The sequence below is a fragment of the Penicillium hordei genome (assembly GCF_028827395.1).
Source record: "Penicillium hordei strain IBT 12815 chromosome Unknown utg000004l_segment0_segment0, whole genome shotgun sequence".
Classification (NCBI taxonomy): Eukaryota; Fungi; Ascomycota; class Eurotiomycetes; order Eurotiales; family Aspergillaceae; genus Penicillium; species Penicillium hordei.
In genome coordinates, this window is record NW_026623145.1 from 3,022,913 (window position 1) to 4,112,850 (window position 1,089,938).

The 1,089,938-nt window shown below is 46.0% G+C and overlaps 369 protein-coding genes across 369 annotated transcripts in view, besides 1 other annotated feature; 194 read left to right on the plus strand and 175 right to left on the minus strand.

Annotated features, from left to right (window-relative positions):
* Positions 1-87,598: 87,598 nt before the first annotated feature.
* Positions 87,599-88,669, minus strand: N7537_008348 (putative mitochondrial folate carrier protein Flx1; the record flags this gene model as incomplete). Its single annotated transcript, XM_056899403.1, has 3 exons — positions 87,599-88,188; positions 88,257-88,496; positions 88,660-88,669. The coding sequence occupies 3 exons, from the start codon at positions 88,667-88,669 to the stop codon at positions 87,599-87,601; spliced, it is 840 nt and encodes a 279-aa protein (XP_056751479.1).
* A 1,262-nt stretch (positions 88,670-89,931) lies between these two features.
* Positions 89,932-91,123, plus strand: N7537_008349 (U2 snRNP complex subunit HSH49; the record flags this gene model as incomplete). Its single annotated transcript, XM_056899404.1, has 3 exons — positions 89,932-89,951; positions 90,001-90,376; positions 90,443-91,123. The coding sequence occupies 3 exons, from the start codon at positions 89,932-89,934 to the stop codon at positions 91,121-91,123; spliced, it is 1,077 nt and encodes a 358-aa protein (XP_056751480.1).
* Positions 91,124-92,608: 1,485 nt separating this feature from the next.
* N7537_008350 (uncharacterized protein) lies at positions 92,609-93,394 on the plus strand (the record flags this gene model as incomplete). Its single annotated transcript, XM_056899405.1, has 5 exons — positions 92,609-92,651; positions 92,740-92,834; positions 92,921-92,944; positions 93,025-93,146; positions 93,223-93,394. 5 exons carry the CDS (start codon positions 92,609-92,611, stop codon positions 93,392-93,394), a joined length of 456 nt encoding a protein of 151 aa, XP_056751481.1.
* A 736-nt stretch (positions 93,395-94,130) lies between these two features.
* N7537_008351 (malate dehydrogenase) lies at positions 94,131-95,519 on the plus strand (the record flags this gene model as incomplete). Its single annotated transcript, XM_056899406.1, has 8 exons — positions 94,131-94,167; positions 94,215-94,246; positions 94,302-94,412; positions 94,463-94,550; positions 94,616-94,993; positions 95,042-95,126; positions 95,179-95,323; positions 95,379-95,519. The coding sequence occupies exons 1-8, from the start codon at positions 94,155-94,157 to the stop codon at positions 95,517-95,519; spliced, it is 993 nt and encodes a 330-aa protein (XP_056751482.1). The 5' UTR covers positions 94,131-94,154.
* Positions 95,520-95,979: 460 nt separating this feature from the next.
* N7537_008352 (trafficking protein particle complex subunit) lies at positions 95,980-96,781 on the minus strand (the record flags this gene model as incomplete). The annotated part of the gene is made up of 4 exons (XM_056899407.1): positions 95,980-96,111; positions 96,171-96,260; positions 96,356-96,473; positions 96,558-96,781. The coding sequence occupies 4 exons, from the start codon at positions 96,779-96,781 to the stop codon at positions 95,980-95,982; spliced, it is 564 nt and encodes a 187-aa protein (XP_056751483.1).
* A 427-nt stretch (positions 96,782-97,208) lies between these two features.
* Positions 97,209-99,143, minus strand: N7537_008353 (uncharacterized protein; the record flags this gene model as incomplete). The annotated part of the gene is made up of 6 exons (XM_056899408.1): positions 97,209-97,674; positions 97,728-97,953; positions 98,012-98,117; positions 98,186-98,502; positions 98,557-98,880; positions 99,011-99,143. The coding sequence occupies 6 exons, from the start codon at positions 99,141-99,143 to the stop codon at positions 97,209-97,211; spliced, it is 1,572 nt and encodes a 523-aa protein (XP_056751484.1).
* A 398-nt stretch (positions 99,144-99,541) lies between these two features.
* Positions 99,542-100,037, plus strand: N7537_008354 (DUF2423 domain-containing protein; the record flags this gene model as incomplete). The annotated part of the gene is made up of 3 exons (XM_056899409.1): positions 99,542-99,725; positions 99,783-99,818; positions 99,904-100,037. The coding sequence occupies 3 exons, from the start codon at positions 99,542-99,544 to the stop codon at positions 100,035-100,037; spliced, it is 354 nt and encodes a 117-aa protein (XP_056751485.1).
* A 542-nt stretch (positions 100,038-100,579) lies between these two features.
* Positions 100,580-103,583, plus strand: las21 (mannose-ethanolamine phosphotransferase LAS21; the record flags this gene model as incomplete). The annotated part of the gene is made up of 7 exons (XM_056899410.1): positions 100,580-100,776; positions 100,840-100,884; positions 100,948-101,236; positions 101,304-101,431; positions 101,487-101,857; positions 101,956-102,960; positions 103,042-103,583. 7 exons carry the CDS (start codon positions 100,580-100,582, stop codon positions 103,581-103,583), a joined length of 2,577 nt encoding a protein of 858 aa, XP_056751486.1.
* A 127-nt stretch (positions 103,584-103,710) lies between these two features.
* N7537_008356 (uncharacterized protein) lies at positions 103,711-104,316 on the minus strand (the record flags this gene model as incomplete). The annotated part of the gene is made up of 2 exons (XM_056899411.1): positions 103,711-104,065; positions 104,138-104,316. The coding sequence occupies 2 exons, from the start codon at positions 104,314-104,316 to the stop codon at positions 103,711-103,713; spliced, it is 534 nt and encodes a 177-aa protein (XP_056751487.1).
* Positions 104,317-105,123: 807 nt separating this feature from the next.
* On the minus strand, positions 105,124-108,003 carry N7537_008357 (putative meiosis protein MEI2; the record flags this gene model as incomplete). Its single annotated transcript, XM_056899412.1, has 14 exons — positions 105,124-105,329; positions 105,381-105,483; positions 105,547-105,626; positions 105,679-105,722; positions 105,780-105,808; positions 105,861-105,878; positions 105,935-105,965; positions 106,023-106,041; positions 106,094-106,160; positions 106,224-106,259; positions 106,316-106,552; positions 106,620-107,051; positions 107,106-107,802; positions 107,870-108,003. 14 exons carry the CDS (start codon positions 108,001-108,003, stop codon positions 105,124-105,126), a joined length of 2,133 nt encoding a protein of 710 aa, XP_056751488.1.
* A 1,020-nt stretch (positions 108,004-109,023) lies between these two features.
* N7537_008358 (Rab GTPase-binding exocyst subunit SEC15) lies at positions 109,024-111,804 on the plus strand (the record flags this gene model as incomplete). The annotated part of the gene is made up of 9 exons (XM_056899413.1): positions 109,024-109,071; positions 109,132-110,124; positions 110,204-110,335; positions 110,392-110,493; positions 110,545-110,654; positions 110,719-110,854; positions 110,908-111,357; positions 111,416-111,666; positions 111,726-111,804. 9 exons carry the CDS (start codon positions 109,024-109,026, stop codon positions 111,802-111,804), a joined length of 2,301 nt encoding a protein of 766 aa, XP_056751489.1.
* A 520-nt stretch (positions 111,805-112,324) lies between these two features.
* On the minus strand, positions 112,325-113,470 carry hapE (CCAAT-binding factor complex subunit HapE; the record flags this gene model as incomplete). Its single annotated transcript, XM_056899414.1, has 5 exons — positions 112,325-112,327; positions 112,383-113,018; positions 113,074-113,130; positions 113,231-113,244; positions 113,386-113,470. The coding sequence occupies 5 exons, from the start codon at positions 113,468-113,470 to the stop codon at positions 112,325-112,327; spliced, it is 795 nt and encodes a 264-aa protein (XP_056751490.1).
* Positions 113,471-114,278: 808 nt separating this feature from the next.
* On the plus strand, positions 114,279-115,236 carry N7537_008360 (Fcf2 domain-containing protein; the record flags this gene model as incomplete). Its single annotated transcript, XM_056899415.1, has 3 exons — positions 114,279-114,415; positions 114,471-114,621; positions 114,862-115,236. The coding sequence occupies 3 exons, from the start codon at positions 114,279-114,281 to the stop codon at positions 115,234-115,236; spliced, it is 663 nt and encodes a 220-aa protein (XP_056751491.1).
* A 164-nt stretch (positions 115,237-115,400) lies between these two features.
* On the minus strand, positions 115,401-116,682 carry N7537_008361 (purine-nucleoside phosphorylase; the record flags this gene model as incomplete). The annotated part of the gene is made up of 7 exons (XM_056899416.1): positions 115,401-115,445; positions 115,498-115,777; positions 115,828-116,030; positions 116,088-116,152; positions 116,223-116,302; positions 116,355-116,433; positions 116,481-116,682. 7 exons carry the CDS (start codon positions 116,680-116,682, stop codon positions 115,401-115,403), a joined length of 954 nt encoding a protein of 317 aa, XP_056751492.1.
* A 565-nt stretch (positions 116,683-117,247) lies between these two features.
* On the plus strand, positions 117,248-118,414 carry N7537_008362 (mitochondrial 37S ribosomal protein uS10m; the record flags this gene model as incomplete). The annotated part of the gene is made up of 5 exons (XM_056899417.1): positions 117,248-117,298; positions 117,353-117,558; positions 117,614-117,658; positions 117,745-118,169; positions 118,260-118,414. The coding sequence occupies 5 exons, from the start codon at positions 117,248-117,250 to the stop codon at positions 118,412-118,414; spliced, it is 882 nt and encodes a 293-aa protein (XP_056751493.1).
* Positions 118,415-119,351: 937 nt separating this feature from the next.
* Positions 119,352-120,233, plus strand: N7537_008363 (tryptophan--tRNA ligase MSW1; the record flags this gene model as incomplete). Its single annotated transcript, XM_056899418.1, has 4 exons — positions 119,352-119,384; positions 119,437-119,552; positions 119,601-119,719; positions 119,785-120,233. 4 exons carry the CDS (start codon positions 119,352-119,354, stop codon positions 120,231-120,233), a joined length of 717 nt encoding a protein of 238 aa, XP_056751494.1.
* Positions 120,234-120,984: 751 nt separating this feature from the next.
* On the plus strand, positions 120,985-122,454 carry N7537_008364 (pepsin-like aspartic protease; the record flags this gene model as incomplete). Its single annotated transcript, XM_056899419.1, has 3 exons — positions 120,985-121,077; positions 121,137-121,455; positions 121,517-122,454. 3 exons carry the CDS (start codon positions 120,985-120,987, stop codon positions 122,452-122,454), a joined length of 1,350 nt encoding a protein of 449 aa, XP_056751495.1.
* A 792-nt stretch (positions 122,455-123,246) lies between these two features.
* N7537_008365 (uncharacterized protein) lies at positions 123,247-124,002 on the plus strand (the record flags this gene model as incomplete). Its single annotated transcript, XM_056899420.1, has 1 exon — positions 123,247-124,002. The coding sequence occupies one exon, from the start codon at positions 123,247-123,249 to the stop codon at positions 124,000-124,002; it is 756 nt and encodes a 251-aa protein (XP_056751496.1).
* Positions 124,003-124,721: 719 nt separating this feature from the next.
* N7537_008366 (sterol desaturase family protein) lies at positions 124,722-125,868 on the minus strand (the record flags this gene model as incomplete). The annotated part of the gene is made up of 2 exons (XM_056899421.1): positions 125,565-125,868; positions 124,722-125,502 (listed from the first exon to the last, which is right to left on the minus strand). The coding sequence occupies exons 1-2, from the start codon at positions 125,831-125,833 to the stop codon at positions 124,722-124,724; spliced, it is 1,050 nt and encodes a 349-aa protein (XP_056751497.1). The 5' UTR covers positions 125,834-125,868.
* A 1,165-nt stretch (positions 125,869-127,033) lies between these two features.
* On the plus strand, positions 127,034-129,439 carry rcoA (uncharacterized protein; the record flags this gene model as incomplete). The annotated part of the gene is made up of 8 exons (XM_056899422.1): positions 127,034-127,154; positions 127,360-127,441; positions 127,514-127,839; positions 127,908-128,449; positions 128,519-128,989; positions 129,056-129,188; positions 129,270-129,345; positions 129,415-129,439. 8 exons carry the CDS (start codon positions 127,034-127,036, stop codon positions 129,437-129,439), a joined length of 1,776 nt encoding a protein of 591 aa, XP_056751498.1.
* A 2,129-nt stretch (positions 129,440-131,568) lies between these two features.
* Positions 131,569-133,251, plus strand: N7537_008368 (C2H2-type zinc finger protein; the record flags this gene model as incomplete). The annotated part of the gene is made up of 4 exons (XM_056899423.1): positions 131,569-132,306; positions 132,379-132,432; positions 132,534-132,707; positions 132,832-133,251. 4 exons carry the CDS (start codon positions 131,569-131,571, stop codon positions 133,249-133,251), a joined length of 1,386 nt encoding a protein of 461 aa, XP_056751499.1.
* Positions 133,252-133,951: 700 nt separating this feature from the next.
* Positions 133,952-136,818, minus strand: N7537_008369 (NCBP1 family protein; the record flags this gene model as incomplete). The annotated part of the gene is made up of 7 exons (XM_056899424.1): positions 133,952-134,811; positions 134,882-135,063; positions 135,121-136,016; positions 136,072-136,339; positions 136,396-136,502; positions 136,599-136,693; positions 136,758-136,818. The coding sequence occupies 7 exons, from the start codon at positions 136,816-136,818 to the stop codon at positions 133,952-133,954; spliced, it is 2,469 nt and encodes an 822-aa protein (XP_056751500.1).
* A 1,054-nt stretch (positions 136,819-137,872) lies between these two features.
* On the minus strand, positions 137,873-139,443 carry N7537_008370 (GSK family serine/threonine-protein kinase; the record flags this gene model as incomplete). The annotated part of the gene is made up of 7 exons (XM_056899425.1): positions 137,873-138,006; positions 138,065-138,269; positions 138,322-138,515; positions 138,578-138,926; positions 139,014-139,097; positions 139,173-139,345; positions 139,398-139,443. 7 exons carry the CDS (start codon positions 139,441-139,443, stop codon positions 137,873-137,875), a joined length of 1,185 nt encoding a protein of 394 aa, XP_056751501.1.
* Positions 139,444-140,854: 1,411 nt separating this feature from the next.
* On the minus strand, positions 140,855-141,073 carry N7537_008371 (uncharacterized protein; the record flags this gene model as incomplete). The annotated part of the gene is made up of 1 exon (XM_056899426.1): positions 140,855-141,073. The coding sequence occupies one exon, from the start codon at positions 141,071-141,073 to the stop codon at positions 140,855-140,857; it is 219 nt and encodes a 72-aa protein (XP_056751502.1).
* A 3,321-nt stretch (positions 141,074-144,394) lies between these two features.
* Positions 144,395-145,993, minus strand: tom40 (TOM complex pore protein TOM40). The gene is made up of 3 exons (XM_056899427.1): positions 145,412-145,993; positions 144,688-145,335; positions 144,395-144,618 (listed from the first exon to the last, which is right to left on the minus strand). Exons 1-3 carry the CDS (start codon positions 145,721-145,723, stop codon positions 144,511-144,513), a joined length of 1,068 nt encoding a protein of 355 aa, XP_056751503.1. The 5' UTR covers positions 145,724-145,993; the 3' UTR covers positions 144,395-144,510.
* Positions 145,994-146,358: 365 nt separating this feature from the next.
* N7537_008373 (bifunctional fructose-2,6-bisphosphate 2-phosphatase/6-phosphofructo-2-kinase) lies at positions 146,359-148,837 on the plus strand. The gene is made up of 11 exons (XM_056899428.1): positions 146,359-146,481; positions 146,659-146,847; positions 146,911-146,946; positions 147,003-147,100; positions 147,154-147,323; positions 147,387-147,467; positions 147,522-147,629; positions 147,677-147,796; positions 147,851-148,225; positions 148,280-148,456; positions 148,510-148,837. The coding sequence occupies exons 1-11, from the start codon at positions 146,468-146,470 to the stop codon at positions 148,759-148,761; spliced, it is 1,620 nt and encodes a 539-aa protein (XP_056751504.1). The 5' UTR covers positions 146,359-146,467; the 3' UTR covers positions 148,762-148,837.
* Positions 148,838-148,901: 64 nt separating this feature from the next.
* Positions 148,902-149,356, minus strand: N7537_008374 (ubiquitin-related modifier 1; the record flags this gene model as incomplete). Its single annotated transcript, XM_056899429.1, has 3 exons — positions 148,902-149,019; positions 149,074-149,238; positions 149,295-149,356. The coding sequence occupies 3 exons, from the start codon at positions 149,354-149,356 to the stop codon at positions 148,902-148,904; spliced, it is 345 nt and encodes a 114-aa protein (XP_056751505.1).
* A 224-nt stretch (positions 149,357-149,580) lies between these two features.
* N7537_008375 (Elongator subunit ELP2) lies at positions 149,581-152,053 on the plus strand (the record flags this gene model as incomplete). The annotated part of the gene is made up of 2 exons (XM_056899430.1): positions 149,581-149,709; positions 149,768-152,053. The coding sequence occupies 2 exons, from the start codon at positions 149,581-149,583 to the stop codon at positions 152,051-152,053; spliced, it is 2,415 nt and encodes an 804-aa protein (XP_056751506.1).
* A 698-nt stretch (positions 152,054-152,751) lies between these two features.
* N7537_008376 (putative ABC transporter) lies at positions 152,752-153,652 on the minus strand (the record flags this gene model as incomplete). The annotated part of the gene is made up of 2 exons (XM_056899431.1): positions 152,752-153,461; positions 153,520-153,652. 2 exons carry the CDS (start codon positions 153,650-153,652, stop codon positions 152,752-152,754), a joined length of 843 nt encoding a protein of 280 aa, XP_056751507.1.
* A 235-nt stretch (positions 153,653-153,887) lies between these two features.
* Positions 153,888-155,379, plus strand: N7537_008377 (tRNA dimethylallyltransferase; the record flags this gene model as incomplete). Its single annotated transcript, XM_056899432.1, has 2 exons — positions 153,888-153,980; positions 154,042-155,379. 2 exons carry the CDS (start codon positions 153,888-153,890, stop codon positions 155,377-155,379), a joined length of 1,431 nt encoding a protein of 476 aa, XP_056751508.1.
* Positions 155,380-155,771: 392 nt separating this feature from the next.
* On the minus strand, positions 155,772-157,352 carry N7537_008378 (DXO/RAI1 family decapping nuclease; the record flags this gene model as incomplete). The annotated part of the gene is made up of 9 exons (XM_056899433.1): positions 155,772-155,929; positions 155,979-156,278; positions 156,338-156,508; positions 156,561-156,664; positions 156,717-156,724; positions 156,782-156,809; positions 156,873-156,904; positions 156,974-157,216; positions 157,278-157,352. The coding sequence occupies 9 exons, from the start codon at positions 157,350-157,352 to the stop codon at positions 155,772-155,774; spliced, it is 1,119 nt and encodes a 372-aa protein (XP_056751509.1).
* A 330-nt stretch (positions 157,353-157,682) lies between these two features.
* Positions 157,683-159,067, plus strand: N7537_008379 (protein GET4; the record flags this gene model as incomplete). The annotated part of the gene is made up of 4 exons (XM_056899434.1): positions 157,683-157,822; positions 157,908-158,164; positions 158,286-158,438; positions 158,490-159,067. The coding sequence occupies exons 1-4, from the start codon at positions 157,779-157,781 to the stop codon at positions 159,065-159,067; spliced, it is 1,032 nt and encodes a 343-aa protein (XP_056751510.1). The 5' UTR covers positions 157,683-157,778.
* A 100-nt stretch (positions 159,068-159,167) lies between these two features.
* N7537_008380 (uncharacterized protein) lies at positions 159,168-159,828 on the minus strand (the record flags this gene model as incomplete). Its single annotated transcript, XM_056899435.1, has 3 exons — positions 159,168-159,268; positions 159,332-159,400; positions 159,465-159,828. The coding sequence occupies 3 exons, from the start codon at positions 159,826-159,828 to the stop codon at positions 159,168-159,170; spliced, it is 534 nt and encodes a 177-aa protein (XP_056751511.1).
* Positions 159,829-160,307: 479 nt separating this feature from the next.
* On the plus strand, positions 160,308-161,620 carry N7537_008381 (replication factor C subunit 4; the record flags this gene model as incomplete). The annotated part of the gene is made up of 5 exons (XM_056899436.1): positions 160,308-160,424; positions 160,478-160,698; positions 160,755-160,854; positions 160,911-161,333; positions 161,395-161,620. Exons 1-5 carry the CDS (start codon positions 160,339-160,341, stop codon positions 161,618-161,620), a joined length of 1,056 nt encoding a protein of 351 aa, XP_056751512.1. The 5' UTR covers positions 160,308-160,338.
* Positions 161,621-162,491: 871 nt separating this feature from the next.
* On the minus strand, positions 162,492-164,391 carry N7537_008382 (amidase; the record flags this gene model as incomplete). The annotated part of the gene is made up of 5 exons (XM_056899437.1): positions 162,492-163,400; positions 163,477-163,671; positions 163,728-164,000; positions 164,070-164,091; positions 164,144-164,391. 5 exons carry the CDS (start codon positions 164,389-164,391, stop codon positions 162,492-162,494), a joined length of 1,647 nt encoding a protein of 548 aa, XP_056751513.1.
* A 449-nt stretch (positions 164,392-164,840) lies between these two features.
* On the plus strand, positions 164,841-167,194 carry N7537_008383 (CeGAL family transcription factor; the record flags this gene model as incomplete). Its single annotated transcript, XM_056899438.1, has 5 exons — positions 164,841-164,957; positions 165,039-165,130; positions 165,179-166,186; positions 166,242-166,839; positions 166,925-167,194. The coding sequence occupies 5 exons, from the start codon at positions 164,841-164,843 to the stop codon at positions 167,192-167,194; spliced, it is 2,085 nt and encodes a 694-aa protein (XP_056751514.1).
* Positions 167,195-167,474: 280 nt separating this feature from the next.
* N7537_008384 (uncharacterized protein) lies at positions 167,475-169,111 on the minus strand (the record flags this gene model as incomplete). Its single annotated transcript, XM_056899439.1, has 3 exons — positions 167,475-168,530; positions 168,583-168,882; positions 168,932-169,111. 3 exons carry the CDS (start codon positions 169,109-169,111, stop codon positions 167,475-167,477), a joined length of 1,536 nt encoding a protein of 511 aa, XP_056751515.1.
* Positions 169,112-169,724: 613 nt separating this feature from the next.
* N7537_008385 (glycoside hydrolase family 32 protein) lies at positions 169,725-171,634 on the plus strand (the record flags this gene model as incomplete). Its single annotated transcript, XM_056899440.1, has 2 exons — positions 169,725-171,210; positions 171,273-171,634. The coding sequence occupies 2 exons, from the start codon at positions 169,725-169,727 to the stop codon at positions 171,632-171,634; spliced, it is 1,848 nt and encodes a 615-aa protein (XP_056751516.1).
* A 334-nt stretch (positions 171,635-171,968) lies between these two features.
* Positions 171,969-173,860, minus strand: N7537_008386 (putative amino acid transporter; the record flags this gene model as incomplete). The annotated part of the gene is made up of 2 exons (XM_056899441.1): positions 171,969-172,784; positions 172,835-173,860. 2 exons carry the CDS (start codon positions 173,858-173,860, stop codon positions 171,969-171,971), a joined length of 1,842 nt encoding a protein of 613 aa, XP_056751517.1.
* Positions 173,861-174,147: 287 nt separating this feature from the next.
* N7537_008387 (cytochrome b5 reductase family protein) lies at positions 174,148-175,308 on the plus strand (the record flags this gene model as incomplete). The annotated part of the gene is made up of 1 exon (XM_056899442.1): positions 174,148-175,308. The coding sequence occupies one exon, from the start codon at positions 174,148-174,150 to the stop codon at positions 175,306-175,308; it is 1,161 nt and encodes a 386-aa protein (XP_056751518.1).
* Positions 175,309-175,528: 220 nt separating this feature from the next.
* Positions 175,529-176,921, minus strand: N7537_008388 (O-phospho-L-serine:2-oxoglutarate transaminase; the record flags this gene model as incomplete). Its single annotated transcript, XM_056899443.1, has 2 exons — positions 175,529-176,098; positions 176,157-176,921. 2 exons carry the CDS (start codon positions 176,919-176,921, stop codon positions 175,529-175,531), a joined length of 1,335 nt encoding a protein of 444 aa, XP_056751519.1.
* Positions 176,922-177,774: 853 nt separating this feature from the next.
* Positions 177,775-179,017, minus strand: N7537_008389 (putative GPI anchored protein; the record flags this gene model as incomplete). The annotated part of the gene is made up of 2 exons (XM_056899444.1): positions 177,775-178,078; positions 178,137-179,017. The coding sequence occupies 2 exons, from the start codon at positions 179,015-179,017 to the stop codon at positions 177,775-177,777; spliced, it is 1,185 nt and encodes a 394-aa protein (XP_056751520.1).
* Positions 179,018-179,872: 855 nt separating this feature from the next.
* N7537_008390 (exopolysaccharide inner membrane protein-like protein) lies at positions 179,873-181,160 on the plus strand (the record flags this gene model as incomplete). Its single annotated transcript, XM_056899445.1, has 2 exons — positions 179,873-180,789; positions 180,848-181,160. The coding sequence occupies 2 exons, from the start codon at positions 179,873-179,875 to the stop codon at positions 181,158-181,160; spliced, it is 1,230 nt and encodes a 409-aa protein (XP_056751521.1).
* A 504-nt stretch (positions 181,161-181,664) lies between these two features.
* N7537_008391 (putative MFS transporter) lies at positions 181,665-183,390 on the minus strand (the record flags this gene model as incomplete). The annotated part of the gene is made up of 5 exons (XM_056899446.1): positions 181,665-182,108; positions 182,163-182,636; positions 182,692-182,770; positions 182,830-183,056; positions 183,109-183,390. The coding sequence occupies 5 exons, from the start codon at positions 183,388-183,390 to the stop codon at positions 181,665-181,667; spliced, it is 1,506 nt and encodes a 501-aa protein (XP_056751522.1).
* Positions 183,391-183,745: 355 nt separating this feature from the next.
* N7537_008392 (putative endo-polygalacturonase) lies at positions 183,746-185,194 on the plus strand (the record flags this gene model as incomplete). Its single annotated transcript, XM_056899447.1, has 1 exon — positions 183,746-185,194. The coding sequence occupies one exon, from the start codon at positions 183,746-183,748 to the stop codon at positions 185,192-185,194; it is 1,449 nt and encodes a 482-aa protein (XP_056751523.1).
* A 687-nt stretch (positions 185,195-185,881) lies between these two features.
* On the plus strand, positions 185,882-187,434 carry N7537_008393 (glycoside hydrolase family 88 protein; the record flags this gene model as incomplete). Its single annotated transcript, XM_056899448.1, has 3 exons — positions 185,882-185,905; positions 185,962-186,114; positions 186,166-187,434. 3 exons carry the CDS (start codon positions 185,882-185,884, stop codon positions 187,432-187,434), a joined length of 1,446 nt encoding a protein of 481 aa, XP_056751524.1.
* A 103-nt stretch (positions 187,435-187,537) lies between these two features.
* N7537_008394 (uncharacterized protein) lies at positions 187,538-190,069 on the minus strand (the record flags this gene model as incomplete). The annotated part of the gene is made up of 3 exons (XM_056899449.1): positions 187,538-188,552; positions 188,617-189,176; positions 189,239-190,069. 3 exons carry the CDS (start codon positions 190,067-190,069, stop codon positions 187,538-187,540), a joined length of 2,406 nt encoding a protein of 801 aa, XP_056751525.1.
* A 233-nt stretch (positions 190,070-190,302) lies between these two features.
* Positions 190,303-190,635, minus strand: N7537_008395 (Major facilitator superfamily domain general substrate transporter; the record flags this gene model as incomplete). Its single annotated transcript, XM_056899450.1, has 1 exon — positions 190,303-190,635. One exon carries the CDS (start codon positions 190,633-190,635, stop codon positions 190,303-190,305), a length of 333 nt encoding a protein of 110 aa, XP_056751526.1.
* An 842-nt stretch (positions 190,636-191,477) lies between these two features.
* N7537_008396 (glycosyltransferase family 1 protein) lies at positions 191,478-193,259 on the plus strand (the record flags this gene model as incomplete). The annotated part of the gene is made up of 3 exons (XM_056899451.1): positions 191,478-191,550; positions 191,605-192,505; positions 192,569-193,259. The coding sequence occupies 3 exons, from the start codon at positions 191,478-191,480 to the stop codon at positions 193,257-193,259; spliced, it is 1,665 nt and encodes a 554-aa protein (XP_056751527.1).
* Positions 193,260-193,661: 402 nt separating this feature from the next.
* On the plus strand, positions 193,662-194,051 carry N7537_008397 (uncharacterized protein; the record flags this gene model as incomplete). The annotated part of the gene is made up of 1 exon (XM_056899452.1): positions 193,662-194,051. One exon carries the CDS (start codon positions 193,662-193,664, stop codon positions 194,049-194,051), a length of 390 nt encoding a protein of 129 aa, XP_056751528.1.
* Positions 194,052-196,004: 1,953 nt separating this feature from the next.
* On the minus strand, positions 196,005-198,051 carry N7537_008398 (tRNA modification GTPase; the record flags this gene model as incomplete). The annotated part of the gene is made up of 3 exons (XM_056899453.1): positions 196,005-196,023; positions 196,085-197,622; positions 197,683-198,051. 3 exons carry the CDS (start codon positions 198,049-198,051, stop codon positions 196,005-196,007), a joined length of 1,926 nt encoding a protein of 641 aa, XP_056751529.1.
* A 681-nt stretch (positions 198,052-198,732) lies between these two features.
* N7537_008399 (formin sepA) lies at positions 198,733-204,227 on the minus strand (the record flags this gene model as incomplete). Its single annotated transcript, XM_056899454.1, has 2 exons — positions 198,733-203,002; positions 203,053-204,227. 2 exons carry the CDS (start codon positions 204,225-204,227, stop codon positions 198,733-198,735), a joined length of 5,445 nt encoding a protein of 1,814 aa, XP_056751530.1.
* Positions 204,228-205,185: 958 nt separating this feature from the next.
* N7537_008400 (uncharacterized protein) lies at positions 205,186-206,069 on the plus strand (the record flags this gene model as incomplete). The annotated part of the gene is made up of 3 exons (XM_056899455.1): positions 205,186-205,223; positions 205,320-205,518; positions 205,641-206,069. 3 exons carry the CDS (start codon positions 205,186-205,188, stop codon positions 206,067-206,069), a joined length of 666 nt encoding a protein of 221 aa, XP_056751531.1.
* A 593-nt stretch (positions 206,070-206,662) lies between these two features.
* Positions 206,663-208,016, minus strand: fdh (formate dehydrogenase (NAD+) FDH1; the record flags this gene model as incomplete). Its single annotated transcript, XM_056899456.1, has 4 exons — positions 206,663-207,548; positions 207,601-207,776; positions 207,834-207,860; positions 208,014-208,016. 4 exons carry the CDS (start codon positions 208,014-208,016, stop codon positions 206,663-206,665), a joined length of 1,092 nt encoding a protein of 363 aa, XP_056751532.1.
* A 2,660-nt stretch (positions 208,017-210,676) lies between these two features.
* Positions 210,677-211,827, plus strand: N7537_008402 (sucrase/ferredoxin-like domain-containing protein; the record flags this gene model as incomplete). Its single annotated transcript, XM_056899457.1, has 2 exons — positions 210,677-211,063; positions 211,132-211,827. The coding sequence occupies 2 exons, from the start codon at positions 210,677-210,679 to the stop codon at positions 211,825-211,827; spliced, it is 1,083 nt and encodes a 360-aa protein (XP_056751533.1).
* A 330-nt stretch (positions 211,828-212,157) lies between these two features.
* On the plus strand, positions 212,158-215,182 carry N7537_008403 (leucine--tRNA ligase NAM2; the record flags this gene model as incomplete). Its single annotated transcript, XM_056899458.1, has 3 exons — positions 212,158-212,649; positions 212,721-212,861; positions 212,912-215,182. 3 exons carry the CDS (start codon positions 212,158-212,160, stop codon positions 215,180-215,182), a joined length of 2,904 nt encoding a protein of 967 aa, XP_056751534.1.
* Positions 215,183-215,344: 162 nt separating this feature from the next.
* N7537_008404 (uncharacterized protein) lies at positions 215,345-215,524 on the minus strand (the record flags this gene model as incomplete). Its single annotated transcript, XM_056899459.1, has 1 exon — positions 215,345-215,524. One exon carries the CDS (start codon positions 215,522-215,524, stop codon positions 215,345-215,347), a length of 180 nt encoding a protein of 59 aa, XP_056751535.1.
* A 346-nt stretch (positions 215,525-215,870) lies between these two features.
* On the minus strand, positions 215,871-217,019 carry N7537_008405 (SDR family oxidoreductase; the record flags this gene model as incomplete). The annotated part of the gene is made up of 1 exon (XM_056899460.1): positions 215,871-217,019. One exon carries the CDS (start codon positions 217,017-217,019, stop codon positions 215,871-215,873), a length of 1,149 nt encoding a protein of 382 aa, XP_056751536.1.
* A 221-nt stretch (positions 217,020-217,240) lies between these two features.
* N7537_008406 (Sec1 family protein) lies at positions 217,241-219,132 on the minus strand (the record flags this gene model as incomplete). Its single annotated transcript, XM_056899461.1, has 3 exons — positions 217,241-217,879; positions 217,935-218,960; positions 219,022-219,132. 3 exons carry the CDS (start codon positions 219,130-219,132, stop codon positions 217,241-217,243), a joined length of 1,776 nt encoding a protein of 591 aa, XP_056751537.1.
* A 214-nt stretch (positions 219,133-219,346) lies between these two features.
* Positions 219,347-221,250, plus strand: N7537_008407 (lysophospholipid acyltransferase; the record flags this gene model as incomplete). Its single annotated transcript, XM_056899462.1, has 4 exons — positions 219,347-219,417; positions 219,482-219,526; positions 219,589-220,707; positions 220,766-221,250. Exons 1-4 carry the CDS (start codon positions 219,396-219,398, stop codon positions 221,248-221,250), a joined length of 1,671 nt encoding a protein of 556 aa, XP_056751538.1. The 5' UTR covers positions 219,347-219,395.
* Positions 221,251-222,096: 846 nt separating this feature from the next.
* Positions 222,097-224,280, minus strand: N7537_008408 (putative serine-rich protein; the record flags this gene model as incomplete). The annotated part of the gene is made up of 1 exon (XM_056899463.1): positions 222,097-224,280. One exon carries the CDS (start codon positions 224,278-224,280, stop codon positions 222,097-222,099), a length of 2,184 nt encoding a protein of 727 aa, XP_056751539.1.
* A 1,279-nt stretch (positions 224,281-225,559) lies between these two features.
* Positions 225,560-226,795, plus strand: N7537_008409 (CAAX prenyl protease RCE1; the record flags this gene model as incomplete). Its single annotated transcript, XM_056899464.1, has 4 exons — positions 225,560-225,611; positions 225,664-225,704; positions 225,793-226,173; positions 226,250-226,795. The coding sequence occupies 4 exons, from the start codon at positions 225,560-225,562 to the stop codon at positions 226,793-226,795; spliced, it is 1,020 nt and encodes a 339-aa protein (XP_056751540.1).
* Positions 226,796-230,080: 3,285 nt separating this feature from the next.
* On the minus strand, positions 230,081-231,976 carry N7537_008410 (AMP-dependent synthetase/ligase; the record flags this gene model as incomplete). The annotated part of the gene is made up of 4 exons (XM_056899465.1): positions 230,081-230,739; positions 230,798-231,177; positions 231,231-231,546; positions 231,598-231,976. 4 exons carry the CDS (start codon positions 231,974-231,976, stop codon positions 230,081-230,083), a joined length of 1,734 nt encoding a protein of 577 aa, XP_056751541.1.
* A 1,090-nt stretch (positions 231,977-233,066) lies between these two features.
* Positions 233,067-233,288, plus strand: N7537_008411 (uncharacterized protein; the record flags this gene model as incomplete). Its single annotated transcript, XM_056899466.1, has 1 exon — positions 233,067-233,288. One exon carries the CDS (start codon positions 233,067-233,069, stop codon positions 233,286-233,288), a length of 222 nt encoding a protein of 73 aa, XP_056751542.1.
* A 229-nt stretch (positions 233,289-233,517) lies between these two features.
* Positions 233,518-235,275, plus strand: N7537_008412 (sugar porter family MFS transporter; the record flags this gene model as incomplete). The annotated part of the gene is made up of 4 exons (XM_056899467.1): positions 233,518-233,615; positions 233,671-233,996; positions 234,054-234,837; positions 234,888-235,275. 4 exons carry the CDS (start codon positions 233,518-233,520, stop codon positions 235,273-235,275), a joined length of 1,596 nt encoding a protein of 531 aa, XP_056751543.1.
* Positions 235,276-235,663: 388 nt separating this feature from the next.
* On the minus strand, positions 235,664-237,537 carry N7537_008413 (uncharacterized protein; the record flags this gene model as incomplete). The annotated part of the gene is made up of 7 exons (XM_056899468.1): positions 235,664-235,882; positions 235,946-236,353; positions 236,406-236,669; positions 236,718-236,976; positions 237,030-237,243; positions 237,298-237,344; positions 237,398-237,537. The coding sequence occupies 7 exons, from the start codon at positions 237,535-237,537 to the stop codon at positions 235,664-235,666; spliced, it is 1,551 nt and encodes a 516-aa protein (XP_056751544.1).
* Positions 237,538-238,008: 471 nt separating this feature from the next.
* N7537_008414 (Zn(II)2Cys6 transcription factor) lies at positions 238,009-239,905 on the minus strand (the record flags this gene model as incomplete). The annotated part of the gene is made up of 3 exons (XM_056899469.1): positions 238,009-238,458; positions 238,511-239,799; positions 239,845-239,905. The coding sequence occupies 3 exons, from the start codon at positions 239,903-239,905 to the stop codon at positions 238,009-238,011; spliced, it is 1,800 nt and encodes a 599-aa protein (XP_056751545.1).
* Positions 239,906-240,231: 326 nt separating this feature from the next.
* N7537_008415 (uncharacterized protein) lies at positions 240,232-241,895 on the plus strand (the record flags this gene model as incomplete). The annotated part of the gene is made up of 2 exons (XM_056899470.1): positions 240,232-241,616; positions 241,676-241,895. 2 exons carry the CDS (start codon positions 240,232-240,234, stop codon positions 241,893-241,895), a joined length of 1,605 nt encoding a protein of 534 aa, XP_056751546.1.
* Positions 241,896-242,805: 910 nt separating this feature from the next.
* On the plus strand, positions 242,806-244,122 carry N7537_008416 (uncharacterized protein; the record flags this gene model as incomplete). Its single annotated transcript, XM_056899471.1, has 3 exons — positions 242,806-242,958; positions 243,013-243,488; positions 244,080-244,122. 3 exons carry the CDS (start codon positions 242,806-242,808, stop codon positions 244,120-244,122), a joined length of 672 nt encoding a protein of 223 aa, XP_056751547.1.
* Positions 244,123-244,436: 314 nt separating this feature from the next.
* N7537_008417 (uncharacterized protein) lies at positions 244,437-246,163 on the minus strand (the record flags this gene model as incomplete). The annotated part of the gene is made up of 2 exons (XM_056899472.1): positions 244,437-244,779; positions 245,871-246,163. 2 exons carry the CDS (start codon positions 246,161-246,163, stop codon positions 244,437-244,439), a joined length of 636 nt encoding a protein of 211 aa, XP_056751548.1.
* Positions 246,164-247,244: 1,081 nt separating this feature from the next.
* On the plus strand, positions 247,245-248,003 carry N7537_008418 (polysaccharide lyase; the record flags this gene model as incomplete). Its single annotated transcript, XM_056899473.1, has 1 exon — positions 247,245-248,003. One exon carries the CDS (start codon positions 247,245-247,247, stop codon positions 248,001-248,003), a length of 759 nt encoding a protein of 252 aa, XP_056751549.1.
* Positions 248,004-249,082: 1,079 nt separating this feature from the next.
* N7537_008419 (oleate hydratase) lies at positions 249,083-250,802 on the minus strand (the record flags this gene model as incomplete). Its single annotated transcript, XM_056899474.1, has 3 exons — positions 249,083-249,145; positions 249,181-250,195; positions 250,252-250,802. 3 exons carry the CDS (start codon positions 250,800-250,802, stop codon positions 249,083-249,085), a joined length of 1,629 nt encoding a protein of 542 aa, XP_056751550.1.
* Positions 250,803-251,394: 592 nt separating this feature from the next.
* N7537_008420 (uncharacterized protein) lies at positions 251,395-251,881 on the minus strand (the record flags this gene model as incomplete). Its single annotated transcript, XM_056899475.1, has 3 exons — positions 251,395-251,664; positions 251,714-251,794; positions 251,849-251,881. 3 exons carry the CDS (start codon positions 251,879-251,881, stop codon positions 251,395-251,397), a joined length of 384 nt encoding a protein of 127 aa, XP_056751551.1.
* Positions 251,882-253,222: 1,341 nt separating this feature from the next.
* N7537_008421 (uncharacterized protein) lies at positions 253,223-254,686 on the minus strand (the record flags this gene model as incomplete). Its single annotated transcript, XM_056899476.1, has 1 exon — positions 253,223-254,686. One exon carries the CDS (start codon positions 254,684-254,686, stop codon positions 253,223-253,225), a length of 1,464 nt encoding a protein of 487 aa, XP_056751552.1.
* Positions 254,687-256,118: 1,432 nt separating this feature from the next.
* N7537_008422 (Molybdenum cofactor biosynthesis protein A) lies at positions 256,119-257,135 on the minus strand (the record flags this gene model as incomplete). Its single annotated transcript, XM_056899477.1, has 1 exon — positions 256,119-257,135. The coding sequence occupies one exon, from the start codon at positions 257,133-257,135 to the stop codon at positions 256,119-256,121; it is 1,017 nt and encodes a 338-aa protein (XP_056751553.1).
* Positions 257,136-258,373: 1,238 nt separating this feature from the next.
* Positions 258,374-260,140, plus strand: N7537_008423 (sulfite oxidase; the record flags this gene model as incomplete). The annotated part of the gene is made up of 2 exons (XM_056899478.1): positions 258,374-258,594; positions 258,664-260,140. 2 exons carry the CDS (start codon positions 258,374-258,376, stop codon positions 260,138-260,140), a joined length of 1,698 nt encoding a protein of 565 aa, XP_056751554.1.
* Positions 260,141-260,948: 808 nt separating this feature from the next.
* On the minus strand, positions 260,949-262,997 carry N7537_008424 (catalase; the record flags this gene model as incomplete). Its single annotated transcript, XM_056899479.1, has 11 exons — positions 260,949-261,022; positions 261,079-261,507; positions 261,568-261,652; positions 261,702-261,989; positions 262,044-262,167; positions 262,217-262,224; positions 262,278-262,370; positions 262,423-262,633; positions 262,698-262,721; positions 262,778-262,907; positions 262,964-262,997. 11 exons carry the CDS (start codon positions 262,995-262,997, stop codon positions 260,949-260,951), a joined length of 1,500 nt encoding a protein of 499 aa, XP_056751555.1.
* A 1,081-nt stretch (positions 262,998-264,078) lies between these two features.
* On the plus strand, positions 264,079-264,359 carry N7537_008425 (uncharacterized protein; the record flags this gene model as incomplete). Its single annotated transcript, XM_056899480.1, has 2 exons — positions 264,079-264,094; positions 264,148-264,359. The coding sequence occupies 2 exons, from the start codon at positions 264,079-264,081 to the stop codon at positions 264,357-264,359; spliced, it is 228 nt and encodes a 75-aa protein (XP_056751556.1).
* A 590-nt stretch (positions 264,360-264,949) lies between these two features.
* Positions 264,950-265,252, plus strand: N7537_008426 (uncharacterized protein; the record flags this gene model as incomplete). Its single annotated transcript, XM_056899481.1, has 2 exons — positions 264,950-264,959; positions 265,011-265,252. The coding sequence occupies 2 exons, from the start codon at positions 264,950-264,952 to the stop codon at positions 265,250-265,252; spliced, it is 252 nt and encodes an 83-aa protein (XP_056751557.1).
* Positions 265,253-266,218: 966 nt separating this feature from the next.
* N7537_008427 (uncharacterized protein) lies at positions 266,219-266,791 on the plus strand (the record flags this gene model as incomplete). Its single annotated transcript, XM_056899482.1, has 1 exon — positions 266,219-266,791. One exon carries the CDS (start codon positions 266,219-266,221, stop codon positions 266,789-266,791), a length of 573 nt encoding a protein of 190 aa, XP_056751558.1.
* Positions 266,792-267,388: 597 nt separating this feature from the next.
* Positions 267,389-268,546, plus strand: N7537_008428 (agmatine deiminase family protein; the record flags this gene model as incomplete). The annotated part of the gene is made up of 1 exon (XM_056899483.1): positions 267,389-268,546. The coding sequence occupies one exon, from the start codon at positions 267,389-267,391 to the stop codon at positions 268,544-268,546; it is 1,158 nt and encodes a 385-aa protein (XP_056751559.1).
* Positions 268,547-270,369: 1,823 nt separating this feature from the next.
* Positions 270,370-272,112, minus strand: N7537_008429 (GMC family oxidoreductase; the record flags this gene model as incomplete). Its single annotated transcript, XM_056899484.1, has 1 exon — positions 270,370-272,112. One exon carries the CDS (start codon positions 272,110-272,112, stop codon positions 270,370-270,372), a length of 1,743 nt encoding a protein of 580 aa, XP_056751560.1.
* Positions 272,113-273,508: 1,396 nt separating this feature from the next.
* N7537_008430 (catalase) lies at positions 273,509-275,602 on the plus strand (the record flags this gene model as incomplete). Its single annotated transcript, XM_056899485.1, has 11 exons — positions 273,509-273,542; positions 273,596-273,725; positions 273,798-273,821; positions 273,876-274,086; positions 274,149-274,241; positions 274,294-274,301; positions 274,355-274,478; positions 274,534-274,821; positions 274,875-274,959; positions 275,025-275,453; positions 275,523-275,602. 11 exons carry the CDS (start codon positions 273,509-273,511, stop codon positions 275,600-275,602), a joined length of 1,506 nt encoding a protein of 501 aa, XP_056751561.1.
* A 551-nt stretch (positions 275,603-276,153) lies between these two features.
* Positions 276,154-277,367, plus strand: N7537_008431 (uncharacterized protein; the record flags this gene model as incomplete). The annotated part of the gene is made up of 4 exons (XM_056899486.1): positions 276,154-276,562; positions 276,626-276,930; positions 276,987-277,128; positions 277,163-277,367. 4 exons carry the CDS (start codon positions 276,154-276,156, stop codon positions 277,171-277,173), a joined length of 867 nt encoding a protein of 288 aa, XP_056751562.1. The 3' UTR covers positions 277,174-277,367.
* A 648-nt stretch (positions 277,368-278,015) lies between these two features.
* On the minus strand, positions 278,016-278,305 carry N7537_008432 (uncharacterized protein; the record flags this gene model as incomplete). Its single annotated transcript, XM_056899487.1, has 2 exons — positions 278,016-278,236; positions 278,296-278,305. The coding sequence occupies 2 exons, from the start codon at positions 278,303-278,305 to the stop codon at positions 278,016-278,018; spliced, it is 231 nt and encodes a 76-aa protein (XP_056751563.1).
* A 1,465-nt stretch (positions 278,306-279,770) lies between these two features.
* N7537_008433 (uncharacterized protein) lies at positions 279,771-280,141 on the plus strand (the record flags this gene model as incomplete). Its single annotated transcript, XM_056899488.1, has 2 exons — positions 279,771-279,848; positions 279,932-280,141. The coding sequence occupies 2 exons, from the start codon at positions 279,771-279,773 to the stop codon at positions 280,139-280,141; spliced, it is 288 nt and encodes a 95-aa protein (XP_056751564.1).
* Positions 280,142-280,799: 658 nt separating this feature from the next.
* Positions 280,800-281,834, plus strand: N7537_008434 (aldo/keto reductase; the record flags this gene model as incomplete). The annotated part of the gene is made up of 1 exon (XM_056899489.1): positions 280,800-281,834. One exon carries the CDS (start codon positions 280,800-280,802, stop codon positions 281,832-281,834), a length of 1,035 nt encoding a protein of 344 aa, XP_056751565.1.
* Positions 281,835-282,338: 504 nt separating this feature from the next.
* N7537_008435 (DUF3425 domain-containing protein) lies at positions 282,339-283,312 on the minus strand (the record flags this gene model as incomplete). Its single annotated transcript, XM_056899490.1, has 2 exons — positions 282,339-283,102; positions 283,219-283,312. The coding sequence occupies 2 exons, from the start codon at positions 283,310-283,312 to the stop codon at positions 282,339-282,341; spliced, it is 858 nt and encodes a 285-aa protein (XP_056751566.1).
* Positions 283,313-283,932: 620 nt separating this feature from the next.
* On the plus strand, positions 283,933-285,660 carry N7537_008436 (FAD-binding oxidoreductase; the record flags this gene model as incomplete). The annotated part of the gene is made up of 5 exons (XM_056899491.1): positions 283,933-284,034; positions 284,082-284,549; positions 284,610-285,043; positions 285,100-285,314; positions 285,380-285,660. 5 exons carry the CDS (start codon positions 283,933-283,935, stop codon positions 285,658-285,660), a joined length of 1,500 nt encoding a protein of 499 aa, XP_056751567.1.
* Positions 285,661-288,048: 2,388 nt separating this feature from the next.
* N7537_008437 (alpha/beta hydrolase) lies at positions 288,049-289,095 on the plus strand (the record flags this gene model as incomplete). Its single annotated transcript, XM_056899492.1, has 1 exon — positions 288,049-289,095. The coding sequence occupies one exon, from the start codon at positions 288,049-288,051 to the stop codon at positions 289,093-289,095; it is 1,047 nt and encodes a 348-aa protein (XP_056751568.1).
* Positions 289,096-290,112: 1,017 nt separating this feature from the next.
* Positions 290,113-291,258, plus strand: N7537_008438 (putative short chain dehydrogenase/reductase; the record flags this gene model as incomplete). The annotated part of the gene is made up of 4 exons (XM_056899493.1): positions 290,113-290,203; positions 290,265-290,315; positions 290,363-290,927; positions 290,982-291,258. 4 exons carry the CDS (start codon positions 290,113-290,115, stop codon positions 291,256-291,258), a joined length of 984 nt encoding a protein of 327 aa, XP_056751569.1.
* A 173-nt stretch (positions 291,259-291,431) lies between these two features.
* Positions 291,432-292,369, minus strand: N7537_008439 (bZIP transcription factor; the record flags this gene model as incomplete). The annotated part of the gene is made up of 2 exons (XM_056899494.1): positions 291,432-292,162; positions 292,216-292,369. 2 exons carry the CDS (start codon positions 292,367-292,369, stop codon positions 291,432-291,434), a joined length of 885 nt encoding a protein of 294 aa, XP_056751570.1.
* A 1,452-nt stretch (positions 292,370-293,821) lies between these two features.
* On the minus strand, positions 293,822-294,770 carry N7537_008440 (uncharacterized protein; the record flags this gene model as incomplete). The annotated part of the gene is made up of 4 exons (XM_056899495.1): positions 293,822-294,144; positions 294,224-294,457; positions 294,507-294,666; positions 294,690-294,770. 4 exons carry the CDS (start codon positions 294,768-294,770, stop codon positions 293,822-293,824), a joined length of 798 nt encoding a protein of 265 aa, XP_056751571.1.
* A 1,377-nt stretch (positions 294,771-296,147) lies between these two features.
* Positions 296,148-298,853, plus strand: N7537_008441 (OPT family oligopeptide transporter; the record flags this gene model as incomplete). The annotated part of the gene is made up of 7 exons (XM_056899496.1): positions 296,148-296,438; positions 296,492-297,052; positions 297,153-297,269; positions 297,321-297,866; positions 297,929-298,106; positions 298,165-298,454; positions 298,515-298,853. 7 exons carry the CDS (start codon positions 296,148-296,150, stop codon positions 298,851-298,853), a joined length of 2,322 nt encoding a protein of 773 aa, XP_056751572.1.
* Positions 298,854-300,021: 1,168 nt separating this feature from the next.
* N7537_008442 (uncharacterized protein) lies at positions 300,022-301,861 on the minus strand (the record flags this gene model as incomplete). Its single annotated transcript, XM_056899497.1, has 3 exons — positions 300,022-300,886; positions 300,944-301,428; positions 301,478-301,861. The coding sequence occupies 3 exons, from the start codon at positions 301,859-301,861 to the stop codon at positions 300,022-300,024; spliced, it is 1,734 nt and encodes a 577-aa protein (XP_056751573.1).
* Positions 301,862-302,192: 331 nt separating this feature from the next.
* On the plus strand, positions 302,193-304,665 carry N7537_008443 (ankyrin repeat domain-containing protein; the record flags this gene model as incomplete). The annotated part of the gene is made up of 3 exons (XM_056899498.1): positions 302,193-302,643; positions 302,699-303,485; positions 303,810-304,665. The coding sequence occupies 3 exons, from the start codon at positions 302,193-302,195 to the stop codon at positions 304,663-304,665; spliced, it is 2,094 nt and encodes a 697-aa protein (XP_056751574.1).
* A 1,909-nt stretch (positions 304,666-306,574) lies between these two features.
* N7537_008444 (uncharacterized protein) lies at positions 306,575-307,111 on the plus strand (the record flags this gene model as incomplete). Its single annotated transcript, XM_056899499.1, has 1 exon — positions 306,575-307,111. The coding sequence occupies one exon, from the start codon at positions 306,575-306,577 to the stop codon at positions 307,109-307,111; it is 537 nt and encodes a 178-aa protein (XP_056751575.1).
* Positions 307,112-335,241: 28,130 nt separating this feature from the next.
* On the plus strand, positions 335,242-336,582 carry N7537_008445 (uncharacterized protein; the record flags this gene model as incomplete). Its single annotated transcript, XM_056899500.1, has 4 exons — positions 335,242-335,306; positions 335,334-335,433; positions 335,500-335,643; positions 335,695-336,582. 4 exons carry the CDS (start codon positions 335,242-335,244, stop codon positions 336,580-336,582), a joined length of 1,197 nt encoding a protein of 398 aa, XP_056751576.1.
* A 594-nt stretch (positions 336,583-337,176) lies between these two features.
* N7537_008446 (uncharacterized protein) lies at positions 337,177-338,348 on the plus strand (the record flags this gene model as incomplete). Its single annotated transcript, XM_056899501.1, has 3 exons — positions 337,177-337,395; positions 337,448-338,074; positions 338,154-338,348. The coding sequence occupies 3 exons, from the start codon at positions 337,177-337,179 to the stop codon at positions 338,346-338,348; spliced, it is 1,041 nt and encodes a 346-aa protein (XP_056751577.1).
* Positions 338,349-344,532: 6,184 nt separating this feature from the next.
* Positions 344,533-345,057, plus strand: N7537_008447 (Mitochondrial inner membrane translocase subunit Tim17/Tim22/Tim23/peroxisomal protein PMP24; the record flags this gene model as incomplete). Its single annotated transcript, XM_056899502.1, has 2 exons — positions 344,533-344,955; positions 345,016-345,057. 2 exons carry the CDS (start codon positions 344,533-344,535, stop codon positions 345,055-345,057), a joined length of 465 nt encoding a protein of 154 aa, XP_056751578.1.
* Positions 345,058-345,588: 531 nt separating this feature from the next.
* Positions 345,589-350,110, minus strand: N7537_008448 (uncharacterized protein; the record flags this gene model as incomplete). The annotated part of the gene is made up of 9 exons (XM_056899503.1): positions 345,589-346,296; positions 346,363-347,178; positions 347,233-348,561; positions 348,628-348,794; positions 348,854-349,232; positions 349,282-349,321; positions 349,386-349,774; positions 349,961-349,987; positions 350,045-350,110. 9 exons carry the CDS (start codon positions 350,108-350,110, stop codon positions 345,589-345,591), a joined length of 3,921 nt encoding a protein of 1,306 aa, XP_056751579.1.
* Positions 350,111-351,229: 1,119 nt separating this feature from the next.
* Positions 351,230-353,187, minus strand: N7537_008449 (uncharacterized protein; the record flags this gene model as incomplete). The annotated part of the gene is made up of 7 exons (XM_056899504.1): positions 351,230-351,354; positions 351,404-351,634; positions 351,685-351,992; positions 352,055-352,324; positions 352,378-352,639; positions 352,691-352,909; positions 353,115-353,187. The coding sequence occupies 7 exons, from the start codon at positions 353,185-353,187 to the stop codon at positions 351,230-351,232; spliced, it is 1,488 nt and encodes a 495-aa protein (XP_056751580.1).
* Positions 353,188-353,938: 751 nt separating this feature from the next.
* Positions 353,939-356,023, minus strand: N7537_008450 (Zn(II)2Cys6 transcription factor; the record flags this gene model as incomplete). The annotated part of the gene is made up of 5 exons (XM_056899505.1): positions 353,939-354,597; positions 354,880-355,007; positions 355,062-355,452; positions 355,509-355,792; positions 355,857-356,023. 5 exons carry the CDS (start codon positions 356,021-356,023, stop codon positions 353,939-353,941), a joined length of 1,629 nt encoding a protein of 542 aa, XP_056751581.1.
* A 198-nt stretch (positions 356,024-356,221) lies between these two features.
* N7537_008451 (beta-glucosidase) lies at positions 356,222-358,808 on the minus strand (the record flags this gene model as incomplete). Its single annotated transcript, XM_056899506.1, has 3 exons — positions 356,222-356,624; positions 356,675-358,685; positions 358,736-358,808. The coding sequence occupies 3 exons, from the start codon at positions 358,806-358,808 to the stop codon at positions 356,222-356,224; spliced, it is 2,487 nt and encodes an 828-aa protein (XP_056751582.1).
* A 1,192-nt stretch (positions 358,809-360,000) lies between these two features.
* On the plus strand, positions 360,001-360,536 carry N7537_008452 (uncharacterized protein; the record flags this gene model as incomplete). Its single annotated transcript, XM_056899507.1, has 2 exons — positions 360,001-360,016; positions 360,178-360,536. The coding sequence occupies 2 exons, from the start codon at positions 360,001-360,003 to the stop codon at positions 360,534-360,536; spliced, it is 375 nt and encodes a 124-aa protein (XP_056751583.1).
* An 818-nt stretch (positions 360,537-361,354) lies between these two features.
* Positions 361,355-362,317, plus strand: N7537_008453 (acyl-CoA thioesterase; the record flags this gene model as incomplete). The annotated part of the gene is made up of 1 exon (XM_056899508.1): positions 361,355-362,317. The coding sequence occupies one exon, from the start codon at positions 361,355-361,357 to the stop codon at positions 362,315-362,317; it is 963 nt and encodes a 320-aa protein (XP_056751584.1).
* A 2,381-nt stretch (positions 362,318-364,698) lies between these two features.
* On the plus strand, positions 364,699-366,655 carry N7537_008454 (Ser/Thr protein phosphatase family protein; the record flags this gene model as incomplete). Its single annotated transcript, XM_056899509.1, has 2 exons — positions 364,699-364,915; positions 364,971-366,655. 2 exons carry the CDS (start codon positions 364,699-364,701, stop codon positions 366,653-366,655), a joined length of 1,902 nt encoding a protein of 633 aa, XP_056751585.1.
* A 1,551-nt stretch (positions 366,656-368,206) lies between these two features.
* Positions 368,207-368,746, plus strand: N7537_008455 (uncharacterized protein; the record flags this gene model as incomplete). The annotated part of the gene is made up of 1 exon (XM_056899510.1): positions 368,207-368,746. The coding sequence occupies one exon, from the start codon at positions 368,207-368,209 to the stop codon at positions 368,744-368,746; it is 540 nt and encodes a 179-aa protein (XP_056751586.1).
* A 1,600-nt stretch (positions 368,747-370,346) lies between these two features.
* Positions 370,347-371,861, plus strand: N7537_008456 (cytochrome P450; the record flags this gene model as incomplete). The annotated part of the gene is made up of 1 exon (XM_056899511.1): positions 370,347-371,861. One exon carries the CDS (start codon positions 370,347-370,349, stop codon positions 371,859-371,861), a length of 1,515 nt encoding a protein of 504 aa, XP_056751587.1.
* Positions 371,862-373,623: 1,762 nt separating this feature from the next.
* On the minus strand, positions 373,624-374,366 carry N7537_008457 (uncharacterized protein; the record flags this gene model as incomplete). Its single annotated transcript, XM_056899512.1, has 4 exons — positions 373,624-373,724; positions 373,789-373,916; positions 373,969-374,130; positions 374,191-374,366. 4 exons carry the CDS (start codon positions 374,364-374,366, stop codon positions 373,624-373,626), a joined length of 567 nt encoding a protein of 188 aa, XP_056751588.1.
* A 642-nt stretch (positions 374,367-375,008) lies between these two features.
* On the minus strand, positions 375,009-376,284 carry N7537_008458 (uncharacterized protein; the record flags this gene model as incomplete). The annotated part of the gene is made up of 2 exons (XM_056899513.1): positions 375,009-376,070; positions 376,123-376,284. 2 exons carry the CDS (start codon positions 376,282-376,284, stop codon positions 375,009-375,011), a joined length of 1,224 nt encoding a protein of 407 aa, XP_056751589.1.
* Positions 376,285-376,830: 546 nt separating this feature from the next.
* N7537_008459 (RraA family protein) lies at positions 376,831-378,207 on the plus strand (the record flags this gene model as incomplete). Its single annotated transcript, XM_056899514.1, has 1 exon — positions 376,831-378,207. The coding sequence occupies one exon, from the start codon at positions 376,831-376,833 to the stop codon at positions 378,205-378,207; it is 1,377 nt and encodes a 458-aa protein (XP_056751590.1).
* Positions 378,208-378,531: 324 nt separating this feature from the next.
* Positions 378,532-379,482, minus strand: N7537_008460 (HpcH/HpaI aldolase family protein; the record flags this gene model as incomplete). The annotated part of the gene is made up of 4 exons (XM_056899515.1): positions 378,532-378,794; positions 378,844-379,079; positions 379,129-379,280; positions 379,333-379,482. 4 exons carry the CDS (start codon positions 379,480-379,482, stop codon positions 378,532-378,534), a joined length of 801 nt encoding a protein of 266 aa, XP_056751591.1.
* A 1,584-nt stretch (positions 379,483-381,066) lies between these two features.
* On the plus strand, positions 381,067-382,862 carry N7537_008461 (Major facilitator superfamily domain general substrate transporter; the record flags this gene model as incomplete). Its single annotated transcript, XM_056899516.1, has 2 exons — positions 381,067-381,348; positions 381,411-382,862. The coding sequence occupies 2 exons, from the start codon at positions 381,067-381,069 to the stop codon at positions 382,860-382,862; spliced, it is 1,734 nt and encodes a 577-aa protein (XP_056751592.1).
* A 1,766-nt stretch (positions 382,863-384,628) lies between these two features.
* On the minus strand, positions 384,629-386,011 carry N7537_008462 (uncharacterized protein; the record flags this gene model as incomplete). Its single annotated transcript, XM_056899517.1, has 1 exon — positions 384,629-386,011. One exon carries the CDS (start codon positions 386,009-386,011, stop codon positions 384,629-384,631), a length of 1,383 nt encoding a protein of 460 aa, XP_056751593.1.
* A 291-nt stretch (positions 386,012-386,302) lies between these two features.
* Positions 386,303-392,016, minus strand: N7537_008463 (uncharacterized protein; the record flags this gene model as incomplete). The annotated part of the gene is made up of 8 exons (XM_056899518.1): positions 386,303-387,027; positions 387,087-387,364; positions 387,510-388,339; positions 388,397-389,615; positions 389,669-389,778; positions 389,833-390,095; positions 390,148-391,440; positions 391,491-392,016. The coding sequence occupies 8 exons, from the start codon at positions 392,014-392,016 to the stop codon at positions 386,303-386,305; spliced, it is 5,244 nt and encodes a 1,747-aa protein (XP_056751594.1).
* Positions 392,017-392,546: 530 nt separating this feature from the next.
* N7537_008464 (LysM peptidoglycan-binding domain-containing protein) lies at positions 392,547-394,654 on the plus strand (the record flags this gene model as incomplete). The annotated part of the gene is made up of 3 exons (XM_056899519.1): positions 392,547-393,133; positions 393,184-393,780; positions 393,835-394,654. 3 exons carry the CDS (start codon positions 392,547-392,549, stop codon positions 394,652-394,654), a joined length of 2,004 nt encoding a protein of 667 aa, XP_056751595.1.
* Positions 394,655-396,146: 1,492 nt separating this feature from the next.
* Positions 396,147-398,605, plus strand: N7537_008465 (uncharacterized protein; the record flags this gene model as incomplete). The annotated part of the gene is made up of 3 exons (XM_056899520.1): positions 396,147-396,853; positions 396,905-397,738; positions 397,795-398,605. 3 exons carry the CDS (start codon positions 396,147-396,149, stop codon positions 398,603-398,605), a joined length of 2,352 nt encoding a protein of 783 aa, XP_056751596.1.
* A 3,800-nt stretch (positions 398,606-402,405) lies between these two features.
* On the minus strand, positions 402,406-404,028 carry N7537_008466 (CoA-acylating methylmalonate-semialdehyde dehydrogenase; the record flags this gene model as incomplete). Its single annotated transcript, XM_056899521.1, has 2 exons — positions 402,406-402,813; positions 402,886-404,028. The coding sequence occupies 2 exons, from the start codon at positions 404,026-404,028 to the stop codon at positions 402,406-402,408; spliced, it is 1,551 nt and encodes a 516-aa protein (XP_056751597.1).
* Positions 404,029-404,765: 737 nt separating this feature from the next.
* Positions 404,766-409,316, minus strand: N7537_008467 (TRAPPII-specific subunit TRS120; the record flags this gene model as incomplete). Its single annotated transcript, XM_056899522.1, has 3 exons — positions 404,766-408,038; positions 408,109-409,079; positions 409,151-409,316. 3 exons carry the CDS (start codon positions 409,314-409,316, stop codon positions 404,766-404,768), a joined length of 4,410 nt encoding a protein of 1,469 aa, XP_056751598.1.
* Positions 409,317-409,814: 498 nt separating this feature from the next.
* On the plus strand, positions 409,815-415,113 carry N7537_008468 (histidine kinase-like ATPase domain-containing protein; the record flags this gene model as incomplete). Its single annotated transcript, XM_056899523.1, has 2 exons — positions 409,815-409,956; positions 410,019-415,113. Exons 1-2 carry the CDS (start codon positions 409,829-409,831, stop codon positions 415,111-415,113), a joined length of 5,223 nt encoding a protein of 1,740 aa, XP_056751599.1. The 5' UTR covers positions 409,815-409,828.
* Positions 415,114-416,086: 973 nt separating this feature from the next.
* pabA (aminodeoxychorismate synthase pabA) lies at positions 416,087-418,489 on the plus strand (the record flags this gene model as incomplete). Its single annotated transcript, XM_056899524.1, has 1 exon — positions 416,087-418,489. The coding sequence occupies one exon, from the start codon at positions 416,087-416,089 to the stop codon at positions 418,487-418,489; it is 2,403 nt and encodes an 800-aa protein (XP_056751600.1).
* A 419-nt stretch (positions 418,490-418,908) lies between these two features.
* Positions 418,909-420,044, plus strand: med6 (mediator complex subunit MED6; the record flags this gene model as incomplete). Its single annotated transcript, XM_056899525.1, has 3 exons — positions 418,909-418,999; positions 419,055-419,416; positions 419,484-420,044. The coding sequence occupies 3 exons, from the start codon at positions 418,909-418,911 to the stop codon at positions 420,042-420,044; spliced, it is 1,014 nt and encodes a 337-aa protein (XP_056751601.1).
* A 1,677-nt stretch (positions 420,045-421,721) lies between these two features.
* Positions 421,722-423,848, plus strand: N7537_008471 (uncharacterized protein; the record flags this gene model as incomplete). The annotated part of the gene is made up of 3 exons (XM_056899526.1): positions 421,722-422,088; positions 422,150-422,655; positions 422,730-423,848. Coding segments are annotated over 3 exons (1,992 nt in total), but the record flags the coding sequence as incomplete, so codon positions are not given.
* Positions 423,849-424,711: 863 nt separating this feature from the next.
* Positions 424,712-429,001, minus strand: N7537_008472 (uncharacterized protein; the record flags this gene model as incomplete). Its single annotated transcript, XM_056899527.1, has 2 exons — positions 424,712-426,103; positions 426,203-429,001. Coding segments are annotated over 2 exons (4,191 nt in total), but the record flags the coding sequence as incomplete, so codon positions are not given.
* A 1,881-nt stretch (positions 429,002-430,882) lies between these two features.
* Positions 430,883-431,769, plus strand: N7537_008473 (LOG family protein; the record flags this gene model as incomplete). Its single annotated transcript, XM_056899528.1, has 2 exons — positions 430,883-430,929; positions 431,079-431,769. The coding sequence occupies exons 1-2, from the start codon at positions 430,889-430,891 to the stop codon at positions 431,767-431,769; spliced, it is 732 nt and encodes a 243-aa protein (XP_056751604.1). The 5' UTR covers positions 430,883-430,888.
* Positions 431,770-432,024: 255 nt separating this feature from the next.
* pre5 (proteasome core particle subunit alpha 6) lies at positions 432,025-432,924 on the minus strand (the record flags this gene model as incomplete). The annotated part of the gene is made up of 3 exons (XM_056899529.1): positions 432,025-432,648; positions 432,716-432,827; positions 432,887-432,924. The coding sequence occupies 3 exons, from the start codon at positions 432,922-432,924 to the stop codon at positions 432,025-432,027; spliced, it is 774 nt and encodes a 257-aa protein (XP_056751605.1).
* Positions 432,925-433,256: 332 nt separating this feature from the next.
* On the plus strand, positions 433,257-433,985 carry N7537_008475 (Vps55 family protein). The gene is made up of 3 exons (XM_056899530.1): positions 433,257-433,364; positions 433,421-433,634; positions 433,777-433,985. Exons 1-3 carry the CDS (start codon positions 433,326-433,328, stop codon positions 433,908-433,910), a joined length of 387 nt encoding a protein of 128 aa, XP_056751606.1. The 5' UTR covers positions 433,257-433,325; the 3' UTR covers positions 433,911-433,985.
* A 421-nt stretch (positions 433,986-434,406) lies between these two features.
* On the plus strand, positions 434,407-435,880 carry N7537_008476 (uncharacterized protein; the record flags this gene model as incomplete). Its single annotated transcript, XM_056899531.1, has 2 exons — positions 434,407-434,458; positions 434,508-435,880. 2 exons carry the CDS (start codon positions 434,407-434,409, stop codon positions 435,878-435,880), a joined length of 1,425 nt encoding a protein of 474 aa, XP_056751607.1.
* Positions 435,881-436,245: 365 nt separating this feature from the next.
* N7537_008477 (UPF0220 family protein) lies at positions 436,246-437,119 on the minus strand (the record flags this gene model as incomplete). The annotated part of the gene is made up of 4 exons (XM_056899532.1): positions 436,246-436,309; positions 436,386-436,483; positions 436,569-436,829; positions 437,021-437,119. The coding sequence occupies 4 exons, from the start codon at positions 437,117-437,119 to the stop codon at positions 436,246-436,248; spliced, it is 522 nt and encodes a 173-aa protein (XP_056751608.1).
* A 706-nt stretch (positions 437,120-437,825) lies between these two features.
* On the minus strand, positions 437,826-438,533 carry fes1 (Hsp70 nucleotide exchange factor FES1; the record flags this gene model as incomplete). The annotated part of the gene is made up of 2 exons (XM_056899533.1): positions 437,826-438,071; positions 438,132-438,533. 2 exons carry the CDS (start codon positions 438,531-438,533, stop codon positions 437,826-437,828), a joined length of 648 nt encoding a protein of 215 aa, XP_056751609.1.
* A 1,775-nt stretch (positions 438,534-440,308) lies between these two features.
* act1 (actin) lies at positions 440,309-442,055 on the plus strand (the record flags this gene model as incomplete). The annotated part of the gene is made up of 6 exons (XM_056899534.1): positions 440,309-440,315; positions 440,430-440,460; positions 440,663-440,718; positions 440,859-440,889; positions 440,994-441,765; positions 441,825-442,055. The coding sequence occupies 6 exons, from the start codon at positions 440,309-440,311 to the stop codon at positions 442,053-442,055; spliced, it is 1,128 nt and encodes a 375-aa protein (XP_056751610.1).
* A 1,897-nt stretch (positions 442,056-443,952) lies between these two features.
* ade1 (bifunctional aminoimidazole ribotide synthase/glycinamide ribotide synthase) lies at positions 443,953-446,538 on the minus strand (the record flags this gene model as incomplete). Its single annotated transcript, XM_056899535.1, has 3 exons — positions 443,953-445,556; positions 445,609-446,136; positions 446,259-446,538. The coding sequence occupies 3 exons, from the start codon at positions 446,536-446,538 to the stop codon at positions 443,953-443,955; spliced, it is 2,412 nt and encodes an 803-aa protein (XP_056751611.1).
* Positions 446,539-447,376: 838 nt separating this feature from the next.
* Positions 447,377-450,355, plus strand: N7537_008481 (Pet127 family protein; the record flags this gene model as incomplete). The annotated part of the gene is made up of 4 exons (XM_056899536.1): positions 447,377-447,574; positions 447,634-448,351; positions 448,404-448,467; positions 448,519-450,355. The coding sequence occupies 4 exons, from the start codon at positions 447,377-447,379 to the stop codon at positions 450,353-450,355; spliced, it is 2,817 nt and encodes a 938-aa protein (XP_056751612.1).
* A 447-nt stretch (positions 450,356-450,802) lies between these two features.
* Positions 450,803-451,948, minus strand: N7537_008482 (alpha/beta hydrolase family protein; the record flags this gene model as incomplete). Its single annotated transcript, XM_056899537.1, has 1 exon — positions 450,803-451,948. One exon carries the CDS (start codon positions 451,946-451,948, stop codon positions 450,803-450,805), a length of 1,146 nt encoding a protein of 381 aa, XP_056751613.1.
* A 2,842-nt stretch (positions 451,949-454,790) lies between these two features.
* Positions 454,791-458,693, minus strand: N7537_008483 (uncharacterized protein; the record flags this gene model as incomplete). The annotated part of the gene is made up of 1 exon (XM_056899538.1): positions 454,791-458,693. The coding sequence occupies one exon, from the start codon at positions 458,691-458,693 to the stop codon at positions 454,791-454,793; it is 3,903 nt and encodes a 1,300-aa protein (XP_056751614.1).
* A 3,739-nt stretch (positions 458,694-462,432) lies between these two features.
* Positions 462,433-462,947, minus strand: N7537_008484 (uncharacterized protein; the record flags this gene model as incomplete). The annotated part of the gene is made up of 2 exons (XM_056899539.1): positions 462,433-462,801; positions 462,855-462,947. 2 exons carry the CDS (start codon positions 462,945-462,947, stop codon positions 462,433-462,435), a joined length of 462 nt encoding a protein of 153 aa, XP_056751615.1.
* A 419-nt stretch (positions 462,948-463,366) lies between these two features.
* his3 (imidazoleglycerol-phosphate dehydratase HIS3) lies at positions 463,367-464,185 on the plus strand (the record flags this gene model as incomplete). The annotated part of the gene is made up of 2 exons (XM_056899540.1): positions 463,367-463,689; positions 463,770-464,185. Exons 1-2 carry the CDS (start codon positions 463,371-463,373, stop codon positions 464,183-464,185), a joined length of 735 nt encoding a protein of 244 aa, XP_056751616.1. The 5' UTR covers positions 463,367-463,370.
* A 347-nt stretch (positions 464,186-464,532) lies between these two features.
* Positions 464,533-465,279, minus strand: N7537_008486 (uncharacterized protein; the record flags this gene model as incomplete). The annotated part of the gene is made up of 2 exons (XM_056899541.1): positions 464,533-464,840; positions 464,949-465,279. 2 exons carry the CDS (start codon positions 465,277-465,279, stop codon positions 464,533-464,535), a joined length of 639 nt encoding a protein of 212 aa, XP_056751617.1.
* A 1,039-nt stretch (positions 465,280-466,318) lies between these two features.
* On the minus strand, positions 466,319-467,566 carry N7537_008487 (glycosyltransferase family 32 protein; the record flags this gene model as incomplete). Its single annotated transcript, XM_056899542.1, has 4 exons — positions 466,319-466,606; positions 466,661-467,020; positions 467,072-467,227; positions 467,288-467,566. The coding sequence occupies 4 exons, from the start codon at positions 467,564-467,566 to the stop codon at positions 466,319-466,321; spliced, it is 1,083 nt and encodes a 360-aa protein (XP_056751618.1).
* Positions 467,567-470,688: 3,122 nt separating this feature from the next.
* Positions 470,689-471,432, minus strand: derA (putative ER-associated proteolytic system protein Der1; the record flags this gene model as incomplete). Its single annotated transcript, XM_056899543.1, has 1 exon — positions 470,689-471,432. One exon carries the CDS (start codon positions 471,430-471,432, stop codon positions 470,689-470,691), a length of 744 nt encoding a protein of 247 aa, XP_056751619.1.
* A 492-nt stretch (positions 471,433-471,924) lies between these two features.
* On the plus strand, positions 471,925-472,538 carry N7537_008489 (histone H3 family protein; the record flags this gene model as incomplete). Its single annotated transcript, XM_056899544.1, has 2 exons — positions 471,925-472,093; positions 472,192-472,538. The coding sequence occupies 2 exons, from the start codon at positions 471,925-471,927 to the stop codon at positions 472,536-472,538; spliced, it is 516 nt and encodes a 171-aa protein (XP_056751620.1).
* A 621-nt stretch (positions 472,539-473,159) lies between these two features.
* Positions 473,160-478,023, minus strand: N7537_008490 (uncharacterized protein; the record flags this gene model as incomplete). Its single annotated transcript, XM_056899545.1, has 6 exons — positions 473,160-474,654; positions 474,703-474,818; positions 474,870-474,887; positions 474,941-475,051; positions 475,112-476,218; positions 477,172-478,023. The coding sequence occupies 6 exons, from the start codon at positions 478,021-478,023 to the stop codon at positions 473,160-473,162; spliced, it is 3,699 nt and encodes a 1,232-aa protein (XP_056751621.1).
* Positions 478,024-479,080: 1,057 nt separating this feature from the next.
* Positions 479,081-480,800, plus strand: N7537_008491 (putative hydrolase, alpha/beta fold family; the record flags this gene model as incomplete). The annotated part of the gene is made up of 6 exons (XM_056899546.1): positions 479,081-479,857; positions 479,907-480,067; positions 480,121-480,201; positions 480,255-480,378; positions 480,433-480,561; positions 480,615-480,800. 6 exons carry the CDS (start codon positions 479,081-479,083, stop codon positions 480,798-480,800), a joined length of 1,458 nt encoding a protein of 485 aa, XP_056751622.1.
* A 114-nt stretch (positions 480,801-480,914) lies between these two features.
* loc1 lies at positions 480,915-481,689 on the minus strand (the record flags this gene model as incomplete). Its single annotated transcript, XM_056899547.1, has 2 exons — positions 480,915-481,314; positions 481,390-481,689. 2 exons carry the CDS (start codon positions 481,687-481,689, stop codon positions 481,033-481,035), a joined length of 582 nt encoding a protein of 193 aa, XP_056751623.1. The 3' UTR covers positions 480,915-481,032.
* Positions 481,690-481,828: 139 nt separating this feature from the next.
* On the plus strand, positions 481,829-482,046 carry N7537_008493 (uncharacterized protein; the record flags this gene model as incomplete). Its single annotated transcript, XM_056899548.1, has 2 exons — positions 481,829-481,940; positions 481,973-482,046. Coding segments are annotated over 2 exons (186 nt in total), but the record flags the coding sequence as incomplete, so codon positions are not given.
* A 39-nt stretch (positions 482,047-482,085) lies between these two features.
* N7537_008494 (NADH dehydrogenase [ubiquinone] 1 alpha subcomplex subunit 6) lies at positions 482,086-483,059 on the plus strand (the record flags this gene model as incomplete). The annotated part of the gene is made up of 4 exons (XM_056899549.1): positions 482,086-482,128; positions 482,236-482,297; positions 482,477-482,623; positions 482,796-483,059. The coding sequence occupies 4 exons, from the start codon at positions 482,086-482,088 to the stop codon at positions 482,913-482,915; spliced, it is 372 nt and encodes a 123-aa protein (XP_056751625.1). The 3' UTR covers positions 482,916-483,059.
* Positions 483,060-483,305: 246 nt separating this feature from the next.
* Positions 483,306-484,062, minus strand: N7537_008495 (DNA-directed RNA polymerase core subunit RPC19; the record flags this gene model as incomplete). Its single annotated transcript, XM_056899550.1, has 4 exons — positions 483,924-484,062; positions 483,722-483,813; positions 483,524-483,600; positions 483,306-483,439 (listed from the first exon to the last, which is right to left on the minus strand). Exons 1-4 carry the CDS (start codon positions 484,035-484,037, stop codon positions 483,306-483,308), a joined length of 417 nt encoding a protein of 138 aa, XP_056751626.1. The 5' UTR covers positions 484,038-484,062.
* Positions 484,063-486,389: 2,327 nt separating this feature from the next.
* On the plus strand, positions 486,390-487,841 carry N7537_008496 (uncharacterized protein; the record flags this gene model as incomplete). The annotated part of the gene is made up of 2 exons (XM_056899551.1): positions 486,390-486,586; positions 486,641-487,841. The coding sequence occupies 2 exons, from the start codon at positions 486,390-486,392 to the stop codon at positions 487,839-487,841; spliced, it is 1,398 nt and encodes a 465-aa protein (XP_056751627.1).
* Positions 487,842-488,625: 784 nt separating this feature from the next.
* rrp36 (putative pre-rRNA processing protein) lies at positions 488,626-489,715 on the minus strand (the record flags this gene model as incomplete). Its single annotated transcript, XM_056899552.1, has 2 exons — positions 488,626-489,531; positions 489,581-489,715. The coding sequence occupies 2 exons, from the start codon at positions 489,713-489,715 to the stop codon at positions 488,626-488,628; spliced, it is 1,041 nt and encodes a 346-aa protein (XP_056751628.1).
* A 541-nt stretch (positions 489,716-490,256) lies between these two features.
* On the plus strand, positions 490,257-492,536 carry N7537_008498 (NIF domain protein; the record flags this gene model as incomplete). The annotated part of the gene is made up of 1 exon (XM_056899553.1): positions 490,257-492,536. The coding sequence occupies one exon, from the start codon at positions 490,257-490,259 to the stop codon at positions 492,534-492,536; it is 2,280 nt and encodes a 759-aa protein (XP_056751629.1).
* Positions 492,537-493,097: 561 nt separating this feature from the next.
* N7537_008499 (uncharacterized protein) lies at positions 493,098-493,589 on the plus strand (the record flags this gene model as incomplete). Its single annotated transcript, XM_056899554.1, has 1 exon — positions 493,098-493,589. The coding sequence occupies one exon, from the start codon at positions 493,098-493,100 to the stop codon at positions 493,587-493,589; it is 492 nt and encodes a 163-aa protein (XP_056751630.1).
* A 1,357-nt stretch (positions 493,590-494,946) lies between these two features.
* N7537_008500 (uncharacterized protein) lies at positions 494,947-495,353 on the minus strand (the record flags this gene model as incomplete). The annotated part of the gene is made up of 2 exons (XM_056899555.1): positions 494,947-495,048; positions 495,102-495,353. The coding sequence occupies 2 exons, from the start codon at positions 495,351-495,353 to the stop codon at positions 494,947-494,949; spliced, it is 354 nt and encodes a 117-aa protein (XP_056751631.1).
* Positions 495,354-496,490: 1,137 nt separating this feature from the next.
* N7537_008501 (putative translation elongation factor eEF-1 subunit gamma) lies at positions 496,491-498,080 on the minus strand (the record flags this gene model as incomplete). The annotated part of the gene is made up of 3 exons (XM_056899556.1): positions 496,491-497,491; positions 497,798-497,999; positions 498,051-498,080. 3 exons carry the CDS (start codon positions 498,078-498,080, stop codon positions 496,491-496,493), a joined length of 1,233 nt encoding a protein of 410 aa, XP_056751632.1.
* A 237-nt stretch (positions 498,081-498,317) lies between these two features.
* Positions 498,318-499,309, plus strand: N7537_008502 (mitochondrial 37S ribosomal protein uS9m; the record flags this gene model as incomplete). Its single annotated transcript, XM_056899557.1, has 2 exons — positions 498,318-499,149; positions 499,218-499,309. The coding sequence occupies 2 exons, from the start codon at positions 498,318-498,320 to the stop codon at positions 499,307-499,309; spliced, it is 924 nt and encodes a 307-aa protein (XP_056751633.1).
* A 1,588-nt stretch (positions 499,310-500,897) lies between these two features.
* On the minus strand, positions 500,898-502,543 carry N7537_008503 (uncharacterized protein; the record flags this gene model as incomplete). Its single annotated transcript, XM_056899558.1, has 3 exons — positions 500,898-500,989; positions 501,051-501,317; positions 501,604-502,543. Coding segments are annotated over 3 exons (1,299 nt in total), but the record flags the coding sequence as incomplete, so codon positions are not given.
* A 4,002-nt stretch (positions 502,544-506,545) lies between these two features.
* Positions 506,546-507,416, minus strand: cnaB (calcineurin regulatory subunit B; the record flags this gene model as incomplete). The annotated part of the gene is made up of 5 exons (XM_056899559.1): positions 506,546-506,556; positions 506,608-506,942; positions 507,045-507,118; positions 507,176-507,228; positions 507,299-507,416. 5 exons carry the CDS (start codon positions 507,414-507,416, stop codon positions 506,546-506,548), a joined length of 591 nt encoding a protein of 196 aa, XP_056751635.1.
* Positions 507,417-507,705: 289 nt separating this feature from the next.
* Positions 507,706-509,806, plus strand: N7537_008505 (uncharacterized protein; the record flags this gene model as incomplete). The annotated part of the gene is made up of 4 exons (XM_056899560.1): positions 507,706-508,030; positions 508,145-508,630; positions 508,688-508,984; positions 509,042-509,806. The coding sequence occupies exons 1-4, from the start codon at positions 507,872-507,874 to the stop codon at positions 509,804-509,806; spliced, it is 1,707 nt and encodes a 568-aa protein (XP_056751636.1). The 5' UTR covers positions 507,706-507,871.
* Positions 509,807-510,347: 541 nt separating this feature from the next.
* On the minus strand, positions 510,348-511,982 carry N7537_008506 (ribosomal lysine N-methyltransferase; the record flags this gene model as incomplete). Its single annotated transcript, XM_056899561.1, has 3 exons — positions 510,348-511,055; positions 511,111-511,715; positions 511,832-511,982. The coding sequence occupies 3 exons, from the start codon at positions 511,980-511,982 to the stop codon at positions 510,348-510,350; spliced, it is 1,464 nt and encodes a 487-aa protein (XP_056751637.1).
* A 317-nt stretch (positions 511,983-512,299) lies between these two features.
* Positions 512,300-513,480, plus strand: kae1 (O-sialoglycoprotein endopeptidase; the record flags this gene model as incomplete). Its single annotated transcript, XM_056899562.1, has 2 exons — positions 512,300-512,651; positions 512,738-513,480. 2 exons carry the CDS (start codon positions 512,300-512,302, stop codon positions 513,478-513,480), a joined length of 1,095 nt encoding a protein of 364 aa, XP_056751638.1.
* Positions 513,481-514,041: 561 nt separating this feature from the next.
* N7537_008508 (putative Snf1 kinase complex beta-subunit Gal83) lies at positions 514,042-515,508 on the minus strand (the record flags this gene model as incomplete). The annotated part of the gene is made up of 3 exons (XM_056899563.1): positions 514,042-514,089; positions 514,142-514,718; positions 514,769-515,508. The coding sequence occupies 3 exons, from the start codon at positions 515,506-515,508 to the stop codon at positions 514,042-514,044; spliced, it is 1,365 nt and encodes a 454-aa protein (XP_056751639.1).
* A 331-nt stretch (positions 515,509-515,839) lies between these two features.
* N7537_008509 (uncharacterized protein) lies at positions 515,840-516,360 on the plus strand (the record flags this gene model as incomplete). The annotated part of the gene is made up of 2 exons (XM_056899564.1): positions 515,840-516,013; positions 516,097-516,360. The coding sequence occupies 2 exons, from the start codon at positions 515,840-515,842 to the stop codon at positions 516,358-516,360; spliced, it is 438 nt and encodes a 145-aa protein (XP_056751640.1).
* Positions 516,361-516,952: 592 nt separating this feature from the next.
* N7537_008510 (putative aminotransferase) lies at positions 516,953-518,312 on the plus strand (the record flags this gene model as incomplete). Its single annotated transcript, XM_056899565.1, has 3 exons — positions 516,953-516,985; positions 517,067-517,527; positions 517,589-518,312. The coding sequence occupies 3 exons, from the start codon at positions 516,953-516,955 to the stop codon at positions 518,310-518,312; spliced, it is 1,218 nt and encodes a 405-aa protein (XP_056751641.1).
* A 400-nt stretch (positions 518,313-518,712) lies between these two features.
* Positions 518,713-521,364, minus strand: N7537_008511 (transcription factor domain-containing protein; the record flags this gene model as incomplete). The annotated part of the gene is made up of 3 exons (XM_056899566.1): positions 518,713-519,846; positions 520,811-521,240; positions 521,300-521,364. 3 exons carry the CDS (start codon positions 521,362-521,364, stop codon positions 518,713-518,715), a joined length of 1,629 nt encoding a protein of 542 aa, XP_056751642.1.
* A 982-nt stretch (positions 521,365-522,346) lies between these two features.
* On the minus strand, positions 522,347-524,682 carry N7537_008512 (TPR domain protein; the record flags this gene model as incomplete). The annotated part of the gene is made up of 3 exons (XM_056899567.1): positions 522,347-523,214; positions 523,261-523,962; positions 524,015-524,682. 3 exons carry the CDS (start codon positions 524,680-524,682, stop codon positions 522,347-522,349), a joined length of 2,238 nt encoding a protein of 745 aa, XP_056751643.1.
* A 1,399-nt stretch (positions 524,683-526,081) lies between these two features.
* N7537_008513 (fungal specific transcription factor domain-containing protein) lies at positions 526,082-528,035 on the plus strand (the record flags this gene model as incomplete). Its single annotated transcript, XM_056899568.1, has 4 exons — positions 526,082-526,656; positions 526,729-526,917; positions 526,971-527,236; positions 527,290-528,035. Coding segments are annotated over 4 exons (1,776 nt in total), but the record flags the coding sequence as incomplete, so codon positions are not given.
* Positions 528,036-528,095: 60 nt separating this feature from the next.
* Positions 528,096-528,812, minus strand: N7537_008514 (DJ-1/PfpI family protein; the record flags this gene model as incomplete). Its single annotated transcript, XM_056899569.1, has 1 exon — positions 528,096-528,812. One exon carries the CDS (start codon positions 528,810-528,812, stop codon positions 528,096-528,098), a length of 717 nt encoding a protein of 238 aa, XP_056751645.1.
* Positions 528,813-530,190: 1,378 nt separating this feature from the next.
* Positions 530,191-531,490, plus strand: N7537_008515 (uncharacterized protein; the record flags this gene model as incomplete). The annotated part of the gene is made up of 3 exons (XM_056899570.1): positions 530,191-530,219; positions 530,283-530,638; positions 530,712-531,490. The coding sequence occupies 3 exons, from the start codon at positions 530,191-530,193 to the stop codon at positions 531,488-531,490; spliced, it is 1,164 nt and encodes a 387-aa protein (XP_056751646.1).
* Positions 531,491-531,774: 284 nt separating this feature from the next.
* Positions 531,775-533,622, plus strand: N7537_008516 (alpha-mannosyltransferase; the record flags this gene model as incomplete). The annotated part of the gene is made up of 2 exons (XM_056899571.1): positions 531,775-533,186; positions 533,511-533,622. 2 exons carry the CDS (start codon positions 531,775-531,777, stop codon positions 533,620-533,622), a joined length of 1,524 nt encoding a protein of 507 aa, XP_056751647.1.
* A 93-nt stretch (positions 533,623-533,715) lies between these two features.
* N7537_008517 (GrpB family protein) lies at positions 533,716-534,330 on the minus strand (the record flags this gene model as incomplete). The annotated part of the gene is made up of 1 exon (XM_056899572.1): positions 533,716-534,330. One exon carries the CDS (start codon positions 534,328-534,330, stop codon positions 533,716-533,718), a length of 615 nt encoding a protein of 204 aa, XP_056751648.1.
* Positions 534,331-536,352: 2,022 nt separating this feature from the next.
* On the minus strand, positions 536,353-538,572 carry N7537_008518 (protein kinase COQ8; the record flags this gene model as incomplete). The annotated part of the gene is made up of 2 exons (XM_056899573.1): positions 536,353-537,455; positions 537,513-538,572. The coding sequence occupies 2 exons, from the start codon at positions 538,570-538,572 to the stop codon at positions 536,353-536,355; spliced, it is 2,163 nt and encodes a 720-aa protein (XP_056751649.1).
* Positions 538,573-538,873: 301 nt separating this feature from the next.
* On the plus strand, positions 538,874-539,860 carry N7537_008519 (urease accessory protein UreF; the record flags this gene model as incomplete). The annotated part of the gene is made up of 2 exons (XM_056899574.1): positions 538,874-539,000; positions 539,067-539,860. The coding sequence occupies 2 exons, from the start codon at positions 538,874-538,876 to the stop codon at positions 539,858-539,860; spliced, it is 921 nt and encodes a 306-aa protein (XP_056751650.1).
* A 473-nt stretch (positions 539,861-540,333) lies between these two features.
* N7537_008520 (E3 ubiquitin-protein ligase BRE1) lies at positions 540,334-542,812 on the minus strand (the record flags this gene model as incomplete). The annotated part of the gene is made up of 6 exons (XM_056899575.1): positions 540,334-540,507; positions 540,558-541,628; positions 541,684-542,225; positions 542,288-542,339; positions 542,405-542,548; positions 542,630-542,812. 6 exons carry the CDS (start codon positions 542,810-542,812, stop codon positions 540,334-540,336), a joined length of 2,166 nt encoding a protein of 721 aa, XP_056751651.1.
* Positions 542,813-543,149: 337 nt separating this feature from the next.
* On the plus strand, positions 543,150-545,106 carry N7537_008521 (transcription factor TFIIIB subunit BDP1; the record flags this gene model as incomplete). Its single annotated transcript, XM_056899576.1, has 2 exons — positions 543,150-543,177; positions 543,236-545,106. The coding sequence occupies 2 exons, from the start codon at positions 543,150-543,152 to the stop codon at positions 545,104-545,106; spliced, it is 1,899 nt and encodes a 632-aa protein (XP_056751652.1).
* Positions 545,107-545,415: 309 nt separating this feature from the next.
* Positions 545,416-546,365, minus strand: N7537_008522 (DUF1183 domain protein; the record flags this gene model as incomplete). Its single annotated transcript, XM_056899577.1, has 2 exons — positions 545,416-545,711; positions 545,759-546,365. The coding sequence occupies 2 exons, from the start codon at positions 546,363-546,365 to the stop codon at positions 545,416-545,418; spliced, it is 903 nt and encodes a 300-aa protein (XP_056751653.1).
* A 2,181-nt stretch (positions 546,366-548,546) lies between these two features.
* N7537_008523 (M3 family metallopeptidase) lies at positions 548,547-550,861 on the plus strand (the record flags this gene model as incomplete). The annotated part of the gene is made up of 3 exons (XM_056899578.1): positions 548,547-549,842; positions 549,939-550,591; positions 550,657-550,861. The coding sequence occupies 3 exons, from the start codon at positions 548,547-548,549 to the stop codon at positions 550,859-550,861; spliced, it is 2,154 nt and encodes a 717-aa protein (XP_056751654.1).
* A 1,150-nt stretch (positions 550,862-552,011) lies between these two features.
* N7537_008524 (tetratricopeptide repeat protein) lies at positions 552,012-555,530 on the minus strand (the record flags this gene model as incomplete). The annotated part of the gene is made up of 3 exons (XM_056899579.1): positions 552,012-554,881; positions 554,945-555,228; positions 555,358-555,530. 3 exons carry the CDS (start codon positions 555,528-555,530, stop codon positions 552,012-552,014), a joined length of 3,327 nt encoding a protein of 1,108 aa, XP_056751655.1.
* Positions 555,531-560,799: 5,269 nt separating this feature from the next.
* On the plus strand, positions 560,800-562,232 carry N7537_008525 (cyclin-dependent kinase; the record flags this gene model as incomplete). Its single annotated transcript, XM_056899580.1, has 5 exons — positions 560,800-560,926; positions 561,041-561,103; positions 561,177-561,679; positions 561,743-561,906; positions 561,971-562,232. Coding segments are annotated over 5 exons (1,119 nt in total), but the record flags the coding sequence as incomplete, so codon positions are not given.
* A 588-nt stretch (positions 562,233-562,820) lies between these two features.
* N7537_008526 (uncharacterized protein) lies at positions 562,821-563,111 on the minus strand (the record flags this gene model as incomplete). Its single annotated transcript, XM_056899581.1, has 1 exon — positions 562,821-563,111. One exon carries the CDS (start codon positions 563,109-563,111, stop codon positions 562,821-562,823), a length of 291 nt encoding a protein of 96 aa, XP_056751657.1.
* Positions 563,112-563,258: 147 nt separating this feature from the next.
* Positions 563,259-564,173, minus strand: N7537_008527 (uncharacterized protein; the record flags this gene model as incomplete). Its single annotated transcript, XM_056899582.1, has 2 exons — positions 563,259-563,497; positions 563,561-564,173. 2 exons carry the CDS (start codon positions 564,171-564,173, stop codon positions 563,259-563,261), a joined length of 852 nt encoding a protein of 283 aa, XP_056751658.1.
* A 382-nt stretch (positions 564,174-564,555) lies between these two features.
* Positions 564,556-565,481, minus strand: N7537_008528 (CDP-alcohol phosphatidyltransferase family protein; the record flags this gene model as incomplete). Its single annotated transcript, XM_056899583.1, has 5 exons — positions 564,556-565,011; positions 565,060-565,214; positions 565,284-565,295; positions 565,350-565,387; positions 565,444-565,481. 5 exons carry the CDS (start codon positions 565,479-565,481, stop codon positions 564,556-564,558), a joined length of 699 nt encoding a protein of 232 aa, XP_056751659.1.
* An 892-nt stretch (positions 565,482-566,373) lies between these two features.
* N7537_008529 (putative GDP-D-mannose dehydratase) lies at positions 566,374-567,791 on the minus strand (the record flags this gene model as incomplete). Its single annotated transcript, XM_056899584.1, has 5 exons — positions 566,374-566,734; positions 566,787-567,033; positions 567,099-567,285; positions 567,339-567,685; positions 567,740-567,791. The coding sequence occupies 5 exons, from the start codon at positions 567,789-567,791 to the stop codon at positions 566,374-566,376; spliced, it is 1,194 nt and encodes a 397-aa protein (XP_056751660.1).
* Positions 567,792-570,030: 2,239 nt separating this feature from the next.
* On the minus strand, positions 570,031-571,940 carry N7537_008530 (uncharacterized protein; the record flags this gene model as incomplete). Its single annotated transcript, XM_056899585.1, has 5 exons — positions 570,031-570,751; positions 570,802-570,988; positions 571,057-571,064; positions 571,552-571,732; positions 571,781-571,940. The coding sequence occupies 5 exons, from the start codon at positions 571,938-571,940 to the stop codon at positions 570,031-570,033; spliced, it is 1,257 nt and encodes a 418-aa protein (XP_056751661.1).
* Positions 571,941-572,676: 736 nt separating this feature from the next.
* On the plus strand, positions 572,677-574,520 carry N7537_008531 (glutathione synthetase ATP-binding domain-like protein; the record flags this gene model as incomplete). The annotated part of the gene is made up of 3 exons (XM_056899586.1): positions 572,677-572,761; positions 572,912-574,414; positions 574,480-574,520. The coding sequence occupies 3 exons, from the start codon at positions 572,677-572,679 to the stop codon at positions 574,518-574,520; spliced, it is 1,629 nt and encodes a 542-aa protein (XP_056751662.1).
* Positions 574,521-574,944: 424 nt separating this feature from the next.
* N7537_008532 (uncharacterized protein) lies at positions 574,945-575,873 on the plus strand (the record flags this gene model as incomplete). The annotated part of the gene is made up of 2 exons (XM_056899587.1): positions 574,945-575,052; positions 575,115-575,873. 2 exons carry the CDS (start codon positions 574,945-574,947, stop codon positions 575,871-575,873), a joined length of 867 nt encoding a protein of 288 aa, XP_056751663.1.
* Positions 575,874-576,047: 174 nt separating this feature from the next.
* Positions 576,048-580,118, minus strand: N7537_008533 (uncharacterized protein; the record flags this gene model as incomplete). The annotated part of the gene is made up of 1 exon (XM_056899588.1): positions 576,048-580,118. The coding sequence occupies one exon, from the start codon at positions 580,116-580,118 to the stop codon at positions 576,048-576,050; it is 4,071 nt and encodes a 1,356-aa protein (XP_056751664.1).
* A 1,983-nt stretch (positions 580,119-582,101) lies between these two features.
* Positions 582,102-583,619, minus strand: N7537_008534 (uncharacterized protein; the record flags this gene model as incomplete). The annotated part of the gene is made up of 6 exons (XM_056899589.1): positions 582,102-582,362; positions 582,395-582,745; positions 582,830-582,896; positions 582,945-583,085; positions 583,134-583,418; positions 583,561-583,619. The coding sequence occupies 6 exons, from the start codon at positions 583,617-583,619 to the stop codon at positions 582,102-582,104; spliced, it is 1,164 nt and encodes a 387-aa protein (XP_056751665.1).
* Positions 583,620-585,792: 2,173 nt separating this feature from the next.
* N7537_008535 (uncharacterized protein) lies at positions 585,793-587,132 on the minus strand (the record flags this gene model as incomplete). Its single annotated transcript, XM_056899590.1, has 3 exons — positions 585,793-585,956; positions 586,034-586,976; positions 587,055-587,132. 3 exons carry the CDS (start codon positions 587,130-587,132, stop codon positions 585,793-585,795), a joined length of 1,185 nt encoding a protein of 394 aa, XP_056751666.1.
* A 359-nt stretch (positions 587,133-587,491) lies between these two features.
* Positions 587,492-588,394, minus strand: N7537_008536 (short-chain dehydrogenase/reductase; the record flags this gene model as incomplete). The annotated part of the gene is made up of 1 exon (XM_056899591.1): positions 587,492-588,394. The coding sequence occupies one exon, from the start codon at positions 588,392-588,394 to the stop codon at positions 587,492-587,494; it is 903 nt and encodes a 300-aa protein (XP_056751667.1).
* A 570-nt stretch (positions 588,395-588,964) lies between these two features.
* On the minus strand, positions 588,965-590,868 carry N7537_008537 (fungal specific transcription factor domain-containing protein; the record flags this gene model as incomplete). Its single annotated transcript, XM_056899592.1, has 4 exons — positions 588,965-589,482; positions 589,571-589,848; positions 589,901-590,119; positions 590,198-590,868. The coding sequence occupies 4 exons, from the start codon at positions 590,866-590,868 to the stop codon at positions 588,965-588,967; spliced, it is 1,686 nt and encodes a 561-aa protein (XP_056751668.1).
* Positions 590,869-591,997: 1,129 nt separating this feature from the next.
* On the plus strand, positions 591,998-594,082 carry N7537_008538 (MDR family MFS transporter; the record flags this gene model as incomplete). The annotated part of the gene is made up of 7 exons (XM_056899593.1): positions 591,998-592,231; positions 592,333-592,409; positions 592,473-592,524; positions 592,591-592,765; positions 592,819-592,914; positions 592,974-593,477; positions 593,538-594,082. The coding sequence occupies 7 exons, from the start codon at positions 591,998-592,000 to the stop codon at positions 594,080-594,082; spliced, it is 1,683 nt and encodes a 560-aa protein (XP_056751669.1).
* A 626-nt stretch (positions 594,083-594,708) lies between these two features.
* On the plus strand, positions 594,709-594,999 carry N7537_008539 (uncharacterized protein; the record flags this gene model as incomplete). The annotated part of the gene is made up of 1 exon (XM_056899594.1): positions 594,709-594,999. One exon carries the CDS (start codon positions 594,709-594,711, stop codon positions 594,997-594,999), a length of 291 nt encoding a protein of 96 aa, XP_056751670.1.
* Positions 595,000-595,715: 716 nt separating this feature from the next.
* Positions 595,716-597,296, plus strand: mmm1 (ERMES complex subunit MMM1; the record flags this gene model as incomplete). Its single annotated transcript, XM_056899595.1, has 3 exons — positions 595,716-595,731; positions 595,784-595,814; positions 595,868-597,296. The coding sequence occupies 3 exons, from the start codon at positions 595,716-595,718 to the stop codon at positions 597,294-597,296; spliced, it is 1,476 nt and encodes a 491-aa protein (XP_056751671.1).
* Positions 597,297-597,503: 207 nt separating this feature from the next.
* N7537_008541 (acireductone dioxygenase (Ni2+-requiring)) lies at positions 597,504-598,197 on the minus strand (the record flags this gene model as incomplete). The annotated part of the gene is made up of 3 exons (XM_056899596.1): positions 597,504-597,635; positions 597,699-598,070; positions 598,168-598,197. The coding sequence occupies 3 exons, from the start codon at positions 598,195-598,197 to the stop codon at positions 597,504-597,506; spliced, it is 534 nt and encodes a 177-aa protein (XP_056751672.1).
* Positions 598,198-598,474: 277 nt separating this feature from the next.
* On the plus strand, positions 598,475-600,598 carry N7537_008542 (tRNA modification protein MTO1; the record flags this gene model as incomplete). The annotated part of the gene is made up of 1 exon (XM_056899597.1): positions 598,475-600,598. One exon carries the CDS (start codon positions 598,475-598,477, stop codon positions 600,596-600,598), a length of 2,124 nt encoding a protein of 707 aa, XP_056751673.1.
* An 8,472-nt stretch (positions 600,599-609,070) lies between these two features.
* N7537_008543 (camp independent regulatory protein) lies at positions 609,071-610,492 on the plus strand (the record flags this gene model as incomplete). Its single annotated transcript, XM_056899598.1, has 1 exon — positions 609,071-610,492. One exon carries the CDS (start codon positions 609,071-609,073, stop codon positions 610,490-610,492), a length of 1,422 nt encoding a protein of 473 aa, XP_056751674.1.
* A 1,711-nt stretch (positions 610,493-612,203) lies between these two features.
* N7537_008544 (uncharacterized protein) lies at positions 612,204-614,088 on the minus strand (the record flags this gene model as incomplete). Its single annotated transcript, XM_056899599.1, has 2 exons — positions 612,204-613,043; positions 613,120-614,088. The coding sequence occupies 2 exons, from the start codon at positions 614,086-614,088 to the stop codon at positions 612,204-612,206; spliced, it is 1,809 nt and encodes a 602-aa protein (XP_056751675.1).
* Positions 614,089-615,012: 924 nt separating this feature from the next.
* On the plus strand, positions 615,013-616,596 carry N7537_008545 (cardiolipin synthase; the record flags this gene model as incomplete). Its single annotated transcript, XM_056899600.1, has 5 exons — positions 615,013-615,194; positions 615,244-615,348; positions 615,431-615,750; positions 615,824-616,088; positions 616,440-616,596. The coding sequence occupies 5 exons, from the start codon at positions 615,013-615,015 to the stop codon at positions 616,564-616,566; spliced, it is 999 nt and encodes a 332-aa protein (XP_056751676.1). The 3' UTR covers positions 616,567-616,596.
* A 1,400-nt stretch (positions 616,597-617,996) lies between these two features.
* atrF (ABC drug exporter AtrF) lies at positions 617,997-622,661 on the plus strand (the record flags this gene model as incomplete). Its single annotated transcript, XM_056899601.1, has 1 exon — positions 617,997-622,661. One exon carries the CDS (start codon positions 617,997-617,999, stop codon positions 622,659-622,661), a length of 4,665 nt encoding a protein of 1,554 aa, XP_056751677.1.
* A 421-nt stretch (positions 622,662-623,082) lies between these two features.
* On the minus strand, positions 623,083-625,464 carry N7537_008547 (uncharacterized protein; the record flags this gene model as incomplete). Its single annotated transcript, XM_056899602.1, has 8 exons — positions 623,083-623,332; positions 623,387-623,487; positions 623,551-623,816; positions 623,875-623,935; positions 624,003-624,114; positions 624,176-624,348; positions 624,399-624,587; positions 624,643-625,464. The coding sequence occupies 8 exons, from the start codon at positions 625,462-625,464 to the stop codon at positions 623,083-623,085; spliced, it is 1,974 nt and encodes a 657-aa protein (XP_056751678.1).
* A 956-nt stretch (positions 625,465-626,420) lies between these two features.
* On the plus strand, positions 626,421-627,606 carry N7537_008548 (uncharacterized protein; the record flags this gene model as incomplete). Its single annotated transcript, XM_056899603.1, has 2 exons — positions 626,421-626,683; positions 626,751-627,606. The coding sequence occupies 2 exons, from the start codon at positions 626,421-626,423 to the stop codon at positions 627,604-627,606; spliced, it is 1,119 nt and encodes a 372-aa protein (XP_056751679.1).
* Positions 627,607-627,665: 59 nt separating this feature from the next.
* Positions 627,666-628,180, minus strand: N7537_008549 (uncharacterized protein; the record flags this gene model as incomplete). The annotated part of the gene is made up of 2 exons (XM_056899604.1): positions 627,666-627,959; positions 628,007-628,180. 2 exons carry the CDS (start codon positions 628,178-628,180, stop codon positions 627,666-627,668), a joined length of 468 nt encoding a protein of 155 aa, XP_056751680.1.
* A 250-nt stretch (positions 628,181-628,430) lies between these two features.
* Positions 628,431-632,102, plus strand: N7537_008550 (ATP-dependent RNA helicase ECM16; the record flags this gene model as incomplete). Its single annotated transcript, XM_056899605.1, has 2 exons — positions 628,431-628,634; positions 628,683-632,102. 2 exons carry the CDS (start codon positions 628,431-628,433, stop codon positions 632,100-632,102), a joined length of 3,624 nt encoding a protein of 1,207 aa, XP_056751681.1.
* Positions 632,103-632,333: 231 nt separating this feature from the next.
* cwc21 (U2-type spliceosomal complex subunit CWC21) lies at positions 632,334-632,990 on the minus strand (the record flags this gene model as incomplete). The annotated part of the gene is made up of 1 exon (XM_056899606.1): positions 632,334-632,990. One exon carries the CDS (start codon positions 632,988-632,990, stop codon positions 632,334-632,336), a length of 657 nt encoding a protein of 218 aa, XP_056751682.1.
* A 1,580-nt stretch (positions 632,991-634,570) lies between these two features.
* Positions 634,571-637,439, minus strand: N7537_008552 (mRNA-binding protein PUF3; the record flags this gene model as incomplete). The annotated part of the gene is made up of 4 exons (XM_056899607.1): positions 634,571-634,989; positions 635,039-637,135; positions 637,188-637,344; positions 637,398-637,439. 4 exons carry the CDS (start codon positions 637,437-637,439, stop codon positions 634,571-634,573), a joined length of 2,715 nt encoding a protein of 904 aa, XP_056751683.1.
* Positions 637,440-642,672: 5,233 nt separating this feature from the next.
* N7537_008553 (uncharacterized protein) lies at positions 642,673-643,203 on the plus strand (the record flags this gene model as incomplete). The annotated part of the gene is made up of 1 exon (XM_056899608.1): positions 642,673-643,203. One exon carries the CDS (start codon positions 642,673-642,675, stop codon positions 643,201-643,203), a length of 531 nt encoding a protein of 176 aa, XP_056751684.1.
* A 1,351-nt stretch (positions 643,204-644,554) lies between these two features.
* N7537_008554 (uncharacterized protein) lies at positions 644,555-645,707 on the plus strand (the record flags this gene model as incomplete). Its single annotated transcript, XM_056899609.1, has 2 exons — positions 644,555-644,906; positions 645,007-645,707. The coding sequence occupies 2 exons, from the start codon at positions 644,555-644,557 to the stop codon at positions 645,705-645,707; spliced, it is 1,053 nt and encodes a 350-aa protein (XP_056751685.1).
* Positions 645,708-646,354: 647 nt separating this feature from the next.
* Positions 646,355-649,673, plus strand: N7537_008555 (mannose-ethanolamine phosphotransferase GPI13; the record flags this gene model as incomplete). Its single annotated transcript, XM_056899610.1, has 2 exons — positions 646,355-646,572; positions 646,676-649,673. 2 exons carry the CDS (start codon positions 646,355-646,357, stop codon positions 649,671-649,673), a joined length of 3,216 nt encoding a protein of 1,071 aa, XP_056751686.1.
* A 1,704-nt stretch (positions 649,674-651,377) lies between these two features.
* On the minus strand, positions 651,378-652,594 carry N7537_008556 (glycoside hydrolase family 16 protein; the record flags this gene model as incomplete). The annotated part of the gene is made up of 4 exons (XM_056899611.1): positions 651,378-651,570; positions 651,631-652,112; positions 652,174-652,451; positions 652,504-652,594. The coding sequence occupies 4 exons, from the start codon at positions 652,592-652,594 to the stop codon at positions 651,378-651,380; spliced, it is 1,044 nt and encodes a 347-aa protein (XP_056751687.1).
* Positions 652,595-653,520: 926 nt separating this feature from the next.
* N7537_008557 (Zn(II)2Cys6 transcription factor) lies at positions 653,521-655,816 on the minus strand (the record flags this gene model as incomplete). The annotated part of the gene is made up of 7 exons (XM_056899612.1): positions 653,521-653,959; positions 654,010-654,242; positions 654,296-654,709; positions 654,760-655,076; positions 655,131-655,632; positions 655,683-655,706; positions 655,769-655,816. The coding sequence occupies 7 exons, from the start codon at positions 655,814-655,816 to the stop codon at positions 653,521-653,523; spliced, it is 1,977 nt and encodes a 658-aa protein (XP_056751688.1).
* A 1,543-nt stretch (positions 655,817-657,359) lies between these two features.
* Positions 657,360-657,637, plus strand: N7537_008558 (uncharacterized protein; the record flags this gene model as incomplete). The annotated part of the gene is made up of 3 exons (XM_056899613.1): positions 657,360-657,416; positions 657,473-657,538; positions 657,602-657,637. The coding sequence occupies 3 exons, from the start codon at positions 657,360-657,362 to the stop codon at positions 657,635-657,637; spliced, it is 159 nt and encodes a 52-aa protein (XP_056751689.1).
* Positions 657,638-658,449: 812 nt separating this feature from the next.
* On the minus strand, positions 658,450-663,180 carry N7537_008559 (putative GTPase activating protein (Tsc2); the record flags this gene model as incomplete). Its single annotated transcript, XM_056899614.1, has 1 exon — positions 658,450-663,180. One exon carries the CDS (start codon positions 663,178-663,180, stop codon positions 658,450-658,452), a length of 4,731 nt encoding a protein of 1,576 aa, XP_056751690.1.
* Positions 663,181-664,121: 941 nt separating this feature from the next.
* N7537_008560 (uncharacterized protein) lies at positions 664,122-666,154 on the plus strand (the record flags this gene model as incomplete). The annotated part of the gene is made up of 6 exons (XM_056899615.1): positions 664,122-664,146; positions 664,203-664,235; positions 664,296-664,398; positions 664,455-664,520; positions 664,581-664,887; positions 664,940-666,154. 6 exons carry the CDS (start codon positions 664,122-664,124, stop codon positions 666,152-666,154), a joined length of 1,749 nt encoding a protein of 582 aa, XP_056751691.1.
* A 415-nt stretch (positions 666,155-666,569) lies between these two features.
* Positions 666,570-669,965, plus strand: N7537_008561 (uncharacterized protein). The gene is made up of 8 exons (XM_056899616.1): positions 666,570-666,668; positions 666,740-667,050; positions 667,109-667,279; positions 667,337-668,658; positions 668,723-668,805; positions 668,868-669,171; positions 669,231-669,410; positions 669,461-669,965. Exons 1-8 carry the CDS (start codon positions 666,608-666,610, stop codon positions 669,906-669,908), a joined length of 2,880 nt encoding a protein of 959 aa, XP_056751692.1. The 5' UTR covers positions 666,570-666,607; the 3' UTR covers positions 669,909-669,965.
* Positions 669,966-670,198: 233 nt separating this feature from the next.
* On the minus strand, positions 670,199-670,880 carry N7537_008562 (peptide chain release factor family protein; the record flags this gene model as incomplete). Its single annotated transcript, XM_056899617.1, has 2 exons — positions 670,199-670,597; positions 670,707-670,880. 2 exons carry the CDS (start codon positions 670,878-670,880, stop codon positions 670,199-670,201), a joined length of 573 nt encoding a protein of 190 aa, XP_056751693.1.
* A 1,088-nt stretch (positions 670,881-671,968) lies between these two features.
* Positions 671,969-672,403, plus strand: N7537_008563 (serine palmitoyltransferase small subunit family protein; the record flags this gene model as incomplete). Its single annotated transcript, XM_056899618.1, has 2 exons — positions 671,969-672,086; positions 672,156-672,403. The coding sequence occupies 2 exons, from the start codon at positions 671,969-671,971 to the stop codon at positions 672,401-672,403; spliced, it is 366 nt and encodes a 121-aa protein (XP_056751694.1).
* A 707-nt stretch (positions 672,404-673,110) lies between these two features.
* N7537_008564 (uncharacterized protein) lies at positions 673,111-673,549 on the minus strand (the record flags this gene model as incomplete). The annotated part of the gene is made up of 2 exons (XM_056899619.1): positions 673,464-673,549; positions 673,111-673,374 (listed from the first exon to the last, which is right to left on the minus strand). The coding sequence occupies exons 1-2, from the start codon at positions 673,512-673,514 to the stop codon at positions 673,111-673,113; spliced, it is 315 nt and encodes a 104-aa protein (XP_056751695.1). The 5' UTR covers positions 673,515-673,549.
* Positions 673,550-673,933: 384 nt separating this feature from the next.
* N7537_008565 (dodecenoyl-CoA isomerase) lies at positions 673,934-674,822 on the plus strand (the record flags this gene model as incomplete). The annotated part of the gene is made up of 2 exons (XM_056899620.1): positions 673,934-674,124; positions 674,183-674,822. The coding sequence occupies 2 exons, from the start codon at positions 673,934-673,936 to the stop codon at positions 674,820-674,822; spliced, it is 831 nt and encodes a 276-aa protein (XP_056751696.1).
* A 383-nt stretch (positions 674,823-675,205) lies between these two features.
* cdc123 (cell proliferation protein CDC123) lies at positions 675,206-676,542 on the minus strand (the record flags this gene model as incomplete). Its single annotated transcript, XM_056899621.1, has 2 exons — positions 675,206-676,361; positions 676,439-676,542. 2 exons carry the CDS (start codon positions 676,540-676,542, stop codon positions 675,206-675,208), a joined length of 1,260 nt encoding a protein of 419 aa, XP_056751697.1.
* Positions 676,543-676,741: 199 nt separating this feature from the next.
* Positions 676,742-679,212, plus strand: N7537_008567 (COG1/VPS51 family protein; the record flags this gene model as incomplete). Its single annotated transcript, XM_056899622.1, has 2 exons — positions 676,742-676,884; positions 676,947-679,212. 2 exons carry the CDS (start codon positions 676,742-676,744, stop codon positions 679,210-679,212), a joined length of 2,409 nt encoding a protein of 802 aa, XP_056751698.1.
* Positions 679,213-679,586: 374 nt separating this feature from the next.
* Positions 679,587-687,397, minus strand: N7537_008568 (uncharacterized protein; the record flags this gene model as incomplete). The annotated part of the gene is made up of 25 exons (XM_056899623.1): positions 679,587-680,411; positions 680,481-680,834; positions 680,886-680,993; positions 681,044-681,210; positions 681,271-681,498; positions 681,550-681,646; positions 681,701-681,783; positions 681,838-682,210; positions 682,263-682,800; positions 682,854-683,022; positions 683,073-683,289; positions 683,344-683,445; positions 683,498-683,641; positions 683,692-683,712; positions 683,767-684,068; positions 684,119-684,190; positions 684,243-684,452; positions 684,503-684,577; positions 684,628-685,085; positions 685,150-685,355; positions 685,403-685,635; positions 685,702-685,903; positions 685,955-685,983; positions 686,040-686,255; positions 686,317-687,397. 25 exons carry the CDS (start codon positions 687,395-687,397, stop codon positions 679,587-679,589), a joined length of 6,510 nt encoding a protein of 2,169 aa, XP_056751699.1.
* A 735-nt stretch (positions 687,398-688,132) lies between these two features.
* N7537_008569 (uncharacterized protein) lies at positions 688,133-689,078 on the plus strand (the record flags this gene model as incomplete). The annotated part of the gene is made up of 5 exons (XM_056899624.1): positions 688,133-688,225; positions 688,442-688,468; positions 688,493-688,573; positions 688,731-688,886; positions 688,944-689,078. The coding sequence occupies 5 exons, from the start codon at positions 688,133-688,135 to the stop codon at positions 689,076-689,078; spliced, it is 492 nt and encodes a 163-aa protein (XP_056751700.1).
* Positions 689,079-691,010: 1,932 nt separating this feature from the next.
* On the plus strand, positions 691,011-691,436 carry N7537_008570 (ester cyclase; the record flags this gene model as incomplete). The annotated part of the gene is made up of 1 exon (XM_056899625.1): positions 691,011-691,436. One exon carries the CDS (start codon positions 691,011-691,013, stop codon positions 691,434-691,436), a length of 426 nt encoding a protein of 141 aa, XP_056751701.1.
* A 2,122-nt stretch (positions 691,437-693,558) lies between these two features.
* Positions 693,559-694,993, plus strand: N7537_008571 (CCDC90 family protein; the record flags this gene model as incomplete). Its single annotated transcript, XM_056899626.1, has 2 exons — positions 693,559-694,753; positions 694,809-694,993. 2 exons carry the CDS (start codon positions 693,559-693,561, stop codon positions 694,991-694,993), a joined length of 1,380 nt encoding a protein of 459 aa, XP_056751702.1.
* Positions 694,994-695,295: 302 nt separating this feature from the next.
* Positions 695,296-696,489, minus strand: N7537_008572 (uncharacterized protein; the record flags this gene model as incomplete). Its single annotated transcript, XM_056899627.1, has 1 exon — positions 695,296-696,489. One exon carries the CDS (start codon positions 696,487-696,489, stop codon positions 695,296-695,298), a length of 1,194 nt encoding a protein of 397 aa, XP_056751703.1.
* A 380-nt stretch (positions 696,490-696,869) lies between these two features.
* Positions 696,870-698,547, plus strand: N7537_008573 (purine-cytosine permease family protein; the record flags this gene model as incomplete). The annotated part of the gene is made up of 4 exons (XM_056899628.1): positions 696,870-697,042; positions 697,102-697,275; positions 697,344-697,983; positions 698,062-698,547. The coding sequence occupies 4 exons, from the start codon at positions 696,870-696,872 to the stop codon at positions 698,545-698,547; spliced, it is 1,473 nt and encodes a 490-aa protein (XP_056751704.1).
* A 53-nt stretch (positions 698,548-698,600) lies between these two features.
* N7537_008574 (Zn(II)2Cys6 transcription factor domain-containing protein) lies at positions 698,601-700,476 on the minus strand (the record flags this gene model as incomplete). The annotated part of the gene is made up of 4 exons (XM_056899629.1): positions 698,601-699,172; positions 699,228-699,895; positions 699,957-700,235; positions 700,286-700,476. The coding sequence occupies 4 exons, from the start codon at positions 700,474-700,476 to the stop codon at positions 698,601-698,603; spliced, it is 1,710 nt and encodes a 569-aa protein (XP_056751705.1).
* Positions 700,477-700,757: 281 nt separating this feature from the next.
* On the minus strand, positions 700,758-706,982 carry N7537_008575 (AP-1 complex accessory protein LAA1; the record flags this gene model as incomplete). Its single annotated transcript, XM_056899630.1, has 2 exons — positions 700,758-702,329; positions 702,381-706,982. 2 exons carry the CDS (start codon positions 706,980-706,982, stop codon positions 700,758-700,760), a joined length of 6,174 nt encoding a protein of 2,057 aa, XP_056751706.1.
* A 210-nt stretch (positions 706,983-707,192) lies between these two features.
* N7537_008576 (post-initiation translation factor DPC29) lies at positions 707,193-708,076 on the plus strand (the record flags this gene model as incomplete). Its single annotated transcript, XM_056899631.1, has 2 exons — positions 707,193-707,397; positions 707,451-708,076. 2 exons carry the CDS (start codon positions 707,193-707,195, stop codon positions 708,074-708,076), a joined length of 831 nt encoding a protein of 276 aa, XP_056751707.1.
* Positions 708,077-708,234: 158 nt separating this feature from the next.
* N7537_008577 (Mis6 domain protein) lies at positions 708,235-710,571 on the minus strand (the record flags this gene model as incomplete). Its single annotated transcript, XM_056899632.1, has 4 exons — positions 708,235-709,311; positions 709,363-710,390; positions 710,455-710,505; positions 710,556-710,571. The coding sequence occupies 4 exons, from the start codon at positions 710,569-710,571 to the stop codon at positions 708,235-708,237; spliced, it is 2,172 nt and encodes a 723-aa protein (XP_056751708.1).
* A 584-nt stretch (positions 710,572-711,155) lies between these two features.
* Positions 711,156-713,180, minus strand: N7537_008578 (CLPTM1 family protein; the record flags this gene model as incomplete). The annotated part of the gene is made up of 3 exons (XM_056899633.1): positions 711,156-711,968; positions 712,031-713,089; positions 713,142-713,180. The coding sequence occupies 3 exons, from the start codon at positions 713,178-713,180 to the stop codon at positions 711,156-711,158; spliced, it is 1,911 nt and encodes a 636-aa protein (XP_056751709.1).
* Positions 713,181-713,401: 221 nt separating this feature from the next.
* On the plus strand, positions 713,402-714,782 carry N7537_008579 (short chain dehydrogenase/reductase family protein; the record flags this gene model as incomplete). The annotated part of the gene is made up of 5 exons (XM_056899634.1): positions 713,402-713,673; positions 713,744-713,817; positions 713,884-714,048; positions 714,100-714,170; positions 714,234-714,782. The coding sequence occupies 5 exons, from the start codon at positions 713,402-713,404 to the stop codon at positions 714,780-714,782; spliced, it is 1,131 nt and encodes a 376-aa protein (XP_056751710.1).
* Positions 714,783-715,872: 1,090 nt separating this feature from the next.
* N7537_008580 (uncharacterized protein) lies at positions 715,873-718,060 on the minus strand (the record flags this gene model as incomplete). Its single annotated transcript, XM_056899635.1, has 4 exons — positions 715,873-717,153; positions 717,210-717,689; positions 717,758-717,935; positions 717,993-718,060. The coding sequence occupies 4 exons, from the start codon at positions 718,058-718,060 to the stop codon at positions 715,873-715,875; spliced, it is 2,007 nt and encodes a 668-aa protein (XP_056751711.1).
* A 59-nt stretch (positions 718,061-718,119) lies between these two features.
* On the plus strand, positions 718,120-718,992 carry N7537_008581 (SNAP receptor SEC22; the record flags this gene model as incomplete). Its single annotated transcript, XM_056899636.1, has 5 exons — positions 718,120-718,153; positions 718,213-718,247; positions 718,298-718,407; positions 718,469-718,874; positions 718,930-718,992. The coding sequence occupies 5 exons, from the start codon at positions 718,120-718,122 to the stop codon at positions 718,990-718,992; spliced, it is 648 nt and encodes a 215-aa protein (XP_056751712.1).
* Positions 718,993-719,133: 141 nt separating this feature from the next.
* N7537_008582 (Elongator subunit IKI1) lies at positions 719,134-720,313 on the minus strand (the record flags this gene model as incomplete). The annotated part of the gene is made up of 3 exons (XM_056899637.1): positions 719,134-719,861; positions 719,915-720,071; positions 720,155-720,313. The coding sequence occupies 3 exons, from the start codon at positions 720,311-720,313 to the stop codon at positions 719,134-719,136; spliced, it is 1,044 nt and encodes a 347-aa protein (XP_056751713.1).
* A 1,272-nt stretch (positions 720,314-721,585) lies between these two features.
* On the plus strand, positions 721,586-723,537 carry N7537_008583 (DUF4246 domain-containing protein; the record flags this gene model as incomplete). The annotated part of the gene is made up of 5 exons (XM_056899638.1): positions 721,586-721,624; positions 721,674-721,750; positions 721,803-721,881; positions 721,938-722,891; positions 722,941-723,537. 5 exons carry the CDS (start codon positions 721,586-721,588, stop codon positions 723,535-723,537), a joined length of 1,746 nt encoding a protein of 581 aa, XP_056751714.1.
* A 261-nt stretch (positions 723,538-723,798) lies between these two features.
* On the minus strand, positions 723,799-725,403 carry N7537_008584 (putative MFS maltose permease; the record flags this gene model as incomplete). The annotated part of the gene is made up of 1 exon (XM_056899639.1): positions 723,799-725,403. One exon carries the CDS (start codon positions 725,401-725,403, stop codon positions 723,799-723,801), a length of 1,605 nt encoding a protein of 534 aa, XP_056751715.1.
* Positions 725,404-725,912: 509 nt separating this feature from the next.
* N7537_008585 (glycoside hydrolase family 13 protein) lies at positions 725,913-727,792 on the plus strand (the record flags this gene model as incomplete). Its single annotated transcript, XM_056899640.1, has 3 exons — positions 725,913-725,990; positions 726,058-726,478; positions 726,537-727,792. 3 exons carry the CDS (start codon positions 725,913-725,915, stop codon positions 727,790-727,792), a joined length of 1,755 nt encoding a protein of 584 aa, XP_056751716.1.
* Positions 727,793-728,374: 582 nt separating this feature from the next.
* On the plus strand, positions 728,375-730,218 carry N7537_008586 (Zn(II)2Cys6 transcription factor; the record flags this gene model as incomplete). Its single annotated transcript, XM_056899641.1, has 3 exons — positions 728,375-729,192; positions 729,239-729,716; positions 729,766-730,218. The coding sequence occupies 3 exons, from the start codon at positions 728,375-728,377 to the stop codon at positions 730,216-730,218; spliced, it is 1,749 nt and encodes a 582-aa protein (XP_056751717.1).
* Positions 730,219-733,203: 2,985 nt separating this feature from the next.
* On the plus strand, positions 733,204-737,355 carry N7537_008587 (ABC transporter ATP-binding protein; the record flags this gene model as incomplete). The annotated part of the gene is made up of 3 exons (XM_056899642.1): positions 733,204-733,275; positions 733,334-734,279; positions 734,342-737,355. The coding sequence occupies 3 exons, from the start codon at positions 733,204-733,206 to the stop codon at positions 737,353-737,355; spliced, it is 4,032 nt and encodes a 1,343-aa protein (XP_056751718.1).
* A 597-nt stretch (positions 737,356-737,952) lies between these two features.
* On the minus strand, positions 737,953-739,866 carry N7537_008588 (uncharacterized protein; the record flags this gene model as incomplete). Its single annotated transcript, XM_056899643.1, has 3 exons — positions 737,953-738,887; positions 738,944-739,557; positions 739,637-739,866. The coding sequence occupies 3 exons, from the start codon at positions 739,864-739,866 to the stop codon at positions 737,953-737,955; spliced, it is 1,779 nt and encodes a 592-aa protein (XP_056751719.1).
* Positions 739,867-741,105: 1,239 nt separating this feature from the next.
* Positions 741,106-749,114, plus strand: N7537_008589 (uncharacterized protein; the record flags this gene model as incomplete). Its single annotated transcript, XM_056899644.1, has 2 exons — positions 741,106-741,531; positions 741,597-749,114. The coding sequence occupies 2 exons, from the start codon at positions 741,106-741,108 to the stop codon at positions 749,112-749,114; spliced, it is 7,944 nt and encodes a 2,647-aa protein (XP_056751720.1).
* Positions 749,115-750,014: 900 nt separating this feature from the next.
* Positions 750,015-750,845, plus strand: N7537_008590 (SNUT3/LISCH7 family protein; the record flags this gene model as incomplete). The annotated part of the gene is made up of 2 exons (XM_056899645.1): positions 750,015-750,321; positions 750,379-750,845. The coding sequence occupies 2 exons, from the start codon at positions 750,015-750,017 to the stop codon at positions 750,768-750,770; spliced, it is 699 nt and encodes a 232-aa protein (XP_056751721.1). The 3' UTR covers positions 750,771-750,845.
* A 340-nt stretch (positions 750,846-751,185) lies between these two features.
* N7537_008591 (NAD(P)/FAD-dependent oxidoreductase) lies at positions 751,186-752,477 on the plus strand (the record flags this gene model as incomplete). The annotated part of the gene is made up of 2 exons (XM_056899646.1): positions 751,186-751,225; positions 751,291-752,477. The coding sequence occupies 2 exons, from the start codon at positions 751,186-751,188 to the stop codon at positions 752,475-752,477; spliced, it is 1,227 nt and encodes a 408-aa protein (XP_056751722.1).
* A 281-nt stretch (positions 752,478-752,758) lies between these two features.
* cwh41 (mannosyl-oligosaccharide glucosidase) lies at positions 752,759-755,408 on the plus strand (the record flags this gene model as incomplete). The annotated part of the gene is made up of 4 exons (XM_056899647.1): positions 752,759-753,002; positions 753,063-754,125; positions 754,187-755,102; positions 755,160-755,408. 4 exons carry the CDS (start codon positions 752,759-752,761, stop codon positions 755,406-755,408), a joined length of 2,472 nt encoding a protein of 823 aa, XP_056751723.1.
* Positions 755,409-755,472: 64 nt separating this feature from the next.
* Positions 755,473-756,337, minus strand: N7537_008593 (MMtag domain-containing protein; the record flags this gene model as incomplete). The annotated part of the gene is made up of 3 exons (XM_056899648.1): positions 755,473-755,937; positions 755,972-756,236; positions 756,300-756,337. The coding sequence occupies 3 exons, from the start codon at positions 756,335-756,337 to the stop codon at positions 755,473-755,475; spliced, it is 768 nt and encodes a 255-aa protein (XP_056751724.1).
* A 347-nt stretch (positions 756,338-756,684) lies between these two features.
* Positions 756,685-759,079, plus strand: N7537_008594 (uncharacterized protein; the record flags this gene model as incomplete). The annotated part of the gene is made up of 5 exons (XM_056899649.1): positions 756,685-756,789; positions 756,845-756,852; positions 756,912-756,954; positions 757,027-758,332; positions 758,388-759,079. 5 exons carry the CDS (start codon positions 756,685-756,687, stop codon positions 759,077-759,079), a joined length of 2,154 nt encoding a protein of 717 aa, XP_056751725.1.
* A 2,152-nt stretch (positions 759,080-761,231) lies between these two features.
* Positions 761,232-763,220, minus strand: N7537_008595 (RBR-type E3 ubiquitin transferase; the record flags this gene model as incomplete). The annotated part of the gene is made up of 1 exon (XM_056899650.1): positions 761,232-763,220. The coding sequence occupies one exon, from the start codon at positions 763,218-763,220 to the stop codon at positions 761,232-761,234; it is 1,989 nt and encodes a 662-aa protein (XP_056751726.1).
* A 742-nt stretch (positions 763,221-763,962) lies between these two features.
* N7537_008596 (phosphatase PAP2 family protein) lies at positions 763,963-764,771 on the plus strand (the record flags this gene model as incomplete). The annotated part of the gene is made up of 3 exons (XM_056899651.1): positions 763,963-764,010; positions 764,065-764,254; positions 764,317-764,771. 3 exons carry the CDS (start codon positions 763,963-763,965, stop codon positions 764,769-764,771), a joined length of 693 nt encoding a protein of 230 aa, XP_056751727.1.
* A 372-nt stretch (positions 764,772-765,143) lies between these two features.
* N7537_008597 (FAR11/STRIP family protein) lies at positions 765,144-768,524 on the plus strand (the record flags this gene model as incomplete). Its single annotated transcript, XM_056899652.1, has 5 exons — positions 765,144-767,096; positions 767,149-767,261; positions 767,314-767,459; positions 767,514-767,643; positions 767,699-768,524. 5 exons carry the CDS (start codon positions 765,144-765,146, stop codon positions 768,522-768,524), a joined length of 3,168 nt encoding a protein of 1,055 aa, XP_056751728.1.
* A 402-nt stretch (positions 768,525-768,926) lies between these two features.
* Positions 768,927-772,015, minus strand: N7537_008598 (uncharacterized protein; the record flags this gene model as incomplete). Its single annotated transcript, XM_056899653.1, has 11 exons — positions 768,927-769,007; positions 769,062-769,241; positions 769,301-769,343; positions 769,406-769,422; positions 769,475-770,150; positions 770,202-770,417; positions 770,471-771,258; positions 771,320-771,694; positions 771,746-771,772; positions 771,855-771,941; positions 771,995-772,015. 11 exons carry the CDS (start codon positions 772,013-772,015, stop codon positions 768,927-768,929), a joined length of 2,511 nt encoding a protein of 836 aa, XP_056751729.1.
* A 627-nt stretch (positions 772,016-772,642) lies between these two features.
* N7537_008599 (urease accessory protein UreD) lies at positions 772,643-773,566 on the plus strand (the record flags this gene model as incomplete). The annotated part of the gene is made up of 1 exon (XM_056899654.1): positions 772,643-773,566. One exon carries the CDS (start codon positions 772,643-772,645, stop codon positions 773,564-773,566), a length of 924 nt encoding a protein of 307 aa, XP_056751730.1.
* Positions 773,567-774,545: 979 nt separating this feature from the next.
* N7537_008600 (uncharacterized protein) lies at positions 774,546-775,458 on the minus strand (the record flags this gene model as incomplete). Its single annotated transcript, XM_056899655.1, has 3 exons — positions 774,546-774,645; positions 774,745-774,898; positions 775,371-775,458. 3 exons carry the CDS (start codon positions 775,456-775,458, stop codon positions 774,546-774,548), a joined length of 342 nt encoding a protein of 113 aa, XP_056751731.1.
* A 2,734-nt stretch (positions 775,459-778,192) lies between these two features.
* Positions 778,193-778,219: a sequence feature (Short protein (N7537_008601, KAJ5598517.1) was converted to a misc_feature.).
* A 4,239-nt stretch (positions 778,220-782,458) lies between these two features.
* N7537_008602 (SDR family NAD(P)-dependent oxidoreductase) lies at positions 782,459-783,220 on the plus strand (the record flags this gene model as incomplete). Its single annotated transcript, XM_056899656.1, has 1 exon — positions 782,459-783,220. The coding sequence occupies one exon, from the start codon at positions 782,459-782,461 to the stop codon at positions 783,218-783,220; it is 762 nt and encodes a 253-aa protein (XP_056751732.1).
* A 530-nt stretch (positions 783,221-783,750) lies between these two features.
* Positions 783,751-785,427, plus strand: N7537_008603 (uncharacterized protein; the record flags this gene model as incomplete). Its single annotated transcript, XM_056899657.1, has 6 exons — positions 783,751-783,778; positions 783,837-784,111; positions 784,188-784,460; positions 784,518-784,636; positions 784,688-785,072; positions 785,140-785,427. The coding sequence occupies 6 exons, from the start codon at positions 783,751-783,753 to the stop codon at positions 785,425-785,427; spliced, it is 1,368 nt and encodes a 455-aa protein (XP_056751733.1).
* A 501-nt stretch (positions 785,428-785,928) lies between these two features.
* Positions 785,929-787,032, plus strand: N7537_008604 (alkene reductase; the record flags this gene model as incomplete). Its single annotated transcript, XM_056899658.1, has 1 exon — positions 785,929-787,032. The coding sequence occupies one exon, from the start codon at positions 785,929-785,931 to the stop codon at positions 787,030-787,032; it is 1,104 nt and encodes a 367-aa protein (XP_056751734.1).
* A 354-nt stretch (positions 787,033-787,386) lies between these two features.
* Positions 787,387-788,899, plus strand: N7537_008605 (uncharacterized protein; the record flags this gene model as incomplete). The annotated part of the gene is made up of 2 exons (XM_056899659.1): positions 787,387-787,420; positions 787,473-788,899. 2 exons carry the CDS (start codon positions 787,387-787,389, stop codon positions 788,897-788,899), a joined length of 1,461 nt encoding a protein of 486 aa, XP_056751735.1.
* Positions 788,900-791,806: 2,907 nt separating this feature from the next.
* On the minus strand, positions 791,807-793,018 carry N7537_008606 (uncharacterized protein; the record flags this gene model as incomplete). The annotated part of the gene is made up of 1 exon (XM_056899660.1): positions 791,807-793,018. One exon carries the CDS (start codon positions 793,016-793,018, stop codon positions 791,807-791,809), a length of 1,212 nt encoding a protein of 403 aa, XP_056751736.1.
* An 838-nt stretch (positions 793,019-793,856) lies between these two features.
* On the plus strand, positions 793,857-794,976 carry N7537_008607 (zinc-binding alcohol dehydrogenase family protein; the record flags this gene model as incomplete). Its single annotated transcript, XM_056899661.1, has 2 exons — positions 793,857-794,122; positions 794,187-794,976. The coding sequence occupies 2 exons, from the start codon at positions 793,857-793,859 to the stop codon at positions 794,974-794,976; spliced, it is 1,056 nt and encodes a 351-aa protein (XP_056751737.1).
* Positions 794,977-796,397: 1,421 nt separating this feature from the next.
* On the minus strand, positions 796,398-797,453 carry N7537_008608 (Alpha/beta hydrolase fold-3; the record flags this gene model as incomplete). Its single annotated transcript, XM_056899662.1, has 1 exon — positions 796,398-797,453. One exon carries the CDS (start codon positions 797,451-797,453, stop codon positions 796,398-796,400), a length of 1,056 nt encoding a protein of 351 aa, XP_056751738.1.
* Positions 797,454-798,726: 1,273 nt separating this feature from the next.
* N7537_008609 (potassium ion transporter) lies at positions 798,727-801,293 on the minus strand (the record flags this gene model as incomplete). The annotated part of the gene is made up of 10 exons (XM_056899663.1): positions 798,727-798,943; positions 798,997-799,040; positions 799,089-799,803; positions 799,867-800,275; positions 800,339-800,386; positions 800,438-800,592; positions 800,654-800,831; positions 800,887-801,023; positions 801,087-801,207; positions 801,257-801,293. The coding sequence occupies 10 exons, from the start codon at positions 801,291-801,293 to the stop codon at positions 798,727-798,729; spliced, it is 2,061 nt and encodes a 686-aa protein (XP_056751739.1).
* A 970-nt stretch (positions 801,294-802,263) lies between these two features.
* N7537_008610 (RING finger domain protein) lies at positions 802,264-802,566 on the plus strand (the record flags this gene model as incomplete). Its single annotated transcript, XM_056899664.1, has 1 exon — positions 802,264-802,566. One exon carries the CDS (start codon positions 802,264-802,266, stop codon positions 802,564-802,566), a length of 303 nt encoding a protein of 100 aa, XP_056751740.1.
* A 4,990-nt stretch (positions 802,567-807,556) lies between these two features.
* N7537_008611 (uncharacterized protein) lies at positions 807,557-808,362 on the plus strand (the record flags this gene model as incomplete). The annotated part of the gene is made up of 3 exons (XM_056899665.1): positions 807,557-807,674; positions 807,727-808,108; positions 808,161-808,362. The coding sequence occupies 3 exons, from the start codon at positions 807,557-807,559 to the stop codon at positions 808,360-808,362; spliced, it is 702 nt and encodes a 233-aa protein (XP_056751741.1).
* A 2,837-nt stretch (positions 808,363-811,199) lies between these two features.
* On the plus strand, positions 811,200-811,806 carry N7537_008612 (uncharacterized protein; the record flags this gene model as incomplete). The annotated part of the gene is made up of 2 exons (XM_056899666.1): positions 811,200-811,202; positions 811,255-811,806. The coding sequence occupies 2 exons, from the start codon at positions 811,200-811,202 to the stop codon at positions 811,804-811,806; spliced, it is 555 nt and encodes a 184-aa protein (XP_056751742.1).
* Positions 811,807-812,461: 655 nt separating this feature from the next.
* N7537_008613 (histidine phosphatase family protein) lies at positions 812,462-813,100 on the plus strand (the record flags this gene model as incomplete). Its single annotated transcript, XM_056899667.1, has 1 exon — positions 812,462-813,100. One exon carries the CDS (start codon positions 812,462-812,464, stop codon positions 813,098-813,100), a length of 639 nt encoding a protein of 212 aa, XP_056751743.1.
* Positions 813,101-813,484: 384 nt separating this feature from the next.
* On the minus strand, positions 813,485-814,629 carry N7537_008614 (uncharacterized protein; the record flags this gene model as incomplete). The annotated part of the gene is made up of 2 exons (XM_056899668.1): positions 813,485-814,286; positions 814,349-814,629. The coding sequence occupies 2 exons, from the start codon at positions 814,627-814,629 to the stop codon at positions 813,485-813,487; spliced, it is 1,083 nt and encodes a 360-aa protein (XP_056751744.1).
* Positions 814,630-815,083: 454 nt separating this feature from the next.
* N7537_008615 (uncharacterized protein) lies at positions 815,084-816,049 on the plus strand (the record flags this gene model as incomplete). The annotated part of the gene is made up of 4 exons (XM_056899669.1): positions 815,084-815,154; positions 815,207-815,375; positions 815,431-815,685; positions 815,735-816,049. The coding sequence occupies 4 exons, from the start codon at positions 815,084-815,086 to the stop codon at positions 816,047-816,049; spliced, it is 810 nt and encodes a 269-aa protein (XP_056751745.1).
* A 1,627-nt stretch (positions 816,050-817,676) lies between these two features.
* N7537_008616 (uncharacterized protein) lies at positions 817,677-819,185 on the minus strand (the record flags this gene model as incomplete). The annotated part of the gene is made up of 1 exon (XM_056899670.1): positions 817,677-819,185. The coding sequence occupies one exon, from the start codon at positions 819,183-819,185 to the stop codon at positions 817,677-817,679; it is 1,509 nt and encodes a 502-aa protein (XP_056751746.1).
* A 2,544-nt stretch (positions 819,186-821,729) lies between these two features.
* N7537_008617 (uncharacterized protein) lies at positions 821,730-822,082 on the minus strand (the record flags this gene model as incomplete). The annotated part of the gene is made up of 2 exons (XM_056899671.1): positions 821,730-821,859; positions 821,916-822,082. Coding segments are annotated over 2 exons (297 nt in total), but the record flags the coding sequence as incomplete, so codon positions are not given.
* Positions 822,083-822,467: 385 nt separating this feature from the next.
* On the plus strand, positions 822,468-823,246 carry N7537_008618 (uncharacterized protein; the record flags this gene model as incomplete). Its single annotated transcript, XM_056899672.1, has 3 exons — positions 822,468-822,623; positions 822,688-822,802; positions 822,857-823,246. 3 exons carry the CDS (start codon positions 822,468-822,470, stop codon positions 823,075-823,077), a joined length of 492 nt encoding a protein of 163 aa, XP_056751748.1. The 3' UTR covers positions 823,078-823,246.
* A 1,423-nt stretch (positions 823,247-824,669) lies between these two features.
* Positions 824,670-826,441, minus strand: N7537_008619 (uncharacterized protein; the record flags this gene model as incomplete). Its single annotated transcript, XM_056899673.1, has 4 exons — positions 824,670-825,298; positions 825,358-825,929; positions 825,994-826,115; positions 826,184-826,441. 4 exons carry the CDS (start codon positions 826,439-826,441, stop codon positions 824,670-824,672), a joined length of 1,581 nt encoding a protein of 526 aa, XP_056751749.1.
* A 7,754-nt stretch (positions 826,442-834,195) lies between these two features.
* On the minus strand, positions 834,196-834,882 carry N7537_008620 (uncharacterized protein; the record flags this gene model as incomplete). The annotated part of the gene is made up of 1 exon (XM_056899674.1): positions 834,196-834,882. The coding sequence occupies one exon, from the start codon at positions 834,880-834,882 to the stop codon at positions 834,196-834,198; it is 687 nt and encodes a 228-aa protein (XP_056751750.1).
* Positions 834,883-835,417: 535 nt separating this feature from the next.
* On the minus strand, positions 835,418-836,496 carry N7537_008621 (ribosome biosynthesis protein MAK16; the record flags this gene model as incomplete). Its single annotated transcript, XM_056899675.1, has 2 exons — positions 835,418-836,321; positions 836,438-836,496. 2 exons carry the CDS (start codon positions 836,494-836,496, stop codon positions 835,418-835,420), a joined length of 963 nt encoding a protein of 320 aa, XP_056751751.1.
* Positions 836,497-836,951: 455 nt separating this feature from the next.
* N7537_008622 (aminophospholipid-translocating P4-type ATPase NEO1) lies at positions 836,952-840,731 on the minus strand (the record flags this gene model as incomplete). The annotated part of the gene is made up of 1 exon (XM_056899676.1): positions 836,952-840,731. The coding sequence occupies one exon, from the start codon at positions 840,729-840,731 to the stop codon at positions 836,952-836,954; it is 3,780 nt and encodes a 1,259-aa protein (XP_056751752.1).
* Positions 840,732-842,680: 1,949 nt separating this feature from the next.
* On the plus strand, positions 842,681-848,785 carry sec16 (COPII coat assembly protein SEC16; the record flags this gene model as incomplete). The annotated part of the gene is made up of 2 exons (XM_056899677.1): positions 842,681-848,153; positions 848,211-848,785. 2 exons carry the CDS (start codon positions 842,681-842,683, stop codon positions 848,783-848,785), a joined length of 6,048 nt encoding a protein of 2,015 aa, XP_056751753.1.
* A 585-nt stretch (positions 848,786-849,370) lies between these two features.
* Positions 849,371-850,738, minus strand: N7537_008624 (checkpoint protein HUS1 family protein; the record flags this gene model as incomplete). The annotated part of the gene is made up of 5 exons (XM_056899678.1): positions 849,371-849,397; positions 849,464-849,540; positions 849,618-850,470; positions 850,530-850,648; positions 850,696-850,738. 5 exons carry the CDS (start codon positions 850,736-850,738, stop codon positions 849,371-849,373), a joined length of 1,119 nt encoding a protein of 372 aa, XP_056751754.1.
* Positions 850,739-850,876: 138 nt separating this feature from the next.
* Positions 850,877-852,421, minus strand: hxkB (putative hexokinase; the record flags this gene model as incomplete). Its single annotated transcript, XM_056899679.1, has 3 exons — positions 850,877-851,722; positions 851,769-852,179; positions 852,248-852,421. 3 exons carry the CDS (start codon positions 852,419-852,421, stop codon positions 850,877-850,879), a joined length of 1,431 nt encoding a protein of 476 aa, XP_056751755.1.
* A 940-nt stretch (positions 852,422-853,361) lies between these two features.
* On the plus strand, positions 853,362-857,581 carry N7537_008626 (GAS2 domain protein; the record flags this gene model as incomplete). The annotated part of the gene is made up of 2 exons (XM_056899680.1): positions 853,362-856,070; positions 856,127-857,581. The coding sequence occupies 2 exons, from the start codon at positions 853,362-853,364 to the stop codon at positions 857,579-857,581; spliced, it is 4,164 nt and encodes a 1,387-aa protein (XP_056751756.1).
* Positions 857,582-858,458: 877 nt separating this feature from the next.
* N7537_008627 (GFA family protein) lies at positions 858,459-859,090 on the plus strand (the record flags this gene model as incomplete). The annotated part of the gene is made up of 3 exons (XM_056899681.1): positions 858,459-858,524; positions 858,608-858,770; positions 858,861-859,090. 3 exons carry the CDS (start codon positions 858,459-858,461, stop codon positions 859,088-859,090), a joined length of 459 nt encoding a protein of 152 aa, XP_056751757.1.
* Positions 859,091-861,058: 1,968 nt separating this feature from the next.
* On the minus strand, positions 861,059-863,706 carry N7537_008628 (GTPase-activating protein GYP7; the record flags this gene model as incomplete). The annotated part of the gene is made up of 5 exons (XM_056899682.1): positions 861,059-861,399; positions 861,455-861,773; positions 861,828-862,090; positions 862,142-863,510; positions 863,560-863,706. The coding sequence occupies 5 exons, from the start codon at positions 863,704-863,706 to the stop codon at positions 861,059-861,061; spliced, it is 2,439 nt and encodes an 812-aa protein (XP_056751758.1).
* Positions 863,707-864,435: 729 nt separating this feature from the next.
* Positions 864,436-864,636, minus strand: N7537_008629 (uncharacterized protein; the record flags this gene model as incomplete). The annotated part of the gene is made up of 1 exon (XM_056899683.1): positions 864,436-864,636. One exon carries the CDS (start codon positions 864,634-864,636, stop codon positions 864,436-864,438), a length of 201 nt encoding a protein of 66 aa, XP_056751759.1.
* Positions 864,637-865,436: 800 nt separating this feature from the next.
* Positions 865,437-866,616, plus strand: N7537_008630 (aromatic ring-hydroxylating oxygenase subunit alpha; the record flags this gene model as incomplete). Its single annotated transcript, XM_056899684.1, has 5 exons — positions 865,437-865,523; positions 865,574-865,726; positions 865,783-865,964; positions 866,016-866,431; positions 866,492-866,616. 5 exons carry the CDS (start codon positions 865,437-865,439, stop codon positions 866,614-866,616), a joined length of 963 nt encoding a protein of 320 aa, XP_056751760.1.
* A 575-nt stretch (positions 866,617-867,191) lies between these two features.
* N7537_008631 (putative iron-sulfur cluster-binding protein) lies at positions 867,192-867,725 on the plus strand (the record flags this gene model as incomplete). The annotated part of the gene is made up of 2 exons (XM_056899685.1): positions 867,192-867,197; positions 867,240-867,725. 2 exons carry the CDS (start codon positions 867,192-867,194, stop codon positions 867,723-867,725), a joined length of 492 nt encoding a protein of 163 aa, XP_056751761.1.
* Positions 867,726-868,862: 1,137 nt separating this feature from the next.
* Positions 868,863-870,608, minus strand: N7537_008632 (uncharacterized protein; the record flags this gene model as incomplete). Its single annotated transcript, XM_056899686.1, has 1 exon — positions 868,863-870,608. One exon carries the CDS (start codon positions 870,606-870,608, stop codon positions 868,863-868,865), a length of 1,746 nt encoding a protein of 581 aa, XP_056751762.1.
* A 2,573-nt stretch (positions 870,609-873,181) lies between these two features.
* Positions 873,182-873,961, minus strand: N7537_008633 (polysaccharide lyase; the record flags this gene model as incomplete). The annotated part of the gene is made up of 1 exon (XM_056899687.1): positions 873,182-873,961. One exon carries the CDS (start codon positions 873,959-873,961, stop codon positions 873,182-873,184), a length of 780 nt encoding a protein of 259 aa, XP_056751763.1.
* A 2,299-nt stretch (positions 873,962-876,260) lies between these two features.
* On the plus strand, positions 876,261-880,043 carry N7537_008634 (uncharacterized protein; the record flags this gene model as incomplete). The annotated part of the gene is made up of 2 exons (XM_056899688.1): positions 876,261-879,156; positions 879,211-880,043. The coding sequence occupies 2 exons, from the start codon at positions 876,261-876,263 to the stop codon at positions 880,041-880,043; spliced, it is 3,729 nt and encodes a 1,242-aa protein (XP_056751764.1).
* A 672-nt stretch (positions 880,044-880,715) lies between these two features.
* N7537_008635 (MFS transporter) lies at positions 880,716-882,478 on the minus strand (the record flags this gene model as incomplete). The annotated part of the gene is made up of 2 exons (XM_056899689.1): positions 880,716-881,009; positions 881,066-882,478. 2 exons carry the CDS (start codon positions 882,476-882,478, stop codon positions 880,716-880,718), a joined length of 1,707 nt encoding a protein of 568 aa, XP_056751765.1.
* A 1,614-nt stretch (positions 882,479-884,092) lies between these two features.
* On the minus strand, positions 884,093-885,091 carry N7537_008636 (uncharacterized protein; the record flags this gene model as incomplete). Its single annotated transcript, XM_056899690.1, has 4 exons — positions 884,093-884,344; positions 884,547-884,716; positions 884,762-884,976; positions 885,081-885,091. 4 exons carry the CDS (start codon positions 885,089-885,091, stop codon positions 884,093-884,095), a joined length of 648 nt encoding a protein of 215 aa, XP_056751766.1.
* Positions 885,092-885,297: 206 nt separating this feature from the next.
* Positions 885,298-887,358, minus strand: N7537_008637 (signal recognition particle receptor subunit alpha; the record flags this gene model as incomplete). The annotated part of the gene is made up of 3 exons (XM_056899691.1): positions 885,298-886,740; positions 886,790-887,072; positions 887,134-887,358. The coding sequence occupies 3 exons, from the start codon at positions 887,356-887,358 to the stop codon at positions 885,305-885,307; spliced, it is 1,944 nt and encodes a 647-aa protein (XP_056751767.1). The 3' UTR covers positions 885,298-885,304.
* A 274-nt stretch (positions 887,359-887,632) lies between these two features.
* On the plus strand, positions 887,633-888,823 carry N7537_008638 (protein transporter YIF1; the record flags this gene model as incomplete). The annotated part of the gene is made up of 3 exons (XM_056899692.1): positions 887,633-887,932; positions 887,993-888,553; positions 888,617-888,823. The coding sequence occupies 3 exons, from the start codon at positions 887,633-887,635 to the stop codon at positions 888,821-888,823; spliced, it is 1,068 nt and encodes a 355-aa protein (XP_056751768.1).
* A 988-nt stretch (positions 888,824-889,811) lies between these two features.
* On the plus strand, positions 889,812-890,723 carry N7537_008639 (60S ribosomal eL14 domain-containing protein; the record flags this gene model as incomplete). Its single annotated transcript, XM_056899693.1, has 5 exons — positions 889,812-889,819; positions 889,866-889,986; positions 890,045-890,179; positions 890,294-890,557; positions 890,667-890,723. The coding sequence occupies 5 exons, from the start codon at positions 889,812-889,814 to the stop codon at positions 890,721-890,723; spliced, it is 585 nt and encodes a 194-aa protein (XP_056751769.1).
* A 737-nt stretch (positions 890,724-891,460) lies between these two features.
* Positions 891,461-892,276, plus strand: N7537_008640 (nascent polypeptide-associated complex subunit alpha; the record flags this gene model as incomplete). The annotated part of the gene is made up of 3 exons (XM_056899694.1): positions 891,461-891,688; positions 891,836-891,894; positions 891,955-892,276. The coding sequence occupies 3 exons, from the start codon at positions 891,461-891,463 to the stop codon at positions 892,274-892,276; spliced, it is 609 nt and encodes a 202-aa protein (XP_056751770.1).
* Positions 892,277-892,579: 303 nt separating this feature from the next.
* N7537_008641 (F1F0 ATP synthase subunit d) lies at positions 892,580-893,471 on the plus strand. Its single transcript, XM_056899695.1, has 4 exons — positions 892,580-892,655; positions 892,742-893,137; positions 893,200-893,286; positions 893,354-893,471. Exons 1-4 carry the CDS (start codon positions 892,647-892,649, stop codon positions 893,381-893,383), a joined length of 522 nt encoding a protein of 173 aa, XP_056751771.1. The 5' UTR covers positions 892,580-892,646; the 3' UTR covers positions 893,384-893,471.
* Positions 893,472-894,249: 778 nt separating this feature from the next.
* N7537_008642 (uncharacterized protein) lies at positions 894,250-895,302 on the plus strand (the record flags this gene model as incomplete). The annotated part of the gene is made up of 1 exon (XM_056899696.1): positions 894,250-895,302. The coding sequence occupies one exon, from the start codon at positions 894,250-894,252 to the stop codon at positions 895,300-895,302; it is 1,053 nt and encodes a 350-aa protein (XP_056751772.1).
* A 272-nt stretch (positions 895,303-895,574) lies between these two features.
* On the minus strand, positions 895,575-895,933 carry N7537_008643 (uncharacterized protein). The gene is made up of 2 exons (XM_056899697.1): positions 895,865-895,933; positions 895,575-895,804 (listed from the first exon to the last, which is right to left on the minus strand). The coding sequence occupies exons 1-2, from the start codon at positions 895,883-895,885 to the stop codon at positions 895,631-895,633; spliced, it is 195 nt and encodes a 64-aa protein (XP_056751773.1). The 5' UTR covers positions 895,886-895,933; the 3' UTR covers positions 895,575-895,630.
* Positions 895,934-896,828: 895 nt separating this feature from the next.
* Positions 896,829-898,400, plus strand: N7537_008644 (uncharacterized protein; the record flags this gene model as incomplete). Its single annotated transcript, XM_056899698.1, has 1 exon — positions 896,829-898,400. The coding sequence occupies one exon, from the start codon at positions 896,829-896,831 to the stop codon at positions 898,398-898,400; it is 1,572 nt and encodes a 523-aa protein (XP_056751774.1).
* Positions 898,401-898,630: 230 nt separating this feature from the next.
* On the minus strand, positions 898,631-901,055 carry N7537_008645 (aldehyde dehydrogenase family protein; the record flags this gene model as incomplete). Its single annotated transcript, XM_056899699.1, has 4 exons — positions 898,631-900,077; positions 900,164-900,345; positions 900,436-900,885; positions 901,050-901,055. The coding sequence occupies 4 exons, from the start codon at positions 901,053-901,055 to the stop codon at positions 898,631-898,633; spliced, it is 2,085 nt and encodes a 694-aa protein (XP_056751775.1).
* Positions 901,056-901,084: 29 nt separating this feature from the next.
* N7537_008646 (endonuclease III domain-containing protein) lies at positions 901,085-902,623 on the minus strand (the record flags this gene model as incomplete). Its single annotated transcript, XM_056899700.1, has 1 exon — positions 901,085-902,623. One exon carries the CDS (start codon positions 902,621-902,623, stop codon positions 901,085-901,087), a length of 1,539 nt encoding a protein of 512 aa, XP_056751776.1.
* A 571-nt stretch (positions 902,624-903,194) lies between these two features.
* N7537_008647 (amidophosphoribosyltransferase) lies at positions 903,195-905,055 on the minus strand (the record flags this gene model as incomplete). The annotated part of the gene is made up of 3 exons (XM_056899701.1): positions 903,195-904,399; positions 904,457-904,909; positions 904,971-905,055. The coding sequence occupies 3 exons, from the start codon at positions 905,053-905,055 to the stop codon at positions 903,195-903,197; spliced, it is 1,743 nt and encodes a 580-aa protein (XP_056751777.1).
* A 967-nt stretch (positions 905,056-906,022) lies between these two features.
* Positions 906,023-907,971, plus strand: N7537_008648 (DNA cytosine methyltransferase; the record flags this gene model as incomplete). Its single annotated transcript, XM_056899702.1, has 2 exons — positions 906,023-907,476; positions 907,542-907,971. 2 exons carry the CDS (start codon positions 906,023-906,025, stop codon positions 907,969-907,971), a joined length of 1,884 nt encoding a protein of 627 aa, XP_056751778.1.
* A 622-nt stretch (positions 907,972-908,593) lies between these two features.
* On the plus strand, positions 908,594-910,373 carry N7537_008649 (putative 2-methylcitrate dehydratase; the record flags this gene model as incomplete). The annotated part of the gene is made up of 3 exons (XM_056899703.1): positions 908,594-908,845; positions 908,908-909,685; positions 909,757-910,373. The coding sequence occupies 3 exons, from the start codon at positions 908,594-908,596 to the stop codon at positions 910,371-910,373; spliced, it is 1,647 nt and encodes a 548-aa protein (XP_056751779.1).
* Positions 910,374-910,540: 167 nt separating this feature from the next.
* Positions 910,541-911,812, minus strand: N7537_008650 (putative extracellular exo-polygalacturonase; the record flags this gene model as incomplete). The annotated part of the gene is made up of 2 exons (XM_056899704.1): positions 910,541-911,348; positions 911,421-911,812. The coding sequence occupies 2 exons, from the start codon at positions 911,810-911,812 to the stop codon at positions 910,541-910,543; spliced, it is 1,200 nt and encodes a 399-aa protein (XP_056751780.1).
* Positions 911,813-912,480: 668 nt separating this feature from the next.
* Positions 912,481-913,550, plus strand: pmeA (putative pectin methylesterase; the record flags this gene model as incomplete). Its single annotated transcript, XM_056899705.1, has 3 exons — positions 912,481-912,920; positions 912,973-913,085; positions 913,144-913,550. The coding sequence occupies 3 exons, from the start codon at positions 912,481-912,483 to the stop codon at positions 913,548-913,550; spliced, it is 960 nt and encodes a 319-aa protein (XP_056751781.1).
* Positions 913,551-913,754: 204 nt separating this feature from the next.
* On the minus strand, positions 913,755-914,150 carry N7537_008652 (cytidine deaminase family protein; the record flags this gene model as incomplete). The annotated part of the gene is made up of 1 exon (XM_056899706.1): positions 913,755-914,150. The coding sequence occupies one exon, from the start codon at positions 914,148-914,150 to the stop codon at positions 913,755-913,757; it is 396 nt and encodes a 131-aa protein (XP_056751782.1).
* Positions 914,151-914,902: 752 nt separating this feature from the next.
* N7537_008653 (uncharacterized protein) lies at positions 914,903-915,880 on the minus strand (the record flags this gene model as incomplete). The annotated part of the gene is made up of 3 exons (XM_056899707.1): positions 914,903-915,182; positions 915,501-915,680; positions 915,792-915,880. 3 exons carry the CDS (start codon positions 915,878-915,880, stop codon positions 914,903-914,905), a joined length of 549 nt encoding a protein of 182 aa, XP_056751783.1.
* A 907-nt stretch (positions 915,881-916,787) lies between these two features.
* On the plus strand, positions 916,788-920,203 carry N7537_008654 (uncharacterized protein; the record flags this gene model as incomplete). The annotated part of the gene is made up of 4 exons (XM_056899708.1): positions 916,788-917,042; positions 917,096-917,361; positions 917,420-919,490; positions 919,544-920,203. 4 exons carry the CDS (start codon positions 916,788-916,790, stop codon positions 920,201-920,203), a joined length of 3,252 nt encoding a protein of 1,083 aa, XP_056751784.1.
* A 1,448-nt stretch (positions 920,204-921,651) lies between these two features.
* On the minus strand, positions 921,652-922,620 carry N7537_008655 (V-type proton ATPase proteolipid subunit; the record flags this gene model as incomplete). Its single annotated transcript, XM_056899709.1, has 6 exons — positions 921,652-921,719; positions 921,780-921,883; positions 921,949-922,105; positions 922,211-922,340; positions 922,472-922,484; positions 922,604-922,620. 6 exons carry the CDS (start codon positions 922,618-922,620, stop codon positions 921,652-921,654), a joined length of 489 nt encoding a protein of 162 aa, XP_056751785.1.
* A 1,006-nt stretch (positions 922,621-923,626) lies between these two features.
* N7537_008656 (aminotransferase class I/II-fold pyridoxal phosphate-dependent enzyme) lies at positions 923,627-925,038 on the minus strand (the record flags this gene model as incomplete). Its single annotated transcript, XM_056899710.1, has 3 exons — positions 923,627-923,953; positions 924,009-924,151; positions 924,210-925,038. The coding sequence occupies 3 exons, from the start codon at positions 925,036-925,038 to the stop codon at positions 923,627-923,629; spliced, it is 1,299 nt and encodes a 432-aa protein (XP_056751786.1).
* Positions 925,039-925,355: 317 nt separating this feature from the next.
* bioDA (adenosylmethionine-8-amino-7-oxononanoate aminotransferase) lies at positions 925,356-928,342 on the plus strand (the record flags this gene model as incomplete). The annotated part of the gene is made up of 6 exons (XM_056899711.1): positions 925,356-925,537; positions 925,601-925,694; positions 925,742-927,075; positions 927,127-927,704; positions 927,752-927,920; positions 928,183-928,342. The coding sequence occupies 6 exons, from the start codon at positions 925,356-925,358 to the stop codon at positions 928,340-928,342; spliced, it is 2,517 nt and encodes an 838-aa protein (XP_056751787.1).
* Positions 928,343-929,546: 1,204 nt separating this feature from the next.
* N7537_008658 (uncharacterized protein) lies at positions 929,547-931,221 on the minus strand (the record flags this gene model as incomplete). The annotated part of the gene is made up of 3 exons (XM_056899712.1): positions 929,547-930,627; positions 930,683-930,924; positions 930,976-931,221. 3 exons carry the CDS (start codon positions 931,219-931,221, stop codon positions 929,547-929,549), a joined length of 1,569 nt encoding a protein of 522 aa, XP_056751788.1.
* A 1,159-nt stretch (positions 931,222-932,380) lies between these two features.
* N7537_008659 (Pyridine nucleotide-disulfide oxidoreductase class-II) lies at positions 932,381-933,782 on the plus strand (the record flags this gene model as incomplete). The annotated part of the gene is made up of 3 exons (XM_056899713.1): positions 932,381-932,646; positions 932,709-932,961; positions 933,030-933,782. The coding sequence occupies 3 exons, from the start codon at positions 932,381-932,383 to the stop codon at positions 933,780-933,782; spliced, it is 1,272 nt and encodes a 423-aa protein (XP_056751789.1).
* A 593-nt stretch (positions 933,783-934,375) lies between these two features.
* Positions 934,376-935,895, plus strand: N7537_008660 (FAD-dependent oxidoreductase; the record flags this gene model as incomplete). The annotated part of the gene is made up of 2 exons (XM_056899714.1): positions 934,376-934,674; positions 934,842-935,895. The coding sequence occupies 2 exons, from the start codon at positions 934,376-934,378 to the stop codon at positions 935,893-935,895; spliced, it is 1,353 nt and encodes a 450-aa protein (XP_056751790.1).
* A 1,087-nt stretch (positions 935,896-936,982) lies between these two features.
* N7537_008661 (NAD-dependent epimerase/dehydratase family protein) lies at positions 936,983-938,364 on the plus strand (the record flags this gene model as incomplete). The annotated part of the gene is made up of 7 exons (XM_056899715.1): positions 936,983-937,032; positions 937,096-937,274; positions 937,332-937,438; positions 937,496-937,694; positions 937,745-937,851; positions 937,910-938,190; positions 938,241-938,364. 7 exons carry the CDS (start codon positions 936,983-936,985, stop codon positions 938,362-938,364), a joined length of 1,047 nt encoding a protein of 348 aa, XP_056751791.1.
* Positions 938,365-938,925: 561 nt separating this feature from the next.
* On the plus strand, positions 938,926-939,202 carry N7537_008662 (Zinc finger C2H2; the record flags this gene model as incomplete). Its single annotated transcript, XM_056899716.1, has 2 exons — positions 938,926-939,040; positions 939,105-939,202. The coding sequence occupies 2 exons, from the start codon at positions 938,926-938,928 to the stop codon at positions 939,200-939,202; spliced, it is 213 nt and encodes a 70-aa protein (XP_056751792.1).
* Positions 939,203-940,205: 1,003 nt separating this feature from the next.
* N7537_008663 (uncharacterized protein) lies at positions 940,206-941,401 on the minus strand (the record flags this gene model as incomplete). The annotated part of the gene is made up of 3 exons (XM_056899717.1): positions 940,206-940,906; positions 941,134-941,230; positions 941,312-941,401. The coding sequence occupies 3 exons, from the start codon at positions 941,399-941,401 to the stop codon at positions 940,206-940,208; spliced, it is 888 nt and encodes a 295-aa protein (XP_056751793.1).
* A 74-nt stretch (positions 941,402-941,475) lies between these two features.
* Positions 941,476-942,624, plus strand: N7537_008664 (uncharacterized protein; the record flags this gene model as incomplete). The annotated part of the gene is made up of 1 exon (XM_056899718.1): positions 941,476-942,624. One exon carries the CDS (start codon positions 941,476-941,478, stop codon positions 942,622-942,624), a length of 1,149 nt encoding a protein of 382 aa, XP_056751794.1.
* Positions 942,625-944,484: 1,860 nt separating this feature from the next.
* N7537_008665 (uncharacterized protein) lies at positions 944,485-946,094 on the plus strand (the record flags this gene model as incomplete). Its single annotated transcript, XM_056899719.1, has 5 exons — positions 944,485-944,639; positions 944,693-944,706; positions 944,788-945,192; positions 945,253-945,611; positions 945,663-946,094. 5 exons carry the CDS (start codon positions 944,485-944,487, stop codon positions 946,092-946,094), a joined length of 1,365 nt encoding a protein of 454 aa, XP_056751795.1.
* Positions 946,095-946,621: 527 nt separating this feature from the next.
* Positions 946,622-947,851, minus strand: N7537_008666 (glycosyl hydrolase; the record flags this gene model as incomplete). The annotated part of the gene is made up of 1 exon (XM_056899720.1): positions 946,622-947,851. One exon carries the CDS (start codon positions 947,849-947,851, stop codon positions 946,622-946,624), a length of 1,230 nt encoding a protein of 409 aa, XP_056751796.1.
* Positions 947,852-947,944: 93 nt separating this feature from the next.
* Positions 947,945-948,184, plus strand: N7537_008667 (fibronectin type III-like domain-containing protein; the record flags this gene model as incomplete). The annotated part of the gene is made up of 1 exon (XM_056899721.1): positions 947,945-948,184. One exon carries the CDS (start codon positions 947,945-947,947, stop codon positions 948,182-948,184), a length of 240 nt encoding a protein of 79 aa, XP_056751797.1.
* Positions 948,185-948,693: 509 nt separating this feature from the next.
* Positions 948,694-950,509, minus strand: N7537_008668 (uncharacterized protein; the record flags this gene model as incomplete). Its single annotated transcript, XM_056899722.1, has 2 exons — positions 948,694-950,009; positions 950,449-950,509. 2 exons carry the CDS (start codon positions 950,507-950,509, stop codon positions 948,694-948,696), a joined length of 1,377 nt encoding a protein of 458 aa, XP_056751798.1.
* A 1,168-nt stretch (positions 950,510-951,677) lies between these two features.
* On the minus strand, positions 951,678-953,453 carry N7537_008669 (putative isoamyl alcohol oxidase; the record flags this gene model as incomplete). The annotated part of the gene is made up of 3 exons (XM_056899723.1): positions 951,678-952,920; positions 952,970-953,170; positions 953,218-953,453. 3 exons carry the CDS (start codon positions 953,451-953,453, stop codon positions 951,678-951,680), a joined length of 1,680 nt encoding a protein of 559 aa, XP_056751799.1.
* A 1,150-nt stretch (positions 953,454-954,603) lies between these two features.
* Positions 954,604-955,827, plus strand: N7537_008670 (uncharacterized protein; the record flags this gene model as incomplete). Its single annotated transcript, XM_056899724.1, has 3 exons — positions 954,604-954,750; positions 954,810-955,306; positions 955,362-955,827. The coding sequence occupies 3 exons, from the start codon at positions 954,604-954,606 to the stop codon at positions 955,825-955,827; spliced, it is 1,110 nt and encodes a 369-aa protein (XP_056751800.1).
* A 1,323-nt stretch (positions 955,828-957,150) lies between these two features.
* On the minus strand, positions 957,151-958,197 carry N7537_008671 (sterol desaturase family protein; the record flags this gene model as incomplete). The annotated part of the gene is made up of 1 exon (XM_056899725.1): positions 957,151-958,197. The coding sequence occupies one exon, from the start codon at positions 958,195-958,197 to the stop codon at positions 957,151-957,153; it is 1,047 nt and encodes a 348-aa protein (XP_056751801.1).
* Positions 958,198-959,076: 879 nt separating this feature from the next.
* On the minus strand, positions 959,077-960,309 carry N7537_008672 (biotin synthase; the record flags this gene model as incomplete). Its single annotated transcript, XM_056899726.1, has 2 exons — positions 960,100-960,309; positions 959,077-960,042 (listed from the first exon to the last, which is right to left on the minus strand). Exons 1-2 carry the CDS (start codon positions 960,301-960,303, stop codon positions 959,077-959,079), a joined length of 1,170 nt encoding a protein of 389 aa, XP_056751802.1. The 5' UTR covers positions 960,304-960,309.
* Positions 960,310-960,827: 518 nt separating this feature from the next.
* N7537_008673 (uncharacterized protein) lies at positions 960,828-961,188 on the plus strand (the record flags this gene model as incomplete). Its single annotated transcript, XM_056899727.1, has 2 exons — positions 960,828-960,846; positions 960,971-961,188. 2 exons carry the CDS (start codon positions 960,828-960,830, stop codon positions 961,186-961,188), a joined length of 237 nt encoding a protein of 78 aa, XP_056751803.1.
* A 2,197-nt stretch (positions 961,189-963,385) lies between these two features.
* On the minus strand, positions 963,386-963,842 carry N7537_008674 (uncharacterized protein; the record flags this gene model as incomplete). Its single annotated transcript, XM_056899728.1, has 2 exons — positions 963,386-963,687; positions 963,743-963,842. The coding sequence occupies 2 exons, from the start codon at positions 963,840-963,842 to the stop codon at positions 963,386-963,388; spliced, it is 402 nt and encodes a 133-aa protein (XP_056751804.1).
* Positions 963,843-967,543: 3,701 nt separating this feature from the next.
* N7537_008675 (uncharacterized protein) lies at positions 967,544-967,831 on the minus strand (the record flags this gene model as incomplete). The annotated part of the gene is made up of 1 exon (XM_056899729.1): positions 967,544-967,831. One exon carries the CDS (start codon positions 967,829-967,831, stop codon positions 967,544-967,546), a length of 288 nt encoding a protein of 95 aa, XP_056751805.1.
* A 190-nt stretch (positions 967,832-968,021) lies between these two features.
* N7537_008676 (aromatic alcohol reductase) lies at positions 968,022-969,180 on the plus strand (the record flags this gene model as incomplete). Its single annotated transcript, XM_056899730.1, has 4 exons — positions 968,022-968,111; positions 968,176-968,457; positions 968,514-968,840; positions 968,914-969,180. 4 exons carry the CDS (start codon positions 968,022-968,024, stop codon positions 969,178-969,180), a joined length of 966 nt encoding a protein of 321 aa, XP_056751806.1.
* Positions 969,181-970,110: 930 nt separating this feature from the next.
* N7537_008677 (uncharacterized protein) lies at positions 970,111-971,613 on the minus strand (the record flags this gene model as incomplete). Its single annotated transcript, XM_056899731.1, has 1 exon — positions 970,111-971,613. The coding sequence occupies one exon, from the start codon at positions 971,611-971,613 to the stop codon at positions 970,111-970,113; it is 1,503 nt and encodes a 500-aa protein (XP_056751807.1).
* A 1,382-nt stretch (positions 971,614-972,995) lies between these two features.
* Positions 972,996-975,073, plus strand: N7537_008678 (putative very-long-chain acyl-CoA synthetase family protein (CefD1); the record flags this gene model as incomplete). Its single annotated transcript, XM_056899732.1, has 4 exons — positions 972,996-973,005; positions 973,054-973,182; positions 973,238-974,579; positions 974,656-975,073. The coding sequence occupies 4 exons, from the start codon at positions 972,996-972,998 to the stop codon at positions 975,071-975,073; spliced, it is 1,899 nt and encodes a 632-aa protein (XP_056751808.1).
* Positions 975,074-976,063: 990 nt separating this feature from the next.
* On the minus strand, positions 976,064-977,589 carry mcsA (putative citrate synthase Cit1; the record flags this gene model as incomplete). Its single annotated transcript, XM_056899733.1, has 3 exons — positions 976,064-976,267; positions 976,335-977,480; positions 977,542-977,589. 3 exons carry the CDS (start codon positions 977,587-977,589, stop codon positions 976,064-976,066), a joined length of 1,398 nt encoding a protein of 465 aa, XP_056751809.1.
* A 1,114-nt stretch (positions 977,590-978,703) lies between these two features.
* Positions 978,704-982,115, plus strand: N7537_008680 (putative mRNA-nucleus export ATPase (Elf1); the record flags this gene model as incomplete). Its single annotated transcript, XM_056899734.1, has 2 exons — positions 978,704-982,006; positions 982,065-982,115. 2 exons carry the CDS (start codon positions 978,704-978,706, stop codon positions 982,113-982,115), a joined length of 3,354 nt encoding a protein of 1,117 aa, XP_056751810.1.
* Positions 982,116-982,549: 434 nt separating this feature from the next.
* Positions 982,550-985,864, minus strand: N7537_008681 (beta-glucosidase; the record flags this gene model as incomplete). Its single annotated transcript, XM_056899735.1, has 3 exons — positions 982,550-984,945; positions 985,011-985,173; positions 985,235-985,864. 3 exons carry the CDS (start codon positions 985,862-985,864, stop codon positions 982,550-982,552), a joined length of 3,189 nt encoding a protein of 1,062 aa, XP_056751811.1.
* A 1,364-nt stretch (positions 985,865-987,228) lies between these two features.
* N7537_008682 (putative IgE-binding protein) lies at positions 987,229-987,903 on the plus strand (the record flags this gene model as incomplete). The annotated part of the gene is made up of 2 exons (XM_056899736.1): positions 987,229-987,471; positions 987,532-987,903. The coding sequence occupies 2 exons, from the start codon at positions 987,229-987,231 to the stop codon at positions 987,901-987,903; spliced, it is 615 nt and encodes a 204-aa protein (XP_056751812.1).
* A 1,849-nt stretch (positions 987,904-989,752) lies between these two features.
* N7537_008683 (malate synthase) lies at positions 989,753-991,372 on the minus strand (the record flags this gene model as incomplete). Its single annotated transcript, XM_056899737.1, has 1 exon — positions 989,753-991,372. The coding sequence occupies one exon, from the start codon at positions 991,370-991,372 to the stop codon at positions 989,753-989,755; it is 1,620 nt and encodes a 539-aa protein (XP_056751813.1).
* Positions 991,373-992,344: 972 nt separating this feature from the next.
* On the minus strand, positions 992,345-994,059 carry N7537_008684 (glutamine synthetase family protein; the record flags this gene model as incomplete). The annotated part of the gene is made up of 5 exons (XM_056899738.1): positions 992,345-992,375; positions 992,437-993,126; positions 993,202-993,254; positions 993,308-993,564; positions 993,627-994,059. 5 exons carry the CDS (start codon positions 994,057-994,059, stop codon positions 992,345-992,347), a joined length of 1,464 nt encoding a protein of 487 aa, XP_056751814.1.
* A 471-nt stretch (positions 994,060-994,530) lies between these two features.
* Positions 994,531-995,567, plus strand: N7537_008685 (putative short-chain dehydrogenase/reductase family protein; the record flags this gene model as incomplete). The annotated part of the gene is made up of 4 exons (XM_056899739.1): positions 994,531-994,595; positions 994,670-995,209; positions 995,262-995,445; positions 995,511-995,567. 4 exons carry the CDS (start codon positions 994,531-994,533, stop codon positions 995,565-995,567), a joined length of 846 nt encoding a protein of 281 aa, XP_056751815.1.
* A 443-nt stretch (positions 995,568-996,010) lies between these two features.
* N7537_008686 (uncharacterized protein) lies at positions 996,011-996,411 on the plus strand (the record flags this gene model as incomplete). The annotated part of the gene is made up of 3 exons (XM_056899740.1): positions 996,011-996,093; positions 996,149-996,180; positions 996,248-996,411. 3 exons carry the CDS (start codon positions 996,011-996,013, stop codon positions 996,409-996,411), a joined length of 279 nt encoding a protein of 92 aa, XP_056751816.1.
* Positions 996,412-997,535: 1,124 nt separating this feature from the next.
* Positions 997,536-1,000,119, plus strand: N7537_008687 (Amino acid/polyamine transporter I; the record flags this gene model as incomplete). The annotated part of the gene is made up of 19 exons (XM_056899741.1): positions 997,536-997,621; positions 997,675-997,708; positions 997,757-997,826; positions 997,884-997,956; positions 998,020-998,048; positions 998,114-998,226; positions 998,278-998,349; positions 998,399-998,513; positions 998,564-998,642; positions 998,695-998,729; positions 998,780-998,808; positions 998,862-998,894; positions 998,949-998,973; positions 999,034-999,235; positions 999,289-999,366; positions 999,416-999,544; positions 999,598-999,745; positions 999,803-999,881; positions 999,938-1,000,119. 19 exons carry the CDS (start codon positions 997,536-997,538, stop codon positions 1,000,117-1,000,119), a joined length of 1,611 nt encoding a protein of 536 aa, XP_056751817.1.
* A 1,439-nt stretch (positions 1,000,120-1,001,558) lies between these two features.
* On the plus strand, positions 1,001,559-1,001,878 carry N7537_008688 (uncharacterized protein; the record flags this gene model as incomplete). Its single annotated transcript, XM_056899742.1, has 2 exons — positions 1,001,559-1,001,708; positions 1,001,786-1,001,878. 2 exons carry the CDS (start codon positions 1,001,559-1,001,561, stop codon positions 1,001,876-1,001,878), a joined length of 243 nt encoding a protein of 80 aa, XP_056751818.1.
* Positions 1,001,879-1,002,485: 607 nt separating this feature from the next.
* Positions 1,002,486-1,006,926, plus strand: N7537_008689 (uncharacterized protein; the record flags this gene model as incomplete). Its single annotated transcript, XM_056899743.1, has 3 exons — positions 1,002,486-1,002,983; positions 1,003,054-1,005,393; positions 1,005,460-1,006,926. The coding sequence occupies 3 exons, from the start codon at positions 1,002,486-1,002,488 to the stop codon at positions 1,006,924-1,006,926; spliced, it is 4,305 nt and encodes a 1,434-aa protein (XP_056751819.1).
* A 2,285-nt stretch (positions 1,006,927-1,009,211) lies between these two features.
* On the plus strand, positions 1,009,212-1,010,348 carry N7537_008690 (uncharacterized protein; the record flags this gene model as incomplete). Its single annotated transcript, XM_056899744.1, has 1 exon — positions 1,009,212-1,010,348. The coding sequence occupies one exon, from the start codon at positions 1,009,212-1,009,214 to the stop codon at positions 1,010,346-1,010,348; it is 1,137 nt and encodes a 378-aa protein (XP_056751820.1).
* A 302-nt stretch (positions 1,010,349-1,010,650) lies between these two features.
* N7537_008691 (uncharacterized protein) lies at positions 1,010,651-1,012,132 on the minus strand (the record flags this gene model as incomplete). Its single annotated transcript, XM_056899745.1, has 7 exons — positions 1,010,651-1,010,718; positions 1,010,775-1,010,798; positions 1,010,856-1,010,972; positions 1,011,045-1,011,362; positions 1,011,434-1,011,544; positions 1,011,603-1,011,780; positions 1,011,878-1,012,132. The coding sequence occupies 7 exons, from the start codon at positions 1,012,130-1,012,132 to the stop codon at positions 1,010,651-1,010,653; spliced, it is 1,071 nt and encodes a 356-aa protein (XP_056751821.1).
* Positions 1,012,133-1,013,546: 1,414 nt separating this feature from the next.
* On the plus strand, positions 1,013,547-1,014,924 carry N7537_008692 (uncharacterized protein; the record flags this gene model as incomplete). The annotated part of the gene is made up of 7 exons (XM_056899746.1): positions 1,013,547-1,013,762; positions 1,013,826-1,014,094; positions 1,014,144-1,014,277; positions 1,014,337-1,014,492; positions 1,014,547-1,014,633; positions 1,014,695-1,014,850; positions 1,014,908-1,014,924. 7 exons carry the CDS (start codon positions 1,013,547-1,013,549, stop codon positions 1,014,922-1,014,924), a joined length of 1,035 nt encoding a protein of 344 aa, XP_056751822.1.
* Positions 1,014,925-1,015,424: 500 nt separating this feature from the next.
* Positions 1,015,425-1,016,034, minus strand: N7537_008693 (uncharacterized protein; the record flags this gene model as incomplete). The annotated part of the gene is made up of 2 exons (XM_056899747.1): positions 1,015,425-1,015,769; positions 1,015,834-1,016,034. The coding sequence occupies 2 exons, from the start codon at positions 1,016,032-1,016,034 to the stop codon at positions 1,015,425-1,015,427; spliced, it is 546 nt and encodes a 181-aa protein (XP_056751823.1).
* A 1,211-nt stretch (positions 1,016,035-1,017,245) lies between these two features.
* On the plus strand, positions 1,017,246-1,022,119 carry N7537_008694 (uncharacterized protein; the record flags this gene model as incomplete). Its single annotated transcript, XM_056899748.1, has 9 exons — positions 1,017,246-1,017,573; positions 1,017,645-1,017,749; positions 1,017,805-1,017,945; positions 1,018,001-1,018,298; positions 1,018,346-1,020,034; positions 1,020,091-1,020,207; positions 1,020,263-1,020,357; positions 1,020,501-1,021,507; positions 1,021,565-1,022,119. 9 exons carry the CDS (start codon positions 1,017,246-1,017,248, stop codon positions 1,022,117-1,022,119), a joined length of 4,335 nt encoding a protein of 1,444 aa, XP_056751824.1.
* A 1,018-nt stretch (positions 1,022,120-1,023,137) lies between these two features.
* N7537_008695 (uncharacterized protein) lies at positions 1,023,138-1,024,015 on the plus strand (the record flags this gene model as incomplete). The annotated part of the gene is made up of 2 exons (XM_056899749.1): positions 1,023,138-1,023,352; positions 1,023,439-1,024,015. Coding segments are annotated over 2 exons (792 nt in total), but the record flags the coding sequence as incomplete, so codon positions are not given.
* Positions 1,024,016-1,024,323: 308 nt separating this feature from the next.
* Positions 1,024,324-1,024,716, plus strand: N7537_008696 (caffeine resistance protein; the record flags this gene model as incomplete). The annotated part of the gene is made up of 1 exon (XM_056899750.1): positions 1,024,324-1,024,716. One exon carries the CDS (start codon positions 1,024,324-1,024,326, stop codon positions 1,024,714-1,024,716), a length of 393 nt encoding a protein of 130 aa, XP_056751826.1.
* A 4,001-nt stretch (positions 1,024,717-1,028,717) lies between these two features.
* Positions 1,028,718-1,029,146, plus strand: N7537_008697 (uncharacterized protein; the record flags this gene model as incomplete). Its single annotated transcript, XM_056899751.1, has 1 exon — positions 1,028,718-1,029,146. One exon carries the CDS (start codon positions 1,028,718-1,028,720, stop codon positions 1,029,144-1,029,146), a length of 429 nt encoding a protein of 142 aa, XP_056751827.1.
* Positions 1,029,147-1,031,275: 2,129 nt separating this feature from the next.
* Positions 1,031,276-1,033,078, minus strand: N7537_008698 (uncharacterized protein; the record flags this gene model as incomplete). Its single annotated transcript, XM_056899752.1, has 5 exons — positions 1,031,276-1,031,403; positions 1,031,463-1,031,517; positions 1,031,579-1,032,366; positions 1,032,432-1,032,839; positions 1,032,907-1,033,078. 5 exons carry the CDS (start codon positions 1,033,076-1,033,078, stop codon positions 1,031,276-1,031,278), a joined length of 1,551 nt encoding a protein of 516 aa, XP_056751828.1.
* Positions 1,033,079-1,033,824: 746 nt separating this feature from the next.
* N7537_008699 (SGNH/GDSL hydrolase family protein) lies at positions 1,033,825-1,034,800 on the minus strand (the record flags this gene model as incomplete). Its single annotated transcript, XM_056899753.1, has 4 exons — positions 1,033,825-1,033,985; positions 1,034,040-1,034,418; positions 1,034,513-1,034,622; positions 1,034,698-1,034,800. 4 exons carry the CDS (start codon positions 1,034,798-1,034,800, stop codon positions 1,033,825-1,033,827), a joined length of 753 nt encoding a protein of 250 aa, XP_056751829.1.
* Positions 1,034,801-1,036,569: 1,769 nt separating this feature from the next.
* On the minus strand, positions 1,036,570-1,037,406 carry N7537_008700 (uncharacterized protein; the record flags this gene model as incomplete). The annotated part of the gene is made up of 1 exon (XM_056899754.1): positions 1,036,570-1,037,406. One exon carries the CDS (start codon positions 1,037,404-1,037,406, stop codon positions 1,036,570-1,036,572), a length of 837 nt encoding a protein of 278 aa, XP_056751830.1.
* A 1,659-nt stretch (positions 1,037,407-1,039,065) lies between these two features.
* Positions 1,039,066-1,040,391, plus strand: N7537_008701 (zinc-binding alcohol dehydrogenase family protein; the record flags this gene model as incomplete). The annotated part of the gene is made up of 5 exons (XM_056899755.1): positions 1,039,066-1,039,181; positions 1,039,232-1,039,299; positions 1,039,355-1,039,659; positions 1,039,748-1,039,944; positions 1,040,010-1,040,391. 5 exons carry the CDS (start codon positions 1,039,066-1,039,068, stop codon positions 1,040,389-1,040,391), a joined length of 1,068 nt encoding a protein of 355 aa, XP_056751831.1.
* A 1,364-nt stretch (positions 1,040,392-1,041,755) lies between these two features.
* N7537_008702 (alpha/beta hydrolase) lies at positions 1,041,756-1,042,737 on the plus strand (the record flags this gene model as incomplete). The annotated part of the gene is made up of 2 exons (XM_056899756.1): positions 1,041,756-1,041,866; positions 1,041,943-1,042,737. 2 exons carry the CDS (start codon positions 1,041,756-1,041,758, stop codon positions 1,042,735-1,042,737), a joined length of 906 nt encoding a protein of 301 aa, XP_056751832.1.
* A 494-nt stretch (positions 1,042,738-1,043,231) lies between these two features.
* N7537_008703 (MBL fold metallo-hydrolase) lies at positions 1,043,232-1,044,071 on the minus strand (the record flags this gene model as incomplete). The annotated part of the gene is made up of 1 exon (XM_056899757.1): positions 1,043,232-1,044,071. One exon carries the CDS (start codon positions 1,044,069-1,044,071, stop codon positions 1,043,232-1,043,234), a length of 840 nt encoding a protein of 279 aa, XP_056751833.1.
* A 648-nt stretch (positions 1,044,072-1,044,719) lies between these two features.
* N7537_008704 (uncharacterized protein) lies at positions 1,044,720-1,045,250 on the plus strand (the record flags this gene model as incomplete). The annotated part of the gene is made up of 1 exon (XM_056899758.1): positions 1,044,720-1,045,250. One exon carries the CDS (start codon positions 1,044,720-1,044,722, stop codon positions 1,045,248-1,045,250), a length of 531 nt encoding a protein of 176 aa, XP_056751834.1.
* Positions 1,045,251-1,046,074: 824 nt separating this feature from the next.
* On the minus strand, positions 1,046,075-1,047,312 carry N7537_008705 (alpha/beta hydrolase; the record flags this gene model as incomplete). The annotated part of the gene is made up of 6 exons (XM_056899759.1): positions 1,046,075-1,046,198; positions 1,046,261-1,046,327; positions 1,046,471-1,046,549; positions 1,046,590-1,047,038; positions 1,047,103-1,047,226; positions 1,047,280-1,047,312. 6 exons carry the CDS (start codon positions 1,047,310-1,047,312, stop codon positions 1,046,075-1,046,077), a joined length of 876 nt encoding a protein of 291 aa, XP_056751835.1.
* Positions 1,047,313-1,047,750: 438 nt separating this feature from the next.
* On the plus strand, positions 1,047,751-1,049,609 carry N7537_008706 (aldehyde dehydrogenase family protein; the record flags this gene model as incomplete). Its single annotated transcript, XM_056899760.1, has 5 exons — positions 1,047,751-1,047,893; positions 1,047,966-1,048,196; positions 1,048,282-1,049,078; positions 1,049,136-1,049,492; positions 1,049,554-1,049,609. The coding sequence occupies 5 exons, from the start codon at positions 1,047,751-1,047,753 to the stop codon at positions 1,049,607-1,049,609; spliced, it is 1,584 nt and encodes a 527-aa protein (XP_056751836.1).
* Positions 1,049,610-1,050,968: 1,359 nt separating this feature from the next.
* N7537_008707 (2-dehydropantoate 2-reductase) lies at positions 1,050,969-1,051,397 on the plus strand (the record flags this gene model as incomplete). Its single annotated transcript, XM_056899761.1, has 1 exon — positions 1,050,969-1,051,397. One exon carries the CDS (start codon positions 1,050,969-1,050,971, stop codon positions 1,051,395-1,051,397), a length of 429 nt encoding a protein of 142 aa, XP_056751837.1.
* A 280-nt stretch (positions 1,051,398-1,051,677) lies between these two features.
* On the plus strand, positions 1,051,678-1,052,798 carry N7537_008708 (bZIP transcription factor; the record flags this gene model as incomplete). The annotated part of the gene is made up of 2 exons (XM_056899762.1): positions 1,051,678-1,051,816; positions 1,051,870-1,052,798. The coding sequence occupies 2 exons, from the start codon at positions 1,051,678-1,051,680 to the stop codon at positions 1,052,796-1,052,798; spliced, it is 1,068 nt and encodes a 355-aa protein (XP_056751838.1).
* Positions 1,052,799-1,054,154: 1,356 nt separating this feature from the next.
* N7537_008709 (uncharacterized protein) lies at positions 1,054,155-1,055,162 on the minus strand (the record flags this gene model as incomplete). Its single annotated transcript, XM_056899763.1, has 1 exon — positions 1,054,155-1,055,162. The coding sequence occupies one exon, from the start codon at positions 1,055,160-1,055,162 to the stop codon at positions 1,054,155-1,054,157; it is 1,008 nt and encodes a 335-aa protein (XP_056751839.1).
* A 14,809-nt stretch (positions 1,055,163-1,069,971) lies between these two features.
* On the minus strand, positions 1,069,972-1,070,785 carry N7537_008710 (alpha/beta hydrolase; the record flags this gene model as incomplete). The annotated part of the gene is made up of 2 exons (XM_056899764.1): positions 1,069,972-1,070,313; positions 1,070,372-1,070,785. 2 exons carry the CDS (start codon positions 1,070,783-1,070,785, stop codon positions 1,069,972-1,069,974), a joined length of 756 nt encoding a protein of 251 aa, XP_056751840.1.
* Positions 1,070,786-1,072,209: 1,424 nt separating this feature from the next.
* N7537_008711 (zinc-binding alcohol dehydrogenase family protein) lies at positions 1,072,210-1,073,399 on the plus strand (the record flags this gene model as incomplete). Its single annotated transcript, XM_056899765.1, has 3 exons — positions 1,072,210-1,072,327; positions 1,072,380-1,072,399; positions 1,072,458-1,073,399. 3 exons carry the CDS (start codon positions 1,072,210-1,072,212, stop codon positions 1,073,397-1,073,399), a joined length of 1,080 nt encoding a protein of 359 aa, XP_056751841.1.
* A 2,298-nt stretch (positions 1,073,400-1,075,697) lies between these two features.
* Positions 1,075,698-1,076,184, minus strand: N7537_008712 (uncharacterized protein; the record flags this gene model as incomplete). Its single annotated transcript, XM_056899766.1, is given in 4 exon segments — positions 1,075,698-1,075,857; positions 1,075,878-1,075,954; positions 1,075,965-1,076,079; positions 1,076,093-1,076,184. The coding sequence occupies 4 exon segments, from the start codon at positions 1,076,182-1,076,184 to the stop codon at positions 1,075,698-1,075,700; spliced, it is 444 nt and encodes a 147-aa protein (XP_056751842.1).
* Positions 1,076,185-1,077,847: 1,663 nt separating this feature from the next.
* On the plus strand, positions 1,077,848-1,078,652 carry N7537_008713 (Chitin-binding domain 3; the record flags this gene model as incomplete). Its single annotated transcript, XM_056899767.1, has 2 exons — positions 1,077,848-1,077,949; positions 1,078,008-1,078,652. The coding sequence occupies 2 exons, from the start codon at positions 1,077,848-1,077,850 to the stop codon at positions 1,078,650-1,078,652; spliced, it is 747 nt and encodes a 248-aa protein (XP_056751843.1).
* Positions 1,078,653-1,078,908: 256 nt separating this feature from the next.
* N7537_008714 (uncharacterized protein) lies at positions 1,078,909-1,080,116 on the minus strand (the record flags this gene model as incomplete). Its single annotated transcript, XM_056899768.1, has 2 exons — positions 1,078,909-1,079,739; positions 1,079,793-1,080,116. 2 exons carry the CDS (start codon positions 1,080,114-1,080,116, stop codon positions 1,078,909-1,078,911), a joined length of 1,155 nt encoding a protein of 384 aa, XP_056751844.1.
* A 692-nt stretch (positions 1,080,117-1,080,808) lies between these two features.
* Positions 1,080,809-1,082,743, plus strand: N7537_008715 (flavin-containing monooxygenase; the record flags this gene model as incomplete). The annotated part of the gene is made up of 1 exon (XM_056899769.1): positions 1,080,809-1,082,743. The coding sequence occupies one exon, from the start codon at positions 1,080,809-1,080,811 to the stop codon at positions 1,082,741-1,082,743; it is 1,935 nt and encodes a 644-aa protein (XP_056751845.1).
* Positions 1,082,744-1,085,076: 2,333 nt separating this feature from the next.
* On the plus strand, positions 1,085,077-1,086,786 carry N7537_008716 (sugar porter family MFS transporter; the record flags this gene model as incomplete). The annotated part of the gene is made up of 3 exons (XM_056899770.1): positions 1,085,077-1,085,259; positions 1,085,313-1,086,049; positions 1,086,102-1,086,786. 3 exons carry the CDS (start codon positions 1,085,077-1,085,079, stop codon positions 1,086,784-1,086,786), a joined length of 1,605 nt encoding a protein of 534 aa, XP_056751846.1.
* A 1,821-nt stretch (positions 1,086,787-1,088,607) lies between these two features.
* Positions 1,088,608-1,089,938, plus strand: part of N7537_008717 (intradiol ring-cleavage dioxygenase) — a gene marked incomplete at both ends in the record, with an annotated part of 1,473 nt that continues 142 nt past the window's right edge. Inside the window, 5 exons of the mRNA XM_056899771.1 lie at positions 1,088,608-1,088,857; positions 1,088,909-1,089,061; positions 1,089,112-1,089,254; positions 1,089,327-1,089,492; positions 1,089,638-1,089,938. The exon at positions 1,089,638-1,089,938 is cut by the window's right edge and continues 142 nt beyond it. Of these exons, the coding sequence (XP_056751847.1) occupies positions 1,088,608-1,088,857; positions 1,088,909-1,089,061; positions 1,089,112-1,089,254; positions 1,089,327-1,089,492; positions 1,089,638-1,089,938 (1,013 nt within the window). The remainder of the gene's footprint in view (positions 1,088,858-1,088,908; positions 1,089,062-1,089,111; positions 1,089,255-1,089,326; positions 1,089,493-1,089,637) is intronic.

The following is a 1,089,938-nucleotide window of genomic DNA, read 5'->3' on the forward strand; positions in this document are numbered from 1 at the left end:
TAATATTTAATAACAATAAAGAAGTCTATTTTAACACCTAGGAAATTATAATCTAATTGAAACTTAAAGCTAATACTAACTATTATTTATTATTAGTTTATGTCGAATACCAAGTCCGAATACATGGTAGAAACCAGGTAATATACCGGAAACATCATGGTCCGCATAGATTGTTAAAATAGCGGGTTTTGTCATTTTAGTTAGTTAGAGTTATCAACATTGGTCATTTATATCATATATTGTTCGTATACTAGCTTTCCGTTAGTTATAAGCCCGGAATCGTTCTATTGAACCTAGCTATCGTCGAATTGAGGTCAAAGTGATATTATATCGTCATCCCCGTCGCCGAAGCTAACCCCTAAACTAACCCCTAAATCAAGAATCGGAAGCCTATCTATAAAGGATAACGAATATAACTAAATACCTCTCCGCGGGTATATCCTCTCGCGTTATACTAAAGGATATAACGATATAGGATATATAGCTAGCTAATATTAAATCGATTATAGTACAATTCGACGTATAGGAGCTATATAATCCTAGTAATAATAAGAGACTAGAGCTACTAATAGTACCTAAGAAAGTTATCTTAATTATAGAAGTATAAATATAGTATAAAGACTAATAGGTCGATATATATAAGATACTATAGATAGAATAGGCTAATAATAACGTAGCCTATACCTAGTAGAAGAAAGGACTAAACGTAGTAGTAATAGCTATTTAGAATAGCGTCTACGCTAACTACTAACCGTGTATTATCGACTTTAAGATACTATATAACCTCCTCCGTAACCTCCGATAACGGTTCGCTACCGAGTATAATCTAATAAATATAGCTAGGCTTTATTAGCTTTAGCGTACCCTAGATCGAGGATTAGATCGGAATACCGATATCGATAAGTAGTTATTAAACTAGGAGACTATATAGGTAAGGTATAAGAGAGCGAAAATACCGGAAGTAGATAATACTCTAACTTAGTTCCTAGATACTATCTTAGTAATATCTCCTAGGTTTTATAAAATATAGACCCTAAGACTATAAGATAAAGTAGATAATATAACGTTTACGTTTACCGAGCTTCTTAACCGATATAGAGCTTACTAGAGAATTACCTATAGTAAGCTAGCTACTAACTAGAGAGGTATTTCTAGAGCTATATTTTCGATATAGTAAGGTTATAAAGAAGCTAAGCCTAAAACCTAGCTCTTTAATAGACCCTATCTATATAGCTAGAGTAATAGCTAGTATCTAGCTTAGAAATATTAGGACGTATTCGATAAGAATAAGCCGCCTTTATATATAAGAAACTAAGGTACTAAGGATAAATAGGAGAAAGTAATAAAAGCTAACCCCGCCTAGAAAGCCTAGGTTAATAAGAAACGTTAAAAGGTTAAAGTAATAGAGTAAGTAAATACCGCTTTTAAAGACTAAGGTTATAGCTTCTTCTCCTCCGAAGCTAGTCTAGTAGCTAGTAAGATAGTAGCTAGTAAGATAGTACCTAGTACGGTATAGGTAACTATACTACCGGCTAGTAAGTATATTAACGTCTCTACTACTATTATATCTACCTAAAACTAGACCTAAATCGATAATATATAGCCCGTACGAAAGCGCTAGGTAGTCGATACTAGAGTATAAATATATATATATAACGATCGAGAGTTATTTATAACTTTCGAGGACGTATAGAGTAGCGTATAGGTAGGAGATATAGAGACGAAAATCGATAGGGTAGGTACTATAGTTATCTATAGTATTAGTCCTAATAGTAGAAAGGTAGTAAGGATAGAGTTATATAACGTTAGATACTCTCCTAATTTCTATACTAATCTAATATCCTATAGGTTAATAATAAAAGAAGGTCTTATAATAAACTTTAGAAGGGACTATATTAAGTCTAAAGATAGATAACCGATTTTCAAAGTCTATTAGGATATAAAGCTATCCTAGTTGACCTAGCCGAAGGATCTTTAGTATCCTAAACTCGAATCTAAGGATTTAGTGTTCGCGACTAAGAAGTTAGCTTAAGAACTAAAAGTAGAAGTATCGATTTAAACCTAGTATAGACGCCTAGGCTATATCGGCTAGTAGCGTATTAAGAAGCTAGTAGAGATAACGGAAGGTATTACTATTAAAAGTAACCCTAGTAAGAACGAGAAGTAGGTATATAAAGCTTATTAATTAGTAGATATACCGAGATAGATCTCTCGCCGGAAGATAGGCTAAGTATATAGTATATTTAGAAGGGTCTATTTCGACCTAGTATAGAATCAGCCGGCCTATAATAGATATATTTAGTTAACTTACTTCTACCTAGATAGTATTAAATACTACTTTATATTTACTTATACTAAGAAAAATAACTACTAGATAGCTATTAGGAAGTTCCTAGTACTAGTTAAGAACTAGTTAAAACTAGAAATTAGAGTAGTCTACTATAATAACGAGCGGAGCGCTAGTAATAAGGTTAAATTAATAATAGAGGTAGAGGGATATACTATTAAGTATTTACTACCTAGCTTACTAGAAATAAATAGTCTAGCCGAGAGATCTAGGGGGATAGTAGTACGAACTACTAGAGCGTTAATTAATAATATAGAGCTACCCTATACTCTATAGCTAGAGGTAATATATATAGCGATATATATCCTAAATAGGACCCTAACTAAGATTAGTAGCTAATAGATTATACCTTAGAAGGAATTGATAAAATATACTATACTAGATAGGATCTAATATTAGATAATCAACCTATCGAATATAAGGTTGTATAGGTGCTTAACGTACTCGAGAATTATAAAAAGGATCTAGTTAGATAAGATAATACCTAGAGTAGAGATAGGATATCTTATTAGGTATATCTCTAAGAACCTATATAAAGTATAGTTCCCTTATAAAGGACGTACTAGTATAGGGAGGGTAGACGTCGTTCGAGATACTATATTCGACGAGACGAGACGGTATTCGAAATCGAGACCCCTACCTAAGTAAGAGAATACAATTAGTACTATAATAGATAGACTAGATATATAGCTAGCTATACTTACTATAGAAGAAGCGTAGGCTAAGCTTAGTATATAGATATAAATACCTAGATCGATAGCGAGGATAGCTCTAGATAATAAAACTAAGCTTACCGAGTAAGGCTAGATAGCTGCCGATATAGCTGTCGATATACCTAATAATATAGCTGTCGATATACCTAATGATATAGCTAATATAGCTAATATAGCTATCGATATAGTTGATGAAATAGATAATAAAATAGCTGGCTAAGTAGCTAGAGAGATAGTTGCTAAAGAGAGAACCCTAGTATATATAGATGTCAAGCTAGTAACTAGCTTACCTACCCTATAGTCTATTACTAGACCGAGGGAGCAAATATCGAGGGACTAGATAGGACCGAGGGAATATATAGATAACCTACCTAGTAGCTTTTTAACCTCCCTACCACTAAGATTATTATTAGCATCCTCCCTACTACTAGTATTATCTAGAATAGTATCAATATCTCTAAATCTATCGAATCTAGTACCCCGAGAAACCATCCTATCGTCGCTAGATCCGATTTCCGTAATACCGTCGATCGAAACTAGGGGGGAGGAGATAGATAAAGACACTGAGATAGAGCGTTAACTATAGTAAGAAATAGCGTACTCGCCGACCCTAGAACCACTATTTTAGCGAGAAACGTCGTCCTAAGTAAGTTTAGATCGAGTACTAAGAGATATAGTAGGTAATATCGATATATCAAATGTTATTACTAGTACTAGATCTAGGAAACTAAGGTTAGATCTAGATTATACTATATATCTATCTCTTAACGATACTAACTAGATAGAGCTACTAAGCTTACTATATATATTTACTATAGGTATAAATAAGCGGTTCGATACTAAGCTATATCGGGATAACCTATTACCGCCGCTAGAGACCTAGAATTAATTAAAGACCTATCGATTTACCGAGTAGTTTAAAATAGCGGCTATATTTAAGGTCGAGATATTAAGGAAAAAGGAGATATTCTCCTAGATTCTAATTCCGAACGAGCGAGGTATATAGGTACTACTACTAAAGTAGGTATTTATATATAAATTCGATACTAATAATATATTAGAGAAGTTTAAAGCGAGAATCTATATCCGTAGAGATCTTTAATAGTTGTCTATAGAGGAAAAGAGAGCTATAATACTAGCTATTAAAATAGCGAGGGCTATCTTTATATTAGTAGCTATATTTAATCTAGATATAATATAGAGAGATATAGTTACTATATTTTTAAACTTAGTACTATAAAGTAAGGTATATATAAAGTACCCTCTAGGATTCGAAGTATTAAATTAATACTAGCTACTCTATAGAGCGCTATATAGATTACGTATATTACTAAGACTATAGTAGTAAGAAGTAACTAGAGTACTAGTAAAACTAGGCCTTACCCTAGTACTAGAAGATCTATATATCTTTATTACTACCGGTATTATCGTCTTCTTTTATATCGACGATATTATTATTATAAATTATCTAGATCCTTATTATATAGAGTAAGTAGCTTAGCTAGATAGAGAGATTAAGAAGTAATAGGAATTACATAAACTAGATATAAGCTAGTTCTTAAATATACGAATTCTTAGAGATAGGGAATAAAAGAAGCTCTAGTTATACTAGGATAGCTATATTAAAAGTATAGTAGCGAGGTATAATTTGATTACTATAAGGAAAGTAGGATCTCTACTAGCTATCGATTAATTAATTCCGTACGATAGAGTAGCGTTACCGAGTTAGATTTATAGTTTCTAGGCTAAGATAGGATCTACTTAGTATACTACTACTATTACCCGGCTAGATACTATAAAAGCTATAGCTAAACTAGCTAAGTTCCTTACTAACCCCGGTCCTAAGTATATTAATACTATTAACCGAGTTATATAATACCTATACGAAACTAGGTACTAGGCTATTAAGTATAGTACTAGAGAAAGAGATAGAGATTATTAAGATCGATATAATAAAAACCTTAGTTTAAATCCTAAACTAGGTCTCTAACTAGCTATAAAATCAATTGAATTTATAAGCGATATATCGTTTAGAGATAATAAGGATAGGAAAAGCTCTAAGGGTTATATTTATAAGCTATATAGGGGCCCTATAGATTAGAAAGTAACTAAGTAGAAGACGGTAACCACGTCGACTATAGAGGTAGAGCTACTAGCTCTAGCCGAGGTAGGCAAAACTATATAGTGGTAGCGTCGAGTTCTCTCTATATTAGGCTTCTAACCTAACTACCTACTATCTATTATATATAATAACTAGTAAACCGTCGATTTGTTAATAAAGGAAGGGGCGGCGATATATACGAAGCTCCGATATATTGATATTAATCGTTGCTAGATAAGATAGGAAGTTAGCGAGGGTCGAGTCAATGTTAACTAGGTTCTAACTGCGGCTATACTAGTAGATGGCCTTACGAAAGCGCTTCCGAGATAGAAGTAGTATCTCTTTAGAGAGCTGATTGGGATAAGAGAGATCAGTCATCTGATCCGAGAAATAGAGGCTGTTAGAAGGCCTAAAATTGATAGAATTGAAGCTATTGGAAGGCTCAGAAATAAAGGAATTGATAGCTCTTGAAGCTAGGAAATGTAGGCTTTAAGAACTGGGGGGTGTGTCGAATACCAAGTCCGAATACATGGTAGAAACCAGGTAATATACCGGAAACATCATGTGACATTGGGTACCAGGCATACCATACAAAAGTGTATATTATAGTTAGTCATCATGGTCCGCACAGATTGTTGAAATAGCGGGTTTTGTCATTTTAGTTAGTTAGAGTTGTCAACATTGGTCATTTATACCATACATTGTTCGTACACCAGCTTTCCGTCAGTTTATTATAAACTTTATATATAAAATCGATATAAAGATAAGACTTAGTTATATATTACATTTTAAATAATATAATTAATTACTTAAAGAATATTTTTATAAATCTAAACTATTATATTAAATCTTATATTATATACTATAAATTAAAGAGAATTAAAAGCGCGATCTATATTTAAAATTATTATATCTATTTTAATTATAAGAAATAAAGATATATAACTTATAATTATTTAAAAAAGAAGTTAGTTACTACTACTATTATAATTAATCCTCCTTCTTAAATTATTAAACTTAATAAAGAATATTATAATTAAAGAAAGATTAATGTTTAGGTAAAGTCTTTTATTAGATAGTTATAAAGTATTATTTTATTTACTAGATTTATAGAAGTTAAGTAGAGGTTCTAAAGATAGTTTAATTTTTAATATTTAACTAATATATAATAAATACTCTTTTTTTATTTTAGTATTTAGTAGTATTAAAGTAAATAAATATATATTTATAAATTATAAAATAATTATATTTCTTAAAAAATAATTTAGTTTAAAGATAAAAAGACTAGATTAAGAATATTATATTTAAAGTTTTAATAAGAAGTTAAGTAAGCTTATTATTTATATAATCTTCTTTATAATTTATATAGATAGAAAAATATAATAATAAATTCTAATATTAATTATAGATCTTAAGTATAATATAATCTTTAAAAGAAACTAGTTTATAGATTATAATATTTTATTTAATTATTATCGATACTAAATAATTTAGCTAAAAAAAAGATACTTTTTAATAAAGTAATAAGATAATAATATCTATATCTATCTTTATCTTTAAAAGACTAAAAACTAATACTAATTATTAAATAAATATCGATTAATAAGATCTTCTTTTTAAATAAAAAGACTAGAAAAAGAAGAAATATTAGTATAAATATTAATAAATAGAAGAATAATAGAATATAATTTAGAATTTAAAGATTAAAGATTAAAATAAAAAGAAACTATTAATTAATATTAGTATTATTAATTATATAAGATTTAACTAATTTTATTAAGAAAGGGAGATTGATAAGAAAGCTAAAATCTTTATAACTTTACCCTATAAGATTAATTATATTATTAATATAAAAAGTATATAACGTATTTCACTACCGAGCAGCCACTACCCCCGAGTAGCCACCCTAACCAAAACCTATTACTTTCAATTAATTTATCTTAACTAGAACGCTATTAAATTAAATATACTAAAATCCTCTATCTAGCTAGGTATCTATTAAATTTATACCCGGTTTCTCTATATCTACTATACCTTAGTATAGCCCGCGTATATAGTTCTAAAGCCGATTCTTTATATATACCGGTACTAGGGGGAGGTATATTATCTACTTCTACCGGCTTAGTAATTAATTAAGAAGCTTCTTAAACTAAGAGGCCTTCTTCGGTAGGTATCTACCTCTAGGATCTAGTACGCTTTTACTTCCACTTCTCGTTAGCGGCGCGTAATTCCTTATTTTCGTTAGCGAGTAAGATTATACCTTATATTATAAGACGGAAGCCCTCTACAAGCTAGTTTAATATACGATCTAATAGGCTAAGTAGGCTCCGATATCCTATACGAAGTAGAGCTTTAATTAATAAAGCTTACCGATATAGTTCCTTCTCTATAAAGAGGGTTTTTAGGGTAAAATTCCGGCTTAATTTACTCCCTCTATTCGGAGGGGGGGGGGTAGGTATTCGGAGCTAGATATTAAGCTTTAAGATTACTCGGTTAGGTCTAAATAGGACTAAACCGGCTACTATAAAGCTATTTTTAATCGTCTCCGATTTAAAGGCTTTAATTTGTATAAGGGGGTATACTTCGAGGAAGTTAAGTTTATTAATATAGTTAATCCCGTTCTATATCTTAGTTTTAACTATCTAATTATATATACGTTTTAATACTATAAAATAACTAATATCTAGAGATTATAAAAGGTAAGATAAATACGCTAGTATATAAATTAGTATTATCTTATTTTATTTATAAATTTTGTTAAATTAAGGTATTAAATAACTTCTATAGCCGTTAAGTATTAAAAGCCGATACCCCCCCTTCGTATATAAAGAAGTAGTAGGAATAAAGAGCTTTTCGAGCTAATAAAGACTAATTTTATTAGAGGTCTAGCCGTTAGGACTAACTTCGAAGCGCTAATCCTTTAGGAGGCTATTAAATTATAATTTAATAAAGACTTTACCTTTAAAAATTATATATAGAGGAAGCGCCTATCTAGAAGTATTTATATATTTAACTACTATTACTTATTTATAATTTCTAGGTTATAAAACCGGCCTTTAACTATAGTATTTACTCCTTATAATAAACTTTATAGTTACAGTTAAACTTATTATAAAACCGGTCTTATTAAAGTTATAGATATCGTTAGGGTTAATTCTAAATTAAAGGATTATCTTTTAGACTAGATTAAACTACTCCCTAATGATTTTAGGGTCTTTATATTTTATACGTTTATAATTATACCGTTTCGAGAATCGGGAGGAAAGGAGAGGACGTTATTTTATAAATTTCGTAACCTAGTTTTAGGTAACTAAAAGAACTAGAGTAGTTATACGCTATTAAAGAAGAAGATCTACTATTTCTCGTACTATAGAGGGCTAGGGGGCTCCTCTATATAGGTCTATAGAGGGAATCTATTTTTTAAGAGACTCCTCTTTAATTTTAGTCAATTTCGAGTAATTAGCGCGTAAAGTCACGCGGTATTATATTCTATTAATTCGGCGGCGGAGAGTTATACGCGGGATATTAAAAGTACTTATAGTAAGAGTAATACAGCCGATATCTCTATTTTTAAAAGCCTAGGTAGCTAATAAGATCCTACCCTCTTACTCTATTAAATTCCTAGAGCTTCGAGAGCGAATTAGTGGTATAGTAGGTAGTTGAAATAACTAAGTACTAATTTATAGACGCGTTTTTAGTTAGGGTGGCTACTCGGGGGTAGTAGCCGCTCGGTAGTGAAATACGTTAAGCTTATAATCTTAAAATTAATAAGATCTTAAAGAATCTTTTAGAAAAGTATTATAATCTAGTAAAAGTCTTTTCGAAAAAGAAATCTAATAAGCTTTTATTATATAAACCTAGAGTAGATTATAATATTATATTTAAAGCTAAAGCTTAACTAAGATATTATCTTTTTTATAAGTTATTCTTTAAATTACTAAAAGTAATAAAAAAATATATCCTTAATAATTTAAATAAAAGATTTATTATCCTAAATTTAATTTTCTATATATTACTAATTCTAATAGCTAAAAAGCTAGATAAAAGACTTTATTTCTATATAGATTTCTAAAAGCTAAATATAATTAAAACTATTACCCTCTATCTTTAATTAATAAAGTATTATAATAAATAAGTAAAGTTAAAATTTATATAAAGCTTAATATCTAATAAAGCTTCTATTAGATTTATTTAATATCTAGAATAGAAAATCTTATTATCTTTAGGATAAGATATAGATCTTTTAAATATAAGGTAATACTATTTAGATTAATAAATAATCTAATAATCTTTTAGAGATTTATAAATAATATCTTAATTTATAATAAGAATATTAAAGAGTACTAATAATAAATTTAAGAAGTACTTTAATATCTTTAAAAAGTAGGTCTATAAATCGCTTTATTAAAATCTAAATTCTTAGTTAAAAAAACTAAATTTTTAGATTTTATTATAAATATAGATAATATTACTATTAATCTAAAAAAGATTTAAATAAATTAATTATAGTTAATACTAATTATAATAAAAGAAATATAATTATTCTTTAGATTTTATAACTTTTACTAATAAAATATAATACTATCTCTAAACTACTATATTAATTAATAAGATAAAAAAATATTTTATTTAAATAGTTAATAAATTATTAAAAAGTATTTTAACTTCTTAAAGAGAAATTAATTAATATATTAATATTCCGATATTATAATCTAGATTAAAAGACTTAAATTAAAATAAATATATTAAATAAAGTTCTTAATATAGTATTTATATAATATTATAAAAAAGAGGATTTCTAGTATCTTATAGCTTTCTATTTAAAGATAATATAATCTATAGAATTAAATTATAAAATATATAATAAAAAACTTCTTATAATTATCTATATATTATAAAAATAAAAACCTAAATTTAAAAGACTATTTTAGAAGGATTATTTTAAGATCTTTATTAATTACTAATTACTTAAGTATTTTATAACTAACGTATTTCACGGGCGAGCCGGCCACACGGGCGACCCGGCCACCCACCCAATTGTATTAATTTCAAATGTAAATATCTCAACCAAAACTCCATTAAATTAAATACACTAAAATCATCTATCTAGCAGGGCATTTATTAAATTTATGCCCTATCTCTCTGCATCCACTACATCTTTGTGGGGCCCGTATACGTGGTTCCAAAGCCGGTTCTTCATATACACCGGCACCGGGGGGAGGTGCTTCATCTGCTTCCACCAGCTCATTAAACAATTGAGAAGCTTCTTATACTAAGAGGCCTTCTTCGGCAGGTATCTGCCTCCGAGATCTAGTACGCTTTTGCTTTTGCTTCTCGTTAGTAGTACGTAATTCCTTGTTTTCTTTGGCGAGTAAGATAGCACCTTATATTATAAGACGGAAGCCCTTTACAAGCTGGTTTAATACACGATCCGATAGACTAGGCGGGCTTCGAGATCTTATACGAAGTAAAGCTTTAATTGACGAAGCCTACCGACGTAGATCTTTCTCTATAAATAGAGTTTTTGGGGTGAAATTCCGGCTTAAATCACTTCCCCTCCCCGGCTTAGGGGAGGGGTAGGCGTTCGAAGCTAGATATTAAGCTTTAAGATTACTCTCTTTGGTTTAAAAGGGACTAAAATAGCTACTACGAAGCTATTTTTAATTGTCTCTAATTTAAAAGCTTCAATTCGTACGAAGGGGTATACTTCGAGGAAGTCAAGTTTATTAATATAATTAATCCCGTTCCGTATCTTAATTTCAACTATCCGACTGTAGGTACGTTTTAACACTATAAAACAACTAATATCTAGAGGTTGTAAAAGATAAGATAAATACGCTAGTATATAGATTAGTATTACCTTATTTTACTCGTAAATTTCGTCGAATTTAGGTATTAAATGACTTCTATAGCCGTTAAGAATCAAAAGTCGGTATATCCCCTTCGTACGTAAAGAAGTACTAAGAATAAAGAGCTTCTTAAGCTAACGAAGTCCAATTTCATTAGAGGTCTAGCCGTTAGGACTAACTTCGAAGCGCTAGTTATCCGGAAGGCTATTAAACTATAATTTAATAAAGACTTTGCCTTTAAAAATCATATATAGAGGAAGGGCCTAACTAGAAGCATTTATATACTTAATAATAGTTACCTATTCACGATTTCTAGGTTATAAAACCGGCCTCCGGCTATAGTATTCACTCCTTATAATAACCTTCGTAGTTATAGTCAATCCTATCGCGAAACTAGTCTTATTAAAGTTATAGATATCGTCGGGGTCGATTCTATATTAAAGGATTGTCTCTTAAACCAAATTAAACTACTCCGTAATGATTTTAGGGTCTTCGTATTTCGTACGTTCGTAATTATATCGTTTCGAGAACCGAGAGGAGAGGAGAGGACGTCGTTTTATAAAGCTCGAGACCTAATTATAGCCGACTAAGAGAACTAGGATAGTTCTACGCTTTTAAAGAAGAAGATCTACTATTTCTCGTACTATAGAGGGCCGGGGGGCTACTCTACGTAGATCTATAGAGATAATCTATTTTTCAAGAGATTCCTCTTTAATTTCAGTCAATTTAGATAAATTAGCGCGAGAAATCGCGCGTTGTTTGTGGCTATATAGTCGATCTTAGAGAGTTGAACGTGGTATATTAAAACGGCGCGCCACTTCACGAATTGAAGAGATTTCTTGATTTTTAAAAGCCTAGATAGCTAGTAAAATCCTACCCTCTTGTTCCACTAAATTTTTAGTGGATCGAGAGCGAATTGGTGGCATAGTAGGTGGTTGAAGAAGAAGGTGGTAAATTAATTGACGCGTTTTAGGTGGGGTGGCCGGTTCGCCCGTGTGGCCGGCTCGCCTGTGAAATACGTTATTTAATAGATAAATTAATAATAAATAAGATAGAGTAAATTCTTATCTTAATTCTACTTTATAATAAAGTACTATTTCAGTAGGATTACTAATATCTTATTATAAAAAGACTCTTTTTATATAGATAATAAACAATAATTTATTATATTTTTAAAAGACTAACTTAAGAAAGAAGTCTTATTAGCTTACTTAACTTTTATTTAATTAGCTAAACTAAAGACCCCTAAAATTATTATATAAATAAAAGAAATTAATTATTAAAGTCTAGAATTAGATAAATTATATTAAGAAGTATAATCTAGAAATAATCCTTAATAGATATTAGATAAAAGTCTACTTCTTTATAAAAAAATAACTTGAAATATCTAATAAAAGAAATCCTTATATCTATTTATTTATACTATTAACTATTAATTATATATCTAGATAACGTATTCGGTAAGCGAGTGGCCACCCCAACCAAAAACGCGTCCATGAATTAGCACTTAGTTAATTCAACCACCCACTATGCCACTAATACGCTCTCAATCCTCTAAAAATTCAATAGAGCAAGAGGGTAGGATCTTATTAGCTATCTAGGCTTTTAAAAATAGAGATATTAGCTCTATTTCTCTTACTACGCGTATATTCAATATCCCGCGTATAACTCTCCGCCGCCGAATTGATAGAGTATAATACCGCGTGATTTCACGCGCTAATTGCTCGAAATTGACTAAAATTGAAGAGGAGTCTCTTTAAAAATAGATTCTCTCTATAGATCTACGTAGAGCGGCCCCTCGGCCCTCTATAGTACGAGAAATAGTAGATCTTCTTCTTTAAAAGCGTAGAACTACCCTAGTTCTTTCGGTCGGCGAAAAATAGGTATTTAACTATATAAAATAGTATCCTCTTCTTTCCTCCTAATTCTTAAAACGATATAACTATAAGCGCGCGAAATATAAAGACCCTAAAATTATTTAAGGGTAGTTTAATCTTATTTAAAAAACTATCTTTTAATTTAGGATCGACCCCGACGATATCTATAACTTCGATAAGACCGGCTTTATAATAGGATTAACTATAACTATAAAGGTTATTATAAGGAGTAAATACTATAGTTAGAGGCTAGTTTTATAACCTAGAAATCGAGAGTAGGTAAATATTATTAAGGATACGAATACTTCTAGCTAGGCCCCTCCTCTATATATAGTTTTTAAAGGCAAAGTCTTTATTAAATTATAGTTCGACGGCCTCCTAGAGGATTAGCGCTTCGAAGTTAATTCTAATAGCTAGACCTCCGATAAAATTAGCCTTCGTTAGCTCGAAAAGCTCTTTATTCCGACTACTTCTTTATATACGAAGGGGGGGTATCGACTTTTAATACTCGATAGCTATAGAAGTTATTTAATACCTTAATTTAACGAAATTTATAAGTAAAATAAAATAATACTAATCTATATACTAGTATATTTATCTTATCTATTATAACCTCTAGATATTAGTTATTTTATAGTATTAAAATATACGTATAGTCGGATAGTTAAAACTAAGATATAGAACGGGATTAACTATATTAATAAACTTAACTTCCTCGAAGTATACCCCCTTATATAAATTAAAGCCTTTAAATCGGAGACGATTAAAAATAGCTTTATAGTAGCCGGTTTAGTACTATTTAGACCCGACTAAGTAATCTTAAAGCTCGATATCTAGCTCCGAATACCTACCCCCCCTCCGAGTAGGGGGAGTAAATTAAGCCGGAATTTTACCCTAAAAACCCCCTTTATAGAGAAAGAACTACGTCGATAGGCTTTATTAATTAAAGCTCTGCTTCGTATAAGATCTCAGAGCCCGCCTAGCCCGTTAGATCGTATATTAAACTAGCTTATAAAGGGCTTCTATCTTATAATATAAGGTACTATCTTACTCGCTAACGAAAATAAGGAATTACGCGCCGCTAACGAGAAGTAGAAGCAAAAGCGTACTAGATCCCGAAGGTATATACCTATAGAAGAAGGCCTCTTAGTTTAAGAAGCCTCTATATTAATTATATAGCAATAGGAAGCAACTAAAGCACCTCCCCCCGGCCCCGGTATACCTAGAGAATCGGCTATTCAGCCACGTACGCGGCCCCCCCGGGGGTATAGAATATATAGGAAGCTAGGACATAGAAGAGAGACATGTCCAGATAGATGACGATTTTAGTTTATTCAATTTAATGGAGTTTTGGTTGACGTATATGCATTTAAATTAGTAGGTTTTAGTTGGGGTGGCCACTCGCTTATAGTGGCCACTCGCTTACCGAATACGTTATTAAGAAGCTTAAAAAAATTAGTTTTAACTAAGTATTACTAGCCTAGATAGATAACTAATATAAAATAATATATTAATAATTATTTTATCTATAAATATATAAAGACTTAAAGAGACTATATACTAGGATTATTATAATTATTACCTATATTTAAAAAAATCCTAGTAATATATCTTAATAAATTTCTATTTATTTTTAAAGAATTATTATAGCTATAATATAATTCTTATAGTAGTTAACTATTTAAATAAAAGACCGATACCTATTTCTTATTATAAAGAGATAAATATAAAATAGATAGTCTAATTATTTATTAATTATATTATTTAAATTATTAGTATCTTAAAAATAATTATTTTAGATTTAAAAGGAAATTATTAACTATATACTATCTTTAGATAGATAGATAAAGAGAGATTATATCTATATGACGGAAAGCTGGTGTACGAACAATGTATGGTATAAATGACCAATGTTGACAACTCTAACTAACTAAAATGATAAAACCCGCTATTTCAACAATCTGTGCGGACCATGATGACTAACTGTAATATGCACTTTTGTATGGTATGCCTGGTACCCAATGTCACATGATGTTTCCGGTATATTACCTGGTTTCTACCATGTATTCGGACTTGGTATTCGACATACCCCCTAGTTCTTAAAGCCTGCATTTTCCTAGCTTCAAGAGCTGTCAATTCCTTCATTTCTGCACTCTCTTCAAACAGCCTCTGTTTCTCGGATCAGATGACTGATCTCTCTCATCCTAATCAGCTCTCTAAAGAGATACTACTTCTGTCTCGGAAGCGCTTTCGTAAGGCTATCTACTAGTATAGCCGTAGTTAGAATCTAGTCAATATTGACTCGACCCTCGCTAACCTCCTATCTTATCTAGTAACGATTAATATCAATATATCGGAGCTTCGTATATATCGCCGCCCCTTCCTTTATTAACAAATCGACGGTTTGCTAGTTATTATATATAATAGATAGTAGGTAGTTAGGTTAGAAGCCTAATATAGAGAGGACTCGACGCTACTACTATATAGTTTTGCCTACCTCGGCTAGAGCTAGTAGCTCTACCTCTATAGTCGACGTGGTTACCGTCTTCTACTTAGTTACTTTCTAATCTATAGGGCCCCTATATAGCTTATAAATATAACCCTTAGAGCTTTTCCTATCCTTATTATCTCTAAACGATATATCGCTTATAAATTTAATTGATTTTATAGCTAGTTAGAGACTTAGTTTAGGATTTAAACTAAGGTTTTTATTATATCGATCTTAATAATCTCTATCTCTTTCTCTAGTACTATACTTAATAGCCTAGTACCTAGTTTCGTATAGGTATTATATAACTCGGTTAATAGTATTAATATACTTAGGACCGGGGTTAGTAAGGAACTTAGCTAGTTTAGCGGTAGCTTTTATAGTATCTAGCTAGGTAATAGTAGTAGTATATTAAGTAGATCTAACCTTAGCCTAGAAACTATAAATCTAACTCGGTAACGCTACTCTATTATACGGAATTAACTACTCGGTAGCTATAAGTAGAGATCCTACTTTCCTTATAGTAACTAAATTATACCTCGCTACTATACTTTTAATATAGCTATCCTAGTATAACTAGAGCTTCTTTTATTCCCTATCTCTAAGAATTCGTATATTTAAGAACTAGCTTATATCTAGTTTACGTAATTCCTATTACTTCTTAATCTCTCTATCTAGCTAAGCTACTTACTCTATATAGTAAGGATCTAGATAATTTATAATAATAATATCGTTAATATAAAAGAAGACGATAATACCGGTAGTAATAAAGATATATAGATCTTCCGGTATTAGGGTAAGGCCTAGTTTTACTAGTACCCTAGTTGCTTCTTACTACTATAGTCTTAGTAATATACGTAATCCGTATAGCGCTCTATAGAGTAACTAGTATTAATTTAATACTTCGAATCCTAGAGGGCACTTTATATATACCTTACTTTATAGTACTAAGTTTAGAAATATAGTGACTATATCTCTCTATATTATATCTAGATTAAATATAGCTCCTAATATAAAGATAGCCCTCGCTATCTTAATAGCTAGTATTACGGCTCTTTTTTCCTCTATAGATAACTATTAAAGATCTCTACGAATATAGATTCTCGCTTTAAACTTCTCTAGTATACTATTAGTATCGAATTTATATATAAATACCTACTTTAGTAGTAGTACCTATATACCTCGCTCGTTCGGAATTAGAATCTAGGAGAACGTCTCCTTTTTCCTTAATATCTCGACCTCGAATATAGCCGCTATTTTAAACTACTCGGCGAATCGATAGGTCTTCAATTAATTCTAGGTCTCTAGCGGCGGTAGTAGGTTATCTCGATATAGCTTAGTATCGAACCGCTTATTTATACCTATAGTAAATATATATAGTAAGCTTAGTAGCTCTATCTATTCGTTAAGAGATAGGTATATAGTATAATCTAGATCTAACCTTAGTTTCCTAGATCTAGTGCCGGTAATAATATTTGATATATCGATATCACCTACTATATCTCTTAGTACTCGATCTAAACTTACTTAGGACGACATTTCTCGCTGAAATAGTGGTTCTAGGGTCGGCGAGTATACTATTTCTTACTATAGTTAACGCTCTATTTTAGTCTCTTTATCTATCTCCTCCCCCCCTAGTTTCGATCGACGGTATCACGGAGATTGGATCTAGCGACGATAGGATAGTTTCTTAGGGTGCTAGATTCGATAGAATCGATAGATTCGATAGATTCGATAGATTCGGAGATGTTAATACTATTCTAAATACTAGTGATAATGATCTTAGTAGTAGAGAGGATGACAATAATAGTCTTAGTAGTAGGGAGGTTAGAAAGCTGCTAGGTAGGTTATCTATTTGCTCCCTTAGTCCTATCTGGTCCCTCGGTCCTATCTATATTAATGTTTGCTCCCTTAGTCTAGTAATAGACTGTGGGGTAGGCAAGCTAGTTGCTAGCTTAATATCTATATATACTAAGGTTCTCTCTTTAGCAACTATCTCTCTAGCTGCTTGGCTGGCTATTTTATTATCTATTTCATTAACTATATCGACAGCTATATCAGCTATATCAGTTTCATTGATAGCTATATCAGCTATATCATTAGGTATATCGATAGCTATATCGGCAGCTATCTAGCCTTGCTCGGTAAGCTTAGTTTTATTATCTAGAGCTATCCTCGCTATCGATCTAGGAATTTATATCTATATACTAAGCTCAACTTACGCTTCTTCTATAGTAAGTATAGCTAGCTATATGCCTAGTCTATCTATTATAGTACTAATTGTATTCTCTTGCTTAGGTAGGGGTCTCGATTTCGAATACCGTCTCGTCTCGTCGAATATAGTATCTCGAACGACGTCTACCCTCCCTATACTAGTACGTCCTTTATAAGGGAACTATACTTTATATAGGTTCTTAGAGATATACCTAACGAGATATCCTATCTCTACTCTAGGTAATATCTTATCTAACTAGGTCCTTTTAATGATTCTCGAGTACGTTAAGCACCTATATAACCTTATATTCGATAGGTTGATTATCTGATATTAGATCCCGTCTAGTATAGTATATTTTATCAATTCCTTCTAAGGTATAATCTATTAGCTACTAGTTTTACTAGGTTTAATAACCTTAGTAGGGGTCCTATTTAGGATATATATCGTTATATATATTGCCTCTAGCTATAGAGTATAGGGTAGCTCTATATCGTTAATTAACGCTCTAGTAGTTCGTACTACTATCCCCCTAGATCTCTCGGCTAGACTATTTATTTCTAGTAAGCTAGATAGTGAATACTTAATAGTATATCCCTCTACCTCTATTATTAATTTAACCTTATTACTAGCGCTCCGCTTATTATTATAGTAGACTACTCTAATTTCTAGTTTTAACTAGTTCTTAACTAGTACTAGGAACTTCCTAATAGCTATCTAGTAGTTATTTTTCTTAGTATAGGTAAATATAAAGTAGTATTTAATACTATCTAGGTAGAAGTAAGTTAACTAGATATATCTATTATAGGCCGGCTAATTCTATACTAGGTCGAAATAGACCCTTCTAAATATACTATATACTTAGCCTATCTTCCGGCGAGAGATCTATCTCGGTATATCTACTAATTAATAAGCTTTATATACCTACTTTATACTAGGGTTACTTTTAATAATAATACCTTCCGTTATCTCTACTAGCTTCTTAATACGCTATTAGCCGATATAGCCTAGGCGTCTATACTAGGTTTAAATCGATACTTCTACTCTTAGTTCTTAAGCTAACTTCTTAGTTATAAATACTAAGTCCTTAGGTTCGAGTTTAGGATACTAAAGATCCTTCGATAGGGTTAACTAGGATAGCTTTATATCCTAATAGACTTTGAAAATCGGTTATCTATCTTTAGACTTAATATAGTCCCTTCTAAAGTTTATTATAAGACCTCCTTTTATTATCAACCTATAGGATATTAGATTAGTATAGAAATTAGGAGAGTATCTAATATTATATAACTCTATCCTTACTACCTTTCTACTATTAGGACTAATACTATAGATAACTATAGTACCTACCCTATCGATTTTTATCTCTATATCTCCTATCTATACGCTACTCTATACGTCCTCGAAAGTCACGAATAACTCTCGATCGTTATAAATATATATTTATACTCTAGTATCGACTACCTAGCGCTTTCGTACGGGCTATATATCGTCGATTTAGGTCTAGTTTTAGGTAGATATAATAGTGGTAGAGACGTTAATATACTTGCTAGCTAGTAGTATAGTTGCCTATGCTATACTAGGTACTATCTTACTAGCTGCTGTCTTGCTAGCTACTGTCTTGCTAGCTGCTATCTTACTAGCTGCTAGACTAGCTACTAGACTAGCTGCTAGACTAGCTTCTAGACTAGCTTAGGGTATAGGTTTAGAGGAGAAGAAGCTATGACCTTAGTTTTCAAAAGCGGTATTCGCTTACTCTATTGCTTTTACCTTTTAACGTTTCTTATCAACCTAGGCTTTCTAGGCGGGGTTAGCTTTTATTACTTTCTCCTATTTGTCCTTAGTACCTTAGTTTCTTATATATAAAGGCGGCTTATTCTTATTAAATACGTCCTAATATTTCTAAGCTAGATACCGGCTATTGCTCTAGCTATATAGATAGGGTCTATTAAAGAGCTAGGTTTTAGGCTTAGCTTCTTTATAACCTTACTATATCGAAAATATAGCTCTAGAAATACCTCTCTAGTTAGTAGCTAGCTTACTATAGGTAATTCTCTAGTAAGCTTTATATCGGTTAAGAAGCTCGGTAAATATTACCTTATCTACTTTATCTTATAGTCTTAGGGTCTATATTTTATAAAACCTAGGAGATATTACTAAGATAGTATCTAGGAACTAAGTTAGAGTATTATCTACTTCCGGTATTTTCGCTCTCTTATACCTTACCTATATAGTCTCCTAGTTTAATAACTACTTATTAATATCGGTATTCCGATCTAATCCTCGATCTAGGGTACGCTAAAGCTAACGAAGCCTAGCTATATTTATTAGATTATACTCGGCGGCGAACCGTTATCGGAGGTTACAGAGGAGGTTATATAGTATCTTAAAGTCGATAATAAACGGTTAGTAGTTAACGTAGACGCTATTCCGAATAGCTATTACTACTACGATTAGTCCTTTCTTCTACTAGGTATAGGCTACGTTATTATTAGCCTATTCTATCTATAGTATCTTATATATATCGACCTATTAGTCTTTATACTATATTTGTGCTTCTATAATTAAAATAACTTTCTTAGGTACTACTAGTAGCTCTAGTCTCTTATTATTACTAGGATTATATAGCTCCTATACGTCGAATTGTACTATAATCGATTTAATATTAGCTAGCTATATATCCTATATCGTTATATCCTTTAGTATAACGCGAGAGGATATACCCGCGGAGAGGTATTTAGTTATATTCGTTATCCTTTATAGATAGGCTTCCGATTCTTGATTTAGGGGTTAGTTTAGGGGTTAGCTTCGGCGACGGGGGTAACGATATAATATCACTTTGACCTCAATTCGACGATAGCTAGGTTCAATAGAACGATTCCGGGCTTATAACTAACGGAAAGCTAGTATACGAACAATATATGATATAAATGACCAATGTTGATAACTCTAACTAACTAAAATGACAAAACCCGCTATTTCAACAATCTGTGCGGACCATGATGTTTCCGGTATATTACCTGGTTTCTACCATGTATTCGGACTTGGTATTCGACACTATATATTAAATAAAAGTAAAATAACTAATTAAAGGTCTTATTAATAATTAATTTTATAGCTTTAATTTTTTTATAGAAAAGGATATAAATCTATAATAATATTTGATTAAAAAGATTAAAAGTCTATAATATTTAATAAATAAGATATAGTATAAATACTTTCTAAGCTATAAGAGATTTAGATTTAAACTAAAAAGTAAATTATAAAATTATAGTAGTTATAGATTTATTAAATAAATAAGTATTTATAAAAGAAGGAATTTAGAGTTAATAACTTAGTATTTATAATAATAAAAAACTAGCTTTAAGATCGATTAAATAAAAAGCTATTTTATCTTATAAGTAAATTATAAAAGATTCTTAAAAAGATTAGTAATTTATACTAATTAAAGCTACTTAAATTAATTCGAGTATATCCTATTTTCTAAGTAAGTTATAAAAAGCTACTTTAATTAAACTATTATAAAGATAATATAAGGATCTAATATTACTAGAAAGAGTTAGAGAATTAGATAAATAGGAAGTCGATAAAATATTAGATATAAGAACTTATTACTATAAGTTATAATACTAAATATAGTAGCTTAGATATAATCTCGATCTATAATAGTATCCTACTAGGAATTTTAAGTATATACTAAAGAAGACCTAGGAATTCTATAAATAGTATCTTTTAAAACCTAGCCCTTCTATATAACTCTAAGACTAGCTTAATACTAATAAAGAAGGACGAATCCTAGAACATTATACTAACGATAATAAGCTAGTATTTAGGGACTAAATATATTTTTAGTTAGGGGTTATATAACGATCTAAAGAGAGGAAACTCGATTCTACTAAGGGTTTCCGGATTAGCGTAGTTTATATTATTTGATTAATTGTAATAGGATCCTATAAAGGATCCTATCTTAGGGATTTCTTTCTTTCTTTTCTTTTACTCTCTATACTTAGTATTCTCGTTAAACTATACTCTTTCCTTTAAAGAACTAGTTAGTAATATAATATTAAGTACTATTCTTATTCTAATAAAGTAGTATAGCTATATAACGTATTTTACCACCGAGTAGCCTACCCTACCTAAAACGCGTCAATTAATTTAACCCCTTCTTCTTTAACTACCTACTATACTACTAATACGCTCCTAGAGCTCTAAAAGTTCAATAGAGCAAGAGGGTAGGATCTTACTAGCTATCTAGGCTTTTAAGAATCAAGAAATCTCTGTAATTCGTAAAATAACGCGCTATTTTAATATACTACGTATAAATCTTTATTACCGAATTAATAGGATATGATACTACGCGACTTTACGCGTTAATTACTCTAAATTAACGGAAAATAAAGAGGAATCTCTTTAAAAATAGATTCTTTCTATAGACTCTTATAGAGTAGCCCCTCGGCCCTCTATAATATAAGAAATAGTAGATCTTCTTCTTTAAAAGTATAAAACTATCCTAGTTGTTTTAGTTAGCTAAAATTAGGTTATAAAATATATAAAATAATATCCTTTTCTCTCTTTTTAATTCTTAAAGTAGTATAATTATAAGCGTACGAAATATAAAGACCCTAAAATTATTAAAGAGTAGTTTAATTTAGGATCGATCCTAACGATATCTATAAATTCGATAAGACTAGTTTTATAATAAGATTAATTATAATTATAAAGAGTATTATAAAAAGTAAATACTATAACGTATTTCACTACCGAGCCGCCACCACCACCGAGCCGCCACCCCAACCTAACATATTAAATTTAAATACATTTATCTCAACCATAACGCCATTAAATTAAATCAACTAACTAACTGGTCTATCTGGACATGTTTCTCTTCTATGTCCTGGTAATCTACATATTCCACACCCCCGGGGGGGCCGCGTACGTGGCTGGATAGCCGATTCTCTAGGTATACCGGGGCCGGGAGGAGGTGCTTTAGTTGCTTCCTATTGCTATATAATTAATATAGAGGCTGCTTAAACTAAAAGGCCGTCTTTAGCGGGTATCTACCTCCGAGATCTAGTACGCTTTTGCTTCTACTTCTCGTTAGTAACGCGTAATTCCTTATTTTCGTTAGCGAGTAAGATAGCGCCTTATATTATAAGACGGAAGCCCTTTATAAGCTAGTTTAATATACGATCTAACGGGCTAGGTAGGCTCCGAGATCTTATACGAAGTAAAGCTTTAATTGATAAAGCTTACTAATATAGTTCTTTCTCTATAAAGAGGGTTTTTAGGGTAAAATTCCGGCATAATTTACTACCCTAGCTAGCTAGAGGGGTCGGGGTTCGAAGCCGGATATTAAGCTTAGAAATTACTCGGCCGGGTCTAAATAGTACTAAACTAGTAGCTACGAAGCTATTTTTAATAGTCTCCGATTTAAAAGCTTTAATTCGTACCCGGGGGTATACTTCGAGGAAGTTAAGTTTGTTAATATAGTTGATCCTAGTCCGTATTTTTATCTTAACTATCCGACTATACGTACGTTTTAATATAGCGAAATAACTAATATTAAGAGGTTATAAAAGATAAGATAAATATACTAGTATATAGATTAGTATAACTTTATTTTACTTATAAATTTCGATAAATTAAGGTATTAAATAACTTTTATAGCCGTCGAGTATTAAAAGCCGGTATACCCCCTTCGTACGCGTAGTACTAGGAATAAAGAGCTTCTTAAGCTAATAAAGTCTAATTTTATCGGAGGTCTAGCTATTAGGACTAACTTCGAAGCGCTAATCCTCTAGGAGGCTATCGAACTATAATTTAATAAAGACTTTACCTTTAAAAATCATATACGGAGGAAGCGCCTACCTAGAGGTATTCGTATACTTAATTACTAACGTATTCGGTAAGCGAGCTGCGCAGGCAAGCGAGCTGCGCACCCCAGAACACATAGTAAAAGCGATAAATTACAATATGATAATTCAACAACGGTTGTTTATATGAGCTTTTCTTTGTAGCCTAATGCTTTTTATATGATATCTAGCCACTTGTTAGAATTTAGGTGAACTTAATAAATTAGTGACTGAGATATATATATTTCTGGAGTTCAGAGATGTATTTTTCAATACCATAACAATGCAAGTTCTCAATTTATTCAAAATTGATATATGATGCTAAAGATACTTATCAATTGCTATCGACAAGAAATGAAATTAAATAAAAGTGTTGGTTGTTGAAATATCATGTTGTAATTTATCGTTTTTACTATGTGTTCTGGGGTGCGCAGCTCGCTTGCCTGCGCAGCTCGCTTACCGAATACGTTATTACCTATTTACGATTTCTAGGTTATAAAACCGGCCTCCGACCGTAGTATTCCCTCTTTATAATAACCTTTACTATTATAGTTAATCCTATTATAAAACCGGTCTCATTAAAGTTATAGATATTATCGGGGTCGATTCTAAATTAAAGGATTATCTTTTAAACTAAATCAAACTACTCCCTAATGATTTTAGGGTCTTTATATTTCGTACGCTCGTAGTTATACCGTTTCGAGAATCGGGAGGAGAGGAGAGGACGTCGTTTTATAAATTTCGTAACCTAATTTTAGCCGACCGAAAGAACTAGGGTAGTTCTACGCTTTTAAAGAAGAAGGTCTGCTATTTCTCGTACTATAGAGGGCTAGGGGGCTACTATACGTAGATCTATAGAGAGAATCTATTTTTTAAGAGATTCCTCCTTAGTCTCTATCAATTTATATGAATTTGCGCGTATAGTGCTTCGTTCGGTATAGCCGTTAAGACGATCGCGTAGGGTAGAACGGGGTATATTAAAAGTACGGGCAGCGGCACCAATAGTACGAATTTCTTGCTTCTTAATAGCCTAAATAGCTAATAGAAGCCTACCCTCTTGCTCTATTAAATTTTTAGAGCTTCGAGAGCGAATTGGTGGCATGGTGGGTGGTTGAAGAAGAAGGGTTTAAATCAATTGACGCGTTTTAGGTGAGGTGGCGGCTCGGTAGTGAAATACGTTAGTTAAAGGCTAGTTCTATAATCTAGAAATCGAGAGTAGGTAACTATTATTAAATATATGAATACTTCTAATTAGGCCCTTCCTCTATATATGGTTTTTAAAGGTAAAGTCTTTATATTAAATTATAGTTCGATAGTCTTCTAGAGGATTAGCGCTTTAAAGTTAATCTTAATAGCTAGATCTCTAATAAAATTAGACTTTATTAGCTTAAGAAGCTTTTTATTCTTAATACTTCTTTATATATAAAAAGAGGGTATTAGCTTTTAAATACTCGATAGCTACAAAGTTATTTAATACCTAAATTTAATAAACTTTATAAGTAAAATAAAATTATACTAATTTATATATTAGTATATTTAGCTTATCTTTTATAATCTCTTAATATTAGTTATTTCGCTATATTAAAACGTATATATAGTTAGATAGTTAAAACTAAGATATAAAATAGGATTAACTATATTAATAAATTTAATTTCTTTAAAGTATACTCTGGGTATTAAATAAATCTGTCGAATACCAAGTCCGAATACATGGTAGAAACCAGGTAATATACCGGAAATATCATGTGACATTGGGTACCAGGCATACCATATAAAAGTGCATATTACAGTTAGTCATCATGGTCCGTATAGATTGTTGAAATAGCGGGTTTTGTCATTTTAGTTAGTTAGAGTTGTTAATATTAGTCATTTATACCATACATTGTTCGTACACCAGCTTTCCGTTAGTTATAAGCCCGGAATCGTTCTATTGAACCTAGCTATCGTCGAATTGAGGTCAAAGTGACACTATATTGTCACCCCCGTCGCCGAAGCTAACCCCTAAACTAACCCCTAAATTAAGAACCGGAAGCCTATCTATAAAGGATAACGAATATTAAATAGCTAAATACCTCTCCGCGGGTATAACCTCTCGCGTTATACTAAAGGATATAACGATATAGGATATATAGCTAGCTAATATTAAATCGATTATAGTATAATTCGATATATAGGAGCTATATAATCCTAGTAATAATAAGAGACTAGAGCTACTAGTAGTACCTAAGAAAGTTATCTTAATTATAGAAGTATAAATATAGTATAAAGATTATTAGGTCGATATATATAAGATACTATAGATAGAATAGGCTAATAATAACGTAGCCTATACCTAGTAGAAGAAAGGACTAAACGTAGTAGTAATAGCTATTCGGAATAGCGTCTACGCTAACTACTAACCGTTTATTATCGACTTTAAGATACTATATAACCTCCTCTATAACCTCCGATAACGGTTCGCCGCCGAGTATAATCTAATAAATATAGCTAGGCTTCGTTAACTTTAGCGTACCCTAGATCGAGGATTAGATCGGAATACCGATATCGATAAGTAGTTATTAAACTAGAAGACTATATAAGTAAGGTATAAGAAAGCGAAAATACTAGAAGTAGATAATACTCTAACTTAGTTCCTAGATACTATCTTAGTAATATCTCCTAGGTTTTAATAAAATATAGACCCTAAGACTATAAGATAAAGTAGATAATATAACGTTTACGTTTACCGAGCTTCTTAACCGATATAGAGCTTACTAGAGAATTACCTATAGTAAGCTAGCTACTAACTAGAGAGGTATTTCTAGAGCTATATTTTCGATATAGTAAGGTTATAAAGAAGCTAAGCCTAAAACCTAGCTCTATAATAGACCCTATCTATATAGCTAGAGTAATAGCCGGTATCTAGCTTAGAAATATTAGGACGTATTCGATAAGAATAAACCGCCTTTATATATAAGAAATTAAGGTACTAAGGACAAATAGGAGAAAGTAATAAAAGCTAACCCCGCCTAGAAAGCCTAGGTTAATAAGAAACGTTAAAAGGTAAAAGTAATAGAGTAAGCGAATACTATATTTAAAGACTAAGGTTATAGCTTCTTCTCCTCTAAACCTAAGCCCTAAGCTAGTCTAGAAGCTAGTCTAGTAGCTAGTAAGATAGTAGCTAGTAAGATAGTAGCTAGTAAGATAGTACCTAATACGGTATAGGCAACTATACTACCGGCTAGTAAGTATATTAACGTCTCTACTACCGTTATATCTATCTAAAACTAGACCTAAATCGACGATATATAGCCCGTACGAAAGCGCTAGGTAGTCGATACTAGAGTATAAATATATATATATAACGATCGAGAGTTATTTATAACTTTCGAGGACGTATAGAGTAGTATATAGGTAGGAGATATAGAGACGAAAATCGACGGGGTAGGTATTATAGTTATCTATAGTATTAGTCCTAGTAGTAGAAAGGTAGTAAGGATAGAGTTATATAACGTTAGATACTCTCCTAATTTCTATACTAATCTAATATCCTATAGGTTAATAATAAAAGGAGGTCTTATAATAAACTTTAGAAGGGACTATATTAAGTCTAAAGATAGATAATCGATTTTTAAAGTCTATTAAGATATAAAGTTATCCTAGTTAACCTTACCGAAGGATCTTTAGTATCCTAAACTCGAACCTAAGGATTTAGTGTTCGTAACTAAGAAGTTAGCTTAAGAACTAAGAGTAGAAGTATCGATTTAAACCTAGTATAGACGCCTAGGCTATATCGGCTAATAGCGTATTAAGAAGCTAGTAAAGATAATAGAAGGTATTATTATTAAAAGTAATCTTAATAATAAAAAGTAGGTATATAAAGCTTATTAATTAGTAGATATACTAAGATAGATCTCTCGCTAAAAGATAGGCTAAATATATAGTATATTTAAAAGGGTCTATTTCGACCTAGTATAGAATTAGCCGGCTTATAATAGATATATCTAGTTAATTTACTTCTACCTATATAATATTAAATACTACTTTATATTTATTTATACTAAAAAAATAACTATTAGATAGCTATTAGGAAGTTCCTTATATTAGTTAAGAACTAATTAAAACTAGAAATTAGAGTAGTCTATTATAATAATAAGTAGAGCGCTAGTAATTAAGTTAAATTAATAATCGAGGTAGAGAGATATATTATTAAATATTTACTATTTAGCTTACCTAAAATAAATAGTCTAGCCGAGAGATCTAAAGAGATAGTAGTATATACTATTAGAGTGTTAATTAACGATATAGAGCTACCCTATACTCTATAGCTAGAGGTAATATATATAGCGATATATATCCTAAATAGGACCCTAACTAAGATTAGTAGTACTAAATAGATTATACCTTAGAAGGAATTAATAAAATATACTATACTAGACGGGATCTAATATTAGATAATCAACCTATCGAATATAAGGTTATATAGGTACTTAACGTACTCGAGAATTATTAAAAGGACCTAGTTAGATAAGATATTACCTAGAGTAGAGATAGGATATCTCGTTAGGTATATCTCTAAGAACCTATATAAAGTATAGTTCCCCTATAAAGGACGTACTAATATAGGGAGGGTAGACGTCGTTTAAGATACTATATTCGACGAGACGAGACGGTATTCGAAATCGAGACCCCTACCTAGGTAAGAGAATATAATTAGTACTATAATAGATAGACTAGGCATATAGCTAGCTATACTTATTATAGAAGAAGCGTAGGTTAAGCTTAGTATATAGATATAAATACCTAGATCGATAGTAAGAATAGCTCTAGATAATAAAACTAAGCTTACCGAGTAAGGCTAGATAGCTACCGATATAGCTATCGATATACCTAATAATATAGCTAATATACCTATCGATAAAACTAATATAGCTAATATAGCTATTAATATAGTTAATAAAATAGATAATAAAATAGATAATAAAATAGCTAGCTAAGTAGCTAGAGAGATAGTTGCTAAAGAGAGAACCCTAGTATATATAGATATTAAGCTAGTAACTAGCTTGCCTACCCTATAGTCTATTACTAGACCGAGGGAGTAAATATCGAGGGACTAGATAGGGCCGAGGGAGTAAATAGATAACCTACCTAGTAGCTTTCTAACCTCTCTACTACTAAGATTATTATTAGTATCCTCCCTACTACTAGTACTATCTAGAATAGTATTAATATCTCTAAATCTATCGAATCTATCGAATCTAGTACCCCGAGAAACTATCCTATCGTCGCTAGATCTAATCTCTGTAATACTATCGATCGAAACTAGAGGGGTAGAAGGACTAAATAAAGAAACTAAGATAGAGCGTTAACTATAGTAAGAAATAGCGTACTCGCCGATACTAGAACTAGTACTAAGAGACATAGTAGGTAATATCGATATATTAAATATTATTACCGGCACTAGATCTAGGAAACTAAGGTTAGATCTAGATTATACTATATACCTATCTCTTAACGATACTAACTAGATAGAGCTACTAAGCTTACTATATATATTTACTATAGGTATAAATAAGCGGTTCGATACTAAGCTATATCGAGATAACCTACTACCGCCGCTAGAGACCTAGAATCAATTAAAGACCTATCGATTCGCCGAGTAGTTTAAAATAGCGGCTATATTCGAGGTCGAGATATTAAGGAAAAAGGAGATATTCTCCTAGATTCTAATTCCGAACGAGTAAGGTATACAAGTACTACTATTAAAGTAGGTATTCATATACAAATTCGATGCTAATAGTATACTAGAGAAGTTTAAAGCGAGAATCTATATCTATAGAGATCTTTAATAGTTGTCTATAGAGGAAAAGAGAGCTATAATACTAGCTATTAAGATAGCGAGGGCTATCTTTATATTAGTAGCTATATTTAATCTAGATATAATATAGAGAGATATAGTTACTATATTTTTAAACTTAGTACTATAAAGTAAGGTATATATAAAGTACCCTCTAGGATTCGAAGTATTAAATTAATACTAGCTACTCTATAGAGCGCTTTATAGATTACGTATATTACTAAGACTATAGTAGTAAGAAATAACTAGGGTACTAGTAAAACTAGGCCTTACCCTAGTACCGGAAGATCTATATATCTTTATTACTACCGGTATTATTGTCTTCTTTTATATCGACGATATTATTATAGTAAATTATCCTAACTACGTAGAGTAAGTAGCTTAGCTAGATCGAGAGATTAAGAAGTAATAGGAATTATATAAACTAGATATAAGCTAGTTCTTAAATATACGAATTCTTAGAGATAGGGAATAAAAGAAGCTTTAGTTATACTAAGATAGCTATATTAAAAGTATAGTAGTAAGGTATAATTTAATTACTATAAGGAAAGTAGGATCTCTACTAGCTATCGATTAATTAATTCTATACGATAGAGTAGCGTTACTAAGTTAGATTTATAGTTTCTAGGCTAAGGTTAGATCTACTTAGTATATGTTACGGACCTATCCGTCACCAATCAGTGGTGACCCACTAGGCACACCAATGGGCCATCGAGAGCCAACCGGGAGACCTGTCAGCAGATCACGTGCGAGCTCACTAAGCAAGAGCATGATCCGCCCTAAGCGGATCCACCCCGCAGAGGATTTCCGTTATATAGGTTACTCTACGTACCAGATAACCGCTATATATAGAAGACGGTAATCAGTATCACGTGATCATATAGGTAGTAGAAGGATAGCAAGTAGATCAGTAGAATCCGCTAAGGCGATTCTACTATTCTACTATCTACTATTCTATATAGGAAGAACTTAGAGATATATAAGGACACTTATTTATATATCTAGTTTAGTTCTTCGTCTTTAATTATATATTGTTACTTATGTTTACCTTTTAGATTACTATGACTCTTTACTTGATTATAACTTAATAACACTCACGAGTAGACCAATACCCCGGTATAGATCTACTCGGCGCTCTACTTAGTATTAGTTCCTTAATCGCTCAAAAGGACTTAGGCTACTATAAGGCCCTACGCGGTATTAGCTTAGTTGAGACCCGATCATTGACGTTGGACCATTCGAGGAGTATTAAGGCAAGTATACCCTGAACCCATCTAACCTAACTGTGACCAGTTAGCTAGTGCGTAACAGTATACTACTACTATTACCCGGCTAGATACTATAAAAGCTATAGCTAAACTAGCTAAATTCCTTACTAACCCTAGTCCTAAGTATATTAATACTATCGACCGAGTTATATAATACCTATACGAAACTAGGTACTAGGCTATCGAGTATAGTTCTAGAGAAAGAGATAACGTATTTCACTACCGAGCTGGACAAACCCCCGAGCTGGACACCCCACCAAAACGTGTCAATTAATTTAAACCCTACTTCTTTAACCATCCACCATGCCACCAATACGCTCTCGAAGCTCTAAAAATTCAATAGAGTAAGAGGGTAGGATCTTACTAGCTATCTAGGCTTTTAAGAATCAAGAAATATCGTCAATTCGTGAAGCAGCCCGCCGGTTTAACGTACCGAATTCGACTCTCTCTATACGCCTCTCTAGTATTAAAAACCGCGCGATTTCTCGCGTAAATTGCTCGAAATTAATAGAAATTGAAGAGGAGTCTCTTAAAAAATGGATTCTCTCTATAGATCTACGTAGAGTAGCCCCTCGGCCCTTTATAGTACGAGAAATAGCGGATCTTCTTCCTTAGAAACGTAGTACTACCCTGGTTCTTTCGGTCGGCTAAAACTAGGTTATAAAATTTATAAAACGACGTCCTCTCCTCTCCTCCCGATTCTCGAAACGATATAACTACGAGCGTACGAAATATAAAGACCCTAAAATCATTAGGGAGTAGTTTAATCTAGTTTAAAAGACTATCCTTTAATTTAGAATCGACCCCGACGATATCTATAACTTCGACGAGACCGGTTTTATAATAAGGTTAACTATAACTATAAAGGTTATTACGCGGAGTAAATACTATAGTCGGAGGCCGGTTTTATAACCTAAAAATTGTAAATAGATAATAGTAGTTAAATATACGAATACTTCTAGATAGGCCCTTCCTCCGTATATAATTTTTAAAGGTAAAGTCTTTATTAAATTATAGTTCGATAGCCTCCTAGAGGATTAGCGCTTCGAAGTTAGTCCTAATAGCTAGACCTCCGATAAAATTAGACTTTGTTAGCTTAAAAAGCTCTTTATTCCTAGTACTATACGTACGAAAGGGGTATACCGGCTTTTAATACTCGACGGCTATAGAAGTTATTTAATACCTAAATTTAATAAACTTTATAAGTAAAATAAAGTTATACTAATCTATATACTAGCGTATTTATCTTATCTTTTATAACCTCTTAATATTAGTTATTTCGTAGTGTTAAAACGTACGTACGGTCGGATGGTTAAGTCAAAAATACGGACTAGGATCAACTATATTAACAAACTTGACTTCCTCGAAGCATACCCCCGGGTACGAATTAAAGCTTTTAAATCGGAGACTATTAAAAATAGCTTCGTAGTAGCCGTTTAGTACTATTTAGACCCGACCGAGTGATTTCTAAGCTTAATATCCGGCTTCGAACCCCGACCCCCTTAGCTAGCCGGGGTAGTGAATCGAGCCGGAATTTCACCCTAAAAACCCCCTTTATAGAGAAAGAACTACATCGGTAAGCTTTATCAATTAAAGCTTTACTTCGTATAAGATCTCGGAGCCTACCTAGCCCGTCAGATCGTGTATTAAACTAGCTTATAAAGGGCTTCCTGTTACGGACCTATCCGTCACCAATCAGTAGTGACCCACTAGGCATACCAATGGGCTATCAAGAGCCAACTAGTAGACCTGTCAATAAATCACGTATAAGCTCACTAAGTAAGAGTATGATCCGCCCTAAGCGGATCTACCCCGTAGAGGATTTCCGTTATATAGGTTACTCTACGTACTAGATAACCGCTATACGTAGAAGACGGTAATTAGTATCACGTGATTATATAGGTAGTAGAAGGGTAGTAAGTAGATTAGTAGAATCCGCTAAGGCGATTCTACTATTCTACTATCTACTATTCTATATAGGGAGTACTTAGAGATATATAAGGACACTTACTTATATATCTAGTTTAGTTCTTCGTCTTTAATTATATATTATTACTTATATTTACCTTTTAGATTACTATAACTCTTTACTTGATTATAACTTAATAATACTTACGAGTAGACTAATACCCCGGTATAGATCTACTCGGCGCTCTACCTAGTATTAATTCCTAAATCGCTTAAAAGGACTTAGGCTATAGTAAGGCCCTATACGGTAATAGCTTAGTTACGATCCGATTATTAACGTAGACTAAGAGGAGGAGTATTAAAGTAAGTATACCTTAAACCTATCTAACCTAACTATAACTAGCTAGCTAGTACGTAATATATTAAAGACCGTTTTAAATTAAGTTTCGAGTTACTAATAATATATCTTATATTAGTACCGGAAAGAAGCTAGTAGTTAAGTATAACGACCCTAACTCTAATAACGAACGAGATAACCGAATCGAAATATTAAAGGAATAAATAATAATTTTATTAGCTAGGCTATAAGAGTAAGAGAAGTATAATACCTAAGTCGAGGACTATTTAGCGTAGATATATATTTAGATTACTACTTCCGCCTTAGCTAATACTATCTAGGGATTAATATTATCTAAAGCTAAGTACTTTAAAGGAAACCGAACTAAGCTTTAAGGGTTCCTTACTTAGATAGATATATATATCGACGTAAATAAGGTTAAGCTTCTATCCGAAGCTAGTAGGGTGATTTTTATATTAACCTATTTACGTAGCTAAGTATAGAATTAGCTTAAGCTATATATCTAGGACTACTATAAGAAAGTACCTAAAGATTAGTCTATAATAACTACTAAGATCTTTAATAGCTATAGTAGTTTCCGATAGTACTTAGAAAGAATTTTCGGAGATATCGACGTTACTCGAATAGCTAAATAAAAGCTATAGAAGATTAAGTAAATAACTAATATATTAATATACTCTTTAGAGTTCTAATAGATTATATCCTACTTAGACTTATCTAATCGAGCGTATATCTTATACTATAAGGTAGGACTTAAGTCTAATATAAAGGACGAATTAGTACGAATCGATAGGCTAGAAACCTTAGACTAACTTATCGCGATTATAGTTAAGATTAATAATCGTATTAACGAACGACGATATAAGCGATAAGAAATAGACTAATAGAAGAAAGATAAGACTTATAAATTTAACCGCTTTAGTAATAAGCGCCGATAGTAGGTACCCTAAGACCTTAATCTATATAGACCGAGGCTAATAGAGTTAGATACTACTTAAAATAAGTAAAATAAGCGTCGCTAGAAGAATCTTTACTTTACCTATAGGAAACTAGGATACTACGCGAGGGAATATAAATAGAAGAAACTATATAAAAAACGGTAATATATATAGGCGATATATAAAGTACTATAAGCGACCTAAAAAGGAAAGGCTACTACTAGTATAGGTACTAGCGCTAAAGGAATAAGCGCTAGTTAGGAATACTAGGAGGAAATATACCCTAACAAGTAATAGGGCGACTTAAGAGGGTAGGTCGGGACCTTTATCGATAGTCTTAGATAGAAAAACCGAGTCGCTATAAACCTAAGAGACGAACTCTTAGAAGATCTTATAGCTAGATACGAAGGCCTAGACCTAAAAGAGATAACGACGGGTAATCTATATATTAAAGGGTTAGCCGACGAGCTAGAACTCGATTATCTAGAAATCGATTAGGATATAGTAGAAAGTTAAAGGTAGATATATAGTATATACCTTAAGTACTAATCTAAGATCTAATAGGACTTTATTTAGGCTAGGAAGGACTTTAGTTAGCGGTTATAAGACCTATTAAGACTAGAGATTATAGTTATAGGAATAGAGAGGTCCTAGGACCTTAAGTATCTTATAACTAACGATATAGGGCTTATAGAGATATAGAACCCAATTCCTAGAGCTAATAATAATCTAGGAACGCTAGATACGCTTTATAAAATAAATTAAATTATCCTAGAGATACTAATAGAAAGCCCTATAAACTATTATAATAATAAAGAAGCTAAAGAGCTTATACGATATCTTAAAAGAAAGATATAGCCTAGTAGACTAGATTAGTACCTTATTAACGTAATTAAAGAAGGCGACGACCTAGCCGGATATCCTTACGAAGATTCTACTTATATATATAAAGGATATACGCGATATCTAGGATATAGTAAGATAGCTAGTATTATATACTATAATAAAATATATACTATTTATAGATTAGTAAAGTTAGATTATAATATCGAACTAAGACTACTATAGTAGATAAAGAAGCTATAATAGACGAAAGAATACTAAGGAATTTAATATAATAGACGCTAGATATACGATTATAAGAATCGACTAATAATATATCTAGTAGTAATACTATTAAGAATATATATTAAATTATATATAAATCTACTAATAGGAATAGTATAGATTTTTATCGACTTAAGAGCTACTAATAACTTTATAAACCTAAGGTTTAAGGAAGATCGATAAGTTATAACTAAACCTCTACTATATATAATATTAGTCGTAGGACTTAATAGAGAAGTACTCTTAGGAAGAGTTAGCGAAGAAACTATTATATTATCTATATCTATCTATAAGTATCTAGAATTAATATAGTTTAATATCTTAGAAATAGGAGACTATAATATTATTTTAGATATTCTATAGCTTAAAAAGTATAATCTAAGTATTAATTAGTAGTCGGGATATATCTTATTTAATAGATATAGATATATAGAGAAATATAACGAATATAAGATATATCGAAAAAAGTCTATCTAATAAAACGAGCGTAGTAAATAGTCTTAAAAGAAGAGGACTAGAGTATTAGTTATAAGCGTCGCCCTAGATACTATAGAATAATTACTAGATATATCCGACTAAAAATTAAAAGACTATATAATAATTAAATATAAAAAGTTATATATAACTAGCGATATACCTAGGATTTAAGAGGAATACTAAGAGTTTATAGATATTTTTATAGTACCGGCTAATAGAGTATTACTAAAATATAGACCTTTTAATTATAAGATTAATACTATAAAAGATACTAAACTAACTTTTATATCTATCTATTAGCTATTATAAAAGGAGTCTAATATATTTAAAGAATATATCTAGGAGAATCTATAAAAAGGATATATCTAAGTCTTAAAGTTAGCAGCTAGATATCCTATTATCTTTATACTAAAAAAGGGTAGAAGTCTTTAACTTTATATAGATTATCGATAATTAAATTCGATTATTATTAAAGATCGATATCTACTACCTTTAATTAATAAAATATAAGATAGGATTAGATATACTAAGTATTTTTCGAAGTATAATATTACTAATACCTATTATTATATTAGGATTAAGCTAGGCTATAAATAAAAAATAGTATTTAGAACTAAGTTCGGATATTATAAATATAAGGTTATATCTTTTAGCCTTATTAATATATTAGTAATATTCTAACGCTTTATCTTTAAAGTAATTAAAAAATATTTAGATATCTTTATTATTATATACTTAGATAATATTTTAGTCTTTTTAAAGATACTCGAAGATTATATTAAATATAATAGACTTATATTATAGAAGCTAAAAGAAATAAAAGTTACTCTTAAACTAAAGAAATATAAATTCTATATTTAAAAAATAACTTTTCTTAGATATTATATTACCCTTAATAGACTAGAGATAAAAAAAGATAAGATTAAAAGTATTATAGAATAACCGATACCTAAAAATATAAAAGAAATATAATAATTTCTTAGTCTAGCTAATTATTACCGAAAGATTATTAATAGATATACTAGAGTTATATTAGGACTCTACTATCTTACTAAAAAAGACTAGAAATTCCTATAAAATAAAATAGTAGATAAATCGTTCTAGAATCTTAAAGAACTTTTTAATAAAAGAATAATTATAGCTACGTTTAGTTATAACCGACTAATTATTATAGAAACTAATATATTAGACTATACTCTAAAAGTAAGACTAATATAGCTAAGAACTAATAGAAAATACTAATTAGTTATATTTTAGTCGAGGAAAATAGTTCTAATAGAACTTAACTATAATATATATAATAAAGAACTATTAGCTATAGTATTAATATTCTAAATCTAGAGAGTATATCTAAAGAGAGTAAAGTATATAGTAATAGTTAAGACCGATTATAAGAATCTTATATTCTTTATTATAATAAAGAAACTTATAAGATAATAAGCGTAATAGGCCGAAACCCTTATATAATATAATTTTAGAATTAAATACTATAAAGGAATAGAAAACGGATAAGCCGATATTTTAAATAGATAATTAGATTATAAATTAGGAACTAAAATAGCCGATCCCGCTATATTAAAATAAAACTCTAATAGTACTATTTTATATAATAAATAGTTACTAGCTATAATAATAGAAGTTAAGGATAATAACTTCTTATAGAGAATTAAAGATATATTAGAGGAAGATACGATTAACTAACTTATTAAAAAGGGTAGAAAACTTACTAAAGATAACTAAAGATTACTCTCTATATATAGATTAATATATATTCTTAAGTAAGCTAAAAAATAAGGTTATACGTCGATACTATAATAATATCTTATATAGATATATAGGAGTAGAAAAAACTATCGAATATATTATATAAAACTATTATTTTCTAAATATATAATAAAAGGTTCGATTCTATATCCGCGTTTACGATATATATTAATAAAATAAACCTATATAATATATACTTTATAAAGAATTATAGTTATCTAAGATACTAATCTAATTATAGGAATAGATTATAATAGACTTTATTATAAAGTTACTAATCTTAGAAGGATATAATATAATTATAGTTATAGTCGATAGGCTTACTAAATACGTCTATATAATTCCGACTATAGAAACTATCGATACTAATTAAATAGTAAATATTATACTTCGATATATAGTTATAAAGTATAGGATACTAAGTAAGATTATATTAGATAGAGATAAGCTATTTATATCGAATATATAGAAGTCTTTTATAGATTAGATAGAGATTAAGCTTAGACTCTCTACTATATACTACCTATAAACCAATAGATAAATAAAAAGAGTAAACTAGATAATAAAATAGTACCTACGATACTATATAAACTATTAATAAGATAACTAGATAAGACTACTATTAATAATATAGCTAGTATATAATAATATAGTATACTCTATAATTAATAAAATACTATTCTTTATAAATTATAGATATAATCCGATAGTATATAGAGAACTAATTAATAAAATAGCTATAATAGAATTAGTAAGACTAAAGGCTAGCGGACTAAAAAAGTTATATATATAATTAGCTAGAGATATTAACTTTATTAATCTATATATAAAGAAATATTACGATAACTACTATAAAAAGGGACCTAACCTTAAGAAGAGAGAAAAGATTTATCTATTATAATATAATATTAAAACTAAGCGACCTAGTAATAAATTAGACTACTTATAATTAAGACCGTTTAAGATTAAAGAAAAATTAGGACTAGTAAATTATTACTTAAAACTACCTAAAAGTATATAAAAACTCTATATAGTATTTTATATCTCGTTACTCGAACTAGTACTAGATAACGCTAAAATTATAACTAATATAGAAATCGAGGAAACCGAAGATAAATATAAAGTCGAACGAATCCTATCGGATAGATAGTATAATAGTTAGTAATAACTCTTAGTTTAGTAGAAAGGGTATCCTATCTTAGAAAATATATAAGAACCTATCTAGAATCTAAAGGACTACTATTAGCTCGTTTAATAGTATTATTAATAGACGAAAAAGACCTCTATATAGTAGAAGGTATAAAAGAATCGTTAATAAGAAAAGATAAGTCTATCCCCTCTAGGATAAAAAGGGATAACGTATTCGGTAAGCGAGCTAGCTATATAAGCGAGCTAGCTACCCCCTCGAAAACACGTCTATAGGTTATTACTTAGTTAATTTAACTACCTACTATACCACTAATTCGCTCTCGATCCTCTAGTAATTTAGCGGAGAACGAGGGTAGGCTTTTATTAGCTATCTAGGCTTTTAAAAATCGAGAAATCTCTTCGATTCGTAAAGTAGCGCGCTGTTTTAACGTTCTAAGATCTACTCTTTCTACTCGTCTTAATAGGGTTTAAAATCGCGCGATTTCTCGCGTTAATTCGTCTAAATTAACTAAAATTAAAGAGGAATCTCTTTAAAATAGATTCTCTCTATAGATCTACGTAGAATAGCTCCCCGGCCCTCTATAGTACGAGAAATAGCGGATCTTTTTCTTTAAAAGTATAGAACTACCCTAGTTCTTTAGGTTAGCGAAAAATAGGTATATAACTTTATTAAACGGCGTCCTCTCCTCTCCTCCCGATTCTCGAAACGATATAATTATAAGCGCGCGAAATATAGAGATCCTAAAATTATTATAGAGTAGTTTAATCTAGTTTAAAAGACAATCCTTTAATTTAGAATCGATCCCGACGATATCTATAACTTTAACGAGACTAGTTTTACGATAGGATTAACTATAACTACGAAGGTTATTATAAGGAGTAAATACTACGGTCGGCGTTTACTTTTATAACCTAGAAACCGAGAGTAGGTAACTATTATTAAATATACGAATACTTCTAGATAGGCCCTTCCTCCGTATATAATTTTTAAAGGTAAAGTCTTTATTAAATTATAGTTCGATAGCCTCCTAGAGGATTAGCGCTTCGAAGTTAGTCCTAATAGCTAGACCTCCGATAAAATTAGACTTTGTTAGCTTAAAAAGCTCTTTATTCCTAGTACTATACGTACGAAAGGGGTATACCGGCTTTTAATACTCGACGGCTATAGAAGTTATTTAATACCTAAATTTAATAAACTTTATAAGTAAAATAAAGTTATACTAATCTATATACTAGCGTATTTATCTTATCTTTTATAACCTCTAGATATTAGTTATTTTATGGTATTAAAACGTACGTACGGTCGGATAGTTAAAATCAAGATATATACTAGGATTAACTATATTAACAATCTCGACTTCCTCGAAGTATACCCCTAGGTACGAATTAAAGCTTTTAAATCGGAGACTATTAAAAATAGCTTCGTAATAGCCGGTTTAGTCCTATTTAGACCCGACCGAGTGATCTTAAAGCTTAATATCTAGCTTCGAACCCTAACCCCCCTAGCTAGCCGGGGTAATAAATCGAGCCGGAATTTTACCCTAAAAACCCTCTTTATAGAGAAAGAACTACGTCGGTAAGCTTTATCAATCAAAGCTTTACTTCGTATAAGATCTCGGAGCCTACCTAGCCTATTAGATCGTATATTAAACTAGCTTATAAAGGGCTTTCGTCTTATAATATAAGGTACTATCTTTCTCGCCTATAAAAATAAGGAATTACGCGCCGCTAATAAGAAGTAGAAGCAAAAGCGTACTAGATCCCGGAGGTAGATACTAGCTAAAGTAGGCTTAATAGTTTAAGAAGCTTCTTAATTAATTACTAAGCTGGTAGAAGCAATTAAAGCGCCTCCCCCCGCCGGCAGAGACGGCTCTCGCTACCTTTATAGCTACGAACGAGAGTATTACTAACATATAGGTTATATAAAAACCAGGGTTATATAAGAAATATATATCTAGAGAATAGATTATTTTAGTATATTTAATTTAATAGCGTTATAGTAGAGATAAATATATTTCAATTTAATATACTTAGGTAGGTAGCTAGCTCGCTTATATAGCTAGCTCGCTTACCGAATACGTTATAGACTTTTATCGACTTAAGAGCTACTAATAACTTTATAAACTTAAGGTTTAAGGAAGATCGATAAGTTATAACTAAATTTTTACTATATAATACTAGTTATAAGACTCGATAGAGAAGTACTCTTAAGAGGAGTTAGCGAGGAAATTATTATATTATCTATATCTATCTATAGATATCTAGAGTTAATATCTTAGAAATAGGAGACTATAATATTATTCTAGGTATTCTATAACTTAGGAAGTATAACCTAAATATCGATTAGTAATCGGGACGAATTACCTTTAATAGGTATAAGTATATATAAAAATATAACGAGTACGAGATATATTAATAAAAGTCTACTTAACGAAACGAGCGTAATAAGTAATCTTAAAGTAAAAGGACTAGAGTATTAGTTATAGACGTCGCCTTAGATACTATAGAATAATTACTAGATATATCTAACTAAGAGTTAAAGGACTATATAATAATTAAATATAAAAAGCTATATATAATTAGCGATATACCTAGGATTCTAAAGAAATACTAGAAGTTTATAGATATTTTTATATTATTAGCTAATAGAATATTACTAAAATATAGATTTTTTTAATTATAAGATTAATATAATAAAAGATACTAAACTAATTTTTATATCTATCTATTAATTATTATAAAAAGAGTCCGATATATTTAAAGAATATATCTAAGTCTTAAAATTAGCGGCTAGATATCCTATTACCTTTATACTAAAAAAGGATAGCAGTCTTCGACTTTATATAGATTATTAATATCTAAATTCGATTACTATTAAAAATCGATACCTACTATCCTTAATTAATAAGATATAAGATAGGATTAGATATACTAAGTACTTTTCGAAGTACGATATTACTAATACCTATTACTATATTAGGATTAAGCTAGGCTATAAATAGAAAACGGTATTTAGAACTAAGTTCGGATATTATAAATATAAGGTTATACCTTTCGGCCTTACTAATATACTAGCGATAGTCTAACGCTTTATCTTTAAAGCGATTAAGGAATATTTAGATATCTTTATTATTATATATCTAGATAATATTCTAGTCTTTTTAGAGATACTTAAGGATTATATTAAATATAATAGATTTATATTATAAAAACTAAAAGAAGTAGAAGTTACTTTTAAACTAAAGAAATATAAATTCTATATTTAAAAAACGACTTTCCTTAGATACTATATTACCCTTAATAGACTAAAGATAGAAGAAGATAAGGTTAAAAGTATTATAGAATAGCTAATATCTAAAAATATAAAAGAAATATAATAATTTCTTAGTTTAGCTAACTATTACTAAAAGATTATAGATAAATACGCTAGAGTTATATTAGGACTTTACTATCTTATTAAAAAAGATTAAAAATTCCTATAGGACAAAGGAATAGATAAATTATTTTAGGACTTTAAGGAACTCTTTAATAAAGGAATAATCGTAACTATATTTAGCTATAACTAATTAATTATTATAAAAACCGATATATTAGACTACGCTCTAGGAGTAAGACTAATATAACTAGGAACTAATAGTAAGTACCGATTAGTTATATTTTAGTTAAAGAAAATAGTAGAACTTAACTATAATATATATAATAAATAATTATTAGCTATAGTATTAGCGTTCTAAGTCAAAAGAGTATATCTAGAAAGAGTAAAATATATAGTAATAATTAAGACCGATTATAAAAATCTTACGTTCTTTATAATAATAAAGAAGCTAATAAAATAATAAGTATAATAAGCCGAAACCCTTATATAATACGATTTTAGAATCGAATACTATAAAGGAATAGAAAACGGATAAGCCGACGCTTTAAATAGATAACTAGATTATAAATTAAAAACTAAAGTAGTAGATCCCGCTATATTAAAATAAAACTCTAATAGTACTATCTCGTATAATAAATAGTTACTAGCTATAACGATAGAAGTTAAAGATAACGATTTCTTATAGAAAATTAAAGATATATTAGAGGAAGATATAATTAATTAATTTATTAAAAAGGTTAGAAAACTTACTAAAAACGACTAAAGATTACTCTATATATATAGATTAATATATATCCTAAATAAGCTAAGAGATAAGGTTATATATTAATATTATAATAATATTTTATATAGGTATATAAAAGTAGAAAAAACTATCGAATATATTATATAAAATTATTATTTTCCGAATATATAGCGAAAGGTTCGATTCTATATCTATATTTATAATATATACTTTATAAAGAATTATAATTATTAGAGACGCTAATCTAGCCGTAGAAATAGATTATAATAGACTTTATTACGAAGTTACTAATCTTAGATAGATATAATATAATTATAATTATAATTAATAGGCTTACTAAGTACGCCTATATAATTCCGACTATAGAAACTATTAATACTAATTAAATAGCGAATATTATACTTCGATATATAGTTATAAACTATAGAATACTAAGTAAGATTATATTAGATAGAGATAAGTTATTTATATCGAATATATAGAAGTCTTTTATAGACTAGATAGATATTAAGCTTAGACTCTCTATTATATACTACTTATAAACTAATAGTTAGATAGAAAGAGTAAACTAGATATTAAAATAGTACCTATAATACTATATAAACTACTAGTAAGATAACTAGGTAGGACTACTACTAATAATATAGCTAGTATATAATAATATAGTATACTCTATAACTAACGAAATACTATTCTTTATAAATTATAGATATAATCTAGTAGTATTTAGAGAACTAATTAATAAGATAGCTATAGCGGAATTAGCGAGGCTAAAGGCTAGCGGACTAAGAAAGTTATCTATATATAAAGAAATACTACGATAACTATTATAGAGAGGGACCTAATCTTAAGGAGGGAGAAAAGGTTTACCTATTATAACGTAATATTAAAACTAAGCGACCTAGTAATAAATTAGACTACCTACGACTAGGACTATTTAAGATTAAGAAAAAATTAGGACTAGTAAATTATCGCTTAAAGCTACCTAAAAGTATATAAAAACTCTATATAGTATTTTATATCTCGTTACTCGAACTAATACTAGATAACGCCGAAATTATAACTAATATAGAAATCGAGGAAACCGAAGACGAATATAAAGTCGAACGAATCCTATCGGATAGATAAGTATAATAGTTAGTAATAACTCTTAGTTTAGTAGAAAGGGTACCCTACCTTAGAAAATATATAGGAACCTATCTAGAACCTAAGGGGCTACTACTAGCTTATTTAGTAGTATTACTAATAGACGAAAAAGACCCCTATATAGCGGAAGGTACGGAAGAATCGCTAATAAGGAAATATAAGTCTATTCCCTCTAGGATAGAAGGGGATAAAGGACTAAATATCTAGATTAGAGTAGGATTCTTTAACGTAGCGGTAAGAACCTAAGTATCGTACTTATCGGCGAGACGATCTAACTTAGCGAGGTCCTTAGTATTAGGAGGATCCTTAGTATTTAATTACTCTATTACGAAGGAGTTATAATTTAATATCTTACTACTCCGATTTTTAAATATTTAACGTTACTTCTTAAGACGAAGTATTTTTACTATTAATTTTATTTACTACTTCTTAATCTCTTCGATCTTTATATTAATTTTTATAGATTTACGAAGAACGCGCTACTATTCCTTATCGCTATAGAACTATTATATATAATAACGACTACGACGAGTATACTTAGTATAGTTATAACTCTTTAGGTCTATTATATAATTAATAAAGCGAGAAGAATATAATTTATAAGAGATATTAGCGACCGAACTATTTTATAATATTTTATTATATTAAGTAAGTCTATTCTTTTTATAGGTTTCTTTATTAACTAGTATAATACGATAGCTATATAGCTAAAGAAAGAAAAATAAACGGTATTACTTACTAGAGGGGGGGACTATAGCTTTATAAGTCTTAGGGACGAAACTCCTAGGAAGAGGGGAGGTAATATTACGGACCTATCCGTTACTAATTAGTAATAACCTACTAGGTATACTAATAGGCTATCGAGAGCTAACTAGTAGATCTATTAGTAGATTACGTATAAGCTTACTAAGTAAGAGTATAATCCGCCCTAAGCGGACCTACTATATAGAGGCTTTCCGTTATATAGGTTACTCTACGTACTAGATAACCACTATACTAAGGGAATACGTAACCGTAACTCCTACGTCGACTCTAGGAGTATACGTAGAAGTATATAGTAACTCCCGAATATACTCCTAGAGTATATTAGGGAGTAGGGAACGAAGGATATATAAGGATACTCCCTTATATACTTAGTTTAGTTCTTCGTCTTTAATTATATATTATTACTTATATTTATCTTTTAGATTACGATAACTCTTTACTTGATTATAACTTGACAATACTTACGAGTAGATCTATACCGGAGTATTAGTCTACTTATAAGTATTGTTAAGTTATAATCAAGTAAAGAGTTATAATAATCCAAAAGGTAAATATAAGTAATAATATATAATTGAAGACGAAGAACTAAACTAGATATATAAATAAGTATCCTTATATATCCCTAAGTTCTTCCTATATAGAATAGTAGATAGTAGAATAGTAGAATCGCTTTAGCGGATTCTACTAATCTACTTACTACCCTTCTACTACCTATATAATTATATAATACTAATTAACCGTCTTCTATATATAGCGGTTATCTAGTATATAGAGTAACCTATATAACGGAAATCCTTTATAGGGTAGATCCGCTTAGGGCGTATTATACTCTTACTTAGTAAGCTTATACGTAATCTACTAATAGATATCCTAGTTAGCTCTCGATAGCCTATTAGTATACCTAGTAGGTTACTACTAATTAGTAACGGATAGGTCTATAATATTACCTCCTCTTTTCCTAGGAGTTTCGTCCCCGAGACTTATAAAGCTATAGTACCCCTCCTTAGGTAGGTAATAGATTTCTTTTCCTTAAAATAATACGTCCTTGTTATATCTAAACGAAAGGCTAACTCTATTTCCTTATTTACTCCTAAACTTCCTTCCGATTCTTCTAATACTTATTACCGTTAGGCGACTTATATTAAAGATAATAGTTTTATTACCTCTATTTCTTATAATTACTATAAATTAGTAGGTATTACTTATCTAATAGATCGTTCTTATTAATATTCGAAATATACCTCGTATACTTATATAGGTCGTTTATATAAGCGTAACTTTTATACTAGTTAGGAATAGGATTTATTATATCGTACCGAAACTAAACTTTCTTCGGATCTTAAAATAAACGAAAGTAAACTCGATTTATTAGAATCTAAGTTAAGCGAACTATAAGCTTATCTTATAGAGCTATATTAAAAATTATTAAATAAATAAAAATAATACTAGGAAGTAATATCTAGATAACGTTAGTTATATAAATAAATATCCTTCCTAAAATAAAAGGGGTTTAAAATATTAGAATATAATACTAAACTCCTTTAAATTCTCGATAAAAAGTAAATATCTTTAGAGTAGGCTCCCCTTCTACTCTCGATCTCGAGTAGCTTACTACTACTACCGATTATCCGAACTTTAATTAGATATTAATAGAGATTACTAATTTCCCTATTTCTTTTTAGGATAAATCCGGTTTTATACCCTCCTCGCTTTCCGCTATATAGAGGTCTTTTTCGCCTATTAGTAATACTATTAAATAAGCTAGTAGTAGCCCTTTAGGTTCTAGATAGGTTCTTATATATTTTCCGAGGTAGGGTACCCTTTTTACTAAACTAAGAGTTATTATTAACTATTATACTATCTATCTAATAGGATTCGTTCGACTTTATATTTATCTTCGGTTTCCTCGATTTCTATATTAGTTACGATTTCGGCGTTATCTAGTACTAGTTCGAGTAACGAGATATAAAATACTATATAGAGTTTTTATATACTTTCGGGTAGCTTTAAGCGATAATTTATTAGTCCTAATTTTTCCTTAATCTTAAACGGTCTTAGTCGTAAGTAGTCTAATTTATTACTAGGTCGCTTAGTTTTAATATTACGTCGTAATAGATAAATCTTTTCTCCCGTCTTAAGATTAGGTCCTTCTCTATAGTAGTCGTTATAGTATTTCTTTATATATAGATTAATAAAGTTAATATCTCTAGCTAATTATATATATAACTTTCTTAGTCCGCTAGTCTTTAGTCTCGCTAATTCTATTATAGCTATCTTATTAATTAGTTCCCTAAATACTATTAGATTATATCTATAATTCGTAAAGAATAGTATTTCGCTAGTTATAGAGTATACTATATTATTATATACTAGTTATACTATTAGTAGTAGTCCTATCTAGTTATCTTACTAGTAGTTTATATAGTATTATAGATACTATTTTAATATCTAGTTTACTCTTTCTATCTAACTATTAGTTTATAAGTAGTATATAATAGAGAGTCTAAGCTTAATATCTATCTAGTCTATAAAAGACTTCTATATATTCGATATAAATAATTTATCTCTATCTAATATAATCTTACTTAGTATTTTATAGTTTATAACTATATATCGAAGTATAATATTCGTTATTTAATTAGTATTAATAGTTTCTATAGTTAGAATTATATAGATATATTTAATAAGCCTATTAACTATAATTATAATTATATTATATCTATCTAAGACTAGTAACTTTATAATAAAGTCTATTATAATCTATTTTTATAGTTAGGTTAGCGTCTTAGATAACTATAATTCTTTATAAGATATATATTATATAGATTTATTTCGTTAGTATATATCGTAAACGCGGATATAGAATCGAACCTTTCGCTATATATTTAGAAAATAATAATTTTATATAATATATTCGATAGTTTTTTCTACTTCTATATATCTATATAAAATATTATTATAGTATCGATATATAACCTTATCTTTTAGTTTACTTAGAATATATATTAATCTATATATATAAAGTAATCCTTAGTCGTCTTTAGTAAGTTTTCTACCCTTTTTAATAAGTTAATTAATCGTATCTTCCTCTAATATATCTTTAATTTTTTATAAGAAGTTGTTATCCTTAACTTCTATTATTACGGCTAGTAATTACTTATTATACGAAATAGTATTATTAGAGTTTTATCTTAATATAATAGGATCCGCTACTTTAGTTCCTAATTTATAATCTACTTATTTATTTAAAATATTAGTTTATCTATTTTCTATTCCTTTATAGTATTCGATCTTAAAGTTATATTATATAAGGGTTTTAGCCTATTATATTTATCGTCTTATTAATTTCTTTATTATAGTAAAGAATATAAGATTCTTATAATCGGTCTTAATTATTACTATATATTTTACTCCTTCTAGATATACTCTCTAGACTTAGAACGCTAATACTATAGCTAATAGTTCTTTATTATATATATTATAGTTAAATTCTACTAGAACTATTTTCTTTAATTAAAATATAACTAGTCGGTACTTACTATTAGTTCTTAGTTATATTAATCTTACCTCTAGAGTATAGTCTAATATATTAGTTTCTATAATAATTAGTCGGTTATAGCTAAATATAGCTATAATTATTCCTTTATTAAAGAGTTCTTTAAGGTCCTAGAATAATTTATCTACTATCTTATCCTATATAAATTTCTAATCTTTCTTTATAAGATAGTAGAGTCCTAATACGACTCTAGTATATCTATCGATAATCTTTTAGTAATAATTAGCTAGATTAAGAAATTATTATACTTTTTTTATATTTTTAGATATTAGCTATTCTATAATACTTTTAACCTTATCTTCTTTTATTTTTAGTCTATTAAAGGTAATATAATATCTAAGGAAAGTCGTTTCCTAAATATAGAATTTATATTTCTTTAGTTTAAGAGTAACTTTTACTTCTCTTAGTTTCTATAATATAAGTCTATTATATTTAATATAATCTTCGAGTATTTCTAAAAAGACTAAAATATTATCTAGATATATAATAATAAAGATATCTAAATATTCTTTAATCGCTTTAAAGATAAAGTATTAGAATATTACTAATATATTAGTAAGGCCGAAAGGTATAACCTTATATTTATAATATCCGAACTTAATTCTAAATACCGTTTTCTATTTATAGCCTAGCTTAATCCTAATATAATAGTAGGTATTAGTAATATTATATTTTAAAAAATACTTAGTATATCTAATCCTATTTTATATCTTATTAATTAAAGATAGTAGATATCGATCTTTAATAGTAATCGAATTTAAATATTAGTAATCTATATAAAGTTAAAGACTTCTATCTTTTTTTAGTATAAAGATAATAGGGTATCTAGTCTTTAACTTTAAGATTTAAATATATCCCTTTAATAGATTCTCCTTAATATATTCTTTAAGTATATTAGACTCCTTTTATAATAGCTAATAGATAGATATAAAAGTTAGTTTAGTATCTTCTATTATATTAATCTTATAATTAAAAGGTCTATATTTCGGTAATACTCTATCGGCCGGTATTATAAAAATATCTATAAACTCTTAGTATTCCTCCGAGATCCTAGATATATCGCTAATTATATATAACTTTTTATATTTAATTATTATATAGTCCTTTAACTCTTAGTCGGATATATCTAGTGATTATTTTATAGTATCTAAAATAACGCCTATAACTAATACTCTAGTCCTCTTACTTCGGGACTATTTATTATACTTATTTTATTAGATAGACTTCTATCGATATATCTTATACTTATTATATTCTTATATATATTTATACCTATCGAAGGTAATTCGTCCCAATTACTAATTAATATTTAGATTATACTTTCTAAGCTATAGAATATCTAGAATAATATTATAGTCTCTTATCTCTAAGATATTAAATCGTATTAATTCTAGGTACCTATAGATAGATATAGGTAATATAATAGTTTCCTTATTAACTCCTTCTAAGAGTACTTCTCTATCGAGTCCTATAACTAGTATTATATATAATAGGGGTTTAGTTATAACTTATCGATTATCTTTAAATCTTAGGTTTATAAAGTTATTAGTAGCTCTTAAGTTAATAAAAGTCTATACTATTCTTATTAATAGGTTTATATATAGTTTAATATATATTCCTAATAATATTACCGCTAGATATATTATTAATCGATCCTTATAATTATATATCTAGCGTCTATTATACTAAATTCCCTAATATTCTTTCGTCTATTATAGCTTCTTTATCTACTATAGTAGTTTTAGTTCGATACTATAATCTAACTTTACTAATCTATAAATAGTATACGTTTTATCGTAATATATAATACTAGCTATCTTACTATATCCTAGATATTATATATATCCTTTATATATATAAGTAGAATTTTCGTAAGGGTATCCTACTAGGTTATTACCTTCCTTAATTATATTAATAAAATATTAGTCTAGTCTACTAGGCTATATCTTTCTTTTAAGATATCCTATAAGCTCTTTAGCTTCTTTATTATTATAATAGTTTATAGGGCTTTTTACTAGTATCTTTAAAATAGTTTAATCTATTTTAGGAAGCGTATCTAGCGTTCCTAGATTACTATTAGCTCTAGGAATTAGGTTCTACGTCTCTATAGGCCCTATATTATTAATCGTAAGATACTTAGGGTCTCTAGACTTCTATATTCCTATAATTATAGTCTTTAGTCTTAGCGGGTCTTATAACCGCTAACTAAGATCCTCCCTAGCTATAAGTCCTATTAGATCCTAGATTAGTATCTAGGGTATATATTATATCTACCTTTAACTTTCTACTATATCCTAGTCGATTTCTAGATAATTAAGTTCTAGCTTATCGGCTAACCCTTTAATATATAGATTACCTATTATTATCTCTTCTAGACTTAGGCCTTCGTACCTAGTTATAAGATCTTTTAAGAGTTCGTCTCTTAGGTCTATAGCGACTCGCCTTTTCTATCTAAGGCTATTAATAAAGGTCCTAACCTACCCTCTTAAATCGTTTTATAGTTTATTAGGATATATTTCCTCCTAGTATTCCTAACTACCGCTTATTCTTTTAGCGTTAGTACCTATTTTAGTAGTAGCCTTTCCCTTTTAGATCGCTTATAGTACTTTATATATCGCCTATATATACTACTATTTCTTATATAGTTTCTTCTATTTATATTCTTTCGCGCGATATCCTAGTTTCCTATAGGTAAAGTAAAGATTCTTCTAGTAACGTTTATTTTACTTATTTTAAATAGTATCTAACTCTATTAGCCTTAGGCTATATAGATTAGGGTCTCGGGGTATCTACTATCGGCGCCTATTATTAAAGCGGTTAAATCTATAAGTCTTACCTTTTTTTTATTAGTCTATCTCTTATCGCTTATATTATCGTTTATTAATATAATTATCGATCTTAATTATAATCGCGATAAGTTAGTCTAAGGTTTCTAGTCTATCGATTTACGCTAATTTATCTTTTATATTAGACTTAAGTCCTATCTTATAATATAGGATATACGCTTAATTAGATAAGTCTAAGTAGGATATAATCTATTAGAACTTTAATAAGTATATTAATATACTAGTTATTTATTTGATTTTCTATAGCTTTCGTTTAGCTATTCGAGTAGCGTCGATATCTCCGAAAGTTCTCTCTAAGTATTATCGGAAACTATTATAGCTATTAAAGATTTTAGTAGTTATTATAAACTAGTCTTTAGATACTTTCTTATAGTAGTCCTAGATATATAATTTAAGCTAATTCTATACTTATCTATATAAGTAGGTTAATATAAAAATTACCCTACTAGCTTCGGATAGAAGCTTAACTTTATTTATATCGATATATATATCTATCTAAATAAAGAACCCTTAGAGCTTAGTTCGGTTTCTTTTAAAGTACTTAGCTTTAGAAAATATTAGTCTCTAGATAGTACTAGCTAGGGCGGAAGTAGTAATCTAAGTATATATCTATATTAAATAGTCCTCGACCTAGGCGTTATACTTCTCCTACTTTTATAGCCTAGCTAATAAAGTCGTTACTTATTCCTTTAGTATTTCGATTCGGTTATCTTATTTATTATTAGAGTTAGGGTCGTCGTACTTAACTACTAGCTTCTTTCTAGTACTAATATAAGATATATTATCGGTAACTCGAAACTTAATTCGAGATAGTCTTTAATATATTACGTACTAGCTAACTAGTTATAGTTAGGTTAGATAGATTTAGGGTATACTTACCTTAATACTCCTCGAAGTAGTCTAACGTTAATAATCGGGTCTTAACTAAGCTAATACCGCGTAGGGCCTTATAGTAGCCTAAGTCCTTTTAAGCGATTAAGGAACTAATACTAGATAGAGCGCCGAGTAGATCTATACCGAGGTATTAGTCTACTTATAAGTATTATTAAGTTATAATTAAGTAAAGAGTTATAGTAATCTAAAAGGTAAATATAAGTAATAATATATAATTAAAGACGAAGAACTAAACTATATATATAAATAAGTATCCTTATATATCCCTAAGTTCTTCCTATATAAAATAGTAGATTAGTAGAATCCGCTAAGGCGATTCTACTAATCTACTTACTACCCTTCTACTACCTATATAATTACGTGATACTAATTAACCGTCTTCTACGTATAGCGGTTATCTAGTACGTAGAGTAACCTATATAACGGAAATCCTCTACGGGGTAGATCCGCTCAGGGCGTATCATACTCTTGCTTAGTGAGCTTGTACGTGATCTGCTGACAGATATCCTGGTTGGCTCTCGATGGCCCATTGGTGTGCCTGGTAGGTCACCACTGATTGGTGACGGATAGGTCCGTAACAGATAGTACCTAGTATGGTATAGGTAACCGTACTACTAGCTAGTAAGTATATTAATATCTTTACTACCGTTATATCTACCTAAAACTAGACCTAAATCGACGATATATAGCCCGTACGAAAGCGCTAGGTAGTCGATACTAGAGTACAAATATATATATATATATATAACGATCGAGAGTTATAACGTTCGAGGACGTATAGAGTAGCGTATAGGTAGGAGATATAGAGACGAAAATCGACGGGGTAGGTACTATAGTTATCTATAGTATTAGTCCTAGTAGTAGAAAGGTAGTAAGAATAGAGTTATATAACGTTAGATACTCTCCTAATTTCTATACTAATCTAATATCCTATAGGTTGATAATAAATGGAGGTCTTATAATAAACTTTCGAAGAGACTATATTAAATATAATAATAAAGATATCTAAATATTCATTAATCGCTTTAAAGATAAAGTATTAGAACATTATTAGTACGTTAGTAGGTATAATCTTATATTTATAATATCCGAACTTAGTTCTAAATACTATTTTCTATTTATAGCTTAGTTTAATCCTAATATAGTAATAAATATTAGTAATAGTATACTTCGAAAAGTATTTAATATATTTAATCTTATCTTATATCTTATTAATTAAAGATAGTAGATATCGATCTTTAATAGTAATTAAATTTAAATATTAGTAATCTATATAAAGTTAAAGATTCCTATCTTTCTTTAGTATAAAGATAATAGGATATCTAGCTAATAACTTTAAGATTTAGATATATTCTTTTTATAGATTTTTCTTAATATATTCTTTAAATATATCGGACTTCTTTTATAATAACTAATAGATAACGTATTTCACCACCGAGCGGCGCACACCACCGAGTAGCGCACCCCATCTAACCCATTAGATTTAAATACATTTATCTCAACCATAACGCCATTAAATTAATTCAACTAAGTGGTCTATCTAGACATATTTCTCTTCTATACCCTAGCATTCTATATATCCCACACCCTCGCTAGCCCCGTATACGTGGCTGAATAGTAGATTCTCTAGGTATACTAGGGCCGGGGGGAGGTGCTTTAGTTGCTTCCTATTGCTATATAATTAATATAGATGCTTCTTAAACTAAGAGGCCTTCTTCTATAGGTATCTACCTCCGGGATCTAGTACGCTTTTACTTCTACTTCTCGTTAGCGGCCTATAATTCCTTATTTTCTTTAGCGAGTAAGATAGTACCTTATATTATAAGACGGAAGCCTTTTATAAGCTAGTTTAATATAAGATCTAACGGGCTAGGTGGGCTCCGAGATCTTATACGAAGTAAAGCTTTAATTGATATAGCTTGCCGACGTAGTTCTTTCTCTATAAAGGGGGTTTTTAGGGTGAAATTCCGGCTCGATTCACTACCCCGGCTAGCTAGGGGGGTCGGGGTTCGAAGTCGGATATTAAGCTTTAAAATCATTCGGTCGGGTCTAAATAGTACTAAACCGGTAGCTAAGAAGCTATTCTTAATTATCTCCGATTTAAAAGCTTTATAATTCGTACCTAGGGGTATACTTCGAGGAAGTTAAGTTTATTAATATAATTAATCCTATTCTATATCTTAGTTTTAACTATCTAACTATACGATTATATTAATACTATAAAATAACCTATATTAAGAGGTTATAAAAGATAAGATAAATATATTAGTATATAGATTAGTATTACCTTATTTTACTTATAAATTTCGTTAAATTAAGATATTAAATAACTTCTATAGCTATCGAGTATTAAAAACCGATACCCCTCTTTTATATATAAAGAAGTACTAGGAATAAAGAGCTTCTTAAGCTAATAAAGCCTAATTTTATCGGAGGTCTAGCTATTAGCACTAACTTTAAAGCGCTAATCCTCTAGGAGGCTATTAAACTATAATTTAATAAAGACTTTATATTTAAAAATTATATATAGAGGAAGGGCCTAGCTAGAAGTATTTATATACTTAATAATAGTTATTTACTCTCGATTTCCGGGTTATAAAAGTACTTACTAACTATAGTATTTACTCCTTATTATAACCTTTATAGTCGCTATTTACCCTATTACAAAACTAGTCTTATTAAAATTATAGATATCGTCGGGATCAATTCTAAATTAAAGGATTATCTTTTAAACTAGGTTAAACTACTTTATAATAATTTTCGGGTCTTTATATTTCGTACGCTTATAGTTATACTATTTCGAGAATCGGGAGGAGAGGAGAGGATATCGTTTAATAAATTTTATAACCTAATTTTAGCCGACTAAAAGAACCGAGGTAGTTCTACGCTTTTAAAAAAGAAGATCTACTATTTCTCGTACTATAGAGGGCCGGGGAGCTACTCTATATAGATCTATAGAGAGGATCTATTTTTAAAGAGATTCCTCTTTAATTTTAGTCAATTCAGAGCAATTAGCGCGAGAATTCGTATGGTTTTATATACTACTAAGGCGGCAGCGGAGGGTAGTTTTAGGTATAGTAAAACGGCGTGCTACTTTACGAATTAAAGAGATTTCTTGATTCTTAAAAGCCTAGATAGCTAGTAAGATCCTACCCTCCTACTCTATCAAATTTCTAGAGCGTTGAGAGCGAATTAGTAGTATAGTAGGTAGTTAAAGAAGAAAGGGTTAAATTAATTGACGCGTTTTCGATAGGGTACGCTACTCGGTGGTATACGCCGCTCGGTAGTGAAATACGTTAGGTATAAAAGTTAATCTAGTATCTTCTATTATATTAATCTTATAATTAAAAGGTCTATATTTTAATAATAATACTCTATCGCCTAGTACTATAAAAATATCTATAAACTCCTAATATTCCTTTAGAATCCTAGATATATTACTAGTTATATATAGCTTCTTATATTTAATTATTATATAGTCCGCTAGCTTTTAGTTAGATATATCTAATAATTATTCTATAATATCTAGAGTAACGCTTATAATTAATACTTTAGACTTTTTACTTTAGGACTACTTATTACGCTTATTTTATTGGATAAACTTCTATTAATATATCTTATACTTATTATATTCTTATATATACTTATATTTATTAAAGGTAATTTGTCTTAATTACTAATTAATATTTAGGTTATACTTCTTAAGCTGTAGAATATCTAGAATAATATTATAGTCTCCTATTTTTAAGATATTAAGCTATATTAATTCTAAATATTTATAAATAGATATAAATAATATAATAATTTTCCTTACTAACTCTTTCTAAAACTACCTCTCTATTAAATCTTATAACTAATATTATATATAATAGGGGTTTAGTTATAATTCATCGATTTTCTTTAAACCTTAGGTTTATAAAATTATTAGTAGATTTATATATAATTTAATATATATTCCTAATAGTATTACTATTAGATATATTATTAGTCGATCTTTATAATTATATATATAGTATTTATTATACTAAATTCTTTAGTATTCTTTTATCTATTATAGCTTCTTTGTTTATTATAGTAGTTTTAATTCGATACTATAATCTAACTTTATTAACCTATAAGTAATATATATCTTCTTATAGTATATAATACTAGCTATCTTACTATATCTTAGATATTATATATATCTTTTATATATATAGAATTTTTATAAAGGTATTTTATTAGATTATCGCCTTCTTTAATTATATTAATAAAGCGCTAGTTTAGTCTACTAGGCTATATCTTTCCTTTAATATATCTTATAAGTTTATTAGCATTTTTATCTTTTTAATAGTATATAAAGCTTTCTATTAGTATTTTTAGAATAGTTTAATCTATTCTAAGATGTATATCTAGTATTCTTAGATTATTAGTAGCTTTAGATATTAGGTTTTATACTCCTATAGGCTTTATATCGTTAACTATAAGATACTTAGGATCCTAGGACTTCTTTATTCCTATAATTATAGCCTTTAGTTTTAATAAATCTTATAATCGCTAATTAAAGTCCTCTTTACTAAAGTCTTAAGTCTTATTAGGTCCTAGATTAGTACTTAGGATATATATAATATTTACCCTTAACTTTCTACTATATCCTAGTCGATTTCTAAATAATCGAGTTCTAGCTTATTAGCTAACTCTTTAATATATAGATTACCTATTAATATCTCTTTTAGATCTAGGCCTTTATATCTAGTTATAAGATCTTCTAAGAGGTTATCTCTTAGATTTATAATAACTCGTCTTTTCTATTTAAAACTATTAATAAAGATCCCGACCTATCTTTTTAGATTATCTTATTATTTATTACGGTATATTTCCTCCTAGTATTTCTAACTAACGCTTATTTCTTTAGCGCTAATACTTATATTAGTAATAGCCTTTCCCTCTTAGGTCGTTTATAGTACCATATATATCGCTTATATATATTACTATTTCTTATATAATTTCTTCTATTTATATTCTTTTATATAATATCCTAGTTTTTTATATATAAAATAAAGATTCTTTTAATAATACTTATTTTACTTATTTTAAATAGTATCTAACTCTATTAGCCTTAGGCTATATAGATTAGGGTTTTAGGGTACCTACTATTAGCGCTTATTATTAAAGTAATTAAATCTATAAGTCTTATCTTTCTTTTATAAGTCTATCTCTTATCGCTTATATTATTATTTATTAATATAATTATCGATCTTAATTATAATTATAATAAGTTAGTCTAAGGTTTTTAGTCTATTAATTTATATAAGTTCGTTTTTTATATCGGATTTAAATCTTATTTTATAATATAGGATATATATCTAATTAAGTAAGTCTAAGTAAGATATAATCTATTAGAATTTAGAGGAGTATGTCGAATACCAAGTCCGAATACATGGTAGAAACCAGGTAATATACCGGAAACATCATGTGACATTGGGTACCAGGCATACCATACAAAAGTGCATATTACAGTTAGTTATCATGGTCCGCACAGATTGTTGAAATAGCGGGTTTTGTTATTTTAGTTAGTTAGAGTTGTCAACATTGGTCATTTATACCATACATTGTTCGTACACCAGCTTTCCGTCAGAGTATACTAATATATTAGTTATTTATCTAATTTTTTATAGCTTATATTTAGCTATTTAAATAATATCGATATGTCTACTTTCTTATAATAGTCCTAGATATATAGCTTAAACTAATTCTATACTTATCTATATAAGTAGGTTAATATAAAAATTACTTTATTAGCTTTAGATAGAAGTTTAACTTTATTTATATTAATATATATATCTATCTAAATAAGGAACCCTCGAAGCTTAGTTCGGTTTTCTTTAAAGTACTTAGCTTTAGGTAATATCGGTCCCTAGATCGTACTAGCTAGAATAAAAGTAGTAATCTAAGTATATATCTATACTAAATAGTCCTTAATCTAGATATTATACTTTTCCTACTTTTATAGCTTAGCTAATAAAGTCGTTACTTATCCCTTTAATCTTTCGATTCGGTTATCTCGTTTATTATTAGAGTTAGGGTCGTTATACTTAACTACTAGCTTCTTTCTAATACTAATATAAGATATATTACTTATTATAACTTGAAACTTAATTCGAGATAGTCTTTAATATATTATATACTAGCTAACTAGTTATAGTTAAGCTAGATAGGTTTAGGGTATACTTACCTTAATACTCCTTAAATAATCTAACGTTAATAATCGGATCGTAACTAAGCTATTACCGCGTAGGGCCTTACTACAGCCTAAGTCCTTTTAAGGGATTAAGGAACTAATACTAGGTAGGTAGAGCGCCGAGTAGATCTATATTAGGGTATTAGTCTACTTATAAGTATTATTAAGTTATAATTAAGTAAAGAGTTATAGCAATCTAAAAGATAAATATAGGTAATAATATATAATTAAAGATAAAGAACTAAACTAAGTATATAAGGGAGTATCCTTATATATCCTTCGTTCCCTAGGGTCGATAGCTTCTATAGGGTATATCCTACCCTATAGGGTAGATCGACCCTCTAGAGTATATCCTACCTTTATATAGGTATATACTCCCTTAGTATTATATATCTTATAGTTCCTAACTAGGTAACTTCGGGTACGCCTAATATCCGGTATATAGAGGTATATATATAGTAGGAAGCCTCTATGGAGTAGGTCTACTTAGGGCGGATCATACTCTTACTTAGTAAGTATAGTCACAGTTTCTCTTTCCCTAAATACCTAGGGCTCCTAGAGTATAGGATGCTACACGTGACCTAATGACAGATCTGCTGGTTGGCTCTCGATAGCCTATTAGTATGCCTAGTAGGTCACTACTGCTTGGTGACAGATAGGTCCGTAATACTAGCCCGAGCTAGACCTAGTTTACCCTAAGAACTAGTCACTACTCGTCTAAGCTCCCTGCTATATAAACCTCGTCGTACGTACGATAAATAAGCCGAACGTACCCGATATAGCCTTTACTACTATTTCTCTTCTCTAAACTTTTCATATATAGTTCGTAGCCTAGTTAGATTGAGTTTAAGTCTTGCTTTAGCCCTTTACAATTAGGAGGAGAGGAGAGGTATTACGATATAACTAGACGTAAGGCCATTCCTAGATTAGTGCCTTAGGCCTATAGGAGGTTTAACCTCTCCGGAGGGGGATCGCCCGTATTTCCCTATCCTTCTAAGAAGGGTTCCCTATAATTATAGGACCCCGCTCTACGTATTATATTTCCTCCCGCTATTAATATAGGGAGACTATATATAAATTAGACTATATAAAGGAAACCTAATAGTTCTTTAAGAAATAGTCTTTAACTTTTAGAACTACCTATCTTATTACCTTCTTCTACCTAATTAATAGGTACATACCCTAACTTATAGAGTATCTTTTAATAATTCTATTTCTTCTTCTTCGATTATCTAGGAGAATAGTACTAAGAACCTACTCTACTCCCGTTATAGAGGAGATACCGAACCCTCCCCGAACTACTAGAGAAATACCCTTTAATAAAGCTATTTCTTAGACTAATCTAATCGAACTAATTACTAACTTTAATACAAATCTTATAATAACTTAAGCTATTATAGAGAAGCTATAGAGATTTAAAGACCTTTAGGATTAGATTAAGACTCTTAGATCTTAATTTATAGGCCGAACCTTAAATAAAACCCTAATAAGCCTTTACTAAAATATATATAATACCTCTAATAGAGACTAAGAAATTAAACTTAAGAGTATATCTATATTTACCTTTAACTATACCCTATAACAACGCTAAGAATAGCTCTTAGATCTATATTCTTAGAGTATTTAGTAATATAGATATAACCTATAGATAGAGATAGTATAGATATATTAATAAAAAAATACTAGTTTTATTATAAAACCCTAAAAAAGACTAGCTTTATTTTAAAGACTAGATTTTAACCCTTATTAAGAATATAGCTATCTTAGAATCTAAGGTAATAGGCTAATTTAAAAATATATACTAATAAAGAGATAAGGACCCTCGAGAATTCTATATATATCTTAATACCCTAGAACGTTATTTTCTAAAGATAATAGAAAAAGAAAGGGCTCTTTTCTTCTTTATAAAACTTCTATATAATCTTTAAAATAAAATCCGCTACTATATTATTAAACTCTCTAAAATCTAAGAAGGATATAATTAATATTATATATTATTTTTAGGATTTTAAGAAATCGGAGTTAAATGTTACGCACTAGCTAACTGGTCACAGTTAGGTTAGATGGGTTCAGGGTATACTTGCCTTAATACTCCTCGAATGGTCCAACGTCAATGATCGGGTCTCAACTGAGCTAATGCCACGCAGGGCCTTATAGTAGCCTAAGTCCTTTTGAGCGATCAAGGAACTGATGCCAGGTAGAGCGCCGAGTAGATCTATACCGGGGTATTGGTCTGCTCGTGAGTGTTGTCAAGTTATAATCAAGTAAAGAGTCACAGTAATCCAAAAGGTAAACACAAGTAACAATGTATAATTGAAGACGAAGAACTAAACTAGATACATGAATGAGTGTCCTTATATATCTCTGAGTTCTTCCTGTGTAGAATGGTAGATGGTAGAATAGTAGAATCGCCTTGGCGGATTCTACCGATCTACTTGCTACCCTTCTACTACCTGCATGATCACGTGATGCTGACCAACCGTCTTCTGCGTGCAGCGGTTGTCTGGTACGTAGAGTAACCTATGTAACGGAAATCCTCTGCGGGGTGGATCCGCTCAGGGCGGATCATGCTCTTGCTCAGTGAGCTTGCACGTGATCTGCTGACAGATATCCTGGTTGGCTCTTGATGGCCCATTGGTGTGCCTGGTGGGTCACCACTGATTGGTGACGGACAGGTCCATAACATCACCTCCCCTCTTCCTAGGAGTTTCGTCCCCGAGACTCATAAAGCTGCGGTGTCCCCCCTCAGGTAGGTGATGGATTTCTTTTCCTCAAAATAATGCTTCCTCGTCATGCCTAAACGAAAGGCTGACTCTGTTTCTTTGCTCACTCCCAAACTTCCCTCCGATTCTTCTGACGCTCATCATCGTCAGGCGACTTATATTGAGGACAACAGTTTCACCACCTCCATCTCTTGCGATCATTGTAAATCGGCAGGTGTTGCTTGTCTGATGGACCGTTCTCGTCAATATTCGAAATGTGCCTCGTGCACTCGCGCGGGTCGCTCATGTAAGCGTGACTTTCACACTGGTCGGGAATGGGATTTGTTGCGTCGTGCCGAAACCAAACTTTCTTCGGATCTTGAAACGAATGAAAGTGAACTCGATTTGTTGGAACCCGAGTTAAGCGAACTGCAAGCTCATCTCGCAGAGCTGCATCAAAAATTGTTGAATAAACAAAAACAATACCAGGAAGCAATGTCTAGGCAACGTCGGTTGCGTAAACAAATGTCCTTCCTAAAACAAAAGGGTTTCAAAATGTCGGAACATGATGCTGAACTCCTTCAAATTCTCGATGAAAAGCAAACATCCCCAGAGCAGGCTTTCCCTTCTGCTCTCGACCTCGAGCAGCTTGCTGCTACTGCCGATCATCCGAACTTTGATCAGATGTTGGCGGAGATTGCTGATCTCCCTGTTTCTTTCTGGGATGAATCCGGTTTCGTGCCCTCCTCGCTTTCCGTTGCGCAGGGGTCCTTTTCGCCTGTTGGTAATACTGTTGAACGAGCTGGTGGCAGCCCCTCAGGTTCTGGATAGGTTCCCATGTGTTTTCTGAGGTAGGATACCCTTTCCACTGAACTAAGAGTTGTTGCTGACTGTTGTACCATCTGTCCGACAGGATTCGTTCGACTTCATATTCGTCTTCGGTTTCCTCGATTTCCACATTGGTTGCAATTTCGGCGTTGTCTGGTGCTGGTTCGAGTAACGAGATATGAAACACTGCATGGAGTTTTTGCATGCTTTCGGGTAGCTTCAAGCGATAATTTACTGGTCCCAATTTTTCCTCAATCTTGAACGGTCCTAGTCGTAGGTGGTCCAATTTGTTGCTGGGTCGCTTGGTTTTGATGTTGCGTCGCAATAGGTAAACCTTTTCTCCCTCCTCAAGGTCAGGTCCCTCTCCATGGTGGTTGTCGTAATATTTCTTCATGCGCAGATTGACAAAGTCAATGTCTCTGGCTAGTTGCGTGTGCAATTTTCTCAGTCCGCTGGCCTTCAGTCTCGCTGATTCTGCCACGGCTGTCTTGTTGATTGGTTCTCCAAACACCATTGGATTATATCCATAATTCGCAAAGAATGGTGTTTCGTTGGTCGTAGAGTGTGCTGCATTGTTGTATGCCAGCTGTGCTGTTGGTAGCAGTCCTGCCCAGTTGTCTTGCTGGTAGTTCACGTAGTGTCGCAGGTACTGTTTCACTGTCTGATTCACTCTTTCTGTCTGACCGTTGGTTTGCGGGTGGTATGCGGTAGAGAGTCTAAGCTCAATACCCATCTGGTCCGCAAAAGACTTCCACATGTTCGATGTGAACAACTTGTCTCTGTCTGATGTGATCTTGCTCGGCATTCCGTGGTTCGCAACCACATGTCGAAGCACAATGTTCGCCATTTGATCAGCATCAATGGTTTCTGTAGTCGGAATCATGTAGGCGTACTTGGTGAGCCTATCGACTATAACCATAATCATGTCGTGTCCATCTGAAACTGGTAACTTCGTGATGAAGTCCATCGTGATCCATTCCCATGGCTGGGTTGGTGTTTCAGATAACTGTAATTCTCCGTAAGGTGCGTGTCGTGCAGGTTTGTTTCGTTGGCACGTGTCGCAAACGCGGATGTAGAATCGAACCTTTCGCCACATGTTCGGAAAATAATAATTTCGCGTGATGTGTTCGATGGTTTTTTCCACTCCCATATGTCCATGTGAGATGTCATCGTGGTGTCGACGTATGACCTCTTCTCTCAGCTTGTTTGGAACATATATCAATCCATGCATATGGAGCAATCCTTGGTCGTCCTTGGTGAGTTTTCCACCCTTCTCGACGAGTTGATTGATCGTATCTTCCTCCAATGCGTCTTTGATTTTCTGCAAGAAGTCGTCATCCTTGACTTCTATCGTTGCGGCCAGTAACTGTTTGTTGTACGAAATAGTACCATCAGAGTTTTGTCTCAATACAGCAGGATCCGCTGCCTTGGTTCCTAATTCGTAATCTGGTCGTCTGCTTAAAGCGTCGGCTTGTCCGTTTTCTGTTCCTTTGCAGTGTTCGATTTTAAAATCGTATTGTGCAAGGGTTTCGGCCCATCGCGCTTGTCGTCTCGTCAACTTCTTCGTCGTGGTGAAGAATGTGAGATTCTTGTGATCGGTCTTGACCGTCACCGTATACTTTGCTCCTTCTAGATATGCTCTCCAGACTTGGAATGCTGACACTATAGCCAATAATTCCTTGTCGTGCACATCGTAGTTGAGTTCTGCTGGAACCATTTTCCTTGACCAAAATGCAACTGGTCGGTGCTTGCCGTCAGTTCCCGGTTGCGTCAGTCTTGCTCCCAGAGCATAGTCTGATGCATCGGTTTCCATGATGATTGGTCGGTCGTAGCTAAACGTAGCCACGATTGTTCCTTTGTTGAAGAGTTTCTTGAGGTCCTGGAACGATTTGTCTGCTGCCTCATCCCATATGAATTTCTGATCTTTCTTGGTGAGATGGTAGAGTCCTGATGCGACTCCGGCGTATCCATCGATGATCTTCCGATAATAATTGGCTAGACCAAGAAATTGTTGTACTTCCTTCACATTTTTGGGTGTCGGCCATTCCATAATGCTTTTGACCTTGTCTTCTTCCATCCCTAGTCCTTCAGGGGTAATGCGGTATCCGAGGAAAGTCGTTTCCTGAACGTGGAATTCGCATTTCTTCAGTTTGAGAGTGACTTCTGCTTCTCTCAGCTTCTGCAACACAAGTCTGTTGTGTTTGATGTGATCTTCGAGTGTCTCTGAGAAGACCAAGATGTCGTCCAGATATGCGACAACGAAGATGTCCAAATATTCCTCAATCGCTTTGAAGATGAAGCGTTGGAATGTTGCTGGTGCGTTGGTGAGGCCGAAAGGCATAACCTTATATTCGTAATGTCCGAACTTGGTTCTGAATGCCGTTTTCCATTCATGGCCTGGCTTGATCCTGATGCGATGGTAGGCATTGGTAATGTCATACTTCGAAAAGTACTTGGCATGTCCAATCCTGTCTTGCATTTCGTTGATCAAAGGTAGTGGGTGTCGATCTTTGATGGTAATCGAATTTAAATGTCGGTAATCCACACAAAGTCGAAGACTCCCGTCCTTCTTTGGTACGAAGATGATAGGATATCCAGCCGCTGACTTCGAGACTCGGATGTATCCTTTTCGTAGGTTCTCCTGGATGTATTCCTTGAGTGTGTCGGACTCCTTCTGTGACAACTGATAGATAGGCATGAAAGTTGGTTCAGTGCCTTCCATAGTGTTGATCTCGTGATCAAAGGATCCATGTTTCGGTAACACTCCATCGGCCGGTGCCGTAAAAACATCCGTAAACTCCTGGTATTCCTCCGGAATCCTGGGTTCATCGCTGGTTGCGTACAGCTTCTCATGTTTGATCATCACATAGTCCTTCAATTCTTGGTCGGACATGTCTGGTGATTGTTCCGTAGTGTCTGGGGCGACGCCCGTGACTGACACTCTAGTCCTCTTGCTTCGGGACTGTTTGCTGCGCTCGTTTCGTTGGGCAGACTTCTGTCGACGCATTTCGTATTCGTCGTATGTTTCCGCACATGTACATCTGTCGAATGAGATGTATCCCGATTGCCAATCGATGCTCGGGTTATGCTTCTTAAGCCATGGAATGCCTAAAACAATGTCGTAGTCTCCCGTTTCCAAGATATTGAACCGTATCAATTCTGGGTGTCCGTAGACAGACATAGGCAGTGTGATGGTTTCCTCGCTGACTCCTCCTGAGAGTACTTCTCCGTCGAGTCCTGCGACTGGTATCACGTGTGGTAGGGGTTCGGTCGCAACTTGTCGATCTTCCTTAAACCTTGGGTTCATGAAGTTGTTGGTGGCTCCCGAGTCGATGAGAGTCCATGCCTTCCCCATAGGTAGGATCGCGTACAACTTAATGTGTGTTCCTGACGTTGTTGCCGCTAGATGTGTTGTTGGTCGACCCTCGTGGTCGTACATCTGGCGCCCATTGTACCAAATTCCTTGGTATCCCTTCGTCCATTGTGGCTTCTTCATCCACCGTAGTGGTTTCGGTTCGATGCCGTAATCTAACTTTGCTGACCCATGAATGATGCACGTTTCGTCGTAGCACATGACACTGGCCATCTTGCCATGTCCTGGGTGTCGCGCATATCCTTTGCACGCGCAAGTGGAATTTTCGCAAGGGCATCCTGCTGGGTCGTCGCCTTCCTCAATTGCGTCAATGAGGTGCTGGTCCAGTCTGCTGGGCCACATCTTTCCTTCGAGATGTCCCCTAAGCTCTTTAGCTTCTTCATCATCGTGATGGTTCGTAGGGCTTTCTGTTGGTGTTTCTGGGATGGTTTGATCTATTCCGGGAAGCGCATCTGGCGTTCCTAGATCACTATTGGCTCCGGGGATCGGGTCCTGTGTCTCCGGGGGCCCCACATCGTTAGTCGTGAGATGCTTGGGGTCCCGGGACTCCTTTGTTCCCGCGACCGTGGTCTCCAGACCTGGTGGGTCTTGCGACCGCCGACCGAGGTCCTCCCTAGCCTTAAGTCCTGCTGGGTCTTGGATCAGTGCCTGGGGCACGTGCTGTGTCCACCCTTGACTTTCTACCGTATCCCAATCGATTTCTGGATAATCGAGTTCTGGCTCGTCGGCTAACCCTTCAATGCACAGGTTGCCCGCCGTTATCTCTTCCGGGTCGAGGCCTTGGTGCCTACCCATGAGATCTTCTAAGAGCTCGTCTCTTAGGTCCATAGCGACTCGCCTTTTCTGTCTGAGGCTGTCGATGAGGGTCCCGACCTGCCCTCTCAGGTCGCCCTGTTGCTCGTTAGGGTGCATTTCCTCCCAGTGTTCCCAACTGGCGCTCATTCCTTCGGCGCTGGTGCCTGTGCTGGTGGTGGCTTTTCCCTCTTGGGTCGCTCGCAGTGCTTCGCGTGTCGCCCGCATGTGTTGCCGTTTCTCATACGGTTTCTTCTGTTTGCATTCCTTCGCGCGGTGTCCTGGTTTCCCGCAGGTAAAGCAAAGATTCTTGTTGCGACGCTCCTTTTGCTCATCGTGAGTAGCGTCCAACTCCATTGGCTTCGGGCCATATGGATCGTTGTCCCGTGGTGTCGCTCTGTCGCGGCGTCCACCGAATCGGTTGAAGCTGTGCATCTTTCCACGCTTCCATAGTTCCATTTCGTGTCGTTCCCTTCTTCGCTCGCTGTTGCGGTTGTCGATTTTGACCGCAATCTTGATGAGTTGATCAAGCTCCTCTGGCTGATCCATTCGCGCTAGCTCGTCCTTGACGTCGGATTTCATTCCAGCTTCGAAGTAAGGAAGGTATGCTCTGTCTGGCCAATCCAAGTAAGAGATGATTTGCAAGAACTCAGAGGCATAGCTTGACATGGTTCCGGTTTGTCGGATTCGTTGTAACTTTTTCTGGGCTGTTCTCGCAGCGTCGATGTCTCCGAACGTATTTTCGAGGTGTCGACGGAAGTTGCGATACTCGCTGAAGATGTTTGTCGTGGTATCCGACCATTCTTCAGGTTTCTTTCCATAATAGTCACGGATGTGAGGTTCGAACCAATCCCATGCCTGACCGCGCAAGTAGGTTGACACAAAAATCACCTTGCCGGCTTCGTTGGGTATCTTGGCGCTGTTCACATCGAGGTGCATGTCCATCTGAGTGAGGAATCCTCGAAGTTTGATTCGGTTTCCTTCAAAGAACTCAGCCTTGGGCAATCGTGGTGCCTGGACAGTACTGATGGGTGCGGATGCGTTGACTTGAGCCTTGATCTGCTCGAGGTAGTCGTCGACCTCGCCAAACTTGGTGCCGCTTTGCTTACCCAAGTTGCTGAGCTGATCCATGACCTTTTTGAGGTTATGCTCGAGTTCGCTGATCTTTCGCTTCTGTTCCGCAATGGTGTTGTCTCGTTCGACGTCAGAGTCGGGATCCTCCACGGGTGGAGTGACTTGCTCCCGAATGGGCTTCTTCCCAGCACTGGCGTGAGACATGTTGCTTGTCGTGACTCGAAACTTGATTCGAGACGGTCTTCAATGTGTTACGCACTAGCTAACTGGTCACAGTTAGGTTAGATGGGTTCAGGGTATACTTGCCTTAATACTCCTCGAATGGTCCAACGTCAATGATCGGGTCTCAACTGAGCTAATGCCACGCAGGGCCTTATAGTAGCCTAAGTCCTTTTGAGCGATCAAGGAACTGATGCCAGGTAGAGCGCCGAGTAGATCTATACCGGGGTATTGGTCTGCTCGTGAGTGTTGTCAAGTTATAATCAAGTAAAGAGTCACAGTAATCCAAAAGGTAAACACAAGTAACAATGTATAATTGAAGACGAAGAACTAAACTAGATACATGAATGAGTGTCCTTATATATCTCTGAGTTCTTCCTGTGTAGAATGGTAGATGGTAGAATAGTAGAATCGCCTTGGCGGATTCTACCGATCTACTTGCTACCCTTCTACTACCTGCATGATCACGTGATGCTGACCAACCGTCTTCTGCGTGCAGCGGTTGTCTGGTACGTAGAGTAACCTATGTAACGGAAATCCTCTGCGGGGTGGATCCGCTCAGGGCGGATCATGCTCTTGCTCAGTGAGCTTGCACGTGATCTGCTGACAGATATCCTGGTTGGCTCTTGATGGCCCATTGGTGTGCCTGGTGGGTCACCACTGATTGGTGACGGACAGGTCCATAACATTAAATTATAAATAGAAATGTATCGAAACTACTAAGAATATATTATAAAAAAGAAACTTTAATTAAAACTTTTAAAAGCTTAAATTTATAGGGAAACCTAAATCTAAAAGAGATAAAGATATACTATTAAATAAGCGCTTAAATCTTATTAAAGATAATAGAAAATATAACTAATACTTTAATTATAAAAGCGAAAAATACTATTTTAATAAATATCTAAATCTTTTTAAAGACTAAATAACTATAATAGTATAGTTAGCTTTATAAAAAAATAATAGTAAGATAAAATAACTTTTATATCTCTATTTTTTCTTATAATAGGAACTAGAACTTAGCTTTATCTTCCGATTACTATCTAAAATAATCTTAAAATCTATATAAATTTTAATAATAAAGCTAAAGTTAACTTTATAAGCTTCTAATTTATTAAGAGATATAAACTTAATTAAATAAACCTTACTATATCTTTTCTCTATATTATTAATTAAAGAATAATACCGACTTATAAGATATAGAGTATCCTACTAAAAGCTACTAATTTAAAAGATACTATTATATAGTAATCGATTAAGACCCCTAACTCTCCGGAAGCTCTATCCTTTTTTTTATAATAATAATTTATAACTTTAATATCTATATTATAGGATAAAGTAGCCTTTAGTAATTTAGGATACTTTTTATTAAAATTATATCTCTAGCTTATTTTATTAAAAAAATCTATAATCTTATATATATCTTCGCTATAATTAAACTATTCGAAAAAGTATAACTATCTATTAATTATAATACTATCGAAGTATCGCTAGAATACTACTAATTATCTATCGAACTAATATAGTTCTAAGACTTCTTTTTATCCTAAAACTTAAAAACCTTACCTTATTTAAATAAGTATAACTATACTATCGACTTAACTTTAGAGATAAAGGTCCTACTCGGTCTTATATACCCTCTATTATAAAAGAAGCTTATAGAGCTATAAAAATATCTTAATAAAAACCTATAAAATAATCGGATCTATAAATCTAAGAGCTCTATTAGGGCCTCTATCTTATTTATACCGAAGTCTAATAGGAGCTTATAGCTCTATATCGATTACTAAAGACTTAATAAGATTTTAGTTAAAAATTAGTATCTATTATCTCTTATTTTAAAGATTTTAAACTAGGTTTCTAGCTCTAAGGTCTTTAGTAAGATCGATATTTAAAATACTTATTAATAAATCTAATCTATATTAAAAAAAGATAATAAGTAGAAAACTATATTCTAAACCTACTATAGATACTATAAATATATAGTTATATCCTTTAGTCTTATAAATACTTTAATAATCTTTTAAAATAATATTTATATAGCGCTTTATAATATTCTCGATATCTTTTTAGTAATATATTTTAATAATATCTTTATATTCTCTTTAGACTAAGAATTATATATAAATTATCTTTACTAAATAATAAAATAATTATAAAAAGTAGGCCTTTATATTAAGCTTAATAAATATACTTTCTACTAAGACTAAGTTAATTTCTTAAGATTTATTATATCTCTAAAAAGCGTTTCGATAAACCTTTACTAGGTTACTAATATCGCTTTATAAGAGATTCCTAAGTCCTACTAGGATATCTAGATATTCTTAGGATTTTATAATTTCTATTATAGGTTTATTAGGAATTACTCCTAAATTATATTACTACTTATAATCTTATTAAAAGATAGTAAAAATAAGTAAAAGCTAGGCTAGATTAATCTAATATTTAGCGAGAAGATAGCCTTTCGCTACCTAATTACCGCCTTTTAATTAGTGTCTCTCCTTCGATACTTTAATCTATTAAAGCTAATTTAGTTAAAAATAAATAAATATATTAGATAATATTATAATTAGGATTTTCTTCTAACTAAATAAGAATAAAATATAGTATCTAGTAGTTTTCTAATTATATAAGTTTAATAGGGTAAAGACCCTTTATAGAATATTAGATTAAGAATTATTTACTATTATATACTTATTTAAATATTAATAATATTATCTTAAGAGAAGTACTTATCTAATTAAAGTATTTTCGGATTATTCGAATCTTTAGACTTTTATAAAATAGCTAAAGCTTAATAATAAGTAAGTATAATAGTACTTAACTAGTCCTTACTCTATTTAATTTTATAATAAAATATTATACTAAAAAGAGTAATCTTATAGATAAACCTTCTTAGTACTAGCTACTAAATAACTATAAGATTAATCTAATCTTACTATTAAGCCGCCGAATAACTAGCGAATTATAGATAATTAATTACTATTCTATTATAATTTAATTACTAATTATAAATACGCTTATTTTAAATATCCTATATTTTAAAGAGAATAAAGATAGGGATAAATCGATTAGTATAATTAATTAGAGAAAGCTTTAAGTATATATACTATCTCTTTAATATATAGATTAGGCTAGTTTATATCTCTAAGTAGGTAATACCTATCTTATTAAAGTAGGTATAAATTTTAAAGAGTTTATTAAGTAACTTTAAAGCGAAGACTTAGAGACTTAGCGTTAAAAGATTACTATAAAATTATTAACTCTAAGATTAAAAGGCTAGAGTATTAGATCTAAAAGCCTTTTATAATTTAAAGAATATATTTATATCCCTATAAAAAGTAATTTAAGAACTAAACTATTAAGTATTTATTATAATAATCCTTTAGCTAGCTATTTTAGATATATAAGAATACTTAAGCTAATAAAAAAAAAATACTATTAATTAAACCTCTATCTAAACGTTACTAAATATATAAGAAATTATTAGATCTATTAAAGTATTATAATAAGAATATATAAGCTATATAAAGAGCTTTAACTATTATTAATCCCCTTATAATCTTTTATAGAAATTTTAATAAATTTTATAATAGACTTATTATTAGTAATATTTAAAAATAGATTAATCGATATAATTCTTATTATTATTAATAGGTTTATAAAATAATCGCTATTTCTCCCTATTTTATTAATAATTATTATTAAAGATCTTACTAAACTATTTTATAATTATATTAAATTATACTTCGGACCCTTTAAAGATATTATATCTAACTATAGATTATTATTTATAAGTAAGTTTTAGTTAAAATTATATTATTTATTATAAATACGCTTTAAGTTTTTAATATTATTTTACCTATAAACTAATAGATAAATAGAATATATAAATTAAATCCTTAAATATTATCTTTAATATTTTATAGATAATAAATAAGTTTTATAAGCTTCTTTACTAAAATCTACTAAATTTATATATAATAACGCTATTAATATAATAATTAGTATATCTCTATTTTAGGTTTTATTAGGATACTTATCTAACTTCTAATAATATTTTAAAGATAAAACTCTTTATAAAGAGGTCTTAGTAACGTTTATATAAATTAAAAAATTAGAAAATCTCTATTAAAAACTATAAGAATATTAGCGAAAGATAAATAAAACTATAATAAAATATTATAATAAAAACTATATTCTAATATAATTTAAAAAGGGAGATTTTATTAGCTTATTAATAAAAAACTTTATATTAAAAAGAAATAAAAAATTAATATCCTACTTTATTAACTTTTTTTATATTTTATAGACTATTAGAAAATAAGCTTACTATCTAAGCTTATTTTAATAATATAATCGAATCTATAATATCTTCTATATAATCCTCTTCGAATTATAGAGAAAACAATTTAAAAAGGATAGCGAATCTTTACTAATATCTAATTTAAAAGAAAAAAAAAAATAAGATTAAAGAAATATATAATAAAAAATAAATAAAAAATAAAAAAGATAACTTTTAAAATATAATTAATAGATTCTTTAAAAATATATAAAAAATATAACTAAAATAATATACTTTTACTAAAAATAGAAAAAGAAGAAAAAACCTTTAATTACTATAAAAAGATAGCGAAATTACCCTAAAAAATAAACAAAACCTAGCTAATAAATATAAAAAGAGATACTAAAATAATAGTATAATAACGTATTTCACCACCGAGTGGTCCATACCCCCGAGTAGTCCACCCACCCAAAACGCGTCAATTAATTTAACCCCTTTCTTCTTCTACTACCTACTATACTACTAATACGCTCCCGGAGCTCTAAAAATTCAATAGAGTAAGAGGGTAGGATCTTATTAGCTATCTAGGCTTTTAAGAATCAAGAAATCTCTTTAATTCGTAAAGTTACGCGCCGTTTCGAAGTCCTAAAGTCGACTCTCCTCTGCCGACTAGGGAGTACCTTAAGCCGCGCCAATTCTCGCGTTAATTGCTCTAAATTAACTAAAATAAAAGAGGAATCTCTTTAAAAATAGATTCTCTCTATAGATCTACGTAGAGTAGCCCCCCGGCCCTTTATAGTACGAGAAATAGTAGATCTTCTTCTTTAAAAGTATAGAACTACCCTAGTTCTTTCGGTCGGCTAAAATTAGGTTATAAAATTTATTAAATAACGTCCTCTCCTCTCCTCTCGATTCTCGAAACGGTATAACTATAAGTGTATAAAATATAAAGACCCTAAAATCATCGGAGAGTAGTTTAATCTAGTTTAAAAGATAATCCTTTAATATAGAATCGATCCCGACGATATCTATAACTTTAATAAGACCGGTTTCGCGATAGGGTTAATAGTAATTACAAAGGTTATAACGAGGAGTAAATACTATAGTCGATAAGTACTTTTATAACCTAGAAATCGAGAGTAGGTAACTATAATTAAGTATATAAATACTTCTAGTTAGGCCCTTCCTCTATATATAATTTTTAAAGGCAAAGTCTTTATTAAATTATAGTTTAATAGCCTCCTAGAGGATTAGCGCTTCGAGGTTAGTCCTAATAGCTAGATCTCTAATAAAATTAGACTTCGTTAGCTTAAGAAGCTCTTTATTCCTAATACTTTATATATAAAGAGGGTATACTAGCTTTTAATACTCGACGGCTATAAAAGTTATTTAATACCTAAATTTAATAAAATTTATAAGTAAAATAAGGTAATACTAATCTATATACTAATATATTTATCTTATCTTTTATAACCTCTTAATATAGGTTATTTTATAATATTAAAACAATCGTATAGTTAGATAGTTAAGACTAAGATATAGAACGGGATTAACTATATTAATAAACTTAACTTCCTTAAAGTATACCCTCTCGTACGAATTAAAGCTTTTAAATCGGATATAATTAAGAATAGCTTTTTAGCTACCGGTTTAGTACTATTTAGACCCGACTAAGTGATTTTAAAGCTTAATATCCGGCTTCGAATCCTAACCCCCCCTACTAGCTAGGGTAGTAAATTAAGCCGGAATTTTACCCTAAAAATCCCTTCTATAAAGAAAGAACTACGTCGATAAGCTTTATTAATTAAAGCTTTACTTCGTATAAGATCTCGGAGCCCGCCTAGCCCGTTAGATCGTATATTAAACTAGCTTATAAAAGGCTTCTATCTTATAATATAAGGTACTATCTTACTCGCCTAAGAAAATAAGGAATTACGCGCCGCTAATAAGAAGTAGAAGTAAAAGCGTACTAGATCCCGGAGGTAGATACCTATAGAAGAAGGCCTCTTAGTTTAAGAAGTATCTATATTAATTATATAGTAATAGGAAGCAACTAAAGTACCTCCCCCCGGCCCCGATATACCTAGAGAATCGGCTATTTAGCCACGTATACGGGGCTACCGAGGGTATAGGATATATAGATTGCTAGGGTATAGAAGAGAAACATATCTAGATAGACCACTTAGTTAGTTGAATTAATTTAATAGCGTTATGGTTGCGATAAATGCATTTAAATTTAATGGGGTGGATAGGGTGGACCACTCGGGGGTGTGGACCACTCGGTGGTGAAATACGTTAAAAGTATCAAAAAATATAACTAGATTTACTTTTAAATCTTTTTTAAGAGAATAAAGAAATCTATTATAATCCGCTTCTCTATCTTATTACCTCTAATAGAGATATTATTATTTATATTAGAGTCTAAGATATCTTAAGCCTTACGAACTTCTACTAAAATACTTTCGAAAAATACCCGCTTTATTAAGATTTATAGAATATATCCCTTATCCTTAAATAATAGATATATAAGTCCCTTTAAAAGATAGGCTACTTTTTACTTCTAAAGATTAAAGAAGTTAGAGGCGATAATAAAAGGAAGTATAGATTAGCGGTCTATAAGAAATATATTATAGTTAATATAGATTTACTACTAAAATTATAATTAGAAAACGCTAAAACCTTTATTTAAAATTATCTTATTATATATTTTAATCTAAGTTTTATTACTAATTAATTTATACTTCTTATAGTAAGTCTACTTTAGAGTATTAAAGGACTTATAAAGCTCTATTATCTTCTTAGCGACTACTTAATAAGTCTCTATAGAATATAGCTATTCTAGCTTACTATTGTCCCTTTTAATACTATTAATATTAATCTAGTCTATTCTAGCTAGAATACTTTATAGACCTATATTAGTAGTATATTACTTAGGTTCTAATAGTCGCTAAGTACTATAGTCGTAGCCTAAGAATTATTAGCCGCTATCTCTATATATAAAATTTAATAAAACTTATAAAAATATATATCGAAATATAGCTAAAATACTACTTATATATAACTAAAGCTTTAGCGTCTATTATATAGTTAATCTTAAAAGGGCGAGTTTAGTCCTCCTTCTATTTAGCGATTATAATATATAAGTAGTATATATACTAGAGGATCTTAATACGAACTAGGGCCTCTAAAAAAAGGCGAGTATTATATATAAGATTTCGTTAAGATATTATAAAGGTTTAGATATCTTAAAACCGAAGAAGAGCTAATAAAATAATAACCTAAATAAAGAAAAATTAAGAGAAATAAGATATAAAAAGAAGAAGAAAAACGAAAGGAGACTACAGGATTAAAATAAAGAGATATATCTCTTATTTTTATAGATAAAATCTCGCTTTATTTATATTCCTACCTATTTTATATCGTTTATCCTATTATATACTTCCTCCCTATTACCTATTACCCTATATAAAGGTGCGCGATTTATAGAGGGGGAATAATTTATTATAATATAACTAGACGTAAGGCTATTTTTAGATTAGTACCTTAGGCCTATAGGAGGTTTAACCTCTCCGGAGGGGGATCGCCTATATTTCCCTATCCTTCCGAGAAGGGTTCCCTATAATTATAAGACCCCGCTCTATATATTATATTTCCTCCCACTATTAATATAGGGAGACTATATATAAATTAGACTATATAGAGGAAACCTAACGGTTCTTTAAGAAATAGTCTTTGACTTTTAGAACTACCTATCTTATTACCTTCTCCTACCTAATTGATAGGCACCTACCCTAACTTATAGAGTATCTTTTAATAAGAGGATATTATTTAATAAATTTCGTAACCTAATTTTAGCCGACCGAAGGAACTAAGGTAGTTCTATACTTTTAAAGAAGAAGATCTACTATTTCTTATACTATAGAGGGCCGGGGGGCAACTCTATATAGATCTATAGAGAGAATCTATTTTTTAAGGGATTCCTCTTTAATTCTAGTTAATTTCGAGTAATTAACGTATATAGTACTCTATTAAGTATAGCCGGAGAGACGGTCGCGTAAGGTTATATATGATATATTAAAACGGCGTACTAATTCACATATTAAGTCTAGCTAGCTAGGGGGTTTAGGGTTCGAAGCTAGATATTAAGCTTTAAAATAACTTAGATCTAAATAGGACTAAACCCGCTACTATAAAGCTATTTTTAATAGTCTCTAATTTGAAGGCGTTAATTTATATCTAGTAGTATACTTTAAAGAAGTTAAGTTTATCGATATAATTAATCTAGTTCTATATCGTAAATTTAATTATCCGACTATATATATATTTTAATACTATAAAATAACTAATATTTAAAGACTATAAAAGATAAAATAAATAAGCTAATATATAGATTAGTATTATTTTATTTTATTTATAAATTTTATTAAATGTCTAGCTATTAAAACTAACTTCGGAACGATAGTCTTTTAGAAAGCTATTAAACTATAATTTAATAAAGATATTATCTTTAAAAATTATATATAGAGGAAAGGCCTAGCTAGAAATATTTATATACTTAATAATAGTTACTTACTCTTAATTTCTAGGTTATAAAACTAGCCTCTAACTATAGTATTTACTCCTTATAATAACCTTTATAGTTATAATTAATCTTATTATAAAACTAGTCCTATTAAAGTTATAGATATATATTATTAAGATCGATCTTAAATTAAAGGATTATCTTTTAAATTAGATTAAATTACTTCTTAATAATTTTAGGGTCTTTATATTCTATATATTTATAATTATACTATTTCGAGAATTAGGAGGAAAGGAGAGGACGCCTTTTAACGAAATTCGTAACCTAGTTTTCGCCGACCGAAAGGACTAGGATAGTTCTACGCTTTTAAAGAAAAATATCTACTATTTCTTATACTATAGAGAGCTAGAGGGCTACTCTATATAGATCTATAAAGAGAATCTATTTTTTAAAAGACTCTTCTTTAATTCTAGTTAACTTTTATAAATTAGCGCGAGATATCGTACGATAAGAGGTACCCTTTAGTCGGCGGATGAGAGTCGACTTTAGGACTTCGAAATAGCGCGCTACTTTATAAATTAAAAGGATTTCTTAATTCTTAAAAGCCTAGATAGCTAATAAGATCCTACCCTCTTACTCTATTAAATCTTTAGAGCTCCGGGAGCGTATTAGTAGTATAGTAGTGTTAAAAGATACTCTATAAGTCAGGGTAGGTACCTATCAATCAGGTAGGAGAAGGTAATAAGATAGGTAGTTCTACAAGTCAAAGACTATTTCTTAAAGAACCGTTAAGTTTCCTCTATATAGTCTAATTTATATATAGTCTCCCTATATTAATAGCGGGAGGAAATATAATACGTAGAGCGGGGTCCTATAATTATAGGGAACCTTTCTCGGAAGGATAGGGAAATATAGGCGATCCCCCTCCGGAGAGGTTAAACCTCCTATAGGCCTAAGGTACTAATCTAGGAATAGCCTTATATCTAGTTATATCGTAATAAATTATTCTCCCTCTATAAATCGCGTACCTTTATATAGGGTAATAAATAATAGAGAGGAGGTATATAATAGGGTAAATAATATAAAATAGATAGGAATATAAATAAATTAAGATTTTGCCTATAAAAATAGGGGATATATCCCTTTATTTTAATCTTATAACCTCTTTTCGTTTTTCTTCTTCTCTTTATATCTTACTTCTCTTACTTTTTCTTTATTTAGGTTATTATTTCGTTAGCTCTTCTTCGGTTTTAAGATATCTAAACCTTTATAATATCTTAATAAAACCTTATATATAATACCCGCCCTTTTTTAAAGGCCTTAGTTCGTATTTCTTAAGATCCTTCAATATATATACTACCTATATATTATAATCGCTAACGTAACCGGTAAGCGAGCCGCTACTATAAGCGAGCCGCTACCCTACCTAAAACGCGTCTAGGAATTAGATCTCTATTAGTTTAACTACCTACTATACTACTAATTCGCTCTTAATCCTCTAAAAATCTAATAGAGTAAGAGGGTAGGCTTTTATTAGCTATCTAGGCCTTTAAAAATAGAGATATTAGCTCTATTTCTTTTACTACGTATATATTTAATATCCTACGTTTAATTTTACCCGACCGTCTTAACGGCTATACCGAACGAAGTACTATACGCGCTAATTTATATAAATTAATAGAGATTAAAGAGGAGTCTCTTTAAAAATAGATTCTCTCTATAGATTTACGTAGAGTAGCCCCCTAGCCCTCTATAGTACGAGAAATAGTAGATCTTCTTCTTTAAAAGCGTAGAACTACCCTAGTCCTTTCGGTCGGCGAAAAATAGGTATTTAACTATATAAAATAGTATCCTCTCCTTTTCTCCCGATTCTTAAAACGATATAACTATAAGCGTACGAAATATAAAGACCCTAACATTATTAAGGGGTAGTTTAATCTTTTAAAAAACTATCCTTTAATTTAGGATCGACCCCGACGATATCTATAACTTCGATAAAACCGGTTTCGTAATAGGATTAACTATAACTACGAAGGTTATTACGAGGAGTAAATACTATAGTCAGAGGCCGGTTTTATAACCTAGAAATCGAGAGTAAGTAACTATTATTAGATATATAAATACTTCTAGCTAGGCCCTTCCTCTATATATAATTTTTAAAGATAAAGTCTTTATTAAATTATAGTTCGATAGCCTCCTAGAGGATTAGCGCTTCGAAGTTAGTCCTAATAGCTAGACTTCTAATAAAATTAGCCTTCGCTAGCTTAAAAAGCTCTTTATTCCGATTACTTCTTTACGTACGAAGGGGGGGTATCGACTTTTAACGGCTATAGAAGTTATTTAATCCCGAGGTTCGATAAAATCTATAAAGAAAATAAGATTATATTAATCTATATACCTCTATACTCTTCTTATCTTTTATAACCTCTTAATATCGGCTATTTTATAGTATTAAAACGTATATATAGTTAGATAGTTAAATTTAAGATATAGAACCGGATTAACTATATCGATAAACTTAACTTCCTCGAAGTATACCCCCTTATACGAATTAAAGCTTTTAAATCGGAGACGATTAAAAATAGCTTCGTAGTAGCCGGTTTAGTACTATTTAGACCTAACCGAGTGATTTTAAAGCTTAATATCTAGCTTCGAACCCCGACCCCCCCTCTAAGCCGGGGTAGTAATTAGGACCCCTAAACCCTATCGAAATATATCTAATTATAAAAGTAAGCTTTATTAATTAAAGTATTACTTTGTATAAGATTAAAGAGCCCTCTAAGTCCTCTTAATTCCGCTATAAACTAGGTCTTAAAGATATACTAATTACTATATAGTCCGCCGTATTTCTCGAGAAGGAAATAAGCGAATTATACGCCGCTAACGAGAAGTAGAAGTAAAAGCGTACTAGATCCTAGAAGTAGATACCTACTAAAGAAGGCCTCTTAGTTTAAGAAGCTTCTTAATTAATTACTAAGCCGGTAGAAGTAGATAAAGTACCTCTCCCCTACTAGTAGAGACGGCTCTCGCTACCTTTATAGCTATAAATAAGAGTATTACTAATATATAGGTTTTATAAAAACTAAGGTTATAAAAGAAATATATATCTAGAGAATAGATCATTTTAGTATATTTAATTTAATAGCGTTATAGTTAAGATAAATATAATTAAATATAATAGGTTTAGGTAGGGTAGCGGCTCGCTTATAGTAGCGGCTCGCTTACCGGTTATATTAAGTAAAAAAAGGACTAGACTTACCCTTTTAAAATTAATTATATAATAGACGCTAAAGCTTCGGTTATATATAAGTAGTATTCTAGCTACGCTTCGATATATATTCCTATAAGTTTTATTAAGTTTTATATATAAAGATAGTAGTTAATAATTCTTAGACTATAACTATAGTACTCGATAACTATTAAGATTTAAATAATATATTAGTATAAGCCTATAAAGTATTCTAGCTAGACTAGATTAATATTAATAGTATTAAAAAGGATATTAGTAAGCTAGAATAGCTATATTCTATAAAGACTTATTAAATAGTCGTTAAGAAGATAATAAAGCTCTATAAGTCTTTCGACGCCTTAAAGTAGGCTTATTATAAGAAGTATAGGTTAACTAGTAATAAGGCCTAGATTAAGATATATAATAAGATAATTTTAAGTAAAGGTTTCGGTATTCTCTAATTATAGTTTTAGTAGTAAACCTATACTAATTATAATATATTTTTTATAAGCCGCCGATCTATACTTCCTTTTATTATTACTTTTAATTTCTTTAATATTTAGAAGTAGAGAGTAGCTTATTTTTTAAAGAGATTTATATATCTATTATTTAGAGATAAAGGATATATTCTATAGACTTACACTTTAATAAAATAGATATTTTTTAAAATTATTTTAGTAAAGATTTATAAGGCTTAAAATATCTTAAATTCTAATATAAATAATAATATCTTTATTAGAGGTAATAAAATAGAGAAGCGGACTATAATAGATTTTTTTATTTTTTTAGAAAAGATTTAAAAGTAGGCTTAATTATATTTTTAGATATTTTTATTATACTATTATTTTAATATCTTTTTTTATATTTATTAGCTAGGTTTCTTTTATCTTTTAAGATAGTTTCGCTATCTCTTTATAGTAATTAAAGATTTTTTTTTCTTTTTCTACTTTTAGTAAAAGTATATTATTTTAATTATATTTTTTATATCTCTTTAAAAAATCTAATAATTATATTTTAAAGACTATCCTTTTTATTTAATAAAAAAGTATTTTTTATTTTTTATTTATTTTTTATTATATATTTTTTTAATTTTATATTCTTTTTTATCTTTTAAGTTAGATATTAATAAGGATTCGCTACCTTTTCTAAATAATTTTCTTTATAATTTAAAGAAAGTTATATAGAAGATATTATAGATTCGATTATATTATTAAAATAAGTTTAGATAGTAAGCTTATTTAATAGCTTATAAAATATAAAAAAAGCTAATAAAATAAAATACTAATTTTCTACTCTCTTTTAATCTAAGATTTTTTATTAATAAACTAATAAAATCTCTTTTTTTTAAATTATATTAGAATATAATCTTTATTATAATATTTTATTATAATTTTATTTTTCTTTTATTAGTATTTTTATAGTTTCTAATAAAGATTTTTTAATTTTTTTATCTTATATAAATATTATTAGGACCTTTTTATAAAGAGTTTTACCTTTAAAATATTACTAAAAGTTAGATAAGTATTCTAATAAAGTCTAAAATAAAAATATACTAATTATTATATTAATAATATTATTATATATAAATTTAATAGATTTTAATAAAGAAATCTATAAGACTTATTTATTATCTATAAAATACTAGAGATAATATTTAAGGATTTAGTTTATATATTCTATTTATCTATTAGTTTATAAATAAAATATTATTAAAAGCCTAAGATATATTTATAATAAATAGTATAGTTTTAATTAGAATTTATTTATAAATAATAATTTATAATCGGATATAATATCTTTAAAGGGTCTAGAGTATAGTTTAATATAATTATAGAATAGTTTAGCGAGATCTCTAATAATAATTATTAATAAAATAGGAAGGAATAGCGACTATTTTATAAATCTATTAATAATAATAAGAATTATATTAACTAATCTATCTTTAAATATTATTAATAGTAGACTTATTATAAAATCTATTAAAATTTCTATAAAAAGTTATAAAAGGATTAGTAATAATTAGAGCTTTTTATATAACGTATTTCACAAGCGAGCCGCCACCACAAGCGAGCCGCCATCTCCAAAACACATAGTAAATGCGACATTCTCTATATTTATATCTCAACAACCACGTTTTTGTTTTGCTTTATTGCTTGTCGATAACTTTTGATAAGGCTTATTAAAACTATATATCACTTTCAAGAAATAGAAATAATATATTAGCCTTATTTCAAAACTTACGGGAAATTACATTACTATAAGTTAGAAATATATATATCTCGATAAATAAGAGCTAAACATTTCCCAAACTCTCTAAAGAGGCTAGATATCATCAAAAGGTCATTAGACTACAAGTTAAGGTGCTCATAGGCTAACGTTGTTAAGATCTCAAATTGTAATCTATCGCATTTACTATGTGTTTTGGAGATGGCGGCTCGCTTGTGGTGGCGGCTCGCTTGTGAAATACGTTAGCTTATATATTCTTATTATAATACTTTAGTAGATCTAATAATTCCTTATATATTTAATAATATCTAAATAAAGATTTAGCTAGTAATATTTCCTTTTTATTAGTTTAAGTATTCTTATATATCTAAAATAGCTAGTTAAAGGATTATTATAGTAAATATTTAATAATTTAGTTCTTAAATTACTTCTTATAAAGATATAAATATATTCTTTAAATTATAAAAAACCCTTAGGTCTAATACTCTAGCTCTTTAACCCTAGAATTAACTACTTTATAATAGTCCTTTAATATTAAGTCTTTAGGTCTTTACTTTAAAGTTATTTAATAAGCTTTTTAAAGGCGTAAGCTAGCCTAATCTATATATTAAAGAGATAATATATATATCTAAGCTCTTTCTTATCGATTATATTAATTAATTTATCCCTATCTTTATTCTTTTTAAAATATAAGATATTTAAAATAAGCGTACTTATAATTAGCGACTAGACTATAATAGAATAGTAATTAGTTATCTATAATTCGCTAGCTATTTAGCGGCTTAATAATAAGATTAAATTAATCTTATAGTTATTTAATAGTTAATACTAAAAGGGTCTATTTATAAGATTATTCTTCTTAATATAATATCTTATTATAAAATTAAATAAAGTAAAGACTAAGTATTATTATACTTATTTATTATTAAGTTTTAGCTATTTTATAAAAACTTAAAGATTCGAATAATCTAAAAATATTTTAATTAAGTAAATACTCCTTTTAAAATAGTATCGCTAATATTTAAACGAATATATAATAATAAATAGCTTTTAATCTAGTATTCTATAAAAGATCTTTATCTTATTAAACTTTTATAATTAGAAAGCTATTAAATACTATACCCTATTCTTATTTAGTTAAAAAAGAATCTTAGCTATAATATTATCTAATATATCTATTTTTAGCCGAATCGGCTTTAATAAATCGAAGTATCGAAGGAAAGATACTAATTAAAAGATAGTAATTAGGTAGTAAAAAGCTATCTTTTCGCTAAATATTAGATTAACCTAATATAGCTTTTATCTATTTTTATTATTTTTTAATAAGATTATAAGTAGTAATATAATTTAAGAGTAATTCCTAATAAATCTATAATAGAAATTATAAAATCCTAAGAATATTTAGATATTTTAATAGGACTTAAGAATCTCCTATAAAGCGATATTAGTAACCTAATAAGGGTCTATTAAAACGCCTTTTAAAGATATAATAAACCCTAAGAAGTCGATTTAATTTTAATAGAAGATATATTTACTAAGCTTAGTATAGAGGCCTACTTTCTATAATTATTTTATTATTTAGTAAAGATAATTTATATATAATTCCTAGTCTAAAGAGAATATAAAGATATTATTAAGATATACTATTAAAAAGGTATTAAAAATATTATAAAGCGCTATATAAATATAATTTTAAAAGATTATTAGAGCGTTTATAAGACTAAAAGATATAATTATATATTTATAATATTTATAGTAGGTTTAAAATATAGTTTTCTACTTATTACCTTTTTTAATATAGATTTAATAATAGGCGTTTTAAATATCGATCTTACTAAAGATCTTAAAGCTAGAAAGCTAGTCTAAAATCTCTAAAATAAGAGATAATAAATACTAATTTTTAACTAAAATCTTACTAAATCCCTAGTAATCGATATAGAGTTATAAGTTCCTATTAGACTTTAATATAAATAAGATAAAGGCCTTAATAAGGCTTTTAGATTTATAGATTCGACTATTTTAAAGGTTTTTATTAGGATATTTTTATAACTCTATAAACTCCTTTTATAATAAGGGATATATAGGACTAAATAGGATCTTTACTTCTAGAGTTAGGTCGATAATATAATTATATTTATTTAAAGAAAGTAAGGTTTTTAAATTTTAGGATAAAAAGAAGTCTTAAAATTATATTAATTTAGTAAGTAATTAGTAATATTCTAGCGATACTTTAGTAATATTATAATTAATAGATAGCTATACTTCTTTAAATAGTTTAATTATAGCGAAAATATATATAAAGTTATAGATTTTCTTAGTAAAGTAGGCTAAAGATAGAATTTTAATAAAAGATATTCTAAACTATTAAAGGCTATTTTATTTTATAATATAGATATTAAGATTATAAATTATTATTATAGAGAGAAAAATAAAGCTTTTAGAGAGTTAAGAGGTCTTAATCGATTACTATATAGATATAAATAAATCGATAGATAGTATCTTTTAAATTAATAGTATAGAGAAGAGATATAGAAAGTTTTATTTAATTAAGTTTATATCTCTTAATAAATTAGAAGTTTATAAGATTAACTTTAGCTTTATTATTAAGATTTATATAGATTTTAAGATTATTTTAGATAATAATCGAAAGATAAAGCTAAGTTCTAGTTCCTATTATAAAAAAAGATAGAGAGATATAGAAGTTATTTTATCTCGCTATTATTTTCTTATAGGGCTAATTATATTATTATAATTATTTAGTCTTTAGAAGGGTTTAAATATTTATTAAAGTAGTACTTTTTACTCCTATAATTAAAATATTAATTATATTTCCTATTATCTTTAATAAGGTTTAGACGTTTATCTAATAGTATATCTTTATCTCTTTTAGATTTAGATTTCTCTATAAATTTAGACTTTTAGAAGTTTTAATTAAAGTTTCTTTTTTATAATATATTTTTAGTAATTTTAATATATTTCTATTTATAATTCGACTATAATTTTTTAAGATCTTAAAAATAATATATAATATTAATTATATCTTTTTAGATTTTAAAGAATTTAATAATATAATAGCGGATTTTATTTTAAAAGTTATATAGAAATTTTATAAAAAAGGAAAGAGCTCTCTTTTTTTTTACTATTTTTAGAAAATAATATTCTAATATATCGAAATATATATAAAATTCTTAGAGATCTTTATCTCTCTATTAATATATTTTCTTAAATTAGCTTATTATCTTAGATTCTAAAATAGCTATATTCTTAATAAAAAGTTAAGATCTAGTTTTTAAAATAAAGCTAGTCTTTTTTAAGATTTTATAGTAGAACTAATATCTTTTTATTAATATATCTATATTATCTTTATCTATAAATTATATTTATATTACTAAATACTCTAAGAATCTAGATCCGATCGTTATAATAGCGCTTTAGTATTCTTTTAAATTATTATTATAGGTTTAAGAGCTATTCTTAGTATTACTATAAGATATAATTAAGGGTAAATATAGGTATACTCTTAAGTTTAATTTCTTAGTCTTTACTAGAGGTATTATATATATTTTAGTAAGGGCTTATTAAGGGTTTATTTAAGGTTCGGCCTATAAACTAAGATCTAAGAGTCTTAACCTAATCCTAGAGGTTCTTAAGTCTCTATAGCTTCTTTATAGTAGCTTAAGTCGTTATAAGATTTATATTAAAGTCGGTAATTAGTTTAATTAGATTAGCCTAGAAAATAGCTTTATTAGGGGGTATTTCTCTAGTAATTTAGGGAGGGTTCGGTATCTCTTTTATAGTAGGAGTAGAGCGGGTTCTTAATACTATTCTCCTAGATAATCGAAGAAAAAGAAATAGAATTATTAAAAGATACTTTATAAGTTAACGTATTTAGTAAGCGAGTAGCTACTATAAGCGAGTAGCTACCCTAACTAAAAACGCGTCTATAAATTAGTACTTAGTTAATTTAACTACCTACTATACTACTAATACGCTCTTAATCCTCTAGAAATTTAATAGAGTAAGAGGGTAGGATCTTATTAGCTATCTAGGCTTTTAAAAATAGAGATATTAGCTCTATTTCTCTTACTACGTATATATTTAATATCCCGCGTATAACTCTCCGCCGCCGAATTAATAGAGTATAATACCGCGTAATTTTATACGCTAATTGCTCGAAATTGACTAAAATTAAAGAGGAGTCTCTTTAAAAATAGATTCTCTCTATAGATCTACGTAGAGCGGCCCCTCGGCCCTCTATAGTACGAGAAATAGTAGATCTTCTTCTTTAAAAGCGTAGAACTACCCTAGTTCTTTCGGTTAGCGAAAAATAGATATTTAACTATATAAAACGGTATCCTCTCCTTTCCTCCTAATTCTCGAAACGATATAATTACGAGCGCGCGAAATATAAAGACCCTAAAATTATTTAAGGGTAGTTTAATCTTATTTAAAAAACTATCCTTTAATTTAGGATCGACCCTAACGATATCTATAACTTCGATAAGACCGGCTTTATAATAGGATTAACTATAACTATAAAGGTTATTATAAGGAGTAAATACTATAGTTAGAGGCCGGTTTTATAACCTAGAAATTAAGAGTAGATAACTATTATTAAGTATACGAATACTTCTAGCTAGGCCCTTCCTCTATATATAGTTTTTAAAGGTAAAGTCTTTATTAAATTATAGTTCGATAGCCTCCTAGAGGATTAGCGCTTCGAAGTTAGTCCTAATAGCTAGACCTCCGATAAAATTAGCCTTCGTTAGCTCGAAAAGCTCTTTATTTCGACTACTTCTTTATATACGAAGGGGGGGTATCGACTTTTAATACTTAATAGCTATAAAAGTTATTTAATACTTTAATTTAATAAAATTTATAAGTAAAATAAAGTAATACTAATCTATATACTAGTATATTTATCTTATCTATTATAACCTCTAGATATTAGTTATTTTATAGTATTAAAACGTATATATAGTCGGATAGTTAAAATTAAGATATAGAACGGGATTAACTATATTAATAAACTTAACTTCCTCGAAGTATACCCCTTTATACGAATTAAAGCCTTTAAATCGGAGACGATTAAAAATAGCTTTATAGTAGCCGGTTTAGTATTATTTAGACCTAACCGAGTAATCTTAAAGCTTAATATCTAGCTCCGAATATCTACCCCCCCTCTAAGTAGGGGGAGTAAATTAAGCTAGAATTTTACCCTAAAAACCCCCTTTATAAAGAAAGAACTATATCGATAGGCTTTATTAATTAAAGCTCTACTTTATATAAGATCTCGGAGCCCGCCTAGCCTATTAGATCGTATATTAAACTAGCTTATAAAGGGCTTCCGTCTTATAATATAACGTACTATCTTACTCGCTAACGAAAATAAGGAATTACGCGCCGCTAACGAGAAGTAGAAACAAAAACGTACTAGATCCCGAAGGTATATACCTATAGAAGAAGGCCTCTTAGTTTAAGAAGCCTCTATATTAATTATATAGCAATAGGAAGCAACTAAAGTACCTCCCCCGGCCCCGGTATACCTAGAGAATCGGCTATTTAGCCACGTACGCGGCCCCCCCAGGGGTATAGAATATATAGGAAGCTAGGATATAGAAGAGAGATATGTCTAGATAGATAATGATTTTAGTTTATTCAATTTAATAGAGTTTTGGTTAACGTATATATATTTAAATTAGTAGGTTTTAGTTAGGGTGGCCACTCGCTTATAGTAGCTACTCGCTTACCGAATACGTTAGGGTAGGTACCTATTAATTAGGTAGGAGAAGGTAATAAAATAGGTAGTTCTAAAAGTTAAAGACTATTTCTTAAAGAACCGTTAGGTTTCCTCTATATAGTCTAATTTATATATAGTCTCCCTATATTAATAGCGGGAGGAAATATAATACGTAGAGCGGGGTCCCGTAATTATAGGGAACCCTTCTCGGAAGGATAGGGAAATATAGGCGATCCCCCTCCGGAGAGGTCAAACCTCCTATAGGCCTAAGGCACCAATCTAGGAATAGCCTCACGTCTGGTTATATCGTAACAAGTAGGTAGTTGAAGAAATAGTGGTTAAATTAATTGACGCGTTTTAGATAGGGTAGACCACTCGTATATGAAATACGTTGTAAATTTTATTAAATTAAGGCGTTAAATAACTTCTATAGCCGTCGAGTATTAAAAACTAATACCCCCCCTTTTGGACGTAAAGAAGTACTAGGAATAAAGAGCTTCTTAAGCTAACAAAGTCTAATTTTATCAGCTATTAGGACTAACTTCGAAGCGCTAATCCTCTAGGAGGTAATAAGATCGGAATATTTGTGTAGCTCTTTATATACAATGCAAACTACAGAATCATCTAGATCATCATAAAGGGAGTTTGGTGATGGGGGGGCGCGCGTCGAAATGGAGACCCAACTGCATTCCATATGCATCCTATCGGGTTATAATGTAAATCGGCGAATACACAAATTAGGACATTCCTGTAAGCCCAATTAAAGGCAGGTAGTATCTGGTAAGATCAAATTGATACAATAAGGATGGGCAGAAATCAGTAGGAAGTATTCCATGGTTTTTGCGCCAGCCGAAATAGGTAGACCTTAGTATTCTCGTATACCAGGAAGGTCACCCACGTGCTTGGAAGGACCCGGAAGAGATTTGGACCAAGACCCTTATAGAAACCCGCAATCCCCTCTTGAGCCCATAACTGGGAAAAAACATCAATGGCCCCACGGTAGATCAGGTGGGCCTCATAAGTTTGCAACCGGGACCTAATTACTTGGTAAGGATACGTCACACTGCCAGCGAAGATTTTTGATAGACTGGAGATGACCAAAAAATCAACATTACCCAGTGCCCGCTCGGCGCCCAAATGGCTGCCCTCAATTGAGTCCATGGTATTCATCGACCGGAATCTGAAGTTTTTCAACTGCTCATATGCCATAAACTGAAGGGCACCATGGCTGACGCCAAATAGGGCTGGTATGAGACCTCGGTAAAAGCCGGGTATTCCTTCCACCTGGTATATCTGTTTGGCCCCGGATGCAAATGAAGAATACGCCCCTGGAGCATGCGATCCTGTTGACAACATGCGAGTTTTGATCACCCAGATTGGATTGGTGAGGACCGACGTAATAACGCCTATGGAGATTCACAGGTTAACTGAGGAACGGAGAAACGATGCTGAATTGGACATGATAGGTGCATACCCGCACTGCCAGATGCGAGAAGATAATCAGACGATGTGAGAATCTGCTCCCTCCCCTCGCGATAGGCTCGAATGGTATCCTTCAAGCTGCTGTAGCATAAAAAGTACAACGCCCAACTTGTGGAATTTCCGATAAGATTGGGGGTAAGTCCTCGGTAAAAAGCGACACAGCCACCCTCATGAGAGAAGATATTGCGAATGATTCGCAGTGAACCCCCAAATTGCGAAGATGATCGATCGACTACATATATGAAAACAGGGTTAGTCACTCTATAACCCAAGAGGAGCCAAGATAAAATTGAAGCTTGCCTTGTAGTCTCGTTTTGACCATGTCAAGAGGATGCAGAGACAGAGTTGACACAATTCCCGCTGTGAATCCTGCTACGGTCTCCACAAAGGATGACGAGAAGCCATCTTGACTAGTCATGAACCTGACTTAAGACGGAGATATGAAATTTGAACATCCAGAGATGGATGGAGACACAGGGGGAGAGTATACGGAGAATGATGTCAGAGCGGAGGAAGATAGAGAAAGATGAATAGTTATTCCAAGGACGTCGGAACATGTGACCGCTGAGTAACTCCGTACATAACTAGCCCCGGAGTTATAGTAACAGCACCGCGACACTCTAACCTCCTAATTTCTTTTGCATTTACACAAAGCTCAGTGTTTACTCTGAGATACCGCAGGGCTACAGCAGTTTAGTAGTTCCGTACCAAAGCGGACAAATATTCGGGCAAAGACTTAAAAATACAAAATCATCCAGCTTTCACAAGCTTTCAACAGTGGCGTCTAGATATTCAAACCCATAATCCCTCACAGAGGGAATAATCAAAAGGTTGTCCAAGAATATACTGGGCCATATCTATCCCATCCACATATCCCGCATCATTTCTCCAGTCAACATGTAGTTTACGCAAGAGGCGAGAACAATCTAGGTGTCAAGTTAGTCATAACAGCTGGAATCAAAGGAGTTTGAAACATACCTGAACAATGTGGGCTTGGGCTCGCTATAGGTGTAACCTGTTTTTTTTTTTTTTTGGTTAATTTATTGTGTTGGGAACGCCAGGTATATACATACCCAGATAGACGATCAGAGGCAAGTATCCGCTAGATGGTTATCGCCGGTCAGCTCGGAGGATGGCATGAAGGTGATATGAGGCTCACTAGTGGATCGCAACCCGAGAAATATCAATGACCTTTGAGACGCGCTCCTAAACAGATTAAAAAGAGAGAGTTAGAAACTCGGTCTCAAGGAGGACCGGGGTTACGACGAACCTTGGTCTCCTCGGAGAATTGAACCATTGCGAATATATGAGAGTGAAGTTAGGGAGGGTTCAAGGAGATTAAGGACAATAAATTGAAGTCGGTTCAAAGTCGATCCAAAGGAACAAGTGGGAGATGTGGTTGATAGATGAAGTGGAAACAGGGAGGATTTGCGGGATCAAAAGTTTTCGGGAAAGGTCACTGATCTTCCCTCAGCTCTCCGGCTTTCCTTCACTTCAACACTTTCACACCTCATTACCTCTCCACTTCCACCCACATTAGTCTACTTTGTTGGTCCAAAGTTTTACCAACAGGAATTTCACAGCCTATTCGTTTTACTTGGAACTTCAAGTCCTTTTCCTTTAGGGGGAGCTTTTCCCCCCCTCTCTCCAATTAATTCACCGGCGCCATGTCCAACGCAAGACATTGGTAAGACCCTCTTTCCTCACTATAGGCTCCTGATGCTAACTAACCCCAGGGAACAAGATAAAGAGGCAACCGTCTACATCGGAAACCTTGATGAACGGGTCTCAGATAGCCTAGTATGGGAGTTGATGCTGCAGGCTGGGCGTATCGTCAATGTCCATCTACCCAAAGACCGGGTCACGCAGTTACATCAGGGGTATGGATTTGTTGAGTTTATCAGCGAGGAGGATGCCGAATATGCATCAAAGATCATGAATGGAATCCGTCTCCATGGCAAGCCTATTCGTGTTAACAAGGCATCAGCCGATAAACAAAAGACTGTGGAAATTGGTGCAGAGCTGTTTGTGGGTAATCTTGATCCTATGGTTGCCGAGCAGGTTCTCTTTGATACATTCAGTCGCTTTGGCAATCTTGTCAATCCCCCTAAAGTGAGTTTTCCCCCAATATTAGTAAGGTGGACACCGTTAACGGTGTCTTTTTTTATTATTATATAGATTGCTCGTGATGACAGCAATCTGTCGAAGGGATACGGATTTGTTTCTTTTGCTGATTTCGAATCCTCGGACGCGGCCATCTCCAACATGAATGGCCAGTACCTGATGAACAAACAAGTTTCGGTGCAGTATGCGTACAAGAAGGATGGAAAAGGCGAGAGACATGGTGATGAAGCGGAGCGAATGTTGGCAGCCCAGGCTCGCAAACATAATGTACAGCCACCGACTCAGCAACCTTCGCAGTTCCCTGGCGCTCCCCCTGGTGTATCAGCAACGCCTGTTATGTCGAACGGCGACAGCTCTCGACCCTTGAGCACAGCCCCGCCACAAACACCCGATCTAGGCATGAATCGGGGTATGCCACCAGTTATGCCATACCAGAGTGCACCTCCTCCAATGCCCTACCAGACCGCTCCCCCTCCAAACCGACATGTTCCACCTCCCGTCCCTTCACTCAATACCCCACCCCCCGGGCTTCCAGCCCGACCTCCCCCCTCTCAAGCTGGCTACGGCGGCCCGCAATCCTTTTTGCCACCTGGATTCAGTGGTGCAGGTCAGCCGTCCTTCGTCCCACAGGCTGCAACTCCCCCTGGATTTGCGCCGCCTGGATTTGGACCTCCGGCTGGGGCCCCTTCATTGCCACCGGGATTCCAACAGCCCGGATACGGAAGCACTCGGTGATTCCCAGTGGCTTTCAGTACTTGAAAATCCATCTCTCTCACAAAAGCTATGCCCTGGTCACTATTCTCGTCACTACGGGAGGTGAAATTTCTTTCTTTCTTTCTTTCTTTTGACATGATTTGATGACCCAAGGACCAAACCGGTGGTCCGTGTGTTTGATCTTCTCTTGCGTGACTACCTCGAACATATTTAGCGCGGTGGGCGGACGGGGGTCTTGGATCATTGACGCTGACTGGTTGTTGGCAGCGCTGGTTGGTCATATGTAATATTAAGTGTCTATGTCTATTGGACACAGACAAAAACAGAAAGACTTGTTGTATTTTGATAGCACGTCAACTTAAAAGGTTTCAATTGCCAAGGATCATTCACAGACACAAGAGATCCACCGGCCGAAGTGGTAAACCGTAGTAACCAAGTGCTCCGATAGCAAAAATGAGATATTACTGGGCGAAAGCCGTGACCTTTTTGTACAGATTCTGCTAGCAAGATGTCCGCTCTGATAATGGCCAAGGAAACATGTTAGGATTGGCGACATGGTTGTAGGCTTATCACGAAAAAGAGACGAATTTGGGGTCCCTTGGCCGTCCGTCCGGCCCGATGTTATTCTTTGCAAATCGTTGCTCCGTGTATATCCGCCGTGCTTCATCAAAATTGACCTTTCGACTCTTCATAATTTTGATCACCTCGGTCTTTGCTCGTTGATCCAAGCCAGCCCTCGAATCCCCGTCTGCAAGATTGGCAGTAATGTCGAATTGTGACGAGCTTAGGCCGGCCTCGAGATCGGCGGTAAAACTTGAGGGAAGACGGTGATAGAGATAATCAGGCACTTGGACTAATGGTATCCATCGTGACCGAGTAAGGTATAACGCTATATTGAAATTAGAACCAAAGTTGTTATGAATGATTGCTTTGTTTCCGGTGGAGTTGGAAAGACATTTGACCTACCTGTCCCGCCGGTGATAACTGAAAAGAGTAAGAAATAAAAGAGAATGTAGGTCATAACGATGAGTGATACTGGTGAAGATTCCGGCGTGTAGTAACTAACAATAGTATAGAGCTTTGCGATATTGCGAGGTAAGGAGAAGTATTTCGCCAAAGAGCTAAGAGATGACTTGTCCCATCAGGCAATAAGCCGTTGATGAAGAAGGCATAGGAAGATTAGAGAGTTTGGAGGGGGCAACGTCAGCATCGCGTTCATATTATTGGCAGCCTGGAGGTCGCCGGAAGCTGTCAGATATGCCTCACCAACCAGGCAACGAGGGATGACATGATTCAGGTATTCAGGTATTAAGGCACCAAGGCATCACACTGAAACACCAAGGCACCAAGGCACCAATGCTATTCCTAAAGTAGCCGCCTTAGCGAGACCCCGTCGAATCTGAGGTCTTGGCATTCGAGACACACACAATTTGATCGACGTGAAGACGGTTTTGATAGCGACTTCGATCTTTCAATTCTCCAACTCAACATCCCCCTCTCATCACAATGGCCTCAAACATCTCCAACGATCTGGTCTGGCAGATCACCCGTATGTCCGATTTTCCGATTTTTTCCTTTCGAAATTTTATGTCATAGCTTTTGGAAACCGAACTCTAGCTCATCAACCTTTGGAATAGGCAACCAGAACTCCTTCCTGGTTAACCGCAACTCCGCCGGTGGCTTCCAGTTCTCCCGGGACCCCCTGAACCTGCTGAACAAGCACTCCTACAAGGTACGGGCCTCGGGAATTAGACGGGATGGATGATGCTCTCCAGGAATGCATGGCTAACGACGGGTCTCTCTTTTGGCGCATTATAGTATGCCGGTTATGCCAACAACAAGGTAATTATGCTCTACACTACTGGTGTTTCACTTTTTTTTTGAAGAAAAAAGATCTGTGGCGCTAACCATTATACCTTCAGGCTGTCGGTGTCCAGGCTACTGAGAACGGTGTTGCCGTGATCACCAAGAAGCCCAGCAACCCCCAGCAGCCCGCTCAGAACGTGGTCACTGTGACCTACGGTCCCAGCACCTCCACCCGCAAGTAAGTGGAATCCCCCCTCGAAGACATGGTGCATGTTGCTGTCACGACCCAGGGCTAATCATTATCTGCTCTTCAGGATCTACAAGGGTGTTGCCGACAAGACTGCTAAGAACAACTACCGTGCTGATCTCCGCGAGGAGGCCGTCGCCCGTGTCAGCGCTGTCCGCCGCTCCCAGCTCCCCAAGAAGGATACTCCTGCCCAGAAGCCCCGTGGCGCTAAGGCCCGCAAGGCTGAGGAGTCCGAGTAAATTTGTCTCGAGATGAGGCTGAATTGTGGACTATGAAGGATCGGGGATTTTGGGGGAGGAGACTTGATAGGCGTATGTAAAACGCCATGCTGGACTTGGGACCCATGTAATCTAGCAGTCTTGCTCCGAGGACAGAAAAACAAAACAAAACATCAGTGTCCTCTCTGAGACCTAAAGAAAAAGAAAACAGAGGATAATTCCTGTTAATCGGAACGGAAAAGAAATCAGCCAAGGGTATAGTAAAAATTGATTGACAACCGACTGGTCGGCCCGGGCCACAATGTCCGGTCTATAAGAATATTATAGTCCGCCTTTTCCCGATATGACAACCCGGTAGCCCGGGGAAGTTTGGAACAATTCACGTTGAGGGGACGAGAATTGCCGGAAGAGTCTGGAGAAAGGTCAAGTATTATAGAGAGATGAGAGTATGGGGATTGAAGGATTCTATTGAGATATAGTACAGGTATGGCCAAATATGAGCGAAATATAAGCCAAATATAAGCCAAATAGAGCGAAATAGAGCGAAATCAAGTAAAATCAAGTAAAATCGAGGTGAATAAGGTGAATAAGGTGAATAAAGCTGAACATCGTCACTTCACATGCCGACATAAAACACTCCAGACTGAGTATTCCGGGGTTGCCCCTCTCCAGCACTTGCCCCTCTTATAAATCGGCCGGTCCCCTCTTCAAGCTTCTTTCCTCCCCCATATTCCCCCTTCTTCTCCCCTCTCTCTTTACACACATACACACATAATTCATCATGGTCAAAGCTGGTATGTTATTCGGTTGTTTTGTCCATCATTTGCTGATTTGTTATTAGTTGTTCTCGGAGCTGCTGGTGGCATTGGCCAGGTATGCCCCCTAACTCATCAGGTCTCTTACGAGCCTCAACTAATCCACCATCTAGCCTCTCTCCCTTTTGCTGAAGGCGTCCCCTCTTGTTGATGACCTTGCCCTCTATGATGTTGTCAACACCCCCGGTGTGGCTGCGGATCTCTCTCACATCTCCTCGGTCGCCGTATGTATGCTCCGAAGCATCGCGAATAAGCCTGCTAACAAATGGACTAGAAAATCACTGGTTACCTCCCCAAGGATGATGGATTGAAGCTCGCTCTGACCGGTGCTGACGTTGTTGTCATCCCCGCCGGCATTCCCCGTTAGTAGATCCGCAGATCGGGATATGGTGTTTGGTGTTTTGCTAACGTCCAGGGTGACACCTAGGCAAGCCCGGTATGACCCGTGATGACCTTTTCAAGGTCAATGCCGGAATTGTGAAGGGTCTCGTCGAGAGCATCGCCGAGTTTGCTCCCAAGGCTTTCATCCTCGTTATCTCCAACCCTGTTAACTCTACCGTCCCTATCGCCGCCGAGGTCCTCAAGGCGGCCGGTGTCTTCGACCCCAAGCGTCTGTTCGGTGTGACCACCCTGGACGTCGTTCGTGCCGAGACCTTCACCCAGGAGTTCTCCGGCGTGAAGAACGCTGCTGATGCCACCGTTCCCGTTATTGGTGGCCACTCTGGCGAGACTATTGTTCCTCTGTTCAGCAAGGTTTCCCCCAGCTTCCAGATCCCTGCTGACCGTTACGATGCTCTTGTCAACCGTATGTGAACAGTCCTTTCTGTGGGAAGCATTTGCTGATATTTCACAGGTGTCCAATTCGGAGGTGACGAGGTCGTCAAGGCCAAGGATGGTGCTGGTTCCGCTACTCTGTCTATGGCCTTTGCCGGTTTCAGGTATGTTTCATCCCGCTAACCCGGGACTACCACGGTCACTGACAAATACTAGATTCGCCGAGGCTGTCATCAAGGCTGCCAAGGGTGAAAAGGGCATCGTTGAGCCTACTTTCGTCTACCTGCCCGGTGTTGCTGGCGGTGATGAGATTGCCAAGGCCACCGGTCTTGAGTTCTTCTCCACTCCCGTGGAACTTGGTGTAAGTCTTCAATTTTCCAGTGTGTTAAGACAACTAACTGACATACTCGATCCAGCCCAACGGTGCTGAGAAGGCCATCAACATTCTTGACGGTGTGACCGAGCAGGAGAAGAAGCTCCTTGAGGCTTGCATCAAGGGACTTCAGGGTAACATCGAGAAGGGCGTTGAGTTCGCCAAGAACTCTGCACCAAAGTAAGGCATCCTCCCCTGGTATGTTGTCCACCGCGTATATCGGGTGGGTCTCTTTGTGTCGGTAGACTTCTCGCTAGTTTCTCCACGACTGCGATGACACTGGAAAATGGCAGAGCGTTGCTAATCAATCTTCTCCCGGAAAGATAGGCTTTAAATGCGTGACCACGAGTTTATGAACAATGAGCAGACACAAGTAGTGTACGGTCCGAAATCAGATGGTTAGGTTGGACACAAATATAGTAACCAACCTGCGAATGGAAAGAAGTACAGGTTTTACCGTTCATATTTGCGCGTTTGCAGTATCCTGTCTCATGTAGCCAAGAGACTTTGGAATGATCCAAGACCCTTGCAGTAAATTCAAGGAACCACCAGGTCTTTGCAAGATGGAACTGTCATGTCATAGAGTAGGCGTAAATTGGTTGAGCAACAGGCTAGCCCAGGCCGAGGCGCAACCATATTCATGTTCAAGGCCGAGGCTGGAGAGTTTTGATCTGGAAAGTTGCACCTGGTAGATCCGAGGTCTCGGCCTGCACGGTGGTGTTGATACCCAAATTGGCTAACGCACCCCGGATGATACCACAAGGAAACCAGAGGTACTAGGTCAATCTATAAGCCAAGATATCCGCATTGATTAGGCAAAGGGGTTAATGCTTACTGCCTGCGCCATGGAGATTGCTTCACTCCGTACCGCCATGCTCATCCTACCAAATGGCCGGAACGCGCTGTCGGTCAAAACATAGACACCCTATTGATTGTCGACATTAGTTTTATTGGACATTTCCATGCAAGTGTAGCCATGTCGCATCCCCCCGACCACAATGCTCTCTGTATTGCACATACCCGATGGTTCGTTTTCAAATTATCCACCTGTTTCTTGAATAGGACCGTCCACAGATCCTTGCAGAGAAACTTGATCACATCGAGATTATCGGTAAATCGAGGACGATCTCGGGCGAAGCTATAGAGATCGATACAGGGTTAGCGTGCCGTAGGACAGCAAGGGAAAAGCAAAGGGGCTGCAAAAGAAGATGCTCGTGCTTACCGCTCCGCGAGGCCTTGCCCAACACGATAACCCAGAGACTCTAGACGAAAGAATGTCGTCTCTCTAACCTCTTCATCTTCGGTTTCTTTTCCCTCGGTCGCAAGTTCCTTTGCCATACGCTCGGCCATTGGCACCAATTCTATGAGTAGAAAGTCGAAGCATGAGGAGCTGAAGACGCGGGCGTTTGGATCGGTGTTTAATGGGGAAGTTGAATCGAATGACATTATGAAGAGTCAAATGTGACCAAATTCAAGGTTTAAATGAGCAAGGGATCCGGGTGATGTACGAAATGAGGGCGTGTTGATGGTCGGGACTTGAAAATGGGGGAGTTGGGGGAGTTGGGGAGTCGGGGGAGTTGGGGAGTCTAAGCTAACTCCCCAGGCCGGAATCCACCTGATATTGGCCTCTTGATCTATACAAGAAAATATAAACACTTTATGTATTGTGTGTTATTTAAAAATAAGAGTAATAGTCAATATATTTCCAGGCTAATTGACTGGTCAAAACTAGAATGATACAATCCCTCCTAGATACATAGCCACTTGTGATATCTTGAAGACTCCCCCCCGCCGGAAACTCCATGGAAATATGCGACTGATGTTTTTGGTCCTCAACTTGACAAAAGCTTGAGTAGAATAAAAAAATCCGAATTCACGGTGGGTATGACCTGCCATTCAGAGGGCTGTTGGCAGGCGCGATATGGTACTCCTGACGAGAAAAGGCTCGGGATGGTAGACTTGAAGCTAGTCTTTTAGGAGGTGGAGCAGGAGACTCTTCATCTTCATCACCGCTTTCAGTCAGGTCGATGACCTGAGCAATTGGTCGCTTTTTGCTGGACATGCGCATTGCGGAGGACGGGGTTGATGCCTCTCGTGACTGAGACTGTGACTGCGCAGGTGTTCGCTCCAGGGCAACGTTTAGGAGTCCCGGTTCCTGTTTTACAACGGGCATCCCTGGTTCGCTGATCTCGATCAAGTCGTCATCGTCATCTGACGCGGGAGTCATCCCTCCCAATTTTGTCGCGTCGGAGTCAGTGGGGCTTGACCAGACACCATCAGGTTCAACGGTGACTTGATCGATGTCTGGTGACGTTGACTGAAGAATGTCATCAACATACCTATGCAATCAGTCAGGAAAATGAACAGATATGTCAAGGGGATATGGACTTACTGGTCAACTTGCAGAGACTCAAAGCTAGTCGATTTGGAACACACAGGGCACGTCCAAGTTGGAGCTTGTTTTTGCAATTCAAGGAATGAAGACGCATCGAAGCATTGGTTATGTGTGCAAACAATAGAGCGGCAAGGCACCTGTATACGAAGGGTAGATAGAGGGCATTTAAGCGACATGACACTTGATGTCGCGACAATGTCTGAGTCATTCGCGCGATTTTGCACTGTAGATCTAGATTAGCATAGCATAACCCAAGGAAGGGAAGTAGAAGGGGTTCTTACTTTCGCGTAATACTTGCTCCTTCGAGATGAGTTTCCGTGTCTTCAACTGCGAGATAAGATCATCAGTCGGATGCTGTTTCACGAGGTTGGCAAGCGCAAAGAACTTCTGTGCAAAAAGAGTTAGTCAATTGGTCTAACATCTACTCTACCGAGTCGAAACGGAATGGGCTCAACCTTTTGCGTCAATGCGTAAGTCATGACAATATTATTTGGATAATTGGGTTTTTTGCGGATCCAGTTGGTGACATCTGCAGGCTGTGTAGTCCCTGGCCTATTTTTTAAACCTCTGAGATTGGCTTTGACTTCATCGAGATTTACTTTGAGCTCCACCTGATGTGGAAATGCGATGTCCGACTTGGTGTATTGTGTCAGGCCTGAATCACCGGCGCAATAAACCATCACTCGAAGATTGGAGTCTGTTTGCAGCCTATAGGCAACTTGCTGAGATAGCACGACCTTCAGTTCAACGCTATCCCGTGTTTGTTCGCGAACTGGATAAAATTAGAGAGATGTCCAACAAGCTTCGAAAGAACATTATAACATACCTTTACATTCCACTATTGCAGTCAAAGGCTCCAGGATTGTGTAAAATGGACTCTCTTTGAAAATCAAAGGACCTGGAGATTTATGAGCGGCCGCTGGAGGTTTCATGAGAGGAGCACTCCCACCAGAGGAGTATGGGTGAGGTGACATGGAAACCCCAAGCGGTGCGGATCGAGACTGTGCAGGAGATTGAGAGACAGGCGATGGCTGGTATTGTGGTCGATTGGGTGATTGATACGGCACAGTGTTTGGGAAAGCAGTAGCGCGGATGCGCCTGGCCAGGGCATCGAAACTGACAGGGTCAGATTCCGCGAGGGATTCGATTCCTATTTCGTTGGTCAATGTACGGATTTCTATAAGAATGGGATGTGACACAAAAGAGTTGAAGAAAAGACTGGGAAACAAGCAGAGCATAGAATGAACAAGTCATAACAAGAGTCTGGAGAATTGACGAACTTTGAATAATGCGGAACTGTAGGGTTGCCTTCAACCCAGATACCTGGAGGCCCTCATACCTCAACAAGTCTTTTAGTTGTGGATTTGTGAGGGGCTTGATGAAGGCTGTCAGTGTTGCAACCTCTGACGACATGGTCGACATGACTGCTTCACAGATAAGAGGAGTGCGAAAGCAATCAAGGTGGACTTGGTTCAGGGTTCCTCGATAGGCAAGGGTCCGATTCAGCCAGGCCAATTGTAAGGGCTCTGCATCGATACATTTCTTGACTGGAGTGAAATTTGAGGGAAAGGCCACAAACCCCAAACACAGAAGGGTGAGGTCAAGTCGACAGAACCTCGGAGGTGAACCTTGGAAGTGCGGTCTCCGGATGACATAAGACGAGCCTATCGGGAAAAAAAAGTTGATTGTGTTATCAGTGACCATTTTATTTCCCACCCCGACATCAATTCATCAATTTTAACGTTATTGGCCTATATTCCTCAAATCTTGATACCCTTATTTACCTTGTTTATTTTCCCTTCTATCCTACAATGGCAAAAAGTGTCCGAGCCAGCGTTTCCAAGCGCAACAGAGCCAATCTGCGCAAGAAGGTCTTTGGCCCACTGGTCGATGCCAGAACCGAGAGACTCGCTGCCAAACTACAGGAGCTTGCATCACAGCCACGACCTGAAGCCCCCATGAAATCAAAGATGGACCTAGCCGAGGATGAGGCTGGTATGTATACTACCATCATTTTGCGAGGACACCGACTCACCTCATATTCTGTTTTAGCCAATGCAACCAAGGCCCAGACTGGTGACAGCGAAGGTTAGTCTATGGCAATTCATCTTTGAAATCGCGCCTGTTTTTTGTTTTTGCCTTGAACTAAAGAATGCTTACCTTCCTAATACAGAGATGGATATCGACACAATTAAGAGCTCCAAGAAGAAGCAGGCACGTGTGCAGAAGCGCAACCAGAAGCCTCGCAACTCGATTGTCTTCCAAAAACGTCTATCTACAGCCAAGAAGGGTCCCAAGAGGAAGTGAGGCGTGTGGCGAGTGAGGGGCAATGAATGGATTATTTGACGAAATGGTGTGGCGGAGAAGAAAACAAAAGGCGTTTGGGAGTCAACAATTACACCTGCGGTTCACGTACATATGTTTCATAGTCTGCACCTGATATACCATACCTTTCATCAAAGGCTTGAGATATTACTTGGATTTTGATCAGTGGGGGGGGGGTGGGAGGAAACAACCCTAATGTGGCCGGGGGGAGTCGATATAGGTTGCTCTAATTTCAAATCACCGACAAGCAACCCGAGTCAAGATTAATTAGCTCATTTATGCCTTCATCCAGTATTGTCAACCTTTCCTTCATGAATAGAGGGGGTTAAAGCGTGAAGTCGAGATATACGGAGTACAATCCTACAATCATACACAGTAAGACGAGAAGGCGGTGTGATGATGCGGTGTGGATCATAAACACGATTCTGCCTTTGGATTCCCCCGGACAGTTCGACATGTGCAGTTGATTTGAGGTTCTTGACATAAAAGTCGTCCTGAGCTATAACGCCAAGTCAATTTGAAAAATGGCGGGCTTTAGCAGCTGGACGACAGTCGTTGCCAATTTGCTGGTGCCTGTGGGCATACTCACCTTCTCCTCAGGATTCTTCCCTTATAAACCGCTGATCCCTGGATTAGCGACTTTTGATCAAACAGGCGAGAATACCACAGCACCTGCGGTCTTTGATAAAGTTATCTTCATGGTGGTCGATGCGCTAAGGAGGTATGGTTTGAAACAATTCACCTCGGAGATATCCCAGTAACTAATAAGGGTGTTCACATACAGCGACTTTGTATATTCGAACGACTCGGGTTTCTTGTTTACGCAGAGGTGTGTGTCACTTTGAAAATTCAACATTTGGTTGTTCGAAATCAGTAACTGATTTGATACTAGCTTGATCCGGTCCGGTGCTGCACTGCCATTCACTGCCCATGCGAGCGCTCCGACTGTTACAATGCCTCGATTAAAAGCCATTACAACTGGTTCAGTCCCGTCTTTCCTGGATGTTATTCTCAACATCGCAGAGTCAGATACCACATCAACACTGGCATACCAAGACACCTGGTTGGCGCAATTAAAGGCCACAGGAGGACGGCTTGTGATGTATGGGGACGACACCTGGCTCAAGCTCTTCCCGGGGATGTTTGACCGAGCTGATGGAACGACTAGCTTCTTCGTGTCGGTCAGTTGTACTTTAGGTGTTTTGTGTATCCGCAGTATTAGTATTGAAACTGAGATTCTTCTTGCAGGACTTCACGGAAGTAGATCATAATGTGACTCGACACGTTCCTAACGAGCTTGCCCAGGATGACTGGTCTGCTTTCATCATGCATTACCTGGGTCTGGATCACATAGGACATAAGGCTGGCCCGAAAAGGTAAATACAGCTCTCGGTCTTATTATTTAGCTGCTCTCTAATTTTCAACTCCCAGTCCTTTCATGATACCGAAACAGCATGAGATGGACTCTGTGGTGACTGAAATCTATACCGCAATGCGGCAACAAGACCATCTTCAATCCACACTGTTCGTGTTGTGCGGAGATCATGGCATGAATGAGGCTGGAAACCACGGCGGGTCCTCTGCTGGGGAAACATCCCCCGCGTTGCTTTTCATGTCACCCAAATTTGAAGCCTTAGGTGGCCGAAGAGAAAGCCCCATGGAACCGTCAGACGATATGCAGTACTACCGGACGGTTGAGCAAGCGGACATTGCTCCAACCTTGGCGGGGCTTCTTGGTATCCCAATTCCTTTAAACAGTCTTGGTGTATTCATTCCAGACTTTTTAGAAATGTGGGATCATGGTATGTGCTCTGTTCTTAGCCGGCCAAGCGAGAAAAAAAACAAAAAAAACAAAAAAACAAAAACAAAAAACAACCAGGAACTGACTCGGAAAAAACAGGTTCTCATAGACTTCAAATCTTATATCAAAATGCCGAGCAGCTGCTAAACACGTTGACAACTACATTCCCTGTAGCTACGTTTGGCCCCGATGGCACCACATCCTGTGCTTCAGGAGTTCTATCGGGTATTGAGGAGGCTCAATGTGCTTGGACTCGAGTCCAACAACTTCTCTCTACCAGGGATGAAGGAGATGATTCCTACGCTACCGCTGGTCCCGCTTTGTTGCAGTTCTTAAGGATTGCACAGGAGGTCATGAGCCGTACTGCTAGTAACTACGATGTCTCTAGACTCACCCTGGGCCTGTTGATCACCGGGGTTGCAGGCCTTCTTGTACTTCCGGCCACCTACAAGGAATGCACACGTCACGGATCTTCCGGGATGTTTTTGATGCTCATGATCATCACCTGTGGGATGATGATGTTTGCGAGTAGCTATGTGGAAGAAGAGCAACAGTTCTGGTATTGGATCTGCTCGGGATGGATGGTCTACCTGCATATCAAATCGCAATCGCAATCGCAATCGCAATCATCTGCAAAAACGACCTTACGCAACCGCTTTGGATCATTAATATATTGGTCTGACAAATGCATCATTCTTGTGCTCGCAATCACCCAGCGGCTCTTGCGACGATGGAACCAAACGGGACAGAAATTCGCGGCCGAGCCTGATATTGCTCGCACCTTCTTTACGCGCCATCCAGAAATCTTCTGGGGTCTTCTTATCCTCACGTACGTGGATGCTGGTCGTCATCTTCTCCGGAGTATACCGATCATTAGAATATTGAAGCTCGGTGCCTTAGCCCCTGCCGTGTTGGCCTTTACGTTCAAATTGCACTTTGTGACTTCGGAATCCCCCGAACTCCTCGATGGGACGTTCATCTCGCAAATCATGAAGGAATGGCCCTACAGTCTATCGTTGGTTTTACATGCCAGGCTTGTGTTTTGTGGACTTGCTCTCGTTGTCCTGCTGGCGCTCTTTGGGAAACGATCAAGAGTTCCCCGAGGTAAGCCCACACATGCTCTAGATTGCCTCTTCAGGTTGGAGTCGTTCCTAACCCACAACTTTTTTCTTCTTCTTTTTTTAGGACATGATACATTCCATGAAGCTCTGCACATCTTCTTAATGACGCAGTCCCGTGCCACTAACGTCCCCTTGTTCCTGCTTTTCCGAATTCAATCCGGCATTCTCTCTTCCATGAACCTCACAGGGATCGAAGTGACAATCACAACCTTGATCTTCCAATATATGACATTCTTCGCGTTTGGCGGCTCCAATGCAATCTCCTCTGTGGACCTTGCTAGTGGATATAACGGTATTGACAGCTACAGCGTGGTGCTAGTGGGGGTTCTCACCTTTGCGAGCAACTGGGCAGGACCTATTTGGTGGGCTTCACAGAGCCATCGTCTCCGACCGAAGAAACCAGAACAAGACCCTTCGGCACTATTGACCTTCCACGTTGCCATGTCCTTGATTTCGGTCATGGCCGCCTGTACAGCCCTCCGGACGCATCTCTTCATCTGGACTGTTTTCTCCCCCAAATATCTCTACAGTATGGCGTGGGCTACTGCCAATCATGTTGCTGTCAATTTATTGGGCGAGGTTATTTTCTCTCGATCTCGTTCATAAAACAATCTGTTTTAGTTTAGAAATACATGTCTGGACATCCCTTGTAATCCGAAACCCCGAAACCCGAAACCCGAAACCCCAAAACCCCAAAAACCAAAAGAACACTGTACGTAGAAGGGTATGAGATTCAAAATAAACCGCTGAACAAATCATCGATGGCGTTCTTCTTTTTCTTTTTCGTGGTTTTTGGGACGTCTTTAAGTTTTTCCGTGGACTTCTCTTTGACCTGGGAGACCATGGAGACTTTTGAGGCCTTGGAATCCGGTTGGGAGATCTTGACTGGGGCGAGTGGCACAGTGTCAATCCGACGAATGCGTTCCCCAAGATCTTCCTTTGCGACTGGAATAATCTTAGACTTGCTCACAGGTTGCACCTTCAGCTGATGACTGATCCCGGTGATTTTGGACAGTCGCGCCAATGCAGCTAACAGCACGATTCCCAGGGTAGAGAATTGGTTATCGGCAACGACAGTTGAAAAAGCGCTAAGAAAACAGTTAGTTCGTTTCAACTTGATATCTTTTTCTCTTTCTCTCTTTTTCTCTTTTTTTCCATACATGTAACATCTGGGGATCACGATGGCCAGGTGGGATTTTACCCCCGATCGGGCGAAATCCAATGTGGCGCGTTTCAAGATGGATAGCCATTTCCACCATTTGGTTCGACGATGCTGATTTTTGTTGCGATGGAAGATTAGATGCAACGTTGAATGGACTGCCAGGATTTCCTTGTCCATTGTGTTGTATGTTGTAGATGGAAAAGAAGAGAAAAGTGGGGTTTCCGGTTTTGCTATCTCCTCTCTCTCTATATTTTCTCTCTACTCTCTACTCTCTACTCTCTACTACATACCATATAGCAATAAAAATATTTCATTTGACTAACTCCATCCCCGAAATTTTTTTTTGAATTTTCCGGATTTTCAAAAAGAAAAAAAGGAAATAGAAAAAGCAGAAAAAGCAGAAAACGCAGAAAACGCAGAAAAGAGGCAATTAATGGCACAATTCCGAAATGAAAAAGTTGAACTTCTTCTCGAAATATGCAATACAAAGGCAAATGTCATCAGCAGAGCGAGCAAGGATGCCCATTCTGAGAGACTGTAGATGCCTCTGATTCCCTCTGTAGAGGAATATTTGGGGAAATAAAGATCCAGATCGAAGAAAGAGACGTAGGAAGAGCCTCTTGGAAACCCAGAAATCAAGAATGCGAGGTATGTTTCAGTATCCAGAGATTTCGGGGGTTTCGAACAGGAAAAGAAGGCAGTGAATGTCAAACAAAGCCTGGGGGTGTCCCAGAACCTGGCCATGCCGAGAGTCTTGTCAACGGCAGTGTGACGTTCATTCCTTAACTATCGAGCATCTTGCTGTTGATTTTTGATTTTTGATTTTTTGGGGGGGGGGGGGGGGTTCGGTTTGATTTCATCTGGTCTGGGGTAAGGCTCAGTTGAATATTTCGAAAATGATTCGCGATTCAACACATATGCGGGAAGTTGGTGACATTGGCAAGACCTTAGAAACCGATCTTATTGCAGGTAAGCCCACAAGGCTTACTTTCTTGGTGAGATGAATTGACGGTCCTCTGCCCGCATCGAAGAAAATTCGCCATGGGCATGCTGGGCTGATCGTCCACCAGAATGCCGGGGAGTGCGGATTGATCCTCGACCTCGCGGAGTCTGGCTGAAGGACTGCGATTGGGGCCGCGTACGGTTGGTGTGAGGTGTAGTGGGAGGTCGGTTTCGAGGTGCAAAGAGGCCTGTGAAAGGGTCAGAACATGCCCACAAGCCAGTATCGTACTCTTTCTTACCTTGCTGAGTAGTGCTAGCAACTGAACGACGGAGCTTACTGGCATCATTGGGACTGGGAAAAGCTGCTTCGGTGCCCGCGCGGGGGCCGTCGATATGGAAGAGCTATATTCAGTCAATACCGGTACCGGAATGGGACAAAAGAAAAAGAAGAAGGATTAAACTCACTCGAGGTCGCTCTTCGTGAGGACGGGTCATAACATTACTGTTTCGGAACTTGTTCACCAGAGCCTCCTTCCCTTGGAGTGCTATTGAAACTGGTTAGACATCATTCCAATTGACCATGGATGGGACACAAACTGGCGTAAGAAATCTCTGCTCTCTTCTCGGAAATGCAGTCGGGCCTGTGATTGTCTCGAGTCAGCGAACGTGCAGTTTTCTGGGGAAGTTTAGGCACATACCAAGTCTTGCCCTGTCGAGAGTGCACAAGCTAATGGAAACTGGTAAGTACATGTCACACACTGACACATGGTATAACTCACATCCACAATATCAATTGCCTATATATTATGTTAGTAAAATATCAGATGAAAGTAGAGCCAGCAAAAACACTCACATCACCAAAGTTCATGAACGCATAACCAACGCTAGAAGGACAAAGGGTAAGTAACATCGAAAGCCAACAATAAGCAATCAGAACTTACTTGCAACGATGGATAAAATCTGTGGATCGAATTAGCCTGAACAAAAGAATAAATCATGGAGAAGCACTTACCCATGCGCAGGTAGACGAAGTCATACTTCCCATGGCTGGACTCGTCAAGGATGCTCTTCAACTGGTCCTATTGAATAATCAGATCGAATTCGCATTGATGGTTTCCACAAGAAGATGGAGATAACCATACCGATGTTATCTTGTTGGGAATGTTGCGGATCATGACCTGTAACGAGACAGTATGTGAGAAATCAGTCTTGCAGCAGATGTGTGAAGACTTACAGTGCTGCGAACATCTAGCCCTTGCCTGATTCGGTCGAGATTAATAGCATGCTCTGCGCTCGTCTGACCCTCCTCAAGAGCCGGAGAAACGTCGACCTTCTCATCGACCTCAGTCTCCTTGGACACGAGGTGATACGGCGTAACGGGGCTCTGAGGGGAGCCAAAGCTGGTAGTTCGAAGATGAGACAAAACGGGAATCTCTTCCTGTGCATCAATAGAGACATTGAAACGAAGACTCTGCAAAAACCCAATGTTAGCATTCCGCTTTCAAAGAACACAAAAGCAAGGGAGAGAAAAAAAATACTTCGAGCTTGAACCCATTGAGACATGAAAAAGCATAAGCCGCGTGACGCCTGTTGAAATATTCAACTTGGTATCGACTCATGTTAGTTCCATTCCCAGCAAGCTTGCAAGAACGCGGGGTCCCAAGGGAAGTGACGACCTGTCGAACAACATCGTCCATAGGTTCCATGAGCCACTGGTTTGGGATGGTGTACACAGAAAGCAGGAATGCACCATCCTGATTAACAGTGAAAGGGGAATTAGCTTCGTTTTTTCCCTTGAACTTAGCAATATCTTTGCAATTGGCAGGCATGACGCGCCATGCAGGACGAGTTTGGCGAATTTTGTTCATGGCGTGGATAGCCTCTCGAAGGTCACCAAACGAAAACGAGAACACGCCCTGAGTCTCAACGTGCTTGAGACAAACATCCTCAAGGGAGGGGTATTCGTCAATCTTAATAGAGTCAGCTTTGGTCTATCCCATGAGCAGGTTAGTATTACGACTTACGGGAAACATCATAACAATCGAGCGGTGGGCGGTGTCGACAGGGACATTGCGCACGATAAAGCTTCGATGCTTTTCAGTAACATCATGAGTTCCACCGGAGAGGGATTGTGAAGACAGTATGGTTGTACCAGAGGCGCGAGCGGCTTGGTTACCGCGGGAAATATGGGTCAATGCGTTGGCAGAGGCAGCGGCATCTCTAACTGTGGAATCCTGGGTGGTTGCGAGCAAGCTAGATATAAAATCCGGGGTCGAGTTGTATTCATAAGTGATATCTTCACGCGATGGTGAGTACTGAGCGTTGGCAATACTTGTCTGAACAGGAGAGAGCAGATACTGAGATGCTCCCAGGCGCGCCTGAGTATGAGTCGAAGAACGAGGCGAGTATGTCATGTAATCCAGCGACCGAGATGCCTGGGCATGGGAAGGCGAGTATAGCATTCCACCAGGACCAGGGTTTGTGGGAGACACATGAGGTGAAACAGACGGGACCTGGGATTGTCCGATGACAGTGTGAGTCGCGTTAATTGTGCGAGTCAGGCGAGGAGAAACAGATGAGTACTGGTACTGAGTGTTTGCCTGATCAAGGGTAGCGGGCGCTGGATAGGCATAGCCAGTAGCAGAGCCTACAGTGGTGGTTTGAGATGAAGGAATACTAGGCGCAGACCCTGTCTCATTGGACCAACCAGCAAACGGATCACTGTTAGGCGCGTCAAACGTATTAGGGCTTTGGTCGTCAATATATAAAACAGTAACAATTATCTTACCCAGTTGGACGGATTGTCTCTGTTCCAGGGAACGAAACAGGGTTCTCTCGGTGAGTGAAAGTTTCATACCCCATCGGATTGAATGCAGTAAGCTGCTCCGATGGCGATCCTCGAGTTGGAGAAGACTTCTCCATGTTCAATCCTGAAGTAATGAGGAGGTGAGCAGAGAAGCAACAATCGTGTTAAAAAGACAAGTCCACATACAATGTAGCAAGTTGTTTGACCTATTCAGCAAGGGGCGCGATGTAGCGAGGGTAAGAGAAATAGTTCGAGGAGAAAAAAAAGGGAAGGTAGAGCAGGCCTTTTATATCTCACGGCCGAGTCACACTTGTAGCAGCGCGCGTTAAGCCGGCCAAAGGGGGAAATTGCAAACCGCAAAACGACTCATCCCCGTCGAACGGACCGAAACAAGGGAATGAACAGCCCGTTGAGCGCGCGTCGCAGCATATATCTAGTCCCGGGGGGTCCAAATGGCAACAAGTCGAAGGGCTGCTTAGCCAGTTGAGCGCGTGTCGTAGCATATACCTAGTCACCAGGCAGGCTAGGTGTAGAGTTCTCTATCTGCCTTCAACCTCATAGTGTCTCCGATATGCTCTCATACTGAGCCTTATGGAATGACTCGTTGTGAGCCTATGTTAGAGATATTATCATAGTAAATGACCATAATAATATCGCTGACATAGGATCACAGCGAGAAGTTCCAATGTCCCTAGTCAGCAGTGTGGGTGATCACTGCTTTCTGTTTTACTGTATAACAGTGGGTATCAGACGTGTTGTTCCCACGGTCTCTTCGCGGGTGAGAAAATTGATGAAGTTGTGATAGAAAGGTGCCAAAGAACGAATAAATTATGGCGTTGTGTGTAAAAAATGGAAAATGGAAAAACGGTGTTAGAAACAACAGCCTTGGAAGAATGATAATCTCGCACAGGTATACATTTGATATTGGCTAAGGTTTACGCTAGTGATTACGCTAATTCAAGGTAGGGTTAGTCTCTCAAAAGCGGTCATGAACATTGGTGGCAGATGGAACATCTGACCGCCTGTGGACGTCAACTACCTATAAGCTATCATCTACCCTGGATAAGATTGCAAGCCTAACAAGTGTGAAGTATTGAGACTGTTAGGCTCCCGTCTGGTTATGAGGCCGAGTCACTATGCCACCTATGGCTCCAATGCTCAATGAGCCACATGTCTTGAACCAAGTGAGCTAGCCCATACACGTTGGAGAGTCTACTTAAACAAAACTAACTTCTTATCCGTAGATTATCATCTCACCCTCTGACACAGACTATCTGGATCAACTAATTCCCTCGATCAGAGATTACAGCGTTGGAAACCGCACTCCACAACTGCTGCAGTCACTATCCCGGTTCGCGGGCGACAAGGAGTCCGAAATCGAAAGCATATGCAACACAAATCACCAGGAGTTTGTCTCATCTGTCAATTCACTACTTCGGATTCGGGAGGGGACAGTGAGCTTGACAGCAGAGATTCTGGACTTGAACCAATCTATTCAAACCAGTACCCAACGCCTAGCCGAGCAAAAGAAAGCACTGGTGGAGTCGCGTGGCCACCGGCAGAACATCGATGAGACCAGTCGCGCCATTCAGGATTGTTTGGAGGTGCTGCGTCTAGCCAACCAGGTCCATGACCTCTTGGCAAAGAAGAACCACTACGCCGCGTTGCGCGCACTGGAGGAATTGCAAAATGTCCATCTGAAAGGGGTGACGCAATACAAGATTGCAGTCATGATACAACGCTCAGTTCCGGCGACACAGAGAGCTATCGCGGAAGCAGTGATGTCAGATCTCAACACCTGGCTTTACCGCATCCGAGAAATGTCTCAATACCTCGGAGAAATTGCGCTCTTTCACACAGACCAGCGGAAAACAAGACAAAAACAAAGAGCGGAGAAAATCCCTTATCTAGAGCATTTCAATTTGAACTCTGCGATCGAATTGGTGTCTGATGAAGACGAAGAGTATGACCTGCTCCAGAATGAAGATCTTCAGGTTGACTTCACACCGCTGTTCGAGTGCTTGCATATCCATCAATCTTTGGGACATATGGACAAATTCCGAATTGAATACGCGACCACCCGCCGAAGACAAAAGGAGCTCTTGCTTCCGTCTTCTATCACTCTTGTTGATGAAGATGGTTCTAGTCTGCACAATCTCTTGGAAGAGATGGCCGGGTTTGCCATTGTTGAACAGGCCACCATGAAAAGAGCCCCTGATCTCAGGTCATCCGTCGATGTAAGTAACCATATCCTTTTCCCTTTAGCACTCCGCCCCCGGCTAGGCTAGGAATTATCTGACCCATGCCTTCGAATAGATCGACGAGCTGTGGGATTCGATGTGCCAAGCGGCTGTAGTGTTGATATCGAAAGCACTTCATGAAGTTGACAATGCTGAAAGCATTCTCAACATCAAGAACCTGATTGCTCTATTCATGCAGACGATGAATGTGGGTTGGCCCAACTCTATTATCTTGGCCTCAAATAGCTGATATCCATATAACAGACGTGGAACTTCCCCGTGCGGGTCTTTGATAACTTCTTGTTGACACTCTTCGGCAAATATGCCGAACTTTTGAAGAAAAGATTCAGTGATGATTTCCAGGAGGTTTGGGCTGTTCTCTCCCTATCAATCTATTTTAACTGCTGACACTGCCAGATTGTATCGACGGATGATTATATGCCCATGCCCATACAGACCCAAGAGGAGCATGATAAGGTCCTCAACGTTAGCTGGTACAGCCCGGAACAACCTCGCGAGGAACAAGTGTAAGTTGCGAATCAGCCTGGGCCGATTGGTCCTTGTTTAGACCTAACTGATCATTTGGCTTAGGTTTCCATGCATATTACCATTTTCTCGAATGTATCCGTTGTGTTGCATTGATATCCGGAATTTCCTGAACCAGTTCTATTTCTTCGCAAATGATGGGTTCGCAAATACAAATGTGATTGATGAGACACTGAAAAATGTGAGTTTGAACAAACACACTCAAGACCCATGACTTGACAACTAACCTAGCAGGATCTGGATGACCTCCTTTCACAAAAAGTCTGTGACACTTTAGTGGAGCGTCTTTCCTCGCAATATCTAGGCCAAATCGTTCAGATTCTTATTAATCTGGAACACTTCGAGTTAGCTTGCCGCGAGCTGGAACTCCTATTGGCAGCAGCCCGATCACAGAACTCTACCGGCACCTCAATCGCGCTAAAGGCTACTGAGAAGTTCAAAAGCAACAAGAAGGCAGCCGAGAAGCGTATCTTTGAAGTTGTCAATTCCAAAATCGACGACCTTATCGAGACCGCAGAGTACGAGTGGATGTCCCCTACACCTCCCACAGAGCCAAGCAATTACATGCAAACCTTGACTCGATTCTTGTCCAACATCATGAACTCTACATTGTTGGGTCTGCCAACGGAAATCAAGGAGCTCATCTATTTTGATGCCCTTAGTCATGCTGCTAACATGATTCTGGTGAGTTTTCCATGGACCCCAACCCGCTGAAACAGAGACTTGCTGACTGACCGTTCAGGCGCAACCATTGTCCCCAGATGTAAAGAAAATCAATCCCAACGGAGTGGCAGCATTAGCAAAAGATGTTGAATATCTCGCCGAATTCGTGGACAGCTTAAATGTCCCAATTCTTCGCGAGAACCTCGACGAGTTACAGCAAACCGTGCAGTTGATGCAAGCGGACAGCGCAGACGAGTTTTACGACATTTCCACGAGGAACAAGAAATATGGACGCGTTGATGCCATGCAAGGGCCCATTTTGCTCGAAAAGTACAGTTCGGAATCTACACCGCGTTGCCGTGAACTACCCGCTAACTAGTTACGAATAGGCTCACACGCAGTATTCAAGCTCCCACCAAGGTGGATAAGTTTGCGACTCTTTCATCACGCTTCAAGAAGACTGGATAAATCTATGAGTGTATAATGTGTAATGCAATGTTCAACTACAACAATGATGTACCCCTTGGGGCCTATTGCGAGCGTAAGTACAGAAATACAACTAGCAGCGTACTTTGCCATATCCAGAACTGATAAAAAGGCCATATATGAAACAGCTTCGGACCGTCTGAGGATGCCTCTTGTCTCTTGGATTGTGACCTCGGCTTACTCCAAGACCTGTGCGGGATATAGGAACATACATTACACTACAATCAAAAAAGCAAATCACACGCAATCTTCACAATGTCACATGTGGTTTCCTCGTTTGCTAGCTAGGATCAAACCCTGTACTAATATAAAAGATCCCTGAAAGACCAGGAAGATCATTGCTCAATCACCACTTCTACAGCATTGACCTTGCCTTGCGTGGGAAAGTAATAATAATCAAATAAGAACAGTAAGAAACAAAAAGGAAATGGACCAAAATTCGCCTTGAAACGCACATGAACTAAATTAAAATGATGGGCTGGACCATGTGCTGATGACACGTTCACTTGACGATCAATATTAGCTTGCCTGCTGAAGACGAGGATATGACAACTACGTACCTGCTGGGGAGGGAGATGCGGGTAGGCATACATCCCCTCGAACATTTGGGATTGAGGCTGACCATATGCTGCAGTTGGATCTGATTGAACGGCTCCGGGGTACATAGCAGGTTGCGGGCGGTACTCCTGGTCCTGAGGCATACCGTGCTGGCCAAGGGAAGCATAGTCGGCAGGACCCATGTGCTGGTGCGGTTGAACTCCATGCGGGGCAGGGGGCAGCTGACCCGGGGCAGTAGATGGTCCCGGGGCGGTGCCGGCAGCTTGACTCGACCGCTTTGCATGAGAAGTTGCCTCCTCGCGGGGAACTATATCAATGAGGAAGTCAAACATATCCGATTTGGACAGAGCGGCGGCAATGTCGGATCGCTGGAGGGTACGACGTTTGTTGTCCTCGGCGTGAATCCAGGCACGCATAGTCAGCTCAGTAATGAAAATATCACAGCCCTTAGCAAACAAGATGGGTGCCTCTGCAGATATCATTTTGACCTCCGGGTCAGCCTTCATCACCTTCTTGATACGGGCCAATGGTAACTGGTGGATCTTGTAGTCGTGGTTGTCTGATTCCAGGTGGTTGATGACATGCTGCCAGTAGGTCGTCAGGATATCACGCGCGGTTCCTTGAAGGCCTTGGTTTACCTAGTTCTGGTGAGTATCGGAGCTCGATATGTGTTTGGTCATCTCATGAGCTTACGTTGGCCCAGGTACCAGTGTATAACTCGGCAACTGGCGCATAACCTTGCGCTGAGAGCTAGATTTTACCCAACTTTGATTAGTTGATACTCAAAACATTTCGCACGATCGTCATAAAATGAAGATAAGGCCCGCGCGGCTCACCGCGATGGACATACCGCTGCGCTAGCACCTGTAGATAAACGGCTGTTGTTAGTCTCTATCTCAATTGGGTGGCCGAAAAGAAATCAAGAAAACCAGCAGCTTAGCCCTGTAATGGACCTTGGTGCGTTTTGGCGCGTAGCTTTGGCGCAATGATAACCTTGGAACTTACCATAATGACCCCCATTTCTAACATCATAAATCGGCTGTGTCTGCTGTCTGCCCTGCTGCGCAGAGCCCTGGGGGGATTGCTCCATGGTTACTTCAGGGTTGTGCTATATGTGCCTCTCTGGGTGTGTCGGGAGGATGGTGCACTGGGTGGACCGAGAGGATGCGACGCGACCGGGTGCGAGAAACGGTAAGGCGGGGTTGGTGGATATAAGAACAAAGAAGGAATGGACTCAGTATAAAAACGATTATCGGATGAGTATCACAACCAGAAACTATGTGAAGCTTGTTGTGTTCGTCGAGGCGCGTTGCCAAGCTAGAGGTGTTCAGCTGTCTGACGTTCCCCGGGGCCACCCCTCCGAGCTCAATGTATATAATACCTATACGATGTATGGATGTGATATAGGGGGTATATATCCAAGATGAAAAGATGGGTTTTCTCTTGAATATAATCAGGTCTAATTTAAAGTAGTAGAAGGGTTGTAAGTTATTGTATTCTTCTATTGCAATGAAAGTAATATGCATTTGTATAAACATATATATATATATAATATACATGTATAATAATCACCTCTTTCAGGTGGATGAATACCTTTGATAGGTGTATTCCCTCGGGGCCTTCGACTTTCAATACATGAGTACCATTTAATGAGTACTTTTCAAATAAGTACTAGATACTTAGAATATACGCATGAAACAAACCTATTGGCTTGTACCTGATACTGCCATTTAAAGTAGTTTGATCACATGACCCACACTCCACTCTCGCACTAAGCAGAAATTTCTCATAAACGTTTGTCCGGCCCCGGGAAGCAGCAAGCAAAGCTAAGAAAAAATATAAATTCTCTCCACTCATCTTAATCACTCTTGTTTTGCTACCCTCCCTATCCAACAGGGATGGCTGACTCAACATGTGTGGATGTCCAGGAAGACCTGACTGATGATCAGATCCAGCAGTTGCTTCTTGAGGCAGAGACTCGACTGAAGGGTTCCAATACCCTAACCACCCAGACTGATGATCTGGCATCTCTTAGGTATGGGAACCTTTTCAAGATTAATAAGCTAGGATCTAGGCTAACCTCCCTCTAGAATCCCGAAATTGTCACCTGGGTCCTCGCTGGAGTCATACATTCGCCAGGGAGATGATGTTGCTACTGTCGATGCTGCAAAGATCACCGATCAAAAACAGAAGGAGTTGGCCAACTCTATTCGCGCGGTTGAACTCAAGAAAGTGAATACCGTGAGTCACCCAATTCCTTCCTTGCAGTCCTGCCTTGATTTTTTTTATATATATTTTTTGCTATGAGGAAAATATTCCCAACGCGAAGCGCTTGATGCGGCGTACCCAGTCCGTCTTGGACTGAGCTGCACCAGTGAGAGCCTTTTTATTCATAGTTACTCTGAGCATTCACCATAATTACTATATTCTCTCGGTGTGCGATATCTGTGGGCAATTGCTAACAATCCTCACCTTTGATAGGACAAGCCTACTGCTGGACCTGAGTGGTTCAACCTCCCGAAGACAGAAATGACCCCAGAGCTTAAGAGAGATCTGCAGCTCATCCGGATGCGTTCTGTGCTTGATCCCAAGCGTCACTACAAGAAAGAGAATGGCAAGGCCAAACCGCCAGAATATTCTCAGGTTGGAACTATCATCGAGGGCCCTACCGAGTTCTTCAGCAATCGTATTACCAAGAAGGACCGCAAGAAAAACTTTGTCGAGGAAACATTGGCACTCGAACGTGGCACCAAGCGCTTCCAGGCCAAATACAGGGACATTCAAACCAACAAAACTAGCGGAAAGAAGTCCTTTTACAGGGACTTGCAGGCAAAGAGAACCCGGAAGAACAAGTGAAATTTCGGTCTCTACTTTCGTCAAACTATACCAAAGATGGCAACGCCCCCCCATGTTAGCCATGGCCGGCATCTCAACAAAATGGCCTCTGCTAGGATCATAACAAGCAGACCTAGATCGCCACGATCTGAGATCATCATATGCATTCTGTGTCAAGCCCAGTCTTAAACGCTATCAAAGACATCCACAAGGGTTTCGACAACCAGTTTCTGGATCGATGTCAATTTCATTGTCTCCCAAGGATTGATGCAACGACCTTACCTGCATGTCAATGGCCGCCGCGCGGCCAGCTTCAAGAACTTCTTCGTGTCCTGCCATGCCCTCTTCTAGAAGAGCACTCAGTTCGCCTGCTGCTTTATTCTGGAGCAAATCGTCATCTCCGCGAGGCACAGGGGACAACACGGCCTTGTTAGTGACCAAACTGAATGCAAGCACACGTAGACCACAATGTCTGGCGGTAACAATCTCTGGTACTGTGGACATACCAACCACATCGGCACCAAGCATTCGAAGCATCCGGCTCTCAGCTCTTGTCTCGTAGCTTGATGCTATCAGAATCGGATTCAAACGGATTGTGTTGAGGTGACTTACGTGGGGCCTCCGCAAAATGCATATACACCCTCGTGCAACTTTCTCTTGCTTTCCGGTGATATGACTTTCTTCCATGACTGATGCACATGGCGACGGAGCTCAAGGTCATAGGCGTCAGACAGGGGTGGGAATCGCACTCCAAATTCATCTTCATTGGCTCCCCTCAATGGATGAGTCCCTGCCAGACCTGCGAGGAAGAGATGCTGTAATCCGGTATTAGAATAACTCCACTCGATACCGTTGACGGGGATTTATCTTACATCATTCAATAGAACGATATCCCCCACAGCATACTCAGAATTCAAACCTCCGGCCGCATTGGTCACTACCAAACATCATTAATCCTCGTTCTGTAACATCAATCTTCGTATTATTAAGGATCATGTAGAGCATACAGACAACCGTATTCACTTGCAACTGCTTGAACACTCGAATTGGGAATGCCACCTGATCAATCGAGTGCCCCTCGTAGTAACTAGGCCAAGGTTAGCTGTGATATTACAAGCAGAATGAGGGCTTAAGCTGACTGAGCACGGCCAACCATCAACACCGCAGGGATTTTCTGGCCAAGAAGACCAAAAACCAGCTTTCCAGCATGACCAACGACTGTGGAAAGTTAGATCTCCTCTCTGAGCCCGGAGAAGATGACCAACCTGTTGAGCGAGGGAAGTGGGGGATGGATGCATAGTCAAATTCGATCCGTGACTCAGGTTGAATAGTATCTGCAAGCCCTCCTAGCCCTGAGCCACATACAATTGCAACCTGAGGCTTTTGCAGGGTCTCTGGCAACTTGGTTCTGAGATAAGAAACCGCTTCGTTGGCCCGGTCGAATGAGGACAGGTCTATCTTTGTCATTTTTGCAGACGTTAGTGTCGTATACAAGAAGAAGTAGGATATTTATATATATATCTCTCTCTCAAGTGGGAGAGTAGGGGTAAAAAAAAAAAAAAAAAAAAAAAAAAAAGGGACGTTTCCAAGTGCGGAGTCACATGGTTCCATTGCCCAGGTCGCTAGTTTGGCGGGGAGTCGCAATGATCCGATTCATAGAAAACATTCGAGATAAGCGGCCTTGGAGGATAACCACATCTACTAACTCATTGAATAGAACATTCTATCTAAAAGCCTGGAATAAGAGAGTCGATCACCTAAAAGGGAACACTAGATATATCGGTACCACAGGGTTGTACTCGTTTTTAATCACAATTGGAGCAATCATCGATTTCAATCTCTTGATCATGGTCTATTTGTCTGTTTTACTATTATTGTATCAATGGTTTAATGCATAGTATCATATAGATATATCACCGTCCATTGTAGTTTCAGTTTCTCTATATCCCAAGTTCCTCACCGCCCTGGACTCGCTCCCCGAAAAAACCCATCCGCCAACAACAACGGATCTTCCTCAAAATCACGATTAACAATGTTCTCATACACATCGCGCTCCTTAATTGGAGTGGGCAAGCGCCTCCGGGTATGTTCTTATTATGTGGGATTCACAACTGCTGTACTAACACCTCCTTGAAAGGCCCCTGTGCCATTCCGCTCTCTATCATCCCCAACCCAGCCAACTCCGCCGGAGCAAGAGAAGACACCCGCTCAAGACCCAACACCGACCTCTACACCAGTTGCTCCTGCAGAAGCTGCCCCTGTTTCCCCTACTCCTACCACGCCCATCGCGACTCCCGCCGCTACCCCCACCGCTACCGCCTCTGCATCGACTGCTCCAGTAGCGTAAGAAACCCTTCAAATCTAGTATTTGGCTTTGTCGCTAATTGAGGTAATTCAGACCGACCGAAGTTGAGCAAATCACCAAGTCTAGTGTGAAAGAATGGTTAGTGTCCAAGGCAGTTGGCTCAATTGACTCAATTGACTCAATGTCAAAAATATATCGAAGATCACTGCTCACAGTTCGGTTAGGTCTGAACGGTTAGGAGCATTTGGCGAGGACAGCCGACTTCCACGAAGTGTGCAAGCCATATACTTACGGCCTTTGCGGAGGAAGGTGGAATACGGCCTTCCAGTCTGCGACCTTCAATTGCGATCATACAGTGTCCGTAACGTGGAGTTCTTCACGGACTTTGCCATTCGTGCCGCTTACTACCTCAACCTCCCCGTGTCCGGGCCTGTGCCTCTCCCCCGCATCGTTGAACGCTGGACCGTACCCCGAAGCAACTTCGTGCACAAGAAGAGTCAAGAGAACTTTGAACGAATCACCCTCCGTCGACTGATTCAGATCAAGGATGGAAACCCACAAGCGGTGCAGGCATGGCTTGCATTCCTCCGGAAGCACGCATTTTATGGAGTCGGTATGAAGGCAAATGTCTGGGAACACGACAGTCTTGGTATGGGCTACCCTTTTTTCCCCCTTCCTTCTTCCTCCGCCTGGATAGCGTCTTCGGTGATCAGGGTACTAACCATCTTTTCTATAATAGATGCTGGTAAGGCCATGGATGCCTCTGTTGCCGAGGTGGAAGAAGTTCTTCGCCCCGAGCTCACGCAATTCGGTCAGCGAAAGGACAATTCGGCCCCGGGCACGATATTCGATACTTTGAACAGTGAGCGATTCGCCGAGCGCAAGCGTCTATAGATGGAATGGTAATCTACTGTTGAACTTGTATATCCGTGTACATGCGGACTTGGTGTCTTTGCTACAGGCGCTGTTTTCATTATATTCAAAAGCCTTCTTGATCTAGGCCATATGTATTTTACTGTTTTACTATTCTCATTTCAGCCCAGATGAAAGGAAACTTATACATACTGAAAGAAGGGTTGCTCGCCACAACTGGGCCCCTTAATAGACGTACTACCACTTCGATATGATATTGGTGGAATAGGTGAAATTTGGCTATTATCGATATAGACAATATCTAGTTCCCAGTACACATTGTACGATATAGGTCACGTGACACGTTTCGCGTTTCGCGTTTTTCGGGCTCATTAGGGTCTACGACAGTACGAAGTGATTGCACTTGAAATTTCCCATTCTCGCACCGATTGAGTGTTTGTTGGAGATGTCTGCCAACGCGATGCGTCATGAATTTGCCTCTCTGGGGTCATTGCGTGCGAAACTCCCCCATATCCGCCCAAGCGGGCTCTCCCTTCTCCCAAGGAGATGTCATCGATGGAACAGCTCAAACAGCACGCGGGCACAAGAGCCCATTATATTTTCTGGGATTCAGCCAACCGGAGTGCCTCATTTGGGCAATTACCTAGGAGCTTTACATCAATGGGTAAAGCTCCAGCAGGATGCAGCCGAAGGAACCAAGTTATTTTTCTCTATTGTTGATCTACATGCATTAACGGTACCGCAAGATCCAGCTCAATTAAAGAGATGGAGGAAAGAGGCCTTTGCAACATTGCTTGCTGTGGGCCTAGATCCTAAGCGTTCGACAATATTCTACCAGTCAGGTGTAGGTTCCGTGTCTCAGCTGTCGGCTGCCAAGCACAATGGAGACTTTATATTGACATTTCATCAGGTGCCGGCACATACTGAGTTGATGTGGATTCTCAGTACGGTGGCTTCCATGGGGTATCTATCGCGTATGACACAGTGGAAGGTGAGCAGCCCTATCGTTTTTATATAAGAACATTCTATTGACACCCGCCCAGAGCAAGCTGCAACTGCCCGACGATGCCACGCTGGATGATTCAACGGCACGAGCACAGCTGCGACTTGGTCTTTTCTCCTATCCAGTCCTACAAGCTGCCGATATCCTTGTGCATAGGTATATTTCTTGTCTGCATTGACGCTTTCTTTACTAACGATCACCAAGAGCTACCCATGTCCCGGTTGGGGAAGACCAAAAACAGCACCTGGAGTTTTCCCGATATACCGCAAACAGCTTCAACCACCTCTACGGGCCGATTTTCCCCATCCCAGAGGCATTGATATGTAAGATAACAGTTGCCCATGTCAGAAGAGACAGAAGGTACAGACCAGACACTAACTTGACCAAGCTCCTGCCAAGCGAGTGATGTCCCTTAAGGAACCCACTTCCAAAATGTCCAAATCGCACGCCGATGAGAAATCCCGGATTATCCTTATTGACTCGCCGGCTGAAATCCGCCAGAAAGTCAAGGTAGCCCTGACCGACTCGGAAGGAAGCATCACCTACGACCCAACGCGCCGGCCTGGGGTGTCTAATCTCATTGAGATCCTAAGCCACCTGGAAGGTGTATCATGCGAGGAGATTGCAACCGACTTCCACAGCGCCAGTCTCCGATCGCTCAAGGAACATGTTGCAGACCGGATCGCGTATCATTTGCAAGAAATCCGAGATCGGTATATTACGATCATGGAGGATCAGACTGGTTACCTGGAGTCAGTGGCTGAGGAGGGCGCCGAAGCAGCGCGGGCCAACAGTCGGGTGACCATGCAGCAAATTCGGGAAGCGATGGGTCTGTAAGTGGCAAGTGTGTTACAATAGAGTGATTATAGTAAGAATGTACAATAGTCCATGAGTATACTCCGTATACAACTACTCCGCGTATGTAAGAGTCAGATGGACTAAAGTGGAGTCAACCGCGTCATCGCCTCCACTACGTATGTCGCGTACGTATGCTATACCTAACATAAGAATATGAACTAAAGATTTTTTGGGGGGGATTTTAGATAAATAATGTAAATTCAAGGCTTACTGTCAATATATATATGTATATATGTATACATGTACTAGACCACATATATTATACGGTGACGACAGCACTTGGAGGACTTCCGCGTTACCCGTTCAGGCAACAGTATATATAATACATATATAATACATATATAATACGCTCTACACTATACACTATATACTATCAGTACTAGTACTAGTACTAGTAATACTAGTAATCGTATAATCCCGTTGGAGCCGAGTAACTCCATGGCCATTTCTTTTTCTTGACTCTTTTTTTGCTTTTCCTTTCTTCAATTTCTTCACCTTTCTCAACTTCTTCCTTACTCTTGCTATTCACCCATCCTCATCCAAACCCATTCAGGAATATCATCTCTTAAACCCGTTCGAAACAACAATAGCTGATCTCTCACTTTCGGGCCGAATTCGGGGAGGGCCTATCGGCACCATGAAAAATAGTTGGATCCTATTGGTCACTGGCCTGGTGATGCCAGTCTGGGGCATAACCCTTCATCGAAGAGATAACCCCGCGGTGGTACAAATGGATATTCAACGAAACGATATATCCAACCCCGTCGCTAGAGATCAAGCAAGAAGGAAACGCTCGACAGTCAGTCAGGCATTGGACAATGAGGTACACATATCTATATTTAGATACATAATCTTACGGCATATACTGATGTTTCTACCTAGGAAACTTTATACTTCTGTAATGTCACTCTGGGTACCCCCAAGCAGACCGTACGTCTGGTTCTCGACACTGGAAGTAGTGATTTGTGGTGCAATACACCAAATTCTACTCTCTGTGCATCCACCAAAAACGTCTGCGCTGAATCCGGTACTTACGACTCGACCTCTTCCTCTTCCTATTCCTTTGTGAACTCGGACTTCAATATCAGCTATGCCGATGGTTCCGGTGCTGCCGGAGACTATGTGACCGACACTCTTACCATCGGAGGCACAACTATTAAAGACTTCCAATTTGGCATTGGGTTTTCATCTGGCTCTCCAGGTGAGTGATTTGTGTCAGATCTAACATTACCACAGAGCTGACATGAGATGTTTATGTACAGAGGGCGTGCTGGGTATAGGATACACCGTGAATGAAGTCCAGGTTGGCAGAAATGGAGACTCGGCTTATGCCAACCTGCCCAAGGCGATGGTCGGGAAAGGAATAATCCAATCAAATGCCTACAGTCTTTGGCTGAACGACCTGGATGCGAACACCGGCTCGATTTTATTTGGTGGAGTCAACACGAAAAAATATCACGGCGCCCTACAAACAGTCCCCGTCCAGAAGGTTCGCGGACTATACTCGGAGTTCATTATTGCGCTCACAAAAGTGTCCCTCACCAATTCTTCCGGTGAAAATACCTACTCTTCTAGTTCCATTCCGGTGGGCGTGTTACTGGACTCGGGAAGCTCTCTTACATACCTTCCAGATGCCCTTGTTCAGGACATCTACGATGATCTCGGGGTCTCCTACGAATCGGAGAGTGGCGTTGGCTACGTTGAATGCAGCATGGCAGATGACGACATCACCCTCAGTTACACGTTCTCATCCCCGACGATTAACGTGGGCATCAAAGAGATGGTCATCGATGTTGGCGATATCTACTTCCGAAACGGCAAGCGGGCCTGCGTCTTCGGTATTGTTCCCGCAGGAAGCAGCACAGCAGTCCTGGGAGATACGTTCCTGCGCAGTGCGTATGTGGTATACGATCTCGCCAATAATGAGATCTCCCTCGCCAGCACCAACTTCAACGCCACCGAGAATGATATCTTGGAGATCGGGACTGGCACCGATTCCGTCCCCGGTGCCACTGCAGTCTCGAATCCAGTGACCACCGCGCCAGTTGGTGGCACCGCTGCTCGCATTGGAGGTATTGGAGGATCCGGCCTCTTCAGCTCGGCCTCTGCAACTGGAAATATGGCCATCCCTAAGGCCACCGCTATGCCGAAACGCCTGGCTGTCGGCTTTGCCGGTGTGGGAGCTCTTTTGGCTCTCTAACGCCTTTGATTCACATGTTTTTCTTCTGTATATTTCTTGCATACTATGGTGTATTTGGAGTCTGGGCAGGCTATACCTAGAATTCTTTTCCGTCATACTCTCAATTATCTAGCTTTTATGTGTTATGAAATGGACATTAAGTGATTTAAATATAGTACTTAACAAGTGGGGTACTAATATCCTAATGATAACTATCAGGGAATCCCTGGTTGTACACCAAAGTCGTACTCTAAATGTTTTTGATACTTTCTATCAAACCGAGGAAAAAGGAATAGGGAAGTATGTCTAGTCCCTATCAGTCGATATATGTATCTTGGCATCTACGGGATCTCTTGGCACTAACGTTCCTTGTTCCTTGACTGACCACTGATATTCCCATAATGCCCCGAATCCCCTTTTCTGTCATTAGAAAAGCACAACGGGAAAATTACCTTCTGCCTATACTCCTCAAAGAATGCCGCACAATAGATTCTGCTCGCAATGAACTTCGCTGGCTACGCGAGCGGGCAGTCCTTGATAGTCAGTCTCTTGAAAGAACGGGATGGAGAAGCCACTTGAGATCTATGTGTCAGATGCGATCTAGAGGATATCCTCTCCAATATATCCTTGGAGATCAACCATTCGGTGACTTGGAAATTCTTTGCCGAAGAGGTGTTCTGATCCCAAGGTCTGCCTACCAGATTTCTATCTTTTTTTTTTTTTTTAAAAAAAAAGCCATATCTCTTGCTGACAACGTTTTGTAGACCAGAAACTGAATCATATACATACCAAGCGGCCAAATTAGTCCGTCAAATGGCTCTGGGCCGTATTGACAAGCCTGAGTCTCCCAATCAGACGAGACCCTTGCGTGTCATTGACCTTTGCACTGGCACAGGCTGCATACCACTTCTTCTGCACGCATTACTTGCCCCTCATTTTCAGCTGGAGATAACAGGGGTGGACATCAGCCCTACGGCTTTAACACTAGCCCGGAAGAACCTCGAGCATAACCTGCAATTGGGTCAATTGGCATCCACCGCAGACACAGACATCCACTTCTATCGCGCCGATGTTCTCGGACATGGCAGTGACAATTCAGTACCGTCCATTGAGTCAATACTCCAAACCCAACCTCCCAATTTTGGAGGATTGGGCATCTCATCACCCAACCAAGAAAGTGAGTGTGATTTGTTAATCTCCAACCCGCCCTACATATCCCAAACGGAGTTCCGCAACGGCACCACTGCGCGTAGTGTACGGCGTTTCGAGCCAAAGCTGGCACTTGTGCCTCCACACTCGGGTTCCGGGATGGAAGACTGCATGCCTGAGGATATCTTCTACCACCGCATTCTCACTCTGGCATTCAAGTTGAAGGCCAAGATCACGGTGCTGGAGTGTGGGGATTCTCACCAGGCCGCTCGAGTGGTTGCTCTTCACAAGCGACTTGCTTCTTCTGAATCCGGACAGTTTAGTGCGGAAACCTGGCCGAGTCGGGAGCAGGATTTGGCTGAGAATGGGTTTCATGCAACAGACGGATCGCGAGGAGTTATCATACAGGCTCTCCGGTAGCGAAGGCAAGGTGCCCATCATTCTCGTTCCATCAAAGGATCCTTTTCCCCTGTGTCGGATCATCATCAGAAGGCTTATTTCCATAGGTGGCAGTGATCGCAGTGTTTGCCTCGCGAAGACTAGGTTGTCTGGTCTGTTGGATTTCAGCCAGCCATTCTTTCAAGGAGTGCCTGGATTTTCGGGGCTAAAGTACTCGATGGAAACAAAAGATGGATATGGAATGGATTATGACTCTCAATATTAATTTCAATCTTATAACTTTGAATTAGTTTGCTATTTCTTGTTTCATAGTTTTGGCAGTATCATACATCTGCACCAAATTTCGGCCGTTAAGATGACCCATGGACATGCAACACATAGAGAAAAAGAAAAGTACAGAAAAGACCTAACCAAATGCATTTCGACTGTCCACGGAAAAAAAAAAAAAAGAAGATTATGTACAGAATAGGGTTAGATCACTAGTAGGCCAGAGTGCTGGCGGTCAGTTTTGGGAGTATTAAAACAGGTAAAAGATGCGCAAGGCGAATTAATGTACTTGAATCAGCGTAAAAAATGGCACGGGAAACGACAGGGAGATGCAAAAGTGCAAATCCAAAAACCAGGCCAAGAAAGCCAAGACATACAGCCCCGTCTATCGGGGAGTCTGTAATGGGCCTCGGATGGTCCCTGTAGCCTAGAACCAATCATTGTGAAGTCGTGAAGAATGTAATGCCGTCGTTTCAAAGATTCTTCTTGTCGGCAGAATAGCTGCGATCGTCTTCGCCCTCGACATCCTTGAGGATTGACTCCATCTCCTTGGCCTGGCGCTTCCACTCCTTGTCGCCCATCTTCGTCTCTCTACGGAAAAGCTCCTCGTTGGGCTTGCGGTAGCTGCCACCAAGACGGTCCCAGAGAGTGGTAAACTGTCCGTAGTTGTAGTTGAAGTACAAGTGGTGCATGGTGTGGCAGGCCGCACCGTTAACGATGGGGCTGTTGGCAACGTACTCGCCATCATGAATGAAGACAGTCCATAGGTTGATAAATCCGAACAGGAAGACGTAGGCGAACTTCTGCAGGGGGAAGATGAAGGGGAAGACGTGGTACGGGACACTCTGGGACCAGCCATCGAGCGGGTGGAAGGCGTGCGATGCATAAGGGCTCGGCATGATCCATTTGTGGTGAGGCTTGTGCAAGGTCTTATAGACACGGGGGTGGTGCAGACCACGGTGGATCCAGTAGATGAAGAAATCGGTAAAGCAGATGAAGAAGGGGATTTGGATGAGGCTGTAGTACGGGAAAGGCTCCTCGGCGGTGGTGTCGTAAAGTTTGGCATATCCGCGGACCTCCATAACGAAGAAAGGAGCTGTCAACAGTGACATTGGGGGCATTGCAGCCATGGCCTGTCTGATCTCCAGACCAATCTGGTTCTTGAGGAATTTGGGGTGGTTGTAGGTTGTCTTATCCCAGATAAAGATGTATGAAAGCGTAGCGACCAAAAAGTAGACGAGCAGACCAAACAGCCTAATTAAGTATTAGTTCTTGTGTTGACGCGGGGGGAAAAAGTGGCGGGATTGGCGCATTACCAAGTAATCAAGAAAAAGCTGGTGAATTGACGGTAGACATTGTTTCTAGGCCAAGCACTCAGGTATGCGTATTTCGAAGGTTCTAGGTAGATCATCTGTGTAGCCTGTTCATAGACATAAGGTTCTGGACCAAAAAGGGCCATTGACGTGTTGGCGGCCGCATTGACGAAGGCCGGCAGCGAGACGGACGAAGAGAGCGAGGCGGGGAGGAGTGTCGAATAGAGGCGATCACCAATGAAGGTGTCCCATAATTCGAGAATTATATCCATGATTGATGGCACAGATAGGGTGGTGAGGGGGGAGGAGAGAGGGAAGAATTGAAGAGGCACTTGAAGGAACAAAAAAAGGAGATTCGTAGCGAATAACAAAGTAGTCACACCAGCGCGGAACCGCCACAGCCGTTGCGATGCCACCCTTTCTTAATAAGCCAATTGATCCAGGGGGAATGGTCTGATGTGGGATTATAATATAGTTATCTTATGAGTGGACATTATAGTATATAAAAGTATATAATATAATATTATTTTTTAGTATATCTTCACTTTTCTATCACTTCGTATACCTTAGTGGTCTACCAAGTCCTCTAGGGCTGTCATACTAAAAAAAAAGGAGAGAGAAAAACTTAAAGAACCCCTGGTTTGCCACAGTTTATGCCTTATGCCTGGAGTGCCATACTGTGGCTTTCTGTGGCCTGATGGATCAGGCAATAATGGCCAAAGTACTCCGTACAGTACATCGTATAGTAAGTGCAATACTGAAGTGATACTGCACGGGCCAGTTCCACTTCTGCTTCCCGTACTCAGAGGTACCTCCACTGCCCACACTTGCGGGTGTAGATCCAAGTATTCCCTGGTATTCCCTGGTATTCTCGGGTATCTTCAGCCATTGGAATAATACCGGTTCTATGCAAACCTCACGATCTGGACCCATCTATGGATGTACAATGTGCAATGTACATAACTACATATGTACCTTAACTATTTGAACAAAGTATTTTGAACCAAAAAATCCTAGACTTTTTGATCATACAGTGTGAAACTTTGTTCATTTACATATGTAATTATCCATCTAACATGGAGATACGAATTAATTATGTACAACCTTAGTCTACGGTAAGACCCGCTGCGCTTCTCGCCTATCACCTCGCTTCTCGCGTCAACCACTGCCGCCTTCCCCCAAACTCAAACCTTCCCGCTTTAAAGTGTCATCTGCCAGCCTCTTCCACCCCTCTTACCACTACACCCCCCAATTCTCATCTCCCAGTTTATATTGTATCGCCCACTATCGCTGTGGCTAGCTGCGTGGTGCTATCCACCAAGCATTGAAGCCTCAGTGATCAAGATCATTGAGTCCAGGTCAAAACCTTGGGTTGCGATCTCATTTGCTGGCCCAGAGCTACTACCCGAGCATCGCTTTTGTTCCTCCCTGCGACTTCAGAAAAACAAGAAGAAAAAAAAATATATCCCACCATGTACAACGCTCATCGCGGGATGGTGCCCGCTCCCAACTCTCGTCTGACGGAGTTGCTGGATCAACTGCGCCAGGAGTTTGAGAGCCAGTCGCGAAACACCGGTGAATTTGAGCATCAGTGTATGTTACCTGTCCCCTCTGACACATTTTTACCCTCTGTTTATGCTCAGGTCACTTGCGCCTTGAGCTCCCTTCCTCTGTCCAATCCTTTTCATACAAACAGATGCCACCTTATTGGTTCCCCCCCCCCCCCCCCCCCCAAATGACTACAGCTCCATGGGTTCCGACATTCGCTGAAATGTTATCTAACTGACAGATCATGCAGTGACTGGTCAACTCCAAGAGATGGAGATGATCCGTCAAAAGGTCTATCAACTGGAACAGGCGCAGATCAAGATCAAGCAAGAGTGCGTTCCCTTTATCTTCTTGAAAGCTCCAATAATCCTCTCTGACATGATTTTTTTCTTTCCTTTTTCTAGCTACGAATCTGAGATTCGAATGCTGCGACATGAACTCGAGGCGCGTGGCGTGCAAACCATTCCTTCCCACATCGGCGGACCCGCTGCGACTCATACAGCTCCTTCCCAGGCTCCCCCACCTGCCTTGGGCCACGGCCCTAGCAATCTGTTTGGTGGTATCATGACCAACCCATCAGGTAGTGGCCCCGGTCTTGCACCTTCCCTTCCCCAGGATCAGCAGCCTCCCCAGCATCCCCTTCAACCGCCTGCTTCGGTCGCTCAGCCTGGCGCACCGCAACCCCAGCAGAGCTCCTTTGGAGGATATCCGGCTGGCGCTGCTGTGAACGGTATGTCGCTGTGTTTATGAAACTCGTCGCCCAGTCCGCTGACCCGTTGGATCGTTCACATCTCCCAGGCTATGGGCCGCCTCCACCTCCCACCGCATCCCCAGGCCCCGGTAAAAGCCAGGGCCGTGGCCGTGTTCCCCCAGGCCCTGGTACCCCCCAGCAAACGCACATCGCCTACCCAGATCCCCGTGCATCCCCTCAGATCCCTCGCCCGACTCCTCCGAACCCCCCTCTCGGCCGCACAGCCGAACGTCCGGGAAACATGCTGGCAAACTGGAATCCCGATGATTTGCCTCCGTCGCAGAAGCGTGAAGGTTCCGATTGGTACGCCGTGTTCAACCCCGAAGTCCAGCGTGTCCTCGATGTGGAGCTGGTGCACCATTTGAATCACGATAGCGTCGTTTGCTGTGTGCGCTTCAGCCGTGATGGCAAGTACTTGGCGACGGGCTGCAACCGCTCGGCTCAAATCTTCGACGTGACCACTGGTCAGAATGTGGCCACTCTTCAGGATGAGAATGTTGACAAGGACGGCGACCTGTACATTCGCAGCGTTTGTTTCAGTCCGGATGGCAAATATCTTGCGACTGGTGCCGAGGATAAGCAGATTCGCGTAAGTTCTCGGTTTATATGGAACCCGTAGTATGTGGGAAGATCGCTGACTGAATGTGATTGGCTTTAGGTTTGGGATATCAACCAGCGCACCATCAAGCATATCTTCAGTGGACACGAGCAGGACATTTACTCTTTGGACTTTGCTGGCAACGGTCGATTCATCGCCTCTGGCAGTGGAGACAAGACCGTGCGCCTTTGGGATATTCTCGATGGCAAGCTTGTCTACACCCTTAGCATTGAGGATGGTGTCACTACTGTGGCCATGTCTCCGGATGGCCGTTACGTGGCTGCAGGTTCGTTGGACAAGAGTGTGCGCGTCTGGGATACTACAACTGGATACCTGGTGGAGCGTCTGGAGAACCCCGATGGCCACAAGGACAGTGTTTACTCGGTCGCATTCGCGCCCAATGGCCGTGACCTTGTCAGTGGCAGTCTGGACAAGACTATCAAGCTCTGGGAGCTTACCGTTCCCCGGGGCATGCACCCTCACAGTGCCATCAAGGGTGGCAAGTGTATTCGTACATTCGAGGGCCACAAGGTTAGATCTGAGATTACTTGAGAGAGAGACAGGCCGAAGCTAACTTTTTTTTTTTTTACCATTCAGGACTTTGTTCTCAGTGTGTGCCTGACACCCGACGGTGCCTGGGTGATGAGTGGTTCCAAGGATCGCGGTGTTCAATTCTGGGATCCAGTGACTGGAAATGCCCAGATGATGCTTCAAGGCCACAAGAACTCTGGTGAGTTTGATTCAATCTTAGCATCTTAGCATGTGGTCATCTTCTCTAATTTTTTCTTTCTTTTTCTTTAACTCCGAATAGTCATCTCGGTTGCCCCCAGTCCTACTGGCAACCTGTTCGCGACCGGCAGTGGAGACATGCGTGCACGAATCTGGAGGTGAGTGTTTTACTATTTTCCCCGTGTTTCAGATCATAAGCTGATTTATTTTTTTTCCCCCTTTGCTAGATACTCGGCGTACACTGGACGATGAAAGGGTTGATCCTATGGGCGCATTATGATGTTTTTTTTTTCTTCTTTTTTTTTTTCGCTTTGCTTTGGTTACGGGCTGTTGAATGTGTTTTATTTATTTCCCCCTTATATACACTTTAGTGTATAAGTGAACTTCTTTTATCAAATCCAAAATTGCCATTCTTTACTATGTTGTATATTGTTTAAGGGTAGAAAGTAGAAAAGGTCACACGGACATTCTGCATTCTGCATTCTGCATTCTGGAACGAGCTGAACTTCCCATCCCCGGTCTGTCTGAATCACAGAGCCTCCGAAAATACTTCAAATATTCTGAATAATCAGATTCGGTACGGACTAGGTAATATACACATCAACTCCATCCAAAATCTCACCGAACTAGGCTTAACGCATATGGACAGGCTACCTTCGCCCATTCAGGAAGTAGTTCGTGAAGACTAGTCGCATCCCTGCAGGAACCATTACAAGTCCCGACACCTCATCTCGACGCAGGACGTGCAGGGTTAGCACTCGTGTCAGATGGGACATGGCTGTCACTTCTCGGATCAATATGGAGCCAACTAAGCCCACGAGTGGCCATGATCGACATGGCCCATGAGCCAAGCCATTTGATTAAGGGGAAAATACCTACAACATACAAAGTACGGAGTACATCGAGACCAAAGCCCTGTGCTAACTCTTCCGATGGGCCATCAATTCTCTTTTCCCCTTCCTCCTCCCCCTCCCTCCCCCCCAAAAAAAAGAGAGAGAAAGAGAGAGAGAGAAACAGATGGCACTAGATGGAAAGAGACACAACTTGATTGGCCTTTGATTTTTTTCCAAGAGAATCAGATCACCCGACTGAATTTTCCAGGGCCTTGGGCGGCTAGCTGGGATATTCGATGGGCTGAGATCGGACACTATTGGCGACTATCGGGATGGCGCATCCTGGTACTCGTAATTACGGTCCAGCTGGCCATTGAGCGATCACTGACTCCGAGATCGACTGAATAATCTACAGGTCGACTGCAGGTCGATCACGGCCCACTTGGGAATTCCGCGATTTGAAGGCCCGGCCCGTCTCTCCTCGAGGGGGGAGATGCACAGCACGATGGGTTTGCGTGTTTTTCCTTTCTTTTTGAGATTTCGAGTCTGACAGATGTCAGTCTCTTCATCAATATCAGTTATAGAAGTGGACAGAGTACGGGGAAAGCAAAGAAGTATCGGGGAAAAAAAGACACGGCTTTGGCTTTCGTCGCCAGTCGCGGCTGATATATATTTTTCCCTGTGTGACAGACACACATCTCACACCGAAGTCGAAATACATTACCACTAATGAGAATTACTATTTTCCTCGTGGTACAGGAATTTGATGCGTCCAAAACAACTGCATCTCATGGATGCAATGCACCTGTATGCTCCAGGGCTTCAGGGCCAGGGCTCTAGGAACCCTAGGTGCCCTACCCTAGGAACTCGATTTGATTTGATTTATGTTATTTCCCCGGTGGAGTCAGGTCGCCTCAATCATCCAGGATCCCCGGAGGATCCCCGGAGATCATCGAATCAAACACATTTGGTATGTTGTATACACAGTAATTGCATGTATCTCTGAACTGCTCCCCCCCCCCTTTTTTTTTTTTTTTTTACTCGTTTATTATTATTTTATCAATTCCTAAACGTCATACAGGCAAAATGGGGCTTTCCGGCTTTTCAACTATCTTCTCACCGGCTTACTTCCCCCTGTCGCCCCCGCCATTGCATTGGGGCCTTATATCTAGATCGGGGAGGCGCCATGCGGAAGATCATCGCTAGTTGTCAATCATTATATTCCCTCTTCACGGCATGACCTGCATATATTTGCTATTTCCTTTCCTCCATCCCATATATATAGATCCAGATCTATAGACTCATTGCGCTTTGGCCAGCCGGGTTGTCTATTTTCCCTATCCTTGCTTGAGAACTAGCCAGAACCCAAATATCGGGGGTGAGGTTTCAGAACATATTCAACGACTACACAGGAAAAAAAAAACAACAAAAAAAAAAAGCCACTCCGAGGACAAGTATACATTGAGATACCTTGGTATCTAGAAGAGATCCGGGAGAAGGTATCCTTGCTTTTCTGAAAGATACTGAAAAGACCTCGAACACGCAAAGATGGAGACTGCAGAGCCCGTCTCTTACGAGTTTCCCGGCCATGCCGTGGGTGCGTTTGCACACAGACGCCCGATGGACTCGACCCTGAGTCAAAATTTCCCCTTCTATTCGCCTCAAACAGCACCGTACTCGTTGCCCTACCAGACCCCAAGTAGCTTGCCTTACAGCTTCGGTCACTCCGTGGGTCACACACATGCACACTCGAATCCCTATCAGCAATACTTTATCCCTAGTCAACACCCGATACAGCCGCAACCACTGCGCCTCACAACCGAACCACCGTTGCAGTCTCTTCCAGAGATTCGCCCGGCGAAGAACGCCATCAGCCAGACAGTCAAGTCTACTCCCGATCATGGTCCACGGCCGCAGCTTTCAACTGGAGGCCACAATTCACCAGTCGGGTCAAACGAGACGAAGCAAACCCCCGCTGACATCGCCTTCTCAACCAATGTGGATGTCCTCATGAAGGCAATCCAGGCCAAGCATGCTTCGTCACCAACCCAACAATCGCTGCCACCACTTCAACATCTGGCAGCACCGATACCACAGGCCTATCCCGTATCTTACCCGACTGCCTCGCCCACACCACCGCGCTGCTATCATGCCAACGAAGGCCAACTATCGCGCTCAGGCAAGAAGCGCAAGTACAACTGCAACCTCCCCGGCTGCGGCAAAAGCTTCGCACAGAAAACACACCTGGACATTCACATCAGGGCGCACACAGGCGATAAGCCATTTGTGAGTACACATATAGTTCTAAATCGAACTTGGTGTTAGGATCGCCAACTAATCGTTTTTTGGATGTGGCAGATATGCAAGGAGCCCTCCTGTGGGCAACGCTTCTCGCAGCAAGGCAACCTCAAGGTAAGCACATCAGCTGCTGCGCCATGTGATTACGACGCACGAGGCAGACACTAACATGCGGTTTTTTGGTTTTTTTTTTTTTTTACTTACAAAAATCATAGACCCATCAGCGGCGACACACGGGCGAAAAGCCCTTCCAATGTGAAATCTGCCATAAGCGATTTGCTCAGCGAGGCAACGTCCGCGCTCACAAGCTCACCCATGATCAATCTAAACGGTTTGACTGCCGTCTAGATGAATGTGGTAAGCAGTTTACCCAGTTAGGCAACCTCAAGGTAAGTCCCTTGTTTTTCCCTTCTTATCCTTCTACTATGCCAGCTATGGTAGCTATGTCAGCATCGTCATTTTTCATGCACCATCGTTCAAACCCAAGCTAATCAACCCCTTACCCACAAACAGTCCCACCAAAACAAATTCCACGCAGCCACACTCCACAATCTAACCGTCCGCTTTTCACAAATGGGCGAGAACGGAGCGATGAACATGAACGCGGCAGACCGCGAGCTATGGTTATATTTCGCCGGGCTATACAAAAACAGCAACAAGGGCATCAAGGGCCGTGGCAAGGACCGACGGATCTCGACGACGAAACGGTCTGATGCACAGGATAGCTGTGACTCCATGGATCGAACACAGTCTGTTGAGTCTGAAGAGGGCGCGTCGAAGATGCAGATGCAGATGCGCCGCGGGAGCTTTGAGGATGGCTTCTCCGTTTATAATGCTTCTAGCAGTGATGGCGATGATGGGGAGCCTTATTATATTGATCGCAAGGCTCATTTCCACGGACATGGTCATGGTCACATTCATGATGGGCCTTGATTGGGCTTCCTCTTGGGACTTTCTTTTCTTTTCCGTTTTCTATTTTGTTTTGTATTCATCTGCACACCTCCCTTTGATATCCTCGGTTTTATTACTTGCTGATTTCTATTGTTAATTACCTGTTCACTTTTGGTTTGTCTCCTTTTTCTTCTGGGCGTCCTGAGAATTGCGCTATATAGAGGAAGCGAATCCGACTTCCTGTTGGATGTTTTTTTTTTCTCAGCCCTTTGTTCTTTCTTTTTTCTTTTTCTTTTTTCCCCTACTCTTTTCCTTTAGGGTCGGTCTATCAAGATGTACACGATTCACGAGTTTTCATATGTATTTTTGGAGGGATATACCTGTGCTGGGGTATTACGGTTGAATCAATAAGGTATTGGGGGATGTTTCTTTTCTTTTCTTAGTTCTATACAACTCAACTACGTAGGTCGGCAAGGTGCAGATTAATTACGCCTCGAAATGAATCGAGGTTGTCTCGGAATAATCGGAGAGAAACTTTCATATTTCTGTCGGCCTGGTTTGAAGACCCGGAGTTAAAGTGTACAGGACAGAGGAAAGATAGAGAGAGAGAGAGAAGAAAAAGCAGGAAATAAAAGGCTCTCCGGGACATAAGTCATTGAATGAAACGGCACAAAGAGATCAAATGCGAGAACGCAGCATGCATAAGCTGATACCTGATCGAGATGGCATTCATATGTGACATCTATTGCGCATCAGCATCAGCAATATCCAAATCCCCATCCGCAGCTTCCTCCCGCTCAGAAACAGGCGGGGCCTGGGTGCCGAGGGGAGTAGCATTGACCAGGGCATCAGATAAGAATGATTCCTCGACGGCAGCCTTTCTCCGGAACACGCGAAGCCAGCGACGGCCCCATTGGCGGATGATGGCGTCCTCGGGCAGAGTACCGCTACCATCACCGCGCTCCATCTGTTCGTCGTTGCTTCCAGCAGCGATGGAGACGATGGAGTCCTCGATGTACTTGAAGAGGGCTTGCATGTCAGTGCGCTCACGAGCGAGGGTCTCGTCGATGACGGTAAGCTGGGGCTCGTAGAGGCCGGGCTGAGCGCGGGCGGCGACGATCTGGCGCATGCGGTTAGTGACCTTGCCGACGGTGGCGGAGATCATCTCGAAGACGTGGGGCTTGGAGAGGATAGTTCCTGCCGCGACAGACTCGGAGAGGGCCCATTCAAGGACGGAGAGCGGGCTGAGGATGGTGTAGTTGAGCAGCTTGTCGATGATGTTGATGGCAATACCGGGCTGGTCGACCCAGTAGTCCATGACAGATGTGATGATTTGGCAGCGGGCGTGTTGGGATTCCGTGCCGATGGCCAGGAGGCGATCTTTGCTCCGTTCGATGCATGACAGGACGTGAGAAAGCGATTTGGATCCGACGAAGCAGATTGAGGTTACGAATGCATCTGTCGAGGGGATCTTGGGGTCATCGACGCCCTGGCTCTTGGCCTGGTCTTCGATAGCTGTGATGACTGGCTGAATTTCTTCGTCGCTAGCCTTCTTCCGAATAAGCTGCATGAGTTCTTGCCCTTCTTTGGAGTATGGTGCCACTGGAAACTCGAGTTAGCAATTGTTCTCTGCTATTCGATCCTCCAAAAAAAAAAAAAAAAAACAACTTACTTTCAGAGGAATATTTGAACTCGGGAGTATCCTTCTCTTTTCCTGCTGTGATCAACTTGGGGTAGGGATCGGGGAGAGTTCCCTTGATGCGTTGGGCAAAGCTCAACCGAATTTCCTTGTCCAAAGCACCGTGGATGAACGCCATTCTTGGATCAATGGCGGGCAGATCAAGATCGTCGGTCCTATGAAATTGTTAGATTGCTGATTACAACGGGTGGAAGGTGACGTTTTCGACATACCACTCGCTCCATTTCCATGTAAACCCGAAGTTGCTCAAGTGGTGAGCGAACCAGTCCAGGAAACGGTTGCTGAGCTCCAAATCCATCGTCTCCAGGCTGTTGTACAAGAATCGGATTGCACGGCCCAAACTCGGCGCAATTGCCGCTGGGGCAATCTTGCAGCACTCGGTGAGAACAGAGTGATAGTAGACGAGCTTGTGCTCCGATGCTGGCAATTGGAATAGCTGCGAGAACACTGCATCCACTGCCACATCCTCGGGCTTCCACGGTTGCACCTCCCCAATAAGTTCGCGCATTCGGTCGAAAGGCGTGGCACGCTTCACGAATGTGGTAGAGGTAAAATAGCAGTCGATATCGATCAGGAACTTGGCTGTAGCAACACGGTTGAAGTCAAGGAGGTTAATAGTATCAACCAGTGCATCCCGAATAAGCGAAGAGGAGATGTCTGTGATGGCAGGAACGGTGTCTACTTCTTGGTCGGCATACACCGAAAGGTAGACCTCCGGGAAGAGAGGACGCGCGCCGTTTGGTACAGGGTTAGGCACAATCACTGTGGGGAAAGGAACCTTGGTCACCAACTCGAAAGACTTGGGCTCATCCGTCTCGACGTCCTGGACGTCTTTCCAAGGACGAGGGAGACACTTAAGCTCCCAGCCCTGGTTAGCCTCCGCTTGAAGTTGAGTCTGCATCAAACTGATAACGCTTTGGCCAGCTGCCTCCTGGTTCTCCTCGGGGCTGAATGTGTTCACCAAATCGACGAGAGCGTGGGGCGTAGATGCGATGATATCGGTCTTCTCCAGAAGCGCGGAAGCCTGGGCCTCGAAGCCAGTCGCAGGGGAAAGCATGACATAAGGGATGGTGAACTGAATAATCTTCACCAATTCAAGGCCAAGAAGCTGAGAAAATCGGTTAGACAAGGTTCATCATCACAAGTCAACCAATCCAACTTACATCTTCCGAAGAGGCAGTCTGAAGATCGACTGCACGAGCGAACAGCTCTTCCAGAAGAGGGAAGATGCCGTCACCCTCATAGACCGGCTGGAGAATACCGAGGAAGCGAATAAGAAGCTTGACTTCACGCCATGCGCCAATATCAATATACTTTTGCAAGGCCTCCGCTGCCTTGCTCAAAACCTCCGATCCAAGCTCAGGCTTGAGACTATGTGCGACCAGGACCGTGCCGGCGATAAAAGGTATTTTCATGGGTTGTTCGAGAACCCTACACATATCCAAGTTAGTAAAAATCCACGGTGAATTGAGTACATCGACACGTACAGATCAAGGGAGATGTTGACAAAGTCGCGGCGGATCTCCTCGTCGTCGTAGTTATCCGTGACCGTTTTCGCAATACCCTGGACGTCATCTTCTGCTCTGCGAGCAGCCTATCAATGAGACATAAGCGTCAGTCCATATCAACCATTTGTAGAGCGCATTGCGCGCGGCGGAAAAAAAACAAAAAAAAAACACGAGGCCCGTACCGATTCCGCGATGGTCAACAACTGTCGTCGAACCTGGACGAACAATGGCTCCTCATATCTGCGCCTTTGGGGGCGACGATCAAAGTCATCATCATCTGTGAGAATCGCAAGTCATGTTAGCGTGCTGTCCAGTAAGCTTGTCAGATCCATGTCTCTTACCTCTGTAACGGCGTTTGCGCCCACCCCTGTAGCCCTGGTTTCGACGGTCGTTTTCGGCCATTATGATCTGGAATCAATCCAATGAGCCTGTGTAATACCAGGTTTTTATCGTAGAGACAGTGATCCTGGGAAAATGGAAAGCGAGGGTGACAGCTAGCTTGAGGTGAATGGGGAGCTCGGAAGGGGAAATTGAAGTTCCGGACCCGGTGCCCCTGCGTAGTGGAAGTATCTCTCCAACCAATACATGTAGATGTAGGAGAGTGGAATCCATTCTACCCTATACTGTACACAATTCCACTGTTCAAATCCTATTTAATATCTACGCATCATTACCGGAAGAAAGAAAAAGAAAAAGAAGATCGTCTGCTTGAGAACTGGAATGACATATAGCTCATGGCCGGTAAGTCGGAGGACCGGGGAACCAGCCGAGCCCGATGAATCTGATACAAGGATATTGCGACCCAAAAAAAAAAGAAAGCAAGGACGCAAAGGGAAGAACGAATGGGGATTCTAGCGCTGCAAGACGAGAGATTGACCATCATAGAAGGGTCCTCCCTAAACGTGTATCCAAAGAAATCTTCAAGATCTCCGATGCATTTGTGGGAAGATTGAGCCCCTCCATATCCAGGGTCGAGATCGACTTGCTGCGTCTGGGGGTTCTTCCCCTCGACCGATGAAACTATGCAGTCTCCGACCCCCAAAGGCAGACGTACACAGAAAGGGTATCACTTTTTCCTCCCAAGAGCTGTCTCAGACACCTCAAAATAAACTCCAGGCCATGACCTCCCATTGCGTGAAACCGTACCACCCCGAAGAAACATGGTTTCCGCTCCCCCAGCCATTAAAAGGATGCACTTTTCCCACTTCATACCATTCCCTGCTCATTCACCAGTTCCCAAGGTTCCACCATGTCCATGGTTGAGGCATACCGAGTCCCCAAAGAAGAAAAAAAAAATAAGAAAGAAAAAGACAAGGCAGTGCAGTCTCAATTCAGAGCTTACTCGAGATCATGATGGAACTTGGTTGGCAGGTCGAATCTCATGCAAAGTGCAGATGGCGGCACAATGAACAGACGTATCCCTCGCGGAGGGCGGAGGACACACACACTGGTCAACTCAGTCGAGGTGTGCAAGCATCTCCTCCTTGGAAAGAGGTTTGAAGGTATCGAGGCCGAGGCCACGAGCTTCGAGGGCTGGACGAGCGTGAGGGGGAATCATTTGGGCGTTGAGATCAGGGGCAATCGAAAGTTCTAAAAATGGAATGAGTAAGAGGTACCGTTCATCTTGAGAGAGGGCGAGATATTTTACCATGTTGTGAGAAATCGAATAGGGCGGGGAGATCCTTGGAGGGGTTGTTGTGGTGACGTGAGTCCGGTAGCCGGGTGTTCGGGTCGCGGAGCTCATCGAAGAACGGGTGGCACATCGCTTCAACCGCAGACAACCGTTGTGTCGGGGTGTATTCCAGAAGGGCGGAGATAAGGTCAATAGCCTCCGGTGGTGCCTTACGGAAAACCTAGTTCGGGGTCAGCACCGTTACAGAACAAGAGGTACGGCGTAGTAAATACCTTGTTGAAGGGATGGGGTTTGATTTGAGGAAACTTGTGCTCCATATAGTTGGGGTTCATGGTGCGGATTTGTTCCCGAGTTGGGGTGCCCAAAACCTTGATGATTTCTACCAGCTGGTCAATGCCCGATTCGCCGGGGAAGAGGGGTTGTCCAAGCATCAATTCTGCCATCACACAACCTGTCGACCAAACATCTAGAGGGGAAAAAGAATGTCAGAAATTGAATATGAATGTGCATGGAAAAAGGGATATGTACCAATCTTTGTTGTGTAGTTGGTGGCACCAAAGATTAGTTCAGGCGCCCGGTAGTAGCGAGAGCAGATGTATGAAACGTTAGGTTCATTTTCGATCAGAATCTTAGCGGATCCGAAATCGCAGAGCTTCAGGATACCAGTGGCGGGGTCCAAAAGAAGGTTCTGGGGTTTGATATCACGGTGGCAGATACCCTGGGAGTGGATGTAGGCCAGCGACCGGAAGAGTTGATAGATGTAAAGCTTGACTTCTAGCATAGGCATCGTAGTCTTGAGTTTGTTGAAGTAACGCGATGCGCGGTACACCGTCTCGGGGACATACTCGAGGACGAGGTTGAGGTAGACTTCATCTTTCTATTGAGGGGAAATTCCGGGGCACGGTCAGCCCACGGGAACGGGGGACGGAAAGACGATCGGGCGGGACACCCAGGAGACACATACCCTGTCGCCGTTGGAGTAGTAAAAGGCCTTGAGTTCGACAATGTTAGGATGGCGCACAATCCGCATGATTTGCAGCTCACGGTTCTAGAGAGAGAGAGAGAGAGGCTAGGTTAGTGATCTGACACACACATACTGATCCCAGGTCGAGAACCCATTTACCTTGAACCGCTTATCCTGGAGGACTCTCTTGATGGCAGCATCTTCCCCGCTCGGAGCCATCTTGGTCTGAAACACAACACCAAAGGAGCCATTTCCCACAATCTTGCACTGAGTGTAGGAGATCTCCTTGGATTCGCCGGTCAGCCCATCTTGGACCTTCTCGCGGATGACCTCTTGAGAAAAAGGTCAGTCTTTTTTGCACCATTGAAGAAGAGAATAACTTACCACCCATGCGCAAAGTCGGGAACAACCCGGGTCGATTCTGTGACATGGCGGAAATAGATATGTGAAGTTGAGAAGACCGTTTTGGGTGGTTAAACCGGGGTGGAGTAGGGAGGGGCGGAAGGACCGATGGGAAAGGAAGCAAAATGGCCAAAAGCCAAGAATGTCAAGTTAAAAGTAGGGAAGAGGAAGAAGAATGAGAGAGGAGAAGGTGGGCAACTTTGGAACTTTGCGTAGAGAATGTTCAACCAATAAAGTCGAATCGAGTGAAATAAGACGGGTTAGACTAGGGAAAGGTTAGGTAAAATTGGGGCGTTCAGGGCGAAAGAAAGGTGACGTTGATGGAATGGATTTCCTTTTTTTTTTTTCTTTTGTTTCTTTCTTTCTTTTTTTTTCTCTTTTAGTATGTGTGTGTGTGTATGTTTTTAAAAATCCGATTCTGTCAAAGAACAAATAAATAAGAGAAATAGATCTCAAGAATCAAAGCCAATGTCTTTATGGGGGTGAGCAATTCGGGAAGGGGAGGGGGAAAAGAGGAAAAAAGAGAGGGGCGGGAGAGCTACAAGTTCAAGTTCAAATCCAACTTTCTCAGATAATTGCTGTTTATGCTGTTTATGCTGTTTATGGTGTTTATTCTTTTTTTTTTTATTCCTTCTTTCATTTTAATTTCTTATAAGCTACATATATTTTATATTAAGGTATGTGTATATCTCTCAGAAATTAATATATTATATTCTATTTCAAGCATAAGTCTTGTAACTTACTGTCATTTACCCAAGTTCGGGAGATGATATCATAGGTACGGGTGTCACTGGTGTATTTACCAATACAAGCCGGTGTACGAATGTACGAAAAACCCGGGAAACGTTGAAAAAAAAAAAAAAAAAAGGCTTTTTGGAGAAAGCGGAGTCTCCGGGGTAGTGGGAATATACCTTGAAGCTATACATAGTATAGTATACATACTATATCTGTTAATAGCTATTACACCCTATATATCCCCCCCTAAAATAGGCAGGTAATAGAAACAGGATGTCGGGTGACCCAACGGTGATTTTCCCTGGAACCAATTTCATTGGTTGAATTTACATGTACTGTAATCCTTTTTCTATCACGAGACCAGCTGACCTCGAAAAAAAAAGAAGCTTGGGCCGAAAGATGGTCCAAGTGGTCAAAGCTGCAATTGGAGCTGGACCCGTTCCAGGTTCAACGAATACGTACTAATAATATATGTGGACTATACTCTACTAACGACTAACTATCATTTAGCTTTTCTATCGGATTCTCTGCACAGCTTCAGGGGTATTCCAAAAATAAAATAAAAAGAAGAGGGAGAGAAAGAAATAAAAAAGAGAAAGAAAAGAAGAAAAAAAGAAAAAAAGAAAAGAACAATAACACACCGGTAATTGGGAACTAGACCGAGCGGTTGAAAAGGCCATATACAACATATTCAACCAGAAAAGCTATTCGGCCCGGAAAATCCATCGGAATTGAAAGGGGCCTCCCGTTCCACTTCCATTCTTTCGAGGAGCTCTCTCGAAGTATACTGTGCAGGGATCCCTTGGCATGTGAGTCGAAGCTATCTCAGCCGACGCCCAATTCGGGACAATCATTGGGATTCCAGCCGTAGTCCCGTCCATGCTGTACCGGCAGATGAACCCCGACTCGGCATCCACAGGCATCGTGATGTATCAGAAAAGGGAAGCCAATAGAATATCAAAAAGAAAGAAAACCTCCCCCCTTCCCCCCCCCCCAAAAAACAAAAGATATGGAAAAAGAACCCGTTATTAATGAAGGGGGTTAGGAATGTTCCTGGCAGCCAACTCAGGTACTAAAAAAAGGACGTTCCCTCGACTGAACTTGGCCCCTGCGCTGTAGGGATGCACCTGGCTCAAAAGGTTAACGTTGAGGAGCTACCAGGGCTACTTGCACGGTCCATTTACCGTGTACTAGTACTAGTACTAGTACTGTTTGTTGGTATTCGTATTGGTATTTACATGGTATTTCAGACCATTTCACATTTCACATTAATCATTTTTACTTCGTACGGAGTACATAGTAGAGCACACTGTCTATAAAATAAAACGGTAGATCGATTTATATCCCAATATTAACACTTACCTAAGATTTAGAACTCTTGAAATCTCTCGAAATATATATCAAATACCTAAACCATGAGCTTCCCCTCATCGACGTCACCAGACCGAGAGCAGGTGACCATGGCTTGGGGATCGGAATTGCCACAGTTTCGTTCAGAGTCATGCGACTCAGTGAATCTTGACACGAGGGAGTAAAAAAAAATGAAAAAAAAAATGACGCCCCCTCAACAGGGGTCTGATGCCGTCAACTTGAAAGAAGAGAGAGAGAGAAGAAAAAAAAAAGAGGAATCCATGTCATTCAGAACCATGCACCGGTACAACCATGACTACATATCTACAACTCGGGATTCCGAAGTGTCCATCGGGTCTCGGCAAACAATATATATCCAGCTATTTGCTGACTATAACTCACTATCAGCCATTAATAATCAAATCGCTTGTCCTGAGGATCAGAGTGGATGCAATTCAATATTCATACAGTCTTACAGCCTTGGTACCCGCCTACAAGCCTTGGACGTTACATATCGTATACAGACTTGAATGTATAAAATTGCACAATGCACATACCAGTAGCACTACTGTTTCACGGACCCGGGATGAGGAGCCGGGTGTGTTCCTGGTAAAAGCAACACTTCCCGGCTGGCACTGGCATGATGTTTAAAATGTCGATGCATATGCACGGGAGGAAACCGGCGGAATGTCCCCAATAGTGCACCATCGGCATGTACGGATCGTAAAGCATGGAAGCAAGGAACGGCATTCCGTTCGTCTCTCTGTCAGACACGTGGGTTATCTCTCAAATAGAGATACGGTATCCAAAATAGCACTTGGACGTCTTCGTAGGCTGAGATTGCAATTGCTATATGATATATATATCATAAGTATCCAAGGAATTCGGGCCAAGTAAAATATGCGAAGCATCTTGCAGGCTATTGGTTCAATTTCGAAATTGGGTCCAACTCTGCCCACCCTATGGCTAGATCTGCCATGTTCATGACGATCCAAATCTACCGATCTGTACAAAAAGCACACATTGCGTCTATTCACACTCATTCCACAATAACCTGAAGAATCTAACCGATATCCACACTGCTTAGGGGTGAATATATTAGATTGTATGATTCTAATCCGAGGAACTGGTACTATCATTCTTTCTATATGGTGCCAACCTATGATCTATCCAGAGTAGGTACACCATGAACCTTGGGCAAGACCTCCATGGAACAGATAGAACGAAATACAAAAACCAAAAAAAAAACAACGATCCTAAGGTTGAAAATTGCCCAAATCTACCAATGAACCCTTTCAAGGGAACGAATTTGCCATGTGGACACACTCCCCACATTCATTTCCAAAGGAAATTATACATATTATTCAAGGGAACAGCATGTACTCCGTACGTTGGAGGTATATTACCAAAAACTCAAGAGCCTGTCAATTGGGCCGAGACACTCGGACCCCCTCTAAACTATAATTCTCTTTCTCTTTCTCTTTCTCATTTTCGTTTTCATTGTCGTGTTTGATTCGTTTAGAATAGCATCCCGGGTCAGCCATTTATCCGGGACATACATCCCTAGGTGCATCCCAGGCGAAGATAACTGGCCAATTTTTCTTATATACATAGCAACCCGGTAAGAGATTTAGAGATTTGCGAAAAGGAAAGCCCTAAAAAGGGTTGAACGGGGAATATGATGTCACTGGAGTCTGATAATCAGCGTCCGAACACCCGACTATCAACGGGACTTCCAATCGCAAGGCGGCAATCAGACCCAGCCACACTCGAAGCAGGGAACGGGGTTGACTATGGCCCATCGAGACCTCACAACTGACGGATTTAGGTCTTCAAACTTGGGGTATGGAGTAAGTGGCTGAGGATCCCACATGCCATCTTGGGCGACAAAGTACCCATAGCACCTCTACAGTATGCCTAAACTAATATCCTTCTATGCACGCCGTAACATGTACTTCATTTTCTATTGCTGAAAACACAATCCACAATAACCCGTATCATTTTCGAGAGCGAAACATGGAAGACCCAACATATCAATAAATCCACTTTACCGAGAAACTTAGTCCAATTGAGTGGAGAAATGAAGCAGAAACGGTTCTATTCGAGGAGATGCATAAGGCCACTGCGGCAGTCCGGAGTCATCGACCAATTAAATGAGCTATCCCAGTGCCCACAGCATACAGTGGAGTGACCTTGTATGGTTGATTCGTCTGATTTGTTGTGGTCTTGGAAGATATGCCGTCGTTTGTCCCGGTCACCGCTTTGGGTATATACGGGCATTATCCGGGATTATTTTCCTCTCCGCTTTTATTTGTCTGTGTCTAATGGCTTGTTTTGGTTTCTCTGTCTTGGAAAAAAGAAAAAAAAAGAAAAAAGAAAAAAGAAAAAAGAGCTTTGTCTTTAGATATCTTAGTCTGAACGATTTATTCAAAGACCTATATATCCAACGGTCTGACTTTTTATGGCAATCTCAACACCTATGCATTGATATCCATTGGACAAAGAGGTGACTTTGTACCAATGGACATCCTGAGCCTTAGGGTAGAACATAAGACAATTACAATGAAATAATTTGCAACTGATTCAACTAAATCAAAACTTGTTTTACATTGGCCCGTCTATGATGCGAAAAACATAACCAGAGCGATCTGCAGGCGCAGCCATGCATCCCAGACCTGGCAATCCCATAGACCCAAAACATGGCCATGCAAGGAAATGAACTGGAAAGATAGCGAGGACACACAAGATATCAGACCACAAGCCAAACAGAGATGCAGCATCAGGTGGTAATGGAAAAGGAAATCAAAGAACCGGAGTGTGAATCTATACAAAAAAAAGGTTGGAATCTCCATGGCGCCAAAAAAACTGGCCACCTGCACCAGCAACCCAATCAAAGAGGATATACCGAGGAAGAGAGACAACATATGTCATTTCAGACATGAAGAGTGAAGAACTACTAAAACATGGGAGGCGAAAGGGTTATTATCTCGGGCGAGGCGAGAGGAGAGATTTAGAAGGGAGGAGGAATCATGCTGGCAGGGTCAACCTTTTCCTGCTGCTCCATGACATCCTCACCAGCAAGCTCAAGGGAGACGGCAAGACCGAGCTTAGCCGTTTGCTAGAGAGAGAAAGAAAAAAATTAGTATCCAATATTGAGATCGCGATTACGAAGAGGGATGTCGCTTACCTTGGCCTGGTCGATCTCACCAGCGAAGGAGAGAGAGATGGGCATGGCAATGCGCTTCTCGAGAAGGCAGCTAACCTTGCCGGCGCTGTCAACCTGGGCGCGGAACGAAGAGGCACGGAAATCGTACTTGGCACCAATAGCAGTGGTGCCGTCACGAGCAGGGCCACCCATCATAAGAGTAGCGGGAGAGGGCTGGAGTTGGAGGTTCATGTCAATACCAGCCTCAACACGCTCGGACAGCTTGCGCCAGTAAGTGGCGTTGAAAGTGCCCTGGGCCTGCAGCTGAGCGGTACCAATCCAGTCCTCACCCTTATACTTGGCGGAGTAGGACAGAGCAGTCTCGGGGCGAGCGGTGATGCTCTGGCGTTGCCAGATAGCCTCGAAACCAAGAGCGAGACTGGGGGTGATGGACTGCAGATAGCTGCCGACGAAGATACCAGTGAGACCACCCTCGAGGCAAGAGGGGTTGAAGGCCTTGAGGGACGCAGAGAAGTCACGGCCAGTGTAGTCGTTATCGATCTGGACCAAGCCCTGAGTACCACCGTTCATGATCTGAGCATTGGTCTTGGTGACAAGGGCCTGGTTCCAGCGGTAGTTGGCGACGGCAGCGAGTGCACCGTCGCTTCCGTAGTTACCTTGCATAAACACCTATCGGAGAATGATATGTTAGAAACCGAGAATCGCAGGGGTCGATACACGGATCGCATGGAATAGTTGTCCTTACCCTGGGGCTTCCGTACATGGCGGAGAAAGCATATGGAGGCAGGTTGCCGGTTGAGCCCATAGAGAACGCATGCGACACACGGAACAGAGGAGACATGCCGAAGACCTTGGTCAGATCTGCCCGGAGACCGGAGAACATGAAGTTGGTCAAGAGAACATCCTTCTGCACTTCCCTGGCGAGGTTATCGACAGTGCCGGGGTTGGGCAGGTTAAGCAAAGCCCTTCGGTCGGAGAACGAGGAGTATGCATCATTGATGGCCGCGGCGGCAGGGTTCTCTGCGAGAAAGGAGAGGGATGATAGGTAATCGGCCATTTTGGTTGGAAATCTGATAATTGACGAATATATTAGGTGTCGTCACGCGTGTTAGTCGGTCTCAGTTGAAACTCGGGGGAAAACACAAAGAATTGAGAATAAAAGAAATTGAGACCAGCCCGAGGATCTGGGACGAACAAACGTCTCAGATGACCTTGATAAAAAAGTGTAAAAAGGGCTGGATCTGATGCGCTCAGGAGTGTAGGGGAAGCAATTCAAGACTTTCCAAGCTGTGAAAAATGCTAGTCACCTGCCTCGGCGTCTTTGGTTGCTGTCGTTCGCCGGGATGTTACATAAGCCTTTTCGGGCTTTCCCGGTCCAGGGCAAGACTGAGGGTGAGGTATTGGGGAGAGATTGGAGGTGATTGCGGATAATTGGGGGCGATTGAGCGTGGTCGAGGGGCCTAAACTGATATTAATTGATATATGAAGGAATTCTTTCTTTTCATTCCATTTGATGTTGAATTGTGTCTGAATGAGTTTTTGTTTGGGCATATTGTGGCCTGAAAAGCAAGGCAACAGATTCCGATGATCTGCACCTGATATCTGGGCGTTGATCGATTACCTATACCGCCTCTCAGGTACCCTTCCTCGTTTCCTTGCTTCGCTGTCTTCCCATCTGCTTAACGTGACTTGAAATATCTCAGGTCTATCTCAGGACTATCTATCGATAACTCCGACACGCTCAATACTGAATCTTGTGATATCTTGATATATCAAGGTTGCGTCACCTCGCCATCCCACCATGGACACCTTACTGTAAGCTTATCTTTCCCGCTTCACAATTTCATGTCTTCTCCCATAAATGTTGTTTTGTGTGCGATTTCTGCTTGACGATATTAGAAAAAAGAAGAAAAAAGGAGCCATGTTCGCTGTCTAGCCTTAGAGAAGCTGAAGATTGAAGCCTGATAGTGGGATTGAACTGACATCATATAGCACCGCTGAGATCGTGGCCAACTCTCCACGATTCCGCCGCAAATCGTCAATCTTTGTCGATGCAATTCATGACTTGCCGGAAAAGGCCGATCTGGCTCCAGCCCAGCTGTACAGCACCGAATCTGGCCGGCTTTTCCATTCGGGCCGCATTGTGATCATCACCGTCGGCTTGCCTGCCAGAGGCAAAACGTATGATAATTTCTACCATTGATATTAGTGTTGCTTAGTGGACTAATATGAAATCCATGACAGACATATCTCAGTAGCTTTGGCACGATACCTGCGATGGTATGCTTTACTCCTGTGACTCGCCCATTTCGAGCGGTACCTGACGCAATTGATAGGCTTGGTGTCAAAACTAGGATCTTCCACCTGGGCGACTATCGTCGTGCCACAATTCCATTTGGCGAGGACATGCCAGATGATTATTTCTATGTCAATGGTAGGCATGGTATTCTGGTTTACCTGAACGACCATATTAACATCTTTGTTTAGCAACTGCCAAATCTGTTCTTTTACGCCAAAAGATTGTGAGGAAATGTCGAGAAGACATCTATCACTTTTTGAACCATGAAAATGGTCAAATAGCGATATATGATGCCGTCAACCCGCTAGCCTCAGGACGGCGCTCGCTTGCCAAGGAGTTTGCAAAGCATGATATTGAGGCAAGTCAGAATTAATCGTTTGAATATTTGACAATAAACTAATTATTGGTGTTTTTTTACCAGACCCTGTTCATTGAGTCTTGGTGTGACGACGAATACATCATCGAAGAGAATGTTCGCAGAGTCAAGATATCCTCCCCTGATGTGAGTCTCATGTATATCTTGGCATTGAACGGAAAATCTAATAATCATGGCTAGTATGTCTCATGGAAATCAGAAGATGCCGTGAAGCATTATTTGAACCGTATCTCTTCTCGCATCCCTCAATTCCAGACCATGGAGGAAAAGGACTTGAACTATATCAAGGTACGCGCAATTGATTTTGTCGAACTGTCATTACTCACCAAATGTAGATGATCAACGCCGGCGAGAGACTGATTGTCAACAATCGAAGCTTCGGTTATCTTTCTAACCGCATAGTGTTCTATCTTCTGAATCTCCACATCAAATCGAGACGCACGTACTTTGCCCGGGTAGGTGCTCTACTGTCCATACCACTACAATGCAAAAACTGACAATCTATCTAGGCTGGCGTTTCGCTAGACGCAGATTCATACAAAGCCGATGCCTCGTTATCAGAACAGGGAGAAGACTACGCCAAGAAAATGACGGCACGTCTACTAGCTCACCGAGAAGAAGAAAAGCAAGCAATGATTGAGCGAGGAGAGACTGGTTATGAGTCGAGACCCCTGAAAGTCTGGACCTCCACACGGCGCAGGACAGTTGAAACTGCGAAATACCTCCATGAAAACGGATATAAAATCCGGCAGAGATCTCAATTGAGCCAACTGAACCCCGGTGTCTGTGAGAAAATGTCTGAGAATCGCATCCGAGCAGAGTTTGGGGACGAGGTTGCTAAGCACGAGCTTGATCCCTACCACCACCGTTATCCCCGGGCAGAGGTAAGCCTTGCCCAACCCCTTCAAAAGTGTGTAGCCGCTGACCTTTTCCACTAGTCGTACCATGACTTGGCTGTTCGCCTCGAGCCAATTATCCTTGAATTGGAGAGGGAGCAAACCGATCTACTCATCATTGCACACGAAAGTGTTTTGAGGGTTTTGTATGGCTATCTCATGGCCTGCAATGCTGCGGACATTCCGTTCCTTGAGTTCCCTCGCGATGAAATCATTGAGGTAAATTGAACTTTAGGTTAGATATTATCTATGGTTAATTAACACTATTCCAGATCGTCCCCGAGAGCTATCAGAACGAGGCACAGCGGATCCATATCCCTGACCTCCCCGAAGAGATTATCCCGGCCTCTCCAGAGGACTTGAAGATCCCAGTGCCCCCAAGCGGGGTGGTATCACCGACGCAAGGGCTTGGTACACCAGAAGGCCAAGCAACCCCACAGAGTGGTCATCGAACACCCAGTGGAATCCGAACACCACGTGAGCGCGAACGGATCTCACAACAGCATGTTGAAGATGTGGTCTAGGTAAAAGTCCACAGTAATTCCCTTCGCCCGGCAATACCACCCATATGTTGCTCTTGAATTCCTCCAGCCACAGTTCGAATTCAGTTTCTTTTTTTTTCCGTCTTAGTCGTCGTTGCTAGCATCAATACAATCCATCGTGTTTAACCGCCATGTAAAGTCGAGACAAAAACAATGTTATCTCCTTGTTGAAGTTCATATGTCTCTTCGCCTTCGAGTTCCCAATCGGCATCGTTGATGAGGACGAGAATACCTGGTCGTCTGTCGAAATCATTAATACTGTTTGAGTAAAACCGCAAATTTATGTAGACATACACATTGTCTTCCATGATGAACATATCTATCCTCTGATCTTTCATGAGGTTTTCGATAAGGTATTTAAGCAGGTATGAGATGTTTGGCCTGCTGCCGTTCTCTAAACGAGCGGGTAAAACGACCTTATGCTTGCGCTCATTCCCGAATAGCAATTCTAAGCCGCCGCTATCGAGATCAATTCTTAGTAGAGGTTGATCAATTGAAGGAAAGGTTTGACGTACGTAAACTCGACGGTGATAGGGATGGGAAATTCCACTTGGCCCGCATTTGAAGTATCAGCCATGGCGTTGCAGACGAGGGGAAATACAGAACATATAGCAATTATATCTCTTGTCGAAAAACGAAAGAGATCGCAAGTTGAGTCTGTTGAAGATGGAGGGGCTAGGCGGAGACCGAACCTCTTATCGATAAGCCCCGATCCTCCCGCAATTTCTTTGCGGCTTTTCTCCAATTCTTAGTACAGCAACACAGACAGACAAAAGGGTTCACAAACCCTCGGGATACTCCATGGTGGCCGTCAAAACAGACTACATTAGCGTGGGGGGAAACCGGCACCCTGGTGCTGCGGATTGGGATGTGCAGACAGGCGTGCTCGCCTTCGGTGCGGATAACAATGTCGCCTTATGGGATCCTCTAGTAGGTCCATTGAGAACAGCAGCGCATTGATAACAAGAAGAGCTGACACTTATTCAAGGACAAGACCGAGCGTGGTATCTATGCCCTGCTTGTTGGTCATACCGACAAAGTCAGTGTCGTTCGATTTTATACATGCCCCGCCTCAGGAACGAGATTTATCGTCACCGGCTCCGTCGACCGCACAATACGGGCATGGCAACAAGACAGTGCCGATCCCCACAAATACGTCCTTGCATCTACCCTTGAGGGCCATACGGGCTCAGTGAATGCGATTGCCGTCGCCGATGGAACGGACATCATCACATCAGGAGCGGCTGATGGGACGGTTCGGATCTGGAGATTAAATGCACGGGATGAATTGAAGTGCGAGCTGCTTGAAACGATTACAATGACACCACGGTTCTTCCCGCTATCCTTGTCATTGCAGGGGCTTGAAGGCGACTCAGATAAGCCATTGGTGTTGGCCGTTGCGGGTACAACGACCAAGGTTCAGATCTACGTCTCGGAAACCTCCATCGGCAAGCCAGAGTTCAAGCGCCGGGCTGTACTTGCGGGACACGAAGCCTGGATCAAGGCTCTTTCGTTCACTCAGGACAAGCAGAGCAACGATGATATTCTGCTCGCGTCTGCAAGCCAAGACCGATACATCCGTCTTTGGCGACTGCGTCGGGGTGAAGCAAGTGCCCCTGCTCCGATAGATGATACAGATCCTCTGCTTGGAGGAATGGAACCTACGCTATCAAACAAAGCCCATGAGTTCGAGGCTGCAGGATCGAAATACTCCATTACTTTCGAAGCTCTTCTCTTTGGACATGAAGACTGGATCTATACTATTGCATGGAATCCTGATTCGAAGCGGCAGCAACTTCTCTCGGCATCAGCTGATAACACCATCACAATTTGGGAACAAGACCATGCATCAGGCGTTTGGATGTCCGCAGAGAGAATGGGAGAGATCAGTGTCCAAAAAGGATCTACCACCGCGACTGGTAGTGCGGGTGGCTTTTGGATTGGGCTCTGGTCACCAAATGGGAAACAGGTGGTGAGTCTTGGCCGCACAGGTAGTTGGAGAGTCTGGCGACATGACTCCGACTCGGATCTTTGGATACAGAGATTCGGTATTTCAGGCCACGTGCGCTCCGCGAACGGTGTACAATGGGAGCCCACTGGAGGCTACCTGCTTTCAACCAGTTCAGACCAAACCACCCGGCTTCATGCAAAGTGGGTGCGTGAAAATACAGGTTCATGGCACGAGTTTTCACGCCCTCAGATTCATGGGTACGATTTGAACTGCGTCGACACACTGGGCCCTTCACAGTTTGTGACTGGTGCAGAGGAGAAGCTCTTACGTGTGTTCAATGAGCCGAAACCAATCGCCCAATTGCTTGAGAGACTCACTGGGTTCAAACAATCGAATGATGAGGACCTCCCAGACACTGCTGAAATCCCAGTGCTGGGTCTCTCGAACAAGGCAATTGGAGATGAGGCGCCAGTGGAAGAGGACGAGCAAAAAGTCCCAACTGAGGCGCTAATCGCTTCTGCCTCGCTGGCTGCTAACCACCCGCCACTGGAGGATCAGTTGTCTCGTTACACATTGTGGCCGGAGCATGAGAAGCTATATGGCCATGGCTATGAGATTTCAGCAGTGGCAGTGAGCCATGACCGCAGGCTCATCGCTACCGCCTGCAAAGCCAGCTCGATTGACCATGCGGTAATTCGCCTCTACGATACGTGGGACTGGCATGAGATCAAACCTTCTCTCACTGCACACTCGTTGACCATCACGAACCTTTCATTCTCGGGTGACGATCGCTATCTTCTTAGTGTTGGACGAGATCGCCAATGGGCTGTCTTCCAGCGGAGCGATGCAGACCCAACTACGTTTACAAACCTCAGCGTAAACCCCAAGGGTCACTCTCGAATGATCCTAGGTGCGGCCTGGGCCCCAGCTACAGCGGACCATGTCTTTGCCACGGCAGGACGTGATAAATCCGTGAAGATCTGGCAAAAGTCTGAAGACACTTTCGTCTGCAAAACGACCGTGGGCCTGACATCGGCGGTCTCGGCAATTGCTTTCTTGCCCGCAATATACAAAGACACATATGTTATTGCTGTTGGGGAGGACAACGGTGTCATCTCTATCCACCGAATTGCTGCTGACACTCTTGAAGCACAACACGTCGTGACAATTGACAAAGTGGCCTCACCCTCAAAGACAATTACTCAATTATCATGGCGACCAGTGCCGGCTGCAGAGGTGGATAGTAGGGATCAGTTCGAATTGGCGGTGGCAAGCGAGGATACGTCCACACGGATATATGCAATCTCGAACATTCTCTCGTGAACTGTATAAAAAAGCAGAATGGTTTTACTTAGGTAGCCCCCCTTTATGAGTCATGATGGTTGAGATGCCTTTAGTGCCTTCGTAGATGTCTTTTGGAAATCTTGTTGAGATGGATGCCTGGTTTGTCAGGCTGGCGACTACATAAGTAGCTCTCTGTTTGTAGAGAAATAAATCCTTTCTTCTCTCTCTGGTTCTAGTAACATCAAATCTCCCTTAAATCCTTCCTATAAAGACTAGGATGTTGGAAAGAGCCCCGGAGGTCCTGCCACTTTAGGAAGGTACTACTTATACTACTGATGTAGTCCTGGGGCTTATAAGAACATCCTCTCTCTCCTTCACAAAGTCAACTATTATACCAGTGCTGGCTATAGAGAATGGCAGATATCAAATTGGCGACGAGGACATGTCCATGTATGCTATCTTGAACGTGCTCTCATGAATTTGTATAAAACGAAAACAAAATAGTCTTAGCCCCCTTTATGAGTCATGGTTGAAAACTCCCAAGATGTTGAATAAATCCTCCCTGTAGATGCAGATGCCAATCCATAAACCCCGTCTATGCCTTGTGGTTGAACCCAATTGTTGTTGAATGGCACGTTAAATGACTCCTGACATCAGTGCTCGCGTGCAGAAGCAAAAATAGAGGGGGAAAAAAAATGAAAAACAAAACGCGTCAGATCTTTTTCCAGATTATTTTCTCAGTCATGTTTTTCTAGTCCGTAACCTCCAATACCCTCGAGGGATTGGTAGGTCTTGGCCTGGTTACCACGACCATTCCGGGGACCTCTGGCCTGCATATCCTCCTTGAGCCACTTGAGGACTAGCTCTCCAAGGCGGCTATTCTCCGAAGTCCACTCAGGGACTTGTTCATGGAACGACTCAACACTACCCAGCGCCTTGACCTTACCTAAGTGCATGTGGGCTAAATGGGTAGGCCACTGGGCAAGGTTATCCAAGATATGAGTAGCATAAACAATAGTGCAGGCACGGGTTTCAGTCTCCCGCTTTAGGAAAGCCAGGAAATTGCTCCTGGACAAAAGGTCCAGGTCGACAGTGATCTCGTCGAGCAGCAGGATCTGCCAGGGCCGCAGCAAGCCCATGGCTAGCTGCACGCGGCGACGTTCTCCGTCCGAGACAGCATGCATGCGCCAGCGCAGATCAATATCGAGGATATCGACCAGCTCGTCCCGGCGCTCCGGGTAGGCATTTCCGCCGACGGAGGCGAGAAGTGTTGGCACGTCAATGTCTGTGCGTACGATGCTGTTCAACACCCACTCGACTCCCAGGTAGGTCACACCGTCTAGACTATCCTTGAAGGGGTCCTTGCCGCCAATGGCGATGGTGTTATTGGGTGCAAGGCGCTTCCCTGATAGGAGGCGGAGGAGGGTGGTCTTCCCCGCTCCATTTGCTGTGTGTTTGGGTTAGTCTTCGAGATTAGTCTCGAATGGGGACGAGTTTTGACTCACCGCCGATCAATAGGGTGCGGCTTCCAGCTGGTAGACTCATGCCTACGTTCTCCAGGCCACTGGAGCCATCTTGGAACTTGTACGAGAGGTTTTGTACCTTAATGTTTGGGAGAGCGGAATTGATACCCGCCATGACGAATGTGGAAGAAGGAAAGCACTAAGAGGATCTCGAAATTGGACGAAAGTAAAAGGAAGAAGAAGATAAAAATGAGTCAGGGAAGATCGTTAATTGGAATTTATCTAGACTGATTTGATGCTAGCGCTCCAACATGAGATGATCTCGGCGGAGGGTCGCGCCATGGATGAGGTAACCCGTGTGATAACCGATAACCTTTTTTTTCCCCCCACGTCGCAATGAGCATCGCGGTATGCTCTCAGCTTTCCGATCTATTTGGCAGGGGCAAAGAATCATGAATCCCCTCATAGCCGTTGTCGGTGCCACAGGCACAGGCAAGTCAAAGGTATTGACTCCAAGTCCCGCCCGCACTTCCTCCGAACACAATGACTGATAGCTGTAGACAGCTTGCAGTGGACTTAGCCTCTCGATTCAATGGTGAAATCATCAATGGCGACGCTATGCAGATGTATCGCGGTTTGCCGATCATAACGAATCAGATCCCGACAGAAGAACGGAACGGCATCCCTCACCACCTCCTCAGTTGCATCGACCTGGATGCGGAAGCATGGCGCATAGGGCTATTCAAGCGAGAAGCCCTGCGAGTCATTGAAGAGATCCGCGCCCGTGGCAAGGTCCCCATCCTTGTTGGTGGCACGCACTATTATACCCAAGCAGTGCTATTCAAAGAACAGCTCGTGGGCGAAGGGGTGGATGACGAAGGCGAGCGGGAACAGCTCACGGAGTTCAGCTCGACCTCGAAGAAATGGCCGATTCTGGATTCATCGCCTGAAGTTCTCTTAGAGAAGCTGCGCGAGGTGGATCCTGTCATGGCTGCGCGATGGCATCCGAAAGATGCACGTAAAATCCGACGGTCATTGGAAATTTATTTCCAGACAGGGCGGAAAGCCTCGGAGATTTATAAAGAGCAGTTCTCTCAAAAAAGAAAAGCGATAGACCAGGAGGAAGGTTTGCTACGGTTCGAGAATACCTTGATATTTTGGGTACATGCCGAAAAGGAGGTCCTCAATGCGCGCCTGGATGCGCGTGTGGATGACATGGTCAAGCAGGGCTTGATGACCGAGGCGGAGAAGATGTCAGACTACTTGCAGGAAAAAGCCTCGCAGGGGATCGAAGTTGACCAAACACGGGGAGTCTGGGTGTCCATTGGATTCAAGGAATTGGCGCCATACTTCAAGGCTATCCGGGACGGAGAAGCAAGTGAGAAAGAGATCGAAGATCTCAAACGGAACTCCTTGGAATTAATTCGAATCGCTACACGACAGTACGGAACATCGCAGGTCAAATGGATCCGCAATAAACTCTGGCAAGCACTCACAGAAGCTGGAGAGACGCGTCGGCTTTATCTCCTGGACAGTTCCAACGTCAGCGACTGGAGCAAGTGCATCACTGAGCCGTCCGAGGAGATTGTGCAATTGATGCAGCAAAGCAAGCCAACTCCGGAACCCAAATCGCTTTCTCAATTGGCCACGACGGAGTTCGGTGCGAAGGAAGCTCAGGCCCAAAAGCGTGTACAGACAGACCCAATCGGGAAATGCTATACTTGTGATGTCTGCCAGAAGACTATGGCGTCGGAGGACCAGTGGCATATTCATCTGAATAGTCATCAGCATAAAAGGGGACTCAAGTCTGCGAGTAGGAGAGCACAGCGAGATGAATATTTCCGAAAGAAGGAATTAGAAGCGCAGGGGATCCAGCCTACTGAAACCGATCCTGGGTCATGAGTTATTTGCATTGGATGGTTCAAAATAGACCAAGGATTATAGAAATACCCAAAATTCTTCTGTTATTTAATCACACACGGACGATCTTCCATGTAAAACTCAAGTGCAGGTAGTCGCTAGGACGCCTCCCCTGGGTCCCTCGGACCGCAATTGGGGGACTATAGAGGGTTGAAATAAGAGGCCGCTGAAAGATTTCATTTATTGCAAGAATAGTCGGTGGTTTACGCGGCCTTGCGATGTCTTTTTGGATGTTCTTTTAAGATATCTTTTTGGGTGCATACGAAGGTAAAAAGCAGAATACTTAATATAAGAGACTTTTCTATGTATAATATTTGATAAACCCAAGCGATAAAAGTACATTAGCACTAGCTAGCATACGCTAGACCTTCCAATCACGAACTTGCAGAAGTGGTCGATCGCCAGGCCTTGAAAGCAGGCGAGAGAATATCGCCATGCCCTTGCTCCTCAACTTGATAGACCTCGATAACCGGAGACTTCTCCTTTTTCCGAATTCTCCACGTCCCCTCCTGGTTGATAGTCTGCTTAAGCCCTAGAAAGTATGTCAGTACTGCTATAAACTCATCACAAAGAACACTCACACTCCAAGAATGCACCAGTGAAATTGATACAGACGTTTCCATCCCAAGAACGCCGGCCCACACTCAATACTTTCCCGGGAATACTGGCTGTGTCCAGCTCCTCCAAGCTATGGCAGATGCCATTTTCATCACGGAATCCCACGATAATCTTAGGTACGCCCAGCAGGAATGACTGTGCCCAAAACTTGAGCAATTTCCGCTCATACTTTATCATATCGCGTTCATTACGGATCTGAGCTGATGTCTTCAGCTCGACCCAGTTAATGGGGCTTTCTTTTCGCGATGGCTTGCTGTCCCAGACTAGGGGGGGGGAAATAGGTTAGCATTGGGTATAGCGAGGCGAACCAAGGTAAACATACTAGCATCAACCTCTCCACCGAGAATCATACGCACGTTACCGATCCCGGTGCGGACAACGGAACAATACTGTGCTGCGTTATTGACGACTTCGTTCTCACGGCCTTCGATCTCGTCGCGGGTTGATTCATCCCACGTCTTCGAAAGTACAGCCAACTTTTCGAATTTGTAGCCTAGAATTGTTCGTTAGTCTAGGCATATATTTGCATGGGTGGTTTTAGATACCCCAATACATCATGAGTTCCTGTGGTGCCATCCCGGGTGGTGATCCTCGCTTGTGTTGGATCTCTTTCTGTTGGTTCTTATACTCGTTGTTTTCTTCGATAAAACTAGAACAAGTCAGCACATTATATAGCGACATAGGTAGCTAAATATACATACATGGTGCCCTATACTATATTTTAGATCACGAAAGTTAAATAGTCTTGCTGAGATTGATATCGTACCTGAAAACAAGTTGCATTCATCTCGAAGCTAGAGATAGCCTGGGGTTAGAGAAATAGCACGATATGTGGGTAATAGATCAGGGCTACGAACCCATTCATATTATCAAATGGAGCTGTTAAAATCTGTATTTAGAAGTAAGAATTTAGTTTGAAATTGGGTGATAGTCCGCACTAGACTTCAATTCAACACACCTTGGTCATCATTCCTCTCCATGTGACGATGTCTACATCACATTTCTTTTCTGTTTCTTTCTCATGAGCAACAAGGGTATCAAGCAAAGCATCCAAGTGCTCATCGGGGACATCATTGAGCTTCTGGAATGTCTCATAGCCCTTGTTCAGGTCTGCAGGGAGAGCCGGCGTGTAGTAGTAGGCCATGGACGTATCGCCCAGCGAAAACCGACGCTGGTCATCATAAGAGAAGCAAGCAATTTCCTAGCACCAGGTGAGCTATTCAGTTTCATTTGCTTGATATAGCGCCAGGTCCTTGGCTTACCCTTGGTCTCCGGATAGAGGTATTTGTGCCGCCGAAGCGGTGCAGGGGCTGGATGTTAAAAGTAGATCGGTTCATGATGAATTTGTGGCACTATTGAAATTGTCGGATAAACAAGAGAGATTGCTTGGTCCTTGATATAGATTGTCGCGACCTAGTTAGGTAGCTTGTATAGTGGTTAGGGAGGTCCGTAATGGCGTGGTATTATTGTAATACCACAGGAAACAGGGGGGTCAATAGGACGAACAGATTCCAAACAGCGGAAATAGCAGGTTTCGAGTCAAAACAATGCTGGTAGTTCCAGCTATAAGACCACCATCAGGTACTTCTTAAGGAGATGTCGGAGATGCCATGTTCTCCAGGGCTCTGGAGTTGCCGCGTCCCCACCAAGTCTCTCAACCAACTCCCCCGCGAACATTCTTGCACTGCGCACTCTGCTTGATAGCGTCCTCGATTCGACTTTTTCTTTAATTTATTTGATCAGCGCTTCCATTTAGTCTGACAATGTCATCCCGGATTGATAAGGTCATCGCCCGCCAGCGAGAAAAGTGAGAATCCCACCTTGCCTGTAACCACCTCGGACCACCTCGGACCTCAAAAGATCCCATTCTGACTGTCTGTTGCTGTCTATAGGATTGCCGATGGCGCCTACTACGAAGCTCACCAGCAACTACGTGTTATTGCTGTCCGGTATATCAAGCAGTCCAACTACGATGCTGCGGCGGAGATCCTAGCTGGTGGCGCGAAGGAGCTATTGAAAGCTGGTTCTCAGCAGGGCGCATCGGCCAGTGGTGGAGACCTGGCCATCATGTTGGTGCTCGAAGTATACAACAAAGCCGAATGGGAGATCTCAGGCGGTAATGATGATGCAGAGGGTCGGGCTCGGAAGAGTGAGTCTATCAAATATCTTTTTTGACTACTGGGGGGTGATTACTGCAACATGGTGCCTCAGGTTACCCCAGTAGCTGCCGCAGACCTAGCATTGCTAACCTATATATTTTTGTTCTGCAGAGCGCCTGATCGAGCTACTGCGCGAATTCCCGTCAGATGAACCTACACGAAAGAGATTCATCCAAGAAATGATTGGATGGAGTGCAAAGTTTGGACCACTTGAACGAGGAGATCCGGATTTACATCATGCCGTTGGCTCAGTATACGCCGAAGGTGAGTGATGCCGGAGCGCAATATTTGATACATTCTAATCTAGTCCCTCAGATAACGAGCCATACGATGCCGAGAAACATCTCACCCTAGGAACCTCCGAATCAGCCGAGACCCTTGCAAAGCTCGAGTACGAGTGGTACACCAGCGACGAGCCGCACACCGCCGCGATCTATGCGTCACGCGCAGTCTTCCCATACCTCCTCACCGGAAATATCCGCAGCGCGAATAAAGCCCTACTTATTTTCACTTCACGGCTTGCAGCAGCCAATCCTCAGCTTGGTGTGCAAGATGTCAGCAGTGCCAGCTCCGACGCCCGGGTGTTCCCTGCCCTTCCTTTGGTGAATTTCATCAGCATGTTGCTGCTGGCCATCCAGCGCGGAAGTGCGGATCTCTTCCGACAGCTCACTGCACACTATGCGACACAAATTCGAGAAGTGGGTATCTGGGACGATGCTTTGGCTCAGATTGGTGAGCAATACTTCGCCATCAAGATTCCCCGGCAAGGAAACCCCTTGATGGACATGATGAGTGGTATGTTGTTTGGAGGTCAGAACAAGACAGGTGGCAGAGGAGCATCCAGAACTGCGAAGAAGGTTGAGGCACCGCCATCGAGCATGGAGCTCGATTAAGAGACCAGATGCGTGGGTCTTTTGAAGCAGGCCTTTGCGGGAAACATATCAAACTGATAGTGTAATGAGATCAAGATGCATGCAGCAAGCGCAGTCCTGTCTAGTTAGAAATCGAGTCCTTCTCAGGCTCAAACATCCAATTGTCGTCATCCAATGATGCTGCCTTTTTGCGTAGGCTCTCGTGAACCATATTTAGAATCTCTGTTTTGGATCAGTATATGATCACAGAAACAACCGTCAGACTCAAATCAAACTGTAACTCACCATCAGGTTCACCGTTCGATTGTCTGGTCCGGTGCCGAACCATCATCTCCACAAGAGCCGCCTCGAACTCTGAGTCAAGTATTAGTAGACTATATTTCATAGCGTAAAACATCATCGTGTCAAGAGAACATACTCTCTTTGTCACGCCCAGTGAGCTCTGAAGAAACGAACCCTCCATCCTCCGGCGCAAGTTCAGCCAGCTCCTCTCCATCCTCTCCAACCAGAGCCTGCGGCAATGTTGGAATTTCAAGCTTGTAGCTGCCATTCTTGTCCCGAACTACGATATCTTTGTTCTCCACAATTTTGAATGGTCGAGTATGTGGCCCCGAGTCCGAGGATGTAGGCTTCAGCCGGTGTGAAGGGCGATTGGAAAGGCCGTTGTGGCTTTGAGGAACTGCGCCATTAGGTGGTCCTGCGGAAGCAGGTCGGCGGCTGAGGTTCCCATGAAATAGGTTGCGACGGACAGAGCTTTGGTTCATGATTCCAGATGGTTGCATGCCTGTACACACCGCGGTTTGTGCTTTCTGTGTTGTGTTTGGCCGGAGGTTCTGAGTATGCGGGGAGCCGTGCGCTCCGCGGAGAAGAAGCGTGGATGTCTTGAGGAGCGGGCTGACTCCAGCTGTGTGTGTCAGGGTGTGTAAATTAGAGGGAACGTAGTCATTTTCCAGCTTCGAGGTATTAAGAATAGTTGTTGGGGTGAAGAGAGGAAGAATGGTGCGGAATGAAGTAGATTAGAAAAGAAACCTGACAATGCCGTCAAACGAAACTGAGCGTGCAGCAGTTAGCATAGTAGGATCAATTAATTACCAAGGGTCTCATAGAGATCATACCCATATGAAAAAATAAAATCATAGAACAGCATCAATAAGCCTCAATGCCTAACATCACTGTGAAGTGCACAGGCCAGCCGATAAGCCGTTATCGCGTTTCCCACGCGTGCTTCTCTCGCGTCTCCCCTTCGCTGCACTTCCAAGGCTCTTCACTTTGCAATCACCAAATTACTCACAATGGTTCAAGCTGAATCTTCAACTGCTTCTCACAATGGTGCCAAGGCAAATACTGCTGGTGCCCCTGCGGACTATGAGCTTCCCTGGTAGGGTTTCGCTGTCACCAGAACATCAGGTAGAGCTAACCTTGGGCTTATAGGGTCGAGAAATATCGCCCAACCTTCCTCGATGATATTGTCGGCAACACTGAAACAGTGGAACGGTTAAAGATTATTGCCAAAGATGGTAATATGCCACACGTTATCATCTCCGGCATGCCGGGTATTGGAAAGACCACTTCAGTACTGTGTCTGGCGCGGCAAATGCTGGGAGATGCATACAAGGAGGCAGTTCTGGAGCTGAATGCCAGTGACGAGAGAGGTTGGTTTAGGCATAATTACTTTCATGGCTTGGTCGATACTAATGCTGTGGTCTAGGTATCGATGTGGTGCGCAATCGAATCAAAGGTTTTGCCCAAAAGAAGGTTACCCTGCCGCAAGGACGCCATAAATTGGTCATCCTCGATGAAGCAGATAGGTTTGTTTTCTCGTCAGAGTTTCATTTTGGCCCATTAGACTCACCTCTCTCTGCAGCATGACCGCCGGTGCTCAACAAGCCTTGCGGCGCACTATGGAAATTTACTCCTCCACCACACGATTTGCCTTTGCCTGTAACCAGTCGAACAAGATCATTGAACCTATTCAATCCCGTTGCGCCATTCTCCGTTATGCCCGGTTGACAGATGCTCAGGTTGTCAAACGGTTGATGCAAATTTGCGAGGCGGAAAAGGTTCAGCACTCCGAGGATGGCATTGCTGCCCTTGTTTTCAGTGCAGAGGGTGACATGCGTCAGGCTATCAACAACCTGCAGAGTACTTGGTCCGGTTTCGGTTTCGTCAGCGGAGACAATGTTTTCCGGGTAGTTGACAGCCCGCACCCGGTCAAAGTCCAGGCCATGATCAAGGCTTGCTGGGAGGGTAAGGTGGATGTGGCACTGGAGGGGCTGAACGAGCTATGGTATGTTGTTAATGTGTTTGCTTCGAGGTGCTGGATGTTTCTAACTATTTTATATCTACAGGACCCTGGGATACTCTTCTCACGATATCATCAGTACCATGTTCCGTGTCACCAAGACCATCCCCACGTTGTCCGAACATTCCAAGCTAGAGTTCATTCGGGAGATTGGATTCACCCATATGCGTATCCTAGATGGTGTGCAGTCACTGCTTCAACTGAGTGGTTGTGTGGCGAAGCTTTGCAAGATTAACATGAAACCCGATCTGTTCGAGCCTCCCAAGGCTTGAGACTCGAGAGTGCTTGTCTTGTTGCATATTCCCACGGCGTTTGTCATTTAAGTGACTCTGGAGGCAGGTATACCATCAAGCTGCATAATGAGTTTATGTCCATGAAAATTTTGTCTAGCTATTCACACAGTGAAAGCCAACTCGAGGAGTTAAGAACTAATCATACATTTCCCTCATTTGATGTCACGTTAGGAAGACCCGTAAGAATTGGGCAGTCTTGGGGCTTTCCTAGAATGAACAATAGCGTACTTCCTCTTTCTCTCTCTCTTTTTCTCTCTCACACACACCACTCAAGTTGAATCGCGTGTCTCGTGAACCCATCAACATCTACCCATCCCATACGCTCTCACGTTATCATCCACGCCAGTAAAGGATGTCAAGTAGACAATGTCGATATAGACTGACCAATTGTAAATAGGAATGGTGCACATTCTACGAGATGGGTGGGCACACCCGGGACGAGTGCCACGTTTGGGCGACCTGTGTCTCAGATACAGGCCGGGCTGTCAATGCATGCTGTGATGTATAGCGACTAAGAAATATACTGAGGTCGTATGCTTAGACAAGAAGAACCCCGCCGCCGATGAGGTATGAAATATTCGATTTCTTCGAATTGGGCAGAACAAGTGTATAACCAGGGATTTTACGATATCAATTTCTTTTTACATGCCCAAATTGACCAGTACATTGCTAGATTATAGAACGTTAATATCATTTCCACTTATCATCTTACATTGACCTTTTGAAGTACCTAAGAATAGGCAAGGAACAAGGAATGACAGGCGCACTACTACTATCTCTAATCAAAGACTGTAGGATATTGAGACTAGAAATCCTTGACGGATGATGAACCAACTCCATCCTAGATAAATCAACTGGATTTGTTGACATGACATCTCCAGAGCTTCTCAATAACTGTGGCAGCCCCCAGTACCTTCTCTTCGTGGAGTTTCTTCCCAATGATCTGCAGATTCACCGGATATCCATCCACCTGTTTCGCATCGTAAAGATCCCAATTCCACTCATCGTGACTGTTTCTCGGAATGTAGGGCTCCGAAGGCAACCCATCCAGCTCAGCTCTCACCCTATCGACTGGGAAAGTCAAAGCCGGATAGTCCAGGAAATTCCAAATCTTAGTATAGCCAACCCAACGGAACTTCCGATGAGGCACAGTTGTATGCGGCAAAGTAGGACCCAACAGAACATCGACAGCCCGACCCGACGGAGACCGCACCGCATTCCATTTATCCAGATATTTCTTCTGCGCGGCAGCTTTTCGCTTGTTCAACTGCCAATACTCATAAACCGAGATAGCCTTGCCGCGGTTAACTAACCCTTCAACGTGAGGAATAAACGGTTCGCCGGCAGCGGCTACATCCCGACGGATATCCTCACCCCCATCGACCGTGTAGAAAAGGTCCATAATCTCAATGCACCCTGCATGGTCAGATGTATCCCAGACCACAACCTCATGGCCCTGTGCTTTAAGCATTTCTGACAGTTCTAGCAGGGCACGCGCAATAGGCGGGTGGACTTTTACCACGCCGTCATCCAGGACCAAGCCGATGACCATAGGTCGGTCTTGGAGTTCTTGGAATGCAGTGTCATTCCAGGGAAGAGGAGCGCATCGCGGATCGAGATCCCAGGGCTGACTGTTCGCTATCAGACGACTCATATAGCAGATAGACGAGAGATCTCGGGCCATCGGACCGATGGCAGATGGGACATGTTCTTGGCCTTCGGTGGAGACGGGTACGCCCTGGTAGGGGAGTCGAGCGCTCTATATTTTGGGATCATAAGTATTCACCAGTGAAAGGGGGAGAAATGTAAGCTAGTTCATGGCGGTTGGTGCTTACGCTTGGTTTGAAGCCATACAAGCCCACTGTAGACTGTGGGATTCTGGTGCTTCCGCCGATATCAGTTCCAAATCCGAATAGTGATCCATGCAATGTCAACAAAGCACCTTCGCCGCCAGTTGAACCCCCAGGCGAAAAGATTGGGTTGCGAGGATTGGTCGTGAGTCCCCAGAGAGGATTCTCGGTTTCGGCCCACTGGAGGTAGAGTCAATCTCCGAATCAGATACTGCCAGTGATAATCTTAGACGAACCATGATGCTCTGTGGAAGGTTTGTCTTCGCGATGACTATGGCACCCATGTTCTTCAAGATCTGCACGAGCACTGCGTCTTCCTGGGCGGGGGCGAAGGATCTGCCCACATATCCCATGGTCGTGTCAACACCTTTGACGTTGAACTGGTCTTTTAGCGTGATTGGGATTCCATGCAGGGGACCTTTGAGCTTCCCAGTCTCTGCAAAGTCGGCGTCTAGCTGCTTTGCCTGTTCTATGGCATCTTCGAATAGAATCTCGGTCAGACTGTTTGTCTATTCACGCCGGATTTTATCAGTGAGTTGGTCGAGGTGGAGATAAAACCGAACATACGAGGCACATACCAATTGATGTGCTACCACAGCACTACCGGTGATATTAGTATATGGGCTGCTCCAACCCTCGATATAAGACATACCGTTGGATATATGCCTTGATCACTTGTTCTGCGTGGAACTCTCCCTTCTCCAGGCACTCAAGTAGAGCGGCGACATGGCCAATATCTGTGATCTTTTGGATCGAAGGATCTGCTAGTCGAGTACGCTCCTCGGGGTTCTGTACTTGCGGCAGACGTTGAGCTACATCGACTAGGTACGGTGCGAGGAGTTGGTCTCTGATGAGCCGTTTCCGGGAGACAATCTCTTCCCAAGTCTGTAAGCTGTCCATTTTCTAAATTGGATCAATTGCAGACCTATTGAAGGTCAAGACTAGCTTAATATAGTCAACTAGTCGGTTAGTCGGCTCTACTCGGACTGCTGTCCGAGAGCCACCCTTATCGAGTGGGGACGTGGCACACTCTCGTCAAATACCACTGTAGGCATATTTGGAGTAATTTTTTTTTAATTGATCTAACCGGGATTTTCCGTATTTTCCATTTTCCCCAATAATTTGGGGTCATTTTGGATATGATATCTTTTTGGATTGAGAAGAGAAGAAGAGAAGAAGAGAAGAAGAGAAGAAGTGAAGAGAAGTGAAGAAGAGGAAGAGGCGGGGGAAGGGGGCCAATTCGATGTGGGTCAAACCTTCTTCGACCTCACTAGATTTTATGTTTCAATCTCTCTGCCTATAGCTCGAAGCTCGACAAAGCTCGAGTACAATATACAGTCCTTTAAGAAATGGAATCAAGGAGATCTCCTACGGGCACCACGCCCACTGCCACCGGCGCTATCCGATCACATAAATCGGCGATCGCCAAGAGAGCGTGCGACCAATGCAAATTCCGCAAGATCAAGGTAAGACATCCCCTCACCCCTTTATGTATCAAAATCGCAATGATCCCAATGACCCCAATGAGCATACTAACTTGCCTCCAGTGTAGCTTGTCACAGCCTTGCAAGGCTTGTGAGTCCATGGGCTTCGAGTGTACATTCCTTCAACCACAGAAGAAGCGCGGACCAACCGGGCAGTGAGTAATCACCCGTGACTGTGAATAATATCACTGACTGGAATAAAGCCGCGTGTCGCAAATTCGACAGCAGCAAACTGTTATAACCCCCCAAGAAGAATCTAAGAATGGCTTCCAATTTCAAACTCCAACCTCATCGGTGGAGTCCGGACAAGCCGGTGCTTTGCCCGGGGCAGCTTGGACCCCCACTCATGGTCCAACCACGATGCCCCTAGAAGGGGCCAGAGGACTGCCACCTTCAGGTATACCACCTCCAATGGCACCCTGGGGTGAGGAAACCCCATCTATAGATTCTCACAGCAACAGCGCCAGCGCCATAAGCTGGAACGATCGAAATGATACCGAGTACTGGCTTCCGGATAATCTGGATTCTCAGGTCCCTGTTTTCGAATATCCAGGAAGTAATGTATATCTCAGGCCATCTCTCCCGTCTATCATTCAACCAGTGCCTGATGCTGGGGCCATGGGAATGCCTCCGCAAGAAGCTCCAAATATGCCGTTCTCACCAACTGTGGGGTCCATGCACTCAGATACCCAGGAGACTGATGCAGTTTGGCCATCCACAATCAACGAAGCAAATATGATCCCCTGGATTGACGTCTACTTTGATCGACTACATCCGACCATACCCGTTCTCAACCGATCATCCCTGTACACTTCGATGATCACACAGGAACATCGCAAGAACTCTCAATTCGGCGCCATGCTCTTGTCTCTATGTGCCTTCTCGCTCACACAACCAATTGAGATCAACGAGCGGCCGACGACCTCATCTCGAGCTCTGCAGGCACGAGCCATGATGAACGAAGCGACCAAAATGCGAAGTTGTTCAGATTTTGGCGAGAACCCAACCATCGAAGCTGTCCTAACCAGCTTTTTCCTCTTTGGCTGTTTGTTTGGAAGTAACCAGCACAACGCAGCGTGGCTCCGGATACGGGAGGCACTAGATCTTGCGGCCACGCTGGGGTTGAATGATCCCGAGTCCTATCAGGATCTGTCCGGGGAAGAGAAAGGCCAGCGACTACGGACGTACCTCGTTCTCTCTATTACTGAAAGGTAAGTAAACGACTAACTATTTATTTAAAACCGACTCGCTGACTATGAACTCCAGAGCCTATGCTTTGCAACGGCGACACCCAATCACCTTCTGGGGGAAGCCGGGATTCACCATGCGGTCAGTGCATGACTTCATCCACAGCGCCACGCATAGCGTCGTCTCCGGCATTATGGTCCACAACGAGAAAGATGCCGAGGGGATGATGGGTCTCGCACGAATGATGGAACTATTCGATGCCATCGACGAAGATGTCATCGACTGCTGGAACCGCCGATGTGATAGCAGCAACGGGTACTGCCAGCGGCTCACCAAAGTTAAGGCACTTTCCATTCACCAAAATCTCAATCGAGTCAACCAGGCCGAACGATATCGCGGTTATGACTGGTTCGAGCGAGCCAAGGGCGGCCGTAGCGAAACAAGCAATGCCACATTTGCTATGGGCCTACGAGAGACCCAAGCAGCGGACGTTTTTATCACCCAGAAATGGCTCCAGAACCGTGTTTGGCTCCTCTCTTCAACCCACGGGCTTCTGAGTGCCCATTCGGAACATCCCGAGCTAACTTTCGGATATGCCGTATCCGTTGCTGAGACCACTCTCCAGCTGTGTCAGTCATTACGGTTGAGCTCCATGGAAGCCCATGGCATCGGTCTGGTATGTAATTTGCTCTCATCTACAACCTGTAGATGTGTGGGTTCGGCTTGTGAACTTGGCTCCTTACTAACAACTCAATATCTAGACCGAAAAACTGTACGATATCGCAATCTGCGCAACAAACATCCTATGCAATACAAGTCCGTCTTACGGGGTTGACATGAACATGCCCGTCAGTTTCACTGAAAGAATACCATCGACCACGAACTCTACGCCCCAAAGTCTCGCAGAAGACTTCCTGTTACTTATGACCAGCTTCCGCGGCGGAAACCATCCCTATCTGGAGAAGTATAGAGCTCATCTACGCTCGCTCCAGATTATGGAACCCAAAGCTCCGGAGTGGCCGCGACGATGACTGAGGCTGTTGCAGAAAGTTCTTTGATTTTTCCCGAGTGATTTTTCCAATTGTATGGAATGAGTCTTCGGGTTGTATGATTTTCTTTTTTAGAACTCATTGACTCATGTTGTACATGGCAACCCCATTTCTCACTGGATTCTACAGTGTACCAATAGAGCGACTTTAACTATACCCAAATTTATATATATATCCATGGTATAATGCGAAGAGCACAGATAATTTACCCTGCAATTATATTACAGCGTTCAATTAGAGAGATATGAATGGTTAGACCGTGTCAACCCTTTGACGCACGAGACCTCAGCTCATATGAAGTCTGATACGACCTCCACTTCCACATAGGGATCTTAGCTGCATACATCTCATCAATCTCGGCAAAAGTTCGGCCACGCGTCTCCGGCATGAAAAAGTAGAAAAACACAATGATGGCAGCCATACAACCAGCGAAGATGAGATAAGTCTTCGCACCAAGGTTCGCCGCATCCGCCGAAGTTAGCTGCGGAACGACGAGAGTGGTGACAACGGCGGTTGTCTGCGCACAGGCAATTGTGTAGGCCATGGTATGGTGGCGGAGTTTGGGAGTTGCCATTTCGGAAGGCATGAGGTTCGACAGTGAGAAGAAGGAAGATGCCCAAAAGAAATTAAATACAAAGGACAAAGCGGCGATGGTCATAGTAGCGTTCTTGTTTCCTCTGTAGAAGGCTAGGCCACCGGCCACGGCATCGATTACGAACAGAATCCCCATCCCGACGAATGCTGTGGGACGTCGACCGGCGCGGTCGATGACGAAGGGTGCGGCAATGGTGCCTGCTAATGTGCAACAAGATGCAATGATTGTCAAAGAGAAGGCATCTGCAATGCCCAGCGCTGTCAGGAAGACAGTTGTATATGTTGTTGAAAGAATGATGCCTGATATTTGATTAAGAGAGAAGAATGAGCCCGCAGTCAGGGTACGTTTGAGGTACTGTCGCTGGAATATGTGCCAGAACTTGGTCTCGGCGTGTAGCTGGCGCTCGCTTTCTTCAGAGAGCCTCATAAGACGGAGTTCATCCTCAACCTCGTCGTTGCTGGACCCACGCAGTTTCCGTAGGCTGTGCCGAGCGTCTTCCATCTTTCCCTTCCCGGTCAGCCATTGTGGGCTTTCTGGAAGGGACATTGTCAAAAATAGGAGAAGCACAGGCAGAGCACACTGTACAGCCAGTGGGATCTGGTACGATAGGTTCCCATGGATCTTTTCCGTTCTGAAGACCACCGCGGTACCTACCACGCCAGCCGTTAGATTCAAAATGTTCATTGAACTGACACATCTTCCGCGTATAGAAGCGGGAACCACCTAAGAGTGAGAATAAGCGAGGTTGAACATCGAACAAGGCGTAAAGGATCACTACCTCGGAGATATACAGAGGGGCAGTTGCATTTATAATACCCAAGGCAACCGAATTGATAGAACGACCCCCCACAAAGGCCCCTAAATTCGGGGCAAAGACCTGCAGTAATCCACCACCCACAGAGACGAAATATGCAATAATCAACGGCCATTTGCGACCAAGGTGGAAATTCATTGGCGACGCAAGTAGCCCTCCAATCACAGATCCCACCAATGGAAGGGAGAAGACCAGATTTTGGTTGCGAGCTGTGAGAACATATTTCCCAGTGACCGGGTTAGGTCCTTGGAATTTCTCAACCTGCGTTGAAATCAGCTTGGGTCTTTTGTTATGATGCAGCAGCACCCACAAAATCCGGTAATGCAGCAACTGGCGATATAATCTTGTCGTCGAATCCAAACAAGAATGAGGCGGCACCAAATACCGTACAGGCGAAGATTAACTGGACATTGATCGCTGATTTTCGATGTGACTCCCTGTCCGAGTAGTCGACATGTTGTGTTTCTGCCGAACCACATTTGAAAGACATGATGCGTATAAGGCCACACCCTCGAAGACACACTTCCATAGAAAATCAATTGGCTCTATATCGATTCATGGTTGGATGTGTTGATGTTTGGGGGATAGGGGAAAGGGGAAGTTCCCCGGATCCCCCGGATTTTCTTTCCAAAAACCTAAGCCCCCGGATTTTTGTTTGGCGAGTTTGTCCGGAACTTCCCATTTCAGTTAATTTCACCTGCAAAGCGAATGAGGTGATATATCTCATGACCTATATATACTCCATTGCCCCATCGGATTATCTCCTGACCATCTTCTCTACTCATTTGCCAGTTTAATTGGATTTATCTGAATTTCGCCGACAATCCTCCTGCAAATGCCGAAACTATTTCCGATTAACCCCCGAATCGGGAAATCCTTGTTGAAGATTAGGTCTTTCCATGATCTGGTCTTTGTTTTCTGGGAATTATAACATCGGGCTATAAATTTGAAGTCTCAGAGTATACCTCTCAGGTAATGCTGCATGTGCTTGGCGGCTGAAGTAGCCAAGTCTGAACTGCAATAGATCTTGGGAGTATATCTCCAGTTGGACCGACGACGACGCGTCGACTTTTTATTTTTTTACATCAGACCCAATATTAAACATGTCTGCTTCTGTTATTACAGAGTCAGACATGCTTGTCATCCAACATCAGCAAAACACTGGGCAATCTCCTTGCAAAACTCATGAAGAGAAGAAATTGCCTCGGAACCCTTCACAATGGAAGCCATTGTTTCATGTCACAGCACCAGCAGGATGGATGAATGACCCTTCTGGATTGGGATATGACCCAGAAACAGGGTTATACCATTTGGGTTTCCAATGGAACCCACACGGGAATGATTGGGGCAATATGTCCTGGGGCCATGCCACATCCCCAGATCTGGTGTCATGGAAGACAGCCACTGATCCCATCTTGACACCCTCTGCTGAATACGATCGCCTGGGCGTCTTTACAGGATGTCTACAGCCAACCGGTATCTCCGGACAGCTGGGATCTCTTACAATCATATATACCTCCGTGAGACATCTCCCAATCCATTATACGTTGCCATATACACGTGGAAGTGAGACTCTCAGTTTGGCTGTTTCGCAAGATAGAGGCGAAACCTGGGAACGCCAGGGCTGTAACCCGGTCCTCACCGGCCCACCTTCACATCTTAACGTGACGGGCTGGAGAGATCCCTGGCTCACCACTTGGGCTGATGGACCTCTTTCCAAACACACGCCGTCAACACTATATGGCTTTATGTCAGGAGGAATCGCCAACAAGACTCCCACGGTTTTTGTTTACACTGTCCATGCAACAGATCTCACCAAGTGGGATTTCATTGGCCCATTGATAGACGTCGGCCTCAATCTACGACCATCTCGCTGGTCTGGCGACTACGGCGTGAACTGGGAAGTCGTCAATCTGATGACCCTGAGCAATGACACTGGCGTTTCTCGGGACTTCATCATCATGGGAGCTGAAGGCTGTGTACCGTTGGATAATTCGAACCAAGATGGGGACCAAGAAGCACGCCAGAAACGAGTATCCCGGGCCCAGCTCTGGATGTCTATCAAATCCAACGGAGAAAAAAAACCTACATCCACAGACAGACCCCTGGCCTCATATGCATTCTCTGGTATCTTCGATCACGGCTGCTATTATGCGGCTAACTCGTTCTACGACCCGCAAACCTCGCAACATATCGTCTACGGCTGGATTACAGAAGAGGATCTATCCGACTCTTTGCGCCATCGCCAAGGATTCAGCGGCTTGGTTTCTCTTCCTCGTGTGGTGGAATTGATGACATTGAAAAATGTCAAGCAGGCACGAATCTCCCAGTTGAGTTCGATTACTTCAATCGACACCGTCCCCAATGCCTCTGGTACCTTCACGATCCATACGATGAAGATTAGCCCAGATAGCCGACTCATGCGGCTGAGACAAAGTGCCCGGGAGAGCCATCTCGCTGGGGTAGCCCTGTCTACATCACGTTCACAAAGTGCTATGCTGTTAGGAACATCTAAATGGGAAATTGACGCCGAGTTTTCCGTTAGTAAATCTTGTGCCCGTGTGGGTATGAAGATCCCACACACTTCTGGTAAGAAATCGATTCCAGTCCCCTCGGTCTATTGTATATGTATACTGATACTGTTATTCTAGATGGTCAAGATTGTACTACCCTTTCCTGGGACCCACGAAGTGAGACCTTCGAAATCCATCGACCACTGATTGACAACACCGAAGTAAACCACGGCTATGAAACTGCTCCGCACACGCTATTTACTTTCCTGAATGAGCATGGCGAAGAGGTTGAGGAGACACTTCGAGTACACGCCTACTTTGACGCCAGTGTGTTAGAAGTGTTTGTCAATGACAGAACGGTCATATCTACACGAATCTACCACCCAGCAGATCATTGCTTGGGACCACTGTTCTTCGCAGAGTCTGATGCCGGGGCGAATGATGAGCAACCAGCTGCGGTTCTCGAGCGAGCTTCTATTTGGGATGGACTTAGTGTATGAAGAATTGCAGTATGCAAATATTATGAACATTATATAACTATAGTATGCACGACATGTATTATGCAGCGCACTAGATCTTAGTAATAAAACAGGGTAGAATTAGATGCGGCATGGGGCATCTTAAGACCAGCAAGAAGATGAAGCAATCAAAATGCACCCGCCTAGAGCCATGGTCATCACATCGTCGCCAAACAGGCTTCCATTGCAAGCGCGAATACAAACACAAACTCCAAGCACAGCTTTCACTTCGTACCATACACCCCAGCTATATATGCATGGGTATCACAATCATAAGAGCAAACAAGAACGGAGCGGGCGAAGAGTTCCCCCGAACCTATCGAGAACCTCGCTTCCAGAATTTCCAGCTGGGAAGATCGATCCGACCATCTCGCTGGTAGATACGCCAGTAGTAGACAGGTACGCCGGTGATGATGAACGCGACGACGATGAGGGTTTGCAGGGGCTCGGAGATGATAGCCCGGCTGAGGAGAAATAGGCTCACGCAGCAGAAGATGATGGGTGTGCTGATCCAAGTGCGGTAGGGACGTTCCAGCTGGGGTTCACGGATACGGAGGACGATCAGGCCGAGAACGGTGAGGAAGTAGAAGGTGTATCCGGCTACACCGTAGAAAGTGACAAGGGTGCCAAATTCGCCGACGACGATGTAGATGGCAGTCAAAGCGCTGTTGAAGGCCATAGCATAGATTGGCGTGAAGCCGAGTCTGGAGTCATCGCCGAAGAGACGGGAGAGGGACTTGCGGGCCCAGGAGCGGCGACGTAGTCGGCTGCTTGTTGGAGGGGCTTGCGAGGGGGAGGCGTGGAGACCGATGCGGCCAAATATCGAGGGGAGATAGCCTTCCTTTCCGGCTGCATAGACTAGTCGGCCGCTTGTGAAGGTGGTTGCGTTGAGGGCTCCGAAGCAGCTGGCTGAGACGACGAGAGCTAGAATCAGGGCTCCAGCGGCGCCGAATACTTTTCCGCCAAATTGTACGGCGACGGTGTTGCTTGCCTCAATGGTTGAGTGAGGGAGAACGAGGAAATATGAGACATTGGCGAGAAGGTAGGATAGGATGACCAGTGGCATCGCGGTGTGGATAACTCGTGGTAGATCGCGGTTTGGGTTCTTGAATTCGCCTGTCACGTAGTTGGTCTGCAATGTGTGAGTGAGGGGATTTTAGAGATAGTTGAGTGTCAACATACATTGTCCCAGCCGTCAAATGCCCAGAGACCTGCATACAGGGCCACTGCAAAATCAGAGATCTCGGTGTTGGTTCCCTCGAACCACCCTGTTGTCTTCCATTCTTCGTTTGCGTTTCCTCCAGCCGAGAAGCCAGTCACGGCGACTATAATACCGATGACGGTGACACCCAGCAGAGCAACGAACTTGAAGAACATGAAGAAATCACCAATGCGTGTGGCGAACTTGGTGGAGATGCAGTTGAGCAGAGTCACTGCCACAAGTCCTCCAAATGCAACACCCTTATTGATCCAAGGATTGACGTCGCCCACATCGGCGCCCACAAATGCGCGAACGACATACTCGCCAAAAATGAGAGAGATAATTGCTGCAGAGCCAGGTTTCAGTACTAACACGGCGCACCATGCAAAAAGGAAGCCCGTCAGCTCTCCAAAAATCTTGGACAGATATATCTGTGAGCCCCCATTCAATGGAATTGCCCCTCCCAGCTCTGCATAGCTCGCGGCCCCCGTCCAAGCCAATAGACCAGCCACGGCCCAAACGATGAGCGAGGCGCCCGGCGACCCCGCGTTGGCATTGACCTGACTCGGCGACGAGAAGATACCAGATCCAATAATCAGCCCGACAATTAGTGACAGTCCATTCAGGTATGTCAATGTCTTATTCCGCTCCAGCGATCCATCTGTGAATGCTGGTCTGTCCGCGGACGGAGTACCTAGGGGCGCGTAGCCACCTTGTGTTTGCGACAGCGGGAATAGAGTGCCCCCGAAATCGAAAGCCGAGGATATGGAATATGAGCTTTGAGCTCTGTGGCGGCCTGTTCCTAGCTCGGCATCTATATGTGATTCTGCGAGAGGGTCTTCGTCCTCGAGAGAGAGCTTGCGGGATGAGGAGATGCCGTCGGGGGAAGAGGAGCGTGAGGACCCGCCTACGGAGCCGGGGGATGAGGATGCGAGGGAGGCGAGTTCAAGTGAATCTCGAGGCGCGGCGAGGCTGCCATTCTTGTTGCCTTGATATGTATTCGACATATTCTCTTTGTGTCTAGCGTCTATAGGTCGTCAAGGAGAGGCGGGAGGATGGCGGAAAGGTATGTCGTCAGGAGTGGCCAAGGGGAGTCTCCATTGCCCGAAGAGAATATCGAGAATGTCGAGAATGTCAAATCTGTAGAGAGGGAGAAATCTCCAAAGTGAGTTTAAAAGTGAAGAAGAAACCGCTAAAGGGGTGCATTTTCTTGTCGATCGCCCAATCGGCTCTTGGCCTCGACCTTCGGATTTCCGCCCCCGCGATTTCTTTTTCTCTTCAATTCCACGTCCATATGAACAACTTATCCTCTTTATGCTGTAGAAGCAGCCAAGGTCTTGGAGCTGTAGCTCGGCCTGTACGCTATGCTTCAACCTCGACCCCAACCCCAACGTCGTCACCAAAGTCCTCCCGTTCCAACTCGCGCCGCTGGCTAAGCATCGTCTTTGTGGGCGCAACGGCAGCAGGTGCAGGCGCCTATATCCGATCTCAAAACACATCCTCTGCAACCTTGAACCCTGAAACATTTACCAAATACAACCTTGTATCACGCGAGCCCGTGTCAGCAACCAGCAGCCTCTTCACGCTGCGACCACGCAATCCCAGCGACAGCAACTACGATGTTTACGAGGAAGCATGGCAGACAGGAGTCTGGAGTGTGATGTTTAAACAACCACAATTACAAATCGGACGAGATTACACGCCCCTGCCCACGACGGCAGCGACATCGCTAAGCGTCGACGACGAGAATGAGGGCTGCCTACGGTTCTTTATTCGGAAGGATCCCTTTGGAGAGGTCTCGCGCTATCTGCATAACATCGATGTAGGTGCTGACGTCGAGATGCGTGGACCCAAGATCGAATGCGCGATCCCGAAAGAAACGGAGAATATTCTCTTTATTGCTGGTGGGACGGGGATTGCGCCGGCTCTGCAGGCTGCGTATTCACTTTTGAATCGCAAGCACACTAAACACCGGCAGAAGATCCACATCTTGTGGGCGAATCGGTTGAAAGATGACTGCGCTGGTGGTCACAGTGACTCGCTGAAGCCGCAGCCACGCCGGGGCTGGTTCTCTGGGTGGTTTGGCTCGTCGAAGAGTCTGGATACTACGTCGGAAAATGCTGTGGATGGTGTGCGAACAGAAGACAGTTCTATTATTGTGCGAGAGCTAGAGGCGCTTAAGTCCCAGTATCCCGGACAGGTCACCGTGGATTACTATTTGGATGAGGAAAACACGTTCATTAGAAAGGAGGATATCCGAGGTGCTATTGCAACAGCTTCAACGAACGACTCTCGCAAGAGCAAGAGCAAGTTGATTTTGGTTTCCGGTCCTGAGGGATTCATCAGCTACATGGCTGGGCCCAAGCTGTGGGCACAGGGCCAGGAGCTCCAGGGCCCCCTAAAAGGAGTCATCAAGGAACTTGATCTCAAAGATTGGGGTGTGTGGAAGCTCTGACTACTTTCTCTTGGGCTTTGGACCACTTTTGTACCAATATCGGAATCCTTTTGTCATTAAAGCATATATATAGCATGGATATACTGGGAGTTATGTTGAATAAACAGTCGCAACTGTCCTGGACGCGTTCTAGCGTCCTATTTCGTTACCCATCACACATTCCTGGCCCAAAGCCCCAGGTTGAATTCGCTCAAACACCGATGTTATATCCAAACACAATCTACTGTTCTGTAGCAAAGTCCTCGAGGTACTTCACCAACTTCTGCACGTTCTCCAATGGCACCGCATTGTAGTTGCTGGCACGCATACCGCCTACACTGCGGTGGCCCTTGAGGCCCTGGAGAAGACGCTTCTCAGCGCCAGCGATGAACTCCTTTTCCTTTATATCATCGCCACCGCTGACACGGAAGCAGATGTTCATGCGGCTGCGGACGCTAACATCAGGGACAACCTGGTACACTTGCGGGAACTTGTCCAAAACACCGTAGATAAGCTGCGCCTTCTTGTTGGCAATTTCCTCTTGCCCGCTGACCTTTTGGGCGCCAAACCGAGCCACCAGGTCGGCCATGACCTGACCGGCAATCCAAAGGTTGAAGATGGGGAGGGTGTTGTAGAGGGAGTTGTTCTTTGCGAGGGTTGCGTAGTCGAGAACAATTGAGCCGGGGAGACCGCCAATGTTCAACCGTTGGAGGAGAGCAGGGGGAGGAGTCGCGGTCTGGGGAGGGAGGAGATCATTGCGAACGATGGCAATGGCGATACCGGCAACGCCGATGTTCTTCTGTGCGCCACCCTGTATATATTGTTAGTTTACTAGTAACGAGGGGAAAAAAAAATTGAAGCCAACGTACGAAGAGGACAGCGTATTTACTGACATCAACCTTGCGGCTGATAAAGTTGGAGCTCAAATCGGCGACGATGAGACGCTCGTCTTCGGCATCCTGACCCTGAGCCTCCAATGACTTGGGGAACTGTTGGAATTCGACACCATCAACGGTCTCGTTGTCGCAGAAGTAGACAAACGCCGAACCTTTGCCGCCTTCCTTCTTGGTAGGAGTCAACGACCAGGAGTCCTCAGCGGGGATTTTTCCAAATTTCCCATTGTTGGCCTTGCGAGCATCAAGGGCAACATTGACGTATTTCGAGCCAATCATTCTGCTCGCTTCCTGGGAAGCCTTGAGCGACCAAGATCCAGTCACGAGGTAATCCAGCTTCAGCTCCTCCTCGACCTCCTTCTGAAGTCTCTGGAAGACCAATTCGTCAACCTGAGCCTGTTCCGCATCGGGCTGTGCCTTCTTCACGTCGGCTTCGGCCCTGCGGCGGCGGCGCTCAATCCAGACGGGGACCAGGTTCTGCACGACAGCGCTGAACCCGCCACTGCCTCCGGCCTGCATGAACAGCACCTCATAGTTATCAGGGATATCGAGGAGAGCGGATAGGTCTGCTTTGGCATCGTTGAGGATCTTGTTGGCGGCGGGGGAGCGGTGGGAGATCTCGCCGAGTCCGAGTCCGGTATCGTTGAAGTTGACGAATGCTTTTGCGCCGGCTTCGACGACTGACGTCGGGAGGGGAGCTGGACCAGCTCCAAAGTAGGAGACTTCTTGTCGGGAAGGCATGATGTGATTTATTGAGGTGGGCTGAGGTAAAAGAGAACGAGAGAGGCGGGAGAGAAAAACCTCTCAGTGTGGACCGTAGTGGATCAACCTTGGAGGAAAAGTAGAAAGAGATATGGCTTTTTATATGTTCAAATGACAGGATTTATTGAAATTTGAACGTGCAGCAGAATGTATTCACCGGATCTACGTTCATAGGTCCAACTGACTGTTTTATAGGTCAATCCTAATTATGGCGGGGTATGAGTCAATGCGGTATGGGCCATTGAGTCACCATCTCAGAGTTGAAGATGCAAAATGATTTCTTTAAAATGGGTTGGACGGGCTAAATACATAGGAAAGGTATATCATAGACTTAGGTATCTCACAATTGTCTAGGATCTAATCTATTCGAGATTTCGAGGGATCAACGTGGGAATGGCGGGGTTGATCGACACATACAAGGTTGTGTAGGATGGAATGGTTGTTCTCCCAAGGGTATATACGTAAAAGGTACATATGTAAATATGTAAATATGAAATAAAAGACCTCATTCTCTTCCTAGCTCCAACTCCGTACTGAGCCTATGTAGACAGATATAAAAGAGGAAGACCAACATCGGCAAAAGAATCACGTGGTATAACACGTGACTAATCTTCGGTCCGAAGTATACCCGGGGCAACAATATAAAATTGCCTCTGTGGTACTGGAGGTCCTAAAGTGAGGCGGAAATGAATGTTTTCTTTTGTTTTCAAAGACTTTTCTAGAATACTGGGTCTGGATATAATATTGTATGGAACTGGTAGAACTATGTAATAAAAAGGCAAGCAAGAGCACATACCATATATATTGAATCATGTATTCAAAGTATTTTCTGCTAAGAAATTCGATATAGCAGAGAGCCAAACCCAAGCGCATCAAAGCCACCCGACGCCGAGCCATAATTTCCACCACCACCCTCAACACCGTCCGTGGAATTCGCATTCACCCAGTCACGGTAGGCATCTGTCCAAGATGAGTTGAGGCCCTTAATCTGGCCGTAATGAGCAGAGAGCAGCTCGAAACCGGGACGAACAGTTCCCCGCGCAGCGTTTGAAATAACAGTCTGATTTCCCTCGAAGCTTTGGTACAGAGTGTAGGGGACCTCATAGCCAACATTGTACTTTGCGACATATTCAGCCCTAGATTGCTCAGTCAATAATTGCCACAGCCAATGATATCTTATTGTAGAATACTGACGCATTGAGAATTTCGTTACTGTATTCGGCGAAAAGGTCATCTCCCTGGTTAAACGCCTGCTGGGCTATGATACCAAGAAGCACCATGTCCAGTGTTGAATGGCCCTGGTCCCGGCCAGCTTCTTGTCCTTGTGTCAGGATCTTGTCTGAGCCAGATTCCGTGTAATTGGCAACCGCAAAAACAGGGAAAGCCCCGTTTGAAGGGCCGGTGCGGACATAGTTCAACGCGTAGTCGTACATGGTCTGATTATCGGTGAAGATACCGATAGCAAGGAGAGATGCGAGGTTACATTGATCCCAATTGGCGTAGTAGTGATAATTGTCCTGACCGTTATGTTCTTCCATGAACCGCGTGTTCATCGAGGCGAATACATTCGTCAACATGGTTGCAGTAGCAGTCTTGTTACTGCTGTCCCAACCAGAGTAATCAGACATCAGCTCTGCCGCATTGGCCATCTGGTACCCATAAATACCGGAGGCAAGGAATTTGTCGCTGGTACCGTCGATGCCGGTCAGTGTGACAGCCCAGGCATTCAGAATATTGACCGCGGCGTCTGCATAGCTCGTATCGTTGGAGATTTTCCAGCGTACGGCAAGTTGGTACGCAGCTGCAGTGTCTTTGTACAGGGACGGATAGTTTTGCCCATCGACGCCGTTGTCACCTCGATACACCGTCTCTTTGGGGTTAGGCTGGTAGGTTGACTGAGCATAATCGCTCGTAGTCAATAGAGTCCATGTGGTATTCCAAGGTTCATCCTTGTTCGCGACGTGCTTCTGGATGCGCTCGAAATCCGACGCGGTGTGAAGCGCCCCAGGGTGAACAAAGGCCGTTGTAGACAACGAGAAGGAGAGAAGAGATAGATAAGAGAGAAAAGTGGGCATCTTGGAGATAAAAGAGTGACTGAGAGTACAGATTCAAAGTAAACAGCGCTGGTCTTTTGAATAAATAGTCGAATCTCCCGGACGAGGTCCGCATATCCATTCCCATGATAGACAACCTACTGTGTGGGATAGATTAAGCAAGAAAGTACATCAAAACCATTCAACCGGAGGTAGCGGAGAAAGGTCGGAGACTGTCCGGTCTAACGCGCGTCCACAAATCCGATCGTCAGTATACCCAGGTGTTCATTCAATAAATTAAAAAAAAACCCCCGCATAGAAGGGTTCGTTAAGATCTCAAACACAAACTAAGTGACTGTGGATTCTATTTGGCTGCTCCCCCTGTTGGGTATAAGCAGACCCGAGCCGGAATTGCGATCGACGATATTACATATAACGACCTCGAACCTTTTAATCTAAATAATGGATAATGGGGTGATCCCACTCAGGAGGTAGACAGAGGAAGATTTTAAACTTGGATACGGACTGACTTAAATTCTAAGGGTACGGAGTCGTACGGAGTCGCATGGTGTATATAGTAGATTCCAATCCCAAATGGGACGTAAGGTCTGTAGGTTCCCCATTTTGCTTTTCCTTTTCCATTTCCATTTCCATCCCCCCCCCCCCCCCCTTTACGCCTCATTGTTGCTTGAGGATGAATGAACAACAATGTGCCCCTGCTATATTCGGGGGAGTGAGTATACCCAATGACCTGATCGGACCCGGGGAAAAGCACGGAGAAGATCCCGGGGTAAATCCGGGGTGCATGTTGTTGATATGGCTTCAAATATATAAATCAAATTATTGTCAAATCCCCTTTATCCTTTTCAATATTACCCTTGGGTAAAAATCTCCAACATGCATTTCAAGAACATCGTCGCGTGTCTCACTTTATTATCGACTGGGTGTGCTGTGGCCCTGAAGCCGTTTGTTCACCCAGGCGCACTACACACAAATCAAGATATCCAAAGAATAAAGAAGTACGTGAAAGCCGAGGCTCAGCCATGGTTCCGTGCATGGCAACATCTTGAGTCTACCACATTGGCCCAAACGACGTGGCTTCCAAGGCCTCACGAGATTCTTGTCCGTGGCACCAATGCTACATGGCAGCCCATCCCTGCACAAAACTATGGCGACGCATACCGCGACGCTCATTCAGCGTACCAACTCACGCTTCGCTGGCTCATAGGAGGTAACACTTCTTATGCTGACCACGCCGTTCAAATTTTGAATGGCTGGGGCTCGACACTCCGTGATATCAACGGGACCGAAGACAAATTCCTCGCAGCAGGCCTGTACGGTTATCAATTTGCCAATGCAGCTGAGCTCCTCCGTGTTTATCCTGGGTGGGGAAAGACCGATCAGACTATGTTTGGCGACATGCTGAACGATGTATTTGCCAAATACAACTTTGATTTTCTCGAGCATCACAACTACAAATCAAACTTTTACTATGCGAATTGGGATTTGTGCAATATTGCTTCTCTACAGGCAATTGGAATTTTCAACGATAACCAAACCATGTACGAGTACGCTGTTCACTACTGGCAATATGGCCTGCCAGATAGTAGTGTTGTCGTCAACGGTGCACTGCCGTACTTTTCCATCGCCAACTTCACGGAGGATACCGACAAGCAACTGATGCAAATCCAAGAATCCGGCCGTGATCAAGGCCATGCAACCCTGTGCATTGCTTTACTAGGAGTCATTGGACAACAAGGGTGGAATCAAGGCGTCGATCTCTTCTCGACATACCAGCACGAGATCCTCCATGCGTGAGACCCTCCTTTCTTACAATCTTGAAAAGGAACTGACAACAATTTTCTGCTATAGGGCTGAATATGTTGCTAAATACAACACCAACAACACTGTTCCCTATACCCCTTACACTAGCTGGGAGGGCCTGCTGAGTGTTGTGGCTAGTAAGGACCGCTTTAGTGTCCGACCAGGATACGAGGCTGTTGTATCTCACTATACTGGCGTCAAGCATATGGATGCGTCGTGGTCAATGAAATACAGGGATTATGTTAATCAGAATATCAGTGCGGATGTTGAAGGTGGTGGTGGTGATTATGGTCCTAACTCTGGCGGCTACGATGCGTTCGGCCACGGTACTTTGCTGTACCGTATTAAATCGGATGCATAGGAACTTTTTCATACTGCAAGTATACATTCATGTTTCTTGAATTCGCTGTGAATCGAACTGGCGTCCTTGGAGGGAATCCCGAGTGCTTACTGTTGAGATGACTTTTGAAATGAACGCCAGATAGGCAGGCTGAAATGGGTTTTTGGGGGTGTCAGGCCAGTAGCTTAGGATAACAAGTGAATGTTCAAATGAAGTTTTTGGAAATCAAATCTACTACTACTGTATTAGATTGATAGGACCACATAGGCTAACACTCTTTCTTGTAAGAATATTTTGGCCCTGTGACATTTCATTCATACTTTTAACCTAACCCTTTACTTGCTATCTATTGAGATTGAATAATGGCCCCTCGACGCAAATTGAGTTGGTAAAGGATCATATCGAATGACCATTGTTATGATAGCTCAAGCAGAAAGCTAGCTTCTTGTTATATCTACTAACAGAATGGCATGGAGAGGATGAGACTTGTGTTTGTATTCCGTGGATATACGCGCAATCTCTGTACTAGTAGACATAACGGAAATTTGGATTCTCACGATCCGTAAGATCCTGGAAAGCCAAGGCGTGAGATATTTCACTTGTCGCCCGTTCCTTGGAACGGTTCCTAGCCATGATAATCACCCGGGTCAAAATAACTATGCCCATATAGATAGCATAGATAATGACGTGCGTCAAGAAGCCATGTAGATAGCGAGGAGCGTCTCCATCCCGGAAAATCTGAGGTGCAATCAGATTACCAACGGACCAGCCAATAAAGAGCATCGTCATAGTAAAACCCTTCTTTGTTTGTCCAGCAATGTTTCGAGTGATGAGTGAGATGATCATGTTGCCTTGCGCGGGGAAAAATTGTGTGCAGTAGAACGCGATCAGCATCCCCCCTGCGTTCGATGGAGTCGGGGTGACCACTAGAATAACAATTGTGCCGACGATGGACGGGATTGTATACAGCTATACTTTTAGATCAGTAAAATGGCGCAGTGTCGTTGGAGACAAAATACTTACTATCATCACAAGGCATGTTTGCTGGAAACGCTGGGATGCCCACGCAGATCCAATCATGACTATTATGCTCCAAGCTCCCTGGGCAATATTGAGGAGCTGGGTTTGAAGAAGCGTGAACCCAAACTTCTGGATGATGAGATTGGAGAATACTCCCAGGCCGCCAATAACCAAGTTAGCAACCAGGATGAGCATGACACAGCACCAAACTAGGGGATCCTGGAGGGCTTCGGCCACCTGGTATTTCTTGTATTTTTTATTCTCAATGCCAGTCTCATTGTGTCGAACTCGTTCGACCATCAGACGTTTGTCATCTTCAGAAAAGCATTTGGCCGAGAGAGGGCTATCTGGAAGGAAAATGCCGACAACGATGGACCAGAGGCACGTAAAGAGACCGAGCACGAGGAATAGAAGTTGCCAGTTTTTAATCGGGCCATTGGTGAAATGGGAGACGCCAAAGCCTAGAAGGCCGCCGATCTAAGAGGATTAACAGTTGATATATAAACAAACAGAAGAAAAAAGAAACACATACAATTAGTTGTACTCCACTCATACAATACCAAATCGAGTTCAAAAGGGATTGTTCTTCTCTCTTATACCACATTCCTGTCCTGTGAAAACATTAGCCCGTGATCACTTTAATAAGACTAGACTGAGAATTACAACTTACACTAGCATCATTGCTGGCTGGACACAACTCTCAAAGAATCCCAACAGGAATCGGACCGCCATGAGAGACGCGAAGTTGGTTGAAGCCGCTGAGCATGCCACAACGGCTCCCCAAATAAAGATATTAATAGCGAGTGTCTTCGCCACGGGGAATTTCTGTAGAAGCAAGTTCTGCGGATATTCGCCACATAAGATGCCAATGTATAAGATTGTCCCTAACCATGAATACTGGGTATCCATTAGCTAGTAGATTAGAAATGGCAAGGTATAGAGGACTCACTTGCTGGCCCACCAGGTGAGCATCATCCTTGATACCCATGATCGAGGCATAGTTCAAGATGCCTTTGTCTAAAGATTGACAGAAATAGGTGATGACCTGGATGGCAAGTACACGACGAGTGATCTTCCAGAAAAGTCGCCGGTCAGTGGTAGCATCCATTTGAATCGGGTCAGCCATGTAGGGATCCTTCTTCTCGTTGCCATCTTCACATGTATCTGCCATATTCGAGTTCGATTTCATCTCCTCATGATCGACGGTGGCCATTTCGGTTTCTTTAGCCATAATGCGTAATGCGTAATGCGTAATGAAATAATAAGATAGCCCAAGTGGTTTAGGGCAGGTGAATAATTAATAATTACACCCTAGTTGGATGAAGTCAGCTATCTATATCCCCATATGAGCCGACACTCTCACCTTTGCCAAAGACAAAATTGGCCGGAGGAAGTCTCGGACATTCTCCCGGGATCTCCTCTTTACCAATTTGGTTTGGACACGGCGTTGCTCCATCAGTTCCTCCGTCCTCCGATTAATGTCAGGCATGAGCTCAAACCACTCAAAGCACTGATAAATTGTCCCTCCTAACAATTAATGATGTCCACCATATTCATTTCCCCTAACACAAACCCCATTTGTAACCATGGTATCTGCGTCAATTCGAACATATGATAGTCCTCCGGATCTTTTGATCAATCAAGATTTCATCGTTCATGTACAGCCGAGAATAGACACCGAAAAATGGTCTCAAGTTGCGGCCTACGCCATTGACGTGGCCAACGCGAACGTCACCTGCAATGACTTCAATCATCACTCGATCGCTGTGGCGTCCTTCGACTTCAATGGAGCCGTTAGAGTCAAGGTCACATATACGCCAGGGTCAGTCGACTTGGCAGCAATCCGACCAGCCTCGCGAGATATCAAGACTGAGTTGCGAGACAACGTAATCACATTCACTTTGGATCATGCCCAAGATGTGATGCTCGAACTGAATGGCAACAAGTGGAAAGCCCTCCACTTGCTGACAAACACCATTGATCCAGACGCGCCGAGTGAAGATACCAAAGATGTCTGGTACTTTGGACCAGGCTTGAATCAAGGATCGGCATACTCGAGGATCACGGACGGGGTCAATCTCATGATACCGTCAGGTATTACCGTGTACATCGCCGGTGGAGCTTTCATTAATTTCCGGCTGAACTTTGTTGGTATCTCCAACAGTGGTGTGCGAGGACATGGCTTCATCCTCGGTCCAAAGGGTGGATATGTCCATCGAGAACTCGGTGGTGCAATACATATGAGCCAAGCGAGCAATATTCATGTGGAAGGTGTCACATCCTTGGGGGCCAACGGATTCAGTCTCTCTGCCGGAGAATGCACGAATGTGCATGTCAATAGATATCGCTCGTTCTCATCTTCTGGCAACGGAGATGGAGTGGACTTTTTCTGTTCATCCGAAATCATGATCGAAAATTGCTTTTTGCGCAACTCGGACGATACCATTGCCCTCTATTCTCATCGCTGGGACTGGTATGGAGATTCAAGTAATATCACCATCCAAAATTGCGTTTTGCTGCCAGATATAGCCCACGCTATTATGATGGGTACACATGGCAACTGCGCCAATCCGGAGACAATTAGCGATGTCACGATCCGGAACATTGATATCTTGGACCAAGAGGAGAACCAGATGTGGTATCAAGGGTGTATTGCTATCAACGCTGCCGATTCAAACTTGATCCAAGATATCTATGCAGAGGATGTCCGGGTGGAAAGGATCACCCGCGGCCAACTTCTCAATATCCGAGTGATGCACAATAAGATGTGGTGCGCTGCTCCTGGACGGGCGATTCGAAATATCACTTTCAAAAACTTTTCTTTGTGCACGTGTGACTCCAGAACCATCAATCCGTCGCTGATTTTGGGTTATAACGAGGCTCAACGGGTCGAGGATGTTACTTTTGAAAACTTAAAGATCGACGATAAGGTGATTTCTGATCAAATGGAGAAGCCCAGGTGGTATATGGTCTCAGATTTTGTTCCTTTGTTTATCAATGAGCACGTCAAAAATGTCAAGTTCATCGCGTCATAAATTATCCCTAGGACAACCCCCTTCTCTGTTATCTGCTTCGGTGAACAACATTACAGCTCTATCTATTTTTGAGCATTGTGTAGATTCCAAAGGATACATTCTACTGTATGAATAGAACTAATGATAGTCTTCAATGCACGTATTGTGTTCCTTCGACTACGTATTGAGATTTTACCCTTAATAGGCTTAATTAGTATGTAGATGCCAGAAAATGGCTGGCTTCCATTAGCAAGTGCACGCTAGTAATCCCACTAGTTGTGTCTGACATGTATCTAATATATTGCTCAACGGAAACAGGCACTTAATGTATCTCCATCGCATGAGCCACGAATTCATATGTCCAATCGGGTCCAATCAGACATCCAACGCCCAATTTAATCAATGCCTGCACATTCAGAGATTCAAATTCTAGTCTGCATAGAGCCATACCTGGTATATCACTAATCACTATCATCCCTCTTGGTTGCCTAGTCTATGGCGGGTAAAGTTCCGGAGCAACTCCCGGGTACTAAGATTCACCTTAGAAGGCTAGTATTGTTCATAAGTACCTCAAGCTTGTACAATCATGGTCCTATCTTCTTTCTAATTGGATTTATTTTAAACTTCTTAATTTGGTCAATTTTCTCGGTCATTTGATATCAAGCCTACTCCGGTGTACTTACTGTCGGTTCCAGATCATTTCGAAAGATGCCTCTAGAAAACAACATCACAGTATGTTTTGAACCCAATACCCTCCTAGCATATGGTCTTTTGTTAAATGTGTCCAGCAGATTACAAAGATCAGTCCAGAACCATGGGACTTCACTGGCATGAATGGTTTCAGCGCAGCTCCGACATCACCAGAGCGGGTTACAAGGGCACTTTTTTCAGAGTCTGTCGAGGCAAAGCTATGGCAGGTAGCTGCTCGCGCATTAAAAAGCGTGAGCATTACTAGCAAAGTCGCCAAGAAATCAGATCTAACGTATATTTAGTCCAGCCCACCCGTGTTGTATCCGGAATATACCGACGAAAGAGGCAATTATGTCTACCGAACCCTTGATTTCTGGACATCGGGCTTCTTTCCCGGCTCCATGTATCTTCTGCTCGAGCGGTCGATTCGGTATAATCGAAAGCTGTCTCTACGTAGACCTGTCGACGAGATAAGACCTCACCCACTCCAACTCGAGCACCTATGTCGGTGGTGGACGACCAATCTTCATCAAAATTCACTCAAACGTGATACACATGATGTAGGGTTTATGATCGCACCGTGGGCTATGAAAGCCTGGGAGCTGAAACGGGACCCAGCTGCATTCAGCACTTTGGTCATGGCCGCGCACTCCCTTGCGAGTCGGTTTAACGCAGTTACGCAATGTCTGCGTAGCTGGGACACCTGCATTACCAACCGGTACCAATTCACAGATCCATCCTTGGACTTTTTGGTGATTATCGATAACATGCTCAATCTTGACCTCCTTTTCTGGGCGGCAAAGGAGACTTCGAATTCCGCATTATATGACATTGCGCTGGCACATGCGCGCACGACACGAAAGCATCATATTCGGAAAGACAACAGTACATTCCATGTCGTGAACCTTGATATGGAGACCGGCAATGTCAAAGCTCGATTCACAAACCAGGGCTACAGTGATGACAGCTGCTGGGCTCGAGGACAGGCATGGGGGATTTTGGGGTTCATGCAGACCTTCCATTGGACTCGGGACTTGTCGTTCATAAGCCTAGCCAAAGACCTGGCAGACTACTTTATTGCGCATTTGCCAGCTGATGGAGTGCCGTACTGGGATTTCAATGCCCCGGTGACAGAATCGTGTCCCCGTGATACGTCTGCAGCTATGATCGCTGCTTGCGGCATGCTTCTCATTTACAAAGAGCTTATTGGTAGCCAAGAGGCGAAGCACTATCTCCATCAGTCGGTAAAGCTAGTCAACAGCGTGGTTGATAAGTTCCTGGGTCGTGAAACCCTTCAGTTTAAGGCTAGATGTCTTGTATCGCAAGTTTCAGTCTACCCAGATGGCTGTATCCATGGGCAAACTGGGGACGGCTTCGATGTTCTACAAGTTGTGGGTGATATTGTAAATACACCAAACGCATGTGAGACTATTCTTGGCGGGGCCACCATTAATAACTATGAGTTCGCACCGAGAAGGTGGTCAAACCATGGGCTAGTTTATGCGGACTATTACTTTTTGCTGTTTGGCAACATGATACTTGAGATGGGGCTTGAGTCTTCCATCGTGTGATGGTAGTGCAAAGAAGTGAATAAGATATTTGCTTGACACATGTTATTAAATTTGCTAGAAGATGCAGAACAATACATTTGATCGGAGAACATACTTAGAGCTTTCAGCCATTGATGCTATCGGTCGGGAAATCCCTTGAGCCCTTGTTGGACTCTTGGCTCTCAACATGTACTACACCATAGCGACTTATCCTTTGACCAGAATTAGGGGTAGGATTGAAAACTTGCGCGAGGTCGGCTTGGAGAGTGATGTCATTTCCAAATGCTGCATTGGCATCTTGCCACATACCAAGACGCGGATCTTGTGGTTGCATATTCAATTGGGGGTTTGCCTGATAAACATCAGATTGTCCATATACCGAGAGCGGGTCTGATGCAGAGAAAATAGGAAAGCCTTGCTGGAAAGACGGTGGGAGTGGTGGGAAAGCCAGGCTAAATGGATCTAAACCATATGGCTCTTGTGGCGACTGCCTTCTCATGTCCTCAGAATGATGTTCTCCATTGGCAGCCCCGGACTTGTGTATACCAGGCTGAAATGGCGAGGTGTCGGTAGGAATTTGCGCTGGGGGTTGCTCCTTACTTCCGTCCCAACATGCAGTTTGCCTGATATCTAAGCTCGGGCGACGGGCAGCACTAGAGTCATTTTGGGCATCCACGAGTCGCTTCGCGAAAGTCGAGGCGAGATTGTCACCTGTTGGGCCCATATTCTCGTTTCTTCCTGTCCATCGCTGAGAGATTTCGAGAAGGCCGGCAATCAAGGTATCGAGAGCGGGTGGAACAATGACCTGGTTGTATCTTGCATGGGCTAGGAGCATTCTCCCGGCAATAAATAGACAGAAAGAAAATTGAGGGTTGGTAAAGATGGGCGATAACGACAGGAATTGTTGCCCAATAGTAGCGATCTCAGAGGCAGCCTCTAGGCACGTTTCTGCAGATGAGGTAGATGGCAGCTTGATTGAGCAATTATTCCAGTGAGGGGGTGGGTAGGCAATTGCTTGATGCAGTAGAATGACCGCGGTATTATGTGTGATATGCGCCAGTGTCAGGTTCGGGTCCATGACTCCATCCGAATTGAGGACGGATGCCTCTCGCCATCTTCGGGGAAGGTACAGTTTCCACCTAAGAGGATACCATGACGGTTAGTAGGCCACACGCGCACATTTTGAAGCTATACAGAACGAACTGGATGAGCCGCAGATCCAACTCTTTGAATTTCATCATCCAAATCCGAGCCTTTTCCGCATCTGCAACAATGAAGGGATGGTCGAGGAAGAAGTTTGTGACCAATGTAAGTGATTCGGTAGCCTCAATATTGTACGCAAATCCACCTATTGGGAGATCATCCGAATTTATCGCCCTACTGCTTAGAAGTGATGAGGTTGCTGTGGTATCCTTCGAATCTGAGATGCCGAAAAAAGGCGCGCAAACCTCGGTCTCCTTCTCCCAGACCGCTCCCTCACAGGGGAGGCGACGTTTCAAATTGCTATCCAGACTTACCTCCCGGCCCGTGGACACACTACAGAAGCGGTCCATCAAAAATACAGCCCAAAATATTCGCCGACGCTCCTCGACTTCACTCCAAGACCTCGACGGAGGCAGGAAAACCATCCGCCGAATCAACGACTCACCCGAATTAGTCGAACGATATAAAACATCTTCCTCGACGCCGAGTTGAAGTTGATTTACCGCGCCGATAGTGCTGCCGACGATAGACCACGACGAAGGTCCGCGTCCTCGTTCAATCTGCCAAAAATGGGAGGAATCAGTTGACCAGAAGGATCAGATGACCACTTTATGCGGCTCACTGTTTCAAACGCAATGATGATCAATGCCTGCAAATGCTCGACCGAGTAACAATCGGTGCTAGCCAATATGACTCTTTTTCTGCTCTGCTCAGCGACAGATGCCTTCGTCCCTGTGTCCAGTCCTTTGCTCTGGGAGAAACGTACACATACAGCGATGATTGCGTGAAGGATGCAGGAAATACGGGGACGCTCATCTGAAGATTGCATGCGCTCCCAAAACCTTGTCACGTGGAGAATCGGTATCCAAGGGTGTATATTAACAAAGTAGAAGCTCACTAGCTCCGTCATAATCTCAGTCGAGAGAAGACCGTCGGTGTCCTCGTCCATGCTGACTGGAATGAAGGGCGCAGTAGTCGGCACACAGCGTCGTCTTTTTGTTGGACGAGAAGCTGACTCCACCTCCTCCTCCCTCTGATCCAGTGACGATGATGTGCGAAGCAAAGCGGACTTGAGCTCATCTCGTCGCCGAGCGAGATCTTCAATATTGGTAGATCGCTCGTTAGACGCAAATAGAGCCTCATTCGGATACATCGCCTTCCACAGTTGTTGCCAAAGGAATTCCTGACCGAGGAACATGTTCTCGAGTGTTTCCATGCGGCGATAAAGTTGATCCATTGCGCCAGTGCGGAGGCCAGGCTTCATTCGACGTTCATCATAGACGCACTCGACGCCGGAGCGGGTGCATTCTACACAAGGTTGAGTCCGGCTGCAGCGCGATTTTTTCCTTCGGCAAAGTTGGCAAGCGGGCAGATCCTCGTGGAACTTGGATGCATCCTGTGGCTCTTGGCCGTTTGTGTCGACGCTCTCGGTGTGACTTGACGTGGGTGGCATTGAAAATGTTTCAAGTCCAACACATATGCAATAGCAATAAATAGTGTAGATAGAGAGTTCTCATCAAGATCTCCAGGACTCGACTTCACCATTAAAGGGGGTATGACGAACGCAGAGGGACGACACGTGTTTTCGGCTGAGTACCCCACGGGGTAAAAGAAGTTTAATTCACCGAGCAACGGACAATCTCCGAGACAATTTGTCCGCCTCCTAAGTGTCTATCTAGATTATTTCTAACCAATCTGCCATACTAACATATCCAAATCACGCAGGTTAAGCCCTGCAAATGCCAACAATGCACGAAATTGGGCATTGTAACTTGTACCGTAAATCCGCTGTAGCTGGATCTTGTCCTGACCATTCAAGAACGAGGTGCCAGATGTGGAGCTAAGTACAGCCACAATCTGACTTGGGGAAAGGAATGATGTGAGATGGGATTTCATATCAGCATGAAGAATGACAGAGATTATGGCAACGGCGACACAGCAACCTAGAGCTCGAGCAGTATTAGTTGCACCCATTATCGCAGCTGATTGAGACAGTTTAGTAGGTCGACGACAATCCATGTCGATTTGAATGGATCCTCTAAGTCGCTGGATATTGCTTGAAGAACTGTTGAAATTATCGTGGTCCCTAGCGCGGAGAGAAAGAGGCAAATCTACAGGCTACATCAATATGTAACTCATCCGTATTTGAACGAGGAAATAAAGCAGTGACACAAATCCTGCCATGATGAAGCAGATTCGCCAGGTCCCAATTTGGGCGCCATCGATATGGGCCTCCCGCTTGCGCCGATTTTTTCAAAAACATGGGGTTACTCAAGAGGCTGGATGTTACGAGTTTCCATATTTGGCGGGAAACGTGCCTATGAAACCTGTTCTCAGAACTAGTCCCTTGAAAGAAGTTAGAGGAAAGGGACTGCATACATTGAAACAAGGTGAAATCACAAAATTAATCAAGCCTCACTATTTCAGACGGAAGCTTCCGGCTGCCTAACATCGCTGCATGGAGGGGCATCGTACGAGTACAGATCCAATTTGAGTGCTTCGCGAATTCGAGAAAGTGACTCCTAAATCCACACATCGTGATCTCAGTTACTAGGATGTTCAGGCTCGGGGTTGACTCCCAGTGGAGAGATTCAAATGTTGGGTTCAGCACTCGAGATTTTCCTCATTAACACTTTGGAGTGGCTATTACAAGGGCCCGCTACATAGATTATAGAGTGAGAGCAAGATAACCAAGTACATAAACGTCTATATTCCACAAATGATCGACTCGGCGGGATTCGTTTGGAAATCCCCGAAGTCCGTGGTGGCCTGAGGAAACGACAAGGATGTTTATCTTGGGGGCCATTTATATCCCGATCTTGGGGAGCATACTTCATTTCTCGCTCTCTCATTCTCTCACAATGAGTCAGTCCCAAGTACATCCATCTCGAAAGATCTTGCTGGTGGTTACCACCGGGGGATTCACGCATGCCGGTAAAATTCAGAACACCAAATGTGACGGATATAGACACTAAAGAACCTACACAGCTCCTGTTCTAGAAATTGGCCGGGTCCTCGCGGACCGTGGCCACGAAATTGAATTTGCGACACTCGAGGGACAAGAAAGCTGGGTGGAACCCGAGTATGACTTTGTCAACAAGATTCATCACTTGGGTCCCGGACCAACCGCCGTGCAACTGGATGGTCACTATCGACGTATGCAGGCATGGGATATCTCCAAGGGTATCGGACAAGCCATGGGATCCAAATATCTGTTCGACTCCTTCTGGCCTCAAACCTACCATGGTCTCAAAAAGATCATGGATGATCCCGTCACTAGACCGGACATGATAATTGCGGATTTCTTCGTCGAAGCAGCCAACGATATTCACTTCGAGTACAAGTTCCCAGTAGCAATCGTCGCTCCCAATATGCCTTACTTCCAGTTGCCCTGTTCGTACATCCCCGGCCAGCCAGGCTTCCAGCTTCCAGGGACCATGACCTCCGAAGATGCTCCGATGTGGCTACGCATTATGAATGAGATCTTCTTATTCCCGGATCTTCCTGCTATCATACGTGCAGAAAAATGGAACAAGAAGATGCGAAGTGACAACGGTGTCTTTCATCCACCTCACAAGCCCAGCAAACCAGACTATCTCTTCTTTGTCAACTCGTTCTTTGGGCTGGAGATCCCGCGTGATCTACCTCCAACCGCCGCTCCTGTGGGTCCTCTCTTGAGTCCAACCTACCAGCCACTAGACCAGGAGTGTGGGGCATTCTTGGCTAGCCATAAATCAGTCCTTTATATCGCCCTTGGGACTCATATCATCCTACCCCATAGGGATGCTGCCAAGATATTGGAGGGTGCAAATCGTCTCAAAGAGGATGGATTGATCGATGGTGTGGTCTGGGCTATGGGCAAGACGTGTCGAGCAGACCTTGACCGCGGGTAAGAACTTATACTACAACGAGAATAAATCTCTCCTCCTGCTGACAACTGGAAACTTTCTAGCACATCCTTCCCATTCAGAACCGGTGATTTGAATAAAACCACCCTGGGTGATCTACTCGACAACAAACACCCGGATTGGGTCTTCCCATTTTTCGCACCTCAACGTGCCATCCTGGACAGCGAATCAACTAAGCTCTACTTCACCCACGGCGGCGGATCTAGTGCCAATGAGGGTCTTTATCACGGAAAGCCTATGCTATCAATGGGTATATTCTCAGACCAAATCGCCAACACCACACGGCTCGTCGCGGGAGGTGTGGCCGAGTCATTGAATAAGTTTGGCTTTACATCGGACGAGATCTACGACAAAGCCAAGAAGATCCTCAAATCCGAAAACGAAACATACGGCCATAATGTGCTGCGCCTGCAGCGCATTGCTCATGTTGCTAGTCGTCGCAAGTACCATGCCGCCGATCTTATCGAGGAACTCATGTACGACAACGAGCTACGGTTCAAAGGCGGGAAGGAATTGCGCCCTATGCACTTACAGACCGCCGATATGCGTATGTCTGCCTTTAGAGCTAAGAACTGGGATCTCTATACTGTCAGTGGACTTGCTCTAGCTGCGGTTGTGGGATCGACGTGGATGGCTGGCCATTTTGCGTGGCAGTATCGTGGCCCTGTGGTCGAACAGATTCGATCTATTGCACTTGCAGGTTGGGAAACTCTGAAGAATACTTTCAACAAGTAGGGGTTGTTTAAGGGGCATCTCACTCTCGATCTTGACACCGAGTGAGTAGCAAACTTGCCTGTTTTCGGTTCAATCAACAACTACTCATTTGAATTGAGAAATACACAGATTTATTATGGTTATGGTGTATCTGGCACTGTAGGTCATATGTCAAAATTAATCTGACATGAATCTTTTATCTGAACTCCACGTACTCCATATGGTGAAATTCAATAGCAAATAGAAGCCGGAAGAGACGTAGTCAAGACGCGTCCCAAAACAGCAAGTACTCTTCTGACTATAAAACGAGCACAAGTCGACTTCCCCCTCTTCCTCTCTTTCACTCCTTCACCTTCTATCACCGTCCTTCCTCTTTCATCCAACACTCTTCACAACCACTCTTCACACCCCAAACCCTCAACGATGTATCTGCACCCTGCAGCACGTCAAGATCTCGACAACCCTCTGGGTCTCCCGATCTATGAATGTTGGTTTTGTCCAACCAACTGGATTGGATTCTCTGGCCTTCTTTACCACCTCGAAGAAGGTCGTTGTGTCAAGCGAGACCGTATTCGTACCCTCGCCTTTGATACTCCCGAATATGGCTTCTACGGTAACAATCTTACGGATGAAAATCCCTTCTTCTGCTTCCAATGCCGGACCCAGTTCCCTCAGGTCTCTCACCTCTATCACCATGTCGAACAAAACCCGTCCTGCTCTTACTTGCTCAGCCCCTCTGAGTGCCTCGGTGCTCTGCGCGACTTCTACATTGAGTACTACGAGTGCCCTGGCTCTGACTACGTCAGCTACTAAGTTTCTCTCGTCATGAATACTAATGTCAACCTGCCATTGAACTTGTGGTGGGTTGCTTGGTATGCTATGAGGACTTTGAGGATCAGATTTCTTCGTTTCAGAGAGAGAGTGAAGGTATCAAATGTGGTTTCTTTTTCATTTGCCGGGGGAGTAGAAGTGGGCTACAGTGAGGTGAGGCATTGTGGTTTGTTTCTGGTTCGGAACTGCAATGGCGTGCAATATCGCAATGTGGGTAGAATAGCTTCCCTCGCCAAATAACATTCCAATCTTGTATCTTCCATTTCGTATTGTTTATATAGTAGGGTTTTATTAAAGTAGCACTATGCAAGGTAAATCTCTATATTTTAAGTGTGATCAACCGTCAAAGTTCCTTTTTTGGGGCAATTTTCCAAAAATATATACATAGACAAGCTAAGGCAGTAGATGAAACTAGAGGAATAACCCAAAGAAAGATGAAAGAAACACAAAATCAAAAGAACGGTTAAACAAACCCCACTAAAAGGACATAAGTATCGCTAAATAAAGCTAAATAGACCCTACATCAAGAAGCCATACGGACAAACAGGGATGATGAAGCTATTCATAGCACATCCTGCACGCCTTGCACAACCAGACATCGGTGGTTATCCGGCCTATACTCTACACCTCACCCCCCCTACCAGGCTATTGGCTTATTATAGACTCGATGGAATCTTTTCTTGGTCTCTTTTGTAAGTAAAATAGAACTCAGATAGTCCAGTCCCATTCTTGTCCAAGGATGCAAGGTACGTGTCAGCCCCGACGACAGGGGAATGGGACATTGTGAGTTCTGCAGGAGCACAACGTGGGTTTCTTATTTTATTCTCGGGGCATTTTCACTTTGTTTCTCGTTTTTCTTTCCGTTCTATTTTTGATTGGATTTACAATCCTTCTAGAAGGAATTCTCCATGCAGCTATCCCGCTATTCTTAGATCTGACATGAGTTTTACAATTGAAACATTGGACCCCCGATATCTTAGTCGAATAGCAAATAAAGAGAGAATACAACCAATAGCAAAAGAAACAATAAAGATAAATACATAAATGAGTATAGAAATATCTAAAATGTGCGTGATCACAATGATCGACACCAGGAAGCATGTTTCAACCTCAAACTCGGCTTTCTATAGGACTACAGGTCTACAGGACTGCAGCTGAAGCTCGTCTCAGCATTAAAATTCCTCATGATACCGTAGCATCCATGACCATAAGAATAACTTCCAGGCCTCAATGTAATCATTTACGGCGTGCTATGTTGCTATATTTCGGCATCGGATACATCTGGCCTAAGACACACCGAACGGCAAGTAGCCTAGGTACCTTACAGAGACCGTATCCGGATCCTGACTCAGATAGACCATTCATGTTTGACAGACTTCTCTGCGTCTTTGACAAGGACAATAGGAGTATGGGCTTCGGAAATGAACACCGGGGGAAGTTCGTTCCTGGGTGCCTGGGAGGTTGAATGGGGCCCCGGCAACCAAGGCAGACAATTTTAGGAGGCCCTTTTTGCTTTATTATAAGTATCGGATGGTTGGTCGGTGGTGGTTCTTGTTTTCTCATTTTATACATTATTAGTCTATCAAGCTATTCATACATTGCATCGGGTTGTTGTAACTTCGACACATCACCTCCTATCTACACCACTTTAAAGCTATTCCAGCGATTATCTCTGCCTAAACCATTCATCATGCTGGCTTTTGCAATGGGTCGAGGAGGGTACAATGCCCCTGCCTACCACCTGTGTCCCAAACTTGTGTCCGGCCAGAATTAGGCTGTCCAGAACGTGCATGACAATGCACTCCCAGCAATCATTTCGGCCGTTCCCAACTGCAGCCAGCAACCAGCTGATATCACGACTCTTGCCGAACAAATCATCATGGGACAGCGTTGCAGGCCAACCTCATCGTTGGAGCCATAGTTGAATCGGACTCTTCACTTGCCGACACAGAACCTACGACAGTCAGCTCACCATCCGGACCAGCACATCAAGACCAAAATCCTCTGGTACTTACTTCTCAAAAACAACTCCCAACACATCCTCGACATCTCCACTCTCACCTTTTCCTGTGATCTTGGCCAACGTGTCAGCCGCAAAGCGCAGATGTTCCGCAGCAGTGACGATATCGACTTCAGATTCAGCATGGGAATCAAGAGAGCCGAGTACTTTCTCGCACGAGGAATTAGGACCTTCGGCAGAAGAAGCTTGAGTTAGGAAGTCATCCAGATGGTCAAGGCATCTTTGAAGATTAGAGCTTTGGCGATGTGTGACACCTAGAGAATCTTCCCAATACGAAAGATCATACCCTCCATCTCCATCCACGCCAAGGGGCGAGGCAATCTGCTCGAAAGTCGTAATTAGTCCACGTAGAAAGACCTGTAGATTCCCGGGATCTGTAGTGGTATCGCGAGACGATACTTCCCGCTTGGCTTCCTCGCAAGAAATGGCAAACACGCGGTCTACCGGGACCGAAGGGAAGATGTCGTGGATGGTATCAGACAATGACTGCGGCACACCACTTTCCAACGCAGAGTGTAGCTTATCGCACTTGTTGATGGCGACAACAAGACATTTCCCGGCCTCCACGCAGTCATTAACAGCACCAAGCACTTCGGGCTCAACGAATAACCGAACACCAGTGGCTGTATCTTCCAGCGAAACAACCACAATAACAACATCAGACTCCAGAGCCCTCTCCCTGGCCCTCCGAATCCCCTCTTTCTCAACAGCCCCAATAACAACCTTCTCACCATCCCCAGAACCACCCTCAGCCCGAATCCCCGCCATATCCCCAAGCTTACAATACCATCCCCCGACATCAACCCCAACATCAACAATATCCCTCGTAGTCCCCTGTTCTGTACTAACAATAGCAGCCTCCTTCCCAACAACGCGATTAAGCAACGAACTCTTCCCGGCATTCGGCGCACCTAATAGCGCAACCCGAATCCCATTCCTAAGCAACTCCCCGCGTGACGCATTAGCGATATGGAAACCAATCTGCACGCTCAACGCGCGCACCTGACCCGCAACAGACGAGACAAGTTCCTCGGTCGACTCATCGAAATGCTGATCCTCAGAGAAATCAATCAACGCCTCCAGTTCACCGCGCGCATACAGCAAACCCTGTCTCCACCGCTCGTACCGGTTCAGCAATGCATCACTGGATCCGCGCACGGCTAGTCTGCGCTGTTGCTCGGTATCGGCGGAGAGTGTGTCGCCGAGTGCTTCGATCTGAGGTAGACTTAGACGGTCGTTCATGAAGGCGCGGCGGGTGAATTCGCCTGGTTCGGCGTAGCGGACTATTTGGTCTGGGGTGTTTGTTTGGGCGATTGCTGAGAGGACTGCTTTTGTTATTGCTGGTCCGCCGTGAATGTGGAGTTCGAGGATTTCTTCGCCAGTTGCGGTTCGTGGGGAGGGGAAGTAGAGGACTAGGGCGCCGGCGTCGAGGATTGTGTTTGTGGTTGGGGGTTTGGTTGGGTCGTAGAGGGTGCGAAGGGATGCATAGCGGGGTTTTGGGAGGGGGTAATTTGGACAGAGGCTTTTGTATATCTGGATAGGGTTGTTAGTTCTGGTGCTTTGGTGGTTCTGGGTTGTCTTGCGGGATCATACCGAGGTACAGGCTGGACCTGATATGCGCACCACTGCAATGGCTGCCCGTCCGGCTGCAGTAGAGAGCGCATATATTGTAGAGTCTCCGTCTAGCATAAATCTAGTAGGGCGAGTCGACGAGAACCCTCGAGCTTGTCCGGGAGTCAGCTGGGGGTATGGCAATTCGGAGAAAAAGCCATGACGTCGGATATAGGATTTATTTGATATCGTTTGCCATGGCTGGCTCGTTGATGTGCTGAAGGGAGAAGCCCAACGCAGGAGTCGGCGAGATGCTCGCATGCGCAAAATTGAACCAACGAAATATTGGTAGATGTCGAAAGAGTTGAAATGTTCAAATGTTGGTCCAATGTTTATCTGGCGATAAGACATACACGTGATCGATAAGAACTATACAAGATACGAGTACGAACTACAAGTGTGATAACATTGGAACATTGAAGAGATCGAGAACATAGATTTTGTCTAACTGCGAGTATTTAAACGATCCTGAAAAGCACAAGCAATAGCAATCCATCTAATGCGGCACTAGTCAAGGATATACAGCAGATATAAAACTTGATCACGCCTGCGCTCCGAAATTAGGAAGTAAAAAACAAGGGACAATGAAGGAAACATTGAACATCAAGCTCAATATGCAATTCAATGATACGCCCTTCAATCATGGCGACATTTCCATGGCAGGTAGCGTTTGATGACGACAGGGGGAAAGGGATTATGTACAAGGAGAGAGAGAGACAGGGTGTCGATGTCAGGGTATGCGGGAATAGATAATGAAAAGAAAAGAGACGATGGTTGCACATGAAGGGATAGTGTTAGGAGGAAATGGAAAAGACGAAATAAAGAAAGGTATCATCACACCATGCTCGGCTCGTCAAATCAAGGAGGGCGGCTCAAAGAGTAGTGTAGGTAGGGAATGGGTATTATACAATCGAAGGCGGTTGTAGTGGTAGTGGTGATGTTGATGGCGATGGGGACCATTCAGGTTTGGCTCCATGCGTCACCAATAGGGATCGATAAAACATTAAATTAAATCGGCTGTAGGTGGTTGACTCAATCCGACAAATCAGTTGGTTTGTGAGGAGAACCGTCAATCGAGGGATCCTGTGATAATGACTCGCCTTGCTCCGATACGACAATTGAAGGCGGAGGCTGAGACTCGTTGGGCGGGCTGGGTAGTTGTTGGTCGTCTGTGATCACTGTGTCTGTCTGCTCAGGAGAAGCAGGCTCTTGGACTGTAGCAAGGCCACTAGAACCATCCGCGCTATCTTTGCTCCCGCTTGTGGCGGGATTGCGGCGTCTCATGCGGCGATTACGACGCTCTTCATCTGCGCTCTCTCTTCTCCGTCTCTGGCGCTCGCCGCCGCCTGCATCGGAATTACTTCTCAGACCGAGAAGCATGCTGGCGGCACGATCGGCAACATCTTCGCCTTCAGACACTTGAGCTTCCTTGCCATCATCTGCGGTGGCTGGAGGGCTGAGAAGACCGTTCTCGTCATTGTTTTCGCCATTAGCCGTGTTTTCGGCTCTCTCTTCGCCTTCTTCCGCCTCACCCGAATCAGGTGGTGGCTTGGAGCCCGACGTTACGCGGACGTTATGCCGCTCCTTTAGACGAGCACGACGACGGCGATCTCGTTGATCCTTGGCTTGAGGTGCTGCAGCACGCAACTTCTCAAGTAATGAGTCCATGGCACCACTTGAGGCAGGAGACTGCGCGGCCTCCGCAGTGGGAGTGTTGTTGGCGAGGTTGACATTAATTCGCTTGCGGGCGAGGGATGCTTCTGTGCGCCTTCTAGATTCCTCCAGAGATGTGTTCTTTTCTCTGGATTTCTTCCACTCGATCAAGAACGCGCTCAACTTAGCAAAGAACTCTCGTCTAGCGTTCTCGTCTGCATTGTCTTCACCGTAGAAGACCATGATGTCATCATAAGCCTTCACCATCTCATCCAAATAAAGCTGCAGCTGCTCGGCCTTCCGTCTAGCGTCCTTCATCGATCGTTGGACAACTTGGCTGACACGATCCTGAGGGTGGAACCTCTTAGGGTCACTTAGGTTACCAGCGTCCAAGCTCGACTGTACGTTCTTAATGTTGCCAATGTACTTGATAGCATCAGTGCGGAGCTGATCGACATTAATCTTCTGTAGGCCAATAACACCGCTGATCTCCTCGAGGAAGCCCTCCCACTCTGGGTACTGGTTGCGCACGATACGCTCGACCAGATCGGCGAAGGTAGTCTCATTCTTGTCATCTTTCACCATACCCAGCCGGGCGAGGGAGCTCAGCTTGAAACCCTGGGCCTGCTTGTTCGCGTCGTTCATGAAGTTTCCAATGTCGAGAATCAGACCAAGCACGTTCATCAATGATACAGAGTCCCGCAAGGACTCGCTGACTCGTGCGACTTCCTGCAGCCTTGCGGAAATGTGCTCGTACTCTGGTTCGTAGGTGCGGGTCAGTGCAAGCGCTCTGTTTCTTGCTTTCCAGTAGTGATTTAGCTCGAATGCAGTGTAAAGATAGATCTGATCCTCGCGAGTGATCTCGGAGGGATCCTGTTCACGATCGGAAGTAGCGGCGCCAGGACCCGTCCAATCCATACTGTATGGTGCCATAAGCTTGGCGACATTCTCTGGTATACTGCACATTTCGTCTCTTTGCAAAAAGTCCATAACAACACTGTTGTCCAGAATATCCTTGTCACAGTGGATGATCATGCGAGTCACCTCCTCAGCCGGGTATTGAGAGAACTTGGAAAGAGCAATCTGGAAGTTCTTGGATAGATCGTTCGAGATGATCTGTTTCTTGGCAGTGCGCTGCTTCGCACCAGTGCTGGCTCCAAAGATCTTCGTTTCTTTGGCCATGAACAATCGCTCAACCTCGTCCAAGACACCCTTCTTGGCAAGCTCAGTATATTTCTCTTCCTTCTGCTCAGGAGTGGGTGCGTGACCAGCCCAAACAGTCACCTGAGGAGTGTCGACCTTGTCCCAATGCAAAGCCTTGAGCTTCTTCTTAGGTCGAATGGACGGCATGTGGATTGTAGACGGCGAAACATCTCCAACCATGTATGCCGGTCTCCAGCCTGAACCTAAGGCAGCGTTGGGTGGTGGGGGTGGGGGGATCATCAGACCCTTGGCTCCAGGAATAGGGGGAGGGGGTGGGATGATTCCACCACCACCTGGAGGCGGCGGTGGAGGCAATCCAACCCTTCCACCGGGGGGCGGAGGTGGTGGCGGCAATCCAGGAATACCCTTGGCACCACCTGGCGGAGGCGGCGGTGGGAGAGCCATTCCGCCAGGCGGGGGGGGAGGGGGCAGACCAACTTTTCCACCCGGGGGAGGCGGCGGTGGAAGAGTGAAGCCCCCTGGTGGAGGTGGAGGTGGAAGGATCTTGCCTCCTGGCGGCGGAGGTGGGGGAAGAGCCATAACTCCCGCCGCCGGCGGCGGAGGAACAATCTTGCCCCCTGGAGGGGGCGGAGGTGGCATGGCCGTTGTAGCAGCTTCATTGTCTTCCAACCTGGGTACCTGTTCCCCTTCAACGGCATTGGGATCTTCAGCGTCAAACTTGGGAAGTTTGGAAGCAAGCTCGCCTAGGAAGCCGGTAGCCTGGGCAGGGTCCAAACGCGGACGATGCATTTCCACCAGACGAGGCCTCTCATACATCGGCTCGCCATTGCTATCTAGTGGGATGTCCTCCTCGTCTTCCAGAGTCGAGTCCATCGTAGGGATATGGCTGCGCTTACGGTAAACAGACCCCAAAGCACCAGGATCGAGGTTTCGGCGGGTAGTTTCAGCAAAGTCATCGCTGTCATCACCTTCACCCTCCATCTTCTCGCGCAGCTCACGGAGTCGATCGGATGGTCCATGCTGGCCCCAGACCTTACCCTCCAGCTTGAACTGGGTCTTAGTCCGCTCGAGCTGGCGTTCCAGACGTTCCATGAGTCGTTCACGGTCCATGATACCGGGCATCTGAGATGGATCTGCTGCCTCCACCGTCTCAGGGTTGTTGGCCTTTCGGGCATTGGCAGCGGCGATATCCTGGGCATCTCGGAGCATGAGATATAGTTCTCGGGTTTCCAGCTCATTGCGCTGCAATTCCTGAGCACGCAGTCGTTGTACTTCTGCAACCTCGGCCTTGAAGGATTCATTTTGCCTTTGTTGCAGCTCGATAATACCAGCCTGTTCATCAATTTGCTTTTGCAATTTCAAAACCAAGCCTTCTGCGCCGAGCTCGACCTGCGCTCGCATCTCATCGCGCTCAGCAATGGCAGCCTCAGCAATCTGCCGAGCCTCGAGAGACTCGTCATAGACCCGTCTTGCCTCAGCATCCGTGTGCAGTCGATCTAGCAGACTCTGCACAGTGAAGGTCAGACCCTGCCGAAGGTCAAGGTCGGGCAGCCTCCGGTCCATGGCCACGTAGCTCAGCATGGCGTCAACCAGCTGGAACATACGCAGCCCTTCCTCGCCGGAGTTCTCCCGTATGAGGAGCATATGTTGCATAGCCGAAAGGAAGTAGTCATGGGACCGGCTGCCGTTGATCTTGGATGTGATTGCATCGACGATTTGCATAGGATCGCTCATGTCCTTGACTTCGCCCTCGATGCTATCCTTCATACTGCTGCCCTCCCGCTGGAGGAGATCCTCATAATCAATAGCCTCATTCTCGCGGAAACGCTCGATTTGCTTGTCGATAACTTCATACTGGAATCCCTCCATCTTCGTCAACAGGCGCTTGATTCCACATGATGTGAATTGAGCGCGAATGTGGCAACGCAGCTGGAGGTCCGTTTCTGCCCCATCCACCAGCATGTTGATGAGGATCATGGTTGAGACCGCGTACTCCATAAGGAGGTTCTCCATGCCAATGCCTCCGCTGCGGTACTCTTCGCTGGCACCGACCAAACTTCCCATCTTTCCACGGCCGTCGATAGTGACTTCGACAATACGCATCCAAGCATCGAAGCGACCGGTTTCGTTGTGATCATGTTTGACCTTGTCCATGGATTGCAGAACTTTTTGGTGGCCTTGTCCATCACCCCAGTGGCACAAGAAAGTGAGGACTTCGCTGACAAGTTTGCGGGTATTCAGGCGTGGCGATGATAATGAGCTGACGAGAGCAACTAGCACATTTTGATGCTCTAGAGCGTCGTCTGCGCCATACTTGTTGTTCATCAGACCTTTCAAACATTTGGCAATATCGTATTCCCGGTCTAAATCTTTATCGCCTGTCGGGGGAGCTGGGACAGGACCAGAGGCTTTTCTTCTGTTGATCTTCAAGAGGACATTGGTCAAAGCGATTTGACCTTGGGCTTCAACAAAGGCTTTCACCCAGCTGTGTAGTTATTAGTGATATGTACGATATCGAGAAGAGGCATTACATACCTGATTGGCTGTGTTCGCAAGCTGACACTTAAACTAGCAAGCTGCTTGGACGTAATGGTGTCGTCCATCACCTTCTTCACATACCACTCCGGGCTACCTTCTTCATCGGCGCGTTCAAGCAAACCAGACAAGCCATCATGGCCATGAGTTTGTCGCGCATTTTGTCGTCTTTTTTGCTCTCCTTGCAACTCTGTCAAGCGATCCTGATGTACCAATGTCCATTTTTTTGAAGCTGGGTACGACAACATCTGCCGTTTGGCCTGTTCGGGAAGATTTTGCCATCCTCGCTTCTGCATCAGCTCTAGAAACAGCTGGTCCACAATGCGGTCATCTCTCGGTCGAGTGAGGTAGTTATCTTGTGGCCGGGGGACGGCGGCGGGCACAGAGGTCTGGTGGGAGGATCCCGCATTTGACAAGCGTCCCGAGCTGGAGCTGGGGAGCATAGCAGTACGGTCACTAGAATGTGAGGTTGTGAGAGTGCGAGAGGAATTGTCCGAGGAGAAGTAGCTCGAACCGCGCGTGTTAGAAGAAACGGAGGAGTAGATGCTGGCTTGGTCGAGGGAGGTGCGGGAATTGGAGGACGAATCAATAGACGAAGTATTGTGGTTAGGCCCATTGTTCGCTGCGGAGCTGCCTGGTCGTCCCCATTGTTGCTGTTGCTGTCTGGCACCTCTATCGCCGGAGTTGCTGTTGGTCAAGGTATTATTTGAGCCGTGTGGTGGCGGACGAGGGCCAGAAGGATGTGGGGCGTACCCATTTGGTGCAGATGTAGAGGTTACAGTGGGATATTGATGAAAATCACCTCCAGTCTTACCCAGATGGTGGGGCGAAGGCTCATGGCGCGATGAGCCAGGGCGGGTCATGTTGTCGATTGGAATCGGGGTCCTGGTATCGGTGGGGAGGCTTTCAAAGGGGATGGAGGTGATGACGCCTGAGGTGTGGGCGATACTGCTGGGGTCCAAATCATGGGTCAAGTCGACAGATTGAATCGAAGACCGCTTGGAATGGCGGGACGAGCGTGAGCCGGCGGCGTTTCCCGGTGGTGCCAGGCTATCGTAGGAACCAGCATAATTATCGTATCGTTCCTCAGTCGGTTTCTCTTTGTACAATTTTCGGCCGAAGAATGACTTTCCACTCGATGTTTGCCTAGATTTGTCGGCTTGTGAACTTGGCATTTTGGCGGGCGTCACTGAGATGAGGCAGGGCGCAGCATAAGGGCCCCTCCAACAGTCTCAGGAACGGTATTAAATAGGGATGTCCGATTTTGCGATAAGGCGCTGTCGATCGCAGTGGATATGGGAGAAGACGATGACATTCAAATAGGGCGAAAGTGGCTCTCTGTTTTGTCCCTCCCTGGCTAGTTAGTATATCCGTTGCGACGGCGGAGTCGCGTGAGACTGAGGGGTAAGGGGATTTCTTCACAGCACTCACCCCACAAGGAAATCAAAATAGGAGAAAAGGAAATTAACATGCAAGCTTTTTGCAAATGTCAAGTCCAGTTTGACGCCAGGATCAAAGCCCGAGCGTTCTTCTAATCAGTCTATTGATATTAGGGGGCTTGCCTCGGAGAAACTCCCCGACCGCGCACGTGATCGTCAAGATCACGTAAGCTTATACTGGCCCTGGGGAGCTATGGAGGACGTCTACCAAAGCGTGGATTTGGAATTGAACGGATTTTCAAGGTGAATGTTTAATGAAACATCTATTATTAAAGTTCAGCATCTACTCATACCGTCAACTATCTATCGAGAGTCATTTAATGAATCATCACCTCGTAGTGCCGTGGATAGAATGAAGATGGTGAGATATATATTGCAGAAAAAGGGCACAACCAAGGAGCTGAAACTCAAGCCACTGAGCCGAAGTCTGTAAAGGGAGAAAACGAATAATGCATTAAAGAGAATATCTTGTGCTGGGCATAAACAGGGTCACACCTGCCCAGATGCTCTACCTGCTGTTGATTATTCATATTAACGAGTGATGAGCAGAGGGACTAAATGAGAAAGGGAGTAGATAAGAGAAGCCCTCAAATTAATCAGCAACTGTTCGATGTACCCTTGAATAGCTTTGGTGCAGCCGCCCCTGAGACTAGGTAGACTCGCTGTCCAACATCGGTGTAAGCCTTCTAATATCATGTTCATGTCTTGGGATCAGGCCATAATACAGTTAAGGTGGTTAGTTATATATGTGTAGTCTAGTTATCTATAAAATACTATTTTTAAGTAACAACGGAGTGATTTGATATATAAAAGCCTATTTCAAGACAGAAGTGACGACACTGATATCCCGAGCGGCCGCTTGTCGATCTGCCGATCCCCTGCCTCGCGTGCTCTCTGGAGCCGTGGGACCCCGGACCTCACTCCACAATCCCTTAACCCTCAAACCTCACCACTCTGCCATCCTATCTTAGGCGCAAAGCATAATATCCCACCACTCAGCATGGGATCAACAAGTGTCTTTGCCAAGGTGCGCGCATAATCCCCCTATCTCGACGCGCATACCACACACCACAGTCATCTCCAGGCACCCATCGTGTCCACGACCAATACCAAAAGGAACCCAAACTAATAAACAACCTACACACATAGACTATCCTCATCCCAGCCGCAATTGCACTATCAATCTACATTCTCGCCTCATGTGTGATATTCCCCTTCTTCCGTCGGTACCACCAGCGCTACTCGCAATACCTCCCGCTACACAGTATATCCGCACACACACTATCCCTACGCGACCGCATAGCCGATAAAGTGATGCACTTCTGCCTTCCCTCTCGATGGCGATGGGGGGCACATATAGCTGACCACGATACGGAGAGTATTGACGACGAGGAAGGGGAGATCTTGGTGGGGATGGATATGGATTCTGTGAGGCGGGGTACACTGGAACAACAGAGACGTGATAATCTGGCTGATACGGAGAGTCGGCTGAGTCGGGATTTGGAAGAGGGGTTTATGGATGATAGTGATTCGGAGGGGAGTGAGAGGAGTGGACATGGACGGAGAGGGAGGCTCTGAATTGTTAAAGATCGCGTTTGTATATACATATCTGCATTCTTGGGGTTGGGGTTGGGGTTTTTGACTAGGGATGTTTTGAAAGCCTGCATGGTCTGGGTTTGTGTGTTTGGTTTCGAGCATGGCTACTTTGTGAATAGAGTTATTTTGTCTTTTTAATTTTTAGAATTACATGTAACTAGCTAGACTTGGGTTATTAGAACAATTGATATACATATACATATTTGGACTCTATTACTACCGATCATACCTAGTCGTGAAGAATGTCTAAAAAAGAAGACATCAACTCTACATGTTCTAGACTCCACCGAAGGGCTGGACTTAATTAATCTGGTGAGATCGACATAGCTCCACCGATCACCATGCACGACTGTGTATTATACTCCATATAAAGTACCGAAATCTCAAATGTAAGTAAAAATGGAAAAGAAGTTAAGGTTATAAATATTATTCATTGGTATCGTGAAAGATGCTACCTTTTTCAGCATCGCCCATGCCATGAGCAAATGGGACTGTTATGAACATATAAACATGAAATATAAAAGGAAGTCACTCGGCCGGAGAATGCTTCACACTGCGTCATGCAAGGACATTCTCTACTTGCGCTGACCGTAGGCCTTGGTGGCATAGGCACCCTTGTGGACGATCAAATCCTCAGGACGGTAGTCCTCACGGCCGGAGAAGTAGCTGTCGAGAATGTTCTTGGTACCGTTGGCGTAGCGGACCTGAGCATCAATGGAGGTACCGGACATGTGGGGAACCATAGCGTTACCGCCACCCCAGGGGTGCTCGGCGTAGCGGAGAGGGTGATCCTTGGGGGCGGGCTGGGGGAACCAGACATCACCACCGTATCCACGGAGGTGGCCAGACTTGAGGGCCTCAGCGACATCCTCCTTGACAACGATGGCACCGCGAGCGGTGTTGACGAGCCAAGCACCGGGCTTCATCTTAGAGATGAGGTCCTTGTTGAAGAGACCGCGGGTCTTCTCGTGCAGGGGGCAGTTAATGGTGACAACGTCACACTGGGCGAGCATCTCCTCGAGATCATCGACACGACGGCAACCGATCTCCTTCTCGGTCTCGGCGGAGAGGGGCTGGTAGTCGTAGTAGAGGAGCTCCTTGCAGTCGAAGGGCTTGAGACGGCGGAGGACACGCTCACCGATACGGCCGACCGCGACGGTACCGACGACCTTACCCTCGAGGTCGAACTCATTCTTGGCGACGGCGGCGACGTTCCAGTCGCCGTTCTTGATCTGCTCGTGGGCAGGGACAAAGTTGCGGACGAGGAGGAGGATGGTCATGACGACGTGCTCAGCGACGGAGACAACGTTGGAGCCGGTGACCTCGGCAACGGTGATGCCGCCGTTGGTGGTGTTGGCGGCGTTCAGGTCAACATGATCGGAACCAATACCGGCAGTGACGGCGAGCTTGAGGTTCTTGGCCTTGGCGAGACGCTCAGCGGTGAGATAACCCGGGTGGAAGCTGTCGCGTTGTTAGTGATGAGTTATTGATAGTGCGAGCATGAGAAACGAACGGAGTAGTGATGATGACTTCAGCGTCGACGAGCTCCTTGTCAAAGGTGGAGTTCTCGCCCTCTTTGTCGGATGTGGTTACCAGGGTGTGACCCTGGTCCTCGAGCCACTTGCGGATGCCGAGCTCGTTCTCGGTGGTACCGAGCAGCTTAGGCTGCTGCTGGGAGTGCTCACCACCCTATTATCACAGAGTCAGCGATTGAAGTATGTACAACATGAATTGAGAATGACTTACATCGTAGAGAACCAAAAGAACTTTGCCCTGGAGATTCGAAGTCGCGGTTAGTGTACGTGCACCGGAAAGAGAGCCAGCCAAGGGTGAAGCCCGAGCGAATGGGTTGGAGGCAACCGTTGGCTTGAGAGGGCTCGAGAGGAAGGACCGTCGCAATTGACAAGAAAGAGAGCGGATAAATACCATTGTGAAGGATTATAGAATATTTTCAAGAATTTCCTAGAACAAATGGTCAGTGGTCTGTTATATCGATATATAGTTGATGAGGTCAATGTCCAAATCCGGCGTTGAACAAAACCGGCTCTAAGCCAGAAGTGGGGAACCGTGCAGGCCAAGAGATGTGATCTGGCTATAGAAAGGAGGGGAAATAGTAACAGATAGACTTACAGGTAGAGTAGAACAAGGTAAGAGAAGAGTTGAATGGATGATAGTTTGATAGAGTGAGAAAGAAGAAAATCGAACAGCAAATGGAGCCAGTTATATATCCCCCCTCTCTCTTCAAAGATATTGTGCATCCCCTCAAAAGGTAACTCGGACAGCAGCAACGGGAAATCTGGACTAGACTGGGAATCCACTTGGAGATCTCTCCGCACGAGGGACAGGAAACAGGTTGTACATTTGTTTCGATATATGGCCAATCATCTTTGGACTTACATAGCTTGCCATCCATGAATGTATCCACATGTATATTAGAGTACAATGTACTATTCCAAGCATATATCTAACCTTGAAAAGCTCTCTAAAGGGATGAACGTGCGGGGGGCACTTTTCTAATATTGTATACAGTTGCGTACATTTAGACATACACATTTATGAATAGAATGACTACATAGGTGCAATATCTGTCTCTCTCCCTCTCTTTACTATAATAGTATAATAGTATTCTACTATTCCCATCTCCTAATCCCTTAATCCCCAACCCGTCAGCCCACTGCTCGTGTTACCCCGCAGCGGGGTAACTGACATAATGAGCTGACCTAATTAAGCTGACATAATGAGGGGTAACCCCAACCCAACCACAACTATACAACTCATACAACTCATTACCATCCCCGATTGACCCGATTTTTAGAATGATTAGCATCTCCAACCTGCGAAGCTTATCGAAATCCTTTCTTACAAGGTACTAAAACACCCCAACTTCCCCCAGTACCCCGTATTCTTTCTACGGAAGCCATGCCGAACAATTTCCGCTCTTCTGCCGAAATTCGGCCTTTGTGTCACCTTCTCCAACTCCGGCCCCGCTACTTCCCTACAGAGCTACCCAAGTACATTGCCTCCTCGCGAGGAGGTTTTGAAGATCCCGGGTCCACTGAGGTTCCGGATCAGATCATGGACACACGGAAAGCATGACCGCATCCAGAATCAAGGATGACTGGATTATTTTTTATTAATCACCGTCTCCCAGGTCGGATACCCCATCGTTTATCTTCTCGCTGCGCGCAGTTAGTACTAGACTGCAGATCAACGAGACAATTGCAATGCATGTTTTTATTCGGATTGCTTTCCGGTCGGACATTGGATTCAATTGCTGCGACGTGGTGTACTTTGGGTGTCGGAAAACTAACAATCTGTGAATTGGCGAACATTTATTCGACTGATGTTATAGTTACAGCCCTCCGATCGCAGGAAGACAAGGCTGTACATCATTGTACTTTCGCGGGATGCTACGATATACTACCGTTCCAACCCACCGTCGATCCCAAAATTACCTACTCGAATTTCGATCCAACCGATCGAAACAATCAGCATGAAATTTGGCTGGAAGTTGCATACGTGATGTGATGGTCCCGGGGCTTCGGCGCATATCGTATTGTCGCATGACCAGTACGGGGGCATTCCATTTGATTCGTCACACTTGAACTTCTGTTTCCGTATGCTATCGCCAGCAATATGGAATCGTGAGGTGATTTCATTTCAAAACTAGAGAGTTCACAATCCTTAGCCCGTTGGAAATTATACCTAACCACCTATTGGCATGCCGTTCCCAACATCCACTAACCAACTGGTGAACTGCCTCCACCTCTCAACACAGACTTCATCCAAAGCTATCAAACTGGCCTGCTTGCGCGAGTAGATACATTTACAGCGCAGATACCGTGAAAAATTACGAGAAGCCCTTCACCAAAGATTCTAGTTCAAAAGCCAAGATTATTCAAAAATCTGATATTTTTGAGAGACATGGCCCTTTTGGGATTATGGGATCTTCTACAGGCGCTACTGTGGCTGTTATTGTCACATCCCTTCTTCAAAAGAGGAGATCGAACTGCAATTTCAATCTTACAGTAACCATGCCCGAGTATGACTTAGGCGCTTTCTGTTGGTGACTGATGATTTCCATTTTCTAGCGAGATCACCCCCGATGGGGTTTGCTATTTGTCCGAGCGAGTTTCGACTCGAACACCCTGAGTATACACCGATATATTATCCCAAGGTCAAAACTCCGATACTTCATGTTATAGGTTCTTGAGATCCAATGATTGATCCATCTCGGTTCGTTGTCATTAGCCATAAAGCAATTCTGGGGGACTCATTATGCTCCTGAAAGGCGAGATTTTCTGGAAATTGTTGGTCGATTTGTTAAAGGATTCTGATTGGCAGCGATGAGAATGGTTGGGAATATTGTGATGATAACTAGCCCCGGAGATGTTATAGTAGAATAACAGTAAAGAAATTGTTAGATCTGCAGATCCAACGAATCAACGGCGGAGATTGATAATCTCCGAATATCCGATTCCTCGGACTCGGCATTCGGACATTTCAATATTCACCTCTGTTTTTTATTTTCTAGACATTGTGTCTTTTGCATTTACCTCCCTTCTGCCAATTTATACAAGGCCCATTCGATGCAACCAATACTCGTGCAATCGCTCTCCCGCACCTGGAGCGGGCGAACCTATCGCAATTGCCAAAACATCCGCCTACTGTCCAGTACTCAGCGCAGTAGCAAACTCCGCGCGCGCCTGGAAATCCCCCCTCCCTTCCCTGTTACCAAGACATGCCCTGAACCAAGCTGCAATTGTCCACCCACACCCGCCCTGCCGGAGGGTTTACCGATCGATCATGAACAAGCCTTAAATGGAACGATGGCTGCCTATGCGCAGCAGCTTCTTATCTGCACAGGACAACCGGACTGGACGAGTCGCATTGAAGATGATGGTGAGAATAAAGGCTGGGGCAATCTTGTGAGAGGACTGAAGAGACTTTTAGGTCGTGGCGGGCCATATCTTGATGTAATTGGACCATATAACCCAAGAATGGATGCGCGAACTCTTGCTGATACGAGGTCTCCTCAATCTAGCCTTTCAATAATGTTTTGGTTACGAATTCATCTATCGCGCCAGCTGCCAGCTTCTCCTCCGCCACCGCCTCGGCATTCCTCTTCCCCAGCTTCAAATACATCCCCTCAATACCTGTGAACACAGCCTCATCGCCCGACCAAGCAACCGATCTAACGACCTTCGTACGTGCATATCTTCTCCCCGAACGACTCCACGACATGCACTCCTCTCTCCCCGCAGCCAAACAAGCAGACATGACGCGATCCCCGGACCTAGCATCAAACTTCCCGGGAGTCATCGACATCAATCACTCTCCAACAGTGTTAATATGTGGACATGGAGGTCGTGACATGCGCTGTGGTGTCATGGCCCCCGCCTTGAAAAGCGAGTTCAAGCGCGTGTTGCAAGCGCGAGGATTCTCCTCCGCGGGCAGTGATGGGACCACGGTGGATGGCCTCAACCATGCTAATATTGGGTTGATCAGTCATGTCGGAGGACATAAATACGCAGGCAATGTGATTGTTTATATCCCACCGAAGATGACGGTGGGAACTTCTTCAGAGCTTCACCCGCTGGCGGGTAAGGGGATCTGGTACGGCCGTATTGAGCCCAAGCATGTAGAGGGGCTTGTGGAGGAGACTATTCTCGGCGGCAAAGTGGTTACGGATCATTTTCGCGGTGGTATTGACAGGAGTGGTGATATTTTGAGAATATAGACTTGGGATAGAGTAAAGTGTATGATACATAGCGATTTCCAATGCCGGATATGCGTATCCATTGAACATAAAAAACATTTTCAATATATGAATTCCCTACAATATAACAAAGGACCTCGGCATCTTCAAAACTTCTAGAAGATGTCCAAACCTTGGAAGTATAAGTGATGATGCGCTAGTCCAAATCGGGGCTAAAGCTACCCGGGTTCCGGGGAAGTTTTGAAGATGCGCAAGTGAAACTAGTCAGACCTTCAAATCGCAGACATGGCCAATTACTCCAATTAATACCCCAATCTCTAAACTTTCCAGGCACGTAATGATTAGCCAGCCATGCAATCCCTCTCCCGACTCCGATTAACCAGCGCCATCGCGCCTGGCCGCATTCACACGCGTCCAACCTTCCGAGCCCTCTCACCAGTCTACACCCTAACCCGACTATCCAGCACCTCAACTCGCCGACTAGACCTCCCCGCTCTCGACAAAAAATGGCACGCAAAATGGGAAAGCGACCGCGCCGCGCCGCGTCTAACACCCGACGCAACAGCGAAACCCAAATCCTACATCCTATCCATGTTCCCATACCCGTCCGGGACGCTGCACATGGGCCATTTGCGTGTATACACGATCTCCGATGTGATTTCGCGGTTCTATAAAATGCGCGGACATGACGTGCTCCATCCTATGGGGTGGGATGCTTTTGGGCTGCCCGCGGAGAACGCGGCGATTGAGAGGGGAATTGATCCTGCGATGTGGACGCAGGCGAATATTTCGAAGATGAAGGAGCAGTTGAGGTGTATTTCGGCGGAGTTTGATTGGGATCGGGTATGTTGGTGTTGATTATTTGGATTCGGCGGGTTAATCGGGATGGATGGCTAATTGATACTTATGGCTAGGAACTGGCTACGTGCTCCCCGGATTTCTATGAGCATACACAGCGCATCTTTTTGATGTTGTATGAAAAGAATTTGGCGTATCAGGCGGAAGCGTTGGTTAATTATGATCCTGTTGATAAGACCGTTTTGGCAAATGAGCAGGTGAGTCGAGATCCGAGAGTATATTTTGATTTGATCTGATTTTCGTCCAGGTTGATGCCAATGGATTCTCCTGGAGATCTGGGGCTAAGGTTGAAAAGTTGAACTTGAAGCAGTGGTTCTTCAAGATCACTGATTTCAAGGAAGCACTTCTGAAAGACCTTGATTCTCTTGCCGGGGGATGGCCGGAGCGTGTCTTGTCGATGCAACGCAATTGGCTTGGGAAGTCTTATGGTGCCAAGGTCACATTCCCTGTGACCGTCGGACGGTATGACCAAGTGGATGTGAATGTATTCACTACCCGGCCAGACACTTTATATGGCGTGGAATATCTGGCACTCTCGTTGAATCACCCTATTGTGTTAAAAGCTGCCGAGAAAGATGAGGCACTTCGCAAATTCTTGAGTGATGCATCGTCGCTTGCACCGGACTCCAAAGCAGGATACCGGCTGTCCGACATTGAGGTGTCTCATCCATTGTGCAAAATTGATGCGGAAACCCCCCACTTGCTCAGGAAGCTTCCTGTCTTTGTAGCTCCTTATGTCCTTAGCGACTATGGCGAGGGAGCAGTCATGGGTGTTCCGGGCCATGATACCAGGGACATGATGTTCTTCAAGGAAAATGTCAACCCCGACTCGATCCCTGTTGTTATCGAAGCTGAGCCAAGTAGCAATGAGGCAAATAGCAGTGTCGTCCCGTCAGACACAAAGGCTTTCACCCAAGAGGGCTTCTTGACCTCGCGATGTGGAAAGTACCAAGGGTTACACTCCAAGGAGGCATCAAAGCTGATTGTCAATGACCTGGAGCAGGTCGGTCAGGCTGCTTTCGTCGAGAGCTGGCGCCTACGGGATTGGTTGATCAGTCGCCAGCGATACTGGGGTGCGCCTATTCCCATTATCCACTGCGGGGACTGTGGTCCTGTGCCGGTGCCCGACAAGGATCTTCCAGTACAGCTGCCGAAGATCGAGGGAGAGTGGCTCAAGGGAAAGAAGGGAAACCCTCTAGAATCCTCAGAAGAATGGCTGCACACAAAATGCCCCAGTTGCAATGGTCCCGCTCGACGCGACACAGATACCATGGACACCTTCGTGGACTCATCCTGGTATTTCTTGCGGTTCTTGGACTCTGCTAACAAGGAATCCCCATTCTCTCCTGCAGTGATGCAGCCAGTGGATGTGTACATCGGTGGTGTTGAGCATGCCATTCTGCATCTTCTCTACGCTCGATTCATCTATAAATTCCTCTCTCAATCTGAGTTGTCCCCGAATAGGAACTCTGCTGTACCTGCAGAACCATTCAAAATGCTTCTCAGCCAAGGCATGGTCCATGGAAAGACCTTCACCGAGCCCTCGACCGGCCGCTTCCTTCTCCCGGCGGAAGTGGACCTAACCAATCCAGACAAGCCTTTGATAAAGGGAACACAAGTTGCCCCTAATATCTCCTTTGAAAAGATGTCCAAGAGCAAGTACAACGGCGTGGACCCTACCACCACCACATCAAAGTACGGCGCCGACGCTACTCGCGCACACATCCTGTTCTCTGCACCAGTCAGCGAAGTTCTAGAATGGGACGAAACCAAGGTCGTCGGCGTCGAGCGCTGGTTCAACCGACTCTGGAAACTCATCCAAGACACCCAGCAGACCCTGGCGGAGGCGTCATTCTCTGTCTCGGAAGCAGATCTGAAATCATCCACTACCCACGCTGCTCCCCTCCCATCATCACTCCAGGACCTAAGCGACTCCGACGCAGACGCAGTCCTAGCCACCCACAACACCATCGCATCCGTCACGACCTGCATCGAAACCAACCCCTACGGTCTGAACACAGTCATCTCTGACCTAACCAAGCTGACCAACACCCTTGCTTCAACCCCCGCCTCCTCCCCTCTCATCCTATACCTATCCATCTCATCCCTCCTCCGTCTACTAGCCCCCATCGCCCCAGCCTTGGCCTCTGAATCATGGGAAGTGCTACACGCAACCACAAATACCTCTACAACACCAGCACCATCAATCCTTTCATCACCCTGGCCAAGCACGCTCCTCACACCAGACCAAGCCGAAACCCTCTCTTCTCGCGGCGGCCAGACAGTCGCCGTGCAGATCAACGGAAAGCTCCGCTGTGCGGTAACAATCCCGCGCATGGAGTCGGCGACAGCATCGCAGGGCAAGAATGCCCCTTCACAGGAAGAACAGGATTGGATTGTTAGTCGAGTTTTGGAGACTGCTGAGGGGAAGTCGTGGCTTCAGGAGAAGAATGATTGGGAGAAGAGACGGCGGGTTATTGTTGTTAAGGGGGGTAAACTTGTTAATGTTGTTTTCTGATTCTCCATTAGATGTGGGATTTGTATTACCATCTTGGATAGACATGTATATTATTTGTGATATGTATTGTATACAGCTTTCTCTTCTCACTTTGTTTTTCTTTTTTTGGAAAACAAATATAGTACCAAATATGCCATCGCTCCTCTTATCAGGTTGGAGCAGTTAATGCTGCTGGTTTCCATCGTTTCCTTCGTCATACCCTTGGTTATCTCCGTGATTCTTTTGGTACAAAGTCTCCAATGTTACGATCACATCGGTCTGCAGCCGTGACTTCTCCAGCCGTGAAGCGTGTGTAGCGTGTTTAGTTGGGAATTGGTGGTGGCCACTAGGACGGAGGAACATAACTATATCTCTTGGAATCTTCTTTCCTAGAAACATTTATATTCCTCATAATAAATCGAACTATTCTATATAGATACATCCCAAAAGCCCGCTAGAGCCAACTAACCTAGCAAAGTAATACCATGCCCACACCCCTTCCCAGGTTATGGTTGTAATAAGAACTATATAATAAGAACTACTCTAACATCAACAGGATACTTATCTCACGAAAGCTACAACAGCACATAGGAAACCCGCTGACACCTGGGGATATGCAGGTCGGTTACCTAAAGAGGCTCCTTGATCAGGTTTGGGTATCATATTGGGTATCATATAACATATAAGAGGTTGACAAATTCCAACAGAATCACCCATTACCCAATTCACTCCCCCCTTCAGCTTCCTGAAACGAAGACCTCTCACGCCCACCTCCAATCGGCAGCTGCGTATCACCCATGGGGAAACTAAGATATTTCCAATCCTCAATCTCCTCAATAATACACTTCAACCGATCCCGCACACTCTCAACCGCATATGTACCCAGAATCAACCTCAAAGGCGGATAAGAGCAATGTCCAAGCTGCCAAACCAAATGCGCCGCCTTAACTGCACTAGCCGGCTGCTTATCACCAAGCCACATAAGCATCCGTCGCGCATGCGCCGCCGGCGATGTAGTCGTATTATACGGCTCACTGGGTGGCTTAACCAAGAAATGACCGTAAAGCGGCAAAGGCGCCGAAAGCTGATGTTCAGAAGGGTTCGGCGACTCAGGCGAAACCAAATCCGTAATATCATCACGGCGCATATGACCCGGTTCAACAAGCGTACCCTTAATATTAAAACTATCCACCTCATACAGCATACTCTCCATCAAGCCCTCGACAGCATATTTGGAAGCACAGTATGGACCAAGCCCCGGAACGCCGAGGGCACCAGACGTCGAGCTGAAAATGAGATATCTCCCCGCGCGCCGCTGACGGAAATGCGGCAGTGATAGCTGGATCATGTTCAGTGTTCCTGTGAAGTTTGTTTCGAATTGGTTTCGGATGTCGAATTCATCTTGGTCTTCGCAGGCGCCGATGACGCCGTAGCCGGAGCAATTGGCGATTATGTCGATTTGGCCGAAGTGGGATATTGTTTGGTCGATTACGCGTTTTACGGTCTCGCGTGCTCGTACATCGCATAGGAGGCCGATGCAGTTGGGGGATTCGAGCTCTTTCATTGCGGCTGGGCTATTCTCGTAGGTGCGTCCGACGGCTGCTACTAGGTCGTTATTGCTGAGGGCAGTTTTTACAAGGGAGCGGCCCATGTGCCCGGTTGCGCCGAAGATCTGGGGGGTGTGTGTTAGTTTGTGTTGGGGTGGGGTTTGTTGGTGGGAGATGGGGATGTATACCAGCCATACGAGGGGTTTGGCGGGATTCTGGGGGCCCGGCGGATCGGTTGTTGAAGGGAGATGGAGTCTTGGTTCGCGAGGTGGTGGTGAGGAGGGCCCTCCTTTTGGGGATGTGTGCTCCATTGATGTGTGGCTGTCAGGTGTGGGGAGAGAGGAAGATGAATCTCTCCGCATTTGGGGTCTTCTCTCTCTCTCTACGGAAAGCTGTAGCGACAAATGCGAAATAAGTTACCAATAAGTTGCCGTCAGCTATTTTCTTTGCTATTTCTTGTAGAATTGACTCTCATTTGCAGGATTTACTTGATATCACGCTATTCCATTACCATATACACACTAAAACACAATTATCGTCCCACCTCCCGTCGCAGCCGTCCCGCAGCTGTCGAGGGTCCTGGTTCGGGCCAACTGCCCACTGCATCGTCAACCTCTTCCAAGAAGGTTGCACTATTGTGAATTGAAGTGCCACCGAGAACGACTCGCACTCCCGGAGAGCTGGCATTAACCTGTGCTACCATCTTGGCCTCCTCATACGTGGTGCCGCCAACCATAAAGATGATAATGTCTTGCGGCTTGTCCCGCGTGTGTCCACTACCCTCGAGGAAGGGGTACTGCAGTTCCTTCAGGCGGCCTTTGATGAGATTTTGAAGAGTCACTTCCAGTCGCGGGGAGTGTTGCGTGTAGACGTTCTCGACACCTTTGAGGCCCTTAAAGCGGCTGCTTGCGCCGGAAAAGAATGAGGTTGATTCGAAAAGATCGGAGAACCCGCCTGCGACTGGTGGAGCTTGGAGGGAGTGGTGATAGGCGAGGAGCTTGGGGATAATATTTACGCGGTTAGATGAGACTTCGCCCGCTGTGACGAGGAGATCAAGGAGAATTGGCAGCGCGCTGTTGGGTTGCTTCTCATAGCGAAGAGCGTAGAGAGCCACTAGACGTAGCTTGTTATCTGAGGGCACGTTTGGCAGCGCGATGATTCGTTGTAGTGACTGGAGAAGAGTAAGTTCGTGAGCGAAGCATCGTCAGTTTAAGATTCGAACATACTCTAAGATCATTGGAGTGGTTATCATTGCATGCCAGGCTCTGCTCCAACTCGCTCACGTCGAGGAGGGTATCCTCACCAACACGCCGACTGAGTTCGCCTACCAGGGTAACGTGCTTGCTCACATTACCTGCCAGCTTGCGGAATTCGGGATAATCCTCCACAAAACGTTTCATGTCCGCAATGGATTCGATATTCGCAGTGCTTTGGGTTTTGGTTTGATACTGCTCCACATATTCTTTAATGTTCTGACCCAGATCACCAAAGTTCTGATACATATTCTTCTTAAAGAATGGGTCCTGGTCCTGAGCCAGGACAATCTCTTTCAGCTCTGGTCGGATATCTGGCACATCCTGCAGATCCACGCGGCCATTGTTGATTCCAAGCATCTCATGTACCATCGCCTGGTATGTCCATTGAGTCAGCAACGGGGTGATGGGATCATCGCGGCGGTCAAGAACGAGCAGGATAGGCGGTGTATCCGTCCGGCGGAAGTTAAATAGCTGCTCCTCCTGTGTGATGTGGTATCGGACCTCCGTCGCTAATTTCCGGGCCAACAGACTGTTCTTCTCATAGCGAATAAGTGGATTCTTCTTCAAGGCGAGAAGTAGGGCCAGGACCCCCTCTGTGGCTCTTTGTAGTGAATCCGGGTTCCATAAGTCCGGCGAATGGCTCCAGATCCGTTGCAATGGGAAACCCATCCCTAAAGAGCAGAGGTCCGGGTTGATTACGAGGAAATCGGCGAACTGTTCCTGAACCGACTGGACGACCTCGTGGCTGTCCGCTTCTGCGAGCCGCTCGAGGGCGGATTTGCGGATAATGTTACTAAGATAGATGTAATATTCGCCATACTTAGGTTCTCGAAGCTCGTCGATCAAAAACTGAATAGAGGTGGGTGATGGGCGCACAAAGCACAGGCATCGTAGATGTCGCATCTTCTCGCGCGCGGCATTGTCTAGGCGGTCGATAAGGTAGACCTCATGATTGAGGAGGGCGGACTGGGTAATTGCGGTCGAAACAATAGGGACCTATCACGATAGGAGTTAGCGATCTAGATGAGTATATTGCTAGCTAGGTAAAATCACCCACTGTCTCACTATCAAGAAGCAAGATCTTCATCTTGGATGACGACGCTCCTGCGGACTCACCCACGGTGACCATCTTGGAGATGTACCCCGAGGCGGCCGCAACGACGTCCATAGTGGGTAGGATTCCAGGAAGTAAGTTCTCAACGTATTATATTAGGTCCTGATTGAAGCTGTTGAAGCTGTTGAAGATCGAAGGGTTAAATATGGAGAGGGCGGGAAGTTGTTGGGGTGGAATTTCTACTTTCCACATGACAAGCTGTTTTCCTTTTTTCTTCACCTCTTTTTTTTTTGTTTTCTTCTTTTTCTTTCTTCACTCTCGTCTGGTTTTCTGATTCTTCTTGTTTTGTCTGTTTTCTTCTCTACAAGGTCAACAATATGTTGCCTTATGTAGATCAGAGTATGTCTACTTCCCTCATACAAGCTCTCAAGCTCCTCGGTCCAACTAACACTCCTCCCCGCAGTATTTGAGGTGCCAGCTCAACTGACTGGCGCATCGACTGATGAGCGTACGATCTTCCATTTCCATAAGCTCCCGACATTACTAGCAATTTCTGACCTCCAGCTCCAGTCAAGCTGATCGGCTCGTTCCTCCTCTCCTACCCACTGGCCGCCCTCCTCAAGCGTATTCCCGATGGCCAACCCTGGAAAAAGAATGTCTTCATTATCGCCGTGTCGCTATTCTATATTGTTGGACTCTTCAACCTCTGGGATGGCCTACGCACCCTACTATACAGCGCCGCAGCCACCTATGCGATCGCCTACTATGTGGATGGATCACTGATGCCGTGGATTGGGTTCCTTTACCTGATGGGTCACATGTCAATTAACCACATCGAGCGTCAGAGGGCGAACGACAAATCAGCCGTTGACATTACTGGAGCGCAGATGGTCATGGTCATGAAACTTACCTCCTTCTGCTGGAATGTTCATGACGGCCGTCTGCCCAAGGACCAACTCTCGGACCCGCAGAAGTACTCTGCTATTATGAAGTTCCCGAGCATTATAGACTATTTGGGCTACGTGTTTTTCTTCCCTTCGCTCTTTGCTGGTCCTTCCTTTGAATACGTGGACTACCGCCGCTGGATCGACACCACGCTCTTCGAAGTCCCCCCGGGCACTGACCCATCCAAGGTACCACCCACCAGAAAGCAGCGCAAGATCCCTCGCAGTGGAAGACCTGCCGCAATGAAGGCCGTCGCCGGACTGGTCTGGATCTTCGCGTTCATCCAGCTGAGCTCATACTTTACCACCGACTTTGTTCTTTCAGACGAGTTCTTGCAGTATTCCTTCCTGCGTCGCATTTTCACTGTACATATGCTTGGCTTCACTTCTCGCACCAAGTACTACGGTGTCTGGGCTCTGACTGAGGGTGCCTGTATTCTATCCGGCATGGGATACAACAGCTTCGACCCGAAAACAGGCAAGGTTTTCTGGAACCGACTGCAGAACGTCGATCCGTGGGCCATGGAGACTGCGCAAAACTCGCACGCTTACCTGGGCAACTGGAACAAGAACACCAACCACTGGTTGCGCAATTACATCTACCTCCGTGTCACGCCCAAGGGCAAGAAACCCGGCTTCCGCGCCAGCATGGCTACTTTTGCTACCAGTGCCCTCTGGCACGGTTTCCACCCAGGATACTACATGACCTTTGTACTAGGCTCATTCGTTCAGACCGTAGCAAAGAGTAAGCACCAAGGCGTCTCCATAAACTAACCCTCCTCCCATAACTAACCACACAATAGACTTCCGCCGCTACGTGCGCCCCTTCTTCCTCACGCCCGACGGCACCAAGCCAACGGCAAACAAGCGCTACTACGACATCCTCAGCTGGCTAGCAACACAGCTAACCCTCTCCTTCACCGTCATCCCCTTCATCATCCTCAACTACGAGAAGTCCGTCACCGTCTGGTCTCGCGTCTACTTTTACGGCATCGTCAACTGCGCCGTCTCCCTAGTCGCCTTCGCCTCCTTCTCTCCGCTTAGAAAATACCTCGTCTCGCAGCTGAAGAGCCGCAACCGTCCCCACGTCGCTCGCACCGCTAGCACCGAGTCCGTGCGCCCGCCTGTCCTCGGCTTGCCGAATGATCCCGAGCGTGACTTTGACGAGGTTGTGGCAGAGATCAAGGCCGAGATTGAGTCCCGTGGTAGACGGGGAAGTACGGTTAAGATGCCTACGGGTGAGGACTTGAAGGTTGCTGTTGAGCAGAAGATTGGGCGGAAGTTGTAGGTGGGAGTTGACAGTTTCGGTTTGAGCACTGTGTGGGGTGGTTGAATTCATTGGATAGAGGTTGGATGACCGTTGGATCGGCTTTATAAAACAATAATTAGGAGTGTTTCGTGTTTATTCTATTTAATAGTGGCGACTTGGTCGAGATTGGTCTCGTCTAGGTCCGAGGTGTCTATAGATGGTTTGCGCGGGGAATAGCAAGCTTTGATTCGATTACTATTACTTTAAGCGGAGTTGAGTATATATCATAAGTAAATTGTGATACATAGAATGCTGAAGAGAAGAGAGAAGAGTGAAGTAGAGAATGAGTACCTGCGAATGAGTGTGGTAAAACCCAGGTTCAAGTACAAATCCAAATCCAAATTCAACATTGGAAGTCAAAAGCAAAATAACAACAAGAAACATATATCCATGACACAAATGTATAGCAATGCAAACCAAGGCAGTCGCCATGCATAGAACGCAATTCCAGCAAACATATGAAGCCAATCAGTAGGGCAATGTTGAAACGAGAAAAATGTAAAATAGAAGAGGATATTTAGGTGCGTTGAAGTCGTGGAGTCGTTCAGAACAAATGTGCAGGCTGAGAAGAGAAAAAGAAATAAAAGAGAAAAGGGGGAGGATGAATAGTCAATAATCAAAAGAGAAAAGAAGGTAGTAAGGGGAAAGTCTGCACAGTATCAGTGAAGAGCAAGGAGAAAAGAAACCAGTCGAGTGGTTCGGGGGGAACTCAATCCCCGAGGGAAAAAAAAAAAAAAAAAAAGAAGAAAAGAGTATCAAAGATAGTCTCAAATGATGAAAGTCCAAGTCGTAAGAGCGTAAAAAGAAAGATCGCTGTAAATAAGCCTAAAAGCCCGAGGTAGTCCCAATAACAGCAAGCACAATAATAATAACCAGAATAACCACACCCAGAGAAATCATCCATCGATTAAGATTCCTCCACCAACGCGCATTATCCCTCCTCCTCTGCTGCAAATTAACACACTGGGCCTCGAGCGCATTACCAACATCCGACCCAACCTCGAACTCAACCATCTGCGGGACCTTCGGTTTAGGCGGCAGTGGCAGAAACGCTGCAATACACCAGGCAGGCGGGAAAATGAATCCCACGCAGAAAGAATAGACCTGTATATTTCGACGGCCGAGGACAGGCTCGTAGCGCGAGTCGAGTGATGGCGGACGCCACCGACTGGTCGACTGTTGTGGGACACGTCGGTCGGGCACGAGATGTGGTGACCAGCTGTGTCGGAGACGGTGGAGGTGGCTGCCGGTGAACTCGCCGTCTTCAGGTTGTGGGGATGGGACCCAGTGGGCGCGTGGATCGCGGGGATCACTTTCCAGACGGCGTTGGGGGATTGGTTGGGGGTTGCGTTGTGGGGAGGGAGGACGGGGACGTTCTGTGGAGCGTTCTGGGGAGCGTTCTGGGGAGCGGGGGCGGGGGATGTTGAGGGGTCCTGGGACTAGGTTGAAGACGCTGGAGTTTGAAGTTCCCGGTCTGGTTGATGGTGGACGACTAGCGTCTATCATTGAGAGAGTTGAGTTCAGACCCATTGGTTCGTGGAGGTAGTAGACTTTTGCCCACGTTGGGAGGATGTTGAGGATTGTGCTTGAGCCTGTTCCTGGGCGTTGGAGGCTGCGGGTACTGTTGCTCCGTTTTGAGCCGGAGGAGAGGCTTTGGGAGAAGATTGGGCGGGAGGGGAGTTTGGTTAGGCTGTCGAGGCGTTCGTCTTCGCTGTCGTTTGAAGGGTCGACGAGCCAGACGGAGGATCTGGTTGTTTCTGTTGCCAGGGCTGCTTGTGGCGGTGGAGTTGGCTCTGCCATCGCGCGGTCTGAGTCTGAGTCTGGTTCGCCGGCGAGGTTGGTTAACTCATCGGCGGACCAGGTGGAGGAGACTGTTGATAGATGCGGGTTCCAGCGGCCTGATGCCAAGTGGGGATTGCAACGTCCGGAGGCAGGACCAGGGGTGAAGTCGCGTTCTGATGGAGCTGATGTACCAGCGCGGGAGCTTGAAGATGATGGCGCGCGAATGCGTGGGTATTGAATAGGAACTCCATTGTCGATGGCTGCCTGCAAGTCAGAAGCAGAGCGGAGACTGCGAGAAGATGACGTTGCTGATTGGGAACGGTTGCCTGATGGTGCCCTAGATGACGAGTGGAACGAAGCGATGGATTGGGCGAGCGGGCTGGAGTGGAATGAGGCTATAGACTGAGCGGGCGGGCTGGAGTGAAATGACGGAGATCCATAGGACTGCTCGGATGATGCCGGTTGGAAGGCATTTTGGAACCAGGGTGCAGAGCCGACGTGTCTGACGACGGTTCCTCGTGAGTTATATGAAGAGAGTGAGTTCGTCCGCGGGTCTGACTCCGAAGATGCTGTAGCCGGACGGTGGAAGTTCATGCTCGAGTTATCCAGCATAACAAAGTTGGGACTTGACGGGGCCCCGATTTGTTCGAGGATGGGGCTGGAGTAGCCCGTTATGGACTCGGCAGAGGACTTTGGCGACGTGGATGGCTCGGATATTACGGCTTTTATCGTTGGGGTGGTCGTCGGCAAGACCATCATATCGTCGTCGGAGAACTCGGCTTCTGAACTCTCGGACCCATAGTCTGGTGCTTTCCCCAAAACGTCTGGCAGTGATGACTTGCTCGAGGATGGGTCATCATCCCACAACTGCGGGGGTGAGTTACCGGTATCCACGGTGGAGGATATATCCCAGCTACCAATTGAGTGATCTCTGGGGCTGTTGGGGGCAGGTTGGCTAAAGGTCGGGGGGGAATACGCCGATGTGGATGGTCCGTGGTGATCTGAATAGCTAAAACCGGTGTCTGATATGTATTGTTGTCTGCCGGGGAGCGGCAACAGAATCTGCTCGGGCTTGGTCGGGAATGGGGTCGCGGTGTACATGTCGAGGTCTTCATCCGCAACCATGCGCAATGACCGGGTCGGTGATCTTTCATTTGAGTGAGAGGGTGTACGCTCGTGCAATGGCCTTCTCGCGCGCGGCGAGGTGGACCGAACGGGAAAAGACATTATCTGGAGACACTTGGAGCATTGATTGAAAAGATCGAAAAGCAAAAGCGAAGGCGAAGGCGATTGTCGAACCAAAAATGTGTAAACAAGGTGTCAAAAGAGTGGATTGTTTGTTGTTTTCCGAGTATTCGAGTATTCGAGGTAAGGAATGTGGTGCCCTTGGATATCAAGGATTCTATAGGCTGATGTTCATCAAAAAAAGAGCGTGGGTAGACGTTGCAGAGGTTCGTCACAGATTAGTTCGTTTCAAACATCCAAGGCCATTAAAAGAGTGACTGGCGGAAAAACAATCATTAAAACGTTTCAAAACAAAAAAAAGGGACAAAAAGCACAGAACGAGAATCAAAGAAGCAGAAGCAGAAGCAGAACGTGAGACACTTTGGAAGGGAGGAATTTTGTTGCCCAGCGGTGAGCGTCTAAGCAAGTGAGATCTTAGACCGGTGGGGGATGCAGGGGACAGCTCTTAACGATTGGCCTAGACCGAAAGTACTGTAGGTGGACAATTGAAATTGAAAGCAATTCATGCAATTGGTTTTCTTTTTTCTTTTTTGGTTCTGCTGGTTGTTCTGGTTGTTCTGGTTGTCCTGGTTTCTTGTTGATTGTGTTGATATTTCCTATACCACATCGGCACATGGGAGCTATCATTAATATATAAAATCCATATTTAATGCGGAGTATCCGGCCAGAGCCACACTTGACTCCTTGAAACATTTCTTATTTAATCGCCTGTTTTAGGTGGAGCCTGTGTGCGTTGTCATGAACTGCCACTAGTTGATAGCGCATCTCCCTGGCAGAACGGGCAGAACAATAATGATATGCTCATTGCCAATAGATATTTGGTTCCTCGTGATCGGAGAATAACTGTTCACGATCCCTCGCATTGACTCACATTTAAGATGAGAAGAGACTCAAGGGGGTTGGGATGAGAGGGCTCACATCCAGTTTTTTTTTGCACGGTCCACCAGTTCGAATCCGGTTTTGCTTAAGAAACCCTGTTCACTGAAACTGAGTTGATTATACTTGGATAGTATATATATATCATATATGTATTATATATGTATATATAGAATGAAATAGCCAAGGTGTCAATATCAAAAAGAAAAGAAATTGACATTGATTTCCTGTCTCAGTCCATGGTGCGTCATGACAATACCATACTGTATTATACTATTTCCATCCAATAATCACCTTTATCATTGTACGGTATCAGGAACAAAGAACACACCCTTCCTCTTTTCTCCCGCTGAAAATCCATAAATAGCAACTTGAACCTCCCAACATGGCACCCGTAGGGATAATGGCTCAACTCAGGAGTCTATACTCCAAGCAGGGTAAGTCAGGGGTAAAATTTAAAAAAAGAAATATTAGCTAACACGAAACCAGATGAACCTGCCCTGTCAGAACACACGGTGGCATTTCTATCTGTATGTAGAACTCCTAGAAACACCAAGAACACAAGAACAGAAGAAAGAAAAAAAACACATCTCTAAATCTTATCTAACTCCCGTACAGGTCCTCCTCACACTACTCTACGTGGTCCCATTCTATATCTCCCCAACAACCCGCCCATCCCCAAGTCTCAGTCGCGATGCCCCGTCCGTGATCCGTGCCCGCATCCGCGTCGTCACGGGCTCATGTATCGTGAGCTCCGTCCTGGTCCTCTGGCTCATCGTCGAGGAGGACAATTCCTCCCTCGGTGCCGGTGTCAGACTCCTCGGCTGGTGGCCCGTCGGCCTGCTAGAGACCCTTCGCAGTCTTCTCCTAACCGCCATTCTATTCCTCGGTCCGCTCTTCGAGCGTGGCATTGTCGAGGGCGAATGGAAGTTCTGGTTCCGTCGTAGTAGTCTCTCCGAGTGTCTGGGTGGCTGGATTGGCTGGAGGAATTATGTTGCAGTAAGCACTGTCTTTTCTTTTCTATCCCTTTTTACCAAAAAAAAAAAAAACAAAAAAAAAATCTAACATCACCCAGGGCCCCTTTACCGAAGAAGTCATGTTCCGATCCGCGATGGTCCCGCTACATTTACTAGCACACACCTCGCCGGGTCGAATCGTGTTCCTGGCGCCGCTGTATTTCGGCATCGCGCACGTGCACCACTTCTACGAGTTCGGTCTCACGCACCCAGACACGCCGGCTGTAGCCGCACTGCTGCGGTCGCTCTTCCAATTCGGCTACACGACTATTTTCGGCTGGTATGCGACTTTCGTGTATTTACGGACGGGCTCGTTGCTATCCGTTGTTCTCATCCATAGTTTCTGTAACTGGTGTGGATTGCCGCGGTTCTGGGGACGGGTTGAGGCGGGTGAGACTATCAGTCCCCCTGTGACTCGGGGTAAAGAGGATTCTGATGATGATGTCAAAATTGGGGTCAGGGGTAATGGTGGTGGGTTGGGTGTTGGTTGGACGGTTGCTTATTATGTGCTTCTTGTTGCTGGGGCGGTTGGTTTTGCTCAGGGGTTGTGGCCTTTGACTGAGTCTTATCATGCTCTGGTTTCGTTTTCGGGGAAGTCGAATTAGGTTATAGCTTGAGTTTGGGGTCTAAGCTTATTTCATTTTGGTCTTCCGGCGTCGTCTTTTTAATGGCTGTTATATTTAGTGTTCGGTTTATACATTGTGAACCAGACCCATATCCCATACGTGGAATTGCTGGTCATTGACACCACGTTTCTATATAGTACAACCTATCACTTAGAGTGGATATATATTATCAACTTGCTACGGGTATAAGGGTCGCGCTGAGACACCATTTAGGGCAGTTTTCTTCAAAATTAATGTACAGTACGAAGGGATATAGCCAGTGTCAAGAGGGTATATTAAATCGATGAGTATTCCTGATTTGGACCTCACTAATTTGTGGCTATGAGCAGCTGGTGTGGTACATAATGGATCATCGGGCCCGATATATATACAGCTGCAGTAATGAACAAAGGTTCCGATTTTTGTTATATTTTGCCCTAGTTAGTGGTTAAATCTCTTATCTAATTACTTAGGTGTACCTCCTAGGTACCTACCAAGGTAGCGGCCTGAGTTCGCATCTAGATAACATTGCACTCACCTCCTGCCTACCATCTACTACCTACTCACTAACTTGACCGTATCATTCTCTCTAACATTCACCCTGATACATACGACCATAGGGTGTGGAAAACAGGGCTTCCCGTCCGCTCAGCCGTACTTAAGCCACACGCCGGTGAGTTAGTAGTTGGGTGGGTGACCACCAGCGAATCCTCACTGTTGTATGTATTTTTGTATTTTCTTCTTTTTTCTTCTTTGGAAAGTCCCTCTTGCCGCCCTACTCTTCAGCCTGTTCAGCCCGTTCACGATTTAAATTTTGGTTATAGCGGGAAAATTTGGTAGAATATGGATCATGTGATATCTACCTACATAATAATTTATGGTAAGACATGTCCTAAGGTCGGCAATTCAGATGATCCACGCTATATCATACCGCTTCTGTTGCGACGCGAACTTACCTAGGTGCACGGCCATCTGAGGCCAACATCCTCAACCTTGTCGCCGAATGTGATGGATCAGAAACAATCCGAGTGCCTAAGGTCTACCGAGTTCTCAATATTGAACCAGATGAAATATACGGTTACAAATGCATGATCCTTATGGATTTCATTGATGGCGTTTTAGTTGAGCAATGCTGGGGTGATTTGAAACAAACTGAGCGTATGAATGTTGTCTCTCAGGTTGCTTCAATGATAACTACTCTGCGCTCTATTCCGCTATCTCAAGAGCAACAGGATCAGCCTGGCCCGGTGGGCTGTGAAGGTTTTGTAGCTCATGGATACTGGTTTACCGATATTGGAGCTGGTCCGTTCAGGTCAAAGGCGCATATGGAAACTTGGTTCAACCGCCGACTTGACATCACAAGAAATTCCACCAGGCGCCCAATGATGTCCCGCTGTTTCACTTTGACAAACTTGTTCTCACTCATATGGATATTGCACCCCGTAATTTGATATTAGGCTCTGATAGAAAGGTCTGGTTGATTGACTGGGGCGACGCTGTGATATACCCTGATGGATTTGAGATCGTCTCACTCAAAGCACGGAGATTCGAATCGCCGGAGTATACTGATATGTTACTTGAAATACTTTCCAATACGATTCCGGAACATGAGGAGCTACTTCAGCAGCTAAGGTCAATTGTATTTGCGTTGACTACTGGGCAGTGGTTGAGGAGGGAAAGATTGGACTTTGGTCAAATTTAGTCTTGTAACCGAACGTGAATTGATCTTAATTAGTAGGGTGAGATGTACATAGCGTCAACGTTAAGAACCCATTTAAAGGGCATTTTTCTGTCTCCTAAAAACCGGTAGACATTTGGAGTCCGCTCTGTAAGATCGTAAGCGTCGGCTGTTACCTTCCGTACGTTTCTTCTCTGGAGTATTCGTTAGAGCCTCAGAGTCAAGAGTGTGCTCCTATGTTACCACAAGCTTTCGTCTGTAACCTCGCGGACCCCTTGTCGACTGGCTCTGATAGCCTGGCATCCCTAGAACCCGCACTACTAGCATGAGGCTAGGGAATAATGCAACCTGTCCGTAAAAGACTAATGTCTATAATACCGCCGCAAAGTATAACCTGGACGGAGGACCATTTGTCCTTGGATAACACGGCCTTGCCCTGCGGCAGCTTGGGCGCGTAAGGGAAGATTTTCATATGACTGCCATTAGAGATATGAGGAGAATATTTCCATGGCCCATCACCCCCGCTCCCTTGAGACAGGCTACCTGCTTGAATCTACCTCTAGTTTTGGCTTGCTCTGACCAACATTTTGCTAGTTGGAGCAGATTCCCAACTCCGGGTCTATATCTAATATGCTCTAATGGATGTCTTCGAACGAGTCCATGGCACCGCATGTGACGATACCGGAAACTGCTCAGAATTGATGGGACCGACGAAGTTGTGCCATTCAACAAAGACTTCGAAACTGAAAATAGAGAGAGAGAGAGAGAGAGCTATCGTACATGAATAAATCCCCATAGGAGATGCAAACTGAACAACTCTTAATCTCAGGCATCAGGTAACAAGAACGAGCAGATCGTGACAATACATCACCAAATGAGAGCGCCAAATCAGAGAAAACAGTGGCAACTTTGATATAGGTCAGCTGGCTAGACATGGTTAAATCAGATCAGGTAAAACCACATACATTTCGCAGAGGCAAAATCCAACACTAAAATCCAAGAAAATAAAATAAAAATAAATTCTAAGATGATAGACAGTCACTAATAGTAGCCGCCTTGCACAAGAGGGTATTGCATTTGATCTGGCCACTGGGTGAGGATGGCTGCCTTGGCCGCTTGGACTTGAGATTGATTCACGATGCCTGTTGGCCAGATAAGAAAGAGACAATGCGGATTGAATCGATCTTGGAAGGCAGCAGACTGTTAACACAGTAACTGATTCTTGAGTCTTGAGGAGAATCAGATTTCTCTTGCCTGGGGTACTATTTTATAACCTTGTGCATCATGTTATCTACTTGACCTGCATCGATGACGATACAGTCATTTACAAATAAATATAAATTGTACTCGCCAATATGACAATACAGACAAGTCATACCGGTTAAGCGCGAGTCAGCCTCATTCCGAACCGACTTTACAATACTCCAGAAGGAAATAAGCAAAACAAGAACGAGAACGATAAAACGCGAAGATTGATGAAAGATACGCGGGAGATTTGAAGAAAACCTCGACTCTTGGAGCCTTTTGAGTGGAACCGCCTTGTGGATCACCGTTGACAATGCGACCAGAGGGATAGACATCCGTGTAGACTGGACACCAGTAAACTCCTACAGTTTACCCGTTCCGCGGACTAGCCGAGTTCCAATGGCCTCCAGGTCAACTTTCTTGATCTTCCCACTTGCCGTCTTAGGGAAATGACCAGGAACGCCATCGACACCGAGGTAAAATACAAGTGCTGGTACCTTGTGTTTCCCCAGGGTTTGCTGAATCCATTCCGAGATATGTGCCTCTGCACAGGGGGTTTTGCCATGTTTGAGTTGCAAGAATGCAGCCACTACTTCTCCGTACTTTGCATCTTGGATACCCACCACCGCCGACATCGAGATTGCCGGGTGCTCATTCAGGCAATCCTCGATCTCTGCTGGATATATGTTCTCTCCGCCACGAATTATAGTATCCTTGATCCTGCCGCTGATCCGGCAACGTCCTTGGGTATCCATAATTGCTTCGTCGCCTGTATGCATCCAGAGAACTCCATCTTCATGCACGCGCATGACCTCACCCGTCTTCTCGGGGTTCTGATAGTATCCTCGCTGCAACAGATACCCCGAGACGCACAGTTCTCCAGGTCTTCCGATGGGAACAGTGATTCCTTGCGCATCCACTATCTTTGCAGTCGTGTGTGGTAAGATTTCCATCCATGTGTGGGTTCCATCTGATTCAAAGCCCTTGGAAAGGAAGCTGAGCGGCGAGGTTTCAGTCATGCCTAGTAAAATTATATTAGTACTGTGCGAAGGGAAGTTGAAGAGGGATCGGGAAACCACCATATGCAATCCCGAGATCTTGCAGGGCAAATTCATGCTGCAGCTCTCTCAGAAGAGCCGGGGAGACTGGTGATCCACCAATGATTCCTGTTCGAAGAGGTGGTAGACGAGTACCGCGTTGATGACACCACTCGAGCACAGCAGAAAACATAGTTGGGACACCTTGAAGTCCAGTGCACCTTTCGGAGATTAGTGCTCGTGCTGTGGCAGCGGGATCAAATACTGGTGACGGTAGAATGAGAGTTGCACCATGACACAGTGATGTTGTCAGGCCAACAACAAAACCAGACGAGTGGAACAACGGCCATGGGCAACATATGGTATCATTTGGAGTGAGACCGATTCGTTCACCTATTAGGAATCCATTATTGAGCACGTTACTATTCCCTCGGGTCAGCTTGTACGCGAACACGCGGTACCTAGGAGGGCTTACAAGTGTGTGAGCATCACTGCCTTGGGCATCCCTGTGGTTCCACTGGTGAATTGGAAGTTACAGACCGTCTCTGGGTCAACTTGTGTTTCTGCTGCCTCGTAAGCAGAACCGGCCTTCGTACCGTTCGGTGGGAACTTGACAAAATCCGTGTAAGATTGCAGATTGGAAGATTTTGAGCAGTGTCCCGAGAGAAGAACGATGCTTCGGAGATCTGGAAACTCGCTTTTCTGGGTTTTAATCATCTCGTTGAGTTCATCGATGCATGGCAACAGACTGCGTTTCCCAAGGCTCCTGGTGATAAATAGCAATGAACACCCTATATATTGAAATTAAAATTGGTTTGTCAACTATACCAGTATACACTAACCAGTAAATCGCAGGGCTCTTTTGATTTCCTCCGTTGTGTAAAAGGTGTTCAACAGGACTATGATTGCTCCAATGCGCGCGGTTGCTAGCACAACCTCAACATATTCTAAAACATTTCCTGCAAAGATGCCAACGCGGTCTCCAACAGAGATCCCATTTGCAATCAGAGCTTCTCCAAGAAGCTTGGTGCGATCGTTCAATTGGCGATAGGTGATAGGGTTGGACGTGCCTGGGCAGGAAATCGCAATTTTACCTGGAAATTGCTCGGCTTGACGCTGGAGTAGATCCCCAAACGTCCAGTTCTGAAGTGCCGGCTCCAGAAGACCTTTTTTATAGGAAGGCTTTGGCCGGAAACCGTGATGTGAGTCTTGCTGGCTCATTTTGGGAGTGGGGGTTGAGGAAGGTGAAAAGATTAGCCGGAATGTCCCGCCCACTCCCTTGAATCATGGAAATATGCTAGGGGGTTGGAAACTTACTCGTCATATTTTCAGTACTTTCTTGGAAGCGTGGATGGCGATGCATCGTCACCTTCGAAATATATGATATAATGCAAAAATACCATCTTCCCCATTCGTCCTCTACTTAGAGGGAGTGATACATAGGCGGTAGGTATGAACAGGAAGTGAGTTTAGCAGCAGGTACGTTGCCGCGCTGGTTTTCTTCGGAGAAATCCAAACTCTCACCCCGCAAAATTGGTTAACGGCACCATGGGTATGGGACCGAATGCCGGGCGTTCTTCGGGACTCCTTAGAACTACCAGGGTTCGCCTTTCGAGAAGAACCAGTTGGCCGGTACAAAGATATTCTAGAGAACGATATAACTTTCGCGTTGGTTCGGCATCCTGTAGCACGCGTAGCACGCCAGTTACCTGTCCATGTGGTCAAATGTCTGGGTGTTTCTCGGCGCACATCATCATTCCATTGTCACAAGGCCCTTTCTGCTCGTTCCTGGAACTGATGGTAATTCGCTGGGCGAGGAGAAATTTCGGGCCATCTTCGGGTGGTGTATCCATTCGGAGAGGCGAGAGATGCCCGCTCGGCTTACCCCACTACCCCATGGGGAACCCGGTGGATCTGTGTCCTGGCTTCATATGCTAATAAAGAATAATATGAACTTTTGGAGGGAATCCACCGCATGTCCCATGATGTAGGTAAACTGTAAAGCTCGCGTAATAAACCTCTTTTCTGACATGCATAACGTACTAGAGGTGTTTATTCTAAACCTTATTACAAGCTTCCCCCCTAGCTTTCTTCCATGATGCCTACACTATATGGGTTGTTTCCAAAGTAACCAAGAACTATTGTGGTTCCATGTATTGTATCCCTGGAGGGGAGCCTGCCTTGGACTCCAGCTGTATTCAGGCTAAGTTTGCCTCAGGTACCATCTGCCTAGGACACCGAGAGACCCTGTAGATAACCCCGGTCTCGTATTTGACCCGCACAGCCCGTGGAAGACGGATGGCCAAGGCCGATGATTCGATCCCGCATCTCCGTTCCCTACACTGATGGCGTACTCGGTATGCAGAACAGGGAGGGTCGGTCGCCATCGGAAGTGGCTGGTCCGACCTGCCAAGCTCCCCAGGAAAAGTTCCAAGGCCGCCGATTGAAGCTGATTGGCAGAATAGGCAATTGGAAAGTGTACGTCGGCGAAACCCCGCAGAAATTAAACAATGTTAGGGGTCCAGACGTTTAGTTTGTCGGCTTTAATGCCTAAAATGCGCCCCGAAAACCTTCCTTGCTGCTCAGACCCCCCAAAACAACAGAACGGGACAATCTATTACACTTCGAGGCGTGAAATCGAGCCATAGTTGGTCTCTTGATTTGCAAAGATATAAGATACAGCATTGGGCCTCCCCCAGAACGCTCTTTGGAATGACATTTACGTCTTACACGTCTACGATCTACTCTACTCTATCGACACCATGGGGGTTTGGTTAAAGAAACCTGAGAATGTACCCGGGGCATCATGGCCGGCTATTGCTATTTCTAGCTTTGTCGCCTTTGGAGGTATCTTGTTTGGGTACGTTCATCACTCCATGGGCTGAGCCTTGGATATACCTAACTTCTGCTCTTAGATATGATACAGGCACCATCAGTGGCATCCTTGCTATGCCGCACTGGCAAGACCTCTTCTCAACCGGCTATAGAGATGCTACGGGACATCTCAACATTACTTCTAGCCAGTCCTCCGCTATTGTCTCCATCCTATCGGCCGGAACATTCTTTGGTGCTCTCTGTGCAGCTCCGCTGGGAGACACCATCGGTCGTCGATGGGGCTTGATCGCCTCTAGCTGGGTATTCAACTTCGGCGTCATTTTGCAAACAGCTGCGACTTCCATCCCGCTATTTCTTGCCGGTAGATTCTTTGCTGGATTTGGTGTAGGCTTGGTTTCCGCGCTCAGTACATACCCAAACTTATTCGGTCATGCATGATCTTTCTCGCTAATTACTATATCAGTTCCTCTATACCAATCCGAAACGGCGCCAAAGTGGATCCGTGGTTTTATCGTTGGTTCATACCAGCTCGCTATTACTATTGGCCTACTGTTGGCCTCGGTCGTCAACAATTCAACTCACAGTCGGAATGACACCGGTTCTTACCGCATCCCAATCGCAGTCCAGTTTGCATGGGCTATCGTGCTGATTATTGGAATGCTCATCCTACCCGAGACCCCCCGTTACCTTATCAAAAAGGACAACCATGAGAGAGCCACCAGGAATCTTGCGAAACTTCGACGTCTACCTGAAGATCATCCTGCGGTCAGAGAGGAAATTGCTGAGATCCAAGCGAATCACGATTACGAAATGAGTCTAGGCCAGCCCAGCTATCTCGAGTGCTTCCAAGGCAACTTGGGAAAGCGGCTACTGACCGGTTGCGGTCTTCAAGCCCTACAGCAATTGACCGGCATTAACTTCATCTTTTACTACGGCACGCAGTTCTTCAAGAACTCCGGATTCGAGAACGAGTTTATAATTAGCCTTATCACAAACTGCGTCAACGTCGTTTCAACTATTCCCGGTCTCTACGCTATTGATAAATGGGGCCGCCGACCCGTTCTCCTGCTGGGTGCCATCGGCATGTGCATCTCCCAGCTTCTGGTCGCTGTCCTGGGAACAACGACCACTGGCCAAGATGTCGCTGGCAACATAATTGTGCAAAACGCAGCGGCACAGAAAGCTGCGATAGCATTCATCTGCATCTTCATCTTTTTCTTCGCTGCATCCTGGGGACCTATTGCTTGGTAAGTCTTCACTGGTTCCTTGACCTCTAAGATAGCTAATATGGGAGTAGGGTCGTTACTGGCGAAATTTTCCCTTTGAAGATCCGTGCTAAGAGTCTTTCCATGACCACCGCTACTAATTGGCTGGTCAACTGGGCCATCGCGTACTCTACCCCGTACCTGGTGAATTATGGGCCGGGCAATGCCAACCTGCAGTCGAAAATCTTCTTCGTCTGGTTCGGGTGCTGCTTCCTTTGCATTGCTTTTGTTTACTTCTTTATCTATGAGACTAAGGGACTTTCCTTGGAGCAAGTGGATGAGCTTTACTCGGAAGTCAGCAACGCGCGGAAATCAATTGGGTGGAAGCCATCTGTCACCTTCACGCAGATTGTGAATCAAAAACGAGGATCGGTCAGCCAGAGTCACCACGATGAGCATGTCGAGGAAGAAAAAGCCTAGGCCACACGACCGCCCCATTGGAACTGTCAGATGAAATATACTCCATGGATAAAACAAGGCAGGCTAGCCCTAAGGGATGTGACGTCTCCATGGGAAGAGCGGGTATTCTGGGTATTGCGTTAAATGGAGACTTCAACCCTGTTTTGTTGTACTGGATCTTTTGGCAGCCGAGCCTGAGACGTGACTTCAGGTTTCTTTGTTCAACTGAAGAGATTGTACTTAATATTCTTATTTTATATTACCGTTTGGTGCTGCCGTAGTACAGGGAATATACTATAATATGTCTTCATCAACACTAGCCACTGGGGCAGTTCATTTGTTTCCAAGGATATAATACTATTCAGGAATGTAGGAATGCTAGACAGCCGGACCACATGCCGGTCGAGGGCTACAGAATGTATCTGAAAGACCTATTCTCCTTATCTGTCTCGTCCACCTGGAGTATATCTTCATCCGCACCAATGTTGACGCGACGAACTTCCTCGGGATCAAGTTTGACACCCTGCTCTTTATCCCGGCGAGCGTTCTCCCACACAAGGTAAAATCGAAAGATGATGACTAGAGCGATAGTAATCGCGTAGCAGGCCAAGATCGTAGTATAGGCGGTCTGGACACAATCACATTAGCAGTCGTCTCCTTTGCTTGCATACTAGATATGCACTATACATACGTGATAGTTGGGTGCTTCCTCCGAAACGAAGAACTGTGGTCCGGCCAGATTCCCCGCGCAATAGCCAAGGAATATCATGGCCATTACCGTCGATTTCTTGGTGAATCCAGCGATGTTACTCGCTGCCAGAGATAACATCAACGGAAAGGCCGGGGAAACTGCCATAACGAGCCAGAAACCGGCAAGTCGTGATAACTTGTCAGAGGGTGGCAGGAGCTTCACCATGAGGATACCAGCCATTGCCATAAAGAAGATAAAGACAAGATTGATCAATCGTGATTTCCGAATCGTGGAACTTAGGATGGCCGATAGAAGAACCGTGGCCAGCTGGAAGGCAGATGCAGGTAGTCCCATCAAGATTGTCTGGAACTTATCGTAGCCGAAACCATTAATAATTAGGGTATTGAACTGAGCATGTTGTTAGATCTGGATATTCCTTTTAATGGGATGTGATGCTTACGCTTGTCGTGCCTCCATTAGGCACACAAATGACAAACGAGAACAGGAAGAACCACCATGACTTGACGTCCTTGAGGGCCTCTAGGAATTGCCCCCGGTCCCAGGACTTGGTTTGTGTAGTTCTTTGGAACCTATAAGGACGTAGCGCTGCAAATTCCCGTTCAGAAGCCGAAAGAAAGTGGGCGGTTTGCGGTGAGTCTGGTAAATAGAAAAATGTCACGATAGACCACGCGACAGTAATGAGGCCGAAAAGGAGGAATAGAAGCTGCGATATTTAGCGATTGACTCCATCAAAAAGTCCAGGGCACCCCACCTTCCATTGAGCCAAAGTTCCCTCATACCTCAAAAGGCCATAGGCAATTAAAGTCCCGATAATACTGGCGATCGCATTCCCGGCAAACCAGATGGAGTGTCGCGAGACATGCTCTCGGGGGGTATACCACATCCCCGTGATCAGGGAGAACCCGGGACTAATAGCGCTCTCGAATATACCCAGAAGTGCCCGGAGCGCCATGAGATTCGCATAGTTATTGGTCACAGCGTGGAGGGTCAAAATAACACCCCAGAAAAAACTGCAGTTGCGAGATTAATAGAAGTCTCCAATGCGGAAATCCTGTTAGCTTACATTAACACGCTGAGATATTTCCCCAATGGGAATCTCACGAAGCCGAGTGAGATTGGGTATGATGCGACAAGATACCCGATATAGAAAATGCTGGAAGACCAACTATATTGTTGGCCAACAAGGTTCTGCTCACGGTTAATGGAAGGTAACAAGTTTGGATCATGGCGAGCATACAAGATCTTCACGAAGTCCGAGTATCGCACTGTATGCAAGACTGGTTTCTATCCCGGTCAATCTTAAGCCACGGTCTCGAGGAAATTTGACATACTGTCTAGATATTGAAGGCCGTAGGAGGTGATTAAGATCGGCATTAGACTGCCAGGCGTGTAAGAATGAGCTCCAAATTTCCAGGAGAGGGTGGTAATTACCGCCAATCAATTTTCCTGATCAATTTCTTCTCGTCTTCCGGAGCAAGGGTATCGGTCGTGCCGTGCCCTACCAATACGTTTTCCTTTTTTATATCGGTTTTGGTGTCCGCCAATTCATGGGAGAGGTTCTTTGCCTCCATGGTAGAATGTTATGCGACTCAATGCCACTGGGTAACAATGTAAGAAATGTATGCAAAAATGCTGTTCGTGAGGAAGGGATAGTACAAGCCATATATAGAAGAGAACCTTGGCAACATGGAGGAACAGATAACGGGGAAATAGAAGGAGTCATAAAGATACGCTCTGAATGGACAGTTCGGTTGTTAACCTGGACTCCGCACTTTGGGGATATCTCATTGATCGCTTTGGTTGGTCAATTTAATCGACGGAATGCCAAGATGGGGGAGGTTCCACCCCAAAGGGCTAGGTATCAGCATGACTGTGGCAAAAGAAAAAGGTTCATTAAATGATAGTCTTTTGACCAATGAACATAGGAGCGTATCAAAATAAAAAGATAATTGTATAGTATCTTAATAGATCGACTTCGTATAGATGGTACAACCTAGTGATAACATAGGGACAGACCTTTGACCGCAAATACAGTTACTAGGTTACAAATCAACCAACGTTCGCCGAATATCACCATGAGAAACCGGATCAATGATTTGTCTCAATTGTTTGATTGAGATACTGAGTAATTCTTGCTCCCCTTTTACCATATTTAGCAAGTTCTTCAGGATAGGGTCGGAGAGATTCGCCAGGATCCACTGTAAATGAACCGGATCATGAGTTTCCATCCCGGCTATCATTAGTGACCATTGGAACCTTTCTAGAAGCTGCACTGGCCCTGTTGCAATAGTATGGAATGCAGTGGTGATAAGATCGCTCAAGGCTTGCTGAATCTCACCGGATACTGGGAGCTGGCCAAAATATGAGTCGCGGCAGCGGTGAAAATATATTTGGATGGCGTGGAAGAACGTGACAGCCACCAGAGCCATGAGTGGCGGGCTTCTTCCTTGTCTTCTGCATTGCGCGACAAGACGCGAAAGGGATTCGCATTCCTGCAATTCGAGTTCAGTAACGAACACGCATAAGAACAGAATCAGGACTTACATCTTGCGCCATAGCAAGGTTTCTTTTGATCTTCCTCAGTAATCGAGGTGCCTGGCCCTCGGCGGCCTGGCTATAACAGTTAATATCGTGATGTATGGATATTAACTCGAAATAGACATTCCGAATGTGTGAATTCAATGGCCGTTGCGTGCTAGACATCGCGGAGGCAGTTGTGTGGCCATCTGAAGATGCAAAGATAGATTTCGATAACTGCCAGATCCTATGGCGCTTGTCATGGTTCTCATTCCCGTAGCTAGCGAAAGCACCTCCGCAGCCAAAGAAACTGCAGAATCCATCCCGGTCATAGAGATAAGTGAGAATTCGTGAGAGGAGCACTGTATCAGCGGACAATGATACAGAATCTGCACATAATTCATACAGGCCATGACTCTTGACATAGGTGAGTACGGAAACACTCAGCTGGCACAAGTTCTGGGCATTGAGGGGAGGGATCCTCATCCAGAACATGTACATGTATAAGAACGATAGCATTGTGGCAACATGGTCCGGATAAGTTGAACGAGCCAAAGGGTGAAGTGCCGTGAGAAATATTTCAGAGCCGTATTCAAAATGCTTCCATGACTCCTGTGGAGGATAGTTGGGAGGTCCCAGATGGATGGCCAGTTCGTTATGGGAAACGGCGAGAAGAAAATGAAGAGCCATGGTATTCTGTAATGCGAGGTCAAGGAACAAAACATGTGCCGATGACGCTGCCTCTCGAGTGGATTTGAGAGGCGCGAGCACGCCACGATAAAACGACACCGCCTGTGAGTCATTACTCCCAAGCGAGGGAGTATAGTCTGTCTCTGACTCACGGGCGAATAAGATAGCCGCCAGTGTGGCTTGGAAGTTGAGGGGCGGCTGCGGAGAAAGCAAAATAGAGAGTGGTGCGTGGTCCTCCTGTTCGACCGTCTCTATTTCCTGAGCTGGGCTATTCAATTGACTGGTTGTTTCACCGGTATCAAACCAAAGATTGAAGGCCCTAGTCTCGAGGTGGTGATTATGAACAGTGGTCGGTGACTCAATTATGGAGTCACTGATTTCCTCGATCCCGGAAAGGTTGTCTAGGTCCACTGGTTCAGCTTGGCTCTGCGGTATGGGAAGAATAGGTGGAGGATCCCAAGCATCTCGGCTTTTGATAGGACCGAGGCCCCGTCTTCTGGTTGACATGGAAGGCTGATAACCAGGCCATTCACACTGCAGCCGAAGGCGAACACAGCGGCGGCATAATGGATGTTGTTCGTCACATTTTACTTTTTTGCTAATGCACGTTCGGCAGCCTAGGCCATCTGGTATCAGCTGGGTTCGCTGTGGGTATCAGCACTTGTACTTACCACTCTTGGATCGGGGTCCACGCTCCGTTCGACGCCGACGGGCATTTGCACTGGTTTCCATTTCAAGTGAAGAGAGGAAGGGAGAGTGCATAATAGACATCGCCACAAATCCCAATCGTGTGTGGGTTCTCTTCCTCATGAACCCCGATTTCGGACTTGCATATCCTCTGGTCACCCCGCAACGACCGAGTTTATGTGGGTCGTGGTGAGACCAAGTCCGGAGTAGTCTCGTCTTTATCTCCTCCCGACGTCGATTATTTTAACCAATCACAGTTATCTTCCATTTATTAACCCTAACTCCTTGATAAGTTACGTTTTCCTCTTGGACCGAAGCTCACACCCCTCGCAGGTTTCTTTCTCTCATAATCCTCACCTGAAGCTCCGACCATGGGAAATACCATCTCTTACACAGCCACAGGTTGTGAAGTGGACCTCCCCGACCGGGGACGTATAAAGGGTCTGCAGTTCGATAACAAGTCACGTAGATTTGCAGGCGTTCCTTATGCGCAACCTCCCACTGGAGACCTGCGATGGCGGAAGCCCCAGCTTCTTCCTGACACCTACAAGTACATGTCCGCTGGAGCTACCCCATACGACGCTACAGAATTTGGGCCCATTTGCCCCCAGCCAAATTATTCGAAGGTAGTGAGCGAGCATACTCCCAAGCATGTCTATGATGAGGACTGCCTTCGGTTGAATATTTGGACTCCTGTCCCTGATCTCCAAAATCCAAAGAAAAAATGGCCGGTCATGATCTGGTTCCACGGTGGATGGTTCCAGGTCGGGGATCCCAGTCAGGAAGCCAGCATGGACCCAACGGAGTTGATCTCAACTGGCAAGCTCCAGACTGTTTTTGTTGCAGTGGGATACCGGCTCAACGTCTTTGGGTTTTTGGCCTGCCATTCTCTCCTCGAAGAGTCCGAGGGTACATCAACAGGCAATTACGGACTTTGGGATCAGCGTCTCGCGCTTGATTGGGTTCATAAGCACATCGATGCCTTTGGAGGAGACTCGACCAATATTCACTTGGCCGGGCGTAGCGCAGGTGCCTACTCGGTTCTCGCTCAGGCCCTGTACGATTTTCGCTCTGCTGGGAGTGATCATTTTCGATCGATGGTCATGTACTCTAATGCGATTCCGACACAACCAAAAACGCCCCAGGAATGTGAAGCCCAATTTGAAGAGCTATGCACATACTTTGACGCGCCATCCTCATTAAGCGGAGTCGAAAAGCTTCGATTCCTGCGCGGAATAAGTGCCAGAGACCTTTGCGCTGGAATTATGAACCTCGGAAACCACACTTTTCGTCCAGTCACAGACGACTTGTTTATTAAACCCGGAATATTTAATTACTACCAAGATGGCTCATTTGCACGAGAGTTCAAGCGACGCGACCTGCGCATTTTCATTGGCGAGGTTCTCAACGAGGAGACATTATACGCGGCCACAAATTGCCCAGACGCAAATTGGGAATCCCTCCAGCAGCAAGTCGCAAATTACTACCCCATTTCGACAACAAAACGCCTGCTTCAACATTATCAACTCCCAAAGTCAGACAACAAGCAGGACTGGGCTGATCTGTTCGGAAAGATCGTCTCCGATGGTCAGGTTAGAGCTCCATCACGACACCTTGTCAAGACCCTCGCGGACAATGGCGTCGATATGGAAAATATATGGCGCTACATGATTGCGTACCGACTATCGTTCATAACGGAGAAGATTGCCCCAGCTTCGTTTGGGGTGACCCACGCTATGGACCGGCCTATTTGGAAGTATGTTATAAATTTTATGTCCTGTTGCATAGTTTATGTTGCTAACATCCACTGCTCAGCTACTCACTTACACACAGCCCGACTACTGAGGAGCGGGAACTGATGTCAGCATGGATACACGATCTCTGTGCCTTTATCCACGGTATAGATGGCTACTCTTATGGTACTTCTTCTCCGGAACAATATAAGGTCATGACCGGGGAAGGGAAAATTGCTATTCAGAATGATCCGAAATGGGATGAGCTGATAGGGGTAATGGACCTATTTTCGGGAGAATAGATACCTCTTAGGTAATCGTTCGTGCATTTCCTACTTCTTTCGTTTGAATTAGGCTTTCCACCTATATAGCGATTTATATGATTATCCCTACTCGTAACCTGATACATACGACCACAGGGCGTGGAAAGCAGGGCTTCTGGCCCGCTCAGACGTAGAATAAGTATTACATAGTCATATTTGCGGAATTCGAGAAAATTTGCCTTCATGAGGTAAATACATTGTGCGTCGTGCCCATTTATAAGCATAAAAGTTGCAGCTGCTCACAAAGTGCAAACTGAGTGGCACGAATTTTTGAAGTCTTTGTCTGACCAGATAAACAACAAACTCCCTAGTGATTGGTTAAGTGGCAAAGCAAAAGCATCCTTCTACCACCTGGCTACATAGATCTGACGCTGTTTTGTTGAACATGACCTAAGCATCCTTAAGTATGTTACTGAAGGCATGCATCAAACCGGTAATACGAGTGGACTTAAGTCTCCGAACGGAGCTATAGGAATTAAAGACTGAAAGTAGTTCATGTTCATGAATTTAAGCAGCCTTCACTGATAAAGTGGCAAGTGGACCTTGACACTAAGGGGATCGGATTCCGCCGACCAACCATATGGGATGGACAAGTAAAGATTCACATAAAATTCAATCGGAGCGAACGAAATGGACATTGCAATTAGTTCAGTCTCCTAAGTCGTGCCAGTGCCCGCAGGTATCGGGTAAGGATAATCTCAGACCTAAGGTGCTGCGGAGCACCAAGTATTGGCCCGTCCTTGGAATGGGATAGGTATCGCATGCTATAAATGACTATCGATCTCCGGTTCCTTTTCGCATGTGCAAATACGGGATAGAAAATTACTTATAAACCTCACTTTGTCAAAAAGAAAACACAACAAATCAGCCTCCAACAAAAACATTCACTATGACGCTCTGGAACTCTCTTCCCGGCATTACACCACGAGAGGCAGTCGCAGATACTTTCTACCGATGCGTGGGTGGACTGGACAACAATGACCGTTCACTTTTTGATTCGGCGTTTACGGAAGGCCGGAAGGCTAGCACCTGGATTACGTCCGTCTATACGATATTCTAGCAACCTCTTGTCAACCGAAATATTATATATATATAGACGGTGCGTGTGACGGTCTCCAATGTCAATCTTTCAAACATCCTCGCATTCACCACCGATCGCGAACATGTCTTCCGCCAAAGAACAACTCTGCCTTTCGTCAACACTCTTGAGCAGCTCGACATCCGAGGGAATCTTGCTACCCGTGCCCCAGACTGTATCCACGAAAGTACTCCAGCCCTCCACGGTGTCAAGCACAGGAAAACCAACGAGACAAGGCCATCTCTCATTACACCTATCCAGGAGAGCCGCATCTACTTCAAGGATGACTATAAGAAGATATGGGTGAACGAGGGCAATGTCGTGACGGTTTACATGAGCACCACTGCTGCATTCCCGGGTGAAGTCAAGGGTAACGACGAGTCGATTGACTGGACATTCTACGGAGAGTACATCTTTGTCTTCGAGCTGAATGAGACTGGCGACAAGATCAAATACAGCCTGGAGTTCCTTGACAGAAAGAATGCCGAAAACGTGTTGACCCTCATGCAGAGGGCGCGCGACAACCTCGCCGCCAAGAAGGAATAAACGTGAACTGCACGTTCTATAGTCCTCTCCCACACGTCACATAATACATACGACCATAGGGTGTGGAAAACAGGGCTTCCCGTCCGCTCAGCCGTACTTAAGCCACACGCCGGTGAGTTAGTAGTTGGGTGGGTGACCACCAGCGAATCCTCACTGTTGTATGTTTTTATTTTTTTAATTTATTCTTCTGATTCAATTGGAAAGTCCCTTTTGCCGCCCCACTCTCTAGTCTCTTTAGTCCATTCATCTGAATGCCCAGAATACCACTATTCTATACCTGAACATCCTGGACGCCCCTGAACCGCTAATGTGTCCTTTCCCCTCGTACTGGTTTTTGCTTACAGGCATGTTGCTTTGTTCATAACTGGCTGCTTCTTGAAACGCGTACGGCACATATGTGCAAATGCTCCAAAGAGAACCGCTTCTTGACTAGCTAACCCCTATCTTAAGATTGAGGAAGAAGAAAAAAACCCAGTGAGGTTCAAATAAGCTCGGCTTCCAAAAAGCAGGTCAATCATAGTGAAATGGTGGTGAAACAGCGAAGATCAATCAACTAGAGATCAGTTCATGATTATTGGTTAGTACTCCGATCCTCCGTCTACAAAATCAACAGTCTCATCCATAGTTCAATTAGTACAGATTAATATTTCATCGGCGTACTCTCAATTTATTCTTATTGATCTTTCAACCGCAAAGAGATATTATGTTGATTCAAACTGAAAATTGAAACCATCACTGTTTACTGGCTGCGTATGGATGCAAGATCTATAGAAATTGGAGAACCCCTCCAACGGAGGGGATCACCAGTGCCCCGCACGCTGCTTTCCCAGCAGGAAAGGAAAGAAGAAAAAAAACGAAAAAGTAAAAAAGCTAGAAGAAAACCCCTTTGGACCGAATCAAGTTCGTTGGATGACGAACTGCTCCTTGACATTGTTGATCATTGTAAGGATGCGATCGAATTGGGCCTGGTGGTTGTCGGCCGTGGTGGTTGGGATGAATGCTCGAGCAGGGACGACAAGCTCGGCATAGTTGTCTGCCTCTATTGCGTTGTGGATGGCGGCATTTCGGGAATCGTGGAGGCCGACCTCTGCCTGCATCTGTCGAACATAGCGTTCCAAACGTTCTGTAGCCGCTAGGCCGCTTTCGGCCTGCTCAAGGTGAGTGAGGACCCGAATTTCCATAGATGATTGCGATGAGCGGTTACGCTGGTGACCACGGGAAGTTTCGGGGACAAGAGGCCTTAAAGGGAGGAAAAAACGTGCACAAAGAGAGGAAGAGGATAGAGAAAGGAGAGAGCAAACAAGCTAACTATGGGAGAGCAGGAGCTACCCAGTCATCCGTCCGGATACATTCTATATTCATCTCTACGGGAAGAAACACTCGTCCCTTCAAATCATATTTGATTGAGTTGAAGTTGTGCAACGTTATATGAACTCAGTTTGGTCTAAATTAGTAGATCCTTCGAATGATAGTCAGCCTTCACAGACGTTAAGTCCATAAGTAGGTAGCGATTGGTGTATGTTCAAAATATCGGTCCCAATACGCCCAATACCTACAGGTATTTGTATTTAAAAGATCAACATGACAAATTAAGACTGTTCTGATACGATCGTCTGGGCACACCACGATTGAACCATGGATACATTCAACAATAAGGCGAGGCTCTATATTAGCCAATCAATATGAGATTGACTTAGGATGTTATGCCGGCTATTTGATATAACAAAGGGGATTTCTTATTTAAAGCCGACCTCATTTAGATCTCGTACCTGACTACTATAGGAGGCAGAAGAAAAAAATAATTTATGAGAAACAGACTGGTCATCTATAACTGAGCATACAAACATTAGCTAGCAGTCCCGAGAAAAAGATATTGCACCAGTTCAGCAAGCTTTCTCAAGGTAAAGCAGGACCTTCATAGCGCCTTATCCTCACTTTAGCCTAGCCCAAAGATCAGCTGCCACTTGGATCTCTGGCGCCTTACAGGGCAAACAAACCAAGTAGCCAAATCTTGGAGATATTGTGAAGTGCTATATGAAAGGCGATCTCCTAAATCCTTTCGGATCTCCTCCTTTTGTTCCTGTGGAAGATCGAATCCCCGAAAGCGGATAAAACACCAGCATTCCAAAGTACAGTGACCTCTGCCTTTCTGTCTTTCGGATAGATGCCTTTGTACGCAGCATCCACATTGCCGGCTACAACATCCGCCTCGGTCCGAACAATCCCGGACTATTTCCTCGCGCATAAACCATGTAGTGTTCCGCCTCACTGTATCATAAAAATTTTTGATACTTGGTCCAAGCATAGACTCTGCTCGGTAAAGGGCGTACTCTTTTCTGGGATATTCGGATTTCACTTCTTCAAGTTGCCTCTTCACTTCTTGAAGCTGAGTGTTGTCAGACATGATAGCTGTAGCCTTTTGTAAGGCTTCCTCGTGTTGCGTATGTTCACGTAGAGCTTGGTCAGCGAGTAGTAGATCGGTCATTATAGACCGGTCTATTCGAGCCAGGACATATCCGTAGGTCAGAGCCTGACGATCATCACACACGAAAAGAGCCTTAAGATCATCACACACGCAAAGAACTACTGGAGGTCCCAGAACAGAGCGACTCAAAAATGCCATATTCGAGGCAAATAGAAAGTTTGGTATGAGAGGAACACAATCCCTTGTTGGTGAGAGAACTAAAAGTTGAAGTAGAAAAAGATCTGAGATGACAGAGGAATGATTCTTACATCTTACTACCCTGTCTAGCGTTTGAAGATTCCAATTGGTCGGATGAATTTCAAGGTTCAAATATCCCACGGTTATAAAGAAGATTGAGGCCGGGGTGGTCAGGCTATTTCTTGACAAAGGGTTCGATGTTAATGTGATGTACTGTGATGAGGATGGGAAGATGTCGTCTTTATTAGTCAAAGCAGCAACCTTTGGGGGGGGGGGGCTGATGAAGAGTTAAAGCTTATGGTGCAGTTACTGCTCGATCGTGGGGCGTTGGCCGATGCCTTTGATCATACTCGGATTACAGCTTTAACCCACGCTACCCGGCAGACGCTAGGTGTCATAAGCAACTGCTTGATCGAGATGTAAGTTCTGTATACTATGTAACTAGTTAGACATTCAAATCAAGAGATTCATTCACCAAGAATTGACCTGAGGTGAAGCTCCCGAAGAAAAACAGCTCGTGTCTGAAGTAAAGCCAAGTCTCGCTAGGCCATGTCTACCCCTTTCATCTACTTTGACACTTGTAACCCACAGCACTTTCCTATAAAAGTTGCACGTCAGCTCACTTTTGTCAGCTTTTGCACTGGAAATGTAACCCTGTGGGGGCTGACCAATCAACAGCCCAACTGCCTTGCATAATCTGCAGGATTGCGGGTTGGAGTCTCAGAACTGCAGCTCAATCCCGTTACTCTACCCCAATAACACTCATCTGCCACTTAACTACTACCTACCATGGAAAAAACTTGCGGTAGTAGCATGAACCCGAAATAATGGCTAGTCCAGCTGAATTCCATTTTAGGGAAAGCTTACGAACATCTCAAACATCATTAACACCGGTCCAATGAACCTCACTAGCACATCGGCATGTTTTGCTTAATTTATTGCTTACAGAGGGAGTCCCCGAAAGTCCAATCCGTTTATAAAGCCTATCAAATCTGCTACAAATTAGTCTACCACAACAATCAACCCTCCGTCTTCTACCAAAATGTTCGGCAAACTCCCCTCAGCAGCGCTGCTAGCACTCAGCCTAACAGCCCAGGCCACCCAAATCTTCAGCAACACAGGCACAACCTCCGGCTGGGACTCCACCAACAAAGAACACTCCGGCACCGTGCAACAAGTGACGAACGTAGTCTACCAAGGCCCAACCGCCCTAAAGATGACCCAAATCTACGACTCCAGCTACACAGGCCGGTACCACTCGGAAGTGGTCAAAAACAACGTCTACAAACGGGGCGACACAGGCTTCTACGGCTTCGCCTTCCGCCTACAAGAAAACTGGCAATTCTCCCCAGCCCAATCATACAACATCGCCCAATTCATCGCCGACTTCAGCGATACCGGCTGCGACGATTACATGCCCTCTAGCATGGTCTGGCTTGTCGGTGACCAGCTCTACACGCGTGTTAAGCAGGGTAGTATCTGCTCGCAGAAGACTGTGACTTTCCCCAGCCTGGCAACTATCAGTGCCGGCGTCTGGCATAAGGTCGAGATCCAGGCTACTTGGAAGTCGGATGGCACTGGTCAATACAAACTGTGGTTGGATGGAAATAAGCTGTTGGATAAGAGGGAGATTGCGACTACCATTGATGATGATCGGGCTTTCCAGTTCCGCGTGGGCCTTTATGCTAATGGGTGGCATGATGATAAGGGGATGAAAGGCACTCAGGGCACTAGATCAGTTTGGTATGATGAGATTGCCGCTGGGACTGTGTTTGCCGATGCAGATCCTGACCAGTGGTGATTGACTCGCGTGGGTAATAGAGCATGAAATCTGTCTATTGGAACCTGCTGTGTTTAAGGAACGGTGAAAGTGGTATCATTATTTGATTATCCCGAATGAAGTCACGTCTATTTTGGGTACACCCTAGTACTCCTGCCCATTCATACTCCCGCACAAAGAAAAAAATAATCAAATCCTACCATTATCAAAATTGTTGGAGTCTTGTGATCGTAGACAATTAAGCATAACCACTGATTTCGGGCCACAAAGGGTAAGCACGGGCATGTCAACCGGTAGAAACTAGTACTAAAGATTTGTGAGCCAAAAACGCCTTTGAGAGGAGCTCAGTACACAAGAGGAAGGATACGTTAATGGTTCAGGGGCATGTAGGAGATTCTGTGTAAAATAGTGGTGTTTAGGGCAAGGTGAATGGGCCGAGGAGGCTGAAGAGTAGGAGGACAAGAGGGGCTTTCGGAATGAACGAAACAGTAGTAAAAAATAATATATAACTTCGAAGCAAAAACAATTATACTAGTGTAGGCCTACTAGGGTAATAATACCAGACGTTCTTTTTAGCCCTATAGGAGTAGATAGGACTAAGATATGGGACTGAAATTTTACGGGTCCTATGGGGGTTTAGCATGGCCTATTATTTAATTCTCGAAACTTAGTCCCCCTATACGCCTATAGGAATAGCTTAGTATAGACTGTTTTGATAATAATATACGGGTATTTAGGACTAAATATATTCTTAGTCGGGAGTTATACCTAGTCTACTCATGATCTCCAGGCTTCTCATGCTGGTCTCTCCCGCTAATTGTTAGTCTCCTAAACCCTCTAATCACCCGAGCCAGCCAAATTCGGAAACAATAAAGCGCTTTACTGATTCAGCGCCTAGATATTATCAGGCAACTCTCCAAACAAGTACATGTTCGCACCGGGATAGATGGTCACATCAATGGCGGAACTGTGATAGCTTTTGATCGGCCCGCCCATTAAGACTGAATTGGCAACGACCTTGGGTTTCCTCTCCTTGCTAAATCCCCCAAGAACGCTTCACATAGACATATCAGGGCCAAAGAATCGCTGTCGCATTTGAATTATAGACTTTTCAGGACACATTCCACAGCAAAGCCAGCTAAGTCGATAGCAAGTTCCAGAACCTGGAGAAGGAGCTAGGGAGTATCTTTGTGTTCACCGGCTCCTTACAAAACCCCATCAGTCGACCCACTGCCAACTGGGCTCCTCGCACGCTATAATCTAGACTCACAGTCGTCTCATCTGGTATATCCACAAATTGGCCAATCACAGCAAGGTTGGCCGTTCCGTCCGGTATCACATTTGGACGATCTTGATAAGTCCGAGGCAACATCGACGCAGTCCTGCGCGGCATCACGCACGGAATCGTGATAGAGTTTCCGAGAATTGAGGCTGAAGGAAAGCCGAGTAGCAATAGCAGCTCGGTCATTATTTCCTGTCCGGAGCAATAAAGCATTGGTTTCCTCACAAAGTTACCTTCGTGGCCTGGACGAAGACCATAGCCCCAGAAGACTGTTATATTTTCGGGTTGAGAAGAGAAAAAAGGTTGGCGAGGGATACAAATGCTGATCATCCAATTGCTGTCTTTCAGAGACACGAACGTCCCTAGGCCAGGTCTGTCATGGGTCAAGTTGATGAAGCGGGTAAAAAATTCGGGATCTTTAAGTGTCACAGTAAAGGATTCCAGCCTGGACTCAGGGGTGCGAGTGCAGAAATTATACGGATCGCCGAAACTCGGATTTTGCGTTGCCAAGTCTAGCCATATCGACCAGTTTTCATCCAGCTCGTTTTCTGCTTCCATAGTTGTCATTGACGGCGGGTCATTGTTGGTACCACTCGACGACCCCGATGTAGTGGATCCGAGAGATATAATAACTATATCTTTGGGAGAGACTGCTATTGTTTCCTCCGCGCGATCCCGGAGCGTGCGAATTGCCGAAATCGAAACCGTCCCGCTGTCAAGACGTGTCGCTATATCCTTGACCCTTGTATTGAGTCGAAATTCCACTCCTTGATTTTTAAGAAAAACGATCATCGGCGTTATAATGGATTCGAATTGATTATACTTAGTACAATCCAGAGGTTTGTTGGTGTTTAGATTCCGAACTTCGCTCGAGTATCTGCCCAGGCACCGACGGAATTCAGCGGCACTATGCCAAGGTTGGAAGCCAAATCTATTATTCCATTTCAACTGTTGGTCCAATCTGTCTCTTTGGGAGGGGCAACCCACATGGTAGATAAAGTAATCCAGAAACTGCTTCCAAAAAAGGACTCTCTGAAGAAGTCACTGATTCGTTTCCTAGCCAGACTTTTCTCTGATTTTGAGATGAGGACCATCAGATCCATCCGGTTTTTTAGGTCGAGGCGTTTCCTAGTATCCAATTTCACTGGTCCATGGTCCCCTTGGATCAAGATATGCGTGCAAGGAACATCTTCATCATGATCATGTATACACAGCTCCTTCATATCCTCCAAGACTGTTCTTCCAGGGCCAATAGTGGAAGGCACCAAAGCCAACAGTCTTTCCATGCAAGTGTCGTTGAAACTCGGCATGCATCCAGGTCGATGGTCATATCCGTTCAGTGGATCACCGGTACTGATTATGCCATCTCCAGGTGTGTTGCGAGACTCGAGGATATGGATCTGGGATGCGGGCACATTTGCATCACATATTAAATGAATAGCCGATGCCAATGATGCTACACTACTCCCAAGAATCCATGCATCGCCTCTGTCAGGCACCCGATGTTGGGCTTGAACGGTTTGAAGCTGACGAGCCATTTTGTGTTATGTGTTCATTTTGAACAGCAGCCTGGAAGGCATTTGTTTTAATAAATTTCTGGTCATGTCATCAGTGCTGTTGGACAAATTACAGGCTTAGACCACAACAAAACCCAAGGTTCCTTTAATGGCCTAGGGGGGCCTTATTCCATTCTGACACATGTTCTAAACTCACATGTAGGAGTTATGACGTATTCACAATCCACAACTACATCTGGTTCCAATATCGCAGAACCTCTGTGCTCTCTTGTATTGACAGTTATAGATGTTGGCGACCTAGCCACTTTGAAATGCGTTTTGACCCGGATCACGCGAATAAAATAGCCAACTCCTTTTGAGTATAAAACAGTGTTTAATTGCTCGATCATAAAAATATCTAGGAATAGTGGCATTTTCTCTCGCAGAAATCGCCTGGTGACCATTACTGCAAACGCGAGATAATTCATTACATCAATCTTCGCAACTTTTGCTGTCTCCTCAACTTTTTGTATTAGCTCGCGCGCTTTTCCTGATCTACGAGACTGATAACCTGGAATCCTTTGTTCGCTTCCCCATGAACGTTACTTAAAAACCTGGTTGCATCCTTATTTAATCACTTACCCTGTTCCCCTTTGTTTGTAGGGGCTTCATATTCAATATCAGTGTGCTGATATAGAGGACCTTTCTTTTCTAGACTTGCCATCTTCCTATGCAAGCCCTCGTTGGCATCCTTGTCAACATTACTGGTGCTTGGGACCGGGGAATACGGGCTCGAGATGCTCTCGCGATGGGGATGCGCTTTGCCTGTTTGAATAGCGCCGTTGTTTGTTACTTGGTGGGCCGCTGAAAGAGCGAGATCACCGGAGTCAAAGTATGTCCGATCCTCCCGATTGTCAATTGGAACTCACTCAGTTAAATTGAATTAAAAATACCTTGGATTGCTGCCCAAGTAAATCTCCATGTGGCCGCTTTTCATACGGGCTAAAGTGATGTTTCTCACTTTCAGAGGGTGGCTGAGGGAATATTATTAACGCTTCTGCGAGAGATAGATTTTAGATCATTCTCACTTCGGTATATGATTCCTTGCTTTTTGATTCCATTCTGAGAGTTTGTCCATGTGGGCTCTGGGAGATCATGTCCAGGATTACGATAGGATTTCCGTATTTATTCGCCACAACCAATGTGACGATGACGCAACAGCTATTTCTGTTTGCATGGCTTAGATAACCCAGGGATATAGTAATTCCGGCTTTGTCAGACTAACATGAAAGATAAGAAAAGTCACATGTGATTTGAGTAGCGGGCGGATGTCATAAGAAGAGAAAACTTTCTATGCAATGACTTCCCTCAGTGCAACATTACGATACCACAGCTGCTACGGGGCATATCTGAAGGCGGATTTGAGCTAGACGTAGATGCATTTCGTGATTATTGTCGAATATGTCCACTGGACTTGCATGCTTTGCCAGTACGCTCGTGATTAATTTGGAGTCGTCGGCATTGACTCCAGGGTATATTTGTTGCAGCGAAAGTTTATAACCAAGTGCTTCCGTAGTTAGTTGTTCAAGCTCTCTGTTATGAGTCGATAACATTGCCATACCAGATCTAACCGAAGACTAGTTTCACCTTTCTGTGCGTTCGTGCTCCCTTTGGCTACACCAACAATTTATCCGCAGCGTACCACATCGCTGGCAATTTGGGCGTTCGCCAGAGAATTTTGACTTTGACTTCTTTACCTGGCAAGGTCGGCACGGGTGTGGATCCCCTTTTTTCTGGACATAGAGCGGCGCGATATAGTGGGGGAATGGACCTTTTTGGTGTTTGATTTTGAGCAACAGTAGGCTGATGCGGAAGGGTGTTCACCGATATACTAGCATATTTAGAATTCCTTGAACGCCCTGGAAGCGAGGATGAGTGTTATTGGCATCGATAACTAACCTGTATACACTTATGTATGGTATGTCGGAATATCTCTTGTTATAGGTCTTACAGCGCTCCATACTGAGCTTTGTTGCCACATTGGTAGAATCATTGGATGAGACTGTCTGTCTATTTTACTACATTTGGCTCCTTATTATCTGCACTTCTTCAGTTTGGCCCAGTATTCAATATGCAGTGACCAGTCAGGGAGGCTGAGAAGCCGCCAAAAAAAGAGGTTATATGTCGAATGCTAAGATACATGGTTGAAACCGGGTATTATACCCCAATCATCATATGTCTTCAAGTACCAAGCATCCCCTAGAACTTTTTAGCTCAGGTGTAAGAGTAGGGGTTGTTGTCGAATCAAGTGCTTATCGCAACACGAATAAACGCGTTTATTACCGGAGAGTGTGATGTTCAAAATACCCATAGAGTAACGAAGATGGGCTTCCGCATGAAGAGTAAAGGCTAAGTACAAGGATATATCATCCTACTCATAGTCCCGTTCCCATCGGAACCTTTCATGCTGTCGTCTTCATCGCTGATGTAATAGACGTGTCCGATCCCCGACGAACATTGGCAAGCGCACTCTTGGGTACGAGCCGTAGACCAAAGATGAATATGCCGAGTACCAACAGCCCCATAAGAACACCCAAGGTCACCATCGCACCTATGACACCTGCAACTTCTAAACTCATCCCTTTGCCCGAAGAAGGCCCAGACGATGAACTGGAGGATGAACCATCCCCACCGGCGTCATTGGAAGTTGAGCTACAGATTCCAGTTGTATTTCCACAGGCCTGACACCATTGTTGCTGCGATGAAATGGCAAACTCATTTGACTTGTCAACGAACTCTGCCCAAGGGAGCTCGAGCATCGGTTGTCCGAAAAGTGGATAAGCTTTTAGATGCGTCGAGTCCTGGACGCTAGTTCCATTACGAAACATGAAACGAACACTAATATCTGATGTGGATGGCATCCCTGCGCTAGTATTGTTTGTCACAAGCTCCCATGCCATGGACGAAGCGTAGTCTGGTATACCAGTGAAGTTCTCATCTGCCTTGTCCAGCCCGGCCAGGCCGAAATAAGACAAGAAAGAGGCATAAGCGCCGAACTGGATGTTCAGTTTCGACTTGCCGCTAGACGTAATTGTTTCATTCAAAGCTGCAAGAACTTCGCCAGCAAGGGTCATACCAGCAACAGCACGGATCTGATCCGAACTATTGTATGCTAGGTTGAACTCGTGTTCGCTGGCGAGAACAAAAAGTTTTTGCATTACCTGATCATTGAGAAGGCTAGATGAGGGGAAGGTCGTGGTGGAATTGTGAATCAAAGCCACATGGAGTAAATCCCATATGATGTATCCATTCTTGTAGCTCAGCTCAGTCAAGCTGAATGTCTCGTTGACTAGCGGCTCAAGAGACTGGTAGAACTCGCCGGTGGACGATAAAAGGCTCTTGAAGGAGTTTGAAGAGAAGTAATTGTCGCTACTAACTTTCGCATTGTTGCAGGAAGTTGTGCCCTGGAGCCACGTGTTGTCCTCACTCCCGGTACCGGAGGGTACGTCTGACATCGGGATCAGCTGATAGCCGTTCATTGGGGATTGAACTGTTGATCCGTTGCGCAGAGTCTCCGAGGCGAGAGAGCCGATAGGGGGGTAGAGGCCTTGCAGGAACCCCTCTCCTGAATTTTCGATAACATCGTCTTGCGGAGCACTCGCAGTAACTTGGGCCAAGTTGACTATGTCGGTACTGATCCCTTCGATTTGATAGGAGGAGTCTGACGAGATATAACGGTCATGGAAAAGGGTACCAGTCATATACTCTTGACTGTAACCCAAGTTGGTCAATTTAGAGGGTGACCAGGATTTAGCTGTACGGTCCCCATGGCGCTGGAAGACATAAGCCCCAAGGACCCTTTCTGCGTTGGTAAAATCTACCAGAGGCAGAGAAGCCACCACGAAGAGTGTGAGGAGGACAGACATGATTGAAAGGGTTTGCCCTCAGTAGCGACGGCTCAAAGATGTATAGCAATCGTAGTGGGCTTACCGAGCTTTATCAATAACCTACGTCGTGCGGAGAACTCTACACCCCCGCTCGATACGGTTCACTAACAGTCCGATGGCTACGGATACTTTAGCTTCAAAGGGTCTATGCACAAGAGAATAAATTTGGGGGTAAAGGTTTTTGGGGTTTCCTCACGAGATGATATCACCATCTAGAGGACAGGTAAAATCAGGCGTCGGATACCGCGGATGGGAAAGATATACCAAGGTACACCCCCAGTCTAGTTTGCGTCTGATCGTAGAAGAACACGAGATGTTTAATGAAAGACAAGACTAGACTATTCATGCGTTAGCAGGAGCGAATAAAGATGAGGGACCGAAAAAAGATCACCCCACTCACGCTCGGTCCCGAAATAAGTCATACTACGATCTAGCTACATAAGACCCAGAGTGGGTGTTGACCTGAGTAAATGGTAGGTATCCTGTATACCCCGCCCTTGTCTGTGAAATTGGTGATAATTGGCAGGTTATCCTTTCAAGGTTCATGCAACCCCCTTCAGTTTCCTGTAGAATTGGATAATTGGGTTCAGGCGGCCGCTACCACTTTCAAGGGTCTCCGTAATTCTAAATCTGGGTTGATTCGTTCCATGGTTCTGCCCTAGCCAACGAATCATTCCATTCTTTTGGTCACCGGGGTATATCATCTCCAGGTCAATTAAGGACATGATACATTGGTTTGACGGGACATTCATGTAAGGAAAGTAAAGTTCAAATGATACTCTAATATGGATTTAAAAGACCATACTCACCTAGGGAAAGGAGAGGGACGCAAAATACAGGTCCGTACCATTCTCAGGTATTTTTTTGTTTATTCTCCCTGAGAATTTAACGCCATAGAAACCGAGGGGGAAAATAACAATGGAATATACTGTCAGACTGGGATATGGCCTCCCTAGGCCATAAACAGGAACCTTGGATTTTGTTAGGGTCTAGTGGTAAAATGGCTGTATTATTTCCAACACATACATCAATGAAGATTTCAACCTTTTTAGCCGGTATAGATAGGCCGGCGTGTGGTGCAGCCCTGGACATGATTAGTTACGTTCTAATCTATCGTCTTCTCACGTACCCAATGATCGCTCTTGCCCCGTTGCTTCTCTATTAGCCGCACGCCCTCAAAATTCTTGACTAGGGAGAGAAAGTATAGCGTCGGTCTGCCCGGGAGCTGTTCAATGGCTGTGATGGGACCTGTATACTATATATTCGGCTACCAGCGTGCATCCTAGAAGATCACACCCGAAACACTATTTTAGAAGTACGTAAAGCCAAATATCCCGAATGTGAATTGGTATTTTCCATCCGGATGCATGGAATCAAACGACAATTTTAATTATAACAAGATAAAGCATGATTACCCGCCAATGAGAATCATCGGACGGTTCTTCATGTTCTTCAGCTCATCCATGCCGGCATGTTTTGCCTTCTTGCGCTTCACCGCCATCCCGATGATATCCAGGATCTCAAGTTCTTGCTCACTGGTCAGGCCCCTATTGTCACCACGACGGGAAGCGGTCTGTATATTATCTAGGAGACCTAGTCTTTTCAAGGCTTCCTCGTCGATAGGCTGCCCATGATTCTTCTGTCGGATGATATCTCGCAGCGAAACCTCCGAATTGCCAAAAAGACATACTTTCAAATTGCCGTCACTCGTGATTCGGAGCCGATTGCAGGTGCCGCAGAAATTGTGCGTCATGCTCGTAATGAACCCGATATGACCTTTAAATCCAGGTACTTGATATGTCTTGCTAGTATCATTTTTATGATCATCGAGCTTCACTAACGTCGGATATTTCTCTCGGATCACCGCCAGCATCTCCTGGTACGAGAACATCTTGCCTTTATTCCACTTATTCCCATCGAATGGCATATACTCGATAAAGCGTACCTCGATAGGCTTCAAGCGACATAGCTCGACAAATGGGATAATCTCGCAATCGTTCAAGCCGCGCATCACAACACAGTTGATCTTTAGCTTGATACCAGCGCCGACCTGATTCATCTCCAGAATACGATCTATACTCTTCATCACTGCCTCAAATCCGCCCCGTCGGGTCATGATCTGGAATTGAAATGGATCCAGAGTGTCTAGGCTCAGATTCACGCCTGTTAGGCCCGCTTCTACCATCTGGTCTAGCTTTCGGTGTAGTGAAATCCCGTTTGTGGTGAGACAAAGCTCTCGTAGCCCGTCTTGCCGTAGCTTGCCGATTTCTTGCATCAAGGGGACAATGTCCTTCCGTACGGTTGGCTCCCCGCCCGTCAGACGAATTTTTGTCACGCCCTGAGAGACGAAGAGGGATGATAAGTAAACAATTTCAGGCGAGGTCAACAGCTGGGGCTGTGGTGACAGGTCTATGCCTTCCTCGGGCATGCAGTACAGACACCGCAAGTTACACCGTTCCGTTACGCTGATACGTAAATAATCATGTTGACGATGAAATTTGTCCGTGAGAAAGTCGGAAAATGGCCTAACGGTTTGTTCGTCAAAGGATCGCTGATGCCGAGGTATCTATAGAAGCGGACGATTATTTGATGACTAGGGGTCATAGAACGGTATAGGTGTATGTAATTTACCTCACGTGGCATTCTTAGACACCGTCTCCCTAATCCAGAAATTCCGAAAATGCCTTGAGTGCGAAAGTCCTGAGATAGCTGAAGTAGGGATGCTGTTCGCTTTGCCAGTCGTGGCTGGGCCATAATTCAAATAAATATCTCTTTTTCTCGGGGGAAGATGAGATGGTTTACTGACAGAAACGTGAATAATTTCACCCCTCAAATGCCTCGAACTAGCGAGGTCTGAGCGCAAAGCCAACGCATCATCCGTTTCTTCCTGCAATCGGACGCCAACGCTACGCTACATTCCTGCACGCTGCACGGGAACATTGTCCAATGATGTGTGTGGTTTTACGGAACTCCTCAAAGCTCAAGCAAATTTGCCCAACAGCTGGAGCCAGGGCTGTATCGGTCCCAACGGATTGACAAATCGGTCGACCTAGAAGCGATGCGTCACCCTTCTTTAGTGTCCGCCGTCAAGCAAAAAGCTGTAGCTTGAGGGAGCCATCTTTGCGGTGAAATCCTATTCGATACGGAGGACTCTACGGTTTTGCCAATGGCACTGTATTTTATTCCGAGTAACGGTTTCCATACCGATAACAAATAGACAAGAAATTGAGTTTCTATTAGAGTGAAGATACGAGCTAGGACGTTATCCACATGCTGTCCAAATAGCCAGATTTACTATGCTAACGCCAATTTCTGTTTATCATTCCGAGATAAGGTTTATTTCTTTTTTTTAGTGCATCCTTGGCTTGACTTTACATATCTATTCTCGACAAGTCCGTTCAAAGTCGTGAGGTCATTACAATCCCCAGCCATCATTCCCGGGTCACTGCATGCCTTCTCCTGCATGCGTTCTGAACCCTGTATCGGGGAACAATTCCTGGGTGCCGCTAGGGCCTGCCGGAATTTCCCACTTCCATAGAATCCTCGCATGCCTGACATATAAGAAGCTACCTGACCTCATACGAGTGCCTGTATCTATTGTAACGGTTTATTACGCTGAAGCTACGGTACAATTGATTACACAGTGACCTTTCATCTTTATCTATAATGGAGCTGCCAGCTGAACTGGATACTACCAATCGTCCTGATGAGTGGATGATTGAACAGGGCCTGGCAGGCCACAAGCTACCTATCCTTGACCAATCCGAAAGTGAAACTGTCCACCTTCACCCCCCGCCGCCGACCAAATTGACTAAGGACGAAGAGGCGATCGCATCGGTGGGTGATCGGGCTACGCTCTTCACCTGCGAACGTAATGGTTGGAAAGGGTATTGCTGCCCCTTGCATATGATATAGGATTACTGGCCAATAAGCTAATGGTTATTGCTGTAATATAGATATGTCGAGTGGGAAAACTATCCTGAGAAAAAGGCCAAAGCGCGCAAGATCCTCACTTCGCAGACATTTGCCCCATGCCCTGATTTCATTTTCGGTCCAATTCCAGGGACAAATCCTGTGCTTCCGGGCGATGATTTCAAGGCATGGCATACTGCCCTCGGAGGTGAACTTGCCACTACTGCAGATGATTCCTGGAGATGCGTTCTTCGTGAGAAACATGCAGATATGCTGCATCTCCTCCAGTTTCCCTACAATGGGGAGCCTCCTAAGAGGCTGGTCACCTCGAAGCCTATAACACCAAATCCCCTCCACTTTGTCCGAAACCACGGCGGCATTCCCATCATTGATAAAGAAAAGTGGGAACTGTCACTAGATGGGTTGGTGAATCACCCAAAGACTTATAAATTCCATGATCTCATGGATGAGACCAAGTTCCCACGCATGGAGAAGACAGCCACTATCCAATGCTCGGGAACTCGTCGGATTGAGCAAATTTCCCTATACGGTGGCCAGGGAGACGAAGTTCCCCAGGCACCGTGGGCTGAGGGTGCCATTGGGACAGCTCGTTACGTCGGTATCAGCTTGAAGAAGCTGATTAAGGACTGCGGGGGGCTCATCAAGCCAGCTAAGCATCTCGAACTTTACGGTGCTGAGACCTACATCAAGGATCTTGAGGTGGGCAATTACCTTGTTAGTGTCCCATGGTCCAAGGTAAAGGCCAATGAGGTGATGCTGGCCTGGGAGATGAACGGTGAACCTTTGCCCAAAATCCATGGGTATCCATTGCGAGTGGTGGTACTAGGATACATTGGAGCCCGCAGCGTCAAATGGCTTTACCGCATCAAGGCCATTGCGAACCCATCAACCGCCCCGGTTCAGAGCAAGGAATACCTCTACTTTAATCAACAAGTTGGCAAGTATAACCTACGGCCCACAGACGGCATCCAAATCCAGGAAATGCCAGTCAGCTCAGCTATCATGAGCCCATGGACAAAACAAGCGGTCATACACACAGGAAAGATCAGATGCAAAGGCTGGGCCTACTCCGGCGGTGGTCGATGGCCCGAAAGAGTTGAATTATCCGCAGATGGCGGTTTCACCTGGTACGATGTACCACCGGAGCGTCTATCCAAAAAGGGAAAATGGACCTGGCGTACCTGGGAATTCGATTTACCTTGTGAGGTTGAAGGATGGATTGAGATTGTTTGTCGATGCTGGGATAATTCCCTCAACACACAGCCACTCAATGTCCGCGCCGCATGGAACTGGGGTCTGCATGTCACGTCTTCGGCTCATCGAATCAAGGTCTATAGCATCAACAAAAGTCGGGAACTTACAAGAAAGCGTTTGGATAAGTATGAGCAGCAGGGGATCCCCTTGGCCCCTCTTAGTCGCTATGAGATTGTCTCGGCTCAGACACCGGAGGAATATGAGCAGTATTGGAAAGAGCATGACCCACGGGATGTCGATGAATAATTCCTGTCAACATGACTATTTTGGATCAGCTTATATTGTGGAGTTGCAGCAATCATTCTCATTTTGTTTTCATTTGAAGAAAAAAAAATAGAAAAAAAAAAAAATAGAAAAAATAGAAAAAAGTGTATATTCAAAGTACTGCAGGTGGCTAGGAATATTTTCTAGGGATATTTTTATTCTCGATCTTACACTGGCAGCAATTGGATTCCTCAGATACTTGCAAACCTTAACATTGGTGTACTCCATATGTTGTAACTATATGATTTGTGCTTTAGGCGTGAGACTGATCACAACATGCTAGGGGTATTTACGAACGAACTCTGGTGCTTCCGGGGTTAATAAGTATCCCAAGCGATGCATGTAAACTCCAAAGTATATGTAAATTGCCCATAGAACTATAAAGAACCCGCATGATGTCCTAAAACCTATCACTTCTACAGTGATCAACAGTGACATGTATACCCCTTTCCGCGTGCCTGTTATGCAATAATTTTAGTGGTTGATGCGGCTTTACCTAGTATTTCGCCCCATGATGGGGATTTTGGTGATCCAAATCCAGTGATATCTTTTTTAAAAACACTTGAATGTCATGTCTGCGGTCAAATATCTACTCACACGGGTGATCATCTGGATTATCTGAAAGTCGTGTTCGTATACTATATTTTGGCGACGAAAGCTTACCAGTGCCAATCGCTTATGAGCGCGAGTTGATAGGTGGTAACGTTGCTATAAATTTGATCGAATAAAAGGAAGCTATTTGAATAATAATACTCGATTCGATAAATACAGAGAACTCTCATGAAAAACTTCAGTCTTTGATAGCTGCCTCGGTCGCCTGCTTGACCTTCCTCCCAAGATCCTGATCGACTCTGCTAAAGAGTGCTGCATATGGGTCAGTGAAATCAGTTTCACAATATTGAACGAAAGAGTGGACGAACCATATACTTCATTACGAAGCCTTGGCGATTTGACCCCACTGATACTTCCAGCAAGGTTGTCAATGACTCTATTCTGGTGCCCCGGATCACGGCCAATGACATCCCACAAAGCAGCAGGCTGGATAAAATCTTCGTCCTTGATGTGGCTGCTATAGGTTGTCACTTCACCAACCCACTTCTCGTGCTCGGTGTGCAAGCTCAACGACTCAGGGTTGACTCCTTTGACGTCGGGGTAGAACTTGGTCGGCTGGAGAGAGGAATTGACGTAGTTTGGATCACCGCCGTAGTTGTCGTCAAATCTCATTTTTCCATCTCTCTCAAAAGGAGAATATACGGGGACCTTAGCTGCATTAGTTGGGAGTTGCTGGTAGTTGACGCCAAGGCGGTAGCGAGCTGCGTCAGGATAGGCGAATAAGCGTGCTTGGAGGACTAGATAAGACGGGAGTAAGCTTTTTAAGTAGCAGATGACTCTCTAGATATATGACTAACCGGGATCGGCGGAAGCGGCAAATCCAGGTACCATAGTAGATGGAGAGAAGGCCGCCTGCTCAATATCGGCAAAATAATTTCCGGGCTAAAATGGTCAGTCTGCCCGAGCAAGCCAAGGGTATCAGTTAACGAACGTTACGATTTAGGGTCATCTTGCCGATCTTCCTCAACGGAAAGTCCTTGTGTGGCCAGACTTTGGTCATATCAAAGATATTCCACCGATAGTGCTCAGCCTCGGAGGGATCCATGACTTGGACAAAAACATCCCACGAAGGGTAGTCTTTTCTTTCGATAGCCTCGAACATATCTCGAATCATGTAATCGGGGTCCTCGCCGGCAATTCTAGTTGCCTCTTCTCGGGTAAAATTCTTGACTCCCTGTTGGGTCTTCATCTGGATCTTAACATATTTGAATGAACCGTCCTAGTTTATAAGCGTGAGCCAATTATATGCAATAATATGTTATGGTTTCCTTACCTCCTTAGTAAACTTGTAAGTGTGTCCACTGTAGGAGTTTAAAAAGCGGACTGATCGAGGAGTTCCACGATCACTAAAGAGAACCAAGAGCTGGTGGATTCCTTCCGGGTTGCCCACATGGAAGCTAGACCTTATCAGTAATACTTCGCCAAACGTTTCATGGCTCCACTTACTCCCAAAACTAAAGCTTTAGTTAGCCTTTTGTATGTATCAAGGTTAGGAATTGACACATACCATGTTTGCATCGGGAAGATGAGTCTGTGGGTGTCTCTTGTGAGAACGATTCATGGAGGGGAACTTGATTGGATCCCGAATGAAAAATACTGGCTTTATGTTGTATAAGCAGGATTTTCTTAGTGTGTGTTAGTGACTTGCTTACGGTGTTGTTAAAGACCCAGTCTAGGTTTCCTTCATCAGTATAAAGCTTCATCCCCCAGCCATGGACATCCCGTGAAGTATCAGAAGAGCCTGACTCTGGTCCAACAGTGGAAACTCGAAGGAGAATAGGAGTCTTCTTGCCAGCCTTATTGAGAAAGCTGGCGGATGTCAAGTCGGAGCAGTCGGCAGTGGCTTCGAACTCTCCATATGCCCTTTAAATGGAAGATTGTATATTTTAGCTCACTTATGGGTAATAGATCTATGTAAGGGACTTACCCAACTGCTTTGGCATGAACGACGCTGGAACAATTATATTGTTAGCTGTAAGAAGTATAACCACGGTGTATCGCTATTACCGCTCTGGAATCCTCTCACGAGAGAAATGCGCGAGTGTCTCGATAAGCTGGGTATCCTGCAATAAACCTAGACCCCCACCTTGTCTGTTGCGCATAAGCACCGCAGTGCTGTTGCTTGCGAAGGGGCAACCTTTTGTTTTTCAATAAATATGTCAAAATGCCTAAACACTGTTTAGGATGACTGACCTTCGGCAAGAGTATAGTATTTGTCAGCGGACATGATGGGTTCTATAGCTACACTTCTTGTGGAAATGGCTTTAGGACCTTTTTGATGCAGTTTAGTGTTCTTGGTTCGAGTTATATATATATCAATCAAACCCGCAGAACTAGATGCGGCTATTTTGAGTTCTCTTTCTGGCTACTCAATTCCGTCATCCTGATGGCCCAACCAAAGCGGCTTGTATTGGTCAGTTTTTATTTTTAGGACCCTCGCAGAGTCTATGACCAAAAGCCAATATATCCGAGCAAGCGTACATTCGTGTTACGGTCCACCGCTGTCATGACAGAAGTCACATCTTGCCGTACCATGGACGATGATCGGTCAAAACTCAATCAGCACCGTGATTTGAGCCAGATACAGAATGGACAGGCAGGAGCTGAGTTTCAACCGCACACTAAATTTATTGCTATCGACGCTCGTTCTTTCTCGGCGTCGATTCGGTGTTACACGCGTGTATCGTAATAATAATTCCAACGACCAGCCAATTAGAACGCCAAGATGGTCGTATCTCGAAACAATGTTATATATGGAAGATGATTGGGCAATTACTGTATCCAAAATGGGCGAGCAGTTCAATACAGGTAACCGAGATACTACCCTATACCGACCTTGTATCTATCCATACATGGCATCAAAAACCTAAATGAAGATGATTCGTGCATTATCTAACATGGTAGTTGCATATGTACTCGTGGATGAATACTGGCTCCCGGGACAATCGCAAGGCCCAGATTTACTGGACTGATTGAAAAGTCTTAATAAAAACCGCTCAGTACTAAATCGAATGCAGAACTACGGTAGCTAGATCTAGATAATAATTGAATCGACAACGATCCAACTTTCTAACCCAATTAAACTGACAGAAATGTCCCGAGTGATCCTTCCGGTGGAACCTTAAAAGTCAATGTGGGGAAACTGCCTCATCGGGTAACTTTCTGAGCGTATCTCGCCGCCAGCCATCAAAAGTGTTGACATCATGTCCATCGTAGTTGTATCTCACCTTAGATATAATGCCAGTTCATAATCCCAATCGCCATTTCAGTCACGGAAACTGAGCCATCCAACGGTCTAGTTACTCGAAATGCCTCAACCTCAACGTTTGTTCAGTTCCAGGCTATCATAAATAATTCTCGCAATTGATGAAATACAGAATCCCAACCCCAACCCCCGCACCACGAAAATGTTGTGGAAAAACTTTTTGAACATCACGGCCATCACCACAAGGATGATGTAAAGGAAAACCAACCCGAATCACAACCAAAAGCTCCGCAGAAGGAAAGTGCGAAGGAGAAGTACATGGATTGGTACCACAAGGAAGAGGATGAGGAAGCAGAGGGGGAAACATATGGCGGTTTGATGTGAGGGTTCTGTTAGGTATTTAAGTAAAACGATGGTTTGCTTGGAAGTGCATCAATATCTTGGTCAATAGTGAACACTTTCGGGGCCTTTGTATGTACTTCTATACATAATAACAAGTTATTATTGTGAAAAAAACAAAACAAAATAAAAATAAACAGACTTGTATATAGATCATTGAGAATTGATTATGCAAACCTTGGGGCTTAAATGTGGTAAAAGTACCTCAGTAAATCTTTCCTGGTGTTTAGATTTTACGTATAACGTGAAATCATGGGAATGAACATATCAGTGCCGAGTCTGTATAATTGTACATCGCCCCATATGTCGTTGAGGGAGGAGATATTATTGGCTGGGGATATTAACGTGTATCTGGTAAGCTTTGGGTATAAGTCAGCAGCTAGTTAGTTCTACCAAGGTCGGGCAATACGAGCATGTGAGAAACCCTGTACGGAAGAGGGATGGTTAGGACCGGGTTACTCGCGGCTCAGTCATCCAGCCCAGATATATCTAAGTGAAGGATGCTCCGTTGAGTCGTAACCATCCCTCAAGATCTATAACCCACTTGACCAATCTACTTTCCAACAAACACCAACATGCCTGAAGGTTTGCCCCATAGTCATTTTTGGACTTGTTAAGAATCTAAAAAGAACCTAGCAGACGGGCAGCAGCATACTCAACACAAGGAATCCCTAGTCGAGAGGATGTTCGAGCATCATCACAACCACAAACAGGAAGATAATTCCCACAGTGAAAAGAGGGACGGAGTGTCTAAGGACGCGGGTAAACCAAAATCCTATGAAGATTACCTGAAGAAGGATGATGAAGCCCTGAAAAGGTATTATGAAGAGCACAAGGGGTTGGAAACTGAGGGTCAGAGCTATGGAGGACTGAAGTGATTTTGACGCACTTTTGCGTATTGTTAAATGGGATGACGTATTGATAATTTATTCAAATGATCGAATGTATGTGAGTATATGACATATATTGAACGGGGATTGGCCCATGGCAATGTAGATAGTCGGACAAAGTGGGCAATCATAATTTTGGTACTTCAGTCAGAAAATATTGTGGGCTATTACTCTAGTACAAGGAAAAATAAGTACAATTATATATAAAAACCATCGCCCTTCTACTTATTAACCTATTTCTATCTTTCTAGGCTATCCTATCCTTGAGAATTTAGAGAGAACTACTTAGATTCTTTATATTCTCCTTTTTTATCCTTACTCGTAGTTCTCTTTGTTTGCTAGAGAATCATCTATAGTAAATATAGTAAACAAAGAATAGGAGACCACTTTTTAGGCATATATCGCAATCCGATTAGTAGATCGTCAAACGGAAGTATCGGCTCTTATTAGCCATATTATTATATCCTAAATACCCTTTTTTCCTTTCTCCTCTCCCTTTGTACTTAGAATTTTGAATAAATTGCACTATTTTGCTTGAAAGATCTGGCAGGTGAACGAAGGTGCATATATCCCATGGTAGCAATGTTGGTATATTAGTAACTGAGATTGTCGTCATAATTAATAATAGAACCCACAACGGATATACGGCAAGCTTAAGGCTTTTTGGCAGTTTCCATCTCTTCAGCTGCGAAAATGAAGTCCTTTCAAGATGTTCTTCCCCCAACTACACGGAGATATAGATATGAGGGGTACCATCAATGCCTTTGGGTTTTGGAACAAGAATCCGAGAGATGGGAACGTGAAGAAGTTCTACTCGGATGCTCATATAACCCTTATTTCATTATGGATATTGACGAATGCTCCTTCCTTGAGTGTTTCGTAAATTCGGGAGATAAACTACTGATGCTGTCGTGGGAAATCTACGATCATGTCTCTCAGTCCGCTCTGTTAAAAATGGAGTCTTCAGCCCACGCCGTTGCCGCCGGAGCGTTTAACACCATCTTCTCTGCTTGGGTCAGAAGAGTGGTCGACCCCCTTCTCTCCCCCACAAGTGCGAGAACTGTTCGTGGCCAGTCCCGAACCAAGAAGGCCGACATCTCTTGGAGCCCAGATGAGGTGCCAAATGGGCGATCGCATAAGTGGCCAACTTTCGTTGGTGAGGTTGCGTGGTCGGAGCGTCGCACCAAGCTCCAAGAAGACATCAAGTTCTGGCTGGACGATCCAGATAGTGCCGTCAATGCTGCCATCACCATCAGTGTGCTCCGCGGTAGGATAATGGTGGAGAGCTGGGAAAGGGCCTATGACAAGCCTCCATCGCCCAATCAAAAGATTGAAGTTGTCCGCAACCCCCGTCCAGGCAGTCCTCGGGTCAATGGCCAACTAGAGATACAATTTTCGGATGTTTTCCTAAGGGACAAGAGAGACGGGGAGAGCAATTTCCTTCTGACAGCAGCAGATATGGACGAGCTTGCAAGTCACATCTGGAAATACCAATACCCAACTGGCAAGAAAGATAGCTCCTGGTAGAGGAGCGAAATCAGTTCCACCACTTGCACACAGCGATTCTTTGTCGAACCCTGTCCTGAAATACGCTATATCCATTACAGTTACTCTGCCCCTGAACCTCTTGGCAGTATCCAACCATATGCCTCCAAGTCAAGGCTGGCAGGCCAAAATCTTGTACCGTCGGGGTTCTTTGTTTGCTACTGAGATTTCAAGCGTTAGAGGTTATGGGACTAGGGATTAAAAACTGATTCACACCACTGTAACATTGATTATACGGCATATGGCAATTCAAAATGACTCACTAAATTCAGACGCGTAATACGTCTCATACGACATGCCATTAAGAACAATTTTCTAGATGACTCAATAAGCGAGAGCAGTGTGTAAAAGACCAACCATGTTCAGACATCTACTATACAAATAAAGGCGTGTTGTTGAAACAGAAAGAACAAGGACGCCTTGGCTTTGCTAGATAGCCCATTAGCCGAGGTGCGGACTAAAGTCCGCTGACCCACGTTACATATAAGAAGGGAGCTCACGTACGAGAAAACCGGATCCTCTCTCAGAGTACAATCGTACCACCTTTGCTAGGAAGCACTTTACGCTTTGCCCATCAGGATGGCGATTGATACAGCTGAAGGTAAAATGAGGTACTTGTACCCAAGCGAGACTTCACGCCACGCCGCAACAATTTTAGGTTTTCCATCCAAATTATCCATCGCTGCAGCATACTATGAGAGCGCATGCTTCGAGATCACTAGCCTAGCCTCTGCAATCTCCGCATTCGAGCCTGTCCGTCTGTTCACGCGCCCGGAAGATATCTCCAAAGCACAATCTCTGCTTGAACAGAGCGACACTAAATACTCCAGCAACAAGTCCAGCATAACCATTATTCCCTCCCTAACCAATCATCTCTGGGTACGGGATACAGGGCCTGTCTATGTCAATTTGTTTGACGGGAGCGACCGCCAGACTCGGTTTGCGATCAACTTTCGTTTTAGCGAATGGGGACGTAAAGACGCCATTGGCCTTGATGACCGCGCCTGCGACGGGCTTGACTGGCCAGTGATGCAGCCAGCACAGCTTGAAGAGAATGCAACTTTCGCGCAGCGCGTCATTGCATCTGATCAGTCACCATCTCCAGTAATTCTCGTCGAATCAAAAGTCTGCCTTGAAGGCGGCGCGTTAGTCGCTGATGGTGACGGGACACTGCTAGCCACGGAAAGTAGCATTCTCAACGAGAATCGCAACCCTGGGCTATCACGATCCGAAATCGAGGAGGAATTGCGCCGCTTGCTAGGAGTCGAAAAGATTATCTGGTTTCCTGGCCGCAAAGGTCTCGACGTGACAGACGTCCACGCTGATGCCGAGGTCACCTTCATTCGACCAGGGGTCGTGGTTCTCTCCCGGCCGCATCCTAGTGCCCCGAGGGTATGGGTTGAGGTCTTTGAGGAGATACAAGCTACTTTGCGAAATACATTGGATGCAAGGGGACGTCATTTCGAAATACATATTGTCGACGAACCTGATCCAACTGTCTTGGGCGATTTGACGTATGACGAACCAGCGACGAACTATGTTAATTGTTATTTCGTCAACGGAGGCTTGATCCTTCCGCAATTTGGGGATGCCCAGCGAGACCAAGAAGCTCTTGCTCTTTTCCAGGTCTTATGTCCAGATCGCGTGGTGCAGCCGGTGCATGTGACTGGGTTACCGCTGGCTGGGGGCGTTATCCACTGTTCGACACAACCAGTCCTTGCAACTGGGGAGTGTTGAGGGAAGCGTTTTCTTCCGAATTTTTCTTCAGAGTCAGCAGGGGCGGGATTGCAGGTAATCATTCCAATCTAGGATGAAAAATTGAATTTTCATTCAGTATTTGTACCACCCTGCACCCCTTAGCTAGTTCCGATCGTGTATCCTCTTCCCGCTCAACAGAAACGGGCAAGCCACCTCATGTCAGATACTCTGTTGTTCTATCCAATTTGAACAGACAGAAAATTAGTACTAACATGTTCGGGGATACGGTGACTCGGGAATTAAGTGTTCCGTCACTGGAGAATAACTCTGAAATACGATTGTAATTCCTGGTATACGCCATTGCACCAACTTCAGCACGGACTAGAGAGCGGTGAACAAAATCGTATTAGTGGAGGTTCGGGTTCATATTCTGTAAATAAAGTGCAGAGGTATACATTAAGAGTTCGGTAGGACTGGATTATTCCCGTTTTCTCTTAAAGTTGTATTAAACGACCCCATAATATATAGATAAAATATCGATATTATATATATCTCAGGTGTGGTTTTGCCTACCGGGTTTTCTATATCACTACCGTGAATACGAAAGAGACTTTCTTACGTCATGCTTCTCCTTTCAATGTTATAGTATTCGGGCTTAGTGACCTCATTTTTTAAAACTAGGTTTTAAATATGGATGTGCTTGTTTGGTATAGACTGTCGATCTGGTAGTTTCTATATTTTTGACACTTAGGCCCCCTTGTGATCAGATAACCATCACCTCGCGGGTTGTATGGTGTTTGGTAGTATGCACTTTGCATCAGGTGCTACATCATAGCAAAGGAACTTAAATGTACCTTCCCACACGACATGAACACCAGCATCCAGCAGTCTCAGCACCACGTCTGCCGTGTCACTACTAACTGGATACGCCTTGTAGTAGGCACGGTTTCCAAGGGATGTATTCATGTCTTTGATTTGATAATTGTCTTTGATGGCAACTCTCATACCGTGAAGTGGACAAAAAGAAATTAGCACGGGCTCAATGGCTAATAGCAGTAACAGCCGAAGTATTGACATGATGTTCAATCTGTCCAACACTCACGACCGGATGGTGGAATTTGGCTCAATGATATTTTGCGAGTAAGATCTCGAGAGACAGCTATTCCATGGGAACGATAACCACTACCAGCAGCATTAACATGCTCAAAAGTGCTGGAATTTAATGCTAGCCGAATTTAATGTTAGCCGAATTTAATGTGGTGCACGAACTTCCTTATTCATGCTCGTCTTCTGTGGGCCACATTGCTTCTAGAAAGGTAAGCTGGCGATCTCGATATACTCGCCATATTGGGTGGAAAATGCCTCTGCTGACATAGTAAAGGCCATTCTTTAGCTCTAAATGAGGCTCATATACTACACTCACGGTCTTCTAGTCCTCAAGTAGAGATTCTACGTCGCACGAGCGATACACTTTGTTGGACTCGACATCTCCAAATTTAGTTCCTTGGAGTTTTGCTTCCCTGCTCACTTATCTACCTTGCCTACGCCCGGCCAGTTCCTTCTCTGCCTAATCCCCTCACTTGAACAACACTGGACTACTACAACCATGTCGTCAAAGCTCACTGTCGCACTCAACATTCTCAATTCCAATACATAATACTTGAAGGGCCTTCTCGGTCAAGGCTCTCTGCGGAGTGTGTACTTGTATATATTAGAGGCACAGAATAGTCTATACTGCAGTTCAGTCTGGTTGGACACAGATACTATTCACTAAACTAGTTCGTCGCGGACAAATTTATGAGTCGAGACCACATCATACCAGACCTTCAGGCTAAAAGCTCAGCTCATCCCAGTTATCTAGCTTATTTGTAGAAGTCACTGTGGTCACGCTTGATGGCATCTGCACCCTTCTCACCGACCATGTACACAGAGTTCTGGATTCTGCAGTCAGGAATGACAGGGATAACAGATGCGTCAATTACACGGAGGTTCTTAATTCCATGGACCTTGAGGTTAGGGTCGACCACGCCCTGCTGGATGTTCTTCGAGAGACGGGCAGTACCGCAAGGGTGGAAAGAGGTCTGGGAGCGGTCCAGGACGGCCATTTTCATGAGATTGTCATCGTGCAGAGGCATCTCCCAGGGATACTCATCCTCAATAATATCCTTAAAGCCGGGACCATTCTTCAGGACATCGTAGGTATATCTAATACCCTCGCGGAGGGCGATTATATCGAGGTCGTTGTTGAAGTAGTTCAGGTTAATGTTGGGTTGTTGCAGCGGGTCAGCGCTGTTGAGTGTGACCTCACCGGGGTCGGAGACAGGGCGGACAAGGTCAACCATGACAGTCATGTAGTTGCCCTTGATTGGGGTGGGATAGTGCCATTGGAATGCGCTACCGAAAAGACAGACGAAGTCGAGCTCGAAGTGAGGCTGGCCGTACGGGCAGAATGGGTCTTTATTCCCGTTCGAGGCCTTAGCCTGGCGGTACTGGGGGTCATTCTCTAAGTACTTGTCGATCCGAGGGAATCCGACCATTTCAAGGAAGCCGGAGCCTAGTGGACCGCTGTGGTTGGTCTGGTAGGCTTGGATGGCCTGATTGTTATGGGGGGTTCCTTTGCGCAGGATGTAGTCATCCATACCGAAGCCATCCTTGACGCGAAGGACGAAAGGAACGCCAGGGTGATCCAAGAGATGCTGACCAACGTGGGGGTGATCGATGATCACTGGGATACCGTGCTTCTTAAGCTCAGCGGCAGGCCCGATACCACTAAGCATCAGCAGCTTAGGCGACTCGAAGACGCCCTGCGAGACGATGACTTCTCGGGTAGCATAGAGATTTAGTTCTTGACCAGAACCTGTGATAACAGTCACACCCTTGCAGGTTTTATCGACGTCGTCAATAATAAGCTTCTTCGAGTGCACTAAGGGAAGGATGGTGATATTTGGCTTATCAACACAAAGGAAACTGCCAGAGCGGCGACCTTTGTAAATCGTGTTGACACTATGGGTCAGGCCAACCATTTCACCGTCGAAGATGTTCTCGTTGATTGGCTGGCCAGTGGACTTCCACGCATTGGTGAGGAGGTCACGGAACGGCTCCATCTCAGGAATAAGTTCGGAATGTGAAATCGGGATCGGACCGTTTAGGCCGATCTTTTTCAGTTCTGGCGCGTATGCCTCATCATCGTCATGGTAGGTCGCACTCTTTCGCAGGTAGGGAACGAGAGGGTCCCAAGTCCACTCCTTTCCACCATACTCTTCCCACATATCAAAGGTCCCCTTGGACCCAGGAACCCAGGTGAAGTAGTTCAGGGACGAACTACCACCGAGAGCCTTGCCGCGGGTGTTGGGCTTCTCAACCCGTTCATAGTCTTCTCGCTTGACTATGGTTGATTTGTAGGCCCAGTCATACTGGCTGTTTCGAAGCTGCATCGCTTCCGAGGGGGTTCTGATCTCCTCGATGTCTTTCGAGTTACCAACACCAGCTTCAACAACTAAGATTCTCGCGTTGGGGTTCTCGGCCAGGCGGCCGGCTACCACGTTGCCGGCAGTACCACCACCAACGATAATGAAGTCGAATCTGGCATTGTCCTGGACAGACATAATGGAGTGAGGACGATGGTAAGATATTGCAAATTGAACGTTTCAAAAATGATGGCTTTCTCAGTCCATGAAAGACGAATTCTACAAGCCTTTTATAATTGAGGCGATAGGATTTCTGGTATAAAAGTCTCGAATCCCAGTCCTAAACCCCCAATGACCGTCATAGACTTGGGTGCAAGGAGTAAAATAACAGTTCCACATATCCTGGGGTCCAGGCTCGTCTAATAATCTCCCATTGGTCTGATAGTCTTTCCATATTGAGATGTATAGGATGAGCTGCACCGGTCCCGAGTTCGACACCTACCAATCCCTTGCACTCTCGCCCGTGCCACGCATCCTAAACACGTCGAGACTTCTGCAACTGGATTATTTTGAACCGGTAGTATTCGGCGGGCCGAGACAGGCGTATTTCGGAGAGATCTACAAAGCTCCGACTAGATTTGAAAAGCTCAACACTGTGTGGTTGGCTGTTTAGAAGCACATAGTGGACTGTCTCCTCGGCTTGCAATGAGTGATACAGAGAGAAATGTCTCACCAATGGACCTGCTGGGTTACCTCGGCATGACATCTGCTGCATCCATGTCTGGGTACAGCCTAGTTTGTACTCGGTAGATACGCGCTAAATATATTTGATTGATTCTTCTCTTGGTCAGCTCTATGGAAGCACACTAAGAAAAGATCCGCACGCTCCGGATCCAGACAAATGGCTAACGTGGTATTATAGAGCTCAACTATTGCTCCAAACTCTGGAAATAAGTTATACGGCTCCAACGGAATTAGAATGTAGGACATTCCTTAACAGAGTAGTTGGAAGCTGAAGGGCGCAGGGTTTGCAGGTAATCCATCAGAATCTAGTTGCCTGATGACCACGATACTTACGCTAAGCCCTAACAAGCTTTCAAGATTTCCAAGGGTCAAGGGTAGTGGGTCCACGGATCCGGGTTTTGGTACAGATCTTCACTAACCAGATTTGGTAGTAGTATTCGACCAATGAGACGTTTGCCCTCGCTTTAAGGTTGCGACTTACCCAGGTACGTCATGTAGGTAGTAGTCTGGATCTCACCGGCTTATTACATCAACTTTAAGGCTTGGCTATTGGACGCCATCACTGCATTGCTGCGTCATCTGCTACAAAGAGGGATATATGTGTTGAAATGAGGGGTCATCGGCTGTGGACCCTTCCTAGCTGTCGAGGGCAAAGCTCCAATGGATGTAAGTGTAATACTAAGAACCAATTCAAAGCCATCTCAAATCAAAAGGCGAGGTTTCTTCTAAGGTTGAGACAACATATATAAACTGCAACCCTCCGGCGACCCTGACTCAGTAATCGCACATACAATTCTTATTCTTCTGTCTCATCTGAAACTATTACCATCACCCCCAATTGTCATTTAGTATGGGCGACAACAAATATTACACTCTGGCTGAAGGTACAAGGTATTTTCAATCCTGGATTTGTTTGCTTATGCCTGACTCTTCCCAGGCTGCCCTTTTGCCAGCAACAAAACGACTGTTATGATGCGTGATAGACAGGGCGGCGGGCTCGGGTTGCTTCAGGATACCCAGCTTATTGAGACCTTGGCTCATTTCTCGCGCGAGCGAATACCAGAGAGGTAAGTGCCATTGTCTGATTCATCGATTAATTTGAGGTCTCTACGGTATACTGACATTGGACCCTTGAATAGAGTCGTTCATGCTAAAGCTGTTGGGTAAGCTGCTGTTAAGGTTCCCCCGAAAGCTTTCTGGATTGACACTCTGTGTAGGTCTTATGGCGAGTTCGAAGCCACCCGCGATTGCTCTGACTTCACCTGCGCCAGCTTTCTCAACAAGGCCGGAAAGAAAACACCGGTGCTTCAGCGCGTGTCAACCGTTGGGGCCGAGTCAGGATCTGCTGATACCGCTCGCGATGTCCACGGATGGTCGATGAAACTCTACACGGACGAGGGAAACCTTGATTGGGTTTTTAATAACACGGTATGCTCGGTCGTTATCTCGAAGATATTTTTAATTGATTCTAAATCGGGTTCCCACACCAGCCTGTCTTTTTCATTCGCGACCCGATCAAGTTCCCGTCGATGAACCGATCTCATAAGCGGCACCCCCAAACCCATCTTCCTGATGCAAGCATGGTAAGTCCTCCTTCTTTCATCCCGTGATGGGTAAATCTAATAACAATCGTAGTTTTGGGAGTATGTCTCTTCCTCTAAATCCAATTGGTGAATTGGACTCTAATTTAGTTTAGTTTCCACGTCGGTAACCCTGAAGGCATACATCAACTTATGGTTCTATTCAGCGACCGTGGCACTCCGAAATCACCTCGTTACATGAATTCGTATAGTGGACATACATATAAGTTCACTAAGGCAGTAAGCGATGATGACTACCAGATGCTAAAACATCCTCTCACAAAGCTATGTGTAGGACGGCTCGTTTAAATATGCCAAAATCCACATCAAAACGCAGCAAGGAATACAGAATTTCACCGGCGAAGAAGCTACCAAGATTGCCGGAGAGAATCCTGACTATATGATCCAGGATATGTTTGAGGCCATCGAAAGAGGCGATTATCCTGTTTGGAATGTCTATGTCCAACTGATGACCCCTGAAGAGGCCGAGAAATACAAAGTAAATATCTTCGATATGACTAAGGTCTGGTCGCATAAGGACCTCCCTCTACAGCAGATTGGTCGTCTTACTATGAACCGCAATGTAAGTATTTCGCCGCTCTCCAGGATACAGTTGCAGCCTCTGAACTCGGACAGCCACAAAACTATTTTGCGGATATTGAGCAAGCTGCATTTTCGCCATCAACGATGGTCCCGGGATTCGCAGCGTCCGCTGATCCAGGTAAGTGGGGAAAGCCCATTAATTCTTCGCCTAGGAATTCTCGAGCTAACTTACTTGTGACTAAGTGCTACAAGCACGACTTTTTGCATACCCCGACGCAGCCCGTTACCGACTTGGAGTGAACTACCAGCAGCTCCCAACCAACGCTGCCAAGGTCCAAGTCTACTGTCCTTTCCAGAGGGACGGGAAAATGCGATTTGACCACAACTATGGCGGAGATCCTAGTTATGTTGGCTCCTCAATCAAACCTACTAAGTTCTACCAAGACGTGAAAGGATCAAACCCTGGAGCATTGTACCTACACACTGATCATGAAAAGTGGGCGGGAGAGGTTTCGGCCTATTCCAGCGAGATCACCGACGCAGACTTTGTCCAGCCCGCAGCATTGTGGGAGGTAATTGGTCGTGACCCTGGTCACCAGGATAGGCTTATCAGCAATCTTGTCTCTAGCGTCAAGAATGTCCAGTACCCCGAATTGCGCAAAGCTGTCTATAGTGAGTGCTCTACTGGTTATCTTCGAAAAAGATCCGTCCGCTGGAGTGCAAGTCTAACACCGAATATAGGCCTTTTTAGTCGTGTTGACAAGGACCTCGGGTTGAGGCTGCAAGAGCGTACCGAAGCATCAATCAAGGCCGCCGCATAATATTGAATCAATCTGTTTCTTTAGTATTTCTGCAGCCCTACTATACTTGGTTACGTCTCTGGAGGAAAATGTGAATGGAGGATTTTGATATTTTGTTTTACGAATTATAACTGGAAAACGAGAAAACAGTAATGATAGTTAAGCACGAATATAAAAATTGGGGGTTTCTTTGACTACCGCTGATACACTGGACACGGATCGAGATGTGGGGCTAGAGCTCAGGGCCTCCAGCTCGGGGATACCCTGATTTTTCGCTTATATAACCAGCTAATTACAGACATCCCCGAGCTGGAACCCGAGCTGGAACCCGAAAAGACATCCGTGGATATTACTTGTGGCAAATCTTTCTATTGGATAGGTCTTTGTCGTATTCCCCCACATGAAGCCAAACAATGTGGCGTAGACCTCCAGGTGAGCCCAGTGGATTTCCGAATCGCACCAAGTCTGAGTGTTCTAGGCATAGCCCATCATGTGATCTACATTTCCCATCCCACATTTCAATCCGTGCGCTTAACTGTCTTAACAGCACCTCCTTATAGCTATAAAAAATAATGTCTCCACGGGCCTCCAGCTCCTCAGGTGCAACACCCCAGTTCACATTTGTGACAGGGAACACCCAATCGGAAGCTCGGAGCCATGCTATGAAGGAGCATTGGAAGCGGCGGCATCAGCACAATCAGAAGGTGAAAACACACCACCAGAACAGGTTATCGCGAACTTTGCCTCTCCTCCCGAAAAGCGGCCTTAATGAAGCTGTTTCACCGCCAGAAGATGCGATTGGCTTTTCAGGGTTGCAACATCACTGGAACATTAACGCGGTCAATAATGGAGAGAAAGATTCCAGCATTCCCACTCAGATGTTGCGCGGTGTGAGTTATGCGCTATCGAGCTCGAAGCCTGACCCGTTTCAAACATGTCCTGTTCACTTGACGAGCCAGCATCAGAAACTTTTACATCACTGTAGGTATCATAACTGAATTTGATATGTTACTTTTTGTAGATATTTTGCTGATAGGATTGTAGGGATTGGCACCCATGCGGCTATGATGTTCGAAGATCTGGATGTCACCGAGTTTAATCCGATGAGGGATGTGTGGTTCCCGCTGGATCTTTCGAATGCTTCGTCTTTCAACTGCATCATGGCGCACTCAGCTGCGCACCTATCTCATCTATACGCTGGCACTCCCCCGCGACGGGGATCAAATTCTTCTGATGCCTTGAAATATAAAATCGAGGCTGTCAGGATACTACGCCTCTGGCTTGGTGATCCCGAGAAGGAATTAAGCGACGACTCTTTTGCTGCTGTTGTTCGCCTGCTCACGTTTGAGGTATGTTAACCAAGTGCGAGTATTTTTGTGGGAAACTGGCTAATCACGTTACACAGCGATACTGGGGTACAGAGGAAGATTGGAAAATCCACCGTGATGGCTTACAAAGAATGATTGAAGCCAAAGGTGGAGTTGAATCGCTCCACGAGAACTGGCGCTTGGAACTTGTGGTTTATCTGTGGGTGCAGCCCGCGGCAAGTATGAATAAATCTATAATACTGATAACTTCTAGGGTCTCGCTAATGTCGCGGCCGTCATGGCTCGAGTCCACGAACAACCTCGAACGAATCTCTCCTCCTCTTTTCTCAACACCCATTATGCAACAAACCTCATCTTGCGATGTTCAAAAGGTCCGCTGCCTTTGGTTAATATCATTCATTCAAGACATGAGAACGTTCATGGGGTCTGTTTACACTAGAGGACTTTCTTCATTCCCCTTTACTCATACCGCAGTTGGACTTTTGCGTCATAACTTTCAGCTCTCTACTATGTCTTCTGCTCATGATGCTCACATCACGGAGTGGGAAGATGAAATGCTCGGGTGTTTATTTTCCATCAGTGTCCTAATACAAGAGTCAATTTCCATCATGTCCGATGAGGATTCGACAACTCCAACTGGACCAAATATGCTCGATCAATTAGAGATATCCTTACGGAATTCTCGACACCTGTGGGAAAGTTCAATCCATAACTTGCGCTCTATCTTATATGAAAGCTTGGCAAGGCTCTCTGAGGAGGGGGAGTTCAAAGTGAATTATGTTATGGACCTGGTGCAGGTTCTTGGCACATTGAGTTTGGAGGCACGCCAGGGAGTCGAGAAATGTCTCCTTAATTTGCTTTTCTGTCTTGGGAACAACAAGAATAGCACGGTCTTAGTAGATGACGGTTGGTCACCAGATTCGCTTTTATCATCAATGCATGGACATTAGCGCGTGCAGTTGCGAAGCGTCGCATTTATTTTAATTTAAGTCAACGAACAAGTGAGCGGACACTGATGATAACCAAGTTTCCTAGTAATATCCCTGGTTGTTCGAGGAGGCATAGAGTCATATGAAAAGAACCAGCGTCGATGAAAGACAAGAAAACTACATCAAGCCTCCATAGGTTTGACCTTCTTCTTCGAGTTGCTTATCTTCTTTGAAGTATTGCTTGAGGCTTTCCTCCTCCTTCTTCAGTTCGGAACGAAGCTCACCCTCGCTGCCCTGTGGCATGTCCTCGGCGGTCTGGCCCTCGTTTCCATGCTTGGGGTGGCGGTGGAGGATGTTCTCGAATAAGGACTTCTTGTGCTCGGTAGGCTGCTGGGTATCTACCATCGAATCTTTCGTTAACATCTGAGGATGGAAGATTGATGAAAGAGTCACGAACCTTGAGGCATCTTGACCAAATTCGATGGGAAGATATATAGTTTAGGATTCTGGATATAGATGTTACTTAAGATTTAGAAATTTTAAAAACTGTTCGGCTAGATGATCTCGAACATTATTTTATGCACTATATATCTCCCAATATAAAGTTCCTGCTCAAACCTTCCAAATGACGCGTCGATCCTCGATCTGCATTCCGAATCCGGTAACACTAAGCGGCCAATCAGAAGATGTATCTACCGTGCATGGCCCACGGTCCCTGGGATCCGCTAGCAACTACATAACTAGTCGGTAACTAGAAAAGATAAAAAATAAAAAACAAAAAACATACAACAGTGAGGATTCGCTGGTGGTCACCCACCCAACTACTAACTCACCGGCGTGTGGCTTAAGTACGGCTGAGCGGACGGGAAGCCCTGTTTTCCACACCCTATGGTCGTATGTATCATATTACGTGTTCGAGAAGATTATAGCGCAGCTAGAGTTGGAGATTGTCTGTGCCAGCGACAAGGCCATTGCACCACTATTTAAGAGAATAAGTCGAGTCCACAGACTCGATAGAAGCCGCAATATTTGCGGTTAGGTGTTGGAGGGCTGACCAGTCGGGGCTATAAGGAATACAGCATAGAGGCGACGGAGAGAGTCTAATCCGTACTAGTGGACCTGCTAACAAAGTAAGGTTTAACGTTTACAACGCAACATCATCGGAAATTTTAACCGCTGTCCCTTACAACTTCTTAGCCACCACAGTTGGAGTCACATATGCTGCTCCTTTAATCGGAACCATCTTTGCCGCGGCGATAAATGGACCACTTTCTGACTGGTATACCATACGCCTGGCACGAAAATCGAAGGGACTTCGCGAACCCGAGCAACGATTATGGGCACTAGTAGCCTACTGTGTCGCCATTCCCGCGGGCTTCCTTCCGTGGGGAATGGAAGCTGCACATGGTATTCACTGGGCCGTCCTTCTGCTGGGCGCATTGCTGACTCGATTCTGTAATGTGACTGGTGGCAGATATGCGCTGGAATATATGTTCTCTGGATATTGCAACCGAGTCGCTCGTCTCAGTAATCCTCTGTCGCAACATCATATCGTTCGCGATCAACTATGGCATCACGCCATGGTTGGAAGCCGACGGCATGCAAAATACTTTCATAACAACGGCCGTTCTAGCTTTTGTCATTGGGGGCTCGTTCTTGTTGATGATCTTCAAGGGGAAGTACTTCCGCACTCCGTGCAGCTCGATATAGGCACTATGTGGCAACTCAGGTTGCTAACCATCATTAAGTTAACAAGCTCGGCATGCAGTGGATCACCATGTGTTGTGGCTTTTGATACGATTACAGCCTGGCGACCGGCGAGGCACACTTTGGTTTCGACTTTGACAAGCGTTCCCTGACACTGTATAACGATAAAAACACCAAGAACTCCACGTCGACGTTGTCGCAGGTTAGGCGCGGCGTAGCCACAAAATGCTGAGCCTCAAGGAGCTCCCGGAGGACGAGAGCGACAAGAGTCTTACTCTTTCGGAAGTTCCTTCACAAGGGCGTGTATATCAAGAGCTTTGTTGTCAGCCAAAAAAGATATGTTCGAAAGTGTTAAGCGTGTTACGGGCACCACTGACGGTGACTAGATGGTTACCCACGAGGCTACCAAAAAGCGATACGAGGATGGTTTGGCGCAAGTCAGAAGTGGTAACATGGCTGGCTTTAGCAAGATGCTGTACTCCAGGGCGCAGAATGAGTTGCTTGGATTGCCGGAAAAGAGCCTAGATGAGTCTACCAAGGTTGGGATTGATATGGTCAAGGACCTGCATAGTCGTGTTGAAGGCATGGCGTCTTAGACAACACCATCTGGAGAGTTTGAATCATTAATAGATGGAAGAAAAGGGCCATGAAAGGTTATAAAATGTGGCCTAGACGAGATCGGAGAAAACAGTTGTTACTCGCGGTTTTCCCGGGAATTAAGAGTTACCGAAAAACGGTTTTCTTCTTTATCTCTACATGCACAGGCTCAGCGCTGACCGCAGGGGTAAGGCTCATGTCTGAAAACAGCTTCCTACGTAGATAGCAATGCCCTTGGGACGTGTTTGCCTTTTATTTGACTTCCTACTCAATACTCAGCTTTGGAGGTAATAACACACAATCTAAAACGTCTCTCATTTGCTATAATAAACCCTGCCAAAGTATACATGTCTGTCAAAGTGTCACATCAAATATCCTGGCTCGTTCCACAAGGATTCTCAAACCAAGCGACAACCAACAATCACTCAAGCTCCACTAACTGAAAATGTGACCAATCAGGTGCGATCTGTCATCATGTCGCATAAAGCGTTGTTGTATACGGACTTGCGCAGTTTCATTTCAAGCTTTGCTGAGCTAGGGAGACTTTTTATTCACTAACTCCGTCCATAAGGTATAAAACCCTGCTTGGTCCCCATTTCTGGGAACACCAAACCCAACAATCCTTTTTTTCACTCCATCCTCCTTGAACAGACCAACATGAGATACGTGCAACTCGGTTCTAGTGGCCTTCGCATCGCCCCGATTGGCGTGGGGTGCATGAGTTTTGGAAATCCGGAGGGTCGTTTCAAGTGGTCAATCCCGGAAGAAGAAGCACTTCCCGTACTTAATCACTGCTACGAGTCCGGTCTCAACTTCTTTGACACAGCAAATGCCTATTCCAGCGGGATATCCGAGGAAATCCTAGGCAAGGCAATCAAGAAATATAATTGGCGCCGTGAGAACCTCGTCATTGCAACCAAACTGTGGGCACCCGTTGGCCGCGGTATCGAACAACCGATGGCGATGACGGACGAGGAAAAGGACAACTCTGGATACGTCAATCAGTACGGTTTGAGCCGGAAACATATCTTCGACAGTATCGATGCCAGCTTGAAGAGGCTAGACCTACCCTACGTCGACTTGCTACAGATTCATCGCTTCGATCCTAGAACACCGGTCAAAGAAACGATGGAAGCGCTTCATGATGTTGTCAAGTCAGGCAAGGTGCGGTATATCGGCGCTTCGTCTATGTGGGCCCATCAACTCCTTGAGTACCAGTATACCGCCCGCATTTATGGCTGGACGGAGTTTATCTCAATGCAGAATCTTCACAATGCCATCTACCGAGAGGAGGAACGGGAGATGTACCCTGCATGTGCCAAATTCGGAATGGGTGGCATCCCCTGGAGCCCCGTTGCCATGGGTTTCCTGGCCCGGCCCTGGCGTGACTTCTCTACTACCACGCGCGGGGAGGGGCAGGGTCAAGGTTTCCTTGGCCAGTCCACTACAAAGGCAGACAAAAATATCAACGAACAGGTCGAGAAGATTGCCAAACAACGTGGTGTATCGATGGCAACTGTGGCAATTGCATGGTCCTTATCCAAGCCCTTTATTACGGCTCCGATTCTGGGCATGAGTAAGAAGAAGAGGGTTGATGAAGCAGTGCGCGCTATTTCCTTCGAGCTTACTCACGAAGAATTACAGAGCATCGATGAGCTATATGAGCCTAAAAAGGTGATTGGCCACAAATGAGATGTGCATGATTGGATTCATGGAGGCGGGGGGAGGGGAAGCCGTGCTATTCCAAACTAGTCTAGTGTAGTATTAATTAGGGGAACCAAGCCCGAGACTCGTTGGTAGCTAGTGTTCAATCGAACAGAGAACAGAATATCCCAGCTCATTTTCATGTTATTACGAGGCTGTCGTATCACCTCACTAAGAATCAAAGGAACTCCTCGTTGAGATACAAGACGAATGGAACACCCGTTTATTTTATGCATACGATGAGATGAGGAATTCAATTCCCGCATTGCCCCCATCTTTTAGTTCTTAGCCCCAAGCAGCGTGGCGTTGCGGGTATTACCCAGGAATTCCTACGTCATAGAAACCTGCCAACCCTTATGTTTTAGTATCTCTACTCCGTAGTTATCCCCACACATGTCATCAAACTGCATTGATCGACGATTAGTCCACGCAGTCTTTTTGGATCCACACTTGTTATTCAGTTCAATATCAGAGAGGTACACATCCTCCAGATCAGCTCATACGAAATAGGGGTCTTTCATTCCGCATTGCCCGCCACCGGGTTGTGGAACGCGCCAAGTCATGACAGTCCTTAATAACCCAGCCCCAAGCACGAGCAAAAGACTCCGTAACCTCCCACCCCGCCGGATCCCAGGGGTCGCTCCAAACAATAATACCAGTTCTTCCCGACCGCGCATTTTCACCCCCCTTCATATCGACGCACAGTTGGGTTTCCTCCTCGAAGTCTCCAGCTAAGATCAAATTATCCCTCATGTGGGGGATAGGAAGCAGGTCTAACCAGGGGTGATGTGGGAGAGAGCGTTGAATCGGGGTGGGCAGTAGACTGGGCGGAAGGTAATTCTCATAATCATATTGCCACGGGCCAATGCTATAAAATTGTGAAATGGCATCGTCGTGTAGCTGATCCGATGTGAGACCTAAGATCATTGTGTTTTCCATGAGCGCTCTGGTGAAATTGAACTGAATAAGGTGGAGTAGAAGATCGGTGCGTGGAGACCCCAACATCTGATGTTGGCGCGCCGCCATCTCTAAACGTTGCATCGTAGCTTTTGTCGCTATTGAATGGGAGTGTAGGATATGCACATCCTCGATTTCTTTCAAGGAGATGAGTGAGGTCACGTCCACTGCGGTATGTGTTGCTGATGTCTGTGCATTCATCTGCCGTGTAACTGCATGTTTTTTAGCAGTTAGAGGGTTGTTGTCATGTTGGTTATTTCTGTCTTCCGAGGGCTTTCCCGATTCTTTGTTCTGTAGACCTGTATGCAGGGTCAATTAGGTGCTTGCTATCTGATAGGGTGGGAATTAGGCTTACGTCGAGCTCTTTGATTTATGCGATTTTGCAGTCTTCGACGTGTTTTTGGGTCAGTTATACCCGACCAATCCTCTTCCGGCCATGCGGAGAGACGCTCGGAGAATGGTCGTAAAGCGATCCGCTTTTTAGAGGGTTGCTCCACGGTCTGCTTCATTTCTGCAATGTCGTGCTCCTTATGCGCCTTGATGACAGGAACTTGGGGACACTAGTAAAGGAAATGCCGTAAGAAGTAGGGATAGCGTGAAGGGTGAAGACAGCCAAAGGTCCGGGTAGAATATCCAAATTCCAAATGTACGGAACCCTGGAACTGCTCCACAAGATTAGGCCAATTAGAGGTTTTTCACTGGTCCCACCTTGTCATCAACCTGCATGACGCTTATCCATATTAGGAATAGCATATATCCGAAGTTTGCCCGTAGACATCCATGGATCCATGTATACATTATCAGCACCTTCAGGCTACAACGCTGTTATATTGTGCCCTTGCACAAAGTGGTGCCCCTTGTAATTTTCCAAGTGATAATATTGCAATAACTATGCATATCACCTTGGCATCGGATGAGGTTTACCTCGGATTCCGCCGGCATCAATAATTGCACTGACTCTTGACTTGGCCGATGTTATCATTCTTGGTTGTGTAGATCTTGTGTTTGGGCCAAAAATGATATATAAAGGCTCATGTCTCCCCGTAATCAATTGCATAGAACAGAAAGCTGCAAAGTTCTTCTGGCTACCGCAAGTCCCTTGTTTTATTTTCACGTGTGCTACGTTCCAATGTTGCAAACTACTGCTTGGTTGATTTCTCTCCTTGCGGTGGCAAATGCAGGAGAAACCATCAAACCTACCACAACGCCCTCTTCGAACTGTCAACAAGCAGTATGTTTGTCAAAAGTTCTTCCTCTTCCAATATTAACTATCTATAGTGTGCCCAACTCTCCACAATCTTCGGATCTGCGGTCCACTATCCACCTGACAATAATTTCGTCATCTGGGATGCAAAGCAGCAGGAGATTCACCCATCCTGTCGCATTGAACCGAGCAATGCCTCCGATGTGGCCAAATTGCTGAACATTCTCGTTGACCACTGGTGCTATTTTTCGGTGAAGGGTGGCGGCCACTCTCGGAATGCGGGAGATTCCAATTCTGTGGGCGGTGTTACTGTGGACCTAGACCTCTTGACACAGGTTGAGGTCTTGAACAATGGCACCAAGGCACGTATTGGTGGTGGTGCAACGAGCATCCAAGCGTATCAGGCCCTAGAATCTCGCAATTTGTCCTATGTTGGTGGGAGAGTCGCCAGTGTGGGTCTGGGTGGATTCACACTCGGCGGAGGAACATCCCCATTCTCGAACAAGTACGGATGGGCGTTGGATAATGTTTTCGAATATGAGGTGTGTTTTGCTCTACAGGAGCCTGAACAATCTATTCATTGCTAAAATCCGCATTTCCAGGTCGTCCTCGCCAATGGTACGATTACCACTGCTTCCGAGACTCATAATCAGGATCTCTATTTTGCTCTCCGCGGAGGAGGCAATAACTTCGCCGTTGTTACGGCCTTCACGGTCCGCACATTCGACCAAGGCCCTGTCTTCACCGGACAGACATCCTACTCTCCAAATCAAACTGAGCAAGTACTGGACAAGATCTACGACTTGTTCACAGATAGAGATCTCACCGATGACGTCGACATGGGCTATGACCTATACTATAGCTACGCCTCAGGCAGTGAAGACTTCACATTGATGGGCATCCAGCGCTACGCGAAGCCAATTGAGAATCCACCGGTATTCCGCAAAATTGACCAAATCCCTACATTAAGCAGGTCTACAAGTATACGTTCCATGAGCAGTGTGTCGAATGGCTCTATTTCGATGGGTACAACTCGGTAAGGGCAGATCTTAAACCTTTCTATTTCTTTATTTATTCATTCTTATGTGACAGAAACTTGTTCGCTACACTAACCGTGGCCCCATCCCGCTCCTTGCTCTCACAGGGTCTCGAGATATTCCGACAGGAGGTAGAAGCTATCAAGGCCGTGCCCGGCATAAGGACCAATTTCATCTGCTATCCGATACAAAGGACTGCCATCGCGGCCATGAAGCAAAGAGGCGGTAATGCTCTTGGCATTGATCTGAAGCGTGACGAACCGCTCTTTAGTATGTGTTTTTCGAACGTCTAGATTGGAAAGACTTTCTACTATGACCACTAACACGTTCTCTAGTTATTTTGCTCTCCACGGCCTGGTCGTATGCAACCGACGATGCTGCCGTTAACACGATGACCGCAAATGCTATTCGCAGGATTGAATCGGCAGCCAAGGATCTGGGTGTGACGAACCGGTATAAATATATTAACTACGCGTCGGCCCAGCAAGCCAGCGAGGTGTTCCCCGGTTATGGCGAAGAGAACTTCCAAAGGCTCAAGGAAATCCAGAGGGCAGTGGATCCTTGTGGAATCTTCACCTCAAAGGGTCTATGGAGCGGATTTGTTAAACTGCTTTAGATCAATGAGGAGGTACCTACATATTTGGCTCATAGGATACAGATTTTGACGGAGCGATCGAAATAAGACAGCGCCCGATGAAAATGAAACGCAGCCGAACATTTTCTACGGAGGTAGAATCGGTCGTTTTAACCAAGCATTGCTACACTAATCATTGACGATTAGTAGATGCACTAGTTCGGGAAACAATCAGGACATTTGTTACATAAAACCAATACATCTATCTAGTTATATGCTGATGTGCAGGCTCCGGCATGTAATTATGTATTTGATATGCATATGCATACAGATATCTGCGGTCTAGAGAGCCATGTACTTCCGAAGCTTGACGTTGGTTTCATCCCTTTAATTACAAAAAGGTCGCTTGGAGGCCACGACTGTAGTAAACCTCAAGTAAACCATTCATATACATTAGTATTTGGATCTACCCTCCCCTTCATTTACGAAATGCATGAGCTAATGATGCAAGACTACCTCACCGATGTTTGTGGGTATGAGAGCTACATATATGTAGATTCCTCAGTGAAGGTCCTAAGCTGTGCTGCTATATAAAGCCAAATTTCGGAACTGGCATGCAAGTCTCTCTCAATTGCCAGCACTCACTATGAGACCACGTACAATGATTATCCAGCCTTTAAAAACAGTATCTAGGTCTGCAGTGGACTTTGGTGTGGAGATTGATTATACCAATGTCGAATGTTTGACTGGTAAATGGATTGACGTTGGATAGCGTGTATAAAATTTCATAGCTGACATATTTCACTGTATTCTATCTTTGACAGACGATTTTAAAGAAAAGCTCCATTATCATCAGCTTGTCCTAGTCAAAAGTCAACAACATCTATCCCCAAGGGCCCAGTACGAATTAAATAAGCGCTTTGACCCCACCGCAAGACAAAACGGCCACAGAGATAAGGCTCATAGGGAGCAAAGTGCGATTCCTCGCCACGTGAAGGCAATACCACATCAATCTGAGGTTATGATAAAGGGAAATGGCTTTTTTGACCCGTATGAAGAGCTTGAGGGCCTACACCTGCGTCACACCAATCATCGGAGGTAATACCGCAATTCTATTCCTGGTAAAACCGACTATACGGTCACTCGATTCGTTCGCTGGAATACTGATACTGCTCTGTATAACCTCTACATGAATATGCTCCATATCCATATAATATCCTAGAGAAAATAGTTATCTTGGATATTTTTCTGACGGTCAATAGGCTAGCTATACCTGGATATTGTGAGTTCGATCCTATCCGAACGGACTAGGGCTACATTCTGAAGGTCGCGAACTTTCTGGGTCAGAGCTGCCTCCTTTTGAAAAGGACAGGACCTTTGTCTCACGCTTGGCATGGAAGAATAGTGTGACAGGGAAACTCGCCCTCCAGATCCACTCAGCTGTCATCCGCAGGCTACATATTGTAGACGGCACAACAATTGATGACCTTGCTCAGATTCAAGATATTGTCTACCGGTTGCAACGCCCAGGTATCAGTACAAATGTATGAACACAAATGGGATGAAAAGTGGGGGGATGGTATGGTGCTGTTTAGTAATCAATGCTTGGTGACCACATTGCGTCTAGATCAAATTGGCCTGTTTCGGTAGTGTAATCTAGCGTCGTTAGAACCACCTTTGCGGCCATGATACTTTGCTACTATGTTCTTGCAGTCCGCTCGTTGATTGCGAAAGAGATTCCAGGATGCATCTCGGTTTTATTAAGGTTGGAACAACTTTGGGAATCAAGACAAGCTATGCGACTCTTTCGCGTACTTCATTAATCGTGTTTATCCGTGGTTGTCAGAATTTGGGAGTAAGTCCGTAGATAAATCTCCCAAGTGAAGGGGTGCTTTCTTCAGCAATTTAGATTATTAAGATAATAGCCGTAGAAGTCGCCAAGACAAGGGGGCTTAGAATGATCGTCACCTAGTGGTGAACCCTGTTTCGCTATAGTTAGGAACATAAGCAACTTGCATTAGTGAAATACTTGGCATTTATTTCTCCACTAATCTTCAACTCTTTTTCTATTCAAGGGCACAACCACGCAACCCTTTCAAGGTTGGAATGATACTTGGCATACCCACTCCACTGTAAGCACCGGAGATAAGATTGGAAGTGACACAACATTTTGGCCAAAACTGCAAATGTATATTAGCGAGTTTAATTGTTCCTATTCATATCTAACTAGACTCTGAAATGAAATTAGCCCAGGCATTACCAATGATATTTCTTGGCATGACGAGGCCAGTCTTGGTTTTGTCTCAAAAGTCACAATGTACCAGTCCCTATGGAATATAAAAGCATAGACACGTCCTACCTGGCACTATTTTATCTCCAAACATTCTCCTTTTTCCTCTGGCACAACCTTGAATAACAAACAGCAGCAACATGAGGATCGTTGCAAACAGCATTGCCACGTTTGGCATGGCAATGGCTCATACCATGTCAGCCATGGCACAGAACATGTCATACGGAGCAGACAATTTCTACCGCAGTGATAATGTGACGATTCACAAGATCACTTTCGCAAGCCAGTACCAGACGATTATCGCGGGTAACCTCTTCACCCCCAACAATCTCGACCGCAGTGTCTCCGCCCCAGCCGTTATCGTCGGCCATCCAATGGGTGCAGTGAAGGAGCAGAGTGCGAACCTCTATGCCACAAAATTGGCCGAGCAGGGCTTCGTTACGGTGTCAATTGATATGCCATTCTGGGGCGGTAGCCAGGGTAGACCGCGCAATGCTGTGTCCGCCGAACTGTACGCCGATGCATTCAGCGCAGCAGTCGACTACCTTGGTTCACAGAACCTCACGAACGTGGATCGTGAGCGAATCGGTGGTCTCGGTATTTGTGGCAGCGGCTCCTTCCTAATCAGCGCAGCGAAGATCGACCCACGTATCAAAGCCATCGCAACGTCGACAATGTATGACATGGGCGCTGTCAATAGGGACGGACTACGGAAGGCGCAAAGCGTCGCTGCGCGCAAGGAGATCATCGCTGGGGCGGCTCAGCAGCGCTGGATCGAGGTAGAGGGTGGCAGAATTGAGGTCACGGGCGGGACTCCGAATGTACTCACTGTGAATTCAACTGCGGTAGACCGTGAGTTCTATGACTACTACCGTACCTACCGTGGTGAAGTCACGCCTAGGGGCACGACTGCCAATCTTACGACGCACCCGACGCTTTCGACCAACACGAAGTTTATGAATTTCTACCCATTCAACGATATCGACACAATCTCGCCGCGTCCGATGCTTTTTGTCTCCGGTGACCAGGCACACTCGCGTGAGTTCAGCGAAAATGCTTATGCCCGTGCGGGCGAACCGAAGGAGCTGTTTTGGGTTCCTCGCGCTGGTCACGTTGACCTTTATGATCGCGTGGAGCTAATTCCATTCGCTAAATTCACTCACTTCTTCCAAACGAATCTCAGCTAAAGTGAGTGAGTGGCAACGTGAGATGAAAGATCTAAAATACCCCTCTTGCTCGCACTGATTGGTGTATGTAAGGCCTGTTTTGGTGAATTCTGTTTGATGAGGCAATTTAGTTAGCGATAGTAGTTCAGAGAGAATGCGGGTTATATATTGGAAGGGGTAGAAGCAGGAAGGTTATCGAGATCTAGCTAGTTTCTATTTGTTTGTACAGAATACAGATCTTTCTTCTCTCCTCTACCCTACCGTAAAAATCTCGGGATAAACCCACCGTCTTTGACTGAAATTTCAACTCGATTACAACCAGTACCAATACAATGCTGAAACAATCTATTGTCGACCCTTAGTTCTGTGCAAAAGCTAGCTGAGAAGCTGTGTTCAGCCTTGGCATTCCACAGCGTAGTAATTGCCCCAGTGACGGCGTCTGCCTCTCAGTTTGGTATCTTGATTGTGCTTTATACTCATCCTTTACGGACAGGTCAGGTATAACAACGCCACTTCAGCCAATTATGGCCAGTTTCAGGCCTCCAGTGCGAGTGCGGATACTCCCGGCTATTGGTATATATCGACATGGGCATCCGTCCTCTCGGCCATACAGAGAGTCTCTTGATAGGCCACGACCCTGTCACTCTTGGCTGACGAATCTACCCTTAAATTGGCTCGAAACATGTTTTACTCACCCAACATGTGATCCTCGACTTCACAATGTGCTGGAGATTATGCTTACACTTTCTAACTGAATCTGGACTTAGTGCGGTGTTCAAGTGGGGTATTCCGGACAAATCCACTTTTTTCCGGCAGTTGGAGTGCGAAAAAACAGTGACTTGGCCAATCAGATTACATAACGGGATCCGAGTGTTGAACCTGGGATGTAAGCAACTTGCATTGGAACCGGACTTGTGTGCTGATATCCAATGGCCAAAGAAACAATATTTGAAACCTCGGGATTATAAAACTTCCTTTCGTCCCGATTCTCAACATTTCCAACTTCGGTATCTATCGACATACATACAAACTATCACAATGCAAGAATACACCCACGCAGGACCTGTTGATTGCAACAAGCCCATCAATGTCGAAAGCCTCAAGGGGAAAACGGCAATTGTAACAGGAGGTATGTCGTCGTTTATTGGAACTTTCTGTTGAACATGGAGCAACTACTGATTAGAAGACAGGTGCCAACGGTTTGGGAGAAGCCTATGTTCGGGCTCTGGTTGCCGCAGGGTGTGAGACGATGTCAGAGAAATGAAGCGCTAGCTAACAACATGATTAGCGTCAAAGTCTGTATCGGTGATCCTGATGTACAAAGGGGAAGCAAATTGGAAGAAGAACTATCTGGGTATGTACATGGTCGAATCTTCATCTCTACGCTTCACGCTCATATATCGTCCCAAAAGGACCAAATTCATTCGATGTGACGTCACAAAGTGGAGTGATCAAATCAACCTCTTTCGCCAGGCTGTCCTCTTCTCTCCAACGGGGAGGATTTCCCATGTCATAGCCAACGCGGGTATTCATCGCGATGACGAAGTCTTTTCGTACTCCGGTGACGATAAGGAGCCAGGAGAGCCCAATTTGAGCGTCATTGACGTCAACATCAAGGGTACTCTCTATACGGCCAAATTAGCCGCACATTATTTCATTCGGCAGAATGGGAAAGAAGCATCACAAAAGCAGGAGGATTCTTCTTTAGTTTTGATCGGATCTGGTGCAGCTTTCCTGGACTGTCCACGGGCCCCTCAGTACAGTGCGAGCAAATGGGCGGCTCGCGGAATTATGCACTCATTGAGAAGGACCGCCCATTTCTACGGCAGTCGGGTCAACATCATCTCCCCATGGTGAGCTTCAATCTCGTTCACTATCGCAGACTTCTATTGCTAACAAGGCATCAGGTACGTCAAAACGAAAATTTTATCCGAAGAAGTTTTCAACCATGTATCCAACGTGGGAGTTGAGTTTGCAAAGGCGGAAGATGCAGCCCAATGCCTCTTGAGAATCCTCGGCGACGTCAGCATTAACGGGCATTCGTTGTTTGTTTCGGGAAGAAAGTGGGCTCCTAATGGATACCTTGATCTCGATTTGGAGGATTATCCGCAGAGTCCACTGATCCAGGAGATTCAAGAAGATCAAATGAAATCGGCACCTGTCTCTCTAGGCTTGTTTGCGTGAACAAGTGACAAATAGAGCTAGAGTCGCAATCCAAAACTGTCTAGGTCAAATAAATTTTAAAACATCGATACTAGCAACTCCATTTGGGACAATATCGAAATATGCAACATTTCAGCGCCACTGACGAAATGAAAAACATTTGCCGGCTCCAAGAGTTTAAGGAGTATAGTTGCCTATTCACTAGGCGATCGGTATATCAAAGCTAACGTTGTTCTCCAATCAAGCGGCTTCTCGCCCCTCTTTGCTCTCCACCGATTAGTATTCATCACTAGCTCTTCACAGCCTTTCAGCAGAAATCCCCACTTCAATAGGAAAGCCGGCGTGACCTCCCAGTTTTCTGGCTCCCACGAATGACCCCACACTAACAAAGTAGCCCCGGTATTTCTCGTATCCCAGAACGCCATCAGATCATGACACAAATCCTCATCATTGATGAACTCTTGAAGGGCTATAAGATTATCACGCATATTGTGAAAGGGGAAGAAATCTAGCCAGGGGTGGTGAGGGATGCGCTGTTGGGATTCTGTTGGTCGAAGACTTGGGGGTATTACTGACACCGAGAAGCTAGGTATTGGAGTGTTGAAAATGGAGATAGCGTCATCATCTTGCATCCACTCCATTGTCATGCCAATCAAGCGTGTGTTCTCGATGATTGCACGCTGGATATTTAGCCTAGAGAGGGAAAGGAGGTGGTCGATGTCGGGGGAGTTTCGAATGAAGCTTTGAAGAGCTAGGGATTCGAATTGACACATCATTGAATACACTTGTGGGGGCGCGATAGTGCAGGTAAATCCCGTTTCATCTCGGTTGATCTGAATAGGAGTGGAGCTTGATGGTACAACTACGGCTTCCTTGTTTTGAAGCTGTGCTTTATCCTCTATGTTTCGGTTCTGGCGTCGCATTCCTGACTATGTCAGTCTTTATGATATCATGCGATCGGAGGAAGGAGAAGCGTACGATATGTTCTTTGGTTGAGGCGATTCTGCAACTTTCTCCGTTCAGCCCGGTCTATAGTACCAGTCCAATCATCCTCTGGTTTCCGGATAGCCGCCTGTTGTGACATTCGAAGCAGTTCAATTCGTTGATTGTCTGGTGCCATATTTGATGACATGGAGAATGGATGTACTGGGCGATCATGGCGGCGACATGCTCTTTAAAAGATGCAGGGTGCTTATGCCAAGCCTAAATTTGATTGGCTTAGATAAAATTAAAATACGCTAATGCAAGTTGCTTACATGCTCTAACCTAATCTGGACTAGATTTGATAAACTCTTGGATCGGTCAATCCTTCCGTGGTTTTAGAAAGCATATGTTGCCACACCAGCCACGCGGCGGTGCTCGAGATCTCCTTATTTCAACCGTGCTGTCGCTCATAGCACTTATATCTCAGACTTAACACAGACCGGTTTGATACAGTATGGACTCAAGACAAAAATTTACATTATTGTTACGGCCCTTACAGCTGCAATTTACTGATGGAGCCAACCAACCTACTGGCCAGCCGATCACGTGCAGCACCCAATACCAAGCAAACTAAGGGAAAAGAGAAACCATGATCTGCCTTGATTCGACCTACTGTAGACCTCCGTAAAGCCCACAACCCAGCCCAATCCAACCCGCAAATGGGCTGGGTTTTGGGCCCTGTCTTCGGGCCCACCGGTCGGCCATGTGCCCGGGGTGAAAGCCCACTAGGCCTTTACTGGGGCCCAGTGGGGCCCAATACGCACCAAACAATGCAAACATGACACTTAGTCGCAACTGCATAAGTAATGCAGATTTTTTCAGTAGATTTGGGTATTCGAATTTCTGCTTAGGCCCTAAATTTTAGGTCATATGGTGATCTAGAAAGGAAAATAGATGCAGATCCCAAGAGACTGGCGCAATGGAAAGATCTCAGGTGGCTGAGATCCCTGTATATATAGGCTGGGAACATAAATAAAAAAACAGTTATTAATCAGTTATTTTATAGTTATATGCCAACACCTTAGTTACGTATACCATATGCTTCCTTCCAGCAGTCCCATTAATATACCACCTGAATACACCATGTCTTGGCGCTATAGTAGGTATGCTATGCTGCTTAGTCGCTAGAGGTTTTACGAATTCGTAGCTAGAGCCATAGGCGCTATAAAACGCGATACCGATCTGAAAACCTTGGTATTTCACATTGTCAGCTGGTCCGCCGGCAACATATATATATTCGGCTTCAGGAACTTATGAGCAAAATATATCGAGGATAGTTAACGACAGGCAAGGAAGCCCTTGGTTTGACGCTTATGTCGAATTCGAAGACATGCTAACACAGATTATTAAGCACAATGAATGGCTGGGTCTCTCACGAGGGTTACGAGGAAGCTATATGTAGCCGAGAGTATAATAGACCCACAATGAAAGCCTTGCGACCGCTGGAAACTTTGTTTTAAGATATATGTTGCAATAATTATGTGCTTAAGTTGCGAATATCATTGGCCCCTGGAGTACCAGGTCTTGGGTCTTGGAAGCCCATACTTTGCATCATACTTTGCTTGTATACTAAACTTCACTATTTGGACACCCAATTCACTTATTCATTGGCAGTACTAATGAGTAATTCAGGGTGAACATCCTCATCGTAAATATCACCAGTCCCCCTCTGTACACCTGGTCGGGATTCAATCCGACTTATCCATTCCTTCACATGCCGGTAACTATCCATCTCCTCTTCTGAAATTTTGCTACGTTTCCACCCCCGGATCCAGGGATATGCATTAATATCAGCAATACTGAACTTGCCAAGACCGTTTCCAGCAAGATATTCTCGAGGCTGACTAGTCAGGCGTCCAGAAAGATGTAGCTCAAGTACGTTGTAAACTCGGAGAGTCTCAGCCTTGAATCTCTCGATGGCATCTACAGTATTAATTAATTGATTAATGGAATGTTTGCTCTCCATAGCCCATATAAATATATAGTGCAGAGGTCTGCTCACAAGGTATCTGTTCAGAAGCAAATCTTCCAAAGTGGTTCAGTTGGCCTTGATTAGGCTGGCCCGAAGCATGCCAGAAGATAAGCCACTGCATCATCTGGGACTTCTCCTTGGCGTCGGAAAAGCTGAAGTGGTGGTCCTTATCTACCGTCTCAACAAGATAGAGTAGCTCCGCTGATGACTCTATGATGGGGAAAGGCTCTTGTCCGGCGTTATCGATAAGTACAGGGATTCTCCCTATGAATAAGTAAGCAATCACACGATCCCACACTTTGGATTAACCTACCATTGGGGTTGAGCTTTAGAAACCATGGTTTCTTCTGCTCATTGGTGTCGATATCTATCAAAGAAGTTGTCCACTCTAGTCCGTAAATATCCTTCAACTCCTCAAGAAGGATCTGGACTTTCTTTCCGTTGGGAGTCAAGCAGGTGATAAGGTGGAGGCCCTGATTTCATAGTCAACATCTACGCAAAGCGATACGACTATGAGGGCCAAGACCTTGGCATTCCTGACCGCTGCTAAGGTTATCTCTGTGTACAAGCTAGCCATTCCGTGGCAAATCCAAAGTGAAATGAAGGCATTCAAATAATTGCTAGTTTTCAAAAGTGGCTTCTTATCAGGCACGTGCTGTATATTTGCCTTAGGCAGAAAAGCCTTGACCCCCGCTACATGTTTCAGAATTTCGCCAAATGTAACCTAAACAGTTGGTTTGTCCTCAGTAGAACCCGTGGACCCTGAATGAAAGCTAAATGTATTTAGCCTATATGATTAATTAATTCTGGAATACATGTTTGGTTTGATATAGCCCTTCTCTTTATTAGACTGTGAACGTGATAGGACCTCATGTGAATTTCACTATAACGATATTCAGAGAGAGGGGGGGGAGAGAGAGTCAGGATTAACACTACTAATAGACCAAGAGAGACAATGAGGGACAATGGACAATGAGGTGCTATTGGCTCGAGGAGATAACATAGAGAAATAAAGAGAGGAGATGAAGAAAGCGGAAGAGAAAACAACGAATGCTGATTTTTCTGTTGTATCGAGTGCATACGGCCTCGGCCTCGGCTGAGAGCCGAAAAGTATAAACCAAATAAAGAGAAGGCGGAACGAACATCCAATCTCCGCACGTGTCCGGACGAAAGCAGAAAAATGCAACGCTAGCTGCGGAGAGGCGATTCTAGCGTAGGTGTTCCGTCGGAATTCCGATTGCCAAGTGGCTACCAGCTGATCAAAGAAGGGGTTTTCCCACGTAATCCGGGTTTGGCTTGACGTGCATTGGCTAAAAGAGCACGGAAAGTTCGGACAAAAGACGCGATAGGTTAGTGCCAAACTTTAGGCAAATTAGTATAAACGACCTACCTCCAAGTGGGCAGACCTTACTCTTAACCTCGTCCCTTATCTAAAGAGCAAAGAGCGCCAAGTCGCTCTGCATACGCAAGGCGTTCAATAAGATAAGGTATGCTTTTTGTATTCTACTCTACTTCAATAGTGGTATTATTTGACAATATTACAACAATACTCCTGGGAAGACTCTCAACATAAATCAAATTCAATTACAACATTATGCGGGTGTTAAAGAACCCAATAGAAAGTAATGGGTCCGAGCTCTCTAGGGCTAGTATGTTAACATCTTAGGGGAAATGTTACCATCAGGGCCAAATAGGGTTTTCTTAAAAACATACCAGTACTCAATTATTTTATATTGTGGTGAGACAAAACAATGCTCTGTCGCTTCAAGCGCCGTGGCTCATTTTAGGGCTGCATGGTATCATAAAAAAGGTCGTCCCTGCGTTCCAATGAGATTGTACTTTCTCGGATATTGTATTATAAGAGGTCCGTATGTCCTAGGGGGAAAAAAATCTTGTCGATCAACTTTACAGCTATACCGCAGCTTTTTGGAACAGAGCATAACATACATGATACATGCCCCCAAGTATGCCTGAGTCACCTATAGAGACCAGTGAGATCTCGGTGGTGAGCCAGGAAGCCATCGGTGAAAAGACCCCTGCTACTGTACTTGCTACCAATGATGAGCATTCACTCGGTGAAAAGGACCCCGACGGCGATCCAAATGCGATTATCATTACCGGTGCTGATGCAGCTCTTCATCTTTTGTCTATTCGAGATGACTTTGACAACGTCTTAACCTTTCGCAGTATCTTACTTGCCTCCGGTCTTGCGTGTTTCCAAGCTGTGATGAACCAGATTTATCAGGTAACTTCCAATTAATCTATCATCCGGATCAATACTAACAACTCAATATATAGTTCAAACCGACCCTTGTAACGATTCAGGGAACCTTCATTGTACTCATCTCCTACTTCGTCGGAAATGCCTGGGCTAAATTCCTTCCCCGTGGCGACAAATTGGAAGCTCGCTGGAGGACGAAAGGTGGCCAGGGAAAGCTACCTTTGTGGATCACGGTGGCTAAATTCTTTAATACCGGGGAATGGAGCCTGAAAGAGCACGCAATCTGTTCTATCACTGCTACATCAGCCTCGAATGCTGCGCCTACCTCACAGGTCTTTGCTGCACAGGATCTATTCTATGATCTTCCCATCAGCGCGGCTACTGTGATCTTGAGTATGATTTCTATCGGCCTGTTTGGATACGGAATCTGCGGAATTCTGCGTCCTATCGCTGTCTGGCACACTGAGGCCGTCTACTGGAGTAGTTTGCCTACCGTCAAGACTCTCCAGGGACTTCATTGGCAGGAAGTCAAAAACTCGAAACCCCTTAGATATTTCTGGTATGCATTCACCGGCATGTCGATATACGAGATTATTCCTGCCTACATCTTCCCGTGGCTAAACTCTGTTTCCATTCCGGTAAGTGATATTTCAGTGTTGTCTTGATGCAACCAGATGAAATGGTCTGATTTGGGAAATTTCATCGAATAAAATTTATTGACTTCAGGCTGTATTATAGTGTCTGGCTGCACAAAAGGCCACCGGTGAAACTGGTGCCGTACTCAATAATATCTTTGGTGGAGCCACGAACAATCAGGGTCTTGGCCTATTCTCGTTTTCGTTCGATTGGCAATATGTGAGATAATTCCCCGACGCATTGATCTAGCAAGTTATCTAACAGAAGCAGCTCACATCTTTCCAAACCTCACTCCCTCTCAAACTCCAAGTTCATCAGGCCGCTGGAATCTTTTCCTGTTTTATCATTATGATCGGAATCTATTATGGAAACGGCTGGAATTCGCGAGAACTTCCCTTCATGTCAACGAGAATGCTTCTGAGCAACGGCACCGCATACCCCATCGAATCCGTTTTCCCCGGTGGTGTCCTTGACGAGGCTGCCCTGCTTGAAACCGGCTTGCCGAAGATCACTGGATCGTTCGCATTCGCGATGTTTATGGCTAACGCAGCAATGGGTGCCTTGATCGTTCATTGTATCCTATTTTGGGGTAAGGATATCCTACGGGCTTATAGAAGTGCGAGAGAGGGTAGATATGATGATCGGCACCATTCGCATATGGCAGAGCATTATAAAGAGGCTCCGTGGTGGTGGTATATTATCGTACTTGTTGGCAGCTTTATTCTCGGTATCATTGTGACCGTGAAAGAGAACATCACCTTGTCGGCTTGGGCATACGTTATCTCACTGATAGTAGGATGCATTATCGCCCCCTTTGTGAGTGCAGGGTCCATGACAGTAATCTTCATGCAACGACGCTAACCATGACCGTGGTACAGAGTGTCATCCTATTTTCTCGCTACGGCAATGGTATTGCTACCAACAATTTGTCAAAAATGCTGGCTGGGCTTATTCTTCCTGGACGCCCGGTCGGTAACATGTACTTCGCTGCTTGGTCACATAATGTGATTGCAAATGCGGTTAATCTTTCCCAAGATCTGAAGATGGGCGAATACCGTGAGTCTCCCCGTAGTTCTTTCGGCCACAAGAGTAATATTCCTAACTTATCTTTTAGTCAAAATCCCTCCACGCGTGATGTTCCTAACACAGATATATGGCACAATTCTTGGTGGCTTCATCAACTACGCCCTTATGATCTCTATTGTGACAAGCAATCGAGCGCTTCTCGTCGATGGAAATGGAAACTCCTCCTGGAGTGGTGCAGGTATACAATCTTACAACACAAATGCCGCATCATGGGCTTTAGCTCCCTATATCTACAAGGTTGGGACGCCATACGGGGCAGTTCCTATTGGCTTAGCCGTTGGCGCCGGTGCTGTGGTTATTCACCGTATCATTTATCACGTAATTAACCCCACGGCCCTTCCTGATTATACTTGAAGCTAACGCCAGTTCGACCTTTAGTTTGTGCCCAAAATTGGAAGCTTGGACGTTGCGGAAATCAACCTACCGCAGTACATCCAATACGCTGGTTTTATTCCCTACAACCAAAGTCAGACCTGCGTCATCTTCACCTGGATCACCGCTGGCTTCTACGTCCAGTATTATCTCCGCAACTATAAACCACGGGTTTTCAGTGAATACTCATATCTGATTACGGGAGCCTTTGATGGCGCCAGTCTGACGGTTCTCTTCGTCCTCTCATTTGCTGTTTTCGGCGCTGGTGGAGCTTCGCACCCGTTCCCCTCGTGGTGGGGAAACAACGTGAATGGAAACTATGATTGGTGTCCTGTGACAGAGTAGGAGAAGTGATTTGGATGATAATATAGTTGAATCCGGGGAGAAAGCTGGTCATTGGAGAGTGAATGGTACTGTTGCGAATCAAAGGGTAACACTATTGATCTGAACTTGCCCAGGTGCGGCAGAACAATGACATAATTATTTAAAGTTCCCACGATCCACGTGGATCTGTACCACATCCATCGTACATCGTACATCGCTCTAAGGTTCATGATAACTTCATCCTAACCTTCTCAGCGAGACTAGCGAGACTTGTCCTTGTCACTCCATCTCTACCGGTATTCCATTACTCACCTCTCCGTCGCCTGACACCCAACACATTACCAACATGGCTCCCTCCAAGTTACTAAACTCACGTTTCTTGGTTAGTTTACCGTTCCTCTGGGCTGGACCACCAATTCAGCAACCCCGGCGTACAAAGAGGAGAGGGAGGGCCCAGAATTGGAAAGTCAGATGATGGCTCAGTACTTTATTCTTGGACATCAATACCGTCCTGTTTTGTCGCATGCATAATTTTCCTCTTTTAGTCTAACAATTATAGCCCGTTCCCAATGTACATTCAATTTACTAGAAGCATCAAGTCCCGCCGGTTAATGTTTTGGGGGGCACCTCGAGACTTGACTATGAGCTCCTGTATAAAACGCTTGTATCGCGATTCGTAGCGACCACTTCGAACTTGGGTCCCATGGGCTTTTAGTATTCATCGCTTGTATTCCTTGTTCGAATTAAATTCCATACTTCTATTTCTCAGCCCGATGAGAAATTCCTGTAGATTTCTAGTGGGTTAGTAATTCATATAAAGGCAGAACAGTCTGCCGCCTCTATAATTAACGATACACGGCTTAGATGTGTCACTTGAATTTTAATATCAGCCCTAGAGATTGTTTTATGATGATATTACAGATGATACAGTTACGATGGTTACAATTCCACTACTATGTCTTTGTAATGTGTTTCAAATGTCTCTTTGGATACCCTTTTAGATTCTCAGATTATTTTCAAATCCTTTTCGGATTATTGTTAGATGGAATTTATCCTTTCTAGGCGAATATTCTTGGGCCGAGTCGGCCTCGGTGATAGGTGTAGCCTATCCCTGTCCACAGAAGGGTCTTTTTCCGTGGTGAGAATATATCCAATATGAATATTGTATTTATATGCGTATTTTAGGTTTTTATTCACCAAGACTCGGGTAAACCAGCTTCCCAAGTGGCTTGATGACATAGTCATAAACCGATTTCCTGAATTCCGTGTCACTCCATTTATAGTCTGCGCTGCTAGTCGCAAAGGTGCACTCAATGCATCTAGTGACTACATCTGAGTATATGGGAAGAACCTCGTTCATATTGGCATCTAGCCAGTTACGTGCGAGGTCATACCGAGCTCCCAAGGTGTGATATGGGTTCTGAGATTGAGTAGCGTACGAGGCAAACGTCTGGTTCTTCCATAGCTCCAGCAAAATGATACCGAGCTCAAGCATTGCTCGTTTAGCGCTGAGTGCGCATGATTCCTCCAAAGAGGGAGTAAACTTTCGGCTGATGAAGGGGCGATGGGCTGATCCAGGTGTTCCCGAGTTCTCGCATAAGATGTAGATCATGTCGCTAGTTATAGGGCGGCGGTACCATTTTGTGTCATTTAACTGCAGTATCGAGGAGGCTATTTTGAAGGATAAAGCAATTCTGAAGTTGAGATAGAGCTTTATGGTAGATGTAGGCTGAAGAAGCTCGTCCAGGGAATGGATAGTACTAGCTGTTTTGCCAAGTTGTGTCCGAATTGCGCGCCCAGGGCTTTGGTGGTAACAGAGCTGTCCATCCTTGGACAAATGTAAGCCCTGTAGCTCTATTCCCTGGGACATATGCAGGCATAGATCCTGGATGACCTGTGGCGGGGAGGGTTGTTGACTAGAGCTAGAGGGGTTGGTCAAAGGAGTTGACCTGCTGTGTCGTATTTGAGCGTCAATTTGATAAGATACGCGATGATGGTCAGTCGACGAGCTTTGGATGATTGTAGTGGCACCACGAGTAGGTACAGTGATATCACTGCTTTCCTGGTCAGAAATGCTCACCTAGACTTCTTCTTGAGGCAGGCACGCTTACCTAGACTGAGGAGTGAATGTGTCTCCTTCTAGGATTTTCACTTTGGTGGCCATAGATGGGCTACATCTATCATCGGGGCCGACCTGACCGAACGATATTGTAAAAGTAACAGGTGACTTTCTCGGCTTTGGGCCTTTTGCAAGCAGTGACTTGGCCCTACTTTGGAGGAAAAGATGTGCCTCATGCTCCGGGTGACATGTTTCCGCGTAAGCAGTTGAAATTGTGGCGTACAGTCGACAGGCATGGCTTCGAATTGCATCAAAGGAAGACATGATTCTACTTGCTGCCGAGGAGGTGGATTGAAGAGTGACCGGGATTCGTAAGCGACTGTAGTCTCTGATTCGTGACAAATTATTGGTTGCGTTCTCGAGATCTTTGACGTGTCTCTCCAAGTCATCTTTCTTCAAAGCAAACTTGATCTTTTTTGTGAACTCGTAAGACCCATTCAGTCGGGGTGGATTGCCTTGAATAAGCATAGACAGACCCTACATGAGAGTCAGAAATGCTGTTAACAAATTCCTCCAGCCACCAGACCTGTCCATTTGATGCCAACCCGTGAAGGTGTGTCGCAATTTCGACCAATGCTTCCTCGCATCGTGAAAGAGCCGCAATAAAGTGCTGATACCCGGGACCGAGGTGTTTCTGAATGGCCAGGGCTACCATTGGGCTGTTGAAATCGTTGGAGGTTGGAGGCATGGGTACAAGGTCTTCCTTGCTAAAAGCCCCATTCCAGATAATGACCAGCTCACTCTCAACACAAAACTTCTGATTTTCGAGGGCCTGAATTAGTTTCTGAACGTGTGGTTCCTTGTGCCGGAAATTCTTGAGGATTCTCGCGGTCGCTTTATATTTACCAACTGCGGTGATAATCAGTGGGAGGGCACTTAGAACAACCCCGGCAACTTCAAACCCGCTCATTATGTCTGAGGATGATTGGAGAAGTCAAGAGGGCTTGGGAGTTGGGAGATTTGGGAGGTTTGGGAGGTTTGGGGATGATGCTAGAGGGGTTAGCGCTTATGCAAACAAAAATACCAAGTGAAATTATTATTTCATTTCAGCTTTCTGTCTGCCATGTCCAGTCAATGATCGAAAAATTAGACATTCATGGAGACAGTTCAAAAGAATTCGTGTCTTTGACTGATCTGCTCCGCCCATAACATTGCATTCTCTCTGACTTACAACGCTTACCCTCCCCCCGCGATTCCTTCCATCCCACATGGTTCACTCCGGCTAAAATTAATTGCGCACCATGTTCAAAGCCCTAATAATGGGCGGGCGCCGCTCGTCCTCGTCCGACATTCGTAGCAGCTCCAAGAGCAGCCGGCGCAGGTCCAAAAAGCCTGAAAAGTCAAGTCCCAAGTCCTCGCAGGATGACGAACAATCCAGCCTCACCTACCCCACTTTGGGGCTTACCTCTACGGAAATCCCCCATACACAGAAGATTGAATCTCCAAGAACCTTGTACAAGGTCGGTTGGGGAATCAGCCATCAATGCGCCGATCTTAAGCGACTGGTTGGGGATGGAACTGAGCAAAGTTCCGCCATTTTGAGTGAACTGCAGCGGTTTGAGCTATGGGCAACAAACCTCGGACTGTATCACCGCGGGCACAGTTCCCTCGATTATCGATGTCGTGATTCACCCCTTGTTTTCAGTCATGCTCTTGGCCTTCTTCATGATCTCCAACGGGCGCTTCGACAACGTAATTCACCTAATCCTGAGTCGTGAGCATTTCTGATACTTGCCACGCTCTTTAGTTGAAGATTCTCTCCTCAACCTACATGAAGAAGACGACGATACACATCATGGCACTGATCTTCATATTACCAATGATCAGGAAGATTTCCCAGGGTCGGACGATTCCGATGAAGAGGACTTTTCCTCGTATCAAACAGAGCCTCTCACAGATGCTTACTTGGCCAACATAATTTCGACAATCGACAGACTGTATGGCCTCGCATTCAAGATTCGAAATCCTACCATGAGACTCGGAATGTCCAAAGCAGCCACTTATTCTGAGATTGACCCAGAGACTAAGGCAGACCTCATCAAAGAATTTGAGCAAATTGATCGTCTTCATGTCGAGGAGCTTTTTCGGTTCTTCGGTCATTCAGACCCAGATCCCAGGCATTACTTGATAAGACGTCTTGCAAAGGCCAATACCCGACGTAGGCAGCAATTCCGATATTGGAACAAGCGCAGGACAAAATATGAAGTGCCAGAACACCCACAGCAGCCGGAAATTGCATCCCGCGATATGGAAAAACCACACGCGTCACAATCAGAGCTACCAATGGTACGACCTGTCTCTGAGACTTTGAAGGCCTCAACTGCAACATGGTTGGATGAGAAGAAGGTTAACTTAGATGATGATGCATCCGTTGTATCCTCATCAAATACGTTCTTTTCTATGTCCAGTCAACAAGACGATGATCGAGTAGGGATACCACCTCCGCCAACAGTAGATGTCTCTGCCAAAGAGTTTGAATGTCCGTTCTGTTGCATTATATGCCCTCGAAAAATACTGGAAAGGAAAGCATGGGAGTAAGTATTTACCCTAGAGGTGACTATTCCTCCTACTGACTTTGGTTCTTGAACGCACGTCTTTCGCGATCTAAGGCCATATATCTGCACCTTCGAGGATTGCCCCGACCCCGGTCAGCAGTATGACTGCCTTCACGACTGGATAGGACATGAAGCTTCTGTTCATCTTGCAATGGACAGCCAATCGGAATTTGCATCTAACCCATCTCGAGTTTCCTCTCAAGTACGGGACTGTTCATTTTGTCAACGTCAGAATGTTTCTATCTCTCATGTTGCTCATCATCTTCGAAGGATAGCATGCTTCTCTCTACCGCGATCGTCTAGGAGCGACGGCAGTACTTCCTCTGGCAAAGAAGTTTCCCATGGGGCTCGGGTTGACTCTGACAGCTCGGGGGACCTATCCATTGGCAGTGTCTATGATGACCAAGGTAACCTAGATAACGCAGATAACGCAGATCCTGTGCCAGCTTTGGAGCAAGTAGGGATACCTAAAGGTGCCGGTAACGACAACACTGTGGAACGTCTCCTAGACGCTTGCTACGACGGGGACTATGGGCTCGTCCAGCTTCTCCTTGGAGGGGGATCCGACGTCAGCACACCGGACAGGAACAAATCGCTTGCTTTACAGGCTGCTTCTTCAGCCGGGCATGTGGATATTGTCCACCTTCTTTTAAACTATGGAGCCGACGTCAACGCATCTAAAGGAAGCGATATGGATGCTCTATGTTCTGCTTCGTTGGGAGGGCACACGGAGGTTATCCGGCTTCTTCTAAGCTATGGAGCTGAGGTCGACGTACTGTCTCTACAAGTTGCTTCTAACAAAGGGCATACGGAGATTGTCCGGCTCCTTCTAAACTTTGGACCTGATGTCAATGCACCAGCTCTACAGATTGCTTCTAGAAAGGGGTATACAGAGATCATTCAGCTCCTTCTAGCCCATGGAGCCGACGTCGACGCACAGCGCGAATACGATGAGAATCCTCTACAGGCTGCTTCTGCAGGCGGACATGTCGAGGTTGTCCGGCTTCTTCTAGCCCATGGAGCCAACGTCAACGCACAGGGCGGAGTCAATGGAAATGCTCTACAGGCTGCTTCTGCAGGCGGACATGTCGAGATTGTCCGGCTTCTTCTAGCCAATGGAGCCGACGCTAGCATACACGGCGCAAACCATGTGAATTAACTTGAAAACAAAGACATTTTTTCTGATGGCAAGCAGCTTTCCCAAAGAACCACTGTCACAGAGTCCCAACTACTCGAAAGTGGACACAAGAAATCCGACAGATAATTTTCTCGCCCAAATCACAATTTGCCAAGTCCCGTACAAGCCGAGTTCCCAAAACGAGCTCAAATCTAGAGCAAGCACCATAATCACCGCGGATACCGACGACGGCTCTATTAACAAACTTGAGACAAGTGAACATGTCTTCTCCTGACCAAGAAATACAGTCTCCCGGACTGATGTCTGACCCTAAGTCTTCTTCTAGCGTTGCGCTTCCTGCTCAGGCTACCAGTGAAACATTTGCTACAACCAATGATGCCGTTGCCGAGAGAAATAGGCCTGCAAGACCTGTATTCGGCATACCCTTGGCCGAAGCGGTGCAACGCTATACACCCCCAGAGCGTCATATGCAACTGCCAGCTGTGGTATGTTGTTGTATACAATATCTCTGAGGGAAAAGAGCTGCCCTAGAGAAATTATTTCGCCTAAGTGGGCTCCCACGCGGTGATTAAAGCTTGGAAAGAACACTTCGATACTGAAAGCGACGTTGATTTGATGTCTCGAGACCAGCATTGCAATATTCAAGGTGTGGCCTCTCTCTTTAAGCAATAATTTCGAGAGCTTCCAATGTCAGTATTAACGCCAACGCCTAACTCGCATTTCCTCCGTGCATCTAGTATAGGTACCTTCAATTTTTTTTATTAAATCTGAAGTTTCCCTAACTTTTATCAGAACTCGATGATCACCAAGAGAGTTGCCCTTTAAACTCTCCACTGCACCGCTTACCGCGGCCGAAGCTAGATCTGTTATCAAATTTTCCCAGCCACCTCAATGCCTTCATATGGCCTGCCATCATTACAGACCACCCCAAAAGGCAATTCCAATCTATTAACAAAGTTTTAACGGGCGAAACTCTGTCACCCAGATAGGATCAAATTGGAAGCTTGCATGATTTGTACAACGAAATTCAACTTGCCTAAAGCGCTGTTCATGCGACTATAGGAGATTATCCCGATCTGCAATTCATATTAAATCATCTATATCCCAGTGCCAGTATAGGCAGCGCCAAAATAACAAACCCGTATCTTTGAATTACTTTTCACGAGACTTTTATTACCCCAATTCAATACACTACGATGGCATCAATCTTGTCTATTTAGTGAATCCACTTTGTTACTCTTTTACACGGAAGTCGTGCGATATGAGTGGTTCTCCCCCATTTTCTCAGTCTTACTATAATGCACTCGCCTAGTCGCCGTTAATTATCGAACGCTACAGCGGTGTCCGTATAACTAGTATATATTTACCATTCTGAGTTCTTGTTTAATTCTTTAACATACGATAGATTGACGAAGCTCTCATCTAACGTATCTTCCACACACAAAGAGCCGATGCGAATCATATAAACCATCACGACCATTGACCTATGCACTACTTTTCAAGGGCAATGATCTATCCCAAAATTTACGTTGTTAACTATTTTGACTTATTTCTACGTCACACGAAAGATATTCTTCAGCCCTTTCAACAAAGCAGACACAATGTCATCGAATTTAGAATATATATTGCTAACTATTTTGGGCTGGTCAAAGAGATTATAGAAAGTCTTTGTAAAGGAATTTGAATAATAAAGACTAAAGGCTTTGTCAATCTGCACTTAACAAAGGATTTATACAGACCCATTGTATAAACCACGACTCGATGGACTCGAGGGATGTATATAAGAATGATCCAATCTCGCTCGATTCAATCATCACAGCAGACAATTTTCACACTCAAACCATCATCGACATACTACTTCCATTACTCTAGAACTCCACTCATATCATTTTATAAATATCAATCCCTAGCAACCTTCCATATCGCAACCATGTCTAATCGAGGACTAGGCATAACCCTCGGTCCCCAGTCTAGCCGAGAACTAATCATCCGTCCCCAGGGACACACACATAGCACACCTCGTGAAAAGCGAAGGGACCGTGACGAGTATGAACTCTACGTTCAAATTTGTTATCCAGGGTCTGACGGTGTCACCATCCATTGGATGATTTCTATGAAGCATCTAGGTTCTGAGCGTTGCACCCGGCTCCATAGCACTGGCTACATGGGTGATCGTACATTGACTATCGAACCTAACATGAGATTTGATAGCCGGTCTGTCGAACACACACACTTTCTCGGTAAGATTGATAGAAGAGACAGAGACATTGTCGAGATAGAGGCTGAGAAGATTCCACTACAGAGCTGCCAACTCTGGGCTTGTTACCTGATGCTTAGACTTGAGCGCAAGGGACTGCTCGAACGGGGGACCTATAACCATTACATGCACTGTTATCCACATAGTCGTGTTGAGGATTATGGACCAGGACATGATGATGCATGCCCGGTTCATGGACATGGACGCTAACCATCGATTTTTCGCTCTTTTCATCCTCAGATTTGCCCTTTGTTTTTTTTTTTTGTTTTTTTTTTGCGTTGATTTTTGATATTAGTGCCTTTATGCAGGATCTGTATACACTTGTTGCTCTTCAAGGTAAATTTGCCAATAAGCCTACTCGAAACATATTTATTCCATCTACAACATACATGAGACGCTTTCACAAAGTAGTAAGTTTTCTGAGGACCGCGAATTTAAGTTTGAATTTGATACTGTAGATGGTGCATTTAAGAGCCCCAGATAGTTATATTGTTCAACTTGAGTTAACAAACACGTACGTCCAGTATAGCCGCGACATCGTGGCGGTTTAGGCAGTCATGATTTACTAGAGATGCTTTTTGCAAACATAATTTATGAGAACAAGTCTGGTCATCTATAACTGGGCAGATAAACATTAGCTAATGTAAAACGAAAAGCTTATACGCTACACAGTCCCGAGAGAAAAAAAAACCATCCACCAACTCAGCAAGCCTTCTGAAGGTAAAACAGGACCTTCATAACGCCTTATCATCACTTCATCCTAGTTCAAAGATTTGCGGCCACTTAGATCTCTGGCACCTCATAGGGCAAACAAACCAAGTAGTCACTTTTTGAAGATATTGCGAAATAGTAAAAGGCGATCTCCTAAATTCTTTCTAATCTCCTCCTTTAGTTCCTCTAGAAGGTCGAGATTTGATACAGTACCAGCATTCTAAAGTATAATGATCTCTACCTTTCTGTCTTTCGGATAGATATCTCTGTGCGTAGCATCCACATTGCCGGCTGTAATATCCGCGTCGGTCTGGACAATCTGTCTAGTGTAAGGTTTCCTCGCGTTGCGTATATTCATGTAGAGCTTGGTCAACGAGTAGCAGATCGGTCATTATAGTCTGGTCTATTCGAGCAAGGATATATCCGTATGCCAGAGCCCGGCGATCATCACACAAGCCTTAAGATCATAACACACGCAAATAACCACGGGAGGTCCTAGAACAGAGTCACCGAAAAATTCCGCTGAGTAGAAAGATTGGTGTGAGAGGGAGATATCCCTTGTTAGTAAGAAAACCAAAGGTTGAAGTAGGAAAAGATCTAAGATGGCAGAGGAATGATTCTTACAACCTCGTACTAACCTGTCTAGCGTTCTGAGATTCCAATTGGTCTACGAACCCATTTCAAGGTTCATATGTCCCACGATTCTAAAGAAGATCGAGGTCGGCTCCTAAAGTAAACTGCTAGAATGCTCCCTAACTATATACTCGTTTGTTAATTTCGACATAATTATCGACCCCATCCTTTAGTGACAGACTCACACCTCTTCCTAGTCAGAGCCGTGTGAACAGCTCAAAAGCATGTTCGGGAATCCCATAATCCTAGGCAATTCTTAGGCGGAATATGTTTCTCCTCGGAACCGGCCAAAAGTGTTCAAAAGTCCATAAGCGCTATACTTTCTCCACAGATCGTACTCTTATATAATCACGTTATAGCGAACTATAGTTAATTGAAGGGCTACCTTATAACCTAGGCTCTACGTAGGGATGCTAGTATAACTCGGCCTTTTATATTAAGGGATAACAGCCAAAGAGCAAGAGTAGCAGGTTAACCTACGGAGGTATGTGGCCTAATAATATCCCATTCCTACCAGGTGAGTGAGTGCCATCCTATATATAGCGCACTCACTCACGTTTCTTACCCGCTACGCTAAACTTAATAATTTTCTAAATCAATTGCATTGTATATTTCTCTCTAACATATCTATTAAATAGTTAAATATCTAGTAAACTCTAATATATATTAGTAGTATAAAATATTTTATTTTAATAAATTATTATATATTAGCCGCCTAGATTATATTCTATAGACTTTAGCTAGTAAATATAATATATTAGGTTATTACTAGAAAAAATAATTAAGAAAGGGCTTATTAATATAACTTTTATAAGTAGAAAGACCTATAAAAAGCTAGTATAAGAGGTAACGCCTATAAGGAGTAACGCTTATAAAGACTAATACTTATAAAAGGCCTATATAGGGTAACGCTTATATAGAAAATAGTATATAAGAAGTAACGCCTATAAAGAGCCTGTATACCCTAAACGATAGTATAAAAAGAGCGCTTAAAAGATATAACTAAGGGGTAATATTATTATATAACTTATTTATACTTTCGACCCTACTTTAATTATTCCGATAAATATTATTACTATACTAATATATTCTAGTATTTATACCTAGTACGTAATTAGTAACGCCGATAAGGCCGAAGAAGATAAGCCTTATAAAAAGAACCCTAGCGAGGGAGTAATATAAAGGAAATAAAGGGAAAGAAAGAATTATTTCTAAGAGATTCTCTATATAGGATTGATAAAGTAGAAGGAAAAAGGTATTTCTATAATATTATATTATATAAGATAGAAAAAGTAAAGAGTTTTCGATTATATAAAAGGTTCCCTATATAAAATATTTATTAAAACGGACTACTATATAAATTATTATAGAACCTATTACGCCTACGTTATATAAACCCTATTTTATCTAATTTAGCTTATAAGCCGGATTATTAGCTAAAATATTAAATTATAGGCTAGACTATTTATAGAAATCCTAAAACTCTCTCTATATTATAACGCGGTATAATTAATATCTAGATATCTATAATATATTAGTATATATATTATCTATAAAGACGATCTAATTATAGGATCTAAAATTATTTTCCTATTTATATACTTAATATAGCTAATATACGCCGAAGTCTACTTATATTTAATTATATAATTGAATAAAACTATTATAATAAAGAATTATCTCTACTAATTAAAAATATTATTATCTTAAAACTCTTTTTATACCCTCTATTTAATACTATTAGATTAAATAGCTTATTTTAAGGCCTTAATTAAAGTCCCTTAATAGATATACTAAGTTATAAGAGAAATAACTAAAGGTTCTCGAGATAAGCCTTTAAATCGGTAATCTTTCTACTTATAATTAGTATAGATTAGAGAATATATCTATTTAGTAGACTACCTTTTACTTCTTTATAATTTCTAGTATAGTTAGTATCTAAATAATTTTAATTATAAGATAAGAAAGGGTATTATATCGGTCTTCTAATCTATTAATATAGTCTTAAAGTTTAATAATAGATTTACTTAATATCTAAATATTATATTATAGTATCGGATTAGATAATAACTTAGCGAGTATATTAATCGCTTTCGCTTTCTCTTCGATTAGAGCTAGTAAGCTAAATAAAAATAAGTCTAGATATTTATATAGCTCTAGATATTTATCTAAAATTTAGTCTTATAAAAATATTTTATTATTATCCAAAGTATACTAAAGATTAGGGAACTTATTTTAATATTCGCCCTATCTAAGAAATTTATTAAAATCTATAGATTCTATATTAGTAATTATATACGATAAAAAATAATATAGTTAGCTAAATTTATCTTATTACTCTTATATAATCTATTTAATAACTAATATTTAATTAATACTTATTCTTAGTATAACGCTTATATATAATTATATATTTAGGAATTTTTATTTCAAAAGAAATATTATATTAGCGAGACGCTTTTATCTTAGATTATTTATTTCTTTTAAGCTAAATATATCTATATTATTATAAAGCTACCTTAATAACCGCTAAATTAAACGCTTTAGATTATAATAAATAATAGTATAAAAAGAACGAATAACTTCTAATTATCTTTAAATAGCTAGATAGATTTTTAGAATTAGAAATTATATTTAGATTTAACGAAAATATCTAAAGAGACTAATATAGAATTATATTAGCTTTAGAGAATAAGTAGCGATAACTATAAAAAACCTACTTATAAAATAATATTATCCTATATTAAATTATTATTTCTAATTATAGTATAGCTTAGTCGATCTTTCTTATATCTTTTTAGAGTAAAGGTAGTAACTTAAGGGATAATAAAGGATTAAAAAATAATCTATATAGAATAAGATTTTATATTATATAAAGATTAATATATATATTTATAATTTAACCTTTATTTCTCTATAGTTCTAAGTAGTTATAACTATTTAACCCCTTTCTTACTAAGTATTTTATAGAATTTATATTTCCTAAATTAATCCCTCTAAATTAATCTATTATAATAGAAAACTAAGTGTTAAGATATAATCAGACATAAGGCTATTCCTAGATTAGTGCCTTAGGCCTATAGGAGGTTTGACCTCTCCAGAGGGGGATCGCCCGCGTTTCCCTATCTTTCCGAGAAGGGTTCCCTATAAGAACGGGACCCCGCTCTACGTATTATATTTCCTCCCGCTATTAATAAAGGGAGACTATATATAAATTAGGCTATATAGAGGAAACCTAACGGTTCTTTAAGAAACAGTCTTTGACTTTTAGAACTACCTATCTTGTTACCTTCTCCTACCTGATTGACAGGCACCTACCCTGACTTATAGAGTATCTTTTAACACTAAGCTATATATATATATATATAATTTTATAGCTAATTAAATTCCCTATTAATAAGTTAAAGTAAACTCTAAAAATATTATTATTCCTTTAAATATTACATATTAGTTCTTCTAACGTAAGTAGATACTTACTTAATTATAAATCTTTAAAAGTATAATTTATCTTTAAGAGCTTACTATATACTTTAAAATAAGGAATATAATATATTATTATTTAAAAAAATACCCTATTTATATACTATAACTAATTATATATAGACTACTTAAACCTTTTCGAGGCTTATAAGTATCTTAAGAAGTAAATTAATTATACTAGATTTATAAATCTCTCTCTAAAAAAGCGCCTTATATCTATAGGTATTATTATCGAGAGAGTATAATATTTTCTTCTAACAATCTTTTATTAAGAATATTTTATACTCTCTATATACTTAAATTTATATAATTATTCTTATTTTTAGTTATATAATTATAATATATATTTACTTCTTAAAATATAATATAAATTAAACAAAATTTATCTAATAATATACCTATTTCTTATTATTAATTTAAGAATATGTTACGCACTAGCTAACTGGTCACAGTTAGGTTAGATGGGTTCAGGGTATACTTGCCTTAATACTCCTCGAATGGTCCAACGTCAATGATCGGGTCTCAACTGAGCTAATGCCGCGCAGGGCCTTACTATAGCCTAAGTCCTTTTAAGCGATCAAGGAACTGATACTAGGTAGAGCGCCGAGTAGATCTATACTAGGGTATTGGTCTGCTCGTAAGTGTTGTCAAGTTATAATCAAGTAAAGAGTCACAGTAATCCAAAAGGTAAACATAAGTAATAATATATAATTGAAGACGAAGAACTAAACTAAGTATATAAGGGAGTGTCCTTATATATCCTTCGTTTCCTACTCCCTAATATACTTCTAGAGTATATTCGGGAGTCACCGTATACTTCTACGTATACTCCTAGAGTCGACGTAGGAGTTACAGTTACGTAATCTAGGCGGTTATAGGTACTCGGTATTATTATATAGTAGAATTGCTATTTGCCCTATAAGGGCCGGTAATAGCTACCTTCTAGTAGAACCCCTTCCTACCGGATACGCCGTACGTAATCTCGATCTATTAGCTCTCGATAGCCTATTAGTATACCTATAGGTCACTACTAATTAGTAACGGATAGGTCCGTAATATTACCTCCCCTCTTCCTAGGAGTTTCGTCCCCGAGACTTATAAAGCTACGGTCCCCTCCTTCTAGTAAGTAATACCGTTTGTTTTCTTTTTATTTTTCTTTTCCTTAACTATATACCCGTCGTATTATACTAGTTAATAACGAAACCTATAAAAAGAATAGACTTACTTAATATAACAAAATATTATAAAACGGTTCGGTTACTAATATCTCTTATAAATTCTATTCTTCTCGCTTTATTAATTATATAATAGACCCGAAGAGTTATAACTATACTAAGTATACTCGTCGCGGTCGTTATTACGTACGATAGTTCTATAGTAATAAGGAATAGCAGCGCGTTCTTCGCGAGTCTACGAAAATTGATATAGAGATCGAAGAGATCGAGAAGTAGTAAATAAAGTTAATAGTAAAAATACTTCGTCTTAAGAAGTAACGTTAAATATTTAAAAATCGGAGTAGTAAGATATTAAATTATAACTCCTTCGTAATAGAGTAGTTAGATACTAAGGATCCTCCTAGTACTAAGGACCTCGCTAAGCTAGATCGTCTCGCCGATAAGTACGATACTTAGGTTCTTACCGCTATATTAGAGAATCCTACTCTGACTTAAATATTTAGTCTCTTATCCCCTTCCGTCCTAGAGGGGATAGACTTATCTTTCCTCGTTAGCGATTCTTCTATACCTTCCGCTACGCAGGGGTCCTTTTCGCCTATTAATAATACTACTAAACGAGCTAGTAGCAGCCCCTTAGGTTCTAGATAGGTTCCTATATATTTTCTAAGGTAGGATACCCTTTCTACTAAACTAGGAGTTATTACTAACTATTATACTACCTATCCGATAGGATTCGTTCGACTTTATATTCGTCTTCGGTTTCCTCGATTTCTATATTAGTTATAATTTCGGCGTTGTCTAGTGCTAGTTCGAGTAACGAGATATAAAATACTATATAGAGTTTTTATATACTTTCGGGTAGCTTTAAGCGATAATTTACTAGTCCTAATTTTTCTTTAATTTTAAACGGTCCTAGTCGTAGGTAGTCTAATTTATTACTAGGTCGCTTAGTTTTAATATTACGTCGTAATAGGTAAACCTTTTCTCCCTCCTTAAGGTTAGGTCCCTCTCTATAGTAGTCGTCGTAATATTTCTTTATACATAGATTAATAAAGTCAATATCTCTAGCTAGTTACGTATATAACTTTCTTAGTCCGCTAGCCTTTAGTCTCGCTAATTCTACTACGGCTATCTTATTAATTAGTTCTCTAAATACTATTAGGTTATATCTATAATTCGTAAAGAATAGTGTTTCTCTAGTCGTAGAGTACGCTATATTATTATATACTAGCTATACCGTTAGTAATAGTCCTACCTAGTTATCTTACTAGTAGTTTATATAGTATCGTAGGTACTATTTTACTATCTAATTTACTCTTTCTATCTAACCGTTAGTCTACGGGTAGTATACGGTAGAGAGTCTAAGCTTAATACCTATCTAGTCTATAAAAGACTTCTATATATTCGATATAAATAGTTTATCTCTATCCGATATAATCTTACTCGGTATCCCGTAGTTTATAACTATATATCGAAGTATAATATTCGCTATTTAATTAGTATTAATAGTTTCTATAGTCGGAATTATATAGGCGTACTTAGTAAGCCTATCGGCTATAACTATTATTATATCGTATCTATCTAAAACTAGTAACTTTGTAATAAAGTCTATCGTGATCTATTCCTACGGCTAGGTTAGCGTCTTAGATAACTATAGTTCTCCGTAAGGTACGTATTATATAGGTTTATTTCGTTAGTATATATCGTAAACGCGGATATAGAATCGAACCTTTCGCTATATATTTGGAAAATAATAGTTTCGCGTAATATATTCGATAGTTTTTTCTACTCCTATATATCTATATAAGATATTATCGTAGTATCGACGTATAACCTCTTCTCTTAGCTTACTTAGGATATATATCAATCTATATATATAGAGTAATCCTTAGTCGTTCTTAGTAAGTTTTCTACCCTTCTCGATAAGTTAATTAATCGTATCCTCCTCTAATATATCTTTAATTTTCTATAAGAAGTCGTTATCCTTAACTTCTATCGTTACGGCTAGTAACTATTTGTTATACGAGATAGTACTATTAGAGTTTTATCTTAATATAGTAGGATCCGCTACCTTAGTTCCTAATTCGTAATCTAGTCGTCTACTTAAAGCGTCGGCTTATCCGTTTTCTATTCCTTTATAATATTCGATTTTAAAATCGTATTATATAAGGGTTTCGGCCTATCGCGCTTATCGTCTTATTAACTTCTTCGTTATAGTAAAGAATATAAGATTCTTATAATCGGTCTTAACCGTTACCGTATACTTTACTCCTTCTAGATATACTCTCTAGACTTAGAACGCTAATACTATAGCTAATAGTTCTTTATTATATATATCGTAATTAAGTTCTACTAGAACTATTTTCCTCGACTAAAATATAACTAGTCGGTACTTACTATTAGTTCCTAGTTACGTTAGTCTTACTCCTAGAGTATAGTCTAATATATCGGTTTCTATAATAATTAGTCGGTCGTAGCTAAACGTAGCTATAATTATTCTTTTATTAAAGAGTTCCTTAAGGTCCTAGAACGATTTATCTACTACCTTATCCTATATAAATTTCTAATCTTTTTTAGTAAGATAGTAGAGTCCTAATACGACTCCGGCGTATCTATCGATAATCTTCCGATAATAGTTAGCTAGACTAAGAAATTGTTATACTTCCTTTATATTTTTAGGTATCGGCTATTCTATAATACTTTTAACCTTATCTTCTTCTATCCTTAGTCCTTTAGGGGTAATATAGTATCCGAGGAAAGTCGTTTCCTAAATATAGAATTCGTATTTCTTTAGTTTAAGAGTAACTTCTACTTCTCTTAGCTTCTATAATATAAGTCTATTATATTTAATATAATCTTCGAGTATTTCTAAGAAGACTAAAATATTATCTAGATACGCAATAACGAAGATATCTAAATATTCCTCGATCGCTTTAAAGATAAAGCGTTAGAATATTACTAATACGTTAATAAGGCCGAAAGGTATAACCTTATATTCGTAATATCCGAACTTAGTTCTAAATACCGTTTTCTATTTATAGCCTAGCTTAATCCTAATATAATAGTAGGTATTAGTAATATTATACTTCGAAAAGTACTTAGTATATCTAATCCTATCTTATATTTTATTAATTAAAGGTAGTAGGTATCAATCCTTAATAATAATCGAATTTAAATATCGGTAATCTATATAAAGTCGAAGACTCCTATCCTTCTTTAGTACGAAGATAATAGGATATCTAGCTACTAACTTCGAGACTTAGATATATCCTTTTTATAGGTTCTCTTTAATATATTCCTTAAATATATCGGACTCCTTCTATAATAACTAATAGATAGGTATAAAAGTTAGTTTAGTATCTTCTATAATATTAATCTCGTAATTAAAGGATCTATATTTTAGTAATACTCTATCGGCCGGTACTATAAAAATATCTATAAACTCCTAGTATTCCTCCGGAATCCTAGGTTCGTCGCTAGTTATATATAGCTTCTTATATTTAATTATTATATAGTCCTTTAACTTCTAGTCGGATATATCTAGCGATTATTCTATAGTATCTAGGGCGACGCTTATAACTAATACTCTAGTCCTTTTACTTCGGGACTACTTACTACGCTCGTTTCTTTAGATAGACTTCTATCGACGTATCTTATATTTGTCGTATATTTCTATATATATATATCTATCGAATAAGATATATCCCGATTACTAATCGATACTCGGGTTATACTTCTTAAGCTATAGAATACCTAAAATAATATCGTAGTCTCCCGTTTTTAAGATATTAAACTATATTAATTCTAGGTATCTATAGATAGATATAGATAATATAATAGTTTCCTCGCTAACTCCTCCTAAGAGTACTTCCCCGTCGAGTCCTACGACTAGTATTATATATAGTAGGGGCTCGGTCGTAACTTATCGATCTTCCTTAAACCTTAGGTTTATAAAGTTATTAGTAGCTCCTAAGTCGATAAGAGTCTATACCTTCCCTATAGGTAGGATCGTATATAACTTAATATATATTCCTAACGTTATTGCCGCTAGATATATTATTAGTCGACCCTTATAGTCGTATATCTAGCGCCTATTATACTAAATTCCTTAGTATCCTTTCGTCTATTATAGCTTCTTTATCTACCGTAGTGGTTTCGGTTCGATACTGTAATCTAACTTTACTAACCTATAAATGGTATACGTTTCGTTGTAGTATATAATACTAGCTATCTTACTATATCCTAGGTATCGCGTATATCCTTTATACGCGTAAGTAGAATTTTCGTAAGGGTATCCTACTAGGTCGTCGCCTTCCTTAATTGCGTTAATAAAGTACTGGTCTAGTCTGCTAGGTATTACGGACCTATCCGTCACCAATCAGTGGCGATCTACTAGGCATACCAATGGGCTATCGAGAGCCAACTAGCAAGATCTATCAGTAGGTCACGTACAAGCTCACTAAGCAAGAGTATGATCCGCCCTAAGCGGATCTACCCCGCAGAGGATTTCCGATATATAGGTTGCTCTACGTACTAGATAACCGCTACTTAGTATCACGTGATTATATAGGTAGTAGAAGGGTAGTAAGTAGATTAGTAGAATCCGCTAAGGCGATTCTACTATTCTACTATCTACTATTCTATATAGGAAGAACTTAGGGATATATAAGGACACTTATTTATATATCTAGTTTAGTTCTTTATCTTTAATCATATATTGTTACTTATATTTACCTTTTAGATTACTATGACTCTTTACTTGATTATAACTTGATAATACTTACGAGTAGACTAATACCCTAGTATAGATCTACTCGGCGCTCTACCTAGTATCAGTTCCTTAATCGCTTAAAAGGACTTAGGCTACTATAAGACCCTACGCGGTAATAGCTTAGTTGAGACCGGATTATTAACGTTAGACTATTCGAGGAGTATTAAGGCAAGTATACCCTAAACCTATCTAACCTAACTATGACTAGTTAGCTAGTACGTAATATATTAAAGACCGTCTCGAATCAAGTTTCGAGTTATAATAAGATAATATAGTTAACGAATCGACTACCGGCAACGGTACTTCTATACGAAGCAACGTACCTAGCCCTTAGTAAATAGCTAAGATAATCTAATAACTATAGGAGCAAATCTTAACCCTAGAGAACTAACGTCCGGTCTCTATAGTAAAGATTCCGTAACCTAAGTTCTTTAATAGAATACGATCTAAGCTTCGATCGTTCTTTACTTAACTAGATACGAACTAACGGGTTAACCGATCTAAGCTATCTATAGAAGCCGATAAGGTTATTGTTAAAAGATACTCTATAAGTCAGGGTAGGTGCCTGTCAATCAGGTAGGAGAAGGTAACAAGATAGGTGGTTCCCAGAAGTCAAAGACTATTTCTTAAAGAGCCGTTAGGCTTCCTTTATATAGTCCAATTTATATACAGTCTCCCTATATTAATAGCGGGAGGAAATGTGACACGTAAAGCGGGGTCTCGTTCCTATAGGGAACCCTTCTCGGAAGGGTATAGAAACATAGGCGATCCCCCTCCGGAGAGGTTAAACCTCCTATAGGCCTAAGGTACTAATCTAGGAATGGCCTCACGTCTAATTATATCATAACAAATCATCCCTCCTTTAAGAATCGCGTGCCCTTACACGGGGTGACAGGTAATTAGGGGGAAGTATATGATAGGGTAAACGATATAAAATAGGTAGGAGCGTAAGGTAGGCAAATAAAGTAAGATCTCGCCTATAAGAATAGGGGACGTGTCCCTTTGTTATAATCCTATAGCCTCTCTTCGTTTCACTTCTACTCTTTGTATCTCACTTCCCTCCCTTTCCCTTTATTAGAATCGTCGTTTCGTTAGCTCTTCTTCGGTTTCGAGGTACCGGAAATATTACGATACCTCGACGAAACCCCGTACGTAATACCCGCCCTCTTTTAGAGGCCCTAGTTCGTGTTAAGATCCTCTAGTATATGCACTGCCTACGTACCGTAATCGCCGAGTAGAAGGAGGACTAGACTCGCCCTTTTAAGATTAACTGCGTAATAGACGCTAAGGCTTCTGTCGCGTATAAGTAGTGTTCTAGCCGCGCTTCGATATATATTCTTATAGGTTTCGCTAAGTTTTATATATAGGGGTAGCGGCTAACAATTCTTAGGCCGCGACCGCGGTACTCGACGACTATTAGGACCTAAGTAACGTACTAGCGTAGGCCTATAAGGTATTCTAGCTAGACTAGGTTGATGTTGATAGTACTAAGGAGGATAGTAGCGAGCTAGAATAGCCGTTTTCTATAGAGACCCGTCAAGTGGTCGCCGAGAAGATAATAGAGCTCTGTAAGTCCTTCGACGCCTCGGAGTAGGCTTACTATAAGGAGTATAGGTTAACCGGCAATAAGGCCTAGGTCAAGGTATATAATAAGGTGGTTTTAAGTAAGGTTTTCGGCGTTCTCTAACCATGGTTTCGGTAGTAAACCCGGGCCGACTATAATATATTTCTAGTAGGCCGTCGATCCGTGCTCCCTCCTATCGCCGCCCCTAATTTCTTTAATACCCGGGAGTAGAGAGTAGCCCGTTTTTCGAAGGGACTTATACGTCTTTTGCTTAGAGATAAGGGATACGTTTTATAGACCCTAGCGAAGCGGGTGTTTTACGAAGGTATTTCGGCGGAGGTTCGCGAGGCTTAAGATACCCTAGACTCTGATGCGGATGACAATACTTCTATCGGGGGTAATGAGATAGAGGAGCGGACTATGATAGATTTCCCTATTCCCTTAGAGGAGATTTGAGAGTAGGCCCGGTTGTGTTTTTAGATACTTTTATTATACTACTATTTCGGCGTCTCCTTTCCTACTTGTTAGCCGGGTTTCCCTTGTCTTTCGGGGTAGTTTCGCTGTCCTTTCGTAGTAACTAAGGGTTTTTTTCCTTTTTCCGCTTCTAGTAAGAGTGTATTGCTTTAGTTATATTTTCTATATCTCCCTAGGGAACCTATTAGTTATATTCCGAGGGCTATCCTTTCTATTTGATAAGGAAGTGTTTTTCGTCCTCAATTTATTTTTTATCACGTACTTCTTCGACCTTATATTCCTCTTCGTCTTCTAAGTTAGGTATCGGTAGGGATTCGCTACCCTTTCTAGGTAGTTTTCTCTATGGTTCGAGGAGGGTTATATAGAAGATATTATAGATTCGATTATATTATTAAGGTAAGCTTAGGCGGTAAGTTTATTTTCCGATAGCCTATAAGACGCGAAAAGGGCCGATAAAGCGGGGTACTAATTTTCTGCTCCCTTTTAATCTAAGGTTTTTTGTTAATAGGCTAATAAGATCTCCCTTTTTAAATTGTATCGGAACGTGGTCCTTATTATAATATTTTACTATAGTTTCGTTTGCCTTTCGCTAGTATTCCTATAGTTTCTAGCGGAGGTTTTCTAATTTCTTAACTCGCGCGGACGCCGCTAGGACCTCTCTATAGGGAGTTTCGCCCTCAAAACGTTGCCGGAAGTCGGGTAAGTATCCTAGTAGGGCCTAAAATAGAGATATACTAGTTATTATGTTAATAGCGTTATTATATACGAATTCGGTAGATCTTAGTAAAAAAGCCTATAAGACTTACTTATCGTCTATAAAATACCGGAGGTAATATTTAAGGGTTTAGTTTATACGTTCCGTTTGCCTATCGGTTTACGGGTAAAACGCTATCGAAAGCCTAAGGCGTATTTGTGATAGGTAGTATAGTTTTGACTAGAACTTACTCGTAAATAGTGATCTACGGTCGGATACGATACCCTTAAGGGGTCCGAAGCGTAGTTTAACGTGGTTATAGAATAGTTCGGCGAGGTCTCTAGTAGTGATCGTTAATAAAATGGGGAGGAATAGCGACTATTTCGTGAACCTATTAACGATAACGAGAATCGCGTCGACTAATCTATCCTCGAATATTACTAGTAGTAGGCCTATCACAAAATCTATCGAAATTTCTGTAAAGGGTTATAAGGGGATTAGTAATAGTTAGAGCTCCCCGTATAGCTTATACGTTCTTACTGTAACGCCTTGGTAGATCTAATAATTCCTTACGTATTCGGCAACGTCTAGGTAGAGGTTCGGCTAGTAGTATTTCCTTTTTATTAGCTTAAGTATTCTTATATACCTAAAATAGCCGGCTAGGGGGTTATTATAGTGAATACTTAATAGTTTAGTTCTTAAATTGCTCCCCGCGGGGATATAAATACGTTTCTTAAATCGCAAAAGGCCCTCGGGCCTAATACTCCAGCCCTTTAACCCCAGAGTCGACGACTTTATGGCGGTCTTTCGGCGCTAAGTCTCTAGGTCTTCGCCCTAAAGTTGCCTAATAAGCTCCTTAAGGTCTATACCTACCTTAGTAAGGTATACCTACTCGGAGGCGTAAGCTAGCCCGACCTACGCGTTAGGGAGACGGCGCGTACGCCCGAGCTCCCCTCTAATCGATTATACTAATCGATTCGTCCCTATCTTTATTCTCCTCGAAGTATAGGATATTTAAGGTAAGCGTACTTACAGTCAGCGACTAGACTATAATAGAACGGTGATTAGTCGTCTATAATTCGCTAGCTATTCGGCGGCTTAACAGCGATATCAGGTCAACCTCATAGTCACTCGGTAGCTAGCGCCGAGAGGGTCTATCCGCGGGATTACTCTTCCTAGCGCGATATCTTATTATAAAATCAAACGGAGTAAGGGCTAAGCACTATTATACTTGCCTACCGTTAAGCTTTAGCTATTTTATAAAAGCCTAAAGGTTCGAATAATCCGAAAACACTTTAATTAGGTAAGTACTCCCCTCGAGGTAGTATCGCTAGTGTTTAAACGAGTATACGATAGCGAATAGCTCCTAATCCGGTATTCTATAGAGGGTCTCCGCCCTACTAAACTTCCGCGACTAGAAAGCTACTAGATACTATACCCTATTCTCGTTCGGTTAGGAGAGAATCCCGGCTATAGCGCTATCCGACGCATCTATTTCTAGCCGAATCGGCCCTAACGGGTCGAAGTATCGGAGGAGAGGCGCTGACTAAAAGGCGGCGATTAGGCGGCGAAAGGCCACCTTCTCGCCAAGTATTAGGTTAACCTAGCCTAGCTTTTGTCTATCTTTACTACCTTTTAATAAGGCCGTAAGCGGCAATATAATTCGGGAGTAATCCCTAATAAACCTATAATAGAAATTATAAAATCCTAGGAATACCTAGATATCCTAGTAGGACTTAGGAATCTCCTATAAAGCGATATTGGTAACCCGGCGAGGGTCTATCGAAACGCCCCTTAGGGATATAATAAACCCTAAGAAGTCGACTTAGTCTTAGTAGAAGGCGTACTTACTAAGCTTAGCGTAGAGGCCTACTTTCTATAGTCGTTTTATTACCTAGTAGAGGTGATTTGTATATAATTCCCGGTCTAGGGAGAATATAAGGATATCATCGAGGTACGCTACCGAAAAGGTATCGAGAACGTTATAAAGCGCTGTATAAATATAGTTTTAAAAGGTTGCCGGAGCGTTTATAAGACCGAAGGGTATAACTATATATTCGTAGTATCCGTAGCGGGTTCGGAATACGGTTTTCTACTTATCGCCCTCTTTAATACGGATTCGGTAGTAGGCGTCTTGAATGTCGATCTTACTAAAGACCTTAGAGCCGGAAAGCCGGTCTAAAATCTCCGAAATAAGAGGTAACGGGTACCGATTTTTTATCGAAACCTTATTAAGTCCCCGGTAGTCGATATAGAGCCGTAGGCTCCCGTCGGACTTCGGTACGAATAAGATAGGGGCCCCGGTAGGGCTCTTAGATTCGCGGATTCGACTATTCTAGAGGTTTTCGTCGAGGTATTTTCGTAGCTCTATAAGCTCCTTTTATAATAGGGGGTATATAGGACCGAACGGAACCCTTACCCCTAGAGTTAGGTCGATAGTATAGTCGTACTTATTCGAGGAAGGTAAGGTTTTCGAGTTTTAGGATAAGAAGAAGTCTCGGAACTATACTAGTTCGGTAGGTAATTGGTAGTATTCCGGCGATACTTCGGCGGTATTACGGTTAATAGGTAGCTATACTTCTTCGGGTAGTTTGACTATAGCGAAGATGTACGTAAGGTTGCGGATTTCCTTAGTAAAGTGGGCTAGAGGTAGTATTTCGATAGAAGGTATCCTAAACTACTAGAGGCTACTTCGTCCTACGATATAGATATTAAGGTCGTAAATTGTTATTATAGAGAGAAGGATAGGGCTTCCGGAGAGTCGGGGGTCTCGGTCGATTGCTATATAGGCGCGGGTGAATCGATAGGTAGTACCCCTTAAATCGGTGGCTTTTAGTAGGATAGTCTATACCCCGTAAGTCGGTGTTATCCTTTAGTTGATAGCGTGAAGGAGAGGCGCGGTAAGTTTCGCTTAGTTGAGTTTGTGCCTCTTAACGAATTAGAAGCTTATAAGGTCAACTTTAGCTCTACTATTAAGATCCGCGTAGGTTTCGAGGTCGTTCCGGGCGGTAATCGGAAGGTAAAGCCGAGTTCTAGTTCCTACTATAGGAAAAGACGGAGGTATAGGAGTTACTCCGTCTCGCTATCGTTTCCCTATAGGGCTGACTGTACTATTATGGTTGTTTGGCCCTTAGAAGGGGTTAGGTATTTGTTAGAGTAGTGCTTTTCGCTCCTATAATTAAAGCATTAGTTGCGTTTCCCGTTGTCCCCGATAGGATTTAGGCGCCTATCTGATAGTATATCCTTATCTTCCTTAGATTTTGATTTTCCTATAAATCGGGGCTTCTAGGAATTTCGATCGGAGTTTCTTTTCTATAGCGTATTCTCGATAGTTTCGGTACGTTTTCGTTTGTGATTCGACTCCGATTTCTTAAGGTCCTAGAAGTAATACGCGATATCAATTATATCTTCCCGGGTTTTAGGGAGTTTAATAATATAGCGGCGGATTTCGTCTTAGAGGTTATATAAGAGTTTTGCGAAGAAGGAAAGAGCCCTCTCTTTTTCTACTATCCTTAGGAAATAACGTTCTAGGGTATCGAGACGTATATAGAATTCTCGAGGGTCCTCGTCTCTCTATTAGTGGGCCTTCTCGAGTTAGTCTATTACCTCGGATTCTAAGGTAGCCGCGTTCTTAATAAGGGTTAAGGTCTAGTCTTTAAAATAGGGCTAGTCTTCCTTAGGGTTTCGTAGTAGAACCGGTATCTTTTCGTTAACGTATCTATACTATCTCTACCTATAAGTTGTATCTATATTGCTAAGTGCTCTAAGAATCTAGGTCCGATCGTTGTAGTAGCGCTTTAGCGCTCCCTTAAATTGTTATTATAGGTCTAAGAGCTATTCTTAGCGTTGTTATAGGGTATAGTTAAGGGTGAATATAGGTATACTCTTAAGTTTAATTTCTTAGTCTCTACTAGAGGTATCGTAGATATCTCGGTAGGGGCTTATCGGGGGTTTGTTTAGGGTTCGGCCTATAAGCTGAGATCTAAGAGTCTTAACCTGATCCTAGAGGTCCTTAAGTCTCTATAGCTTCTCTATAGTGGCTTAAGTCGCTACGAGATTCGTATTAAGGTCGGTGATTGATTCGACCGGGTTAGCCCGGGAAATAGCTTTAGTAGGGGGTGTTTCTCTAGTAGTTCGGGGAGGGTTCGGTATCTCCTCTATGGTGGGAGTAGAGCGAGTTCTTGGTACTATTCTCCTAGGTGATTGAAGAAGAAGAAATAGAATTGTTAAAAGATACTCTATAAGTCAGGGTAGGTACCTATTAATTAGGTAGGAGAAGGTAATAAGATAGGTGGTTCCTAGAAGTCAAAGACTGTTTCTTAAAGAGCCGTTAGGCTTCCTTTATATAGTCCAATTTATATATAGTCTCCCTATATTGATAGCGGGAGGAAATGTGATACGTGGAGCGGGGTCTCGTTCCCGCGGGGAACCCTTCTCGGAAGGGTATAGAAACATGGGCGATCCCCCTCCGGAGAGGTCAAACCTCCTATAGGCCTAAGGCACTAATCTAGGAATGGCCTTACGTCTAATTATATCATAATAGTTATCTACGTATCGACCTTCCTCCGAGGACTAGCCTTCGATTAGTTCGAACTATTCCTACGCGAGTTTTAAGAGGAGACCGACTAAGAAGTCTAGAGCGACTTTACTTAGGAAGTGTTTAATAGCTACGATAAGTTTAAGGAACGAATTAAACTTACGTTCGGTAATATCGATATAAAACGAACGGCTAAACGACGCCTTCGACGCCTATAACAAACTACCTCGGTTAGCGTATACGCCGCTAAATTTTAATAAATCATCTTATACTTAAGTTAAGATAAGGACTACTTTATTTTAGTTTTCGAGGATAGACTAAAGGAATATATTAAGGACGAACTAGCGCGCGATAATCGACTAGATACTTTAGATAAGATTATCGGTATTATAGTTAAAATCGATAATCGAATCTACGATCGCGAGATATAACGTCGCGAAATAAGGTAGTAGAGGACGGGCGGATAACGACTACCTATCTAGTATCGCTAGAATAATAGGCGACCTAGGCAGTCTACGCTACGACTAGCGAGATATAACCTATACGGCCTAATACCGATAGACCTCGACGTGATATATAAAGAATAAGACGAGCGTCGATAGAAAAACCTTTGCTTTACCTACGGGAAACTAGGATACTACGCGAGGGAATATAAATAGAAGAAACTGTATAAGAAACGGTAATATATATAGGCAATACGCGAAGTACTACGAGCGACCTAAGAGGGAAAAGCCACTACTAATATAGGCACTAGCGCCGAAGGAATAAGCGTTAGTTAGGAATACTAAGAGGAAATATACCCTAACGAGTAATAGGGCGACCTAAGAGGGTAGGTCGGGACCCTTATCGATAGCCTTAGATAGAAAAGGCGAGTCGCTATAGACCTAAGGGACGAACTCTTAGAAGATCTCTTAGTAAGATAGACTAACTTAAGCCTAGAAGAGATAACGGCGGGTAACCTATATATGAAAGGGTTAGCCGACGAGCTAGAACTCGATTATCTAGAAATCGATTAGGATACGGTCGAAAGTTAAGGGTAGATATAGTACGTACTTTAGGTACTAATCTAGGACCTAGTAGGACTTAAGGCTAGGGAGGACCTCGGTCGGCGGTTGTAAGACCTACTAGGACTAGAGACTACGGTTATAGGAATAGAGAAGTCCTAGGACCCTAATCGTCTTAAGACGAACGATATAGGACCCGCGGAGATATAGAACCCGATCCCCGGAGCTAATAGTGATCTAGGAACGCTAGATACGCTTCCCGGAATAGATTAAACTATCCTAGAAATACTAATAGAAAGCCCTACGAACTATTACGATAATAAAGAAGCTAAAGAGCTTATAGGATATCTCGAAGGAAAGATATAGCTTAGTAGACTAGACTAGTACCTTATTAACGTAATTAAGGAAGGCGACGACCTAGTAGGATACCCTTACGAAAATTCTACTTACGCGTATAAAGAATATATACGATACCTAGGATATAGTAAGATAGCTAGTATTATATACTACGACGAAACGTATACTATTTATAGGTTAGTAAAGTTAGATTATAGTATCGAACTAAAACTACTACGATAGATAAAGAAGCTATAATAGACGAAAGAATACTAGGGGATTTAGTATAATAGGCGCTAGATATACGACTACGAGGGTCGACTAATAATATATCTAGCGGCAATAACGTTAGGAATATATATTAAGTTGTATACGATCCTACCTATAGGGAAGGTATAGACTTTTATCGACTCGGGAGCTACTAATAACTTTATAAACCTAAGGTTTAAGGAAGATCGATAAGTTACGACCGAACCCCTACTATACGTAATACTAGTTATAGGACTCGACAGAGAAGTACTCTTAGGAGGAGTTAGCGAGGAAACTATTATATTACCTATATCTATCTATAGATACCTAGAATTGATACGGTTTAATATCTTAGAAACGGGAGACTACGATATTATTCTAGATATTCTATAGCTTAAGAAGTATAACCTAAGTATCGATTAGTAGTCGGGATATATCTCTTTCGATAGATATATATATATAGAGATATATAACGAATACGAGATACGTCGATAGAAGTCTACCTAACGAAACGAGCGTAGTAAGTAGTCCCGAAGTAAGAGGACTAGAGTATTAGTTATAAGCGTCGCCCTAGATACTATAGAACAATCACTAGATATATCTAACTAAGAGTTAAAGGACTATATAATAATTAAATATAAGAAGCTATACGTAACTAGCGACGAACCTAGGATTCCGGAGGAATACTAGGAGTTTATAGACGTTTTTATAGTACCGGCCGATAGAGTATTACTAAAATATAGACCCTTTAATCACGAGATTAATACTATAGAAGGTACTAAACTAACTTTTATACCTATCTATTAGTTATTATAGAAGGAATCCGATATACTTAAGGAATATATCTAGGAGAATCTATAAAAAGGATATATCCGAGTCTCGAAGTTAGCGGCTAGATATCCTATTATCTTCGTACTAAAAAAGGACGGGAGTCTTCGACTTTATATAGATTACTGATATTTAAATTTAATTACTATTAAAGATCGATACCTACTACCTTTAATTAACAAAATATAAGATAGGATTAGATATACTAAGTACTTTTCGAAGTATAATATTACTAATACCTATTACCGTATTAGGATTAAGCTAGGCTATAAATAGAAAACGGTATTTAGAACTAAATTCGGATATTATAAATATAAGATTATACCTTTCGGCCTTATTAACGTACTAGTAATATTCTAACGCTTTATCTTTAAAGCGATTAAGGAATATTTAGATATCTTCGTTATCGTATACCTAGATAATATCTTAGTCTTCTTAGAGATACTCGAAGATTATATTAAATATAATAGACTTATATTATAGAAGCTAAGAGAAGTAGAAGTTACTCTTAAACTAAAGAAATACAAATTCTACGTTTAGGAAATAACTTTCCTCGGATACTATATTACCCCTAAAGGACTAGGGATAGAAGAAGATAAGGTTAAAAGTATTATAGAATAGCCGATACCTAAAAATATAAAGGAAGTATAACAATTTCTTAGTCTAGCTAACTATTATCGGAAGATTATCGATAGATACGCCGGAGTCGTATTAGGACTCTACTATCTTACTAAGAAAGATTAGAAATTTATATAGGATAAGATAGTAGATAAATCGTTCTAGGACCTTAAGAAACTCTTTAATAAAGGAATAATCGTAGCTATATTTAGCTACGACCGACTAATTATTATAGAAACCGATATATTAGACTACGCTCTAGGAGTAAGACTAACGTAACCGGGAACTAACGGTAAGTACCGACTAGTTATATTTTAGTCGAGGAAAATAGTTCTAGTAGAACTTAACTATAATATATATAATAAAGAACTATTAGCTATAGTATTAGCGTTCTAAATCTAGAGAGTATATCTAGAAGGAGTAAAGTATATAGTAACGGTTAAGACCGATTATAAGAATCTTATATTCTTTACTATAACGAAGAAACTAATAAGACGATAAGCGCGATAGGCCGAAACCCTTATATAATACGATTTTAAAATCGAATACTATAAAGGAATAGAAAACGGATAAGCCGACGCTTTAAGTAGACGACTAGATTACGAATTAGGAACTAAGGTAACGGACCCTACCGTATTAAGGCAAAACTCTAATAGTACTATCTTATATAATAAGTAGTTACTAGCTACGACGATAGAGGTTAAAGATAACGACTTCTTATAGAAAATCAAAAACGTATTAGAGGAAGATACGATTAATTAACTTATTAAGAAGGGTAGAAAACTTACTAAGAACGACTAAGGATTACTCTATATATATAGATTAATATATATTCTAAGTAAGCTAAGAGAAGAAGTTATACGTCGATACTACGATAATATCTCGTACGGATATATAGGAGTAGAAAAAACTATCGAATATATTATAAGAAATTACTATTTTCTAAATATATAGCGAAAGGTTCGATTCTATATCTACGTTTACGATATATACTAACGAAATAAACCTACGCGATACGTACTTTACGGAGAATTATAGTTATCTAAGACGCTAACCTAGCTATAGGAATAGATTATAATAGACTTTATTACGAAGTTACTAATCTTAGATAGATACGATATAATTATAGTTATAGTCGATAGGCTTACTAAGTACGCCTATATAATTCCGACTATAGAAACTATTAATACTAATTAAATAGCGAATATTATACTTCGATATATAGTTACGAACTATAGGATACCGAGTAAGATTATATTAGATAGAGATAAGTTATTTATATCGAATATATAGAAATCTTTTATAGACTAGATAGGTATTAAGCTTAGACTCTCTACTATATACTACCCACAAACTAACGGTTAGATAGAAAGAGTAAACTAGATAATAAAATAGTACCTACGATACTACGTAAACTACTAGTAAGACAACTAGGTAGGACTACTACTAATAGTATAGCTAGTATATAACAATATAGTATACTCTACGACTAACGAAATACTATTCTTTACGAATTATAGATATAATCTAATAGTATTCGGAGAACTAATTAATAAGATAGCCGTAGTAGAATTAGCGAGACTAAAGGCTAGCGGACTAAGAAAGTTATATACGTAACTAGCTAGAGATATTAACTTTATTAATCTATATATAAAGAAATATTACGACGATTACTATAGAGAGGGACCTAACCTCGAGGAGGGAGAAAAGGTTTACCTATTATAACGTAATATTAAAACTAAGCGACCTAGTAATAAATTAGACTACCTACGACTAGGACCGTTTAAGATTAAAGAAAAATTAGGACTAGTAAATTATCGCTTAAAGCTACCCGAAAGTATATAAAAACTCTATATAGTATTTTATATCTCGTTACTCGAACTAGTACTAGATAACGCCGAAATTATAACTAACGTAGAAATCGAGGAAACCGAAGACAAATATAAAGTCGAACGAATCCTATCGGATAGATAGTATAATAGTTAGTAATAACTCTTAGTTTAGTAGAAAGGGTACCCTACCTTAAAAAATATATAGGAACCTATCTAGAACCTAAGGGGCTACTACTAGCTTATTTAATAGTATTATTAATAGGCGAAAAGGACCCCTACGTAACGGAAAGCGAGGAGGGTACGAAACCGGATTTATCCTAGAAAGAAATAGGGAGATTAGTAATCTCCGCTAATATCTAATTAAAGTTCGGATAATCGGTAGTAGTAGTAAGCTACTCGAGGTCGAGAGTAGAAGGGGAAGCCTACTCTAGGGATATTTACTTTTTATCGAGAATTTAAAGGAGTTTAGTATTATATTCCGATATTTTAAAACCCTTTTATTTTAGGAAGGATATTTGTTTACGTAACCGACGTTACCTAGATATTACTTCCTAGTATTATTTTTATTTATTTAACAATTTTTAATATAGCTCCGCGAGATAAGCTTATAGTTCGCTTAACTTGGGTTCTAATAAATCGAGTTTACTTTTATTCGTTTTAAGATCCGAAGAAAGTTTAGTTTCGGTATAATATAATAAATCCTATTCCCGACTAGTATAAAAGTCACGCTTATATAAGTGACCCGCGCGAGTATACGAGGTATATTTCGAATATTAACGAGAACGGTCTATTAGATAAGCAATACCTACTGATTTATAATAATCGTAAGAAATAGAGGTAGTAAAACTATTATCTTTAATATAAATCGCCTAACGATAATAAGTATTAGAAGAACCGGAGGGAAGTTTAGGAGTAAGTAAAGAAATAGAGTTAGCCTTTCGTTTAGATATAACGAGGAAGTATTATTTTAAGGAAAAGAAATCTATTACCTACCTAAGGGGGGACACCGTAGCTTTATAAGTCTTAGGGACGAAACTCCTAGGAAGGGGGGAGGTAATATTACGGACCTATCCGTCACTAATTAGTAGCGATCTACTAGGTATACTAATAGGCTATCGAGAGCTAACTAGTAAGATCTATTAGTAGGTTACGTATAAGCTTACTAAGTAAGAGTATAATCCGCCCTAAGCGGATCTACCCTATAGAGGATTTCCGATATATAGGTTACTCTACGTACTAGACAACCGCTACTTAGTATTACGTGATTATATAGGTAGTAGAAGGGTAGTAAGTAGATTAGTAGAATCCGCTAAGGCGATTCTACTATTCTACTATCTACTATTCTATATAGGAAGAACTTAGGGATATATAAGGATACTTATTTATATATCTAGTTTAGTTCTTCGTCTTTAATTATATATTATTACTTATATTTACCTTTTGGATTACTATGACTCTTTACTTGATTATAACTTAACAATACTTATAAGCAGACCAATACCCCGGTATAGATCTACTCGGCGCTCTACCTAGTATTAGTTCCTTGATCGCTCAAAAGGACTTAGGCTACCATAAGACCCTACGCGGCAATAGCTTAGTTGAGACCGGATCATTGACGTTAGACTATTCGAGGAGTATTAAGGCAAGTATACCCTGAACCCATCTAACCTAACTATGACTAGTTAGCTAGTGCGTAACACTAGGCTATATCTTTCCTTCGAGATATCCTATAAGCTTTTTAGCTTCTTTATTATTATAATGGTTCGTAGGGCTTTCTATTAGTGTTTCTAGGATAGTTTGATCTATTCCGGGAAGCGTATCTAGCGTTCCTAGATCACTATTAGCTCTAAGGATCGGGTTCTATATCTCCGCGGGTCCTATATCGTTTATCTTAAGATAATTAGGGTCCTAGGACTTCTCTGTTCCTATAACTATGGTCTCTAGTCCTAGTGGATCTTACGACCGCCGACCGAGGTCCTCCCTAGCCTTAAGTCCTACTAGGTCTTAGATTAGTGCTTAGGGTACGTGCTATATTTACCCTTGACTTTCTACCGTATCCTAATCGATTTCTAGATAATCGAGTTCTAGCTCGTCGGCTAACCCTTTAATATATAGGTTGCCCGCCGTTATCTCTTCTGGGTCGAGGCCTTAGTACCTACCTATAAGATCTTCTAAGAGCTCGTCTCTTAGGTCTATAGCGACTCGCCTACTACTTCTAAGGCTATCGATAAGGGTCTCGACCTACCCTTTTAAGTCGCCCTATTACTCGTTAGGGTATATTTCCTCCTAGTATTCCTAACTAGCGTTTATTCCTTCGGCGCTAGTGCCTATACTAGTAGTGGCTTTTCCCTCTTAGGTCGCTCGTAGTGTTTTGCGTATCGCCCGTATATATTACCGTTTCTCGTACGGTTTCTTCTATTTATATTCCTTCGTACGGTATCTTAGTTTCCTATAGGTAAAGTAAAGATTCTTATTACGACGCTCTTTTTACTTATTATAAGTAGCGTCTAATTCTATTAGCTTCGGGCTATATAGATCGTTATCCCGTAGTATCGCTCTATCGCGGCGTCTACCGAATCGGTTAAAGCTATATATCTTTCTACGCTTCTATAATTCTATTTCGTACTATTCCCTTCTTCGCTCGCTATTATAGTTGTCGATTTTAACCGTAATCTTAATAAGTTAATTAAGCTCCTTTAGCTAATCTATTCGCGTTAGTTCGTCCTTAACGTCGGATTTTATTCTAGCTTCGAAGTAAGGAAGGTATACTCTATCTAGCTAATCTAAGTAAGAGATAATTTATAAGAATTTAGAGGTATAGCTTAATATAGTTCCGGTTTATCGGATTTGTTATAACTTTTTCTAGGCTATTCTTATAGTATCGATATCTCCGAACGTATTTTCGAGGTATCGACGGAAATTACAATACTCGCTAAAGATATTTATTATAGTATCCGACTATTCTTTAGGTTTCTTTCTATAATAGTTATAGATATAAGGTTCGAACTAATCCTATACCTAGCCGCGTAAGTAGGTTGATATAAAAATTACCTTACTAGCTTTATTAGGTATCTTAGTACTATTTATATCAAAGTATATATCTATCTAAGTAAGGAATCCTCGAAGTTTAATTCGATTTCCCTTAAAGAACTTAGCCTTAAGCAACTATAGTACCTAGATAGTACTAATAGGTACGGATACGTTAACTTAAGCCTTAATCTACTCGAGGTAGTCGTCGACCTCGCTAAACTTAGTACCGCTTTACTTACCTAAGTTACTAAGCTAATCTATAACCTTTTTAAGGTTATACTTAAGTTCGCTGATCTTTCGCTTTTATTCTATAATAGTATTATCTCTTTCGACGTTAGAGTCGGGATCCTCTATAGGTAGAGTGACTTATTCCCGAATAGGTTTCTTCCTAGTACTAGCGTAAGATATATTGCTTATTATAACTCGAAACTTGATTCGAGACGGTCTTTAATATATTACGTACTAGCTAACTAGTTATAGTTAGGTTAGATAGGTTTAGGGTATACTTACCTTAATACTCCTCGAATAGTCTAACGTTAATAATTAGGTCTTAACTAAGCTAATACCGCGTAGGGCCTTACTATAGCCTAAGTCCTTTTAAGCGATTAAGGAACTAATACTAGGTAGAGCGCCGAGTAGATCTATACCGGGGTATTAGTCTACTCGTAAGTGTTATTAAGTTATAATCAAGTAAAGAGTTATAGTAATCTAAAAGGTAAATATAAGTAACAATATATGATTAAAGACGAAGAACTAAACTAAGTATATAAGGGAGTGTCCTTATATATCCTTCGTTTCCTACTCCCCTAATATACTCCTAGAGTATATTCGGGAGTCACCGTATACTTCTACGTATACTCCTGGAGTCGACGCAGGAGTCACGGTCACGTGATCTAGGCGGTCACGGGTGCTCGGTATTGTTATGTAGTAGAATTGCTATTTGCCCCGTAAGGGCCGGTAATAGCTACCTTCTGGCAGAACCCCTTCCTGCCGGATGCGCCGCACGTGATCTCGATCTGTTGGCTCTCGATGGCCCATTGGTGTGCCTGTGGGTCACCACTGATTGGTGACGGATAGGTCCGTAACAGAATATTCTATACTAAGGTATTATAGCTTCCGAGATATTTATAATATAGCTATCTTTCAATATATATAAATAATATCGGCTAATAAGTCCTTTAAGTTTATTTTAGTATTAAGTCTTAGTTAATTTCGATATAGCTTATATATTAGGTTATTAATAAGTACTATCCTTACTATCTAAAGTATTAGATACCGAGGATTTAATTTAAAATTTAGCGATATAGTATTAAAACTAACGTCTTATAATAGCCTAGCTTTCTAGATAGTTTCTATTCTAGATTATCTCCTAGACAAAGTTACGTATACCCTCGTAGCGCGTAGTTAAGCGGTAGAACTTTATATCTCTAACCGCTAGGTCTAGCTAAATACCTACGCGATAAAGATTATATACTTTAATACAGCTAGTGCTAGGAGGACGATTCAACTCCCTCTCATTCTATCGGTCAATTGCGATATTCATCGATATCAACTGTTCCTTTGCCCTTTGTATGTTTTTAAATTTTTATACTTACTACTATTTTGTAGTAAAATTCGCTTCACAACACCCATATACGCAAATTACACTCCCGGTTTATCTACCGGAAATCCGCTATTGTAGAGGTGGTGCTCTGTCGATAGAAAGGGGAGGCCCATGTGGCTTGAGAGAGGCAGGACTCTGATATTCCTCATCACAATACCAATATTTTATATAACTCTAATAGTTGGTACGAACTTGTGGACCTACGTTGATGTTTGGTGGGAGAAATAGTGACTTGACTTGCCAAAAAAGCCTTCATTGAACAGGCACTTTTGGAAGAAGCGTTGTTGGGTGAAATTTGCGACCTTGACGGAGGAAAAATGAGGCGCCGTCCTAGAATATGAATGACTCTTGTGCGACGCCGCGAGACTTGAACCAAAGGTACCCCCTCTTTTTGGGGTTGAAGAATCTCTAGCCACTTAATTCCGTATTGGGACTGGACTGAAGAATCACGGCAACGTGCTTTCTTGAATTGGAAACCTAAGACAGTAAAAAAATCCTGAAACGCATCTTCTCATGGTTATCTTCATAATAATTACAACAACTTACGCCACTGTATTAATTTTATAAAGTGTGGCATTGAAAGCTTTTTGCGGAAATGGGTTGCATTCTTGACCCGCACGCGGTTCTTGACAATGGGGTTTTGAGAGTAACATGCTGCATGTAGTAGGAATGCAGGACAAACCCATTTATATTATCCCCAGCAATTTAACAACATTTGATGACTCTTATCCCATCATTCTGATGCATATAATCCATTCAAACAATTCCTTCTTTTATCAACATACTTTGCGGTGTCTCACAATGACTTCTCAAATGCCTTACAAGACCCGCAAGATAATTTCAATTGTTATCGCAGTGTTTCTTGGGTACGTACTACTGTCATTTATTATCAGAGACACTGGAGACACTGTGTGGCCATATGAATTGTCACGTTTTTCACGAAGTGGCATACGTGATGGAGATTTCGACCGCATCTCAAACACCACCCTTGGGGTGAGTATTCGCTTCATGTATTCTACATGATCGACTGGTTTGAGTTTGACTAATTTCTTTTATCAGTTTGAGCACATATATGCTATTGGTTTAAGAGAGCGCACAGACAAGCGTGATTTTTTTACAGTATCAGCCTCGGTCTCCGGCTTCGAAGTTGATTGGGTTGACGGAGTTCGCTCACAAGACTTACAGCAGAAAGCGTTACCAAATGTATGCATTCGGATACTTATTTCATAAAGCACTTACTGATATTCGAGGAAGGGATACAACCTTTCAACCATAGAGCCCAATGCTGTTGGATGTTGGCGCGCTCACATGAATGTATTAAACAGGTATAATTGGCTTCCTATCTATCCTCTCTGGTTTAAGCTGTTTAATCTAATATTCGAGTGTGAGAAAATCAGTGTCATTGCCAACTCTTATTCCACCGCCTTGGTACTAGAAGATGACGCAGACTGGGACGTGAACATTAAGGCACAACTCCGTGAATTTGCCCGTGGTCTTCATTCTCTGAAAGGGGTTACGAAAGTATCCAAGCAGGCTCCTTATGGAACTGATTGGGATCTTCTCTGGATTGGAGGATGTGCATCAGGGCCACATGCGAATGAAACTCAATTCTACGCCATACCTGAAGACCCAACAGTCCCAAAGGTCGAACGTCGAGGCACATGGCTTGGCCCTCTGGACAGCTGGAAAGATGTGTTTCCTGAAGACTCCACGCGGTTCATTTACCGCGCTCAAGAAGGCTGTTGCACTTATGGGTACGCAGTCACAACCAGAGGGGCGAAAAAGATCCTTACCGCTCTAGCCATCGATCATATAGAGGCCCCGGTTGACAATGCTATGTCTGAGTTGTGCGGTGGCCTTGGTGATCGTGAGCGTATTGAGTGTTTCGCGCCATTCCCCAATCTCATCGGAACATATAAACCAGCGGGTCCGGCATACAAAGATTCCGATATTAATAGCGGCGACCAAAGTGTTCATGAGGAACAATCTTATAACCTTGTATACAGCACGCGACGCAATATTCACAGATTGGTTTCTGGTGCAGAAACGGTCTTTTCACAATGGGGTGAGGAGTCACCATGGTCACCAGGAGAAGTGAATCCGAAAGAGCTTGTTTATCCCCGGGGCTATCATTTTCACTAGTTTTATTGCATTTCTCTTTTCCTTTTGTGGCGTGCTGTGCCGCTGCTGATTTTCTATTCTTTAGGGATCAAAGTAATCGCTTTCCTTTTTTTTTTTTTTTCCGATTTTGTTAAAAGTGCATATAGAGCAACCGTTGCATTGAAAAAGTGAAACACACCCATTCCAGGAACGGGTATAACGCATTTGTAATATAAAAGTAGATTAACTGTATAGTCTCCGAAGCTTTATGATTTGACAATATTCTTCGTAACACAAGATATCCGTCACAGGGACTAGTTGTAGTAATTGCGTAATATTAGCAAGTGGTTATTTAAAAAGCCGGGCTTCTTTTGGGAGGAGAATGGGGGACAATCTAACCAAGAGGTAGAATATAAGGACTAGAAAAAGAAAAGAAAAAAAATTGTTAGTCCAATGCTGCGGTATTTGCGGGACGGGGGACGAGGGTGTTGTTCCCATCTGGCTGCAAACGTCAGTTCAAGAAATTCTTAATTCGGTGTGATCACCAATCTTATATGGCTTAATTATACGAGTATCTAAGTTCTTTCTACAATCACATATTGTTCAGAAGTTTGCTCCTGCTTACTCCATTCAAAAATGTTTACCTTTCGTGAACTCAAATCAAAACTCAAGGTGGCAGAAGGATGGTCTCGCGATTACTTCAGATCGGACACGGAGGAATTGAGCCTTCTTGAAAAAGTTGATGATTCGGAATCTAAATCTGTCGAATATCCATCAGACGACGAAGACAGAGCCCCTGGAAAGCTCCGACTGGTGCTGTGCATCACGACCAATATCGTTTCGACGGTTTCAATAGTAAGTGAGCATCAAAGAGCCACACATACTCTCTTTCGCTAATAATCTGTAGGTTTTCACAAATAAGTACATTTTCTCCAACGAAACTCTACGCAATTGTCAAATGGCCTTTGCGTCTTATCACTTTTTCATTACCGGTCTCACATTGTGGGTAATATCGCGGCCGTTCTGCGGTGTTTTTGTCGCCAAATCAGTCTCTATTCGTCAGAATATTCATCTGATCGTCCTTACGTGCGCTCAAGTCGTCCTTCAAAACATCTCCCTAGCAAATTCATCTATTATATTCCACCAGCTCGTGCGATTATTACTAACGCCTGCAACTGCTTTACTGAGCTTCCTACTCTATCGCTCTGTCATTCCTAAGGCATCCATTCTTCCAATGATTATTTTGTGTGGAGGCGTGGGAATTGTATTCTGGTCCGATTCATATTCCGCACCTAATACAGCCGTCGCAACATCTTCCAAGGGGGTTATATGTGCATTTACTGGTGTCATCGTTAGCGCCTTTTACACATCACTGGTTGGAAGCTACCAAAAAAAGTTGCAGGTGAACAGCATGCAACTCTTACTCAACCAAGCACCAATGAGCGCCAGCTTACTTTTGTGTATGGTCCCCTTTCTTGATACACCGCCCACAACCACGGGACTTTCACCATCATTATATGTCGCGATTATCGCAGTGAGTACTTCTTTTTAATTAATGCTACCCTTCCACAGCGTCAAAACTCTGATAGTTAACCAATTAACCTGTTTTCTAGAGTGGTTTCTTTGCTTGTCTCGTCAATGTGTCACAATTTGCTGTAATTGACGCCGTGGGTCCCGTTAGCAGCACGGTCACTGGGCATTTGAAGACATGTACGATTGTGGGCTTGGGTTGGTTCGTAAGTGACCACTCTATCTCGAAGCAAAGTATTGCCGGGATTCTCATGGCTTTGCTTGGAATGGGCTTGTAAGTCTTGACTTCCATCTCAAAACATACCCCCCTCTGATCAATTTTTTTGGAAAGGTACGTGGTTGCTATTCTCCAAGGACGCAGATGAAATATAGTGGTATTGTGGTTTTGTTGATCCACTGCCAAGCGGCCCACTACCCTATACGTACTATGACAGTACTCGAGCGACCTGCGTTTCAAAAACCGGTCAAGGAGATGTGAAGACATTTTTTTCGTTTCCTATTCGGTAGTCACGAGTCCATATCTTCCTCCCATATACCATTGTTTTTCGCCTATAGGTAATACACAAAGAGTTTTTTTTTTTTTTTTTTTTTATGAGGAATGATGCTGAGCGTCAAACATGTAAAACAACTTGAGAAGACTGGTCGTATCAGGAATGTAATTACTTGTCTAAAGGAAGATAACGCAAGAGGCAGCCGAATGGTAAGTGTTCTGTGGTTCTCAATTACTCTGTAAACCACCGAACTAACATGTTAAACCGAGTGTTCCGTGTCATTACAATCTCGGGCGTTAAGTCATCCAGCTATGGCGCCACTTGGTGCCAGGCATGATAAGCGAGTTGATGTGGGTACATACTACCATTGTGGCTGGCGAGGGTCTTTTCAAACTTCCTGGCCTGGGTGTCAGTAAGCAGCTCGTGCATATACTGTATAGAATCCTAGCTTGGCTAGAAGAACGCCGATGGTGTCAAAGTGCAAATTTCTTGTGGGAACGTCAGAGACTACTTCTTTGGGAGTATTACTGAGTGGGTATTCCACTCGGCTACCTCAGAGGAGCTGTAGCTTGCCTTCCAACAGTCCATGAATGCGGCGCCCTTTCGCCCCAAAATGATGCCGTTGCAGAGCCCGAAGCGGTCACGACCCTCATTTCCGAGAATTGTGTCCTTTGGGCTATGCAAAAGACCGTCAAATGGCCGAAGAGCGATGATGTCCGTATCGAATTAGATCCCGCCGTCGCGTTGTAGTATATCTAGCCGCATCACATACGAGACGTGTGCTAGGTGCCAATTGTCCTCGACTTGTTTCGGATATTCTTGTAAGTCGTGGTGGACGAGCGTGATGTTGGCGTGCAGCTTGCGTAACCACTCATTGTTTAAAATGATGCTAGTATAGACGTTATTAATTATAGTCCTAGTGGCTAGTAGGAATTTAAAGTTTCTTTTTTTCTCTATACTAGTGGCGAATTTCCTAAAAATCGCTAAATTGTCTCGACTATAGGCCTTTCTTCGTTCCGACCGTCTATTCCTCTTATAACTTACTCGAGAAAAGCCCTATAAGTTCTAATATCCGGCGGAATAACAGCCTATAGATAAATTTAATAAAACTAGGGATAGAGGCATAATTTAGCGATTTACTTAGCTCCTAGAGCTAAGACTTACTTGTGGAAAATAAGTAACTTGTAACTATAACTAGATTCTATTCGTAGTAGTACTACCCGCTAGATTTTATTATTACTATACTTTCCGAAATCCACAATATTAGCCATATATTTTAACGTTAGGTCATACTTAGCACGTATCTTACTCGTGAGCGAGGCTAGAAAGATGAAAACGGAGGGGAAAAGAATGAAATTTATAGAATTTTTGGTTGTTATAGGAAATATACCTTCTGCTACACGGGCTGAATATTCGGGTGAGGAATATTTAGGTGGGTGAATATCTGCCTGAGTGCCCTGAATAGAGCGGCGAGCCGCCCACGCCCGAACCGTGAGCGCTAGGTGACCACCACCTTAGACATCCTGTTGTATGTTTTTTGTTATTGGTTTTTTATTATTAATAAATTCCTCGAGACTGACAAGTTGTGGTAGCCGATCAAATGTTGATTTCAATACCTAAGTGAGAATTCTCACCGAGGGGGTGAGTGATAATGATCACACGGTATAATATCTTGTAGATTCATGTATTCGACCCTTGGTATTTCGACACCATTTATTGCAAAACTTATTATATACATTGCTACTTCACGCCATTTGTTCTACCCCGAGCAGCTAATAAACAGTAAGCGGATACCGCAAACAACTATATGACCACCTAAAGAGTTAAACCCGCGTGCTAAGCCGCAGCGAACGTTTGCTAGAGCTTTAGACCTAAGAAACATAGCCCGTGTTGATACGAAGTGTCCGAAATCGCGGGGATTTAAAGTATCTTTTGCTTTAGTATATGAAAATAAACCAAAACCTAGGTATTTCGACGTTGCTCTGTTATTAGAGTGGGGAGATATGATTATATAACTATTCTATCTTTGAGATTGACTAGGATTAAGCCCTAGTTAAGCCGTCTAGAAGCTTCATCTTCCCTCTTATAGACGGTTTCCTTGAACGTTTTAGACTAAGGATAGTGATCCCTGGCAGCCTACTAATATAATCTAAGGGCTTATACCGCCTATTCCCGACGAATAATACCCTCTACCTCAATCGCCGCCTTAACGAGCGGTAAGGGCTGAATCTGGTAGGAGGAGGTAGATACACTGAGACTGCTAATCGTATGATTTAAGCTTCTGACTGATATAGATTATCTTCTCTATATGATAAGTTGCAGTATATCTTCGTTCATCTGGCTTGAAATACCGCGAACAAAATATCTTAACGTTGTGGTATAGAGCGTATAAAACAAGAAAAGTTGATCCACTTCGACCTTTATATTGACTGGTAGCATTGTCGGACCCTAGTGCAAAATGACATGAGTCTAGCTTTTTTTTTTTAGTCTTCTCGATTTCGCTATCATGTGAGTCATTTCGTCAGCATTATGTGTGTTAGAGTCTACAGAGTAGATGAGATTATGAAGCAGCACAATGTAATGTATTGTGGTGGTGTGCTGTGTTGTACTGTAGATGTAGGAGGGAAGAGAGAGGTAGTCTACTACTATGGAATATGTGATACCTAAGAGTTCAAACATTGTGAACTGATGTAAGAGCCACGTTAAGCGGAGCATAATATCTAAGAGTGGTAGGTATTTGTCGTCTGCTGTCCGCTCTTCGTCGTGATATGTGATAGAGTACGCTTGCTGTAGCATTTTAGATGAACGTCACAATGCGTGAACTAGAGCTTCTTAGTCCCCTATGGCCTCGAGCACAACGCCTTCCCCTGGCTGTATCACCGATGCTTTCCTATTGTAGTGGGGAAATAGGCTCCCCACTACGCATTTGCCCCTGCCTCTTCTTCTTTTTCCATATGTTGTTATGTAAGCATTGAGATTATGAGGTTACAAGTAGCAGATAGATACAGATTGAGAACACACACTCCTACACCTCTCTGAATCCACTTCCAGGGCAGTTCACCTGGGTTCCTTTGTACGCAAGGTCGGGTATGAAGCTGAGTTACGGGTATTGAATCGACCCGTATGCCGTAGAGCATACAGCCTTGAGTGTTCCCGTCTTCACTATCTAGAATGCAGAACTTGAAATTCCTAGTAATTGCCGATTTGGAAGAATATTTAGGTAATATTTCCGCCTACTAACCTATGAGATGACTCTCGCTTGAACCCCTGTTATCGTGTTTTTGAATTCCGGAACCCTTATAATAGAATCTATGAAATGTGGAGTATTCCGAAAAGCATCGGAGCGAGCTATAGGTCAATAAGAGCTAAAAAGAGGTAGGCTACGAATATGAGGCAAATCCTGTCGCCAAAACAGGGAACCGAATTGTGAGTATCCTGGGCCTTCGCTAAATGATTCCGAACGTTCTAATGAGATTTAAAAGATTCATCTGGGAGTTACTGGCGACGACTTTCGAAGAGGTGTGCGACGGTCACCTTTAGAATACTCCATTTGCGATTTTTGTGTGCAGTACCACATCGTCTTATTTGCTTTAATTTCATATATGTACATTTAGTCTCCCGAATCCATGGATTTGACATGTTGGTTGCTATAGGAGGGTTGTGTTGCAAGAGAATAATTGTACCAGAGGGAAGATTATTACAAGATTATTTGCAACCACCAACTAACTATAGGGTTTGATAAGTCTACTTGATTTGATTGAATCGACTATCACAAAGCCGAGATAATGAGACTTGAAAAAAAAAGAAGAAAAGAAAAAAAACACATGACTCAGGTGCTTTGTTCCCATTCATCCCCGCAGCATTTTCTCGGTGCAACTGTCCAGCTCGTGGTTGCCGTCAATTGCTACATGAAAACCCACTCCATATGCGAAATTTTGCTCTTGCCGTCTTACAAGTTGCGTTAGCAATGCGTACACGCATTCATTATCCAACGGCGACAGGACACCAGTTCTACAGCACTCTTCGACATCCGCGCCCTATTGATGTCCCCCGGCATGGCAGTCGAGCCAGCGTTCTGGTGAGTTATTATGCAACACAGATATGTCTATCCGCGTTACTTGCGGCCAATATAGAAACAAAAAAAGTTAAAACAAAAACATACAACAGTGAGGATTCGCTGGTGGTCACCCACCCAACTACTAACTCACCGGCGTGTGGCTTAAGTACGGCTGAGCGGACGGGAAGCCCTGTTTTCCACACCCTATGGTCGTATGTGATAGGTTTCGCGTCAGAGGTAATTATAAGATCAAATTAGTGAATAGGTAGTAGATGGTGGGTGAGTGTGATATAGATAGAGTGAGGATTAAGAATAGGGAGATCATGATGGGAGACTGACATATGAATGTAAGTGCCAAGAAGTATTGGCTTCGAGAGTTAGACTTAAAATACCATAGGCTTCTATAGGCGTATCTAGTAAAAATAATAAGTAGCATGCAGATCCCTTATATATATTACTCAATACTTGTGCCCGGGGTCTTTTTTCTTTCTTCGTATAATTAGCCACGCTCACCAAAATTTCCGTATTTCCGCAAGGATAATTTATACCAATCACTCCTGCCTTACCTCTAGCACCATTCTCGCCAAATCCTGGTTTAGCTCACAGTGGAGTGTTCCTCCGAGCATAAGCAGGAGCTCGTCTAAGACTCTTTGGCACATTTATAGTACCACATGAAAGAAAAAGCGCATAACATTGCTGCTGCTGTCCACTAACCATATATGGATATGTCTACACCAAATTTCCTATGGTATAAAAGACTCTCTTAAGCTTATTAGATGCCAACCTAGATTATACCGATGAGCTCTCTAAATTTTCTCTACTAGTTCTACTAGCACACTAAGTTCCAAACAAAGCAGAATAGATGTCCCGCCGCAGAAACATGTCGGACAGGGGTTTGGCCTCGTAGAATGCCCTTTTGACCTTCCCCCCGACAGCAGGCGTCCATGTCACATACTCAATACCAGACAACCACCTGGAAATCATGTGTGGTCGATGCAAGCTGCTACAGTTTGAATTCTGCAGGAGTTCAGAATAGCCTCTTGCACACAGCATGTCTTTTTTTACCGCCTTCATATACACCTAAAAAGACACCTAAATATATGTACATCCAAAAAGACCACCAAAAGACAAGATAATGCCGCATAAGAGGCCGACTATTCCTGTGGTAGATAATTCGGCAACCCCAAGCTTGTGCAAGGGCTGGGCTGTAGAAAGAAAAAAAAAGCTCGGACGTATATACCATGAGCGAGCGCCTGAAGCTTGAGCGCCTCCTATGCGATTTCCTGAATATTTCTCGAATATCTTCTGGCTAGGATGAACTTTCTTTAGCTAAGGGAAGACAAAGAAGTGCAACCGCAGGTCGCTCATTCTTTTAAATGGCAGAATAATTCCGAGGTGTTGGGATCTATGATCCCCGATTGGCTCTGCTAGCCCCTCGCAAAACAAACAACCTTGGAATGACAACTAAAGAGAGAGTATCATAAATTATTGTGCAGGAACGAAGAAATTTTCTGATGGCCTCGAGACATCATGCAGGGATGAATGGCCGAGATATTCTCGTCCCCCGGGGAGGGAGCCCGGGGATTCCTAACCCGAACGAATGATAATCCAAAAGTAAGAATAAACACGGGGGACATCGTAGAAATCACTTCCGGTGGCGACCGGATCGTACATCAGTGGTCACGTGTATCCCAACCTGGGAAAGAAAAAGTCGACCCGCCCTTATCTTGTTATCGCGTCTCTGGGCTTCTCAATCTTCGACCTTTACAACCCTCACGCCTTTCACCGGTTTCTTTCTCTCACCGGGCTTGCTTGCCAATATCCGACCTTTATCCTCGCGCCTTTCATAATCGGTTCCTACCCAGCCGATTTGCCTTTATATCACCGACTCTCAACCCGACTCTTTCACACATTATGGATCACACCCGCGACCCTTGCCCCTGGGTTGCTCTAAGCGACTTCGGCGGTGCTTTCTGTATGGGTGCCATCGGTGGTGCCGTCTGGCACGGTGTCAAGGGTTTCCGCAATAGTCCCTACGGCGAGCGCCGGATAGGTGCTCTCACAGCTATCAAGGCGCGCGCTCCCGTCCTCGGTGGTAACTTCGGCTGCTGGGGAGGACTTTTCAGTATATACGACTGTTCAATCAAGGGAATCCGCAAAAAGGAAGATCCTTACAATGCTATCATCGCCGGTTTCTTCACCGGTGGTTCCCTCGCTATTCGTGGTGGTTATAAGGCCGCCCGAAACTCCGCTATTATGTGTGCCGTCTTCCTTGCTGTGATTGAGGGTGTCGGTATTGGTTTCCAGCGTATGATGGCTGATAACACAAAGCTTGAGGTACGATGAACCCCTTTGGAATTGGAGTCGAGACGCCTACTAACTACGAATGTTCAACAGCTCCCTCCCCCTCCTCCATCTGAGCACAAGGCTCTGGCTTAAGTCTTCCCTCCCCTCTAATCACCAATACGATCGACCTATCTACACTCGATCGCCCTCCATTCATCCTCCCTTCCATCTCTTTCATAACGACATCCTCACATTGAGTCTCTCTTCTCCTGTGTCCAATTTGGTTCATCATTTTTAAACGACATATCATAGAGGATCCTGTTTTCTTTACTTGCTTTTAATACCGCATCCCGCAGCCTGTGTTTTTGGAGCATTGTATTTTATGGACAGCGGATTTGTTTTTGTGGCTGGTACCAAGACTGACGTGTCTCTTTCTGTGGCCAGGTGGATGAATAACTTCTTTCCACCAATCCCACAAAAAAAGTGTTGGAGGCGGGACTGTTTTGGATTATTGTATATTAATGTATGCCTAACAAGCATGTTATGTATTTCTTCTGTGTATATTGATTTCGGCTTAGATCCCTGCATCGAGAACAAACCTAGTCCGAGTAGGAACTATGATTTTCTATCAATCCGCAAAAGGACTCGGGCTTGCATAACATGGATCCAGCATGGATAAGCCGACTAAACCCCCATTGAATCGTCCAGCTCAGTTTTCCTCCCCGCAGGCCAGCTACGTGTAATCCAATTCTTCGGTGTTGACAACCCCGAGAGCCCTTCAATGTGATCCTTCGACCCCATCCCACGCAAAACAGCTGAGCCAGATTTTGTCGCTGGTGTAAAATGATACGCCCAAAAAGCGTCAAAAGCGTCTCGAATCCGATCCACCTGAAACGCAACAAACAGGACAATTGTAATAATCCCCACTGTCAGCGGAGCGGAGATGACCCAAAACAGCGTCTGCGAGCTGTTCGTGTTGCGGATGTCAGTGGTGTTCATGCCGAGATAGCTGGTCACAAATGATAACGGCATAAACACCACAGTCACGATGGTAAAGACAAGGACGGCTTTTCCTTGGTCTTCTTGTCGCACGTCTACCCCGCTGCGCGTCTGGTTGGCCAACGAGTCAAGCTTTGCGTTGAGGAGTGAGATTGCTCTAAGCTCGGCATTAAGCTCGCGGATGAGCTTTTGCAACCGCGCTTTCTCCAACTCGAATGAGGAGACCCGGGACTTGGTGGTGATGGGGAAAGAACGTGGGTTTATGACGCTCAGATAGTCTACAAGAACGAGGTGCTGCCTCTCGGAAGCCTTCTGGATTATTTCCAGCTCCTCGCGGACGAGGTAGATTTCCTGTAGTAGGCGTCGCTGGGGATTTTGACTTGCTTTGAATTGCTGAGAATGTATAGGTTAATTAGCAAAGTTGAGATTAGTGACAGGGACCGAGAAAGGGGTACTGACTAGATTTCGGACGTAATCACGATAGATCTCGACCAAGTTGACCGGATTGCTTTGCGAGTCTCTGCAGCGAATATCCCCCATAATAAGGGCGAGGAGTAATGCGGGACCCACGGCTTCGTAGGTGACAACATCGGATATCTCATCGGTATGGGTCATCAAGACAATGTCTCTCATGGCACTTTCCATAGACATCTCCGCCTCTACCCCAGCATCCGTCACTTGATCTAAATCTGACAGCATCAAGAAGGTCCGTAGCGGGTCGGAACCTGTGTAAGTTTCTCGCCTCTTGTGACAGGTCTTTACGAGATGTGCGCTGGTCACGACCATCATCAGGAGATCCTGAAAGGCACCAGTCAAACTCAGTGGGATGAAATATGTGTCCCGGTCAAACTCTCCATTAGCTGACACCCCGTGCTGAATCTGAACTGCCATCATTTCTAAGCTTGTCAAAAAGTCTTTTAACTCGGCAATTATCCTCCGGTCATCCCTCCGGCCGACATGTGTCAGATACTCTTCAAAATCCACCACCCACTGTGATTGCGAGCTGCTCACCGAGCGTTGTTCGGGGCAAACCTCGGAAACATGCGTAAGCAGATGGTCGAGGGCATCCGACCGAGTAGAGTATTGACAGAATGCAGTGCATTTTTTGCATTGCCCCACGATGAATGTTAGCTGATCCAGCTCGTCGTCTTCGGGGATGTTATAGTACTCAGTACGGCCGAGGTTGGCTATAAAGAACGTCTTCGACATCCGTTGACGGCCCGCTCGGTTAGCTAGTTCTTGCGTGTAGGATGTGTCCCAATACTGGGGGATGGTCTGCAAATATGGGCATTAGAAGCTGAAGGGCTAGAGGGAGTGGATGTTTCTCACGGTGAGAAGATCATAAACCGCCCCCCAGAACTTGTCGCTGATAGCACACGGATATGAAAGCGGGGCAAAGAAGTTGAACAGTCGACATAGCCTGCTGACAACATATTTCAAGGACACCATTTCTGGCGACAGTGAGTCGGGAACAATCCCAGCAGCTTCCGCGATCAATGTGCCAAGAGAAACGGCATATCTCTGTGTGATAGCCTGGTCCACATCAAAGTAGGACTTTTTTGTCGCTTCCTTATATATTATCCAACTATCTCCATCGGTAGGCTCAAGCAGCCCATTATTGATATCTGCCGAGATGAGCTTTATTGTTTCTTCGTCCACGCCCAAAACCTCGGATTGCTCATTTGGAGACTGAACATTCGACTTTAGATGATCCGGCCTAGGGCTATCAAGAGGGCGGTTTGGGTTTGAGATCACGCTCTCTTCTATCGACGGATTTTTCTTTGTCTGCCAGGTAAAGACTGGCGGGAATTCCAAATTGATAGTGGGTGAATGAGCTGGGGAAGAGGTCTGGGAGGCAGGTGAACCTCCAGGTAAGGATTCGGATGTCGTGGAATGATGGACATGATCAATCTGCTCTTCCGAAGCTGTTGCATTGGAAAGAATATCTTGGTCAACAGACTCCTCATCCCAGGAGGGGATGGGCTTGGTTGGTTCGAAGTAAATGTTCGGAGGAGCGGATATGTTGTCATCGGGTCTCTGATTGACCACAACGCCGGGGGAAGAGGAGAAATATTGCACACTGGTACGGCGTCGCAAGCGATGCCTTGCTCCAGTATAGCGAGCCTCATCAAACACCCTATCTCTGCGGTTCCAGTCCGATTTGTAATCCTCGGTGTATTCTTCTGTCTCGTGCTGACTCCGATCATCTTCGTCTATCTCCGGTTGAAATGGTTCCTCTGTCTCGGGAAAATCATGCTTTTGCTTAGATTGATCCTGTTTATCTGTCTCCGATAGGCTCTGTCTCTCTGATAGGCTCTGTCTACCCCTCTCTGGTTTAGGAAATACCTCATGGGACATTGTCTCCATTTCCTCTTTTTCTTTGTCATCTTGGAACATGTACTTCTTTGATTTTTTATCTTTACCTCGGCGCTCCTCTGCAGTGTCCGGTATAAAGGTCTTGATTCGAATGTGGAGAGGCGTCAATGCGCACGAGGCTGTCAGTTTGGTCCAATCCTCTGCCTTGATCGGAACCCTGTCTTGGGTAAACATTGTAAAATCACAGGAGACTTGATGCCTGCGGTCTCCATACTCGTGATTATCATAATTGCGGCCTTCACCCTCCGGTAGGCAATATCTGAAAATCTTATCTCTCATTGCCTGTTCGATAAATATCAACGCCGAGAGACTTGAAAAATATGCTACAAGGGGAAAGGTATGACATACAAAGAATGTCTTGCAGTGCTCCATGGGAAAGAAGAACACACGCTGGTCGGCATTGATGACACAAATATTGGAAGGAGACGATGACTGGGACGTCGGCGGGCTCATGACCTCCAAAGAGGGACTCGCACCATCCATCAGAGGTATGGGTGCACTGGTTATAATGAATTCTATAGTCACCAGATGTCAGCATGTTGTGATCAGCTCGTGCGAAAGGGTGTTCACGAACGAAAATTGACGATCACTGCCCATAATTCGGAGACGTGAACAATATAGCCCTTTGGAAAGACTCCAGATTTTCGAATTACTTGCTGCAGGTCACGGTGCCGGGTAGACTCTAGGTTGTAAAAATACTGTAGGAGGCTGCGTGTGGAATGGGCGGACTTGCGAAAGGATTGGGCTGTATCAATTTTTTGGGTTGAATAGTAAGGAAGACGGAGGAAGATGGCGGACTTTTCGGTGCGGCTCTGGGTGGGATTAGAGTCAACACAGCGTATCACGTACTGTGGCTCGTTCAATCCGGGGGGATCCTGTTGCGCCCTCTTCAAGAGAGACATAATGAGAGCCCTGTCTTCATCTGCTAGGTTCGGCACATTTGATGCAAAGCGCTAGGTTGTCAGTGAAAAGTATAGTCCAATGAATAGATAAGATATATACCGAGAAATCATCGAAACTCTTCGTGTCGGTTTGCGTATGGCTAATGCTCAAGGCTGTAATGAGTATATTATATCTTCCAATGATTGGGCCGTCTGAAAACGTACGTCCATGAGAACTGAGGATCCTGCCCCTCATTAGCTGTGACATCTGTTCGATAAAGAATTACTTTTCCATATCCTGGCATCCGCGAACTAGCGACGTCAAGCCTTTGGCCGAAATGTCCCCGGTGGGATGGGTCAGCTCTGAAACCATCTATAGATCGCTTGACAGTGGAAGGTTTTAGTCTGATATCAAAACTCAGCGGTGCCCCGAGCAATGCGCACTTAGGCGGCTGATAATTCAAATTTCGGTCGGGATTCACGTCCTGCCGGGAGGACTGCTCTCTATCACTCGCAACCACATAGTGCTCCTTGATACGCCTTGTGTCTGCAAAAAGCATCTCTAGTAAATCATCACTGATCGACTTTTTGATCACAATATGATTGGGGTGGGTCTATATTTCGTCAGTATCTTATACAAATCCTGGATACGTATTTGACTTGCCTCGGACCAATCCCACGGCAAAGCGAAGACGTCGAGTGTTGCCGGGAGCAAGTCTTTGCAATGGACCTTCCAAAGAGGTAAGTACACCAGATCAATTCGTCTCACGTTGGAATGGGTGGGGATGCTAATTACTTACTGTGATCCAAGTGGCTTCATCACCGTCCTGGTCAGATGTATGTTAAAATCCATTCCTCTTGGATATACCCCTTTTATTATGTACCTGATACGGATTACCCTCCTCTGTCACCTTTGGGTAGATCTTATAGCTCTCGCTGTCTCTAGCCATGTTGTAATTGCGTAGGAAATCAGATAAAGACTAGTTTTCGCTTTCTATCTAACCACAAAGTCATCGATGCCACGTCATTTTCGTGTTCATGGCATTTTAGTGGTCTGTGCGGGAGAATCGGGGGCTGACGCTAGACTCCTCACGCCTGAAGAGGTTTTTAGGGCTCCAGGGTTATAAAGCCTCACCCCGCTTATTATTACATTACATACTTAGATTATACTCTCGAACGTGTAAGACAATACATACGACCATAGGGTGTGGAAAACAGGGCTTCCCGTCCGCTCAGCCGTACTTAAGCCACACGCCGGTGAGTTAGTAGTTGGGTGGGTGACCACCAGCGAATCCTCACTGTTGTATGTTTTTGTTTTCCTGATTCGTTCAGGAACTCCCTTTTGCCGCCCTACTCTTCAGCCCATTCAGTCCATATACCTGAATAAATCCTGCACGCCCTGAACCGCTGACATATCCTTCCCCTCCCGTACTGAATTTTTCTCAGGCGTGTTGTTTTGATCACAGCTTCCGGATACTAATTTCTATTGGTTGATATATGTACTCCTAGGATTTAAATGATAGTACGAAAGAAAAAGAAGCGCCGCTTTAGAGAATCAAACTTGTTATAGAGTTTTACTTCTTTCGGTGAGATGTTCTGGCCTCAAGCCTCATAACCTTCCATCGTCCGATATAGTCTAACATATAGCTCTCCTTTCTCCTTCCTTTCTTTCTACCTTGGACAAGTCAGTCAAGTTGAGTTAGTGCACAAGTTGCTGTTGGAGGGAAAGCGGGATTTGGTCCGATATTTGATCAGTCAAGGGCAGAGCCGAGGATTACAGATGCCAATGGGCGCACTGCCAAGGAATGTGCTGAGAAGCTGGGAAACAGGGAAGTGATAGCGGCCTTTTAGAGAGGATAGTGGCTCATCTTTGCTTTAAACTTAATGACCGGACCGAAACGAAATCATGGACCAAAATCACCCATTATGTTTTAATAAATTCGTATACCTCCAAAAGGCGTAAACCCCAAACACAAAAAGAGACATAGAATTAACTTAGGCTACCTAGCAGATAACTTTGTTCGACACGTTCATCCTACCATCCTTATATAACAGCCATCATGACATCATCAAACAGCATTTTTAGTCTCTTGGACCTCCACATGCGCTGTGACATTTTTCTTCTTGTCATCCTTATCGAGCTGTTTGTGGACGGCTGCAGCAACCTCATTCGCCTTCTCTTTATCCTCAAACACTACTTACGTTAGCTCTGTCCCATAAAGCAGAGTAGGAAGACCACTTACAGAACGACAGCTCTTCCAGAGTGTAGCCCGCAGTTTCAGGGAAGAAGAAGTAGATAAACACCAGCTCAAATAGCAGCCAACAGCAGTACACCAGGAGCCACTTCCAGGCGATGCGCACCAGACCAACGGGGTTCACGTAGGTGGCGAAAAAGGCTGCGCCGCGGCCGTAGAACTGGAACCAGGAGAGACCGCGTGAGCGGCCCATATAAGGGAACAGCTCGACCAGATACGCTTGTTTATATTAGTACATACACATTCGATGAAACGGAAGGGACACCCACTGTAGGTTAGGGCGTTATAGCCGAGGTTGTAGGCGGGCGAATAGGCGAAAATGAAGAAGATGGTCGCAATGGCTGCGGATTGAGCCTTTGTAGTCATGAAGCGCTCCATGGAGATGGTCCATGCGATATACACGCACAGCAGGCAGCTTGCACAGGTCAGGTACATTGGCCGACGCTTGAAGCGTGGCGCTGTCAGCGCCAGCGCAGTGCCACAGACAAGACCCCAGCAGGCGATGCCGATGTTGATCTTAGACTTAATCACGCTGTCGGTGATTCCGACCATGTTCAGGAGGTCACTGAGGTAGTACCTATTACATGGATTAGCGAAGGCGAGAGAGATATATAGGGCAGATGCCAGGCGGATGCTTACGAAATGAGCGTGTTGCCGGACCACTGCGTGAACAGGCCGAGAAAAGCGGAGATAAACAGTCGACGACGCATACCTGCTGTGCGGAACATGTCCCACCATGATTGTTTTGACTCTTCGAGTTCCATCTTGATGGTGCGCTCGATCTGCGCCAGTTCAGCCTTGACAATGATCGAGCTGCGGTCACCCTCCGCGTGGTACTTAGTAAGGATATCGAAGGCGTCATCATAGCGGTCTTTGCTAATAAGGTATCGGGGACTTTCCGGGAGGAACCTGGGGGTGTGTTAGTGCGTGGGCAGTCAGGATAGCGGCAGGGAGTGTCCTACATCACCGTCGCGATCTGGATCATAGCGGGCGCAATCTGAAGTAGAGATGGGATCCGCCATGCCCAGTCTGAAGCAATGGTCACTGTTCCCAGCCCCACGGCTGCCGCGATGATCTGGCCGATGAAGTAGGAGGAGTTGAATAGCGAGGTGAGAATGGGTCGTTCCTTGGGGTAACCCAGCTCTCCCAGCAAAGATGACCCCGCGACGATGCAGAAGGGGATTCCGAATCCTAGAATGATACGCGCGACTATGTACATAGCCACTGGGAACCATCAGAGATGTCACGGAAAGGATAAAAAAAAGGGAGGAATACCTCCATTGGAGAAACCCTGGATAAGGGCCCCGGCCAAGCTCACGCATGAGCCAAACATGATCGTCCACCGTCGTCCGACTCGCTGGTTGACGTATGGGACAAAAGGCAGGGAGATAATGGCTCCTAGGGAGTATGCAGCACCCAGAAAGCCCTTGAGGTTCTCTTCAATCGCGTACTCGTGGCGTCCATCTACGATGTTCCCGGTTGGATGACCAAAATCTAGATCGTACCGTTAGCCTCCGGAAGAGCCCATTAGAATCAAGAAGACAGAATCAAGAAGACATGCACTTGTTCCAAGTATACACAATCTGGACCGTGTTGATAATCTGCGAGTCGAATCCCGACGTGATCTCGATACCCATACATGCCGGAAACAAGATTAAATAGAGTCTTCTGAGATTCGGCTTCTTGTACCATGGCGTACGGTCATCGGTCAACAAGCTAGCCAGCACAGGCTCCGCAACATTCTCCTCGCGCTGTTTTCCCACTACGACCATGTTGAAAGGCTGATGTTCGGATGCTCACAGCAGTGCTGATCGGTGGACCTATGAAGACTCGCCGGGACTGAATCATGATTATATATCCTGCGCGCTCTACGTTCTTTCGCCAGCGTGACACCTCGCGGACCGCCACCTGGGCCCAGTGCCAACTTTGGAAAAAGCATGATCCGTCTGACCCATCAAGTTATGCACAGACAGCCTAGATGGCTTAATTCTATCGTATTGATGAAGACAATCCGGGTACGATCCCCGCTGGTAGAAATATAGTTTCATCACCCCACGGGGTAGCTGCAGGCGGGGTAAGCGAGCTTATGGATGTGGTAGCTCAACGCCAATCCCACCAGAGTCTTGGCAATTTATCTTAGCCTAAAGAAGGCTGAAGGGACCTCGCGGAGTCTCCCCGAGAGCCTCGGGCCAAGAGCAAGACGACGGTCACCGTTAGTTTGCTATTGGATATGCGTTGCGGATAGATACTGGAAGAGAAACGGAGCTGTAGTAGCTCTCCGTACAACAAACGGTATTTTGCCATTGAGAACTTGTCAATTCAGGGACTACCCACTGCCGAGGTCTTCCATATGTTTGTGTAAGCTCAGCTAGTCATCTCGGAATACTCACCTCACAGGTTATGAAACGCTCAACATCGATCCCTAGGATAGTTCTTCAATTAACTCGTTCAATTGGTTCAATACTAGTATGTACAGAGATCCTGCGATGCGTTACAAGAAAAATGCACGTCTTGTGTTCTGTTCTACAAGTCCAAATTGCCATGCATCAACCACTGCAGGAGCACACTTAACTCCTTGATCCCGCCCCCCTCCTCACCCCAGATCTTCAAACGCTCAATCACCACCCGTACACAGTCCGCCCAGTCAGGAGGAATAGTGACATATTCAGCCGAGGGGCGCTGCATCAGCTTTGCGCGAAATCCTGCAATCAAGCATATCGCATGGTTGAACCGGACTCGACATGCTCCCCATGACCCCGGATGTCGGAAGAATGGCACCTCGGTCTGGATGCGATAAACCGCCAAATGTAGCGCCTCGCTCGCTTTGACCCCATATAGCGCCGCGATCCCTGGGTCGAGTGTTACATGGATGCACAAGTATAGATACGCGCGGCAGAGCAGTTCGCGCACCTCGACGTATCGCTCGCGGCTTAGCTTCATGAGTTCACCTTCGTTCGGTCCGGGGGCGGATTCGAGAGGCATGTTGAACCGGAGTGTATGGGGGAGACAGTCTACCCACTGCTGTAATTGACCTTCAAGTTGCGTCAGAGTATCTGCTAGAGTCTTGATGGTCGGCGGGTCGATATCTGGGGAGAGCACACGGACCGCGTTGCGGGCCCGGTTTAGAAGCCTGCGCAAGAAGATCTCGGCCAGATAATAGTAGGAAGATACTGCTTCGAGGTCTGTGGACGAGGGATTGGAAAACTTCCCCCCGCGGTATCTTTAGATGGTTGTCTCGTGTGGAAGCTTGGGAGAGAATATGGAAAGTCAGAGAGGCTGAGGTCACAGGGCGGGAGATCCGTCAGTTCATATCGAACCTCGCTATTGTATGTCAGCCAATTGTGTGAAGATTGAGGTCTATTGTGTGTGTTATACCATTCGGATTTTAAGCATGTCCAGTAGAGTCGCTGCTCCAGGCCTGTGGCAGTTAGATATATCCGCAACGGGGAGATAAAATCACGCACTTTCTTCCTGCGCAGTTCTAATCGTCTTTCCCTCGCGGTGTTTCAAACGATACGTTTGCCACAGCATGGATGCTGTCCGAAACATTTTCCAGCCCGGAATCGGCTCGATGTTATACTGATACCAGATTCTACGCGGGAGTTAGACTTTCGAATTTCGAATCAGTTGAGAGGAAGGGGCCTACCCAAATAAACACAGACACTGCACTCCCAGCAAGGTATCGTCGAGATAAGCAGTGGAGATGCGCTTACGCGCCATGGAGAGGAAGGTCAACGACTCCTTCATTCGGTGTTCCGGAACCGATATAGTTAGGTAAGTGACCGGTGGACTAAACGATGGTTCGTTGTACGAGACCTCGCGCGTTTCGTCGTCAGGATAGTTCCCCCAGATTGCCGCAAGCGCAAATATAAGTAGCACCAAGCATGATGAGGCAGACCAGTCAATACCATTTTCCAGCACTCGAGCGATATAGAAGTCCAGCTGGTCAGGATCAACGATCGGGTTCTTGGTCCAGATCTTGGTCATGAAAATCTCGCGCAGTTCGAGAAGCCTTTGGGGGTCCAGGCTTGGTAGAGCTGTAATTGTTTATTAGTATTTAATTCTGGGATATGCTGTGTCGAGAAGACCATACCCGTCTGAAAACGATCTGGCTTCTCGGAATACGCCGCCATTGGAAAAGTCGACACAGACTTCTCTTTCGGAAAGATAGGCCAGCTGAGAAGCATGTCCGACCCGGTAATAGGCGTTTTAAGCGCATCATTACGCGAGATTGACTCGGGATCTACCTCGTCCACTGGGGATGGCGACGCCTGTTGCGAAAAAAGAGGAGGTCCCCGGTTCAAAGAGAGGCTCTCTGACAGAAGCCGCTCTTGACGTTCTACTGCGTCTAGAATTTTGGCGCCCCATGTATCCAGACTTTAGATAGAATTGGTCGTCATTAGATGCCTCAGCTAATGGAAAAAGCTCTATGGTTACCAACATTGAGATGGCATCCGTCTCCGGATACTCGCAAGCTACACCCCGCTGGACACATTTAGCACAAATTGGCCGTGCTGAATCGCATCGAGTCTTGGTGAGACGACAGGCATTGCACGCGGTGAGCACCCGAGTATTCTTGCGAGGTCGCGCTGTCGATGAAGGGTCCATTCTTCCTGGTGGGTCTTCCTGCAGTCGGATATGGGCGTACTCAGAGAAACATACGTTAAAAAGCCAAGAGAAAAATGATGTCGGTGATTGGTGATGAGCGAAGCGAACGATGGCTGAATCATCCCTCCAATCAAGCCAAGACGGCCTCATTTAGCCGGGAAATTCACCCAAACTACCCAAAGAAGGCCGGATGAAGTCTCAGAGTCCCCGCCAATACGAGGTGCGATCCACTTGGAATTTCCCCTGGGCTACCACTTCCTGGCTAGAAGTCCCAATCAAGACTTCGTACGTCCCCTGCTCACTCTTCCACATGTCCTCGATTTCGTCCCAGAAGCTGGTCGCATATCGGTCCAGCTGGATGTTAACCATTTTTTCTTCCCCAGGCTGCAGGAATACTTTTTCGAAACCGTGTAGTTCCTTACTTGGGCGCGCGGTTGGGGATTCGGGAGCAGAGATGTACAGTTGGAGAATCTGGGCACCCGCCAGTTTGCCCGTGTTTTTGATTTGTACGGTAGCGACCGTAGGAACGTCCATGTTGAAGATCTCTGGGGCAATGGTAACGTTCGGCGAGACATTGAAGGTCGTGTATGACAGGCCGTGACTAGAATTCGGTCAGATAAGATACAGTTAGATGAGACTAAGAGAACTCACCCAAATGGAAAGAGCACCTCTCGCCCGGTCTTCTCGTAAAATCGATATCCCCCATAGATGTCCTCGCCGTACAGCACTCGGCCACCCACGCTGCTATAGTTTAGGTAGGCTGGGTTGTGTTTCACATCCACCGGCCAGGACAAAGGCAGCTTTGCGCATGGATTGACGTCTCCAAAGAGGACATCGGCAATTCCATGACCCGTCTCGTTACCCCCGTACCAGGCCTGCACAATGCACCGGGCCTGATCGGCCCACGGCATGGTAACTGGTGTACCGGACTGATTGACGATGACGGTCTTGTCCGCGGCGGCCTCCAACACCTTCGAAATCAACTGGTCAACTCCCGGTGGCAGATCCATATGCGTGCGATCAAACCCTTCAGATTCCCAGTCCTTGTTGAGCCCGGTGCAAAGAATGGTGTAATCGGCCTCTGTGGCAGCATTCACCGCATTCTCGATCATTTCATCCCGGTTCATCCGTAGACAGGCTCCCAGATTTGCGGCGCCGCCACCGAAATTCACCATTCCCACCGTTTTCATTGTGGTAGTATTGGCAGAGCCGAACTCAATCCGAATTTTGTATGTAATCCCAGCAACTAATTCCTTCGATCCCAGCTCCTCAACGGTTCCTTTGCCGAAGAATGCTGTCCCGCGCGTCTGGCTCGTGGTGTTATCGATCACGAGTTCGTCGTCAATATAGAGATTTGCGGTACCAAAGACACTCAGGCCAAAGTCCCAAAGCCCAGAGGCATCGGGCGTGAAGTCGCCAGTCAGTTTGGCCCAGAAGAGCCCCCGGTTGAGGCCAGGAGTATAGTAGTCCATGAACTGGAAAGCCGTCGTCGATACAGGCTCAGTACTGATTAAACGCCGTTCCTTGCCCATCGGCTCGTTGTAGAACTGAATGATAGCATTGCTCAGGAGACGGTCTATCACGGGGAGCATCTTATGGGCGTATGCACCCACTTTATAGAGCACCTCCGCGTTGGGAAGTGCTTCCCTGCAGGCATCATATAACGAGACAGAGTAATATGGCTCAAGTGACGCACTACCACCACCCGATATTGCGGGAGTCTTCATGTGAGACCCGACCAGGGCGATCTTTTTGATATCCCCTGGAAGGGGTAGGATGCCTTCGTTCTTGAGGAGGACGATGCTGTTCGCACAGAGTTTGCGATTCAATGCTCTATCCTCTGGGAGATCCCGTCCTCGCTCCACTTCTGATACTTGGACCTGACTGGCTTGCTTCACAAATTCCAACACCTTTCTCGCTCGTGCATCAATGGTAGATTGCTTGATCAGTCGAGCCTGCACGGCAGATTCGATAAACTTTCCCCGGTATCTGGACACCCCCGGCATTTCCAGGTCAAGGCCCGCATTCATGGAGTCGATAGTTGTGTAAGTCCCGTACCAGTCGCTCATAACCAGCGGATTCCACTTCCACTCGTCGCGTATCAGATTAAGCATGCACTCATCTTCCACCACATGCTTCCCGTTGATCTTATTATACGAGGTCATGAGCGCGCCAGGCTTCGCATCTCTCGCCACAATCTGGAACGGTCGTATGTAGATCTCGCGCAAGGCTCGCTGAGTGACGAGGACATCCACTGCCCGGCGTTCATGTTCCTGGTCGTTTCCGACGAAATGCTTCACCGTAGAAATGACCCCCTTTCTTTCGCATCCGAGGATGATGGATTTGGCCAGAATACCCGAGAGATGCGGATCTTCCGCAAACGATTCAAACCCGCGGCCACCGAGGGGAGCGCGCTGCATATTTATTGTCGGACCCAGCCAGCAATGCGCCCCTTTCGCAATGCACTCATCACCCAACAGCTCCCCCGCTTGGTATATCAGATCTCGGTCCCAGGTGGCGCCCAGAGCTGTACCGCAGGGCAAACATGCAGCGGGGATGCCGGCAAAGAATTTCGTACCCCGGATACCATTGGGACCGTCGGTGGCGCGGATCGAGGGGACATTGAATTCAGGGATAGGATACGTGTGCCAGAAATCAATTCCTGCTTTTGTTAGCAGATGACGTTCGTAAAGATCACCGCCACTGTGTTACCTGATAAAAGAGCGATCTTGTCCTGCTCGCTGATGTTTGCTAAGACATGCTCTATATCGAATGTCTGTGGCATAATGAAAAGTTGGAAAAAGAAGCAACAGCAATAAAGAAGTCTATGTCTGTAACCTCTACGTAGAGAGAACGAAACCAGACCACGGAGCGACTACATATAAGTACCCGCGCAGTCCACCGCTTCGATATTTTTACGTCGAACTCATACTTTGATGGACCACTGGACGATATTCCCCCGAGTTCCCGACATGCCGAGATACCCAGCGACGCGTTGACGGCGGAGACTCCCCGGCTAGGTGGGGACCTGCGAGGATCCCCCGCATCTCCCCAATAGCCCCATCCGTGCGCTCCATCAGGGTGTTTTCAGATTGATCACATACGTGCCCGTCGCCAGTAGAATTCTTCTGCTTATTTGAGTTACACACTCTCGAAGGGAACACGGATGGCCCCATCTTCCACCAGAATCCTAAATGCCCGGAGTGATTTCTCCTCCCGTTTCCACCATTGCAATCACACCAACCCGTCGACCTACAATTTGTCGCCTCTTGTCTCGAATAAGGATTTTCTCTTTCAACCAACCCAGAGATCGTCAATCAGAGGACAAAGTGTTTGTGGCCACGCCACCACCGCGGTTGGCACATTCGTCTTTCTACTTGAGGTTTCAGTTATCAGGCTACCCTCGCGGCTGGCGACTTCTACTAGTGCCAAAGTAACGAAAGACAAAGCCACAGGGAGCATATCAGATCACATAAGAAATCGAAATGTTATCACCATTGATATATTGTATCTAATAAATGATAGAAAGGTCCAGGCACGGTTTAGCTGATCCGGAAAGCGAAGGGCACCTCCAACCGATCGGAAGGGATGATAACACTTTCGAGGCATATATGCGCTCCAAATCCATAATCCTGACTGATATTACCCGCGTCCATAATAGTTCCAAAGGCCATGGACAGAGCGCCTCTTCGATAGGGGATGGGAGGCCCGGAAATAGGCGTCACTTCTAGTCGGTCTTGTTGGGTTCCCTTGCTCGAAGGTTTTATACGAAGAGTCTCTATATTGGATGGTTTCACCAGCTCTGGGAATTCCAGCAACTCAAACACCACTCTTTTATCCAGATCGCCGCTTTTTCTCTCGGGGACCTAGTCATCATCCTGCGGTTCACTCGGTTTATCGGATAAGGCAGGTACGCTCACGACAATGCAAAGATATACAGTCTACAGGTGTACAGCCTGTCAACTGAGTAAGATACAATGGCGGCGGAAGGATGTCAGTGTGTTGTTAAAACCCCATCGCGTGTACCTGGTGACCCATACTAGCTGCTAAAACTCTACACAATATAGGCAGATCAGCCGTCAGGGCGTTGTTGGACGAGAAATTCGAGGTCATTGCACTCACTCGAGAATCATCTAAAGATATTTAACCTCCAGATGTGAGACACATCAAGATTGACTACTCTAAGGAATCACTACGCGATGCATTCAAAGATCAAGATGCGGTCATAAGCACGATTTCTAGCACCCCCCCCCCAAGAGGTCTATCCGCCATATCCGCCGCCGTGAAAGTCTTCTTCCCATCCAAGTTTGGTATTGACACTTCGGATAGTTCGGCGTCTGAGTATGTTCCATTCCTCGTGGATAAGCTCCAAACCGTCGACTACCTTAAGGTTCCGCAAGACAAGGTCTCTCGGACAGCAGTGATCACGGGATCTATGTTCGACTGGAGCTGGAATGTCCCCGGATTTGGACGCTTGAATGTGCCTGCGGGTACTGTTACGGTATTTGATTGAGGCGATATTTCCTATGAAGCCATAAGCCTTGGTCAAGGTTGGAAGAGCAATCGCACGATCTTTGGAAAGCCCAGACCTAACCAAAAATCAATATATTTATATCAATACTTTCACTGTCACGTAAAATAAAGTTGTCTGCCCTTACGAATAAGAAATTCGCGCTTCCTAAAGACATTATTAAAAATCGGGCTACCATAGTGAAAGGAAAACAACCACTTGGTACCTCGTCTATAATTGCTGGATTTATACTTGGGAGGGGAGGATTTGCAGATTATTCTAAGATGAAAGAGCTATAGGAGGCCCTATGGCTACCGTAAGAGGACTTGGGTGTATTCGTGAGAGAATACGTGGCAGGAGGAACTAAGAGATAGGGAGAAAGCTTAATACGTTCTTGCTTTTTTGTTTGAAATAGTATCAATGAAAATTTTGAGAAATATTTCTAGTGACATATCAATATCCCTAACGTAATATTCGAATAAAATACCGGTTTTCTCTTGAGTATCCGTTTTCGGACATCTCGTATCGGAATCCGGCTGAAAGGAAAGTGGATCGATAATCTTTAAACAGAATCCAATGATCTGACATCTCACGTGTAAATAAGATCTCATCTTTCCTTCCTTCTTGATTGTAAATACACCGCAGACGGCTCATTAAGCCGAGATAACTATATCCGTGGGAATTGGCAGATAAGTTTACATTCTTATCTATACAACAAATACTTCATTTTAGATCATCGTCTGTTTACCACCTACTATATATTCTCCACGCGTCAACACTATCTTGAAACACCTCGGTCAATCCAATCATCGGTCACAACCATGGCGACCACTTTAGCTGAGCATATATCGCTGCAGAGGTTGCATGATCATTATGTTTCCACGCACCTTCCCCAAAAGATGGGGAATTCAGCACCTATCGCATACGGAGGGTACGGTATCGCTCTCGCGATACACGCTGCGTATAAGACTACCCCGGATGGATTCCACTTGCACTCGGCGCTTGGGAATTACCTCCGACCAGTAAGCACTGAAACCAATTTGATATGCATACCTGTCAAACTCCGCCAATCGAAGAGCTTTGTGACCTACCGCGTTGCCGTTGAACAAAATGACCCCTCGACTGGCCAACCGTACCTATGCATGGAGCTCCTAGCCGACTTTCACAGGGATGAGCCATCCATTCTCACATTCTCGAGTAAACCCACTCGGAGTTACAGTCACTGGCGAGATTGTGTGCCCTGGGACCGCATTTTAGAGGACTCGGTCAAAGCCGAGAAAATACCAGAGCTGCATTCCAAAGCCTTCAACACTCTATTTGGGCTATTCCGGAACCTCTACGAAGGTCGCCCCTGTCCGGAAGGGGTCACCACTCAAAATTTGATGGGGGTGGCCAAGACGATCAAAACCAGCCAGGAGGAATTGTCTCCAACAGAAAAGTCGTCAGCAGACTGGTTTCGAGTCAAACACCCTCTGCAGACAGAAGGGGAGCAAATAGCCAGCTTGGGGTTCGTTATGGATGGTGTTTTGTCATTTTTGCCTTTGGCACACAACCACATGTTCTTCGATGATGTCGATGTGTGTTCGAGCTTTGATTTTGCTCTGCGGGTCTTTACGCCGCGACCTAAAATGGATGAGTGGCACTTGAGGGAGGCAATCAACCACCATGCTGGAAATGGCCGCACATATAGTGAGAGTAAATTGTGGGATGAGGGAGGGAATTTAGTGGCTTCTATGACACAGCAGTCAATTTTGCGAGTTCCCGCCAAAGCTGCAAGGATTTAAAGTTAGCCGTTATTCCTCCTTAGATTTTCTGTTTGCTCTAGAATATGAAATATTTTAATAGCACCGTATTTCATTATTATATAGTAGAATTCCTTGGACGACTTCCTCTTCATACTCTAATTCTAGTTCAAAAATTCCCTATTGAAGAACTGCCGGGGCTCGTTTGGTGGATGTGAGTCTAGCCGGCACCCTACAGGGTCGTCACTGGTTGCCTTTTGGGTGGTGAATTTCGGTGTTGTCGGCAGGCAGACTGTGAGCATGAGGCTAGATTAGCGGCAAGGAATAGTATAAGTGCCAATTGGTATATAGAAACTACAGGTGTTTATAGGTAGAGATGATTTAAATGCTTGGGTTTATTAAAAATCTTCTGTTTAGCGGGACAGACCCACCTTGGGTAAGGGTGGGCTGGTAAGACAGCTATATAGTATATTTACGTAGTGATAAAGGATAGAAGTGCTGAAGGCAAATATCTACATATGTATATCAATCTATGTATCTCCTGGTTTAGCACACTAACTAAGTGGACCTTGTTTCCGGGCGATCAAGCGTGGGGCATGCATGATTCGGACCCCATACTATGTATCTTAGATGTGTTAGACCAATCTTCATATTTGGAAGTTTTTGACTCCCTCGGTCTCCGAAACCATCGAAGGTAAGGCAATGATCCAGGTATTTCTTGATTTTCGGTGTTGTGAGAGTGAGTAGCGGATATTGGGCTTTAATCTCAGTTGGAAGGTCATTCAAACCACCCTACTCCCATTTTTCGCCTGTGTGGTGGTGTCCAAGATCAACGACTAGTAAAAGCAAGTTGCGTAGTTCAAAACATCAATAAATTTCGAGAAGATCACGATAATCTTCTTTAATCTGTAAAATACGTCTGGCACGCCTCCTTGGATCGGAGCAAACTATGGCTCACTTGGAGTAAAGAAATAACCGGGTGTGCATTGTCTAGGGACGCGGAATATTTAGAAAGTATAGTGGTTTAAGGTATAGACCAAAACCGATATAAGAAAACAGTAATTTATCTTGATGATAGAGTAGCTTTATGATTGAAGTTGTATAAAAGTTAGGTCCAATTGGGTCAAAGTTAAGTTTTACTAGGGCCCTAGTACTAGGTCCGGGTTGGGTTCTGAGGAAGCCTAAGAAAAGCCCTCTATGTTTAGATGTCCTGCGGAATAATAGAATGTGGATATAATTCGAAAATCTAGGAATAGAGGTATAATTTAGCGATTTGCTTCTCTGCTCCTAGGGCTAAGAAAGACACTTATCAAAAATGAGTAACATCTCTTTACTAGATTCTGTTCGTGGTAGCACTATCCGTTGGATTTCATTGTTACTATGCTCCCCGAAATCCACAATATCGGCCATATGCTTCAATATTGGGTCACGCTTTGTACGCATCTTGCTCGTGATAAAGCAAGGCCTAAGAGGTGAAAGTAGAGGGAGAAAGAAGGTTACTTATAGCATTTTTGGTCAGAAATGGGAAATTTACCTTTTGCTGTACGGGCTGAATCCCCGCCCTTGAGTGCCATGAATAAAGCGGCGAGCCGCCCATGCCCGAACCGTGCGTGCTAGATTATTACGGTCATACTTATGCTGTTGTATGTTTTTGTGTTTTTTTTTTCTCTTTTTTTTCGCCTTTATATTTGTAACACACACGCTTTCTGGATGGGATATGTAGTGGCTGGCTACAACCAACATTTAATAGTAGTTAGATTGGGCCTAGCATTCTCGTATGCAAGCAATACAACGCAACACTGTAGAAGAATGCTAGATTTCCATTCTAATCAAGGGTCCATAACATCCTTCTCAACTAGATAATTATATCCTAAAAACTTCCGCCCACCCTTCCTTGGACTTTATGTTCTCCGCCAGATGAAGAACACATATGCGATTATCTTACTTGGGGGGTGGATAAATCTGACGTTGTACATGATGGGGCAACGTGATAGTATGATGCGATGTATAAATTATTACCGCATATGAATATTTTAATGGGGCAACGCGATAGTATGATGCGATGTATAAATTATTACCGCATATGAATATTTTAAAGTCGTACACCGAGAATGCCGAACACGATTATTGGATCTCCTTGCCTATAATATAGGAACTAAGAGGCTGATCTGTGAAACCTCAAGTAGCACAAAAATAATATACATTCGTACCAACTAATATCTGCTATTTATTTAAACCGCCATTTATCGGACCCTGGGCGACCAACCTCTTCAACTACGTGTTTTGGTATTTAGTTTACTTGAGAAATCATGGCAGTGTTGTCTCATTTTCTCAAACTGGCATTTGCCATATCTGCTGTTTCTGCATGTCCTTCTTGCGAGGGAGAAGGGGAGCCGCCGATCTACCCTAGGTTCACGCGTCGCATGCAGCCCGAGTCTCTAGATGCGACAACGCAGCCAAAGGGACCTTTGAACTGGGGAGAAATTAACTTCATTCACACAAGCGACACCCATGGATGGCTGGAAGGGCACGTCAAGGAACGCAATTACGGTGCTGACTGGGGTGACTTTGTGTCCTTTGCGAAGCACATGCAGGACAAAGCGGTAGAGAAAAACGTTGATCTCCTGCTCATTGACACTGGTACGTCGAGGGTGTAACATTTCTGAATTTATGCCAATGAGATATTTACCTGCAGGCGATTTGCATGATGGAAATGGCCTCAGTGATGTAACAACGCCCAACGGCGAGGTCACGAATCCTATCTTCGAAAACATCGACTATGATCTTCTCACACCCGGAAACCATGAGCTAATTGCAGCCGATGTTGCGTACAACACATTCACCAAGTTCTCCAAGGTGTATGGTGACAAGTACCTGACAAGCAATGTTGATATCTGCAATAACTGTCAGAATGGCGAACCAGACGAAAAGGAATGGGTTTCTATGGGCCGCAGATCTCGATATTTCACCACAAAGCAGGGTCTCCGAATTATGGCATTTGGGGTGATCCTTGATGGGACCAATAATAACAAAGACATGACAAGAATCCAGCCAGCTGCTGAAATGATAGAGGAAGACTGGTTTAAGGATGCGATCAATCGCCAGGATATTGATCTGTTTGTGCTTATTGGTCACAACCCCGTCAAGCCTGGAATCCCTAAGAGTGAAAGCAGCTTCCCCCTTCTAATGGACACTCTCCGGACAACGCGACCTGAGATTCCTGTGCAGGGATTCGGGGGTCACACTCACCGCCGTGACTTTCACATCTACGACAATATGTCCTCGGCGATAGAATCCGGCAAATACTGCGATACTGTGGGTTGGGTTTCTTTGGATGGCATCAAATCCCAGCCCGTTCAGAAAAGAGTTGCAAGCCCTGAAGTCAAAAATGTCTTGGTCAATAAAAGCACGATGGTGGAATCGGCCGATGAATCTTGCTCCAAAACGAAAGACTTTGATATGCAGTTAACCCGTCGGTATCTGGATTGGAATCGCCTTACTTTTGCCTACCATGCAACTGGATCCCAGAACATATTGAACACCCCCGAGGGACTCAATGTGACCAAAGGAATTACGGACAGCCGCAATAGTCTCAATTTGACATTTGTGTACGGGTGCGCACCACAGACATACTGCATATCATGCAAGCCATTCGGTGACGAGGGAAACATCTACACTCTGGTGCAGACTGCTGCTGCTGCGACTGTGGTTGACCCAGATCGATCCGCGAAATCAAGGGTGATTATTGTCAACAAAGGAGCCATCCGGTACGACGTGGTTCAAGGTCCATTTACTGTGGATGACGCCTATATCGTCTGCCCGTACACTTCTACCTTCAGATTCCTCGCCGATGTCCCTTATTCTCTGGCTTCGAAAGTCCTAGACAATATAAACAAACCGAAAACCACCACCAAACGATACATGACTGTGGATACCATTTCAAGTAAGATGTTGGGTTACGATGAGTGCAACAATCCCTCGCCTCACAATGGTACCGAGCTTCTCAAGCCAAAATCTCTCTTCCGTCGTGTACTTGACGCAGATACACTAACCCCGGGATATACAACATGTGATGACCTCGGCAATGATGGCGATGACACTCCGCACTCTGAAATCCCGGAATACGCTCAACCAGACCATGTTCAAGCTACCGCTGCGTTCCCACAGGATGGTGAACCAGACAAGGTGGATTTGATTTTCTCTGATTTCCTTGGTTCAAGGATCGTTACCGCGTTAAATTCCGGGAACCCGCCTAAGAATTATACGACGGATGATACTCGTCTTTACCTTCCGGAGGACTTCACGACGAATACCTTCCTTCCCACCTATGCCTCTATGGCCTGGAAAGACAACATCGATGACTGTCCGATTGGAGAATGAGTGATATGGTGTTCCGATGTCCGAGGGGCCTGTTGGATTCAGGACCCACAGGTCTTTCTCCCTGTCTGCTATTCTTCTTATGAGTGTGTTTGAACTCTCAGTATCACATGCTCCATAGTAGTAGTAGACTAGCTCTCTCTCTTTCCTCCTACAACATCATCATACATACAACTACACACCACAATATCACACATTGTACTTTCATGATCTCATCTATTAGATCGTAGATCCTAACAGAGTGCATACACATTCTTCAGAATCAAAGGTCTATAGCGCCATTCTCAACGACAACTCACCTAACTATCGTATTCTATAATTCTATCCTACACATAACCTCGTACATACGACCATAGGGTGTGGAAAACAGGGCTTCCCGTCCGCTCAGCCGTACTTAAGCCACACGCCGGTGAGTTAGTAGTTGGGTGGGTGACCACCAGCGAATCCTCACTGTTGTATGTATTTTTGTTTTTGCTTTCTCCTGCTAAGTACATACTGCCTGTCTTGTCTATCTTCCCGGGCTGTGGGAGGGTGACCCGTGAGGTTGAAGGGCCGTTATCGTGCTTTGCGATTTTGATGAAGCGCTATGTTCTTCTGACGAGTTAATAGCGCCATTACGCGAAATTTCAGGAACACTTGGTTTGTTTACAAGCAGCCTACCTAGCCATAGTCTTCCCTAGGCCTGTGAAACCTCCATTGCTCTCCTCGGCCACATGCTCTTCCAGCCGTTTGATATAGGAGCATACCTTTCTTCCTAGACTACTAAAGAAGCCCCAGCTTCTGCGTGGGTAGCTTTGCAGAAACGGGCAGTTGGAGTTTTCGGCGCTCTCCTATTTTTCCCAAGTTCGGCCTGAGTGCCATCCTGTGGTTCGGCATCGGTGGCTTTTACTTCATCTTTCAAGACACCACCTGCATGCAACCTGTTTTCCATTTATTTCCATTTATTCCCCTTCTCAAATATCTTCATTTAGCTATGTATCCTACTTTTTTCTAGCTTCCTAGCCTTCTGAAATTTCTTCACAGGAGCTCGATCTTTCCTAAACGGTTCCCTGAATCCTCCGCATGAACCACAAGCTCGATCAAAGCAGAACTTAGCAAGCCACCAGTTGCTCTGGTCTGGCCCTCTTCCCCACCGACAGATTCCCTTTGCCGGCTGGGCCTATGTGTAGGAGAGAAATGATAGGATTTCCTATCGCTAGATCGAGAACGTTCTCGGGTAACTTCGCGTCCCCACTCGTCGACCCCCAAAGGCCACTCCGCTTCCCCAAGAAGGTATGTAATTACCTAAATTGCCATTAATATCTGCAGCCCAATGTTGTTAGCCAGCTGGCCTGATTATTCTCGCGTTGATCTCAAAGAAAATTCAGTGTGGCGCGCCGGGATACCATACGCCATATATGTATCTCCTGGAGTAGACAAACGCGATCAAGACTGACTAGAAGTGTCGCTGTCCGAGGAAAACGCCCTCGGTGTATGACGGCAGTGTGTTTGGTCTGTGAAGGAGCGACGGGGATCAGACATCGAGGATTTTGGGGGGCGGGCGCATAGCTCAGCATGGCGAGATTGCTCAAAATTAAAAAGAGGAACATCGTGTTGGTTAAACCGCGGGATTGGGAGGTCCAGAATATCACCTATGTTCCAATCGCCTATAGCCGGGGGCACGGCGGGTCGGGCTTCCGACACCTCGACCACCGGCGTAAGCTGGGGGAGGGTCTGATCGTTACGGCCAGTGCTAACCTGTCGGGAATGAACATGTTCTTGCAACAATTCCAAGCGGTCGTCCTCCTGGGGTGTCCCTCCCAAGGCGCTCGCAGGTCTTTTATGGCTCTTCTCCTCTCCCTCGCGTTTTCATTTCCCATGTGGCTGCCACGCTTGGCAGGCCTCCTCTCAGCCAGTCTTGCCGGACAATCATTACGCGATGGCAGACTCCAGATACACTGTCGATTCAATCTCTGGCATCTCGCACACACATTGGTGTTCTCCAGTTTCGTGCAACGTGGCTTTTGGTTATGGCACTGGTTGCAGGCAGCCCGGCGAAAAAATGTATTCACGATGACTCCTAAATGGAGCGATGGGGCTGAGAGAGCATTGTGAAAGAACACCTTTCAAAATCCAAGATAAGTCATTCAAAGAATAGGCTTCATGAGCAAGTAAGTGATCTTATAGGAAAGGTTACAAATAGTGGATTCGATTCCACAAGAAAGACCACCGCTCCCGTTATGGGGTGTGAGGGAGGGTCCCAAAGGGCCAACACCTCATCCACAGTACTAACTAAACATTGGAACCTGTCAGACTGGGATATGGCCCCCCCTAGGCCCTAAACAGGAACCGAGGTTTTTGTTATGGTCTAGTGGTAAAATAGGCTGTATTTTTCCCACAGAACCTTCCAAGGTTAGAAGGACTATATATTATGTAATCTTAACTTTTACCACGCCGTAGGATATTTTGAATTTTTAGCTTTCTTTTCCTCAGCCACACTCACGTTGGGAGACATTTTTATTGAGAATCTCAGTTAATTATTAGTAATCAATATAGAATCGGCCAACACGAACCCTATGATTCGCCATTGTAGTTCTTACATGTAAGAACCGTTACTCCTACTGAAGCTATTGTCACCAATTTCTACATACAATCTATATCACGTTGTATTGGAGGAATGTATTTCAATTCGGACTGTATCCAGTCGCTTCAATTACCTACGGGCGACGACCAAAAACTTTAGTCCTATTGGCTATTACTGCTAGCAAAAGTTTATCTAGATAAAGTTCGTCTCCATATAATAGCCGAGGACTCGTGTTCTGGGGTGTCAGGACCCCGGGGGTGAATTCTACCTACATACAGGGACGGAGGCACGCTAGGACAGCCTTGTTGGAGGCCTTCAGCTTCAGCGCGGATCATCTGGCACATTCACCTGTGAAATATGGACGGTAGGCCTAAGAGCCTTTATGCAACGCCGTCAATGATTGGGTCACCGTTTATATAGAATTAGACGTCTTCAGGCTAGTTGTAGTTGCATAAGTGGACCCCAAGTCAAATGATATTGCTGGCGCTCACGGCCACGGCGCAACGCCATGTTGCGTAACCCTACATCCCGCTAATTCCTTGAGGATAGAAATCATGTTGAGCAAAAGAACACCTGAGGTCATAGACACGGCACGAAGGTATAAGTTGCAAGACTATTTAGGTGGCTCCAACCAATCCATATACTGTTATCATGTGTGGTGCCTATTACAGAAAGTGAGTCTGATCACCACTACCTCCTTGTAGAAAAGAGTGCGAAAGTGTATCCCGGCCAGGGGTCGGAAACTAATATTAGTAATATTGATCCCTGAATGTGTCTGGATATATGAATACCTGAATTACCATAACAAACCTTAGTTCCCGTTTAGGGCCTAGGGGGAGCCATATCCCAGTCTGACACAAGCACCAATATTAGTAATAATTAGTTTTCGATCCCTGGCCCCGTCGCACAAGAGTGCCTCTGTGGTGTGATAGGGATATTAAGGTTCTACTAAAGGGTTCCAAACGGCCCCGGGTGTCCTGTTTTCCCTAATAGCACTACACACATTACACACCACGAAACTTCTATAAGTAGGTAACTATGGCCATAGTTTCTATTTTGGTTCCTCTTCTAATTCCAGCCTCCACAGCCTTCCTGGGCAGTTTAATACAATACACTCAATATATATCAGAGATGTCTATATTATCCTTTGGCACTCTCCTCTCTCTCTTCATTCCACTTGCTTTATATTCCGTCGCGTTAGTCCTCTATCGTGTATATCTGCACCCGTTGGCAAAGTTTCCTGGCTGGAAGCTCCATGCAGCCAGTGCCATTCCTTGTGCCTACTCCATGGTGAAAGGCCGCCTCCCATTCCAAAACAGACTCTTACACGAAATATATGGGCCTGTTATACGCATCTCCCCGAACGAGCTTAGCTTTAACAGTGCCCAAGCATGGGAGGATATCTACGGCTTCAAGCCAGCGGGCCATTCCAGGCTACCACGGGACCCCATTCATATTGGATCAGTGGATCCGCTTAACGGCATGTATCCCATGACCTTGCTGAACGGTGCCGAGCATGGCCGGCAACGCCGGGCGTGGTCCTATGGATTCTCCGACAGAGCATTGCGAGAGAATGAGGAGCAGATCAAAGGCCATTTAGTTAAGCTCATCAACCATCTACGACAGCGAGAAGGCGAAGAAGTGAATCTCTCCCGTTGGCTCAGCATGACGACGTTCGAAATTGTTGGCGATCTTACCTTCGGAGAGCCGTTCGGCTGCTTAGGAAAAGAAAATGACGAATCATGGTACAAGTTGAACTATGCAACATTCAGAATGGCCGCCTTAGAGCAGGCTACCCGTCGCTTAGCTGAAGCTAACTCATGGGGGCAACGGTTCTTGATGGCATTAATCCCCTATTCATGGAGACAGTTACGATATGACCATTTGGCTTACAGTCGCGACAAGGTACTGCGACGTCTGGAAAATGAGGATCCTAAACGAGCAGACTTCATTGGCTATACTCTCAAGCATCGAAACCAATTTAAGTTAAATGATGCTGAGATCATCGTGAACGGGGCCACGTTTATTGCAGCTGGAAGCGAGACCCTATCCAATCTTCTTTCTGGCCTAGTCGCACAGTTACTTTACAACCCTGAAAAATACGAAAAGCTGCGCCACGAGATCCGTTCATCCTTCAGTAAGTCTGAGTGGATCAATCACGACCAAGCCATTAAACTCCCTTATTTGAGCGCTTGCATAGAAGAGGCTCTTCGATTGAAACCTCCAGTTGGCGAGGGCCTTCTACGACATGTACCTAAAGAGGGAGCCGTGATCGATGGACATTGGATCCCAGGAGGCACGTCAGTGTCAGTTGACCCGTGGGCTGCGTCACATAATGAAGGCAACTTCCGGGACTGTGATGACTTTGTCCCCGAGCGATGGTTAGCAGACAAAGAACAATACTTTACAGGCGATAAGCGAAATGCCATGCAGCCTTTCTCGCTTGGGCCTCAAGGGTGTCTCGGGAAACAGTTAGCCTACATGGAGATGAGGCTAGTTATGTGCTATTTAATTTGGAACTTCGACATCAAGAGCACGGATGGAGCATGGCAATGGGACCCCGCTGGGCAGATGAAGAATCTCAGGATTTATGTCGTGTGGAAAAAGCCACCATTGAATGTGAGGCTGAAGTCATTCACTGTCTAAAGCCACCATCATCACATACAGTTAGGTGGAATCCCATACGCGGCCTTGATCGCCTGGTTCGAGTAGGTTTTAATCGGGTCATTCCGGCTGGCTGCAAAAGATGGAAGGCCAAGTGAAATGGGGAGACTGTACCGCTTTATGGAAATTGGTTGAATGAACAAGTCTGGAGCGCGGCTGGATCCTGGCCTTAAGTATGATGCGTACTTATCTCGGTATTTGAATTATTTATACGGCCGCTTTGTTTCTTGTGTTTATAAGTGCTGGGAAATATGATGGCGACAATAGCAGCATGTTGAATTATTTCTTGATTTCTCCATCATTCATTTATGAGTTGCATTAGAAGGGGCTGTCTGCCACTGCTCCGGTGGCATGCCAAGTAGGATATAACAGAGTTTGATTCGACAGCGGGGAGCTTAGAGAGATTGGTGCGTAATACCAAATCTACACAACAATAACGGGTGACTCAACCCGACCGAGGCCACGTGGAGAGAGATCCATCGTTATGAAGCTTAGACAGGCGACAACGGATCATGATATACCAAGTTCAGTGTCGAGTGACCAGTTATCTGAATCCCTCATGATGCAGATGTCCGCTGCAGTTCAGATGTAGGATAGACTAGTATACAACTGGGTACGGCCGAAGAATGGCATGGTCAGGTCGAGCACCATACCCTCAATATGCAAAAGGTGGTAGCGGATCGAATAGAGACTTCAACATAAAATTTAGTATTCAGCGCTATGTTCTAGGTATTCCGATGATTCGACTAGATCTGGGAACTAATTTGTGGGAACGGCCCTTTTGATTATTCAATATCATTATCAGATTCATCTCAAAGCGAGGAGAGGCACTTAGCATGCATCTACTGTATTTTTTTCTCGGCTCTCTATTCGAACATATGCTTAGGTGGACTGGCGATATTAAAATTACGACGGCACTTCACCAATAAATATGCTAGCGCCTCTAGGACTAGAAGTTTGTCTTGCTGATCACTGAATAGGTCAATCTAAGTTTCCTAATCTCATCACGAAAGGATAATGACCAAAAATATTGAGTTTGTCTTAGACTGCTGCGATAGCGGCTAGGTGATCGAAGAACTGTAGGGGAACTACCTCTGATCCTAGCTTCGAGCATATTTTCACTCGTTATAAGAAATACAAAAGGAAATTTATTCCACTGCGGCATTCGGCATATAATGACAGAAAGCTGGTGTACGAACAATGTATGGTATAAATGACCAATGTTGAAAAACTCCAACTAACTAAAATGACAAAACCCGTTAACTATTTCAACAATCTGTGTGGACCATGATGACTAACTGTAATATGCACTTTTGTATGGTATGTCTGGTACCTAATGTCACATGATGTTTCCGGTATATTACCTGGTTTCTACCATGTATTCGGACTTGGTATTCGACATATAATTAAAACGTAAGAGTGGTCCAAAACATACTGGAATACCATTGATGTGTCCATGAACAATGCATTGGTTTTCTATGTTCGGCTGTCGTGTACTAGCCGATGACCCTTTACTGTGAAAAGAAAATTGACCATCAAAAAGAAGCGAAGTTTCAATAAATTCATTCGTCCTAAATGTCTTCCCGAATTCACCTCGTTTCAATATTCCCCTCTGTATGACAAGCTCCCCGGGGGCTATAATGCAACTTCAATCTCCACAAGCTCAGAGCCTCTAAAGGTTCCCTATTAAACAGACCGATCATGACTAGCTGCCGTTTTAACGGTATTCCTAAACCCTCACTGTTTAGATAGGAGTAATATCCACCCAAAACCTGGTATCGTCGGATTTGTAAGCCGAGTTACTGTCAATCTGCTGCTGGATCCAGTACACAGCATTCTTATAATCTATATAAGATGTGTTAGACTTCCTGCATGAGAATATTAATCACCGGAATGGGAATAGCCATACTGTTGATATCGGCTGTGTTAGGATCTGCTAGCCCACTTGCACCAAAACGGTGCCCCGCGAACCATCGGTCTATTCCGTAATAATTCTGGCAGTCCCAGCGAGAGGCAACATCCGCGTAGACGTTTTGGCTAGGCCTGTTAGTGGATTTATTTTGTTGATACAAATTAATGGAAATATTACTTGAGTAGAGCCCCGTTATTCCACGAGCTCTCCGGCTGGCCAGCCAGTCCGTATCGGGTTGCGCACACTCGAAGCATTCCCCAGTTCTGCTTGAAAAGACCAAAATTGGATGCGTCTTCGGTCTTTCCGTCACCGTAGGTATAATCAGTCGTCAGTGTTTTGCTGTATCCGTTAGTAGTTTGTATCTAAAAGTGCAAAATTTGTAGGGAAATAGGTTTTTACGTTTCAAGCATGGCGATAGCAAGGTCCAGAGTATTGCCACCTGCATTCAGTATGGCTTGCTTGTGAGAGCCGATACCAGGGACATTCTCGGATCCGCGGTCTGCTCTCTTGTCGAGGGGGCTTGCAAAAACTCCCGAGACAGACAGACAAGCAAGTATAAAAATGGTGGCTTTCATCGTTAGAGTTAATTCTGAAATAGTAAAAAAAAGGCTAGGTTAAGGTAGATGTTGTTTAGTTCGGTTGTATAGGCGATTATTAATTCATTTACCGTGAGCAGGATGATGCCTTTTATAACCCGCCACATGCTCAGACTTGACCCTCGTAAGCATCGGTAACTCCCGTGTCATATCCATCATCCCGTTCCATTTCTAGACTCCGCATTCCGGAGCGAATTTTTCTCTGCTTTGATGCCATGATGTTGCCCACAATCGTTGTTCAGCCCATTAAGTGTTGTATCTTTCTCACCCCGTGCCCTTTCTGGACTCAGGAACCCGGAGCCAGTCGCTTACTTCTGTCCTGATCTCATGAGGTTAGCCACAATTGTCCTTAATTCAGTTAAGTGTTGACTTTTCAGTCCAACTAGTAGTATATGAAGGTTCGCGAAATTGCTTATGTAGCAGCGACAGATAGAGTTAAGAAGCGGAAGGCCCGGCCCCCTAGGTACCGTTCGAGAAACAGCGGATTTTCTTTTAATGGCGCGGAACCATTTAATGGGAAATCAATAGAGAGCCTGGAAAGTGGAAAAAAATGTCACTGCCGAATACCACTCTGACCTAGGATAGACTGGCTACCGCGGTTGTGGTCTTGGTTTCAAAGAACTAAACACAACCAGTTTTGACGACTTCACCAACAGCATGCACCACATAGTCGATGTTACCCTCATTCAGTCCACACACACTCATCCGACCTGAGGGCAACAGATAGACATGAAAATCCCTTTGAAGTCGAAACACCTGCTTCGCCGTCAACCCCGTATAGCTGAACATCCCAATTTGCTTCTCAACATGTGACCAATCCTCCAGCGTCTCCTTCTCCAGCCGTTGCCTCAGCAAACCCCTCATCCTCTGGATACGTGAGCTCATCGTATTCAAGTCTGCTTTCCACTGGGCCCTCAGACCCTGATCCCCAAGGACAGTCTCAACAATACTCGCCCCAAATCGCGGTGGATTGGAATACTCCGTTCTCGAAATCAACATCAGTTCAGATAGCGCACCCTTTGCTGAAAGATGCCGCGGTACAACCAGATGCAGAGCACCCACACGCTCGCCGTACAAACCAAAGTTCTTCGAGAACGACTGAGCAACACACAGGCCGGGATGCGTCTCAGATGAGAGGACATTCTCTACAAAATGACGAACCGCCCACGTATCGCCGTCAACATCACCCGTTGCGAAGCCTTGGTACGCACTGTCGAAGACTGTGAAGACTTTTTTCCGCTGGACGAGATCAGAAACCTTTATCCACTGGGCCCTTGAGAAGTCCACGCCGGTGGGATTATGCGCGCAGGCTTGCAGGATGACGACGTCGTTGGGTTCGGCATGGCCCAAGGTATCTAATACCCCGGTTATATCTACCTCTCTTGTGTCAGGGGAGAAGTACGAATACTCTACAATCGGAACCCCGGTCATCTTCCAGATAGACTTGTGATTGACCCACGTTGGGGAGGGGATGAAGACACGATTTGGGCGGAGATGGCGGGCTAGAAATATGGCTGCGAGGTGGTTTGCGCCTGTGCCGGAAACCGTTTGGATTGATGCTGCGTTGTCTTGGAGGCTGGAAGCAATGGAGCCGAAGATGAGGTCCTTTGCCAGGTTGGTGAAGGTTGGCGAGCCTGCTATGCCCAGGTATTCGTGGGTAGTTTTGCTAAGGCGTTGCTTTGCCTATTTTCATTGTTAATGGCTGTTTTACTCTGCAAATTGATTTTGGCAGTACCTCTTTGACGCTTGGCAGGATCCAAGGCTCTCCATTCTCGTTGCGATATGCTCCGGCGATTAGTGAAACTTTCTTTGGGTGAGGGTCTGCCTCAAACTCGGCCATCAGACCGAAGGCAATGTCCGCGGGGGAAACCTGGAGGTCAAGATATTGCTTCGCCATTTTTGAGCTTGGTCTTTGAGGTGGCGGTGTTTTTGAAGCCGGTGGTCCCTATTGAAGGTGGGGTTGACTAGGTTGCACTGTAGAGCCGAAAAAGTGCCTTGGTACGTAGGTGAATGTGGAGAGGATGATCTATTAAAAATAATGATGTTTGGACACCAAATGTGTGCTTGCACCGTGTACTTGGGCAACGATTATAACGTTCGGTTCGAAACGGCATAGTCACCAGTTGCCGAGTCATCAACTCGGGATGGTGATATTTATCGCTGTCGACCAGCTTTGTCGATAAATTGACGAAACAATCCAGGGGGCTAATGTCGGCGAATACTCCATGTACCGATTTGGGTGTTCAATGTCCATATTATGTACGTGTCTATAGAAGAAGCCGAATAAATTAAAGTGCGAGCGTGTCCAAATCGGTGAAATAGTATCTTACCGACATCCATGAATGAGCGCTCAATACTTCGCCTTTGGAAGTTAATATAAACCATTTATCTTCGACGGTTATTCAATATTTCTATTATTCACTCAATTATCACAATTGACATAATGAGCCAGTCTAGCATTTTGGACCGACTTTCAGCGCTCGACACCAATACAGTGTCTGATGCCTTGGATTTTCTCGGTCTCAAAGGAGCCACATACGGCTTACGACAACTCTGGGACTGTCCAAAGATTGTCGGACGCGCCAGTACAGTGAAACTGGGCCCGAAGACTGATGCTTCTCCCACAGCTCATCTACTCACCCCGGTCATAGATGCGGTAACTACGGACGATCGCATTCTCGTCATCTCCGGTGGCATCGATGGCGTCTCATGCTGGGGTGATATCATTGCCAATGCCTCGAAAGTGAGGCGCATTCGTGGAACCATCATCGATGGCATGAGTCGTGACATCGACGGCAGCCGCGATCTCAGCTATCCCCTTTACGGTCGTGGCGTGACAATGATAAGCGCGCGCAACCGCCTGGTCCAAGTTGACTCTGGCTCACCGTTGCAGATGCGGGGTGTCACCGTCAACCAGGACGACTATGTGATTGCCGATCGCTGCGGGACAGTGTTCGTCCCCGCCAAGAGCATTGAAGAGGTCCTGGACTATGGCGAGCGGATCGACCGTCGTCAGACCCTTATGGTTCAGGCTGTTCGAGCTGGTCACCCGGTGTCCGAGGTTATGCACGACACGCAATTCGAAGCCATTCGCGAGCGTAAATCGTCACAGTTATTCGCGGCAGCCGCGCCGTCCTTCAAAGGAAACCCAAAGAAAGCTAGCCTTGAGGACCAAGAGTTGGTAGCGCTGTTTGCCAATTTAGATACCCCTGCGGTCTCTGACGCACTTGATAACCTTGGAATTTCTGGACAAGCGTTTGGTATTATGCCTTTGGCAAATTACAACAAGATTACCGTCGGCCCAGCCTTCACCGTACGTTACGTACCTGCCAGCGACCCACCAGGAAGTGTTGGTGATTTCATTGACGATGTTGCCGTGGGCGATGTTGTAGTCATCGATAATGGTGGTCGCACAGATTGTACTGTTTGGGGCGATATCATGACTCAATACGCCGGTTTACGGGGCATTGCTGGATCAGTTATCGACGGTGTGTGCCGAGATGTGAACCGGGCGATAAACGATGACTACCCGCTCTTTACTGCTGGGCGTTGGATGCGAACCGGAAAGGATCGGGTTCAAATGGGAGGTGTTAACCAGTCGATTGGTATCGGCAAGGTTCGTGTCGAGCCTCGCGATATTGTTGTTGCCGATGCAAATGGTGTCGTTGTTGTTCCTCGAGATCGAGCCCGCGAGGTGGCCAAAGTAGCACGAAAGGTTGAGAAAAGCGAAGCTAGTATTCGGGAAATGATCGCTGGCGGAGCCACAATCGCTAAGGCGCGAGAGCAGCTCGGTTATCATACACTACAGCGTAAAGGATAAGGATTAGCTGAAAATTTCATCAGGGGTCTGTTTTTCTTTGTTGGGGACATCTGATAAACGTTGTAAGGGTGTATTACGTTTGTCACGTACATGAAACACCTCTACTCATTCATTACAAAGTAGTCTATGGTTCTAAGTTCGCCATATATAGTCATACATTCCAAAGGTATTCGCCAGTTGAGCACTTTATGATTCCCACACTAAGCTAAAATGTTTTTCTTATACTAGTTCCAATTAACGCCGTATTTACTCTACATGTAAGCTGTTCTTTAACCATTGAGATAGACACAGATTAAAGTTCTCTCTCATCCAACATATAAGCGGTCATGAGCGCGCAATTTCCAGCTCAGCTGTATACCAGTTTTGCATCGCCCGAATATCATAACTCATCGCTACAGTATCGAACACTTTTAGATGTTCCTTACACAAAGTCCCGTTATTTGACAATCGACAGACCCATTTGCCATGTTTTCTAGCTGCTGCCACGATCTTTTCGATTGCGTCGACAAACTCGGGCTCGTCCCCTTTTGCAGGGAGATACCCAAGGACCGACAGAGCAAGGTCGTTTGGCCCAATAAAGATCATATCTTGCCTGTATTAGCCAAACCATTCTTAGGAGTTGAGTCAATCACTTACCGACACCCGGTACAGCACAGATTGCGTCAACATTCTCGACTCCCGCTTTTGATTCAATTTGAAGACATATGATAATCGTTTCGTTCGCCGTATTCATGTATGTCGGGATATCGATATCGTGAGCGATGGCTGGAAACGCTGAGCCTTGCCCTCGAAGCCCTTGTGGGGGGAATTTTGAATAGGACACAACAGTTCTGGCTTCTTCCGCTGTGTTGATTTGAGGTACAACGATGCCGCTTGTCACATTTTTAGTGGGAGAATGGTGGAGTAGGTGTTGTCACTTACTGTGCACCAGCATCTAAAGCTCTTTTGATCAAATCTGCATGGGTCATTCTCAGACGAACAAGCGGCGACACCCCCAGCGCAGCGATAGCGGCAGTCGAGCTGTGCATGGAATCATCGCTAATGTATCCATGCTCACAGTCAATAATAATACCCTTTGTGATCATCATCAGTGGGGACGTTCATCTGTGGAGGAGAAATGCTGACATCGACGCCGGTCTGAGCCACAACTTGGGCTGTGCGGAAGGACGGAAGCCCCAAAAAGGTCATAATAGGTTTTGAGCCAGCTCGCAGAGCATTAAGTAGGCGCAACCGAGGGTTTTGGATTAAGGTCGTCATGACTGATGGATATGACATCTGGGTTTGAGAGTGCTCTTGGATAGTTCTACCAATGCCCATAAAACCACTGTCTTAGGGTCGTCCAGAGAAGACAGCGCTGGTACACGAAGAAAGAATCAGTACATATGAATGGCACGATAGGCAGATATCGAGAATAATATGGAATTATCTGTTGTTCGGTATCGGGAAATCAGATTTATCCCGAGCGCATATTAAGGCTAACGGCAAAAATAAAGGTACAACCGAGCACGATAAAATCATATATATCAATCCACAGGAAAGCTCTAGCAAGCCCCGCAAAAATCTTTCGAAATCCTTGCATCCCTATCAGTTGTCATTTTCAAGCCAAACTCACCATTCTCGGCGACACGGCCGCTATACCGAGCCCGCCTATCGACTAACATGTTTAATGTCGATACCTCTATCAACGCGCTCAATATAATGACCTAACAGTAACCCAACAGTGATTCAGCAGTGGTGATAACTAGCATATCGTGTGTTTTTTACTACAATATGATATATTATCAGACAATATTTACAATTTCGACAACTGGTCTGGGCCAAGCAAGCAGTGCTCCGGCCGTCACCCGCTCTGACTAGTCAAAGTTAGCTTAAAGCTACTATTACATTTCACCCAGACTGCCCCGCCGAAAAAGCAAAAACAAAAAACAAAAAACATACAACAGTGAGGATTCGCTGGTGGTCACCCACCCAACTACTAACTCACCGGCGTGTGGCTTAAGTACGGCTGAGCGGACGGGAAGCCCTGTTTTCCACACCCTATGGTCGTATGTGTTAGGTTACGTGGTGGAGGGAATTATAGAATACAAAAGTAGATAGTGATGAGAGATAGAGGAACTGAATTCTGCATATAGTGATCTTCACTCGGAGAACGAATCTACCTCGTCGGAAGCAAGATCCTAGGGAATTAATAGGTAGATAGGTGATGTGACCAATTGTATCTTAAGGATTTAGCGGCCCGCTCAAGCAGCCACACATGGAACCAAAATATGTAGCCCTAACATTGGATAAATATCTTATCGAGTTACCGGGATAGGCCTTGGTATTGATGACCCTAAGAAAAAGCGGAGGAGCAGGTACACGATATCGCTTATCGTGAATCTGAAACACGATACCAGAGCTATACTCTACGTTTAACTATAGCAAGAAAGAGGTCGTGGGTGTTCTCACTAGGAGATACCCCTTTCTACCCCTGCCACCATATCCATTAGGTCTCAACCGGCTCACCCGTTGAGCCGGGGCAACTCTCAATCCCCAGTTGACTATCAACTCGCTGAGAGTCTTCGCTAGCGACCGAGTCAACGAGAGAATCTTATTGATGTGCAGATCGATAAGGTAAAACGGGGCAGTTGAATCCGATACCACGGTCAACGCTTAACCTTAAGATTATGTTTTTTTTTTGGCCCCCACCATCCTGGAAGATTCGCACGCACTAGAGTGCCAAGCACCGCCAAAGTCCGGCCGGATGTCCTGGTGGATTGGACTCGTCTCCACAACCTCTACTTTCACTCGCTTTCACTCTTGCAGGAATGTTGCTTCGCTAGAATAACCACTCAACGTACTCGGAACTCTACAGACAGAATGGACCACCCAAAGGCCAACATCAGCCCAAGTACCGAGTTCTCTCCGGCCATCATCCCAAACCCGGAAGAACAAGACCTGGAACGAAACTCAGATATAGCCGAAGACGTGGAAATATTGCCGGAAACCAAGGAACTACCCACCCCACAAAAGCGAGATGGAGTAGAAAACACAACACCAACGCCAAGAAAATCTCTCTCCTTTAAGCTCGCCTTCGTAGGGCTTGCTGCTAGCCTTTTTGTTTTTCAGGTGGATGCCACCTGCCTGGGTATCGCCCTTCCAGTGAGCCATAAACCCTCCCCACTCTATGCTACTCACGCCAAATAACTAATCCTCATCGCTAGACTATAGCAGGCGAGCTAAAGGGCTCAAGCTTGGAGTCTTTCTGGGCGAATCTTGCTTACACCTTATGTGGACTGGTCACCCAACCAGTCTGGGCCAGTATTTCCAACGCCTTCGGCCGAAAGCCACCCCTATACGTATCTATGGGACTATTTTTTATCGGTTCCATTATTTTCGCTATAGCACAAAACATGAACACTATAATTGTCGCACGGGTCCTCCAAGGCCTCGGCGGTGGTGGACTTGACCTCCTGGTGATGGTTATTCTCGCCGATATGACGACGCTGGAAGAGCGCTCGAGATATCTCGGCTTAATGGCCATTCCTTCGGCGATTGGCAATATTATGGGGCCTGTTGTCGGTGCGCTTTTCTCGACCTATGCTACCTGGAGATGGATTGGCTGGATCAACCTGCCGTTGTTAGGAATTGGCATACCTTTGGTCTTTTTCTTCCTCAAACTTCGACCCGTCCCACTCGATGCAACGCTAGCCAGCAACTTAAAACGCCTCGACTGGATCGGTATGGCGCTTGTTATTATTGGAATTACAATTTTTGTTGCACCTCTTAGTTGGGCAGGCACCTTATTCCCATGGGCCTCTTGGCAGACTCTCCTTCCACTATTGTTGGGAGTTGCGGTGCTTGTCATCTTCGTCTTTTACGAGGCGAAACCCTTGGCGCCTATCATTCCTTATCGAATTTTCGGCTCCAAGACTGGAAACCTAACGCTGGTCGGAGGCTTTATCCACGGCATAATTATGGTATCTCTGTTACAGTACTTGCCTTTGCTATACCAAGCGGTGGAGCTAGAGAGTGCTATTTCATCGGCTCTCTCCCTATTGCCCACTGTTATTATCAGCGTGGTAGTCGCAGCCGTCTCAATGTTGATGGTCCCATTGTTTGGAGGATACGTATGGCTTCTAAGGCTTTCGTGGGTTGTTCTTACGCTCGGAACCGGTTTGCTAGCCCTCTTTGATGTAGGAACCTCGTCATCTATGCGTTATGGGCTTCCTATTCTCTGGGGACAAGGTGTTGCGCTACTACGTCTCAATATTCTTCCCATGCAAGCTAGCGTCAAAAATGTTGACGACACAAGCTTAGCTATGGGGCAGTTTCTCGCCATTCGCTTGTTTGGGGGTCTTGTTGGCCTTACTATCTCTTCGGCCATTTTCAACAATGTTTTCTCGGCATCCATTTCTAATACTACCATTCAGCTGACGGGGGCTTTGGCACCTCTGAAAGACGCCTCCAATGCTGTGAACTTCATTGACGAGTTGAGATTCCTAAATGTATCTTTTACAATGCTAGACGAGGTTCTGCGAGTCTATCTAAAGTGCTTCCAGACGATCTTTTATACGATGACTGGCCTGAGTGGACTGGGATTGCTGACTTCAGTGTTTTTGGATGAAATTAATCTCAAGGGGCAGGATCTTGGGGACCAGCGCTTCGAGGAATAGTCAGAGTCAGCGAAGGGTCATTCCCTTGTGTCGATATTCACTTCTATACTAATATATATATATATATATATAGATTTTAGAGATATTCTAGAAATAATTACTGCACTTGCCTTGCGAAATTGATTAATTACAACTCCCTCGCCCTTTGTTTCAAAGTATTGTCTGAAATATGAACATTACAGACCTCCTCTCACACCTCTAGGGCTTGGTGACCCATGTTATTCCTGACAGCCAGCATTATGCATTCATCGGGCCAGTTTCCCCCGTAATGAGGCTCACCCGCAATCCGCTACATTTCTCGAGAAAGAAGTAAGCGATTTACGCGCCGGTAACGAGAAGCAGAAGTAAAAGCGTACTCGATTCTAAAGGCAGGTACCCGCCGAAGAAGGCCTCTCAGTTTAAGAAGCTTCTTAATTGATTGCTGAGCTAGTGGAAGCAGATAAAGTACCTCCCCTCAGCCCCGGTATATCTAGAGAACCGGCTTTAAAACCACATACGCGGGCGCTATAAAGGTGTAGTAGGTGCAGAGAAACAGGGCATATATACAATAGATGCCCAGCTAGATAGATGTTTTTAGTGTATTTAATTTAATGGCGTTATGGTTGAGATAAATGCTTTTAAATTCAATGGGTTAGATGGGGTGCGCACGTTGTCTCTACTATCCTACTAAGACTAAGATACTAAGGCACGATGGCACCGACTCTGCCATCTTCCGCGCGAGAGTTCATTCGGGATATGATCCTGAGTAAATCACTAACTAAAACCCAGATTGCTGATGCCGCTGGGTGTAGCCCACGTTCGATCACTACGATCCGCAGTAACATGCGACAGTTCGGTAGGCACTCGAGCGCCTCCCATTTGAGCAGGCAGACCACGAAGTATCACAACCCCGATGCTAGAAGCCCTTTTTGACCACTTAGCGGAGAAGCCCGATCTTTACCTCGATAAGATGGCGATTTTCCTCCAGGATAAGTTTGGCACACAGGCAACGACTGCTATCATAAGGCGAGCGCTAATCTCGAGCAATTGGTCCGAGAAGGCGGCTTGTTAGAGGGCGAGAGAGCAGAATCAGGATCTACGGGATTGCTACCTCCACAATCTGTCCGAGTTTCGGTCCCAATATCTAGTATATCCTAACGAGTCTGGCCATGATAAACGGGTTGGTTTCCGAAGAACAGGTTAGCCACCGCTCAGCACTACACCGATCTAGGTCTCCAAATTCCACCGCGACCAACGATACTAGATCTTGCCAGCATATTCCGAAGATGGTATTATTCTGTCACGGATATTCTGGGGCTCAACAGATACCTTGCGTTTTAAAGACTTTATTAAGGAGCTTCTTTAACACTATGGAAAATGGCCAGAGCCCAGGTCTGTTCTGGTGATGGACAACACTTCATTCCATCATTCTGACCGTATGGAACAACTGTGTTTGGACGTGAGAGTAAAACTGATATATTTGCCTCCTTATTCGCCTGACTTAAACCCTATCGAGGAGTTTTTCTCCGAACTCAAATCTTTTATTCGGAGGCATTGGGGATACTACCAAGACAGTCCTGAACAGGGCTTTCATATTTTTCTGGAGTGGTGTGTTGAACGAGTGGAAGCAGGAGAGCAAAGTGCGAGGGGACACTTCAGGAATGCCGGTGTCCACGTCGATGAACAGTGAAACTTGAGGAAGACTCCCCTCCCCTTCAGTTTACTTAGTTGTCTTGCGGATCAAAATAAATAGGAATAGACATGCATAATTGACCTACTAGACTAGCTCATTCATCAAGAACAACCACCCCTAGCCGCCGAGCAGCCGTATTCATGTCTACAACCCGGGAAACGATCGTATCATCAGATGAAGTGTCCGGATCCTCAGACTCGTCCGAGTCCGTCATGTAGAAGTACACCCCAGCCTCTGAGACAAACTTTGCACGGTCAAGAACAACTGTGAACATGCGAAATCCGCTATCGTCGCACGCCCCCTGTGAGCTTTTAATATATTGGTCGGGTCTTTGAGGAGTAAAACGTTTTGCTGCTAGGGGTTGACTATCGCCTGTTGTGATATTGTGTAGGGCGCCAATAGAAAAGGGATTTTCTCGGTTCTCTTCATTTTGCTGGGATAGGATCTCAAGAACTTCGTTTTGGGCGGGCCTGATGGCCGACCAGGAATTGGACTTTGGAATGAAGAATTTGAGAGTGAGAGTTTTGTTGGCCGGGAGGTTGGAGACCATTGACGCCGTAAAGAGGCGCGCTGTGCTTTCCAAGATAGAGGAACCTTCTGCATCGGGTATGTGGCTGAGAAAGGCCGCATGGACAATGTATTGAATATCAGGGGTTTTGCCCTCAGGGGTATTGGTGACTGTCACGATGTTGGCTTCCTGAGAAATATGGAATGCCGGATCAAGAGAGAAGCCGCCAACTGAGGTTTCTTGGTCTAGCTGGTCACGAATCTGTTCTTCTGTCGGCATATCCTGGCTAGGAGGCTCTCCCTCGTCAATATCTAAGGCGTCTCGCTCCGGATAGCGAGGGACATTATTGAAGATATCGAGAATCATCAACTGGCCTATGTAGATCTGGTCCATAAGGCGCTCGATGACAAATTCAAATGCCTCTGACGGGAGTTCCTCTTGGCCCTCACGCAAATACTGCGCCACGCCAACCTCAGTGCGCGTGCTAGAAAATGTGCGATTGAAATAGAGCAAGTCTGGGCCTTCGCCTATCTCCTCAGCCTCCTCCGAGTCCTGCATATTGCCCACTCGATAACTGTGCGATCGCAGCAGGACACAAAATCCAACATTCGAGGATGAATATGGACGATTGAATCTCGGAATCAGTGGGAGGGGATTCTCGACCCCTGACTGATGTTGCTGCTTGCGACGGGCGATTTCAATGCGATTATGCTCAATGCAGGCAAAGCCATCGGGCGGGCGGTATGAATAAATCTCGAACAAAGGCTTGACTTCATCATTCCAGAACATCTGCAAGAGGTAATCTCGGAGCTCGTCGTGGTCGTCGTCCAGGGGAACAAGGCTGTAGACCTGAAAGGCAACTAGTTCACTGGGCTCTAGCTCGTATTCTGGGTTTACGTACTGCTCGAGCACGACAGGATGACCCAGATGGTCAGCGTAAGTGCGCACTTGTTTCCAAGACCTAGACATGGCGACTGGTCTTTGGGGGGTAAATAACACTTGATGGAAAACAAAAAGACCAGTGAAGTAAACGTTGGGAACGACGGGCTTAGTTAAATGGACTGGAGGGGAGAGGGGTTACGTAAGCACGGAGAAGATCGACAGTTAGGGCTAATCGACCAAACGCAGACTGGAGTATCAAATTGCAAGTTACAGTCCCGACAACTTGAATTAACAGTTTGAACTAGGTACTTCTCGGGCGGTCTCATCTCTAACCACTTCTCATCTAACTTTATATACATCCAAAAAATATCAAATCTACTACAGGCCCAGCTTTCCAAGGTTGTTACCTCCCCACGTTCCGTACTTACTTTGGTCATTTGATGAACTTGTCGCAGTGCCAGGAAGCGGGTTACCCGGGTTTGACATGGGGAACATAAATTTTTCTACTGTTGCATCTCCAGTAGTCATGGTGATGTCTGCGAATTTCTTTGCGACGTCGTCTATCTTGCCCTGGGCATCCTTCATGGTACTCATCCTGTCCTTAGCGGTCTTGTGCCAATCCGACTGAATCTGTTCAATCTTGGCCAGGTGGTTGTCAATCCAGTAGGCCCATAGGGTACGCAAACCCCAGTGCTTGAGGCCACGGGGGGTATCGTCTTTCTTGAGGGGCTTTCCTTTTGGTTGGTTCTGGGCATTATATTGGCGGGTATACTCATGGTCGAATTCGTCCGAGATCAATTCGATGTTCTGGCTGGGCTTGGTCCACTTGTCGCTGAGTTCTCGCAGGTAGTCAAAAACAGTGGCACTCATCATGACCCTGTCCGCTATATCTTTTGGCTCAACCTTAATCCCCTTCTTCGGTTGGTCCTTGGGGATACCAGACTTCTTTCCTTCGGTAATCACTTGTTTGACTCCGTTGGGTTTATGGTGATACATAACGAGCAGGTCAAGGTTATCCTCGCTTCCCAGAAAGTCAGCAGTATGTTGAACCCAGTTCTTTGGTTTTCCATTGTTTCTTGACCACTGCATTCCGTCATCGGGACCTGTACACATATCGTTAGTTTACGCCAATCCGTTACTCATACTCTTCTGGAATTCTTACCTCCAAACACATCGGTGCACCAAGTAGAATCAGGGCGGGTCCAACCAGTAGGGAAAGGAAGCTTTTTAAAAATCCCGTATTTGAATTCATCCTTCCCTGCGCACACCCACTCAAGGAAATGGCTGACCAGGTGTACCTCGAAAACGTGCTCCGTGCGGAAGTCCGAAGCGGGTAAATCGTCATTATTGTCTATGAGGTATTCGTTGTTCGCTGACTTGGTAGAAGCCTCCTTTGTTGTCTTTGCCGAGCACCTTCTGTTGTCGTTGATATCTTTTGAGCTAGATAGCATAAACTCAGGAAGATACCACTGTTGTATACTCATTAGTATTTCCACTTCATTCAGGCAGAGAGGGAAAAGAACACAATGCGAGCTCACCTTTGCCACACCCGACGGCCCATCGTCCTTGGCATTACACCGGGTACCTCAAATAATCAAACTTCGCATTATTATTAATAAAGTTGAGTGTCAGGTCTTTGGTTTCTTGTGGGTCACGTTCGAAAAGGTACGAATCTGTATCGTAGCACTTTCCACCATCTCCAGGTGGGTAGTACGGACAAGAACCACCATCGTCACGGCCGAACAGAGAAGCGACATCTCGTTTTGAGTCATCACTGTCACTGACCTTCGTGCCGTACATTGAGCACATTACGCAAAAATTCTCCCCACCACCCTGTCCAGGGCAATTGAGGAAGTCATCAGGAATCGTTACCAGAGGACCAAGGGTAAGTGTGTCACGCTTGGCAATCGAATGAGAAACAGGCATAGGCATGTATTCATCTCTCCGCGAGGTAGATTTCTCCACAGAAGAATTGTATGCCTCATACCCCATAAAAGTTCGCTTACCCTTGTCGCCAACGCAGGTTGAAGGCGTGATTTGCTTCCTGGGCACCTCTGCGAGTGTGACTCGGAGATCATCTCCCCAGCCAAACTCCTCAGGGGCGTCAAGCTGTGCGTACATTGTCGAGCCAGCATCGATACCATAGCTGAAGGGACAGCTGTTGTCGCCATTGAGTGAGTAGGAAGCTTCCGCGTGCCCGATCACATATCCATCCAGGACAAGATCAACGGTACACCGGGGTACCTTCCAACGGTCATCGAAGTCAATTCCGAAGCTGACAGTGGGCTTGAGATGCAACGCAATCTCGCCGTTGGCAGAGACAGAGGCATCGAAATGGGGCTTGCCAATAGTCTTAGCCTCACGGTCAGGCTCATCGAGGGCCTTTTCTGGGTATTCATTATTTTGAGGGTAGGTCTATTGAATTTCCCAGGATGCGAGAGTAACGTCTGCTTCCAGGTGTCCCGCTAGAACAATCGAGGCATCTGCGGAGGCATAGACGGCAAGGTTAGGGCCGACTGTGACAACTCCGGGCACGCGGAAAGTGGCGCCGGGGAAGTCGTCGAGACCGAGCAGCTTGATATCACCGGTCGAGTAGGTAAGAGAAGCAACAGCATCAAGTTCAAACCTGGCCTCAACCTCTCCAGCGTTTCTGAAGTAAAGGTAGGATCTACTGAGATCCATTCCCTCTGCAAGGGTGGTGATAATGGTGATACCGAAGGAGGTCTCAACATCGATTGAAGCTGTGATAGAAGATCGAATATTCGCCTGGGCCTGGGCTCCACCAACCGGGCATGGTCCGAACTGCTGATCTATGAGAAGGAGCTCAACTTTCTCTTTGACCTTATGGTTGAGCTCCTTGGTGGCCTTAGCTTCACCAGTGGTGATCAATTGACCGAGCCAGTTAAGGATATCCTCGCCGAACCAACGCTTGTGAACCTCATGGCGTTCCATACCGCCATGATGATACGCATCACGCCATTCATCTTCTAGCCAACGCTTGCGATTCTTGTGGTAGCCGGTTTCATCCCGCTTTGCGCGTTTAACCTTTCGCTCGGAGTCACTAGCCGGTCTGTCGACAACAGAGTCCCAGTATCCAGGCTGGTTACTATAGTCAATACGCATCAATGCATCACCGTAATCACGAGGGACACGCTTGAAGTCGTAGTCAAAGGTCAAGTCGTAGACGGATCTGCCATCAAGGTCACGCTTGTTCAGATGACCCGGGAGAGTCTGGTTCTGGGACTCCTTAAGCTCCTTTGCGACGGCATACCGACCGGGGCCACAGCGATTAGGCATTTGGAGAATGGTACCAGGAGCACCTTGTCCGCGGTGAATGTGGTCACATTTGCTGTCCTCGGAGGAATCGGTACAGATCATGCGGACAGTATGCTCCTCTTCGCTATCGCTATCAGGACAATCCATCAACTCCCAGGGCGAGCCATCACGCTTGTCTAAGCTAACATGGACCTCGTCGGGGGCGGTGATAACCACAAATCCAAAAGCAGCATCATCGGGTTCTTCGTCAGAATCACCTTGAGTGTCACCAGTGCCCCAGGTGTCGTCCACTGAGAGATTGAAGTCGGGGTCATCAGCATTCTCTGGAGGATTCTCAAAGAGATACTCTAAAGGAACTGGCATGAAAAGCGATTCACCACTCGCGGGTGTGCAGCAGAAGGCTCGTTGACGAGAACTACTCTCTGTCAGCTTGTACTATCACTATCCATAGGGATCGACGTAACTCACGTTGGCATACAGTCCTCTCCTTCACCGTATGGACTCAGGGTAAGCTCAGCCTCGTGCCCAGTGTTGCAGTGGTTGTCATCGCAGCTATAAATGGATCGACCACCTCTTCCCTGTCATACTGTCAGCTTTAGGCATTCCGATGGCGGGTAAAAAAGAAAACATACAGCCCAATAGCAGTCTTTCCAGTTCTTGATCTCTTCCTTGGAGCAGCAGTATTGTCGCATGTTATCCATGTCAACGTCGTCAAGGAAATCAGCCAGCGCCTGGCCGAAAAGTCCAGTGTAGTCCAACACATCGGAGACAGCCTCCAAGAATGTTCCGGCGAACGTCAAGGGCTCTTGGTCATCTGAGCACGTATCCTTCCAGCCGCAGTTGATACAGCCACCAGCAGCAACTTCGGGGATAGGGCAACAGTAGAATTGACGTCCTGTGATTGTTAGTGAACTTGTACTAATGGAATGAGAGGAATAAAAACATACCATCTGAACAGTGACCGTTGCCTCCATCTACGGCCGAGGCCAGGGCCACTTCACCACCATGGCATTGCCCGTTACAAAGACTTCCAGACTCACCACCACGCCAGTGGCAGGTATCTGGGTCAGGGGCAGCAGCGATAGGACAGCAGATGCGGGAGTCGCCCTTATCACCACCATCCGGGCATTTGAAAGTGTCCATCTCGATGGTACCCGTAGGACAGTGCTTACTACACTCTGTAGTTCTACAGTCACCGGGATGTTGGCTTTCCCAGTAGCTGGTGTCATCCTTCATACTGTCCGTCATCACAACGTCCTCGGGGTACAGAACACCGCGAAGGGCATCGAGATTCCGGGTATCCTGGTCGATGGCCCAGATAAGAAGACCACCTAATCCCTTCTCGTTGAACAGTTTGATCTTCTGCTGGAATGTTTGCTGGTCATCGTATGAGATCCACTGGTTCTCATCCCAGACGAGATACTTGATTGCGTTTTCTTTGTCGTAGACCGGCTTGATTTCATCGTCTGCAATGATTCCGACAATCTCATTGTAAGAAAGGATACCCTCAGTATCAGTGCAAGCACCCTTCTTGCCGCCATGCTTGAAGGTGCAGCCCGGCTTATGGCATTTTTTATCCTTGAGTTCGAAGGTTCGCGCGTAGAAGGCGAGACCCATGTTGACTTTCTTAGCAGGGACATCGTTCCTCCAGAGAAGATCCAAGGCTTGGTCAATCTCTGTCATGTTGGTATGTCCGAGGACATGATTACCAATGGGGTTGTTAGAGTCCCAAACACCGTGGAGATCGTAACTCATCAAGTTCATATAAGTTGCGGCTTTGACCATGTTGTGAATATCGAACCAGCGGAGGTACCAATAGGAAGTAGGGGCAGTGAAGGAGAGCTCGTACTCCAGGTCCTGGTCATCGAAGGCCTTCCGAATGTCTTGTAAGAGCTTCACGTAGTTCTTTCCATCATCCTTGGAGTCCCAGCCTTTGGGCTGTCGATCAGGAGCACCTGGGTACTCCCAATCGATATCGACAGCGTCAAAGCCATAGTGGCGCATGAAGGAAAGAAGCTTGTCGATGAACTTGGAACGTTTATCCTCCTTAGAGGCTATCTCGGCAAAGACCTTTTGTGTGTCGGTCTTATTGTCGTTGAATGTCCAGCCTCCGAGCGAGACACCAAGAACAACGTGTGGGTTGCGCTCCTTGAGAGCAGTGAAGTCTTTGAGGGTTTTTTCTTCGATGTCGGGCATAGGACCAATGTCGTAGCTATCAGGGTCGATATAAGCGAAGGCATCTATTGAAAGTTAGTACTCGAGGCATATTGCAGTAGAAAGGGAGACATACAGTTGACGTGAGTTAGACTCTCAACGGGGATCTGATGAATCTTCATGTCTTGGCAGTCTGAATCGTACTTGAACGCCTCATAGTATCCGATGATACGCTCCTGGACGTTGCCACCAGAGGCACCAGAGTCAGGCTGTTTGCATTTATCCTTGCTCTGGCATCCATCACCGCAGAATTCCTCGGTAGTACCACAGAAGCCGAACTCACTGCAGCAGACGTTCAGAGGACATTCTTTGCCAGGCTCCTTTGCATCTTTGCTGCACTCTGCATGTGCATTACAGTTACTCCAACAGGCGTCGTTGGGAGACTTGCCAGTGGTACCACAGTATGTTTTGCCGAAGCCACAAACGCCGTTTTTACCACAGCAGGCTCCGTTAGAGCATGGCTTATCCTTGCTGCAACTGTACTTGTCATTGCCCATGAGCTTCAGCGAGCTAAGCTCGCTGCTCAGGTCGCCAGCAAGATCGGCTATCGCATTTGAAAGAAAAAATAAAAGAAAGAACAGGCTCAGTAACCCTCGAGCCATGGTGAGGGAGAAAGAGTGTGAGAATAATCAATGAATGAACGAATGAGTAAATGAATGAATGAATGAATGAATGAATGAGTGAAGGAAATGAAGGACGGGTTGAAGCACCTTCAGAGCGGGCTGGCCATGGAGGACTAAATACTATCAAACCCAGAAGGAGAAGCACCTCGAGCGAGGAACAGCGGATCTTCCCAATTCACTCTATTCTCCGTACTCCGTACATAGTACATAGTGCAAAAATCACACACACCCTCCCCATGGAGACAGACAGCGGGAACAGTCTTGGCGAACTACATCCAGTTGGCCAATCAAGCCCTAACCGTCCCTGTGGAGTTCGATGTGGGCAAAGACCCTTGTAAAGCTGCATTTTGCCCAAAGTGGGGATTCTCCGGCCGATCGCATTTTAAAGCCGGCGCAGAGAGATGGGGCCGATGTTCATCAATTGGCACCCTCTGTTCAAATATAATGCTTTTGTACAGGAAGCCGTCCGCCCCGGCCTGTCCCCTAACCACCCGCCCATGCTTCCGACCATGTCTTTCGTTAATTCGCTTGCGCAGTACACTCTTTTCTTCTCTCTTTTTACACTCATTACCTGTTTTCAACCCTTTCCTGACGATCATGTTGGTGACTACAAAGATGAGTGTGCAGACGCACTCAGTACCAATTTAACTTCTTGCATCGACGCCGTGCGCGGTCTAAACTCCAACAACTTTTACTCGCAGCATGGTCTTGACAAGATTTGCACCAGCGACTGTCGCGACCAGCTGCAGGATTACAAGAAGTCCGTGGCTTCCGGATGCTCCGGCGTCACTTACACCAACGAATGGGGTACAGAGTTACCTATCTCTGAGACGGCAGATACTCTTCAGTTCAACTTCCAGCAGACCTGCTTCAAGAACGAAGGCAATTACTGCAATATCGTTCTGGGTAACCTCACCAAGAATGGCGGTGACGACTGCAACAAGTGTCTTTTGCTGAAGCTTCGCAACGAGGCCCAGTATCCTTACGGCAGCGGACCTGGTGTGTACTCGAGTGCGTACCCCAGTTATACTTCTTCTTGCAAGTTCACGGGATATCCGGTGACTGCCAAGCCGACGGTGTCTCTTCCTCATCATTCGTAAGTCAAATTTTCGACAGATTGCTTCAACAAATACTAATGCCCTGCAGGGCCAGCAAATCCTTGTCCGGAATATCCACTTTATCTGTAGCAGCTACCCCAACTGCGAGCACCTGCAGTGGCAAGAAATACACTATCAAGGATGGAGACACCTGCGAGTCAATCTCCAAGTCGCAGAGCGTCGCTACCTACCAACTTCTCATAGACAACCAGCTCCAAGCCCACTGTGCTAACTTCCCTAAATCTGGTGAACTGTGCATCAAGAACCATTGCGCTACCTACACAGTCCAAAAGAGAGATACTTGTAAGAGCGTCGCGAAGGCCCACAACATTACTCCTGTCCAGTTGCGCTCTTACAACCCTTGGATTGACGGCGGTTGCTATAACTTCAACCGCACCATCGGCACCGAACTCTGTATGAATGAGCCTGGAGAAAAGTACGAAGCTCCATCCTCTGCTGCTTCTGCCACGGGGCCTCCCACAGCTTCGTCGGCCGTCCCTGTCCCGACCAACCTCGCGAAAAACAGCACCAAGAACTGTGGCGAGTATTACACTCCTAAGGAGAAGGAGAGCTGTGACACAATCACCCAGAAGTTCCCCATCAAGCGAGCCAATTTTCTCATCCTGAATCCGGGTCTGAACCAGAAGTAAGTTTTAACTCTTCCACTGCCTACGACTTAAAGTCTTACTAGCATAACTAGCTGCACAAACTTCATAGCTGGCCGCAGCTACTGTGTCAAGCCCGTCGAGGATATGGACAACTACCCCGGTGCCCCAGGCTACATGCCTTCTGTCTCCAAGGTCCCCTGGGACAAGCTTCCCGACGCAACCTACACGCCCATTAATAACCCTGACCCGCTCCCCCTCGCCCCAAATACCGTGAAAGATTGCAATACACTCGTCGATGGGCGCAACCTTCAATACAACTATACGGGTGTCAACGACTGCAGCGTGGCCGCAGACTTCTGGGAAGTCTCGAAAGCAGACTTGCTCAGGTGGAATCCGTCTTTGAACAAGCAGAAATCGAAGTCTAGCGGCTGCAGTTTCAGCAAGGAGTATAGGTATTGTAGGGACGGACCCGAGGAGAACGCATCCTCTTCGGGGGCTGTGCCTAGTACTCCAGCGCCTTCGACGCCGCTTACGACCTCCACCTCGACCTCGACTTCTTCGTCGACATCTAGTCCAACGCCGACCAGCACATCGACCTCTCAGATCTCCACCACCACCGATAAAAATACAAGTACGGATACCAGTAGCGAGCCCACCAGTACGACCGCAACTGCCAGTGCCACATCAACAAGTGGAGCCGCCCCATCCCCCACCCAGACGAACAGCATTGCAGACAACTGCAACGACTATGCCAAGGCAAAAGATGGCGATAACTGCATTGACTTCGCTAAGGATCACGACATTACCCCCAAGCAACTGTATCAGTGGAACACAGTTTTAGGTGATGATGGCAAGAAGTGTGGGACTATGTTCCAGAGAAATGCATATTACTGTATTAGTGTGAAGGAGTAGGTGGAGCGTTGTATTTGATAGTTAGTAGGTATTATTACTAGAAGTAGCTAGTTGCTGCGTTTTTTTAGTGCAGAGGATAGGAGGTGAATATATCCGAAGAATGGGACGCCTGATCGTCTTTTCCTAGTTAATTCCAGTGGTACAGATAAGCATCCACAAGCTCCTCAAGGGGCCGGTAGTACCTCGGAGCTAGGCCATGTCAGAGCCTTGTCTCGAGGATCGACATCCGGTATACTCCCAGGGGTCCAGCACCAATCCGTTCCACTCGGGTCTTTTCATCCCCGGGTCTCCACAATTGTGGCTAACCCTATGAAGAATAAGACCGGCAATTTGCCAAGACCCGCGGGATTTTTTCACCAGCGGTGCAGAAAATATACTGTATTTCTTACTCCGCAGTGCTGTACTAATTGTCTTGGCATAGACGAGGCGTCCTGTCAGACACTCCCCTAAGGCCCGCTCCCCAGGGCCACCCCTATCACCTATAGATACAGATATAATATCCCTTATACGAGGATTTTAATTCAGTGTTTGAAGAGGGCTTTATTACTAGTTAGAGCTCTTCGCAAGACTATTATACTTTTTTTATAACGTCTAGGATTTCCCCCCGCTTACGATATCATATATCTAGGCGAGTAGCTTAAATTATATCCAAATTACACTAAGCTCTTATTAGCCCGTATTATAAGTAAGTCCCGTCGAGTACGGGCAGCTCGATTTCGAGATAGGTTTTTTAGCAGATCAACTAATTAGATTCGTATTGCCAACTTGCCTACTACCTAGGTGTGTGATGCTTCCTTCCAGTTCTAGTGATATGCAGATGCCAAGATATCGAGTGTTTCAAGGGAAACAACACGATCCAATGATATTCTGCCATTGGTTCAGCTAAAGGGGTCAATACGGTGGTCGCGCGACTTAGGTGATTCTCACCCTGATTTTCACCCTATCTATAGCCCACTCACCCTTCTTACTCCGCGACGCTCTCCTTTCCACGACCTAATTATCTGTATGTTATATTCCTCTTCCACACCTGACATGTTACATACGACCATAGGGTGTGGAAAACAGGGCTTCCCGTCCGCTCAGCCGTACTTAAGCCACACGCCGGTGAGTTAGTAGTTGGGTGGGTGACCACCAGCGAATCCTCACTGTTGTATGTTTTTTTACGCCTCAATATTCACGTAACCTCCCTTCAATGTTCCCAACATAGAAGACCCGTCTTCGCTGTTCTTCCTCCCATGCTCTCGCCTTTCCTGGTATATGTATGCCTCAGGCACAGCCTCGATATTGTGATCATCCCCAATCCCGTTCTCACATTATTAACTTCTCTATAATTGAGAGCCTCGTCGCCAATCACTTACAAAATGGGTTAGTTGATCCGGCGCTCAGCCACAATAAAATGCAGGGCTAGCGAGTCTTTGCTAAGAGAGTTGAAAAAAAGTAGAAGAGCCCCCATCCCCCACCTTCACCTCTCAGCATAATTTTACCTTCCGCAATGAAAGTCCCTTTTTCCTTGCCGGGGAATCGCGAACTACGCAAGATATTGACCTGGGCTCGTTCTCTGGCCCCTTCTCAGCGCTACGATGGGGCAGCAGACAGCGATCTACACGATACCGAGCTCCTCGCACTTCCCAGCCAACAGTCGCTATCTTCCGTCCCAGAAATCACGGCAAAAGAGCGAACCGTCCAAGATCAGGCTCTTGTCACTCCTATATTAGGCGAAGCAAAAGCTAGTACCGACGAACACAGGGGCATTCTGGCACATGCTTTGGAAAATAACGGTCTGGACAAATCAAGATCTTGGATTAAAGGTGTATACCTCTGTGGATATGCGACTACCGGCCTTCTACTATCAAATCTCATACTTGTTTCCGTGGCTGGCGGATTATCGTCTAAATTCCCAGGGAGAGGGGGATCCTCGAATTCAAAAGTGATATATGACGGTTCTTGTGACACGGCAGGTCGGTGGAACACAAGTCTCCATATCATAATCAACATTATCAGCACCTGTACTCTCGCAACGAGCAATTATTGCATGCAGACTCTTGTCGCCCCAACTAGAGACGAGATTGACATTGCCCACGCAAAATGCCGCTGGCTTGACGTTGGAGGTTCCAGTTTCAGAAACCTCTTCGCTATATCGTACGCCCGACTCGGTCTGTGGATAGTCTTGCTACTTACTGCCACGCCGCTTCATCTATTGTACGGAGGGATGCCTATTGTTCTTTCTACAGCGTACTAATGTCGCCTTAGTTATAACTCACTCATATTTGAGAGCCTGAATTACAACGAGTACTGGGCCTTCGCCGCCCCGCATGACTTCACGCCTAAAGACATGCGAAATCTCACGACTCCCGCCTTGGACAATTGTTTTACAATACGCACGAGCTCCGCACCGACATCTAGATCTTCGAATGAAGTATTAGATTGGAACCAACTAATTCTTCAAATTGAAGGATCAAAGAGCGAGAGGATCCCCGCCGAGAAATGTTTCGAAGAGATATATTTAACCATTGGCCAACCTGTCTATAAGGGGATTGTTCTTCTAACAAGCAACCGAAGTATGAGCGATGGCGGAACTGAGTCTGTCCTTGGAATCACGAACTGGAGGGACCCCAGAGAAGTTTCGGTAACTCCGTTTGTGAGTTCAGAAAACATACAAGATCATAAATGCACACCCGCGTCTACCTCCTACTTCTACTACCATAACAAAATGCATGTAACGGAGTGCCTAGCATTCGAGGGGAAAAACAATTGCCAATTGTTTTATAACCCTATCATCGCTGTGACCGTTATCATCGCCACCTTCGTCAAAGTTATTGCAATCTTCTTGGCCGCCCAAATTCATAAATCTCGATCAATCCCTCTCCTCACGTCATGTGATGCGATAGCTTCGTTCCTAGAGGACCCAGATGAGACTACGAAAGGCATGTGTTGGGCATCGCTAAATAGCATGAAGAAGAACTGGACAACGTGTCCGGAAGGACAGGAACCACAACGACAGGCCGTGAGATATCAACGTCTCACCAGGCCTCAGCAATGGAGAAGAGCATCTAGTCCAATCCATTGGTTTGTGACTGTGTTGATGTGAGTCTCCTGGGCCTGATACGTAACCTGAATGCCGAGATGCTAACAAAATCAAGCGTCATTACCTGCATTATGACTACTATGTATATATACCCAAGCATTGCCGTGAAACCAAATGCCAGAACTGCGGGTCTTACATGGCAAGCAATCTGGGACTCTGGTTCTATGGCAAGACAAACGGCTGTTACCACCTCTGGTGCGGAGAACTATTCAGAACTGCAAGGTGTGGTCATTGCGAATAGCGCCCAACTGGTAGTCACGATCTGCTATTATTTTTATAATAGTCTTCTCACAAGGATGCTTTTGAGTGCGGAGTATAGCTCTTACGGGGTTAATAGGAAGCCACTTCGCGTCACTTGGCCTGTTGAAGGCAGCAAGCAGCGTTCAACCTATTGGCTATCTATCCCATACCGATACGGACTTCCATCGATGGCCTTGTTCACAATAGTCCATTGGCTTGTCTCGCAGGGCATCTTTTTTGTTCTGGCTTTTCCTTGCGATACAAACGGCAATCTACTATACGAGCAGAAAAAAAGCGTACCAGCGTCCTCATATATGCCTTTGATGTACGCTGGTGTCATTCTCTGTGTCCTATTTATCATGATTATTGGCGTGTCATTCCGGAGACTCAAGTCAGCAATACCTCTCGCGGGAACTTGCAGTGCTGCTATAAGCGCAGCCTGTCATCCACCCAAGAACGTTCGTACAGGTACCGTGACGCACGGTGAGCTGATGTGGGGAGAGACTGATCTGTCATGGGCCTTGGACAGCGGGGATGATGATGATGAAAGCGATGGGCCAAAGGGGCATTGCAGCTTCACCCCATCAGAAGCAAGGCAGCCTTCCTTGGACAAGTTATACGCCTAGATCATAGTGTAGCTTACTCCTACGTCAATAACACACTCCTCTACTGGTAGATTGATGACCCTTCATCTATTGCGCATTATTTTGTTACAAAGTCTAATTCAATACCTTGTAATAATTAATCAAAAGGCGTTTCTTCCAGGCATTTTACTTGTAAACGGCAGATGAATTACCGTATGTGGTTAGGTTTGCCCTTCTGGATTTAGCACCCCAATACGCTGTCCTGTAATTTCCACTCTCTAACACCCTAATATAAAAGACCTGACCTCGCCTTTTCGACCTTTCATCTCCTCCTTCAACTCCTCTATATCGCACTCATCGCTGCCCCCTTTATTTCACTCTAGCCCCTATCGACCACTGCCCTTTTCATTTACCGGAGATTCCGCTCAACCCGATACGCAACTTGCAATGCTTGTCGCCTAGGAGCGTAACCACTGGAATACAGCCCGTAGCGGCATCGTGTCCTTTCGTGTCGATAATCCTACTCCTTCCCTAGGGGAGTGGCTGTGCACCATGCAGGCATTGTACAACAGCCCCGGTTCCACAGAATGGCTCCCGGTTGCCTGGTTATGAATACCGTGGCGCCCAGTTGTAGTTATCGTTGTTCTCTCTGGTTCCTCCCCACCCAGTCGATGACTATTCGAAATCACAGCCCGGTGATGTGGGCTAATATCGAGAATACCGCACACGCCCCTGGCCGTGGTCGGTGTTTCATTTTGTAGTCGACGCGAGACTGCGACTGCGAAAACCATATCAAGATCAACTCCCTAATAAGAGAAACAGCTAAAAATGGGCTGATGGCTATTATGGGCATCCGTCGCAAGGGTCATCAGCGAGCGTAGCTGGGGTTATTGCAGTGAACTATAACTCATCGTTGTGGGCTATGAAACCGGTATGGCCTCCCGTCCTTGGAGCAATGGTTCTGGGTTGCAAGATCTGATCGAGATTGTCCAGGTCGACTCAATGAATGCTATAGAATGCGCCATGATGGCAGCACGAGAGCGGGGCACCGGCGTCGCGCCCACGATAGGCGTTAGCGTAGTAATATTGAACTGACGGCCCCCGGCAGTCTTGATCGTAGGCCGTAATGAGATCAGAGTAAGGTATGTAGCTCTTAGTATTCTCAGGTGTAATACTCTATGCGTTGATAGTCTCAATGTATGCTAAGAATCTCGACTACTACGGAATTGAGATTAGCGGCTTTAATGCAGTTTGACACGCGGAACACTTATCAGCTATTTTGGTCTAGACTGCTTTTAGTTAATAGAATCCGGGAGAATCGAATATCTTATATTGTCACCTCTAATATATCTTCTCCAACCTCTTTCAATAGGGCTATGTATATTCATTTGAAGCTAATATAGTTTATCTTACTGGCTTGTTAAAACACCTTAAGATTCTTTCCCCAAGCGACTATTATCTTCGGTGATCTATTAGAATAAATCCTGAAAACTATAAAAAAAACGACTCGTTTCTAACCGCTTAAGCGAACGCTTTAGTATAGATTATTATTATAATATAGTAAATAATAGGCGATACTTCTATCTAATAAGGTGATCTACTTGTGACTATCTGGGTAAAGGAGACTGGATTCTGCTAGAGGTTTCCGTCTTAACGCGGTTTGTATTATTTGATTGATTGATTGATTGATCGTAATAAGATCCTACAAAGGATCCTATCTCGGAGATTCTTTTCTCTCTTTTCCTTTCCTCTCTATACTTAGTATTCTTGTTAAAATATACTCTTTCCTTTAAAGAACTAGCCAGTAATATAATACTAAATACTATTCTTGTTTTTAATAAGTAGTACCGCTATATAGTTGGTATTCATCCATAGTTTCTGAACTCGTTCGCGGACAAATTTTACTTTCGCGATTTCTAGGTGGAATAAAGCTAAATTATAACTAGATAAACCTAGTTCAAATCTAAGGGCTCTTGAGTATATTATGAGCGCCTGTAACTCTGATAGCTGCAGATAGCTGCAGATCTCACGTACTAGCTGGAAGAGATGTGATCGACATTGACTGAGATGCTTGAAGTAAATATATTACTCAGAATGTATGGTAAGAATCAAGTTTGGCAGCAAACAGTCCCTTTCTAGAGTCCCGAAAAAAAGGACGTTGGAGCCAGATGTATTGTCAATCAGGGTCGTGGTGAAGTGGAAGGGAAATGGTTGGGGATTGTATATCGGGGATCTGAGACCGGGACCATGGTTCTCTGAGCTTAATTCAGCTTAGGTAATACTCAATGCCAAGACCAACGTTTCGCCGGAGCCGGCAGCCCTAAGTGGACCTTGAAAACCCATCCAATTCCCATGCAGAAAAAAATTGGAAAGAGCAAAAAAGAAATCTCAGGTTTGGTTTTTAGGAATAGCCGAACGCGGGGGTCGAACCCGCAGCCTTAAGATTAAGAGTCTTACGCTCTACCGATTGAGCTAGCCCGGCTGGGCTGTTGAAAGACGACGGTTTTAATGATACTTAGATGGTTTAGCCGAGAAAAACCACAATATATCTATCAAACTCATATTCTGTACAACTTATGATCTGCCTCTTTGCATTGCAATTTATAGCGCCCTATTGTCTGTTAGAATCACTTGTAAAGGCAGTCGGTTAATCATATGCTCTTGTTTGTTGTAGTGACATAAATCAGGCGCATTCCAATATTCCCGTTCCTCAACCTGGTATATATATTTAGTATACGACCTCGGTGTATCCCCTCCGATTTATCTGTTGTCAACTGATAATTTAGAATGCACAGTATCACAAACCATGATATCGCCACCCCTAGCATTATGAATGGCAACAGAAGGAATCATATGGCAAGAACTCCTTTGCCACCAGATAAGAACTGCGTTGTCATGATGGTTCCCCAAAGCCACCGTAGTTCTCACTACCCTTGCTCTACTGCAGCCCCAAGTCGGATATCAGGCCAATATAAAAATTAAAAGGACAAGGTCGGTACGAAAAGAGTTACTTAAGTCGCGAAGATTTGAAAATATAAACAGGGAAACAGAGAATAAACTCCACACCGGACAAAAACACCGGACAGAAAGAAAAATTGGCCCGGCAATCAGTATAGTAACAGTTATAATAAATAAAGCGCCAGGATTCAACCCCGTGGGAAGACCCTCAGCCTTCATACCCCTTTCAACTATACCCGCAAGAATAAGATCTGTTCCTGCAATGCCAGTGTCAACCAATAGCGGCTTCAAAGACCGAGAAAAACAGACTCGGCAGTCCCAGCACCGATGCTGCAATTGGCAATGGCTCTTCTCGCTCTATCACGATAGAGTTATATGGAATATGACCAATCAAGAAACCCGTGAGAAGGGTATTAAGTATATATGGCGATGAGTTAATGAATACAAGGTAGATTGGGATGTTTTCATTTCGAATCAAAGATTCATCCTGATGTCAACCGTCAACGGGGAAGCTGCCAGCCGTATCATCAACACTGTGTCCACATAATTCCCTGGTTATACATAGAGAGGCCCCTCGATGTCCCTTGTATATTGTACATCCTGCATTTCTACTCTGCAATATTATGTTTAATGTTATTCCCATTCTTGTATTTCACGTAGCTAATTAGTATCTTTCTAGGTATAACACCGTGTAAAAAAATATTTAAAAAAAAGACGCCCAAAAAGACATCCATGGATGCACCTACATACCCTATGTATCTTGTTTACATGCAATAATACCCGGAGTCAAAAATGCCCAACATGTCAGCGCCCATCGTGCATCTTCCAAACTAATCCCAAGATATGCTTCCCAAGCCCGCCGTATGCAAGTTACTGACCACAAATCAAGTCATCGAAGTTGGCTTCTCAAGCTCAGTAGCATCCTCAGTTCTCCACAGCGACGTAACAGTCTTCCACTGTGTATAGAATCGGATACCATCCTTTCCATAAAAGTTAAGCATTCCCGTTCCAGCAACACTTCGCTTGTTACCAGTGAAGGAGAACATGGGAAGGGGAACGGGGATCGGAACGTTAATCCCAACCTGACCGGACTCAACACGCTTCTGGAAGTGAGTCGCGCTAGATCCGGACTGGGTAAAGATGACTGCACCATTACCCCATTCGTTGCTGTTGATAAGATCAATTGCACTGTTGATTGTATCCGCATCCATGCAGAGCAACACAGGGCCGAAGATCTCCTCTTGGTAGCATCTCATTTCGGGTTTCACTCCGGTGATAATAGTCGGACCAACCTATTTAGTTGATGTATTAGCAGGATGATTCATAGGGGTTGAAGTTAACACAGGGGCTTGGGACTTCCATACCCAGTTTCCATTAGGGAAACCCTCGGGTTTCTGGTCCCGGCCGTCCAAGGCGATAGTAGCACCCTCCTTCTCCGCACTGGAGATGAGGTCTACACAGCGATCCCGACTCTGGGGTGTAATTAACGGACCCAGATCAGATCGTGCGTTGAACCCACTTCCAGCCTGGTACCCCCTGGCACTCTCAATCAATTCAGGGAGCCAATCGCGCGCCTTGCCAACCGTAATCAAGACGCTTAGTGCCATGCAACGCTGACCAGCTGCTCCAAACGCAGCACCGGCGATGGCATTCAAAGCATGCTTCTTATTACTATCCGGCAAAAGAGCCGCGTGATTCTTAGCTCCCAGATTCGCCTGCACACGCTTTCCATTCGCGGTGCCACGTTCGTAGATATATTCGCCAACCTTATTCGACCCGACGAAGGAAATCGCCTTGATCTCCGGTGCATCCAAGATAAAGTCCACAGCAGGTTTGGATCCATGAATGACGTTTACAACTCCCGGGGGGAAACCCGCTTTCTTGCATAGCTCAGCGATGATCATCGAAGCACCGGGTGCGCGCTCAGTCGGCTTCAGAATCAAGCAATTGCCAGTCACGATGGCAATCGGGAGACTCCAAAGGGGGATCATGGCAGGGAAGTTGAATGGACAAATTGCCGCGACGACTCCAAGCGGGAGACGGTAGGACCGGGTTTCCATATCCTTTGCTACCTCTAAGACCTCGCCGGGAAGTTGTGTTGTGATTCCGCAGGCGGTTTCGCAGACTTGTAGTCCGCGGAGTACGTCGCCCTTTGCGTCGGCGAAGGTCTTGCCTTGTTCCGTGACGATGGAAATTGCTAGGGAATCCATGTTCTCGCGGACCAGGTTGGTTAGCTTGAAAATCATTTCTTGTCGTTTCATGATGCTGGTGTCTCGCCAGGCGGGGAAGGCATGTTGGGCCGAGACTACTGCGGATTTAAGCTCGTCGAGGGTTGTTTCTGGGACTCGAGAGACTACATTGTTTGTTGCGGGGTCGTGGACGTCGATCCATGTAGTTGTTTTGGATGCAAGGAATTCATTGTCGATGAAGTTTTGGGTGTCATAGATGGTATCAGGCTTGTTGTGGTCGCCTTTATAGTTTAAAGTAAGGAGGTGAGTTTGGGCCATAATTGCAAATAGATAGAGAGTCTTGAATTTGAATGTCCAAGTCCAGGGATATGGGGGGCTATTTATGTAAATGGGGGAAGTGCGGGGAAAAGCCGTAATGTTACCTCTACATACGATAAAGCCCCGCAGTACATTCCGATATCTCGATATAATTATCTATGTAGGTAAAGAGGATTATTATTGCAGTTCTTATCTGTTGGGTAAATCCCAGGGTTATCTAGAAACTTGGCAAGATGATTTCCGCATCTATATAGGTGCTATCTATATGACCAATTCTGTGGGAGCATATCCGATTAAAGTATATCCCGTGATATATATACATGCCCTTGGAGATCGTACTGAGATCGTACTACCATTTTCAACAACCTTGAAGACATGGATCATACGGCATTTACCTTGGGAGTGGGATCGTGGGGTATACACCCAGCCAATAGAAAGCAGAGGAAATGTCGACCTCGGGAGGTCCACCCGAAATTGGTCCAATTAAAACATTGGACTTCGTTAATATCATTATTTTCACAAATTCAAATATTTGCAATTCATCAGAAACTGACCACGTTTGAAATATCTACCTGAAGTTTGTACAGGAGGGTGTCGGGGGTATGTTACATGGTCATCATCGAATTAAGCTAGCGAAAAAAGACAAAGAAGCTAGACAAGATCTATGTATATGATGTCTATGTTCACGTTCAAATGACACGAGACTAGACCGGAATAGTCAAACACCAGGATCATGATCATGAGTCGCTTGCATGGATAATGCACAGCCCCTTCGCATGCCAAATGCGTCGTCGCCGCACAACATCCGCGCCAAAGGTATCTATGATACCATCGTCGTTGTAGCGAGCAGCGGAATCACCATCATCGTCGAAAGACGGACGCAGGAGTCTGGCTTCCTCGACGCTTGCACCGAACTCGTATTCGCCGCGGCAGAGGACTGTGACACCGATGGAGGCGTTGGTGGACTCTCCGCTGGCCAGGATAGGGAGTGCTTGTTGCAGCATCCCGGTCCACACGAGACGACGGGTTAGATCGAGGGCGACGTTGTTTGGTTGGTGGCGGAGGCTGGGTTGGAGACGGAGAAGGGGGTGGATGGGGCGAGAGGAGCGGTTGTGGACGGTGACATTTAACGTGAGGAGGTCGTCTGTCTTGACGCGGAAGCGTGAGCGGCCTGTTTGTTCCACTGCGTCGGAGGTCTTGGGTGAAGATGATGGCGAGGTCAAAGAGAATTTCATCTCGACATCTTCGAGACGCATGGCTTCGACCATACGGTTGTTCAATCGGACGTTTCGGAGATCGATGGATCCCTCGCGGCCGGTGGCAGGTTCTTTCCAGCCCCCCAGAACTCTCTTGAGAAGCTCTTCACGGAACCAGAAGGCCTCGCGCGACGCCGCCTCGGCTTCGAAAGAGAGTTTGTTGGCGCTGACGACGAATTGTCTCCGAGTGCCAGTGTTCACGACGGGGATAGATGCATGTGGGTTGTCTAGGTAGACGCGGGGTAAGACCAGAACAAACCGACAAACCTGCCCGGGTTGGAGCTCTCCGTCGACAGAATATTTGCCCTCAAGATCATCTTCGGTTGTCGCATCCAGGATGGAAGTTGTCATTGTTTGTTCACTTATGCGCAACCACACCGACAAAGGACTCGGCCAGGCGTTGCGCAGGTCAAGCAATACGACGCAGTGATCAGGCCCATAGGCCCCGTTGCCGAGACGCGCGAGGACTTGCGAGAAGGGGTCGTTGTCAGTGGTGGAGAGCAACGCATCCGGCTTCTGTATAGAATCGATGCCGACAGGTGATTCAATATTGTTCTTCCAGGCGAAATCACCACTAAACGGAAGGATGTCACAGCGGGCAACCTCCACGCTCGCATTGACCGTGACTGTCAACGGCACAAACAGCTGTCGGGTATAGAATATATCAGGCAATTCACCCGGGGCTGCCCCAACGCAGGAATAGTCAATCTGGACTGTGGTGTCCTGCAAACCAGGCTTTCCGAGAACGTCAACGGTAAATATTGCCTTCTGGCCTGCTGCAATTGAACAATCACTGGGGTCCTCGCCCTGCCGGCGCCATCGCAAAGCGGGCTTGGTTGCTAATTTGAGCTCCAGCTCATAGATCTCGACCGGCAATAGATCCCTGTTACTCAGTGCAGACTGTAGCTGTCTGGTGGTTGAATCTTGGAAGGTGAATAGTATAAAATCCACGGGGCACGAAGAGGCATTTTGAAGCGTAATGGTGAAGGTTTTGACTTCACCTTCAAGGATCATCATTGCAGACTGCGATAGAGACATAGATTCGATGACAAGTGACGGCTGTTTGGCGATGACCTTGACTTCACATGTTGATGTTTCAGGACCTTTCTTGACATCAACCTTGCCATCCTTTGAGGTCGTTGAGCTCCAGGAAACCGGGCGCTCTGTAAGAGGCTTCTTTGCCCCTAGACCCGTTCGCTTAAACTTGACTTCAGGCTCGGGTTTCCAGAATGTCTTGAAGATGGGGAATCTTCGCGTTCGACAGTGTCGCACTTTCACGATACATCCTGTAATCTGAAGGCTGCCTTCCCCATGGGCGACACCAAAAACAGTGATATCCTGCACAGAAAGGGGAGCAATGACAAAGTTCTCTGCCACGGCATCAAACGACACACCGGTGCTCTCTAAGCGCAAATGTTCAATCTCGATCTCAAATTCGTAAGGATTTTGCAGAGTTACTTGGAACGGCGCAGGTTCATCAGCGACAGTGAGCATTTCCAATGCCTTGCTGGTAGGCTTGGCGAAGGGGTTGTACAAGAACGGATCCTTTTTCGCCTTGTCCGAACTTGTGGTGACCGCATCCAGTTCCGTTTTGGACCGTCGAACAGGCTTTTTGGGATCCGCTAGTGACAATAACTGGACATCACGTACTAGGAAATCATCCCAGTACTCTGCGACCAGATCGGAAACTCCTAGTCTGGTGCCTGCGCCCACGGTGCGCTTAATGTTGTTCAAAAGACGGACTTGTTCGTCTTGCGGTAGATAAGGCGGGGATCTAATTGCTTCGCCCAGCATCATATCTCCCCGAATAGTCTGCAAAAGCTCAACTGTGAAACGAAGAACTCCATTGAAATCTGGAAGGGCTTCGCAGCAGTTGATACATGCTTTCAAGACATCAATTTTCAAGTTCAGATCACCGTAACGATCAAGAACTACATGTCGGAATGCTCGCTCGGCGATACTAGCAACTGAATCATATTCAGTGCTTTCCTGCCGCCTGCTCCCAGCAGATGATTTGCTTTGCCTCTTCTCCCAATCGTAGAACGATGAAGATTGGACACCGTATATTTCTCCAATGGTCGCAAGAAGGAGACGCACACTTGACTCCATATTCCCAGACCCCGTGTCCAGGGCATTCACAGCAAATGCAGTGTCGCTGAGAGACGCCAACCCGGCAGCAGGATGAATGCCTACCTCCGCGGCACCAATTTTGCGTGCTTGCACTAGACTTGGTACCATCACTGAAAGAAGCTCACGCAAAATGAATGCTTTCTTTCTGGGCAGGTCAAGGATGTTAAGAACAGCAACAACGCCAACGATGATGGGAACGGCGTCAGTTGCCGGTAGATCCGCACCAGGGGAAAGTGGCAAGGCCCGGTATAAGAAGTTAGCAATCTCGGACTTGCGGAGCAGAACAGTTCCCCGAGGAAGCTCCAGCTGTAGCAATGGAACCAACTGTTCATTCATCACGATGTGCTTCAAAGCATTATCATCCAAAGCTCCATCACGAACACGAGCTGACACCATCAGCCGCGCTAATCGAATCACCGTCTCCGAGAACACCAACTGCGGAAGAGGTTCATCTGTGATATTTGCGGCGCGGGTATAAAGGTTTAAGATGTTGTTAGAAAGATCTGGCAGGAGATTGGCTAGGTTGTGTAAAGAGATAATCCTATTCCCAGCGCTACTAGGGGTCGTTGAGTCACGGGAAGGTTTGGAGGATTTGTCCGCAACAGGGTACAGGACTGATGGTATCTAGTAAGCAAGTAAGCAACCTGGCACAAGCACACAGGGCATTCGATGGCGCTGTTATGTATTCACATACCTGGAAGTCCATTCCTGCCCACCCAAACATCAGCAGGCAAAGAAGAATTGTTTCGAGCGCTTTAGCGTGCCAGATGTAGTCGCTACTTGCTCGGGCATTATTCACCGCTTCGGTCAGTTCCTTGAGGGCATCTGGCCACCTTCCCGCCTGCAGGAAAAGAGTTCCAATGATCACCCCGGCACGACCTTTGATCCGGTTCTTAGTTCTGTCAGTAGCACTCATGCCACTGACAGACATCCGGTCGCGGCTATGCTCCTTCGGGGATGCTGTTGAAGGTGCTCTGCTCCGTGAATTTGTACGACTGGATAGGTGAATTGCCCGAGTGATCTCATCAAAGGTTGTAGGGGTCTCATGATCGCTAGGAGCTGGGGAGCTGCCGTTGGAGCTCAATGGGGTACCATCATGTGTGCCGTGCGGATTTGATGGTAGCTGTGCGGGCAGAGTCATACGATTCAGAAGTCGGTCTACTGGCCGCGGCCGTAGTTCTGGGTTCCGGTGCGGGCCCCAAGAAGATGCTTTAGGTGACTCGATTGTCGGTATGCTTTGTATGGTCTTTGCAAACCCATCCAATTCGGAGAGTAAAACAGACGTAACATCGCATAGAACTGTCTTCATTGTCGTGGCCTTGGAGACCTGGGGCGGAGGAACCCAAAGGACATTATCCGGTCCATTCGTAATCTTATCCAAGCCATGGTGATCAAATACCAAGAGTTGGTGTACCAAAGCCCGCGGGTTTCTCTCCTTCACCCCATCAAGCTCTTCCAATAATTGATACAGCCCCTCGGGAGTGGGGTGCTTCTGCTCGTCGCCAGTGCTTTCGGGGAGTTCAGACCCATCTGCGATCGCAATAATGACCAATGGCTCTCTGTATAATTCAAAAGGAAACAGCTCGAGATGCGAGGTTGGGGGGACCGAGAAGGAAAGGTCGTAAAGAATCAACCCGGTAGGAAATGCCAGCGGTGAGAACATGTCTAGACAACAATAGGTTAGTATATATGGTAGCAACATCTACAAGCTTCTCGCGATGATGAGTAGGACATACTTCTGTTTGGCCGCGCATCCGGACTAATATCCCCTAGTCGGACTACATTTTCAGCTTGTAGTCGGGCGGCGAAGCTCAAAAAGCGCGAGCGCTTGATCTTGCCTATGGGAAGGAGGAGCGCCCTGAGGCGCACGGGCGCAATTGGGGACAGAGGGTCAACACCCATCCTGTCAGTTGAGAGCGATTGATGATATTAAGCCGACATCCACACAATTATCAAGGCAAGCTTCCAAGTGTCATGCGATAGGGGAGATTGCGAGGGACTGGACGAGAAGCGGGTCCGGGGTCCCCTATGAATGTGTGTACACACGGAGATCATAATCGGGACTAAGGCGGAGAGGGGTGGCAATTATACAGCTGATAAGGATAAGCCCGACGTAAACCGTAAACTCCGCAGTCTCCAAACTATCTGCCCTCCCATCCAATAATCTTCCTTTGTTTTGTCGTTTCTTTGCCTTTATCGGAATTTAACCTCTGCTCAGCGTTCTAGATCTCCACCGCGCCTTTCACGATATATGCGAATGGTGTGCACCAGTCCACAACCTCTGCTGCCTAGACCACCTCGATCTTCCTTGTCAATACTCATCTACTTCCATACGGAGGTGTACATGACCTTCGCTGCCTGATTAAGATAAAAGGCCTGGAAATAATCAGTTGGAAGAATACATACACAACAAAATGGCTTTGAATGTGGATTTCAATGCGTTGAAGGCTCGGACCATGGGGTCTGGGGCCGACGAGGAAGCTGTGACAGTCGATACAAGAGGATTGATCTCGAAAGTGCTTGCTCGATATTCCGGGAAATGGTAAGAACTAGTTGTTCTTCTTTCTTGAGATGCAAATATTAACCCACTTTTGTTATGACTAGGACGGTCCTCCGAGAAATGATCCAAAACGCCGCCGATGCGTCTGCAACGAAGGTTACAATCAAGTTTGAGACTCTTCCATCGACCACAGTACCGTCACCTTTATCAAGTGATCCCACCGCACATCTGAAACATACCATCACCAACCACACTCTTCGACGTGTTCTGATCTCAAACAACGGCGCCGCATTCAGTGAAAAGGATTGGGGAAGATTGAAGCGGATCGCAGACGGAAATCCAGATGAAACTAAGATTGGCGCATTTGGAGTAGGCTTTTACAGTGTTTTCGATGATTGTGAGGAGCCGTTTGTGTCGTCTGGTAACCAAGCCATGGCCTTCTACTGGAAGGGGAATGCGTTGTTTACTCGCCGACTGGACCTCGGCGACGCCGCAAGTCAAGATACCACTTTCGTATTGGACTACCGCAATGATTCTTCCCCAGTCCCATCGTTGCTGCAGCTCTGTCAATTTTTATCGAGTAGTCTGACGTTTGTCTCATTGCAAGAGATTGAACTTTGGTTGGATGATTGGAACCTTTTGCGGCTATCAAAGAAGACGGCTCCCAGTGTTGATGTCCCCATCCCGAGAGACATTGACACTAAGACTACAGAAGGTTTGATGAAAATTGTCAATGTCACTCGGGAAATTGCGCAGGTCGACGCTTCGTGGATGCGAATTGTGGAGTGGAATCCCAATGCAAGCCTGTTCCGCCTTGATAATATTCGAGATACAACTAGTTCGCTAAAGAGTTTCTTCTCTAAGTTCACGCAGGGTACGCCTGAGAAACAATCTAATGCCCAGAACCCGGAACCCGAGCGCCAGGAAGACTCAGGAAACATGAATACTATGCTCTCCGCGTCGGTATTTTTGCATATCAACACGGCATCGCTCCAACCCTCTATTAGTAGAGATCTGAGCAAAGAATTGGAACGAGCCACTCGGAAGCCTCCGCCTAAGAAAGCAACCCTTGCAATCCTGACACCTTCTTACGATGCCAACATGTCTACTGGAACGTCCTCATCACAGTCTGAAGTTCTTTCATCAATCTTACCCTCGAAAGGTGGAAGAGTCTTTATTGGTTTCCCTACACAGCAGACGACTGGCTTGAATGCCCATGTCTCTGCTCCATCTGTCATTCCTACCGTGGAGCGAGAGAGCATAGATTTAAACACTCGGTATATCAGCAAATGGAATCTCGAGATGTTGCGGGCAGTTGGAATTGTTTGTCGAATTGCTTGGTCTGCAGAGCTGGCTGCCATAAAATCGAAACTCGCATCTAGAGTTGGACCATCGCGTGCGTCTAAGATTCGGAAAGAAGACATTGTGGATGTACTACCCGAGGCTATTCATACTGCGAATCAATTTGCATTCCGTGAATCTACCCCATCTTCTGTTCTGGGACAGACAATCGAAGATGCATTTTGGATGTGCAACACGAATGCCTCCATCGAGGTCCTTTCCACATGCGGTGTCATCCCCAGTCATCAAACGCGCATCGCACCCAAAGATCTCAGCTTCATGGATACAATTCCTGCATTGCCTGAAGAGTTTGTTCAGGGTGCCAAAGATTTTGTCAAACGACTGACCGATTTCGGGTTGGTCACGGAAGTAACGGTATCGGATATCAAGCGTGAATTAGAGTCGAGTACTTTACGATCCAACCAAGTCCTTGAATTCATTTCATGGCTTGGCCGTAAAACAGCCGCTGGCCAGCTTGATAGGTCTTCGGTCCAGAGTCTACTCCGCGTAGCAGTGGCCAATGACGAGGACAAAGAAGGAGTTCCCACTCGGTTGATTATCTTTGCAGATATCACCTGCTTTTTGAACCCTCAGCGCATTCCAGCGGAACTGCCCATACCCCCCAGCGTGATGCCTTTCAAGTTCACCAAGTCCTTGGACAAGCATCAACTGGAGGCACTTGGCTGGGTCGAGCTGCAAATCGTTTCCTGGCTTAGCTGGATCGTCAAAAATTGCGGAGACCGCAATGTTTTCTCAATAGATCAAGATATCACGCAGTCCGCAACCTTTGCGGGTCAGGTATTGCCTGTTTTGTCAAAGCAGTGGGAAACTCTAAGTCAAACTTCAAAGCAAAGTATTGTCGCAAAACTTCAACCCCAGACTGTGATCCCCACGAAACTCGGAATGAAGCAACCTGGGCAGACATATTTTGCTTCTGTGCGTCTCTTTGACGACCTGCCTGTGGTTCATGGCCTGAATGGCGTTAAGGAGAAAATCTTGGTCCAACTTGGAGTTCGCAAAACCGTGGAACTTGGTGTGATTTTCGATCGTCTGATCAATACCCCAGTCTCTACTGATGTGAAAGGTCCTGTGTCCAAGAAATGGAGTCACGTTGATCTCATCCGATACCTCGCCTCCGTACGAGAGGACATCCCTGCGAGCGACATCCAGAGACTAAAGGGGACGAGCATCTGTACTGCCGAAAGTGGAAGTGGCACCGAGGGCACACGTCACAAGATCTCCGAGCTTTATGAGCCGAAGGATGCACTCCGAGCTCTCGGCTTACCGATTATTGAATGGCCAGGTAATTACAGCAGCAATAGCAATGAGGGTAAATTCCTCACGATGATGGGGCTCAAGAGTTACCCACCAGCTGTTGAACTCATTATGCTCATGTCGGTCGAGAGCACAGCGAAAGATAGCCGAGCAAGCAAAGCTCTGTCTTATTTCCTCGGCGAGTATTACACAAATGAGTATGCTTCGTTTGAGATTAATGCAGTGACAGTGCCATTCCTCCCCATTGAAGGATCTGATAGCTTAAGTGCTCCGAGGCAGTGCTTTACCGATCAAGGTGCTGCCTTATTCGGTTTCAAACTTCTCAGAAGCAAACTCCACCCCCATGCCTCCAAGCTGGGAGTCAAGGCCCATCCTCCTATGACGGACTGTCTTCAAACCCTTGCGAAGCAGCCTCCAACCAACCAGAGGGATGCGCGAATTGTGTTTAAATACCTGGCAGGAAGGGTGGCCGATCTAAGACAGCAAGATATAAACCGCATTAGCCAAACTCCCATTATCCCAATCCCCATACACGAGCGATCAGAGAAGGGAGCCAAATACCGGCTTGTGGCCCCTAGGCTGTGCTATCTTGGAGACGGGGAGGACTACAAAAACATATTTGACTTTGTCAATTTCGGACAGGAGGCGAATCTCTTCCTGATGGCCATCGGGTCAAAACAAGAACCAACTAAGATTGAAATTGCACGCATGCTGGTGAAAGAGCCCGCACGCATATCTGCTGCATTCCAAAGTTCTGAGAAATACCTCATGCTTCTCAGAACCCTCGCGGAGGTGCTCCCAACGCTAAAGAAGGATAGGGATCTTTTCGCTGAGATGCGGAGAGCAAGATTCCTTCTTGCCAGTCGGGACATCCCGCCCACTGCATCAGAGTATGGTGGCAAAGAAAAGTCGTCTGCCAAGGAATTCCATGATGAGGAGGACCATATGGATATCAAAGAATGGAGTCTCGCCTCTGCCAAGGACATTGTCGTGGTAGACGATTTCCAAAGTTTCAACCTCTTCAAAGAGCACATCTTCGCTGCCCCGCAAGAAGAGGCATTAGAGGACTTCTACACTGCTCTTGGGGCTATACCCTTAAGTGAAATTGTTGAAGAACAAGCCCGAATTGGAAACATCGCTCCTGATCAAACCCCTGCATACAAACTGGAGAAGTTGATCCTAGAGCGTACGCGGCTTTTCTTGCATGATCAACCTGCAGACTATGTTCTACATGGATCCCGATGGCTGGAGGATTCTTTCAAAGTCCATGTTGTGACCTCGATCAGTCTTACGAGATCGCTGAAGGGACGAAAGGTGTCGCACACGCAGAAGAAAAATGCAATTGTCGCACAGCTGGCCACAAGCGTGAGCATGTGCATATGTCCGGATCGATACGACCTTTACGAGATCAGTCAGTCCTTGGTGCAGTTGCTTTTGAAGCGACCGAAGCTGCACTCGACACTCACATTGGAAATGCTGTTGAAGACCGATCTCTTAGAACTCCGGGCTCGAGGTTACAACGTGGAACGTATTCTAAGGCAAAAAGCCCAAGAAGCTCGGATCGCGGAAGATAAGCGCCAAAAGCAGGTAGAGCAAGAGAGGCGGGACTTGCAAGAGAAAGAAACTGCCTGGGCGGCGGGTCAAGCCCAGCGTGACTCTCAGCGGGCCGGTGAAGAGAGCGCCGAGGCACAGGCGCAGCATTCGATGCCTGGTGTTTTCCCGGAGTCACCGAAAAATGACAAGAACTTACCGGAAGAACCACATGTCGTTCCTCCACAGAGAATACCGGTGCAACGCATGTTCGCCAACCTGTCGAAACGGTTTGGCTTAGCTGGCTCGAACAGCGGCACAGAAGAACAATCCCGTTCTCTGCTTCCCGGGTCTTCCACACCTCCACCACCGCCTTACTCCCCTAATGATCCCCAGACTCAGCAAAAACGCCCCGAGCAATCTGTGAACGCCAATTCACCGCACCGATTGAACTCTGAGCTTCTCTCCGCTGTCCAAGCGTGCCGCCCTCACGGATCCTCCGACGTGTACAATCGCCCAGAGACAAATCAAATCCAAGAAAGCAAGTCCTACTGTGACGAGCGCCCTAGTCATGACCTGGAATTCGTCGCCACGCTGCCTAGCAGCGGCGTGAACGTCCTCTTCACGAAGGCAGTCACTGAGCGATCTGCCTTCCTCTCCAAAAACCGCGTCGGGTTTAATCTTTTTGCTTCGATCCTCCTTGACTGTGGTACGATCTTCTCGATGCGGGCCGACAGCCTATCCATTTTCTATGACCCGGGCGGCAAGACAATCGCATTCAACCGTGGGGGCAGTATTTTCTGTAACTACTTTTACTTTCAGTCTTTGCAGGAGCAGGAGCTACTCAAGAGCGCAACCCCGGATCGCGCCGATGCTATTGTCTATTGGTGGGTGATTCTGTGCCATGAGCTGGCGCACAACTTGGTCGGGGATCACAGTTCGGCGCATAGTTACTACACGGAGGGCTTTGTAGCGCAGTATTTCCCTAAGGTTGCTGTCAAGCTCGCTTCGCTGCAGGTACCAGCCACAACCCCAGCTCCTCAATCTGGATAGTCTTGATGTTTTGGCTTGTTGGATACCCTCTACTCTCTCTGTTCGCATGTAAAGTGCACAATTTCTGTTTGTTTTTGTTTTTTTTGTTTTTTTTTCCTTTCCAAAGATGTAGATGTGACAGTTTTTTCAATGATATCTTCTGTAAAAAGAAATTTCAATAAAAAGCAATGTGTCTATGATCTGGTGACGCCTTATCTTCTAGGATTTTCAAACTGGTCTACAAAACACTAGTGGTTATATTCCTACGGATAGGGCCACAACTTGACAGGTACCATGCATTCTTTAGTCATTTATTCCTCGCTCTCTGTAGTCTGACGTTCCCTAACTCTTTCTGGCTAGCGTTATGCGCTGTTTCATTAATGTTCGTATAAGTAGGATGAGACAACCCAGTAAAAATGTTTATCTATAGGTCTAAGTTTGGGGTTATATATACTTCGTTCACATTAAGGGGCTTAACAAGGAGCACTATATGACAGATTACATTATTCATCACACCGACATTTTACTATTTAAGGTCTTCAGGATAAATAAACTTGATATTTATTCTCCTAAAAAGTTCCAATATCAAAATTCACCCTCCATTGCCACATCGGTGAAAGTCTTCCGTCGGTACCCGCTTTTGACCTTCCAATTTATCTCCAACCTTAATTTTTTTTTCTTCCTTGAGTCAACGACAATGCATTGTTAGCTCACTTGCTTCTCTGATTGTACAGTCAACATCGTCATCTGAAAGCTATACTTCTAAAGTTCTTTTTTACTTTCCTCATTGGCGCATGTTTTGAGCATATTGCCACTCTCCGATCCCGTCCCATCAGATAAGCGGCAAACTCGTTCCGAGTAGCTAATTCAAGGCTAAAAATTGGCCCTGCTATGCAGATGAGCTTTGATCTCTTGTATTTCATTTGATCTCAAAGCTTGTTCCGGGATCGTCAGAATTCTCCGGTACACTCCGCCATCAAATTCAAACGTCAACATGGCACCAATGCTAGGTGATTGGGATGCCCCAAACAATGAACAAACAGTGCCACAACTTGACCCCGGCTCCTCGACTAAGAGCATCCTTTATATTGATGCCTATGATTCATTCTCCTACAATGTCGTTGCTATGCTGGAGGAGACCTTAGGGGTCAAAGTCACAGTAATAACCATCGACTCAGAATGGCCCGATTCCAATATAAATGAGTTTCTCCAGCACTACGAAGCTGTCGTTCTTGGACCAGGACCAGGAGACCCCAACGTGCCTACTGATGTCGGTATCATGAGAGACATCTGGAACCTCCACGACTCAGAGCTCCTTCCCGTTTTTGGTATCTGTCTGGGTTTCCAAAGCCTTTGCCTTCACAATGGCGTTCCTATCGAGCGACTCCCGTACCCGATTCATGGCCAGATCCACAGGATTTTCACGTCATCGAAGGATATCTTTGAACATCTACCAGAAGTAGAAGTGACACTTTACCACTCACTCTATGCCAACTCGGCCTCTTCAGCATCACCCGATTTGGAATATTTGGCTTGGTTGTCTCTAAAGGATCGCCCGAATGTACAGATACCCATGGCAGTTCGCCATCTCAAAAAGCCATTCTGGGGTGTTCAGTTCCACCCGGAGTCCTGCAAATCAGAAATCAACGCCTGCAAGGCACTTCTCCGAAATTGGTGGAGGATGGCTCTTGGATACAACAAGATTGTTGGGCGCGGGGGATATTGTTCCCTTCCCAGCACAGTTATCAGCCCCATGACAGCTCCCAATCCATTCCCGGACGCTGCTTATGAAATGCTCAACTGGAGCAAGTCAACTTCGAAAATTTCGGCTTCCCGGTCCCTTAACCGGCCTGACTTGACCGCAGAGGCTATAAGTGAAATATTCAACAAACCAGGCTCGCCCTCAGTTCTTTTCCAATCCAACGGCCAATACAGCATCGCTTCGGTGCCAAGTTCTGGCTCATGGCGGTTTGAATACAACGTCGAGACACATAAACTTCGATTGCTCCAGCTGTATAGCGACCGCAAAGATGTTGAGAGTTATCTTACCGTTGCTCAATTGTGGGATGCATTGCGGTATTTGATGGAAATGAAGAAGGTTGATTCAGGAAATTCTCAGGTGCCATTCTGGGGTGGCTTCCTGGGTTATCTCTCCTACGAACTTGGTCTCACTTGTCTTCCCCACCCAGGCCATGCGCAGGCTTCTGAGTTGCCAAAGCCCCCCAGCACGGATAAATCATCTGATTCTTCGTTTGCGGATCCACCCGATGTCAGCCTTCTGTGGTGTGAAAGAAGTATTGTGGTTGACAATACTACTGGCGCTGTTGTTATTCAATCCACTCGCGATGATGATGCGGGTTGGCTTGATGAGACACTGCAGCAGCTGCAAAACTTCTCGGATAGTGGCAATGGCACATCTGCAGATCAAAGCTTGGATTCGATTCTTCGGGAAAGCAAAATTCAGTTTCCCGAGGAGAAGGAGTACAAACGGCAAATCGAGACATGCCAAGCGGAGCTGGAAGCAGGTGAATCTTATGAACTATGTCTAACCTCTGAGACATCGATCACCTTGCCAGTTCCAGAACTAGAGTCGGATCGTTTGGTGTTCCCCTGGAAGCTGTTCAGGCGACTCAAAACATACAACCCAGCTGCATTCAGCGCTTTCGCAGATCTAGGAGATACAAAGATTGCCAGCAGCAGTCCAGAGTGCTTCCTCAACTGGGACCGTGAATCGACACTGGAGATGAAGCCAATGAAAGGCACAGTCCGAAAATCACCAGGAATGACCATGGAGAAGGCCTGTGAGATCCTCGGCTCCACGAAAGAGATGGCCGAGAACCTAATGATCGCGGACTTGATCCGCCACGATCTGTACGGCATCTGTGGATCAGGTGGCGTTCATGTCGAGAAGCTGCTCGAAGTCGCAGATTACGGCCGAGTATACTCAATGATCACCCACATCAAGGGCAAGATCCGTCCCAATCACCCTGGTTTCGCTGTGCGACATATGTCCCAGCTGAATACCCCTAACATGTCTGTTCACGGCCTGACCACCCTCCAGAGGTGCCTCCCACCGGGTTCCATGACCGGTGCGCCTAAGGAACGTTCTTGCATGCATCTTCGCACGATTGAGAATCGCAAGCGTAGCATCTACTCCGGTGTAATGGGTTTCCTGGACCTTGGTGGAGGTGGAAGTTTCTCGGTTTTGATCCGCTCGGCATTCACTTGTTACGGTGGTCGAGACTACACCGAAAATAAGCAGCAGACCTGGCGAATCGGTGCCGGGGGTGCTATCACCACTCTCAGCACCGCGGAGGGTGAATGGGATGAGATGTTGACCAAACTGCGTGTAGTTTGCAACGTTTTCAAGCCGCTCAATGCAGGCGAAGATTTTTAATTGCTAGGTGCAGTTTATATTTTCGACCATTATGACGGTTATGCTTGATCGCATCATGATCCACGCTTTCCCTTGCTTTCAACATCCGGATCCATGCGTTGGGATAGTGATTCGATTCAACATTCAGCGTTGGCGTTGGCGTTTCGGTTTTGCGGATGTATTAGTAACTTGATTTTGTCTATAAAACACATTCAATGTATAGAATTTAGAAATACAGATATTCATCACTCTCCAACTGATACTTCGCCCTCGTCATCGTATACTGCCAAGATGCAAACAAAGCAAACATGATTTTCTCCGCAGCTTCAACTTCCGAGCTGTCTCTTTCCTTTCAACTCTTTGGCAATTTTCAAAAATAAAAGCTTGTCACGAGCTTCGATATACCGGAGCTGATTCGGTCTATCACTATAGAGTCGCAAATGGCGAGTCAAGATGCCTCAATGGAGGAGATCCTCTGGCGGTCTCCCCCGCACGTCCAGATGATGGGGGGATTCCTTCATTCCAACAACAGTGAGTTGCACACCTTACCATACCTGGAAGTAAGATTAATTTTCCCCTCAATTAGTTCTATTCTACTTTGCAGAATCCCCTTTCTTTGATTCGACCTCCAACAACGCTTCTCTCGCCATCCAAGCCAACTACAACGATGCATTCCGTCATTTCGTCGAGACGCGCGAAGCGTTCGAAGCCCGACTGAAAACAATGCAGGGTCTGGAGTTTATCGTTTCATATGACCCTCTACAAGCAGCCGCACAGACAGACAACCGCTTCGCCCACGAGCCATCCAACATCTGGGTTATCCGCAAGCAGAACCGACGGAAGAGGAGCGGCATGGACGACGAGGTGACCGTGATATCTACATACTTCATTGTCGGCGACTGCGTCTACATGGCTCCTTCAGTTGCGAGTGTAGTGGGGAACCGAATTGTACGTACCCTCTCGGAACTCACCAACTACTCAGAGACAACTAATCTAATAAACCCTCCCCCCGCAGCTATCAGCTGTCACATCCCTAACCCAGCTCATGAAATCCGCCGCGACATTACCAACATTCACCGCCTCCCACGGACACACCTACTTGCCGCCTGGAGTCCGCAGCAAAGAAGGCGCCGGAACCAGCCAAGCCTCCCAGAGCAAAGAAGCAACACCCATGCCAGACGTATCCTTCCAAAACACCGAATCCTCACAAGCAACCAATAAATCAAGCCTTGGCGGCTCAACAACAAGCTCCAACTACCAAGATACGCGCAGTCTGGCTGAATCATTCAGTCTGCTCACGCGCTACGGTGACGAATTCATGGACGAAAGTCCCCTCGCAGGTGAACCGGGCTCGTTCATCCTATCACGGAATGGCGGCGAGACCACCGGCTCGGCTGTTAAGGGAGCGCCGAAAATCGCTGCTAATGCGGCGCCAACTGGTACACCTGCTCTGCCTGTTAGGGCGTCGACGCCGCAGGTGCGTGTCGATACACCAGGTAAGGCTTCTGAGAAGAGTTCGCCGCCTAGCTCTGCTGGCGATAAGGGGAAGAAGAAGAAGAGTCGGATAGTTAGCTGAGTTGGTTTCTTGATACCCTATTTTTTCTTTTGCATCTCTGGGCGTTTGGGGTTTGGCATAGCATTTACAGGGATTACTCTGTTGATATCTAGGAGCTGGCTATCAACTGAGTTTGGCATCTATGGTCTTAGCCTCATTGTTGGATTCTGTTTTATTATTTACCAGACTATTGAAACGCCGTAGTTCGTCATTCTATTCTTTAGGTCCATACATTGGGGTGATTCTTATGACATTGCTGCTATGTTGTATAACGAGAGCGTCCACCTTATGTCTCTCTGGTAATTGCACCGCCGCGTCCTCGAGTTTGTCTGCCCAGCTCTTTCTTCGCAAACAACAGTCAATGTCTTAACAGAGGTTCAGCTTCTCCATCACTAAGCAAAACATACGAGAGTATTCGATATAGAGGCGTCAAGAGGAAAGAAGGGAGAGGGAGGAATATCGAAAAATAGAAAGACGAGTATCGAGATTAAGAAAGTGTGTCTCCGGGCCTTATAAACAAATTGATCCCAATATATTCGATTACTGTCTTCGTGGGCTCTGCATTGGAATAGAGCACGATTTGATAATACCAAGAAAAGGGTATAGGCACCGACACCAATGTATTCCACGGTTACATGGAACTTGTGAACGTTGATGCCTTCCGCGAGTAGGTCCTTAGGGGGCTATTTTCGAGGTTAGGGGCACGAGGAAGTTGGAACAAGGAAGAAAGCATCTTTACAATTTCCACGTTCGAATCATCGTATTATGAACGGATATGCCCTGCTACCAGTGTAGAGGTATTGAAAGTGGCAGGAACAAGAAGGATGAGAGGCAGAAGGAGCCACAGCATTTGCATGCCAAAACAAAGGGATAAGGGATTCGGAACCAGTCTATCGGGCCAGTCGGAGACCTACGAAGAAGGCATGTTGAAAATACCTGTCACATATTGCATGGGCTGTGAGTGATTGTTCGCGAAGAAGACTATCGGGCATTCACATTCACCCTTCTGGTTTCTATACCACCCACCTTCTGCACTTGAATAGCTTCATGTTCTCACTCTTCACTGATCTATCAATTATAACAGAAAATATAGATATCAAGATATACTGGGAACAAGAAGACCCTAGAAGGAGTTCCGTAGGTGCATGGAGAGAAGAGGATTTATCTACAAAGGTGACAATATATATACTCTGAGAGCAAACGAAAGAGGTTGCGTGACCTACCTCTCACCAGTATATATAGAATCAGACATACATACGGTGTTGAAATGCACACCTATGGATGCTCGCACTGGTATCCGGGATATGACGAGTTCGGAGAGATCTCCGTGCCAATTACTAGAGCAGCTCGCTCCCCCCGTCTTGGTGGAGAGCCAAAAATATACCACAACCGCAAAAATCGGCTTTGCAACCCAGAGGTCAAGGGATAGGGTATTAGCCCTCGCGATATCTCTAGGGGTCTTCACGTGAGCGTAGAATGGATTTGTCAGTAAGCTAATCATGTGACGTCATTTGATATATATAAGTAGTTCATCGTCTCTATATCTCTAAGCAAAATTTTGATAGATGTTCACCGTCTGTTTATTGTGCGAAGAAATTAGCTTGACTCTTTCAATCAGATGGTGGTAGATCAATGTAAGTATGCTGCCTTGCAAAGAGAGTTCGCTTTACCGTATCTGGCCGAAAACATTGACTCAGCCCAACCTGGGCAGCCGTATCGGCCAATAGTAACCGCGTTAATCGTGCCTGTGAACTATGCCGGCGTAGAAAAGTCAAATGTGACGGCGACCAGCCTTGTGGTGCATGTATAGAGCGCAATATCAGTTCTTGCATTTATCGCCAGTACGATCGTCGGCCTTCGAGAAAGAGATTTCCTTTGACCTCATCAGCTCCGACCCACCAAACTAGCGTGAAAACCACGTCTTCCAGCTCACATGGCCCATTTTCAGATGCCAGTGCTTTGACTCCACAACTCCAACATGTCTCTGAAATGTTAAAGATGCAGCGAGAACTTCGAGCGGGAATTGGAGTGTCCAACACGAAAACCGGATCTTTCCAGTTCTACGGTATCAAATTAGCTATAGACTGGTCCTTGTGGGATATTCTACTAACTTGTCTGAAATCTAGGGCCCTCGTCTCATATATGCTTCATTCAGAGGATATATCAGCGGCTGAAGTCGCGCACACGTGAAACGCTACTTGATCAACAGAACGGCCCTGTTCCGGATGGATTAGAGAAATGGGGCATACATCATTTCTTATTTGCCTGCGGAGGCGAATTCTCTCCATTTTCGGACCCGGTCAGTAACGCGTGTTTGCCCAGAGAAACAGGATGTGGCTTCATCGACTCTTTCTTTCATATCATTCACCCCCAGATCCCGTTACTTAATCATTCGGAGATTATCCAGCTGTGGGACAGTGTCTGGGAGGCGCCCACTCCGGGAAAGGCGGGCAGAGCCAGAGATGTTTTATTCATGGTCTTAGCACTTGGGGCTAAAGTATCACCTCGAAGCTCCGAGCGTGCTGCGGATTATCTGGACAAATGGGCTGAGTATCTCTGGGCGAACTCGAACAACTACGGTGCTCTCTTCCAGGAATCGAGTCTCAAAGGCACGCATTTCTTGTTGCTAAAGGTTGGTTCTATCTTCCCGTACTCTGCGATAATAATGGATATGTACTGATCAGGTGTATGATCCGGCATTTTCAGGCAATGTATGCATTACATTCTATGAGACCGAACGATGTGTATTTGTATATGGGCCACGCAGCTCGTAGTGTTCTTACCCTTGGTCTCAATCGGGGCCAGGTCGCCAATGGCAGCAGTCTATCCATGCATCGTCTCCGCACAACCTTCTGGGCGGTGTATTCACACGAAAGGATGTCGGCTTTTTTTACCGGACGCCCATCCAGCATCTCGGACAGACATATCGATGTTGCCCACCTCGAAGATTCGCCCCTCCTTGATCACGTCTCACAGAATGAAGATTCCTTGGACATAACCGCACCCACTAGAAACTGTGCATTCATCCGAGCAATGGCGGAAATTGGGAGAATAGTAGAGACCGTGTCCACCGATATTTTCTCTCTCGCCAGCGTCTCAGCGGACGGATATTCCGTCAAGACAGCAGAGACTATCAACACATGTGATGAAGCGTTGAACGCCATTTTAGGGCATCTACCTGGATATCTTCAGTTCCATGATTCCAATCGCACTATTGGTAAAGACTGGCAGGAAATCCAGAGGACACACCTCGGCCTCACTTATCATTTGACAAAATTGATGATGCATCGACCAGCTCTCGTCCTTACAACGTTGCACACTCACTCGGGAGAGCCATCTACTAACATGCCGAGTCTACAAAAGTCAATCGACACCGCCATTTCCTCGGCCAAATGCATCGTTGATTTGGCTCATCAGGCCATCTTCACTCGCATCCAAGTTATCCAAAATGACGCTTCAGTTGCGAGCTTCATCATGTCCGCATCTGTTACACTGCTCTACAAAGTCGTCGAGCCGAGCGTAACATCTACCTACGCCAAGGACATTTTCAGTCACGTTGAGCATGTCATACATTGTCTAGACAAAATGGATCATGTCGGACCTACCACTGGTAAGGCACTGAGCCTGGATGTCATGAAATGCGCCAAGGATGCCTTGATGTTATCAAATAGTGATATTCGTTTTGATCATACGATGATTGATGAATTTCCCTGGCTAAAGTGTGTTATCTCCACCTTCCATGTTGCCCCTTTCACATTGCATACTGACGCTCCGGATTCACAGCTTCAATTCAGAGCCAATCAACGACCAAAACCTGGCTGGTGATGTTGAACATTCCCTCAACTTTGACGCGCATATGACCCAAATGACTTCACATGCAGAAGGACTTACTTCAAATACAAATGACCTGGTATCTGCTGATATTTCCGGCATGAGTTGCTTGTCGTATTGGTTAAATGGCAATTTCTTCGATTTCGGTATCCCCGAAAATCTGAATTGAAAATGCCCATTCTGCTGAAGAATACGAATTTGGTAAAAGTATTGATTTGAATAGGAATACAATTAGATCGGGAAACCATAGGATCTCTGTATCTTCCTAGGACTGGTTATAGTCTATCTATATTGTCTTTTGTCAATGTCTTTCTCAGACAAGCATAGTTGGCGACTCATACGGCCTCCATAAGACTACATAATAATTCGATCCATCCATGTCTCAAATGATATTAGGGACGTTTATGTAAGAATATACTAACGCGGTTTTACGTGTTCTTTTCAAATGTTTTTCAGATAGTCTTTTTATATGGTCTTTTTGATGTACACAAAGGCACTAAAAAAACGTAAACTATGCAGAGGACTTTTCTATATAACTACGTAGGGAGTACAGAAACCTGGCAGTACGATAATGTATGGTGTCGCATAACGAGAATTTCAACGAACTATCTAACTAAGCATATTATGCACTTTTATGTGTGACTCGCCAATTAGCGGTCACATAATTTTCTAAAATACCCTATATCTAACTATATATGCATGTATTCAACCATAGTATTTGACAAAACCCCCTAAACCCCAAGACGCTGCCAAGTATTACTTGTCTGCATCATTCCAACCACAATCTCCATTCTCAGCATGACTTTTTCCCATGACTTATCACGTAGCGAAGTAATTGTAGATCGTACGGGGGTGTCTCAGACACGGCGCTGCAGTCTTCCCTTATTCCACCACATGACGATGTACAGTAGGGCAATATTAGTGATGCAGAACCCCAAAAAGACTGCCCAGTCCCGCCACTTGTCCGAGTAGTGGAAGTTCAGAGTTTCTAGATAGTCATCACCCACTGAGTACTGACAGTACTGGCAGTTTGCCGAGGAAGACTCATTCATGAGATATCCTGCACTTTGACTGATAAAGCGAGCCGCGTATTCCCCGCATGTCTGGCCGGGGGGAGGATCGAACTTGACGAACTCATCAGGGCCACAATCCACACGGAGGCCATGCAAGGCACTTGAGACACTTCCACCAAAAAAGTATCGCATGGGATCCACCCAAAACAACCAAGGACGGTAGAAGTCATTCATATAAGCTTTGGGGGTCAGAACTCCGGAAAAAACCATTAAAATGCACCAAATCAGTGAGTTTGCGTGACCACTCATTGTTGCGTTCGGAAACAGCGCCGCAAGAAGCTGGCTATATGTTGTGCCGAAAATTGCGAGAAGGAGCCAGATGAAATAGAAGTAGCCTGTGGCGGTTGTCGTAGTGGGGAACCCGATTGTCCAATATGTAGCAAAGAAGATGAGGGTATAGGTGCCAATTTGCCACGGAAGCTCAACTGCGACGCAGGCAGATACAAGAGCCTTCCAATCGTAGATTCCGTTCTTCTCGCGGGCTGTGAAAATGGCCCACTTTTCGAACCACACGTTCTGGAGATCTGCGCATGACGCTGGGATAATCCAAGCAAGAAGAAGAATTGCAACCATATGGTTCTGCAGCCCTTGCTGAGTGTCCTTTGTCTTGAAGAATGCAAACGCGATGAACATCTCGATGAAGAGGGCTTTCCAAATGCGACTGAAGTTGTAAGACCCATTTCGCCAGACTGAAATCCAATGTCGCTTCGTGACCTCGAGGGTTTGTGCATAGAGAGGTAATGCGTATCCACCCTGGTTTGTGTCGACATCATCGGCAAGGTAAGAATGTGCTAGGCTGCCATCACTTTGAAGTTCAGATACAACCTCGTCGAGTGTCTTGCGCTCTTCCGACTGGTTCCATATTTCTGACCAGGGACGCGAGTCAGCATTCTGTGAAGAAACCAAAGAGATGATGAATTCAGCCGGGTTATCGTTCGCAGCGATCATAGCACCATTTTTCTGGAAGTATTCGACAACATTGGCCGAATTTTCACCCGTCTCGCCAGCAAAAACGGTTCGTCCGCCAGGCGCAAGAAGAAGGATACGATCGAACATATTGAACAACACACCGGATGGCTGATGAATTGTGCAAATGATGGGAATACCTTGCTGGGCCACTCGACGAAGAAACATAATCAAGGAAAAGGCAGCTTGGCTGTCAAGGCCTGATGTAGGCTATAGGGAAAAGGTCACATGGGTCAGTTCGTGCCATATACGAATTCAAAGAGAGACTGAATTCATGCCCAATAGTAGATATTCCAGGGGATAACTTACTTCGTCAAGAAATAGCAACGCAGACGGACGAGCTGCCAATTCAACTCCAATGGTTATTCTTTTCCGTTCTTCCACAGATAATTTTCCGTCACCAGGCGTCCCAATAAGCGCATCTGCGATAGACTCCATATCCAGGGTATTAATGACATTCTCGACATATGCCATCTTTTCGCTATCGGGGATGTTTGCCGGCTGTCTCATACGAGCGGAAAACTGAAGCGCTTCGCGAACGGTAGCCAAAGGCTCGTGAACATCTTGTTGCATCACAAAACCACAGGAGCGAGGGAACGTGGGTCCTAAAGGCTTCCCATTGATTTTCAGTTGTCCTTCCACACGTCCACTGCTAATTCGTTGAGCAAGGGTGTCGAGAAGAGTTGTTTTGCCCGCACCAGATGCACCCATCAGGGCAGTTAGCTGGCCAGGCTTGACATAGCCACTGATACTTCGAAGCAACTGCTTTTCCTCGCCATTGACGTTCACATAGTAGCTTAAATCTTTAAATGAAAAGACTGAACCGTGTGGCTTGCTGCTGACTTCACCGATAGGCTCATTTTCATCGGTCTGAACCGTCGAAAAGCTTGACGAATGAGACGACGTGTTGGAGTTCCTTTCAACATCATCACTCGGTGTTGTATGCCGGGCTAGAGAAGGCGACTTTGACTTCTTGAACACTCGAGAATGGGAACCGCTAGTTTCCCGGGTCATGATGGTGAGTCCTAACCCGGCCAACAACGTGTACAAAAACCATAGAACCAAGAGAATACCAAAATTCCGCCATAAATTCTCACGAGAGAATGCGAACTGGTAGGACATGTATGTAGTACCAGTTACCGATCGATGCCCTTTCTCGCTTCCCATAATCCTGCAGGTTTGATATTGCAGGTCATCGTATCCCCTGCCAGTTGGCACCATCTGGGATTCGGGACAAGTCAGGTCAATCCCTGAAAACTCGTTGCCAATCAGCGCTTCGAGTGCCCAGGGCGAAGGTGCAATCCGTCGTATCCAGGATCCCCACCGAAGCTGTGTCGGTCTCGTTGGGGAAAAGCCAGACCAGAGAAGATTGACGGGAACCGCACTACCAGCTAGAAGTAGGGCAATCGATGTATTAGGGGACCAGGCGCCCAGCATTCGAAACATGCTTTGTATAGCGGAATAATAAGTAAAGACGATCAGGACAAATATCCAGAAGGCAGAGGCTGTCTTTACCAGACCGATGGTGAAATAATAACAACAGGCGAAGAGAAGGCATTGAATGAACGCAACTGGGATATCCGCTAAAGCTTGCGCAATGACAAGGGCTACCGGTCGAAGAAACCCGTACTTTGATTGTTTAAGCAGCACATCGCGCGATTGTACAGTGGCTGTTGTTTCTGCCATGCCCACCAAACAAAAATAAATCAAAGAAAAAAACAACGCACAGCTTCTTTCGTAAGAGCCAGTGGCATCTTTCGGAGCCATGTAGTAGGTAGAACCGTTGATGAGAGCGTTGGCCAGGTTGAATGCGATAAGCGCGTAAAATGTTCGACGCTCGCCCCAAAGCAGTTGGTAGTGGCGACGCAGTGTCACCCAGACCTGCTTGAACAATGGTGTTGTGGCGGCCGCTTTTCCAAGAGTCCATTTGGATCTCAATTCATCCACGCTTTGAGCAAATCGAGTAATCGTATTTTGATCTTGCACCACTGTGGTGCGGTATCTTTCCATTTCGTCCAAGAGTTTCCGATATTGAGTGCTGTTGCGAAAGGCATGTGCCATTTCGACCGGAGTAAGAGGGACAAAAGAGGCCCGGTGGTCCTCACAGATCAATCGCTCGGCTGGCGAGGTCACAGAGGTCAAAAAGTCGGGGGTTGTCTGCCTGTTACGACACTCAAATCCAAGGTCGGTAAAATACTGCTTCGCGTCGGACGTTAACCCATAAAAGATCATTTGACCTTCATGGAGTACCATGACCCGGTCAAAGCACTCCTCGTAAATTTTCTCCGAGACCTGATAAATAGATACGGCGTTGGACATTCCAGAACTCTTAGATACAGATCGGAGAGTACGCAAGAATTGGGTGGCAGATGAGCTATCCAAACCACGGATGGGATTGTCCCATGATCCAAACGCTGAGTTAACAACAAGAACCTCCCCCAGAGTGATGCGTTTTCTCTCACCTCCCGACAATCCACGAATAAACGCATCACCCACGATCGTGTCTTTTGTATGCATCATTCCCATGGCAGACAATGTTGCATCCGTCATCTCGTCGGCAAAAATGGCATCATCTCTCTGCTCGGAGGCAGGCTTGCGAAGGCGAAGACCGAAGCCAAGTGTGTCTTTCACTTTGAGCGTTGGGAAATGGATATCCTCTTCGCTCACATATATGACCTCTGAAGGAAACTTTTCAAGCATCTCCTTTGATTCTAGACCGGCATAGGATACCATACCGTGCACGTCCTGGAAAGACTCGTGATTGTTGGCTATAGCTTTCAAGGCAGTTGAGCAGCCCGACCCTGGCCGGCCCAATACCAACAAAGTCTCACCAGGGAAAAGAACGCCTGATACATTCTCTATGATCTTAGTAGATGCAGCGGTTTTTCTCGTGAGGAGTTTCGAGAATGGCCACTTCGCAATTTTAAACAGGATTGCTGGCAAGTTCGAAATACCATCCGCTCCGGATTGTGCACCAAGCACTGTCACATTCTCATAGATAATACCCAATGGCCGACCAGATGGGCGATAAATGATCGAAGGGACTTTCTCCGTGGGGACCTGTTTCGATTGCACAATTAGACTTTCTGCCCCTCTTGGCTTGTTAAACTAGCTAGGAGCCTTACTTTAAGAGCATTCTCTGGGTCTCCCATGATTGGCTTCACGGTTTGAATTGACTTTGTGTGGTTGCTAGCTAGTTAGCTATATATACTTCAACAGTCGGATGAATTATTTAACAGTTCCCCCAGGCCGCTCTCGTACAATGATGCAATGATATATATCCGACATTGTTTACAATCATTCATGAAGAAACGTAGTCTACAGCTATGTGAACTCCGTGTAGAAAAGCCAGATGTATCCCGTCAGCCAATCAGAGACTTAGTTGATTTCCGACTACGGATCAAACGGGGCCAAACCCGGAAGTCAACTCGATACCCGATTGGTTCGGCTCAAAATTAACATTGAGTTCTCAACTTTACATTGATCGTACTCTCTTCGCTTATCAATTCATGCGCTCGACTTCGGAGACATATTATTCAGTCGGATGAATCATTGATAGAATGCATTTAAAATCTACACTTCTTTTTCAGTGCGACAATAATTCAAATTGTTCTTTCTAAAAATGTGAATAAGTGAGTCCACATGACTCCAGCTACGATGAAACAAGAGTTGCCAGCCGCGAACACGCGAACACGGCGTCTGTCGTTAACGACGTAGGACTTTAATAACCTGATTTGCCTATCTAGCTAAAGATAATACGCCGAGGTTTTTAAGTGCTGTATTTAGATATCTTTGTTAATGTCTTTTTAAGCGCCTTTAGATGACTTTTTTTAAATATGTTTCCTGTCGGTATTACAGCTTCTAAACGGGCTAAAAGGAGAATAAACGGTAGTAATCACAGAACGGGCTTTATAATATGTACGATATACGAAGGCAGTAAAAAGCATGAAACTGGCCAGAGGACTTCTCTATGTATAACCTTTGAAGCGATAATGGTTCTGGCGCTGAATTCACAAAGCTCGTTTCATAAGTCGAACCGTATTCCGAACCAATTGGATTTCAGCTGGGAAAGAGCTACTGTTCTCCAGATGACCAAGCCAACTGACAAGAATCCTCCAGGACTGGAAGGAGTGATGTTTACTAAATGCGGTCAGGATTACCTCTAGACAAATACTAGTGTTTTCCCCTTCTCTCGCACCCTCGCTTTTTTCTTCGTCTGTTGTTACATCGCCCCCGCTTGACACCTATATACAGTGAATCTCGAGCGTTTGGATACTACTAATACTGCCGCTTTAAGCACCGAGGGTAGGTCCACCCACAGAACTCATGCAAATCTCTATTCCCCATGGCCATAGTAGCCAAGACTTGGTTTCTCCAATTGGAACCTTTTTGGAAATGATTCACTAACTCAAGCAGCAGAATGGAAATCTGCCTGTTGGAAAGTCCATTGGGGGTCTTGACCAAGAAATTCTAAAGAAGCTGAAGTCTACTCGAAGTTTGCTTGATACATTGAACCTATTCTTACGCCGCGAAAAAAAAAAAGATATCTCAACAGAAGACCAAAAAGAAATGAAACGGCCCCATAAGCAGCTGACTTTTCTTGTGAATGACCAATAATGTTCCTGTAAACAGCCCAGTTGTCTACACAATGAAGGCCTGCCGTACACACTAGTCCGAATTCCCTAGTCGTTCTAACCTCGAGTGGCCGGAACTCCACGAACAAACTATCGAGATCCCATGTACAATATAAATTGAGGTACTTATCTGTAAATTTAACTATATCACAGAAAATTACTTCGAAGAGCAAAATTGGAGTCAGCCCCGACAGCCCCGACAGCCTGACGTTATACTCCGCTATCTCTTATCGGAGTGGGGGTTCACCTATTTAGCCTCAGGTTCACTACTGCGTCAGGCTCCCTCTCTTCTTCATCATTCTCTGATCAAACCTTTTTCAAGACCTCTTGTTTGTCTATAAAATCCCAACTATACACCAAAATGGCCGACTCAGAAACCAAGCCAGCCGTTGTCTGTGTATTGTGAGTCATACCCCTCCACCACCAAGACACTTTCAAGGTTACAACAACACCATGTTGTCTATCTGGGGTGTGACCCCAGGGACTATATGTTCAATATACCTAATTCTTCTATGAAACATCGAACTAACAAATTCCCCTCGGGTCCCCAGCTGCGGCTCCGTCCCAGGCAACAGCCCAGTCCACATGGAAGCAGCCCGAGCCCTCGCCGAAGAATTCCACAAACACAAAGTGCAACTAGTCTACGGCGGCGGCACAACCGGTCTAATGGGCGAATTAGCGCGCGCACTGGTCTCACTCTCGGGCCCGAAAGCCGTGCACGGCATCATCCCCCGCGCACTAGTCAAAATCGCAACAGTCGGCGGTATGCGCGAGCACACGGAGAGCCAGGCCAGTGCTAAACCCGGCAAAGCTGCGGAGCGTGTTGTCAACTCTTTTGATGCTCTTGATGGTCACGGAATTCCTGAGTCGGAATACGGCCTTACGACCATTGTCGCCGATATGCATACGCGCAAGCGTCTGATGGCGGAGAAGGTCCTTGAAGGTGGACCTGGGTCTGGGTTTGTTTCGCTCGCTGGTGGGTTTGGAACTATTGAAGAGGTTATGGAGATGACGACGTGGAATCAGTTGGGGATTCATAAGGTTGCCGTTGTTTTATTGAATATCAATGGGTACTGGGACGGATTGTTGGCTTGGGTGCGCAATGCTGTCAAGGAGGGTTATATCAGTGCTAGTAATGGGGAGATTCTTGCGGAGGCCAGGGAGGTTTCTGAGGTCTGGCCCAAATTGCTGGCTTATCAGGTCAGTAATGGGCGGATGCAGTTGAACTGGGGAGAGGAATGAGGCTGCTTAGTTTGATCATCAAACAAATGGGGTACGAGTATATAGATGTCGTTGCGTTTGATTGGGGTTTGTTTCTGGTCTGTTCGAGTTTCGGCAGTGGAAAACTTCAGGCATGTATACATACACAAGTAAATTACTTCGTTAGAAGAGCCTTACGAATTGATGATTGAAGAACTGAGATCATTGGACGCAAACACAAGACAAAGCATAATCAGGATTTCATGTCTATGCGAATCATTAAACCAAATCAGACAATTATGAATCAACCTCCATGGTCTCGCCCTCTGCACCAGCGGACTCGCGCTGCTCCAGCACCTCAAGCAGCGCAGCCGTGTCCTGGCCTTCGTACAGCTTGAAGTTCTCCTTCTTGCCATTAGTCACACCGACAACACCAACAGAAGTATTTTCCACCGTAAGCTCCTTATCCTGAGACAGTGTCTCCTTTAGCGCGCTCAATCCATGCTGGATCAGCTCATCACGACTGCAGTCCTGGAACTTATCAAGGTTTCGCTCCAAATACGTACGGGCCATCTGCGAACGTGCACCGATGGCACAAGCAACCATCTCGTGTGTCAGCCCGGAGGGCTGGAACTCGAACAGGTGCGGGCCAGCCTCATCAACACCGGCAACCAACAGACCCACACCGTACGGCCGTTTCCCGTAGTGCTGGGTGTTGGTCTGCGCGCGGTCACCGATCTGGGCAACGATTCGGTCCAGGGGGATGGGCCGGCCGTAGGTCATCTTCGAGCCGAGGGACTGCTGCTTCATGAAGTTTGAGAGGACGCGGGCGTCTGATGCGAGGCCGGCGATGGCGATCGCCATGTGAGAGTCGATCTCGATGATCTTCTTCTGGTACGAGGAGAGCTCTTCTGCGTTGCGCTAGAGGGTGTTCATATGTTAGTTCTGACGGTTTGGTCTGTTCTTTTTCTGTCGTAGGTCTGCGAACCTTGAGTCCAACCAGCACGGCATGTGTCTTATTCACCAATCCCACAACCACGGATCCTTGCTTCACTGCTTCCTGTGCATATTCCACCTGAAATATCCGACCCTGTGGAGAGCTGGGATCGTTCGAGTTAGCATCTGATGAATCCGAGGGAGGTCGGGGACCTGGTCTTACAAGGTGACGGCATCGTTGTCGTAATTGTTTCTGAACATCGTGACGGACAGGGTTGAATGGATATCAAAGCAAATAAAGAAAATGGATTCTTGTTGATAAATAGAGATTCAGGAACAGTAACTCAAGAATCCGAGGGATAATCCGGTGATGGAGGGAGAATGGGGGAGCTGGGGCAGGCAGTAAAGTGACGCGGTGTGAAGCATGAGCTGTTGGTGCCTGAGGCAACAATATCCAGTGACCTTCAGGCGCCAACGTCACTCATTCTCGAGCTCATCTCCAGCTTGTCGCTGTACTGTCCTTCTTTGATTTTCTGCACTCGGCCAATGGGGCTGTCATATTTGATCTGCTCTTGATATTGTCTCCTAGTTCTACCCAGTTCAACAACTCCTACTCCTCCCACCTTTAATCCCATTGATCGGCTTTCGGCGACTCCGCAATCATGGCTGCTGGACTCAAGACCATCATTGCCCTCTCCTTTGTACGTTTCATTCCACTGCTTTCCTGGATCCTAAATATTTGCTAACATCTGACTAGGTTCTTGCAATTGGTTTCCTCCTCGTTATCCTCTCTTCCGCGCTATGGCACAGGTACTGGCCGCTGCTGGTGGTCGGCATCTACGTTGTTGCGCCGCTTCCCAACTGGATCTGCCAACGATGCGCAAACCCAGATGATTTCATGGACAGCTCAAGCAACTCCGCGATGGACTTTGGACGGTTCCTGACCGGATTTTTGGTTCTTACTGGCATTGGTACGTCGTTGGTTCAACAACCCCTCTTGTGGGACATATCATCGCTCGACCAGCCGACTCTTCGTAACTAGAACCTGCTGTGTCTATACTAATTGCCCCATCATTGCGCCATTGATGATTATCCAACTAACCTATCCCCTAGCCCTTCCTATCGTCCTCGCCCACAGCGGCGCAATCGAGATCCCAGCAATGATCATGTCGATTTTCGGAGGCCTATTGATTTACGGCACCATTATTAGCTTCTCAATGTTCTTCCAGGAACAGGAAGAGTTCTGATCGCCCAGACTGGATGAGGCGCGGGGTGGCCAAGAACTATACCTATACTCTAGGCCAGTGGGTCTCGCGGCATCCCGCTTTCATGATGATATCTGTTTTTTCTACTTTTTCTTTTGATTTCAGCGTATGCTTGATATGCTATGTATGAGTGATTTGATGCGGGGTGTGCCTCAATTTAAATGGCGATGGCGCCAACACCTGGCTGTGCTACTCTAGGTGTACTATAACCTAGTGGATATAGAGAATTCTTCTGAAGAAATGAGGAATCCAAATTTCCAATTCTACTTAGCTTTTGAAATTATTCACAATTATTCCCTTCCAAGATTTTGCCTGATTTATTTAGTCTGATTTATTGCCCACGTGACCGCGCGTGGATTCGGCGCGTGTGCAGAGATTCGGAGATAACAGCAGATCAGTTTGGAAACAACACAACTATACCAAATTGATGTCACTATGCTGAACCCATGAAAGGTCTTTCCGGGATTTAGATAACAAGATGAATGTCTGGACGGGATCCATCCCTCTCAGCTCGGACTCCAAGTTAGAAGGTAAACCACACACGTATCGCATCATATTCCTCGCTGACGACTTAACCAGGGATTCGACTGGTTGATCCAGGTTCCTACTGGCAGTCCGAGCTATCCAAGGAGTCCCAACTCAGTCTCCGTAGTTTCGTTAACCCAGCACTCATCCCACTGCATGCACGCGCTGGTCGTAATCTCGAGCTACACACATCCCACGCGAGGACATCAAAATGGCTGCAGAGGAAGCTGACCGGCGCCCTCTGGCTAGATGAAGAAGACCCAGCACTCCAGCAATCCTTCCAATGCCCAGTCGGTCTGCTAGTTGCCGTCGAAGGCAACACTAAATCAGACAATGCAACCCCAACAAGCCTATTAGTCTACGGCATACTATCCGGCGCAGCATCATGCACACGCCCACCCACTCCACCACATTCATCCCCCTTCGAGATCCCAGATCAAAGCATTACACCACAGCGTACTCCCTACGAACTCAGAATCTACGCCGCGCCACTCTCAACATCCCGACTCACCCAAGCCCAAGCCTACCCATCTCCACCACCCTCAAACCCAGATCAACCCATCGCAAACCCACGCTGCGCAGAGTTCCTACCAGACATAAGCTCCCCGAGTCCAAAACGCAAAAGAGTGGCAACTCTCTTCGAAGTAGCCGCACAACACCACCGCCGCGTCCGCCAACGAGGCGGCGAAGCCGTCTCACAACTAATGGCACCCTCACGACCTCTCTCATCATCCCAGAACCTTCAAACCCTCCGTATAAAGCGCGAACCTGATGAAGACGGACCCACCCTCCCGTCCCTCGACCGGATCGTCTCGCATCGTTCCAGATCCGTCTCCATCGGAGCAGGTCTCCATCGCCCAGGTAGCGTACGCGGCCGCGCAACGCCAGCCCTAAACGCCGATCCGCAAAAGCGCGCACCAACACCGAACCCGTTCTTGGATTCCGCCCCGCGCCGTGGAGCGCAGGTGTCGCAGGCCCAGGGCCCATCCTCTCTCTCGGTCTCTGAGGAAAAACCGGTATCTGCGCCTGGCTCGCCGGCTAAGGATCCTGATACTGTAATTGCGGAGAATAAGAATCTCATCACGCGCACGATCTTGACTTGTATGCGTCTGTATGGGTTCCACCGTGCGAACATACGCTCTACATCAACGGGGAAGCCGTCAGGTGGTGCTGGTGCGGAGAATGAAGCTGATGTCTCGGGAACTACGCCCGCGCCGGAGGCTTTGCGTGCTGAAACGCCTGCGCCGGGGAGCACTGCCGATGATGATGAGTTCAAGGCTATGTACCATGCAACGTACAAGGCTGCTGCTTTTGCGCTCCGCAGGTATTTGAAGCAGGCACCGGGGTTGGCGCCTTCGGCGTTGGCGAAGGAGAAGGCTATGACTTGTATTGATGAGTTATTGAGGTTGTTCTGCGAGGAGCATTGAAGGAGGTTGAGGGTAATATGGGTGATGGTGATTTTACGATTTCATGAATGCATATATGGGACTTGGTGTTCGAGGGGCGGTTCTGCTTAGGGCATTTGTTTCTTCATGCATAGCTGCAATGATACTTTCTTGATAATGTTTACTTCTACTGTTTACTCGTATATCTGTGTCCTAGACATCTCAGAACCTGCCATAATAAGTATTCCCAACTGAGACCACGCAAAACATAAAATGTAAATGAATTCATGCTAAAGCGCCAATCCCAGCCAAAGATGCGGATGCACGTAATGCATCGCGGTACAAAGTCATCAGAGCAAGGAAATCGAGTAGAATACAAACAGAGTAATAGATTGAAGCAGCCTGCCTCACAGAGCCAAATTGTAGGTGTAGTCATCCTCAATGTTCTGAGAGACCCAGAGGACGATCGAGCTAGATCAGGAATAGCTTTGTTAGCACGCAAGCACACCTTTATGCCAAATAACATCGAATCAGCCAAAACACATACCTAAGCATAACAAGCCCATTGGCCACAATATTCGCAATTCCAAAGTAAAGCGTCTGCATAGGATAATCCTTGATGAGATACTTGAGAACCATAACCGTCTATGGGGAATCGAGTTAGTAAAGCACCCCCAATGTCTCCACCCCAACAGGGAAGTAGCAGGAGCAAAAAAGAACATATACATACCACACTCCCAGCCAAACCACCAGCAAGCAACGCAAAACCCAAAAACAGCACAAACCTCGCCTTCCACGCAACCCCACTCCCACTGTAACTAAAGCTATCAGCCTGCAGCCGGCTCTTCTCGATCGAGTTGATAACCAGCATTCCGAGCGCGGAGCAGATACCGGGGATCCAGTCGACGAATTTGATATGCACGTCTGAGCCGTTGCGTGGGCTGCGCGAGAATGAAGCGACGTCGATTAGGAAGAAGAAGCCTGCTGCGAACTATTGTACGGGTGGTTTTTTGTTAGCTTTTGATGCTGAGAAATTTTTGAAATTTGTGTGTGGAATGTCTCTGAGGTAGATCTGAGATTGAATTCCGTTTTATTTGGATTTGGAATTGAAGGCTTTGAGCTTGCGGTGTCGCGACAGCCTGGTCTCGGGTGGAGGTGGAGGAGGGTGGATCGGATGCTTACCAGGGCGCCTGCGACGTAGACTCCGCCATTGCGGACGGCGGAGTTATTCAGCCATTCTGGCTTGGAGAAGCGGAAGAGTCGGTTGCTTGAGCTGTCCATTTTGGGGTTTGTGGAGGATGGAGTCTTGGTTGAGGGGATGGTGCTGGTGAGAGCTGGAGTCCAATGACGATGTCTGGGTGGAGAAATGTTGTTCCGGAATATCTATGGATATCATCAAGCAACCTTGGAAGGGGGGCAACGTGAGTTCTAATCTGTAGGAAATTTGTTTCTGCTTTTCTTGAAGTCTCTCATTAATGAGCTAAGGTATAGTACATTTATGTATTGGATTCTTTGGAATATACCATTACAACAACAAAGCAGTCCAATTTTAGGCCGCATGGGGCAGCATAGGCACGGAATTAGATACAGATTTGAGATTGACAGTCGATACTCGTGATTGCATTTAATGTGGGACCAAAGTCCCTGGGTATGTATAATTCAAATATATGCTTAGACCACAAAAAACAGGTTGTTCAACCATGCTGATGCAACCCTAAGGCCACCAAGTAACCAGGAACCAATGCAGAACCATTTCGGGTATCCGCACATCAAATGATTGCCGGTATGTATCAGCATCAAAGCCTAGCATTGTCATCACAGCGCTCAACGCAGTTGTACTAACAGCCTTGCTTGTCGCACGGTGAGTGCCAGCCCTTGGCACACACAGGGCCAGTCCCAAGGGACGGACTCGCATTCAATGGGTATCTTGCTGCCCCTGTGTCTTTGTGTATTCTGACTCTTACAGTCCAGTCGTCGCTCACCCCCTTCATGCCGATGCATTTACCTGGTGGGCCCGCAGCTTATCCATGATAGTATCAATGCCGTCCATGTCGGCGGCGTCGGTCTTGTCGGTGGGATAACCTGCTGGGAGGCTCTTGTTCAGCGCATCCAGGGCAGGCTGATGGTTCCGGACTGCAGAGGAGATGGCGTAGATTGCCTTCTTGCGGGCTGCGGGGTTTGATTCTGTAGTGGCGAGGTTGACGAGAGTAGGGATTTCGTTTAGGTCGACGAGCTGGCGGATGTGTTAGTTACTGATTATTATGCTTCGTAGATCAATTAGAGTTTTTCATACCTGATCCTGTGCCTTGGGGTTGTTCTGCACGGCTGTTCCAACACACCAAGCGGCCATACGTCTGATCTCGGCCTCCTCGTGCTTGAGCAGCTCGACAAGCGGCTTCCATAGATTGAGTGGGACGAGGTTGTTCGCATTGTCGATCCCCTCAATCATCTGCTCAAAGTTGTCGAATGCGATCAACTTGTTCTCCAGATCGGACTCGTTGTCGTGCACGACTTCCATCGCCGCCCGCATCAGGTCGGCGTCGGAGGGGCCGCCAAAGAGCGTGTTCACCATTTGCGGGGTCAGGCTTGACGCGGCTGCTGGGAGATTTGGGGCGCTGCCCTCGCCATCGGCGCCTGCAGATGCCTGGGAGTTGGCGACACTCCATTTGAGGAGCTTGTTCATTTCGGGGTCCATGGTGGGCTGGCGGGGTAATTGTATTGTCGGTGCGTAGGGTGTGTTGTTTTTGGAGGGGGGCTAACGAAGAAGAGAGTAGGAAGAGAGTATATGTCGCAGGACAGAAATTGATGTACTATGTATCACACAAGTGTTGTTACAGTCGCGCGATCTTCAATACTTTTCTACAGTTGGAAAAAAGGCCCGCTGACATAATCTACGTCCTGGCGAGGGACGACTCTGGGTGATTCGCGCGGCGACCAGCGGGTTCGATCATGTGACCGTCAAAACCTTGACCTGGAGTCATCATAGATTACAGATACAATATAGACTGTATGGATAGTCTCAATTGAAGCACTTTGACATCATAAAGCCGAGAACTCCATAACTTTCATCCCACATCGTTGAGCTACGAACAGATTCGAGTGTTGACCCTTTGATCTATGTTCGTTTGTCACTGGAAACCTGGAGCAAAGTCCCGTCATGGCAATACCTGAAATATGAATTGAAAGAACGTTATCACCAAGTTGAGTTTCGGCGGTTTGAATAGTGCTAGCATGAGTGTGATTTCCAATAACTCGTTCGTAGTTTGCTGGAACCGTTCAGCAGGATAACTTGGTGGGCCTAACCATTTCGGACTCGAAAATTTAGGTAACCGACTAAAGCACCGCTTGTAGGAATTCATTTCTGTTATTTTCATTTTGAAGGATGTAGTATTAAAGCCAAGTTGTTAAGTTGCTATTTTCTTCGGGCATGGGGTTTTCCGGTAGTTTATCAAGTCTTCGAATGTACTAGAACCGGGTTATCGAAGCCGAGCCTCTGCCAAGATATAGTTCAAGGGGCTTAAAGTTCATATTCGAAGAACTTGGTTGCCGATGGAGGGGTCAATTGGCAGAAAGCCTTGCCACAAAGAAGGACAAGATGGGCTGACATATTCCCATTCGTAAAATCAGGAGATCACAAAACAGGAGACAAAATCAGGGGTAAATAAATGATCAGATCGAAAAGAAGAGTCTACACTTCGTATTTCGTTCCCAAGATGTCACGTGGCAGTATTTCACCGCCTCACCATTCTAAGAGGCTTAGTTGTTCTTAGGCCCTGGCAAATGGCGGTAACCACCTGCGATAAATCGTTCTGGTAGTGACGGTCTGAGACTCTCAGACCGTATTATCCCTTATACGCATTATTAGGTGTGCGTGTCCACTTCCAACAACCTTGGAACGGCTGTCTACCCCAAGGGCTGAAGTCTGGGTCTGTGTCCTATACTTAGAACACGCCACGGGGAATCCAGGAGCCTACCGGGAAGCACTTGGACTACAATTGTATGCCTTTTTGTATGTCGTCTGTATGTCTGACACGGTCATTGTAATCATTGTAATGCAACCTTGAAGTAGACGCCCTAACGTGCCTAACCCGGTCATGGTACGTATTGGACCCCCCCGGTACCCAGAAGAGTCTGGAGGCTCAAGAATGTCCACGCAATGCTTTAGGTAGACAAGATTGAAGGGATCAAAGGGACGTATTCAAATTGAAAATAGTTCTGCCTTCTGATTAACTTATATATAAAAAAGGATCAGAAAGAATCCAAACCTGTAGATCGGAGGGGGTCAAAAATAGAAGGCCTCAGGCAGCGCACAATCCCAGCCATCACAAACCCCTCTCCACTCTTCTCTCTCTCGCTCTCTTCCTTCTTCCCTTCTCCCCTAATCCCAACTATATCCCCCCCCTCTAACCTCATTCCATCTTTTTTTTCTTTTTTTCCTTCTCCCCTAGGTTCCTTGTTTAATCTGTCACAATGGAGGGTATGTTGTTCTCGATGTGGCCACATCAGCAGCTTCCCCGGAAGCTGCCCCCCCTGTTGCCACAGCTTCGAATCCTATTTGCGAATGACAACTAACCCGTATCTCTCATTATAGAAGAAGTTGCTGCTCTCGTCATCGACAATGGGTAAGTGCTATGCTTTTTCCCGGGAGCTTCTGGCTTGTGTTCGGGCCTGGTCGACAAATCAGCCCGGTCGCGGTCTTCGCCACCCCTAATCGGCCACAACGGCAGATGGAATCCATCCCAATGGCTTTCCATCTCCCTCCACAACTCCCAAATGGCGCTCTGAAGACTACAAGAACTATGATACTGATGATTTGCGATGTAGTTCGGGTATGTGTAAGGCCGGTTTCGCCGGTGACGACGCACCACGAGCTGTCTTCCGTAAGTTCAACCCCACAGAATATGACACCCCTCCTTGCAAAGGCCATCCCACCAACCCTTGCGTCGGATGGCTTCCCCTCTTTTGCTTGGCTGGGAAGAACCTTGAATCCGAGAATCAAATCACTGACAAAATTCAACAGCCTCTATTGTCGGTCGTCCCCGTCACCATGGGTAAATAATCCCCCCCTTTTTTTTTGGGTCATTTTGGCCGTATACACTAAATACAACCAATTTGATCCCCAATGAAGCAACCAAAAATACTAACATGCGCGCAGTATCATGATTGGTATGGGTCAGAAGGACTCCTACGTTGGTGATGAGGCACAGTCCAAGCGTGGTATCCTCACGCTCCGTTATCCCATTGAGCACGGTGTTGTCACCAACTGGGACGACATGGAGAAGATCTGGCACCACACCTTCTACAACGAGCTCCGTGTTGCCCCCGAAGAGCACCCCATTCTCTTGACCGAAGCTCCCATCAACCCCAAGTCCAACCGTGAGAAGATGACCCAGATCGTGTTCGAGACCTTCAACGCACCCGCATTCTACGTCTCCATCCAGGCCGTTCTGTCCCTGTACGCCTCCGGTCGTACCACTGGTATCGTTCTGGACTCCGGTGACGGTGTCACCCACGTTGTTCCCATCTACGAGGGTTTCTCTCTGCCCCACGCTATCTCGCGTGTCGACATGGCTGGCCGTGATTTGACCGATTACCTGATGAAGATCCTCGCTGAGCGTGGTTACACTTTCTCCACCACTGCCGAGCGTGAAATCGTCCGTGACATCAAGGAGAAGCTTTGCTACGTCGCTCTCGACTTCGAGCAGGAGATCCAGACCGCTTCCCAGAGCTCCAGCCTCGAGAAGTCCTACGAGCTTCCCGATGGACAGGTCATCACTATTGGTAACGAGCGCTTCCGTGCTCCTGAGGCTCTCTTCCAGCCAAACGTTCTTGGCCTTGAATCTGGCGGTATCCACGTCACCACCTTCAACTCCATCATGAAGTGTGATGTTGATGTCCGTAAGGATCTGTACGGCAACATTGTCATGGTAAGCAAAGCCTTCGGAATAAAACTTTACGAAACTCCCACTAACATAGATCTCTCTAGTCTGGTGGTACCACTATGTACCCCGGTATCTCCGACCGTATGCAGAAGGAGATCACTGCTCTTGCTCCTTCTTCCATGAAGGTCAAGATCATCGCTCCCCCCGAGCGCAAGTACTCCGTCTGGATCGGTGGATCCATCCTGGCCTCCCTGTCCACCTTCCAGCAGATGTGGATTTCCAAGCAGGAGTACGACGAGAGCGGTCCTTCCATCGTTCACCGCAAGTGCTTCTAAGCTTCTTGCAGCACTTTACTACTCGTATTCGCTCGTACTTTCCTGGTGTATCAAAAAGCAGGATGGGGGCACTGGTGGATTGCAAGCGTTGTTGGACTCGCATTATCAAGCGGATAGCCTGAAAATGGAATCTCGATTTTAGTGGAATAGAGTCGGTCGTTTTCTTTTTGTTACTCTTTACCTTACTCTTTACCTCGATCTCTCTATCCATCCATCTCTGCTTTGAGACATTTTACCTCTTCAATTTTTTTTTTTTTCCTCTTTCAAATCCGCTGTCCCGTCCGCCTCTCTAATTGTTTTGCCTGGACGGGTTGATGGCGCTGCGCAGACAATGCTGTACCTGTAGGGCGAGGATGTATATGGAGTTGGTTATAGGGATTAGGTTGCGATTTTCCTTTTCTCGAGGTCCCTTGTCTTAAAACCAAATTGCCCGACTATGTCCGTAGTTTTAACGTGACTTTGAAAATCTTCCACTGGTTTATTGTATTCTCCTAGGAAACGCTGTCGACGGATTCTACGCTTTTTGATCATGGTGTCTTCTATGCATTAATGACTTTGAGAACTTCATTTGTCTTGACATATTTATATTGGGTCTTTATCATGACCTATATAAATTCAGCCATCTCGTATAGATATACTAGACACTAAATGAGCAAACTGGAATAGGTAGGAAACAATATATCAACATTGAGTATATAATTCTGTATTCCACTCCACCACAAGTCCTCAGGACCACTAGATGTAAGATCATGCTTCAGCCCTTGTATTAAACCTATCTTCTTTACCATATTCTCTAGTTATTCAAATACATGGCTTGAGTACCACTATCGACATACTGGTAAAATCAGCACTTCATGTCACCAACCATGCCCTTATTCAACAGCACAGGAGTTGTGGGAGCTGTAGTTGCTAGACACGCACTTCCAGACCAAAGACACAAAAGCCGAGGTTCAGTGGAAGAAAACCCAATGGGTCTGAGATGATGTATATTGCAATCGATAATCAGCTGGCCAGCATCGCAGCAGCGCATTGCTGCATGGGTGATTGTTGCTCCTTTTGGATGATATATACTCCCTGAACTATAGAGAATGTAGGCAAGAAATCCATTTCGGACTTTTTGAATATGTATAGAGCTTAGCTTGATCAATCGAAAGAAAGGGAATTCCGAAGGAAAGGAATGTAGTGGCGACTGCTTTATGACAGCAGAAGGGAGGTTAAGGAAGTCAAGTGAGGAGGGGGTGGGGTTGCGAAAGGTCTTAGGGAAAGGTTTGAACGAGAGCGATGTAAGGTGAAGGTGAGTCGGAAAGAAAGTAAGGTAAGAGTAGAGTGAGGCGAAGGTAATACTTGGAAGACATGGCATGGACCAGAGGAGGATCAGTTTGTTTCTTCTTCACACGATGGGCCTCATCGACGATAACGGAGCCGAACCGATCCTCATGGTGTGTGGTCCAGTACTCGCTGTCATCTCTTGTGAAGGGTGATTGTGCTTGAGCACTCAAGGCCGCTTCCTTGTGAGGATGGGAAGTGTCCTGGTTTATATAGTAGGAGAAACCACGGTTGGAAGAATTAGAGTATCAGCTCAGCAGTACAGCAGTGCAGCGCACATCCAGTGTATATGTAGATCAATGGAATTCTTTCCAGTATGTATAATTTCGTGCATCATGTAGGAAAACCGGCGTTAGTTCAGGACAAATTCGAAGGGCCAATATTATAATAGGCAGTCCCAGGCAGAGAAGAAAGATGCGGAATACGAAGAACCAGAAAAAATAAACAGTAAACAAAAAAATCTATAAGATAGATAACCCAGGCAAATCATTTTCTCCATCCATATATAAAGCATCATGCATCAAATCAACATCACAATCAATATCAAATTTTAACGTTAATATCGTAGATATTACGCAGACCAAGACTCAAGTCCAGACAGCACACAACCCTCTTCACCCTCGGCGCGAGCACGCAGCTCACCAACGCGGTAAACAGACTCACCAGCAGCCTCGAAGGTCTGACGGATAGCAGCCTCAGAGGCAGGGTCGACGGCAATGATCATACCGACACCGCAGTTGAAGGCACGGGCCATCTCAACAGAGGAGACGTTACCGGCACGCTGGAGCCAAGTGAAGACAGAAGGCTGGGCCCAGGTGCTAACGTCAACCTGAGCAGTGAGGGTATCAGGAAGCATGCGGGGAATGTTCTCAGTAAGACCACCGCCGGTGATGTGGGCAAGACCCTTAATGGCAGAGCCGTGGGTGTTCAGTGCGCTGAGAATGGACTTGACGTAGATGCGGGTAGGGGTGAGGAGGGCACGGCCGACGGAGACGCCGGCGTCGAGACCGGGCATGGAGAAAGGTGCGGTGTCGGTGTAGCTCAGACCGGCACGCTCGACGATCTTCCGGACGAGAGAGTAGCCGTTGGAGTGGGGGCCGGAGGAGGCAAGGGCGAGAAGGACATCGCCGGAGCGCATGTTTTCTGTGTGCGGGAGGATGGCACGAGCGTTGTCGCCCGTGGTGTTGATAGCGCCGACGGCGGCACCGACGGCGTCGTAGGAGTCGTCGACGAAGAGGCCGGGCATCTCGGCGGTCTCACCGCCGATCAGAGCGCAACCGGCTTGGACACAGCCCTCGGCAACACCGGTGACGAAGGCCGCAGCGGTGGGGACGTCAAGGTGACCACAGGAGTAGCAGTCCAGGAAGAAGAGGGGCTCGGCACCTTGGACGACGAGATCGTTGACGTTCATGGCGACGAGGTCGATACCGACGGTGTCGTGGATGCCGACGGAGTGGGCGATCTTGAGCTTGGTTCCGACTCCGTCAATGGCTCCAATTAGGGTTGGCGAGTGAGGGTGGTAGACGGAGTTGGCAGCGGGCAGAGAGAAGAGACCACCGAAGCCACCGATGACGGCGTCAGTGCCGGGGCGCTTGGTGCGGCGGACGGAGCTCTTGATCTGGTTGACGAGCTCGTTGCCGGCGTCGATGGAGACACCGGCCTGGGCGTAAGTGAGCGAGGTGTTGGCGGTCTGGCGGAACGCGCGGTGGGCAATGTCCTTGCGGTAGAACATGTCCTCAAAGCTGATGGTCTTAATGCCCTCGTAGCTCTTAGCAACGGCCTCCTCAAGGGTTGGGGCGGTGGCCGTGGAGGCGATTACACGGCCTCCAGAGGTCTGCAACTCGTTGCCAGACAGAGTTGTGCCAGCGTGGAAAATGAGAGTTCCAGCAGGCGCGGGGGCCAGAGTGATGGTCTTGCCCTTGGCGTAAGCGTTGGGGTAGCCGCCAGCCACAGCAATGACGGTGGTGGAGAAGTTGGGCTCGATCTTGATCGAAACACCGTCCAGCCAGTGGTCAGCACAGGCCACCATGATCTGCGCAAGATCGGTGTCCTTGCTGAGCAGGGGTAGCAGAGTCTGGGTCTCTGGGTCTCCACCGCGGACATTGTATTCAAGGACCTTAGGTCCGTTCTTGGTCATCATGAGACCAGTGAACAAGATACCAACGAAGGGGAAACCTAGACAGGATTAGCAACATGCTTTGGAAATGCCTCTCTTAATCAAACATACCATCCTTTCGCATTCCGTCAACGGAAGGCTGAATAATGGTGCGGTCAATCTCATCGACAACCTCCTTCGGCGCAATGCGCGTAGGCGCATAGCAGCCCATGCCACCGGTGTTGGGGCCCTGGTCTCCATCGAAGATGCGCTTGTGGTCCTGCGCTGGAGGAAGCGAGCGAATAGTATAACCATCACTGAAAGTAAGGATACTCAGCTCATCGCCCTCCAAGCACTCCTCGATCACGACCTCGTTACCAGCCTGGCCGAACTGGTGGTCCACCATTATTTCCTTCAAGGCCTTGTGGGCCTCCTCCTTGGTAGTGGGCATGATCACACCCTTACCACCAGCCAAACCATCGGCCTTGATCACCACATTGTGCGACACAGAGTCGATGTAGCGACGTGCGGACTCGTAGTCAGAGAAGTTTCCGAATTCGGCGGTGGGGATCTGGTGACGCTGCATGAAGTCCTTGGAGAAGGTCTTGGAGCCCTCCATGCGGGCAGCGGCCTTGGAGGGACCGAAGCATCGAATGCCGACTGTTTTTGAATATCATTGTTAGAATAATTCAAAGCAATTGGTACAATGGGCAAAAAAAAAAAAAAAAAAAAAAAGACTGCCTAGAAAAAATGGAAGGAAAAAAGTGTCATGCATGACTCACCAGCCTTGAAATAACCCTGGATGCCATCAACCAGAGGTGCCTCGGGGCCTGGCACCACGAGGTTCACCTGGTGCTTTTGTGCGAAAGCCACAAGGCCGGGGTAGTCGTCACCCTTTACATTGGCATTGGTAATCTTGTTGTTGGTACCCAGGCCAGTGCCACCGTTTCCGGGAGCGACATAGACAATGTCGACCAAAGGGGACTCGCTGAGCTTCCAGGCGTAGGCATGCTCACGGCCACCATTGCCGACAATGAGGATGCGCAATTGTTCGGAGGCCATATTTGGAGAAGCGTCTCGACTATGGTGGTGTTAGCAATTAGTATATAAAAAACCTCCGCGGGGTATGTAGTGCCCCTCCTTCAAGGAAAGCAAGTCGTAGAGCAATGGAATGGGGCGAATCAATTGGGAAAGACTTGACGATAAGAACCTCAACACATTACTTACCTCACAGAGACCTGAGAAGCAACTTCCAAGGTTGTATGGAGGGGAATGGGAGATTTGAAGATGTTAAACTTTCCAACTTTTTTTCTGCCCTCCGGCTGGGTGTTTCTCCGACCCCAGAATTTCTTGGGATCTCGGCTGAGGCAAATATTTTATACTTCCAATTAAAGGTGAATTTGAACGAATTGAAGGGATTTAAATGGACTTAAACGGATTTGACAGTTTAGAACTGATTTTATATGCCTCATATTATAGTACTAAAACTAGATAGAAGTATAGGATTCTATACAATTGCAAATGAATCTATCTCTCTTGTACAATATAAGTCTAAGAGACACGGACTTTGTAGTCACTTTATAACAATATAGTACACATGTGTGCCTTTGAAATATGAGATAAATACATGAAAAAACTAAAACTAAAACTAATATTCTGGCCTATTGTCGTTTCATCTCTCCAATATTAAATATCGCCACCTCAGGCATCCAGGCACCTAGATAACAAAGCGGTGACCCCAATCTTCCGGCAGAAAAAAAAAAACCGGAGAGGCAATTCTAAGGTTCGCCCGGTGGCTTATTGACACCTTTGAATTCTCGAATTCTGCTCTCCAACTACTTTTGGGGGGGACTTCTACATTTATATCCTTTCCCCGATTATCCGTCAACAGTTGACCTGAATGCTTCGGACCTCTTTGCGGTCTGTGTCAGGCCCTTCAAGCCGACATGTTCGTCTCTCCTATCTAGCGCGCCCTGGCGCGCCCAGTTTGCGCCAGTTTCACCGCATATCTGCACTCCGTACCGATTCAGTCGAAACCAAGTTGGAAACCAATTCATTTGACGCGTCGACCGAGCCTTCAGTGCCATTGCCGCCCAATGTATGTCCTACGTTCTAAAGTCCGTGGGAAAACGAGTTTTAACAGAGTGTGTGCTATAGGATCAGATTCCAGAGACAAAAGATGTCGCCTCTGGCAGACGCCATAAACCCCAGTCGGAAGAACAGAGACCACTCACTGCTTCCGTATGGGCTGGGATGAAGTCAAGACAAAAATATAATTACAGAAAACGGCATCCCTTACTCTACGACAAGTTCAGGATGGAAATGTTAAACAAAGACATTGCACCTTCCCAAGCAGCACAATCAAAGGGACCACTATCGGAAGCCGCCCAGCCAGAGGAAGTCCCGTCAGAGGAAGTCCCGTCAGAGGAAGCCCCGTCAGAGGAAGCCCCGTCAGAGGAAGCCCCGTCAGAGGCAGCCCCGTCAGAGGCAGCGCGGGTGGAAGCAGAAAAAATTAAGGCCTTGCAACGCAAGGTGATTGAAGCGGATATGGAAGCCAAACGGGAAAGAAAGGCCAAAATTAAGCAGATGTCGAAGAAAAAGGAGAAAGAAAGTCAGTCCGAAGCCGAAATTCCAACAGAAGGCCCATCAGGTACGCCAGCATTTAGTGAGCCCAAGGAGAGCACCCTCAACTTGAAGTCCACTAGCAATGTAGTGGCTCAGACATTGGAAACCAGCCCCAAGAGCGGTTTTGCAAGTCAAAATGAGCCATACGAGAAGCCGGACGAGAGCGAAATTATTTCTTTTATGAAAGACCATATCACGTCCAAGGACCACGGTTCTCTTTCCTCAAGGGACGAGAAACTGTTCATGAAAGGTGAGTCCTGAGCTCTGACATGACCGTTGAATGTGAGCTAATTCTACTCAAGAATTGTCTGTCCCCATGTCTCCTGTTCCGCGCGTCGCCTTTGGTCTTGACCGAGTGCTTTTCAAGTGAGTTGTTGAGTTTACCCTATCACTGATTGATATACTAAGACCAGGCAGTCCCGGTGTCTACCAGCTACGTGACCCTCGGTCTCTTGTCTACAATTTCGACCCCTACCTAGGCCACATCATGCCCGTGACGGAATTTGACTTTGCTGCCCTGAAGCCGTATGTCACCTCCTCGGAAGATGTGACGGCTCGCGAAATGACCGAGAAACACGAAAAGAAGTACTACGGCTCGTCGTCTAGCATGACATCAGTTCTCACACATTTCCATTATCTTCTGTCCGCGTGGCGACCTGTTGACACTAAAAGGATTTCTCGTGGTTTTGATGACCCTCTGCGGACCTTCACCCGTCTCCTTCGAGCGCCGACTGCCATGTTCCTCCGTTATAAGGAAAAGGAGGATATTTACGCCATTGATGCCGACAAGGAATACGACTACGCCAATATTCTTATGAACCTGGGCAAGTCAATGGAGAAGCAACTCACGATGCCAAAAGAACAGTTTGAGCGCTACCGCCGCAGTGATCCAAACAAGATCACTGCCGAGGAAGAAGCAGCCACCCCGGAGTCATACCACTACAGCACCGCAGGCAAATTCCTCATGCGATCTCAACTCGACGCCTACGATCCTAGACTGCCAGGTACCGGCATGTTCGACTTGAAAACACGTGCAGTGGTTTCGATCCGCATGGAAGCCACCGAGCACGAGCGCGGAATGGGTTACGAGATCAGACGTAGCCATGGCAAGTGGGAGTCCTTTGAACGCGAATACTTCGACATGATCCGCGCCGCCTTCCTCAAGTATTCCCTGCAGGTTCGCGTTGGCCGCATGGACGGCATCTTCGTGGCGTACCACAATATCGAGCGCATCTTCGGTTTCCAATACATCCCTCTCGACGAGATGGATGAGGCTTTGCACGGCACGCCCAACACTACACTCGGAAACAAAGAATTCGAACTGAGTCTTGGCCTGTGGGAGAAGATCCTGGACAAGGCAACACAGAAGTATCCCAAGAAATCTCTACGTTTCCACTTTGACACCCGCGAAACTCCCTCACCCTACATGACCGTCGTCGCGCAGCCCGTCACGGAGGAGGAAATCGAGGCCATCCAGACCACGAACAAAGCCCACATCGATGCCATCCAAGACCGTCTCCTCAACCCGGAACAATTCGCCGACAGTACCCCGGAGGCAACCGGAGAAGCCTCAGTTGATGAGTTTTCCGACGAGTTCGCCGACGAGGCAGCGGAAGACGAATCTCTCTATGCGGAGGAGGAGCCAGCCGAAACCGAAACCGAAACCGAAGCCGGAGCCGGGGATTCAATCGATGGCGAATTCCGCCATAGAGAGGGGGAGCCAGCCGAAGCCGAAGCCGTCAACCTACAGAATGACCCCCCCATCAAATCCCTGGCCGACACGCTCTTCCCCAAAGAGGAAGGCGAGGAAATATCCGAAGCCGAAAAGTCCGAATACCACCCTTCGATCGAGCTCGAGCAGACCCCGGAGCCGATCGTTCCCACCAAGACCGTACCGGTGCGCAAGCCCTTTGAAGAGGGCGAAGGCGACGAGGACGTGCTCGGGATGCTAGTCGTTGTACACAGTAAGGTGAACGAAGTTCCGGTGCAGCGGCCGACGTGGTTCACCGTGAACGACAAGTGGGAGCTTGACTACGAGATCAACGAGCTTGATTTGAAGGAGAGCAATGAAGCTCTGCGGATGTGCAAGAGGCGTCGCAATCAGGTATTAAGAAAGACCGTGACGGATCATGAGGCTGGTTTCTTCCGCACTTTGCAAAAGGTGACGAAAAGAGGACGTGCTTGGCGGAAGCGGATGGATGAGAAGGATCGTGAGCGTGGGATTCTTGTTTATAAGGATTCTTCTGACATGTGAGGTATTACTCGGCCCTCTGATTTGTATTGGGGGAGGATTTGGGGGATTGGGGGAGAGAGGGAAATCTCCGTTTTGTAAAATATTAGATTAATTCCTCTCCCATTGTACTTTATTTTGAGATATACATTCATGGCGTTGGTTTTACATAGTTGGACTACAATGCGTTTTGGTTGGATGTTTGGGTATTCCCGTTCATGTACAAAGATTGGCTGGGATTTGGAATATATAGGGGATCATATTATATCGACTTTTTCGCCTTTCCGTTCTTTTTCTTGTCAGTATTGGTCATTCATACTATATGTTCGTATACCAGCTTTCTGTCAGCCTGGATTCCCTATATAGAAAGTTTCACGCAAATGTAACGGATACAAAGCAACATCACTAAGTACCGGACATCCATATATCTATTGAGGCAATATCCCAAATATATACTAATTTAACTAGTTATCAAGACACAAATTTCACGTCAGGATATGCTACAGAAGGGCCACTCAGCAATTCTGACGTGTGCCCATAAACAAAGTACTGCAGTGTGGCAACGATGTAGGAAGTAATCACATCCTTAGCCCGCAAACCACCTATTGTCCCAATACGATTGGCCTGAATAATTTGTCGAACTTCGTCCGAAACACTCAGAGCATCAACAAGCACTGGAAAGTCAGAAAAGGTATAGTGTTTAGACTGTGAGAGTTGTAGCTCAAGTTTCCATCCTCGTAAATGTGACCAAAATATTGCCCAACTGGGATCTGTTGCCTGGGTGTGGTTTGTGTTACTGAAAAGCAGGAATGGACTCGACAGTCCTTTGTCCACGACAGGCCCCCATAATTCACCATCTAGATTGATACCCCCGGCAAACCGATTGTCAACTAGCATTGTCTGCGCTGCTGTTGCTCCGCCGAGGGAATGACCAAGGATTGTTACTCGATCAAGAGAGAGTAGATGCAAATTTCCCTGTGACAAAGGGAATAGGTCTCTGATCACTTTTTCGTCGTGCATTTGATCAAGTAAAAATACCATGTCCTTAACACGGACGTTCATTGCTGGATCATATTCCGTTGTACTGATGTTTCCGAGTATTCCGAGAACCGTGCGGCCATCGGGATATTCCACGATGTCCGCATCATACGGGTGGTCGACGGAGACTACAGCAAATCCGTGACTCGCAACTTCTTGAAGCAGCAATGTGTACATCAATCTTGAGGTTGCCAGTGCCGGTGAGAAAAGCACTACTGGGTAACCTCCGTGGGGTCTGAAAGGCGGTAGCTGCTGTGTCTGAGTCTGGATACGAAAGGACTCGAACGTTCCTAGAGGTACTCCAAAAGACTGGAAACGCTCATCTTCATACTTTGCTGTTGCATTCGGCATGTAAGATGTAGAGGGTACACTTCCGCAATTGACAGGTGTAAAGGTGGTGACCATGATAGAACGTTGACCTCCTTTTAGGTCATAGGGATCGGTTCGAGACATGTCAACTAGTTCACTTGCATGAAGCGTGACATCGCATGGTCCGGTGCTTGAAGGGAGAGGGACGATTGCCGTTTGCCCGAGGCTGATGAAAAGAAAAGTAATTGAGTGCAGGATAGCCCGAATCATTTTGGCGGCTCTCTGATAAATATGAAAAAGAAATACGTATTATAAGATGGAATTATCAGGGGAGTCCCATCGGCAAACCATCCTGTATATATACTTGACTAACTCGAGACACTAAGTGATGACCCAGTTCCAGGATATATGAGGCATTTAAAGGCGTTTGCGGTATTTTCCGCTATTGGCCTATATCATCGGGCTGAAGATTCATCGGCTCGGTATATAGAAACTGGAGAGACCGACGATGATGACAACTGGATACCACGATATTCGCGACCAGGCAACCGAGAGCCATTTTGCGACGCCGGGGCTATGCAATGTAACCTCTGAAGGGATGGACGGAGCGGGACATGCGGCATCGAAGGAATATCGGCATATTATAGATATGAAGGAGGCCGGCGGTCCTTTGGACGAAAGCAAGGGTACCGACACGAAAATAGCTAGGATGCCGCTGTGGCCTGGATCATCCTAGTGGTTCTGCTCCTAGATGACATATATTATAAACCCGGTGTCGGATCGAACGGCAATTCCCATCAAGAAAGGGCCAGTACGTCAAGCTAAAAGCCAAGGTATAATCGTCGGTGGGGTGGGGGGCCTGAATTTGGGGTCTAATTTTGCTTGAGGGTTGGCAAAAACCTCAGGTATTGAGGCACGAGAATCGGGACTGCTGAACAACCCCATGTTCTTGGGCATATTAGTGATAGAACGCCGAAACATCGACTTGTATAATTTGAAACAATAGTCAGGTTCGGCTCAAAAATGTATTCGATTTCTATTATAAACACCCGGTTATAGGTTTACACCTGCTGATCAATACCTTGTTCATATGAAGTATGAAGCGGGTCATATATATGCAGTTCGGACGCTTTTAGCCTCAAGTCAAAGAGAGTGGGAAGAGAGGTTGGAGGGACCAACGATAAAGACAACCAGGTGCCGATGCAGTCAGCTTCACACGCCTCACTTCGTTCGAGGTCCCGGCGTGGCGAAGATGATTGTTCAAAAAGTGCCTTATGCCACTGGATAGGGCGACAAGGCCGCAGCACCTACAGTCTCCAGGAAACCGAGCCGCGACAGAACATAATAGAGACGACAACTGGGATATATACATAGAAGCGACTCAGACGGGCAAGCACCAGAACTAGATTGAGGGTTTAAGTCATCGAATTGGGGCAACGTCTGCATGGAGGAAAGGGTTATCCAACATGATCTGCCAAAAGGATTGCGCCGCAAGCACAATTAGAAGAAACTATCTTCGCGTACTCATATTCAGCTCTAACCTTAGAAATTATTACATCTTCCATATCTGGAGGGGCCAGCGGCATGACCATGGCTTATTTCAAGACACAACTTGACCCTAGCCGATAGATGGAGAAAGCATCAGTTGTCAACGGGCAAGCAAACATAGCTGGTAATTATACTAATCGGTTATCTGTGGTCGAAGAAATAAAATGAAACAGACCAATATGCTTAGGGTATGTGAAGGCTATTACCCCTTCTAAGGAAGATCTTATCTTAATAAATATAACTAGCTATATTTACTTGCTAAGCCTAGCTAGAAGAAACCAGCATATGATGGTCTGAGATAGGTGAAATATAGAGACTAGAAGCCAAGATGGACACATTGTAGATATTGACCGATTCCATTTGATTTAAACATTGCCCTCTTTACATAAAAAGTCTTCCATGGCTTTGATAGTCCTTACTGGGATTCCAAAAGGGCTTTGAACAAAGATTCCTTTCCAAACGCACCTTAGGGTCGTCGAATTCCACGCACTTACCATCGGCCATTACTGCCACACGATCACAATCCACTGTCGTATTCGATGTGCAACCACGATGAGTGTTCGGTCCGCAAACTCGGAGGTGATGGTGGTTTGTATCAGCTTTTCCATTCCAAGGTCCACACTGCACAGAAAGGAGACAAGATAAGCATATGAACAACACAGCCAACAGCCAATAGTCAATAGTCAATAGTCAATAGTCAATAGTCAATAGTCAAAAGATATCATCATATACTTGCTACTAATCTCATCCAGAACCACAACCTTGCCGGGTCTGAGTAATGCTCTGGCAATACAGAATAGTTGCCGTTGGCCGTGACTGAGCGACTCCTTTTTTAATTCGACGTCCAAGCCTCCATTCTGCTCAATCAATGATCAATGACCACAACTACTCAGTCTTACTGGAGACTAGGAAACCAAACATAAAGGAATAATGGTGCTTTAATGCCTATCCAAACAGTATTCAATCCCCAGAACGAGAAACGAGGAACGAGGAATAAGGAACAAGCGTAAAGCAAAACACCACCACAAAAAATATCAAACAGCCCAAGCCCCAATAAACATTAGCCATGGAGGCATGCACGAGCGCCATTAACCCGTAAAACGAGGACGCTTTCCAAGAGCAAGAGAGCAAAGAACAGGCCAAGCGATGATGGAAGGATATTGATTGGAGGACATCAATTGTGTTGGGAAGAGATATTGGCATAGAAATTGAAAGTTCAAGATGAGTAAGTATGGAACGCCTGGAGAATGCGGTGTCTCTGGGAAAAAGAAATTGGAACGCCAGGGTATCAGAGCCGACTGGGCAGTTTCGAGAAATGGGAATTGGTTGGAGGTTGGGTGGTTGATGAGTTAATGAGTTAATGAGTAAGATAAAATATGATTCACAGGGAGAAAGAAAAAAAAAAAAAAAAAGGAAAGAAAGAAGGGAATGCAATCACAACCTGGCTCGTCGTATATATGCACTGCGAGAGTCAGGCTTCGTATCGTGTTGGGTTGAGGTGTGGAGGATGCTGTACAAGGTAGAAGAGGGGGTATTTTGATATGTTTATGGAGGGTAAGGAAGGCTACTGGAGCCCTCCCAAGTCAAGCTTGGGTGGCGCCCAGTCTAGCTGGGGCGGCTTGTCATTGTTGACGCACACAGGCGAGGGGCGCGCTGCATCAGCACGGCGACGTTCCCTCAACGCGGTGCCGCTGAGGAAGCCTCTTAGGGTAGATGAGGCAACGCCGTAGGCGCTTCGCGTACTGCCTGCGCCTATTGAGGCGTTGCTGGACGAACTGCGTGCACTGCGGACGCTCTCTGCTTTCCCGACTGCTGGGGGAACAGCTGGAACCGGGAGAGCTAGGTGAGAGGCTTGGCTTGAAGAACCATGGCTGGATGGAACGAATTGTGCAGGAGCGGCGGTATGAGGGCGGCGGGTATTTGATGGAATGCGTTTTGGCTGAACAGCGGTGGTCTCGATGTTCGACAAGGACTGGGAGGGGGTGTCAGATGCCTCTGAAAGTCGGATGACAGCAGGAGACTCATCCGGTGGCGAGGACCGGATCTCATCTGCCGACACGGACACATCGAATTTGAGATTGTCAAGCATTGTGCCCAAGCTCGCTGCTGTTCCGGGTCGTCCATCGCTGGTAGCATCGTCATCAATTTCCTCGATCCCATGGGCAATGTTGTAGTTGCGGAGGAGGTACCGATTAAGCCGGGAGACTTCCGTGTCCCATCTCTCGTTTAGAGACCGCAAGACCAGTTCAACGTTGTGATTGGCGAATGGAGAGTTTTCCAAGGCCGAAGCGACACTAGGCGGAGGTGCTTTACTCAGTTTGTGCCCTTGCCCACCTTGACCAACGCTCATCGCTGCATACAGAGAGCGACGGACCGAATTCGCCGTGGAAGTTTGGTGGCTGTTGCTAGACTCCCATCGAACATTATCAACCTCTCGGCGCACTTTGTCTAGTGACAGGACTCGATCCCGGTCCATGCAGGAGAGAGTGAGAAGAGAGCGGTTGCATCGAAGGCCGTTGACCAACACTGTAAAGGACTGCAGATTGATATCATTGTTCTCACAGTGTACTTCACGCAGCGAATCATTCTCTTCTAAGACCGAGGCAAGCGTATTGGCACCTTGAAGACCAAGTTTCTGGTGCTCAATTCTCAGGACCTTTAGAGAGGTGTTTCTCTTTAGACCAGTCAATGCAAGATTAAGACCAATACCGAAGCGTGCAACATCAAGGTGCGCATTATCACCACTAATGTCCAAAGCTTCAAGAGTCTCATTGTCCTCGAGCATCAGCTGTAACGAGCGACAAGTCTCAGGACTAGCGTCGTAGGGGAGAGAAGCCTTCGAGATATCTAGGAACTTGAGGGTGCTGTTCTTCCGAAGAGAATCCACCAGTTCACGGAAATGGTCTTCTTTCTTGAAATCAATCATGCGCATGGACAGATGCGAGGGGGTCTGATTCTTCGCAATAGCGCTGAAAACGTGAGAGCAGCCGTTGTCAATACGGTTCTCATTCACATGGAGATGGAGACTGCGTGGAGAATCAGGTCCAACAGACATTGAATGCATAAACATAGCCACGTCTTCTCCAGTCAGACCGCACTGATCAAGACGAAGCACACGGAGGTTTCGAGAGCGATCGCTAGCCAGGTAAGTAGCAATGGCATCCACGGTCTCGCGGTTCACAACCGTCCGACTGAGAGCCAGCTCTTCGAGTCGCCAGTTGAACAGCATTTCAGCCGTGATGAGCGGATCGTTGCCAGACGTCCGCGAAATGCGAGATAAATTGATTTTGCGGATTTGTCCGAAGTAGCCAATGTATTGCTGGAGTACATCTGGATTCAACCGGCCCTGAACGCCTGATATGTTGATTGCCTCGAGTGTTGATTCCTGTGCTACGATAGTCGACAGAAGAAGGTCTAGGTCATGCACGGATAATCCACAGTCTCCGACCTCTAAAGCTCGCAGGTGACTACGCCTCTGCGAAGCTGCGTCGACAAGATAGTCCAGATCCGACTCACCCAGCTTGATGCCGTTGAGAACAACCCAGTCCACGCTGGTCAATTCTCGGCGGCACACGGGGAATATCGCTTCTGGAATCCCACAGCCTGGATCACGAGTACCTTTGTCGAGAGTTGGTGTTGGTATCCGTGTAAGGCAATAAGAAAAGTCGAGTCGGCGCAGCCATTTGCTCTTCAGAGCTAAAGCTCGCACCTCTTGCGAGAGAACAGTCAGATTCGCCTGGCCTGGAATGTGCACGGAGGCGCCTCCTCGGTCAAGATGGACGTCGGAATCCACCCCATGAATATCACGAAGGCCCTGCAATGCATCAAGGTTGACTCCGCGGAATGAGATTGACCGGAAGAATTCATTGTAGCGAAGTGTGCGCATGACCGCAATGAGTTCTAAAGCACTGTACCGCGGGGTTTTCGGGGACGCAGGCTTTAAGAGACGGAAGCATGGAGCATCCTCGCATTCCTGGTCGATTGTGTATCGGATATTTGATGTGTCGATGTCATAACTGGCGGAGTAGGCGACTAGCGTGCGGTCGAAGCATCCATAATCTTCATCTAAAGCAACAGGTGGGAAGTTGTCATCATTTTGCAATTCTCTAGGAACAACGAATTCGTACGGCTGTCTTATCCACAACGGACGGAGATATTCAGTTTGTTGTCGGATCCAACAAGCGATTTCAACAGAATGAACAGAGGCCAGGAACACATTGAATGATTTCTTGAGAGGAACCCTAAAGGTCAGATGCAGACTGTCATCACCGTACTCCATCGACAAACCAGTGAGATTCATCAGACCAAACGAAGTACCGGCCTCCCAGTCTGACAGGGATACGACCGATGATCGATTGGTTGTCTTCTGCATAGGCAGCATATGAAGCTTGTGTGCGCCGATGGCAAGATAGCAGCCCGTGGGCGACAGCTTGGTCAGGTCATCGGAGGAAGAGCGCGTGATTGACTTGCTGGACGCGATTTGTATGACCCGGAACATGCGGAACACCTCCGGGTCGTAATCTCGCTCATGTTCTAGCATACGAGTTACATACTCAATCGATCCCATGTTAAATGGCATTGGACAATTTGCTCTAGCCATATGGGCAGCCTGACGAATGCCTACCATCCAAAGGTTCAATTCTTGCAGATCAGATGTCTGCATTTGAACCAATGTGGCTTTGTGTGTGCGCTCATCGAGATAGGCCACTTCGACAGATGGGGACAATCGTGCATCCTCCAGCATGTAGACCGCGATTATGCTGTTTAATGGGATTCCGGCAGATGCATCTCCAGAGGCCATTAATTGCATGTCCTGCAGAGAACTGACCGAAGCTATTGATTGGCGATGGGAAGCTGGAGCGCGGGTATAAGAAGCGGGAATAGAACCAAAGACATCGGCGGCTTTGCTTTGATTCTTAAATCGGATGAGGTGGGTATCTGTAAGGACCAAATATTGGCTCTTTTTCCTCCACATGCCGCCAGTCGTCTGAACTTCCCCGTGGTGGAGGATTGCAGATGACCAGATCCCATTTCGGGGACTGGCCATGGTTTGCTCGTCCATCGCCGAGCCGACGGAGGCACTCAGAGGTTCATCATCCTCCCATGAGTGCAATGACCTCAGAGATCCAAAAACCGAGGTTCGCTTTTTCTGTAGCGACTTCCTCCGTGGGCGAGGTGTTATTTCATTAACAGGTGTGGTCGCTATGGGTGTGGATGCTGACCAGCCGCCGGTGTCGGAGCCTGCTGTCCCAGGGCGGCGGTTATTCGATCCATCAGAGGCAATGTTGGGACTATGAGACCGGCCGAAGAAACCAGAATTCCGTCGGGTTTTCTTGTCTCTGGTCAAGGTATCGTCCGAGGGTGTTCGGTCATGGAGTGGAGGCCGGAAGGAGGTCGATATTGTGAGGGACGGACTGAATACGCTGAGGCTCTTTCTTCGTTGTCGTTTTCCGATGATTTCAGCCATGTCTGGTTCGGTGAGGGGGAAACTAGTGGTACAGAAGCAGGGGGAGTTGCGTAAGGTGTTGGAAGAGTAGCGGCGCGAGTGTACTGAGAAAGGAAGCTTATCTCATCGACGACCTCAACGTCGTTCGTACTAGTCGATCAATTAGCAGTTTGAAGAGCCATGACGGGCAATATTGAATGTATGATAAGGAGGAAGAATGGAGCGGAGAAAGAATGAGGGGAAGGTAGCACATACTGCAGACTGTCACAGCGCCATGAGAAGCAATTAGCGTGCAATTGCTAAAGCCCGGGAAATTCTTCCCTATATCTTGGATATCTTTTCCCCAGACACGGTCAGGGACCTGTCAACAATGCGATGGAGGTGATGGTTGCGGAAGGGAGGGAATCCACAATATTAGTGATATCAGGCAAATCAGGCAAATCAGGCAAATCAATGCTCTAATGTGATTTGATAGGCTCTTCCGGTAAGAGATCAGTTGCTAGAGGGGAAGATAAGAGGAATTCTGATTGAATGCGTAAAACGAAAACAGCAAAATGTATCCACAGGGATAACCCTCGAAAAGAAAAGAGAGGGAAAAGGAGAGGAAGAGGAAGAATAGAGGAATGGACGGATGCAGTCAGGTCCAACTCTAACGATCAACTGGAGATGTTTCAGCTGTGTTTTTTGCCCCCCCAATGTTTTTTTTTTTGGACTATATGTATTTTTTTAATTTCTTTTTTTTTTTAAAAAAAAAAAAGAGATTTCAACGTTATGTTCTATTCTCTTCAAATGTATTCAATATTCTTTTAACAGTTAAACTAGCTTACATTTCAACTTGAATCGCATTACTAGAATATGAGGACCTATGTAAACGACGCCAAACATGGCCAGAAACAACCGCCTTTCCCGTAACTTTGGAAGGCGCTTGACCGCCCCCCCTTTCCGATACCCCTCTATTTTGCACCCTAATACTCTTAGTCAGCGACTCACTCCCTACGATTCCATCTATAACCAAAACGACGCCGAAAATGGCTCCCCTTTGCAGCCCTATCCAGGCCTCTCTTTTCATCTCGCCTAGCCGGGCGCCTATAAGATGCCTTTCCCCCCCTCTGTCTCAGCGTTCTAAGTCTCTCTTTATCACCAACGCTCACTCAAATTGACTTTGATAACCTTGTTGTCTGTGACTACGGATCCTTACCTTAGCTATTTATCCTAGCTTTTCTCGGTACCTCTGCTCGTTCGGTCGGCTTAGTAAGTTAAGCACTAATACTGGACCGACCCTATCCTTATTCTTTACGAGGAAACTCGAGCTAGACTAGAATATTTCCGTCGTTCTAGATAGCTACCTCTAAACTTCAAACCACGGACCTCACTAGGTACTGCCGTTGTCGAACGCTACTAGCGAAAGTGAGGGTAGGATATTGTGTATCAATTGTGGAATAAAAGAAAGAATGGAATTGCTGAAAATCATATGTGGAAAACTGGCCTTCGTACGTGGTATGTTCATCACTAGAAGACAAATGATAGTGATATTTCGAAGACACCAATAAGTGCGGTAACGGTTGTGATAGATTTGCAAAGGCCGTTCAAAAACGCCAATATAAGTTGGGCCTAGAATAAATTTCAAGGCCATTTTTCTCTACGGGCTGTAGCTTTTAAACGTTGATGATTTTGTGCACAGAATCTATACAGCCAGTACTTTTTTGCCCTTGCTCAAGGGCTGCCCTGAATATGCAAAAATAGGCCCGAAATTAACAGGAATTAAACATTACAGGGGACCTTAGCAAATAGTTGTTAAAAACTACTTTGTAAACCCTGTTCGAAAAGGGAATTTGTGAGCTTAATTCGAGCTAATATTTGCACGTCCCTCAGAGTCTACTAGCCTCTGCCCTTCAATGCGAAGAAGTAGGGTGTTTCGCGGGAGTAAGTCCCTTTACTTTTTTCTTGCTATTGATTGATTGCTGTCCTTTCGGTGATCAATTCCCTCACGCGTGACGATATTCAACGCATAAAGGCCCATAGAATTCGAAATGACACTAGGTGTGTATACTTTTATCTGTAAAATGAACTATTTGCATTTCTCGCCTTGGCTTTACCCGATCGTCACATTATCGCGACGTTTATTCTTCTGCTACAACTATTATGGTAAAGGTGAAGTACTGTTCAAAAGTGAGTCCTCAGAAAAGAGTGGCTGGTGAAAAACTCTTGTTCAACGTCCTCGAAGGCAGAGTAGCTCTTAAAGGGGAGCTGTAAGAGCTCTCACCGAGACGTGGCCGACCCGCTAGTCATGGATGACTCCCAGTACAACTCGAATACATATTATCATCACGATACGCGATGGAGATGGGTTTTACAACGCGCTTTAGAAAGATTACGGTATCCTCAAAGACTGGATTGTGTGGGAGAAGACATAGGGAGATCCGGAAGACGCTCCTTGTCCCTATCCAGTACCAGGCCACTGCAATCAATGCAACAGCCCTATAGCGAAATGTACCACAGCTGGCCAAGAAAGGCTGCCGATGATGCTATCAAGGTTCCTAACCTCAAGTCTGTAATCGACACTGCAGTCTCCATCACCACACTTCAAACTGTCATGCTCGGAAGTTTCACAGATGCATATGGGGGCCATGGATGCCACCGACACAGACATCGCCACCGCGTACAGCATGCCCGTTTTCATAATTGCAGATACGACCGAGCAAATGAAACAGAAACACACTATAGTATAGAGGTAAGGTATAAGCAATTTATTATTCAATTAAACGTAAGCAAACATAAGATAACTATGTTATAGTACTTGGTGATATATAGATATTGGGTGTAGTTTAGTATAGTAGGTTTTCGGCCAAGAAAGCTATATACGTGGTATGATTGGACTAAATGATAATTATATAATAAATTAAAGCCATTTTACGAGCCTCTCCACTGACAACCCTTAATATCAAACATTGCTATCTTCTAGAAGATTTACGGCCTCTTTGCGACGTTATTACGTCCGTTAATAGCTCTGATGTATCTGCAGAATCTGATAGAGTAATTCACAGGTCCGTCTTTTTACACTCTAATAGTGAGAAAAAGTGAGTAAAAACCTGAGACATGCGTTCACGACTTATCGCATATCTTTAGTCCAAGAGTAGCACGTAAGAGGCGCTCCGCTAGATTTGATAGTGCAGCCATAGCTGGGACTACAAGGATTAGTGTAGTAGAAACTAAATTGGACCCCTCTTTAGTAACCGTTTTCGGCATCTCGGTGGTGATCACGGTGATCCTTGATCTTTCTTTGTACTCCAGAACAACTTTAGAAGCTACATAATCCAGATGATGTACTAAATTGCTCATCTTTCTTATAAGATCTACACTAGAATTGACAACATAGTATCATCATAGGTTCAATCTTTGGATCCACCCCCAAAGGATGATCGGCATTTACGATACTCCAGATGCTGCTTCCGTAGGGGTAATTTCTTGGGCCCACGCGAAAGCGAGATCATAATAGATCAGCATGGCAATCAGGGGGGAATGACGCCAGATTCCGCGTCATCGTGGCGAAGTTCATTCGGGATCAGTAGTCGACTGACGCAGCTACAGAGTATTCACCTCGGTTTTGCGAGGTCTTGCGGGGGTTGGGAAATGACTGGGAAATGAGATTCGGGTCATCTGGAGGTATTCCGTCAGAGCGGATGTCCAGTGGTGGAAAGGTCCAAGCTCTAAGCTCACGTCGTTGCAAAATCCAGTCGGCGATATCTCTCCAAGCTCGTCATTATCGACGATTCCCCTCCGCCCTTTCAGCCTCAACTCGCTCCGCGCGTTTAATCCGTCTCACCAACTCGATATATTCCGTCACGCGTTTCTCTTGCCAGATACAACCACCCAGAGTCATAGCCGCAACTTGGATGAAGACCTTGAACTGCGGCGTCAGACCGCGGTAGACACGGGATCCGGGGGATATCCAGCTTGAGAAACCCTCCAGGGGCCGGTGGAATAGTCGTGAGCGGAGATAGTCGCGGGAGAAGATGGACGGGCGTGGACGGGGTTGTGTCGCGGGATACGCGGGCGGACTTGGCGCGGAGAAGACGAAGGGGTGGGGCAGGGCAAGAATCATATGGGCCAAGATGGACACGGAGCCAAACTTGAGAAGATTAATGATTGCATTAGGGTTTGGACTGGAGGTCCAGTGCTTACCCGGAACACGCCGGTCATGAAGCCTTGGGCGGCTATCGAGGTGATTTCCTCCGGGGGTGCAACATCGCCCCTGTGGTTGTGTGGCGCTGGCATTCTGGTATGTATATATTCAGTCGTAATTACTGGTGAACCAGAGGGACCAGTCTAGCTTGGGTAAGGAATTGAGATAGATGGATGGCGGTTCTTATCGAGGCCGAGTTCGGCGAAACGATAAACAAAGTAAAGACACAATAAGATGTCTGTTTCAGACGCCAATGGGCAATATAAAAGACAATATCAAATATCAAGGATGTTAAGAATAAAATTCTGGACCAGCCAGTGTCTTAAAACCTACTAACCCTAAGTCTGAAGTATACCTTTCCAAGGCTATCATCTCGATACAAAATTACGGATCAACGATTATCCAGCGGACGAGTCAGACAAAACAGAACTCCGATTATCAACCATCTACTTTGTACAAAACACCGACTCAATCAAATTTTGTCAATTCGACCTACACCAAAACTGTAATTCACAATGTCTCTCACCGCACGCACAGCGACCATCTCCCGAGCGACCAACGAGACCAAAATCCAAATCTCCCTCTCCCTTGACGGCGGCGTCCTCCCACCCTACGAACCCTCAACCCACTTCCCCGCCCCAACAGACCCAAAAGAAGCCGAAGCCTCCAAGAAAGGCATTGTGCCACCCAAGGAAGCCAGCCATGCGACCCAATTCACCCCGACGCAGCAAATCACCATCAGCACCGGTATCGGATTCCTAGACCACATGCTGCATGCGCTCGCCAAGCACGGCGGGATGAGTCTTGCGGTTCGCGCGAAGGGTGATTTGTACAGTGAGTTCCCCTGCTCACCATACACATGGAATAAACCATCAAACCTACAATATGCGAATACCAATACTAACTACCTCCAGTCGACGACCACCACACAACAGAAGACACCTTCCTCGCACTCGGCGAAGCCTTCACACTAGCCCTGGGCGCACGACAATCGCTGGAGCGCTTCGGTCGCGGCGATGCGCCTCTCGACGAGGCCCTCTCATGGGCCGTGATTGACCTGTCCAGCCGGCCTTGGGCTGTTATCAACCTTGGCTTCAAACGCGAGAAGATCGGCGACTTGAGCACTGAGATGATCACGCATGGATTGCAGAGCTTTGCGCAGGCTGCGGGCGTTACGTTGCATGTTGGTTGCACTTATGGTGATAATGACCACCACCGTGCGGAGAGTGCGTTTAAGGCGCTTGCTGTTGCTATTCGCAATGCTTGTAAGCGGAGGGTTGCGGGTGATGTTGGTGCTGGGGATGTTGTCAGTACGAAGGGTGTTTTGTAAGGTGTTTGGATATAAACGATAAAAGTGTTATGAATTGAGATGAAATGGATATACGGAGTACGACGTGGTGGTTTACTTATTGCATAGTATTATTACCCATTATAGAGCGGTGCAGTCGTATGGCTGGCAATGAAATGAAAAATCAAATGTAATGAGGTTGGAGCTTTGGATAAAACTTCATTTTTATTGTATACTATATTCCTGTACCATAATCCATCAATCATCAATATCAAATATTCCACCCCGCAAACACAGTACTCAACACCAACAGCGAAGAACCAGCTCCGAGATCACAAGAGCAAATCAAACTGAAAAACAATAATCATAGAACCCAAATAATCCACAATCTAAACACCAATAGCCTTAACAGCCCTCTCCCAATACACCTTCCTCTCATCCGTAACAGAAGTCCCCACACAATCCGAGATAAACCTCTGCCAGCCAGTCTCCGATCCATCAGCAAGCGCACTCCGCACCTCCTTCGAACACTGCGTAGTAAGGAACCAAGCCCCAGAACCAAAGTCCGTCGCACCGTCGCTGCGCAGGAGATCGAGTAGATCTGCGGGACTGTTGCTGACGGCAGGGAGTTTATCTTCTAGGTCGGGTAGGGAGGAGGCGTATTTTTTATTGAAGGATGGGGATTGCATGTTTCGTGCTGGAAGGATAATACGGTTAGTATATGGGTGTTTATAGTATAGAAGATGGAAGATGGAATATGGATGTTGTGAAGAGTTAGGGTTGGGGTTGGTTAAGGTAAACTTACTGCCCTGCCCAGCAACGCCAGGAAAATGATTCTTATTATATTTGAAATCATCACTTTCAAACGCCATCAGACTGATGATAGCAGCTTGCTCTGCTTTCGAAGTGACTTTGTATTTATCGAAAGATTGGGAGGTGAATTTTGCTGCTTGTTTTGCTGTTGCGCATTCGCCTTCTGCTGGGGCGTCTTTGCAGGATTCGGATGTAGGGGCAATGGTGATGAGTTGGGATTCTGTTAGGGCTGTGTCGCGGACGAAGAGGGATGGGAGGGGTGTTGCGGTTGTTTGGATTGTGAGGGTTAGGGTTAGGCAGAGAAGGAGGGTTTGGAGGTTCATTTTGTTGATTTTGGACTGAGGTAGAGGAAACAGGATGGATGATAAGTTAATGGGTAACTATATCAAGTAAGAATCAAAAGTTGAAAGTCAAATATGAAAGGATGGTTGTTATAGATGGATAGTATAGAAGTAAAGAGCAGCGCGGGGGATCATCTTTATAAGTCCTCGAACATGTCTGTCAGAGGCAGAAGGGACATGAAAGGAGGGCTTGCATTGTCCAAGGCAGCTGGGATATGCAAATGGGAGGCGGAGGTAAGATATCCCCGTTAGTATGTGCATTGTAGGCTAGACGCGGAGAATGTTAGTGGGTTGAAGTATGTTAGATGACGGTGGCCAATATCAAGGAAGAACACCAACTGAACTATTTACTTCAAACAAAAGAACATGTTACGTAGTATACTATTTTTAAAAAAGACCAAAGCCGTAGACTTGATAGGACGAGTCGGAAAGCTTGTCGATGTGTTGGTGCAAGGCACGGTGTTATCATTGGAGGGGAAAATTAGGGTTTCAGGATTGGTGTTTTGAGATTGGTATCAGATTTCCAGGGGGTTTTAAGACATAGTGACACGGACTATGAATCTGATTCTGTATGTTGTATACTGAATTTTATTGTCATAGTCGAAAGACCGTTATTGATTCGTAATTCTCCCCGGAGATATCTGATCCGAATGCATAGAGACATGTTCATATAATTTCACTGTCTCCCGAGAAGCGAAATCTAACTTGTTTACAAATCAATAGACAAAATAATAATAATAAAAAAATGGGGGACAGTGAAACAGAATCAAGACAGAAACACTGGGGGTGTCTGTGCACATGTCCAAAAGCAAACCCAATTGCTCCAGGTGAACATTCAATCCCGGATCCCGTCACAGGATTGAGACACCATGCATAATGCGCTCCTAAACACAGAAAGAAAGAGCAAAAGTTGTACAATAAATGCAGATGCAGAGATCATGTCCGAGGCGGTATCGTTACAGACAAATACACAAGCTGTCAAATGGCGAAGTTGCGAGTCGAGAAGTCAATCTCTAGATCTCTAGTCGTCGCGACGTCCAAGCTCGTACGAGGTCTCTGTGACCCCGCCTGCCTCTTCGTCTTCTTTGAAGCTGACGCGTCGCAGGATTGTCGGGACTGAGAGTCGCGAGCGTCGCGTTGGTGATGTGGAAAGTCGCGACGGGTTGATGAGGCTGGGCACTTTAGTGTAGCGGTAGCGGTACTTGGCTCCCAGGAGCATGACACGTCCATAGCTCCACCAGAGGCAGAATCCAACGACTCCGGCGAGGAGGAAGCCGCAGACTGTGAGGAAGACCCAATGTTGACCCATCTGCGAGACATTAGCATTGTTCAGGATTTTGAGACCAGACGCTAGTTCACTTACCCAGAAGATCAAGTGCGCATCCTTGCCGTGCCAGCTGTTACCCCGGTGGTGGGTGAAGAAGCTCCAGGAGAACTTGTTGTACTCGTCCTGCATGAGAATGCGCACGCGCCCAGCCTCACTCGGCCCATCGCGCATGTACTCTTTCCAGATGACAGAGAGGAACAGCGGTCCGGTCGAGTACATAACGGTGATGTATGGGAGGAGCCAGTGGCGGTCGTACTGTTGCAGCACTTCGATCGTACGGAGGAAGAATGGATGCTGTGGTACTGAGCCCATAGCGTCATTGGAGATACCGGTGGGTGCGGTACGGCGTACCCAGGCGGGATAAGCTAGGAGGGGATCCAAGCGACGGTTGCAGCCCTAATTGATGTTAGAAACAACACACAATGGTCTCTCGGAGGGTATACTCACGTCGTCGAGGTCAATGTACGTTCCACCGAAGTGCGCGAGAACGAAGTATCGAATAGAATCCGCGCGTTGAATAGGATAGCTGTAACCATCAAAGGTGTCCAGGAACCAAGGGTATTCGGCGGCGATGAAGTCTCGCGATTTCTCATTTGTCCATAGCTAGAGGCACATGTTAGAAACCATGAATTGAACAGATCCGGTGGGGGGCCATGGACATACAATATATTCATAATCCGGGTGTAGGTCAATGCAACTCTGTTGAGCCTCTACCCAGACCTCTGGAATGGTCTCATTCTTGTATGTTTGGTGGATGATCTTCGGAATGATCTGGGGTCGTTGCTCGATCAGGCTCGAATTTGGCGAGGGCAGCTCCGCGCGGTGGATAGCGTCGGCGGCGGCATCTTCGACCAGTAGTGCCAGAAGCGTGGAGACACTGCGGACAAGCAATGAGAGAATGATGAGATTGACGAGGAGGAAGATCAAGAGGCCGCGCCGCATGATGAAGGCGGAGGCGAAAGACACGAAGGTTTAGTTAGGTAGGAGAAGCGTGATAACCAATTGAACCCCAACAATTCGTATTTATGTCGTAAAGTCGTGTTAGGAGTGTTCAGACCCTCAGGCCGTTTGATATGTAGTCAAAGCTGTACGAAAATGCGGTCATAAGAATCTGGTAATGATAAAAGGAATGAGAAAAGAGTATTTAAAGAAAAAGGGGAGACTATTTCACGATAATAAGGAGTGACGGGAGTGGGGAGACTAAAGCTAAAGAAGGAAAGGAGAGACCTCGGGGAGCGTTTAAAAAATGGGAATCCTGAGGCAAAAAAAAAAAATTTAAAAAAGGGAAAGTGACGAAGAAGTAAAGAGAATACGACAATCTTGCAAAAAGGTTGAGAACATTTTACGGAGGCTGAGTACAGAGGGGTGGCTGTGGTTCCAAGATTAGGCGGCCCATCCATGTTCTGATTGGTGGGTGTACAGTGGGGCGACAAAGGGGAATTTTTTAACCTTTGTTCTTTTTTCAACAGAAAAGCCAATCTTGTATGGATGTAGTGATGAGTGCTGGCTTAAATGCAGCAATACTAAGATCACATCTTGAATTGTTATCCATACGATATGACAGAAACTACGTATATAATATATAGCCATATTAGAACTATCTATCATTGTACAACTCTTACCATCGCCTAAAATAATCTAAGTTTGGCGCAAGGACTCGTCATCGTATTGTAAATATACTGCCGTGGGGAAAAATCCCCACGCCAACGTGAGAACGGTGTATTGAACTAGTCCTATTCAGGCGTATACTCCACCGTACCTTTCTCAACGGGAGGCTAGTGGTAGGTTTGCATCTACTAGTCCCAAGGTTTATTACTTAGGTAGGTCTTACTCGTTGGATAACGGAGCACGAAAGGTTTAGCTATAATGATACTATTTTGTACTTGATTGTACATCTTCAGTGTTCCGTGCTTTGTGTACAACAATACACATTGTAGGTTGCACATGTATTTTTGCTACCGCCACGATTGTGGCGTGAACTGCACACGTAGGCCATTGATAAGAGTAATTTCGCTATGACACTATAAGTGACAAGGTATAATTTATATGAATCCAATCCCACGCGTAAAAAGAAAGAACCAAGCCTTGGATGGCTTGGCCACAGACTCGGCCAAGGTTATTGCCAGCACGAGAGGTAGGAATTGGCACCGATTTGCCAAGTGAACCGCCACTGTATGCCACAGCACGGGCGCGTGCACGGTGCGATCAGAGGTCTCCATTACCCTCATTATTGGCCTCGATCGTATTCGTACTTAATACTTGAAGATTGTATTTTTCTTATGGATCCATGTGTATGGCATGGATATGGAGAAGTGCAACCTTGGGATATTTCCAGCCAATGAAACCCTTCAGATATATTTTAATGCACAAGTGGAATCAACTAGTTATGATATGTACATAACCCATTCCCATGGGAACTGTCACCCCCACTAGACCCTCCATTGACCTCTGCGGTACTCCGTACAAAAAAGGTCCCATCCACTCAGAGAACCCACCAATAACCCACGGTTCACCACGTATCTCAATTCGGTTTTAACTCTGTTGCCTATCACTCGTCATATACCACCTTCTCCGGGTTTCCATTATAAGATGTGACATGGGTGATTCTTTAATTTCAATCGGCTAGCTCGCTTCTAATACCCGCTGTGATTGTAAAGTACAAGCATTGCGTCGATCGCCTGCCGTGCCATGTTTATTAGCGGGATGTGGGTGCTAGCGACGAATTCCTCATTAGTACAAATCCGATATTAACTGGCATTGCGCGCCTAACACATGTCCATACTCTATGATTATCTACTTAACCACTCCGTATAGATGCATTGGTTATCAAGGTGAGACATTCGTAGCAATTATGAACCATACAGATATTTACGGGGAATTCGCAAGCATTACTTAGCTAGGCAGGTAGTGCCCGGGCCCCTAATTAAAAGCGCTGCATATCACCATATTGGTTTGTACTGAAATATGGAGCCAAGGCTTGAAATGCATGGGGCGCTGGGTGCCGTAAAACGTACGAGTACGACGTACGATTTCCCATTATCTTGTTGTCTCATTCCAGACTTGATCTGACGTTCTCTAGATCGTCTCACAACAGCCATTTCTAATAATAATTGAGTACTCAACATAATGTGAGATGACTAGGCTGACTGCATATTTACATTGTATTCTGCTGCCTATCTGTTGAGACTACCTATGCGTATGCAAGATCGAGGGTACAGCCCTGTACTTAACATGGCATGTCCAAACATAGTATCATCATGCGCCATGGCTGTTTCCTGTAAGGTATTTTGATAGTGGCTGGTAATGCATGCAACCACACGGTGTTGATTTACTTTATTTTACTTTAACGCATGTGAACGTAAACAAACAGGGGTTGATGCGTTTGAGTTTATTACTTCGAGTGACAGAGCGAAGTCAAATGCTGTTGTACTTGGGGTTGAAGGTCATAGCGAGCGTTTGATACATGTCGTCATCTTAAGGTCTGCGTCTGCATGCAGCTCTAAGTGGTATAGAAATAAAAAGAAAAAATAATTCGGGTATCTATGGCTATTCCAATGTAAACACATATGCACGCTCTTGTAAACACAAACGGAAACAAAGTCCCAGTCCTTGCTTCTTTTAGATGGATCACATGGAGACTGTGCCAAGGGGCAACCTCCCAACATCATCAGATAAAAGGGAGCTGCTCCAGACCCCTTGCTAGTCTCCGTCATACCACTTTTGACACAGCTCTAATGTGGCCTGTTTCGCTTTTCACCCAGTATCTCATGCAAAGCTCGCCGAATAATGTCGAATGCTCTCATCCGACGTGATTTAGATGAAAAGCGCCAAGATACTCGCTGGTGTCCAGTTTTGCACCTTCCTTTGCAAGGCAGTGGCTCAAAGCTAGCCTTGAGCAGAGACAAGGCTTTAATCGGACCCATTGCACTATTGACTCTAACTATACCAGCGAGATCTATCATTCGAATGCGGTCTGGTTTCAATTTCCGTTCGATGCCACAAGGAACCTCGAGATTAGATTCCATTCCGGAAAACTGACACTCGAGCAATAAAAAAGATATGGCTCATCGAACCTCAGGCGCCGCCGCCGCAGCAAACTCGCGGTTCACGGCCGCGCCCGTCGTACGCTCGCTTGGCCTAGGTGCAGGCTCAAACAGACGGACCCACCAACGAGGCGGGTCAAATGGACGGTGGCCATCATGCAGGGGCGGGTAAACATCGTTGAAGAAGTACCAGATATGACCGACAACAACGCCGAGCATTTCATCCTTCGGCACGATCTTATGCACAATCACACTGAATCCCATCAGCACCCAGGGTAGATACGGAGCGGTGAAGACCAGCAGCCCCAACAAGCTGAGCCGGGTGTCTGGGTTGCGCCGGGCCCAGATGTAGACCAGGCTGGATGAAAGCGCGCTTCCCAGGAAGGGTATTGAGAGGAAAGGTGAGATGATGAGGAGAGATGTCATGGCGTAGAAGATCAACCATGCAAAGTGGGCCGGGGAGCGGCCGGATGTTTCTTCCAAAAGCCGTGAGTAGCGCTGCAGGAAGAAAACATGGAATAATAAGTCGAGATTGAGGGGTCCGAAATAGAGGAATGTCGTGAGGAGTCGCCAGTACTGCGATTTAACGTAGACAGAGCGGAAGCTGTAGAACAGCTGGAATGGGGTCACGATATGACATTGCACCAAGACTGACGTTGCGACAGTTGCTACAGTCCACCACCGGGTGACCGGTGGCATCTCATAGAACCATTGTTCGAGGGGAAACTGGCCTGGTTGCCCATTGTTCTCCCAAAGAGCGGCCATGATGTGGGGGTGTTGTAAATTTCAATGGAGACGGGGTTCAGAGAGAAGCGGGAGTCAGGGCGGATGATCAGCACGAGCACTGAGAGCTCTCCAGAGTGCCTCCGGGGTATATTCAACGTATGACGGAGATAAGACCAGGTAGGCCAGTTTATCGTCACGTGCCCAGACACGAGACGCGTGTTTACGTGAGAATCACGGGGGCTGGGACGCTAAAGCCCGAATAGTTCATATTGACAGCTCGCCCAGCCTTCCCTTCGCAACAAAGGACTGTCTAATTATTAGCAGAGAGGATTTCAATCCCAATCCCTTCGGTTGAATCTCGTGTGCAAGCCTGAACCTCCTCGATACTCGGACACAGTTCCTGCAAGGGACAATCTCGACACAAACGCGGCAATTTGCATGACGCTGGTTGCTAGGCGATAAACCTCTCAATTGATCGCTTTCCAAGACCCCACTACCCCCAAAAAAAAGCCAGCGCATTTCTCTACCACAATGCCACCTAAAATGGCCCGAAAGACAGCACCGGGCAGCACACAAAAAAGCAAAGTGCGCAAGACAGCCGCCGCGCCCGCCGCCGATGGAGATGGAACACCAACCAAAGCACGCAAAACGAAGGGAGGAAAGCAATCAACAGTCGCAAAGACCAACACCAACGTCCAACGTACGTTCTACCCTTCTCCCACCACCACCACAATGAGCGCCTTAGACTACTCTACTTGCGCAATTCCTATTTAAACCCCCATTCTAACAACCCCCTAGCCGGAGACCCAACCCCCACTGGCCGCCGCCGCCGCTACAAGCCCGGCACTGTCGCATTGAAAGAAATCCGCCGCTACCAACGCTCCTACGACCTCCTCATCGCCAAACTACCCTTCGCGCGCTTAGTCCGCGAAGTTGCGCTCGATCTCCTCCCTGCGGACGTCGGCGCCGAGTTGCGCTGGCAGTCACATGCTATTCAAGCTCTGCAAGAAGCCGCTGAAGCTTTCCTTGTTCATCTATTCGAGGATACGAATCTCTGCGCGCTGCACGCGAAGCGCGTTACTATTATGCAGAAGGATATCCAGCTTGCGCGGAGAATTCGCGGTGTTTGGGCTGGGCTTGGTTGAGTTGTTTTGTTATAGAGTGTTTCGATTTTTGCGGCTTTAATATTAATTTCGCGGTATGAGGGTGGTCTTTTCTTCGTCTGTGGATGGATGAGGAGAGATGCCTCAGCGGACATTGCTGGCGTATTGTGGGTATGGAGTTGACTTGGGCGGTGCTGTTGTCCTTGGTGTTCTTTTCGACGTTTCATCTAGCGGTAGCTGGTGGAGCTTGTGTCTGTGGACAGCAGGCTGGTTTATACCATAGTGTTTGTACATTACGCATGGATGTCAGGTGTTCATGTTCTTTTTTTATAGGGAGCGAAGCAATTCATGATCTTCCTAGGGTGGTGTGTTAGACACGCCCTGAGCTGAATCCTATCAGTTTTCAAGTCAACAATTCCTACGTGTCACTGGACAAACTGCTGTGCTTAGGGCATCGAAAAGGTATTTCGTGATTCGCCAATGACATCATTTACCAGCTCGCATCCATAAAATATCAAACGCCTTCCCTAGTAGCCATCAAATGGTATCGTAAACGAGCGCCTCCCTAAGAACATTTTTGAAACAAACGCCAAGGGAAAGACGTTAACAAAAAAGAAAAGAAAAGAAAAGGTATATCATGTTATAACAATAGACAAAAGCCAATCAGGCCGAACGTCTCAGACGCAGTGGAAGACCCGAGACCAAGCGTTGACCTTCTTCGCGGACACTCTGCGCTTCCTCGCCCTTGCCCTGTCGCTCGAGAGTCTCAGCCAGCATGTCGTCAGTGACGCTCGCCCACATACGGTCATTAGCTCGTTTAGCCATTGCACGGCCGGCGCGAGCGCTTTTCTCGGCTTGCTCGCCGACCACGCCGCGGAAGTACTTCCAGCTCATGAATGTTAGGGTCATGCAGGTGATTTGGCTGTTGCTGATTGCGGTGGCAGACTGCAGGGCTTGCTGGAGGTACTGTTTTGTTTGAATGGTTGACTCGGAGTGAACGGTTGCGCAGACTAGGTAGTAGGCAGCTTGTATGTACTTGTTTGGGCTGCTTTGGCAGAATGGTTCGAGGGTTGCTAGAACGGCGCTGAGCAATGAGTGCGATGGGTGACTTGGGTCACGGAGGATAAGGACTGTATTGAGACCGCCGAGGATGCGCGTATCGCGACAGGGGTCATTGCGGCCTGTCTTGCTTGTAACGGGGTCCAGTGACAGAATCGGTGATTGGAATATGTTCAGCGCGGCTTTGAGATCGCCAGTTGCCTGTGCGATGGTGCCAGCGGCATATTCCATCAGACATTCGATGGTGTCCGGGAGGTTGGAACCAAGCTCTTGGAAGACTTGTCGAAGGTCATTCAGGGTCTGGCTGGCAAGATCCCAATCGGTTCGAGCGCAGGCTAGGAAGACTCGTTGGAGGAGAAGGTTGCAGTAAAGGGACTGACGCCACTGAACCCGACGGTTGGCATTGACCATGGATTCTGAAATTTCTTGGGGGGCCTTGAAATTGCCTTGAACCATTCGAAGCCCTTCCTCAAGATATTTCTCTGCTTTCCGGCCGTCATATGAGTTCTTGGCAGTAAGCGTGATTGAGCTTAAGAAATAGCAAAGCGCATAAAGATCGTGCTGAGGAAGCCAGTTGAAACTTAGTAGCAATGTCCCATTATGAACCTGCAAGATGTCACCTGTGTCGATGGATGACGGCCCGGCAGATTTACCGTTGAGAGGGACCGAAAAGGATCCATCGGGACGCCAGTTGCTGTCGCTCAATGTTTCGTCCATCAAAGCCTGCATGACCTTCAGCTTCTGTCCAGACTGGTTGGCGTCGTACTCTAGAAGACTGCAGCAGATATCGACCATTTGAATCAAGGTTGTAAGTTGGGGTATATGGCGAAGTTCATCATTCAGCTGATGACTTCGCGCGGCGGCCACGGCGCGCTGTGCCTGCTCGATAGAATCGGAATTTGTCGCTTGCTGCAAATGTGCAAGCGATTCAATGACAGCCGCCATTGCTGAAACAGCCTTATCCCCGTTACGGCTAGCCATAGCCGTGATTTTGTGAAGATGCTGTAACGCTTGCACGGAGTCTTGGTGTGACGGAGATGACAACGAGAGTGATACTCGAAGAAAACGAAATGCGTACTCCCATGCGGCATGACGGTACCTATAGTTATTAGCATCCTGTGGTTAAAGAGAGTGAAATGGCACATACGCTTCTACGTCCTGAATCATCCCATCGACCGCTTTCAAGGAAGCTTTGGGGTTACTCTTGTGGAGCATTCGTGCCAAGAGGTGCTGCATGCTGTATTTCAAGTCAAGCATACGGTTCTATAACAGTCAGATCAAAACAAATTCGCTATCAAGATTCGGTTGACTAACTCGTTCACAAAGATCGATCTGCGTCAAGTTAGTGGCTGTTTCCGGAAAAGATAAGGGGAACAAATACACACTCCTTTACTCAATGCTGTTTCCGCTTCGATATCATTGTCTGTTTCCTCGAACAATGTACGGGCATAGCGAAGTCTAACAAGGGCTTCTTTGCGAGGTTGCAATCGCCAGTTCTATCATATCATTGGTTTAGCACGGGCGCAGAATTTTCTCCAATAGAGAAGTTCACCAACCTTCAAGACAGCCTCCAAACAGCCCAATCCGGTAGCAACCAGCTTGTAATATTCCTCGACATCCGTCTCACGAGCGGTCAATGAGGTCGTTGTTCCACGCGCATGAGCAGCATTTAGATATTCATCGGCCAGGGACAACAGCAGAACCTGATAGTCGACCGGAGGCTTTGTAGACTTGGCAGGTGTGGGCTTCCCATGCTTTTCGACATTTGGCTGACTCGGCTGTCTCTTCTTTTCAATATGCTGCGGTTGAAGTTGCTTCTTCGGAGTTTGGGCGTGAATTCTTGCTTGAACGACTGGAGAAGGGGCAGGGATCATGACCTGCGGAGTAGCATGTGTCGCCGGCGATGGATCAGGCTGGGGTCGTTTCGGCGTCGCAATAGGTGTAGAAGGTTTTTTCTGGAGCTCTATTTTGGGGGAGGTCTTTGCTGGTGTGGGTCCCACTTTAATGATAGGTTGTGCTTGCGGTGTATGGATATTGGGTTTTCCTTGCTTGTTTTGGGTGTTTGGTTTGGGAGTAATAGGAGACGGGACAGGAGCAACATGAACAGGCATGACCGGCGGAGGTGGCAAAGCAGCCGGTGGTATTTGGGAAGGACTAGCACTTGGGACGAAAGGCGGTTCGCCATACTGAGGAGAGAGTTGGGTGTATCGGGATCGCGGAGCAGTAGGCAGAGGTTGTTGTACAAATAATTGAGCCGGATTGACAAACTGATGTTGAAGCTCTTCATGTTGGATTTGAGGCGGAGGCGGAGGTGGGGGAGGAGGCTGAGGTGGAGGGGGGGATTGTAGTTGAGGGAGGAGTTGTGGTCCTGGCTGTTGCCCTGGTTGTGGCCGCGGTTGGAGAGCCTGTGGTGGTAAATGGAGCGGCTGCTGCGGGGGGGTTTGCGGCGGAGGACGCGTTTGCTGCTGCTGCTGCTGCTGCTGTTGTTGCTGTTGCTGTTGCTGTTGCTGTGGCTGTGGCTGTGGCTGTGGAGTATATGTCGATGGGTATGAATATGGTGTCATAGCCGAAGGATACATTGCTGGCTTGCCATAGCTATCGTATGGGGGCGGAGGAGCGGCATTATTGTACAGTATCTGCGGGGGGATTTGCCCGTGTTGATACTGCGGCGGCGGTAGATAATGCGGGTATTGGCCGGGACCAGGTGGTGGGAAGCTCATCGCCCCGAGAAACAGACAATACTCGTATAAATCGAGTATGAAGTCGAACGCGCGAGATGGTGAGCGTGGATCTTCGTGTCGGTCCGGAGAAACCCCAGGGCGGTCAGCTGATAAGGGATGTTGCGATTACGCGACTCTCCTCCATCGAGGTACCTGTTTAGTTATAGTTAGTTAACTAGTTACATAGTCACATCTCAAAAGATATGGAAGAGTCGTCTTTGATAGATTACGATTTTGTTTTGGGCTGTATTTTCGACCAATGAAGCACTTGAATGAGACAACGAAGAATATAATATATACAAAGGACTTTAACGAAGGATCTCACAAAAGATGTCAAATCAAGAGCCACCAAGGTGGCCGTCACTTTTTGTCTGAATTATTGAATTATTTGATAACATGCCTAGATACCTAATGCTAACAAAGACAAATCTAACGCGGAAACAACACTCACTATACAAATATATACTGAGAAAATTCGTAAAGGAGAGAAGAAATGAACACCAAATTGGTCCACCAACTCCTTATGATCTTGCCAAAGCCCCCAAGGCCTCTCTTGCAGCTGAACAAATCTGTTAAACCATGTTGATGTATGTGTAAAGTTGGTTGATGGGTGAGTTACCTATCCCAGAATCGATAATTTCCTGTTCTATACTTGGCGCGAATGAGAGCGCTGGATGTTCGCGCACTGTCCAAGGACACAACTCGTTGCAGTTTTCAACACTGACTGAAGGTTCGGCCGGATGGATTCTTTGTGCTCCCCAAGCCGGATCAGGAGCTGGACCCGTCCCTCCAAGGCTTCTTTGGGTCCAGAATGAATATGTCGCTCTGCCAGATTTTTCAGAGTGGAATGGTGATTTTCTTGGACATATCAACGTTGTGTCACACGCACTGCATACTGATATACGCTTGCAGGATGAACAGGAAGAGTCGAAGAGGCGACATATAGTGGTTTGGTGAACGCTCGAGAGCCACAGGTCGACTGATCTATGTGCACATCCGAAGCGTGGTGTCATATAATCTTCCTTTCCAACTTGGCCCAACTCCGTGGTGAGTTCGTATTCCGTGCGAAGAATCAACTGGTTGTCGGCATTGATTTCTGGGAATAGAGATGTCTTCAGTTCTGTTGGGCCATACTGTTCGGTGCATGTATGCCAGCAATAGCGGTCGTCAACGGCATTCCCGAAGTGTGATTTCAATGGTTGCAGTGCCACCTGCCGCACTCGAACATGGTCCGCAAGATCGAGTTTATCGCGGAAGGTTAATTTCTTGCATGGGCACAGGTCGACAACCCCTGCTAACTCTCCAATCTTGCATGTTCGATTCTCTGGCTTCCGCCTCAGCTCTCTGGATGAGAATGCGGCTCTAGGGTGGAGTTTCAAACACTTGGAGCATAGTTTCCAGCGGGAGTTTTCCAACAAGTTGAGGAAAGACCACCGGGGAGTGACGAAGTTGTGTCCATTGCGGTAATGGTGGAACAGTGGGGCAAAGTCACGACTGAACCGGAGGGATTTCGAGAACAGGATCTCTCCGGATATTGCGAACATGCGCTTGTTGGTCAGCGCAAGCGCAGCCTCCGGCAGCACTGTCAGATGGGATATTATCTCCAGTAGCAGCTCGGTTGGTAATTCCATTAGGTAGCAACGGCCTCGGCCATCCTCCTGTTGCTCTCTCGCTCGTTTCTGGGACCAAGATCTCATTTTGATCATAGTCTTAAACTTATCTGTGGCGCGGTGTAGACGATCGGACATGTCGGACGAGGACTTTCTTATTAAAGTCATGGGTGCTTGTATCTAAGGTCGTTCAAAGATGTTTGATGACTAGGCCTCATGAGAGATTTATGAATCAACAATATGGATAATGGCGTTTCGACTGTTACTATCATGTTGTAGTAGAGATCAAACGCATCGTGTGACGAACAGTGTTGCATCACATTCAAAGGAAAAAGAAAGAAGGGCATGGATCCTTTGACCTTGAAATAGTCTGCTAGAAGATAAAGGTTCCCGGAAACGGACCATGGGACTGGGTCACAAACAGATGGGTGTTAATGCTATCAGCATTACATATAAAGAAGAAGTGGCTCAGTCCGTTCTTTGTCTGATGATCCATATGCAGAACACCGGATACTTCAACATTTTAACCCTACATTTATCTTGGTCAATTTTAAGAAGGACATTGCTATTGTCGGAAGACATGGGGATTTCTCCCTGTGCTTTACGCCGGAAGTGAGTTTAGGGCTTCCGCATGCGGAAATCAGATTACCGCATTGGGCATCATATCATCATCACTTCATATTCGGTGGAATGCCCCCGATTTTTCCCACCTGCACTAGATAAGGTGTGCTTCCTGCATCAAATCTGAGCTCAGGCCTTGTATGCGCTATGGCATCGTCAACTGACTTCTGGCGTGTGACAAAAACGCCCGCACGTTATCAGGTGTGCCAGTGCAGCTGGAGCCCCTCATGTTGCTGACTAAGCCAACCTTAAACTCAGATCACCTGACATGCTATGCATAACTCTGTGGATCACGCGCAAAAGGATAAAATAAGCTTAGTCATATTGAACCATGGGCAGAGGATCGGGGGCCTGGAAAATCTAAACATAACTTTTTTTTTTTTTGCCGAGGTCTGTTTCTGATATCGAGATTGTTATCTTGGATCCTTGGATCCAGTATTTTGCATTTTTGCTTTTTGCTTTTCAAGCCTGTTTTCTTCTTTCTCAAGTGCATATAAGAGTTGAACGACCTTCATTGGGATATCGATTTGTCCATTTACTCGATTTCAGCATTCTTTAGTTTAGATAACCCCTCATGCTCGACATCATCTCAACGCTTCTGAATTCAATCCCCCTATCAGTCCTCTTATCTGGGCTGATCGCCATGGGTCTGGTTTCATGGCTTCGTCCCAAGGGTCGCATAGCTTTCTATCACGCCAAGGACAATAAGTTGACATTGACCAAAGTTCCCGGCGCCACAGGCGCTAAAGAGCAAACTACCCTGGTGGATGTCTGTCGGTCTGCAACACCAGAAACATGCAACTTAAACCCTTTCTTGTTCAATGGGCACCTACAGACATGTTGGACAACTCTGAAATACGACGAGGTTCCTATTTACTACAAACGTAAAATGTTCGAGTCGGAAACCCCCGCATTCACGGGTCACTATGCCATGGATTTCGTGGTCGCACCGTACGAGATTCCTCAGGACCCAGAGCTTCTTGATCAAGCGAGGAAGTATACCCAAAAGTCTGGTATGCCGCCGCGCACATCGTTCTTCTCTCAGGATGAATTTGCTGCGTTGCCCTCCGATGACACCAAGCCCATGCTTGTGCTTCTTCACGGTCTGAGTGGTGGCTCCCACGAAATATACTTGCGGGAAGTCCTAGCGCCGCTTGTCAAAGACGGCGCTTGGGAAGCATGTGTTGTCAACTCGAGAGGATGTGCGGAGACAAACATCAGTACCGGTGTTCTCTACAACGCCCGAGCTACCTGGGATGTTCGTCAGTCTGTGAAGTGGCTCAGGAAGCAGTTCCCCAATCGCCCTCTGTTTGGGATTGGCTTCTCACTAGGTGCCAACATCCTCACTAATGTATGCCCCCTTCTGGACTGTCTACATCCCCCACTGACAAACTGTGTAGTATCTGGGAGAGGAAGGTGACGCCTGCCAATTGAAGGCAGCTGTGATTTGTGCCAGCCCATGGAACTTGGATGTTAGTTCTATGGTTTTGCAAAGCACCTGGCTTGGCAAGGAGGTGTACAGTAGAACTATGGGGACAAGTATGAAGAAGCTCTTTGAGGCGTGAGTACCTATCTGTTCGGCTAAAGTGAAAAGTTAACTAACCATTGAAACAGACATGTTGATCAGGTGTCTACAAACCCTCGCATCGATGTTGATGCCATAAGAAAGATTACCTACCTCCATGAGTTCGACCGGTAAGAATAATTCGTTCTGCACCCCAAAAGAATACGACTCTAATATGTAACAGAGCTCTGCAATGCCCGACATGGGGCTACCCCACCGAGGGAGCGTATTACCGTGATGCCACTTCCACCGATTCTATGCTCGCTATCAGGATTCCTTTCCTTAGCATTCAAGCAGAGGATGATCCTGTAAGTTATGAAAATCTTCCCTCTCAACCGTGAGCACATCGCTGACTTTGCTAGATTGCTTGCCGAGAGGCTCTGCCCTACCAGGAAATGACCCAAACACCGTATGGGGTCATGTTGACTACATCGTGGGGTGGCCATCTCGGCTGGTTCGAGCTCGGTGGATCCAGGTGGTTTGTCAAGCCGGTATGTATTTCCCAATTAACCATTGGCATCGAAATGCTAACCCTTTCCTTCAGGTGGCAAACTTCTTGAACAAAATGGCAAGGGAAATTGACACTAATATCCCTGGTGTTGTCGAACACCCTGAAAGACTCCCTGGAAACATTGCCAGCCACACTGGCGCCAACAAAAAGCCCGACCTGGCACCTAAGCCCGAATTCGTCTCGATGCGCCGCAAGCTCGCACTACCTTTGGGGCTGTAATCTGCCCCTCAACCATTCCGCCCTCCCAACCAACTGCTACAACCATCATGTTTGAAAGCGAGGTATTCATGGTTTACAATGGGTGAACCATTTTCGGTTTATTTCCGGGATTTCTTTGCATAAATGATGTTTCTGTTCCGATAGACATAGATTGATAAACCGGTGAAAACGCCGAACCCCGACATCTAAATACATAATCAAAGTATAGACACAAATCTTCAGACTTTTTTTTTCAAGCAAATGCAACGGTCTTCTTCTTTGATCGCCCGGGCTTAGAGATGCTATCCTTGATACTCGTGGGTTCCGCGGCCTTGTCACCACCCTTGCCCTTCTTCTTTTGACGGATGGAATCCTTGACGTCGTCGAACTTGTTCTTCCTTTCCTTCATGCGGGCCTCGGCCTCGGCCCTCTTTGCCTCGCGGATCTCTTCTAATTGACGTGCCTTCATCATCTTGGACTCGATCTGGCCTTCCTTCTCGGCGTTCACCATGGCGAGAATTGTCATCATGCCCTCCTGTCGGTGATAGTATTAGTACCAGACTTCCGTAAAGTGTAATCAATATAACAGAACATGGGAGGCAAAACGTACTGCATCATCGACAAAAGTCTTGCCCTTCTTCTTGCCCTTGGGCTTGATCACTCCAACAGGTGTGATTTGGTTCAACTCAGGCAGATCCAGCTCCTTCTCAGTGTATACTCTCTTCTTCTTTTTCTTCAAGTTTTCGTTGGCTGTCCGGGGCTTGGTCTTCTGTTCCTTGGGCGGGGGACGCTTGGGACCATCTTTCTTGGCCGATTTGCTGACGCGCGAGGCAGACGACAAGCCGGAAGGCTTGCCTCCCTTTGCGCCTCCCTTGGCGCCTCCCTTTGCACCTCCAACGTTAGGAGCCATTTCGTAGTCGAAGAATTGAGCGGTTGATTAAGTTGAGACGAGGCAGACGGAGAGAGAAATGCAAAGATTGAGAGGGTGACGAGAAATGAGTGGTAATAACTTCAACAACCCAAGAAGAATCGAATAACCCTGCAACAGAATCAGAGATATCGAAAAATATTCGAGGGGAAAAAAACAAGAGCAGAGAAACGTCGCGCAAGACGGTCCGATAATCCCCAAATTCGCAAAGATTTTTTTTGAAAAGGCAGGCGGTGAGCCAGGCCCATTCCACCACCAACCTCAGATCGAAACCTCCACCCTGATAGCTCAGGAACCCACGTTCAATTCCCTCCCCGTCTTCCTGCACTCAGTGATTGAACCGCACTGGATTGAGTGGGCACTCAACTCTCCTCCAAAATGACTATCAACCCTACCTATCTGGCGCAGCGCACGCGCTCCTGTACGTCCCTTCCACGCCCGATGTGTTCCGCCGTCCACCCGGCGGGATCGTCAATGGGAGTCTATCATACCCGCGAAAAGGTGCTAATATACCTGTCTGTTTTCTAGCTGTCAACTGGGGCGATGCGAAATACCGAGTCTTGAAGTCGTACCGTGAATGGCTCCGCGCGGTCAGTTTACCCCGAGCTCGCATGCCGATACACCTCCCTTGACATATTCTTTCCCTCTGTTCCAGGCGTATACCGCAGGAGTGGATTAATTAGAGGCTGTTTCTTTTTTTCTCTATGGCTTAAAAGGCTGCAATTTGACCCCGCAACGGACTCGGCTAACGTTATATCATCAAATACAGTCCCCGGAGATCCAGACCATGTACTCCTTGGGCATGCCCGTATCCGCCATCCGCACCAAGATCCGCCAGGAGTTCGAGAAGCACCGCTACGTTAGCCAATTGTCTGTCGTGGACGTGCTGTTGTACCAGAGCCACGCCGAGTTCCAGGTTAGTCCAGTCCACTGTTTTTGCCTAGGATATATGACATGTCTCTTTCGACGTGGGGATCTTTTAAGACCATTGCAAGAAGCATAGACTGCTTCTTTGTCTCTATTGGATAGCCCATTGTCGCAGCCGCCCCAGAATTCCAGAATCAAATACTGACATCATTTCAATGCAGGAAACCCTTAACTACTGGAAGCAGCTTTCTCATGTTATGAAGTACTTCCGCCCAGAAGAAGACCCTGGCGCGCGGCTACCCGGCAACTTCGTCTCTGGTTTCCTCGAGGGTCGCAATTAAAACTCTCTTTCTGCTCCTTTCTCTCTTATTTCCTATCCTCTTCATCTCGTTTCTGGTCCGCGATGTGACAGTTCAAGGAACTGAGCCATCGATAGACATGATGTGTATATATTGTCTGAATAAGCCATTCCATTATCTTATTTCGTTCTCTAGTTTCTGCATACGCCTAGCTTCGAGTCGATGCTGAATCTATCCTATGACAGCACAATCGTCCTAGCAATATTAGTCTCATAGAACGTATCATGAATAACTCCTCTATCATCAAGTATTCCTTATAAATATATATGTACCAAGAAACCAAAAAAGCACTTTGCATGCCCAAGATAGAAAATGTACTTTTCCCTCTACCCAGAAACGCCAACTAAATAATACATATGCAAATAAACAACCTCATGCCTCCATCCGGTTCCCACTCTCCGCATTGAACTGATCACGCGAAGCAGTGAACTTCTCCGTTACGACATCGCACAGATCCATCAGATCATTGAAGCCCTTCTCCAGAGCCTCGAGAGCAGTAGTAGTATCTAAAGCCATGTGTTAGTAACCATTCCCCGTTCGACATTGCGGAGATACACAAGAAAGTAGTGAAAAAAGTAGGAGGAACATACCGTTGGTCTGGATACGGACGTTCATCTTCGGATCCGAGGGGTGGGGGATGGTGTAACCGCAGAACTCAACGGCAGGGCTACTTAATAGTCAGTGATGTTCTTGTTCTCCGCCCAGACCAGATCGAGGGTTCAATGCTTGTTTGAAAACATCCGGTACGAAATATCGAATCTAGTCTCGGCATCACGGCATGTACTCACTTCTTCATAATGGCGTACCGCAGCGCATTGCCCATGGTGTGGCCTTCGCCTTCGAACTGGAATGAAGCGGCGGTTTCGGTGGCGCCGGGGAGCTGTGGGAAGTAATGGTATTAGCTTGGTTTTTTAATTTTAATTTTATCTTTGGACATATCCAGAGATTAATCGTAGCATCAATTCGGGTGTCCGCAGAGCAGATACATACCACGACAATCTGTCTCTCCTCGAGGATGGGGTCGTTGGACTGGGGCAGCTCGGTGGGCTGCTCTGCGTCGACCATGGACTGGTCCAGGTCTTGGGAGTGGACAGATTCAGGCATTGTGTTTTTGGTGAGGAATGTGAGGTATGTAGGTTGATCTAACGAGTTCGATGGTTTGTCGAGGGCTGTTCGAGTGGATGCGGGAGTTGGGGATGGTGGGAGGTGGTTAGCTGGGTTGGGATTTGCAAGACAGTAGATTAATGTCTTCGCTGTCGTTTGGCTTAGAAGGTCAGAGTTTTAGCCTAAGAAATTTGCGCGATCTGGATCTCCAAGTCGAAGATTATCGCGAAGAAAAAAAGGTGGGTTATCGATAGTCGGCTCTCACCGCCTGCTGTTTATGGCATCTATAAAATTGTGTCGTTGAGATGTTGTCTTTTGTGAAGATAAAGGGTGTGATATTTCTTTCTAGAAGCTTGTAAATACTATATTTGTATAGAATGTTATTTTTATATTCTTTTTTGCTGAAAAGGTCCCCCAACCTATGTTCGTATAATATAGTGGATCATACATACAGCCTATGCCTGTCAACATGTATTACTCATTTACTGACTAACTAGTTAACTAGTCCCCCACTACTATATACATATGCATATGAGAATTTTAGGAACTGGATGAAAGTATAGAGCCTCTTCATATGCAAGTGTATCACTCCTGATGCGGGAGATTGAAAGATCTATTCCTACTCCGTCCCCACCTGCAGTACCTACATATGTCGGTAGGTAGGTATGAAGTAACGAGTTTGATAGTATGTTGTATATGGTGTCCGTAGGCAGTTGTCGAAATATTCCTCTCAGATAGATTAATAGAGATCTGACCCTTGTGAAAAGTTCGAATGGTCACCTCAATAGTAAGAAATTTGTGAAACAAAGGTACTACTTTAGACCCAAAGGATTCCCAAGGATTAAGGATTTCCCAAGGGATCCATCTGGGCCCCGGGGTTCAGACTTGGGGGGGAAGGGGGGGGGGAGAATGAGCCATTTGTCAGCTTTCCTTTCATCCCACCACATCCCACCACGGATTAGACCGGTACTTTGTACATAGGCATGTACATAGATATATCAGAAACACCTCTTTAAGAACCGCACAGATTGATATGCAAAAGTCGGAACCCGCACGCACCCATGGTCTGTGCATTTATGAACGCAGGACCGTGACAGGCCCAATCGAGTGGACTCTAATTTCAGACAGATCAGGTCTATTGGATGTGTATTTCTCCATATGGAGTAAGTGATCAAATAAGGCAAGTCGTGAGCATCTAAACTAAGTCAACGGAGTACGGAGTAAACTGAATCCTAATATATATATATTTTTTCGGATGTTTCAGTTTCAGTTTCAGCTTGGTTTTGGTTTTGGTAGGATGTACGTGGTACCCGCATAGGACAGGTGTTGGTGGGTGACTTGTTTGGACGCCACACACTAGTGGCCCCTTTTGATATAAGCGCCCGCTGCGCCTTGTTTGACATATAACGCTGTGCGAGTGGATGGAAATGTGACTGGCTTTTTTTTAAAAAAAATTTTAATATTATTTCTTTGTCAAATTCTGGGTTTATGTTGGGGAATATGATTCGATTAATTTTTGGACAGGAGGTGCTAGTAATATTTGCTTGTTATACTATTGTTAGAGAAAAGGGATCCACAGTGCTAGGCGAATATACAAAAAGGTAAATGGGAAATGATCATGTCAGTGAAAACTAAGAGTACGATTTATATAAAGATATATTCTCTCTATATATATACACTATATATGTATATAATATAATACTATATAATACTATATAATACTATATAATATTATATATATTATATATTATAGTACTAGTATAACTACAACATACAACTCACAAGAATATAAATAAAATAAAATGAACGGTGGATCCCCCTGGAACACCCATCTCCCAGAAACACATCGTGTCTCAGTTGGGTCCACCCGGAAGGTCGGGTATCTGGTACTTAGCTGGGGTGACTGCTGATGCGTCTTTCCCCTCTTTGTATTTCTTGAGATCAACGTACTGGGTACCTTCATCTTTTTGAACTTCTATATTACCCCCTGGAATAGCTTGGCCGATCTCATCCTTTTTTTTTTGTTTTTTTTACCAGGGCCCAGACTGCTGAACACCCCTCCCTCGCATTTTCGTCCATTTCTCTCGCTTGTAATTCTGGACTCTTTGTCACACTGCCGCCTGACGCCTAACCGCCCTTCTCCTCCATCTTTGGGATTCTCTACTCTCCGATATATCGACCTGGCCGATCCCACGTTTCGATCCGCTTTCCGGACCCTTTCCCGCACTCCAGATGCCCTTGCATCCCGTGGAGATTTATCGAGGCAATACGCAGAGTACTTTGGACTTCCCATCTGCGTCGTGATACCTGATACCATACCTGGAGGAACTTGAATTATCATCTCCGTCGACCATGTCCACCGCAGTTGCATCCGCAGCGGCCCCCTTGTCTTCACCACACCCGACTCGCAACCCTAGCCCGAGAAATCTTCCGTCTTTGGCTCCTCCGAATAATATCCCGTCCAATTTCTCTCCACCCCGGATGTCCAAAAGCCCCAAGAATGGATCCGCAGTCCACGGTTCCCCGACCGAGAGAGGTCCAGCATCTCCGTAAGTCGAGAGATTCATACAGTCTGGAACTTCGCACACTAACAATATCCTCAGATCCCAAGCTGGCAGCGGAGGCCCACAAATAACTGTAAAGAAGGAACCGGGTTCCTCCCCACGGTTGCAGAGCCGGCCCCGGCCTCGAAAATTGGACCTTTCGACTAGTCTTCCATCCTCCAGCGGTTTGACTGTTCGCCCTCCGGGGGGACCTTTGACAGCCTCAATGCAACATGTAGGCCTGGCGTGCCTGTCGCCTGGCTTCCAGACCCATGATCCGGTCATGCGAGAGCAACTGCAGCGCAGCCTCTCTGTGCGGGATCAGCAGCGGTCGATCATTGAACAGCGCATGCAGAGATCAGCCAAAGACGATGGTCCGGATGGTATGAAGCCTTCCGAGTCGAATTTGATGGGTATGCCAAAGACCGGAAAGCGCAGACCTCCGGCCGGTCTATCCATCGTACCTCCATCCGCCTCCCAGTTTGCAAACGAGCGAGTCATTCAATCTGCTCCGCTACACCAGACTTTCACTGGCAGACACCAGCCACAGCCATTGACCCGCCATGTCGTCAATCAGAGCCCGACCTTGGGCTCGACCTCTCACATGCATCAACTGCCAGCAACCCAAACAAACAATCGTCTTCCTCCCCTCTCCGACGTCTTCGGTTCCGATACATTGGGTCGAGACCGGGACTCTGGCCTCGCTAATATCCATTTGAACGCATCGAGCACGAACTCCTCTCAGTCCAACAACTTGGCGCCGATGCCCTCCCCTGGTCTGCCAGGTAACATGTCCCAAACCCCCAACCGACCGCGCGAATATCACTCAGCCGAAGAAGCCGTACAAGAGATGTCCGGTGGACGAGAGGAGCTACTGCCCCGCATTGTCCACTATGGAGGACACCAACCTCCCACTCCGCCATCCCCACAAATACTCCACGCAGGCCCCAAGACCGCGCCTATTGCCCCAGAACCCCAAGCGCCTCACGGTCCGCCTCCTGCCTCCTTTGGTATGTTCGCCCCGTCCGATGTTACAGCACGTCGGCGCCCTCGGAGCGAGTATGAACACGACAACGGAAGTCCGCCGCTGGGTCATGGCCCCGACTCTCAATACCGGCCCAACCCGGCTACCATCCCCGGTCCGCATGCTTCGTTCCCTGGACCTTTCGGTGCAGGAAGAGACTCACCCGAGACACAGCGGAGAAAGAAAGATGAATTCCTAGGTCTCTGTGCACGGGCTTGGGATTTGTTCCACTCTTAATACGGCATCGCTCTGGTAGTCTGTCTTAGCAGTGCCTCTTGCAGAGGCCGAGGGTCGGCTCTGCTTCGCAAGTATCAAGTAATCATGGAATTTGCTTGAACCAACCTGCTAGCAAATACTCGACCCAATCATTTCCGATGCCATCTATAAATACTATCACATCTGAGGAGTTTTGCTGCCTTGGAATGCAAAGACCTTACTTTGATGCTATCAAGTCCCAGGCTCTTATTTGGTCCTATTGGCAAGTCCAACACCGATCCAATGCCTGGGCAAATGTGAATGTCCACTCTTCCCCGACTCATCCTGGACGATCGAGTCGGGAAACCCTTCCCCCATACCCAATGATGCTTGCATCAATATCATGTTATCTATGCTACGACAGTATCGGCAGGGCACCTTAGAACCCTGTAAAAATTTCGTGTTCGGGTTCTTTTCTGCATCAAATTTGCTTTGGGCGTTGGGGGGGTTTCTATGCTTCGTACTATACCTTTTGAACCTTTTTTTTTTTTTTTTTTTGTGGGGAGATAAAGCATTATGGTAATGAGTTCTCGGCCTCTTATTGACCTATTCTGAATGCCTTCTTTTCTTCTCTTTGCAACCTTTCGCTCTTGCCGCCATACTGGTCCTCATCTCCGAGACTGGTGATCCTAATGCAAATCTCACTTGAGATCATACATACAACATACCCGTGGAGATGTAGACAAGATATTCAATATTCATATGCATAATACTATATACTTTTCATTCCCGACAGATCAACGCCATAACCCAATACAAACAAGGTCTACTCCAACCTCCGTCTCTTCCCCCCATTAGGCATACCCCCATCCTGACCACCACCCTCCGCTCCCCTCCTCTCCCAAGGCATCTCCTTCCTCTCCTTGGAAGCCATCTTCTTCCGTCTCCTCTCAAGTGCCTTAGCCCGCTCCCTCGATCCCATCTCCTCATACTTCCTCTCAAGAACCTGCTTCTGCAACTCAGAGTTCTTAAGATAATAAGGACTAGCCTTCTTCCCCTCCCGAATCAACTGCTTCTCGCGCTTTTTATGCTCAGCCTGCACATCCGCCTCCCGCTTCTTATTCTGCGCAGACCGCAACTTATCCTGTGCCCGTCGAATCTCCCCCTTAAGCTTTTCCTTCTGCTGAGGATTCTTCGTCTTCCTCATCTGCTCTTTCAAATCATTCAGTTCAGAAGCCCGGTACTCATCCAAGAACGCATACGCAGTCCCGCCATGCGGGTGCTTCCCAACACCGCTGTGGCCCATGACCGCTGCGTCGAAGCGCGGGTCTCGGGAGCGCGGAGCGGGCGGGAGTTCCACTGCCATGCGCTTGCGTGTCACGGCCCGTTTGGAAGATTGCTCCATCGGCGCGTGCTTGGAGGTTCGGCTTTTCTTTTCTTTGGATTTGGATTTCGCCGCGGCTTCGAGCTTTTGTTCGCGTGCTTCGCGGAGCTTCGTGCGGATGTCGTCGAGTGTTGAGGTGGTGTCGTCTTTTGGTGTGCGCCTGTCTTTGCGGTTCTTCTCACGCATCGAGGCTTGAGCTTTGGCTAGCGCGCCGAAGGAGATGTCGGCTAGTGAGGCTTTGAAGTCGTCGCCCGTGTCGTGCTCAGATTCCGGCTCTTCTTCGATATCTGAGTTGGCTTCGGACTCGGAGCCTGTACCTGCTTCTTCGGCTTCGGAGTCATCCCCTGGCTGCATTTTGGTTAGCTGTGATTCTAGAGTGAAGGTGTTGGTGGCTTACTGATTGGATGGAGTCGTTGGATTCGGCATCAGAGCCATCCTGTGAACCCTCCTCGGAACTTGATCCTTCGGAGAAGACCTCATCATCTTCTGGCCGAGCTCGCACTCGGCGATTGAGCAGATCGGAAATAGCCATTTTGTTGTTGCCGTAGTTGGAAAACCCCCGCGGAGGAAGAAGAACTGTCGAAAAGAAAAATATTGCCGCTCGGGGCGGTCAGAGCGATAAGAGCTGATTAGATATTTTTCGCGATGCCCTGATGTTGCGATGAACGTTCTTAACTAATTTGCGCTTGTTGTTTTATAAATGTCCCTGCATGCTCTGGGTGGTCGAGCCTTCCCTCACTTCCAACTTGTAAATCTCTCATCGCGTCACTCTCAGCGTCTTCCCAGGGCAACCAATCAGGTATTGCCTCCACTATCATTCGCTACGTGGATAGCATGTTCGCCAATTGTTGGTTTATCTCTGACTTGCTTTTAAATAGCTTCTCCCAGTTTCGAATTCTGGCGCTCTAGGATCCCGACTGAGATTCTCTACACTGCTGCTCTCGTCACGTCCTACGTCCTTCAAGCTGTCTCGCGCAAACAAAAGACCGAAGCGTGCGTCTAACGCCGCGGATCTTGAACACCAGTCGAATCCGATTCCACAGTATGCCAATTCAGCCTATTATGTGGTGAATATGAACTCTGTATCAACACAGAATGGACGGGGGGCTAGTCGGCCGGCTCCCTCACACAGTTATTGGGACCGCAATGCGCCCCCTCAGGATACACATCGGAGTGCGGGATATGGGGACTATCCTGTACAGGGCAATCTTCCACCTTCGCAGTATGCTCCTGCGCCGAATATAAACTCGAACTTTAGTTATCAGATTGGACCGGCCAATCAACAGGCCTATCAATCTCAGGGCCACGCTCCTGCCATGCAACAGCGCCAACCACAAATACCTTCGGAACAAGGTCAACCACAATTTGGCGCTTTTAATACTTTACCACAAGACCCAATGGGCATGGATCAAACTTTCTTCCAAATGGCACAGAATATGCCTTGGATGTATCCGGGCTTCGATAGCGGGGCGCCATTCCCACCCCCATTTCCTCTCCTCCCTTTCGATATGAATGCCCCACTACCCTTCCAAAACACCCGACCCATGAGCACAATGGCCGGTGGCACAGGACAACGGTTCACACCGGATCCCCAAAGACAAAGATCGCCAACACCGCCAGTCAAAGTCCCACTTCCAACATTACAATACACAAATCAAGCATCACTGAAGCCAGAGAAGACAGAAAAGCGACCACTCCTCGTCATCCTCGATCTCAACGGCACCCTAATTTACCGCAAGCTGCGCAAATTCCCACCGAAATTTGCCAGACGCGCCGGTCTAGATCACTTCCTAGCCATGCTAGTCAAAAACTACAAAGTTATGATCTGGTCCAGCTCTCAACCTCCGACTGTAAACGCAGTCTGCGAGCAGATCTTCCCGGGCTCCATGCACGACGCTCTCGTCGCCCGCTGGGGACGCGACAAATTCGGTCTCACCGCCGGCCAATACAACAAAAAGCTCCAGGTCTATAAGGAGCTGCACAAAGTCTGGGCAGAGGCAAATATCCAAGGCGCATTCCCGGGAAACGAGCATCTCAAAGGTCCCCCGGCCGCACCACCAAGCGACAAGCCACCACACAAGAACCGCAAGCAGAAACTTCGCGAGGCTGAGGCTGCAAAGCTTCCCGCGGGCCACCGTTGGGACCAGACCAATACTATCCTCATTGATGATAGCAAGCTCAAAGCTTCGAGTGAGCCATTCAATATCCTCGAGATCCCGGAGTTCGCTGGTGATCCCAATATCGATGAGACGAAGCTCTTCGCTAAGGTGCTTAGTCGCCTTGATTATCTCGCACACCACGACGACGTGAGCAAGGTTCTCCGCGTCTGGAATGAGCGTGTAGACAGGGGTGAGGGTAGTATTCTGGAATTGGATATTGGACTCCATGAGGATTCTGTCGATAACGAGGACGGCGGGATAAGTCTCCTCCCAAAGCAGTTGAATGGCAGCTCTAGTGGGGATCCCATGACCTTCGATGGTACTGGCGATGGCCCTGCCCCTACAACTGCTAAGCCCAAGGTCAAGAAAAATAAGAAGGCCAAGGCCAGAGCAAAAGCGGCCGCCGCCAATAATCCAACCCAAAACGCGAAACCCGCACTTGCCACTACTGCACCCATCAATAACCCGCCAGCCACAAAGCCAACACAACCCCAGCAGAAAACAGAAGGCCAAAAGACCAAAATCAAAATGTCCCGCAAAGCGCGCAAAAGAGCCAGGGAAGAAGAAAGCCTCGCCATAAAGGCCGCCGCCGAAGCGGAGTACCGAAACAAACACGGCGTTCCTACACCGAGTGACGAAAATGAGACTAGCAAGCAATCTGTCGCCGGCGTCGACCCAAAAATACCTGGTCTCGGTCTCCTTCCAGCTCAACCTGGAACAAGCCAGGAATCCACTCGTCGCAAGCAGAAGGCAGCAACCAGAAAGGCCCTGCGGGAAGTTGATACTCCCGCGTCGCCTACAGGGTCTCAGACCACACAGGAAAGATATAATTTCCGGAGGGGGAGTGTTGAAAATGTTTCTGGAGATGCTTCTACTTCTGCCTCTACTTCTGGTTCTGGCTCGGCCTCTGGTCCTGATTCGAAGACGGTCTTCGAATCCGCCTCTGCAGCTACTCATACCGCCAATGCAGCAAATATTATAACAACCGGGTTATCACCTGAATACCTCCCTCCAGACGCGGATTTGACTGTGGGCATGGAGTTGGATGTTGCTGCGCACGTTCCGCCGGAAGTCGTGACTGGTTCAAGAACTAAGCATAACCGCTCGCCGTCACCGGTTTCATCGGTTGGGTCGAGGAATTCATTGCTTGATCGGCTTGAGGAGGGACTTGGGATTGGGGTTGCGAAGCGTTGACCTCGAGTAGTAAGTATAGCGGTTATCAAGGTTGAGGCTTGGATTCTGAGAGGTATTTTTTTGTCCTGTTATTTTTATAGATATCCCGTCCTGTATATTTCTTCCCCTCTTTTAGGGTCTGGAAATGGTAGTTTATATATTTCATGAGTGGTTGCCGAGAATATTATATGCATGCATAGTCAAGGCATTGACTCTATCATACCATATCAGTCTTGTTTGGTTATATAGATAGAGTGAAGTAGACTATAAATGAGGGAAGAATAGTAAAAATAGTAGAATACCATATAATACTCCCTCCTATATATATCTATGCCCTAACCTTCGACGCAGGGTACCAGGGCGAAAGTACCGGTCAGCCGCGTGGTCTTGAAGACCCCCACCAGCGAGTCGAAGGTGTAAAGGGAGCTGGGAGCTTCTTAACAACTCTCAAGGGGAAAGTTGACCCCTAAACGCATTAGCGTCCTTGGTATCTGTGCCTCGGGCGGGTATGCATCATATGCCGCGCAGTCTGATAGTCGGATCAAAGCACTCGCCACTGTGAGTGCGGCTTGTGTGGACCGTATGACTCGCAATGGAGGTTTACACAAGGAGAACAACAACGAGGTCCCCCAGGCTATTGCCGGTGCACTCCAGGCTGCTGGCCAGTGGCGTACTAACGCAGCCAACGGGCCTCCTCTCGACGCCCCGCCAATGTTCAATAGTGATCCCTCCCAGATGCCTGAGGACGCCGACTCTCCCTTTAAAGAGGCCGCTTCGTACTCCGTTACGAAGCGGGGAAATCACCCGCGTTCAGGCCAGAAAGTCCCGCCCTCCAGCTACGATCTCATGGTTAGCTATGACTCGTTCAACTTTCAGCACTTGATCTCTCCACGGCCGTACCTAATGATCGCTGGATCTGATGCTCAGAATCTTCATTTCAGTAGAGATGCAGTTGCTGCTGCGCGTGAGCCCAGGGAGCTGTTTGTTGTTGATGGAAAGAACCATTTCGACCTCTATGATGACCTCACGGTATCTGGACCAAAGCTTGTGAATTACTTTGGAAAGAATCTTTAAGTTTACATTTAAGTTGTCAGAACAAATATGGTAGTTTGCCTTTTGCTATAACAATGTTTAGAAGATCGATTTTCAGATGGAGAAACTGTGTATTCTGATTCCTATCAAATGGGACGGATGAGAGAAAGAAGAAAAAGATTTAGCTATATCGAGCAAACAGTGCTGACACTGTGTCTGATCTCTCAAGTCACCGTAGATGAGCATCATCATTCGGATCTATATCTGTCCAGATTTTGATGCGAGGAAGTAGCAGTAAAGTTTGTCATTTGGCTGCCGAGACGACAGCGGCCATTCTAGTTCCTTCATCTGGTTGAATTTCCGAATGCCATTTGGCGACAAGAGATTGGAGAATGTCGTCTTTAGAACCAAGAATCTCGCCCACGAATTTGCGAAGAACGAGAGAATCTCACAGAAGCCATCTCAAGAGAGCCTTGGCCTTTTGTTCAGGCTCATGGAAGAGAGGAACTCTACCATTTCCGTTGCCTCTTTCCCGAGCGCAGCTTCTCGATTCCCACCCACTGATCGGGGGGTTTGTAGAGGTCTATAAAGACATTTGCCATCCGGGACGACTGCTTAGCATTGATAAGTGCATGGCAGTTTTTTTTTTTTTTTTTTCTCCTCCGGATAGTGATGATGGGGCAGGCTACAATGATGGAGATGCAACTACCAATGATAAATTCTATTGGTTGATGATGACTGACTAAGGGGAAAAGAGAGAGCAGGGGACGATGGAAGATAGCAATCATGGAGATCTTGCCGGTCACTCTCTTCAAATTGGCCCCGGCCTCATGGTAGAGTAAGCAGACATTTCCATCCTTGGGAGAATGTCGTAAAACCCTTCTCCCCTCAGCCAGTCTCTGAACAACATAGATCAAAGCCCCAGGACTCCCAAGAGAATATCTGCTTACTTTACCATGAGTTCCGGGTCAACTTGAAGAGGGTGATTAACAAGGCCTGCTACCAAGGCAAGGCATTTCCTCTATTCCAACCTACAGTGTTTCTGCTGCTGTTCAGGGATGGACAGAAAGATACAAGTTGGGACAATGGGACAAACGAAGTGAGAAAGAAGAGCAGTCGAAAGTCGAAACGATTGGTTTTTTTTCTTTTGAAACAATCAGGAGTAATCGCAGAAGATTACTTCTAACTGCCCACATAGTTCTGTAAGAGTTCGGTTGAGCGAGCATTTCCAATCTTGATATATCTGGCTCGCTGTGTGCAAAACCAATTGGCCGAGCAATGTAGAAGCCCTGCCCTGCTTCCTCGCCCAATAATTAAATTCGAGGAAAGAGAGAACATAAGACAACATTCATACATCTCCATTGTCCATACAGGCCCTCAATCCCTGCTTGCGGTTTCGTCATGTCCCAGACAACAAACCACAGTAGTCTGTGTGGACTATGATGGTCTTGATATCCTGAAGATACATTGCGCGCAGGATCGATGTTTGGAAATGCACATCCTGAACCGAAGATCAAACCACTGGGCGACAATATGGGCCTCCCAGATATGTACCCATGGGATGCGTTGACAGATGACCACAACTTCTGAGAACCCAGCGTGATAATTTGGGAGATGGCGCATAAAGTCATCCCAATGGAGATCGGCAGATGAGAGAGCAAGGAAGATGTTCGCTACCCCCATGTCCTGGCCATACACAGTCAGGTCATGGTATGCGAGAGTTCCAAAGCGGTTGATTGCCGAGGAGGTTGAATAGGTGGTTATTGGGGTACCCAGAATTTCGATGGACTGCTGCGTTGCCACCATTGATCTGTGAGACTGGCTTTGTTCGATTGGGACTCCGGTCATATCTGGCGATTTATCGTTCCTATAGTCACAACCAAGACTCTTCCACTACATAGATGAAGCTGTCTGTTTCATGTTGTAGAGTCCTAACAGACTTGCAGATGTTTCTTCGTAGAAGGGCAACGTGAGCTTCATTTCGATGTCGGGGACTTAAAAGCATGCAAGGCCAGGAGTGGTACTACATTATGGCGAATGACATGCAATCTCCAATATATATATATGGCTTTTCGGGTCTTTTGATAAAGCTGAGATGGAGCTCTGCATCTTTCCAAGGTCCGCCGAGTCCTTGTATGTGTCACCGATAGCCGAAGCACGAGAGGACTTGTGATTCCCTAGTGATGAAGACTGGGAGTAGTAGATGTGAAATGTAAAATGGAAATGACGGATGATGATGAAACCTAAGTGAAACGTAGGAAGATATGTATAGGCAGCTTGAAGGAAGACAACTTGATTGATGAGCGGTCGAGCGGAAAGATGTGCGAGAAGAGGATGGTTAAGCAGTAAGGAGGTATCTAGTAATTTATATCTAGGCCAGTAGGCAAACAAATGGTTAAGATCCAATGGTATATCCGAACGAGTGAGCAAACGGCAGAGCAAACGACAAAGCCAATGAATATTGGAGAGATAGAGGACATAAGAGTGAGGATGCATACTGGTGGTGTTGTAACAATCCTGGGTAAAGCACAAATCTCAAGACACTAGATAGCTCCAAGACCTACTTCTACAAAGACTACTGATAATTTACAACTACACAAGGAAAAATAAATATGCACTGAAGAAATTCAGAGAACTGTCTCTGTTCTTTCATTGCTAGAACTAAACTAGCAGCGACCTGGCCAGCTGGGATTGTCATAGTAGCAAAACCCAAACCAGCTCAGTCGATCATCATTCCGCGTCGCAACGTATTCATAACCGTGATTCAACATCAACACGTAAGACCAAAGGTCAAGATATTTGGAAAATCCCAAAGAATTTCAGGCAGAGGAAAGAAGAGAATGGACATGAGGCGTAGGGTGTTTTCAAGCACAGCACGTCCATCGGGGTATTGGGGGATGAAATTTTATAGGAGATGGGGAGGGTAGATCGGGGCGAACGCGCTTATTTGAAGACGTGGCCATCGGTCCACTCCTTGACCTTACCGTCAACGGTGACGGGAACGTCCTGGGACCACATGTCCTCGACGAGCTTGCGGTCAGCCTCGTTGGAGGGGTCGAGCTTGGTGAACTCGTAACCCTCGTAGTCGGGGCCGACAGTGAAAGCGGGCTCCCACTCCTGGCCGCGGGTCATGAAGGCACCGTAGACGACACAGTCGTAGTTCTCGCCGTAGACAGACTGGGCACCGAAGAGGTACTTGCGGGAAGCCTCAAGACGGGTCTGGAAACCACCGATCAAGTTGTTGGCCATGAAGGTGAGCTTGAGCTCGTTGTTGTAACGGTAGTTGACCTTCCAGAGAGAGTACTCATCGGCCTTGAACTGCTCCCAGAACCAGGGCATGGCGACGGTGCGGGGGTCCTCGTTGGAGAACTTGCGCTTCCAGTCATCAAGGATGAGAGTGGGCTTGCCAAGAGCCTCGAGGGGGTGCTTGGCCTTGGGGGCCTCAGCGGCGGGGGCCTCAGCGGGGGCAGCGGCAGCAGGGGCAGCGGCCTTGGGCTTGGGCTCCTTCTTAGGGGGGACGTACTTGATCACCTCCTCGGCGAACTGGGGGTTGGGGAAGACAGCCTTGAAGGCGTCCTGGTTGATAATGGTGTTGTACCACCGGGTGGTGGCAGGGTTGGCCTCGCGCCAGGTCTTGTCAAGGACAAGAGCGAAAGGACGGGTAAGGAGGGCGGCACCGAAGATATCGGCCAGGGTGATACGCTCACCAACAAGGTAGGTGTTGGCAGTGAAGTGAGTCTCGAGGGCAGAGACGGCCTTGAGGGCAGCCTTGGCGGCCTCATCGACAGTCTTCTTGTTGTAACCATCGACGCCCAACAGAGGGCGGTACCAGGCACCGAACTTGGGGAGAACCTCAGTGTTCGCGAAGGACATCCAGCGGAGGATGGAAGCGTAGTCCTGCTTGGTCTTGCCGAGAAGGGTGGTCTTCTCGTTCTGGGAGGTGACTATGAACAGGACGTGTTAGTCAAGTTGCTTTGAAACTCAATTGGGTCCAACAATGGAGCAATCAGGTGTCGATGACACCATGTATCCATTGCAAAAAAAAAGGGGGGGTGGTCGAGTCCAAATTTTCCCGCAGAGCGGGGTAGCCAATTTTTTTTTTCAGAGTTGTTTTTTCTCAACAGTTGTTATAACACAAGAGTTATAATTCAGACAGGGATAACTAATGGTATCTCATCATAAAGAAGAGAGGCAAAAAATGGACCGAGAGGTGTGGTGGAATGCATCGAAAGGAGGAAATGTTCACATACCATAGACGGCAATGGCAATAACCTCAGAGAGGGTGAAGCCATTGGCACCCTCGAAGGCAGGGATCTTGCCAGTGGGGTTGAGCTTGAGGTACTCAGCGCTGGTGTTGAACTCAGCGGCAGAGTTGGCCTCAGTCTTAACCAGCTCCAAATCGAGGTCGTTGTGCTTAGCAGCGACCAGGATGGAGATGGTGCGACCGTTGTCCTAAAGAATATTAGACATCGAACCAAAGCAAAGAGGCGAAGAAAAACATACAGGCAGACCGTAGAGCTTTCCGAAGGCCATCTTGAATGTAATGTGTGGAAGATGAGGGAAAAAAAAAAAAAGAAAGAAAGAGAAAGGAGGGGGGCGAGAAAGTTTTTTGTGCCGGCGGGACGACTTCGGTGTTCGGAGGAACTGATATTGCCGGAGCCACATCACATGACCAGACAAAAAACATGACACTCGGAGACCATCAACGGCCTCCATCTAGGACCTCAAATCCGAGTTTCAGCCCCGAATTCCCCGCCAATTCCACCAGCCATGGCGTGGCACAAACCCACCAGCCTCGCACAGGCGATGCAATCCCTCCGCCTAACCTCAACCCTCACAAAACCCTCAACCCAAGCCTCCCGAACAACCCTCAACACCCTCCGCACGCGCACCTACGCAACAGAAGCCGAGTCCGTCCCCGCGGCTGCAGCCCCCGAAATCAATTTCGGCTCCTTCAACCAAAAGCCCGCCCGTATCATCCCATCCTCTCCATCCTACTTCTCCGGCAGCCCACGGTTCATCGACCACGTCCTGGCACTGGAAGCTCTGCAAGCGAAGCACGCCGCACTCCCTATAGTGGCTACGAGCGAGGCACCGCGCATGGCGTGGTTCAAGCTCCCACAGTTCCGCGACTTCGTGGGCGAGCCCGTGCCCATGAAGAAATACAAGTCGCTAGTCAAGATCCTACAGCGGCTGAACCGCATCCAGCCCGATATGGTTCCTGCCGAGGTGCGCGATACTCTCGCCACGTTCTTGCGTCCTGGTAACCCGTATGCGGTGGAGAATGTTCCCCGGACGGTGGATGAGAATGGCCGTGCACGCGGGAAGGGAAAGAGGAAGGAGTCTACGGCTGTTGTGCAGCTTGTTGAGGGCGAGGGTGAGGTGCTGGTTAATGGAAAGAGTATTGTGGAGGTGTTTAAGCGGGTTCATGATCGTGAGAGTGCTCTTTGGGCGCTGAGGTGTACGCAGCGATTGGATAAGTATAATGCTTGGATTCGGGTGCAGGGTGGTGGTGTTACTGGTCAAGCTGAGGCTATTACATTGGCTCTTGGTCGGGCTTTGCTGTTGCATGAGCCTGGGTTGAAGCCGGTTCTGAGGAAGGGTATGTTCTTGGTTCCATTCTTATATCTCATTTCATTGACGCAGTTGCTAACTTCGATTCCTTTGCAGCCGGTGCCATCACAGTCGACGCTCGCCGTGTCGAGAGAAAGAAGCCTGGTCACGTCAAGGCCCGCAAGATGCCTACCTGGGTCAAGCGTTAAAGTGGTCAGCGAGATCACTCGAGCATTTCCTATTCCTTTTTTGTTTCAATACTGTATTATTCCACCACGGTACCCCGAGTTCGCGACTTGTTTTATATCCTGTACTCTCAATGCATATGGGGCATCAATTCTAAGGTTTCATTGAATCAGCGTGTTGTACATCCACCTATACCTAAGGTCCACGTTCTACTATTTCTAAATAGATGGTAACAAGTATGGATCGTGGGTAATGAAGCTCTTGTTATACATCTCCGTCTTTGGTCTTGGCCTTTATTCGCATGGGAAAGACACGGGAAAGATACTAGAATGGATGCCAACCGGGATCAGACTCCATCTTGAGTTGCCCAGGGCATTTGATTGGATCAAGTTTGAAAGCATAGATGCGGTAGCAGGGCAAACATCGTAACCGCCTATTACGTGGATACCCATGAGGGCAAAGACTGAGCGGTTGAGCTCTACAACCTACAGTTTGAACCAGCACTAGAAATCCAACCTCTAAGGTAGCTCACTGCAATGTCGCACCTATAAACCATGAACACTGAAAATAGTTCATATCTGATATCAAGTAGATCGACCCCATCTCAGATCCAATGCTTGGAAAGGGTTTGCTAGCTCGAGATATAAATTCAAAAGCCAAAAGCCAAGAATGAACCATTTATATCACATACCAAAGCAACAAGCAGCATAGACTACTCATTATACTAAAGAGAGAAGAAATGAAAAGACCCAACCCCCGAATCCAAGCCCAAGCCCAATTCCAAAACGGGAACACAAAGGTCCCGTTCCATTTTTGCGCCAGATGCTCTTTGCCCGTTTTTTGTGCCCACACCCCGATGCAAAGCCAGTTCGGATCAATTCGATACAAGAAATAAAGATGGTGATGGGGATAGGAGATAAAGACGGAGAAGATAGAATGAGATAGGAAAGAATAACAGAAGCCAAAAAGAACCACCCACAGACAGAAGATTATGAGACTATGTACAACTCGTCAATTCATCATTAGGGCATGGTAAATGGTAAGCGGGGAAAAGGAAGATTGTGATAATTGTGATTATGATAGTGGCCTTGGTGATGGCGAATGACGAGAACGCGACAATGTTGTATTTCACACAGCCACCTCGTTAGCCCGGTTAGGTAGACGATAGGTATAATTTCGAAGAATCAAGCGCTTCAGGCCAAGAGAGAGGCAACGAATGATCGCCCCTCTTAAGAGGGGGACGGAAGACTGATGACCGAAGACGGAAGGAGGGGGCCGGTTGATCTCTCATCAGAGCGAATGGGAGACTGATCGGTGCCAAACAAGATGAGAGGTGACAGGTATACCTCTTCGCGATGTTAAATATCAACATCGGGGTTGGCGCGACGCTAGTAGGCAATAGCCTCCCCCGTGGCGGCAGCGCTTCGGTGAGATTGGCTCAATGCGTATAGTATCCGATCATCAGGGCGCAGTCTTTCTTATTTGGGAGTGGACCCAATTCGATGTGACGTTTGGGGTATTTGGACTTCTTTTTCGGTTTCGGTTTCATTTTCTTTTTTTTTCCACCGGATTTTCTGCTCTTCTTCTGTTGCTTTCTTGGACTTAGTTCATTCATGGTCGCGGTACTGCCGTGGCTTCGGGTCTGGTGGGGATGTGGTGGAGGTCCGGACTACTGTCCATAAGATCAAGACATTGGCCCAAGACTAGGTTTTCTTTTGTGATTAGGAGGTAATATAGGTGCATTGGAATATAGCGCAAACTCACCGGACAGTATCTCTTCTTCCCATATTCCCATTTGATAATCCACCAACCCGTTTGGTTCAAGTTGATCGCAAAGCTGAATTAGGTCTCTTCCCATAGTTTCCATGCGATCTCGTCGAATCAGACTCGTATGCGCAGGTTGCTGACTTGTCGCAATCACTTCCATAATCAAATCCTTCTGCTTTTGACAGAGGGCTAGCCAGCATAGATTGAATTCGCTCCATAGCTTCAGACGGTCGGAGTACTGGATGCTATCGTCATGGAGGAGGCCTATATATCAAATAAGAAGGTTTAGCCTCTCGCTGCAGACCCACCAAGGTGTCGGATAATTTATGCATGATGCATGCCTGCAAGCTCAGAAACATTGGGAGTAAAAGAACAGAAAAAGAAGGGTCCAGTTGGGAGTGTGACTTCTGTGCTACTATGCGAGGGCACTCATAGTAGACTGTAGACACATGTTCCTCTGTCTTCTCTGGCGGGGCAAAAAAACAAAAACAAAAACAAAAACAATAAGAAATGAGAAATATTGGGGGCGAAAAAAAAGGGTGCATCTTACCAAGATCCCGTGCATTGGTTACAAGCCACTCGGAAATTTCAATCAACGACCCCCCGGCCTCTACCAATCTTCCGGCTCGCGTTTGATCAAAGGTGCGGCGCAGGATTCGTTGGTATCGTCCGATAGCCTCCTCTAGGCTAGGCTTATCCAACTGCTGTTGCTGGGACTCTGTTTGGGGTTGATCTAATCGGTTCATGGACCCGGAACCGATTGGAGTGAAATCAGAGATGGGTGCGGGAAAAGGCTGGGTGGTGTTCGGGCGTGTCATGGGACCCGGTTGGTTATAAGGCTGGAGTTGCGCATTTAGATAAGGCGAGAGTCCAGCGACCCCGGACCCTGCAGATTCCTCTGGCGCAAAATACTGTGGAACGGCGAATTGGTTTGACAGGACATCTATCGCTGTAGACTGTCGTGTCGGGTACTGTGGCACAACCTCGAATTGACCTTGGGTTGGACCCTGCTGACTGAACCCGTACATCATGGTAGAATCATACGGTGAGAAAGCAGCGGGATCCTGAGGCTGCGCACGCCGTCGCTGATGCTGAATAGCCGGCGCTTGTTGAGGTCGTTGAGCCCGTACGTAGTCCTGGGATTGGTAATTCTGCAAGTCATTCGACTGCAGGGAACCACCGTGGAAGGAGCTGTCTGTGTATCCGTAGTCGTAGGACATCTGGACCTGCTCCGGGGGTTGCGACATCCCCGTTTGGTCTCCACGTGGTTGTATGGCCGGGTCAAAACCATCTGTTGCACGGCCAGGTGCTCTGCGAGCGGCATTTCCAGACCGAGGCATTGACCTTTCATTCTGCTTCATACGTTGATCGCCATCCATGAGGCTATCCCAGGATCGGTGCAGATCAAGCTCAGCCCAATGCTTAGGGGACAGCGGTGGGCTTGCGTAGTATGCCAGCTTGGATGATTTTTGAGGGTGATTCCAGGGAATCTTTTTTTTTTTTTTTCACGGAAGTCTTCACCCTAGGGGGGGGGGCGGTGGGGGAGAGAGAGATAGGAGGGAAAGAAAGGATGAGACGTGATCCTTGCGGTTCAAGTAGACATTCAAATCCTGTCCTCTGACACAGCCGCGACACGGATTTAAGTAACTGAGAAAACAGATTATTAAGACAATGTAATTGAACAGGAAAAAAAAAATTAAGAAAAAAAGCAGGTGAATAAAGAAAGGAGAAAACCCAGAATTATATGTGATTAGGCAGGAAATCAGGGCCAAATTAGGTAGATAGAGATCGTAAAAAGCTGAGTGATGGATCTGAAAAGAAGATGACGAGCTGATCGAAAGGATTCCAGTAAGAGTAAGATAGATAGATCAAGTATGTGTATAGTCCAGTCCTTGAATGGATCTAGTATAGTATAAAAGGGTATAAAGGGTGTATAAGAGTGGATAAGTGTAAAGGAAAAAAAAAAGGGAAGCATCCAGGGGCAAACAGAAGAAACTAGGGCTTTTTCCGTGCAAAGAGTCAAAATATAATCAAAATGTTAAAATATCAAATCTCCAATCTCAAATATAAAACATTCAAAGCCCTAAAGTCATATATGATCGACGATCGAGGATCTACACCTAAACTCCATTTGGCGCTATAATCGGGAACCCAGTGCAATGGTTCCTTGGCTTCGGGTTTTTTTTGGGATTTTTGACATTTTTGACATTTTTGATATTTATTGGATTTATCGGATTGTTTTTTCTGTCGATTTATTTTTCGATTTATTTTTCGGTTTATTTAGGGGCTCAGCTCTTAAGGTCAGGTGGTATAATGTTTTTATTTTTTATTTTTATTTTTTTCTTCCTCTCTCCTCTCTTGCTGATTATCTAGTGTGTAACACTGTCTATGTTGCCTGGGGCTGATAATGGAGAGTAAACATGAGACAAAATAATCTCCCCTTGCGTAGAATGTAGAAAGGGAAAAGAAAAAGAAAAAGAAAAAGAAATAGAAATAGAAAAAAGCAAAAGTCGTAAAAGTATAACTAAACGCAACTAAATAAAATAGCCCTGAAGTGACAAAAAAAAGGGGGGGATGCAATTTACATTCCGGGGAGATTAGCCGGGCAGCTGCTGGAACCTCGCGGAGATGCATGATACTTGAGGCTGATATGATAGCGTAATAGTATAATAATAAGTAATAGAGATAATAATACGGAATATAATAGTATAATAGTATAATAGTACAAATAAGAATACGATCGGAAGTCATCTGATTATTGCATCTCTATACATTATACATGAAACTATCTATATAAATCAAAATCATTTCAAATAGTTGTGGAGCATTGTTTGCCCGATTGGATCTGCACTGACGGCCACCTACATACGTCAGTTTCCTTTTCCTCGGGTTTCTGATTGCTCAGGTCTCAAGGGGGGGGGGAAAGCAATTATTGTTACTATGAAGTACCAGACAAAGCTATTTGTTTACTGTTTACTGTTGACTTTTGACTGTCTACTCCTATTTATTCCGTACCCTTCAGAAGTAATACCCTAAACTAGATCCGACAATCTGGTTGAGATGGGGACAATCCACTAGATTCCTATGCGATCTCAGAGATCTGGCTAGTTTTTGGGAAGTTTAGACATCTTTATACTTTTCTCTGACCCGCAAATGATCGGCCTACACATTAACCTTGCCTATTATCATTTAACCTACAGAGCTTTCCGTACACACTTAGGTACTTGTGAAGATACGGAGTATTCCGTACTTATAATATATATCTGTACTTAATATTGACGACTCACAGGCTCACATTGAACCCGAAACAAAAAAGCAGGATGCAATCTGCGGATGAACGACATGCGGAATAAATCAAATTCTGTAGAAAAAAATAAAAATAAAAATAAAATCAAAGGAAGAAACTACCAAAAAATAAATTAAGCCATCGGATAGACAGGCGTGTATTCGGACTTCTAGATCACTGTGCTTCTTGGTATATCGCCCGCAACCAGGGGCCCGACACGTTGGATAGACCAACCGGTAGCACAAAACACGAGGCTGGAACTGGGTATTATGGACTTGGGCGTTTGTAATGGGGCGAAAAAAAAAAATAAAGGAATAATAATACATTGTTATCGTTGAAACAATCACTATCGACTATATTTTTATACTACTATATACTATTATCGAGAAACTATATATCCTACTGCGTCCTACATACGTATGTACATAGAGCCATGACCCCGTTTCAGGTTTAGATATCCTCAAACACGTCAGACGAAACATGCATCAATATCTAATAATATCTAATCTTAGAATTCAAACAAAAGCTTGGACAAAAATCTCCCTATTTCACCCTCCCAATTCCATAACTACCCAACAGAAGGGCATAGGTACCAAATCTCCCACCTGAAACACGACAAATAGACTACTGCTACCTACATCGGATGTTTTATGTAGAGGGTAAGTAGACCGAAAGTAACATCACACCCCCACTCCAATGTTCTTTCTGCCCTAACTTCCTCTTCCCCGGTACCTTACCCTTTCCTCCCTCCCCTACCCTCGTAAATAACAAATTCTATTAAAAAAAATAAAAATAAAAAAATAGAAACCACCATTCCCTCGAAACAACAGTGCCTCGCCTTGTACGACTTCTACCTCGGACTGCAGACCCAGCGAATCCAGTGCCTCGGAATTCCGAAATTATCGTCTCACCACGCCCATCCAGTCCATTTGCCCAGCTAGGAGCACGGACGTCGCCGGGACGGGGGTCGTCGATAGTTGAGAATGGCGTGTAGATATAGTATTGAGATACATACATACTTGTGCGTATGTACATAGGTACTAGGTACGGAGTAGTCATAGACGTACATGAAAAGTTACACATGGAAAAGTAGGGTTGCACATTGTAAGCCGTTTCCACCACCTATATTTATCCTATAACATTAATAAGGGAGGAATATTTAAGTAAAAGACCCTGAAAAGATTACCGAAAAGACGTGACAAGGCCGTAAACGCGGCCGACCATTCTTGTACATACCTATTAGCGAATATATAATCTGCATAGACGACAATGTGCATGTACATATACCCAAGTATATACCCACCCAAATGCTTTTTTTTACCTTTTACCTTTACCTTCCATGGTTTCCTTTCTTTTTACACATACCGGCGTGGCCACATGCACAGTCTACACATGTTGTATGCAACATGGATGAGACGGGAGCTAGGGCTCGGGAGAACGGGAAGAACAAAATAGAACAACAGAAACGATAAACTGGGGGCTGTGTGGTTTGCTGCAAAAGGCTAAGGCAATAATACGATGCAAGATGCACCACCTCGATCCGCAATATGCTAGGACGAACAAGGATTTGTCACCGTGGCTTTTCCTGTTACCCGACTCGTTGGCTGGGAGTCATCCGGTCCACGAGACTGCGGTCCAGAAGAAAAGGGATGATTTGAGGGAGGGGAACTGGTGTTTGCCGAGGTTAGTTTGCGCGGAAATAAATCAGGGTTGGTCCAGATGGGAACGGGGGTTGTTGCTCATGGGGCTGAAACGTCAAGACTTTGTTGTGGGTGTTGATTGTTGGGATTGATGTTGATTGAAGCGTGGTGATATGAGGTAGGGACCGGGGTGTTTTGGTGATTTGTTGGAGATAAAAGTTGTTGAATTGTTGAGTCGAGGAGGGAGTTGTATAGTTTGAAGGGGTTGGGGTTGGCTGATATTGTACTTTAATATACTTTCCAGGGTAGCATTACGCACCGCCATTGACATTGGGTGCCTGGGCCAATGGAATACAGCGGGAAGAAAGACAACCGAGAGAAACAGGTGATGGGGAAGGTAATTTTCACAAGATGTCCTTCCCATATCGGGACAGAGAAAATAAACTACAAACACGTCGCTGATCATTGAGTCATGTCATGTCGAGACCAAGAAAGAGAAAGCCGAGCACCAAGAAGAAACACCATTCACTGAATAAATGTCGCCACTCAACCAGTGAGAAGGGCAATCATATTTGATCTGGGCCGAAGTCAGTACGAATACCTCCAATAAGATCAGATCAAAACATACTCAGTGTCATACTGAGGCTCACGTCTGTATTTTCCACCATATCCGTGAACTCCTCGAAGCTGATCTTTCCATCCTGATCCTTATCAGCCTCCATAATCGTCTTGTCGACGATCTGCTGCAGTTGCACGTCCTTAAGATTATTGCCGACCATCATCTTCAGCACGATGAATAGCTCGCCGTTGGAAATGTAGCCGTCACGGTCAATGTCGTACACCTTGAATGCGAATCGCAGCTTCTCTTGCTTGTTGCCTTTTGAGCTGAATGCTGACAGGCCGGTCACGAATTCCTGGAAGTCGACGTCACCGCCACCATCTTCGTCGAAGATGGCGATCATCCTATCATAAAAGACAAGGGTCAGGGACTAGTCTTTATATATATATGTAGACTGTAGATCGTGGGTGGGGGTGTGGGTATGGATGTTCGGGGGAGCAACGAACCTCGTGGCGAGCGGGTTGGACGACACTTGGGGCAGGGAGAGGAACTCATCACGGTCGATAGTGCCGGAGGCATTCTGTAGACTGTTTAGTATGCGAGGATATCTTCTGACAGTCCATGTTGCGCAACTGACCTTATCCAGCTTCATGAAGCGCTTGCGTAGACGATCCACTTCGTCCCGGTTGACTGTTGTTGCGATGTTAGCCCATAGCCCGATCCATGACCTTGACACCTTATCCGACCGTGGAAAACGTACAGTTCGATGTAGACACAATGTTATCGAAGAGCTGGGTGGTACCCACGGAGCCTCGGCGTCTCCGCGCATCGTAAATCGCAGCAGCGTTGGGCTCATTGGGGGAGGGGGGCTGGTCCATGGTGGGTGGTTGGAGAGGGAAACAAGATGCAGCGAAGGTGCAGTGGCAATTTATGCGATGGTAGTAGCAAATGAAGGTTGCAGGACTAGTGGAACAGCAAATACAAAGAGCTAGATCAAAGTAAGACAGTAAAATAGGAGGCAGCAGAGTTGTTATTGCCAAGGGCCCGGGGAATCTGATATCGCCCAGCCCCGCACTAACCGTATCCGGACAGGCAAGCGAGCCCCTGAGGCCGTGCACTCGGCCAAAACAGGCCACCGCCGGCTGACATTACAACGTCAACCCAACCGCTAGCCGTGAATCACCCCATCTTGAGTCGTCAATATCTCCCCCCCTCCATCAAATTTCATCTCAAAAATACGTCTACGAGAAAGCGCATGAACAGACCTTTCTGCTGATTCCCATTTTACCCCGTCCCCGCCCATGGTCGTTGCCCTATTGCGCGTCCCGACGCTATGACTCGGTACGGGGGCCTGGGGAGGACGCGCCCTAAAAAGCTCACCTCCAAGGCATCCATCCCCGTTGTCCGGGAGTCAGAAATCGATGCCATCGACGATGAAATCCAGAGCTCTCTACAGCAGATCGAAACCGGCGTCGAAAAGGCCGAGGAGTCGGTGAGTCCCTAATTTTAGCTTCATCCCTACCCAATCACGTGATACTATCGCCAAAATGACACGAGATTTTCACCCCAATATAAAATGACTCGCGCTGACCTAAGATCGCCTTAGGAAATTCACCTGCAACGCGCAATTAATGCCACTGCCCGAGGCAAAGTAAATGAGGCACACATCCCTACTCCCGAAACCATTCTCAGTAATCTTCAATATGACGAACTCTATCCTCCCATCTTCTCGCAACCTGCGACATACATTCGCTTCTCCTCGACCGTCGAGGATTGCTGCGGATGCCCGTACAACATGACGGATGAGGACGATGTCTCCCTTAAGATCATGAACCAGAAGCGCGATCCATCTGCTGGTCGTTGCACGGAGGATATCTTCGAGGAGGTCATGAATTTCTTTGAGGAGACGGCACAGTTGAAGCAACCATACGCTTCCATCGATAATCCCCCGGTGTTATCCTTCGCAGAGATGCAGGACATGATGGATGCCACATTAGAAGATCCCATGAAGATGTTTGCGAAGGAGATATATGAGCACTGGAAGTCGCGCCGGATGGCTGTTCAAAATAACGCACTTGTGCCGCAGCTCAAGGTATGTTATTATCCCATGCAATTGCCCATCCAGCATCACTAACGTCCGTATTCGCAGTTCGAAACTGGTCAAGACACCGACGACAGTGATCCATTTGTCTGTTTCCGTAGACGCGAGGTTCGACAGATCCGCAAGACTCGTGGTAGAGATGCGCAGAGTGCCGAAAAGCTCCGGCGTCTTCGCAAAGAGCTGGAAGATGCTCGCGAGCTCGTTGCTTTGGTGCGCCAGCGTGAAGTTGCTCGGAGGGAAATGCTCTCCATGGAGCGACACCTCTTCAAGCAGCGTGCTGAGGTCAAGGAAATGAAGCGCAAGCTCAACATCAAGGACGATGATGAGGACCTCATCAACCAAAAGGTAAGCCTGGGTACTGTAACCGCTCGGTATATGCATATGCTAACGATTCTCCCACAGCCGAAAAAGAGAGTGCTCGATATGCCACCTCAACGTCCCAATGCTCCTCAACTGCGCATGCCCCTCAAGGCTGGGCAAGGTGCAGAGGATTTGCAACTGCTGGAGGATGTCCAAGCCGAGAAAGAGAACGAGATTCTGCGCGATATCAAGCAGAATATCACCAAACACATCAAGTGGAACGAGGGATACGTGGATCACACACGTGCACCACTGTCTCCTTCCCCAGAAAGGATATTCGATGTGGCTACCTTCCGACCTGCATTCACAGCTCAGTTGCCCACTCCTCCATCATCAGAATCATCTGGCGAGATGGATACTTCGTTAGACGTCACTAGCCCGCTCTTTTCCAGAGATAAGCTTGCATCGCACGCCATGGAGCTGCACGATGAACCACACCGAATGCCATCTTTCCGACGACGAGTTGGACGTGGTGGCCGGTTGATGATTGATCGTCGAAACATGGGAGCTCGTAAAGTCGAGATGGATCCAATCAAGGCCGACCGATTCAAGTTCGACCAGGAAGATTCCGACGAGGAGCACGAATATGATACCGACGCGTACAGCATTCAAATCATGCAGCACCGGGCTATCACCATGGCCAAGGCGCGCGAACAGGCTGCAGTGGCTGCCCAGGCTCATGCGCAGGCGCAAGCACAGGCAGCCCAAGCACAGGCTCAGCGACGACTGCTAGACCAAAATGGTCAGCACCCAGGCTCTATGGGATCGAATCTCGGACCAACTGCCGTGGCAGTGTCAGAGACCTGAAGCCACTCTTTTCCCCTTTTCCCTCTTTCACAGCATTTGGCGGGCGTTTTCCTCGTGGTTTTGTTTCCTCATCCCCTTCGTCTCTGTCTTTTTTTCCCTTCTCCTTTTACCAAACTTGTAGTTTTATTACTCCCTCATGTTTTGATGATTTCCGCGGGCCGCGAAAGGCTGGTTTGATGCCCGACTTCTCTTTTTTTCCCCTCTCGCGTTTCCGCCCACCTCTTCTCACACATCTCTTTCTCGTTTCGACGCAGGTGCTAGCCACTCGTGGCTGAGAGCGTCTGCATTTGTTAGTGTACATATTATCTTTTTCTCCCGAATTTCGGTGGTGTTGGCTGGTGTCGGGCAGCCTTTGTATGATGGATAACCGAAGTTATGATGCAAGCGACGAATGGGAGGGCAAAGAAAATGGCTCAAAAACATTCAGAAAATCTAAAACAATTTAATCACTCGCAAAAAGCACTTTTCTTTTGGTTCTGTTGGGGTTCAGTAGAACAGACTGATATCGGCCGTAGTAAATGGAAGCGAGAGCAAAAGGCTTTCACACCCTCTGTGTCTTGAACTGTCGTGAATCACCACCATCGCCATTGGCCGAACGTTTCAATGAACCGGAAGTAGCGGGCTGCAGCATGCCCAAGACCGTCTGCAAGACCTCCTTCTCGCCAATGCGAACCTGCAAGGCCATCCGTACTCGCCGAGCCGCCTCATCCACGTCACCAGTTTCAGGCAACGGAGACAGCGAAGCCCTAAATTGGAGATCAGAGGCCAGAGACGTAGCGTATTGCGCCTGTCGCTTTTGCAGCGCGCTGATCAAGATAGCGGTCGCATTGGCGTCCAAGACTGGTCTGGGAGCCTTATCCTTAGACACGCGCTGCTTAAATTCCTCTGGGGAGAGAGCCAGCGTAGCCAGAAGAACCACTAGCTCGGCTGGCAGGATGTCTTCCAAAGACGGATTGGTGTTGACGGGTCTGGGAATTACATAGCCGTCTTCGAGGATGTCGAGGCTTGAGAGGAACTCAAGTCGGGGCTGGGACTCGGGATCTGCGTTCGAAAGTCCTGCGGCTTCGCAGATTGTTTCCAATGATAGTTCAAGTACGTCGTAGACAGCGTAGTTATCGGTTACATAGCCGTATCGGCGGAGGAGGTCTGCGCGGGGGATCTCTCCGTAATCGTTGAAGATTTCCTCGCCTTGTTGAATTGGCTTGATTGCCTTCATGACTAGGGCACCTTCTTCCTGATAGAGACGAGCCTGAAGAAAGCGGGTTAAAATTAAGGTTGAAGAAAAATATCATGTCCAAACTCACGTTGTTTCGGTCCGCATCAGCGTTGAGCAGATCTGCGAGCGGGACCATACCCTTAGGCAGCAGCTCCTCCTCTTCGTCATCAGTCATGTAGCTCTCATCATTAGCCTCTCCCTCATCGTCATCGTCCTCGGACTTTTCGATATCAAATGCATAGGCCATGATGAGGGACCCCATGACATGGCCAACTTGAATGAGGGCAGCGTCACCGGCATCGCCATCCCAAGACGCAAGACCGGGAGGAGGCGGGAAGAGATCGGGCCTCTTTGCCAAAATAGGAGCGATGGAATCCCTGATAGACTCCTCGGCGTTTGACCGACCAATCTTCTCAATAATGGTGCTAGCCTGCAGCTCCTGGAGCTCAGCCGGCGACCAAAACATCAGGGTGTCAAAACGAGAAGGCAAAACTTTGAAATACGGAGCCCATCTCGACTTTTCTCCTTGTAGATATTCATACACCATGACCAGCATCAGGGAGAGCCACGGACCCATCTGCTCTTCTAGGTTCTCCCCGAGCAGGGTCCTCAGCTCCGAGTTCTGCACGGTGAGAACCATGGCGCGGGGGATCGAGAATAGTTCTTCACCTTCCGGGATATTGCTTTGTGCCACTGTAGCCCAGGGAATATATTAGAGACTGATTATAACATTTATGAAACCTTCACTTTTGGGAAGCCTCCGAAGACGCTTTTGTGTGGTTGGGGGAATAGTTTTTTTGGACACTTACCGACACCACGTCCAGCTCCAGTTGCCCGAAGATCTGCAAGTCTGAGCTTGGGGTTGAGCTGCACACCCGGGCTGGCTTGCAGCCATGACATGAAGTTGTCAGACTGTTGTTGAAAGCCCTCGGCGTCGGGGAAGTGGGTTGTCGAAGACATGACGGGAGAGAGATTCCCTTGGAAGGGAAAGTAGGATTAGGGGGAGGGTGTAGAACGAAGCCACAAATGAAGTGGATACCAGTAGGGAAGAAGAAAATAATGGAGAAGAGGGGAAAGAAGAAGAGAGTCGGGAGAGTATGCAAACTAAAGTCGAGGAGGGTAGCTCGGGTTTAGTTCGGGCCAACCGACGGGTGCCGCTTTTAGTTCCGATAACGATAACGAAAATCATAGTCTCCCGGGGTCTCATACATGGCGTATGATTTTATTGGATTTCATTCGATATACTCTCTCATTGATACCTTGAAATACCGCCCATCATGATCGCAATTGGCATGGAAGGCTCTGCCAACAAATTGGGCATTGGCATCATGCTGCATCCCAAGGATGGTAGCCCCCCGCAGGTCCTCGCCAATATCAGACACACCTATGTCTCCCCACCAGGCGAGGGCTTCCTGCCTAAGGATACAGCGCGCCATCACAGATCATGGGTTGTGAAGCTGGTCAAACAAGCTCTCAAAGAAGCCAAGGTCTCTGTCGAAGATGTGGACTGCATTTGCTTCACTAAGGGACCCGGAATGGGTGCCCCGCTACAGAGTGTGGTGATCGCCGCGCGGATGTTGAGTTTGCTTTGGGGCAAAGAGTTGGTTGGAGTGAATCACTGTGTTGGACGTATGTATTAATACACACCAGCCACCGACAGTGCTTCCTATTTGGAGCTAGAACTCGAACAAACCACTAACAATGTGAATCTCTAGACATCGAAATGGGCCGCCTCATCACAGGCGCAACAAACCCAGTCGTCCTATATGTATCTGGCGGTAACACACAAGTGATCGCATACAGCTCGCAACGCTATCGCATCTTCGGCGAGACCCTCGACATGGCAGTAGGAAACTGTCTAGATCGGTTCGCGCGCACACTACACATCTCCAACGACCCGGCACCAGGATATAACATTGAACAACTAGCGAAGCAAGGAAAGCAGCTAGTCGATCTACCCTACGTCGTGAAGGGCATGGACTGTTCATTCTCCGGGATCCTGGCTGCGATTGATGGCCTGGCTAAGCAGTGGGGGCTAGGCGGGGAGGAAAAGGCACGAGAAGATGAGCAGAAAACCCTTGATTCTACAACTTCCGCGGATGATTCACTGGAAAGCAAGCCTACACGTGCAGATCTATGCTTCTCCCTCCAGGAAACTGTCTTCTCAATGCTTGTTGAGATTACCGAGCGCGCAATGGCGCATGTTGGATCGAAGCAGGTTCTTATTGTTGGTGGTGTTGGCTCGAATGAGCGTTTACAGGAGATGATGGGTATCATGGCACGGGATCGCGGTGGAAGTGTCTATGCGACGGATGAGCGGTTCTGCATCGATAACGGCATTATGATTGCACAGGCTGGTATGCTCGCATACGGGACCGGGTTCCGGACCCCTTTGAGTGAGAGTACTTGTACACAGCGGTTCCGTACAGATGAAGTGTTTGTAAAGTGGCGGGATTGATATGAATCAATGTCTTGTCTGAACCAAAAGTATATCTATCATGTGTTATGAATTGAGCGAGTCAGATCTGATATCTTTTTGAATTCGGTTAGATAAATTTGGAAAAAGTTATTCAACATTCACCACTTATCTCAAGTGGGTTTTCCAGACATTTGTAATATTCCTGCATAAGTTCAAGCACCTGTACAGCTGTATGATTTGCCCATGGTCAACTCCCAAATTCTTTCCTAACACCCAACACGAAAGTAACGCCAGAGAAGATATGCAATATATGGTGATCTCACTGAGATGCATTGCTCAACGCACATTCATGTGTGTTGGCTGTCGTCAATGACTGGGTGATCTAGTAGTGGGATCTAGTTGCCGTTATGGACGAGGAACCCGAGAACACCTGGACAGATAGAACGCAGACTGGCAAGGGCCGATGAGTCGAACAAGTCAGGAAATTTCTTGTAAATCTGTTTGTCTCTGCAAATCGGATAGACCACAGCATGGCCGAGGCAGTATTCGGTAAAAAATGTATGCATGCAACTGAAAACGGCCTATATGTTTGGACATAGCTCATTCTGTGATATCGCCAGTCGGTTTGTACAAAATAGTCGTTACATACTGCAGAACGAGGTTAGTTAATTCACGAAAAGTGTATAGAGCAGTGACTTACTTTTCTTCTATACCTGGTTGTCACGCTTGTAGCCAGGACACCGTTTTTGATACTGCTCGTGGCAAGGTGATTCAGGACAGTGTGGTTCGGGTAGTTCAAAACACTGCTATCGTCTTTCATGGGAGTCGTGCCATTGAGAATTGACTTACCCAAGAAGAGAGGTAGACTGGGAGGGGTAGCCGTATCTCCAATGACATTGGCAGCCTGGACATAGGCCGGACTATCTTCTTCCTTATCTAGATCGGCGAGGAATTGAGGAATGGCATCACCGAAATCACCGGGTGGCACCTCTTCCTCGATTTCTTCCTTTTCTAGAGGGTGGTCCTCGCTATCCCCTGGTTCCTGTTTAGAGGAATCCGGTACGGTGTGTGGAGGAGGGGCTCCCGGCTGAATGGTGGAGTCCTTGTCATGAGCATCATCTGCGCTGATTTCAATGTAGTTGACCAGATGATTAGTAAAGTCGACGGCTGTGGGAAGGTTATCCGCAGCGCGCATTGTTCCATCGACAATGAATTTCAAGTGGTGTGTGCCAGGTCGAAGGTTCAGAGTAGTGGACATAACGGACGGATTTTTTTCACTATCGAGGGTTAGTAGAGTTTCGGATATCCCAATCATGCAATAACCAACCTTCTCTGCAGGCGGAACTTCTTCTCCCAGTTAACAAAAGTACCAGTAACATAGACCTTCTGAGCAGGCGCTGTCCATTCGATAACGACCGGGACGGCCTTGCCCGCGCCGCTGATGGTGTATGGCTGGAGCTCATCAAGAAACTCCTCTTCTTCAATAGTCGTATGACCTGAAGCTAGAGTACTCATATCCATCTGTTCATCCAAGAGTCGATCCGCGGGGAGCGACTGGATATGCGAGTCTTCAGGGCCGGCGACGGGCGATCCAGGAGTGGTGTTGGCATCACCAATTGGCAATGGCAAGCGTGGGGGATGTTGTAGGTGTGCCGATGCGCTATAGTACGAGTTGAGGGGCGGGGCCGATGGTGCCACAGGATCGCGCCCCGGGACATGGCGCGAGACCGGGACCTGGACCGGGTTGGAGTGGTCGCGAGATGGGATGTCCTTGATCGGGGAGGGCTCGACTCGACGTGCATCTTGTGGCGGAGCCTTCTCTATGTTCTTTGGTGAAGATTCGGGGACATTTCGGGATTGTAGGCGCTCTTGCACGGACCCTTGGTATGCTGCCGAGTGCCCAGCGGCTGTCTCCTTTGTGGCCGAAGGATCGGCCGCGGTGGCCTTCGGAACCGCGATTGTGTTGAGGGAGGATCGACGGGAGACTTTTCGATCGCTTGTAGAGCTGTGGTGGGCATGGGTGTGGTGCGCGTCGCCCACCGGGCCTTTGGAAGGGTTGTTGCCCATCGAAGGCGGGGAAAGGCGTGATGACTTTGGGCCGAACTTTTTGCTGGGAGTTGGGAAAAGAGGAGGGTCGAACTAAGTCACAGTGGCAGGCTGGAGAAAGACACTTCCGATACCAGCTAAAAGTCAGGATTGACAGGATTGGCAGTGGGCAGTAATCAAACTCGATTGACGTACTCACATTGTCTAGGTACACGCCGATGACGCCGGAAGCCCAATACGGTAGCATAGGGCTTAGGGCTTTGCAGTTGGCCGGCGCGTGTTACTGGATATCATAACAGAGTCGAGATGCATAGATTGATTTGCTACATACCTACATACCTACATAATAACCATGGGCTGGGTATCGATTCTAAAATACCCTTTGTCGCTCATTCTTGGCTTGACAATTCAATTACTGTCCTACTTATTGTCAACACTTCTCTTCCTCGCATCGCCAGTGATCTACATTGGACATGTCGTCTTGTACCTGACACTGCTTCCATTGCGTATCTTCATTAAGTTAGAGGTATGTTGTGAGACAGTCATCTCTGCTATTCCACGCCTCCATACCGTAGCTCTTTGGTGGTAGCATTTACTGAGCTCTAACAGGCATTCATCTATTTCATGACCGGGGCAGTGCTCGTCGGGGTTACTATAGGAATGATCCTAAATTTCACCGGCAGCACCGTATCACAGTTCCTACAAATTGAAGAGTCAGATGAGCCACAGCGGCCTCGTGTGAAACGGGAGCTTCTGTATTCTGAATGCCAGCATCCATCATTCGACTATCTAGAAGCGCAGACGGAGGATCACAAGTTATTGCCCTACTCGACGATCCTGGAGGAGGAAGAGAACAGTCATGAGTCAGGTTAATGTGCAGATATTTATTGAGCCTAGTGTATGATATTATAATAAGATGCAAATGAGCCTCCGTGGCGGGCCAGAAACAAACCTGTCGTTAGACTGCCAAGAATCAAACTAGGCAATGGAGGCGATCTGTCCAATCTTTGCACGACATTATATTCCACTTGAGGCAAAAACAAGTTTATTTGGCTGCTTATGCGGCCTTGTCATGTCTTTTTGATGGTCTTTCTGGTAGTCTTTCGTTTCGGTAGTCTTTTTAAGATGCCTTTTTTTCCTGAACCTTTTCTTCCCTTTCTGGAGAATTGTAGATAGACAGCGGAAAAAGGCGGAACAGGCTTGAAATGTGCAGACCAATTTTCTGTATATTACCAGAGATGTCTACCAATATGTACCAACTTTGCGGTCCGGTGGATCAGGGCCCCAATATTGCCTAATTGGGCCACATATGCGATCCAGCCAATCACATCATCCACATCTAGACTCCAACAATACAAGGTGCGATGTATATAATATCCTTAAAATCCGTTATCTGAGTGTCACAATTCTTCATCCTCTTTCATTTTTCAAACTCTCCACTTCGTCATATCAATCCCATCCCAAAATGGTCCGAGTCAACGCGTTCGCCGTGGAGCAAGTAAGCAACCCTCAAACCCCATCCCAACCCAACCCCCAAACCAATCATCTACCTAGTTACACAGGAACTAACATCTAGAAGTGGATGGACCTCTACGAAACCAGTGCGAAGCACAACCTCGCGGAAACATGCTGCGCATCCATCTCACTCAACGACCTACTAGCCCTGTCCCCGAAAAAGGACCTGGTGGACTACGCGCAGAAGCAGGTGTACGGCGCGATCCCGGGATCCGAGGCACTGAGAACCAACATTGCGAACTTGTATTCGCAATCTGGAACTCCTGAGACCCGGCCTGTCTCTGCTGATCGAGTCCTCGTCACAAACGGTGCCATCCAGGCTAATTTCTTGGCGCTTTATACTCATGTCGGGCCGGAGGATCATGTTATTTGTCAGTATCCAACCTATCAGCAATTATACTCTGTTCCTGAGTCTTTCGGGGCAGAGATTAGTCTGTGGCGGTCGGATGAGGCGAATGGGTGGAGTATGGATTTGGAGGAGTTGAAGTCTTTGATTAGGCCGAACACGAAGATGATTATTTTGAAGTATGTGTGGATCGTGGTGGTTTATTTACTGGATTGGATGTGTACTGATTGAAGTCTGTAGCAACCCCCAGAATCCCACTGGTGCGATTCTTCGTCGTGAGGAGTTGCAGGGGATTGTTGACATCGCGCGCGAGCATGGTATCCTGATTCATTCTGATGAGGTTTATCGACCACTGTTCCATTCTCTTGACTCAGATCAAGACATTCCTCCGTCGATTCTTGAATTTGGATATGAGAATGTCATTGCAACGGGTTCCATGTCCAAAGCTTTCAGCTTGGCCGGTATCCGATTGGGGTGGATTGCTTCGCCGAATCCTGAGATTATCGAAGCTTGTGCCTCTGCTCGTCATTACACTCTGATCTCGGTTGGCCAAATCGATGATAGTGTGGCAGCTCACGCATTGTCCAGTCCGTGCGTGGAAAACCTGTTGCAGCGCAATCTTAGCCTGTCTCGGCAGAATCTTGATGTCCTTGAGGCATTCATCGAAGAGTACAACTGGGCTATGAAGTGGACAAAGCCGAAAGCCGGAACGACTGCATTCATCAAGTTTGTTGACAGGAAAGGCAGGGCAATTGACGATGTCGTGTTCTGCCAGCGACTCCAGGAAATGACCGGTGTTATGCTGGTCCCTGGAAGCCAGTGCTTCGGAGGTGGTGTGGACTTCCGCGGATATGTGAGGTTAGGCTATGTCCAGGACAGCCATGTGATAGTTGATGGATTGAACACTCTGAGACAGTTCATGCGTGATGAGTATGAGAAGCTGCCGCTGGCTTTGGGTGTGTAGATAATAATCAGGCGTTTGCTTTACTTATCATTTCCTTCCTCGCTTTCTCCAGTACATACGACCATAGGGTATGTAGAATAGGGCTTCCTGTCCGCTTAGAACTTAACAATACTTAAGCCACACGCACCAACAGTATTAATGCCATGTTCCGCTAAAGAAACGAGATAAAGCAGGGTAAACGAGTGGGAATTTCTGATCACCGCACTCAATCCATTCGTAATTCAATTGATTTGCTGTTATCAAATCCCCTGGACATCCTTTTCGACCGCTGCTGGAGAGTTAATAGTCAAAGGTAGACTAAATGGGAAATGTAATAATTCATGGGTATTTTGCAGGTTGCAGCGCTTCCCTAAACATCTAGGGGAAACATAGTACGCTCAGAGGGCTTGCTGAGGGCTTCTTAGAATAGAACCAGTTCTAATCCAAGATTCGCGAAATACATATCCCAGGACAAGGTTGTCTCGGATGCCCAAAATGTACTCAGAAGCTCTCGTGCTCTTGTAAAATTTCCCATCCCAAGACTTTGCATGTCGCCCATCCGGTTGTAGATAAATTCACGTTCCTTGGTATCGTCGGTTTCACAGCCAACACTGAATATGGGCCAAAGGATCAAGATATTCGCCGAAGAGAACGGTGGGATGTCTTCTATTGCGGCTATGACTTTCCTGATATCCTCTTTCACCGACTCGTGGTTTCTTGGGAGTGATTGGACTCGGCGATGGAGGTGTAGTAGAGCGGAGTGTACAAAGGCAAGATGCGTACTCTGCAGCTCAAGGGAATCCCCACCAGAAACACTGCACTCAACAAGGGAAAAAATCTCAATCTCAAGCTTTCGGGATTCTTCTAAGACGCCTTGTTGCATTGCAGGCCCAGTGTTACATTGGCGTTGCACCAATTGAGATAGCCGTGCAAGCAGCGGAGCCAACTGCAAGGAGTATCCACATATATCGTCGACATGCGGGGTCAACAGATCAAAAGACCTATCCAGTAGCCCTGTATCAGAGCTCATTACACCACTAGTGCTCAATCCCGATAATCCGGCGAGAACATCCATTGTTGTAAACCATTTGACCAAACATTGAATGTAAGGATCAGCAATTCGCGGTGTTCCTTGAGTATCCAAAAAGGCACCCAAAAGACGCATTACCCCACCAAGATGAGTACGCCATGTCTGCATATTCCCATTGCACACATCATTAGTGCACAGAGCCATGGCTGTTGTCACAGTCTCAGCTGTCAGTGTTGCATTCGTTTCTCTGAGAGCTGATCGCAGACTAGAAATTGACAAGTTCGTGAACCTCAAGCAGGATACCTTTGACTTTGGTCCTGTGTCTTGGACAAGTCGGCTGTGGTGACTGCAGGCAGATGCGAGGAGGGCATAGAGAAGATGGGGTGTCTCTAGGGAACTTGCAATGATTCTTTGCAGGAAGAGTGGAGCTGCGGGGAACAGCCGCGGGGCGGTTTCGGTGTTGAAGATGTGCATGAAAAATTGAGATTCTTTTGATGATAGAAATGGTGATAAGTTTAGAATAGGCTGGTGAGCAATAGGGTTTAGGCTTTGGCTGACGCTCTCATTGTGGCGATTCCCTTCACCTGGCCATATGTGGGTAACTACATTCTGGTTGATGATATTGATGTCGTATTTGCATTCTTTGGGAAACCGCGTGCAGCGCGAACAGATAGGTTTCTTCAGGTCACACTAGACATTTTATTAGCGACGTTCAGTTGGCTAGCAAGAAATTTTTTACTTTGACTTTTTTGCGTCGGCATTCTGTGCAGCCATCTCGCCTTCTCTGGGGGACGGGGCTATCTTTACCAATCCGATGGCTTGGCATAGCCAACCGAATTGATGGTAAATGTAGGTAAGACGGAGAAGAGAAGTAGAGAAGATCGGAAGGGGAAGATAGTAATTCCCACAATTTCCCGAGCTAAGTACCCGATCCAGTCATATTGCAGCACGAACAATGGAATTGTTTAAATATTCTTAAATATTCCTAAATATTCTTTCCTTTATAAAAGTACAATAGTCATTCACATGGCCTCAAGTCCTTCTGGTAGTCCTTTTAGTACTCTCTGGATTAGGAAAAGGCTGATATTATTGAAAATTATTCTGGCCATAGACCGCTTATCTTAGCCACAATGGCTAAAATTGCGGTACGTTGATACTATTGATTTTCTTTCAAGTTCTTATTTCGTGAAAGTACACAGGAATATATTAGAAGCTTAACCGACACAGCCATGTCATCACCCCATGCCAGATAACTATTTCCGATCCTGGACAATAGAGTAGAATACAATTAAATCAATTCAATTTATTCCGCTCACAATATTTCAATTGTAATCGACTTAAAAGGTCTCAGGGGTCTCTAGTGAATCTAGCAGAACCTGCAATGTAATGTAAACCGATCGAATCCAAAGCCCCCTCGTAGACGGCTACCACACTTAATACAAGCTATACCCTTCTATTTTGATTTGGAATATTCTTGATCTGATCCAACCTTACCATCTACCTGCATTTCGTATGGGTGGCTCTGGTCGTATGGGGGAGGGTCGTCCATGGTCCTTGTAGTTGTACGGCACATTGACGGCTGGTGAGTCGACTGGGTTTGTGCCTGTGGTGAAGGATCGTATGGTGGAGGGTCATCCATGGTCTTTGTAGTTGTACGGCACATTGACGGCTGGTGGGTCGATTTGGATTGTGCTTGTGGCTTAGACTGGTTCACATTGCTGTCGTGGTTTGAGCGAGACCCATGTAGAGGGTAAGATGAGTGGATATGAGGGTCGCTTTTTTGGCTACTATCCTTATAGCCCATTCGGCGCTTGTTATCAAGATAGAACTGTTGCTGGGAAGCATGTCGAAGCCTTTGGGAAGCGGGTTGGAGACTTTCCCTCTGCTTCTGCTTCTGCTCCTCCTGTTCAGCATAGGCCCTAGTGGAAGATATATGAGTATGAGTGATAACCATGGGTGTGAGACTTGAAGAACGCACTTGGATGCAGCTTTGATGAGACTATAGCCATCACCTGAAGAACGGCCACTGTTGATAAAACCCATGTCTTAAAAGGAGAAGGAGTTTAGAAGCTTGGTGGATTGTTGAAAATGTGACGATCTCAAGACCAGGAAACCGAGGGGTATTTATTGTCACCGGAAGCTTGTGTCGTTCGAAAACCAGGCCCCACACGGGCATCTTGAATGACTCCGCCACGATATGGATCATCGCCAAGATTATACAACCCGTGTAAATACCCGTGGGGGCCAACCCTACATATGCAGCGCCCAACAACATAATCGCCTCGCAAGCTCGCCTGTATTGACAGACTGCTGTCGCCTTCGAACTACATATCAGAGAACAGACCATGCACCCGCGGCTTAATCATCGAAAATCCATTATTGGTTGTTTTTGATGATGATCTCATAGCATGTCCTTCGTAATCAGTAAGCTTGGTCCCCTGATTGCCAAGACTGTGGGGTAATTCTATACTCAGCCCCGAACAGAAGGTTCTGAGGCTTGGATTTGACACCGGAGGAAAGATCGGCACATGAAAAAAAAAATGAAAAAAGAAATTAATCCTTCTGGTATGGACTTGGATTAAACTTAAAGGGCTGCTGTATGGGCTGAATATTCGGGTGAAGACTATTGAGGGTAAAAGAGTGCCCTGGCGAGAGGCTGAAGAGAGCGGCGAGGCGGAGTAGTAATCCTTTAGTTAAAGATACAACAGACACACGCACTTACAGAACTCCATAGCGCCTTAAAATTGATATACACCTAAATCTGAACTGTATTCCATATGGTCACACTCTGAATAATGCTTTGAACATGTTGCCTTTCTACAGGGTGGTGTGGGATGTACTTGATCAAAGAAATGACATTCTGAGTACAATCCAGTTACGCTTATCAATCGTTTCTTCAAATCCGCATAGATAAAGACATATCGAAAGAAAATCCCTTCTTCAAACTAGCTTGGCTTATGCTCCAGCGGCGTACTGCTTCGGCCGTGCAATAAGTCTAAAAATTTGCAGGCAACGTGTTATGACCTTACTTTGCAGTCGTCAGAAAGCCATCAGCCCGATCCGATAGACTGCTGTATGTCTTATCAAAGGTCTCATCTTCACCAACGCAGATTTTGTAGGAGACTCTAGCATATCCCTCGGCCTGGGACGCGAGAGTTGGTGCGAGTTCTCGATATGCGAAGAACAAAATCATCCAACAACCAACAACGCCAACATCCATCAGCCCCCATTTTTTAACAACCAATGGAGCATTTGAGACATGAGGAAGATTTCCACCTTCGATAACGAAGCCAAGTGACTCGAGGGCCTTCAATCCAAATTCCACACTCTTTTCCTGTTTTCGGGATGAAGCATAGATCGCAGCGAGAGATAGATAAGGCATATCAAGTGTAAGGTGAGGGACTTCAGAAGCTGGTCGAGAATAGATGCTTGCGAGGTTGGAAATTCTGTCTTCAATCTCTCGTAAGTTCATTCTGGATGTCTTAAATAATCTTCGAAGGTCGGCCGAAATTCTGTTTCGGTTTGATAGAACACTGCTGCTAGTACTTCGTGTTTCCTGGCATAATATGCAATCGCACTTGAAGCCCCAGTGCTGTAGGTTGACGGGAAATTCTTTTGGATCACGGGACATAGGTGATTTGTACCAGAAGGTAATTTCAGTGTTAGGCGGCAGGTCCCGTGAAGCACGAACGATCATCATGTCTCCAATAAAAGAGCGGCGAGCATTGCTCAGGCAAGAGTGATTAATATATGATGCTACTGACCAGACCCCAGAGGAGTGGAATTGCCTATTGGCTGTATCATCGTCCCTTTTCATACAGCCTATGTGACTCTCACGAGAAGAAAGTGGGCACCCAAAAGCGTTTAGGAGAATTATTCTCTCAACCAGAAACCTGGAGGTATTAGCTTTGGTACCAAGATGGGAACGCAGTGACATACGTATCTACGATGGGTATGCTGTCCACTTCTAGGACATCCTCTGATTTGTATGTGCCATGATGAAGATCGACAAAGTCTGGGATCATGGACGGATTTTTATACAGCTTCTGAGTAATCAATCCAATAAGCTCTGCTTGAGTACCAATCGTAGCTTTGTCCATGTCGACATTGAGTAACAGACGGAGATCTTGCGAGGTATCTTCGTCGTGGAAAGCGTGAGCGAATGCCTTTTCGCAGAGCAGAAGGTCGCCTGCCTTCACCGTTTCTGTTGTGAAGAGCCCTCTCCCATGAGATTGAGTCTGCTTGATAGTCACAGGACCAATGTAGGTGGCGCGGTCAAGCGTCGGGGGCCGACGCTTCTTGGCCTCCAGTATCATTTTCCTAAACTCGTATTTCCCACTGTCCTGCTCCACAAGACGAGCAGATGCTCGTGAATACTCATGTGCGGCCTGGGTGTTATCTGGATACTTCTCTGCAAGTATTGCGTGAACTTCACATGATTCTTTGAACCTTTGAAGTTGATACAGGGCTTGAGCCTTCCTAAAGAGACCTTTTTCTGATAGCTCTGATACTTGCAGCACATGCTCCACATCTTTCAGCGCCGCGTCAAAGCGGTAGCTTTTCAAAAAGGAAAGGGCACGGTTGAGCTGCGCTATTACCACCAATTCTGGCGACGGATGGGAGTCCAGAGTCTTTGAATAGCTAAATTATTCTCAGCATCCCCTTTCAAACACAGCCATATTTTGCAGCCTACCATAGGATTGCCGAACGATAATCACCCTGATTGAAATGCTCACTTGCTTTCACCTTCCAAGAAGATGCGCTCTCATCAATCTGCGTCACACGTTCCCTCCAGGATAAGGGAACCAGCTCGTCAAAATCGGGGACAAACCAGACGTCCGAGAGATGGTCCACTCGAATCCCGTAGTCTCCGTCTGCCATTACTTTCACATATGGTTCTTTCACAACAAGCACCGTGCCCTCCCTGAGACTGTGTGAATTCGACAGCTCCAGCTCTTGATTGTAGAGCTGCAGCATAAGAACATTCCTATCTTCATCTTCTACGATGGCCATCACGGCGGTCATCGTATCTGCCGGAGTGACCGTTCTTATGAGGAGATACCGTTCCCTATGATGAGTTTCAAGACACAGGTTTTTGATCATAACCTTCCTCAACTTGCTGAAAGGAGTATGGCATGGGGGGTAGGCAGGTGGCAGAAATGAAGATCGGATATTCATCGGATTAGCGGGGGCTTTCGTATTCATCATTTGTCGAAACATGAACTGCATCAAGATCTCATCTTTGGACTTTGGGGATTTTGCTGGACGGCCCTTGAGGGCTTGCGCCTTCTTCAGATTTCGCTTATGTACTTGAAGATATCTCAAGTACTCCGGAACATCGGAGACGTCGTGGGTATCCATGCTGGTGACAGAAAGGCCAGGTGGTTCCAAGCCGTATTGGGTACTGAAGAAACGTAAGGAAAGGACAAGAAGAAAGGATTTCAACTGCCAGATGAGAAATATTTAAAGGGAAGGTGATAGAAGAGGATGCGTTGTCAAAACCCTGGCGGGGTAGGAGGTGACAGGGGGTTGGCAAACAACGCATCGAGCAAACACGTGGGATATAGTAATACATCCACCTGGGGAAAGCGCTCGAAGTACCAGAGGAAAGTACAAAAGTCCTAACGGATAAATGGCCAAAGCCCCGAATTGCCCTCATCCTCTCTCGGATGCCTCGGACTTTTTCTTCGCCCACAATCAAATCAAAGCATGGTATAAATAGTTTAGTGTGCTAGATTTAGATATATGCCTAAGAGATAGTCGATGAGGTATTTTTGCCATTGGTGGGAAAGGGCGTAGCACCTGTAGTCCCTGGGGAATTAATAGATGAGCGGATAGATAGCTAGGTCTATTGGCCTTTCGTTGAAATAGCATGAACGGATACTCACCTTCTGAAAAGACATCCAATTAGAAGCCATATCAAATCACAAGCATAAAGACATCAATAAGTGTCTCAGATGGTTTAGAATCCGAATGTTGAACTTCTTGCGCCTTTCCATGAAAGCCATGTAGCACTTTCAAACATTCTCGGATGTTGAGCTCTGATGATTGTCTTCGTTTGTGTGGCAGCTCTGGATGTCCAAAGTTAGAGCGTTATTGGACATAGGTGTATACATCAGTGATTTTATTGGCTGTGGCTGGGCCAGAATAAGCAAGAATAAGCATGCAATTCATTAATTGCAGGAAGAGTGGAATTGCGTAGATTTGAGGTGAAAAATCCGCTCAACATTCCTTTAAAGTAAGCAGATCTATCAGGTGTACCTAGATAGGTATATCCATATTGGACTTTACGCGTGAAATGGGGTTCCCTTTCTGTTTTAGTGTTCACCCGATTTGTCAGCTGGAATGCATGAGGTCAGATTGGAAGATTTGGCGGTGTTTCAAACTATATTAGCGCAATCATTTTTCGAGCTTGTAACATTGAGATCACGGAATATATATGTGAGTGACGATGGATAACGCAATCTCGACGGACTCATCGTGTCAGCCGAAGAGCGTGGCACTAGCATGCGAAAAATGCCGCGTCCTCAAGGTCAAATGTATTCGACCCGAGGAAGGACAGCCTTGTACCAAGTGGGTGTTACATCTGGGACCCTACACTTCCCCTCTAGCTAATTTGAGTAGATGTACCAGATCAAACTCTCAATGCGTAACTTCAGAGCCGAGACAGCGAGCTCGAGTCTCACGAGCGAAACCGTACGTGACCGTGGAGAACGCTCTACTCAAGAGTTTACTTTTGCTGACAGGGAGAGGATGAAGGAGACTGGTTGATCTTGAATCTAAGCTCACCAATATCATCGGTCTTCTGTCGCGCTCCAGCGCACCCATTAGTGGAGTCGAACCCCCCGTTAATCCGGATGATGGGCTGGCTTTAATTCCTGAATATTTCAGCGACAGTCTACATCCAACAACTGAATGGATGAGCGAAGGATACTTGGCTGGTCCTGAATTGAGCGAAGGTCTGGGGTCCAGCGAAAATCAGGATACTACCGAAAATACCCTAGAAAAGTCTTGGGATGCACCCACTGCAATGGACGCCGCGTGGATCACCGACTTAGGGCTCAGTCCTGTCGTCCTAGAGCATCTTCTAGACAGGTTCCGCGGTATGGCATTCTATTTCCCATTTGTGCGGCTCTCAGGCACCTGGAATGCTGCGTCGATGGCTGAAGATCGCCCCTTCCTATTGCTTGCAGTTGTTGTTGCTGCTTCATCAAAGTACTGTCATCTTCAAGACGCTCTGATTAGACAATTTAAAGAATCTCTCAGTCAGCGGGTCATTATAGCTGGCGAGAAAGATCTAGATCTGCTCCAGGGATTACTTGTCCATCTTGCCTGGTAAGATCTCAGTTCCCACACTGCCTTCTATTTCGTCGGCATCGGAGGTACCGGCAAGCTCATCAATGTCAGGTTCCATTTCCATTTTGTTCCAGGGAGTCAACAAACATACCAGTATTTACAAATCGCAATCAGTATGGTCATTGACCTTCGCCTTGATCAAGAGGCTGCCAACTTGCTTGAGGAGCGAACCGAGCTGGGTGATGATTATATCCGGGAAGCATGCCGGGCTTATCTGGGCTGCTATTACATGTCTAGCATGTAAGATTCGATTCCCCAAACAAGCAGCAATTGGCTTAAGCTGACTTGGATAGAATATCAATGTCTTCAGGAAAGCCCAACAACCTCCAATTTCACGAGGCAATGCTTCGATGCGCTATGATGCTGCAAAAACAGCCAGAATTCGATACAGACTTCATGATATACCCAGTGACGAAAGTGTTACAGTTTACAGAGGAAGTCTGCGAGACTTACCGGTCCGAAGGCATTCATGGAACTCGGCTGTACATTCATGCTGAACGATTCACTACCCGGTTAGAAGAATGGTGGTCGTCTCTATCGACTGATCTTCAAAACACGTGTAGGGCCCTCCCAAGCTCTGGGCTTCCTCTTTAGCTGATTGGAAATTCCTAGTGTTGCTAATAAACAGCTATCATGCCGTCAAGATTCGGATTCAAGAAATGGGGTTGGTATATTGCTACGGGCAGAGAAGGCCACCGCCTCCAAAAGCACAGCAAGGTTTCACCATATCATCTACATCTCCGATAGTCATCAGCAACTTAGTCAAATGCGTCAGTTCTACCAAGGGTTATCTTGATTTGTTCTTCGCCATTCCCGCTGCGGAGCATACTAGCTTGCCAATTTCCGCGTGGTATCAGGTCATTTTGGCGGTATTTGTGCTGTACAGGCTGTCTGTGGGACTGCCAGAAGTACCTGAATGGGACAGGGAGATCGCACATCAATCTGTGGATCTACAGGAATACCTTGACACATTGTTGTCTAACCTACAGTCTATCAAGCCATCGCCAGACAGGCAAATACCCACCAAGAGTCTCTTTTCAATGCTGCCTGAGATCCTAGGAAGTGTGAAAGATTCCTATGCATTAGCAAAAGAGAATTTCGCCCAGGTTCGTGATAGTAACCGTGCGCATCACGAGCTTGGGGCTTCAAAACCCATAGCCTCATCTACTCGAAGGCCGCACCGCTGCCCTGCGTTGCGGTATTCGAACCGCCACGTCGCCCAGGCTCCGGATCAGCCCACACTACAAAACGCCATTTCTACGGAAGTCCAGAAAATAGAAGATGAGAAGCTTTGGGGTGATCTTCTGTTTATGGACACATTTTCTAGCATGACGGGTTCATCATCTGCAGAGACTTGACAAGTTATCCATGCCCCAGCCCTCAAGCCTGCCAAACTGCAGCTTCAGCATAGCAACATTTCAGATCTCATCGGGAAAGACATGGGTGGAGATCTTGTTCCCAGTCGAATCGTATCGCTGAGGCAGCACATTGAAAAGTCCATCAACATCCCGCGGTTCATAATCAAGCGATAATCCCGCCTGAATAAGAACATCCAGTCCAAAATTCTCTTTGATCCAGTGGGCAACCATATCCATCCCCGCCACAGCTCCACTCCCAGTCCAAATATTGTCATCAATAATCCACTTCTTCTCCTTCGTCCACTTGACATTCGGGTATTTCTCTTTAGTCCAATTGTACTCGAGGTTATTGACTGTAGCCCTCCTACCATCCAGAACGCCGGTGGCAGCAACAACTGCAGCGCCGGTGCAGGTCGTAAACAGTAGCTTTCCAGAGGCAGCATGGCGACGAATAAGGTCCTGCAACTTCGGAGGGAGACTGCTTCTCGCAGGACTATCCCCACCCACGATGAGGATATCCAACTCCGGGACGTCATCTGCAGCGTCTGTGGGAACCATTGTTACAAAGCTTGTAAGCAGGCGTACTGGCTCTAGGGTCTCGCCGATATGGTGGAAGACAAATTCGGGCGCCTTTGCTATAACTTTCGGATCCACGTGCGTGTATCGACTGATTCCCTCCATGAGCGTCTTGCTCGCGGAATTGAGTAGATCGTATGGTCCGATCACGTCGATTGTCTGGTAATCGAAGAGCAGAGCGCCAACGTGGATGGGAGCCATTTTGGTAGGAGTTTCGAAGAATGAATTCTCAAATGAAGTTTCTTTTTGCTTGATAGTTAATAGAATTTCCCAGGTCGTTATCTTTGCTGCTTAAATACTTAGGGCTGTCGTTTTCTGAAATATGACATAATCGCGGCGCGGGCGGTTCGAATGGCTCCGTCCTCCGTGGTTGATAATCTTGGCACGGGCAACGAGGTAAACTCATGGACCGTGTTCCGTGATATCAATTTGAAATTCATATTAGAAGATTCTAGAGTTTTTGAGCTTCCTTACGGGCCATGGGGGATCGCATCGCGGCAACATGCAGTTCCCCCTTCGGTGTCTACAATCAAGACTAGATTGGCAGTCAGCTCCAGCGATGAGCCACTTGACATAGGCATTCAAACTGGACAGCATATCCTAGCGCAGAATTAAAGATCTAGATGTTTACGGTCAAATTTATAAAAGGTATATACATATATATATATTGCAAGAGATCAATCTTCATCTATAACCTTTTCCTTCGTTATTTGTTAGTATGTAGGTCCATTTAGACGCACCCATTCCTCAAGCTAGCGCCTTGGCAGTGGGGCTCAGAAAGGACAAAAGAGTGTAAATTGGTGGATCTGGTATTGCACTTTCTATACTCAGACACAGATTGGTTTAGGGAAGCTAAGATCTGTCGACTTCTATCTTTCTATGTCTCGATGAAAGTGTGAAATATACAACCCAACATGTCATCTGATTGCTTATTAAGCAAAGTAAGAACCCGACCCTCCCCCCGGGGCTCCCGGGCTAAAGTGGATAGGCCAAGTCGCGGCCGCGGCCTAAAGTCCGGTACATAAAGGGGCATATATGTATTTCCTCCATTGCACACTAATTGCTATGAACAAGGCCTTAGACACGATCATGCAATTTGTCAGGCTAGACCGAATGAATACAAAGGTAAGTGCAAAACAAGTTCTTGTTTTACCCTGCCTATATCAAGACAAAGACATTACCTAGTCTCGAATATTATGTTGGGCTCGCCGACAGCTGGAGAGAAGCATTATTAGTAGGTACTTGGATATTTCGTAATTAGTAAAGCCTTGGCTAGATTAATCGAGATGTGATGTATATATGTCGGTTGACTATGTACGTACTATGTAGAGAAATGCAACAGCCTAGTCAGCCCACGTATACCCCTGCTAGAGGTCGCCCTACTTTTAAAATAGATTGGGTCTCTCTGCATTGTCAAAAGCACCTCCTCGCCAAGTACTTGGCTCGTTTTATCATGAGGGGTGGTCTCTGGGAGTTCCTACTTAAACATCATAACATTACATCCTGATCTTGTGAACATTCTCTAGGGTCTGCTTTCGGTTTTGTGTATTTATCCTTTGCCGGTTTACTATTTTCCACCATGTCGTCCGACTCGAAGACACCTTCTAGGTATATGCATACAAGATCACGGTGTATTCATCACCTCGCCGACTCTTGCTAACCCCCAAACAGGTCGATCTTCGCAAAGCCCCCAGTCAAGATCGTCGTTGGCAGTGATGAACGCGTTTACTATGTCCACCGTGGAACCCTCGAGGTCCACACCGCATTCGATCTCCAGTTGAAGGCGTCAACTGACGAGTACGAGGAGGCGATTGATTGGAGCGGTTTTGATGAGCAAACAATTGATTGCGTATTGAGCTTCCTTTATACCGCAGGTTATCAGGCACCCCAAGCAACCTCCGTGGCAGCCGCAGAAGATGAGGCAGATGCGGGGGAAGAGGCCCCAGCGCAAGACGGGGAAGAAGGTCAAGAACAAGAAGAACAAGAAGTCGTGGTAGATGAAGCCGAGGAAGCGGATGAAGAAAACGGTAATAAACTCCCATCTTATATCAATCATTATCAAAAACAAACGAGAACCTAATACCGAATCAACCAATGCAGAACCAACATCACCACCTGACAGCCCACAGTCACAGCCTTCATGGCCACACTCACCATCTCCAATGCTTCCTGCCCGTGCAAGGTCACTGTCACCAGTTGCAGAGTCCTCCATAGCCCCAGACTCGCCACCATCCGAGGCTCTATCAGAGCTGGACCTAAATGACCGACCCCTCACTCCGCTGGAATATTGCGATGGGGTCACTTTGGCCACGGAGCAGGCCTCACAAAAGGTCACTGACCACGAAAGGCAAGGCCAAGAACAAGAAGAGCCAGAACAAGAAACCGAAGGAAACAACGCCGCCGAGATTTATCTCCACGCAAAAGTATATTCCTTCGCACGTCAACTCGAATTTGACAAATTGGAGCAATTCGCCCTGAACAGTCTAGCCCAGGTCCTTGTTTCCATGGAGCAAACAGACAAGGTCCTATTCCCTTACTTGGTGGATGCAATCAGACTCATCTATAAAACGACCAGTGCAGTTGACGATGCAAGGAACTTGCTATCCCAGTTTGTGGCGCTGCGGTACACCACATTGGTTGGTGAGGATTTGGACGAACTTATTACAGAAGGAGGAGAGTTTGTGGTTGATCTGTCGCATAAGCTTGCGAGGAAGCTGTCCACCATTGCACTAGCATTCAAGAGGGTTGAATACCTTACTCGTAACAATGAGGAGCTGAAAGCGGAAAGTGCGGAGAAGGATAAAGAGCTGAAGACTTTGAGGGAGGAGATTAGGCATGGGCCAGCACAGGGATTCCCGACTTTCACGTATCAGATTTGAAGTTGATATGCTGGGCAATATAGTATACAGCCGCTGTTCGATGGACTATTGATTGAGTTCTCATTTCTTTTCTCAGATGTCTGGTTTTAGGCAACATCCAAGCTTACATTCTGAAAATATCAGGCTTTTATTGACATTGTCTTTGCTTATATATGACTTGCAATAGCTCAATCATTCACAGTACGGGTCCCCGGGTACCTGCCCATCGACGTCATTGGTACGATAATCGATATTATCCGATCAAGCTTCTGTGGGGTAAACAGTAACCTCCGAGACATTTCACGATGATCCCGCGATCCTTTCTGCGCGTACGAACGCTGTTGGCAGCCCTGACACTCGCTGCATTCCTTACCTGGGCAATATTGGGCCAGTTCAAAGCCTACATCCCCAATCTTTCTTCTCAGGCCATCACCACAGACCTGACACCCTCACATCGCAAATTCTGGCGGGAATTCCACGCACTGCTAGCGAAATATGCGCCGGACACAGACCCTATCGTTGAATATGAGAAGGCATCCACAGAAGGCTTCAATGCCCACAATCCCCCACCGCGCCCAGATATCTTTGACGTTCCGGAGGAAGACGTTATCACCATCAAAGAAGCGCATGCCGGATTTGTTAATGTAATCACCGACTCCTCACCCGAGCTCCCCTACCTCCCCGGCACAAAGGGCGTAGTATCAACAGCAGGGGGCACCTACCTCCCAGTGCTAGTGATATCCCTCCGCATGCTCCGCCGAACCGGCTCCACACTCCCGATGGAAGTATTCCTCTCCGATGAAGAAGAGTACGAAGGCTACATATGCGATATAGTCCTACCATCTCTGAACGCACGATGCATAGTTCTATCTCGAATTCTCATCTCCGCTCCAGCCCGAATCCAGAAATACCAATTCAAGCCTTTCGCAATGCTCTTCTCATCCTTCGAGGAGATCCTCTTCCTAGACGCAGACGCCTTCCCCCTCGAGAAACCAGAACATCTATTCACGGCTGAGCCCTTCCTCTCACAGGGAATGGTCACCTGGCCCGACTTTTGGGCCTCCTCTATCTCCCCACTCTTCTACGAAATCGCAAATTACCCACCCCCGCCAATGGACCTACGCCAATCAACAGAATCAGGCGAAGTCCTCCTCTCCAAAAAGTCACATCTCCGCTCCCTCCTCTTAACAACTTACTACAATTACCACGGCCCCTCCCACTACTATCCCCTCCTTTCACAAGGGGCCGCCGGCGAAGGTGACAAGGAGACCTTCATCGCAGCTGCAACCGCCATACGCGAATCTTTCCACCAAGTCAGCGAGCCTATCTGCGCCCTCGGCCACGAAACCCGCGGCGGTATAGCCGGATCCGCAATGGCGCAGTTCGATCCCGTACAGGACTTTGCACTGACTAGTCGTGGGATATGGCGTGTCAGAGGCGATCACGCACCCACGCCAGGAGTTTTCTTCATCCACGCCAACTTCCCCAAGTTCAATCCTGCTACGATCTTCGAGCTCCATGAGGTTAATCCTGCGTTTACGGATGATGGTGATTATACGCGGGCCTGGACGTTGCCGGTGGATGTTGTACGCGGGTTTAATAGCAGAGTTGATGTTGAGAAGGGGTTTTGGGAAGAGATTCGATGGACGGCTTGTGAGCTTGAGGATAAATTCCAGAGTTGGGTTAAGTATGAGGGGATTTGTGATGCGATGAAGGAGTACTGGACGGTTGTCTTTGGGGGGATTGATTGTACCTTTCAGCTGCCAGTGCAGAATGTGGCATGACGAATTGAAGTATACCCCGCTATACTACAATTCTTAATTTTTATATGCATCTTTCGCCGGAGCCAAAAACACTACCTTCCTTCGGATTTCTGGCTTTGTTTGCCTTTGCTACCTCGTGCAAGGCAATGGCGAGACAGCCCTAAACTAATGCACTCACATCTTGCATTCCGGCTATATCCCCTCACCAGAGCTGCGGTCAGAGCTGCCTCGTCGCAGCAATAAACTCTGACATAAGGAAGATTATTATTCCCATTCAGGAGCAGCAATACTATAGGGCAAGGAGATAGTACTATTCTAAAAATGGTTCGAAGACAGTGCTCCCCCATTGACTTCTACTTCCTTTCATCTGCATTTCATGTATCTAGTTAAAGCCATTCCCGCTTTCCACTTTCCACTTTCGAAAAGTATACGAGTCAACATCACTTGTGGTAATCCGCACTTTCAAATCACCTCTTAATTGTCTCATTCAATATAGCCCAAATCACGGAATGCTCGTTCTAGAATCCCATGGATCGCTTCGTCTTTCCGCAGGGTATAGTCCATCATCGAGTCTCCAGCTATAGCCGTTTGCTCCGCTGCTTCGCGTTTCACTTTGGCATATAGTTCCAGATCCGACGGCGTTTTGAGTAACCAGTCACGAAAGATACGATGACGGGTAGCTTCGGGCGAGTCAGGACCCCACACGTGGAGATTGACATGGTAGGCTCCAGGCCAATTCTCCACAAAGAACCGGTGCTGGTGCCATCGCGGCTCGCGCAAGATGAACCGAAACCCTGCCTCTTCCAGAGGCTTCCCATAGGATGCTTCGTCCGTAGCGTCTTTTACTGTCAGATCAACGTCGATAATGTCTTTAGCTGGTAGGCCAGGGACACCGGTAGAGCCGGAATGAGCGATGTCCAGGACCAAGGCCCCGAGGGCTTTTTGGATCCGCACTTTGACTTCTTCGAATCGTTGCGGCCATTCTGGGTTGGGCTCAACTATGGTAATAGGGGGTTGTATCGTTCGTTGGGCTACCCGCTCTACTTGCTCCGGTTTGTACTCGTAAGGCGCGAGAATCTGCGCAACTGTAGCAGGCATTGTAGAAATGATGGTTGTTGATTCTAAGCTGATGGTGGAGAAAGGGAAGGAAATTAGAGACTTGAACAGATGGAGCGGTATATACTGATTTGGTCTCTAGATGAGTTTCACTTGGACATGGGAAGTGGCAGAGGAGAGTGAGATTCTGAGTGAGATTCTATCCTCTTAGGCTCTGGTGTTTGAATTGTTTGCATTACTATAGTTAAGACAGAGCAACGTATTATTGTATTGACATTCCGGGTCTATTCCTAATATAGCCTAGTAAGTTTTGGCATTGATTTTCTCGAAAGTGTAGATGCAACAGACTATCAGAGCGGATTTCATACATGGCTCCACACCTATCTATCCGTGGATACGACGGGAGTAATTTCTACTATTCCTAAATAGGAAATAACAGCTACCTTATTTTGAGTCATATACTTCCACTCCATGATCTTTGCCTATTTCTCTGTACCCAATATCCAAGTGATGCAAGTCGTTCAGCCTATTCGCGAAGCTATCTTCTACTACATCGATAAAGAACAACAACACTCATTGGATGGTCTTCCCGTGGAGATTTTGTTATTAATATCAGACCTATTAACCTATGACGATATCAACTGTCTTTCATTGTCCAATTCCCGACTTTTCATGGGACTCAAACGTCAAAGAAAGAAGGTCCGATTGCCTATCGGAATCCATAAACTACCAATCCTTCGCAGACTGGAGCATGATTTACCGGATATGAGTCGCTAATCTGCCACCCACTCTCGTTGGATACAAGAATACCACATATAAGACTGCTTTCGAACCCGCTATCTCAAAAAACTGTTCGGTAGACGCTCTTTGTTCTTACAACCTTTCGTTTCTACGAAATCTCCAATACAAAACCCTACTGCAGCGGAAATTTCCTACATGACTCCATGTGGTTCTTGTCCCCTCAGAAGCACATAGAGCGTCGGGGAATCCAAATACGCTAGTGAGGGCCAGTGGTGCTGCTTTCATACCATGAGCAAAAACTGGAATGCACTCTGTCTTCTCCCTCTCTCCCTTGCTATACTCAAAGGCTTTATAATAATCATAGCTACAAAAGGATTAGATGTGATCTTATAGGTGGTTTATTGTATTAAGGTGTCTCGTTGCAGTCCATAAGGCGTAAACAACACAAAACAACAATTTCCCCCGACTTGCCTGGAGGAGATTTCACTAGCGACCTGCTACCGGAAGTCAAAGTCCATATTGGATAAGAGCTTTATAAGTGACCAACACAGTCACCACATGTTATATAATGGAAAAGTCGGGTTGAACTTTTAACGTCTTCAGTAGAAGATTTATTTCACTGTATTCTATTTATACCGCTATCTAATATCCTTCTGATCAGAATAAATCCTCCATCTTCTTTCTATCTCTTGTAAATTCATCGCCATGGCTGTCTCCCTTGAGACGCAATGGAACGCAATCCACCATGGATCTTTTGTTACATCATGGCTTTCCAAATCAATACAACGATATCAACGCAGCACGCATTTATTTGTAAGCTAGAAGCCATATAACATTTTCTCCTTCAATTTCTTTCCTCTGTGCCCATTAAATCCCACGTGCAATTCCATTCTTATTCACTTTCCAATTACCAACCACCCATTTCGACAGGTTGAGCCTAGTTTAGCAATATATATATGGTATCTAAACAATTGGCAAAACTCATCCTTCTAGATTCTAGACCAATCCTGTAATTTCTATATTATTGAATATTTAGAAGCTATGGAGTTAAGACTAATACATCAGAGGTCATAGAAGGACAAAACCCACCTTGTGTTGGCTGAGGCGCGTGGATCCATGCCCCCGAGATCGGGCCCGGCAATCCGGGAATCCCCGGGAGGCGCTCTTGGCACAACTTAGGGCGAGCTTAATTTTACAAGGCGGCCGGCCACCTTTGAACCTTGGAAAGGCCAAAGAATCCAAACATCATTTCCTCAATATATAATATACAGTATACATAGTCTACATAGTCTATAATAGTACATAGCCACATCCACAAGTGTTCTACTCGACCTTCAACCCCTTCCTCCGCGCAGCCTCAATAGCCTCAATAAACAAAGCCTTACAAGGCACCGAGCTACCAAGTCTGGCACAAAGCAAGAAAGCACCACTCAACTTCCGATGCAACGAGTACGTCTCCTCGGGCGGCGGCGAAAGCCGTTCCCGAATCATAACCGGAATCAGCGCGCGCACGCGGTCCGTGATTGTCTGGTTACTGAAGTCATACAGATCAGGCGAGGAAAGCATGAACGGCTCGGCGATCGTCGTGATCGAGCTCACGTGTGCGTCGACCATCGCCTGCGATTCCATCCCTGTCAGGTATCCCAGCTCGATGGAGAGGTCGTGGCAGGTTTGGCGGTCGTTGCGGGAAGCGGCGATTAGTGTGCGCACGTAGGTTGTTATGAATTCTTCGGGGTAGGCGCGGGAGGCGCCGAAGTCCAGGAGTTCGAGTTTGTTCGTCGAGGCGTTGTACAGGAAGTTTGTCCAGTTCGGGTCGGTTTGCATGTAGTGGAATTCGGCAATCTCGCGGAGGCAGAGGCGCATTATTTGTGTGCCGATCCAGTCGCGTTGGGCTTGCGTGAAGTCGGTTACTTTGGTTACGGCTACGCCGTCGAGCATTTCCATTGTTAGGACTTGTTTGCTAGAGGCGTGGGCGATTATCTCCGGGACGATGAAGACTGGGTCGTTGGCTAGGAGCTCGCGGAAGCGGTTGGCGCCTTCGGCTTCGCGGATGTAGTCGCATTCCCAAGCTAGTTCGGTGCGCGCGTTCGCAATTGTTTTGTCAAGGTACAGGCCCTTTGGCAGGAGGCGGGAGGCCGTTAGGAGAATGGAGAGGTTATTTAGGTCGCTGTCGATTGAGTCGGCGACGCCTGGGTATTGGATTTTTACGGCGACGGGTTGGCCAGTGCTTTTTAGGACGGCTGAGTGCACTTGGCCAATCGAGGCTGCTGCCATAGGGATCTCGTTGAAGGAGGTATACAGGTCGCGCCAGTTGGGCCCGAGGTTATCGGTGAGGACTTTGTCACGCTGCCAGGCGGGCATGTAGTCAGCACGATCTTGCACGCGTTGGAGGACTTGCTGGATTGGTTCGGGGAGCATGTTGGAGTCTAGAGGAATTAGCTTGGGCGTTAAGATATATTAGTAGGCTAGGCGATGAAACGCACCTTGGATGCTCAGCATCTGTCCCAGCTTGAGAGCTGCACCGCGCATTTTTGACAGCTTGGCTACCATTCGTTCCATGTTACCAGCACTGAACATAATCGAGCCATTGTCTTGGCTGCCAGTGGCTCGCCGGAAACCTTCCCCGACAGCGCCAAATGCCATTGAGGTCGCAAGACCACCGTACTGCCACAATCTGCCCAGCCGGGAGGACGGCACACGCGACTCCAGCATCTGGTACACTTGTTGCTCCTTGACCTCGCCGACGGTGTTCACACTGGGCACCACGTCTTCGGCGACGCTGGCCGCAAGCTCCTCCATCTCCTGAGCCTCAGCTTTCGGAGTCACCGGGGTGACGGGTTTATCAACATCAGCGACCGACTGCCGAGGCTTCGCGGCAAGCTTCCAATCCCTTTTTGGTGGTGGCTGTCTGGAGATCATGCGCGATACTCTCGGGCTGTGGAAAAGACCTTGTATCATCTCTTCGGACATCTCCTGCTCAACCGGAGCAGGTTTACTCGCTTCAACAGACGAGTGGAAGATATCCCCATTCAACCCATCGCTACCAACTTGAGCATCGCCCGTGACTTTGGGCACCTTCACTCTCGGCAGGCTCGAGAGATCCGGCTCCGACCGAAGCGATGGCTCATAGAAGACATCCTGCTGCTTGCCCACATCCAAAGCGCTCGGTTTCTCATCGCCGCTATATGTTGCCGTCGAAGCCGGGATCTGCGATTCGGCCTGACGTTGCAGTTTGCGGGCGAGGGCGGGGGGTGGCGACGTTGCAGTGCTAGCGGGCGGCTTATCGGCCGATGTTGACTTGTCGGGGAAGTCTACCGGGCTCGGCGAAGGTGGTGGCGAGGGTTCGTCAAATCGGCGTGCCAACGCTGCGGCGGCTTGAGCGGTTAGGATCAGGCCCTCTGTTTGGGCCTTGATGCCTTTGGTCAGGGAGGATGTGCGCGTGTAGACATCTAGCTGGCGTTGTCGGATGGCCAGGTGTTTGGCTGCGACCGTTTTGGACACATTAAGGAACTGGATGGCGTCGAGCAGACGCTTGCCTGACATGGTTGTGGAGATGGCTTTAGTTCATGGCGCGGGGAAAACAGGGTAAAAAAAAGATCAGCAAGATAGTAATAAATGTCCGGTCTAGAAACAGTTAATAATGTGAAACAGTCAAGCTGATAGGGAGCACTCGGAGTTGTGCGGCGGTCTCCGCCCACTTTTTTTTGCCGATCGGCGAGCTTCTTCTATAAGACCGCCCTCAATATCCTCCGGTCCAGGTGCTACATTAGTTCACACATATTAAAACTGTATTTTCTACAAACTACGTATATTATACCTCTACCACATATTTGATAACTACACTATGATCATCAAAGACACCCAAGAGCTCGAAGCCGAGGTCACTCTCCTTGAGTCGCAACTGCAAGATGCTCGCGCCCAGCTAGCAGCCTCCGAATACCCCAGCCCACCCTCCTCATGGGCCGTTAAAGGTAGGCAAAGATATACCTCTAATGTCGCATACATCTATCGCATGCCTCTAGCTAACCAATTCCTAGAACGATATAATACCAATAATAACAAACTCACCACATCAACCCGCACATCTCTTCACGCCCTCCTCCTTCTCTCAGACTCCGCCCTCCCACTAGGATCTTTTGCCTACTCCAGCGGACTAGAGTCCTACCTAGCGCACAATAAACCCTCCCGCACAGCTCCAATAACCTCCTTCCACCGCTTCCTCAAACTGTCCATCGCCTCAATTGCAAGCACATCCCTCCCCTACGTGCTAGCCGGGCACCGACAACCCTCAACCCTCGACACACTAGACAACGACCTCGACGCATCAACGCCGTGCATCGTTGCACAGCGCGCAAGCATTGCGCAAGGCCGCGCGCTCATCGGTGTCTGGGAGCGCGCATTCAGAGTCAGCTTTGCTGGGCCCGAGAACCCAGCCTCGGGGGAAACCGCAGCCGCCATCGCTGCGATTGATGATTTGTCCGATGCATTGAAGTCTTGTCTCGAGGAGGACGAGGATCTCGGCCCCAAGGGCCATTTTGCCCCGCTGTGGGGTGTGGTCAGTCGGGCTATGGGTCTGGACTTGCAGCAGACGGCGTATGTCTTTGTTATGAATCATGCTAAGGCTGTGCTCAGTGCGGCTGTCAGAGCGGGTGTCATGGGCCCTTACCAGGCACAGAATGTGTTGGCTAGTCAGGCGTTGCAGGATACGATGATGAAGCGCATTGCGCGGGAGTGGAATACGCCTGTTGAGCAGGCTGGACAGGTTGTTCCTGCGCTGGATCTTTGGGTTGGGAGGCATGAGTTGTTGTATAGTCGGATCTTTAACTCATGATGACATGAGAATATTGAGAATTAAGAATCAAGAATCAAGAACCTTTATAATGGAAGTCATGGGGCATGGAAAATCCTCACATTGCATTCGTCATGTTCCTTTGTACTTTTGGTTTTGCTCCGTAAACGGTAGTCCTACATGACACAGAAATCTAGAATAGCTCAGCCTCTTGAGGAAAATCAGTCTGCGCCGGCCCCTCGTCCGGAGAGGATGAAGAACGACGCCCCTGCGCCTTGAGAAACCCACCATTGCTTTGGTTTGTAATGGAAAAAAGAGGAAAAGAGAGAAAAATAAAACATGCCCCGAGTTAGGGCTAAGCGTGCATAACTCGTCAAACGCCGGCCCAGACCAGACCTGCTAAACCACACATAAACACCACACCATGAACCTGTCCGGATGTGACACTAAAAAGAGATAGACGTAAAGAGGAAACCATCGAAAAGAAGATATAATACAGGATATTTGAAGGCCGGTCAGAGGGTAATATGCATGTGGTCGTTGCTTCCGAAGGATTTGCCGCAGTTAGGGCACTTGCGGGAGCGAGACGTGAGACGCTCTTCGACGCAATCTTTGCAGAATACATGGCCGCATGTTTTGATCGCCGTGTTTTTGAAATTTCGACGACACACCGTGCACAGTGCAAGTGTCTGAACGGGGTTAGCTTTAGTTCATTAACAGATGTGGGAATTCAGCATACCCGCAACATTTCATATTCCGAGGACGAATTGCCAAGACTCTTGTTCTTCCAATTGTCCAGACTCTTCTTGGTATCTGAAAGCGACTGTTTCAAGCCAGCGACCTCTGTCTCGGCTTGCCGCAAAGCAGAAGTTGTGCTTCCCAGTGTCGAGTCCTTGGATACTGAAAGACTCTTTAGCTCGGAAACCTGGTGTTTCAAGCCTTCCATGAGGATGTTACTCTCAGTCAGCTGCTGCTGAATGGCACGGTGCTTGCTCAAGGCTGCATTGAGTGCCTCCTTAGTCTCACTGGCTTGCTTGTCCATATTGGACACCAATGACCGGGTGGTTGATTCGGATTCCTTCAGCTGGGCCACAATATCTGACGTCTTGGAGCTTTGCATTCTGAGCGTTCGGACTTCGACATCTCGTGCTTCTTTGCTTTTCATTGCTGCAAAGAACTTCTGATCCGCTTTAGACTTCTCCGCTGTTAGCCGTGCAACCCTCTCTTCCATAGCCCCAAAGTCAGTAACTTTCTGCGATGCGAGAGTAGCAAACTTGGTGTAGGCGGTCTGCATCGATGTCAACTCGGTGTTGAGCATGGAGTACTGGCGTTCAAGGCTGGTGTACTTGGCGCGAAGCTCTTCCAGAGGCATATCGTTAATATTGTCATCGGACTTGGAGCCCTCAATCTGCAGTCGCAATCTTTGACTTTCCGACTCTAACGCTGTGATGCGAGCCTCTCTAGCGTCTGCCAGTTCTTGCAGTTTCAGACTGGAAGTCTTCTTCTGATCTTGCGCGGCCTTTCGCATCTGCTGGTCGGCCAGAAGTTCGTCGCGGGCATTTCGTATCCGAGCAAGATCTGTTTCAGCCCTCATCAACTGGGCTTCCTTCTCGGCAATCGTACTTTGTGTTTCATTTTCCACCTGGATCTTGTATGCGGTTCTTTCCGAGCGGTATTTCTCTGCTTGCTCACGAAGTTGAACATTTGTCGCTTCCAGGTGGTTAATTCGCTTAACTACATCGTCGTACTGTGATCGAAGGTGTTTAAATAAATCAGTGTGGGCGTAATCGTCATCGGTGAACTTTGAAGACTGGGATCCCGATGTGAGCGACAAAACGAAAATGTAACGACGGGGTGGGTCCAACCTTGACTTTGATTTCGGTGATTTGGCCTAGCAGGCTGGCATTTTCGGCTTCCAATTTCCGGACTTGCTCCTTTTGTTTCTCCGAAATTGCAGTGAGTTTGTTATTGGCTTCTTCCAACTCGGGGTTGCGGTCTCCTGCGGGGGTTCCTCCATTTGCCGGGGAAGATTCTTCGCGCTTTGATTGTGCCGTTTCCCCAGATCGTTGAATACCCATAGACTGCTGCTTTTCCAGCTTTGCAACAGTCAGACTCTTCGCGCGGTCAAGTTTCTTTTCGGCCACCAGATACCGCAGCGAGGCTTCCTCCAGGCTTTCCTCCAACTGTTGCTTTTCGGATAGGGTTTTTTCGAGCTCGGCGATCGTTACTTTTTCCTCAGCTAACTTCTTTGCAAGGCGAGTTTGTACCTCTGAAATATCGGTAGGCGCATCATTAGACTTGGACTGAATTTGAGAAATTATTGCGCGAATATCCTCCGACCGCGATTTCAGATGCGTCTCGAACTCTTCAACGTCGTCAAACTGCAATGAGCTTTTAAAGGAATTTTCTGCAAATATTGTTAATATTGGAATAGTGGGTGTGAGGTGGGGGTAGGCCGATGGTACTGACCTTGGTCTTCTGCTTGCGATGATCCGAGTAGTAATTTCACTTCATCAATCAACTGTTCAAAAATTAGTCCTTGCTCCCAGATTCTTGCGAAGTCGGTACAAAGAAGCGAAAACTCACTTGTTTGAACCACAAATCGATAATACGGAGATGATCATTGTGAAACGTGGCAGCCTTTGACATCTGATTCAAACGAGATTCCAGTGAGGATTTCTCTCGCTTATACTCTTGCATCTGGCGCAAAATCGCTTCTTTTTGAAATCGCTATAGCGAAACACTCCGATTAGCTTATATCCAACAGGGGACCAAAAACGATCGCGGACGAAATTAAAGACACAAACTTACCTCCAAATCATCCTTCCATGGCATATCGGCATCCGGATGAGGCTTGCTACCACCGTTAACACCGGTGGCCTGTTTCTTTAACGGCGGAGCGGAGTCATTGTTGTCCGCAGCGGGCCTCTTCCGGTCTTCCATCTTGACAAGACCGGGTTCTGAAGACGCGACGGGGGGTTCGACGGCCGGCATCAGTGGCTAAACTGGCATGGGAGGGCTATTATAACCACCGGACCGTCCGTCAGTCAGCCAGACGCAGATCTCGAAACTGTGTCCAATCCTGTAGAAGGAAAGTCCGGTAGAAGAGCAAATAAGAAGTTAATCAAAGCGAAAGAAGTGGAAGTAAAGGAAGGGCGGGCGAGTAGACGATAGAAGGGGTGGGATGGCAGAGATCGAGGAGTTGAAGACAGGAGGATTTTCAACGAGGTTTAGCGTCCGCTAGTGTCATCACGTGATTCTCACCCACTCTTCCCCGGCCTGGAACTTTTTACGATCTTCATCAATCCACACCTTACAGCAATGGGCAGCCATGAAGTCCTTTTCCAGTTCTGCAATCAGTGAGTATTACCTAAGCTAGAAGCATAGCTGTGCAATCTCTAACTCTATGTCTGTCAGATAAAACCGGCAAGAAATTCGCCCCGAAGGCGCCTATCCGCCGTGCGCCTGCCGCCGCGCCCGCAAGACGACCTAGTGTTGTTCAACAGTCGCCAGCCGAGCCTGTTCAGGAAGACAAAGCTAAAGATGTAGCTGACTCTGCTCTGATCCCTTCTGTGGCCGCAGAGCCGGAACCGTCGGCAGTCACAGAGCTCTCACCCGCAGTCGCTGCCTCCGCCACGGAACAAACACCAACTGCTTCGAATAATGCAGTTACTCCCCCGATTTCTACTCCTACCACCGCTCCCACCACTACGCAGATTATCACACCTACCACTACACCTATCGCCAAGCCGACTCCGATCCCCAAGCCGACTGTAACCTCAAAGCCAACTCCAATCGCCAAGCCGACTCCGATCCCCAAGCCGATTGCCATCTCAAAGCCAACTCCGATCCAAAAGCCGGCTGCGATTCCTCTGTCCCAGAAACGTAAATCCTCTATCTCGGTCGCGCAACCTGCACCTGTCTTGACCGTTCCGCCTACCCCTCCTTCTACTCAACCCACGTTATCTCCCGCCAATGTCCCGACCAGTGAGGTTCAGCCCCCATCCTCCGAGGACCATGGACCAGAGACGGCTCTTCTAGAATACGCTAGGATTGAAACAGCGCGGGCCGCAGAAAACCTTGTCGATTCAAACGAAGCTTTACCCCGATCTCAACCTGAAACTGAACAAAATGCTCCCATCGAGAGTCGGCCAGCAAAGCGCGCTCGAACTTTGTCAACTACGGCTACTGCGGTCCCAGCTCGAAAGAAATCCGTATCCGCAGCGGCAAGCCGTCGAAGCTCCCAGTCAATTGTGCCTACCATCGAAGATTCAAGCGCAACGCCCGGTGGATCCAACCTTTCGACTCCGGACCCAACCAAGCCAAAGAAACGAAAGTACTCGAAGGCCGGTACCTCGGATCTCGAGGGTAGCGAAAAACCAAAGCGCACCCGCAAGAAGCGCGAACCCACCCCGGAAGGCGCAGAGACAGTTGAAATCTTGCCGAACGTTGTGAAGATGTCCGAGCTTTGCAAAGATCTGAGAACTGGAAAGAAGTCTAAGCGCGAGACAGAGTTACGCAAGATCGATCAAGCCGAAGAAGAACGGAAGAAGCAAGGCGGAACCCCTGGTCCAGGAACAGGAACGCCTGTCAAGCAAACTGAACCCGAACTGGAGAAATCCGAAAAGCCGGTCGATTGGAAACCCCAGAGTGGCCCCATTATGCGAATCGTTAACGGCGAGATCGTGCTGGATAGTACGTCCTTGCAGGTCGATCGTCACGCCGATGCGGCCCGAGCCGCCGGTGACCTCGAAGATGTGGTGGAAAGTTCGTTCACTCGGAAGATCAACCAGGCCTCGTACGGCAAGCGAACAAAGACCGAAACGTGGGACGAAGAGATGACAGATTTGTTTTACCGCGGGCTCCGCATCTTTGGTACCGACTTCATGGTTATTAGCAAAATGTTCCCGGGCCGGTCTCGTCGTCAGATCAAGTTGAAGTTCAACAATGAAGAGCGCCGTGATCCGCAACGAATCAAGGAAACCCTGATGGGCCCGACTGAGGTCATGGACATTGCAACCTACTCAGAGATGACCAACACCGTCTACGATGATCCCAAGATTGTTCAGCAAGAACTTGACGATGAAAAGAAGCGCATCGAGGACCAGCACGCTAAGGAGAAGGAGATGCAAGAGGAAATGCTACGCAACCCGACTGGTGGTGATTCCAAGGATGACAAGAACGATAAGATGGCCGTTAAGAAGTCCCGTAAGAAGGCGGGCCTGAAGAACCAGGGAGGCGGAACAGAGGAGGTTCTGGGATCGATCGATGACTTTCCCATGGCTTAAATCGGGGATACTAATGGAAATCTTATGAAACGAAGATTATAGGTTACGGCGTTTTAAGTGTGGGGTTACATGATACACATTGATCAAGCCAGGAGTTCCAGGCTATTATTTGCTAATTGATTTCTTACTTCATTACATTCCTCCTGTTGTACATGTACTAGTTTCATAATAGCCACAAGAAGTTACAGTCACGGGTTAGCGACCTGTTGCTTCTTTTTTCTTTCTTTCTCGAGGATATTTTTGGCTGTCTTTCGGTTTGTCTTTTTCCTCAGAGTCGGTAGCAAATGACAGGCGAAGACAGACATGAGATCACCTACGCCTGGTCGACCCGAACCCAGTACTAGCAGTCGTAGATGAAAACTGTGGTGGCGAGCGCGAGCTACCTTCACCTGGGTCATATCCACCAGACCTGCCCATTGGCATCCCGCCGCGCGATCCACTACCAGCCCGTCTCCCCATCTGATAACCCGCCGCACCGCCACCTAGAACACCAGTCCAGAAACCGGGCGTCCATCCCTGCTGACGACCAGCAGATTTGTAAGGATCGAAACTGCTGTACGGAGGCGGAGGATCATTTCCACCACCTCCACCTCCACCACCACCACCTCCCCCCAGAACCCGCCCCACCCCGGCGCCGGCCCCGCACCCCTACTTCGCCGATTCCCCCACCCGAAACATTGCGCCAACATAGGCCATAAGATCAGAATGAAAACAGCAGCAATGAACCCGAAGAAAATAAAATCCCCGAGCACAGCCATGATCTTCTGGACACTACTCTCAGACCGGTTCCTAGCCCAATCCCACTCCGAATCACTGCTTTTCTTCCCAAACCTCTTCTCTCCAGCCTCGGTCAAGAGTAGGCGGTACTCAACCCCACAACTCCCCTTCAACACCCACTTATCATCGGCATTCCGGTATCCCTCGCAGATGACATCTGTTGCGCCGAGCTTGAATTCTGCTGGTAGGTCTGTGGTGCATGTCCACTGCACGTCTTCGATGTCGTAGTCGTAGCCTTGGTTTGTGCAGCGCATTACTTCTGGTTGGTAGAGGTTGCATGTTTGTTTTGATGGGCCTGCGCAGCTAAGTTGTGGGATTGGTGAGATGCGTCGTGCACTTGTCATGCGGTGGGCGCGTAGTGTTAAGGTTTGGACGTTTGATAGTAGGATGGCGTCTTTGCCTGGTGGTTTTGAATTTGAGGCGCATGTTGCTGGCGAGATGAGGAGTAGGGCTGTGAGTGCCAGTTTGGGGAGACTGTGCATCATTGGATAGTTGAGAGCTGAACAGCTCTCTGGCTTGTGGTGTATGGTCTATAGTCTGCAGTACCTGGAGTATTGGTTGAGGTTGGTCTGAGGTTGTGGTTAGTGGTGGGCTTGATATGCCCAGTGTCGATTTCCAGTGATGTAGGCTCCGCTGTGAGTCAAGATGTGGCGATTATATTAAGGATTTCGTGTCCTTTACACTTGCTTGGACTGGGTGGAGAACAAATTGTGGAATAATCGAGCTCTGTTTGCTCTGTTTGCATAGTCTATAGACCCCTATTAACGTACAACTTCTCTTTTCTTTTTGATTCGCAAGTATCTTCAAACCGAATCACATTTACATCGTATCAAATTGCGAGCAAGATTCCAGCTCATCCGCCTCGCCAGTGACAGTAGTACAGTAGTATATTAGCGGCCCGGGGTGTCGTAATGCCTTAGGAGATCTGCAGTTCTCCTCGACTACTTCGTTCGTAGAGGACTCCTCAAGGATCATCACCCGAGCAATGAATACGTTTCCTCAGGATTCTTGATTTCATGATACAGCATTAAGGGCAGTACGACTTACTCCTTCGGAGACTACTCTCTACGTCTACCGGGAGCATTCGTCAATTCCCATATCGATATACTAGAGCACGTCGAGCACCGTCTAGAAATCTTGCGGACAAAGATCATGTGTGAGGCGGACACTACGCTATACTCAGCAGATCATGATCCTGCACGGGAGGTAGTAGTTGATCGTAGGTCTATACGGAATTACCGGAAATTTTCCAAGATAGTCGAATGGGCCAATGAGTCTCTAAAAAAGATCCATTAGATGAGATGTAAATCGACTCTTTAGGACACCGAAATCCCCACCAAGCAATTCATATGTAGAATAACCCCTGGGACAGCAAAAATTCCATTTTTTGAGTGTCCCGACAAGGGATCTAAATGCCTAGGACAATGGGTGAAGTTGACAGAGACTTTGTAGAAACATCGATGACACCGGCTGGAAGATGGTTGAAAACCAAACATGGCTATCAAATTTAGCAACTTATAGGGAGACAGAGAACCCCACATTGATTCTCGCTCTGCTGTTGGCGGGCCGTGGTAAATCGACCTAGGAACATGTTGGTCGTGAAAGTTCACCCATTTGTACTCGACGGACTCCATTGCCGCAGTTGAGAAAAGTTTATCAGAGCCGAATCACATACCAGTTGTTTTAGCCTCAAGTCCAACTCACAGAATGGGAAAATAATTACAACACATGCAGCTGCTGTGGGTAACTGTAGCAACATAACCCCCAAGGACACAATAGAGGCCCCGAAAGATAACACAGACAGCATCGAAATGTATACCCCCGGGCCTGGGTGATGTTCCTGCCCTTGCCACTTCGTATTTCTGCTCGAATAGCATGATCTTTGTTTGGTGGCCATGAAGTTTGCACGTAAGGTGAAGACAACAAGCTCCGGAATTCTGAAAAAGGCACTTCGCATACTGATATTTCCTCTTTTCCGTAACCACAGCTTTGCGCGTGTAATGCTGCTAGTTAAATACAGATTGGAGACAATGCATACAGAGCGATGTAACATCTCCCTACATCCGAGACTTGAAACCGCCACATTAATACGACAATCTCGGATACAGATGAACCTAAAGTTAGGGAGAATTATAATCAGCACGCTATTGCATAACAGGTGCGTTATCACACAGTGATTGCAGGGGCCTACGAAAGGGTATTTTGCAGCTAGTAACAATACTCGGGACTTGGCCTAGTGGTATTATATCCCATTTGGCACTGACTATTCTCTTGATCTAAGGCCTGCTATCTTTAGCGAATGAGGTCCCTGCACCTTGCGAAGCAAGGAAAACTGAGAGGGGTTTAGCATAGAGGCAAGGCACTTTACCTATCCGTCTGTGTAGACGGTCCAAATAGAAAGCTGCTTGGCCATTTACCAGGTACATCGTAATATTGCTTTAGTCATAATTTCAAATACAAAACTAAGCCCAATACAATTAGTAGGCGGCCCAAATAGCAAATTCCGGAGTGAGATAGGCTGTCCACCGCACGTAGCAGCCCGAACTAGTACTCAACCCTTGGGTTCCTTCAATACCTCAAATACATCTCGCGAAATTACTCTTTCTCCTTCTCCCACTAATAATATCTTCAATTTTAAAAGCTCAAGAAGGCTTCACTCGACCATGAAGACCCCAACGGAACACACTGTGACACAAGAACCCCCTATCTTCGACTTAACTCCACAGTCATTGAAAGAAGAGGCACTGAAAATCACCAATACCACCACCTCAATCTGGGATTTGGTGGTAGCCGGAGTCCAAATTGCCGACGCCTCTTTTGAAAACGCGATCTGGCCCATCATCCAGGACGAAAACGTCAAGTTTGAGAAGCAACGCCTCCTACTTTTCTATGCATCAACCTATCCAGCCAAAGACGTGCGAGATGCATCAAACGATGTTTCCAACATGCTGACTGATGCTGAAGTCGAACTATTCTCCCGACGAGACATGTTCCTCCTGGTTGACAGCGTAGTAACCAAAGCAAAGCACCGGGAATGCGCCCAGGATGAAGAGTCCAATCATTATCTGCAGAAGCTTCACCGACGCTTCCTTCAAATTGGATGCGGTATTGCCGACGATGTCCTCAGGAACGATTTCAAAGCAAAGATGAAGAGATTGAATCATCTTGAGAGAGATTGCAACAGGAATCTGCATGAGGAGACCACGGGCCTCTGGCTCACTCCGAATGAGCTAGAGGGCCTGCCCAATGCTATTTTAGATCGACTCAAAGAGGGCGAGGGCAGCCAAGCTGGTCAACTGTGGCTCCCCACAAAGACACCTTTTAGCGCCCCGGCCATGAAGAACGTGAAGAAGGAGTCGACAAGGAAGAAGATTTATTATGCTGTTGAAAACAGGATGGCAGGCAACGTCCCTCTCTTCCAAGAACTTGTTCTTCTCCGCGATGAGACAGCCAGGATGCTTGGGTATCCAAACCATTTCGCGCGGAAAACGAGCGACAAGATGGTTCAAGGCCCTCAAATGGTGGCTGATCTGCTGTCAGAGATTCGTGAGGCTGTGGCTCCTCTGGCTACGAGCGATGCGGAGGAGCTTCTCCAGCTCAAGCAGCAGGAGAAAGCCGCCTTCGTAGAATCCACAAACAAGGTCTTTCACTGGGACATCCCGTATTTCACCCAACGTCGTATTGAGCAGACCGAGACGCAGGAGTTAGTATTGTCCGAATACTTCGAACTCCAGATGACGCTTCAAAAACTGCTTCAGATGTTTCGACATCTCCTCGGAGCAGAACTCCGAATAGTTGATACTCCGCACTACCAGGGTCTCACTTGGCACGAAGATGTACAGATGTATACGGCTTGGAAAGTTGATGGCGAGACTGACAAATTCCTCGGTTACGCCTATCTGGATCTTTTCCCTCGGGAGGGGAAGTACAGCCATTCCGGACACTATGCATTGCAGTTTGTACGCATTTCATCTTAGGCCATATTCCAAGTTCTGCTTAATTGTCATTTTCTTTGCATCTTCAAGATATGAAACAAGGACTAATTGCTACAATAGGGCTACCAACGGCCTGATGGAAGTCGTTTCTACCCATCCTCAGCCTTGGTCATGAACTACGTTAAATCATTGCCCGATCAACCAACTCTTCTTAGCTTGGACGATGTTCGAAAATTGTTTCACGAACTTGGACACTTATTCCATGCCCTATTCACAAGGATCAAGTATGCAGGACTCTGCCCAGTGGATCGTGACTTTGTTGAAGCCCCAAGCAAGATGTTGGAGCAATTCTTCTGGGTAGAGCGCCATATCAAAGACATCTCCTATCATTATTCATATATTAGTCCATCAATGATGTCTGTTTGGAGGACTAGCAATGGAAAATACTCCGACCTACAGCCCCTGAAGCCACCGCCCGTTCAACTCGATGATACCCAAGCGGCAGCTCTATCCCGAAGAAACAAAAATGGAAATGTCCGAGCCCAGCTGAATAACTTATTCTTCGCCACATACGATATGATTATCCATAGCCCGGCTTCGAGGGAAGAGTTGCTGCGGACTAATCTCACGGAGCTGTTCAACAAGACGCGCTCGAATATCTCCGGTACTCATGGAGGAGAGGCACTAGGGGAGGGATGGGAATGGGGCCATGGCCAGACAGTTTTCCGAAACGTGATTAACAGGTATGATGCTGGATACTACAGCTACCTATTGTAAGTCTCTACTGCGTGCTTTTTCCCCACATATTTCAACTTCAGAAAACTGACAACATGCTCAGAGGCACGGTACTTGCTTTTGATATTTTTGAGACTGGATTTCGCCAGGATACAATGAGCAAAGAGGCTGGGCGACGATATCGTGACATGATTCTCCGTGTAGGCGGGAGCCAGTCCGAGATGAAGACTTTGAGAGATTATCTAGGCCGTGAGCCGACTACGAGACCCTATCTTGAGTGGCTAGGAGCTAGACCTCGGCACACATAACCATCGGGTCGATTTAACGCATATGCGGGCTACTATTGATCCAAACCAAGGGAGATCACCTGGTCCTTCAAGCATAGCTATTATTTATATCTCTAAATAACAACCTAGCTTTGAGGGACAGTTCCGGAAAATGATTTTACACATTGAAACCTAGAGCTTAAAGCTTAGACCCATATATACATGGAGTGTATCAAACTACGAATATCATAACTTCACAGAAAAGAAGAAAAGAAGACAAGAAGACAGATGAGAGTACTTGCCAACTCCGAGACGGTACAGGGCACCTTTCCAATTGAGCCGCTCCCCCTTAGGCTTAGCTCAGACTCAGTGAGCGGACCAGAACGCTCAGGGACGAGCTGTTGTACTCAGTGAGCAAAAACGTCAAGGCCTGAGCACTAAAATGGAAACGAAATGCCAAGAAGTGACAGCGGAAATCAAGTACCTAGGGAGGTTGGTCAGTAGGTTTGAGTTGTATCACGATTGAATTGTAGGTTTGAGGGACTTTGCAGATAATCGTCAATTCTCGAAATATTGTAATTTTTTCATGTTCCTGTTTCCGAAAGCTGACTCTTATAGCTTTTTAGGGTAGGTTGAGCTATTTAAAACGGACCTACACCCATCCCTAGAACTCAACTTTTGGCCTACGAGCGCAACGGACCTATATCCTTTTTAACCCCAATTTTCTTCTATCCCGAATCCCCTCCTTCGAAATGTCCCTGAGTCCGAAATCCGACATATTCACTTATGTTGATTTTGACCTGCAAGCTCTGTGCCGTTAAGCAAGCACGCTGCGAGAGGGTGTTTCATGTGTTTGTGACCCGGATCAACGTCCTGCCTCGGGAAATTTAACTGAAATATCTTCATTTCATTTGAGAATGGGGTACGATGGGTTGGCCTAGACGAGCTGATAGTCCAGGACTTGGCAAGTGAACACTCTAAACCAAGTAAAATCTCGTCTCTAATCAATACTAAGCTCGGGGCTGAGGGACAAATCATGTCCATGTTACGAATATTCGCAATATTTAAACTTGCGAGTTAGAGTAGCCGTTGTTTTGCTCTGATTTGATCTTATTTGTTGTTACAACGATATTCAAAAGGGAAATATGCTTCAGGGAAAAATGGAATATAACAAAAACATAATCAAATCACATCACATCCAAGATCTCTCGATACTGGCCATGTATTCCTTAACCGACAGCGATTGGTTACCTCGGCGAAGTTGATATGTGCCAGGGACACCCGGTGGTGGTGGAATGCTTAGCCATTCATGGCTACTATCACAGGCATAGCTTTCTGCATCCCCCGTTTTAAGACCTTCGAGACATTGTTCGCAAATATCTGCATTGCACCGGCGGCAGATGTTGCAATTGACAAAATTTCCCCACGATTGAAGGCAGATATGACAGTACCACACGCGATCTTCGACAACTAACGGCCAGGGTGACGCCATACGTTCCTCGGCCGAAGCGGAAGTGCCATCGCGAATAGTAAAAGGGCTATGGACGAGCTGGAGAACCGTGATAGCATCTTCATCATCGCCAATCATAGCAAAAAGATGCCCAAGGACACGCCATGCGCTCATAACATCATCCTCAATATATTTATCACGATAAGATATAGCCTGGATCACGTATGGTCTGAAGTAATTCCTGGCCTCCTGTTCGCGTCCATTGAGTTTATGCCATACGCCTATATAAATGCCCGTTTGGCCATCGAAGAGAATTTGATCAGTTGACAAGGATTTAATTTCATTGTCACAGAATTTCTCGAGCTCCTGTACGATAAGAGCTTGCGAATCCTCGGTTTCTCTTAGAGCGTTAGTTAGGAGCCGGTATGCGTAAGCAGTAGCAGCACGATTCCTTGCTCTGCAAAATCTTTCGTACTGGAGCGAGCCGGGCACCCTATGTTGGGCTATGATGCTCTTCCAAATTAGAATAGCTTTCTCTTCCTCGCCTAAGAAGTTGCAATATAGGCAAGCTAGCGACTCCTTGAAACACATGGCCTTGATATCCTGCTTTTTCGTGCTTTTATCCGCGATCGCACCCTGGTACTTGCACTCCAGCCATTGTAGGTTGTTACATCGTTTTGCTGAAACAGCAAATATCAAGGGAAGCTGGGTGTTGTCCCAAATGTGCCAATTCTGGGAATTGTGCTCGAAAACCCAAAATAAACAGTTGTCCCAGTCATACCAGGTTTTCAATTCGATTTTCTGGAGTAGCTGTATGATCCTTTCATGTGGCGAGTGTTGCGATGCAATGAGAACACGAATAACAAGCGACACGGCGTCGTCAATGTAAACCATATCGAAAAGCTCGATGGATGCCATGAACCAGTGAGTGGCGTTTGAGTAATCTCCCAACTGAATATAAAGTGAGCCCAGCTCATTGCGGACCTTAGATAATCGGCCTTGAGCCTCCGCTTTCTCAAGTTCAGCAATTTCATCGTCGTTGTTATTCTCCGCCAGTAGCTGTGTGTATTGCGCTTCACACTCTCTCCATAACTGGACGGAATCATCCAACTGACCCTGATTCCAATAGACCTTGGCAAGATCCCTCTTGACGTCCCATGTTGGCTCGAGTGCCAATGCATGATTCAAGTGCTCGATGGCCGCATCGAAATGCCCTAGAGAACTGAGACAAGCCCCGACATTGTGATGCCAGCGCGCGTTTTCTTCAAATTTTGCCCACCTAGCAACGTTCAGGACAGCTTCCACAGGATCAAGGGGTGTTATCAAGTCAGGATTGTCTCCGCCAAGAACAATAACAACAGCACAAACCGTGACCATGCAGAAATCTGGATCCCAGGAGTCGACGAGCCACCTGCTAGCCACTTCACGACCTAGGGGTACGAATAGTTGAGCAGGTTCTTGAATACAGACACGTATCCACTCCCGCATATCAATGTTGTCGACGGTATTGCCACCGTCTTGGGCGGCGAAAAGCGAGACAATCAAGTCAATAGTGTGACGATCAATAAACTCGATAAGAGGATCTGGAGCAGCGTTGGTGTGAAACATTTCCAGATTCGCACACTTGAAGATCTGGCAAAGTAAGACAATTGTTTCTTCCTTTTGCTGTTGATCAATTTTGTCTGAATATTTGCAAACATGCTCCAGTTGGTTCACCCACTCGTCAAGGGCGTAGTTACGCACATGGGACCCGCAGGGGCCATGACCATAAGCTATTTCCGATAGACAAACATTCAACGTATTCACGCTCGCCTGCACGAAATCAACGCCAATAGGTGTTGAGTCATCTCCTGCAGATACCTTTCCATAGCCTGGGTTGCGAAGGTAGTCTCGGATTGAAGCGTGGCAGAAGACGACTGTGGTTGTATACGTGTTGGAATTGAATTCATGCTCCTGCTCGCTGGAAGAGTCATCGTTCTCAGCCGACCCGTCATTTTCAGGTTGAGTAAAGGCCTTTCTTCCCTCCCCGGCTAAATCTGCTGTCGTCAAACCGTCGTCCCGATTGAGCACAAACAGCGAAGCATACTGTGTACGCAAAGCGTCCTCCAACCCTAGTTTACCATCGTTGGATTTCGACCCAACTCTTAATATCTCATCTAGCTCGCACAATTTCACGGGGCTATCTGCACATGCCACCCATGCAAGAATCGTATTGAGGTCAGTTGCCTCCTCCTCGTTCAGCCTAGTACTAAATGTCTCTAGGACATGTTTAAGCATTGCATCGAGGCCTTTGGGGGCCATATGAAGACTTTCAAGCATGCTGCTAGCCCTTGTCCTCCCATTAAGCTCTGTCAACATCAGGTCGGCCCAGAGGAACATGCCCTCTGCCTTGTCTATTAAAGTCTTTTCAATTGTCACGCGCTGTGGCTTCGTAACCCGGCTTATTGCCCGGGACTTGCGGATGGCTTTTCGAACATAGGTTGTGATATCCCCGATGTTTTTGTTGGCGTTGACATGGATGGTTGGAACATATTGGTCTAGAGCTTCCATCAGGTCGTCGTATATTTCTGGTCTCCCAAGGAGAACAATTTTGATGCGACACTTGACGGGATCTAATTAAGTCGATCTATTAGCATCTCTTCCCCACTGACACAACTTGGTGCACTAGTACTCACCGTGCACGAAGTCCGAGGTTAGCCTTAGAAACTCCTGATAGTCCTCTTTAAATGCTTCATCTATACCATCAAGGACAATTATCACCTTACTATCAATGTCTTCGAGTGTATTGTGATAATAATCCATGAACAAAACCCTCCATGCTGCCTGGATGGATTTAATGTCGTCGGGGGAATGGCAGCGCGTATGGACATAATCCCTGTAGGAAGGGTCGTTCTGATAGACTTGAAACGAAATATCCCGCAACGCACGGTGGAACTTCATTGTCTCGGGATCGATATGCCTGAAAAAAAAGTACCCAACTGAAGTATGATTTCTCTGAGTGGCGCATTGAGGAAAGAGCTCTTGCAAATAAGAGATTACGTTCTGCGCGATAAAGCTCTTACCACATCCTGGACTACCAGATACCCACAGCAACGGGTTATCATCCTTTTCAACCCATGCCTGGAATACCAACTCATTCCTGATCCAGTCTCCAGTGCCCGATACCCGTCGCTTGCCGATATTTTGATACATGTCGAGGGGATAGACAGAGGGTTGCAGAACTTCCTTGATGCGCTCAAGGTTTCTTGGGGAAGGAGCCATCCAGTGGGCTGGTTTCTTCCTGGAATTACTCGCATCACTAGACGCAGGAAGCAGGTCAAGAAGCGCCTTTGTGTAAGCCACTGCTGTAAGCGCTGCGTATCCTTGCCATTGTTTGCTTTTATGCGAGTCACAATAGTCGCAGATTCCTCGGATAACAAGACACGACAGCTGATCCATCAGGCCGGCGGCTTCCATTTCGAAACAGAGGATGTCCATTTCCTGTGCTAGAGCATCTCTTCTCTTGGGGTCTTTCATAACCTGATTCCCAGAAGCAATCAGACCGTAATGGATGTATGGCTTATTAGAGTCTCGCGGCTCACGAACGTCCAACTGATTCTGGTCGCATGCTGAACAGTCCGTATCTTCACTTTTAACATGGTGATAGCTTGGCTTGAATAGCCAGTCGTTCTCTGGCCGTGAAAATTGATCTCGAACTTTCTTGTCTTTTTGGAGTATATCTGATATCGTTTTCTCAATCAGAGTATCTTTGACCAAATCATCACTCCGCATTTGTGATATCGCCGTGAGCAAATATCGAGGCGGCTTGTTGAGTGACCCAGTTTGCTGAAAAGATCCATTGGAGAGTGTCTTTCCATAGTCATACTGGATGACGCCCCCAAAGGTCGAAGCAGAAGTTGGCATACTGACAACTACATCTCCAAGGCGAATATCATTTTTTTTACTGGGCACACCACCTCCGATGCCTACCATAAGTCCAAATCGGAGAGAAGGGAACGTCGATAGCATTTGGTCAAGCACAATCGCCGCAGATGTAGTTCCATAAACACCCGAGGGCAGACAGGCAATAACAACATGGTGGCCACTAACAGTCCCAAGTGTATAGACGTTGTGGTCGGTTTGTGGCTGGAATAATGGAGGATGGACTTTCTCCAACATGAGCTTTGCCGCTGCCATTTCTAGTGGCAAGGCGCAGATCCATGCTATTGTGTAATAATCATGTGTAAAGGCCATTTTAGGGCTTCGTAGATGAACTCACAAATAGATTGACCAGCATCCTGCACCTGATAATGATGTTGGGAAATAGAGGGGCAGCGATCACGTGTCTAACACCATCCCTGTTATCCAATACTGCGAGCTGATTTCAAGACTGTAATTTTTAATTATTTGTCAAAAATGAAGGATTACATACATAGGGTTGTTCATAGATGATTTACCCAAAATCCCATGTGACCATTGAACTGGTGGAATCACACAAAAGTGCATATTATTATTTGTCAACCTGTTGAAATTCACTGAATTCACCGTTGCCAAACTGCAGTTTATGTATTTGGTAAGCGAGTGGCTACCTGCCTAGCTCAAATTTGGGTTCCCGAGGCACGGGCCGTTGCGGCCAAAGGTCCCCCAGGTGAGGTACCAAGTCCGAATACATGGTAGAAATAAAACCAGGTATTAAACCGGAAACATTATATGACATTGGGTACCAGGCATACCATACAAAAGTGTATATTACAGTTAGTCATCGAGGTCCACACAGATTGTTGAAATAGCGGGTTTTGTCATTTTAGTTAGAGTCTTCAACATTGGTCATCTATACCATACATTGTTCGTACACCAGCTTTCTGTCAGATGTTTCTGACTGGTGGCATATTATATAATCATAGGGGACTCTTGCATGCCTTGAAAGCCATCATCTTGTAGCGCCTCCTAGCTTCCGGGCGCATCTATCGGATATCATGTCTATGCTAAGCGATGAAGATCTCGGTTCTGAATTCGCGTCTCAACAAAACCCAGGGTTCATTATGGAGTCATCGCGTCGGGTAACCAAGTCATGAAAGATGCCTGTACCCGAGATAAGCAAAGGACCTCGGGATTATTTATTTCGAGATGGAAGCCGCTGGACTTATGAACCATTTTCCTTGCCTGGTGACCAGGGGTATTTGTGACTATGCCGATTCACACAAGAATAAGCAGTGGCAAGGCTATGCTGCTCTAGCAGCAGCAGTGTATAGCAAGGAGTTGCTTTCAGCGATCCCTTCCACGCACGAAGAATCTTCTCTCCAGCTAAATTTGGTGTGAGCGCTCGTGGTTAGTGTCTCTAAGCCTTCAATCGTAATATGTATTTACTCACATCTACGCAAGACAAATTTTCCGTCTGATTTGGTTCCATCGACATAACCATCCTTTGTCGGCAGAGAACAGGAATTAACTCAGATCCATATCAAGCTCCAACCTCAAAGCTCCGGCAAAACCATTATTCTACATGGCTTAGGAGGCATCGGAAAAACCCAGCTCTCGCTCGCACACCCAATGCGTCATACCGAAATTTGTTCAGCGATATTTTGGTTTGATGCTACAAATGAAGTAAGCATAGCCGCAGACTTTCTGAGGATGGCAAAGCGGATTTTGCTTAACCATCCGCATTTGGTTGATTTAAAAAAGATCATACGCGATATCGATACTGCTCCCACCAGTGTCGTGGAATGGGCTAATACATGGTTGAGTGATCGAGGGAACGATGATTGGCCGCTCATATACGATAATTATGAGCCGGTTCCAGGGTTTACGATGGACCCATGGCTGCCAGATGTGCGACAGGGTCATACAATAATTACTACCAGGATACCTGGGCTTGACCTTGGGGGATCTATTCCTGTTACGAAGATTGAGAACATGAAGCATAACGGGAGATCCTGTGCCATACATCGGGCCGCCAAGATTTGACCCTAGGTGAGCCTTTCAATCATGCTACAATTGTGTCTTGGTTTTGCATACTGAATATTTGAAGATCCCGACTTGGATAAGTTGGTTACTGAGTTAGATGGATTGCCATTCACCTTGGCAATTGCAGGTCAATACCTCCGCCATACGGCTATGAGCTGTCGTGACTATATGAAACTGCGCAATGATCATCGGTCGTTTGTTAATGAGAGTTCGAGTCGATCGCTTCCTTTTAAGGACCATGACCCGCTAGAGCTGACTTGGAGCCTTTCTCTTTACCAACTGCAGAAAAAGGACTGGATGGCTCAGTTTTATCTTTCCGTATGGGCTGCTCTTGACAGCCAAGACGTGTGGTTCGAACTTATTGAGAACGCCAATCATTTTCCGTCACGTGGAGCGGAGGTTGGGAACCGAGCTTCCTTTCATGGCGCGATGAAGCTACTTTGCGAATACGGGTTTGCTGAAATTGGACCAGTCGTGGGTGAGGTTACGCATGAGTCAAGAGGCTACACTTTGCATAGGTGTATCCATGGTTGGATGACGCGCATAATACTGGCTGGGGATTTTCGAGCCGATATACTGATATTTGCGTTTGTTCTTGTTAATATGCATTCCGCACGGTCGAGCGTTCGAAAGATAGCTGTCAATCATCGACTGCTTTCTCACGCCAGTCATCTACTACGCATCTCGACTAGCACCTTGGTGCCCGTGAAAGACGGATATCTTGTTGCCCAGCAACTCTTCAGACTGTCTGGCATTTTTCTGTTAAACAGATCTTGGCTTTCGTCACCGACTTTGACAGTGTGGCTCGACATATTCCAAATCAATCACCCAATAACTCCAAACTTGCTCAGACAAGAACAGTGTCACCGAGGAGTCATCGCCCTTTGTAAAGACATGGAAGGGAAAGAATTCAAAGATCTGCATCGCGACACTCTCCAGCTCCTTTCTGATGTCACCGAAGTTAGGGGAACCTGTAACAACATCAGGATAAAATGGCTGGAAAACCGTTCTTGTCGCATATTGTCCCATCCTAACCAGTATATTTGTCCCCGCTGCTTTCAAAACTTGCACGTTCATATTATTCCCTACCCTCTCATTCTTTTCTTGATACTTTCTTTCGTTTGTGATTTTGGACCTTTTACTCAAATTCAAGACCCCGATCGACCTCCGGATCTCGATTTTGCTCTCGCAGCTCAGCCTCATTCTAGCCTATGCAGGTGTCCCGCGCTGGAAGCACCGTTACAAAGCCTTCGGGCTGAGCCTAACATTGACGATCGTCGACCAGTTTTATAACTGGTACATCAGAGGCCCTAATCGGACCTGGATTGTTCACGCTATGACCATTTTCTGGAATTGTCCTCAGTTTTACGCTATTGAACGATTTGGGACGTTCTATCTCTCAGCTCATCCCCTGCACATAGGACCTGAAGTAAGCCAGATTTTGTGGTTTTTCATCGTTGTCTTGGTGTTTGGGAATGCTTTTTGGATATTTGCCCTTACCGAAGTACCGTTAAACTGAGTCCATAACCAGATTCAGTTGTGAAAGTGGTCACTGTGGTGGGATTAGCACGCCGACCTTTCATTTGGATTAAATGTTGAGCTGCACGGGGAATAGAAAAGTCCCAGCAAATGTACTAGGCTATAAACACTGGCGATTGAATTCACCGATCTCGCCCTAATGGGCATAGTCCCTTGTCAAAATCGGAACATCACTACCATTGACACATAGGAGGCCCTATGTTGCAGTATCGATGTTTTGTGCTATTTGTCTTGGCCCTGTTGCCTTTTGGGCCTCTTGGAATCTCATAGTCGTTCTGCGCCAGCTCACCCTGTGGATAGAACAATTAGACAAGTCTTTCATTCTATTAACAATACCTATAGAATCCTGCATGATCACATACTACCATGATTTCATAATCAATAATACGGATAGATCTGATGAAAAATTACCATCAATCAGAGTGTTGTTGTTCACATATCCACTCGTCCCAAGGTAACATGTATGGAACCTTTAAATTTCTATGGCGTAGAATAGTTATGTCCAGAAACAAGATCTATCCCCTCTGATCTGCTGGCTACCATAAAAGCTTGAAGCCCCATATTCAAAGAACATCCTCGGTGGCCTAGTTATCGCCTCCGTGCATGTAATATGTCATATTCGGTCTCCTCGTGGGGGTCCTCGGTGTTCTCATCCAAGTTCTGGCCATTCATAAATTCCATAATCAGTTGCCTGGTCCAAGAAGCTCTTTCACGAATTCTAAAGGGAAGAACTTCTCCCTTCTATCTTTTAGTTATTTATAAGACAGCTTGCACGAAAATGAGGGAAATAGCAGTGGGGGAGGAAATACGATAGTTGAGGGACAAAGAAAGGAAAGGGAAAGTGAAGAAAGCAATCGAAGCCCTAGCAACTAACTCCCATTTATAGCGAACAAAAAAACGAGAATTATCGAGGGGCGGGGGAAAATAAAGGCCATAGGGGAAATAACTGTGCAAATCGGCCTAATCTGGTTGTTTTTCTAATTGATTGTCGTTTCGGCTAAAATAAATGGATCTCAATACTATACAAGATTCTACTTGTATGTTCAGCTCGCAAGTAAATTACATAACCAAAAACTATGTGCCGTTCCGCAGATACTGTAGCGCACTCACCATAGCAACACCCCGTAGATATTGCAGTTCATTCACCATAGCAACATGCGGAATAAGTATTACTGGTATGTGGGTTTATAAACTTTTTTCCTGCTTTCTCACTGCTTACTTTCTTCTATTCCTCCTGGATCCCTTCTGTTACCTTGGATATTTCCACTTTTCCGTTGAATAAGATTGAGAGAACCCACGAAGTGCCACTTTCACCATGGAGAATTATCAGAAAATTGAGAAAGTTGGCGAAGGTGACATTTTTGCCGTGTCTGTTTGGCATGGTTACCACTGAACTCTAGCTAACGCACATCTTGTTTACCACAGGAGCATACGGTGTCGTCTACAAGGCTCGAGAGCTGAACTATCCTAACCGCATCGTTGCTCTAAAGAAAGTCCGACTCGATGACGAAGACGAGGGTGTCCCTAGTACATCCATCCGAGAGATCTCTCTTCTCAAAGAAATGAAGGACGAGAATGTCGTTCAGTTGCTGAATATTGTACATGTCGATAGTCACAACCTCTATCTCGTCATGGAGTTCTTAGACTTGGATCTGAAGAGATATATGGACGCCCTGCCTGTCAGCGAAGGTGGCCGTGGCAAGCCTCTACAGAATGCATCGATAATAAACCTCGGTTTAGACAAAGCAATGGTGAAAAAGTTCATGGCACAGCTGCTTGAGGGTGTTCGCTATTGTCACAGTCATCGTATTCTACATCGTGATCTAAAGCCGCAGAACTTGCTGATTGACCGGGATGGTAACTTGAAATTGGGTGACTTTGGACTGGCTCGGGCTTTTCTTGTTCCCTTGAGGAGGTATACACATGAGGTAAAACCCCTAGTCAAAGAAATCATTTCTAATCTTGAATATTAACATGGATTCCCTAATAAGGTTGTGACTCTATGGTATCGTGCCCCAGAAATCCTTCTTGGTAGTCCCTTGTACTCCACCGGCGTCGATATGTGGTCTGTGGGGGCTATCTTTGCTGAGATGTGCACACGCAAGCCTCTCTTCCCTGGTGACTCAGAGATTGACGAAATCTTCACGATTTTCCGGTAAAAGAATCTTGTTTTTTTCCATCTATATATTGAAAATGGAATTGACTTCTCCATTTTATAGCCTCCTTGGTACTCCTGACGAAGAGAGCTGGCCCGGTGTTACTACGTTACCTGACTACAAAGACACCTTCCCTAAATGGAAGCGTCCCAGCACCCCTCTAGTACCTGGCCTAGAGAGTGCTGGTTGCGAGCTACTAGAGGCTCTTCTCCAGTACGACCCCACGGAAAGGCTTTCTGCAAAGCAGGCTTGCCTCCATCATTACTTTCGCAAGGGAAGTTCATACTACTCTGGACGCGCGCCCACTGAAGCAGCAAAGAAATGATCAACAACACTGCGACCGTCATTACTTTTGAGGTCGCAAATATGATAGACGCTCCCTCAGAAAATAGTTGCCAAATAAGAAGCTTGATATAAATCGTCCCCACTGCTAATATGCCATGTTCCTTTTCTGAAGAATAAAACGGCTTTTCGTACCACCCCTCCGTGCCCAATGACTGTAAGCGTTGCCCGAAGGGTTGACACGAATCAAAGTCAATCAACATCGGTGATCCATACTTAACCATAATTTTATCCGGTTGATGTCGTTATGAGCTAGCCCTGAGGTGTATAGGTGCTCCACAGCTGACTTGAGAGATTCGAAAAAATTGACCTTGCAGAGTTGTTGGAAACCGGAGGTCGACACATACTGGTTCAGGTTCTGATCAAGTCACTCGAGAACGATCGACGTGATATAACAGCGTCTCGCACGACAGCCGTAAACACCGAATTATATTTTAGTGAGGCGATTATGAGATCCGCTCCATGACGATTGTCACATCAAGAACGGCCTTGGGGAGATGGGTTGTGCCTATCATATCCTCGTACCACTGTAGGCCTGGTAATTCATGTGGATTAAAGAAGCATCCAGACCTTATAGTGTAAGTGTCAAGTGCGCGTTGACAGGAATCTCTGGATAGATATTTTGATCCTGGAAGCGTCGCGGAGATGAATTGAATTGCCCGATGGTCATTTCGCCCTTATAATTTGATGTGTAGCAGAAGAAAATCTTTTCATCATCCATGAAATGGTAGAAAGTAGTGAATTTCAACTTTCCATCGCTCCACGACTCAACTATTGTCAAGTCTTGGAGTGATTTTACCAATGGGAGATCTTGATCGAACTCAATCTCGTCCTCGAGGCTGGTTGGGTCCACAAAACTCATAATGAAAGGCATAAATATAAGAGGTTATATCGTCTATAGCATTACTATACAGCACAGGAAAGAGCAGAGAATTGAATTCCATGATAATACCTTCCATCTTCTGATTGGGAGTTGTAGTTGGTGTCCTAGCCAACAAGCTATTGTATATCAATTCCCCAATATTTCTCCAAAGAGCTCAACGAGAGCTTTAGTACTTAGCCGACTGAGTCTTTCTTCATTCAGACAGTGGGTTTGGATCAAATCTCTCCGCAAGTTGGTCGAGTTGATGTCGGTAGGGTCGGGCCTCAAAAACTGTAAATAGTAGCCCTTCCTCTTCGGATAGCTGTCATCCACCCCGTTGCACGTCCACAGCACCACCTCTTTCTCCTCATTCACCGTGTCCCTCTCTACTACAAATCAGCCATCCATTACGCAAAAGGAAAAAAAGAGAACAGAACACAGGGACTTACCCTTCCCGTTATCATAACGAGACCACTCCCCAAAACCTTTCCACATCGCAGGCCGTCCATCGTCCCGAAAATGCTCGGCGACGTGTCTCGCCTTATTAGTAATCAACATTCTCGGTAGCTTGTACGGATAGTTGTCCAGCGGGTCATCCAGTTTCAAATTATCTGGCCCGACCAGATGTGCAAACGCCACCTTGAACCCGTCCGCCTGCGTCAGCTGCACCACCGTCTCCATAAACGGTTTCAACGGATACCAGGTACTACTCCACACCCAGACGCGATCCTTTGGGATATTTGGAATGGCGGCTAGAAGATCTGCACGGCGGCTTTGGCTGAGGAAGAAGTCCGGATGGCTGCTGGCGAGCTTATTGCGGAGGTGGAAATCCTCACTGGGGAGGATGAGCACCGCTGCAGCTCCGAGTTCGGGTCGGAGGCCGGAGAGAAGCACGTTCAGGTGACCCTTGTGAGGGGGATTAAACGATCCCCCGTATATGACGATCAGGTTCTCGTTGTCTGCTTGAAGGGTTACGTCCAGGTGTTGGATCTTGTTGAGATCCGAGTGGGAGGTCAGTCGGACGACCTTGAGTGATTGTTCGATGTAGTATTTTAGAGACATAGCTTGGGGAAATTGAGAAGCAGATCTGGCTTGCGATGCTTGGACGGGATGGGGGATTGTCATGCTTCTTAAAAGCAATTTTAGGTCATTAAACTACCATGCTCCCCGTTCGCTAGACGCCAAGAACATAAGCCCTATAGGACTCGGTCTGTTACATCGTGGCGGCTCGGTAATACCGAGCAAAATACTAGTTGGCCAACAAGACCACTGTCATACAGCGTAAAAACCCCTCCATCGGGACCTTGAGGCACATCAATACGATGTATCTGAAATAAATCCAAATCTCTCCATTCATTCTCGTATCCACCACTTCGTCCATTCCACGCGAATCCAGCATTCTTTTTTATTGGACTATTCTGCCAATTTCCGTCTCATTCCACTCTCAGAGGTCTAGCGGGGAAACGAACCAACAAGCACCAAAGATAACCACCGTGGAGGCGGGAACAGATAGTCCCCCATCGAGCTTTAACTTGAGCCTTTTGCTGACCATTCCAGCCCCGAGAACAATCAATGGAACAGTGGCAATATGAACCTCGCCCCATGTATCAGGGAATGAAACCCGCGAGGTCAGGTCTTCTGTGATGCTCAACCACTGCGCGACCGCCACAGCCGTCGAGATGATCAGAGCTGCGTACGGAGTTGGGAGACCCTCATGGTAGAGCGACTTCCCATAAACGTCCTTGGGTGTCAAGTGCGAAGAGATATTGAACCTGGCGAGTCGGGCGACACCACAGAGGACGAAGAAGGATAGGATCGCTTGATCTGCCGGGGTGCGGAGTCCAAGACTGTAGAGCATAAATACCGGAGCTAGGACAAACGAAATCTTGAGATTTTTAGTCTAGTACAATAGTAAAATAAAGGAGAGTGGCGTATGTGCTGTACATACGAGATCAGAGAAGCTGTCGAGTTGTTTTCCCATTTCGGAAGTTTCGTTACGCCATCTCGCTATCATTCCGTCGAAGCGGTCGAATTCATACCCCAGAAAAATCAGTACGTGAGCTGTGATGAAGGACTGGTGTGTGGATTTAAATATAGCGAGGACTATTAAATGTTGTTAACTCTGAGGTTGAGCAATGTTGTAGGCACTAGGCTCTCTTGTTTTGTTCTCACCTCCACAGAATGCTAAATTGGTTAGCAATCCAGGTTTTCAGAGTGTTTTTTGAACAAGATACGTACCATTTGACAAGGTCACATAATCGGCAACCTGAAGACGCCTATGGATCATTCAGTCATGTCGCAGGTAATTCAAGGAAGATAAATGTAAACATACCTCAGCATATCAAACTTAACCTCCTTAGCGACAGTCATTTTTTGTTCAACACAAAAATCTAGTATTGTGATGGAATAACCAAGTGCCCGTTCCCCCATTTATAGCTCATATTGGCGAGAATGCACACAAAAACCCTACCAGATTCAATATTATTATTTTTTTCTCGAGGGGCAAGCAATGGTCAGTACGACCGATGGATGGGGATTGTATGCGTATTTCATTCGTAATACATGTACCTGTATTCTCAGCGTATCGAGATCGAACGAGTATGTTATGCAAACGAGTATGAACAAACACCAACGGAGTCCGGTGCCCAGATCCATAGACCATGTAGCGGCGGTACGGAATATTTGCCCCGGTTTCAGGATCTTCCAAGGTTGGAAGTTAGTCTCCTGTACGGTCAGCCAGGTCTATAGTCCCGTTCTCTATACATAAATGGCCCATATGTTTTGGTCCCCACTGTGTTGCCAAGAACCTATAAGGGCTTGAAATACACGTAGGTATACGGAGTACTCCATACAAAGTACCTGCATAGTGCAGTGACTCTGCAAAAGTACTAACATCCCTTCTGTTGCCGTCTTTCCAATTAACCATACTGCCCATCACCACTTAGTTGTTGATTGTGGATATCTAACTGGCAGAATCTAGGGTGCTAACACTTTCGCGGAGTCAATACAACACAGCCCCACCAGCGTGGGTTCCACGGTTTTGGGTATGGGCCGAGGTCTAGATCTATGCATGGAGTTAACCTTGGAATAGGTACCTGGGTAGCGACATGGTGGATTCATTTTATCTGGTTTCAATCACAAATTTGAATCTGTTGTCCGGATCACCGCTACTAGGTAAAGTTCAATGTTCAAATGTTGTATGACGCACTAGTTAACAAGATTCATACGTGCCCAAGTGGGCAATAGTTCCAGTTTACATAACTTATGCAGTCAGTTGGACGGCGGTGTTCTGACCGTTATCATGAATATCACCGTTGCTCTCAATACCATAGATAGGAGCCTTGGGTGCCTCACTGCTCTCATCCACTAGCCAGTCTAGATCCAAGTATGTGTGTGCAAACATCTTGCCAGCCTTAACAGCTCTGATGTCTGAAAGAACCATCTCTCGCACCAGGTCATCGAAGGTGTACTTGGGCTGCCAGCCAAGAACCCTTCTGGCCTTTTCCGCCGAACCAAGCAAAGTTTCGTTTTCCAGAGTTCGATAGTACTTTGGATTCACTCGAACATGGACCTTGGAACTGACGGAGTCAGTACCAATTTCGTCGAGGCCCGTACCGGACCATCTGCACTATGTTAGGCAGGCCTTGGTTTAGGTCCTGAATAAACTCGACTCACTTGATTTTGACTCCGATGATCCCGAAAGCGGCTTCAACAAATTGCCTCACGCTGTATGCCTGACCGGAGGCAAGAACGTAGTCTCCCCCTTTGGGCTGTTGGAGAATAAGATGTGCGCCGTACATATAGTCTTTTGCATGACCCCAATCACGGACGGCATTGAGATTGCCTAGCTCGAAGCTTTCTAACAGTCCACAGGCAATCAACGCAACTTGGGTAGTGATTTTGCGCGTTACAAAAGTGGTACCTAAACTCAATGTTAGCCCCCAGCTCTGCCTTTTCCAGGTTGGAAGGGTGCCTGTATATACTAACCCCGTCGGGGAGACTCATGGTTGAAGAGAATCCCATTTGAAGCATGAAAGCCATACGCTTCCCGGAAATTAACAGTAGTCCAATACTGGAATTGTTTGGCTGTAGCATACGGCGACACAGGGTGGAAGGGTGTCTCTTCTGTCTGCGGTGCGGGCATGTCGGATCCGTACAGCTCCGATGTACCGGCCTAAAAAGGGCTCGGAATTAGCGTCCTTATGTCGCCACAGTGGTCCTACTTACGTTGTAGAATCGGGTGGTCTTGCCCAAACCAAGAACCCTCATAGCTTCAAGTAATCGCAGAGTTCCCATTGCATTGGTATCGCTCGTGGATAATGGCGTCTCGAATGAAACGCCGACATGAGACTGCGCCGCAAGATGGTATATCTCGTCGATATCCTGGATGCTGCCAAGTATCTGAATGAGCCTTCCCAGATCAGACATATCACCATAATGAAGGGTCACCCCCTCTCGCAGGGGGCGATTCAGAGTCTGCTGTCTCTGGGCGGAGGGCCGAACGAGACCGTGCACTTTGTATCCCTTTTCCAGAAGGAGCTCGCAAAGGTAGGAGCCATCTTGGCCACTGATGCCTGTTTGCACACAATCAGCATTGCATTATTATTAGATGGGTAAAGATTACGCACCCGTGATGACGGCCAGCTTGGGATTGGACTTCAACTTTTTGACAGCGGCCATTGTTGACTGTATAGGCGTCTAGGAGATCTTCACGTATAGAGAAAAGATGTGTAGGATGTAGGATAAAATATATTGGGTTGGTGCTCAACCTTGGAGGATAAGTGGATTTATTTAACGGGACATCGACCATGTACGGGAGTATCACTATGCCGTAAATGTCAACCAAACTCGAAGAGCCGTCTAGATCTCTACCCTGTCAAGGCCTCTCGGTGGTGGAAGTGGGACTCCCGCATATGCACATCAGGCGTGTATTGGGACCGTAGATATGGAATTCACTTATGATAATATGGGCTAGTTCAGGCTAATGCATATACGGAGTATCAGGAATCTAATTCTCGTTCATAGCCGTGTTAAGAGGGCAGTCTACCTTGGTAGTAGATCAATGATTCGCATCCACCCCCTATCCTCAGCTATTCGTGAAGGTCATTGCCGTCGGAGTCCGCGATCAACTACATATATCCCGCAGATACATCCATCTCACTCTTGTGAAATGCCATACTTCAGTGTACAGTTGCGTTTCATGAGTATTTACACCCCAATACTTCTACTGTTGACCGCCGTGCCTATACCACCCGCTTATTACTACTAGTATGAACCCCACATACGCAGCAGGGTTACAAGTGAGTGGATTAGAAGTTCTTCCAGTAGAAAATAAGTGGTTTCCGAAGCACTAGGGTGCAAATATCAAGAAACATGACTCACGCCTCCTAATCTAGCATATTGTCTTGTGAGGTATCATGGCATCACTGTATCGGGCAAACTATAGACCCTGAAGGTCATATTATGCCATCTTAGTTGAGATGATGCTAGATCCTACCGTTGCATTAGGTCTGCAGGTAAATATAATGTAACTCTTGATATGCGATTAATTTCTTTGCCAATTTTATCCTGACAAGGGTCCCTCCAAAATAAGTTGCTTAATCTTTGAACACAGGAAGTGGCAGGCTTGGCTGGTAAGGTCATGGTGCAATATCTTCTATCCCTTGAAAATTTTATGTTTATTCTCATATTACGCCATACATCTAGATATCTGGTTATCTAGGCCTTCTACTGAGCAGTTGCGTGATGGCGTATTTGACATACGTCTTTGCTAGACTTATCATGCCTGGGACTTACCAGGCTATGAATGACCCAATAATCATTTCGGAGACAATATATCCAAGCATATTGAAGCGAACTGGAGCAACCTGTCTTGATTTTGACCTTTGTCTTCTCATAAACAGTTTATTTGGACACACTTGTAGTTATGCAGTTAGTATATCTGCCCAATGTAGCTATAGTGTCTTTCGTACTTTATTTCACCACCATGATTAGCAACCTATTGAAAAAAAAAAGAATGAAAAAGAAAACGGTGATGAGCCATTAGAAGCAGAATTGACGACAGATGCATGGTTGTTCTCATCACCAGACACATGAATGTTACGGGATTTGCTTTGCTCCGACGGGTGTTTAACAAAAGTGCTCATGTATGGGCCAAGTCCTCGGCGGCAAGGATTCTATAGACCTTTTTTGGCAAAGTTATACTATACTAGTGTCGTTGGCGTATAGTGGCGTATATCGGCCGGGTTGGCAGGGTATATTGTTGGTGCCTACTACGTACTCGTACCGAATGAAAGCAACTCGCTGCATAAACAATGTTCTGGCCATAATCCGTAGATGCTCATATTCTTCGTTTTTCTTTTCATTTCTCTTAATATATAACTGTGGACCCTACCTACCAACCCCATTCTAGTAGATGGCCCGGATGTCACGTTTGCAAACTCGGAGCCGAGTGCATTGGTATTACATAAGTCTTGTTGGATAAAGGTCCACGCACGGAACATGTACATCTGTGTATGTTAGATCTTTTCATTTTGGGTGTTGCATTGAGAATGGGGTGCTCTTCTTCCTCATCCGATTCCTAAGGAAATGGTTTCATGTCACAACCTGGAAACCGGCCACAGAATGATTAAAATTGGCTATTGTGTCAGGAAGATAATTGAGACATCCTATTGTTACTCCTAGTAGTGTTATTCACACGCCTCATAATCTAGCAAGAAGTAATCAATACAATGTCTGAATATTTCCCCTGAACACGATGTCTATATGACAAGGCTCGATAAATTTAGACTGATGATAGATAAAAGGGAAGATAATGAAATACGGTGAGGAGATGCGGTATAGTACCATGAAAGAGAGAAATTTCTACAAGTAAGCACGCCAGTCATGTCCAGGGCTTGCAAACCCAGATATGGCCGTCTTATGGATGTGCTCTTGCTGCAGTCTCTTCCATCTCGTCATGGCTATCCGGCTGCATCAATCCAATCTCATTCAGGCCATCTTCATCATCAATATTGTCATAACTCCTAAATGCCGCCCAGAAAACCGGAGCAGCAGCAATCATCGTTGCCGCTAGTCCTGTGTACATGTATATCACCTTCGGATCAACCGCAACTGGTGAGAGAGCCATCCCCAAAGCAGACCCAATTGCAGCGGTCACCTGTCGCAGGGCCTGCACCAGGCTGCGCATGTCCTTTGGTGCTTCTGAGTAGCTGTACTCAGACAGAGTAGTAAATCCCAGGATCTCGGCGAAGGCGAGCAGGAAATAGGAGGGGGTTTGCACCCAAACACTGATATTGTTGGGTATTTTACCCCCGTCCGAATCGGCGCAATTCCGTGGAGACTCATAGCACGGTCCCCGTGTATAGATCAGCTTTTGCAAACCTGCAGCATAGCCCATTGACGAGCTGATCGTAATAAACGACCAAGTCATACGGGAAATCGACCCGAATGCGACACCGTACGTTTGAAGCCCGGGATAAAGAAGCTGCTGGATGATCGGACCGAGCAGTACACAGGCAATGGGGTTCAGTGCTTGAATGGTGTCGTTGGGGATAACACCCAGCTTCATTTGACCCGCTTGAGAGACAAAGTTATTGGTGATTTGGTTCATACATAGGTAGAATGGTACAAAGCAAGCCCTAGCACCAATATTAGTAAAGCATATTGACCGACTTTCATGGCGACAAACATGACTTTGCAGGCTTTGAGGCCCCTTTTCATCTCCAAGACAAACAAATTATCCCATGGAACTGTTCTACCATATTTCTCGGCTTGGAATCTGGGCTTTGCTGCGTCGAGTCGGAATCGTTCTCGGGCGGAGTATACAAGAACTTTCCCTGCCTGGGGCAGCACATTCCCATCTGGCGCGAGGTTGACTGTCTCGTCTTTAGCACTTCTAGTATTGTATATATTGAATGGAAGAGGGCAAGTCCTCGTGACTTACCAAATGACCTTTGCCAAAATAGCAGCAAAGGAATTGGAACCCAGACGAAACATAGGGGCAGTAGGTAGGCTGCCCAGAAACCAACCTCTCTCTCCAAGTAAGTCGAAGCAATTAGAGAGAGACTTCCAATGTTGGTGAACCTTTCTATGTCAGCTGGCTCTATATGTTTGCAACGGGGTGCCCTATACCAGTAGAAAACATTGTATATATATTGAAGAGTTAACGTGCGATCCGCGATGACTCTCTCCCCTTTATTAGTGACTACAAACTGTGGAGTTAAAACTGTATATTGATCACCTATAAAAGGGGAGACTGTGGCCTTGATACCCCCAGTTCCTAGACCTAGCAGGACCATGGCAAGCGCCAATCCAAAAGTCTTGATAGAAAGTTGGGTTACCGCTGGAAGTGATGTGACAAAGAGCACCACACACCCACATGTATTTAGGCTGGCGATGGTCAGCTTCAACTCGTATGTGAAAGGAACGTGTAACTAACATGTAAGAGATGCATAATGTTTTGTATCTCCCAATCCATGCGTCGGATAGAATAGCAAATGGTAAAGGGGCTATGAATGAGAAGAAAGAGAAGGCATTGGAGATGTTTGTTGCCGTTGCTTGACCAAGACCCAGAACCCCCGGGACCTCAATACTATCACGGTCATTTTGCATATAGTTCTCTGGAGATGGTTAAGACCCATTGGTAGCCCGTTGGCTTTGACACTTACGCCATGGAGCGGTGACGGCATAGTACGTGAATCTTTCCAACGCACCAGCTACAAGAGCTATCCAAACAATGAGCGGGACTGAGTCCACCACATGCGGTAGGGTTTTGAGTTCGTCCTCGGTTGCATCCCGTCTCTCACGTTCGGTGGTCTGGATATTCATATTGTTAACTTAGTACCTGAGGAAGAAAGGTCCAGTGTGACAGTTTATTAAACCGAACTCCACCGTTCTTGCAAATCTCTTGTTGGGGGGGGGGGGGGGGGGGGGGGGGGGGGGTCGCATTGACTATGACGAAAACATATGAGAAATGATGAACTAGATGGCCACGTAGTATTAGTGGACTGCTAGTCCTGAAATTCTCTTTACGCATTGCGTATCTCAAACAAGACAAGGGTTTCTTGCGTCTGTGCTTAAGATGTATAATGCATGCGGTAGAACACACCTATGAGATATTGCCATGTATTCACTACGATAGTTGAAAGTACCGTCCTGGGCCTATGGTGCAAGACAAACATATTATGGCGATACAATTGAGCAAAGATAGGGACAGGAACATTGAATGAGTCGTGGTTGGACTCTACTAAAAGGGGCTAAGCGTTGTGGAAATCTCGGGAGGTTTCAAGGTTCAATGTTCCTCCGAGATCGATACACGCGCTAGATTCCCTGTTCGGTCTGTTTTGTCGCTCGGATTGTATTTTATACCAGTAAATTATTGTATTTCGGTTTGTTTGCCGGTAAATATACGTATTAATACTTATGTACGTATCTTGATACCGTAATATCGTCCCCGTTGCGTCCTGATCTCAAACGAGGATTCAGTATATATCCGACGGAGTCTCCACGGCTTGCCATTTTCAATTAGTACAACCCCCCCCCCCACTGTCTGCAAATACCTACAATGCAAACAGCGCCCATGGACTTGACTAGCATCAGCAAAGAGGCATTTGCCTTCGAAACCTTCCTGCTTGCCATTGATAGCGAAGGTATGCAGACAGATTACTGCTAGTGATATGACCAGGGTACACTAACCAAGGCGGTCACGGTAGTTTACGTAAACGTCTCCTGTCGCTGGCGGTTCAAACCAACAGTAAAGACGCCATGCTTCTTTCATAGTCTTGATCTGTTCTTGACAGTTGATTCCACATATTCTACCGAGAATGGTCAGATTGCGTCTGCCACGGGCACCGTTCTTGAACATCTCGTTCGGACGATTCGAGCGTCTAGCGACGAGGTCGAAGTGGCAACGAAGTTAATTCTGGTTCCTCATGGAGGGTATCTCTGTAGGGGAGATATTCTCGACTTGAGGTTGCGGGATTCTGAATATGTGGAGTCGGTCGTTCAATTCACGAGTCCGGATAGTGGCTTTTCGCCTATTCCGGGCCAGGGAGACAAGTCTCTTCTGGCCTTTTTGCCTTCTTCTCCCGGGGCATTCCTCCTGAAGAAAGTTAAAAGACTGACCGCAGAGATGCTGGAGGAAGACTTGAAAGTCCGATTGTCTTTTGATTGGATACTTCCAACTAAGCCAACCCGACGCAAAATTGCTATGGTAGGTGGGCGTCCGGCGTTCAACATCACCAAAGGATCATTCGGTCATCAGGGAGCATACGAGGCCACTAAAGCTCTCGATATATCTATGGTTATCCTTGATCACCCAGGACATTGGCTCCAAGATGAGAAGTATTCTTATATACGGGATGGCTTCATTGCCATTGATGTGACTGATGATGCGGGGCTTCCTGGAAGGATTGTCGAGGCATTGAAAGGAAAAGGATTCGATGGTCTCCTGACATTGTCAGACGAATTTGTTATCCCGACTGCCAAAGCAGCCGAAACCTTGGGTCTTCCAACTGAACCTATAGCGTCATTCCTGCAGGCTCATAACAAGTACGAGGCACGAAAATTACTCAGTCCCAATATCCAGAGTCTACTCGTGAACAGTGTAGCGCAACTGGAGGACTTGGCCGTAGCTGCACAGTTGCAAAATTTCCAGTACCCCTTGATTGTGAAACCATGTCGGGGTGGCGGTTCCCGAGGGGTAAAGAAAGCCAAAGATCCTTCGAGCCTCCATCAAGCCGTAAAACAGCTGGAAGAGACTGGGCTTTCGAAACACGGCATTTTGATCGAAACCTACATTGATGGTCCAGAGGTGGATGCCAATTTTGCTCTTTGGGATGGAGACCTTCTCTTCTGTGAGATATCAGATGATTTTCCATGCCAAGCAGACGCAATAGATGCTTCGGTGGCCGACAATTTCGCGGAGACAGTGATGATCCTACCGAGCCTACTAGATCCGGAAGAGCTACAGGACATTCAAACGTCACTATACCAAGGCCTCCTCAAGCTAGGATTCCGCTCAGGCGTCTTTCACCTCGAAGCCCGAGTGAAGAACTCCTCCATGCGGTATCAGGAGACCGATGGCGTGATCGAACTTGCCCACACGGGATCAAACGCGAGCTCCAAGCCGGAGGTGGTTTTGATCGAGGTCAATGCTCGGCCACCTGGTCTACAGGCCATTTTTGCGGTTGCCTACACCTTCGGGGTGGATTACACTGCCCTCCAAATCCTTCGGGCTCTCGACGATCGCGAGCGCTTTGCCGCTTTAGCTCAACCTTTCGCCCCTCATAGCCAGTACCATTGTGAGATCTTTTTTATTCCTGTACATCGAGAGAATATTCGGGTCCCCGAGAACTTTTGCGAGCAGGTGCTTCAGCAACTGCCGGAAATCGCGCCCCACGTGACTAGGGCTGAACGGACTGCGTTAAAGAAGGTGGTGTCACCGGTGGGAGGCACTGGTTTTATTGCTTATTTTCTAATCTGGTCGAGGACCAGTAGAAAGGAAGTCTTGGATATAGGTGAACGTATTCAGGAAGTGTCGAGAAGAGTATTGGATGGTGTTTAACCAATCAAAGTGGTTCGAACTATATATAGCCCGATAGTTATCGTTTTGATAATTACTTTCATAAATATTTTATTACAGTAATTTTCAATGATTGAAACTAGGTATGTATCATTTTACCTACTAGCATTAATATTCTAGAAACGAAAGCGATTATCTTAGTATAAAATACTATACTTGGGTATAAATAGCTGAGACTCCCCCTAGGGCCTGATTCCTATCCCACCACATAGACCATATACCTACGTTTTAACACCACCCATCCCCAAAATGGAAGAATCCCTCATCCTGTCCAAATTCGACAACCTTGTCCAATCCGGCATCGTCCAATACGATGATAAACAACAAATCATCGAGCACATTGATGGCGACCTCAAAGTACTCATCATCCCTTCCCCGACCATAATCCAAATCAAACATCTAGTAACGCGATGGCCCAGTTTCAATTTGTCCTCACTTCTGCCCTCATTAAAAAGCCCACCCTAACAACCGCCGAGTCCCAACCCGATGCCAACACCCAAAAACCCGAAAAACGAGAAGGCAGCGACATAAGCACAACCGGATTCGAGCTCGGCGCCCTAGACAGCCACTTAGTGATCGTGAACAAGTTCTGCTTCGCGCGACCCCACCTCATGCTCCTCACGTTCGATGGATACAAACGACAATATGAGGCGCTCGACAAATCCGATCTAAACGACACGTGGCAGCTGCTGAACTCTGCACAGAGCGACTACGTTGCGTTTTACAACTGCGGCCCGAATGGCGGATGCAGTCGCCTGCATAAGCATCTGCAGGTGATGCCCTTGCCGGCGAACAGTTTTGCTGCCTTTCTGGATTCTCCAGATGAGACTGAGACTAAAGTTCCATTTCGGTGGTTCTATCGACGCTTTGAGGGTAATGTGACATCCGCTGCGTTGTTCGGAACCTACAAAGACCTGCTGGAGGAGGCTACAAAGGTGGGCGGGGAGTATACGACGGATGCACCGCCTGGAGCGGTCTGTCCGCATAATGTAATTTTTACTAAGAGGTGGATGATTGTGCTGCCGAGAAGACGAGGCGCGATTAATAAGGAGGCTGGGGTGAATTCGTTGGGAATGCTGGGGGTTATCGCTGTGGCTACGACGAAGGAGATTGATAATTGGGTCAGGTTGGGGTTGACGGAGTCACTAGCAGAGCTGGGAGTGCCTAAGGGGATATAATTGCCAATGTTCTTTGCGAATGGCAATGTGGAGGTAGGTTGAGCCTGTAGTCGGCGATATGTTAGTAGAATTACAGATAACCCACGTTGATAAATATGTCACATCGAACCTAAATTTGCATCTTCAAAACTAGAGAGTTGTAAAATATCTAAAAATAGTGCATCCTGTTAGAAACTAATCAAGTTTCCAACCGTTGCGTGCTCGCATCCCAGCGAACCAGTCCTGCACATATGACAACCCAGCATGAGGACCATAAATTTCCGTTTCCCACTGAGGCAACGGGGCATCAAGTCCAGTCTCCTGCAGACATGTTTCACGCAACTGCTCGAGACTTCCACCACGGTCATAGATAGAGGATTCACTAATCTGACTACGTTCCATCCGCATCTGGGTCCGCAATGCCTCAGTCTCAGCCTCATTTACAGTAAAATCGTCGTTGACAACGGTACCATACGCAACACGCGCCCCCTCAAACGTGACAAGCTTTCGGTGTACTTCCAGAGCAATCTTTTCTGCCGGACGTGTCAAAGGATCACCCAATCCACCTCCTCCCCAAGTAACCCACTCGAGAAGATCACCCGGATCAACGCGAATGTGATCACACTTGGAAGGCAAAATCTCAGTCGGAGGACTGTCCTCGGACTTGGAATACCGGTAGAGGATTTTGCGGGATCGTTGTCCTGGCTTTCCGCCCTTCAATCCCCATGGCTTGGTGAACCACCGGTCATCGTGGAGACTGAATTCCCCGCGGGCTAGAAATCGGTATAGCGTGCGCTGAGCATTACCACCACGGTAAAATCCGGCGCCACCACTATCAGCGACGCTCTCATTTGCTTCAATACGCAACGGGTAATTGAGCTCTATTATTTCTGTGGGGATGGACTTGATAGCGGGGAAAAGACAGTGGCAATCAGGGCCATCGCCGGCTTGCCGTGCAGGCACACCTCCAAATCCAATCTGGTAGAGCTGGTACCACTCTCCGTCCGGCTTGAATCCAGAGTAGAAGAAGTGTGGTGAGTCACTAAATCCGGCTGCAGCCTGGTAAGCGTCTTGCTTTTGGCCAATTAGGGCTTGTACAATATCCAAGGTCCGTCCGAGGAAGTGAGTTCGACATGAGATTGGCGCAGGGCGAACAGGCTTGAGCACTGATCCTTGAGGGATGTACACATCAATCAAGTCATGGAAACCGTCATTGATAACCGTGCCCGGGGCAGCGGCTGCAATGAGGTAGTAACCAATGAACATCCTGAACATTGTCTCCGAGAGATAGAAGTTGATACTACGTTCGCTCTGGGGAGAAGTGCCACTCCAGTCAAATTGGAGCCGGTTGCCATCCACCTTTTTCATGGAGCAGGAGAGTGCCCAAGGTCCCACACCGTGACCATCGTCGTCGACGAAGTCTGTGAATTTGCTTTCCAGATCATCGAATTGGCGCTCGATGATCTTCGCGAATCCACTTCGGTTCCGGTACAGCAGCTCCGAGCACGCGGCGAGGTATACTTCACTTCCGAAACGGGTGGCCAATTCGCGAACTCTGGTGGCTGCCATAGAACAGGATGCTACAATAGCAGTCAGGTCAGAGCGATACCATGCCGGTTGGCGAGAGTTTCGACAAAGAAGGTCGACCAGATCTTTGTTCATAACACCGCGGGTATACAGCTTTATGCATGGAATCTGCACGCCGTCATCAAAGACGGATGTCGCGTTGATGGACATGCTTCCTGGAACGATACCTCCAACGTCTGTCAGGTGGCCAAATTGCGATGCAAATCCAATGACCCGACCGTTGTGGAAAATAGGCAAAAAGGCGATGATGTCGTTCAGGTGGCTGATGGCACCCTGCACTTGGTAAGTGTCGTTGGTGATAAACACATCGCCTTCCTCGATTGTACCGTTCCAGACATCGAGGAACTGTGTGATGAAACTGCCAAACTGACCAACTAGCATTTTGCCCTCGCAGTCGGTTATGACATTGAATTCATCCTGTTGCTCTCTGATGGCAGGGGACATGCTGCATCGTAGCATCATTTTGTCCATCTCGCTGCGAATGGAGGCCAGTGTTGAGGAGATCAGCGTAGGAATTAATGGAGTACTTTTGACAAGCTCTTTGGCTGACTCGGCAGTGTGTGTGGTAACGGAAACAGGTTTCTTTTCCAGAGGATTGATCAAAATATTACCGATGCTATCGATTTCACCATAGTACCCAGGTAAGATGAGTGTGTTGCTGTCCATTTCGGAGATAATACACGGACCCGTGACTTGGATACCCTGCTTGCTAATCTTCTGACGATCCCACAGGGCTGCCAATTTTTCTTCGCCTTGCACGATGATATTCTGCTCGCCAATCTTTGCGTCTGAGGGTGGAATCGTCCCTTTAGCAACTTGGGGAATGTCAATACCAGGCGAGGCGTCTTCCAACACAACTCCCAGCCTCATCAATTCAAGCTCAAAGTCAGGTAAACAGTAAGTAAACATCTGCTGGTGCTGCTGGTCGAACTTTTGTCGCAACACATCATGCCATTTCTCAGTATTCAGGGTCAAGTCTTCTTCGGTGATCTCGATTGTTATCATCAAAGCTTGGCCTTTGTACCGAAGATCTGCTTGATATGCTGTTTTCCATGACAAGGGCCACAGATCCCCCGCTGTTCTCGACAAGGTATCCCGACACTCTTGCTCTAGCGTTTGGTACTGTTCCCGTGCCTCGAGAACAGTGGTTCCAGAGACAATACGGATGAAGGTGGCGGATTGCTCGTGTCTAAGTTTAGTGGTCACATCACCCTGTGCACATAGGATTCCAGGAGAAGGCGGGATAATCACAGGCCAGGCCCCGAGAAGTTGACCCACCGCGTTTGCATGCAAAGGACCGGCACCACCGAAAGCGACCAGTGCAAATTCACGAGGGTCATAGCCCTGCTCCACAGAGACAAGACGCAAGGCACCATACATTGTCTCGTTGATGATTGTGATGATATCCTCGGCTGTTTGGATAACTGGAAGCTTCATTTGGTTCGCAATATCCTCGACAGCAGTTATAGCAGCCTGGACATCTAACGCGAACTCACCACCCAACAATGTTTTGGGTAAATATCCCAGGACCAAATTTGCGTCCGTGACTGTGGCTTGCTTTCCGCCTTTTCCATAGGATGCAGGTCCCGGTGCTGCGCCAGCGCTCTCGGGGCCTACCCGCAAGGTCTCCGTGAGCTCCATATATGTTGTGATCGACCCACCCCCAGCTCCCACGGTCTTGATGTCAACTGCAGGCGCCCGAACAGAAAGACTCTCTACAACAGTCTCTCGTCGGAGCTGAGGCTGGCCATTGTAAATTAGTGCGCAGTCGGTAGAAGTTCCTCCCATGTCCAAGGTAATCAGATTCTTGTACGGGGTACTCCGAGCCACAACATCTGCCACTCCTTTGACACCTCCTGCGGGTCCCGACATGAGAATGTTGACTGGTAGCTCCGAAGCGAGAGTTAAACTAGTCAAACCACCATCGCTCTTGAGAACTCGAATAGCTTCACTTTCCGCCGCAAGCGCCTTAGACAAATTGAACAAATATTTCTGGACTACCGGCTTCACCAGCGTATTCGTGCAGGTTGTGACCGTCCGTTCATACTCCCCGACTTCACGGAGGACATCTGTAGAACAAGTGATGGCGATATCTGCTCCAAGTTCCTCGCGGACTATTTGCGCAACCACCTGTTCATGGGCCTCGTTGCTATGGGAGTTCAATAGCGAGATAGCGATTGCTTCTGGCTTCTGTCGTGCCAGCTCTTTCAGGCTTTGTCGCAGATCCTCAATATCAACTGCCGTGACTGTTTCGCCCTGTACTGACATGCGCTCTTTACATTGAACGACTCGCTCAAGCGGCACTATAGGCTCGGGCGGGGTCCAGTGTAGCCACGCACCCAGTCCACCTGGGATCTGGGAGCGGCGCAAAGCCAATATATCCTTATGGCCAGCAGTAACAATTAGCGCGGTGCGAGCGCCCTTCCCTTCGAGAACTGCATTGGTTGCCGTTGTCGTGCCATGGTGAATGAATTGGAAAGTCCCTGACCAGCCGAACTGCTTATTGAGTAATTCTCGCGCCTTTGCAATGCCTTGTTGGATCCCGATACTTTGATCTGGGATGGTTGTTGGAACTTTTGCGCGCACTGTTTGTCCATGCGGGGTGAACACGTAAACATCGGTGAATGTCCCGCCAACATCAACTCCGAGTTGATATCCCTTCTCTAGGGGCTCTTGCATGGTGCAGTTTCGGTATGTTTGAACCTTCAATAGGTTTGGGGGGAGGGGAGCGATGAGGGGAAGTTCAGGATCATTAAAACGTGTTAAAAATCATTACCTCAGCACCTAAGGGTTGAGCCTGGGATACACCAATGTTATCGCATTTTGAGTGGGCTAATGAGTCCGCTATCACTAAACGGGGGGATGAAGTGGCATTCATTACCTTGTTCAGACCAGTGGGGCGCATATTGCCAATGAGGTGGTTCATGCAGGGTGGATGTATATGCAACTAGTCAGGCTCTACATGAGAGGTTGGTTTCCACTGAACTACTATATACTTAGACGCTTCGACTATTTCTTAACTTTTCGGCCTTAGTGGTGCCAACTAAGGCGATGATGTCGCCGGAGCGGCACAAATATTAATATCGCGGACAGATATTTCCCTGTTGTTATGCGAGAAGAGCACATCCTCAAATTCAATGTATCCCTCAATAGGACCAATGTCAAAATCACCGGGCTTTTTAATCACAGTCGGTTTGGTAGGAAGTAAATCGAGAAGCCGTTTAGCATCTATGGAATTTGCGGTCAGCCACCTGTGATTTTTTGGCAAATACTTGATCGACGCGATGGGAATTGTATCACAAAGACAAAGTCTCCGGGTGATGCTCGGAGTTGACTGATTTCATTGGCGACAAGGTGTGCAAGGATGATAAAAGAAGCTGGAAAGCATGTCTCTATCAAACAAGTCAAGTACACGTCTCGATCGGAATATCCTTGTTTTGCGGTAAGATGTTTGTCGGCTGCCTCTGTGACGCGAAACTTATCATATGCGAATATGTTAAATGAACAAGCCGTTAACCATCCTTGAATGGCTTTGTGTACCCCGCGCCTAGCCTTGTTCCGCCTATGTCGGCGACGATTTTAGACGTTCCAGTGGGATGTAGTAAGTTCCAATGCCAAAAGTGTTAGCATACATAATGCCGCTAATGATCAGAACTTGAGATAAATAAGGACCAACGCAACAAACAAGTCAATGGTCGCTGTAATTATTTCTAGGAAGCTGGTTTCCAAGACGTTCGTGAGTGCGCCTTGCTCAATAGCTTTCATAACATCGGTAGTGTCTTGCTCGAAGTGAATTTCCATCCTGAGTTCATAGAAATGTGTAAAGATTTCCTATATATAGGATAGGCCGGGTGTGGGCTTTGCAGAAGGCTAAGGAGTCTAAGGAATGAGTCAAATAGTTTAGGCAAGCAAAATGGTTGCCTAAGTACTCATTACCTCCAGTTTCTTGCTCCGTTGCTTCTTTCTCAGGACTTGGCGAGCCAATTTTCGTTCCATATGACACCCAGTCTACCCTTGATTAACGGATATATATTTCACGTTTGATCAGGAGTTCACCGTGCCTGAACTTTCAAAATAGCTAGTTATGGCTGTTCTGTGCCTCATTATTCTATGATCAATCAGTATTCAACGCATGAGTTAGCATGGAACGAACCATCCCTTTCCCTCCAACTAAATCCAAATATGTTCAGAGGCCAGGCTGCGTCAGCTGATATCCATGAGGTATCATCCGTTGCGGTTGTGGCATATATTAATGATCTCCCGATAAAAGCAAATGCAAAGGTATTCGCAGATTCATATTTACTTCCTGTTGTCTCACAATGAGGCCCTCCCATCTTTATAAGTCAGTGTCAATGCCCTAATGAAAGTGTGCTTTTGGTCTTACCTGCTCTAACCATCATTCTATCTTGCCGGCCGCGCAATCCGAGCTCGCATTTGTTCCTTAAACTCTTAATCTTACTGCACCCCATCCCGCTCCAAGAGTTCCCCAAGCCGGCCCAGTTGACTGGTACTGACTTCATCATAATTGATATGTATGCTCGTCCCAAGGTGGGTGCAGCACCTTGATACCACGAATGCGATTGTATACCAACCGCAGCGCAATCATAAAAACCTTCGGATTGTCCAGGCCTTCCATTTTCCATTCCTTGGCATAGGGTAAGCTTAGAAGAGCCATCTGGTAATGTTCTTGGTCGCTGGGCTGCGTTCTTTCTGTGAACTGCTCCCAGGTCTTCGCATTGTGCCCTCGCTCAATGTCTCGCCCTCGTTCGATCTCTTCGCGTTGTGCAAAAGCAAGCTCATCCGTATCGTGAAGATCAAAGGCTTTTCATCTTCACTGGCATCGTCTTGAATATGGTCATCCTTATTCGGCTGTTCCGCATCAATATATTCATCGTCCAAGGCATTCTCTTCATCGTCGGGGCACTGTATTCAGCATCATCATCCTCAGCAACAACAATGTAGTTGAAGACTGGTCTTTTGCGAGTGTTAGCCTCCTTCCGGGCTAAGCGCTCATCCGAGCGTTCGGATTGCCTGTCGTTGAGGTACTGAGCAAGATCTTGATCTATCTGTTTTTCAGCGGCGGATTTTCGTTGTAAGAGTACTTTCCCATCCTGGCTCTCATGGCATAGGTTGACATCTGACTGGACCGATTTGAGATCTTTGAGCATGATCGATCGAAATACAAGGTCCTGTCTATTGATAGCGAGCTGGAGACAGGTCTTTTCAACTTGCTTTGAGTTCCTAAACTGGTCGTGTGAGTTTGCAGTAGCCACTCGCACCACAGCCAACGGAAACTCGGACGTAATCTGTAAAGTCAGTAAACGCAGAATTTCAATTTGGAGTTAGGGGTAGAGGTGTATGACTAAGGATAAAAAGGAATTTTGACATACACGGAGAGCGCACCCGGCTGCCTGGGCCTCTTGGGCCCAGCTACGACCGGGGGATGTCAGGATGACCCTATTTCAGGCATGGTGAAGATTCAGACCCACTGAGCCCATGTCATACGTTGTGATAAGCACTCGTATGGTGCTTTGGGGATCGTTGAACTCGTTCACCAGGGTATCACGCTCGCTTGGCTCAAGAGCTGAATGAAACGTTCGGGCGTCAACCAGAGCAGCACGCAGAACCACCTCCGCATACCATGCGCTAAGTGGACAAGAATCGACGATCAAGATTTATTGATGGTGGCCAAACCTGTTTTTGTCCACCTCTTCAGATACCTTTCGATCCAGGAGCTGTTGAAAAATCAGTCTTAGCCGTGGCGAGCCATGAACTGAGAACTTCATCAAGCCATCCGTGGAGTGAACGGTGCAGTCGGTATCTTCCTTCGTCACCATATAAACCCATTCGGCGGCAATATTTTCCTGTCGCCATCCGTACAACGTTGCCACATGCGTGTTCGAGTCGCCAAGTTCCAATTTCGCGTTCAAGGATAGCACGAGTAGTTGAGAAGTTCGCGATTGCAAGTTTGCGTAGTGACTTTGTGGCGGCTATGGATTTAGATTTGACCCGCTGTCCAGGATTGGCAGTCCTTTCTATTGCGGTTTCAACAATGTACTCCCTAAACGATCATTGTTAGCATACATATCCAAGATATAGGGGGGTTGTGGGTCAGACTTACTCCGCAGCTTTAGCGTGGAAAGCCTGATACACTATTTTCTCTTCTGTAGAAAGCTCCATATCTGCAGTTCTGAACCCTAGGTCTAGCATGCAAACTGCTCAGTCTGCTAACAAATAAGCCACTATAGGATTATCGCCCCACCGCCCCATTGCCCCACTTCCCCACTGCCTAATCGCACTCTGGCGCTAACCCAATCTGGTAAGCCCGCCCTTCTGGCACAGATCTATATTGTCGAACTCTGATTTAAGAAGTCTGTCCATGAACTTTAGAGAACACATGCGAAGGGGCAGAGTGGCCAAAGATCAAATGCCTAATTTCATAGGGATGATGCCTTGATATGCCTAAATTATATACCGTTTTCGACCGCTATATACCGTATACTATAAATTGAAGGTATTCCTAGTTATACATACCATATATAAGAATAGTTGGCTAGTTATACGGCCTTAACTAGTTAGCTATCTTTTAGCTATTCTTTTTTAGTATCTTTTTCAGTCAGTTTTTCAGTCAGTTTTTCAATCAGTTTTTCAATCAGTTTTCTGAGCTATCTTTTTAGCTATTCTTTTTTGGTATCTTTTTCAGTTAGTTTTTTAGTCAGTTTTTCAGTTACTTTTTCAGTTAGTTTTTTAATCAGTTTTTCAATCAGTTTTTTAATCAGTTTTTCAATCAGTTTTTCAATTAGTTTTTCAATCAGTTTTTCAATCAGTTTTTCAATCAGTTTTTCAACTCAGTTTTTCAATCAGTTTTCTAAGCTATCTTTTTAGATATCCTTTTAGCTATTCTTTTTTATATCTTTTTCAGTCAGTTTTTTAAGCTATCTTTTTAGATATCCTTTTTAGATATCCTTTTAGCTATTCTTTTTTCGTATCTTTTTTAGTCAGTTTTTTAGTTAGTTTTTCAATTAGTTTTTTAAGCTATCTTTTTAGATATCCTTTTTAGCTATCCTTTTAGCTATTCTTTTTTAGGTTTTTCAGTCAGTTTTTCAGTCAGTTTTTCAGTCAGTTTTTCAGTCAGTTTTTCAGTCAGTTTTTCAGTCAGTTTTCTAAGCTATCTTTTTAGATATCCTTTTAGCTATTCTTTTTTAGTATCTTTTTAGGTATATATAAAGGCGGTAAAAAAAAGCACACTTTATTTAAGAAACTTTGAAATCTCTATATTCCTCAAAAATAAAGCTATTCCTACTCCACAAATCATCAGTTTCTTCGAATCCCTAACATCGAAAACCGTCCCAAACGGTATAAACTACCTCCTTATATTAATCTTAAGAGATTTAGCCAGTCGTAATAGCTTTAACGCCTAGGAATAGGCGTATACGGTGATTTATATAGTAGGAATAGCTTCATTCTTATAAACTACCTATGGTCCTATAGATACTTTGCTTATTAAAGCTACCTATTATAATTCAATCGATGTAAAATAAGGCATAATCCAGGCATATTCAGACACCAAGCCTATAAATCAGGCATTTAACCTTTGGCCACTCTGCCCCTTCGCAATCCATCATCTCCTTGCTCAAGGACTGCAACCACTGGGACTGCGGTTGGGTCTTCCAGGCTGCTTTCTATAATGCTGGACTTGGTTCTGAAGTATACCGCGGGGAAGGAGGCACGTTTGGGATACTGATATGCATATTGCGGATGGGGAAGCAAACCACCTGAGATGGGTTGGCACATGAGGATGTTCATGATGCCTTGCAACCTTACTTTGTACATCGCCGAGAATGAAGATATCAGAAGCCTTAAGCATAAGCATCATAAGCATCATTTAAATTCATTCTCGTAAAAGTATTTGTCAAACATGGAGCTTGATTAGCTTTTCGTCACAATATTTATTATACCCTTGCATTGCCTTTTGCGGGTTACCCACAGATCAGTTCATCACATTGTCCTCGCCCCTTCTTTAGCTAGCAAATGAGGTAGTGAATAGAATTATCCTTAGGAATCCTCCAACTTGGACCAGAAGGGTAGCCTGTCTTGGTCCCTATATTATGGGCGTTCTTGAGTTACAAATCTTTCTTCTAAGCTCGGAATACCCAAAGGGCTAGTTCTACCAGGCCTATCTAGCGTCGAACTGAGCTAGATAACTATTGGCTAGACCGGTAACCTGGGATTACACTACTAGCTACACCAACGGTCAAAAAAGCTCAGCGATCGACTCGATAATTGGTAATCTAGCAAATACACATAAGCGATTTCGTAGTGGGGAACAAGTATTGGTATTCGCGAAAGCAACTCAGGCACGCTCAGGCCAGGTCTCAAACTGTTGTGATGTCAAAGGGGACACAGTTACGCTGCTAGACTCCTCTAACAAAGTATCTCCATCGTCCCCTTTGAACACGTACTGGACGGCGTTACGTCCATCCCTAGTCTTCAGAACCATTTGCTCCGTGATTTCATCTGGAGATCGTATCTTGCCAATAACAACGTTTGGCTTGCCACAAATGGTTCCAATTACAAGCTTAGCAAGTTTGTACTTCCGGAGTTCAGGGGGAGCTTTTTCCCCTGTCGACAATGAAAGATAAACGACTTCCATTCTACGCTAGGCCAATAGATAGTCTGGACGTCGAGAGCAGAGAGGGACACGATGACCGAGTTCGGGATGTTGGCATGAATAATGACAACCCCGCTGCACGTGCTGCGGCGCTTGATATAGCAAGCATAATGTTCGGCCACTTCTCGGTCAACCGCGAAGTAGAGATCGGCTTGTCTTCCGGAGAAATCACATCGTGGCGCGGAGACAAGGCATCCGAAGTCTGCGTTGCCATCATCGTCGAATAATCTTGTGACGCGAGCTTGGTCAATTCCCGTGTAAAGGGTTGTATGGCCCGGTGCTCTTGAAGCTGCAGTTGTTGCAGCTTCCGACAAAGCGGTTTCACGCGATAGCCAAGGGACCATTCTCAAAGAATCTGAAATCGATTGCCGTCCAGATCCACCAGAACTACTTTGTCCAGGTCGGGAAGCTTCCCGCCGACTAGCTATATCTCGCTCACGGGAAGCTTCTTGTACTGCCTGGAGGGCGCGGTTGCGTAACTGAAAGGTGTCCCAAATCCAGAACTTGCATGACTCGGTTAGGCGGATTGATCGGAATTTGGGATCCATGAGTGCCTCCTGGAGCTCGTGGTTAATTCCATACAAATTCATGCAGTGGAACCATTCGGCATCATTCTCTGCGCCGGTATCGGGAGAATTATCAAGGTGACCTTCGGCGACGTCAATGAATGGGACACCATGGTAGATGTCATCAGTCTTCCTCTTGGGCTCACCAGGTGGCCAGTTACTCCAATACTCCCAGATACGAGTTGCAGTTTCCGAGTTATAGCCCAGATGTTCGAGTGCGGCCAAAGAGACGAGATGATCCGGGATACTAACAAAGGAATCGGAACTCGAGGAGATCGATACGGGGGTCAGTGGAAGATGCTGTTATTCTTCATCACTAGATCGGTTTAAATGTCGTTTATGAATGCGACGTGTTCCATCAGCCAAAGGAGGGCTAACCAGCCCCAAGTTTTGTAATGTTACTGCATCATCCGAAACCAGGATGTTTGTCCGCATGCCATCATCGCTGGTCGACATAATGGACTTTCGACGCGCCGATAAATATGCCGTTGTGACTGGGTTTCGTTGAACGGGGTGTGACAGCAGAGAACCCGACCCCTGCACCTTGCGAATAGCCACGGGTTCTCTTCAGACGTATAACGATCCAGAGGAACGATGCTCACTAAACTGATAATTGGATGTTTCTGAAGAATGATACCGAGTTCTCTACCAGAGGAAGTTGATGAGATTGGGGAATGTAGTATGACTTGTAGAAAAATAAGTTCCGTTGCCCTTTTAGTCGGCGGCACCTCCCAACACAATACCCGTGGACCTGGAAATAGAAAGTCAAATCCAATAGATGAAGACTACTCCGTACAAGCCTAAGAGATTCCTTGCTACAAAAAGTTCTTTAACTCATTCTCCGTCCAGTTCCAGATTTCTTTTGCAAGCTTGTCGTCCGTTCCATGCGCACTTGCCATACCACTAACACCAATAGGCTCGTAGTATTCGCCGCTCTTAACATCCTTAGAAACGGCAGCCCACAACTGGTTCTTAACACCACTCTCCACACTAGATTTCATCCCTAAGACGTGTGCCGCGCCAAATATAGCGCGAAAGATCAGTGGCGCATTCGTCGCCCCAGATAAAAGATTCGTCTTCACCACTCCCGGGTGAACCGAGGCCACGGTGAAACTAGGATATAGGCTTGCTAGCTGTCGTGCCCAGAGTATATTCGCTAGTTTGCTCTGGCCGTACCGCTGGAAAGCGGTTAGTATATCTCCTGGTGTCTTAAGCGTATCGAATTGGAAACCTTCAGGCGGCGTATAGAAGTGTCCATGAGACGATACTGAGACGATTCGCACGTCCGATCCATTCTGTGCTGTTCTTTCAAGCACCGGCAAGAGGATCTTCGTTAGAATTGCGTGGCCCATATGATTCGTGCCAAATTGGACTTCATAACCCTCGCTGGTCTGGGCTGGAGGCACTGCCATAACACCCGCGTTCAACATCAGGATATCCAACTGATCAGAAGTGAATGCTTTCGCGGCATTTTTAACGGAATCAAATGAGGATAGGTCAAGCTTCAGTACCTTAATAGGTGCATTAGGGATCTGCGTTTTGATTTCATCGGCAGCAGCTTGGGCTTTGTCGAGACTGCGAGCAGCAAGCCAGACCTCGGCTGGCTGATGGCGGCAGAATTCCGTGACCGCGGCTTTGCCTAGTCCAGAGTTTCCCCCGGTGACAAGAATCACCTTCCCATTGAGGTTGGGTACATCGGTTTTGGGGTTGAAGGGCATGCTAGTAGTATTGATAGAGGTATACCGAGTACAGATACTGGATTCAAAATGCACTGAGGTTCGGATAATAATAGGCTAAAACACTTGGTCTATACTCCTCATTATATATTTCAATCGATCAACAGGAATAGTATTCCAACATCGGAGGCTCACGAAATTCCTTGCGCCACCGGACTTAAGGCATTCATGTTACTTCCGCCCTCTTTCCAAGTCGGAACGGAGACGGAGCATGAAAAGAAAAACCGGGAATGTCCGAAAGCGCTACTTAGACGAAGAAAAGACTAGCTGTCATCCAAACTTTATGATCTACCTTTTTCCTCAAATCCATTTCAGCATCATTCCGACAAATCTGTTGTGGCTTCTGCTACGGATCGTGGAGAGAGAGGAAGAGGAATCATAGTTGTATCCAATATATAAAGAACATGGTATTTATAACCTGAATCTGGAAAACGACCGCTCAGTCTACATACAAACAACGGGAGATGATATATAGATCATCTCAACAAAATCAAACAGACGAATTAAAAATCCACATACACTAGGCATCATGATACTTAGTCCTCCTAATCTTTACCAGTTCCAAGTATCCAGTAACTCACTAGTAAAATTCTCAAGTTCGTCAATAGAGGGCGGCGTAAACAGTGTCGGCATGGCATCCCACGACATCTTCATAGATCGAAGTTTGGATGCCATAAGGCTGAAGGAATCTTGTGCCTGTGAACCTTCCGGATCCAGCCCTGCCACTTCCTTCACACGGTCAAAGCTGTTGCTTGCCTCCTCAAATACCCGTGAAACGTTTACCGCTTCATGCAACAGGGTTCGGTCCCATTCTGGATGGTTACAGGTTGCGAGGCGATAAATTCCAACAACGCAGCGCATCATGTTCGTATACATGAGTGATGAAAATCCCACGAATTCTATAGGCTGGATCGTGGAAAACGTGTCTAGCCAGGACTTGACTGCCTGTAAACAAGCATATATGCACTCAAACCGTTGATTGGGTTGACCGGGGAACGTATTTACTCCAGGAGAGAGTGCAATCGTATGGATCATGAGGTCGGTACTATACATTTCCAGCAATAGAACTTCTATATAGTCATATATGATGTCAGTAAACTACTAATAAATGTAGTAAGTGCACTAGTCAGGCGCCCGGCATGAAATGAGTCTACTTACTATTGCTGTTAAGCTCTTGTGGGATATTGGACTTCAAATTACGCATCTGTGCCTCAAGTGATTTGACGTAGACTGTAGCTTGGGGTCTCATCGTGTGACTCCTGGAAGCTGCGTTTAGCCCTGGATGGTCCGAGGCATTCTCTGAAAGAAAACGCATATTTACCACTTGGACAAGAAGGACGTCAGAAGGGAACTCTTTCTGTTCCTCAAGAACATGAACGCACTCGTCAAAATACGCGGTCCAAGGCAGACTTTTCCCCTTCCCCCAAGAAGGAGGTCTACTACAGTTAGACACGAACAAATGCTTAGTGGACCTCGTTGTCTACTTACCCTGTGCTAATTAGGAAACACCCCAGTAATGCTCGGCGTTCTTCAGATGTTGGAGAGCGCGTAAACTGAGACGGTTTAACAATCCCTTTCAGTTCGTAGGCTAGTGTTACACCGGGATCCTGTCGCGGTGGCTTGTCCAATCCCAAGTCGTACAAAATAGCAATGGCGAGCTGGACGAGACTTGTCGAAATAGACCTGGCGAGGCAATAGTGCCTGTCCCTGAACAGTGAACGAAACCAGGGTGTTATTAATTTTCATCGCAGAATTATGGCAAATATCTCCGTAACGCTGGCTTACCAGGTGGTATACACCAGAACGGCCAAAAGGAAATCCATGTTCCTCGTTCCCTCGACGTACGCTTCGCGGCCAAAGACCCCGGAGACCTCTTTTGATAGCATGACCTTCTGAGTAGAGCGAGTGGATGCCACTGTCATTATGCTTAGCCAGAGCAGCGGGCTTTCCTGGCGGAGTTGTTGGGCAGTCATCGACGAGGAAACGTGGATAAATGGCAGTTGGCCCTGGAACTCATTTCGAAACCTATCTAAATAAGCTGCAGCCTCTTCTGCGCTAGGCTCAAGATAGGGATAGATAAGGAATGGTAGTTGGTTTGTGGATTCGGGCCTGGACGAAGATGAGGCTGTCGGGGTAAAGGGGCCCTCCACTCTTCCAGTCGCCCCAGATCTTTCATATGGGTATTCAACATAGTGACTGTTGTTCGCTATAACTCCATCCGCTTCTCTGTCAGAACTAGCTGGGATCAGGCTTCCCAGCGCGGAGCTGATCGACGAGGCATTGAAGGAGCCCGGAGCACCCTGAGTCACGGATTTGAGTAAGGCGACGAGCCCATCCACTTTCTCCTCCAGTCTCTCTACCTTGTTATCCCCCGATGACTTTGTCATCATACGGCGCTTGCGCGCCGGTGGGGACGGCAGACACTCCTTCCCCATGCGATGACATCTGTTGACCATTGTTAGCGATGAGAAAGAGATCCGCCGAGAATCTCACCTTTCACATTTCCCCCTCACCTCTACGCTCATGTAGCATCGAGCCTTTGCCCGCACACAGTTGATGCAAGCCCGCGCTGACTTATCTAAGCGTATGGTTGTATCGGCTGAATTGGTATTACTATTATCATTATCGCTAGAGGTTTGCGGATGTATGGGCTGATCGAAAAGCCCCAGGTTGAAGGAGATCGGCTGTTGCGTCAGGGCCTGCCGCGGGACAGAGGCAGATAACCCTTCCTTGGAATTCATGGGAGGCTGGGAATAATTTACATCCGATGGGGAAGGGAAGAGAGAACAGCAGATGTGGGGAGGGCGATAGGACCATCGGAGTTAGCATAGCTCCGATCCGCTCCTGGAGGCCCAGGGCGGTTCCGTGCGCAACTGAACAACGCCTGGACAAAATTAAATGACATGAGATTAGCTTCATGATAGCCTGATTTGTTGTGGAATCAAGTAATTCCCGAATTTAATCTCTTTACATAGGGCAGGAAGTCCTATTCACTCCTCTGGCCTCTAATATCGGCACTTTAAATGGTGACATAGGAACCTTGCAAAAGGAACGACGAGTTTGGTCGATATGCTATCCTTTTTATTTAACCTGACAGCAATCATGTGTTCCTATGGTATAGTATTATAAATGGCGATATTTTAGTTCTACAAATGCCATCTCACTATAATCAATAAGATGCTCTCCCGTTGTGAAGCTTTCTCACCAAGCTTTGTACCAATCCTAAAATCAAATCCTTCGTAAGTCTCTCAAAATCGGCACTAGCCGGATACGAAAATCAATTTTAGTAAGGTTTATAGTAAGGCAAGAGTTGGAAGCAAGTGACTCCGTCTTATTGTTGACACGTCCGATCCGCCTTCATGATAGTAGTCGTAAGTAGTATAATAATCGGAGCGGAGAGGAATTAGAAGCTCCGATCCGACGGACCAATAACGAACTATATCCCACCGATCCTGAGCCATGAATGTGGACTATACTGGGGGGTATTTACATTCACTTGCATATATAGCACTTGTCCACTTACGTAGACTGCTTCTAATTCCATCTAAACCTTTGATTATCATTCGCGGTCCAAAATTTTTGAAGATGGAGGAAAAATCTCACCATGTCGACTCAGGTAGGGCTGTATATGTCTCGCCCGCTCCTTCACTGAAGACAAATACTGCAGGCTCTAGAGCGGCTCATGCAAAGGATGCAACGGAAACAACCGTGGTTACAAGCAGGACTGAACACCTAACAAGGCTCGGACTGCTAAGTACTATGGTTTCACTCACCCTTGTCGGGTTTTTGATACTTTTAGATGCTTCGATTGTGTCTACGGTAAGTAGCTTGTTGTCTGCTTGTCTGCCTTGCATCCCCCATCCCTGCCTCGGTTGATAGTTGGAGTAAAGCGACTGACGGAAAATAATTTGATTTTTCAGGCGATTCCGAGAATCACAACCACCTTTCACTCCCTAAATGACGTGGGCTGGTATGGAACCGCATACCTTCTGTCCAAGTACGCTACGTAGATACGGTTACTTCTCGCTATTTCATGCCTCTCTAACACCTGTGATTCTAGCTGTGCTCTTCAACCTCTAACAGGGAAGATGTACACTTACTATAACAATAAGGTAGGTATTATCTCCTAGCTATTCTCCTGCTATTGTGGGATTGATACTAACTCAATTGATGAGCAGTGGACATTCCTTTCCTTCTTCGCCATTTTCGAGTTCGGCTCTGTCCTTTGTGGTGCAGCCACATCTTCCAACATGCTCATTGTCGGACGGGCATTTGCTGGAATGGGTGGGTCTGGCCTCCTAAATGGAGCATACACAATCATTCATGCGAGTGTCCCACCAGAAAGGAAAGCTGGTATGTCCACTGCTCTGGAGCTTGAGTCTCAACCGCTAAACCCATAACCATAGCTCTCACTGGAGTACTTATGAGCATTTCCCAGCTTGGATTATTATGTGGTCCTCTTATTGGAGGGGCATTGACTCAACATGCATCTTGGAGGTGGTGTATGTAAATATTGTTCATTGACCCGCTGAGCGTTAGAGAGCTAACCTATTTATTCCAGGCTTCTACATCAACCTTCCCTGTGCCGCTATAGTAGGGCCCCTTCTGATCTTGACACCACTTCCAGGTCATGACGGTAAAAATTATGAAGGGCCGACGCTAGTTTCCTCTCTCAAAAGGCTGGACCTACTTGGCTTCGCCATGTTTGCTGGAGCCGCTATCCAAGTTCTCCTGGCTTTGAATTGGGGTGGTAGCTCTTATGCCTGGAATAGTTCCATAATCATTGGACTCTTCTGTGGCTCTGGTGCCTTGCTGATTGTCTTTGTAGCATGGGAGTACTACATGGGAGAAGGTGCTATGATACCCTTCTCCATCCTTAGCCGGCGGATTGTCTGGGCCAGCTGCATGAATTATGGATTATTCGCCGGTTGTTCGTTGAATTCTACATATTACCTGCCCTTGTATTTTCAGGCTGTCCGAGATGCCACTCCGACCATGAGTGGAGTGGATCTCCTTCCTTCCATTTTGGGGACTATGATTTTCGCCATGATCACTGGAGTACTCGGTAAGGCAACCCTTCGCCACGTTTGGGCATAACTTTAATGAATATTAACATGTTGTGCAGTGGGCCGAGTAGGATACTATCTGCCGTTCGCGGTAGCCGGCGGAGCCCTCACAATGCTTGGAACAGGGCTTCTAATCACACTCGCTCCCACCACTTCCACAGGTCAATGGATAGGATTTCAGATCTTGCAAGGTGTCGGTCGCGGCCTTGGGCTTCAAATTCCTCTCCTCGCAGTACAAAATAATACGCCAAAGGAAAAGATTTCCATTGTGACCTCGCTTATTGTTTTCGGGCAGAACTTCGGTGGTGCCATTTTTTTGTCTCTCGCTGAGGTCATCTTCAATGCAAGCTTGAAATCAGAGCTGAAGACTCTTTCTCCACAGACTAGCTCGGAGACTATTACCGCGGCCGGCGCTGCAGGGCTTCGGAACGTAGTATCGGCCAAAGCTTTACCAAGTGTATTGCTGGCCTATAACCAAGCCATTGTCCATGTTATGTACCTTGCGGTTGCTGGAGCTGGGGGTGCCTTTCTGTTTGCATTTGGGATGGGATGGACAAGTATAAAGAAGAAAAAGGATACAGGCACTGAAGAGAAGGGAATCTGAATCATACCCGGTGGAAAACTTGCTACTGTTTGGATGATCTCATCTCTCATTGTTTGCTTGCAGACTGGGCGCTTGTTTGTTGAATTTGAGGTATAAAAACTGTTGAGGCATCTACAGGGTGCAGGGGCCTGTGGATTAGGAAAGAGTTGTATTGCTAAGAGAGAAAGCGTTCTGGTGAGGGGTTGATATCTGAGGTACCACATGGTGGCCCAAGGCCACCACACCAAATACCCTGCTCTTCCTAGATTCCCGGATTAAATACACAAGGATTCTTTCTCCCCTCCCCAGTAGCTAGTAGCTACAACAACCTTCTCTACTGTCTCTTTCTTGTCAACCCACATAGTGAAACGAGGATACTCTTGTCTCCTATCGTTTCAGAGATATCTTCCTTGTCTTGTTCAGGCATTACATTGATTAGCCTAATATCTTTCTTCTATCACTTCGCAAGCCCGCTAAATCATCTGCTCTGGTGGATGTCAATCCAAATATGGCACCATCTCGGATAGCGGAGATTGTTCAGGGGAACTCTTACAGGGTCCGGATTGTCCATCAGAAAAGATGGCGAAGCGGTGCCGTTAGCGTCAACCCTCGAGATTAAAACACGCAGCATCAAAAGGGTTCTTACAATGAGAGGGGTCGCACCGCAATTGTGGATTTCACAAACTCCCAAACTTGTGCGAGCCTACCATAATGAAGGGAAGTTCCATCCACCTGAGGCCGAGGATGCGGTAGCTGCAGTAAAGAGCTGGGAAGACCGTCATCAAGTCGATTTAAGAAAACTGGCTGCATTAATCCATAGGATCATCGAAGTTACAAAGGGCTGTGGAGGGGTTGCCACAATCGGACGACAGGCTCAAAGCAAGAAGTTGACCATTGACAAAGCAGATAGAGACAGAATGCTATTTATGGATCTGTAGTCTAAATGGGACGAAGAGAAGCTAGAGCTGGAGCCGGAAAAGAGCTAAGATACTATGGCCCGATATTCCTTGATATCACTGTCAGCATAAATTGGTTCCATGCAGTCATTCAAGATGTCTTGGACTTTTTTTCACTCACCTCCTTTGTCTGAATTTGCTATCAACACCCGTAAAGTGATATATTGAGAAGAATATCAGGAGCATTTAGTCGTTGGGACTTGAAGGATACGCGCATAAGCAGTGACGTCTACCTGTTAAGATCTCTCATAGGGCACATGACCTTCCATAGTATTAGATTACTGTCTGCTTTCCAGCTAAACATACACTAAGCGCGGGTGTTCACTGAGCCTGAGCACTGTTTAAACAGCATACCCCGAGACCTAAGCGATCATTGAGTAATCACACTATGCTGGGGAATACTAGCCAAAAGCCTTGAACCTCTAAGGCTAGTCAATTCAGGGGTTTAGTTTAACTCTGGGATCAAAAATCGGCAAGAGGTGAGCTAAAACGAAACGAGTGGCAGGTATTCATCGTATTTTATAGATGCAAGTGACGCTAGTCCCGAAATAGATAAGGGCACTTCCTTAAAGTTTTAGAGGCAGGCGGTCAAGAGTGGCATATCAGCGATAAGAGATATGCCTGGAGATCGGAAAGTTGGAACATCTTCTCCACTTGGAGATGGTACTGTGAACAGGGATTGTCGACAGCCGCTAACAATGGCGCTCCAAAATAGTGGGTGATGCTATCTCCAAGGGTTTGAATTAGTATACTAACAATAATGCAGATGAGCCCGCGCCATTCGCGCCTCAATCCTCGTACGCCCTCTGTCCGTGGAGTGGACTATATGATCTTGCTAACACCCTCTTAGCTTGTCCTTTACACAAGGGTTTCTTCTTGGCCAGCTCTCAGTCGTACTTTTGATCGGCGCCTTCATCAAGTTTTTCATTTTTGGCGAAGCACCACCCCCTCCGTCCCGGGGCATGTCAAACCGCACAACGCACCGCCGCTACAGCTCGGTCTACAACCCCCCTCAAGATAGCCAAAAGTCATTACGAGAAAAACCGTCCACGTCGAATGTTCTGCGTCCCGTACCTTCTACCTCTACAAACACCCGCTCCATCCTCCGCAAAACCTACTACAGTGCCATTCCTACCAACCCTACGAGCAAACATGGCCGACACCGCATGCATCATTCGTCGCATCAGCCCGAGTCGCTGGACTGGTTCAATGTGCTCATTGCGCAGACAATTGCTCAGTATAGGGAGACAGCGTACTCCCTCAAGGACTCGCCCACTTCGTCAATCCTCAGTTCCCTAACGGCGGCGATGAACAACCCGGAGAAGAAACCATCCTTCATAGACAAGATAAATGTCACCGATATCTCACTAGGCGAAGAGTTTCCTATTTTCAGCAACTGCCGCATCATTGCCGTTGACGACCCCATGTCAGACGGTGGACGGCTACAGGCCCTACTGGATGTCGACCTCAGCGACGACAACCTTTCCATCGCCGTTGAAACATCCATGATTCTAAACTACCCCAAACCACGCTCTGCCATCATACCAGTAGCGCTATCAGTTTCGGTTGTGAGATTTTCAGGAACACTCTGTATATCCTTGATCCCAGCGTCAACCGAACCACCAGAGCCACTTCAAACGCCTGACGGATCACCAGCGCCCCCCACGTCAGACCCAAGGGACAAAACAGGGAATCGACCCTCTGGTCCCGGACAGCACACAACCTCACAAGACCACCTCCCACCAAAAAGCAGCCCGAAAAGCAACGTCGCATTCTCTTTCCTCCCAGATTACCGCCTAGACCTCTCCGTGCGCTCACTCATCGGATCCCGCAGCCGACTGCAGGATGTGCCGAAGATAGCCCAGCTCGTCGAAGCGCGAGTCCACGCGTGGTTTGAGGAGCGCGTTGTCGAGCCCCGAGTGCAAGTCGTTGGACTTCCAGACCTGTGGCCGCGCATGGGCAGGACAGGTGTCCGGCCCGGCGAGGACTCGGATGCTGGGTCAACGGCACCACCGCGCAGCGCGGGTTCTACTGAAGCATCAGGGCCGCCCCGGTTCTCTGACGATCATGGTCGGGAGCCCGAGGGGCTGCGGTTCCGTGGCGGCCTGGATACACGGTTAGGCTCGCGCACGAATAATTTCAATGTTGATATGGGTGGCTTGCGCAGCTCGAGTATGACGAGGCAACAGAGTGGTGGTGCTACGAGTGACCATTTTGATATGCCTGGTGCCATGCCAGCGGGTACGCCAGTGGGGACGCCTGGCATCCCAGACAATTGATATACGTAAGTGCCGTTCGACCATTCCTAACCACTTGGGTAAGGTTTCGATTGATTTACTGTGGGTTTGATGTCCCCATGTACATTTAAAAGCACCATGCAATGGAAGTGATGTAAGACAATCTCAAGAAGTTCCGATTTCCATCGTTCAGTAGAATATGTGCAAAGAATTCAGTCATAATGCATCTCAATATCAAAGTGATCCATCCTAAACAGCCGCAGTAGGCCTAACAACGGTCTCCAAATAAGTCTTGCGGTGCGGATTAACATCAACCTCGGCACCACGGTTCAATGGCGTCCACTTAGGCTCGTCTTGGAAAAGACGCATGGCCTTAACGTACTGCAAACAAAGTCAGTCCAATAATCCACAGCCACAAAAACCCCTAAAAGAGGAAAAACGTACGTTCTGCTCATTGGTAGTGAACCGATGATAAATGCCCGCAGGGAGAATAATCATATCCTCCTTAACAAGATCAATACGAATCCACTCGTCCTCCTGTCCACGCACATCAAAGTATCCCTCCCCGTCGAGAATATACCGAATCTCCTCATCCTCATGCAGATGCTCCGAGAAGAACGACTTAACCTTCTCCTCGTAGATAGCGCCCATAGTCGCAGGCGACACGCATACCTCGTCGCGGTTACGGTATCCACGCTCCGCCGCGATGGCGTCCACCGCCGCAATCGTCGGGCAGTGCTTGTATAGAACGCCTAGCGAAGCAAGCTTCTCCTCCGACACAGTGCGGCCAGAATTGTGCGGCTCGCGCTGGTCGCCCTGTAAACAAATGACATCAGCGGTTTGTTCTAGTCCGAGGTGGGCTGTACCTGGAAATGCTTGGAAAGCCGGGTACGGCCAATTGAAGTGTGTTTACCTCAACGTTGTCATACCAGTATGCCTTCATTTTGGGGGATTGTCTCGGTGGTTGAGCTGGTAGTTTTGAAGTTGTAGGGAGGGGTCAGTCGTAGAAAAAAACGTCCAGATCAGCTTACACTTGAACATCAGCAGCCCCGCAATTGGCCGATGGCGCAAGCGCTTATGTCATTGTGTGACCGCCCTCGGTGTTAACGGTTATAATTATGGTCACGTGATATGATACAAATTTCCTTATCGATTTGATTTGATCTTCAAGTCTTGTACCCGGCTGTTTTTTTGGGTTAACATTTGCATTGCATTCCGTCATGGCTTTTCGAGCACGGTCGGCAGCGCTGATGCGTCAGGGCCGCGGGCTCCGCTCATTTATGGGCCGGAGTCGTGGTTTCGCGACTGTTACAGATAATACACGGTTCGCGATTTCCCCTGCTGTCCTTTCGAAGAGTCTTGCTAATTGGTTCGTTTATAGCCCATACGACGTTATAGTTATTGGCGGTGGCCATGCTGGATCTGAGGCATGCGCTGCTGCTGCTCGTTCCGGCGCGCGCACTGCACTAGTCACGCCCTCGCTGGAGAATATCGGTGTTTGTTCGTGCAATCCCAGTTTCGGCGGCATTGGAAAGGGAACGATGATTCGTGAGGTGGATGCAATGGATGGTGTTGCGGGTCGAATTATCGATAAGGCTGGTGTCATGTTTCGAGTTTTGAATCGTTCTAAAGGGCCGGCCGTTTGGGGACCGCGTGCGCAGATCGATCGCGATCTCTACAAGCGGTATATGTCCGAGGAGCTGGCTGGCACGGAAAACCTGAGCATTGTGGAGGGAAAGGTGGCTGACATTGTGCTCTCCACGGAAGGCATCGAGAACACTCCCGGTGCACAGGGCAAGATTGTTGGCGTGCGGTTGGAATCCGGGGAGGTCATTCCTACGGGTCGTGTGGTTATCACTACGGGCACTTTCCTGGGTGGTGAAATTCATATTGGAATGGATGTATTCCCCTCGGGACGCATGGGTGAGGCCCCCACATACGGTCTCAGCAAGTCCCTCCGAGAAGCTGGCTTCCAACTGGGACGCTTGAAGACGGGTACGCCGCCTCGATTGGATAGGAAGACCATTGACTTTAGCGCGCTTGAAGTGCAAAAGGGCGACTCGCCGCCTCACCCTTTCTCCTATCTCAACAAAACTGTCGAAGTGGGCGATGAAGGCCAGCTCACCTGCTGGATGACCCATACAAACGAAGCTGCTCATGAAATCATCCGCGCCAATCTGGACAAATCCATCCATATCCGTGAGACTGTGCGCGGGCCACGATACTGTCCCTCCTTGGAGTCGAAGATCATCCGATTCAAGGACAAGACTCAGCACCAGATCTGGCTCGAGCCAGAAGGCTTCGCACCAAACGACGTTATCTACCCTAATGGCATCTCAATGACGGTGCCCGCAGACGCCCAATATGCCATGTTGCGAGTAATCCGCGGTCTCGAGAATGTAACCATGCTCCAGCCCGGCTATGGTGTTGAGTACGACTACATTGACCCGCGCAACTTACGACCAACCCTAGAGACAAAACTGATCAGCGGTCTCTACCTCGCCGGTCAAATCAACGGCACGACAGGCTATGAAGAAGCAACTGGGCAAGGCATCATCGCAGGCACAAACGCCGGCCTCGAGTCGCAGAACCGATCACCCCTTACCCTGACCCGGTCAGACGGCTTCATCGGAATCATGATCGACGACCTTATCACCAAGGGCGTCTCAGAGCCCTACCGCATGTTCACGACGCGAAGCGAATACCGCATCTCCACCCGCTCAGATAACGCCGACCTGCGCCTGACTCGCATGGCCCGCAAAGCTGGTGTCGTCTCCGACAAGCGTTGGAGTCACTTCTCCGACACCGAAGCCCAGATCCAGGAACTACAGACTCTCCTTGGCAACACGAAGCTCTCGTCGTCTGCTTGGTCTCGTAAGGGCTTCAAGGTGCGCTCTGATACGTCGATCCGTTCAGCGCTCGATATCTTGTGTCTGGACGGCATCGACATCAACACTCTCATTCCTGCCATCGAGTCTCCGATGGGGACGGCCTATACCCCCTCCTCGTTTTCACCGGAGATCCTCACCCGCGTCGCCATTGAAGGCCGCTATGCGCCGTACCTAAAGCGACAGGAGAAGATGGCTGAGCGGTTCCAGCAGGATGAGAATTTGCTACTACCAGTGGATCTAGATTACACTCAGGTGCACGGAATCAGCAATGAGGAGCGACAGGTCCTTCAGCGCGTGCGGCCTGTCAGTGTTGGCATGGCGAAGCGCATCGAGGGTGTTACACCTGTTGGTGCTTTGCGGTTGCTGATGCATGTGCGGAAGGGCAGTGGGTTTTCCAAGGAGATTGATGGAGAAGACCCTGCTGTTGCCGACGTGCTCCGCTCGGCGCCTTGATTCTTGAATATCTAGGCATGTCTGGGAGTCTCTTTTATTTTGATATATTGGCATAGCGGGAGTGACTCGGCGCTGGATGTGCTTTAACTGTACAATATCGACATGTATACTACTTGATCTCCGATGTGCATATTTGCATAATTATATCCAAACATACGGAAATTTCACAATTCTTCAATCCTTATCATCCACTCAGCCTAAGCCACACTTAAGATACTAAAGTACCATTTATCCAAATAAGGCAAACGGTCTGAAACAACCTCACAGCTAAACCTGAACCCTAAGCATAAACCAACCACCTCAAAAACAAACATCCCAAAGCCTAAAAAAACATCCCAACAACCATCTTCCCTATAAAAACACACCTAACCCAATGCAGAAACCAACATACTTTACACCACCCCTCCAGCCCAAAACACGCGAGGAAAAGCGAGAGCGAGGGAAAAGCCAAAAAAAAAAAAAGATAATTACAGCCACGTACCCTCGATCCCCAAACCCATCTCTGGAGACCAAGCAAGGGGTAACCGATCAATTCCTACAGGGATGACGAAAACCGGGGACATGATTACCAATGACCAAATCAAGACACAGAATAGACCCCAAGCCAGCGATCTTCCCTTATCCCAACCCGAATTTGTACTCAAAAAAAGGGCCTCGGTGGTTACGGAGTAGATTCCCACTCAAGAATCCACACCGCGCACACACCTCCCCCACCATCTGGTGATCCTGATTGCAGCACGTATCCGCATCCAATCTCATTCCAGCTCTAGATGTGATGAACAACTCCTACCGAATCGAGCCTCGTACATGACAACCTCGCAAGCCCCATCCAATCCACAAGAACCTTGTGCTTTGTTTAATCGAAATGGAAATGAGTGGTGGCGTGCATAAGCCGTTGGCCGCGATCTGATCTCAGCTGCTCTTTTGTTTTTGGTTTTTTTGTTTTTTTTTTTTTGGTTTTCATGAAAACGGTTGCGTGAATCGCTTACTGTGTGCTTTCTATTGGTCTTCCGCTCTTCCGAGGTCTGAAGTCTGTGATGTATACGAAAACTCACTCACATCTCCGCTAACACCCCCCCGGGACAAGACCCCGGGAAGGGCGGGGTGTTGTGTTGTGATGTGGGTAGCTGAGTGTGTGGATGGATCAGCGAGAGCGTTCGATCTATCGATTCGATGCATCTGGACTCTTTTGTAAGCGTTGTGCATCGTTCTTCTTTTTTTTTTCTCGCTCGGGCACGTCGGTGTTGAGGGGTTAATGTTAATCGGGTAAACGTTTGGAGGGGGGTTGTAAGGGGGCGAATGCGTCCTTGCTTCCTAGCGCGCTTCTTTGCGTGTAGATCGAGACTATGCAGATTTGCGCTGGTATAGTGTCGAAACTAGTACTCTGTAAAAAGTGGCTTACAGCAAAATGTATAGGGGTATCCTGCAGGAGGTACTCTGTACATGTATTTTATATGGATTCGTCTGGTCTGCATGAGACAAAAGCGATTACGGGGTACGTAATATGCCGATGACCATGCACCTGGACACTAGCACGATCATCTGAGACAGATTTGGCAACTGAGCAGGGAAGATGTCTTTCTCCTGCATGGTGAAGAATGCACATGGCGGGTCCGCAGAAGATGTCAGGATTTGCCTTCTAGAATGTTAGGTGTTATCTTGCGAACTGGGATGATGACACGTTCCAGCTGAACTGGGGTAGTGGCAATGCTCCATATATGTGCATAATATCCATGTTCTTGGTCTCCACATATCGGGCAATCTGTGAACTATTATGGCAGTACAACATAGTGTGCGGCGCTAGAGTCACGATATATGCCGCATTGCCTAGATAGGCAACATACCGAACCTCAGCATTATATGGAGTATGGAGTACTATCTGGTGCATACAACACGCGATGTAGTTCGCCTCCCTGTTTTCGAGTAGGGGTCGGTGAACAAACTACTGAGTGGATCCCGAGGTTATGATCTACATGTGTACCCCGTACGTTACTCTGTATACGTGTACATTCTTTGTTCCATTGCGAGTTAGATAGGAATTCCAAGTCTTCTTAGGTCTTCCTAGCTAGAATCAATCACAAATTAAAACATGGATCGGCCGACGCTAGTGGGATATGCGTCTCTAGAGGCTACGGTGCACATCCTCTACAGGAGGTCCTATGAGCCCGTCATTTATCAATAGACCCAATAGCGTCGTTGAAGATCTTGAAAATCTCACGTTGGGGGGGGATTTTTTTCGACTGATGTCATAGATCCAAATTCTTTACACACTCCATGAGGTCCACTATATGGATGCATGGCGACGTGTCTCAGGGTTGCGGTACTCGTCGAAGGGCACTTTGGATAGTAACCTGAAGAACTTTCCCCTAAAAGTCCGGATAAGCAAACTTGTAATACTACAAGCTTAGTGACTCTGATATCGGTGTCTATGTGATAATCTAACTGTGATTGCAGTGTGATGTCTGGCAATCCTTAGGCTATTAAAGACGGACTATGGGAGAGTACCATAATAGGGACTCTTGTTGTTCAAAGCTATCACACGACTCAATAGGTTGTCGTGGCCTTTTCTTTGGGATTCTACTTGCTATTTAGAAATCTCAAGCTCTTTTTCTATGAAGCTAAATTTAGCCATCATAGTGATCTCTTCCGAGTTTTAATAGTGGGTCAATCGGCATTTTGACATGGAGTACATCTTGATCAGATCGTGAAGTATGATCCCCATAACTATTGTAACATACTACCTGAGATCTAGTAGTTAAACCTTAACTTAAAAGGGCTTCTGGTTTAGCTCGGCTTTCCTCTACGACCAAGTGCCGGATGCGGGAGTCTCGCTCTTCCTAAAGGGGAAATAAGAAAGCGGAGAACGGGAAGCCGAGGAAAGAGTTCATTTTCTCTTCACACTGGTATGTTTCTTGTGATTATCAGGGTAATACATAGCGTGACATACAATTTGGTCTTTTGGGGAAATAGATTGAGGTATTTTTTGTATATAGTAGCTGAACTCAAAAGGATCGCAAGCAAATATTCATATATAACTAGGGTTGACGCCATATTCTAACCGGAAGGGCGAAAATAGCGAGGAAGAAATTCAAATCGTAAACTACATTATCTTAATGGTTTTTTCTATTATAATTGTCATGAGAATCTACTTGAGCCCTGGAGACAGAGGTAAAGCCCTTGAGGTGTGATAGGAGTGAGTCACTCGTATCTCGTAATACCTGCAATGTACGGAGTATGTACATCTTTCCATGTACGATTCTACAATACAAGAACCCCCTTTTGATTCAAAAAAAAGGAGTCAAGTCACACAACCAGATATGAGCCATAGCGCTGGGACTTCGCTGAGACTTAGTGATCATTGCCAACACTCCTTCTGACCACATGGGCGTGGGTGATCCCTTGTGTGTGACACGCCTACATTAACTATTACTGGAAATTAGAGGAATGATTGGATTGATTGGACTCATTCATTTTCATCGTTTCCACCCGATCGGCTGGTTTGACACGAGGATCACGGGGTCTGTCTTGATATACGAGGTGGAGGCAACGCTTGGTACTCCATAGGAATCACCTATACAAATGACCCGACATCATCATTACTACGGATGTCTTGGATTATTCGCCTCTTGCCTCCTATCTCTTGACTTTTTGCCTCCGGATACCTCCGTCCGGAGTACGGTGTACCTGAATTAGAACTAGTCATTGTTCCACAGACAAGCGCGATCGGATAGAGCACACCCACAAACTACCCCGAAAAGGAAGAAATAGACGATCGCGTTGATCATGGCGACCTCCCTGAGGCTGACAACCAAATGTTTCCACTCCCCACAATGGCCGTGTCATCCGATATTACCCACACCAATATGCCTTGAGCACTGTTGCCCTGACATGGTTATTGGGCATGTCACTGTTGTACTACGGATACATGTCCAGGTTTCAAAAGTATCCAACCAATAAGGATGTTGACTTCCAATCCTAATCATGTTTGTTGTAAGAGGCTGGGAGTTTGGCACTAAAAGCAATATCCAAATAGCCCAAGGCAATCAGTAACCAGAATTAGGGGGCAGAGACTACGAACTTGAGCGGGTGGGAGAACCCAGGTCCCAAAAAACAGTCTTCGGGGTTGTGGACGAATTAGGGAGGTAGTACCATTGCTTTTGTCCTTTGTTTCCCCATGATCTCTGTGCGAGGCTAGATGTAGGGACTTGTGTTTGTGACACGGTGCATAGTGGTACTAAGGGTCTTGTATTTGATGCATGTGTGGATGCACATGCAATGCACATCTCGCTTGATTGTACTCCGTACGTTCTACTGTATAGTATCTGTAGCTCGGTAGCATGAGTGATGGATGTAGATGATACCATTTCAAGCTACATAGTATACATGCAAACGGACGGAGTACTCCATACTCGGATAAGAATTAATAAATAGTTTCCCCGAGCCTCCGAAGACACAGCTACAATCCCCCGAGACCACTATGCAGTCGGTGGACCAAACCGGATCTTCGTCGACGCCAAGTTCCTTAATGATGATCGCCCCTAAGTGCTAGATCCTTGAGAGTTGCGGCATTTCTTAGTTTGTTCCAAAGGAAGCATAGTACGAACGCCACCGGGACTAGTTGGACTAGTGTGAGTTATTTTGAATTGGGATTTTTTCTTCTTCAAGGTGCGTGCATTGGCCTATTATTACCTGTGTGGCTCTGTGTGCCTGTGCGATCTGTGCTTCCTGTGTTTTGTGCTTCCTGGGCCTTCCTGGCCTCTTGTGCCTAGTTCGAGGCGATCTTCGTATCGCCGCCGATTCTAACCCCAAACGGGTCTAGAGCTGATTATCGAGGAGTACAGAGTACTTAATAGGAAAATAGGATTAAAATATTAAAATATTTTCCCACTGTCAGTGAAACTCTACCTGACAGGCCTGCAATTGCTTATTACAATCCCTACTCTTTGTTTTTTTATCTACCCGTTCAAGCGTCTAGCAGTTTCACCCCACCCTTAATAAGAAACATAATATAATCTAATTTGCCCCGATTATCTGGGTACGGGCGTGCACTGTCCGTGGATGTGGGTTTCTCCGAAGAATCAGCCAAGAGATCGACGGAAAAGTACATGCTGGATGATCTTCTAATCGAGAAAAGGTAATGTCATAAACCGAGATCGCCCGTTGGCCTGAAACCGCTTCTGGTCTAGCTAATAAAGATCCAAGCCACACACTCCTGTAAAGGTAGGGAGTACACGTCTCCCTCGGAGGTTATAATATGATTTGCTAAAGCATTTGTGGGGTAATTAGATTGCAATGCCAAGCTACATATTTCCTCTCCGTATATTGGGTACCTTTGTTAGCCTACCCGCCAACGCTAACCCTCTTTACTTCTCGTAATCGGAGCCTAGTCGTGAACTCCCCGCGCTTAGAGGAATCTTTGGCTTGTGATGGGCTGTGCAGAATAATCGATGATCTCAAATATTTCTCGGTCCAGAACTTTCGATTCCACTTTCGAATTGATTATTGTTTTCTTGGTCCGGTGTGCTCCTTCCTGATTCTTCTACCAAGACTGGGTTCGGACTTCGGTGATTATACTGTTTTTCTTGTTTCTTGATACATCATATTCAGCGCATACTTACGTACCCACTTACGTCTATATTTTTTAAAAAAATATTATAATCACTCGCGTCTGTTGTATACTTTCTAAGGGTAACTAAAATTGTTTATTATATTGACATCTGTCACTCGCGTCAATTAAGTTTCAGAAAGCGTGGCCAACCACTCCTCTGGGACCCCTAATTGTGACTCTAAAATCAACGGAACACTGTCCTCCGACCAATATCTACCGTGCTACTCCGTACAATTCTATTGATCCCCCTTCTCTGTCCGGAGTGCTCGGCACATGATAATGTTAGTCTCTCGGAATTCGCTCATCCTCTATCTCAAACCACAAAACCGCCGATCCAATCTCCTTAGCTCCATGGCTTGAGGTGCATAGCCCACATGTCAGTGGTTAGTGGCTGAGACCAGACGTGGTCTGTTGTCTTGGTATGGCCCAGGCTACGACTCATGAGCGTGGCAGTGTGGCCTGGATCTGCTGAGGATCTCCCGCGAAAGTTTTGGTCATCCAATCGAACCCCAGTCGCAGTTTCTTGGTGCTGACGATATTAGCTGATTAGTTTAGGTACGGATCCTCTTCCCCTCCTAAGTTTCGAAGCCCTGGAGCTGAGGAGTAAAGTGAAGAAGTTACCGAAAACTCTCTCTAAGCCCGGAAGCCTAACCTTCTTTTTTTCTTTTTTTGTTTATCTAACGTGATCCCCCGGTTCTACACATCCGTACATGCTGATTGGGATCTAAACACTTGCCGGGGTTTTCGCCCGTTTATAGTATAATAGCATACATTATTGTAGGTAGATTGTGTACCGAATCGACGGGCCAAGGCGGAGATCTACCTGGAACTGGATGCGCTCAGTCCTCTTTCAACTTCTTAGGAAATTCCATAGACCATGAAAATGCAGTAAATCCAGAAGTCACCGATGCCCGGACCCGGAAGAAAAAAGAAAGAAAAAAAAAGAAAAGAAAAAAAAGGGAATAGAATAGAATAATCACCATAAGAGTGGTAGAATTCAACCCGTGTCTGACTGGTTGCTCCAGACCGTGGAGGATCATATCCTTGACTGCCGTTGGAGGATCACGACCCATGCGGAGTTCAAGGTGGAGGTCATTTTTTCAATAGCTCGGTATGGCGTGCACTGTCCATTCTCTTGGGAGAGATTAGTGGTCCCCGTAATGAGAAGATATGACGCCCTTCGGAGGATTGGGATCCTCTTGAGGTTCCTAAGGTTAAACCAGTTAAACCGGAACTTGTCTGAGACAGTCGATCATTTCTCTTATGGTGCGTCAGATGGGAAGAGTGGGGAATAGGGGTCGAATGAACCAATGATATGTAGATTATGACTTCTAGAGCCACTTGTCACAGCCCCGGCTTGTTCTGTACTTTACACAGTTGCCCTCGAGAAAGACCGGCACATGCGATGATCGACTCTGTTTCACTTCTCTGTTTGCTTCCAGATAGGGCAGGTGTCTGCTGAGTCAGAATCGACCTGCAAGTGAGGTAGACTTTGGTAAATTATCCGTTGCTTCTGTGTTAAAATCGACTTGGGGCTACCTTTGGCTTTTCGAATACGATGTCACAGAGACCCTCCGATCTCAACCCACGGCTCCACCGGGATCACCCATGGCACGGAGGGGGGCGATTGTATCTTGACCTGCTCTTGCGTTCTCTTGTACTGCGTATCCTCTGTTATTTAATTAAATTAGATTGTGTATATGCACTGATATCTGCTGGAACAATATCTATTTTATGATAGTACATGGTTATATAGGTCTCTAATTTCAAAGTAAAACTGTACCTGCTTTTCGCGGAGGGTTTAGTGAAATCATTACTTTTGATGTTTCATTCTCCGTATTTCTCCGCTCCCCGAATTCCACCGTCTCTCCTTTTTTTTCTTTTCTTTCCCTTTTTGCCTTTTTTCTTTTTCTTTTTCTTTCTATTTTTCATTTTCTGGATCAACTAAACCAAATTCAGAAAATGGCAAAAATATAAATTAATAAATTAAATTAAATTAGAGCTGAAAATAAAAATAAAATAATAAAAAACCCAAAACATAATATCGCATGTCATATCTGTCATTGATACTCCAGGCCTCAGCATTCCATCTACCACCATCCAAGTACTCTCCGGTTCCAACCCTCCGAAGTTTTTAAACATTAACATTAACATTAAGCCATTAGACTCTCGGGTGTCCATTACCATACTTCTTTTTCTGCAGGTTTTTCACTAGGGTATAAACTTGATACACCTATGTGCCGTGATATACAATGGAATATAATCAAAGTAATAATAGTAATGGATAAATCAATAATCACTAAATAATCTAATAATCTAAATAATCTAAATAATCCAATGATTATCACACTGTACCATGATTTTCCCTGTGGAGATATCACCACTCAGACCTTCTCTTCCCCCCCCCCTTCTTTTCTTACTTCCCCTCTCTCACACTTAATTAGCCAGGGTCCCCATTTAGGTACATAGTTATTCCTTTCCCTCCCTTCTCTCAGTGGATCCAAAAAAAAAAAAAGAAAAAGAAAAAGAAAGCTTGGGAATTGCCGCAACTCAAACCGTGGAACGGGTTTCCAGTAGATCCCCGTCTTTTTTTTCTGATCGCAACCTGTTGACTCGCTGACTTGACTTGGGAAGGCCCGTGCTTCTCGCTGGCCGATCACGATCCCTGGGAATTTCTCCAACTGAGGGGTCCCAACTCAAAAACCTCTCCTTCTTCTCCATACCCTGGTCGATCTCTTAGCTTAATTCTTTTTCCTTTTTTTTTTCCTTTTTAGCACCTTTGGACCATTTGATCGGGGAATATATCACTCGCAAAACGCCCGGGGGGTTGCACCTGGGATTGTATCTCTTTCACACTTTACATCATGGTGAACGGGACCGCCGCCGTGTTGGAGCCCACATTCACCGGGTATGTCGCAACCACTCAGGACGCCCTGATCCTCTTCGAGGCATGCTTGACCGGTGTCTTGCATCACGTTCCGCGACGCCCTCACGACAGAGAACGGAGTCATCTCGTGCGCAGTGGCAGCGTCTTCATCTATGAGGAGAATGCATCCGGCATCAAACGCTGGACCGATGGAGTCACCTGGAGTCCCAGTCGCATTTTGGGCAACTTCCTCGTTTACCGTGAGCTAGACAAGCCATTTCCTCCTGGGGAGAAGAAGCGCGCCATGAAGAAAGCCACTCGACGACCAGTGCCAGCTGGACGGCCGGGTGAACCTTATCCGCGACACGATACCAGCCAGGGCTATTCTCCAACATCTCCCAGCTCGGGCCCCTTCGCAGACCGTTCCTCCCATCAATCGGAGCTCGAGCGGGCATTGGTTGGGTCCCTGGTTGATTCGTACGGCTTCAAGGATTCCGGGTTGGTCAAGAAGACAATGAGCGTGACGGTTTTGGGCGTGACCCACCATTTGGTCTCATATTACAGTGTGGAGGACGTGATGCGCGGCATCCTCAACCCACCCTCGATGGTGGATTCCCTACGCTTTATCCGCCCCCGCACAGAACTCACCCAGAAACAAAGCTTCCGTTCCCCGATCGACGAGCTAGAGGCCAACGCCGTGGAAAACCAGGAGCCCTCCCACGCCGCTCTGTACGGATATCGCCCGCAAATGATGGCCCCACCCTCTTACGCCATGCCAAATCCTTCAACCGACTTCTACATGCACCCCACTCCCTATACCGCCACACATCCCCCTCAACAAGGCCCAATCCAGGGATACTCAATGGGCGCGCCGATGGCAAGCCAATCCGCGCCAAATCCCTACCTGCCAAATCCAGGGCAATCCGCCATCCCCCCAAAGCAGGACGACTACCACTCATTCCGCGCAGGACCCTACGGCGGCAGTATGGACTCAATGAGCGCACACAGCATGGCCTCAATTCCAGGCGGTATCAACGCAGGACTCCCCAGCTCCCTCAACGAACGCAACAGATCAACCTCGGAACACAGCCCTTCCGCCTACCGTAACTCTTCCATCTCTTCGCGCAGCCAAGCAACGGACGCTACTTCCCCAATGGATCCTTCTACCCCGGCGACCTACTCCCGCAGCAGCTTCAGCATGTCCGGCCAGATGGAAAACCCTCATCCAGCGCTCGATCGCAATATACCTGGTCTCGATCCTAACATTCCTCGTCGCGAATCAAATCCCATCCATCCGTCCTACTACGCTACGGATCGCCCCCAGTACTACGTACCCGCGCCTTATGCTCCCACGCAACCCATGTCAACATGGACGACTACGGCAGCGACGCAACCTCAAATGGCGCAACCTCAAATCTAAATCTCTCGATACCTTTCCGTGTCTTTAGTGTTGCTTATGGCCATGGAGCGTGGGAGTCGGGGCGGAATTTTGTTTCTTTTCTTTTTATGTTGATCAATGATCACCTTACTCATGTTTTTGCCTGGAGATAGACACTTCATGCTTCTGTTATGTTTGGGAGGGAAACGCCGTTTTATTGCTACAATATGTACCTGACAGCGGCTGTACTCGTCTCTTTGTCTCTTGTCTATATGGTTATGGTCTCTTGCTTTATGGTTACGGCGGTGGCTCTTTGTTTTTGCCTGCTTTTTACTGTCTTAGCTTTTACTTTTTACCCCCTTTTGCCTTTTTTTTTTCTCTTTCGGTGGCTCTCTGATATGGATCCTGTTATGGGAATCCGGGTGGGTGGCGTTCTTTTATTCTTCACGATGTCATGCAACAACCCGATAACCCCAAAACGGCTCTACTATTTTTATTACTACTTCTTTTATTTCTTACCTTTTGACTCTGGTTCCTACTTTTTACTCTCTTGCTCTCCCATACTCTATATTCAGTTCGCTGCTTGGCAGCGGTCTTCCCTGTATGTCTGTCTGCGATCACAAACGGCGTCCAAACGTTTCTTTTCCAACATCTGGTCTGGGCGGGTTCCTGTTCTTGATTCTCGATTCCCTGTTCTATCCAGTTCCTCGGGGGACAGGATTTGGTGATTCCCATCTCATTCCTTGGTCAATGGTCAAAGATTGCTTGAATACGTCCCTTTCTTCCTTTTCTTGGTTTTGGTTCTGGGGGGGGTGGCTATTACCAATATGTGCGTGTACTTCATACTCGATTCCCGTCTATAGTATGGATTATAGGCTTGTGCGCTACTGGTGGCATTTTTGATATTCATAATTCCCCAATTCCAATATTAGCTGCTTCTGTCAGACTATGTTCTTTCTAATTGTTATACTCTATACTGTATATTCCATGCTTTACCGTCTCTCTATCCTTCCCTCTGAACATTTGTTAGCACGGCAGATATGGTATGGTTTATAAGATCAAGACGGATGTTGTCAACCTATATTCGGTCTTGGGGGTTTTGTGCTGTTTAACTGACTACTAGTATATGGTAAATCATAATATATCTCCTCTCTTCTGGCTCTGGAAGGTATGCTTACTTTGTTGGCCTCAATGTTGGTCTGGTACTATATATATTGTTAAAGTACACTCTTCAAATCACATCCATAGTCCTCGGGACTAAATAGAAACACATACATAGGTAACTATATCGGGTGTGTATATAGATATTATTATAGTTTCCTAGTATTTCTAGAAAATATAGAATCAAATCCATAAATTCATAATCAAGGATTATTTATACACCTTCAGCAGTAGCAGATCAGACCTACCCTGAACTCATATATCGACAATGGGTATTTCAATTAGCCAAACACTGGCACCCAATGATATACTTGAAGAAACATTAGCAAAACATAAACAAGTACACACAGGCAGCGAATATAGACTCGCCAAAACAGAAATGTAAACATCCCAAACATACACCCTTGACCCTGGGTCCAAACCAAGACAGAAACCTAATAACACAAAAGAGAAGCGTATCAAGTCTAGTTAAATAAGAAGAATACTAGATACGTCACACAGCGCATCTTATCAAGACGAAAGACCAGATGAAAGACCTAAGGAGAACCACACAAAAACATGAAAACAAAAAAAAAAAAAAAAAAATAACCCCCTACCTTCCATTTAACCCAGAAACCAAAGACCCCGAAAGTGGCGAGTTAACCAAACTCATAACCTTCGCATGCCCACGAGTCTCACCACCAGAACGCACCCGCCCAGCCATAGACGAAGCACCACCAACCGAATCCCTTCTGACACGCCGCAACATCTGATACTCCTTATCACCCCCATCCCTATCCCCACCCCCCTCCGCAATCTCCGAAACAGCACGGCCCCACTGGAAACGCGCGTCCGTGTGCGGGATCATCGAATCTGTCAGGCTTGGCGAGGAGTTCGTGGATGTGTTATTTGATGCGCCGCTCGCTGTGTGTGTGGGGAATTCCCGCGCTTGCGTGCGTCGGAGGCTTGGTGTGCGGCGTGGGAGTTGGGGGGAAGGGCCTGGGTTTGGTCGTGCCAGGTTGGTGGGGTGGGTGGTGGTTGCGGGGTCGAGATGGAGGTGGAGGGTAAGAGGGATGGTCATTGCGGCTGTTTGGGGGTTGGTGGGGGGTGTTGGTGCTAGGTGAGGGTGAGGGTGAGGGTGAGGGTGAGGGTGGGAGGGTTGGGGGGAGGAGTAGCCTTGGCCTTGGTTTTGATTTTGGTTTTGATTTTGGGTCTGGGAAGATACCTGCCGAGGGCGGGATTGGGTTTCTTCCACCCTTGGCTGGGTGATCCAGAGGTTTTGTAGGGTTGTCTGAAGGAGGTTGTTCTGCAGGGAGAGGCTGTTGTTCTGCAGAGCCAGGTTGTGGGTTTGCAGTTGTTGTTGGTATGGGATTGGGTTGAGAGGCCCGTACTGCCCTGGGTAGGTGCCCTGAAAGTGATTGTCAGGGATGCCGGTTTCAGTTGGGATTTGGATCTGAGAGTATCTTTTTAGTTTCGGCTTACTTCATATCCATTGAGGGATTCATTGGTCTCTTGATTGGTGAACATACCTGACGGCTGAACTTCCTTCCTGGCATCGCGATGTACTCATCGAACATGCTACCGAGTTCTGCAAAGTTGAACCCGCGCACCGGGTCCACGGGTTCGAACCGCTGTCCGACTTCTTGTTGGAAATTGACACCTCGGCGCGGCAAAGGTTGGTACTCGGGCAGTTTCAGCATTAAGGATGGGTAACTGCCAATCATCGCGTCGATGACGGGGTCCACGTCGATCGATAGGGAAATCTTGCTGCTTGCAGTGGGTTTCTGGATCAACATGACAAAGGTGAACTCGCGCGGCAGACCGGATCGCTGCACATTGTTCTCCTCCATGGACCAGACGATTTTGCCAGCTTCGACATTGAATTCGCGGCCAGCTGGATTTTTCAAAGTACGTGCAGAGCCTTGAATGCGCATCATCTCGTACCGCTTGTATCGGCCGTTGAAGCTCCCCGAGGGAATTACGCTTGCGCTGACAGGCAGTTCTGAGATTCCGAGGGACCCAGCCAGACTGAATGTCCACTCCATGGTCTCGGGGGAAACGGTCCCGTAGATCAGGTGCGGCGCATGCATAAGGAAGCGTGGGCTACCAGGCGGATATCCATAAGGGTACGACTTCGAACTTGAAAGATGACGGTTTCCACGAACTGATACACTAATAGTGGCGGACTTGATGCGGTGCGTGATAGTGTGCGGGGAATGAAAGGTGAATGCAAGGGCGAGAAAATCTACGTGTTCGGCGTCCTCATCTGAGACAGCTGCGCTAGAGTAATAGCCATGCTGGAGGCGCTGGACATAGGCAGTGATATAAGCATCGCCGGGCAGTCGCCGCTCATAAATGAGAGCGCGGTTTATAGTTAGGCGTGGATTTGCCGTGTTTGGATCCGGTGGTTCTTTTTCTTTGGCTGATGGTGAATTGCGGATTGGAGTTAACGAGCGTGAGTCCGAGGCACGTCCGTTTTGAACAAAAGTAAACGACATCGTGGCGACCGCAAAGCGACAAGACCGCAGTTTCGTTCTGGCAGGCTTGTCTCGCTCCCCATCTAGTTCCAGAGTCCTAGATGCCGACGCGGATAATTTAGCTTAACCTGCATGGCATATTGTCCTATATAGACTTTTAACTGACTATAAGTTAGCGTTTGTGTACAATGATGTTATTCATCACCTGGGGCTCCAGGTCACAGGAGTCGTAGAGGCTATCAGGTGAGCATGGGCTTGATCATCATGATCACCGCGAGGCGACCCCTGAAAATGGGGACCTAGAGGTAATATGGTCATTTATATAGATCTGAAATTCAACAGAGGCAGACATGTTGTCATAGTAAATTCTATATATGAATCTAAGAGCAGACAGGAGGATAGTTTGTTGCATGTGGAGGATATAGAAACGGGCGGATAAACAATTTATCCGACCAGAAACTCATCGCCGAGGTGCTGTCTCCAATGTTCACCTAACCTCAGGCGACCGTGATCTAGAGCTTTTGGTTCTAGGTCATTAAATTTCTGGTAGAACTGATCTATACATTGGTTTTTCTAATATGTATGTCGCGTTCAGCCAAATTGCCTCGAATTCCGACATATCCAGCTAACAATCCCTAGATTGTGTTTGTACTATATAGCATTCTGTCTTTGTATTTGCATTGCTTGCATTATCAGCTTATCTTTTGTTTTATTTTCAGTTGGGAGTTTGAATTTGCAGGTTTACCAGAGACTGTGCGACGCGACAGCCTCCGTTGGTCGGTCCCCTGGTTTATCACTTGGACCGAATCACCATTGCATAGCCCAAAAACGACCGGGTATACACAGTTGCAGCTCGCAATTGAAAACTTGTGATTATCGGTGTCGCCGGTCAATTTTTGGGTTTCTACCGACACCTGCCGTTGTCACCTTTGTGTTGGTGTCACCATGATTGGCTCATGCGCAGCTCAGTTGTCCCTTCGGGCGAGCCGGCAGGGATCCCAAGTGCTGTTCAAGAACACACGTCTTGCTGTTCGGTCAAATGTGTTCAAGACTGAAGCTCTTCAGAGAGATGGGTTCCGGTGTATATCTACATCAGTCCAGTCGACATTGAACCGATTACCAACCGGGTATGGTTGTCTGCCGCTTCTTCATTTATGCATTTCTAATAATCCACAGAGGATTGAAACCCCGCTGTTTGCAGACCAAAATGATCCCACCATCATTCTTCACTCAGCAAAGATGGTCCGGGTCAAAATCGCCCGAAAACAAAACCCCTGAACAGTAGGTTTACAGCCTCCAAGCAGACATACCCAACATCCAAATGGGACATTGTCCAAGCGAAGCAGCAACTAACGAAGCGTAGACCCGAGGAATCCAAGAAAACTCCTATTCTATCGCGGATTTCCCTCCCAACTTCCCACGAGAATATCTACACTGTGCCCAACATTCTCACCTTCTCCCGGCTACTCGCCGCCCCTGTGGTCGGTTATCTGCTAGTCCATAACTACCACACTGCAGCGCTATCCCTGTTTGCCTATGCAGGTATCACCGATCTCGTTGATGGTTACATCGCCCGGCGGTATAACCTTCAGACAGTGGTTGGAACCATCATTGATCCCATGGCCGATAAGCTATTGATGACCATCGGTGTTGCATGTCTGGCTGTGAATGGCTCCCTTCCTGGTAAGTGTGCTCGTATTGATCGCTTGGTGGTATGCGGACATGGACATGGACATACATTGACGTATTGAAATAGTCTGGCTCGCCGTGATCATCCTCGGTCGGGATGTCGGTCTGGCCATCTCGGCTATCTATTACCGTTGGATCTCGCTGCCTGAGCCTAAGACTATGGCCCGGTACTGGGATTTCTCGCTTCCCTCGGCTGAAGTCAAGCCCACTGAGATCTCCAAGATCAATACTGCTCTGCAGTTGGTGTTGGTGGGTAGCGCCATTGCGCTCCCTGTGGTCCCGGAGGCGTTTGTCAGTGCTTGGCATTTGAGCGAGGCTATGACTGGATTCCAGTAAGTTCGACCTCTTCTTGTTTTATACCCACTTTTTGTTTCCTTTTCCCCTTTTCTTTCCCTTTTTTTTTGTTTTTGTTTTATCATGGAAGATCAGTTCGCCATTGTTCGCCCTAAGGCACATTGAGGGATCTTTCCAGCACATACGACCATAGGGTGTGGAAAACAGGGCTTCCCGTCCGCTCAGCCGTACTTAAGCCACACGCCGGTGAGTTAGTAGTTGGGTGGGTGACCACCAGCGAATCCTCACTGTTGTATGTTTTTGTTCTTGCTTTTTGTTTCTATATTCTATTTTCCATTGCTTGTTACTGGATTTTGTTTCCTTGGTTCGTTTTAGCTGACTCATTCTAGGTACCTTGTCGCCGGTACCACTCTCTGGTCTGGACTCAGCTATGTCTTCTCTAACAACGCCGTGAAGATCCTCTCAAAAGAAGAAATCCAGAAGCGAATCGCGCAAGCAGCTGCTAAGCGTAAGTAGATCAAAAATAACTACCTAGGTAGACAGTGTTTTGAAGTTTTAATTGTATATTATTCCAATGTTGGAATCCAAGGTTCTTGCTACACGAGTCAGACCGTATCTTTCTACTTTTCTACCGGAGATTACGCATATGTGGCGTCCGACATGCATGTGATTTCTATGGCTTTCGACGAAATTTGAAACGAACTACATACATCCCTGCCCAAAAGTAGGTATAGCCTGCATGACATGTGATATAGCTTACATGCCAACGTGGAGGTACGTAGTTTGATAATAGCTTCAAATATTACCAGGGAGTCCTGGACACTAGTTAGGTGCAAATGTTAGCATTTAGGGAAAGGCTAATGATTTATATAAGATTTTACCGAGTGCGGATATATGTGGAGGATAAAAAAGAAAGGAAGAACGCAGTGGAACGGTGTAACAGCCGAGTGCTCGGCAATGTGAATTTAGGCCCGGAGTTTAGACAGAGATTTGGATGACCAAGATCCCTCTAGTCGGCATACGCTTTAGGGGTACGGTTTGGGCCGCCGAGTGGGGCAGTTAGATCTTAGGAATGTGGGCGAACTACGTATGTTTTAGATAGGCGGGTCGATAGAGCACGGCATTCGAGGCAGAATTAACATTCCTCTTTTGTTTATATATCGGTATTGGGGGCCTTATTTAGGGTTTGTCATTCTCAAGGATATTCGTAAGCAAGATTGTTAATCCATTTAATTCATTCTCATCCATTCCACAGGGTTAATTAACTAATTAACTACCTATAGGGTTCTATTTTACGTCAAAACAAAGAAAAAAAAGAAAAATAGAAAAGAAAAGAAAGAAAAAAGAGACGGAATATAAAGTCCGGCCCCACGTGCTTGCATAAGCCAGGCTTCAATTTGGTTCTGACACAGCGATAGGAATGGATATTCCGTTTGATGACACGTTGAAGAGCCAATCAGCACCCATTACCTCACCCTAAAGCCCGCTAAAGCCCGACGTAGGACTTATCTCCGTCCATTTGCTTTGAAACCGAAAAATTCTTTCTGACCTGATTCACCCTGAGTCATGTAGTGTCTACTCCACTATAGCTCGGGAGTCTCGACTTGGGCTCATTATCTCGCTTATGATTCGATGATTCGGTTTTACTTCTTCCAAGGGTCCCAATTTCCTTTTTAGCGACTGACAAATGTCGGGGTTAAGTGGTTACTCTGACATCTTCCAATGTAAAACGGTGTACATCCTTCTTTTGCGCTCCTCTGGAATCTTTTTTTTTTATAATTCTCTTCCTTTTATACTCCTGTTATTCCCTTTACATTTCTCTTTCTTTTAATTTCTAATCATATTCCCCCCTCCCCCATTCTCTAATTGGCCTGGCTATAACAATAATATCTTTGTATCTGCCATTGATTGTTACTGGAGAGTAGAACCCTCATCAAAGCCCCAAAATGGAGGGCCATTCCGAACAGTCGCATACCGTCTCGGACTCCCAGGCCCATGCCCAGTCCTCCAGGCAACAATCCAGCTCTACTGGTGAGACCTACCGCAATGATGTGGGCTCCGAACAGCCCACCACGGGGCAAGTCCACCACACCACAGCAGCTCCCATCGATTCAACTTTAACCGACAGCTCAACCGTCAGCTCGTCTGTAAGTGATGGCGATGGCCGCTGGGGAGAGCAGGAGGCCGGAAAGGCCGTCTCCCGTAGCGGTGCCATGGAGGACATGGAAGAGATGCGCCGCGAACTCACCCGCCTCAGTCTGAACCGCACCCGCTCTGTCACTAAGAGCGTTCGTCGCCGAAAGTCGCAGGCCCGCGATGAAGAAAAGGCTCAGGACGAAGAAACCGAGGACGAGGCTGACAGTTTCAATCTGGGTGAGTTCCTGACCGGTGGTCATCTGGAGCGTCGCACAACCGCCGGCGAACCCGCCAAGAAGGTCGGCGTCGTCTTCAAGAACCTTACCGTGAAAGGTGTCGAGACTGGCGCATCTTTCGTGCGCACTCTTCCTCAGGCTGTCATCGGTACCTTCGGCCCGGATTTGTATAACATCGTCTGTCGTTTCGTACCCCAGCTGCGGTTCGGCAAACACCCTCCTGTTCGCGATCTGATCCATGATTTCAGTGGTGCCGTGCGTGAAGGTGAGATGATGCTCGTGCTGGGCCGTCCCGGTGCTGGTTGTACTACCTTCCTCAAGGCAATTGCAAATGACCGTGGTGCTTTTGCTGGTGTCCACGGTGAGGTCAGTTATGGTGGTCTCTCCTCCGAGGACCAGAATAAGCACTTCCGTGGAGAGGTCAACTATAACCCGGAAGACGATCAGCATTTCCCCTCGCTCACTGTCTGGCAAACTCTCAAGTTCTCCCTGATCAACAAGACCCGCAAACAGGACCGGGAAAGCATCCCCATTATCATCGATGCCCTGCTGAAGATGTTCGGTATCACACACACCAGGAATACTCTCGTTGGTAACGAGTATGTTCGCGGTGTGTCTGGAGGTGAGCGCAAGCGTGTGAGTATCGCAGAGACCCTGGCCACCAAGTCCTCAGTGGTCTGCTGGGATAACTCGACTCGCGGTCTGGATGCCAGTACCGCACTGGACTACGCCAAGTCGCTCCGCATCATGACCGATATCAGCAAGCGCACTACCTTCGTCACCCTGTACCAAGCCGGAGAGAGCATCTACGAGCTCATGGACAAGGTGATGGTCATCGATGAGGGCCGCATGCTCTACCAAGGTCCAGCCAACGAAGCACGACAATATTTCACCGACCTGGGCTTCTACTGCCCCGCGCAATCGACCACAGCCGACTTCCTTACCTCACTCTGCGACCCCAACGCCCGCGAGTTCCAGCCCGGCCGTGAAGCGTCTACCCCCAAGACCGCCGAGGCACTTGAGAACGCCTTCAAGAACAGTTATGCCCACAGCCGTATCTTGGAGGATATCTCCAGGTACGAGAAACGTCTCCAAGACACCCAGCAGGAGGACACCCGTCGCTTCCAATCCATGGTTGCCCAGTCCAAGTCCAAGTCCGTCTCCAAGAAGTCGCCATACACCGTCTCGTTCGTGCGCCAGGTCATGGCCTGCGTGCAGCGCGAGTTCTGGCTGCTCTGGGGTGACAAAACCTCCCTCTACACGAAATACTTCATCGTCATCTCCAACGCCCTCATCGTTTCCTCCCTGTTCTACGGAGAATCCCTAGATACCAGCGGCGCTTTCTCGCGCGGTGGTGCTCTGTTCTTCTCGATTCTGTTCCTTGGTTGGATGCAACTGACCGAGCTGATGCCTGCTGTCACTGGTCGTGGTATTGTCGCCCGTCATAAAGATTACGCTTTCTACCGCCCCTCTGCTGTCTCCATTGCCCGTATCATTGTCGATTTCCCTGCTATCTTGGGCATGGTCGTCCCGTTCACGATTGTCGTCTATTTCATGAGTGGCCTCGATGTCACGGCTTCGAAGTTCTTCATCTACTTCCTGTTCGTGTATACGACTACCTTCTGTATCACCTCGCTCTACCGCATGTTCGCTGCACTGTCGCCGTCTATTGATGACGCGGTGCGTTTCAGTGGTATTGCGCTGAACCTGCTCATCTTGTATGTCGGTTATGTCATTCCCAAGCAGACTCTTATCAAGGACTCTATCTGGTTCGGATGGCTGTTCTATGTCAACCCGATCGGGTACAGTTACGAGGCGGTCTTGACAAGCGAGTTCTCTGATCGTGTTATGGAATGCAATCCATCACAGCTGATCCCACAGGGTCCCGGTGTGGACCCTAGGTACCAGGGATGTGCTTTGACTGGATCATCATTGGGTGAGACCTCTGTTACCGGAGCTCAGTACTTGACTGCCAACTTTGAGTTCACGCGCAGCCATCTATGGCGCAACTTTGGTGTTGTTATTGCCTTCACCGTGCTGTACATCTTGGTGACTGTGTTGGCTGCTGAGACTCTTTCGTTTGTTGGTGGTGGAGGCGGTGCTCTGGTTTTCAAAAAGTCCAACCGAACTAAGAAGGTCGCTGTCCAGACCACCAACGACGAAGAAAAAGTCGCCAACGCAAACGACAACGCCGCTCTGGCCCGTGGTCAGGCCGGTTCTAATGATGATACCTCCTTCAACCGCCTGTCCTCAAGTGAGCGCTGCTTCACCTGGCAGGATGTTGAATACACTGTCCCCTACGGAAACGGAACACGCAAGCTCCTCAACAGTGTTAACGGCTACGCCAAGCCTGGCGTCATGATCGCCCTGATGGGTGCCTCCGGTGCTGGAAAGACGACTCTACTCAACACTCTGGCCCAGCGCCAGAAGATGGGTGTCGTGACTGGTGATATGCTCGTCGATGGCCACAAGCTGGGTGCTGATTTCCAGCGTGGCACGGGTTTCTGTGAGCAAATGGATCTGCACGATAATACCGCCACCATCCGTGAAGCCTTCGAGTTCTCGGCCATCCTCCGCCAGCCCCGCGATGTCCCGCGCCAGGAGAAGATCGACTACGTGGACCGCATCATCAACCTGCTCGAACTCGAGGATATCCAGGATGCCATCATCGGCTCTCTCAACGTCGAGCAGAAGAAGCGTGTCACCATTGGTGTTGAACTCGCAGCCAAGCCCAGTCTACTTCTGTTCCTGGACGAGCCCACCTCCGGTCTCGACAGTCAAGCCGCATTCTCCATCGTCCGTTTCCTCAAGAAACTCTCCCAAGCCGGCCAAGCCATCGTCTGCACAATCCACCAGCCCTCGTCCATGATCATCCAGCAATTCGACATGATTCTCGCCCTCAACCCTGGCGGCAACACCTTCTACTTCGGCTCCGTCGGCAAAGAAGGCGCCGACGTAATCAAATACTTTGGCGACCGCGGCTTCGTCTGCCCACCCTCAAAGAACGTCGCCGAATTCATCCTGGAAACAGCAGCTAAAGCCACACACCGAAACGGCAAACTCCTCGACTGGAACGAAGAATGGCGCAACTCAGACCAAAACCGCGCAATGCTCACTGAGATCGAAAACATCCGCGCAGAGCGCAGCAAAGTCCCCATCGAGGAATCCGCCTCGGCCCACTACGAATTCGCCGCCCCAACCTCAACCCAAACCCTCCAGCTAACAAAACGTCTTTTCAAAAACTACTGGCGCGACCCATCCTACTACTACGGCAAACTCTTCGTCTCAGTCATCATCGGAATCTTCAACGGATTTACCTTCTACATGCTCTCTAACACAGTAGCATCAATGCAAGACCGAATGTTCTCCGTCTTCCTAATCATCCTCATCCCACCCATCGTCCTGAACTCCATCGTCCCCAAATTCTACATCAACCGCGCCATCTGGGAAGCACGAGAATACCCATCCCGAATCTACGGCTGGGTCGCCTTCTGCACAGCGAACGTCGTCTGCGAGATCCCGGCGGCCATCATCTCCGGTCTGATCTACTGGTTGCTATGGTACTACCCCGTCGGATTCCCGACCGAGTCTTCGAACGCAGGATACGTCTTCCTGATGACTATCCTCTTCTTCCTGTTCCAGGCATCGTGGGGCCAGTGGGTCTGCGCCTTCGCGCCTTCTTTCACTGTCATCTCGAACACCCTCCCCTTCTTCTTCGTCATGGTCAATCTGTTCAACGGTATCGTCCGTCCGTACGCCGATTACCCCGTTTTCTGGAAATACTGGATGTACTACGTCAACCCGGTGACCTGGTGGTTGCGCGGTGTGCTCTCGGCTGTTTTGCCCGATGTCCAGATTGATTGTTCCTCGCTTGAAGCTACACATTTCAACCCTCCCCCTGGACAAACTTGTGATGCTTATGCTGGTAACTTCGTCGATTCGATCGCGAAGGTCGGGTACCTGGTTAACCCCCAGGCTACGGCGGATTGTCAGTACTGTCCCTACCGGGATGGAGAGCAGTATATGGCGAACTTGAATGTCCATGTTGAGGATAAGTGGCGTTGCTTTGGAATCTTCCTTGCCTTCGTTATTATTAACTGGGCTTTGGTTTATTTCTTTATTTACACTGTTCGTGTGAGAGGTTGGAGCTTTGGTATTGGCTCGCTGTTTGGTTTGGGTGGACTGATGATTGATCGTGTGAAGGGACTGTTCAAGGGGAAGAAGAGTGATGCGGTCTAGGGCTTCAAAAATTTGGTGAAGTTTTTTTTTTCTTTTGGATTTTTTACATTTCATCATGCATTTACATAGAGCGTGATATTGGATACACCAGAAGTGATGCTTATATGCACACACATTTAGATATTATTATTGGATTTATATTATATAGCTTTAGTCATCACGTTGCTTTAAGACATGAACTGTTTTTTTATTATTATTTCTCTGTTTTTGAAGGTCACAGCTCAATTGCTATCCTTCCATTCATTCCGTTTCTTATTTAACCAGGTAACGAACTCATATCCCAGATACCCATGACAAGGATAGTGAAAATCTAGACTCTCACTGGATATTGCAGATGTAGACATAGATTCGACTCAGAAGTAGAGTGAACAACGGCTCAAGAACTTTCCATTCAAGTCCAGTCTCAAGGTTCAAGTTCAAATCAAACGCCAAAGAAGAAAGGCCGCCGGTTCTCCGACAACGGAGCAGCCGGCATTCTCATCGGGACAGGAACGGTATCCTTAAAAACCTCAACAGGGAGCGGAGCCGAAGGGGCAGTCCGATGTGTCTCTGGTCCCTTATCTTTCTCCTCAGTCTTCTTCTCACTGATGATAGGCACGATAACGCCGCATTCCCAGTTGCGACAGTTCATTTTCAGTTGTTTCGTCTTGGTATCCTTGACGATACGACCCCTGGTTCATGTTAATTTCCCCATCACAGCGACAGAAGTATAGGTATGTACTCACCATGCACTTTCCGACAAATTCGCACTCCCCACATAAGCCCAACCCCGGCACTCCTTGTTATCTGGCATCTCGATTGGGGTGGAAGGATGAACGAAGGCAAGCTGTACGCCATAAGAAATGTGTGTTAGTAATAAATCATTATAACCAGCCGCGGAAATACTCACCTTGTTATGCATCAAAACTCCACGCTCACTGACACAGTCTCTAAGCGTGTCACGCGGGAAATTTGCACCGGACCACCAGGCTGGATTGAAGCATATCGTACCGATGGCGCTTTTGGCATTGCTGTGGACGTCACACGCGGTCTCCTCTGAGGGGAAATAAACACGGAAGTGCTCGAGACATTCTTGGTTATGGGCTTCCACTTCTGCGCGGGGTTCTTTTTTCTTGTTTCCGGTTCGGAGCTCGTAATCTAGTAGAGCGTTGTCACCTATGGGTTGTAGTTGGTTAGATTCGTTGGTCTTGCGTTTTGGAAGATTATGGTGTACCTTTGCAAGCGAGGTATATCGAGCGCAGGAATGGAGTGTTGAGATTTCCCAACGATGAGGTCTAGGTTTGTTGTTAGTATACTCAGTGCTGTATTATGTATGGAGGTATGGTAGATAAAGAAACTCACGATGTAGTTGACATTGATGGGTGCGTTTGTCTCTAGGCCAAGGGTTTTGATAGCACGACCCAAACCGCTGAATCCAGTGCGTTGCCATCTGTCTTCAGTGTTGGTTCCGCCACTTATATTGTCAGCTGATGGCTATTTTTTTGATAGGGGAATCATCCAGGATAAATACATACACTGTATGAACAAATGCGTAGCGCTTTGTCTCGCTGAAGTCAAACCCATCTAGCTTCTTGATGATGTTGCGGTGGAGTTCGGAGGCCTGGAGGAAGTAGACTAGTTCTTTGTAGAACGGAGTCTTTCCAGTATCAGGAACTTCGAGTTTGGGAAGGTCGATAAGGAATACAGTCTGCAGGCTGTTAGAAAATCCAAGAGCATTACATAGGCGTAGTCACATACGTTTTCCATGAGTGTATCCTCTCCCCAGTCAGTGGGAGTTAGATTGGCCGAGGGGACTGCGATACGAAGATACCCGGGGTGGAACATCAAAAGTAGCTTGGAATGCATACAAACCACTTGCGACTCCATGGGTGGGAAACACAAGCGAAGATTGGGCATGCTGCTAATGTCCCGACGATATTGCTCTCGCTGTGAACGAAGTCAAGTTAGTCCGTGTTATTCAAGGTCATAGTGCATTGCTAACCGTTTCTTCTTCCTTTGCCTGCATAATAAATAAAATGCGTGTTGAATTGTTGAACTTGGAATAAAGCCACGGCATATCCCACAGAAACGAGCTAAATACACCCAACTCCAAGTCATCTCGCTGGATAACTTCTTCAATGGTGATCTCATTTCCACTACGGGGGAAACCGGTGATGTGTGTCTTTTTGACAGCTCCGAGAGGCCATTGGGCCAGTGAGCGGGAGGTCGGTTGGATGTTAATGTTCGGGGCATTTGATGCCAGCTGGCGGCAGACCTCAGTACGAGATTTCACTCGAACCATATTCGCTTGCGGGACTGATTGGAATGAATTGCGTAGAGTGGCAGAATGACGGGCTGACAAGGGCTCAGTCCTGGGGAGCTTCCGGCTGACCTGAGATGGCGGAGGAGACGAAGTATCGTCGGCTTTGCGCTTGGCGAGACGTGCAAGACGCTCCTCTTCCATCTGCTTCCGGTTCATGCCCAAAAGTGAACCGGCCAATGGCACAGAGTCCTCACGGGGTGCAGTTACATGTTTGAGAGTCCGTGCATTGTCTGGGGTTTGGGGCTCGTTAGGCTCCATCGACATCGCAAGGGCACGTTGTAGCTGCTCATGCTCGTAGTCATCTTCAGACTCGGAATTCACCATGGACTTTGACTTGGGGAATATCTCTTCAATGTCTGAGTCATTTCCCGAGTCATTGGTCAGATCCACAAAATTATCCTGGGATGCCTGGGATGAGGGATGTCTGTTCTGCTGGCGATACATATCTTGGCGAGAGGCCTCAACGGCAGCGGCTAACTCAGGATCCACTAGTGGCTCCATCGTGCAGAACTCCACAAAGACCGGATGCAGATGCAGGTTTTCTTTCGGGAAATAAGGGTAGAAGACAAAGGGGATAAAAAAGATGTGGATGGGAGATAATAATGGAACGATTGATGTGTGGAGTATGAGACCCAAGAAAGATTTCCAAATGCAAGACCGCCAGGTTACGCGCGGGCTATCACTAAATGGACTCGCAATAACCAGCCGTTAGTTATTCTAAGGTTTAGAGAATCATTATTGTCCCAAACCTGAAACTGGCTCTGTTCACGGTCTACCTACAGGGGTCGTCTTCTATGTTGTATGCAACCCCTGTTGTGTCAATATGCACCACGTGACTGGCCATACCGCAATATCAAGAGTGTCTCCGGTCGTTGTTCATCTCGTTGTTTCATTGGATGTTAGTCCCATGTTCAACCACTTCATGACATCTAGTTCGAGCTGATATCTTAAACCACGGGTGAAATATTCAAAATACCTTGTGAGTCTAATAGTGACTAGGCCTTTCTTTCACGGTAGTTAAAGAGACAAACAAGATCGAACTATACCATACATGGCCTAACCAATTACTTCATAGGGAAAAAGAAAACACGATTGAGTATTCAACATGCTACCGCGCGTTCACAGTATTCACAGCTGATAGATAGTTTTGAGCGATTCCTATCCACATAACGCCGTAGACCTCCATTGCCCATCGACGCCTAAAGCAACACTGAAATAGACCTAACTCCGAGCATGTACGGGCAATGGACTACTGGAATCAGATGAAAGCAGTCGTAGCGTCTGTAAATATAGGTCACAGATGTAGGCAGGTATATGAATGATATTGTCGGGGCGACGCCGAGCCGACACCTGCTTATGTCGACGACAACAGCATCCCATCACGATCCTCTCTCTCCCCCTCCCCCCTTCACGATCCTCCACCCATCTCACTTCATCACGCATGAGTACCAACCACAATGAAGAGGTTCAAGAAAACCCTTCATCGCATCCGAGCGAATGCTTCGGCCACTCGCGAGCGCCTCCGAGGAAAGTTTGCAGCCAAGCGCGAGTCCAACAAAGTGACAGTTTCCGAGGTCCCGGCTTCCGAGGTCTCGTATGAATCTGTCCAAACCAAGAACGCAGGCTTGGAAGTCCCTGGTCCAGAAGATTCGGCTATCCCGCGTGAGTTCGACCAAGTCGTGGATGTAGTCCCGACATCTAAGAAGGCATCGTACATGTAGTAAGTTGATTCAAAACCATGGGGCGCAATGCCACCAACAAGTCCATTTCATCTGACAATGTGCCAGTTCCGACAGCGCACTCTTCTACATCAGCCGCCTTGCTGGGGGAGATTTCATGGAAAGGCTCTGGTTGCAGTTTGGCACATGGGAATCGTTTGAGAACAGATTCCTTGCAGACATGAGAATATACCACCCGGAGATTACCGCGAATAGACGAAGCTCGTGCCGACTCGATTGGCTGCCGCTGGAGATCCGCGCAATGATCTGGAAGTACGTTTTTGACGACAGCAAAGAGGCAATCTTTATCGAGAACGATGAGTTTATCCCCAAGATACCGGGTTCCACGAGACTTTTATCGTTTGACTGGATGTCGGAGACGTCGATTGCATACATCAATGCGCTGAGCAATCGGACCCTGGTGGTGATGGATTTCCCCAGACATGCGTACCTCGCCCCGCCATGCCCAATCTTCCGAGAACTGATGACGAACCGAATTCGAGCGATAAAATTCGCGCTGGGTGACAACGACCCCAAGAAGGCCAGGAAGCGCACTTGCGATTTCGTCGCGTTCATGGTAAAGCACAGAGATGAGGGATTTATCGCCGTTCGCACGGTGATTGTCGAATTGAGAAGGAACTGGGAGAATGAGTCCTTCACCGAGAGGGATCTCGCCTACGTGTTGGTTTGTGGCGCATTCGTTGCAATGGAAAGAATTCGAATCAATGGACATATCACAGATGAGAAACTGAACCGTGTTCTGGAGCGAGCCCGAAAGCTAGCGCAAGTCTCGCAGATTGCGGAAGCCTCGCAGATTGCGGAAGCCTCGCAGATTGCGGAAGCCTCGCAGATCACGGAAACCTCGCAGATCACGGAAACCTTGCAGATTGCGGAAGCTTTGCAGATTGCGGAAGCCTCGTTATGATGGCCGCCCCTCGTTCCGATGGCTGTCTTGTTCTCAGTCGGAGATCGGGCTATTATGTTTCATAGGCATTGCAGAACCAGATCCACGATAGCAAAAAATGAATCTCTATCCGCAGTTGATTTTCCAAGTCCAAGGCCAACGAGGAGTAATCTCTTTTCACTAGGTGTTTTTGTTGCAATAGCCGTAGCTATCTGACGAGCAAGCAGTTGACCCGTTATATCTTGTCCAGGAGAATAGCCACCTAGTAAGGTAGTGGTGGTTAGGCTTTTGAGGGGCAAAAGAGCATCATCGCCTTCAGCGAGGGTGTGCATGCCCTCAGTACCTGGGTTTTGGTTCTCCATCGGTACATGCAACTATATATCATTAGCGATGTTCAATGAAGCCAAATTCAAGAACATACCCAATGTGCCAATCGTCCTTCTTGTGAAATTGTGACCATGATTTTGTCGCTAAAGCTCATTATCACCACATCTGTTTGTACGCCGTTGACTAACCCCGCAATCTGCTTAGTGGTAGCAGGAAATGGCAGGTTGAGGGAATCCTGTAGAGAGCTCGTATCAAAATATTCAACCATGGTGATTTATAGTATTTATTTTTGTAGGGATACTTTAGTGAAGAGAAAGAGAACAAATATAGGTTAACTAAGTGTTATCGGGTCGACGCTCGTCGTCCGGTCGTAGGCGGCGGCTATTTCACCGCCTCGGGCCAAGCTGGCAATATCCCGACCGCCCTATTTTTTTTTGATGGAAACAGTTGGATCGCAAAGCTTGCATACTCAGTCAATTATCTTATTTTCTCAGCCAAAGTGGCTGCAGTAATCCAATATGCCGCCTAAATTTACACCACGTCTCAGAAAACAAAGGCACCGACAAAACCCAGACGGGGAGTCGGCTGATACCAATGTCGCACAGCTCCAGCCCGTCTCCAAGGATGAGAAAGAGGAACGGCGAAAGAAGCTGAAGGGAGAGCTAACAGAGCAGCATCCCCAGATGTCCTCAAAGAAACAGAAGCGCTTGGACAAATATATTGTATGTGGATAACTGCAATAGAAAGATACGGCTCTAACATTCCCGCAGGAAAACAAACTCAAGAAGGAAGAAAATATCGAATTGTTGAAAAAGCTAGCGCAGACGTCTGTCGATACTTCCTCTTTACAGAGTTCCCGAGATCTTTCCAAGCGTAAGAGACAGGATGACGACGTATCTGCACCGGCCGTTTCCGCGCCGAAACACAATGCACCCGCCGACATCTCAGGATACGATACCGACGATTCGGATATCCACCTAAAAGTCTCCGATCCTGCAACAGATCCCAATGAACAAAAGCTACGAGAAGAGGCAGCTGCTGGAAGTGGACTTAAGCGACCATTAGAGCTAGGAGCTGATGGATTCCCTGTTCTAAAGAAGCGGAAGCGCGCGCCGAAGAAGAAACCCACACCTGCACCGGTAAAAGCCGAGGTTGCATGGGAGGGCTTTGATTCGGGCGAGGAGGATGAAGATGAAGATGAAGATGGAGATGATATGAGCGAAGGGTCCGAAAGTGATATAGAAGAGGACTCTGAAGAGGAAGATACTTCATCCTCCGAGGACATTTCCGGGGATGAGGATGAGGAGGACTCTGAAGACTCAGAAGATTCAGAAGATGATGACGAAATGGACGAAGATAAGCCGAAGCTCACGACTCGCCAATCGGCCTTCAAATCTTGGGCGGTACAACAGATCAACGAAGCCGCAGGCTTCCAACCCACCGAGGGAGCCGTGACCGAGCAAGAGCAGGTGTTCGACCCGTCTAAGTTGCCAGCAACTCACAATACCACCCAAGAAGAACCTCTCCCGCGGGAGCTTCAGGTAACTCATGGCGATCCCAACCGCAAGGCCTACAGTGTTGCGGTTGACCGTACAGAGGAAATCCAAACCGCCCGTCTTGGACTCCCTGTTGTTGGCGAAGAACAAAAGATCATGGAAGCAATTCACAACAACTCAGTCGTCGTCATTTGGGGTGCTACTGGTAGTGGAAAGACAACCCAGCTTCCCCAGTTCCTCTTCGAATCTGGCTTCGGCTCCCCAGGTAGCCCTAACCCCGGTCTGATTGGTGTCACCCAGCCTCGCCGAGTCGCGGCCGTGAGTATGGCGAACCGCGTTTCTCAGGAATTGGGTCAACATGCCGAGAAGGTTTCTTATCAAATCCGATTCGAGTCTACGGCATCGAAGAAGACTGCCATCAAGTTCATGACTGATGGTATTCTTCTACGAGAGATCGCAGATGACTTTGCCCTTCGCAAATACTCTATCATTCTCATTGACGAGGCTCACGAGCGCAGCGTCAACACTGATATCCTGATTGGAATGGTCAGCCGTATTGTGGGCCTGCGCAAGTCTTTGAGCGAGGAGGATCCGTCTGTCAAGCCTTTGAAGGTCGTCATTATGTCAGCCACTCTCCGTATTTCAGATTTCACCGAGAACCCAAGTCTTTTCCGTAATGGTGCACCCCCCTTGGTTCAAGCCGAGGGTCGCCAATACCCCGTTGCAGTTCATTTCTCCCGCCGCACACAGCGCGACTACGTCGAGGATGCGTTCCGCAAGGTTTCGCGCGGACACCGCAAACTACCTGCCGGTGGAATGCTTGTGTTCTTGACTGGTCAGAACGAAATCCGACAGCTTTCTAAACGTCTGAAGCAGGCATTCAAACCTACTCAGCGGGAAGACACGACACAGGCAAAGGTGCAGCTCTCGGCTACCGAGGCTCCTTTGGAGGCAGAGGACCTTGAGTTAGGCGGCACCGAGATGGAAAATCCAGGACATGATGATTACGACAGTGACATGGAGATCACTGGACTGGATGATGCAGAGGAAGACGAAGGCTTCGAACTCGCTGAAGGCGAAGAAGCCATGGACTCGTCAACTCGCGTCCACGTCTTGCCTCTATACTCCCAACTTCCCACGAAAGAACAGATGAAAGTGTTTGAGCCGGCCCCAGAGAACTCCCGATTGATCATCCTCGCAACCAACGTCGCCGAGACATCTCTTACCATTCCCGGTATCAAGTATGTCTTCGACTGCGGTCGCGCCAAGGAGAAGCAATTCGATCTCTTCACTGGAGTCCAAAGCTTCCAAGTCGGCTGGATCAGCAAGGCAAGCGCAAACCAGCGAGCTGGTCGAGCTGGTCGAACAGGACCCGGCCACTGTTACCGAATGTACTCCTCTGCAGTCTACGAAGGCGAGTTCGCCGAATACACCGACCCAGAGATCCTCCGCACTCCCATCGAAGGCGTCGTCCTCCAGATGAAGAGCATGGGTCTTCATAATGTGATCAACTTCCCATTCCCCACACCCCCGAGCCGCCAAGGTCTCGCAAAGGCAGAGAAACTCCTCAAGAACCTCGGCGCCCTCACAGCCGAAGGCCAGGTAACCCCCATCGGCCGTCGTCTCTCAACATACCCCCTCTCCCCCCGATTCAGCAAAATGCTCCACATCGGCCACCAACACGGTTGCATGCCCTACGTGATCGCCCTAGTCGCAGCCCTAGCAGTCGGCGACCTCTTCGTCCCAGAGAACCAACTCGACCCGAACCAACCACTGTCCACGACTGCCAAGAAGCAAGTCGACGACGACAGCGACAGCGACGTCGACAGACGAAAGGTCTACACGAACGCAGACCGTCTCGAAGACGACGAGCGCGAAAAACGCACCAAAGCATACGCCCGCGCCCAACGCCTCTTCAGCAAACACGACGACACCTCCGACGCTCTAAAATCCCTGTCTGCAATCTGCGCCTACGGCTACGCCTCCGACGGCGACGCCTTCAGTGAAAAAATGTTCCTCCGCGCAAAGGCCTTCAAAGAAGCAACCCAGCTCCGTCGCCAGCTCACCGATATCGTGCGCTCAAATAACCCAGGCCTAGTCCCTGCCTACGAAGCCCGTCTTCCAGAGCCCTCATCAAAGCAAATCAAGGCCCTGAAGCAGATCGTTACAGCTGGCTTCATCGATCACGTCGCTATCCGCGCTGATCAGGCGCCCGTTCCACCGGAGAACCCGCGTACTCCCCGTCGCGCCATTGACGTCCCTTACCTGACCCTCTTCCGTTCCCGGGATGGTAAGGGTGAGGATCTGCAGGAACGAGCTGTCTATGTGCATCCGTCTTCGCTGCTTGCTAAGCTCTCACCGAAGGAAATGCCGAAGTATATCACTTACTCGCATCTGCAGCAGTCTTCTGCTTCGCTAGTCTCGGATCAGGTTCCTAAGATTAGGATGTTCCCGCTTGTTGCGCCTAGTGGGTTGCAGCTCTCGGCGATTGCGCATGACACGCCGCTTATTGAGTATGGAAAGCCGATTGGTAAGGCTGATGCTATTGAGGGTGTGCCGCCGCGCAGATCTTGCTGGGTTATTCCTTCTTTGGTGGGTGATGGGGGTAGCGTGGGCTGGCCGATGCCTGCTAAGAAGGTTGTGCAGAAGAAGGATCCTAAGGAGGGTTGGGTTATTGAAAAGTTTGTGGCATAGTGTACTGGTTTTGGTGTATTATAGATGAGGTTATGATATCCAATTGTTCATTTCTTTGCATTCGAAAAAGATTGTACAACATAACATGGACAACGAAAAGAAAACTTGTTCATGCAACCCTATTTCCATGATAATCTCAAACCCCGAACACCGATCAACACCATTACTTGAGAAGACACAAGGTAGATCCAAGCAAAGAAAAAGAGAAAAAAAAGCAGGTCAAGTCATAATCTAATCCCTCCTCTTCTCCCGATAATCCCTCGAACTAGAAATCTCCCCGGTCTCCCGATCCTCCCTCAAGCCAAAAGCCCTCCGCAACCTGTCCGTCTCCTCAATCTTCGCCTCAGCAAGCTCATGAACCTGATAAGACTTAAGATTGCGCCTATCCCTCCCAGCCCCAGCCCCAGCCCCAGATCCAGACCCAGGGAAAGGCTTCTTGAAACCAGACTCTCCACGCTTCAAATCCTCCTCAAGCTCAGCCAGCAACTGCTGTCGAAGAGTATCACACTTCTCATCAATCTCCTCTTCACTGAGAACCTTCTCCCCCTCATCCGCCTCGCCATCTTCCTCTTTCTTGGCTCCACTCTTCGCCTTCTTCTTCTTATCATCTGCCTCTTCTTCGATCCGCTCGTTCTCTTCTTCCAGTCGCTCCCGCTCTTCCATCACCTTCACCTCGATCGCGCGCTTGCGGTCGTGCTCGAGGATCTGCTTGTCTGGCATCCGCTGCTTGAATGGTCGGTCCATTGGTCCGCTGCCATTTGCACCGCTGATGGGTGGGTAGGGGGCGCCGTAGCCTGTGTTGCGGAGTTTGAGAACCGCAGAGTTGCGCTGCACGTAGCCTGATGTGCCGCTGCCGCGCGGGGTTGTGAGGCCGACGTTGGAGGACATTTTTGTGGTTGTTCGTTGGTTGGTTTGCGTGGGGTTGAAAGTGGGGTTTGATTCAGGGGTACTCTGGTGGAGGATTGTATGTGGTTGTTGTAGTAGTGATTGTTGTAGATTTGGTTTTGCGGGATAGAGAGAGCTCGGAGCTAGTCTGGATGCCGACTCTGGATGTAGGTTCTTTCGAGCTCGGATTAAGAGTTCAGAGATAACGGGTTAATTGGACAACACCGTGGGGTTTTATCCGTTAACACGCAGAGAGACAATTCTGATCACAGTGTCAAGGAAGAAGTGGAAGTGCAGACTAGTTCGCTCCAACTCTATCAAAATGCGCCGCCTTATCGGCCATCACGGGACTCTGGTCACGTGTGATATGATCTACGTGGGTCACGTGTTGGGCACAGCACCTTGACATCCAGTCGTGGAGCGAATGTTTTAAAATGTCTTTTTAGAAGACTAGCCATGGTCCAAGTGGTCGTTGTACACTACTAGACTTTAGCTTGGGCCCTGGAGCTAGATACACTGAATATACTACGACGGAGGAAGGGATTTGTACAAATCTACATCATTCTCAGCAATACTAGCAAAATTAAAGTCAAGTCATAATGCATTGATAGTACAGCCAGTAGCAAGAGGAAGAAAAGAATACCACGAAATTATCAACACGGCATGACAACCCGGAAACAGACAAGCACAAAGTCCACAATGGCCGACAGCTATAACAAGCTCCCGAGCAAGCAGAATCGCGCATGCTGAACGAGAAGCAAAGCAAGAACACCTTTGATAAGAACACCTTGATGCGAAAGGAAAGCCGTGGAGCTCGGGATCAATAATCATAGCCATGACTTGAAATATGTTGAATTGGCCAGAGAAGGAAAAGAAATGTGTGAAAGAAATAAAAGCGATAGGTGGTTCTGGGTAGATCATGCAGATGCCATGGGCACAAGGTAAATGCTGTGCAAAGTGGTTGAATTGATTCTTTTCGTCGTATTTTCTGTTGGATCCGAATGTGAGTGTGGAAGGTCCGGGACTCCATGCTATGGCATATGCGCTCGGAAAATCATGAAGAGCGAAAAGATCAAATCCGTTCCCCCCTTTCCGAGCCGGTTGCCGATTTTTTCCCCCATCACAGCCGCCCTTAACCCCGTGACAAAATAAAAATAAATGGAAAGAAGTGGAAAGAACAAAGACGCCGGGGCCATATCGATTCTCGGACCTGGATCTCGTAGCGAGAAGCATTGACAATGATTCACAAACACAATCGTAAGAATAAATGAACATGTCAAGAAAGAAACAAGAACAAATAAGATAAGATAAGAAATAAGTCGGCGGTCCGAGATCGAGATCGAGATCAACACAAGAAAAGAAATAGTAAGAAAGAAATAAAGACATTCCAGGCCCTCATTGTTGCGCCGTCAAAGCCATGGTCAAGTAGGGGAGAATCACATAGACGTTGGTAACATATATCCCGTCTGATTCCCCTGTATGTATACGCCCCGTATTAGATAGAGAACAAGAAGTTACTCGGCTCAGATCAAATCAGGATTAGAAAGATTATGTTGGGCGAGCAAGATAAAGTGTGCAACGAATTAGTGAGCACTGGTGACGTCGACCGGGACGGTAACACCGGTGTTGCCTGTCTCGGGACTCGAAACCGAAGTCACAGTGCTCTTAGCGAGGCCTTTCGACTCGAGGGTGGTATCGACGGTGGTCTGGGCATCCGTCGGGGGAGGAGTGGGTGGTGCGTTACCCACGAAAGGGGCCCGAGGCTGTTCGGTAGGGATTGAGCGCTTGGCGGGTTGCGGAGAGGATTTGTGTGAGTGAGGGGGAGTGGTCGAGGTGGTGTGAGACAGAGGGCCAGTCGCAGGAGAGTTGGGGTCAAAGATGAGCTTCTCAATGGCAACAATCTGCTTGCCGTAGCTGAACTTCTTTAGCTGGCTGAGAAGGGGCTTGATTTGGTCGATGAGGGCTTCACGCTCGGCATCTTTCAATTGGCCCAGCACTTTCTCTGTTGGGGGTTAGTATGGTACACAACGAGTGATAGGGGTTCAACTTACGAATGACATAGTTGCCATACTGGTCACGCATGAGACCAAGGAGAGGGCTCTCGCCGCGGTCGTTGGTGGAGGTTAGGGTGCTGATGATGTGGATACGCTCATGTTCCGCACCGAACTCAATGCTCTTCTCAACCACGTTGCTAGCAAATTTGTGCTTCGAGTAAGCAAGGAGCTGTCCCATAACAATGTCGATCATGCGAGTTCGGTCCTTCTCGTCACCGTTCTCAATAACATGCTGGATGACATAGTTGCCAAACTGGTCAGGAATCAGATTGGAAGTGCAGGCATGAAGCTCAGCCAGAATGGACTGGCGATCGACCTCTTCGCAGTGCTCAAGCATTCTCTGAATGACACGGCAGCCATAAGGATGGGCGGCTAGTCTGTTGACCTGGCCGCGGAACGCATTGATGATGAACTGCACGTATTGCGAAGGAACACGCTCGATGGCCTTCTGGATGACGTGGTTACCGTTCTGATCACGAACACACTTGAGGACGTGGTTCTCCAGCTCCTTGACCATCGCAGCTTGCTGGTCAGTCAGGATGTGCTCGAGCGCCTTCTGAACCACTCGGCATCCATACATCTGGGTAGACAGAGCCAAGACATGGCCGCGCATCTGGTTAGCAAGAAGCTTCTTTTGGGTCTGGTTGCCGTGCTCGAACAATTTCTGGACGACGTAGTTGCCGAAGACATCAGTCATCAACTGAAGACAGTTTGGCTGGATCTCACGGAACACCTGCTCCTTCTCGTCGCTGTTCGCGGTCTCAAGTTTCTGTTGAATAAAGCGAGAACCGTGCTGGTCACCACTGAACTCAACTACATGGTTGTAGATGTCCTTCAGCTCGTAGCGCTTATTTCCCTTGCTGTTGGCCCTGAACTCTTCTAGGAGGGGACTGCGGACAACCTGGGTAGGATCATGCTCGCGCTGAGTGCGCGATACCAGAGCAGCGGCACCGAGGCCACTAAGGTGTCCCACTGGGTAAAACCCAGAGAGAGCATTCAAACGAGAAGCTTGGTAAGCTTGGAAATCGTAGGAAGGTGGGTACTGCATCCGCGAGGAACCTTGGGCAAGCTCCTGCTCCTGGATGCTGCGGAGCCTGCGCTCAAAGGCTGCCACTTGACTTTCATTCGTGCCTGTGTTGCGGTACTGAGCAGCCGGCCCGTCAACGCTGGCGTAAATGGGGCTATCCATGCGGGCATAGTCTGAGGGTGAGATGGAGCCGGTGTTTGCAGCTCTGGATCGTGCCTGGTAAGCAAGATGCATCTCCTGTGCAGCCTCTGCGGTGTATCCAAGGGCCTGGTAAGTGTCCTCGTTGTTCTGATACTTCCCGCGTTGAAAGGTGCCATCGAAAGATGCATGAGGCACGAACGAGGGTCGCTGGGCGGCTTGGGAGCCGTAGTTGGCTTCATTGAGCTGCAGCTTGTTAAATCCGGCATTGAGGTCCATCGAGCCACCACTGTAGCGGCCATCGATGCTGTGATTGTCGGAGTAGAAAGAAGGGTGAGCGGAGTGAGTGGGGCGCTGGGTAGAGTAAGAAGCTGAGTTGTGAGAGGCGTGAGATAGTGCGCTGCGAGCCTGGGGCGGGGACATATGCTCCGCAATTCCAGACCCCAATGATGCCATGCCCATTGAGGCACCCATGCCATCTCCGCTTGCACCATCGAGAGGGTTCGCAAAGCCAGGCTTGACAGGGAAGGTCGCTCCCACGGGGCTGCCACCGAGACCACTGGTGTTTATCTGGCGTCGACCAGCAAACCCACCGAAGGTGATGCCTTCTCCGGATGGGGACACACCCTCCGACGCAGCGTTGAGGTAGGGCCGGTGGCTGGCGGTGCCAGCAGCGGTGTTGATGCCAGTGGTTCGGGGTAGAGAAAAGTAAGAGCTATCACTAGCTTCGTTGATAGTAGGAGCACTGCGGTCATTTGCACGAGTCTGAGTGGGGGATGTAGCGAGGCCTCTATTCTGGAATGGGGGGTTGGTGTTGACAGTGCTCCATGGCAGGTTGGCACGTCCCGACCAGCCGTCTGACTCCGATGTAGATAGGAGGGAGCCCGATCCCGACTTTCCTTCGAATGCAGTCTCGCTGAGGTGTTGCTCTACAAACTGCATCAGCATAGCTCCAGTCGTAATGGACGTACGATGACTTACCATCACCGAATCCTCCTAGGTTGGAATCGCCCCAGATGTTGTTCTTCCAGCTCGAGTTACTAGTACCGAAACCCTTGCCGACACTGTTGCCTTGTGAGCCGCGGTTGCGGTCGTTAATCCCGGATGAACTCATGTTGGAAGCCCGGTTGGATCGTGCCTAGATTCGTTATTATTATCATTCCCTTGATCAACATCGACGGTGCCACTCACGTTGTGTACGCTGGTTGTATTTGCGGCCATCGTAGAAGCCATCCCAGGAAATTTCCGATCGGCAGAACAGTAATTCGATATGTACTCGAACGGCGACGACTATTTGTAGGTGGTTCGGAGGGTTGTCTCGCGGCAATAAATCACAGAGCTGAGACGATCGGCCGATACTGTGTCGACTAGTATTTGCAAACGGGCACCAGGCACCAGAGACGGCGTACACGAAAGAATATAACACTGCGACGAGAAGAGGCCCTTGTTAGCAGGGTTTGGGCCATGTTGGGGAACGTTGCATCGGAATGGCCGATCTGGGGAAAGGTACAACGGCACCCTAGGGTAACCAAGTGTCTGAAATGGAAGGCTCACCAAAGGAGGGGATAGAAGGGATCACAAGAAAGAGCGAAAGGGAAGAAAACGAATGCTTGTCTTCTGTATTGCTCAACGGCGAACCCAGGACATGTACAGATTATACAGGAGCAGGAGAGGAAGGGAGACGGAAGGGAGGAAGAGCGACAAGCTCTGAATGAGGCGAGAAATGCTGAGGGTGGCAGGAAGGTCGATCGAGCCTGACAGTGAGAGAAGATGCAAGGTGACAAAGAATTGGAACGATTATTATCACCCTTTCGTTTGCTGCAGCTGTGGGGTTGCAAGTTGGTAGCCAGAGTGTTCAGAATTGAGGAGGCGCCGCGACGTTACTCTGCTCCGTGCATGCTCCAAGAATCTCCCAGTTTGCAGATCGTCCTCGTCCTCATGTGCCTTGTGAAGAGGCGATCCCCGAGAATGGCAATTAGAACGTTGGGGGACCCTAGATTGATTGGCGTAGGCAAGGGGTTTTGGATGTCTGAGAGGAGGGGGGAGGATTTTCCAGTAGCGAACTAAGAGAGGATAATGGAATGCGCTCGCGCAAGAAGGATGAGAATCCGGGATTCAGTTGATCGATAGAAGGGAATGTGGAGGAGAGACAAGGCACGGCATTAATGTAGTCCAGCTGTCACACAGGCGCCAGCATGACAGCCCAAAGGGTTTTTTTTGTGTGGCTGTTCTTGGAGTGGGTTGATGGTGAGGCGGTGATGGAAGGAGAAAAAGGAAAGGTCAAAAAAAAAAAAGAGGAGACGGTTGAAATAATAAGGAAGACAATTAAAAAAAAAAGAGTCACACGAAAAAAGTAGGAAAAGAAAAGAAAAAAAGAACAGAACAGTCTCAATTGGATAGATAACAAGAAGAGAGATGATTTCTCAGGCAGATCAGCCGCTGTATTGCCGCGTAATTACATGACAATGTGAACAGGTCGATCCTGGTTAGGATATGGTGGTACTTCGGTTTAGGTTAGAGTTTGGCGGTAAATCCAAGTATCTTTTCAGCCATTTGTTCATGGCGTACGTATCTGACCGTCACCGCGATCTAACTCCCGGCGCTTCTTTTTTAGCCTGGCCCCATCTCTTTGTCTTGTTTTTACATCGTGATATTGTGATATTGTGATTTGGTAATATATATGATATATTATGTATACATCTTTCTATTGAATTGGATTTTTATTACATATTGTATTGCAATTCTATTTCTCCATACACCCAGTCTCTGCGCTGCCCTATTAGGTAACTAGTCGCGTCATCTCCCATGGTCCAACTTAATACATCAACAACTACTCCCTGGAACAGTACCGAATGGCCCATGTAATAAGGGTGAACGAGCAAACCTGAAGTCACCATTGGAAATTTTAACAAGTCGGCCAAAAGTTCCTATCCACTCCATTATAGAACTGCCTGGCAGCTGTGTTGACCATGGTACCCTTATATAGACAGAACATACTCCCGAATGGAGCCGGTGCCTAACATGAAGAAGATTTCTGACTTCAAAAAGAATCAGGAAAAAAGAATTCATTGGGCTGTAAAGTTGACGTTCCTCTAAATGAAGCAAATGAAGCTAATGAAGCAAATGAAGCTAATGAAGCTAATGAAGCTTTCCTATAATGCTCGGCAACAGCTTATCTTGATTATTGAAGGTTTTCTGGAGGTCCGATCGGGCCCACTAAGCCCCTCCCACTTTAGTCTTAACCACAAAGTAAGGTACACTCTATATACACCTATACCCTATCTTGGGATATTATCCTACAGGCCTAGATCTCGAATTGATATTCTTTAAACATCTCATATAATATCCGGTTGGGTCCGGAAACATTCTTGACAGAGAGCCAAGAGCCACCTTACTAACTGTGGATTACCTGCGGATTACCTGCCATTCCAGGATTGGCAAGGCGTCTCTCGTTGGCTTACTTTCTCCGCCTGGTCAGGAACACAATGGGAGGGGGGAATTTGTTTCGCTCTTGTGTTTGAATTGTTTTCTTGTTTGTTTGTTTTTATGTCCTGTCTGTTTTTCAACCGTGTGGCCGTGCGCTGGTATTGGTATTGGCCACCAATCCCTTGATTCTAACTCTCAATAGATCAATGATAATATCAAACCCCAACTGCGAGCTGTGCAATAGTCTCGCGCGCGACCATCGATAGAAATACGCTTCTGGCCTTGAGGGGTCCCAGGTCCAGAACAATTATTCGCGAAAAATTGGTTCTCGACTGAGTAGACTTCCGTAGACTCCAGCCCCTTGCTTCGGCGCATCGTCACACTGACCCTTGGATGAATCTGTGGGTAAACTGTGATATGCAGCCTCTTAAATGAGACCCAAATGCTCATTGTCCGGGTCAGAAACCCATAGAAACCTAGGAAGCCTAGGAAGAGACAAGAAGGAAAAAATCAGCCATCATCTAGCATGTGTTAGTGAAAATTTGCCGTCAACGTTGGAGTGTCAGTCATCGCGGTGTAATCCCATCCGGCGAGATTGTAAAAAGGCCGAGACATTGACTGAAAAGGGAGAGTTTGACAAGGATACTCGCCTTTGGATCATTGCACAGGGGTTGCACAGGTCAAGTGTCAGGTCATCACTCGCAGAAACCTTCCCCGGATCTGATCGCTGAGGATCTGATCGCTGAGGAGCATTGCCTGCCTTGCATCCAACTCCTGTAGGCTCAGGCACACTCAGTGGTCCTGAGCGCGATACCCGCTAGCTTGCAGAGAGACTATAAGGTGTTGGCCGTGTTACCAGTTTCCGGGTAAGGGTTGTTGCTTTTCCTGCGATGATCGTCCTTTCTCCGGGTTTGTGAGGTATCAAATGTGTGTTGGCGGCCCTTGACCGCATTATAAAAGGTGCAGAGTCTGTCCACTACTATGTACGCCAAGATAGCGTAGGACATGTCACTCGGTGCAATGGACAAATTTTGATAACGACGTAGTGTTAGTTGTGTTCTTGATCTCGAGTGTCCGGTCTTGGCGGTGTCAACGGAAAGCCGTGGGTTTTGTTGTAGATCATCAAATCCCTACTAAAATATTGACACTAGACCTCTTGCTTTTAAAGGTGGGAGATTTCTCCCCTCTTGGGGAAGTAACTTCCAAGGTTAGCTTCAATTGATATCCCCCGAGCCCGATATATACTTCCATTGATGTCTCTCATGTGTCAGCACCCTAGTCAAATGCCCACACATAGGAACTTAAAGTATAGACTAGATTATATTTTGCAAATCAACATACAATATTTGTTGAAAAGAGTTTGGAATGTGCACCAAATACTCGAGCATAGAAGCCGCGGGCTATTGCCCCGAGATCATGGCCAGCACTCATTATATATAGTGAAGGAATAGCTCTTCTAGTACCATCTAGCAGTGACTAATGCAGCAAAAAATACCACACACCATGTACTTGGGTGTAACTGAGCACTTTATTTGTGGCACTAGGACCGCGTGCCCTTGTGCTGTGTGTCTCCGGTGTGGCGGCCAAATGCATGCAAGAAAGATACATGTAGTTCAGGCGATGGATACATCCAACATGTGGCAAACGGTAGCTATGATGATCTTGCATTTCAGGTATATGGGTAATTTCTCTGGATTTGGTTGCTGATTCATAGCCCTAGGCGGCTTCTTTGAATATGGCTTATTCAATTGTGATATATACATTTGGCATGTGATCACATTTTACATATGTTCACCTAGGCAAACATCCGAGTTTGACACATTACTTTATTTTGAAATAATCCAATAGGGGTTGACTTCGATATTAATTATGGTATCAATTTTAGGGTTGAAGAAATAAATTCAATCTAAAAAATGTACAACATATCAAGTCATGGTCGATTTTTGGTGCTTCAATGTTGTTTATGCACCCCCGTATATTTCAACAACCAAGTCAACTTCAATCACTCATATAATACAATAACTCAACTGTTTCAAAGTCAAAAATTTCTTCTTCACATCTTCTTGTTTATTTCCTAACAAACATGGTTGCTATTTACTTGGACTAGCAGTTGTGTTTGGCTGACGCGTACTACGGCTTTGTTTATATGTCTCGAAGATCAGGTGCATGAGAACCAATCTCCCTCTACGGATTTTTGAAACACTCATTTCTTGCAGTTTTTCATGAGCATCGGCCTCGAGAGAGCACAAATCATGCCACTATGTACACAATTAGGTTTCGTTTTATTGCAACGTAAACCCAAATCCGAGTGATTCATGCTTGTGTGACCAGATTAAGCGCCGGTCATGACTGCCTATCTTTACAAAACATAACTTGAAGATCATGATGTAAATATATACTACCCCGGATGTACAACATACTACTTCATAAGATTTAGGCGAGTTATGAGCGTGGGCCTCAGGGGAACCAAAATAAACAGGCATAGTTCGGTGGAGCCACCTGACGAATGAGAGGGCGGAAGTTGCCCCCGGAGGGCCGGTTCTCCAGGCACTGAAAGGCTGTGATTGGCTGACCCCTGTGGCCAAGAGGCCCCGAGCAACACCCAAGGAATAACGCTAGGCTCTGAATAGCTTAGCTCTACACTAACAATAGCAAAGCGTTCTAGGCTTACAACCCTTCTCCTCTCCCCTTCCTCCCTTTTCTGTTTTCCCTTCATTCTCACCCATCCCCTCCATTCTTTTCCTTTGCAGGTGCCAGCTTCACTCTTTCAGCGGCTCACCTTGTCCATTCTTTCTTTAACTTACTCACTCTCGTTTTCGATTCTTCGCCGTTTTTTTTTTCTCGACACGATCCCGTGACCGATAAATTGCACGCACATTCCATCACGCTTCACTGTTTACTTCCCCGGATTGATTCCGTGACCTTCCTTGGAATCCGAACTCGACGATCACATACATATCTGTCGCTTTCCGATCCTACACTTCTCAGACTCGACATCGAAAGACCACCCGTCGACAACCGACAATCAACAATCAACAAGATGAATAACCTATTCCCCCGCATCGTGGCTCGCGATGACAGCAACAGCGGACTCTCTAACGCCATGGTCGACCTACTCATCGCCCTCCTGGTTCTCGTCCTGCTCTCCCTTGCTCTGGTCGGTGGTCTGCTCATCCTCCGCCGCAAGCGTCAGTCTCGGAAGCAAAACTTGCTCCCAGTCCACAATGGAGAGTCCCCCAACAGACGTCGCCTAACCATTTCCACAAATAAAACCGACTCCGTGCTTGTCTATGACGAGAAACGCAGCCTCATGGAGAACTCCGACAGCCCTCCACCTAGCCCTGTGCCCGAGATCCGCATTACCTTCCCAGAGGAAGAAGACGCCAGTGGCAAGCGTACCTCTGGTCGCATGGTTGTTGTCCGAATCAGTGACGCGGGTAGCATCGGTTTGGAGCCCTGCCACGAGGAGCTCCCGCCCTACCAAAGCACCGACACCGGTCGCTTCCAGTCCCTTGACATTGAGCGGATGGGTGGATTGAAGGAGAAAGAGGAGACTAAGACATACCATTAAAGGCGTGTTCTTAAACCAACTCGCCCAATTGAACCGACCGCGTATACCGCCCGCATAGCGCTCAATTTCCCTAGAACCTTCGACGACTTAAAACATGACGAGTACCCTGGCAACCATCTTTTTTTCGATTCTACCTCTTACATACCCTTCCTTCCCCGATTTGGCCTACATGGCTTGCACATATGCCCTTCGGTTTCTGTTCTGGTCTCACCAAGGCACATTATCGGAATACCCGGTTTCTGGACAGACTCATGGGTACCCCACACTGCTTGGATTCTAAGATTCATCGAAGCTGGATCGTTCATAGCGAGGGCCTGCCGATTTTTTTTTCTCTATTTGCTTTCTGGCGTTTTCTTTCTCAAGTCTGGTTCCTCATGTCTCTTTCGTCCCTGCTACGTTCCTAGGGTCCGATATACATGTGACAGTATTCCTGCTTTTGACTTTCTCTTCTTCTTCCCCCTTTATGGGGTCCTATTTTTATGTTTTAGGGCCCCTCCATTTTACTTCCTTTCTCATGTGCCTTTTTACCCGGTACTCGGCAGCTGGATAATGTATGTACTTAGTCCTCCTATGTTTCGCCGTATTTAGGCAAATCTGAAGTCTATCCTTTTCTCAGCAGTTTTTTTTCTTTTTCGATATGTGTAGTGGTGTACATCTCTACGGGATTTTCACTGCCACTTCTTGGCTTTCCCTTTTTGTTTTAGTGCTCCGGCCTTGCCGCCTTTCGCTCACTAAAACCCCTGACCCATTCATGGATACGCTCAGCCTAGCCAGCCCAAAGTGACCACATGCCTGGCTGCTAAACATGCTTAAGTAGCAAACTGCAGCTAATACGGTACGCAAGGAGGGAGAAGAAAAAGAAGTAGAACATAATGATGATTATGATGAGAGATACAAATGCCCCGGCATGTTATTTCTAGGGAAGTTCTAACGTAGAGACTCTAGAGACTGGAAAGCCCGTGGTATTGAATATAAAGAGGATGTGATTTGAAAATACAACTGTATAGTCTATTCTCATATTAGGGCTTCTCAGCTCGCCTTAGCAAACCCATTTAAAGATGTACACATACTCTGGCAGGTCTTGGCTTTCCTGATCCGTTTGGTGCTCACCTCTCCGCGCTTTTCCAACCTTGGAACCTCGGAACCTTAAGACTTGGAAGGTTCAAGGTGGCCCACCTAGGCAGGTGTCGGGCACTCACTGTGCATTATATAAGCATACAGGTACCCACAAATTGCCAAATTGAGGGATGTCCAGGTAAATCGTCCCAGTAAAGCCGAACTTACTACTGACATTTCCAAGGTTTGTATAAAACAACATTCGAGTCAGCTGATCCTCCATTGATTATTCGCAATGATCGCCATCGGAATGGAAGGATCCGCCAACAAAGTGGCAATCGGCATCATCCTACACCCCACAGACGGCAGCACTCCCCAGGTCCTCGCGAATGTTCGACACACCTACAATGCCCCACCGGGCGAGGGCTTCCTACCTAAGGATACGGCGCGTCACCACCGGGCATGGGTTGTCAAGATGGTTAAGGCAGCTCTTCAAGAGGCATCCTTGTCACCACATGAGGTGGACTGTATCTGCTTCACTAAAGGCCCTGGAATGGGTGCCCCGCTGCAGAGCATAGCTATTGCGGCGCGGATGATGAGTCTGCTTTGGGACAAGCCCTTGATTGCAGTGAATCACTGTGTTGGACGTACGTCTTTAATCCCTCGAAGAATTATCGAACATCTGACTAGAAGATTTGTGATGTCTTTGGATGTGCGGAGTGGCTTATATAATTTGGCGATTTCTAGATATCGAAATGGGCCGTCTGATTACCGGCGCTGAGAATCCCGTCGTTTTATATGTCTCTGGTGGCAATACGCAGGTCATTGCGTATAGTGATAAACGCTACCGTATCTTTGGTGAGACGCTGGATATCGCCGTTGGAAACTGCCTGGATCGATTTGCACGTACGCTACATATTCCTAACGATCCGTTCCCCGGGTACAATATTGAGCAGCTCGCAAAGAAAGGGAGTCGGCTTGTTGATCTCCCGTATGTAGTCAAGGGTATGGACTGTTCATTCTCTGGAATCTTAGCTACGATTGATGCGCTAGCCGTGTCTCTTGGGTTAAATAAAGCAGAGCAGGCTGATCAGAAACCTGGTGATCAACCTACTCGCGCCGACCTCTGCTTCTCCCTACAGGAGACGGTGTATGCGATCCTGGTTGAGATCACTGAGCGCGCAATGGCGCATGTCGGTTCTAAGCAGGTGCTTATTGTCGGCGGCGTGGGGTCTAATGAGCGACTACAGGAGATGATGGGGATCATGGCGCGGGATCGGGGCGGCTCTGTTTTTGCCACAGATGAGCGATATTGCATTGATAATGGAATCATGATTGCCCAGGCAGGTATGATGGCGTATAAAACGGGCTTCCGCACCCCATTGAAGGAATCTACGTGCACCCAACGATTCCGGACAGATGAGGTATTTGTGGGTTGGCGAGACTAAAGAGACCGAGGTACTGCTTCGCATCCAAAACAAAACATAAGGCGGCTTAGAGCTTAAGGATGAACACAAAGCAACGGTAACTCTTTTCTCTCTCAAATGCTGCGTCTTTTCTTATCATATTATCATGAGACTTTCAATTCAATAACACGTATAAGGGGCATTGATGAGGAAAACCGTACGGATTATAACCCTGGAGGAACTTCCACAACGTATCCGCAGCCGGCCAATGAGAAAAGCCGATGCCGAGTTCCCCAACCCGTGGGTTCCGCGACTGTCACGAATTATTTTCTTTCTTAGACAGCTTTCCCACCTAATTGGGCTTTGTACACATCCCTCCTTCGAATAATGTGCATGTTATAGCTTCTTGATACATAGGGAAGCCGTTCGACAGAGCACAGAAAGGGGTACAGACCTCCGCAATCTCCTCCGCCCCGCCAATACTTTTTCTCTGACTTCGATGGATCTTGCTTAAACCGGTTAAATCGGCTCGTTTGCGCTTGCTCTCGGCTTCCCTGCCCCTGAAAAACACACCGTGTTCATCGTTCGCGGTCCCTTCGGTGCCCCTTCGGCCTCCCGCTGCCAGATCTGCGACCTGGCGCACCAACTACCCCCGACCTCGACTTGGGACCATACGATAGACCTTGGAAATGGTAGTCACACCACCTGCAGGGGCTATGGAGACTAGTCCAAATCCTAACGGCCCTAAAAGCGGTCTTCCAGCTGCCACCCCTCGCAGCTCCGATCAATCGGCTAGCGGGCAGTCCAAGCGGAAGCAAGCTGGTCTGTTGGATAAGAAAGCGCTGGAACTTGAGGATGAGTTCAAGGCCAAGCACTTTGGTGTGATGGGTGTTCTGGCGTGGATATTGTGAGTGGTTTCTTCTCAAGCCTAGTAGAGCTCGAGGTTTAAGGCCCGCTGCTGGCTTGACGCGTTGAAAAATAATTTTGGACTGACGCTGGATAAATGATAGACTCTTGCATGTTGCCGGTATTTATTTGTTCACAAAAGGGTTTCTCCTGACGCGAATGGTCCTCGAGAACAAATCATCATGCGACGTACTACCTTTCGAAGATATTTTGGCCCAACCACGCACTACAGCTCTGGGAAGTAAACAGCAGAAAGGCTGCTGGCACGAGAAAACATTTGATAAGGCCGTTGTCATCATAGTTGACGCCCTTCGCTATGACTTCACTGTGCCATTCGCCTCCAAGGGAGAGAGTGACACAGTCCACCTCTTCCACAACAACATCCCTGTCCTCTACGAGACCGCAGTGGAAAACCCCGCCAACGCCTTCCTCCTGCCATTCATCGCGGATCCCCCGACAACCACTCTGAACCGTCTGAAGGGCCTGACTACCGGAACCCTGCCTACCTTCCTGGAAGCAGGCTCCAACTTCGCCGGAACCGCCATCGATGAAGACAATCTTGTCGCACAGTTGCATAGCGCCGGGAAGAACCTGGTTCACCTCGGCGATGATACCTGGCAATCGCTGTTCCCCGGCTACTTTGATACCAACCTCACGCATGCGTATGACTCGTTCAATGTCTGGGATTTGCACACCGTCGACAATGGCGTCAATGAGCATCTCTTCCCGCTCCTCCGGCCGGAGAACAGCAAGAAATGGGATGTTATATTCGGTCATTATCTCGGCGTAGATCATGCAGGTCATAGATATGGCCCTAACCATGCTGCCATGGCATCTAAGCTTCAGGAAATGGACCGTGTCATTCGCGATATCATTGCTGCGCTCGATGATAAGACTCTTCTGGTCGTTATGGGAGATCACGGGATGGACATCAAAGGCGACCACGGCGGCGAGTCTGATGACGAGATTGAGGCCGCGTTGTGGATGTACTCTAAGCGTGGCATCTTTGGACGCACAAGCAAGGATACGCTTCTCCCACCTCAATTCGCGCGTGACAGATTTGTGCCTCAGATCGACCTTGTTCCGACGCTGTCTTTGCTCCTTGGAATGCCTATCCCCTTCAATAACCTAGGCTCGCCCATTGAAGAGGTTTTCTCTGGCCCACGTGGGAATAACTGGGCAAATTTGGCGACTGTCAACAGGTTGACTGCAGCCCAGGTCAAGAGGTATCAGCACCAATATGCGCTTGCTAGAGGTGCTGGTGATGATGAAGAGTCGGCTTTGCTTTGGACTGCTGCAGAAGAGGAGTGGAAGTCTGCTTCCAAGGGCTTCTCGTCCAAGTCGACCGCTGCTCGCGCTAGCAATGAACTCTACCGCAAATACCAGCGTCACACTCTTGATACTTGCCGTGGATTGTGGGCTCGATTCGATGTGCCAAGCATGATCCAAGGTGTTGTGATTCTCTTTACTAGTATTGTATTGTTGATCATCTATGCCCGAGGCTTGAAGACAGACCGAACGCAACTCACGTCTCGTCTGCTTCAATTCGCAAGCATGGGTGCTGGCGTTGGTGCCGTGGCCGGTTCTGTACTGGGATTGACTGGCTTGACCGAGATTTCTATAGTCGATGGAGCTGTGCTACTGGCTGCTGCTGGAAGCATCCTTGGAGCCACGCCGGCTCTCATTAAGAAGCCTGCGAGCCTTCCTCTTCCCGTTCCGAACGGCATGTGGGGATGGCTTGCGCTTTTCTTTACCGTTTCTCAGTCTATTGGATTTGCCTCGAACTCATACACTATATGGGAAGACGAAATTCTTCTGTTCTTCCTCACTACGTTCGGCGTGTGCGCGGGTATCTCGTCCATGCGACAGAGGCAGACCACGGACCGGGTCTTGGGAGTGTACCACTCCATTCTCTTCGTGATCCTAGGGCGAATCGCGTCTTTCTCGCGCCTTTGCCGTGAAGAACAGATGCCCTTCTGCCGCTCCACATACTATGCTTCATCGACTTCTTCCACCTCCGCTCCCTGGCAACTTGCCATTCCTTTCTTGGTCACGCTCTTCCTGCCTAGCGTCGTGCGCTCCTTCTACGCCGGCTCCAAGTCCTATGAAGGCGCCGCATCACTATGGATCGGATTTGCCTTCCGCTTCGGTCTCTTCATCACCTCCTTATTCTGGATCCTCGAAGGCGCTGACGACGGCGAGTGGCTACCCGTAAGCAAGGAAACGCTCAAGTTCATCCGGGTCTTCCTAGCCCAGTTCGTGCTCGCCCTCGCGTTCGCAGCAGGCACAGCAGCATACTTCTACTGCAAGCCCTGCGTCAGCATCAACGTGAGCAAACCCACCGAAGATCCCAACAGCCCACCGGCCCCTATAGTCGCCGGCCAGCAACAAGGCCCACGAACAACAGTAACAATCCTCGGCTTCGGCAACGTCTACGGAACCCACTTCTGCTTCCTACTCATCAACTTCGCCCTCGCCATCATCCTCATGCAGAAGCCAATGGGCCAAGGCGCCATCGCCCTACTCCTCTGGCAAATCCTCTCTCTCCTCGAAATCCTCGACACAAACAACCTAACATTGTCAAACTCTTCCATCGGCCCCGTCGTCCTCGGTGTCCTTGGTTCTTTCTACTACTTCAAAACAGGCCACCAGGCCACCCTCTCCAGCATCCAGTGGGAAACAGCCTTCATCCCCCTCACATCAATCCAATACCCCTGGTCCCCACTACTAGTCATCCTCAATACCTTCGGCGCACAGATCCTAGCCGCTATCGCCGTCCCCCTCACCGTCCTCTGGAAACGTCCCCTCCAGACCCACGACCGTGTTCCAGCTTCAAACCCAAATAAGAACCCAGCCACACGCATCCTCTCCGATGTCGTACAGGCCGCTGGAACACATATCCTCTACTTGGCGACTATTAATCTCGCCACGACGATGTGGGCCGGCCATCTCCGTCGCCATCTCATGCTCTACCGTATCTTCAGCCCTCGTTTCATGATGGGCTCTGTGGTGCTGGCTGTTGTCGATATTGTCTTGATGGTTGTTGCTGTCGGTGGTGTGCGCTGGAGTACTCTCAGTGTTGGTGAGATTTTTGGTTGGTGATGATGGTGTTTTGAAAGGGAATTATGGGCTGGGGACTATAAGTTCTAATCTCAGATTGGATAAAGAACTTGCATGCTTGGATATGTGCATTTCCGTCTCCGGATCCTTCTTTTCATGGTACAATCACTACAACCTTCTTTTCCTACGGCTACGGCCTTGTACACAACAAAACCCTTGCATCTTTCCCTTTCTCTGCATCGCCTGGCTCTCGCACTTGTACATGTGCCCTACATCACATTTCTCTCTTTTCTTTTTCTTTTTCCTATTTCTTTTTGGTTCGACTATCTGTGGAGGTAGTTAGATACTTATTATAATTGTGGCTACGGGTCCATTAAATAATAAAAAAATACATATAAGCCATTAGATATCCACTTTAGATACCTCCTTACGGATGAAATCGGGTAGGATTTAATTTATACCGGAATAAACAGTGACTATCTATATCTTAGCTTAACAAAGCGTTGACATTGGAATTAGTCTTATCCATCAGGACTATTCAGAATAGAGTGCTTCTCTCTAGCGCGACAGTCTCGACAGATCGCGACAGGCTTTCCATTTCTGAACATAAGAATAGATACCGAGAGGCACAATCCAGGAAACGAAAATTCCAATAATGATATCAAACCAGGACAACAAATAATATCAACAAGGCCCCTCGGAAACTACGAGTATAGATGCATGTTCAAAGCAGCAGACAATCCAAAAACAAAATCAACGGCACCAAACAATAACTCACGGTAACATCCACATCCAGGCTAGTTCCAGGCCAAACTGGCATTATGTACATGATCAGCAGGGTTGTGACGGTCTGCGTTAGGAAAAGGGAGAAGAGAATCCACCATCCCGGCCGGTTCTGAGATAGGTGGTTGGGACAAGGTGATCATATCCAAAACAAATTCCTCTTCATTTGACCCATCTCGTGTCCTTTATGGGACCCGGACACAGGATATGACTCGGAATATTTGGGTTTCGGCGCATCCTTTGGCTGTGTTTAGGGTTCCGACATTGCCACTTTGTTGGATGTAGTGTCGATTATCATCCCAGGATATTTATGCTCGAGGTGGGTTTCCAGGCATTTAGCCTTTCTTCTTGCTAGAGAACGCTTTGGAAGAAATGAGAACAGATACATCCCAACTGGGTTTAAATGCGATAACCTGGGCCTGGTGGTTTCTTCGTTTTCATATCCGTTGCCTCAACGTGGCTGTTCCTATGGCTATTTATGCTTTAGTCATTGTTGTGCCAAGAATCTGGCGTTTATTATATCTAGGTCAGCATTGAATCATACAGTCATATATCTCTTGGATATCTCGAATAGATATACACGACTCCCTGCCGGCCTTTTCGCAAAAGTCTGCTGGAAAGACTGGCCAGGGAATGTAGGCTCCCTGTATGAAAGGCTATGAGAAGAAGAAGAAGAAGAAGAAGAAGAAGAAGAAGAAGAAGAAGTGGAAGTGGAAGGAGCTCGAGAGAGGTCGGAGGAAAGCACAGAGCTACGTGACGTGACCCCAAATGTCTGTGGAATTTCCTAATTAGGAAAGGTAAGAAATTCCGTTTCTCTATACTTTAGTTATTTTGATAGAAATACATCATTCCCAATCAAGAAAACTCGAAAGAAAAGAACGGAAAAAGACACCAAAAAAAGACCATCTATCAACGGCTATCAGCAGCCGATATATAGATAGAATCCAATGTCAAATAACTAATCTACAGGAAAAGAAGCCCGGGGAAAGCCGCAAGGACCGACCAGAAACCCAATCTACCAGCGCCCAAGTTCGAAGCTGCGTTAAAAGCTGGAGAAGCGGAGGGGGAGCTGGAACTAGAAACTGAGCTAGATCCGGACTTGGAGCCAGAGCCAGAGCCAGACGGCGTGGCAGTGTTGGTAGCAGAGATAAGGCTTCTAGTGAGATCCGGACTGTTAGTCATAGCGCCAACAGACAAGCAGGATATAGAAACCTACCCAGAAGTAGTAGCCGAAGTCGTCTTTGATACAGTCGAGTTAACATGACCCGCGAGCTTGATACTCTCATAAGAACCAGTCTGGTCAGACCAGGTATAAGACTCCGCCGGGTTGTAGTTGACAATAGTGACGTCCTTGACATACATCGTGAAAGGAACTTTGCTATAATCTGTCTCACCACCAGCCCATTCGATCGTACCCTTCGCATTGCTTGGGTCGCCGCCGGCCCAGACACCGATACGCACGTTCATGGGTGTCTGGGGGTATTTGGTTCCGGATTGGGCATCTTTGAAGGATAGAGTGCGGAGGACCTTGCCGTCAACGGACCAGGTGGTGGCTTCTTTGGTCCAGGTGACTTTGTAGGTGTGGAATGTCTCCTGGGGTGTCGAGACAGGGTGCCAGATTGCGCGGTCGTAGGTTGTGGTATCTCCTTTTCCGAAGTAGTTTGACTCGATTTGGGTCGTGTCGCCGCCAACGGCTTCCTGATATAGGTATTAGGGTTAGATATGTGAATTAGAGGAGGGAATGAGTATGCTGATTTACCCAGTCAATCTCGTCAAGATCGTCCGACTCGAGCACGATGCAGCTGACAATGCCAGTGCCAGGGGCTGCTTTCATGGTGACGGAGACTTCACCGAAGAAGATGTAGAAGTCTGTCTTGATGGTGGGAGCATCACCCTTCTTGTTGACAGTGAACTCGGCGCCGTTTGAGCCTGTCTTGACGTTGCCGGCAGTAGTGGTCCACTTATCTAGACCCGAGCTCTGGGTGAAGTCGAAAGAGTGTCTCGACTCGGTTATGCCAGGATTGGCCGGGCAAGTTTCTATAATATATCAGAGGGTGTTTTGCTTTGAATGGTTGAGTATGAGATATACTTTTCATTGGATTGCAGTCAGTGTACGTTTGACCTGCGACCAGAGTCGCAGCGGCCAAGCCTGCAGCGGCATACTTCAAGTAGCACAGCATTTGAAATATCAGATTGGTATAAGAATAGAAATATATAGATACGATATAAAAGGAATGAATAAAAGAAAGAGTACGCGAGGTTAACAACCAAAAGTAGTGACAGGCAGTTCTCGGAAAAGATAGTATGATAGACCCACAGAGAAGGGAACAGGAATTGGAGGTATTTTAATATTATAGCTATATATTATTGCGCTATTATCGGGCTATTCTATCAGTTAAAAAGTTCTGCCTAATATGTGTAGATTCCGAGAGATTTAAGACATGGTCTTTAGTGGCGGTTATTTAGGGCTAGTAGTTCGGGGAGATCCGAAACATTTGAGCGCAGAGAGACCCGAAATTATTGAATAGTAACTAGAGTCACTAGGTAATTTCCACAAATCTGTACTCCAAACGAGGCCCTAATAAAGATGTCTTAAAATGAAGCGCCCCCTGATAGAGAATATAGCGCTGTAGAGGTGATATAAAATAGGTGTCTTCTTCCTAATTAAGTCAACTTCTATGCGTCCCCTCCCAAGTTGGAACCCGGGTTATTTATAGTCGGCACAAATATCCAACGGAAATTGGCTGTGTATTATCTTTCCGACTTCAATGAGTTGGAGCGCCGAATAAATTAAACTACATCATTCTCACTTGTTAGCCGATGTTTATCGTCTAATAGGCTCCGATTTGGTTCGGCATTGCATGTTGTACATTCTTTGCGTGGGATTTCACTGTGGGTGTAACCACTTCATCTAGCCTAGAGGCTATGCCCAGAACGGAGTCTGCATTTTCACTTTCTATATTAATGCGTATTCGGATTAGCAAATATAAAAACGAGCATTGTATTCCAATGTACCAACTCCTAAGTCCTAAATAGATAAGTTAACTATACATTATACATATTCAAGAACATATGCCCAAGATAGTTGAAACTGTAGAAAAGCGAATCAGATGCTAGGATCATTTCCGAAATCAGGAAAATGATAGCTAAAGGGTATAAACGTCTCATCCTCCGGAAAAAAGGGTATCTCAGAGAAATCCTCCATCCCAGCCAGTAAAGACGGGGAGAAAGGAGAGACAGCGTCGGCCGTCAAAGGTAGAAATAGGTCGTCTGGCATCCAAGGTTGCAATGTAGTTGACTGAGACTGTACTTGATGATCTTGGCTTAAAACCGTTGCATTTGACTCATTGTCGAAAACTTCTCCGGCGAGAGATAAAAAGCGCCGGAAGATCGTTCGTATTTGAATAATTGGACGGCTTGTTGTTTCAATGCGGGTCAAGCAATCGGTAATCGTGGTCATGAGTTTGAAGTCGTCGGTATCTGATGTTGCGATGACATTGCAGAATAGAACGAAGTATGCGGTGATCGGGTAGACGAGAAGTGTCCTAAATACATCAGAAATCATTCTAATTTTCATGTGCAGAGCATAGCTTACCAGTGCAACAAGGCCACTGTGTTTTGCCTTTCGGCAGATATACATATCGAAACTAGTGAAGATATACCCTGGTGGGCTTTTAATAAACACTGTTTCCGTATATCAATAGGCTGGTCTCCTGCACCCTCAGTGATATGGAAGATGGTGGTCATAATCGAGTGATAGGCGAATTGGAGAGCTGATATTTCAGATTGAGCATCCAGCCCTCTCCAGTCCGGATATGGACTCGAAATCTAAGTAACAAGTCAGCGGTGCAAGTGAAAATATGTCCAAATAATTTCCTCACATGCACAATCCTCTCTTGGATTTGTTGCATATTCACCAACCAAAGTTTCCCAATTCCATGGGAAGAAGATAGACCACCTGTCAAAATCGATGAGCGTCCCCTAAGGTATGGCAGGAGAGCAGCCTGTACTCTAGCAAGACTCATGTAAATTTGAAAGAGATCCGAGATGGGATGCTGATGGTTGGAAATGAAGTGTCCAATTTCAATATCAAGTAAAGGGTGGGATCTTCCGATCTTGAAAGTAAAATTCTTATCCAGAATATAGCACCAAGCGACACAGTAATACTGTTCTTCACTCACAGTGCCTCCTGACTTCATGATAGTGTCAAGACCTAGACTCATACATACCCTACACGCAGCTTTGATAAGCTCCCAGCATACAGTGATGTCGCCGGATCCTTGATGGAGGAATATCTGGTTTTCATTAGATCCGATACATTCTTTCCGGGCTTGCAAATACTCACACCGGAAAGAAGAGCCTGTAAGAGTCCCAGCGAAGGACTCGTTAAAAGAGAGATGCTCCGAAGAGCTACTTTTGCTGCCGCCTGGAATTGGGCTACGTTATGTGTCATTTCGTGGATCAGTTCACTGTCGATACCAGTGGCGGTGATGGCAGTTAGAAACTTAGAGGCCATGGAATTGACACAGACAGTGCTGATGAGCAGGTCGTGAGGCAATCCGGTCCTATGAAGGAGATTTAGTCCCATTTGCTTGAGTGTTGCTTCGGATATATGTCTGAAGTAATCCCTAACAAATGAACCAAAGATTGCCTCCCTGATGTCTATTGAAAGGTATCAGAACCAGCACACCGAGCACTAAGTAATAAGAGAGGCACCTTTTAACATCCAGATTAATAATTCAAACGAAGGTGTTCTTATTTGCTCTTCATTGATAGTGATGTCACTGACAACTTGCACGGGATCCTCGAAATTCTCTGAGAGTTGAGAAGCAAGGCCCAACCCCGATTCCAAGATCTGGCGGCGATTGATGGTGAGCCATTTCAGATTGTCTAGGTGATACTGAATGGTGGCGTGAGCATCATGAAGCGAGAGAGGTTTATCGGAACCCGGAGACTCTCCATGAGACTGTTGATAGTCCAGCCTAGGAAATGTGTTGGGTGTAGTTGCGGAATAATCGTGCAGTCCCGGTGGAGAAATATGCGGATCTTGAGGAGTTGGAGTTGCTTGTGGTGATTTTGATTTTGGACGCGTTCGACTTCTGTTTTTCACCACGGCCAGCTGGCTGCTGTTTTTGCCTCGCTTCGTGACTCGCTGACGAGAGCATGTGGTATTGTTATCCTGGCAGTTACCACATGGATTGCCTCTGTCACAACGGACCTATGTTTGGTTAGTGATACTGACCATTTTATAGGAAGTTTGATTCACACCTTTCGAGAGAAGCACGTGTCACACTGAAGTAGGGTTCGAAGCGATTAGCATACTTCGCAGAGTAACAATTATAAGAGCCTCATACCACTGGAAGAGGACTAGAATGATCTTTAAGTGCTGTGCTTGATGACATTCTGGTAGAACGCGACAGCGAGGATATCGAAGAAGCATAAGATATGAAAAAGAATGTGGTTGCCAAAGAGACAAGACGAAAAGACAGTAAGAGTGGCCTGGGATATCGAAGCGTACGAGAAAGAAAAAAAAGGAATGTGATTGCCATTCTGTACCTTCAAGTCGAGGGAATAATATATATTGAAGCATAAACCTCTAAATTAATCCCTACATGCCTATAGATTTCTATGTTCCGCTTAGCTCAGTACAAAACCTGTCGAACTTTCGAATTTGATATTCCAGAAGCTCATGGTCCCACTCGATTTATTTCCGTATGGGGTTCAAAGGGGGCTCTGCTGCTGAAGACTCGTTCTGGTTGGACAAGCACGATCTGATCAGTTCTTTATTCCAGGTTTAAACTATCTTAATGCTATTTTTATATTTTTATATTTTTATACGTATGTAACTGGTGCTAAGCCCCTGATGGGGCTCGCATGTCAAGGGTAGTGCCTTGGCACCGGGTATATATACAGCCCTGTGCTTCCGTCCGTTCCCCGAAGCCCGTGCATCGGATATAGTGGCCTATTATTAGTTATTTTCGGTCTGGCTTTTCTAGAAACTGCAAGGCAACGTCCATAACGTATTCGGTAAGCGAGCTGGCCATGTAAGCGGGTTGGCCACCCCCCCAAAAACACATAGTAAATGCGATAAATTACAACTTGATATCTCAACAACGGTGGACTATAGAAGGCTTTTCCTTATATACTGATATTCTTTGGGTGATATTTAGCCTCTCTAGGGAGTTTGGGAAATATATGACTTTGTGATTACGATATATATATATTACTGGCTTTAGCACTGTAATTTTCCATACCACAATAATGCAGCTTTTCTATTTCCCTAAGATTAATATATAGTATTTAAAATCCCTATCAATAGCTATCGACAAGTAATAAAATCAAATAAAGTTATCGTTGTTGAGATATCAAGTTATACTTTATCGCATTTACTATGTGTTTTGGGGGGTGGCCAGCCCGCTTACATGGCCAGCTCGCTTACCGAATACGTTATAACCTGTATGTTGTACTTTGTACTTTGTACTTTGTATATTCTCATCTGTCGCTCTAGGGCTTTATCTTGTGATTACGTCATAAGTGACCGGTTCACTTGTTCACGTGAGTGTGGTACATGTATCTTAAGATCTCAATTCCAATAGGACAATTATATCAAGGAAAAGGAACCTGCTTGTCGACTTTAGTGATTTGTCCTCATAGAAGGAGACAACGTTGATGATTAAAGACAAACAACATAATTCACATGTTCAACCCTGATCATGATCGACATCAACTTTCTGCAGCCCCATAAATTCCATTTTACCGTCTATAATTAATCGGTATGAACATCTGCACCAAACAAAGCAATCGATCAGAAGATCTCGGTTATAGATATTCCCCAAGCAATAGGTATAAGTAGGTCCTCCCATGCCCTTGAATTGATATCTCGCAACAGACAATTCTCCAGCAATCCTCAACAATCCTCCTTCAACCTCCAAATTTACTATCATCATGCGTTTCACCATCCTCACTGCTCTCGCCTTTGTCGGCCTTTCCATGGCTGGCTCGGTATGAACCATTTTATACCTATCATATGCCGTTCAACCCAGCTAATTCAATAATAGATCCCCTCTGGAGGGAAGTGCAAGCAGGACGGAAGCCTGGGTAACTGTGAATCCAATCTCTGCGTGGTACGGCCCTGGATATAACACTTTGCCCAAGCCAGAAAACATGCTAATTCATCTCTACAACAGCAATTGGCCAGCGAGCCCTTCGGAAAGTGCAAATAAGCGTGCACGTGAGAAAAGTACCTTTCACAGTGTACAGAGTCCACTGGATTGATTACAGATGCGGAGCCACTTTCTTTCATATCATACCGCTAGGATATAGAAACACTGTTTGTTTCCACAATCAACCCATGTAGAACATGTGTTAGTAGGTGGTAGCTATGCTATTTACTATTACCTTGACTGCTCTCTAATAAACAAATGAGCAATAAGCCTGTAGGATCTGCCTTACCCATTTCTAGGCCTAGACATATAGCATTCGACAGTGCTAGTGCTGGATAGCAAAGGGTCAGTAGCCAATGTAGACAGGTTTAATTACTTGTGGAAGAAGAAAATTCGATTTGGGAGGTTGGGTCTGCTTTGAGGTTATAATGATAAGCTAGACTGAAATAAGCCCTAATATCTAAGGCACGTCGGTTAAAATGAATAACTAGTTAACTAAAAAGATGGCATCATCATGTGAAGTCGAGTATTAAACACTGATTTATTTCACTAATCGCGACAGTCGCTGACAGGCACAACATCGAAAAGAAAAAAACTTTTGGGGCAGGAAGGGGGTATTCACAAATGCAACAATTGTCTTGCATCAAGAAAAAACACAAGATGATGTACATGAAGTCGTTTCTAGGGGTCGTTGGTTATCGAGAGCGGAAAAGGAAGGGGGGAGTGGTGTAAGATAAGGAGAGAATGAAGGGAGAAAAGTGAGTGAGAGGAGAGGATGCCTGGTAGATACGACTGGTAAAAGGAGAAGAGGATAGATCACAGAGGCCATCTTGCCCAATATTGTCATCGTCAAGACCCTCGGGAAAGACAGATCAGCGTGCCCAGCGGGAGAAATCCAGATTCTGGAGAATGTTCGTGTCTGCCGCTGCATTCCATTCCGCAGCGAAATCGGTCTGTACTTGAGGTGCACGAGAGGGTAGTTCCTCCGAGAATATGTTGGCTTTAGTGTTCCGCCGTAGACCTGGATAAGCACCCTCGGCGGCCTCAGAGCCTTGGCTTTGGGCCGTGAGAGCCCGCTCGCGGACTTTCTTGATTTCTCGCAGACGGGTGCTCCAGGACGAGGTATGCTCGCCACCCTTGTTGCTCCAGACAAGAGAGAAGACGGATGCATTGAGGGCAAGGATGCGAACAAAGGCTGCCAAGTTCTTGCCGGAGATGACCTTTGGTGCCGCAGCAGGTGAGACGTCTGGGAATCCAGGCTTGCTCAGGACCTGCACACTGTAGTAAAGCTTTTGCGGGTCTGTCTCGCCATTGGCATTACCACTTTCGTCGTAGGCAATCCGAGAGGACGGGGTGATGACAATGTTGATAGAGTTGAACTCGGATGGAATTGTGTCAAAGTTGAAGGGTAAATTGGATCGGTTGAACACGATCGTAACATGGTTATTGCCAAGGTTTCGTTTCTTGTTGACGCAGGCCGGATCACGGTCAAAGTCCGTAGGCATCATCGTTGCAACGTGGTAGACGATTTCAGTCACACGATCCCGCCAAGCATAGGTGTATTCTCCATCAGTATCGGCATACAATCCCTGCGGATTGAATTGGGGATTCCGAAGCGACACCTTGGTTCCCAATCCCGACAGCAGGTTTTCATAATCTGCAGAACCACCAGTATTGGCTAAAATATCAGCCTCCTTTGTCTGGCCGTTGTCAATATAAACAATGCCGATCCGGTGACCATCCACAATGTCGGTGCGATCGAAATTACTAATCGCACGTCGAGTGATATCGTCTTCCGGAACCGGGATAGGCTGCATGACTGTAGGTGTAGGGAAGGCAGTGGCAGTCAATTGAAGCATGATATGACTCGGAAGGATTGCCGTGCGCATGGAGTCGGAATGTAAATGAGCATCTGGAGTTGGAGGAATTTGATGCGGCAGAACTGGGGCGGTCCGCTGTTGATAGACAGAGTATGTGGTACCCGATGCCTGGCGCTTCGTAATCTGAGACAATCCAGATAATCCAGCGCTCTCAACGGTGACGATACTCATGCCGACAATCCAGGACTTCTTTGCAACTGGGCCATCCTCGGGGGAAGGAGGGAAGGTTTCGAAGGGGATGGTTTCTCCGAGATCCGAATAAGCAACTCGCTGCATCAAATCAATAAATACTTGGCTTTGTTCTTCTACCACCTCTTTTCCGTGTTCGTCGTGATAGATGAGTCTGCTGGTGATCCAATTCACATGTTTGGGTCGATCCTGGAGCTTCAGAGACAAGAACCAGAAGACCATGACATGGTAGGTGAGATTCGAGATATACTTTGACATTCCATCTTGAGAGGTCTCGAGAGCTTCAGCTGCATGGGCGGCAATTTCCTTTGCCCCAGCACTGAGCCTAGACTGAGGAGATTGGTTTGGCAGGGAGGCTCTTGCAGCCAATTCAGCGGCTTTGTACCGATGCTCGCGAGAGGTCTGCAAAAATCGAATGCAGATGCCGAACACAGTGCGGATTTCCTCCTCACGCAAGTTGACGTACACATCGGGCAATCGTGCAAGCAGAGCTAGGAACTCCAAAATATGGACGGCAATGTTTGACATGGTGATCACCTTTGACATCCTGTCAAGAATGCTGTTCAATGATTTCGTGACTGACATTGGGATTTCATAGCAACAGAGTGACAGTGCTTGAATGCACCCACGGGACGTGCCGCCCCATGATCCGATGATACCTTGCATGAAAGCTCGGACGAGATCATCCTCTTCACTCTTAGCAAAGTGTTCATGGTAGCTGACAAGCATACAAAGCGCATCGAAGATACAAGCAGCCACATCGCTCTTTTTCAATCCAGTAGTTTCAGGAGGCTCGTGGAAAGTTCCATTCTTGACCTGATCACACAGAATGCTGCGAAGGAGCGTGATCTGAGGGATGGCATCCCTGAAAAAGTCTTTGTTGCCAAGCTGAGGTCCGATATGAGTAAGAATGTAGCTGTAAACATCCCAATCGGCTTCTCGTTGCAACAGAGTGATCACAACTTCGAGCCACATCTTAACCTTCAACAACCCCGTGATTCTTGTTTCTGGTGTTGTTGATTCGGCGGGGGGAAGTTCCTCCGGGTGGGTGTAAGCAAACACAACAGGGCTGGATTCTCCTGGTGGCTGCTCTGGAAGAACTTGTGGCAGAGCATATGTCCACACTGGAGCCGTTAGTTTTGATCCACGGGCCGAGATAGAGCCACGCCCCGGGGCCGACTTCGACATAGGGGTTGACGCAGACTCCCTCGTTGGAATCTTTCCGGTTGGTGAGACAGGTGAGTTATCATGCTGAGGAATCTCGCGGGTTGGGCTATCGCTGGGGGCCTGTAATTTAGAGCCACCGTCGAGATTGCGGCCCAGCACGTTCATCAAGAAGTCACTCTCCGATGTTGATATGACTGTGACTGACCCAGCCGAGTCACATCGCAGTCGGAAAAGTAGCTTTAAGACCGTCAAGCGAGAGTCTATTGGTCGACTTGGAGATTGAGCAATGTCCAGAAGCGCCTCGAAAACCATCACAGCTTTGGTCGAGGAGAGGTTCAAGGCCCGCAGCATCATCTTCACGAGGCCCACAGCACAGACGTTTGTCAAGCTTAACTCCAAGACACTGGTGGTGGATGTACGGCGTTGAGATCCATGGCTCGGAGGATGCTCGCGCGGCTCGTCTCGATTGAGCTCCGTCTGCATCGGCGCTCCGATGGTGCTTATCAACAACTTGAACGTATCATCATCACTGTACTGTATGGCCGGGCCGGTTACCAAAGACACCAGGGACTCCAAGAAAAGAAGATCATGTTCTGCCGAGAAATCCTTCAGTAGAAGCCTGAGAAGACCATTCTCTGGTGCAAAAAGTAAATCCTCATGGCCGGAAAGAGCTTCTTTCAACGTGTCCAAAGCCAGAATGCGGATGTCCGAGCTTTGCTTTCGTGATTGAACGAAACACTCGACAAGCTCACGGCAATGCTGAGCCCAATCTGAGTTGTTGGAAGGATGGCAGAGTTTGTCTTCTTTCATCGAATGGATTATGATTTCAGCCTGTGGAGGGTCAATGTGTTGGTATATCTTCGTGAGGAAGCGGACCGCATGTTGTTTTTGCTCTCTGTTGAGTTGATCCCACTGAGATTCAAGTACAGAAGCAATGCGGATGAGATTTGCCAAAATGTAGGATTTGGTTTCGTCGTACGTAGGTTTGAGCTGAGAGCTAGTTCCAGAAGTGGGAGATGGCGCTGACTCGTCCACAAGCCTGCGAGAACAGAGCATGAGAAGATTGGTAAATGCCATCCAATCCTGTTCTAATGCGACTCGAACATAGTCTCCTTCCAGAATATTTAGACACAAATCCAACAGGTCGGCATCCACTCTGCTATCGTCTTTTTGAGCAATGACTTGCAATGATTCCATCAGTTGATCAAAGGGAACCTCGGGCATGCCATCTTGCCCATAAGCACGAACAAAATCTGAGAACACATAGAGCGTACCACGGAGAACATTCAAGTTCCGACTTTGTTCAACGGCGCACGACTCTCTCAGGAAGCCATGAAGTGTGTTTACCATCTCCGCCTGCCTCCTTGATTTGGCTAGACTGCGCACTGCTCGCGATGTGGGCCCAGAGAGAGGTTTGACTGATGCATGGATGCTGCAAAGGACTTCCAGAAGAGTTGGGAAGCTTACGTCAGGAACATCGGCGTACATAATGACGGCGTCGAACACGGCCAAAGAGTTCTTGATATCAGCCGCAACACTTGTTCTCTTGCAAGTGGTAAATGTTTCTCTGAGAAGGATTTCGATTTCTTCCTGGGTTGGCTGTTTCCGCTGTAAAGTGATCAGGTCGACTGCGAATTGGAAGAGGTCTCCAAACACTGCTTCATCGTGACTGGGTCCGTGTGTTTTAACCACTTTTCCCTTTTTCGCCTTCGACCGTGCAGATGCGATTGTTTCATAGAACGGAACAATCCACGAGGAGATTATGTGGAGAATTGAGGAACTCGCGAAATCCAACTTCCTGCCATGATCTGATAGGGAGATCAACGACTGTACACGCGCAGCAATCACATCCGGCTCGGCGGGAGAAGCTATCGATTCAAAAATCAGGCGCCTAGCTGACGGAGACAGATCTTGACGGGCTGCGATCGCTTCCAACAATCTGGCACCACTTTGCTGAGCATCCAACGAGCTTTCATGACGCAAGAGATATTCGGCAGCCTCCCACAGCACCACGGACTGCTCGGAGCTGAACCATGAGAGGCCCTTTGATACAACATCCGCTTCTTCAATCGCCTGGGTTATATTTTGCCTTTGCGATAGATTGTAGAGTGATGTCTCGAAATCCAGGCCACTCGGAGTGTCCGAGGAACTCGACACGACACTGCCACGATGCATTGATTCGGATCCGTGTCCACGCCGATTCGTTCCGCGACTATCCGTGTGAGACAGCGAGTCGCTGCTGCTTTCCTGTAATGAGACTGGGGAATGCGATTTAGGTCGACCGACACCTAGAGTTTTGAAGACATCTGCGAAGCTAGTTGACGAGGGTTTGTGCGGAGAGAAGTGTGAAACGTCATCGGGAGACATCCGCCCAGTAGCATAAAGAGGGTATAGTCAGGAGGACGTGGTTTGTGAACTATTTGACAGCCAAGTTAGTCTAGGTATTGCATCACCCATGATAGGCAACATCAAAGGACAAATAGGGAATTTTTACTCTTTAGGTGTGACAAATAAGAGCTTTCGACTACATAGGCAGCTCCTATGATAAGGAAATGCACATGCAGAGACTCAAATGATGCCTGGCAAGCTGTCACAGTGGGTATTTGGTGATCAATATCGGCGCGCAAAATGACACTGATCGGCAGCGGATAGTGAATTGGGCCGGGATCACAGGGTTAGATGATGAATATCAATGGAACCAGCACCCCACCGGATCGATGACACAACAAGCAAGTGATGTGATGTGGATGAGAGGGGTTTATCAATCACGCACTGGAGATGAAGATGTGCCAGCCCAATCACCTGATGTACTTAGTACTGGATGTCACACACCGCCCAACAGATGTGGCAGAAAGGGCGGTGAGGGATGGGCTTTTAAGGTTGGACTCTAAACTTGTTATATGTACTTTTGTTAGGAATGAGCATCAAAGGTTTGAGACTATAAGTGGAGGTAGCCATGGGCTGTTTACACATAGTTTCTCTGGGGATTCCTTTATAAAGAGTACACACTATCGAAGCATATCCCCTCTCTCTACCCTTTTGATCTCATTCAAATCACATGACTCATAGTTATCGGGACGGCAGAAAAGTCAATCAAAGTGGGGGGCGGTGACCACAGAGAGGCGGTTTTCTTGCGGCTTCAAAAATTATTTCATTCTTTCTTCCCCCTTGGCAGAAGCCAGGAACGGCACCCTACATTTCTTTTCTTTTCGAGGGTCTTTGGTTATACTGGTCATTCTTTTTTAAACTCAATATCAAATCACACATTTCTTGTCTCAGCCGGGTTTTTCATACCTATCATCACCAAGATGAAGTACGTCGTGGTTTCTGGAGGTATTTATTCGAGTCGATCTATTATGAACAAGCAGTAACTGACTCATGTATAACAGGTGTCATCAGTGGCATCGGAAAGGGCGTGATTGGTACACCTCTCTTTAAATCGAACTAGAAAATAAAAGTCCGCTCGGTCTAACTTTCTCCAGCCTCGAGTACCGGATTGCTGCTGAAGACTCAGGGTGCTCGAGTCACCTCGATCAAGATCGACCCCTATATGAACGTCGATGCGGGAACCATGGCCCCTACCGAGTATGTGATTGATCAGTCCTCATTTCTGAATGCCGTTCCTGACAATGATTTATTAGGCACGGAGAGGTGTTCGTGTTGAACGACGGTGGTGAAGCCGATCTTGATCTCGGAAACTACGAGCGGTAGGTTCTTATCTCCATGTGTTTATTTGACTGGATACTAATTGATCTTCTGCGTTCCAGCTACCTTGGAGTTACCCTTGGAAGGGATAACAACATCACAACCGGAAAGGTCTACAAGCATGTGATCGAGAAGGAGCGCCGCGGCGACTACCTTGGACGCACAGTGCAAATTGTGCCGCACTTGACAGACGCTATCCAGGAATGGATCGAGCGTGTGGCCAGAACCCCCGCTGACGACACCAACGAGGAGCCTGATGTTTGTGTTATCGAGCTTGGTGGCACACTTGGTGACATTGAAAGTGCTCCTTTCGTTGAGGCTCTGCGTCAGCTGCGTCGTCGGGCTGGAAAGGACAATTTCGTCCAGATCGTATGTTCGACCAACACATTCGATTCCAGCCAATTCTGACTTTTTCTTTTAGCACGTTTCCCTGGTTCCCGTCATCCACGATGAATTGAAGACTAAGCCTACCCAGCAGGCTATCCGGGATGCTCGCTCAGCTGGTTTGAGCCCAGATCTTATTGCATGCCGTTGCGAAAAACCCCTTGACAAGGCCACCATTGATAAGATCGCAATGTTCTGCCAGGTTGAGACAGAGCAGGTGATTGGCGTCCATAATGTCAGCTCTACCTACCACGTCCCTCTGCTTCTCGAGGAGCAAGGTTTCCTTGGTGTTCTGGGTGACCTTCTCAATATGAAGAAGCTTGAAATCTCTCAGACTCAGTTGCTCAAGGGTCAGTCCACTTGGAAACAGTGGAAGACCCTCACGACTGCGCAGGAGCACACATTTGAGACTGTTAACATTGCTCTGGTTGGCAAGTATGTTAGTCTCCACGACTCTTACCTGTCCGTCATCAAGTCGCTTGAGCACGCAGCTATGGCTTCACGCCGAAAGCTCAACATCATTTGGGTCGATGCCTCGCACCTTGAAACCGAGTGGGAGGAGACCAACTCCAAAGAGTACCACAAGGCCTGGTATGATGTCCACACCGCCCATGGAATCTTAGTTCCAGGAGGCTTCGGCACTAGAGGCACCAATGGTATGATTCGCGCTGCCCACCACGCCCGCACCAAGTCCAAGCCTTACCTTGGTATCTGCCTGGGTATGCAGATTGCCGTGATTGAATACGCCCGTAACGTCTGTGGCCTCGAGGGTGCCAATTCCGTTGAACTTGACGAGCGTACCACCCATCCAATCGTGGTGTACATGCCTGAGATCGACCAGGTGAACCTCGGCGGTACTATGCGTCTTGGTTCACGTCCTACCCTCTTCCAGGAGAACTCCGAATGGTCTAAGCTCCGTTCTCTCTACGGATTGGACCGCACTTCTGTCGATGAGCGCCACCGCCATCGCTATGAGGTTAACCCCGAGTACATCGATCAGCTCCAGGCTGCCGGTCTTCACTTCATTGGCAAGGATGACCAGGGTGAGCGCATGGAGATTGTTGAGCTGAAGGATCACCCCTGGTTCGTGGGTGTTCAGTTCCACCCCGAGTATATTTCTCGTGTCCTGGCACCCAGCAAGCCATTCCTTGGATTCCTCTCCGCCGCAGCCGGCTGTTTCGATCAGGTCAAGGCTTTGTCCCAGGCCAAGGAGACCGATTTGGCTAACGGCGTTAGCAACATTATTCTCTAAGCATTACTGGTTCCCAATGACGGTTCCATAGGAGTTTGTATTTGTCACGAAAAGCATATGAATATAGAGAATTAAATAAAATATTTACCACATAATACTGCTCTGCAATTATACATATTTTCTTTCTTACCTTCTTCATACTCAGACTAAAAGCTCATTCAGAATATCAAGTGTGATGCCTGAGGCAGGGAGGGGCTCAAGCATGTGACGTACTAACCATATTAAGATTAGCGTCATTCCAGTGTTTATGTGGGTTGTTACAATTTATTGAGCGCTCGCATTATTATCTTTGAGCTTTGGATCTTTTATCTTTTTCCTTCTGTGGTTGGCAACACTGCTGCTCCCCTTTGAGCCACTGAATACTTAATTCCTACCTACACTCCTCCATTTTTTTTCCTCTTTCCTTTTCCTCATCTATCCCCCTCACTTGTGTTTGATACCCCACGTAACAAGATGGCGGAGGGTCTTGGAGCTCTGTTAGAGGCAAGCTTGGACCCCAGGCAAAACAAGGCAGGTGAGTTATAAGAATCGACCCTTGAGTACTACGATTAGTGTTGACTGATGTGATTCTTTCTTTTCTTTCAGCCGAGATTACTCTTCGTCAGGAAGAACAGAAGCCCGGTTTCTCGCTACAGCTTCTTCATATCACCGCATCAGAGACCACACCTTACAACACACGTCTTGCCAGTGCTCTATGCTTCAAGAACTTCATCAAGCGCAACTGGACGGATGAAGATGGAAATTACAAGCTGCAGCAGGATGAAGTTGCCACTCTCAAGCGCGAGCTGATTTCCCTGATGATCTCGGTTCCGTCAGGAATCCAGAGCCAGTTGGGTGAGGCCGTTAGTGTGATTGCCGACAGTGACTTCTGGGAGCGGTGGGATACTCTAGTTGATGTAAGTTGCGACTCAACAAAGCATTATAATGCTATTTCTGATGTTTTGTTTTCTCTAGGATCTCGTCTCGAAGCTGTCACCGGGCAACCCCACCGTCAACATTGGTGTGTTGCAAGTCGCGCACTCAATTTTCAAGAGATGGAGACCTTTGTTCCAGTCCGATGCACTCTACACTGAGATCAACCACGTTCTCGGCAAGTTTGGTACTCCGTTCCTGGCCCTGTTTGAGGTATCTTCATTTTCTACCCAGTTTTGCTTCCGTGAGCCGAATGCTAACAAATTTCAGGCCCTGGACAACTATCTTGAGCAAAACAAGACCAACAAAGAGAACTTGACTCAAGGGTTCAACCAGCTCAACCTGATGGTGAAGCTGTTTTACGACCTTTCCTCCCACGATCTCCCTCCCATGTTCGAAGACAACATCTCCGGAATCACAACAATCTTCCTCAAATACTTGACCTATGATAACCAATTACTCCACACTGACGATGAGACGGAGGCTGGTCCGTTGGAATATGTTCGCGCTGGAATCTTTGAGGCTTTGACTCTCTACGTGCAGAAGTACATGGATGTATTCCAGCCTCACGTTGGACAGTTCATTGGAAGCTCGTGGAACTTCCTTACAACCATCGGCCAAGAGACCAAGTATGATATTTTAGTCAGCCGAGCACTGCACTTCTTGACATCTGTCGCAGGCATGCCCGAGCATGCCGCTGCTTTCCAAGCCGAGGAAACCTTGGGCCAGATTGTTGAAAAGGTCATCTTGCCGAACGTGAGCCTCCGTGAGTCCGACGAAGAACTCTTCGAGGATGAGCCAATTGAGTTCATTCGCCGGGACTTGGAAGGGTCTGACAGCGAGACCAGACGCCGAGCTGCCACTGATTTCCTCCGTAAACTCGCAGAGAAATTCGAAGAGCCGGTGACCCAGGTTGTCCTCAAGTATACCCAGCACTACCTGGCCGAGTATGCCAAGGATTCATCCAACTGGAAGGCTAAGGACACAGCAACGTACCTGTACTCCGCTATCGCCGCTAAGGGCACTGCGACCTCCTCGCACGGTGTCACTGCCACCAACCAATTGGTCAGTATCGCGGATTACTTCCAGCAGAACCTCGCCGCGGATCTGATCAACGAGGATGGCGTTCACCCTATTCTGAAGGTCGACGCTATTAAGTATTTGTACACTTTCCGCAGTATCATCACAAAGGAACAGTGGCAGCAGGTTCTCCCTGTGCTGGTGAAGCACCTGGCATCATCCAACTTTGTCGTCTACACTTACGCTGCCATTGCCTTGGAGCGAGTACTTTTCCTCACCGACAGCCAAGGACAGGCAGTCATTCCACCCACTGAAATCACACCGCTTGCTAAGGATCTTCTCGAGCACATCTTCCAGCTGATCCAGAGTGATCCAGCTCCTGAAAAGGTACAAGAGAACGAGTTCTTGATGCGTTGCGTGATGCGGGTTCTGGTTGTTATCAAGGAGGGCGTGGTGCCTTTCACTGATGTCGTGCTCCAGCGCTTCATTACTATTACCAACATCATCAGCGCAAACCCAAGTAACCCCCGATTCTATTACTTCCACTTCGAAGCCATGGGCGCCTTCATCCGGTATGTTCCTATACGTTTTTTTTTTCTTTTTGTTTCCAGGCGCCCGAACCTAACATAATGCTAGATTTGCTGCTCCTTCCAATCCCGACAAGCTCGAGCAGGCTCTTTATGCGCCCTTCGCAGCTATCCTCCAGAATGATGTGCAGGGTGAGTAAAATAAAACGAAGCCGATACCTTTGTCAGAAGGACCCCTTCCTAACAAGTTCCAGAATTCATGCCCTACGTTTTCCAACTCTTCGCGGCGCTCCTTGAGGCCAACCCATCCGGCACCCTTCCCACCTACTACCAGGAGCTTATTGGCCCTATTTTGATGCCTGTTATGTGGGACTCGAAGGGAAATATTCCTGCCTTGGTCCGCCTCCTTTCCTCGATCATTCCCCGTGGCTCGCAGTTCATCATTGAACACAACCAGATCGAGCCCATCCTTGGTATCTTCCAGAAACTAGTTTCTACCAAGGCTAATGAGAGCTTCGGCTTTGATCTCCTGGAGACAGTCGTTGCTAACTTCCCACCGTACGTGTCACAATCTTCTAAGTGCCCAATTGATGGTTAGCTGACTTAACTTTACCTAGAACTGCTCTTGAGAACTACTTTGTCTTGATCATGCAAATCATTCTTCAACGTCTGCAGAACTCCAAGACAGAGAATCTGACTCTTCGCTTTATTCGGTTCTTCCACTTCATCTCAGCACAGGACAACAAGGGCTACAGCGCGGACTTTGTTATCCAGGTCACCGACAAGGTGCAAGAGGGGTATGTATTTTCGCCCTGTGTAAATTGCTCATATGCTAATCCATGCCTAGACTCTTCACCCCCATCTATGTCAATGTTATCCTGCCTGAAACCCAGAAGCTTGCCCGGCCTTTGGATCGCAAGACGGCTATCATCTCCTTCACCAAGACCCTTGCCAACTCGGAGGCCTTTGCTACTCGCTACAGCCAAAAGGGATGGGGCTTCACCTGCACCGCCTTGCTGAAGCTCCTCGAGCTTCCTCCGCTGCCCGCAAGCAGGGATGATCTCATTAATGATGCAGACATCGAAGACATGTCCTTCGGCGTTGGCTTTACTCCTCTGAACACCATACGTGCCCAGCAGAAGGACCCGTGGCCCGAAACTGGTGCCGACCTCAAGGCTTGGGTGGGCTCATACCTGAAGGAGGCCGACAAGAAGCAAAATGGCCGTATTTCACAATTCGCCCAGGAGCGTCTTGACGACCAGTCAAAGACTGTGCTGGGAAGTTACATTTCTTAGTAGTGGCTTTGCTATAACCCCTTTCCCTTTCAAGAAACTCAAAAAAGTTCGACCTACCTGTGTTTGCTTTCTCCTTCAGAGCTATGCAATCATTTTTCCCAACTCCCCCCTATTACACCATACGCATGTTGCGATGAGACACTAGATCCATGAAATAAATGTTTGTTTTGATTTTCCGTTAGAAGAACATCCATGAGAATGTAAATATCTCTAAAGTAAACGCTCCAACACCAATGCAGTAGACCTACTATACAAAATCCCAAAACACATGCAACAACATACAACTCGGTTCATACACTCTTTCCGGACTCCCCAGAGGGTTTAGCCTCACTCCCAGTTTCCGGCTCAGTTCCCGATGTAGTCCCCTTATTTTCTCCCTCCTTTACATCATCGTCCCATATAATCTCAATCTCATCCTCTTCTTCCATATCAGCCTCCCCCTGCTTTCCCCCCTGGCCAAGCTCCCGATACTTCCTTCGCGTCTTCTTCAGCTTACTAGCCTTCTTCTTCTTCGCCGCCGCAGCCTTAATCGCAACCCGACTCTTATCCCCCTTCTCCTGTGCCTCGACTCTATCAGCGAGCAACGAGCGCGCAATCTTTGCATTCTGTGACTGCGAGCGTGTCGCTTGGCATTTGATCACCACCCCACTGGGCTTGTGGATAATCTGGACGGCGGAGTTGGTTTTGTTCTAGGTTTTGTTAGTTTTAGTCTGCTGGTTGGGGATGGCGGTGGGATCTGGAAAGAGAGGGGAGAGGAGGGTGCATGGCCAGGAAATGTGATTGGGACTTGGAACATACGATCTTCTGTCCGCCAGGCCCGGTGCCTTTTAGGTAGGATATTGATATGTCGGCATCGTTGATCTTGAGTCGTGGGGGGAGGGGTTTTGCGGGGACGATAGGGGTTTGGCTGAAGAGTCGGGCTGGGGCTGATAGTGTTCGGGATGATGTCCACCAGCGTAGGCGAGAGAACATTGCTTCGGTGTTTGTGCTGTGGTTTGTTGTAAGTTGAAGTTATTGCCGCTGACGTTTGCGATAAGATAAGTATGCTGGCAGCCCTTGAGTGTAATTTTCTTTGGCTTCTTTGGTTGTTTGATGGCTAATTTACAGACTATTAGCTTAATATATTAGATGAATAGAGGCTCTAGGCTATTGAATATGTATATGTTTTGCTGTTTAGGAGTGGTGGTACTTACCTATTTAGTCTTGTAAGCTTTTCTCACTGCCGCTATGTAGATAAATGAGAGGACTTAGGAGGTTTCCATAAATAGTAAACCAAGTACTAAAGCACTGAGTTATCCAAGGATCATGAGATATATATAATGAATATTGAATCTTTTGCATTTGGGTAAATTAACTTGATTAGCAAAAGGATCATGGAACTACTAATTGTACTTCTATGCTTAATATCGTTGCCTACAAAGTACGATTGAGACCAATGATTAGAATAGACAGATGTATTGACAGGGAATATGTATAGGATATGTTATGAATATAGATATTTCTACTAACTATCCAATGTCGTGACATCTAATTTGTACAAATTGTACATACTTCGAAACACAAAGTACCGAGTACCTGAGACATAGGCGTGAAGTAGCGGCAGATGTGTGTACTAGGTACAAACTCACGCGGCGAACACGGAAAGGGGAAGGGTTTTGCAGTTCCTCCAACTCCGCGACTCTTATCCGCCCTCTCTTCCTTACTCCTATCATTAATCCACCCCAACCGCTTCGTGCCAATACACTCTTCCTGATTGTAACCAACATCCCCCAATCGCCTACCTCCCCGCAACATCCGAGGACCTCACGTCAAACACTTCCCCAAGCAGTGTTGATTTGGAACATCTCTCAGTTTTTTTCCCCTTCACAACACCACGCTCCGTCGGACATACATACAGTACCCGTGTCTGAGACGACTGTCTCCAGGATCTGTTTCCCGCTTTCTGTAATTGGCGGCCCTTGCCCAGGTGGTGGAGAGAGAAAAAAATCACACGGCACCGCAAGCCGCAGGAAATAACGAAAGACCGGAACATCCTACAATCCTCTGAACACCCCGCGACAATGGACTTCATTATCTGGGCTGTATCTAGCCTCTTCCGCTGGATGCGATTGAAGGTTTATCAGTATGAGGTGACCTTCTCCCTCTATATGCTTACTCCGATCGAGAAGCTCATCTTCAGTACGTTGCGCCTGTCTCCCGTCCAACATACTTTTGGTACGCTAGGCTAACCTTTATTTCCCAATTCAGACACGCTGCTACTTGGCCTCATCGCCATGATCGCCATGGGAACTTACATTTACCTTCCTGACCACCTCCGCGCCATCTACGGCCGCCTCTACTACTACTGGGCCGGTGAGCGCTTGTTCAGCTCCGGTCGGTTGTCCATCAGCTCGGTCTTTGGTGAAAATGGCGTGGCCACGCAAATTGGGGATATGGTGTACGAAACGGCGAAGAACGCCGCTACCACCTCGACCGAGCGCTTGGGTGAACTGTGAATAAAAGCCCGATACGCATAATGGTTGCATTTGCATTCTCCTATTACCGAGAGTGAGGAACTCTATAATCCCCTTGGAGTTTCATATCCAAGGGACCCTCGTATCCACTCTTTCTGTCGGCCGGCGCTTGTTTGGAGTTCTTGTGTTCTGGGAACTTGCGGCATCCCTATGACTTGCATTGTCGCATTGTGGCGGATTACATTATTATTAATTCTTGTCTTTTTTTTCTTGGGTCATTCGCGCCATACTGTGTATAGATATGCCTCTTTTCCGGCAGAGTTCTGTGGTCGATTGATACCAGTTTTGTGTTATCATTGGAACGTGATCATGATTGAAGTCCATATTTGTACACTTTTCCAGAATTATGTACAGAAAATGTACATAGTGGATCGTAGATGGTAGAAAATAGCAATATAGCAATATGATGTTGAATAATGCAACACCTAAAATGAAAACCCCAGAACGCCCTCGATGCCTAGAGCAGAGTGTTGTACAAGTAAACCCATCATCAGCACATGTGTAACTCCCCAGCGCGATGTCAATGTTGTCCTCGATAATTATCAATCCCCCAAATGAGAGGGAACGGGAGCATCAATGGTTCTTTTCGCAAGGCCCTTTTGTTCCCCCGAGGACTTAGACACCGAGCGCATGTCGTGTTTCAGACCATGCTACCAGCTCCTCTCCTATCACACCCACCAATTGCAGCCTCATTGCTGACTCTGTGTTGTCTGGATCTGTGCCTGTGCCTGTGCTTGCGCTTGAGCCTGTGCCTCCGCCGCCTGCCTCTGCTCCCGCTTCATGGCATCCACCATGCGCATACGTGCCAATTCCTGGTCAATCTCCTCCTTATCCAGCGGGATCTTGTGCGATTGCTCGGCAGTTGGCCAGAAGCCCTTTGTGGCGAAGCGGTCGTCGAGGTTGGTACCGAAATAATACATCCAGCCGATGGGGAAGAGGACGTACATCCCGAACTACATGGACTCCATTAGTCCTAAGAACAGGCGATGGAACGCGGGAGCTGGCATTGCCCGCTTAAGAGACTTGATTGTCAGCTACGCACCTTGAGGACTTCGAGATTGCCTCCCTGCAACTTGCGGAACATTTGCGACATTGTATAGGTTTGATGTGTTACTGTTTTTTTTTCGGGGTGTTTTGGCTTCAGCTATTGCTGAGAGTATGGATTGAGGTTCGGTGTTATTGTTGGGATGTGACCAATTGATAATTCTGCCTGATTCCAGCAGACAGAGAGCAGGGATAATTTGTAGGTTGATCTTCAATCTTCAATCTTCTATCGCCGAGTGGTGCCATGGCCGGTGGACCAGTCACGGGCTTGATTACTCGGATTTGAGCAAACAGGGCAAACATGTTTTGCTGCCTCAGGCAGCGAGCTGTAGGTTCACCGCGGGCCTCGGCTCCCCGCAAACTTAACTTGTACCCAGATACCCTACATAGAAATAAATGATAAACCATTGCAATCCAGTTTAATTTCATGTTCCATTGATCAATTTCCTTCCACATTATACAGTAAAAATGTCGAATGAAAATCTCATTACCGTCACCTACCAGGATCGCGTAGCGATCGTGGCACTCAACCGACCCGACAAGCTAAACGCTCTCAATGCCGACCTATACTACCTTCTAGCTGAGCGTTTACGGGAAATTGACTCGAGAGAGGATATCTTTATTACAGTCCTGACCGGAACAGGTCGTTTCTTCTCTGCGTATGCCACCCACAGACACAACCCAACCCTAGATGTCCCAATACTCATGTCTTCACAGCGGCGCAGACGTAACAAGTATACGTCCTGGCAGTGACGATGCCAGCACAAATGTCCGCCGCGAGCTCGTCCGGGGCTTCGTAGCCAACAACCTGGATGCCACGCGCACCTTCTACACCCACTCTAAGATCCTCGTTGCCGCCCTGAACGGCCCCGCTGTCGGTCTTTCAGCCGCACTGGTTGCTCACGCTGACTTCATCTACGCCGCCCCGCACACATTCCTCCTCACCCCCTTCTCCTCGCTAGGTCTCGTCGCTGAAGGCGGCGCTAGTCGCGCCTTCGTCGAGCGCCTCGGCATCGCTAAGGCGAACGAGGCGCTCATCATGAGTAAGCGGATTACTTGTGACGAGCTTGTTTCGACTGGCTTTGTGAATAAGGTTATTACGCCGGAGTCTGGGAAAAAGGATGACTCTGATGGGTTCTTGAAGAAGGTGCTTGAGGAGGTTGATGATCGTCTGGGTACACACTTGAACCAGACTAGTCTGTTGAAGATTAAGGAGCTAGTAAGACGGCCTGAGAGGGAGCTTCTGGACCGCCAGAATGGTCTTGAGGCGTTTATGGGCCTTGAGCGCTTTATGATGGGAATCCCACAGGAAGAGTTCCGGAAGTTGGCGTCTGGTGAGAAAAGACATAAGCTTTAGTTGCTGGATGGTATTTTTGTACATAGCAATCAGAAGTTACGGCTGTCTGTTCTATGGTCTCGCCGTAGTAACTTACTTTTCCGGTGTCCTTTTTGCGGTACAACAATTTATTAGGATTGAGTGTCTCTTTATGCATTATTTTGTTCTACTTTACATATATTGATAGTTGTCTATTTAGGGGTGTAATTGTGATTACTAGTGATTGACAACGATCATTACATCCATGGATACGTATTGATTTTTATTCATCGATAATGTGTGGATTGATTTGTAGTCCACGATGCAACCTTGAAATTCCCAAATACTCATTTCCCTACTATATTTGAACGCCACTAGACCAATAATCCATGCTTTTATCCCACTGAACGTTCGGTTGAGATTGTTTATTCGGAGTCACTGTCAGCGGCCCGATCCTCTTGCTCCTGCTTCTTCAGGATATCCTGCCACTGACCCATGAATTCACTCATGCCGCCAGGCCCCTCAAGCGAAGCATCGACCAACTCCTTCGGCACCTTGTGAGCCGAATACTGAGTGGAGCTGAATGCGTACGCCTCGGGATCATCCTTCTTGATGAGACGGAATTCTGGAAGGAAGGGGGCCTGCTCGTCATCTCCTTCGGCACCTTCATGTTCGTCCTCTGAGTCGGAAGAAGAATCATCTTCTTTTTCAAGCTCTTCCGCCGGGTCGGAAGTGATAACTTTACCATCATGAAGTGAGATTCTCACAAACTCTTCCGCTCCATCATCTTCTTCCTCTTGCACACCGATCGGATCCTTCATCTGGAGAATCTCCAACCAACTGTACAGTAACGGGTCAGTACGTTGCGCCCACGGATTGATATCAATCAACCAGACACGCTGGTGTGGCGCGGGGATATAGACGTCGAATACAAAGTTGGATTCTGGGAAGGTGTTCTTGAGCTTCTCATCGAAGAATGACTGGATACGAGACCGAAGCATATCACGCATGGGGAAGAGGAAGTCGAAGTGATTTTGATCGCGCTGCGTCATGCAAAGAAGTACACGGTTGCGCACAAAGCACCGGAACTCGAGCGAAGGGTTGAAGTTGACATATTTGCGAAGAACCAGAGAATACGGAACATCCGGCAGCGGTGAGTCAACGGTGGATGACGTGGGTTCGTCGTCGGTTGTATCCGGTACACAGTCGTCGAAGGGATGATCTAAATCATGGGTGATGAAGTCGCTGCTTTTCAGGAGGAGGTAGATATCATTCGGAGAACGGCATTGTGTGTCGTTTGTGGCGGCCATGAAGGTTGCATCTTTGGGAGCACTCCAGTTTAATTTCGGTGTGACAATGCCACCAAATTCCGAGATGGTATTCTTGATCTGGGAGTGGATCTCCTGCCATTCTGTAGATGGATCGGGCTCCTCCTCGCCCGAATCGGAGAATGTGTCTAGGTTATCATCGTCGGTTGGGACGACGGCCTCGGGTGGGAGAACAATGCCGTCAGCGCGGAGGTATTTAACAAAAGGAGCAGTCAATGGAATGACACGCGACTTGGGTGCAAGTGTGCGGTAGCTAGAACTTCGGTCAGATATGTTGGTGTTGAGTCATATATATGGAAGCTTACCGCGGATGCCAGTCATGATAGGAGCAATGCAAGATATGGGAGTAGGTGGTGGGCGGGGAAAGGAAGACGATCAGGGAGATCGTTTGGTGATGTCTCTGCCATAGCAGCCTCTGATTCAATCAACGGCATATTGAATATCGTTTGTGTAAAGTGTAAGATCGTCCGGCGACGACCGATTTCCCCTCGGTGGCGGGGAACTTTTTCTGCCATCACATGACGATAACGATAAGAACGAGTAACTATGCAGGGGTCTAAGGCGCCCAGGCATCCGTCTCGCATTGATTACTTGTTCTCTGTAAACCAACAGTCTTACCACATATCCCGCAGCATGGCTCCTGAGGCCCCTGATCCTCAAAACCTGAAGTCATGGCAGGATGCATTCCAATACCCAATTCCCACGGTCCGCCGCGTGGAACAGGAGCTGCGCCGGGACATCGCGAGCAATAAGGAGAAGCTCCGAGCTCTCGTGGGGTAGGTGCTTGATTTGCCAAAATAGCTGTTCCTTTGCTAATATTGGTATAATTTGATTATAGGACGCGATATCGTGACTTGGTTGGAACTGCTGAGACAATTGTGGCTATGAACCGAGACATTCAAGACGTGGAATCCATTCTGGCCGATGTTGGACGTCGGTGCAACCCCCGACTTATAGAAAGGAAGCATGTTCACATCCGGCAAATAAAGACGGGCGATGCGGAGAAAGGTACAAACTATTCTAGGGGAAATCCGGGATCAGTGGCTGATACTGTGAATATAGACGCAGAGAAACACGCATTCGGAGCGCAGCTTTCTCTCCTCCACCGCTGTACAACCTCCATCAGCCGGCTTTTGCGACGTCGCAGCTCGCTCCTGTTGGTTGCGAAGATCCTAGTTGTTTCCAGATCACTACACAAGGCATTATCGAAACATGAATCACCCCCTCCATTCCTTAATGATCTCTGGAAGCAGGTAGCGTCCCTTCGGCAAACACTTCTCAAACGGATTAATAAACGCCTTGCCTCTACAAGCGCCACAGAAGACACTATCATTGAATCATTGGCTGCCTATTGCCTTGCAACAAGCTCTTCTTCCGATGATGCGATCCATCATTTCCACCAAGTGCGCCTGGACGTTATCGTTGGCCAGTTGGATATGTCTCGTGAGAACATTCCCAGAGCTCTCCAGCTTTTTGTTCGGACGCTTCAGGCCTCAAAGGTCTTGCGATCCCATCGATTCTCAGATGTGCTCTTGAAACTTAAAGCTCGACCCCTCCTCGCCGACCCGGAGATTCAGAGTTTAGATGGGCTGGAGGTTGAAGTTCTTGGCCGCTGGGTAGCTCCAGATGTGAAGAATTTCACCCCCTGGATCAAGCTCAGCGAACTAAACAGAACCCAGGGCGTGGAATCAATCAAGGAATGGTCACTCCAGGCTTTCAGGAAATTCTCCGAAGGCTGCCAAAAGAGCCTAGCCCACAGCACCGATTTCTCTGAGCTCCTCTCGCTCCGCACAGAGACTGTGGAATTGTGGCTATCATCCTGGGGCTCAACGATCATCCACGGTGCAGTGGATGTCCTCGAAAGTCTTCGAAATATCTTCAATGAGCAGCTCTCCAGAATCTTGAATGTGCAAACACAAAGCCTAGGCGCAGTCGGTACTCAAGTTTCGTCTATAATATTAGACTGGGAGAACACCAACCACAATCCCGTCGGATCTCTATGGGATGCCGATCTCATTACCGCAGAATACACGAACGGCGCACAAGCATTCAAACAAACCGTCGTAGCCAGACTATTGGGTCGTGACGAAGACGTCTCTACCGTCCTTATGAAGTATCAAGCATGGCTGGCATCAATCCAAGAATTCGACGAATCCATTGACTCACTGCGCCGCACGCGATGGACAGACATTCTCGTCGGAGGCGAAGTCGAGGACGAAGATATCGACATCACACCTCGACTCAACGAAGACGACCCTCGGCACCTATCTGATTCTCTGCATTCTGCCGTTCGCGACGCTTTGACCTGTCTCCAGACGTCATTCAGCAGCGCTTTTAAATCATTTACACCCTCGCATTCAAGTGAAAAGGCCACTTTCCTACTAAGGCTTATACGACTAGTCCGGCGAGATATTCCCGCCGGCTTTGTATCTACAGACTTTGTATTCTCGAACGAAATCGTCCCTGATTTACAGAAGTTGCTTGCAACGGAAGTAGTGGCTAAGGCTGGTTCGTTGAGCTTGATCCCGTCCCCGAAGAGCAATCCCCAAACAGGCAAGATTAAGACCGTGCCTGGCCGATCACTCTGGGAAGGCGAGCCTGCCATACCGGTTCAGCCTTCGGCTTCGAGCTTCAAGCTCCTCCGCCGTCTCACTTCCTCGATGGATACATGCGGATTGGACCTGTGGGATCCGTCCACTGTGCAGGCGTTGAAGCAGGAATTGAAAACGAATCTGGAGGCGGCTATCTCAGCTGCTTTGGATGATCTCGACAGTGAAGATGTCCCTAGCCAGGCTGAGAGTAAGGATGACCAACCTACTGCCAACGGAGATAAGGATGAGAAAGATAAGACTGAGGAGAAACCAGCGACTCAAGGCCCGGATCCAGATCAAGTCGAGGGCCTGCGCGATTGGAAGGTTCAGCTCTTCTTCGACTCTCTGTATCTGTCTCAGATGCTCGGCGAGCACAATCAGCTGGCTGGTGTTGTCGAGCGTACCCAGAAGAGCGCTGGTTCCAATGCGGATACTGTGAAGACTATGAAGAAGCTTGCAACTGAGTATTGGACTCGGACGGAGCTGTTGTTTGGTCTCTTGGCAGGACACTGAGTGATCTTTTTAGGATAATGCTGCATCTTGCCAAATATGCTTGTCTATGCTTTACACTATCTTTCCAAACAGCAGTGGATACCTACTGTACTTGAATCTATTTCTAAGAGTAGGTGCATTGGTTACATAGTACGTAGACAAGAATTCATTACAGAGTATTCAGACAAGATATTCATACATTTCACCACATACAATCGTATCTCATCCTACCATAAAATGATCCCACGCCAGATATTAAGGAATCCCTCTCATTCCACACAGATTATGACCCGTTAACCTTTTTTTGCTGAGATTTTTTATTTTCAAATGTTTTTGCGGCTTTTTGTTGTCGAGCTTCCGCTCGTCAATCATGGCAGGGAAAATGAAAATACCCGTTATGGGTCAGCAGTCTTCGCAATGATCTCAACCTGAGACCGAATGATTTCAATTTCACGCTGAACAGCCCAGAGGGCGCGCTGGGCCTCACGGGCTGAGCTACCGAGGTCCTTAGCCGGAACGGTCATCATACCCTCCTCAATGCCCTTGGGAGACCAGTGCTCAACAATGTATTCAAGCTGGCCATCGATCGGGAGAATGCGTCCGCGAATGATGGACAGCTCCTCTAGCTTCGTAGTGGAACAATTGCTGTCGAACTGTTGTCTCCACCGCTCCTTCAGTTGTCGGAAACTGTCCAGAACACCCTCAAGAGACATGGCGATCTTCATACCGTCGGTGAATATCACCTTGCGCATGTGGATTTTATCCCGAGTTGACCAAGTAGCCGCGGGTAGAACGCTCATGCGTCTCATGCACACCTCATGGAAGTGCTGGATAAGTTTGCCTTCACGGGCTTTTGCCCTATAGCGGTTGTTTTCGAGGACCTTCATCACCTGCCGCCAGCGTCGCTGAAGATTCGTGATCATGTCGAGCTCATATCCAGTGTACTCATCAACTTGCCGGTCTTCTTCCAGACCCATTGATAGCGGGTTCTCGGCAATGTGCGACATTTGCAGGATATCACTTAACTGAGCGAATTTGGCATTGCCCTGCGTGAAGGACCGCAGGAAGAGAGGAGCAGACTTTCTATCATCAAGCGCAATGACACAAAGCTCGTCTTTGTGGTTGTAGGCTGCATACTCGCGGATGCAACTTTGCCGGAACCTATCACTGTTGGAAAACTCCAGTGCCATTCCCGGTGGAATAAGGGATGAGCGAAGCGTCTAGTTTTTTGTTTAGTATAATTAGTCAAGCTTATTTTAGGGAACATTGGCATAAGTGAAAATATATACCTTATTGATCGTCTTCTCCATCTCCTTGTAACCGATTGGCTGCTTGGGCCAATAGTTTAGGTTGAGGTTCACGGTCGTCAGAAGCTCAGTGCAGCGCCGTTTGATAATAGGGATTGGAAGATTACTGCGGCCCAGTCCTTGGAATCTCAGAATGCCGCTACTGAGCCCACTTTCGACCTGTTCCATGAGGCCGCAGAAGCTGATGACCATGTTTATCAAGTCGGTTGTTTGCACTCGGATTTCTCTGTCCTTGAACCCATAGTCCTTAGCGGGAGATTGCATAATTGTCGAAAGATGTTGCAAGGCCCAGGACCAGGGAATTACAATGCCCCTTCCTGGATTGGCGATACAAAGCTGTACAATATCAGTAACTTGTTGTATCATCGACGATATTTGGAAACACACAATGTACGTAGTTGCAAATTCGAGCACAGAAAGGACAGCATGGAGTGACCCAAGAGAGGATTTGGGTGTTTTCTCGATACATTGGACAAAGACGCTGATGCTCTTGTGCTGTAGAAAGGTTAGTATAGTTCGATAAATAATGTAGATCAGAGTCTCACAAAGTCTAGAGCGTTGCGTCTCGCAACCGCGGACCGGATTCTCTCAGATGCATTCAACGCTGTTAAAGGCAACGCGAGAGGATGGCCGGATCGCCTAGGGCACGGTGACATGCTGCGATCCATATGCAGAACCAGTGCTCGCTGAAAGCGCGTGGCTGGGTGAGGGCCTGCAAATTTAGATTAACTATTAGAGCTAGTTTTCTTTGAGAAAAGCAAGTTCGTCATACCGAGAATTTGAGCTTCTTGGACCTTCTCCAGAGAAGAGCTCAGACTGCTCATCGAGCTCCACTCCTTGTTCATGCGATAGAACAATAGCTCTTCGAGGCAGTATGCAGTTGCAGCAAACTCTGGATTCCGTTGCAAGTTGGAACGCAAATTTGCAATTGCAGTAGAGGACTGCTCCAGGGAACTAACAATCACTAGCTCCTCTTGGAGTTGTTGGATCCAAGTCCTCCCTATAGTATGTTAGATCTGAAAGGCACAACCAGATTGGATTGACCACTTACTACGACCCAGAAATGGTTTGCTGAATGCCTCGCCCATAAATCTTTGATAGTAAATAGGCGTGAGCCGCGCAAAAACTTCAGCGATGGTGAGAAGGCACTGCGGGAATCAGCTGTTAGTTGAATTTTTATTCCTTCTTTGTGTTTTACTCACATTCAACTTCGAAATGGCGAATTCTGCAGTAGGCTTTTCATGACCCCAGAAGCATTCATTGGCCTTAAGCTTTGAGCAAAATCCTGATTGAAATTGTTAGACATTTTCGAACAATGGCGTGAACAGACATAGCGTACCTTTGTAAAGCTGTTGAAAACATGTGGGAGGGAAATCCTTCTTCATGAGGCTGCATGCATTTTCATGGAACTGAGTAAGTGCTGCAGCAAACTTGTCTTGAATAAAATCCGTTGCAATGCCAAGCAAGTTCTCGAATGAAGACCCATCAAGGGACGTTGCTGTGTAAGTTCTCAACGGAGACCAGTGAAGCAAGATCGTCTGGTTCTCTTGTTTTGGGTTGGTAAAGATGCCACAAGCCATAGCTAGGGAACTGAGGGAGTACTGGCTCCGGGCATAAAAGTCTTGCAGCAGCTTTCCAACCCGGATGACAATATCCATTGGAAGGTGTTCGATTTTGTGCTTGGTGAAGACTGACGGCTCAAAGGCGATCACCTGAAAATAATTAGCTCACTGCCCACAGATTATGTCGAGGTTGACAACAAACAAAGAGACAAAAGATATCCTTCAAAAGACCTTTATCCAGGTTTTTAACTGAAGCGGGTAAATCAATATTGTCAAAATCGTCGATCAACAGCAATAGCGTTTTCCACTGAGCTCCAAGTTTTTCGAGATAAGTCGACTTGACTGATCTTAGCAGCCCATCTCTCTCAGGTTTGCCGGGAATTAAGTCTCTGTGGGCGTACAAAGCTTCGACCATGGAATAATTGAACAGCCTTTCGACAATTGGCTTGTCGACCACTGGCATCAATTTGTGAACCAGCAATGTGCTTATTGCCGCAGGAATTTCACCAACGGCCACTGAGAGATCGTAATATTCAAACCATCGGGACTTTGATGAGTATAGCACACGCAACTGGTCCCACATTTCAAACTCTTTGAAGAAAGCGATCTTGGACACATCTGATCCAAGCATGTTGATGGTTATCGCCCTCAGACTGGTGGAGACACGTCCCTGCTTTAGCAAGATATTGCATAATCTCGAGTAGCGAAGCAAGGTGGGCTGGCTGAGATACTCGCGGTTCCTATACAGAGTTAATATCGTGTAATTAATGTACAGAGAAATAGATGTAAAAACCTGCTGGCGTAGGTGACTAGTTCGTCGAACTGGTCTCCTCGGCGCAAGACCTCGATTGCCGCCTCATATTGACCACAAGAATGATAACACCCCGAAGCTTCGGTGAACAGATTGCCTTTCTCATAGAAAGATGCAGCTTTTTGATATTGTTCACGATCCTTCCAAATTTCTAGAAAAGAGGTCAGTATTCATTAGTCTCGATGTGGTTGAAAAACAAACCTGCAACTTTGCCAAACTGCCCAAGTCCCTCGTAACACATCGCTGCTTCTGCGATGAGACTTATCTCTAAGAAAAGAATAATAGCTTTCTCATAGCAGGCGGTGAATTCTTCCGTATTACCAGCCGCTCGGTGAGATCTTCCTTCTTGCTCGTACAAACAGGCCTGCGAGTGTGTCATTCCCTGAGGATCATTGGCCTTCTTGTAGCAAAACAATGCCTGTTAAACTCTTATTAGTACGAAACTCCTTTCCGGCTTGTGATAGTATATTACCTCTGCAAAGCTCTTCCGATGGAGTAGATGTGCTGCTCTCTTGAGCCACCTGTCTGGGTCCACTGAGCCACCGGCCCGCAGAACCATGACCTTTTCCACAACCTAAGAGAGATGAGATGATTGCGCGAGTCATCTGGATCAGAAGCGTACTTACATTAGGGTCTTTCTGTTTTACAACCTCAGCGAGCTCGAGGCTGTTGCTCTGTGAGAGCGTTTGAAGAATGGGGTCAACGCTATTCTCTTGGGTCTCCATGAACCAAAGGTGCTTTCTGGCGCGTGTTACGGCAACATATAGTGACTAGTTATCACTGTTAGCAGAAGGAATTTTTAGGAAAAGAATAACTATACCTTAAGTTCGGAGCACAAAGCCTAGTTGGACAGGTTAGCTATCATAACGGGTTGGCTATTTCATGAGATACTCACTGCATTCTTCTGACAATCAAATTGTGTTCGTGCTGCATGAACAAGCATGTAAAGGCAGCGGTAGCTACTACCAAGTCCACTGCTGCCGAAGAAGTCATACACCAAGACATCATCAAACTCCATACCCTTGCTTTCTAGTATTGTCAAGACAAGGGCAATCTCCCCAATTTGGGTTTGCAGTTTGTCCTTTGATGCATCATCTCGGACAAGGATGACTTGCTCAGCGCCAAAGTCGGCGACCTTGTCGTTGAGCTTGACCAGGCCAATCATTTTGGCAGAAAGAATCGAGGAGTCAAATCCCGCTATGTGACAAATGTTAGTGATTGAAAGCAAATATAGCGATGCGACATACCAAAGATAATTGGTTTCGGCCCTCCAATATAGCCAATCTCTGGGTCCAATTTGTCAATTGTTTCCGGGAATCCTATGTATAAGAAGTTAGATAGAGACAATTTGATCTTTGGAATTTCTCATACCATGCCAGAGTAGCTGCATCACCCATGATGCGAAATTTAGAATACCCTGATGCGAGCGATAATTCTTAGCCAGAGAGAATTGAACCGGCTTGGCAAAGGAAGGCTGATTTAGTTCATTGGCAATGACTTCGTAATGATCGTAGAATAAAGCCTTTATCTCAGGAAACCGGAAAACTGAATCTTTGGAGATGCATTGGGCAGTATCACCAGCTAGGTTCTGTTAGTTGATTAAGTTCGTGGATCAACTGTGAGAGGCTTACCGAGGTGAATCCCACGGGCGTCACTGAGGCAGCCCAAAAGCAAGACAATGTCCAGACAACGCAAGTCTTGAATTTCTAAACATGTGGTTAGCAGGTTGCTCTCGAATATTGAAAGATAGACCCACCATCAACATAGATTTCCTCAAAGCAGCGCTGAATCTGCTCCGCAAGAGCTTTTTTATTTCTTAAAGACTTCAGCAAAGCACTGACGCGATCTAACTCATCGATGTCTTTGCGCAGCTTCTTTTGCTTTTCATAGCGCTCAAAGGCTCCAAATACTTTCTCACGCTCTGCCTCAGAGATAAAAGCGGGAGAAGCTTTCGCGTTCTTCTTGACATATTCTGCGCGGTACAACGGCTTCAGGCTTTTTGCTGTGACGCTGGAACCTTTAATGACGCCCATGATCTCTGCGAAGAGGAGCTCTGGAGAGCAAGATGGTGGAGCTAATCCACCTAGAGAGCCCCAATATTCGGTTTTGAAAATGCTGAAGTCAATCACTCGTGGCTTGTCTCCCACTGGTGGGTCCAGATCCTTTGTCTTATTGGGATTGATATCTCGTAGGAAATCTTTTCGATCGGCCATTCTACTTCAAGTTAGAGAGGAAATATTGAAAATATTGACAATTGCGGTATCGAAGATGTTCAAACCTAATTGTATTCTCCAGAAGCCCAAGGAACTCGTCGTAAGTACAGACGACCGGGAAATGCCAGTTCTTTAAGGCAAAGAATGAAGTGGGTTTTAAGTCCGAATCGACATATTCTTCGGTCGATGGAGCCTTAGATTGAGCATCGATCAGGCTTTTAACATATGTTTGAAGCTTTGAGGCCAGATAGGAGGAACGAGTCAAGAGAAGCTATTCATGTCAATTTTCCATCCACCGTTGTGAGAAGAAAAACATACCTGTCGAGCTTGCTGCTCATCTGATACCGACTGCCTTGCTTTGTGCTTAGCAAGCATCTTAAACAGTAGACAAGTAGTTTTCCCTGTACCACTTCGTCCTAGGATCAAGGTCGAAGTGCTGAAGTGCATCACAATCTCTAATTCTTCGGGCGAGAGATCAAACGGGAACTCTTCCGTGCCGCTCTCATCAATTATTGACTTTAGAAACGGCTCGGTGAGATTGTAAAACTTGTCTTGAAATTCATGGTCAGCTTATGGCCTATAGGACTTGGGATGGATTGATGGGGAAGAATTCATACTTGACATCTCAATTAGAGCAGGGTTGGCCTTGGAGGAAGAAATGGATTTCATTTGGTAAGACCCAGTGTCTTTCACGTTTTGAAACCGCTGTGGTGTCCAAGTTCCATCGGATTGTTGAACAGGGCGTTCCAAACAGAGCTGAGCGAGTTGAGGAGTGTAGGATTCCTGAATCAAAATTATTTGCTCAATGGCAGTTTCCAACTTTAAACCTCAGTTAGCAGATTTCTCATATTGTTCGATTTAAAAACACACCTCCTCTTCCGAGGTCACGATTTGCCAAACTGCCAAAGTCAGCATAGATCCGTAAGTCTCGATGCCATAGTTTGAGGACCCTTACCTTTGACAATCTGCTGCTGCACCCATGGAAGCTCATCGTAAAAGCCGACATCAACCTGCCATAGGATTGAGACAGTTGCGGAGGCGCTCACTTCCAAGATCGGAACCTGCATTCTTTTCTTCTGTTGCTTAGATCCCACACGCCGAGATAGATCTTTGCCTTTCCATTCGCCGCTTGCCAAATCTCTGAGCTTTTGTTCAACCCCGCCAAAATCGCCTAGGTGCGGTTAGAAATGACCAAATCGTGCAAGCTGGAGGCAAACAGGTGATTGACTTACCTCCGTGTACGAGTTTTTTTGCATTCTTGAAAGCGATGTCAGATAGCAAAACCTTCCACAGACCGACTCTTTTCCCGAAAATGTCCTGGGCACTGCCCGGTGCTGTAGTTCGATCCGAGGGCAAGTCTGCCGAGCTAGCCAGAGTGCCCGTGACACTACCGGTAGTGAGCCTATCCAAACAGATTCGGCATGGGAAACTTTCCAGGGCAGAGCGCATCAGTGCGGGTATTATCTCGTTTTGGAGATGCTCCCCTGCATGGGTGAGGCCTCGGGCGGACAATGGTGGTGGGAGGCTGAAGTGGTTCATCTGTTGAAGGATCTCATTTGAGACCTTGAACTCGTTTTGGCACTCCTTTTTGGTGCCTTGCTGTGCTGGAGTCGGATTCTTGTCGTCCCGATTCAACACTTTCATTGATTCCAGTGGAGGTAGGTTCTCCACCTTGACTCGTTTTAATTCTTCTTCGTATGATGTGTCAATAAGCAAGTTGATCGATTCCATCAGTTTCTGAGAGATATCCCAGCTCTCCACAATACCTCCCATTCCATGATCAGCGGAACAGGCCTGGCACATGGAGATTAACCTGTCTCCGACCTTCCTGGAGAGAGCAATGGGAAGGTAATTCCTTTTTGACAACAACCATTCCTTCAAAACCACAGTGTATTTTTCGTTAGCCACCAGGTGATCGAATAGGTCGTGTGAGGAGAGGAGGATGTTGGTCAAGTCACGTAGAAATTGAGAGTGTTGTTTGGTGATGAGAGGTAGCGCGGCTCCAACGAGTTGGATCATCTGTGGCGGCGAGAAGATATTATCGTGAACGAACGGGAGGACCATGGTTTTGAATATCTCCTCAGCAACAGGACTCGGTAGCAGCTTAGCTCGTAGGATCTCAAAGGATCTCAAAAGACGTGAGTGTGTCTGGTCGGGTTTGAGAACAAGCTGATCATGGATTACTCCATCTTGCATGGCTCGCTGTAAGCGAGTGTAGTACTTCTCGACATTCGAGAGAGCATGGTTGTATTCGTGAAGTCCAGGCTTCTCCTGCAGCAAGATTAAGGTCCACGGGGTCTGTACGGACGCCATTGTGGCGTGAGAAGACTCAATGCTTCTTGCTTACAGTTTGAGAAGTGGGTCGACACAAATAGGGACCGATAGACGCGTCACGCACCTGGTGAGGGACGGTTTTTTTTTGGGGGGATTTTCTTCGGGATTTTCTGGTAATCAGAACTAGAACAGGAAATGGTAGGGTTAGGAAAGTCAGGCGAAGACAAAACAATGGGTTCACCACTGTCTGGCCAACTGATGGCTTGAAGTGATAAAGATCGATGTGTGTCGAAGAAGTAAACAAAAAGGAGAGAGAGGTGGAAGAGGAGAGAGACCAGGGTCATATGGCCAGACGCGTGCCTTCCAAATGAGAGATGTCCCTCAGACGTGTACAGTCGCTCCTTCCCTAAAAGCTCTTTGTGCAAAACAAACACAAACATCTCTAGACGAGCCAGGAAAGTCACTACATACCATCTGAGAATAGCGGGAGCCCCTCCAAGTGTAGTGCTTAATTACCCTTCTGTGAGAGAGAACAGTCAATATTCGAAGAGTGACATATTAAGATCCTCCCCAAGGTGAGGCTGTCCGAGCTGCACTTATAGGGCTGCCGTTATTGAAAAGTAAAGAGTCCTTAGCAATATAGTCCATAAAGGTCTCTCACAATTCCATATCCAACGAGCAGACTCTCGGGGGGTAGTTATTATGCTGTATGATATAGTACTTCGTCGCAATTGCACCCATGCGGGCTAACACGCTAGTAGAGACATCTCCCCCATGTTGAGTTGGCGAGTCACGCCTTCGGCTGTACTTAAGTTGTCGAACCAAATCAAGAATGCTGCGCTTGATTATGGCGCGTCTTTTGTCATGGTCAGTTCGGTCTTCAGGCGAATACTCTTATATGGATCTTCGAGGATGTCAGAAAGCGAAAGGTTGCGTCTTGTTCAGTAGGTCTTATTCAGTATGTTTCCACTTGTATCTGGCGTTAATTTAGCTCAAAGTATGTATTGCTAAATGCGGATCGATACCTGATATTCTTTATCAGGAAAATTAGAATCTTTCATCCTTTCACAAAATCGGAGATAGGAGAGAAAGGAAGGCCGAAGTATTCAGGTATGACTAAACAAGGTAACACAGGCTCTGGGCCACGGCGTTAGCTTCAAGAAGCGTGCTCCTAAGGCTATCAAGGAGATCCGCGCCTTCGCGGAGCAGGCTATGGTAAGTTTTTACGGGCATATCCTATACAGCAAACCAAAGACTTTAACAGCGACCTATTTATTTGGAGCTATGCGTCCTCTGTAAGAGCAACTCTTCCAGGTATGTCGATCATTTCCAAAGGAAATTTGATATATGAAAGACTGACACTCTCCGGTAGAATTCTTCCAAGAGGTCGTTGATAATTTTGAAGAAGGAACCCCTGGAACGGATCCGTCACTCTACTGTTCTGAAAAATGGCGCTAAGGAACCCGGTGGGTACACCACCGCCAGACGGGAAGAAAAACTGGAGTGCTTCTTAAAGACGATCCAACTCGTAAGTACAGATGAATATAGTTATTCCTCTAGCTAATAATACCAATGACATTATCAGTCGCATCAGAATGGCCGGCATGGTCTCCCTGATCCAGAATATATGGCCCGGAAAACACCATGTGCCAAGGACCACTTTTGCCTTCATATCTTACGGGGACTGGGACTCGATTATATTCTGTCCTCTGTCATTTGAGTTTCCACGTAGAAAGTACACATTATCCCACTATCCCGAGACTATTCAGCCGCTGAATAAACAAATCCGATGCTAGTTTCTTTTTATCATTATCTTTCCTGCCATATTTTACCGTTGTTTTGTAGAGTTCCTTGACCTCTTCAGACTTCTACGCCCGAAACCACGCCATTAGTTTACAGCGTCGGCCTTTATATTCAACTTCACTTGAGATGTAGATAATATACTAGTCAAAAATAGCCGCCATAGGGTCTGATTCGTTCTTGGGTTGGGGGAAAATATTCAACAACTTCAGATCCTTCAGATTATGGTAAGGTGGGTCTAAATCTAGTAAAGCAACGATTTCTTTAATCGGAAGGTAAACCATCCAGATCTTATAAACTATGCTAGGAAGATCGGACTTAGAAAAGCAGTCAACGATGAATTTTTTTCCTATTTAAGTCAAATAGATAAATGAGAAAGGTCCTATCGTTGCTAGTGGTATCGGAGTCTAGTAAGAAGATGATTTTTTTCATGGTCTGTATCATTGTATCTGACTGATGAAATTCGTCTCGATGAGTTCTGCTACGCCAGTCTTTACCCACCTAATTAGCCTTGTCTTAACAGGGGATCTAGTCTTACGTATTATAATCCACAGTCTCTGTGGATTTTCTATGGGAGATGCAAATGTGATGTGGCGACAGCCAGTAATTCTCCGAACATCCCTAAGAATGGACTTCCAATCGATCTACGTCAATGTTGAATTGATGGCATAGTCAAAATCAAGCCATTTAACTCAAGCTTCTCTCCTTGCTTGTTCTTGTTCTACACTTTTGGTCAAGATCTCGCTATCCTTGGTATTGCACCATGCTAGGTTTGAATTCTGGTTGGTCGAATTCTTGGACTGACGTCGCCCTACTGGGGTTTCGACGATTGGTACATTTGGTGAGAAAGAAAGAGACATCACATTGCTTTTATCCCCACGGTGACTAATCCCTCCTAATCACCCAAGCCCTAGAGGCCATGAGGACACATCTATTGAAAATTAATCGATTGCGTCAGTGTTCGGACATCGCTGCAGCGGCCACTTATTTGAGGGCCGCAACTTGCAGATGGGCAACCAGACTACACGATAGTCAGGTCACATAAAGAACTCCATCTTAGGCACCACCCACTCCTAAGAAGACAAGAAACATTCTACCCTATGCAGACGGGTGAAAGTCCTGAGTACCAACCTAAGCAGTCCGGAGCAGGATAAGGTAGCCGTTTCCTTCCTTTTTGCCAACCATATATTATAGTACCTAGTTGGCCGGCACAATACCCGAAGATTGCAAACTATACAACCATACCAAACAGCGGTGCGAATGCCGGGAATCCCTGATTGTCGGTAAATTATTGATTGAACCGCAAATTCATACGCCAATACAAACTATACAAAACATGACATACAAACATTGGAGCTGAGCCCGGGAGTAGTCACCGCGCGCTTATTGGTTGAAACTCCGCAAGAAGGCAAACCATGCAAACGTGCCAAACAGAAAAATCTAGATTATTCATAGTTCATAGATGTAAGGATCATACTTTAGAGTACGTGAGTTCAAAATATAAGTATGCCTCAATTCCTAGATGAGATCCATAGGATACAACAAAAAGTCTCTCTTGATAATCCAACACTTTGCAACCAAAGGTAAATTCTCATCGCTCCTTACCTTATTAAACCTCCCGAGAGGCGTCTTTCAATGAACCTAGGTTCCAATCCATATTCTTCGGATTACGATCAAACAATCTGTCGTGGTGGTTTTCACTGATTTTTGGTCTCAGAAACTCGGCGAAGAAAAGCGACTTCTATATCCAACCCACCCCTTCGTCAAGACGGAATCACTAGATGTGAGTCAAAATTGAAGATTTTTCTTCTATTCTGTAAGGCAAAAATTAACGTATCCTTCAAGTAACATCATGTCTCGCCCCCTTTTACAGAGGATGCATCGATTTGTTGAGTTTATCAATTCAGGCGATGAAACCATAGGACAAGAAGTGGTTTCCGAATCAGCTGTGTTCTACGTTCCGTTTTCGGATACGCCACTAAAAGGATTGCCTGGATACATGCAAATTCTTGGCATGATGCGCTCCGCTTATCCAGATATTCAGTGGACACTTGACGATACAGTTATCGAGGACGATAGAGTTGTAGCGCAGTTCACTTTGTGTGGAACTCACGAAGGCGAATTCTTCGGTGTTCCGGCTTCCGGGAAGAAAATCGAGGCACGAGCTATGAATATCTATCGGTTCACAGATGGAATGATTGTGGAGGAGACTGGCTTGCCTGATATTTTTGGGATAATGCTGCAAATTGGGGCTATTAACCCTCCGGTTGCTCATTAGGATTCCTAGGCCGCTTTGAGAATGTCACTCTAAGATTCAACATTCATCGTCGATCTTGTACAATAACGAATACGTACCTTAGGGTAGGCTGAGAATACATGACGTAAGGCGATATATGACCAACATAAATTGAACCCCATTTTCAGGCCTATAATACGAGGTAGTACTAAGGGTAGATCCTTGGCGAAGAGGCTGTAAGGTATCTGGGACCCGGGACATAAAGCGAATCATGTTGAGTGTTTTAGGCATCTCGAAACATAAACTCAAATGCCCTGGAAGCCCGTCTCAGCTTGAGTCAGATGTCAGCTATAGACAGACGCCGGCAATCAATGGGAAGATCCTGCCAGAAGCAGATATTTAGTTATCTATACCTCCAATAGTCAGGCTAGCGTGGCGAAAATGGCCCCTAGCACTTTATTCTCTTACTCCGACCTGATTAATATACCGTTTAAGAAAGGAGCCGAAGTCTCGGTCGGGGTCTTCTGCGTAGTAGCTCCAATTACGTCTTATGAACCCTTTGAGCTCTGCAAAAATTCTTCAATTGGGTTCAGGTCCGGCGAGTACGAAGGCAAATAAATCAATCTAACTCCCGTATCGGCATATATCTGCGAAATCCGCTCGGAGTGGTGAAACGATAAATTGTCTATGACTAGAATAGACTTCGGCTCCCGCTATCTTCTATATGACGAAGTTTATCGATAAAATATTCGAATATAGCGGCATCTATTAAACCACGAAAGACATAAGTAAGCAAAATACCATCTTAGGCATATATAGGCAGAATTTGATAAAGCTCGTCACGGTGAAACTATGATACTTATCGAGGTGCTATACTAAGTGGTGGCCAGCCTATCCGTTAGAAACCAACCCGTTTATCATATCTAGACTTATCGATATAAATGAGGTGGTACGATTCGAATTCCAATAGATTATAGAGATAAATTTCTCGTAATTCAGCACTCTGCTCTTTAGCACTCTGTCTTACGGTCTTTTTAGACTAGCCTTAGGATATAAGGGCCCTTCTAATACTAGAGGTAGTTACTAGCGTCTGAAATTCATCCTATAGAAAGATAGTCATTTCCTTTAGATATAGACCTAGCTTTTCTAGTAGGTAGTTATAGAGTGCCTCTATCATCGGTGGTGTTATACTTCGTCTTCGACCGATACGAGTCAGGGGAGTATAAACGTGTCTAAACAGTCGTAAGTTCCTACGGATGTTTTTGATCGTTTGTTCGATATATTCTGCTGCCTCCGCCATTTAAGAACGGGTTAAGGACTGGCTTTCAATTATGTCGCGAATGAGATGCAGCTGTGACAAGGATAGTCTCGGTGCCGTAATGCGTAGAAATCCTAGCAGTTCCGAGATGGTGGTGCTAAAAAGGATGCACGTTATAAATGGAGGGGCAGTGAAGGTTAGATCGTATAGGAGTTTCATGGTAGATATACGTTAAGCAGTTGTTCTGGAAATAAAAAAGTTCTATTCTTAGGACTGAATTATTTACGCTGTATCATAAAATAGACTAGTGTGGTCTCGGGTACGAGCCGAGAAACAAAGCGTGAGTGTCCGGGGGTAAACTGTTTTCGAATTCTACTGTATCTACCTAAGACATCAAACAAGATACCAGAGGGTTCTTACCTATAAAATCTCTAATAGTATCATCATTGTTGTCATTTTTGTCGAGTTTGTCGGATATTGAATACATATTCCGGTTTACCTTTTTCGGTTTTGGGGTTGGAGAGGGGACTGGGACTAGTATAAATCGGAAGTCACTTCCTTGAAATATATTCTCGAGAGCTTATAGTAGTTGTATGAAGCTCTGGAGACAAGCAGGTTGAACTCGGTCCCAAAAAAAAGGTGAAGGGCCATGATGAGGGCCGGTACCCGCAATGTTTGCATCTCAGTCTATACATACATGAATGTATATACCTTTTCATTGGACGATAAATGAAGTATCGAATATCCTCAGGAATGTGTAGAGTAATCTTGGAATACTAGCAACCAATCAGATCCTTCCGAGGTCGGAAAACTAGGCGGGCACGTGTGAAGCTGACTAATCATACATCACCGGAGACGGGGGTGACGTTGGTTATTCCCCGCGGGAAAGAAAGTTAGCTTCTTCATATGCCGGTTACCACTATGGCCACACCGAGGCTGCCATTCTTGTATCCGAATTTGATGCGCGCGGTGCGATCATGCGAACCGAGAACATACCGCTCACTTAGAATCCCATACCGACTCAGTCAACGCTTCCATACGAGCCAGCAACGGGAGCGCGATTCCTATCAGCGGCGATATGGTCCAGCTGTCGAGCCGAGCACCGCTCCTTCATTGCGTCCCAAGAAGCGCTCACATGACCAGGTCCAGGAGACCCCAGAGGGTCCATCGGCTGGACACGAGGCTGTAAATGCCCCCGAGCAGGAGGAAGCTTCGCCGGAAGAGTCACAATCGGAACCACCACCACAGGAAGCCGAGCACAGCACCGCAGATGTCGCTTCTTCGGAAACTCCAGCCCTAGATCAACAAACTGAAGCCGAAGCTGAATCCAGGGAAGACCACCCCCCTACAGACCGGGAGCCACACGAGGAGCAGGCAAAGGATATAGATGGTGCCGAACAGGAACAGCCTTCAGCTTCTTCGTCCCGTCCTTCCGAAAACGCTTCGGAAGAAAGTACAGATAAATCTTCGTTCACAAGCCAAACTCCGTTCGATGACGTCCTCCACATGCCCTCGCCGTCTGTTTACCTAACCCCAACCGGGGAATCCTCCTCGTCCGAGAATCGCCCGCCACATTTGTCCCCAACACCGTATGTGCACCCTTTCGACACATATTCGTTGGTACAGGATCTGTCCAAAGGAGGATACAGCCAAGAGCAGTCTACTACAATGATGAAAGCTGTGCGGGCTATCCTACAGAACAACCTCTCCCTGGCCAGGGAGAGCCTTACTTCCAAATCCGATGTCGAGAATGAGGAATATTTGTTCAAAGCAGCCTGCTCTGAGCTTCAGTCATCGCTTCAGACAGCCCGAAACTCGGAAATACAGCATCAGCGCTCATCGCGCACACAATTGCAGCATGAAACGGATATAATATCGCAGCGTCTCAGCCAGGAACTTGCAGGCATGAAAGATGACATCAAGGGCATGTTCAATGATCACAAGATGACCACGCGAGAGCAGCAGCGGAGCATTGATACCTCTGTTCAAGAATTGAACTACAAGATCACCGTGTCGCTGAACAGCGATGGAAAGAGTGAGATCGAGGGTCTTCGATGGATTTTGACCAGACGCGCTGCCTTGACGATTGCCATCTGCGCTTGTAAGTGACTCATCCTTTCTGATTGGTTCTTTCGTGTGACTAATTCGATTATAAGTCATGATCATCGTCTTCTTGAAGTATGCTTCCACGCGCAAGGTGCCTGAGCCCAAGCAAGTCAAGCAAGCGGAGAAGCCGGCCGTCGTCAAAGAAACCACCACTGAAACCCGAGTCGCCCAAGACGGTGGTATTCAGACAGCCGTTCCGTCCGCTGACGCACATCTCGGTGAATCCCTTGGTTAAGATGTTGAACCCAAATCCTCGCCTGATACACCTCCTTTCATTACCCACTTAATATTTCCACTCCCCATGTCTTATAGCCATCGGCCCACATACTCTTCTCTTTCATTTCTCTCCGGTCTCATGTATGTATCTGCTTGACCGGGCTCTTTTACACTCCTTTTACCACCAATTAGACAAAAGCCGATATACGTATTTTTACATAACATGACAAACCCACCTAACCAGGTATGTACAACAGACTCAAATCACAAAAACCACATTTTCATTTTCGCACATCAAAGCTCAGCCCCTAAAACCCTTAACTATTCCTTAACCCAAGGCACCTCCTCAGGACGATACTTATAAGCCCTAAACACCGCATTACTAAGATAATCAAACCCAATCGCCTCCATCTCCTCCAACTCCTCTTTCCTCATAACCTCCTTATAATTCCCCAGCTGCGGCACAACAAACTCCCAAACAACCTCACCCCCTTCAGTAACCTCCATAACCCGCCCACTAGCAGCCTCACAGACCAAAACATTCCCCCCAACCAACTTCTGCGCAGACCCCATAAACGGCGTAAAGAACCCTAAACCTCCTGTCGAAAAATCCTTATACTCCCACTTAACAGCTCCTTCCTTTGAAACAACAATCGCCCTCGAAAATGGCACAGAAATCCCAGGCCTGAAAACACCATTATCAAGAATCAACATATCCCCCGCCTCATTGATCTCATGAGCGCAATGCTGCTGGCTAACAACCGGCGCACCAAGATGCCATTTCACCGCACCCGTAGCACGACTAATAACAAAAACACTCGACGCATTCCTCGACGAAGCAATGATATCCCCGGCAGAATCAAACGAAACGCTATTGATGAGCGGCCAGTGCTCGCGCGTGTAATGCGCATGTGCAGCAAAGACAGTAGGATCCAGATGGTCAATTGCGCGCCATGACCAGAGGAGCTTGGCGCCGGTTTCACCGCCGCTGCCGTCGAAGTCTGCGGAGGAGGAGGTCGTGCTTGTTGACCATGGCTGGACGAGTTTTATGCAGTCGCTGTAGATTACGCCGTTTGGGGCTTCGGTGGATGGGATTCCGCCCTGCACGCGCGCTGCTTCGGCGCTGGTCAGTGGCTCAAGAGTTGTGTATAGGATTGTCCCGTCGTCGAGGTGGTTTTGGTCGTGGTGTGCTAGCGGGTCGCTGTATTGACGGAGGATCTCGCCGTCTGGGCTCACTTGTATCATTACGCCGCCGCGGTACTTCGCCCACATTGGGAAGAGGTTCGGGGCATCTGGGTGAGCGCCGTTGTAAGCTAGGTTTCCGCCTGCGAGGATGCGGGCGTGGCGGCCGACACGGTGGGGGAGGGTCCAGCGGTGCACTTCTTTGCCTGTTGTTGAGACTAGGTGTGCGGTGTTTGAGGTGAGAGGTGCGTATAGAACATAGCCTGGAGAGACGCGCTCGGCGTCGACTCCGCGGAGACCGAGGCCTCGGCGGCGGAATGTGTGCTGCTCCATTGAAGATGAGTCAATTGATTAAGGAAGTTTTTGAGGAAGGTGATTTGAAGAAAGGAAAAGCAATGCAGATGTACGGAACTTTATGTTTGGTGAAATTGAGGAAAGTGGATTACACTCGTTGTTTCTTAGGGCATCCCGGACCGGCATGCCGCGGTATACCGCGGGAGATAAGTATTAGCCAAGAGACGTTCGATATGGCGCGAGATAAGCCCAATCATGGCTGATAATAGGTATAGTTCAGTGTGTAAGATGTTATCGATGAATAGATGATGAATAGAAAAGGAGATATTGTGGAAATATAGAAAAGGGAGTGTTTCCCCGGCTTATGGTCGTACATTGACAAGTTCACTTCACTTTTCTATCTGGGACTACTCGTCGAAATGAACAACTATAATGAATCTATAGAGAAACAAGAGCCTGGTACAGAGACAGTGAAGCCTCATCGACCATTCTTTAATGGAAGATTCTCCATCGAAGAAGGTGGCATCGAACGGATCACCGATGAAGAACGACAACAGAATACAACCAAGTTCTGGCATGCTGCGACATTCTGGTAAGACTAAGATCCGAGTGAATATAGATCATGGCTAAGATATCACTTTCTATTTACAGGTTCAGTGCAAACATGGCTGTAGCCACCCTCAACATCGGTTCCCTGGGAGGTTCTCTCGGGCTTCCCTTCTGGGACTGCTTCATCGTCATTCTCATAGTCAACATCACAAGCAACTTGCTACCAGCTTGGACATCGGTATTTGGATTAACGGGGCTACGAATGACAACCTTCTCGTGAGTAACGACTTCCCACAATTAGCCCTCTGCACCGAAATATTCCACTAACACCCGAATTCTCCCAGACGATACTCATTCGGCTACTGGGGTAACATGCTCGTCGTCATATTCTCCATGATTGCTACAACGGGCTGGAATGCAATCAACTCCATCTCCGGTGCAGCCGTCCTACACGCTGTCTCAGATGGCCGATTCCCTATCTGGGCTGGCGTGATTGTGATCTGCGTGGCTGTCTGGGTTATCTGCGTTCTGGGAATTACCTGGATCCATCGCCTCGACACATTTATCTGGATCCCGCCGTTGGTTGTGTGGTGTGTCGCAGCTGGGACAGGTGCTTCCAAGCTCACCGGCGAGGACCATTCGCGTCTTCAGGGCTCAGATAAAGCTGCTGCGATTCTTACCTTCATAGCTTTGATTTTCTCCTTCTCGGTCTCTTGGGTGAATTGTGCGGCGGATTATAATGTGCGCATGCCTAAGGATACGCCGCGCTGGCAGATCTTTGGTGCTACCTATGTGGGTATATCCGTTCCTACTGTGCTTGTTCAGACTCTTGGTGCAGCCTTGTATACAGGTACGATCACCAATACAGCGTGGAAAGGGGCGTATACGGCTTCTTCAATTGGGGGGTTGCTCAAGATGGCATTGGAGCCTGCAGGCGGATTTGGAAAATTTTTGATGGTTCTTGCGGCATTGAGCTCGATTCCGGTGAGTGAACGAAACTGGTAGTTGGGTTAATCTACCAGTTGGTCATTTTTAAAATTCGCATGCTAATTTTTGGAAAAGAATAACATCCCAAACAATTACTCCTTTGCGCTACACGCACAAAATCTGGGACAATGGGCTATTCGCATTCCCCGTGTGGTCATGGTCACATTTGGATTTATCGCGGCGATAATAGTCGGCTGTTGTGCAGCCGAATATTTCTCAGATACTCTGCAGACATTGCTTAGTGTGATTGGATACTGGACTGTGATTCACATCACTCTAGTGATGGAAGAACATTTCATTTTCCGTCGTGGATGGAATGGATATGATTTCGACGCTTGGAACAGCGTCACTAGTTTGCCATTTGGGTGGGCCGCAATCGGGGCTTTTGCCTTTGGGTTCCTGGGTGCTGCTCTTGGTATGAAAACCGCGTGGTATTCAGGTCCTATTGCTTCCTTGATTGGCAAGAATGGTGCAAATATAGGTCACGAGTTGACATTTGCGTTCTCTGGAGTCGTATTCCCTCTGTTCCGGTGGATTGAAAAACATTATGGGGGCCGGTGAAAAGCCGTTATGTTGTCGCATTATATTATTTCTCACTCATACTGCTTGACATCTCAGTCAGGTCTCCCTGGAATAGATGGGCTTTCTGGAAAGAGACCGATATTAGACATAAGATCCCAATCCCCATTAGCCGAGATCCCCAATCCAAGAAATTCCGGGAAATAGTAATTGTTAAGTTCGCCAAGTAGCTCATCTGGTTGCGGATTTGCTGGCGGTAGCTCGACGTGAGGTCGTAATTTTTGATGCACCTTCGTGATGATATTCCCTAGAGTATGCGCCGCATGGCATGGTAACCCAATGCAATATAGCCACTGCACTAAGTCATGTACGAGCAATTCGAGCTCGTCGATGTTGTGAGTCGAGGCGACCTGTTCTTGGTAGGCATTGAGTAAGCGGCAGATGACAATCGCTGCAAAGGTGATCATGTGGTAGATGTGATCGGTCAAATGGCGGGTGCGCTCATCTACTGTATCCATGGCCAGTTGCACAATTGCCGTGGCGTGGCGAATCATTTCCGACACGATTGGTTCCCGAGCTCGGGAAGACTTGGCTTTTAGAACATGTTCGTAGAGAAGTAGATTGGAGAAATGGAAGCCCATTGACAAAAACTGAGATCTTGGTTGCTCTGATGGCGAAATGCATTAGCAAGAATGAGAAAATATAAAGCAAATGTAACATACCAAGCACAAATTCCCATTTTCGTCGCCAATCCTGCAAAGCTGCCACTGATTTCAGCAAATCAACCGACTCCTGAATGAGATGCTCATATACAGTCCAGTAAAGATAGATCTCGGCCACCATGCGCACTTCAAAGTTTATCGCATGGTCTGAAGAAATGATAGCACGACATCGCTCGATTTGCCAGGGTTGTAGCATGGATCGACGGCTGGTTCCAACACAATAGTGCATATGAGCAAGACAGAGATGGTTCCACAGATAGCAATTGTTCATAGTTTCTTCATCCAACCTATTTGGAGGATGAGATTGAGTCGTGATGGCAGTAAATAGCGGACTCGAGTGAGAGTGCTGTAAAGCGAACCCGCTCAAAAGCCAGCTATCGATACTCAAAGGCACCTGTCCGACAGTCGTCGACCACATAGACAGGATCAATGTAGCCTGAAAGAACTCAATGGGCTGCGGGGCAACTAGAAGAGTGGTAGAAGCAAGAGAGCGGGCATACTCATACAACTTTGGAGCAAGACTTGCAGCTAATTCCTCAGAAGTGTGCCGCACAGCAATCAGAGAACAAGCACAGAATAGCAAGCTCGATTTTTTTACTCGGCGGAGAAGCTCACTTGGCTCACAATCGGGATCGAAGAGAACCCATCGACCATAATATTCGAGGAAACTGAGAAAAGGTTAGTGATAATTGGTCACGATAAAACAATTCATATAGACGGGCAGCATACATTGTGATGAGTGTGAGTGCAAGTTCGGGCGAAATAAGATCGTCCAATACCGCCCCTAGAGGTCTAGCATCGGACATTGGTTTGATACCATTGTCCGTTGCTAGATCACGGATAACCATGATCGGAGCCGCAGAGGATTCCGCGTCCTTATACGTACCACCAGACCGCGGGCTTGTCTGCGCAGGGGTAGGCCTACTCGATTCATGACCAGGTGTTTTTACTGGACCTTCTCCAAGCCGATCAAGCAGAGTAGCCACGGTGTTTTCAAGACGTTCCAAACTATGGAGACCTGTTAGTTTTAGACCAAACATGAGCTGAGCAATTCATACCGAGCATCCGTGCCCGGTGCGTGGACGACAGTTTCCTCGTCAGAGGCAATAATTTGGACGAGCGAGCAATTTTGGTGAAGTCGATCGCATCGCATACATGCTCGTCCAGGAATTCCGGCTTCATAGCATCTGGTCTTTTGTTTTCTGCATGAGGTGCATGCTCGAGAGGCACGACCCCGATCCGGTGGCATTTTGACCTAACAAGCGGAGACTGGCTATTAGAGATGGGATTCGAACATACAATGATCCCAACTGAAGTCTATGTACACGACAAACTACAACTGAGATGGGAATAAGAAGATCACCTGATGCTTCGGGTAGGGATAAAATAAGCTCCGGTCAATTGATTTTGGCCTCTACAAATATATAGCTCGTTACCTTGATAATCTGTCCACTCAAGGTTGAATGTAAAAACGATTTGGCATTTAACTATATCATAAAGTGTTTCGTCTGTTTATCCCGTATAAAGTTTCTAGAAATCCATGCGCAATGCTATACTCGGCGCAGCCTGGGGAGCATTGTCTGCCGCATCAGCGCTAGTCTTCGAAGCAACAGCCCCGACTCCGACACTACGAAGAACCTCCTCTAGAAGTGACTTCTGGTCTGCGTTCATAGTAGCTACCAGCGTCCGGAAAGTAAGCTGGTCAGCCTTGGCAAGCTCGAGGAGATGGCCCGCGGATTCCTGGTGCACGGCCTCGCCTTCACGCTTAGCCCGTGCCAATAGTGCCGACATGATGAGAGAAGTAGCGGCGGGCAGTTCAGAGGCGGAGAAAGTGGCGTTGGAGATACAAGACACGAGCGTGCGAGCAACCACTGTCCGAGAGTTTTCGGGGTCGCTGGGGATATCGCCGTTGTCCAGAGGGCAGGCAACCGTGAAGGCGATCAGTCGCGGGACGAGGTATCGGCCGATCACTTCGTCGGTGGTGGAACGAGAGCCTGGTTTAACAAGGATTGAACGGAGGCAGCTAGCTGCCACGGTGGCAAGACCGACATCTTGAAGACAGTCGAGCAACTCATCTAGAATTCGGATCAGGACTGGCTCCTGGGGCGGGATGACGTGTGCGCCGGCAGTCAGGAGGAAAGTGATGGCGAGGAGCGTGTTCTTGGCGCAGGGGATAGAGATATCCGATTCTCGTCGCTGAGCGATGGTGAGAATGGTCAGGAAGCGCGTGAGACATCCTCGAAGCTGGAATGACACGACCTCAAGATCTTCGGGAGCTTCTGTTGTGTGGGTAATACCGTGAATGAATTGCCTGAAGATGGGAAGAGCTTGCGGAACCACGCCCGCTTGGCAAATCCCAGTTGCGAGGATGGTTGTGAAAATATGTAGGATACAAGCATGGAGATCGTTGCGAATGATGGATGGGAATACAGATGCAACATCGACAAGAGAACGAAGTGCCAAACGAATAAGAGTCAAAGACTCATCCGAAGTGACGTTGAATCGTGCAAGTGGTGTCGATTCACGGAGATTGGGAAGCATTCCAGCGAGAACAAGAATGATGCTTCTTGTAAGCTCAAAGAGTTGCTCGATGTCATCGGACAGATGGTCGCTGCGTTCGAGATCACCCTTTGCCGCCGGGTGATCCAATGATAGGTTTTGGGCAATCTCGACAATGACGGTCTGGATGGGGGTAGCTTCTGTCAACACAAGACGGTCGAAACTGTCCATGGTCTCAGTGAAAATTGCGTCTTGGTAGATGGCATTTCCAGAGATGACCGGCCTCAGGATTCGCTTCAGAGCCTGGAGAATCTCCAATCGTTGCGATGCCGAAGTTCCTTGATCAACCAAAGATTCGAAAGCCAGTCCAAACAAGACAAAGAAGAATGCAACAGGCTCTTCGCGGTAATTAATGTCATGTCCTTTCCCCTCATCCTTCTTGACGGCTTTTTCTCGTTTCTCTTCGCCCTCGGCGGGCTCAGCGCCACTAGGCTCCTCGGGTAGCTGCAACTTGCCATCCAAAGCATCGAACACAAAGTCGATATCTTTCTCGACCAGCCCAGCAATCGCATCAACTAAGTATAACCACGTGTCTTGGTAGAACTGAAAATATGATTAGCTTCCGCCGGATAAAATAGGCATATCGGGGCTTACCTTCAATAAAGTCTCACGATTCAACGCGGCATACACCTCATCCAGATCACCGCTTGAGATTGTCCCCAAGCTACCGGAGATGTCTGGCTCAAAGCGTAATCGAGCATACTCCTGGAGAGAAGAAAGCCATAGAGGTGTAAGTCTAGCAATATAAGGTTGGACCACCTGGGTCAAGTACTCTTGGTCGATGCTTGCGATCTGGAGCCGGGCCCAGGCCGAGAACAGAGCGAGTTTTACCATGACTCGAGCATTGGAGTTTAGACCCTTGAGATCACCGATTTCAGTAGTCTCCGGGTTCTTCGCGAAGTTCTCCAATCCCAGGACCAAAAGTTTCAGGATTCTGCCCATGCGGTCGACATTTGTTACGATTCCTGTGGCAATGAAGGTCGCAGACACATTGATAGCCTCTGAGGCCAGCTCCGCGGAGGAATCAGCAGCAAAGGCAGGGGTAAGTGCAGACCCAATCTGGGCTTGATACTGCTCGAGGAGCGATGCTTCAGCAAAGTCAGGATCCGGTGTTTTGCCAAACATGGTAAGAACCTGGTCGATGATCTTTAATCCCCATACGCGCAGCTCAATGACATTGGCGGTAGACGCCGAAAAGGCCATTCTGACAATATCTCCAACGTTTTTCTGGAGAGCCAACTCCGCTGGGATGGCAGAGTCTGGGAGGATCGCCTCTTGGACAGTAGCGAGAAGTTCGGAGAGACAGCTCATGGCAAAGTTGCGGGTCTGCCATTTCAATAATTCTTGGCCGGAGATGCTTTCGTTCGCAGCATCACCTTGCCCTTCCCCAGCAGCCGAGGCAAAACCAGCAACCTCGTCATCGGGGATATCGGCAGCTGCATTTTGAACAGCCGTGGTAGGGACAGGTTCCGCCTTGTGGCGTGTCTTGGTCATGATGTTTTGACAACGTTGGATCCACAGCTCCGTTTCTGCCAAAGCAGTCTGTTGTAGCCAGTCCTGGATCATTGACTTGAGCGACTTGTTGTTCGGTGCTTCATCGAATGCGAGCCAGATGTCATCTTCCAAAGACTGACCCACCGTCTGCACCACAGACGATGCGTCTCGTTTCATGAGATTGTTGAGTCCACGGACTGCCACATCTCGCATGAGGAAGTTGCTTGCTCGAAGCTCGGTTTGAAGTCGTTTCACATATGCTGCAATGTCGACATAACTAGACGCATACATCGAGAAGTGGTCCAAACATTTGGAACTTTCCGTCACCAATGCTGGGTTTTCTTCCAATTGGAATTGGCGAAGCAGGGTCAAAATGAGATTTCGGGTCTTCGTAATGTCTTGCAAGTCCGGCCCGAGAACATTGATCAGAGAGTCCACACATCGACTGATCACGACAGGTGTCAAGAATGACATTTCAATGTTGGAGGTCGCCAACGCGGCTGCCTCTTCGTTGTGAGTGTCAGCGTTATAGAGTTGAGCAAGCATCCCCAAAGAGCCGGAGACAAAAGGCGAGAATGTCAAACCAGCAGAGTTGGCAACTCTTTCCAAGCCTCCAAGAGCCCAGAAATGGACAACAGGGTGAGGGTCATTGCACAGAGACATTAAAACGCCAACAATCGTTTTGAGGTGCAAACCAGCTGCCATTCCACCAATTTGGGCATGGATGCATCCTAAGGCGGCAGCACAGCCAGCTCTAGCGTTAGGCTCTCTGTTCTCGACAATGGTATCAACAAGCCAATTAACCTGTGTATTAGTGCATGCGTTTCCAGCACTGTCGCAAAGTCGTCCGAGTGCTTCAACGCCGATTGTGCGAACAACGGGATCGGCATCTATGACGAACTTTTGGAGAAGCTCTTGCAAAATCTTATCAGTGGACGGGTTTAGCTTGCCAGGCACGAAGTCTGTCTCCTTAACAGCAACTTTCAGAGTATGTAAAAGGGCGACCGAGATGTTGACGACCAATGCTGCTTTTCTGCCGGGGTTTCTTTGTAGGCCGGGAGATGTGAGAAATGTAGCGATCTGTTCGACACTGCTTTCCTGAATTTTGGACGAGTGAAGAGCGAGAGCCACAGAGAACAAATCGATTGCCGAGTTGACAACCCCGGTTGTTGGTGGATCAACAGCAAGCTTATCTCCATCTCGCAAACTGTATAGAAGAACTGCGTCATGCTCACTAGCTTGGCAAATAGGGAAAGTTAAGGTGTCGTCCACAACTTGGTCCACGGAATCAAGCGCAGACCAGGCGGGACTCTTGTCATCTTCCTGGGTGCCAGACAGTGTAGCATGAATATATTCCCGAGAGAGTCCGGTGACACCAAATCCATAGTTATCACATAGATCCCATAGACCATCAAATTGTCCAGCGGAGCCTGAAATAGAGCTTTCTAGTTGCTTGTACTGAGCATCTGGATCTGCGAATGAGGAAATAGCCAGGCTGAGAAGACTGGACTGAGAGATGATGTCCCCATGACTAGGTGGATGAACATGCACAAGCTTCGTGAAACACTGCAACACACGTCGACGCACCATAGTTGAATAATCTTGTAATTGCAGGGATGGGTGCAGTCTTTGTGAAAGGTCTTCCATAGCCTTCGGCTTAGGCAAGTTATCTAAGAATTCGACGGTATTTTGCAACATCGCAGCAATTCTCTTTGCGCCATCTGATGTGATCAATTTGCTGTTGAACTCCATGAACACCAGGAGCGAACCCAGTGCACACTCCCGCACATGAGTCAGGAAACTGATCTCGACAGTACCTGGTTGAGCAGCGTTTTCCTTGCCAAGGTGTTTGGGGAGTGCGTTCTTCCAGAGAAGCATCAATTGAGACAAATGGGTCTTGACGAAGCTGGGTCCGAGAGGCATCAAACCTCCAATCAGAATCCAGGCCACCTGGATTTGAATGCTTGCGACCCGAAGCTCAGAGGTGCTGCTCGTCTTGAGAAGATCGGTTGCCTGCGTAAAAACGCGCGCAAACACATCCACTGCTCCATAGAGTGGTTGTAATCGAGAAGTGCTGAGCATTGCAGATAATCCATTGGCATAACCAACACACCGGCGAGGCGACTGGCGCGGTGTGCCTAGCTGTCCGATTTCCCTGTTCAAACTGTTCATGCAGATTGTCACACAAGATAACAGCTGGTGGGGAGAGGCTAGAACGAAGTTTCGCAGGCAATGCGCAACATGAACTTGAACAGTGTAGCTAGGGTGGGGAAGGACTTGAAGCAGAGCATCTCGACAGCTATCAGCCTGAACGCTGAAGGCGGAACCGAGCGATGAGATCAACGACGACAGAGCGCTGACCGCACTTGTCAGTGTGTACTTGCTAGGCTCGCGACGTTCCTGGATAACCTGGGGGTAATCCTTGAGGATATCGTTGATGAGCCATGTTGTGGCATTGAGTTGACTGTTCTCCCGCAACAATTCCTGCCCAATAGTGTCTTCAAGGACACTCTTGATAAACCTCCTGGTCATGAGTAGGCGGAAGCGGTTGTATGTGACGGTTGGATGATTCAGCAACTCGACAAGCAAGTTGTTTGCAATCTGACCATAGCGCTCTTCGACAATCTTGTCTCCCAGATTGCGTACAACATATTTGTAGCATATACAGATCCCAGCACGTGAGCGATTCGTAGTAGTACTCTTCAGGTATTGGGACGAAAGCTGCCTCAACAAGTCCGGAAGAAGGAAGTACAGGCGCGAGTCACTTTTCTTTGGGGCAGATGACTCCGACATCTCAGCCTCGTCCTCATCTCCAAGCCCCACGCCAGGTTTCTTCGACATGCGCTTCGATTTCTTCGATTTCGGTTTCGGGGTGGTCGTGATGTGCGCATCCTTAGCATGTAGATTAATCAGTGCCCGACCGAGCACCGCAGCTATGGCGTGCCGCACCGGCGCAGCGGGGCTGTCGATAACCTTCCATACAAGGGTTTTGAGGTGTTCAAAGTCATGTGCGTTGTCGAAGAATGGTGTCGTGGCAACCAACTGCTCCAGGCAGCGGCATGCATTGACTTGGACGAAAGTAGACTTGTCGCTGATAGCAGCGTTTCGAGCCTGCTTCCAGATGTCGCGGGCAGTTGCTTCATCGATCGGAACCCCAATTCCAACAACAACCTTGCGCATCACAGCAAAGAGGACTCCTCTGAAACCGGTGTGGTTGCTTGCTGGTTTGAGCAGTTTCAGGGCGGCCGAAGTCGCAACATTCGACTGCATGAACGCACTCTCGCCGGCTGTCGCAAAGACCTCCCCTAGACAATGCGCCGCAGCGAATTTAGTCTTCAATTCGGCTTCACTCTTTCCAGCGTTCAGAATGGTCAGTAGGTCGGTGATTGTTTCGAAGAGGATCCCCCGATCCCCTTTGCTGAGTATTGCGCCAAAACATCGCCCTAAATTGTTGCGGAGGACTCGAGTGATAGTCGGTGAAGGGAGGTTCAATATCTTGAACAATTCCTTTTTCAGATCCTTTTGTTGCGAGGTAACTTCCGCAGCTTCCAATCCAGATATGTATTGTACGAGGTCGGAGGTGAATGTAAGCATGTACAGTTCCTGTTGTTCGGAGGGGAGGGCGTGTAGTTTAGGGATGTCGAGCTCAGGGACCCCATTTTGTGGAGGGGACGGTGCTTGGGCTATATCGGAGGCAGACATTAGATAGATTTAGGGCGAGCGTAGCCCCATAAGCAAGGAAGAAAAAAAAAAAAAAAAAAAAAAAGGGAAATAGTTAATTCACCGTAGTTGCGTCAACCCCATGTTCACTCCTTATCGTGTGGCCTCACGCGGAGATCGGATAAACAGCCGCCCGAGGGAATCTTAATAGAGATCGGATCGTCGTCTACAACAAATAGAAGGAAAAGCATTATGGCTCTCAGGCTTAGCAGGCTGCTGCGGCAGCCCCGGTGGGTTGATTCTGCCTGTCATGAGTGTCGCTATTTTAGCACCTCCTCGGCCATCCTCTCCGGTCACAACAAATGGTCCACGATTAAGCATGACAAGGCCAGAAACGACAAGGCCAAGAGCAGGGAACGCCAAATAGTGGGAAAGGAAATTGCCAGTGCTACGCAGAGTACGTATGACCATTCAACCGTGCACATCTCAGATCCTAATACTCTATTCTAGTGTGGGGGCCCGACACGAAGTACAATCCTCGTCTAGCCCTTGCGCTGTCGAATGCGAAACGAGCCTCCATCCCCAAACTCATTATCGAGGCAGCAATTGCTCGCGGACAAGGACTTAGTGTGTCGGGCCAGGCACTAGAATCCGTGACAATTGAGGCCATGCTGCCGGGTTCGGTGGCTGCGGTTGTGGAGTGTCAGACGGATCAGAAGGCGCGCGTGCTACAGGACGTTCGCTATATGATCAAAGACAATGGGGGAATCGTCACCCCGACTACATTCCTCTTTGAGAGGAAGGGGAGGGTTGTTATGGAGAAGAAAGATGATGCGAATGTAGACGACTACTTGGACCAGGCAATCGAAGCAGGAGCGGCGGATATCACCACCGATGATAAGGGTCGCCTCGTGATCTTGACCAATCCGTCAGAGACGAAAACTGTCGGCGAGACATTTGCGAAACTATCTGGGCTCAGCATCGAGGAATTAGAGATCTTTTGGGATCCCAACAGGGATAGCATGGTCGAGGTAAAGGACGAGGAACAGGTGAAAGATCTTGAGGACCTCTTGAGTGCTCTGCGAGAAGATCCCAGCGTTCAGGATATATATCTGAACTCGGTGGAGAAGTTCTGACCTCTTTGACGCTATGCTGCGGTCAATCCTAAGCCGAAAATATCTTACATCGAGGGCCCAACATGTACAAATATGTATTATACAGATACCAAGCATTTAAACGGTGTTATAGGAACTATCATTTAGGGCTGATATCAGCTCTCACCCGATTATTATTATTACTCTTTGCGCAAAGCTTTCATTGTGCTTCTCATCAGAATGCCAGTACCCCGGCACCCAATCGCATCCAACCAGTCCAGCATATGCACGCGGTACTCCTGCCATGTAATCTTAGCACCGCCATCCTTCTCCAGTGCCTGTAGCACTTTCTGAGTGACCGGCTTTCTCAATTTCGGGCGGTGATCCGCAACCTGCTGGTCCTCTTCCAGATCCGCAAAACAAGCTGCCGACAGGTTGCAGAATGCAGCGTGGTGGCTGAGAGAGAATATCGATGTAAGATTAATGTGGAATGCGCTTTCGCGGTCATAATGTCTGGCCGCCTCAGACAAGTCCTTGATATAGTTTGTCAGAGCAGCGGTAGTCGGTGCTGGGACAAGGCAGCCTAGCGCGTTCGGGTCTTCGGTGTTAAGTGCACGGTTGCGCCATAGCACATTGCACATGTCCATGACATACCCGTTGAATCGACCAACGAGATCTGTCCCATAGGCCGGAGAGTTCTGTGCTTGGAGAACTTGTGAATTCAGAGAGGCCTCGAATGCAGATTTGTAGACGGCCAAGATGGAGTTGAGGCTTGAGATCACGGCAACACTGGGTGTGAAGGCGAGTGTGTATACGGTTTGCGCATGCGGAAGTGTGAGGCGGAACCGGCCATCTTGAGGTGCGTGAGAAAAGAGTTCTGAAAGGCTTCTGTAGAAGTCGAGCACAGAGACTGTGGCTGGCTTGGACTTTTTATCTTCGTCCTCCAATGAGAACTCTAGAATCGAAGATGCTAGGAGCTCGGCGTGAACGATGATTTGACTCAGATGGACTGATTCCTCTGTTGTATCTGACTCTGATCGAAGTTTCACACCCCATTGGCCAATCAACGCTGAATAGAAACCTAGCAAAGCTGTTCTGGAACGAAGACTCTCGTTCAACACAGCTGATTCCAATGGTGACAATAATTCACTCCGGAGCGAGGCAAAAGGTTCGATTGGGATGTACTGGAGAAGTCGGAAAATGTGGTCACGATTTTCCTTGCCATTCCATGTTTGGAGATAAGACTTCAAAAAAGAACGGATTGAGGATGGGAGGTCCTAATGTTTTGTCAGTGTCTGAGTTGACAGTGAGCTATCCGAAGAACTCACCTTAGTATAGGATGCATATCCCACAACAAAATCCAACACATATGATAATGTCTCGGGTTCATCATCTTCATCCTCACGTATAGTCTCCAACTTGTCCTCCAGGAAACTTCTCAGCCATTCATTTAGACGATGATGTGCAAGTTCGGATTGGACGAGATGAAGATACTTCTGAGCCATTGCATCGCCCAAAGTTGAGATAATCTGATTTGGCAACTCGATTTTGTCAAGCTTGTCAACAAAATGGCCAACGTCACGAAGCTCCTCTAGGGATGTATGCTTATGAGATACCCGTGAAGTTTGTAGAGTCGGAATAACCACTTCAATCCTACTTCTTTTCACAGCCCCGCGATGAACAACGTGGAAACTCGATCCCTGGCCGGCCTGTACTCTTTCCATATTCCGGTCTTGAAGTACCTTCACATGGCTTGACCACTCGGGATCTGGGTGTTTGAAGAAGAGGGCATTCCTTCTCGATCCTCCAAACTCACCGAGAATGATCTCAGGGTAATAATTCTTGAAAATCATCAGAAGACTAATAAGCTCTCTATCTTCACCACCAGCAGTCTGAATCAATTCCATCAAGGCTTGAATCCGGAATGGCTTGACGTGTTTCCGTCTTGTGAGAAGCGAGAGAAGGTGACACAGTGGTTTGCGTAAACTAATCATGTCCAGATAGTTGAAAAGAACGGCATAAAGTTTGGCGAGATGCGTCCTATCTTCGAAAAGATCATACGCAAGAATCAACCAGCGCAATAGTAGAGCCTGCGTGGCGGGGCTCGGTTTGTTCTTGCTAGGCCCAAGACAGCACACCACTTGGGTGACATTCTTGGACGCGATGCTCTCCTGGGGGTACAGGTTCTTGATAAGCGTTGTAACTGTACCCTGGTCCAGGTTATTTTTGGTGGTCAGAATCTTCAGAAGACGGGCCAACACGGGTTGCGGAATGCCGCTCTCGTACGCGTTTGAAGCGATTGTTTTCGCTAGTAGACTCGCATCTGTGTATCTCTGCTTGGGCGGAACGAATGCAACTGTCGGATCGCGTTAGTACCATGTTTACCGTCCATCTCAATTGGGAGAGCTTTTTGGCCATACCGGCTTCCAAGTGCTCGACCGCATCAAGCAGGCCACTTGGTTGGTTGCGACCTGAAGAATTGTTAGTATTATTCAATTGCAAGGATACAAACACAACTTACCTATATCACTATCCATCTACACAAATTTTATCCTAAAGTTTTCCCGCAATGGGGGTCTTGACGAGAATGATAGGCTTGGGATGATGGTATTGGCGCGTAGTTGCGCGATGCTGCTCTTCGTCTTCAATTGCGCCCGTTGAAGAAGCGACTCAGAAGCTTCGTCGAGTGCAATTCCGAGGATCTTAAGCCTAATGCGACCAAAGGAATGAATGATTTTGGTGCAGATCTAACGATAGTCGCATAGAAGAACGAGTGGGCGCGAAGATGCGAAAATGGCGTTAAACCCAATCGGGTAACCATCAACAACGGCTTCTACCTCGGTCTGTCATTGTTGGTCTGATGATACTATCATATTACTTGGTCTCGTCTACTTTCATGATACTGGATACGTAAAGCTCAGAACTCTCAAGTGATTTATTGAATCCTAATTAAAAGAATCGGAATTAAACATTGCTGGCTACAACATCGTAATAATATGATCCGATGGTCGCTAGCATCACGCCAAGAATAGTGAAATCGAGTGATTTACTACATATGCAAAGGCGTTTATCACAGGTTCATCGGTCTATAAGTCGACAAGGCCCGCATCTAAGCCGTTGTTCATTTCCTTTTGCGGGTAGACGACTTGGAGGTAGAGGTAGCCTTGGAAGAGGATTGGGTAGCCACTTCCTTCTTCTTGTCGCCCTCGATAGCAGGGGTAGGTTCCTCCTCCTCGTCACTGTCACCTCCCTGGCCGAACTCGTTGACGCGCTTGTAGTCAACCTTGTACTTCCAGCCCTGGTAGAGCCAGACGAAGAAGATGACATCGTCGCGGAGAGTAGCCAGGCGGTGAAGCCAAGGCATCTTGACGGTGAAGGCGAAGAGATCGTCGATGAAGGTGTTCAGGAACTTATAGGTCAACGCCTTTCCAGGCATGTGGGCAACAGACTTCAACCGGTAGTTGATGTAGAGACTGGGGACCATCATGAGGAAGCCGTAAGCGTAAACACTGCCAACCAGGGTCTGGATAACGTAGGAGTACCAGGACTTGTGGGTGTTGTAGACCAGGCTGTACGCGGCGTATGCGAGCAGAAGGGGAACAGCCAAGATATACAGGTAGCGGAAAGCAATCTCATCGTACTCCTTAGTCTTTTCCTCAGTCTCGCTAAGCTTGTGCTTGTCCTCGAACACAATTACATAAGGCAAGAACGACAACTTAGAGCTGGCTGGCGGCGGGCGCAAACGAACGTCGACGGTCTTGGTGATCTTCCAGAATTCCAGAAGAATACCAAATCCTTGGCTGGCCAGAATCATCCAAGAGGTGTTATCACTGTTGTCCATGAGGTAGAGGAAGATCACAGCTTGCATGAAGACGTTTGCCAAGATTGTCCGAACTGAAGTACCAACTACGTCCTTCTTCTTGCGCCAGTGAGCCTAGAAAGTGAGGATATTAGCGATGCTAGACACAACACCGTTAATAGTGAGACATCACTTACAATATCGTTCTTGAAGGCCAAAGTCTCAAACAACATATGGAAGACAGTGACCACACCCGTGGTGCAGAGAAGCCAAATGTTCGTATCCAAGAGAATCTCCTTCACCATCTCCCACTCAGTTCCATCTCCACCACCAGGAGGAGGCTTGCCGTAGGCAGCCTGGCGAGAACTTTGCTTCGAGCCTTCATCAACACTGCTAAGGATGTTGAACTTCCAGTTCGCCATGTTGTTGAGAGTAATATGCAACGGGACGGTCTCGACGGTAGAGTTCAACTCAGTCATGTGGGTCTTCAGTTGCCAAAAGGTGTTCACAAAAGCGATCGGGTAGTACCATCCATTCTTTCCACTGGCATCGCGGGCACCAGTCCGCTCCAGCTGCACATACTGGCGAACCGCGGGGTTCATCTGCGCCAATTTCTGAGTTCCGGAGTCTGGGATCAGGGACAGGGTGAAATTAGGGTGGTAGTATGACACAGTTGAAATATCCGGGGTGTTATCTTCCTCCTGGTCTTGCTCATCCTCAGGGCCCGACAGAAGATTCTTCAGCTTCTTGACTTTCTTCTTGGGAAGGTACTGGTTCAGAGGTCGGAGGAAGTGAACTGCATCAGCGGTGTTGTAGTCCTTAGCGGCGGGGTCTAACGGGTATCCGGTGCGAGCCAAAAAGAAGTGAGCCCAGAGAGTTCCATTCTGTTGGACCTGCTTCGGGACCTTGATGGTGGTGTCGATTTCGCGAGTATCACTGTAGTTTCCAATGGTAAAGTTCTTCTCATCCACCACAAGAACACCGTCCGGCGACTTGAAGTTGGGCACAATGATAGAGGGGGTTACATAAACGCTGAGATCGACAGCGCTGTCGGAGGGCCAGATCGGGGCGATAACCTCGGGGAGAGCACTGCGTTCGGCGACTTCACTGGGATCGGGGCGATCGGCAAAAGCGGGGATACCACCAGAATTCACGCTGGGGGTGTCCGCCTTGTCCTTATTTCCCATGTACTGGTTGATGGCAAACTGGGCCACCAAGAAGACTGCAAGACCCTGAAGGGCACCCTTGAAGCCCGACTAAAGGGGGTCAGTGAATTCAACACAACAACACTAGATCAGCGACACATACGTTGGACTCCTCCTGTCTGCGTGGCCTCTGTTCCGACATGATGGATGAGGGAAAGAAGAGGAAAAGCCAAAAGGACAGCTAACGTGGGCGATTAGCACAAGATTAGATCGAGGCCCGGGACCTTGCGCGGTCTTGGCATTTGTCTTCCGACCCTCCGGGCATCTTCCATTCTTTATACTTGTTTGCTATTAACCAGCTTACCACCTTTGAAATTGCAATCGCGTGATGGATAGCGGTTTCAGCTGTTGGCGTTGACCCTCATGGACAATAACCCCCCTTTTGATGCCCGCGCGCAATTCCCGTCACATAATGAGCCTCGAGTATGGCTGATCACCGCGGGGGATTCACCTATTGGCCTCTCAGTCGCGCGGCAGGTCCTTGCGCATGGAGATTATGCATTTCTTGGACTAGCACATTCAGCTTTGGAACGCGATGAACGTCGCCGTAATGAATTTGAGGCTTTTCTCGCTGAAGCGGAGCATCACGGTAGTGGCTGGGCACAGCGCTTGAAGACAGTTCCGCTAGATATCCGGTGCGCTACATCAAGGCAGTTAAGTTAATCATGAATTTTAATCATAATGACTGACGGTTTCTCGACACAGAATGATGGGACAGTGTCAGGCAGTCGTGGCAGATGCAGTCGCAACATTCGGAAGAGTTGACATACTTCTATGCTGTACAAGTCAAGGTGGACCACCCTTCTTAAAGGTACTCTTGTATAATATACTGACCTTATTCCAAGCCCTTATTGGAACAGTCGAGGAACTCTCCGCTTCAACTCAAACCATGAATCTCGTACGCGATCAATTCGAGGTCAACTATTTCGGCCCCCTCAATATCATTAAGGCCACGCTCCCCCATATGAGGAAGGAGCGAGCAGGGCATGTGATGATAATATCAGGGATCAGTAAGAAACATATCTCGCCAAATTCTAGGATATTCCTCTGACGATATACAGCTGCGCATATCGGTACACCTGGACTTGGAATGTACTGCGCAGCAGGCTGGGCCCTTGAAGGATTCTGTGATGTCAGTCTTTTTATGCGCATTTGATTAAATGATTTCAGTTGTAGAAACTAACGAGCTTTCCAGAGTTTGGCCTATGAGATTGCCCCATTCAACGTCAAACTCACCATCTTCCAATGCAGCATCGAAATTGGCATCCTCACCAACCTAGTAACCAGTGTCCCTCCAATCTTCCCGGCCTATTCACCCGCCAACAATCAAGCACCTCTCTTCCGCGGGATCCTGAACCACCTCGTCCCCCAACTTCCTGACGCTTCTATTTCATCTGACAGCCCAGTCACACCCAGTCGAGCAAACGATGAAAACGCCCGAGTCAGCTCCATTGAAAATGGCCCATTCTCCGCTCCGGAGGTTGTCTCCATGCACCCACCGTTAAGCTCGGCACATCTTGAAGTGCTGGTCTCTGAAACAGTTTATGCCATTACATCAATTGGTGGCCATGAAAATCCTCCTTCGCGACATATTGTTGGACAAGAAGGTGTTGCTAGTGTTAAGGAGAAGCTCAAGACTGTGAGTGAAGAGCTTGAAGACTTTATACAGGCCAGCTTTGCTGTTGATGTTGCTGCGGATTCGGATCCTATGCCCGCTATTTCTGGAATGAACGAAGGACCTTAGTGTGTAGTACCAGCTATTATATATATCTTTCTCTACTAAACGAGCTTGGGGTTTTGATAACTATGTAATATTGGAAGTATACCTATCTGTCGATATATATCACTCCAACCCCCAAGAGTCTACTCTGTTTAACAATGCCCACTAGCCCTATCATACCATCCACGGGTTCGAAAGGAAAGGCGAGAAGATTTTTGCGGAAGTGGGAAGAGTTGCCAAGGGGCAATGGGGCTTGATAGATATAGTTGCGCCACCCATAAATCTCTATTCCGTAAATAAACATCATGAGTGACGTACTCCCTGGCTAGCTACAGTTTAGGAAGAGAAACTATATACCCGCCATATATATTTCAGAAGTATTTTTTTAAATGTGATTTTTCTAACCTTTCTAACTTCCCATACCCGACCTTGTATTCAGTATATTTCGTGGTTCCTCTTGGTCTTCATGGCTCACCTAGTAATTCCTATTCTATGGTGCCCACGTGGGCCTGAGGCTCTAGTATGAAAACTGGGGTCTCACCCGAGTGTCTAAATTTCTAAATTTATTTAACTCCGTCATCAATCTAGTAATTGTTGCCTGCTATGAGCAGAGGTGCACCTATATCAGCCATCCCCATATGGTTTTGAGTTTGGATGGCTGGATCGTTGTCAGTGAGTTGGGATTCCCGGATGGCGCTGGCGGTTATGGTACCTTCCATTTTATAAAGCATCATGTCATGAATTATGGACAGCGAGGATGTAATTTGTAATTACAATCTTGGTTTAGTGTCCTAGAAACAATGCATGGATGCTTCGATATAGGGCCTACATACATGACCTAATTTACCTCAATTACGACAAAATAGGAACATAGAAGATCTGTGTAGCTTTTGGGATTCTGATATAGTCCTTTGCATTCATACTAGACTCCTATTTTATGCTTTATCTGTAGGATATTACTGGACCTTGGGGTTCAATTGTTCATTGCAAGCTAGCTACCTTGGTCATGTAAGGATCATTTTCAATTGTGATCTTCACATGGTATCAAGGGCAGTGTATGTGAAAACCAAATGGTATGGTGTATCGCTATTTTTGTGCTAGAAGTGGAAGGTGGCTACTCAAGTTGTCCTTGCTGGAGGAACCAAGCCTCTCGTACATCAAAGAGGCTACCCATGTCCTGATTGTTTCTGTAGCACCGGATTTCCTTCCAGGCATTCGCTGTACGGCCGTTCGGCATGCGGCCATCGATTTGTAGAATCTTATGAACGAGCGCTTGTGGAGAGGAGAGGTTGGGAACAATGATCTCAGCCAGCTCACTAGTAGTAGTAGCTTGAGATGGTGTTAGGACTAGATCGTTCTGTGGTTCAGTACTTGGGGGTTTAGTGATTTTGTCCTGCCCAGTTTCGACGGGTGGCTCAACGGAAGCCTTAACGGAAGCCTCAACGCTGTCCGCAGGTGTATCGAACTGAGCTGGGGATAATTTCATTAATTCCGCTTTATCACTTTTGCCGTTGGTCTTGGCAATGGATGACTCCTCTACTGACGTAGATAACTCTGGTGCGAGCCTTGGCGGCTCAGGAGTTGAAGGAAGCACAGATAAAGGGGATTCTGGCTGCGAGGGCTTTGGGTCGGAGGATGCTGCTGCTGCAGCTTTGCAGTTTTCTTCGATTTGTGTAGCCACGATGTCCATGAAGGAAACAGGAACAGTTGGGCTCTGTTCATCGCGTTGAGTCACTTCTACTTCCTGAGACACCTCCGGTTCTCGCGGTGGCTCTGGCTTGGGTTGTTTTGGTGGATTTTTACGTGGTCGTCCTCGCTTGCGTTTCACTGGGGGCTGAGGTTCGGGCTCAGGAATTGTGCGCTTGGGTTTTTGATTTCGCGTACCACCGGGGCTGAAAATAACAACGCTGAACGGGGTTTCTTGTTGGGTCTCTTCGTCATTTGAAGGTGGAATGACTGGCTGTGCGACGGTGTCGGTGTGCATCTCATCAGTGGAAGACGTAGAAATCTCATGTGGCGCTTGGTCATTGTCAAGCTTCATTTTGTCGACATTGGAAGAAGCAGGGGTATCCTGTGACGCCTGGTCGATTCCAAAATTCATCTTGTCACTAGAAGTCGGAGGAATCTCTTGTGGCGCTTGATCAGCATAAAGTTTCATTTCTTCGCCATTGGAGGTTGCATTGGTGAGCTGTGATTCTGGGTCCTCGTATTTCAACTGTTTATCATTCCAGGATGATATCACCGGCTCTGGCTGTGTGTTCAAATCGACTTTCACATCTTCCTTTCCCTTCTCTGGCGTTGAAACTGGCTCTGCTTTGTCGGAATTGCTGCGAAGAAAGACTCGTTCACCAGGTGGAATCGCAAAAGTCAATTTCACCCCATCACGGTCAAGAACCTGTAGCTGTCAGCAAATGGCGAACCTGTATGCGGAGTGGATAGATCTTTACATACCTTGACTTCCTTTTCGATGACAATTCTGCCAGGCCCTCTACCGTAAACATAGTAGAATTTCCAGATGTCGCCCAGCTGGATGACACCGTCATTGATAAGAGTTCCCATCTTCACACGTGCACTTTCTCCAGCAGGTGCATTCCATACGGCTTTCTGCTTCTGTCCCCAGAACTGCTCATATTCGCGCTCTTTGAAGTCATCAAACTCGCCGTTTTCGCGCTGCTCCCTGGCTTCCTGCGCCTGGCGTAGCCATTCGGGGTCGTAGCGACCATTTTGGAGGTCGAGCTGGAACTGTCGAACGCCGTCGCGCCAATTGTTTGAATAGCGGATAAAAGAGTCGGGGATGGGTTGTATCTTTGCAGCCGGGTCATCCGATGCAGCTTGTGCCTCTGGGTGGACATCTGGGGGGAGTAGAGCGAGGATTTCACGCTTATCGCTTTCCTCAAGGGAATTCCATGCTTCAGGTCGTGCCAACAGTTTCTAGACGTTTTGAGCTTATTGTTAGTTCGGATAATCTTGTATGGCATTTGTGAAGGATCGGTTCATACCACTAGGTCCAAGTCAATGAGGAGGGACTTGTCGCTCGTCAATAGCTGCTCCTCGCTCCATTTCCCTCTAGCGGCAGGCCTTCTTGGGGTTCTAGCTCGTGAGCTCATTTCGGATTTTGGGGTCGACATGGCGAGACCCGACTGTTCTGCTACATTGGCAGAACTAGCAGCAGCACGACTAGGACATTATTATAAGACGTCAGTAAGGAAGTTGAAAAGCAAATGCGGAGCTTACCCCGAACGTCGTGGTTCTGCCGCACGGGACTTCGCTACCGCCTTCGTGTCTCTCTTCCTTGGAGCCATTCTCACGGCAAAACAAAGGAGAGCACTGTCCTTTAGAACAAGAAAGCAACGTTTTCAGGATGGTCAGGTCCACGCAGATTGCAAGGCTCGATGGTGAGGAACTCTCTGGGGAGGTTGTGAGGTGACGGAGTGCTGATGTCGAAGTGAAATAGGCCTAATGCTGGCGGCTTCAGTCGACGACGAGCAGGTACGTGACAACAATTATTTAAGCTGGTCGTGAGCTTACAACCTATTCAGGCTGAATCGGAGCTCTCTGAGATCAAGGGTCAGGCTAAAATGATATTTCGGCGCTTGAATCGCAATTCCGCACCCCAAGCCAGTATTGAGTCTGGCCAATACAGTCTACAGTAAGTCACACCCACCAGCCAACAAACATTACCAATGGGCAATTTCTTACATGGCTTGTAGCTACACAATCCAGGATGATGTCTGCTTCCTTTGCATTTGCGACAAATCCTACCCCCGCAAACTCGCCTTCACCTATCTCGCTGATCTGGCCTCCGAATTCACGACTACTTATACCTCCTCACAATATCTCTCACCTACCCTCCGTCCATATGCTTTTGTCGAGTTTGATACATTTATTCAGCGCACAAAGAAACTGTACCAAGACAGTCGCGCAACTCAGAACCTCGACAAGCTGAACGATGAGCTTCGTGATGTCACCAAGGTGATGACGAAGAACATCGAGGACCTCTTGTACCGAGGCGATAGCTTGGAGCGGATGGGCGAACTGTCAGGGCGACTGCGCGAGGACAGCAAGAAGTACAGAAAGGCGGCTGTACGCATCAACTGGGAATTGTTGCTAAAGCAGGTGGGTCTATATTTTGCGCCAGATTTCCCTTGACGATTGGCTAACCATCTCATAGTACGGACCTTTCGCTGGCGTCGGGCTTGTCATTTGCATTCTTCTTTTCTGGCGATTCTTCTGATTCCTTGCTCTTCGTGGCCATGCTCATAGGCCTCGCTGTATGAATGTACGCATAGTTAATACCTCGGTGATTGCGGGTTACAATCCGCCGATTCTAGAATAAGAAGAATTGCGTGTGAACATGTATCGTATTTAATGATTTCTAAATCTCATCCTCTTCTTCGTCGAAATCGTCTTCTTCTCCCATGTCGTAAAGAATCCGGCCTCCTTCGCCTGGGCCATCGTTATGCTGTGCGTCAAAGTATGGTAACACAACACCTTCTCTTTCGCGCCTCTGTCGGTCAGTGAGGCCCAGCTCGAAGGTTGATGTCGGTTCCTCATCACCGGCGCCTGTATCTCGCTCCATGGGAGGATTGTACAAAACATTATCGTCAAGCAACGTCACAATCTCTTTCGGATGCTGTGACGAATACCGCGAAGGAGGCGGGAGGAGGTACCATTCCAGTACACCACGACCACTCTTGCGCCTGTGCTCTAGTTCAATGACAACTCCCTCAGCTTTGCCGGTGCCGACCAATCTGTCCAATCGGCCGAGCAGAACCCCTTCTTGCTCTTCCTCAAGCCCAAATACTGGAGGGGCCAGACTGCGGTCGCGAGCGGCCTTCTGTGCTAGGACATGCGAGAATGAATGGAGTGTGATGATGCTCGTAGCAAGGTATGTCAATACAGAGATAGGTGGTGGTGAATAGGGGCTTTGCTGTGGAAGTTCGGGGACATCTTGATGATATGTCACCACGAGTGATGCATCAACCTTAGCCGACGACGACGAGGGAGCAATAAACGAGCCAAGGAAGGAGGGCAGGTGGAACCCAGGGTCAACTCTTTTTGAGTTGAAGAGAGGGTTAATTGAATCAATGAGGATAAGACGCCCTACAAAGGCAGTAAGTATGAGTTCACTCGCGGGGTAAATGCACAATGCTTACTGCGTGAGGGGTTGGAAGTTGCAACAGACTGATAAGCTGCGCTCACTTCTTTAACTATATCGGCAGGGCTCTTGCGGCGTGTTGATACAAAAGCATCGACTCCATCGGGTCGCTTCAGGGTTTCGAAAGCGATGAGCGTGACATGGATTTTGGACAGCTGTCGGACTAGTCAGCATGGCTGTTCCCCCCTTTCAATAGCAACGCAGGTGTCGCTTATGATAACATTCTAAGTCAATATACCTTTGCACGTCTAATATATTCTTTCAGGAGTGGCGTAGCCGGCTGCTCCAGGGAATCCAGGACAAGTGTGAGGGGCGACGCAGTGTCGCGCAAGCTCAAGAGTTTCGAAATCAGGAGCAAATTGTGCGTCCGCCTGTGTGAAAGGTTGATAGGCGCCATCTTGTTTTTGATATTTGATATTGTTCTCGTCCAGTTGCTTTCTGCAGACGCAGGTTGAAGACCACACAGGAAGTGGGGTTGCGATGCGAAAATTTCGCGGTGGGATTTAAAGTTGGGGCTCGACGGGCCGGCCCGCGGGCTGCAGCACTTGACCTCGGCAATGCCATTCCTATGGCCTAGGTATCTTTAGCGCCCGTTCTGGGTTGTTGGGTCAGCCTGTGTGTGGATATTATCGGTCTATTATATCAAGTCTTTCGGATTTATCTCTTTTGAAGTAGTAATCACCTATAATCTTTGGTTGTTCCATAAACCTTCCCATGAAAGCCGAAGAGGCGAAGGAATGTGTATGTAGTGTTGAAGATATAGAAACAAGCCAGATTTTTGGTATCAACAACCACTTTTATGTAATGAAATCGAGCGTGGAAGTCCCTAAGGTTGCTTGGGATACTAATCTCCTATTCTTATGATGATATCCTCTTCATTGGTAAGATAGCAAACAGCCCATCAATACAGCCGGGGTGGCTGCGCCCGACAATCAATACCGCTACTAGGCACTATCAAGTATAATATATAGATAAATACTGAATTATGGTAGGTAATGAGTTAGTTTAATGACACAGTGGGGTGAGAAATCTATTCATGTGGACATAGAAAGCTTTGGAGAGAACAGTTGCTAGCAAAGGAAGCCGCTGCTATGGTTCCTTTTATAGGAATCCGGAATACTGTGATCTCAGATCATGATTAAATCATTCTTACTTGCCTGATAGATTGGCAGCGAACACCTGATTTTGCTGGACCGTTCCCGTTAGTCCCAAACAATACCTATCCGGGAATGAACAGGCGAAAACGGATATCTCCAAGGAAAATAAAACTAGAATCAAAAGAGCCATTTTTTTCTCGTCATGTGTATGACGGATTATGATGTGTATTACTTCTAAGATACTCTCTACAAGCACCATTGTCACACCTGATTTTGCCTTTTCTGACCTCACGAGTCTACATCCGGAACTGAGTATACGTTTCGTTCACAATATTTTTTAAAGAAAATCATAAAAGATTCATTGCTTTGGAGCCTTGGATGCCTATATCAATTCCCAGGCAACCCCGCCCAAAGAGGACTTAGCGCCTTATCTGCCTGGAGCTAACCCGTTTCTGCCTGGACTCCGTCAACACCGCTCGAGTACAAAAACCTCCTGTGGACAGGAATGATTGAATATTATTACCCCAGTATTCTACGTCAATATGTCTCTAATTTCCAATCCCGAGCTTCGAATGCCAGGGTTCAATGTGAAGCTGGACTGCCAGCCCGATGTGAGAATCTGTATCTTCTTTCCACACATGCCATTTTCTAACAAACCAGAAAAATGCGGTGTACACCTGCCACCACGGCTTTCCTAATGCATTGGATGACGATGCACTCGAAAAAGGTCACTTGCAGTATGTTTCAATTGTACTACGGGCGGGATCCTGAGTTAACCTTGCTCTCCAGCGACTTAGTGACTCATCGAGAGGTTCTCATGATGCGAGTGATGAACACCATTACCGATAAGCCTCAATGGGATCAGAAGGTGTGTTTGGACTTGTATATCTGTTAGCTTCCATGTTTGTTTCTAACTTCCTATAGGTCTTTGATAATGACATCACGGCGAAATGGCGCGACGAGATTGCCCAAAGTGGTCAAGATGTGACTCCTACGATGATAGACTGGATCATCAAGGAGCTTCAATGGAAAGCCAACACTCTTAAAGAGATGGGATACGTCCGCGTTTTTGATGTGGGCGTGATCAAGTCTGATACTGCCGTGTCGAAAGAGATACAACAATCACTGAAAGAGGCAGTCAAACCTCTCGAGGATATGCCGGAGAAAGATTACCACCCCGGGTCTGATAGAAAAGTGGTTGATCTGGTACATCCTTCACTGTTCCCGGTGATTTACGGCCAAACTCGCGTGCTTCCAGACAGAGTCATTGGCCTTAATGACTGTCTAGGAAGCGTGGGACAAGGAGATCTTGTCCCCGTTCCTTTGAGTCGAAATTGTGGCCCACTCTTGTATAGCCAACATGAATATGACTCCGATGAGCAAATCCGTGTTTTCAGCGATAAGTTTCAATGGCTCCCGTGCGATGTGGAACTCGGCGATGATGACAGCTGTCGAATCGTGTCATACATCAATAACGCCCACCCTGTTCACCATAAGCCCCTCTATGAGGTCGTTGGGAAAATCATCGCTCAGGCAATCCCGCTCTGGAACCGCAGTCTGTCCAAATTCCTCAATCCAAGAATCGAGTACAGCAAGGTCGAATATGGTGAGCATCCAGAGCCTGAGCCTGTTCAGCCGGAGGGGGATAATTACGACAATGATGCATTCTGGGAACTCTATGAACAGTGGGAGAGTACCCGTCCTATTATTCCTCCTGAGCCAGCCAGCTTTGAACCTCGAAAAGAAATATATAGTGCTGATCTACGCGACCAATTTCCCGACAAGAAATTGCAGATCATCGTGAAGCTGGCGAACATTGAATTGAGCCCGGACAACCCCGAGTATGAAGGAGGCTCTTGGCACATTGAGGGACAGTTGGTGAGAGTTTTGCGCCCTTTGATGAACTGTATATTCTAACTTTTAACAGAACGAGCGCATCTGCGCTACCGCAATCTACTATTATGACAGTGAAAACATAACCGATAATACCTTAGCATTTCGTCAACGTGGTATGACGGACATGCAAGAGATTTCATACGACCAAGGGCAGTTCAAATTCTTACAGGCCGTCTTTGGCTTTGGCGACGATGTCGACGGCAGCGGGACCAATCGCGATACCACTCAAGATCTTGGGGCTGTCGCTTGCAAAGAAGGTCGGCTACTCACCTTCCCGAACACCGTCCAGCATTGTGTTTCCCCATTCTCGCTAGTCGACCCGTCTAAGCCCGGCCACCGTAAGATTCTAGCGCTATTCTTAGTTGATCCCCATCGTCGGATTATTTCCTCGGCCAATGTACCCCCGCAACAGGAGGATTGGGATTACGAGAGACAGAATGCTGTGAATCAGGCCTTGGCAAGTCTGCCAGTGGAGCTGCAGAATATCGTTCAAGATGGCTTGGAGCCTATTATGACCATAGAGCAGGCCAAAGAATACCGATTGGAGCTCATGAAAGAGCGTGGGCACAGATCGGGAAGACATAATAAGAACTTTGAGGCTGGTAGCTTCAATCTGTGTGAGCATTAAATACGAACTCCAATGGCCTAACTGACTCCGGCTTATGGCATGCTTTTATCAGTTTATAAATATTATTCAAATTGTTATTAACGTTACCTAGTTCTGATTGTGAAATAAATATTGTGTGACTTGCAGTCTATTTTAGATTCTCAAATTTAAAGTGGCACAAGACGGAAGAAAGAAGTCAACTCAAAAGTTTGATTTTGTCATCTGGTGGGTATGTATAATGATTGTATCCTAAGATGCACACCAAGGGACATCGCTGAACTATCAATCTTTATCTGCATGTGCCTCGTGCACCTCCATCGCCTCTCCCTCATACGGATCAACGACAGTAGTTGCGAATTTCCTTGCTGGAACTCCGCGCTCAAAGAGCAAATCCAGTTCTTCATACGTGCGGCCCTTCGGCTCGGGGAGTCGGAAGAATGCCCAGACCAGGGAGGCTAGACACGTACCAGCCCAGAAGTAGGCACACCTGGCACCCCAGTTCCAGGCTGTGGAGTTGAGCTGGTAGTTGGTCAGAACGTTGACGACAATGTTACTGATGTTGTATAGACAGCGGGCGAGGACGATAGTCTTAGCCTTGAGACGGGTGGAGGATAGTTCTGAAACGAGGGAGTATGTGACAGGGCCGACACTGATGTCATAGCAGAATGTGAAAATGATGAGCATGACACCGATTGCCCATTTAGCTATGTTGTTGTCCCCCGGAGCAAAAGAGAGAGATCCTGTGATGACTAGAAGGACGAAAAGACTGGCGAGGCCGGAGATATGGATAGTTCGTCTGCCCGCGTAGGACATCAGGAACCATGATCCTATTGTACCCAAAACGCCGAGACCATATTGCCCCAGAGACAAATTGAAAGATTGAACGGTCGGTAGTCCCGCTTGAACACAGAAATATGCAAAATAACCCATCAAATTCTGGCCACACAGGGTCTGCACTAACCAGACAAGACAAACTACCTCAGTTCGGCGAAGATTTGTTCCCTTGAAGCAGTCCCAATATGTGGTCCCATGAGAGAGTGATTTCTCCAACTCGTTGGTGTGTTGAATCATAGCGATCGTCTCTTCGGGGTTGAAGTTGGTGTCATTAGAAGACGTTAACCGCTGCAACGCTCGTCGAGCTCCTTCCACATTACCCTGACGAACATGCCACCAAGGGGACTCAGGTGCGAAAAGACAGCCGATCATGATTGGGATTGGCCACACCCATTGCACACCGAAAGGAATGCGCCAGGCCCATTGATCATCGCGAGAAATGGAGCCGCGGTTGACACCTATGGCTACGAACTGCCCGAACACCCAGCACATGTTGATGAAAGTTGTCAGGTAAGGTCGCAGGACTACCGGACAAACCTCGGAGGCGTAGGCAGCTGGCAAGGTCTGGAAGATACCCCAAGGGATACCGGCGAGAATCTCGGCAGCTAGCAACATCTGAACATTGACTGCGAAGAAAAACAGAAAGATAACTGCTGTGATGGAGGCCAAGGCACAGACCATGGTCTTGCGGTATCCCAGGCGTTCAGAGACTAAGCCATTGATGAGAAGTCCAATGACTTCACCGCAGCGTGCACCATTGGAAAGGCCGGATTGCCAGGATGCAGGAACAGCCCATTTCCCCGAGGCAGTCTGTTCTCCGAACTTTTGGTTGAACGCAGGCGATGCGTACATTGAACTCAGCAATGCAAGGTCATACCCTTCCATAATCAGAGTAGACGAAAGGAGGACTGACCAGCCTACAGCTTTTGGGTATAGACGCAAAGCTTGCCAGAGGGTCATGGACTGCTCCTTCCGGGCTGCTTGTCTACCCTCTGCAAGGACGGGGGAGACTTTGCCGTCCATTCTCGCGGATGCGTCATCCATCGAGACCATTGAGAAACTGTGTTGTGATTTTGAATATGGGTGGGCCCGTTGGATATCGCAGTCCAAACAAGGAGTTTGAAACAATAGGTTTCTTGGTCAAGGCCTGGTAAAAGTCAAAGGCTGATAATATCCCGATACTTCAGGCATTATCAAAGCCGATAGCACATGGGGCGATGCGTCATTTATACAGTAAATCCCAAATTAAAAAAAAAGTACGTATAGTTCAGTTCACGCCCATCGCTGATCCGGGGAAGTCCACATGGCCTGTTGCTCGCTTCCGAGGATTTGGAGAAAACTGGGGAAGCCGAAGTGCGGAGGTCTAGCCGTAGCCAATCACCGTGTTGGAAAGGTGCTATTCGGCGGCAAGTCGGTCGTTAGTCGGAGATGCAACATCCCGTCAGAGGCTTGGTAGGGCCCCTGAAGATATCCCCGCGTTTACCCAGGCCGAGTTGGTGCCGAGTTATAATAAAAAGATATAAGAGGGGTGTCGGGATGGAAAATAAAGGTGTTAAGCCACTATGTCACCACACGCGACGCAGGACACAGCCGTTCCTACGGGGACCAATAACTGGTGGAAAGAAGCCACTGTCTACCAGGTTAGTTGCCACAGCATTCAGGTATTCCCGAAAACATGAAATTGACGTTGCCTTCTCGAGTTGAAAGGTATACCCGGCCTCCTTCTATGACTCCAACGGTGATGGCTGGGGCGATATCCCAGGCGTTGTCAAAAAGGTCGATTACCTCCAGTCGCTAGGGGTTGATGTCGTGTGGCTATCGCCGATGTATGACTCGCCCATGCACGATATGGGCTATGACATCTCCGACTACGAAAATGTGCTTCCTGCTTATGGAACCGTACAAGACGTGGAGAATCTTGTGGAAGCTTGTCACTCGCGAGGCATGAAGTTGATTCTAGATCTAGTCGTCAATCACTCCAGTGATCAGCATGCTTGGTTCCAGGAAAGTCGGAGTAGCAAGGACAATGAAAAACGCGATTGGTACTTCTGGCGTCCTCCTCGATATGATGAGGCGGGAAATCGGATGCCTCCAAGTAATTATCGCGGTTATTTTGCAGGAAGCACATGTGAGTTGAAATATTTGGCAATATCCGATATCTTTGAACTAACGAAGCTTTTACGTAGGGACCTGGGACGAGAAAACGGAAGAATATTACCTGCACCTCTACGCCAAAGAACAACCCGATCTCAACTGGGATAACAAGGCCACGCGTGAGGCTATCTACAACAGTGCGGTTCGATTCTGGTTAGACAAAGGTGTCGACGGTTTCCGAGTGGACACAGTGAACAAGTACAGCAAGCACACAAATTTCCCAGATACCCCCATCACAGATCCGAAAAGTTACATTCAGCCCGCTGTTGGAATGTGGTGCAACGGCCCCCGGATTCACGAGTTCTTGCGTGAAATGTATGATGAGTCATTTGCTCCGTACGGGGATGTCATGACTGTGGGTGAACTGGCCAATACACCCGATCCTAAGAATGTCCTCGAATATGTGGGAGCGTCAGCCAAGGAGCTGAGTATGGTCTTCCACTTAGACATTGGCCATATTGGCATGGGACCCAGCCTGGAGGAAAAGTACATTTTTACGCCGTGGAAGTTGACAAAGATGAAATCTATTGTGGAGAAGTGGCAGACTTTCATTGAGGGAACGGATGGGTGGACCACCGCTTTCTGTGAGAATCACGACAACGGACGCTCTGTCTCTCGGTTTGGATCGGATGCACCCGAGTTCCGGGAGGTCTCGGCCAAAATGCTGGCTCTGATGATGGTTACCATGACTGGGACTCTATTCATCTATCAGGGACAGGAGATTGGTATGATCAATGCACCACGCGAGTGGCCCATTGAGGAATACAAGGACATTGAAGGATTAGGATATTACCGAGAAGCAGAGCAACGCAGTGCGAGTGGAGCTGATCCTACTCGCAAAGAGCGCATCATGGATGGTCTCCGAATTCTGGCTCGCGATCATTCCAGACTGCCGATGCAGTGGAATGACTCGGAACATGCTGGGTTTACTACTGGGAAACCGTGGATGCGAGCTCATGATCTTTATGGTGAGATCAATGTAAAGAGGCAGCAGAATGATGCATCAAGTGTGTTGTCTTTCTGGAAAGATGTTCTGCGTCTGAGAAAAGAGTACCGCGAGCTCTTTATTCACGGTGCATTTGAAGTGCTTGACTATGAGAATCAAGAGACGTTTTGCTTTGTGAAGTCGAGAGATGATGAACGAGCATTAGTCATTCTGAACTTCACTGATAGAGCTCAGCCATTTACACAGACTGCGAAAATTGCAGGCATGAAGTTGCTTGTGGGCAACTACTCTGATTCATCGCTGGAAACCCTGAAACCCTTCGAAGGACGCGTCTATATATAAAATATTTGCTATGAAATACTAATCACCGATTTATTACTGTGAAATATTGACTGAAATGTTACTTTTTTGACGATACTGTTTTGCATAGGGCCTCTTGCAGCTGGCCACAAATACTTGCCCTTGTCGGTAGTCTCTTAGCAATGCACAGTGTAGTCTATTGGGAACCCCCCAAAGCGGTTTGGCCGAGCGTCTGGAATTTTCTTCTCATTCTATAAGAATATAAAGGCTGTAAAGAGGTGATTTCCGCTACAAATTGAAATAGCCACACTGGGTTCAGGATAGACAAATTTGGGGGCCAGAAAGAATGTATCGGCGCAAGGACATCGGCATACCGGAGGATTTACCAATCCTCCATATTTTGTAACTAAATTGTAAGGAGAGCCGATACAGAAATACAGAGAGTTGAACACCATTGATTGGACCCTCTATTTTTACAATACGGCGTAGGCCGACAGAACTTTTAGGCCTGACAAATAAGGCCACCAAATACATTTCTTCCGGCTTCTTCCCGACTTCCCCCCGCAACCCCGGATTTTTGCGTTGTGCTAGTTTCTCTCGGTATATTTAAACCTGACTTTCCAGATGCCAGACCCACCTGTCAAACAAGCATGTGATGCATGTCGCCGACGTAAGGTCAAATGCATTTTCCCAAAACCTTGTGAGCAGTGTCGGGCTGCCGGCCTAGTCTGTCGGACGTCTTCGCAGCGGCAGAAAAAGGGGCGACAGGGCCAAACAGCCAACATCCTTAATGAGCTCAGAGCAAACGAACTTGAACAGGCGCTAGTGCGGGATGCGACTATTTCTCCGCCATCAGCAGCTTCTAGGCTTGGAGATAATATACCGACGCCCCAGTCACTACAAGCCTCGGGAAGGTGCCAGTTCTCGAAAACCCCGTGCCTTTTGAGCCGGGAGCTTGTCGAAGCCTGCTCACTATATTTTTTCTCGCGAATGAGAGGAACGGTGCCGGTTTTGCAACCCGGTGGCTTTCGAAAACAGGTCGACCTTGCCGATACATCCCTCCATGCTTATTGTTTCGTCACTGCTTTCTGCGCTTTTGTGGTTACTCAAACCGGATTTGCCGTGGAGCACGCATCCTCGGAATTCTCTCGAGACTTTTGTACTGAAGACTACCGAAATTCCCTTATCGAGGAAGCCACCGAAGCTCGAAAGCATATCGATCCATTCACAGATCCTGTACGGCAAAACATTATCATCGCTTTTCTTCTGTATGGATGTCATATTGGACTAGGAAATCAACGGCATGCGTATTATTTTCTCCGCGAATCTACCACGCTTTATACGGCCAGCGCGCTGGAAAGTCAAGCATCATCGGCGCAGGTGGATGACGATGACCCTTCCTTGGCAGGGAAGTTGTTTTGGCTCTTGGTGGTGTCCGAGAGGTATTTTCTTCGCCTATCAAGTAGTTATTTGCTAATTCAGGGACAGAGCCCATGCGATCCGCCGACATAGACCAATTACGCTCCAGGTCACTCCCGACAGCCCTCAATTAGAAGACGATGTACTTCCAACGCAACTGGAAAATGATCCACTTGAAAATGCGTCAGCCATTGGGTTTCGGTGTCTGGTAAACCTCTACCGTCCATTTGATGAAGGTTTTCTGGGTCAGTGGAATGGAACGAATGCCACATGCTCCATTGAGTCGCTAGTTCGCCTTGAGGAGCGGATCCAAAGTGCAGTCCCGGTGGACCTCGATCTGCCCGATATACTCATGGCGGACTTGCGTGTGTCCCAGCAGTGGCTGCGTATCATGATATGGCAGCTTTCTACAACTGCTGGGTTTCTTTCGACAAATCCTACTCATGAATGCATGGATTTTCGATATCCCCTCCTAATTGCTCAGGATCTCTGCTTCGCAACATGGAAGTTATCCAGGCAGAGTATGGAAACTCATGGAATTGGTCTTGTATGATCCACCCTTGTCAAAATATCAAGCCCATTCTAACAGATTGTAGATCGAAAAAATATTTGAGGTCGCGTGCACCTTGATTGATGTGATGGCATGCCTCTCAGCGGCTGGGCTCCGTTCTTCGGGATTCAAGCTTGGCCCGCAGGATTATCTCAAGCATTTCTTTACTCTCATTCACGATCTTCCCGGAGGACGTCGAAGGTTTCTTCCACTCCTACTTACCAAAATAGGGCAAACTCTGCCATCCATGGTGGAAACTATCACCGTTCATCTGAAGCTCCGGCCCGGCCCCGTTTTTCCGCGCTCTAACAGTGAGGAGTCATCAATATCCGCCGTTGTCGAAAATGACTGCTCAATTGAACAGCCATCCACTGGATTGGTTTCCGAGTCTGAAAATTGGATGAATAGTAACTTCAACTATGCGGAGATGAGTCGCATCGGTGAGAAAACACCGGAGATTGACGAGGCATTTCTCCAATACTCCAGTTACTTTCCTTGAGACCGGAGAAATATACAGCACCTATCAATATTTTCATATCGCAAACCGTCAGAGCATTTTCCTACAAGACTTCGATATTGATTGAGTTCTTTCAGTATTTCTTCCAGATCAAGTTCGATATGATACCAGCACATGGTGCAGAAATTAACAAGCGGAAAGTGTTTTCCCTGGGGAGATCCTGCAAAGTCTTTTCCCTTACTCTCGAACCTGTCTGCAATAATGTTGCTGATTTCGACCGCCAATGATCTGGTAGTTGGGATTTTACAGCAGGCATTGACTAAAGAGCCCCCTTTGTGGTATGCTTGAAGGTCCTTTTAGCCCGTATCTAGTAAGCGGTCGACAAGCTACTGTCGATAAATTTCCTATGACACCGTGAAAGGCATGGACTTCATTGACACAAACGCGGTTGGAAACATATATTTGGGCAGGAGTTCAGAAAACTAGTCATGCATCTTTTTGGCCAGTTGACTTTCCTGCTAGTATAATCAGTTGCTCTGACAAAAGCAACAATCTTGTGACCCTCGTGTTGAGATGAGGTCACTTCTGAGAGACTGGATTTGAGGCATGATTTTGTCAATCTCTCCCAGGTCCATGCGCAGTCCCTGGATCTTGACATCTCCGGCTGGATGACACAAAAGGATCACTCGTCATTGTTATTATACTTGGGCAGATCACCCATACCGTTTGGGTATACTCGAGTCGCTAAGCCGAGGTATGAGATATGTCCATTCTCGGGACCCAGAATCTAACGTGGCTTGTGCTTCACTGTCTGGGTCCTGAAAATACCTGAATGAATGAGATAGGTGCCTGAGGTGTCAGATGAGTAGCTCGGGGTAGTTGATATCTACATACGTAGTTAGCTATTCCTGGCAGCTTGGCTCTTTCAAAACGATGCTGTTCCTATCTCTCTGCCTTTCTCCTTTTAGGGTTAAAACTTAAACCGTGCAAAAGGACTTCGTGTTGCCGAATCATACCACTATTTCTTTTTGAAGGGCTAGTCCCCATTAGGCTCATTTACCGGTTGTTGTTTTTTTTGGCCTTTTAGACTAACACATAGCTGTGATGTGTCTAATATCAAACAATTGGTCATGTCTTACTCTTGGCCTCTCTTGTTATTTGGCGCAACCTTCTTATCACATTAACTTGATCTATGGCACGCGCTGTGTACATACTCTTTTAGGTTAGATGGGCGTCAATTGTATTTTCAGGACTCCATTCTTATCGTTCCTTTTCGCACAGGCTACTGAGGTTAACTCTTGGCGTAAGCGAGATACACTCCGGTCCACCTAAGAATTAAGTGGAGGTTACTTTGCAAGATGAGAAGAAAGTTGTCATCAAAAAGTTGCAGGTCTATTTATTGCATTCGGAAAAATATGATCCATGGCGGTACAAGCCTCATGATGATTCCAGCCTTGCAACCGGATCCCTACATCAGCGAAAGAGATATTAACAACAGGTTTCCTGCGAAGATTACTATTCTTACCCTGAGAGTTTAGATGTTGAATATACATAGGTGGTGAATATTTACGCACCACAGGGTATAATTAGTAACTAATAGTTAGGTGGATAACGTTACGTTATTTAACTAATTAAGGGTTTTCGATGTAACATCAATATTACAGAAAGTTGATGCTTTGCAAAAAAACAACCTCCGAAAAATTCATATCATAAAATACAATCTGATAAAGCGGTTACGTTACCACGGACCATTCCCGTTCCTGACCTCGGGAGTCGCTGTTTTTATCTGATTAGACTTTTGTGGAGTTTCCGCATTTGACATTTGAGCTCAAAGTTCGACGAAAATGGCATCGAGTGCTGTGCTTTAACACAATGCGCGATTTTCAGCGGAATCTCTTTTTTAGAAGTTCCACCATATCTACCCATTAGGCTGAAAAACTGCAGAAAATTATCGTACTCTCGCCGGATTATCGGAATGTATTTATGTATGGGTCATTAATACTGAAGCTCCTACCTAGGTAGGCAGAGTGTAGGGCATCTTCGGCCTCTATCAGTTCACTGGCTTGGTTCGTCTCTACCGGATCTTTGCGTGCGCTCAAGGACTTTGAACATTATTTATCACCTGATTCCTTCCCCGTGATACGCCGATTACTCAAATAGTAAACAACGGGTACGAGCCCACATGAAGCAAGGCTATGCCACACATACTATATGGATGGAAAATTTGCCTCCGTGAATCTTCACACGTCCTGGGTATTCGGAACTTACCCGGTTTTTTAATCTATCTGACCGGAACTTTGCAGTTCTAAAAAAGCTAAATTGATTGTACTTGCCGTCGGCGCGACGACAAGCCATATTACCAAGTAATGCGAGGGTGCGCCAAGAATTTGATGTGGCACCCACTCCTGTAAGCAGCCCATTGATTCCCAAGGCAAAAAAACGCCATATTGTAGCGAAATTTGAACCTGTATGACTGATAACAAGCAATTCGGAGCGATTTGAAAACCAAAGATTTTCTCATATTGAGAAACTATATAGCTAAGCAGTCATTTTTTGTAACTTGGGTACCGGCCCGCGCCCCATCGGGCTTAAGACATAAAGTGTGGGTCGGATCTGATAAGGATCAAGTTACATAGTATTTACGTACCAAGCAATTAGGTGGTAATTTTAAACCCACGAAGCCTTTTGGATGTTCAAACATTACATAATTCCATCTTCGCAAGGTTGCCAGTGCACTCCAGAATAGCCCCACCGTGGCTTGCGACATAAATGGGTCTAATCTGATAAGAGTCCTAGTATTTTATTATGGGGTGTATGTATTTTTGCACTTAGTGTACAGCTGTAAAATACAGATCAACATTGCGACATTGGAGCTCCTCAGGTTTTCACCGTGGCTATGTGGGATCTAGTGGCTTAGTAGCGGGAAGATTTCGAGGGCAAGGCTCCTACACACCTTGAGCAAAACCTCATTTGCTTCTTTTTTGTAGAAATCCCTTTCTATTCTCACGCAAGCCCTGAGAAACAGTCATGCAGACATCAGAGACTGTTGATAGCGATGGACAGGACAAAAAGACGGCGAGCCGACCAGGACATTGGTTTGTAAGAGAACCATCTCACTATTCCATACCAATTTTGATACTGACTCATTTTACAACAGATCAAGCCTGTGTCCGGGTTCGTTTCCAAGCTGAAGGAGTTGGAAACAGCCTTTTCATTCGTCCGGCTTCTTTTTTCGTTAAATTACACCGGTTTTGATGTCGCGCTCATTACTGTGGGAACATTCTTCGCCATTGCTGCAGGCATTCCTGAGCCATTACTTGGTGTCGTGCTTGGTCAACTTATCAATGAACTCAACGAAGTCGCCTGTTCTGCGACGGTGTACGATGCTTCCTCTGTTCGAACGAAAGTCTTATACCTCATTTATATCACCATCTTCAACTTTGCGAGTATATACATTTATGCGGCATGCTGGGCTCTTGTGAGCGAACGGCTAGCCCGTCGTTATCGCAAAGCTTACTTCCGCAGCGTAATCCGCCAGGAAGCAGCATTCCATGACAGTCTACCCTCTGGCCAGGTCATCTCTCGACTGGTCAGTGATATTGAGACATTGCAATCTGGGACTTCAGAAAAAGTTGGCATCTACGTTGCTACGTTGTCATACTTCGTCACGGCGTATGTTGTGGCCTTCATCAAGGTACCTGTCATTGCAGGCATCCTGATTGCGGTGATTCCATGCTTCTTCGCTATGGCCCTTGTTGGAGGCCGTCTTGCGTCACGGTATGGTACCCGTGTAGGCAAGCAGGTCGACCTCGCCACTTCAATTGCATCGTCCAGTCTCTCTCACTTGAAGATTGTACATGCATTCAATGCCCAAAAGCGTCTAGAGGACCTCTTTTCTTCTCATCTTATTCAGACTCGAAAGGATGCCTTGAAAAAGGCTGCCGTGCATGCTACACAAATGGGGATGCTTTTCTTTATAGTCTACTCGTCAAATGCCTTGGCATACTGGAAAGGAGCCCATTTGATAGCAGACTCCGTTGATGGGTTGAACTCCGGAGTCTCCATTGGTGCAGTGTATACTGTGATCTTTATTCTGATTGATGGTAAGATTCCTATCAACGTAACTAACGTACTCACTCAGTTCACTGGCTAATACAAATAATAGCAACCTTCATCTTCAGCCAAGTTTCCCCTTATATGCACGTTTTCAGCGCTGCTACTAGCGCATCGAGGCGCTTATTGGAGGTGATTCACCGGGACTCCAATATCGACGGCACATCACTTACTGGAGAGCAAAGTGTGAACTTGGGCGAACAAGAGATCCACTTCAAGGATGTTCATTTCGCATACCCTGCCCGGGCTGAGGTTCCAGTCTTGCAAGGGTTGAGCTTGTCCATCCCTCAAAAGCAACATACCGCATTTGTTGGTCCTTCGGGAGGTGGAAAGTCTACCGTCGTCGCACTTCTAGAACGTTTCTATGATCCATCAAGTGGAAACATCTACGTCGGAGAACAAAATTTCCAACACTTGAATGTGGCCAGCTTGCGAAGCCAAATGGGATTTGTACAGCAAGAATCCCAACTGCTGAACCGTTCCATTGTGGAAAACATCGCGTATGGACTGGTTGGATCTGCCGACCACGAGCATCTGATTGAAGTTATTTTGGATATGAGCTTGGCTGATCTTGTGGCCAGAATCCAGGCTGGATGCTCTGAAGAGGAGGCTCTGGGAGATTGTGACCCCAGGATTGCTGAAATTTTCGTACAGGCAAAGCTGGCAGCTAGCAAGGCCAATGCACTCTCATTTATTGAGTCTCTAGCATTTGGTCTAGCTAGCCCAGTTGGAACTTCTGGTGGACAGCTCAGTGGCGGCCAAAGGCAGCGCATTGCTCTTGCCACGGCTCTTGTTCGTGAACCCAAACTGCTTATTTTGGACGAAGCAACTGCTGCACTCGATTCAATGAGTGAGCAGTTAATTCAGGCCGCCTTACGCACACTATCTAAAACCACCACGATAGTATCTATTGCCCATCGTCTAGCTGCCGTCAGGGATGCGGATCAAGTTATTGTCATCCAGAATGGCCGCTTGGTGGAAAGCGGTTCTCCTCAGAGTTTGTTGGAGAGTGACGGGGCGTACGCCGCAATGATTAATCAACAGAGACTCGCCAACTCTGGAATAGATGGCTTAGAAGATACATTGAGTGAGACCAAAAGCTCACACCACCAAGATCTGATCCTGGCGGACAAAGAGCAGAGTGTCTATCTGACTGAAGAAGAAAAGCCTGCTGAGGCGAAAGCAGAGTCCGATACCACGTTGTCGAAGCAAGAGTCTAAACCATCAAAGTTCCTCACTGCAAAAATTTGTTTCGCTTTCATCCGTCCCAATATCCTTCTCATCCTTTTAGGCTTAGTGATGTCAACAATCATCGGAGCTAGCTACAGCTCGAACGCTATTTTATTTGGTAATACCGTTGGAGGGCTTAGTGCATGCAAAGGTACCGCAAACATCCGACACAGCGGAAACCTGTTCGGTCTGATGTTTTTCGTTGTGGGAATTGTCGAACTATTCGCGAATGTCATCGGCGGGTGTGCCTATGGATGGGCAGCAGACCAGACACTGTACCGAATTCGCATGAACTCACTTCGATCACTCCTTAACCAAACCATGACATGGCACAGTGCTGAGGGACGAAGCCCCGGTGTTCTCATTTCCTATATCACGGGTGATGCATCAGCCATTAGTGGCCTTACCGGGACCACCATCGGGCTTCTCCTTGCGACTGCAGTCAATCTTTTTGCGGGAGTTATCATTGCATTTGTTGTGGCATGGAAGATCTCAATTGTTCTGGTCCCGACAATCCCTGTTCTCCTGGTGGCCGGATTCATGAAGTTACGTGTTCAGAGCCAATTTGCGGAGCGACATAAGAAAGCATTTTCTCGTGCCACGGAGCTTACAGTGGAGGCCTTGGGAAATCTACGTTTCGTTGCAGGTTTCTCACTCGAGAATCAGCTCTATCAGGAGTTCTTGTCATCAATCCAGAAGCCATATAAGAATACTACAAAGGCGATCGCCTGGGGAAACTTCTGGCTGGCATGGGCCTTCAGCGTGAGCAATCTCATCAGCGCCCTTGCATACTGGTGGGGATCCAAGCAAATTGCCTCAGGGCTATACTCCCAAGTCCAATTTTTTATTGTTTTACCGGCTCTTCTGTTCAGCACACAATCGTGTGGTCAGATGCTTGCCTTGGCACCAGATGTTTCGAAGGCTGGAAAGGCTGCTTCACGTGTTGTTGATCTTGTGAAAACAAACTCCGCTGAGGAGGAACACAGTGGTGGCAATTACACACAGCAAATGATGAAGATGGAAATGCCAAATACAGATCCTGAGGCCAACATATCTTCTGATGCAGCCTCTTCTGAAAATTGCCAAAGACCAGTGGGTGCAAAGTTTCACCAAGTGTGCTTCGCATACCCCAAATCATCTCACATTCCGGTGCTCAATGAATTGAGTATCGATTTCAAACCAGGAAACTTCTACGCACTGGTCGGCCCCAGTGGCTCAGGGAAATCAACCATCTTCAACATGCTGGAAAGGTTCTATCAACCCACGTCCGGGTGTGTTACAATCAATGGACAGAACATCAACCGTATATTGTCGACGACATTCAGGGACGACATTGCGCTTGTTCCACAGGAGAATGTTTTATTCGAGGGAACCCTGGCCTTTAACATAGGGCTCGGGGCAAGACCCGGGTATATGGCCACACAAGCAGATATTGAGGAAGCTTGTAAGCAAGCTCAGATCCATGATGTGATCATGAGCTTGCCTGACGGCTACGATACATTCTGCACGCACGATGGAAAGCAGTTCTCGGGCGGTCAACGCCAGCGTCTATCCATCGCAAGGGCCTTGATCAGAAAGCCGGGTCTCCTACTTCTTGATGAGTCTACCAGTGCTCTTGACGGTGAATCTGAACGAAAGATTCAGGACGCCTTGTCTAACCTTGCGGAAAAAACTACAATCATCGCTATTGCACATCGGCTGAAGACCATATATCGTGCGGATCAGATTTTCCTCATTCAGGATGGTCACTGCGTTGACCACGGCACCCACACGGAGCTTGTTGATCGGAGTAAGATGTATCGAGAGAGTGTGTTGCATCAGTCACTAGCCACCTGATGTCGGATTGGATTTGGGGGTGTCTTTGACCTCCAGTCGGATCTATGTTTCAGAATAGACGTATTACAAGAGATATATTTTGTTATTATTGAAATTAATTGGTTCTTGCTTCAAATAATTCACGTCATATATTTCTACTGCACTAGGCCTAGAAGGCTTGAGGATCTCCTTTGATCCTCCTCTATGCCCACTGAAGGTATTGTTTCATGTATTCTATTCTTGTTCTTTCTAGCTTGTTTCCAGGGGACCTGACTACTCGTTTAATACAGATGAAGCATGATAAGATATTACCAGATAGCTTGACCTAGACAATCAATTGATATAAATGAATCCACTTACTTGTTACAATAAAAGGAAATGGCCAACTTCTGTATAACGGAGACGTGCAACTACATTCGGTCCGAGAAAGAAAAATAAAGGAAGTTAGAAGCAGCAAGGAAGGCAAGATTATTATTTTAATCCAAATTTAAATATTAAAACTGACATGAAGAGAGCAACGATATACTAAATACAGTCGAAGTTCCTCATCTCCGGAAACAACGGTGTTGTCCGATTAAATATCAACGACCATGGCAGGCTATCTAATAGTAGTCAGGTTTAAAGGACAGTGCCAGGGACCTGCTTCTTGTCGACATTCACATTTTTCCAGATGGCAATACAAGGCAATCCCAGTGCCACGACAGCAGTGGTTGCGATACAGCTATACTTTTGGGTATCACCCCAGGCCAAGTTAATGGCGGTCCGAATCCCTGATCCCATGGGATAGTTCATCTGCTTTAAATACCCTCCAAGGTATATATCCGTCCAATTAGCTTGTGCCTCCGCAGGTAAGTTGGCCAATAAAGTGCTTGGGAAGACATTGGCGTAGACGGCAGAGGCAACGGTATTTCCGGCAGCTCCGCCCAGACTGGCGAAAAGCCCAAGAATTGAAAGCATCATCGGCACACCGTCATGATCCGCTGAGCTCATCACCGCCATGTCCTGTCCGATGACCAACATACCACCAGCAAAGGCGATGAAGATTTGACACATGACAACATATCCGATTCCGTCACCTTGACTGCGGAAGTGAATCATCAACCCTGAGCCAAGAATCATCAAGGGAAGACTGAAGAAAAGACAAGCATTTTTGAAATGTCTGGTTTGTCGGATATAAATACCAAACACGGGCGCAATGAAGCAAGATCCAATATTGTATATCTGGTTCATATAGCCTGCGTCCGAGACACTGAGGTCGTACACCACCATGACAAAATTGAGGAAATAGAGATCCCAAGCGGCGTATCCGAGGTTGAGCATAGCCGATAGTAGACAGGCACCGAGGACTGTCCGCTGCTTCAGCAAATCGTACTGAATGAATTGCTTGCGAGCGCAGAACTTTTCCCATGCCATAAAGACAAAGAACAGACAGAAGCCGACGACTAGCATAGCTATGAAGGTTGCCGATCCGTACTCGGCTCGTCCATAGATTGCCAGACTGAACGGCAGCAATAGTAAAATAAAAGTTGCCATCAACAGAAGGGCACCGACGACTATTCACCGTTAATAATTGAGTGCAACTTATTTTCACAAGGGGAAGGGTACTCACCATCAAACTCGTGGACATAATGGACGACGGATTGAGACCAAGTGCGGTTGCTTTCCGCTCTGTGATACAAACCCAATTTCTTGGCTTTGATCTCGTAGAACTTGAACACGATAGCGAGGGGCAGAAAGACAAATGGGAAGATGATGGCAAATGCTCCGTATGCCCAGCGCCATGTTGTCATATCTAAGAAAGACTGGGCAGCCAATGGACCTGTGAACGCCGTGCAGATGAAAGGCGTACTGGAGAAGGCAAACGCAAATGCTCGGTTCCTCAATCCCGATGTATCAGCAATGAAGACATCAAGGATCAAATAGATTGCGTTGTAGCCAACCCAATACAGAACGTATCCCGCCGCAAATCCATTGGGCCCATTGCATGACGCCAATATGATTGTCCCCAGCAAAAACAGTGCCGTAAAGATAGTGAGGGCCTCAGCTCGACCCCAGACGTTCAGAATTTTGGCGATGGGAAGCTTTACCACACCACCTACGACTGTGGCTAGGATAGCTGCGGTCGAAATTTGAGGGGCGGTATTAAAATTGGCGTAAGCGTTGAAAATCACATTGGTGCCGATCGATGAATGGAACGCCAACATGAAAAAGCAGACCCAAATCCTAAAATGAGACGTTAGTATTAACCTGATCAATGTACCATATTGTTAAGTGAGTGGCTGGCCCAGAAGTGCTCACATACCAAGCGTAAATGGCCCACACGGTGTTTTTGCTCCATGCAAGCACTACCGCTTCGGCTTTCTGAACACCAGATGGGCCATCCTCGACAATTCCGTCAGGCCTCTCTCCAAGTTCTTTCTGGTTTAAGAGTGATGGCTCAGCCTTTCCAGGGTCTGTTGTAGACATCGTACCGGTTTGACCCGGAAGTGAATGCGCGCCCAATTTAGAAGGATTAGATGCAGGCTGGCTCATGATGACAGAAACAAGCTGAGACAGCCAAGTGATCTGTCTGAAAAGGAAGGAAAATTGGTAGATCCTGATCGAAACGGTTCTCAGAGGGTCCTAACAGGAGCAATAAATATCAAAAAGATCTAGTTGATGACCTAACCACATAATTCTGTCTATAGGCGTCGCCACTTTTCTAGCACCGAGTTCGGCATTTATTATTGCAAGGGTACAAAATAACTTTTTTGTAGGCTAGATTTAGCGCTTGTGGTGAGGCTGCGCAGTAATTGGTCCACAGTGAAAAGCAATTTGTGACCAAGAGATTACCACACAAATCCAAATCACGGACATCAATCCTGTCTGGGAATGGTGGCATGATTCGGTATTTTGAAATCCGTTACATGAGTTTACATCTCTATGTCTTGAATTGAGCTAGCCCTAGGACATGAACATGATCCTAACCAGGTAACTCCATAACGCTTCAGCTGCGTCTGTTGTGGTGCAACTTCACTGTAAACCGCTGGCTACATCATGTGAGTATAATATGGCCATGTTTTGTTACTCTGGTGTGTAACAAATCCTTGATATTGGGGTTGACCACTATTTTCGTGAAGTCCTAGTACTGATTGATACAGCTTGGGGGACGTCACCTTCCCAATCTATTAAAGACACTAGTAGTTATTAATCCTGTAAATCTAGATCAGATATCGTTTTTCAGTTCTTACTAGCGCAAGTTGCCGGTCATACCCTACTAATACCTACATATGTAAGTAAGTATGTAGTGGATGATAGGCAGCTTGGGAAACAGCGTAGTTTAAGACTAACATACATATTTCAATATGCGTACAATGTATGAGATACATAGATGCCCCTGAGGAATTTCTAGTTTTCTCTTAAGGACAAAATGTCTATTTGCTTCTTCTCTGCCAAGATGTCTCAAACTAAAAAGGAAATACGCAGTTCCGAGATCCTCAGATGTGTCCACTTGATGATACAAGTTGTTTCAAGCGCTGGACCGTTGTTCCCGGTTTCCGAGCTTTGAAAAATACAAGTGGTGGGGCGTGTATTGCCGTACGGGTGGTGAGAATTTAGGGTTGCATGAGCGTGACGGTACCAAACGGCATGTATTAACCGTTATGCCGAAGCATAGTACATAGTAAGACTGTTGATCTTTTTTTTGGGCTGTAACTCTTAACCATTAAAGCAAGCTCACAGTTCTTACAGTGACGCGGAATTTCCAAGATTGACCTCATCAACGAATCCAAGATGTCAGCTCAGACCAAGCCATGGAAATGCTCTTTGCAGCCGTCAGCTCACTTGGAAGGACCAAACATCCCAACCACTGCATTCTCATTGCAGACCGAGACGAGTCAATCTTTGGGTCTCCAGAGTGCGCAGTTTGACGTCAGTTGTTTGCAGGGAGTGGGAAAATCAGATGGTATCAGTCTCTTGATTCATGGATATGCCCGTTGGATTATGTCCGTGAGTGATCAAAGTCACATCTCGTTTTGGATCATGGCGGAGGATGCAGATTCAACCGCGAGATACGCAATCGTGATAGCGCAGCGCACAGCTGAACCTCAAGCTCTCACGTGGGAGGCGTACGAGGCTGCTCTTGAAGGAACGGATAACGTGGAATTCGGAATGCGCCTTGTAGAGGCAGCAGACATGGCGGTGGATTTGCCAAATTCCGTAAGTTGGAACAAAGCATTGTTGCATGAAAGATCAATGGCTAACATTTACTTCATGTCTCACAGATTCGAGTACTATTGTGCATTGATTTGCACTCGTTGCGTGGCAATCTCACCTATCGAGGGAAATTGGAGGAGGGAATGACTATATCAAGTTTTGATCGGCTGGAATTCTATATGCAACAAACGAAAGACAAGGATTCCAGTGCCACCTTTTGGAGAAAGGAGCTGGCGGAGTTTGTGGGCTGTCCTGAAAGAAATTTTCCCACGATATCCTGTGACCGTTTGGTCGCCTTAACCGGTAGCACTCCAGTGCTGACGCAAACACTCGCACTGGGTGTGTCGTGGAAAAGGTTGGAGAGCCTGGCACAAGAATCTCATCTGACCTCACCCGTCTCAATGATTCGTGCGGCATTTGCATGTATCCTATCCGAATATATCGAGTCAGACAGGGTGATCCTAGGGGATTGGCCATTGTCAAATCCTAGAGATAGCGACTCTATAACCCCACTCCCAATTTTGATTTCCGCCGATGATGCTGTGATAGACTTGCTATCTCGAATTGATGGATTCGCCGCAAGAGGAGCCACGCTCCCAACCCTGCCTTTTGAAGAGCTTCGTGAGATTCTGCGTATTTCGTCAAACAGTACACCATACAATGCGCTCTTTACGCATCAATCTGATGCTTCAACTTGTCAGAACTTGGACGTGGAATCATACGAGACACGTATGGCATCCTTCAGCGCTCCGATGCAGCTCAACTTCCAACGTTCAGAACAGGGCGTGCCCATCTGTACCCTATATGTCAAAGCTGATTTGATGGATACACCCCATTTGGAGCTGGTGCTAAGACAGATCAATGCTCTCATTGTTGTCATGTCTTCCCAACAAGCCCAATTAGTTCGGGATCTTACACAATCCTTTCCCAATGACCTGCTTTCGGTCCACTCACCGTTGGCTAGTAGCCAACTCCAACAAGCCCCCCTCATATCCCCTGCACATTGGGTCGACCATTGGGCATCCAGTAATCCCACGTGGAGTGCCCTCGAGATAATAGAGAATATCAGTGAGAACGAGACTCTTTCTCAAACATGGACGTACGATGAACTGTCCCAAACCTCCAATCAGCTATGTGCATGGCTTAAAGCTCATGGATGGCGCAATCGGTCCATTGCAGTCTGCCTCAGTCGCTCTTTCATGGCCTATGCACTTGTTCTGGCAATTTGGAAAAGTGGAAATTGCTATGTGCCTGTGGCAGAAGATCTCCCGGCGGCGCGCCAGATCTTCCTTCTCACAGACAGTGGTGCTATGGCATTTTTCACGGACAAGAGCATCACTAAGACAATTGTCCCTCCTGAGAATTGTCTAGTGATTGATATTGAAGACCCCGAGCTTCTTGAACATACCTGGGTAATTGAACCAGCCACTGAATTCAATCCTAAACCAACTGATGACTGTTATCTTCTTTACACCTCTGGGTCAACAGGGACGCCCAAAGGCGTGCTTGTCAGTCGGGGAAATCTCTCTGCCTTTACTGAAGCGCAGTCAGAATATATCTGTCGGGATGTACCAGATACCCTAAAGTTGAAAGGCACAGGAAGTTATCTTGCGCATGCCAGTCGGGCCTTCGATGTACACATCTGTGAGATGGTGCTAGGCTGGCGACATGGCCTTCGTCTGGTAACAGGTCCTCGGACCATGCTTTTAGACAACTTATTTCTAGTTCTGAGTCGACTGAGGATCAGTCATGCCGGATTTGTTCCTTCACTCCTTGAGCATGCTGGTCTTAGCGCTGAGCAGCTCCCGGATCTGCGATATCTCGGCGTCGGAGGGGAGAAGATCTCAGAGACAATCATTGAGCGCTTCGTTGGCAAACCATCTATTGCACTCGTGAACGCATACGGTCCGACTGAGGTGACAATTGGGATGACAAGCCACACGGTAACGCCTCGGTCTACTGTGCGCAATATTGGTACGGCTGTAGGTAATATAACAATTCACGTTTTGGAGCCTGACACGACGAGATATGTCAAGCGAGGCCAGGCAGGAGAGCTCTGCGTGACGGGTGATTTAGTCGCTAATGGGTACCATCACAGACCCGACGCAGGCGGCTTCACTGATTTGAATGGGCAACAAATGTACCGCACTGGAGATATTGTGCGCTTGATGGCCAACAACTGCATTGAGTACCTGGGCCGGCAAGATAGCCAGGCTAAAATACGTGGTCAGCGTCTTGAGCTCGAAGAGGTTTCAGTGGTGGTCCGTCGGTGTACAGATTTTCCAGTCAATGTCACCTCAATAGTGGCGCCCTCTCCAATTACGAAACGCCCTCAGTTAATCTCCTTCATCAGTTCTTCCAGTAACCGACCAAAAGATACTGCAACACAACCCACTTTTCTAAAGGACAGATACCAGAAATGGGTGCCAAATATTTTGGCGCGCTGCCGCGTTGAACTACCTGCGTATATGGTGCCCAGTGTCTTGCTCACTGTTAGTTCAATTCCAATTCAAATCTCAGGGAAAGCAGACAACCGTCGTCTAGTGGCACTATATGAAAGTATCCCTGTGTCAGATCTGCTTCTGGGGTCCGGAGAGACAGCCACTCAGCTTGCTCGGGCGATCATGGAGGCAGATACCACAGCTTTGACAACAGACGAGGAGCAGGTTCGTGATATCCTCTGCTCTCAGCTGCAAGTGGGACCAAAGAGTATCACCAGAGCCTCGAACATATTTCAGCTTGGGATCGATAGCCTCGCTTCTCTCGGTGTGGCTGCCAAGATGCGCAAGGCGGGCTATGTTTGTGCGGCGGGCGATGTTCTTTCCAATCCTACAATTGTACGGCTTGCACGTTTGCCGAGAACCTACGGAGCCCCAGGCCAAGGATCTAGAGAATTATTCTCGGACCAATCAGATGAAGCTTCACGGAAAATGAAGGAACTTGACCAAGTCTTCCGAATATCCCAGAAACAATTCGCAGGCGCCTGTATTTCTGTGGTTCGGTCATGTCTTCCTCTTCAGGAGAGTATTGTCTCCAATTCCGTGGGCAGCCCAGTCCCCTTGTATGTCAATCACATCATGTGCCGTTTGGGGTCGGGTATCACGCTTCCTGCGCTGAGAATGGCTTTTGAAGACTTGATACATGAGAATGAGATTCTGCGCACCTGCTTCCATGTCGCAGATGACAGGATAGTACAGGTTGTTTTGAAACCTCGTGCTGTTAGCACCCCATGGACCGAGATCCCTGTATCGGACGAAAGCACCGCTCGGAGTCTGTTTAACAGTGTTCAAACTGGGATCGCATCAAGCATCGTCCGCCAAATTGAGACCAAGCCCCCACTACATCTTCTTGCGGCCAGCGCAGCAAACAACGAGGGATCGGGGTGGTTAATGCTGTCCATCCATCATTCCATCTTTGATGGTGCCAGTATGGATATCTTCCTCAGCCGGCTTCACCAGCACTACACTGGGGAGACAGCCATGACCCCAGTTGATCTCACCCCACTTTATCATTATTTTGCTACCAATGACGCAAAGCAAGCCGAGCAATTTTGGACTCACTATCTATCTGGTTGCCTACCAGGTATCATTCCCAGTCATGGAGAAAATGATGGTTCATATGAAATTGTCCAGAAGAAGTTAGCTTTCCCATTATCCAAAATCTCCCAATACGCCTCCCAAAATTCCACTACCGCGTCCATGGTTTTGGAAACAGTTTGGGCAATCACATTGGCAAGGCACCTGAACCAAAGGGACATCATCTATGGGCGAGTAATGAATGGCAGAGGGATTCCAGTAGGGTCAGTGGAATCAATGCTGATCCCCCTCGTCACAACGGTCCCTGGTCGGTTTAAGATTCCTTCTGGTCAATCGAGAGTGCTTGACCAGATAAAGATGCACACTGAGGCCATTATTGGATCCCTACCATACCAACATACACCACTTCGCGATATTCAGCGATACGCTAATGCGTCCGGTCCACTTTTCAACTCGATGTTTTCATATCTTGCATCTGGTCCTCGGTCACCAGCTTACAATATGTTGTTGGAAATGGACAGTTCCATGTCAGTGGACTACCCTCTTGCTCTGGAGATTAAAGCGGAGTCAGATCACGACGCAGTCACTTTGCGCTTGAGGATTTCCAGTGACGATTCTTCCACCGAGCAAGGCCATGCGTTGGTCGACGCAATCTCCACTCTTGTTGAAGACTTGCTCTCTGATGGGGATGCCATCATTGATGCTGGAACGATCTCTCAACAACAGAGAAAAGAGCAGGTCAGATGGGACGAAACGCAATGGACCGAAAGTGAAACCGTTATTCGCCGAGCTGTGGCTGAGACTACCGGTATTCCTGAGTTACAGGTATCGAAGAATGTGTCATTCTTCGCTTTGGGAATTGACTCTGTCATTTCCATTCATCTGGCTCGGCGCTTACAGGAGAATGGACTTAAAGTGTCTTCCAGTGATATTCTGAGATACCCATCTATCGGCACTCTCCACAAGTCCTTGGATGACACAAACGTCGTCTCCAGTATACCGCTCATTGAGAAGACTACCGTTGATCAAGACTTGTGTGTTGATCTGTTCGATACAGACGACTCAATTATTGAAACCTATCACTGCACACCCTTACAAACAGCAATGATTGGCCAATGTTTGAGCTCCGAGGGCAAAGGATATGTCCACCACCATTCAGTTGAGCTTGCAAGCACAATCAACATCGATAAATTGATCAATGCCTGGAAAAATGTAGTCCAACAGGTCGATATCCTTCGTACCTCATTTCACCGGCCCCAGGCAAGCCGTGAATTCCATGCTGCAGTCCATCAATCTGCTGTCATACAGTGGTCACATTATGAACATGTTGTATCACTTCCTGAGGCTGTTGAGCAAATATCCCAGCGAGCTGCCTACCCGAACATCAAAAGTTTTAACAGACCCCCATGGCAGATCATTTTTCTCACTGGACCTTCCCAGCGACTTATGGTTGTAACTATGCATCACTGTCTTTACGACGGGTTTTCTCTTGCCATGCTCTTTACTTGTGTGGAGCAACATTACCATGGTCATCAAAGCCGTGTTGACTCGTTCGCACCAGTAGCACGTCAGATCACATCGACGCAAGAATCATCTGTCCAGTTTTGGGCTGATGTAGTAGCAGGATACCAATACCCACAACTACAGTCTCCTCCAGCCTCTACCCCAACGACCAGTGTCCAGTGGGCAGAGACCAAGCTTGAGAGCTCAGTAGCCACATTGCAACGTCAATGCGGCTCACTTGATGTTACCTTACAGACCGTGGCGCTGCTTGCTTTTGGGAGGTCATTGGCATTACTTCTTGGTCAGCGAGACGTTGTTTTTGGTCACGTAGTATCAGGACGAGGATTTGATGTTGATCCTACGGCTTCAGTTATTGGCCCGCTGTTCAATACCGTACCCTTCCGCTTGAAACTTGGTTCTGCTTCGCAGAGCATCCGAACGGCCTTGAGAGATATCCAAATGTTTTGCATCGACTCCCAACCTCACCACCATGCCCCGTTAAGCCTCATTCAAAAGAGATGGCGGCTGACAACTAACGGAGACAACTCATCATTATTCGATGCCATTTTTACTTTCAACAAATCAAAAGATTCAAAGAAAGACCCATTTTTCCAACCCTACTTATTTACTCGCAAGCCGGATGTTCCCCACCACCGCCTGAATGTGGAATTCGACCATACTAACGAATGTCTTGTGATCCGGGTAACCAGTCGCGATTTCCTGAATAACCACGAGCTGCGCATTTGGATACAGAATCTTGCTAGGGATATTGAGAATTCCATTTTATCTGAAAATGAGCAAGTTCTCAATATCCCTTCTGGGCTCGGTGATTTGCCCTTGGTCGCCACGGGTCCGCATCAAGATGCTGAGCAGCCTGTAGACACACTTGTCCTGGGCCAAAACGTGCAAATACTTAGGAAAGTCCTTTCAAATATTACCCAAATATCGATGAACACAATTCAGGAGGGGAACAGTGTCTTCGCTCTTGGAGTCGACTCCATCTTGGCGCTAGATGTTAGTGCTCGTTGTCGCGAGGCTGGACTGATGGTCTCAGTGGCCGATATTCTTCAAGGGCGGACAATTCGGGGAATCGCGATGCTCGTTGCCAATAAGCCCACTCAAACTCTTGGGTCAGCAAAAGTGGTGAAATCCAATATTTCCATTGTCGACTCGGATCCAAAAATCAAAGCATTGGATGTACTGGGTCTATCTGAAGATAGCGTGGAAGCAGTCATGTCTTGCCTTAGCGGCCAATTATTCTACATATCTGCGTGGCTCCAAAGCAAACGACAACTGTGGGAATTCACGTTTTCGTTTAACAGTCGCATTAAGCTTGACCCGGAACAAATTCAAGACGCCTGGCTACAGCTACAGAGGAGACACGCAATCCTTCGCACGTCATTCGCAGCCGTGTCTTCAAATGAAGTCTTACAGGTTGTGCAAAAAGCGAGCAAAGCCAATGGAGAAGTTCAAATGTACAATGAGCAATCCACTGGAGACCTGAATGCGTTGGTTCAAGACTTGGTTCATCGCATTGCTCGTAGCCCTTCGGATCTCTTCACACCTCCTGCTCGGCTACATATAATCCAGCACCCCAACTCGGATGTTCTTGTACTTACCTTGCATCATGCTTTGTATGACGCTTGGGCGATTACAATCCTTGTCAAAGAGCTAGAAGCGTTGTACCAGGGAGAGAACCTAGCACCTCCATGTGAGTTTCCTTCGTTCGTAACCAGCACTCTTCAAGCAGCGAACTCCGAATCCACACAAAGCTACTGGGAAGGTGTACTCCGAATGGGTCAACGGACTATCCTCGGACCAGGTATTGCTAGTCATGAGGGTGCTCTCCACGTTCGATCCTCTGAGCGCATCTTCTCTCGCAAGCTCAACGAAATACAAGTTCAATGCCGGAGACTCGAAGTTTCCGTGCCGTCTTTGATTCTGCTGGCAGTGGGTCGCAGTCTTGCGCGTACCGCTGATATTTCTCATCCAACATTTGGCCTTTTCCAATCTGGGCGCTCAAGCGAGTATCCCCGAATCCAAGATATGGCAGGTCCTACCGTTAACTTGCTACCACTGGTAATCCCAGATGCTGCGACATCCCCAACTCCACAGGCTTTGGTCGCCATGCAGCATGACTTGGTTCAGCGGAATCTCCATGATCAGGCCGATCTTCGGACTCTCTGTGATAAAATGAAAGCATTGGGGAATGAGCTGCAATTTAACGTCATCGTCAACATTGTTTGGGGTCAACTCAATGGTTCTGCTGCTGAACAAGACAACGATTCTATTTTCGTCCCCTTACCCGTCGACTCTCCAATTGATTCTAAGTTTGAAGAACCACCGGTCGGGAAGACCTCTGTTGATCAATTTGACTGGAAAGGTCTGCCCGGCATTGGTGCTATCTATTTAGAGGTGAGCTCTAGCGAGCGAGACGATGCGCTGTTGTGGAAAGTTGAGTATACACCGGATTTGATCTCAGATGATCAGGCTGAGCTATTTTTGGATACTCTGGAAAAGGAGATGAAAAAGATTGGAGAGGCTTGAGTCGGACAATGTTCTTGCTAGTCTGCTTCCGCTGATGGCTTTCTCCTTATTCCGAAGGCCCTATTAAAACTAGAATAGTGACAATTAATAGAGAAACAATAGACATGCACATGCGTACCGCACTTTGCCTTCGAAAGTCAAATATGAGATTGTGGGTTGTAGTATGCACCCCCGGCTCTCAGAATCACAATCACAACGATGATCCTCTGAACTAGTCTGTTCATCCAGAGACCAAGTGCATCACCAGCCCATATTCCTTTACTCATCAAGTGGTGGTATATGCTGAGCTTTTGTTTTGCTATGGGTTTGTAATGCTGCTCTCCCATCTACCGCCCTCTAATATCCTATCCCGTCCCTCGAGTTCCAGCTATTAGATTTATTATAACTTTGCAAGAACGATGCCAATGCAATGCTTTCTCGGTGTCGACAATGGGGCTTACTGATGGGGACATGTCGTGAATATATAGCTGCATGTATAATATATTTCACTGGGTTTCCTTTTGCTTATTCAAAGCTACAGTAGTATCACATATCGCATCAAGGTTCTATTTACACCTATCAAAGCAGTTATTAAAAGTGAATCAAAGCTGTACAAGTCCATGTTGTTTGTAGAGTTATACATCCGTCACCTGCCATGTCACAAAGTGCGCAACTGGTTTTTACCCGTAGCCGGAATAAACTTCTCTTTGGTCCTGAGATATCCAGGCCAACACCCATTGCGCCAACTTGATACCCTCTACGTTTATATCCCTAGAAGCATTCGCTTTTCTACTCTTTAATCCCTATTCTAATTGCTCAAGCTCTTGAAATTTGAGCAAGGCCATCCTCATCTGCCCCCGGCAGCAACAAACACCCACGCCATACGGGTCAACGCCCAAACCAGACCAGGCCTTTTTCACAATGGCGGAGCCACCTGCAAAGCGTCCTCGGCGAGTTGACAGCTCTACCATGTGGGATTCAAACGATAAACGGTCTCGTGTGCCAGATCAAGAGTTAGACCACGACCGCAGACGTTCACCAGCTCCACGAGATGACCGACGCGACGGCCGGTATCGCTCTCGCTCGCGAGAACGCAAGGATGGAAGGCGAGAACGGAGCTGGTCTCGAGATCGCCGCGACCGAGATCGACGAGACGGAGACAGAGATGGGCGCGGGACCCAAGACCGAAAGAGGAGCACCAGTCGGGAGCGCAACCAGGATAGACGAGGTTGGTGAAATATTATCCTATTGGAGTATTTGTGCGTTGCTAACATATTAATATCAGGTAATGGACCCAAAAGCGTTAAGTTCCGCGAACGTTCGCGCTCCCGATCCCCGCATCGCAATGGCACAAAGGCCCGGTCACCCCCTCGAGGCCCCAAGAGTGACCGCAAAGATCCTCGATCGCGAGATGATGGGTGGAAGGCAACTGGCGCGCAACGAGCACCGGGTCGCAACGAGGATGAGATGGACATAGACTTCAAGGAAGATGCGGACGAGGACGAAATGGAAGCACAAATGCGAAAGACCATGGGTTTCAGCAGGTTCCGGACTACAAAGAACACCAAAATCCCCGGAAACGACATCTATGGTGTGCGGAAGGAGAAGAAGATCGAGTACCGACAGTACATGAACCGCCAGGGCGGTTTCAACCGGCCTCTCAGTCCCTCGCGATGAATCCTCACATCTTTAGTATTTCAACGGTCTCCTACTTTCTTTGTATTCAAAAACACTGGACATTTTTCTGCCATCTTTTGACACGACATGCATTTGCGGAGTATTGTTTCGTTGGCTTGATATTTCACCTTTCTATTCACTGGCCCAATCCATTGTGAATTTACTACCAATCAGTTCAAATATTAGTGAGAAAAAAAAAAATTTTTATCTGAATGATTCATAATCAATCCTGTAGAAAAAACCGGTCATGGTGGACTTGATTGCGGATGCGACATATGACCAGGCATATTAGATCTCCAGTGACGTAGGCATCTCTGTATCTAAGCACACCTGCAGTCCAAACTTGACAGTTACAACCTCCTACACAGTGGCTTGGTTACGATCATTAGCGCCCAAAATAACGCCAAATTTTAGGATGTCGTCGACAGGAGACCGGCGTGAGATTGTTATTGTTGGTAAGAACAGAGTATTTCGTACCCCGCGCGCTATATTCACAACTCGCTGACCGAAATACTCACAGGTGGTGGCATAATTGGATGTTGCTCTGCATACTACCTCACCAGACACCCATCCTATGACCCTTCCCGTCACAAAATCACACTCATCGAGGCCTCTGAAATTGCAGGCGGAGCATCGGGAAAAGCGGGTGGTATGCTGGCGCAATGGGCTTTTCCGAGCAACCTCGTTGGTCTCAGCTATAAGCTGCATGCCGAACTTGCAAAAGAGCATGATGGTATCAACCGATGGGGATACAGAGAGGTCAATTGTGGCCAACTCGTCGTGAGAGGTCGTGCTCTTGCCGAGAATACTGCAGGGAAAGCCGGGGGTGGAAATACGGAATCCCTCCAGAAACGCAGCACAGCGGCTATGTCTAAGCTGAGGTCTGCCAAAATACCCCACGACTTGGATTGGATTGAGCCAGAGCTTCTGCGGGCCTATGAAAGTATGAGTGGACCGGGCGAAACCGCTCAAGTGCACCCATACCTCTTTACTACATCCCTTGCAAAGCTCGCGCAGGAGAAGGGCGCAAATATCATTCTCGGACAAGTTACAGATATCGCTCGGTCAACAAGCTCTGTCGAGTCAGTAGCATACACCGATAAAACATCCGGTGAAACACAAACTATCGCCGCTACCGATGTGCTCGTTGCTGCTGGTCCGTGGACGAACACTATCCTTCCGGAGGTCCCGATTTCAGCCATGCGGGCCCACAGCGTGGTGATCCAGCCCAAGAAACCAGTCAGTGCATACTGCCTGTTTACAAACATCGAAATCCCGGCCGACTTCAACCCTGAAAAGAAGTCACGCCCAACCGTGGCTGCGCCAGAGATCTACGCGCGTCCCGACGCCACTGTCTATGCATGTGGCGACGGGGATAGAACAGTCCCGCTACCAAAGACTACTACAGATGTTGAGGTTGACCAAGAACGCTGCCAGGAAATCATAGACCATGTGGGTAGTATTTCTGACGAGCTGCGCGACGGAGAGGTTCGCGCTCGCCAAGCTTGCTATCTTCCAAACTGTGATTCTGGTGCTGGGCCACTAGTCGGCCTGACTGATGTGAAGGGACTGTATATTGCAGCTGGCCATACCTGCTGGGGTATCCAGAATGCCCCGGGTACTGGGAAGCTCATGAGTGAGTTTGTATTTGATGGCAAGGCGAAGAGCGCCAAGATTGGATCGTTGGATCCTCGCGAGTTTATGTGAATACATACTTGATACCACAATGTCTATAATAAGAAAGATGGCACATATTTCTGAAATTTTGAATGCATTTTTCATGAGACATAACATATGTAGTATATGAACAAGCGTGTAAACGAGGGGAGCACTAAAGCGGAAAAGGAAAGGCGGGTGACGTTCGTAGGCATTATCTGGTACGCATATGAGACTAGCCTAGATTAGGTAGGCGGTAAGAGGGTCTACGTACATACACCTATAGCTTAATGCCGCGGAGAGGACAGCAGTCATTTGACTGAGGCTACATAATGCGTCACCTCAGAATTTCAGCGTTATTGACTTCGCTGCTTTGTGCAACTGGGATTGTTGCAAGCGAAGATTCCAATGATGTGTCTGTCTTGATTCGAGAGGCCGGACGCGCCAGCAACGAGTCCCTGCTATGGGGACCCTACAAGTCGAATCTCTACTTTGGAGTGCGTCCTCGCATTCCAAAGAGTCTTACGGCAGGACTGATCTGGGGAAAGGTTGACGATTATGCAGGTGCTCAACAAAGTATGTGATTTTTGGTATCTCGGCTCCATTGGTGAACTTTGAAGCTAATATCCACGTAAGACTTTAGACACACATGCGAACAAAATGAAGGAATGGCTGGGTATGGCTGGGACGAGTATGATATCCGCAAGGGTGGACGGGAAACCATTCACGATGCTGGGAACAGCTTGGATTTGACAATCGATTTCATCAAAGTTCCCGGTGGCCAGCACGGAGGTAGCTGGGGATTCCGAGTCAAAGGCACGCCCACAGAGGGCGCAGACCCCGACCAGCCCATCTCAATGATCTTTTATTCCACTCTTGAGGGTTTCGGTCACTTGGGAGCCGATTCTTCATCCTCTGAGTCCACTGGCGTGGAAGGTAATGTCAAGCTCGAAGGATACTCTACTGAACTTGGTGAATTCGCTATCGATGTCACCACTGGACCGGAGACCAACTCGTACCCCCGCTACAATCATCCTAGCTCCACAGACAAGCCATTGGATCGCAGCATTGTAGCCAGTGTGACCTTCCCAGAGGAGCAACTTTGGCAAGCAAAGGGAATCTTCTTCACTCAACTGAAGGCAGAGGTTGATGAAGCCCTTGAAGAGTATGGAAAAGAGAACATTCCGCCCCCGGCCCAGCTGTTTACTATCAAGCATAAGCCTGGCCAGGGCAATGCTCATCTTGTTCAGAAGGTTTTCACAGGTGCATTCGAGTTCGATGTCCTGTTCTCCTCTGGCTCCGCTCCCGAACCATTGACTTCGGAAACCCTCACTAAAGAAATTGATGATGCTTCGGCTTCATTTTCTGAGACTTTTGAGCAACTTCTCCCACCACAGGCACCATTTGACTCGCCGAAGTACTCGGGCTTCTCCAAGGCAATGCTGTCTAACCTTATTGGTGGCATTGGATTCTTCCACGGTGATGATGTCGTGGATCGGTCCGCAAACCCTGCATATGAAGAGGAGAATGAAGGCTTCTGGGAAGAGACCGCCGAGGCCAGGGCTGCCGTACAGCCTGTTATCGAAGGCCCAAAGGAGCTTTTCACTTGTGTTCCCTCCCGGCCGTTCTTCCCTAGGGGGTTCCTTTGGGACGAAGGTTTCCATTTGATGCCTGTGATCGAATACGATACCGACCTTGCGTACGTTCATAGCTACTTTCTTTTCATTTACTGGCTTTGGCTGATATGCTGACCTTTACAGACTCGAGATTATCAAAAGCTGGTTCCACTTGATGGACGAGGATGGATGGATTGCCCGTGAACAAATTCTCGGTCAAGAGGCACGCAGCAAGGTACCCCCGGAGTTTACGATCCAATATCCCCATTACGCAAACCCGCCCACTCTGTTCATGGCTTTGGAAGCATTCATGGACAAAGTCAAGACTAGCAACAACAAGAGCAACGAGTTCGAATCCCTGGACAACCAAGATGCAACCGCGAGCCTGCGCTCTGCCACTGTCCGACACCCGGAACTGTCTGAAGCATACCTTCGTTCATTCTACCCGCTCCTGAAGAAGCACTACAACTGGTACAGAAACACTCAGCGCGGTGATATCAAGTCGTATGACCGTGAAGCGTTCTCGACCAAGGAAGGTTACCGCTGGCGCGGGCGTTCCGTTCAGCACATCCTCACTTCTGGCATCGATGACTACCCCAGAGCTCAGCCTCCGCACCCCGGTGAGCTGCATGTTGATCTGATCAGTTGGATGGGAATGATGACTCGTGCTATGCGTCGCATTGCTGAGAGCCTCGGTGAGGAAGAAGATGCCGAGCAATTCGCCTACTACGAGACCGCTATCACTCGCAACATTGATGACTTGCATTGGGACGAGAAGGAGCAGACCTTCTGTGATGCGACTATCGATGAATACGAAGAGAGTGTCCACATCTGCCACAAGGGTTACATCTCCATCTTCCCCTTCCTGACTGGTATGCTGGGTCCTGACAGCCCTCGTCTCAAGGCTGTGTTGGACTTGATCGGTGACCCCGAGGAGCTGTGGAGTGATTATGGTATCCGCAGTTTGAGCAAGAAGGATAAGTTCTACGAGACCGAGGAGAACTATTGGAGAAGCCCTATCTGGATTAACATCAACTACTTGGTGTTGAAGAATCTCTATGTAAGTGCTTACATCTTTTAATTTATTTGCCCGCAAAATCTGACAGAACCTTCACAGGACACTGCAACGGTTTCCGGTCCTCACCAGGAACAGGCGCGGGAGATGTACTCCGACTTGCGGAAGAGTTTGGTCGAGAATGTCTTCCGTGAGTGGAAGAAGACTGGGTTCGCTTGGGAACAGTACAACCCTGACTCGGGCAATGGCCAGCGGACACAGCACTTTACCGGCTGGACCAGTATGGTGGTGAACATGATGTCCATGCCTGATTTGGCCGGAGTTGAAAAGACCACTCATGACGAGTTGTAAGCTATTGAGCCTCGATGTGAAAAGGTTCGTCACATAGATTAGATGGTCATATTGATAGTTGTACTCAATCAATTATATCCGACATTTGAATCGATTCCTCCAACGCCAAGCTAATGTAACAATTTATATCCCTGGTCTGTAGCTCAATGGCGGCGATCATGGTCATCTCGGTCTCGTCTGCGTTCGGGGTGTCGCCGGCGCTCAGCCGGTGAGTAGCTGCGCTCCATCCGTCGTCTTTTCTGGTGTTCCTCGTCTTTTCGGCTGGGTCGACTCCTAGAACGGGACATCGAACGCCGTCTGTAGTGGTCTCGACCGCGAGATCGTGATCTGTGACGATGGGTGCGATGATGGCGCTCTCGATCATCATGATGTCTGCGGTGCCTCCGGTCCTTGTCACGTGCAGTATCATCGCCGCGGTCATGTCGCCTTTCCCGTCGTGGACTTCGGGTTCGCTCGCGTCGGTGTCGGTGACTTGAGCGGCGGTCTTTTTCCCTTGTTCCAACATCTGGCATCTCTTCTTCTTTTGACACTATGTCGTTACTGCTTGGTCCTCCTAAAGGAACCATGTTGGCGTTTTCGGATGCTTTCGGGGGCACCGGGAGACCCAGAGCGACGGCCATTGCTTCCTCTTCTGCCTCCTTGACACGTTGAAGTTCCTCTCGCTCTTTCCGGATTCGCTCTTCCTCGTCTTCGTCTCCCTTGGCATACCAGCCGAGATCACGATTTTGCTGCCATCTGCCGACTGGGGCCATTACCGAGTGGCCTAGGTAGTTCTCGCGGTGCGCGGAACTTTGGACGTCGGACCATTTGAATTCATTGCGGCCGCCGCTATTACAAAAATTAGCGAACTTGAACATATCTAAAATGATGATAACCAGTGAATCAGCTTACCGGCTGCCTTCTTTGCGTACACCAGCAACCAAATCCATCATGCGATAGAACTGTGTTGAAGAAATCTATGTTGTAATGAGAAAGCTAAATCCCTCGAAGCTGTAGGTCTGTACGTGCTCATGGTGGTCCGTGCGCGGGCGGTCAGTCATTCCATCATCGGATGATTGCACCTCCCCGCAGCAGCATGGAGGTGTTTCCGACCAGCTTGATCATGATCTGTTTACAAAGTTCTCATCCTTCTGTCTCTTGTGGCTTGAACTTTATACTCTTGGCAATGACAGAACAAGCGTCTTCTTTTACTATTCACGACTCTCTCTGCTCAGACCCAAGGAAGTATTCTTCTCTGCGCTCCGCCATTGAAAACAAGCACCCTTAGCCTACAGCAATGTCTTCTCTTTCTGAGGACACGTGCTCTACGGATACTGAGAGGGAATTTCCGCGATATCGGCCCCAGGTACAAATCTTGAATGTTGAGACAGAAGAGGAACGCGTATGTTTGTCTTTTAAGTTACCTCACGTGAGAACTATGAACTGACTCGTGCTAGTTTCCTAGGTGGGTGTTTATACTTGTACTGCCTAAATGCACTGTGGCTGATTATCATTGAGCTATAGTGATGTTTCTAGGCCAACTGTATCTACTTGGAGGTGTAACCTGGTGAGTACCTACTGACTGAGTTGCTGTTTCGACTGTATAATTTCTCCTCGGTTCTGACTTTGTTTTTGAAAGGCGGCCCTCTCACAGCGTCGAAATTTGCTTTTTACAGCTCAGCTCGACAGCATATACGTATGGGTTCCCAGTGGACCCCGCCAGCTCCTTGGCTCCCAACCCGAGATGATCATTCACCCGGTGATGAAAGAACCCAATTCGCCAGGATACATCGACCGTTCTAGGCCTCATACAATCAATCATATCATTGTGGATGATCTGGGAGTTGATGAGGTTTTGCTGTTAGCGACAGACTCTGGAAACGTTACTGGCTACAATGTCGAGGCTATTTTCTCAGCAATCAATAGGAGCGCCGAATATGGAGGCAGTCGACCATTTGATACGCATGAAGTAAAGCCTTTCTTCACTGAACATGTTCAGTTAAGTGCCTGGGGCCTAGCCACCCACAAATTTGCTCGGTTGATTGCCGTGAGCGCGAACACGGGCGTTATCACAGTCTTTGCTTTCGCGTTGGTGGATGTTGTGTCTGAGAATGACGGTAACAGTCCTAGTTCCTCTGAGACCTCAAATGTGGGAGGCTCTGATGTATTGGAAAGCACATGGGTGTCGATAGACAGTGCACTGTCGATGGAGGAGCTGAAAAAGGACATGCCCCATCATCGGACACGCAACCTGCGGCTCAGCTATAAGGGTCATTTTGACAACATCCCATGCGTGTCGTTTGCCAACTTTGAATTGGACCCCAATGGTCTGTGGATGGTCAGCACCGATATCCTCAACCGAGTCTTTGTATGGAGAGTCTGGGACAACCTAACTCCTGTCAATACATCCAGTTATGATTGTCCTGGGAGTGGTCAAGAACAAAGGGGCTGGTTTGTCTTTCCTTTGCATCCTCGCAGAGTTCAGCAGCACCAATTCAAGTTCGATGCCTGTGGATGCGAACCAGACCTAAAACGGATGAATGGTCGGATGGTTTTCGAAGTGTCAGATTCGGCTGATTTTCTTGAGTCGAGATCGGCCGCTGCTTCTAAGAAAGTTGCGCTTGAAGAACGTGCAACAATCACGAGGCTATTTCTACCAGAAGATGTTTTTCTTCCCGATGGTCTTCATATTGAATCTCGACCTCCATCATTGGGCTCAGAGCGTGATCATACAACTCCAGAGGCCTCGGAAACTGCTTCTCCTGCCAGCGCTAGTGACAGCATTGTTACCAGCACTGAATTATCACAAGACTATGAGGTGGTTCCACCCCGTCAATCCATCCGCGTGAGACGTGGTATTGCCAATTTGATTGAAGAAGAAAATGAGCAGTGGGGCAATGATCCTGCTGTTGACGACTATGTTTCACACGGTTTTATACGCCATCGTAAGTGAGCGATATCTCTCGGTTTATTGGATTAGATAGCTAACCTGTTACTCAGCATGCAACCCTCGATTTTTCCCTATTCTCCACTTCTCTGGAGATAACATAACTTTAGATCCTTATCCGTTGGACCATGGATTCCGGTCGCTCTGTCGGGATCCACTTGAATCGATGGTAGGAGATACCATATTCTCTTCCTGTGATCGATTAAACTTGGTCAAGTACCTCCCTGAACTTGGGATCGTTATTGCCGCCTCCCAGGCCGGTGGAGTTGCCATCATCACTCTTACTTGGCAGGAGGAAATTGGCCACACCTTTCGCCTAGACTGGCTTCTCCCTTTCGCCAACCAGGACAGGGACGATGGATGTCCAACACCACCTATTATGGGTATTTCTGCAAGCCCCATGCCTGGGTTTGAGATACCGCCAGATGTCCCTTGTATCCCTCGGGATGTTAACCCCAAAGATCGGTTGAGATTCAACCACCGTCTGCTCAACCCAGATAAAGATGAGCCTTGTGTCGCAGACCCGCCCGAATACGGGTTTTCCAGTCCCTCTGACCCGGATCCTAGCCCTGACTCCGAAGACCCGAACCTCACTATTCCTGAAACCCATGCCTATGCCTCGGACATCTACCAACCTCATGAGACCTGGCATGGTTACCACCCTTCTCGACATTACAGGTTGATTCTGCTATTCTGTGATCTCACGGTCATGAGCTATGAGTTCTGGCATGACTGGAGAGGTTAATTACAATCACCAAATTCGGTTACGCTTCTTGAATCATGGGTGTAAGAAGCATCATCCAAACCAACAAATCCACCTGTGTTAGTATCTAATTGTACAAATGCATGTCAAATGAATTAATTGAGCAATACAAAATATCTATGTCAATATTACACATCAAGCTCAATAACTATAGTCGGGAAATGGTATGAAGAAATGTCATTGTTTAACGTGATTAACTAATTCGTACAGCGGCGGCTTGAGGCTCTAACAAGGTGAACCTGATTGGTTCCACGCAAAATAAGCTTAAATGCGATGTTTACTCACCTGAAACAAGCTTTCCCTCAAAATATATTTATCCAAGGTCCGCACTTTGATATCAACCTTGGAGTATTGGAAAATGATATCCCCAAGCTATCAAGCGCAGCCTTCGACAGTATCACTATTCAGACTCCGTAGTAGTATAAAGCATTTGTAGCTCTCAATAGAAGATGGGAAGCGAAAACCTTATAGTTGGATTCCCGTCGTATTTCTTTTACTCATTTCTATATTTTTCATAGTTTTACCCTACATCCCTTAACCCGGATATGAGAACGCTGGCAACAAGAACGGCTACAAGGATGAGATTAAGAAGAATGATAATGCCGATCAGTATGTGAAAAGAATCGGTTATCCTGGATTCTTCAATATCCCTGTATGCGAGGGTCTGGCGAAGACCAAACAGGCTATCGTTTCCAATCATCATGCAAACTCCCCATTGGTGTAGCATGTGAACGAGGGGTGGGTTACCGCTAATGGCGATACACCTGTCTGCGATACGTTTAGTAAGTGTTAGTAAGTGGGTGCCCCGTCTTTGTTTCTGAATTCAGGCTTACTGCGCAATCTGTAGAGGTTAATTATCCAGGAAATGGTGACACACTCAGTGTAACCCTCTATGAACAATTCGATGAAGACAACACTGCCGAAGCTTCTGTCAAGCCAACGTGCAAGATTAGTTTCTCCTGGCCAAAATCATACGGTGATATTTATTATGGGCAGGACAATTGTACAACGGTGATTCCCAATCAACCCCGGATGCAGATGGTAACCCCGAGATAGTCAATTTTATACAGCTTCTTATACTTCTAATGAGTAGTCCATAGCTTACTGGGTATTATTAAACAATAGTCGAGGTGTGCTCTATACACCCGAGCTTAGATATTCCAAGGTCGGGCACTCTTGACAAAGCGTTCTCATGCTTTAGAATAGCACTATGACTCGACTACAACAAAAGCCCAAATGGCGGGATCCCAATGTAGTCAAGCCCTTCCAAGGTTTTTAGTCCAGCTGAGTCAGATGTGGATAAAGTTGGTAGGGGTTATTAACTTTCTTGATAATCTTATAGGGTCTGCTTGAAAGATATTATAGTCTTTGACTTAGCCTATCTTAAAGCTGGGATTAGAGCATGGGTTGGGTATCACAATAAGAAACTGGCGCTTTATATGAAGACCGTGTGTGGATAGAGTCACTGCTGAGATAGAGATGAACCGAGTAATTCATTGAGAAAAAAATATCTTACGGATATGGTAGGAATAGCCTTAGCTCCAACGAGAGAGGCAATGGTTCCTCGAACTACGTAAGTAGTACAGGTACTTTTCCTGAATCTGGAAAGACGGTGGCCATAACCAAAATAGTATTCTATACCCAGGCGATGCAAAGCTGTTGTATACATCTGGTCCGGTTAAGTGACCATAAGGATAGTAAACCATATGGCCCCTGTTTTACTGTCAAAGAACAAAGACAGTCAAACGATCAACCATGCTGAAATTATGAAAGCATCAAATAGAAAAGCAGAATATCAAATAAGCAAGGCGCTAGCGACACACGCTATATGTGTAGGAAAGTATGTATAAACACTGCCTGCGCTTGGCTAGAGAAGAAAGACCTAGTATATGAAAATCAGAAGCAAATAAAAACGAAAGAAAGAAAATAACCAAAAAAGCAACGAAGCGAAACGCAATGCGACAGAAGACAAAGGGGGAATTGATGAAAACACAAATCGGGAAAGGAAGAAAGGGAAAGAAAATAACATGAATTCGTTGTATGCATCAATGTCGTTAAGACGCTTTTTGGATGGGAAGAAAATATGATAACTCTCATGCGGTCGAATGTTGAGCCGTGCACATAGAATCTCGATCTAGAAGTCATCATCCATCTCATCACTGTCCCATTCATCTTCACGGTCGTTTTGTACCAAATCCAAAAATCGCTGCAGGCCAGGATGTGCCTGTGCTCGACCTGGTCGGATTGCGATAGCCTCCCATCGGATTGGGCCCTCTTCGTCTGCCAATGGTTCTGCAGGAACCTCCGCCCACCGGACAGGGCGTCTAGGATCGCCTGCCTGTGGAGGGAGACGTTGGGGGGGAACTTCTGCCCATTGGATAGGGCGTCTGGCCTGTCGTCGTACATTTCGGTTTCGTACCTCAGCCATGGCGCGAGCTTGGGCTTGACGCTCAGCTGCTGCAGCGCGGGCAGCTGCATGATCACGTTGACCAGGTCTGCCACCACCACGGTTGACTTGGGGTGGAACGGGAGCGGGAGGAGGGGGGTGTCGGTGGAGATCGTTTTCATCGTTATCAAATTCAAATGCGGGGCGGTCGTCATCGCTTTCATCGGGTTCTTCGTGGATGGCTACCACTGCTGGGTCGTCATCAAAGTCTAGGAGTGCATCTGGGATGCGGTGGAGTGCTTCGGCTCCGTCGGGGTTGATGCCATCACCACCTTCCAAATCCCAAAGACGATTGAAGCATTGGCCTTTCTCGTCATTGAAATGTCTGTATGGGTTGTCTGCACACAGCCAGGCCGAGCAAAGATAGCAAAAGTGTGTGTCACACTGGAAGCAACGCATGTGATTGCATCCCATTTGCTTTTGGCAGGGCACGTTGCAAGTCGGGCAAGGGGTAGTGTACAGACGCAGGTACTCTTCGGTTGCCTTTTCTTCCTCTGTGGGCTCGCCGTCGCGGCGTGGGAAGCAGCGTACCAACTCGCCATGCCAGCCCTTCTTGCAGACGCAGCAAAAGGCGTAGTTACAATCTTCGCAGATAGACACACGCTCCGCCAAGGGAGGAAGCTCTCCGCCTGTTACTTCGCTGCGGGGCTCGAATCCATCTTCTTCGTCCGAACTATCCAAGTCATCCGACATGGGATCTTCTGGCTTGGGGTGCCGCTTGGATCGTGCAGCTCCCTGGCACCATTGCCGTGGACAGTAGACTGTGGTCTTGTCGGCTTCAATTTTTTTCTTCCTCTTGAGGAATGCATATCGCTGAACCGTTTCAGCGGCTAGAGGGATTTGAAGTAGTTCGCTTGGTCCCAGGGTACGATCGCGCTTTTTGCGTGGTGGGGTCTGACCATCGCCTGGTACAGCTGCAGATCTCTTGTTGTACTCGCAATCCGGCGCCATGCATTTCACACTGTCAACATCACCTTCGGTGATGCAGGAGTTGTAGAAATCCTGCAAGCATTGAATGCAGAATACGTGGGAGCAACGAAGTAATCGATAGCAAACGGTTCCCTTCTTCGGTTCAAGGCATACCCCACATTCGAAAGTTCCCTGCTCAAACTTTTCCCGCTCGGCTTTTTTGTTGTAGTCCAGTAGTCCGATCTTCAAGTCCCGCGACAAGGATACTTCCCCAGACGGATCCTGAATATTGAAAGTTGTTTCTGCAAGCTGCTGGAGGTGGTCGATGTAGGTGAAGACGACCAGATCCTTTCCACACTCTTCCCAGAGTCGGTGGCAATCGCTGGACAATTGATCGATGACCGAGGGAGGTAGCCATGAGGGGATTGTTTTCAGATGAACGATAGGCGGCTTTTCGGCTGGGTAACCCTCTGGCAATTCAATCTCAAGATTAAGCGGGGGCAAGTGCGAGAGGGCATGAACGTCTTTAATGGGCGGCTGGTCTAATTCTCCCTTAGACTCATCTAATGAAGTTGGAGGTGTGATGATAGCAGCTGCGGCATCGATCGGTTGCTGAAAACATATTGAGGTTGGGGCGGAAGGTGCGACTGGAAGATCAAGAACGGCTTTGAACGGAGAGGAAGGATCGATTTGTATTTCTGGAAAGATCGCAGCAATCGAGGAAAGTTCGACCGAGCGGTCATCCTCTGGGAAGTCGAGTTCGGTCATGGCGAGATGAAACCGAGTATGATCACTTGTGAAGATTTCTCAGGTGGGGGCGGGTTGTATATTTGCCTCTGGTGTGATGCCAGTGGATCGCAATTTGGAGACAATGGTGTCTCCTGCAAGAAATTCTAGCAACAATAGCTCATGACTGTCGTAAAAAAAGAAGAAGAAAAAAACCTTGACCAAGGTAATAATGATGACCGATCCCAAGTGAACGGTCACTAAGGACGATCGGGCACAAAAGGGGGGGTTATATCCTGCAGGAAGATGACTTCGAATCAGCGTTGCGACTGAGACCGTAAGGAAAAATCCAAACCAACCAAAGATAAAGATGTTCCGAGTATTCCTTCTATGGGCCAATGTTCGGCAGAAAGTCGGGAGGGGTCCAAAAGATGATGCAATAGAGAGTCTGGGGTTTGGAGAGAGAACAACGGCGTCATTGTTTGAAAGTTGAAGTAGTGAGACACAAGACAGACGATAGGAAGAAATCAAAAAGAAGACACCAAACTATTCAAAACCGAAAAAAAGAAATGGCAAATCCTCCTCGGATGCCTAAAAAGATGGAAGAAAAAAAAACAATTTGAAAGTCGAAGGTCCCCGCTGCCCAATCTCCTTATCGCCTTGATAAGGACGGTCTTGGCATTTGTCTTGGCATTGACCCTGATAATCCCTGAAAAGGGAATCTCCAAGTTTAGGGGACTCTGGAACTTTTGAACTTTCCCTTATTCACTCCTTTTTTAACATCATGGGAGACACTCCGCTGGCGTCGTTGTCTCTGACTCATGTTCACTATGTCAGTTCACATCATTATAACCATTATATGACTTGTCACTGACTATGTTTCCAGAACCCCGAGGACCGACTGTCCTTTGCCTCAGCATGGCTAGCCCTGATCCCACAGGCACTATGTGTTTCCTATGCAACCTTGATTTGGTCAACAAGAGAGGTGGAAGTCATCCTGATGTTTGCAGGACAAATGGGCTGTGAAGCCTTGAACTTTGTCCTCAAACGTTTGATCAAGGAAGAGCGACCGAAAGGTAAGTGGTCGACATTGACGGTCTCGTGCGTACCTTCCCAAACTGACACGTGTGATTTACAGAAATGTTCGGCAAGGGATATGGAATGCCATCTTCACACGCCCAATTCATGACCTTCTTCTCCGTCTACCTCACCTTTTTCCTTCTCTTCCGTCACAGCCAAGCTTCCGCCAGCTCCTACCCTAATGTCGCCGTCCTCTTACGAGTCCTAGTCATGCTGGCCCTTTGTATTGGAGCTGCTGGTGTCGCTGCCAGTCGAGTCTACCTCAACTACCACACCCCGAAACAAGTCCTTGCCGGCTGTGCCGCTGGATTCGTATGCGCTTGTGGCTGGTTCATGATCACCAGCCTGCTTCGAAGCTCTGGTTTGATTGAATGGGCCATGGAGACTACTGTGTCCCGGTTGATCAGAATCCGGGATCTCGTCCTAAGTGAAGACCTGGCTGAGGCTGGCTGGCAACGTTGGGAGGCTCAGAGATTGAAGCGTCGCGGCCTTAGTGAGAAGAAGTCGGAGTAAGGGATGTCCCTTTTTAGCGTATACCTACCATAGTAGCGAGCGAACACCTGCCTGTTGATTTAACTATTTGAAATCAATTTCATTCTATGTATTTCTACTGAATTCATTGTAAATCTCAAAATAAACAACACAACGGCTTTGTAGTCGGGTCACGTGTTAACTGCTCCCGCATCAACACCGCAGCGACCGACCACCCCTCGTGCACTTCAAAGACTTTACAAAATGTGTAGTGGTCCATTTGCATGAATTTCGCTTGATTTTTGCGCTCCTTTCTTTTCGCTTTCTTGCCTGATGTATGGAGCGTTGGTACCCTGGTGATCCACCGAACTTTTTGCCAGGAACACAACTCAACAAGTCAACAAGTCCCCAGTGATGGACGTGCCTTCAGACCCACCCGAAGCCACTATGCAGGAGCATCATATTGTTAAGGCGGATGAGGTCGACCAAACAGGGACCGATATCTCGCCAGTTTCAGACGACCAACTCATGGAGGAGGTGGCTGAGGGGCTCCGCCAGGAACAGGCCGCACCCGCTCCTGAGACTGCGCCCTCTGCGCCCGAAAAATCTATGAAACGACCGGAGCTTCGTCGTGAAGGCTCCGCTCCACCTCCTCCAATGCAGCCGCCTCCTCCAGCTCCCGTCCAGGAGACTACGGACCGGGGTGCGAGCTCTCTAAGCCTATCGGAGTTGCGGAAGCTTGTGGGTGAAATGCCCAAGATCGAGCAACCAGCCTATGCTTTTGAATATGCCGATGCCCAATCTTTTCCCGATGAGCTCGATGAGTGGTTCCAGTATAACGCCTTTGATCGTGTCATGTTGATGGGCACGAAAGCGACTTTTAACAAGAAATGGCCCACCTTTTGCCAGCGACGCCAGCGAGAGACGCCCGGGATTTCTTGGCTTGACGCATCCAAGGATTTGCGCCGTTCGTTTATTGCTCTGGTGCTTGAGGGTCTGCAACTTTCTGAAGCCCCCGCGCGATTGGAAGCCCTTGAAACCATTTGCTATGTCGTCACTGGTGTATGGGGTCTCAGCGGTGGGAGAGTGGCGCCCGACTATCCTTCAGATGGGAATTCTGAGTCAGCTGCCGAAACGCCATTGCTCAAGTCAATGCAGATTCAGTGCATCGAGGAGAATGTTGCCCTTGTTCAAGAATGCTCGGGCGTTACCGCCTTGGTACAGTACATGTGCAGCCTTTTTGATAAGACTCGTTCGGCACTCGGATCAGACTCCAGTGATATTGATTACGAGCGAATCAACCCTGGTGATATTGCGGCACCGGAGCGCGAGGCCAACTTGGTACTTACAAGTTTATACTTCGCTGTGGAAGTGGGTCGCAGGCAACAGGCGCGCGACCCTCAATGCAGCTCAATCCGCGATGCGCTGAGCAGCTCAAACCCTAGTCTATTGGTCTCCATTGTTGAAATCATTGCTCGGCTGCGCTGGGACGAATCTGCCAATATCCCGCTGACCAGAATCCTTCTGTTGTTATGGAAGTCCGTGCTTCTCGTTTTTGGCGGGACTGATGATTTAAAGCGCGCAAAGGAGGTACTAGAGCCAGCTGTGTCCTCTGAGAAGGAAGAATCCAAACGCAGGACACCATTTCTACACGCCTCCCCTCTGGATTACCATCTCTTCCGCCAGGAAATTACTTCCAAATACCCAGCTTACAACCCTCCGCCACTTGTCGTTCCGCTGGAATTAGAGAACAATTCCATTTTACCCCCTCTTCCACACAATGCAGCTAGGATGAACTCGTCCAGCGGCATCTTTTGTGGTGTTGCCCCCTCGATTTCCGGTGGAAATGGCTCTATCCTCCAACAGGCCGTTCATATCGCAACCCCAGCCCCATCCCCGCCGCCATCCCCCGCCGGCCCAGGTGGGAAAGCTGGGAAGAAACAGAACTATCAGACCAACCAAAATTTCCCCTTCATGTACCCTCCCTTAGATGATTCCAGCAACCGCATTGGCGGGAAGGGCACAACGGAACGCCAGGATACCTTGGTTGGAAAGAGATGGGAAGGTAGTGATGTCCCTGCGTCAATTATTGAAGCCGGAAAGCTCTTTTCGACCCATGTGAAAATGACCCGTGCAATGCGACAGCTTTGGCAGGAGCGTGAACACTTTATGCAGTATGACCGTGGCTGGAACTCCGAGGACGCTGCTCACTTCCCCGATAACATCTCGGATGATCTACCAGATGATTTTGAACATCTAGATTTGTCGGGCGACGAGGAGAAGGCCGAACCTAAACCCAAACCAGTAGAGAAGGAGACAGATGATCCTGATATCCAGCGCCGTCTGGATGCGGTTGACTCGTTTTATGTGAGTGCACGCTTTCGATGCCAAATTTCGACATTTTCTTACTGTTTACCAGACCAATACTCTATCTCACCTTCAGTCCATCACCATTGTATTTTTGAAAATCATCCTGACAAATGTCAGCGCAGTGGTCAGCCAGGCTGCTAGCCAGACTACGCAGGGCATGAGGTGAGCTCAGACACTTGAAACAATAACGAATGCGTTCTAACACAAATTTTAGTAACAGTCATTCCATGAATGGCTCCTCTCACAATCTCCTTTCCGATGCATCTATCGATGAGCTAGACAACCTTCGACTCCGCGAGATCACCGGTAAAGCCGTGTCTGGAACTCTATTGCTTCTCCTGAAGTGGTTTAAGCGATCTCGTGAGTATACACTTCGGTTTCTTTTCCTGAATGACGTTTTGCTAACTAACCAAGATATTTTGAAATTTGAGTACATGACACAGCTGTTACTTGACTCGAATTATATCCCCTTGATTCTCAAAATGTTCGCACACCAAGACGTGGACCAAACAGTGGCACATAAGAATGACCGCGAGGATTTATCGTATGTTACCCAACCTCGTTTGCTAAGTTATCTCACCCACTAACACAAAACTCAGCTTCTTCCACTTCTGTCAAAGCAACACGGACTTCCCCCTGGAGACCGAAGGAAGCTCCTGCGGCGATACCGAAAGCGAAGACGAAGCCATGCCACCCCCAATCGCCCGCCACCGCACGGATCCAACAGCAAACGGCAGTATGCTAGGTCTTTCCGAAGAGGAATCCCTAACAGATATCCTCGACGGTCCAACACGCCCCGAAGTCGACGAACTAGGCTACCCAACCGCCCCCCTCCCCAAAGAACCAATCAAAGTATTCTCCTTCCGCAACTTCTTCTCCGCCATCAACTACCTACACGTGATGCAAAAGATCACGCGCAATAAAGCCCACCGCTGCCTGCTACTAGTGCAGTACAAGTCAAGCAACATCCTCCGCAAGGGACTCAAAATCCCAGACCCACACCTCCGTTTCTACACCCTCAAACTCTTCAAATCCCAAGTCCCCTACTGCGGCCGCAAATGGCGCCAGAGTAACATGCGCGTCATCACCGCTATCTACCTGTACTGTCGTCCCGAGCTACGCGACGACTGGCTCGCTGGCTCTGACGTCGATGCTGAGGTTGAAGAGGCTTTGCCGTTGGAGCAGGCGCTTCGTGGTCTCACGCACTGGTGGCATCTGCGCCAGTACAAGGATGTCATGGGTGGTGATGAGGGTGCGTCTATGATGGAAGAAGAGCGTGATTTCTTTGTGAGAGAACTTGAGTCTATGGGCTGGGGTGCTGCTGAGGAGATGCTCGGTGGGACCTGTGAGGAGGAGGTCGGTGCTCCTGTGACGCAGGGCAATGAATGGGAGGGTGTGCCGCTGCCTATGGAGGGATGGTCGTGAGATCCCTGTCCTGTGAGGCAATGAGATCAATGAAAATGCTTTCTATACCCGCTGAGGTTTTTTTTGGTTCGCTTTTGATTATGTAGTCAATTTTACTGCTGTTTCATTGTTTATGTTTGGCTTTCTGGTTTTTCTGTACTTATCTTGGGGAATTCAAGTTTAACTATTGTCCGGTTTTCCTACAGAGAGACTCTTTTAATTCATTCCATCCTTCCTTTGAAAGTATTGTGATGCAAGTATTTTTGAGCACTAAAGGCAACTCCAGCACATACAATGAAATGACATGGGAAATAGGGCTCCCCTTCCACCCAGCCATATTAACGCCAGAATTACATGGAACTGCAGTCCTGGTACGTAAGAACTAACTCACTAACTCAACACATAGCCTTTACAAAGTTCAGGCTAGTATATAAAATATTGATGCGTAAGTGGAAGCGATGTAGCCGCATCTGCGTTACAGTGCAGTCCGTCGGCCATAACGGTCTGGAAACGATTAGTGTCTAATTCTAAGGTTTCAAACACGGAGCTCTGACTCACAAAGGCTTCGGGATCAACCTCCATCTTCGGCGTGGCATTGTTGAATTTCATGTCAAGCTTGGTGACCGTGCGAGTATTCTTCACAATTTCAATCTGCTTTTTCAGGCCGTAGGATTTAACGGAACCGTTCTCCATGCCGGCCTTGGAAACAAACATCACACTACTTGAGGGTAGAAGAGGCTATATTGTGGTCAGCTCGGAAGATTTCACGGATAACGCGATGACTGGACTAATCTTACCGCAAACATCGGTCGTGCAATTATCGGCTGAACAGTAGAGATCCTGTGACAATAAGTATCCATAAGAGCAGCGGAGAAGATTATAGATTGCAGAGTGGTTCTTACGATGCGTTTGGATCACCCTATGGCAATTGTTAGTATATCACTTACATCGACGTAAGATATAGGACATACCATTTGAGCTGAAGCAATAAATCCCTTCTTAAGAACTTGGAATGGCTTGGTGCCAAAGCTTGCAGGTTCCCAGATCACCAGATCGGCTAATTTGCCAACCTCAACACTGCCCACAACGTGACTGATTCCCTGTGCCAGGGCAGGGTTGATGGTATATTTGCTGACATACCGCTTGACTCGGTGATTATCCGCTCCAGTATCCTCATCCTCAGGCAACGGGCCACGCTCTACCTTGTTTTTATGAGCCAGATTCCAAGTGCGAAGAACTACCTCTCCACATCGCCCCATTGCCTGAGAGTCAGATGACATCATGCTGATCGCACCGGTATCGTGGAGGACATCTTCTGCAGCAATTGTTTCCGCCCGAATTCGGCTGTCTGCGAAGGAAATATCTTCGGGAATGTTCTTCGATAGATGGTGACAGGACATCACCATATCGAGGTGCTCGTCTACTGTGTTGCAGGTGTATGGCTTGGTTGGGTTGGTACTGCTAGGAAGGACGTTGGCGTGCTGTACGAGAGAAATCATATCAGGCGCATGTCCGCCACCAGCTCCTTCGATATGATATGCGTGGACCGTCCTTCCTTTGAATGCAGCTGCCGTTCGCTCGACAAACCCGGACTCGTTCAAAGAGTCGCTGTGAATTTGGCACTGAATGTCGTGTTCTTCGCAGACACTGTACTGGCTATCAGTATCTGCGGTGATCGAGAAAATAAGATTCCCTTACCTCAGACAAGAGTCAATTGCTGAGGGAGTGCATCCCCAATCTTCATGCAGCTTGAGGCCAGCTACACCTGCATTACACTGATCATGAAGACCTGGCTTGCCAGTATCACTGCCTTTTCCAATGACGCCAAAATTAACTGGCAGCTTGTCTAACGCTTGCATCATCTGTCGAATATAGGTCTTGCTCGGGGTGCAATTGGCGGCAACAGAGGCCGTACTGGATAGAATATCAGATTCCAGACACCGTAATACCAATACTTGTGCTCTTACCTCGGACCAGTGCCTCCTCCAAACATGGTTGTGATACCCGACGAGATAGACTCTTCAACCTGTTGTGGACAGATAAAGTGAACATGGGTGTCGATACCACCAGCAGTAACGATTTTCCCCTCTGCGGCAATGATGTCCGTGTTGGATCCAATCACCAGAGCCGGGTTCACATTATCCATCACATCAGGATTACCCGCCTTTCCGATCCCCACAATGACGCCGTCTTTCACTCCAACATCAGCTTTGAAGATGCCAGTCCAGTCAATGACTAATGCATTGACCAAAACCAGATCCGCACACTCATCATCTGCACGACCAGCAGCTTGTCCGATTCCGTCGCGCAAAGTCTTACCGCCTCCAAATGTACATTCGTCTCCGTGTGCTGTGTAGTCCTTTTCAATCATCACCCAGAGGTCTGTTGAGCCGAGACGGACCGAGTCACCGACTGTCGGACCATATATCAAGGCATACGAAAGTCGATCCATCTTGTATGGCTCTATCTTTTGTATATTAATGGGCACCTCCTCGGGACTGTGTCGGAAGCCTTCCTCCTGGAGACGTTGCAGTACTGCATTGGTATGCGACAGGTCAATAGTTCCAGTCGCAATACTACTTCCCCCCTTAATAGTTTTGAGACCACTGATCTGTGTCAAATTCACGGTCTTGATATCGCCTGGCTCGAAACGAGTCGAAGTCCCGGCTGGGATGTCAAGGTGATAGCCATAGGCTTTAATTCGGTCGAAATCCAGCTCCGGGTTTGATTCAATGAAGTGAAAGTGAGAGCCGACCTGGATTCAAAATCTTATCAATACATCTCGTCGAGGCGTATGTAGAATAAAGGATGTATACCTGAATTGGCCGATCACCCTTGTTCGTAACCTTCAATTGGGTTCGCTTTCTGCCGGGATTGAGCTCGATCATTCCTTCACCAGGTGAGATTGCTCCAGGCATCTTCAAAGGCTCATACTCGGATTCTGGATATGAGGGGAATAAGCTCTCTGGTGGAATGGGCAGGAAACTCCCATACATCGCCAGCTCGATATCGCCATTCTCGCTGCTGATGGGTTGATCGACAGTAACTAGATGCGTTCCTGTCGTAAAGGTTCCTTCAATCTGCAGTACTGTGAGAATTGTTATCACGGGCGGAAGGACATGTCGGCGGCCAAGGATATGTTTCCCGATAGACATGAGCTCTGATGCGGCGTGCTTGCCATCTCGCATCATCTAAGGATGGTTAGAGCTAGGTGTTGTGCTCGGTCCGAGGCTGATACATACTTCTTGCAGTACATTTGTGATCAACGCCTGGTCTATTGTTAGTATGCAGTCCTTAATATCACTAACGTTGGAACCTTGCAGGGTTCCAAGGGATGAAGGTAGCAGGTACCGTAGCTTCGGGATAGTTTAATTTCACTCCTCTCGCCAGTCGTCGTTGGGCCAAAAGCCCGGTCTGGGCAATGACCAATTTATCCAACTAGGTTGTTCGTTAGTTATCGGAATAGAAGATCAAGTATTCATTCGCCGTACCTCACGGGCTATTAACTGCATCGCGATTCACAATTTGAAGTCAACTTTTCCTCGTAAAAGCGATACAAGCTGATATTAACAGGTACAACATACACTTCAATGCCCGGCTGTAGAAAGTTGGGATGCAGATCTTTTTCAAAAATTCGGCAAATGGAGCGGAAAAGGATTTAGTCACGAATTCACGCATGAACTCGATCGGCCCTGCATATAAAATAGGCGCTTTGGCCTTTTAAGAGTGGGTAATATGTAGGTACCAACAGTCATGTTGGTCATCGCCGGCTTAACCGCTCGGCCAACAAAAGCTGTGGGGGAGGACTTCAAGGTACGACCTATCGGCCATCGTTGTCCGCAAGCGGCAGACGTTAACAAAATCTCATGTTCAATCTGCCATGCGAAAATTTAACCAAAAGCTAAACTCCACCGACTATAGATTATCCGATGGTACCTAAGTGGAAATCCATGTGTGTGTCAGGTTCTCTTCGCCGAGGGGACTCAATTTATGGTTCCACTGTCAATATCGCCAAATTCAACTCGCGAACGCTCAATCAATTCCCAGCAGTCCAGTATTCGTTACTACTAGTAAAATGAAAAATTCAACGTGGCTGTCTCCCTCGAAGTTGTGAGGGTTCATCAGTGCGAACAGTCACCATGGCGGTGCCCCAAAAACCCCAGTCAGGTACCGGCCAACTTGAAGTTCACGCCTTTTGTGGCTCTTCTTCTATTTCCACGCTTTCATGTACATATCCTCTGAAACTCGTGTCGCCGCCATCCAGACCAACCGACCGTGCTGTCCTCGTCTTTATGATGAGTTATGGTGGTGGGCTGGTCGCCGGCGACGGTGTAGACTTGGACATCAGAGTTCGGCCGAAGTCACGACTAGCCCTTCTTACGCAAGGAAGCACGAAGGTGTACAAGGCACCATCCATGTCAATATGTTCGCACCAAAACCTCACTGTCACAGTGGAGGAAGGAGCAGCGCTCCTGCTGTTACCGGACCCAGTACAGCCATTCAAAGACAGTTTGTATGAGCAATGTCAAATCTTCCATGTCCACCGTTCTTTGTCCAGTATACTAGCCCTAGACTGGGTTTCCGAAGGACGAACTGCGATAGGCGAGGCCTGGGATTTTTTTGGATGGAAGGGTCGAAATGAGATTTGGTCACTTCCTGATCCGGAAAAAGGAACCAAGAAGAAGCTTTTGACCCGAGATAGCCTGGTTCTGGATGAAACATCGTCTACGAGACGAAGCTATAAAAATGAGATGGACAGTCTCGGGGTTTTTGGTACTCTCATCATTCGGGGTCCAATGTTTCGTGCTCTCGGTGACTTCTTTCTCGCGGAATTCTCCCGTCTCCCGCGTATTCGAGCAAATGGGAAACTTCATGAACCGGTTGATTTTCACTCAGGTGCATCTGTCAAAACATGGACTGCGGCTTCCGTGCGAGGCTCTGTCATAGTCAAATTCGGCGCTCGGGATGTAGATGCTGCGAAACGTTGGTTGAGAGACATGTTATTGCGAGATGGAACAGTGGAGAAGGAGTTTGGAACACGCTCTTTGTTGTGTCTACAGTGAGTCGCATGATCACTGTGCTGTTGCGAGGTTCGGGTGGTTGTTCTGATACGATGTATATCTCTACTATGGCAAAGATTGTCATTCCCCATTTCATCATATACCAATTAGAATCAAGTTTCACATGTCTATTATATATATCTTCAAATCCCGAAATAGTGAACCTACTTGTTAGATGAAAAAGAAAAAAGAAATTACCAATTACAAATTCACCGCGGCAACCAAGGCTGGAAACTATTAGAGGCCAAAAGTCAATGTGGCAGTCCCATGTCCCATCCCATCCCACCAGTAGTCGGAGACCTGTGATACGAGAATGAATATGCCAACCAACACCCCACACAGACTTGTACCCTTTCTACGCAAGCTATTGATGGCCGAGCTTCTGTGTGTCAAAATCATGAACCTCGAATGAGCAGCGGTGGACGTCGCTTGTCGGATTGGAGCTCGTGAAGAAGATATGGTGGTCGACATGCTTTTTACCACGATCCATATGGGTAAATAAAGCCACGTTCTTCCTATTTCCTTCTTTTCGATGTCGTGGCGATGTTGAAGTTCTTAATATAAAATTTGACGAGTGCTTCGAAATCAGTGGTGCAAAAACCGTAGTGACCAAGCTATTTGAAGTGAGCTCTTTTCCCTGGAATAGTAAGTGTATGAGTAGGAGCTATCTATATATGGACTGACACTGTGCACACTCTATGGGTGATCCCAAGTTGGGGAATGTAATTATCTCTACATAGGCCCTAGAGCATGGTCCACAGGAAAATTTCAATTTTGCCCGAACGTCCAAGAAACTTCCGATAGGGTGAAGTACCTGGATTGAATAAAATGAGTTGGATATGGATAGATATAACTACTTCGCTAAAGTTGTCTCGCATAGCACGCTATCCGATATCTCACTATCGCGTGGCGCACCCAATAACTATAGCAGGCCATCATGTACAGCAAGCCTTTATCCACATGCATCTATCTATCAATAAAGTTAACACGTCGCCTTCCTTCCATCTCGGCGCGCAATACTCGCGTCCACAATACAACAACCGATTTTCACACGTCTCTTGCCGAGGGACTTCTTGGAATGCCTTACCGAACTTGAGGTGTTTCCAAAGCTGTTGAGCCAAGCCAAGATATACACATACACAACAACACACACGCACACACATCTGGATAAATAGACCTACCTAGCTAGGTAGATCGATTGATTTACAAAAAGAAAATGCAAAAAGTTAATGGGACGAGCCGGGATCGAACCAGCGACCTTGCGAACTTCAATCGCACGCTCTCCCAACTGAGCTATCGTCCCATTTGGGATGACGATTGATGCACCATTAGACTCTATGATTCTAAATGAATTTGATCGGAATGCAATAGTTGTAGGCAAAACTCTAATGAATTGAGACGTAGCAAAATGTTCGTTGATTTTGGGGTTTTTTTTCCTAAATCCTAGACCCCCAATACAAGGTATATATATATCTACTTCCTCTATCTTCTAAAGCTCTACTTCTTTACTACGGTATAGCAATCCTTATATTTCTTCAAGGGATAAATAATTGACTGGTTCTAACACCGGGTCACCACTACCGTCTAATAGGCGGACGGTGAAGTATTTTTAACTGGTCGAAATTAGCTGACTCGGTTTCGATATAATATGAATGTTCTATGGGAGGTGAATTAACCGGGTTAGCGGTTAGTTAAGGGGAGAGAAATCCGTTAGTTAAACAAAAAAAAATCCGGCTAGCCAGGTTTTTCCTACATGCGGATTGCAGTGGGAAAATGCAAAAAGAAATGGGACGAGCCGGGATCGAACCAGCGACCTTGCGAACTTCAATCGCACGCTCTCCCAACTGAGCTATCGTCCCACTTGGGATGAAGATCGACATCCAAATAAATATCATCAAGGTGGACAACACATGCTGTGTATGGTAACTTTCACCCTTTCGGCGTTTAAACAATGGCTAAGAAAGAATATCAATGCAAGACCCCGGAGTACAAGCTGCATATAATAGATGCAGATTACGGAGTATCTAATTTATGACCCAACATGTGAGCCATAGCCCAGATCTCTTTTGGAGGGATGTTAAACTTCTTCCCGGTTAGATCCACATATATTGCAGTCAACGTGGCCAGGTGCTAGTTACCAGGTCCTTTTGTACTTACTAAACACTATGTATGTACTACCTTTTATAATGAACCTTGAAAAATACATGTAGTGGGAAAGCTATAATATTACTTGCTGTCCAGCCAAAAAAAAAAAATAAACGAAAGCGACTACAAAATGTGGCCATAGACCTTGTGTCATTGTATTGGTTTAACGTCACAAGGAGGCACCGGACGGAGCTGTGGGGCCCTATCTACCTGAATGTCTTTAGCCTTCCTATGGGTATCTAGAGGACCTACATAGCTATGGAATTAGGTGGGGGGGAAAAAAGAGTCAGACTGTAGAAAGTTACTCGTATGTAAATGCGTGCTTGATCGACCGCTTGTTAACTCGACATGTAGCCTGTTGTTATCCACGGAGGATTTTAGCAGGTATCACCTGAGGGGTTGTTGTTGTGGCGTCGACAATGTAGGGCCAACAAGAAAGGAGGGAGAGTTGATGTTTGCTACGGAGAGCGAGCTGCCCGATTATCTACCTATACGGTGTTGGTGTCTGAGGCGCCAATTGACGGCTTAGGGCCGCCGCACAGTAGTTGTCAACATTAAAGGCCGTATATGAACTGAGACCCAGGGCCCCGTAAGAAGTCTGTCAATGTGGTTCCGCCAAGAGTAGACTACTTCTTGCGAGCGGGGAGTATTGCATGTAATTGATAACCACTATAAAATACAGTACTCGGTTGGTATAAACCAAGAAGAATATCACATTGGAAAGGTCAGCGAGATCTATATTGACAGACTTCTTACCTGGGGTGGTAGATAGAACCCGGGGTACAGATTTGTACTTCGAGACGAAGTCTGGAGTCGGTTGGTAGATATTTCGAGCCATAATAATAAAAAAAAGAATTACGCATTACCGGTAAAAAGTAAGGTCCTGCCCGGGATCGAACCGGGATTGCTGGTATCAGAAACCAGAGTGATGAACCATTACACTACAGAACCTCGCTTGTTTTTTAAACGTAATTTTCAAGTGTCCTATAACTTTTTCATCCCAACCAGCCCGCGAAAAGTGGCGAACTAATACCCAAGGTAGTTAACGTATTCGGTAAGCGAGTGGGCTATATAAGCCAGTGGGCCATCCCAAAAACACCATACTAAAGGCGATTTTATATCTCTTCAATAACTCATTGATACTACTTGAAGCTCATAGAGAACGTTGATAACTAGATTACTAGCTATATTCCAAACTTCTTAGGAGATTTACATGATTATTCGTTGATTTTACCAAAAATACATCATATTTTTGATCGTTTTGTTAAAAAAACATACAACTCAATTAATACTTATTTATAATTCCTAAAATTTTGTAAATACATTAGGAATCCTATTTTCAAGACTATAATGTCATAAGACTATAATATATTTTGTGGCCGTTGAGATATAAAGTATTTATAAAGCGCCTTTAGTATGGTGTTTTTGGGATGGCCCACTGGCTTATATAGCCCACTCGCTTACCGAATACGTTAACTACCTTGGGTATTAGTTCGCCACTTTTCGCGGGCTGGTTGGGATGAAAAAGTTATAGGACACTTGAAAATTACGTTTAAAAAACAAGCGAGGTTCTGTAGTGTAATGGTTCATCACTCTGGTTTCTGATACCAGCAATCCCGGTTCGATCCCGGGCAGGACCTTTCTTTTTGCCGGCAAAATTTTTTGGTACAAGGCACTCTAATGGGAAGAAGAGAAAATAGTGGGGGCTATCTTTTTTTCAGTGATGGCTTCGATTCCGGTTCCTAAATATCTACCAATCGACTCTAGACTTTGTCTCGAACTACATATCTTTACCAGGGGCTTTGTTATGTATCGCCTGTTTTTAGGTCCCAGAGTTATGAAGGCTTAAGCACGAGGACGTTTTTTACCTTGTGCGGTTTTTGTATTATATACTCTTTCGCATGTAGTTCCTTGTTATGTCGAGTACATGCTACTGCCATATACGTAACTTACATGCACTGTCGTTTGGAATTGCCGATAAAATATGTGCTTTATGCCTACATATATGTACAACATATGTACTTGCATTATAATATGGGGGGACGATTCTGAAAATATATATATTTCATCAGCGGGTGTGATTTAAGAAATATATTTTAGATATAGAGAAATGACAATGAACCTCGTAAAAATAAAACCGTGCATGTCTATTCAACACAATACAACTGTTAAACATGCCCAATAAGACACGAGCACATGATACGCAAAACTCAAAGGAGAACGAAAAGAGCTTGACTGCGAGACTTCAAGAGGTATGCAGCAAGCTTGGAAACCCGTAGAGATAATCTTCGCGGTAAAAAAGTATGACACAAGGTTTCGGAGTTTCCCAAGTTCTCTTGACTTGTGAAAATTAGATAAGACAGTCATAGTTTTTTCTACAGTTCAACTATTGGCTTTTTTTTATCAACCGTAAGTTTCAGTCAAGTAATTCTACATCTTCCTGAACCACAAAGATATTTCTATACTTAGTTTATCATAGTGAGCATGACATCATCCCAAATGGGACGATAGCTCAGTTGGGAGAGCGTGCGATTGAAGTTCGCAAGGTCGCTGGTTCGATCCCGGCTCGTCCCATTTCTTTTTGCATTTTTCCCCTACCTACTTACTAACCACATCCGAGGAGGGAGGAATAAATAAATATGAATGAATGAATGGATTGATCAACGATGGCGTGCGAACGGAACGCTCCAACCTTCGAAGGTTGTAACTATGTTTTTTTTGTAAGGACACACCCACAACTGTTGTTTATATGGACTTGTTTTTGAAAATACAGTTGATGTATATGTCGTTAAAGAAAAAGAAAAAACCCATCGTTGAAGATATCAATGGCTTTCTTTGTATAGTTATATAGTATATAAGACAACAATAGTCCGCCGCTTATACGGCCTTGTCACACCTTTTTTGTATTCATTTTTTACGTATATGTGAAGGCGGTAAAAGCCACGAGTTGTATAAGAGATTTTTCTATGTATATATAATATAATATATATATAATAACCTTTGATGAATTAGACATGCTTGTAACTGTTCCGGAAACCACTGGTTCTCCGATAACTGTGTCTAGATTCATAGTCCTTAAGAATCCTGTGATCTTCATCCCAAGTGGGACGATAGCTCAGTTGGGAGAGCGTGCGATTGAAGTTCGCAAGGTCGCTGGTTCGATCCCGGCTCGTCCCATTACTTTTTGCACATTCTTTTATTTTTTTCACTGCTACCCGGCTCAATAAAAATGCATGAGGTTTGTTTTGTACGACTCTAGAAGGATAGCCAGTCCGAAGTAAATTTCGTGATATAGGTACTACTATCTACCACGTAGGCAAGCAAGGCAGTGAAGTAAGTGGTAGCTTTTCTTTTTGAATTGGACAAAGACCAAAGGTAATTGAGATCAATTCCTATTTCCAAATCGAATATGTGGGAGATAAAGTAAGTTGGGATTAATAATCGATGCTACTTCATGCGTCGAAAAAGTTAAGCGGTTTTGTTCTACGAGAGTATTTCATATTGTTGTGTTAAAACAAGCGATAAAAAAAACCAGCACTCTGGAGGACCTCATTGTGTATGCGGAGTAATAATAGACCGCATATCCTCTCCCAGGGGAATTGCCTAGATAAAGGAATTCTCCTATCTATACCAAAGGGCAAAATTTGTACATAGAAAGTCCCTTCGCATACTTCAATATGTTTTCACCGTCTATGTTGTATATCCTCGCTGCAGCACTAATAAGCGGGAAAATACCAAGAAAAAAGGTATCCGAAGAAGAATGCTCAAGAAGACATCTAAAAAGACGCCACAAGGCCGCTGATGCGGCCGACTATCGTTGTTTGTCCAAAATTATGCATTGAAAAGTTGTCTGCAATTCTTGAACCCTTTCCGCCTTTCCCTGACGTGTAGACGATACATTCTGAGAATATTGAAGAAATGCAGATAGGTCTATACTGCATGAAAAGATGGGATGATATCTTGCAAATGCGATGCTGGGAGGTATCAACATTATATTGCAAAAATTTATAATCTGTTCATAGTTGGAATGGAAGGCCATATTTATGGACTTGGTCGAATATTAAGTCGAGTACATGGTTGGAATAGCAAAGATTGTTGAAATAGCGGAGTTTTTTTGTCATTTTAGTTAGAGTTCTCAACATCGGTCATCCATACCATACATTGTTCGTACCACAGATTTCTGTCAGACTTCACTATCACTATAGATCTAAAAACCCCTCGTTGGTTGAATTCGAATCTGTAATAGAATCAGAAATGAACAGTGATAATGCTAGTTTCTACTACATTCTATTGAATCAAAGTAACCTGAATTGAAATGCTTTCCTGTGATATAACAGAATGTATGATATATGTAGAAACTAGTGGTGTAGGTCTCAAATTGTATCGAAGGCGCTAATCTCGATTGCGGAGGAGCCTACTTTTGGCAAGTCGGAATGTATACCGAGTTAGCGTTAGGGTTGAATCCTGATTCCTGAGAATTTACTTCGATTCTCAACAGAGAAGGGGGAGAAGACATCTAAACAGACTACTAAAACGACATGACAAGGCCGCATAAGCGGCCTGCGATCCTTGTGGTATTCCAAGATCGTAGTTGAGTAATTAATATGTTTTATAAGAAAATGCGACCCTAGACCTTCTGTACGGAGTACAGTACCCCTATATAAAAGATAATTATATCAAGAAATCCTCACTAAACTAGTATGTAGGTGCATTGGATCGCACATATCAAATCCGGTCATGCTGGTCCGAGCACGTAATTAGGTTCATAATGCCAACCTGCGTATGAATCTTCATCCCAAATGGGACGATAGCTCAGTTGGGAGAGCGTGCGATTGAAGTTCGCAAGGTCGCTGGTTCGATCCCGGCTCGTCCCATTATTTTTTTGTATTTTTCCCTGCCAATCCTTGGGATATCATCAAGTGGGGCGATAGCTCAGCTGGGCGTCCTCGGGTGCTTAGGCGATGGAAGTTTACTCCTATCACAATATGTCTTGCCCAGCTCGCCCCATCTCTTTTTTCGGTCCTAAGTGTCTCTCCAAATCAGACAGACCGTCTTACATTACAACTGGAAGTTAGTGATGACAGTTGGTTGAGACTGTTCTTAAGCCACTGTTGTAATAGGGCAATTGGTCCTAGACGCAGGAGGTAAGGTGCTCTACTTTTATAAAGGCGAGAGATCGATTTTAACAATCTGAGATCCTTAACACAATATGGCCCAATGGCTGTTAGATAGTTTATGAACCGATAACTATCCATCTATACATGGAAGGGGAGAAATACCTATCTGACTAGAGGAAACCCAGAGAGCTAGCCAATAAACAGGCAGAAAGCCCCAAACAGTCGTGTTCCCAACAAAGAAAATAATCTGCAAGGCCTTCATATGTAGTTACGCCACTATAATAGTTGGGTAGAAGAAGAAGAAGGAGAAGAAGGAGGAGGAGGAGGAGGAGGAGGAGGAGGAGGAGGAGGAGGAGGAGGAGGAGGAGGAGGAGGAGGAGGAGGAGGAGGAGGAGGAGGAGGAGGAAGGAAGGAAGATAATAATTCGGTAGCAAGTCTAATATGTACCATTGACAAGACTATATCTACTAGCACTAGGGATGTGACACTAGAAGACAGGAAGACAGCCTTGGAGGGAGTAAATCTGCTAGAAACTCTGTTGAGGGAAGATATATAGATGGTATTCCCGGAGGAAGCTTCACTGCTAGGCTGGCCTAATATGCTTCATCTAGCTGCATGTGCCCCGTACCTATACCTGGTGTTGTATGACCCGCTAATGGCTTCTCCATGTGTGAATAACAAGTTTCTGCATCGGGCTTCGCGTGAGGGGTGGGTTTCATTCAAAAGAGGCTGTGTATCACAGCATGGCTCGATCGGGCAATGTAAGTTGTGGTTTGGAGGGAGCTAGTTGGAATTTAACATCAAAATCTCGGAATTGAGAGCCATCATATCAAGCCATGAATCATCTACAAACTAAGCTGGTATTTGGGTAATTGGGGTTTCAAAGGCCCACGATTAATTCTGATTGGAAGCTGTTAGCGGGGAATTGGAAGACCACCCACCCACTTTGGAGTCGGAAGCAGTAAACGATACAAACCGATGCTGATACTGGCTAATCTTGAGAAGCTCAAAGGGGTTTGAATTTCCTAATATGCCGTGCTAAATGGGGATCCAAATCTCTGGTGGATATCGGCGAGATTGCGCATCTCAGAAGCCCAAACGAGCTTAGTTTTGTGATTTGGAAAGTAGGGGTGGGACTCGAGGGAGAATCCATTGATATCCGTGCTTAACCAGGGGTATGTGCTAACTTGTTTGCCCTCTATAGGTTGACTAGGAGCTAATTTTACCAGGAGAACCCTGGTAGTGTCGGTTAAGGCGATGGTAGATAAATTACAAAGCGTCACGTTATCGAACCCTGATCGTCCATCCGTGGATGCAACCGGCCCCTTCGATCGTGCATCGTGGAGTCACAATATGCACCTACCGAGCTTCTGGTTCGATAATTGGCGGGGGCTTAGTTAATGTGGAGGAACCAACAAAGAATAGATCCAAGCTCCTTCTTGATTGGATTCCTCCAAAAAAGCAAACATTCAAATAGATACTAACCGATCAGTTCGTAGCATCCTACCAGATCCTTGATAATCGGCTACCCCCTCATATTGCCCTCTGTGGCCTCCCTCCACTCTCAGAAATACTTTTATCACAGCTTTCCAAATATTTCATTGAACATATACCAACCCCCAAACCAACCGTCATGGCACCCCGTTTGTTAAACAAGATATGCCTTATCACCGGTACAGGTGGCAGTATGGGACGTGCAGCAGCCCTCAAGTTTGCCCGAGAAGGTGCCAAAATCGTCGGCTGTGATATCAACGCCGTGAACGACACCGCAACTATCGAAGCTGTACGAGAGCTAGGTGGTGAAATGATATCTATGTCCTCATGTGATCTCACAAAACGTGAAAACTGCGAGCAACTTGTGAGCCTAGCCATCAGAACGTATGGACGTATCGATGTGCTGTACAACAACGCGGGAATGGCCCACATGAGTTGGCTCGATGACCGCAAGGATGACGATTGGTACAAAACAATTGACCAGGAGTTAAGTCTTGTCTACCTGCTGACTCGTGTCGCATGGCCACACCTGAAGGAGTCCGGTGCATCCATCATCAATGTTGGATCTGCCAGCGGCTGGATTGCAATTCGTCCAGTGCCTGGTATCGCTCACACAGCCGCGAAAGCCGGTGTTATTTCCATGACCCGCCAGTTGGCAATGGAAGGGCGTGCGCATGGTATCCGGGCCAATTCAATCTCACCAGGTCTTATTCAGACCTTGCAAACAGCACCTTTGCTTGAGGATGCAGAGTGGGCCTTAGATGTGATGCAAAAGATCATGATTGGACGCATCGGCCAGCCAGAGGAGATTGCCGCTGTGGCTAGCTTCCTTGCTTCAGATGAGAGCTCATATATCACTGCTGCAGATATTCGGGTGGATGGTGGTATGACAGCTTGGTAGTCGAGGGATGTACATACATATTTTGTCGAGCGGTGATTGAGATCAATGCATATGATATCGTGTTTGTCATCTTGTTGGCTATATCGGCACTTTCTGAGAGTTGGCCTGGAAGGCTTCTCCACTGTTCGCTGCGTCATCCCTACTGGGAAAGATGCTTGGAATACAGCCTATGTGTTATTACGTTGGCGACTCTGCTTTTTAGTTTCGCGGGCCTCTTCTAAGGTTTGGTTAGCTGAGCGGGCCCCGATCTCATAAACCTTATCACCGATATGTTCATGCCGGTTGCCGGTTTCGGGGGCCCCAGCGACCTCCCGACCTCGGGAGGTCACCTCCGCTGGGTCCGCCCGGAGCACGCCTGATTTGTAATCTAACCACCCTCCATCGACCCTGGACAAGATACTGATTTAGCTAATTTATTGTACGCTTATGAAAGGGATGTGCATATTATAAAAATTGCCTTTCTTAAGAATATGCACGCGCTTTGATCAAAGGCGATCGTTTAATTAATCTACGAATACTGTTCCATTTCGATGTCTACACACAATGAGCCAAATACAGGTAGGGCCGAGCTTCAAGGGAGTGGACATGACTCCATTGATTAACCTTGACTTTTCAGATACTGAATTCCTTTTTATTCCAATAAAAAATTCAAATGACCGCACAACGAAGCGTTTAGCCCGGTCGCATGCTGTAGCGCATGGTCTTCGGAGCAAAAGAAGGCTTCAGCAAAGTTCGGGCCATAATTTCCATGTTATACGCCCAGCAAACAATAAGAGCCATTCCGCGAGCACAGCAAAGAAAAATGAAGCTCTTATCGCACCACCAGCCTCCCTTGCTGTAGGCTTCTCCGATCCATTCCAAATGATGGCTGCAGAGTCCCCAATACTACGGGTATTGTTAAGAGGCAAGATTATGGAAACCACCCGGTGCCCGACAACGGCTCACGCAAATCTAAGATACAGACAAGTTTCAACCACCCACGGAGCCGGTATTCAGTGTTGCAGATGAGCTTGTGCTTCTAAACTTCCGCTCCGTCCTTCGGAAAGAACTAGATGATAACGCCCTTCTGAGCGCCGTCATGCTCACATTTCTGTTTACCGTCACAGCAGGCATGACCAGCAGGGAGTGTCTAGAATACCAAAACAAGGCTCTGAGCTCTATCCGTCAAAGAATGAGTTCTCCGGATAAGGCTGCTACGGAGTCTACAATAGGAGCCATTCTGCTACTTGCCGGTATAGAGGTTTGTCTAAGCTTTCCTTCGAATTTTGCCATAAAATCTAAAGCTTTCATCATCAAGGCCCGGCTTCGAATGCCACGTCAAGTCCAGCTTCATATGGGAGCAATACAACACATTCTTGACGTATGCCAAAGAAAGCGCGTCTATTTGAGCGACGATATCAAGCGTGCAATTTTCTGGTAAGTAACTTAGAGCATTTCCTGATAGCTAAGCCTTATACTGGTCGACAGGTCAGACTTGAATGGTTCGGTAATGACAGGCTCAAGCCGAATTGTTGACCACACAACATTTTCTGAGCTCCAATGGAAGAGGGATCCTTCCCATCCGGACTTCTTTACTCTTCCACCTGGATTCCAAAGTCGCTCTTATTTACTAGACCAGGATTTTGTTGAAATTCTCAAGGACATATTTGCATTGCAATGTATCCGAGATACAGAAATTCTCGATAAAGAGGAGGCAATGCCGATGGCACATATCGATAACCACCAAGCGTCCATCCAGTCGAGGCTAGTGAGTTTGCCAGTTTGCTCACCTATCTCGGAATGTTGCCACCAAGCGGCATATCTATGCTCGACTATGCTGCGCTGCAAAATATGGCGGACTTCAACCATCCCCGTAAGTAATCGCGCTGACCGCGTTTGTCCCCCAGTCGCTCATACTGGATATCGCTAACTCCAGCTAGTCTCACCTTTCGTTACAATTGCTCTGCAAGATACAATCAGCAATCAATAGTCCAGTGTGGGATGATTCGCTGGATTTGTTGGCTTGGCTCTTGCACATCGGAGGTGCTTTTGCTCCCGCAGGGTCTATACGACAGGGCTATGTGCAGTTGTTGCATTTGAACCACAGCAGATTAAGGTGGCTTTATACATCATGGGCAGAGCTGCTTCTCATTCTTAAGCAGTTCATATGGTCTGACGAAGCATTTTTGTCCCAGGTTCAAGCCTTTTGGGAAGAAAATTCACTCTAGACTAGCTCAATTGAGAAATTCCTTGAAAGCCCCATTTGCTCAATCAACTATTGGGCTTAAGCGGTCAAAGTGTTGAAATGTTGATTTCAAATCATACATATATAGTTAATTTCGGAACTGATGGCAGCCTTCTTCTATTTGTCACCGGTCAATTATGCCTAGGTGGCGCCGGATTACTTCCAGGCTGGAAGGGAGAAACTCTCCGGATATTGTGCCCCACCAACCTCATAATACAGAAGGATGATTGGACAAATGCTGAAAACTCTAACCGCAAATGGTCAAGCTCATTAGCCTTTCCCTAATAGGAAGTATCTTTTTTCCCTTTTGAGAAGTATCTCTCTACCCTACTCGTATAGAGCTCCTAACATTCATCCGATGAATACAGGTTATCTTTATTTGAAAGTCGAGTACAAATACCTGGCCTGCCGTGAACCAGGTTCACTATGGGTCAAATATTCTTAACCCTCCCACTGAAGAACACCTGCCTAAATATTCTTGACAATGCCTCAATCACGTCTTTTCAAGCCCCTCAAGATTGGTGACATGGAAGTGAAACATCGAATCGGAATGGCACCGCTCACTCGCTTCAGAGCAACTGAAGACCGAGTGCCAACACTCCTCATGAAGGAATACTACGGCCAACGCGCCGCTGTACCAGGCACCTTGATCATCGCCGAGGGAACATTTATATCAGCAATCTGCGGCGGTTTCCCGCACGCACCAGGGATTTGGCGCGAGGATCAAGTCGCTGCCTGGAAGATCGTCACCGATGAAGTTCATCGCAAGGGATGTTTCATATTCTGTCAACTATTCGCCATGGGCCGTGCAGCGGATGTAGATATAGCTCGGAAAGAAGGCATCGATATCGTAGCACCCAGTGCTATTCCCAAGGAAGAAGGCGCTGTGGTGCCCAGGGCCATGACTACCGACGAAGTCAAGCAGACAATCCAGGATTTTGTCGCCGCTTCGAAGAACGCTATTCAAGCCGGCTTTGATGGAGTTGAAATTCATGGCGCGAATGGATATTTGCTCGACCAATTCATCCAAGATGTCAGCAACAACCGTGACGATGAGTATGGTGGGAATGTGGAGAATAGATCTCGTCTCCTCGACGAAGTGATCAAAGCTGTTGCCCATGACATTGGTCCTGAACGTGTCGGGCTTCGGCTGAGCCCGTGGAGTACATTCCAGGGTATGAGAATGCAGAATCCCATCCCACAGTTCACAGACGTGATCAGCAAAGCCAGTCAGGCGGACATTGCATATCTTCACCTTGTGGAGTCGCGAATTTCTGGTCCCCAAGATTACGACGGCCATGACACTCTGGACTTTGCATACGATATATGGAACGGACCTTTTCTTATTGCTGGCGGGTATACATCGGATGAGGCCCGTAAGTTGGTGGACGAGAAGTATCCGGACAAGGGCATCATGGTTATCTTTGGACGGCACTTCATTTCCAATCCGGATCTCATATTTAGGATTAAGAAGGGTCTAGAGCTGAATGCGTACCAGAGAGACACATTTTATGTCTTCGAGTCGGCAGTGGGTTATTCGGATTACCCATTCAGCAAGGAGTATCTAGCAAGCGGGACAAACGTTTAGTATATTTGGGCTAAGTAGTTAGAGTACTTATATGAAATCTCAACTCCAATGAGTTTCATTGTATGGGTTAGGCGCTAAAGGGTTGTGGAATTGCAGAATAAATCACCTTCTTCTGACGAACATCATTTCGCAATCTCTAGTCTTGCTGACCCATACAGCCTTGATAGTCATTCATGAAATCTTTTATCGCGCCGCGATACGTTTCCGTCTTGCTTTGAAGGTCTTTCCAGCCCCCAAAATCTGTCGATGTCCCAAAATAGATTTAATATATTCGGAAGATAGTTATGCCGACATATTCCCCTATATTTTGACAGCATATGGTGCTCCTATGTTGTACATAGTCGTTGTATAGAAATGTCGCACCCCACAGAATTCATGAGACTTGCAAGTCAGTGAAATTCATTTCTTGAATTATGCCGGTGGCGCTAACCGGAACTTAGGCCCCAACGAACGCCGTACAATTAGTCGCGAAGATGTCGGCTACTACAACGCGCTCGTTATAGCCGCAGTTTATGAGATTGCGAGTGAAAATATAGACATCAATGCCGCCCAGTCATTCCTTGCACCTTTGAGACACTGCATCGAGAAGTACCCATACCTAAACGTGGTCGTCAAGGACAAGCACACCGATAAGTCAGCATACGAAGCGGTTTCTAGCATTGATCTCCACGATCATGTGTCTATAATCCACGATGATGAAGCCAGTAGCAATGGCGAGATAGCAACAATTCAAAAGATTCTACCGGCCATACTTGACCGGCCATGGCCTGCTGATATCCCACCTTGGCGAATCGTGGTCCTCCCTCTGGTGTCGCCGCAAGACTCCACAGTGACGCGATGCTTTATCGCATTTGCGTTCTCCCATGCCCTCGGCGACGGCATGGTCGGAGTTGCATTCCATCGCACCTTTCTAGATGCGTGGCGCCAGACTATGGGCGCGGAGGATAATGCATCTTTCTTAGTGACTCCGCCAAGTCAGACTCTTCCGGCACCCTTTGACACACCCGAAAGGCTTCCCATATCTTGGAAGTTTCTTCTTGAGCCATTGATAGCGGTTTACTTGCCAAAGTTTGTGGCCAGACTTCTTGGGCTCCGCGCATCTGCCAGCGTGCTAGATGCCGGTACTTGGATTGGGCCACCCATGTTCTTTGACCCGGCAGCCACCCTCCAGAGTAGAGTAAAACTCCTCGAGATTGAGGCTCCGCTGGTCCAAACGGCCTTGCAAACGTCAAGGAGCCACGGCACCAAGCTCACGGCAACGATGCATCAGATGATTGTTCGAGCGCTAAGCAGGGCCATCTCTAACCCCGAAGTAACCAATTTTGTCTCGGGAACGCCTGTCGATATGCGAGCGTCTATCGGGATGCCGGGTCTCACATGGGGCCTTTTCGTATCTGGTCATTACGAGGTACACCCACGAGTACCAAATGTGACGGAGCCTGCTTTGTCCGAGGAGATGTGGGCAGCCGCGAGTTCGATGACAAAAAATCTTGCTGCATGCGGTGCGAGGCTGCAGGACCAAGCAATCGGCCTGCTGAGATATGCCCCCAGCATCAGGAGTTGGACATTGGGTAAAATTGGACAGCAGCGGGACTCCTCGTACGAACTGAGCAATCTGCTTGCCTTCGATAACATGGGTGATGGTGCAGATCAAAAGTGCAAGGTCGTCAAGATGGTATTCTCGCAGCCTGGCAATGTTACTAGTGCACCGCTTGTTTTCAACATTATCAGTGTCAAAGGGGGTAGCTTGATGTGCACAGTGAGTTGGCAAGCTGGAGCCTTGGGTGTGCCGGTAGAGGAGGAAATGCCATTGGTCGATGAGATATGCTCATCAATTCGTGCTGACTTTGAAGCCTTGAGGGGTTGATATTACAGCCGGCCAACTGTCAGACCTTTTGTTCATATTCTCAGACTCGTATAGGATAAATGGTAATTGTGGATATTTCTGCCTCATGCTGATAGAGCCTCTGATCCTCCAGGACTGATCTCTCTTCCTTCCCCTCGCCAGCTTAGCCCAGTCCATGAAGTTATTTTCCTCTCGCCTTCTTTAGAGCCTCTGAGCCATTTGTTCTTATAGGCTACTTCGCTGTCACATGGACAGTATCGTTCTACGCGCAATTTCGACTTCACCGCGCCCTTACATGCATTATTCGACCTAGAAACTGACGAGCTTACCGTCTTACCAACACTTTTGGCCCCCCTCGTCATTAGCGTTTAACAACAATCTTATCACGGAAGTTGGTAAAAGACACTAGCAGCGTTTAGCGCTAGTCATGCCCAGGGTCGCCTTTGTTAATAAAGTTCGATCGGTAACTTCTAATGTAACACGCGCAAGGGGCGAGGAAGCACACAAAACAAGATTCAACGAACTTCCCATGCGTTTAGTTTCATCAGCATCTTTATACGTGAAAGCTGAGAAGAGGGGTATATGCGTGCATGGGCCATTTCGCTTGAGGCTGAGCTGTGCTCATCACCTACATCGGCATATGCCATGCTATGTGAACTGTCTCGCCGGTCTATATGGTGGTAATAGGGCGACAATATGACCCTAATCTCTCACAATCAAACGCCGTCCCCCCCTAAAAATTATCTTGTATCAAGAGACGCAACAAACTCATTAGAAGATCTTTTGCGCAATAACCATTTTACACATGACCATGCCCCGGAAGCAAATTTGTTGACCCTCGTGGAATCTTGCACACCTGGTGATGATTTGCATTTAGAGGGATCGGTTAGTATTGATGCCGAGAATGACACTGGATCTCAACCTAGCCAAGAGATGATCTCGCAATCACCCGCTCCAATAGATCCATCTGGTCTCCCGCTGCCTGTATCTAGACCATTATCAACCCAAAGTCCACGCCAAGAAGGTCGAATACCTGAACCAGCACGGCTTGTTCCTCATGCAATATGTGGGTTAGAGGAGAGACTGTCAATTTGGAGGAAGAAGCTGATTGATCAAAATGCTGATATTGAGAAGTGATGTATACATGAAGTAAGACCTAATACAAGATACTGACAGGCCATGTAGTAATTGTACTCCTTGACCCTTTACCGAAGATATCTGAGATGCATCAATACTGGGCGTCAACTGGTTCCCAGGAAGAGAACGAGGAGAACAATGACGATGGCCATGATGCGTCGTACCACTCCATGATTGAAGAGGAGCCACAACCTGTCAGGGATCAACGTTCGATTGCTAGGTCTTTGGACTGGATCATTGGCAGAGAAAGGTGAAAAAGCTCCAAATCCGACGCGGATTCTGAATTACTGCATACAGTTATCATTGAACAAATAGCCCCTCGCCAAGCGGCTTCAGTCGACCTAGGCTGCGTATTCCAAACATCGCAGTCGATGGCAAATTGGGAGGACAAACTCAGGGAAACTAAGTCAACAAAAAGCAGAGATCTGTGGTGCGCTTGAAATGCACGGGAGATCACTTAACCTGATCAATCCGATCTTTCGAATCATCAAACAAGATACTTTGACCCTTCTCAATCAGCTGCGACAGGTTCTTGACGAAATAGACATCGAAATTCTAGATGATACAAAGATGGAGGACAGATTGGGCTTATGGCGACAGATCATTAACTGTGCCCAGAGAGAGCTCCCAGAGCTGAGATCCTGGATAGAGCCTTCTATTGAGTTCCTCATCAACCTCCATCCTCTAAGCTCTCCCATGGAGATTGCATCCATGGGTTTAGAGGTTACACAAGATATCCAGGAGCTTTGTAAGAATATCGATCATATTATTGATTGACTCTAAAGAACATCAGCATCCTTGAATTTGCTATGTGAAGGAAATTAATCTATTGATTCTGGATTTGTCGATTAACGTATTCATTCAGCAGTTCTACTTGCGGGCTGTTCTTCTTCCAACAAGCTAAGCAATGTATACCTATTGTCGCTGAATATACAGCAACAGAGTCTTCATTCCCTACAACACCCGGGCAAGTAAGCTCAGCTATTGCGCGTGCTGTTCACAATGTGTCGCAAACCGGCAACGGAACGACTCTCCAAGTGCGAGCGGGGTGCATGGGGATCTGCGTGATGCAGAGCCATACGGGACGCATCTGCTCTAGAGATGTGAATGTGCTGGCAAAGTTGTTTCAGACACAAAGATCTGTCAGCAATGGGAGGGAATACGAGCACAGAATTTGTGCCCGATCCGCTCAATTTGATTATGATTGCCAATGAATTAAGGAGAAGATTGTATCCAATGGGCTGATTGATGTAAGCCTTTTTCTCTGGTTATTTCGATACTGCAATATACTTACTAATGGTACTGATGTAGAGATATATCGTGGTGGCCTTGATGTTCATTTGTATCCTAAGCCTATCTACATTCCCTGGATGGCGTGATGAAGTTGATGATAACAGATCAGAGAGACGAAACCATTCCCTTCTCAAATTTCATTGTCAATTTGTTTACTCACTGTGAGTGCCAGCTTGGGGATTGTGGCAGCACATCAACAGCAGTGCTACAGCGACAATGACCGAAATTCTCAATTATGGCGTCGTCTCGGGCCATGTGGGAACCGTGGCGATGGCATTGGGATGGCATTCTATAGGACTGCTTGCGATTGTCTGTATGGCGCTTTTCATGATGAGATTAGATTTCACTATAATTAGACAACCCGACGAAGATGAATAGTCTAGTACATCCAGTTGTTCCGCCTGCGGTTTAGCAGACTGAAGTGAATCCATTCCATCGAGATTTGAGACACTAGACAAAAAACTTTATAACTAGCTCAGTACAGCCGCATGCATTCATTCACTCCAGCAGATCTTCAACTAAACTTTGAACTCCACCATCCGTAGAAAGATGACCGTGAATAAGCGAAACAATTGCCCCCGAAAAGCCATGTATGAACCAGCACTCATGAATTTCAGTCCATTTAACCAGAATAGCTGCCCAGTGGGCGAGCACAATAAGGGCAGCTGGACTTTGAAGTGAAACCATATGATTGAAGTGGTCCGTGGTTTTGTTTAACCATGCGCTTATACCTTGCCACCCTCCTGATAAAAAATTGGACTCGTAGACGCTGTTACAGCATTGGACCAATGATGCAATGCCGAGGAGAATAGCCGGGGCATCTTGTTCATCATCTGGTTTACCAAATGTCTCGACCATGCGATAAGGAAGCATCTGAAGACGGTTGAGTAGCACAGTCGGTGCTGCGGTGGCACCTCGCGGGTTATTTGTACCCAAAGATGTTTGAAGATCATCACCCGTACTCTGCCCAATTTCTACAGAGTTCCCTAGCTGAGAAGATGCAAAATCTCGAACGTCGCATAGTAAAGACTGCAGCCAAGATATGGAAGTGGCAGGACTTAGGACATTCTCTTGATTCGCAGTGAATCCAGTCAAGGTCCATCGCGCACAGTTCATAATGCCCCTTACTTGAACTGCGGCCTTTTTCATTTGCTTATAAGTCTCGGTGGACACAGTGTTTGAATTATTGACCATAGTCTCGTTGAACCCGACGAAGAATTCGGAACGGAACATTGTCGCCCGTTCACAGTGCTTTTGCTGGGCTGTTGTCTCGTTTTCGAGCATGGCTGAATGGTGTGCAGAAATAGCCAGCAATCCGCACATTAGCCAACGCCATTGCAGAGCCAATGAAACAATGTATGTTCCCCAGTATTGTGACGCTGGTAGAGAACCCTCGACTTGAGGAAGTGTCAAACACGTTGTGATGATAAAATGATGGAAGTAGGTCAACGTCTCTAGGTCCACCACGAGAGAAAACTCAGAAAGTGGCATCGGCTGTACTACTGACGGCACTTCATCCACACCAGAGTCATTTCTGTTATGTCCACCCCCTTCATCTGAACCTTGTGATTCCGCGGCTCTTGCTATCGAGACCTCGAAATACTTGAGTTTTGTACCGCGAAAGAACGTCTGGAGCTTCACTAAGCGTGCGTGAGAGGCAAAATCATTTGGCCCACTAACATTGTGGACATCACTCCAGTGGCGTCTCATGCGTTTAGAGCTTGCGCAGAGATGCCCACACCCGGTCATGGTACAGGAGTACCCAGACACTACGGGAAGGGCATGAACCGGCGATGTACTTGGGCTAGGCAGTAAAAGATCACCCGGCTCAACGATGTCGAGTTGATGGATGGTGGACAGCAAACTCAGCCTTTCTTCTCGGTAAATTTTGTGGCGGAGCAAATGGCTCCCCAACGCATTTTTCTGAATAGCGTACTGGCAATCTCGACAGATCAACACTTTGTATTTCGCATCATACTGGAGTAGATCTCGTGGACCGAGCCGCATATTAAATAGCAACTCTTTCCAGGGTGGAGGGTGGAGGTTAGGATAGACGCTAAAAGATAACGCGGGGCCGAAAGGACATCCATGGATGTACTCAGGTATTCAGAACTCATTCTTGGGGTTCTATTAATAGAAACATTTCTTGGTCAAATTGAATAGTTTGTCAATCGGTGAGTCGGTGAGGTCTACGTAGAAATGGACCACTAAACAGCTGTCTCCATGGATTCTATCCAAATCTATCTGTTCTGAGTAAACTGACAATGCGGCATTAAGTCCGAAATCGGAGTTAAGGGTGGAACAGCATATATGGTTCTTGATGGGAACGGCACATGCGGTTCTGACATTTTTTATACTTGGTAATATTTACTACCTGCTAATTTGAAATCACTTCAGGTATGCGAAAGTACTTATAGTTTGGGGTGTTCTGCCCAATTTTGCTTTTTACATCAACTGTCTGCTCAAACAAAGCATCTTACAAGCACCATTTACCTTTCTCGTCTTTCTTCTAAGACAAATTTACCACCTCCCCAATTCTTCCATTGAAATGTCCACCCCTAAGAACCTAGCTGCATGGCTCATCAAAGCTGGCTCTCCCCTACAAGTGGGAGATGCTCCGCTCCCCACACCTGGTCCAGGAGAACTCGTCATTAAAAACGCCGCGATTGCTATCAACCCGCTCGACTGTCATATGCAAGACTCCGGTGTCTTCGTGCAGAAATGGCCCGCCATCTTCGGTTGCGATATCGCCGGTGAGGTGTATGAAGTGGGAAATGGCGTAGAACGCTTCAAGAAAGGGGATCGTGTAATTGGGTATGTTATTTGACAGCATATCGATATAATACCATTCTGACATAAATTAACCTCTCTTCAATAGACATGCCATCAATCTGACAAGTGGGCGCCCCCAGGATGGTGCATTTGCTCTTTACACGGTAATTCCTGCAAACAAAGCAGCCATACTCCCTGATGAAATACCGTTCACGGATGGCGTTGTGGTGCCATTCGCATTGGAGGCGGCTGTCTGCGTGCTTTCTCTCAAGGAGCCCGGTGTAGCCATGCCCGGTGTAGCTACACCGGCACTGGGCCTTCCATACCCCTCGCTGCAGGATGTGCCATCGTCTGGCAAGACACTCGTTATATATGGTGGCTCATCCTCTGTTGGCTCGATGACGACCCAGCTTGCCAAAGCGGCCGGACTACATGTCATCGCCATTTCCGGTGCACACAATCTCGACTTCAGCAAGCGATGCGGTGCAGCTCAAGTATTCAATCGCAATGATACTTCACTTGCCGACAAGGTTAGCGAAGCAGTTAGAGCGAGTGGTGGCGAATTCGTTGGCATCTTTGATGCTATAGCTACCCCCGAGACTTACGCTCACGACATCACCATTCTTACTCAGCTGGGCGGAGGACACCTTGCTTGCGTGCATCCACCTCCTCCTGCTACCGATCTCCCCACCAATGTCAATGCCGGTATGATATTTGCTGTCAATGATGTTGCGACGCCTGTCTGGGAGGAATATGTTACGCCTGCCTTGAAGTCTGGAAAGCTCCAGTGCTTCCCACCTCCGCTTGTCATTGGCAACGGCTTAGAGCATATACAATCTGCGTTAGAAAAGTCCAAGGCAGGAGTCAGTGCCACGAAGCTAGTGGTGGAGCTGTAACTAGTGCCCTCCCCTCCTTCCTTTCCCTTCCCTTCCTAGTCAGCACATTGTTGTTCTTGGCATGCTGGGCGAAATGTGTCTGATATGGTTCCATTATTCACGAGGAACAGTTTGAAGTCCCTTCGGCCATATTCATGTTAAGTGCTACAAGCAACAGTTTAAAAACTTTGGCCAAGACATAGGAATTCGTATCCGTCCTAAAACAAAGTTTCTAAATTCCAATACATTTGTGATATTATATTAAACCATCTGGACAACTTAATATTCAGGTTGTCCAATTACGATTTCGTGGAGTATAGAGGCCGTATGAGCGGCCGACTATTCCGCTTCCTTAGAAATCATTAACGCACCATAAACCTATAGGAACTCTTACTAGGGGTTAATATCTGAATTGAAGTGTACATTATTCCATAGTATCAAGGATATCCAAGTGGTGAATCTCCACGGCCAATAGGACCAAGTCTCCAGTGGTTGATAGGTACTGCGATAGGTTGTCTGGCTACTTCCAATTATTTCTAGTACAATCTCCAGGCAGCTGGACCCTCGAAGGCAAACTCCACCACTCTCGCAAGCCTTATTCTCAAAAACGGCGAGAAGATCAAATCGGTACAGACAGCAGTGGTTAATAAAAAAAAGGCGATAATAAGGAAAAGTCGACCAGTTCGATTGAGGTTATGGAGGCTGGGCTGAGGGTCAGTTCAAAATCACCCTAGTTTGATATTTTCTATTCATTCTTCTTTGGGCTATCTTCTTTGGGCTAGGTCTTAGCCTGCCAATGCCCGCTTCGAGTGCAGAAAAATAACATGACCAAAGGGTTCAATCCAAAAGAAATTCAAGTTTGATCCTTGATCAACCCGATCGTTGTTACATCTAGCTTATTGGGTTATTCCCCCATAGGATCAATTTATAATTATCACTGACGTAGGGCAGTTTTTGATTGTCCGATCTCATGCACAAGATCAAGATTCATCTTGTGCATACTCCATTGATCTGCACTATCCTGGGCAGTTATTCGCTAGTTCTACTTAGCTTCGAAAAAAGTTCAGGTTCCAATCCACATGCTTAGGCAAGGGTGGTATGTCCGATCTTAAAATAAGTGGGCCATGGACCTTCTGCGCATCATTTTGTGGCGCTCGGGGTATTTCAACATGAAGTCTGATTACCTTCCATATGTGGTATCATGGTACCATGGTTCTCATCATTGGCTTTCACAGTCTCCTGGCTACATATTTATAGCCCCGGCAAATGTGTCCGATGGTAAACCTGGCCCATATATTTACAGTAGTTCTGGAGTGCGTGTTAACCACTATCGTCTATATTCCAGAGCCTAAAAAGAGCTAATAATCTTACATAAACCTCGTGTTTTTCTCACTGGTCAAAGTGGACGGTTGTCGCGTATACGCAGTAGGTAGGTATGGTACCTAAAGAACCTGAGACTTTTTCAACCACTTATGTGCCTCCTCATAAATCCCCTGCGCAACCTCCTCCCTCTTCTTTCTACTATTACCACCCTTTTTCCGCGGCGACACATGGGTAAACCCATGCGGACAACCTCTCGCCAACGTCCACTTATACCTACCCACCTCAAAGTCCTCCTCCTGCTCAACCCCGATTCTATCCTCCAACCCAGCCAGTCCATGAATCATCTGCTGTGCCTCTAACCGGAGCATATCCCACTGCGCTCCAATCATATAAATCCACGGCGGTAGCTCATCCTTCCCCGCATACACTGGACTGAGCAGTGGATCCCTCCGATTCTGCCCTACACTCACATACCCCCAGTCCAGCCACCAGGAAGTCCTTTCGAGTGTATCATTCGGACCATTTTTGTACGGTCTCGAATCCAGCTTTTCATTGGGTGGGTGGCCAAAATCCACGATGGGGTAGTATATCACCGCTGCTTTGATCAGGCCTTTCAGACCGGGGAATTGCGAGGCAGACAGCGCGAGGTTGCCGCCTGCGCTGAAGCCACCGATGGCGATGCGGGTGTGGTCAATTGGGAGGGAGTCATCTGCTAGCACGCACTTGGCTACTTCGGCAACATCAAAGGTGGCTGTTGGGAATGGGTGGAGGGGCGCCTTGCGGTAGTTGAGGCTGACGACTAGCATCCCCGTGCGGTTGGCCCAGGCACTGCAGAAGGAGTCGTCGACGGTGGCATCGCACAGCGCGAAGCCGCCGCCGTGAACGTTCAGGTAGAGCGGGAGCAGTTGGCGCTGGGCGGGGTTGTAGGAGCGCGGGTAGAAGATGCGGGTTTCCAATGTCGGGCGGCAGGTGTAATGCTTGGTGAGGGTTGGTTGGGTGCCTGGTTGAGGGGGGTTGACGAGGCGGAGGTAGAGGAAGTAGAGGGCGGCAAGGGATTTGAGCAGCCAGAGTTGGAGGAAACAGTTTAGGCGGTGGGGGAGGGGTAATCTCTCTTTAGGGAGAGGAGGGATGGGTTTTTCCATCGCTATTTTGTCCTTGTCTGGATCCTTGATCATTGTTGGTGAAAGGAAGGATCGAGGTGTTGGCGGAGCAGGGTCAGTCGGGCGAGGGCTGTCATGAATGAATCTGTTGGGACTCAGAGAGGGTGACTAGTACGTGTTTGTCATAACATCAGTACCCGTGGACTATAATCACTCTGTTGCTCGAGTTTTTCATTTTATGAGCCCTGGCTCTTCTTCCACCGGTCTCAATTCAGCCTCGCGAAAAGGGAAATAAAATCGCCTCTTACTCCTCGTCCCCTTATTGCATATAGCGGAAATTAATGTGTTGAGAGTGGGTTTTGGCCCCAAAATTGACGGGGATTCAATCATGTCTGGTGTCCAGGTGGGATGTCAGCAATTAGCTCGGCCCCGGGGCCATGTCCACGAGAGTCGCCCCGAACCGTCCGGGCCGAAGTGGGCTGCAACCGTGGTCCATCAAAGAACTCCAGACGTTGACAAAAGAAATGTCTGTACTGTGACTCGAATAATTCAACATCATTGGATTCGGAATTAGAAGCAAGGCCCTCGCTAGATTCCCCTTTCTCCCAGGTACGTCTTATCATTACGACACGAGTTTGTATGCTGGGACGGTGCTGTGGTATTCATCCTGGCATTATTCATGGCTAGTATTCGGAAGTTAGAAATCTTCCTCCAGCACCTCGTCAAGCATATCACGAATGGCTTCTAGTGCTTTTGCCCTTTCCGCAATGCCTCTCTGAGCCCTGTTGACGGAGACGAGATCCGCATGCTCATTTCTAGCGTCCTTTACATGGCCATTAACCCACTTGAATAGCGTCTTGCCTTTCAATTCCCTTCTTTCCCCACGACTAGAAACTGTAGCACTCAAAGAAGTCGAAGTCGTAGTAACGGGGGTATGAGGTCGGGTAATCGGCCTACGGTCAGAAATTCGCATTCCGGAGGCCTGTTGGGCCAACCTATTCTAGGAGTCTTTCGTCATTTGAAGAGCCGATAAGTTTTATGAACTCATCGCGGGCAATGTTTTTCCTGGGAATCCGTATAATACACATGCTAGTTTATTTTTTATTTTTGTTTTTGCCAGTTTATTGAGCCATTCGGTTATCGCGCATAACATTAATTGGCTTAAAAATTTAGTTGAAGAATATTCAAACTCCACACTACAACATACATCCCTGGAATGTTGTGGACAACTTAACAACTTAAATCTCATCCAGTACTTGGTAGACTATTACAAGCTGCCCAATTAGGTGATATAAAAAAATCGAAGGCTTTATAATAATACGGAATTTGGAAAAAAAATTAATTTGAGTTAACGCTCGCTTCGAAATGCTTGAACCTCATCCCTTTGCCTCTCATCTTCTAAGCGCTCGCCTGGAAGAAGAATAGCACGATCAAGCTTATAAGGCAATCCACGATGACGACCTCTGAGCATAATCACACAAATAACGAGCTTGCTGAAAACTGTGAACTCCCCAGAAAGAGATGTTGAGACGGTCGGGTAGCCGAGACTGAGTCCCACGTTGCCGCTACAGAAGAGTTAGCTAGGTTTTGAAAGTCGTAACTTAAATGTGATACTCACTATGCTGAAACGACTTCGAATAACACGGAGAACACGGAGAAGGCCTAGAGTTGTTAGTTCTGCCATCACCAAATTGGTTACTGCCCACTCACTGGAATTGATGTATCCGCAATCTTGCCGGCTTCAGCAATGCAGATACAAAAGCATCCGAGGAAGATGTACCACAAGTCGAAGCTCAATTGGTTCTGGATATGGTTGAGGATGTACGATCGGCCATCACTTTCGTCCATACTGCTCTCAGAGCCATATATACCCAGTGTCTTTTCCTCATAGACATTGGAGGCTCTGATGCTAATTGCGATCGGAAAAATGGCAATATACATCATGACGACTAAGCTAAACTGTACGGCCGGGCTAACATCAGCCAAGTTAAAAGTCGCTGTTCCCGTATGGCGCGCTGATGCGGCTTGGAAAATAGCAGCAAGGACTCGTGGGCCGGGTGCTAGATTATTCACAGCCGGGTTATTCAAATCCAGCACGATGATGAGAAGGACATCAACCGAGTTCATAATGAACAGGATCCCGAAGAGTATCCACGTTGGCTTGCTCGGAAAGAGTAGGGTGTAGCATCGTCGAGGGTGATTGAGCAGAAAGCTAAGTGGATCTCTAAGTGATGATTTCTCTGGGCAAACCTTATACATGATCCAGATGATCATTCGGAGTAAGCATGGGTAGCAGGTATTACCGGCAAATGCAAGGAAACTCATAAGGAGCATCGGAAAGGTCGCATCTTGGAAGGAGATCATCGAGTCCGGTGTCAAGGTAAAACCAAGGTTGTCGATCATAGTTTGAGAAGAGTAAAAACCCCTTTCATTTCAGATAAAGGGAATAAGCTGTTCTGTTACCAACACGAATATGAGGTCTACTTACCACCAAACGCTACCCTGGCCACATTCAGCAAGATAGTCACGATATTTCTGATCAGCATGTAGAATCCATCCCACAAGAGATATCGCACCGAACAGATGCAGACCGCAGAAATATCCGGTGACGATCTTTAGCAAAAGCTTCAAGCTCCGGTATTCAATGCCCCCTAATCTTTCCCGGTCTTCAGCGGAAAGGTTGTGGAACTGAGAGTTCCGGCCGATCGTAGCCTGGGGCGACACTTTCGGTAGATCAAGTTGCTTCATGTTGTTCTGTGTCGCTATGTGGCCCTTTCCTTCGTAGCTAGGAAACTTTCCTGGAACAAATACGGAGGTGACCATCCGTTCGAGAGTGTGAGTACGTGAATGCAGGCTTCGGGTAGATTGGCGATAGCGTAGATTCTTCTCGGATTTTCCTTTTATTGGATTGTTCAGTTGCTATCTCAAGCTCAGGCATATCTGGCAAGCGGAGGACTCACCTTCATCTTCATCGTTAATTCTGTCATTGATTTCGGAAAAAGAGGCACCTGAAACCATTTGTTAGAAAGGGAAAAAAGCCAGGAGCTGATTGAATATACCTTTATCCCGCTTCCAAGGTGGTGGGATATACAGAGCGTTGTCGTTGCCGGCAGCCGGCTGATCGGGCTCTGCGAATCGAATAGATTGCTTTCCCGCAGCTAGGCTTGGGCCCAGAGCATCATCAGCTGTAGAATGCCTCGATTCCTGAGAAACTCTGATGTGTGTGTCAGTATCTATCTTGCGATGTTATTCTACTTTGTGGTGTTGAAGCCAACCTCGGCGACAATTTTCCAGCCCAAGCAGGACCTTTGGCCTCGGCCACATTCTCTATCGCCTGGTTTGTAGATCCATCGGTCGGAGCCTCGTGAACAGAGTTGTTCAGATCCCGGATATGTTTGAGTTGTGCCTCTGAATCCTGGCCTGGAAGGGTCTCCGGCTTCAACAGGTGTGGTGCTGCGTTTGGCAAGTTAGCCATCGATCAGGGGACCGGAGTGTTGGCGCTCCTCACCGATCGCTTGGAGATGCTTTTCAAACCATCTAACCCGAAAGATAACGACAACTATGTTGATGAAGCCCAGATTTCCCAGAATCGGAATGAGGTAGATGTAAACTTGTTGGTAGGTCTTCAACTCTTTCACGTCAACCCTTGACATGGCACTGCTTTAGCAGACTAGAAAGACGGGAGGGTGAGCAAAGGTGAGCACTCACGTATTTAGACCTGATTCCGTTGCGGCGCTAGCGCCGAAAAAATAAGCATCAATAGCCTTGAGGTTGCCATAAGGGTAGATGATAACCAGGCTCAGAATGCTGAGGGTGATAATCCACGCGTCTACCAGAAGCTGTTAGCAAGTGGAATATCATACAGACTATGTACGTACAATGCAGGGAGAGAAAATTTATCGGTGGCTTCCACATGGCGCAAAAATCGGGAACTTCTGTCAAGGGGGAAAGTATTCAAGGGCTCATGCGAAAATCAATATATAGCTCAAGCTTATCTGGACGTTGAAACAATTGCCGCATATAACATCTAGCGTGACCATCCAACTCTTCGTGTGAGCGACTTGATCGGGCAAATCACGTCGCGGGTTGAGCGCCACTGCCTGCGGCTTGAGGGTCATCTCCACCTCTTTCAGTGCCGGCTTGCAACTTCCTTCCAGCCATCCTTTCACAGCCTAGTGCTCACCTCAAATTTGTACAGCTATTCATGATGGCCCCAGGAAAATCCCGCATAATGTATATCACTACAGGAGTGAATAGTATATTAACCTTTTTTTTTTTCCCCGGAAACACGAGGCCGCCTCTCTTTTCTTTTTTTATATTTGACAACAGGAGATGCCGGATACTTCAAATAGTCCCACTACTTCTTCTGCCGTCATAGCTGTCATCTGTGTTGTGTTGGTCTCCGGGTTGTGGTATGAATTTACCAAAACGATCTACCAGTCCGTGTCGCTAAATACTCTCTCCTACATTAATAGTATCGCAGCATTTGCTCAATGGTTTTATCGCCATAGAGTACAATCAGGATCGTCTACACGGGATCATCCCGTATTGCCAATATCCAGGTTCATTCAGCCGCAGACAAGTGAGGTTCAAAAACAGCCTCAGCTGCTGCCGACCGAGGATGATCTTAATAAATACCTACCAATAACGGACTTTAAAACGTGGAAGGGTCAACAACTACGAGCTAGGCACTGTCTCGACCTTAAATCATCATATTATATAGGTCTTTGCTAATGGTTGAAAAAGAGCGAACTCAATCGAACCTGCGACCCAGGATGTCCTGGCCACTATCTCCACTTTCGATATTTCTACTCTTGCTCCCATCTCTCCAGCTGAAGATCCGGTGCATTTATCGCCATTGAAAGATGCTTTTGCTGAAACTCGAATGTCCGTTCCCAACGAATCACCAAAAAAGGAATCGCGCCTCGAGTCGTCCCAGCCGCCGGATATCAATAAAAAATATCCTCCAGCTGCGCAGCAAAAGACAACTCAGTCGGCCTCAGATGTCATGTTTTCGAACTATGTCTGCGCTATATGCTTGAGTATTATCGAAGATGGAGTTCAAGTGCGCGGCCTTCCCTGTGACCATGCTTTCCATGTTGATTGCGTGGACAAATGGCTACTCTGGCGCCGGCCATGCTGCCCAGTATGCAAGGCGTCCTACCAGAAAAACCTAGGAGAGGTGTAGAAGAATATCAAAAGAAGACTATCGTTCCCTACTTACGTATACATAAGCATTTCTTCTCCCTACGATTAGAGGGACATACCCCAGACTACCTTCTGGATGACATATGTGAACTTTTCCCATCATAGATTTTCAATATCAAGTCTTGCGTTTTGGAAATAACCTCTTGTACTTGTGCTCTAGTTCCGACCTTCTCAACACACCAGTCAACAAAGTTATCAAATCCTTGATCCGTATTTTCGGCATAATACTGCCATTGACGCCGAATGAAAAGGAAATTTTCATCGAGTATTCATCTCAAGTATTGTTCAATAATGATTAAACAACCCTCCTGTAACTAGGTAAAGGTAGCAGATGTTTAAAAAACACATATCGTCCAGATCACGTGCATTTACTATGAGTTCGCCAGATCAACACTAGAAACTGGTGACGCGCGCTGTTGCACGCTGCATGCCCTGAAACGCTCAATGAAGCGGAAAAACGAGCAGCCGAGAGGAGTGCATTACGTGCAATGTCAAGTACCAGACCAAAGAGAGCGAGACGTCGCATGAAATTGAACAGTGTCTGCCGCAGCGTCAAGAAAGGCGTAAGGCAAACATGATTTTTTGGTTGATGCCTAAGGCTAGTAACCCTAGTGAGAGGTCAGGGAGGCCTCCCTGGTGTGTAGTCACGTCCCAATCAGAAGGCCAGTCATACTACATAAAGCATATAAAAACAGTGTTCAATCCACCAATACTATCTTTTTATACCTCGTCCGTTCATAGTGATCACTACTACGGAGGATGGGTGCTTGACAGAGAGAAGGCGAGCTCTGACCAATAAGTCGACTGGCTTACCGGGCAATTGCCCCTTCTGCTTTGCTTGTTTACAGATGCTCTAGACACCCTAAAGACCATGCAGGACAATACCGAAGGTATCTTTGCGGTGTTATTTACACCTATATACTTTAATACTGTCAAGATATGGGGTCCAGGGTAAAGTAACTAAAATAGGTATAACTAGTGTGTTTGAAAGAGGGTTCAAGAAAGAATCTCTGTGTGTAAGTGGTGAAACTGATTTTGATCCATCCTGTGCCAATAGCATTGGGTCGCCAGGCTTTCAACGTGTTTTAAGAATAAATGAGAGGTGGCAGAATAATCAATAGGCCAAGACAAAGATATCGGTTGGGTGGTAAAGAATAAAACAAAATAACCCGGAGTGCAGAGGAGATTTTGCATACGGCTACAACATACAGCATATCCCAGGGGAACGAACAGCATCATAAGAACTGTTCGCGGCCCCGGCACTCCCAAAGGTGAGATTTTTTAAAGTCTGCTATTGCCCATCTCTCCATCCACTGGCATTTTACAATATCCTGCGCAGTTGGCCGCTTTTCCGGCTCAAAAGACAGCATCGACCCCAACATATTCATAACAGCTGCTTTCTCTTCTACGTCAAAACCTGGGATTCCAGCCTATTGTCGTGGGAGTTGAATATGCTTTTCAAAGCGGTCTTCCCAAGACCTCACCTGTAGACCTTGATTTGGTTTTCCACTTTCATCGAAATATTTGTGGCGCGCCGCCCATTTCTCCCACCACCGTAGGGGTAAGTTTCCTCAAGTATCAACCTGCTCGGCTGTGATATCGTCCGGCGTGGCAAGTATATCCTCAAATAAGTGGCGCTGGCCGAGGATTATCCATATGGAACATGCGAGTGTCTAAATATCAGCTGGAAAAGAAAGGCTATATTCTGGCTCAAATCGAGCTTTAGGAGGCATAAAGGACATAGGGGCGTGCGAGCTATATCGGTACTCTATAGAGGGTCAGTATGCCTCTCCAAAATCACTGAGCAGGAGTCTAGATTCTGGAAGGGAAAATTCCTCTGAAGCTTTTCCAAGCCAGATAGGAGGGACGACGCTAGACGGAACACTAGACTCAAGGGGCTGACCATCGAAACGAATAACTAGTTCTAACGTGGGCGAACCGTATTTTTCGTATAACTCTTCAATTGAGAGCTGATCGAAAATCGAAATCGGCTGGGAGATATAAAAGGATATTGCCAATGTGAAGGTCTGATATAGTTATTGTATAAGCATATGGTTATAAAGCTATAAAGAATGGTGACTAACCTCTATGAATAACTCCTTTACTATAGATATATTTAACGGCTAGCAAAAGTTGCACAATAAGCGAGCGAGCGGTCATGGCCTGAAAGATGCGTTTGTATGACCCTTCCTTCGCACTAGAGACACTATACATTGCTAGGGTTGTCATATAGCAAGGGTGAGTGCTATTAGGGCCATGGAGGGCCACGTATGTATTAGACTGGTAGTCCCGGTAGAGCCAAGTGGTTGAATAGGCTCCGTAGCCTAGCTTGTGGGCGACTCGGTATTGGGATTGAAGAATATCACCTATCAGAATAGGGTGATATCCACCAGGCTGGTACTTTTCAAGTCTTTCGACTTCTTCTATCGGTATATATTTGAAGGGGAGTGGACCAGAGTCAGCACTAGACGAGAAGTTCTTAGGAGCCATAAATGACTTGCATGCGAGTCCACCAACAGAATTTTTCCAAGAACAAGGATAGCAGAGCAACGAGGAAGATGCTGGGTGAATGAACACCTGGTATACAGAGCTTTGTTGACGAGCCCAAAGTGAATTTCGTGACCTGATCACGAAGGCCATTACCGGACGACTTAAGTTAAGTAAATGATTAGGCGGTCAAAATCTGATTAATTATGCCCGCCACAAGGTCATCATTTGAAAAGGACAGTGTCCTGTAGCTCAACGTATTGGTTGCTTGGTAGGTGATAAGTTAACGTCTAGAGCGCACAAGATGTTGTCTTGGTCAGTCTCTGTAGCGACCGCGCGGACGAGGTGGCTACGGAATGTTTCAGATTCCAGCGGAGCAACGCCACCAAGCCACAATTCCCAATGGACACAACTTCTACGGAGTACTGGATGACCCAAAAATCACTGGAGAGGAGAATTCGGGAAACTATACATCCAAAAAGTTTGTATCAAGCCCCTATTATTAGCCAATTAACTACAAAAAACACATGAAATTGACTTTGGAAGTGACTCGGAAAATATTATCACCCCCCCCCCCCCCCCCCCGGATCGGACATTGGTGAAAATCATCGCCGGCTGGAGTCAGCGCTTTGGGATGACTCGTGCGATTACGCAGCAGATTACATTATTTATCTATACACAGGTGCCACATTCGGAACTATCAAAATCTCCGTCTATCTCTTTGGACTCAACAACGATTATGTCTCAAAGCAACCGTGCATTCCAATTCGAAGGCAGCGACAATGATTACATAGCCTTCCTTAAGAGTCGGCTTTAGCTGCCTTGGGCCAAGGGACTAGCCAGGCTTCTTCTATTGCCGACGCGATTTCGCTGTGTGATGCTCCAGCGACCACATCATCGGATTCTCAGACGAGTGCTTCTACGACTGCATTAGCGGACTCTCAACATAGCAATTTAGCTGCTTGTTTTATTAAAGTGATCGCCGGCAACGACTTAAAGTATATTAACCTTATGAATATTAGTAAACACATGCTCATTTATATAACTACCCTAGTTGATATTCATAATAGCTCGGGCTATAGCATTCTACTCGTTTCTCCGATATACAAAAACTACTTGAATAACACCCCCCTAGACTTCAATCCTATCATATATGCAAACAGCGAACCTATGTAGATTTCAATCTACTCATATATATATATAATGACCTAGTGGTAAATTTTTATCACCTTTAACCAAGTATTTCTAGTGGCGTAGATAATTCATGATCCGAGGTAGGGAAAGAAATAGAAGCAGTATACAAGCCGATAGGTAGACTGACCAGAATAAAACCAGTTATGGAAGTTATATACAAGAAGGAAAAGACGAAAGAGGAAAGAGCAGGGCAAGAGCTAGCCGCTAAGTCCAAAGAAAATCATGGCAGAGTAGGAGAAAGGCCCCGGGGCTTGCATATATGTATTTTTCTTAAGATGGATATAATTTTAGAGCGAGTTGCCCCCTATCATCTTAAGGGTGAAAGTTGTCACCCCGTTCTCACCTCTCTTGCCCTAGTCTCAGGACTTCTTACCTATATCACCTGTACTCACCCTAGAGTGCCGCTTAGGTGCTGAGGGCTACGTTAGTATTGACTGTGCAGAATATGTGGCTTGCAGAATATGTGGCTTAAGTACGGCTGAGCGGGTGGGAGGCCCTGTTTTCCACACCCTATGATCGCATGTACTAGATTTATTATGAAAAGAAAAATTTTAGAGTATAATCCGTTAAGGATCAATTAGGTCATCGGAGATATGCGAGTGGGGTGAGAATGGGGCACATGCACAACAGATAGGGTGAGAATCAGGGGTGAGAACCACTCAAGCTGCGAGACACACTGCACTGACCTGTTCCACGCCAAGGCGGCGCTTACCCGACTACTAGCTACATACAAGTCTATTACTCTACACAGTTAATCCTCGGGGGTGATTGAATAATAGGTGGTAAGAAAATCTGTCTGATAGCGAGTGTGGGTAATAAGAGGTAAGAGCAAATTATGAACGAATTAAGAACGGGGTAAAAGGGCTGATACGAGATTTAATATATAAACCGGGGCGGACAAAGCGGAAATACTACGTTCCATATAGGCCGTATATAACTCATATTAGATTTAACCTGATTGGTTCATTTCCTCGTCCTACCTAACCAAAAATATCGTGGACCAGTTAGGATGCGGGAAAAATTACAGCCAATTTTACCACTAGACCATAACAAAAAGCCTCGATTCCTGTTTAAGGCCTAGCGGAGGGGCATATCCCGGTCTGAGACATGAAGATGTTTCTACCATGTAGGTTACATACAGGGATACCCATGCTCATTGACTTGGGGGCCATGGGAGATGGATGACGGAAGAGGAGTTATGGGAGAGGGGCCATATAAAATCGTCATTTCCCAGTCTCATTTTTTCCTGGTTCATTTCTTACTTGATTCTCACCCTAATAAACTTCATAATGAGTGAATTACCTGACTACGTGCTTGATCCTGATGCTGTCCTTAAAGACATCAGTGCAGCCTGGCGCCATGGCAATGCTCCGGATTACTCCAAGACAAGAGCCTTTTATGAAAAAAGTACCTCCCTCCTGTTCCTAATCACCCGAATTCTATTACTTACATCATACAGCTAAGACAAAGACCCACGAACCCGGCAGTCTCCCTTTCCTAGTTGAAAATCTCGTGAAGAACTGGGAAATCGAAGCCTCCTTCAAGACAAATCTATCCGAATGGCGTACCATAGATCACGACGTATACACAGTTTCCGTGAATGGTGGTGAACGACGAACAGGTCACCATATGTTAGAAGTGGGGACTTATAATGCTCTCCTGACCGCGAGCCAGTATTATGATCCTGCACACAACACTTTCAACGATTCGCACAAGTCATTTAAGCGGATGATGCCAACGTTTGCTTGGGAGGTACTTGAAGTATACTCTGGTCCTCCCGTTGTTGCCTTTCGGTGGAGACATTGGGGCGAGATGAAGAATGATTACGTGGGATACAACAGGTATCTGGTCACTACTATCCATGATGATTAAGTTTTATGCTTACAATCCTAGCTCCGGTGAAAAGGTCAAGATTCAAGCGCACGGTGGCCCGATTGATATTGAAGGACTTACAGTGGCCAAGGTCAATGATAAACTACAGGTGCAGACTCTTGATATCTGGTATGACCCTATGGCAATGTTTCGCCAAATTAGCAAAGAGTGCCAGATTAGCAGCGAGAGCAGTAGTAGCGGGTGTCCGTTTGTGCAGGGTTAGCAACTTGCCCAAATGTGACCAGTTATAGGAATTCCACTGTAATTGAGCTATGAAGGGTCATGGAAAACGCCGATGTATAAGCGATACGCTAGCTGCCACGTATTGTTCCCGTCTTCCTAGTTTCTACAGATGCACGGATAATCGTCGCGGAATGGGAAAGCTTTCGCATGCGCCAATAACTAATAGCGTCATGCGAATAGTGTTATGTGCGTAGCTGTATAAGTAGGCTCGGCTCTTAGGTAGAGACCCGTATAGCGTTCTTGTGCGCTTGTATATGGCTGGCAGTGTATCATCCTACGAAGGTGACCGCCGTTTTAGGACTCTCTATTCTCTTTCTGATTGGGTGTAGATTCCTTCCCGAATGTATTCGAATGTGTAGTGTAAAGATACACTAGATCAGAAGGAACAGGACGGGAGGATAATTCTTCAAGATGCAGGAAGCAGAAAGAGAGGATAGTGTAGCTTTTATTACTACCAACAGAGGACTAGGGAAAACAAGGGGAAGGAACAAACTAAATACAGTCCTGATTACAAAATATGGCCACTACAGTCTCAACAAGATTTGAATTTTCTGGCGTAGTGAGCGCTAGCTCGCGGTAACAGATGATGCTATCTTTAAGTTCCTTCTTGTTTTGATATTCACGTCTAAATACACTTAAAAAGACGAATGCTATGGACTCTTCGAGTGCATTTTGGAAGTCTTTTAGGTGAACATTTTTCTAAAACAAATCAAATTAAACAGGAATCCAGGGTGGATATAAATATTGGAAGACCTTTATCGAGAATATAATCTCAATCTTAATAGTCGTACTACAATAGAGATCTAGGCAGAGAAACGATGTAATCGATTCCGATAAGAGCGAAAGAGGCAGATAGGCAGACAGCCATCTACCATCTATCTAGCAAATAAGATCTGTCTTATAGATGCCTAACTGATTGGGTATTCAGTAGACATATGTACAATAACGTGTTCGGTAAGCGAGCTGCGTATCCCACCTAAAACGCGTCTAGCAATTAGCACTTAGTTAATTCAACCATCCACTATGCCACGAATATGCACTTTATCATATATAAAATTAATAGGGTAAGAAGGTAGGATTTTATTGGCTCTCTTGGTCACTAAGAATAAAGAAATTAGCGTTATTCGTAAAGTAGCTCGTTATTTTGACGTACCCAAATCTACCCTCTGGGCATGTCTTCGTAGGACTAAATTCCGCGCGATGTATCGCCCTAACTTGCATAAGCTAACTTGAATCAAGGAGAAATCACTTTTAAAGGCTTTTAAAGGATTCTCTTAATAGATCTATATAGAGTAGCCCTCTAGCCCTCTTCTATATAAAGAATGGCGAATTTTCACCATTCCAATTATACACATACATTGTTGAATGATCCTTCCTTTACGTCTAGTCAAATGCAGTATTCATTCAACTGGTAATACTTCAACAAAAACCAGCGTGCGAGTGACAGAGGTTTTATATCCTTGAGCAAGTACTTCACTTGATTTCTGGCAGTGTAGACGGTAGTTGGGGACGGCATTGAACAGCCTGTGTATTGAAGAATCCAATAGAAAAGACTGATGAGCAAATGCTCACTCCGTTCGCAATGAATTGCATAAGAAAAAGTTCATATAGGCAACTAATGTTGCAATATCATGTTATAAGTTATCTTTCCGTTATGTAGCCAATAAAGTGGATGATTTGACGTGATACTTATTCTTATAAATGATAAGCAAAGCAAACGATAAGCTTGGGCGGCTGGCCTAATGGTAAGGCGTCTGATTTCGGCGGAGTTTTGTGCTCTTAATCTTTCTCAGAAGATTGCAGGTTCGATCCCTGCGTCGCTCATTATATTTTTTTCTTTTTTTTTTTTGTTTCTATCTTCACCTGATAAATTCACTCTTTTCTAGTTATATCATGTTAGCCAAAAGGTAGTTAAGTTATAATATCATTTACTTAGTTAGAGTAACCCACATGTGGACCCTCCTCTGTCAATGGAGAGATAAATAGTTAGTCTTGTAACATATTTCACAAACGAGCTGCGCACCTAGTGGGTAATGCGTCAAAATCCATTATGCCTTTAGGTCAGGGTACGGGAGCGGCAACTTAATACCACGACCATTTCAGTGTTGTGTTACAGTGCCGGCCGTTATCGCCTTGTAACCACTGGCGTACTTTTTGGTTTTCCTTCGAAGTATCCATTGAGAACAATACCTTGTTTGGAGCTGGAGATGGCCGCCCAACTCATCAGACATGTCTTCCCCCGACGGAGGAACCGAAATATCATAACCCAACACTGGATAGCCAGCCGTCAATTCCTACTGCCGAGGATGTCGAAAAGCAAGAATCGGAAGAGACCACAGCCAAGTAATCTGCCTTTAAAGGCATTGGCTGGTTAGATCGTTTTCTCGCCTTGTGATCTTTCTTGCCATGGCCGTCGGAATTATCCTAGGCAACTTCGTCGAAAATACGGGTCCTGCCTGCAAAAAGGGAAATTTGTTGGGGTTTCCATTCCAATCGGTATGTGCTGACTGTGAATTTATCAGGCCTTGGCTAACTGATGCAAGCAATTGGTCTTTTGGTCATGATTTATCCTATTCTTTGCAAAGTATGGTACGAATCTTTGCACCATGTATTCCGAGAGGGTGGGGTCTGGATTTAAATTGGGTTCAGCATCTTTGTCAATTGGATTATTGCTCCTTTATTGATGATGAGACTAATCCCACTCGTCATGGCGGTGTGTACTAATATGATCCAGCTTGCACTAGCATGGGCTTTTCTACCGGATGAACCAGAACTTCGGAGGGGTTGATTCTCGTTGGATTAGCCAGATATATCGCTATGGTAAGCTATCCCTTTCTGTGTTGTACTGAAGACTAATTATCCATAGTAATAGGTTCTCATATGGACCGGTCTCGCTGGCGGTGACAATGAATACTGCGCTATCCTTGTTGCGGTCAATTCACTGCTTCAGGTGGTCTTCGCTCCCTTGGCAATTCTCTTCATCAAGATCATTGGCCACTCGGGCGGTCAAGTTACACTCTCATATTCTACCGCCGCCAAAAGTGTGGTGGTGTTTCTTGGAATTCCTTTAGGTGCCGCAATAATTACCCGCATTGTACTTCAAAAGATAGCTAGCCCACGTTGGTACGACCAGGTTTTTCTGAAGCGGGCTGGCCCGTGGTCCCTCCTTGAGCTTCTTTTTACGATCCTTATGGTGTTCGCATCTCGGGGCCGCCAGGTAGTTCATCAGATTGTATCAGTCGTTCGAGTTGCCACTTCGCTAATCGTTTATTTTATCGTCGTCTTCTTCTTCACTCTTCTTGTGACCTACAAGCTCGGGTTTGGTTACAAGTTGGCTGCTACTCAAAGTTTCACTGCTGCCAGCAATAATTTCGAGCTTGCTATTGCTGTCGCTGTCGCAACATTTGGTGCCAACAGCAATTAGGCGCTTGCCGCCACTGTCGGGCCGTTGATCGAGGTTCCAGTACTGCTTGGCCTTGTCTACGTTGCCAAATTCATAGCCAAGCGAGTTGGCTGGAAAGACAAAATCGAAAAGTAAGAGGAAAATATGCGACTTAAGGCTATGTTGAAGCGAGGGGACCGATTTCGAGGCGTACAGATAGGCAATTCACTTAATAATAATAGAAACTATCATAATTTAGTGGTCAAAATTTGTCTGGATCAGCCTGAACATACGGCATATGACTTCCCGGTGATAAGCCCGATCTGTCGTCTGGATAATTCCGGTGGTAAGGAATTGAACATGTTTTGGAGTGTCAATGGATCTCTAGATGACTTTTGAGTTAAGAGAATTATAAGACTTCATTTTTAACCCCTTTAGATTTACGAGACGCTATTATCGAAGTTTATAATTAAGTGGGTCTTAAGATAGACTTCGGGTCTACACCAGCAGTTACTAATATCGCTAGCCTAGAACATCGAGATTCGGTTACACTTTTTATTATTCTCATAATAATAACCACTCAAAGAACGAGAAAGAATCACGCAATATACTCTAGAAATTGTTTCATTAAGTTGCTATAACCATTATAAATGGGAGGATTTGCAACAGATCGCTACTCATTCCAAGTTCTCAAGCTATGACTTCGGAAGTCCATCTTGTCCGTCACGCGGAATCTACCCACAATGTTTCCAAAGACTTCTCTCAACTTGACCCTGGCCTAACACTTCTTGGCTTTGAGCAAGCCACACGGCTCACCCAAACGTTTTCTCATGCTCCACAGGTGGGCATAATCCTCACTTCTCCACTACAGCGCGCCATCCAAACCACGCTCGCTGCTTTCCAGCACGTTCTCGATAAACGCTATTTCGACCAAGACTCTGGCCATGGTATCGAAAATGGTGCGACCCTTATCTTGGATCCAGATTTGCAGGAACGAAGTGCGCTTCCCTGTGACACTGGATCCACATCTCCGGCTCTAGAGAAGGCTTTTCCGGGACTAGGCGTCAAAGATTTACCAGAAGGTTGGCAAGTGAAGGAGGGTATTTATGCCCCGGAAGATGAGGCAGTAAAGGAGCGGGCGAAGAGAGTGAGATCTCGCGTCGCAGAATTATCTGATCAATTGAAAGATGAACGAAGGAAACATATCGTGGTCGTAACACATGGTGTTTTCATGAAGTTTCTGTCTGGAGACGCAGATATCGATCTAGAAAAAGCAGGTTGGAAGAGCTACATGCTTGAGAAACACAGCTCAAACATTGTTCTGAGTGAAAAATAGAAATGGGCTGAGGAATATCGGCAGAGAGAAATATCGATAGAACAATCGCTCTCTGCAATCCACTTTTTCCAGAATCTCTTTTATCTAGAGCCTCCTTTTCTAGTCTAAATGCTCCGTGAGGAAGAGAGCTCCGTGAGGAAGAAGGCTCCGTATGGAGACTCACGGAGACCTGATTACCAACCCAAACAGGGGGGTGAAGCTCCAGACTACTTGGTCTTCCTAGCAGGATTGATGCAAAATGCACGCAAATTATTGCTCCATCAGAAGCCAGTATAAAGTGGAGCAAACAGAATCCCTGTGCTTGGTCAAGAGCAAGTTCATATAAAACGGAAGCTAAAAAGATAACAATCCGAAAGTCTCGCACTTGGTTGGATAAAATGTATTTCACTGTGTGCTCTTAGAATTAGGTCCCAAAGTGCAGCCGCTATCAAAAACATTGTATCCATGCTCTGCCATCCAGTTGTCATCAGCAAACTTTGTCAGATAGTTACGAAGACTATCCGGCAGTATAACGACAATGAGCTTGTCTTCCGCGTTAAGTTCAGGACGAGCTTCGACCAGCTGAACTAGTGCGGCAATAGTCGCACCGGAAGACCCTCCACAAAGGAGCCCTTCCTCTCGCACAAGACGTCGTGCATACTGGAAAGAATCCCGATCGGAGGTTTTAATCCAGAGGTCGGGCTCAGCTTGATTCAAGACCTCCGGCACAAAGTCGTACCCGATGCCTTCAACCTTGTATTCCGCCCTGAGATTGTTAAGATCGTCTGGTTGAGCAAGAACTGATCCAAATGGATCAACTGCCACGCACAGGATATCCTTCCTGTGTTTCTTAAGACCCCTTGTTGTGCCCGTGACGGTTCCTCCGGTGCCAGCTCCGCTGATTAACACGTCGATCCGTCCTTCCGTTTGGTGTAACAGCTCCTCCGCGGTCCCAAATTCATGTGCAGCCGGATTTTCAGGGTTTGTGTATTGATTGAGGATAAAGGAGTTCGGAATCTCCTTCTGGAGACGCTGTGCCACGCTGATGATGGAGTCCGGGGAGTCGATGGGAACACCGGCTGGAGTACGAACGACCTTCGCTCCTAAAGCTTTCAAAATCTGCTCCTTTTCAAGCGACATCTTCTCCGAGAGTGTGATGATGCATTCGTAGCCCTTGATAGCGGCCATCAAGGCAATAGCGATTCCACTGTCCCGTCATATGACATTAGCCCCTTCCCTTACTACTCATGTAGCCACTTTTAGACTCACGTGTTGCCACTCGAAGCCTCAATCAACGTATCTCCAGGTTTGATCGTCCCATCTCTTTCCGCTTTCTCAACCATGCGTTTGGCGATCCGGTCCTTCACTGAACCGCTCGCATTAAAGTATTCGAGCTTCGCATACACCTGCGCTTTAATACCGATCGCAGCAGGGAGGCGGTTGAGATGGACTAATGGCGTAGCTCCAATACAGTCTGCGACAGAGCCATTCTTAAGTTGGCCGAGAAACGGCCCGGCTTTGCTTGTTTCTTCCATGGGATTGTATGGCATTTTGGAGTAATGAGGCTTGATGGTAATAAGGATTGTTTTGAAGATAATGACCATCTAGTTTAGGAAACCGATAGGGCGCACCTGGGCGGTTACCAGTTTTCCCAAAAAGGAAATCGCAAGGGCTTAATCGGCGCCAAGCCTTTCTAGGAACCTTATATCGCTGACGTCATATCCTTAGGTAGGTAGCATGCCCAGATGCAGAATATCTGGGTAAACATCACTCTGGGCCGCTCTACATTATAAATTGACAAATAGAAGTGCACTACCAAGAAAGGAAACCAGTAGGGCGTATCGTATCAAATGGAAACTCCGGGTGACTCCGAGAAAGAAATGGGGTGGTTTGCCCCACATCAACGGGGTCGATAAAAAGACGCAGATACCCAATTTTTGACTTCCCTTGATATTCTCCCCCATTAGACTATTTCTCTATCAGCAAACTCAACCGACACCTGAAATGACCACTCCACCAGAACGACTTCCGTCCCCCGAGAGTCGGTCTCGCTTGATCAAACACTTCGAACAAAGGTATAAGATCTTGGTCTATTCAATAGAGTGATAGAAGTCTGACAGCTTGCAGTTCGATCGAGAACCACAATGCTGCGTGGGACAACCTTTGGGAGACTGATAACAGCGACATGTGGGATAGAGGGAAGCCCTCACCTGCCTTGATTGACCTTCTGGAGCAAAGAAACGACGTTTTGAGCCCAATTGCAGCTAACGGCCAGAGGAAGAAGATTCTCGTACCTGTAAGAGGCTTTGTTTCATATTTCTCACAAATCCAGGATGTTTACCTCTGTGTAGGGATGCGGAAAAGGCTACGATGTGGTCATGCTTGCTCTACATGGATTCGATGCCGTTGGGCTCGAGATCTCAGCCAAGGGAGTTTGCACTGCAGAGGAGTATGCGCAGAAAGAACTCCAAGCGCCACAAGCATACAACTTTGGGCCTGCTTGGGCAAATAAGTTTGAAAGAGGCTCGGTATCTTTCATTCAGGGTGATTTCTTCCAATCAGACTGCACGAAAGGGGATAAGTTCGACGTAATTTATGACTACACTGTAAGTCATCGAACCTGTAGACCGCCGCACACAAGCTAATTCAAGGCAGTTCCTTTGTGCTCTTCATCCGAAAATGCGTGCTCAGTGGGCCTCGCGTATGGCTGATCTGGTGTTTTCGGGTGGCCTTCTGGTTTGTCTGGAGTTCCCTCTCTTCAAAGAAATCAGTTATCCGGGCCCACCATGGCCCTTGAAAGGCGTGTACTGGAATTTGCTGGCTGAGGGTGGTGATGGAATCCTCTATCCTCCCAAACAAGACAAACAGATGGGAACAGGTTCTTTCGAGAGGAAGTGGTATATCAAGCCTGAGAGGTCCTACGAGAGTGGACAAGGCACCGATATGTTGAGCATTTACGCAAGGAAGTAAGCCCAAAACGGTTAGAAATATGGCCTTTGACTACCGCATCAGTACAAGCCATTCTTTTGAATGTATTGTAACATTTGAAGAGGGAGCAGCCGAGACTATACTTTTCAAGTCGCTTCTCAGGTAGCTTCAAGGATATAAGAAGAACCAAAACCAAACTGCCGCAGGATATTGCTATGCCCAAGTTAGCTAAAAGAAAATAGCACTCTGAGAATTCTCCCATACCTGCGATGACCCCCAAAGACTGCAAGAAACAATTTCTTACAATCGACTGAACCGGCTCAGACAAGGTAAAACCAAATCGATAATCATTCAAAATGTGCTCGACAAACTAAGAATTGTGACCATATTAGATGAGAAACAAAGCGCCAAGCAAAATTTGAACACAAACCTGGGATATATCTTCGCGCAGTGGAATGTGCTGGGACAGACACCTTTCAAAAACCGCGCGACTGGCTGAAGATGCCACAGAAACACCCACTACTAATCCCAACTGTTGGCAGAGGTAATAATTTGTCATGGCAGTGGCTGTTATTTGGCTTTGGACCGATACCGACAATGCTAAGGTACATACGAGAATGTCACCCACTCCGAGGCCCATGCCAGCGTAAAATATCATATCGCAAAACAATGGTCGATGTGGCCATCGTCCTGCTACAATGCATTGCTAGCTATTGAGACCACACAGCCTGCAATTAATAATTTCTTGTATCTCCCAGTCATAATGGTGGATTAGTTAACTTATCTGGGATCACCTAGGGAAGGCATACATACTTCTGCGCGATTATACTATTGATAGCTGCGCTCGCAACATTCCCAAATACGATTGTCAGTATACATGCAGAAGGGAGGCTGTTGCCATAGTTCTTTGTCCGGATACAGAATTCTGTGATATGGCTGCAGAACTGTGCGGGCACGATCAGTAAAAGTGTGACAGGCGAGGTAGGACTTACCTACACCTCCATAGCTGAAGAAAAAAATTATTTGTGCGAGATACATTGCACCGATACCGTTCCTCTTGATCAACTTTAGCGAAATCAATGGGGTAATTGTCCAGCACCGTTCGTTGATACCAAAAAGCAAGACGCTGGCGAAGAATATTGACGATGCAATTGGCAACCCAATTCTTAATTTGGATCTCAGTTCACCTGAGAACTCACAAATTATCATTAGTGAAGCGACGGAGAGACCGAGAATAAATATCACTAGTAAATTAGAATCCGGTCGAGAAGATACCTTTCCCTCATTCTGAGAGCAGCTCCTCCCCTTGACTCTTCTCAGTCGCCAGGAAGCCATAGCTAAACAAATGAGGCCCATTGGAATTTTTAAAACAAAGGCCCATCACCAGCCAATCCACCCAGTCAAAGCACCGCCCAACGGAGCACCGACGGGAACAGCAATAGTCATGACGATCGATATGTATGAACGTAAACCTGTGGGTTTTCTTGGGGACACCGAGTCTGCGTTGAAATCGTCAGTACAATTCATAGCGCTCATATTGACTGTTTCGTCTCGGAGGTAGAATCCACAGACCATTGACAATGACAACGAGTAAATCCGTCATGCCCGACCCACCAGCACCAGAAAGAAACCTTCCAACGATTGCAATCCACAAAGAGCCGGCAAAAGGTCATGAAGGATCATTAGACCTGCGGAATTCTGCAAGGCATTCAGGGCTTTGCCAGGCCCAAGGCACCCACGGGTCGACCGGCGGTGCAACGTGGACACAAGCTTTAGGTGGGCTCTGTGGCTCGTTGCTACCCGTTGTGTTTGTTGTCCATGGGAGTGGAAACGATGGCTTTGGCGAGACCGCGGCCGCCTCGTTAGTCGCTGTGGACAAAGATTGACCCAAGCCCATTCCAACTTTAAACAATTTCAGCCAGTCTGCATTATCTGCTGCAGTTTGATTCCACGGATCTTCATCGCCGTAGACAAAACAGCGTGCTTCATGTTGGATAGAGTCATCGGTTATAGGAACTCCAATCGCCTGTCTTTCTCGTACAAAGCGAATCAAGCGTTCTGTCAACTGTTCGAATGGAGTTGGCTGGATATATCCTTTTTGCAGCGACTCATTCTCGGAACTCCGATAGATGTCATTACGCGGATTTGGACATCGCGTTGAAGCACTGAAAGGATTGATGCCAGTAGATTCAGCACCAATGAGATAGGGCGGCATGGCATTCTCTACGGCAAGGGCTACCGCAGGATCAAGACCGCGACAACCTTTCCAGTCCTTCATGAGGAGACCCTCCCGAAAATGGGCTGCAAGGTGATTATTCCGGTCCGTCCACCGAGTAAAAGTTTCCTTGCAAAAGCCACATCGTGAATTAACATGTGTCACTTCTGACCTCCATGTTTCCGCCCGAGAAATACCGTTCTCGGTTCCATGCACCAAGCGCAGGTGCTGGATAAGATGGTCTTTTCGATAAAATGTTCGAAGGACGGATGGCTTTTGCTGGCATTCCCAGAAACGATGGTCACGAACATGGGTGTCGGATGGGTTCTCTATATCGCAATAGACGCATCTTAATAGAGTCGTACCTTCAATCGCATAGGTCGGTCCGAATGGCGCACAAGTCCAACTTTCCAACGACAGATGCAAGCTCTTCTCATGTCTTACCCAGTCATGTTTTGACTTGAACGTGTCTGTGCAAAACGTGCATTGGTAAAGCCGTCCTGGTGATTGAGTACGACCATGAGACTCAGGTGACTTCTTACGTTGGCGTCTGCGCCGGCGCCGTGTTGGTACTCCCGCGTAAAATCTTCCAAAGGAGCCTGATAGGTTCGACACAAAGCTGTGGGCTGATGACGCTGAGCTGCTCGAGCCACTAGACCTGATTGAGTCGGGCGCAGCAACTGATGATGTTGACCGGTGAGATCGTCGATGACCGCGTTGTGAAAAAGTTGCCACTTGAGAATTTTGTCGCATCGGAAATGTTCCTTGGCTGTTGCTGAGTCTGATAGAGTTCACTATATCACTCAGTTCAACAGCTTCTGTCTCTGGTGGGGAGTTCTTCCAGCGATCCAGTGGGCTCAGCGCCAGCCCATCATCGTTCGTTAAATCAGGTAGGTCGGGGAACAGTGAGCACTGCAAATCAACATCATTCAAAAAAGATGAGGGAAGCCCATTATCCGACATAGCGGAGCGTTTGGATAGTGTTCAAATGTTCCTGCTTGGACACCTTCCAAGGTTGGCATGGACTGATGACTCATCCACGCCTTTCGAGTTACTAGATTAGGAAATGACGGGGTAAGGTTATGATTATATAGCCAATCAGAGCTGCCTACCACCTTCCCTCATGCCCAACTTCCTAATTAAATGAGAAACACCGCAACGGTGATCCTATCCACTCGCTGTCCCAAATTTCCAGGGGTTGACTTCCTCCGGCCAAGTTTCCAACGATGATATATTTTGCGGAATAGCCTTTGACACGTCTAACGCAAGCGTTTGTTACTCTTGCATTTGTTGTAGATATTATTACCAATAGCTTAAGACTTTTAGTGTAATCTATTATTGATATTCATTATATATTGTACATAAAACAGCCGCATTAAAAATTTCCAATATTTCGTGCTGTCCAGCTGTTTGCGCTAGATGGATTGGGCTTATTTGGTCATTATCCAGAATATCAATGCGTGCTCCAGCGCCTATCAACAATTCAACCGCTTTTCGATGTCCTGTTCGCGTAGCATAATGTAAGGCAGTCCAACCATGAAAGCCATGGATATCAGGATCTGCGCCATTTTGAAGAAATATAGCGATAAGTTCGTCATGTCCATACCGAGCCGCCAGTTGCAAAGCCGTCCATCCGTGAGATGTAGGCACATCTATATCTTTGTTGCAACGAATCAGAGTCTCAACACCAGCAACATAACCATTTCTCGATGCAATGTGTAATGGAGTCTCCCCCTCTGCATTTTTTTGCGTGACAGGTGCTCCATCCTCAACGAGTCGTAGAATCGAATTCATTCGGCGTGATGACATGGCTCGATGCAGATGGAAGCGCCGCCGAGCTAATATTTCTTGGACAAGAAAGCGGTAGATAATGGGTTCACATAATTCATTGAGATCTCGACACACTGCTCGCACATTCAATAGGTCCCTTTCATGGCATAGCTTAGTCATGAGGTCAGTAAGGCCTGCTGGCTGCCCAAGTCCGTAAGAAGCCTGGGGCACGTACCCTAACCACAATAAGAAGAATCTCCGCCGGAAGTCGCATTTTAAGCAAGTGTCTGTGTGTTAGGGAAAGGAGGTCTTTAATGAAGCATCTTGTAGTCCAACTCGATTTTAAAAGGATCGGAATCAACATGCGCCCTTGATATTTCTATTTTAGGCATTTTGGGGACAGTGCTGGGACCCAATGTCTCTCCACAAAGAAAATATCAACTGGTATCCGCCAATCGGCTTTGGATGATGAGCACAGTTTCAGGACGTATAATAAACACCAATAAATGGAAGCGAGTTGAATCAAGTTAGGTGTATGGCAAAGGGACAGACATGTTGAGCATTTACACCAAACACTAGTTTGGCAATACTGTATGACGGAAAATCAAAATTTGCTTTGGATTTCGCGCTTAAATTGGACATTGCGTGTTCTCTTTCGCCATATTTTTTTGTTGAGATTAATGAACTGAGCGTCGGAATACCAATTCTGCCTCAGATATCAACATCATGTTAATCAGCACACTTCGTCAAGCACCCAGTGACAACACGATCACCAGACCTAAAACGAACCCAGAAGAAGCGAAGGTCGATTCACAGGTGAGCACGGGATAGGAAAGCTATTAGCGACTGAGGCGTTCTTCTCATTCAGTTCAATGATACACGCTGTTTGGGCACTTGATGTTCACACCCTTGCTTATTTTCTATCGGGGACCTTGACCGAGACCTCTCACGTAAATGGTTCGTGTATTCTCTCTTGTTCAAGATGGTGCACTTTGCTAAGAGAACGCCTCAAGCAGCCGAAAACAAAGGACACAATTAAGGACACAGAGCAATAGACGTCTCAAAAATATTTTCAAGTGATCTGATTTTCATAAGCCATGAGGTGGGTAGCTATGTTATTGATTGCGAATGAGAGGGACTGATATGGGTGGGGTATAATGAGCCGAAAGCGGTTAGCGTTTCTCTGTACTCTGCTCAGAGTGGTTTGACAGAAAGCTGGTGTACGAACAATGTATGGTATAGATGACCAATGTTGACAACTCTAACTAAATTGACAAAACCCGCTTTTTCAACAATCTGTGCGGACCATGATGACTAACTGTAATATGCACTTTTGTATGGTATGTCTGGTACCCAATGTCACATGATGTTTCCGGTATATTACCTGGTTTCTACCATGTATTCGGACTTAGTATTCGACATGGTTCTCCACGACCGTCGTACACATCGTCCCGCCATTACTGTTCCGCCCAAACCAAGCAGGACCAGGCCTTGCAGCTGTAAATATATTGCCTTATTGTGGAAGAGTGGGGTCTTCGGTAATCGGCGTCCCGCATAGTCTACTAGTCCATATAGGTCTGTTTACCCTATGGGCAGCCACCCACCATATTGAGATGCCTAGAAGAAATCCGCAAAAGCACAGCTAGATGAGCGAGATGCAGGATGTTGAGAGCTTCTAGTCTAAACACGAGCGATTGCGACCGTTCATACAGGGTGTAAAGCGGATCTGAAAGTACCGAGGCCTAGCAAATCCATGCCGCCTCCGTTTAAGCCTGCTCCAAATGCGCTGTGTTCTCCAACATTAGTAGCCATGTTAGCTAGGAGTGGGCCCAGGCAGGCTTTGTGAGATAGTGAAAAGCTCTTGATACTAGATGAGGCTTGTTAGAGGTCAAGTCAAACTCATTATCGTAGAATCTCGCCTACAGTCTCATCAATCTATTTCTCTTTCCCACCATGCTCCTCGACAAATCTAGCGTGGTAAATCTGGAAGTGAACTGGCAGTCCCCCGATTGCTGTGAATCCGAGATGCTATGTTTGCGAAACGTTTGGAGGGAGGTGAGGACTTGCGAGAAGGAGGGGAGGAGTGGCATTCTTTCCGTCTCCTATGGCTCTCGGTGTATATACTCATAATTATCGTTAATACTCTGAACTTTTGCGTTCTTAAATTTCTGATCAATCCCGAAAGGAAATCCCTGGTTAGGTCGAACGCACACGTTGACGTAATCGGAACGTTCCCAAAAAGGGAATGTCAAAGGCGTGGTGTGGATACGGAGATATCTTAATGGCTGATTCTGAATGGTTCAATTGTACAAGTAGCTTGAAGATCTTGGATCACGCAATCTTGCAAGGCCAGAACTTGTATTATTTAAACATTTTGAAGAGTCCTTTTTTCTGATTCAGCTCACGCTTCCTTTGGATCAATAGCGGCAATCTAATAGCAGGTGAAAACCCTCTTCTCCTTAATTAATCCCCATGATGAGCGCTCAAGTTCCCTGGTACGATGCTTATCCCAAGCCGTCGACAACCACTCCGCCCACAATCTCCAGAGAAACACTACTGGCATGGATCAAAGAGGGCCGTACTCCCGGCCAGGACTTCCTCGTGGTTGATCTCAGGCGGACCGATCATACTGTAAGAAATCATTTCTCCTGTTCTGAGAAAATGATCGTAGAATATGTCCTCTAACAAAAGACAGGGCGGTTTTCTCCGCGGATCTGTAAACCTCCCCATCGAAAGCTTGTACCCGGCACTGCCTACCCTCCATGCAATGTGCAAGAGCGCCGGCATCAAGACTGTGATCTGGTATTGCGGTATGTCACTCGCACCACTATAATGATCGAAATCACTAACAAGATCTCATGCAGTCACATCTCGGGGGCGAGGCAATCGAGCTGCAGCATGGTTCGGCGACTATCTTCGCGAACAGAACGAGACAGATATCGAGAGTGTGTCGCTCTTAGAGGGCATTCTGGGCTGGGCGCTTGCTGGAGATGAGTACACGGAGCATATTGATGAGTTTGTGCCGGAGGCTTGGAAGAGCTCTGATGCGGCGAAGCATACTGGGCAGTTAAGCAGCTGTAACTGATGATTTGCCTATTGCGCAGCCAACTTCTGTCCCCACCACCCACCCCCGGCGCTTCAGAATGAAAAGGCGGACAATGAAGGTGTTCGGGGTCTGAGCGTTGTGATATTGGAGCTTCATATTGCAAGGTTATGGACAGTAATACAATCTATGCGCCTAGGGGATGTGTCAGAAAGATTTTGTCTCATTCTCATGGAGTTGAATTATGGCAAGATAAGTTAAACGGCAAAGATGTTGCTATTTGGACCTGCGTCAGGTTCGGGAATAGGATTCTATCGGGAGCTTAAACAACCTGAAGTTGCTTGCTTGCGATTAGTTTCATATACGCCGCGTCTGGATTCTGGATTTAGACGGAGCAGGGGTAAATTATCAAGTCCAGTCTTCATGACCGCCAATCCTACAATGACTGCTCTGGTGGAGAGCATATCACGGCAAAGGCAGCGAGTCCGCGTTTTGTTAATGTTCCTTACCACCGGGCGGTGCGGGAAATGGAAAGGCCGAGGTTTCACCCAACGTATGCATACTTCAGCAACGGAAAGGCCCAGCCTCCTGTTTTTGGAGGGAGAGAAAACGGCCAAGGCTGTCCACCAACACCAGATTACGCTTCACTTAGCCTAATTACTGTAGAGCTAGATAATCGTTGAATTGTTCACACGGCTAATGTTGCCAGGAGGACAGTAGTACAAGACCCCTAGTTGTGAAAGCATGAGGTTAGAGATGTCCTCGGCAAGCCCTGTGCCAAGCCTATTTCATGCCATTTTTCCCAGGCCCCCCTACAAGCCCTCTTCCTCCCTCTTCCACCCTCATACCATGTTGGCTTACTCTGTATAATGCGCGGAGAATTTTTCTCCAGCCTTCATGAGAGCCATCCATAAACAAGCTTTTTTATGCTACTTTAAGTCGCCTTGTCTCTATCTATCACAGGATCTTATACCTCGCTAACTACCCCAGGATTTGTCCGGGAGCAGTACTCCGCATGATGGCAGGCATAGGATTAGTGCCTCATGAATATCATCAAACACAGTTGCAAGGGTACAAAATGCAGTCGATTTAAAGCAGCAATACTGCATACCGAACCCCAATTATGGTATATTGACGTGGAAATTGGCGACTTCCCTTAACGCGAGATCCGGCTAGCCCCTCTCTTACTGTAGTTAAGAGTGCCACTAGACCGTAACTAATAGGTGATATATTACGTCATACTAGCTTTGCCTGCGTCACTTCAAACACCATATAGTATAGGAGTTCCGGGGCCGTCTTCTTACCTCACCCCGAGCCCTCTCCCAGTAATCGCATCGGTTCTTTACTCGATCTATCGCTACATAAGTCGATTTTTCATCGCTTGAGGATCATTGTCGGTGAAGTAGTTTTGTCTGAAACCGAGCCCATACCTGGTTTCTGTCTGTCATGAATTTGAGAACAATTTTTGTTTACCCTCACGACCGTTGAGCGTCGAAACACCATCTCGCTCGACTGCTGGGAACATACCCCTTCTCACCGGAAAATTTAGTATATGGAAGAAAACGGTAGTTTCACAAAGTGACTCACCGCACTGCACCATATCACAATAGAATAACGATGGCTGCTAGAACATACTATCGCCCCACTGCTCCATACCAGCATAACCCTAAGATAGCACCCATTACAATCGCCACGGGTGGGGGCACATTGAACCATGCGCTCCCTGAATAGGTCACTGCCGCAACAACCACCCACCATGGCTCCTTACCCAGACTCTGTCCGTCGCTTCTTTCAGAAGTCAGGTATCCAATCTCCCACAACCGGTATACAGCTGTATATACTAGCCCAACTGCAGTGGCATTCACTCCTCTGAGGAAGTCGACCACATACTTCTTCTTCCGCGATACGCGCCAGAAGCTTTGGATTGCAACGGCCAACGTGATTCCTGGAAGGAAGATTCCTAAACCGCCGAGGAACGCACCGAAGACGGTCGGGAATTGCGAGCGCTGTAGTGCTAGTGCCCCTAAGAAGATAGCAAAGTTGAAGTTAGGACCGGGGAAGGCTTGAATAATAGCAAGGCCGATTAGGAAGTCTCTACTAGAGACCCACCCGGGATCGACGACATAGGAGCGTAAGAGGGGAATAACGACAGGACCTCCACCAAAGATAATAGTGCCGGCAAGATACATATTGGCAAAAAGGTCTAGGACCAATGGGGGAGTAACGATCTGGCCTCTAGTAATAAGAATTGCGATAAAGGAGGCTAACTATATTAGTATTGACACTTAGGAATTTTAGTAGGATAGGGTACGTGGTACGTACTGAAAAAGAGACATATAATCAAAACTCCAACCCGAATCCGAATAATATGCTGCTGTGCATCAGCTTCAACGGACGGCATTGGGCTTGTAGTATCAACTGTGCTCTGTGATAGTTCCTCGACTCTAGGATCCGTCCTTCGCGATCGTATCGTCTCACTCCTTTGGACTCTAGTCTCTTCCCGAGTTATATCGTCTATAGCTATAGAGTTCCTGTTTGCCTCGTCCGGTTCCTGGGGACGATGATGTCTGTTCTTCCACGCGAGTTTTGCTCTCAAAAATTGCTGATACAACCATCTATCCCAGATGCTGGTAAGGAAACCACCGATAACCATCAGTACGGGAAAATACCAGAGTGCATTGTAACAGAGACCAGCACATGCGCCAAAGATCACGAGGATACGGGACAGTTTATCGCGAATAGCCTTTTCGGACAACTGTACGGCCGCAAGTGCAACGATACCTACTGTAGAGGCGTTGAGGCCAGAAAGTAAGGAGTAGGTAGGTTCGGGAAGAGTTTCACTCATGTTTTGCACCCCAAGTGAAAGGGCATACATGCCAATTGCGCCAGGAAGACTGAAACCGTTAGTTGAAGTCAACAGAGGGCGGGCTTTACAGCATAAGGGTATGAATTAATCACCTCCAAAGTAAAAACACAAGCATTGCAGGAATAAATCCTGCGTGTAATAGGGCTAGGCAGAAAACCATCTTCGTGCTACCGGGACCCGGAAGACCCTGACAGATAGCAAAGAGTTCCTGATACTATGAAATATATTAGGAGGCCCTATGACATGGGAACGCGCCAACTTGAAGATGAGGGAGAATCGTACAGTCTGTTCATCTACCCATTTTTCCTTGTCGCCCTTTCCCTCCACGAACCTGCTATGTAGAATCTGGAAGTGTACTGGTGGTCCTCCGAAGGCTGTAAAGCCTAGATCCCATGTGCGCAGAAAAACGTCCAACAGACGACTCGGCAGGGGCTTTTCCGATCCCTCATTTTCACTTGGAACCCGGCTTCCCCGTTTGTGATTCAGCCGAGCGAGGGAAGAGAGGCCTTTGGAAAGGGAAAAGGGGGCGAGGAGTGGCATACTGCTCCTTAACAGCTGCGAAGATAGATCGCTCAAGCACAAATAGTATAGTAAGATAGATAAGGAGGATGAGATCCTCTCAAATATGAACAGTGCTCCTATAAACCTTCGCCGTGCCTTCTAGGTTAAATACCTATGTAGGTACGCGGGATCCATAAATGGAATGGATGAACGTCAAGAAGCTAAGATGTTTAGGTAAGCTCCGGCATCGCACTAAAGTCAATACAACCAATCAAAGATACGGCATTGAAGCACGTGCTGTACCACAATTCGGGACTAGGAAAGCCTATTCGGGCGGGGAATGTCACTGCATTGGCGTTACTTGACGGAGGCGATGCCAAGCAATGGAAAAGAGCTTTCTTGGCAGTCATCCGAATTAGCAGAGTCAGAATCAAGTTAGAGCGTCTCTGAATGTGGCAAGTTGATATGTTTATCATTTATTTATGCAGCCTGGTCACCAACTCTTGGCAAGTCCCACAGGGTAGGCCCCCGGAGCGGCCCCTGTCCCTCAGATATTACCAAGAGTTTTTGGACGGATTTCTCAAGGCAATCCAGACCTCTAGTGAGGCTGATGTCCAACATAGTTATCATCGACTAGTGAGATTCAAAATGTGGTGACCCACCTCCGTACGGAGAATGGTCCCCCGGGCGTGCTACCTGACTTGTGCAGATCATTAGGGTGGAATTGTGAAGGTAGACAATTGATGGGTGCCTGGCGCTGTCTTATTATTTGAAATCTTTCGTTTGGCGTTCAGCCACTCGTTGGCTAACATGTGGCAAGTTCTTGGTTAGTTATCAAAATAAAGCTAAGCTATCTGCTATGAATTCAATGGCCAACCATGTAGCCGTATACATAGAGGAATGCCTGTGCGTTTTGAGGTTGATTTGTGCGGAGCGGCGCAGAGGTCGCAGGGTAAGGTATAATCTTACGCTTCACCAGTCGTCCTGGAAAGAGAGGGCTCTATTTTTGGAGAAGGATTATTTATGACTTAGTCAAATACGGTTTGGTGGGGGTTCAGACCCAAGCCGAGAAACAAGTCGTGTGTGTCTTAAGGGGAATTTGTTTTCGAATATTGCTGTACTCTCTAATGTGTAGTAACCAACGCTCCCGGTGTACTATATCTCGTTCCCCGGAGCTATACAGTCCACTCCTGGGAGCTGTAGGCACACTGGGAACCATGTCTCCGACTTCTAGGAGCGACAATGAGCTTGTCTGGGAACTATGCTATGGATTTTGGGATTGAATATGATCCTAGGAACGTGAGTAATTGCCAATGGTAACGAAATATGTTTTTAGCGTATACGCAGAGTCGAATTATTGCCATCCTAGTCATAACATTGCATTTTTTTCATTCGCGATATAGGACTCACGAGCTACCATGAAACCCGACTCGTAGACCCCCTGGGCCAAGATCGAGTGAAGGACTCAAGCCCTCTTCCGTCTGGGGAACTACTGCGTATGGAAATCATCTTTGGACCGTCAACAGCTATATTTTCAGTAAATTAGTCTATTGAGATAATGGTTGTATAGAATCCCTGACCGGGTATGGGAAAACAAAGGTTCTTTCTGGTGAAGGTTCCGCTTCGGTCTTACGACTTCATATAGGTTGTTGCGGTGTATCTTTATCAACCTGCTGTAGATCCTGGTCTGTCACTAGTATTGGGGCTGGGTAGTAGGAGCTCTTGATAGGTCAGTCAGTCACCTTTTCATCAGAGCACTCCGTAGTTTGAGGCATAACAACCGTACTTTTAACATTGTTGATAGTTATATTGCCCGACATATCTTTTACGTGTCTGCAACGTCACTACAGCATACTTTTAGCATTAGCAAATCCTTAAACTATCGGGCAAATGAATTTATCAAGTAGTAACGTAAAAAAAGAAAAAAAGTTTCGGACGGTCCCTGGGTATTAGGAAATGCGTATCATTTAAGGCGGAAGATGTTATATGGCTAATATTTAATGAACACCTTATATATTTTACTATGTTTAAATTAAATATGAACGCATTAATTAGGTTTATTATTCTTTTTGGCCATTCTGTGCACCCTCAACGGAAAGTTATTGTGATTATATGTATAACTGGGTATAATGATAGTGTCAAGACGCTAGAGAGAATGCATGCCCTGCGATCAAGAGACTAAAGCCCGATCTACCGGTCCTAGGAGATGGTGTCGTTGATCAGTTTGCAGACGTAAGTATGGGCAACAGAAAACAGGGGCGATATATAACCGGGCAAAAAACAGATTGGAGGCATCATGTTGATCCTCGATAAAATATAACCGTTAGGAATAATTAATAGCCTGCTAAAGAGTTAATAGGTCAACCAACGAGCAAGAGAAGATTTGCAGCCAGTGATTAAAGAATTGATTATCGTAGAGATCTGACTACAAACAGAATAAAAAACCAATTAATTCATTTATCTTTTCAAAGCACATAGTGAAAGAAGTAGGTGATTATTATATATGATTGGCTGGGGAACATACTCCACTCTATCAAGCGAATTTCCTAATACCCAGACACTAACTACTGAGATTCTGTCAGGATCGCATGGTTTTCATTGGGTAGTAGTAATTACTAGCTAAATACAGAATGTATTACATCAGCGCCCAAGCAAGGGCTTGGCCCAGAGAAAACCCCTTACGTGCCTTGGTAATAGGCACTCGCTACCAATGACTTGGCAGAGTGCCAAGAATTATTGGCCTAAGGCATATAGAAATTGTCTGCCTCAGGCACCAATAGTAAGCAAACCTGCAAACCTCTCGGGAGCACACTACACCCCCTAGTGGTCACGTGTATTACCACGTGACTCCGTCTACTGCAGAACCTCTATGATTGCTATCTTCTATAGTCCCCTAGTTACTCTCTTTTCCCTTCTTAGTCAATCATCACAACCAATAAGATTCTATTAGTAGTTCTATCTCCACCATTATATCCTGCCCCATCATCAACTAGGCACGGCCAACACGCAGCATAGGTAGCAGTAAACGGGGTTGGCCGTGGGCTTTGGTATACGTGACGCCAAGACCGACCACGGTGAGCGAGCGGCTTAAAACGGCGTCAAAAGCGGCCGTTCCTGGCCTCCCATTCACGTGTCATCCTTGTATAAATACATCCTAAATATAGGGAGTCAAAGTTGAACACCCTTATATAATCTAGGGCGGCTGGCCTAATGGTAAGGCGTCTGATTTCGGCGGAGTTTGTGCTCTAACCCTTCTCAGAAAATTGCAGGTTCGATCCCTGCGTCGCTCAATTTTTTACTCTCTTCATTCAACAGATTCCCTTTTTTGTCCAATAAGAAGCTCGAACAAAATACTGTTTTATATTATATTGTGCTATCCGAACTAGGCTAGCTAATGGAGAAAAGAGAGATGTAGGAAAGAGGAGCTTCTAATGTATTATTTTATGAAAAGGTGATCGATGACTGGGAATTTAGATTTAGGCGGACTCTCCTGAACGTGTGTGGTTAGGTAGAATGGCTGTAATTTGTATTAGATAAAAAAATGTCACCTTCATTGACTCTTTCGTATATTCGCGAGTTAGCCTCTTGAAACGTAGACCGCACTATTCAGAAGCATTTGGGTTTCCTAGGATCAGGAATCTAAAGACTCTCTGCTGGAACTCCACAGTGTCGTCAAGGAATTGATGCTGCCGTGTGTTTGCCCCCTGTCGGCTAGGTGATAATGTACACTCCTAGCTGACCAGGAGCTTAGCAGAGGTCGTTGTTAGACTTCGGCAGAACCCATTATGGGTCGGAGTACCCGACTCAAACCCCAACTATTTGATTATAATTTTGTATAAAATATACGTCTTAGCGTTTATAGATATGCTAGGTTATTAAAATAAATGAGGTTTTTTTTATAATTGTTCTAGTTCATCTGTCGAATATTACTATATTATTGTCACGATCTACTAAGAGTGGATAGAGAGATATTGACTCTAAGTAATGTTGAGAGAGATATATCCTAATTTAATTTTTTTAATTTATTGTCAAATTATTTTAGATGAGCGCGATAAGTAGAATACTTAATATTATAAGTGAGAAATATATAAATTATACGGCCATACGGTTATACATATTTAGCTAGTTTGCACTATATTAGAGCCCTTATAGGTTACCCAATAGGTTTTAAGTTGGGCTGAGTTGGGTTCGGGTTAGAGTGGGTTATGCCGAGTCTAGTCGTTCTGTGAAGGCCCATATACAGTCGTTGGATGAACTTCCTCGCCTCACCCTCATCTACCATCTTACCTATGATATCGTATCTGATTTCGAATACTACTCTAGCAGTAATGATGAAGGAGAGGATATGTTGAATGATAGTGCAAGAAGAAGTAATTAATTGAAGATATGAAAACTAGAGGTATCTAGGTATCTAAGAATTAGACACCTCTTAAGGCTCCCTCTAAGATCAAAACAATGCTAATAAATAATCCCAAAGCATACCTTATATAATTCCTTGCCTTTATATTCACTGTAAAGTATAGGGGAAACCTATCCTAAAGCTTATAATATTTGCTAGCGAGGCGGTAATAGCATTATCTACGAATATAATAATCGGGTTAGATTGTTAGGAGCTAGAGGGTGTGTTACGGACCTACCCGTCAATTTCTACCTTCTTCTGTTACTTTCCAGGTTGCAGTTCAGCTGACCCGAGCTGAGCTGAGCTAAGCTGTCACTGTCAGCTCAGATATCAGTGGACTGTCGTCTCACCACCTTCCCAGGACGGAACTGGGATTGGTGGAAGATAAAGCTAATAAGTGAAACCTCATCGCAGCTCTGGTTCTATGGTCTAGCGGTCATGACTCTGGTTTTTGAAATGATCTCATCGGAAGATTACCAGCAACCCCGGTTCGAACCCGGGTAGGACCTTTTTTTTCCCTTTCACAGTCATTACCACTATACTAGTATAAGACCTAAGACAAAAAGCTGCTTCTACAAAGGCGTAAAGCTGCTCCGGTAATACATCAGAGAGTGTCCAACTTGCCTCGAAAACTAGACGCCAAGACACAGACCATACGGTCTATGGATTGCAACCCATCCAGACACCGTCCATTCCGTCCTCAGCAGATAGTCATCATCGATACCAGTTTTACAGGCTGCTTCTCTATCAATCATGTAACCGATATACCACGCTAAATGCAGGTGTATACGAGATCCTCTATTCTAACAATATCAATTTCATCAGGATATCACTAGGATTTCATGATGGCCCTACTTATTCACGTCCACCGGGATCTGTTGGTTCGTGCCTCTTAACACTCCATAGTTTGCAGACATGCTAACTTGTCCAGTCCCTAACTACACTATGCTAGCCATCGTTAAAACCGACCCCGAACCAAAGGTCATTTGTCGTTTACGCCTAGGAGAATATAAGAGCATAGATGAATAGATAGTTCCTTCTTCCTCTTCCTTTCTGTCTCGCGCAATAATATCGACTGATACATATTGCTTGAACCCGACCATAAATAGGTCTTATACTAGTTAGTGGTCATGACTGAGGAACGAAAAAAAAGAAAAGGTCCTACCCGGGTTCGAACCGGGGTTGCTGGTAATCTTCCGATGAGATCATTTCAAAAACCAGAGTCATGACCGCTAGACCATAGAACCAATGGTATAAGAGAAAGAATTTTACTATTTTTATCTTCCATTAAGCCAATTTCGATCCGGGTAATCTGAGAATTAGCACTGGTCTGCTCAGCTCCTAGATAGTTCTCATGTGGTATTATTACTCTCAATGCCGCAACTATTAATTCCTCTCCATTCGCAAGCATTTTTAGCATCTAAAATCAATATTTGTGGGATCTAAAGCGAGGTCCTGATTAGCGGCAGCTTAAGAAAAGAAGGTACGAATGCAAGTCTCGCATTCTGCCGATATTGATTTTAGAGTCAAGTTCACCAGATCGAGCCATACCATTCCTACTCACCGAGCTAGTGGGAGGCGGCAGGTCAGGAGTCTTCTCGACCGGGAGCCTGGTGGTGGTATGCGAGGTAATGGCACGAAATTCAGTGCACGAAAGGCGGCCACCTTCCTGTCCTACGGAAAATCGGTAGATGGACGTGGTTGAGTTGCATGTTGGAGATTCAGGAGAATGTTTAACTCTGTTTATATATGGAAGTATATCTGCTTTAGGTCCAAAATGCTTCATTGCTACTCTTGTTCTTACATTTGCCGAGGCGCTGTTAGCAGGGACGAGACCTGGCTTTCCTTTGCAGCTATTCTGTCTATAGCCATTGCCACCTTTTTGAGCACTTTCGAACAACTTCGATCAGATAACAATTTGGTAATTCCGCAGCAAAGGAAGGGAAAGCGTCGTCCAGAACGGGCGTCTAGTAACCCCTGCATTTTAGACGAATTATTTGGTCAGGCTCTCCTGGGATCGCTTTGATTTGCTTGGATCCTGATTTATTGGGGTCGGGTGAGCTTCCGGATGTACATGATTCGATCATGCGGGCGAGATATCCCGTCGAGAATTGATTGAGGTGCGATATACAGCCTTTGTCAAGAAGAGAAATTGCCAATTCCAGTGTCTCTCGGGTTGTTATTGGCACACCGTTATTGAGACTGGAACCATAGTCGGAGTGTAGTCAGAATATCCCAAAAGTCGATGTAATCGTCGTTCGCCTCGTTGAAAAGATCCATCTCTTTGACAACTTCATTAAAAGATGCAATGATAGAGTGCAATTCGTTGTTTTCAGCATTCAGGCCAAATATCTATCGATTGATTAGACCGAAGCTTTAAAGCTCGTGGAACACTACCTGACTGTTCTCGCTCAGAAATAGGACCATTCGGGTGTGTATACATAGGCACTATAGATCTAGAGAGGATATCTTTTGAGTCCTTCGAATATGCTCTTTTCTTCCCCTCTCTGTGAGATTGCCTGAGCTCGAATTCCTTAAACTTTTTCGGAAGTGCCACCCAGAAGGCGCCTACAGCCTCTCGTAAAGGACCTTGCCTTTCCAAGTCCTACTTATCACTCAGCCGAGAATATTTGCCTCGGAAAAAAATGAACATTGGAAAAGTTAGGCTTGGTTTTGATTTCATGCTGTAGCCCAACAAGCTGGGTAGCCCGCTAAATCCTGTGGTCTCCCATACGAAATGAGGTGTTCGGTCTACCCCCGGACTCTTACAAACCGTAGTATCTTGCTTAACTAGCTCCTCAAATGCAGTGGCAAAGTCCTATACCTCTTTCACCCCTACATGAACGTCGGTTTGTTACTGAGGGGTGATGCTACGGAGAAATAAGAGCACACATGAGTATTGAGCGATACATCAAAGGCTTTCAGAAGTGATAGATATAGATATTGTGATATCTTGTCGACTAAGCTTCAAATCTAGCCCATTTATGTTCTGACTTGGCCAATGACTGGAAATCAACTTCCGAAATGCTTATGTTCCGTGCTCCTGCTGTATAGGCTGGGCAACATCCCAGCCTTTCAAACACGGGATGGCCCATTAGGCGATAGGGTGATCTGTATGTACCCCATCGGTGGTAAGACTGAGTCGGGCCCGTAAGAGTCTGAGAAATTTAGCCTAATATATCCCGGAGGCGTGACAGGAAAAGTCAAATCAGCAATTCTCTATGAACTCTCGAACATACTACAATATCATGCTATAACGTATTTGGTACTCTAGGAATCACTTGACGATCATTGAATGGAATTTGTCCTTAAGATATATGTACTTGGTAAAAATTGGACATGAAATAACACCCGACGCCTTGCTCTCCACCATGCAATGTAAGCCTCCACACTTTCACCGTCTTCCAGACATTCCAACAGGCTTCCGGATACTGGGATCAACATTGGGACTAGGGGACCTTCCTCCCTGTAATCTGGCTCGCAGTCGGTCCTGGGCCGAACCACCACCCGATCCAACACGGTCGAGATTTGGACGAGCCTGGGCAGACTGACTCGAGCCAGCTCGCTGGCTAGGCAATGGCCGCGCTCCAGATGGACTGGGGGAGCCCGATCCAGCAGGCGAATGGGACTGAGAAAGTGTGATGGCCGGACCTGGCGGCGCGCTGTTGGCCGAGGCGAGCGGCGGTGCCGTGCCACCACGTCCGCGACGAAGACTGGCTGTCTGCGGGATCGATCCTTGTGACGAGGGAGAATCACCCCATAGGTCACCTAAACCGCCGCCCCGGCCGGAATTGGGGTTGGCGGGTCCTTGGTTGTAGCCACCGGAGGGTAGTTGTGAAGTCGCAATCGGGCGGGAGGGGGCCGGAGCTGGACCCTTGGGATCTTGTGGGAGCCATGGTGGGAATGGACGGCCATTTTCGGCGTAGTAGGCGCGAAGGGCGTTGGAGATGTGGGAGCAGTCTTCATTGTCGGGGTCGTCTCCCTCATCGCCCAGGGTAATGGCACGGCGAAGGTTGGTGAGCCGTGAGCCCAGGCCAGAAATGGCTGAAGAGGTGGTCAAGGATGTGAAGTACGAGCTCATCTTGTAGCAGCCGAGTAGTGTGGTTGGGTCATGCGCGGTCTGCAAAATAGTAGCTTCGATGCGGGGCGGGATAGGCGCGGAGTTGGAGATTTACTCGCGGGGACCCAATGCAAGAGATTCAGGGTCAAAGAGTTGAAGAGAGATGACAATAATTGCAATAAATTATTAAGGGGGATATTAACAGAAGAACCGGCTCCTGGGGTGAGGTGAAGTTCAAAGGAGAATGGAGAGCAATGACAGCGGCATTCATTGAGTCACGTGACCACGTGTTTCACCTAAATAAAGCAAAAAGTGTCTCAAATAAATTATGTTCAGGCATCTCAGGAATAAAAAGAGATATCGAGCGGTACAATTAGGGATAAACATTGAAACAGAAATTGGAAGATCCAGGATCGTGAGTTGTAATGGATGCGATATAGCAGGGTATGATGCCCGATCACTAGCACAGAATAAGAATATAAAACAGATGAATTGACAGCCCAAACGCCATGCAAGTTCAGGTAAACTTTTCCCAAATCCTCTAGCATCGACAAAATCATGCCATGAGCTGGTCCTTGCCAGCACCCTCGGTCTCGTATTCGATCTCGATGCGAGGACCCTTCTTGCGAGGCTTCGCCTGGGGAGCAGCATGCTTCCTCTTGGCACTGGGCTTGGGCTTCTTCTCATCCTCGCTAGCCTCCTCGTCGTCATCCTCGCTATCATCATCATCATCACTCTCATCATCGTCGTAATCGCTGGAGTCGGCTGAGTCGACACCCAACCAGTCCTCCATATCCTCGAGATCCTCCTCCTCATCGAGATCGCTGACGTACTCGACCTCACCAACACCCTCTTCTTCCTCATCCTCGAGCTCCTCGCCGTCATCCATGTCCACATCACGCTCACCGTCACCAGCCCGCTCAAGACCACGGAGAACCTTCTTCCAGATACCCTCCTCGACATTGAGTGGCCGGTCACCGTAAGCGCCGCTGCGCAGACGCTCAATAAGCTCACGCTCAATGGCTCTCTCGACCTTGGCAGCAGACTCGGCCTTACGCTCACGAGTCTCCTCACGACGGCGGACCTTCGGCGCCAGCTTGGGAACAACCTTCTCTCCGAGACGCTCATCCTCCTTGGCGATGTTTTTCATACGGATGTTGACCTGCGTCAGGCGGGTGAGACGCTGTTTGCACTTGTGGGTCAAGAACTTGGGCCAGTAGATAAGGCGCTCATCCACTTGCTCGAGAGCCTTGGCGTAGTTGGAAGATAGGCGCACACGCTCCCACCATTTGCTGGGCATGTGGGCTCGTTCGACGGTCTTCATGTACAGGTACATGACGCCTGTTTCGGGATCGCTTCGCACCGTCGCATACCGCGAGTTAGCCAGTGGGCAGGACTGGCGATTGCACAGACCGCTGACATTGTATTCATTGCGACAGAAGTTTTGGTCTTTCGTTGTCCTAAACAGAAGGTTGGAATGGTTAGTGGAAGGTTCTTGCTTTTTCTTTTGTCTATGCATAATAGAGATAAAAGGTTCTGCGGACTACATAGCCAGCGAGTGAAGAGCAATACTCACTTGAGTTTGTAGGAGCAGAATTGCTGGTTGATAACCTGCCAGACAATTTCGTCAGACATGATGGGCGAGGAATTGGCAACCAAAAAAATGGTTGGTCCTTGAGTCTATGCAGCAGATGTTTGACCCCGAAGAAAAAAAAAAGATTCGATATGTGTTGACCGCCTTCCTGAGTAGGTTGGTCACGTGATTACTTATCGATTACGCGCAACGTCATTGGATGGCCCCGGGGATCCGCCTACTATGTAGGACTGGCATCTACTACTATGTAACAACCCATAACATCCATATGCGATGTTCTTGTATGTATGCCTTCAAGGTTGGAAATGAATTAATTGACTAATTCAATAGTAGGGAAGTAGCGCGACGCTAGATGCGCTCAACAAGACAACATACCTAACATACAGAGAGCCACATGATACTAGATCGGTGGTAGTTAGGGCAACGAAAGAAGGAGATGAAGAATCTAAGCGAGATAATAACTATCGTACACCAAAAGTCATGACAAGTACCCAGTCTATCCACGGACCTTTCGGTAACTTGGCGGGTGCCACGACTGTTTGATCATTTTGCCAGCCCAGACCGGAACCAAAGACACAGCTAGCACAGCAAAAACTCGCCACAGCCAGTCAAGGGTGATCACGTAACCGAGGTCGAAGTACTCGCCCAGGAAGGGAACACTGCCTGCGTATGCAAGCAGCGTACCAATCAAACAGAAGATCATGACCGGGTGCCAGGTTGTGATTGCAGTGGCGACCATTCCAAGCTCGTTGAGTACGAGGGCCGTGAAGGAAAGACTAATTAGGCGCGGCCCTGTGATGGTATCCAACAATATCTGAGAGAGGCCCTGGATCACCGCACCCTGGTAGACAGAAATGAGAACCCAGCCAAAAAAAGAGCGGTAGCTTAGGCTCTTCCCTGTCTTGAGCTCTTTGTAAAGCTCTGGGTAGAGATTAGCGAGATGCTCATCCACATCCCGGTCAAAGGCGAGAGAGAAGACCGGTGCGTTGGTGTAAACAGTCGCATAGCCAACCATGAGCCAGTTGATGAACAAGCCCTTGGGATCGAAGTGGCTGGCGATGCTGTACATAGTCTGGCAGACACTGATGATCAACCCACGATGCATGATGAACTGTGCTAGTTTAGCAGACCGCTTGTACGAGTTGCGGCCGTGCCAGACTAGAAGTTTGGTGATATGGTGGAACTGCGTGATACTGAAATCAGCGGCCAAAGATGCTTGGCGGCCTTCCTTGCCTACGATACCAATTCCGACATCGGCTGCTTGAATCATCGAGACATCGTTGCCGCCATCTCCGATACAACAGACGCGTTTCTTCGTGTGTTGGCGAATCAGGTCCGCAATCTCAGCTTTCTGGGTTGGGGAGCATCGACATGCGATCACGGCGGGCAGTAGCACGGCGACAGAGATGAAAGCTGCTTTGAATTGGCCGAGCATGAGGCTCAAGGACTCACCATCAATCAGCAGGCAGCAGTCAGTCTTGTTGCGCAAGAAGTCAAGAGCTTCTTGGGCAGTCGACTTATCCGTGACTTTGGTGACTGTGTGAATGTACTGGCCCCGGGAGACCAATTTGGCAGAAATAGCGACACAACGCGCTGTCTCCACCTTGTCACCCGTCAGCATCCAAATTTTAACACCAGCATTGCGTAACAGCTCGAGAGAGGATTTGACATCGCGCTGCAGCCGATCTTCCACACCGGTCACACCGGATAACTCTAAATCTTGTTCAAGATATTCGCTCACAACCTTCGCCATGCCCGCATCTCGCCCTTGGAAAGACAGTGATGCTTGTTTGTACTTAGTAGAGAAGTCCTGGTATTGCTGTCCGGAGATTCGTTTACGCCCAACAACGAGAGTTCGCAGCCCTTCCCGAGCCATGTTCGTAGTCTCCTCGTCAAGCCAGTCATTCGCAGCAACAATAGTTGTCATGACAGTGTCTGCACCCTTCTGATAGAACCAAATCTCACTATCGTCCTTGCCGGATTCAAGCATGTTTTCATCATGCTCAAATTGAACGATAATCCCCATTCGCTTGGAGTCAGATGTGAATGGGAAGATGTCGAGAATTCGAGCCCGAACCACAACCTGCTTGGAATCGGTGGATTCCAAGACGATACTTTGTCTGTCTCGATATGCTAGCTTTAATCCGACTTCTTCGGTATATCGAATAATAGCAATTTCATCGGGAGACGACGCTTGATAGCTTGTCACCTTCTGGCCGTCTTCTTCCTCCGTGGTAGGTGTGACGTTATGGCAGAGAGCAAGCGCTAAGATAATATCCCGGACGCGAGAACCAATCTCTCTTCTTGTCCGCGGCGCTGTGGCGTGACCAGCCTGGGTTCCAAAGACAGTCGAAGGAGTAGTTAAGGTATTGCCTGAAAAAGCAAAAGCTTGACGAATAAATGAAGCGACTTCGTCCATTGCCTCATTGGCGTATGATACAGTGCCAACGTGTATCTTTTTGAGCTCCATCTCATTTTGGGTCAACGTGCCCGTCTTATCCGAAAGCAGATATTCGATCCTTCCTAGATCTTCTGGAATTGTACTGGTGCGGACCACCGTTCCTGGAATGTCTTTGTCCCGTTCGATGAACCGCCCGTATACCGACTTGGCCATGTCTAGATTGACTCGAAGACTCATGGGAATGATCGTGGAGAAGAGAATGAGATAGATCATGATCGCAACATACCATTTCTTGTCGTTTGTTGGTTCGAATCTTTGCAACCCGACAAGGATGAACGAGAGAGTAAATGTGAGGGCGCAGAGAATTTTGGTGAGGTTGTTGATTTCGAGTTCTAACAGGCCGATCTTTGACCGGGAAGCGGAAGTCGAAAGTGAAGCTCGGGTTTGAGATCCTGTATAGATGATGACGGCGTAGGTAATGGTATTAGACGCAAGAACAGTGTTGGCCCAGGCGGTGTTGTCGATTGTCAAGGGGGCTGATTGATTTTCCACCGACCCAGGCGTTCCTTCGTTGTTTGGAGGCCCAGATGACTTGTCAACATGAGCATCGTAGAATCCAGTGGGCGGTCCCAGCCCGATAGTCCCTACAAATTCGTTGACTCTCTTATCAGGAGCGCTAGCTGTGATTTGTAGTCGATTTAAATCGCTCAGAGGGAGCGATTGAGATAGGATGGAGGGCAGACGAAGCTTCCAGTCAGTTTCGCCATCCAATTGATCGGTCCGGATGAAAGTATCACCTGCAGGTGATTTTGCATCATCTTCATCACTCTTTGATGTGCTTTTGGTTGTGGGTTCGAACGATCCTTGACCTGGTTCGAGCAAGTCAGAAGACGCCCCAGGGACAGGTTCTTCTGTTAATGAATGACGAGGAGTGCCAGAGTCGTTTGAGATGCTCTTCAGAATCACCACATCGGCAGGAAGGCGTTGATTCTTGCGAACTTTGAGCACATCGCCAACCTTCAAGTCTCGCGACTTTTTTGTGATCTCCGTCGCGTTGGACCTTCCTAGAGCTACAGTGCAGTATTCTTCCGCATTGGCTTCGGCATCTCGTCGCCGACGACCGATATCATCAAGGGCCTCTTTGCCCAATGATATTGAAACCACAAAGGCTAAAGGGGCAATGTAGGACGACATATAACCAATCCGTAGCACCGGGATGACCTGTGATAAAGCCACAAAGAGGAAGTAGATGTTGAAAAAGAAAGAGAATTCGTTATAAAGGGTTCTCGGCAAGAAGCTCCAGGGTGTGTATTTTGCATTCGAGACCACATTGGCCGGATACTTAGCAGCCTGGTACTGCCCGACAAGTACCTCACGGGGAGGTTGGTTCACAGAGTCGTTGTTATTTGATCCAAATCGGATTGATACACCCTGTAGGAAGGCGGGAGTCTTGAATCCTGGGAAGCGCAGGCGGCTGCCTTTCTTCGGAGGCTCATCGTGGAAATCGCGAGTCGAGGCCCTGCGATCCAGGAGAGGCGCATCATCATCTTCCAAGTTCCGAGAGCTTGCATGTGAGTCCCGTAAGCCTTGTTCCTCCCCGTTCTCTAAAAGCGCATCTGTATCATCCTCCAAGTCTGCACGTCCAGATGCACTGCGTCTCCACCGACTTGCCGCCCCGACACGCAAATTGCGCAGAGCGATACCCGGCCCATAGCTTCGTTTGCGGCCAGTATAGTCCCGAGACTCACGAGGCTGCTGAGGCGATGTCGTGTTGGGATCTAGCTCTTCTAGATCCAAGTCGTCGTCCGAGTCCGAGAAGCCGTCTGGCGCATCGGGGTGGTCTTGGGGGTGTAAGTAGTCGGATGAGGAGGGCATTATGGCAAAGCTGGTGTGGTTCAAGTCAAATAGATTGCTGGCTTTTTGGAAGGTGGTGCTTTTTGGCCTTGCATCAAAGGATGGTTCATCTCAAGTATATGTTGTCATGTGCGGTGGTATTGGTCAAAATGCATGTGTAGCATAATGATGAAAGAGTGGAGGGATTCTGCTAGGGTCGATAAAGAAAACGAAAAGCTTCTTTGTGTAAAATGCAGTCAAAGCCACGCTCATCAAAAATTGTGAAATATATAAAATGGAGAATTGTTTTGAAACTCATTCAAGGACGGTCGATGACTGCCTGTTGGGCCACGCAATCACATGAGCGCATAACTCATGGCGCCTCAGGGTGATAAATAGCTGACATAATACATAAGTTTTAAGGTTAAACATAAAACGGCCGGACTATCTTTTACTCCGAATTACGGGTTTGTGTTTTTCCTATTCGGGACCTTCCATTCATGTAGTGTGTTTATAATAATGCGGTGAGCCTACTGTATTTTTGCCGCATTTTATTTTCATACCTTCTTTAGTGCATTGTTTTTACAATATGGTGTTACTACCGTTGTTACATCAAACCACCCGGAGAGAACGAGAGAATGAATTTGCATAGTGTAAAAAGCTTCATTTTTTTTGGATGAATAATTTACATGTATAGAGCGGTGTAACAAGCAGTCAAAAACCAGGCTAAAACCAGGCATTACGGTATCAGAGCTAGGTCACAAACATAAAAGCCGCTTCGTTTGTATCATACTGGCAGCTGAGATCATGAGTTAATATCAATTAACGTATTTCACTACCGAGCTGGCCACCCCAAAACACCATAGTAAATTCGATAAATTACAACTTGAATATCCTAACAACGGTAGTCTATAGGGACTTTTACTTCTAAGTTGATACTATTTAGGTAATATATAGCGTCTTTATAGAATTTCAAGAGTTTCTATAACTTATTGATTGAAATGTATATATTTCTAGCTTTTGGCAACGTAATTATCAGTAATTTTTGAAACAACGATAATATAGCATCCTAATTTCTTTGAAATTGATATAGAGTACTAATAAGCCTTATCAATAGCTATCAATAAACAAGGAAATAAAATTAATATATGGTTGTTGAGATATAAGTGTAGAATATATCGCATTTACTATGGTGTTTTAGGGTGGCCAGCTCGGTAGTGAAATACGTTACATAGTAGCGCAAATATCCGTGACACTATATCCCTGCTATAAAATCTCTTTTCTTACGTCTTAGTTATAGAATTTTAAGAGTTTAGTAAATAGTATATTTATAACTAAGCTTCAGTAAGACTAGATAGTACCGATAAATCTCTTTTTCTAGGTTGTAGAATAATGGTATTAGAGGGTAGTAGGCGGTCAGGGGGTGGCTGGACGTTCAAAGTTACGGGTGGAAAGCCAGCTGTTTCTGGCCTTAAAACCGGTCGGCGTCAATCCCATAGTTAGGTCCTCATATTCCAGATGTAAAGTGATCAAATTACTGTCAGTCAATATTAACCAATGAGACAGTTATCTGCAGGATGGCATATTTAGCCGCCCATAGAGCTTAGGTAAGCCGTGTTGAATGCCTAGTTAGGTGAACACCCGTAGACATAACTATGGAACACCAATCCTGATGACTCAGCGTCTTAGGTTGGCTACCGGATAATCATAGGCGGAGATCGTCCTTCGCTGTCGCATTGTTCTAGGACAAACTGCTTGGTTTCTTTTGCCGTCAGCTGATGCATTCATGATCGATTCATTTCTTTGAGTTTTCTCTGTTTTATATCTACATTGTTTAATGGATTCTTAAGTTGACGGCCTCCTTTGATCCCCATTTTTCTTTACGGTTGTTGATCTCCTGAGGTGTCATCGGAGACGTGTCAGGTTGGTCCCTCCGGACTGCGCTCCCCATCTCCAGTCACGTCGGCAATCGAGAAGACCACTTTGCACATATGGCGAATCAAGCGACCAACACTGATTCAGACTCATGGAATCCGGCATCACGGCCCGAGAAGATTAACTCTCCTGTTAGGATGAGCTCGGTCCAGGGTGGGTTGTCGGGTCCGACTGCGGCGGATGAGCCAAAGGACAAGTCCCTAGACGATATCATATCTCCACAGAGTGAGGATTTCTCTGCGTGGGATATGTCCGACGAGATAGACGCGAGTCAGCCTCAATACACGAGCTTGGACGTGTTAGTGAACAATGCATCGCCAGTGGTGGACCAGGACGCGTGCCTAGACACTGATTCCGTCAATAAGACCATTCAAATCCCCGATGAGACCATTGAAGTGGCTCGTACAACTATCGCGCCATCTCCTCAGAATACAGATGCCGTTCTAACCCCGACCCCGCCAGAACCTCAGCCCGCGCAGCCAGTTGAGACCGAAACACCTTCAGTCCAATCTGGCGCGGAGGCTAGCAATAGTTCTTCTATCAATATAGACGCGCCACCCTCGGTTCAAACCGAAACCTTTGATAGTGCCGTTCCCACTGTCGCACCCGAACAAGAAACCACCACGCCGGAGTCTACATTTGTTAGAGAGACTACACTTTCAAGGGAGGAGCAAACCACGGCACCCGAACCTTCGTTGGACCCTTTTACACATGAATATATCACTCAGTCTACCCCCACCGAAGAACCGTTTCCACAAACAGACGAGGGGAATACCGATTCTGAGGACCTTAGTAATACGCTGCCTTCCACCGAAGAGGCTACCGCGCTTAGCAAAAATGCGCATACTATCCCAGAGTTTGCCTCCACCTCAACTCCAACCCAGGATAGCGATGAGCCAAAGTCTGCCGAAGAAGCTGTATGTCCACCGCCAGAGGACACAGCACTTACGGTTGTGACATTTGAGGAAGAGAGTACTGATGTCTTCAACTCCACTAAACAGGCCATTTCTCCTACCGAAAATGAGCAACTTGATCTTGTGTTTCGTTCGATGAATGTTGAATCCGATAATACAGATTCTCAAGCTCCTACGGTGGAAGCCTCTGCACCGACCGACGAGGTTCATCCAGATCCGGCCGCAGCGGACGTGGATACAACTACCCACGATCAACCTTTCTGGACAAACGAGCAGAGTGGTGAAGTCGACTCCAATGAGGGTGACTTCTTTAACCAACTCAACAGCCAGACAAAGCCTATCTTTGCGCCGCCAGAAGCGGAGTCCAGGTTCGAGGAGGGTGTCCCGTTGTTAGACGAGTCTACACCGAGTTCGCCTGAAAAAACAGTGCAAGCAGAGAAATCTATCGACAGCGTTTTTGCCAACGATGAAGATGATGCAGATGGCTTCTTCAGCTCGGCTCCAAAGTCAGAGGCTAAGGACGATGAGGACTTCTTCGGCTCTATCTCAAAGGAAGAGGCTGAGGAGCAACCCGTCGCTCATCTAGCCCGGAAGAGCACGCCGCAGGTCTTGGAATCGGCTGGGTTTGCTCTTGACTCCCCGGTCAGTGACGCTTCGGCTGTAGCGCAGTTTGATGATGCCCTGAAGGCTGCGTCGTTGGAGCCCCAATCAACAGCCGATCCCTCCGAAGAAGAGCTAGCGGCGCGGTGGGAAGCTGAGCTAGGTGATTCACCAGACGATGACCTGGCGGCTCGATGGGAGGCGGCATTAGACGATGACGATATACTGCTGGAGACTGAGGCCTCTCAGTCTGTCTCTGCACATGATCACATCCATCGAACCCCTGTAGAGCCTACCAACAATGATCTGTCGGCTGGCTTGAACAGTCCGTTCCAGACCCCTCAGGCCTTTTCTCAGCCAAGACCTGTTCCTAACGTATACACCCCCCACCAACCGTCCACTGGTGATCTATTGCAGGGTGTTCCTCTCCCAGGCACTGCGCCGCCAGCCACCGGAGCCATGTCATCATACTTCTCGCAACCACCGCAGAACCCCGTGGCAATCAGGGGAGAGAGCTTTGCTGAGCGGTCAAAACAGGGTTACAAATCTCCTTACGACCTTCCAGATGATATCTCACGACCTCGAAAGCCGGTTGTGACCCACAAGCCTGTTCCTCCAGCAGTGACTAGTATGCCCCCACCTCCTCCCCCAGGTGTTTCTGGCGTACCGATTTCGGCTGCATCTGGCTTCCCCACTCCGGCAGCTCTCCCGTCAGCTGTGTCCGCTCCCCCTGCACCGAAGAATTTCTACGAGGAACTTCCTCTGGCGACACCTAGGTCTAGGCCGGCCAGCTCTGGTCGGTACACCCCTAATCCGCAGGCGGCGCCAACGATGACCGGGCCGTCTCTTCCTCCTCCCCAGGTTCAATATGCCCCTGCCGCACCACCAGCCCCGCAGCCTATCGCGCTCCCAATCCAACCCACACTTCAGCCGCCTGAACAGTTGGACCCGTATGCCAGCCTAGCATCGAGTGCCCCAGCCGGACCTCCTGCCGTTGCAAGGTATTCTCCCCAACCTCCTGGCTTGCAAGCACCCTCAAGATCACCTTCATTGCCGAGATATTCCCCTGCGCCCCCGACTACCTCTTCCGCTCGCAATCGTTATGCCTCACAGCCACTTAATGTTCCTGGCCAAAATTTGCCATTCCAACCACGGACGTCAAGTCCGCTTGCACACCACGAGAAGGTTTCATACCAGCCTGATCAATCTCACAAGCCACCATCTCTCGAGCCTGCGATCAATCTATCTCCGCCGCGCGGGCAAGGAGCTGGTTTTGGACAAATCCCACCTAGTGCCCAGCAATATCTCAATGGTTCTGCCAGCCTACCCCGGAGAGAAAGTGCAGGCTCACCTGTACACCCATCTCCGCCTCAGAGTCGCTATGCCCCTCAGGAATATCTCAATGAATTCGCCCAGCGCCTCGCGCCGGCTCCGGAACACGCTCCTCCTGCTCCCGCGACGAATGTGTACATGTCTCCACCACCTAGCGATATCCAGATGGGTCCACTTCGCAGGTCTCAGACCCAGTCACCTGCCCGGGACTTGACGAGTCCCCGTTCCTACGGACAGAATGTTGATACCCTCCAACGTCCGGCTTCGGTGCAAGCTTCAGGCTCGCCGACTAAAACCGTGAATCCGTATGCCCCTCTGCAGGCTGCTTCTCAAACCCGCGCTCCAACGCAGCATCTTGAATTTATCGGTCCGAATGATGGACAAGAACATGACCCCCTGCAGCGATGGAAGGGTGCCCCGATCTTCAAATTCGGGTTCGGTGGATCCGTCGTATCTTGTTTCCCTAGGCACATTCCTCGCTACTCCGCTGGCCAAGTGGCGCCAATGATTCAACCCACTCTCGGTGAACCAAAAATCTCCCAGCTGAGCGAATGGCTGCCCTCCGCTGATAGCATTGTCCAGCACCCTGGACCCCTCAAGGCAAAGTCAAAGAAGAAGGAATTGATTGCTTGGCTTTCTAGCAAAATTGCGGCCTTCGAACATTCAGATCTTCCAAGCTACCAACAGGTTCAGTCCGATACGCACAAACGCCAGGAGGAAAAAACTCTCCTCTGGAAGGTTGTCAAGCTTCTTGTGGAGAATGACGGTAATCTGGAGAGTTCGCCTGAAATTCAAAAATCTCTCCGCCAGATCATCTTCCCCAATCTACCCAACCCCGACGCAGACGGATCATACACCAGCAGTTTAGCCGCCTCTGGAGGGTTTGCCCCTTCAGAAATGCCTTCGCAGCCTGATGCCGTTGATGCACAGTGGTTGGAGGAGCTTCGCCTGCATTTGATTTGTGGCGATCGGGAGAAAGCCATTTGGAGCGCTGTCGATCGACGCCTTTGGGGACATGCGATGATCATCTCATCCACCATGGACAGGTCAATTTCGAAACAGGTTGCGCAGGAGTTTGTTCGCCGCGAGGTCAGGTCTAAATCCGCAAACACCGAGTCACTTGCCGCCCTCTACGAGATCTTCGCTGGCAATATTGAAGAGAGTATCGACGAGCTTGTTCCTCCGTCTGCCCGAGCAGGTCTGCAACTTATTAGCAAGGCCGATGGCCAGGGCTCTACTAAGAATGCTCTCGAGGGTTTAGACAAGTGGAGGGACACCCTGGGACTGGTTTTGAGTAACCGAAGTTCTGAAGATCACCAGGCCCTGTTCTCCCTCGGTCACCTGCTTACTTCTTATGGACGGACAGAGGCGGCTCATGTTTGTTACATTTTCTCCCGTGCTGCGGTTTTCGGTGGCCCCGACGACGCAACGGCCAACGTCACTCTTCTTGGTGCTGACCATCAGCGTTACCCTTCTTCCTTGATGGACCAGGATGCTATCTTGCTGACTGAGGCTTATGAATATGCTACGTCTGTTCTCGGCAACTGTCCAACAGCCCATCTGCCACATTTCTTGGCTTTCAAGGTCCTGAATGCCAGGTGCCTCGTAGACCAGGGTCGCAATTTAGAGGCACAGGGCTATTGCGATGCAGTGGCGGCGGCATTGAAAGCAACCACTCGCCCCTCGCCGTACTATCACCAGCACCTCTTTGCGGAAGTTGAAGAGCTGTCTGCACGTCTGCGCCAGACAACCAGCGATAGTGGTTCTTGGATCTCGCGGCCAAGCATGGAGAAGGTCTCGGGGTCTATGTGGGCTCGTTTCAATAGCTTCGTGGTGGGTGATGATAGTGATGCTGCATCGACTGGATCCGGCAAGGGTGGCGAGCATGCGGAATTTGGGCCTTTTGCAAACGTGGCTGGCACCCCAACAATTAGCCGCTCCCCTTCTGTATCCGACATCTACGGTTCTTACCCTGGAGCAGGGGTAGGAGCGCAGCCTATTCCCACCAGCGGCACATCCAAGTATCACCCATCCAGCCAATATGCGCCCAATGCCTCGCCCGAGCAGTTCAAGGGCCGATCTTCGATGGATTCTCAGAGATCCGCTTCCTACTTCCCGCCTGTTGGACAACGTCGAAGCTCACAAGAACTCTCGCCCTCGATTGATCAACAGATGTCCTATGGAGCTCCAGTGTATGGGTCGCCAAACGTGGGTGGATATCAACCAACACCGCCCCAGTCCTCTTACGTTCCTCTTGCTCCGGTAGAAGAAGCTATGTCACCACCCACTGAAGCCCCTCCAGCTGCACAACCCATAGTGAATGGCCTCTTTTACCAGACTCCAGGACAGGCTGCCACATCCAGCGAATCCCCCTATTACCAATGCCCTCCCGGTATGCCAGCTGATATACCAGACTCAGAGCCACCCTACGCACCTCCCGTTGCCAGCTCGTCTTACGAACCGGTTTCCTACGAACCAGTTTCTTACGAGCCGGTTGCAGCTGATGCAGATATGAGCCATGTTGCCCAGGAAGAGGATCTGCCACCTACCGCAGAGCAGCCAAAGAAGCAGTCGATCATGGATGACGACGATGATGACCTTGCTGCCCGGGCAGCGGCTATCCAAAAAGCGGAGAACGACCGAAAAGCAAATGAAGCGTTCGCGAAAGCCGCCGAGGAAGATGGTATGTATCAAGGACGCCTATCGCTTAACTCACTTGCTAATCCGATTTCTCCTATAGCCAAGAAGGATGCCCAAAAATCTGGCAAGAAGGGCTGGTTTGGTGGTTGGTTCGGCGGAGCCAAGAAAGAGGAAAACAACACCGGTGGCGGTCCCATCAGAGCCAAACTTGGCGAAGAGAGCTCCTTTTACTACGACAAGGATCTAAAGAAATGGGTCAACAAGAAAGATCCCGGTAGTAGCGCACCGGTTCATGCCACCCCACCCCCTCCTCGAGGATCCGCTCCTCCCAGTCGGACTGCAAGCTCGGGCAGTATGCCACCAAACGGTGCACCTCCCATGCCTCCGATGCCCCCAATGTCGGCCTCTGGCAGCCGGCCTCAATCTTCCTCAACCGCCCCCTCGCCTTTCTTGTCCTCCAGCCCAGGCTTATCTGGCCTCGCGCCTCGCTCCGTTTCTACGGGAGCGGCTATGCCAACACCGCCCGGTAGTTCCAGCGGCCCGCCGCCGCGGCCTTCTTCGTCCTTGACTCATGCTAGCTCAATCGATGATTTGATCGGCGCGCCCCAGGCGCGAAAGGGCAACACGGTTCGCGGCAAGAAGAAGGGCCGTTACGTTGACGTGATGGCTCAATAATCATCAGACTTTACCTGAATGGCCGATAATAACTATAGTGCTCACTAGTCTCCCGACTAGCTGAGTGCTATAATGTCCTTTTCTTTTGTTTCATTATATTTGTTTCATTGTTATGCCTTTTATTTGTTATCATATGATTTCTTTGATGAAGCGCATCCCCTACCCCCTGCCCCCTACCCTTCGATAATACACCCCCCTGTTACTAGATTTATCATTGCCCCAGCATCCTGCATGTGTCTTGTTTCTTGCCCCGGCAGACACGCCATCTCTCTGCATTGTCGCTCACTGAACATCATCCGATGCCTTGCTTTTTGCACATAGCTTGATCTTTGTTGTTCTTTGGGGCGACCTCATCCATGGAGTCAAGGGCTTGTACTCCTGGCATTATGTATATCAACCTCCTCCCCTTGCTGTTCTATTCTGGCCTTGCATTTTGTTGCTTGCTGGAACTTTCTGGAACTGGAGTCTTCTTGCATGGCTTCTGACATGCACCTGTCTTAATAACGATATCTAATAATTCATTCCGACCTTTGAACACCTGAACTTTTGGAAGATGGACATCGTAGCTCAAATTTCACCACAGCATCATGTGGTGAATGAATTGATATAATACTGAAACATGACTGTTAGAAGGCTTGGTTGTTGCATGAATGCATTCTTGGGCCAATGTCAACTCACCGTTAAACAGGATTCCTCTCCATCCCGATTACCTGGCAGATAAACGTAAAGAACCAATGCCATTTCATTGATGAAGCCTAACCATAGCGAATGAGGAATCGAGTGAGCACTTGCACTATCGAGCGGCAATTCCAAGGATAATCGGTCAACTTACATGCAACAACCTTGGGACTGAGTCTCCCAATACTGAGCACCCGACTCCAATCCTTTCCATCGATCCGCACCTTCGCCCAACCAGATTCGAATCCCTCACTTGCCTCCCGCTTCCGATTAAGCTCGCTTGGAAGCTGGCTCATCTGCTCCTGGGTCATCTGCGCAGGGTCCAATGGCGGGTTCACGAGATCAGACCAGACACTCGCGATACGCAGCTCATCCGTAGCAATAGCAAGCCGTAGCGAGCCATGCATATTGGCAGATAATTCCAGCTTGGGAGACGAGTTGGTGGACAGTGCTGTGGCAGCTGTGCTAGCGCCCGACCCACTGAAAGACACGGAATGCATCCCCGGCGCTTCGGGCGCCATCACACCCAGCTGTCGGCTTTTGCTATCTGTTGAAGCGAGTTTCGTGAAGCGATCGGATATGCTCTTTAACTGTGCTAGATTGGGTAGGATAATGTGCACTTCGGGGTCTGGGCAGTGCGGCTCGTGCAGGCCTTCGACTGCTGACTCATGGAGGATCTTGATCGGGATTTCTTGCGTGATCCATGTCTGGCGCTCGCGTGGTCCTCGATCGCCTGTCGTGTCGGCTGGAGCTTCTGGGTTTGCGTCGTCGCCAAAGCCGTCTGCGTCATTATTGGTGGCCAAAGCCATGTTTCCCTCTGTCCATTCTGATGCGAGGACTGTTAGTGCTAAGAGAGGGGTTTTGTCTTTTTTGGTTAGGCGGAGTTGTGAATGTGTTGAGCCCCAAGCGGAGCGCAGGGCTCGGTTTAGCACGCTAATGTTGACTTCGATGTTGATGGCGTCGGAATTGGACTCTAGCTCGTAGGTTGTGTCATCGAAAATAGTTCCCTGGGAAACGGTTAATTTATAGATCATATGATCGAAAGGTTTTATATTATTATGCATACGACTGGTATTGATGCCCACACTTGTGTGCCTTGGTCGGGTATGATGGTAAAGCGGATGACTTCGTACTCCAGGCGCATCCAACATACCTTGCCCAGCGACGACAGTGACGCGGTGAGCTCTGATTTAGTTAGCATAAATCCCTTTGTTTTTATCGATTAGTCTTACTGGAGAAGGTCCTGCTGTCTCTTAACTGTGTTCGGAAGCGCATTGTGTGAGTTGAGGATGGAGGGAGGAGGATGGACCACAATTAAAGTGCTTATCGCTATCGTTCATGGCAGAGATGACGATCTACATCTACAACATCCGCTCTTCTCACAACTTTGGAACAGCTCGATGACATTCAATTTTACATATCCTCCATGTTACAATCTTCTAGCTCACTCGGGTCAAGAGTCAAACTCGCAACCAAAGCTGCTCCTACTCCAGACCCATCCTCGGCTGAGTTCATAGCAATCAAGTCCAATCTGCCTGGATCCCAATCAAAAATATCACGGAGACCCTGGGTTGCCCGTCCCTTCAGCATACTATATTTACTGAACACCGAGCCATCAACCCCGACGTGGCACTGACGGATTCCTTTCTTGATGCAGATGGCCGCAATCCCACACGCGTAGAGACGCGCTGCACGCATCGCGATCAGGCCGATAAGATGACGGCACGCCTTCAGTTCGTCTAGCGAGAGTTCCAGATTGAGGCTCTCTTTGAACTCCTCTTTCATGTCGGTCAGACTTTCTGACATGTCCAACTCGACAGTAGACAGAAACGATGTCTCCAATGAGTTCGCGGTCCGAAGACGCGAGACGTCTTGGCCCTTGAACAGTACGCCCTCCTCGTGCATTTTCAGCATCACCAGGCGCAGCATCTCTCCTATGTATAAACCAGCCACCATTTTCTCATAAATCTGCCTGCCTGGGTGGGCAGATTCTTCGTCGATCTGGCGGTCAAATGGAGTCAGGGGCAGCACCTTACGCTCGTTATCAAATGAGCCGTACTCGGTGTTGATGATTACAGTTGCATCTTCAGGCAATCCTAAATCACGTAGCTTGGGGATCAACCGGCATTCTTCCATATACGCTGCATTACAGCCAGTGCTGAAAATGCTACCAATTTTTACCTGTGGATCCTGGTAACGCGACGCGACAAGGGTCCCCGCTGTGTCGTTGACGAGGGCGACCAGTTTCACTGGGATGTTCTAGTTTGGTCAGCTCCGACTCTCTTGGTATTCAACATGAGATTACCCTTTTTGCAAGCTGCTCTTCCAGCTGAGGTACTACATCATGTCCTACCACCCCGGAAACATTGAAGTTTTTGGTCCAGCGCTGCAGAACCCCACTGCGGATGGACTTGTGCTCCACTGGGAATGAGAATGTGAACGCCATTGGTAGTGGGTTTGAAGCACTGATATCACCCTGACTTTCAGTAAGGAACGACTCGATTCGGTCCGCAATAAAACCCCACAGGGCTTCTTTTGTGGTTCTCTTGACTTCCCCCGGGAGCTTGTACTTCCTCTGACGTTGCTCGAAGTCTCTCTTGCCTGCGGAAAGACAGACATCACATACACGGATATTGGTTCCTCCCAGGTCAACTGTGAGAATGCGTCCTTTCTCCTGGCCTGTTGGATATCTCATGATCCATGTGACGTTCATAGGCTTCAATCCACGCCACCATTCCCGTTAGCATCTACTTTGCAAATCGCCCTGGGTCAATTGGTACTGACAATCGATCCACCCTCAACGGTAAGACCTTTTTCAAGCTCCCGGGCAAAGTGATCTGTGATCGCCTTCAATTTGGGTGGCTCAAGCAAGAACCAATCTTCATATTTCTTGAGCTCTGTAGTGAGCGCTTCGGGAAGACCTTCCAGAAGTTCTGGGCGATAGCGAAACCCTTGCATGATGATCGACTAACTTGGCAGAAGATACTTTTGCAGCTCTGCAGCTCTGCAATTCTGAAGAGTCTCGGGGATATTCCCGGGTCCTATTCCAGGGTTTGGATGTGCGCCATCAGTTCAACGCCATCATGACCACATAATGATTGTAGAAATTGATCGAATAGGTAATTTGTTTTAGCTTTATGATATCAATATCTGCTACGGAGTGTATACTGAGTATATAGGAAATAATTGGACAAATATTTAAATATTACTCCTTGCGTCTATAGTTGAAGCTATTTCCAAATAGCCTTGTATCCCCTTCCAGGAATTTTTTCTCTATTTTTCGTCGATTGAACCCGCAGAATTACTCTTTTTTTTTTCTTCTTTTTTTTCCAGCCCTCTGAAATTCTGCAATCTTGGATATCCAATTTAGATGTGTATACCGTATAAAAACTGAAGAAATGTACTGTGTAGTATTGTAGTATTTCCCCGGCGGATCACCCGGCGATGGTTCATATCGGCAACTCCACTAAAAAGACATTAGGGCCTTTCCCCTGATCAGATCTCCACTTCAAAATAAATTCAACTTCAGAAAATCTTCCGAAACTATTGTTTTGATATCAATTGTGATCAGAAAGCCGGTCTTTCGCTCCTTGTCGCTCATTTGTGCCCACCTTACCACCATCCACTCTCTCCGCACTCCCTCGCTTCTTCTCACCTTGTACCTCGACCTCCTTCGTTAACCTCCGATCATTTTTCCATTTCTTTATTTTTCTTTATCTTCAAGAGCGTATTGCTTGCCAAGTTCTGCACTTTCTTAAGACGCGCGTCTCAGCATGCGGGCTCGACAGTCCTCTTTCCCGCCCTCGTTCCGACGTCCGTCACTTACATGCCATCCTCGAGCCAGTCGAGGCTCCCTGTGACTTTATTCCCCCCGACTTAGGCTGAGCATCTATTCGGAATGGCGGCCAGTCGAATAAATCCGAATCACCCTTTCATCCACCTCTCCCCCTCCCACTTCCGAAATGACTCGCGCTCAACCTCACTTGAAAGAATACCTGGCTCCATCTACCAGCAACTAGACCCTCTCCTCAGCAATCTCTCTCCCGAATCAACTCTCCAAGCCCTCACATCGACCGACGCAGTCCCTTCGAATGAAAAAGCCGCCCATGATATCCTCTCAAGAAGCATCTCCCAGGTGTCGCCGTCAGAACGCGCCCTAGGGATACGCGCGGCGGTAGCTGCTCAGAACTTGAACTTGTGGTACAAAGAGGTCCAATCATGGAATTGGCCAAATCAGCGCGACGCGAAGGTTGGGATGGGTTTCATTCCTCCATCTGAGTCGCACTCTGGGGACAATCTCACCCCTTCGGGGCTTTTGGCTCCCCCTAGCAACACCCAGGCAAGCTACTATGGGAGCTTGTTAGCCAGCGTGGTCGAAAGATACGAGAGGAGAGCCGATGAAATCCGCGATGGAATGGACGATCTTAACGTGGAAGAATTAAAGGAACACGTTTTGAATGCCCACATTCCATCCCGGTCTCGGCCCTCGTCCGCCACAAGCTGCGTGTCCGTGCCTCCGCCGCTTAGCTATGTACAGCTGAGTGACTTCACAGCTGTCATTACCGCGACCATTCTCAGAGCTCTCCCATATCTATCGCGACTGAATGCCCTACTTGCCACTTGGGAAGTTCGCATCTTTGTCTTACGCCAAATTCCTGGTTTGCTGAGAGAGCTGAGCTTGACCCGCTCCGCCCTCGACTCGTCCCTCCACGCCTTACGAACCCCACAGTCTTCTGCCTCCGACCCGAGCGAATCCTCCGATGCATCCCTAGCTGTCGATCATGTTAAACTGGAGTCTGCAGTTGTGGCTGTGGGGAGGCGGATGGACCGGGTTCTCGACGCGTTGGAGGGTCGTCCGGATTCTTTGCCCGAACAATGGATTGATGACTTAGAAGCCATTGAGTCTGACTTTGCTGTATGGGTCGTGGAGGCTGATAAATACAAGGTTCACAACGCGTGGTTGCGGTCCAAAGCTGAGTCTCAAATGGCGGAGATGCGCGCAGCCGATCTCCAGCGCGCAGAGTCATTGAAGAGAACAGAGAAAGACCAAACATCCGATATAGCTGTATCGGAACCTTCGGATAATCTCAGTTCCCCTCAGGAGCAGGCCATCGAACATAAGCCTGAACTTGAGTGTGACCTTAAACTCTCGTCCGGTGATCTAAGGCCAATTAGCCCACAATCTGTGGAAGAATCAACGGCGCCTCTCGAAGAGACACCTCTTCCTGCAGACTGTGTGGAAGGGAATGCTTCGCCAAACCTACAACTCTCGATACCTCCATCGAAGTCTCCAATTGAAGAGAAGCAAGAAGATCTCACATCCGTGGTCGTGGCAGAGGACCTAGACACTCCAACACAGTCCGACTTTCTACCAACTCCTGCAATCAGTCGGCGGCCCTTTTCAGCTCTTGCACATACACCTTGCGCAATCGATCGCACCTTGGAAAACAAAGAAAATATTCCTCCGCCCGGCTTCCAACAGTTTGATGGAACTGTGTCACCCCCCAGCCAGGCTTCGGCAAGACCAAGCCCATTGTCCGAGCGTAGTGCTCTGGCTGAAGATCCTTGCATTCAAGATTCCCCTGCATCTGAAATGGAAGTCCAACTTCCTGAGGTTGTCGTTTCTGCCGGTGTACCCGCCGCGGAAGAGCTGAATGCCCCCGCTGGTCGCGAAGACTTGCCTTGTGATACTGTGGCCTATGAAAGACAAAATAATACCAATGAGGAGGAAAAACAACCTTCTCCACAGTCCACATTAACAGGGCTCAACCCCGAGCCTAAAACTACCACTTCTCCTGTTTCCCAAGATCCTGGATCCCTGAATGGGCCGAGTGGACAGAACCAGTGTGATACTCCGGTAGCAGCAACTATTTCTCCAGTCCTCACACCAAACAGGTCAGAAATCCCAGTGCCGAAATCAAGTGATACTCCGGTAGCAGCAACTATTTCTCCAGTCCTCACACCAAACTGGTCAGAAATCCGAGTACCGAAATCGAGGTCGTCTGGCAGGGTTTCCCAAATACCCATGCTTGTCGCATCACCCAAGTCAGGCTCAAACCCTACGCCCATCAAGTCGCACCACCTGCAGAATCAAGGGAAAGCAGAACCTTGTCAACGGACCGTTCGCAAGCCGTTACAGAGCCCTATCAAACTTTCCAAATTCCGCGCAGGGAAGCCTGATCTTGATAAAGATGGCACAGTAGCGCACAAAATTACGCATCGTCGTCGGACATCTACTGGATCGGTGGGCTCCTTGCTTTCAGACCATTCTTCTCTCATATCCAGTCCCGAGATACCTGAGCCGCGCACTGATCCCTCTAATGTAACGCCTCTTGGGACATCATCTCACCCTGAACCTATACATCCTCCTTCACATGAGGGCTATACTTTGAGAGAGGATCGTCTGCGTCGTTTGGAAAACCAGAAGCCTGACCCGCGCATCAGTTTCCAACCAAGTCGCACGGTCAGCCTGCCCCTCGAGCGATTTATCAACGAGCGCTTGGGGTTGGGTCTGGGAAGCGAGTCGGCGCCAGGTGTGGCTAGTGTGAAACCGTCTAGGACTAGGACACGCTCTGTTACATCTACCGACTTTCCCAAACCCCCAAAGGTATGTGAAGCCATTGTCCATTTGATTATATGCCCTTCGCTAATTGATTATCCTAGACACGAAGCAAAACCACATTCCAGGATACATCGACTACATCCATTCCACCAGTTCCACGTCTCCCTACCGGCCGTCATCAACTGTCCCGAGAAAAGTCTGCAACTGATTTGAACACTCAAAACGAGATGGAAAAAATAGCGGAGCGAAACAAAAAGACATTCGGAATGAATTCCGCCCGAAGAGCCATGGAGCACCTTCTTCAGCCCAAGTCTGTCCGCTGGCGACAGCGACTGACTGCCCATCCAAGTCTTGAAAGTCTAGGTGTGAAAAGACAAGAGCTGTCCTATGTAGAAGAGCATGAGTCTGAACTCACCGATTTCGGATTCCGCCCTTCCTCGCCAAACAAACACAGCAAGCAACCGCGAGACCAGCTCGATGAAAAGATTAACTCGATTCTCAACTCGTTGCCTGGTCATATCCACCTGGTCGACTCCAACCACGAAGCAGACACATCCTCGTCATCCTCATCGTTGGACCGACGAATGCGGCACAGATCCGAATCCCCCACTGGCCCAACTCGTAGCAACACTCCCGCACCTTCTTTGACCTTGATGGCCGCTTCCCGGAGACGGCACTCTCATGCCTACAAGACAGAGGACAGCTGTGTCAAACTCTATCACCTCCATCACGGGGGCCAGTCCGCACCGACAAAGCTGTTCGTTCGCACCGTTGGAGAAGAGGGACAGCGAGTGATGGTTCGTGTCGGCGGTGGATGGGCTGACCTCGGTGAATACCTTCGCGAATATGTCATTCATCATGGTCGCCGCAAGGTGTCTGAAACTCCCCGTGTGGAGGTGCAGGGTATAAAAACACGTTCATCGCCGTCTTACGCTTCTCCGGGTACTATGTTGACCCCAGCTACCTCACATCTTGCCTCCGGTCGGGCTACCCCCTCCCGACCACCATCCGTGCTCAGTGCCCGGCCACCTTCATCCCTTACCGTTCACAAGAAACGCCGAGCCTCAACCGCATCTGATGTGATGGGTACCAGGGCAGTGACAACAGGCCACCTCTCCTCCTTCACCTCACCCCCACCTACCGTCGTTCCTCTCCCTTCCTCTACCGGCAGACGCCTTTCGGTGTCTTCGGGCCATTCAGTCGGCGACGCCCACTCCCCCAACAACACTGGTACTACCTCGACCGCCAATGAATCCCGCTCCACCCCACTGGGATTAGCTGGGCCCAAACCACGTGCTCGGTACGAATCGATGAGCCCAGAGGGTGAAGCCTGGGTTGCAGATGTCCTCCAAAAGACCCGCCGCTCTAGCTCTCACAACCCACCCCAGTTTGCATTGAGCATGCCGCCTAATCACGATGCCGATGACCGATTTGACATCGGCGACGGCAGCGTGGTTGGACACTCCTTACCCAAGGTCCGCAGCATTGGCGATATAGGATCTATTGGCACAAGCAGGCGGGTCGTGCTGAAAGGTCTTGGGTCTCGCAGGCCGTGAACTTCGACAAAAGTGATCCTTTGCATATAAATTCCTATCTTCTTGATTCCCGTATTTTTCTCCCTGTTTTTATTTCTCTGCTGTATCTATTATGGATGGGTCTGCAGTTATTTTTCTTCGCATCATCCTGAGCCCTGGGCTCTTGGACATGGACATTTGGCTGTACATGTTTTGGCGCCGTCCTTTCATATCTCGGGTTTTTTTATCTTCTCTTCTACTTGCATCAGCGTGGCGAATCTGTTCTCACTTGGTTTTGTGTTTTGATTCGGGATTTGGTGTGGTGTTAGAGCTCAACAATACCCTACAGTTATTTGGTTGATAGAGTAGTCTTTGCATTTACAGATAGTTTGACATACATATTCCATTATTCCTTTTATACACTACGTCTTTCAAAAAGGACACCATACCTATAAACTCCATTTGTAAGAAGCATATAGCCGCTTGCCTGTCAACGGGTCAGATCCTCCAAGTGTAAGCTTCCCAATTCCCTCATGCTCCGGTACGGAATCCCCCATTATGCCAGGTATCTTATCCAAATGGCAACATGGCTCGACCCAGCAGCTGCAAGTAAAGGGATCTCGTCCGCAACCGAAGCCCCAATCCTCATCATCGCAAACGAATCTAACTGTTCCGTCCATCTAGGGGATCGGGTAGAATAATACCCAAGCCCCAGTAGAATAAACAGATAAAGACCAAGCAAAATCGAGACTGTCACGACACCGCCACCTGAGAACGTCGGCATCGAAGTATCCCTCCCCATATCCCAGTATACAAACATGCCAGATCAAATGTGTTCATTGCCGAATTCCATCCAAGCTTGGTTTTCCAGAAAGGCAGCGGCATTGACTGCGTTCGCGAGGCGGGGAATGAATCTAAAATGGCCATCGGCGTTTGCTTCTGCGAAAAGATTCGGATTAGATCTACCGGAGAGCCGGTTGCAACGGTCAGTCTCAATCCTCGACTCTCCTTATAAACCCAGCCACTTGTTATTTCTCTTGACTAGAACTCACCTTGTCTTCTGTTTAGGGCCTCTGCCACTGCACCGACTGCCGCAAACTCACAGGAACACTCTATACATACAGCCTCATATTTAAAAGCGCTGAAATCAAGACCAGTGGGAATCCGGAAAAGATCACAAAACCAGCAGAGAGTGGCAATATTATCGAGAATTATTTCTGTTCAAATTGCGGTGCGTGGCTGACTTGAAGAGAGAAAGAAAAGAAAGAAAGATGAGATGCGAAGAACTGAACTAAACTGAACTGATGGTATTTGGTCCGAGGAACACCTCTTTACGCATACAAGTTCCCGTCTGGCGAGTGGGATAGTCTAGTGATTACCCGAGTAGGGATATTTGATGATCTGGATCTTTTAGAGAGGAAGCCTGCAGTAGAGTTGTACGTCAGAAGCCGAGCTGGGGATGTCCTTCGTAGTAGTGGGCTCGTAATCAAGATCGCTGAGTTCGATGGCCTGATTCGATGGCCAGAAAAAAAAATAAAAACAAAAAAATAAAGTCCAATCTTAAAAAATGGCTATTAATAGATATTGGCCCAGTGGCGCAGTGGTTAACGCGCCGTGCTTGTATGTACGTTTACAGGAACACGGAGACCGGGGGTTCGACTCCCCCCTAGGCCCTTTCTTTTTTTTTTCGATTCATATATCATACATACATAACATGAGATTTATTATGTGTTTATGATTCTAGGTACCGGGTATAAATTAATATCTAATTTTCTCTAATATTGTTATGCCTGCAACGAGGCTTTTGAAACACTCTAAGAGAATTCGTGATGTAACTGTTAAACTGTTCATATAAAATAAGACTACGAACTCGTATTAACACTCGTAAGTTCCGCCTGAGAAGAATGAATTTCTACGAGAAACCGAGAAAGAAAAACCATTGTCTGATGTCTGTGACTATGTAGATCCAGACCCAAGTCGACGACTGTATCATCGACACTCTTGAAGGAGGAGACTCTAATTTCCTATCCTGTACCGATGACCTCTTGGAGGAAATTGAAACTTCCGTTGAGAAGACATCACAGAAAATATTCGCTGTGAAATTCACATTGGTCTGTGATTACCGAGTGGGATCCTCAAGTTCCCGCTCGCTATACAATGTAATGATTAGCTCGTGACCGTGTACCAGTATGTAAGGGTCAAAATTGTAGACTAGACTAGACTTACAGCTGCTGGGCCGCAGCTTCAGCTTGGTCCGCAGCTCTACAGAGGGCGTCTGCGCGGGCTCGCAATTCTCGAGCTCGCGAGACTGCGATAAGACATGTTTAATTGGGAAATAAAGATTGTGGTGGGAAATGAGTGGTAATTTTTAAGCGTAGAGATATCAGTAAAAGGGCGACGAATTGGTGAAGAGAAGAGGAAGGAAAGAAAGTAGAAAGGAAGATAGATCGTTAAATATAGCAAACGCGCGAGTATACGGGGACCTACGGCCTATATTTACCTCATTTAGATAATACAAATCTACTCATGACCTTCTAATATACCTTGTGGAAGTCAAAGAGCACAAAGAAAGGCATGACAAATGCCGGTGATCTGATCAAAGAATGAGCTGAGACTAAGAGACTCTTGGGGATATCACCTTCAATCACATAATATTCCACACGACTAATTGCATAAATAAGTATCAATCCAACTTTCGAATCCTTCCTTCTTTTACACTCATCCCACCACTTTCCACTTTCAAATGGCTTGTTACTCATCAAGAGTGTATCTATCAATCACCGAGATACTTCTCGGGGAGCACAGCTCAGGAGTCCTACTGATCGCGCCAATCCCTGCCGGGATAGACTGGGACGAACTCACCATTCACAAGAAGTTCTCGTCGCCCGATCCAACCCGCATCCCCGATCTGATACTCGTTTACAGGAGGTGCCAACCACGGGAAATGGCTGGAGGGCCACACATGCACAGTAATTTTATCGGATTGAACCCTACCATCATATGTCGACTTACGCTCAAACAGTTGGAGAAGCTTAGTTTGTACCAGGAGGGTCTCAGTCGCTCAAGGACTATGTTTCCATATGAAAGTCGAGGTTCTCGGCTTCAATTTTTAGCACCTGTTTGAACAGCCTTGTTTTTTTGTTTTGAGTATCCTCACTGCACTTTTACTTCGGTCCTTACTGGATGTAGTTTTACAACGTGTGACTATTGTAGATATGTCTACAAGTGCAATTAAAGCCCGTATATTATAATCATTGCATTCAAATGCGGGTGGATGGAGACGTTGTATAATTCATTCCAAAATAAAAGTGCGATATGGCAAAACACCCTGACCCAGGTCCCTCTACTCCGCAGCACCAAGTCATTAAAAAAATCAAAGAATATACATGAGGCAATCGTAAATCGTGAACAGCCAGGAATTCTAGAAGAGGGCAAGGAATGCATTACTCGGTCCGGAGAGCATGAAATCCGTATCAAGCGAGACATCCAATCCCAACATTTCATAGCACCTGATGCTAATCATGAATTCTGCTGGCGTTTCCAGGGAATGTCTTTCCGAAGTAATTCGCGCAGCTCTGGAGAAATCACCTTCGGCTTGTCGGCGTCAATCGCCTTTTGAAGATTAGAAGGGCCAGCGTTGACTCCGCTGCTTGATCCAACGACAGGCTGGGGTGATTTTCCCTTGCTGCCTGACGGTGAGTCTTGGCCGGTTGCGCCTGGGCGACGCTGGTATGCGGTTGGCGCAGCGGGGAAGTTGTCTTTCTTGTCAATAGCTTGTACGGAACGCTCAAAACGGTGGAAGAGTGACTCTGCGCGGGTGAGAATGGGTACAAGATCCATTGTGTTGGAGAGTTCGTTGACTAGAGATTGCAATATTAGTAATTTGAAATCAGTTACGTCCAGTTGTCAACCTACTGTATTTTAGCACTTCATCAAAGTGCTTGAGGTGATCCATTATTACATCACGGTGCTTCTCGAGTATCGCAAGTGCAATGAACAGGTGGAAACTGCTGGAGAAATAATCGGTCCACAATGTCTCCCATAGACGCAGGACATCGCTCCAGTCAAACTCCCGTTTGTACCACACCAGCAGCATGCGGAAGAAGAAGAAGAAATTGGTACTGTCGGCGGACTGCAGATGCAAGTAGAGCTGGGGGTCCATAAGCTGAACGAGGTTATCCAGCGCTAATAGCTGGCCACGCATTCCAGACTGGTCTCGCAGGAAATTATGTTCCTGTTCAATGAAATTAGTAAGAGAGTACGGCTTTTGCATTGTGGAAAAACATACCATCCGATCCATAAACCCGACAAAAGCCCAGAATGCTACAGCGTCATCTTGCATCACAGCATAGATCGGCGCCAGGAGATCACTCATTCCTTGGACGTACCCGAGGTCTGGATTGAATTCATTGTATGTCAAGAGCATATCTTTCATCTGCTCCAGATGCACATTGGTACCCGTCTCGGCGAACGGAGAATCAGGATCCGGATGGGGGATGTCTTCGCCTGCAAACAAAGGAATCGTACGGTCTGTGCGGTGAACATCTTTTTCTATATCCATGTGTTAGTGGCCACCATAACGAATTCAATGTGTAATCTCACCTATCCGATTCTTCTGTTCTTTCCAATGATCAAACTGCTCGATCGTTGAGTTGCCCTCGACCATTCGCTCCCACCAGCCTGCTTTCAGCCGGATATACTCATCGCGCTTGGAGTTCATCATCGCTTGGCGCTCCTCACGGCTGCTGTCCCACGAGTACACACCGAGAAGGAAGAGCCAAGCCTCCTTTCTAACGCCATCATTGGGATCCAAGCCGCCGTGGAAGATCCGCTCTTTGACTTCCTCCGCCGTCACTTGGAGTCTACCCGAGGTCGGGTCGAAAAAGCCCTCCCATTCTTCCAGTTGGAGAACACGGCGTCGCTCCTGGATAGCCAGGTTCCCAGTCTCTAGCTCTAAAATCTCAAAGTCGCCAACCGAGCTATTCTCCATTTCTAGCATGTCCTGGGCGGTCCATATACGCTGGTTTCGCTCTTTATCGCTTTGCTCAGCAACACTCATCGCCCAACGAGCCAGATAGACTCTGGCGCTGTCGAACTCATCTTGCAATGTTTGGATCTCTGGGTTCTTCATCAAACGGCGCATCTGAGGCGGTATGCGAGGATTTTCTGCAATCTCATTGGCAGTTCGACGGGTAAAGGTAGTGATTTTGCTGAGCTGCTCCAGCACTTTCCACCGTGTCTCCTTGAGAGTCTTCATGAATGGATCCATCGTGGCATCAGGCGGTTCGGCTCGGGATCCGGTGGCAGCTTCGGACTGTGCCTTTGCTAATATGGATTTATCGCTGTGGCTCAACGGTTGGCCGAAGGACAACTGGTCCTCATCCGACGGGTTGATGAGGTACACATTGCCATCCACCGCAGAGCGCTGCACCTCCGCATACCTCCGCAACCAGCGCAAGACCTCATCGCCGCCCCAGAACAAACCGCCTTCAGTGCCAAATGGATCGAAGTTTTCCTTGACCCTCCTCCTCTTCTGTAGGATGGTTGACTCGCATTCGTCGTCATGGAAGAATAGTGCGGGGAAGCCATCGCCCGCTCGGGTATTGACCACCAAACTACCAAACCACCATCCCAGGCTCGGCGGCCGTACTAATATGGAGTATATCTGTGATAGCGGAATTGCAAAAGCATACAACCCGATAGGGTCTTTGTAGGTGGTGGTGGTCGGAAGCGGCGGAACGAGGTACTTCTGACGCGGCGGAGAGTCACCTTCCGACAGGTCTACTTTCACATATGTATCATACGCCTCTCCAAGGGAGGACTCTGGAACCCATGCGAGGAGATAGGAGGGTGTATCGGGGTTTTTGGATTGAGACGCGGATGCATGTGATGCGGGGGCAGGTTTTTGCTGGATGAGGGCGATAAAGCCAGGGATATTATCTTTGGAGGAAGAAGTTGGATGAACGTAGACCTGGATTTCTTGTTAGCCTGGCATTCCTCTCTGATGGAAATTGTCTCACTTTGCTTTTGGAAAAGAGCAGCTTAACCCCTCTGCTCGAGGCAGCCTGGGCTATGGTGTTATATTCATCTTCTTCGTCGTCACTCATGGCGTAACAAGATGCTGGAGGTGATGGTGTAGGAGGAGGAGTATATTTGACCGGGGCCATGATAGAAATTTGGGAACTTTTGAGTTGCTTGGAAGTTCCCACCTTTCAAGTTCAGTTGAAGGTTGGAAAGTTGGAAGTTGGAGACGACGTAATTGCCCGATAAGATATGATACGGGAACGTCTGATTTCCCTTATATTCCCACCTGGGCACCTGGGCAGGTGATGCTTCTTTCACTCTTCTCTTTCTTTTTTGGATTTCTGGATTTCTGGATTTCTGGATCTTTGGGTCTTTGGGTCTTTATTGAGATGTTTGAATTTTTTTGAATTGCAGATATTGAACACATTCTCTCTTTTTTTTCCCTGCTCTTTCGCCTCCATCTCGGATCCTCCAGGCAGCCAAATTCATGGACTCTTAGAGACGTTATTAAGCAATTAAGCAATATATCCATAGATACCTGACAGCTATTCGATCTATTGTTATAATACATATTTACCGATACCAAGGTTGAATACATGGATTTACGCGGTGTTTTGCCCCGAAAACCATGCGAAATCAAGCTGGTGTAAGTAAGCAGCTTTACAAAGCTTTTTCAATGTTGATATAGTGAAGCTGGAAGTAATATGAAATAACCAATTAATTAACAGGAATAATTATTATAGAAGAAACGCCTCTTTCCGAGGTCGAGACCAGTACAAGATTATTAACATTAATTCTTTTTCACACTCTAAAAAGGATTTCCAAACGATAAGCAAGAAACGAAGAGAAAGAAAGCTACTCACTACTCTTTACTACTCTTTATTTTCCCGAGAATTCACACTGTCGTTCTCAAGCCAGGTGTCCAACGTTTTCGTCTCGGGATTAATGTCCTCATTATGGAACCATTTAAACATATAACCTATGGCCTTGATAGCAGCCATGAACAAAGAGCAAATCGGACGGGACGCCATACGCAGGCTCTGTCCCATGCGGCGAGAGAAAGCTTGATCCATCTAGTTAAATGTCAGTTCGTCGCCAGCCAGGGGAATTCCCTTGCCCTCGTAGAAGTAAGTTAGAGCGCAATGGTCACGGTAAGTGCGAGGCCAGATCAAGTTGCTGGATGAGCAATTCTTTAATTCTTATGTAATGTACCTAAGCGCCCTTGGTTTTACTCAACGATCAAAAAAAAGGTGTCAAGAGGTGAGCACTAAAACGGAAAGGGAAAGCCATCTTGCGTGGCCTGGTTTCCGATGGGCATGTTTAGATCACCACGTTAATTAACAAACCACAGCAAATGATTGGAACAACCGTTGGAAGTGCGCTAAACATTTCAATCAACATTTTTGTTCTCTCGATATCATCTGTCTTCTGAACTTAGCCCTAGCATAGACAGGCTAGAAATGCCTACTTAGGTATATTCACTTCCACCCTCATCGACTCCCCCCCCTTGTCGTCATTATTCCTTCATAAAAGTCCAAAGACCCTGAATATCTTCTACCTATCTCTGGGGCCTTTGCACGGCTAGAACATCTTAGATCTGTGCGTCATCCGTGTGATCAGACGTGACACCAACGGGATTCGATAACTTATTTGGGAAACGATATACTGAACCTCTCTAGCGCACTCAAGGTTGGACAGCATTATTGCCACGAAAAAAGATTCATGTCTATCAGTTGAGGTCGAGGGTTACTCTATTGGCACAACACGCAATTTGTGGCGATATAAAAATGAGACTGCTTCGCTGTCGCTGTCGTTCACAATTTCAATAATGTTTATTTGATTCTTGAATTTACTCATTAATTTCATCGATATCATGGCCGAGCTCACTCGCACATTGCCCGCCTCTTGGTACTGCAGTCAGCCGCTGTATCAGATGGAGCGGCGGGCGGTCTTTCTCAAAGTATGTAGCGCAGTCTGCTGGCAGTTGAAGGAGACTAAGATCTGCTCCAGTCTTGGTACTTGCTCGGCCCTGTCACTAGATTCCAGGTTGTGGGCGAACATGTTCCGTACGAAGTTGCGCAACAGCCTGTCTCTGCTGTTCGCACCACGGGAGAGGCTTTGAACCCCGTTGCCGAGGAGCTGAAGGTTGTCTGCATGAAAACTGTACGTGGGAGCCATGTGCAACGTCAAGTTCCTTCTAACAATTTTGCTACTCACAGGGCAAAGAACTACGTAGCCACCTCACCCCAACTGGACTCCTCTTCTCAACTATCTCCGATAATGCTCCCGGTTTCCATGAATTCTTCCCAGAGCTTGAGGAGCTGCTCGGTAAAGTCGACTTCACTAAGCTGCCGCACCGTCGTAGCATCAGCTACGAAGGCCGGTTCAACTGGAAGACCATGTAATCTTATCTCTTATCCTGCTATATTGTGTTAGTATTAACTTTCTTCAGGGTCGATGGATATCAAGAGTGTCTTCACTGCCAATACACCCATCCATCCTTTTCCAAATACTACCCGCCGACCTTCTACACCGTGCGCAACAAGCACAATTTTTCACAGCATATCGCGGACCCGAACAAGTCAGATGATGGCCTATTCCTGTATTTCTTTCCCAACTGCACGCTGAATGTCTATGGCGGTGGCATGTCCTCCTTCAGAGTATGTCCGACCGCTGACCCCCATGTTACCCGGATGGAATTCGATTACTTCCATCTTGAATCTGGAGACAAGTTCGAAGAATACTTTAAATTTGTGCGTCAAGTCGCTATGGAAGATTTCGAGCTCTGCGAAAAAGCCCAGAGCAATCTCGCCAAGGGAGTTTATCATGAGGGAATTCTGAACCCAAACAAGGAGAATGGCGTGTCTTGTGAGTTGTAGCTTTTAAAGTTTGTTTATGCAATCATGCTAATACACATGTCTCTTCCAGACTACCAGAGACGAGTATTTGATCTGGTCTGCGAGCAGCATGAGTCTGACATGACCGCCAAGACAGCGAAAGAGTCTGGACTGGAGGAGCATGTTGCGCCCTCCGTGGTTCAAATGGCAGCGTAGTATTTATTCATGAGAAGATAGTGATCGGTTTTTTGATATGAGATATGAATGTTAATACGATTATAATCTTAACACCCTGCACAGTACTCGCTGTATGATAAAGGTAACTCTAACCATACAGGGTCAAAAATTAGAAGTGACAAGTCATCGGATCGATACCAGGAAATTCCAACCCAATCGGGTAATGTAGGGAGACATCTGCGCTAAATGTGGAGAGTATAATGTGGAGGGATGACATCTAGGCTTCTCAGTGACAACTATATCAGTAACAGATGCCAACCATCTATTATCGAAAAAGTAACACTTTATTTCTCATGGAGTCTACCGATGCAGATTATTTGCCCTCTCCAGCCTCTATCCTCTTGGCCTTAGTGACAATCATATTTCTACTCCACCGAGCATGGCCTCATTTATCTCAAACCAAAACCGATAAAATCACAGCTTCTAATGTAATCGCCTCTCTGAATAACTCAGACTTGACGGTGTCCAAAGAACCCGAAATCCCAGAAGGATGGTGGAGCGGTCGGGAAGTCTTCGAGCTCGAACGGCGCGCGCTCTTCAGCCAAGTAATAGAAATGCCAGTATGATATGGCTTGGCGGGAATTGCTAACATATAGCTCTAGACATGGCTCTATCTTGCCCATAGCTCGCAGTTTAAAAAGCCCGGCGCGTATCAATCTTTCGACATTGCCGGGTTCCCCGTCTTTCTCATTCGCGGTAAAGACGACAGGATCCGCGCATTTCATAATGTCTGTCGCCATCGCGCCTACACTATTACCAGAAAGGAAACTGGTGCCTCGACTGTTCTTGGTTGTCGGTATCATGGCTGGAGCTATGATACCACTGGGCGACTTGTGAAGGCTCCTCAGTTTGATGACGTTCCCGGGTTTGATAAGTCGAAGAATAGTCTGTTTGAGGTTCATACACGAACCACCGACCAAGGGATGGTTTTCGTGAATCTAAAGTCTAGTGAGTCCACTGCATTTGACAGTGAGGTGGCTTCAAGTTTGAGTGGAGTTTCGCGCATAGCTAGTCTGAAAGCGAAATCCGCTTGGGTTGCTGGTCAGACTTTGTCGGGGGACTTCAACTGGAAGGTTGGTGGTGAGTAACTAATGTCAAGGATAGTTGGGGACAATGGCTGACACTTCAATAGCATGGACTCGTCACCTCGATGTCTATACCAGCGAGCTACATTGCAGAATATCTGAAGTATCGATGCCCTCTCCCGCCATGAAAGTTATCAGGTCTATTACGCGGAGGAGTGCCCTGGGAGAGTGTTCCTTATTTCCTATTACAGTTATTTATTCGTTTCAACAAACGGATTTATGTCTCGCCCTTTCTTTCTTTCCCGCCTCGGAGTCAAAGACACATATTCGCTACGACCTCTTCGCCCACTCCGCTGTCAATGAACCAGACATTCAGAAAATGTCAGAAGTATTACAGAGTGCAACGAAAAACTTGATTGCGGAGATTGAACTTGAGTATCAATCTATCTCGACCAAACAAAGGTGAGTACTGTTATACTTATGTTATATCCGAGAAGACCTGACCGATGATCCTTTGACTAGATCTAGCGAGCTAAATTGCACAGGTATGGCCATCAAACATCAGGGCCTCTTTTCTATTGCTTTTTCTATTACCTAATTTAATTAAACAGACACTTTTCAACTTTTGAGTCGACTCCAGGAGCACACAAAGCTCGAACGGATCAAAGGGGGGCAAATCCTCCCAGCCATGCACAAGCCAGAAGGAAGCACTCTATTCCAAAAAGCAGACCAATGTAGGTGCTTTAATTTCTAGCTTGGCTTTACTGTCCTACTAATTCACAGTAGTATGCAGAGAGCTAGACTGTGTCAACGGTGGATCGCAGAACGGTACTTCACCAGGTGTACTTGACTGGTAGACTTGTCCAAATCTCAACTTTGCTTTTGGTCAGCCTGTTTATTTAGCACTTGGTTTGGCAATTTAAGACTGATTAGCTGATATAAGAGATGATATGCAGTATAGAATAATCTGTAAATAAACTGGTCGTAAATTTCTAAATAGTATAAACATACAAAACCAGCAAAAGGTCGGCACGAATCGAATCGGAAAATCAAAAACAAACATAGGATCTAAACTAAACCAACGCAAAGCCATCAGACATAAATAAAATAAAGAAATAATATGCATAAAGCGTACCCACATACTTCATACCAGAAGCAACGCCGATCCCCTCTACCAGTACCAGGCCGAAACACAACCTCTCAGCTTCGGCGATTTGATCCCCCCCTGCGCACAGTCTTAGTGACCATATTGCTAGGATCTCTGATAGGACCAAGAGTCTGTCTCCCCCTACTGCGAGCAGTAACATGACTGGGCCTATTCCTCCTAATAGCCTCCGCACGAACAGCATCCGACATAATGCCATCATCATACATCAGCGGTATTTCATGCCGAGAAAGCTTGCGTGTCTGAGGGCTTCTGGGGTAGGTTGCGCTATCTCGAGTGGGCGAGCCCTCCCGCGAGCTGCTTCGAAGCAGCCGCGTCCCGGTTCCGATACTGTGCATGAGGACAAACATATCGTTATCGTTTATGAACGCCTTCAGCGCTAGATGCCATTCGCTGCCCGGCCAGAAATTGGACAGACGGCGGACGAGCGCTTGCATCTTGCGCACCGCTAGGAGCTCCATCACATTCTGCGTGGGTTCTGTGATTCGGCCGTCGGCGAGCTTGCGCTTGTGCGATGCTAGTCCTTCGGCGATCTCGGTGCCGAAGATCTTGCCATATTCATTATCGAATAGTGAGTCTGGGAGATGTGAGACGATGATGGAGAATATCTCCCCGCTGTGAAGGTACGAGCTTCTAGCCGCGCAGATCAGGGCGTACCCTTGCGGGCCTCCGTCTAATCTTGACTGCATTGGATCCGATTTCTGACACAGCCAGTCGATTGCGGCTGGCTCATCGAAGCATGCGGCGTACATCAGCGGGTTCATGTTTTCTGAGTTTCGGACCTCTGCGGTGAGCATGGAGAACTTATCGAGCCACTCCATAAAGTCGGCTCCGGCGGGGTTGAAGGATGCTGCGATGTGCCAGGATGACTCTAGCTGTCCGCCGAGCTCGTGGAACTGATGCTCTACGTTGCCGATGTTGATTCCGTGTTGGTATAGTGCTTCCGCTACGGAAACAGGTGCGACAGCACAGAACTCGTGCATCGCTGCTTCGTGGAAGATTGTGCGAAGTTCCTCGATCGGCACAAATCGTGCCTGACGTAGCCTGTTCAGGGTAATCACGAACTGGGAAAATGCACCGACACCGACGAGTGAAAGAAGAATGTGGTTTTCGCGGGTTTCTCTGATATCCCTGGGTTTGGTCAGATGTTGAGGATCCACATTGCTGACAATGTAGGTGAGCAAATCCATATTGGGCCCATTCAGTCCTGCCTCAAGCCAGCTTCTTCCCGACAGATCATACCCATTCGGCGTGACAATACCGAATTGAACCAGAAACTCTAAGCAGGAAGAACATTGCATCGCGGCATTGTATGCAGGATGGGTCTTGAATGGGTGGTGGTCCGTTTCTCTTGGGAATGTAGTGCAATCCGACAAATGGCCCATTGCATCTTCATAATTTGTGTAGGACCGGATCAATTCCTTCCATCTTTCCACGGTACCAGCGCGTTTAAACCATTTTTCCACGCTCATTTTGAGAGGTCCATTGTGTCTTACGAGCCCATGCATAGCGTGGATCTTCTTTTCCTCCATATATCGAACTCCGACTGAGAAACCAACCATCCTGTCGAATATGATCTCGAGTGCTTTCTGAGGAAGCTGGGCAAGAGGCAACTTGGTAGCCCATTGGATTTGCTGGGCTGCTGTTTTCTTGTCGACTTTGCTTGGCCAGGCAACCTGAAGCACACCACCTTTGACGTTTCCACTTTGCAATCGGTCGAAGATGACTCCCCAAACTGCTGGACCCCAGGATTCCAGCATTTCTTCGTTGAAGCCGACCATGATGAAGTAATTTGGGAAGGCTTGTTGTGAGACTATTTGAGGTTCGTCAGAAAATCTGTCAAGCAGTTGACATACACCTAGTTTATATCTTCACCCTCTCCAACCCCCAGAAACGTCGATATGTGACAGTTCTCTGCACTTCCTTTGATCGAAGGAACCAAAGAAGACAAATATAGATTCTTTTGCAGTTATTGGACAAGAAGCAACATGATTTACTCCTAGAAGGGTAGACGAGGACGGTTCTAAGAGGACAAATGAACAAAGAGTTGAAGAACCAAACTCCTTTTTTTTCCTGGGGGATGGAGCATATTAAGCCCATATTTATATATTTGAAATGGAATACTGAGCCCAGCTACGAAGGTCGAGTCTACGGTGAGCCCTGTGCATTAATTCCAAATGCCGAACGGAGAATGATGCTCACTAACCTTCATTTCCGTGACATCAAGTCAACATTGACAAGTGAAAATTTTTACCATTTAACCGCACAATTAAAAAGTAATGCAAGCGCTATCACATGTTACTCATGGTCATCAAAGATAGTCGAGGACTCGAAGAAACGTGGGAAACGTGGCTTTAATCGGGTTCATCTTAAGAACAAAGAGCTTCTTTCACAACCCAGAAGCGACGTTCAAATATTTCGTAATTTCTACATACAAATTGAAACGAAAGGGGAAAGTGCACCTAATATTCTAGATAAGCCCCAGTCGCAAGGTTTAGTATTACCTCCTCGAGCACTACAATGTGTAAATAATCATAGCAGAGAGATCTAGATATTCAATTGTATAAAGGAAGATGAAGATCAGTATCGAAATCGAAAGCAATTTACCCGACTTTAATTTTGACAAAGAAAAAAGGATTGTGTAAGACGGAGTAAGAAGTCATTTCAGAAGGTACAAAAAATATTATCAACAGGTACCTCAACTAGAAAGGTCCCCCTTCGGCAAGACATCCAAATTTAAGTCACCACTAAAAGTATCCCCGGAGCTTTTCCTCTGACTACTCCTATGGGTCAAGACAATTAGAGTCAGCGCTATAATGCAACGTGCGAATTGGATTGAGTGGTTGAAAAAGCTAAGTTACTAATACTATGAAACTGACATGTTCATACTTTAACTTGATTATACCCCCATTTTGAACTTATTGCCTTAATAGGAGGATCGATGAGAATCTACTTGCCGAACTATTCGAAACCACTTATACGACCTAACTACTATAGTTGTAGGTGAAGAAGGTCTTGTGCCCTTACTTTGTTGGACTTGACCTCACTTTGTATTATATACACAAGGTGAAAAGGCATTTGTGCTGTTCCAATCATTCTACCTTTCTTGTGAACAAATCAAACCGAACGCCATCGCCTATTGAAAAAAAGAAAAAAAAAAAGGCTATTTCAAGCCAGTCCGTACAACGCGCACCCACACACAAGCTTGTGATTTAAGGACTCTTTGACAGCCTCACGCGGCGTAAGAAGCTTTATGCCCATCATTTAGCACGTCTTGAGGACATGGCACAAGAATTACTCCAAATTATCTATTAATAGTATTAAGCTGTATAGGGTAGGTGGAAGCTCTTGAAAAGCCTAAACAGTCAAATAAGATTTCTGCAAGACATCAATATTCAAGTCAGCACTAAAAGCAGCCCCCGGGTCCTGGGGTAAATTTTTATTATTGGCTGTGCCAAGATTAGATGTTCTCGTATTTTGCTTCCACTTTGATTTAGACTTTCTTTCTGCTTGTTCCTGAAATACTTGGCTTCGGATATATTTAGCAACACTCCACTCGCAAAACATTAACATTTTTGGATTAGTTTCCCCAACTCTGAGGGAATATCACGTACGAAAGAGAAAATATGGGCTCGTTACTGGGATCCAATAAATCATGCAGAGGAGCTTCTTTCGGCGCTAACACATTCGGCAAGACCGCCGATCCTTCGATAGTGAGAGTCAAATATCTAAAAGTAGAAACTCACAGAAAACATCTCAAAAAGCCATATAATATTATAACATAATACGATGTACTGTAACCGCGAGTAGCACACACACACATAAACTATCGAACAGAGGACGATACTCATGCAGGGTGATGTCAGCTAGTTTGGATCCCACGCGCCACGGGTCTTCAACATTATAATACGATGTATTTGTACATTTACAACGGACTTGTTGTTGCAGATCAAAACTGCTCTGAGATATGCTGGTAGATTTGTTGTCATTGGCAAAGCTTTTGGTCCATTACTGGCCTCAAGCTGTGGTTGATTGTAGTGATGCTTAGCTTCAGGCCAATGCCCACTGATGAACGCCCACTAGCACAATATAAGTAGCCCGATTGTTTCAGTTAAAAGTCCGAGTAAGTCCGTCTGACCCTAGACAGTTTAGGGACTTGAATAGTGACAATTTGCCTTGCGCACTTTTTCTGCGCCATAGACTCTAAACCGAAGCGCAACTCTAGTATAGATCAAAGACAGGCACATTCATATTCGGGAGAATTAAACTATAAGTCTACTTCAACCCAAGCTAAACATATCCATTGGTCCGTCAATATTACCCCTGGCTAAATACAGAATATTCCAAACCCAAATCAACAGTCTCCGGCATCAATCTTGGCCTCAGCCTCAATATCAGCAAGTTTAGTCCCAGCAGCAATCTCATCATACCAAACACTCCTAGTTCCCTGAGTTCCTTTCATCTCCTTATCATCATGCCAACCATTCGCATAAAGACCAGCCCGGAACTGGAAAGCCGCATCACCGTCAATGGTAGTAATGAGATCCTTCTCATCCAAAACCTTCTCCCCATCATACCAAACTCTGAAATACCCCGTCTCATCCGACTCCCACTTCGCCTCAATCTCAACTCTGTGCCATTCACCCGCAGTGACAGTGGCTAGGTTATTGAAACCCTTAACATTCTGCTTGCAGACTGAACCCTGCTTGACACGCGTGTAGAGTTTGTTGCCCTTGAGCGCGACCATGGTCGTCGGCATCCAGTCGTCGCAGCCGCTGTCTGTGAAATCACCGATGAATTGCGCGATGCTGTAGGATTGCACGGGGGAGAATTGCCAGTCGTCTTGCAGTCGGAAGGAGAACCCGTATGCGCCCGTGTCGCCGCGCTTGTAAATATCGTTCTTCACCACTTCCGAGTGGTACCGGCCGGAGTAGCTTTTGTCGTAGATTTGAGTCATTTTGAGCGCTGTTTTGCCCTCGTACACCTCATCTGTCACTTGCTTCACAGTGCCCTTGTGTTCTTGATTTATTTTGTTCCAGCCTGAGGTTGTGCCGGAGTTTTTGAAGATTAGGCTCGCCTGAGCAGTCAGGCTAAGCGCCAGCAATGCTGCGACTGAGGGGAGTTTGCCAAGCATGATAGGGGCAGGTAGAGATAATTGATATGGAGTAGGGTTGGCAGTTGTATCTTTCAACTAGTTACATTCTCGTGGGTTTCGCGGTTTTATACGATACAAAGCCGAGCTTCCCTCAGGGGAAGTTAAACAGTGCCGAGTTTCCCATTAGTTTGATTAATGTTCTATCATTGAGTCCTCAAGAACCTAGGGGATTTACTCAAAAGAGAAGTCAGCCAAGACATCTAAAACGATCGATCAAGGCCGGTTTCGTCTGCAACAATACTCCTGATAATCCACTGCGGATAATATGGTGAGTATCATTGGGTCAATAGCTGTGAATTATATGCAATTTACATGATTTAATATATAACCCTTGCTTGTGGATCATCTAGCTCTCGCCACCCGTTGGTCGAAAGGTACTCCGTAACCCTGCACAACGTTACATAGTGCTCAAATTCCCCTGCGCGAGATTTGATAACCACCAATCTTACTGTTATAAGCAAATGGTATAAGGATATGTAATTCCAGATCGAGTAAACCAAGATGAAGCAATATAAGATGAATAGAGGTTAGTAAATGATCTCGGGGACTGAGGCAGCCATAATCTTCAGGCAGAAAGTCTTCTTCTCCTTTTCTCTCCAAGGCTGCTCTTTTCACTTACTCACAATCTGCTATATGCCTCAATATCATACTTTCCCTCTTTCTTCGTTTCCTTTGTTTTGTTTATTGTTCCTATCAACAATTTACTTACGCTTACCTTCCGTGTCTTCTCTGACAGCTTTTGTGATCAACGAGTTTTTCAGTCACCAAAAGATATAGACCTTTCCAATGAAAGTCAGACATAGAGTCAAATCGTTATCGAATCGAGCATTAAGTCCAGTCCAATCCACACATGGCTACCATGGCGAAGGAAAATCCACGAGAACCCGACAGCGCCGGACATTTGCGCCCCAGCCTTTGCCGTTTCCTTTGCAATATTAGCCGTGATACCATAGACGGTGGGAAGAAATATGATAGGAGTAGCACGTGGATTTCACCTGAACCGACTAGTCGAGTAGTTGCTCTTTTGATGTATGTATATCCTCCTTCCAGATTGGGCCAATGGTCGAGTTGCAGGGTGCAGAGTCAAGCAGATACCCACAGTGGACTCTAGCCAAGCTCACTCATAGCAATTTGGTTCCCACAGTTATTCAGGTATTAAAATACGGGATGTATCCACATAATGCCACAGAAAACTTCAAAAAAGATATACTAGGTATGCAGTATACACGAAAGCTTTTTAGCCAGGCAAGAGAGGCACGCACTAGATGAGACTCCCCTTCTGATTATGTTGGCAAATAATACTAGCTGATGAAATCATCTGTAAAAAGCAATACGAAATACTACGACTATCAGCAGGTTTTCTACGGACTTACTAAGACTATCAACAGGTCGAGCCTTGGAAAGTATACAAATGTACCAGTACAAGTCTGTCTTATTCACCTAGGCACAGTCATAGTTGGGGGCTGGAATGCACCAGGCAATGGGGCGGAAAATGTAGTGATCGCCTTGCATATATTTTTATGTGGGATTATTATCGCAGATCATTGGCCAAATTGGGCTATTCGTATAAGAATAACATTCACTGCGCCTTTCCGAGTACGAAAGAACACGAAGTTTGAAGCAACTATAACTATAAAACCAGCCATTTAAGGATTAGAGAATCTTCGTTGAACATGAACACATTTACTCCGTACTTTACTCCGTATCTAACAACTTACTCAATCGGCAATTTGGGGGTGATCCTTTGGCCCCAGATGATCGCCGTTTAGCTGCAGCACACTAAACCAGTAATCGACAAAATAATCAATTATGGTCGAATCATTTGTCTAGACCATTTTGAGAAACGCCATACTGCGTACAAAACCTTGGAGGACCACCTGCTGGTTTTTGGGGGCCTAAAAGGGCGATATCAACAGGTCTGTGCCTATGTTGTGCGGTATTAGATCTACCTACAATAGTTCTCATTCCGAGCTTCTCTTCTGCTTCATTTTTTCGGACTCCTATGCTTGCAAGAGAAGACAAAAGAAACAGTTGGTGGGTTCGTTGGTCTTTGTCCTATACAGCCACAGCCGGTACGAACTATTTTCAACAAAGAAACCCATATACTTCGCCTCCACGAGTCTGCTTTCACGAGATTGCAATTTGCAGTATGTTCTAGCGCAACCAACATACGATTGGGGGGCTTTGAGCAACATCCTGACCTGTTAACAAAGAGCAAGGACAGCCTAAACCGGTCAACAATGCCCCACGAATAGAAATTTGGAACAAGAGTTAAAATATGAGTTACTGGCTATCATCATCGCCTTCCGGGCCTTGTGATCCTTCAAACCAGAAGACCAAAGCTTTGAAACAAAAGAAACTAGTTTTTCGACCTCCCTCGCTGAAGCTTCGAAGGAAACACTTCAGTCTGGAAACCAAAGTCGCAGCTCTCCGAGGCACTGTTTCAGGTCAATCGAGTCCCATAGTCAATAAAGAAGTGCAGACAATGCCAGCACAGGTTGCAGACACCACCCATGGCCCGTCTGGATCGGCCCCAGGGGCCCCTGCTAAACACATGGCAGCCGACACTAAAAAGACTCAAGGTCAACCACACCATCTGGGTCTCAAAGAAGAAGACATCGCTAGCGGGAACGCCGGGGACACTCGGTCTGCCTCCCCGCGGAAATCTTTAGACACTATGATTGACTTGGAATCACCCCAGGATTCTGAAGCTGATTCTGAAATTTCTCCATTGTCGGACTATCCCCATCCATTGCGTTCAGCTTCCCGCTTGGCCCGCTTCTTCCCAGAGCTATCCTCGCACTTCGCCGTTGTCTCCCCGGTCAGTGCTGATTCCAAAATGGACCGCTCGACGGGGCCCTCTTTTTTCGAACGAGAACTAGAAGAACGCGTGCAGTCTTTATATCGAAGCTCTTCAGATGTCGCAACCGATGCACATGGGGCTGTCGATAAACCGCAGATCACCTTCTCGTCTTCTGGGTCTGATGGGACTTTGGATTGTGCTTCATCATGCTACAGTCATCGCACTTCGGTGACCAGCGTCGGCAGCACGTTCTGGGGAGATGATGGACGACACCCCTACAAAACGGCAGATGCATACTCAATCTATTCTCCCGTCGCCGCCGGTGTCTTCGACGATGCCGATTCCATCTGTTCCTCGCGGCCTTCGTCAATAGTTGCGCCCTGCCACCCACACGTGTCAAAACTCGCCCGCCCAATGCCCATCGCCAAAAAGGCATCGATGAACGATCTCAAGAACAAGCCCTTGCCACTAGAGCCATTCTACGGTCCCAGTTCAGCACCGAGTCACCACGACGACTCCCCCCTTTCGGCAGTTTCACCACACCTCAGATCCAAGTGGTCAACGCATTTCTCAAAGAGAGACTCACTGATCTCGTTGCAACATCCCGCCACAATGAGCCACGACGACTGGAAGCATTCCATGTTACACCAGTTGAATACCCACCGAGATTCCAAAGATCCGTTCCATACATGCGGACACAGTCAGCATCAGCCGCAGCGTCAGGGTCGACAAGGGTCAGATCTGGTAGTCGCTGGTCATCGAGCTCGCCATGTCCCAACATTGTCGCAGGCCACCGAGGAACTTGAGGATGCCCTGGCGGGCCTGGGTCATCAAAATTTGTCTCACAAAACGCCATTGATCCTTGATGGGCCGTTGCAGATCAGCCGCCATAATGGGGACTTGATTGCTACCCGGCCCGCGCCCCTCCCCCCTTCCACCAAGCCTCACTCACAAACCCCGCAAGGGAAGTTCACACTGAAGAACAGTGGGGTCAACACAATTAAATCAATAGGGTCAAGTCCAACCAAAGAAAAAAGTCAAAAACTCAGTAAGAGAGAAGCGAAAGACAAGCGATCGGGCAGGGATAGGGAGAAGGAGATGGATGAAAAGGCCGACGCCAAAACCACTCCAACTTCCAAAGAGACCATCAAAAAGGCAAAATCCAAGAAATCATTCCTGGCCTTTCGCAAGCAAAGCCCAGCGCCACGCGATGCAGTTAGCGTCAGCTCCCGGTCGGAAGATCCCCTTCACATGACATTAGAAGGGCATTCTTCCGATCCCCTCGATCTGGCCCCCACGCACAACAGCCTGTTGCTTCAATTACCTCGTCTACAAACTAATGGTCTCCGGAATCCCTTCAATCACGTTGCGGAACAAGCATTGTTACCGGGTAGCCCTGGCCCGGTCGCCATGGAGGGCGTGAAACTAGAGGAGAAGCCCATAGCCTCCAAAATCCGTCAGAGCTGGGCTCTGGTCTCGACTGCCCAGGCGAGCAGCGTCCAACTCACCGAACACATCTATGAACTTCCCGCTACTCCCCCGTCACCTTTATCTGCATTCCATTCTGAGGCTGAGCGCAATGTCCCAGTCAATATCCCTCTCCCCGAAGATATGCCAGTTGATTTGATTTTATCAATCATGCAGAACATCGACTCTCTAGATGACCTTTTCAACTTCGCCCTCGTCAACAAAAAGATATACATTGCGTTCAAAGGTCGCGAGTTGTCCATGCTGAAAAATGCCCTGTTCAAAATGTCCCCGCCCGCATGGGAAATGCGCGAGATGAGTCCGCCATGGGAAATGGAGTGGCAGCTACTTGTAGATCCTGACTCCCAGGTTCCAGAATACACGCCCACGCTGTATCTACAAAGGTACGCGCAGGATATATACACCCTTGCCAAGCTGAAGGCATTGGTTCTTGCGAGGTGCGCTCCGTTCCTCCGTCGTGATACTATTCGCGGTCTGGCGGGCGTGGACATCACCCGCGCTGAGGAAGTCGACGATGCGTTCTGGCGGCTCTGGACCTTCTGCCGGATTTTTGGCAGTGGTAAGGGACGGGAGAATGATATCGCTGGCCAAATGGACTGGTTAAAGGGTGGTGTTCAGGCGAAGAATCATTTCACCTCGGCTTCGATGATAACACAGCCTTTCGGTATGAATAACGTTCTATTTGAGCCCCCCGATGGATTCGGTCGTGGGAATCTTTCCGGCTTATCGCAGAAGCAAATGTACGACCTAACGGAGATCTGGACGTGCATGGGTGTTCTATTACAGCCGTTGCATGGAAAGCGCATTGAAGCTCGCAAGGTCGGCGTTTTCGATAACATGAACGTCCCAGATGGTGATCTGGCTCGCGAAGAGACTGTTCTCGGTAAGTGAAACAAACAATCTGGTCTATTTGATCACGGCTAACTCAGAAATACAGAGGAATGGACTTCATACATTCTCACGCTCGGTCTAGGCGCAGTCCTAACACTCAGCTCAATCTGCCCAGCCGATACCACCGCCGCCACATTCACTAAGGCCAAGTCAATCGGTCTCACCAAATGGGAAGCAGCCGAAACCGAAGCAAGTCGATCATCATTCCTAAAAGAAGCAGTCTCGCGCGCCTATGATCTCCAAGAACGGGCCCTTGACAGCCCAACCGAAATCAGCCCGCAAAAAACAAACCCTGCCGAAAGTGATCGCGAGATCCGTGAGCGCCAAGCTGGATTCGCCTACGAGCTTCGTCATCGCCGTGAGCGCGGTCTCGATCCAGATCCCGAAGGCCGGTTTTCCTTCTCTGCCGAACGGCCTATGTCGGAGTTCAGCACTATTGTTCATAATCTCAACGCTTCGCTTCAGGATCACCGGCCCATTCCATCTGTGCCTGCGCTCGTTCTTGACAGGTCCTCGACTTCGACTGCTGGGACGGCTCCACAGACCCCAACTCATCCGTTCGACCCTGCCAGTGTCTTTGCATCGTCGCATACTCCACCGACAGCTATGGTGTCACTGCCTCTGAGGCCGCAGGTTCTGGATCCTGTTGACCGCGCCATTGATATGATGGTTAATGAGCTTGGCTTTAGTACGCAAGATGCTAAGTGGGCTCTTAAGATTACAGATACTGGTGAAGGGATTGATGCTACCGCTGCTGTGCAGTTGCTTCAGCGTCAGCGGAAGAAGAATGAGCGCAATCCCTTTGGTCAAGGTGATACCCTACTGTCGGATGTTATTAAGCGTCAAAAGTCACAGGAATTGGGCTGGCACTGGGCTTGATAGTGATTTTATTACTTTGTCTTTTTATTATTTTTGGCCCGCATTCCATTTCCATCACGCGATTCATACATGATTTACTGCTACGATCACTATGTGCTATATACCCTTGCTATTTATCTTTGAATTGAATTTTCTCTGGATTTTAAATCATTCTCCTAAATCGCTTTTCGCTTCAACACTCCACGCTCTGGGTTGTTCTGCTTTATGTCTCCGTATCCAGTCTCAAATTGTGCTTCTTGTTGTCTGATTTAATACTGATATTATCTTGTTAATATGTATAAGAGCACATTAACTAAATAAAATTGAAATCTTTTATATCCAAAGAAAAATATCTGTTCCAAATCCAACTCGGTCTAGGCTTAGTACTATAATAGTAGAGGTGGGGAGTGCATTTGAAGGTGAATGGGAAATGAGGATTGGACATGGGGTTTGACTCTATTCTTTTTCAGGTCCATGGCAACATCTCCACAAAAAGATCTATCGGGCTCAAGGCTGGATCGAACACCCGGTTTTGTCTTAGCAAAGAATGCAACAGCAATAAAATATCTTAAAGCAACGGGGCTAATGTATATATACAAATGCGAAAAAAAAAAAAAAAAAAAAAGGCTGGAACGAAAGCATAAATTCATCACGTCGTCATGTCGGCACATTCTATAAATCCGTGTATTTTAATCAAGCACCACTCGGCTCGTCGTCATCCGACTTATCTCCATCATCACTGTCCTCACCCCATCCCTCTGCTTCAAGCGAACGACCGCGGATGCCGAAGCTCATGATGAAGCCAATAAAGGAGACTGCACCAAAGACTCCGAATGCCAAGGCTTCTCCTTTAGGCTGGATCTTGGCTGTAAGGGAGAACAGTCCTCCGGAGAGGAATGGGCCCACTGCACGTCCAGCGGCAGAGAGAGTCTGTGCAAGACCATTCAAAGCCCCGAGAACGGCATGATTAGGTGCCGAGTTTGTGACCTAAGAGAGATGATTAGTTTCGGTGTTCACAAAAAGAGAATGTTGGAATTTCTTACCAGAAGCAGAGCGCTGGTCAAACCACCCACGGAGGCGATGGTCTTGATCAGCAACACAACGCAGAGTTCAGTGGCCATGATGGCGGACTTGCCAGTCAGATTCTTGCTGGTCCTGCTCTTGTACCCAATGAAGGGTAGTAAGATAAACGAGACGACAAATCCAAATAGGCCCGCGCGGTAAGACCATCGATTGCCCATTTTGTCTCGCAGGCGGTTGAAGATACAGATTTGGAAAATGATCGTCACGATTCCAGCAAACCCTTGGGCGAGGCCGATCTCGGATGGGGTGAGTGACCGTCCGGCCGGGGGCTTAGCTTGCGCGAAAATTGGAAAGAGTGAGTTGAAAGAAACATTGCAGAAAGCAAAGATCAGGTATGTCAAAAGAAGTAAGAGCGTATCTCGCGTGAATATCTCATCCCAAGAGAGTTCCTCGTGGGGGCCAGGAATGCTTGACACCTCGGACGCAGAGTCTAGGTCACTGTCGTGATCCTCGGTCTCTAGATCGCGGCGGCTGTGGGGATATGGCACTGCTTGCGGAACCTCCACGTAGGTCGGATGGCGAGCATTGCCGGTAAACTGCCACAGCCATGTGAACAGGCTGCGCACTTTTTTGCCGATCTTTGGAAGACTGTCTGCGTCTTCGAGGCTCTCTTCCAGGAAGATAGCTGTGAAAACGAAATCCACCATAAGGACAACAGCGGACAGTATGTTTGGTGCAAGATAAGGATACGGGTTTTTGTTACCAGTAAAAGGGTTCGTCTCAAAAATGAGGAGTCCTCCTACGAGTGGTCCCGTTATACCTCCAATTCCGTATAATACCGGGAGGTAGGTAAAAGCCTGAGACTGATTGCTTCGATCGGTGATTTCTCCGAGACAGGTGGATACCAACCCCTGGTTGCCATTTACCACACCCATCAATGCCTGCACAACTATAGCTTGTACAAGAGTCTTGCAGAATCCGAATGCAACAAAACACAGCGCAGTCAGAAATGTGCCAAGCAGGATCACCGGCTTGCGACCAACACGATCCGATAGCCAGCCCCAGAAATAGTTTGTGCTGAATTGAGCCAGTGCAAAAGCCGATGCAATGCTGCCCACGTATACGCCCACCTGGGTCGGTTCCACTTCAGGGAATTTCGATGCCATGTCCGGGAGGTATGGACTGATCGAGTTCAACGCTGTTTGCTCCGCCAGTGCAATTATCGCTAACACTGCCATTTGCCTCTTCGGCAGCGGCGATGACGTTCCGGGGAGATCAGCGGTGTCATGGTGGGGATCGTGCGAGCCGTCCGCAGAGGATTCGGACTGGCCCGAGTTAGGTCGCCCACGCGACTTGGGCGGTGGAGTATCGAAGGTCTGGTAATGCTGCGTGGAGGAGCGGCGGTTGAGCGAAGCCCGGTCTGGACCCGTCATTCTGGCGACACACTAGCAAAATCAAGACTGATTGGCGTCTTTTCCCAGCCACCCATGCGATTGGGGGTCGTGCCGAAAGCCTGATTGTAAACGCAATTCTGTCGTGAGAGCTTGATGGTACAGTTGCAACCCGCGCTATTTGAATGTTTCCCCGACCAATAAAATAGAGGGGTGGATTCAGGTATAAGTAGATGTTCGAGAAACGAAATGTGTGGGGAAGCTTAGGATGGTTGAAGTTGATTGCAATAAACCGCAAGCCGGATCAAGGAACACTATGATGATGTAAGCGATGCTGCAGATCTATGCTGTGTTAGTTGTTCTAGCCCTGAAGCACCGCAGTAGTACAAATTATTCTCGGATTTATCTGCATGGCGCTTGTTTTGCTTATTCCTTATTGGGTTCAAGACTCATGGCCCTTGCATGTGTCGATCTTGTGCTCTTGTTGGTAGTGGGTGCCGAGGCTCAACAAATTATTCCAAGCTAGGTAGTAGCTGGGTAACTTAATTTCCTTCTATGACTATCCCAGGCTAAACCACTAATATCATATGGTATTTGTGGATAAAATTAAAAGAACCGCGCTATAAGTTGAGATACTATAGCAAACCACTTATTCATCTATTCGCAGCTTAGGTGGGCCGGGACTATGCAGGCATCATGCTGATGTGCTTGGTATGTAAATCACCAAAATATATACCCAATGGAGTGTACCGCTTGAGTGCATAGCCTAGATGGCGTTTATCTGGTGATCATTGGCCTTATACCCACCCAAGGGATGTATGTCTATACAGTTGGAACTGAAGTCCATGTATATATATCACCAACATCTACCGATAATACAACCCATTACAACTCGAAATATGGCGCCCCTTACATCATCATATATAATGACCCTGAACGGAGTAGACTACACCACAATACTAACGATGGTAGACCGGGCGTCAAAACGGCTACTACATAGGACGCTTGAGATGGCGTCAAAAGTAGGCACATGCTACAAATCACGAGGGTGGCCCTCTCGCCCGTATCCGAAACATTATTAACGAATAATTGTGGAGAAAGGTCCGGGGCCAGTTAAGGAGTCACTAAGGATAGTTGCTTATGGGAAGATATTGTCTGGGTGGGCGTCCGTCACAACGCAGACGACTAGACGAAATCCAAGAACGTACAGCAAATGGGCGAATCTAGTAACCACCGAATTGGGCTCGTTTAATGCAGGAAGACCCATACATAGGTACATATGCAGGTATATGAACAGCTAGTTTACTAGACCTATCCTTCTTTCCCCACCAATAAAATTATCGATAAACAGCGCACTTACTTCGCATACCTTGATTGATTGTTGTAACTTGGCACCATCTCATTCGTCATGACACTTATCTACCATTCTCGACGAACCGTGCTCCCGTTAAAAATGTTATGCTCGTCACCGAGACTCCTCAAAAGATCAACCTAGATTTTGGCGAGACGGAGCGTACCAGAAGAGTATCACCTCTTCTTCAGACCATGACATCGACGACTCTAGTGAGATATCCAAATAATGCCATTCATCAACATGGTTCGAATATCACCTATTTCTAAGCGGCTTCCATCAGCCTTCTGACATTATTTGGATCTTCAAAACACTGGATCATCTAGATCTGAGAATGAAGTATCGGAATAAAAACGATGCAAGTCAATTTTATTCTCAGTTATAAAGCTATAAATTACCAGATTTTCCATCAACCAGCCAAGTGGCCGAGAAGTAACTCGACCATCACATCTTCCTTGGTCTAGTGGTGATGATTTCCGCTTGTCATTAATACCGATAAGCGCGGGAGACCGGGGTTCGATTCCCCGAGGGAGAGATTTCTTTTTGCACTTTTTGGCCTATGTTAGTACATAATTTTTCAGCCTTTTTTTTGTTTGTCGTTTTTAATTAGCTCCAAATTCTCCCAAACTGTTCGAACCGATCTAATACACCCATAATTGGTGGAGATAATGGCGTCTGAACATAGCATGAAAATCCCGATGCGAACATTTTAGGGTCCTTGCCCTAAAAAGCCTTCCGCCCCATATATCAAAAATGGACCGAATCTTTCACAGGCCGGCTGGCCCAATGGCAAGGCGCTTGACTACGAATCAAGAGATTGCAGGTTCGATCCCTGCGTCGGTCAATCTTTTTGCTTTCCTGGTTTCCTTTTTGTTCTATTGTTGGAGCGGAGGTCAAACTGGTGGTTGGGTGGTAGGAAGTAGAGTAGGCTGGTGCGTGGCGGTTTTAGTTTTGGGGGTGGTTTGCCGAGTTACCTACCACAAGTACAAACTTCGAATCATGGGATGTGAGATTTATGTTCCGAAATTGGATTACAGGCGTAAGATCAAGGATATCGCCCAATATAATGGTGGACTGGCATGGAGGACCTGCAAATCGATAGGAGGAGTGTATGTGCCATTGTGTAGGCAGAACTGGGAGACATCGCCAAAATGCCAGTACTAGAACAGCTGTATCGATAAATGCAAGTCTAAGAGACTGGGACTTTGACAGCTATCTATGTCAGTGGCGATAGTGAAGGTTTCAGGCCAAACAGATCCCTAGTCAGGGCTGCATCTCAATTAAAGCACATACCTGCTACCCATGAACGACCTCGACAGAGTATGTATGAAGTTCAGTTATGTTTGAATTGGAGCTGGGAATGGCATGTGTGGAGATAAACGGGGTATTGTATTTTAACCGGGACTCCGTTATGAGAGACTATAGCAACATGACTGCAAGGAACAAAGTAGTAAGCAAAGGATTCATATGAAATGTACATAGCTAAAAAAGTATCAAATTAAGATATCAAGTCGTCCCTACTTCATCAACAGACTAACAGCCCAGGGAACACTGAGCCCTCGCAGATCTCCATAATGTTGGCCAACGCCCAGGAACACAATGGGGATTCCCGTGGCATGGACCATGCTGACCAATGTTCCCACCATGTCACCGACAGTGTCGCATTTACTGATAATGAAGCCGTCCAAGTTCCTGCCGGTGCCAAATGCCTGGTTGAAGTTGCGGGCCTGCATGACACTGTCCGTGCCGACCAGAGCCTCACCAACCATGAAGATCTTGTCTGGGTTAGCAAACTTGGCGAACTTCTCAAGCGAGGACATCAGCCGCTGGTCGTTATGCCGACGGCCGGCAGTGTCGATCAGGACAACATCAAACTTGTTGGCCGCAGCGTAGTCAACGGCATCCTTGGCAACGTTGGCTGCGTCCTTGCCGTAGCCCTTCTGGTAAATCTCCACGTCGCCTGCGTTCTCGCGGACACTCAGTTCCTTCAAGCGGTCAGCGTGCACACGGAGCTGCTCCACAGCACCGGAACGGAAAGTATCGCATGCTGCAATAAGAACACGGTACTTGTTCTGGAGCAAGAAATAGCAGATCTTGCTCAGGTTGGTCGATTTTCCAACGCCGTTGACACCAACGATAGACATGACGTATGGGCGAGGTGCCTGCTGCTTGGTGGTGGGAGCGACCACAGCGTTAATCTCGCGCAGCAAATCCAAAGAAGAAGTCGGCGTCAGGATGTTCCGCAGCGAGGATTCCATGGCCACACGCAATGCAGCATCAATACTCTGGAAGTTGCCAGTCTTCTTGCCAATCATCTCATGCTTAACTCCCTCGCAGAGCCGGACAGCAGCTTCGCGGGCGACGTTCTTCTTCAAAAGGTGTTCTTCTATCGCCTTGAGAGGCTTCTCGAGATCAGATTCTGTTAGAACCTTTCCTCCAACAATGTTACGGAAGAAGCCACCAATTGCGTTGAACCCGGAGCCAACGACACCCGACGAAGCAGTCGCCTTAGACTTTTCCGCATCGGCTTGGTCCAAGATGGATTGAACTTCCTCGCCCAACTCCTTCAGCACGAATTGGCCCTTGCCAGTTCGACGGCCCCAATCCTCCTCGGAGACAGCCTCCACTGCTGGAGCGGCAGCCTCTCCTTCCTCCGCGGGGGCAGAGTAATCGAGGATCTCTCCGTCATCCTCATCTGCCATCCCACTGGCATCCCATCTGCGCATCTTCTTCACAGGGGTCTTGGCAGATTTTCCCTTCCGGACTTCATCACCAGACGATGCGTTGGCGCTTGAGTTGGCAGCTTTGCGGGAGCGTCGGGAACCACGACCTCCAGGTCCGGCTTTCGCTGTAAGAAGATGACCCTGAGGGGTCGAAGATCTAGAAATTTCTGGTGTAGCTGGTGGCGTACCCTCGTCAGAGGTCGCTCCAGCTAGCGCAGCTCTAGGCTGCGCTTTGGGATGGTCAGCATGCGCTTGAAACCGGGGGTTGCCATTCCATACCTTTCACCAGGCCAGGCACTGGTGGCGGCGGCGGGCCGCCATTGTCCGACGAAACAAGCGGGTCTTTCTTTTCACCCGTCTCTAACACATGTTCCTCTACAAAACCACCGGTGTTGTCTTCAAGCTCCCGAACTTGTTGTTCAAAGTATTGATCGAAGCGATAGGTCTGGATTCTCGCGCGGTTTCCCTTCACCTGATCCTTGTAGAGATCGATAAAGATTGTCGAAATGTTCTCAAGAAGTTTGTCGATCCAGCCAAGGTGGAGTAGCGATTGGTAGACAGCCTGCATAAACTCAGTGTTAGTCGAAGCAGTGAGGTGCATGCGCGCATGCGACCAGACGTACCACGAAGATTAAATCGAATTCCTTGACTCTCTTCCATTTCAGTGTGTATTTCTCCTTCTTGTATGCCGGTGAGACTCCGCCAGCTGCTGCATTCTGTGGCACGACCTTCTCCTCAATAAAGACATCGTTGATCAGGCTGTTGATAACATGTGCGCCCACTGGTGCGTACGCCTTAGACCAGAGCACCACGCCCGAAGTCGTCAAAATTTCAAAAGCCTCCAACATTTTGAGTATCTCCGGCAATCGATCGTCAAATGTGAGAAGCAAATAATCAATGTGGGAGGGAAAAATAGACCGGTGTGACTTGTTGGTGGCGGGACGGGGCGAAGTTGGGGGGAGCTCGGAAGCGGATTGGATCTTCAGCCACGTATAAACACTTTCCTCCGCTATCAACCTCACTTCTTCCCCAAATCCCCGTCACACGACCCGGACGATACGTTCGCCACTGAATTTCCACATTCCTTATCCTTCTGTCTTCGTTTTCCTATTTAGGTGCATTATGTATCGGGGCTCTTTCGCTCCGCCGCCCGCGCAATCGCCGCCCCTTCACCACCCTGTCCCACAACATGTCTCGACCGTCCCTATGATGCGCTCACCTCCACCACCAGCTCCCCAACAACCCCCAAGTGCTGGATATGGCGGTAACCCATACCAACCGTCACCAGCCCAGGGTGGCAGTGGAAGCTATGCCCCTGGTGCTCCTGGATTTGGTGGATTCATGAACGAACCCACGGCCCAGATGGGTTTCCAGGTTGGCAAAAGCGCCATGGCAGCAGGACAGGAGTACATGGAAAATAACGTATGCAACATTGAAGGAACTCTATTTGCCACTTATAGCTAACATGGAGATAATTGACAGTTCAATCGCTATGTCTCTATACCGGCTCTCAAGCACTACTTTAACGTCTCCAACTCCTACGTCCTGAACAAGCTGATCCTTGTCCTCTTCCCCTGGCGACACAAACCTTGGTCCCGACAGCAAGCCCGAATGGCTCCAACCCCCGGAGCAAGTGGTCAAATCCTGCAGCAACAATACTCGTCCATGTTTCTGCCTCCTCGCGACGACCTTAACTCGCCCGATATGTATATTCCCGTCATGGCCCTAGTCACATATATTCTTCTGTCGGTGCTACTCGCTGGATTCCGGGGTGATTTCCACCCAGAGCTTCTGGGCTCGATCACCACCACCGCCATTGCAGTGATCGCCTTCGAGATTCTATGCTTGAAGCTGGCGACATACATTCTGAGCATCAACAATGACTCGCAACTGCTGGATCTGGTGGCGTACTCAGGCTACAAGTTCGTTGGAATCATTATCACCATGGTGGTGTCTGAGATCTTCAACCCCGGACAAGGAACTAGGGGTTGGGTGGGGTGGACGGTGTTTGCGTACACGTTTTTGGCCAATGCGTTCTTCCTGGTGAGTGACGACTTCTATCTTACTTCTGAATGCGTTGCGCATTTATTAATATTTAAACTCTAGCTTCGCTCGCTGAAATATGTATTGCTCCCCGATTCGACCGACTCCGCCATGCATGCCGGTTCGATGCAGGCTGTGGCCCGGTCTCAGCGTAACCGACGCGGTCAGTTCTTGTTCATATACTCCTACGCGGTTCAGTTCATTTTCATGTGGGTGCTCAGTCGCGAGGGACCGTCCTCTGCGGCATCTGCCGGCTCTGCGTCGTCATAATTAGGTATGCAGGGAGGCAAGGAATGATTACCTCTTTGCTATTTGGGAGAGATAGATTAGGTGGGTAAGAAGGCATAACATGAAGGGACAAGTGGCTTGCTCTGGGTCTTTGGGCATTGCACGGCCGAGGTAACGATATAGCACGAATTATTGTAATCAAAACGATTTGCATTTGTATCAAGGGGTTTTTGTTGGTGTAGATGTACAGCATAGGGCGACCAAGGTGAGTCCGATTGGGTTTTAAGGAGATAAGAGTATTACTATGTGACTAAGCTACCGAAGGAAACGATTTTGTTTTAAAATATTTTGCATTGAAATGGCTATATAAGATAGCGAGCTGCTAGTCTGACACAGGAGATCCTATATTCTTTTGAAGATTAGCGACTAGCCACAACCAACATAACAAGCAATAATGTGCAAGGTGATAAGGTTCTCAGAGATCTTGGTAGTTAGGTAATTTCATAGCGAGAAGCTCAATTACTATCTAGGCGTGATAAAAGTTTCTAATCATCGGACCTTGGGGGTGTTGTGGAGGATGGAGTATGGTGTGAACGTACCCTGTGGAAAGATGGAGAGTTGCAATGTTGTCGAGAAGTCCTTTAGTTATAAAGTCCAATGTCCTAAAATCTTTCAACAGTCAGCGCGATGTCTCTCAAAAGCATTGACAGCATAACATAAGGGTTATAATCCATATCAGAATATGTAAGAAAATTGAATATCATCCGACAGCGCTGTATAGAGAACCCCGGCGAGGGCCTCACAGACACTGGGTCAATCGCAAATTACGGCATCATATGAGGAATGAGGGGAAGATCGGAAGACCGGGGGGAAAAAAGGAGGAAATATAAGCATACCTTAGTTAATTGCTACATGTGAGCAATTGTCGTAATTGAAGCATATGCAGACTCATCATTAAAGTCTTAAGCTTGTAAAGCTGAATAGCTTGAAGAGATCAACAACAGTTCTGCGCCAAAAAAAAACGAGATAAATGCACGGGTTCGGATAAATGTTAATACGAATGCTTAGATAATCAGAGCCCTAGACCTGCAAGTGGCCGGTTAAGCGAGAATGTTGCGAGTGTGGGCACATCCGAATTTCGAGACAACTCTTGGACAATTGAACTCTTTCGACAACCCCTTCTCGACTCATACCCCCTGTCGACCGTGAGTGTGCAATCTCCAAATATTACAGAACCGCGACGCTGAATTTTTCGTCTCGCAGAATTTCGCCATGGCCGATATCGATGTCAAGGTCGCTTCGTGGAAGCTGGTTGAGGTTGGCCGCCTAGTGCTGATCCGCAGCGGACCCTTCGAGGGCAAGCTTGCTGCCATCGTTGAGATCGTGGACCACCGCCGTGTATGTGGAATCGCCCTATGAATCCCGGAAATCGAGACAAGAATTTGGAGAATCGGATTTTTGGAGATCTTTGAGTCGGAATATGTATTGACTTGCGATTTTTTTTTTGTTCAGGTCCTGGTCGACGGTCCCTCCACCGAGGAGCAGAAGATCGTGCCCCGTCACGTTCTCCCTCTCGCCCACGCCACCCTCACTCACTTCACCATCCCCCAGCTTCCCCGTGCTGCCGGTACCGGTCCCGTGAAGAAGCTTTGGGCTAAGAACGAGATTGATGGCAAGTGGGCCAAGAGCTCCTTCTCTCAGCGCACCGACCGCGCCGAGCGCCGCAAGAACCTGTCCGACTTCGAGCGCTTCAAGGTTCTGCGCCTCCGCAAGCAGGTACGTGGAAATATCGAAAAGGGGATTCGTTCTGGCACAATGCGCCTGGGCCCACCCAATCGAATAATCTGGGGAATTAGGAACAGTTCAACTAACAACATAACTCCAGGCTCGCTACGAGGTCCAGAAGTCCCACGCCAAGGCTCGCGCTGCCAACAAGTCATAGATGATTACGAGGTTTCGGTGCATGGGTTTGAAGGAGGTGTCCTGGAAGGGTTTCCGTTGCTGGTAATACTCTGGCAAAATCGCTGTATGCATATCAATGAACAGCAAAAATGATTCAAAATCCTTGATATCCCGGCAAAGGGGCCTTTTGTCATTCGGTTTTCCTCCGGCTCTGGACTCATTTTTATATCCCCCAATTTCACGGGAATATTGAATATCTGGCTCTACAAAAAGAATAGAACGAGCGGATACGTAAATAATGACCTGGAAACCGTATTAACTGTATTATTTATATACATTTAAATTTGATCTAGATGAGATCTATAAATTATTAGCCAATCTAGTTCAGAATTGGTGATGTAGTTCCATATAGGGCAATGTGTGCAGGGTGGGCAGTCTGGGGGTGGGCGCTCGCTAATGATTTTCGGGTTCGGTCTGGCGCACAGCTACACACCTTCAACTTCAACAAAATCCATCCCCACTCACAACAGCTTGATATTTACCCCTCAGGTATGTATGAGTATTTATTCGACTGAATTCTCGCCTTTTCAACGTCAAATCCCGCCCTTTCCCGAGTGTTGTGCGATTCGTGGGGGAGGTTGACCAATCTCTTGAATCTCTCCCACTATGCCCGCCCTCACACCACTCAACCAGCCCTGACACCCATTGCCGAACGAAACAACCCAACTAATCAACTGTTCTTTTCGGATTCTTCTTAGGCCCCTTTACACCGCAAAAATGGCTGATCCCCGCGTTGAAGAAATCCACGATGACGAGGTCTCCAAGACCGTCGAGGAGAGCTCCTCTGAGTCTGGCTCCGAGGCTGGCGATGAGCCCAACATTCCCGCCGGTGCCTCCGTCGCCGTCCACTCCCGTGGTGAGAAGAAGGCCCGCAAGGCCATTGGCAAGCTCGGCCTGAAGCTCGTCCCTGGCATCACCCGTGTCACTCTCCGCCGCCCCAAGAACGTATGTGATTCCCGATGCGACCGTCTTGAGAAATTCTGCCCCGCCAAGTACAATGTGATTGCGACCATCAACCGCAACACCAGCTACCAACGGGATGGAATATCTTGATCATTCTCAATGTGGAGATGCTAATTATTGGAATTAAAGATCCTCTTCGTTGTCAACCAGCCCGAGGTTTACCGTTCCCCCAACAGCAACTGCTGGATGTATGTGGAACCCAATTAGAGTCAGTCATGTGTGGTTGACATTTACTGACACATTTTTAGCATCTTCGGTGAGGCCAAGATTGAGGACCTGAACTCCCAGGCCCAGGCTTCCGCCGCCCAGCAGCTCGCTGCCTCCGAGGCCGCTGGCGACCACGCCGGTCACGACCACGAGGAGATTCTCGGCAAGGCCAAGGCCCCCGAGACCGAGGATAAGAAGGAGGATGAGGAGGATGATGGTGAGGAGGTGGATGAGTCCAACCTTGAGTCCAAGGATATCGAGCTGGTCATGGCACAAGCAAACGTTTCCCGCAAGAAGGCCGTCAAGGCTCTCCGGGAGAACGACAACGATATCGTTAACTCCATCATGGCTCTCAGCATATAATGAGTGACCGTATTTAAGGTTCTATGAGGGACTTGGGTTATAATGCCGGATGAAAGATATCTGGCATGTTGTCGCCCATAGTGTACACAATTTAGCCCAAAAAACAATTGAACCCATGATTGTGTCAACCAATCAATACATATACTTCGTAATGTTAAAAAAATAAGACCTGTGCATAAGTTATTTACAATAATTAACACGACCAGTCTGTAATTTGTCTTTTGTCTGTACAATACACGGTGGATTTCGGAATGTACATCACGTGACCTGAACAATCCAAACCTTCCGGGTCGCTCCTCGTTCGGCACCTCCCTGCACATTGAACTCCCCTCTCTTCTCCCCACCCCCAACCTCTATCATACCCGTCACAATGGCTGCTGTATGTTCTGCTACTGCTCCTCGACTTGGCAACCCCCTGTCAACCCGTCCGATTGACTCCCGCTAACTCCCTTCATCCGAAAACAGCGCAGCGCCGCTCTCAAGATCGACTGGGCCAAGGTGTCGACCTCCCTCGGCCTCCGCGGCCAGACCGCCACCTCCCTCCAAGCCTTCAAGAAGCGCAATGATGACGTTCGCCGCAAGGTCCAGGTCCTGTCCGAGCAGCCCCAGACCGTTGACTTCAGCCACTACCGCGGCATTCTGAAGAACACGGCCATCATCGATGAGCTCGAGAACCACTTCAAGACCTTCAAGCCCGCTACCTACGATGTCAACCGCCAGCTGAAGGCCATCGAGGCCTTCGAGTCCCAGGCTGTTCAGAACGCCGAGGCTACCAAGGGTAAGGTTGAGGCCGAGCTGCAGAACCTGCAGAAGACCCTGGAGAACATCGAGACCGCCCGTCCCTTCGAGGACCTCACTGTCGTACGTATTATATGCTGCAGACTGTGGAATTGGAATAATTACTTACCCGACTGTTTTTTTAGGACGAGGTTGCCGCCGCCCAGCCCGAGATCGACGAGAAGACCGCTTCCCTCGTCTCCAAGGGCAAGTGGATGCCCCCTGGCTACAAGGTATGTGTTGACTGTCTTGCCGAGAGAAATTCTTGTATTTTAATACTTATACCATTTCCTTTTGCAGGAGCGCTTCGGCGATCTGTCCGCCGTCTAAGCGTGGACTCTTGTGGCCTCAAATCCGCCTTATTATTCCTTGCTCCATCGCACTTCGTGATCATGACTTTTGGAGCCAAGAAGACGGCTATTCAGCCAGTGTGTGGTCAGATACCTCCGATAGTGTGGTGGGGCAGTTGGGATGTGTATAGAAACAATACATTTGTCGTTTCTGCGTTCATTGATAGATTCTACTGTAATCTTGTACTTTTCTCGACTAAAATATTATTCAAGTGATGGAGAAATGGGCTGTGGTCTCAAAAAAACAAACAAAACCCCCCCCCCCCCCCCCAAGGCCAATAAACATCTGATATGTCCAATATATATCCAAGCAAGCTCTGTCCGAACGTGTGGATCGAGTTGGGATATATAACGGAGTATCAATTGAATACTGTTTCTTTTTCAACCTTCGACAAGATGCACTAACCGGCTATATAATCCAGTCCATTTAGGTATAGCAGACGATCACGCTACATACATAATCTCGTGCCTGATGAGGAGCTCCCAAGCTGGCCTTGCCAAGACACGCAACTCGCCTCAGTTTACCCACTTCGCCTACCCCTCTCTCAGCAATGGGCCGGGCTTTTTCCTTTCAATTATTTTCATTGGAGACTGCGCTGGAAGCGCTGTGAAGTGTCTTTCCCACAAGTCACGAGGAGCTACAGGGGCAACATTATGCGAAGTCTGCAGTTGGTATCGTATGGAATGTGTTTCCATTAAGATAAACCATATCCATCTCTGCTCTTCCTCCCCCCTGGCCCTTTACAACTATAACACGCCGTGTGATTTATAACCGAACACCGTCTTGCTGCGAGCAAACCATACAAGCTATATAAGAACACATCACCTCTAGACGCACTGTTGCAAATGGGCCCAAGCCCCTCTGATCGGTTGGCCGACCACTCGAGCTCGTGCCTGGAGTCACTGCCTGTGGAAATCCTGCAGTTGATATTTCTTCACAGCCTTGAAGTGAATCTCCCTCGTGCCTCACCGCGTCTTAGCCAAGCACTGTCCACTCCATTGCTCTATACCTGGCTCATTCGGCTTGCATTCAGCAGTCCCAACTCAGGCTCGCGGGAGGGCTTCTTTACCCCGGATTTCCTACCCCCACCTTTGGACTTCTGGGCCTTGTCCTGGAAAGAGCGCCAAAAATTACAGACCGACCTGCTGGCATGTCGGTGGTGCACATTTTCTCTGCTGCGGAAATGTCAGCGTGAGTACGTTGCCCATGCCATCCGACGCAAATGTGCCGGCCTGGTCTTCCATCCAGACGACCAAAAAGTGCTGTCAAATCTGGACCCACGCTTCGAAAACCTAGAAGTCTGTGATTGGGCCGTACTTGGCCGGCGTGGTAAAGGGGATCTAGTTATCCCCGCACAGCTTGGGGAAACATTGCGGACCCCGTCATCTCGCAATGTCGACCGCAAAGTGGCAATATGGTTCCATTTTGGCGCTGTCCAGATCCGTAAACCCCACGAGATATACCATGAGAACGACCTCTTCCGGCTGCCATGCTCAGTGGCTATTGGACCTGGCCGCATTCCGGATAAGGTCTTGCGCTCGCCCTGGTCGGATGCGCAGTTTGAGTTCTTACACCTGCTCTCTTCGGACTTCTACCTGGAAGAGGATGAGGCCAGGCCAGATCGATCCTCTGAGATTACGTATCGTCTCATTCGAACGCGTAAGATCGAGCCTTTTAGTCGCTTGCTGCGTATATCGTTCCGTGCTGCAAACTGTCGTGTCCCTGCGCGCTGGCCGCTACAGCATTCACATTATTCTCTCGTCCGGCGCTATGGAAGCGGACCAGGAGATCCGTTTGCAAATGTTATCTTGAATGAGCGTTGGGATGATATACCCCCAGAAGCAAAGCAGGATTTGCTGCGATATATTGAGTCCTCCTCGCCCAAAGACGGGGATTGATATAATTGCTTCTTGAACAGGATTTAGACTCGCTAGTGCATGTTCAAATCATATATATCCAATTTCATGTCTATGGTTCAGACACTTACCATGTGTATAGACATTATTCTACATGCCAATCCTCTACGGAAGACAAACAATATACGTCGATATCAAGTGTTTCAAAACCCAGATTCGATTCATGATTGACAATTAAAAACTGCACCACGGGGTATAAACTCCAAATAACGAAAGAAAATTGGCGCCGGCATAACAATCGTAGAACGCATAAGCCTTCTATCCTCATGGACTCATAGGTGTGTCTATAGACAGGATAGTTTGTTTCCTATCAGACTGCTGATCGACGACCTCGCCGGCGCTTTCCACAGTAGCCGCAGGTCAGGCAGGAGATGATAACATCGATCACTGTGACCACACCGCTGATGATGGCGTGGCAGATGGAGCCGATAGCGTTGACTATGGCCATAAGGCAGCTACCGATGGCGCGGAAGACGCTTTGGATCTAAGAGGTAGGTATGTTATGTTAGTTGAGTTTTCCTGGAAGCAGATGCAGTTCACATACGCAAGAAACCACGGCACCCATATTGAAGATGAAGAGCTTTTCTTGGGGTTTGTATCAGGGTGTTGGTTTATTTTGGTTTGGAGGTAAGAGTAGACTCTGAGCTAGAGGAAGCGTGTGTGTGGACGGTTGGATCACTGAAAGGGTGCATATCGAAGATAATGAAGTAGATGGAGAGGTGCTTTAAATAATGAATGGTAATGATGATCGTCTCAAGACAGGGACAGATGTTTCTTGTTTAGATACGTAAGTGGTGTCCGAAAGAGGCGATTGATTGACGAGTTCATGCAGTTAAGCTTGTCTTGCGAGGCGTCAGAAATCACGAGGTGCAGACGCCAGTGACGTCGTTGGGAAGCTATGACAGAATTCCAAGGTTTGGGGAAGAATGTGAGAGAAAGATCGAAGACGAGAAGCGGTGATGTTTTGTAATGGAGCCCATGGCTAAATGACGAGGTACCAGGGGTGTGTTAACTCCATCATTCCGTCATCTCGACGCAGACTCCCAGGCCATTCCTTGATTTTGACAGCACAGAATCTTTACATTGGAGGCTTGGTGGAGCAATTGATGGATTCTAAATGGGCGGTCTAGCGTTTAAGAATAGCTCTATTTTTAATTTCAATTTAACCATGTTGCACCCTTTTCAAATGATATTCTTCTGTGATAGCTTTTTTTTTACTGATAGTCTTTGACGTCATTTGATAACAGGCTAAACTCAATTTAGCAACGGGCGGGGGTTCTATCATGTGACTTTCATGCCCTCCAACGCCAAGCCCTAACGCCAAGCCATTGACTGTCGGGCTCTTTTCCGCCAATCAGACGAGGGTAGGCCCGGACTTGGCCTGCAACGTTGTATACTTTCCGAGGTTATATGCAACATACTGCAATTGAAGTCATCACACACGAATCAGAAATGATACATGCTCAAAGATTGATCTACTGCAGATAGCGAGAAGGCTCAAATGCTCCATGGGCCCCCCAAAAGGCGAAGATGAACTTGTGACGCGGACCAAGCTCGCTCCGCCGGAGCCCGCACGCAGCTCACCTATCCCCAAATCGAAGCGCCGGCCAGGTCGCACCTTCAAGAACCCGATTCGGAGCAGCTCATCTCGGTCCTCTCGGTCCTCTCGATCCTCCCGGTCGAGGTCGAGCCCCTACGACCGTCCTATTAATTCGCCTAAACCTAGAATCTCGCGCCCGCATACTCCCCGCAGGATGTCCATCCTCGAGGCCCTCCCAGTCGAGATTATCGAGCAGATCTTCCTGCACTCGCTCAATCTAAACTTCCCCCGAGCTTCGCCGTTCCTATCCCGCGCCCTCTCCGGTGAACACATCTATCGCGCTCTCATCCTCCTTGCGTTCTGGAATGATGCGCTCGACAACCCCCGTAGCAAGGCCATTGAGCGCATGATGGTCCCGCTCGACTATGTTCCTCTCAAACTAGACGAGCGCGCCCGCTTACAAGAATCCGTATTCAAGTGCAGGTGGTGTACCGTGGACCGCGTGCGCGAACAGGTCCCGACAATGCAGATCCTAAGTATCTACCGTCGCTGGATCAACGCCGGTATTGTGACGGAGAAGGAAGAGCAGGATGCGTTTGAAAAGCTCATAGCACGTAAAGACGACAGCGTCCGCATTTTCCATGGCAAGGGCGGCCCAATGAAGGAACTAGCTAGCATGCCCCCAGAGTTCTTCCGGATGGCCCCGAACGCGATGAAAGGCATCCACGAATACAAGCTCCATATTATGCCAATGGTCACCACCGAGCTCCAATGTGTGGATGTGGGGTTGACCGTCAATATCCCTGCATTGGACCTGTGCAAATTCCCATCCCATCTCCTCCGAGGCCGCAGCAACGGTTTCCTTCCGGAAGACGTTGATTTCCTAGAGATGCTGCGCATGACCTCGTGCAATTGGACCCCTCCAAAGAGCTCCTTGTCACCCTCGACTCTGACTAAGGTCGACCGCAAAGCCCTGAATGAAGGAATCCAGAACGCAATTCGTCACCAGAACCTCGACGCCATGCTCTGCCTCCTCAAAATCGACGAGTTCCTCTTCCGCTATAAAGCAGAGAACCAACGCCGTGGCGTTTACTATACGATTCCATCCGAACATTTCCTCGCTGTTACCCGCACTGGCCGCGACAAGCCACATCTCAACTTGGATTTCTTCGAGGCTCTCCTCCGTGCTAGTGCAGAGTCTTTGCCTAGCTGGTCATCCGAGATCACGAAGTGGACTGTCGACAATATGGAACTTGCGAAGAAGAACCCGAATACTTATAATCAGACTAATGGTAAATTTGCGCGCTGGTTGTCGAATTTCCTGCTGCGTCTCCCTGCGAAGGTTGAGTATGCCCATGAATACCCGACTGGTCAGCTGTTCTGTAATGGTCAGTTGGATGTCACGGATTTTGAGGGCGGCCGCTTTGTCGATGAGGTTCTTGATGCCTTCCGTGAACCATTGGGGAATTGGATGATGGAGAGTTCGTTCCGAACTGAAGATCACTGGCTGAAGAAGTTCGGTCCCCCTCTTCCTCCATGAGATTGTTCCGATTAGTCTCACCAGGACTTTATTGTTAGCGCTATACCCGGATGTTAGATTTTCTGTCATTTAACATATAGTCCCACATATAAAATCTGTAATAATAATTTACTCTGAATTAAATATTCCTACAGCTAGAGGTATTACCGATAGCAAGATAGAGTATGTATAGTACAAAAATATCGATATGAAACAAGAATTTTGGAATGAGTTCCCGAGTAGCCAACCCATCACAGATTCCTCAACAACCGGGAAATACCAGCAATACGCCCACCCAGCGTCAACTGATATCCCGTCTCAACAATACCCTTACACATCTCCCAAGCCGCAACCCCACCCTTAGCATCCGCCGCGTTCTCCCGGTTCTGGATAGGATAATCCACGCGCGGTGGGATACCAGTGCCAATTAAAGTAGGGAACCAGTCAACGCAAACCGCCTTGACATTGCACAGACCGCGCAGCCCCTCATCGCCCGCGAACCGGCCATACCCAGATCCGCGCACGCCACCGAACGGCAATTGCACAGCGTAAAAGGCGCCGAAGTCGTTGACCGCTACCATCCCGGCAGATATTTTCGACACGCAGGCTTGTACGTCCGCTTGTCGGTGTCCGAAGACACTGGCGCCTAGTGCGTACGGCGTTGAGTTCGAGATGGCAATGGCGTCCGATACGGACTCGGCGCGCATCATAAGGAAGACTGGGGCGAAGAGCTCTGTCTGCGCGATCCGCATGTCGCGTGTCACGTCTACTAGTAGGGTTGGTGTGAAGTAGTGGCCGTGTTCGTGGACTGGGTGCTTGTATTCGGTGCCGCCGGCGAGGAGACGTGCGCCTTGTTGCACGGCTTCGTTGATGAGTGCCTCCAGCTTCGCGAAGGAGACAGGTGAGATCATCGCACCGACGTCTGGAGTTGTGGCGTCGAGGAGGACGGAGCCGAGGTGGAGATTTTGAATGCGTGGGGTTACAATTTCGATTAGTCGTTCGTATGCGCTGGGGAGGGCGACGATACGCTCGATGCCGATGCAGTTCTGACCAGACGATTGGAAGACACCGCGCATGAGGATAGAAGCGATGGAGGAGATATTGTGAAGAGTGCGGGGGTCGTCCAGGATCACGGCAGGATCTTTACCACCCAGCTCGACACATACAGGGATGAGAGACTTGGCTGCCGAAGTGCATACATGGTGAGCAACGGGTCGGGATCCAATGAAGGTTATATGCGCGATATCAGGGTGCGAGGTGAATGTATCGGCAACATTGGGTAGGCAGACTAGCGACTGGACCAGGTCGCGTGAGTGGCCACAGCTAGAGAGCGCGCCACGCACCATATCAAGGAAGTAGATTGCAGACCATGCGGTCTGCTCGGACGGTTTGACAACAACTGCGTTACCGGTAAACAGCGCGCTGATGATCGGACCGATGAAGTTGTGTAAAGGGTAGTTCCAGGACACACAGGCACCCACCACGCCTAGTGGTTCGTATGTGACCGTGTTCTTTTTGTACATCATCAGGAAGTTGGTCGGCCGCCGCTCTGGTCGTAGTGCCTTCTCGCCATGGTCGATTGTCCACTTGAGCTTCTCCACTGTCACAAGGATCTCGCCGAATGAGCCGTCAACTTTTGTTTTACCTGAATCGAGACAGCATGCGGTAACGAGGTCATCTTGGTGGTCTAGGACATATCTGCGAGATGTTAGTTGGACAAGCCTTAGGGGCGCCGTAGGCAACGCGCAATTCATAGGACGGAGAAAATTTGTCAATCCACATACTTCAACAGTGTCCGGAGAACCTTTCTGCGCTCCGCAAAGGTAGTCTTTGCCCACTCTGGTTGAGCAGCTCCCGCAACCTGAACGGCCTTGTTGACATCTTCGACTGTGGCGGGCTTGATTCCGTTACCAAGCACCCTCCCATCGGCAGGACTGTAGCTCATAATCAATTGATGGTTCCATTTCTGCGTAGTAGACAAGTAATTAGCTTAAGTACAAGAAACAGATGCCGCAATGAAATAATCCCGAGCCAAAGACTAGGCTTGTTAACTCACCCCGCGAGCTTGATCCTGCAAGACCATTTTCTGCTGCCCCTGAACCTCATCCCATGTCTTGATCGATCCGCTCTTGCGTACTTCGGATGGGATAGGAACATTGAAAACGACCGCTACCTCTCTCCAGCTCTGGAGGTAGAGGTACCCCACGTATACGGCGACAAGGGAGGCGAACGCGACTCCGATGTGCGGGGCGTACTCTGCCGACCCGGGAGGCGCGTAGGCCTCCAGAAGAGTGCGCAGCGAGGGCGGAATGTGGGATGCCAGACAATCCATGGCGGGAATGGTGCAATTGGACAACTGGAAATTGTTGCTGGGAGAGTAAAGGGAGTTCCTGGAGACTTTTGTGTTTGCGATAAGGCGATAAGTGTCCACCCAGCCCCAGGGGTACTCCAGGGCTAAGTCGTGCCATACAACATAGACTGGCGAAGATTTAGGAATATCAGAAGACTGAACTTCAGAAATTGATGTTTGTATTTAGCAATGATGATACACTTGTATTGAGAGCAAGAGAAATACGGTAAATAGATAATAATATAGAGTACAAATATTGAGCTTAAGCCATTAACCGTCATAAATCGATGTGATCAATCTTCATTTCGTAAAGATTCCACCGTCATTTCACATAGTTTCGTTGCCGTAAGTGCGTTCAATCGTCACTTGTTTCATCGGAAATCGAACTCTCGCTTTCGTCAGTCTCCTCCTCGGAGTCCTTGTTCGACCTCTTGCGCTTACTAGCCGTGCTCTTAGCAGCAGCTTTCTTTTTTGAAACCACAGTCGGACCGTTGCCCTTGCGCTTCCCGTCGCGAGTTAACAGGTGATCAATGACACAGCCGTCCTCCCAGCCAGCACTGGACTCGCCGGTAGCAGCTCGGCACCGGGGGCAGGTCTTCCCATGCCGGATGAACAGCTGATGGAGCGAGTACTTCAAGTGGTCGGGAATGCGCACTTCCAGGTGGCTGAAGGCAGTTACTTCGTTTGCACGAGCAGGAATCCATCCGAGCCAGCGACAGAGCCGGAAGATGTGGGTGTCGACGGCGAAACAGGGCCGCTGAAGGCAGAACAAGATCACGCAGGCGGCTGTTTTGGGTCCAATTCCCGGGTACTTGATCAGATCGGTCATGGCTTCTTCAGTGCTGAGATTGTGGAGGTGGTTGAGGGAGAGGAAGTTCTGATCCGCGCAGGCAATCTCGTATTGCTTGTCCTTTTCAGCCTTTTCAGGTGCCAGCTTGGACATTGAGTCGTTATTGGACTCAGAATCTAATAATGTAGCTCGGCGTGCCTGGTTGTCCTCGTGGACTATGTCAAGAATCACCTTGAGGTTCTTGCTTTTGATGTCGGCCAAGCCGCCGCTTTTGATCGCTTCAAACACATCTTTCACAGTGGCCTGTCGTACGGCATCCCAATTCACGCTTCCTTTCCCGATGCCTTCTGAAAGAACGCCGAATCGTTGCACAAGTCCACTAAAGGCCTTGGCAGCATTGTTGCCTGTGGTCGCACCGCTGAGAAGGGTGCGGATTAAAGCATCCAGAACAGATGGGACCTCACCACACCCGGTGACTGTCAGGGAGGGTTCAGGGATGGTTGCTGGGGCAGTGACTACTCCATGAATGCTGGACAACAGCCGATTGACATTTTCACACTCCTCGGGGGTTGGTCGAACCAGTTCGGGGAAAGGAGAGATACCAGGTGTCAAGCCATAAGTAATCTTCTTTGGCTTGCGGCCGGTTGGGGTAGTTTGCATCTTGGGTTCTTTCTTCAGCTTCCTTGCAGCTTTGTCCACGGTGTCTTGAAGCTCAGTAGCCAGATTTATGACCTGATTCCCCTTTACAGTTTGATTTTCCTTGTCAGATCCAGCAATTGCGACTGTGGGCTCTGTTGCTATAGACAATGGGGCCGGGGCAGCTCCTAGGTTGTGAGGGAGTTCATCGAACAAGGCTGGGGGCAACACCGGCTTCTCTTGCTTAATCGTGGTATTATAATTACTGGGGGATTTCAAATCAGTGATAGTGTTAATCTTGGTTGTATTCATAGCATCAGAGGCATTGGAATTGCCAGTGGAGTTGAGACGCTTTCGTTTGTTCGCTTTGGTAGTGTTTGGTGCTTGAGTGACCGAAGGGCTGTTTTCTTCTTTCGCAATCAATGCAGCGGCAGCCCGTGCTGCGGATCGCGTAATGCGGCATTCCATGATAGAGAAGGTCAGGCTAGACGGCCTGCAGCAAGTGTCGATTTCCTTCAATCTTGCATAGACAGCCTTGGGTACAAGAGTCGATGACCGATGACCGATGGCCGACTGACCGATAACCGAGGACCGATGACCGATAACCGATATACCAAGGTGTATCAATCAATTTTAACCATCAATGAGGAGTCCGAGTTAAAAGGATAAAAGATGTTCAGCGCAGATGATCGCATTATGGATCTGCCGATTATGCGGAGGGAATGAGGTGATGCTACTGGCCATTTGGGCACGTGACCTACCTCTTTGGGACAATGGCCAAAATAAAAAACAGCATGACTTCAACAACATTGGAATATTGCATTTATTTTAGCTTCATCAAGAGTTATTGACAAGTGTATCTCAAGACACCGGGTATTGGCATTTTCAATGCATTTCCACATCATTTCCACATCATGTAGCCACGAACAGCCACTCAGCACATATGCTCCCTCAAACAAACGCCCAGACACCCAATGCAAATTACCAAAATGGTGGAGAAAAAAAAATTAAAAAAAGATTAAAATCAGATGTCTCGTAATCATGCCTCATGGTCAGCCTGGTTGTGGATGCTAATGTCCATGCGGTCGGAGACCTTCGGGTTGTGTTGGTCTTCGGGCTTGCTGGCCTGCTTGGCGGTACCAATCACCGACGACTCGTTATCCATGGCAGGAATAATCTTGCCATTGGTGTCCATGGTGACTCCGTGGGCGGCGATCTGGAAGTCGGTCATGTTGGCAAAGCCATTGGTGACAGCCTCCTTGGCCTTGTCAAGAGCCTTGACCTTGCGGCCTTCGCCACGGACGGACTCGAGATGCTCGAAGTAACCGGATGAAACGGGGGTAACGTAGCTACCACAGAAGACGCCAACCTCGAAGTTTGTAGGCTCTTCCTGACCATTCTCACGGGCAACATCGGCACAGGCGTCCTTGAGATCGGGCAGAGTTTGGAAGACAACCGCCTCCGCGCCAATGTGCTTGGCGATGGCCTCTGAGTTCCGATTGTGTGCAACCAACTCTTGAGGGGAGGCAAGGTCGATACCGTAGATGTGAGCATGTGTGATCTCTGGCGCACAGCTGGCAAGGTAGACCTTCTTGGCGCCAGCTTCCCGGGCCATGTTGACAATTTCGCGACTGGTAGTACCACGCACAATACTGTCATCAACCAGCAGGACGTTGCGGTCCTTGAACTCAGCCTTCATGGCATTGAGCTTGCGGCGGACACCCCTCTGCCGTGTTTTTTGCTCCGGCATGATGAAAGTGCGGAAGACGTAACGATTCTTGACGAAACCGTGACAGTAAGGCTTGTTGAGGTATAGTGCGACATTGGACGCGGACGTAGTAGCCGTTTCAGGAATAGGAATGACCACGTCAATGTCTTTCACAACCTCGGGACCCAGGACATCGAGGATCCGTGCACCGAGACGGTCGCCCATGCGTTGCCGGCTACGGTACACACTGATGCCATCCATGATGGAGTCAGGACGAGCGAAGTAGACATACTCGAAAATATCCGGGGCATAGGCCTTCTTAGGAGCCACCTGGCGGAATACCGGCTCACCGCCCTTGGCGATGATAACCGCCTCACCAGGCTGAATGTCACGGTGGTTGGTGAAACCCAGCTGGTCCAGAGCTACTGATTCAGAAGACATCATGTAGTCCATGCCAGGTCCATCCGCGGACTGACGAGAGCCCAAAATGAGGGGACGGATACCGTATGAGTCACGGAAACCCAAGATTCCAAAGCCTAGATTGCGAGTTAGTACTATAGACTAAAGGGGACCACGAATGATTGCTAACTTACCAGCAAGCATAGCAGTGCAGGCCCATCCACCCTCGCAACGCTTGTACATGCGGGTTAAGCTGGCAAAGAGGTCCTCGTGGTTGACACGGGCCTTCTTGGTCTCGCTTAGTTCGTCAGCGAAGACGTTGAGCATCAGCTCGCTGTCACTATCGGTGTTGATATGACGGTGGGCTTCAAGGTCAAGGTGCTTCTTGAGGTCCCCGGCATTGATCAGGTTACCGTTGTGCGCGAAGCAGATACCGTAGGGGCTGTTCACGTAGAACGGCTGGGCCTCGGCGTTGGCACTGGATCCTGCGGTCGGATACCGCAGATGGCCAATACCCATGGAGCCGGGGAGGTTGGCCACCTTAGCACCTTCTTGGAAGACCTTAGCAGCCATGCCGTTGGCCTTAAGTTGGTAGATACGACCGCCGGACGCGCATGTCGCAATACCGGCTGCATCCTGACCACGATCTGTGATACCGAAACCTTTAGCCTCGCGGTCGCAGGAGTATATATTCTGGCCGGAACTCACGTTGGAGAAGGTAAAGTGCCTCGTGGAGATCCACGGCGGCCGCAGATGAGGGGTTCGCCTGGATCAGCGCAATGATACCACACATCCTGACGGAGGGTAGGTTTTCTGTGATGGACGAAGAGAATTAGTACCAGTGTTCATCCATTGCATTCACAGTGTATAACAAGATTGCAGTGTCTCAAATCAGTTCAGGTGTTTTCTCCGCAACAATTGTTTAGGAAGTCTAACATCTATAAAAAAACCATAATTCATCATAAGAGACAGGGAGAAGAGGGGATGCTTTGAATAAAGCCGAAAGCCAAAAACAATAAAACCATGCGACTTACCAAAACCAGATCACGTAAAAGAAGGAGTGAAGTTTAGAGAATGGTCATCACCAGAAATGAACACCACCCCAAGAAGACAGAAAGAGGGAGGAAAATATTCCATGGTAGTGGTGTTTCTTCGGTCGTTGTGCTGCCCCACAGAATTAAATTTTCTCTTCTCTTGCCCGGGCCGACCTCGGGGCGATGTCATGAGTAAGCAGTGCCCCACATATTCCCGGGGCCCATGCCCTACTATCCCGAACGGGACAAGCGTCTATGTTGTATAGAGTTGATGTTGATAACATACATGGATGTACAGCCTTAGATTGGAAGAGTCACCTTCAATGAGATGACATGAATACCATGGCCTTATACCGGTCTTTCATGCTTCACAAAACTAGATATCGTCTCTGCTTTGTTGACCAGGTAGAAATACATAGACGAATCCGTAAGAGTTGCTTCACTTGGCTTGTTATGAATAGAAGATCTGGCAAAGCCTTCCACTACTTCTATTTACATCACATGTCCAAGCCAAATTGTGTTTATCTGCGCAAGATCCTTTCGAACACCCGGCTATAGCAGTAGATGTGGTTCTGAAGTCATCTGAACTTGAGATCCTATTAGATCCCAAGATCATCCATCGGCTTGATATTGAGATTTGTTTTCTTTACCTTGATTTCAAACCTGGACTTTGCATCCTCACATAAACCGATTATGGAACATTTTCATCCGTCAAGCATCACACCAATGGCTGATATCAATGATCGATCCCGTATTTCGGTGTCTCCCTTTGGAGACCCGATTTCTGTCAGCACGGCGGAGTTTCGAGCAGTAACTCATGAGCCAACAATGCCTGACAACGATATCATCATGTTGGATCCATTGGAAATCTTTATTACTTCACCCACGCAGGAGGCCAGTCAAATCCCCTTCCTCCCCGCCGAGAACATGCATACCGTGATTGACCTGACTTGCGACGATGAAAGCAGTCAAGATATGGAAGAATTGACCTCTGACATGGCCAAAGTTGCGGCTCCCTCCGCCATCGCCCCCGGTGACGACTCAGCGAGTGTCCGGTCTTCCTCCGGCAACTCTTCTCTCCTCAGTAACCAGTCTGCCAGCTGCAGCCCAACGCCAGAGACAGCGCAGCAAGGAATAGACATTGGGGGTATTGTGTTCAAAGCTGGAATTTGCTTGGAGCTTGATGATGGCTCTTTCATGCGTGTCGAAGACATAATTCCTCAACCTCACGACCTGCGTTTTTTCGGCAGGCGTCTTTACCGCACGACTCACCCCGAAGCCAAGACATACCTTCCAAAACTCAACGATGAATTGGTCTGGCTCACTCAGAACACAGACCACATCAGCATCAAGAGAGTTAGACGGGTTGTGCCCGTTCGCTTCACCAACTATCGTACTGATTTCAACAATCTCACACCGGGAGCAGAACTGACTTGCCGACTGAAGCTCACTATTCGCCAGAACGGGGTTGTCATTATCCCTGGCCACGCACCTTTGAGTGCAGAGCAGTGTGCAATTGAATGGTTGAACTTTTCCGAATCAGACCCAGGACTTGGCAAACCCGCGAACCAGCTGCGTGCCGAATGGAGAGGGCCGACTGTACCTTTCGGTGAGGCTAGGGCGTCTTCTATGGCTAGGGATCTTGAACGACAGGGCGTGATTGATCTGACTGCCCCTGACCGTGCATACACCTTCGGTGACGCCTACTGTGGTGCTGGTGGTGTGTCTTGCGGGGCCAAGCAATCTGGCGTGAAGCTTCAATGGGCCGTTGATATCGACAAATATGCACTGGAAACATATCAGCTGAATTTTGACGACGTAGAGGTTGAGCATTCAGACTTTTTCAGTTTTCTTACCAACGATTCGAGATTCCTACGAGTTGATATTGCACACTGCTCACCCCCCTGCCAAACTTGGTCTCCAGCTCATACTGTGCCCTGTCCTCGTGATGACGCCAACTCCGCCTGCGTCTTTTCGGCTGGAAGCCTAATTCGAGAATCACGTCCCCGGATGTTGACTATGGAGGAAACCATGGGATTGCCGCAACGATTTCCTGTTATATTTAACCGAGTTGTACTGGACATGGTCGAATTTGGATATTCTGTTCGCTGGTCGGTACTGGGATGTGACGAATATGGTGTGCCTCAGGAGCGGAAGAGGCTGCTTCTCATTGCCGCAGGGTAAGTGAAGTGAAAGACAAAGCTTTTCATATCTCGATTCTATGTATCTAACCACGTGCTCATAGACCCGGTGAAGTTCTGCCACATTATGCTCAACCCACTCACGGCATGCCTGGTTACGGTTTACTTCCCCGAGAGACCATTTCATCCACCATCGACAACATTCCTCCTGATGCCGATGATCACAATGTTGAAGGGGCACTTGCGCGGTGGGCTCTGAGCCACCGACCATCGTTTGATCGCCACTCTCTAGCTAGGACCATTACTTGCGGGGGCGGCGAATACAACTACCACCCCTCGGGAACCCGGCCCTATACCAGTCGTGAGATGGCCCTCCTGCAGACGTTTCCCCTGGACTTCCAGTTTGCTGGGAGGTTTATGCGCAAGCAGATTGGGAATGCCGTGCCCCCACTCTTCGCCAAGGCTATTTATCAAGAGATCGTCAAGTCTCTGCGTGAGACTGATACAGAGGAGGCAATGGGAATCTTCCACTGACTCGGGAGATTATGAGAGAAAGGCGAGGAATAGAAAGAGACAGGGAAGTTGGGGATTGGGGATTGGGGATTGGGAATGGGGTCCTCTGGGTGCTGATCTGCCTCACGTGCAGATCAGCCGAGGGCAAGGGGGAGCTCGGCGTGAGCTCCATCTCAGTACAAAGATTCTTATTCTTTATCCTTTCTTGCACATTCGGACCACGGATATTCCGATTTCGCTACATCTTGCAGCTAATGTCTGTTGCTGTTTTTCTTTACGTCCGATACTCGGATTCCCATGTTCTAGGGAGCTCAACAGACAGAAATTGTAGCAATAAATCCGGCCCATTAAGAAAGTAATAGTGTAATTATTGGCCTGTCGACCTGTAGACAAGATAATTAATCCCATAAACAAAGGAGTAGGAGGTGTACAAAGATAGAGTGAAGTAATACCCGACTGTAACCGACCCTCGGCAGGATGAAGTCAGCTTGGAACTCTTCCCCGGTCATTTTCTCCCTTTCTCCCCCAACATTTCTCCTTTCGTCCATTTGTTTTAAATAAACCATCTCCCCCTCTCCCTCTCTCCAATTGTGTCAATTGTTGAATCCTCAACTTCGATCCCATTCCCAATTCTGCTTTCACAATGTCCCTGCCCGCAGTGAGACGCCTGACCCACACCTCTCCCCGCACTTTGGCCCGCATCTCCAGATTTCCCACTTTGGCATCTTCCCTCTCCATTACTCCCCGTATCTCTGTTCCTCGCACTCCCCGTTTCTCTACAATGGCCGCCCGTCAATCTGCCGCCCCGGCGGTTCATACCGACAAGTCCTATGACCCTGAAATTCAGGATATGGCCAGTTACATCCACGACTATAAGGTGGATTCCGACTTGGCAGTAAGTTATCTCCGGCTCGGTTAGATGGGGCACTGGCTAATTCTAAAATTTGTTGTTTGCAGTTTGACACTGCTCGTCTGGTATTCCTAGACACCCTTGGCTGTGGATTGGAAGCTCTGAAGTTCAAGGAATGCGCGAAGCTCCTTGGCCCCGTTGTGGACGGTACTGTCGTCCCCAATGGTACCCGTGTGCTTGGCACTCCTTATCAACTGGACCCCGTCAATGGCGCTTTCAACATCGGTGCGATGATTCGCTGGCTCGACTACAACGACTGCTGGCTCGCTGCCGAGTGGGGTCACCCCTCCGATAACCTAGGTGGTATCCTGGCTGTGGCCGACTGGATCTCGCGCACCAATCGCGCCGGTGGAAACCTTGGCAACGGCAAGATTTTGAAGATCCATGATGTTTTGGAGGCCATGATCAAGGCCCACGAGATCCAGGGTGTCTTGGCACTGGAGAACTCCTACAACAAGGTCGGCCTTGACCACGTTGTTCTCGTCAAGGTTGCGACAGCCGCTGTCGTCTCCAAGATGATGGGTCTTACTGAAAGACAGACTGCGGATGCTATTACCCAGGCTTGGGTGGACGGCCAATCTCTCCGTACCTACCGCCACTCACCCAACACCATGTCGCGTAAGTCGTGGGCTGCTGGTGATGCCTGCCAGCGCGCCGTCAATCTGGTTCTCAAGGTCCAGAAGGGCGAGGGTGGTCTCCGCACCGTTCTCTCTGCACCCACCTGGGGTTTCTACGATGTCCTGTTCAAGGGCAAGAAGTTCCAGTTCCAGCGCCCCTACGGCAGTTACGTCATGGAAAACGTTCTGTTCAAGGTTTCCTATCCTGGTAAGTGCCAAAATATTTTGCAGAAAATGATCCTGTGTAGGGTTTGACGACAGCTAACTCCTTTTCAATAGCCGAGTTCCACTCTCAGACTGCCATTGAGGCCGCCGAAAAGGTCAATGCCAAGCTTGCGGCCATGGGCAAGAGTGCCAAGGACATCAAGGAGATCACCAACCGCACACATGAGGCATGCATTCGCATCATCGACAAACAGTTTAAGGAGATGGACAACTTTGCCGACCGTGATCACTGTGTGCAGTACATGGTTGCCACCATGCTCGTCTTCGGCCGCCTGACCGCTAGCGACTACGCTGACGGCTCCGAGGCCGCTACCTCCCCTCTGCTGGAGGATCTCCGCAAGAAGATCCGCTGTGTCGAGGACACCAAGTACACCACCGATTACCATGACCCCAGCAAGCGTACCATCCCCAACGCGCTGACCGTCACCCTGAACGACGGCACTGTCCTCGAGGAGATCGCCGTCGAGGCTCCTCTGGGCCACCGTCTCCGCCGCGAGGAGGCCAAGCCTGAGATTTTGGCCAAGTACAAGCGTCATCTCGAGGCGCACTTTGACAAGGCTCGCGTCGATGAGCTGCTGGAGTTGGGCTGGAACCGCTCTCAGCTGGAGAACTACGATGTCGACCAGTATGTCGACCTGTACGTGAAGGACAAAATGATTGCCTCTTCGTAAACATTGAATGACTGGGTCTGGTGTACTGCGTTGGAAATCCCGCGTGTATGACGAACATATACATCTTTTTTTATATACCGCAAAATTGCATAGAGCTTTTTTCCCCCCAAGTATTTCTTCAATATTCTTCCATCCACAACAATACTATACATAGGTCTCCTCCATTCTCAGCCGGAGGCACCTGCAGTGCACTTCACCCCCAATGTAGACGGGGTGTTAGCACACTGCACCTCACTACCCCCAGTTGGCGCCACAACAGTATAGCCGCTAACCTTGACATCGCAAGTTCCACGAGCTCCACAAGAAAGATTGCCCGTAACAGCTTTATACTTTCCACTCGTCTTACCACTGATGTTTTCGAAAACGATGCCTGTCAAGTCCGAATCTCCAGGATTCTTCACACAGTAATCATCATTCTCTCCATAACAACTCTGGATCTGAATCGCATAGTCACATCCATCAACGACAATATCCGAGAAAGTAACGTTGCTCACTGTCGACTTGGCATGGCCGTTACCAGTGGGATATGTCTTGATTCCCACCGCCTTGGACGACTTAATCATCCTCGCGCCCGACACTTGCACATTCTTCACGAAGTCCTCGCCACTCTTTCCCAGCGATCCCACAGATAGTCCGTGGCTTCCCGTGCAGGTAATGTCCTTGACGATAACGCCGTCCGCACCGGGCTTGAAGGCCACGCAGTCATCGTCGTTCGTCACGTGGACGTTGCTGATGGTCACGTCTGTGCTGGCACCGATGTCGAAGCCGTCTGTGTTCTTCGGCTCATTCTTGCTTTGGGATGTAGCGACCATTGTCAGTTTGAGGAACTTCGCGGTCTTGGTGTTGCCCTTGACGGAGTTGAAGACGTTGGGTGGGTTCTGTTGGCGGAGGTTTGAGACCTCGATGTTAGAACCACCGGTGATGTAGAGCAGAGTTGGGCGGCGGTAGCTGCTGTCTTTGGCGAAAAGGTCCCATCTATACATGTTATTAGTGAACTGAAAATGGGAGCCGAAAAAAAGATAAAATGCAAAGCAAAGGAAAACATACGACTCTTGCCCATTTCCATCAATGACTCCTTTGCCGGACAGAGATCGAATCTTAAGTCCATCAATATTCTTGATGTTGATCATTGCTGTCTGTCCCTTCCAGACATTTGTGGACGGGCTGAATTTCAAGGTGCCTTCTAACTGGAAGTCACAGCCGGCACATCCCGCAAAATCCAGTGGACTATTCAGGTTGTAGGTTTTGCCGGCGGGGATGATGATAGTGCCTCCCTTGCCGCATTTGGCGATTGCCGCTGCGATAGCGGGAGTATCATCGGATCCACCGGCTACTGGTGTGCAAGCTGAAGCACGAACATGATGCTGGTGTCTTGCATCTGGTAGGGCGAGAGATGAGCCGAGGAGGGCAAAGACTGCGAGGGCTTTTGTTATCGACATGGCGCGAGTGATTGAAGGTATCGCAGGTATAGTCTGGGTATATCTACCTATCTAGTAGATTATAGCTTTTATAACTTTTTCTTTCTCCTTTTCTCTCTTCTCGTGTGTTTTGCATGTGGTAGCCTCCAATGTTTCGTCAACAAATAAATAAGACAACCTGAAACAACGCCTCTGTTTTAGCCGGCGGCTGGTGATTTGAGGAATAATTCATTCAGTGAATATCATTTCTTCATTAAATCGGAGATAGGGCCCAGAAACCCCGTTGGATTACCCACTGGGCTGTCCTCCCGAGGTCTGTTCTTCCTGATCTACGAACGGCCTATGCCATATCCATCTCCCCTTCCGTTATAGCCACGGAAGTCCGGCAAACAATATAATGTCAAACTAAGAGGAATAGGACAATTAATTTATTGTGGATATATTCATCTAAATATATTTACCCCTTAACCACAGTATCGGAAGTCTAACTGCATATGGAAATATGTCGGAGAAATATGTCTCATTTAACTCTTTTAACTATACTGAAGTTCCGGTGGGTTGGCTCAAGCAGGGTCTCACCTTGAAACAATCCCCGTATACTAGAATTTAATGCATGTAGTATACGAAGTACATAAACCGACAATCATTCCCTCTTTCACAGTAAAATGTAAAACAACAATTCCTACCAAATGCATCCCCACAACTTCTTCCTCGCAGCCCTATCCCTGGGCGCGGCTGTCCTAGCCGCCCCCACTGAACTAGCTGCTCGCACAGCTAGAACTAGTGCCCCCGCAGGTTGTTTGACAGTCGGTTCGGGCGGGAAGTACTCCACTATCGGTGCTGCATTGACTGCCCTCGGCTCTTCCAAGGCCCCAGCTTGTATCTATGTTGCAAGCGGCACATACAAGGAACAGCTCACTATTAACTATGGCGGTGCTCTGACTTTGTATGGTGAGACTGCTAATGCGGACACGTACAAGCAGAATACCGTGACCATTACCCACACGATCTCTTCCCCTGCCGCTGGCTCGTTGGATAAGAGTGCTACTGTGAATGTTGTCGCTCCCGGGCTGAAGATGCACAACATCAATGTGGTGAATGGATTCGGGAAAGGTGCGCAGGCTGTTGCGTGAGTATATATTTCTCTCTTTGGTATTTGGATTACTAACTGACTCTACCAGACTCGTCGCCAATGCCGATAAGCTCAGCTTCTACGCATGCCAGTTCCTTGGCTACCAGGATACCCTGTACGTCAAGTCTGGAACACAGTACTATACCAACTCCAAGGTTGAGGGTAAGTCATTTTTTTATCACATTCATCAATCCCACTATTATCTACTAACAATCCCTAGGAGCGGTGGACTACATCTTCGGTGCGGCTTCCGCCTGGTTTGACAACTGCGACATCGTCTCCAACGGCCCTGGCGCTATCACCGCTAGTTCGCGCGAGGTAGCCACCGACAAGACCTGGTATGCATTCGATCACTGCAATATCAAGGGTTCTGTCGCCGATGGCAGTGTATTCCTTGGCCGCCCGTGGCGTGGTCTTGCTCGCGTCATCTACCAGAACTCCAACCTGGGTAGTGTGGTCAATGCCAAGGGATGGACTCCAATGGCAAAGGGTGCTACTCCATTGTATTATGAGTACAAGAATACTGGGGCTGGGTCGAGCACTTCTGCACGCCAGTTCTTGAGCCCCATCTCGAGCGCGGTCACGAAGGAGACGGTTTTGGGAAGTGACTATGCTACTTGGATTTGATTCGAGTTGCTAGTGAACAATGGACTCAAATTAGGGTCTGGTTCGTTGAGATGTATTTTAAGACAGTTTTTGGAGCTGATTGGATTGACTCAAGAAGCTATGGGTGAACTTGTGGAGTCAGATTAGGATCTACATAGTTGTGATGTATTTTTACTGTGTGTTACTTGTGCATATAAATAAAAGGTATATAATAAAGGTTGCATATTACTCCCTAGTCTCATAAGAATAAGGCAATAATTCATCAATCGTAACAGATTTCACCGCTCCACCCTTCTGCACAATAGCTCGAATCTCAGGATGTAAATCATGCAGCACCTGCCGACACCGACCACAGGGATTGAGAATAACTCCATCGCCGCCATCTTCCCCAACAGCAACGATATGCGATAGACGAAGAGTCCCGGCACTGGCAGCCACACCAAGAACCACGAGCTCGGCACATGGTCCGCCGGTGAAGTGAAACACGTTCACGCCGGTGAAAACTTGGCCAGTGGATGAGAGGGCTGCGCTGGCTACGCTGTGGTTGTCTGATTTGGGGATGGAATTGATTGTCGTTCTTGCGATTTCGATGAGGTTGGTTTCTTCAGGAGTCAAGTTCATGGTGACGAATGAAGGGATTCGATAATTTTTGATAAGAAATATGTGTAATATGGTGAGATGTTGTAAATTAGGAAAGTCTAGATGATAGCATGCACAGATTGTGTATATCTTTGGGGGAAATTAAAAGGGGGAGTAGCTAAAAGTTGCCTCCACAGCCAGTGGGGAATGCGGAGTTCTGAGAGGAATTTCCTATTTCGGTGCCCGATTGCCCAGAGTTGGTTCTTGCGGAAGATGAGAGAGTACAACCGTGATAATTTAGTGTATAAATTCCCAATGTAAGCAGCTAGTGTGAAAAGAAGGTTAGGAGGGAAGTCACGAGCATATCATCCTTGAAAGGAGTCAAACTACGCATGAAGGCGCCCATTCGGTTGGAAGAGATTCCTTTTTCTTTAACATGATTATAGTGACCACAGTTCCTTTTAGTATGCTTGTGTATGGATATATAAAACAAGGTCTTCCCCTGAGGCCTATTTAGACAGATGGACAACAGGTATATAAATGTGGATCAAAAAGCCGAATGAACACGCTTCGTGTCACGTTGATGGATATCTCAAAGCAAAGCAAGGCAAAGAAAAAGTCAAGCAAAATCGAAGTAAGCAAGAGCCAATAGCGAAAAAAAGAAGCAAGAAGCAAGAAGCCGTATTGATCCCACTTGGCAAACTTTGAAGGGAATAACCACCAACGATATCAATGCAAATTGCAAGCACACCCCCACAGGATCATGCATGTAGTAAGTGAATTCTTTCCGGAAATTATCCTCGTGTCTCTTCCTCTGGTGAATACGAAGCTTGGCAGATCGGGCATTTGTACCGACGGTATTCAAACCAAGATTTCAGACAATCTAGATGGAAGGCATGCTTGCAGCGGTTCAGTACGAGGACCTCGCTATCGGGTGGGGAATGCTGTGCCCCGCAGCTGCAGCGGGGGTCTGGGCGTGTAGTCGGGATATGATTATGCTGGCCGTGGGCCAGAACGGCTGGGTCGGGACAGGCGAGATATGGGGATGATGACAGTGCTGAGAGACAGATGGGGCTGGGCAGGTTAGCTTGATTCTAGAAGATTCAGGCGATTTGTCTAGGGTCGTTTGCGTGCTCTGCTATCTCTAGCCAAGACCACGTGTGTTTATCCATGAACGAGGCGAATTGGCATTGGGGCGTATTTGTAGGCGAAAATGCCTTGCCCAGAAACATGAACCCGCCTCAACGAAACTCGCCGATCCCGATAGGGCGGATGGACCGAGAGACCAGCCCTAGTGTCCCCGCACTACATCATCGAGCCGTAGGGCCAAGAGGATTGAGGGGGAGGGGGCCGGAATCGGAGACCGGTGGAATGCTGAGAAATTACACTTACCAAGTATCTTGGCCGTAATGCTGGGGATTGGCAGGCACATTTTGTTCCTCCAACCATCGATCCACGGACACAGGCTGGCCCAGCACATTCTGCAACTGTACCTGATAGACCGGTGGGAGAACCTGGGCTTCGGCCATTGCCTGCATGGCTGTGCGTCGTCGGTGATGCCACATGATCATCCTGAATGGAAATCATACAAATCAGTGATCGGCACGTCAGAAGTTCGAGAACAATTCGTATGCATGAAGCGCGGGGGTGGTCTTGCCAAGACTATCGTGCCTCCGTACTTACACCGGAATCATGCTGATCAGGGAAAACAGCGCAACGGCCCCAATCACAACCCCGATTATCTCCTCTCGCGGCATGGAATCGTCCGCCATGAATGGAGGGTCATATGGAATTTGGGTCCAAGCGAAGAATATACGAGAAGAAAATAAAAATAAAGAGTTGGAGTATCGCCCAGTAGACCCAATAAAAATGGAGGAATAGCGCAGCGTGAGACAGTGCAACCTAGATCGGATCACTCGGGTCAATTATGTATTCAGGCACTGGGTCCCCAATAATAATTGATGGCCCATTATTTGAGGCAACGAAACAAGTGCAAATCGGAGATTTTTGCCACATAAGAGTTGAAAAATGTCCCCGGAGAAGTAGGTGGATTTGAGGCGGAGGAACTCTCAAGCCCCGAAACGCCAAGATATGCCAAGAGCCAAGAGCCAAGATGCCCAGAGGTGGGAAATAAATCAGATGAGACAGAAGGCGACGACCTGTCTAGCCAAGGGATGCCAAGAAGACTCCGCACCAATCATAATTGGAGGATTGTCGCGTGGGGACTGGCCCAGGCGTGCCCAGAGTCGTTTGCGTCATCGTCTAAATGAGGAAAGTCAAGTATGATGCGCCAAGAAGAGTCTGGCTTAATACCGAGATCTGGTAGATGAAACTAATTGGCTATCAGAACATCATTATGCTGATTCCCCGGATGTCGGACTCGATTTCCATTAGATTATTTCCGGTCTTAAGAGCCGGTTATCTTTCGCCATCGACTGACATTCTGATCTTGGTCCTATTTATACTTTCGGACATCCCCCCGGAAAAGAAAAAGAATGTTGTTCTCATAGAAGTGTGCCTATTACTCAAAGTAATTCCGGTGTATGGACTCTCATTTTCTTACAGATACGTTCTATAAGTTGCCCCCTTAAGAGCCTCATAGAAGTACATCTTTCACTCAATTCACTCAACTCGCTCAACTAGAGAAAGAAACACTCTTACTATTCGCGAAATCGCGCAATGTCGCAGGAAGCCCAAAAAGGCTCTGGCTCTGATAGCCCTGCTGATATTACACAACAACCTCTCTCCCAGCCCGCCCATAGTCTCTCCTTCGACGACGTCATCGGCGAACTCCAGACCAATTCTGACGATGGTCTAACAACTGCTGAGGTCAAGCAGCGCCTTGAGAAATATGGCGAGAATATACTTGAAGGAGATGAAGGCGTCTCCTTGGCAAAGATTGTCATTCGACAGATCGCCAACGCTATGATGCTGGTAAGTCAAAGCCCAAAAGACCCGCCAAAATTTGATTGCTAAAAGTTCATTAGGTTCTCATTATCGCCATGGCCGTCAGTTTCGGTATTCAGTCCTGGATCGAAGGAGGTTTCATCGCCGCCGTCATCGCTCTGAACATCGTTGTTGGTGTCTACCAGGACTACGCCGCAGAGAAGACCATGGACTCGCTGCGATCGCTCAGCTCTCCCACTGGTGTAGTCTCTCGAGACGGCAAGACAGCAACCGTCCCCGCAAATGAGATTGTTCCTGGTGACATGGTCGAGTTAAAAGTTGGAGACACTGTTCCTGCTGATGTCAGGTATGTACCATAAACCCGCACAGAATACATCAAAACCCCCCACCTAACTCCTTCACAGACTTGTTGAAGCATTTAACTTCGAAACCGACGAAGCGCTGCTAACCGGCGAGTCTCTCCCGGTTCAGAAGGACGCAGAGACCACCTTCGAGGTCGACACCGGCCCAGGCGATAGACTGAACATCGCCTACAGCTCGTCAACCGTGACCCGAGGACGTGCTCGCGGTGTCGTCGTGGGAACCGGAATGAGAACCGAGATCGGAGCTATTGCTCAAGCCCTCCGTGGAACCGACTCGAAGCGTCGCCCTGTTAAGCGCGGACCTGAAGGCGAAACAAAGAAGAGATGGTATATCCAAGCTTGGACATTGACGACTACTGATGCCATTGGCCGGTTCTTGGGTACTAATGTTGGTACGCCTTTGCAGCGGAAGCTGTCTAAGCTGGCGCTTCTGCTCTTTGCCATTGCTGTCGTTTTTGCGATTGTCGTCGCCGCGTCGAACAACTGGCGCGGTGATAGCGAGGTTATCATTTATGCGGTCGCGACTGGTCTGGCTATGATTCCAGCCTGTTTGGTGGTTGTGTTGACAATCACTATGGCCGTCGGAACGAAACAGATGGTCCAGCGTCATGTCATTGTCCGGAAGCTGGATTCCCTCGAGGCACTCGGTGCTGTTACCAATATCTGCTCAGACAAGACTGGTACGTTGACCCAAGGCCGCATGGTCGCGAAGAGGGCTTGGCTTCCATCCCTGGGAACTTACTCAGTTGGCGCTTCGAATGAACCTCTCAACCCTCAAGACGGTGATCTGAGCTTGATAGCTGAGCCTCCGGTCAAACTGGGTACGGAGAATCTGGGTGATATAGCATCGCCAGATGACTTGTTAAAAGACAACGATACACTCAAGGACTTCCTCAACGTTACGGCCATGGCTAACCTCGCTCATCTCCACCAAAGTGCCACTGAGGGATGGCAGGCTCGTGGCGAACCCACCGACATTGCCATTCAGGTTTTCGCCTCTCGGTTTAACTGGGGTCTGGATCGCTGGACCAAAGGCGAAAAGCCGATCTGGCAACAGCAGGCCGAGTATCCATTCGACTCAAGCGTGAAGAAAATGTCTGTTATATTCTCAAAGAGAGACGACAACTCGGAGAAGAGTCGCGAAATGATTTTCACCAAGGGCGCAGTCGAACGTGTTCTCGAGGCGTGCACTACTATTAAATGGAAGCCCGACTCTGAACCTGTTCCCATCAACGACGAAATGCGCGATGAAATCTTGCAGAACATGGAGGCTTTGGCTAAAGAGGGTCTTCGTGTGCTCGCTATGGCCGGTCGCGAGAACACCTCTCCCGCAGAGAAAGGCGGCGACCCTCTTCCTCGCGACGAGGTTGAGAAGGACTTGTCTTTCTACGGTTTGATCGGCCTGTACGACCCCCCTCGTCCCGAGACGGCTGGGGCTATTGCGCTGTGCTACAAAGCTGGAATCGCTGTGCACATGGTTACTGGTGACCACCCCGGTACTGCACGTGCGATCGCCGCGCAAGTCGGAATCATTCCTGCGAATATGGATATGATCGCCAAGGACGTTGCTGATGCTATGGTTATGACGGCTTCCCAGTTTGACAAATTGACCGAAGATGAGATTGATAAACTTCCCACCCTTCCGTTGGTTATTGCTCGCTGCGCGCCTAATACGAAAGTCCGTATGATCGATGCGCTGCACCGTCGTGGGCGCTTTGTGGCTATGACGGGTGACGGAGTTAACGACTCTCCCTCGCTTAAGCGGGCTGACGTCGGTATCGCTATGGGCCAGAATGGCTCTGATGTAGCCAAAGATGCCTCCGAACTAGTGCTGTCTGACGATAACTTCGCGTCCATCATCAACGGCATTGAGGAAGGTCGTCGCATTTTCGACAACATCCAGAAATTCGTTCTGCATCTTCTTGCGGAAAATGTTGCCTTGGCCTTGACCCTGCTTATTGGATTGGCCTTCAAGGATGACAGCAACCAGTCTGTCTTCCCTATTTCCCCCGTCGAGATCATCTGGATTATCATGATTACCTCTGGTCTCCCTGATATGGGCTTGGGAATGGAGATCGCCGCTCCAGAAGTGATGGACCGCCCACCGCAAAGCGTAAGTCTCCCTAGACCTCTTCCCTTACAATTCAATTTACTAACAAACCACAGAAACAAGGTATCTTCACCTGGGAAATCATCATCGACACCCTCGTCTACGGAGTCTGGATGGCTGCTCTCTGTCTGTCAGCATTCTCTCTCGTCATGTTCCAATGGGGCAGCGGCGATCTCGCCCAGGGCTGCAATACCCATTACAATGACCCCAGCAAACCCTATGACTGTGACACAGTTTTCCGCGCACGCGCCACTACCTTTACCTGCATGACCTGGTTCGCCCTCTTCCTCGCCTGGGAGATGATGCACCTGCGCCGCAGCTTCTTCCAGATGCAGCCCAACTCGAAGAAAGTCTTCACCCAGTGGATGCATGATATCTGGCGCAACAAGTTCCTATTCTTTGGTATCATGACTGGTTTCGTTCTTGCCTTCCCTATTATCTACATCCCTGTTATCAACCACAGTGTGTTCAAGCACAGCAGTATCTCCTGGGAGTGGGCTATTGTCTTTGTTGAGACAGTGCTCTTCTTCCTTGGCATTGAGAGCTGGAAATGGTGCAAGCGTGTTTACTTCCGTCGCCAGGACCGAAAGGCTGCGGCTCAGGGTGATCCGTCTGGTGGTGACCGTCGGGATCTGAGAGATTTCAGTCGCTATACTACTATGGACCGTTCGGATACTCAGGCAAGTGAAATGAAGGTGGAACAATCTATGGTCTAGATGTTGAATAAACAGATGACCTGAAATAGCAGAGGATTTCAAATCAATACAAATAGATGCACGTTACAACATAATGCTTATTAAAACGTAAACCAGCAGTTTGTTAATGATATCATACATCCACCAGCTAGACCGAATCCACGTAGTATTTATCACTCCATATGTATCCACCGTTTCACCAGGGTAATCCCTCCAGCAGCAGCGTGCGAAATGCTGCCCCGATCGAAAATCACACGATGATAAGCGGCTAAAGTCCGAGCTATTTCTTCGTGGCTCATGAAGAGAGCGCAATTCAGTGGAATAAGGCAGGCTGAGTACCCGAAGCATCGCCTTAAATGCCCCTGAAAAATGAAAATGTCTTTCAAAAAGAGGTTGACAAGTTCAAAGTTCCCGGAGGATACGGGTGTTAAAAAGGGAGGTATAGGTGGACTGGTCGATATGGTCGAAGATGTAAGGGAATGGGTGTAAATAGTCCGGCAAGACAGAAGAATCCTAGAGAAATATGGAGACTCAGGCTAGTAATGGACTAGCCTAGCATTATTCCTCAGGACATCTTCCTGTCAACGTCTACTCATCGATAGTGAGTTCCTGTAGCCGAGACTCCACATCCTCTGGTAATGTTGACCTAAAATAAAAGTCAATCTTGTCAGGAACTGGCTGACGATCCCTGAATCATGCGCGAGGAGAAGGTCTACAATGTCTGTATGGCCACCAAGGATAGCCAGGCTTAAGGGACACTGGCTATACGGTCTCGGCGTAGTCCGTATATCCGCTCCGAGGAGCAATAGCTTGACAACCAAGGACCTTTTCCTATGCTTACATGCTCATGATAAGGCCGAGCTTTCGTGCGTCGAAACATTTTGCTTGTAAAGGGGTTTCCCAAGCACCGAATAGATGCGACCATTGGTGCATCTCAAGGCAGAGATGCTGTCCTGGCAGTCGAGGGCCTCCCCGATCATGAGAATTATCTCAGTAGGTAAGTTCTCGAAAGCTATGCCGTTCATATGATTAGAAATCAAGTCGGGAGTTATCCACAGGGCCATCACTAACGCAACCTAGCATGCTCACTCTTCGGCCTTCGTGGCCGCTTCAGAGGAGTGGAATCTACATATTAATCCTTCTGTTCGTTTCATTCATATTCGGTCTTACTTATGTTGTTCACCGACCATGATACACCTTTCCCCTGGATGATAAGCGGAGTGGACAAGCAAAAGAAAATGCGTCGCCAAATCGCCAAACAGGCAATATAAAATTCCATAGTATATCACGGCGCTATAAGACCCGGACCTCCCCTTGAATGCCTCGAACATGAATATGATAGCCAAGCCAATGTCTCCGAGCAAAAATGGAAACAATAAGAGCAGAGTAGCATAGAAGAGACCAAAGCCTGTAGAAGATCTCGCTATATTCTAACAAAGATTCTATTCCACGTCCGTCGCAAGGAACTCTTATGTGCACTTCATGGCAAATTTGGTGCGCGAGTTCATGAGAAGGGCAACGATTAGGCCGTACAGGCCTTATTCACGTATTAGCTTCTAATTCTGCGTATTTTCAGAGGGTATAATCTTGTTCTCACCAAGGACTTCAGCGAAAATGAGTATCAGAATCATACCGACATATAGTTTTGGCTGCTGAGCTGTTCCACGAACTCCGGCATCACCAACGACGCCAATAGCGAAGCTGAAATCATGAATAAAAGGGGCCACCTTAGCTATGTTTCGGAACTCATTTGTTACCCAACTTACCCTGATGCTAAGCCGGCAAGGCCGACAGAGAGGCCCGTAAAGAACTGGACCAAGCCAGTATATAAGGGGAGGTTCTGCTTCAGATCATTTGCGACAAGAACGGAAACGACTAAGCCATAGATGCCGATAATGCCAGCCATCACAACCGGAACTATGTCTATTGAACCACGTCTGGATTAGCATCGCATTCTCAAGTAATGAAAATGACTCATCTTGAACGGGGAAACTCTGTAAACTATTCCAGCATTCGGGCGTGACATACTCTTTACAATCAAGTCGGGCCGCAAGACAGCCGTCGTGCAAACACCAACGCCGGCCTTAGCAGTTCCGTAGGCAGCACCGAAGCAAGTGAAGACAATCGCAACGACGCAGCCCATAGCCCCAAAAAATGGCTGGGGGTCTCCAAGTTAGCCACTTGAATCGGGGCAGCAAGTTTAAACACGGTGAGGGACAAGAATGCATGAGCTTTGGCTAATCCTTGCGTCGTCACATTTGAAGGAGTCACAAGGAAGGGCGAACTCACGGCATAGACAGGACTAAGAGAGGATTCAGTAAGTATGGATTAGGCGTGGGACATTAGAAGTGCAGAGGAAGAGATTGCAATGAAAGAAGATCAGATCAGATGAAATGCGCGGGGTCCATGAGCTTTGCTTACCAGAACTCTGAAACCATTTTGCTGATTGATTTGGCTATTTGACCGCTTGAGGTGGACAGATTAAAAGAGGTATGAGAAGACTAGAACACAATCTTAAGAGACAGATGCAAGCAACGAGAGAAGAGACTCAAAAGATTGGAAGGACTGAAAGAATGTCCCAAGCCATGTCTGCCTGGGCGGGGGTTGTCAAGTTGTCAGGTTATCAGGCAAGTCCTGCTTACTAGATTCTAGTAGATTTGTGATAAATGACTCTAGCTAGGCAGCTACGAAAGTTGAAAAGTACGAGGGGCCAACCTATCAGGCTGTTAAGGGTTTTCTCCTAGACGCAACTAGTCGCGACTAGTGCTAGTATACTAGATCCTAGTAAAATCCTCCGAACAAAAATGGTATTCATTATTATACATCACTATCACTCATCTAATAGGCGGAAACATACAGTAAGTGTATTAAGCCATGTATATTAGTACCTATCTCTAGCTACTACTAGTAAATTTTAATACATATCACAGTATTTATATCACAGGCTGAAGCTAGCAGCTCTTCCTTTTAAGCATTATGGATTCTTCTTTCATTAACGTTGACCACCACAGGATACCTATGACGAACGGAAGGAGAATACTGTGATAAGGGCCCGGGCACTTATTGTTTTGGTAACCTGCGGATCTGATAATCCGTCCCTTTCCCTTCGAAGGGAGTTATTGATAGCAGATTGAACCCCCAAGAGGCAAGTGGCATAGGACATATCGAAGAGAAATCGATGACCTGCCAAGATTATCATATGCGAGTCTCATATTACCGAAGTAATCCCTAAGTACCTTTCAACAAGGAAACTTGCAGGTTAACAAAATGTCTTCAATTAACCGGGTAACTATGTATGTAGGCATAACGTTATAACTAGACCGGATTGACGACTCTGACATAATATGTACCGGGATCAAAATACAATGAGTTCAAGTACTTTGAACTAAGCATTGCTAGGGGACAATCTCCATGGAAATGCAAAGCCTAAAGAATCTCATACTTTCATAATTTTGACGAGTTTCTATGACTTTGATCGAGCCACGACTGAATCATTCGCGTCAAACCATCGATCTCCCCCTCGGTGTTTCCAGCATGCAAACACACTCGCACCCGTTCCTTTCCCTCGGGAATCGTCGGTGGCATAATCGCTCGAACAATGAATCCGTTCTCCTGGCAGAGACTTGCCAGCTGCCGCGGCTGCGATGTGCGAAGGGAGATAATGGGAGATGTAGGGAAATGGTCGACTTCGAACATGACTGATTGATAAGTATGGAGGCCATCGAGCTGTTGTCGGAGATGGCGGATCAACTCCTGAAGCCGGTGTTGTAACTGTGATCCAGTTAGTTGTTGGTATATTAAGGGTATGGAGAGGGGATCGACTCACTGATTCAGTTTCACCGGATGACAGGAGCTCATATGCTGCGCGAATCGATGCCAGGAAGGGAAATCCTAGAGCGGTAGTATAGATTAAACTCCGGGCATAGTTGATCAGGTAATCCCTTGTCTCTGGCCCGCAGAGAACCATGGCTGGGTAAATGTTAGTCGAGTATTCCAAGGGCCGACCAAACCACACAAGACAACGTACCTCCGTGACTCGCTAGTGCCTTGCCGAAGGTGTGCACTCGGATGAACATGCGATCTTGAACGCCGAGTTCCTGAACCACCCCAGCACCCCGCGGTCCAAACACACCAGTCGCATGCGCTTCATCGACATAGAAATATCCATTGCCGCGAGGTAGCAGTTCGTCAACAACCGCGATAAACTCCTTGATGGGAGCAACATCGCCGTCCATGCTGTAGATAGACTCAATAAGCACGAAGACATTGCGCGCACCTTCCGCGATTGCAGGGTCTCCGGCTATTTGCGATTGCAGAGCCTCTCTCAAGCCAATGGGCGAACTGTGAGCAAACATCTTCCGAGGACCGGCTCGCGACAAACGCATGCCCTCATGGGCACTTGCGTGGATGAGCTCATCGTACAAAATCAAATCGCCTGGCTGGGGAATACTGGATAGGACGCCGACATTGGCATCATATCCGGAGTTGAATAGAAGTGCTGTCGGGGCTTGGTGGAATTCTGCAACAAAGTTTTCGAGCTCTTCTGCGTAAGCCGAATTCCCGTCTAATAGCCGAGAACCTCCGCTGGCAAGGGGAAATGATGGCGGTGTGTTGTTCAAAAGTGCTAAAAATCGTTCCCGGTATGCGGGAGACGTGGACAGTGACAGGAAGTCATTGGAAGAGAAATCCACAGCTGTCCGGGGTAAAATGGTCAGCCTCCGACGGGCAGATTTGGCTTCCCGGCGGGCCAATGCGGCAGATAGTGAGTCAATGAGGGTTTTGGGCGCTGAGATTGCTGAGCTTGATGTGCTTGATGTGCTTGATGTGCTCGATGTCCTAGGTTGAGATGCAGCCATATTGATTTTCACGATCGCTGACGTCAATTCCCCTGATGATCTTGGTTCTGTTCCTGAACGGTTATGCACGATTATCCACTGTATTTTTATTTTTATTTTTAGTTTCGAATATTGTTGATTGTTGACGGTTGACGGTAGACTGTTGACTGTTGAGATTGACAGGGCAGATCTTCTTCCAAAAGTCAAGAAGTCTAAGTGCGTTGAGTAACCCAACAAGAGAGTCCGGTGAAATGCGGAAAATGTGGGGATTTTTTGTCGGAAACTCACTGACTCTACCGAGGTCTGTTTTGGACTGACTCACTTCACTTCATCTCATCATGCCTCCCGTCGGTGCAGCCCTCTGGCGCAGTTTAAGAGCCCACCAAGTCTACGGGGCTAACACGGACGTGGGGAAGACGATTGTCTCCACGGTGTTGTGTAATGCCGTTCAACGTCAGAAACAGCGGGCCGCATTCCTCAAGCCCGTGTCAACAGGGGCATTGGATGATGCCGACGATAGGTAGGCGAATTTCAAAATACAATTTATTTGAATTTAATTCCGTTCAATCGCTCACGACCGTAGGCACTTGCAACGTTACGGCGCCGGAACGCTCACCAAATGTCTCTACCAATTCGATGACCCGGTGAGCCCGCACTTGGCTGCCAAAGATAAATTTGTAAGTGCCCATTGGCCTAATTAGAACACACGAAGCTCATCGCGCAGGTTCCGCGAGATGATGATATCCTCGCATCTATACATAACACGCTGTCCGGCTGGGCACGGTCGGACATTGACTTCGCCCTGGTTGAGACTGCCGGGGGTGTGCACTCCCCGGGCCCCAATGGCAATTCACAAGCAGACTTGTATCGACCACTTCGCCTGCCAATTGTGCTGGTGGCAGATTCACGTCTAGGGGGAATCTCCTCTTCGATCTCTGCTTACGAGTCGTTGCTCCTCCGTGGCTATGACATCTCATCGGTTCTCTTGTTCCGAGACGAGTACTACCAAAATCACGAATACCTGCGTGATTATTTCCAGAAAAAAAGCATTCCATTGGTGTCGCTACCGGCACCTCCAGCCCGACCATCGCAGCTGGATGCCGACGCCCAGTTAAGGGATGAGGAGGCCATGCTAGGCTATTACCAAAACTCCGCAAAGGAGTCGGAGGTGCTCCGACTGCTTGAAGAAATGTCCGTCAACAACACCGAGCGCGTCCAGCGCTTGGAAGAGATGCCCGACCGCGCGCAAAAGCTGATATGGTACCCCTTCACCCAGCACCAAGGTATGAAGGCCAAAGACATTACCGTCATCGACTCAGCGCATGATGATTACTTCCAAACATTCGGCCCCAATACATCGAAGGATACCCAAAGCGAACTGCGCCCGACATTCGACGGATCTGCGTCTTGGTGGACGCAAGGTTTGGGCCACGGTAACCCCGAGCTGTCACTCTCTGCTGCCTATGCCGCCGGTCGGTACGGACATGTCATGTTCGCAGGAGCTGTCCATGAGCCAGCACTGTCGCTGGCGGACAATTTACTGAAAACCATCGAGAACCCGAGGCTCACCAAGGTCTTTTACACAGACAATGGAAGCACAGGGATGGAAGTTGCTGTGAAGATGGGTCTACGCGCTTCTTGCGATCGGTACGGCTGGGATGCGAGCCAGGAGCAGATTGGGATTCTTGGACTCAAGGGTAGCTACCACGGTGACACTATCGGTGTTATGGATTGTTCGGAGCCTTCAACATTCAATAAGAAGGTGGAGTGGTATCGTGGCCGTGGACACTGGTTTGATTTCCCTCTTGTCAAGATGGTTGGCGGGTCTTGGAAAGTCGAGGTCCCTGGTGAGCTGCAAGCAGAACTCGGCGGGGATGTTGATTTCGCTTCATTGGGGTCAGTCTTTGACCTTGGTCAGCGTCTTCAGTCTGCCACCGCCCAGCGTTATAAGGACTACATCCATCGCACTATTAACGATCTGGTCCACCGTCAAGGAGTGAAATTTGGTGCATTGATCCTGGAACCTGTAATCCTCGGTGCGGGTGGAATGCTTTTCTGGTAAGAATTCAGTAGCACAATTGTTCATTTACAGATGGACTGACCTTCTAGTGATCCCCTCTTCCAGAGATGCCTGACCGATGTGGTCCGCGACCACCCAGAGCTGTTCTCCACCAACGCTCCCGCTCCCAAACAATCTCCGTCATGGTCCGGCCTGCCAATCATCTTCGATGAAGTCTTCACCGGACTGTACCGTCTCGGTCGCCGCACATCCGCATCTTTCTTAGGTGTGCACCCCGACGTCGCCGTCAACGCTAAACTCCTTACGGGCGGGCTGGTACCGCTCTGCACAACTGTCGCTAGCGAGGAGATTTTTGATGCTTTCTCGAGTCCCGAAAAGAGCGATGCCCTCCTTCATGGGCACAGTTACACCGCCCATGCCGTTGGATGCACGGTCGCTGTTGACTCCTTGAAGACTATGGCCAAGCTTGATGCTGATGGATCCTGGGATGCATATCGCGCTGACTGGAGTAGCAGCTCGGCTGATACTGCCGAAGCTTCAACTCCGGATGTGTGGAGTGTTTGGTCACATGGTCTCCTTCAGGACCTATCTTCTACCAAGTCGGTGGAGAGCGTGTTTGCTATTGGAACTGTGCTTAGTATTTCGCTGCGTGATGCAGCTGGTGGGGGTATGTTCTTCAGACCTAAGAAATTAACAAAGCTAACCACATCACAGGCTACAACTCCAATGCCGCAAAGGGACTGCAGCAGAAGCTTGCTGTTGGCGGTGATCAGTTCAACGTTCATTCACGCGTCCTTGGCAATGTTCTTTACCTGATGTCCAGTGTGACTTCCAAACCCGAGTCCCTCCAAGAGATGGAGCGTCTCCTCCGATCGGCATTAGTGTAAGTTAGATAAGAATACGTATATACCGACATGACAATTGAATATTTAAGCGCATACTCTTTTACACATTTTCTGCAACCATTGTGTAGTTGTGTACTAGTAAATATCGCTGCCGTAAATAAATCAAATTTTACGCACTGGGTTTAATATTTCCAGATCTCGCAGCCGGAAGTCCAGTATCCCCTCCCATATCCTACCCATCCCATGCATCAAAGAAAGTAAACGAAGATGACAGGTCGTAGACTGCGTGATTGTTCGTAGAGGGTATTTAGCCTACCACACTGCGGCAACTCAATGCTTCAAGGAAGCCGCCAAGGTCATCCTTCTGCACCTCGACAACACAATGCTCAAAGCTGTCGATGCGCACACGAGCATTCGTCTCCTGGACTACCTCCTGGAAGGCCCAATAGATTTGGGTTGATGAATGAACCTTGTGATATACACTTCAAGTTCAACGATGAGGGCATCCGAACGGACTCCAATTATCAGCGAAATACGTTAAAATCCCTTTTACAGCAAATAGAGCTCTGGACAGCTGTACTCTTTACAACTAGAATATAAGGACCAGTGGGATTGACGCCAAAAATGACCGCTTTTGAGGCCAGAAACGGTTGCCTTTCCACCGGCCACCCATCCAAAACGCGGCAATTAATTTAACCCCTTCTTCTTCAACCACCCACTATACCACTAATTCGATCCCGAAGCTCTAGAAATCCAATAGAGTAAGAGGGTAGGATCTTACTAGCTATCTAGGCTTTTAAGAATCAAGAAATCTCCTTAATTCGTAAAATAGCGCCTCTTTTTAATATACTATATATAACTTTATAACGCCGCCTTACTAGTAATCCTTTTCATCTTAAAATACGCGCTAATAACTATAAATTGATAGAAGTTAAAGAGGAGTTTCTTAAAAAATAGATTCTCTCTATAGATACTTATAGAGTAGCCCCTCGGCCCTCTTCTATATAAGAAATAGCGGATCTTCTTGTTCGAAGGCGTAGAACTACCCTAGTTCTTTTAGCCGGCTAAAATTAGGTTATAAAATTTATAAAATAATCTCCTCTCCTTTCCTCCTAATTCTCGAAATAGTATAACTATAAGCGTACGAAATATAAAATTGTAGTTTAATCTAGTTTAAAAGACTATCCTTTAATTTAGAATCGACCCCGATAATATCTAACTTTAATAAGGCCGGTTTTATAATAGGATTAACTATAACTATAAAGGTTATTATAAGAATTAAATACTATAATCGGAGGTTAATCTTATAATCTAAATAGATAATAGTAGTTAATTATACGAATATTTCTAGATAGGCCTTTTCTCTATATATAATCTTTGAAGATAAAGTCTTTATTAAATTATAGTTTAATAATGGCGAGCTGGGAGAAGAGAGAGCAATACGACTGTACTGTGCTGGCAACGAATATTCGCATTTCACATTTGCTGCGAATATTTGCGCGAATAATATTCGTAACAGCCCTAGTTCCAGATGAAACTCCCGTCCCAGTCCACCGACTTCAACACATTTGATCTCAACAGCCTAACGCTTGACTATCTTCCAGCCTAATTTAAACACACTCGGTTGATATGGCTGCGCTTTCCTAGTCGCTCTCAAAGTCCCTCTAGGCAAATCTCTTGCCTCTGGTCTCGAGAGGCAACATCAAACTTGTCAACACCAAGATTGCATATAGACTGGCACAAACAAACAATGGAGCGGTCGTGTTCACATTTGCATAGCTTCCAATCAAAATCGCAATGACACCACCAATACGATTAATTATAACGCAGAGCCCATATCCCGTTGCACGGTGGGCAGAGGGGAACACTTCCGGAGTGTATGCATAGAGTGTGCTGTAATAAATATTGCCACCCGCAGTAATTGCCGCGGAAATCGCTACATTCTGCAGGGAAGTTTTTATCTGGGTATAGCCAAATTGTAGCGCTGTTGTAATTGCGGCGCCAACTGCGAGGGTTCCTCGCCGGCCGAGGTACTTTGTTTCAACCAGGCCTCCAGCAATGATGGGTCCAATAAGGCCGCAGGATTGATTAATGGCGTAGTTTCGCCATGTAATATATGTCGAATCATCGGAGCCAGTGTCTGCCCCTCGAGAGGCGAGATAATAGGGTAAGTAGACGGTGTACAGGGGACTGACAATCCCGATCAGAAACCAATTGAGACTGATTACAAATATTGAATATGCAAGACGGCGAGTCGCAAATAAGTCCGAGAAGTGTTTTTTAAGGCGGACAGAGGACCAGACAGACTTTTCCGAATTCAACACATGGCCTGGCTCTTCAAGTTGTTGCAAAGTCAATGAGAATGGTCGGTTGTAGCAGTCGGCGATATTTTTCAGAAGGTCAAAGGCTTCAGAATCTCTATTCTGAGTGATGAGCCACTTCGGCGTTTGTGGCATCCGAATCACAAAGACTCGCAATATAGCCAAGAGAGTTATCAACCCTCCACAGGTGAAATGAAGGTATCTCCATCCCATATTATCTCTGTTTGTGCAGATTGTCACATCAGAATGACAACTGTAGTTTCCAAGAAACGCCCAGGCAAGTAAACCCGTGATAGTATAACCGACTGCCCACCATACTGCCAAAAAGGTGGTCAGCCACGAGTGAGAGACGGGCAAGAATTCGACCAGATTGGTCGTATCAAGAATGTAGTTCCCACCGTTAGCAGCGGAATAAATTGCAACCCTATGAGAATTTGAGAAAGGCTTATCGGATAGGACATGCTATTGGAATCACTGACATGGCGGCAAAGGAGATATAATTCGGCATTGCTCCGGCAATGAGAACGAAGACGGCGCAAATGAAAAAGCTGCTGTTGAATGCCAAACGGCGGCCCACTATATCTGCTGATATTCCCCAGAGGGCTGCACCAACCAATAGCCCCACTTGGGACGCCATGGAAATGCCTGTGATATGCTTGCTTGGATTGCCAAATTGCTGTGTCACAGGAGACTGTGAGACTGATTGGCATAAGACAAGGAGCTAGGAAATATTAATAACCAGGAAAAGTGCAGCTGACAGACGGTTGCTCACATTATCGGCTCCATATCCAAACCCATTGAGGACGAACAACTTCCAATGAAATGGTGTCATCCCGACCTCGTCAATTGCCGCGTTGACCAGGATCATCTTTCTTGTAAGCGCAAGATCAACCTGGCGGGTGTCAATCAACTCTTCATTTTGATCCACCGGAGTCGAAGTTATCCTCTTGCTTTCATATTTGTTGGAGTCATCAGTAGAAGCAAGCTCTGTGTCTTCTTGCCATTTTGGGTCGGCCATTTTGCCTTGGAAAAGGGAAGATTTAAAAATAGGATCTGGTACAGCGATTCTCTCAAAATCCGTTTGAGAAGGAGCCTGGTTAGTATTAATAGACTAGTCGCAAGCTTCATCGCGGGATTTGAGATAAGAATTGCGCGATTGAGCTGAGGTATTTGTATCAAAAAATGACTATCTCTAGTCCAATCAGCTAAAAGAGAATTTGAATATGGATTAAAGATGTGTATATTTCCCTTTTTTGGAGGTTCGCCGGTGACTTTCGGATCGCGGACCCAACGCAGGGGAGAAAGCCAACTTCGGTGCGGCAAGATTCTAGATTGTGCTTCCTTATGTTTACGATTCTACTAATATTGCGACACCATCAAGATGACTTTGTAAGTGGTTCAAACTAGAGCCTTGTAGGACCTCAATAACTCAACCTTGAGGCATAGGAAGGAAGCCCGGATAATGGCTATACTAGCTCAGATGAGGTGATTTCTTATTATATGAGCTCATTTGCTAAAGGTCTCTTGCACAAGGAGAGAAAGCAGGAGAGTAGGAGTCGACGAGAAAAACAAGGTCCGTCTTGCGTTCTATCTCATCGCAATATCTTACCTACCTTCTTGTAAGGAATGTGTACAGGTTAGTTACACTGGTCAAAAATTAGAACTGAAGAAATAATTCCACTTGCGTGCCTATAACCAATCTCTTAAGGATAAACCAGCGAAATAGCTCGGAGTTCTTCTCAGACGACGTTAAATGAGAATAACGTTCAACCCAAGTGGTTTTATATCCCCTATCGTTAGTCTGGCAGGCACAGCATATGATTTGTTTGCAGGTGATCTTACAGATTTGTGGCTGGAAGACCCATCCTCTTGGTAAATATCGAACCATGTCCACGGGCTTAGCGTGTATTCCCATGATCGGATTTCGGGAACATTTCGCAGCCTGACCGAGGGATGACCCTCAAATGGGGTTAGTTCCGACAGAGTAAATCCATTTTCGTGCCATATAGATGGTTTGGTGGCGTCATTTCCACTAGGAAGGTGGAATGTCCCATTATCACGAGGACCCGGTTGGGATTTCTACAGTATACCCCTACCAGATCTTCCAGGTATTATTGCTCGCCAGTCACCCTTTACTTCTCACTACACGTCCAAACATAATTGCGAAAACAGTTACCATGGAAGGCCCTAAAAAAATAGAAGCCGGCATCAAGATCGCTATTATTGGGGGCGGACCTGCTGGGCTTTCGGCTGCCATCGAGCTTGCTAGACTACCGTTTGTGGAATGGACCCTGTACGAGCAGAAACCGAGTATCAGCGAGATCGGCACGGGGATTGCTCTACAACGCAACACATGGAGACTACTGGAAAAACTTGGAGTGTCCCAGCATCTCAAGGCAGGGGACTTCTTCAGACCGAAAGATGGGCACGACACTCAATATAGGTGAGCCGGGTTTGCTGCTTTTACAGGACTATGAGCCATGAACTAATATACAAACCGCCCAGAGACGGAAGGACTGGTGTAGTTGTGAAACAGACATACCCATTGCCGAACGTGGCTCCCCACCAAGCCCCATGCAGAATCCATCGGGGCAGACTACAGAAAGCCTTGCTCAAAAACGTTGACCAACGTCGCGTTCAGCCAGGCAAAAAACTAGTGAAAGTGGAACGAGTGGACAGTGGGAGACTTCGCCTTGTTTTTAGCTGTGGCTCCCTTGACGAGGTAGATCTTATTATTGGGGCCGATGGTATCCGTTCTGTGAGTTGAAAATTACTCAACAAGGCAAAGCAAGGCATTACCATGACGCTGACAGAAGGATACATCAGACCATTCGAACGTTTGCATTCCCCGAGTATAGTGTCAGCTACTCGGGCATGACAGCGTATCGAGCAGTAGTCAGAGCAGCAGACGTCCGACAGATTAATGGCCTCTCAAAGGCTATCGTATTCTGGTACGGGACTGATGGTAAGTGGATTTATACAAGTCCACTTGACAACGGCGACTGGGAGATTACTTGCAGGATTCGAGAGCCCGACGACAATGATCGGACGAGTTGGGGCAAAGAGGTTAATGTGGCAAAGTTTGTTGAGACCTTCTACGAGTACTGCGAGCCGATTCAACAGCTCTTATCATTGGTGACTCGGGTGAAGCGGTTCGACTACTTCGGCGGGCCGCGATTGCAGACCGTGATTAATCACAGTTCCGTGGCTCTAATTGGTGATGCGTCTCATCCACTCTCGGGGGCGTTTGGTGCCGGTGCTGCTTTCGCCATTGAGGATTCTCATGTGTTGGCAGGTGCACTTCGTTGGGCAGCCTCTTCATCTCACTCTCTGACGGAAGCCTTGCAGCTCTTTGACAAGGTGCGGTCATCCCATTACAGGAAACTGTACGAAACGTTAGATGAGATTGCTTCAGCTCATCAGAAGACTTTTCGCCACTCCGCGTCGGCAGAAGAGGAGATTGCCGGCCAAATCGAAAATGTTTCACTGTCGAAACACACCTGGATGTTTTATCACGAGGTCAGTCAAGCCTCTGCCTCTGTTGTTCAAGTGGAAACTGACCAAGCGAATGTAGGCTGATCAAGCCCTGCAAGATGCTATTGCAACATTTCCCAATACACTGCCTCTAAAACAGAAGTTGTAGTCCTGACCATGGTCATAAAGGCAGTGGGCACATTAATAGAGTCAATATGAACAGATATTAAGTGTACTACTTACAGGCTATATATGTTCTGTAGGGGATTGGAGGCTACAATCTATTTCAATCATGAAACCAGTTTGCAGAGAAAATAGATAGATGAAAGGATACTGAAAGCTGCCATGGTCTCCCCCTTTTCTATTGCTAGATTGAACAGAACTTTCTCTTCCGGTTCCAGCCTGGGATGATCGCTTATGACCATCTCAATGGACTTACTGTAAATAGGTCAGACTTTTATACAAATGTCTCATAAATGTGGTACTGAGTGGACTCATTATATTGCGACTTTCAATAGCACCATTGCGTAATGCCAGGCTTGGTCGCTAACACCCCCTCACTTATAAACTGCAAAGTGTTGAGCGTCTGAAGATCCTAGTCCTGTACCTTGTTTTGCGCCCAAATATTTCATATTAGCACTTCGCATTCCCAGCGCATATACGAAAAAAAAAAAAAAAACCTCAAAAAAAAAAACTCCATGACGCTGCAATCCTTCAAGGCCATTATCATAGGCGGGGGGCCGGTTGGGATCACAGCTGCCCATGCCCTTCATCACGCCGGTATTGATTTCATCGTACTCGAGCAACGCGATGATATATTTGAGGATGTAGGTGCTAGCCTGGTCATTAGTCCACACAATTTGCGCGTGTTCCACCAGTTCGGCTTATTGGAGAAACTCTTCGACATTGGCTATCCGTTCCTTCATCACAACGAGGGTTTTAACACAAAGAAATCCAACTTTAAACGCTCGTACGCCCTGAGCCTTTTGCAGAAAAAGTAGGTATCAAATTGAGAATAATCTCGTTCTTTCCCTATCTACAGCCCGTTGAACCTATTGAAGACGTCTATCCCTAATGGCTGATTTCATCGGCCTGTTTCTACTTGTTATATCTCCACATCATTTTATCCATTGATCCAGTACTGCATTGCTAACATTGGTATAGCCACGGCAGTGCTCTAATGACCTTTCACCGAGCCCAACTCATCCGTACGCTTTATGACGGCTTGCCTGAAGTTGCAAAAGCTCGCTACCGTACGGGTAAGAAGCTCTCTGACATTGTCGTTAGCAGTAACGACGTGAGGGTCATCTGTACCGATGGCACATCATTCTCAGGCTCTGTCGTCATTGGTGCAGATGGTGCCCACTCCAGAACCCGTTTGGTTATGCGTCGTCATGCGCTAGAAGCAAATCCATCCTTGGCTCCCATTTGGGATGTCGAATCACCATATACATCAAACTATAGATGCCTTTGGGCCTCTATCCCTCGACTTTCCGGTCCTGGAGACAGCTACGAGATGCAAGGTCCGGACCGCTCAGTAGTATATCTCACGGGCCGCGAGAGATCGTGGATATTCCTTTACGAGAAGCTTTCCCAAGCGTCAAACAAGAGAGTTTTCTATGACGACAATGACCGCCAACTCTACGGGGCCACATTTTGCCAATGGCCACTTACTGAGACTTTAACTGTCTCAGATGTACTTCACCACCCCTCTTGCATTGCTGGCATGGCAAATCTGGAAGAAGGAATTGTCGAAAACATCAGTTGGAGTGGAAGGATCGTACTCGTTGGAGATGCGTATCACAAATTCACTCCAAATTCTGGCCTGGGTTTCAACAACGGAATCCAGGATGTGGTTTCACTGTGCAACCAACTGCACATGCAAATATCCTCCTGTATCGCTAGCCCTGCCGGAGGAGAGGCTTTGGATCAAACAGTTGTTCAAGCTGCATTTGACAAGTACCAGCACGAGAGGAAACCATTCTTGGAGGCAGATTACGCGCGTTCTACTCGATCCATACGCCGTTCAACATGGGCGACCAGCACGGATTACCTCTTCGGGAGATATATTCTGTCACTGCGGTTTGTGCAAAAGTTCCTCATCACTCATTCTATTTGTCCCGGCATAAGTCGAGGGCTTGTGTTGAACTATATTCCAGCCTCGGAGCCGCTTGTGGGCGAAATGTTATGGGAGAATTTGATAGGGAAGTCGAAATAAGATATATTTATAGGATTTAGGTACAAATTATACGGCTCAATGCGATATAGGAGGTGTAGTAGTGGTTGTAGTAGCAGCCTGACAGGCAGCCACTCCTATTAAGATTGTGTAAGGATTGCATGGTTTCTATTAGATAGTACTAGGCTTCCGTAAAGCCCATAAAAAAGCCCAACTTGGACTTTTTTATGGAAAGATTTTATAAAATGTCATCAAGATTTCCTATATAGGATAGTTATGCAAAATTATAGGCTTTAGGCAAAAGGAAAAGCCCATTGTGCTCTCGATTAATATTATCTAGGGTTAGATTTAGACATAAGATAGGATTTTTCGCTATATAGATAATATATAAAATACTATCATTATCGGTATTAAGATAGTCGGGAAGAATAAGATACTCTTAAGTTTTTTAAGCGATAATACCTAACGTATTACTACTATTAATAGTAATTCTACTAGGATATTAACGCGTTATACTACTTTATATAGGGTAGTAATCACTATCCCCTTTATCTTTATCCGAGGTTTTAGAACTTTCTTCGTCTAAATTCTCGTCTAAATTCTCGTTTAAATAGTTCGATACTTAGCGCTATTTAGAAATAAAGTAAGTAAATAGTAAGTAGATACTAAATATATACTAAATATATAGTAGGGGTAAAACTAATAAATAGAATATCGAATAGGAGATAATTAAACTATTCTAAAGTAGTATATAGATCAACGAATCGAGCATCCTAATTCGTGTGTATGCTAGTTCCGTGTAAAATACATATCCTATAGTACTAGAATACCCACCTGATTAGCAATCCGGCTCCACCGAAGCACCAAAGGCGAGGAAGGTCCAACCTGTGAATCCAACTTCTATGATTTTGCATTCATAATGTATAGGAAATGAGAAAGATCTTCCCGAACTTCACATTGGTAATCCGGAGAGTTTTGTTTCTGAACGTTACCTTCGGGCAAATTAGTAATGAACTTACTTGTTGTTGTCATGATTTCATGAATCTCTGGCAAAAGACTTTAAGTTCGCTGGTAGAACCTTTTGAGTTCTTCAAATCGCGCCAGCAAATTCTCTCAACAAGAATAAAAAATGGCTGACAGTAAGACACAGGTGCTTATTGTGGGGGCAACTGGGTACATGTACGTTCACACTTACAGCAATAGCAAAATAGTGGAAGGGTCACCCGGCTGACCTTCGAATAGTGGCGGATCAGTTCTCTCCGAGATACTGCGGTCCCCGGAAGCTTCCCAGCTGAGCATTTCGGCCCTCATCCGTCGCCCAGAACAAAGGGCGAAGCTTGAGGACTTGGGCGTGAAGCCACTGCAGTTCCAGGGACTGGATGACTTAGAGGCCTGCAGGGATGCAGCTTCCAAAATGGATGGTATTCAAATCAATCTGTCTCACATGTATCCTTCTTTAACTGACAACGTTTCTCCAGTTGTGATCAATGCCGCATCTGCATCCCATGACAGCTCTGCCAAGGCGCTGATTGAGGGTCTGGCTCTGAGACAGAAGGCCACAGGAAGAGGCTCGTACTTGATCCATGTGAGTTTCCTTCTTCGCGTGGTGCAGCTACTGAGTGCGGAAACTGATACAGTTTAGACATCGGGTACCTCCATTCTGGGCGACCACCCTTATAGCGCCACCGTGCAGGAGAAAATTTGGTCCGACGAGGACAATATCTATGCCATGGAAAAATATCACCCTGAACGTTACGGACAGCGAGTCGCGGATGTTGCCGTTGTGGAAACAGGATTGAGTCTTGGTGTGAAGACGTATATCGTCGTCCCTCCTACTATTTGTACGTTGAATCAATGTGGAGAGATTGGTTTACCTGCTCATACTTAGCAGATGGAAAGGGATCCGGTCCATTTGCGACTCTCAGTCAACAGGTCCCCAATCTTGCACGCTTGGCCCGGAGGCGTGGACATGCTGTTGTGATTGAAAGCGGCAAAGGCGTACGTGTGAATACGAACGGGTGGAGTCATTAATTTTACTGACTGTTTGTATTGACAGATCTGGAACCATGTCCACATGGACGACCTCTCCGCGTTCTACCTTCTGCTATTCCGTGCTGTCATTCAGAAGCAGAGCTGGCTTCCTTCTGGCGCGGAGGCTATCTTCTTCGTTGAAAGTGGCGAACATACATGGCTTCAGGTTAGCCAGGGTATTGCCGATGCCATGCACAAGAGGGGTCTTCTGGCGACGAACGAAGTCAAGTCAATCAGTCTCAATGAAGCAGCTGCAGAAATCACCAAAGGCAATGAGAGCCTCGTGGAGATCACCCTTGCATCGAAGTAAGTGACCTTCTGACATCTTTGGGGTGACATGCTAATGTTTCATTTAGTTCGCGAGCTCGGGCTGATTTTGCTCGTAACAAGCTGGGATGGAGTACGGCGCGTGGATTAGAAGATTTCTTGAGACATTTTGATGGCGAGATAGAAGCTATGCTGCGAGAACTTCAAGGCTAGGCTTTGGGAAATGAGCCCTCGAACGTTCTACGTTTCATCAAAAGTCTGTTCCCATCCCCAAGTTCAGCTCCCCTAGTTTCTAACTCATCAGAGGAAGAGGGGCAGCGGCGCTATTATATAGTATTGTGAAGTCCTCCAAGGAGGTCCGTTAGGGGGCCGGCCTAAGCGAAAGGCTTTTAAATCTACTCTCCAAGTTAGTTTTATAGCTTAGCTATACAATATATACTAGACTCAAAATAAAACAAAAACATACAACAGCCATATTATGGCGATGCTCACCTAGCGCCCATCGTTCGGTGCTGTGCGGCTCGCCGCTTTACGCAGTCGGCCATCAAGCGAGTTCGGGCGGCTTCAGGCGTCTTCACCCAGAGGTGTGAAGCCCTGCCCCAAAATGTGCTTTTGTACATTTTGATTAAGGGAAAGATTTCGCGATGCGGGAGCAGACACCATGTCCTTGCCTTCTAGGCAGTTGCCACCAGTTGCCCTTACCCCTTTCCACTTCCCTTCTACTTCATTCCTATCCCTCTGCCATTTCCCTCTTACTTTCAGTCGAAAGCAATTATGGCGAAAAAAGACCCACTGCTGACTTATACCTGTAATGTGGTGAACCTAAGCGACTTCGATAACTCCGAAATCAGACAGGCAGTCCTGCCGCGTATAGAGAGCGACTATGACTGTGGAATAGAATGTTATAGAATAACTATCTTCTAGATTCCTTAAGCTGCATCCCAACGCTAAAGACCCTCCGGACCTCCAAACCTGCAAAGCCTTCCTCGTGTCGGCTGCTAAAGGGAAATACGGCCGAATCGAGGCTTTGCCCACTGTGGAAACTATTTAGGGATCCAGTAGGGACTTTTAAGCTGGGATGTTATATATACGAGATATCGAATTTTCCAAAGAATTTTCTACTATACTTAAAGAGGTTTGAAGTAGATATGCCTCTAACTAGTGGTATATATTTTAATTTGTTTACTTAATTCATTACAGTAATCAGCCAGGCACGCTTTGACATTATCACTTCGAGAGCTTACTGATACTGGCTTTTTCGAGTATAGATGAATAATACGAGGTGGGATTTTGCTATTGCTATGACAAAATAACGCATGGTCTTCCAGCCTAGCGACCACTTTTTTTGAGGTCTACAGCTTTGAGATATTGTATATTTGCCGGAATTGAGCGTTCAGGTTATCGTCCCCGATATTCGATTTATCCTATACGCTGTAATTCCTGACAGCTTTATCTTGTAGTCCGGGTATATTGAGATCATCTATGACTTGGCCATTTAGTAGTATACGTATTGTTAAGGCCGCAGTTGGGTTAGACGCCTCTGATTGAGGGCAAAGGTTGTATCCTGTCGAATACCAAGCCCAAATACATAGTAGAAACCAGGTATTATACCGGAAATATCATATGACATTAGGTACCAGGCATACTATACAAAAGTATATATTATAGTTAGTCATCGAGGTCTGCACAGATTGTTTAAATAGCGGGTTTTGTCATTTTAGTTAGTTAGTCTTCAACATTGGTCATCTATACCATACATTGTTCGTACACCGGCTTTCTGTCAGGATGAATTAACTAAGTGCTAATTGATGGACGCGTTTTGTACTGCCTGATCCATTCACTTGTCTGATCCACTCGCTTACGAATTACGTTAGTTACTGTCTTTCCACCATATTCCCTAGGCCTACAGATTATCTGGGTAAGAAATCCGAATGAATGTTTCCCCCTTGGCCGATTCTATATACTTAAGACCATGTGTCCCTTCCTCACCTCTGGAGAGGACGTCGCTTCGTGCTACAGCATTTTTACATTCAAGCTTCCCTCAAATGCCTCGTTTAACCACCCACAGCAACATGAGGTCCGAAGAGCTTCTCCCACTTCATGAACAATGCGGCAATGAACATAACGCCTCCGGCAACAGGAACCAGTACAAACGTCATCCGCATCGCCTGCGAGATAGCCTCAACTGCCGTGTCCCGTAGTCCACCCTCCAGATTCTCAAACAGTGTACTCTGCGCACAGGCCACCGCGCCCGAAATTTCTGCGTACGAGTATCCGTGACCAGCAAGAGCAGATTGCAGATTGTTCAAGGCTCGCGATCGGTAGATCTGTCCCGCGACGGCGAGTGCGATAACCTGGCCACCAATCTGGGCAACATTTTGCAACTTTAGTCCAGCGCCCGTGTCCTCGGGTTTCGTAGTCAACGTCGAAACTGTATAGCCGGTCACCATAGACAGACCGCTGCCAACCGCAGTGAGAATTGATAAGCCGTAGAGGGTGCCCGTCGTAGTGCTAGGCTTTGAATAAGCTACCAAGGGACCACCACCGGCCAGCAAGAAAATGCTAGCAATTAGAAAGATGACTTTATAAAGCTTTATGAAGTGGAGAAGCGACCCCGAGATAAGGTTGACCACGACGGCGATAACAACAAATGGTAACAGACGCACAGCTGCCATGAGGGCTCCATCATTGTTCACAAACTGAAAGTAGATAGGAAGGTAGTAGACGACAACGAATACCGACGAGGTTCCAGCCGCTGTCACAGCATATAGAAGTACTTGCGTACGATCTCGCAGCAAATGTGATGGAGGAGGCCAGACGACTTTCAACTGAGGGGAGACTCCAAGGAATCGAGAAGCTGGTCAGTGAGGCACCCGATGTGATGGAAATGAAGATTGCCAAGCTGCTACACGACAACATGACCGATATTCTCCACGAACGTCGAACTGGAGTTGAACTTCTGATCAGCGAGGGACTACTGACACCCTTCTATGAAACCGGTATTCTGATGACGGGAGTCTACCTCCAGCTCTTCAATATCCTGAGCGACATCGCCCACGTTGGCCCTAATCTCCGCGTTCTGGAGATTGGCGGTGGTACTGGTGGCGCAACACGTATCGCTATGAAAGCTTTCAACGGTCCAAATGGTATCAAATCATACAAAGACTATACCCTCACCGATGTTTCCGCGGGGGCCCTCTTTCCCCTTGAGAACGTCGCTCATCTCAGAAAAGGAACACGCGGCACTCATCCAATCAGACACGACTGATGTCGGCTTGGGCAGCAATCTGTCTCGCAAAAACAAAAGGAGCGAATGTTTTTGCCATGGTCGAGACTCCTGAGCAAGCTGGCTTCCTTGTCGAGATGGTCCTACCAGCTTCGCATGTTGCCTTGGTGACTAGCCCTGCAAGTCTCCGGCGGGCTGCAAAAGCCACGCGGAGGGGTAAATTTGATGTGATTTTGAGCACTGCACACGGGGACTTTCTAGAATCCTCTCTCCGGGTGCTAGCGCCTCTCGGTCATCTCATAGATATTGGGCGAGCTGGTGTACAAAATACTGGGGGCAGTGATCCGCAGCTGCTCTCAAAGAATGTTTCATACTGCCCAGTCGATCCTTCCATCATTCCCGATTCGGATTCTCTATTGGTTACCAGCCTCATGCACAAAGTCCATGAGTACTATCTCAATGGCCTCATCGGGCCTATTCCTCGAATTACTACAACTGATGTACCTGAGATATCCCATGTTTTGGGTAACATTTCCAACATGGTTGGCAAGCAGATACTAACTTTTGCAGAGAAGAGTCAATTCAGAACAGTCCCTTCGGCACCAACCGTCCAATTCAACCCCGAGGCCTGTTATGTCATTACTGGAGCCTTAGGAGGATCAGGGCAATGCCTAGTCAGATGGATGGCTGATCGGGGTGCAAGACATTTGGCACTCCTTTCTAGGCGGGATATTACCACCGTTCCCACCGCTCAAAAATTCGTTGAATCATTGTCTCGTCGTGATATTCACATTGACTCTGTTGTGTGTGACATCAACATGGAGCAGCTTTCAGGCGTGATCCAACAACTCGCTTCGGCTCGACCGATCAAGGGGATTGTACATGCAGCTGTCTGTTATCTGGACCTGAGCTTCGACAAGCTTTCATCTTTGCGATGGAACAGTGGCCTGTCAGCCAAGGTACAAGGAACCAAAAACCTGCACAACGTCACCCTATCGATGCCACTTGACTTCTTTGTCATGACCACCTCGGCACTGTCAGTCTATGCATTTGCAATGCAGGGTGCATACACCGCAGCAAACAATTTCCAGGATGCATTTGCACGATACCGCCAGCGACTAAGGTTGCCAGCATCGACAGCCTCCTTCAGTTTGGTCCATGAGGCTACAAATGTTGGCACAGATGCCATCACCGTGGATCTCTTCGAGCGCAACAAGACACTGACGCTAAATGAATCACAGTTTTGACGCTTCTAGAGCCTGCGTTTTTTGAACAACAAGACAGCGACCACGGTGATCTCTGATCAGTGGCATGGTCAACGAGACGACCCACTCTCGATTGTAAATTTGCACACAACTAGTTAGGTCTAGTAACTAACTAACTCGTCACGTATTCTATTAACTACGTAACCCTATTTACTATAACTAGTTAAGACCTCTATAATTGCTATCTTCTAGCTTCCCATACTCTCTTTCCCTTTCTTAGTTATTCATCAGAACCAATAGCATTCCATATTAGTAGTTCTATCTCTATCATTGTAGCCTATCCCGTCATCATCCATAAAATAGTATATTGTATAGATATACGATGTATGTTGTTATTAGAGCGGGGTGTCGTTTGCAGACCTTACGTACCTTCATGGGCCACGACACTATCTTCCTAAGTCAGAGAAGTGGAATCTTGTGTTGTGACAACCCTTGCTAGCTCGCCGAAACGGGATACGGTTATGCTACCTGCGCATGGGCCACGGGTCATTGCGTTCGCGGAAGATTTCGGCCCTCGGTCCATAGTTTGTCATATTGGGTAACATACCCCATACTAAGGAGGGGCTTGTAGGGTAGTGTGGTGAGATCAACACTTTCATTGACTATGTTACATGATAGACTCCACGAAGAGTGCGAGAGGTGGAGTGCTTTGGGGTATGGGCTGAATGCGGAGAAGGATTCATTCCCGGATTTAAACTTTAACTTACGTTCGAATTGCTTCGCAACCCGGGGTTGTCCGGGGGAAATTGGAGATATAGAGGTCAGAATATGGAGAGAGGCTCGAATACTCCAATAGCTCTTTCAGTTTGTGATATGCATACATATGTTCACATCATACATTGTCCGGATTAGGAAGGTATGATTCAAACCAGCTTGGTCGTTTCAAGTATGTGGTCAAGGGACTGTTCGGGAATACCAGACCCGAACCACCAAATACTACCTAGCCCGGTGAGTACTCCGTAGAGTACCTGCCCTAACCTTCAGGGCTGCATTAACCTTCGGATACGCGGCTTGACAAAATAGCCGAACCATAAATGTCTGCCTAAGTGGAATTGGCAAGGCTTGACTAAAATTAATTTTTTGGGTGGCAAAAGAGCTTCACTCCAAGACCCACGGTTTGCTCCTATGTACACTGGCCTTTTTTTTCGGCCCCTGGATCCTACCTAGGTAATTGATTTGTTACTTTGGTACTAAATACAATCTACAAATATACCTAGGTAGTATCAGTATCCGTACACTGTTCAGATTGACAATAACGGAGATAATTTGCAGAGAGAAACCAATAAACGAAGGCACATCTTGGCATTTAGTAACAGCTTGAAACCATTGAGATTCGGGATTGGCCCAGCATCGGAATAAGCGGCTACCATCGGCCAGCCACGCGAGTCCGGCGATTCTTGTTAGATAATAGAATTCTGAGCCGAGTCCGTGATTGGCCAACTGCTGACACAGCGGGCCACAGTGGATCCACTCTGAGTTCGGAAGTGGACCCACCTACGCTTAATTTCTATGGATGATCACAACTTGGCATCAAAGCTTTGCATTTTTTTTTTATCTGAGCCGCATTATTATTGAAAACATAATGTGAATTGGCAATAGAAATTGAATTGACACTGATAAGCCCTGATACACCCCTTCCAGAAGACCCGGGCCCCAGAATTATGCGCTCCAACTCTCCATACAAGTTAAGCTGGGGTTGTCTTAGTTAACGTTGAAAGCTCCACTTGGCTCAAGAATTTTTTTCCTTTAGACACATACAAGGGCTCTATTCTCCTCTTCCTTTACTTCTCTTCTCACCTTTCGCCTACACTCCTTCCCTGTCGGTCTATACGCGTCGACATCATGATTCACGATGGAGCGACACCATACCAGGAGGCGACCGACTCGGAGTCGGGATATAATGAGAAGAAGATGTTGGAGGACCAGAGTCCGCAGTATCAAGATGCCTTTGGAAATGAGGAGGGTGCTGAGGTTAAATATAAAACTATGAAGTGGTGGTAAGTTCATGCAATGAAGCAACAACCAAGAATATGGGCTAATTCTGCGATAGGCAAACGGGAATGTGTAAGTGCTAGCACAATGCCCATGGTCACAAATCTTGATCTGTTGATCAATTGCTATGAACCAACTCTGACCATTCTCTAGTTATGATTGCCGAATCCGTCTCTCTGGGTGTCTTGTCCCTGCCCAAGACCCTCGCCCAGCTAGGCCTCGCCCCAGCTCTTATCCTCATCATCGGACTGGGCATTCTCGCTACCTACACTGGATACACGATCCACCAATTCCGCGCCAGATACCCCCACATCCAGAACTTGGCCGACGCTGGCGAGGTCTTGTTCGGTGCTTTTGGACGTGAGCTGTTCGGCCTCGGCCAGTTGCTCTTCTCGATTTTCATCATGGGTTCTCACATCTTGACTTTCAGTGTCATGATGAACACCGTTACCGAGCACGGAACTTGTACGATGGTTTTCACCGCTGTCGGATTCATCATTTGTTTTGTCTGCTCTCTGCCCCGTACCATGAAGAACATGACCTATATTTCGTGCCTGTGTATGTACAACTGAACTCCGCCTGCACTCGGGAAGAATAATCGCTAATTGTCATATATAGCCTTCGGCAGTATTTTGACTGCTGTTATCATTACCATGGTCGCAGTGGGTGTGCAGAACCAGGGTGGTCATGGCCTCAAGGCTACTGTCGACACCGATCTGGTCCAGGCCTTCGGCGCTGTCACCAACATCGTCTTTGCCTATTGCGCCCACGTGGCTTTCTTCGGTCTGCTCGCTGAGATGGAGCAACCTAAGGATTTCCCCAAGGCTCTGATCATGTTGCAGACCTTTGAAATTGTCTTCTACACCGTTGCTGCAGTGGTGATCTACTACTATGTCGGCCAGGATGTCACATCCCCCGCTCTTGGATCCGCGGGCCCTATTCTGAAGAAGGTTGCTTACGGAATTGCCATCCCAACTGTACGTGTCTTCTGATTCTACCCTCTCTTCGGCTGCTAACACTTTCAACAGATTATCGGTGCTGGTGTCGTCAACGGCCACATCGGTCTTAAGTACATCTACGTCCGCATGTTCCGTGGCACTGACCGCATGCACAAGCGTGACATGGTTGCTGTTGGCTCCTGGGTTGGCATTGCTCTTACTTGCTGGGTTATTGCCTGGATCATTGCCGATGCCATTCCCGTCTTCAGTGATTTGTTGAGTCTGATTAGCTCGCTGTTCGCCAGTTGGTTCAGTTACGGTCTTGGTGGTGTGTACTGGTTGCACATCAACAAGGGTTACTGGTTCTCTTCTCCTCGGAAGATTGCACTCACCATTTTGAACGTGTGCATTATTCTGATTGGTGGTTGCATGTGTGGTCTTGGCCTTTACGTTTCCGGCAAGGCTATTCATGATGACGCCTCCAACAACAGCTTCTCTTGCGCTAGCAATGCCGAGGTTTAAGCTTGTTGTTTGTATATAAAATGTTTTGATGTATACTTTGGTGCCGGGCGATAGCATTTGATTTGGTTATATAGAATTTAGGATTATGCACATAGATTTAGCATTGAGCTATATTTTCAGCGTGTCGTTGTTATTTATATCGAAGTACTAAATAAAGATCCATCATAGATTTAAACCTCTATAGAACGTATTCAATATATATTTTCTATTATCTTCATAGATATTTAGGTATGGTTTTCGTGGTGAGAGTGGAATAGGGAAGGAAATTGTGGGTTCATCTCAGCTTACAGCGGGAGTGTATCAGTAAAATATCCATACATTTAGCTCTTGCGTTGCTCTCACAGGCCTTGGAATTTCCATGAGAGATTTTATCTTTCTCAATTAATCCAATGGATCGCCAACCCCTTTTTCAGTGAGCAATTTCACGTCAATCCGGTGCAATCCTGCGAACGTTACTGAACTGTCCTTGGGTATGGCGCCTGATGAGAACAACGTGAATTCATTTATATGGTAAATTCTATATGTATCTAAATTACCTCAAATGACATCTTCTTGTCAATAGAAGCAGCGCTGGTTCCAACAAAGCAGCTGTAGGTGCCCCGGTCCAGCATCCAGCTGCCTACTTCTTCATCGTACCATCTTAGTTCCTCACTGCGAACAGTAATTTGCACATCACGCATTTCTCCTGCTGGAACCCAAGACTTAATGAAGCCCGCAAGAGTCTTCGGGTAACTTTCCAGCCCCTTCGCTCGAATCTGGGTCGATGGCGAGATATAGACTTGCACCGCCTCATGTCCGTCATGTTCCCCATCATTTGATAAGCAAGCATTGATAACAATCATCGAATCCACAGATGTGGTCATTTGCCCATCAAGACGAATTCCAGATAGGCTGAAAGATGTGTATGAGAGTCCAAACCCGAATGGCCACAAAGGAGCAACCTCCCGCTCCTCAAACGATCTGTAACCGATAAGAACTTTCTCACCAATGACGGAGCGGTCCTGTGCTGCCTCTGCGGGATGCCATTTGCTTGATCCGTGGTCCGATAACTGGCGGAGAAATGTAATAGGAGTCTTTCCGGAGAAGTTGCATTTGCCAAGTAGTACATCCGCTAAAGTATTGCCGTTCTCTTGTCCCTGGTACCATCCAAGTACAATAGCGCGTGCTTGCTCAACCCACGGCATGCTAACCGCGCTAGAGGACTGCACGACAAAAGCGGTGTTTGGGTTGGCAGCACAGATAGCACTCATGAGATCATTCGTGCGGCCTGGCAAGTTCAAGCTTGCTCGATCACCTCCCTCACCCTCGGAGTCTTTGTTGTGACCGACCACTACGACAGCCACGCCAGACCTGCATGCAGCTTCTACGGACCGGTCGAACATCTCCTGCTCATTTTCATGGAGTGCAAGGCCGAGACGGAGGCCTGACACGTAAGGGAAGAGCGTATTGTCTAGATGCTGGTTTGGTGGCAAAGTAACAAGATTTTCCACAGAGAGTTTGTAGGGACAAGTAGCTTTTAATTCGATGACCGCTGTTTTGTCCGGGCTTGAGCATCCGAGGAAACCATTGCTGGTAGCTACTTCCGTCCACTCCGTATTGTCGATCAGAAGCTTCCCTTCGAAGAAGACCTTGGTTTTGCCTGTGGTGGCCACGCTGAGTGTGTAAGTTCCAGAAACCCGAGGTTTGATGACTCCCGTGGCGCGGTAAGAGTATTGTTTACCTTTCAAACTGGGCGGTATGTCGCCGTCACTCATCATGTAAACAAGCGAGTTTGGCCATAGACTGCTTGATACCACAAGATACACCATACGGAGGCTAATTCTTTCTTTTATCCACCTGCGGGCGAGATCATGGAGGGTGGTATCGAATCCCTCTGGGATGTCGTCGCCATTGTGACCGTATCAATCTTGAATACTGGAGAGGTCTCGGCTTTGGAAGTGCCTCAGCTGTATATGGGGATACCAGGCGCACCAGCTAAGCAGCTACGAGGCTTTGAGAAGATTGCAATCGAGCCTAACAAGAGCAAGTCTGTCAGTTTCCCGCTGACCAGACGTGACCTCAGTCAGTGGGATACGGAATTGCAGACCTGATACCTCCAGAGAGGAGAATACAAAGTATACGTTGGTTCGAGCAGTCGGGATATTAGGCTGACTGGCACCTTGGTCTTCTAGTTAAATTGGGAGAATATGCCTATGGTTATTTGTGACGGCTCCTTTGGTGCGTCAAATCTACTTGACGAAGATAGTAAACAAATATGATTCTTGGGATATTTCAGAGTGCCCCTTCAAGTATGTGTAAGGAGTAGACAACCCTGCCTATGTTTCAGTGAATGGGCGTCTAACCGTGAATTTACCGCTCTTTAGAGAGTATATTGATTATTCTGGGCATTGAACGGGAACAAAAAAACAAACAACACCAATTAATGATGTTATTATATTTGAGATCGCAACGGTGGAATGTTTCTTTATCCTATAAACTCGATGATAACTTCTGCACTGCGCTGAAGCAGTTTAAGTACATATATAGTGTATCTAGTTATCCTGTACAATCTAATATCATCTCATATTGCAGTAGAACTCCAGATCCAGATGGAATTGTTTCACTCCAGAGCGATTACTTCCACCGGCCATCGCATTAATAAACCCAGTTGGCTGTCCCCTAAGCTACCAACAAGGGTATTTATCTTTGATATCTCCTTCTCAAATCCCCCTTTCAAGAACCAAGTATTCTCAAACAGAACAATTATCAAGTAGAAATGAGCAAGAATAGTGTATGAGACACCCTCGGCAACCCCAAGCCCCTCATTCAATTCTAGCGTGTAAATAAACCCACCAGGAACAAGATGTGGCCAGGATATAATTGCTGCATCTTCAATATCAGCTTCAATATCCAATGCAGCCGAAGCATCCTGCTCGCCCCCTGGAAAGTGTAGTACATGCAAGATACGCATATACATTTCCTCCATGATATCGATTGTCTGAGCGTGTTCGTCTTGCTTTTCCGAGAGAAAACTGCATGAGGAGTGTGTAGATGTCGGAGTAGCAATACTTGTTGTGTTACTTGTCAAAATCCGTAGGTTTGAAATGGCTTCGTATGCACCGTGTGCAAACCGTTTTAACCGCGGGGAGCAATGCTTCAGACGAGGAAGTGATGGCGTGGACAGCCGTGGATGAAGCTTCCAGTCGTCGTTCCTGTACCGATAATATAGAAGGGCTCTCAATCGACTGCGTCTGAGGGTGTGCCAATGCTGACCCGTAACAATTGTTAGTCCACGGACAAGATGGAGCCAATCAAGCCGTGGTCTTCCTGTGTTCAAGCTTTGGGTTGCTGGTGTGAAGCTTTTCTCCGGGTCTCTGAGGTGGAGGGACGCAAAGGCGAAGGCAACGAGCAAAAAAGAACCACAGGATACAGCTTCTGCGGTGGCAGCTGATACTGTTGATAATACTTCTTGGAACATACGGAGACCTTTCTGGTGGTGTTCTATCACAATGTTAAGATCTATCAGAGTTGGTGTTTCAAGGTCGTTCGCCCCTGCATCCACATTTGAATCTGCATCGCTGATGATATCGGTGTGGTTTCGACTTTGACTCTCCGACAACATATGCACGCCAGCCAACGAAAGCATCAAATGCATCAAGAATTCGTTCTTCGATGCTAGTTCTGGAATAACTCGTTGCCAGACAATTCCTCTTTCTGGGTTTAAACTCATCCTTTTGGCTGTATTCAGGAGAAAATGTTGGAGAAGTCGCAACTCATTCATATTCAGCCTTCCTGGCTGTGTGGACGAAATCTCGCCGAGCTCTGGGGATTGAGACACATCGAATTCTAATGGCTGCAGAGGACTCTCAGCTGGGTGCGTCCTTGGAAGCGGCTCAGCATCTGGCGAGTTATTGGCATTGGTAAGTTCGCCTTGTTCTACAGAGATGTTAGCATTTATTTATTAACGATTTAGATCAGCGACACGCGTGTCTGGATAGAGATTTACCTGGAAATGAACATCTGCTGCCTCTCAAGGAACATGCGCCGCATACAGGTCGATCTTCATCGCACTAAATGGAATCAATATTACAAATTAGACCCGTTATGGATAATAGAATTTATACCTTCACCCTCCGACGTTTGCAAGTATAGCAACCATTACGTGACTTAGTGTGGCTTTTGCGGGATCTTGTTCGCCCTCGAGAATTGCAGTTTTGGGCTGGTGCAGAGTATTCTGACGACTGTAACTCGGGCATCGGCATGTGGGATATTAGATACAAGATGGAGATTTTGGATGTATAAAAAAAGAAAAGGTCTTGAATTGAATGTGTGGCATGTCGTATGGAGAGACGGGGAAACTCTTAGGATCTCTTACGGAACGCCATGGGCTGGATGCAGGTTCGATAAAGTCCCTTGAACTTCGTCTTCGTATTCATTTTCGTGTTCAGGGCAGGGCTTGCGGGTCCCACACCAGCTCACTTGTCCATAAATCCTATGCTGTGGGGCTTACAACCACTCAAATGAGCTAGGTCCATTGTACACATGATATAGCCCCAAAATTAGCCTCTAGAGAAAAACGAATACGGTGCCAAATGCGAGCCCATAACTTATTTCACAAGCCACCTCAACCAAAATGCGTCCATAAATTAGCACTTAGTTAATTCAACCACCCACTATACCGCCTAATCGCCCCCAAAGCTCTAGAAATTTAATAGAGCAAGAGGGTAGGATGTTATTAATCTAGGCTTTTAAGAATCCAGAAATCTCTTCAATTTATAGAGTGGCGCGTCGGTTTAATATACTACATATAATTAATTTTATGCTATAGAGTAGCCCCTCGATAGTATAAGGAATAGCGAATCCCCACAAAAAGCGTAAAACTACCCTGGTTCTTTTAATCGGCTAAAATTAGGTTACGAACTTTATTAAAGGCGTCCTCTCTTCTCCCGATTCTTAAAATGGGATAATATAAGCGTACGAAATATAAAGACTGCCTGTAATGCCACAATGTCACCACGCAAGATATTAATAAGCGGCACTCGACGTTGCAGCGAAGAAAATATGAATGCATTACCCTTGCAACAGCCCCCCGGGGCGGCTTTTCTGGAAATAAATGAAGCTGTTGCTTGTGCTAGATTTCAAGTTGATCAGATTCGCACTACGCACGGCGAGCGGTGAACTGCCACGTGATCTGACGAAAGCTAATTGTAGCCGGCTTGTCACGGGGTAAAACAACAGTTAAATTAATATCACATCGCTCCACACTAAGACAGGTAACCCAGCAGGTAATGACTGTGTGTAATACGTAAATATCATGTTTCCTTTCGCAAGTCTTAGTTTCAAGCACATTCTAGGTGATAGGCATTGCAAGCTGGATGTCGCATTGAACTGAGGCGCTAAACCACAAAGGGCAAACCTAACCGGATACAGTAATTCACAGGTCCGCCGTTTAGAAGGGCAATGAAAAAAAGTCATTATCTGCCAAAACATACTAATGATCTAATTATTCTAGACAAACAGACGATGTATATAAAACAGATCTAAACTAGGAATGGTGCATCGCTATCTTACATCATGCAATGAATCAAACCAAATCTATTAAGCTTAAGCACGGCACATCCGCCCCGACTCGGACACAGACCAGACATCACTGCCGACGGCCTTGAGGGCATAGAAGAACGAGGAAGGATCCCACTTGCTCTTAACAGTGAGCAGAGGATTATAGTTGCTTCCGAAGAAGGTCTGCTTCCAGTTCGGCTGGCGGAAGTTAGCTTCATTCTGGTAGCAGCCGCTGTCCGGCGTGACGGCCTCCAGCTGAGGCACGTATTCGGTCGTCATCTTGTATTGGTCCTCGAGCATTTTGGACCAAGGCGCGGTCTCGTTCCACGGTGTGCCGATTTGCATCGTCACTGCTGCGTTGCGCAGGGCTGGGAATACTGCGTTCGAGACGTTGACCGGGGCTGAGACGTTCATCCCGACTCCGACGGCGATCACACCCGCTTGGGTCAGGTTGCGCAATGCCGAACCAATCCCGTTGGAGTTCTGCTCTAGGGCCTTGCGGGGAATCAGACGGCCGCCATACTGGTAGGAACCCACGGCCAGGTTACCCCAAGGAAGAGGGCCCATGTACATGTTGTAGTGGTCATAGTACGAGTCGTGCTCGCTGAAGCTAGCTTGATACTTGATGTTAAGCTCGGTGAGCTTAGAGGTGAACGGTTCGAGGATGGCTTTGACGTCGTCGGTGGTCTGGTTGTAGGCTGTGACGGGGTTGATGGCGAAGAAGCTCGAGGTCATCTGGTAGATGACAGTCACACCCTGGTCGACCATGGCGGGCAATAGAGAGTGGAACTGCGAAACGGCCTCGTAGAAGGTATCGGTGGTAATGTTAGCTGCCGTGAACTGAAGAGCGGCACCGGCAATGGGTGCGTCCTTGTGTGCCTTGACAACAATGGACATGACAACGCCGTAGTTGCCGGCGCCACCACCGCTCAGTGCCCAGAACAGGTCGGCATTCTCGGAGCGAGAGGCCTTGACCAGCTTGCCAGCAGCGGTGACAACCTCGAACTCTAGGGTGTTATCAGCCCCAAGACCGAACTTGGTGCTGAGGGCGGAGTGACCGCCACCTTGGGTGTAACCACCGGCGAGACCGACCGTGGGGCATTCGCCACTGACGACAACGAGGCCCTTGGCAGATCCGGCCTCGAGGACCTGGTAACCAACCACACCGGCACCGACCTTGAACGCAGGGCCTTGGTAGGTCGGGCTAGACCAGTCCTGGTATTCGATGTCATTCAAGTGGTGAGTCCATACAGAGAGGGCACCGGCACCGGTCGAACGACCAAGATAACTACGTCCTATCAGCATTGATCTGCAGAAAACCCGCTGAGGCGACTTACTCATGGCCGGTGTTACGGATAACGAAGCGGATGTTGTTATCTCGGGCAAAATTCACAGCAGCAATGACCTGATCGCTAGAAGAGACGTTGACGGCGTAGTTCACGTAGTTACCAAGCAGGCATGGCTTAGACTGGGCGGTGAACGGGTCGCAAGTCTGGTTGGCGAAGTACGTCTGCATCACCGACGAAGAGGAGTCAAGACTGGCAGCGATTAGCGATGTCAATTTTCCCAGACTAGCACGACTTACTGGGGCTCCGGGTTATTCCAGCTTGTCTTGAGCGCCGCACAGGCGGCAACATCGTAGTTGGGTTCATGACAGGGGCTACCAATTGGCACGGTTGCAACCAGACGACCACCAACTGTGCTATTCAGGGAGGCCCAAGCTGATGGAGCAGGCCAACAGCTATCACTTGGCAAACAGCGACAATTCGATGCGATGGTCGGTGCGGCAAGAGCCACGAGGGAAACCGAAGTCCACTTCATGGTGGAGGAGATGGATGGGATAAGGTTGTGGAAGAATGGAGGCATAGGTGTTGCCGATCACCCTCTTTTATTTATAACAGGACTTCATATCCCTTGATTGAACAAGAATCAAAATTCGGAGATGTTGCCCAGTGCGTCTAGTTGGATTCATTGTGGATAGGGGGATTTAATCGGGGTGGAACCGAGATACTAAATTCAAAAGCAGGTACCGATACAGAGCACATGTTGTGCAGAATGTTCATGGGAGCGCAATCTACCACGACAGTGTGATCCACACCAGCCGGAATTTGATCGCATGGCTATTGTTTTTATTATAAGCACAATGGGTTTGTTTCTTTGCCATTAACATTAATCTTCTAATCTCCGATAACTTTTTACGACGCGGACGTCCGGATACGCTAAGAAAAGCTAAGATCTGGGAACAGTTTCTCCGTGTAACCCGAATTAAATCCATCCAATCGGTGCTTTTGGTTGAACGCCACCAAGTCCCACCTCAACGAGCCCTAATGGCTCCAGGGCTGAGATCCATGTCCGGAGGTCAGTGCGCCTTCAATATTGGTGGCTTTACGCTTGCATACAACAATTTCCGAGTTCAGGGGTATTTCATATGGGATGACTGACCTCAACGGTTAATATGTGACAAGCTTATATGTTGTGTGTAACATTGTAGTTGACAGCATATCAACCAATTCTCAGTCTCATTTAAAATCACTCTCGCCCCACAAATACAACTTACGTTGTAATGACTTACAATATCGGTAGTTGAACGAGACCAAAATTGGGTTTCCGAACCCTGCAGCCTTGAAACATTGGTTGGAATGCGTATATTTACTAAAGAAGGAATGATCGCCGGAGTTTGCGCGACCAAAAGTTAAAGAACAACCAATCCACACCTCAGCCACGGATAATTGTCAAGTTTTGACGCACAATGCGAGCTATTGCCCGCCATGAATCTAGTTGACCATGGTTCTAGAAACCTTAGAAGCTGTCTACCCGGGGTTGATGACCGAGGCCATCCGTGGGTTTCTGCTAAACTCTTTCTTCTTCCGGACTTGTACCCGTTGACTATTTCAACCGCAAATCCGCATTCATTATATGAGGGATCGCCTGTTTGAAAATGCTATCAAGTTAGCTTGTTTATCCCCACACAATGTCACAAAGCGATCTTGGCCCAGCCCTGGAGAAAGGGATTTGGGCTGCGGTGGTCATTGCTGCTTTGATCGTTATTTTACGGATCTTCGGCAAGATCAAGATCAATCGGTTTGGCGTCGATGATGGCCTGATGATTTTCGCCGAGGTAGATCTCCCTCACTAGCTTGTGGTTCACCTTCATAGACTGACTTCAATGCTTTTTAGCTTCTGGCGATCGTATCAACAGCATTCTTGACCCTGTCGGTTAAGCATGGGTTTGGCAAGGATCTCGACACTATACCGCCAAATGACAAGGAAGAAGTCTTGAAGAACATCGCAATCCAAGTGCCGATCGTTACTATCAGCACCACCATAGCCCGCTCCGCGTTCATTCTCTATATTCTCCCCGTCCTCGGGACCAACAAGTACTACAAAGCCGCGCTATGGGCCATTCTGGTGATACAATTCGCTGGCAACGTTGCATCGGCCGTGTTGCCACTGAGCATCTGTCGCAATGTGGCCGCTTTATGGGATCCAAAAGTCGCACTTACGACGACCTGCGGGAACCTGGGAGCAATCATCAGATTCGCCTACTACTCCAATACATTCAACTCAGCCACCGATCTGTTTTTGGCTGTCTTCCCGACAGTAATATTCTGGAACTTGAATTTGAAACTACGCATCAAGATCGGTTTGATCGGTCTTCTGAGTTTGGGTATCGTGTAAGTACCTCTGCCCTAAATCGTATAGCCACAATGTACTAACCCAATGCTATAGTGCAATGGTCGCATCCATCATCAAAACAACCAAACTGGACTCCGTACCAAGCATCACGAATACCGGAGCCAGCGGCGGCATCGAACTAATCCGCTGGGGATATATCGAAAACGTCATTATCATCATCACCTCCTCGATCCCCTGCATCCGCCCCTTGATCATCTCATCTGTGCGCAAGCTCTCCAGTGGCAAATACTCCCGCTCTTACGAACTCAGCATGCCCTTCGGCGGGCGCAAATCGGGGGCTACCCCAAACGAGACGAATCAGTCGCGCCGCACGCGCAGGTTCAAGTCTGATGTTGAAAATAATAGCATCGATCGCATTTTGGATAATAACCAGAGCGCGCATACTAGCACGTCTGTAGGAGGGGCGCCTGATTCTCCTACTTTCTCTGCCCCCGGTATCACGAAGCAGGTGGAGATTTCGGTTATCTCAGATACTCGGCAGCAGGGGAACTCTCATTAGGGAATTAGACCGGACCCAATTTATATTTAGATTGTTCTAGAGCCTGCCTTGTTTTAGGTTAGCCTACGCCGTCACGAATATGTATATTATGCAAGTACTTAGCCTTTTGTATGGAGTAGTTGGAAAGTTGCCAAGCCTAGTCTGTAAACTAGTCTCGGAGTAATCTAATCAAACTTTCGCTTCTTCTTGCCCGACTTAGTCGCCCATGTACAGAGATTGAAAAACATGTGGAAATTAGCGCGGCTAGCGCCATCCCAGCTTTTCCATCGTCTATTTTCTCCTCCATGGGAACCCAACCACAACATCTCACCGACGTGTCCTGGGAAGTACCCAGTGTGTTGAGGTCTTCTTTCATTATCGCTCGTGTATGTAGTCGTTTATCGGCATAAGGGCCATAATATAGTGTCCCCCTATTAGAAGCAGGTTATTACGGACTCTTAAGCTTTAACCAAAAGCAGACAATTTATATTATGACGGAGAATCCCTTAGTTATAGTTACGTTAAACCTACTCTGTCTTTGGTATGCCACGTGACTGCACGGCCCTGAAGGCAAATATAGTATGTAGAAACTCTATTGAGATTCCCGTGATGAGAAAGATGGCATTGTAATACACATGTTTGAGTCGACAGTAACTCGAGCATGTTGCCTGTAGTTGAAACTAGAATGCAATATGTGGCTTTACGGAGGCGAGAGACGGCAGACGCGACGATCCATGACATTCAGGGCCCCACGCTCAGCTCGCCATGCCATCGGAGATATCCTTCCCTTCCCTCTTGAACACGATGTCATCGATGTATATTGAGGGTGGCGGTGAAGAGATCTTCCCCTCTGCATGGAAATGATTTCATCTCGGAAAATCTCATATAGTTGCAGAGAGAATCGGTAAATGACGGGGCAGGTATTTCTCCGTACCTGTGGAGACGAGGGGTACGTGCTATTTACTCGTGTTAGTTGGAAATATCTCTTGCAGGCAAATGGTCTAGAGATCTTTGATCAACGGATGGAGCTTTTTGTGCCACCGGAGAGTACTGGTTCAGGCGAGGCGGCGTAACAATGGTTCATTGCTCGAAAGTTGCAGTTTCAGGAGATGTGAGAGAAAGGAAGAGAATGCAGAAATAAAATAGGATCAAAGTACACGCAAAGGGTAATTCAGCTCGATAGGTTTAATGGCCCTCTCGATACTATCCTTTTTTATATTTCGTGTCATAAAGTGACATAATTCATAAAAGTCTCAGCTATATATAAGATACCCAAAATCAAGAAGCAAGCACCATTCCATTCCAATTTCCCATCATTCACACGACAAACAATCACCTAACCCCCTAGAACAAAGGCATCTTCGCCGTATTCTCATAATCCACATTCCCCTCCGCAGACTCAATACGCTCCATACAAGTCCCAAAAATCCGATCCCACAGTCTCGTCTGCTTACCATAGTTATAACTCTTTCGCCAACCCTTCCGGTGATGCAAATCATGGTCCTCGATAACAATATCCGCACTAAACATCTGCAGCAACCAGCCCAGCGTCGACGGCACACCCGAATGCATGCGCAATCCACTATGGCCAAACACCTCCGCAAACGCAACGTATTCATGACAAATCCACCACTCATAGAACCCCATCGGCAAACCAAGCAGCTTCAAACTAAAGTACGTCATCATCGGCACGCCGACCATATCGAAGAATTCCTGCTCGTGGTCTGCGTACGCAGCCAGGAGCGGGTTTGGATGCTTAGTGAGATGGTGGGTGCGGTGGTATTTCCATAGATAGCCCACGTCGTGCATCAGTCGGTGGTACCAGTAGAACCAGAAATCGAGGACGATACCGTATAGGCCGATTTCAAGAGGGAGCCATATCCAGGACATCTCCGAGGGTCTTTGAGTTTTATTGTAAGAGAAGATGATTGAGAGGATCATTCGGGATCCGGTTGTTTTGTATAGGGAGGCTACCACTTTAGCGACGCCGACATCGGGGACGCCATCCCGTGCGTGCTTGTCTCCGTCTAAGAAGCCGTATTTGTGACCGAGACGCCGGAGGATGTGCACTTGGTAGATTACCGTCGCGTTAAAGGCGAAAAAGTAGAAGTTGAAGGCTGTTATTGGGCCTACGGTGCGCCCAGTGAATGCCATGTAGGTCTCATGGAGAAGGAGGGGCAGTGCTGAGTAGAAGAGTACCCATCGTTGGAGATACCACTGGGGCATGTATGGCACTTTCTCGTCTTTGCTATGCACCGGTATCTCCTTGTTTAGGTCGATGGGGTGGGCGTTGAGCGCGTCTAGCAGGTAATGACTGATATTCCATTCGCTGCGAGGGGCTGTGCGCCATGTTGATTGCATGGAATCTTTGGATAGCGGTTTGGAATCCATGATGGATGTTTGAGTTGGATTTTGCGGGTATCCATGGCGGCGGCGATTCCGTTTATATCATTACCATGAGGGCATCGGTCATGAAGACCATGTGAGTAGTGATGTGTCAACATCCCTATACGGATCAGTTTACCCCAACAGAACCTATGAACCGAGTGAATAGGAGATGGTAGAGACTATGCTAATTTAGCGAGGATCGGCGCAAGCATGTGAATTTCTCCGCAAAAAGTTGGCGCTGGCAGAATGGCTAAACCTCGCCAGGACACTGAAATGGAGATCATGGGGTTCATCATTGAAACCAAAAGGGGAACCATTGCGATCCGATGTGAAGATTGATCTCTGCCGAATAGTAGGTGAAAAAGACGTGGGGCAAGACTTTGAGTTGACAGCGTGCGCTCGGCTTGAGCCTCGGTATTGCAGCATTTGATCGCGAAGAGTGGAGCACCAGTGGGTTTCGATTGGCTCCGGGGTTTCTATCATTGTTGGGCCCTATACTAAAGTTTTTGATGTGCAGTCATGAATTTCAGGCGATGCAAGCGGGGCACGGGGTGGGGGGAAATCACAAGAGAAGAGGATCGACTAGTGGTTGATGGTACAAAAGCAGACAGTGCTCCCCGAAATCGTCAAGTCGTGTTGACGATGTGTGGAAGAACATTTTCTCGTTTTAGTGTGTGGCTATTTCACCTGGTCATTGGGTAGGGGCTGTTGACCTAGTACATTATTATATTGCCATATGGCTGCATGGGTACCTCGTCATGTACCCAGGAGTGAAGGTGGAAGTCTCGTTGAACCGTATCATTGACAATTGCATTTTGCAGGATCGTTTCGATCCAAACTATTGACGCAGTCATATAGAAGCAACATATCCTAAGTATAAATCTAAGCGCTCGCTGCGACCGGCGCAGAAGTAATCTCGGGGTTCACAGAAGGCGGAGTAGGAGCAGTGGCATCAGCCTTCAGTGCAGGCTTCTCAAAGCTCTTCATGGGGTAGTATCCCCAGCGGTCGAACATGGCACGGTCCTCATCCCATCCATTACAGTCGGTAGTGAGCATCTTTTCACCGGTGAAGACAGCGTTAGCGCCTGCTTGGAAACATGCAATCTGCTGCTCTTCCGAGAGCGCGATGCGACCGGCAGCCAAGCGGACAATGGTACTGGGCATGACAATACGGGCGGTGGCGACGGTGCGAAGCAAGCGGTCGAAGGGGATCATCTTGCGGTCGCCGAGAGGAGTACCGGGGATGGGGACGAGGGCATTGACGGGGAAGGATTCGGGGTGGGCGGGCAGGCTGGAAACTGTGTGCAGGAGACCAATGCGGTCGGCGTCACTCTCTCCCAGACCAAGGATACCGCCAGAGCAGACATTGATGCCGGCATCACGCACGTGTGATAGCGTCTTCAGGCGCTCGTCATACGAGCGGGTGGTGATGATGGTGGGGTAGAATTCACGCGAGGTATCGAGGTTGTGGTTGTATGCGGTCAGGCCAGCCTCCTTCAGCTCCTTGGCCTGGTGTTCGTCGATCATCCCCAGGGTCACGCAGACCTCCATGTTCATCTCGCGGATTCCGGTGATCATCTGCTTCACATTCTTGAGACTGGTCTTACGGCCACGCATGTCGCGCCAAGCCGCGCCCATACAGAACCGAGTGCTACCATTGGCCTTGGCATTGCGAGCCTTGGTGAGGACATCGTCGACGGGGCTCATCTTGGTGGCCTTCAGGCCCGTGTTGTGCTTGGATGACTGGGCACAGTACGAGCAATCCTCACTGCATCCACCGGTCTTAATGTTCATCAAGGTGCACATCTGGATAGCCGAGGGGTCATGAAAGCGGCGGTGAACAGCAGCCTAGAGGGTCAGTTTACCTAAAGGTCGGTATCAGGTTATACGTTAAATTTCACTTACTGCCGCGTATGTGAGTTGGCTCAATGGGGTCTCATAAATTTGCTTGACTTCATCTCGAGTCCAGGTGGTCCGGGGAGCGGTAGCACCCGTAGCGTCGGTTAGGGTAATGGGGATGCTAGTCAATGAAGCAGCACTGGGTGAACCTTGGACAGTTCCGTAGGACCGTACCAACGTTCGGGACAATGAGCGAATAGGAAGCGACATGGTGATGGGTTGAGGAGAAAAGGTAAGAGAGGAGAGAGAGGGAGAGAGAGAGAGAAAGAGAGCAGTACCTTGGTATAGGACGACTGAGGGGCAGAGGGACCCCGGAGTGATTCACCGGGACAATCCTGTGGAGAAGAAATGCGGTTGGCTCATTGGAGTAAGATTTACAGGGGAAGGAAGTTAAAGTCCCTGATTTGATTCTCCATGTGATATTCTGAAGGATATGGTTGAATTACTATGTTGAGTCATCCCAACATGTTAACTAGTGGTTATCCTCGGGAGATTGGAATTGACTCGTCTCTTATTTGTCCAGTCGAGAATTTCCCATTTGAAGTATATACTCAATTCCACCTCTTAACAATATCTATATATATAAATATAAATATAAAATTAATATAAAAGTACCAACATATTATTCTATCCGAATTATTTCCTACAATAAATAATAAATACCTTTCATTTCTTAGCTGTGTGTCATCCCCTCACGCTATCCACATCTTTCCAACCAATTAGATGTCCTCCATATGACCGAACTGGTCGCCGGTGGATCGAATGCGGAAATGATAAGAGATCAACACTTTGGCGATCAACACTTCAAATCTCAACATATTCACTAATTATGTATATTCTTATCTCAGCGAATAAGCATCAACTTCCAACTTTATAGGACTTTCCTGCAATTGCACCGCAATCCAACAGATACACAATAACCCAAGCCATGGTCCAAGTAAAACAGACAATGGCAGAAAGGAAATCCCCGTGAAAATCACCCATCGTGGCATCAAATTTGTTAATGTCCACCGGATACCCAATTCAAACTTCAAGACCATTGAGCCTTTTTGCACATTCCCTGTGTGGTCGCAAAATCGAGCTGCACCAAATTGAATCTTGAAAAAGCTGCAAATCATGACCCCGCATTGCAGGATCAAACCGAAGAAGCATGACCACACGGTGATAGGTGTGTATACCTCATGGGCCTCGGTTTGGACAGACGTGGACTTGCGACTTTCTGTTGGGCGTTCTGGGCTGGGCAGAGTGGGATGGATCACCGTGTGTTTAGCGGGCTTGTCAACCTCGATGGGTTCATTAGCCTTGATGGTTCGAGGTTGCAGGATTTTGGATGCGGCTGGATAGCTCCGACTACTGGTTTGATCCGGTTCACTGCACTTGACAATACGTGTGTCTCTTCGATGTTTGACCGGTTGTGGAGCGACGGGGTCATCGAAAACATCGGAATGATATTCTTGCGGGCGATCAAGTTTTCGATCAAGTTCTCGATGATGTTTCCGCGGGGGATTCTCCCTCTTATTCTTATACTCCTTCACCATGTTACTCCATCTAGCATAGGCAGCATCCTGCTCCCCACTGTGTTGCTGATGGACGAGCAAGGTTGCGAGATCTTTGATCGCATACTTCAGTGGTAGGCCACCTGGTCTGGAGCAATAGATGCAGCACTCAAGTAAGCATAACGCTTTGCCTTGTCTATCGCGGGATATTGGAGCCTTGCAGTATGGGCCTCTGAGGGTCTTTCCCTGGCAAGGTATCCTTCCATCTAGGGGGATGACACGGTCACTGAGAACTCGTTTCAATGGGGTGCAACTGGTAGGGCACGACATTGAGTGGATATACAGATTGATAAATATGATGTTGGTTAATGATTGAGAGACGATTTGTCGGACAAGAGCTGAGTACTCTTGAGAATGGCTCAGTTGAATCACTTTCAGGTTGGACTAGCCTCTTGTTTTATATTACGAACGGCATCCATTTCCAGTATGCCTTGCTGTAAAGCCACAGCTAGAAGCATAGCCACCTACGCAATGTAGGCAGCGATGTTACTGTGAAGGCGCTTAACAGGGAAGTTGCAGTAGCCCTTTTTTTTTTTTTTTTTTTTTGGTCTGATTATTTGATTCTGCTTCGCGCAATGAAGCATATTATAAAACACTACCTACCTGTGTTAGTGAATATCTGACTTGATTTCCAAGCACCACAATCCAAGTTCAGTGCCAAAAACAAGGCTATTCCTTTCCAAGGCAGACTCGAGGAACAAAAAAAAAGTACTTTGGCACTAGTTAGCGCTGGACCCCTGCTTAGTGTGTTGCGAAGCAACTTGCAGTTCTATTCCTATCCCCGATGTAACAGAATCCGGTCTAAATAACATAGCAACTGGCTACTATCAACCAAGGCACACTGAGCTGAGCATCTGCATTCAAGTGGATAATTAATTACAATAATAGAGCATTTTATCGCGTAGGCAAAAAGTCCACGATCGTAGGCCGCCCTTATCGTACAATTATAACAAGGTTGTTCTAAATAAAAACATAGGAAATAAGCTAATCACAATAGAAAGTAGGCGAGGTAACATATAAGTCTAAAACTTGAAAGAAAATCCTAGATAATTCTGTTATAGCGAAGCCGAGTGTGCATGACCAATAAATTAGTGGAGACTCTGCGCAGGTCAAACATTCGTAGATGAACTTCCAGCAGCCGGGAGCTGTGTGGCTATCCGACAGATATGCGTATGAAAGAAAATAGATTTTTCCCAACCCTTCCATCTTTTCCTTCCACCGACCACATTGACATTGATATGCTCCTTGAATCTTCGCGCGGTCCACTGGTGCCCTACGCGGAGGTAGGGCTCACGATAGCTGGCTCAGTAGGTGAGTAAGCAAAAGTATTTCCCCTTGATATGTTCGAGTACAAGAGGTTGATGCCGAAGAAGAGATTGAACTTCAGCTTCAGCACCGGTGCTGCGGAACTTGTCGAAGCCTAATTCCGGGCTCATAACTAACAGAAATCTGGCGTACAAACAATACCTATCGTATGGATGACCGATATTGAGGGCTCGAATAAAAATGATAAAACCCGGCTATTTCAATAATCTGAGCGGTAATGATGATTAAACGTAATATATGGTTTGCCTGGTACTCGAAGACACATGATGATTGGGGTATAATACCCGGTTTCAACCACGTAGTCAATTTGGTATTCAACAAGTTTCATTTTGATAGGGTAGTAATGAACGAGAGATAAACGGAAACACTCTGGATACAGCTTGGGATAGTCATACAGTAGAAATTCTTCATTACAATTCATCAAGCTCAGGCTCTCGCTCCTCTCCGGCAGGATCCGGCTGCTTCTTCTGAGTGGGCTTGGCTGTCTTTGCACTCTTGGGGGGCGAGGGCGGTTTTCCTTGGATACTTTCGTATATCTCGTAGATATTCTGATCGTTAATGTTTAGTGGCGTCACATTATGTGAAATGTCTGATGATGTACGAACGGGATGGTAAGAGGGCTCAACCCCCTCATTCCGGTTTCGCTTCTCAAGAATCTCGGACTTCAAAGGCGAGTCCTCAAAGTCATCTGGGAATGTCGCACCGACATTGACTAGGACTATTAGCTGCTGTCGAAACTTTTGTCTCAATGGGGATGCTGGCCGTACATTTCTGGTCCCCTTGGTTTGCAGAATGAGCCTTTTGTGCGATAGCTCGAGTCAGCCTGGGGACGTAGGTGGTAGAAGACCTCGCGATATATCGCTGCATATTAGTTGGAAAAGATTACCACATTTACATTTATTATCAAAACCCGACCGACGGCTGGCCTTTACCCAGCAGAATATATATTCTAGTGTTAGATCATGATGTCAGCCCTAACAATTTCGCCACCGAACACGAAGTACCAGCAAATCAATTGAAAAGTGCCAAACGGGATGATGGCACAAGTCAAAACCTGTGATGACGTTGATCGGGTCCGTCGCCACATAAAATCTACATGTGTTTTCACATACAAAACAAACGCTCTTACACTAGTAACTTGGATGATAATTTGCCATGCCTTAGCGGAAGAGTCAGTCTGGTCCGCTGATATACCTTTCCACTCCAAATATGGGTAGCATAGAGAACCAGTCCCAGTCGTCATTGGCAACGCAGGAGAATCTTTTGTTTTAATTGATTCAGGGGCTGGTACTGCACTCAGCAACTTGGACATTTATTAGCCCTGCGTCGTCTTTACCCTTCGTTAATGGTACATCTGAAGGTAACAGTCATTGAATTTCAGGAACATATCAGCAGCCAGTAAAGTAGTTCGTTTGTTCCCATCCTGAAAGGCATGAGTTTTCATCATTTTCTCGGCAAGGCTCGCAGCAAGCTAGAAAATATCATTCTTCTCTGCTTGATGTTTCATGTTCAGCAAGGAATTGAAGACTCCAGCGTGCTTGGCTGGGTTGTAACGGGTTTTGGGACGACAAATCTCGCATGAAGTCGCTGAACTTAGGTCATAGAGCTAGCACAATACCTTTTTTTGTCATTCTCCCAAGTTAATGCACATAGTATTTAACCTATATTTACTGCTATCTTGAGCTGTTGTAATAAGGGATGTTCTAAAAAGATCGCCATAGATATCTCGCAGGCAAGTGACTTGAATGTTATTGCAAACTATAAACCCAACTGGTCGTGTCGCTAGGAGTTCAATCATGAATTATATAATTTGGATGGCGACTGGTTGAGGTGCATATGTTTCAGCCATGAGTAGCCAAGAATAGAGATACTATCAGATGTACTTGAATCCACGGAAACCCCGAAAGATTTTGTAGGCTCCGTGCAGTGTAGCACACATACCACCACCCGCAGTAGCCCAGGCAGCTCCCTGGAAGCGCAAGGAGTTGATCGGTATTTTCCTCCGATTCCTTGATGGACCTTTTCCGTTATCCACTTAGCTGAACTGCATAACATGCCCGCGCTGGATGCCCGCGCTGGAATTATTGCCAGGAGATATTGCATACCTACGGGTGCAGGCCATGATCGTACCGGTAGTCTCCCGACCTGTTGATCAAGGAGTGTTTGGAAATCGTTGATTGATGAGGACATCTTCACATTCGAGTTCAAGAGTAATTTCTGGGGTATTTGATGATCTCAAGTTTTATTTCCAATCGTTGTCAATTTACGTATTATATACCCTTGACCCTTGATATATTTACAGTGATTGGCACCCAATGGTTGTACCTAATTGATATCATCTGATATACTACCTAAAGACAGCGGTTCTGAGAATCTGTCATTGGTTATAATTCGCTTTCTCGCTCGGGATCCGCGGTTGATCATGCATGGGCTTGATATCTGGGTGTGGACCATACCCCATGTTGTGGCAAATCTACATCCTCGCAAAGTTGGGTTTGCCCCTATCAATTCTCTGATTCTCTTCGAGACACAAGACACGAGACATCCGGTTTTATAAGTGCCTGAACTCTCGGCCGAATATTGGTGAACGCCACATGATGCATTGAAGCGGTACAATGTTAGTGAGAAAAATTCACATAATGGAGCTAACAGCACTTCCGGTTGAGTGGCCTAGCCTTTGTCGGATTTCTTGGTACACAAGCTGAGCTGGGTCACCCGCCCTTTTTGCTGTTTTTCTTCGTTATTTAATCATGGTAAAATCTGCCTTTGGTCCACTGTTGGTTCCAGCTTGGGAGACAAACAATCATTTGGTAGACAACACTCATTTGCACTTGATCAAAAAGCAGCAAGGGGTGAGCCCTAAAACGGAAAAAGAATCCAATTAAAGTCCGACATAAATGTAGCTTGGAAACATAAGTAGCGTGATAGAGAGATAGAAACCCTACGTGTCTACAAGCCACGAGGTGTCGAGTATACAATAGACCCAGCAAGTCGAACCTTTTCATTCATACGTAAATAAGGTATTCAGGTTATTGGATTCATTCAAAAATTAGTATCTTTCTCGGGAGCTTTTTCACATTTGTTCAAAATAAATAGGTACAAAGATGATATGCAATGGCGCTTCGGAATGTCAATATATCATACATCCCTTCCTCCCTTATCGCTGGTCCCCTGGCCTAACGACAAGAGCGATACTTCGGCACTAAGTTCTAGCGGGGCTTTACCCTATAAGCCGGTCTAGAGTGGTTGATTGCGTTTTCCGTTGGTCGAGATGCCGAGAAGGTTAGATAGCTTAGATAGATTTATATTCGCCTTACTTCGGCCTATCTCTAGTTGCCTTAGAGATAAAATAGTGCGGGCGAGCTTCCGCCTCTACCCTCCTATAGACTAAGAGATTGGCGTGTTTCGGTCACTGTAGATAGCGAGGCCGCGCTGCCCCGAGGCACTCTAGGGTACTAACCGCTAGCTACAATATTGGAAAAGACCTAGAGAACCGTTCGGCCCACTGGTTAGTATTGATAAGGCACTTCTTACGTCCGTATTATCGAATGATTCCTAGTTTCATGGATCATATGATCGACCGAAAGCACGATCTTTCTCAGCCACACCTACCCGCGGCGTAGCTAGGAAGGCCGCGCTACTACTACGTCGTGGGCTTAATATCTTTGTTCGACGAACTAAGGACATCACTACGCGGTTCTTAGACGGTGACAGTTCGTTCTCCCCGCGGATTACAGCCTTTCTATGCGATAACATCGCGATACGTAAGGCGTTGCGGCCCTTGGGCGGAGATAGTGTTAGCTCGCCCTCTTTGCGTAGCAAAGCCTCTCCATCAAATGAGACGCGGTTATTAGACGACAATTCAAGGACGGAGACAGATGTGAGGCGATGAGACCACCATAAATGTAACGAAATGCGATTATGAGATGGGGATGGAGAGAGGAGAGATAAAAGAAAATAGATGAGCTAAAGGGGTGAAGGAGAGGGAGAGGAGAGACAATAGGGGTTCAATGTTGGCAGGCACATACACACATGGGGTGCGAAAATTCAGTTTAACTATATATAATCGCGGTTTTAGTAGGCTACTTTTAGTATTTTGTTACTATAATATACAAGAATAGTCGGCCGCTTATGCGGTCTTATTATATCTTTTTAGATGTTCTTTAGATGTACTTTAGATTTCTTTTAAATTTCCTAGGTATTGGATTTAGTTGGGTTTTTGGTGTATAACCTTTGAGTCAAAAAGCGTGCGCTCAGGACTTCACCATTAGAACGCTCATGTCTAGTTCCAATCAAACGTTGTTCGGTGGTTTCCAGACTTCAGGTCATGTACCTTCCTCAAGGCTTCTCCAAGAGGTGATAATATTAGTCTAATTAATCCAACAGCGCCAAGTTCAATAGGTTTCTCCTCGAGATCGTCGTCTAGGACGTTTTATAATTGGTTGATGACCTCTTACAGTAGATTTCGAAGACGGATTCCCCTGGGGACACTAACGCATTGTTTCTCGGCCCGTATCCGAAACCACCCTAATCTATATTCGGCTAAAGCGAAAATGATAAATTATATCTTAAGAATAAGCGCCAAGACATTCAGCGGTTTTGTTGAGGATGAGTCGCCATTCTATGAAATAGTGGATGTAGTTTGGAGGATCCTCGTCGTAGGCTTTCTCCGACTGCCATCCGGATTCCTGAAGTATAGGTATAGTACTAGGCCGAAGTTGGCTCGCGGAGCTGGGGTCATCGTCGAATGGGATGGACCCGAGAAGGGCTGCAGTTGGAAGATATAGCAGATGGGCTTCGGAAGTATCCTGTGTATCGGAGATAGGAATGTGATCGCTCTTGTAAGAATCAATCATAGCGGGATAGCCGCGTTACATTGTAGGTGGAAAAGAGAGCCAGGTATTCGGTATTCGGTATTCGGATGTATAACACGGGGTTAAACCCCCGGGTTAAGCTCGGATTTAAGCTTCGGGTTTATATCAAAAGGATCATCTCTTTGAGAGGCTGTCCTCACCCTCCAACTCTCAGAGTCCACGAAACTGTGAAATGGCTGTCAAACAGAAAGTACTCCTCCTTGGAGCTACTGGTGAGACTGGCACTTCTATATTGAAGGGTCTGCAGGAATCTGGTAACTTCGTGAGTTCCAATGACCGTCTAGCACACGTTCGTGCCACTGATCCTCTGTCTCTTTCTTTTGCAGAATATTGAAGTCTTGGTGCGACCAACTTCTGCAAATAAACCATCGGTTCAGAAGATTCAAGAGCAAGGCATCAAGACATGGTGCATAGATCTCAATGAATCAACCGATCTCATATCTGCATTGTCTGGTGTTGATGTTCTTATCAGCGCCATTGGACCTCAGGACGTACTGCAGCAAAAAAAGCTATTCAAAGCTGCAAAACTGGCAGGTATCAAGCGAGTAGTTCCATGCGCTTTTATCACAGTCGCACCCCCAAACGGCGCTATGTTGGTTCGTGACGAGGTACGAAAAGCGGAAACTAACAGGCGCGACTCGGGCTTGACTAATCAGTCGAATAGAAAGAAGAAGTTTACAACGACATCAAGTTACTTGGCATTCCTTATACTATTATTGATGTCGGGTATTGGTATCAAATCTCATTTCCCATCGTTCCTTCCGGAAAAGTGGACTATGCATCGGTGATACCGAACAATACTATCCATGGCGATGGCACAGCCCCAAATCTTCTTACCGACCTACGTGATATTGGCCGATTTGTCGCGCGAATAATAAGCGATGATCGAACTTTGAACAAATATGTCTACACATTTGGGGACATTCTGACCGAGAAAGAAATTTATCGTATTGCCGAGGAGCTCTCCGGAGAGAAACTCGAATCGACCCCGGTAAGTTGGCTATGCTGACACCCTCCAAGCATATTATTATTGGTCAAACATGTTTTATTAACTGAACTCCCAGATGTCAACTGAACAAATCGAAGATAGCGTTGTACAGGCTAAAGCTGCTTTCTCTCAGGATCCTCAGGATCCGATGAAACGTATGTTCCTTTATCTCTCCGAATACAAGCTTAGCAAGTATGTACGCAAGGACAACAGGCCTGCTTATGCAGACTATCTGGGTTATCTCAATGCCAGAAGCCTCTATCCAGAGTTCACACCCTTGTCTTTTCGAGACTTCTTTGCGGAGGTACTCGATGGGAAGGGGAGAAAGGTGTACTCTAGTTAATAGACCTGTTTTGGTCCATTAACGTGTCACATAAATTGTCAGGCACACGGAGAAAACAAATGAAGTCCAAATTGAATGTTAATTTTCCGCGAAATTGTGCTGTATCTGAATTGCGAAGTGTAGTTAGCTGTTCCATGAAATACAAAATTCCCAAGCCATGCTTTAGTCAAAGCTAGGTGTTCGAGCTATCACCATTGATTTCTCGGTATTTAAGTGGAAGAAATCCCCCACAGGATAGCTCCCATTTTAGTAGCTCATCACCTACTTAGGGCTAGAGTGCCCGGAAGCCGGAAGTCTCTCGGAAAGCGGGTTTACGGCGGAGATAGTGATTTAACCCCGTTCTACAGGACTTAGGAATATTTGAAACTTGCGTTCATTTCAGAACGAAGTGGACTTGATGTCGGAGTGAGCAGGTTAACATTAGTTGATCAGGTAGCTCAATAGGTACTTTCGCTCGGGCGGTTGAACGTGGAGACCTACTGGAATAGAATGGAAGAGTGAGGAAAGAGCAAAGCGGCTGCCGGATTTCCCTGTGGGATCGCTATCAACTTGAAGTTGGTTGTTTGGCCAATGATTAGGATAACGGGCAAGGTTGAGCTGCCGAGGCAATTTAGGCAGCAGCTGGGATCCACGCCAATGCTCGTGTGGCGGGCAAGACCTATGTTTTCGGCTCTGAGTTCATTCCAGAGTAAGATCAGCAATCTGTATATGCCTGCGATTTCGGTTATGAAGACACCATCAAGATAAAGCTAGTAGGATATTTTAGGTTGATGTTTTATATTAATTTAGACTTACTGCATTGACCGAGAGTGAAGTGATAGTCGTGTAGGATAATTGGTATATGAGGGAGATTTTTACCTATCGCCTCTTTCATAGGGGTGACTACCTCTGATGCCATAATCTCTCACTTGATTAGTTGGTCAAGAAACACTAAAAGGTCATCTTCCGTTCGTACTCCTCCGGTGACAAAGACAATAATTCCCTATGCTCCTCTCGCGTGAGCTTCCTTGCACTATCCTGGATATTCTCTTCCACCGAAAGCATTCCAAGTCTTCTCGTAGCTTCATGGATACCAGCACTCCGACGAGTCTCAATGATGGGTTCCGTAGTAGTGTCGGGGTCAATCTCAACTTCTAGCGCGGGGTCAGCCCAGAGAGTGAAGAATAGCACACCGGGCTCCCGGATGAAGGTGGGCTTATCAAGAACCACTGTAAAGTAGTGATGGGCGAACGGGCGGAAGGAATAGTCACGCGAACCCTGAGGCAATGCCCGTATAAACGTTCCTGAGCCCGCCTCGAATTCATGGGAGGCACCGATATTAAATCCGTTGGGTGACGCAGATATGAGGGAAGATAAGGAGGAGGAGCTGGGGATCCTGAACTCGAAGTAGATTGTTTTGGGGACGGGGAGGTGGGAGATGATGGCTGCAGTGAATGTGCGTGCGGTGGTTTCTAGGAGAGTGGTCCTTTCCTGCTCGATCTCAATATCCGCGAGGAACTGGACGTAGATCACGTACTGAAGCTCACATTCCCCATCTTTAGGGTTGTTCGTAATAGTGACAGTACTATTTTCGGATCCCCGTGTAAGTCGAAGTACATTCACATTAAGGGATTTCATTTCTGCCGTTTGCTGCTGCTCTAAAGCCTCTTGGATGTATTGTATAGTGGGAGTCTTGGACGGTGCGGGTGGGGGCGGTTCATAGAGCCCATAATCAAATTGGCCATAAACATATGTCGAACAGCGTCCTATCATAAGGTCTTTTATATCGAAGCCGAAGCCGTTCTGATCTGTCGTAATATCTACATTGATATCGCGAATTTCGGGATCAACTGAGATACCCCACTCCGTAAAAGTTTGAAGCTCAGTCGCTGGCCTACCAAGACGTTTTATTATAGGCAGCTTCGTCGTCGCAGCTGGAAGACTCCGATCGAAGGTAATCCAGTAGGGACCAGTACCGTGGTCATTATCACGGTATGCACCTTGGAGATAGCTTTTAGACGTGAGAAGGAAACAGAATCCTGACATGAACTCGTCCTTAAATCCAATTTTCATCGTGGGGATCAAAGGTGGAAGATCTTCCCGCTGTCCAGCATGAAGACGCTTCCGATAAGCAACTTCGTGACGCTGATGCTCCACGCAAGCCAGACCATCCGGTGGGTTGTATGAGTAGATTTCCAGAAAGGGAAACTGGTCGAATTCCGAGTAAAAATATTCGTATAAATTGTTGAACTCTTCTGGCAGGATGGGAGCCGTGCTGTATACTTGGAGTCGGTACTCCTCCAGTTCATTTGGCTCTGGTTGATAGAACTGCCTTCCGTAGCTAGCCACCTTTCCCAGAATGACCGGATTGCCTTGATGGTCGACATAGGTCCGTTGGATCCATCGGATGGGTTCCTCGGTTGAATCCCGCGCAATCTGCGATGTTCTCGCCATGATGATTGCAAAGTGGGAGGTTCAGTGGATGAAAAATGGAAGTTGGATGTGGGGGCTGTAAGTGCGAAGTGTTATACGGTATTGGACCTTACCGCCAAGAAAGGAGAAGATGACGATCTGCGTCGTGTTCCTCCTAACTCTCTTGTCAGCCTCCAGTAGCCACACTCCCCCGCGCTGGCTACCCTGGCTATCAGCCTTTTACCGTCGAGCCGTGCTACAAGTGTATATTCATCATTGGTCAACGCTGGTTGTTTATGCAGCTCTGTGGCAAAGCCTGCCTGGTACACATCCATTATTCAACTTGCGGAGGGTAGCATTGTTTATTTTGACGACTATTGATTGTCCACAAAGACAGCATTGCTGCAACCAAAGATACAGACTCATATGGTCGTAGAGGGTCAATTTAAAGAAGCTGAGGTCCCTCACTTCTACCAAACAGTCATTCATTCAGTAATTCATTCGAGGCATGGTAAGGCTAAAAAAAAGGGAAAAGAGCACAGAAGACTACCTCATTCCTTACACATTCACCATTGTTCTAGTCTTTTTCTAAAGTTCATGGACAATAATGCTGCCAATCATAGGTTGGCAGTACTAGAGATAAAGAGCAACGACACTAACTTTCATCTGCTTGGTTTAGACTTTGTTATCCTCCAATCCATAAACCATTCTGCAAATCGCGGGAAGCCACGATCTTCAAGCTTCACTCTGAGTCGCTTTCTCCAATCTGTATCAGGGATTCCTAGAATTGGTAGTGGACTTTGCAGACGGCATTATTTCTAATAGCTCATACCGCCGACAGAGTGCCTACTTTATGAATCAAACGGACCTCCTCTGGATTTGTAGGCGTACTAATGAATTGCTGTTTAGAGGTGACACGCCGAAGAACATACCAATTTTCTCTGTCTTTCCAAGCAGCTGCTGCGCCCATGTCACCGGGGCCCGAAATTTGGTTGCACTCGATTGTACAGCCAAAGCGCCAAGTGGATGAGTGTTTTTCTGTTGTCTTATTTTAGGATGAAGTTGCATATATCGCCCTTTTAGCTAGTGCGGGCAATTAGCTGTAAAGTTCCTATGGCGTGAAATCAAATAGGTAACAGCCGATTTTATGAATATGGATATATCCGACCGAGGCCAGGATCATTATTAGGCTCCCCCCGCATTTCATGTATGGGGAATCCCAGCCGAATTGACTAACCAAATTGGAATTGATATTGGCTAAAAGGTCTAACAGCCCCCTGAGTGGTGAAAGGCTAAAAATGCGGAGATCGATTTGTGCCGAGGTCAGCGGTAATCACTAAATCCCCTCATTTGTATACTTATATTGTTAAAGTGATAAGTCCCTCGGCTACTTGTATACGAAAAACAAGGTCAAATTGGGGAAGATGGATATAGGTGCGTGGTGAAACGATGATCACAATTGATCTTATTGACAAATGATAGGAACCGCCGCCGCTGCTCTCGTTGGAGGAGCTACAGTCGCAGGATATTTGAATGCCAAGTTTCATATACAGAAGGATATATCAAGTTTGGTTACGGTGAAACAGGCAGAACAACAATATGCCAATGCCAGTATGATTATAATATATTCCCTGCGATTGCAACTCACATATTAACCAATCCCCAGTTAGACAGAACCAAGGGAATCCATGGTTCGTCCTACTGCAGACCGTGAAGAAATATCCCGACATGGTCTGTCTCTGGACTCGAGAGAGATCATACACCTACCGAGAACTCCAAGACCAAGTCTGCCAATATGCCCATTTCTACTTATCACAGGGAGTAAAGAAAGGCGACCTCGTTGCCCTTTACCTCCAGAACAGTAACGAGTACATCGTCGCGTGGGTGGCCCTTTGGAGTATTGGCTGTGCACCCGCAGCCATAAATTACAACCTCACCGGCGCCGCGTTGCTACACTGTCTGAAGATCAGTGATGCAAACATTCTACTCGTCGACGAAGATGCTGACTGTCGCGCCCGCGTCGAAGAAAGCCACGACGCTATTACAGACAACTTGGGGATGAAGTCGATGATCCTGGATAGTTCCCTGAAGGCGCATATCGGCACTTTCCCAACAACCCTCCCGCCCAAGGAGCTCAGCAAGCATATGGCTGGTGACTTCCCGGCGATTCTCCTATACACTTCTGGCACCACGGGTATGCCCAAGGGCTGTGCATTTACAATGTCCAGACTCTATACCACTTGCTTCATCCGCCGCGCCCTGATGGGGGACACGCCCGGCCCAGCCGGTGATCGCTGGTACAGCTGTATGCCCTTGTACCACGGCACCGCGGCTATTTCCATAATTTCGTGTCTGATAATGGGTATGAGCATCGCGATTGCGCCCAAGTTTAGCGTCAGTAGATTCTGGGCAGATGTCCGTGACTCGGAGGCGACTGTTTTTGTGTACGTCGGAGAGACTGCTCGGTATTTGCTCGCGCCGCCTCCATCGCCTCAAGATCGGAATCACAAGGTCCGCTGTATGTACGGTAACGGTCTGCGGCCGGATATTTGGGAGCGGTTCCGTGAGCGGTTTGGTATCGCCGAAGTCGGGGAGTTCTTTAATAGCACAGAAGGTGTCTTTGGTCTCTTCAACCTCAATCGCGGTCCTTTCACGTCTGGTAGTGTCGGTCACCATGGTTTGATCATGCGTGGTATACTGCATAATGTCTTTGTTCCTGTTGCCATTGACCCAGAGACTGGAGATATTCTGCGGGATTCCAAGACCGGATTTGCGGTTCGTTCGCCTTATGAGCGAGGAGGTGAAATCCTTGTCAACGTTCCCGGCGAAGAGGCTTTCCAGGGGTACTGGCATAATGATCAGGCGACCAATAAGAAATTCTTACGCGATGTGTTCAAGAAGGGGGATCTCTATTATCGATCTGGAGATGCTCTGCGCCGGCAGAGTGATGGCCGTTGGTACTTCCTTGACCGACTTGGGGATACTTTCCGCTGGAAGAGCGAGAACGTGTAAGTTGCAAAGCAGCCTAAGATGTGCGTATGAATTTTGGACGCAAAACTAATGATTGTTCATCAAATATAACAGAGCGACTGCTGAGGTTTCAGAGGTACTAGGCCAATTCCCTGGCATCACTGAAGCCAATGTCTACGGCGTCCGTCTTCCCAACCACGAGGGACGAGCCGGGTGTGCAGCTATTCAAATTAGCCCAGATGCCCGTCAGACATTTGATTACACAGAACTTGCGAGATTCGTACGCTCCAGGCTGCCAAAATATGCTGTGCCGCTGTTCCTTCGCATCGTGGAGAACCCCACTCATATTCACAATCATAAGCAAAACAAGGTGCCACTTCGGGATGAGGGGGTTGATACAGCCTTGATTGGAACTAAAGCCCCCGAGGGTAAATATGACCACTTCTTGTGGGTTGCACCTGGTGATGAGAGCTATTCACCGTATGGACAGAAAGAGTGGGAGCAATTGTCGACTGGGAGTGCTCGGTTGTGAGTTGTGTCCTTGTCATTATACGGGTGCTGATGAGGATTGCATCTTCGCTATTCGCTGTTGAGACCGCCCATTTTTATTTTGACAAGATATCAAGATCATGATATCATGATATCATGAACATATTAGCATTCTCTCCATCATGTTCCTTCTAGTTCATATTCATATTGAGTTAATCAATCAACTCTGTAACTTCTTCAACGGCTCAACCCATACTACAACAACCAATGCCCTTACCATCAGCTCGAATCTCACATGATGTGGACAATGATGCTAAACTGTGTGTGGATAACAGTGGATGATTGGGAAGAGGATGGTTGGAGACTAGAGGGGGGTTTTATAGTGGGGACGCCACGGTTTCTGGAAGGATGATTCTAATTACCTGATTAGACATAGATGCTGGGTTGACAAGAACTACATTCATGGGTATAATCGTGGTGGGACCATGGAACTTATGATGGCCTGGACCTCTTTGATCGCACTTTGTAGACAGTCCGTCCGATGTACTACGTCCATATTCTCACAGGCCTGACGCATCTGTACTACATCTCCCTCTTGTCGGGCATATAGATGAACACTGCCTTCTACTGCATTTGGACCTTTTTCTTTTCTCTTCATGCTATTAGATATTTCATAATGGCCCCTTAGGCGGAAGCTGGATGTGATGTTGCAAGAGATTGAAGTTCCAGACATATTATTCGTGTCGATTTCAAATCTGAAGGTGGTCTGAAAGTGATGATATCCATGCAGAGGGTCCCGTAAAGATGACCAGCTCAGAATTGAAGTCTAATTGACCAGACTTTCGCGAAAGCAAGTAGTCTATGGACGTAGTTCTGTCTAAGGAAATAAACAGGAGAGCAAAAGGAAGAGCAGCTTCTTCAAGCAAAAAGAGGACAAAATCAAAAAGTAGGAAAGCTCGCTTCACATCAAATTCATCATTTGAACCGTCGAGGCCAAGGAGTTTTTGGTCGCACCAGGCAACTATATTGGGATTTATTTCTTGAGCAGGCCCAAAAGGTTGATGCTCTTGGGACGCTCAATAGGCATGCCAAGAACGCGATCCCAGATCAGCTGGGTCAGGGGGCCAAGAGCACGGCTGACACCGAAAGCGACGGTGTAGTAAAGGGGCTGTTGGAAGCCAAAGTGATGGAAGAGGACACCGCTAGCGGCATCGACGTTGGGGTATGGGTTCTTAGTCTGTAGAAAAGTAACAAGGCATTAGCTGAGAAAGGAATTCGGGATGTTAGGTTGCTATTGGACATACCTTTCCGTGCTCAGTAAGAACACCAGGAGCAATCTCCGAGTTCTTCTTTACCAACTGGAATACCGGGTTGGCAAGAACTTCAGGGCGGGTGGCAGCAAAGTCCATCAGAGCCTCGAAACGAGGGTCAGGTTTGCGCAGAACGCCGTGACCATATCCAGGGACCACACGACCCGACTTGAGAGTATCCCAGAGATGGGTGCGAACATCCTCATCGGTGAACTTGGTTCCAATCTTTTCCTGCATGGCATTCACCCAGCGGAGAACCTCCTGGGCTGCCAGGCCGTGGAGTGGGCCCGCCAGACCCAAGAGACCAGCGCTGTAGCTCAGGAAGGGATCGCTCAGGGCGCTTCCAACGAGGTGGGTCGCATGGGCTGACACATTGCCACCTTCGTGATCACCGTGCAGAGCTAGGTAAAGACGGAGTAGGTCGTGGAAGTCAGCATGCTCTGAGCCACCCTTACCCAGCAGCTCTGCGAAGTTGTGCGACCAATCCTGAGCGGCGTCGAGCTTCTGGGTACCAACGGCATCAATTTCACTAGGACGGAAAATAAGTGCCGCCACACGAGGAATCTTGGCAAGGAGGGAGATGCAGTCGTCAAAGGTGGGCTCCCAGTAGTCGGCCTTGTTGATGCCATTCTCGTAGGCCTTGGCGAATTTGGATTCGGTGTTGAGGGCTGCCACAGCAATTGACAACTGAGTCATAGGGTGCATTGAGGCTGGGAAAGTCTTGATCAGGTCCAGAATGTAGGAGGGAAGTTCGGACTTCTCGGCCAACTCGCGCGAAAAGGCACGAACCTGGCCCGTGGAGGGCACCTGGCCAGTCAGTAACAGCCAGAACATGGCCTCAGGTAGCATTTCTGTGCCAGTGGTGCCTTTGGGAAGTTCCTTCTGGCAGTCCTTGATTGTCTTGCCGTGGAAGCGGATTCCCTCATCCGCGTCGAGGACGGAGCCCTCCCAGAGCATGGCCTTGAGGCCACGCATACCACCAATGACATTTCCGACCTTCACATCACCAATCACATCATCACCCTGAGCCTTGACATTCTTAAGGAGCTCCCGCTTAGCTGGGATAACCTCCTTCAAGGTGGTCTTCAGGTCGGGCTCGGCGGTCGCATAGTGACGTGCCGAGAGGACAGGTCGTGCTGCCTAGAAAGAGTCAGAGAACTTAAAAAGTCAAATGATAAATAAAACTATCATTCAAACTGACCTGGGCAAGCTTAGAGACATGACGGGTCGATCTCCAGCTAAGGGCCATTTTTGTGTTATTGTGTTGATGGAGTCCGGGGGTGGATTTGCGGGGGCGGAGTTGAATTGCGGGGATGAAAGAGGATACAAAAGAGGAACAAGCTGAGCGAACAGCAATTGAATGGATCTTGTGGAACTGAAGATGATAAATGTACGGAAAGAAGGGCAAGAAAAGAGTCAGACTTAATGATCGACTTGACCGAATGCAGGTCGGTTGGACGCGGGGGTTGTCTACCGAGGCCCGGGGCCATGCGGCCATGTCGGCTGTGATCAGCTCCGTCGGATGTTGGACAGGGATGAAATGTACCAACAATACGAATATCGGTGAACATCTAGGTTGTTATTTTTATTTTTATTCTTTTTTGATAATTCACTAGAGTCTACGGAGTAGTGGTAGTCATCGTTGTATCTTTTTATTGGCATTCCTGGTATACAATATCTCCACCTACTTGCTGAAGGCTGGCCTCAAGACTTGCATTTCGGATTGACGGAGATAAGACCAAGGGAAACTTTGCCCCTGTAGAATTGACCTCGGGGGTTTCCAGGCTGAAAAGGAACATCCATTTACCCACAAGCGTTGGTCTACCTGTAACTGTTGTGACGTCGAAGGTGAACGCCTCAGGCAGAACGTACAAATGTCAGTTGATGCCTCAGGCATAAAGTCACTTGGATTTTCAGGCATCAAGGCACCAAAGGCGGCAAAGTCACTGATCCAATCAGACAAATCCGGTTAGACGCCTTTTTGTCCCGTGGCACCGCCGGGCCCGCTGACTGGATGAGTAAAAAAAAAAAAAAAAAAATTCGGTCGTCGGTGGGTCAACAAATCGAGGATGGCGAAGATTGTTTTTACTTCTTTTTAGACCACTCTCCCCTCTTTGTGTTTCTTTTTTTCGTTGTGTTTCGGGTCTTCTGGGTTTCTGAGAATCGTCTTGTATATACTCTACGATTCAACCCGATCCTACTCATTCTGTTTGTGTGCGCGACTTGCGCTGTGGACAGTTTCTTTATCTCCCGTTAGGTCGAATTGCCCCTCTCTTCCCAAGGGCTTCATTTCCCTATCGTTTTTTTCCGATATCTCTCTTTGATATCGACACTCAATCATCGACTCTTTGATTCTCTGGAAAATGCCACACACTGTCTCCCCCTCTGAGACTCCCGCCATGCCGACCATCGTCGCAAAGGGCCCCTCCGGCGTGCCCCCCACCTCCGAGGAGATTTCCTCCCTCCTTGACACTATCTTCACATCCGACTCCTCCCAGAAGTCCCTTGATGGCGCATATGCCTTGACCAACCTGCTCATGCAGGGTGCCGGCTGTGCAGGCCTGCTGAACTACAATGTTCTCGCTGAGGCCCGCAAGGCTGCCTCTGATAAGAAGAATGGCGCCAAGCGCGAGAGTGCCATGCTCATTATTGGTGCTTTGTTCGAGCGCTTCCCCCGAGAGTTCCCTCTCAGTGAAGCCGTTTTCCTCTTGCACAACGGCGGCATCTTTGACATTGCTCTGGATGCACTGTCTGACAAGGGTGCCGTTGTGCGTGATGCTGCCCAATACGCCATCGATGCGCTCTTCGGATGTCTCAGCCCCGAGGCCATGGTCAACGGTCTTATTCCCGCCCTCGAGCGCTATTTGTCCAAGGGCTCTGGCAAGTGGCAAGGCTTTGTCGGCGCCTATTCGCTTATCGAAAAGATGGCAGTCAAGGCCCAGTTGGGCAAGGGTACCAAGGACGAGGAGCGCCAGAAGGATTTGCTGCGCGATTCTATGGGCAAGACCCTGAAGGAGCTCATTCCCATTGTTGAGTCCGGCATGCACGACCTCAAGAGCGAAGTGGCCAAGCAGTCTTGCAAGACCATGACTGCCCTCACCACCCTTCTGTCCAACGACGACGTTGCCCCCCGCATTCCTCTTTTGATCAAGACTATGGAGAACCCCTCCGCTCAGACTCTCCAGAAAGCGATTCACGCTCTGTCCCAGACCACCTTCGTCGCTATCGTCACATCTCCCGTGTTGGCCATGCTCACCCCTCTGCTCGCCCGATCCCTCAACACCCCGGCTACTCCCCAAGAAACCCTTCGCCAGACTGTTGTCGTTGTGGAGAACTTGACCAAGCTGGTCCACGATCCCGCCGAGGCTCGTACTTTCCTCCCCAAGCTCCAGCCTGGTGTGAAGTCGGTCAAGGAGACCGCCTCCCTGCCCGAGGTTCGTGAGCTGGCCACACGTGCTCTCGACGTTATCGAAACTGCCATGGGAGACAGTCATCTTGCCTCAGGTTCCATCTCTAAGACCACCCCTGAGGAGGTCCTGGATATGCTGAATGCAAAGATTCAGGAGCACGGTGGTCTGGGTGGCTTTGGTGACTCCAAGCTGCAGGATCTAGCCAAGAACTACATTGCCGGCATGGTCCGCGAGGATATCAACTGCCGCATGCACGACCGTATCCCCGACCGCATTGACCCATACCTCCGCGGTCTGCTTGCAGATGGCAACACTGAGGCCGTTGCCACTGCTGTTCAGGCCCACTACATTGCAGCGGATGAGATCAAGTTCGGCAAGCCCGCCCCCGAAGACCCCAATGATGTTGAGATTGTCAACGCCGACTTCTCTCTTGCTTACGGAGGTATGCTCCTTTTGTCCCACACCAACCTGCGTCTCCTCAAGGGTCACCGATACGGTCTCTGCGGTCGCAACGGTGCCGGCAAGTCTACCCTGATGCGCAGTATCGCCAACGAGAAGCTGGAAGGCTTCCCGCCCCAGGATGTGGTCCGCACCTGTTTCGTGGAGCACAACCAGGGTGAAGACGCCAACCTGACCATCCTTGAGTATGTTGCCAAGGACCCTAAGATTGTTTCTCAGGGCATGGATCACATTCGTGAGGTTCTCCTTGAGTTCGGCTTCACTGATGGCCCCGAGGGCCGCCAGTCCCAGCCTGTGGGCTCCCTGTCCGGTGGTTGGAAGATGAAGCTGGCTTTGGCCCGTGCTATGCTCCAGAAGGCTGATGTTCTCCTGCTGGACGAACCTACTAACCACTTGGATGTGGCAAACGTCAAGTGGCTGCAGGAGTACCTCAAGTCCCACACTGAGATCACCAGTCTGATCGTCAGTCACGACTCCGGTTTCCTCGATGAAGTCTGCACGGATATCTACCACTACGAGGGCAAGAAGCTTGTCTGCTACAAGGGTAACCTTGCCGAATTCGTCAGGCAGAAGCCCGAGGGCAAGAGTTACTACACTCTGTCCGCATCCAATGTGCAGTTCAAGTTCCCTCCCCCCGGTATCTTGTCTGGTATCAAGTCCCAGACTCGTGCCATTATGCGCATGAGCAACGTCTCATACACCTACCCGGGCGCCCCCCGTCCCTCGCTGCACGATGCCTCGCTGTCACTTACACTCTCCTCCCGTGTCGCTATCATTGGTGGAAACGGTGCCGGCAAGTCTACTTTCATCAAGATTCTGACTGGTGAGACCATTCCTCAGGGCGGAAAGGTGGAGAAGCACCCCAACTTGCGTATCGGTTACATCAAGCAGCACGCTCTGGAGCACGTGGAGATGCACTTGGAGAAGACTCCCAGCCAATATCTCCAGTGGCGTTACGCCAATGGTGATGATCGTGAAGTGTTCATGAAGCAGACCCGTATTCTCACCGAAGAAGACAAGGCACAGCTGGAGAAGCCAGTTGACCTGGGTGATGGCCGCGGTGGCCGTCGCATCGAGACCTTGATTGGTCGTCAGAAGTGGAAGAAGTCCTTCCAGTATGAGGTCAAGTGGGTTGGCCTTCTCCCCAAGTACAACACCATGATCTCGCGTGAGACTCTGCTCGAACTTGGTTTCTTCAAGCTAGTTCAGGAGTTCGACGATCACGAGGCTTCCCGTGAAGGTCTGGGCTTCCGTGTTCTTGACCCCAAGACCATCACCAAGCACTTCGAGGACATTGGTATGGACCCCGAAATCGCCAACCACAACGAGATTTCCGGTCTTTCTGGTGGTCAGAAGGTCAAGGTCGTGCTTGCTGGTGCCATGTGGAACAACCCCCATCTGCTGGTCCTGGACGAGCCGACTAACTTCTTGGATCGTGACTCGCTCGGTGGTCTGGCTGTTGCTATCCGTGACTTCAAGGGCGGTGTTGTTATGATTTCTCACAACGAGGAGTTCGTGGGTGCCCTCTGCCCCGAGCAACTGCACATTGCCGATGGCCGTGTTGTCAGCCGTACCAACAATGCCGTCAGCCTCGACCGCTTCGAGGACAGCGCTACCAACTCGCCTTCTGGCCCTGGTACCCCCGCTACTGGCTCGGCCGTTAACAGTGCCGCCCCATCCGCCGTCAACTCTGGCGATGAAGGCGACCTCAAGTTCCGCGCTAAGAAGAAGAAGAAGATGACCCGTGCTCAGCAGAAGGAGCGTGAGACTCGCCGTCGTCTGCGCTACATCGAATGGGTGAGTTTTTCTCTTGTTTATATCTCTACTTTCCACAGCATGCTAACCCTTTTTCTAGTTGAACTCCCCCAAGGGTACCCCCAAGCCCGTGGACTCCGACGACGAATAGACGTTTCCACGTGCTTCAACATTATGATTCGTAATCGCTGAGAGAATAATCTCGATTATATCCTCGCATCATGAGCACCATGTTAATGTTTTGGTCTGCATTGGATCTGATAGACGGTGTTTCGGCGTTCTGTTCTTCTGTTTTTCCGGCATAGATTTTGTTATTATGTGCCGTTTTCGCCAGTACTGTACATGTTTCCGACAGATACCTTCGTGTGCATCTACCATGTCAAAGCAAAAGTTTATACGTTATTTGATTTTGGTTCACTTTTCAAGCCCTGCATGGCCCTGCTCAGTAGGATAAACATATATTATGTCCATTGGTTTCACAACTTTCTCTAATCACCTGAACGAAATCATGAATCCCGAATGAATGACGGTATCTATAGACCTCCAATGCCATAGCAGCAACAGTATTCCACGTCCTGCAAAGGATCAAAACTCGACCACGAGGGGTAAATCTCTAGAACTTCGCCCAGCCCAGATACGGAATTTACCTTCTATAGGTAACACCCAGTTTTGCGCGCGAACACTCCAATAGCTGAGATCCTTCCGAGTCAATTTCATTTTGACATTTTTAGTCTCACCCGGTTGTAGGAGAACTTTTGAAAAATTCCGCAGGACACGTTCAGGGAATTCAATTGACTCACGGGACCAGCCCATTCCACGATGCTCGGCGACATCATCTGGGAAGGAAACGTACACCTGGATCACATCCTGTCCTGTGCGCGTACCGGTGTTTGTCACTTCGATGGTGAGCTCGAGCATGGGCTCATACAGGGATGGATTCCCACCCGGTCCGCCACCTGCGGCAGATGGGTTCTGGCGTTTGTTGTATCCTTCCGGGTATGGGTATGGGCCGGGTTCGGTTCCCTCCAGGGTGGCGAGGTAGGGATATATGTATTTGCGGAGTACACGGAAACCTGGGGGGAATAGACTGCTCGTGGGGTTATTCTGTTTGTTGTCATATGCCGGAGGTTCAACTTCGTTCATGGGCCATTGGGATTTCTTCTGCAATTTTTCAATGCTCAGTGCGGAGTAGTCGAAGGTTGTATATGATAGGCCGAACCCGAACTCGAACCGAGGGGTGATGTTGAACTTATCGAAATAACGGTAATCAATATACAAGCCCTGGTCGAGGTCTACCTGTGGAACGGAGGGGTCTGGATGCTCATATAGGACTTGCGCCCCTGGGCCGTAGTCTTCTAGGCTTCGTCCGATGGTGTATGGCAGCCGTCCACTCGCATCGACATCTCCAAATAGAACGTCCATCAATGCATCCCCACTTTCTTGCCCGGGTAGATTGGCATACAGTACAGCGTGGACACCAGGAAGATCAATCCAAGACTCCATCACAACGGGGCCGATGGAGTGTACAATAACGACGGTTTTACCTTGGCCACCGCCGCAGTGCTTGGCTGCCCCCTCTACCAACTGAGTGCCGTTCTTTTGTAGAAAGAGGTCATTCCGGTCTGCATCAATGCCGTCACTGCGGATAAATCCTTCGCCCCCATCTGCATTGACAAAGACCAAACAGAGGTCCTGCTCTGCGAGGTCTTGAGCTGCAACATTGTTCGTCAAGTAAGCTTTAACGTCGACAGAGTCTTTCGACCACGCATGCTGCAGTGCTTCCCATGGACTGACCAAGTATGGGAAGTCTACAGCCCCACTACCCCAGCCAGAGGCCAAGGTTCCTTGATTACATCCGCGGTCAACACAAGCGTTCGGTCCTTGGCCGGGGCCAGCGTCTTCGCCGTATACACCGACCCGGTACTTGCCATTGGGTGAGGACTGTGCGCGCAAGAGTGGAAGGGTATTATTGATATTTTTCAGAAGCACGGTGCCTTCTGCAGCGATGTGGCGAGCAACAATAGAATGAGCATGCTCGCCTGTTCCCTGTGCATCGACAAATTTGTTGACCACACCGGTTGCATCCTTATCCGGTGAGCCTTCGTATAAATGTCCGACCCGCTCTTTTGTCCAGGATGAGAAGTTCGGCCCGCCATCACCTTCGGGTGCGGGGGGGTCCCATGAGTCCTGTCGCAAATGGTACCAGGCGGCCACGATACGAGTGACCATATCGTTCAAGCGCTCCATAGGAACAGACGTGTTCAATGCCGCACGGGTCAGTTCACTTCCCCAGAGCGGGACACCATCAGCCCAATGAAGACCATCGCCGGGCATGCTCATATCCAGGCCTCCAATAGCGCTGTGAACGCCTGAACGCTGAGCCAGCCAGTCCGACTGAACGAATCCCTGGAAGCCGAGCTCATCTTTCAAAATACTATTAATGAGTTTACTATTCTCGCAAGCATAGCTGTTGTTGACCATTTGGTATGAGCACATAACGCTAGCCACGTCGGCACGTACACTCTCAGCGAAGGGCCAGGCAAATACCTCGTGCAATGCGCGATCATCAATATTCGACGAGAGTGCAGTTGGACTGCCCCATTCAAATGACTGACGGAAGTGTTCTTGTTCATTTCCAATAAAATGTTTGGCTGTGGCCATGACCCCGTTCCGCTGGATCCCCCGGATTGTCTCTGCCGCAGCGATGCCTTGCAAAACTGGATCCGAGCCAAATGCCTCCCAATTACGACCACCGGCAGGCATCATGCCAAGCGGTCCCATGGATGGACCGAGTATAATGTTCACGCCTTTCAGTCGCGCTTCCTTTCCTAGAGCAAAGCCTCGCATTTGCATAAGCTCGCGGTTCCATGTCGCGCCCGTAGTGATCCCTGCGGGGAAGGCTGTAATGTTTTGCGCGAATCTGAGTCCAAGTGGGCCGTCTTGTAGGCAAAGAGAAGGGAATTTGACGAGTTCAGCAGGTCCTAGATAACACAATTCGCGTCAGTGTTCGCATGACCATAGCACTGAGAAGATAGCAAGGGCCTACCGGTATTTCCAACACAGAGTCCCATTTGCCAGCCTGTTCCAGTTGTGACATTCACCTTTTCGGCGAGGGTCATTTCCTTGACCATTTCTTGTGCCTTGGCATAACTTTCCTTCCATTGTTCGCTCGTTCCACCAAGGGGAGTAGGGTACCAGGGGACCGCTTGCTGTAATTATTAGGGACTCGTTTCTAGATTCTCGAATGACCAATTGAAAAGATAGACCTACAAATTCATCAATGGCAGCTCCGGCAGACGACCAGGGTAGTCCCCTGATCGAAAGCCATACTACCAGTAGGGCGATTATCAACACGCCGGCAATGTTCCACCACGAATGCAGATGGAACAATGGCCGCCAGTCAAAGCCTTTCTTCCCATCTTCGCTCTTTTTATTTTTCAACAGCAAGCCCTTGTCAGGTGGGATGCCATAGTCGTCACTGTATCGATCACTGAGAACCAGAGAGTCTCTGCCCGAGTTGCCTTCCTCCAAATCTGTAGCGAATGATTCCGACAATACGGTGCGATCCGCCTCGAGGACCTCCTTTATGCGCTTTGAAACATCACGCTCGTCGTCTGGGACATCGATGGGAGTGGAATTGGGGTCATTTGCTTTGGAACTTGAGGGTCGTGGATCTCGAGCTCTGCCTCGTTTCAAAGGTAAGAGTTTTATATGGGCCTTCTCGGAGGATTCATCTCCACTCGAAGGAGTGTCCAACCCATCATTTTCCCCCAACTGCTCTCTGATGTTGATCGTTCGACCGTTGGATTCTGAAGTGACGTATAGCCGCGACGCGTGGGAGGGTTGGAGGATTTGACCGAGCACGAGGCTCCGGCCTTGGCATGTGGGGAAGCCATTCAGTCTTCAATGCCCATGATTCTGCAGACTCTAAAAATAACCAAATTTGTCGATTTGATTCTTGTGCTGTCTCTAACGCTCCAACGCATCTTGGGGAGAAAAGGGTGGGTCACCTGACCCCACTGACATCATATCAGATGCCCCTTTTTGTCAGGAACCTTCGTTGTATGAGGACGTTGGGAAATTGCCATCCTAGATTTTGTGATCCTTTCCCTACATACTTTGTAGATGGTTTACTATGCACTTTACGAGGTTGGCTACTCTGGCAGGGCTGTTCTACTATCATTCCTCATCAACTCCACATCTCAAAGATGAAACATATATAAGGGAAGACGGTGGCGGTGCTAGTACAAAGCTCCGACGGATGATAGCTACAAAGTATATTTTGTCTAATTATATCCAACTATACATAGAAACCCTTCACAGAATATTACCCCATCATTGTAAATCAATGTATACATAAGAGCAATTAAATTTGGTGGTGTCAAATTGACTGTTAAGCCTATCAGATGTATATCATATATATTAAGCAAGACATTCGAGACATTCCAAATTAAAATTGTAGCATAACGGCTAACAACGTGCCCCCAATAGATCATGACAATCGACGGGACAAAAGAATGATGCAAGCATGCTGTGCCCTGAGACAGTGTGGATATCGTGGATCCCCATATGGCGCAGCTAAGAGGTGGGCGTTTTCTTCTTGTTATTCCTTACGGGCAAAATCTGTCGGACTTCCGATAAGTCCTGTCGATCTTTAACCACTGTTGAATTTTCATCACTTCTCTGAAACACCTCTTTAGGGTCTTCTATTAGGATCTTCAGAGTCCTGCCGTGTGTGTTTTAGAAACTACGGTGTCATCTGCTAATTTTATCTGCTTGTATGTCAATTGACATAGTGAAGAGGAATACAATGGCGTAAACAACAGAAATAGACAAATTGTGTGTGGTCCATTCAATCTGATCTTCAGTGGAAAGTCTGCAACTGAGTTAGATCCTGTCATGGGTTTGTATGCAAACCCCTCAACGGATAGAAGCATTCTATGGCGTTATATGTGACTTTTTTTATTCTCACTGCTACCCAACTCGGCTTTCTTCCCATTTTGGGTCTCATGGCTCACTATACTTCCCTCTCCATATGCCCTGAATAAGTTCATAGTGTAGATGAGACACACGTTCTTGATTCTTGAATTCGGCTCCACCGGACTTCAATGTCGATCAAAACATTTTCACATGGATCCGCTTAGGGAGTTGCCTAAGGTCCCTTTTTCTCCCCATCTTATATATGACCCTGACGGATCCCCTCGAATCTTTTTCTCCGTAGATCAATTTCTCATCCTCAATATCAATTACTTTCTATCTTCACAATGAAGTTCTCCGCCCTTCTCGCTCTCGCCCCTCTTGCGGCTGCCATCCCCGGCTCCAAGCAGGCCAATAGCTCCGACACTGCCTTCAGCGTCGTCTCTGCTCGCTCGGCTTCTCCCATTCACCTGCTGCCTCTCAATGCCGGCGGCACCTACTTCTGGCTCGGTGGTAACGCCCACACCTATTCTCCCATCCCCGGAGTTCCCGACACCAACCAGACCGTGATTGCCAATGGTCACTTCTTGGTTAGTATTACTCATACATACCATCTTTCCTATGCTCAAATTTGCTAACTTTATATCTAGGACGTCGAGGTCCCCGGTGGCCAGGCCATCTACGTTGATAACAAGGGCGCCCTGCGCTTCACCTCTCCCCACTCCGCCTACGAGCCTGCTGGTTCCTCCGATGGACCCTTCCAGTACACTCCCGGCACCTCTTTCGGCCACTGGAGCTTCAAGGGCCAGGGTGCAGCTGGCTTCATGGCTTGCCCGACTACCAACGGTACCACTAGCCACCGCCGTTCCCGTCGGGGCGCTGCTGCCGTCCCTAAGTGGCAGGTCTATGCTGCTCTGAAGAACGCTACTGTTCCCTCCGGCAAGGTTGAGGACTGCCTCGGCTTCAGTGCTCTGGCTGTTTCTGTCAACACTACCGCCCCTGTTGCTTGGGAGTACCTCTAAAGTGTTTGAGCCTGTAGCTTGACACTTGGATTGTACAATGTAATTGTTAGGTGTGGTCCTGAGAAAGACATGGAGGATGCGGTTGAATACTTCTATCGCTGATTTTATATATTTTTTGTCACACTTCCCTCAATCTAATGTATATTGGCTGTCTTGAACAAATCTGGGTTGACTTTTGATGAGAGACACCATAATATCGTCAACTTCACTCTATTAATATGCGCCTTCTTAATGATACATTCTATGGCATATACTTCGACCTTTGGGGAGAAATGGACATTCTCACGAGTATATAGGTACTTCAAGTAGTTAATAGGCCGGTATGATGATTTATGACTAGGCCAGGGTGTCTAGGTGCTTAATTATATACAATAGCGAGGCGAAGATAAACTCTGGGAAAAAGAGAGATCCCAATTCGATGTTTTATGAGACATCTGGAAGATAAACTTAAGCCGAGAGAGGACGGAGTGAAAAAAAAAGCAACGATTTGTAATATCCTCTTGTTGGAGGAAATATATACAATGTCATCAATATATGCCTCGTTGCATGCCTCGGAGATCCCAATTGTATATCGCATCATCAAAAAATTGTGAATCAAGTTCCAAAAACATATCTTCCAACGACAAGTCATAGGGTATCCTATCCGCAACATCAAACTTTCGAGGTTTTCGGTTGTCAGACAAAGAGCATGAACATTCGAGGTAGGCGTCATTATATGCCCGATTCACCTCTTCTAGCATTGGCCGAAGGCTGTGCATACAGAGCTTAGCCTTACCCACCATCTGTCTATTTCATCTATCATCTCAAGGCATTCTGGTATTAAGAGAAGCAGAACATGAGATGCCGTTGGCCTTATCAAAATGATCGAGAAATATTTAAAATTGCGACCGATCTATATTGTATGTCCACCCAAAACAATCGCTGATACAGCTCTTCCTTCTCCCCGCCCACGGCTGTATGAACGCCCAGATCAAGAACGATTCTTGTTGCAGTCGCACTGCATGTCTATACATCAACGAGCCCGGGGTTAAAATGTGCATAATGTGCCAAGAGTAGCACAGCTTGCAAGCGCTCTAATTCCTGCATCTCCACAATTTGCTGTAGATGGTGAATTGCAGATGAGGACAAAGAAAGTGACCCTGATCTCGCTTGTAGGCCAGCTTTCCAATACAAGGACACAGAAGAAATAGTCAGTACAATATATGCAATAAATGGTTCAAAGTGGTTAATGTGTAACTCCGAGTACGTTGAGGATATACGTTGAAATATCCGGTTGAGCCACCTTGATACGGCCACTAGGTGATAGACAAGCTCATCTCGCATTAATTGTATCTCCCTAGGTAGTCGAATGAAGCCCGGAGTCACGATGTTGTCTTCCGCGAGGTTGTAAAGCGGGATAGAAGGCTTTCGCCATTTATCTTGTACGCTTTGACAACCCTATGTGGATGACGAGTGGGTAAAATGCTTATACGAGCGACATATTAATATCATTCACCGTGGTCCTACCTCGGCCATACTATTCAGTTGACTCTCGCCCTTGAAAGTTGGTAATGTATAAAATGGGGGCCTGATACATGGACTTTAACCCGAGGGGGCAGTAGTGGGCCATGGCTGGGGGATCCAGGGCTTTTGGAGGCATTACAAAGGGAGCGATTTAAAACACATTTCGGGCAATTCTCAATGTCGCCTTAGATGATCCATCTACATGCTACAGCGGCAAAAAGGTGACCGAATAAAATAAATTTTATACAACTATGCTAACTGCAGATGGTAGATCAGGTCATATTGAAGTCAAGACCAGGGCAAAAGAAACAAAGGGTATTCATCATCATAAAAATCACAGCCGCACTCAAAGCTTAGCAGCACTGCCAGCAGAGGAGATCTCATTGTACAGCAAGCTGGTCAAGAAATCAGCGTAATCCTCACCAGTAACCTGGCCAGCAAAGTAGCGAGCAGCAAGCTGGTACTTATTTCCCTTGCCAGCCGTAGCCGCCAGACTATCAGCCTGCTCCTGCAGCAGACGTAGTGCAAACGCCTTATCCACACGCTTGCCCTCGGCGGTGGTGACGTTGTGTCGGGTCCACTGCCACAGCTGGCTGCGAGAAACCTCGGCTGTGGCGGCGTCCTCCATGAGGAAGTTGATGGGCACGCAGCCGACGCCGCGGAGCCAGCCTTCCATGTAGCTGAGGCCGATGTTCAGGTTCTTGCGGATGCCTTCCTCAGTGATCTTGCCGGGGACGTTGGTGTTGAGGAGGTCGTTGGCGGTAATGTTCACTTCCTCGCGGCGGACAAACAGCTGGTTAGGAGTGGGCATGTGTGTGTTGAAGACGTCAGAGGCAATCGAGGCCAGTGCAGGGTGTGCAACCCAGGTGCCGTCGTGGCCGGCACGCACCTCGCGCAGCTTATCGGCGCGAACACTCTCCATGGCCTTGTCGTTGGCCGCAGGGTCGTTCTTGATGGGGATCTGTGCGGCCATACCACCCATGGCGTGAACGCCACGACGGTGGCAGGTCTTGATGAGAAGCTTCACGTAGGATTCCATGAAAGGCACGGTCATGGTGACGTCGGAGCGATCGGGGAGGACGAAATTGGGGTGGTTGCGGAACTTCTTGATGAAGGAGAAGATGTAATCCCAGCGGCCGCAGTTAAGACCGGAGCTGTGATCGCGGAGCTCGTAGATGATCTCGTCCATCTCGAATGCGGCAGTGATGGTCTCAATCAGGACAGTTCCACGGATGGTTCCACGGGGCAGACCAATATAGTCCTGGGACAGGTTGAAGACGTCATTCCAGAGACGAGCCTCCAAGTGCGACTCCATCTTCGGGAGGTAGAAGTAAGGACCGGCGCCGCGGGCGACCAGCTCCTTAGCGTTGTGGAAGAAGTACAGACCAAAATCGAATAGACCACCGGAGATGGCCTCGCCGTTCACGGTGAAGTGCTTCTCATCTAGGTGCCAGCCACGAGCACGGGCAATCAGAGTGGGCAGCGTGCGGTCGGTTCGCAGCTTGTACTCCTTATCACCCTGCTTAAAGTCGACCTGTCGGCGGATAGCATCGTACAGGTTGACTTGACCGTTCACCATGTTGTCCCAAGTTGGAGCGCTCGAATCCTCAAAATCAGCCATATAAGTCCAGACATCGGAGTTCAGCGCGTTCACCACCATCTTCCGGTCGGTTGGGCCAGTAATCTCGACACGGCGGTCCACGAGACCTGGGGCGGGAGGAGCACCCTTCCAGGCGTCATTCTCACGGATGTGCTTGGTCTGGGGGAGGAAGTCGAGAAGATTTCCCTTATCAATCTCGGCTTGGCGATCGATGCGGCGCTGGAGGAGAGCTTTACGAGTAGGGTTGAATGTGCGGTGCAACAGAGCCAAAAAGGCGCATGCCTCCTTGGTTAGAATCTTGCGAGCATCGTTATTGATGCTGCCCAGGATAGCGACATCCTTGAGTTGTGTATCGACGTGAGACATGATGTGTATAGAATACGTAGAGATATGGAATAGGGAATAGATGATACACTATCCACAGAAGAAGTATTCAAGTATTCAAGTATTCAATTCAAGAACAAAGAGGAATATATTGTTTCTATAACCCATCTGGCCGAGGGTATCAAATACGTCAGAGCCACCAAAGTTGCCGCGGTTGTTCTGGACCCGCAAGTGATAAGCCGAACCCCCATTTGACCGTGTCTCTTGTTTCGGCCATACTGAAACTGGTCCAACCAACGAGTTTCCCACGGGAAACTCTTCCTCTCGGCCGACATTCCCCGTCTTCCCCGTCCTTTTTAAGCTTATTTGTTGGATTCGGCACCGCCCTCAATTCCCAATTAGAACGGCATACGCCGCACACCGAGTCTTATCAGACTGTTTAATTGTTTATTTCTGTTTATTTGTGGTCATATTTTTGGGCGAAAATCTAACGGTTATATAGTTTGGCTCTTATTCAATGATAATGACCAATTCGCACGTCTAATAGTGCAAAACCTGGAACAACTCTCATCCCTACCCTTCACCCCTGCTTCACCCGAAAGTGGCGGTAGAATACTCTCCGTATGCATCGGAAACTCCAATCAGCCGCGGCTGTCTCTGAACATCCATATATCGCAGGGTTCTCAAGTGTCATATCCGAACCGAGTTGTCCCGGCGGTTTTCTGTATCGCCCTGTGTGCATCGGCATGTGACCGCATGTGATGTTGCTCGGGAGATCTTGTCATTGACTCAACATACAACATACGAACTTTATGGCAAAGCGACAACCTCCGATTCAATATTCAAAAGTCATTTGGTATATATCTGGGGTAGTAACCCTGCTACTGCCGTGCCCTTACGCGCCCTTACGCATCAATCTCTAGGCCAATGCGACTATGTACAATTCTTCCCTCGATGCCTCTCAGATCCTGCGTCTGTAAATCGGAAAATCAATATGAAAAAGAAATACAACATCTACACAGTCTCGATGTACCGCTTCATCTCCCTGAGATAATGTCAAGTCAGTCAGTATCCGAATGGATATTGCAGTAGATGATATCACATACCAATCAGTCACCGCCTCTTCCCACAAGCGCACCTCGTGTTCCCGAGTTCCAGCAAAGTGCTCGACGAATGAATCGCCAAAGACTTCCCGTGCGATACTCTCCGGCCGTGTAAATGTAACGACCGCCTCCTTCAAGGACTTGGCCAGACGTACACCCTTATCACTGGCACCGCCCATATCCTCGCCACGGGCAAGAGGCGGCACGGGGATCTCGAGCTTCTTTTCTACTCCGCGCCATCCCAATGCTAGGATCGCCGCCAGGACGAGGTGCGCATTGGTGTCCGCACCTGGCACGCGCACCTCGAACCGGGTCGCTTTCGGACTGGCTGTCGGTGGGGTGATCAGACGGATTGACGCGGCCCGGTGCTCCAGTCCCCAAGACACCGTGACGGGCGCCCAGAAGTTCTCCACCAGGCGTTTGTAGGAATTGATCGTCGGGGCTAAGATCGGCATGATGTCCGGCAGGCCAACGAGGAGGCCAGCTAGGAAGTGTCGCCCCAAGTCGGACAGATGAGCGATATCAGGGTAGAGGGGGGATGGATCGGGGGTATCGCGAATGAAGGCATTCTTTCCGTCGGCTGTGACGAGAGAGATATGCATGTGTCCGCTGTTCCCCGGAAGGCCTTGTCGAGGTTTAGCCATGAAGCATGGAGTAATGCCGTGCTTAATTCCGAATGCCTTGACGACGTATCTATGCAAACATCCTGATTAGCAATGGCTCATGATGAAAGAGCAATCCAAACTGCTGGCAAGGTGACAATCCTACTTGAACAACCCCGCCTTATCAGCCATGTCCTTCGCTTCGCCAAATTGTAATGCCTATGACGATGTTTAGTCCCAATGCGACCCATTCGCTTTCTCGTGTCACTAACAGCTTCATAGACTCCAGGTCCACTTTCAGTATGCCAGCCTTCAATATCACATCGGAACTGCTCGCAGGCGTCGAAGATACCATAGTAGTAATCTTGGTTGTGGATGGGCCGAGTGATTGAATAACCAAACATTCCTTCTGTTACAGACGGCAACGCATCGGCTGGGTTCGACTGGAGGAAGGCGGCTGTTGCAGATGCGCGTTGTTCGGGGCTATCGTGGTTGCCCGGCGTGCGAAACTGGTAGAATTCATACTCCGCTAAACAAAATCAGTCTGATCAGCCATTGAATCGCACATACCCTGGTCTGCAGTCGACATACCTCCTGCCATCGCCCGATACCCCGCCGCCTCGGCTTTAGCGGCCGCAGTCTTGATCAGTCCTCGCGGGCAGGCGCACACCGGCTCCCGTGTGTCTGGATCCAAGAAGCTGATGAGGAAAAAGGGCACATTGTTCTCCCAAGGAATGCGACGGAAACTGCGTAAATCTGGAACTGCGACAAGGTCGCGATATCCATTCTCCTTGTTGCTGATGGCCAGCTCCTTATAATACGTCGCATCATGTTGATCCCAGCCGAAGATGACAGAGCAGAAGCCGAAGCCCTCGGTGATGATAGATAAGAACTTGTCTTTCTTCATGAGCTTACCGCGCAGAATGCCATCCACATCCACTCCTGCCACCTTCACTTTTGTGTCATTCTTGAGGATCTCGGCGACATTCTCGGCTGTGACCTCTGGGTCCGCGGGGCTCGACATAATGATCGGGTCAAAGGGTGAGATTAGGAGTATAGGGATCCAAAATACCGTAAAGAACAAGGGGAAGGGGAGGATAAAAGAGGGAACAGAACGATAAGAGTCACGTTTCAAGCCAGGCGAATCGGATAAATCAGGTCAATCAAGTTGAAGGACTCCGACCAGCGCACTTGCCCGGGAGGGCAGCTTGGAAGCTTATCAGCGAGATAGCGGTGACGCGTTACCCCTTCGGGCCAACATCGTCACCGCTTACCTAACGGGATCCACGCTCCAGGGCTGCCCCGCGTATACCTTCGGTGCAACACACTCGGTGATATTGACAACTCTCATATCAATTCGATTATTATCAGTTCATGTGAGTTGTCTCCCCTCTAGCGCTTTTTATTGATATATTATACTGCTGTGGCCTTGGCGGTGAGTCATTGCTAACCTAGATCCTATTTATACAAACAGAACTCTTAAGATAAGGTCATAATGGCTGCCACTACTCCCCAAGGACGTCTCCAAGGCAAGAATGCCATCATCACAGGTGCAGGCGGGTATGTCCATGATTTGAACCCCGAAAAACTACAACATCGTCACAAAAGTCCTAACCGATTTCGGACTTGGATAGTGGTATCGGTCTCGAAACCAGTATCCTCTTCGCCCGTGAGGGCGCCAATGTCCTGATGGCCGATGTATCTGAGCCCGCCCTAGCAAAGGCATTAGCCAAAGTTAAGGAAGTAGTTCCTTCCGCCCCTCGAGTCGAGTCCATCCGATGTGACGTGTCCAAGGAGTCGGATGTGCAGGCAATGGTTGAGTCACAGGATAGCTGGGGAGGCACCGACGTGATCTTCAACAATGCCGGAATCATGCACGCCAATGACGCAGATGCGATCGATACCCCCGAGAAGATCTGGGATCTCACACACAACATCAATGTCAAGGGTGTCTGGTTCGGCAGCAAACACGCCGTCCTCAGTCTGCGTCGTCACAAGAAGACCCGTGGCAGTATCATCAACACAGCTAGTGTCGTCGCCTTGGTTGGTGCTGCCACTCCCCAGCTTGCGTACACGGCGAGCAAGGGTGCGGTGCTGGCGATGACTCGGGAGTTGGCTATCGTTCATGCCCGTGAGGGATTCCGTTTCAACGCTCTATGCCCCGCCCCCCTGAAGTAGGTTTTTCCGACTAGAGTTTTCTCTTTATATTAACTCACGACGATTTAGCACCCCTCTTCTGCAAGACTGGCTCGGTGATGACCAGGCCAAACGGTTCCGTCGGGAGGTGCACTTCCCCACTGGTCGGTTTGGTGAACCCATTGAGCAGGCTCATGCTGTAGTTTTCCTGGCCAGCGATGAGAGCAGCTTCGTGAATGGAACGGACTTTGTTGTCGATGGTGGAATGACCAAGGTAAGTGTGACGTATAGCCCTGGCGGGTAATTTCCCCGGAATTGCGCTGACCAATTAACTCCCAGGCTTATGTGACCCCGGAGGGTCCGGCAACCCCTGCGCCCCAGAACAACGGCAACTAAGGCGCTGGCATGACCATGTTTCAGGTCTCAGGTCTCAGGCCTCATATGATGCTTCTGGGAAATTGATGCAATTTTGAGGTTAACTATATAAATTATAGCAAATATGAAGATGCGGGTTTGATCTTTTCCTAATGCGGACCACACACGACACGATGATTCGATTATGATTTCAATGTAACATACTAAAATTTTAGAACCACACCACATGATTGTATGATGAGGCCAAACGGATGTGGTCTGATCACCTCAGGTATATGACCTCGGGAGCGATCCTCGGCAGCGATCCTCGGACCTTTTCACGTCATGAATCCCCGCATTCCGCTTCTTCCGTTTATCCCTTGAATTCTACTTTACTTCTCTTATTTGCTTCTTCACTTTAAACCTCCCAAATATCCACATCCAGGAATACTCTACAAAACACAAAATATACATATATATACATCATGTCTCAATTTGCTCTCCCCGGCGCGAACAAGTCATACGCAAACCCCTCAACCTCCAGCCCCAGACTCCGGAATGGACGGCTGTAAGTTGTGCCGCCCCCTTTTTTGCTCGATTCAACTAACTTTTTTTTTATTTAGACTGCTTCCTTTAATGGCTACAATTGGTCTCGGTATGTTTAACCACCGCGTATTCCTTCTATATCCTAGGAGCGACCATACTGACTCTGGCACGTGCAGGTTTCGGCGCATACAACTATTACATCGCAGCCAAGTCACGGCAAGAAAAGTCCATGCTGGAGGAACAAGAACGCCTGGCGCGAAACCAACAATTGATGGATGCATACGGCGACAAGAACAGTCTGCATGATGTCCAGCAGGCACTTGACACCTACATGCAATGAACATCAGATCCGTATCTCAAGATGCTGGTAGTCTTGAGGTAAAGGATACATTTTTCTGCTCTATTTGTGATTCGCGTTTGGGCGGAGTTTGAAGGATTTGGGATTTGGGATTTGGTGGATTCCAAGGCACCACATGCCCTGCGAATAGGCATATCTTGGGGAGTTAATGCTGTATCGACATGATCAGTACATTTTATCGGTTTTAATTTGAAACAACATTATCATTGCCGAATATTCGTTTCCCAAACGTATGCTGTATGTCGCATCTTTCCAAAGCACAGCGTATGCACTCTCTGGCTATGGAAAGGAGCGGGAAATACAGAGTAAATATCTAGGTGATATATATACCCACTCCGTATATATATTGTAGTGGGGAGACAAGCTCTCCACTACGCATTGCGCTCACCTCCTCTTTCTTATTCTCTACGAGTTTGCTATGTAAGTGTTGGGCTATGAGGTTACAAGTAGCAGATAGACACCGATTGAGAATACACACTCCTAACCTCTCCGAATCCACTTCTTGGGTAGTGGTTCCTTTATATGCAAAGTTGAGTATGAAGCTGAACTACGAGTGCTGAATCGACCCGTATGCCTCAGAGCATACTGCGTTGAGCGTTCCCCTCTTCAATATATAACCTAATACTTCGTTATCATGGAGTATTACATATTTGTATGGAACATTTAGCGTCAAAAATCCATAGTGGAGATGAAATGCAAGACAGTGAGCAACCTAACGTTGACATCTAGAGATTGCATTCTACACTATGATTCATCAATATCATTCTATTGAGTAGAACATTTCATTTAAAGACCTCCCCCCTCCCCCCCTTTATTTAATTGTGTTAGAAAGACCATACGATGTTGGGTAAGTCCACGCGACCAACCGGCTAGCACCTTGGCGCATAAACACTTGTGATAAGCGTCTCAAGCCTCTGAGATAAGCGCAGCTTGTATTCCGCAGCTTCCCCGCATATGGAATAGCCCTCTATCGGAGCTTAACCACAAAGAGAACTCGTCTGGCAATGCCTTCCTGATGCGTTTGAATCGGAGAGATACTTAGATTGATGATCTCCCCAACTCTTAGATTTGTAAATATTCTCTGCGTCCTTGAATCCTGATCCACTATGAAGGACGGTCCACTCCAAGGCGATGATGCCCGGTTGGCGGCCATGGGCCATCGGCCAGAACTCCAACGTAGTCATTCGACATGGTAAGAGAGATGCGCCAGCATATGTAAGGCTTGCTGCTGACGGAAATTTCTAGGTCAATGCTTGGTTTGGCCTTTGCGGTTCTTAATGTACGTTAGACATGGATTGCGACCGGACTATTTAGCTAACTAAGCTAGTCGTGGACTGCGCTTTCGGCCAGTTTGTCAATCAGTCTTACATCTGGTGGAAGCACAAGTGTGATTTGGGGTGGGCTTATCTAGAAGATACTTGCTCTCCGAGTCTTTGCTAACACGCAAATTCTAGGACTGGTGACTGCAGGATTCTGCAATCTTTGCATCGCATGTTCGCTGGCTGAATTTCTCTCCGCATATCCGACGTAAGCTCTGACATATCTCCTTTTGATATACATACCAGACTAACTCCTTTTTTCTTTTCATAGAGCCGGTGGACAGTATCATTGGGTTGCAGGTAAGTCCCTCCGTACCTACAAAATCTATACGATTTGGGCCAACACTAACCTTGATGCTAGCTAGTACGTTACTCTCTGATACCGGGCCACATCCATACTAAAGAATCGAAAGTCGCGTGGCCAAGCACAGTACCAATTCTATCATGGATTACAGGTTGGATCAATGTGGCAGGCTGGGTAGGAAGGGCAATCATTCAATGTGGTGCTCAAACTAACGCCCACGACTAGGTTGCACTCGTAGCGACGAACTCCCTTCTTTCTAGTCAGCTTATTGTTGGCGTCATTTCCGTTCTTCATGAGGTCAGAAATCTCACCCGTACTCTTACCGCAGTACTAACTTGATGTACAGAGCTATGTCCCGCAACGCTGGCATCAATTTCTCATCTACATTGGATTGACCATTGGCTCCTTCATCATCAATGCTTTCATGAACTCCATCTTGCCGGTCATTTACCGCGGTGCTTGTGCGTTGCCCTCGTCCACTTCGGCTTGGTCCATCTCTAACCATATCCAGTTATGTGGTCGATTGGAGGTTTTGTGATTGTGTCAATTACGTGTCTGGCATGCGCTTCTCCCAACTATAATTCCGCTTAGTATGAAATCCTCTGGCAGTATAAAATTATGGCAGAGAACTGACATCCACAGCTTCGTGTTCTGTGACTTTGTCAATACAACCGGCTGTACGGCTCCCCGATAACTCCATTATGAGGATTTTACTAATTCGGCTTAGGGCCCGATGGAGTTGCATGGCTTCTAGGTGTATGTTTACTGCACTCACTATAATACTGCAAGGATACTGACAGATATTCTAGTTGCTTCAAGGAGGGCTTGGTGTGACTGCCTTTGTAGGTCATCATGGTCATTGCATTACCAAAACCAAAACAACTGACTTTATCTAGGATGCGGTGGCACACATGATCGAAGGTAACGGATTACCCTAGGTCTGAGAAGATAGATAAAGAGGCTGACATATTACATTTTTAGAGGTACCCAACGCTGACATCGAGGGACCGAAAATCATGGTTACCTGCGTGGGCATCGGTGTGTTCACCGGTTCTATCTTTTTGATAGTCCTCCTATTCGTCGCAGGAAATATGGAAGCTGTCACAACCTCCGCAGCCGGTCCACTTCTACAGATCCTGGTCGATGCGACTAAAAGCAACGCGGGAGGTATCTGCCTTTTGATGTATGTGGTGAAACTTTCCCCCATCGTGCTTCCACTCTGACGCCAGGTTCTAGGTTGCCTCTGGTATGCTTGGTCTTTGCTATAATCAGCGTCATGACCACCAGTAGTCGAATGATCTTTGCTTTTGCAAGGTATTTGATCTTCTTCCCGGCATATAACACGTATACTCATTCTTCACAGAGATGGGGGCCTTCCTGCCTCTCCGTTCTTCGCAAAAGTTCACCCAACTCTCAAATTGCCCCTCAACGCACTCATTCTCACTGTTGTTGTGGTGATCGCATTCGGATGTATCTTCCTAGGCTCTTCAAGGTAAAAATCACCATACATGGGCGATAGCGCAAATGGTAACTAACAGAAGTTAGTGCTTTCAACGCAATTATCTCTGCCTCAGTCGTGGCTCTTGATCTGTCCTATGGAATACCCATTGCCATCAACTGTCTTCAGGGACGCAGATCACTCCCCGAAAGGAAATGGAAATTGCCCAATGTACTTGGATGGTTTGTCGATTTGGTATGTTGGGATCATGGGTGAATTTGAATAAAGCGGAACATCTCTGACCATGACTAGATTGCTTTATCATATATCGCTTTGACTAGCGTCTTATTCGTCTTCCCTCCGTCAAGCACGGTCACGGGAAGCAGTATGAGTGAGTTTACCTGTGGGCTTATCTATGACAGTTTGTCCACTAACGTACGTAATTAGACTACTGCATTGCAGCATTTGCTGTTATTATCATCATCTCCGTGTTCCAGTGGTTTGTGGACGGAAAAAAGAATTTCACCGGTCCTCGTGTTGACATTACTATCGACGCACTGGATACCGTGCCTACAAGAGAGGAGCTCGAGCCCAATATGCATGAAAAGGAACTTGCTGGTCGAGGCTAGCTGTATTAAAGATTACTCTTTCTCTCTAAGAAATAATTCGAGGTCTTTATTCTTAAAATCATATTTCTTATTTGATAAGAGCGGAATTAATTATAAAGAATATATCTATATTTCTATTAATTAGAGTACTTTAAGACTATAAATATATTATAACGTATTCGGTAAGCGAGCCGCCACTGTAAGCCAGCCGCCAGCTTCAAAACACATAGTAAATGGGACAAATTACAACTTGATATCTCAACCACCATAATATAATTTTAGATCTATTATTATTAGATAGGTATTGATAAGCATTTCTAGTAGTATATCTTAGATTCGAATAAATCAAACCCCTAGATTAGTATAGTATCGAAAATTATATCTCTAAATTCGAAAAATATATATATCTTAGTCATTAATTTACTTAATTTCCCTAAACTCCAACAAATGGCTAGATATCCTATAAAAAGCATTAGGGTATAAGAAAAAGCTCATATAGTCAACCGTTGTTGTAATATCATGTTGTAATTTATCGCATTTACTATGTGTTTTCAAGATGGCGGCTCGCTTACAGTGGCGGCTCGCTTACCGGTTACGTTACCGGATGACTATCTAAATAGCCTTATTGAGAATATGCCTATGAGGTGCTAGGCGGTGATCGATACAAATAGGGGTCCTACTAAATACTAGTTTAGTATATAGTATGAATTGAGAGTTGAGAGTTGAGAAATCTGTTTTTAAAAATATATACTTGTTTCACTATATAAAAATACTATATTAATTATAAGCTAGTATTTAAACTAATGTATATAGGTGGAGGTGGGTGAATTTCACTAGGGTAGACTGTTGTAGAGAATCGGCTATCTAGCCACGTACAGGCCCCCCCCCCCCCGGGGGGTATAGAATATATAGATTAGTAGGATATAGAAGAGAAACATGTCTAGATAGAGTAGTTAGTTGATTTAATTCAATAGCATTATGGTTGAGAGAAATACATTTAAATTTAATAGGTTGGGTGGGGTGTCTAGCTATGGGGTGAAATATGTTAGTGCCTCCTAGAGTAACGGACCTTAGAAGCCTGAACAATAAATAAAATAAAATACAATGAAATTTAAGAATACTAGTGGTACTACTAGGTCCACTTGTTCTACATGTGCATACTAACCTATGATCTGACAGCATTCGAACTTTCAACATCAGCCAATCAGTGATTAATAGTGGGTACTTCGAATAGGAGTTTGGGAACAAAAGATTCACCCACCTTCCTATACGAATCGCCTGCATCGGTGTACATGAAGGCCCCCAAGATGCTGGGACTCAGTTCTCAGCTGGCCTTCACATAAGCCACAAATATTCCCATTTATAATAGATCGGTGTCACAACTCTCTACCGTATATCTCGTTTACCTCTTTAATCCTCTCCATTAGTGCCCAGTTATAATCATCTTCATCCTCTTCATCATGTCTTCCGAGCAGAAGCAGGAGCAGGAAGAGCCTGTGGTGGACCAATCCACCATGCAGAACACCACAACTCTAGATGACGAGGAGAAAAAAGTGGAGGTCCCCACCGTCGACGAGCCACACCATCATGGAGACGAAATTATCGTGGTGGTTAGTATCATCCTCTCCCTATATTTGTCTTTTCATTTTGACATGAAACGGTTAACAATAGATGGGTTGTTTTTTAGGAAGACGGAGAAGTCACAAGTATGCCTATAAGCTTTCAAATGGTAAAACCCGGCGACGGTGAGGAGGAAGAGGTGGTGTTAGACAACTTCTAAAGAAGGGCCACGCGATTTTCGATATGGAAGGGGAGCAGATCAGAAAGAGGAATGTGTAACAAGCATTCAACGATGTTGCGGTGGAATGAGGAGATTGTAAAGGACGCGAAGCGAGCCATGGGACCGGCCTATAAGTCCTCCTATATTTGCTAAACACTGGTGATTTGTCAAATTACAAGTTGTTCAAATAGTGCGTTCAACACTTAAGATGCCTATTCCAGGCCAATATAGCGAGTGTTCAAAAAATTCGAGCAACCCATGCGATTTCTCCAAGCATATTTCAAGTTGGGTTTATTGCTCTTGGGTAAAACGGCTGAGACGTCTCCCCCGCGCGGGGAAAATAGAAATAACTGCTGGGAGAAACATCACAGTAGGCATTCAGAACTATCACTTTGATCGCCTAGTCAACCTGCCAATTGTGGTAACCGATGTCCCCATCATGGGATCCACTTCTACGCATTAGGACCATGCATCGAGATCTGTCGATCCATGCAAAATGACGTGGCGTGCCGGGACGCAGCTCTCCAGTTGAAAAGGAAAGAAGATCCGTATCCACTTGCGTCTTGTCCAGCGAAATCTTTCACAAACCATTGACCCTCCGACGAATATGCGCTTCCGCCCCTTCAGGCGCAAGAAGGAGAGGGTGAAGGGCAACGGCGGTGCTGTCCCAGCACCTGCGGAAAACGCCAAACCGCAAGAGAGATATCCAAAAGGTTCGGCTGAAGAGGAGCCGCTAACAAGTCCTATATCACCACCCGAGCAACCAGGGCAAGCACAGTTGGCACCATCGCCACATCAGCCAACTGAATCACAGAAAGACAATATTCGAAGCCCCGACAGCGAGCGCAAAGATGAAGCGCTGCATCCGGATGTCCCAGAGATGGACGCAGAGTTGATGGAAATCTGGGCTAAGATCCGAGACCGGGTGAAGGATCTCGCGGAACGAGAGAACAAATCGGTCAATGAGCATTTGGACATCGGCGAAGTTCTCAAAAATCTGGATAAAAAGGAGCTGGGAAAAAAGGAAAAGGTGAAAAGGTGTTTTAGCAACACATTGACCGTCATTAAGAAGGTTGGCGGGTTCGTCGTGGATGCCTCATCGCAGGTAAGCATCTCCTTTAGTGCCCTATTCGCGTACTGTTTCGTCGTCTTGCGCATGATTGACCAAGAAATAGGTATTTAAACCTGCATCGCAATGCTATAATGCCATCACATTCCTTATTGATGCGTATGAGGGGTACCAGGGTGCATTTGATGGGTTGGGTGAGCTTTTCGAAGAATGTACAGATTACTTGCACCGTCTTCCATATTACGTCAAGGGCAAAATAGATGCAAAATTGATTAAACTGGCGGCTCAGCAACTGGACTTGTTTGTGAGAGTCTGTGATGCGGCCTTGAGTCTGCGCTATTCAGCGGGTCAAAAGATCAAAATGGCATTCAAGGTTATGTTTCTGGCAGATGACGGTGTCCAGCCTCTCTTGGGTGAAATGGCCAAGCTCGTCAAACGAGAGCGCAATCTGGTCTCCGCCCAGACCTTCCTCTCTTCTCGCCAGGCGGCCGATGCGGCCCGTGAAGGATTGGATACGACCAAGAAAGTGGAGAGAATTGTCTCCGAGATGCAGGCTCAGGAGAGGGAAGTCGTTAGAGAAAACGCCATAAAGAAGGCGTTGGGGTTTACGAGCCAGCCGGATACACCCTGGCGTATTCGATATCGAGAATATTTAAATCAAAGACTGCCGGGAACAGGCCGGTGGATCTTCGATGAACCAGCATTTGCCACTTGGGAGACAAGGCATTCCGCAGCCAACATTCTCGCGATCGAGGGAGGCGATGGAACCGGCAAGAGCTTTCTAGCCTCAGCGATTATCCAACATCTTCTGCACAAGAAATCGACCAAAGACGCCGGTCCCCGTGTTTCCACTGCATATTATTTTTTTGAGGGGCCAGCACGGGATGCTGTGAGAAATGCAAGCAATCTCGAGACTGCGGCCAAATCTCTTGTCTGGCAGTTTACCCAGGCCGAAAGGCACTACAAGAAGTCAGTCGCGGAGATCTGTGCCAAGTCACAGGAGATCGACCCGGCCTCGATCTCCAGCGAGCTTCTGTTTGAAAACACTGATCTACCCGAGATGAACATCCTTTTTTATGTTGTTATCGACGGCTTGAGTGGTAAGATGGGAGAAGGCATGCTGCGCTTTCTGAGGCAGGCCTCTTCGATGAAAGTGCACCGACGTGTCCGAGTACTCCTCACTGTCGACTCTGAGTGTTGCCAGCATTTGGCAACTGTGGATGGTGTCTCTTTGAATTCTATCCCTATTAGCTCCAAGAGTCGAACGGACATGGAAATAGTTATGCAATCGAGGATGGATTCTATGATCGCCTTAGCTGATATGACACGCACGGGAATTCCAGAGCTAAGAAGTAGGATCTGTGACGAACTCTATCAAGCAACTAATGGTGACTATTTCCGAATTAACTTGGCTCTCGATGACATCAGCAAGCGAGAGTATATCTCCGATATCATGGATGCCCTGAAGAAAGCAGGCGAAGGACGCGTTACGCAAATAAAAAATGAAATAGAAGGACTCAATCACAACAGCTCAGAGGCAGAAATCTCCGAGATCAACGAGATAATTATCTGGATTAGACGCTATCGCGAAAGCTTGACGGAAAGACAGATGACAGCGGCTTTATATGCGGCAGTTGGAGAATCATCACTCTTAAGCCTAGCAGATAAGATCAAGGAGAAATATCCTCTGTTCAAGATTACCAATAAGGGTGAAGTGACTTTCCGAGCTCCGGAGGTTGAGGAGTCAATCCCTGACAAGCACGGTCCTTCATCTCTGCAGGAGGGCCCAGGAGCAGTAGTCTCCCCAGGCGAGATGGCCATGATCAAACATTTCCTCTCCACAGTCTGTCCCCAGGAGACTTACACCAAATTAGAGTTTGATCAGTTTCTCGAAAGCAAAAAGCAGATTCGGAAGAACCAAATCTACAAGAACGAGTTGCACATCGAGGAGGCCAAGATGGCGCTCACTTTGTTACGCCTGCTCACGGGGGAGACAAACCAACCAAGTGGAGATCTGTTATCGTACGCAAGAAGAAACTTCGTACAACATCTTTCCACTGTCAACTTGGCACTAGTAGACATTGAATACAAAAAGCTCTTTGGACCCCACCTGATCAAACTCTTCAGGAATCCCGCCGCCATCGATATCGCACTGAACAATGATGAGCTTCCTGGCCCCTCGACCACACAACGTCAAATTGGCCGTGAATTTATGCTTAGCGATGAGGTTGCCACTCTGATTCTTCGCTGGTTGAATGACACAGCCGTTATATTGGAAATCGGCAGTGAAGATCAGCAGTGGGTCACTGGTCAGCTTCAGGTGGAAGGCCATCGAGGGTTACTGACCCCAGCTGCGAAGCAGATGGCTATCCATCTGTTGCAAGAGCCGCATTTCTTACCACTGACCTTGGATGCCTTCCGCTTTATCACGGGCTTCTTAAAGAAGGTCAGTTGTATCTTGATTTTAGTAGAAGAACTGACTGGTTGAGACCTTGTTAACGATGGGCTTCAGTTCGAACTCAATGACAAACCGCACAAAGTCGGATCTGTGGAACAAATTGAACAGGTCGAGCGATGGTGTGAGGGAGTATTGAACACGCAGAAGGACTCCTTGTGGCACACGCAAATTGGTAGCGTTCTACAAATCTATAGACACGAGGAGGAGGCGCAGGCCCGAGCCCGGCAAGCTCTGGAACTTGACCCAGAGAACTGGAGAGCCTCCACTCTTCTATCCGGACTGGTCAAGCCTCACGACGGGATCATGACGTTGAAGCCTGCTGTAGAGATCCTCGAGTCCAGTGGCCAAGGGAAGCGATCCTATCTCGAGCGTGTGGGACTCGCCAAGATGCTGTTTATTCTTGCGGAGCTGAGCTGGCATGAAAAGCAGATTGATGCCGCAATCGATTTCTGGATCAGGGCTGTGGATGTCGATTTCACTGACTACGGCCGCGTGATCAAGTGTCTACAATGCTATGCTAAACAAGAGCAATGGTCAGACATCATGACGATTCTGCGGAAAATGGATGAGAAACCCACAGAGCAGTTACAGGGTCTATCGGAAGTAATCGCCGCGGGTGGTGGCAAAGCATTCCCCCATAAAAGGATTCTGCGCGCAGCTCTTCATACAAAGCAGCTGGAGTTCATCGTCTCAGCGTACGAGCGTTCGGTTCAACTCGTTGATGAGCGTGGGGAGCGCGCAACATCATCCAATCTCCGGTACCACTGCGGACGGGCGGCTCATGCACTGCAGAACGGCTCATCCAGGGCGATTAAACATTGGCGTCAGGCTCTGGAAAATGCTGATCCCTATCTCTTGTCAATGTTAATCAGTTGCGTCGCACCATATTACCTGCAAAAGGCCGCCGCATCCGGATCTGATACCGAGGCCGTGTCGGCCTATCTCAGGGACATCGAGACGCTTCTTCCCGAGGGTGTTCCTGAGGCCGATGTCATCATTCCTCCGAGAGTCTACACTGCCCGCTATTACTGGAAGCAGGGCAACAAGATACATGCGAAGCAGATTGCTCGGGACATTGTGAACCTTAGTCTGGAAATCCTCTCCGATGATGATGAAGCGAATGACCTCCCTGCTTACAACCAGCTCCTGTCTGTATTCATCGCCTTCGGGGATATGACCAACGCTCTGGCAACACGGGCCCTCATTGTATTGAATTTCGACAAGGTTCAATCGGTGGTTTGCGATGGCGAGTGCAATCGCTCCTGGTCCCTTTCGGAGGAGACACAGTGGTGTCAGGATTGCATCGACGCCCACTTCGAGAAAGAGTGCTCTCGAAAAATCGAACATAACGCGCTCCCATTTTCTGTTTGTAACAACACTCATCAATTCCTCAACGCTCCTCAGATGGATGAATCTGTGAAGCTCATCCCACCTCGAATGGTGTCAGTTGGAGACGAAGTGATCTCGTTTGGAGACTGGCTGGCTCGCATTCACAGGGACTATGTTAACTTGAAGAGCTGAAGATGATCTCATACTACACACAATGCTGTTCCATTAGTTTGAAACCCCCGGTAGAAAAAGAAAGAGCTCTGCTCCACTAAAACCTCCAACTCAGCGAATAGTATTTAGTTGTGATGATAGCCTAGTTGAGAAGAATCAAGTGCATTGAATACGCGATACTCAGTCTAAGGAGAGGACGACAAGAAGGAAGTGTAGCCTTGCAGGTAAGCTGCGAGGCCGCAGACGCACTAGTCCTGAAAAGGAAACAGCGTCTGATCTGGATCGTCACACTACCCCCTATTTAAACGTCGATTCAGGTCCGTTAAATCGGCTTGTTATTATCTATATAATCTGACGGAAAGCTGGTGTACGAACAATGTATGGTATAAATGACCAATGTTGACAACTCTAACTAAAATGACAAAACCCGCTAACGTATTCGGTAAGCGAGTGGCCACTGTAAGCGAGTGGCCACCCCAACTAAAACCTACTAATTTAAATGCATATACGTCAACCAAAACTCCATTAAATTGAATAAACTAAAATCATCATCTATCTAGACATGTCTCTCTTCTATGTCCTAGCTTCCTACATATTCTACACCCTCGGGGGGCCCGCTAGGCCTTGACAAGTCCCACAGCACCAGCCAATTTTTGGTTCCGGTGCTGCAGCACCAAATGGAATTCTGGTGCTGTGGTGCTGCGACCATACCTATTTAGGCTAGAAAATTACCTAGATAGGAAAGTGATCGGCATGATAATGCCAAGGCAGCACTGAAACTAGCGCCTTGGCCCCTGCTTGGCGCCAAGGCGGGACCAAATCGGCGGGACTTGTCAAGGCCTAAGCTTTTCGAGCTAATAAAGGCTAATTTTATCGGAGGTCTAGCTATTAGGACTAACTTCGAAGCGCTAATCCTCCGGGAGGCTATCGAACTATAATTTAATAAAGACTTTGCCTTTAAAAACTATATATAGAGGAAGGGCCTAGCTAGAAGTATTCGTATACTTAATAATAGTTACCTACTCTCGATTTCTAGGTTATAAAACTAGCCTCCGACCGTAGTATTTACTCCTCGTAATAATCTTCGTAGTTATAGTTAATCCTATTATAAAGCCGGTCTTACCGAAGTTATAGATATCGTCGGGGTCGATCTTAAATTAAAGGATAGTTTTTTAAATAAGATCAAACTACCCTTAAATGATTTTAGGGTCTTTATATTTCGCGCGCTTATAATTATATCGTTTCGAGAATCGGGAGGAAAGGAGAGGATACCGTTTTATATAGTTAAATACCTATTTTTCGCTGACCGAAAGAACTAGGGTAGTTCTACGCTTTTAAAGAAGAAGATCTACTATTTCTCGTACTATAGAGGGCCGAGGGGCCGCTCTACGTAGATCTATAGAGAGAATCTATTTTTAAAGAGACTCCTCTTTAATTTTAGTTAATTTCGAGCAATTAGCGCGTGAAATCACGCGGTGTTATACTCTATCAATTCGGCGGCGGAGAGTTGTACGCGGGATATTGAATATACGCGTAGTAAGAGAAATAGAGCTAATATCTCTATTTTTAAAAGCCTAGATAGCTAATAAGATCCTACCCTCTTACTCTATTGAATTTTTAGAGGATTGAGAGCGTATTAGTGGCATAGTAGGTGGTTGAATTAACTAAGTGCTAATTCATGGACGCGTTTTTGGTTAGGGTGGCCACTCGCTTACAGTGGCCACTCGCTTACCGAATACGTTATTTCAACAATCTGTGCGGACAATGATGACTAACTGTAATATGCACTTTTGTATGGTATGCCTGGTACCCAATGTCACATGATGTTTCCGGTATATTACCTGGTTTCTACCATATATTCGGACTTGGTATTCGACATTTTCGACCAGCTATACTCAGATTTCTGAGACAACCAATTAGTTGGTTTAATCACTAGCTGCGACTTTGCTTACCCGTCGACCCTCATGTTTTCTTCATTCATCGGCTAGTCGATAATGTTTCGTTTATTCTACTAATGTGTTGTGGAAAGCATCATACTAGCTATTAAATTGAATTGAATTTCCGAGGTTTCTGCCAGGCAGTATTAGAAAAGTGGGTCCACGGCCGAAGTATCGGAGGTCAAATACTTGTGTTACACCACTGTATTAAGAGAAATGCGATCCAAGTAATGGCAGTCAAATATAGGGTATTGTCACGAAATACATACATACGGCGTACCGTATGTTACACTATAAAAGTGGACCGCTGACCTCATCGGCATAGATCAAGCCCTGAAATGTTTCCTCTCTCTTCTGTATTCATTCACCATGTCGATGCTCAAATTACCCCCCGAACTTCTCATACGAATCGGGACACATTTAGAATGTTCCGATCTGAATCATCTTCTGGAATGTCATTCCTATCTATTCAAGATCCTCAACAAACCCCTCTATCAACGCAATGTGCAGGAACACGATGCCTCGGCACTGCTATGGGCAGCATCTAAGGGGTCGGCATCGACTCTGCAATATCTCATTGAGGCCGGAGCAAATGTTCAATATAAATCTCAATATTTTGCCTGCTCCATACAAAGTGAGGGATCACGCATCCGATGGCCGATTCAAATTGAGGACATGAAAGAGCATCCAATATCATACGCGGCAGCCCAGGGACATATAAAAATCGTGGAGTATCTCCTCGATTTAGGAGCTGATCTTAATTATCGCGACCGGGATGGGTTAACGCCCCTTGCCCTCGCAGCTCGCGAGGGTCACCTGACTCTTACTCAGAAACTCATTTCTCTGGGCGCAAAGCAACTATCACACGATACCGAGGGAAGATACCCGCTTTCACAAGCAGCATCAAAGGGTCACCATGAGATCGAAGACTATCTCTTCGACCAGCTTCGCCAATACGCTTATAGCAAACCAGATCCCGCACTGGACCTCTACTGGATGTTGAAATACGCCGCGGAACAGGGCGATGACGCCCGCATACGATACCTCTTGTCCCGGGGAGCGGATGTTAATTTCCAACTACCCGAAGAGAGTCATCCACCGCTATGTGGTGCACTCCGGGATGCTCCACGGCCATTCGGTACCGCCAAGCTTTTGTTAGATCATGGAGCAGATCCAAACGGAGAAGCTTCACGATCGAAATCCTACTCACCTGGAAGAAGGGAACGGTCCGTTACAACAGTCTTTTGCGCTCTATTGAGAGACGAGAGCTATTCTCTGATTGAGCTCCTTTTTCAATACGGGGCGATAGCAATAAGGCACGGCCAGACCTTGCTGATAGCAATCAACCTAGAAAAGCCTCGCGAATTTGAATATTTAGTGGAGCGTGGAGTCAGCCTAGATGCAGGATATCGCAGGACAACTGTCGCTAAAAGTGCAATGAGTTCTGGATGTCAACCTATTATTGATATTTGCTTGAAGTATGGAGTTTCTCGAGATACCAAATGATCGTGAGTCGACTGATATGGACTTTCTACATCGAGAGTTTGTGAAATTCCGATTTGTTAGGTAAATAATAGATTCATCGTGTTGTTTGTAGGAAAAGACAAATTCATTTCCAGTATCCAGGGAGGTAGAGTAGCGAATTTAGAAGAAAGGAAGGTTAGACTACGCAAAGCTCTGCTTCTTTCTGCTTCTTCCCGTGTCTCATAAAAACTCAAACTAAGATCTAGTATGATTCTAGCTGTGTCGACTATATCCCATGATATGGATATCTCATCGACAGAGTGCAAGTTCTGTGTTGACATGCTTTAGTTCACATTCTTGGGGTCTCTGCAAGTACCGTCTCCCCAGTTTGCCTTTTCACTAAGGTAGAGACCTGTAATAGACAAAATTAATACCGAGGAAGCTGCTTGTCATAACGGTGGTACATACCAGAAACCATGTACATCAAAGTGTCTGAATAGCCTAGTTAGTTCTGACAAAAAGTCTTGTAATCAACAGGTACACGCTTACCTGCGTTCTTGAGTGGACGAATTTTCGATATGGTTGTCTCGTCTTTGTCCTCCTTGGCAAGCTTGTTGATTGCGACCCATTCATAGGCAGATACACCATTGTTCAAGTCTTCATCGTCTTTGCGTCAAATTGACAGTCAGCGCAAATGTCCATGAGAAAGCAGCAGCATCAAGGAAAGAATTCACTTACCAAGGCTACCTTTGGCACTAAAGTATGATTTTGTATGACTTAGTTCGTGCAAAAACAGACTCTCGGGAGTAGCGTCCAAGACATCGTCAATGGACTTGGTTAGGAGTGATTTCAGAGTCTCCTGTTTCTGCGAAATGAGAGTTTTGCCTGTCCAAGCGTTCCAGGCTCTGGGACACACAGTCATGAAGTCTTTGACGTTACCTCGACTCGTGGTCATAAAAGCAAGGGTATCCTCATCGCCGTTGGCTTCTTTGCAAATATCCGTGTTCTCGTTGTCGGTCATTATAGCCAGTGGTTCACCAGTCAATTTGAACCAATCTGTTGTTACCCGATGAAATAGATTAGCATCGAGTCAAAGCAGGGTAAAATGGCAGTCCAAAGAATCTTACAATCTCCTGCTTTATTCTTAGTACCATCAGTCACCCATTGTGTATGATCGCAATACACGTCCAGCTTGAACGCATTCCCGGACAGGCCTTTATTGTATTTGGTCACGAAACCTGTGCTCACAGATTAGCTCTTGGCCAAATATCTTTGATTAGTGTCAATCAGACATACTTGACAGTGACTTCAACTTGGTCTTAGCATTTTTGACCGCGGTTTTATCAGTTGGCTTGAATTCTCCGTAAAGTGATTGATAAAGGTCAACGTATGATTTTTCAGTAGGAAGCATTTTCTTGCGATCTTTGCTCATTGCCTTTTCGATTGTAGAAATTGATGTCTTGGCACTGCCAGTCTATTCATTAGGCACACACAACTAGTTAATAATCTCTGCAACTCAATTTTGGCAAGAAAACGATAGAAGCGATAGTTCAGCCTCACGAAGCACTCACAACAGTAACCATATTATTTAATACGTCCTCAAAGAAGCTCTCCTTTCCCGCACACGAGCTGTGCAACCGGACTCCAGTAAACTTTCCAGGGGATGTCCATGTGGCCGCAGTCGGATTGCGCTTTTCCACACCAACCGAGGCAACACTATGATTGAACTCAACCGGGAAGCCTTGAACTACGCTCAAGACATCTGCAAGGAAAAAAAGGTGACTGACTATGGCAAGCCAGGCCTTGCCAAAGGGACCGAAGATCATGATCATGATCAAAAAGAGCGTGTAGTCCAACAAAGTAGATCAAAAGATTGTATTCAAAAAGAGTGAAAATGTGCTGGAAAGACACTAATAGAAATTGCGTGTCTCCCCATTTCTAAATAAAAAGCTCCTCGATCTTTTTCTTCAAGTGATGGGCTCTTCAATGACCCCTACGCGAGGCCTAGGTTCATTTCCAACAATACCGCCCCGTGTATTTGGCCCCCTACGGCGTAAAAGACTGTGAATTGACCTGGATGTGCAATCTCTGTATTACAAATAAATCCCTCATGCTCCATAGAAATCAAGTATCTTGCAATCTCTGACACGGAGCTCATGAAGTCGCATTACTGGCCAGATAGCGCTACCTGAATGGGTCCGTGTTTCAAAGGCTCGTTGCGCGAATTTCCTCTGTCTATGTTGCACTAAAGTACGTATAGATGGTTGCATTAATGGAAAATATCAGGGAACCAATTGAAATTTCCAGTAAAGGGTCAGTTCACTCGGATGGCCCCAACACTGGGGCTTCTCCCCTTGCACAGATATCAACTGGGATCTCTCATTCGTCAGGATTTTGGCCCCAAATGGGGCCCAGTATAATTGTTTGAGCTAAGATTTCAAATGCAACATGCTTGTCTGCACCCCACTATATTTTAGCTCCATCTACGCAGGTGTATAGTGGCCAGGGGTCGGATGTGGTTAATGGTATTGGTGCCTGACGATGCCTAAAAATGCCTGGTTTTCTACCGCCTCGGGACACCGCTCTATACAGTGTATTGTAAATGAAGCTCCAGCCCCCAGTAATATTGAAGCTATTCCCACCATACAAATCTCCGAAATCACCCATTTCTGGGCGTTGAAGTCCCCACCTGGGTCGAGCACATCGCCTTATCTAACGCAGTGGGAAGGTTTCAACGCCTAGAAATGAGGGAATCGTAGGATTTGTATGGGTGCGAATAGCGTCACGTTTGATGCCCATTCTTCAAGGTGTAGATTTTGTCGACCTTGGAGGAATTGAAGAATTCAAGTACTTTACTTACTGAGGGCGATGTTATGGTAATTCAGGTATCTTTATTTTCTGCCAGCTTTAATTCAGGCATCAACTGAAATTTTCAGGCACCAATACCATTACAAACCACATCCGACCCCTGGCCACTATACACCTGCGTACCCATTGACGATCATCATTTTGCAAGACGTGGAATGACAATTTCCAAGTTCGGACAATGGCAGTGGGTGAAAAATGAAACAGTAATTACCGTAACTTTCGGAAAACGTACGTTACCTGACTGATGTACCATGTCCATCAAAATCAGAACAGTCGTTTCCTCGATATCCCCTTCTAAATTTTCTAAGTAAAGCAGGAGGTCGCTCTTTTACATCACACAATTCTTCTTTTCCCAACTGGTCTCATTTCAGAATGTTCGTACCAAAATTATTCATTCACTCATTGCTGCTGGGTGCGGCTGTTGCTGCCACTCAAGGCGGGTGGACGAATGGGCCATCAGCTACTGGAACTAAAGACCCCAATGCTGCTGTGGGTTGTGATTATTGGGTGAATGATGTTCAATACAGCGACACTTGTGATGCAGTAGTGGACTTCTTTGGAATCTCACTAAAGCAATTCGTTTCCTGGGTAAGTCCCTACTTATACCATGTCCTAGTTTCAATGGGGGGATCGTGACTGACATTTCTCCAGAATCCATCCCTGAAGTATGACTACTGCGTACTGGTACCTAAATGGAGTTACTGTGTGTCTGGTCCGGCCGGAACAGCTTCTATGGGTGGTAATAGTACTGGGGCGACCTCAGCTAGTAGCTTTAGCTTCGCTGGCACTGCTGCGCCAACCCAGAATGGAATCACAAAGTCTTGCACCAATTACCATCTGGTGCAGAATGGGGACTCTTGCAACAGCATTCAAGACATGTATATGAACTTCACTCTGAGTCAATTCTACAGCTGGAATCCGTAAGTTGATCATGCGGCTCTGAGATTGAAGATTTTCTGACTTGGGCAGCGTTATCTCCAAGGGGTGCAAGGGACTGGTTAACGGTGACTTTGTTTGTGTGGCTGCGAAGTCATCTCCATCTGCGTCTGCGTCTACCAGCTCAACCTCTTCCTTCCCAACTCAGACTGGGGTTGTTCACGATTGTAAGTTATTCTTTCTCGTAATGCTCTCGATGATACTGTTCTCACATGCGGAAATACAGGCAACAAGTGGCACTATGTATCTGGAAAGGATGACTGTGACTCAATTCAAGCGGAATATGATCTCACGCCAGCGCAGTTCTATCATTTGAACCCTGCAACCGGTTCTAAGTGCAACAACCTCTGGCGTAAGACTAATGTTTGCGTTGGTGAGCCAGGTATCATTTCCTTGCTCCAAGCTCTCATGATAACCTTGTCTAACATAATATTAGGGCTCACGCCCTCTGCTACCATCACCGCCACTGGCTCATCCAGCTCGACATCTGCTTTCCCAACTCAGACTGGAGTAGCTTCGGACTGTAGGCTTTCAAGATCAAGATCCCATTCTCTAAAGTCGGTGACTAACACTTTGGTAAATAGGCAACAAATGGCACTACGTGTCTGGCGATGATGACTGCGCTTCCATCGAGAAGCAGTACGATCTTACCACAGCGGAGTTCTATAAATTGAATCCCGCTACTGGATCCAACTGCACCAATCTGTGGCGTAAAACTAACGTTTGTGTCGGCGCACCTGGTAAGTTTCGGTCACCCTGAGCCTTGAGATCATTGGTACATTCTAATATGATTCTAGGAACGACATCCTCCTAAGACTATTCTTCTGCGGATTTTAAATAAATGTGCTATTGAGGAATTGGCCTATATCTAGATTGAAGGCCCATTGCTAGTAATAGGAGAAGGTCATACTTCATTTTCAATGTTAAATACGACAATTTCGATTTTTTTATTGAATTTACTACTAGTCTATTGTATCTCATATCTCATATCAAACAACGATTGTTGCGTGTATTTGATCTTCATCGAGCAAAATAGAGACATGTAATAAGCAAAGTAGCCACGAGAGCTTTGTATATCTGACCCTCGATATATAAGTGACACTTGGGGTTCTTCAAACAAGTCTCTTGCTTTGCATAAGTATACCAATGACCAACCATTCAAACTAAATGGCTCTCCTCATAAGAACGTATTGCTGTTTTTAGGATAATATCATATGTCAATGGTGTATATTAAAGACGAATAGACTCAAGAACTGAATCACATCAACAGAAAGTAAATTAGATGCATTGTCTCCCAACTCAGCCCAAAGTAGACTACAGAAACAAGGAAATAAAAAGTGAACACCCTGCCATCACAATTCCAGTACCCTCGATCGCCATTAGGCGTATTCCATTGCTAGTCCCTGTGGCCGAGGGCGAACTACTGGCACTCGATGCTGTCGCACTGTTACCAGTGGCAGTGCCAGCAGACTCGGTTGACTGGCTCGGCAAAGAAGTCGCCTCCGTCGAAGTCGCAGTGGACCCCGTAGAAGTAGAAAGATGGAGTGAGGGTGCCGCAGTACCAATCCCCGAGGCCTGATCATTTGATTTGCTCGAGCTACCCACACAGTAACTCCATCCCTCGATGGGAACGCATGGGTCCTTCAAGAGTGAGGGATTCTACAGGTTTGACTCATTAGCTGGAGGGAAATAAAAGATTTTTAGAAGAGAGACAGATACGCACCCATTCGTGGAGTTGCTGGAAGTCGATATCAAATTCCTTTTGCAGAGCCTTGCAGCTATCTTTGGAGGAAATATCATTCGCCCACTGAGTACACTTCGTAGTGACATCGGGATCGGTGGTACCGGTAGAACTGTCTCCGACTTTCCACCCATATGCTGCGGATGCAAGTGAGACGACGAACAATGCTGCAACTGGTTTCATGGTGGCTATGGCTTTCCGATTCCGCGCACTCAAGATTGGCGTGGATAAAATGGGGTGAGTATTGGCCCCCAAGAGACATTTATGCAACAAAAATATCAAACTCAGTGACAAGTTCCTGGAACAGACGGCTCGCGTAGACTAGCGCATGTAACAACACTGAGATTGACTCATTTGAGTAGTGTGCACATACGATATAGACAGTATGTGGAGACACTAGGCTATGCTTGGCCCCGGGGGCCAAAGGCTAAACCGTGGAAGTGGGATGAAAACCGAGAATGTGCCTGACATGAGTGGAGTATCTGCAAAAATTTCTATCAATCATCTCACAGCAAGATTGGAAGGTAGACTGCGTAAATACTTGAGTTCGTAAATGTACTCGGCTATCCGCAACTTCAAACCTTTGATGCCGATCCTGGTCCACTGAGGTCCACTGTTTTGTTTCAAAGATCGTTATCACGCATGCCTGACTAATTTCTAGAGCTTGACCGAAGCTAATGCAGGGGCATGGCCAATGTACATAGAGCACATAATGATCGTCACAGGCGTGGGCCGTGAGGCTGCAACGAGAAAGATTCCGCTGAGGGTCCGGTATTGAGATTTCCAGTCTGATACCGTAATTGAATTACAGGCGAAATGTTGTTGAATTGATATGGAGTCCGTTACATACTCGGTTTGAAGTAACTTATATAGATCGTGCCGGGCATTTCTCTGTCCTGCATGAATCTCCTCACATTCTTTTGAATCGATTCCACGTTCATTTTCACGCTCCTTCTTTTGTTTCGTTTTGCATAAGGATGAATATCCTTTCTACGGTCAAGGCTTTGGCCTTGTTACCGTTATTCTGCGATTTAGTGCTGGGCGCTAAAGGCACCAGTGGCACTTGTTCCGAAGACAAGAAGTGTGACACAGGATGTTGTAGCAAAGCAGGCTATTGTGGCTTTGGGCCTAAATTTTGCGGTGATAGCGTTTGTATCTCGAATTGCGACGCTCAGGCAGAGTGTGGAAAATATGCTCCGGTGGTCAATCAAACGTGCCCTTTGAATGTTTGTTGCTCGGAGTTCGGCTTCTGTGGTACCAGTTCAGACTTCTGTGGCAAAGGTTGCCAGAGTGGATGTGATGATGTGAAGCAGCCATCATGCTCGGGGTCCTCTAGCTCTAAGGTCTATGGAGGGTACTTCGAAGCGTGGAATTACGAGCGCGCGTGCGACACAATGACCCCATCAGATATTAATGTCAATCCCTGGACACACATGTTCTATAGCTTTGCTGGTATTGACACGGGCGACTCGACCATCGAGACCATATACGACTTGGACGATATATACATTGAACAAATGAATGACCTCAAAAAGAAGAAACCTTCCTTGAAGACGTTCATTTCCGTTGGTGGCTGGGATCTTGGAGGCGAACCATTCTCAGACATGGTTCGCTTTTCCGGGCTGCGCAAGTCATTTATTGATTCCGTTATATCTTTCATGGATGACCGCGGCTTCGATGGAATTGATATTGACTGGGAATACCCGGCTGCTACAGATCGAGGTAAGCAACTAGCTTTTTTCTTGATTGGCGTGTATATGGGAAAGCGTGCTAATTTTCATGGTAATCGGCAGGTGGTCGTGATGAGGACACGAAAAATTTCGTGACATTTATGAAGGAGCTGAAGGAAGCTTGTGACGGGTCCTATAGCATCACTGCAACCTTGCCTACTTCTTACTGTGAGTTTATATGGCATATTTACATTTTGCAACATATTGCTGACTCCTCTGATAGGGTATCTGAAAGGGTTTGATGTAAGAGGACTGTCAAAATATGTCGACTACTTCAACTTCATGGCATACGATATCCACGGCACCTGGGATGGAAAGACAAAGTGGACAGAGTCAGATATCAACCCCCATACCAACCTCACTGGTAAGAAACATTCCTTTCTAATCAACCAAATCTCTTTACTGACCATATCATATAGAGATCAAGGATGGATTGGATCTCTTGTGGCGCAATGATGTCGATCCTTCCAAGGTGCTGCTTGGTCTTGGATACTATGGGCGCTCGTTCACATTGAAGGATCCTAGCTGTGATACACCAGGATGTGCATTCGACAAGACCGAAGACTCTGCAGGTGGTGGAAAAGCTGGTAAATGCACGAACACAACTGGCATTTTGACCGATTACGAGATCGAGCGGGTCATCAAGCAGTATAATCCTGATGTGACTTATAACGAACAAGCTGCGGTCAACTGGATGACTTGGGATTCAAATCAATGGTATGTTTGCTAAGAGAGGCCGAGGTTCTATAAGCTAATATTACTAGGGTCTCATTTGACAACGCGAAGACATTGAAGCAAAAGGCCGACTTTGCTAATGAGAAGTGCCTCGGGGGCCTTTTCGCATGGTCCATTGAAGAGGGTGGACCTGGCACCACGGCGAACCCCAATGACCTTGACCCCAAAGATACATCCATGACTGGCGCAAGTACAGATGGAAGTGATTCAGGCAGTGGTAACTTCTATGTCGATGGGGACGTCGCCAAACCAAAGGGTTCAAATACTGCAACCGCTATCGCCCCAGTCAATCTGATTGTGGCTCCATCCTCATTGTCTACACCAACCACTATTTCAGTTGGACCTTTAGTGACACCCATCGAAGTTGCCTGGACGACAACCAAGACCGTGACAGTCTCGAATAAACCAACCGTCACAACTACCGTCACTCGCACCATTCAAACAACCACATTCTCGATTCCTTCCATCACTGCCAGCAGCATTCCGTGGTGGAACTGGAATATCACCGGAACTGACGACACCTCAAGTTCCAAGACCCTCTTCCCTAGCTTCTCCCTGGATTCGTTTACATTCAGGAACACTCTGAGCTACCAGCAGACGCAGACGCAGAGTGGCATCAATGGCAGTTACGTGACTATTACAGGCTCTGAGGACCGCACTTTCTTCCCTCCTCCTTGGCCCTGGTCTACAACTTCTTTGCCTGTCGATGTTCCCACGCCAGTGATCACATGGACACAGGGCGGACCTCCAGCGCCTACCTGTACTTCAAACTGTGGCAGTGAGTGTAAATCTTTCTGTGATGCGCCTTGCTTGACGGATTGCGATGATACAGTCTCGAACGACAACTGGAAGGACCCCGAAGACCCTGACCCACCATCACACTCCCGATGCAGCGGCCCAGACTGCAAGGGCGGAAAATGTATTGGGCCTCTTTGTGTTAAGAGAGGCTGCACCGGTACCGATTGCGATGAGTCTACTCATACATGTCTCGGATCAGACTGCCATGTCACCAGCTGCATTGGTACTGATTGCACCGATTCAGGAGAATGTGACGGCGACGACTGTGACACTACCGGATGTGAAGGCGATGACTGTAACGGATCTGGACAGTGCACTGGCCCAGACTGTGTATCTCTTGGCTGCATCGGTGCCGACTGCGATCCCCAGACTGGAGAATGTACCGGGTCTGATTGCAGCAAAGTTAGCTGCTCGGGTTCAAACTGCGATGGGGGCAAATGCACTGGCGATGGATGTGAGTCGGAAGACGATGACTGCGACTCCAAGGAAGCAGATACTTGCACAGAGTACATTTCCTCTTCTATGGTCTCCTCAGGTTACACTACGGAAACATCCACCATGTGTCAAACCATCACCGCCTGTGATGCCAAATCCACCACTACAACATCCACAATCACCTCCAATAGTACCGTGAAGGCTGCGTATCGCTTCTATAGTCGGACTATTGATGATGCTGCTATCACGAGTCAGGCTAGCATCATCGACGACGATTTCTCCTCGCTATATACCACCACCCCCACCACCATCAGCACGTCTAGCACATCAACAGAGGCGACAACGACCACTAGCAACAAATACAAGCCATCCGAGTCCGCAAGTACATGTGGCCACGGCCAGACTATGTGTCATCTTTTCGTCAGCAACCTACATGGGTTCTGTGATGTGGCCAAGAGTTATATCAGAGGCGATGATATCTACGGGTAAGTTCGTTGGTTATTGAGATTATGTTTCATGAATCTAACCCTCTCTTTAATAGAACCACAAGCGGCAAAAAGACCGGAGAATGCTATACTGATGGCAAGCACGCCTCGGGTGGGTGCGGAGTCTTCATCAAGGGCGACGGCTGCGAAGTCAAGGGCACTACCATGCAAGCGTAAGTCTTCTATTATGCCCCGTAATGCTTTACAATACTGATCTCACAATTAAAGTGCCTACGATCACATTTTCGATGACTGCAATCAGGCTTGTGGCCATATGGTCTTTGATAACGGTTGCGAAATGAAGGTTGACTATGTCACCGGCTGTGAAACTGAAAACAACTAGACACATCTTACGTAAATAGCTTCTTAACTGCACTTTAATATTAAATATCACGCTTTCCAAATGTCCACGTTTGAAAATAGTGTAAAATGGGAGAAAACTAAGTCGACATTGGGGTGCAACTAGGGAAACGGAAGTACGTTGACACAACACTCAGTCTCACTACTCCAAGCTCGATTCGTTATCATGCTTCCATCGCGAAATCATGTAGTGAGGGATTGCAATTTGACGTGACTGGCCAGATGGGAATTAACTTCAGCGTTGAGAATGGTCTGCCTGGGTGGAAGAGTGGTTCTTACAACTGGAAAACAGCCTCCCCAAAGACAATCTGGTCCGGTTGCGTGCCTTTCAGCATGCTGGCACAGCGCTCCCTAGAAGGAAAGATGGCTCCCGATTCTCTGCTGCCTCGTTCGACCACTGGCTCAACCATCAAGATACCGGAGGCCTCACTTTCTACGTGTGCAATCTCCACCAAAGGAATCTATTGTGCCGACCCGGGCGATAAGGAACATAACTGTGACTTGAACACCCTGTACGAAGACTTTGACTTTGTGGGGGAGGAAGACAGTTCCCTGATGCGACGGGGGAATATCGAAAAACGAGCAGAGAAGAGACTATCCTACTGCACTGAAAAGGGGAAAAGGGGACAAACCACGACGTTTTCAGGGTTCGGAAAGGGAAATCTTATTAAATTCAGCAACTTCCCCTCTTCGGGCGAGCTGGTGAAGAAATACCCAGACGTGGCCACATACGATGCGGAAGACTCCAAAGACTGTATGAATCTGCGCCTCATGAAGCTTTCACAAACCCCTACAAATCCCACAGACAAAACAGGGCGATCGTACCATAGTGAACATGTTCTGGAGGCCCAAACTGTGCAGAGGTTCTTTAACCACCTTGGGCAGCAATGGTCCAACAAAAGACGGGGCGACCCCAATCCAAATGCTCGCGTGTACCCCGATCCCCAAACGGGTATTGACGGCGATGTGACTTGGTGCGCGTATATGAAACTCTGGTGGGAGGCGCGCTGGAACGCCAATGATAAGTTGGGGAGCCAGTTTCCCGGTAAATATGAACATACTGAGGAGTTCGTTCTCTACGAGAGTGTACTGAACCAGAATGTCAAGCAAGGAGTGAGCGTCGACCATGTTGGTATATTCAGCCCAATTCAGACTAACCGGATGCTATAGTGGTTTTCTGGAGACAATTTTTATCATTCGGACGTTATTGGCAACCATGCAAAACAAGGAGATTGGGATGAATTTTCCAAAGATCTCAAAGTCCACATTCTTGCTTGGCAGTACTACTATGTCCAGGAGATCAAGGACATACTGGTTAAACAAGCCCATAGAATCGAGGCGAAACTGCGCAGTTTGGAAGACGACGAGATACAGGTCAATGTCGGTGGTTTGTATAACAGAGTGTACATTCCACAAGGGTTTGCAGAGCTTTGGAAAGACTGGGTAGAGTCCGAACATCAACGTGCTCAGGTAGAAGTGAGGAAGTTCCTGAAGAAATGGGCCCAGAAGGGCCGCGACCTCAATCGACCGCAACCGAAAGATCAGGAGAAACTGGCGCCTGAGGAGGCAGTGCAGTCAGATCCGGTACTTATCAAACGGTTTGAGTACTACTTGAAGTTTGTCAACGACTTGCATCCATGGAATATTGACTGGAACTGGGGTGACGGCTCTGACGGCGACCCAATGGATACCGACTCTGATGGTGACCCAATGGATACTAGCTAGGTAGCTCGAGCAAGAGAGACTCTTTGAGTGTATCAAGAGCCTCTTATTTCACAGCACTCCAGTGTATCAGAGGAAACTTGCAAGTACCCTCTTGATTCTGTAGTTCTGAGAGGTATAGTTGTGGCGTTGTAGTAAATGTTGCTTTAATATTGGGAATCCGGGTGGCTCAAGCGGTTTCAGAGTTTAATGAGCATTTGACACACTGGAGTACAGGGACTCAGCACCTGGTCAAGATGGTATCTGCCCGCCATGACCCCTTTCTCTTCCGTATATTTTCCTTGTTTCCCCAGCTTTCTCTCTCCCTCCACCGAGACTACTTCTCTGCCCATCGCCTGTTCTCTTCTCTTCTTCGTGCTTCCTTGGTCTGCCATTTCTGCTCGCCCAGCCGTGGGTGCACAGTCCCAAAAAAAACAGTTACCGACCATCTACTCGTGACCTACCAGCCACTTCATTATTTCGCGGTCTTGTAGTCTCATTTCTCAGCCTCCGCACCCTCGCCGTCCCTTCAATTCCGTTGAGTTCGACTATAAGCGTTCTCGACGCCAGCGGACTAAAAAGCTGGAAAGCGACTCTGGCGAGGATGACATTATTGCGGCTATTTCTAACGATTCAGAGCGGGGCGATGCTACATTTGAGACGGACCTGAAATGACTGCTTCGCCCTGGGAGCAAGGTAGCTCCCAGGGGCTTCAGTGCGGTTTCTGGGGGCAAAGAAGCCGCTTCCAGGAGCCAAGTATCCCCCAGGAAGCCCAAAGTAGTTTCTGGGGTCTTGTACCTCCACCTCGGGGAACCAAAGTCATGTTCCTGTTGACAGTCTCATCAACTCCTGGAACCTCAGGTGCGGTTCCTGGGGCTATAGCTTGCCTTTCCAGGAGTCGTTGAATGACTCATATTTGTGCGCAGGTCTGGTAAAGGTACCTTGAACGTAGCATCTATTCCAGGAACGTAGCTGATGGTCCTGGAGATCCGTTAACTCCTGGGAACTCATATGTTGGCCCTGGGAGTCTTTCCACCACAGCATATGTTTATTGCTACTCAAGCTAAGAACACAAGTTAAGCTCAAGGACCTCGAGCAGCAGAGACCTGGCCAAATTGTGCTCCACCAGTTGGATGTCAATGGCAGCGATGAGACCGTACAGGCGCAGGTGGCGTCCATCCTCTGGATTGTTGGGCGCATCGACGTCCTGGTGAACAATGCCGGATATATCCTTGAGGGTGCCGTTGAGGAATGCTCGTGAGTATCATAGTCAATCATCCGAGACCTTTCCCTAGGTCCGCCCTCCGTTCAATACCACTGACTGTTCTCCTTCCTTGGTACAGGGGACCTGAGGCCGAAGCTGTGTTTGCAACCAATGTGTTTGGCCAAATGAGAGTGCTTCGCGCTGTCCTCCCCACTATGCGCAAGCAGAGGTCGGGGGTCGTTGCTAATCTAGGCTCCATCGGCGGATGGTCTGGGACTCCGGCTGCTGGACTGTACTGTGCCACCAAGGCGGCCTTCGCGATCTACACCGAAGCTCTGTGCGGGGAGCTGGCCCCGTTCGGCATAGAGACCACCTGCATTGAGCCGGGATATTTTCGTACCAACTTCCTGAGTAGTGGGCACAAAGTCGTGGCGCAGAACCGATTGGCCGAGCTGGACATAGCCACCGAGTCTACGCGGGCAGGTCTGGCGGCGTACGACCACCACCAGCCAGGGGATCCGGCTAAGGGCGCCCGAGTGATCGTCGAAGCTTTGACCAAGACAGGACGTTGCGAGGGCCGTAAGCTGCCTCCAGGGCTAGCACTAGGCCGGGATGCCGTTGCGGCGATACGTGCAGCATTGGCTCGCAACCAGGATGGACTGGACCAGTGGCAAGATGTTGTCATGACAACGGACCATGACGATGTAGCCAGTTGATTGGGTAGATGTAATTTCACATTCATTTCGGACTTGAGTCTTAATCTCCGTGCACTAAATCCGATTGTGAACATGAATCCCATCAAGCTCGGTCTCTCCTTTGTGCTCCATGTGTGTGCTCTGTACCCCGGTCGTACTCCGGTCCGCTAAACCCTGAATAGCAACAAAGAAATAAACTGGGTCTCCCTGCTATTCCTTAGGTATATCTTAAGATTAAGAATTGAATGTAAAATCGCACATAAACATCTACATATCGCCCGTCCCTTCCGCTAGGATAACCGACACGCACCCCGGAGTTGTTACGTCCCATGGCCATTCTCCTTCGCAATACGGGCTTTGGTCGGACCCCGAGGCTGCTCATCAACAAGCCAACTGGCCTCAACCATCATCGCGCGACCGCAGATGCCGCCATCCACTTGTCCAAGGATGAGCTTGTGCCCGAAGAAGCAGTCTATCTGGTGGACTGGACCGGTCCTACGGACGAGGACAATCCCCGGAACTGGCCATCGTGGCTCAAGGTGCTCGTGCTGTGCAATTTGTTGATAGCCAACCTCAGTTTCTACACGGCGCCGGGAATCTACTCAGCCAAAATTACCTCGATCCAGGAATCCTTGGGTGCCTCTTACGAAGTAAGTCGCCAGCTTACAGTGCGAGTCCTAAACCCCGGTAACTACGAAACAAAGAGACTGATTACATCCTAAACGAGGTAACATAACCTGACAGATAATACGATGAAAAGAAATGGTTTCAATAAAAGTTCATTAGTAGATGGTAAGAATAAGAGGAAAGTCGCCCGAGAGTAATACACACATCCATGGATAATTTGTATTGTTTGGTTAATGATGGGGGCCCATTATGGGCCCCAATGGGCCCTATGGGCTCGGTGGATGGGCCCATAGCCGATTTCGTCCTTTCCTTCTCCATGAAACAAGGTATTTTCCAGAGCACCATACATTTCATAGTAGATCCCCTGTATCGTCCCTTTCTCAGTTGGCTTCATTACAAATTGACATAGAGAACCTCGGGACTAGATAAAATGATAAGGAACAGGTCAGACGGGCGGCCTAGAGATACAGTGGGTTTGTACCCCCGTGCTAGTCTACTAGCGAGTTCCATGAGCCTAGTGGTAATATATCACTAGGTGCAAATAAAACGCAGACATGCAGTTCGCGACATTATTATGGTATGATTGTGGACTAAGCCGATAAGCAGGATAGTTGAGACACAATGAGGGGTTTTCTTTTGTTGGAATTTCGTTCTTTGTTTCTGTGCTCTTTGTGACTCCTTTGCCTCGTCGTTGGTGGTTGTGGGGACGAGCACACCATATCCACAATATCTATGTAGGTGCCAGCTTATTGGACAGGAGATCGCCGACCATGTCTGTAGCCAATCGGGCTCCCGTTCCCACTTCCTCGATTGTCAGGGGTGAATGGTGCTGTGGGGCCTTACTCCCCTATAGAAATAAAGTCTAGATCTCTAATGGTTCGTGCCGACCGACAGAACCAATAGCTATGGGGCAAGGGTCGAGGGTTATAATTGGAGAGATTCTCGAGAGGAATACTCAATATCAATCAGTTGATAAACAAATATATCACTTTGCACTTTTTCTTTAGTTAATTGTATGTATTTAAAGAATAACATATTTATTACCAGCGGTTTATGCATAGAAGTGGTTTTCCCAGGCTGTCGTCCCATTTACATCAAGACCAAGCAATTTTTATCAAGGAAATTATCTAAGCTCATCTGCGGGCCCCGAACCATAAAAGCCTGGTGTTCGAAAAACTGTCGTGGATGCGTCAATTAAACCCGATCTGCGGTGTCTGCATGCAGTGAAGTGCATAAGCGCCGTTGAAGTGCCCTAATCTTGCATTGACACGAACCGGGAATCCTCAACAGACAGATCCAACATATTTAACATACCAAAGCATTCCTTGATACCGTTTACGATACGATACATACATGATGGAGAGTATTCAGCGTAGCCACCCGCATCAAAACACTAAGCCCTTCCTATAGACCACCGATAACGTGTGTTCTGCATACGGTACCCTGATATTTTGCGCATTCTTAACTTTCCTAATACAATAACATTTCAAGCATTCTCTGTCTGGGTACGTACTATACTTTCTTATGTATGATCAGTCGTTAAAAACCTCAAATCTTCAAGGTGATCTATCCACTGGTCGAACCCCACCCCCACTTCTCGGTGTCACGTAATGTAGTCATGAGACATTTATTTCTCTCTTGCATGTAGGCAGCCAGTTAACTGTCTTTGACGATCGAGGCGATGAGTGGCAAGGGAATAGTTAATGCGGATTTTACTAGCTATGCAGACCTCCTAATACTGCGGTTCGTTTCAGTCTTAGATTCGGAAGACAAAAATATGAATCATTAGTCAACTGCGTACGGAGTAGGATATACGGAGTACTCCGTAAAGTCAATCTGATTAACTATGAGCTACGCTTGGATATATAAGAGCAGGATATAGTTTGTCTGAGCATAAATAGCTTTGTGTCATTAATTTGAGCAGCGTCTGCTTTCATTCTAAGCCCTCCAACCCTCCTTCATTTGCAATTTCGTCAATATTGCTATCATGATCATCTTCGGAACTACAGCCTGTTAATCCACCTGATACGGAACCACCATGAAGGTTTCATCTATCCTCACGGTAGCTTTTGCGAGCGCCGCATCTGCTATCCATTATGGCATCTATTCAGTCTCGGAAAATAATTGGCTGATGTAGAACTCCAATAATAACTACCTGAGCTTCGATATCATTATCAACAGGCCTACGAAATGGACTATGCTCAAACCAAAATTAAGGCGTCATCTTTCGAAGCGTTGCTACTGATGACTACATCAATTGCAATAACCCGATCGCATGTCAGCGTTCTACGGAGTCCGTGGTCTATATGATGGATGTCGCAAAAGAGGATGAGACATCGGGGAATACCTCGGGTCACACCTTCATCATCCGAGATGCAGCGCGTGACTGCGTCTGGACCGTCTTTTCTCATGCCATGGATTGTGGTATGGCTGTGGTGGGTGCGGAGACACAGCAGTTTAAAACCTTCAAGATCTGATGATTAACTCTTTCCCAATATTTGGTGGTACATATTATCATGCGAACCGCATATATGATCACTGGCTATAGACTTTCGACGAATACTATAGTAACCGGATGTCAGGTCTAGAAATGATATGGAATAACACCATCTCCCCAGAACTGAGGTGATTGAAGGACTTGTAAACACCTTAGGCAAATTTTTGCTGGGTATAGCTGGTTGTTAGCGAACTTGTGTTGTTGAATCTGCTTGTTGAGTTGTAGAGGGGAGAATAATATTTAGTCTATTATTCTAGTGAAGATGTTGAATGTAAAGGTTTGGTTGATTACTAGATACTTTCTTAAGTTGAAGTAGAACACTTTTAGTATTCGCTATATCTACTACTTCTAACCCGTTGTAAAGTGGCTACTAACTATAAATGTATACTCGCAATAAATAAGATGGTATATCACATTGGAATGGACGTGTTGTAGCTAATACCTCAAGGAAAACTTCTGGGCGGTAATACGGCCAAGGCTCCTTACCATTAGTTATTGCCTTGACGCAGGTGTAAGTGGCCACAAAGGCTGTTGGATACCCGATGTTTGTTTGGGACATCATATCGGACATAGCCCGCCTAAGTAGCTAGATTAGCTCTCACTTCTCTCTTTCCCTCTCTCCCTCGTCGTCTAGCTCTAAGTTTATAAATCCCACTAGACAGTCTTCTCTGTGGGAATTCCTTAGTAGCGTGATTCTGTGAAATAATTCCCTAATACTATCTTGAAATTGCAAGAGAACATTCAACATTCCACTCTCGTCATACATATCCTCAACAATGAGGTCTTTACTCATGCATATTTCTACAGATTTGCTGCCATTCATTCGCGCTGCATTGTGGAGTAGAATGATAAATAATTAGCAATCACTGATCTATGATCTAGATATATCACACTTTCGTACGAAGTACATTGCCAGCTTGGGCGAGAAGGGGCGCTACTGCATGCACGCAACAATCTCTTTTTTGTGGCAGTAATACCAATACCATCAATTTCTAGTACACGTTACACCTTTTTATGCATTTAATTGTCCTTGAAATAATACCATGCCAAGTATTGGATTATTGGTGGCGTGCATGCATTGGCGTCCCTTCCCGCCCGATATGGCCAGGCAGTGTATGTGTACGTAAGACATGCATACAGGCAGGTCCACACATGATCTAGAGATGCAACTCTAGACTTCGCATGCCAGAGATCGGTCATTCTGCGACGGCCCGATCGAGAATGTGCGCTAATATGCGTTACTAAACTTTCTTCTGCTGCATCTGAGCAGCCAGTCAACCGTCTTCGACTGAGGACACGATAAGTGGCAATGGAATGCAGGTTTTCACTAGCGTTTGCTTCCTGTCCACTATATCGCTAACTTTTGTCCATATTACCGTAGACCCTGGGAGTAATGCGACATATGTACTCTGTACTCCGTATTGGGGATATGTTTTGTTTGAGCATAAATACCCTAGACAACCCGTCCACAAGAGCTTACTTCAACCATCATTTGCTTTCATCCCAATTTCCACAATCCTTCGTCTGAGAATTCATCAATATTCTCTCACGATCATACTCGGAATTTCAGCTTGTTGACCCCCGTTATCTCAAAACACCATGAAGGTTTCAACCATCCTCACGGCAGCCTTTGCGAGCGCTGCATCTGCCGCTCAGTATGGCATTTATGCAGTCGGCTCAGAGGCTTCGGTTGTACTGTTCCCTAATGATCCCACGGTGAAAGTGCATCAATGGGCAGGGGAGAGCAAATGGAGAGGAGACTTGGGGAATCCAAGTACTACCTTCCAGAGCATTCCGAGTGATAATTATATCTCTTGTGTCGGGAATGTGTGTGAGGCCACTAAGTTGCCTACATCCTTTATCGTGGAACTACACGGGGAACCTAACCCCGAATTTGACACCTGGGCCCACAACTATACCATCCGAGAGGAAGGGACGAATCTCGTCTGGACTATTGTTGGTGATCATCTTGAATGTTCCGAACCTGTTGTTAGCGACAACCAGCTGTTTAGATTCAGCGAGAGTTGATGATTGACTCTTTCCGACTTGGGTGGTACGTATTTTTGGTAATGACTATACGCACCGCGATTTTGCTAATGGCACCACGCTAATCCCATTATAGGTACTGTCACTCTTGTGTGGAGGCAGATCAAGAGAAATAGGGGGAGACGGGGGGATCAACATAGGGCCAATCCTAGATTTACCATGTGGTTGGGGAGGTTTCGGGGGCTGAAGTTTTTACTAAGGCGATACCATAGAAAATGGCACTCGTATTGAAAACTGACTGCCAAGAGTGACCCTTCCTATAATAGGATTAGCGTGGTGCCATTAGGAAAATCACGGTGCCTATAGTCATTACCCTATTTTGATACAAACTGTCGAATACAAAGTCCGGATACATAGTAGATACGACTATATAAGCGACGAGAGATAGACTAGTAGAAGAAGGGTTAGACTTTAGATTTTGCCGATTTAGTAATAAGCGCCGAAACTAGATACTCTAAGATCCTAATCTATATAGCTTAAGGCTAATAGAGCTAGACGCTACTCAGGACGAGTAAAATAAGTATCTCTAGAAGAATCTCTACTCTATATATAAGAAATTAGGATACTATATAAGAAATAGTACTACCTATAGACGATACATAAAGAACTATAAGCGATCTAAGAAGGAAAGGTAACTACTAATATAGGTACTATTGTCGAATACCAAGTCCGAATGCATGGTAGAAACCAGGTATTATACCGGAAACATCATATGACATTGGGTACCAAACATACCATATAAAAGTGCATATTACAGTTAGTCATCTCTAGACCTTGCCAACTCCCACATTTACTCCCGTGGGAGTAGTCTCATAGGACCATATAGGAGTCCCATATGGTCCCACGGGAGTGCCAAGCAGCGGGACCAATATACTAGTCCTGTCCCGTGGGAGCTTGGCGGGACTCCTATAGGACTATAAACAGTGCAAACATATAGAAAAACGTGACTTATACAAGTTATGTAGTAAATCCCTTCGATAATTAAATAATTTACCTGATTACTTAGTAACTTTATGTAGCCGAAATAGGAAATCCTTGGCAAAATTATACTAGCGTGGGACTATATAGGAGTCCTATCACCCCCGTGGGACTCCCATGGGAGTGACGGGGTAATGGGACCAAAAAATTTTGGTCCCGTGGGAGTTAGCAAGGTCTAGTCATCAATGTCCGCACAGATTGTTGAAATAGCGGGTTTTGTCATTTTAGTTAGTTAGAGTCTTCAACATTGGTCATCTATACCATACATTGTTCGTATACCAGATTTCTGTCATATCCGTTTACCCCTCTCTCCGGTTACCCTAGTACTCCTAGTCTATCGGCGGCAGCCCGTTAGTACGGCGGGGCTAGTCTACGTCCCGTTTCCTATACCCCTCTAGCGTCGAAGGTAGGTTATAGGGCACTATAACAATAGGCTCGCTGTAGCCTTATAGATCTATATAGAGCGCTAGCGCGAAGTAGACCCTAGAGGGTCTTAGCTACCTCTAGACTAGCTCTATTCTAGGTTCCGCTCCGGCGAAGTTAAAAGACACTATCTGTACCGTAATACCGATATACGGTTAAAAGTAAAAGCTAAAGTGTAAGCTAAAATATAGACTAATATATAAGTACTAGTACTCCCTTAAGATCCCTTATAAGAGCCTCTTCTAAAATAAGGGCTTCTGAGATCACAAGCCGGTCACTACTCCGGCCTTTTACCCATTAAGCCAAAGATTCATAGCCAATTTGATTTATAGAACTCAGTTCAACTGTAGTGGTATATATATAGGTGTCCCCATACTATGTAATCATAGAGGTGGAAGATAGAGGGTATATTCTATATAGTCATTATATGTTAATTTCTTATATATAGGTTAGGATTGGGTTTATAGGTCTTATGGGTTCTATTGGCTATAAGAATAGGCTGATTCCGCACTCTTTACAAATTGGCGTCTATATATATACTCTCTAGGAGAGATCCCGGCTCGGCAGTTGGATGAAGCGCCTTCATAGTCATACACAACTACTTGGACTACAACAGGTTAATTGAAATTTGATTGATTGATTGATTGATTGATTGATTATCCAGAAACACTCCGCTTCGGGACGTCACCCTTGAAGTCTCTCTTTTCGGGTTACTTTCGCAATGATGCTTTGACAACATTACCAGCCTCGAACACCTCTTCGATCTCTTCAAGGGTTCGGCCTTTGGTCTCGGGTAGAGTAAAGAACATTGCAAGATATTCGACGAAATGGAAAACCACTACCGATAATTATGAGAGATCAGCCCGTAACATTGGGGGATAGTGAATTTCAACTTACAGAAGATTGTGTACATCTTCCACCCGATAGTGTCCATGCCAACTGGCGTAGCGTACTACACTAGGTCAGCATCATTTCCCAAGCATAAGACTTGACAAGAATTTTGTTTCTCTCACCATGTTGATAAACGATGCGCCGCCGGATACCAGGCCTTGAAAGGCAAGTCCCTTGGCGCGAACACTCGTCGGAAGAATTTCCGCAGGGTACAGGGCCTGGAGCGTCGTCCAACAGAAGGAATAAATAATACCGTAGAGGAAAATGCAGGCAATAAATCCATAGCCCATGCTCTGCGTGATGTGGTCTGCATTAAATGACGCAATCACGTTGATTGGGATGTAGACCAGGCCGGTCAGGAATGTCCCCCAAAGGAACAGGGTACGACGACCCAGCTGTTCAACAAAGAAGCTCCCGACAATGCCACTCACAAAACCAAAGACGATGTTCAGAGCATTCAGAAGAAGCTGTTTGTGTGAGTCTGTAATTCCTGCATTTTGCAACATGACAGGCATATAGTAACTGATCACAGACCCTCCGACGAACTGTGAGAAGACACAAACCAAAAATATTATCCAGAGTCGATACCACATGGCCCTGCCGATAAACAGAGCCCGGAAGTCCCACCATATGTGATTTCCGGATTCAATCTCCTGGCGGAGCTGTTCTTCGATTTCGACGCACTCAAATGCAACCAAGGCTGAATGAGGATCGCCGGCGCCATGATACTTGATCAGCACAGCACGCGCTTCATCCTTCTTATCCTTCGACCACAACCACCGAGGGCTTTCGGGCAGCATATATGCAGTTAGGAGAACGATCCCCGCTGGTACAATTTGGACCAGGACTGGAATGCGCCATGACCAGTTTGTGGATAAGAAGCCGGTCCCGTAGGCAATCCACGTGCAAGCTAACTCGATGAGTATTAATCACAGGAAATAATAAAAGACCAGTCGCAACCAGTTCGCAACTCACCTAAAGCTCCTGAGTAGTACCCCACCACGTTATATAGACCACCAAGAGCGCCGCGCCACTGCGGCAAAACAACTTCCACTAGGTACGTCGGCCCAGCAGTATTCGAGATCGAGACGCCGAATCCAATTAGGAACCGACCGCCCATGAACTGGCCAACATTGCTGGCTGTAGCTTCCAAGACCGCGCCCAAAATGACGAAGAACGAGCCGATGCACATTCCAAATCGCCGGCCGAGAATATCCGAGGCCGGAGCCGCTGCAACCGCTCCAACCAGATTTCCAATTGCGTAAATAGCAAACAAGATGCCAGTACCGCCTCCATCCATCTTCGTTCCAAATTGGTGGTGGAATGGTTTCATTGCGTTAAGGGACGACATCAAGGTTCCGTCAAACCCATTCATCGTGCAGTCTATTCTCATCAGCAATGGGATCTCTCTCTCTCTCAATAGCTCCGCATGTATCTCTGGATTCCTTACTCAGGGTTGTGATAGCGATAACTCCGTATAGACGAAAAGCTGTCCATGACCATCCAGAGAGCCTCTCTTGCACAAGGACATCGTTAACATTAGCGGTTAATACAGCGCTGTCTTCGACATGGCCAGAGCTTGCTATTATCGCCAGATCTTTCTCGTTCTTTGTGGTCTCCATGGTTGTGACAAGATTCACAGGCTTCGTGTAAATAGCGAAGGCAGAGCTTCTCAGGTGCTTACAGCTAAGAAGATCTTTTTGCGGGGAGAGGATTGTGTGGGGAATTTAATAAACGTGCTATATAGTCTCCGGATGGTGTTCTCCGCCTCTTTCATCCCAATTCAGTTTTCCGGAGAATGTGGCGAAATGGCGTTGTATATGTTGGGGTTATGTGGTTGCGAACCAATCATCGCAGGCGCTATGCTGTTTTCCACACGGAAGAAAACCGGACTTTAATAAAAAATTCATAGCCTCGGGATGCCGTTCTCCGCTCCTCCCATCCAAATTCGGTTTTCTGGGGAGTGTGGGGAATGGGGTCGTAAATATAGGGGTTATGTGGTTGAGAGCCAACGAGCGCACACGCTATGCCATTCTGCACACGGAAGAATATCGGAAATATGCTTATTCGTAGTAGGGAATGCCAACCTCAATTTTCCGGAAACATGGAGCTCTAATTCAGCAGAAAATGCTGGCTTTCCTCTATAGCTCGCTTCGGTATCGAGGATAGAATGTTACTCGTAGCTTGAAGCTATAAGAGACTGCAACGACTGGGGGAGTTTAGAGGCAACAAAAAAGCTGTGAAAGAGTAATTTTCCAATGGTTTAGGAGCCTTGTCTAGAACTGTCTAGGAAGAGTGAGTACTAGGCGCCACATATTACTAGCAAATTTACTTAGTCCTCTGTTCTGCTATATTTGTATTACAATCTCTATGCTATAGCTTCATACAGCACATCCAGGGATGTGATCGCGTCCCACGCTGGTAATTTCTCGGGGATGCGGTCGGGATCGAGCTCGGGATAGAACTCCTTGATGGCCTTGATCACATTTGTAAATTCGACTTTGTAGGCCTTACCAAGATAGTGCACTCCTATAGATCTGTCAGTCTGTGTGATGCCTGAGGGAATAATATTTTTTAACTGACCATCGCTCAGGTACTCGTTTAGGGGATTGTCAGCAGGAAGTTCCGCTAGACCATAGATCGCATTACCCTCCTTCCAGCCCAATTCTTCCATTACGAGATACCAGAGCGGAACTGTTGGGACGTTCAACTCTACGCCAACCTCCATGGCCGCGTCACAGTATGCACGCGCACGAAGGGTAGTCCGATCACAGAAGAAATCCTTTCCATTCGCCGCCACGAACTGGTGATGGTTAAAGGGGCCTGGCCCAACGAGAACAACTTTAGCACCAGCTTGCTCGATTGTGGCGACGATTTGCCTAAGATTCTCTTTGTATCTTGCTAGAGGGACGTGGTTCGCCGATTCAGGGACGATGGAGTCATTTGTGCCGAAGAAAACAATCTAGGAAATTATACTATTAGTCTAGAACGTCCTTTGAAAGGGCGAACAAGAAACATTAGCTCCGAAATGAAGTACTTGCCATAAGTTTAATAACGGATTTCACGGCCGTCTCCTGGTCGACAAGGCGTTTGATAATAGTAGCAGCATGGTCGGAGTTATAGCCTCCGAACCCGCGTTGGATTACATCAAATTTGCGACAGTATGCTGTTAACCATGTCAGGTAACTGCATGAAACTACCCTCTTTGCCTAAATCGCAAATATCAAGCAGAAATAGTTACCATTTTGCATTGCTGGTCCAAAGCAGAACCCGCATCCTTGATCGTACGCGAGCTGAGTAATAGAGTCGCCAAATAGCACCACTTTGTCAAAGGCAAGGGCCATTTTAATAAAATCAACGGAAAAATCCGCTCCAAGCATGCAAATGCCGATAGAGCATGAGTTAGTTTCTTGATAAAATAAAGCGACCTTGTTGATTGAAATAGGATGATTCTAACGCTATGCCCATTTGGAGACGGCACGGAAACTCTGTGTTAACGCACTCTTCCACAAGCGGGTTCCAAGAATACAGTAAACTCCCGTTTCGACACGGGCCCGGAATTTCTACGTGCCTAATGAAAGTGTGCCACTATAGTATTTACATTAGCATTAAAAGCTTCGCTCCATATTAACTATTCGGCGGCCTTAGGCTATCACCCGCGCGCAAAATCCGTAGTACTTGAATAGAAAGATGTACCTACTTTATAAGATATATATCCCTGCATATTGATACTCTGTCAAAGCTGAATGCCTGAATTGGGCTTCGGGCCGAGATCTTCCGTGGTAAGCTTACAGACCAGAACATGCGTAAAAAATAGGACATTAATCGGTAGGTTTATGAACGCCAAGACTGTAGTTATGCATAGAAATGGGCCTGAGGTCCATCATCATACATTGAGAGTTGCGACTTGACCCTAAAGAGGAATACATGTTAGAGCAGATGATTTCCGTTAGCCTTGGATCGCCGATCGCTCGGCACACCTGATCTAGCTGGAAGCTTGGTATCTTTTGCGACGAATATGTGCCGAACAACGACAGATCATAGAGACGAAAAGAGATTCTGCCTTGCTCACACTCAGAATCGGGCAGCTTAGTTCGTACTGTTGCAACAAGCTCACGATGGCTTTCCGGTTGCTCAATCTTTCGTAAGTCAAAAGGAAATTGACAAGATGACTAGTGCTAAGGCCGATGGCTTGCTATGGTGCCTCGCTTGGGAGGCTGACTTGGAGCATTGGTATCTCATCGCGATACAGTAAAAGTGAGCATTTCGAAGGATTTGTTGGACGTTCACTGACCTGGATTCCATGGTCCTCTAGGATATTACCTGTGCAATAGTGTAAATTAATGTTCATTAGAACGTATGCTCGGTATCTCACCAGTCACCACATATTCGAGACCTTCTATTTCGCAAGTCACGCGTGCTATATCGGCTAACGCCTTTGGATGCTTAATTGATCCCACCAGTCTCGAAGTTTCAGGATCATTTCGAGGTAGGTTTTGGTGCCTAGCTCAGTTGCTACCATAAGAAAGCAGCACAAGGCAAAGATTGAGGAGCTGAGACTCGAGGTTTTTAATAAGTTTTCCCGTGCTGGAACGTGTAGAGCTCTTCTTGTCGTTAAGGAGCTTAGAGAACCCGCCCGTGGGGCAGTGCATTAACCTCGAATTGATGGCTTTCCCTGGCCAGAGTCCGTTCGCGAATTGGGTCACAATTCAAGAGTATCGGGAACGACTTGTCACGGCCGGCTACGCACGAGAAATCATTGAGATCCGCAACTTTTTAGAGAACGGAACCTGAAGTGGAACGGCATGGCTTGTCAATTGGTCACTTTCAGTACGCAGCGAGGATGTTCGATTGGTGGTGCAGAACAGATGTGGTCAGAGGCTACATCGCCGTTGCGAGGAAGTAGGGCCAAGTTTCAAAAGAGCATTCCTCTCACTCTTTCTTTGTACACTGGCAAGAATCAACGAAAGACCAACCAGACGCACAAACTGATCCGGCAATCCACTTTGTCGTGCATAGCTTATCTTAACTAAATGGCCCCACCAGAGAAAGTGTCAAACTATAGAAAATTTTACAAATTCATCAATAGATGAGTCCATCATTCTCACGAACCTCATCGCGGAGCGCTAGCTATCTTAAAACAAGCAAAGGCGGCAACAGCCAGTGACACCGCGCTCAGAAATGCATCTGCACCAGTCCCGATACGACTCGAGAGTAAGTCGTCGTTTACCGTATCGCGCGGTATTAGATTGAACATTGTTGCAATTGCCGACCATCCTGCAATTGCCGGAACAACCAATGTATCGGCCATTCCAAAGAAATACTCGAATGGAAGTTTTGAAGTCGACGACAGGGCAAATGTTAAAGTGAGAGAGTACAACTCTAGAAGGCGATGCCGGCGTCCAGACCCAAAGCACGGCAAAGTCAAGAGAACAAATCGATAGCATGCGTGTGCAAATATCCACGATTTGCTGACGGCAGTGAAGACGAACAAGTTGTCGTGAACTCTGACTGTCTTCCATCCAACACGGTGTCCTTTTTGGACGATCCAAATGAAGAGGGCAACGCAAGTGATTTTGCTGCACATTCCCCGAAGGGTGCCGCCCGTAGGAGTCCCGACCATCATGCCAATGTTTGCGTACACCGCAAAATTAACATAGGTCGTAAAGGCGGGTAGAAACCTCGCCTGCAAAGACCGATCCGCAACGAGGAATGTTAAGACAGAGCCGAGGCCTAAGGGAAGCAAACACATGGTTTTGGTCATTTCGCCGAGAGTAGCAGTTGTGTTAAATACGAATATAGTCGCGCTGACCCCAAGGACGATGAGCAAAAGCAGGCCCGGGTTTCGAAGAGCACACCCATAGGTGAGGATGAGGATAATGGTAAGCCATACGTTGAATGGGATATCAACGTAGGGTTCAAATGCCGTAAGTAGTAGTGAGAAAGCCATGAGATGAGCCGCGTAGTTCTACCCGGAGCTTTGACTTGAGCTTCCCCAGCTGTCGTGCGGCCCACGCCTAATTGCGCTCTCGGGAGCTTGAAATAGCCAGTTGAATTTTCCAAAACGTGGGGATAATTTAGCCCAAGAAGAGTTTACTGAGATGCTAGGAAAACCAGAAATTGGCTATGTCCGAAGGAGAGATGGAAAAGACGAAAGCCTAGCATACCTGGATATATCGGCAGGCCCACCTCATGTCGGAAATATTCTTGGAAGCTGACTAATCGGTCAAGATCATCGACTTCGGAGAATCGTTTTTACGCACTACATTTCCACAAAACTTTATGTTGTACACACGCCTCTACCTGTTCGGTGGCCTAGGCGGATTCCAAATTATCGTGCTGCCTTGTGGAGCATGGTTTGTATGGTAGGCGGATTTGTCCGAGGCTAAAAGTTTTACTATAATAAACTTAAGGTTATGACGGCTGTTTGAACTGTTCGTTGGCCAATCACTATTTGATACATTGTTTCTAACGCCCAATATTCCCTTTGGCCAAATATGAGAGATGGCAAATGATGGCTTGCCTGATAGATGGCAAGATATTTAGGATAATCGTGTCACCTTTTCACTAACACACTACCTGGTGTTAGCCGGAAGATGATGACTAACGGCGCTAGGTGGGTGCAAAATAGCGATGGTACTGGACGGTGGGCGGTGAAGCGCCGGCTCGCCCTCCAAAGTTACAGGTGGAAAGACGGCCGTTTCTGGCGCCAAATGTGGTCACTTTCGGCGCCATTTTCATAGGTCCTCATATTCTAGTTGTAATTGACAGAAAGCTGGTGTACGAACAATGTATGGTATAGATGACCAATGTTGAAGACTCTAACTAACTAAAATGACAAAACCCGCTATTTCAACAATCTGTGCGGACCTCGATGACTAACTATAATATATACTTTTGTATAGTACCTTGTCACATGATGTTTCCGGTATATTACCTGGTTTCTACTAACGTATTTCACCACCGAGCGGCTACCCTAAAACACCATAATAAAAGCGATAGATTACAACTTGATATCTTGACAACGGTACTCTATATGGCTATTTCTTAATAGCTTAATTCTTTTTAGGTGATATATAGCCTCTATACGGAATTTTAGGAGTATATATGACTTTATGATTGAGATATATATATTTCTAGTATCTGTTAACGTAATTTTCGGTATTTTTTAAGATAGTGATAATATAGGCTTTAGGTTTCTTTAGAATTGATATAAAGTATTAATAACTCTTATCGATAGCTATCGAATAACAATGAAATCAAATAATAATATGGTTGCTGAGATATAAGGTTGTAAAATATCGCATTTACTATGGTGTTTTAGGGTGGCCACTCGGGGGTGGTGGCCATTCGGTAGTGAACTAACGTTATGTATTCAGACTTGGTATTCGACCATCAAAGTGGCGGCCCGATGTTTTAGGGTGCCGAGGTCGGAGTTCGGGGGTTACCGCTCCGAAGTATGAAGAATAATCATAAATGCAGCAGGATATCCTAATCATATTTCACAAACCTCGGTTTGAAATTACATGATTCAGATTTTCTGAAAGGTATAATAGGTGTCAAACTCCCTTCCTAGGTTCCTTGTGAGAAAAATCTAACCGTTGTCACGATGGAAACAAAAACAATGAAAGCAATTGGAGTTGCCAAGTATGGCTCAGTCGACAATTTCGAGTCCCGCGACGTTCCACGACCGGGGAGCCCTATAGGAATGGACGTTCTCGTGCAGTGAGTATTCCCATTCTATGTACCGTCACATTGATTCTGACGTCACTTAGAGTCAAGGCCTGTTCTGTGAATCCTATCGACACGAAAGTCCGCAAAGGGACTTATGATGACGCTCCAGGTAATGACCCTGCTCCGTTTTGCTTTTGGAAGACTGTAATGCTTATCAAATAAAGACTACTACAAGTTTGTGCCTAAGGATTTCCATATCATTGGGTTTGACGGTGCCGGAACCGTTTTGGAGGTCGGACCTGAGTGCACAAATTTAAAGCCAGGCGATGATGTCTTCTACGTGAGCTCCACTACTCGCCAGGGCAGTGCTGCAGAGTACCTCCTAGTTGATGAACGTCTCTGTGCCGAGAAGCCGAAGTCGCTTGACTTCGTGGAAGCCGCTAGTATGGGCCTGACCTTCGGTACAGCATACCAGTCTCTTGTTGACAGGCTGGAGATTAAGCAGAACGAAAACACTGGTATTCTGATTGTGAGTTTCACTAATACCTTGAATAATTAATGTTATAATGGCAATTGCTACCTTGGTTGCATTTCGAACACACATCTGACTGTTCTAGATCAATGGCGGAGGTGGAGTTGGAAGCGCTGCCATCCAAATCGCCAGGAAAGTTTTGCAACTTCCCGTGGTTATTGCAACTGCATCCCGACCTGAGACGATGGAGTCATGCAGGAAAATGGGTGCCACCCATGTTGTGAATCATAGGGTGGATCTCGAGTCCCAGATCAAAGCCTTGAACCTGGATGTCCCAATCCGGTACGTTCCGCCTTCTCTTGCTGTCGTGTTCTTTGCATCTCAAAAACTGACACTACTAATTCCAGGTACGTTTACGTGGTCGCAAGGACGGAGCAATATATCCACGCCCTGGGCAAAATCTGTGCACCCTTCGCCAAAGTTTGCTCAATCGTGCAAGCCAAGTTCGATCTCTATGGGACCGAATTTATGTCAAAATCGATGACCTTCTCGTGGGACTGGCTAGGCTCGTCAGCTTATCATGGTACGAATCTAGAGAATTATCGCCGAATCTTTGGGATCTTGGCCCGTTGCATAGACGAGGGAAAATTGGTACCAAACCTCAACAAACGTCTTAAGTTGAATCTTGCTGGGCTGAAGGAAGCTCATCGGCTAATTGAGTCTGCAACCACTGTGGGAAAACTTGCTCTTGGGGTAGATGAGCCAGGTGAAGGGGCTCCATTTTCTTAAGGTTGGATTGCTCCGTTGAACAAGGCTTCGAGGTGGAGGAGGTTTTGTGATGGCGCATGAGGATACTTGGGAACTTCCGTCGACAACCGAATTACATGCTTCTTGATTGCGTATACATGCTGTTTTACTTACAAGACCTCTCGAGTGACCTGGATGGACTGGAAAGAAACGGTGATTAGCCATGTTATCATCCTTTGTTTCTAGTATTTAAATATAACAAGAGAGAAAAAAACCCCCCCCCCCATTTGTTTAATTTCAAGTTGAAGTTCTTCCTTTTAAGGTGACTGGTATGTAACGTATTTCACCACCGAGCCGCCCACCCCAAAACACATAGTAAACGCGATATTTTATAACCCTATATCTTAACAACCGCGCTTTTTATTGATTTCATTATGTATCGATAACTATTGATAAGGATTTTAAATACTATATATCAATATTAAGAAAATCGAAGAGGTACATTATTACGGTATTGAAAATTACAGTGTAAAAAGCCAGAAATATATATATATATCGCAATCACAAGGTTATATATATTTCCCAAACTCCCTAGAAAAGCTAGAAATTACGTAAAAAGCATTAGCCTATAACGAAATCTCTATATAAACTGCCGTTGTTGAGAAATCAAGCTGTAATTTATTGCATTTACTATGTGTTTTGGGGTGGGCGGCTCGCTTGTGGTAGCGGCTCGTATGTGAAATACGTTATCGACCTTAAGGAGAAATGAAAGAATTCAAGTACACATTACTTTACAAGGGCTTTGTTATTGTAATTCAGGTATTCATATTTTCTGCCGGCAAATATTCAGGCACATTTAGGCATCAATATTACTAATATTAGTTTCCGACCCCTGGCCAGGATACACCTTCGCAGTATGCGGTCAACACATGGATGAAAAGATGCTTTTTTTGTGTCGCTTACTTCTTTCTATCGCTCGTGATGCGTGACTTATATTGAGCGATTGGAGAGCCATATTCGTAGGAGGTTACTGCAGCGTCTATATTCCTTTCAATATCCAACTTGATTCTGTATTGGTCAGTTTGTCAATCGAATATTATTGAACACATCTATACCAATCAAAACGAACAAAGTAAACGCGATCGCCAGTTCGGCATAATAGAAAACTTAGTTTATGTCTTGGCTGATGATTTGAGCAACCTCGGTCGGCTAAAGCAACGTAATTAAAAGCTCACGGAGGTTCGATCATTTTTGGATTACCTATCCATTGTAAAACCGAGGCTCGCAAAGAACAGGAAGACAACATTATAATATCGCCTGTGCTAATTTATTTGTCGTTCTCAAACAGCCAACTCGGCAATTTTCAATTTCGACTTACACCTGGAACAATCAATATCTCTGCAACAATGGTCCTTGCTCGTAAAATCATTGAGTTCAAAACTTGTGATGGCACTATGCTCCGGGGATGGTTCTATCCTCAAGTTGAGAAATCGGCATGTGTGATCATGACCCACGGGGTGCGTACTCCATGAGATATTGAGATATTGGATTTTCGATGAAATTAGCTAATTCTCATCCGTTTGCCACAACTAGCTGGGTGGTGTCCGCCACCATTGGCTCCCGGATTTCGCGGATCGATTCCAGCAAGCCGGGTACAATGTACTCCTCTATGATAATCGGAACTGGGGTGACAGTGATGGACTACCGCGACAAGAGTCAAACCCGGCTCTTCAACAAGCCGACTACTACGATGCGTTCAATTTCGCAACATCATTCCCTAGTGTGGATGATACTCGCATAGTGTATTGGGGCACCAGTTTCTCCGGAGGAAATGTTCTATACGCAGCCGCTGTGGATAAACGAATCAAAGCTGCTATTGTACAGTGCCCTGCAGTTTCTGGAGAGACGCGATCCTTGGCCTTCAAAGACCGCATCCTAGGCATTTTGAAAGAGCGCGCTCGTATCACTGCAGGATCAGAACCAGAAATGATTCCGCTTATTGCGGAAAACTTGGAAGCAGCACAGTCAGGGACCACTACTGCCATGTTTCCCGGTGTTCATGCTTACGAGCAGGTGCGTGGTTCGTACGATTGCGGTGGTCGTTGGGAGAATTCAGTTACGGTTCAGACACAGCTCAATATGCTTGCGTTTGAAGGACAGGGTATGGTGCATCGTATCTCGCCGACTCCGTTGTTGATGGTTGTTCCTGGGAATGATATCCTTGTCACCACGGCATCTCAGATGGCCACCTACGAAAAGGCCAGAGAGCCAAAGCAGCTTTTGTATATTGATGGCGCAGGTCATTTTGATATCTATACTGGAGATTGGTTTGAACAGAACATTAAAGGACAGATTGAGTTTTTAGGGAAATGGCTTGGCTCTTCTTGAGACGCAGGCGCAACGAGTTTGGATTGAGTTCTCGAGGGTTTCCTGCGCAGAAGAAAATGTGATTCAATTTGACATTCCTTTTGTTGCATATAGTGTTTTCTCGCTCCAAAATACATTTAGAGAACCCACAAAAGTACCGTCCTCTTTGACTTGTCTTGGTGTATTTAAAGTTGCGACCTATTTGACAAGAAAACAGCCACGACACAAATATTAATGATTGAGCCTTGAGATTGAGCGCTCGATATGCATAAATTTCGAGTCTAGACTATAATGAGAAGGCTGCGAGGATCGGTTTCTGCCACTCAGCAGTATACCTATGGCCATACCTGTTAGTAACAGAAAAGTGCATTATTCGTACAGATATTTTTTTAAAAAATAGACTTCTCTCATAATGCCAAGTAATGTGCTCTTCGTTATCCTAAGGTAGTACCGAATCATGGAGCACTAAACCAAGCGGCTGGTTACTCAGTCAACATTGAGACCACACATAAGGATCATTTCTTCACGAGCGTTGCACCTCCCCATAGCGAGCCGATATTCAATCGAGTGGGATGCAACTCCATCATTTGGGAGTATAATTCCTCAGGAGTGGATGTTTGTCCATCCAATCGCGCGAAGTCATCCAAATAATCCTTGGTCGCTTGGACAGCATCGGGGGAGAATCCCTTAGATGGGTCACTATGACCTCCAACAACAATTCTCGGCTTAAGTGTCGCAATTTTATCGAGCGCTGCCACCCATCGCAATCTGGCCTCTTGGGATTTCGATTCTCCAAGGTACGGGTGGGTGTTGTTGTAGACTGCGTCACCCGCAACAACCAAGCCAATTGTAGGCACCCAGAGAGCCGTTGTATCATCTGTGTCCGTATGGCCCAGTCTAACCACTTCCAATCGCTCGTTTTCTAGCATAAAGTGGTCTTGTTCGAGGGGGGTGGCCATCACGAGCTTTTCCGGGATCTGACCAGGGAAAAGATTTCTCCAAAAGGCGTCCATGCCTTCGGGAGATATGGCTTCAGCCATCCGAGAGACAGTCTCCGGCGTAGCCACGACCTTTGCCTCTGGAAATTTCTCGAGAAGCGCACCGGTACCATAGAAATGATCGGCGTGGGCATGGGAGACATAAATCGTCATGAGGCTTTTCCCAGTGGCTACTACCCAGTCTACCAACTCTTCGGCAGCAGCCTTGGTTAACTGGGTATCGACCAGCACCGCATGTTTTTGGCCGAATATCAAGGTCGAAGTGGTCGGCACCCACTTGAGATGATCGTGACCGGCTGGTGTGGACCGATTCACGCCGGAACGTCTGCTGGTGAATACTTTGTAGTCGAGACCCATATTGTGGAGAATTGGGGTTAAATCAATTGTGATGGATGAAGAGAGATTTGGCATACATAAATTAAAAAAATTGTTCTTATGTCTCCATATAAATGCTGGGTATAGTTCAATGGAACTGTGACCCAAATATCGGTGAAGAACTAAGGTGGCGAGGGATTACTGATCATTAACCTCGGGAACCCGAGAGTCCGTTTCTTGACCCATAGTATTTTATAGTTTGTGTCGAATACCAAGTCCGAATACATGGTAGAAACCAGGTAATATACCGGAAACATCATGTGACATTGGGTACTAGGCATACCATACAAAAGTGCATATTACAGTTAGTCATCATGGTCCGCATAGATTGTTGAAATAGCGGGTTTTGTCATTTTAGTTAGAGTTGTCAACATTGGTCATTTATACCATACATTGTTCGTACACCAGCTTTCCGTCAGTTTGTGCTGTCATCGGAAATTTGGAAGCTGGCTTTGTAGTACATTCCATAGATTACGAATATGTGAAAAGACTTGCACCTCGGCAATATATAATCAAGAAATCGCAGCACAGACCTTTCGGCTTTCGGTCGTGGCGTAACTAACTATAAGATGCTTGCGAATATCAAGATATCAATCCAGATCACCTTTCGTACACTTTTTTTCTCTAATCATGCCTGAGTTGGTAAGCTTTGTTTCCGCCCCTACCTGGGATGCGTCCGGACCAGAAACCCCAGCTCAACAATTTTTCAAAAAATATGTTGATACAGTTGATTCCTACGGCTTCAACCACGGATCTGGCTTACGATTCTATTCCAAAAACGTCATTTTCCACAACCAGAACAACGCCCAGTATAATGGCGGAGACGAGATGTGGGCGTGGATGAAGCGTCTTTTCGGACAATTTGAAAGACTGCGACACGACTTCCACAGCCTCTGGGAAGTCAAAAATAGTGACGGTACAACCACCATTATGACCCAGTGGACCCGCAATATCTGGCTGTCTGGAAACAATACCGAAGAGCCGACTGTCAGCATTCCGCTTAGCTGGATCTCTATCATCGGCCCTGCTGATGTCGCCGAGGCTGTGGATGGATTGAATTTCATGGAGGTCTGGCTTTACTGGGATACAGCTTTGCTCACGAAGTATCTCCCTAAGGAGGCTGTTGTTTTCCAAACACAGAATGTTCTATATAAGGCATAAACAACCAGCAGTAAGTAGATACGGTGACTAGAGCATCACAACTGGTCAGCTAACGCATTGCGAAGATACAAAGTACCTCTCTCGAACTACGAAGCTCGGATTATGGGATTATTAGCCCTATTTGGGAGGATGAACGAAGTAGTCCTCCTGTGAAGGACACGTGAGGAGGGAGAGTGAGAAGGCAGCATAGCAATCTATGTACAGCAGTAGCTATCAAGTGTTTTCTCAGGCTTTGAATGTATATATTGGAAATAGGCAGGTAATGGCCATAGCCAGGCCCAAAACTGCAATTCAACGATTCATATTCGGAAAGAATCATCGGCTCATCAGACTGGTACGAAGGCCTTTACCTGACTAGTTCATTCTGTCCACTTTCGCATAAATCGGGTTTAATTCCGCCATACAAGTTCCACGTAAATTAAAAGACCGTTAACATGACCTTTGGGGTATTTGACAAAACAAAACACGAATAAATCAAGGCTTTCAGCTTTGGTATGCCAGGGTGAATGGGCCAACCCACCGACTAGCAAAATTATATTATAAAGTCACATCAGATAGATCCGAGATCATTGTTTCAGGGGAATTCACAGATATTTTCGATGCAGCCCCTTTCTTCATGAATGTGCAGTCGACCTCGCCTAAGGCCTATTTCCATTATTTGATGTCCAATGTTCCCTGCCATTGGATTTGACTAGCCCGACTTTGAATTACAAAAAAAACAGCCTTTTAAGGTGACACCGAGTGTTACCAACTATTAGAGATATAGAGGGCGCCAGCCATGAACTCCATGCTATAGATTATGTCTTCTCTGTGTCGTAGATCTATCAACTGATCGCAAAGTTAATGCCATCAATTACATCACTCAGGAAGGTTCCACTTGGCGTAGGGCATCCCAAAGCCCAGAAAACGTGAGGTAGCCCATCATAGTGGTTAATCCTTGTTGGAACCCTATGATTACCTCGAGTGATTAGGTCGGTATACCAGTAGGGGCAAGAGGGGGCAGGACCTACCCGGCCTTATTCAAAACGTCATGAATGATTAAACCGTCATCGCGAATGGGATCAACATTGCAAACGGCTAAATAAGTTGCAGGAAACTTGTCAAAATTGGCGTTGTTTATGATGAAAAACTCCGGGTCCTACGGACTCGCTCCCACGGAATCTGTATGGCACAGGTTAGTATTAATATTGATTAAACATGTTCGTAGAATGAGCACAAACCAAAGAACTCGATCATAGCACGGGCTGAATTCATTGGCGCATTTGCGTAATCCTTGAATGATCGATACTTATCGACATACTGTAGCGGGAATGTGGTCAGGATGAGCAGCAATCGGTACCAAAGCTGCTATACCACGGACCTCGCCCTGGCGATTCAAGTTCACAAGCTTGTTTGCCAAAGTAAGGGCTAGGTGGGCTCCAGCACTTTGCCCGATGACAAAGTATTTTTGGATATCTCCGTTCAGCTTTGAAGAGTTTCTGAATGCGTGGAATCTATTAGCATGGTCGGAACAAGCCTTGAAATGTGATTTTACCCAGTTCCAGCCTTCAAGGACATCCTCAAGCTGAGTTGGACTTTTGTGCTCAAGTGCCAAACGATACTCCACCGAGACAATGGCACAAGGTAAGTGTTCAGCAACGAGTTGGCAGAAAGGGTCTTCGGTGTCCAAGTCACCACAGCACCATCCACCGCCGTGGAAATAAACGCCAACGGGCAGTGGCTGGCTTCCTTCCGACTTCATAGGAAGGTACACCCTAGCTGTCAAATGAGGCAAGATTTTTATATCCTCTGTATTGTTGTTTCATTAAGACTGGGATTACCCATAAAAATTGTCACATAGGTCGTAACTTACCAATACTGAGGTTTGCGGACTTCGTACATGAACTATTGGCTTGGTCTGCAAATGACTTGTATTGCTGTCTTATAGACAATGCGTCTCCTGTGAATTGTGGCCTCTGGCCAATGGTTTGCTCAATCTGTGGGACAATGAGCATAGATCTGGTAGTATGTGGGAACTATAAAGACATACTTGGAGCCATGTTGGCGAAAGAGGTGGTTCCATTGCACATAGACTTTGAGATGTTTTTCCTCTGTAGATTTCTTAGGGTTCTTGATCTAAATGCAGAATTGAGAAAAGCAACGTCTTTCAGCAAAAGGGGGTTACCAAGCTGCTGATAAGTTCTGGCTGTGCCAACTATCCACTCTTTCATACCGGGCCGAGGCGCGTAATCAAATTTATGATTAATAACCAGCTCTTGATTAGAGCTTGTTAAATACACCGAGTTTTAGTTGTATGAAACAAGAGAACACAGGGCAGTCATGTAATATCATCAACAGAGGGACCTCGGGACAATAGACCTGTCTGGAAGTAGAAAGAAATCACCATACATTTATTCCAAGCTCGCACCTTCAAGTGCTTAAGACCTTAAACGCTCACAATTTCCAGTTTTCTAATTCAAATTGCACATCGTGACAAAAATATCCGATTTCCAAACCCACGATGGGCGTTAATCTTCCTGAACTGCAGTTTACTCCGCTCGATGACATTCCCGAGCGCGTGTCGGTCACCCGCCAGGCTTTCATGAACCACAAGACACGCGATGTCGAGTTCCGTCTGATCCAGCTGCGCAAGCTTTACTGGGCGTAAGTCCTTTGAACCTTGCTTTTGTTCTATACAGGACATTCGTGAATTATATGACTTACAATCTATGACAGCATCAAAGATCACGGGGAGGAAATTGTCGAAGCTTGTACTCAGGATCTGAATAAGCCCGTCTTTGAAACAGAGATGGCAGAGATTGGATACCTCCTGAACGATATCGTCTTGCCCACGCGCAGCTTGCATACTTGGGTGAAAGATGAGAAGGCCCCTGATATTGAGTTCATGTTCAAATTCACCAGCCCGAAGATCAGGAAAGACCCGCTTGGTTGTGTGTTAGTTATTGGGTACGTTCTACAATTAACATGCGGGCTTCTACCCGCAAGAAAAAGGCTGTGCAAGGAAAACTAACAAGTATTTCAACTTACCTAGCGCGTTCAACTTCCCCTTCCAACTAACCCTTGGCCCGGTCATCGGGGCTATCGCTGCGGGTAATACGGTGGTGATTAAACCAAGCGAAGCCACCCCTCGAAGTGCAGCTCTCATGCAAAAGATTGTTGAGAGACTTGACCCTTCATGCTATCAAATAATTCAGGGGGCTATCCCTGAGACGCAGGCATTGCTAGCAGAGCGATGGGATCAAATCTTCTTTACCGGTAGTGCCAACGTCGGCCGGATTGTCTCCAAGGCCGCGGCACCCCATCTAACTCCTGTTATCCTAGAGCTAGGCGGAATTAACCCTGCTATTGTGTCTAGGAATGCGAACCCAAGGCTAGTGGCACGCCGTATGCTTTGGGGAAAGGTATTCAACGCTGGTCAGCTCTGTACGTCGCAGAATTACCTATTGGTTGAGAGACCACTATTGTCTTCGGTTGTGGATGAATTCAAAAAGGCTTACAAGGAATTCTACCCTAATGGAGCGGAAGGTTCAACGGATTTCTCACGTATCGTGAGCAAAGATCACTTCCGGCGACTTCGGTCAATGCTCGAGAACACCGAAGGCAAGATTGTAATGGGCGGCACGATGGATGAGGATGAACTCTTTATCGAACCGACAGTTGTCCAAGTCAAATCGATTGACGACTCCATGTGCTCGCAGGAAAGCTTTGGTCCATTTATTCCAGTTCTCCCAGTGGACAGTCTGGACGAGGCTATCGAGCTAGCTAATGGCCTCATGAGCACCCCTCTGAATCTGCATCCATTTGGAAATAAAGCAGAGGTTGAACACAGTTAGTTCCCTTCATTTGATATTAATGTTGGGAGACACTCTTAATGATACATTCTAGTTCTACGATCCACTCGATCCGGCGGCGCCTCCTGTAACGACGGGGCCCTGCACATCCCGACTCTGCCTTTCGGTGGTGTCGGTGAGAGTGGCCATGGCGCTTACCGTGGCCGCGCCAGCTTTGACGTGTGGGTTCATCGCCGCCCTATCACTTCCAGTCCGAGCTGGCTCGAACCTATCCTATCTGTCCGGTATCCTCCATACGCGGGTAAGTTGAGCGGATACAAGGCCATCGGTCTCCTCAAACCCGATTTTGATCGAAGTGGGCGCAAGTTGAGTTTCGGCTGGATACCCTTTATCCTCACTCTGGGCGGAGGAAGTGTCAAGGCCGGAGCCATCCGTGGTACTGTTGTTGCCGGTGAGTAACTTGCTTTTATCGTCCTGTTCATTATCTGTGCTCAAATCTGACTATTTAACAGTTCTTTACTTCATTTTTCAAGCTCTTGCACGCCGATACCCGGGCTTGCGAATTTGATCCTCGGGTTTAAACCCTGTCTTTATTGACAATAGCCCCCACACAGTTATTGCCGCTGAGCATGTGGCTTTGGAGATTTCTCTATGTTAATCACTCCCGTGTTACGAATTGACAGGGATTGGTGGTATCCATTGAGGATGGTCGCGATTACTTATTTTCTATTGTTTCTTCATTTCGCACTATAAAGTTGCAGCTTTCCCTCGGTATCCTCACTCTTTCTATCAAAGAAGTTAGTTCCGCAGCTCATAGTTTGATTTGCCTCTTAAGTAAGCTTCGTACCGATCGCTCAAATCCGGGCCCTGATCTAAGGATATCTAACCCGAGCTAGACCCTGCCTGAAAATCATCAAGATGTGTACTCGATTTGTCTATACCACCATTGTTAATTGCACTGCACTGCCAAAAGACTACGACATGACGTCTATACCCTATAGGTAGTTAAAAATAATAGTAGTATAACCACTATCACCGTATTATCTAGCTTCCTAGAAACGACACCGAAGAGCCGACTATCAGCGTCCCACTTAGCTAGATCTCTATTATCGGCCCTACTAACGTCGCCGAGGCTATAGATAGATTGAATTTTAGGGAGGTCTAGCTTTACTAGGATATAGCTCTACTTACGAAGCATCTCCTTAAGGAGGCTGTTGTTTTCCAAACGTAGAATGTTCTACGTAAGGCATAAAGGTATAAACAACGACTACTAAGTAGATCGGGTGACTATAGCTTCATAACTGATTAGCTAACGCACTACGAAGGCACAAAGTACCGTTCTCTAAATGCGAGGCTCGGATTATGGGATCATCAGCCCTATTTGGTGGGATGAAAAAAGTGGTTCTCTGAAGAAGGACATGTGAGGAGGTAGAGTGAGAAGGCAGCTTAGTGATCTACGTGCATAGCAGTAGCTAGGTGTTTTCTCAGACTTTGAATGTATATATTGGAAATACGTAGGCAACGACGATAGCCTGATCCAGGACAGCAATACAGTAAGTTTCAAGTCTGAAATAATTAACATACTAATTGCCCCTGAAGATAGTATGTCATTCAAACAGACTTTCTTCTCACCGCAAATGATGAAAAGCCACTCGGAATAGGGCCTTGCTCGATGGAGTTGCGAAAGCAGTTGAGGGTGTTCATTTTTCAACAAAAGAAAATGACCTGCATATTTTTATAGGCGAGTATTCAAAACAACGATTCACGTTGGGAAAGAATCACGATCTCATTGAACTAGTGCGAGGACCTTTAACTTACTAGTACATTCTATTCACTGTCGCATAAATTGGGGTTTAATGCTGCCATACAACTTCGACGTAAATTTAACAGACTGTAAACATGGCCTTCGAGGTATTGGGGGCTAATAATGGAGATTGTGGAACTGGCTCGCACGATTGGGATAGCACGAGTGGATGAGCAAACGGCCGAAAAGAAGTTGATGATAGCCAAGAGAAGATTCAGCAGTGGGACAGGTCGAGAGATGAGCATGGCACAAGGCGTACGACAGGGAAGACTCTTTGAAGTCGAAGCCGTCCCTGTAAATGCTACTCCTCTGGGTCAGAAATGTGGAGCCAAGATGCCGAGGTTGAAACAGATAGTGGCGACGGTGAATCTTATGTTCCGTGTTCGGGTCCGGATCAGTTCAGGCCACCAGAAAAAGAAAGATGGGACTGGGACTGGTAAAGCGGGCGAAGGAACTCGTCCCAACGAATCACGAAAACTGGGTGGATACGATAGCCAAGGTTTGATGTGGTCCCGGCAAATGCTACGACCCCACTCTTCATTAGAGCGATGACTTTATTGCCGTTTCCGGACTAGCCTCCCTAAGCTATGTGGATAGGGCGCCTTTCGGAGTTTTTAGACGCCGTGGACTCGATGACACATGCTCTTGGCCTAGTTATTAACTAGTCGCAGGGTTAGGATAGGCTGATTACGTTAGCGTATCTTAAGCGGCGGCCGATATATATCTCAGCCCCAAACTAGGACTAGGACTAGTCCGTCTGCTTTCCTCACTTTTAGATATCACATTTCGAACATTACAGTACACAGAACTAGGCTTTCGCTAAACCGGGACGATGGAGTATGCCGGGACTCAGCTCTCTTGGCCCCAGAGCGAAGCGAGACAGGCCGTCGACGGTCGTGACGCAGAAGCCGAGGCTGAGGCCAACAAGCAGCGCAGGAAAGTCCAGAACCGGAAGAATCAAAGAGCACACCGTAAGTATGCCCCTCGCTACTATAACCCGTCCTATACTCAGAAACCCCTACAGGACTACGTCTCAAGGGCGGAGACTCGGGGAATGTTCAGGAGCCGCGTCCATTCCGGGTCAGGCGCTGGCGCCTCGACGAGCCCGACCATATTCCCTCTCAAGAAATCTCGCTAGCATCAGAGCGCGCAAAAACCACATCCTTCTCCCTTCGACCGTCTCACACGTACACAGGCATATCACCCTCCACAGCTGGCACAGTTATCCTACGAGGATCATCATCCACTGCCCACAACCATGCCCCCCTAAATTTGGACCCCCAGCCCTTTACTTTTCCCCTGTCCTCGGACCACCTCCTGCATCTCATTCAGTATAACGTCTTCCGCGCCTTAATCTCTAATATGCGTATCCTCAACACCTTACCCGCCGACCCCACCATCTGCACCATTGCCTCGCCCTGCCGTGACGACACGGCCCTCTACCCCCTCGAGCCCGACATCCCTCCCTCTCTCATCCCGACCACCATCCAGCAAACTCACTACCACTCTCCATGGATTAACGTCATCCCATTTCCCCGTGTCCGCGACAACCTTATCAGATACGAAGGCCGCTTTGACTCCTGGGAGCTGATGCAGGACCTCGTCGGTGAACTATTGAACTCGACGCCAGCCCCGCAACGACGAGACGCGTCCGTTTCTGCCAACATTCCCGAGACTCAACGGCCCCTAATCCTTTCATCCGGAAGTGATCCGGATGAAGTGACCGCCGGGCGTAAGGGGCTCATTGTCTGGGGTGAGCCGCACGAGATGAAGAGTTGGGAGGCCACGCCCGGTTTTCTCGCGAAATGGGCATGGGTTGCCGAGGGCTGCGATGAGTTGGTGGAAATAAGCAATCACTGGAGGATGAAAAGGGGAGAGGAACCTATGCGACTCGCGATGTCGAGGGGCTATCCGCCACCACCGCTCTCGCACGCAGCGTCAGCTGGAGGATAGATGCGTCGGCACTGGCACAGTCGACATTTACATATGTTTTCTGCGGTTCGCCAATCTAATATCGATCTTGTATAGAGCATGGTAGGCATGACGCAAAAGATGCTGTCCTAAAACTAAAGAATTATGGTTCAAACTCGGAGAGGACGTGGATGTTGGAGGAACAATGGCCAATGGTATTACGGTTCAGGCGTAGACGATCATTATCGACTCGACTGCAGCCTACATGCTCACGTTTGCCATTTCAGCTGTGGTTCGCTAATGATTGATTGATTCCGACTTAATATGGACTTCGAGTCTAGCAAACCGCCGAAGTGCGGAGGATGACCCATAGTCCCATTTGCCCAATCCAATCTCAAGAGACTGGTGAGCCAACAGAGCCTCACCCGAAAGCTTGGAAGACTGGCAAGAACTTGAGGTCTTTCCTATGGCAATGATAGGGTTTTCGCAAGCCCTGGAAGAGCTTAGTGAGAGGGACTACCATATTCTGATGGATCTACCTAGAGCCTATTGCTGGATTTCCGCTCTCTTTGTCCTGACGTATATAATGTATATCATATTTAAATTTTGTGACGTAAAATCGGAAATAAACTACCCTTCCTTGAAGTATGGTGGCTATTGGAGTTGTCTGTCAATTAGGAGACACATTCACGTCCGTAACTGAGTCGGTGCTAAGTTTAAAGGGACTCTCAATATCAGAATCCGTGCAGTAGGAAGCTAGGGTCGCGCAGCTGAACGAGCCCAAGCAGACCTTTAGGTTTATTATCAACGACCTCACAACTTTGCACTGCACAACTGAACGGAAACGATACAGCTGCGGTCATTTTCCTTTGCAGTAATTATATCTTCAGCTTTTACCACGTGGGTATCCTCAAGACTATGGCATTAAGAAATATTCGCAGGATTAGTTATGTATCTTGTCGACACTTCCAATAGAGTATGGGATCAGCTATGTGGCTCTAACAGTACACTCCAAGCCGGAATCCATATATACAAACGCAAATGTTTTCAAGGGCTAATTCTCGCCCACCTAGTAGTAGTTCAGCGGCTGGTATCCCATTTATAAGATTAAAAATGATGCATCCAGGACGATAGCGCGTAAAGAAGGAGACATTATAAGAATTTCTAGAATTAAATGGCAGTTTATACGAGAACTTGCCATGGCCAAAAGTTGAGGTAGTTCATCAGTGCAAGACGAAATAGGGTGGATTGAACTTTATCAAACGTGCGATTCATTCCCGCTATGTTTGACTATCTAGCCTGACATCTTCTGAAGGCAGCAGTAAATGACAAAAAGCAGTCAGGTAGAAACACTGATATGGTAACCTCATCATTCCTACTCTTTCTGTCTCACATCGCCTACTGATCATCCGTCAGCCCCACAATCTTCAGAGAGTCTTTCCAGAGCCGAGCCTCTTTCTCGGCATCATACGCATGCCCTGCAAACCCTACACCGGCAATCTCATGATTGTCGTTGCCCCGTGTGGTTTTTCCGCACTCAGCAAGATATTCTCCACCCTTCTTCTCCCATTCTTGGCCAATCGCAGCCCACACCGTCGTTGCAGCCCCCTGCTCTGGCGACTTCATCAGTTTATACGCCTTTTCGTCTTTCTTGAACGCTTCCAACATTGCAGGGTCCATATACTGCATAAGCGCCGTTGCAATCATGCCAGGATGTAAGCTGGTAGCGTGGAGTCCTCGCGACCCGTAGCGCCGCTCGATCTCGTTGGCCATGTAGATATTGGCGGTCTTTGATTGTCCATATGAAATCCAGTCGTTGTACTCAGTCTTCTCAAAATTGTAGTTGCCTGATTCATTGATCGAGGCTACATGATGGGCAGAAGAAGAGACGTTGACGACTCGAGACGAGAATTCAGGGCTAGCGCTGGCGAGGAGAGCTGGCTTCAAGAGCTCAAAGAGTAGGAAATGGGCGAGGTGGTTGACTCCAAACTGCATTTCAAAGCCGTCTTTGGTGTGCTCCAACTTGGGCAGGGCCATGATGCCGGCGTTATTGACAAGGACGTTGACTTGACCGTTCGACTTCTGGAGAATGGCTTTCGCGGCAGCACGCACGCTGGTCAAGGAAGTGTTGTCCATCTCAACAAGTTCAACGCGCTCTCGTTCGAGGATTCCGCCTAGGGCGGACTTGGCTTTGTCTAGGTCTCGTGCCGTCAACAATAGCCTTGCTCCAGTCAGAGAGAGAGCGCGAGCTGTCTCAATCCCTATTCCAGATGAAGTGCCTGTGATGACGATAACCTTCCCGGCTAGCTTGCCCTCTACTGCTTCATCCTTGATAATCTGGAGAGCTGTTGGACGAGCGTCGCCGGGGCCAGCAGGGTTCGAATGAGCTTCTGCGTAACGGGACATCGTGTTGAAAAGAGAACTTTGGCTGTTTAAATCCGGATAATGATTGGAATAAAAAATAGCTTTGATGAGTTTAGGACTCAGCGTTTGGAAGCATCGGTGAACTATTTATATTTTTCCTCCTTCAGACTTCTAGCCCCGTGTTCACAGAATTTTGCTCTGTATTTCAAAGCACTCGGATTTAACCCTAGAGTCCAGGACGCCGTGGACGAAAGTGATACTCAGAACGTGTTTGTATTTCAAAGCACCGGACTTCTGAAGGTCATCTCGGTGAGAACTAGTTTTCTTGGCCTTTCCATAGTTCACACCCACCACCACGTGTGATGACTTTTTTACCGTTTCCGGCCTAGCCTTCCGAGCTTAATTCGCGGTACCCACCACCTCGTGTGATGACTTTTTTGCCGTTTCCGGCCTAGCCTTTTCAAGCTAAATGCGCGGTACCCACCTCCCAGGGTTGTGGATGCCATAGGCTCGATGACACTTTCTCCTCTTTCGGCCTAGCTCACGGGACTAGTTAGGCTTAACAATAGGTTCCGACTTAGCGCCAACCTTGATATCTATAACCGCCATTTACGCATTTGTATTACACGGACAGGACATGGAAAATTCTAATCTCTGTCGGCTTGCAGCTAATTTACGCATGAAGTAGGTCTGTAGACCGTGCGCTTACAGCCTCAGCGAACTGTTCTCCTCATTATCGATTATAAACTCAGCCCGGTAACTCACCGGTAAGTCGCCACCACCTTACGACCCCCTGGCCAGGTCACTCCCAAAACACCATATGGAATGCGACGTTTACCCAACAACTATTAATTATCAGAGCTCATGGTTTAAGGTATATTCTCTATAGTGATCTAGCATATCTACAAAGTCTCGCCAATTTTAAATTGTTTTACAGAGCAAGGATATGTATTCACAGCTCACAGGGTCAAATTTTTAAGTAATACAATAGCGGAATCCTCGAGTTACAAGACTACGACGGAAAAAAACACATATCTCTGCGCGAATCTAATTTTTGAAATTGCACCACAACGCCGAGGGCTACAGCTCTCATTTTAATTGCAAGTTAATTGTAACTCCCGGCTCCATCTCCTAACCCCAATTTTATATTGGTAGAAGGTATAGTGGCGCCAGGGAGCCAGTGGCCGCCCCTTTCAGGGGGCCGCGAAAATTCTACACGCAACATCAACGAGCGCATATTGGACGCCAATTACGACGTACGCTAGTTACTAAATCATATTAGCAGTAATACCTCTGTTAAAGTCCCGAGACCAGTGCTCGAATACCTCAAGTCCACTTAGGAGCTTACTATAGATCTTATTAAGAACCCTATTAGCTAGGACTAGAAGCAGCAATTTGAATAGCTACGCCAGGAAACCAGCCAGATCAAGCAAGACATATATACGGTGAGAATTACTTCTTCAAACGTGAATACCACTCTATTAAACCGGATCCGGTCGTATATCGATACCGTTAAAAGCGCACCGCCGCCGACGTACTTCTTATCTAGCTATAGGTCGGCGTCGACTAACCCCGTATCGCCTTCCGACCTTATCTAGGACCGCTAGATTATTGTCAAACTAGGTGATTCCGATAGTATTAAATACTTCCGAGCGCAGACGCCTACTAAAATCACGAAGCTCGCTAAGAGAGCGCGTATAAAGGCGGTAAAGGCCACGTATAGGGTGACAGTAGTATCAGCTAAGTTTATTATAGCGAAGTAACTAAAATCGGGAGATATCTCGCTCTCTCTTCGTACTACGAAGGAAGTAGAGATTATACGATACTACCGGAATACGTAGGTAAAGTATTTATAGAAGGGATCGGAGGTACGCTTACCAAGCTAGGGGGTTATTATTTACGACGTTAATATACGATCTCTCGGTATCAATACGGCGGTAGAGATTAGGGACCGGAAGCTAGGGATCGTAAAGCAATTACTTAGCGAGAACTCATTTAACTAGGGGGATAATACAGAAATCACTTAGATCTCGTAGCTTATCCTCCTAGAAGGTAAGAAATCCGGCTCGCTAATTATCGAGTTCACCTCACTATATATAGCTAACAATACTATCGATACTAGAATACTTTAGGACTCGGAGGTACTTACCATAGTCTTATACGACCGGGCTACGCGTATACGCTAATACTATAACTACTAGAAGTACGGCTATATAGGAAGCACTTACTCTAATAAAACAAAGTACGTCTTTTACGCTAAGAAGTATTATTCTCGAGACTACTAGCGTAAGAAAGACGCCATACTTAGTAAACGAAAGTACGCTAATTACGGGGGCGTATATAACGGATAGTCGAAGCGGTACCCCGACTTTATCAGAGAGATTAAGAGGGTATAGGTTCTTACGTAGGCAAGAGAACGGTACCACCAGGTACCGGTATATCTCTCGATAGCTACCGGAAGGACGCCGGCGGCTACTATAATAGGAACCGGGAGCTTAGGAGGTAGCGGCTCCTAGACCCCTACCGAGGAGAGCTCTAGAAATAGAGGACGAAGCCTAATAAAGGTATCGAAGAAAGTACCGAGCTTAGGCTAACCGGCGAGTAGTAGCAATAAAGAATTAGTATTAGAGGTCACCGGGGTACAAATATCGGAGGATACCGAGATATAGGGGACCTAGGAACCCTAGCTAGAGGAAGTACTACCTACCTTCGCGGTAAGAAGTATTAAAGTAAGTATAATTAGAGAATCAATCCGTTAGTCGGCGTAGAGGCCGGCATTAGATCGATCGATCTACGTACCGGTAGTAATATAGTCGGAACCACCTAGACGTAGGGCACCTAGCCGGGCATCGGCATCAATAGTATTATCGACGATAATAAGAAGCAAAGGCCTTACTAGATTAGTACTCACTACGTCGAAACGGCCTAGGGACAAAACATACGTCCTCGAGGACCAAGAGGCGGTACTACTAGGTACGCCGTCATTATCGGCACCGGCTATATCCGCTAGCGAATACCAGCCGTTAGTACTATCCCGTACTAGCGGTAACACACGGTAGATAGGAAAGCATAGTACTACTAGCAAGTAAGCTACCACCGGTAAGGAGAACGCTATCTTTAAAACCAATACCGGCAATACAATATACACACCTAGCCCTAGGGGCAAGAACAAGCGTACCCTCGACAATCAAGTCAACCTTACAATATCGGCCCTATCAATAAAATTCACAAACAGAGTAGGCATCTAAGAGGAGAGAAGAACGCGTCAATTCACTAAGAAGCACACTAAAAAACCAGGTATCAATAAATAATACACTATTTACTATCATTTAATATAATACGTACCGGTCAAGGGATATCGTCATAGCGGACTTTCTAGCGAAGCCGGAAGTCATAAAGACAGATATCATCGCGGTATAAGAACCATAGGAGAACCTATATAACGACACGATATACTACCTATTAAAATAGATATACGAGCTTCTCTTCCCGTCTAGTTTAGAGACGGGAAGTAGAACACGGGTATATATATATATCTCTAAGAATCTTACTAGGTAGACGCACTATATATATAGTAAGTTCTACCAGGAAGTAAGGCTACAAACCAAAGCTAGCTAGATCTACTTCTTTAATATATATAATAAGTACGGTACCACTAGTACTATAGAGCTTATTAATAGATTACTAGAAGGTAAAAGGAAGTAGGTTATAATAGCTAGGGATTTCAACCTTCACCACCCTACTTAGGGAGGTATTAAAGCGATATAGGATATAGGCTCTAATAGGCTTATCGAGCTCTATAACGAAGTAGATCTTAACCTATAGCTAGAACCTAGAACTATCATAAAGGACTAGAACGGGGAATATACAACAATCGACCTATTCTTCGGCACGCTAGATCTTACTAAGAGATTAGTGGTATATAAGCTAGCCCTAGAATATCATATAGATTTAGATTACCTACTAATCAGGGCCCTACTTAATATCCGGGTCGAGCCGACTACCGGGGTAAAGAGACGGCTCTAGAAAGCTATAGACACCGAGAAATTCGATATCTTTATAGCCGACAATCTCCTAATAACTCGGTAATTGATAACCCCCCGGCAAATTGACGATATAGTAAACCATCTAATCGAGATCGTATAACGTAGCGTATAGGAATCGATACTATAGGCTAAACTAAGCCCACAAGCGAACCCGTTATAGACTAAAGAGTATAGGATAGCTATTAAGCACTCCCGCCGTTCTTTCCATTAGTATATTATAATATATAGCGAGGAGGACTAGGAGATATATAGACTAGCTAGGAACTAGAAGGGGAAGGTCATCAAAGCCGCTCTCCGGCGTAGCTTCCGAAACTATATCAAAGAGGCAGTCGACTAAGGCCCCTAGGGACTCTAGAAAGTAGCCAAATAGGCTAGGAACCGGGGCTAGTAGTAAGGTAGTACGATACCGGCACTAAAGATAGCTAAAGGAGGGGTTATAGAGACCGAAGTAGAGAAAGTCAATCTCCTCCGTAAGGTATTCTTTCCGTAACTACCAGAGATAGATCTCTCCGATATCCGATAAGGCTCCGGATAGAGAGAGCAGCTTTACCTACTATCGGTTACCGAGATAGAGGTAAAGGCTATAATTAGGAGAGTACTACTAGACAAAGTACTAGGGTACGATATAATACTAAATAGAGTATAGCGAGTCCTCGCGGGAATAGGCTCGGAAACTAGGTCAGAAGTCAAATTTATTCTACTCGTTACTACGATCTTCGATACCTATATCCAAAATAGCCACAACCCCTAGTACTTCCAAACCTCTATCACTATTATACTACGAAAGGCTAGTCTATAGGACTACCAGGTTCCGAAGTTATACCGACTAGTTATATTATTAAATATACTCGGTAAGATACTCGAGGCGATTATTACTATACGAATTATATAGTATATAGAGGAATATAATCTACTTCCGAAGATATACCTTAGTAGACGGAAGGGGGTATCTATCAACCATATAATCCAGTTAATCCTTAGGAGAGTATACTAGGCCTAGGGAGAAGATAAGATAGCAAGTATACTACTTCTTAACGTTACTAGTATATACGATATAGTCTCTTATAAGAGGCTGCTATATAATATATAATAAATAGGACTCGGGGTACTTACTCCGTAGGTATAGTTATTCCTTACTAGTAGGAGTACGCGAATCAAGCTACTAAATAGCTACCTTAGCGAAGTATTTCCTATACTAACCGGTATCCCCTAAGGCTTACCAATCTCGCCGATCCTATTCCTCCTTTTTAATATACCCCTAGTACGCGCGTATATACTATAAGGATTATACTATAGGGAGACCGAAGCATACGGTTAGGTAGATAACGTCTATATTCTTACTATCTCGAACAGCTATAAAGAGAATATTAGTTTACTAGAGAAGGCATTATAAAGAGTAGCGTACTAGGCTAGCAAGTATATAGCAAAATTCGTACCTAATAAATTTAAATTAATCTATTTTAATAATCTAATATCTACTACTACTACTACCACTACTACTATAAACGAGGAGTCTCCCTAAAATATCGATATCTAGGAGATACCGGACGATCTATTAGGATATAATAGCATACCAGTAACCATCCTAGGGGACCCGATACTAACCATCCTCTTACCTTCGGGTATAGCAAAATACCTAGGTATATAGCTTAACAAATACCTTAATTTCTCGATATACTATAAGAAAATACTTATAAAGGGAGCCGGTAGTCTCGAAGCACTCTATATAATCTTAGGTTCTATTTAGGGATCATTACTAATTGCAATACGGAAGGTATACTAGGTAGTTATTATTCTATAGATACTATAGGGACTATCTACATAGTACTATCTAGTAGCGAGATCGATACTAAGGGGGGACCTCGATAAGCTTATAAGTAAACTTACTAAGATATAAAAACGTACGGCAATCCTAATTAGCGGCGCTTTCCGCGGGATAGCGGGAGTAGTACTTAATATAGAATTATTTATCACCCTAATCAAACTATAGATCTAATAGATCGTCGAAGAGATAGCGATACGAATCCTTACCGGCCTATAATAGGTATACCTATAGATAGTAAAGGCGGAGAAGACTAGGAAACTAAAAGAGCGGAAGGTTAGGGGATAGTCCCCGACCGAGGCAATTATATAAAAGAAACTATTACAGCTTAAAAAAGGAGAGTAATAGGAGGAAAAACGTATATTTATTCTTATACCGTAGGAAGTACCGATCTCTTACTTTATTAAAAACTAAGAAGTAGTATTAAAAACCCACAATTATATCTATAAAGACGTCGCTTATAACGACTACGGCTATACTAGTATAGTCTTTATAGATAGGAGCGGGTTTATAAGGCATATTAGCGTATTAACGGCTAGGGAGTACCCGGAGATAACGTTAGAAAGACGATACCTTAGAACGGATTCCTAATCTATAGTATACGCTACCGAGCTTAGCGGTATTAAGATAGTAATCGCTAAACTTAGAACCGACGAGGGAGATACCAAAACTAGAACCGACGAGGGATAGACTCGAGAGGTAACTATTTTCTCCGATAGCCAGGCTGCCATCCGGGTAGTCTAGAACCTATAGCGACTATCTAGCTAGTACGTACTTAGACAAATTTATAACCACGTACGGGCCATCCAGTCGCGTAACTAGTCCTAATAAAATCTAACGAATATTACTATTAGGTAGATCCCTATATACGTTAGTATAGACGGTAATAAATATACCGATAGAGAAGTAAAGAGTATAGCGCTTCTTAGTACGGGGATAGGAGTTACGACCGGGCCGGATATTCCGATAATCCGTCTCGCTGTAGCTACTAAGAGAGCGGTACGCTAACGAACTAGAGAGCGGTAGGAGAAGTAGTAGGAGCGAGAGACAACCTCTATACCTACGACGCGTTTAGTATAGACGCCGAATAAGAAGACACTCCGGTTATACGAAGGACTATCGAAACCATAATATACAATTTTAATCTAGATACGTATAATACGGATCGGCCTTCGATACTTCTTATTTAAGATTAAGGCAGCCGAGACTAACCGATATAATTGTAATAAGGGCTTATAAACACCGAGACATATCTTAATATAGTATCTATAGTATATTATTCCGCGTACGAAGTTATAGGAGCAATTATAGAATATTAGGATTAACGAGATAGACTACGACAAGATCGTATCGAACCCGTAGGCTACCCGCTACGTGGTCAACTTTATATACCGAATAGGTCTCCTCTAGTAGTTCTAGTATACGATACCCGAGGACAACGACGAACTAATAGGCCTTACGGTAATAGATCTAGGTATAGAAGACGATAGGTATTAGCCAATAACGATAGATAATACTATAAAGCGAGAAACTTAGCCAGAGTCGACTAATATACCAATTAACTAGCTAGGATACTATCACTATCAATTGAAACCGAGGCGAGGGGAGGCTACAGAGAGAGAGAAGTAAGAGAAGTGAGAGATAGAAGTAAGAGAGAAGTAAGAAATAGAAGGTAGGGGGTGCACCCTATAACAATCATTATATAACGATTTCCTATATATAGGATGGATAGGTTTGGATTTATGGGATACTATAGGAATAGGCTGATTCCGCACTCTTTACAATCAGCATCTGTATACTCTGGGAGAGATCCCGCTCGGCGTTTGGCTTCGAGTTCTTGCTTCGGTTGGATGAAGCGCCTACATAGTCATACGTAACTAGTTAGACTGCAACAGGTTAATTGAACTTTGATTGATTGATTGATTGATCCTCGAGTTACTTCTACGCTAAAATACGTCATAGGTATCTGCAAAACCCGAAGGTGTAGTTCGAAAGTGAGAGCCCCGGGCGTTCTATGTCACAATATCCTCTCTAATAAGAACACGCTATTGATAAAAGCTTGCACCAACTGCGGAAAAAACACATATCTCTACGCGAATCTAATTTTTGAAATTGCACCACAACGCCGAGGGCTACAGCTCTCATTTTAATTGTAAGTTAATTGTAACTTCCGGCTCCATCTCCTAACCCCAATTTCATATTGGTGGAAGGTATAGTGGCGCCAGGGAGCCAGTGGCCGCCCCTTTCAGGGGGCCGCGAAAATTCTACACATAACATCAACGAGCGTATATTAGACGCCAACTACAACGTACGCTAGTTGCTAAATCATATTAGTAGTAACAACTCTATTAAAGTCCCGAGACTAGTGCTCGAATACCTCAAGTCCATTTAGGAGCTTACCACAGACCTTATAAAGAACCCTATTAGCTAGGACTAGAAGCAGCAATTTAAATAGCTACGCTAGGAGACTAGCTAGATAAAACAAGATATATATATAGTAAGAATTGCTTCTTTAAACGTAAATACCACTTTATTAAACCGGATCCGGTCGTATATCGATATAGTAAAGAGCGCGCCGCTACCGACGTACTTCTTATCTAGTTATAGGTCGGCGTCGACTAACCCCGTATCGCCTTCCGATCTTATCTAAGATCGTTAAATTATTATTAAACTAGGTGATTCCGACGGTATTAAATACTTCCGCGCGTAAATACCTACTAAAATCACGAAGCTAGCTAAAAAGGCACGTATAAAAGCGGCAAAAGCTATATATAGCGTAACGGTAGTATCCGCTAAGTTTATAGCGGCGAAGCAACTAAAATTAGGGGATATCTCGCTTAGTCTTCGAACTACAAAGGAAGCGGAGATTATAAGATATTACCGAACTACGTAGGTAAAGTACTTATAGAAGGCATCGGAAGTACGCTTACCGAGCTAGGGGGTTATCGTATATAACGTTAATATACGGTCTCTCGGTATCAATTCGGCGGCCGGTATTAGGGAGTAAGGCCGGAAGTAGAGTATTATAAAGCAATTGCTTACCGAGAATATATTTAATTAGAGGGATAATATAGAGATTACTTAGGTATTATAGCTAGTCCTCCTAGAAGGTAAGAAATCCGGTTTGTTAATCGTCGAATTTATCTTACCGTATACTACGAATAATATAATCGATACTAGGACTCTCTAGGACTCGGAGGTACTTACTATAGTCCTATACGACTAGGCTATATATATACGCTAATACTATAACTACTAGAAATACGGATATATAGGAAATACCTATTCTAATAAAACTAAGTATATATTTTATACTAAGAAATATTATTCTTAGGACTACTAGTATAAGAAGGACGTAATACTTAGTAAACGAAAGTACGCTAATTACGGGGGCGTATATAACGGATAGTCGAAGCGGTACCCCGACTTTATTAGAGAGATCGAGAGGATATAGGTTCTTATATAGGTAAGAGAGCGGTACTACTAGGTACCGGTATACCTTTCGATTAGAGAGGCTAGATAGGGGACGCCGGCGGCTACTATAGGACCCGGGAGTTTAGGAGGTAGCGGCTCCGGGACTTCTACTAAGGATAGCTCTAGATAGAGGCTAAGGCTACTAACCCGACCTAGAGTATTAATAATAATAATAAGCTTAGACTAACCGGCGAGTAGTAGCGAAGGGCTAATAGGCGATAAAGGGCTAATACTATAGGAGGATACTAAGATATAGGATATTTAAGAACCCTAGCTAGAGAATATACCGCCTATCTTTATAGTAGGTAGTACCGAGATAGGTATAATTAGAGAGTTAATCCGCTAGTCGGTATAGAGGCCGGTAAGGGGAATCGATTAATTAGACTACGTACTAGTAGAGATACGCTCGGAACTACTAAGATATAGGGTACCTAGGAGGCCGTCGATATTATCGTTAACGATAACTGAAAGCAAAGGCCTAATTAGATCTATACTCGATATAAATATAGTATAGAAGCGAGTAAGAGACAAAGCGTACGTTCTCGAAGACTAAGAAGTAGTACTACTAGATACGCTATCGTCGTCGGTACCGGCTATATCGACTAGCGAGTACTAGCTATTAGTACTATCCCGTACTAACGGGAATATATAACGGGCGAGAAAGTATAGTACTACTAGTAAGCAAATTGCTACCGGTAAGGAGAACGCTATCTTTAAAACTAATAATAGTAATATAACGTATATACCTAGCCCTCGGGGAAAGAATAAGCGTACCCTCGACGACTAAGTTAACCTTATAATATTAGCCCTATTAATAAAATTTACTAATAGAGTAGGTATTTAAGAGGAAAGAAGAACCCGCTAATTTACTAAGAAGTATACCGAGCCGACTTCTAATAAATAATATACTATTTACTATTATCTAATATAATATGTACCAATCGAGAGATATCGTTATAGCGGACTTCCTAGCGAAGCTAGAGGTTATAAAGGTAGATATTATAGTAGTATAAGAACTATAGGAGAACCCGTATAATAATACGACGTACTACCTATTAAAATAGATATACGAGCTTCTCTTCCCGTCTAGTTTAGACATAGGGAGTAGAGCGAGGGTATATATATATATCTCTAAGAACCTAACTAGCTAGACATATTATATATATAGTAAGTTCTACTAGGAAGTAAGGTAGTAGACTAAGATAGGCTAGGTATACTTCTTTAATATATATAACGAGTACGGTACTACCGGTACTATAGAGTTTATTAGTAAATTGCTAGGTAATAACTAACGGCTGTAACGTACTATAATTACCGGCGATTTTAACCTCTATTACCCTACCTAGGGAGGTATCGAAGCTATCTAGGACTTAGGTATAGATAAGCTTATTAAGCTCTATAATAAAGTAGATCTTAATCTATAGCTAGAGCCTAGTATTATTATAAGGGACTAGAACGGGGAGTAGATAATAATTGACCTATTCTTCGGTATACTAGATCTTATAGAGAGATTAGTAGTATATAAGCTAGCCTTAGACTATTATATAGATTTAGATTATCTACTAATCCGGGTAATACTCGACCTCGATATCGAGCCGACTATTAAAGTAAAGAGACGGCTTTAGAAGGCTATAGATACCGAGAAATTCGATACCTTTATAGCCGACAACCTCCTAATACTACCGTAATTAATAACCCTCTAGTAAATCGACGATACGGTAAACTATCTAATCGAGATCGTATAACGTAGCGTATAAGAATCGATACTATAGGCTAGACTAAGCCTATAAGTAAATCTATTATAGACTAAGGAGTATAGGGTAGCTATTAAGTACTCTCGCTATATATTCCGTTAGTATCTTACTATATATAATAAAGAAGACTAGGAGATATATAGATTAGCTAGGAACTAGAAGGGGAAGGTGATTAAAGCCGCTCTCTATCGTAGCTTCCGGAGCTTTATTAAAGAGGTAGTAGACTAAGGCCCCTAGGGGCTCTAGAGAGTAGCTAAGTAGGCTAGGAATCGAGGCTAGTAGTAGGGAAGTATAATATTAGTACTAAAGACAGCTAGTAGTAAGGAGGTTACGGAGAGTAATATAGAGAAAGTTAATTTACTCCGTAAAGTATTCTTCCTATAACTACCGGAAGCTAATCTCTCCGATATATATACTAGTCAAGGTCGATAAGGCTACGCCGGCCGGTAATAATAATTATAACTACTACCGGTTACCGATACCGAAGTAAGAGCTATAATAAAGAGAGCGCTACTAAATAAAGTACCCGGATATAATACGCTACCGAACTAGGTATAGCGAGCTCTAGCGGAGCTAGACTTATAATTAGGGAGTAGATTTATTCTACTCCTTACTACTATCTTTAACGTATATATCTAAGTCGGATATAACCCCTAGTACTTCTAAACCTCTATTATAGTAATATTAAGAAAGGCCGGCCTATAAGACTACCGAGTCCCTAAATCGTATAGGCCGGTCGTACTACTAAACATACTCGGTAAGGTCCTTAAAGCGATTATCGCGATACGAATTACGTAGTATATAGAAGAATATAATTTACTCCCGAAGATATATCTTAAGAGACGGAAGGGGGTCTTTATCGACTATACAATCTAATTAATTCTCGGGAAAGTATACAAAGCCTAGGAAGAAGGTAAGATTATAAGTATACTACTCCTTAATATTACCGGTACGTATAATATAGTCTCCTATAAGAGACTACTATATAATATATAATAAATAGGACTCGGTATACTTACTCTATAGGTATAGTTATTCTTTACTAATAGGAGTACTCGAATTAAGCTACTAAATAGCTATCTAAGTAATACTTTTCCTATACTAACTAGTATCCCTTAAGGCTCGCTAATCTCTCTAATCCTTTTCCTCCTATTTAATATACCGCTTATACGCGCGTATATACTATAGGGACTATACTATAGGGAGAGCGAAGTATACGGCTAGGTAGACGACGTTTATATTATAGCTATCTTAAATAGCTACGAAGAGAACGTCCGGCTACTAGAGAAAGTATTATAAAGAGTAGCCTCCTAGGCTAGTAAATATACGGTAAAATTCGTACCTAATAAATTTAAACTAATCTATTTTAATAATCTTAAATCTAAATCCTCTACTACTACTATAGACGAAGCGTCTAACTAAGATATTAATATATAAGAGGTCCTAAAAGATCTATTAGGATATAATAGTATACTAGTTATTATCCTAGGCGATATACCGACCGTTCTTATACTATTAAATATAGCTAAATACCTTAGTATATAGCTCGATAAGTATCTTAATTTTATAATATACTATAAGAAAATACTTATAAAGGGAGCTAGTAGTCTCGAAGCGCTTCGTATAATCTTAGGCTCTACTTAGGGATTATTACTAATTATAATACGGAAGGTATACTAGGTAGTCGTTATTCTATAGATATTATAGGGACTATCTACGTAGTACTACCCGGCTACTAAAGTAATACTAAGAGGGGATCTCGATAAGCTTATAAACGAACTTATTAAGATATAGAAACGTATAGTAATCCTAATTAGCGGTACCTTCTAGGGGATAATAGGAGTAGTACTCGATATAGAATTATTTATTACCTTAATTAAGCTATAAATCTAATAGATTGTCGAAGAAACCGCTATACGAATCCTTACCGGCCTATAATAGATATACCTATAAATAGTAAAAGTAATAGAAACTAGGAAACTAGTATAAAGAAGACTCGGAGGATAGGCTCCGACCGAGATAATCTCGTAGAAGAAGCTATTATACCTATAAGAAGGAGAGAAATAGGAGGAAAAGTATATATTCGTTCTTATATTATAGGAAGTACTAATCCCTTATTTTATTAAAAACTAAGAAGTAGTATTAAAAACCTATAATAATATATATAAAGATATTACTTATAGCGATAACAACTAATACTAGACTAATATGATTTTTATAGATAGGAGCGGATTTATAGGATATATTAGCGCGTTAATAGCTAGCTACTACCTAGAGATAACGTCTTAGAGATAATATCTTAGAACGGAATCCTAGTCTATAGTATACGTTATCGAGCTTAGCGGTATTAAGATAGTACTCGCTAAAACTAGAACCGACGAGGGATAGGCTCGAGAAGTAATTATTTTCTTTAATAGCTAGGCTACTATCTAGGTAGTCTAAAACCTATAGCGACTATCTAGCTAGTACGTACTAACTATAATCTATACCTACGTACGGGCTATCCGGTCGAGAATAAACTAGCTAACTAGTATTACTATTAGATAGATCCCTATATACGTTAGTATAGATAGTAACGAATTTACCGATAAGGAAGCAAAAGGTATAGCGCTTCTTAGTATAGGGATAGGAGTTATAACTAGGCCGGATAATCCGATAATCCGTCTCGCTGTAGCTACTAAGAAAGCGGTACGTTAACGAATTAGAGAGAGGTAGGAGAAGTAATAGGAGCGAGAGATAACCTCCGTACCTACGAAGCGCTTAGTATAGGCGCCGAACAAAAAGACCCTTCGGTTATATAAAGGGCTATCAAAACTATAGTATACGATCTTAATCTAGATACGTATAATACGGATTAGACTTCGACACTTCTTATTTAAGATTAAAGAAGCCGAGACTAACCGGTATAGCTATAATAAGGGCTTATAAATACCGAGGTATATTCTAATATAGTGTCTACGGTATATTATACCGCGTACGAAATTATAGGAGTAGCTAGATAGAATTAGGATTAGATTCGTAGAGACAGACTATAACAAGATTATATCTAACCTATAGGCTATCCGCTACGTAGTCAACTTTATATACCGAATAGGTCTCCTCTAGCAGTTTCAATACGTTAGGATCGAGGAGGATAACGACGACGACGAACCGATAGGCCTCGCGGCAATAGATCTAGGTAAAGAAGACGATGGGTATTAGCCAATAACGACAGATAATGCTGTGAAACGAGAAACTCAGCTAGAGTCGACCAATATGCCAATCAACCGGCCAAGGCAACATCACCATCAAGTGAAACTGAGGCAGGAGGGGGTCTACAGAGAGAGAAGTGAGAGAGAAGTGAGAGAATTGAGAGATGGAAGGTGGAGGGTACACTCCATGCAGTCATTATATGTTATTTCTTATATATGGGTTAGGGGGATTTGCGGGTTTTACGGGTTACAGGAATGGGCTGATTCCGCATTCTTTTACGAATTGGCATCTATATACTCTCTGGAAGCACTATATGTGGTTCCAGCTCGGCGTTTGGCTTCGAGTTCTTGCTTCAGTTGGATGAAGCGCCTGCATAGTCATACGCAACTAGTTAGACTGCAACAGGTTAATTGAACTTTGATTGATTGATTGATTGATTGATTGATTGATTGATTGATTGATTGATTGATTGATTGATTGATTGATTGATTGATTGATTGCACCAACTGCGTCCCTACCACGGATGAAACCGAAGCCCGCTGATCTCGTAATCAATGTTCAATCTAATTTACAACCTCTACGTCACTCGCAGCGGACTGTATCACATCAGCAACAGCCCGCGGTATACTGAGCATAGCCGAGTGGCTTCCAGCACAAGTACGTGTCCGCACTAGCCCGTCACCGGGCATAGCTGCCATAGCCTGCTGCATAGCCAAAGGAAAGCGTGCATCTTTCTCGCAAAAGAGATACGTAGTCGGCACATCACGATAAGCCTCATAGTTGAGTGGAGTGAAGAAGCTCGGTTTGGCGTGATAAACCAATTCAGTAGCATACTTTTTAGCCGTGTGTTCGTCAAGATCATTATAGAACTTGGGAATCGGATCGATGCAGTATGACTTCTCGCCCTATGAATTTCGAAATGTCAGTTATCCTCTAGTCAATGGTACCTCCAGCCTAACTTACTTCAAAGGTCATGATTGAAGCTGCTCCGTCTGGAATAGACGAATCGAGGGATTGGCCCGCAGATATGAGGAATGCTGCCATATATACGAGAGCAATTACTCCACCCTTCCTACCCTGTGCAGCTATGTCTCTGCGTGTGCGGCCCTTGACGGATTCTGTGCCAGGGATACCGCCGTAAGAGTGCATGACCACAACCACCTCTTTCCCTTGGGAGATCAGGTCGTCTAAATATCTTTTCTGGATGTGGGCGGCATCATCGGCGACTGTTGTTGATGTTGGACCACCGACAGACAATAGTGTAAGCGTCTCCACAGGATATCCCTGTGTCCGTAGGAGTGCTGCTACTGGTTCAAAAGTGCTGCCCCGATGCCAGGCTCCGGGGATAAGAAGGATGGTTGGTTTCGAGAGAGACATCGTTGTTTAGGACGTTGTAGATGGCATGTGTCTTCGAGGCCGGCCAGTGGCAAGATCTCGACAACTGAGACACAAAATGTGAAATGCACCTTATATGACGAGGAAGCCTGATTGCTTTGTAATACAGAAAGCCAAGGAGACCTTTTACCCATTTGACGCCTCCTCTCCGGGCATTTGAACATAACAAATAAGTTTACTAATCACAGCCGAGGCTCTTCTTTTGATTTCCGATCAGGTTGACGTTGAGCCGATTCTCCGCTGGAAAAAAGAATACCGGTAAAATGGGTCTATATTTTATTTATTTGCGAAGTGTATTTTTCAAGTTCCGCCATATGACGTAAAAAAATAGGGTAGATCTTGTTATTCAAAACTTTCCCTCCCTGTGTTCTCTACATTCAACCCTGCGAACAAGATAGGTAGGTACCCAGACTGTGCTGCAAGGTGGAGGACGTTTCCTTCCCGCACCTTTGAATGACTGTTGACGCTGGGAATCTATATAGAGACAGACCGATTAGTTTTGAGCGATCTGATGGGTGGAAACCGAAGGATAGAAAGCAGGCACCACAGCTCCAGCACTTTTCCTTTTTCTCTTCTCTCCCGTCTCAGACCCTCAGTATTCGCTGCGGAACGCACTCTTTCCCCCAAAGTCTAGACTCTTGTCGCAGACTATATCAGGTTGTAACTTGTTAAGACTTGTGTGGATCCGGAATCCAGGAAACCGCGATTATGAATGAGGACTCGAGAGGCGGGTGTTAAGTGTTAGGATTCTCCTTTTCCCTTCAGGTTTAGCCCCTGACGTCCCCCAATAAAAGGTTGGCGTACATTATAGTGTGGGTGATATGTAGAAGCGGTGAACTTAATATCAACTTTTGATTATGCCATTTTTTACTCCTACTTGAGGTCGTCTGCCGTACCCACGGCCGAATCGGGCTAACTAACTTAACTAGTTAACTATTTCAACAATCTGTGCGGACATTGATGACTAACTGTAGTAAGCACTTTTGTATGGTATGCCTGGTACCCAATGTCATATGATGTTTCCGGTATAATGCTTGGTTTCTACCATGCATCCGGACTTGGCATTCGATAGTGGGACAGCTTGTCAAACATTTGAACCTGTTCCAACTAGTGGCTGATCCTGTTAGACTTTGACTAGTCAAAGTAGCTACTATAGTTCACGATGGGATAAGGTTCCCCTACGAAGATGAGTGATCATACCGGTTCTTGGCCGAGGTCAGAGGTCTGATTAGAAATACCCACATTTTCGGCTGATTAATGGTTTCCTTAAATTAGTTAGGGCGACTCAGTTACGTATGCTTGTTCGCCATAGATCAATGGGTTGTCTGCTCATCCTCTGTCTACTTTCCTTAATATTTTCAATTCCCTTCTACAACCCAGCGGGACAAACGAGCTTTTTATACGAAATGGATAAGCAGCAAGCATTAATCCTCAAAGAGATCCAAAGGCCACTGGTACTAGACAGGCGACCTATCCCTGAGCCAAATGGGAACCAAGTTCTTGTGAGGATCATCACAGCCGGAAGTATGATCCGTTGATAATTTATTTGTGTGAAAGAAAAGCTAACAGCTCATAGTTAATCCTCATGACCAAAAGGTATTGTGGAGAATACTTATCGAACAATCGACTTTTTGTCCATTCTAATCCCTTGTAGGGTCGAGATCGAGGTATACTTGTGGAGAAGTACTTGCCTCATGCGATCCTGGCAAATGACATCAGCGGTATTGTCGAGAAGATAGGACTAGACGTCCAAAGGTTCTCCGTTGGAGATCGCATCGTTGGGCAGTCTAATGTCCTATCGGGTGGTCCTGATCAAGCTGGCTTGCAGCAGTTCTGCATCCTCGACGCAAATTTTGCTGCTCCCATACCACACCATATTAGCTTTGATAAGGCAGCGACATTCCCTGTCAATGCTATTGCGAGTTTTATCGCCCTGTTCAGTTCGTCGGGATTGGATTTGGCACCAAAGTTCCTAGGCCACGATTTGGACTACGCGAATGAAGCGATTGTCATCATTGGAGGCGGCTCCAATAGTGGAAAATTTGCACTTCAGTTCTCTCGTCTCGTAGGCTTTGGGAAGATTATTGCAACAGCCAAGGTCCGCAGCGATGGGGGCCAATCACTCCGTGACTTTGGTGCTACTCATATCATAGATCGGGAGGCAACGGATGTGGAAGATCAGATACTTGCGATAGTTGGCGATGAATTGTTATACGCCTTTGACACGGTAAACGGTGCTTACTCGGGTGGTGTCAGCCACCGGCTGGCGCTCTCGCTTCTATCGACCACGAAGAAAGGGTCTTTGGTAACACTGGTGCGTGGAGAGGTTGATTCAGCAATTGCAGCTACAAAGACCGCTGGTTTCAAGAAGAACCAAGTTCTCGGAGTTAGTGACCTGCACCCAGAGCTGGCTGCCAAGTTCTGGAGGGGGTTGCCAGGCTGGATCGAAAATGGCGAGCTGAAGCCGTTAGACTTTGAAGTTATTGACGGACTTGACGCGATGAAAGTCAACAACCTGCTGGACGACTACCGTGATGGTAGAGCGGTAACTAAGACTCATGTGCATCCCTATCATAGGGACTCCATTCTCGAATGATAAATACTTTCGCAACCTTGTTTATCAGTTAGCACATTTGCCATCGCACGTCGTGCTATCATAAGTTTCTTAAACTAATGTCAAACTGTCACATGTAATAAACACCATTCCAGGTATCTCCAGGTTCCACGCGGAATGCATTGAGAACAAATAGTATGTTATAGTGACAAATAAATGGTCTGAATTAGCCGTCAGCACAGACTAGCTGGAGACTGGTAGGTATGCATAGACCTCTGCATAGCCCATCAATGGGCCCAGACCCCCGGCCCAAAGCCCAACCCACAGCCCATTAATAGGGGCCTATCAAAGCCCATCAAAAGCCCATTTCTGTGCACAAATACAGTCTTAGTATATATAAAGTAGATGATTAATGACTATATTTTACGTAGGTACCAACCTATATCTTCAGTATTATTATATTATCATAGTAAGAAGTAGGAATTAAGTGGATTTTATACTGGTTTTAGTATTATAATACTAGGTTTCATACAAAATAACCCTAAAAAGATCCAATTTAACTATAAATTCGTACCTAGAAGGAATTACTAAGTATCAGTATAAAGAGATATATATTATCTATAGAGGATTGATATAACTTTCTATAGTCAATTGTAGTAATACTTATAGTACCTCTACTTACTATATAAACCCCTAATAAAAATAAGTACCTTATAAAAAAGTAAAGCTTTATAAAAATCAATTTTAATTCTTATTTATATCTTCTAACCTACCTTTCTCTCTCTTAATATTTACTTCTACTCTCCTTTATACTTCGTCTATCCTTCGCCTTTACCGCCTTTACTACCGTTGCCGCTACCGCTACCGCTTTACTAATACCCCTAAAGAATAGGAAAAAATATATTAATTATATAGCTATAATGAATTGGTATATTTGTATTGTTTGGTTAATAATAAGGGCCTATTATAGGCTCCAATAGGCCCTATAGGCTCGAAGGGTGGGCCTAAAGCCCAACCCATTGGTGGGTTGGGTGGGGTTGGGCTATGGGCTTTATGGGCTATACAGAGGTCTAGGTATGCAGCAAGCTTGAAATGCGCACATCCCGTATGCATAGGCTTATCTTTGGGAATATGAACACATCACATCGAAGAGTCCGAGAAGTTTTTACCCAATGCGAGGCGGAATGTATGCTCGACGTCTTCTCGGCGAAACGCAGGGCAGCGACCGAGGTAAATGCCGGACTGAATGAGATATGTTCTTGTCAGAGGGCAATACCAACCAATCTAGGTTCAATAAGTGCATACGATCAATGAATAGTCCTACATCCAGGACCCAAGAACCGCTTGGATCGGTATAATTTCGAAAAGAATCTACATCCTGCGCCGATTTTCGACATTAGTCAGTCATTTATACGTTGATGAATGGTGGTAAAACCGACAAATACCTATATGTCTGGTCCCCATCCTCTCGACTGCAGTTCTATAAGATCCGTATTATGAGGATTCATATGTCCTAGGGTTGATTTGTCTATGCCTATGACTTGTTGAGCATTGGTACCTATTATGTCGGAAGACCGGAATTTTATTAAGGATGCACGTGCGGGAACGCTGCAAAATGTAGTATCGGCACTTAAGAAGATAACCTTTCTCCTTAAGATAACCTTCCACGTCATATAAATCAAGCCACTGACCATTGAGGCCAAGGTCGGCTAGAAGGTCATAGTCGCTCTGGAAGGATTGTGGCTCTGTCCTTTGATGTACAAAAGCACCAATGACTTTACTTATCAGCAAGGCATTCGGAGGAAGGATAGGTTTTCCTATATGATCCCTTCGAGGATAGTGAGTCCCCGCGCCCCCTAGCACGTAGAAAGGCATATCCCACAACTCTAGGGCTTCGTCTAAGCCACCTTCTAGAAGTCATTTCACCTATTGGACTATGGAATCCCGGGTTGACGAAGTCAATAGGAGCCTGAATACCCGGCTCACATTGTCTGGATCGGAGGTCGGATCTACTAACAAGTTATATCCGTTTTCCAGATAAGCTCGATTCAACCGGCTTTCAAAAGATGTCTCGCGGAAGGGGGCAGTGAAAGAAGATAGGAGATGTGAGCAGCTCAGAATATTAAAAAAAGCACTCTCATCTACAGCGTATAGCACTAGTTCTAAACTATTCACAATATGCAGGGTAGGTGTTGGTAATGATGAATAACTTTAGGCTCATGTTTTGCCACGTGGGTTGTTTTCTTCGCGGTCGACACTGTTAAACGAGGATATCGGATGAGCTAGATGGAGGCCACCATCGACTAGTCTTGATGTGGCCGACTCAAAATCATCTTCTAGCTACTGCGAGTGCTTCCGCTGTTTCCTCGCTTGAGTCATAGTTGATGCGATTTCATTCATTTGAATTGCACTGCTGCCGTCGTTACTTGAATTTGTAGCATCAGAAAATTCAAGAAACTGCGTATACGTAATCGTTACAGATTCCCTTCGAGAGCCGGATCTAAAGATAATACACCGGACCTTTCTATCTGATGGTTGTATGCTTGGAACGTCCGATGTAGGTTCTGAATCTGTGTCTGCAGATGTTTAAGTCGATACTGCAAATACAAGGTTGCTGTCTCCTGGCTCGGTAGCGATAGGCTTGCTATGCCAGTCGTAATTGTAGCCTTCGATGCTATAATCTCTCAGAATCCCGCCGGCCACGAGTATACATGTCTGAGTCCTCTCAAACTCACCTCAGACACGGTACCTTAGTAGTACGCTTCGATGTTCGTTCCGTAGACGAAACATTTGCATTAATCACGGTATTTCTCCTAGATCGCTGCATGTTTACTCGAGACGGATGCTAGTACTCTCCGCAATGATGGTGGCGAAAGTTTCGTCGCTATTGCGAGAGTTAGTTAGCGAGTTTTGCCATTTTAGTTAGAGTTGTCAACATTGGTCATCCATTGTTCGTACACCAGCTTTCTGTCACAAGCTACTCCTCAGCTAATGCTACTCCTCAGCTAATAGCCTATAACTATAAAAGTACTTATTTCCTTATTTCTTAGTTCTACTTTTTAGTAAGTCTAATTCTAGAGTCTTAAAGTATATTTTAGGCTATAAACTGTGGAAAAGCCGCCTCTAATTCCCAGTAGGCGATTAGGCACAGTGAACATTCACCAATTCCCTATTGATCTAGAACTTAGATCAATATGAGCTGTAGACAAAACCTGCCAAGATTCTTCAATATCCCTGAGCTAAACAAACTTGCTTTTAGATTTATTGACTGTGTTTATTGACTGGTTCCTGGGAGACACCCGCCTTCCTTATCAACAACCTCTTGGAGATGCACCCCTCCAGTAATTGGCCCCTAGAAAACCCCAAAGCTCCTGGGGATAGCTTACTCATATTTTTAAATGTATTTGCACCATTATTGTGTAGTAAAAGGACAAGATTATAGCCCTGACAGACAATACATATTAGGTGAAACTGTCGAAATTGATGCCTGAGGTGTCAGGACAGTAGCACAGGATAGTTATCTTTGTAGCTACCCAGATAGTCCTGGAAGCTTGTCTCTTCCAATAAACAACTGTATTCCTCTCTTTACAGCCTTTTTGTAGACTCGAAAATAATATTTTAGGTTATATACTTTCCGGGGGCACATTTGCAGCATGTAATCAGGGGTACATCGGACTTTCGGACTTATCTAAAACGCACACAATGAGTCGTCGGGCAATAGTCGGGAACCCTGTAAAGCCGAGATGCACTGGCGATCTTTTTGTTCCGAGCGCCATGGCGTAAAAAAGGTTGAAAAGGCTGGTATACCCCGCAGCCACCATTCCCACGGCCAAGCTAAGCGTTTCAGTTAAATGAAGTGTATGGTATAGGAACAAAAGGTCTATTCCAAAGCCAAGCTGCAATGCAGCAAAATTCGAGGAAAATTCGACTATCCCGTATGATGTATACGATTTGGTACTTGTAGAGACATTCATAAAATTATGCTTGTTGCACTTGTGCACTTCAATCTAACCTTCTGGGCCTGAAAGTTGTTAATTGGCGGAATTATATCGGCCGTCGTATCTTTTAGCCACCCGACTGCCAAGCTCGGAATTTCCTTAAAGGCGTTGCGAGGTAATCCTGCATAGCAATATCAAATTTCACCGTGATGGATAGTCCAATCATTTGATCATTTCTTTGACAACCCGTGTCACCGGTTCTCCATTTGGTCTCGTCAACGCTGATCATCTCTATAAAGCCCCAGCCGAGCTAGACTCTTCACGGAGTGTTCTATCCATTAAAACAACTCTTCATGATTGGACTTCTTGTCCGCACCCTGTAAAAATGCAGGATCAGGTCTTGTACAGCAATAACCTAACCCCGAGATAGGTGAAGTACAAAATAGCGAGTTATGCGAATATAAAAGGGCATTTCCCCAACACTTAGTTAGGTCTGTATCCGATTCCAATCATTCACTTTCCTTCAAACAAACTACATATTCCCTCAACATCATGAAGTCTGCCGCAGTTGTGCTTGTTGGCTCATTGTCTACCATTGTTGCCGGACATGGCTACCTTGTCACCCCGGACAGTCGAACCAAGCTCGGATTTGAGGTTAGCTTTTTTGGATAAACTGAGCATCAAATATGTTCTTTTGACTGACAATATTTAGGCTGGAGTTGACACATGTCCCGAGTGCACCATCCTCGAGCCGGTTTCCTCTTGGCCCGATCTCGACGTGGCCCCAGTTGGCCGTAGCGGACCCTGCGGATACAATTCCCGTGTGAGCGTCGACTACAACCAACCCGGCAGTGACTGGGGCAAAAAGGTGGTCAAGACTTACGCACCTGGTGATGTCATTGACGTTGTGTGGTGTGTTGACCACAACGGTGATCACGGTGGCATGTTCAGCTACCGTATCTGCCAAGATCAAGACATCGTGGACAAATTCCTGGATCCGGATTACCTGCCAACCGAGGCGGAGAAGAAGACAGCCGAGGCCTGCTTTGACAAAGGTCTTCTTGAATGTACCAGCGTCGATGGACAGACCTGCGGCTATAGTGCCGATTGTGGTGAGGATGAAGCTTGTCACCGTAATGACTGGTTCACCTGCAACGGCTTCGATGATACCAAGTGTCAAGGTGTTGACAATGCTGAGCTTAACTCCTGCAAGACAACAATCGCCGGCGGTTACACTGTCACCAAGAAGATTAAGATTCCGGATTACGTCTCGAACCACACCTTGCTCTCCTGGAAGTGGAACTCCTTCCAAACTGGTCAGATCTATCTCTCCTGTTCCGACATTGCTATCCAGTAGGGGGATTGCCGATTACCTAGTACCTACAATGGTATTCATAACAGAGAGGAATGGATCTTGACGAGGCAAGGATAAGAACTACCAAAGCCAAGAAAGATTGGATCGTTTAACGCATGTCATACGAAGCATAACTTCGGGGCTCCTGTACATGTATATACTGAGTTGCAGCAATCTAAGAATATTGGCTTATTAGAAAGCACGCAGAAGTGTCGATTTATTTCACTCATATATTCATACATATACAAACCTTAGATCCTCACAAAGTCGATAGTATCAAGACACCAACACTTCCAGCGATGGTCCAAGAGGGAACGGTCAAAGAAGAACCTATCCCAGGCTTTGCGTCACTCTCTGCCGTACCAGTCGTGCTACTCGTTGCAGTAACATCGCTCCTACCGCTCCCACCAGTAGTCTTTGTGCCAGTGACAGTAGCGTCTGCCGAAGACACAGTGACAACGTGCTCCAATGCTGTCCCAAATGTCCATGTGAAAGTATCACCACTCACAGGGGTGGAGACAACACCACCCACATTAGACATTGTTTTCGTGCCATTGCTCGGCATGCTGCTAGGATGGTAGAATTTGGTGTTACCACCGGCATCGGCACGAGCATAGCCTAAATCGCCGCCGCAATCGTACTTCTCAAGGTATGGCCCGCACTCTTCCCAATGGCCGGGGGTGAGAGCTCCAGCAAACCAGTCTTCTGCACCTAGTAAGGAGGGTTTGATGTCGGGGCAGGTGTCCCAGATACTAGATAACATCATTAACAACAGAAGACTAACTTCGTTAAGCTCCAGGATAGAATCATACGCAGAGATAATAGCACTGTATCCACAGCATAGGCACGCATGTCCGTACTCAATCATCGCATCGGTATCGGTCATGCCCTCGATATTTGTACGGTTATTCGAGCACGCGGTTATTTGATTGGAGATCAGATATTCTTTTTTCTCCATTTTTCCCATGTTGCAGGAACAGGAATCAGGGGCATCATCCGGAGTCAGCCAATACGGTAACCCATCCCGGTTGGGGCTGATACAGACGGAGAGGAAGTCCAAGACTGTATTTTGGTACTCGCAAGAGTAGACCTGAGATATTGTGTCAGAGTTTGGATCTATATGAATTGCCAAGGGTCTCTTACCCGGTTCCAACAACTCTGGCCTGCGCAATCGATCTGGAGAGCGGACCTTTCACATTCACAGGCCTTGACGCAGTCGATTCCCAGGCCAGGACATTTCTGGTTCATGCAGGACGTGCTTCCACCGCATGATTTGGAGCAGGCTTCACCTCCCCCTGCGCAATTGTTGTTTACGCAGTTTGAGTAGTTGGTATCTACATTCTCGTAGCAGGTTGCGAACCCTTTGGGATCGGCGCAGGAGGACGACTCAAAATAACCGACTTCCTTAGCAAGAGATAGAGAAGAAAGCGCTGCTAGAGCTAACAGTGCACGGGATGAGAGACTCATACTAGCAATTTTCTTGGTGCGATAAATAATTCCTTTCCACCAATATAGTGTGCCTGAAAGAAGGGCTACTTATATTATAAGGTACACCAGGGCGCCATGAGGCTGGAGCCACAGGGTTCACACGGGATTTTAGTGCTGACATGGGGCTCGAATAAGTCCAATCATATTCTTAGAAAACTTTGCATAAATTATGTTCTCTTTACCTGTTTTGGTGTCAAATTCGTCGTCTCGTCTAATGTTCCCGCCTATGGACTAAGTAGGAAATGCCAAGCTCGAAAATAGGGCTGCCAAGCCCAAACGGGACCTACTAGCCCTCGCTCCGGCCAATTACGGCCTGTTTCTACGGCCTATTACGGTGAGTCCGAAGATAAGTAGAGGACGAAGTAACTAGTTGACCCCATTCTAATATGCACGAGGGTCCGATCCCTTGCTTTTGGAATCTACGGAGTACAGCTTAGATGTGTTTCACCGTTTGGACAACAACACTTCTCTTTCACTGTTTGCTCTTTTTTGCTGTTTGCTCTCTGTTTGTTCTCTGTTTATGCTGAATTGTTGGAAATACCACATAGAGCACAAACGATTTGCTAACACCATGTATCTCATTGTACAGCTAACACAATTCACGATGGCATTTATAAACTCCTATTCGGCTTGCTCATTTGAATGCAGGGGTTATTTCTCACTTCGCCATGATGCCAGACAATTACATTGCTAGCCTAGAGGCTCCTAGTCTTGACCAGCCTACCACCAATATAGCCAAGACGAGCGAGCACGATCTGCAGAAGACACAAGATCGGTATGATGTGGAACGCAAGAAACGCCTGCGCCCTGACGGGCCAACCCAATATGTGGGCTTGACCGATGAATCCATGAACAACCACCATTCGAACGGAAATGTCGCGATAGACAGCAATCTGCTCGAGCAGAGAAAGGTTCGAGTGCTCATTGTCGGCGCTGGGTTTGGAGGACTGCTGTTTGCAGTGCGACTACTCCAGTCGCGGTTTCTTCGGGCGACTGAGATCCTCTTTGTGGATACAGCAGGTGGTTTTGGGGGAACGTGGTGGTGGAATAAATATCCCGGCCTAGCATGTGATGTCGAAAGTTATACTTATATGCCGTTGCTAGAGGAAACGAATTACATGCCGTCGCAAAAGTATGTCACCGGGCCTGAATTGAGAGAACACGCGAATCGCATTGCCGGTCAATGGAATCTCAGTGAACGAGCTTTGTTCCAGACCGCGGTCAACAAGTTGGCTTGGAATGACCAGGATTGTCAATGGACAGTCCATATCACACCACATGGCCAGTCACCCACCGCAATACGATCTGACTTTGTTATCTTGGCTACCGGGTTGCTGAATTCCCCGAAAATCCCAAAATTGGACGGCCTTGAGACCTACAAGGGGAAGGTTTTCCACACTTCGCGCTGGGACTATGATTATACCGGAGGAAGTCCAAGCAGCCCAACCATGCATAGAGTGCAAGACAAGACGATTGGATTTGTCGGCACGGGTGCATCTGCTATCCAAGCGATCCCACACCTTGCCCAGTGGGCAAAGAAAGTGGTTGTATTTCAACGCACACCGTCTGCTGTTGATTGGCGTCACAACCACTCCACTGATCGCACCTGGTGGACGAAAATGGTTCAAGAAGCCGGCCCTGGGTGGCAACGAGAGCGCATGGAGAATTTCAACGCCTTCCTCTCGAACGAGAATCCTCTCCCAGATGTAGACCTTGTCGATGATAGCTGGACCAAAATGCAGTCTTTCGGTGTACTCATCGGGAGTCCCTCTGGTCTTGACCCGGACCATCTGACGCGGATGCATCAATTGGACTTACGTCGCCAAGAGGCGATCCGCCGTCGCGTGGAAGCGACAGTGACCGATCAGGCGACTTCCCGATCTTTGATGCCCTGGTATCCCGGGTGGTGCAAACGGCCGTGCTTCAGTGACAACTTTCTCACAACATTCAATCGACCTAACGTTTCCCTAGTGGACACTAATGGAAAGGGAATCCGGACTGTGACAGATCGAGGGATCTTGGCAGAGGACCAAGCCTATGATTTGGATGCCATCATTTTTGGGACTGGCTACAGTCTTGGAGGCAGTACCGATCGTGAGGATCTAACTGTCACCGGACGTGACGACCAGGTCCTCCAGGAAAAATGGCAGAAGGGGCTGGATTCACTCCATGGAGTAATGACGAATGGATTTCCTAACCTATTCTTTCCGGGGCCGTATCAAACAGGAGCGTCAGCAAACCAGGTCTATGTTCTCGATCAGCTTGCCGTTCATGTCGCCCACATCATCTCGGAAGCCGGCAAGTTAACCTCGGAACGAAACCCAAATGTCACCGTTTGTGGGTTTACTATTGAGCCTAGCTCTCGCTCGGAAGGAGAATGGACTTCCAAAGTTTTGATGAGAGCGCGAGCACTGGGAGGTGTTTTGGATTGCACTCCAGGGTACTTCAATCGGGAGGGACTCCAATTTGACGGCCCTGAAGCTTTTCTAGCGGCACACTTCAGTATCTGGGGAGAGGGGATTAAGAGTTATGTGAAGGAGATAGAGGATTGGCGACAGACAGGCGAGTTAGCTGGACTTGACATTCAGTCTCGACATGACGCGTAGGTTTTTGGGATCATATTCACACATTTTGATAACAAGACTTGTTAGTTTCAATGTTATTGATGTTATTGCTTTATTGGAATAAAAAATTTACCTAGTACCTATTGCTATAGGACGGAGCCATGGAGGAGAATATTGATGCAGGTGTAACCGAACACCCTAGCCGTACAACGTAGGACAATGTGTACAGATCCAATCCACGGTACTCCAAAGATCTGTCAAACTAAATGTGTCAGTTAAACCAGAGAAATAATATAAACAAAACGAGATGCCACGAATCATAGTCAAGGCCATGTATTGAAATCCAAAAGCGGAAATTCGGAAATTGATTATGGCAGGGAATAATATAACCTTGGAATAAGTCTACACACCGATGAGCAGATTCCAGCGTTCTAGACAAATCCCGGGGTAGTATTTTCCCCCAGAAAAACTAACCTAAAGCCGGGGGGATCCGGAGACTTCTCCATGTTCTCAATGCCGAATAAGGATGGAGTAACGCAAAAGTACATCTGACTCGGAAACTACCGAGCCATGTATCGATGAATATTTTCCCATCAAAAAGGATCACACTCCGTTCTAACGGAAATTGTTCACCGGCATCGGAGATGATTTCCTCGGCTCGCTCCATTTTCCCATTTGATTTTCGGTCGGGAATCCCAGTTTCCTCAGCTCCCCTACCTTCGGTCCTAAGATCCCTATAGTATGGCCAATGCGGGTCCCTCATGTCACCCGAGACCATATGGCAAGTTTCCCATGGATCGGTCTCTTTGTACTCCGTAAGCCGAGCGCAGACCCGTGGATGGGGCATGGGGTAGCATTTGCGGTATTTGGCCACTCCAGAGTTGGGTAAGTAACAAGGGAAAGGTTCAGAAGTTTAGTAGAGTCGCATTTTCCGACATCGAATAGTATGCCACGCTCAAGCGCGTTGTCGCGCCGCAAAGTAGCCAAGACAACGAGCACGAACTTCTCCCGACAATAGTCCGCTCGTTCATTTCGTGGCGATGTCCAGCAGACTGTAAAAACTCGACTTCACGTGATAGCCAAGACATAATGAGGAGATGAATGGCTGAGGCGGTTAGGGCCTCCCGTGTGTAACTGGCTGGTTTTCCCGTGGGAGAAATTCCTTGAAAGCCCATCTCTGTCAGACGAAATCTTGTATTTCTGAGAGACCCATTAGTGGGCTCGGCAATGCCCGAACTGCGAGCCCTATCTACATCTTGACAGTTTTGATCGACTTTTCATTACTTTTTTTTTTTTTTTTTACTACACACGGCTAGCAACATACACTCCGTGGAACGGTAGCAGTCATGAAACTGATTTACTATTATTATTCTTACTGTATACCCTGTCCGTACTAACTCCGTACTCAGCTTGCCTTACGCCAAGACTAGTTTTTTTCCCTTAGAGTAAAGGGGAGAGTGGGATTTTGTGGCGTCGTCAAGGTCTGTGCTTTGTACGGCTTGCCCTCAATGTGACATTGGTGTTTGGTGTGAATATACGGAGTCGTAGTTTTTAATCTGGAAGTGTTTAACCGTGAACTGTAGTTCCCTTCAGGTCACCAGACTCATCATTGAGCCACCTTTTTTTCATTAGCAAATACGCTATATATATATACCCCTGGAAGTACTAGTGGAATAAAAACTGGGGAAGAAGATATGCTTAGGGTTGTGGGCTGGAGGAGTCAGAGTCAAAAAAAAAAAAAAAAAAAAGGTATTCACGTGGTACACAGTCGAATTGGAACCAATTAGAGCTGATTTCCCCGCGGACCCTCTATCCTAAAGTGGGCATCTCCGGTTTGTCAACCCGAGGCTCTGTTTGGTTCGAGATGTTCCTCGCCTACATACTGTACATGTATGGAGTTTTGGGGTGTTTTTTTCACTTTGACTCTCTTGTAATGAGACAGGTATCAGCGGATCAATTCTGGGGATTCTAACCAATCAGATCATCTTGTCTCACAGTTTTACGGCTTGGGTCATGGAGCACTTCCCCGGTTTTCTGTACTTGCCGTTTCTATCGCGTGGTCAAATTTCCAGAGCCGACTTAGCTACACAGTCATTCCAGCCGATTTCTAGGTTTCCTGTATTTTAGGCCGACAATGACCAAGCCTAATATGGATTATATGAGATTATAATTTTTCGTAGTTTTGCTTTTTCTTTCTTTTTTCGGGAACATGGGGGGAGGAAGTCTGGGGACGACCTGACATATAAAATATAAATCCTCTCCCCCTTCCCCAGCTCCTTCCTCTCCTCTTCTTCCATCCACCTCTTATCTTACATTATCTCACTTTGTCTCTTTCTGGATTTCTTACACACATCTACCCTCATCAACTAGCTACCATGCCTGGTGGAGCGGTCATCTCTGGGCCAGTCGACGCCACGCGTGTCGAGGCCCCGGTCACATTCAAGGCCTATTTGATGTGTGCCTTTGCTGCCTTTGGTGGTATCTTCTTCGGTTATGACTCTGGTTACATCAACGGTGTTCTCGGCATGAAGTACTTCATCCAGCAGTTCGAAGGTCTTGTGAGTGTCAATGTCTGTCCACAAGCTCCTAGGATCCCACTAACCGCGCCTAGGATCCTGCCACTACCGATCCTAAGCTATTCGTCATCCCGTCATCCCGAAAGTCACTCATCGTCTCCATTCTCTCCGCTGGAACCTTCTTTGGTTCCCTCATCGCCGGTGATCTGGCTGATTGGTTCGGTCGTCGGATTACAATCATTGCTGGCTGTGCTATTTTCATCGTTGGTGTCGTGTTGCAGACCGCCTCTACCAGCATTGGACTTCTCGTTGCCGGTCGTCTCATTTCTGGTTTCGGTATCGGATTTGTCTCTGCTATCATCATTCTCTACATGTCTGAGATTGCACCACGCAAGGTTCGCGGTGCCCTTGTCTCGGGTTACCAGTTTTGCATTACCATCGGTTTAATGCTGGCCTCGTGCGTGAATTATGGTACCCAGAACCGTACAGACAGTGGGTCGTACCGGATCCCCGTTGGCCTCCAGATGCTCTGGGCTCTCATCTTGGCCTTTGGATTGTTCATGCTACCCGAATCCCCTCGATTTTTCATCCGCAAGGGTCAGAAGGATAAGGCTCGCACTGTGTTGGCCCGTATCCGTGGACAACCCGAGAATTCGGACTTTGTCGAGATGGAGCTGAATGAGATCGACGCCAACAACCAGTACGAACAAATGGCAATCCCTCAGGGTGGATACTTTAGCACTTGGTTCAGCTGCTTCAGCGGCAGCCTTTGGCACCCTAACAGCAACCTTCGTCGTACTATTCTGGGTACCTCGCTGCAGATGATGCAACAGTATGTCTCACTCTGCTCTCACTGTTATTGAATATGAACTAACGAGCCATAGGTGGACTGGTGTCAACTTCATTTTCTACTTCGGTACCACTTTCTTCACGCAGCTTGGCACCATTAATGACCCCTTCCTGATCAGCATGATCACCACGATTGTCAATGTGTTCTCCACTCCACTCTCCTTCTACGCTATTGAGAGATACGGACGTCGTCCTTTGCTCCTTTGGGGTGCCCTGGGTATGATTGTGTGTCAGTTCATTGTCGCCATTATTGGTGTCACCGATGGCAGCAACCCCAAGGCCGTCAGTGCAATGATCGCTTTCATTTGCATTTACATCGCCTTCTTTGCCAGCACCTGGGGCCCTGGCGCTTGGGTCGTTATCGGTGAAATCTTCCCTCTGCCCATCCGGTCCCGCGGCGTGGCACTCTCCACCGCCTCCAACTGGCTCTGGAACTGCATCATCGCAGTCATCACTCCTTACATGACGGATGCCGACAAGGGTAACCTTGGCGCTAAGGTGTTCTTCATCTGGGGCTCTCTGTGCACCTGCGCCTTTGTCTACACCTACTTCCTCATTCCCGAGACCAAGGGTCTTACCCTGGAGCAGGTTGACAAGATGATGGAAGAGACCACTCCTCGCACTTCCGCTAAGTGGCAACCTCACAGCACCTTTGCTGCCGAAATTGGAATGGACGAGAAGGCTTCTCATGCACCCAGCGTGACCCAGCAGGAAGTCTAATCTATCGGACAGGTTTTGTCAGGGTGGTTCTCTTGTTCTCTGTCTTTTTCCGTAGTTCTAGCCCACTCTCAACGGGCTTTGCTTCTATTATTACCTCTATCATGAGTTAACGGTTTCATGCGACCTTGCCCCCGATATCCACGAATATGCATGTAACATAATCAATTTAATCCAGATGGCTTTTGACCCTATTTTCCTTTTTAATTCTTGTAGCCAACCATTTAGCTAACTATCACGATGCTTGATACCAAAAATTCCCACATACATTTGGGGCAGAGTCTCAATCATATTGATGATTGTTATCCTCGGTAGAAAAACGAAAGAATTGCCCAGTTGAGGAACAGCCCTAGGGAACATGAAGTCCAACACGAAAGGGGTAGAATTCCAAGGTTAAGTGGTGACAGTGAGGAGCCAATAAGAAAACAGGAAATTCTACGAGCGGTGTAACACACCAAAAAGAACCTTGGGATAGCAAAGTCGGACACGAATTGCACATTCATCATGAAGGATAACATGAAGTCATCAGGGGGCATGTCTACCACACAAAACAGCCCCAGAACTGACGAGACATTACTCGTGTTCTTTACCCATAAGGTTGTAATCCACATTCACCAATATCACATTGGAGGATTTCCGGACAGCAAGCAATTGCCAAGCCTGCGGGCCCGGGCCTTTCCTCGACTTATCTCAGCGTCTTGGCAAACCCCAACGTCATATTGTTCCAGGACACAGACTGAATGGGAAAATACACTCTTAATAAAGAAAATACTTTCACATGTGCCTTGTCTTTCCTGGTGACCAACCTCGAAGTGCGGCATGTCTATTGTTGATTGTTGACACAAATATCCAGCCAAACCTTGGAAGCCACCGGGGCTCCATTCTCCGCTGACTGATCTCGCAGGGCACCCCTCGGGACGGAGACCGCCAAGACCGAATACGTATACTACCACGCACGTTAGGATTAAGACTCCATGCGCCCCGTCTAGCCGCTACATTGCAGTTTCAATGGACCGGGCTTGTTCAAAAATTTACTGGCTGAGTATAGGGGACCTATCGACCATCTGCCATTGAATCCATCCGTGACGATTCAGGGAACGCATACGCTACCCAGCCACGTCCTTGGCCGAGATAAGCGTTCGCTTGTCAACTGGCGGTTATGCCTCTATGTTTGAAGACCCCTTCCACATCTACAGACCCTAGATGGATCAGTTCTGGATTGGATGAGTGGGGCTTCGTCATCAGAGTCGATCACTTGGTCTAGTGCCACAGTCTAGTGCTACACAGCGAAAGACTTGTTCTAGATATCATCCTTGGGCCGCGTCCTTAATTCCCCGCATGGCAAATGTCGAAACGCTCAATGGCTAGTTTGTTCTTGGCAGGACAATAGTTCCAGGATGATCGACGGCGGATTCATCATAGGTGGTTAGAGTTGCTGCTGTACCAAGCCTCCGGGGCTTTCACAGTCTACCGATGTCCTATCAATTGCAAGCAATGGCTGCCTTGGCACTATGACGAGGTTATTAATGGATGGTTGAAGCTCCACTGCGGAGGCCTGCAGTTACCTAGATGCCCTATCTCGATGAGAAATGTTCCGCATTTGATTTGCCAATGCAGGCGCAGGACTACCCCGTATACTTCGTCAGCTTCATAAAAATATCGTTTATCTCAAGCGGGTCTATCCTGAATCTAGCCATGCTCCGCCTTGGTATTTCCAGATAGGCATCAGGAAGATATAAAACACCCCAAGACACCCAGCTGTGGTATCCTCAACTTCCTCATTCACTTTCACTTTCAACTTTTAACTACCTCAATACCTCGATCATGGTTCATCTCGCATCTGCTGTTGCCATCGGCCTGACTGCTCTGACTGGCATCGTGTCCGCTCACCCAGGACATGATGTTGGAGCCGAAGCTGCTGAGCGGGCTGCATTCTTGAAAAGTGCCCCTGTTCACTCGCGCAGCCTTGCGCAATGCTCTTCTCGCCTTCAGCGTCGAGGCCAGCAGAACCGAAATGTGGCCCGTCGTCACAGGGCCGTGAAGAACATTCGTCGCCGCCTTGGACTTCAGCCTAGTATGTTTTAAAGTCGGGTCCAAATACTACCACATTCTAACAACCCGATAGCCAGCCACTTGCTCAAGGCGCGCTCTGATAGCGCCCTGGACACTTCGCACCACTCCAACCTCACGGGAGTGGATTCTTCTACCGACCCCGATGTGTTGTTTGGCACTGATGCTACCTGCATTCTCGCACCCGATGTCACCCAGGGACCCTACTGTTAGCTTCCCGTTTCTGTTTTCTGATTCAATGTTACTAACGCGGTTTAGATGTCACCGGTGAGCTAATTCGTGACAACATGGCGGAGTCCCAGGGGGGTATTCCTCTCTACATGGACATCCAGCTGATCGACACCAACACCTGCGAGCCCATTCCGGAGATCTACATGGACTTGTGGCACTGCAACTCCACCGTAAGTACACCCTTCACTCCAATTCCCACTGTATTGCAGTACGAACAGTTCCACTCACCTCTATCATTATAGGGCGTCTATTCTGGAGTCGTCGCCAGTGGAAACGGCAACTCTGAGGATCAGACTAACCTCAACACGACCTTCAATCGAGGTATCCAGAAGAGTAACAAGGAGGGTGTTATCCAGATGCAAACCACCTTCCCTGGCCATTACACTGGCCGCGCAACTCACATCCACGGTATGATACCCAGATACAAAATTCTCCCTTCATGGTTATTGGCTTTTTCTGTTTGTTTTTACTGTTTCTTTTTGCTCGCATGGATGACCTTTGCCAAATACTGCCAGCTGAAATCCATTCCAATCCTTACTAACTTCATTGATAGTCCTCACCCACCCAGCCAACGAGACCCAGGTCCTTGCAAACGGAACCCTTTCCGGTCTGTACTCCTCGCACTCGTCGCACGTTGGACAGATTTTCTTCGACCAGGATCTCATCTCTGCCGCTGATGAAATCTACCCGTACTCGACCAATACCCAGGAGGTGACCCTCAACTCGGACGACAGCATCCTCGGCGAAGAGCTCGATACCATTGACCCCTTCATGGAATACGTCTATCTGGGCGATGATCTCTCCGATGGAATCTTCGCTTGGATCTCCGTTGGTATGGACTCTACCGTCGACTC

Coding starts and splice junctions, on each gene's coding strand:
- tom40 (XM_056899427.1), bottom strand. CDS start 145,723: ATGGCCGATTACCTATCATCCCTCTCCTTTCTCGCAGAGAACCCTGCC. Junction 145,336..145,411: donor CCATGTACGGAAGCCCCAGG/GTAAGGACAACT, acceptor ATTCTCCGATAG/GTGTTTATGCAAGGTAACTA. Junction 144,619..144,687: donor GTGAGATCGACCAGGCCAAG/GTAAGCGACATC, acceptor TTCTCTCTCTAG/CAAACGGCTAAGCTCGGTCT.
- N7537_008373 (XM_056899428.1), top strand. Junction 146,848..146,910: donor TTGCCTGCCAGAGGCAAAAC/GTATGATAATTT, acceptor AATCCATGACAG/ACATATCTCAGTAGCTTTGG. Junction 146,947..147,002: donor TTGGCACGATACCTGCGATG/GTATGCTTTACT, acceptor CGCAATTGATAG/GCTTGGTGTCAAAACTAGGA.
- N7537_008475 (XM_056899530.1), top strand. CDS start 433,326: ATGGCTGCTGGACTCAAGACCATCATTGCCCTCTCCTTT. Junction 433,365..433,420: donor CCATCATTGCCCTCTCCTTT/GTACGTTTCATT, acceptor ACATCTGACTAG/GTTCTTGCAATTGGTTTCCT. Junction 433,635..433,776: donor TTTGGTTCTTACTGGCATTG/GTACGTCGTTGG, acceptor CCTATCCCCTAG/CCCTTCCTATCGTCCTCGCC.
- N7537_008561 (XM_056899616.1), top strand. CDS start 666,608: ATGGCGGAGGGTCTTGGAGCTCTGTTAGAGGCAAGCTTGGACCCCAGG. Junction 668,806..668,867: donor CCTCCAGAATGATGTGCAGG/GTGAGTAAAATA, acceptor AACAAGTTCCAG/AATTCATGCCCTACGTTTTC. Junction 669,411..669,460: donor ACCGACAAGGTGCAAGAGGG/GTATGTATTTTC, acceptor ATCCATGCCTAG/ACTCTTCACCCCCATCTATG.
- N7537_008641 (XM_056899695.1), top strand. Junction 893,138..893,199: donor CCTTCGAGGACCTCACTGTC/GTACGTATTATA, acceptor CTGTTTTTTTAG/GACGAGGTTGCCGCCGCCCA. Junction 893,287..893,353: donor GGATGCCCCCTGGCTACAAG/GTATGTGTTGAC, acceptor TTCCTTTTGCAG/GAGCGCTTCGGCGATCTGTC.
- N7537_008643 (XM_056899697.1), bottom strand. CDS start 895,885: ATGGGTGCCGTGGTTTCTTGC. Junction 895,805..895,864: donor TGGGTGCCGTGGTTTCTTGC/GTATGTGAACTG, acceptor CCTACCTCTTAG/ATCCAAAGCGTCTTCCGCGC.